General features: G+C 47.1%; 1 protein-coding gene across 4 annotated transcripts; it reads right to left on the bottom strand.

Annotated features, from left to right (window-relative positions):
• Nucleotides 1-211,337: 211,337 nt before the first annotated feature.
• CYTH1 (cytohesin 1) lies at nucleotides 211,338-1,126,196 on the bottom strand. Of its 4 annotated transcripts, none has more exons than XM_069655238.1 (13): nucleotides 1,126,073-1,126,196; nucleotides 737,485-737,567; nucleotides 734,498-734,562; nucleotides 681,036-681,102; nucleotides 671,170-671,288; nucleotides 620,431-620,511; nucleotides 601,977-602,089; nucleotides 560,360-560,508; nucleotides 475,139-475,251; nucleotides 308,427-308,505; nucleotides 246,277-246,348; nucleotides 237,079-237,233; nucleotides 211,338-214,360 (listed from the first exon to the last, which is right to left on the bottom strand). In XM_069655238.1, the coding sequence occupies exons 1-13, from the start codon at nucleotides 1,126,092-1,126,094 to the stop codon at nucleotides 214,282-214,284; spliced, it is 1,197 nt and encodes a 398-aa protein (XP_069511339.1). In that variant the 5' UTR covers nucleotides 1,126,095-1,126,196; the 3' UTR covers nucleotides 211,338-214,281. The 4 variants fall into 4 exon arrangements, with proteins under 4 accessions (XP_069511339.1, XP_069511336.1, XP_069511338.1 ...); XM_069655235.1 differs by lacking the exon at nucleotides 1,126,073-1,126,196 and adding an exon at nucleotides 1,009,660-1,010,181 and having other exon boundaries at nucleotides 308,427-308,503; nucleotides 475,140-475,251; XM_069655237.1 differs by lacking the exon at nucleotides 1,126,073-1,126,196 and adding an exon at nucleotides 868,998-869,629.
• Nucleotides 1,126,197-1,153,433: the final 27,237 nt, after the last annotated feature.

Genomic DNA, 1,153,433 nt, shown 5'->3' with positions numbered 1-1,153,433 from the left:
GCCAGTGAAGAGATTTCAGGGCTGGAGAGATACAATCCCTGGGCTTCAGGCCAAGGACAGGTCTTGCAGTCCTATTCTGGATAAGTTGTAAAGGTCGAAGACTAGAGGCAGGCAGATTTAGAAAGAGGCAGGCAGATTTAGAAAGAGGCTGTTGCAGTAGTCCAGCCTAGAGAGGAACACTGGAGACAGTGGGCCTCATTACAAGGTTGCCGGTCCGGAAACAACGGTACCAGTAAGCTTGCCGGTACCGTGTTTCCGGACCAGCAAACTACGAATTCTGCGAGCGGGTGCCTTGACCGCAGACCTTGATGGATGCACTGGCACTGTTGTGCACAGTGCCGGTGCATTCATCCTCCCCATTCCCATTGAGTCCAATGGGACTCAAATGGGAATGGGGATTTTCTTTTTCCGGCGCCCTGCTGGAGAAAAAATGACGTAAGACAGCCGTGCCATTTTTACTGGCACGGCTACCGCCGGACTCATAATGAGGCCCAGTGAACTTCTGGGGGAAAGTGAGAAAAGGAAGAATACCTCTGAGGAGGTGCTGCTGATAGTTTGACTTTTTAGAAACGTCAGAGATGCGAGGAGAGAAGAAGACGGTGGAGTCGAAGATGACCCCAAGGTTCTTAGCCTCACAGGAAGGAGCGGGAAGGGGAGATGCCATGGCTTCATTGGATGAGACATGGTTTCCCCTATTTGCCCATGAAGAAAATCCCTTAATACTCTAATGGCATATTGCCATTCATCTACACCCCCTGTGAAAACCCCAAAACTACCTTTTTCAGTTCTAGTTATCCATCATATAGAACTAGCTCATTCAGAACTGTTGAAAGTGATTTCCAAGTAACGTATATCAATCCGCATCAATGGACCCCTTTTCCCACAATCACCCAAGTACTGGGACATGGAAGAAGGAAAAAACAATGCAGAGCAGAGGAAGCCTCAAGCTGAATGAGCGTTCTAGTTGTTTTTCGAAATGCACCTGTGCGCAGGACATTTAAAGATCGAAAGCAAACTCAAGAGAGCTGCTGCTGTGTTGGAGAAGTCGCTGTACCTCTCTGTGAGGCTTGTGGTGCTTGGAAGCACGAACCAGTGTGTGGTGGAGCCAAGCGGATCGCCAGAGAGGAAGCAGAGGGACGCTGCATGGAAGGTACGCACCGCAGACACACCAGGAGCCAATGGAAGACTCCTTGGCATTCGGCAACGGACAAAGGCAGCGTTTCACCTACCAGGACCTGGTTGGAAGCAGTCGTGCAGAAGTGAAGCCAAGAGAGAGAGAGAGAGAGAGAGAGAGAGAGAGACCAGGATAATGCGAGAGCAGTCCTGAGTCAGAAGCTGACAGCAGACCTTTCCTGCGTAAGCACGAACGGGACCGAGAAGGGCAAGCAAAGCCAGTGAGTCAGCCCAGGCATAGTGGGGACCCTAGGGCATTGTGGCGACCGTGCCAACTACAAACCATAACCAGTAAAATCAGAGAAACAGAGACAATAAAGAAACAGATTTTTTATTTTAATTTTAATTAATAATACTTATAAAGTGCTACATTTATGTAGGCCTGTGATCGCTACAAAAAACAAAACTTACAAACATAACAAATAAAATAAATAAACAAGAAATACATAGGAAGAAAGCATCAAGTGGAGGGAACCGTATATAATCCCAAATGAAAATAAAAATCTTTCAGCAATGACAATTTAAATGTCAGACTACAAGTCTTAGAATCGAGGAACCCATGGGCAGGTATTTACACATATTTAGAAAACTGGGAAGGTTGCTGATTCCTCATCCCACCAGAATAAAATCCCTGCTCTTCAAGGAGCACCAATCATCAAGTTCTATCTGCGTTTGTATTTCAAATCAGAGCTTCTAACTACCCAAGGACCAGTTCTTGAGCAAAGCCATGCCAGTACTTTGTTTTGTAAAGCTTCTCTAGGTTCTCTGTCACACAGTTTTTCCACATTGGTAATTATAAAGTTCCTATGATCCTTAACGAGGTCTCTAATAGAGTCATCCTTAGGCATTGTCATGAGAGACATTCTTAATCGCAAACTCCGAAGATTAGCGGATTTCGGTCTGATATCCATAGATCCAGGAGTGCCATCTGGAAATGTCTCACCCTTGTCGGCAAAACCCTCACTTCTTATAATGCGGAATGAAGATGATCTTACTTTCAGTGGAGAGGTTGCTGCAAAATGTAAACAGGCTGACATATCAAATATGGTTGTTTGTGAATGATTATCCACTTTCCTGCGTGGAAGGTTTGTTTGACAATAACTATTTACTTAATCAGTAACCGGATATACCACTAATAATAGTTGGGGGTCTGTTTGACAGCATTTGTCTGTTTTGAACAAATGACATTTCTTAACCAAATTATCCATGGATTCCAACCACACGCCAAAATCAAAGAAACTGTCACATTTGTTTAATTAATGATATGATAGGTTATTTATAACGCGCTTAATACCCAGAGGTTTCTAAGCGCGGACCCGGGGATCGAACTTGTGTTGCTCCGTGTCGTCTTGCTTCCAAGGTGAGCATGTTGCCGCTGAGCTATCCTCTTGAGCGGATTTTGGCCTTGGAAATCCAACAATGACTGCAGTGTATGATCAAAGCTAACTTTAGGTCTCTGTTCACCTAAAGAATATGTTGTAATAGGAGTTATAGAGGACAATGTAGAACCACAAATACTTTGAGTGATTTTCAACACTGATAGCCCCAGAAAACAAGTCAGTGGCCCTGTCGGGGGTACCACTGGTGTTAGAGGGCATCTTAATTCTCTTAGCGCTGAGTCTTAGCCTCCTGCACGAGCTTAATGCCAAAACTTCAGACAGACGATCATTGTTGGAAATTGGGGACATAACCTCAGGATTGGGAGTGATGGTGTCATGCTCCAAGACAGTTGGAGCATGTATGGCCTTAAGTGGAGAGTTAAAAAGCGTATGAGAGGCGGGGTTAGTCGCTGCTGACCTTTTTATATGAAAAACACTGTCGCTTACAAGAGAGACAAATACCAGGATATAACACTCTGTTATACACGGTGGAGGTACCTGCAGGCCGGTTTCGTCAGACGTATGCCGCACAAGAGCGGGCCACGGTGGAAAGCCTCACCAGCTCAGTCCCAGAAATTAAGGAGCAGGCAGGTGCCTGGGCAGCCGCATACCCATCCGCACACCCATTCGGCAGCAACATGCTACGGCATCAGCCTTCAGAGCTAGTTTCGACGTTTGGACACAGCGGGTCAAAGCAGCATGGAACAGATTAGAGGAAGGTACCATCGAACAACCAGGACATGTCAAGCCGCACTGCAACTGAACGTTACATCTGCTTCCAACATTACGAGATTTGAAGCCAAGAAGGCATATTGGAAAATAAGGACCCCAATCATATATGAATGTATGGTAAGCAAATATGGGGTGAAACCCAAATCAAGTGATGGATCAAGGATATGTGAGATACGAAGAGGAGTATGTTTAACTGTTGAAGTAAGAGAGGAACCACATGTGAATATGAGAAGTCCTGGCAGGCGAGTAACCAGACAGCTACAAGTGTATAAATACTAGAAACCCTGGCAGGAGAGTGCACCAGGCAATCATAAGTATGAATACTAGAGGCTCTGGCAGAAGAATATACCAGGCAAGCAAGTGCATAGGAGGTTATGCTAGGGGAGTATATCATGCTATTGCAAATCTACAGAAGTACCAAGAAAGTGATAGAACTGTGTTTGCTAAACAAGAAGGAACTTTTGAAAGAAGTGGCAAACATAAGGCTAAGAAACTTTGTAAATAATAGTATTATTGTGGAACAAGAAAGACACAAATAACTGTTAGACCAAGAAACATTTGTATCAAGTAAGAATCCAGGCAAAGGAAATCACCCTTTGGAACCAAGGATCTTTTACCTTGTCGAACTTATTTTGGTTGGAGTTGTTTATTTTCCTTAGTGAATACTTTTGAAATCACCAAAGGTTAAAGGCATTCCCCTTTTCAGTTTATAGTTTGATTTTATAGTGTGAGGATCAGAATAGAACATTTGGATACAAGGTAAGTTTTAAATTTGACATCCTGACACAGGTAGATCCTTAGTTTTTGGTAGGGAAAATCCTCTTTGAGCAGGGTCAGAAAGGTCTTTTCTCAACCCTATTGTTTTAAATAAAAGTCTTCAACCAAAAACATGGCAAACTTGTGTCCGGCTTTCATTCCTGACTCCTCACAGTACACACCTTTTCCCATGATGTGGAGGAGAGAGATGAAATCCGATTTTAATAGTCATTGGATGGGAGCGGGGAGAAATCGCAATGGATGAGGGTGCGCTAAAACCAAGCAGTGTGTAAGAGGGAGTATGATGGTAACAGAGATTACAGGCTAGGACATAGAATATTTTGTGAAGTTTAAGAAACCTTTTTGAGTAAAGAAGGGGGACTTAGTGTATTTTAGTCCTAAGAGGGTGGTACATAGTGTGTCACACCTTGTGGCATTGGACAATGGCCGAAGGTGGAATAGAACAGAAAGTTATCAGGTGCAAAGCGGGTGCAGACATAGCTGGAAATGGAGGCGAGTCAAGAAGGAGGAGGCATGGATAGTCAGACAATAGGAGAAAGGAAAGCATGTTGAGGGAATGATGGAAGTAGTCGAGGTATGAGCGGCATTGGTGACGGTGTGAGCAATGATGGATGTAGTAGTGGTGGTGGAACGAGCATGAGCAGAAAACGACACATTGAAAGATTTATGAGTGTTCCCGCAAGATTGAGAGATTATATTGTGGATTAATAAAGCTGTAAGAAATGTAACTATATCTCAATTGAAATCCTTGCAGTTTGTAGATTGATACATGTAAATATCTTTTTCTTTTTTGTAATATTGTTCATAGTTGTAATTACAAATGACATTGATCATCAGTATCCAAAATGTTATCAAAATCAGCAAAGGTTTATTGTTTTAGAATGTATTGATGTGCTAGAAAGGGCATATGTAGTAACTTGGAACTTTGGCAAGCACCAAAGTTCCAGAACCTGGAGGGAGAAAAAACATTGAGAAATATGGAGACCAGCTGGTGCCTGGTTTTACAGAGCTTGTTACAAACAAACTAGTATCCTTACCGTGTCCTCCTCAGTATCTTTATGCACCTTTATCCAATGAAATGTTTTGCCCCTCCCACCAGGAGTTGTAATGCTCTCCAATCACCCTCAGTTACAATTTTCTGTCCCCCGGATAGGGACTGTATCCATGACTTTACATGGCACGGGTCCTGCATGAGAGCTTCAAGCTTTATAAACAAGCATTAGCAAAGTCAATAGTTTTCGCAGTCATAGTTTATTGCATTTTATATTTAGCAAGGAGGAGGAAGGGAGGGAATGACAGCAGAGAGAGGAAGAAATGACTGCATGGGAGGTGTGAGAATCCAAAAGGTGTCTCACCTACTAGTCCCCAGGGATTCCTCGCTCAGGTGGCCAGGGCACAGCCATCGCCTTTGGATCCGGACCCTGGGGGTGGACTAGTGCTTCAGGATCACCTGGGTCAGGGATCTTCGGGGAGTGGGGGCTTTCCCATACCAATGATCTCTCCTATTTCATTGAATTCTCTGATGTTCCAACTTCCCACCCCCTTTCCACACAAGCATTGGGCCGAGTAAGAGGGCGACTGAGGGTAACAAGGCTAACCATAACACATCCCATTGGACATGTCTCGCTAATCGGTTCAGGCAAAGTCCGGCACTTGACCTTAATCACATGCATCTGATACCCATTAGCTCGCCCCACACGGATAAAAGGCAGAACATAGAGACACACTCTGAGCAAGTTGGAACACAAGAAGCAGCAGAACCTCCGGGGTGAATGCAAACCTACTGGAGCAGAGCGACGGATTGAAGGACGAGAGCCAGGGGCGAAGGAACCCAGGAGTTCCCTGCAGGAAGTCCTTGCCTCCAAAGAATCGTAAGAGATATGTGGAGAACGCCAAATTCCAAGACAAGAATACTGCAATGTGTTTCATAGGCACCTGCAATGCTCTCGGGTGAACGACAGAGTTGGGGATGCGATACCAAGCCTGTGGTATTAACCTTGACACGTGAATTAAAAGGCAAAGACAAGAAATTAATGCACACAGCCGGTGAGTTGGCAAGCAACATGAATGACCGGTGTGTGTTAAGGGAAGATTTAAGTTGCAAAAGTATATCACACATGGAAGGATGCACCTGTGTGGATGAGACACAAAGAAAGGCAGACCTGTGGTGAACTTTAAATTACCGATAACTGAGAAGCCAGTAATACAGGGTAGCGGAGTGGGTCCGACAAAAGGAAGTAGCCCACTCAAAAGTCTCTGCGAAAGGTGAAATGTTTTATTAAAAAGCAACCAAGTGAATTAACATTTTTTTGTTTATTTTAAAACAATACATTCACTTAAAGTCTCCATTTAGTATGAGTTATTATACGAGTGTTACTCCCTTCCCCCCACCCTCCCTGTGTTCGCCCCGTATTCAAGTCCCCTCTCCTTGTTCCTGTTCCTGTGGGGCAGGCCCACTCTTTAGCACCCTCCTGGCCAGCTGGGGTTTGTATGTTAATGCTGGGAAGTCTCCATCGAACTCAAGGACCGGGTTATAAATGTTCTGGAAGCGGTGGAGGAGACCCGCTCTAGCCGCTGTCACCTTTTCTGCGATGAGTACATCCCATAGCTTCACCCACTAGAGGGGCAGGAGTGGGCCCTCCGCCGATTTCCATGTGCGGGCCACCACTATTCTACCCGCCAACAGGCATTGGGACAACAGTTTGGCTTTAGGGCCTGTACGTGGATAAATCCCGGGAACCGGGGCGCCCAGGAGTATAGGTTCTGGCTCTAGTGGGAGTTTAATGTGCGTGATTTCTGCAATGACTGCCAGGCATTCCCTCCAGAAACCTTGGGCTTTGGGATAAGTCCACCACATGTGGAAAAAGGATCCTAATTGGCCGCATCGTCTCCAGCAAGCTGGGTCCACAGTATGGTTCATGTAGTGCAGTCTTAGAGGGGGAATAGTACCAGCGCAGTAAGATTTTGTAAGCTCATTCTCTATTCGTGACACAGGGGGATGTCCATTGGGTGCGGGTCCAGATGACCACCCAGGATTGGTCCTCTATGGGGTGTCCCAGGTCTGCCTCCCATTGTACCATGGACTGAGATTTGGAGGTGAGAAAGTCTTTTTGGAGAAGCTTGTATAGTACAGAAATCTTACCTCGGACTGGTAGTTCCTTGAGCGCTAGTTCTATGGGGGTGGGAGGGCGGTGTTGCTGCTCGGTGTGTCTGTGGGTGGGTACAACAGTGGCGCAGTTGCAGGTATGTAAACCTGTCCTTTTCTTGAAGGCGGAAGGTTTCTTTACATCGTTCGTAAGAAAGTGGTTGTCCTCCTTCGAAGAGTTGCCCCACAGTCTCCAATCCTCCCGCAATCCAGCTTTTGAAATTTTGGGGAGCTGCTCCAGGTGAAAAGGCTGGGTTCAGAAAGACCGGGGATGAGGGGTTGAGTTCCCTTGGGATCTTCTTTTGCTTCAGCATTTTGTCTCATATGGCGACAGTATGCCTGGTGGCTAATAGTAGGTCCTGCCATTGCCGTCTTGTCGCTGGTGGGATGTGGGGGAGGAAGCGTAGGGGAAGAGCCAAGCATCCATCTGGGGCGATTAGTGATTATTTGCCATGCTTGGGTGCACGCTAGTTGGGCTGCTATCTGGTATTTCTGTAGGTCTGGTACCCCCAGGCCGCCAAGTTTTGCATTCCCCATCATCGTGTCTTTCGGGATTCTGGCTTTTTTCCCTCTCCAGATGAATTGCAGCAATTTCCTCTGTAGGTTCTGAAGTGCTGGGGTCGCGATCATCACCGGGAGGGCAGAGCATGTGTACAAGAATCTTGGAAGTAGGTTCATTTTACATGCTGTGATCCTGCCCATCAGGGAAATTTCATCGGACACCCAGCGTTTTAGGTCGGTTTCCAGTTCTTGGAAGAGCAGAGGGAAGTTCATGCGGTAGACGTCTGTTGGTTTGGCTGGGATCCGGACCACCAAGTAATTGATGGCCTTTTTTTTCCATTGGATCGGGCACATTAAGATCAGGTCTTCTCGCTCTCCTGATGAGATCCCTATTCCCAGCACTGCTGGGTTATCGAAGTTAATGGTGAATCCTGTGACCCTTCCATAGCTGTTTAGTTCTGCCAAGGCGTGTGGCAAGGAGCTGCGGGGGTCGGTGATGGTTAGGAGGACATTGTCCGCGTAGAGGGCCAGTTTATGTTGCGAGGGGCCTACTTGGAGACCCTTAATTAGATGATCATGGAGCCCTTCGCCTAATCCGTTGGGCGAAGGGCTCCATGATCAAGGCAAATAAGAGCAGGGACAGCGGGCATCCCTGTCTAGTTCCACAGGTCAGTGTAATGGGGGCTGAAAGATTGCCATTGATTCTGAGTAGGGTTTGGGCGCTTTGTAGTTGGCTAGGATCATAGTGCGGAATTCCGGCCCAAATCCAAATGTCTCCAGAGTAAGATTCATAAATGTCCAATTCACCTTGTCAAACGCCTTGGTTGCGTCCAGTGTCATGAGTATAATCCCTTGTGCGTCACGGGAAGCTAGGTCCACAAGGTTCAGGGCTCTGCAAATATTGTCAGCCGTAGATCGGTTCTTCAGAAAACCACTTTGATCAGTTTGGATTATGTCTGGGAGGATGTGAGCTAGGCGAGTTGTCAGAATCTTAGAGTAGATATTGGCGTCAATGTTGAGAAGAGCAATAGGTCTCCATGAGGCTGGACATCTCGGATCCCCCCCAGGTTTGGGGAGAAGGATAGTGATTGACTCTTGCATGGAGGGGGTTATAACACCGGTCTCTCTGAAGGAGTTAAACAGTTGTGCCAGTGGGGCGAGTAGCTGGTGCTTGAAAACCCTGTAGAACCTGGTTGTGCAGCCATCTAGGCCCGGCGCCTGGGATTTAAGCAATTTTATGGCTTCATCTACCTCCTCATTGGAGATTGGTGCGTCCAGGAGGTCTCGGGTGGAATCCGGGGGAGTGCTGCTTTGCGTAAGAATTCCCTTTGTTCGCTCACGTCCCGTGGCAGGGCGGTCATTACCTATTTCAGATGCTCCTCTGCCAGGCGTTGTTTGTCTTGCTCTGCGTGAGTCCAATGATCGTGTTGTTTCGTTTTGCTTTGGCCAGTTTGGCTACCAGTAATTTGTTTGCTTTATTATTTTTGGCGTAATAGAATTGCTTGGTCTTTGCCATTTGGTGTGCTGTGTGTGCGGCGTAGTGGGTCTCGATCTTTTTCTGTGCCGTGCGAATGGCTTGTTGGGTTCTCAGGGACCATCCTTTTTCTTTATGAGTTTGCTCTGCTTTCCGGAGGTTGTCTTTGAGGGCTAGACGGGTTTGACGTCTGGCTTTGTGGAAGGCTACTCCTTGTGCTATTAATTCCCCAAGTACGACCGCTTTCATGGCATCCCAGGTGTTGGCGGGCGAGTCCCTAAGCAGCATTTCGTTAAGGATTGGATCGTAGAGCGTCTATCTACGTGGGGCCGGGCAGGGGGGGGAGCTTCTGAATCCGGATTTCCATGGACACTGGGCCCCATGGTCTGACAGAATCTGTGGGCCTATGGTGACGTCATTGGTGAACGAGAGAATCTGGGGGGAGACCAGAAGGAGATCAATCCTAGAGAATGTTCTATGGACGTGGGAGTAGAATGAAAAATCTTTTTCCGAAGGGTGGAGAACCCTCCATGTGTCTACCACCTCCAGCGTTCTGAATAGCAGTAGGAGTGCTAAAGCTGAGGAGAAGTCTCCGGCTGATGGAGGATGGGATTTATCTTTTGTGGGGTCAGGAACTCCATTGAAGTCGCCACCAATGATAACTTGGCCCTCTAGGAAGGAGGGGAGGGTAGCACATAGGACATCGTAGAAGGCGGCTTGAGCAGAGTTAGGAGCATATATTGACACAATGGAGAATAGTTCCCCCGAGTAGCAGGCATTTCACAGCAACGAATCAGCCCTCTGGGCAGAGTTTCCTGTCCAGAATCTGGGGGTCCAACCCCTTCCTAAAGAGAATGGCAGTGCTCCCTTTCTTGGAGTTTCCAGATGCGCCGAATTGTTTCGGGAAGAGGCGGGAGCGTAAGCGCCTGAAATCAGCTGGCAATAAGTGTGTTTCCTGCAGCATGGCCACCGCAGCATTTTCGTCTTGGAGTTTTTGCAATATTGACATGCATTTGGCTGGGGAATTTAGTCCTCTAACATTCAGCAAGATGAATTTCAGGGTGGAGTGATCTGGGGTGAGAGACGAGGGTATCGTTGTGTCTGAGGGGGGAGTGGGAGACGAAGCTGTGTCAGCTGGCATCTCGTAGGTACTGTGGATGCAAACCTTCCTGCCATTGAAATGTTTGCTCCGGCCTCCAACAGGGTGGCAGAGATTTAACTGGAGGGGGGCAGGTTTGTTGGGCCAGCACCCCCCTTGGCCAACATGGCCAAGTAACTGTTCATAGCCAACATGGCTAAACCTATCGGTATCGCCTTACAAGGACTTAGATGGATTGTTCCTCTGAAGCGGGCATAGGCCGTGGGGTAGGGCCCGCCGCCCCGACCTTCGGGGCATTTTTGCTTCTCATGGATGATGGGGGTTCCCTCGGGTGAGGCTATTTCTTCCTTCTGAACCTCGGTACTCTGGACCAGGAGTTGGGCTTAGCGTTGGGCGACCATGAGAGGTCCGATTCGGTAGCCTTTTCAGGATTCATGGGTGACCGAGCTTCTGGGGGGGTCGAGTTCATGATCTTCTCGGCGTCTTCCAGATGGCTGATCCTTCTCTGGGTGCCTTCTTAGGAGAATTGTAGGGCCGTGGGGGAAGAGCCATCGATAGCGGATTTGTTGGTCTTGTAGAAAGAGAGCCAGGGGTCGGAGAGCCCGTCTTTTCTGGAGGGTGAGGATGGATAAGTCTTGGTAAATTTGGATGGGGGTGCTCTGAAAGGTTATTTCATCCCGGGAGCGTCTGATTGCAGAGATGGCGTCTTTTGTTGTGAAGAAATGTACTCTGGTGATGACGTCTGGTGGAGCGTCCCATTGCACTCCGTGTCGTGGGCGCATCTTGTGTGTGCGGTCCAGGAGGAGTTGTGACTTTTCTAGGTCCGGGAGAAGGGCTTGGAATAGGTCCCCCACATATTCTGCCAGGTTTTTATCTGGGACTGAGGTCGGGGCCCCTCGAATGCGTAAGTTGTTGCGTCTGGCCCTATTTTCCAAATCTTCTTGTTTAAACTCAAAAAATATTTCACATTTATCCTGGAGGAGTTTGATTGAGTGCTGGACCTCCACCAGGGTGGGCGCTTGGTCCTGGGTTCGGTCTTCAACTTCCCAAGTCTCTGTTCGGCGTCTGTTACCCTCTGGCCAGTGTTTTCCAATTTGGTGGATAGTTCCAGCATGCATGATCTGAATTCGTATTTAATGTCCGCCATGAAAGCCCTAAAGTCACTTTTCGTTGCGAGGGTACTCTTGTCTTCAGGGGCTTCCTGAGGGGTGGAACCAGGGAGTTCTTGTTTTTTAGATTTGTCCATTGACATCAGCATTGCTGCAATGTCTGCGTTCTTGCCGACTTTGGCTTGTTTAGTCATCTCGTTTCCCTGGTCGAATCAGGGATTCTGCGTTCCCTGGAGGTTGGAGGGGTGATTTCAGCGGTGTGGGGGGCAGAGGATCACAAAAGGTGGGTAAGGGGTCATAGAAGGTGGGCCGGGGTGCCCCATGAGGTCCGGAGAGCTTCTTGTGTGTCCGGTTGGTGGATAGTGGTTGGTATCTGGCTTCCCCTTCTTAGTTGCCGCTAGGGGTTCACCAGGCCTGCCCCTCTCCCACCGTTCTGCTTATAGGCTGCCCCCGGGACAGTGTGGCTTGTCTCCCCGGGAGCTTGGGTAGCTGATCGGAGCTGCGGTGGGGGGAGACGGATGTGCCTGTCTTCTGTTGAGTCTGGGTGTAGGGTGGGGGTCCCGGCGGTGAGGCATGGGGCCCCTCTGCTGCTGGCAGTCCCCTATGCCAGTGGGGGTTGCTATGGACCGCTGGGTGTGGCAGCCACTGCTGCCCGTGGCGATTTGTCATGGGGAAGGCTCTGTAGTGGCGTAGCGTGGCAGATGCCCCCACTCCCCGGCTCACCTCCTCTCCTGGATGGCGCTTCCTTAATCGGTGCAGGTGGGGCTGCCTGTGCCTGGGGCGGGAGTCTCTCATCTCTTCCCCGGCTGTCTGGAGTGCGGCTGGGGCTGCGGGCTGGGCCGCAGGGTCGTGTGGGGGAGGATCCCTCCCTCCGGCTGCTGGAGCACTGATGCCGATTCACCGCTGCTGGAGCCCGGGACCGGAGTGTGCAGGTAGGGCCACACAGGCCGAGCTAGGTGGTTGCCCAGTGGGCTCGCAGCTGCTTGCCGGGTCAGGGCGGGGGTGGAGGCCCCCGATGGAAGGTGTTGTGTGTGGGAATCGTAGTGGTGGGGGACCACAGCGATGACTTTTCAGGGGTGGGAGCCCCTCCCCCACTCATGTCGTCCCTCGGCCTACCCTGAATGCCCGTCCGCCATCTTGGCTTGAGATGTAGGCGGGGGATCAAAGCTCTGTATCTCCGCGGTTAGTCTCCGGCGAACTCCAGGAGTGTGGTCACCTCTGCCCCAAGGTCTCACAGAGCCTCGGCCATCTTCAGGTCCGTCACTCTAACGTTGTGTCAGCCCCAATTCATCGAGGCAGCGGGCATCCCACGGAGGCCATCAAAGGAGCGTTCGCATCGTCGGCGCTCCAGGCCACGCCCCCTCCAAGTGAATGAACTTTAAAGAGCGTAATGATCAAGCATATCTCCGGCAAAAGGGTATGTAAAGAGTGAATATTGAACTCTTGTGGTTATGAGATTGAACTCCATAGACCAACAAACACTGGGCCAAATACCACAAGAGTGCGAGTTGAAGGGCAACTCGAAGTGGTCCTGCGGAGGTCTATAGTAAAAGCCAAACACATTCGAAAGTCTTTAACATCAGGAAAAGGTCTGAGCCTGACTGAGGGAGACCGGAAGTGAAGTGTGATTTGTTGAGGGAAGGGAACCCCTAACGAAGTTGAATAAATCTTGCGGAAGGGAACCCCTGCAAGTTTTGGGAGTGGGAGGTCTGAGTCCGAGGGAGGAAAATGTAAACTTTTGGTTGAACTGTGAACCCTTTTGTTAATGCTGGAAAAGTGACTTTAACGTTGAAGGCCAGGTGAGCTTCGATCCACTTTTTGAACTGCTTTATTTTGAGAATCTGAGTCGAGTGTGTGCATCCTGTCTACGGGGGCCGCTTTACTCTGTGCTGTCTGGGGAGGAGAGCTGACTCAGCCACTTTGATTCTTTGTATTTTCCCACTGATTTTCTTTGCATACATATTTCCCTTTACACACTTTTTGTATAAGAGATAGGGCAGGCATTAGGTTTTGTAGTATAGGCCATTTTGATTTAACAGAATGATTAGGACTGTGTTTTCTTTATTATTTGATGGTAGAGACTACTCCCATCTTAGCTATAGGGCATAGTAAGAGTTTTCTCAACCCCTGAGAATTAAATAGAGGTACTGTTTGCGTGAGTGTCATACTTGTGATACCATGCCTCCCTTACATATGGTGTCAGCGGTGGGAGATGGCTCAATTGTAACAAATTGGGGGACCCTAAAATTGCAGAAACTTAGTCACAGAGCCTCAAACCCCTCTATCGCCACAAAAGAATCCATAGGCTTTGATATTTGTAGCAGCAGAGAAGCCACTATCCCTCCCGGTAAAAGAGGGATGAATCCCACGGACTAAATTGTAATACCTTTGTGGGTTGTTATATAAGATTGGGCCCAAAATCTGGCATAGCCTCGAAATTTGGTCCAGATCTTCTAGTAGGCTTTATAGACCCATACTTTTGGGGAGTCATAAAAGTTCTCTTGCAGAACCATAGTGAGATCCCGTTTGAAATAAGTCCTGGGGACAAGATTGCAAAGGGAATACTTGAGAAAGCTCTATTTCCCCCATTTTGAGGAAGAAATTGAATCAGAGGAAACTGAGCAAGGACACTTAGGCTTTGGAGAGGCCGATGAGATACGTACCATCGAGGATCAAAAGGAAGAGGAACCTACCATCCTTCCCGACCTACCCTTCGTCCAGCAAAATGATCCAGCACTAGCAGAGGCTTTCATACAAGTAATTCCTGAGAGAAAAGGACAAGAAAGGGGGAGCCCCTTTCTCTTCCCAAAACAAGGATTACTATATAGAAGGGAAACCTCTAGCAAAGGCCTAAGTAAGACTCAATTAGTAATACCCAAAACCCATTGTAAAATTTTGCTAGAGATTGCACACTCTAATGTGACAGGGGAACACCTAGCACAATCTAAAACCCAAGCTCACATCAGTGGAAAATTCTATTGCCCGGGTATCCATGCTGACATAAAAAGCTTCATTCAGACATGCAAGATATGCCAAAAAACCAGCTCACATATTCCCCTACCTGCCCATCTGAACCCATTACTGAGTCCCCTTCTCTAGAATCGGGATGGATATCATTGGACTGTTGGTAACTTCAAAACTGGGTAATAAATATGTTCTCGTAATTGTTGATTACGCTACCCGGTATCCAGAAGTCTGTCCCATGCGGAACAACACAACCCAGCAAATTTTAAAACACCTGTTGCCATTTTTCTGTAGGGTTGGTTCCCCTAAGGAAATTCTAACGAATGAAGGATCTAACTTCATGCATAAGCTTATGGGTGGAATTAAGGAATTAGTACACATTAACACCTTAAGAACCTCAGTTTACCATCCCCAAACGGGCGTATTGGTAGAGAGATTTAATAAGACCCTCAAGCTAGAGTTAGTAGATGAAGATGTGAAGGACTGGGAATGTATGATCCTGTGGGCCTTATTTGCAGTGAGAAAGACCCCTCAGGCATCCACCTGTTTTTCCCCTTTCGAGGTACTCAACGGCAGAGAGCCAGGATATGTCTTAGATATGCTCCGGGAGACCTGGGAAGAAAGAGAAGAGGCGCCAATCCGCCTCTCACAGACAGCTACCCGGTTACGAGAGCACATGAGACTGGTCCAGAGTCTAGTCCACACTCATATGGAGAAAGTTCAAGCCCAACAAAAATGTACCTATGACAAGAAGGTAAAATCTAAGATCATTTTCAGTAGGACAGAAAGTTTTAGTCCTCTTACCAATCTCTGAAAATAAACTTGTTTCAAAGTGGCAGGGGCCCTATGAAGTACTAAAGCAAACAGGAACCTGAACTTATAATATAGGCCAACCCGATAGAAGGCAAAAGACCCATCTCTACTACGTAAATCTCTGGAAAGAGTGGAAAGATATCCTTCCGCTACTACCTGTGCTATATTGTCTTGTTCGGTACCTGAGGAAAAAGACAACTCTGAGCTTATTCACCAGGAACTATCTGAACATAAGCAAGAGAATTTGAACGACTATTACGGCATTCCCCGGTGTATTCTGTGAAAAAACAGGGAGAGTACATGGTACATACCACTATATCAGAACCCCAAAAGGGAAAGTGGTCCATTTGAAGCCATACAGACTCCCAGAAGCAGGAAACTAGGTAGTGATTGATGATAGAAACATGTTAAAGGCAAACATCATCAAACCCTCTTCGAGTCCATGGTCCTCCCCTGTTGTGTTGGTGACAAAACCTGATCACTCTTGGAGGTTTTGCATAGCCTTTAGCTAGGTCAACGCCATCTCTACCTTCAATGTCTAGCCTATGCAACGTATTGATGATTTAATAGATAGACTTGGAAGATGCCACATTCTTGTCAACCCTAGATTTAACCAAGAGATATTGGCAGGTCCTAGTGCATGGACCTGATAAGGAAAAGACAGTTTTCTTGACCCCAATAGGACTATACCAATTCAAAGTCCTCCCTTTTGGATTGCATGGGGGCCCAGCAATTTTCCAACGACTCATGGACAGGATAATACAGCTTTATTTCGATTTCCTTGGGGCCTATATTGACGACATAGTCCTTTAAAGTAAGACCATCTTTTCCATCCATCCACTATTATGAGAACCCTCCGAGAGGCCGGCTTAACTGCCAATACATCAAAATGTAAGCTAGCTCAGTCAGCCTTGAAATATCTAGGCTTCTTTGTAGTGAAGGGCAGTGTCCAGCCCCAATATGAAAAAGTGAAAGCCATCCTAGATGCTCCCACACCCAAGACCAAGAAAGACCTTAGGGCATTCCTAGGACTGATCAGTATTATCATAGGTTTATCCCACATTTTACAGCTAGAACAGCAAGGCTGACGGACAAGCTAAGAAACGCGGAACCACCGAAAGTTGGACTGATGAGGACGATGCCCGTTACACTAACCTGAAACAAACCTTATGCCAAAATCCAATATTAAAAGTAGTACTTCTCGAACAAATTAGATTAGAACACTCCATTGTATTCACTAGTCTTAAACACTTTCCCCGTGAAAAGAACTACTCTGTGTTGGAATTGGAAGCCCTGCTGCCAAATGGGCAATTGTCCACCTTAGGTACTACCTTCTAGGGAGAAAATTCCCACTCATCACTGACCTTTGGTATGGATAAGTCACGAAAGGGCTCTAACCCTTGAGGCATGCAATGGTTCTTAGACCTGCAACCCTTACTATTTCATTGTGGAACACCGAAAAGGTAAGGAACAGGGGAAGGTCAATTTACTTTCCCGGTTTCCCTGTGAAACAGGTGCGGCTACATCGAATAGGGGAAGCGTATGAGAGAAACCAAAGGGTGTCTCATCTACTAGTCCACGGGGATCTCTCTCTTTCAGGTCACCAGACCATGGCCATCACCTTTGAATCCAGACCCTGGGGGTGGACCAGTGTGGGAAGATCACCTGGGCCAGGGGTCTTTAGGAAGTGGGGGTGAGGCGACCAGTGGTGAGATGCAGTATTCTTCCCTTCCCCGTACCCATGAGGGCAAGTAAAGAGTGAATATTGAACTCTTGTGCCTATGAGATTGTACTCCATAGACCAAGAAACACTGGGTCAAATAACACAAGAGTGTGAGTTGAAGGGAAAGTTGAAGTGGTCCTGCTAAGGGTCTATAATGAAAGCCTTGCACATTCAAAAGTCATTGACATCAGGGGAAGGTCTGAGCCCGACTAAGGGAGACTGGAAGTGAATTGTGATAAGTTAGGGGAAGGGAACCCCTAACAAAGGTGAATAAAGCTTGGGGAAGGGAACCCCCGCAAGTGTTGTGAGTGAGAGGTCTGAGCCAGACTGAGGGAGGCCTAAGTGAACTTTTGGTTGAACTGTGAACCCTTTTGTTGAACTGTGAAAGAAGCTTTGTTAACGCTGGAAAAGTGACTTTAACTTGGAAGGCTAGACGAGCCTCGATCCACGTTTTGAACTGATTTTTTTGAGAATATGAGCCAGAGTGTGTCATTCTGTCTACAGGGACAACCTTACTCTGTGCGGTCCAAAGTGGGCAGGAGAGCTGACCCAGCCACTTTGATTCTTTGTATTTTTCCACTGATTTTCTTTGCATACCTATTTCCCTTTACACACTTTTTGTATAAGAAATAGGGCAGGCATTAGGTTTTGTAGTATAGGCCATTTTTATTTGACAGACTGAATAGGACTGTGTTTTCTTTATTATTTTATGGTAGAGAATCCTCCCATGTTAGCTAGTAGGAGTTTCCCAAAACCTGAGAATTAAATAAAGGTTTTACAAATGGTACCTTTTAAATCAGTGTCATACTTGTGATTCCATACCTCCGTTACAGAGGAAAGGAAGAGCAGCTCTGGGGCGTGAGAGAACCACTGTGGGGGGAGGAATAAGAAATAAATGGCAATACGAGGAAGAATTCAAAAAAACAATAGATGAAAGAAAGGAAGGTAAGTAATAAAGTAATAGTACACAGTAGCTTTGTACAATATTTGGAAAAAAAGGAGTGACTGCTCACTAGAGGGGGAAGAAGCGACAACGCAAGACGGAGAAGCAACGCGCAAGGGGAGAGGCAAAACAGTTTAAGGGTGATGAGCGAGAGCCCCAGGGGGAAGGCGTGAAAGCTCGAGGGAGGAGGATCAACACAAGGTGGAGAGGAGGGTCAGCGCAAGGTGGAAAGGACCGACCGTGCACAGGGGACAGGAGGGACAGTGCAAGGGGAAAGGAGGGACAGTGCAAGGGGAAAAGAGGGACAGCAAAAGGGGGAAGGAGGGATCGCACAAGGGGGAAGGAGGGACCACACAAGGGGGAAGGAGGGACAGTGCAAGAGGGGAGGAAGGAAAACTTAAGAGGGGACGGATAGAACAACAAGGGGGGAGGGAAGTCCTAGTGGGGGCGAAAGCGCAAAGGAGAGGGAGAGACCTCGGGAACGAGGGAGGGAGGAGAGACATTGCAAGGGTGGAAGCTTTCTCCAGCGCCAGATAAAGTCTGCAAATATTCATGCGTGCGGACCTAAGTAGCCTGTTTGCAAGCACTTTTGTTTCGCTGTTGATTAGAGAGATCGGTCTATATGAGCCACATCGCTCCTGGGGTTTATCCGGATTTGGGATGACAATTATACTGGCCTGGCGGAGATCGGGGATAGGATCCCTTTCTCTTTATAGTGCAAAAACTTAAATAGGTGCAGGGCCATCTTATTCCCTCCCATTTTCTTCCATATGTCAATCGGGAACCCATTGGGTCCCGGTGTCTTCCCTGACTGCAGTTGTGATATGGCCGTCACAATTTCCTTCTCTGTAATATTGTTTTCCAGGAGTGTTCTTTGTGTTTGGTCTAGACAAGGGAGTGTGATATCATTGATTGCAGTAGTGCTGATAGGTTCACTTGGGGGGTTTGTATAGGTCAGCATAATAGTCCGCAAAACTCTCAGCAATATTGCAGTCACATTGTAATACACCAAACCCCAGCCAGGTCGCCCTGTTCGCGGGGGCAGAACCAGTATCACTATCTCACCCAATGGTCTACCAATTTTTCTCTAGGCCGTGTCTCTCTGTCAGAGTCTTAGTGTGCTCCGGTTGACACTGCGTTTTCCTTTCCAGAGGAAGCCGCTCCGCGACACTGCAACACGGCGTTATACCGTTATGCGGGTGTCATTCAATGCAGTTCTTGGATAGTGTGCTATATCCTCCTGCAGCGGGCAGCTCGCATCTTCGCTGCTTCGTTGCTTACCTACTTAGTTGTGGTTCAGTTGGATTGCGTATGTCGGCATCAGTTAGGCAGCTTTTCATCCGTAGCAAGCAGTAAACAATCGCCTAATCAGATTTCAAAACTGTGATATGCCCCCAGTCACTATGCCGCAGCGGCCTGCATGTATGCTGCGTTTGTAGTACGGCAACAGGCCGTTGTCGCAGGCCACACGTTGTCGCCGACTCACCAGGCACCTTCACCAGGGGATTGTATGCCGCCCTGTCAGTCCGGTCTCTGCCTGTGTTGCAGCTTAGAAGGTGAGGTCGGTATTCCGATGCAGCCGGAATTCTCTCTGTGCCGTCTGGCGTCTCAAAATTGCTTCATTGTGTCAGGAAGAGTGCCGGGGGACTCTATTAATATACGTGTTCCATGGTGTTGCCAGTGGGTTGCAGCCCAGTGATTGTACTGCTAGGGGTGTGCATTCTTTCGGTCTACCTGCTTCTGGGGTGAGCTCTAAGCATGGCCATGGTTTGTCTTCCGACAGTGTGAGGGCTGCATTGTCACTGGCTTCCGTACTGTGTATGGGTCTGTAGCAGCAGCGTTCCGCAGCGAGCCGCGGCTGTTCTGGTGGGCAGGGCATCCTTCCCCCACAGATCTGTATATGTCACCTGCAGGTTTTTTGCTCCAGTTTGTTTGTTATGCTACTCAGTCTGTTCACTGCTCCGATTTTCACTGCGGCACGTCTCCTGTCGCAGTCAGTATTTCTCTCCGGCGCGATGAAGTCCCGGTGGCCATTTTAGCTGCAGTTGTTCGTGCTCACAGTGCTCCTCATTCAGGCTCAGATATCTTCATCACGAAGCAGATTTCGCCACCCACAGTGGGTCCGATTGTTCCCCACACCATACCGGTCCGCTAGATGCCTTCTTTGCTTTTATTCTCCACATATGCAGGATTTGATTACAGGATGTTTCTGGCAGCCACAGGAGCTCCTAAGGACTCACGTCCTCATCACTCGCTGGCTAGCCACGCCCCCTTATGCGTATTTTCAAAGTCAACTATCTGGCTTTTGGAAAAACGTAGTTGCATATATTATTTCTCCCCCGACTACCGCTTTCTGAGCATCTCATATTATATCCCATTCCGTTTCCACCACCTTGTGTATCTCAAAGTATTGTTTGGTTGTGGATTGTTTGGTCTTTATGAATGAGGTAGTTTAGTTGCCAGGGCCTCTTTCTGGCTTCAAAGGGGTTGGTCTTGCCATCACAATCTTCACTGGGATGTGATCTGAGAGAAATCTCTGCCCTATCTCAACATTGTCTATCTTTGGTATGAGGCTCGAGGATCCAAGAAACACATCACAATCCTGGAGAAGGATCTATGTACATTAGAATAGAATGTATAGTCCTTTTCTTATTTGTGGATACATCTCCACAATTAAATTGCAGAGTTTTCCCCTTAGAGGTTTTGCTAATGTCATCACATTCTGTGTATCCAAATATGTGATATGGGTGGTCTTATACAGGGATGGATCTAATATAAAGTTAAAATCCCTCCCATTATTGTGTTACCTTCCATAAACTAAACTGGTTTCGAGGGAAAGGCTTGAAAGACTTTCTTCAAACTCATTGGGGCATCTATTGAAAAAAGTGTATAAAAGTAGCCCTGGTTTCGCCCCTTTCCCATAATATAATGATCCACTGGATCCCTTCTGATGTCCACCTTGATGAATTGTGCGCTCTTATTGAGCAGTGTCACGACCCCTCTTTCCTTCCCCCATAGGAAGCAAAGAACCCCAGGGTTTAGTGCCTGGGTGAGAATCTTCTAGTGTCCTTCTCAAGGGTATAGGAGGATTTTACCGAAAAGAAATGGTCGCAATGACCAAAAGTTCTAAAAATGCTACCACCAATGGTTCGAACACCAAAAGTTCGAACCTTTGGTGGTAGCATTGTAAAAAAAAAACAGGGGCTGCGGGGGTGTCCTCCACATCGTCCTGCTCACTATACTTCATGTTATAGTGAGCAGGGGTTGCGGGGGACACCCCCGCAGCCGCCGTTTTTTTTTTTTTTTTTAAATGGAAGGCTGCAGGGGTGTCCCCTGCATCGCCCGGCTCACTATACTTTATGTATAAAGTATATACATTATACATATTATACATTTATATATTATACGTTTAAAAAAAAAAGATAAAAAAAGAAATGGACCCTGTGCTGCCGGTTCACGATCACGGAAGTGAAAGGGAACTGGTGCTGCAGGAACCCAGCGTGAAGAACAAGGTAAGTGGGTTTTGTGTGTGAGTGTGGGTGTGCTGAGGGTGTGGGTGGGGGATGTTATGGGTGTGTTGTGTGTGTGGGTGTGAGTATGTATGTGTGTTCGCCTGAGAAATGTGTGAACCTTTGGTAGTTCGCACCTTTCTCATGTGAAAGTTTTGCCCGCGGTCGTTTCAGCCGCGGCCAAATCACTTAGATTCCTTCTCAAGCTAGTGAGTTTCCTTGGAGAAAAACACCCACTGCATTTTGTTCCTCCAACCTCCTCCCTATTGATCTTCTCTTTGTTGGCGAGTTCAATCCCTGAACATTCAGGGAAGTAAATGCTAGGCCATAAACCATACCCTTAATGTATAGTCTGCTCTGATCCTGCGCCCTTTATCATGTTGAGGTCCATTTTGTACCAGGAACCCCAAATGGCATAGGAATATTGAACAACCATTGAATCGCACATAACCTGTATAAGTAACAAACAAATATCTTGCCAGTCTGCGGGTGTAATTCTGGAGAATGGGATCTCCCTGCTCTCCTCCCACCCGTAGTAATGCCACATCTAGAAATCCTCCTCCTTCTTTACATATCTTTCTTTCCAGATTAACCCACAGACTCTCCCATTTACACTCTTCCTCCCCCTGCTCCACGTGAACGGCAGAGGCAGCACTCCTGTCGGCTTCCAGGTCAGCCCCTCTTTTCTGCCATTGGTTCCTCCCATGAAGATTGGCCAGAGGATCAGGAGGGGTCCTGGAGCATGCGTACTATTGGCCATGATCTCCTTGGTTAGTGTTCCTTTCTGGTGCTGCATTTCAGATTGGCTTGAGGCTGCCTAGCACCAACGGTACATTATTCCTTTACCTTGGAGCCACTCATTCACCTTATGAAAGCCTTTTCTCTTGCGCATGGTTAATGATGACAGGTCCTGGAACAAGCATATTTGTGCATCCCTGAAGTGAATACAGGGGTCTTTATTGCTATAGCCATCAATCTCTTTTTCGTTTGGAAGAATTGGAGTCTAGTCAAGACATCTGGAATTAGATTTTTGCTCTGCTGAAATGGGCTATATATTCTATGAGTTCGGTCCAGATGCCAGTTAAACTTTCTTGAATTGCATGCATTTCTCCAGGTCTCCATCCGCGATTGTCCAAAGAACTCCTCTCAGATAAACGTTGTGACCTATTTTCTGCATGTTCCTGCCTGTCAAGGATTTATTGCATTGTTGTTTCCAGCTCGAGACTTGTGTCTCCAGTATAGAGTGCTCGTGGGTTTGATCACATATCACATCCTCTAGCCCGTTATCTCTGTGTTCCACCTTTTGTATTTGATGTCTTCACTCAGTATGGAGAAGCTCCGGAACTCTTTGTGTTTTATTCCCGCTTTAGTTTTGAAAGAAGATTGTGTATTTCCTGTTTTGTCGCTGGCACATCCAGGATTTCCAATGTGGGGGGCGCTGTGTATAGACTTGCACAGTGATTTCACCCTTTGTGGCTGTTACCTGGATGAGTGTCTTAATGTTTGTCTTTTTATTGTATATGGTCTACAGTTTCTGTCTATCAGACATAAAAAAGAAACCTTTACAATCTTTTTAAAAAACATACTAAAAGAAACAGCCAGTGATAAAAAAAGAGAAGGGATATGAGTTCTTCTCTTGAGTCAATTGGTTCAAGTGAATTGCTTTCTAACCCCTCTAAGGGAGGGGAAACAGAGTAGCATTTGTTCCTCTAAAGAAGATGTAGAGATTGAAGAAAATTCACCACTGCCGCCGTTAGCTGGATCTTGTGGCCTGCGATTATTCTGTGCCATGTGTTTTCTGATGTTAACCATTCGGTTCTCTCTACAAATCTTCCTAATTTTTTCAAACGCAGATTCCACGTTCCCTTGCATTCGATAAGCAAGTGCTTTAAAGTTTGTTTTCCTGGAGTTGCACAGTCTTTACAGTAGATTACTGTCTTTTCTGATTGTTTCCAAATGTTCAAAATTTCCCCTGTTAGAAGAATATTCATTCTTGCTCTGAGGAAGTTGTTTCTAATTTTTTCATCCGGAAATATTTGTAGGTACTTTGGTAGTGAACCTATTTTTTTATCAACTGTGAGGAAGGTATTCCTTGATCTTGTGAATCTTGTTTCTTCTATTGTTTTTATCCAGTCCAGGTTTGCCAGCTCCTGCTTTATCTTCAATGGCTTTTCCATCAGAGTTTCCATGTTTGATTCTGTCTTTGATATTACCATTTTTAGTTTTTTATCCAAGGTCTGTAATATATCAGATCTTGAATTACTGTGGTGCTCTTTGATGTCTTCATATAGAGAGCCTTTTTTGGGGTTTATAATTTCTCTATAGAAGGATGTTAGTTTCCAGTCTGCCATACAATTCAATGATTTCAATCCTAATTGAAAACGTAATTGTCCCCCTGATGTACACCATGGCAGGTTTAGGGCTTTTTTCCAGATTCTTCCTTCAATTTTGTCCCAATTAAAGTTCCATAATTTTGGTTTGACTTCTAATCTGTATTGTAGGATTGGAACTATTTTGCTCAGGTAGTATTTTACCATTGGGACAATTGAGAACTTACAGAATCTGTTCCTGATTTTGATCAATTGGGGGATTAACGCTTGTGTTTTGGAGATAGTGTCTCTCTCCACTTTGTGGCTAGCTGGACTTGCATAGATCATATATCCCAGATATTTAAGGTTTTCTACTTGGGGAATTCTTTGCCCATCCAGGGACCAGTGCTTGTATGCTATCTTCTTCCTTGGGTGTTTGAATACTAGGATTTTCGATTTTTTAGGGTTTATTGTCAGCCCGTTCTCCATGGCATATTTCCCCAGACTATCTAGTAGTCTTTGCAGACCAATGGCTGTTCTGTCCAGCAGGATGATGTCGTCCGCATAGGCAATCCAGAATATTTTCCTGCCATTTATAATCGGACTTGCCAATGCGGAGATACTGAAATGCTCTCCTATGTCTGCTAAGAAAAGATTAAAGAAGATGGGTGCCCCCAAGCAACCCTGTCTTACCCCCCTTTCCACTGGCACTGCCTCGGAGAGATGACCGAAGTTATCTAGGCGGACTCTTACACATGTACCCCTATTTAGTTCCATTACCATTGATAGCAATGACTCGGGTATTCCCTTTTTCCTGAGCTTGTGCCATAGTCTCGATCTATCGATCTGATCGAAAGCCTTGGAGAGGTCAATCCAGGCTCCATATAGGGGTGTTGCTCCTCTGTCACTTGTTGTTTCACTTAGTATGTTTAATAAGGATCCATTCTGAGCCGTTGATAGTCCTTTTCTGAAGCCAGTTTGGCATCTGGATAGCACCCCCTCTTGTTCTGTCCAAGACAAAAGCTCATTCAGTAGCAGTCTCATAAATATTTTACTATCTATGTCAAGGAGGGCGCCTTGCTTCTGTATCTCCCTGAAGAGCCTTCTCCACTGCTTGGCCAATAATTTTGGGTTTTCCCTGAGTACCTGGTACGTGAGACCATTTGGCCCTGCTGCTCTTGATGATGAGGATTTAGATATGATTTCCTCAATATCCTCCTCCTCAATTCGCAGTTCCCAACCTTTGTCTAAGGGCGGACAATTTTGTTCTTTTAATGTGTTTCGAAAAATGTTTGTTAAATATTCCACCCAGATTCCCTCTGGGTCCAGGTTGCATAATGTACTGCTGGAGCTTGATTCTAGTTTTCGTATTAGTGACCAGAAACTTCTTGATGACGAAGATGAAACTCGTTTTAGCATCTCCTCTCCCTCGTTATGATGAAGCATGAATTTGTGATTCTTTATCCATGCTTTATAGTTACGTCTAAATTGTTTTCAGTTGCTGAGAGTATTCTTCACTGTTGAGCTTTTGACTTTTCAGGTCTCTCATGGTTTTTCTCAATAATCTTTTCCTTTCTCTTGTTTCTTCATCAAAGCTATGGAGGTGCATCTGTTTGCCATTGCTTGATGGCATATTAGGAGGAATGAGTGACCATAGAGTGGACACAAATTTCTCTGGGCTACCTATCTCTTGAGCCGTCTGATCCGACATATTTAGTAGTTTTTTATTGAGGAATCTCCCTCCTTGACCATACTTTCTTAGTCTTACTTTACTTTTCATTCCTATTATTTCTTGATTGTGAACTACGTTTGTAAAACCAGAATCATACTTGATTGATAGTTCCAGTCTTGGGTGGTCGCTTCCTCCTTCATTTTTTATTTTTAACTGTGACGTCCGGGTGAATAGATTTTCACTGACAAAAATGTAGTCCAACACAGAGGCTGATTTCCCTCTTTGCCATGTCATACAGGGCTCATCACATCCTTGAGTTGCATTATTCATCATTTTCAAGTCCCAAGCTTTGGTGAATTGTAGCCAGAATTTCCCTTTGTTTGATAGGGGTTGTTTGCTGTCCTCCCCCCTACTCTTTGTGCCCTTTATGCATTCTGCGTTAAAATCCCCTACTAGCAGAATCTCTGCGTCTTGCCACTTTGTCTTAATCGTTCCCCATATTTCTGCTAGCTTATCCTGCAAGAGTTGGATTTTGATGGATGCCGGGTTCCAGTACATATTGATCAATATCAGGGCAACTTCTTCTTGATTTTGCGGGGAGTGGACTTTGCAGGCCAGGATTCCACTTTCATCTTTCCATATCTGCGTGGTGTATTTGAAAGTGCTATTTTTAATAGCAGTAATTAGACCTCCCGCCGGCCTCCCTTTTGCTTTCTAGCTTGCCGGTAAGCAAAATGTTGTAAATCCCTCTATTTCTATTGGGTTTACTAGCCAAGTTTCCTGGAAAGCCAGTATGTCCATTTTCTCCAATAGATAGTTTTTCACTTCTTTTGCCCTGAACGTGCTGGAGCCTCTTGTGTTCCAACTCACCACATTCAGCTCTTTCTGCCTAAAGGTTTTGAATTCCTAACCCCATGCTTTTCAGTACTTGCGTGAGAATGTCGGGTAGGGCCGCTAATGTTTTTTCTTGAATTGATGCTTCCTTTTCAGAAGACTTTCTCCCTTTTCCAGTTGCATCCCTGGGGACCCTACTTTCCATTTGGGTCGATTCCTTTTGTTGATCTTGTTCACTCCTCTGTGGTTTGGTTTTTGTGGGATCAGACATGTAAATGGGTAGCCCTTCATGTTCTAATTCTTTACTTGCCTTTAAAATTGCTGCAAAGGGTTTTGTTGAGCTTAGTCCTATCTCTACTAGGAACGAATTTTCCCGGTCTGGAAATTTCACATACTCTAGATCTTCTGTAGAGAATAAGTAACGGTCTCTGTTTGTTTTGATTATGTATAGTATTGCCATGCTCATTTTGGCACCATCTTTAGCCATAATTTGGGGATTGTTCTCTGTCCTCCTCCACCCTTTGTTTTGTAGGATCATTGTCTTTCGTTCTTGTTTCTTTTATTTCCAGTTCTGAGATAGTTTGAAATTTTCCATGACCCAGATTCATAACCACTTCTGTGAAGGGCTCTTGTTCCTTCAACTTGGGCGGTTCCGGTGTGGTTATTTTCTTTTTTTCGAATATCGGGGCTATTCTTATTTTAGGTCCCCCTTCATCTGTTGGCTTTTTGAGTTGTTTAATGAAGATTGGAGCAAGTTTCAATTTCTTTTTGTTAGTCTGTATCATCTCTGCCTCAATATTCTCAAATTGACTCTCAGTTTGTGAACTTGTGTTTACGCCTGTTTTTTTTTATGCGTTCGAGGATTCCTGGCCTGTGTTTTTCTTTCCTTTTTGGCTATGTATTTGGCCTTCCGAAGTGCCTTTTGATGTTTCTTGGCCTTTCTTTGGGTCCTCTTCTAGAGCTTTTTTGTCTTTTCTCAGTGGTGTTGTTTCCTCAATTTCATGTGTGTTTTCCTTTTTCTCCCTTTCCCTTTTTTGGCTATTGTTGATCTGTTTCTTCTTTTCTTGTTTTTTAGTCAGATGGGGGGATTTTCCTGATTCCTATTCTTCTTTTTTTTTTCTTGCATTCCTTCTTCTCCTAGAGTTTAGATGTTTTGCCTCAGTCCAACTTATGATTGAGTCATCTTTAGAGTCCTCTTTGCCTTCATTTAGCTTAATTCCGGTGTCTTCACCCCCGTGATCTTGTTCTTCCATCAGTTGGGCTGTCTTTAAGAGTTCCTCTATTGTTGAATCAGATAAGGGGTATCTCCCTGATCCTCCAAATGTTGAATGTCAGTCTGACTTCCTATTTCTTTTTGCGCTGGTTTGTCATTCCATTTCCACAAAGCCTTCAACATCTGATCTCTTCCAGACTCTTCTGCTTTCCCAAGATCTTTCATGATGGTTCGGAGGAGAGCCGTTTCTTTTCTATGGGTTAAGGAGACTTATTTTTATCTCTTCTATTGATGCAATTATTACTGTATTTATCACATTACTGAGACCGACCGTTGATGTTTCACATCTTGCTACTTCATTGGTTAATTCCATGACAATTCCTGTTTGAGATTGAACCTCCCCTTTCAATAGTTCGAAGACTGACACCAGAGAATTTAAGACATAATTGAGTGCGCTCAAGGTTGCCCCACTTGTGGGTGGAGTTCAGCCTAGCTTTTGTTATCTTCCTTCTTCTGAGGAATCATTGTTTTGACTCTCCATTGAGAGACTTCCTCTACTTGTCTCTAGTATTTCTCTTTCTTCATCCTTCTCAGTTTCCATCTTGCTCTCTATGTTTTCCTGTGTTGTCTGTTGTTTCTCACTTGGGTTTATCTTCCTGTCATTTTCTTCTCTCTGGTGTGTGTCATTTTCTTCTCTCTGCCGTGTTAGTTCCTTCGTTGGATATTCCACCAATTCATCCAAACTTCTACTTCTCCTTTTCTCAAAGTAGTCCTTGATTTTTTTTTTATGTTTCTAGTAGTGACTGTATACTCCAGCCCTTTTTTCCAGTGATTCCTACATTCTGCTTGATTTCCGTTATCAGTTCTCCCTTCATCTGATCTTGAGTAGGGGGTATGAATTTGTGTCTCCACTGAATGTTGATTAGGCATTGTTGGTTCTTGCTCTCTCCTATCACAAGGTGACCCTACCATGGTGGCATGTGCCACTGGCTCCAGGTAGGAGCCATCCCCCTCTGGTACTTTTGTAGCATCTGAAAGCACTGTGCTCTTTAGTTTCATTTTAGGAGCTGGTGTTGCCGACGGATTTGTTTGTTTAAATGTCGGATTGTTGTTTTCCAGTTCTTTCTCTTTATTTTCTTTTTGTTTATCTTTTTGCTTTCTTCTGACAAATTTGGGTGGAATAGGGCTATTTACTTCCCAAGTTTCCTGATTGCCGTTCCTCCCCAAGGGATATGTTGTTTAAACTTTCCCAGTCTGATTTTGGGCTTGATTTCCCTTCCACTTTTTTTGCTGTATTTACTTCTCCCGAAATGCTTTGATTTCTAATGTTTGTTTTTGGAAATGGACAAAGAGGAGGGGTAAATGACGTAGGGATGCAGGGACCTCTGCATATAGGATTCAGTAGCACAGGGCTTACCGTGCAGTAGTGATGTCTTTCGGTGAATCCTGACTCTAGATGGTTTTTGATGGCGTTCTCCCTCTCTGCTGCCTCTCCCGACCGCCGATTACAGCTATGCAGGATAGACGTGTAGTTCCCTAAATTGGAGCCCCAGTCATAACAAAGGTGGCGCTCCCCGCGCCAAAGTCGCCAAACAGCAAAACAGCTTCACACCAGCCCTTCTCTGGGTGAGTGTCTTAATGTCCCCAGACAGGGATGTTTTCCCCTTGGAAGTTTGCTTACCAGTGCCGGTCGTTGGGTGCTGGGACAAATCCATTATGCTGTATTCATTAGTCTGTTTTACCCTGTGCAATGAGGGCACGTTCCAGACTTGTTTCCTTCTTTATGTACAATTGCACTCTGCAGGCGCTGCTCACTTGCTCTCCATTCTGTGGCCTCAGCCCCCAAGGTTTTTCACTCGCATGTTGGGCCCTCTGTCCCTTCCCCTGGTCCTCTCCACTTCTACTCCCAGGCACGGAGCAGAGACCGTCCCAGCCACTGTTTCCCATCCTCCATTCAATCTACACCGGGTAAGAGAGGCCCAGCTGCTCCCACTCCTCCAGTTCCCGTCTAGGCGTGGGCCTGGTGCTCCTCAGCCAGGGCAGAGTGGCATCACCCAGCCCACTACACCCCTCCAGCTCCAGGGTCGCCAACGCACAACCGCTCCACTGCATGGACCACAGCTGTCTAGGAGACGTCCACCTAAGCAGTCTGCTGTATCACCACGCACTCTACAGTCCTGTGCCATCAGCCCCATAGTCCACAGACGGCTCAACTTACACTTGGTGCACTAAGGTGGAAAGCGGACGCGTACTGTAGCAATCAGGCCTGATCTATGGGGCTCTGCAGGCCCCCTTCTTCCTCCATGAGATTTCCGAGATCTTCTGCTGCTTGTCATCCACCATCTTGTCCATAAGGCCCCACACACTTTTTCCAATTATTCATCGCGAAATGATGGCCCCAACCATTCCCCACTCTCTTAGGTTCTTATGCAGGAGATTCCCCCATTGTTAGCTCCCTGGACCCTTGTCTCTGCTTTCCTCACTCTGTACGTTCCCCTTGTAAAGCGCTGCATTGCTTCCTGAAGCTAGATCCGTGCTCAATAAATACACTAACAATAAATATTAAGGTAATGGGTTTTATACAGTGCCCAGTTGCTTTTTGCAAGGCCCCTTGGTGTTCTAGCAGATCTGAAAAATCTGTCCAAAAGGGAGCCTTCTTTGTCTGTGATTCTAATATGCATTGGCCAGGACTGTGATATGCAAGTAGGTTGCAGAGGTCAACTGGTAGCATTTTGATGTTTGGTGTCGGTAGGTAGAGGATTCAATTGCTGTGTGTGAGTCTCTTGGCTAAGTTGACATGCATAGAGTGAATGTAGATGTTTAGAATGTTTGCATGGGTAGACGTCCTATTTGGCAACTTGGAGCATCCATCCAGTGAGCAAGTGGTAGAGTGTCTGCTGGGTGCCTCTTTTGTGACCTCTTGGTGGCAGGGCCCTTCAGTTGAAGTAATTGTTGTGTCCTGGGGCACCCTAGAGAGGGCTGCTCTTTTTCCAGTGTACAGAATGCAGCGAATGGTCCTGAAAATGAGTTGCAAAATAGGGGAAGAGAGAAGACATAGCAGCAGGCTGACATGTGACTAGGTAAATAGTGGACAAACATGGTTCCGGGGGAGAGCTCATCATAGGGATGCCAGCGGCATGGCACTATGGGCTCAGCCTTGTTTGGGTCCCAACTAGAGGCTCAACATCGATGAGGTCAGGGTGCAATTTGTATGACTGAATTTCACAGATTACAGTGGAACATTTGGAAGCCAGCATGGCATGAATTTGATTGGGGCATCTAGGAGCACAGTGACTAATATTTGAACTGTGTGGTGCTGAGTTCTTGCACTGGTTCTGGTAGGGGATACCCAACTTCTTAAAAATAATTCCCATCAGAGATTGACTCGCTGTTTTCCTAGGTAAAGATAGAGGGTCTTGCCATGTTCTAGTTTACTTATTTTGTGTTTGGATACCTGTTACTTTCCTAAGCACAGGCCATGGGCCACAAGCCATCACGGTTAGGACTGGCACTCTTAAGATGGCAACTTTAGTTACTTTGTGCAATCAACAGGCCAACTTTCAGAATCGGTCACATGTATGTGATTAAAGATGCTGAGTGTTACATGAGGTGGCAGGATGTCAAAATGTGACATTTTACAGGTTGTGTTGCTATCCCAAATGCACCAAAAAGCTTTATTTTTAGAATATTTGAATGTACAATTTAATTTGTTTGGAAATTACAGTCCCTCCTGCTCCAACTCTGTCCTGTATATCTCTTCCAGGCTCTCAGTCGCAGTTTTTCTTTGCTTTATTCCAAATACATTGACTTATGTAAAATGTGCCATCAAAGTCTTTGTTTGTCGTCTAATGGCTTCATTCTTTAATCTGGACTAAGCTGTAACTTTGAATTGTTAAAATCACTTTTTACTATAATTAGATAGGATTGATTATTATATATATTTTAGTCATGTTGGGTCACTATATTTCTTTATGATTTTTCATTATATTGGTTTTGATATTTGAATGATTTTTTTGGTTGAGTAAATTGTTATACTGGTTATGGCATCTGTTATCACAAAAAGTTCTAAATAAAAATAATTGGAAAAATATTACTAATTTGTACAAAGGCCAACCAGCATGTTGTTGGTAGGTAGAAGTGGGGAGGATCTGGACAGGTTGTATAAAGTATCAGTAGCAAAGTTGCAGACTTTATCTAGAGGAAGGAGTAGAGAGGAAGGCCAGTGAACAGAGTTGAGAAGTAGTCTAGTTTGCTGACCATAAGAGTGGAGATTAGAGATTTTGTAGAGTGATTAGTAAGAAAAGGACACATTTTACTAATGTTGAAGAGGTTAATATGAGCTCTAGTGGTAGTTATGAATAGTTGCAGTCATAGGTCGCTATCAAAGAGGACCCAAAGATTGCACACCTTAGGTGAAGGAGCAAGCAAGTCAGGCAGGTAGGAGATGGGAGAGTAGCAATGGCATTAGAAGCTGGAAGAAAGATGACTTCAGGTTTTGAAGAGTTCACCATGAGGCAGCAGAGTCAGTGACGAATTGTAGTGGGACAGTTTGTAATCTGTTCCAAGACGGCTTTGATGAAGGAGAAACATATTTCAGTCATCAGCAAAAGGTGATAGTGAAAGCCAAAGGATGTGAGAAGACTTCCTAGGGCTGAGGTATAGAGTAGAGGTCCAAGGACTGATCCTTGGGGGAACAGCAACAGGGAGATGGTGAGGTCAGAATTTTGTGAATTCCATGAGATTTTAAAGGATCGACCTTCCAGGTAGAAGGCATTCCAGGCAAGATCAGATTTGCAAAACCCAAGGTCCTGGAGAGTGAGGAGGAGAGGGATGGCCGACAGTGTCAACAGTGCCAGAAAGGTAAAAAAGGATGCATATAAAAGAGTTTGGAGTGGGAGCCTTGGAGAGAAAGTTGAAGACATGCAGGGTGAGTCTTTACTATTGAAGCGGATATCTTAGGGCATTATCCTCAAGGTAGTTTGAGATCAGACCAAAGGCCACCCGCTGGGTGATAGCTTGCCGGGACGTTTGGGTCAGTAGAATGCTTTATCAATAGCAATATGACAGTTGCAAATCTGAAGGAGACAGTGAAGAGGGAGGGGCAAGGAAAGGGAAAGAGAGAGATTAAAGAGCTCAGTGAGATAAGGGCAAGTGATTCAGACTACATCTTTGACCATTGGCTAGCAAATGTTTTGATGGGAGCACAAGGTGGGTTGGCACTGTGAAGGATGGGTGCTAATTCAATAGGAGAGGTAGGGGGGAACTAGTTGAGCATGGAAGAGGTAGGGGAGAGGGTGGTGAACAGGAGGGTTGGGGAGGGAGAGTTGAGAGGGCTGTGAGTGCTTTGCACGGGTCATCTGTCTGCTTATCGGAAGCCCCTTTTCCAGCGCGAGCGACCAGTGTGCACCGTTGTGGTGAGGTATGCAGAGTCCAAATAGATGGGCACATGACAACCCTTTGATGCTCGAAATGCTTCTATGAGTGCTGTGAGCTCTGCTGCTTGTGCTGAGTTGTACATGGGGAGTCTTTTCATTACTAGTTTTTCATACTCCCCCCGTTTCTAAGCGCACTACTGCTGCAACAGTATGTTTATGTCCTGTGTCTTGGTCGATTGTGGCTGACCCCTCAACAAAGAGCACTTCACCCTCTCCTAGTGGACTACCCTTGGCTTTGGGGATGTCATCCTCCTCGCCCTGATTGATGGCGCAGTCGTGTTGTTGGAAATCTTCCCCTGTACGCTCACGCCAGAAGGAATACAAACCGCTAGGGAAAAAAGGCTAAGAGATTTCTTGCAAGGATAACAAGTTTTAATTGTACAAAAAGTAAAGGTGCAAGCAAAAGACTCTGCTGCTTGAGGACGTTCTGCCAGAGTCTGCATGAACAACATATTATAAGGGTACACAGCATCATCTGTGACATCATTGTATATGGTTGAAACTTGCACAGCTTGTTGGTGAGACCCTATGCATGAGCCTGCTCCATAGAGGATGCCAGGCTATGATTAGCTCCAGTCTCATCCGCTTGTCTCCACTCATGTGGGGTCAGCTGGGCTTGTCTCTCCAGGGACTGACGGTCAGGCTTTCCACATTTTGCTGCTTCAGATTTACTATTGTAACACTTTTACATCATTATGGCATGCACCGGGGAAACTTGGGGACCAGCACAGGGGGAGGAACACGGTCATGCTGACCCACACATTCTCTGCTTGGTTCATATCGCACTCTACACACCCAAGGCTTCGAACATCGTTTTGAGCTATGATTTATTCCTCCCTGTACCTCGTACTACAAAGGGTGTATTTGTGGGATAAGTTGAAATGGTTGTGTTTGTTTAGATCTTTTATGGCCATTGGTATTATTGTGTGTGGTCAGAGGTCGCCCACTATCGTGGAATGCAGGGGTGTTGGACTGGGTCAGTGGTGGGTGCCATTACTCCTGGTGGGCTGGGTGGGGGTTGGAGGTCTGCTGTTGGTCTGGCTGTGATGAACGTGTGCCTCGAGGCGCCTGGCGCTGTCTCATGGCCTTGCAGAGTGCATTCCTCTCTGGGATATTAAGTAATTGCAACCGTTAAGGAACAAAGGGAAGTTTCAATGAGAATTAGCAGTTCGGGTTCATCTGCCCTCAGCGTTTGGGCCTGTTCAGGTTTCTCCGCCAGGCCGATGTTTACTGCCCAGTCATGTAGGATTGAATGCGTCTACCATAACTATAAAATGGTGTTTCTTTATATGCGCGTACTAAGTCTATGCATCTATAATTCCTGCAATATTGTATACGTGCTGGATTCCTTAGCACGTCCCTCTCCCACTGGTACATCGCACGTCTATCTCACCTCACTCTTAAGGCTCATTTCCTTCCCAACAATACTACAGAGCTTGGCTGCAGGAGTGCGCCGGGCTTATTATTGTTGCCGGAGTTGAACGACTGAACTTTGTGCTGGCTTCTAGCACTGCTGCGATTCTTTGTATGTGCCTTGCTGAAGTGGTGAATTATTTCTGCATCCTGGACTTGTTTCTTTGTTACACCCGGCCCATACAAAAACTACAGGGTAGCGTGGAGTACTGCTGTTGATGCTGCGGCAGGCGTGCAACATCTCTTCTGTGGGGCAAGTGTTCCGTTCACTCATTTGTGGATGCCCATGTATGAATTGAGGCACCGTGCCAACCGTGCTAAATAATTTTTGGATGCCCAGGCGGCACTACAAATGGCAAATGAATTTCCCCATCCCACCTGTCCAAGGGAGTGTTGAGTCTGGAGGATACTTTGGGTAGGGAGGCTCCTCAAGCTTTAGCTAACAAAAATAAAACGGTGGTAAAGATTACCTCCCATTTTAATACCGTACAGAAAGATAATATGGCAACTGACTAGCTACATGTTGTCCCAAGTAGTTGTAATCTCGCCGTAATTTCATCCCTGCCGATATTAGTTGCAGAGGTGTATATTCCGGATTCCCCAATTGAAGCACAGGTGGAGCGGGATGACTTGGCACTCGGGAGGATAGGCTAGGGGCAACGCCCTCGCCTTGGAAGCAAGACGATGTGGAGCAACACAGGTTCGATACCCGAGTCCGCGCTAAGAAACCTCTGGATATTAAGCGCGTTATAAATAACCAATTAGAATTAGTCTGACTTTCTCTGAAGCCTCTACTCAAGATTTTGACACATCATACATAGCTACTCCAGGTCCTGTCCCTCCCAGGAGACTCTCTACTATGTTGAGACACTTAGACCACATGATTCCTGATGGACGGGACCCAGTGTTAAAGGAGATAAGCCAGATTTGATGTGCTTTGGTTTTTTAATAACAAAGTATTAAGACTGAAACTAAACTACACTTGACTCTCTTGGATTCCATATTATTTAAACTGGATAACTCAGAGGTGTACTCGAAACTGGAGTGTTTTATTCCAATCCCCTCAATCCTGTGATATGAAGAAGGTGCAGTTTAATACTGCTAAGGATTGTATAGATCAAGTCAGTAACAGGCCCTCCCATGCGGAGTGGGGTATGAATGGGATCTTGATTGGACAGTCTGCCATGGTTAATTTAGTGATACCTACGTTTGAAACTCCAGGATGTCTTGTTGCTAATGTGTTGCGGCAGGAGGGCTTGGATGGTACCCTGCCAATTGGGTTGTGGCGCCGATAGCAGTGGCTCCGGTTATACTGGAGAAGGCTTCTATCATGGGGATTGAGGAAAATGAGAGTTAAGTTGGTGAACAGGCGAAGTTTCACAAAGGGCCCACCCATGCAGGAAAGGAAATCCAAAAAGAAGAAAGCTACGAAGATCAAAAGGAACTCCTCAAGGAAGTTCCTTAGATCATTGAATACTTGTTACACCTTGGATTCCGACATATAGGAGGTGTCTGGCCCTAATGAATTGGGCCACAGTGAGGAGGCAGCTGCAGATGATGTGGCTCATTTCTATAATTAGGTGGTGCTAATTGCTTCCGAGTCCCGGTTTCTGAGGTGGCGTAAAGTCCTTGTTAACTCGTATATGCAAACAGACTGTGATTCTTCCTCGTTGGGCTCAAAACTCTTCAGCAAACAATAAGGTTTTGTCTAATGCTTGTACTGTGGGTCTAGTGGTTGCTCTGGTAAAGGCACTATGAATAAGGGCACTTGGCTGAATGGTTTAATCCCCACTCAATCGTTTGTTCCTATCCAGAGTTGATAAATTGTCTTGTGAATGAGAACAAGAAATGTGCCTTCAAAAGTAACTGACGTGTGTATATAGTGTATTGAAGGGAACAGACGGTTTGGGTATGCCACCACTGGAAAAGCAGGGAAGATTTCATAAAGGGCCCATGGGGGCTCAGGGAATAGGTAGTGGTGTAGGCTTCAAAGCCCCTCTCCATGGCAATTTAACAAACTAGTGGTGAAGAGTTTACTTCCTGAAAATAAATACATTGTGTTTCATAGGTCTACTATTTTGGCACTTATGGCTGAAGTACCCAATCTTTGAGCGATTTCCACCAAACATATTGATATGGTGGACTTTATTGATCCCTTTCAACCGGATTCTGCTGTCCTGGATATCGGCTCCAAGAATGTGTATGAGACCATTCTAAAGGAATCTCTACCTCTCAGGTAGTTGGGCTATGACATCTAACCTTATGTCCTATTGTCTAGCATATGAGGAACTTCCAATAATGGTCCCTTGGTTGTAAGTGAGTTAAAAAACATTGTTATATCCATAAAGAGTGGAGCCCTAGCATCAAGGGATGTGCATTTGTGGCATTGAAGGCCCTCTCACTGTGGAGATCATTTTGACTGGTCCTGGTTAGCAGGAGCCCTACAATGTAAGGAGAAGGTGATAACAGAGCCACCTCCTTTTCCCCTTGAGTTGTGAGGAAACTTTAAGCCTGGTATCCTGGAATTCCTGTGGGAACTCATCTTTTTAACAACCACACAGTTGGATCGGCTTTACTGACTGCCCTGTTCTTGACAGTTATTCCTCTGCCTTTCAGCCTGCTAATAAAGGCTCTTTGGGTCGGCCGGCGGGGAATCTTGTGATTTTTCTTAAATCTTGTTGTGGGATGGAGTCGTCAAGTGTTTAAATGTTTCTAGGGGGGCCTTGGCTGTTCAAGTTAACGTACAGACTTTGAGGGGGCCTAAGAGCTTATTGGTGGTTAATATATACAAGCATCCTAGCGTTTGCGACCTTGTCCAATGCTGTGAGGAGTCCGAAATGGAAGTCTAACACAAAGTTGCCATTCTTTTTGTTAAATACTTTTATTAACACAAGAAAGGTTGGGAAAATACCTCTCTGACCCTCATCTAAGAAGAATTTCCCTGCCTTAAACCAAAACTAAGGATCTGTCTGTGTCAGGATATCAAAATCAAAACTGTCCTTGTGTTCACACATTATATCCTAAAGGTAGGCCAATGGGCTTCTATCATGGATTGAGATTACCCTGTAGATCTATAGCTAGAACCACTTAGAGAAACAGAAGGCCTGTGGGAGGACCAAGATATGGCTTGGGACATACCCCACTTTGATGAACACCCGTCCCCATCCCCTCCAAAAAAGAGTGCACCAACTAGCAGTAGAGTCAGCCTGTTTATTACAGTTTAAACCTGAGGGCATGCAATGGATGATTACCCATAGACTGCCCTACAAATGTAACAATCAGTGGATGTAATGGGACCTCTCACATAGACTTTTGTTTTGGGCAATGACTGGGCAAAAGTTCATGATTTTGAGGTGTGTGAGAGACCAGAAAGTGACTACTACCCACTAATAATTGGTGTTTTAGGAAAAAGGCATCTATAGATAAAGCACTTGGCCCTAGTATGACCCAGCCGATTGATATAGCAGGCCATGCTCGTAAATCGGTCAAATGGGCAAATAGTATTGAACAGGAAACTAAACCAGCCATATACAACCCCATTCCTGACAACTTGGAAGTCATATGTGGAAATGGGTGAATGGAGTATAAAATGCGTGAATTTGGGAACAGTAATTCAAATCTGATCCCTCAAATCTCACTGTCCCCACCCCCCGCCAGAATAAAGAGCAAAGTACTTATCAAAACCAGCTGCAACAACCTCTAAATAGGTGCTAACCAAGCTATAATTAGTAAACTCCAAGTCATTCAAAACAATGCGCTACGAGTAGTACTAAACATTCCTAGGCGAGAGCATATCTCTGACACTAGAATCACATGCAAATGGCTTACCATCCAACAAAAAATGGAACTAAAAACTCTCAGCCTCACATACAAAGCCCTCAACCACTTAGATCCCCCCCACCTTACCAATAAATTCACCTGGAAGCAGTCCATCAGAACTACTAGATCCTCCAACACCCTATGTCTCATGGTGCCCAGATTTATCTCTAAAAGAGCCGGAGGCTCTAGCTTCACTGTCCTCACCTCCCAACGTTGGAACTCCTTGCCACTAAACATTGTCAGCCAATTCCTTCCAGTCCTTCAGGAAACTTGCCATTGGGTGGCTATTGGCACAAAGTCAATTAGTATGTTAGACACAGCTACTATCTGTATATACTGTACATGTATCATTTATGTCTTTAATGAATGTCTTCATTGCCACTGCCTGTACTCTGTATATAACCCTTGCTAAAAAGTATCACTGTTAATTACCATGTATTGTGCTTTGTAACCTGTACCAGCGCCCATTTACTCCCGGGTCCGGAGCGCTATATAAATAAAATAAACAAACAAACAAAGCTGGTATGAAGAAGCATGCACAATGGCTCAAAAGAAAATCATAATCTGTGCTAGATCAGAGCCACAGGTGGGCAAAGCTATGCTGCGCCACTTAACGATTAGAAGAACCTAACTGCATCGAAAAAAAAAGAGTGGAGTGCCATTCACAAAATACTAGAAGATGGGGGCAATATTTTGTTCTGATTGCTGACAGTGAGCTGAAGGGGGACCAGCCTTTGCAGTGCTGCATTACTCCTGACGTTTGGTGGTCCTACTTCTCCAGTTTGTATAGATGCTTGGACTTTGAAGCACCGTTGGTACATAATTGGGGGAAGGAAAGAGTAACCTGTATGACAGATCTAGCAAGCAGCTATACCAAATAAAGGTTGTGAAAAAGTCTGGAAAGTAGGCACACCCGGTGAAGTTAATTAACTGTTTGTATAATAAAACCCTGGACCAAGAGAATACCAGGTGAAGTTGAATGTCTGTCCTAGCAAGAGAGTAGGCCACATACAGTCAAGTATTTGTGCAACAAACTGTTTCTACAATAAAAGTCCTGGCAGGAGAGTATACCAGGTGAAGTTTAATGTTTAATTAATGAAGTCCTGAATCACGTGTATAACAGAACTTTGGCTGATAGAACAGTTGCACTACCACCTCTGCAAAATGAAGGGATTGAGGTTATAAAAGAAGCTAAGTCTTGTTTGAAGGTCATGCAAGAATGGCGCTGGCTTGCACTCTCCTTGCGGGAATCCATAGAACAACTAAAATCGGTACCACAACCCCTTTAGCATAAAGAACCATCTTCAACCTGTCTCATGGAACACAAGGGGTTATAAACATCTTTTGCTTGAGACAGAAGAATGTGCAAAACTCAGCAAATTCGATTTTGTGTTGCTACAAGAAACCTGGGTCACCTCTAGTTTATATATAGATGGTTTGAATACAATATGCCTACCCGCAAATAAAATGGTAGAGAGAGACCGAGTGGTGGCCTGGTGTTTGCATATAGAATCGATGAAAGTATCAACCTTGTAGACAGCGCCCTTGTGAGGGATTGTTCTATACAAGCTAGTTTTCAATTGTCAACCAATGTTGGAATTGCTCATATTCTGATGTTCAATGTGTATTGGAATACATGTGATGAGAATGTGTGTTCCTTACAGGAGTTCCTTTTGTGCCTAAATGAAGAGATTGGTAATTGGCTCGATATCCATCCACAAGGATTTATATTACTTGCGGGAGATCTGAATGCAGAATGTTCTCTTACAAAGGACGATCTGTATTTGGGGCGTGCTCTTCCACCTAGCATTCATAACAAAACATCCAGAGGTTGCCAATGGTTGGATTTTGGTAGGAGCTGGGGTTTGGAGCCGATTTACAACATGGCACCTACATGGGCTGCTCGTGGCTCATATTCTATAATAGACTACATATTTGCAAGTACTCATGACATTCTATTGAAAAAACCTCGAAGTCTTAAATGATAGCAATAGTGATCATGCAATGTTGAGTATAGAACTCCCATGGGGCATGGCCCGTAAGGAAAGTATGTCTTTTCCAATACAGATTGAGGCATACAATGGTGGGAAGCGAGTAAAATGGAATCGTGGTAAATTGGAACAAGCCAACTATATTGTAACAGGATTTTGTATACTCAAATTATGAGAAAAAGCTTGTTTGGTATTCTGTTGACGTATTTGGTGACTACATAAAAAATGTGTTAGATCGCAGTAAAGTACTTACAAGTGGTAGTATAGAAATAAATCATGTGCACACACATACGTATGCCCAGGTTATAAAAAATGCGAAAGTAAACCAAAGAAAGTTTATTCGCAGTATAAAGAAACTGGACATGGGGGACCTGGAGTGGAGTCTGAAAATTAAACAATTTAAACAAACCTATAAAAACTGGATTAAGAGCATCAGAGGAGTACTTGCTCAAAATGATGGGGAGGCACTGATTGAAGCTATGCGTGGGAATAACAATAGCTGTTTTTGGTCTCTAATAAATAAAGATCAGTGTCCACAACACCAACTCCAAATGAACCCTATTTTGACTCTGGGGTATGGTCCACATATTTTAGTTCCCTTTATAGTTACCCAGAAGTGCAATGGTCCCATGAAGAGTATACAGATGTTGTATGGTATTTGGATACATCTGTATTGAATATCAAAAGGTTAATAAACAAAATCTAAACCCATCTCCACACCAGGTCCCAATCATCTGTCATTTGCCAATTTAAAAAACAACATTGATTTGTGGTCTAAACTTCTGCATTTATTTTTTGTGGACATTTGCAAAAAAAAGATAATACCAAATTATTGGAAAATATCATATGTATTGTTCAAGAAGGGCAATCGCCTTTGTCCCATCATACTAATGTACATTGAATCGAACATTTTTGCGGCAATTGTACTTGAAAAACTCACCACATGGATGGATGACAACAGTGTATTAGATTACAGGCAGACAGATTTCTGTAAAGCTATCGGGACTGATGCTGTTGGCCTTTTGGTGGCACAATTAATGAGCGTAGTCAAACAAAAATCATTGAAAAATCTGTATATTGTATCCATTGATTTAACATCTGCATTTGATCTTGTAGATAGACCAACATTGTGGAAAACCTTGTCCTTTTTGGGCATTGATAGGGCTTTGCTTGATGTTATTATTCATCTGTATACAGAAACAGCAATTAGAGTGAGGCTTAACAATAAAGGTTTCTTGTCTAATATTATACCAACTGGCATTGGGCTCAAACAAGGGTGAAGACTGGCGGCTACACTCTTTAACCTTTATGTTTCGAACGCAGGCAAGGCACTAAATACAAGCGGTCTTATTGGACCAAAGATTGGAGGCATAACCATTAGATGGGTTGCCTATGTTGATGATTTTTTATTAATGGACTGCACAAAAATAGGCCTCCAAAGATTAGTCAATGACTTTGGTTCTTTCATAGAAGAGAGGAAACTGAAAATTAATCCAAGCAAAACTATAATCTTTCAAGCGGGTTGTAAAAGTCTTACTCCATCCTTTTCTTATTGGAGTTGTAGTGGTGTTAAAATCAAAAGTCAATCGGTTCTACGCTATTTGGGGTATGTTTTTGCTAGCAACTCCTGTGTGCTGTTAAGAAGCAATCTGATACAAAAAGCTAAGGAAATATGGAAAATTCACATTAGCACCATGCATTCTATTCTATAGGCTAAAGGGGTGATTCCAAGACTAGCATACGGGTACAAATTTTTCCCCGAAATCATATGGCATCTTTTACGCCAACTGGAGGCCATGATCTGGCGGAAAATATATTTTATCCCGAAATGTGTTCTATTTGAATTAATCAGATATGAACTTGCTCTACACTTACTTACCAGCATTATGCACAACAAAAACTGGCTCTTTTTTTGAGAAAATGTCTGGTTGCTGAAAGTAGTTCAATATACTTTTACATGAGTGATGCAACAAATGGTAACTTCATGCATAAATTGAAATCTGATTGTGAGAAAAAATTGCTCGACTTGGGATTGTCAATAAAGTCTCTACTCAGGAATCCAGTGAAGGTCAAGGAGATAGTTAATAATATGACTGTTTGGAAAATAATGTAGTCTTGTTAAACTCTAAGCTCTACTATGAAAGCGTTTCCTATTGGAAATTTCTCCCATATCCAGAAGAATATCTGAAGAAATATCCATCAAGAGAATTTAGAAACTCTTTTGTGCGTTTCAGATTCAATGTTTTGTATACGAAAGAGATATTGCTTATTCGTGGGTTGAGTATTGGAGGGAATAATGAATGTCGGTTCTGTAAACTAAATGGTCTTAGTGAATCTCTGAATCACCTAAAACTGGTATGTCCCATATTATTGGAGAAGAGATTAGAAAGTTTTTTAATGTTTGTAATGAATACAACTTGTGTTGATAGAGACAAACTTTGGTATGAAATGCTTCATGGCTCCTCTAATGTTTTGAAAATGAAAGTGAATGAGTTTCTGAAAAAATACTTGTTCTCCCGCATGAAAATGGTTGCATGGTGTTCTATGGTATATGCTTGGCAATGAATTTTCGCCTTATCATGTGTACCCTGGTTGGTGCCTATTTAACCACGTGGATCTGGACAAAGAGCAAGGTAATCAAATTAAATGGATACAGGCCTGTATGTTGCTAGCACAATGTGTTTTAAAATAGTAGCAAAAGATTGTATCATATGGAAGTGTTTTGTAAAGTGGACATTTTTCTCTTTTCTTTTTAAATGTAAATGAAATGTATTGTTGTATTAACGCTGCATTGTGATTTGTATGTGATCTGTTACTGAATACTTTTGTAAAGGTTTGAATAAACCAAAACAAATAACAATAAATAAAATGAAGTCCTGATAGGAAGGTACACCAGGTGAAGGTGAAACACATGTGCAATGTGACCTGGCAGAAGTATGCCCAGGTGGAAATTGTCATTGTAAAGACATTCAACGAAAGGTCCATGGTTCAATGAACTATTGAGAAACTATAAGAACAGGGAACTTCTTAGGAGAAGACATATCCTTAACCGAACTGTAAAGTATTAAAGGAAGAAAAAGCTTAGGGAAGGAAACCACTGAAAGTTAATTTAAGGAGCCTGTGGCAGAAGGCTAATCCGTGGGAAAGAGAGCATTGTCCATGAGAAAAGCGTTTGTTGAATTGGAACTTTTTTTAAATTAGTGCTTATGGTTATCCAACAAACCTTAGCACATTAGAAAACAGATGCAGATATATGATATGTAACGACAATCATAGTAAAAACACAATTAGTATTACAATGATACAACAATAATACATAAGCAGCAGATAACCAATACATACATAACAAATCATTTATCAGAATCTTCAATTACATAAAGAACACATTATATAGTTAAAACATTATGTATGATTTAATTGGATTAAAGGGTGGCAGTCCTCCAATTAATGATAAGAGTTTGTGAAAAATAGGACAAACTAATTAATACTAATGCATTAATACACTAAAAGACAATAAAGGAACCCCCCACAGCTAGCCCCCCAGGTCAATCAAACGAAGGACTTCTTTCCACACGTGGTAGGCAGCCACTGTAATTACAATTGATTCCGCCGCAAATATGTTACTCCAGAATTGATCAGTGCCTAGAGTATCATCATTTGTAATAAAACACACATAGCTCATCAAATATCATGGCCTCAAGTTAGGGCAGTGTGTCAAGGGGTGCCTAGCCGACTCCATTGTAGCATTACATACACAGCAAGATGCTCTTAGCGGGGCAGATTAGTCCAACGATCCGTATGTTCGAGCATGGGAAGTATAGTAAATCTTAGATAAAGAATCTACGTAATTAGCGTGAGCAAAGCTTAGATAGGTAGGAGCGGGCTGTGTTATAATAGAAACTCTGTGTGCTATCGTGTGCTATCTGTGGCATGCAGTTTCTTTTTTGCTAAACAATCAATATTAGCAATGATATCAAACTCTTTAGATTTTGTATTTTAAAATACTGACTGCATTAGGGGCATGTAGAAAATCCTCTAGAGCCATATCAATATGTGCCAAATGAGAAAATGCAGTAGCGCGTAGCTCTGCCAAAAAATATGCCACGTCCCTGTGTGAATACTTCTGCCAAATAAACTAAACAAAGTATTGGGAGACGACAAGGATAAGTAGATTGCAAGAAAAAGATTACAGCGTTGCACTGGCCAGAGATAACGAATAGAGGGACGAATAGAGGGGACGCCCAGTTCACAGCAAAGAGCCTCCACTGGAACAGAGCATAGAATGGCCACAATAGATCGCAAAAGTTTCCGCTCCAATTTTTCTACCCATCTTATCAAGGATTCAAGCAGTACAGCAAGCCATACAATATACATGGTATTATACTTTTGCGATATATAGATATAAGATCTTCAATATTATGGCCCCCTTTTTCACACACAAAGTGTTTAAGAATTGTCCACTTTCTGAGTATTTTAGAGTCAATAAAATGACCATCAAAGTGTAGTGTGGGAGAACTACATACAGGTATTCCCAAATATATGCATTTACTCACACCTCTAACTGGGTTTGATTAACTGACCAAACCGGGCCCAATTTCTTAAGTTTACTTGCAACAATCAATACTCTGGTTTTTATAGAGTGTTTATTTTGCAGAAAATGTTTTCCTGCATATTGAACCAAAGCATTGATTGCGCGCTGAAGGCCTATCAGGGTTTGGTCCAGGAAAATGGTATCAGCATAGTCAATCCAGGGTGCTGGTAACTTTCCAATACAGGGAGGGACATTTCAGGCAGACTCAATTGCTAGTCCCATGTCGCTAACATATAAATTGTGCAGAAAAGGGGCACAAACACAGCCCTGTTTTAATCGTAGATTAGTCAGTGTTTCACGTTTGATTTCACCGGTCTGATTTATCCAAACCACCACAGTGGTGTCAGTATACAACGAGATAAGGAAATGCAATAAAGAAGACTCAATGACCCAATTTTTTAATTTAGCCCAGAGCAAATGACGTGAGGCTGTGTCAAATGCCTTTGAAAAATCTATGAAACAAAGATAAAAGTTACCACCAGCTTTCCCCTTGCAGCACGAGATGATGGAATCGAGGGGGCTAATATTGTACAGGGTGCTTGCTGTGATCTTTATGAAGGCAAGTTTGAAAGGGCGATATCAGCCCTTTTGCCATGTGGAGAAGATTTGTTGGTTAATGTCAAGCATTGCCAGCAGTCTATAGTCCTGCGGGTTAGCACAATTATCCTTTTTAAACACAGGGATAAGTATTGATTTATGGCAACTATGTAAACATGTACAAAAAAGCTGTTCAAGTATGAAAGAACCTTTTCAAATTAACTTTTTAAAACATTGTTAGCCAATGAGTTGGTACTCAGAGCACAAGAGCATTTCAGACAATCGATAACCGTAACAATATCTTCTCTTCAAAGTCAGCTGAAAAGTGTGCCATCAGTGTGTATGAGAGCTTGTTTGCGCGGAGACCGGCAGGATCATGATAGAGATCCATGATAGCCAGACACCAGTCTGTTTCACAGATTGGATTGAGCTCAATCTTAGACTGCCCATTTACAACATTTCTGACCATGGCCCAGAACATTTTCTCATCATTATGTTAAAGACCAAAAATAAACTTCCAATCTGCACTTTTTGTTAATGCATGGCTTCTGATTCTGTTATTAAATCAAGGTGCAGCCAGCCCCAGAATATGTTTTTGGCAAGCCATTTATGATCAGGATAATTTTTAGTCCTCTAACAATTTTCCTGATGCTGCTTTTTTGTATGATGAATCACAACCTCAAATAGGTGGATATTATCTTTAGGGCCATTAAAGACCATATGATCTAATTTCAACATCTTTTCAAAAATACCATGATACTGGAGAGGTCCCATATGCTCCGCTCAAGCCACTTTAAAAGATAGATTTGGATTGTATTTATAGAATTACTCATACTGGAGACATTCTACCACTCCAAATGATCCGGTTGCCTAGTACATTAGTTACAACAGGGTTGCTTATATAACGGGTTTCACAGGAGGATAGGAGCTTACAGTTCCAAGATAATATAGCATGATCACTGAGCACAGTAAAAGTGGCCAGCAGACTCCCACAGCATTCCCAAGTATTTTCATCTACAAAAACATATTCGAGACGAGAGGAGCTCCTCCCGCCAGTCCAAGTATATAGTGCAGTTTCCTTGTAGTCATTTTTACATGCCAGATCATATATACATATAATACATTTGCCCATACCAATACACCCACCAAGGTATTTGCCTTTTTATCATGCCCTAGCGCTTGATTAAATACTTCAGGGCATGATGGAAGGGTCATCAACAATTGGGAGGCATTCAAGTCTCCAGCAATAATAATTTTCCCCCCTGGGCAGAACGCGATCTGGAGTGTATATCATCAATGGTATGAAGCATTTCTTTTACTAGTGAAGCAGTGCATTTGGTGTGTTGGAGGAGCTGCTCGTATTTCCCTGGAGGCAAAGACTGAGTCTTTTCACAGTTTCTACAGTTTCCATACTGCTGGAGGAGGGGACTAAAAAATCCTTGAAAATTCTTGATCAAAATCGGGTTGACTGCGGGCCGTTGGGCCTTTGAACCCCCTAATTAAAAGGCTGGTGCGGAAAGCAGCAGATGAGGTGACTTTTCCGTATAGTACTCCTCCATAAAAACCGTTCTGCATTGAAAATGAAAAGCAGATGCTCATCCACATAAACTTGCACAGAATGGTGGCACCCCTTAGAAGCACGGGGCTGATAGCAGAGCCATCAGAGTGGGGGGGAAATATTATCATGGTAATGCCCCAATGGGAGGGGGGTCAAGAAGGAATAGCACTGTCATGTTCAACCATGCTGTTCTTGGGCACTCGAGCTAAAGGGACTGAAGCTATAAGCAATAGCACTGGACTGGCAGTGGCTGGAGACGGTCAGCAGATTGGGGCTTAATTACTCAGGATAACTCCTTGAAGGTGGTAACAGGAAGTGTCGAAAGAGTACTAAAGAATTGAAGCAGATATAAACAATGTGGTGGAAGAGGCCTTTGGCTCAACAAAAGTTTTGGTGTGGGACGTGTCTATTTTGGCACCAGCAATTTCACACAAATTGGGTAAACGGGTAAGATTGTCCCTGGATTTTAAGACAAATCATTGCTTGATTCCGGAGTCGCCAGCAAGGCCACAGGGATTGACCGAAATCATGTTGTACCAGTCGGAAGAAGTAAACCCAGGTGGAGTGGATGCTTCTTCCTCACCCCTCCCGTCACATTGTACATGTGGGATACTGGGGTGCCCAGATGATAATCAGTGGGTGGGGGCCTCAGACACCATGGACAGAGCAGGGCTTGTAGCTGATAACCAGCCACCTCAAAGGGGAGTTCAAATTGGGGCAGGGGCGATTCATCTTGTGTGGTGGACGAACTGTCCGTCCCAATATCGTCATGAATTCTGAAATCTATGGATAGAGGGTATGATTAATTGAATTTCAAATTATGTGAGGTAACCGAGACCCTGAAGGAGTTTGCGGGTAAGGTCAACTTCCTAGAAGGGTTTATATTTGCCTCATCAAGGCTCTGCGGCCCTGACTTGGGGCCAAAGGGACAAGAGGAAGGGGTGGACCCAGCTCTGATGCCCACCGGTACTGGGAACATATTGGAAGCAATAACAGTGGAAACAGGTTTTAAAAAACAACCCCTGGGAAAAAGCCCCTCATATTCCAGTAGAAGAGATTTTTCTCCCAATATCAATTTTAGGGAATGGTCATGAGGAGGCAGATGCAATCCTATGCAGTAGCTTCAAGGAAGCTCTGCCGCCTGTAAAAGGGCCAAAAAGAAAAGACAAATGTGTGGCTGAAAAAAGAAAAAAGCTGTAAGCTACCTCCAAAGCAAAACAATAAAGGAACACGTACATTTATGGCAATGTTGAGGAGGAAGGTTGAGCAGGGTAGGGACTTGGAACGGAAGAGGAATCTCTTCAAAAGTAGGAAGCCTAAGGTAGACTGTTGGGCCTGTTCGTACTTCATTATAAGTCGCACGGTTGGGGGTTGGTCCGAATGTCCCTAAAAGTGCCAACCAAATTGCAGATAGTCCCTCTTTTGATTTAAGTAACATTTCAACCTATTCTGAGTAAAATACAGTGGACAGGGTGGAGATCCTAACGACTCAATCAAGGCTGAAGCGATTGTGGGTAGGGGAGTTGGTAAAGTCTGTGTCCTAAGGGATTGAATTTATAGACCTCTACTGTCTCCTAAGCTTTCTAAGCCAGTGGCACAGATCAAAAAGGTGGTTGAGGAATTGGCCCCAGGTAAGGAGCAGAAGCTATACTCTATTTTTGCTAGACCAATGAATAAACATACTGAATTATTAGATGAGTGCACACAAGGAAAAATGCTGGTGCCACAACCACAAAGGGTTGAATAAAGGGGGTCTGGTGCACCCAAGATCAAAAGTCTAGCAGTAGGGTTTGCTTCTGTTCCAAATGTGCAGGTGAAGGGTGGGCAAGTTAAAGGTGACAATCAAATGGCAAGGAGGAACAGTGCTAACAAGGGGAGAGCCCGAAACCGCAATGCAGGTCGATGTGAGTGAACCACTGTGGTGGCAGGTACATTTTCCACAAAACAAGGTTAAGCATGGGCAGTAAGTACTATGTGACTGCTGGCGATAATATCAGGCACCAGGAAACCTGAAATTTGAGGGTATCAGCAGTTTCTTGGAATTCCAGAGGCTTTGTAAACATTGTAAATCAACGTGCAGTCCATTAAAATGGCTGCCGCCGCTTTGTTGGCTGATGCTCCGATTGGTTGCAGTGTTATTTGTATTCCGTCCGGTACCACTGGAAAGCGCTAGCCGTCCCTTCTCCAGAAGGACTGCTACAAAAGGCCAGAGCCTGTCTGTGCCTCTCTACTTTGCGCTGAACTGCGACGCCGGGAGGCTTGGAGCCCATCCCTCACCCACTTCCGCCGGCTTCAGGAGAAGCGCGACCTCTCGCTACCACTGAATTACAGGGTAAGCATCTGATGACCCAGCGTGTGCTCTTGCACCAATATTCTGGCTATGTATCCTGGGTGAATACTTCCATTGCAACGACCGCAACAAACGCCAGCTTTCCCAATTTTGATGCCGCGTAATCACACGTGCAGTCCATTAAAATGGCTGCCGCCTCTTTGTTGACCCATTACTAAGCAACCTCATTAGCCGAGCGCTCTGATTGGTTCCAGTGTTATTTGTATTCCGTCTGGCAACACCGGAAGGCGCCGCTACAAAAGGTCAGAGCCTTTTGTGCCTGTCCAGGCCTTGACAGTGCCACAGGGTCTACCACAGGGTCTACCACACCACCCGCGCCACCTCCAGCCCAACGCCTGCTCAGACAATCCTCAGGGTAAGCACTCTCTGTCCACTCTATTACTTAATGCCTACGCCCTAAATCTCGGGGCCCACGGACAACTAAGTCAATAGCCCACTCTCCAGCGGCCCACCTGGCAGACTGCCTATCATTGTCACACGGCTCTAAGACACAAACAGCTCCACTACCACCGCACAAACTAAAGTTACGATGCTCACAAATCATTAAGCATCCGTTACCCGTTACCTTGGATCAGCAGTATCGAATGCAAACGTCTCAGTTACTGTCTGCTAGCACGTTTGCCACTAGCCAACCTTCCACTAACTGCCCTCTGCTTATTTCTGCTCCCTTGCCATCGCCGTAATTGTCTCGCTCTCACTATATTCTGCGCCCAAATATTTCCCTTTCACATGTATGCCTGCACACTGTATCTTTTACCTATTTATGTCTTGCAATGTCCTGCTGTCCTCTATTATTGACTATTCCATAACCTTTGCACTATTGCCCAACTTGCTTAGAGCCTTACACGTCTGACTAATATATTATCAAGGTTGCCTCCATGTATTGGAGCATTGTATATGTATGCTTCTCCAGCATGGGGTTTGGCATTGATTCAAATGCTCATGAATATTCCCTGTCGCCAGGCTGGGAATCCTCGGTAAAGAAAAAAATCAGTTTCAGTTTAGTTTTTGAACGGTCTTTCTCCTAATAACCAATCACTGAGCTCTCGGTCATACTGCCCTCAGCCAATGACTGCCCTCCACCTAAGCCCCTCCTCTGGCAGCCATTTTCAGATTTGTACCGCACGTTCAAGTGTTGGGAGTCCTTGTGCTTAGCTCTCAAGCTTTCACTGTGTGTTTCGCTTTTTGAAAGAGTTTGACTCTACTTTCCGGTCAATCGAGCACTTGTGCTTCATCAATCAACCTTCTGATTAACTGGGATCCGCTTTTCGGATTCTTCCGCACCCCTCAAGTGCGAATTTCGTCGAGTTTCTTCGTGGAGGCTACCAGAACATTCTTCAAGGCCTACACCATGTGGATCATGGCGGACAAGAGAGAGCATTCCCCCTCTCTTTTCAAGCTTTGTACCGACTGCGATCTGCGGAACGTTTTTATGGACGATAAACATTCCCTCTACTGCCTGTACCAGACGCACAAGGAGGAAGATTGTGCATTTTGCCATGAACTCTCGACACACACGTTGAAGGATCAGCGTAAGCTGCTGAATGAGTGGCTGCAGACCAAGGCCTCTGCATTGGGTGGGTCCCAGGAGCACGCCTCTCAGTCCTTTGAGGGCGCCACTGCTGCGGGGGCCCAACAAAAGGCCAAGCACCGCGAGATCACTTCCACCGGGAGTGCCGTTGCGGCAGGCTCCTCGGCGGTCATGGCGCGTACGACGTCTCCAGCTACTTGGGTCACCAGTCAACGTTCAGGATCTTCGTCCAAGAGGAAGTCAGACCATCCGGGCAAACTCAAAGTGACGCCGGAGACGGCCAAGGGGGACTGAGGCTCTGACCCGCCCCCTAAGGAGAAGGCCACACAGGACAAGGCATCCGGGACTAAGAAGGCCAAGCAGGACAAGGGACCGGTCCTGACCGTGAAGGCCCAGGTACACCCAACAAAGGCACTGCCTTCCATCAAGGTGGTGGTGGCTTCCCTTACAAAGGCCGCAGAGGCAGACCAGCAGGGTGCACTTCCGAAGGCGAGAGTGTCCCTCCCTGCCAGGAGGGAGTCTTCATTTCAGCCCATTGAGAAGACCCCGGAGAAGAAGATGCCGGTCATCTCTCTGAGACCGTCCCCTCTGAATGCGAAGAAGGGGGGGGTACGGAGGTCTTCCAGGGCACAGATATATCCTCAGAGGAGGAGCTTGTCTACCTTCAGACCATCCAGGAGGGCGATAGCAATGAGGAAAACGTTGGGGGTCACGCCCTACGACGAGGGCACAGACGAGGGCGATGATGAAGGTGACGACGAAGATACCGAGGAAGGCGACGAGAGCCTCAGGACGTGGGCCTTGGCTCTCTTCCTGCGCCCCAGCCGCCTATTTGTCCTCTCCCTCAGCTGCCCCCTAGAGACCTCTCAGTGGGCATGCTCTCTACTCTGCATACATTGGTATCCGAGATACAGACGAGGATGCCGGCTACGGCCGCGGCTCCCATTGACTTTTTGCCATCCTTCGTTGCCCTCACCTCCTCCGAGGGATGAGACGGATCTTGACACAGCAACGACGACGGGCACAGATGACGGTGGGATGGGGCAGCTCTCGTCACCTCGACCCAGATCCTCCCCACCGGACGAGATAGGCTTGTTCCATGCAATGATCTCTAGGGCTTCAGAGCTCTTCAGGTCGCGCCAGAGGAGAAGAAGAAAGAGGGTTTCTTATACCAGCGTCGCAAGGCAAAGAGAAACACCTTGTTTTCTGTCCCGCTCTTGGATGATATTTGGTACGAAGGCCTGTCGCTCATGAAGAACCCTTCTACAGCCCCAGCGAAGAGGGACCACCTAGAGAAGAAATACAGGGTGCTAGACTCTGCTCCCAAGTGTTTGCGGGCCCAACAGTCACCGGACTCGGTGGGCTCTGCAACAGCCAAGAAGTCATCATCAGGCGCTTCATCTTCGGCCGCATCCACCCCTCCTGACAACGAGAGGAAGAAGTTGGATGCTATGGGACGACGAGTTATCAAGGCCGCCAACGCCCTCGCTATTGTAGTGTGCTAAGACCGAAGGCTGTGGTTCAAGCTTGCGCCCATTCTGGACTTCCTCCCCGACGACAAGAGGTTGGAGGCATTGAGATTCTGCAAGAAGGTGAGTTGGCGTCGGACAACGCCATCACGGTGGCCACGGACATCGCTGACGTGGGGTTCCGCCAGATGGGCAACAGCATTTGCCTTTGTCGCCGTGGCTGGCTCAAGGCCACCAACTTACGACAGGAGGTACAGAGAAGGATTTTGGACATGCCCTTTGATGGAGACAATCTTTTCGGGAAGGCTGTAAATGAGTTTCTAGAGGCCATCAAGGCGGACACGGAGACGGCACATGCCCTGGACATGCTGCAGCAGCGACGGCCTTCCTTTTGGTCCTCTGGAGGAAAGTCACCCCGTTCTTCCAAGGGTTACGGTGTGGGCTCCTCTTCTTACCACCAACTCTCCCGCTCCTCAGACCAACAGTGGCCGCTCTAAGGCCTTTGGAGGAGGACGCCGCTATCGCCAAGGACCCCAAGGCGGCAAGTCGACATCCAAACAAGAATGTACCGGCCGTGACGTCGGGCCTCAAAATCGTGCACCCCGGAGGGAGGCCGGCTGGAGAACTTCGTCAGCATGTGGAAGACCATCACCACCGACCGTTGGGTGCTGGACGCTCTTGCCCATGGACACACTCTGGAGTTCCAACAGAAGTGTCCCCAGATACCACTGGTGGCCTGACAGGAAAACCACATCCCTCAGCTGCTGCTAGAGGTTCGGGCCATGCTAAAGAAAGGGGCGATAGAGCTTGTTCCAAAGCGACTCCGGAGCTCCGGAGTTTATTCAAGGTACTTCCTCATGAGAAAGAAGACCGGGAGCTAGTGGCCCATTCTCGACCTACGACGACTAAACAAATACATCAAGTGCCAGGTTTCTGTGCTTCGTCGTTCAGGGGAAGCATTACCAATTCAAGGCCCTTCCCTTCGGATTGAAGTCAGCGCCCAGAGTCTTCACCAAGTGCCTGGCGCTGGTGGCGGCCCATCTGCGACTGCAAGGGATCTACGTCTATCCTTACTTGGACGACTGGTTCATCCGAGCCAGCTCAAGGAGCATCGCCGTCGACCACACATCAAGGACCATCCGCCTACTGACGGATCTGGGGTTCTCTGTGAACTATGCAAAGTCCTGCTTGACTCCATCGCAGGATGCGCTACTCCTGTGATCCCGGATCAACACGGTGTCATGCCTGGCGTCACCGTCGGAGGAGAGAGTGGCAGCCATCCTGGCCAAGGTGTAACGGCTGTTCGCTTTGAAGATCGCCATGGTGAGGACCATCAAGTCTCTGCTCGGCATGCTGTCGTCATGCATTTATCTCATCCTACTCTGCAGGCTACGGATAAGGCCACTGCCGGAGTTCCTCAATGCCCGTTGGATTCAGATGTCCTGAAGCTCACAGGACAAGATCGCTCTTGACGAGGGGTTCCGTCTGGCAATAAGGTGGTAGGGCGTGCGCTCTCATCTGACCGGAGGCGTGGATTTCTAGGACCCACCACATCCGAAGACGGTAATGACGGATGCCTCCCTGGAAGGATGGGGAGCCCACACCGGAATTCTTCACGCCAGAGGTCCGTGGCTGCCGGAGTAAAAGACGTTGCACATCAACGTTCTAGAGCTACGAGCAGTGTTTTGGGCCCTCAAATCGTTCTTGCCGTCTCCCAAGGGCAAGGTGGTGCTGGTCTTCACAGACAATAGCACCACAATGTTTTACATCAGCAAGCAGGGTGGCACCAGGTCCCTAGCTCTCTCCAAAGTGGCACAGGACTTATGGCGTTGGGCTGTCGCTCAGGAGATGTTCCTTATCCTGTTTAATCTGGCAGGAACCAAGAACACGGTTGCCGACTCTCCGAGCAGGGTTGCTCGTGCCACGAGTGGGAGCTTCGGCAGGACCTAGTGGAGAACCGGTTCCGCAAATGGGGCAATCCCTGGATCGACTTGTTTGTGACGGCGACGAACACCAAGTGCCGGAGGTTTGCCAGCAGGTTTCCCCTGCAGGGGAGCATGGGGGACGCATTCTCATTCCCCTGGGAAGGCCTCTTTCTGTATGTGTTCCCTCCGTTGCTGTTGTTACTTCGAGTCATCTATCTACTCAAACAGTGTTGGTGCCGGATGATCTTCATTGCAGCGGCGTGGCCGAGGCAGATCTGGTAGCCGGACCTTCTCAGCATGTCAGCGGCACCGCCAGTCAAGCTGCCAGTGGTCGCAGATCTTCTCGCCAGGAAAGGAGGCATCATTCTTCACCACGATCCAGGGGTCTCTGAACCTGAAGGCCTGGCTCCTGCAGCGCTAGAATTTGGTGGCTATGATCTCCCAGCGGACTGCAAGGAAGTTCTCGCCAAGGCTAGAGCATTGTCTACTTTGAAATGCTACCAGCTCAAGTGGAAGAGATTTTCTATTTGGTGCTGTTCCCAGAAGATCGGCCCACTGAGGGTTAAGGCCCCTCAGGTGCTTCCATGTTTGCTGTTGTTGGCCAAATCGGGGCTGGCCTATGCCTCCATCAAGTTTCATCAGGCGGCTATCTCCCGCTTAACCAGATCCACAGGACGACCATCCTTGTGTTTGCACCGATTGGTCAAGGAATTCGTCAAGGGACTAGTTCACCCGGCCTGGGAGCTCAATGTGGTGCTTACTAGGCTCATGGGTCCTCCGTCCGAGCCTATGCATTCTGTACCTCTCATGTTTTTGTTGTGGAAAACAGCTTTTCTTGTGGCCATCAACTCTGAACGAGTGGGGGAGATCCAGGACCTCTCCTCTAAACCACCTTACTTGACTTTCCACGAGACAAGCGTGGTGCTGTGAACGCACCCCTCCTTCATGCCCAAGGTGCCGTCAGACTTTCATCTAAACGAGCCCTTGGTGTTGTCTGTGTTTTTTCCGAAAATGCTCTTCGTCGTGGGCTGGAAGGACTTTACACTTCCTGGATGTGGCTAGAGTGCTGAAGGTTTCTGTGGCCCACACAAGGAGTTTCCGGAAAACCTCTCTGCTCTTTGTGAACTTTGGTGCTGTGTTCCAGGTGGCTCTCCGGCTGTATCACCCACTGTCACTGGTTGGCAAACTGACCGCTGCTTAGCCGTCCGAGAGCCCATTCCACCAGGGCGATCCCTGCTACAATGGCGTTCCTGTCTGCTGTGCCCCTGCTGGACATCTGCAGGGCTGCTACTTGGTGGTCAACGCACAGCTTCACGAAATTCTACTGCGTCGACAGGGATTCCAGGGAGGAGTCCAGAGTCGGAAAGCAGTGCTGTGCAACATATTCGCTTGAAAGTGAGCCTGGTGAGGAGGTAAGAGATGCTTATGTTGAGCCTTGCCACCTCCCGTGGTTGTGTATGTGTGTACTGCTATGCATTCTTTATTAATGAGAATGTGAATCCATGCCAGACCCCATGCTGGAGAAGGAACAAGTTACTTACCTGTAACTGTTGTTCTCCAGCACGGGTCTGGCATGGATTTACATGCAAACCCTCTTGCCTACCCCTCTGCAGCTCTTCTCTTGGTCCTACTGCCACTTTACGTGCTACCAAATCTGAAGAAGGCTGCCAGAGGAGGGGCTTAGGTGGAGGGCATTGGCTGGGGCAGTATGACCCAGAGCTCAGTGATTGGTTATTAGGAGAAAGACAGTTCAGAAATGAAACTGAAACTGATTTTTTCTTTACCGACGATTCCCAGCCTGACGACGGGGAATATTCATGAGCATGTGAATCCATGCCAGACCCATGCTGGAGAACAACAGTTACAGGTAAGTAACTTGTTCCATAGCCTTATTGCATGCATAGCCTTACCGACATCCCGCTGATTGCAGTATTTCGTATATATATGCACAGCCTTACCGACGTCCTAACATGCCACATGGCAAAGTATCTCTACATTGCATGTATCCTTCGCGTCAGCCAAGCACACCAATCTGCAAGCAGTAACAACAGCCAAGTCACGCATCCGACCCTAGTGTAACTCTGAAGGCTCTAAATCATGTTCAGGCTCCTCATAAGTCTTTTGTATCTTCCATTCGTGCATAGAGCCATGCACCCGACTACCATGGCCTCTAACAAAGTTAGCAACTACCCTATACCCTATGAGCTGAACAGTACGCCCAGGTCTCCTAGAATCTCCATATCCATGTCACTGAGACTACCTGCATCTGCTAGCATACCACCCTCAGCATTCCTCCCATCCTGCCTCCAAGCAGCATCCACCTCCTTGCTCGCCACACCTTCTACATCAAACAATCCCAATCTCATCACACCAACCCAATGGATCAAACAATTTGCCACAAGACCCACACCAAACCAACCATGCTCAATGAAAATTAGGAACTCAAGACTAAGCTCCAGATTATCACCAGTTAATTCCTCCTCTAACTCCAAAAACACTACCAAAGCAGCTCTCACCGCAAAGAATCTAGTAAATAACGGTACCTCGCCCAGTGAAAACACTTCCAGCACAAAAAGCAACCCGATGATTAAAACTACCACCTTGATCAAGGGCGCACTCATTAATGCCAGATCCATGCTAGCCCATGCACTCGATATTGCTGACATCATAACATCTCTTGATCTTGACTTTGTAGCAATCAGAGACTTGGCTCCACTCTGCGGCAGGACCCTCACTCTCTCCATTCCAGATGAGTATTCCATTATTTGCCTTGACAGAGAATCCAATAAAGAAAAAGGCGCGAGTGTCGCCTTAATTGCTAAAATTACCCTAGGCCTCAGGCACATACCTAGTCAATCTATTCCATCAGCAGAACTACTGTCCATCAAGCTACCTATATCAGCTTCCCAAACAATCACTATCCACCTAAAACTCCAACTGGTTCAAAACAACGCCCTTAGGGCTGCCAAAGGGATTGCCAGGAAGGACCACATCTCCGAGGTGAGGAGGCAGGTTCATTGGCTTCCCGTTAAAGAGAGAATTGTCTTTAAAACCCTCTCCCTCACGCACAAATGCCTCCATGATCTTGCACCCCCATACCTGGTCCAAAGAATAGCTAAACCTACCTCCTCCAGGCCTAAGAGAAAGGCGTACACTAACATGATCGCCATGCCTAAGACCCGGAAAGTTCGTGCTGGCGGCACCAGCTTCCCCAACATGGCCGCTTCACACTGGAATGCTCTTGATTGAATCTCATTTAGCCATCCGCAAAGCTATTAAAACAAGGTTATTTGTCTGATTGTATGATTCTGTACCGGTTCTCACCCTCACATCTCGCCGTATTGTGGCCGGTTGCTACCACCAGGCAGGAAGGATCTCCCCCATTAATGTATCAGCTGCTAATAATGTAACCTGTTTTTTCACCTCTGTTTATGACCACTGTATCTGCAACCAAGAGACCTTACTGTGTTCCAATGTTACCCTTGAAACAAGCTTACGTACAACTTCCTGTAATAGCACCCCAATGCCTTTGGGCTGTAGTTCGTTCGCAAATACAAATAAATAAATATATATACAGACCTCCTGGCCCTCTATCCACCTTAGAAGAAGACGTTACTCTCCTCCTCACTGCCAACACTAAACCAGGATCTCAAATCATCCTAATGGGTGATCTGAACTTAGGCTTTCAAGATACTAAAGATCTCAAGACTCTAGCCCGTGCTAATACTATCTCAGAACTAGGCTTTACACATCGCATTAGGGAACCCACACATAACAAAAGAAGGACATTAGATTTGCTGGCCGACCTCAATTGCGACATAAATATCCTTGACAACACACCCTGTGTTTGGTCGGACCACCACCTTATCTCATTCACCATAAAGGAAGACGAGCAGCTTAACCACTAGAACCTCTTTCCACCCACACGCACGAGAAATAATCGCAACATAACAGTTGAGAAACTGTTACCCTGCTACAGCCAATCATCAACACCACCAATACACACATTGACCGCACGGTCTTAGTTGACCTTTACAACCACACCTTACTCACTGCCAGCAATACAATAACAACGTTAAAATGGCACAAAACCAAACCCTGCGCGCATCTAAATTCGTGGTTCACTCCACACCTCAGATTGCTACGCCAACTCAAAGGAAATGCAGAAGCTCTCTGGAAGAGTCTTCCGTCAGCCCTCAACAAAGATACATTCCTAATCGCATCCCTCAACTACAAAGAGGCTATTCTCCAGTCCAAAAAGAGACACCTACAACGACTGCATCACTCAAACCAAATCCAGTACCAAATAACTTTTCAGTATACTGAGAGAGGTGGAATACCCTGCCCCACCACCGTAAACCTGCACTAAAGACACCACATGGTGCACCAATATTCAGAAATCTTTACTGGATAAAATAACAATGCTACAAAATAAAATAGAAGCAAAAAATGTCAGTCTCTCCACCTTCACATCTCACCCGACCCCTCCAGTTCCACGGTTGAATACCCACAATCTATTTAACTTCTCTCCTCTCTCGATCAAAGAGGTCGAAAACATAATCACTAAACTCGTCTTCAAAATGCAGGGGAGACATCTGTCCCACTCCCATCATCAAAGAAGCAGCCAAGGAACTGGCCCCATTCATCACCTCACTAATCAATGCCTCATTTGAACCAAAGACAGTCCTTAACAACCTGAAAGATGCTTGGGTCCTTCCCCTACTAAAAAAAACAACTCTAGACCCAAACATCCTCAGCAATTATAGACCTATTATGACGGTGCCTTTTCTATTGAAAATACTGGACCGAGCAGCTTACCGGCAGATTCAACAACACCTGGAAACAAATAACCTTCTCGGTCTAAGACAATCAGGCTTCAGACCCAAACACGGGACAGAAACGGCTCCGACTGACCTCAAGAAACAAATCAAAGATCTAAAAGATAAAGGTAAGCATGCCCTTCTTCTTTTAGACTCGTCGGCTGAATTCGACTTAGTAAATCACAAACTCCTTTTCAATCGTCTAACCTCAGCAGCTCAATTCTCTGGATTCAGTCGTTCTTTGATAAGGTATTGTACGATTTTACCATATCTAAAAGTTTGAATGTACAAAAAGTCCTAAAAATATGGGTACCATAAGTTCTAATTACTAAATGTTCGACCTACCTGTGTTCTGCTTTCTTTATTTTTCACTTACCTTTTGTCTTTCTTTTTCTTTCTGCTTCTTAAATTTCTTTTCTTTTTCCATACCTTTTTTCATTTTTTAATCTATTATATATATAAGTAATATTTAGTAAGTAAACAATACATTGAATTGCTTTCACAGTTTTTTTTATTTAAATTGTAATATGCAGTTTTGTCAACAGAGTCATTCTTTTTAACTAATTTTTATAACTGCATAACTTTTTAAAACGAGTAATGTAATGTCTATTTTGGTCACTAGATGGCACCTGTGCCTTTTTGATTGTCCTTTTTATTTATTCCGAATATATTTGTTTTGATACTTTTGGCATTTCTGGGTGCCATTTTTTTTCACATTTCTGCATCGGTTTTCGTCTCGGGCGGAGCTCCCTCTCTCGCGTTCTTGGATTATTTGGCTATTTTTTTCCTTTTTTCATTTTTTATTCTTCTTTTTCCTTCGTTTTCTTTTTTTGGAATGTTTTTTTATTTGGATTTGTTTTTGGATGTTTTTTTTGGAATGGATGGTTTTCTAATTTGGATTGGAAATTCGGTTTTCGGGCAACTTTGGATTTAACATCAACTATCGCAAACATAGGTAACAGTTTTTATTACCTACTTAAAGGTTTTTTTAACACTTTTACAACAATTTTCCGCTAATATCCGTTTTGTTTGTGTACGTTTTTTGTGTGCTTTTCGATGAATTGTTTGTACATGTGTTTTCACTTGGAAAATGTTTAAAACACAATGAAGTTTCTATTAAACGCCAGGCGGTTCAGATAGTCCTTTAGCGTTAAGGTACTGTAATTTACTGCTCTTTCCCTTAGCCTTGCAATGTTTTGCATGCTTTTGTAAATTTTTTTGTGTTGTAATTTCCCACTGATGGTTTGATTTATAGCTGTTTCCTAAATGTTTTGCTAATTTCGTAAGGTGGTAATGAACTTCCAAATTGTGGGTTTGTTGTGCCCCACTACCACGTTTAGCGCATAATGCCATCCTTCTAATTTGTTACTTGTTTTTGGGCTACCGTTTAGTATTGATTCATAGCAATTCCAGTAGGAATTCTTATTTTCGGTTGCTTTCTCCCATACCTGGTTTGTCCTCCAACCCATGTCTCTTCTAAATAATTTAAAAATGTCTTTAATTCACCCTCATGGTTTTGGTAGTACTGTTCTTTTATCGTTTTTCAATATGCTGAGATTACATGATTGATCGGTACAAATGTCAATGCGCATAATTTTTTTTAATATAAAACTGAAATTCACGGTCATTAACATAATTGTTTTGTAGGCCATGTTTTTGCAAATTCCTCCATATTGCCTGATTGAAGTGGAAGTAGAACTCCTCAATTTCTGTCTTTGAAACTTAATTTAATTGCTTTCATTGCTGTTAACTCAAAATCCATAATACATTTCTGCAGGTATGATTCTGTGTTGCCCATTTTTTCTCTTATATAATCAAACACCTCTCTATATATTTTCATAAGTGTGTATATCAGTGGGAAATAATCATCACATATTTTGCCATGAATGCTGTACAGTTGTGAAAATGGTTTTGGACAGCACTTGGACGTGCCGTCCATTATCCATGTTTTGTTCAATTTTAGACGTTGCACATTGTCTTCAGTGGCAAATATGTGTTTTCCTGTATCATTGTCATTTTCATACAATAGGTATTATTGGCCTTCATGTGTTAGGTGTGTATTTTCCGGTATTTTCACATCTTTTATATGCTTGGGTAGCGGATGTTTATTTTTCTTCGGTGCCCGCTGATATATCACTTGTCTTTTTAATAGTTTTGCATTTGGCATCTCACTGCCCCAATGTTGCGGAACTTTGCTCAATACCTGCCTGACAATATCCCCACTGCTTCCTACGTCAGTGTTTGCCTTTCTTTTTAAATCTATTAGTCTTTGTTTCACTTCTATTTTTCTTGTGTTCAGAGCATGGTTATGTTCTCTCACGTACTCTTTTGTACACGCTCGTCCCCTACAATTATAATTTTTGTATTCCGTGCATTTCCACTATGTTTTCTCTCCTTTTTTCCTTTCAACAGAATATAAATATCCGGAATTGTGTGGTTGTTTATTCCCTTTAATCGGAATTAAATAAGTAGCCTTTTCCATTTCACACATATCCTACGGCATTGAAATAAACACTATTAGTTTTCTTTCTATTTGATAATGTACTGTAGCTTTAGAATTCGTCTTTTTTCTTTTATAAACTTTCATATTTGGAACTTACCATGAATAAAATCGTTTTCTTGATGTAACGTTCAGTCTGTCAAATACGTGATGCTCGTGTAACTCTGTCTTTTTTCTCACAGTAATCTCTAGTGACAGTTAAACCGTTGTAACCGCCCTGATTATATTTTCACTTCCTGGCTTACTTTTTTCGCGTTGTTTGCTACCCAATCATATAGCTACATTACTCCTTTCGTATGAGGAAGTATTTTTCTAAGCTGTAGTGTCCTTTTTTCAAGCATTTCTTTTATCTTTGTGATAACATACAAACCTTTCGGTATTGTATACCTTTTGTATGCAGTCATTTCAATCGCGGGAAAATTAGCAGCGGTCGGATCACGCAGATCCCTTTTGATAATAGATCCATGAGGGTATATGCACACTCGGCCTCTGCCGAACCAGCTCCAGTTAGCTGCCCCCATGGATCTTGCGTGTCTCCAACTCTATATAATGTGTTCATGAAACCCCTATTTGATGACCTTGACTATTTGGGTGTCACCTACACCAATTAAGCCGATGACACCCAAATACTCATCCCTATTACTGGAGACTATGCATCTGATACCAAAGCACTCAATGATATGTACCTCACCATACAAGCCTGGATGGCTAAGCATGGACTCTGTCTAAACGATAAGACAGAGCTTCTCCTCCTTGGCTCCCAAACTAAACTCAATAGACTAAATGGTCAATTTAACGCCTTCAACATCGACGGTAACACCATTAAGGTTTCGAAGGATGTGAAAACACTAGGCATCTATATTGATTCCGCATTAACACTAACAAGACAAATCAATGTGATAGCCTCCTCCACGGCTTACTCCTGCAAATTAATCACTGCTTGCAGACCACTACTAACCACTTCCAATTGCATATCCATAGCCAGAGCACACGTACTATCAAAACATGACTACTATAATGCGCTCTATCTGGGAACCAATCAAGGGAACATAAAAAAGATGCAAGTAATTCAGAACAATGCCACCAGATCAGTGCTGAACATCCCGAGATCCCAACACATCTCAGAATCTAAACGCAACCTGTACTGGCTATCTGTCAATCAAAGGATTGCATATAAAACCATGTCACTCAATCATAAATGCCTTGCGAATCTAGCACCGAGCTACTTGACCAACAATTTCATATGCAACATCTCAGCCTACCCCACCAGATCTGCAGAGGCTCACTGCCTCAAGATCCCCATGTTCAAACTACAGAAGGCAGGAGGAGGAAGCAGCTTCCCTGTACTAGCAGCCAAATTGTGGAAACTCTTCCCTTAACCCTAAGAACAGAACCCACCTACCATACATTCACCTACCATACATTCAGGAAAAATGCAGCGTGTTCCGGGATTTCTTCTCTGATCCCGGGGGACCAAAGATGGCTCAGTGGCGAGGGCCACGTGGTGACTCCTAACATCGCCTTTCCCTTCCTCCATATGTTCCAGAGTGTGCTCAGTAACGGGTGGGTGCGCAACTTCCTCGATAATTTGTTTCTGGGGACCCATAACCATTCTGCTAGCGTTACGTTGAAGAAAATGTTATTGTCCAGTTGGACACATTGGAGGTCTTTCCTGTCTCGCAGGTGCGGGATTAAAATTCTGAGCTGCGTGGCCTGATAGTAGCGTTCTATGTCCGGCAAGTCCACTCCTCCCAGGTCCTTTGGTAATATGAGAACCTCATAGGGGATCCTGGGTTTCTTTCCATTCCACAAAAATTCTAATATCGCCTTTTTGACTTGTCTGAAGAAATGCGCCGGAATCGTGATGGGCAGGACCTGAAAGGGGTACAGGAAGCGTGGGAGGGTAACCATTTTGATTGCGTTTAGGCGTCCCATCCAGGAGATTGTCAATGGTTTCCATTTTTTGAGATCGACCTTAAGGGCCTCAAGGAGCTGGGGGAAGTTAGCTTCGTAAAGGTGTCAAGATGTCGCGTCAAATATCTCAGAGTTGGGCCTCCAATGATCAGCCCAAGGTGTTCGAGGGCGATTTGGTGTTCCGGGGATGGTTCGTGGAGTGGGAATAGAATGGATTTAGATTTGTTGATCTTGAATCCCGAGAGCATGCCATAATCTTCTATCAGCTGGATCGCTCGTGGAATGGAAGACGTTGGATTTGAAATATGGAGCAGAATGTCATCCGCATACAAGGCTAATTTGTATTCTTTGGTGTTCACCGTAATCCCTTCCACTGCTGGATCTGCTCGGAGCATCACGGCAAGAGGTTCTAGGGACAGTGCAAACAGTATTGCCGAGAGGGGACCACCTTGTCTCGTACCCCTGCCGAGAGGGAACCAATGGGAGAACTGGGCGTTCACCGCAACCGATGCTCTCAGGGAAGTGTAGATTGCTTTAATCCCTCGACAGAGTGTGGGACCTAGGCCTATCTTCAGTAGCGTGTCCTCAAGGAAGTGCCATTCAACTCTGTCGAACGCCTTTTCGGCATCAATGGAGAGCAGTGCCGGTTTGCTCAATGAGGTTTGGGGTACATGGATCAGGTGCAGGGTTTTCCTGGTGGAGTCCGCTCCTTGTCTGCACAGGATGAAGCCCACTTAATCATTGTGAATTATTGCGGGCATATGTGACTCCAGCCTCGCAGTAAGGATTCTTGTGTAAATTTTGGCATCAATGTTTAAAAGGGATATTGGGCGGTAGGAGGCGCACAGCTTCGGGTCCTTACCCTCCTTGGGGATGACTGTTATCAGTGCTTCAGAAAATGACTCGGGTGCCACGCCGGATTGCAGGATATTGTTAAATAAGTCGACCATGAACGGGAGAAGGGAGTCTTTGAAGGTTTTATAGAACCCAGCCGTGTAGCCGTCGTTTCCGGGGGCCTTCCCCATTGGAAATCTTTTGATCGCTTCTGCAATTTCTTGTCCTGTGATGGGGCTTCCAAGGTAAGTGCTGTGTCAGACGGGATAGCGGGCAAGGGTATTCGATCCATGTATTCATTTATCGCTTCCGGATGCGATGTAGCACGTGACTTGTATAACTCCTCATAAAAGTCAGCAAAAGCCTCGGGGACACTGGGGGGAGGTGGTTCGTCTGAATCCCCTTCTGTTTGGATCGTGGGCACCCATCTCTCTTGGCGTTGGTCTCACAGTCTTGCGGCTAGTAAGGCGCCTGCTTTGTCCCCATCTTCATAGTGTTTCTGCTTAAGATATTGGAGCTTGCGTGCGACGCCATCCGTCTCCAGTTGTCGCAGTTCATTCCTCTTGTCGTTGGCCTCTTTGATCTTTTGCTGTCTATCTTGGTCAGCAGACTGTGCAGCAAGGTCTAATTGCGCAATTTCGTTCCGGAGCCTATTTTCTATCAATAATCTTTCTCTTTTTTTGGCTGCTCCCTCTCTAATTAGTAGTCCTCTCCAGGTCGCCTTGCCCGCTTCCCAAATTGTGTTCATGGAGGTTTCGCCCGTATTGTTGAATTCGAAGTATTGGGTAATGTCCTGCTCTAGTTGCGCCCGAAAGATTGGGTCCTTGAAAAGGGATTAGTTGCAGCGCCATTTAGAGCATCTTCGAGGAAGAGCCATTTGATCGAGGGTGACCGTGACCATGTCGTGGTCTGACTACGAGACAGGAGTTATACTGGCCTCAGTCATTGCCGTAATGAGGTCCGCGGTTAGGTATATATAGTCTATTCTGGAATAGGTTGCATGCGGGGCTGAGAAGAAGGTAAAGCCCGTCCGGGTGGGGTTGGCATGTCTCCACGCATCGGTAAGATTGTAGGCAGTCATCATGTCTGCGGTGGGAGGGCGTCTCACACCTGCGGAAGAGGTCGCAGAGATGCGACCCGATTGTCTATCTTGTTCTGGGTCCATCCATGTGTTCAGATCCCCTCCAAGTATTACATCTCCTTCTGCCTCGTTCATAACCTTTGGGATTATCTTCTGTAGGAATCTGTCTTGTCCTGTATTGGGGGTGTATATTGCCTCAAGGGTGACGACCCTGCCTTGTATTCTGCCCACAAGAACTAGCGCTCTGCCACTGACGTCCATCCATGACTTCAAGAGTTCAAATTGAATCGCCCTATTGATTAATATGCTGACTCCGGCCTTCTACAGCGGACCAGAACCCCAATAATCAGACCCTAGTTTGGTGTACCGAAGCTTCCTCTCTTTTCCCTTGCTATATCGTGTTTCCTGTAAAAAGAGAATGTCCAAGTTGGCCCTCTTGAACTCCCTTGTCACAAGCAATCTCTTGGTAGGGGAGTTGAGTCCCTTTACGTTCAGCGTGCCAATTTTCAGTCTACCCTGCCTGTCACTTGATTCATTATGTCTGTAGGACATCGATGTATTTGTGGGAATTATCCACTAAGTCACTCTGCCCAGTATTAGAGCTTGCCATGTCGGAAGTGTTGTTGCAGTTGCCTCTCCTTAACAGGGGCTGTTTCTGAGGGTGTGGCATTCCCATTGACCATCCCCCATCTGCCCCTGCCGGGTATTGAACATCATACCCTGTGTCCTCTTGTCCAATCGCATTGTTCTCTGATTTTTTGACTAGGATCTGTGGGTGTTTGTGATGGTGTCCGAGTCGGGCTGGATGCGAACAACCAGTCCACTGTCGGACCACCAGTGAGGGTCATAACCGCACGACCCCGTCGAATAATAACATCAAAATAACGTTTTTGAGCCCCCGCACCCCTTTTCATAAGATCATTTAACAAACGGTAGTATGTTAACATACAACAATCCTAACTATGAGATTATGATACATGCGTTGTCCGGAATCTTCATTCTACGGCAGATATCGTATTCTAATCAAGAAGCATAATACGCCAGGATGAAGAACGTCACTTATTGTTGTCTGGTGTGTCGTTGGGCCGCCTGTATTTCCTCGATCCCTTCACCCTTTTTCTTCTCGGGCCCTGAAGTTCCCAACGTGATCCATCCTGCGCAGGGGTGTTCTGAGTTCCCTCTCCCGAGGCTGTTCCGAGAAGGTCAGCATTGCAGTCACGGATTTCCTCTTCAGAGCGGAGTAGAAACTTCCTGCTCCCGTGTTCAAACAAAAGGGAGAAGGGGTATCCCCATCTATACCTCGTGCCTTGATCTTTTAGCCATCTCGTGAGAGGGCCGCACAGGCGGCGTAAGGCTAACGTTAGCGATGAGAGATCCTGAAAAATAGTAATCTGGGCTCCCCCAAGGGTAAGGGTACCCCCGGACCTGGCTTTAGCGAGTATCCTTGTTCTATCCTGATAGCTGTGGAATCTGGCAAGGACCGATCTCGGGCCACCTCGAGGTCCACCAGCTCTGTGAATTCTCTCAATCTTGAGCTCATCAATGTCCTCATCTGCGGTCAGGATTTTGACAATATCATGTATCGTCTGTTTAAGGTGTTCCTCCGTCTCCCCTTCTCTCTCCGGAATTCCAAAAAAGCGTAGGTTATTCCTCCTCTCCCTATTTTCCAAGTCATCAATCTTAAGGCGAATCCCATCCTCCTTCTTCTCCATGTTCCGTATTCTAAGCTCCATTTGGGCTTCCAAAGTATCGATCGAGGCCTGGTTGTTCTCGACTCCCTCTAGCCTCTCCTCAATGTTATCTACCCTCTGGGTCATCTTATCCGTTTTACCACCAAGGTTGGCACCCATATTTCGAATTTCACTAAGGAGGGCGGCAATGTCTCCCTTGGTGGCCGCTGCGCCCGTCTCAGAGGCTTCTATTGACATCGTAGGCCTGGAGTCAGGAGTCTGTGGCGGTGGAACGTAGGCGTACTTGGCGAGTTTACTTGGAACGTTCATGTAGCACCGGCCTGCGAGGAGGCACACGCCCCGGAATCGGGGGCCGTACCCTCGAGCCCGATGTGTTGAAAGGCATGTGGGGAGAGTTGGAGGTTCCCAGCATGTTGTTCCTTGTTGCGGAGCTCTTTTGAAGGGGGGAGTGGGAGGAGGCACACATCCTGTCACCAGGGGCTCTACCCTCCGCCTTGGTCCGTGTCTCCTGTGGGTCAGATGTCCAGGGGGGGTCGGAGTCCCGACACCAGCACGTAGTGGGAATCAGGAGAGAGTATGCAGGGTCCAGCCTCCGGGAGAGGGCCCCTGATGCAAATACGGCGGGGGGTAGGCACCCCTGAGTAATCTGCTGCTTTTCCGGATGCTGGGCTACTTGCCAGTGTTTCAATCAGGCTCTAGATGAGATCCTTGCCAGAGGAGGGCACACGCCTCATGAGTGAGGGCCGAACCCTCTGCTGTCCCCTTGTGTGTACTGTCATTCGTCGCTGTATGGGGAGAGGCCCCGGGCAGAGAAGTCCGCAGGAGGTACTTCGGCGGGTCTGGAGAAAGGCAGTGTAGGCCGGGGTGGGAGTGTTACTTCAGTGATTGAACAAGATCCCTGCAGTTTGTGGCCAGATTCGAATTCATTTGGTCCCTCAGCGTTAATGTGTAATGATGCGGGATACAACATAGCTGACGATACAGGAGTGCGTGAAGCATGCAACTCCGTTCCTGTGCCAGGGCCTCCTCAATTTGTGATTGGGTGCTCCACTCAAGGGGGCTCCCCGGGGGTGTCAAGAGGGGAGCGCCAGGGGAATTAGGCAGCCGATAGGCCCCCTCCGGAATTAAGCTTTGTTCAGTCCTCCAAGTGATGGCGAGGACTGGCTGCCTCGGCCGCCTCCGCTCGGCTGCCGAAGGCCGGAGGGCATGGGGGGAGAGAGAGGCAGGTCCCCGTCTCAACACAGCGATGCAGAGCACCGCGGGCGGGTACTCACCTTCGCGGGCCTATGCCGTGCGCCGCAGGGTCGGCGTTCCGTGACCTGAGCCCGGGAGGGAGGGGGGGGGGCCTCCGAAGTTTGCGGGGGCGGTGAAACATCCACGGCTTCTTCCAAAGTTCCCGCGCGGCTCAGGTCCTCTGCAGGGAGCGCGGCCTCCTCCCGAGCCGGCGTCCTCGATGAGCAAGGGGGAGGCAGATTCTCGCAGGCTTTTCTCCATCTCCGGAGGTCCGATTTCGATCAGGTTTTCGCTCGGGGGATGGGGGGCACTCCTCTCAGGTTAAACCACCGTTTTTGGGCACGGGGGGGGGCAAAAGTGGGGGCTCAAGGCACTTTTGGGGCCCGTGGGCTGGTAGCTCACACGGAGGGAGCTCCCCGGGTGGCCAGTATTTTGTACTGTATTAACCTTAATATCGCATCGATGCCTATTTCGCGGGGGAACATCAGGGCCTCCCACCCACTCCTCTGACTCCAGGGGACCCACAAGCGTTCCAATTTCTCTCGCAGGCGGGTTAGCTCCTGAGCCCCAAATGCAGTAATCACCTGGTATAGTGTCGAAGTGGGTTTTGCTAGGATCCTTGCGTGTAGTACATTGACCTCGAGGGGTGAGCTTGCAGGGATGTCTGAGAGGGTGGGGAATTGTACGCGTAGGGCGTGTCTGTATATGTCACTGGGTGGTAGATTGAACTCCTCGTTATGTTTTGAACGGTTTAAGGTGTCCGTCCTGTAGGACCTCCGTGAGGGTTCGTATGCCCCGGTGCTCCCAACCAGGAAATCGGCCCATAGTGACCACTTTTGGGATATACCCATTACCCCACATCGGTTGGCTCAGGGTGGGTCGTCCCTCCCACCCGATATGTTGGAGTGCTTCCCTCCACACCAGCCGTATCTGGCGTATCATACCTGGGAGGTTGGCCGTGGCAGGGTCCGTTCCGTATAGGACCCGGAGGGGCGTTCGTTCTCCCATGCACCTGGTCTCATTACCGACATGAGAGGGAGCAGGGTCCGCATGGAGCCATTCGTTCAGGATGCCTAATTGTGCCGCTCAGTAGTAGGCGCGAAGGTAGGGTATACCCACGCCACCCTCCCAGACGGATCGCTGCATCGTGGTCAAGGCGATGCAGGGTTGTTTCCCACCAGAAGAAGTTTCCGGAGAATGGAGTCAATATTAGAGAAGGTTGTGAATGGGAGCGTTCTGGAGGACGTAAAGGAACCTTGGGAGGGAAAGCATTTTAAACAGGGCGGCTCTCCCCAGCAAGCACAGGGGTAAAGATTGCCAGTGAGTGACGTCCGCTTCCAGCCTGCTCACCACGGGTTGGAGGTTAAGTCAGAGGAAGTCCTCGGGATTGGGGGTCACCTCGATACCTATGTAAACAAAACTCTGGATGGAGACTGAGTAGGGGCAGCGCGGAGGGATCGCACCCGCCCCGCCTTGGAGTGGAAAGAAGATAGTTTTCTGTCTGTTGACTTTAAGCAGAACTCTTTTAAGCAGAACGTTTGGTATTCTGTGAGGATTTTGGTAATCTCGGGGCCTGAGACCCTAGGACTGCTCATATAGATAAGCAGATTGTTGGCACAGAGGGAGACCCGGTCCTCGCCGCCCCAGGGCCACATGAACCCAGACCATGCGGGGGATGCCCCAAGTCGGATTGCAAGGGGCTCAATGGCTAATGCAGACCACGCCACAAAGTCGAAAGCTTTTTGCAAAAGACTCTTGATGGACACTCCGATTATCAAAGGGTTTGATGTTGTAGTTATTAAGGCATAACAAGGTCTAAAGGGCCGCCCTTTTGGTGGAATACTAACGACCATAAGGGGAAACCAGGGGTTCACAGTACACAAAATTGATCTGGAAAGATAAGACATGTTAGTGGTCCTGCTTGAATGGCCGGATCAAGGAGCAGGGGAGTTTAAGTGTTTCCTGGTGAATGTGTACCTGGGTTCAGATCCTACAAAGATGGAGGAATCTCTGAATAATGCCATCTTGTTTTACTGTTGGGGGAAACTTTAATGCAGAATGTCTGGATGATATCTGGTATCATTCCACAATCAGAAGGGAAAAAACATCAGGAGAAGCTCGTAGGACGGGACAAATGATGAGACAGGAGTTAGATGCATGGGGCCCGTGACCTTTAATGGAAATTCTTCAGGCGATGTCCCGCCAAGCTTCACTTGGCAGAATGGTCCGCAGAAGTCTACCCAAGACTATATTTTCATGTCTGCTCATCTGTCTCAGAAAGGGGGAACTCTGAGGATGAATCAAACAGACTTCAGCGATCATACTATGGTCAATTGTGAATTGATGATTTCCGGGGTGAAACATTGTGTGGCTAAACCACTGAATGTGGAGATTAACCCTAGAAACCACGCAGTTAAGTGGTCCCCGAAAATATTGGTGGTCTTTGATGGAAAGATCATGAATCTTTTCTGTTCAGGCGCAGAGATCCTGTACTCTCCAGATGGTTTCGCCCCCTGCATCTAGATGGTTTTGGGGAGCCTAGTGCCAGCAAGGCAAGTGATGTAGGAGGGTTGGGGTGACCCATGCTTTTGACACTTTGGTGAGAGCACGCAAAAAGCAGATGTGCCAAGAATTAAGGGAAGTGATGAGGAAGAGGCATCTAGGGATTACATCGAAGTCCGCACCATAAAACAAAAATATAAAAACTGGTTAAAGGGCCATAAAATCCTGATGGGGATCAATGACGCAGAGAAAATGTTTTTTTTAAATTACTTTGTATTAACATTTTCCATAACAATAACCACAACACCCAAAAATAACCCACCATCCCTGGCCTCCCCCCTCCCACACATCCCCGAATCTACCGGTTGGTCCATCAGGGCCCTCTCTTCCGTTCCATCGTTGGCTGTGGACGGCACCCCATATCCAACAATATCGCCAAGGTTGAGTCAGGACTGCAGCCTCTCCACTGGTGTCTACAATTCCCTCCCCTTCTTTTATTTCCATTTCCTCCTGCCAGCCAGTGCTCCTTCATGGTGGCCTTTGGTCGTTATCTTTCGACAGGTCGTTCAACAGTTGGGTCCAGTGAATTGTCACCCCCTCCCCTTCCATTCCGATTTCCATACCTTGCAGTAAAGCCAGTTCCGCCATCCCCCACCTACGGACATCAGCTCGCCACATTGCAATTGATGGGCCTTGTGGACGCTTCCAAGCTATAGCTATCCATCGTTTGTCCACAATGGACAGAAATCGAGCCATCCTATTTCTTATTTTATGTTTCTTCTCCCCTGGAAGAGTTACCCAAATGCATATACCCAGTCTCCATTCCAGCTTAGTCCCCAACAGTTCATTCATTCCCTTAACCACCTTCTCCCAATATTCTACCACCATCCCGCGTTCCTATAACATATGCCACAACCCAGCCAGGCCCCGCCCACACCTAGGGCATTCATCCGATATGTCTTTACTCATTGCCCGTAACCTAACCGGGGTCATATAGGTCATATGTATGATGTTAAATTGGACCAACTGAAACCGGGCATTACGCGAGACCTTCCGGACCATCTCCAATATCTGTGTCCATTCCCTCTCCGATATCTGGTACCCCAGATCCGCTTCCCATTTTACCTTCACCTTCAGTTCCCTCTCGGGTGTACCTCCCTGTAAGGCTTTATAAACCTGCGAGATACGAATCCTGCCCCCCCATTTGGTCTAGTAGTTCCTTCGGGATTCCTTCCCATATCTCTGCTAGCCTTTGGACCACCACCCCGTACACCAGAAACAGGCCCTGTGGGGGCCCGAACTGTATACACCATTCCCTGCAGGTAAGCAGTTTCCCTCCCTCAAATAGATCCCCTACCGTCTCACACCCTTTGTCCCGGAGTCTTTGTATTTCTGCCCTTCCGACCGCCTGGCGGAGCTTCTGATCCATGCCCCAAGGAATTTTGGCATCATATAGCCCCCCCCAAATCCTTTCATACCTACATACGTCTTCCAAGTCTCTCTCACTGCCTCAAACACCACAGATATCCCCTTATCCCCCACTAGATACCACAAAAGTTCCATGTGCGTCCAATTAGGTGGCAAGACACCCATTAGCCCTTTCAAAACCTCATTCCCTAGCTGATCCCATAGCAGCACTGATTGTAGTTACACTGCCACAAGATATTTTCCATAATCTGGTAACCCCAATCCGCCCTCCTCCCTGGACCTACGTAATGTTGCTAGGGATACCCTCCTCCTCCCCGTATTCCACAGTAGTTCCCCTATCATACTATCCAGCCTATTAAAGAAGACCCTTTTCGCCACATATGGTATGTTGGAGAAGAAGTAAAGCAATTGTGGGGGCATCAACATTTTACATAGTGTGACTCTGCCCATCAGGGAGAGAGGCAGGTTTTTCCAAAATTGAACCGAATCACGCACTTTCGACAGCACTCTCCCGGTGTTATGAACGAATGTGTCAGCCATGTCGTAGAATATGCGTATGCCCAGATAGTTAAATGATTCTCTCTCCCATTTTATCCCCACCTGTGGCAACTTATCCAGCTGAGTATCTCGCAGCTTCCCCAGCAGGAACATTACCAATTTGTCCGTATTAAAGCGGAAACCAGAAATAAATCAAAAATTCTTCAGTATCTCCAATAGTTCTGGAAGATATACCTCCGGGTTCGTTATATACAGCCTGAGATCATTCGCATATAACGAGACTATATGCCTCAGACCCACAGCTACTATCCCTGCCTCCCCCATTTCCTGACGGAGAAATGCTGCCAGCGGCTCCAGGGCCAGTGCGAACAGAATCGGGGAAGCTGCACAGCCCTGCCACGTCCCTCTGCCCAATTTCTAGGAGTCCAACACCCAGTTGTTGGTCCTTACCATTGCCATCATCTTGTTATACAGCAAGCCCAGCCATCTGCAAATATTTTCCCCAAACCCGAACTCTCTTAGCACCCGAAAGAGCCACTTCCATTCCAGGGAGTCGAACGCCTTCATAGCATCGAAGGAGGCTATTGCCATGTCCTGGTTTTGTGACTTAACTTGATCCATAACGTGGTGGAGATGAGCAATATTGCCTGAGATGTTCCTACCCCCCACAAACCCACATTGGTCTGGATGGATAAGCTGCGGAGCCACCCTTGCCAGCCTAGTAGCCAGGATTTTCCCCAAGATTCTCCCATCAACGTTCAACAGGGATATAGGTCTTACACATCCTCCTCGACATACCCATTTTCACTTGTGTATAACGTTCTATAAAACGTTACAAAGGTCTTCTCTTGTGAACACCCTACCTCCCCTGACCCGTACCCGATTTGGGTAATCACCCGATTCAGGTTTTCTTTACTGATCGCTTTGTCCCCCTCCCTGTGTAGTCGGGCATCCCGCTTACTGCTGTCAAAATGTGTCAAGGCCTCCAGGGTTTTCTGATGAAGCTCGAGCTTCTGCGCCAGGCTATCCCCCACCTGGGCCCAGATCTGCCACCTGACTTTCCCTTTGGCGCAGCGTATTTAATAAGCGATTTTGCATGCCCACCGCCATGAAGAGGCACAGCCCCCGCACTGTCACCTTGAAGGTCTCCCAGAGCGACTCCTTTGAGGATACTGAGCCCTCATTCAGATCAAAATAAGTTTTGATCCCGTACTCTAACACTTCCTTATGCATTCTCCACAGCCGCCGGGGAGACCCAACCCTAGTTCCGAATAGTTTAACCACTAAGGGAGAGTGGCCCAACAAGGTGTGTCCCAGATACTCTGGGTCCTCAAAAAATTGGTAATGTTCCCTCCCTGTCAGTAGATAGACCAGCCGAGAGTATGAACCGTGCACCCTTGAGTAATAAGAAAACCCCCTTTCCTCACCATGTCTCTCCCGCCATACCTCCACCAAAGCGAGTTCCTCCATCACCCTAAGGAGTGATTTTGTCATATGCTGTTTAGTAGGTCCCCTGCCCCCCGTGCCATCCAGGCGTTCATTCAAGTGACAATTGAAATCCCCTTCCCACACAAACACTTCTCCCCTATATGGCCCCACCAGGCGTATAACTGGTGGGAAATAATCCCTGTCATCAATATTCGGGGCATAGGAGTTGACCAAACAGATCGCACAGCCTTTCCACTTACCCACTATCGCTACCCTTCTTTCCATGTCATCTCTCAGCACTGTTTCTACTCTCAGTGGTATCCCACTTGCCACCCAGATAAGTACTCCCCTTGCTTGGGTTGAAAAGTCTGTGCCGAATATCTGCCCTCCCCATAAATTTCCCAACCTCACCAACCCTTCTCTACCCAAATGCGTCTTCTGTATCAAAGCGACTTGTATTCCATGTCGTTTCAATAAGTCCCCTACCCTCTGCCTCTTCTGGTTCATACGCAGTCCCCGGACATTCCATGTCCCGATTTTCAGGCCTCCCAGCCTGCCCACCAGCATTGTATAATCCTCATTCCCAGGATTATCTCCCTATTCTCCCCCAAGTCTCCTCCCTCATTCTGCCCCCTTCTCCATCATATTTTCTCCATCCCAACCTCAGTGCCACTATCGCGCCGTTCCTGATAGCTACCGTCACAAACCCTGTGGTACCTTCCCATCCTTTAGCCCTGTCCCACCTACTATCCATCCCCAGCAGAGAAAATGTTAAGTTGCATGCTTGGAAAAGAAACCGCAAGATTTTGGCAGCTAATAAAGCCTAGGGGAATGGACCAATATTTGCAAACACAAGCCAAATCAGAGTGGGAATGGATGAAGTATTTCACATAGGTGTATGTTGTCCCAGGCATATCGGAAGCAGCCGGTTTTTAGATTTTACCTGGCAAGTGGTTTTCGGTTGGGAGCTGGATGACCTCGCCCTGTTGATAAAATCAAGTAAAAAGTCAAATACCTGGGGCCTGATAGTCTGTCCTACTTGAACCTTAAATCGAATGTTCTACTATGGACTCAATTACTATCACTGTTATTTAAGAACATACTATTAACGAGAAGGCTTCCGGATTCATGGCATGGAGTGCAGCCTTGATAGTTTTAATATTTAAGGGAGGTGACCGTTTGTCTCCAACACAGTATAGGCCAATTTCTTTGTTGGAAGCATCCAATAAAATCTTTGCTAAAATAATCCTGAGGGAACTGCATTCATGGGCAGGAAGAGCAATTTATTTTGACTCATACCAGACGGCTATTAAGAAAGGAGTAGGGACAATTTTGAACAGTTTTGTTGTGGCAATATTGTCTGGTCAAGCTAAGGAACAGGGGAGATCAGTGTACCTGGCGTTCCTGGACATCAGAAAAGCTTTTGATCATGTAAACAGTGTAATTTTGTGGAAATGTATGTATGATAGCGGTTGCCCTTACTCATTAATTGTTATCCTGGAGGCTTTACACTCGGGCACAAAAATAAAAGTGAGATTGGACTAGCATGGCTCATATTCTAACTAGATAGAGACTCTTCGGGGACTACGGCAGGGGTGTGTTATTGGTCTGTTCCTTTTCTGTTTTTATATTAAAGAAATGTCCATTTGTTGGGATGCTATTAGGACAAACCCGCCCAAACTAGGAGATCAAAAGGTGCAACATTTGACATATGCTGACGACATTGTCATTTGGGACATGACCCCCATACGGCTGGAAAGAACACAGCAGGCAGTGGAAGAGTTCCTCAACCAGCGGGATCTCAGAATTAACAATACTAAATCAAAAATTATGGTCCTGAACAGGAGAAAGTGCAAGTGGAAATCATTTGGTTGGAACATCAAAGGGCAAGCGTTGGAGGTGGTTGACGAATTGAAATATCTGGAACTTTTGTTTATGATGGAACAAGTAGGAATGCGCCGGATGCTGATATAAGTTAAAGATTTTTGGCAGCAACTTCCCAGTTACCTCAATTTGATTTTAAATTTTGAATGCCGTTGATGAAATTATTGACAGCAGATTGCGCCGATGCTTTCCTTTGGGGCATAGACGAGGGAAGATTGTACACCCTGGTCTAAGCTGGAAGCTAAATTATGGCACAAAGTTTTGCAGCTTCCGACCTCTGTCCGTGACTGAATTGGGTCAGCTTCCAATTGAGACAGGAATTGACTGGGGAAAATGTCAAATATTTGCAAGGATCCTCCTGATGCCTCCTTTTTTACACATCTTAATGATATGTGGCTAAAGGGTAACTGGGTTTTTAGTCAAATGGGTGGAGTGGAGCACCGATATACTTTCAAAAATGGAATCCCCAACTAATGAACTTTCGCTGAATCCTAACAAGGTAAAACTGAAATTATTTAGACATGTTTGGATTCAGCTTAGGGCTCACTTAATGGAATATGAAACCTTTGATGATGATTTTTACTGGTCAATAAAAAACAACAACATTTTAGCCCCCTATCTAAGGAAACCTCCATCGAGAGATTTTAGGTTCAAAATGTTGAGAGTGAAGCTAAATCTTTGCCCAACTATGGAAGTGTTGGGGAGAAGGAGTAAGATTCCAAAAGGAAGACGGTTATGTTGTTATTGTGCACTTGAGAATGAGCCCCTAAAATACCTCTGTGTCTCATGCCCAGATTTACGCAAAGTGTGGGGGAAAAACAATTGAGCTTATCCCTAGTCTGACTGAAGAGAATATGTGGATTAGAGTCTTGAATACTAATGAGCTCTCACTGTCAATAAGGTTATTGGAGTTTCTGGAAGTTGTTCTTAAAGATTGTTAATAGGCAATGAACTAGGTTTTGTGATTTTAAAAATAATATGTGAAAGGGTTATAAGGAATTTTCTATTTGAATTTTGAGGAATTGTATTCTGAATGGTGTATGTTTCATGTATTTTACCCATAGTCTTTAAATATACACACATTTCTAATGTGAAACTTGTTTGTCAGTCTGAAAAGTTCAGTTTTGTTTTAAAAACACACACAAAAAAACATTTCTTTTACCAGAGCCCCCCAGGCAGGAATAAACATTTATAATCAAGATTTTAGTTAGGGCAGGTTGACCCTGAAGAATCAAGAGAGAAGTAGTGTCCTGGTTGGTGGACATTCCCGTCCCTTGTACACCATATATACTGAGATAAACTCAGTCTGTGCCAGAGTTTAATTAGCGCTATAGAGAAAAATTTGTGATCAATAAAATCAGTAGACAAATAGTGAGATCAATGCGTTTCGGGAGCTGAACATCTTAGGAAAGTAGCAAATGCTCTTCATACTTCAAATTATAGATTTATAAAAAAAAGTAAATCAACAGTGTGACTTTAATATACGGTTTTCAAATAACTATCAATGCTAGTAAAAGACATAGGGCCTCATTATAAGTTTGCCGGTCCGATAGTAACGGCGCTGATGAGCTACCGGCACCGTTACTACCGGACCAGCAAACGAGTTCTGCTCGCAGGTGCCATTTCGCCCGCCAGGTCTGATCTGGCAGGCGAACACCCACCCGCGAGCAGAGCATGTCGAATGCACCGGCACCATTCACGAATGATGCCGGTGCATCCGGCTTCCACATTCCCATTGAGCCCTACTGGGCTCAAATGGGAATGGGGAAGAATATTTTCCGGCTCCCGCAAATGGGCAATTACTGGGTCCGGCAAGGCTGTAATGACCCAGTAAATGCCCATGCGCGGGCGCCGGAAAAAAATTGATGGCGGCTACTGCCAGTATCATAATGAGGCCCATAGTGAAGATTGTAATTAGTGCAATAAAACATCACCTTGCTCAATCATTGGGCGTCCTGAGGGTGGTCTGTTCTTCCAATTGTAAGGACAGATTCCACGTTTCTTGGTTGGGCGAAGAGAATTGCTCTACCTAAAATCATATGTGCATGTAGAGGACAGAATATATATTCAGCATATTTCTGCTGGCCCACTTCTATTCATTGATTAGCAATAAAGGTGCCTGCTGTAAGGAAGGTATGAAATCAAACAGTATGACATACACAAGTGATCATAGTTCAATGGTGTTTATTGAACTTCAATTCGGTTTGAAAAACGTCCATCTAATACTAAATTTAAAGATGGGAGCAAGCTACGACCGTCAAATAATATTTCGCAGTCCTAGTTGAGTCTGTCAAAATAATAGGCCCTATACTAATAAACCTATTGCCAATCCTTACTTCTAAATACAAATAGTGTGGGAAACAATGTTATGCAACTGAAGTGTTCAAGAAATTATATGTCAGGATGTTTAAGCCGTTGACTTCCCATCCCCACGTTTTCAGCATGGGACAATGTGGCACACTCGAACTTAGCAGACTCTCTGATTTCTCTAGCACGAGGATGTCTCTTTGCCATTCAAATTCTTTTATTTCAGATGGCCCGATATAACACGACAAACATTAAGGTTCCTTTCTTCTTTTGATTTCACATATACAACTTATTGGGTGATTTACTGTTCACCCTGGGCCCCCCACCGCCGGGCTCAGACCCACTTTAACACAAAAACCTTCAATTGGTCTATCTCCGCCGGGCTCGGACCAAATTTATCTACTTTCCAAACTTTCTCTACTTAATAAAAATCGAAGACTTTCGACTGTGCGCAGGATTTTGCTCGACTCGTCGCAGGACCACTTCGATACAAAATTACTTGTTCTCTTCTTGATATAAACGTTTTCTCACTTTCACTTTTGCCACTTCTCAGCTGGATATATTCCTGAAACCTTAGATTGAACACCCACGCAGTGCCAGACCACTCTGTCATAGGTATTGTATCTTGCTTTTAAAGTTCAATCACTCATCAGCAGTTCAACTTCGGAGCAGGACATTTCGGCGCGGCCGGTTCGGCGCGGGCCGGTTCGGCGCGGGCCGATTTGCCGCAGCCAGTTCAGCACAGGAGCCGGTTAGGTGCGGCACCGCACGCCAAACTTGCTGCATCAAAATTAAACGATTCAAAGCTGGGTAATACTGCCCTTCCGCCCCTCTGCATGTCTTTACTTCCTTCTTGACTTGCAGTGTTGCTGTTTTGCCTACCCAGCATTCCTCCCTCTACCCTACTGTGCCTCCAAGGGCAAGCAAGTCCCTAAAGTGTGCCACTAATTACTAGAGAGGGGGAGCAACTTAACACGTGGTGGCGACAGATGGATGGCGTGACGTTACAGTGGCAGGCACTTTTATACACAGGCTTTTCCTCATCACTCAACTGTTTGCAAAGCCAAGTAATGTCAGTACATGCTGTAAAAGTGTACTCTTGGCACTGCAATGTTCAGAAATATATTCAACACCCAATGCATTTTCTTTCATTGTACCAGTCTGACAAAAGTATTTGTTGATGTGGTTTTAAATAGAGGAAGCGTGGCATGGCCAACAAAGCTATGACACCAAAGCAGCGGTCTTTGACAGAGAGGCACGACCGAGGCTGTGGAAGAGACTGTACTGTGAGCAAGTTCTCATGGGCAGGCATGTACTGCAGCGCCAAAACATCTGAGCGCCAAAACATCCCGTCGCCGAACTGGCCGCACCGAACTTGTCGCTGCAAATAGGCCTGCGACGAACCGGCAGCGCCGAAATGGGGTGTACCGGTTCAACTTTATTTGTGTCTCATATCACATGCGATTTAACAATGTTCGTCCCAGCACTCACTCACCATACAATGTTGCTGCTTGCAACCTTGGCTTCAACACAGACCGGTCTTGTATCGGTCTCCTCAACTCACGGGCTATGTTGATTTCACTGATGCTGCTTTGTTCTTCAAGCCAAGGACGGTACCACAGCGGCTGCTAATTCTCCCTGCCTTGATTATGGACACGGGAGGGCCCCGGGTATCTCCAACACAATGCAGGAATGTTCAGCCTTGTTTTCTGGTCTTAATCTTTCTATTCTCTAGGCTCCTGGAAAGTAAAAGTTCCTGGTCGAAAAGGAAAGGGGAACTTCCCTCCTTGCGATCTCCTTCTGTTCTGCCATCTTTCTTTTTATTTTCTTCCGTTCTGAGAACCTGCTTTCCTGTGACTTGACCTTGGACTGCCCATAGACTTCTTTGCTGTTCCCTTGTTTTCAGTCTGCCTCCAGTACTTCTGTGCTCGATCTGGAGTTATTCAGTGCCTCTTCTGGACGGTTCCTACCCTGACTACACCGGTTACCGACCACGGCACTCCCTCTGTATTCTTTTGGATCTGATATTGTACCTCACCACCCACAAGGTAAACGACCACGGTCTGAATATAGGATTACATGCGAACTTGCATTTACCACCGATATCTTCTTCGTTCGCTGTATTGTCAAGATTGTTTGTCAAAAGCATTAGATGCTTGTGAGAGGTAGTGCTTGCAAGAGTACTTACAGGATCTCTCTCTGCCTCATCAACTGTTGCTCAATACTTGGCATATGACTTTGGATGCTATGCTGCTTAAATACCAAGTGTTGTCATCCTACATTAGTGTGTCCTTGTTTCGTCGGGCTTAGTTCCCACTAACCACTTATTTAATTCCTGTTCCCTGGAATCCTCCTCTTGCCTAATCTTGCTTCTTCACTTCAAGTTCCATCTTCTGTCAAAACTGGTTAGTTATATTCAGGCTGCATTATGCTGTTGTGATTTCTTCTAATGACAATATTCTTATTAGTTGTATCTTTCTCCCAGCTGCTGTACTGGTAGTAAACTGCCATTTAATTTGAAACATGTGGTGCCCGTTTTTTTCTACAGGCAGCACAGTATCGCAAAGGGAAGGTCGCCCTCTTTGAGGAGAACCCTTTTCTTTGGGTTTACATCCTTTTGAGAAAGTGGCCAAGAAGACACCTGCTGGAAGTCACCAAGGCAGCCTGATTCCACTCACGTGAGTTTGTAACACCTGGCCACCGGGATGACAGATCCCCGGGGACTGGTGGCTGAGACACCTTCTGGTTTCTCACACTACTATGTAGGAGAAGATAATGAACTGGATTTCAGGCCCGAAGGGGCATCTGGGTTGTCTGTGGTGGAACCTACAGTGGAGCCTAATAAAGACCGTCTGTTATTAGGTAGGGGTTATGCCTCCATAATCATGATAGTCTTGGTTTATTTGAGAAAAGAGTATAGGTAGATACTGGTAGTTGTAATGCTTATGCACTAAAACAACATGGTGTGTGTCCATGGCCATTTTGGACACTCACTTTTCATCTGACTTATAATGCATAGGCCTTTGGCAGGCTTTGCAAGCTCAGCAGAACACGCGGACAACTTGGTAGCGCAGGCAGAGCAAGCTCACACAAATATTATTGTCGAAGAAACTCACTTGTTTGTCTTCCCCCCCACCCCCCCGAGCACTACATGGAATGTCGTCAGGCCTAGTACAATGGTTGCTTGTTTTGTTCCTCTCCCTCTTTACTCCCCCCCCCCCCACTCACCCTACCTCTTGTTAATCTCCGGCTCTACCAGAAATGTTGTCAGGTTACAGTAGTCGCCTGTCTGTTTCCCATTTCCTTCCTATCTGTGTTTTAGCTCTTGCACTATCTGAAATGTCGTCAGGCTGAGTATGATAGTTAATTTCACATTCTTGTTGTTTATGGCCTGTTAGAATGTCATTGTATTTTCCCTTGTTCCCACCCTTGCTGTGTAGCGCTTTGAAACACATTGTGTATAGGCACTATATAAATAAATTATCATATCACTGCAGGGAACAGTTATGGTATTGTCCACTGAAGGACGAACTGAAAAGGGAGTCTGAGCGCATTGCAGGTGCAGTGATAAGGAGTCCAGGGAATGAATGCGAGGAGAAGAGAGCTGGGTTTTTCCACTTCGGACAGTTTTTTTCCATTCTTTGCCACCTTCACTCATCGTCTGCTCTTCGATCAAGGGCAGCCACAACGGAGGGAGGAGGGGAAAAGCCCCCATAACAATAAAGAGGCGGTGTAGTAGTCTTACTGGAAGGGAGGATGCACCACTCCAGACCCAGTTATTGCGTGTGATCTCTTTGCTTACCTGCTATGCGACTAAGCAGTATTCTAGTGGCCAAGATGAAGGTGTCTTTAGTGACAGTGTCGACAGTGAAGTACATTCCTTTCTATGTTCCAATATAACTAACCACATGTTGGTTGGGTGTTTTATATTCAAATACATTCATTGTTTCATATATTTAAAAATGTTCTAAAAGACTATCTAGACAAGCTCGTTCCATTCACAATCTGTTTTCAAGTACATCAAACCTTTAAACATTAATCAATCAATAGCACCAGTTTTCACAAGGAATCTATTGTGAAACCGAGTCTACTTTGACGGAAGAGTACAATAGTCCTCATACCTTCTTATATTCCATACCACTGTCACTCATTCTTCCATTCAATACTCATAACACTCCCAACATGTTTCTTTCCTTGTTTCATTAAACAGTTGACTAGGAAATTCTTCAGGGGTACTTTGTACTTTAACAGTTTGCTAAGCATACGCCATGCTAGTCTTCTTCATTGTTAAGTGATCTTCTATTTCACTCCCTTCTATCGTTCATCTGGGCCAAACAACAGGTGGATGTCTTTCTAATCGTAGTTGTTCCTTTCTATCTTCAACAGTCTTCCTTTCCCCATATTTTAACTTCTGGGTTCAGGAGATTTTAGGTTTGATTGGTGAGATTCTCACACAACACCTTTGTGCCTAATTTCCGTCATATGTATTCCGATTTTCTATTACACTTGGACAGCTCGTTCCCATATCCAACTTTTGGGATTTTGTAATATTCAATTGTTAATAGGTACTAGGTCTTCCCTATTCAGTATTAGTGGTATTTGTAGGATGTGAAGAGTGTTCTTTTTTCGATTTTCAGTTATCTTCTTATTTCCTTCACAGCGTGAGCCTTTCATCTGTTGCTCCCCTCTTGACCAACCGACCCGTGACAGCTCCAGTATTAATCTCTGAACGCTGTCATGGGCCAGAAGTACACAAATCTGTTAAACTGGGCCCCCTGCACACCAGAAAACCAGTATGCTCCGATACACCACTTCTGCCACTTAGTAGCGCTTACTGCCTGCTTGTCGGCTACTACAGCCTGCCTATCACAGCTGCTCAGCACTTGCTCACACTTGGTTGCTCGATCGCCAGTTGCTGTGGCACACTGTCGCAGCCGCTGTTGCTGCCACCAATACTGTCCAACCTCTTGCAGGGGTTGCAAGGGTTGGGGTGGGGAGAGCTCATCAACAGACACTCCAATGTGCTGAGACGCTGAGCCGAGCGCTGGGCATCGAAGAACTAGAGGAAAGGGCTTAATAACGCTTGATACCTGTATCGTTACACGTGTCAAGCTGCACCAAAGCTACGCTGAGGCTGCCTGCAACACAATCCCGACACAATCAGGAATGCCTTACCTTAGGAACTTTTGTATTGAACATTTGATCACTTGGAAAAGTCAACAAACCATTGTTCATGAGATTAACCTTTTTGTTGGATTTGAACTCGTGTTGAACATTTCAACACGTTAAGTCAAGAAACAATCCCTTTACACCTTTAGATTTTATTTAGAGTGTGAGGGCCAGAATAGGATTAAGGACACATAAATGACCTTTTGTTTGGACATCTTGACATTGGACAGAGTCTGTAGTTTGGTTTGAGGTAGGGAAATTCCTCCTAAAATAGTAGAGTGAGGTATTTTCCAAACCCATTTATTTTAATAAAAGATAACAACCAAAAATATGTCTCCTCTGTGGCCGCGTCTCCTCACACAACCCACCAAACAATTGGATGCAATTTCCCAAAAAATCGTGGGTGGAACAGTGTTTCAATTGCTTGGCAATCCATGCTAAATTAATGTGATGTTTGGAAGTTGGTTTTTGATCAAGAATGTATATACGATATTATACCTGGGTCTAATAAGATCTCGAATGTTCTTTTTAAATGCAACTCTTTTGTGGTCTACAATTTTAGCGATTTTATTTAAACATGTGGATACATAAACCTTTCCTCTTTCATGGATGACTGCTTATATAGTTCCCATTTATAAGAAGGGGTTTAGGTGGGCATAGACTGAAGACGTGCCTGCTGTAGGCTCCGTCTTGCAGCACCAAGAGATCCCCTAATGCTGCCTATTACAGAATAATCTTTCACAGCCTACCCCTTCCAGACAGCATGATACTGGCTGAAGCCTACCCATCTCCTTTTCTAGATCCTGTGGACCCGAGGTGCACCAAGGCCTGTTTGCTCGGCGCAACTGCTGTCCTTCTACCAGATAAAATAGCGGTGTCCCCCTCCCAGGTAAACATTAGCAACTGGTGAAGAGCCCCACTGGGCTTGTAGTGGCCTGTGCTGCCTCCCCGGAAGAGGGAAGAGGCGGTTACCCGGGTACTGCACTAAGCTAGGGCCCCACCTCAAGAAGAGCCAGGTGACTCCCAGGGTCCCTATCCCGCCTGTTGGGGATTTTGCAGCGGACCAAATTGGGGGAGACCACGTGCCAGCATCATAAGAGGCTGTGCCGGGGAGCGCCTGAGGAGGCCTATTCATCCCCCGCTGTTTGCTTGCTGTCTGGCTTTGTGGGCTGCAGCATTTCCCGGCTGCAGGAGCCTGGGGATAGTGCTGCGCTCTCCTGCTCGAACACTGCAGGTCGGGCACCAGGATCAAAGGAGTGCGGATGGCAGGCTGGAGAGGTGGCCTACGATGGTGTTCACCGGTTAGGGAGCAGCAGCACAGTGTGCTGGGGATCCTGCGGGGGCTCATCTGGAGGGACCGAGCGGGGCCCTTGGCATGGATTGGATCTCCAGAGGGAGTTGTATGGAAAATATCTCTTGGTCCCTGCATTGAACTTGAATATATTGCATCAGTAGCACTCTCAGAGGTTTCCTATTAGCTAGTGTGGCTCTCCTCCTTGCATATTAAGGACCTGCGCCCTGTGTGCCATCTGATACTGGGTCTACTCAGCCTTTTGCCCTGGAGTATCCCTACCTACCTCACTGAGCATGTGGGGTGGTCTGTGGGCCCCCGCCATCTCTCTGAGCCTTGCCTGAAACCCCAGAACCACCACAGACCTCCTCAAAACACGGAACCAGCATGGTACCTCCTCCATCTCCCCTGTTCTTGCAGGACGGCTGGTGTGTAGGGAATGAAGGCTTGGGAACCTCTGATGCCGACGCTAAGCCGAAAGGTGGTGCCTTGCTTCGTGGGAGCTGGAGGGGATCCGTGCTGCAGGCGGGCTACCTTGACTATAGTGTTCTGGTTCTCCTTCCTCGGTGTACATTTTGCCGACAACACTGAGACTGCTGGAGCGCGGCCTTACCAGTCATGTCCAAAGCTGGGGTGAGGCCCAAGGCGGGGGACATTAAGACTCCCCGGACCATGCAGGAGGGCAAGGGGAAGCAGACGTAGATGGTCAAAGCGGAGGTTCACTCTCCTCTCCCCGTAGTGGCCCCCATGGAATCCTCTTTCACGAAGCAGGACCTAATGGAAATGTTCTCTACCTTGAGGCAAGATGTCATGACTGAAATCAAATCCAAAAGCAGTGACAAAATCGATAGCCAAGCTTAACTTCCACCTTTCTAGTCTGGATTCCAGGGTCAGGGATATGGAAGCTATGGTATATGACCAAGCCCAGGACCATGCTCAGCTGGTGAATATAGTGGTGGGAATAGAAGGGAAGTTGGAACTAATCTGAGCCAAACAAGAGGACCTAGAAAATGAATCACACAGGAACAATATTCGGTTCTGTGGAGTCCCGCGTCACATACCTGACCAGGAGTTGGCTGACTACATCCAGACTCTATTCCGTACCCTAATGGGCCTCCCGGAGACGGCGGATGTTACACTGGATAGAACACAGTGCCTTTTCCTCGGTCCAGCACCGTCGCAATCTGGTCCCGGAAGTCCTCTCGAGGGTGCATTATTTTCAGCAGAAGGAGGCTATCATGGCGGCGGCCTGAAAAAGAGCCAGTGGAATTCCAGGGGGCCTAAGCCCTTGTTGTTTCAAGATCTCTCTCTACGTACTATAGCCAACAGTAGGAAGCTGGTGGTGGTGTCATTGTGGTTGCAGTCATGGCAGAACCACAATAGACAGGGGTTCCCATCTAAGCTGTTATTCGAATACCAAAACTGGCACTATGCAATTGGCTCAGAAGAGGAGGTGTCGGACCTAATGCAAGTCCAGTCGAAGCCTCGAGATAAGGGCAGTAGTACTGAAGCGGCGGACGGGATGGGATCTGCGGTTTGGTATAAAAGCAGGAAGCCCAGGCAGAGACCCAATTTGTGTAAGAAGTTGTTGGGGGTTGGACATTGAGCCCCTGCCTGCTTACCTGGATTGAAATGTCTGAGCTGGCTATTAGATCAGCACTTTGTTATCTCCATAAGGAACAAGTTACTTACCTGTAACTGTTGTTCTCCAGCATGGGTCTGGCATGGATTCACATGCTCATGAATATTCCCCGTCGTCAGGCTGGGAATCCTCAGTAAAGAAAAATCAATATCAGTTTTGTTTCTGATCTGTCTTTCTTAGTAGTAACCAATCACTGATCTCTGGGTCATACTGCCCTCTCCCTAAGCCCCGCCTCTGGCAGCCATCCTCAGATTTGGTAGCACGCCAAGTGGCAGTATGACCAAGTGAAGAGCCGCAGAAGGGTAGGTGGGAGGGTTCGCATGTGAATCCATGCCAGACCCATGCTGGAGAACAACAGTTACAGGTAAGTAACTTGTTCCTTCTCCAGCATGGGGTCTGGCATGGATTCACATGCTCATGAATAAAGAATACATAGCAGTATACACATGCACAACCACGGGAGGTGGCAAAGGCTCAACATTAAGCATTACATCCAAAACTCAACATTAAGCAATTCTTACCTCCTCACCAGGCTCACCTTAGGCGAACAGGTTGCACAGCACTGCTTGGCTGACCCTGGACTCCTCCCTGGAGTCCCGATCGACGCAGTAGAATCTTGTGAAGGTGTGTGTCGGCCTCCATGTAGCAGCCCTGCAGATGTCCAGCAGGGGCACACCAGACAGGAACGCCATGGTAGCAGCGATCGCTCTGGTCGAATGGGCTCTCGGACGGCCGGGCAGCGGTCGGTTTGCCAGCCGGTGACAGTGCATGATGCAGCCGGAGAGCCATCTGGAAATGGAAGTCTTCGAGAGAGCCTTCCCTTGATTCACAGACCCAAAGTTCACAAACAGTTGTGACGTCTTCCGAAAAACTCTTTGTGCGGTCCACGTAGAACTTCAGCGCTCTAGCTACATCCAGCCAGTGCAAAGTCCTCTCGGCCGGTGTCGAAGGCGGCGGGAAGAAAACTGGTAACACCAAGGGCTCGTTGAGGTGGAAGTCTGACGGCACCTTGGGCATAAAGGAGGGGTGCGTCCTCAGCACCACCCTTGTGTCATGAAAAGTCAAGTATGGAGGCTTGCAAGATAGGGCCTGGATCTCTCCCACTCGTCGTACGGAGGTGATGGCCACGAGGAAAGCTGTCTTCCATGACAGGAACTTCAAAGGCGCCGAATGCATAGGCTCGAATGGGGCCCCCCATGAGCCTGGTCAGCACCACATTAAGCTCCCACGCCGGGGCAGGATCCTTCACTGGCGGGAATGATCAGAATAGTCCCTTCATGAATTCCTTCACCAGGCGGTGAGACCACAAGGACGCCCGTCCCGTAGTCCTGGTACATGGGGAGATGGCAGCCAGATGTATTTTGATGGAGGCGTGAGCCAGACCAGCTTTGGCCAGCGACAGTAGGTATGGCAGTACTTGAGGGGCCGTAATCCGCAGAGGGTTAATCTTCTGTGCACGGCACAAGACAGAGAGCCTCTTCCATTTATGACCGTAACACTTGAGAGTTGAGGACGCCCTGGCTTTTGCAAGAACCTCTCTGCAATCAGCCGGTATATCGTACTCTCCAAACTCTAGTGCCGCAGGAGCCAGGCCTGCAAGTTCAGCGACTGTGGGTCGTGATGGAGAATGGCGCCTCCTTCTCTGGAGAGAAGATCTGCGTCCGCCGGCAGCTTGACTGGTGGGGACGCTGACAAGTCCAGAAGGTCCGGGAACCAGATCTGCCTCGGCCACGCCGTTGCGACGAGGATCATCCTGCACCTGGACCTCTTGAGCTGGTTGATGAGGCGGAGCAGCAATGGCAACGGAGGGAACCCGTACAGAAACAGGCCGTCCCAGGGGAACGAGAAAGCATCGCCCATGCTCCTCGGGTGTGGGAACCTGCTGGCGAACCTCTAGCACTTGGAGTTCGTCGCCGTCGCGAACAGGTCGATGTGGGGTTTGCCCCATCGTTGGAAGAGCCGATCCACTTGATCCTGTTGCAGTTCCCACTCGTGGCACGAGCGCAGCTCCCTGCTGAGTGAGTCGGCGATGGTATTTTTTATTCCTGCCAAGTGGAAGGGAACCAGAAACATCCCCTGGCCGACGGCCCAGTGCCACAGATCCTGGGCCTCCTTGGATAGGGCTGGGGATCTGGTGCCCCCCTGCTTCCGTATGTAGAACATTGTGGTTGTGTTGTCGGTGAAGATCCTCACCACTTTGTCCTTGAGGGACGGAAGGAACGACTTGAGCACCCAGAACACTGCTCGGAGCTCCAGGATGTTGATGTGGAGAGACCTCTCCTCCGGGAGCCAAAGGCCTCTTGCGTGGAGATCTCCGGTGTGGGCCCCCCAACCCTCCAGAGAGGCGTCCGTCGTCACCGTCTCCTGAAATGCCAGGGTTTGAAAGTCCGTGCCTGTAGTGAGGTGAGCCCGGGCGCCCCACCATAGGATCGCCTGACGGAACTCCTCGTCGAGAGGGATCCTGTCCTCGAAGCAGCCCGTCGCCTGAAACCAGCGGGCGTTGAGGAACTCCTGTAGCGGACGCATCCGAAGTCTGCAAAGGGGTACAAAGTAGATGCATGAGGACATCATCCCGAGAAGGGACTTGATGGACCTCACCCTGGCCACGTCCGTGGCCAACAGGTGCTGCACCGTGCCCAGGATGGTCTTGGTCCTCTCCTCTGAAGGGGAGGCCAATTGCCCCACTGTATCGAGCTTCGCTCCCAGAAACAGTGCTACTTGCGATGGAACCAGGTGGGATTTGGGGTAGTTGATGGCGAACCCCAGCTCCGTGAGTAACCGGACGGTCCTCGCCGTATGTTCGACGGCGAATTCCCTTGTCCTTGCCCGGATTAGCCAGTCGTCCAGGTAGGGGTAGACGTGTATCCCCTGCAGGTGCAGCCGCACCGCCACTGGTGCCAGGCACTTGGTGAAAACCCTGGGTGCCGACTTTAACCCGAACGGTAGGGCTCCGAATTGGTAGTGGCGTCCCTGAACCACGAACCTGAGGAACTTCCTGTGCCTTTTTAGAATGGGGATGTGGAAGTAAGCATCCTCCAGGTCCAACGACGATAGGAAGTCGCCTTCCTCCAGCTGTCCCAGCGCGTGCTGGAGGGTGACCATCCTGAATTTCTGCGCCTTGATGTATTTGTTTAACCAACGCAGGTTCAGTATGGGGAGCCAACCGCCTGTCTTCTTTCTGACGAGGAAGTACCTTGAGTACACTCCGGAGCCCCGGAGCCTCCTGGGGACGAGCTCGATGGCACCTTTCTTGAGCATCGCCTTTACCTACAAAAGCAGTTGAGGGACGTGATTCTCCTTCCTGGCCACGGGAGGAATGCGAGGGCACTTCTTTTGGAATTCCAGCGAATGCCCGTTGGCCAGGGTGTCCAACACCCAACGATCGGTGGAGATGGACTCCCACACGCTGACGAACTTCGTCAGCCGGCCTCCCAGCAGGGTGCTTGGGTGGGGGCCTGACAACCCAGCCGGGTCAGTCTTGCTTGGAGGCGGCCATGCCGCCTTGGCAACGATGGCGGGATCCCTCTTGCTTGCCGCGACCTCTGTAGGCCTCCTGGGAAGAGGAGCGGGCCGCCTGGCGGTAAGTGGAGGAGCCACCGCTGGATCCTTTGGAGGCACCCTGTCTGCCTCTGGAGCTCCGAAAGGGCCGTCGCTGTTGAAGCACCCCTAGGGCCCGGGCCGTCTCCGAGTCGGTCTTGATGGCCTGTAGAGACTCGTCCACCGCCTTACCAAAAAGGTTGTTGCTGTTGTACGGCATATCCAACACTCTGGTCTGGACATCCTGGCGAAAATCTGTCGCCTTCAGCCATCCTTGTCGTCGGAGGCAAACTCTATCGCCCAGTTGGCGAAATCTGGTATCGGCAATGTCCGTTGCCACCGTTATGGCGTGATCCGACGCCACCTCGCCTTCCTGCAGAATTTCTAGGGCCTCCGCCCTTTTGTCATCAGGTAGGAAGCAGGGGAGCTATCTTGAACCAGAGCTCCCTGTCGTAGCGGGCCACGATCGCTAAGGCATTGGTCGCCTTAATCGTCGTTGCCGCAGGCACAGCCCCCGCACTGTCACCTTGAAGGTCTCCCAGAGCGACTCCTTTGAGGATACTGAGCCCTCATTCAGATCAAAATAAGTTTTGATCCCGTACTCTAACACTTCCTTATGCATTCTCCACAGCCGCCGGGGAGACCCAACCCTAGTTCCGAATAGTTTAACCACTAAGGGAGAGTGGCCCAACAAGGTGTGTCCCAGATACTCTGGGTCCTCAAAAAATTGGTAATGTTCCCTCCCTGTCAGTAGATAGACCAGCCGAGAGTATGAACCGTGCACCCTTGAGTAATAAGAAAACCCCCTTTCCTCACCATGTCTCTCCCGCCATACCTCCACCAAAGCGAGTTCCTCCATCACCCTAAGGAGTGATTTTGTCATATGCTGTTTAGTAGGTCCCCTGCCCCCCGTGCCATCCAGGCGTTCATTCAAGTGACAATTGAAATCCCCTTCCCACACAAACACTTCTCCCCTATATGGCCCCACCAGGCGTATAACTGGTGGGAAATAATCCCTGTCATCAATATTCGGGGCATAGGAGTTGACCAAACAGATCGCACAGCCTTTCCACTTACCCACTATCGCTACCCTTCTTTCCATGTCATCTCTCAGCACTGTTTCTACTCTCAGTGGTATCCCACTTGCCACCCAGATAAGTACTCCCCTTGCTTGGGTTGAAAAGTCTGTGCCGAATATCTGCCCTCCCCATAAATTTCCCAACCTCACCAACCCTTCTCTACCCAAATGCGTCTTCTGTATCAAAGCGACTTGTATTCCATGTCGTTTCAATAAGTCCCCTACCCTCTGCCTCTTCTGGTTCATACGCAGTCCCCGGACATTCCATGTCCCGATTTTCAGGCCTCCCAGCCTGCCCACCAGCATTGTATAATCCTCATTCCCAGGATTATCTCCCTATTCTCCCCCAAGTCTCCTCCCTCATTCTGCCCCCTTCTCCATCATATTTTCTCCATCCCAACCTCAGTGCCACTATCGCGCCGTTCCTGATAGCTACCGTCACAAACCCTGTGGTACCTTCCCATCCTTTAGCCCTGTCCCACCTACTATCCATCCCCAGCAGAGAAAATGTTAAGTTGCATGCTTGGAAAAGAAACCGCAAGATTTTGGCAGCTAATAAAGCCTAGGGGAATGGACCAATATTTGCAAACACAAGCCAAATCAGAGTGGGAATGGATGAAGTATTTCACATAGGTGTATGTTGTCCCAGGCATATCGGAAGCAGCCGGTTTTTAGATTTTACCTGGCAAGTGGTTTTCGGTTGGGAGCTGGATGACCTCGCCCTGTTGATAAAATCAAGTAAAAAGTCAAATACCTGGGGCCTGATAGTCTGTCCTACTTGAACCTTAAATCGAATGTTCTACTATGGACTCAATTACTATCACTGTTATTTAAGAACATACTATTAACGAGAAGGCTTCCGGATTCATGGCATGGAGTGCAGCCTTGATAGTTTTAATATTTAAGGGAGGTGACCGTTTGTCTCCAACACAGTATAGGCCAATTTCTTTGTTGGAAGCATCCAATAAAATCTTTGCTAAAATAATCCTGAGGGAACTGCATTCATGGGCAGGAAGAGCAATTTATTTTGACTCATACCAGACGGCTATTAAGAAAGGAGTAGGGACAATTTTGAACAGTTTTGTTGTGGCAATATTGTCTGGTCAAGCTAAGGAACAGGGGAGATCAGTGTACCTGGCGTTCCTGGACATCAGAAAAGCTTTTGATCATGTAAACAGTGTAATTTTGTGGAAATGTATGTATGATAGCGGTTGCCCTTACTCATTAATTGTTATCCTGGAGGCTTTACACTCGGGCACAAAAATAAAAGTGAGATTGGACTAGCATGGCTCATATTCTAACTAGATAGAGACTCTTCGGGGACTACGGCAGGGGTGTGTTATTGGTCTGTTCCTTTTCTGTTTTTATATTAAAGAAATGTCCATTTGTTGGGATGCTATTAGGACAAACCCGCCCAAACTAGGAGATCAAAAGGTGCAACATTTGACATATGCTGACGACATTGTCATTTGGGACATGACCCCCATACGGCTGGAAAGAACACAGCAGGCAGTGGAAGAGTTCCTCAACCAGCGGGATCTCAGAATTAACAATACTAAATCAAAAATTATGGTCCTGAACAGGAGAAAGTGCAAGTGGAAATCATTTGGTTGGAACATCAAAGGGCAAGCGTTGGAGGTGGTTGACGAATTGAAATATCTGGAACTTTTGTTTATGATGGAACAAGTAGGAATGCGCCGGATGCTGATATAAGTTAAAGATTTTTGGCAGCAACTTCCCAGTTACCTCAATTTGATTTTAAATTTTGAATGCCGTTGATGAAATTATTGACAGCAGATTGCGCCGATGCTTTCCTTTGGGGCATAGACGAGGGAAGATTGTACACCCTGGTCTAAGCTGGAAGCTAAATTATGGCACAAAGTTTTGCAGCTTCCGACCTCTGTCCGTGACTGAATTGGGTCAGCTTCCAATTGAGACAGGAATTGACTGGGGAAAATGTCAAATATTTGCAAGGATCCTCCTGATGCCTCCTTTTTTACACATCTTAATGATATGTGGCTAAAGGGTAACTGGGTTTTTAGTCAAATGGGTGGAGTGGAGCACCGATATACTTTCAAAAATGGAATCCCCAACTAATGAACTTTCGCTGAATCCTAACAAGGTAAAACTGAAATTATTTAGACATGTTTGGATTCAGCTTAGGGCTCACTTAATGGAATATGAAACCTTTGATGATGATTTTTACTGGTCAATAAAAAACAACAACATTTTAGCCCCCTATCTAAGGAAACCTCCATCGAGAGATTTTAGGTTCAAAATGTTGAGAGTGAAGCTAAATCTTTGCCCAACTATGGAAGTGTTGGGGAGAAGGAGTAAGATTCCAAAAGGAAGACGGTTATGTTGTTATTGTGCACTTGAGAATGAGCCCCTAAAATACCTCTGTGTCTCATGCCCAGATTTACGCAAAGTGTGGGGGAAAAACAATTGAGCTTATCCCTAGTCTGACTGAAGAGAATATGTGGATTAGAGTCTTGAATACTAATGAGCTCTCACTGTCAATAAGGTTATTGGAGTTTCTGGAAGTTGTTCTTAAAGATTGTTAATAGGCAATGAACTAGGTTTTGTGATTTTAAAAATAATATGTGAAAGGGTTATAAGGAATTTTCTATTTGAATTTTGAGGAATTGTATTCTGAATGGTGTATGTTTCATGTATTTTACCCATAGTCTTTAAATATACACACATTTCTAATGTGAAACTTGTTTGTCAGTCTGAAAAGTTCAGTTTTGTTTTAAAAACACACACAAAAAAACATTTCTTTTACCAGAGCCCCCCAGGCAGGAATAAACATTTATAATCAAGATTTTAGTTAGGGCAGGTTGACCCTGAAGAATCAAGAGAGAAGTAGTGTCCTGGTTGGTGGACATTCCCGTCCCTTGTACACCATATATACTGAGATAAACTCAGTCTGTGCCAGAGTTTAATTAGCGCTATAGAGAAAAATTTGTGATCAATAAAATCAGTAGACAAATAGTGAGATCAATGCGTTTCGGGAGCTGAACATCTTAGGAAAGTAGCAAATGCTCTTCATACTTCAAATTATAGATTTATAAAAAAAAGTAAATCAACAGTGTGACTTTAATATACGGTTTTCAAATAACTATCAATGCTAGTAAAAGACATAGGGCCTCATTATAAGTTTGCCGGTCCGATAGTAACGGCGCTGATGAGCTACCGGCACCGTTACTACCGGACCAGCAAACGAGTTCTGCTCGCAGGTGCCATTTCGCCCGCCAGGTCTGATCTGGCAGGCGAACACCCACCCGCGAGCAGAGCATGTCGAATGCACCGGCACCATTCACGAATGATGCCGGTGCATCCGGCTTCCACATTCCCATTGAGCCCTACTGGGCTCAAATGGGAATGGGGAAGAATATTTTCCGGCTCCCGCAAATGGGCAATTACTGGGTCCGGCAAGGCTGTAATGACCCAGTAAATGCCCATGCGCGGGCGCCGGAAAAAAATTGATGGCGGCTACTGCCAGTATCATAATGAGGCCCATAGTGAAGATTGTAATTAGTGCAATAAAACATCACCTTGCTCAATCATTGGGCGTCCTGAGGGTGGTCTGTTCTTCCAATTGTAAGGACAGATTCCACGTTTCTTGGTTGGGCGAAGAGAATTGCTCTACCTAAAATCATATGTGCATGTAGAGGACAGAATATATATTCAGCATATTTCTGCTGGCCCACTTCTATTCATTGATTAGCAATAAAGGTGCCTGCTGTAAGGAAGGTATGAAATCAAACAGTATGACATACACAAGTGATCATAGTTCAATGGTGTTTATTGAACTTCAATTCGGTTTGAAAAACGTCCATCTAATACTAAATTTAAAGATGGGAGCAAGCTACGACCGTCAAATAATATTTCGCAGTCCTAGTTGAGTCTGTCAAAATAATAGGCCCTATACTAATAAACCTATTGCCAATCCTTACTTCTAAATACAAATAGTGTGGGAAACAATGTTATGCAACTGAAGTGTTCAAGAAATTATATGTCAGGATGTTTAAGCCGTTGACTTCCCATCCCCACGTTTTCAGCATGGGACAATGTGGCACACTCGAACTTAGCAGACTCTCTGATTTCTCTAGCACGAGGATGTCTCTTTGCCATTCAAATTCTTTTATTTCAGATGGCCCGATATAACACGACAAACATTAAGGTTCCTTTCTTCTTTTGATTTCACATATACAACTTATTGGGTGATTTACTGTTCACCCTGGGCCCCCCACTGCCGGGCTCAGACCCACTTTAACACAAAAACCTTCAATTGGTCTATCTCCGCCGGGCTCGGACCAAATTTATCTACTTTCCAAACTTTCTCTACTTAATAAAAATCGAAGACTTTCGACTGTGCGCAGGATTTTGCTCGACTCGTCGCAGGACCACTTCGATACAAAATTACTTGTTCTCTTCTTGATATAAACGTTTTCTCACTTTCACTTTTGCCACTTCTCAGCTGGATATATTCCTGAAACCTTAGATTGAACACCCACGCAGTGCCAGACCACTCTGTCATAGGTATTCTATCTTGCTTTTAAAGTTCAATCACTCATCAGCAGTTCAACTTCGGAGCAGGACATTTCGGCGCGGCCGGTTCGGCGCGGGCCGGTTCGGCGCGGGCCGATTTGCCGCAGCCAGTTCAGCACAGGAGCCGGTTAGGTGCGGCACCGCACGCCAAACTTGCTGCATCAAAATTAAACGATTCAAAGCTGGGTAATACTGCCCTTCCGCCCCTCTGCATGTCTTTACTTCCTTCTTGACTTGCAGTGTTGCTGTTTTGCCTACCCAGCATTCCTCCCTCTACCCTACTGTGCCTCCAAGGGCAAGCAAGTCCCTAAAGTGTGCCACTAATTACTAGAGAGGGGGAGCAACTTAACACGTGGTGGCGACAGATGGATGGCGTGACGTTACAGTGGCAGGCACTTTTATACACAGGCTTTTCCTCATCACTCAACTGTTTGCAAAGCCAAGTAATGTCAGTACATGCTGTAAAAGTGTACTCTTGGCACTGCAATGTTCAGAAATATATTCAACACCCAATGCATTTTCTTTCATTGTACCAGTCTGACAAAAGTATTTGTTGATGTGGTTTTAAATAGAGGAAGCGTGGCATGGCCAACAAAGCTATGACACCAAAGCAGCGGTCTTTGACAGAGAGGCACGACCGAGGCTGTGGAAGAGACTGTACTGTGAGCAAGTTCTCATGGGCAGGCATGTACTGCAGCGCCAAAACATCTGAGCGCCAAAACATCCCGTCGCCGAACTGGCCGCACCGAACTTGTCGCTGCAAATAGGCCTGCGACGAACCGGCAGCGCCGAAATGGGGTGTACCGGTTCAACTTTATTTGTGTCTCATATCACATGCGATTTAACAATGTTCGTCCCAGCACTCACTCACCATACAATGTTGCTGCTTGCAACCTTGGCTTCAACACAGACCGGTCTTGTATCGGTCTCCTCAACTCACGGGCTATGTTGATTTCACTGATGCTGCTTTGTTCTTCAAGCCAAGGACGGTACCACAGCGGCTGCTAATTCTCCCTGCCTTGATTATGGACACGGGAGGGCCCCGGGTATCTCCAACACAATGCAGGAATGTTCAGCCTTGTTTTCTGGTCTTAATCTTTCTATTCTCTAGGCTCCTGGAAAGTAAAAGTTCCTGGTCGAAAAGGAAAGGGGAACTTCCCTCCTTGCGATCTCCTTCTGTTCTGCCATCTTTCTTTTTATTTTCTTCCGTTCTGAGAACCTGCTTTCCTGTGACTTGACCTTGGACTGCCCATAGACTTCTTTGCTGTTCCCTTGTTTTCAGTCTGCCTCCAGTACTTCTGTGCTCGATCTGGAGTTATTCAGTGCCTCTTCTGGACGGTTCCTACCCTGACTACACCGGTTACCGACCACGGCACTCCCTCTGTATTCTTTTGGATCTGATATTGTACCTCACCACCCACAAGGTAAACGACCACGGTCTGAATATAGGATTACATGCGAACTTGCATTTACCACCGATATCTTCTTCGTTCGCTGTATTGTCAAGATTGTTTGTCAAAAGCATTAGATGCTTGTGAGAGGTAGTGCTTGCAAGAGTACTTACAGGATCTCTCTCTGCCTCATCAACTGTTGCTCAATACTTGGCATATGACTTTGGATGCTATGCTGCTTAAATACCAAGTGTTGTCATCCTACATTAGTGTGTCCTTGTTTCGTCGGGCTTAGTTCCCACTAACCACTTATTTAATTCCTGTTCCCTGGAATCCTCCTCTTGCCTAATCTTGCTTCTTCACTTCAAGTTCCATCTTCTGTCAAAACTGGTTAGTTATATTCAGGCTGCATTATGCTGTTGTGATTTCTTCTAATGACAATATTCTTATTAGTTGTATCTTTCTCCCAGCTGCTGTACTGGTAGTAAACTGCCATTTAATTTGAAACATGTGGTGCCCGTTTTTTTCTACAGGCAGCACAGTATCGCAAAGGGAAGGTCGCCCTCTTTGAGGAGAACCCTTTTCTTTGGGTTTACATCCTTTTGAGAAAGTGGCCAAGAAGACACCTGCTGGAAGTCACCAAGGCAGCCTGATTCCACTCACGTGAGTTTGTAACACCTGGCCACCGGGATGACAGATCCCCGGGGACTGGTGGCTGAGACACCTTCTGGTTTCTCACACTACTATGTAGGAGAAGATAATGAACTGGATTTCAGGCCCGAAGGGGCATCTGGGTTGTCTGTGGTGGAACCTACAGTGGAGCCTAATAAAGACCGTCTGTTATTAGGTAGGGGTTATGCCTCCATAATCATGATAGTCTTGGTTTATTTGAGAAAAGAGTATAGGTAGATACTGGTAGTTGTAATGCTTATGCACTAAAACAACATGGTGTGTGTCCATGGCCATTTTGGACACTCACTTTTCATCTGACTTATAATGCATAGGCCTTTGGCAGGCTTTGCAAGCTCAGCAGAACACGCGGACAACTTGGTAGCGCAGGCAGAGCAAGCTCACACAAATATTATTGTCGAAGAAACTCACTTGTTTGTCTTCCCCCCCACCCCCCCCCGAGCACTACATGGAATGTCGTCAGGCCTAGTACAATGGTTGCTTGTTTTGTTCCTCTCCCTCTTTACTCCCCCCCCCCCCACTCACCCTACCTCTTGTTAATCTCCGGCTCTACCAGAAATGTTGTCAGGTTACAGTAGTCGCCTGTCTGTTTCCCATTTCCTTCCTATCTGTGTTTTAGCTCTTGCACTATCTGAAATGTCGTCAGGCTGAGTATGATAGTTAATTTCACATTCTTGTTGTTTATGGCCTGTTAGAATGTCATTGTATTTTCCCTTGTTCCCACCCTTGCTGTGTAGCGCTTTGAAACACATTGTGTATAGGCACTATATAAATAAATTATCATATCACTGCAGGGAACAGTTATGGTATTGTCCACTGAAGGACGAACTGAAAAGGGAGTCTGAGCGCATTGCAGGTGCAGTGATAAGGAGTCCAGGGAATGAATGCGAGGAGAAGAGAGCTGGGTTTTTCCACTTCGGACAGTTTTTTTCCATTCTTTGCCACCTTCACTCATCGTCTGCTCTTCGATCAAGGGCAGCCACAACGGAGGGAGGAGGGGAAAAGCCCCCATAACAATAAAGAGGCGGTGTAGTAGTCTTACTGGAAGGGAGGATGCACCACTCCAGACCCAGTTATTGCGTGTGATCTCTTTGCTTACCTGCTATGCGACTAAGCAGTATTCTAGTGGCCAAGATGAAGGTGTCTTTAGTGACAGTGTCGACAGTGAAGTACATTCCTTTCTATGTTCCAATATAACTAACCACATGTTGGTTGGGTGTTTTATATTCAAATACATTCATTGTTTCATATATTTAAAAATGTTCTAAAAGACTATCTAGACAAGCTCGTTCCATTCACAATCTGTTTTCAAGTACATCAAACCTTTAAACATTAATCAATCAATAGCACCAGTTTTCACTAGGAATCTATTGTGAAACCGAGTCTACTTTGACGGAAGAGTACAATAGTCCTCATACCTTCTTATATTCCATACCACTGTCACTCATTCTTCCATTCAATACTCATAACACTCCCAACATGTTTCTTTCCTTGTTTCATTAAACAGTTGACTAGGAAATTCTTCAGGGGTACTTTGTACTTTAACAGTTTGCTAAGCATACGCCATGCTAGTCTTCTTCATTGTTAAGTGATCTTCTATTTCACTCCCTTCTATCGTTCATCTGGGCCAAACAACAGGTGGATGTCTTTCTAATCGTAGTTGTTCCTTTCTATCTTCAACAGTCTTCCTTTCCCCATATTTTAACTTCTGGGTTCAGGAGATTTTAGGTTTGATTGGTGAGATTCTCACACAACACCTTTGTGCCTAATTTCCGTCATATGTATTCCGATTTTCTATTACACTTGGACAGCTCGTTCCCATATCCAACTTTTGGGATTTTGTAATATTCAATTGTTAATAGGTACTAGGTCTTCCCTATTCAGTATTAGTGGTATTTGTAGGATGTGAAGAGTGTTCTTTTTTCGATTTTCAGTTATCTTCTTATTTCCTTCACAGCGTGAGCCTTTCATCTGTTGCTCCCCTCTTGACCAACCGACCCGTGACAGCTCCAGTATTAATCTCTGAACGCTGTCATGGGCCAGAAGTACACAAATCTGTTAAACTGGGCCCCCTGCACACCAGAAAACCAGTATGCTCCGATACACCACTTCTGCCACTTAGTAGCGCTTACTGCCTGCTTGTCGGCTACTACAGCCTGCCTATCACAGCTGCTCAGCACTTGCTCACACTTGGTTGCTCGATCGCCAGTTGCTGTGGCACACTGTCGCAGCCGCTGTTGCTGCCACCAATACTGTCCAACCTCTTGCAGGGGTTGCAAGGGTTGGGGTGGGGAGAGCTCATCAACAGACACTCCAATGTGCTGAGACGCTGAGCCGAGCGCTGGGCATCGAAGAACTAGAGGAAAGGGCTTAATAACGCTTGATACCTGTATCGTTACACGTGTCAAGCTGCACCAAAGCTACGCTGAGGCTGCCTGCAACACAATCCCGACACAATCAGGAATGCCTTACCTTAGGAACTTTTGTATTGAACATTTGATCACTTGGAAAAGTCAACAAACCATTGTTCATGAGATTAACCTTTTTGTTGGATTTGAACTCGTGTTGAACATTTCAACACGTTAAGTCAAGAAACAATCCCTTTACACCTTTAGATTTTATTTAGAGTGTGAGGGCCAGAATAGGATTAAGGACACATAAATGACCTTTTGTTTGGACATCTTGACATTGGACAGAGTCTGTAGTTTGGTTTGAGGTAGGGAAATTCCTCCTAAAATAGTAGAGTGAGGTATTTTCCAAACCCATTTATTTTAATAAAAGATAACAACCAAAAATATGTCTCCTCTGTGGCCGCGTCTCCTCACACAACCCACCAAACAATTGGATGCAATTTCCCAAAAAATCGTGGGTGGAACAGTGTTTCAATTGCTTGGCAATCCATGCTAAATTAATGTGATGTTTGGAAGTTGGTTTTTGATCAAGAATGTATATACGATATTATACCTGGGTCTAATAAGATCTCGAATGTTCTTTTTAAATGCAACTCTTTTGTGGTCTACAATTTTAGCGATTTTATTTAAACATGTGGATACATAAACCTTTCCTCTTTCATGGATGACTGCTTATATAGTTCCCATTTATAAGAAGGGGTTTAGGTGGGCATAGACTGAAGACGTGCCTGCTGTAGGCTCCGTCTTGCAGCACCAAGAGATCCCCTAATGCTGCCTATTACAGAATAATCTTTCACAGCCTACCCCTTCCAGACAGCATGATACTGGCTGAAGCCTACCCATCTCCTTTTCTAGATCCTGTGGACCCGAGGTGCACCAAGGCCTGTTTGCTCGGCGCAACTGCTGTCCTTCTACCAGATAAAATAGCGGTGTCCCCCTCCCAGGTAAACATTAGCAACTGGTGAAGAGCCCCACTGGGCTTGTAGTGGCCTGTGCTGCCTCCCCGGAAGAGGGAAGAGGCGGTTACCCGGGTACTGCACTAAGCTAGGGCCCCACCTCAAGAAGAGCCAGGTGACTCCCAGGGTCCCTATCCCGCCTGTTGGGGATTTTGCAGCGGACCAAATTGGGGGAGACCACGTGCCAGCATCATAAGAGGCTGTGCCGGGGAGCGCCTGAGGAGGCCTATTCATCCCCCGCTGTTTGCTTGCTGTCTGGCTTTGTGGGCTGCAGCATTTCCCGGCTGCAGGAGCCTGGGGATAGTGCTGCGCTCTCCTGCTCGAACACTGCAGGTCGGGCACCAGGATCAAAGGAGTGCGGATGGCAGGCTGGAGAGGTGGCCTACGATGGTGTTCACCGGTTAGGGAGCAGCAGCACAGTGTGCTGGGGATCCTGCGGGGGCTCATCTGGAGGGACCGAGCGGGGCCCTTGGCATGGATTGGATCTCCAGAGGGAGTTGTATGGAAAATATCTCTTGGTCCCTGCATTGAACTTGAATATATTGCATCAGTAGCACTCTCAGAGGTTTCCTATTAGCTAGTGTGGCTCTCCTCCTTGCATATTAAGGACCTGCGCCCTGTGTGCCATCTGATACTGGGTCTACTCAGCCTTTTGCCCTGGAGTATCCCTACCTACCTCACTGAGCATGTGGGGTGGTCTGTGGGCCCCCGCCATCTCTCTGAGCCTTGCCTGAAACCCCAGAACCACCACAGACCTCCTCAAAACACGGAACCAGCATGGTACCTCCTCCATCTCCCCTGTTCTTGCAGGACGGCTGGTGTGTAGGGAATGAAGGCTTGGGAACCTCTGATGCCGACGCTAAGCCGAAAGGTGGTGCCTTGCTTCGTGGGAGCTGGAGGGGATCCGTGCTGCAGGCGGGCTACCTTGACTATAGTGTTCTGGTTCTCCTTCCTCGGTGTACATTTTGCCGACAACACTGAGACTGCCGGAGCGCGGCCTTACCAGTCATGTCCAAAGCTGGGGTGAGGCCCAAGGCGGGGGACATTAAGACTCCCCGGACCATGCAGGAGGGCAAGGGGAAGCAGACGTAGATGGTCAAAGCGGAGGTTCACTCTCCTCTCCCCGTAGTGGCCCCCATGGAATCCTCTTTCACGAAGCAGGACCTAATGGAAATGTTCTCTACCTTGAGGCAAGATGTCATGACTGAAATCAAATCCAAAAGCAGTGACAAAATCGATAGCCAAGCTTAACTTCCACCTTTCTAGTCTGGATTCCAGGGTCAGGGATATGGAAGCTATGGTATATGACCAAGCCCAGGACCATGCTCAGCTGGTGAATATAGTGGTGGGAATAGAAGGGAAGTTGGAACTAATCTGAGCCAAACAAGAGGACCTAGAAAATGAATCACACAGGAACAATATTCGGTTCTGTGGAGTCCCGCGTCACATACCTGACCAGGAGTTGGCTGACTACATCCAGACTCTATTCCGTACCCTAATGGGCCTCCCGGAGACGGCGGATGTTACACTGGATAGAACACAGTGCCTTTTCCTCGGTCCAGCACCGTCGCAATCTGGTCCCGGAAGTCCTCTCGAGGGTGCATTATTTTCAGCAGAAGGAGGCTATCATGGCGGCGGCCTGAAAAAGAGCCAGTGGAATTCCAGGGGGCCTAAGCCCTTGTTGTTTCAAGATCTCTCTCTACGTACTATAGCCAACAGTAGGAAGCTGGTGGTGGTGTCATTGTGGTTGCAGTCATGGCAGAACCACAATAGACAGGGGTTCCCATCTAAGCTGTTATTCGAATACCAAAACTGGCACTATGCAATTGGCTCAGAAGAGGAGGTGTCGGACCTAATGCAAGTCCAGTCGAAGCCTCGAGATAAGGGCAGTAGTACTGAAGCGGCGGACGGGATGGGATCTGCGGTTTGGTATAAAAGCAGGAAGCCCAGGCAGAGACCCAATTTGTGTAAGAAGTTGTTGGGGGTTGGACATTGAGCCCCTGCCTGCTTACCTGGATTGAAATGTCTGAGCTGGCTATTAGATCAGCACTTTGTTATCTCCATAAGGAACAAGTTACTTACCTGTAACTGTTGTTCTCCAGCATGGGTCTGGCATGGATTCACATGCTCATGAATATTCCCCGTCGTCAGGCTGGGAATCCTCAGTAAAGAAAAATCAATATCAGTTTTGTTTCTGATCTGTCTTTCTTAGTAGTAACCAATCACTGATCTCTGGGTCATACTGCCCTCTCCCTAAGCCCCGCCTCTGGCAGCCATCCTCAGATTTGGTAGCACGCCAAGTGGCAGTATGACCAAGTGAAGAGCCGCAGAAGGGTAGGTGGGAGGGTTCGCATGTGAATCCATGCCAGACCCATGCTGGAGAACAACAGTTACAGGTAAGTAACTTGTTCCTTCTCCAGCATGGGGTCTGGCATGGATTCACATGCTCATGAATAAAGAATACATAGCAGTATACACATGCACAACCACGGGAGGTGGCAAAGGCTCAACATTAAGCATTACATCCAAAACTCAACATTAAGCAATTCTTACCTCCTCACCAGGCTCACCTTAGGCGAACAGGTTGCACAGCACTGCTTGGCTGACCCTGGACTCCTCCCTGGAGTCCCGATCGACGCAGTAGAATCTTGTGAAGGTGTGTGTCAGCCTCCATGTAGCAGCCCTGCAGATGTCCAGCAGGGGCACACCAGACAGGAACGCCATGTTAGCAGCGATCGCTCTGGTCGAATGGGCTCTCGGACGGCCGGGCAGCGGTCGGTTTGCCAGCCGGTGACAGTGCATGATGCAGCCGGAGAGCCATCTGGAAATGGAAGTCTTCGAGAGAGCCTTCCCTTGATTCACAGACCCAAAGTTCACAAACAGTTGTGACGTCTTCCGAAAAACTCTTTGTGCGGTCCACGTAGAACTTCAGCGCTCTAGCTACATCCAGCCAGTGCAAAGTCCTCTCGGCCGGTGTCGAAGGCGGCGGGAAGAAAACTGGTAACACCAAGGGCTCGTTGAGGTGGAAGTCTGACGGCACCTTGGGCATAAAGGAGGGGTGCGTCCTCAGCACCACCCTTGTGTCATGAAAAGTCAAGTATGGAGGCTTGCAAGATAGGGCCTGGATCTCTCCCACTCGTCGTACGGAGGTGATGGCCACGAGGAAAGCTGTCTTCCATGACAGGAACTTCAAAGGCGCCGAATGCATAGGCTCGAATGGGGCCCCCCATGAGCCTGGTCAGCACCACATTAAGCTCCCACGCCGGGGCAGGATCCTTCACTGGCGGGAATGATCAGAATAGTCCCTTCATGAATTCCTTCACCAGGCGGTGAGACCACAAGGACGCCCGTCCCGTAGTCCTGGTACATGGGGAGATGGCAGCCAGATGTATTTTGATGGAGGCGTGAGCCAGACCAGCTTTGGCCAGCGACAGTAGGTATGGCAGTACTTGAGGGGCCGTAATCCGCAGAGGGTTAATCTTCTGTGCACGGCACAAGACAGAGAGCCTCTTCCATTTATGACCGTAACACTTGAGAGTTGAGGACGCCCTGGCTTTTGCAAGAACCTCTCTGCAATCAGCCGGTATATCGTACTCTCCAAACTCTAGTGCCGCAGGAGCCAGGCCTGCAAGTTCAGCGACTGTGGGTCGTGATGGAGAATGGCGCCTCCTTCTCTGGAGAGAAGATCTGCGTCCGCCGGCAGCTTGACTGGTGGGGACGCTGACAAGTCCAGAAGGTCCGGGAACCAGATCTGCCTCGGCCACGCCGTTGCGACGAGGATCATCCTGCACCTGGACCTCTTGAGCTGGTTGATGAGGCGGAGCAGCAATGGCAACGGAGGGAACCCGTACAGAAACAGGCCGTCCCAGGGGAACGAGAAAGCATCGCCCATGCTCCTCGGGTGTGGGAACCTGCTGGCGAACCTCTAGCACTTGGAGTTCGTCGCCGTCGCGAACAGGTCGATGTGGGGTTTGCCCCATCGTTGGAAGAGCCGATCCACTTGATCCTGTTGCAGTTCCCACTCGTGGCACGAGCGCAGCTCCCTGCTGAGTGAGTCGGCGATGGTATTTTTTATTCCTGCCAAGTGGAAGGGAACCAGAAACATCCCCTGGCCGACGGCCCAGTGCCACAGATCCTGGGCCTCCTTGGATAGGGCTGGGGATCTGGTGCCCCCCTGCTTCCGTATGTAGAACATTGTGGTTGTGTTGTCGGTGAAGATCCTCACCACTTTGTCCTTGAGGGACGGAAGGAACGACTTGAGCACCCAGAACACTGCTCGGAGCTCCAGGATGTTGATGTGGAGAGACCTCTCCTCCGGGAGCCAAAGGCCTCTTGCGTGGAGATCTCCGGTGTGGGCCCCCCAACCCTCCAGAGAGGCGTCCGTCGTCACCGTCTCCTGAAATGCCAGGGTTTGAAAGTCCGTGCCTGTAGTGAGGTGAGCCCGGGCGCCCCACCATAGGATCGCCTGACGGAACTCCTCGTCGAGAGGGATCCTGTCCTCGAAGCAGCCCGTCGCCTGAAACCAGCGGGCGTTGAGGAACTCCTGTAGCGGACGCATCCGAAGTCTGCAAAGGGGTACAAAGTAGATGCATGAGGACATCATCCCGAGAAGGGACTTGATGGACCTCACCCTGGCCACGTCCGTGGCCAACAGGTGCTGCACCGTGCCCAGGATGGTCTTGGTCCTCTCCTCTGAAGGGGAGGCCAATTGCCCCACTGTATCGAGCTTCGCTCCCAGAAACAGTGCTACTTGCGATGGAACCAGGTGGGATTTGGGGTAGTTGATGGCGAACCCCAGCTCCGTGAGTAACCGGACGGTCCTCGCCGTATGTTCGACGGCGAATTCCCTTGTCCTTGCCCGGATTAGCCAGTCGTCCAGGTAGGGGTAGACGTGTATCCCCTGCAGGTGCAGCCGCACCGCCACTGGTGCCAGGCACTTGGTGAAAACCCTGGGTGCCGACTTTAACCCGAACGGTAGGGCTCCGAATTGGTAGTGGCGTCCCTGAACCACGAACCTGAGGAACTTCCTGTGCCTTTTTAGAATGGGGATGTGGAAGTAAGCATCCTCCAGGTCCAACGACGATAGGAAGTCGCCTTCCTCCAGCTGTCCCAGCGCGTGCTGGAGGGTGACCATCCTGAATTTCTGCGCCTTGATGTATTTGTTTAACCAACGCAGGTTCAGTATGGGGAGCCAACCGCCTGTCTTCTTTCTGACGAGGAAGTACCTTGAGTACACTCCGGAGCCCCGGAGCCTCCTGGGGACGAGCTCGATGGCACCTTTCTTGAGCATCGCCTTTACCTACAAAAGCAGTTGAGGGACGTGATTCTCCTTCCTGGCCACGGGAGGAATGCGAGGGCACTTCTTTTGGAATTCCAGCGAATGCCCGTTGGCCAGGGTGTCCAACACCCAACGATCGGTGGAGATGGACTCCCACACGCTGACGAACTTCGTCAGCCGGCCTCCCAGCAGGGTGCTTGGGTGGGGGCCTGACAACCCAGCCGGGTCAGTCTTGCTTGGAGGCGGCCATGCCGCCTTGGCAACGATGGCGGGATCCCTCTTGCTTGCCGCGACCTCTGTAGGCCTCCTGGGAAGAGGAGCGGGCCGCCTGGCGGTAAGTGGAGGAGCCACCGCTGGATCCTTTGGAGGCACCCTGTCTGCCTCTGGAGCTCCGAAAGGGCCGTCGCTGTTGAAGCACCCCTAGGGCCCGGGCCGTCTCCGAGTCGGTCTTGATGGCCTGTAGAGACTCGTCCACCGCCTTACCAAAAAGGTTGTTGCTGTTGTACGGCATATCCAACACTCTGGTCTGGACATCCTGGCGAAAATCTGTCGCCTTCAGCCATCCTTGTCGTCGGAGGCAAACTCTATTGCCCAGTTGGCGAAATCTGGTATCGGCAATGTCCGTTGCCACCGTTATGGCGTGATCCGACGCCACCTCGCCTTCCTGCAGAATTTCTAGGGCCTCCGCCCTTTTGTCATCAGGTAGGAAGCAGGGGAGCTATCTTGAACCAGAGCTCCCTGTCGTAGCGGGCCACGATCGCTAAGGCATTGGTCGCCTTAATCGTCGTTGCCGCAGACGAGATGACTCGTCGTCCCATAGAGTTAGAGTCCAACTTCTTGCCCTCGCTGTCCGGTGGGGAAGTGGAAGTTGAAGCGGCCGCACCCGCTGCCTTCTTCTTAGCCGCTGCTGAGATGACAGTGTCCGGCGTGGGCTGGGCCCTGAGGGACAAGGGGGCGGCATCGGGGACTCGGTACTTCTTCTCGTACCTGTCCCTCTTGGCGGGTGTCGTGGAAGGGTTCTTGAGGACAGAAAGCCCCTCGTCCCAGATGTCGTCGAGTAAAGGCACCGCGAGGACCGTCTTCCTCTTGGCCTCTCGTCGTTGGTACAGAAACCCCTCCTTTTTCTGTTCTTCAGGGCAGAGCTGGAAGAGCTCGGATGCCCTGGTTATCATGGCGTGGAAAGAGCCAATTTCGGAGGATAGAGACGCCCGCGGGGGGGTGACGACGGGATGTCCGCTGTGTCATCGCCACTGTCATCCTCCGTCCCCGTTGCTGTATCGGTCGCCGTATCCTCTCTAGGGTCGGGCGAGGGGGATGAGGGGTCCACCGGTCTCGCAGGCACGAAGGGCAGAGATGGGTGGACTCTCCTCCGCTTGTTTGGAGGGCTTTCCGATGGGCCTGGTTCTGGATCCTCCGTCTGGGTCCATGGTAATCTCGTCCTTATCGCGGTACATAAGGATTGGATTGCCAACAAAATGGCCACCAAGCTATCCTGGGACTCGGGTATTGGCTGCGACGGACGGGATGGCCGCTCCACTGGGCCCTGTTCGTCGTCATCGTCGCTATCTTCGATCACGTCAGCAGGGACCGTCCCCTGGGATCAAACCTTCTCGAACCTCTCGTTGAGGCCTATGAACCTCTCGTTGAGGCCTATGTACCTTTCGTTGAGGCCCTTCTCGGTTTCCACCAGTTCCTCCTCAGAGGCTGATTCCGAGTCTGTAATGGCCACCGGCCCCCCTCCCCCACGCTTTTTCAGCCGGGGACTTCACAGGGGTCTTAATGATGGGTTGGAAAGAGGATTGCCTCCACGGTGGCAGGGATACTCTGGGCCCAGAGGGCATTTCCACAGGCGTAGTCTCAGCCGGCTTTGCCAGGGTCGCAGCGACCACTTCGGTAGAGGCCTTTGCCGGGTGGATCAAAGCCCTCACCAACTTAGGTGCGTCCTGGGCCTTCGCCTTGGCGGGAGGGTCAGCGCCTCGCTCCCCCTTCGAGATCGACCGGGTCCGCTCCAGCGGCTTACCCGGGTTCTCAGACTTCCTCTTCCCCGAACCAGAGCGCTGGCTTGTGGTTGAACGTGCCGGGGAAGTAGCATCCTGCTTGGCAGCCGAAGAGCCCGACTTTTCGGCGCTTCCGGTGCCCGTGGACTTGCATTGCTTGGCCTTCTGTTGGGCCCCCGTCGCCGGGGCGCCCTCACAGGACTTAGACGCCTGCTCAGACTTCTTCTTCGCCCTTCTCACCTGCTGTGCCCTTCTCCAGCCAGGCGGCGAGGTGGGAACGACGATCTTGTTTGGTCCGTTCCGAAAGGTTCTTGCAGAACGCAAAGTCTTTCTCCACGTGCGTCTTGTCCTCATGAAGGCAGTAGAGACATCGCGAATGCTCGTCCTCCTTGAAAACGTTCTGTAATCCGCATCCAGGGCAGCACCCGAACAGCTTGGATCCGGGCTTCGAGCTTCCCTTGTCCTGGGCCATGTCCGTTGAGGTAGGCCGCAGATCTTCCGGAATCCTCCAAGAAGTGTAAACTCGACGAAAACTTCACCCTTGAGGGGCGTAGAAGAATTCTGAAACGGGTCCCCGTTGTCGGAAGTACAAACGGTGGAGCTTGAGGCTCGATCAAACCGAAAAAATTAGAAAATCTCCTGATAAAGCGTGAAAACGCAGCAAAAAAACTCGAGAGCTAAACACGAGGACTCCCAACACTTGAGCGTGCAGTAAAAATCTGAGGATGGCTGCCAGAGGCGGGGCTTAGGGAGAGGGCAGTCATTGGCTGGGGGCAGTATGACCCAGAGATCAGTGATTGGTTACTACTAAGAAAGACAGATCAGAAACGAAACTGATGCTGATGCTGATTTTTTCTTTACCGAGGATTTCCAGTCTGACGACGGGGGATATTCATGTGAATCCATGCCAGAACCCATGCTGGAGAATTAGAAGAGTCCCAGTTGTCGGGGTCCGTAGGAGTAGGGTTTGCTTGTTAAAAGATGTTGTTATGCAAAGGTTTCTTCTGAACGCAGTTTGGAAGGGAAAGGGGGGTACTCGAATTTGGGAACCCAGGGGACTGGCGCCCATTTATTCCTTACTTGGGAGTTTCAAAATTATCTCGTCTTTTTATGATTTTACTTTTGTAGGACGGGGGGTTACGTTTTTTCCTTTAACCACACAGCAGAGTTCTCTTGCTCCCCTGGGGGGAGCCTGCCAATATCTTTCCAACAGGTGCCTTTAGTGGGTTTTGTTCACAGGTCATGCCCGAAGCAACACATGATAGCGATTAACGGCTTATCCTGTGTGAGCCTAAACGTGCAGGAAACATTCTCCAAACGCTGGGCCCTATTGCAGATTAGCTGCCCTTGACGCCAACCTGGTTTTTCTCAAGGAGACTCATCTTTTACCTGTAGATGTAGCCTCCCTCGCCAATAAGACATAACCCAGAGCATACTTTGCCTCTAGCGGCCTTAAAATATTTGGAGTCGCCATCATGGTTCGTAAGGGCACACCCCGGAAGGTGCGGAGAGTGTTGAGGGACAGGGATGGGATATGCCTATTTATCATGGCAGTGTTGTGGGGATGTAAAATTACATTAGCCTAGTGACAAACAGGAGCGGTTCATGGCATCGTTCTCAAAGGTACTTGCGAGTTTTATGGAGGGGGAACCGATCCTTGGAGGACACTTTAACTGTGTAGTAGATCCGACAATAGAATAAATTAACCCCCACTCCTAGTGATAAAAAGAACTTCTTAGCCATGACCACGCTCTGAAGAGAGCACTCACTAGCCTCCCGGATGAAAGGGAATACACCTTCTACTCAGCGATACACATAGGGTTCTCGAGGTTAGACATGTTCCACATCTCTAATGCACTCGTCCCTGCAATGGTTGGGATAGACATACACCCAAAGGCCCTCTCGGACCACATGCTGCTTATGCACACTCTTGACCTGGCCCCACCACCTCCTCAGAGCAAACCTCCCTGGAGGATCAATGACTTCCTTCTAAGGGATGTAGATGCGATAGCCCATATAGCAGAAGCAATCACCAACTATTTCAGAGAGAACGATACTGGCGTTCTCGATTTTAGAATGGTTTGGGACGTGGGAAAAGAAGTGATCCGAGGAGCTATAGTTATCAGTCGAAAGCTTGGAAGCGGACGAAGAAACTGATTCTTTTTTTTTATTTTATTTTTTATATAAAATGTTTGGTTTGATTTTACAAACTTTACATTAAGTTCTCTGTTACTTTCAATCCTGAGTAATTTCATATGCTATATGCATTCATACTCATTTTATAATCTCAGTCCAAAATTTGATTATTGTAATTATTAACCACTGATCATTTCCTCTTAGGAGATTTGCCCATCTTTCTTCTGTCATCATCACTTTGGTTGAGATTCTGAAGAAACATCTGCATAGTTCTCTTTTTTCTTTCAACATCGGACACACCGTAATTAGATGGAATAAGGTTTCGGGGTTTGTACTTCTTTACAAAATCTGCAATCCGCAGAGACAGTGCCAGTTTTGTCAAATGATGCTAAGTAGTCCCTAGTTGGTAGTATATTCAAGCGAAATCTTAAAAACAGATCACGCATCATTCTATCAGGAAATTGATTTAGATATCCCGGTAATACATTTAGGGCTCTTACTTCTGTGTCACATTTGAGAAAACGCTTGTAGGTTTTTTGTTTATCCACTGTTTCTATCCAATCATTAGTTTTTAGTTTTCTTTTTGCCTGTTGAGGTCTCTTAGTCAACATTTCTTCTGTGATATCTACTTGCAATTTTCTTTTTATTGTCCATTTCGAAAGAGCTGTCGTTTGAAATGCTTCTTCTTTCCTTTTTAATATTTCTAACGATGGAATTAGATCATCCGAAATTATTTTTCTGTAAAAGTCCATCTGTTTCCATGTGACTATCGATTCGATCGATTGTAGGCCCAATTCAAATCGGATTCTTGCAACAGGAAATGATTTAGGGAGAGCAAGCGTTTTCCGCCAGTATAGCCCTTCTAGAGCGGACCAGTTATTGACCGTCTCATTAATTAAAGATTCACTGGCATAAGTTATTAGAAACTGATTCAATCCCATCTAGAAGACAGGGCCCGTTGAAGAGAGTAGAAGCATGCTCAAAGGTTCTCTTGCTGTTCCCTTCGCAATCTCTGGGTGGCCAAGTAAGCCTTGGAATCTCATCTCATGGGGAAGGCGACTCACTCTATCCTGTTAACTAAGCAATACTATTATACTAAAAGGAAACATGGGCACCAAACTATTGGTCGCCAAACTAAGGTGGCCAAGCGTAATCATATTGAGGCCCTGAAAGACGGGTTTGGGAGGCGGGTGGTTACAGAGCCTGAGAAATTGGGCATAATGGAGGAGGTCTTCCCTTCAGTGTCAGCCGCGCACCATGGGAATCATGCCCTTGCACGTGACTTTATCGCCCGTTCTTTTTTGCCTCAAGTCCCATCAGGGTTGCAAGATCTCCTTGAGGCAGTCCTAGCGGCACAAGAAATAGCCCGGGCAACTAGGTCCCACACCTAACCAAGCTTTTCAATTTGTTTTTAATCTCAGGCAAAGTCACAGGCTCCATGGTGGAATCGGCCACCACCCTCATATTTAAGCCGGGGAAAGACCCTGAGATCTGCTCCTCCTTCCACCCTAAAGCGCTCCAAAACACTGACGACAGCTGTACAGTAAGATACTTGCTTCCTGCCTAAGTGAAGTTCTCCCAGACATAACTGAAACCGATCAGAACGGGTTTAAAACAGGGGAATCTATGATAACATTAGGAGGGTTGTGGACCTTATACCCTTGGCCCCTAACGCCACAAGGGGGCTGTCTGCTTTCTCTGGACGCACATTGTGCGTTCAACAGCATGCCCTGGGACTACTTAAAATTGTTGTTGCCTGCTTTCAGCTTTGGCTTCAAATGCTCCATGCTAGTCATCGTGAATTTTCAAGTCCCGACCATGCGTGTCAAGGTGAATGCCCAATGTTCCCCATTGCTTCCATTAGACAGGGCTGCCCCCTGGTGTTTGCGCTAGCGATGGAGCCACTAGCTCAGAGGATTCGCCTTCATCCGATATAGCAGGGATAACATGGAGGGTCTACTCATAAGGTGATACTGTACGTTGACGGCGTCTTGTGCTTCCTTGAAGACCCATCGACTTCCTTACCAGCACTGATAGAGCTATTGTGTCAATTCGCCTTGGTATCAGGGTTTACAATTGATCACAAGAAATCTTTAGGGCTTTCTATCCCAGAATATCCAGAGGTGGTGAACTCCCTGAGGGAATCCTTCCCTTTCCATTGGGCTGACAGGGAATTCACACACTTGGGTGTACACATCACGCTGCAATATTATTCCCTCTTAAAAACCAACATTCAAATATTGTGGAAGGAGGCCAAAGAGATGCTACAGAGGTAAGACATGCAGGAGATCTCATGGCTTGGTCGGGTAAATGCAGTTAAGATGTCCCTACTTCCGAAACTTGTTTGTTTTCCAGGCCCCCCGAATTTGTATCCCAGAGAGCAACCTACTCGATATGCAAAAAGCAGTGGGGCAATTTATTTGGCACTGCAAAACCCCTAGGATTTCCCATGGGTTTCTCACTCGGTCCAAGGGCATGGCCGGCTTGGGGGTCCCATCTGTCCGGAGGTATTTCTGGGTGGCCCAGATCTCCCCGATACTAGACTGGGCTCTAGAAGACAGGGTTCCGAAATGTAAAGTAATAGAGCAAACCTGTGCACCCTACCGATTAGCCCACCTCCCTTTTCTTCCTAAGGAAGTCAGATGCCAGCATCAAAAACCTCTCATATCTACTTGAATCATATTACAATACTCGAGTTCCACGTCCCACCACTCTCACGGAGTTCATAGCTCTGGTGATGCAAATCGACTACATGATGAAGGAAAGGATGGCTGAAAGAAGGAAGGGAAGGATCACAAGAACGTCCTTTGTTCCGTCAACCTCTAAACCTCCGCCAGCTGATGAACCTATGCAACTGGGGTCTACATCTCGAGGACCTTTGAGCCCCGAGGAAAGAAGTCGCAGACGAAGTCTGGGACTGTGCATGTATTGTGGCACCAATACCCACTCCGTCCAGGAATGCCCAATTGCTCCGGTTCGGCGGTCGGGAAACGCCAACGCCCGGTCGTAAGAGCAACCACGATCCGGGAACCGAAGTCTGAACGAGGTTCCTCACAAGCTTCATATTCTTCATATTGCACAAACCACTCAACCACCAGCATGATGGTATTAAAGGTATCCTTCACCATAGGAAACCTTATCTTACAAGATGTTCCAACTCTAATTGACTGTGGGGCAGCAGGAAATTTCGTGGACGATCACTGGGCCGCTTCGCAAAAGATTCCACGTTCCTTCAAAGAGGAACCTATTCCTGTTGAAAGCGTAGATGGTAGCCTTCTGATCTCGGGTCCCATCAAAGATCAGACCGAAGCAATCCTAATGTCCATTTCGACCCATCAGGAGATCCTGACCTTGGATATAATCCGAGCAGCTCACCATCCGGTAATCTTAGGGCTACCCTGGTTTAAGAAGCATAACCCGTTTATCAACTGGACTGCTGGGTCATTATTTCTTGGTTCAGAGTTTTGTTTGACACAATGCATAGGAAGCCACCAGAGGGTAGCCATAGAAGCTTCTTCGGCCTTAAATAATACTCAGGGGGTATATTCTCTCAATCAGATCGCAGGTCTTCCTGAAGTCTACGAGAAATTTCAGGACATATTCTCGACTTCTGAGTATAACCAGTTGCCTCCCCACAGGAGAGACGATTGTGCTACCGAACTGATACCTGATCAACCTCTGCCCTTTGGACGTATGTATATTCTGTCCAACAATGAAAAAGAGGTTTTGCGTGAATACCTTCGCTCCAATTTGATGAACGGCTTGATCACAGAATCTACATCCCCAGCAGCCGCTTCATTGTTCTTTGTAGCCAAGAAGAATTCTAAAGAACTACGTCCCTGTATCGACTTCCGTGGCTTGAACAAGATCACCGTTCCCGACAAGTACCCCATGCCGCTTATCCCTGACATTCTGGAGGCAGTAAAGGGGGCTACTATATACACCAAGTTGGACTTAAAGGGAGCCTACCACCTGATACGGATAAGGCCCGGCAATGAATGGAAGACAGCATTTAGAACACCTTTTGGGCATTATCAGTACAGGGTCATGCCATTTGGGCTATCTAACGCCACTGCGATTTTCCAACGCTTTATGGATCATCTTTTTTCCGACCTTCTCCTACACAGTATGGTGGTTTACTTAGACGACATTTTGGTATTTTCTTCCTCCATGCAAGAACATATTCAACATGTACAAGAGGTGCTTCTTCGCCTGCAACAAAATCATTTGTTCTGTAATCCCGGAAAGTGTACTTTTCATCAATCTAAAGTAACTTACTTGGGATACGTCCTTTCCGCTGAGGGGATAGCAATGGACCCGGAGAAGGTATCGGCTGTACGAGACTGGCCTACGCCTAGGAAAAGATATCCAACGCTTTATAGGGTTTGCAACCTTTTATAGGAGATTCATACCTGAATTCTCAAGACTTACGCAGCCACTTACCAATCTTCTAAAGAAAGGAGTCATGTTTGTTTGGTCATCGGTCACTGATCAAGCCTTTCGCAAGCTTAAAGAACTATTCACTTCAGCACCGATTCTCCTAACTCCAAACCAGAACCGAAGATTCATCGTGGAGACTGATGCCTCCCAACATGCCTTAGCCGCCGTCCTACTACAACCAGATGATTTAGATCAAGAGAGGCCAGTAGCATTCCTCTCCAAAACTCTCTTGCCCTCTGAGATCGACTACACGGTTTTGGAGAAGGAACTTCTCACAATTAAGCGTGCTTTTGAGGAATGGCGACACTTACTTTTAGGAGCTAAATTCCCGGTTGAAGTACGGACCGACCACCATAATCTTCGGATACTTCAATATACCCAGACCTGTAACAGCCGTCAAGCTAGATGGGCTCATTTTTTCTCTCCTTTCAAGATCACATTTTCATTTATTCCCGGAAGGGAGAATTTAAGAGCAGATGCTCTGTCTCGCAAGGACCACCCTGTTAACAATCCTTTCAGATCTGAACCTATATTTCCACTACTAACCATGGGACTGGTGTCAACCCCTGACTTTCTGTCTCGCCTTAAAGCTCACTCTAATTCCATGGCAAAGAGATCACTTTCTTTATCCATCCGTTCGGATCTGGTTAAAGAGGATGGATGTTATTTCATGGGACAAAAGGCTTACATCCCGACTCGTCCTCTTCAGAAGGAGGTTTTGGATATGTGCCACAAATCCAAGATAGCAGGTCATCGAGGCTTCACCTCCACGTTGGACCTAGTTTCACGTTTCTTTTGGTGGCCTGCTTTTCGAAGAGACACCAAGGAATATGCGACTTCTTGTCCCCCCTGCTTACAAAATAAGATACCTAGACAAGCACCATTGGGAGAACTAGTCAGAATGCCTTTACCATCTCGTCCATGGCAAATATCATCTACGGATTTCATTGTTGATCTTCCCCAATCTCAAGGCTATTCTACTATTATGGTTACAATTGACACATTGACAAAGCTGGCACATTTTGTTCCTTTGATTGGGATACCCTCTGCTTCTCAAATGGCACGTATTTTTGTCAAACATATCTTTTCCCTTCATGGATTACCTGAAACTATCATATCGGACAGAGGCCCACAGTACACTTCTCAATATTGGAAATTAGTTTGCCGATTTCTTGGGATATCCAGGGCTCTTAGTTCTGGATACCACCCCCAATCCAATGGGAAAACTGAAAGGCTAAATCAGACTTTAGAAGGATATCTCAGGAGTTACATCTCTGCTGCACAGGACGATTGGAAGGATCTCCTGCCACTGGCTGAGTTTGCTTATAATAACTCGTATCATTCGGTTATTCAAACATCCCCTTTTCAGTGCACCTTTGGGTTCAATCCTACTTCTTTTCCCACTTTGAAAAGATCTGACACTAAATTTCCAGACCTAAACCAACTGACGGAACAGATTCGTCAAGGACACCGCTCCGCGGTTATCACTCTACGTCATTCCCAGGACAGGAGAAAGCATTTCGCTGATCGTCATCGAACACCAGCTCCTATCATCAAACCCGGAGATTGGGTATGGCTTTCGTCAAGATTTCTATCTAGACATTTAGTTCCATCTAAACTCTCTCCTCGGTTCTTTGGTCCTTTCCGAGTTCTCGCTGCCATAGGTACTGCAGCTTTCAAACTTTGTTTACCTAGTTCCTGGACAAGAATACACACAATTTTTCATGTATCACAATTGAAGCCCGATAATCGGAGTACATTTCATCCAACAGTTTCTGATCGCCCTGCACCTATCAGTTCGGACTCTGGACCAGAATTTGAAGTCAAGGAAATGTGCGACTCCCGATATCATCGGGGTCGTCTTCAGTACTTAGTCGACTGGAAGGGGTATTCCCCTGCTGACCGTACCTGGGAACCAGTATCTGCTATCCATGCTCCTCGGTTGATTAAAAGATTTCATTTGAGACATCCAGGCAGACCGGGAGGTGCCGAACCTAAGGGGGGGGCATACTGTCACAACTATCAGCGTTAATCTTAACGCGATGCCTGACCCCAACATGGCGGCTCCTGCAGTCCACTGCAGTATGTGCAGCAGACTTGTCGCCTTGCAACGTTTCCAGGCCAACGCGCCGACAGCTTATCTGTCTGCTTCTCCCAGACAAGGACGCGTTGCTACTCTCCAAGGAGCTTGCGAACGCTACATGAGTCCGTGTCAGGGAATTCTGTTCCTCTTTCTACTCAGACTTACCTTTGGGGCATATATTCTTATTGCCACTTTTCTATTGAAACTAATTGATCTGTGTTTTTGTTTGTGTGTTTACTTTAGGACGCTTCGTTGCCATCACGTTCTGGGGTTCTTTTAGAGCCGCCCAAGCTACTCGCCTTGAGAGAATTTGTTTCCAACATCCGCCTTCGACCGGTGTGGGTTACTAGGGTTTCCTTTGGTAGGCACCCTTTTCTTGTGAAACATTTATAAGAATTTTTGGTTTCTTGTCCTGGTGACTTACAGTTTGTCTTCGTCTCCCAGACACAAAACCCTGTACTCTCGTCCCGTCTGAACCGCAGTCACTCATCAAGCTAGAAGGGGTCTCCGTTTATTCAGGGTAACTATTGTTCTCTTCTCCCCTCTTGGAGGTTAGGTTGTTTCCAATTACTCTTGAGTGTTTTGTTCATCATTTTCCCTTGTTCTACACCTTCCAATGTATCCAGTCTTTCAGATCATACCGGATGGTCGGTTACTCTCATTTCTCAGTCTTACTACAATCAGATCCCTTGGTAAGGGTTCAGTTTCTAGAAGTGTCTTTTCCAGTACTAGGCAGAATCATTTCTAATCACTTTGTTTCACTATTTCCCTTTAGCCAATCTGATTCCTCTGCCCTGGATCCTATCCTTTAAAGACAAGCCTATTCATCACCATACTCCCGGGATAGCGTAATCTACCTCCACAGGACGTTTCCAGGAGTCTATGCTCACTAGCAGCTCCACAGGGTTTTATTCCCCAGGAGGGTTTCCCTGGGAACCTCCCCTTGCCCTCGCCTTTGTGCCATGTCTTTGGGTGTTTCTCGGGGGGAATTCTAATTGTCATCTGAAGCTAGAAAATCTCCATCTGGGTACCTTTGTTTTCTACATCCGTAGCTGCTATTCTTCTCCAAATCCCCAGGTGAGAGAACTTTATTTCTATGTTTTCCTTACACGGGACACTTATGATTGTCAAACAGTAAAGTATTGTGTTCATTCAAAACAGCTTTCAGCTTTGGCTTCAAATGCTCCATGCTAGTCATCGTGAATTTTCAAGTCCCGGCCATGCGTGTCAAGGTGAATGCCCAATGTTCCCCATTGCTTCCATTACACAGGGCTGCCCCTTGGTGTTTGCGCTAGCGATGGAGCCACTAGCTCTGAGGATTCGCCTTCATCCGATATAGCGGGGATAACATGGAGGGTCTATTCATAAGGTGATACTGTACGTTGACGTCGTCTTGTGCTTCTTCGAAGACCCATCGACTTCCTTACCAGCACTGATAGAGCTACAGTGTCAATTCGCCTTGGTATCAGGGTTTACAATTGATCACAAGAAATCTATAGGGCTTTCTATCCCAGAATCTCCAGAGGTGGTGAACTCCCTGAGGCAATCCTTCCCTTTCCATTGGGCTGACAGGGAATTCACACACTTGGGTGTACACATCACGCTGCAATATTATTCCCTCTTAAAAACCAACATTCAAATATTGTGGAAAGAGGCCAACGAGATGCTACAGAGGTAAGACATGCAGGAGATCTCATGGCTTGGTCGTGTAAATGCAGTTAAGATGTCCCTACTTCCGAAACTCGTTTGTTTTCCAGGCCCCCCGAATTTGTATCCAAGAGAGCGACCTACTTGATATACAAAAAGCAGTGGGGCAATTTATTTGGCACTGCAAACCCCCTAGGATTTCCCATGGGTTTCTCACTCGGTCCAAGGGCATGGCCGGCTTGGGGGTCCCATCTATCCGGAGGTATTTCTGGGTGGCCCAGATCTCCCCGATACTAGACTGGGCTCTAGAAGACAGGGTTCCGAAATGTAAAGTAATAGAGCAAACCTGTGCACCCTACCGATTAGCCCACCTCCCTTTTCTTCCTAAGGAAGTCAGATGCCAGCATCAAAAACCTCTCATATCTACTTGAATCATATTACAATACTGGGATAAGGATTGCGCTTCGGGCGGGGCTGGCTCCGTTTTCCCCGGTGTTTGGTAATCCAGCATTCTCGTTGGGTATGGCTAACAGGGCATTCGCCCAATGGGAGTCATAGGACACTCTGAGACTAAGGGACTTATATAATGATAAAGCACTGCTCACATTTATGGAATGTAAAGAACAAGTTCAACTGGCTGAAGCCGAACGATTTTGCTAAGCCCAAGTACGGCACTGGGTCTCCCACAACACAGTTAAACAGGCGGGGTGTCGGCCCCCAATAGGGATCGAGCCAAAAGCTTTTGAGGGGCAAGAATCAGGCAAGATCTCCACCGGTTATCGTTTATTGGAGAACACCTCCCAAGGGGAAAGGCTCTCTTATATGATATGGTGGGAGAGGGAGTTTAACATGGATATCTAGAGGTTGAGGATTTGGGCTAAGGCTCAAAAAAGTTCCCATAGTACTGCTATTTATGAGGGTGCCCTTAAGATCTGCTTCAAGTGATACATAACTACTCAGATCGATGTTGGCATGTATGTGGGCAATTGGGGGATTAAGCACAATGTGGTGACACTGCTCGATTATGCAAACTTATTGGCAGGTGATATGCTCTAGAATCAAAGACATTACTGGCTGTTTGCTTCCCACGTGCCGTCTAGGACTGTAAGGCAATTCCCTGGAGGATGGCACTTTCCTGGTTTCAGACCCTAGGGCAGAGCTCATATCTCACCTACTGATGGGCGCAAACATAAAGAGGGGCTGATCATGGAAAACTCCAGAAGGCCCCTGCACCTCATACTGGTGGGTGAAGGTTTGGGAAATTCTAGCTATGGAGAAATTAACTGCACTCACTTTCGATCGGCTTCCCACATTTTCCAAGACCCGGGCCCCCCTTCTCGATTTTATCTGGGATTGAGAACACATGTTTTTCCAGCCACAATTTATGAAGCACCTCTCCCTGAACTGAGTTGTGGGATTTGTGATCGGCACTGGCTGGTCCTGCCACGCTCTAACCTTCTGTGCAGGATCTGGGTTGACACAGCTCCACTGATCGATAACCAAGGGCGCTTGTTTGCAAGAATACTGAACTTACCCTTTTTGTTTTCTTTTTTCTTATGTTTTGCGTTCCTGGACACTCTTGTGATACCCCATGGCACTGTTCCAGGAGGCATACGAAAACGGCTCCTGCAAATCTGCCTCCCACCTTTGTCTAATGTGTACAAGATTGTAATCGGGCTTTGACATCAATAGCTCATAAAAGCATGACGCTGCGTGTCTGCCTTCAGAAATATCAAAGAGTGTTTCTATTGTTGCATCTTCAGCTAATACTCTCTCTGATCCTGGCCACTTAGCTTTTACTCCGTGAAGAATCAAAGCATGAATCATATGTTGCCCTTCCTGTATTCCTAAGTCTGAAACAACCTCCCTGAAGGCCATTGGGCATCCCTCCTTTAATATGTCGCCCACTGTCGCCACCCAGTTGGGCTCCCAGTATTTTCTTACATTCAGCCTTAATTGCTCATCTTTACTTTCTATGGCTACCAGCGGGACCTGGGGGCAGTATGGCTTTTCCTTGCCAAGCAGGCGGCAGGCCCTTTGCCACATTGTCATGCCCAGTCTCATCAACAAACGATATTTGGGGTCTCATGACAGTGTGGTCCACACAAACTCTTCTTTTTAAAAAAACAGGGTGCATACCGGTTGCAGTAACACAGCCTCCTGTGTTTGTTCATCTGACAGCTAATATGTGGTGAACTTTAATTGGCTTGCTACAAAATATCTCTCAAAATCCGGCACCTTGAACTTTCTCTAACGACAGTCTACATCCCTTATTATGCCATAGGAAACTCCGACAAGTGGCGTTCAGAGTCTTAAAGAAGTTTCTAGGTATGTTATATGGGACGTTTGTGAAGTAATGCAACAGCCTTGGAAGCACCACTATTTTCAACAATTCGGCCCGCCCCTTAAGTGAAAGCGGTAACTTGCCCCAAAACTTCATGGAGTTCTCTATTTTATTTACCGCCTTCACCATGTTCTGTACATGTTCTGCTTTAGGGTCATGGAATATGTCTACCCCCAGATATCTAAACGTGTCCATTTCCCATTTGATCTGTAACACTGGCACGGCTCCCTGGGTCCTACTCCTATATCCTGCAAGGGGGAATAAACAAGACTTCTGTGCATTTATTGTGATCCCAGACAGGTCCGAATAGCGCTCAAACCCCTCTAATATGTATTTGAGGTAAGTCTCCAGTTGCTGTAGATAAAGAAGCATATCGTCCGCATATAGAGAGATCGGGTGTGTACTACCCCGTATGTTGAAGCCTGCCTCGTGGTATTCTTTATGTAAGTATACCGCCAGCGGCTCCAAGGCTAATATAAATAACACGGGGGACCAAGGACAACCCTCTCTCGTCCCTTTGCTTAATGTCCATTGGTCCAATATCGTAGCGCCGGTTTTGAATCTCGCTACTGGGTTACTGTACAGCAACTTAACCAATCTAATATACCTGAGGCCCATGCTGTACCCTCTCAACACATGGCCAGCTGACCGAGTCAAACACCTTGACCGCATCTAGCCCCCCCCCTTCATTCAAAGTTGGGTAAACAAAAAACAAAACACAAATTCATAGGCTGCTTTTTAGGGGGGGCTGAGGGCCACCCTAAATTGGCAGCGAATGATGTACCGCAAAGGGGGGTGGCCCTCAACCCCCCCCACCCCAAATGGAGGGCCCCACCTCATGCAACCCTCCCTGGGGGCAGATAGGGGGGCCCCACCTCATGCATCCCTCCCTGGGGTCAGATGCCCCTTCCTAGGAGCAGATATCTGCCCCCAGGGAGGGTTGCATGAGGTCGGGCCCTCCATTTGGGGTGGGGGGGTTGAGGGCCACCCCCGTTGCGGTACATCATTCGCTGCCAATTTAGGGTGGCCCTCAGCCCTCCCTAAAAAGCAGCCTGTGATTTAGTATAATTTTTTTTGATTACCCAACTTCGCTTGGTGCAGATGGCCACATTAGTGTGGCTATCTGCCCCCAGGGTGCCCAAACCCTACTGCCCCATCTATTGGGGGTCCTGCCCCACCTTTTGTGGTGGCCCTCCCCCCCCCAACCCCAATGGCTGGGGGACACACCTCATGCAGGCCTCCCTGGCCTCCTCCAAACGGCTGCGTGAGGTACACCCCACCTCCATTTGGGGTGAGGGGGGAGAGGGCCACCACAAAAGGTGGGGCAGGACCCCCAATAGATGGGGCAGTAGGGTTTGGGCACCCTGTGGGCAGATAGCCACACTAATGTGGCCATCTGCACCAAGCAAAGTTGGGTAAACAAAATACAAATTCATAGGCTGCTTTTTAGGGGGGGCTGAGGGCCACCCTAAATTGGCAGCGAATGATGTACCGCAACGGGGGGTGGCCCTCAACCCCCCCACCCCAAATGGAGGGCCCCACCTCATGCAACCCTCCCTGGGGGCAGATAGGTGGGCCCACCTCATGCATCCCTCCCTGGGGTCAGATGCCCCTTCCTAGGAGCAGATATCTGCCCCCAGGGAGGGTTACAAGGGGTGTCCCTTTCTACTTCGGTTTGGGGGGGCATCCCCCCCCTTTCATTCAATAAAAAATCCATGGTGGCTAGTGGTCCCCCACCCCCACCCCCTTTCCACATCATTTCCATTTTCTTTTTTTTCATTCCCCTGGGGCAGATGGTCAGCCATCTGCCCCAGGGTTCTCATGCATGTGCCCCCATGCTTTGGGGGCCAGGAGGGGGGAGAGGGCTGCTTACTTGAGGCAGCCCCCTTCCCCCCCTCACAAACGGATCCATGGTGGTCTAGTGGGTTGCTGGTCACGGATCGAGCGCTCTGCGCCGATCCGTGACCAGCAATGCCTCATATATGTGGTGTCCTTGGAAAGGGGGGAAACCCCCCTTTCCAAGGACACCATTTTTTTACAAAATCCCTGGTGGTCTAGTGGGCCCCAGGGCCCCAAGGCCCCTCCCACCTCCCCCTTCCCTCTGATTTTTTTTTTTCCTCCCCACCCGTATTCACCCCTGGGGGCAGTGATCATCTGCCCCCAGGGGTCTCTGCCGCTGTGGCCCCATGCCTTGGGGCCACGGGGGAGGGGGGCCGCTTACCTAGTAAGCAGCCCCCTCCTCCCCCTGCGTCACAAACGGATCTGTATTGATCCGGAGGCATTTCTGCCCGCGGATCGCGCGCCCTGCGCCCGATCCGAGGGCAGCAATGCCACACAATGGGTATCGTTGTAAAGAGGAGATTCTCCCCTTTACAACGATACCCGCCTCGATCTCCGGCTTGAAATACAGCCGGAGATCGAGGCGGACAAAGAAGGTCTCTTACCTTCTCTCTTCCCCGCAGCAGCTGAAAATGGCTGCTGCGGGGAATTTACTTTGTTTCACGCCGACTGTCATGATCTCTGCTTCCAAAAGGTCAGGGTTTTCCCAACTCCCTTGGAAGCAGATCCATAACCCAGGTTCCGAGTGCCAACCAGTCCCAATTGGGACCTTTTGGACCCAGTCCTGGCGCCAGTGGCACCAGGCTCATAAATATGCCCAGTCCCAGCGCTGGAAGCGCCGGGCTCATAATGCTTGGGTGGACTTACCTGCAGCAGACCATGCTGCTTACTTGCCTGCCAGTTGAGCCTCTGATCCTCTTCTGTTTGGAACTACTTTTCCTGTTGGGTGGGGCAGGAGCCACTCCCTAGATTCAGAACACTGGAACTCTTCTGGAAAGCAGGAACTCTTTTCTTACCTAGGCGTGGCTGTGGAAGGAGACACCTAAGCACTACAGGAGGCTATTTAAACCACACCCGATGGATGAATCTTGCTTTGCGTTATTCTGCATCCTCTGCAGCAGAACGCTCATCGTGTCTTCTGCATCTGATCCTGGGCCTAAGGAAAAAGGCTTACCATCCTGAATCCAGTCTTCAGCAACACCTATAAAGACAAGAAAGAACAGGTTAGCATTACGGTCTTCAGTGACAGCTCTTCACTTACCTGGTCCATCGGCTGTCACCAACGCCTCGCGCTGCATTCCGGCATCTGAACGACAAAGGCTTACCTACTCTTCGTGCGCTCCGGAGGTCTTCACACTGCATTCCGGCATCTGAAAGACAAAAGCTTACCAACTCTTCGCACGCTCCGGAGGCCTTCGGCGCTGCATCCCGCATCTGAAAGACAAAACAAGGTGCGTTTTAAAGACATTGGGGAACTTTAATACTCACGTGCCATTACTCCTTTCCACATCTAACCCAGTGGGTATTCCGGCACCCTGCAGCCGCTCCGAACTTGTACCTGCAAAATAAAAAGACAGTTAGAGCGCATCGTGAAGCAGGCAACAAACGCTTACTTACGTGCTTCCAGGCGCTTCTATTCATCACACGGGCTCCATCTTCAACTCACTTCAGCCCGTCATCCGCCATCGCCGGAACCCTGCAAAACAAGAAACATCATTACTAAAGACTTTAAAGACATTAGAATTACTCGAAACTTACCGTTCGTGCAGTAAACGACAGACAGCAGTCCTCTGAAGTCAAGAGGCCTGCTCCCCTTATCCAGTGAAGAAACTGGTTACAGCACCCTGCCCCGAGGCAGATGGAGAGCACGGCGTTCACTTACCTAAGGTGAGAGCGTTAACCTTTGGGGTCCTACAGGAGAAGAGAAAGGGAAGAAGAGAGAGACATTCAATAACCCAGTTCCTTAATCCCATATTTTATATCTGCAGACATCTTACCCTTCGAGCCAGACATACAGTGCACAGAGGTCCAGCCCAAAGAGCCAGCCGTGTGTTACACATCACCTTTGAAGATATGGTATACGCCCAGTCAAGACCGGCGCCTCTACGGGAATCAGGTGAGCGTTACACCGACGTGAAACTGAAGGTAATCCAGCCCCCTGGCAGTGAGGGGGGACCTCCCCCTCACATAGCCCGGGGGTTGGATTACAGTTTTGAGCGATCCCTGCTTTGCAGGGATCGCTCAAAACAAGGTGCCGAAAAGGACGAGCTATCTCGTCCTTGGCACTGCGTGTGCACTGTCAAGGACGAGATACCTCGCCCTTGGCACTTAAAGGCTTAAGCAAGGCAGAAGCAAAATTAGAAGCCATAAATGATCAGAGTGACCCACCTAGCGTAAGCGCCCAAGAGGCCATCGCCCTGCGGCATGAATGTTCAACACACTGGGATAGATTTGGTAAGTTGAGTTACAGGAAATACGTGGAACGGCAGCACGCTGAATGGGACAAACCAGGACGCTTGCTAGCTTGGTTATAGAAGAGCAAGGCTGAACGGAGCATAATCCGAGCAATCACAAGCAACCATGGGGAGATTTGTGAGTCACAACAGGATATAAATAAGTGTCTCTGTGACTTTTACAAAATATTGTACGAGGAGACATCAGATGTCCCAGAATCAGAGATAGAAGATGCTTTAGAGTTGATAGACCTTCCCAAACTAGATGCCGAGGCGGTCGACATGCTGGAAGCCCCCATAACTAAGGAGGAGTTGGAATGCACTATTAAAGGGTTCCCGCCAGGCAAAGCTCCAGGGGCGCACGGCCTACCAAGTGAGTTTTATAAGGAGTTTGTAGCAGAGATTGCTCCCCCATTGCTGGCTATGCTAAACGAATCTTTGGAAAAAGGCATTCTGCCACCGACATTGATAGAATCTATCATAGTCCCATTGCTTAAACATAACAAACCTGACACTAAGTGCAGCTCTTATAGGCCCCTCTTGCTACTCGATCAAGACGGGAAAAGACTTGCGGCACTGATGGCCAATAGGCTGAAACCTGTAATTCATAAATTGGTACAAGCAGGTTATGGGACAAGCAGGTTATGTCCCAACAGGAATATCACTTGTAATCTGAGATGCTTGCACCACATTATCGATCAGACCCGGGACAGCACCCAGTTTATGGCAATAGCCTCCTATCTGCCCCCAGGGAGGGTTGCATGAAGTGAGACCCTCCATTTGGAGTGGGGGGGGGGTTGAGGGCCACCCCCCGTTGCGGTACATCATTCGCTGCCAATTTATGGTGGCCCTCAGCCCCCCCTAAAAAGCAGCCTATGAATTTGTGTTTTGTTTTTTGTTTACCCAACTTTGCTTGGTGCAGAGGGCCACATTAGTGTGGCTATCTGCCCCCAGGGTGCCCAAACCCTACTGCCCCATCTATTGGGGGTCCTGCCCCACCTCATGCAACCCTCCCTTGGGGCAGATATCTGCTCCTAGGAAGGGGCATCTGACCCCAGGGAGGCCTGCATGAGGTGTGTCCCCCAGCCATTGGGGGTGGGGGGGGCCCCAAAAATGCTGGGACAGGACCCACAATAGATGGGGCAGTAAGGTTTGGGCACTCCGGCGCCAGATTGGCACACCAATGTGCCCCTGTGCACAAAGGGGAGTTGTGTTACCAAAGGAAACAAGTGAAAATGTTGGAACGCTTTTTAGGGGGGGCGGTGGGGCACCCCAAAGGGTCGGGAAAGTTTCTAATGGAATGGGGCGTTAACCCCCCCCCTGCCCACAATGGAGTGGGTGCCATGTCATGCAGCCCTCCCTGGGACCAGATATCTGCTCCTAGGAACGGACGCCTGAGCCCAGGGAGGAGTGCAGGACAGCCTCCCCCCTTATCTGCCCCTGGGGAGGGCTACATGAGATGGGCCGCCCCTCCAATTGGGGTGGTGGTGGAGAGGTGCACCCCCTTCACGTTAGAAAATTCCACAGCGGTGTAGGGGGCCCCTCCGCCCCCGCAAAAGGGCAGCCTGCCATTTTGAATTGTGTTCTTCGTTTACTATACCTGCCTTGGCGTAGAGGGGCACATTGGTGTGCCAGTCTGGCGCCGGGGTGCCCAAAACGTACTGGCCAATGCAACGGGGGGGGGCCAATATGGGTGGTCTGGTATTTGGGTGGGCTGACACAGATAATATATGTTTTGTTTTTCCCTTTACAGGTCTTGAGCATTTCAAGCTTCTCCCTTGTTATGTACGTATGAAATTTTGGTTATTCCAACATTTTATAGTGGGTGGAGGGCACATTGCTATTGGGATGGGGGTGAACAGGGCCTGTAGTGTTGGTGTTGTGAAGGAAGTGGGTGCTCTGGGGAGGTATTGAGGTGGCCAGGAACACACTTGCCGGTGTAGCGCACAAAACGCCCCCCAGTGCAGCTGAACAGTGCTGTTTCCCTGGGAGGGAAGTTTGCCACTTAGCCATCTGTGCAATGTTTTTTTTTGTGTGCTGGGGGTTGCCATACACCCATTGGTCTTATGCCAGTTTGCTATCACTGTGCAGTCCAGCCTTCTGTGGAGGCAGATGACTGAGACGTTTCATGTATGTGGTGGAAGGAGCTGAAAAATGTACAGATGTATGCCAGACAGTTTGGATGTGTTATTGGTAGGCAAAGCACTGAATGTAATTATTTTATGTTACCGTTGCAGTTGCGGCTACTGAAAAGCTTTTGCTGATTTATGTAAGTACCACATATATTAATTGGTAATGTGCGGGTGGATGGTTAGTGTGGTGGGAGAAACTGTGGCTGCAGTGTCAGTAGTATGGGTGAGAAAGGGTAGTGGGGCGGTTCGGGGGCCAGTGATGGGAGTGCCTTGCATTGAGGAAGGTGGCTGCTTTGCAGAAGGAAAAATTGGCCGACATAAGTAGCAGCTCCTTTTCAAAAATGTTGCCGGTAGTAATGCAGATGGTCATTTTGTTCTGAGCATGGTACGCACACTTGATACAGAGAACACTACTTTTACTGCAACGATCCCAATTTCTGTGGTCCTTTTCCAGCAGTCGTCTCAGTGAGCCCCGCCAGGGTCCCCATCCTTTTGCAGGGGGAAAAGCTGTAACGCAGGGTAGCTAGAGGGGCATGAGGGGTGGGGGGTGAAGTCATTGGCCTTGGGCGTCCATCTCTCAGATGGATATTTTGTCCCTCAAAAGCAGCAGTGGGTGCAGGGTGCCCCGGCATGGTCCCCATCCCGTCCTAGAGGGGAAAGCTGCAGTGCTGGCCAGGCAGAGATGTAGGGTGGTGGTGGTTGATGTGTGTGACCTTGGCTGCCTCTCTGTCTTGGTAGTCGAATGGCCCCAAGTTCACCAGTACTTCAGGAGCTGCGCCCCAATTTCTCACAATCAAAGTGTCCAAATTTGCATGCATGTGTGATGAATGGCGCACATTCTGTCAGAGTAACTATATTCGGAGAGGTTACAAAGCACCCTTGCTGCACAGATCATATCCTCTGTCAGACTAGTCACCCTGCCAAAGTGTAATGGTGTAGCATGTGCAAGTCACCTTACCACCGTGCAGTGCAGGCGGTGGACCACAGGAGCAGACAACCTTTACTGATTACAATTGCCCCAGCACAACTGTGTTATTGGCACAAGGTGACATACTGTCTTCTTCACCTCTTTTCCACCTCCTTCCCCTGAAACACAAGTGCCAATTACGTAATGACCTACTGTAACTTCGCATGAGAGGTGCATGTCCGAATGGGTGAAGTGTGTGTCTGGGATTGTTACAAGAGCCATGTGTTCACGCAATCATTCAGCTAGTTGGTAAACTGTATGTATAGCCATATTCATGGGGGTTTACTTGTTTCCATTTCATAGTGACGATGAGGGTTGTGTAGATAATTGGCTACTCTTTTACCCAAAGGGCTGCACGATTTTCCGAGGGCCAACCACATCTGGCTCTCAAAGGGATGCCCTCCTGGTGCATTGGTTTGGGGTTAGGGGGAAGCGCTTTCACCAGCTCAGAGGAGCCATCAGCGATGTCCATGCAAAAGGAGATGCAACCCCCCCACCTTACAGTGGTGCACCTGGGAGGAAATGATTTAGCGTCTGTGCGAGGGGAAGGGATACATGAGCTGCTAATGGAGGAACTGGAATGGATAGCATAGAGGTTTCCAAACAGTGATGGTTTGGTGCCAGATTTCCGGGATTTATTTAGTTTTATTTTTTTTCTGCAGGATGCCATATGCCCACTTGTCTTATTTTCATTTCCAATCCGTGTGCAGTCTAGCCTTCCGTAAGTGGTAGATGACTGAGAAGTGTCATGGAACTGGTGGAAGGAAGTGAAAAATGTACAGATAGTTGCCAGACAGTTTGGATGTGTTATTGGTAGGCAAAGCATTGAATGTAATTCTTTTATGTTTCCTTTGCAGTTGCGGCTACTGAAAAGCTATTGCTGACTTATGTAAGTACAACATTTATTACTTGGTAATGTGGGGGTGGAGGGTTACTGCGGTGGAAGGAATTGTGGCTGCATTGTCAGTGATAAGGGTGGGAAAGGGTAGTGGGGAGGGTCGGGGGCCAGTGATGGGTGTGCCTTGCATTGAGGAAGGCGGCTGCTTTGCAGAAGGAAAGGTTTGGCCGACATAAGTAGCAGCAAATTTTCAATTCTTTTTCCAGTAGTTATGTAGATGGTCATTTTTTCTGAGCATGCTATGCATACTTGTTACAGAGCTCCTTCCTTTCACTGCAAAGTTCACCATTTCTGTGGTCCAATTCCAGCAGTGGTCCCAGTGTGCACTGTCTGGGTCCCCATCGTTTTGCAGGGGGAAAAACTGTAACGCAGGGTAGCTAGAGAGGGGGGGTGTCATTGGCCTTGGGCGTCCGTCCCCCAGGTGGATATTTTGTCCTCCAAATTCAGCAGTGGGTGCAGGGTGCCCTGGCAGGGTCCAATCCCTTCCTGGAGAGGAAAGCTGTAGTGCTGACCAGGAAGCGATGTAGGGTGGTGGTGGGTGATGGGAGTGACCTTGGCCACCTCCCTTCCTTGGTAGTGAAGTGCCCCCAAGTTCACCAGTGGTCCTGGAGCTATGGCCGAAACACTCACATTGAAAGTGTCTGAAGGTGCACCCATTTGTGGTAAATGTGGCACATTCCGTCAGGGTACCTATATTCAGAGAGCGTACAAAGCACACTTCCTGTGGACTTCATATCCTCTGTGAGACTAGTCACCCTGCCAAATTGTAACGATGTAGCATGTGCAAGTCACCTTACCACCGTGCTGTGCAGGCTGTGGGCCACAGGAGCAGACAACTTTTACTGATTACAATTGCACCAGCACAACTGTGTTATTGGCACAAGGTGACATACTATCTTCTTCACCTCTTTCCCCTGAAAATAATGTGGCAATTATGTGTCGACCTACTGTTATCTCAAATGAGAGGTGGTTTCTGAATGGGTGAATTGTGTGTCTGGGATTGTTACAAGAGTCACGTATTGCCGCAATTGTTGTGTAATTTGGTAAAATGTATGTGTAGCCATAATCATGGGGGTTTTCCTGTTTCCATTTCCTAGTGAGGATGAGGGTTGTGTGGATTTACGGCCACTCTTATATCCAAAGGGCTGCACGACTTTTCCAAGGGCCACCTACATCTGGGTCTGGAAGGGAGGGCCTTGCAGTGCATTGGTTTGGGGTGGGGGGGATGCGCCTTCACCAGCTCTGAGAAGACATCATCGCTGCCCAAGCAGAAGGAGAGGCCCCCCGCCGACCTTATAGTGGTGCACCTGGGAGGAAATGATTTTGCGTCTGTGGGACGGAAGGGGGTACGGGAGCAGCTCATGGCAGACCTTGAATGGATTGCACAGAGGTTTCCAAACACTGTGGTGGCCTGGTACCAGATGATTCCCAGGATGGATTGGAGAACTCAAGGGAATAGAAGGGCCATCAACCGCTCGGTGTGGAAACTGAATGGCGAGTTCACTAGACTGACAGAGGGCAACACCAGAATACGGACCATTCACCATGGCAATATCAAAGGTGCTGTGATGTTTCACAGAGATGGGGTGCACCTTTCCAAAACAGGCATGGAGCTGTTCATTGGAAACATAATGGATTTTGCCCAGACGCTATTTTAGGGGGGGTTTGCCCAGTGATTGATGGACGCACTGGAAGATGTGAAAAGTAAATAAAAATGGTAGTAAGTATGTTGGCAGTGAGACTTCCACTTCCTAGCAATTGTTTGCATTCATGGCATGTCAAAGCATTCAGTATGTTTGTGCTGCTTATTTCTTAGCTACCCATCACCACTTGCTTCAGCCTACATCAATTTGCTTGGCCTTGCATTAATTTTGTCCTTGTGAGCTTTCCCCTTACAATAGACACCCCTATGTGAATGAGCAGGTGTTTTTGTCAAAAGTGTGCCAGCAGTTGGTCGGAAGGGCCAGCCGTGTACTTTATTTATCTTCCCTTTCTGCTTCTTCATTGCCTATGGCTTTTCAACTCACCCAATCACTAATACGTTGCATGGTTGCTTCTCACCTCGATTTCCCATCCACAAGCATCCCATTGAGGAGGGCATGGTGCAAAGCATGTTGGCTGTTTCTGAATAGGTAGTGTGGCTGAAATCCTCGTCCCCACGCTTGTATTTCTGTACAGTTTAGCGGAATAGTACATTGTCCATAGATTTTTTGTTCTCTTTCTTTTAGGTGCAGGTGTGTTGTAGCTGTCTACCCACTTGTAGGAAAGCAGTCAGCTGGTCCTTAGCATTTCACGTGAGTGTTTGCAAAGTACTACTCCATTTATTGTAGCGTGCAGGGAGTACGTCATATTGCAGAGTGCTGCTACAGTTTGTGAGCAAAGTCTGGACATTTTGGTGTACTTGTGTGGAGTAGGTTTGTGGCACTGAATACCACTTACTGTGCTACGTTCCATACTTTCAGAAGCACACATACGTATTGTTTCAGTCTTCATCTGGTCTTTGGGCAGTGAAGGGTTCCATAGGGAAGGTACTCATGGCTTCTCGGCGATCAATGTCTGGTGCGGAGGCATTAGCTGCAGTGATGGAGTCTGGCTCAGAGCAAGGCACAGATGTGTACATGCATTCTGAAACATAGTGCTTCTGAGGGGCAGGAGGGAAGTGATTGGGGAAGTGAGATGGCCATTGACGAAAGTCCCTCCTGCCACTCATCATCGTCATCATCATCTGATGACGAAGAGGAAGGAAGAGTGCGTCCACCTTTTTGCACACTTCCCACACACAGGGGACCTGTAAGGGGGAGGGGACGTGCAAGACGGCCACGCAATGTGGCAGTTCCTGACATGACTCAAGAGTCGCTCTGGGTGCCTCCAGCAATGGCTCAGCCTGTTGTGCCCCCTTTCACTGGTATATCAGGGTGCACAGTGAATACAGAAGGGTTTCAGCCTATTGATTTTTTCAACCTTTTTGTTGATGATGGGTTCATTGCAGATGTGGTTCAGCAAACCAATTTATACGCTGCACAGTTCATGAGGTCTAGGGGTCCCACTCTGAAACCCCACTCCAGAGCACAAGCATGGGTACCCACAAACGATGTTGAAATGAGACAGTTGTGGGGTCTCATTTTGCTCATGGGAATTGGACACAAGCCGTCTGTCGCAATATACTGGTCTACTGTAGCACCACTTTATTGCCCGTTTTTTTCAGCTACAATGAGCAGAAATCGCTTTTAAGCACTGCACCGTATGTTGCACTTCAATGACAACTCGGCAGCATTACCCAGAACGGACCCAAACTTTGATAGGCTGTTAAAACTGAAGCCATTTCTGGACCACTTCACTCACCGATTTGCAGAGGTGTATGTTCCTAGCCAGAACATATCCATTGATGAATCGTTGGTGTTGTTCAAAGGTCGCCTAGTATTCAGGCAATACATTCCTAGCAAGAGATCATGATATGGGATTAAAATGTACATGTGTGAGTACGACTGAGTATGTCAGCAGCATGAGAGTCTACACCGGTAAAGACTCTACCCTAAACCCTCCGGGCTGCCCAGCCCATTTAGGGACAAGTGAGAAGATTGTTTGGGATCTTCTCACACCATGGCTCCACAAGGGACATCATTTGTATGTAGACAATTTCTACACTGGAATTCCACTGTTCAAGGAATTGTTCAATGTGGGCACACTGGCATTCGGTACAATCCGCAGTAACCGCAAAGGCTTCCCCAGACAACTTGTGTGTAAGAAGTTGGCCAAGAGACAATGTATGGCATTGCGGCAGGATGAATTGTTAGCAGTGAAATTCTGCGACAAAAGGGATGTGTACATGCTAAGTACTATTCAGGATGAAAGTACTTCAGCTGTCCCTCTGCGCAGGCAGACTCGGCAAGTGTTGAAGCCCAATTGCATTCTGGATTACAACAAGTACATGGGTGGAGTAGACACAAATGACCAAGTGCTTGAGTCATACCACGCTGAACGCAAGTCGCGTTTCTGGTACAAAAAGTTAGCCACACACATTGTGCATATGGCAACGTACAATGCTTATGTGGTGTACCTTGCAGCTACTCCAGAAAACAAGCTCTCCTTTTTGGATTTTGAATTAGCAATTGTTCAATCTCTGGCTAATGTTCATGTGCAAATTCCCTCCTTTCCAGAGGTCGAAGATGTGGCCAGATTGCAAGAGCGACACTTTGGTGATTATGTTCCTCCCACTGCCACGAAGGCACAACCGTACCGAAAATGTAAGGTGTGTACAAAACAAGGAAAGAGGAAGGATACTCGGGTGTACTGTCCCCAATGCCCTTCCCAGCCTGCCCTCTGCTTTCAGCCTTGTTTCCTTTTGTATCATACAAAGGAAAATTATTGGGAGATCGACTGATTTCCGAAAATGCCCATCATTCCTTGAAAGGGACTGAAATCGTGCATGTCTTGTAAAGGAATGGCACTCTTGCACCCTACCCTGGAGGTGTACCTTCAATGAAAAAGCAACAGGATGTCAACTCACTTCACTTGATTTAGCGTGCATTCATGAGCATTGCTAGTCCTGCTTCCTCCACTTGAGGCCTGCCTTGGAAAGGCAACCACAGCCGTAGCTTTCCCTTGAGGCCTGCCAACAAAATGTACATCAGTCTAGATCCCTCAGCTCAAAGCGTGACTTGCAAAGGAACGCTAATCAGGCTCCTTCCATTGGAGACGTGCCTGCGAAATAGTAATCATTACAAGTCCCTGTACTTGAGTTGTGCCATGCGGGTCTTTCCCCTTTGGCGTGCTTTGGCAAGCAATGCTAGTCCTGCTCCCTCCACTTGAGGCCTGCCTGGGAAAGAGACATCACCCCCGGTACCTTTCACTTCAGGTCTGGCTCATAAGGAAAAGGCAGTCTAGCTCCCTCTGCGCGTGGTGTGCCTTGCAAAGTAACGCAATGCTTGTTTCTTCCAAAGCAGGCGCATCTTGGAAAGAAATGCCACTCTAGCTCCCTCCACTTGAGGTGTGCTTTGGAGTAGATGGGGACAGCACTCTGCTTTACTCCCCTTTGGCGTGCTTAGGCAAGCAATGCTAGTCCTACCCCCTCCACTTGAGGCCTGCCTGGGAAAGAGACATCACCCCCGGTACCTTTCACTTCAGGTCTGCCTCATAAGGAAAAGGCTGTCTAGCTCCCTAGCGCGTGGTGTGCCTTGCAAAGTAACGCAATGCTTGTTTCTTCCAAAGCAGGCGCATCTTGGAAAGAAATGCCACTCTAGCTCCCTCCACTTGAGGTGTGCCTTGGAGTAGGTGGGGACAGCACTCTGCTTTACTCCCCTTTGGCGTGCTTAGGCAAGCAATGCTAGTCCTGCCCCCTCCACTTGAGGCCTGCCTGGGATAGAGACATCACCCCCGGTACCTTTCACTTCAGGTCTGCCTCATAAGGAAAAGGCAGTCTAGCTCCCTCTGCGCGTGGTGTGCCTTACAAAGTAACACAATGCTTGTTTCTTCCAAAGCAGGCCCATCTTGGAAAGGAATGCCACTCCACTGCCTCTAGTTGAGGCGGGCCATGGAGAAGAAGGGTGGAGCACTCTGGGTCACTCCCCTTTGGGAGTGCAGCTTGCTCCTGTTCGGGATTGCCTTATAAAAAAAACGTCTGGAAAGCCCCATCTGCTTCCGGCGTACTTTGGACAGGAACCCGAATCTGGCTCCTTCCACCTAAGGTTTGGCAAGCAAAGAAAGGCCAGTCCCGCTCCCTCTACTCAAGCCGTGCGTTGTGGAAGACCAGAACACCATTCAGGTTCCCTCCACTCAAGGGGTGTCTTTTCAAAATAATACACGCCACTTTGGCTCCCTCCCTTGAGGTCTAAGTGTCATGAAAGTGGTACTTGTACACCAACTATATGGCAGCGGTGTCTTGCATACCTCGTAAGATCCTGCCTTGTTTATTATTTTACTGCAAGTAATGTTGTGTGTGGTGTAAGTGACACGTCTTCTGTAGGAATTAATTGGATATGATTGGTGTGTGAATTAGGTAAAGATGCAAAGAACATGCAGATGCAATTTCTGTGAATGGACTTTTCCAGCACTGCAGAAATGATTGTCATGTTGCAGGGTGTGGGTACGGTTGAACATAAGAATGTTTGCCCATAGTTGCTATGGGCATACTCAAAGCTGGTGTGGAAGATAGCGCCTGTTGGGCAGGGTAGCGAAGTGAGCCAGTATGCACTTGCTATCAGTGTCCACATGTGATTGCAGGCACATAAAGTGTGCATGCAGACACAGTTGCTATAAAATTGATGCCAAATGATAGTTAAGATATTGCTAGAGACACAGTTGCATTGTACACACATGTCCACGTGGTATAAGTGTGTAGATATGCTCATGTGTAGATACACTTGCTCTGGTGCGAGTGATTTGGTAGAAGTGCAACTGCTGAAATGGATGCCAACTGACTGCAGACACGAAAGGGATACGAATGACCAGTGATCCGGTGGGTGCCTTGTCGTGGCATCACTGCTCACAAGGACAAACCTTCTTGTGCTACACAAGGAGGTTTCTCCTTGTGCTAAATCCCACCTTGCGTGTCTAACTGCATTGTGTCTGGTATGTATGGGAAGTGTGAGGAAAGGTGCATGTGAAATGGCTTACTACCAGTACTTTACTGTTTCCTAAGCGCACTACAGAGACGTTACTATACAAAAGATGTACCCATTGTCACTCAGGTACCACACCTGCACACAAGAGGTCTGCCTCTCATTGGGACACGTGTGGCGATGCGGGAAGGTAGGCCACGTGTTGTTGGCGGTGTGTTTCGGTGAGTGGCCAGAGGGAAATATCTGAGAATTGTCTGCATTTCCAGCCAATTTCATATACATTTCCCTGTGTGCACTCACCGAAACACGTCGCCACCAACAGATGTCATACCTTCTCGCGTTCCCACAGGTGTCCCGACGAAAATGGTACCTCACATGTGTGGGTGCACCTACCGGGGGAGCAAAAGGAAAGGGGTAACCCGCTAGTAACCCCAAGCCTTTCGCCGCAGCACAATTTGTTCATGCGGGCAACCTACAGATTTGGCCCTAGGGTGTCGAAGCCAGCAAGGAAAACAGGGAACCCCATGCATTTCCCAAAAGAGGACACCTGTGGGAATGCGCAGAGGTCTGACTTGCGCGAAGCAGCCCAGAATTTATTACCCAGAACACCAGACAAAGTGAACATTGTGTTTTTTTTCCCCCCACCAAATATAACCCTTTGTCGGGGATTGTGGCTAATAAAAACTAGGGCAATTTGCGCAAGGCAGACCTATGTGGATTCCCAGGGGTGTCCTCTTTTGGAAAATGCATGGGGTTCCCTGTTTTCCTTGCTGGCTTCCACGCCCTAGCGCCAAATCTGTAGGTTGCCCACATGAACACAATGGGCAGTAGCGAAAGGCTTGGGATGACCAGTGGGTTAACCTTTTCCTTTTGCAGCCCCGGTAGGTGCACCCACACACGTGAGGTACCATTTTCATCGGGATACCTATGGGAACGTGTGACGGTAGGCCATGTGTTTTTGGGGGCGTGTTTCAATGGGTGCTTCGAGCAAAATGTGCGGAAAAAGTGTTTTTTTCCCGACATTTCGTATTTTGCGGGGCTGTCTGGGTAATATAATTTGGGGCGATGTGCGTAAATCATACCTCTGCGGATTCCCACGGGTGTCCTCTTTTCGGAAATGCATGGGGTTCCCTGTTTTCCTCGGTGGCTTGGACACCCGAGGGCCATATCTGTACGTTGTGCCGGTCGGCAGAATGTCTGAGATTTCGCTCTGAAAACAGACTTGGGGTTACTTGTGTTTTAGGCTTTCCTCTTGGCGGCCAGGTAGGTGCACCCACACATGTGAGGTACCGTTTTCATCAGGACACCAGTGGGAACGCGTGACGGTAGGCCATGTGTTGTTGGGGGCGTGTTTTGATGGGTACGTCGAGCGAAATGTGTGGTAAAAGTGTTTTTTCCCCGACATTTCGGACTTTGCAGGGCTGCCTGGGTAAAAGAATCTGGGGCGATGTGCGCAAATCATACCTCTGCGGATTCCCCCAGGGTGTCCTCTTTTCGGAAGTGCATGGGGTTCCCTGTTTTCCTCGGTGGCTTGGACACCCGAGGCCCATATCTGTACGTTGTGCCGGTCGGCAAAATGTCTGAGATTTCCCTCTGAAAACAGACTTGGGGTTACTTGTGTTTTAGGCTTTCCCCTTGGCGGCCAGGTAGGTGCACCCACACATGTGAGGTACCGTTTTCATCGGGACACCTGTGGGAACACGTGACGGTAGGCCATGTGTTGTTGGTGGCGTGTTTTGATGGGTGCGTCGAGCGAAATGTGCGGAAAAAGTGTTTTTTTCCCGACATTTCGGACTTTGCAGGGCTGTCTGGGTAATAAAATCTGGGGCGATGTGCGTAAATCATACCTCTGCGGATTCCCACGGGTGTCCTCTTTTCGGAAATGCATGGGGTTCCCTGTTTTCCTCGGTGGCTTGGACACCCGAGGCCCATATCTGTACGTTGTGCCGGTCGGCAGAATGTCTGAGATTTCGCTCTGAAAACAGACTTGGGGTTACTTGTGTTTTAGGCTTTCCCCTTGGCGGCCAGGTAGGTGCACCCACAAATGTGGGGTACCGTTTTCATTGGGACACCTGTGGGAACGCGGGACGGTAGGTTGTGTTTGTGTGGTTTTCTTAACGTTTTGACCCATTTGCTGGTGCCCTTTGTCTCACAACCCTTTCTTTTCCCAAATGTGACCTAAATTTAGTTGCTGCTTTAGCCCCATACACTTTTGCAACCTGCACAAGACACCTACCCTTGAAAAGGTCTGCCTGTGCTCTTTCAAAAAATGGATGCTTGCCGTTCCTCACCACATTGGTTTCCCCAATTTACACATGCTATGTGCGTCTGGTCAGGCCGTGAGCGTAAAACTCCTGTGTACCATGGCTCAGTGTTTGGCTTGTGGTATTGCTTGTTTTGTAAAAACACTACAAAAATTGTATGCTCTCCTAACTGCAAGAGTCGGGGGAATGTAGCGGAGCATTGCTTTTCTCAAAATTCATAGAAGCCATTGCCGTACCAAGCCAACCATGTCCAACACAAACCTTTTTTTTTTCAGTCATTTTCCTGCTTTTCCCCCATTCGATGGCAGTTTCCCCTACCTAGTTGTTGCCTGACCTACGCAAATCACCCCTTCCTAAACTTGGAATTTTGTCTACTTTTCAGAAATATATGCTTTTCTGTCCTCCAATTTGGCTTTCCTGCCCTTTTCTTCCATTCCGTCCATGCATGTCCAATTGGCAAAAATGGCAAAAATCGCCTATCTCTCACAAAACGGTTGATAACCACATCAAAATATTTTTTTTCCATTTCCACTCAACCTGTTCCTGAAAGCCAAGAAATTGGGGAACTCAGCACAGCAAACCATTTGTTCCTAGCTCTTACAAGGAAAAAAACACAGGCTTCTTTGTACATCATTTTATTGGCATTTTTTGAAAAAACCCAAAATGTTCGCACTTTTTCCTTATTTTCTCTCACCCCCCTACAGCAACCTGGGATTCCTGGGTAGCGTTACGACCGCCTACATGTAGGAAAAAAAGAAGACAAATTTGGCCGAGATATCTCATGTAACAAAAACGTTACAAGCCATTGAAAGGCCACATACCAAAATCACCAAAAAAGGCCCTGGCACTGGGGAGAAATACCCATGGCACTTAAAGGGTTAATTCAGTCATTATTGCGGCTTGAAACCCATTTGCTTTGGAGATTGCAGTCCCCATGATCACTGCTTTAAAGGCTTCCCATAGCGTATCGATCCGCTGACGCCATGCTGCCTGTATTAAACTTAAAATAATCCTGCACCCCTTCCCATAACTGTTCTCGAAACGCTTCATCCCGTAGAGACTCACTTCTAAGTCTCCATGTCGGGATTCATGCTCGCGGGTGGTGGCGAAACTCGCCATGTGATCACCAGCGGGGCATGATCTGACAATACTCGTGCCTTGTATTCTTCCCTGCCGAATTCAGCCAGAGCGTCCTCTGCAGTAAAAACATAATCTAATCTTGTGCGCAGGATTTGGACAGTGGTATAATGCGAGTATCTGCGGGTGTAGAGTCTGCCATATATCGGAGAGTTTAAATGCTTGTAGTAGTGTGCCCAGGGCTTTGGTGGAGGGGGCTTAGCGCATACATTTATCATCAGATCTATCTAGTGTAGGGTTCAGCGTACAATTAAAGTCCCCTCCCCATATAAACGTGCCATCTCTATATGGACTTATCGAGTAGAGCGTGCAGAAATAAGCTGTGGTATCTTGGTTCGGCATGTATGTGTTTACAGTGCAAAATTCTGTGTTCGACTCGACCCCTAAGTACAATAATTCTACCCTCTTTGTCCTGGAACGTGTCAAGCACTCTCAAAGGAACCGATGGTGCCACCCAAATCATCATGACCCTAGCATAAGCCGAATATGGTGAGCCCAGCACCGTACCCCTCCATTTCTGAGCGAGAGCGGTCTGTTTCTCCCTTGTGAGGTGCGTTTCCTGCAAGAGTGTGATTCAATTTTCTGACGCTTTAAGTATGTCATAATCCTGTTACGTTTAATGTAGCTATTGAGGCCCCTTACATTCCAGATTACTATGTTAAGTTACCCCATTGCATTGAGAGGTTTTGACATGCATTCACAGTCCTACTGTCAAAGTCAATACATTCCATGTGGTTCCATAGGCTAACTCTCCTTCAACCCCCTCTTTCGCCCCGCCCCCTCCCCCCCCCCCCAACAATAGCCCAGATCAGTTCCTTCTGCTCAGCCTCCTCAATTCTCGCCTCCGTCTCAGGATCCTGTCCTGGAGCATGAGGCGCGGTGGGCGGATACGCATCTGCTAGTATCTGTGCAAAACAATGCAATCTTGAGTGTAGGACGTTCCTGCGTGGTTTGATCGAAAGTAAGCACCACGTTCTTGGCTCTTGATTTTGACACCTTTCGTTTCCTGAGGCTTATGTTCCAGGTCCCTGCTGCCTGTAATTGTCCTGGTCTGCTGCATGTAATTATCCTTGACTACTTGGGTCGTATCCTTCCTCGGTTGGCAGGTTCTGCGCATCCATCCATGTATGTGTATCCTCAGGGCTGTCAAAGAAAACTTTGCGGCCTTTGTGGATCACTTTCAGCCTACCTGGATACAGCAGCATGTACTTTTGATTGTCTGCTCGCAGTCTCCTCTTGCGCGCTATGTAGCTCATGCGTTGCCTTTGGACCAGCAAAGTGTAGTCCGGATAGGCAGTTATTGTGGCTGATGCTCTTTGGATCGCCCCTCTTTTCCGAAAGCGCTCCAGGATCTTTTCCCTGTCACGATAGTTCACAATCCGAGCTATTATTAGCCTCGGTGGGGCTCCTGGCGGTGGCTCTCTCGTTAAAGACCTATGTGCCATTTCCACTGTGAAGCCTTGACTAAGAACACCTGGGCCAATTTCTTCTTGCAGCATCGACTCCACGTACTCCGTCGGGTTTGATCCTTCTTCCCCCTCCGGGAGCCCAATAATTCTTACATTATTGCGTCTGGCTCCGCCTTCCGCATACTTAGCTCTGTCCTCCAGATTACGCACTTGTTGTCGCAGAACCCTGACTTCTTCCGTGGTGTCCTTAAGGTCACTTGTATTAGCAGCTACTGACTTTAAGTGTTCCTGTACGTTCAGTGAGTGCCCTGCCATCTTGTCTGAGCACCTTTTAGCTCCACTTCAGTGTGTCCAGCAAATCTTGGCGTACCATGCTACGGCCCCCGCTACCAGAGTGCCACTGCTTGCTGACGACGTCACAGGCTCTTTGTAAGTCCACAGAGAACTGTTCCACAGTCACACTCCAGTCTTGGCTATTTAGTGTATGCCACACCTCTGTCCGTGTGTGTGGCCACTCTTGTGCAGCCACATTGTTGATATTAGCAAGAGCATTTAGCAGGGCTAAGTTCATCAGGCGATGTGTCTGCTACAAGGCTTTTGTTGTGGCCTTTGTCATTCTTCTTACCATGCAGCAGCTTCCATCCACTGGTTATGGTCCAGGCTTGCTATTCTCTACCGCTCTGGTACCGTCTCACTCACTACGAGGGCTCCGCTGGTGCTGCTGTGCATCGAGCTCTGCTGCACGGAGGGGTATAATATGTGCCGTAGTATCTGTCTTCCCCCCCCCCCCTACGCCGCCCTTCTGGCCTCTCTTCCTCATTATTTTGTAGCCTCCAAACTTTGTGGTGTCTGCAATGTGCTTGCTTGGGGGTTGCGCAAGGTAATCTGCTCTCTGTGCCTACGGCCCCTGGACATGTGGCTATTCAGCATTACGCACAGCATTCACCGGGCTTGGTAAACATGCAGTTTATGGCATGCCCAGAGCGGCCACTCCGCCCCTTCCCAGGGGGATTGTAGAAGGTCCTGCCGGGTTGCTTGGCCCCGCTCATGGGAGTCTGTCTCATCTCTGCTCGCTCGTCGCCCTCACATCAGCCCCCCCCCCATCCACAAGCGGTCGGGGTTCCGAGACCGTGTTCATAGATCCGCACATGCGTCAGAAGCGGCTCTGTCCCGGCTGACCTTCGTGATCATATGTGCGAACGGCTCACTCGTCGGGTTGGTCTTTCCTTGCCTGTGCTTCGTTGTTAGCTACGCATCGGTGACTCCTTCCACCATATTGTCTCAGCCCGAGCTGCTGCTTAATTGCAGTCATTACTAATGTCATTCGCAATACTCCGGCCGCATACTGCTGTCTCTCCAGCCCTCTGTTTGGACGTCTCAAGACCTCATGCACACATTGCTTAACATGCATCCAAATGCGTGTAGATACAAGTACAACAGCAGTAGCTTTCACTCTGCTGCCACTGATTTCAGCCAGATGGCAGTACTATATATTCTGTCTGCAAGAGTTCTGCCATCGACTAACATCTGCACTGCTATATATCGTCCTAAGCCTTCGTTGGTGGGATCTCTGCTCCGGCGTCCCGAGCCGTGCACTGGTCACCTGTATCCTCCTTTTGCTGTGACACCTCCTGCGTCCTAGCTTCAGTGAGTGTCCATGCCACCCACGTGGCGCTGTGCGGTCTGTTATGTCAGGCTCTTATATGACCATCCAAGCAGCTTTACTGCTCGTTTGGCCGGTCTTGCATTTTTTTCTACGGCAACCATCCTTGTCTCTTGCATACGTTGGGGAGTTGTCCTGCTTCTTACTATCAGCGCCCAGCGGTGTCCCCTTAAGCCACCATCTTGCATCCTTTGTTCCTGGGACGGGTCTCGGGCTTTTGAATAGTCTGCACTCCGTGAAGAGGGCACTCCTAGATCTACCAGAGTGTTGGGCTGCACACGCAGATTTTCCCTCTCATGTGCGGCATTCACGGACCTCCAGTCTTACTTAAACGCAGTCCTCAAGGTAAAATCATGTAAGGATCTCAGGAGCACTAAAGGAACACGTCCTACTGATGGCTGTGTAGTCACGCCCCCTCTCCAATATTCAAGTTAGGCTTGATTATGTGGTTCACTGTCCTGAAAATGTTTACTCACACAGGTGTTAGGCAGGGATGCATTCTAGCTCCCTGCCTTTTTAATATTTGGGTATTCCGATGTGGAGGAGTTTATTGGTCCTGCTGCCTTTGTGTCCCTGAAGTTAGATTCTCTTAAAGTAAGTTAGCTCATGCGGATAACTTTTTGTTGTTTGTATCCAGATCGGTTTACAGTGTCTCATTTGAATGCGTTTGCCAATTTCGCCAAGAATAACCTTTTGAGGTTTAGCTCTGGGAAAACAAAAATGATGCAGTGTACAATGAAGAGGATTAAGATAGATTTTCAATGGTGGAATGGTTCAGATAAATTGGAGAGGGTAGATACAATGATCTACCTCGGATACCCCATCGTTTGTACCACCACAAATCTCAGATTAAGGAGTGTTTGAGGTCCAAGATACTAGCCCTAACCAGCCAACTATGTAAAATTAACGCAAAGTATGGGACATTTTCAGTTATTCCACTTTTAAGGTTTTATGTGGGTCAAATTGTTCCTACGGTTTTATATGATTTTGATCTTTTACATTTTTGGATCAGTGACTTTCTAAGGCTAAATTCAGAATTGGTGGCTTGACACTTCGTGAAGCAATTGAGTCTTTCTGACAATATACCAAGTGAGGTGAGTCACTCTTCAGGTGAATATTGCCTGAACATATTTGGTACACCCTGGTACCCACACAGCTGGCTGCAAAAGAAAATAGCCAAGGATTAATATATAGCTCAAGACAATGAGATAACTAGGCAAGATTATTAGCTGTTACTCACAAGTAAGAATGATAGATTGGACTGAGAATTCCCAAACTAGAATGGTGAGTATCCTGGAACAAGAGAGGTAGCAATTACTGAGGGTAACAAGGTAGAGAAGAGTAAAGACTCAGAAAGTAGTTTGCTTACCAATAGAAGGGTGTTGAGTGTCTTGGAGTGTTTCTGAAGAAGGGATTGCTGCAATGGAGGTGTAATCCCGGGAACACAAAAGTCTTGTTGACTATTCCCGCCGGCACAAGGACGCCTAAACAAGGTCTTTGATCCTTGCGCCGTTGCGCTTATGTCCCCTGAGTTCTTATAGTCTTCAGATAGGAGAAGAACGGAAGACGTGACTAACAATTGAGGGTTTCCGGATTCGTGATGATCCAGCTAAGGTATGCAGTCTGACAAGTGTTCCGAGTTGGCAACAGAAAAACGAGGTGTAGCTGATTAAGGCGAGGGCAGTCCAGTAGACGTTCCGGTTTGGCAACAGGTAGGCAAGTTGTGAAGGACTTTAGCAGGTGCAGTACAGTAAGTGTTCCGAGTCGGCAATAGGAGGGCCAAGTGTAGAGGACTCAAGCGGGTTCAGTCCATTAAGCGTTCCGAGTCGGCAACAGGTGGGCCAAGTAGTGTAGGGGACTCAAGCGGGTGCAGTCCAGTAATCGTTCCAAGTCGGCAACAGGTAAACCAGTTAAGCAATATCAGGAGACGAGGCAAGGAAAATTGAAATACGGACCAGGTGATTGAAAACCAGGACAACAAGGTAACAAGAGATGATGCTTTGAGAATACAGATTCAGAAGCAGCGCCGTGCAGCCTGGGCGGGGTTTAAATTACGAATCAGCTGACTGTACGCACAACGTGCCGCCGTAAACTTGAATGAATATGTGTATGCAATGGGAGCCAGCGTTTCCAGGGCAACCCATAGCGTTCTCTGAAGGAACACATACTTCTGGACAAACAGGTGTTCTGAGGGCTTAGTTTGAGTCCCGAATTCATAGGAATACTGGCAAATCTGCTGGATGCGCGGGAATGTTTCCTCTTGTGTGTACCTGTTTGTTTGTTTGTTTATTTTATTTATATAGCGCACCAGACGAGGGAGTAAAAGGGCACTTACAGACAAGTTACAGAAGGCACAGTATATGTAGAATTTACAGTTATGCAATAAGTGGAGGTAATATACAATATATACAGTCAGTGTCATTAAGGTAAACAATTGAAGCAATCAAATAGTATGTACAGTATATACAGTATGCGTGGGCTTAGTTGGGTTGAGGATTAGATTATTGTTTGTCCAGTAGCCAACCAATGACTAGTTTCCTGAACATATGGAATGAGGGGGCAGACTTGATGTTCTGCGGTAGGGAGTTCCAAAGTTGAGGGGCGAGGACCGAGAAGCTTGAGCCACCAGCTCTTTTAGAGGAGAATCTAGGCACCATGAGACAGAAGGTGTTGGCGGATCTGGTGATTCTGGTGTTAGGTTTCAAGGAGAGTTTGTTGGTAAGATAACGGGGGGCAAGGTAGTTTAAGGCTTTGTAAGTGAGGCAAAGGGTTTTTAAGTCGATTTTTTGTTGAATGGAAAGCCATTTGCAGGCAATTCTGATGGGGGTGATGTGCTCTCTCCTTGGGATGTTTAATGCTGCACGCAGCGCGTTATTTTGGAGAACTTGGAGTTAATTAACTATGGCTTGGTTAGCCCCTATGTAAAGGCTGTTACAATAGTCAAGCTTAGATTGTACAAGCGCTCTCGCCAGTATGAGGCAACTATTCTTGGAAAGAAAAGGTCTGCAAGCTCTGATTAATTTCCCGGTGTAAGCGGTAGTAGAGGCAGTCACGTTGACTTGTTTTGACAGGTTGGTGTTGGCGTCAAGATAGAAGCCTAAGGTTCTGACGTGTTTGGCAACAGGGATGGTGTTGCCATCAATGGTTATGTTGGAATAAGCAGGGCTGAGTTTCTGTAGCTTATTGGCGAGAGCCGATCAGGAGAAGTTCCGTCTTCTCATCATTCAGGCAGAGGCTATGTGTGGCTATCCATGCCTGAACGATGGAGAGAATTTCGTTGATCCTGGTGACGTCAGCCAGGTAGTTGCCCGAGATAGTGAGGAGTATCTGGGTGTCATCTGCATGGTTAGTGTAGGTGACACCCAGATGGTCCAATTTGTCAAAGAGGGGTTTTGTAAAATATTGTAGAGGGTAGGGGAGACACAAGATCCTTGCGGGACGCCACAGGTGATGGGGATAGGATCTGCTGCAGCTGCCAGTGAGAAGACTCTCATAGTTCTATTGGCTAAGAAAGATTGTACCTGGTTTAAGACATGATAAAGAGGAACCAAACGGAACCCTGACACAGAGGGCTTTACAAATTCCAAACTTTGTTACTCTTGCCACATTATGAGCTAGGGCTTTTTTCTTATTTTATTATAAAACCAGTGTGAAAGCCTATTTACACAGGCAAAATTGCATGCAGAGAGACATTTACAAAGTGTTAATACGTTCTGTGGTATATTGTATAGCTGGCCAAATATTATTCCCGAGGCAACAACACCCTCTAGTGGTGACAACAGGCAAATTGGGTAGTCTTGACTGCATCGGACAAACATACATCAGGCCTTTTATTCTACTGTATGATTTTGTGCCCCATTAAAAAATGCGTATACGATGATTTGAATGGTATTTTTATACAACAGGGGGTCAAGAATATGAAAACGTTCTCATAGTACTTTGACAATAAACTGAGCCTTGTTTGTTCGATAAAGAATTACCTTATGGAATATCCATGTAAAGTAAAGACCAATGGGACTGGAATTTTACTCTCGAACTTCACAGCTATGTTTCTGTTGTGATGTGTCTTACAGAGGAAAATGGAATCTATATGGGAGAAGGAATGTTTACGGAAGGGTAGGCCTCAAAGAGGTGCTGTGTTCAGTTGGAGAGCTATGATGGTGAGAGAAGGCTGTGCTGAGGGTGTGTTATCAGAAGACTTAAATAAATCCTTTTATACAGCAGGTCATAAGCCTGGCTTGTGAGTCTGCAACCCAGCAGATCGTACCTTCTAACGGTGCCAGTGCCGCCTCCCGTCGCTGCCGTGTCAGTGAGACGGCCACCGCGCTGTCCCAGGCAGCATAAAGAGGAAGTGATAAGAGAAGAGGAGGACGACCAAGGAGGCGCCAGTCCGGAGTCGCTGGAGTGCCGTCCTGTCAACAAAAAAAGTTAGGAAGGGCGTTTGCCTGTAATTCCTTGCTATGCTACCCACAAGATTTGCATATGCTTTAAGGTCCAATAAATGTGTCCTTCCATTTATGAGAAGTAAATAAAGCAATTTGCGTGCTCCCACAATGATTACTGATTACAGCGCACTGGAAGAGCGTGACCGCTCATTGGTACAGAGTAAAGGACCCTGAGACACTGCACAGTGTGCTATGGACATAATGGTTGTCAACTGTTGTATCAAACTGTTGAACTGTAAAATCGAAGTGGCCCTGCAACGGGTCAAGCTAAACCCTGTGCACATTTGAAAGTCTTCGATAGCTAATACGAACTGCAATTGGTTCGAGACCGGCTCACGGAGACTTTGTGTAAAATGGATCTGAGCCAAGCTGAGGGGGATCCGGGGTGAACTGTGAGTCACCCGAGAGAAGATATTCTATAAGCATTGGAGAATATCGGGGCTCGGCTGAAGGGGATCCAGGGTGAAGAGTGACTCACCTCACTTGAGTATTTGGAAAGGAATGCTTTGTTTGTTTTAGTACATCAGACCTTCTCAATCAAGAGACTTTGATAACGTTAGAGACTTGGGCATAGAAGGCCCTGATGTTGGTAATGGAACTGTGTCCTCGTGCCGAAGAAGCCAGAGAGTGTGCTATGCTCGAGTGAACCGGCTTGTCCCGTGCTGAAAACTTGGCGATGGGAGGCCAACGGCCTAAACATCCTGACTTATAATTTTTTGAGCACTTCCTTCTTTTTTCATGAACATTATTCCACACTATTTGTAATTAGCAGGAAGGATTGGCAATAGTTTTCTTTTAGTATAGGCCCTTTTTATTTTTGACAAGACTCCACTAGGACTGCATTATTATTATTTGATGGTCGTAGCTTGCTCCCATCTGTAGTTTTTGGGTTGGATACGCGTTTATCACACCTTGTTCAAAGTTCGATAAACACCCTTGAACTGTGGTCAGTTGTGTCCGTTTTACCTTGATACCATGCCTTGCTTACAGACTGCAGGGCATTACTGAGTGCGTGGGAGGAGCACAATAGATTTCACTGCTTATGGTGGTGAAGAAGCCGACAGGGGAGTTTAGACTTTGGCCCTCATTACGACCCGGGCGGTAAGTGAATAACGATGCCGGTAAAGGATTACCGGCATCGCTTACCACTCCGCACGATTAGGACACACCAACCCGCTATTAGCAGCACCGTAATTAACGGTGCCGCTAATAGCGCCAGGAGCGCGGGCACGCGACCCTTCATGCCGCCAATACCGGCATGGCGCAAACAGGGGAACATCACAAGTCAGGCGGACATGCAAATAACGCCCTACTGAAGCCCGAAAAGTACCTTACCGGCATGGAGCAAATACCGGCATCGCGGACCACCCGTAAATGGCCATGTGCAGTGTTCCCAACTGCCCCAGGTGCACACAATCAGCACATGTGGAGGCAATACAGACTGGGCCAGCACAAAAGGAGCACACCCCACCCCTTCCCACACCCAGTCACACTCCAAAATGATTCCAATACTACTAGCAATGCTGGGGCTGGAGGACATGATTGCAGTGGAACTGCTGCAAAAACAACAACAGGCAGCATAAGGAGACGCAGGAGGAGAAGGAGGGCGAAGCAGGCCCAGCATGCCCCACCAGTGCAGCCAGTGGCACTACGCAGGCAGCCCCCAATCCCCCGCATCAGAGCCAGTCCATTCAACCTAACCCCTGAGCAGATCCATACCCTGTACCGTCTGGACCGGGTCACCATCACCAACATTGTGGACATGATACATGACGACATTGCCAGCCTGACTGAATCACGCAACACCATCCCACCCCTACTGAGGGTAGTGTGTGCTCCACTTCCTGGCCACAGGCACCTACTAGCACACAGTGGGGCACATGCATGGCATATCACAACCATTATTCTCACGTACGCTGAACCAAGTGCTTGATGCCCTCCTGAAGCACACCGGCAACCACATTTCCTGACCACGGTCTGCCCAGGAGATCTCAAACACCAAAGTTGGTTTCCATTCACTAGCCGGCATCCCTGGTTACATTGGCGCCATCGACTGCACCCATGTGGAATTGGTGGTCCCACATGCCATGGAGGGAGCGTACTGCAACCGTAAGCTATACCACTCAATTAATGTGCAAATGGTATGTGACTCAAACAAGATCATCACACATTGTTGTGCCCGATACCCCGGATCAACCCATGATTCAATGGTCCTGCGGAACTCCACGATACCACGCTACCTGGAGCGACATGCAGGGCAGAGATCCTAGCTTCTCAGTGAGTCGCATGTTAGGCTCATGGAAATGCGATGTGGGTAGGTGATTGGGGGAGAGATGCATACTTCACCTGGCTGAGATGGGGGGGGATGCATACTTCACCTGGCTGAGATGGGGGGGGAGATGCATACTTCACCTGGCTGAGATGGGGGGGGAGATGCATACTTCACCTGGCTGAGATGGGGGGAGAGATGCATACTTCACCTGGCTGAGATGGGGGGGAGATGCATACTTCACCTGGCTGAGATGGGGGAGGGGGAGATGCATACTTCACCTGGCTGAGATGGGGGGGGTGGAGAGATGCATACTTCACCTGGCTGAGATGGGAGAGGGGGCGATGCATACTTCACCTGGCTGAGATGGGGGGGATGCATATTTCACCTGGCTGCGAGTGCCTGAGAGAACGGACCATGCTCATACCCCAAAGCAGGCCAGACCGGACCTGACACCTGACCACATAATGCAAGATGAAAGCTGCCCTACCATGTAAATGATGCAGTGTCACAACCATTCCATAGCCATCTACATGTGCACTGTACTTAATCAGACCGTATTCCCCTCAACACAATGCAGCTACAAGCAATTACTATGGCCAATACACAGCACCAAATACCATCAACTGAAAGGACAGTCCCCCATTACTGCATACAAAGGAGTCACATGAGGGCCAAATACATTAATACACCACTACACTGACACAGAGGTCCAACAAAAGTGCATGTCACTATTTGTTGTGCATAGTGAGATCATCATGAGGCTGACATCAACGGTGCCAGGATGAAAGCATACAAATGACTGGACATCAGCCAGATCATGGAAACAACTGGCGTGGACTAACACAGTGCAGGAGCACTCACAAGGAACTGCACCCCCCTGCGCCCACTAGTTGATGGCACACATAGCAGTCACATCGTGTGTCTCCATTCATGCATGGGAATGTGGTTGCAATCAGGAAATCAATGCATGCTATGGTGTCATTGATACAGGTCCCATATGATGTGATGATTTACACATATACATTGTTGCCCACATGCAGGTGATGCAGGCTATCCATTGAAGAGGTGGCTCCTTACCCCAGTCCAGAACCCACAGAACAGGCACGAGGAGGACTACAATCGTGCACATACAGGTACCCGTGTGGTGATTGAGCAGACATTTGGCCTCTTGAAGGCACGGTTTTGCTGCCTCAGCAGGTCTGGTGGGGCACTCCTGTGCCGACATGAGAAGGTGGCCAAGATCGTCATGGCATGTGTCATGCTACACAATATGTGCATCAGACGGAATGTGCCCCTGCCCCCGACGCTGAACTGCAACCACCTGACTATGAGGAGGGTGGGGATGGGGCAGCACCTCAGGGAGGCAGCGATGCACAGGAGGGACGTGCCATGCGTCAGACTTTGATCAACCAATGTTTCTAGCACACATGGACGGGAGTGTGACATGGAGGTGGCACTCAGGGCACTGGGTGTGTCAGGGACATGGACACTGTAGACTGTTCACCAATAAGGCACACATACACAATAAGCAATGTCCACACATATGAATCATGAGTTACCAAAATGTGTATTAAAGAAATATAAGAAAGTCCTCCCCACTCAACTCGCCCACACACCCTCTCCCCCCTCAACTTCCCCACACCCTCTCCCCCTCCCCCCTCAACTTGGGTGCCGTGGTGCATATTGTTGCTGTGGCCTCTGGTTTTCTTGGCCTTCCACAGTGGTGCAGGTTGGCCTCTGCCCCTTGAGGTTGAGGGGCGGTTTTCTCCCTCCTCAGTCCTGGCCTTCTTCTGTGGTGTGGCATCTTTCTCCCTGGTGTCCTTGTCACCGCTGTCGGAATGTGTGCCTGTGGGGGGCTGTTAGGCAGAAACCTGTGCAGTTCCCTTAGGGACCACTGCAAAAGATTTAAGACTACAGGTGTTGGCAGTAAACCCACTTGGTAGCAGTCTGTACCACCCAGATTTACCTGGTAGCTGTGGCTGAGCAGTCAGACTTCCCTCAAGAAGAGTTAGGCAGTATGCAAAGTATACAAAATAGGCACTCAGATAAAACAATACAAGCAAACACTGACCAGAGCTTTGGTATCAAAGTATATAATTATTTATTTAAAACACACGTTTTGAAACACTCCAGCACTCTTGTTGTAAAATATTCTAAACACAGTTACTATTGTAATATGTCCACCCCCTTTTTCCTTATCAGATAAGTCACAGTAAAACACCACTTATTTTCATACAGAGGTGAGCACTTAACTAGATTGCACTCCAATAAGTTTGTGAGAAAGGGAGGGAAAAAGACAGAATATGGAAAGGTACACCACTCTAAGATTCAGGAACACTATTAGCAAGGTAGAAGAACAAAAGTCACTGGTGAGCCAAAGTGCAAAGGCTGGGCCCCCTCTTAGAGAGAGCAGAGCACAAATGTGCCCAAGATCACACAGTTACACTAGGCTTTGAAAGTCGTGCAGAGGGTTCAAAAAGAGTTTAGAGAGGCTTAGGAAAGTTTAGCCAGGGTGTCCCAGGCTAACCCAGGTTCGAAAGCCGGGGGCTAAATCTACCCCGTACAGTCGGTAGCAAGGGAAGCCAGGTGGGACACGGTACCTTAAGTGGGAAGGATCCTCCAGCGGTGGCAGTCGTTCCTGGTAGTGGGTGCAAGTTGCATCGTTGTCCAGGGGAAGAGAAGATCTCGACTTGGAGGAAAGATGAAGGTCGTTGCACTACTAGGGCAGAAACCAGCCGCAGAGTTTTCCGGTTAAAGGTGGTACCTTTGTTTCGTGGTCATGGTAAAACGTGGTATCCCGGTTGCCGGAGTGCTTGGCAAAGGCAAGGCGGCCACGAGGTACGCCGGGAAGGCAAAAAGACGGTGAAACTGGTTATCCCACCAGTCAAAGGAAGAAGACTCTCTGGCGGGAGATCTCCTCTGTCGTTGGGAAAAGTGGTGAGGCGGTCCAGCAGGGCTCCACCGGTGGTGGTGTCGTGGCAGGTCGGCTCAGCTTCTCCCTCATCGGATTCTTAGGTCCTGTGGCAACTTCTGAAGTTCCAGTCCCCAAAGCCCTGCTTTTATGCAGCAAACCCCCCATTCACTCAGCCTAGCTGTCACTCAAACATGCTAAGTGGTGAGCCGGCCGGCTCACCACTTGGGCCAATCAGGATGGAGTGCGACTTGAGTTGCCTAGGCAACTCAGTCCAGGGTGCCTAAATTTCCCTCCACCCCTCCTAAGTACCCCAGACAGAGTGGCACCACTTTGGAGGGCTTCTGTGGAGAGGCCCTCCAAAAAGTGGAACAAAGGGCTCGACTTGGGTTGGAGTCACAGAAGAGAACACAAACGCCATTTTAGAATCAAGTTTTGGCAAAAAATACCAACCGGTGAATTAATATTAATTATATAAACCGGCGGTATGTTCGAGGCTACCGTAAATAATTAAATAAAGATAGTAGCCTAAAACAATGGGAAATCCCATAGGAAAATATTTGCGGTTGAATATAAAAAGTAGTATCCACTGCCACCAGCCAAAACTCGATCAGGGGGGACGGAGACGTGCCCCCTTGACTAACAGAACCCGGGGCAATTGAATTGCCCCAGCCAGTATGTCCACAATATGATGGTTTGTACTGGTTCTGTTCAGAATTGAAGATTAGTAAAGTCAATGGTGACTTTACATGCCCTGGGAGACAGTAGTCAGTCCCAGGGTATGGAGTCTATACTGGGGGTCACTATGACCCCACTGTGTTACTGCACGGAGGGTGCTGTGTAACACACATCACAAAAACACATGAAGCCCTATGGAGTAAAAGACCCCATAGCCCATTAAACACATCTAGATTCAAAGAAACACACTCAAATCATGCCCAAGAGTGAGGGTAAAAGAGTCTCACTCTTGGCAGGAGAAAAAAATAAACCCCAAAAATCCAGCAAAGCTGCTGGGGGACTCACTAGGTTAGGAAATTCAGCCTAAACAGAGAATTCTTCCCAATAGGGACCAATAGAGGGAGAGGGTTAGTGATGGGTCTACAGGCATCGGGCATGCAGTGGGGTGGCTGCATTAATATGGAATGGTAGATGGTTAACATTGGGGGAGTGACATACGGGTTGCTTTACTTTTGGGTGGGTGATGCATGGTGGCACTGGGTTGGATCACATATGGGGTGCATTATGCATGTGGACAAGATGCTGCTGTGCACTGCCTGTTGGCAGTCTTGTATATATGTGTCTAGTGGACCCTCTACATTATTGCACTGCCATTTCAGGTGGACATCATCGTGGTGGTATTAGCATTGTTTCATTTGGGACACCTACCTGCATCGGCTGATGACGGGGCTCCTCACTCCATGTCCCCCACTCCCTCAATTGCCTCCGCCCCTATGGTGCTGGCTCATATCTCCTCCCATGGTTGCAACTTGATGGGGGAGTCCGCACCTCCGCCTGTCGCCATCCCCAGGTTGCGGTTGGCGGAGAGGATGCTCCGCATACGCAAACACAGATCGTCCCAGCGCTTACGGCAATCTTTGGGAGTGCGGGGTGTGGTGCCAACAGCACTTACTTTCTGGGCAACCTCTGCCCATATTTGTTTCTTGTGCTGCACTGCAGGGCGGGACATGTCGGTGGAGAACACGACATCAGCGTGTTCCTGCAGCGTCTCTGCCAGCATGGTCAATTCCTCTCAGGAAAAGCGCTCCTTGCGCAGGCGATCAGTGAATTTTTCAACAACTTTTGGCATGGTGAGATGCAGCAGGTGGTGTTGGAGGTGAGAAAGAGTTCTGGGGGTCAAATGGCTCCTGTTGTGGTGGATGGCAATGGATTGTGTTTTTAAAGATGGCCGCCGTGCTCTTTCCCGTTCCTGTGCGATGACGCTGCTACTTCCGGTTCCGCTTATTAGCGGTGACCGCTAATAGCAGTTACCGCTATTAGAGGTGACTGCTAATAGCGGTCACCGCTAATGCCGATGGCTTGGATGCCGGAGGAGCTATTTGCACTACGTACGGTGCCGGAAAGGGGGGTTTTCGCACTTTTGCGGCATGGCGGTGGGGTCATTACCGGCATGGTACAAAGCTCGTACCCGCGTTCTCGTAATAAGCCGCTTTTAGCGGTCGATTGCCAGCACGGACACGGTACTTGCGCCATGCCGGTAATGACCGGTACTTACCGCCCGGCTTGTAATGAGGCCCTTTGTGTCGACTTGCGTGAATTGAACAAGTGTGTTATTGTGGATAGACACCCGCTACCAAACATGAATGATATGTTAGCTTAGATTGGAAGGGGGAGCATGTTTTCAACGCTAGATATGGCTTGTACTTATCAAATTGAGCTGGAAGAATGAGAGAAGAAAACTAATTGCATTCATAACCCATGAAGGTGTCTTTCAGTTTAGGAGAATGCTGTTTGGTATGGTATCTGCAGTATCGGTTTTCGAAAAGTGATGGATCGATTGTTTAGGGGAACAAAGGGAGTGTTTTTTTTCAAGATGATGTCCTAGTGTGCAGTGAAAGTTAAAAGGAGCATGACATGTTTCTAGAACAAGTATTGACAATTCTTGAGAACAAAGGAGTGTCGCTGAGAGGAGAGAAGTGTGTGTTCAAAAAGGAAAAGGTTGATGACCTGGGTCATGAGATATAGAAGAACTCAGATCCTTTTTGGGAATGATTGAATTCTACCAAAAATGTGTTACAAATGTTGCTGATGAGGTGATGTAAATGAGGAAGCTCTGAAAGAAAAGAGAAGCGTTCATATGGAATAGTACATGTGAAAAAGAATTTAGTTGCATCAAGGAGGAAATTGATTCGGCAAATACATTGAATTGTTTTGACACAAGGAGGAAAAGTGCTGTCACAGTGGATGCCAGAGATAATGGTGTGGGAGCAGTTTTGTCTCAGATCAAAATGGAAAGGATGAGATAATTTCCCACGCCTCTCACATGTGAGAAGGGCCAGAAAAGAATGATTCAGTCCTTGAAAAGGAAGCATTGGCCTGCCATTGGGCGGTAGAGAAATTCTAACATTTCTTGTGGAGTATGGAGTTTGTAATTCGAACAGATCATAAGCCTCTGAAAAACATATGAGTCAAAACGTCTCAGTAAAGTATTGAGAAGAGTTGCAAGTTGGGAAACAAGATTACAGTGCCATAAGTTTGATATGGAAGTAATACCAGGGCGTGACAGCGTTCTGGCAGATCACTTGTCACATTTAGGAGGACAAGTGGAAGAGGAAGGCGAACGCAAGGATGTCTCAGAAATGATCTATGTGAGTTATAATGGTGTTGTATCTAGAGGGGAGTGGCTGGAAGTTATGGCCAGGGATGAAGCTGTGAAAAAGGTTAAGAATTATGTGGAGCTTGGATGGCCACCTAAGGGTTTTTTTTATACCAGAGAGATTGTTCTTTTTGGGAGGTATGCAATGAGTTGTCTGTTGTGGAGCGTCTACTGTATCGTTGGTGGTACCTATGGTTATTCGCGAAAGGGTCTTTGGTCTAGCGCACGAAGGACATCTGGGCATCACTCGTACGAAGGCCATATTGAGAGGAGAGTATTGGTGGCCAGGTTGTGACCGTTCGGTAGAGAGGAAATTGGGCGGTTGTCTTTAATGTAGAAAGCCAGGGAAGGGAGGAGTTGCAAGATCTCAACTATTGGTAGAAACTAGTGTACCGAGCAAGGTGTGGGACGACTTGGCCATGGACATAGTAGGACCTGTGGAGACAGGGAGTGTTCGCAGAAAACCCATTGTCGTCTTAATTGATTTGATGTTGAGATGGGTTGAATAAAAGATTGTGAGGGAGTCATCTGATGAGTATTGTTGAATTTGTGCAGGTTTTTGCGAGAGAAGTATTGCCTCGTAGTATTCTGACTGATAATGGTACACAGTTTGTTGGTGGTTACTTTCAGCAGTATGTGAGGAAAAGTGGAATAAAGCATAAAAGGTCGGTGTTATACCAGCCAGAAGGAAATGGGATGGTGGAGAGAACTAACAGATGTATAATGGAGCCCATTAGGATGGATGGTGCGTTTGGCAAAGATAGTAGAGTAGCGGTACAGGAGAGATTATATGCTTTGCGAATGTCTCTGCATGCTGAAACAGAGATGAGTGCTTTCGAGCTTAAGAGAGGTCGGATGGCTAACACAAATGTTGTACCACTGTGGCTGGGAAGAGCAAGACAGACAGACTGTGTGGTGGACGTTTTGAGAGAAAGGATTAAAGCAAAGGAAAGCAATGTGGGTAGTGAGAGAGAGAATGAGAAGAGTGGAAAGAAGTAATTGGATGTTAAGTGTGGAGATTGGGTGAAAGGGGTTGTGAAGATGGAAGGTGATCCCCTTTATTCTGAGCCAGTTCTGGTTGAAAGAGTGAGGAAGGGGGCTGTGAGTGGGAGGAGGGCAAGTTTGGAATAAGAATAGGATTGCGATAGTGAAGAAAACGAGTATTGATGGAAGGAGGAGAGGTATTGTGATGTGTTTTACAGAGTGAAATGGAATCTGGAATGGGAGAAGGAATGTTTACGGAGGTTTAGACCTCAAAGTTCTGCTGAGTTCAGTTGAAGAGCTATGATAGTGAGAGGAGGCTGTGCTGGGGGTTTGTTATCAGAAGACTTAAATAAATCCTTCATACGTCTGGCTCGTGCTTTATATCAGTTTAGTTGAACCATTGTATATTTGATCATAAAAAGCAGGGAGTGGTGGCCCCTTATGCAAACATTCATCCTAATAGATTTGCCTTTAATGTCTTCTTAAAATTCAGATGGAATTTGCATCCTACTAAGGAAATATTGGCAAGATGTAGTTTGATGACTGTTGACCAGGCAGCCTGTAGGTTTTGTAAGGAACCAAATCAGTCCACGAAGCATCTTTTAATATTCTGACCAGCACTGCAAATTAAATAAATTATTTATTTTAAAAGTATTGTTTATTCAATTAATTTTATTTATTGTAAATCTTTATGGTCTAATTGCTTTAGTGGGCGTACCACCTATTTCTTCTTGGAGGTGGGGGCTTTATTAGATCTTTGAACCTGGGTGATTGATAGACTTTTGTTTACATTAGTAGTTTATTCATTGAAACGTAGTTAAGATTACTGTTGGTTTTTGGATTTCATGCTCAGTTTTTCAAATTGTAATGCTTTGTTATATTTGTAAGATGACATATTGTGATGAAATTAAGAATTGTTATTCCTCTCATTTTCTTGCTTTTGTAATTTTGTTAAAGATTATGTTTTTGTAACCAATAAGAATAAAGGAAAACAAAAGTAGGAGGGAGGAGTTGAATAGTGGCATATTCAAAAGAGGAAGAGTTGATGTCAGAGTGGGGTAGAATGACAGTGTTGATGACCTTATTGATAAGGAAACCCACACTACCACCCTTCCAAACAGGTCTGGGACAGTGGGAGAAGATAGAAAAGTCAACGTGAGGAGCTGCTAGTGTAGAAGAGTCACAAGGGGAGATCTCGGATTCTGTGATGGCAAGAAGTGAAAGTTGAGGGTGATCAGAGTCTAAGAGATCAGTGATGAAGGAAGACTTGCTGCAGAGGGATTGTGCATTCCAGAGGTCAAGTGAAAGTAATAGGAGGGGGGGAGAGGAGCAGGTGTTTTGTGGTAGGCGAAGGAGATAGATGAGCTTGGAGACTCTGGGAGTACAGAAGCGTCTTATTTAATGGGTGAGGGCGGAGTGGGAAGGAGGAGAAAGATTGGAATGATGGAGAGATGTAGCGAGAAGGGAAGGAGAAGTACGAGTAGAAGGAGAAATGGACCAAACCAAGACACACGATGGAGGGTAGAGGAGATAGGCAAATGAAGAAAGTGTGCAGCCCAAGGGGGAAGAGGGTAGGTGGATCAGCAGAAAGGGAATGGTGGATGGCTGTCTGAGAAGAAGCAGGTGTAAGTTCTGAGTTGTGTTAGAATGGGGCTTAAGGTAACCAAATGACAGTTAACAGACCCAAAACAGCAATGTTCCTTGGTCCTGTGCGGTAACAAAAGCTCGGCAGTGAATGGAAAGTCAATGGGTGGACAACTCTCTCTGCGTGGAAGATGTCAGGAAAAGGGTGAGCTTGGTGAAGCCCTGGCTTGAGCAGGGGTTCCGGTCCGAGGCCCTTTGCGGCCCTCGGCTGCAGACTCGAAGGATGGACGCACAGGAGAGACTGAATAAGGGTGGTAGTGTGTCACATCTCCCGCTGAAAACCAGTCACAGATAACTTGTAGGCATAGCCATGGGTGTGGAAGGCCCAAGGAGCATCGTTTTGTAGGCAGGACCCTCAAATGGTGCACAGGATCCTCTGGCAAAGCAGGATGTGACCAAGGGAAAAATAAACCTTTTTGAAAAACCTCCAGTCACATGTCCCGCTTGAAGCCAATCACAATGTTCCAGGTGGCTCATTTGCAGGCAGAGCCCATGGAGAGAAAGAGATGGATTCACTATTTTTCACGAAATGTTGGCTAGCAACGTTTTTAATGAACCCCCAGAGAAAGGAGTGTTAGCAGTTGGGAGAAAGTTGACTGGAATGCTGGGACCATCAATAGTTTTTTTCCAGTAGAGATAGGTCCTCTTGATATTAGAGAAATTCACCCAAGGAAGAATTAACCAGCATTTTTAGGAGAGGACAGCAGGTATAGATATTTGTTTTAATTGTCTTGGCAGGGGAGGACCTGCTCTGAAGGGGCTGCCATTCTTTGGACAAAGCAGATGATAGCTGGAAGAATGGCTATCAGGACAGGAAGATCGTTGAGGAGAGATTGCATCAGAGCATGGATGGACCTTTGATCTAAGCAGGCCTGAGAGGATTTTGTTGGATATCCTATATCTTCCTAGAGAAAATGTGAGAGGATTTCAGCTTTGGACTTTGTGGCAGTGAGTCTATAGATTCTGACTAGTTTGGCAGTCCGGTTATTCTAATGGGCTATGCAGTCATGCAGTCATGCAAGGAAGCTTTATTTCTTCTGAAAATGGGGGCATAGTAATATTTCTGTTGTAGATTTTCTTTTGTTGTCAGGCTCTTGGACATAAGCCAACAACACTCAAGCACTTTTACTTTTTAGGAGAAGTAATTCAAAGAAGGTGTACCAGGTTATACCATCTTTGCTGATGCATCAACACTATGCCATGCCCACCCTATGTCATAAGTGCTACAGAACCTCAGGCACTTTGGTCCTTCAGGTGCCTTTGACTCCTTTCCTGTTTCTTTGTATTGGATATGTAAGCAGAGCGATTTTTCCATTGTACGTTGGGGCATTAGGCATGGCCTTTAACATTGTATGCTATTTTTTGTCTTCGCCTTAACAAAACCTTGGCCCCTCAATATCCCAGGCCAAAGCATGAATGATATTACATCCCGGTTATCACATTTACCAGATCTTACTCTCAAAATCTTTTCAAAAAGGGTAGCAGGCACCCCTTCACCCTCCCCTGAGTTTTCAGCATTAAAGGACAGTAACACGTGCCAGTGTTAGGTCTCCATTCCCTGCTCTACTGCTAGTACTGCTTGCCACACAACCCTCAATTGCCAGTGTTCTATCACAATGCCACACTGCAGGGTCAGTATGAGGTGAGGACCACAAGCAAGGGTGCTATGTTCATACCTCCTCTTTTATATCGTGGTCTGGGCCTTATGCCCTAAATTCTTGGCAGTTCATGCTGGATGAGACATCTATCCGTGGTGTCTTGGTTGATCAAGGGTCCATGAATATTTCAGTTTTGAGTTATCATCGTCTTGAGATATGTAATAATGAACAAACCTCTATGGGGACCTTACAAATTGGGACCATTTTCAAGATGAAATCCCACCACAGGACATTACAATCCCAACCAGCAGATTAATTTCTGAATATACACACAATTCAATGTTTATCAGTGGAGGAGATGCATACTCTGCCAGTGCTAACCACTGAAGTAATTTTTGGGTGTATATTTGTGTCCATTTCCAACTCGAATGGGAACTTTACATCGTTTATGCCGACCGTTTCACCCCATATCATGGCCCTTTCTGAACGCTTATTCTACTGTTTCTCAAAGTGCCTTCATATTACTTTTAGGTTTTCTTGAGCCATTTTGGAATTTTGTATCGCCACCTCCGATAATCGGCATTTTCATATGGCTTATTCAATCTGACTTATATACCGCTGGCAGTATTTCACCTGTCGGTCGTCTGGGTTCTTTGTCCTCCAATACTTTCTTACACTTTACTTTGCAAATTGCACCATTGCTTCTTGTAATCTTCTGGGTTTCCTTTTGGTGTTTTTCACAGCATTTCACCTGCTGAAAACGCTCTCAGATATGGTGGGATTCAATAGGTGAATGCACCAAAAAAGTTGCGGTTCTTTGAATCATACCATCAATGAGAGGATCCAGTTCTCAAGGGGGTTTAATTATTTTCCCAACAGTAAAAAAAGAACTTACAACAAAAGCATATGCAACCACGCTTCTCGTTTCAATGATACTACAGTCATAGTTCTAACCATAACTAGGCCAGCAGATAACACACATAATCTGAAACAAAATAAACCATCATACAGATTAAAAAAACAGGTATTTGACAACTCCCTCAGGGTCAGTCGCTTCTCCAAGCAACAAGTTGGTGGTAGATCTCTTTCTTTGGCTGGGGCCTCCCTCTGGAACAGCCTCCCTGCTTCTCTGAAACTTGAGAACCATCACTGGTTTCGGAAGCCCGTCAAGACCGTCCTCTTTGCTTCTGCTTTCTCTCCTCCTCTCCCCTGCTGAACTCCTGGCTTAAACTGAAATTGCACTGGTCATCTGGCTACCCTCTTTTCTCTGGCCCAGGTCCCCTCCCTGCCAGTTGCGCACCTGCACTGCCCCCTGGCCACCCCCTGCACTCAGGGGGCTGTTTCTGTATCCTTACCAGCACCTGACACCCGATGTCTGTACTTAGCCCTGCACTTGCCACCACTTGGCTGCACTTCTTATTTATTGTATTTATTGGCTTTCATTTATTTTAAAGTTATCCTATGTATTGCACTGCCCCCATCCCTTTCCCTCCTCCCCTGCACTTGCGCGATCTCAATGTCACCTGGCCTAGTAAGATCGTTGTCTCCGTCTTCCCTCTGTTCTCCCTCCCTTGCCTCGTCGCACCTTGAAACACTTGTGTATAGGCGCGTTATAAATGCCATGTCATATAACTCGCATGGGAGTCACATGATCAGATTGAAAGGGCTACTCGCCATCTGTTAAGGGCTCAGCATTAAGACTATTTTCTTGTAACCAATCACTGTATCTTAAGGTAGCCATGCGCAATGGTTGAGTGGAGATTGGTCCAGTGTGTCTCTGGGGCACGCAATACTGATTAAACCGATCCATATATGTGACCACAAAGCGGGCCCAAATCCTGTTGGATAAAGCACAAGACACAGGACTGATTCGACTAGTCTTTACCTGTACAGAAGCAAAGAACTTTAAGCGATATAAAGCATATAAATGCCTTCCTTGTAAGTGATAACTGTATTACCCTGGATCATGTTCACTTCATTCCCTTTCTGAGAGCTAGCCCTCTATTACCTGATCACAGTTGAACAAAAAGGGAAGTTAAGAAGCCCAGTACAGCCTATTTCAGAAACTTCTTGAGGGGTGCTGGGGATACTGTAGGTTTTCGCTTGTTGAGGTAAAGAAATCACATTAACTTGCTTTGTGACCTGGCTGAGCTGGTATACTTGCTATCAGTGTTGGTTTATTAGACTGACAGCCGTCTGCAGCAGTCTTAGCTGATTTGTACTGCGTTTCTCTAAAAATCTGCTTTCCCCCAATTAGGCCCTCATAAGCATCTCGAAAGAAAACCATTAGTGTAAGTATGCCAAAACATTGGATCGAAATCATAACTATGAAACCTTCCCCAGGCATGCATAAAGCCAGATCCCAGGGCTTAAGAAAGACTTACATCCACAAATACATTCAAGGCCAAAGTGGAAAAGGTAGCACAATGCTACTAATAGAAAAGCACTGTAAAACATAGAAGCCAGAGGACAGACGCCACACTCTTAACTACCCCTCCTCACCTTAATGGTTTTAAAGTTTTAAAGTATACAGAAAGAAATAGGCAGAGCATAGGCATTTGATCTTGGGTAAACAAAATTCTCTTGACAATCTGAGAAATCGGGGCAGAGGGGTACACATCATGTCATGTGCTGGCGGTGGGTAGTAGTTAGCAGGTAGAGTAAGCCAACTCTTGCGGTACAGGGATCCCAATTGTTGGGAACGAGAACTTCAGGACAATAGGGCATGTAATTTAGCCATACGGCTTTACTTACGAAGACTATGGTTCTCATTACAAGTTTGCTGGTAATCTTAAAAGTACTGGTAATTCTGGGATTTTTAACATTCAGGCGAATTAAAAATAGACGGGAAATTAAGAGTATGGATTTGCCGGTAATACCAACATCTCAGAGCAACCAATAAATGGACACAGGTGATGTAATAAAGGCCACAGGTGCATCCAATGCACACAGGAAGAGTACTAAAGGGCCACACCTTCCCCAAAAACACCAACGCAACCATGCTGCCACTCTTGCTGCTAACCCGGACCTGGAGGTGCTCCACAGCTGCTGGAGTGCCATCAGTGGCGACAGGAGGCCAGGGAGAGGAGGAGGCTGCAGATGGGGATTTAGGTGTAGGTGACAAGGAGGCGGTGGGCGATGAACCCTCATACAAGGGCCACACCATGGACCTTCACAGACACACACACATCCTCACCCTGTACTGCCCTAACAGCGAGACCATCTGAGAACTTCTCACCCACATCCAGGATGACATACGGAGCAGGATCGGCCTGAAGACAGCCATACCACAGCTGGTAAAGCTGGTGTCGGTCCTGCACGTCCTGAATTCTGACACGTTCCAGCACTCTGTGAGCCAGCTGCTAGGCCTATCACAGCCTGCATTCTCCGGAGTGCTGGTGCAGGAGGCTCTCCTGTGTCATGTGGGCCAACACATTGCCCTCCCCACCACCCTAGCATATCTCAACGCCACCAAGACCCAGTTCTATCCCACTGCAGCCATGCCCAATGTGGTGGCAGCACTGGTGTCATGACCCTTGCCCCTGGCCCACACTGGCAAGTCAGCATTCCAGTTAGGGCCAGGTCAAAGGCCTTAAAACCTCATCCAAGACTCTCTTGGAGTCAGTCCTGGCACCTTTGGCGCCAGGCTTATAACCATCATGAAGACCAACATTAGAATGGCACTATTGACTTGGGACTATTTAACTTGGGGGGGGGGGGGGGTTCAGCCAACATGGAGGCACACACATAGCTCAGTTACAAGGAACTGAGCTATGCGGTCTAGTCTTTTGGGTGTGGCAGGCTGGGACTATTTTACCTGGACTACTTTACCTGAGACTATTTAAACCACACCCAAACAGCAGAACATGCTTTGCGTTATTCTGCTGTGGGCAGCGTAACGCTCACTGTGTCCAGTTCTTTGATGCCAGCTTACCTGAAACCAAGGACCTGCAGAGAGAGAAAGAACACTACAAAACTTACCTGGAACAGTATCCTTTCTTCAATCCATCGCGGACTTCAGTTCCACTCACATGAAGGTACGAACTCCATCATCCGGCACCGCATGCATCCTGGAATACCATAACCTGGAAAGAGGAGAAAAAAAGACAGCATTAGTAAGCGTTTACTCACATTTCCTCCCGAATGAAGACAGCCACACAATTCTTACCTGGGTAGTCATCTCCTGGTGAGTATCATTGCTGGAACATTACGGCGCTCGACGAGGAACATCGCAACCTGCAAGGAGAGAAAAGACACAGCTTAGCAATATAAAAGGCAAAACAGCGCCGCGCATCGCGCATTACTCACCGGACAGCATTGCGCACACCGCGCTTTCGCCTACCGGCCCATGCTCATCTTCAAACTACATGACAACACCAAAATACCTTTCCATACCTAAAAGGAAAGAAGCAAGACATTATTATTCGAACTAAAAGGAACATAAGAACTGCATATAACTGCATATAAAGCAGCAAACCTACAGAGTCACAGCAGGCCTGGATTCCCACAGGGGGGCTTGCACCAGTGAAGTAACTTGGTCGCTGCTCGCCCCCCACATCTACGCACCACTGCCACGAGGAGCAGGACGGAGAATCCACCTCTTACAATATTAAGGTGAGGAGAAGGCCCAAGGGGGAGGAAGGAGTTGAGGCCAAGGGAGGTGGGAAACAAAGACAATCTGGTATTGAATCCAGCTCTCCTATATTGCAGACCCATCTTTAACCAGAGGCCTTACCAAGGGACCGGGAGAGGGTTCGAGAGTGCAAATCATCCAACCACGGCTGGGTGGCGTCTCCGTGGATACCAGGAGAGCGTAACAACTGGACTGCACGCCTGTGGAGCTGGTGCCATCCCACACCTCAAATGTCTGCAGCAACCAGAAGCAGTTCCATTCCCTCAATTTCCAGGTGACCTGTGACGCCGACCTGACCATCATGCACTGCTGTGCCCAATTCCCTGGATCAATCCACAATGCCATGATCCTGCGGAACAGCCCCAGGCATACATGGCACAGCACAAAGGGCCTGGATGTTGGGTGAGTACACATACAATCCTATCTACCTTACAGCTTGAGTGACTGGCAATTGGGAGGGGGGATGTAAAAATTAAACAAATGCATGTCCGGAATGCGCCCTGTATATGCAGGACCCACCAGCGCACCCCTAAGTTGACAGGCCACAACACCCAGGGGTAGCACATGACTTGAGATGTAGCAGTCACTGAGCAAGCCACTGCAACCCGAACAGGGCATCCGCACACAATGAACTACAAGTGCCAGGATGCAATACCCCCAAATCATCCAAATGCAATGGCATTGTATTATTAAACATGGCCATGAGGGCCACCAAATGTATATACTGGGGCAACCCCAGGAGTAGGCCTGAATATGACATGTGGCAACAACAAAGACCAAGGCAGAGGTACACACACAGGAAACAACACAGTCCAGTGATGCACAAGTAGCAGTGCCTATCCAATGACACGCACATAACCAGACAAAAGGGCAGCCCAGGCAAACACACTGGGTGCAAGCTATGGGCGCCAGGCTAAGACCACGTACAGGACGCACAAAGTACAATGCAGCACATGGCGTGGCCGAGAGATGAGGCACCCAATGACTACCCCATACACTGAATGCCAAACGGCCAACTACTGAGGGACGCCACCCTGTCACCAGACCCAGCATACACTGTACACAGGAAATGACACACATCATCATGACCAACTGATCACCTGCAATTGCAACCCAGACTCCCATCGGATACCATACATGGGAGCAATTCACATGCCAAGACAGCCCCCCCAGCATGCACAGTGAGCAGTGCAATACACATGCAGGGAATGGGCTGTGTAACATTTTAACACAATGTGAAATGGGACATGCATGCACAGACTGACCATTGCAATGCCACCATCACGGGCAATGCAGTTACCAATCTACAGCACTCACACATGTGTCTCTCCACCTTGAATGTGTCTCTGGCTACCCACTGCTTCCGTGGCTGATGTCCCCTCTGATGACTCTGCAGACGCTGCAGGAAGTGGCGTACAACTATACCCATGTGACAACCAGGGTGGTGATTGAATGACCTTTGACATCCTGAAGGCCCGATTCATGTGCATGCACATGTCTGGGGGTGCACTCATGTACAGGCCAGAGAAGGTGGGACAGATTGTGTTGGCCTGTGCAATGTTGCACAATATCTGCATCAGGCACAACATACCCCTGCCCCAGGAGATGCTGTGCCAGTTGGTCACATGCACCCACGCACTTAGCACATTGAGGCCAGGGATGGGCGCATGACCCGGCAAGAACTCTGTGACAACTTTTTCTGAGTTCCCTCTTGTGAGAAACTAGAAGGTGCCTCACCCACTAGTCCCCTGAGAACTGTCATCCAGGTGGCCAGGACACGGCCATCACTTTTGGATCCAGTTCCTGGGAGTGGACCAGTGTTGGAGAATCACTTGGGTGAGGGTTCTTCGGGGAGTGGGACACAGGATGGCGAGACATAGTATCCCTCCCCCTTTAACACCTTTATCCCATCCTAGGAACTTTAGCCCCGACCCCTTTCCCTTCACAAACACTCCCACACGGACAGCCCGCTCTGGGAGAAAACAGACTCACACCCGAGCAGTGTACCTTGCATGTCCCGCTACTATGGTCAGGCGAAGTCAGGCAATTACTGACAATCATTCGCACCTGACTTCCATTAAACTTCCCCACACGGATAAAAGACAGAGCACTAGAGCACATGCTGAGCGAGGCAAAGCACATGAAGGAACAGTACCTTTCCGACGGCAGCTGAACGAGGGAAGAAAGACGGCAAACCAAGAAGGATATGCAAGGAGGGAGATACCCTTGACCTTTCAGCGAGAAACCGTTACTACCCTGCAAATCAGAAAGCATAAGGCAAGGAAACCAAACTACAGAATCCTGTATTGTGTGTCAGAGATGCCCAGGGCACTCCTGCACAGCTGACCGAGTTGGGGAGGATCAGCAGCCGCTGTGGTACCGTCCTTGGCTCCAAGATTAAAGCAGCACCTGAGAGATCAACACAGCCGGTGAGTTGGGGAAACCAATACAAAACCAGTCTGTGTTAAAGTCAAGGTTGCAAGCAGCAACATTGTATAAAGAGCGCAAGAACAAAGAGTGAAACGCGTGTGAGGAAAGACACACTGAAAGCGTAATTGCCGATGGATGTTTGAACATTTAAAGAAGATATAAAACCAGTGAGAGGGTCGGGCGCCATGTGGGTGCCCAGTCGAAGGTCTCTGAAAAGGTATCCAGCCTAGAAGTGGTAGAAACGAAAATAACATTGTATGAGGTAAATCAAAGTGGCCCTGCGATGGTTTAAGCAAACCCCATTGCACATTCTAAAGTCTTCGATTTTGATGTCACGGGGGAAACATGGAAAGTGAGATTGCATGGTCCGAGCCCGAACCAAGTAGACCAAATGTGAATATTTTGCTGAAGAGATCCGAGCCTGAACGAGTCAGATCCATGGACCAAGCCCGAACGAGGGAGACCAGTTGTGAACATTGTGGTAAAAAGGGGTCCAAGCCTGAAGGAGGGAGACCCATGATTAATATTGGAAATAATAACTTGTACATGTGAAAAATCCTGATAAGAAAAGAACTGTGGTGCTCGTTTGTTACTACAGGACCGCTGCAATAAGATACTAATTGCAAAGGCGGCTTTGGCAAAAGGAACCGATATTTATGCTTTGAACTGTATCCTCATGGCAGAGAAGCCAGAATGTGTGCGAAACTCGAACGTGCCGCCTTGCCCCGTGCTGAAAACGTGGGGAAGGGAAGCTAATTGCTCAACTATCCTGACATATTACTTCTTGAACATTTTTCTTTTTGCATACATTATTGTACTACACCATTTTGAATTTAGAAGTAAGGATTGGCAATAGGTTTATTAGAATAGGCCCTTTTATTTTGACAGACTCGACTAGGACCGTGTTATTTTTTGATAGTCATAGCTTGCTCCCAACTTCAGATTTAGTTTCAGATAGGCGTTCAACCAACCCATTGAAGTTCAATGAACACCCTTGAACTGTGATCACTTGTGTCCGTCTTCACTGTTTGATAGCATGCCTTCCTTACACTCTCCACTCATCACTTCCCTTGTACCTTACTGTATAGTATGCACAATCACAGTAAACACTTGTTTGAAAAAAATTGAATGTCCTGCGATTGCTTTAAGTGAAAAGATAGAATTTTAGTGCATTTGAAAAAGGTGAATGCACCCACACCCTGTAACCACCGCCCCAAACAGGGGCTGCCGCTGCTCCACCCAAACACTCCCTCCTCCCCAAACATCCCCTCTCCCCATGCACCCCCTTCCCTCCCTGCCTAATCACTCACCCTTCTCCCCTCCCCAAATACTCCCCTACCCCCTTCCCTAAACACACCCAGTGGAGCACCCAGTCAGTGTAATTATCACTTGTCCTCAGTGGTGGTCATTGATGTGGGTGGGTCTGACCCCTTGACCTGCATGTTGTCCAGGGCAGAGTTGGACGCCATGTTTCATGACCACTACCACGGAATAGGTGATTGCATTCCCCTCCCTCACTCTTTGTGCAAGGGTGAGGAGCGCAGTGGTGGTAGGGCCTTGGTACTTGGCACTCCTGTGGCTAGAGGCCTGCATACATTCCCTAACAAGTCTCCTCTCCTGTAGCTGTTCATGTACTAATGCAGTGAGTTCTCCTTGCCGGACCTCTATTGCATGCAGGCGTGCATCTATGCTACGGAGGCTGGACAGTGGTAACGGTAGGGGCTATCGGGTGATGTGGGGCTGTATCAAGCTGAAGGGTATGTGGTGTTGACATCCTCGTCCTCATTGGCAACCCTGCCACAATGGGCTGGTGGCTGCTCTGCCTGTGGTGTTGTGGAGGGCACATGAGGGACAGTGGGGCCACTGACTACAGGTGTGGTGATTGCACCTGTGCCACATGCAGCGGTGAGTGACGATGGTGGCTGGAATTTGGCAGTTGCACTGCCCTGCTTGCCTTTGCTGGACTGCCTACTTCTGCTCGGCCTGATGACAGTCCTGGGGTGCCACTCTTGAAGGACTGTGTGCCTGTTGGGAAGAGATGAGCATGCTGTTAGCATTCTGGGTGTCATGACTGCGGGCTTCCATTACATTCATGTCACATTGTGTGTGTGTACTGCTCTGGTCATGTGGCTTCTCTGGTCTGTTGGCTCTGATGTGTGCATCTGCATGTGGGTGGTAGGGATGCACATTGCATGTTGGTCTGCCAAGGTGGCCTGATGTGTGTGCAGTGGGCCTACGATTCATGTCCTGTCCTCCCTTGGCACACATGTGGGAATGTAGATATTGGCAACAGTTCTTGTGCATGGCTTTTACCCACATCCCCTTGTATGTACCTTTGATCAGGCCATTTGCTGTGTCTGACATGTGTTGGATTCTTTGCATGGGGAGCATATGTTTGGATGCAGGAATGGGATTTACATTGTGGTTTTTGTCTTGGGTCCCGGCTCCTTACTCTGCCGTCCCAATACCCTGGATGCCCTCCAAGTGCAGGATGGAGCTGTAACTTTCCTCCCAGGGCATGCGGTTGAAGGATGCCACCGTCAATCCTCCTGTGGCTGAGGATTCCCTCCTGTGGATGGCGATGATTTTGCGCACACTCAGTCGCAGGTCGTCCCAGCTCTGGTGGCAATCCCTGGTTGTGCAGGGGACAGTCTCCACGGCTGTCACCCTGTCCACAACCTCCCGCCAGATGGCAGTCTTTCGCTTTTGACTGGTCTTGCGGTGTCCAGCCCCAAACAGCTCATTAGCGTGCTGGACAACTGTGTCCACCAATACGGTCAGTTCTGCCTGAGAGAACTTGCGTTTCCTGAAGCAGACGTCAGGGACACGTGCCTTCTTTGCCTTTTCAGTTCCTCTCACACTGGAGGGCAACAGGAAATGGGAGATTGAGAGTGGATTGCGTTTTTCAAGATGGCCACTGGCAAGCTTCCCATTACGTCGGTGATGCTATTTACATCCCCGGTAAATCCAGCACCAGTAACTCTGTTACCTGCACATATCTGCCGGTAATACTGTCAGATTGCTGTGGACACTGGAAATACCGTGATGCCGGTATCTCTGTTTCCGGAAGGGGTGTGTGCGCGTGCTAGTGGAATAGTAATGCACCACTATTTCCGGTGGTCGCCCTGCTGGAAACAAATACTAGCGCAATGATATTATCAGCCTTTTACCGGCAAACTAGTAATGAGGCCCTATGTGTTTTTGTATACGTTTGCCCTGTTCTTCGCAAAAGTTCAGGGCCTCGCGTGTATCTTTGGACAATGGGGCATGGACAATAAATCCTACAATTCTTTAATCATGTGCTCCAAAAAAATTAAATGAACAAAGAATCACAAAAGGTGGCAAATTAGTTTTCCTTTTCACCCATCTCTTCTACCAGCCCTTATCCCTGGTCTCCATACCACATCTGACTTCTATTCCACTGCCCCTTCTCTTTAAGGCTTCTCATCTCTGGCCACCAGTTTAATGCCACAACGCCTGGCTTTGCTCTAACCTCTGCCCCCCCTGGTTCCCCTCGCACCACGCACACAGTCTAGCCCTCTACTTCTCTGGTGGACACCTCAGCCCACTTCTGCACTGCCCATCCCTTCTAGCATCTCAACCCCCTCCGTACTTCTTCCAACTTTGTCCACTCATTGATGGATGCCATAGACTTCCAACTCTCAACCCCTCCCCACCTCCATCCATGCACCGTGTTGTAAAGATGAAAATCTTGGAGGCAGCAGGTAAGTTCATTTATTAAGCATCAAAGGTAATTAGGTGATGTCAGGGCCATCAGGTATACATCCATTAAGATTAGGAGCTAAGATAGGGAATTGAGCCCACTGGCTCCCACCACCCAGGCTACTTAGTTCTAACTGGCTTGGCGGAACATCAATTTGAACACGAACATTCCAAATACACTCCAAACATTCTACAATGACATCACACAGGCTCCAAGCAAAGTCACATGACTACAGCTCAAACAGGCGAACGGAAAATAAGATACAACACACCTGCTTTCCTTACATCTGCATACAGGACACACCAGCACACCCAAGCATTGATACAAACCTGAGGGAAAAGGCAACAGTGGAATAGGCACAATACGGCATAATACAACACACCTTCCTTACACTTCCCTACACTTGCAAACGAGACGCACACAACAAACACCACCAGCACCACACCCGGCAAAACAGGAACACCACACAAGAACTGAACACAACCTCACACCATGGCCTACCACCAACAATCTCACCCAAAGCAGTGGTTGAAACATCAAGGCGTAACTCACATCCCGCCAACAGACCGCAGCCCAAATCTACATCCCCAAACCATCATATCCTACGCATCACCTCCTACCCACTGCCGCCACCAACGGGTCTCAAGCCTGCCACACCTGAGCACATTCCAGCTCCACCTTGGGCAACAAAATACCTCCTTGAACCACCAGAAAAAAACACTTTCCACCTCCTGTTCTCCACTGGCAAACTTCCACCCTGCCACACCCGAGCACAAACCAAGCCGCTCCTTTGGCTGGCATGCAAACCTGTTAGCACACTTTTAGAATACCAACTAACATCCATCAACAACCGATCTCCATATAAACACAAGGGGAACCACTCTCTAAAACAGAGGCTAAGCTAACAGAGAACCACCACAAACACATACAATATTCTCATAATATACACACACAGAAACGCAACACTGTCACTTGCATCGAAACACTGACACAAAAGGTAACACAGCTAACAAGATTCCTTTTGAGAAAACTACCAACACATCCACCACTCAAAAAACTGGGCAGGAAATTTGAGAACCAACCAAACCATTGAAAATAGTTCCAGACGACTACGATGAAAAGTTGCCATTCTGACCAACCCAAGATGGACACTCCAAGTACCAAACTTAAAGACATGGTGGGAAGCAGAGAAGGTCATCAATCTCAATAAGGAAAACAACCCTACAGACAAGAATACAATAAGACTACAGATCATAGTCGACATGTGTCTGAGCTTCATCACACCAAGCCATTACCAGTAGCATGGTGCACACATCATGCCAAACACAGGCAAAAACCCTACCAGGCACAAGACACGCACCCATAGTGAATGACATGTGAACAACTCCGCAACTCAAATCAGATGAAAGCATGCGTCACCAACCAAACAGCAAACACACTCTACGCACTAAGCTTTAAACAGTAACTAAAATGTGATCACTTAAAATTCTACCGGTAGAGCATTCACCCCTTAACTAACAGAAGGAAACTTCATTCAACAGCGCCACTCCAAACACATAAGCAGTAAAATCAGATAAAAACTATATGCAACCAAAAAGGTTGAATTAGCATGTACAAAGTTAAAATCAGTCACTTGGCTAAAAGTCCATGTTGCTTGAACTCTCTGCAGCGTAAAGCTGAAATTCCTCAAGGGGTTAAACTAATTACACCTGTAACATTGCATATTAATATCATTTATCCAACCCACCAAACAACTGTCTCCCAAAAATAATATGTGAGAGACATGCTAAATTGATGATATCCTAAAATCCTTGCTGACTCCTTGCAGCTATGAGGCTGAAAATCCTACAAATTGTTTATAAAATAATCTGTCACTTCACCAATTTTAACCAGGCTCCACCCATCAACATCCAAGCATACACCAAAATATGTGGATTAACATTAATCCAAAATCTAACCAGGTCCCTTCTTTAACATGGAAGGCTGATACTGTTCGCGTCTGCATTCTTCCCTGTAATGAGAAAACACTTACACTGCTTTGGTTAACATCCTCTCTATTAGTAATCATACATACTTAACAGTAAAGATAGATACAGAGCTCTTAACAACGTACTCTCCCAGGCAGCAGTCTCTGTCTACAACTCACAAAAATCCCATTATTGTCCAACAACAGGAGCCTGCCACTCGACCAGGAACAGTTGCTGAGTCAGATGAAACGTTTGTGAAATGCCACAACAATTCCTGTTAAAGTGATGTTGTCACATTAGAGCCGGCGTTCCGCAACACAGCAATGATAATCACCGTTGTCCAACACTGCCTTCAAAATTCTTTCCCGCTAGACAGGAGGAGTGCTCTGCGTCCAATTAAACTCCCTGTTAGGCAGGATTATATACAGTACCCTTTGGGAACACTACACACAATTAAGACAAGGGGCAGCACAAATTCACCTTTGGTACACGCCTGTACTACACAGATAAAGTGGTAGCAGTGGCTGAGCACCAGACTCATCTCAAGAGTAAGTGAACAGTATCAAATAGTTACACAAAGGACAGCATGTACTATGATTCATGCAAACACTGACTCAAGGTTTCCAAGTAAAAGAATATATATTTATTTACTCATTAATTATATAACATTTCACTAAAGTAAAGCAGTCTAAAAATCACACACTTAATACACCACACCTTAATAAGTTCCAGACAAGTTAAGCTCCACAAAATAAGTGGGAGCAAAATGGCACTCCAACAATTTAAAAGGGAGGGAAAGACAAAGTTAGGTAGAAATTGAACCACACCAACAGGTAAGTTTTCTGGGCAATTGAGCAAGAGGAACTACAGTGATAGAATCATGTAGAAAAGGCTTAGGGCCAAAGTCAATGTGACAAAAGTCTTTTGCTCAAGATCACACAGTTCAGGGTAGGGTGCGGTAAAGTTTGTGCCACGAGTTCCGGACAAAGTTGGCCAGAAGAAAAGTTAGTGTTAAAAGAAGAGAAGGACAAGCCCTTCGATTGGCGAAAGATTTCACACACTTTCACCGCGGCTGAACGAAACGAACAACCGGATTTGCACAGTACCTTAAAACGGAGAGGGAGCTGTAGCTGAGGTGGACGTTCCTGGCGGTTCCTGCAGGCTCACTGTTCCTGGTTCGACTGTTGGACTGACACGAAGTAGGAAACTGGAGTGTCCTGCGCCACCCAGGGAAGAAACCAGCAGCAGAGCAAAACAAGGCATAAAAGGTGCGCTCCTTAAAACCCAAGCAGGGTCTGACCTTCTTGGCTATCTGGCCCACTGTAGCTCTGTAAAGTGAATTCGACCAAAGGAGGGGTACTGACTTGCAGTTTGGGCGAACTGTTTGGTCCCACCATCTCAAGCGAAGAAGATTCCTGGAGGATCTTCTCTTGTCGGAGTTGGAGATTCGGACCTGCTGCAGGGCTTCAACTGGCGGTTCAGTCATTGTAGGGGTCCTCTTTGTTAGGGAGAATTCTCTTACAAGGCTACCAGCTTTGCTGGATTTTTGGGGTTTGTTTTTTCTCCTGCTAAGAGTGAGACTCCCACTTTTAGGCATGATTTGAGGTATGTCTTTGACTTGTTATGTGCTTATGGGCTATGGGGTTTCTTTTTACTCCATAGGGTATCATCTGTTTTTCTGTATGTGTGGTACAAAGCACCCTCAGTGCAGTACCACAGGGGTGTCACAGTGACCCCAGTGGTTACCACGCGAAATATTCCACCGGAATATTCTCTATGGGATTTTCCCATTCATTTTAAACGCACCACTTTTTGGTGCAATGTTAAAGATACCACCGGTTTATTTATTTAATATTAAATCACCGGTTGGGTCTTTTTGCCAGCACTCGATTCTAAAATAGTGTTTGTGTCCGTCTCTAACTCTGACCAAGGTCGAGCCCTTTGTTCCATTATTTTGGCGGGCTTCTCCACAGACGCCCTCCAAGTGGTGCCACTCTGTCTGGGTTCCACAGGAAGGGTGGAGGGGGGAATTGGCACCCTGGACTGCGTTGCCTTAGCAACCCAAGTCACACTCTACTCTGATTGGCCCAGTGGTGAGCCGCCCGGCTCACCACTTAGCATGTGTGATTGACAGCTAGGCTGATGAATGGGGTTTTTCTGCATAAAAACAGGGCCTTTGGGACTGGAACTTCAGAAGTCGCCACAGGACCTAAGAATCCGAAGAGGGACGAAGCTGAGCCATCTGCAACGACGACACCACCGGTGAAGCCCTGCTGCAGCTACCTCATCACTTTCTCGACGACAAGAGAAGATCTTCTGCTGGACGAGTCTTCTTCCTCTGAACTGGTGGGACCAACCAGTTCACCCTTTTTCGCCTTCCAAAGACGGCCCTTGGTCGAATCTCCCGTGCCAATCACCCTGGCGGCCGGATAGCCAAGCTCACCACTTTTTGACTGCGAATAAAAGGACCGCACCTTTTAATCGGGAACTCCGCGGCTGGTTTCATCTCTGTGCAGTGCAACGACTCCAAGTTTCCTCTTCAACGAGATCCTCTCTTCCCCTGGTCGGAACAACAAACTGCAACCACTGCCAGGAACAACTTCCCCCGCTGGAGCTTCCCTTCTCTTTAAGGTACTGTGTCCTGCCTGGCCTCCCTTTCTACAGATTGCTAAAGGTGACCCTTAAATCCTTGGCTTCTATACTGGGTTGGCTCCAGACCTCTAACTATATCTTTTTATACACTCTGCAAAGACTTTCAGTGCACTTTAAACCATGTGATCCTGGGCACATTTCACTTTGCTCCATTTAAAGTGGGCCTGACCTATGAACATTGGCTCTACAGTATAACCTACCTTTCTCCCCTTGCTCTGAACTCTTAAAAGTGTTGGGAAATGTTTTATTGTATGCTCTGCCTTTTCTCTCCCTTTTTAACCTAAACTATTGGAGTGCCATCTAGGTTAAGCACTCACTTCTGTCTTAACAAATAGTTGTGCTTTAACCCTGACTTGTCTGATAGTTATCAAGGGAGGCGTGTATACTTACCTGACTGTGTTATGGATTACTTTTCATTTAGAGTGCTAGTGTATTACCTAAAGTGTATTTTAAATAAATAACTATATACTTTTATACAAAGCTCTGGTCAGTGTTTGTTTGCTCTACTGTGTTTTGGCCCCATTGTGTATACTCTGCATACTGCAATACTCTTCTTGAGAGAAGTCTGACTGCCCAGCCACAGCTACTTGGTAAATCTGGGTGGTGCAGACTGCTACCAATTGGGTTTACTGCTGCTCCTGTAGTCTTAATCTTTTTGCAGTGTTCCCCAAGGGAACTGCACAGGATTTTGCCTAACACTCTTCCATCAGCTCCTCGTCGGTTCTTTCGTTCCAGTGGCGACTCTGCCTTTCCAGTCCCAGAGACCTGCTTTTTATGCAGTTTTCCCCATTCACACAGTCTGGCTGTCAATCACACAGCAGGGTGGCTGTCCTGGCAAGGACAGTCACCCAGCCAATGAAACAAGAGTGCGACTTGGATTACCAAGGGAACCCATGGCAGGGGTCCTAAGACCCCTCCCTCACATCCTGCCTACCCAGACTTTCAGGCGCCTTAGGAGAGCTTCTGTGCAGAAGCCCGCGAGAAGGTAGCAAACAAAGGAACCAAACCTGGTTTGACGCGCAGAGAAAAACACCAGAAAGACATTTTCAACGAGAAATGGCGACTAAACCCAGCCGGAACAATATTAAAATCAATATGGTCAAGCGGGTTTAAGTTCGAGGCTACTAAGATAGCCTAAAACAATACCAGGGTTATTTACGATAACCACGGTAGAAACAATAGGGTAGTTACCACTGCCACCAGCCAAGTCTTGATGAAAAGGGAGTGAAACAGTGCTCCAAGAGAGACGGACAAAAAGGGATAATAATTAACCCTTTCCAGTACTCCATGTAAGATCGGGTGTACTGGGTCTGTGGTTTAAAGACACTATATAAAGTTAATGGCAACTTTACATATTTCTGGGAGACAGTAGTCAGTCCCAGAAACTGGAGTCAGGGGGAAGTCTGAAAGACAACCCTGTGTCACTGCACTGAGGGTGCTGTGTAACATACACAAGAAAGGGGTGTCTATGGAGTATGTGAGGCTCCATAGCCCAAGATCACACAAAAAGGTAAAAACACACACAGTAAAACACACGTAAGAGTGGGAAAAAAGGCTCACACTCTTACTAAGTGAAAAAATAAATCCTAGAAATCCAGAAAAGCTGCTTTGGGACTCTATAGGTAAGGGAAATTAGCCATTCCCCTTAGAGAATTCTCCCTAACACTCGCGCTACCACCCCCCCACCCCCCGACTAAGGGACAGGAGGATTTAATCCACTCCTGGATGAATCTCTACCTCTAGTCGGTTAAAAACATCCTAGAGAGACCATCAGCATTTTGGTGGTGACATTCTGCTCTGTGCTCAATGGTGAAATCAAACCCTTGCAGGCAGATTGACCATCTCAGCACATTTGGGTTCTCCCCTTTCATTTGCATTATCCATCTCAAGGGTTGGTGGTCAGTTTCAATCACAAAAGTAGATCCATACAATTATGGTCTAAACTTCTTCAAAGACCACACAATGGCAAAACATTCACGCTCTATGGTTGCCCACCTTGTTTCTGGTTACTTCAGTTTCCTACTGATGAAGCAAATGGGGTGCTCTCTACCTTTCTCATCCAGTTGACTAAGGACTGCACCTATACCTGTATTGGAGGCATCTGTCTGCACAATGAAGGGTTGGTGATAATCCAGAGCTATTAGGACTGGAGCTTGACAAAGGGCTTTCTTCAGGTTTTCAAAGGCTTGAGTGCACTCCTCACTCCATTTAACCTTTTTAGGGAATTTTGGAGAGGCGATCACATTCAAGGAAGAAGCTATGGTCGCATAGTTGTCTATGAAGTTCCTGTAGTACCCAGTGAGATCTAGGAAAGCTCTCACTTGGGTTTGAGTAGTAGGGGTGGCCCCGTTTTGCACAGCTTGTACTTTGCTGGGCAATGGCCTTATTTCACCTCCTCCTACCTCATGACCAAGGTAGACCACTTTGCTCTGACCAATTTGAAAAACCTGCAAAACATATCCTAAGTGATCAATGTGTTCTTTCCATGTAGGGCTGAACACTGCAATGTCATCCAAGTATGCCATGCAGACGTCCTCCATCCCATTCAGAACTTGATTGACCATCCTTTGGAATGTTGCAGGTGCATTCTGTAATCCAAAAGGCATAACCTTAAACTGGTAAAGGTCTGCTGGGGTGGAGAATGCAGTTTTCTCCTTGGCATGGTCTGTCAGGGCTATTTGCCAATAGCCTGAAGTGAGGCCAAATGTACCGAGGTACTTGGCTGAACCAAGTCTATCCACCAGCTCATCTGTCCTTGGCAAAGGATGGGCATCAGTCTTAGTGACTGCATTTAGAACTATATAGTCCACACAGAATCTCAACTCCTTGGATCCTGCCTTTGGTACTATTACAACTGGATTAGATCATGGACTGGTAGAGGGCTCTATAACCCTGAGATCAAGCATCTTGTTGACCTCTCCTTTGATGTGGGATCTCACATGTTCTGACATTCTGTACCGCCTGATTTTGACAGATAAACAATCACCAGTGAGGATATTATGCTGGCCCCAAGGGGTCAAGCCTGGTGAGAGTGAATACAGGGAGGCAAACTGATTCAACAGAACTTTGCACTCCTCCTGTTGTTCAGAAGTCAGTTGAGAAGAGAGATTAACTCCTATTTTCTCATACAAAGGTTGGCCTCTGAGGAGGCCAGGTAGAGGTTCACTCTCCTCGTCCTCTTGAGCTGAAGCTAGAAGCAAAGCTCCCACTTCTGGTCTCGAGACATATGCCTTTAAACGGTTGATGTGAAAGACTCTGGGAGCCTCCTTAGGTCTGCCTATGTCCACCAAATAGTATACCTCTCCAAGTTTGCCCACAACCTTGAAGGGTCCTATCCATTTGTCCTGCAAGGCCCTCTGCCTTGCTGGCACCATAACTAATACAAGCTGGTCTTGAGTGACTCAACCATGCTGGCCTTCTGGCCATGCCAATGTTTGACCAGAGTCTGACCTGCTTTTAAGTTATCACTAGCTTCTGCCATCATGTGTGACATTCTCCTCCGGAGACCTATCACATAGTCAGTCACTCTGACTGGCTTGGGGGAAGGAGCACTCTCCAACCCCTCCTTAATCAGGCCCAAAGGACCTCCGACTGGATGGCCCTAGAGAAGTTCAAAGGGTCTGTAACCTACTCCCTCCTGAGGGACTTCTCTATAAGCAAAGAGAAGGCATGGCATTAGAAGGTCCCACTTCTTTCTAAGGGGTTCTTCCAAAGCACCTATCATGCTCTTGTCTGTGGATGGTAGGCTGTAGAGAACTTTTAAGTGACACCACAGTTTTTCCACATGGCTTGCATGTAGTGGGACATAAAATTGGATACCCTGTCGGATATCACTTCCTTAGGAAACCCTACTCTGGTAAAAATACCAAGTAGAGCCTTAGCCACAGCCTGAGCCGTAACAGTTCTCATAGGTATGTCTTCTGGGTATCTTGTAGCATGGTCTACTACAACCAGGATAAACCTGTTCCCTGAAGATTTAGGAGGGTCAAGGGTTCCGACAATGTCAATGCCCACCCTCTCAAAAGGAACTCCCACCACAGGGAGAGGCACCAGGGGTGCCACATTCTTGGCTCCACTCTTGCCAGAGGTTTGGCAAGTGTGACAGCGCCTACAGAATTTGTCAACTTCTGAGCCCATTTTAGGCCAGTAGAAGTAGAGAGAGAGCCTTTCCTTGGTCTTCCTGGAGCTCGAGTGACCAGCCAAAGGTATCCCGTGAGCTAACTGTAGGAACTGGAGTCTATTGGCAAGGGGCGCTACAATTCTTTTGCAGTCCCCATGGATAGACTCAGTTGGTTCACTGTAGAAGAGGCCATCTTCCCAGATTAACCTGTGCTTCCCAACTTCTTGCCCATCAAGTTGGTTAGCAGCCTGTTGTTGAAGACCTTCAAGCGTAGGACACTCTCTCTGTCCTCTGCTGAAGTCTGCCCTGGTGGGTTCACCTTCTGCCAGTAAAGACTACAGCTCAGGATGGTCAACAGGGTCAAGATCCCCAACTAAGACAGTGTCTTCTTGCAGATCTGATTCTTCAGAAACTGGCTCAACCACACAAGGGTGCACCTCACACTCTGCCTCAGCAGGTGGGGGAAGTCACAGGTGGGACTTTGGACAATCTTGGGGATGTCCGTGTTGGTAGCACAGGGGTTCTGTCTGACTTTTTCCTGGAGGTCTTGGGATTCCGCTTTGCCTCTGTTTTCCTAGAAGAACAAGTTACTTTCTTACCTGGTAACGTTCTTTCGATGGGATGGTCCGACGACGTATTCCATATCTATGACATGTAATCACCACAGCTGTGCTGCTTCAGAAACTTTTTTCGGCATCTGCGTCCGACATCATCCGATGTGATAAGTAGGACGCACAACGCCCCTAGCCTCAGTTGTAGTTTTTTCCCCCAGAACGTGTGACCTTAGTCAACTGCCAGTCAGACACAAAGCCTTGCGGAACGTAAGCTGCAATCGCAAAAGAAATTCTGCAGCGGGGAAGGCAGGGAGGGAGCGACATGGAATACGTCGTCGGACCATCCCATCGAAAGAACGTTACCAGGTAAGAAAGTAACTTGTTCTTCGAGGGGATTGGGTCATCCGACGTATTCCTTATCTATGACAGACTCCCAAAGCAGTACCAGAGCAAGGAGGAGGGAAAGAATTTAGAATCAAAATTTAGAATTGCCAATCAAATAGCAGAGCAAAGGACCGCCTTGCCAAAGGCCAGATCCTGTCCCCGGATGGAATCGAGGGAATAGTGACGTACAAATGTATGTACTGAAGCCCAGGTGGCTGCATCACAGATGTTGCGAATAGGAACACCCCTCTGCAGGGCAGTAGATGCAGCCATACCCCTGGTAGAATGGGCCTGTAAGCCAGCCGGTGGGTCTATACCCGCCAAGCGGTAACACTCCGAGATGGCCAAAATAATCCAGCGAGACAAAGTCTGTTTCGTCACAGCCTGTCCCAGACGCTTTCCAGCGTAACCAATAAAGAGTTGATCGTCCACTCTGACCCGGGACATGCGTGAAACATAAAAGCTTAAAGCTCTCCTAGGATCAAGCCTATGGAGCCTCTCCTCTTCCTTACCAGGATGCAGAGGATAGAATGCTGGAAGAACAACCTTCTGGGACAAATGAATTTCCGAAACCACCTTCGGAAGAAAAGAAGGACGAACTCTAACGACAACCCTGTCCTTGTGAAATACAGTGAAGGGTGGCTTAACTGAAAGTGCCTGTAACTCACTCACTCTGCGAGCGGAAGTAACCGCAACTAAAAACATAGTTTTCAGAGTTAATAGCCTCAAAGGGCAAGAATGCAAAGGCTCAAACGGAGCACCCATAAGAAACTTAAGAACAAGGTTCAAATCCTACCCGGGCACTAGGAAAGGTGAAGGAGGGAACACATTAGTGAGCCCTTTCAGAAACTGTGAAATTATAGGGATTTTAAAGTAGGAACACTCTTCAGACGATCGCTTAAAGATGGACAGCGCCGCCAGGTAACCTTTAATGGTACCCACTTGCAAGCCCCTACCATGGGGATGTCACATGCAAAAGGATCCACATTCTGAACTCTGCACCAGTCGCAGAACCGCCAACGGCAACGGTACAGAGACTTTGTTGCTGGCCGTCGGGCCGAGAGCAACACCTCCATCACGTCTTCAGGGAGGTCCCAATCCTTATACCTCAACCTTTCAGAAGCCAAGCTTGAAGGTTGAGGGATCTGACCTCTGGATGGAGAACCTGACCCCCCTCCCGTGAGAGCAGACCGTCTCGGTAGGGAAGACGACGTGGAGGACAGATGGACAAGTCGAGAAGGTCCGGGTACCACGTCCTCCGAGCCCACGCCGGAGCAATGAGGATCATCCGGGAACCGAACATCCATAACCTCCGCAGCACTTGCAGGATGACGGGGACTGGAGGAAACGAGTACAGCAGTGGGAATGACCACTCCACCACAAACGCGTCTCCTAAGGCTCCTTTTGGAGGAAATTCCCACGATCAGAACCTCTCGCACTTCCGGTTGACACTGGAGGCGAAGAGATCCACTTGAGGGGTCCCCCAAAGGGCGAAGATCTCCAGGAGAATCTCCTGAGCCAACTCCCACTCGTGAGAGATCGTGCTCTGCCTGCTCAGAGCGTCCGCCGTCATGTTTTCGTCTCCGGCCAGATGAACTGCCGAGATTGAAACGTCCTGCTGGATGGCCCAGAACTCGGGCTGCATAGCCTCCCTGCACAGAGGAAGTGACCCTGCCCCCCCTTTTTGTTGAGGTAGTGCATGGCCACTGTGTTGTCCATCAAGATCAGGACATTCTTTCCTCGCACAGTCGGCAGAAAAGCCTTCAGGGCTAGCCTGACGGCCCTCAGCTCCAACAGATTGATATGGAGTCTGGACTCCGACGGAGACCAACGACCGCTGACTGTCAGCTCGTTGGCATGAGCTCCCCATCCCGTGAGGGATGCATCTGTCACGATCGTCACCTCCGGCCAGGGAAGCCAAAATGGAGCCCCCTTCATCAAGTTGCCTTCGACGGCCCACCACAGAATGTCCCGGACGACCGAGGGCGGCACCTGAACCGGGTCCGACATCCTGCCAGAGGACTGCGACCATTGCATCTTGAGTGCCCACTGCAAAGATCTCATCCGCAGGCGAGCCTCTGGCACCAGAAGAATGCAGGATGCCATGAGGCCGAGCAACCTCAAGAAGTCGAACGCTGGGAGCGTCTGGGCATGCTGAAACTTGTGCACCATCTGCTGAATGTGAAGAGCCCTCACCTTGGGAGGAAAACACTGCCCCAGGGAAGTGTCGAGCACTGCTCCGATGTACTGGAGCCGCTGTGTTGGCGTCAAATGGGACTTCTTTAAATTGAGGGAGAAGTCCAGCCTGTGAAGGGAGTGGCAGGTGACCGACAGATGATCCAGGACTTGCTCGGGAGAGCTCCCCCTGATCAACCAATCGGCCAGGTAGGGGTAGACGTGAATCCCCTTGCCTGAGATGCGCTGCCACCACCACCATGAGCTTGGTGAAAACCCTCGGGGCGGAGGTCAATCCGAACGGCAGGACCCGAAACTGAAAGTGTGAGTCGCCAACCGCGAACCTCAGGTACTTCTTGTGCTTGGGATGGATCGGTACATGGAAGTAAGCATCCTTGAGGTCGAGAGACACCAACCAGTCCTGAAGCTGAAGGGCCTGGAGGACTTGAGAGAGAGTAACCATCTTGAACTTGTCCTTCCTGAGGAGTTTGTTCAAACCGCGCAAGTCCATGATGGGTCTCAATCCCCCGTCTTTCTTTGAAATCAAAAAATAAGGGGAATACCATCCCTTGTTCCTCTCCGCTACAGGCACCAGTTCTATGGCGCCTTTCTCCAGCAGGGCTTGAATTTTTCCGGATCCGGACTCAGCAAAGAGAGGTTCCCCGGTGGATTGTTGTGAGGCCACTGCCGAAAGGGGAGACAGTAGCCGTGGGTTATGATCTCCAGAACCCACACATCTGAAGTAATGGCACGCCACTCTACAAAATGCTGCGCCAGCCTTCCCCCAACCGGCGAACCATGGGACATGGCCTCATGACTGAGTGGTAGCGGCTGCGGCGTTACCTGAGGGCAAAGAGGCAACTGCCCGAGCGGCCTTGGCACCACGGGTACCCTGTCGTCCACCTCTGGTACCCCTGCGTTGGCCTCTTTGACTGCCAGCTCCTCTCGCTTTACTGAAGGACGAGTAATAGCGAAAGGATCCACCCCTCCATTGCTGTCCCCTAGGACGAAAAGGCGGAGGTTGGCGAACTGCAGCGCCCAACGACTTTGCTGCAGCTTTGGAGGTCTGCAACCTCTCAAGGCCCTCGTCAGCCTTGCTGCCAAAAAGGTGTTCACCGTCAAAGGGCATGTTGAGGAGCCGGGACTGCACATCAGGAGCAAACCCCGACTTCCGCAACCACGCAAACCTGCGTATCACGGAGCTCGCCGCGATGGACCTGCTGACGCATTCAGCCATGTTGAAACCCGACTGAACGGACTCACACATGGCATCCTTACCATCCTGGACCATAGCAAGGAAACCATCCCGTTCGTCCCGTTCGGGAATATGTTCAGCCGCTAACGCAACACAGTTTCACAGAGTGTGTGTGAAACGAGACAAGGCACAAATGGAGTTGGCCGCCTGAAGCGCCATACCACCAGAAGAAAACACTTTCTTCACCCAGCCATCAAAACTTTTGTCGTCCCTATCAGGAGGGATGGTAGGGTACGACGCTTGCTTTGCCGGGGCCGTGGCCGCCTGCACCACCAAACTCTCCGGAGTGGGGTGCCTGGTCAAGTAGCAGGGGTCGCTACTGGCTGGACGGTATTTTCGCGACGAGGACCTGCCCACCGCCGGGAGACTCTCCGGAGCAGTCCAAGCCGCTGCCACCCTTCTCTGTAGAGCCATATGAAACGGCAGTACCGGGTCAGTTGGGGGACCAACAACAAGGATGTCCGTGAGATCATCCTGCACAAACTACCCTGGGGGAGCAGACCATCCCAAGTACTCGGAAACCCTAGCCATAAGGCACCGGTACGAGGAATCGGCATGAGAGCCAGGCTCAGGCCTACAAAACTCTACCTCCGGAGAGGTGTCCAGTCCACTGGCATCATGCAGTGACTGCCTCAAATCGTCAAACTGACTTTGGCCCGAGACCATTTCATCTGGAACCTGACTAGGAACCAGGCCATCAAAATCCTCATCCACCTCCGAAATATATTCCAGGTGGCGAAAAGAAGGCACCCGAGAGTGCTTGCTCTTAACCAGAGCCTTCCTAGGGGGTTCCCCCGTGCCACGGGGTACCTTCGACACCCCCGCCTCGAAAGGCGTCGAGTGAATCGGCATTTATGGCGTCGACACAGTCCTCAAAGCCTGAGCCTCGAGAAAGCCTGTCGACGCCCTCGACGCCTCAGGCGTTGATGTCTTCCTCAAAGACATCACAGGTGCACACAGTCTTGAACGCGTCGAGGACCGGGACCTGGAACGGGTACGTCGAGAACGAGTCCCCTTGTCCGAACGGGACCTCTCCCGTGACTCGTGCCGACCACTCTTGCGAGCTGTGTCTCTCGACCTCTCACGGCCGACCCCACTCGGGGGCACAGACGGCTTAGTACCCTGCGACTCAAGAATCGCCAGTATTTTCTTCCCGAAGGAAGCCCATTCCTCCGGCGTCGCACGGCTGGTGGGGTAAGCGACGTGCCAGGCAGAGTCCTCAGAAGAGGACCTGGAAGACGACCGCTGTCGGCGCTTCCGGCAATGCCTCGAAGAGGCGGAGGAGTGGCGAGACCGACTACTAGAAGGAGACCCACGAGACTTCTGACGATGACGCGGAGAGTCACCTCTCGAATCATCCGTCGAAAGCCCCGCAGACTTCGACTTCCGGGGCTTGGACACCCGACCTACCGACAACTTCTTCTTACGTTCACGTAAGGCTTTGGACGTGAGCGACTGGCAGTCGATAGTCATCCGTGTCGTGGGCCTCCCCGAGGCACAAGAGGCAGGCGTCGTGCGAGTCCGTCACCGACATCTTGGACCCACACTCCCCGCACTTCTTGAAGCCCGGACGCAGGGTCGAAGACGAAGTAGAAGACATCTTCACACGAAGGATTATCTCACAAAAACGAACAGGTTCGAAGAACCGAGAAGAACAGAACTCCAAACAGTCGAGGCGTAACCGAGATTCACGAAGCAACACGTTCGCGGAAAAAACGGAACTGAGACTACGGGCGTCGTGCGTCCTACTTATCACATCGGATGACGTCGGAGGAGGTCCTCGACGACGGCACATCAACGTCATCGACGCAGAAAAATGTTTCCGAAGCAGCACAGCTGTGGTGATTACGTGTCATAGATATGGAATACGTCGGAGGGCCCAATCCCCTCGAATTAAGCCTTCTGGCTCCCGCCACCCAGGCTACATAGTTCTACCTGGGTGGAACATCAATTTGAAAACTAACATTCGACATACACTCCAAACATTCTACAATGACATCACACAGACTCCAAGCAACCTCACAGGACTCCAGCTCACACAGGCAGAAGGAAAACAAGATACAACACACCCTCTCATTTTGCATCAATTTCTACCCCTCCTTGAGTAGTTGTAGGTCTCCCCCCCACCCCTCTCTCTCTGATTATTTTTGCTACCCAGGACATGATATCCCCGAATCCCCTGAGGCCTTTGCCTCTATTTAGTTTACTGTGGGCCGATCATTCAGCTCAATTCATTCCGAATATCGCTGCCTCTCTGACATGTTCACATCCTGGCACCAAACTGCAATACAGAAATCGGAAAACAGCTGGTTTCAATGAGGATCCGATCCCATCTCTCCTCGAGTCCAAAGTAAATTCATCAAACCGGTCTGATCCTCTCCCAAGATTTCTAAAGCATTCCGTTGCTTCCTAAATCTACGTCCATGCTCAATAAATATCCTCATGATAATAACAAAAGGCTTTGACAAACTGATCTGAGGGGCTATTAATTCAGTTGCCTCAAACCACTGCCAACCCAGAAATATGTTCACGAACAACTCTAGTTTTCTGAGAAATTAAAGATTCTCCCAAGCACTATTCACAAATGGAGACGCAATACCAATAAACATAATACATTAGCATTATGGACATGTTACATGCTTGAGGCACAGAAGATGCTATCACTCTAATGTCACCCAACCAAAATCATTTTTGGATCACATCGAATTGAAAAACCTATTTTCGATTATTGAGATTCACTGCAGATAATTCTCTCCTAGATCTGGCACAAGCAGGTTTCAGACCTGGTGACAACACTGCATTAGTGTAAACTTCAATATGTAATGCTTTCAAGACAACTGGGATCCAACAAAACACAGTGATACAGCTCTGATCCTCCTTGATGTTTTGGCTACTTTCGACTTAGTTGCTCATAACATTCTAAAATGCTGCTAATTCGAAGTAGACATTTAAGATCCGACACTGGACAGGATCATTTATTTTAGAAACAAACATGACCAGTGTGTTATGATTGAACAATTCTAATAGGACCATAAGAAATGTGGCATGCCCCAAGGCTCGTGTGTTTCTACTTTTGAACCTTTACCTCTCACCTCAGCTCATTCATATGATCACTACATTTCTCTAGCCATAACTCAGCTGATGACTCACACTCAGTAAACTGACCTTTAGATGGCATCAAATCAGTTGCTAATTAACCCCAGAAAAGATACAAAATTTAATCTCAGGTGAAATGGTCCTATAGTGTGATGAGTGGTGCAATTTAAACTCTTTTTCCCCCGCAAGCACACTCTCCTCACCTGAGCTGTCTGAGTTGTCGGTCTCTTGCAGACGTCGTCGTGCAAGGTAGTCTCTTCCCTTCTTATGATGAATGTGCTCGTCACGGAGGGAAGCCACAGTGACCCCTGGATAGACAGCTGTCCCGTGACTCCCTTTCCGGAACCAAGCCGGAAATCAGGGAAAAACCCAAAAGGGGAAAGACCCTGCAGAGCAGTGTAGACTCTTCTAATCCGGATGAGAGGATAGTCGCTGAATTGAGCAATGGAGCGAGGCGGATTGCAGAGTAGATGTCCAACAGTCTAAACCATGGAGTAGTAGAGTCAGGGAAGACGGAAGCTCCTAGTGGTAGTTAGAAAATATGGCACTGGTTCCAGGAAGAGGAGAATAGGTATGCAGCAAGCCCAGCTCAAAGGAGCCCAGCAGGAAGAGAGTACGGGAAGGATTCCCGAAATCAGGAGAGAGAAAATGGAAAAAGCACACCGGAGTACCGCCCGGAGCAGCCGAGGAAATAGAAGCGAGGAGTAGCGTTCCGAGGAAAGAAACAGGAACACAGGTGAACAGGAAAACCCTCTGGCAGATCTGAAAGTTGGACGGCAGAGGATCGGAGCGAGGAAACCCGGAAACAGGAAGTGTCCAAAGTGGGTTGCAACGCAGCGTCTACCAGGAGGCGAGGAGTTTCAATACTTCCAGCAGCGCTGCGTCACGTAACTGGGGCTGGTAGCAAGCACACAGAGAAAGGACTAAAACACCCTACCTCTGTGTCTCCAGCTCCAACACGGAAACAAATGCCAATTACGGCTATGGCTGTGACGGCGGATGACAGTATGCCCCTCCTTAGACCATAAACACCCCGGCTTCCCTGGGTGCAAGCGGTGGAATCTGGCAAGCAACCGGGGGGCATGTACCTGAGAAGCCGGTTCCCAGGAGTCCTCCGACTCCGGGTAACCCTTCCATGACAAGAGGTATTCCAACCTACCACGGTAAAACCTAGAATCTCTAACCGCAGAAACCTCATACTCATCCTGGGTGGATGTAGGCACAAGAATTTGCCGGGAGAGAGACCTGTGGTGAGGATCTGGATAGTAAGTCTTGAGGAGAGAGGAATGAAAAACAGGGTGAATGCGTTTAAGAGAAGGGTTGAGTTGAAGACGATAGGTCACAGGATTGGTCTTGGAGAGAATGGAAAAAGGCCCCAAGAAGCGTGGAGACAGTTTGGAAGGTCTTGTCCATCGGGGAAGATACTTTGTAGACAACCACACCTTGTCTCCTGGCTTCCATGAAGGGCATTCTCTACGGTGCTTGTCAGCTCCAACCTTATTCCTTCGTCTGCTTTCTTCCAATCCTTGCAATGCGCTGGTATGTGCCTCTTGGATATTTCTCAAAACCTCTTCAGCGGTTGGAAAATCGGGGTACCTCTGGTATTAGAAATCTTGGGTGGACTCCGTAAGTACAAAAAAACAGAGAAAGGCCTCTGGCAGAGTGTTTGGAATTATTGTAGGAGAACTCTGCCGTGGGAAGTAGAGAGACTCAATTGTCTTGATGTTGAGAAATGAAACATCTCAAATATTGTTCTAGAGTGGCGTTGAGACGCTCGGTTTGGCCATTTGATTGCAGATGGAAACCGGAAGAAAGGGCTCTTTCTACCCCCAATCGGTCACACAAGGCTGTCTAGAATTTTGAAATGTACTGACTTCTCCGATCAGAAATTATATTGTCAGGGAGACCATGTAATTTGAAAATGTCTCGGGCAAAGGTTTCCGCCATCTTGGTTGCGGTAGGTAATCTCGGAAGGGGCGAGAAATGTGCCAATTTGGAAAAAGCATCCACCATCACCATGATACAAGTACATGATTCGGACTCTGGAAGATCCACTATAAAGTCCGTGGAGATGAGTCCCCATGGGCGAGGCGGCTTCTCCACCTGAGTGAGGAGTCCCAGAGGTTTGCCTGAGGCATACTTGGCCTTGGTACAAATTGGACAAGATTTCACATATTCAAACACCTCCTTTCTTATGTTGGGCCAGAGAAACGACCTTGAGATGAGTTCTAAGGTGCCGTCTACACTTCTGTGTCCCACCATACGTGAGTCATGACGCCATCTCGGGATCTTCCTGCGTAGAGGTCCTTCTGGGATATACCACTTCTTCTTATAAAACACTGTCCATCCTTTACTTGAAAGGGGGAATCAGAAAAGAAGGAGATTTGAGGCAATTCTTGCGTGACAGCAGCCTTTACCTCTTGAAGAAAAGAACCCACCATTGCTAGGATCTGGTTTCGGTGGAACATGGGCTCGGTCTTGACAGACACTGTTTCAGTATGGGTGTCCTTGCGAGACAAAGTGTCAGCTAGTCGATTAAGCGACCCCGGAATGTATGTGATCTGGAAGTCGTACTGTGAAAACAGATAAGCCCATCTTGCCTGTCTGGAGTTTGAACATTCCATCTCTTGTAAGGCCTTCAGATTCTTGTGATCTGTGCGGATGAGTAACTGGTGGCGGGCACCCATGAGGAGGTGCCACCATTCTTTACAAGCCAATTTCATCGCCAGTAACTCCTTTTCAAGAACAGAATAATTGAGTTGGCTGGTAGAGAGTGTCTTAGATAGGTAGGCGACCGGGTGTTCTACATCCTGAAAGGTCTGAAGTAACACAGCCCCAACAGCAATGGCAGAAGCGTCCGTCTCAAGAATAAATGGTAGAGTTTGATCCGGATGTTGTAGAATTGGGGCTGAGCAGAAAAGGCTTTTCAGATGACAGAAGCTCTCCTCCGCCTCAGTGGACCAGGAAAACGGGTAGGCCTCCTTCTTGAGCAATCGGGTAATGGGATACACCACTTCTGAAAAATTCGGAATAAATCTCCTACAATAATTCGAGAGACCCAAGAACCGCTGCACCTCCCGAACAGAAGTAGGGGCTGACCAGTCGAGAATGGCGTGTACCTTGTCTGGGTCCATGGCGATCCCTTCCTCAGACAGTACATATCCCAAGTATTGCACCAAAGGTACAGCGAATTAGCATTTTTCTGCCTTGACCAGTAGAGTGCTCTTTTGCAGGCGATTCAGAACTTGCTTGACTTGTTCGATGTGGTCCTCCATGTTAGATGAAAAAATCAAGATATCATCCAGATAAATGATGACTGATATCGAAAGCATGTCGGAAAACATCCGGTCCATAAATCTCTGGAATACCGCTGGTGCATTCACCAATCCAAACGGCATTACCTTATATTCAAACAAGCCCAGAGGGGTACGGAATGCTGTCTTCCATTCGTCTCCTTGGGCAATCCGTAGCAGATGGTATGCGTTTCAAAGATCAAGCTTGGTAAATACTCTAGCCCCTTGTACAGTCTCAATTATGTCAGTGATAAGGGGCATCGGATACCTATCACGAATGGTAACCTTATTTAGACCCCGGTAGTCTAGACAGGGTCTAAGATCGGTGGAGTCTCTCTTCTTAATGAAAAATAAAGGGGCTCCTGCAGGGGATTTTGATGGTTGTATAAGGCCATTCTCCATATTGGTATCTAAGTATTTCCGAAGATCCTGTTTCTCCGTCTGCGTGAGAGAGAACATCCGACCAAACGGAACCAGGGCATTGGGTTCCAAGTCGATGGTACAGTCCTCTGGCCGATGAGGCGGCAATTTGGCATGAAGGCACTCTTGAAACACTTCAGAAAATCCTGAGCAATAACTGGGTAATGCATGGACTCCCACGTGATTGTTGGAAAAAATCTTGACCGGCTGTAGATCTCCCCTACACTCCAACTGAAAACAGTTGGTAGCGCAATACGGGGATTTGAAGCTTAGCTGATCTCAGACCAGTTTATCAATGGATTATGTCTACGGAGCCATGTCATGCCCAATATAATGGGAAAATAGGCGGCCCTGATGATGTCAAAACATAAGACTTCCTTGTGTTGGTCTATCGTCAAAGAAAGTTCTTCCGTGATATGGGTAATAGAACCAGAAGACAATGGTGTCCCATCCACTCCTTCAACCTTCTGACCTTCCTTCCGTGGTATCCGGCGGAGACCCACCTTGTCTGCCCACAGGGTGTCAGCAAAGTTACCCGCCGCTCCACAATCCAGTAGGGCTAGGGTCTTAACTTGTCTGTCCTCTAGGTCAAGATGTACAGGAATCACCATGAGTCTGGAGTCCTCTTTAGACTCGGGAGATGCAACTGAAAGAGAGACATAGGTACGCTGAGAAAGGTTGGGAGACCCCCGGTCGTTTGTCCCTACTGACGCCGAGGGTATTCGTTTCCCGATCTCTTGTTTGGTAATTCTGTGCAGTCTTTGAGAAGATGTTGGTCTGAACCACAGTAGGCACATAATCCTTTTTCTCTTCTGCAACGTCTTTCAGCAGCTGATAACGGTGCTCTGGTGGCGTCGATCTGCATTGGTTCTTCAGAAGAAGTAGCAGTAGAGCGCCCAGGGAGTGAGTGTGCAGAGGGTTCTGAAGGATAACCAGGGCTTCTTTGTTTGCGACGCTCCGCCCTTCTTTCCTGTAGATACTCTATGTGAAGAGCAGCTGCTAGCAGGTCTGAAAAAGTGGGTGAACGAGGAGACCTGGCCAGTTCATCTTTGATGTCTTCCTTCAATCCTCTCCTGAATATGGCATATTGTGCTGTCTCAGGCCACCCCGCTCCAGCTGCCAAGGTTTTGAAAGAGGTGATGTAAGACAATACATCTAGAGAACCTTGTTTGACATCCTGTAAATCTTCACAGGCGGTAAAGGACAACTCTGGTCGTTCAAAAGTCTGCTTTAGTAAAATCTGAAACTTTGGAAAATCCTGCAAAATGGCGTTTCCACTAGTCACCAATGGTGTAGCCCAGGACAGTGCGTTTCCTGTCATATTTGAAATTAGGAAACCCACCCGTGCTTGATCTGTAGCAAAGGTACGAGGCCTAAAGGTGAAATAAACCATGCATGCTTCCAGAAACTCCTTCACCTTTTTGGGAGATCCATTGAATTTCCCACAGGACAGCGCCATGGGTGGTAATTCCGGGGGGGCAGGTTCTCTAGCTGATACCATCTGTTTAAGCAGAGCATTCTCGGTCTTAGCTCCTGAGACATTTCTTGAAAAGCCTTCCACAGTTCTTGAACCTGATTCTCAGCAGACATCTTTGAAGCTTTTGGCGTTGCAATCTGTGATGAGTGGTGCAATTCAAACTCTTTCTCCCCCGCAAGCACACTCTCCTCACCTGAGCTGTCTGAGTTGTCGGTCTCTTGTAGACGTCGTCGTGCAAGGTAGTTGTGATGCTGGAAATGCATCAGAGGGACAGGGCCTCTGAATCCTTGTCCTTTTCTGCCTTTTATCGTGTGTTCTGTTATGTTTTCTGCCCAGGAGTCCATTTGGGACTCCTGGCAGTGCAGCTCTCTCTTTTGGTTTGATGAACAGACCCATGGGATACCCTTATGGCACCCATGGGTAGGGGTACAACCCTGTGCCCCTAGTGTATGTTTTTGGGCACCTGTGGGTGGCCCACAGAGCAGGGTATGGGCTGGTGGCAGCTCCATGCTGAATTAGACAGGTGCTCTGGGCGTCCTCCATTTTGGGATACCCAGGCCCTGCCATTGGGATCAGTTGATTCCTGATAGAAAACAAGATGGCCCCTGTGGCCTCTTGCTTTCTATTGCCTGTTGTCTTGTTTTTCCCAAAGTCCTGGGAAGCCCTGACTCTGTCCCTTCCCCCTGACTGGCTGTTGGGTGGAAGTTCCATATATGGTGTTGTTGTGAAGGCCCAGCTAGACTGACTGGAGCCTTCCCTTTGACTGTATGTTGTGGGTACCTCCTGTGGGTGGGACCTGGGTGAATGGAGTGTGTGACCAATATACACTTCTTGTTGTGGTTGTCTGGTTTCTGGCATGTGAGACAAAGACTGAGACAGCCCTGCCCGAAACTGGCCTGAATGCAGTGTGTAGTGTTGAATGGCTGGGTACTTGTCCCAATCCACATTCCTTGTTGTGAGTGTCTGAAAGGGAGGAGTGTGGCCTGAATGCACTGTGCGCCTGATTGGCTGACTGACTGCATGAATGCCCTTCTGTGTGATTGGCTGCTGTGTGTGTGCCAGCAGTGTGGATGAGAGACAGGATAGTATATCTGGGGACCTCTCACCACTGGAAATTGTTCAGAAGCATTCAGAAGCTGAGTCTCCACTCAAGAGTAACTGGATTTGCTGATCCTCGACGTCCAGCTGGAAGAAGAAGACTTGCTGTGGCATTTGCTTCGACGGAACTGAAGGTTGTCGAAATCGTCGAGGACTGACCCGAGAGAGGACCTGGCTAGGCGCCCTCTTCCCGTGCTCCGAGGGACCATCGAGCACCGCTGAATCTTCGCCGAAGCGCCCTGGAAGTCAGACCCTCGAAAGGCTGCCGACCCGAGACGGGACCGCCGAGGAGATCGAAGTGAAGCACCCGGACATCGACGCTGTCGAAGTCCATTGCCGTCGACCAGGGTTCGCAGGTCTGTGTAACCGCTGGAGGCCCGTCGAAGTTGTGTTGCCCCGCCGTGGGAACCACTTGACGCCGTGCCGCCGACGACCGGAGCCGTCCGCTCCTTGCCTAAGAACATTTGCCTTGAAGGACCCCCTCGTCCGCATCGTCGGCCGCTTTGTCCCGCCGGAGAAAGTCGAGGACGACCAACGCGCCGAGGAGAATCCACCGGTGGGTTTCCCGCCACCTCACGACCCCAAAGACTCGAGCGACTCGACGCCCTTGCTGGGCCACCGTCACCCACAATCTTTGCGGTCCAGAACTAGTGTCGCCGAGGTGCCCCGCACGCCTCTTCCTCGCAGGACGCCGACGTCTCGACGCCGACGAGCACCGCTCGGATCGAAGCCTGCCGCCTCATCGACGCCGTTCTACCTTGTTTGTTGTCGGACGTTCGACGCCCCGTGTCTCCCGCTTGAAAGGGAAGGCATTCAAGAAGGGCCGTCGATTCCCCGACACCGAACACCGAGTTCCTCGACGCTTCTCGACGATCCGTGACTCCTGCTTTAAAGGGGGTCATTCAAGAAGGATCTGTCGACGCCTCTTCGAAGAACTCGACTCCACCAGGTACATTGGGGGGGGTAAAAACATTATAGGAGAGAAATAGACTATTGAACAATATATGGACTGGGCTGGTGTTATATCTCTTTATTTTACCGGTTGCCCAGGTGGGGGGATCTCCACACAGAACTGTGTCCAGTGGTAGGGGCCAGTATTCTGCCTATTGTTTCAACCCTCTGTTATCTCTCCTCTCTCTATTGCTGGTTTCCTTCTTATTGGTCTGTGTGCCATTTTAACAGTATTGTGAATGCACTTTAATGAGGTCTAATATTAGTGGTACCACTTTAGAATTGTAGATATTTACCATTGCTGATTTTCCTGAGCACAAAGTGCGTTATTGTGATAAGTGTACATAACCCTTGAATATTAATTATATAAAGACTGTGTTTTCAGTAATACAGTGTGTGGACATTCCTTTGTGGGGGCTTGGGGATACACTGTACTTAAGAACCAGCCTGCATCACCTCCTGAGAAGCTAGGCCTTGATTGCTCGTCCATCGTTACCATATTAGAGAATCTTGGCTGGGGTCCTCTGTGCCTCCCCTCTACCATATAGAGAGCGGAAGTACAGACCCCCCTACCAGTCTTTACAGCTGGTGGCAGCGGTGGGATGCTTATGGTTTTAAGACTCAGTGTATAACCGTGCCACTTACAAAATATCCGCACTTTTGTTAGATTAAGGTTCGGGTGTGTTCCAAATAACTGCATTACAAGCAATGGAGTCCATTGCAAATGGTAAATTGACTCGGATGAGCTTAGAGGCTCTCCAGAGTGCTTGTGAAGCCAGGGAGTTAGACTTTGTGGATAAGTCTAGGGCTGAGCTGATAGCTGCCCTGGTGGATTACCAGACTGATGGTGAAACTCTTGAGGAAGGGGGGGATGCAACCAGTGAGGACTCTGCCCCTGGGGTTGTCGCTGAATCTGTTTCTGGGAATGCCACCATTCCTGCTGCCTCTGTTCCAAACCCCAGCAATTCCATGGAACTTGAGTTATTAAGGATGAAGTTAGCCTTTGAATATCGCAAGTTGGAAATAGAAGCTGAGCTTAAGAAAGAGGAGCTGGCACAGCAAGTGGAACTCAAGAATAGGGATCTTGCGCTCAAAGAAAAGGACACTGAATGTCAGAGAATCCAGTTAGAGAAAGCTCGAGTGGAGACTTCAGCTAGACCAATTGAGAGTGGCAGGTCCCCAGCCACCAAGTTTATGAAAGATTTGGTTGGTGTGTTTGTGGAGGGTTCAGATATCCTCCAATGGATTGAAGCGTTTGAAATGGCTTGTGCAATTCATGATGTAGATAAAAGAGATTGGGCTAAGTGTTTGTTAAGCAGAGTGCCTCAAACTGGATATGACTGTATTCTGAAGCTGAGTGTGGAAGAAAGGGGTCAGTATGAGTGTATGAAGTCTGCTTTGATTGCCAAGTTTGGCAAGACACCTGCCCAATACCTTAAAAGGTTCAGGGAATTTAAGAAAAGAGAGAATGTGTCTTGGGTTGACTGGGTGAGTACTGCGCACATGAACATGATGGGGTGGATTGATGGATACAAGGTGAAAACTTTTGTTGAGTTGTCCCACCTCTTGTTTTTTGAGCATTTTTCTGAAGCCTGTTCACCAGAGCTGCGTCAGTATGTGGCTGACCAGAACATTTTGGACCCCTTTAAGCTGGCTAGGTTGGCTGACAAGTGGGTCTCCCATCGGGTGTCCCCTAAGGACCCCAGTGGGAAGGACAAGGACAAAGAAAAGGGGGCCTCTCAGAAAGCTGAGGAGTCCCAAAAGCAGTCACAGTCGGGTAAACCAAAACCTTCCTCTCCTAAGACCCAAAAATCTAGTGGGGATAAGTCCTCTGTGGGTGGGAATAAGAGTAGTGGTCCACCTGCTGCAAAGCAGGTTCCCAGTGGTTCCAGTACCGTACCCCGCACTCCTGGCACTTGTTGGGATTGTGGGGCTCTGGATCACAAAAGGGGTGACCCCAAGTGTAAAGGTAAGGCACTTGGAGTACAGGCTGTCAGCCTGACCTACCCTTACCCCGTGTCTGAGGTGGAGGCCACTGTCCTCCCCTCCTCTACCGGAATCACCTTTGGTGCTCCGGTAGAGATTTCCTTAGTGTCCCTTGGGGCCTGGGACCAGTACGCAGAAGTACTGGCGACTATCCCACAGAACACCCGTAGGTTTTTGAGAAGTGTCCTCTTGAATGGCCAGCCTTCTACTGGTTTGAGAGACACTGGGGCAAGCATGACAGTGGTGGACAGGACCCTGCTCAAGCCAGAGGACTATGAAGGTGCTCCTCTGCAAACCACCAGATTAGCTGGTGGGCCTCCCAAATTATCACCTGTAGCCTTAGTCACACTCATGATTGGAGACAAGACAGCAAAGCTTCCTGTCCTGGTTCAGGACAATGTCCCTGCTAACATTCTGTTAGGTAATGATCTAGTGGAGTTGGGGTTGATCTCGGATGGTCTTCCCCTGACTGCTGCTGCGGTCACTAGGTCACAGGTGACACCGGGTCTGGCTGTGAGTCAGGTACCCGAGCCAAAGGCGAGGCCTAAGGCAAGAAGAAGGAAGACCAAGAAGGCCACCTCTGTGGAGGGAACACCTTCTCTTCCTGCTGTTCCGACAGCACCCATTGGGATCCATACTCCGGACGGGCTGGGTCCAGTGGAAAACCCAAACTCAACTCCTGTGGGAGAAGAGACAGAAGACTCTCCTGTGGGAGAGGTTCTCAACCCAGAGGAGCACCCCGACCTTCAATGCTTGTTAGCTGAAGGGGGACCCTCCCGGGCAGACTTCTGTAAAGGACAGAGAGAGTGCCACTCTCTCGAGGGTCTGAGGAAACAGGCCCTGTCCCAGGCACAAGGTGAAGTGCCTAGGACATTCAAGGTTTATTGGGAGGGTGAGCTCCTTGTTAGTGAGCCCACTAAGCCTGAACCTGGTGCCCGCAAGAGGTTGGTGGTACCCCAGGTTTACAGGCCCTTCCTACTGCAGTTGGCGCATGAGGTGCCCTTGGCTGGTCATCTTGGGACTAAGAAGACTAAGCAGAGGCTCTCTGCCCATTTCTACTGGCCAAGGATGGGGGTAGAAGTGGAGTCCCACTGCAGGACCTGCCCCACTTGTCAGTTGTCTGGCAAGACTGGAGGCAGGATCATTGCCCCACTGCAGCCATTACCAGTGGTTGGCACACCATTTGAGAGGGTGGGCATCGACATCGTCGGTCCCCTTGACCCTCCCACTTCAGGTGGACATCGGTTCATCCTGGTCTTGGTAGATCATGCCACCAGGTACCCTGAGGCAATACCCCTTCGGACTGTTACTGCCAAGGTGGTTGCCAGGGCTCTCCTGGGCATTTTCACCCGTGTTGGATTCCCCAAGGAGGTTGTCTCTGACAGAGGATCCAACTTCATGTCTAGTTACATGAAAACCATGTGGAAAGAGTGCGGGGTAACTTACAAGTTCTCCACCTCTTACCACCCCCAGACCAATGGTCTGGTTGAGAGATTTAACAAAACTCTCAAGGGCATGCTAGGTGCTTTGGAAGAGCCCCTAAGGAGGAAATGGGATCTCCTCCTGCCATGCCTGCTGTTTGCTTACAGGGAGGTACCTCAAGAGGGTGTTGGTTTCAGCCCCTTTGAGTTACTCTTTGGACATCCCGTGAGGGGGCCCCTCGCCTTGATCCGAGAAGGCTTGGAAGCCACCCCTCCAGGTCCCGCCAAGCAAGTGGGGGACTATGTGTTAGGCCTCAGGCGGAGGATGACACAAATGATGGGTCAGGCAACAGCAAATCTCAAGGCCAGCCAGGAATTGAACAAGTACTGGCATGACCTTAAAGCTTCGCAAGTGGATTGGACTCCGGGACAGGAAATCCTTGTGATGGAGCCTACCAAGCCTAGAGCTTTGGCAGACAAGTGGACTGGACCCTTCAGGATCATCTCCAAGATGGGCGAAGTCAATTATCTGGTTGACATGGGAGCCTCTGGGGTAGCCCCCCAGGTATTCCATGTCAACAGGCTCAAGCCTTTCCACAGACGAGCGGAGGTCTCATGTCTCTTGCTAGCTTCAGGGCAAGAAGAGGATGAGAGTGAGCCCCTTCCTGATTTGCTGCATAGCAACCCTCAGGATGGCTCAGTGGAGGGAGTACAACTCTCTCCCGATTTGACAACGGAGCAGCAGAGGGCCTGCAGGGCTTTGCTCCAGCAGTATGCCTCTCTGTTTTCACTGACACCGGGCCTTACACCGTGGTGTAAGCACGAAATTGACACTGGTGACAGCGTGCCTGTCAAGAGCAGGAGCTATCGTATGTCAGATACCGTCAAAAACCACATCCAGGCTGAGGTCGCCAAGATGTTGGATCTGGGTGTTATTGAACCCTCAACCAGTCCCTGGTCCAGTCCAGTGGTCCTTGTCCCCAAGGCAAGTTCCCAGGCGGGTACCAAGGATTGGAGGTTCTGTGTGGACTACCGAGGAGTCAATGCCGTCACCAAAACTGACGCGCACCCATTGCCCAGGGCTGATGAGCTCGTGGACACCATAGGTGCTGCCAAATTTGTGAGCACCTTTGACCTTACCTCAGGCTATTGGCAAATAGCTCTGACGGACCATGCCAAGGAAAAGACGGCCTTCTCAACACCTGAGGGACTCTACCAGTTTAGGGTCATGCCCTTTGGGTTGAAGAATGCCCCTGCCACCTTCCAGAGATTGGTCAACCATGCGCTCAGTGGGCTGGAAGCCTTTTGTGTGGCTTACTTAGACGACATTGCCGTCTACAGTTCCACCTGGGAAGAGCATTTGACACATCTGGATAAGGTGTTGCAGGCCTTGAAAAGGGCTAACCTCACTATCAAGGCCACCAAGTGCCAGATAGCTCAGGGGAAAGTTACCTATCTTGGTCATGAGGTAGGAGGGGGTCAAATCCAACCTCTCTCCAGTAAAGTACAGGACGTACAGAACTGGGAGACTCCCACTACTCAAACCCAGGTGAGAGCCTTTTTGGGCCTCACTGGGTACTATCGCAATTTCATGGCAGACTATGGAACCATAGCTGCACCCCTGACAGCTCTAACTTCGCCCAAACAACCTAGGAAGGTTAATTGGACTGAAGACTGTCAGAGGGCCTTTGATGGCTTGAAAGAAAGTCTGTGTAGGGCACCTGTGTTGTGTGCGCCTGACTACAGCCGACCCTTTATCGTCCAGACGGATGCCTGCGACACCGGAATTGGAGCTGTCTTGTCCCAGTTAGATGACAAAGGGAGAGAACACCCTATCATATTCATCAGTAGACAACTCAAGGGTAGAGAACTTAGGTGGGCTACTGTTGAAAAGGAGTGTTTTAGCATAGTTTGGAGCCTTAGGCGTTTTAGGCCCTACCTTACGGGGTCCAAACAGATCATAAGCCCCTGAAGTGGCTTATGCAGATGAAGGGTGAGAACCCGAAATTGCTCAGGTGGTCCATTAGCCTGCAAGGGCTAGACTTCACCATAGAGCACAGACCAGGGAAGAGTCACGATAATGCGGATGGCCTTTCCAGAAGGTATGTTGACCGTCTGGATGAGGGTGTCTATCCCGTGGGAGATTAGACACCCTCCACCTCAGTCTGGGGGGGGCGACTGTGATGCTGGAAATGCATCAGAGGGACAGGGCCTCTGAATCCTTGTCCTTTTCTGCCTTTTATCGTGTGTTCTGTTATGTTTTCTGCCCAGGAGTCCATTTGGGACTCCTGGCAGTGCAGCTCTCTCTTTTGGTTTGGTGAACAGACCCATGGGATACCCTTATGGCACCCATGGGTAGGGGTACAACCCTGTGCCCCTAGTGTATGTTTTTGGGCACCTGTGGGTGGCCCACAGAGCAGGGTATGGGCTGGTGGCAGCTCCATGCTGAATTAGACAGGTGCTCTGGGCGTCCTCCATTTTGGGATACCCAGGCCCTGCCATTGGGATCAGTTGATTCCTGATAGAAAACAAGATGGCCCCTGTGGCCTCTTGCTTTCTATTGCCTGTTGTCTTGTTTTTCCCAAAGTCCTGGGAAGCCCTGACTCTGTCCCTTCCCCCTGACTGGCTGTTGGGTGGAAGTTCCATATATGGTGTTGTTGTGAAGGCCCAGCTAGACTGACTGGAGCCTTCCCTTTGACTGTATGTTGTGGGTACCTCCTGTGGGTGGGACCTGGGTGAATGGAGTGTGTGACCAATATACACTTCTTGTTGTGGTTGTCTGGTTTCTGGCATGTGAGACAAAGACTGAGACAGCCCTGCCCGAAACTGGCCTGAATGCAGTGTGTAGTGTTGAATGGCTGGGTACTTGTCCCAATCCACATTCCTTGTTGTGAGTGTCTGAAAGGGAGGAGTGTGGCCTGAATGCACTGTGCGCCTGATTGGCTGACTGACTGCATGAATGCCCTTCTGTGTGATTGGCTGCTGTGTGTGTGCCAGCAGTGTGGATGAGAGACAGGATAGTATATCTGGGGACCTCTCACCACTGGAAATTGTTCAGAAGCATTCAGAAGCTGAGTCTCCACTCAAGAGTAACTGGATTTGCTGATCCTCGACGTCCAGCTGGAAGAAGAAGACTTGCTGTGGCATTTGCTTCGACGGAACTGAAGGTTGTCGAAATCGTCGAGGACTGACCCGAGAGAGGACCTGGCTAGGCGCCCTCTTCCCGTGCTCCGAGGGACCATCGAGCACCGCTGAATCTTCGCCGAAGCGCCCTGGAAGTCAGACCCTCGAAAGGCTGCCGACCCGAGACGGGACCGCCGAGGAGATCGAAGTGAAGCACCCGGACATCGACGCTGTCGAAGTCCATTGCCGTCGACCAGGGTTCGCAGGTCTGTGTAACCGCTGGAGGCCCGTCGAAGTTGTGTTGCCCCGCCGTGGGAACCACTTGACGCCGTGCCGCCGACGACCGGAGCCGTCCGCTCCTTGCCTAAGAACATTTGCCTTGAAGGACCCCCTCGTCCGCATCGTCGGCCGCTTTGTCCCGCCGGAGAAAGTCGAGGACGACCAACGCGCCGAGGAGAATCCACCGGTGGGTTTCCCGCCACCTCACGACCCCAAAGACTCGAGCGACTCGACGCCCTTGCTGGGCCACCGTCACCCACAATCTTTGCGGTCCAGAACTAGTGTCGCCGAGGTGCCCCGCACGCCTCTTCCTCGCAGGACGCCGACGTCTCGACGCCGACGAGCACCGCTCGGATCGAAGCCTGCCGCCTCATCGACGCCGTTCTACCTTGTTTGTTGTCGGACGTTCGACGCCCCGTGTCTCCCGCTTGAAAGGGAAGGCATTCAAGAAGGGCCGTCGATTCCCCGACACCGAACACCGAGTTCCTCGACGCTTCTCGACGATCCGTGACTCCTGCTTTAAAGGGGGTCATTCAAGAAGGATCTGTCGACGCCTCTTCGAAGAACTCGACTCCACCAGGTACATTGGGGGGGTAAAAACATTATAGGAGAGAAATAGACTATTGAACAATATATGGACTGGGCTGGTGTTATATCTCTTTATTTTACCGGTTGCCCAGGTGGGGGGATCTCCACACAGAACTGTGTCCAGTGGTAGGGGCCAGTATTCTGCCTATTGTTTCAACCCTCTGTTATCTCTCCTCTCTCTATTGCTGGTTTCCTTCTTATTGATCTGTGTGCCATTTTAACAGTATTGTGAATGCACTTTAATGAGGTCTAATATTAGTGGTACCACTTTAGAATTGTAGATATTTACCATTGCTGATTTTCCTGAGCACAAAGTGCGTTATTGTGATAAGTGTACATAACCCTTGAATATTAATTATATAAAGACTGTGTTTTCAGTAATACAGTGTGTGGACATTCCTTTGTGGGGGCTTGGGGATACACTGTACTTAAGAACCAGCCTGCATCACCTCCTGAGAAGCTAGGCCTTGATTGCTCGTCCATCGTTACCATATTAGAGAATCTTGGCTGGGGTCCTCTGTGCCTCCCCTCTACCATATAGAGAGCGGAAGTACAGACCCCCCTACCAGTCTTTACAGTAGTCTCTTCCCTTCTTATGATGAATGTGCTTGTCACGGAGGGAAGCCACAGTGACCGCTGGATAGACAGCTGTCCCGTGACTCCCTTTCCGGAAACAAGCCGGAAATCAGGGAAAAACCCAAAAGGGAAAAAACCCTGCGGAGCAGTGTAGACTCTTCTAATCTAGATGACAGGATAGTCGCTGATGAGGGCAATGGAGCCAGGCGGATTGCAGAGTAGAAGATGTCCAACTGTCTAAACCATGGAGTAGTAGAGTCAGGGAAGACGGAGGCTCCTAGTGGTAGTTAGAAAATATGGCACTGTTTCCAGGAAGAGGAGAATAGGTATGCAGCAAGCCCAGCTCAGAGGAGCCCAGCAGGAAGAGAGTACGGGAAGGATTCCCGAAATCAGAAGAGAGAGAGAGAAAATGGAAAAAGCTCACTGGAGTACTGCCCGGAGCAGCGGAGGAAATAGAAGCGAGGAGTAGCGTTCCGAGGAAAGAAATAGGAACACAGGTGAACAGGAGAACCCTCTGGCAGATCCGAAAGTTGGACGGCAGAGGATCGGAGCGAGGAAACACGGAAACAGGAAGTGTCCAAAGTGAGTTGCAACGCAGCGTCTACCAGGAGGCGGGGAGTTTAAATACTTCCAGCGGCGCTGCGTCACGTAACTGGGGCTGGTAGCAAGAACACAGAGAAAGGACTAAAACACCCTACCTCTGTCTCCAGCTCCAACGCGGATACAACCGCCAATTACGGCTATGGCCGTGACGGCGGATGACATATAGCCTTGCCCTGTAACAGGCACTTAATAACTGTTCTTAGTCTGAACTCATCCTCACAAGTAATACATCTGGCATTACTATGTAGGGGGTCCGTCGATGGCACCCAAATTACCTTTGTCCGGCACCTGAATCCCTCAGAACAATCCTTCCATTCCCAACATTCCCCCAGAAATACATTGCTATCATCACCATCAATCTATCTAGATTATATTATGCAAAAAATATGTACCTCAGCACCCCGCTGTGCTTAATTGCTATACCACATAATTCAAAATGTGGAGAAGCAGTCTACTACGACTTCGATAGGGGGAACACTTTTCGATGGTACTTTTATCACTACACTGTCTAGCAGTGAGTAGGAGAAGTGCATTTAAAATGTGCTGCATGATCTTCAAAGTGAAACATTGGACAGGCCCATAATTCTTGCAAATGAAACTCAAGAGACTTAGACCTACCCTAGATTTGAGCTCATCCTCCATCTTGACACAGGAGGCTTGCGGAGCCAAAAATAAAATTAAGTAGTTTTCCCTGCTGTTTAGCCCTACAACCTTGTAACACGCTCCTCAATGACAGGCGTTCTGGCTTACTCAGGTTTTAGAAAATCTCACCAAAATGGACTATTCCCTTAGTGATAGCCCCACACAGCTGCACACATATTCTCATAAATGAGCCCCTTCAGGATAGTGCTGTGATGAATTCTGTGTTGCTTTACCTGCTGGCAGAATCTGAGAATCTCTTATAGGTTAGGCACAGAATTTAAGTTTAGAGACCAAAATAGAATTATCTGAACAGACCCTGAGAGATCTGGCAGTAGACCGGATGGACTCTACATATTTATTCATAGGTTCTGCTCAAAAGTATACTTGAACTGTTCTCGCCATTGCTGTTTGCTAAGTCGACCTCTCTGCAGTTGAACATTTTGGAAATAGCTTTTTGCTGTTAAAATGTCTGGTAACAAATATTTTCATCACCTTATTTATTAATTTGGATTGTTATTAATACCACTATCTATTGCACTTGTACTGCATGTTATTTTTGAATCATGTATGTGCTCCCCTACTCATTACTATTTATTAATAAGGATTTCATACATTTAGAACACTCATGCACGAAACAATGTTGGAATTACCTAGCTTCTGACAGTATGTTTGAGAACATGTCCGTTTTCCTTTGCTCATTATTGTGTACTAGGTGCTGCATGGTACATTTCAATGATGTACTAAGAGTGTGCTTATCTGACCAAATTCTACATTGACTTAGTCTGGTCAAAAATGGTGCAGGGTAATGGGAGCTACAAAGAAGGCAGGCCAGAACCTTGGGCTTTACACCCTTACCTAGAACACTTCCCCCACTGGTGAGAGTAATTATGGAATCACTCCTGAAACTGCATTCCAAGGTCTACTAGATTCAAATCTTATACAGTAATGTTTTACTTGTAATTCTCTTCACCTTGCCCTTCAAATCACTCTAGTTTAGATGCTAGTGTTCTTTTAATAAACCTGTTTTAGACATATTTCTCCACCTCCCGGTATTCACTTATTTTGCAGAAATGTTGGACTCTGTCCAAACTGGAATTTACACTCAACCTCTGTGAATCATTTTGAAGCCTTATATTATTTTAACAGGGCCAAACAGTGGCTTGCATTCAGCTCCTTTAAGCTGGCCAAGCCGTAAATTGGAATACATGTTTCCAATGCCATTTGGGGCATAGGTGATCCACTCCAGGTATCTTATGCTTCCCCTATTTCCCAGAAACTATCTCTTCTGTGAGGTCAGCGTCTTTTCTCATATTACAGATGGGTACTTGCTAACAGGATAGATCGGCTACTCCCAACAAATCCAAAACAGACTTTCTACCTTATTTATCACATGGCCATTCAATATCCTCGCTCACCTAGTTATGATATGATATGGCATTTATAACGCGCCTATACACAAGTGTTTCAAGGTGCGACGAGGCAAGGGAGGGGGAACAGAGGGAAGACTCAACGATCCTACTACTAGGCCAGGTGACATTCAGATTGCGCAAGTGCATGGGAAGGGGGAAGGGAAAAGTGGAGAGTGCAGTACATGGGATAATAGAATAAATAACAATAGGTAAAAGTACGGCCAGCTGGTGGCAAGTGCAAGGGTAAGTGCAGAAATCAGATGTCAAGTGCTGGAAGTGGGACTGAAGGGATACAGAAGACAGTCCCCAAGTGCGAGGGTTGCCTGGAAGGCAGTGCAGGAGTGCTACTGGCAGGGCAGGGGAACTGGGCCCGAGATCAGAGGACGGCCAGGTAACCAGTGCAGTTTCAGTTTCAGCCAGTAATTCAGCAGGGGAGAGGAGGAGAAAAAGCAGAAGCAAAGAGAAAGGTTTTGAGGTGCATCCGGAACCGGAGATGATTCTCCTCAAGTTTCAGGGAGGCTGTTCCAGAGGGAGGCCACAGCCAAAGAAAGAGATTTACCACCAACTCGTTGCTTGGAGAAGCGACTGATCCTGAGGGAGTTGGAGTCAGTAAGCGAAGAGCTCGAGAAGGATGATAATTAGGAAAAGCGAGTTGAAGGTATGGAAGCCCCAGGCCCCAGAAGGCCTTGTGGACAATACAGAGGGTTTTGATCTTAATCCTCGCAGCCACTGGGAGCCAGGGTAGGGTAGAGATTTCAGTCCTGGAGAGATACGATCCCTGGGCTTGCGGCCAAGGCCAAGTCTTGTAGTCCTGTTCTGGATGAGTTGCAGAGGGCAGAGAGTAGAAGCAGGCAGATTTTGAAAGAGGCTGTTGCAATAGTCCAGTCTAGAGAGAACCAGAGCTCTGGAGACAGTGAGCTTCTGGGGGAAGGAGAGGAAAGGAACAATACCTCTGAGGAGGTGCAGATGGTAGTGTGACTTCTTAGAGAGAGTTGCCAAGCAAGTATGGCACTTGGGAGGATCCAGTTATTCCATGTTCCCCTTCCCTCTTCTTCCTTTGTGACTCCCCACATCCATTGGTTTTGGCACATCTGTCAGTTAGTGCTGAACTCCCAGCAGACCCTCTGGTTAATATAAGGGACGTTAACGTTATATGGCAATTAAGCCTTCACACTTCAAGCGTGTTAAGGAGAATTTCCTTAAGCCCCTGCGGTTAAGGTCCTCAGGTATTTCTTTCTGATTCAGGTACTACTAGTGATTCCCCTCAAGCTCAACAGGGTCTGCAAGTGGTAGTCATGGCAGAGCAGCCCGGGCCAAGCCTAAAGGATGTGGAGTGGGAGGAGTAGGGGGTTTAAAGGTACATCACACACTTTTCGTTAGATAACAAATAAGAACATTTCCACACACTCATTTTATACAAATAGTATACTTATATTGAAGAAAAGGCAAAGAGAAAAACAAAACTACACTCACAGGTAATTCGTTTTTAAAACAGAGATATCACTAAGTAGCAGGTAAGTATCACTTTTTAAATAAGATCCCTTTTCGACTCAAAGTCTTTCCTGAAAAGAGAACCACAGTTACATGCAGGTATAATGTGTTTCAGTTCAGGCAGGCAACTTTAAAAGAGAAAAGGACAGACCAGTAGTGCGAATAGGGGCATACTCTGATGGGAGCAAGTGACCTCAATGCCAATGTGTTCCCAAGGAGCAGCTGCTGGTGTTCCATTGCAAGGAGACTCAAGAGATCATTAAGATGAAGATGAGGCAAGGATGAAGAAAACAAAGAAAATGTCTGCAAGCAGTGCATAAGGGCTACGAGATCAATAACCCGAAACCTGGCAAGCAGTTCTGCAGGAGGTTGTAGGTGTTACGCTCACCTGGCTCCCACAGAGGCGTCGATCTGAACTGGACATCTGCGGTCTCCACCAATGTCACGCGTAGGGCCGAGATGACGGACTGGACTGGCCCACCTAGCTTCGTTTGCTTGGCCCTTAGGAATATTCTTCTGCAAATGGAGAAAGGGAATTAACCACCCGTGGAGTTGAGCGTAAATCCTCCCACCCCCGATGTTCTCCCCACAGATCACCTTTGATGTCTCCTCTTATAGTCTCACCTGATGGTTTGAAAAGATGAGCTCTCCATCCTGCATTGAGCGCAGGGGCGCGTTGATAACCAGTTGCTTCACTGGCTCGAAGGAATTGGTGAGTTCCAGAACAATATTGACTCCGAAAAGTATGTAGTTCGTAAGAGTTCACATGTCTGACTTTCACTCTTGTCCGATTCCTTGCAGTTTGCATCTTGACCCCAGCGAAGAGTTCCTCGTGGTAGCTGACGAAGTTCAGGTAAGGATTTGGCTTATCCTACGCAGTTCAATAAAATAAGGGCAGAATGTAACCTGTTGCTTGCTCCCTTATTCAGGTGCGGAGAGAAAATATGAAGTTCGGGGAATAATGCTTCTGGCGGTAAAATTAGGTAAGTCTATTGCAGTGAGAAGAGTTCCCCTTGTTTTTCCCTTTGTCTCACCTTGTTGTCCTTTTGTTCCCCTTAGGGGCCGGGGTACGGCGAGGATGCAATGGAGACTGCGCCGACCCGTGAAGAGGAATAGTACCCCCGGCGGTAATCAGGTAATTCTATGGGGGTAGTTACTATTGCCTCTGTTTATTCCCTTGGCTCACCTTTGCTGTTCTTGTGTTCCCCTTAGGTGCCAGAGTGCGTCGGGAACGTGCAGAAGGATGCGGTGGATCGTGAGGATGCTGCGAAGGCCGGTGAGTTCAGCGCGGCGCTGCAGCAGGCGAGGCAACGCGTGCAAAATGCTTCTTTCTTCCAGCTCGAAGGCGCGGTGGATCCGGAATTCAGGTAAGGATCGAAGGTTTTGCTTTTATTCTAACCTTTTCTCCTTCTGTTCCTTCCTTTTTCTAGGAGCTGCAGACTCGAGGCGGGCGTGGCAGAAGACTGGATGCAGGCCTGCAGACACGGTGAGCGTTACGCTGCTGGATGCAGAATAACACGAAGCGTGTGCTGCTCTTCGGGCGTGGTTTAAATAGCCTCCAAAGTAGTCCCAGGTAAGTATTCCTCCCCAGCCCCACCCGAGTAAAAGATAGTCCCTAGGGAAAATAGTCCCTTCCAAGCCTCATTTGGCTTGGAGCTCTGCAGCATGGTCTGCATCAGGTAAGCTTGCAGCATGGTCTGCATCAGGTAAGTTCCACTCTATGAGCAGGCGCCAGGACTGACTCTCCATATGAGCCTGGCACCATAGGCGCTAGGACCGCACCCAAACAGCCCCTAGCAGGGGTTTTTGGGCTTGCTCAAAATAATGTGATGTCTGCTTCCGGGGTTGCTGGACCTGGTCTGGTTCCCCGGGGGTAGGCATCATGACAGTAGTTTTTCAGAGGTGGTTGCTTCACAAGTTGTTCAGTGACCACCATAGACTCCAGTGACGGCACACTGATGCAGATTGGACCCCCAGGTCCCTAAGAAAGACGATTCATCAAGGTATGGTGAGTTCCAAGTCAGGGGTGAGAGCAGAAATGAGACTAAGTTGTGGTCTGTTGTTGGCAGGGATTTAGGATTTCCACATCTTCCTCAGACACAGGAACCGGCTTCTGCAGAAGGGGGTCAGCTTGGAGACCCCTAAAAAGAGCAGATAACGAACAGTTGAAGAAAGCACACCAGAGAAAAGTAAGCCATGGAAAATGGACCGAGAAAGCAAGTTTGGCAGTTTGGTCACAGGTTTGGCGGCAGCGCAGCATCTGGAGCAGCCCAGGTGACAGAATCAGAGCGCTGCCTAGGGACTTTGGAGAAGATTTCCACTATGACTCAGTCTTCTGGGCTCTCGGCAGTGAGAAGAATCCCACTTCTTGTTCTGGTGATGCAGGGAAACTAGGCCTTTGAGCAGGAGCTATGATCTAGTTGTCCCCACCGCATCAGGGAAAGGAGCTCTACAAAGGGTTCCTTCTGGTCTTCCCTGGAGAGGAAGAGCTTCCTGTGGGATTCTTCAGGATGTCAAAGGATGTTGGTGCAGAGCTTTGGTCCTTCCTCGAACAGCAGACCTTCCAGAATGCAGGTTCTAAGATCCAGCTGTAGACTAGGGCAGTGGAGAAGGGGTTAGCTTCTATCCCCCTCAGGAACCAGTGAGCAAACACTGCACTCAGTCGCAAATGGAGGCATGGTCAGCCAATGTACACAATCCTTCCAAGTACACCTAAGCATTCTACAACGGTCTCTCACAAAATAATTAATCTACAGTGCCCCAGACAGGCACATGCCAGTTAGCCCCTAGTCCTAGGATACAAACCCAGTGGCCAAAGATGGCCACCTCCACACACAGACCCACAGACAAGGGATGGTCATGTTACCCCTCCGGTCTTCAAGGCATAAAACATACAACCTTAATCTTGATGAATAGAGGAGGGGGTGTTAGGGAGAATTCTCTGTTTAGGCTGAATTTCCTTACCTAGTGAGTCCCCCAGCAGCTTTGCTGGATTTCTGGAGTTTGTTTTTTTCTCCGGCCAAGAGTGAGACTCTTTTCCTCACACTCTTGGACATGATTTGAGGGGTTCCTTTGACTGTTAATGTGTTTTATGGGCTATGGGGTCTTTTACTCCATAGGGTCTCATGTGTTTTTACTATGTGTGTTACACAGCACCCTCCGTGCAGTGACAAGGGGTGTCATAGTGACACCCCACCGTAGACTCCATACCCTGGGACTGACTACTGTCTCCCAGGGCATGTAAAGTCACCATTGGCTTTACTAGTCCCAAATTACGAATGGAAACCAGTACAAATCATCATATTGTGGACGTACTGGTCGGGGCAATTCGATTTCCCCAGGGTCTGTTCTTTGAGGGGGCACGTCTCCGTCCCCCCTGATCGCGTTTTGGCTGGTGGCAGTGGATACTATGTTTTATATTCGACCGCGAATATATCTCTATGGTATTTTCCAATTGTTCGAGGCTACCAACTTTAATTATTTAATTCCTATAGCCTCGAACATACCGCTGGGATCTTTATTTAATATTAATTCACTGGTTGGTATTTTTTGCCAGAACTCGATTCTAAAATGGCGTTTGTGATCTCTTCTGTGACTCCAACCCAAGTCGAGCCCTTTGTTCCACTTTTTGGCGGGCTTCTCCGCAGAAGCCCCCAAAAGGGGTGCCACTCTGTCTGGGTAGCACAGGGGGTGTGGGAGGGGGTTTAGGCACCCTGGACTGTGTTGCCTTGGCAACTCAAGTCGCACTCTTGCGTGATTGGCCCAAGTGGTGAGCCAGCCGGCTCACCACTTAGCATGTTTGATTGACAGCTAGGCTGAATGAATGGGGGTTTCTTGCATAAAAGCAGGGCTCTTGGGACTGGAACTTCAGAAGTCGCCACAGGACCTGAGAATCCGAAGAGGGAGAAGCTGAGCCGACCTGCAACGACGACACCACCGGTGGAGCCCTGCTGAACCGTCTCACCACTTCCCGACGACAGAGGAGATCTTCTTGCTGGAGAGTCTCTTCCCCTTGAGCTGGTGGGGACAACCAGTTCGCTTTCCTTTTCGCCTACCAGGACGTCTAGTGGCCAAATTGCCCGTGCCAAGCACCCCGGCAACCGGATAGCCACTTACCACTGAACCGCGAAAGAAAGGACTGCTCCTTTGAATCGAGAAACTCAGCGGCTGGTTTCTTCCCTGGCAGCACAACGACCTCCTGCTTTTCTCCCCGACGAGATCTTCTCTTCTGCCGCACGAAGCACCGACTCGCAACCGCTGCCAGGAACAACAGCCCCCGCTGGAGTGTTCTCACCATTTCAAGGTACTATGTCCGCCTGGCCTCCCTTTCTATAGATTTCTACAAGGTGACAGTAAATCCTTAACCTTCTCGACTGGGCTGGCCTCTTGACCATCTAACTGGTCCCTTTCTTTTGGTCCAACTTCTTTCTGAACCTTTTCGAGACTCTTGTGCACTTTTCAACCGTGTGACCTTGGACACATTTCGTTCTGATCCTCTTAAAGTGGATCCAGCTTTCTGAACTCTAACTTCACGGTTTGATTCTGCCTTCCTCTCTTTCTGTGTTCTTTTGAAAGTGTTGGGATCTGTTTCAATTTATGCTCTACCTTTCTCTCCCTTTTAAACCGAATCATTAGAGTTCCATCTGCGTTAAGCGCTCACTGCTGTCTGAAAATAAGTGGTGCTTTACTTAAGAGTTGTCTAATATTCTTTTAAGGGAGTGTATATACTTTAGTGACTGTGTTTTTGAACTTGCTTGATATTAGTGCCAGTATGTTTTCATAGATGTGTTTTTAAATAAATAACTATATATCTTTTACACCAAAGCTCTGGTCAGTGTTTGCTTTTTCTACTGTGTTTACCTGCCCTATCGTGTATGCTCTGTATACTGCCTAACTCTTCTTGAGAGAAGTCCGACTGCTCAGCCACAGCTACCAGGTAAATCTGGGTGGTGCAGACTGCTACCAATTGGGTTTACTGCTAACTCCTGTAGTCCTAAACATTTTGCAGTGGTCCCTAAGGGAACTGCACAGGCTTCTGCCTAACAGGGGGTCAACAAGGAATCAGCTAGATAAAAAAGGGTCCACCCAGTGGACCATTTAACACTGATGAAAAGCCAGCATCAGCCTAGCCACATGACTGAGAGGATACCCTCTCTGGGAGACTAAAGGGTACCTTTGGGGTAAGCACAAAAACATAGTACCACACTATCAGGCTTGGGAGTGTAAGTTGGATGTGTAAATAAAACAAAGTAAATACAGAAAAACCTGCAAAACATACCTGGAGCTACCATACGTGGTAACATGTTTGCATTTTGCCAAACAAATTACATTTTGAGCACATTTTGAGGCCATCACCCTTATGTGCTGACTAAAATCTACCACCACTCAAAATCCATGAAACAGCCTTCACTGAAAAGGGAAATAGGTGGGTTTCATTCTTTTTATTTTCTGATCATCATTATTGTTGATCCATTTCTAAAGATGAGACACCCCTACTACCAATGTCACACTTGTCCTCTCCTAACATGCCAAATGTTTGCCTTTGTTTCTGCTTCTGCTCTACTTAGCTTATCATATTTTCCATTCATTCTTGCTCAAACCATTGTGTAGTTATCCCCCAGCGGTAGCACAATACACAATTAAGCAGAAGAGCCAAAGCACTGTAAGACTACTATGGTGGTGACTGGAGCATCTCAAAAGCTTATTAACATAACAGGAGAGACTTGAAAAATTGGGAAATGTTTCCTTTTATTGGAGTTTTCAGTCAGCAATAGTTTACAATGTGGGGGAATTGTCCCCCAATAAAAAAAAAACCTGGAACACGCTTCCATCTGCAAATATCTGCACAGAAACAACTAATTTAAAAAAAAAAAACAATTGGAAAATCTAAAAGAAGAAAAACTATTCCAGAATAATTTACATCTCAGATAAATAACAGGTTAACACTGTCGGACTGCACTATCCTTGGACATTAGCGGGTTTATATATATTTAATTTATATATATATATATATTTATCAATTTTTTAGAACCAGTGCATTGAATGGCAGTGGGACAAACAACAATCCCTCCCCACCCTAAAAATACAACATACTTGTGCCCTAAAACAGGGTGCCTTTTTGGCATGGCTAGAAAGCAATACAGGCACAAATAATGCTTTGGAAAAAAAAGAGATGGGCTTCACTTATGTTCTGTGCACTAGCATGAATTCACGGCTTTATTTTTCAGCTTTCTTCCAAAGCTTGATAAAAGCCACCAAAAGCAGAGCCCGTTTTGAGATATTTTTCAAGAATACACAGAACGGTGCCCCATTTTCAGTATGGCCACATACTGAATTGCATTTTTCCAGAAGTCTAGGCAAGATGGAATTGCAGGCTTCGAGAGTCACTGCACCTACTTCTTTACCTGAATACAAAGTTAGGTGGGATATGACAGGGTGCCTCCTTTTCGACTTTCCTTTTTACCACAATGGCAAGCAAGCTGGAACTTCAATACTGCGACTTTCTCAACAAATTGTTATCCGCATTGCAGAGAATCCACATTGGCCTTCTAAATTGCCTCTTTCTTACAAGCCAAGCAAGCTTGGAAAATGTGTGGCAAAGTGACTGTGAAATGCTTTCCTTCCTGGACTGCTGAACAAGTTGGGTCACTGCAATTACTAAACTGCTTGTTTTGCATGCTGTGACATAGCAACGTCAGGGCAGCTCGTTACCAAAAATACTGAGTATGCACGTTATTCTTGCACCTTCTAAACTTGAATCAGCTCATCTGATTTTTAAGACTGCCAAACAAGGAATGCAGCAGGCAGACTGTCTGAACTGCTGTTTTACTGCAGTGGATAGAAAGATGGGGCATACCCTGCTAAACTAGTATCTGCATTGCCTTTCATGCTATAAAGACTGAAAGATCATTGTCAAAATACGGTGTAGCAAGCAGCTACTAAGAGTATCTCAAAAGATCAACACAACTGATATAGTCCAGCTTGTTCTGAATTCAAGGAAACCACTTTTACCATAGAGGGCATGTTGAACATTTGTGAGACGGAAATTTAAATTAATCATGTTTTCAAAATATCTGGGGCACTTAGAAGAGAAGGGACGCTTTACATGTGTGTGGCTTTCCTATGAAAGTCTGAAACCCTCCTCTATGATTTGCCATCCATGCCTTATATTTGTCACCAAAGCGCCTCTCCAGGATAATGACTCCCCTTCTATTCCCAAACTTTTCCTAGACCAGCAAGAAAGTGACGAGCAGAAAGCCTCAACAGTTGCTTTCCCCCCACATTCCCGACATTTCTTTCATTGTGAGTTTCCAGAGATGGGGCTGCCATAAAAGCCGACAAGTCTGAAGTCCCTGCAGTCTCATATTAGAATGAATGTTTAACAAGATTGATCCTCAAGAAAGGCTTAGGAATGTACACAGGACGACCCCACTTCTCAAGAGGAACACGTGGAGGTAGATAGGCCACCCCTGATTCTCCCAAGGGGCAATTCATTGCACACAAGATAGGGGCAAATTAATAAATATGCAATCCGCCTGCTTGGCAAACCAAAGTACCCATTGGAAACCCTGTACCCCTGAAGGGAAACACAAAGGAATGTAATGCTCCCTAACGCCACCTGAGGTGTTCTTGTTCCTCCCAGGAGGCACGCATATGTATTTAACACAACAATGCTTAAGAGAAGAGAGAGGTATGAATGCATGTAAGACAGCCCTGTTCCTCAAAAGTTGTAACACACCATTGCCACTCATAAGAAGCAAATGCATGTACAGAGGATAGCTCTAAGTGGTCAATACTCGGGTAGACTAGCCCCCTTAGGGATGAAAAGAAAACTTAACAAGCCATTTAAACAACAGCAGTTAAAAGGACAGGGCTGCTTGTCTGACAGTACTACCACCTTTCACAGCCCATTCTTGCACCAGGACGCATCAGTGTGCACTTATATATCGGAGCAGTGACCTTTCTTCCAGTTAGGGCCAGTGATGGAAAAAACTAAACGTAGGCGCTGTTTCTACCAAGTGACAAATACTTAAACATCCCTCAAACCAAAGACAATATGAAGAGTTATCAGCCTCCCCTCAGCAACCTCCTCCCACACACACCACAAAGATACTGAGACGGAATTAGTCTGTACCAGCCCTCTCAACGCAGTCACTTCCTCAGGAATAGTAGGGAGATGTCGGCCTTGAGAGTATATATATTCTTTGCTATTATTGGGCAGAACTAAATAGCCAGCGGAGAAAGACAGACAGCTTTGTAAATTTACATAAAAAACATTTCTTTCCATATGAACAACATGAGCATTATCTCATCTATGTCTCAGGTTGGGTTGCGTTCTGCAAGGATTCCCAACACCACACCCTGTAGGCACAGACGGCAGACAAGCCGGCAATCAGACCTGCTGAGTTGATAGGATGCCAGGGGTGGGATATGGACTTTTTGAATAAAGACCATCTACCAGTTCAAGCTGCACAGATCTCAGGAAGCTCCTGGGACCTCATAACATGAGCCCAACCCCTGCTCCCTGATATTCCCCATCGAAATAAAGATTGCAAAAAGCTGAAGCGAAGTCCTTGGGAATACCCATCGTCCATGGGAAGAGCTAGGTCCCTCTCCATGCGCTGACCTGGAGGGCACTACTCCAAGTTGGAGGATTGTCCTGCAGCTGTTGAGAGCTAATGGCGCTTCATTGAGGACACTTTCTTCTTCCGTGCAGCCAACATCTCATAGAAGGGATCCCGGCTGATTGCTGCCCTGCAAGGTGAAAGCAAAGAAAAGTATTTATGCCAAGGCAGGACAAAGATAAGATAAACAGAAGCAAACATAGGACTATAGAAAAAGACAAGAGAATACTAGAACAAACGAACTAGAGACAGAGGACTGTGGGTAAACCAGAGAGAAACAGAAATAATAGAGATGCAGACAGGTAGCAAAAAATGAGCAGAAAGAGAGGTTGACCTGGGCGTAGCAGAAAGCAACAACCTGGAAAGAAAGAAGAGAAGAAATAAGGGAAAGATCAGAAAGGCAGTGGTGTGATACATAGTTGGAGGATGCGGGAGACAACGGGAGGGCAGTGAAACGAAAGAACAGATGCAGAGAAAGAAGGAGCAGCAGCAGAAAATCACAGGAGTAACAAATAAAAGGACGCGATAACAAGAAGGTATGGGAGAATCACATGACCACCAAAGTGGAACAATACAGGCAGGGGTGGCCAAAGCAGCTGTACAAAAACCCCAAAGCAGATAAGATAAAGGAACAGCTTGAGGCTACGCATAGAGGTAGAAAGAGAGGAAAACAGAATTAAACAGCTACAGAGCACAGTTGCATGTAGGTAGAAGATGCGAGAAATGAAAGATGAATAGGGGAACGAGTGCGGAAGACAAATCCTGGAGCCAGACTCAAAATTAGAGGAAGAAAAGAAGGGGTGTCTGGTAGATCAAGGAAAATCAGGAAAGGAATGAAATCATTGAACAGATTAATGCAGTGCAGTGCTTCAATCAATTGCCTGATTGGACATAAGGTATCTGTTACAAAGTGATTATTACCAATCCCACCACACATTCTGGACGTCAAGGATTGTTGCAGTTTTTATTTACTGTTGAATGCCTAAAATTGGCTGGAGAGGGCTTGGCAGAGTCGCACTCAGTGACAGGTCATGGAAGAACACTCAAACCTCAAGGAAGAAGGGCATATTAATTTGAAACAGTTGGCCAGTCATTACAGTTTAGTATTTTCCAGAATGGGACAGATAAGGTTAGTATTTTAGAACTGTTAACTTGACATTTGTAGCCAATCTCAATAGATAACACTAGACCCTAGTAGTGATGACCATCTCAAAACCATTTGCCCATATAGTTTTGAATTGATGGCAGAAACTGGAAAAACAATGGTAATGCACTGAAATGGAAGAGGCACAAGTGCAGTCTCAGTTTTGGATCTGTCCTTTACATGCTGTTTCAGTGGTTCCATGAGGGACATGTATGTGCACAGGATGCATTAGAGGATCCATGACAGAACCACATACACAGATGTTCCAGAGGCTCCATGTTTCAGCCTCTGATAAAGAATGTTCTCTTCCTAAATAAAAGGTCAACCCTAATACACGTGATGTTCTAATGGCTCTATTTTACCATCATTAGATAAAAGGGTGTTCTCAAGACTCCAGATTTTGAAGTGGGAGGATTGTACTCTCCATGTTTTTATGTTGGCAGTAAAAAGACTTTAGAGAGTAAAAGACATTTCCATTCATATCAGGAGTGTTCTTCCTGCTCCCACCTGCGAGGCTAAAAACCTTGGGGTCATCTTTGACTCCACACTCTCCTTCTCTCCTCACATCTCTGGCGTCTCTAAGAAGTTACACTACCAGCTGCACTTCCTCAGTGGTATTCCTCCATTCCTCTCCTTCCCCCAGAAGCTCACTGTCTCCAGAGCTCTGGTTCTCTCTAGGCTGGACTATTGCAACAGCCTCTTTCTAAATATGCCTGCCTCTACTCTCCACCCTCTGCAACTCATCCAGAACAGGACTGCAAGACTTGTCCTTGGCCTGAAGCCCAGGGATCGTATCTCTCCAGGACTGACATTTCTGCACTGGCTCCCAGTGGCTGCGAGAATAAAGTTCAAAACCCTCTGTATTTTCCACAAGGCCTTCTGGGGCCTGGGGCCTCAATACCTTCAACTCTCTCTTCCTAAATATCTTCCTTCTTGAGCTCTTCGCTCATCCGCCTCCAACTCCCTCAGTGTCAGCCGCTTCTCCAAGCAACAAGTTGGTGGTAGATCTCTTCATTTGGCTGGTGCCTCCCTCTGGAACAGCCTCCCTGAAACTTGAGAACCATCTCCGGTTCCGGAAGCACCTCAAAACCTTTCTCTTTGCTTCAGCTTTTTCCCCTCCTCTCCCCTGCTGACCTCCTGACTGAAACTGCACCGGTTCCTGGTCACCCTCTGATCCCGGGGCCAGGTCCCTCCACAGCCAGTCTCACACACCTGCACTTCCCGCCTAGCAACCCCGTACTTGGGGACTGTTTCTGTATCCCTACAGTCCCACTACCAGCACTTGACACCTGCTTTCTGCACTTACCTTTGCACTTACCACCTGCTGGCCGTTACTTTTACTTATTGTTATTCTATTCCCATGTACTGCACTCCCCCTTCCCTCTACCCCCTGCACTTTCCCCTTCCCCCATCCCATGGACTTGCGCGATCTGAATGACACTTGGCCTAGCAGGATTGTTGTCTGTCCTCCCTACGTTCCCCCTCCCTTGCCTCGTCGCGCCTTGAAACACTTGTGTATAGGCACGTTATAAATGCCATAGCATATCAAGTAGTAAAAGATCTTTGCGTCTAGTAATTTATGCAAATTAAAAGATGTTTTATGTGACACTGCCTCTTCAGATCAAGCAGTAATAATAGAACACATTCCGGTGGAGCTGCCCTGCTGGTACTCTTTGGGCAAGGGGTGCTTGTTGAGCCACAATTTGAACCCAAGAATGATTATATCACCGTAGATGGGTTTTAAAGAGAAGGCTGGTGGCTGCTGTAATTTGGTTATTGCTTCGACCAGGGATAAAAGCTGATTTACTGCATTAACAGCCCAACATACCTTTTTGGTAGCCAATGAGGTTTCTTTAAGTCTTGCTCCTGGCATTTTGTTTCTTGGGCATTTCTTTGTTAGGGGAAACCACAAGGCATGCCTAAAATGCCAGTTCTGAACATTTGGGCTCACTTTATACCCGGGCCTGAACCCTCTTCAGTGATTTGGGATATTTTACACCAGTCTCTGGCCTCAGACATGACAATACACAAAGTGTCAGGGCTGTCCCGAATATTTCACGTTTTTTGGAGCCAACAAGTACTGTGCTTTGAACCTTTACCTGCCTTTTGGTGACATCTGGGTATGGTTTATGAAGTTCTGCTTTTATCCTTCTAGTCTTTCATTATTTAATGTATACGGTGTATTTGTATCACCCATGCTACTATGGGCTAGAGGGTTTAGGAATACTGAGATTGTTTGTGTGGCGTCTTGATAATGACAATGTGAATACAATGCTCTTCTGTGTTGATGCAATTTATGTAACCTCTACCTCAGAGCATCTTTTTCACCCCCACGGGAGTGCTCTAGACCCCTTAACCCCAGTAGAGGATGTGGTAGGAACAGAGGTAGAGAAAAGCATCAGTAAAGAGAGTAGGCAATCAACCCACTACAGTGGACGGCTACTCTCAGCTGTCAGCACAGGCGTGGATTGCTAATGTCACATATTTGAATTATGGTCCACTGCTCAAACCTTGCAGTAACCCTGTGTGTGTGGATTCTAGCCATGTACCATATAAAACATATGAATACACAGTACTTTCTAAGAGATGTGCCATACATTATGCTCATGTTCAAATGGTTAGGACAAGCTTCTCAGTAATGAACACTCAATGAATGCCCTTACACTCTTGTGTATAGTGTAAATCTTTTAATTATGAAAATAAGTAATAAAGAAACATTGCTACCACTATAGTTACTACACATAATAACTTAAGATACATTATTAATGAATATGCAGCTATGATTGTCTTTTGCCGCTATGTCTACTCCAGACCAAGCAATCATTTCAGAAGCATAACAGCCATTCCAATAGCAACTGTCTACATTATTAGATCTCTCTGGGAAATCTCATAGAATTACCTGCACCCTCAATACTTCACCTCTTTCCCAACATGATATTAATGATGGGTAAAACAGGTTTTCATACTCATTACTATCTTTAGACGCTAGGGTGATGAGAGATGGGTTTTGTACGATCGTACCAAAAAAAACGGTCCGACCGTACAAAACGACCGAAAAATGCTACCACCAAAGGTTCGAACACCAAAAGTTCAAGTTCGAACCTTTGGTGGTAGCATTGCAGGTAAGTTAAAAAAAAAACTGCGGGGGTGTCCCCTGCAACACCCCGCTCACTATACTGTGTGGCATAGTGAGCGGGGTGTTGCGGGGGGGGGGGGGGGGGAACGCTGCAGCACACCTGCAAAAAAAAAATGTGAAAAGAAAAAAATATGGGGGGCTGCAGGGGTGTCCCCCGCAACACCCCGCTCACTATACTTTGCAGTATAGTGAGCAGGGGTTGCGGGGGAAACCCCTGCAGCCCCCGTAGTATGTAAGTTTGTTTGCATGAGAAAGGTGCAAACTTTTGGAAGTTCTCACCTTTCAAATGCGAACATTACGGCCGCGGCTGATTTTGATCGAGAGGTGGAGGCGGCATGCCCGGTTTGCTGTGGTGTGCACTATCTCAAGAAAATCCCAAAAATATTGAATTCCAAAAACAACCTGTCAGAATTACCATAGACACCAGAAACCAATAGAGGTCTTGTCATGATCTCTGCTTCCAAAAGGTCAGGGTTTTCCCAACTCCCTTGGAAGCAGATCCATAACCCAGGTTCCGAGTGCCAACCAGTCCCAATTGGGACCTTTTGGACCCAGTCCTGGCGCCAGTGGCACCAGGCTCATAAATATGCCCAGTCCCAGCGCTGGAAGCGCCGGGCTCATAATGCTTGGGTGGACTTACCTGCAGCAGACCATGCTGCTTACTTGCCTGCCAGTTGAGCCTCTGATCCTCTTCTGTTTGGAACTACTTTTCCTGTTGGGTGGGGCAGGAGCCACTCCCTAGAATCAGAACACTGGAACTCTTCTGGAAAGCAGGAACTCTTTTCTTACCTAGGCGTGGCTGTGGAAGGAGACATCAAAACACTACAGGAGGCTATTTAAACCACACCCGATGGATGAATCTTGCTTTGCGTTATTCTGCATCCTCTGCAGCAGAACGCTCATCGTGTCTTCTGCATCTGATCCTGGGCCTAAGGAAAAAGGCTTACCATCCTGAATCCAGTCTTCAGCAACACCTCTAAAGACAAGAAAGAACAGGTTAGCATTACAGTCTTCAGTGACAGCTCTTCACTTACCAGGTCCATCGGCTGTCACCAACGCCTCGCGCTGCATTCCGGCATCTGAAAGACAAAAGCTTACCAACTCTTTGCACGCTCCGGAGGCCTTCGGCGCTGCATCCCGCATCTGAAAGACAAAACAAGGTGCGTTTAAAGACATTGGGGAACTTTAATACTCACGTGCCATTACTCCTTTCCACATCTAACCCAGTGGGTATTCCGGCACCCTGCAGCCGCTCCGAACTTGTACCTGCAAAATAAAAAGACAGTTAGAGCGCATCGTGAAGCAGGCAACAAGCGCTTACTTACGTGCTTCCCGGCGCTTCTATTCATCACACGGGCTCCATCTTCAACTCACTTCAGCCCGTCATCCGCCACCGCCGGAACCCTGCAAAACAAGAAACATCATTACTAAAGACTTTAAAGACATTAGAATTACTCGAAACTTACCGTTCGTGCAGTAAACGACGGACAGCAGTCCTCTGAAGTCAAGAGGCCTGCTCCCCTTATCCAGTGAAGAAACTGGTTACAGCACCCTGCCCCGAGGCAGATGGAGAGCACGGCGTTCACTTACCTAAGGTGAGAGCGTTAACCTTTGGGGTTCTACAGAAGAAGAGAAAGGGAAGAAGAGAGAGACATTCAATAACCCAGTTCCTTAATCCCATATTTTCTATCTGCAGACATCTTACCCTTCAAGTCAGACATACAGTGCACAGAGGTCCAGCCCAAAGAGCCAGCCGTGTGTTACACATCACCTTTGAAGATACGGTATACGCCCAGTCAAGACCGGCGCCTCTACGGGAATCAGGTGAGCGTTACAGGTGTCAGATTTAGAAATTGTGAATAGTAGTTAATCTTAAAAACGAAAAGCAAGAGTCTAAAAAAGCCAAAAATCCAATTTAGTGGCTTCAAAATCAGGCAAGAAAAAAGGAGTGGCTTTCTCCCCCTCGCCTCTCTAGAAAGAGTGTTTCCAGTGCCTCTCTATGGATGTTTCTCCAAGCCTGCGTCTGCCTCCCGTCACTTCCAGCCCTGTCAGAACAGCTCCCTAGCTCTCCCAGAACTCAGCATTTTTTATTATTGGCGTGTCCAGCCTCACTATCAGCAAGAGTAAGATGCTGCTTAGGTCTTACCTCACTATCAGCATTTAGCAGGAGCAAGTTGCTGATTAGGTCATGCCTCACTATCGGTGTTTAGCAAGAGCAAGTTGCAAGATTGACAGTATATTGCCTCAACCTTTCACTCAATTGCGAGTTGCTATCTTATCGCGCTATGGCCATTTCCCTCATATCCGGCTTCCCTGAAAACGTTGTAGTTCTTCATTGTAGTTCCGGACTTATTGTTAACAAGAACATTTAGTTTTGTTTACTATAGTAAACTGAGACAACTCAGTTCTGGAACACTTCCCAGACTGTTTTGAATGTATCCCAGAAATATTGTTTACACGATTTTGCATAACAAAGATGAGATTGGCGCACAGCCCAGACATCCAAACTAAATGTAATTCTCTATTCTTAATTGTAAATTCTAATTGTCTGAATATTTTAACTGTGATTGCATTATGTGTATGCCTGCCTGCCGAGCCCATGATTTGGAATACTGCACATGACTTGAGATACCGCTCAACCCCAGCATTCAGGCTAAATTACATGTCATTGTCTGGGCACCCTGGTCTTTCTCCCGCCGTAGACTGTATCTACAGTGCTGATCACAGGATAGGGGCGTCAACGTGTTAGCATAATGGGTGTATTGGGTCTTAATTGAACACTGCTGTTTTATATACATACACTTGTTCCATCTCTTGCTATGTGTACCAAAAGTACATACTTTGCTTGATAAAGTGCCAATGAGTGACTATCTTTTCAGTCTGTATGAGTGTGTTTCCCTTTAGTTAACTGTGTGAACTAATTGGCCTTTCTTACCAGCCATGCGCATTTAGTTGAGTTCAGCCTGATTGCTCGACCATTGCTACTACCTTTAGAGAGCTATGGGTCCCCTTTTGATTGGATTGTTGTTTCACCATTAGGTTTGACGGCTGCCATCACACACAAGATGGCTACGCAAATGTCTTTCTAACACGATATATACATTTTTACTCTCTACATGCAAGAAGGTTGGGTGTATCTGACTAAAACAGTTAAAAGTTCAAACCTGCTGTTACAGGCAAATATATCTTCCTTTGTATGCTTGCGAATCAGTTTTAGAGTAATATGCTTCATATTAGTGAGCTGTATTTCCTCATGGAAGTGTTTGAGCAACTGGGACAGTATTAAATACATTTCTAAGTACCATAAGCAGTGTGGCAACAAGGAAAAACAAGACTGACCCAGTGATGCCATGCTGACTGCTATAAACTTATTTGAACAGAATATAAACTCAACTATCCTTAATTCAAATGGGGTTTTCCTACATAAACTTAAGAAACTTGGGTACTTGTCAGGAAGCCTGTGAAAGTCCAAATCAAAAGACAACATCCCAGTCAAAAAGGCTCCAACACTATCCCTGTCACTACAACAAACAATATATAGTTCGGGTTCTGCTTGTAACCCAGGAGAATTACACCCTTCTCCTGGATGTAAAGTGTCCCAAAACGCCAAGGCTGTTCAATGTAAAAGTTCCATAAAGTTCTCGGCTTTGCGTAACTCAAAATCAAACAAAACAGTTATACATGATCCTTGTGGGGATAGGAGAACGACTCCCTTCTCCTCAATGTTTCCCCAATGTCTCTTATAGTTCAGTGTCTACAACAAAAAACTATGGAATCTCTTCCACGCCATCATCAGACTCGCCCTCACCTTCCCACAATTCAGAAAAGAACTCAAGACTCAACTCTTCAAGGAGTCTCTCCTCCTCAACACCTAGGGCATCATGTCGCCCCAGCCCCCACCACCTTGTACAGCTGTACACATCCTCTGTATCCTTTTACCCACACTATATCTGTTCTGTTACCACTGAAAATCACCCCGTTATGCATCTGTATTCTTGTATACCTCTCTACAGTGCTCTGTTGCTCCTCGAAGGCAGGTCTATGCTCAATAAATACCACAATAATAATAATGTTCAGTAATACTTGCAGTTCCTCTACAGAGGTTTTCACTGACTCATCTTACTTTATATTCTTTATCCTGCCCCCGCTGGGATAAGGAAGATGCTCCCAGAGTCCCTCTCGACTCTCCAGCACCACACTCTCGTGGAATTGTCAAGGGAATTGCGTTGCAAAGTGGTTCACTGCTCCATCTGCTTCTTTACAGTTTATAATCTTGCATCTTCCCCGCCCCCTCCCGATTTGTACCTGTTCCCATTACTTTCTTCCTGGGGAACTCTTCACCGGTTTCGCCAGGGGTCGCAGGTTCAGTCTCTCTACTTCAACTTCCATGCTGTTTCTGTGGCCTGCTTCTCTCCATGGCCAGTTGGTGCTGGCAGTCTCTGTGTAGTTGTCGGAACCCTCGGTCCACCCTCAACAGGTCACTCCATTACCACAGTTCTTGCACTCTCCACATATTTGCCTACACGGCTCGGCCGTAGGCTATGGAAGGCGGTCTTGGCACCGTTATCAGACACGAAAGTCTACCCACTTCAGGTCGTGCCACCACCTTTCCGTCTCTCCAGAGTCACTATGCCAATTCCCAACGACTCGCAAGACACTTCTCGGGCGACCCACCGCTTCCCTCTTCAGCTTTGAAGATGTGCCTTGCTGCAGTCTCCCGAAAGCCAAGTTCAACCTTACAGGGTTCGATGTGGCCCCCTCGGTCACCGGGTTCTCCTTCTAGACCAGCTCTCAGCATACCAGAACTGCACAAGCCACTGCTGGATGTGTCAGAAGATGACGAAGAACACAGTCTTCATTTGCTGTTCAGTTTAAATAGCAGGGCTGGCCCCAGCAAACCATCAGTCCAATTGACAGCAGCTGATCAAGACTTTGTCGCCCTCAATTGTAGCGTTTTCTAGCTCTTCTTCGTCCCTGTACCTATCACATCAGGGTGGTTTGATATTTTACAATAACACATAGTTTCGGACATGAGCGTATGTGTAGATTAGGGCATGAACATCAGTCTGCAGGGTTGAGGTTTACAGGGGCTATGTCTCCCAATTGCGTTCTTGTCCCCAGGATAGGAGTCCCTCTCCATGAGATCCTCCCGCATGTTACCGGCCCTTGGGGGACTATTGGTTAGCGGCCTCAACTCCCTAGCCTCATGGAAAGGGGCTCTCCCCTGGGGAGAAGTGACACTATATGAAGGGTCGTCACAGTAGGCATTGCTAATGAATACTAAAACGGAATACCAACTACTTAGATCACCTGGCTCTGCGCACAGAGCATTTCTTTGACATTATTCATCAGCTTTAGACTCGTTCATCTAAGTTTCAATTTTTTACAGTGGTAACATTTTATTGAGAGTTTTAAGGCTCTCAAGATATTAACCACTTCTGTTAAAAATACTTCATTACCTGAAATGAGTCTTTCCCAGAACATGCAGGATTCTAAAAAGCCGATATGATGTACAAATCTACTCAGTCTGTTAACTCTTAAAGCCCAAGTACCCGGGCAATCAATCAATACATGATGGATCGAGTGCTTGCCATTCAAATCACAACCCTGGCAGGTATCCATTGGATAAGATACCCTGTCCTTCACGTGCTGTATCTCCAGAGTTGGAAGAATATTCAGCCTAAGTCTGAGGAAATCCACCCCCCACTAGGATCTGGGGACCTCCTCATATAGGTAGGCAGAAATGATCTGGGTTTACCCAGCATCGACAGGGAAGAGGATAGCTTCAACTTCCTCATTCGGTCGATGGTTCTAATCCAGTCTCCTTTTTTCATGTTATCTTTAGATTTTAGCGGATTCTGCACTAGGGTGGATACATCTGTATCCATTTTAGTTACAATCTCAGTAGATTTTTCCTTTAACAAGTTTAAGAAATAGTTAGCTTTTTTTTGAGCTGGGCTGCCATGGCCTCATAGAGGGATAAAGGGGGAGGTGCAAGGATAACTCTGTAGGCGGAGACCCACCTCCACTCCATCCAAGCCAAAAGGGATGTCAGGCCCAACTCATAACGAATGGCCACCATGGGGACCGAGTTTGGCAAATGAAGCGCACTCTTCCACAGTTTGGATTCCAGTTTTTCCCATTCAATATCAAAACTCTGGGAATCGCATTCCAAACCGAGGGAACCTTTCCTACATAATATTTAATTAGGGGAGCGATGGAAAACCTGCAGAATGTATTATGTATTTTAATCATCTGCGCCCCCAAATTCAGAATCTTAATATCCAAATTATGTAAGAGGGCCCCTTTAGTTGGATATGCACTAATTCGAGTACCAAGATATGTAATCTCACTGGAGATTGGGACTACTTGGCTATCCAGTTGCCATCTGAAGGACTTTATCTTCTTCTCAGGTCTTTTAAGGATTACGATGTTAGATTTAAGGGAATTTATCATCAAGTGGTTAACTTTGGCATAATCAGCAAGAGTTTTTAAAAGGCACTGAACTTGAGCAGCCTCCTAAACATTTTGCTGGCCTTTTGTGTTGCAACATTACTTTTTTTTATCACAGGCTTCTACTAAAACCTCCCTGAAGACTTACATTTGTTATATTATGGATTGCCCTTAGTAGCCATAGGTTGGCCTGGGTGCTCCCATGGTACCCTATTTTATCCCTTGGCGAGGTTTCTCGCCCAGAACGTGTTGGGAGAAGACTGATGGCTAGGTGTTGTACTTTTGGCTACGCCACTCTGTAGCCTTTTAGAAGGAAATTGGTAGACTATTACTTCCAAAAAAGGAGCTCAATGACCACAAATTGATTTTATAAGTCTACAACCCGTCCATTTTCTTTGTGACGATCCTTCATGTAATTTACACATGAGGAATATGCATTTTGGCTGTTCTGCCTACATGATCGGTTTGAACAGCTCACAAAGACACCTCTGTATGAATGGAATCTGGTTAAGACTAGATCGGTTTGTCAACCCTTCCGCAGTCTCCACCTCACCTCTTCTCTCCCAGTCCCTATGCAATGCACGGGCCACACACTTCACTGCAAAAACTCAGGACATCCTGAGCACTGCCGCTTCCCTTTCCCCTCTCCCTTTACCCCACCCTCCTGCCACCTATTGCGCCCCATCCCCCCCTCTGCCTTTCCTCTTCCTCTCCAATCACATCTGATGAAGTCACTTGAGTTGTCTGCTCTATGATGGTCTCCTCCAAACAGGTCTCCCCCTGGTCTTCCAGAACTATTAAGGACGATATTGACTCTCTTGCCCCTGCACTTGCTGATTTCTGCAATCACTCTTTTGCCACTGGGTCTCTACTCTCTTCCCCCTTAAGCACTCTTGTGTGCCCCCTTCTAAAAAAAACTTCTGCACCCTGTCTTGTCCGGCTAACTATTGCCATATCTATATCACCCCATTCCTTGGGAAACTCTTGAGGAAGCTTGTTTTTCCCCAACTGACCCAGCATACTGAGCTTGTTGGTTGCCTACACACCATTCATCTGGATTCTGAGCATCCAGATGCACGGAAACTGCTCTTCTGAACACCTGTGAAGAACTGCTTGCATCGCTTGATTCCAACTCTCCTGCCGTTCTCATTCTAATTGATCACTCCTCTTCATTTGACACAGTCACCCACTCCATCCTCATAAAACGGCTCCACAATACCCTAGGTATCTCGGAGCGGGCACTGGACTGGCTGACCTTCCACAATGACTGACCCCTCCCAGGTTATCCTGGGCTATTTCTCCTCTCCCACCTCTATCTCCACCTGTGGCATCCCACAGGGCTCCAAACTCTCTCCCGGGTTCTTTAACCTTTATCTTGCTGCACTTGCATACCTCATTTCCACCTACTCCCCCCTTACTGCCAGTGTTATGCAGAAGACACCACCTTCAAACATCCCTCTGATCCTCTCTTTACTTCCTACATCATTCCTGACTGCTATCTGCCATTCAGTCCTGGTGTGCCTCCAATGATCTCTGCCTCAATGCCAATCCTTTACATTGGGACTCCTGCTCCCTCTTTCCTCCCTTCACTCTGGCCACCCTCTATGGGTTCGCCCCATTCTCCTTCATCTGAAGCCAAAAACCTTGGAGTCCTCTTCGACTCCTCTCTTTCCTTCCTCTCTCACATCCAGGACCTTTCCAGGAAGCCCCACTTTCAACTTCTCCTCCTCAAAGGAATCCTTCCTTTCCTCACTTTTCCCCAGAAGCTCAATGTCTCTAGAGCTCTGGTACTCTCTAGGCTTGATAACTGTAATAACCTCTTCCTTAATCTACCCTCTTCCGCTATATGTCCCCTCCAGCTAACCCATAATAGGGCTGCAAGACTTATCCTTTGCCTCAAGCCGAGGGTCCACATCTCTCCATCCCCAAAAACTCTCCACTGGCTCCCGGTTGATGCAAGGATCAAATTCAAATCCCCCTGCATCATCCTTAAGGCGGTCTACTACTGGCTCTCAAGGCTGTCTACAACTGGCTCTCACTCACTGGCACTGCTCTGGGCAACCTTCCACACCACTGTTTTTAGTCCATCTGCACCATTGCAAAAGGGTTACAGCCAGTGCAAATCAGTCAGGTGAGTGAATTGCATATTAACCACTTGTCCGAAAGTAAGAACAGGTTGGTATAACAATGTATGCTGGTGATCAATCAACTTGACTGGTTTCATTTTGAACCATAAAACAAGCTGCATCCATTTATTGAAATAGCAGTGCCTTCCTTCTGTTTTACATCCCTTGCCGATTTTGCTCATTCTTATGGGGAAACTGAGCCTCTAAGACTATCAGTACCCAGACACTACGTTTATCCTTGTGAATTATTGCACTGTTAAAATTGTACATATAACCTTACAGTGAAGTGTAGTTGGGATACTTTGTATCCCTACATGTTTTTATATAATGGCATTTTAGTTACTTTTACAATGGCTACTAAAAGTCGCTTGCACCCAGCGATGACCATGCCATAGGTTTTTCGCTTGTTCGTCGGTCATATTGTTCTTTGGCCTTCATCCTACCTTCGTAGGTCAGGAAATGCTGCATATGTAAATCCCTTTCCCCAGCTAAGGGGTGTGGAGGGAAAGTTGCAAAAATAAAAACCTTCCTAAACGTTAACATACCTGTATCTTTCTCCCCATGTTCTCCGTAGGGTTACATGGGTGACAAATCCTGTCCCATAACAACTCTTTACTGATTTCTTACGGTGGAAGCCTGGTCAAGGATCCCTCCCCTAGGCCGATCAGAGTTTCTGGGTGAGTTTACTTACCGAACTTTACTTACCTTTTAGAACCTTGTATCATAAGCACTGGCATCGTCCAATCTCTTAGTAAACCTACCAGAAAAGTATAACTTTGGAACTGATTACTTTAAGGCAAAAGGCTCCAAATCATCTTACTAAGTGTTAGGGAAACAGTTTTATTATTATTCTGACGCGTCTTTACTGAATTGTATGGTTCAAAGTGCCTACCTGTGTTGTACTGGTTATTGAATCATATGTTTTCTTTTCTCTCAGGGTGAATGTATTTATCAGTTTTACAGTAGTGTGGGACAATATTTGCCTAGAGATTTTACTTACTTAGTGTGAATTTCAAACATACATTTAGAGTAATATGGAAAAATAAAGCAGGTGAGTAAATTGTTATGCACTTGTCATATCCATACACACAGAGTGACTTCAGTCAGGCAAATAAAAGCATGTATTTAAACTGAATAACTGTGCCTTATTCAGTTATAAGTAAGTTAAAGAATTTAAAGAGCAACAACCAAAAGTAAGTAATACTGTAGCAACTCTTATAAGGTTTAGGCAGTCTTTTACCGAACAAGAAAGGAGTTCTTCGGTTCAGGTTTTGGAAGGAAACCAGCAATGCCAAAGTCAAAAGGAAAGCAACAGTTCTGATGGTAATCTTCTTAGCACAAGTATATAACAAGTTAGTTGGTCTTTGTAAAAGTTCAAGAGCTTAGGAGAAGCCTTCCTGTTGTGGCATCGGCTGTTAGGCCTGGGCGACTGGAAATGGGTGAACACCTAAATAGTAGAAACAATGCTCCAAAAGCAAAGGAGCGATACAAATGGCTTAAGGTAAGGTTATCAAGAGTCCCAAGGTACCTTGAGAGTGAAGATGATGATGCTGCTGGATGCCTTCTGGATGCACGGCTGAAAACACGGTCTCCTAGTCCTTGGACGTGGTGATGAAAGGGGGACCCTGGATGGGCTTCTGCACAGTAGTTGAGAGGGGGACTCGCCAGTAAAGAATTCTTCTTACTCCCACGTCAGTTTGTGGTTTTGGTGCCTTTTTCTCAGCACCAGGAGTGAACGATCACTGCTGGTTGGAATCATCTTCTTTCTTTAGTCATGTACTCTGGTGAAGGGACTCTGAGGAGAGGATTAGTGTTTCTTGAGATCCACACGGATGGCACCGACGTTCCAGCGAGATTCGTCCATAGCAAGGCAATGCCCTTCAAGGTGGTTGAGGAACCCCGGGTATTGGGATTCTGCAGCCCTGGAAGGTCGCAGGACATAAGGAGACAGCTCAAACTGAAGAGTGCAGTGAGGCTAGTTATACCCACCAGCCCAGTGGAGGAAGCCGTCCTTGGGGGAGTGTCCCTGTCGATTCATAAACAGGGTCAGACAGCAGCGCTACTTCAGCTGTGCTTCTGTGGTTACTGGCGTTGCTGCAGGCATCTGTGGTTGTCTTTTTTTCTTTGGAGCTTCAGTTCCAGTGGTCGACCTAGCCTTCTGTCCCAAACGCCTTGTCTTTTATGCAGAAGCCCATTCATTCAGTCATATGGACCTGCCAATCACCTGGGGTGGCTGTGCTTTCAGGACAGCCAGCCGCCCAGTGCAAACTGGTTGCAGCCAGGCATACCCTAATATAAAGGCCACAGAAGTCTCGGGCTCCTCCTTCACTTCCTGCCTCAGCAGACACACTGGAGCCTTGGCGGGGCTTCACAAAGGGATCCCGCCAAAGGCAAAACTCAAAGAGGGCCCACTCACACCTCGAATGGTAGAAGAAGGCCCCAGAAGGAACACACAAATGAAAAATGGCGATAAAAAGAAGACTGGAGCCATTTTGGGAAAATAGTCATTGGTGTTGTACCGCAGCTGTGAAAACAAATACTCACAGTCTAACACCAAAATGGTATAAACATGTATCCACTGCCACTTCGGTTTGTTACTGCAACTATAAAAGTTGCTGGAGCGATGGGAAAGGAGTTACAGTGTAGCCCCTCAACATTCCCCATAAGGTGGTGTGTGCTGATCCCACAAAAAGAAAGGTAAGATAAAAGCATCCTACTTTCCGGGAAAAGTAATAAATAAAAAGGGAAGCCCATGGGACTCCCCAGCAACACTGCACATAGGGTGCTGTGTGATGCAACGATCCATTACAGATGCCTGTAGTGAAATACATGGAGGAAAGCATAATTCCATTAAAAGTAAAACACATTACAGTAGCAGAAAAATAGGGTTCCCATTTAAGAGCAAAAAGAATGAGTTAGTGGTAAGAAGTCCCACTCACTCAGAAGAATAAATACAAAAATCCCAGCAGTCCAGAAAAAGTGCTGGGGGTCTCTCGTGTTAGGGGAATTGGCACAAGAAATTAAAATTCTCCCAAACACAAAAGAGCAAAGGTTTGATTGCATGTGATATTTCAAATCAAAGTAAGGAATAAAATGCTTGCAAAGTTAGTTATGTTTCCTTCATTTTATTCCATATAAAGCCATAAAGATAATAACAGTCCACACATGTTTCAGGCCCTACTAGCAGGTCATCAGGACACCAAAGGACATTTAAGGAGCTATTACTCCGAGCAAGATGACTTGTAAAGCTCAGGATCCAAATTGCTGCACTCTCCTATGTCAAGTGTTTTAGTATGACCTACCGTGCTAACTCACTACTACTCTCTCCTCGTAAACCTCACAAAGTGAATAGAATCTTACTTAACTTTACTTGTCTTTTTCACCGGTTGTAGGAGTGAGTTGGGTTTTGTTAGACCCTTTTACTATTTTTTTTTTATGTATACTGTGTATTTTTAAAGAACTAATTGAACTGTGGTTACTTAATGCAAGTTATATTAAAGACCACATAGATTGTCAGTATATATTGCCTGGGGTTGCTTGTGTTTCCGTGCCGGGTGGACCTGGCCTAGCAGTTCGGGTAGGGCTGCTCCCATTGGTGGCAGTTTCTGGCCGATTTGCATATGGCTGGACCCCTTTTGCAATGGCACAGACAGACTAATAAACGGTGGGGTGGAAGGATGCCCAGAGTAATGCCAGTGGTTCAGATTTATTCAAAACCTTCCACTCCTCACTTCTTATGGTTTTAGTATATATTGTCTTGTGCATGTTACATTGTGCTTTTGTGGGACTTAGTACCACAAAACTAGTTCTCACCTAAGACTAAAGTCAGAGCTCGCCGACTTGTGCAGACACTACAGGACTGGTCTTCTGAATCCCTCATCAGAGGGCTTCAGAAAAATCTCCCTAACAAGTGATAAAGAAACTACCAATGCGGTTTGTGGTCCTCCCTTTTTGGGGTCATTAGGAATTTACATTTTGCCTATAGAGGCTCTTTGCAGAACCCTTGTGTGCACTTCCAGAAATAAATTGATGCATTAAGTTGCATAGCCGGGATCTAACATTACTGTGAAGTATGATTGTTTGGCTTGATCAAGTTAAGGGCATACTTTAAACTTAAAAATCCACACTACTCATGCCCGTTTAAGGCTATCATTGCAGTCTTCTCCGTTTCATGAGTCGCTCCAGTATGACAATGCAATGTGGTTCTTCTATTCTTCTACACATACACACACTTGTCGGAGCACACAAAAATCTGTAGTTCAGTGCGGCCTTCAATCATTACTGCAAATCAGTTAGTCCAGTATCTTATGCCATATTGAATACACCCGCTCATCCTCACCCACTGCATTTCGTGCATATCTCGCTATGCGGTCGCCCTTTTTCAAACATCCTTAAGACAGCAATTGAAAAATGAGACTCTCCTTCCATGTCACAGTGAGGTTACATTTAGTCAGCACCAACCCTAGTGCAGTACATTTGCTATGCACATTTCGTTTTAGCTGGGAGCCACCCCAGTCAACATAAACGTAGGCTCCAGAGTCCAGCCTGGTGTTTAAACACTCTGCTGTAGCCATTGCAGAATTTGATGTTCACATATTCTTACTTAGCATTTATATAACTCCCTGTAAAATTCAAAGAAAACCCTTTCCGCTTTGATAACATCAAGTACCAAAACCCCTTGCAATTTATTTTAATCTTGTATATGTGTTTAGTGCTCTTTTTTCCTATTAGGAAACCTACGTTTGTCTCCAATCTCCTAGCAGAATACCCAGTGTGTCTCTAAATCTGTGATTCTGGACTCTACAGAATTCAATTATTGTACTATTCACCATTGTGCTACAGTAGAGGCTGGAATTATCCAAACCAATCAGACTGCTCGAGGGATTGTTTCCTAAGCTGTGATCTCCATTTTGAACAGCATCCGCACACAATCCATTCACTCAATACGTTTCAAGAGACAATGTTTGAAGCACTGAATTGTCAGATGGTGTTTGGTATTGCACTCTTTTGGCCCACCCACCTCTCAAAGCCTCAAATTCGAAACCCTGCTTGGCATAATTTGCTGTCGAGTCCCAAACCTTTCTGTCCAGAGAAAATCTGTTTAGGCGAGGGCTTCCTAAAGCTTCACAAAAAGCTTAGTTGCGGTGTGGTGGAAACAGTCTTTAGAGACCAATTGAATATCTACCAGACGAAATGTCTTATGGCACGTCTGAAAAAAACAAAATCGAGTATTCAGCACTTTAAGAAAAGATTAAATCTGCTCAAGAAGAAACCTTCCAGCACATTCTGATAACTGGTTAAAACAGAATTTTTATTTTTGGAGATTCAAGGGCCACTTTATAGGGTCCCTCACTTTTTTGCTTTTTTACCCTTTATTTTTTTTTATCACTGACGTTTTGTTTGCCAGAGGGACTTCTCCTGCAACCCTTACCTTACTCAAGGTATATGGTATTGGGTTACCCCCAGTGGCGGCTGGTTAATTTCTTTAATTTGTGGGTTGTACATATGTGCCATATATTTGCAGAGCATAGAGAGGGAGCCTGAACCAACCAGAGGGATCTGGTGGGGGTTTCTCCCCCTCTCCCTGAGAAAATGGTTTTGAGTAGCTTAAAATGGAGAATTATAGAGCAAACTTCCTGTGAAAAATTGGGTAAAAAGCAGACCATTTGCAATCTGTTTTGTGGGATATTTGCCTGTATAAAAGATCATTTTCATGCCGGTTGTGGCCATACATTTCCATGCTTGCTGCACCTATATATGCCAGTATTCCTGTACAAGAACATGCTCATGCACGCTTTGCGCCTAACGTCAGTAATGATACCCAAGAAAACACGTTTAAACTGGCTCTGGCAATATATGCCAGTATGCGCGCATAAAAACACCGTCGTCTTGGCTTTGCCATTAAAAAGACCTTGTCACAATAAGAAAACATGGTCAAACTCGCTGCTCCAATGCAGGCCAGTCCAGACTTCTGTTTGCTTCATCATAGATGCCCAGTAAAAAATGCCATGCAAAGTAAACTAGCATAGCTAGACTGGTTGCACAAAAGGCCACTCTAAGCGTGTACACATGCTTGCTTTATCATGCTTTTAAAGCAAGCATGATAAGTGTTATTATGTGGCTTGAATGCGTTTTCATGCAATACGTATAGCCATTTTCGGATTCAGGGTTGAAAGGCCGAGATCCAAATGGTCAAAGGAGAAAAGACTGAGGATTATTTTTCTGAAATAACCTTCAGTCTTTTCTCCCCTGAACATTTCAACTTGGCCCCTGCCCCCACCCACACCCCCTACTTACCATGAGACCGCTGACTTGCAGTGTCCGTGCAACGCCTGTTGCCTTTCACTTCCGTGATCAGGAACCAGCGCCGTAGGGTCCTTTTCTTTTTTCTTTTGGGATGGCTGCAGGGGAGACCCCTGCAACCCACGCTCACAATATAGTAAGCAAAGGTGTTCAGAATTTTCGAATGGTCTAAATTCGGCCAAATCACGCATTCGGTCATTTATAATCTTTTGGACGTTTCTGCCATTTTCTATGGTGGCATGACATTTTACTGGACATCTATGATACAGCATCATAGATGCCCTGTAAAATAATCTCTCAGACTCTCCCGTAAAATCAGCCTCCCAGGCCAGGCCAGATCAAGCCCCACACAATCACACCCTCATTTACTCACTCATTGAAACACACATTCACACAGCATTAATTTCAAACAGTATTCACTTGCTCATTCAAACACACATCCAAACAGCATTCCCACAACATTTTGCTTGCTCATTCATGATTCAAACACATATTCATACATTCAAACAGCATTTATGCAGCATTCTCATGCTCATTTAAACACATATCGATGCAGCATTAATTGGAACCAGCATTCAAAAGGCATTCACTCGCTCATTTAAACACATTCACGCAGCATCCACTCGCTCATTTCTTTCATCAACCTTCGGTTTATGAGAGAAAGAATAATGACTATGATGATAATTTTTTACTGGTGTTGTTGCGCGCCATCACCCCCAGCACAAACAGCCATACACTTTTGCACAGAGCATTCACTCACTCATTCACATGCGCATCCATATACATAACATTCATTCACTTACACATTGATGTTATAATACATGCAGAAGCCAAAGTGTTGATGACCCGCAGCCCTGATCATTTTTTTTGTGCGTCGAGGCGCAGAGTGCCACCATACACATCCAAACATGCAGTTCCCGGACACATAGGCTGGAGAACTGAACTGTAAAAGGGAAACTGCATTCCTTTGTGACAGTTCAGCCAGCCCTGGAGCACTCCTTCGGCTGCAACAAGCAGCCAAGGGAACACTACTGGGCTGGCGCGACTCCTCCATAAACGGCAAGGCTTCTGGTGGGTCGGCGTCCCCTCGCTCATTATGAACAATCCACCCCGGTCGCCCATATGACGCCTGGTCACAGGGTGCCTCTCAGGGAGATATTATGCTACATTGGTTTTAGGGAGTAGGCTGGTGGCAGCTTTACTTTAGTGTTGGTTTCAGCAGGGGTGCAATCCATTTTACTCCATTGGTAGCCCAATTTGCCTTTTTGGTAGGCAATGGGGCATACGTACATTTTTCAAAATCGTGCTTGCCGTCATTTTGTAGTTTATGGTTCCCTTTGTTAAGGGGTGGCTCTCTTGGTTCAAACGGGTTTAGGTCAGTGTAGGACCCTTAGCTCACTTCCTTTGCTGGTTGCATATTCTGTGTGGCAGCCCCGCTAGCCAACCCATATCTTTGGTCAACTAACACTTTGCCTTCATGCACCTCTAATGTTAGGTGGGCTGGCCTTTGACCAGAACCTTTTTGCAGTGGACCCAAGGCTCTGCTTAGTTCTGGTATCTCTCTGTTGCTGCTTTGTTCTGCTACATGGAAGAAACAGGTCTGCCCATCCAATGAAGGATTTTTTCCCGCCAATTAATCTCATTTTTAAAGCACTTACGTGGCCAGAATGGCTTGGGCACATCTATTTTTATGCCTGCACATCCTATTTTTGTGCCTGTGGAGGTCCAGTCCAGGCTGTTTGAAAACTCCTGCTGCTACCACAACAGCTGTTGTGCCCATCCTGGAATGGTTTTCTGCTGAGCTGCCTGCTTCATTTCTCTACCAGGCCGCTACTGGCCCTCTTCACAGGTTCCCGCACCTTCCCTGCATATTCCTTGCCAAAGTCTTCACTTCAGGCTTGAAGGGCAATGCCGTGGGAAGGTTCTTTTTTTCTTTTTCTGATTATCTGGGTCATCGCCGGATCAGGGTGCAAGTCCCTTGCCATTGTAAATCGCACCTGAAAAAGTAGTTCAGTTCTTACTGGATTGTTGCATAGTGCTAGAGCAGTTTTCTCTCTGAGACTTCCGACTTGAGTACCTACCTCTGGGCATGGGGGGAGACAATTACTTGTGATAGTCACCCTCAGGACCGGGGTCCATATTATTTGGAGGCGAGGCTCAACTACATTTCCGATAAGACTTCTATTGTGGGTCGCCTTCCACTGTTGCATCTTCCTCTAGGGCTCCAGGTTTGTCCTTTGACATCTTGTTCACTTCCTGGTGATCTTGGCAGTAGAACAGACTTACCTCCATTAAAGTGGATGGACCACTGATTTTCCTCCCATGGTTTCCTACAGAACTTTCAACCTGACCTGGATCTCTTAAGTGACTCTGGGGGTACTCACCTGCCCCTGGACACTTTTCCTGTACCAACAAGGGGTTCAGTGAACTCTAAACCAGTAACTAGGATTTTAGTACTTACCTCCGATTTTAAATGGCATGTTTAAAGTTATGCTCTGCATTTCTCTAATGGTGAATTGATAATAACAAGAACTAATTTTGGTGATTGAGAAAATAATTTCCCTGCAATGCACTGCTAAAGTAAATGTTACTAAAAATGTATTCTTCATCCTTGGAAGCCTTAGCCGTGGTTTTGAAATGTGTTCTACCCACTATAACTATGTTTGAGTGCCATGTGTGCATTTGTATTATTTGGAATAATTGGCCAAATTAATGCGTAGTGTTGGTGTAGGCCTTAGGGATATCTACACTATTTTTCCTGTTGGCTAAAATGCCTACTTCCCTTTCTCTCACATCCCCTACTTGTATAATTTAGTGTCTGACCACCATATCTAGGGTCTTCCACATATAACAGGGGTGTTATTTTTCTTTAGCACACTCTACTAGATTGGGCAGGCCCATAAGGCAATTTACCAGCTTTTTAGGTTGAGTTGTCCCCCTGCATTAGTAGGCAGTGTTATATAAAGGGTCCTTTAAGACTATTACTGTTTTTTTTTAGACGATAAGGCTTTCTTTTTAAAACTCTGTGTTAAACCTTAAGTATTTATTGACCTGATAGAACACTATGTGTGACTTAATAAAGTGTCAATTCTTTCAGTATATGAGTGCAGTGTATTTTCCAGAGAGGTGTGTATGAACTAAACATACCCTTGTGTGAACCTGCTATCCCCTACTTGAGATTTTCTTTTAAGAGACTTTCGGCTTCCCTTTCTTGTCAGGTTTGTTAGCCACCAATAAGGTTAGTAGTTATAGTTCAAATAGAGTTATATTAAAACGGACGTAAAATAACTGATGAAACTTTCAAGTGATGTAATGGAATGTCTTCCCCAAAAGCTTTGACCTCAATTTCTGAACCAAACACAATCACAGAAATATAAAACTCAAGATGGTATCACAGAGTGGCTAATTTCAGGTTTACAGTTTGTGTCATAAGAGAGCATCGTTACATAAACTCCCAAACATTGATTGACATTCTTTGTTTTTAAAAATCTGTGAAGCTGCTCTAGGTTTTACAACTATATGCGCAACTGGTCAAAGTGTCTATCTGCAACAGATATACACTGTAAAACAGTAATTTGCTTTGGCGCCAGGTTACTCACATCTAATGGTCCATTGGTTCCACTTCAGACTGTTACAGAGTGTAACGTGCAGTGCCTAACTGTGTGCTACCAAACAACGTCACTCACTTGATGCACTTTATCCACTCCTCTTTCTCCTCGATTGTTGGAGCAGAGATACGATACACAGTGTGATTCCCCTCTACCACTCTGCCATCTGCCTCAGTCTTGCAGGCTTTGATCACCTGGTCTTTGTTGTCAGGTATGTAGAGCTCGAAACAGTTCTGAGACAAGAAAAAGGTGCAGATTAACAGGAAGAAGTAATAAAAAAGGCAGATATTACAATTAAGTAGATCTGTTCAGTGTGGTTTTCTCCTCAGTCCGAGTCTCCAGCCCTATGACTTCACTTACCTAACAAATCTCCAGTTCTCCAGTCCTAGAGTAGCGATTGAGTAATTCTAAAACCTGTGGATTGCCAAAGGCTGTAACTAGTATGTACGAATCGACACTAAACAATATGGACTCTACTAACCTCAACAGTTTTTGTTAACTGGTGCTAACAAATATTTGTGCTTATGTGCTATGAACACTGTAGACAGAAGCAGTTGCTATGTGCCAATAAACAATATCTACATGTCCACACACACTGAGTATTATCTTTCAATAACCTAAAAACTCACCCATAACCTCACAAGCCTCTTGAAGCCTCTCCAACTAGCAAGACATTAACTGTACCATACTAGGCATTTACCCATTGCTGCACATTTACCTAACAAACATATTGCATTACATTCTCTGTAGCCTGCATCTGTGATATTAAATAAAAAGTTAAACTAGTTTGCGACTGAACACTAACCACCTTCAATGTCTTCCCTGGAAATCGGATTAGTCAATTAGAAGAACAAGTTACTTCTTAACTTGTAACGTTCTTTCGACGGGATGTTCCTCCGACTATTCCTCATTTTAGATATCTCCTTCCAGCTCTGCTGGCCTCGGAAAATCTTTTCTCTCTAGAGGGCGCTGCGCGTCCACGTCCTCCGAGTCGATGTCCCTCGACGTCATCCTGCCTATAAAGGCCGCGCGCAGCGTCCGTTGCTCAGTTCCGTTTTGTAGCCCACAATAATACTTTCTGGACTAAACTAATCACCCTGGAGGAGCGTAAGCTGCAACAACAAGGGAAGTAGAACTGCGGGGATGGATGGGAGGGTCGATGAGGAATACGTCGGAGGAACATCCCGTCGAAAGAACGTTACAAGGTAAGAAGTAACTTGTTCTTCGAAGGGATTGTGTCCTCCGACGTATTCCTCATCTTAGATAGGCTCCCATAGCAGTATTGTATTATTGGAGGAGGGAGTACTGACTTCACGCTGTCTTCTATTGATGAATAGAATGCAGTACAGCCCTTCCAAACCTAGTCTCTTGACTGGAGGAGGAATCCAAATTGTAAAAACGTGTAAAGGTATGGACAGACGACCAAGTAGCGGCCGCACAGATGTCTTTAACCGGCACGCCTCTTTTGAGGGCCGATGAAGCTGCAATACCTCTGGTCGAATGAGCCCTAAGGTTTTGAGGGGGCTCTTTCCCTGCCAGTTTATAACATTCCAGAATGGCTAGAATGATCCATCTGGAAATGGTCTGCTTAGTTATTGGTAACCCCAGCTTGTGACCTGCGTAACCTACAAACAGCTGGTCTGCCTGTCTTATCCTGGCTATTCTACTGATGTAAAAACTTAAAGCTCTTCTAGGGTCTAGCCTGTGTAACCTCTCTTCCTCTTTCCCTGGGTGAGGAGGAGGATAGAAAGATGGTAGGGTAATCATCTGAGTGATATGGAATTCAGAAACCACCTTTGGGAGGAAATTAGGCTTCACTTGCAGGACAACTTTGTCTTTGTGAAATATTGTGTGAGGGGGTTTACAAGAAAGAGCTCGTAGTTCGCTCACCCTTCTAGCAGATATAAGTGCTATTAATAAAACAGTTTTAAGGGTAAGGAATCTTAACGAACAAGAATGGAGCGGTTCGAAAGGTGTGCCCATCAGGAAAGTTAGTACTAAGTTTAAGTCCCATAGGGGAACTTGGAATGGTCTTGGGGGATACACATTGGTTAGCCCCTTTAGAAACTGTATTACCAAGGGTAATTTGAAATAGGATGGTTCTTCCGCAGTGCGCTTAAAGATGGATAGCGCTGTGAGATAGCCCTTAATGTTGCCAACTTGAAGGCCTGAATTTGCCAAATATAGTAGGAAGGACAAAACCATTTGTGTACCACATGAAAAAGGGTCAATATTCTGTTCTGTACACCAGCTGCAAAATCTGTTCCAACGGCAGCGGTATAAAGACTTTGTTGCTGGCCTCCTTGCCGAAAGCAACACCTCCATAACATCATCAGGAAGGTCCCAATCCTTGTACCTCAGCCTTTCAGAAGCCAAGCGTAAAGGTTGAGGGTTTTGATGTCTGGATGGAGAACCTGACCTCCCTTCTGTGAGAGTAGGTTCTCTCTGAGTGGAAGTCGAATTGGAGGGCAGATGGACAAGTCTAGAAGGTCCGGGTACCACGTTCTCCTGGCCCAATCCGGGGCAATTAGGATCATGGTTCTCCGGAATCTTCTCAACCTCCTGATCATTTGAGGAATGACAGGGACCGGTGGGAACGTGTACAGAAGCGGAAACTCCCAGTCCACTATGAACGCGTCTCCCAGAGCTCCTCTCGGGGGAAATTCCCTTGAGCAGAACTGGTCGCATTTCCTGTTTAGGCTGGTGGCGAACAGATCTACCTGAGGGGTTCCCCAAAGGGCGAAGATCTCTTGAAGGACTTCCTGAGCTAGCTCCCACTCGTGGGAGACTGTGTTCTGCCTGCTCAGAGCGTCCGCTGTCAAGTTCTTCTCTCCGGCTAGGTGAACTGCCGATAGAGAGATTCCTTCTTGGATTGCCCAAAACCAGAGCTGCATCGCCTCTCTGCACAGGGGTAGTGATCCTACGCCTCCTCTTTTGTTGAGGTAATGCATGGCCACCGTGTTGTCCGTCATTATCAGGACGTTCTTCCCTTGTACAGCTGGCAGGAACGCCTTCAGCGCAAGTCTGATGGCTCGCAGCTCTAACAGGTTGATGTGTAGTCTGGACTCCGATGGAGACCAACGACCGCTGATGGTCAAGTCGTTGGCGTGGGCTTCCCACCCCGTGAGTGAGGCATCCGTGACTACTGTTATCTCCGGCCAGGGTTGCCAAAACTGTTCTCCTTTCAGAATGTTCTCCTGACAGGCCCACCACTGAAGGTCTCAAGCTACTCTGTCGGGAACCTGAAGAAGATCTGTCATTCTCCCTGAGAATTGTGACCACTGAGTCCTCAGTGCCCACTGGAGGGATCTCATTCTCAGGCGAGCCTCTGGCACTAGGAAAATGCAGGATGCCATGAGGCCTAGCAACCTCAAAAAGTCGAAGGCTGGGAGACGTTAGGCATGTTGGAACTTGGTAACCATCTGTAGAATATCTTGAGCCCTCACCTTTGGTGGCGAGGCTTTTCCCAGGGAAGTGTCCAGGATCGCTCCTATGAACTGGAGTCACTGCGATGGTATCATTTGTGACTTCTTTAAATTGAGGGAGAAGCCCAGTCTGTGAAGGAAGTGGCACACGTGATTTAGCTGGATCTGAGCTTGTTCCAAAGAAACAGCCCTGATCAACCAATCGTCCAGGTAGGGGTAGACGTGAATCCCTTCCCTCCTTAGAGTTGCAGCCACTACCGACATTAACTTGGTGAAGACCCTTGGGGCGGAGGTCAGCCCAAATGGCAGCACTCGAAATTGATAGTGAGAGTTGCCAATTGCGAACCTCAGGTATTTCCTGTGTTTGAGATGGATAGGCACATGGAAATAAGCGTCCTGAAGGTCCAGAGATACCAACCAGTCCTGGAACTGAAGGGCCTGGAGGATCTGAGAAAGAGTGACCATCTTGAATTTGTCTTTTCTGAGGATTTTGTTCAATTCTCGCAAGTCCAAGATGGGTCTCAGTCCTCCGTCTTTCTTTGGAATGAGAAAGTAAGGGGAGTACCAGCCCTTGTTCCTCTCCGCTACAGGTACCGGTTCTATGGCACCTTTCTCTAGCAGGTCCAAAATTTCCTGCAAGAGGAGCGGATCTGGAGCTTTCTGAGAGCTGATCCCCGGTGGATGGCTCTGAGGTATACGTAGGAAAAGCAGGCAGTAACCTTGGGCAACTGTTTCCAATGCCCAAGCATCTGACGTGATAGCCTGCCATACCGCCAGATGTTGAGTCAACCTGCCTCCTACAGGTGTCCTGTGAGGGAAGCCCTCAGAGTGGTTTTGGGGCGGCTGATGCAGATGCCAATGGTAAAGAGGCACCTGCTGTTGCTGCGGCTTTTGAATATCTACCCCGTCCACCTTGGGTAGTTCTTCTTTGTCCCCTTTGAGCCGGTCGTCCTCTACCTCTTCCGAATGCGGAGTAGAAGCAAAAGGACTTGCCCCTCGCAGAGGTTCCTGTGGGACGAAAAGGAGTCTGACGGATTGCAGCTCCTAGGGATTTTGCTGCTGCTTTTGAAGTTTGCAGTTTCTCTAAACTGTCATCCGCCTTTTTCCCGAACAAAGAAGAGCCATCGAATGGCATGTTCAAGAGCCTGGCTTGCACATCTGGGGCAAAACCGGACTTTCTCAACCAAGCGAATCTCCTGGTTGATGTACTTGCCGCCATTGCTCTGCTGATACTGTCAGCCGAATCAATGCCCGTCTGGAGGGATTCGCACATAGCGCCTTTACCGTCCTGTATAATATTCAGGAACGCATCCCTTTCTTCTCCCTCCGGGATGCAGTCAGCCGCTGTAGAAGCACACTCCCAAAGTGTATGGCTGAACCTAGCAAGGGTGCAAGTAGCATTAACAGATTTTAACGCCATGCTACATGCTGAAAAGACTTTCTTTGCCATAGCATCATATTTTTTATCGTCCCTGTCCTGTGGGACGGTAGGATAAGCCGTCTTGACATCGGTAGAGAATGCTGCCTGTACCACCAGACTTTCTGGGGATGGGTGTTTAGACAAAAACTCCGGGTCTGTAGAAGATACCCTGTACTTTGTAGACAGTTTTTTATTTACTGCTGGTACGACATCTGGGGTTTCCCAGTTTGTCATGATCTTCCTCTGAAGAGCTTTATGAAAAGGCACCACAGGATCCTCCTGTGGGCCTTTGTCAAGAATATCCGTGAGGTCATCTTGTTGGAAATGATATGATATGATATGGTATTTGTAACGCGCCTATACACAGGTGTTTCAAGGCGCGACGAGGCAGGGAGGGGAGGAACAAGGGGAGACATAACAAACGATCCTACTAGGCCAGGTGTCATTCAGATCGCGCAAGTGCAGGGGTGGGGGAGGGGGAAAAAGTGCAAGGGGGAGGGGAGGGGGGGAAGTGCAGTAAGGTAAGTGGCGTAAAGTAATAAATAAAAAAGGGCCATCTGGTGGCAAGTGCAAGGTAAGTGCAGAACAAGTGCTGGGGAAGGGGGGGGGGGCTGTAGGGATACAGAGACAGTCCCGCAGTGCAGAGGGGTTCCAGGGGATCAGTGGCTGGGCACAGGACCGAAGGCCGTTTAGAGTGGTCCAGTTGCAGGATCAGTGCAGTTTAGTGAAGAATTAATTAGCTGTTCAGCAGGGGAGAGGGAGAGAGAAAGCAGAAGCAAAGAGGAAGGTTTTGAGGTGCTTCCGGAACCGGAGGTGGTTCTCCTCAAGTTTCAGGGAGGCAGGAAGGCTGTTCCAGAGGGAGGCTCCTGCCGCGGAGAGAGATCTACCCCCAGCTCGTTGCTTCGAGAAACGGCTGACCATGAGGGAGTTGGAGGCGGATGAGCGAAGGGCTCGGGGAGGAAGATATTTGGGAAGAGAGAGTTGAAGGTATTTAGGACCCAGGCCCCAGAAGGCCTTGTGGACAATGCAGAGGGTTTTGAACTTTATTCTCGCAGCCACTGGGAGCCAGTGTAGAGATTTCAGTCCTGGAGAGATACGGTCCCTGGGCTTGAGGCCAAGGACAAGTCTCGCAGTTCTGTTCTGGATGAGTTGCAGAGGGCGGAGAGTGGAGGCAGGCAGATTAAGATAGAGGCTGTTACAGTAATCCAGCTTCGAGAGAACCAGGGCTCGGGAGACAGTGAGCTTCTGGGGGAAGGAGAGGAAGGGAAGAATACCTCTGAGGAGGTGCAGTTGGTAGTGTGAAGGTGCAGACCACCCCATGAACTCTGTTTTCCTGGCCATTAAGGCTCTATAGGGGGTTTCAGCATGCTCCCCCGGGTCTGGCCTAGAAAACTCCACCTCAGGCGAAGTGTCTAACCCACTTGCCTCATGTAAGGAATCATGAAGATCCTTTAACCTGCGTTCTTCAGAGGAAAATTCCTCTCTAATTGGGGTTACAGGTCCCTGCAACTCAAATGTGTCTTCCTGTTCAGACAATTCACCCTCTTCCAAAATTGAGGACATAGTTCTCAATTGTTCTGAACTCATAAATGGAGTAAATCCCATATCCAAGGCAGAGGGTGCCGAACTTGTCATTATCGGCCTCGAAAACGTCGATGTCGTCGACGCCGAAGGCTTCGAGCGTGGCGTCGAAAACAAAGGCGGAGGCCTCGATGACCTCGACAGAATTGGGATTCTACTCGACAATCTCGAAGCCATCGCCATCGAGGACCTGGGGATAGTCGCTGGGTGTGTCGTGACCGTGACTTTTCTTGGCGTCGACGCCGGTGTCGAAGCTGGCGTCGAGTCGACAGACTCGTGTGTCAAAGGTCCCTTCGACAACGGCGTCGAAGACACCGACCTCGGCGTCGACGGAACCCTCGTCGACGGCGTCGACGGAACCTTCGAGGAAGGTTTGGAGGTCATAGTCCTACTCGAGGGTTCGAGACGCGCTCGAGAGGTTTCCTTCGCCGGGTACTGCGACTCGCGGCGTTTTTGACCTTCGGGTCTTTCGACCAGAGCATCGCTCTCGGCAGTCTTCGAGGGGGTCGAGGCCGCTTTCTCGAAGACGCTCATCATATTTTTGCGGAATTCCTCCCATTCAGCCCGGGAACTATGTTTCGTGGAGCAAGGGATTCTTTTTGGCGAAACAGAGGAAGAGGAAGACGGAGAAGGGGATCTTCGACGTCTCCTCTTCGAGTGCTTCGATCTCGAGGAGTGATGGGACCCACTCCGAGACCTGGAGCGTGAATGGTGACGAGGAGACGAATGTCTCGACTTCGTCGACGAAGAAGCTTTAAAAGTCTTACCTTTCTCCAGCTTCCCCCTACGCTCCTTCAAGGCCTTAGCTGTCATGGACATACAGTCCTCGCATTCCGAACAATGGTGTTCAGCTCCCAAACACCACAGACAAACTCTGTGAGGGTCAGTCAGCGACATCTTTTTCCGACAATCTCGGCATTTTTTGAAGCCGGATCGAGGAGTTGTCGGTTCCGACGAGGAAGCCATCGAGTATGGATCGAATAACTCGAGGTAAATAGGATTAATCTGACAAGAACTGAGCAACGGTATTCCGAGGCACTGAGTAAGCGCGGAAAAACGGAACTGAGCAACGGACGCTGCGCGCGGCCTTTATAGGCAGGATGACGTCGATACGGCGGCTGTCGACGGACATCGACTCGGAGGACGTCGACGCGCAGCGCCCGCTAGAGAGAAAAAAATTTCCGAGGCCAGCAGAGCTGTAAGGAGATATCTAAGATGAGGAATACGTCGGAGGACACAATCCCTTCGAATATTTGCATTCAAATACAGTTTCTGTGGGATAGGTAATGTGGGATGGCTGCCTGAAACCACCACGCTAAGAGTTTCAGACTTTGAACCTTTGTGTTATTCAAGTTCAAACAAGTGTAAAATGTGTGCATTGTGCGACAGAACTCCCCCAACCCCCTGCCCCCCACTCAAGGAGGGACAGCGTCCACTTCCCACCCACAAGGAGGCAGCCAGGAATATCATAGTTCAGTCAAACCACCATCCTCTAAAAAACGTTGCAGGATAGAGCTTTGATGTTCGGATGTTCAGCAACAGGTATCATTTTGACTCCCGATTGCTCTCTTGGGGAATATGGTGGGCAACTGTTGACACGAATAGTCTTACCTGAAAACATGTGGATGTGTAAGTGATGCAATCCCCTCAACAAACTTTCACAACTCTGCTCGTCACCCGTCAATTAAGAGAAGTATCATTAGTACCTGCTTAAACTATTTCAGGTATGGGACTAGTTGTGAAGGGAACCACCTCTCATACTCTCCTCACCTCCTACATTCCCCACCAGTTATGTGGGCTATAAAGCAAATATGAAAGCTTACAGCACATTATAAACCACACAAAATAAAAGTAAGCACTTATTCTCCAGCCTATTGTGACTAATCGATGGTATTTGTCCCCTCTCCCCAAGGGGAGCCATCCCCCTTTTGGACTAGGAAGGTGAGCCCGGTACACAAAACACTCCCTAGGGGACAGGGCAAGCAGGTTCTCACCGGTGGTGCTCCCCTCAGCCCCCCCCCCCAACTCTTAGGGGACAAGGTATCCCCAAGCAGAAATGCTTCCACACCTCCTTTGTATACTGACTCCCAAATGTTGGCAGGATATATGGCATCTGTACAGTGTCCTAATGAGCAGGGCCGCTATAAGGGGTTTGGCTGGTTCTATGTGAAAAGGTTGCCAGAAAAAGGTTGGCAATGAGGACTTTCTTTCCAGATCCCTAAAAAGCATTCCCTAACATCCTAGGACTGGTGTTATTTACTTTTTTAAACTCCAGTCCTAGAAAGGTCTTTAGCAATCACCATGCCTCCTGTCGGTCAGCCTCGTACCTCTGCACTCTTACAATACTTACTGTCTAACTTAAATTATTGGTATGCTCTGTATGGATACTTTGTCGCCCTAGACCACTCTCACGCTTTTCTTGACACAAAGTCTTGACTGCTCGAATACCTAACCTTGATTGGATTTTGACTAATCTCTCAAGGGTCTTCACTGTTTACCATAAATAGGGTGGCCACCCAAAATCCTCCCACCAGGACAGATTTTGCAAATCCATCTTAACATATGGTGAATGTATGTTTTCTTTTGTAGTGGTAGGTGCAGGAACTCAGGTTAGCATAGGTTTCTGGACAGATGATTTCTAAGATAACCTGACAATCACCCTATTATGTTATTCTTTATAGAGTAGGACAGAGGATCATAGACTCAGGGATAGCTTATTATAACCTTGTGTGTTAGAACAATAAGGAAACAGCCAAAATGCCACCCTGTCCGTCTAATGATTCTGCCATACCACACCACCTTCCAAGCATTACATTTAAGCCACCAAAAAGACAGAGTATTGGGACTTACTGGCTTTTTGGCATCTTCCACCTCCCGGATACTCAGGTTTTCCAAGGGGATAATCCCTCGAGGTTCCTTGTCCTTCATAGAAAAAAAGGAAATGTGAATATTTTAAACACAGGCATTTAGACATACAAAAACATGTATTATATCCACAGGTACTCAAAGACGTGTGTTCCTTAAATGCACGGACTTGCACACAAGCGTAGGCCTGGACTAAGAAGTCTAACATTGCACTTTGTGAACCACCTTTCCCGTTAAAATCTTATCTCACAGATGCATCAAATATCTTAAACCAAACCTCCTCATAGAACCGCTTTACAATAATCAGCAATACCTTTCCCATGTGGTTAATTAGAAAAAACAAAGTACATAACCTTAATCAAAAATCGTTTTGTAATACTTACAAGGTATGGAGCAATATAAATGTTGTCCACTCACAGAATAATAAAATCCTACTTCGCTTAATAGACTAAAATCATACACCCAAAAGGTTCTTACAGCAATAACACATGACCAATCGATATCCAAACTTTCCATAGCACAGGCTGGTTGTAGACATCTGAACCGGTCTGAAATAACTCAAATGTGTTTCTGCTGAGACTACTTAAGTCAGTTAACCCTACAATACAGGTAGGCAAAAACGACAGACTTGCCAACGTTTGTTGAAATAAATAGTCAATTTCCAATGTGGTTGATGTCATTGGATACAAGAGTGCCAAGGGAGATATTCATTCAAGCTGTGGGGACATGCGTTTGTATGGTACCAGATTCCAAAACCTTCACATAGTTCATATCTAGTCTATGCCCCCTGGTAATTTCTCATTGTTTTCTAATATTCTGAATTCTAGTTGTGCAATGTTGTGTTCAGTCCTATTAAAGTGTCTAGCAATTGGTTTGAATCACAGCTTTGTATTTTGCATTCTTTCCCTAAATATTCATCTGTTTCCACTACATAACACAAAGCACATTGGCACTAAAGTTAACAAACAAATGTTGTCCATCATGTTGTATAGTAATAGTTTGGTTTTCATGCACCTTGGATGTGTAAACTGTGCCTTCCATAATCTTCCATAATATTGTTGCAGTCCTTACAATTGAAGCGTGGGAATATTCCTGTTTTTCTTGCTGCAGCAGTATTTGAATATCAGAAGGTTGAACAATGTCAGAGTTCATTAAGTTCCCTCCCAAACTAAATATCCTCATATGTCGAAGTGTAGGATAAATAACTGGAAGAATCAATAGCGCCCTGCATCAATATTGTTAGGGAGATCTTTCCATACACCTTTGGTGAGGGGTGTTAAACAAGCTATTCTGAGGGTGCACAGAGGTTGAACTAAAAATATAGACAACATCTCTTTATGGGTAGTGTGACTTACTCATCCCTAGCCTCAAAGGGGGTGGCTCCCCCTTGAGGCGAAGGGAGGTGAGCCCACTCCATAGTGGTCTGGGCAAGTGAGACCTCAGTGGGAGTGACTCCCCCCTTAGTGGATAAGGACTCCCATTCCTGTGAGGAACTCACTGGATCAGCCACACGATCATCATGTATGGGACTGCCTACTGGGAAGAAGAATGCAAAATCCTTATATGTGGCTGTAGGCAATGCTGAAGCAAAACCATCAGAGAATGTAAAAGATATCCTTTTAAAGGTCTTGCGCTTAACGGAAAGGAGGAGAGAGTATTGGACGTAGAAGAAGCCCCCTGATGTGACTGCACCAAGAAGGGGCGGAGTCGAGACTAGCCGCAAAGCCTACGACTTTCAAACAGGCGAGAATCGGCAAAGGGAGACGCCGGGAGACCGGCGAGCATGACACTGGAGAAACCGCCGCCCGAGAGAGAAGGTGTCGATGACCTGGTGGCGGTATGACCAGGAGTGAAGAGTGGAGGGCAAAGCGCCTGCACAGATTGTTTTTTTACACCTAGATTACTGGTCGCCCTAATGCGGAGCTCTTACATAGAGGTAGCGTTATTGTCATTATCTACTTTGTCGTTATTCCCATGAAGTCACTTCGACTGTTGAGTCCTGTGAAACAACACCGAAGACTGCTGTGGACTTTCGACGCCTGATGATCACGCTGTCGCTGCCGTCCACGTGGCCTGACCTTCCGGCCGGCCTACACAGTAGGGAGAGTGGGGTCGGGTGGACATATCCTTTACAAGTATGCCTTTCCTCACACACCCCTTTCTGCTCCCTTGGTTTCGTCATCGCTCCAATTGTCTTTCACTAAGGAAAAGACGCCATTTAGGGTTTGTCCCTCATGCAGGGCCAAATATCTTTGGAAGGACGAGCACGATCAGTGCCACAATTGTCTGCCCCTCGACCACAAAGAAGCGAGTTGCGGGGCCTGTAGACTCCTGTGCCCTAAAACACTTAAGGAGCGCCGCTTAAAGCAGTGGGCGGCCTACGGCATGTCGCAGGCCGAAAGTTCTTCCCTCGCTGTTGCAACCGCCGAAAGTGATGGGGGAACTTGCGATGACCAGGCCTCCGTGTCGGCAAGCCATTCACCTAACTGCGGACCACTCTTGGACCCCGACCCCACCAGGCCGGACGCGAGTCACGCTACGGGGAAAACACCCTGCGACAGGGGCGCACACGATCATAACACCAAACACACAACCCAAGGTTCTGCTTCGGTGACTGTGTCGAAACGTACCAAAGCGCCAACCGAACAGTCGAAATCTTCGACGGGACCCTCTGTTCGGCAGCCTTCCCCGCAACCGCAGTCGTGGCCTGCGACTGGGCAATCCAAAGTTCAGGGTGCTAACACCAAAAGACAAGCGGACGTCGAAGCACTCCAGGAGGACGCGCAGACGCCCCTTAAGGGCCGGGTGGCAACGGAATCCACCGCTCAGCCCCCAGTTCACCCCCCGGTTCATCCAGTGGCTCGGCAAGCCTCCCCAGTGGACGATCCGATGGCGTTCAACGCCCTCTTCATGAAGGCGGCTGACCATATTCAGATCACCACTCAAGAGGCCTTACCAGATTCTTATTTCGTGGAGGATATACTCAAAGAAACACCTCCGGCCAGCCAGGTCATCCCCTTGTTCAGCTCAATCGAGAGGAGTTTGGCACCTTCTTTGTTGACACCGGCCCAGACAGGGCGGTAAACCCTAGAGTGGAGAAACAGTTTTGGCCTTTGTTAGGGAGAATTCTCCAGAATGGCTAATTTCCCTTACCTACTAAGTCCCTCAGCAGCTTTGTTGGATTTCTAGGATTTTCACCTGGTAAGAGTGTGAGCCTTTTTCCCACTCTTACCAGTGTTTTGCTGTGTGTGTTTTTACAATTTGTGTGATCTTGGGATATGGAGCTTCACCTTCTCCATGGACACCATTTTACTGTGTGTGTTACCCAGCACCTTGAGTGCTGGGTAACACACAGTACTGACTCGATTTTATCGGGCTGACTACTGTCCCCCAGAAAAGGTACATTTGCCATTAACTTTATTTAGTCTTTTTAACCACAGACCCAGTACACCCCATCTTACATGGAGTATTGGAAAGGGTTAATAATTATCCCATTTAGTCTGTCTCTCTTGGAGCACTGTTTTGCTCCCTTTTCATTAAGACTTGGCTGGTGGCAGTGGTAACTACCCTATTTTTTTCTACCTCATTTATCCCAGTCAAGTCAAACCGTTTCTAGGGGCTCTAATTCGGACGAAAGACGGTCTAGTCTTCCCCTCCAACGAGAGGGTTCAAAACATGCTGTTTCAGATCCCTCAGTATGTTGTCAGTCGGGAAGTGACGGTAAGCAAAGTTATGCGGCTGTTAGGGATGATGGCGTCCTGCATTTACTTAGTTCCTCAGGCGCATCTGCGCATGCGTCCCATGCAAGAGTGGCACAACAGCCAGTGGTGTCAGGATAGCGGACAATGGGAAGATCTGGTAGTGGTCTCGCCAGCCCTCGTTCTCTCTCTGCAGTGGTGGTCGAGGGAAAACCTTGTGAAGGGGAAGACCTTTACCACCCCTGCAGTAGAAGCCACTCTAACGACCGCATCACACACGGGGTGGGGAGCTCATCTGCTTCAGCAGACGGCGCACAGCGTGTGGTCGCCACAAGTAGCGTCCAACCACATAAATCTGTTAGAGCAATTAGAGGTATTCAAAAGCACTGAAAGCCTTTCAGACACAGTTATAGGGGGAAACAGTCCTGATCTTGACAGACTGCACCACAGCCATGTACTACCTGAACAAACAAGGGGGCACACACTCTCCAGGGCTATCCAAGCTGTCCCAAAACATTTGGATATGGGCTCTCAAACACAGGATGTTCCTGTTGTCCCAACATGTTCCAGGGGAACTCAATCGTCTGGCAGACGTGCTCAGCAGAGATTTCCCACTACCTGTAGAGTACGAATGGTGACTACACAAAGACATTGTCTCCAACGGAGTGGGATTTCCTAGAGATCGTTTTGTTCGCAACTCTGGAGAACGCTCAATGCCAAGATAACACCTCCAGGTACCCACAGAACCGCTCCAAGGGGAACAGGCTCTGGATAACATGGTCAGGGAAATGTGCTTACGCTCTGAGACCCCCTGCCCCCCCCGACTCCATTACTCAACGAGATTGTGCACAAGATGCACAAGCACCAGTGACCATGATATTGGTGGCCCCCATGTGGGCCCGCCAACCCTGTTTCTCTCATCTGATGGGGATAGAGTTCGGACACCTTCATCTCCCTCAAAGATGTATGGACCTACTCAGGGAAGCGAGAAAACCCAACACCCGATCCTGCTATTCCAGTAAATGGAAACGCTTTATTTGGTGTAATGCCAAGGGCGTCAATCCCACTGACTGCTCTCCTACTCACATTGAATTGTACCTGACCCACTTACTGGATTCAGGCCTGGTTTTTAATTCCCTAAAGGTTCACCTAGCTGCTCTCTCAGCCTACACTACGTCACAGCAAAAGGTGTTGTGGTGGAAAATACCAGTTATCAAGGCCTTCATGGAAGGGGTTTAAAGGATTCATCCCCCCATTTTAAATACCGGCTCCCGGATGGGACTTAAATGTGGTTCTGACTAGACTCATGGGGTCTCCCTTTGAGCCTATGCACAAGGCAAGTGTAAAATACCTTACCTATAAAACAGCCTTCCTAGTGGCTATCACTTCTATTAGAAGGATTGTGAACTACAGGCCCTTTCAGTACTTGACCCTTTCGTTACTGTTCACAGAGATAAGGTGGTTCTGCACACTCACCCTGGATTTGCGCCTAAATTTATTTCCAAGTTCCACGTGAAACAGTCAATAGAACTGCCCACTTTCTTCCAGAACCCCACTAACATGGCCGAAAGAAGCCTACACATTAAATGTGTGCAGGGCAGTCATGTTTTACCTGGAAAGAACAAAACCACTGAGGAAAACAAACCAATTTTTCGTTTGAGTGGCAGCTGGCAGAGAAGGTGATCCCGTCTCTAAGTCAGCTATCTCAAGGTGTATAGTCAAATGCATCACACTTTGTTAGACTCTTGCTAAGAGAGAACTGCCCTTCAAACCTAGAGCATATTCTACTCGAGCCACTGGGGTTTCCAGGGCATTCATTGCAAATGTTCCCATGGAGTCCATTTGCAAAGCGGCAACCTGGAGTTCTGTACACACCTTTACAAAACACTACTGCCTAAACACTCATTCTAGGTCTGATTCTCAGGTGGGACAAGCAGTACCAAGACATCTTTTCACTACTGTTCCTTCTCACAACCCACCACCAACCGCGGGTACTGCTCGCTAGTCTATGCATAGCATGTGATTGTAAGCAGATTAACAAGCATCAGAAGACATGATTTACTTACCGTAATAGCATTTCTGATGATTGTATCTGCTTAGATTCACATGCGCCCACCCTTCCTCCCCGCTCGGGCGGAAGGAACATAGACGTCTTACTACTTTCTCTCTTTATGTACTCACTCACGTTAGCCTTGGGCTCCCTCATGGCAGAAAAAATACGATCAGAGGGACCTCAGTGATTTTGGGTACACTACATGTCACGTTAGGGATAGTGTTACAGACACGCCTATGCCGACGTCCCCTTTCGATCATCGAAAGACAAGATGCAATACTCTGTGGTTACCACTGGATGTTGGACCATGTGCACAGCATGTGAATCTAAGCAGATACAACCATCATATATATATATATCATATATATATATATGTAACGCTATCCCTATAGTGACGTGCAGTGTACCCACAATCCCTCACGCGTCGAGTTCTCTGTATTTTTTCTGCCCTGAGGGAGCCTTCTAGACGTGAGTGAGTACAGAAAAGAGAGAGATATAAAAGGATGTCCATGTTCCTTCCATCCGAGCGGGGAGGAAGGGTGGGCACATGTGAATCTAAGCAGATACAACCATCAGAAATGCCTTTACGGTAAGTAATGCATTGTCTTCTGATGTTTGTTAATCTGCTTAGAATCACATGCTGTGCATAGACTAGCGAGCAGTACCCGGAGTTGGAGGTGGGTTGTGAGAAGGAACAGTAGAGAAAAGATGTCTTAATACTGCTTGTCCCACCTGGGAATCAGATCTAGAGTGGGCATCTAGACAGTAGTGTTTTGTAAAGGTGTGTACAGAACTCCAGGTTGCCGCTTTGCAGATGGACTCAAGGGGAACATTTGCAATGAATGCTATGGATGCCCCAGTGCCACGAGTAGAGTGTGCTCTTGGCTTGAAGGGTAGTTCTCTTAGCAAGAGTATAACAGAGAGTGATGCAATGAACAATCCATCTAGATATAGTGGACTTTGATTATGCATCTCCTTCTCTTCCTGCTGCCACCGAGACAAAGAACTGATTAGTCTTTCTCAGTGGTCTAGTTCTTTCCATATAAAACATGAGAGCTCTGCGCACATCAAGTGTATGCAGGCTCATTTCTCCTAGATTTGAAGGATTTTGAAAGAACGTTGGTAGTTCTATTGACTGGTTGACATTGAATTTCGAGATGAATTTTGGTGCAAACGTTGGGTGTGTGCGTAGAACCACCTTATCTCTGTGAACCGTTACAAAGGGGTCTAGAACAGAAAGAGCCTGTAGTTCACTTACTCTCCTAATGGAGGTGATAGCTATTAGAAAAGCAGTCTTAAGAGTGAGGTCTTTAAGAGTTGCCTTGTGCATGGGTTCAAAGGGTGAACCCATGAGCCTGGTGAGTACCACATTTAGGTCCCAGCCGGGAGCTGGGTTTGCTATTGGAGGGTGTATCCTTTTTACCCCTTCCATGAAGGCTTTGATAACTGGGACTTTCCACCATGACACTGAGTTGGGAAGTGGTGTATGCAGAAAGTGCCGCTAGGTGGACTTTAATAGAATTGAATCCTAGACCCGAGTCCAGCAAATGGGTCAGGTACAGGACAATTTGTGTGGGAGAGCAGTCAACGGGGTTGATGCTTCTTCCTCTACACCAGATGACAAATCTCTTCCATTTGCTAGAATAACAGTGACGAGTGTTAGGTTTTCTAGCTTCCCTGAGGATGTCCATGCACCTTTGTGGAAGTTGTAGATGTCCAAATTCTATGACCTCAGGAGCTAGGCTGCTAAGTTCAAGGTTTGAGGGCATGGATGCAGTGTCCTGTGACAGCATGTTGTACGGGCACGGCAGTTTCACTGGTGGAGACAGAGACATCTCCATCAGATGAGCGAACCATGGTTGCCGGGCCCACATAGGGGCCACCAGTATCATGGTGGCTTGTTCCCGGTGCATCTTGTGCACAATCTTGTTGAGAAGGGCGTCGGGGGGGAAAAGCGTAAACAAATTTCCCTGACCATGGAATCGATAGACCGTTCCCCTTGGACTGGTTCTGAGGGTATCTGGAGGCGTAATCTTGGCATTGTGAGTTCTCCAGAGTTGCGAACAGGTCTATTTCTGGGAAACCCCACTGTGTGAAGACGATGTCTTCGTGTAACCGCCATTCGTACTCTGTGGGCAGGGGGAAAACTCTACTAAGTTCGTCTGCTAGCAGATTGAGTTCCCCTGGTACATGTTGTGACAGTAGGAACATGTGTCTGAGAGCCCACTTCCAGATGTTCTGGGACAGCTTGGACAGTCCTGGAGAGTGGGTTCCCCCTTGCTTGTTCAGGTAGTACATGGTTGTGGTGCTGTCCGTGAGGACCATCACCGTCTTTCCTTGTAGGTCTTCCTGGAAGGCTTTCAGTGCCTTGAACACCGCCAGTAACTCCAGTAGATTTATGTGCTTGGATGCTACGCTCAGAGTCCACACTCCGTGAGCAGTCTGATGGGATAGGTGAGCCCCCCATCCTGTGAGGGATGCGTCTGTGGTTAGAGTGGCTTCCACTGCGGGTGTGGCAAAAGGTTTCCCTATTAGCAGGTTTTCCTTTGTCCACCACCGTAGCGCGAGAACCAAGGCCTGCGAGACCACCACTAGATCGTCCCATTGTCCGCTGGCCTGACGCCACTGGCTGTTGAGCCACTCTTGCATTGGGCGCATGCGCAGGCGCGCGTGAGGTACCAAATAAATACATGACGCCATCATTCCTAGCAAGCGCATTGCTTTGCGTACCGTGACCTCTCGACCTGCCACATATTGGGGGATCTGAAACAGCATGTTTTGGACCCTCTCGTTGGAGGGGAAGACGAGGCCGTCCTTTGTTCGAATTAGAGCCCCTAGGAATTGTTTGATCTGGCTGGGGTCTAAGCTGAACTTCTTCTCGTTGATGGAGAAGCCCAGTTGGAACAAAGGGTCTACAGTCTTTTGGGTATTGGAGAAGCATGTTTCGTAAGAATCCAGTTATGAGCCAATCGTCGAGGTAAGGGTATACTGGGATGGACAACCTGCGCATATGTGCTGCTGCCACTGCCAGTACTTTCGTGAATACCCTTGGTGCTGATGCTATCCCGAAGGGTAGCACTCTGAACTGGTAGTGTTTGTTCTCTATCATGAGCCTCAGGTATTTTCTGTGCGCTGGCAACATTAAAATATGAAAGTATGCATCTTTCATGTCCAGTGTTGTCATGTAATCCCCTTGTGATAGCAAAGGGATTACTTCCTGTAAGGTTACCATGCAAAACATTTGGGGTTTGACAAATTTGTTCGCTGGGCGCAGATCTAATACAGGGCGCATGGTTAGGTCCTTTTTGGGTACAAGGAAGTACACTGAATAAATACCTTCCGTTACCTGAGATAGAGGCACGACCCCTATAGCTCCTTTTTCCAGTAGCTGTTCAACTTCCTGTAGAAGGATGGCGAGGTGTTCTGGTGTCATGGGGGTGGGGGTTTGTATGTTGGGGAACTGTTGAATTCTATACAGTAGCCGCGGGCTATGGTTGATAGTACCCAACGGTCTGATGTTATTCCCTCCCATGCTGGAAGAAACTATGTTAACCGGCCCCCGACCGGCGATGCATGGGAGGGGACCCGAATCTTCGGGTCATTTGCTGTTATTGGCTTGGGAGCCTCTAGGGGTAGAGGCCCGACCTCTCCCCTTGCCACGGCGTTGGCCTCTCTGATTGCACTGGCCACTATTACCCTGGTTAGAGGACCAGTTGTTGGCAGAGTATTGTTGTTGTTGATTCTGCTGCTGGCGTTGGCCACGAAAAAAGTGCTTATTGCCATAGCCGCGTCTGTTAGGGGGCCTAGAAATCTGGTCAAGGGTCTTGATAGTGTCAAACTCCTTTTTAGCATTTTCTAGGGCCTCATCAACTGCCTTACCGAAGAGATAGGTATCAGGTTTGTTGATCAGGGAAGCCTGTGTTTCAGGTTTAAACCCCGAATTGCGCAGCCAGACATGGCGTTTGAGGAGTATCCCTTGGACTAGGGAACGCCCAGCAGTTTCTGCAGCATCTAAAGTGTTTTTAACGATGCTATGGTTCACTAGTGTCCCTTCTGTGATTGTGGCCAGAAGGCGTGTACGCAGGGGTTCTGGTGCCTCTTCAGCGTCGCTACGTAGCTTGCTCCACTGTGTGTCTGCGTAGCTTGCTAGTAAAGAGTTGTTATTAGCGATCCTTGCTAAGAAAGCGGCAGAAGCTGTGATTCTTTTCCCCAGGGCATACAGCTTTTCCCCCTCCTTGTCTGGAGGTGCCTTGCTGGTGGACAGTGGCACCCCTGCCCTCTTCCATGTATTAGTTACTACAAGGGAGTCTGGTACGGAGTGGCCCCTGACGTACAAAGGGTCAGAAGGAGATGGACTGAAGAGTTTTTCTATTCGAGGGTTGACCCCTCTGACCAACGCAGGAGTGGATAGAGAAGGGGTGATTCTTCTTTTTACTGAAGCAAGGAGTGGAATGGTTTGACTGACAGGGGGTTTCTCCTTAATTACTTTTTCCACAAAGTCAATGTCAGGAGAGGTCTCCCCTGTGTCTAATTCGAAATGCGCTGCTGCTTTGCGCAACAGTGCATTAAACATAGGTTGGTCATCTATATGAGATGTGTTCCTAATAGGCGAGTCTTTGAGAGGAGATAGGGTTATGGCATCAGGGTCAGAGTACGCTGATGGGGACTGCCAGGGGTGTGAGGTAACTACCTCTAGTTCTTCTCCGAAGCTCCCTGCACCTGTATCTGGATCTTCTTGAAAACCCTCCTCCTCTAGGTTTCGTTCTTCCTCTACACCCAAAAATTCATCCTCTTCCTGAAAATGTTGTTATACACATCTAATTCCTCATGTGAAGGATTAACCAGCCTAGGAAATTTAACCCTGGGGTCCTTCTCTTGGTCTTTTGGGTGTTGGTAGGTTTTGGTGTTCCATAAACCTTTCCATTTTCTCCATACAGAAATGTAGTCTCTCCAGAGTTTCATGGGGTACCCCTGAGTAGTCGGGTGGGGGGGGGGGGGGGGGATTTGTGTTTTCTGCCTGGAAACGCTTTGACCTCTCCCACAACGTCGAAGAAAGGCTTCCGTCGCCATCTGAAAAACCTTCCGGTAGGCCAGGAGTCCCTCTAGATGAAGGGGGCAGTTCCTAGCTCCCCTTCGGCTTTTTCGGCGTGTCTTTAACCCTTTGTGCGGTATTCGACGTGTCTTTCGTCGTCCGCTTATGGGTATCGGCGGAAACAATCCTCGCTAGGCTCTCAACAAGTAAATTGTCTGTGGAGGTTTCTGGTCTCGACGATACGGGCGTTGCGTGTTGTACTGCGACGGGCGCTCTTACATGGAGCGTTACGTCGGATGGTTTTGGGGTAGCGCCTTTATCTGCGGAAAGCCCAGTCGCTGCTCGCGGCTGCGTTTGCGAGTGGGGCTTTAGACTCTTATGGTCTGAGGTAGACGCCGGGGTGCCCTGGGAAGAGCCGTGGGTTGTGTGCTTATGGGAGTGAGTCTTTTGTGCGTCCTTGTCGCCGGGGTGTTCATCCCCATAAGCAGGGCGTGAGCCGAGCCCGTCGGGGCCGGGGACGGACGTCGAGGAGCATGAGCGCTCCCTCGAGAGGTTTAAGACTTCCGCAACGGAGGTCGTGTTATCACCTTCCTCGTCACTTTCCGCGATGGCGTCGGCGGGTGTGGAATCGGACTTCAACATGGCGTAGGCCGCCCACCTCTTGACTCTACGTTCTTTTAGAGTCTTGGGTTTTAAAAGTTGACAAGCCGCGCAGCCGTCTTCTTTATGATCGAGGGGCAAGCAACGATTACAGCATTTATGCTTGTCCTTCCAGGTGTACTTGCCCTTGCAGCGCGGGCAAAACCTAAAGGGTGTCCTCTCCATAGCATGAGGCAATAATTTGTGGTGATAACAACTCTGAGGGAAAGGGAAGGGAAAAGGAAAGGCATTCTCGAAGAGAAACAAGATAGTTCCACCCCCACTCTCCCTACTGTATGTTGGACGGCGAGGCCAGTCCACGTGTTCGGCAGCGCCGAAGGATCTCCTCCGTCTCGTCTCCTCCGTCGAAGATCTTGTTCGGCGGAGAAACAGCTTCGCAGCTACGTCGAGGGGAGGGATCTATGTGTTAATGTAATAAGTCAGGACCAAGGTCCAGGAAATATGTTTTGCAATGTCTCTCGAGGAGCTCCGCGTAAAGGCGACCAAAAGCTGGGCGGAAAAAAACAATCTGAGGGACCTCGATACGTGAGGGATTGTGGGTACACCGCACGTCACTATAGGGATAGTGTTACAGACACGCCTTGTCGACGTCCCCTTTTCGACTACGAAAAACAAAATGCAATACTCTGCAGTGACCACTGGATGTCGGACCTATGCACAGCATGTGATTCTAAGCAGATTAACAAACATCAGAAATATATATCTCTGTGAGAAACCTGAAGGTGTCTCCCTAGCTCGTCCCCAGGGATCTGCCATTGCTATTGGATCCAGTTCCTGGAGGTGGACCAGTGAGGGAGGATCACCTGGATGGGGGATCCTTGGGGAGTGGGACACTGATGGGTGAGACATGGTATCCCTCTTCTTTCAACACCTTTTCTCCATCCTACCACGTAGGATATTCCAAAACACTGCCCCCCCTCTTTTCCGGCAGACACTTTCGCACAACACGAAAACAATGGACTAACACCAGAGCCGTTTACCTGACATGTCCCAATACAAGACTCAGACAATTGACCAGAATCACTCACACCTGACGGCCCTTTCCCTTACCAAACGGGATTAAAGGTGGAGCAAGAGAGCACAGGATTTACAAGGCTGACCGCACGACGTACAAGCTAACTCAGAACAGCAGTTAAAGAGGAGGCAAAAGACGACAAATACCGAGAGGTTGAAAAGGAGAGAAGTGACCTTACCCTTTACTATCAAGGCCCGTGAAACCCCTGCAGACGGAAACATAAGACCGAGAAACAAAGGCCAACGTGTGTTGCAGAAGATGTCAATAGTACACAAGACCTTCCTCCGCTGATAGCCAAGCCGGGGGGAGACGCTTGTCTCAGTGGTACCAACTTTGACTCAAAGGAGAAGAAAACCAAGCGGTTTATCACAGCCGGTGAGTTGTGGGAATCTATAAGAAACTGGGTTCTGTTGAACGAAAAGTAGAAAACCGATAATTTGAACTTTGGAAAGTTTAAAGGAACTATTAAGAAAGTGGGGGGAAAAGCCTGCAACAGAGGTGTCCGGCACCATCCGAAGGTACAGACTACCATAACCAGAAGGCCTGGGAAGAGGCGAAGAGAGGTCAGAGTGGTCATACAGGGATCTTGTAAAATCCTCTGTACTGTCGAAAGTCTTTGACTGACAGATGATTGTGAAGAAGGGAAATTAATCCTGCATGGTGAAATCACGAATGGACTGTGTTTTGTAAAGTTGGCAAGAGTGAGCAGCTGAGAGATGCCAACAAGATGGGGTGAAGTCTTAAATCCCCTAGTGAACTGTTCAGTAAAATTTGGTGAGAGCGACCCCGGCAGAGGCAAGCCGACAACCAAGGGCAAAGCCTGATGAACTGTTTAATAAGACATTTAAGATTCGTGAAAGCAGTAATTATTGCACGAAAAGGGGAAGTGAAGTGTGCCCCTTGTCATTTGGGGTCCGAGCCCTGCAGAGGGAGATGCAGGGGTGAAAGCTCATCACATAAAATTAATTGAGGAAGGAACTGTTTAGTTGTTTTGTGGAATACGATTGGTGAGGGGTCTGCGCCCGGAAGAGTGGGACCCAGGGGTGAAACCATCACCCAAAATATATGTGGGACAGAACTTTTTATTTGTTTGTTGAATGCATCAGGCCTTCGAAGGCTAGAGACTTTAACTTCAAAGATCCTTAGCCATCGAAGAACCCGATAGCTGATACAGAACTGTTGGCCTGTGCTGAGAAGGCTCGAGTGTGTGCTGTGCTCCAAGGTCTCACCTTGTCCTGTGCTTAAAACATGGGGAAGGGAGAACCCTGGCAATCACATCCTGACTTATTATCTGAAAATCCTATCCCACTCTTTTTCTGTAATTAGTAGTAAGGAATTGGCAATCATTTTTTATTTTTAGTATAGGCCTTTTTATTTTGACACGACACCACAAGGACCGCCTTATTTTCATTTGATGGTCCACCCTTGCTACCATCTTAGATTTAGGTTAGGCGTTTTTTCCACCCTGCATTTACAGTTTAATTAAAACCCTTGAACTCTGATCTGTCTTTACTGTTTCCACAATGAGTTCCTTACAACATACACACACCATTGGGGGGTAGGGTGGTTATACTAATAGAACACCAACAGTTTACCTTAGAAAACAGTTATGCAATAGTTAGCATAGTTAGAAGCAACTCAATAACTGTGTGGTACAGCAAGTGAGAATCAGAAACACTGATTTAAAAACCAGTAAATACAGGTAGGTAAGAATGAGTAGACCATCTTACATATCAATCTAGGAAAAGGACACTATTAATTAATAAGTCCAGCCCTTATAATGAATAAGACCTAGTGCCCGAAATCACGAGTTCCACAATTCACACTGTTCATGTGGGTATACTATTAGATTGCGACAATAGTTACCCCATTTACCACAGGCTACAGAGGTCAGGGTTCCAAAGGTAAGTAACGTGCAGAAAAGTTTTCTTTCGAAGTAAGAATAAGTATGCTCACTTACACTCCCAACCCCTTTTTCCAGGGACCAGTTCAGGGGTTCTTGGATCTGCTGGGCCCCCATACTTCTGTGCTGTGTCTGGTCGAGGGAGATCGAGGGGCCATGGATGCAGAGGTAAATTCTGTGTCACAAGTAGGTTTGGTTAGTATGCGGTTCAGATTCCGTTGATCTGGTTCTGAAGACTGCACAGCTGCACACCCTTAGAATGATGGGATGCATACCTCCATGGAACAGGTGACCTCAGGACACTCCAGGACACACAAGAAGATAGGATTCTGTGGGAGTCACCATGGTCAGGTGGCGAAAGGTGATCTTTGTAAGGCAAACAAAGGAGGGGTCCCTGCACAGCTTCTTTTCAGTGTGGGAGGCTGAAACTGCAGGAGCAGGCATCTTGTTACACAATTTAAAGAACAACGAAGTTCCAACGATGTGTTTGGTATAGGAATGTTACAGTGAGGTGGCCCAGGAACACTTCTAAAGGTCCAGCAGGTACGGATCCTCGAGCTGGTGTTCAAGACATGTTGTTCCCACCAGTCCAAGGGTTGAAGCACTGATGACGACCTTCTTGAGATCAGTTTAGAAAAGCAGGGCTTCACCGGGACGCGGATATGGGCAATGCTGGTCAGCTGCAATGGTAATCCTTGTGTCTTCGTATGGGTCTTGGGTCCAATGATGATCTGAAGAATGGCTGCAGGAATCCTTCCTTTTATCCAGGATTTGGACTGGAGTTGCCACCAGGACCATCAATGGCAAGGGTTGCACCATTCAAAATGGCAGGGGCTGTCCAACCATGGACATCCACTGACCACATATTTTGCCCTGCAACAGAAACGCAGTGGTTTGTATGTGGATTGAGTCCAGACATACCCATCCCCACATCCTGCCACACAGAGACCACCAGTTTCCCTGGGAAAGCAGGAGCTGTGCGAGTGAAAGCTTTTCATATATGACAATTCCAGACCCCAGAGGACAGGAAAAGGCCAAAATACAAAATGGCCAACAGAAAGAACATTAACATGGTTAAGTACTTTGTTCCGTTAATGGATTGTGTCCTCCTGTGGATTCCTCATCTTAGATAGACTCCCAAAGCAGTTTTGTAAATGTAGGTGGGAGAAGTAGATTTTTGTATGATTTTTTGTTTCGGTTAGCACCTAATATTGTGCAGCACCGCTCTTCCAAATTGCGCGTCCTGAACAGACAGCAAGTCCAAGCAGTAATGCTTTGAGAAAGTGTGGAGGACCAAGTTGCGGCATTGCAAATGCCCTGCACTGGTACACTTCTTTGGAGAGCTAAAATGGTTGCTACTCCTCTGATGGAATGGGCTCTTAGGTTTTCAGGGACATCTTTGCCCGCAATGGAGTACCACTCCGAAATGCACAGGATGATCCAATGCGATAACGTTTGTTTGGTCATGGCTTGGCCTAACTTGTGGCTGGTTTAACCAATAAATAGTTGCACATCTTGTCTGACATTTGCCATTCAAGAGATGTAGAAATAAGAGACCTGTGGGAATGTACTGGCCAGTTCAGAATTGTATGACAATCAGCATCTTAAAGTAAGAACCTTGTTCTGGCGTGCATTTTAAAAAATAGAGAATGCCACCAAGTATTCCTTAACGGTTGTCACCTGCAGCCGTTGGTGGGCGAGGTGCATTAAAAAAGAAAGCACCGGAGGTGTGTTAAAGAATGTATATCTTTAGCTCTACAACAGCTGCGAAATGTGTTCTAACTGCAGCAGTAAAGTGCTTTTGTTGCTGGTCTTCTAGCCGAAAGCAACATAACATCTTCTGGGAGGTCCCAATCTTTATATCTTAACCTCCCAGAAACAAAGCGTGATGATTCAGTGTTCTAATTCATGGGTGAAGAAGACAGCCTCCCTCTAAGGAGAGTAGGTCCACTCTCTGGGGAAGACAGAATGGAGGGTAGATGGACATGTGTAGAAGATCCAGGTACCACGTCCTACTGGCCCAATCTGGAACAATAAGGATCATGGATTTCCCGAATGTCCTCAACCTCCAGATGACATGAGGAATGACTGGGACTAATGGCAACGCATGCAAGAATGGAAATTCCCAGTCCACTACAAATACGTCCCCCAGATTACCTGAGGGAATTAGCTGGGGCAGAACAGGTCACACTTCTGGTTGATACTGGACACAAACTGAGGGTGAGGATTTGTAGAAGGACTTTCCGATATTGATATTTTATTTCTATCGCGCTCAAGTGTTTCAAGTGTTACAAGTGTTTGATCCAACTCACACTCTGGGAGATCGTGCTCTGCCTGCTCAGAACATCTGCCATCGTATTCTCTTCTCCGGCTAGGTGAAAAGCTGACAGAAATATCCTGTTTTGTAGCACCCAAAACCAGAGCTGCATTGCCTGCCTGCACAGTGGCAGTGGCTCTACACTTCCTTTTTTTGTTGAGGTAATCCATCACCGTTGGGACGTTCTTCCTCTGTATGGATGGCAAGAAGGCCATCAGCGGCAATCTGATCACACTCAGCTCAAGTAGTCTTGATTTGATGGGGACCAAAGTCCGCTGATCATCAGATGTGAGCGCCCCATCCCGTAAGGTAAGTATCCGCGACTACAGTCACCTCCAGCCAGAGTTGCCAAAAGGGTTTCCGCATGATCACATTCTCCCTGCCGGCCCACCACCTGTGCAACCTTGCTCGGGACCTGCAGAAGGTCTGTCATCCTGCCTGAGAATTGTGACCATTTGGATCTGAGGGCCCACTGGAGGGACCTCATCCTTAGACGGCCTGCTGGCACCAAGAAAATGCAGGATGCCATGAGGCTCAGCAACCTTAGAAAATCGAATGCTGGTCGATATTGGGCGTTCTGAAATCTCGTTACATCTGCAAGATATGTTGATAACCCAAACTTGGGGGGCGAAGCCTTGCCCGAAAGAGTCCAGGGCGGCTGCAATGAATTGCAGCTTTTGAGTAGGTCCCCCCGAGACTGCTTCAAATTGAGGGAGAAGCCCAGCTTGTGGAGAAAGTGGCAGGTGCTGCTGAGATGTTCCAGAGCATGTTCTGGGGAACACGCGCTCATCAGTCAATCGTCTAGGTAGGGAAAGATGTGAATACCTCCCATCCTTAGATTCGCTGACACCATCTGTATCAACTTGGTGAAGACCCTCGCGGTGGAGGTGACCCCAAAAGGCTGAACTCTAAATTGATAATGAGATATGTCAATGGCGGACCTCAGGTACTTTATTTTTCATTTATAAAGCGCACTAAATACATGGGCATCCAGGCGCTATTACACAACATGTTAGACATAAGAGGAATCAAGTGGGAGCATTCACAGGGGGGAGGAGGGGCTTGGCCAGCCAACTTTAGACAAAGAGCCATGTTTTTAAGGCACTCCTGAAAGCCCAGTAAGATTGTTCAGCTTGCAGGGCTGGTGGCAGAGGGTTCAAGTGTTTTGCTGCAATCGGAGGGAAACTTGAACCTCTGGCCTTTGACCATTTGAATTTCGCTGGACGGGTCAGTGTGCGTAGGCCGATCTGGAGGATTGAACTTTCAGAATTTTCTCTGAAAGGTACATAACATTACTAAGGCATCTTTGAGGGTTTTGAACATGATCCGTTCCCGTATCGGGAGTCACTGAACGTTTCTTCTTGCGCAGGAGATATCTCCATTCTGGGTATATTGAGTGATGCTCATAGAGCTTTGTTTTCGATCACCTGCATCTTCTGGATGTTATGCGCTGAGGTGCCTGCAAAGAGTGTGTCACAGTAGTCCAACCTAGATCTGATGACTGCATGGGTAATAGTAAGGCAGCTATCGGGGGACAGGAACGTTCTGGACGCATTCATACATTTTGTGGTGTAGGCAGCAGAGGAGGCAATGGCGTTCAATTGCAGAGTGAGTGAGAGTAGCATCCAAGTAGACTCCCAAGGTCTCACTGAAGGGGAGACTCGAATCGTGTTGTCGTCGATATTAAATGAGGCATATTGTGGTTTGAGTTTCTTGATCACCGCCGGGGGGCATACAAGGAGGATCTTGGTCTTATTGTGATTCACGCAGAGACGGTGCATGGCCATCCACATCTGGATAGTCCTGTAAACAGAATTTAACGTGTTTGAGTCTTCATGGTAATTGCCAGAGATGGAAAGAAGGATTTGAGTGTCATCTGCGTAGCTGGTATAAGACACCGATGGAATCTAGTAGAACGAAGAGGGGTTTGGTGAAGATGTTATAGAGGGTGTGGGACACGCAAGACCCTTGAGGTATGCCACAGGAGATGGGAGACGGGGGAGCGAAAGTGTTCTCAGCGAACACTCCGACTATCCTTTTCTTTTAAAAGGAGGATATCCAAGTTGTGGCTTCTGGGAGGACGGGGGGGGGGGTGGTGACAAAGGATCTTGTGGTCAACCAGATCAAAGACTGCTGAGAGATCCAGGAGTAGAAGGAAGACTGGCTTCCCCTCGTCCCCAATCCCATCAAGCTGGTTTTTCAAGTCTAACAAGGCTGATTCAGTTACTTGGCCTGGGGGTGGAATCCAGACTGCTGCATTCCCAGGATGTGGTTAGTTTCCAGGAAGTGTTGTATATTAATGTAGGCGCTCTGTCCAGGATTTTCAATAGAAATGGGACAGTAGTGATAGGTTTGATTGTTTTTCGGTACATTAGGGTTTAATGAGGGGTTTCTGATAAGAGCGAGTACCCAAGCTTCATTAAGAGACAAGTGGGAACTAGTCCTGTGGCGAAGGAGGCATTAATGAATGTGGGGATGAAGGGGACCAGGTTCTCTGAACAGTCCTTAATGATAGAGTCAGGGCACATGTCACCCTTGCATTAATGGTCTTAATCCTTTCAAGATAGTTATAACGTATGCCTCAGTAACATTAGCAAAAAGATATGCGAGACGAACTTGGCGGGTGGCAGAGGAGGTATTTATTTATTTAATGTACTAACAGTCCCCGGCCACGCCTTGCTGTGGCTCAGTCTGGTTAAATGGAAAAGAAAGAAAAGAGAAAGCGCACGTTTCTAATATGTTTAATTTCACAATGCTTGTGGGTATACAATGTTTTGTTGTTCCATTGTCTGTGCAGATATAGATTGCCCGGTTTTCCGACTCTAGAACACGCAACATATAATTGTCCATGTGAGAAGCAATCCGTGTCTAGATCTAAACCGCACAATTCTAAAGATTGGCCTTGAGCTTTGTTGATGGTGATTGCAAACGCAAGTTGGCATGAATTGAGCTGTTATGGTTTCTGCGCCGAAAGACGTCATTTGGAAGCAAGAGTTGTATTTCCTGATGTTGATAGGAAATGCTTTGATTCGGCAGTGTAGCTGGCAAGCAGTGATTTTAATGGCTCTGGCGGTCCTCCAAGTTGAGACAGTTTAATTTTCCTGGCGGTCCAACACATGCCTTTCGTTTCTCCATTAAATTTCAGAGCCTTGCAATAAGGACACACTTCAGTCATAGTGCCGATGAGAACCTGTCGACTCAAACTATAATCATCAGCTGGGTTGTACCGGAATGCAAGGTGATTGTAATTGCGTGATTGCTGAGCGCGGAGTTGTGTTTGACGCTGATCTGCTGTTTTTCGTTGATGTCTTTCAGCCACTCTCAGCCTGTCACGTTCATTCTGTTGAGAACGAAGCAGATCTGAAGCTGCAGAACGTTATCGCTGTGCTCGCAACCGTGCATCCTGAAGTCTGGCTGCACGTCGCTCTGCTGCTTCCTCAGCACGTGTTTGAGCCATTCTAAATCGGAAACATTGAAATGGAATCGTAAAATATTTAGTATAGCGCGTGTTGCTTTTACGTCCAACAGATGTCGCTGTTTTTCAGAAAAAGCATTTTTTACCTGTAACCGGTGTGACATCCATGTATGATGGGTATATGAAAACACGTGCATATTCAAATGCAACGTTGTGTCAAAATTTCAAAGCAATAACTTTCGGAGATTTAAGATTTTGAACAAATGAACATTTATATTTTTATTTATATAGATAGATTTATAGTGCGCTTGGACAAGGCCCAGAGGCATGATGGCGCAGACAGACAGACGACACAAAACAGAAACAGGGGGGCAAAGGCACTTAAATGTCAGCCAGGGGTATCAGATAAAAAGAACTGTTTTGAGATTGCGCTTGAATGTCCCGAAACATGCGCATGCTCTTAGGTCAGGGGGGCGGAGGGCAATCATTCCATCGTCTGTGCACTGTGTGTGGGAAACATCTCTGGGCCACCTGAGAAAGTTTGGTTCTAGGAATAGACAGCAAGTGAGAGTTGTTCGAACTGAGAACTCTCCTTGCGGGGTAGCCATTCAATTCTATCAACCAAGTAACTTGGGCCTGTCCCATGGAGGCATTTGTGTGCAATGCAGAGGGTCTGATAGGTCACGCTCCTTTCCATGGGGAGCCGATGCAAAGCTCTTCTGGATTTCGTGATGTGGTGCGATCTTTTGAGACCTTCTACCACCCTCACTGCGTTGTTCTGGAAAACCTGTAGACGATCTAGCTCCCCCTTGCAAGTTCCTTGGAGGAGGCTAACACAATAGTCAATATGAAAGCCAACAATTACCCTGGCAATCATGGCACAATTAGTTTGATTCAAGAATGGTCTGATTTGTGCTAATAGTTTAAGATGGTAAGCCGAATTGGCGACAAGGCTAATGACATGTGCGGACATGGTTAATTCCTGGTCCAGGACTATGCCCAGGATTTTAACTTTAGGAAGGGTCACTGTGGTGTGGCCTGCAGTAGTGAATGACTCATAATCCTTCCAGTTTCCTTAACTGGGCTGCTGTGCCTGCACTCATAAGTACCATTTTACGCGTGTTATGGGCAAGGCCATTATCTACCATCCAATGTTCAATTTTGGCATAGATGTTTGATCATGAGTTTGTCTTTCGAGTGGTCACCAGAGAGGATGAGGAGACATTGGGTATCATCAGCATAGTTTGCTTATAACATACCTTCTTCTAACATTTCAAAAAGCGGGATAGTGTAAATGTCGAGGAGTGTGGGTGCTATGCATGCTCCTGTGGGACCCCGCATAGGACTGGGTAGTTATTGGCCATAGCATTGTTATGAAAAACCCTTGCAACTCTCCCTGATAGAAAGGAGTTAACCCAGGCTGCAGTTTCAGGGGAAAAGAAAGCTGAATCCCCTAGCCTCTGTACCAAGGTTTTGTGGTCTACTACATCAAAAGCTGATGACAGGTCAAGGAGCATCAATAGCACTGTGTCCATTTATCGAAGTGGTGTAGAATGTTGCACTTCAGGTCCAATAGGGTAGACTTGGTGCTGTGGGCCTTCTTGAAGTCAGATTGTTTGTGCCCCAAAAGTTTATGAAAATCCAAGAACTCTTGGTTCTGCAGATGTGCTGCCTTGTCCAAGATCTTCAACAGGAATGGGATGTTAGCGATGGCGTGATAATTCTCTGGCAGTGCTGGATCTAGGGATGGTTTCTTTAATAGTGGAGAAATCCAGGCATGCTTAATGAAGCTGGGGACGCTGGTTTCTTGGAAGGAGCAGTTAATGAACATAGTGATCAGGGGGATGAGATGTACCGCACAACCCTTAACTACCACTGCTGGAAAAATGTCCCCTTTACATGCAGTTGGTTTGAGGCATGACAGTACTTTTGATATCTCTAGTTCAGATACTTCGTGAAATGAGAAAGGTGGGAAGGTGGCTGGAGATAAATGTTTCCATCGTAACAAGGTGAAGTCTCTTAAGTATGAACTTCATAGAAAAGATAACCAAAAGATGTTATACCATCTCCTAACAAATGATACTAGTCAAGTGTGGTGAACGCTTAGAGAGATTACTGGAGTAGCTGCACCGCTTCAAGAAGTTGCTATATCTGATATATATATGGGATACATTACTCACCGTAATCGTATTTCTGATGCTTGTATCTGCTTAGATTCACATGCTGTGCATAGGCCGACATCTAGTGGAAGCTGCGGAGTATTACAGTTTGTTTTTCGAAAGTCGAAAATGGGCGTCGACACAGGCGTGCCAGTAATACTATCCCTAGTGTGACGTCCACTGTACCCAAGATCCTTCACGCGTGTAGGATCCTCAGATTGTATTTTTTCTGACATGAGGAAGCATGAGGAGTAGCGTGAGTACAGATAATCCAAGCAGATAGACAGAAAGGTAAGACTACAAGCAATCATGCGCCTTCTCTCGGAGGGGAGGAAGGGTGGGTCGCATGTGAATCTAAGCAGATACAAGCATCAGAAATACGATTACGGTGAGTAATGTATCCCTTCTGAGGCTTGTGGAATCTGCTTAGATCACATGCTGTGCATAGATTAGCGAGCAGTACCAGAAGAAGGAGGTGGGATGTGAGAAGGGTCATGAGCAAACAGGTGTCTTAGAACCGCTTGTCCCACTTGTGTATCTGTCTTGGAATGAGTGTCAATGCAGTAATGCTGAGTAAAAGTGTGAATAGAGCTCCAAGTAGCCGCTTTGCAAATGGTGTCGAGGGGAACATTTGCAATGAAAGCCAGAGTGGCACCAATGCCTCTAGTAGAGTGGGCCCTTGGCGTAAAAGGCAGAGTCTTTTCAGAAAGAGAGTAACACAGCTGTATACAGTTGATAATCCACTTCGAGATAGCGCCCTTAGAGACGCGATCCCCCTCTCTGCCTGTAGCTACGGAGACAAACAGTTGATCTGTTTTCCTTAGCGGTCTGGTCTTATTTACATAGTATAGGACCGCCCTACGCACATCTAGGGTGTGTAGTTTCACCTCAGCCGAGCTTTGCGGGTTTTGGAAGAAAGCCGGAAGCTCGATGGACTGGTTTACATGGAACTTGGATATGAATTTAGGTGAGAACCTAGGGTGTGTGCGTAAAACCAGTTTGTCCTTGTGGATAGTAAAGAAAGGATCCTGCACTGACAGAGCCTGAATTTCACTGACCCTTCTTATGGAGGTAATGGCTACTAAGAAGGCCGTTTTATAAGTCAGGTGTTTGAGACTACTTTTATGCATGGGTTCGAATGGGGGTCCCATGAGCTTAGCTAGCACCACGTTGAGGTCCCATCCTGGCGGTGGGTTCGAAATAGGAGGGTGAAGTCTCTTTACTCCTTCCATGAAGGCTTTAACCACTGGTACTTTCCACCACGAGACCTTGTTATGGGATGTGGTGTAAGCCGAGAGGGCTGCCAGGTGTACTTTCAGCGAGTTAAAAACCAACCCTGCATCCAGCAGGTGGAGCATGTATGTCACAACGTTGGAAGGAGTGCAATCAACCGGGTTGATTTGTTTATTCTGGCACCAGATAACGAATCTTTTCCACTTATCAAAGTAACAGTGCCTTGTATTTGGTTTCCTGGACTCCTTTAGAATGTCCATACACCTCTGTGGTAATTGGAGATGTCCAAACTCTATGACTTCAGGAGCCATGCTGCTAGGTTCATAGAGTTGGGTTCCTGATGCACTGTTTGACCCTGTTGCTGGGACAGTAGGTTGTACCAGGCTGGGAGTCTGATGGGCTCGCACACCGCCATCCTGCGTAGGTGTGGAAACCATGGTTGTCTCGCCCACATGGGAGCAACTCGGATGAGCGTCATCGATTCCTTGTTCATCTTGTACACCACCTTCCTGATGAGAGGAGTTGGTGGAAAAGCGTACGCAAACATCCCTGACCAGTTCATCCACAGGGCATTCCCTTGGGAGTCCGGCTGGGGGAACCTGGATGCAAATCCTGGGCATTGTTTGTTTTTGCTTGTGGCGAATAGGTCTATAGTGGGGAAACCCCACTGAGAGAAGAGATCTTCTACTACGTCTCTGTGAAGGACCCATTTGTGTTCTTCTGGGAGGGAGTCTCTGCTTAGAGCATCCGCTAGGGAATTGAGCTCCCCTGGAACATGTTGCGATGACAGGAAGATGTTCCGTCTGAGTGCCCATATCCATATTTTCTGGGCAAGCTTGGAAAGATTTGGCGAACGAGTTCCCCCTTGCTTGTTCAGATAGAACATGGCTGTCGTGCTGTCCGTCCTGATCTGCACCGACAAGTTCAGTAGATGGGGCTCGAACGCCTTTAGCGCTCGGAATACTGCCAGAAGCTCTAGCAGATTGATGTGGTTCTTGGCTACTGAGTGAGACCAGAGACCCTGAGCTGTGTGGTGGAGATGGTGAGCTCCCCACCCAGTCAGGCATGCATCTGTAGTCACCACGGCTTGTACTTCGGGATCGTAAAAGGGTTTCCCCTTTGCGAGATTCTCTCTTGTCCACCAGTGTAGGCTCTGTACGAGTGTTGGCGAAACGACCACTAGATCGTCCCAATGACCACTTGCCTGAGACCACTGTTTCGCCAACCATTCCTGCATGGGACGCATGCGCAGACGCGCGTGGGGGACCAGGTAAATGCATGACGCCATCATGCCCAGTAACCGCATAGCTTTGCGTACTGTTATCTGTTGACCTGACTGATAATGCGGAATTTGCAGAAGTATATTCCGAATTCTCTCTTCCGAAGGGAAGGTCAATCCTTTCTGAGTATCTAGGATAGCTCCTAGAAACTGTTTTGAGGTGCTTGGCACCAGACTTGACTTTTTCTCGTTGATAGAGAAGCCTAATTCGTGGAGGAGGTCGATAGTCCTCTGAATGTTTGACCTGCAAATTCCTGGGGTTTCCCCCGTTATGAGCCAGTCGTCCAGATAAGGGTACACCGGGATTGCCTCCCTGCGTAGGTGTGCAGCCGCCACCGCCAGTACCTTGGTGAATACCCTTGGTGCTGAAGCTATCCCGAAGGGCAGTACCTTGAATTGGTAGTGGCGACTGTCCACCTTGAAGCGCAAGTACTTTCTGTGCGCTGGGAGCATGGAAATATGAAAATAAGCATCTTTCATATCCAAGGTTGCCATGTAATCCCCCTTTTTTAGGAGGGGGATTACCTCTTGTAGCGTGGTCATACGGAATTTTTGGGGCTTGACATACTTGTTGGCAGGCCGTAAGTCCAATACTGGGCGCATAGTCAAATCTTTCTTTGGCACAAGGAAGTAAGTTGAATAGATACCCTTGTTTACCTGGTGTCCTGGGACGAGTTCTATCGCGTCCTTTTCTAGCAGAATGGCGATCTCCTCGAGAAGGATCCTTTGATGCTCTAGGGAGTGCACTCTTTGTCGTGGAGGATGGTTCCGGGGACGCTGCAGTAGTTCTATACAATATCCTGCGGATACTGTTGACAGCACCCATCTGTCTGAGGTGATCCCTTCCCAAGCCTGGGTGAAGGTGGAAATGCGTCCCCCTACTGGGGTTGCGTGACAAGGGACCCTGAACTGAGCGTCACTGTTTTGGTGGAGGCGTGCCACCTCCCTTGTTGGGGCTGCCTCTGCCTCTTCCACGACCTCTCTTGTTACCCCTGCCGTAACTCTGGGTAGACTGCTGGTTGTTATTCCACTGTGTACCCTGTCCCTGGGCATAGTTGCCTCTTTGTGAATTTTGGCCGCGTGGGCGACGAAAATTACTGTTCCCCCTCTGGTTAGGGGGTTTGTTGGTAAGCTGGCCAAGGGATTTGAGAGTCTCATATTCATCTTTGGCATTTTTAAGTGCGTCTTCGACCGCTTTCCCAAACAATAGGTCGGGTTCCATTGGCTTGTCTATTAAAGAAGCCTGGGTTTCTGTCTTGAATCCCGACTGCCGTAACCACGCATGTCTCTTGATAACAGTACCTTCTGCTATCAATCTCCCTGCGTTGTCAGCGGCGTCGAAAGTTGCTTTTAAAATGCAACCAGACACGGCTCTCCCCTCTGCCGAGATCCGAGCCAGCTGGCCCTTTAACGGTTCTGGAGCAGAGGCAATGAGCGCCGCGACTTCTTCCCATTGATGGCAATTGTAACTAGCCAACAGGGTGGTGGAATTCGCAATCCTTGCTTGGTAGGCGGACGTTGAGGCTACCTTCCTGCCAAACCCGTAAAGTTTTTTGCTCTCCTTGTCGGGAGGAGCTTCTGATGAAGATAAGGGCGTGCCAGCCCTTTTTCTAGTGTTGGTAACCACTAGGGAATCTGGTTTAAGATGTCCCCTTATATACAGAGGGTCAGACTGGGCTGCCCGGAAAATCTTTTCAATTCTGGGGTTGACAGCTCTGGTGAGGTTAGGGTTCACCAGGGAAGGATCTATTCTTCGTTGGATGGATTTGAGGATAGGGATGGTCTGAGCGACCGGTCTTCTCTCTCCTACAAACTCCTCCGCGAAGTCCCTTTCCTCCTGTACACCGTGGGTGTCGATGTGGAAATGTTCCGCTGCTCGAGCGAGAACCTCGTTAAGGAGGGGCTGGTTATCAACTGGAGAGTCGGTAACTGGGGCTTCGCTTTGTACTGGGGAATCTACTCTGTAAATTTCCTGCTCATCTTCTCCCTCCTCCAGGTCCTCATCCTCTGCATAGTAATCTGTCCCGGTTTGTTCTTCCATAATTTCAAACTCCTGGTCCTCTCCAGGGAAAACTTGTCCCTGGTAACTGGGGAGTGGAGTAGAATATGGAGTGGAGTAAGGCTGAACCTCGAAGGGTTCAGGTCTTTCGAACCGGGGCTTTTTACTTAGCGGGATAGGATCGGAGGAGCCTGAGGGTGTGGCCCCTTGAGGGTTATATGAAAGGAAGTGTTCTGGGTTCTTATCATAAAAATCAGCCAAGGAAGACATCCTAGACATAACCCTGTCTATGTCTTCACCGGACCATTCCCTGGAACAGGGTATTACTTTAGCAGGTGAAGATTTATGGGACTTTTCAAGGGTAGGCTTGTGTTTGCTTGTCTGCCTAGGGTGAGAGGATGGCTTTACAGGGGTGGAAGGCTGTGCTTTCCGCTGTTTCCCCCCCTCCCCGTGCGTGGAAAAATGTTTTCCCTGTCCCTTGGAGGCCCCAGAGACTTTCGACGCCTGGCGCCGAGGGTCTGGAGAGGTATCTGTGTGCTTCGGGCGTGGGGCCTCACTGGTGTTAACCGCGGTCTCGGTATCTTGGAGCGCGGCCTGTGGGTGGAAGTCGTCTTCGTCTCCCGACGATCGAACTTCCGTTAATGTGTGTAGCGAGGCACTCTTGGCAAGAGTGGATGATTGCCTTGCGTCGTGAGGTGATCTCGATCGAGAGCGCCCAGAGGACACCGAGTCGGACCGTTCTTTTTGTGCCTCTTTCCGGGAAGTCGACGTCGTCGAGGTCCGGTTGGTCTTAGTGTGTTTAGTGTGTGTTAGGTGTGTAGCGCTTGCGTCGCCGGGGGTCTTCCCCATAGCCGCCCTGCCGGACGACCTTCCGAGGTCGGGGACCTGCGCTCGCCGGCTGTCTTTCGACGCCATAATGCCCTCGCCGTCCGAAAGTACGGCGTCGCTGCCATCGCTGAAGGCGCCCTCCGCTGCCATGGCCTCCTGCCTGGCGTGGTGGGCCCAACGCTTTGTCGAACGGTCCTTAAGTGTCTTAGGTTTAAACCTACTACACGCTCTGCAGTTCGCTTCGGGGTGATCCCTCGGCAAGCAGAGATTGCACGTGGCGTGCCTGTCGACCCAAGGGTATTTGCGATTGCACTTGGGGCAGAATTGAAAAGGGGTACCCTCCATACGCACCTTAAGGCAGCGGGCTGCTAAGTGTAGGAATAAAATGTAACTATATATCAAGAGTGAAGAGTATGTACCACCCCCCACTCTCCCTACTTGTAAGGGCCGAGGCCAGCGGCCTACTAGGCCCGGGCCGAGGCCAGCGGCCTTCCGAGGCCCAGATCCGTCGTGCAGCAGTCGACGGTCGATGACTTCTCCAGCCGTCGTCGAGGTTGAGGGTCGACGTTGGGGTGGGGAAGGGAATGAATAAGAATTATAATTATAATAACAGCAAAAGTATGGCTAAGGCCAGGGAACTCCGCAAGATGCTTCCGACCAGTATGGCGGAAAAAAACAATCTGAGGATCCTACACGCGTGAGGGATCTTGGGTACAGTGGACGTCACACTAGGGATAGTATTACTGGCACGCCTGTGTCGACGCCCATTTTCGACTTTCGAAAAACAAACTGTAATACTCCGCAGCTTCCACTAGATGTCGGCCTATGCACAGCATGTGATCTAAGCAGATTCCACAAGCCTCAGAAATATATATATCATATATAAAAAATAAATGCGCCCTGCCCATCGGCTTTGAATCTTCCCAGTACAGAAAATTTGAATCCCTGATTTTGAAATGCTCTCTGTGGTCCCGTGAAGATATTGGCGGTGCAATTGCTAAGATTAAAGGGTCTAGGGCACCAGGGCTCGATGGTATTCCACAATTTTTTATTAAAGCAGATCCTGAGTTATGGGCCAGTATTTTAAAAATCAAATTTGACTCTATTCACTTCTTAAGAGAAATTCTGCCCTCTTAGTGTTAAGCGATCATTGTACCCATTTATAAGAAAGGAAGGGTTGATGATCCAAACAGTTTTAGGCCCATCGCTTTGATGGATGCTGCAGCTAAAATGTTTACTCTTTTGGTTTTAGAGTTAATTCAGTCATACATCTCCCATTTAAAGTTGTTGCCACGTTTTCAAGTAGGCTTTAGAAAACACATGGGCTGCCCCTTAAATGCATCTATTATGTATGGCCCATTTATATGAAGTAACTAAACATTCTAGAACGGGCCCTATCTATATGGCAGCCCTTGACCTCACGGCAGCCTTTGATACGGTGATCAGTATGTGTTGTGGGAGAAGATGATCTCCTTAGGTGTTCCCCTAGACTTGGTTGCTATTATTGCACTCCTACATCAAAATACTACCTATCAAATAAGGTTGTCTAAGGATGTAATGGATCCGATCGCCACTGAGATTGGGCTTAAAAAGGGCTGCAATCTAGCTGCAGTCCTGTTCAACCTCTATTTGGCAGACTTGGACGCCTGCTGGAGTGATACTGTTCTATTTCCTGTCAAATTGGGTCGGTTGGCGCCAAACTGGATTGGTTTTGCCCACAACTTGTTTTTGGACCGTACCCCATTTGGCCTCCAGACCAAATAAAATTTGTTCCTCAGTTTTGCTCTAAAACAATCTCCAAATCAATCCAATCAAATCCTTCATTATTTCATTTGCAGATGGCAAGAGGAAAATTGGCAGGTTTAACTGGTGTTTAAATGGAGTATGCATCCTTCAGATGCCATCGATTCGCTATTTGGGCTACGGACTTTCAAGTACCTACTCTGTATCTATGTGGAAGGATTTGCTCAATGACAAATTGAAGTTGCTCACTTCTCAGATGAAGATCATCTTTAATAAGTATTGTCAATTATCGGTCTATCCAATACTATCTTTTAAAAGCAGAATCTATAGTTCTTTATGCACTTGATATCTGCATCTTGGAGATGGAGGGATTCCCCGATATGATACAGGGTAGAATGTGGAAGCAGGTATTTGGTTTAACGCTTTTGATCCCGAACGTCCTCATTTGTCATGAACTTGGGCTATTACCCCTGTCAGTAAAATCGCGCTGGTGCATGCTTAACAACTATGCTAAAATGCTTGCTCCTCCTAAAAAATCCCTGTATGAAGATTTGGCACTCATGCCAACGAACGGGTGTGTGCCGTCGCTCGTGAAATTTAAAAATAAAATGGAAGCAATTTTAGAGGCGCCACTGATGGCCAAGGAATATCTTATTGCTGGGCTTCCTTCTTGCAAAAGAAAATTCCAGATGTATCATTGGTGTATGATATCAGACCAAATTGGCAAGAGTAAGGAATACTATGAATATGCTAAATTTTACAGAAAATGGGGTGAGATGGCTTGTTATCTGGAGATTTTTCCATGTAATCGGGCGAGAAAAATTTATATGCGTTATAACTTCAATCAATTGTTGACTAATGAAAGGATGCAATACTGGAGTCAGTGTGTGGGGAATATAACATCTGGAAGATGTCGTTTTTGTGTACAAACCACTGTACTTGTATCCCTAAAGCATCTGATAATATACTGTGAGTTTTTTTTATTGTGTACATCTAGGATTTTTGGATCTTACCTACCTCCGTCATCTTGTTTGAGTAGAGAAAGCCTATGGGAAAGTTGTATGTGGGGCAATAACCAAAGGTTAGTGCTCAGATTAATTAAATTACTACCTGTTATTGAAGAGAATTTGTCACAAAAGAAAATGACGCTAAGTGATGTGCCCTCATTATGCAAGGTGGAAAAAGATGGGGGACCAATCCATCTTTCATAAAAATGGTTACCTGTGTGAGATGACATTTTACAGGGAAATACGACTGAGAAAATCGTTCATTTTATGGAAGGATAAATTGTTCTATATATTGTTTATGTTTTATGTTAACATTTGATGAAAAAGTTCTTGGAAAATGATTCTGGGAATTTATTATTCGATGATAAAATGTTAAATTAATGATTTAGGCTTTACGATATTTGTTATTGTGTTAGGTAGGGAGTGTTGTATTTTTCTATGTGTTATATGGAAATATGAAAATATGTAATTGAATTTTTTTTTATGTTGCTAAAGATTCGTTTTTTGTAAAGATTTGTATAACCAAAAACAATAAAAAAAATGAACATTACCCACGTCATCTATTATGCACGCTATACTGTGCAAAGGCATATATTTCAAAGTATATGCAAACATCAGTTTACTTTTGAACTTTTGCACTGTCAAGAGTAATTGTGTGTTGAATGAAAGCTATGTTAGTGAAAAAGTGAAAAATAGACTTGCTATCTTGTTGCTGCGGTTATGGTGAAGGAACACCACAAAACTTAAGAGGCGTTAACCACAGTCACCATTGCTGATGCCAACCTAATTGGACTAAGTACTCTCCATGAAGTTAAGCTTTCTTTCAAATGCCAGCATATGTCAACCACCCAATGGGTAATCCAATATAAGACACAGAGGACCTCATTACGAGTTGCCCGGTAAAAGTGGGTTCATTACCGGCATGCCGGAATGAGCGGGTCCGTGCTCGTATAAACCCACTAACAGCGGGTGATTACACGTGCGCGAGCACGCGCGTTCCCCCATGCCGGTAGTGGCAATACCGCCATGCCGGTAAAGGGCCACCAACCCCCCTATACTGGCATTGCGAGGCCCGCCCATAGCGTTACCGCCTCATAACAACCCCTAAATACTGGCACGGTATTACCGTGTTCGCCAAAAACGGACCCGGAAATTACGTCATCGCGCAGGAACGGGAAATGGGCCGGCGGCCATCTTTAAAAACACAATCAATTGCCATCCTCCACAACCACCAGTTGTTTCGTGTTGTTCTGTGGCAGGATAGAAGCAGGATGTCCAAGGCTACCAAGAAGGCGACCCAAAGGAAGAGAAAACAGCGTTTTTCAGACGCTGAACTAAGCATGCTTGCTGACACCCTGGCCCAGCATGCGGACACGATCAGGAGCACTGACATGAAGCATGCAGCCCAAACAAAAAAAAAAAAAGACGTCTGGCAGGAGGTCACCCAGAGGGTGTCAGCAGTGGGAACCACCCCAAGGAGTGTGCGTGACTGTAGGAAGCGGTGGGATGACCTCCGCCTCAGGGTGAGGAAGATCCTGGCGGATAACAGGAGGGCCGCAATGGCGACAGGCTGGGGCCCACACCCCCCAGTGAAGTTGACGACATGGGAGGAGACCGCCAATACCTTCATTGACCCTGAATCCATCGAGGGATTTGGAGACCAGGAGGCGGGCGCCGCATCATCCACAGAAGAAGGTGAGTGACCCATCACATCCATGTAGGCTAAACCATGATGTGGCACAAGTGATGTGGAAGTGAGACTAGGCAAGGCAATGCATGTCCCAGGCCCACATCAACATATCCAATCAAGATGTGTGGCACACCCTGCAACACATGCATGCTGAGTGCCAATCCCAACGCCAACACAAGTGCAACATGACCCAAACGTGCCCATGGAACTCACCACACAGACACCATACCAATGCCATGCAACCAGCCATGCATTCATTGCCCACATGCCCCCTCAGAAAACCAAATGCCACACCGCAGAAATAATTTGATGCATGAATGTATGAACATATCACTGCGCAATACATCATAGCTGCCATGTGACACTGATGACCTGCATCTCTTCTACCCCCAGGCACCGATGAGGAAGATGGAATGCAGGACAGGGGTGCAAGTTCATCCACTGCACGGCAAGGGACCAGGGCCACCGCCACCCCAATAAACTGCCCAGAGCAACAGGCAGTGTGCCACACCGGGTAACCCTGCAGGAGACACCTGCAGCCACAGTACAGCAGCAGCCACCCACAACAGTGGGAGGCGTTTCCATTCCCGCTCCGCCAGCCACCGCGGATGTTGTGGATACAGAAGTGGAGAATGAGGGTGACATCATGTCCGGCACACCCACCCCAAGCCCCATTACCAGCCTACCCTACCCTACAGAGGCCGAGAGCATGGACGATCCCTGCCTCCACCACTCAGACCTTGGAGACTCAGACATGGCCCTTTTTGAGGAGGACTGTGCCCTGGACGTGGGCCCCGCGCAGGTGTCATCCTCCACCCTGCCTACCACCACCCTGCCTACCACCACCACGCCCACCAGTACTCCTGCAGCCAACGACTCCTTCGAGGCTCGCCTGTCAAGGGTTGCGGCCCGACAGGAGTCGATGCTCGAACTCATGCAGCAACAAATATCCAACGGGAATGACTCCATGAGGGCCACTGCCACAGCCATTGCTGCCACAGCCATTGCAGATACAAATAGGTGTGTGTCACTCTGAACTGCCACCTTCAGTTAGCACAGTCCTGGCAGCAGCTATTTGGTGTGGGCATGCACATGTCCCTGTATGTGTACAAAATAGTCACCTGGATGCAATGTATACTGTAATGAGGTGTGGTACACTGGATGGTGTTCAATATATGATGCAGGGTGTAATCATGCAAGCTCTGGCAGATGTGCTGTGGTAGTGCAAAAATGTTTGGCCTCCAAATCATGCTATATATTCTTTACTATGCATGGTCACACTAGCCGCATTGCCACTGTTGCCATCCTATTCAGTCATGCATTCATTGCCATCACCATGGTGCCCTGGTTGTGCTTCTTACTTGTTGTCATCCATATGCAATATTTGTGATATGTGGCCCAGTGATGTGTTATGCTCCGTTTGGCTGGTTCAGGTGAGGAGTGTTTAGCTGTGCATGCATTCTCCACTCACTTGCTAGTGCCACCCAGGTGCACTATTCCCCCCCCCCCTTTCCCACCCAGGTGCACTATTCCCCCCCCCCTTTCCCACCCGGGTGCAGTAGTCCCCCCACCTTCTGCATCCGCACACATCAGTACCCAACAGCATGGTCATGGCCCTGTTGTGCAACTCACCGAGCAGCCAGGCACGTGGTCCAGGCATGTCGCTCCATGTGACGGGGTAGCGTGGAGTTGCGCAGTACCATGGCATCATGTGTGGATCCAGGAAATCGGGCGCAGCAATGTGTGATGATTTTGCTGGAGTCACATACCATTTGCACATTGATGGAGTGGTATTGCTTGCGATTGCGATACACCGCCTCTATGGCATGGGGGACTACCAATTCCACATGGGTGCAGTCGATGGCACCAACACAATTGGGCATGCCTGCCAGTGCATGGAAGCCTACTTTGGTTTCGGCTATTTCCTGGGCAGTCCGTGGTAGGGATATATGGGTGCTTGTGTGCTTCAGGAGGGCATCCAGCACTTGGTTCAGCATGCGTGAGAATAGTGGTTGTGAAATGCCATGCAGCTCGCCCACTGTGTGTTGGGAGGTGCCTGTGGCCAGGAAGTGTAGCACACCACCTTTAGTAGTGGGGGGATGGCAGTGCGTATTTCTATGTGGCTGGCAATGTCGTTCTGTATCATGTCCACTATAGTGGTGATGGTGTCACGGTCCAACTGGTACAGGGTGTGGATCTGCTCAGGGGTTAGGTTGAATGGGCTGGGTCGAGGGATTGGTGGCTGCGCTGGTGGTAATTGCTGGGCCCGTCTCACCCTCCTTCTCCTCCTGCGTCTCCTCTGTGCTGCCTGTTCTTGATGCTGTAGTTGTAGTTGTTGCTGTAGTTGTAACAGTATAGGCATGTCCTCCAGCGCCATGCTTGCAACTGCTAGTGGTAGCATTTTGGTGTAGGAAGGGGTGTGGTGTGTAGGTGTGCTCCTTTTGTACTGGGCCACTCTACATTGCCTACACCTGTGGGGGGGGGGAGGAGTTGTGGTGTGTGGGTGTGCTCAGTTTATACTGGCACAGCCTCCATTGACTCCACCTGTGGGGATTGTGTGCACCTGTGGCAGCTGCCTTGTATCCTGCTTGCTGTTTGCGGGTGGTCCGCGATGCCTGTATGGCCGGCATCGTGCAGGCTGTGATTACCGGCTTCGCGATGCCGGTATTTGTATGTATGCGTGGGTTGGAATGACCCCCTATTACCGGCATGCCGGTATTTGCTCCCTGAAGGGGCGCGTGCACGCGCCTATGCCGCTATTTTTGTAATGAGGCCCAGAGTGTGTAAATGCAACCTTAGGCTATGCAGTTTCTGAAGTCACAAAGAAAGATTAATATTAACATAGTCATGCACCACTTGTAGCAAACACCTAGTACACACCACCGCCATGACTAGCTATTTACTATTACCAACCGTGGACCTCAAAAACATAGCCTGAGGTTTCAAGCTCTACGCCTGGAGTGAGCCTTTGCGCTTGCACAACTGTTCTCATTATAAACACATACTATTTTCCCATGACCATGATTAAAAGTCTTTGGCCCTGATTTGCAAAATGTTTTTGAATGGGATTTTGCTATTCAAAAACGCTTTTATAAACCAGGCAATTTGCCCTCAGACTTGTGGCCTGATTTATGAAATTTTTAGTGCAGTGCAAAGTGACTTTGTACTGGTGTTTGTTGGCAGTGCAAAGTAACTTTTTTCACCAGTACAAAGTTACTTTCCACTGCGTAAAAACATTCCATAAACCAGGCCCCTAGTGCCTGGATGCACCTCCGGTCTATTGCTACGTGGTCGAGCTGGTTAGCTGCCAGATTGCTATTTAGGGTAGCTTTGTCCATAACTTTGAAAACCTAACCATTACTTTGATTTCTGACGAACATTGGAGAGGTTTGTGAAGTGGGTAACAATGAGATGCACACATCAATTGTAGACAAAGAGTGCTTATAATACACACCAGAAGTACGCAAGAATGCATATGAACATGAAGCTCTGATTTTATGGTTGTGGGTCTAGGTCTTTCTAGCATCGGATGTGGAATCGGACTGTAGCTGCACACGCATCTGTTTTATACATCCTGGGAACTGTTGATTTACTAACACAGTCCTGGAAGAGAGCAGAGGCTTGTTGAAGTCTGACATCTGTTTGTTTTTGGAAAGAGAATAAAGCGGAGCTCTGCGATGAACAACAGCTCACAGGACTGCAGGCCTAGGATAGAGTGTTACTGTACTCCCCCACATGTTGTAGCTGCTTTGTGAATTTAACAGGGGAAGCGTTTGTCTGCCTCCATCCTACGGTGGATGGCTGTACAACATGCCATCCTGCCCTCACTAGATAATGGCCGACTAGTCCGGCCCGAAACCTCACCCAAAAGTTCCAACCTTGGCAAAAATAAAGGCACAACTCGGTGCTGCGATTTGTGGGTCACGATAATGTGTCATCAGGATACAATCCGTGCACAATGAAATGAAAGCCAGCAGGATGCTGGTCACTGCCACCACGCTGCCTAAACATGCAACTGGACGGTTTACACTGGCATTTCCAATTTTCAATCGGCTAACAAAAAAGCAACTGGCAGAGACACAGGGTCTTGGGTAAGGAGCTTGCATAGCAACAATACTCAAAAACGTGAAATGAGGGGAAAAAACACCTGCAGAGAGCAAGAGGGGCCCAGCAGTGTGGCTGTACTCTTCCATAAGCAGGCAGAGGTCCAGGCAAATCATCACCACTTTGGTGCTGCTGTTCCTTGCAGGATTGTTGTTCAGCACTGGATTGCCCCTATTCCTGCTCTCTGGGGTAATTGCTTTGTCTTATTTGTAGCGATGCATGTTCAGCTGAATTGCTGTGGTCGCTGCCCTGCCTTCACTGTATCCCTGATCAGAGCACACAGCGAACAGGGTCAGCAGACAGCGATGCTCGTTGCACTGCCGACCTTGGCCTCAGCTTGTTTAATTTATAAGTAACAAAAACACCGGGGAGGACCGAGGCACAAAGTTCCTGACCCTGGACGAGCTGCAGAAAAACAGACCGGTGGGTTCAGAAGATCCACCTTCGAAAAGTCTCAAACACTGGAAGATACAGACACACATGTTTCGGCAAGTGTGGAAGGGGGTATGTGCAAGGGGATTCCTGGACTGAACTGGTATGCAGCCCCCCCTTCCCAGGTGGTTGGTGGATGAATGGAGTGGGACAGGGGGTGGCAGACCTCTCCTCTCATGCACAAAGCCCTTATGCTCTCACTGATCAACAAGCCTCAGTGCGGGATGCTGCACATATATTTCACAAACTCTTTTCCACCCCCTTTTCTAATCCTTGCCTAAGCTCTGGTGGGATTTTGGCGGACAGCCCTATTCCTGGGGCTATATTTGCCCTCTGCCTGCATGCTGGAAAATACTCTGCTCTCCAGCAGCAATAAGCAAAAGCTACTAGTAGGGGGCGTATGCTTGACTGCTGCCGCGAGACCACAGCATTAACTTTCACACATGAAACTAATTCAGTTTACAAAATGGCTGCCCCCAAGTGCTTGAAAATCGAGGCTTTAAAGGACATTTAAAAAAGGTTTTTCCATAGGAACTTTTTTTTAAAACAATGCCAATACATCTTTTTTGTTACGCCCAACATTTTAAAAGCATACTATTTTTGAGTCAGCTAATAGAATAGAATTTAATAGAACCTGGAGGGCTAGGGTTTGATATTAGTGATTTTAGAGGTGTATTTTAAAATTGGTAAATTGATCTTATTGTCCAACATGCCTGTATAAGAGAAAATATTATGCTAGCTCAGTAATTTTAGAAAATAGAAAACAAAAAAAAGCAGTTGATCACAGTTTTCTATTATTCAAGAGGTTAAATGAACTATTATTTTTAAATGTTTTTAATGTTTTAGTCTATTGTCCAATCTGGTAGCAATGAGTAGAGGAATATGAACTGTTGAATTTTAATTTATCCTAAAAGAATGTATTCTACATTTTATTGTTTTTTCCTGATGACTTTATAGTTGAATAAAGGATTATTCATCACATCACTAAACACCAGCCTAAGATCTCCGATGTGGCCAGGGAAAGGCAGCCGCTTCCTGATCCTAACCCTTGCGGTGGCAACATGAGTGAGGATCACATGGGAGAAGATGGCTGTCACAGGGGGGGGGGGGAGTGGTGACTCCTTTGGGAGGGACGCAGTATTAATCTTCTTGTGAAGATGAGTGCTAAAATTCCCGAATATCTAATGGCATGCTGTCAATGCATAAGTCCCTCCCATGAAGCTCCCCAAAGGACAGCCTATGAAAATCATATGAGCAGAATAAGGTTGTTACCTTGGGAGTTCAGGAATTGACAGAGTACTTAATCCCCCTGTTAAATCACAAACCTTTTTCATAATGTGTCCTCCTAACTATGACAACTCCCAGTTCACGATGCAATTAAAACAAACTAAATGTCAAAGAACCAAAAACACTAGACTTCAGGATCCATAATGCCTGTGTTACTGGGACGAGGAAGAAGGACTCAGAGTTAGTAAAGATCAAAGGTGCTATTGACCAGAATGGGTGGTCTATTTGCTGCAGAGCAAGACACCTGAGCAGGACATTTGAAAAGTGGAATGTGTTGCAGCTGAAGGAGAGAGATGCAGGAGCAGTAGCAGAGGCAGTCCGGAGTGCTGTGATTGTCACAGAAGAAAGAACGTCAGCTAATACCGACCTGGAAAGGCATGCGACATTGCAGAGTGTGCAAGCAGGAAACAGCATCAGGAAAAGAACGCAGGCCGAGGAAAGACATGCTCCCAACCCAGCTTGTGGCGCATCGGTGTGCAAGAGGTCGCAGTGGATAAATGTAGCTGTCAGAGCTCCAGGGAAGAGTTCTGCAGTCCGCTGAAGGTACGCGGGAGCTGGCAGCAGAGCGGGAAGGACATGGGTGGTCTGTCGCAGCAACAACAGCCGAAGCGGGGACGCCAAAGAAGACCAATGAGTTGGCCTGAAGTGAAAAGTGACCCAGGGCGCTCCGAGCAGGACAGCTGAGAGCAAACAATTTTGCATACTGAACGTACAATAATTGTGAATACCATATAGAGTGCAGAGACTACAAGGGCACAATTCCCCTTTCACGAGACACCAATAGGGGGAAACGTGTAACTCGCATTACCAACAGCCAAAGGCGGCAAGGACGCAACTTCCCTTCTATGGGACACCAATTAAGGGAAAATTGTAACACGCATTGCCAACAGCCAAGAGACAACCTGGGCGCAATTCTCTTCTCTTGAATTTCTTGAAATTTCAATTTGAGGAAACCTGTAACCCACATTGCCAAAGTCATGAGATTATAAACGAGGTAGCCATTGTGTCCAGCCTTCCTCATGTGGCATACTGGTGTGGAGAATCTTGGATCATGGTAGTTAGCCCTGGTAGGCGAGTATAACAGTTAAAAGAATATTTGTAGAAGTGTGTTTGGGATAAAAAGGTGTGGTGGAAAGAACTTGTTAACTCTATTAACATTTGTACAAACTGTTGCATCGCTAAAGGTAGTTGCTATGCTATCCTGACAAACGTATTCCATTTGATGAATAAGTGTGATAAGCTAATAGTTGTTGTACATCTTAAGGAGAACAATTACCTTAGTTTATAAACTTGTGTTTTGAGGGAGAGACATTTGCCTTACCAAGAAGCACATTGTTGGAAACTAACACCAACTGCTTTGATTTATTTGTTTGTGAAAGAGACATTTCTTTTATCAAGGGGAAGGACGAAGTGGATGGAAAAGACCTTTTGTGTTACACTGAACAGAACTTTGTAGAATCAGAACTTTCTAAGGATATTCCTGAATTGATCCAGGGGAAGGGAGTATACATTTGAACTGTTCTATTGTTTTTTTGAATTGAAAACAACTAAATATTCCTTGTATATTTTTGTTGTTTGTATTAGTGTGAGAGTCAGAGACCTTTTAAACACTAGGTATTTTTTCTTTAGTTTTAGTTAGCTAGGTAGGGACATCCTTGTTAGGCTAGGGAAAGATAGGTGTTTATCTCACCCCTTTTCATTTAATAAATGGCAAACATTGAGAAAACTATACCTTTGTTTCCGTCTCGCATTTCTGACCCCTCACAGTACCCTCTGCTATAATTCTGCCTGCAATTTCAGTGGAATCTAGGTTGGTTTTAACGATGTTATGGGCCACCTGTTTCCCCCATTTAACCATATTTAGTGATTGTGACTTAATTGGTTCAGCGACTGAATCTAAATGATTTTGCACTAAGTCCCATTGTGCACTATTGTAACTGCCGAGCCATGTAGTATTGTTCGCTATGCAAGAACAGAAAGATGTAGATGTGGCTACTGAATCCAATGGAGTCCTCACTTTTTCCCTGGCGATAGCCTCCTCCCATGTGGCCACGGGAAGGCAACCGCTACTTGATCCAGACCCTTGTGTGCCTATATGCCGGAGGATAACATGGGAGGAGATAGTCACCAGGGAGATGTTGTGCCTAATTGGATAAGGCACAGTATCCCCCATTTTCCCATGAGGAAGACTCCCTTGTTACCCAATACCCTAATGGCCTATTGCCATGCATCTGTTCCCCACATAGGGAAAGTAAAGAAACCTTTTCCCAACACTCTCTAGGCCAAACTCCCACCCATAACCTGAAGAGTAAAAACTCTTCAAAAACCTGTTTCAGTTCTAGTTACGCTTCATGTAGAATGGATCTTCTGTGTGGAATCATTAAGAAAGACCTTCCAAGTACTATGAAACCACTCAAACTATCAATGGACATCAATTCCCACAACCACCTAAGTACTGAGACGAGGAGGATGAAGGAATTGATACAGAGCAGCGTAATGAGCGGGCTAGTTGTTGGAAGAAAACACCTGCATGCAGGACCTTTAAATACGGTAAACTATCAGAGAGCCCAGGAGAAGACGTGTCATCTCCATTGAAGGCGGACGGAGGCTAGTGACATGAGCCGATGCACAGAAGCTGGAGGCACGAGCCAGTGTGCGGAAGCTGGAGGCGTGACCCAGCGTGGCAGAGCGAAGGAGCTCGTCGGCAGAGAATGAAAGAAACGTGGCACGAGCAAGGCGTGCCGTTGAGACGCCAGGAACCACAAGAAGGTCCCTGGGTGTCCGACAGCCAGGAGAAGCACTGTTTGCCTTAACAGGAGCTGAAGAGAAGCCAACGTGCAGAAGCAGAACCATGGAAGCTGGAGAGACGTCAGAGCCACCCAGAGTGGGAAGCAAGCGACAAAGTTACACTGCGCAAGCGCAAGCAAGTCCGAAGACAATACACAGAGCTGGTGAGTATGCCAGAGTGGGGGCCCGGGACCTTTCAGTGACTGCACCAATGAGAACATTGTGAAGTTACAGAAAGTGAAATAACGGGAGCATTGTTTGTAAACCAAAAGGCCAGAAGAATTTGAACATCGTGAAATTACAGAAAGTAAAGTAATAAGAAGAATGCAGATGTGGGGAAAGCTTAAAAGAACAGTGAAACAAGTAGATATACCAAGCCACCAAGAAAGATGTATGCTACTTGAATCGAAAGAGGAACTATAAGATATGAAGACCTGGCAAGTATACACCAGGCAGTTGTGAATACAAGAGAAGTCCTGGCAGGGAAGTCCACCACAATAAGAAGTCCTGGCAAGAGAGTACACCAGGCAGTCGGAAGTGCATAAATAGTCCTGGCAGGGGAGTATATCAAGCAAATTGCAAACCTACAAGGAGTGTCAAGCAGAAACAGTGTTTGTTATAAAAGAAGGAACTTTTGTTGAAGAGGCCGAACAGTTTTTATCCAACGGGATTGTTGTGGACCAAAAACGACACAAGAAACTGTTAGACCCAGGGACATGTGTGATACCAGTAAAGAATCCAGGGAAGGGAATCACCCTCTAGAATTAAGGCCCTTTCCATTTTGGAGAACTTTTACATTGGAGCTATTCTAATTGCATTTAAGAACACTTTGTGCAAATATCAGTTTAAAGACATTTCCCTTTACACTTTATTATTTTGTTTCTAGTGTGAGTTGCCGGATAAAACATTTGGATACTAGGACTGACAAAGACAGATCCTTAGTTTATGGTTTTAGGTAGGGAATCTCCTCTTAGAGCAGGGTCAGACAGGCATTTTCCCAACCCGTTTAATTTAAAATGAAAGTCGTTAACCAAAAACATTACAACTTCATGTTTGACTTTCATATCTGACCTCTCACACTTCCCCAAGGGCGATAAGCCTTTTACACTCTTATCAGGTGGTGCTTCAGCATTAGACAACGGGACAACTTCCCGTTTTCTGGTAGTAGCAATGACAAGAGAATCTGTTTTGACATGGCTCCTAATATAAAGAGGGTCTGTTTGAGAGGGTTGAAAAACATTTTCTAACTCAGGGTTAACTGCACGTTTAAAGGATGGTGTAGTTGGTGACGTTTTAATTCTCTTCGTAATGGACTGAAGCAATGTTATAGATTGGCTGGCCGTGTTTTTTCTCGTTTAAAATATCATCCTGAAAGTCTGTGTCCTCAACAGACTCTTGGATTTGTATTTTAAAATTATTAGCTGCTTTCTTAAGCACACTTTGAATAAAAGTTGGTTGTCAATTGGAGATGTGGATCCCGGTTCAGCAGTGATTTCGGGAGACACTAAAAAAGAAATGTCTGGGTCATCCGGGTCATAGTAGGTAAGATCACTAGGATCATAATACCATGTCCCCTGGCCATAATCACCCTGTTCATGGTCATCCTGATGATCTTGGAATACATCATGCTATGGCTGCTGAGTTACACCAATCACGCTATGAGTGGGCGATGTGTGCAATGTGTGTAACCTAGGAGACTTTGCTGGTGGTGCTCCTTCTACTAAAAGACACTTCGGTCTTATAGGGTAGCGTTTCCTAAAGGTTACAAAGGAGGAAACCATGTCCATGGTCTCCTCAAAAAGCTACCAGGACCATGAACCTGTTCTGGGAGTTTCTGCAAGTGGCAAAATGATAGCTTATGGATCAACACTCTGTTTTTTCTTATGTAGAGACTGGGATAAAGGAGAGGTGGACCCAGTATACTCCGGGGTGTTTTACGTAGAGGGTGTTACTGGAGCACGTGTAACAGGTACATGAGTCTCTCTGGTTCCTGAGAAGTTCTGGGGTGTTTTCCTGTGTTAATATCAGGTTTTTGTGTTCTGTCCAAGGTCTTTACTGCCATATGCGGGACGCGAGAGCGGAAGTGCAGCAGGCTTAGGAGTCAGAAGGCCTCGAAGTGCCTTCAGCGACTGTGTGGCTTTTGTTTCAACAGATCTGCCGAGGAACGGGTAGGGCATGTGCGTTTACGCTGCTTGTGTCCCTCAAGAAGAGTGTGCTTATGTGTGTCTTTGTCGCTTGTTGTCCCCATAGCAGTGCGCTGGACCTGCCTACCGGGGCTGAGGACTGACACGTGGGAGTCTGTTGACTCCTCTTGAATGTCTTCAGCATCCAAAACGGATACATAGCTACTTTGGTCTTCCTCATCTGGATCAAAGGCGCCAGTGGGGGATCCGGACTCGGCCTGCATGGCATAGTCCGCCCACCGTTGAGTACGGCTTTGAGCGTCTTGGGCCGAAAGAGCTTACACAACACACGCCTCTCTGGATGGTCACAGGTAAGACATCAGTAACACTATTATGTGGGTCTGTCCATGGGAATTTCCTATTGCATGACAGACAGAAATTAAAAAGTGTTCTATCCATAATGACATGTAAACATAAAGGCAGCTAGAGGAATGTAGTAGAAAGAGAAAGTGAAAAAATGCATTCTGTAAGAGAAATTAATAATGTGCTGTCCCACAATCTGCTAGGTCGAAGCCTGGTGTAGGCCGAAACCATTCACCAAGATGTGGAAGAAATCCAAGTCTTCAGTCGATGGTACCAAATATCGCTTGCTGAAATATGCTCTGAGTGTGTGTCCGTCGAAAGACGCAAGAAATCTGGTTATTAACTTAATTAACAATATCAAAGTAGCAAAAGGGTTAGGTTACTGTCAGACTTCGGCTCCACCTCCCCCTTCTCCTCACCTGAATCTTCTGATATTGAGTCCTTTACCGTAGTCCGGATCCGGGGTCGTTCCTTCTTCTTGTTAGAGATAAGATCCTTAGGAGATCTAACCTTCTTATCGTGCAAGTAAGGTCTGGCCCCTCCGGAGGCCACCGTGGCAGAAGTGGATACCTGCCGTGGGGGGCTCCCAGTGGGCCAGCCTCGGTGCCCAAGGGAAAAAGCCGGAACGGCAGAAAAAACCCTTGAACGAAGATCTGCAGGTAAGGTGAGGAGTGGTTCCAGGCCAGGTATAGGGCAGGTTCTCCCAGGCGGAGATGAAGAAGGTTCAGTTATGATGGATAGAAAGATGAGAGCTTTCTTCAAAGTCAGGACACTTCAGAATGCCGGGAGTGTCAGATGCTTTGGACACCGAAGCAGATAGAGGCCGCAAGCAGTTTAACGTACCGGAAGGCAGAGCGAAGAGCTGAGTGCGAAGGGATTCGCAAGTGGAGAAATGTAAACAGAAGGTAAGCCAGAAGCGGAATGCGAAAGGGATCGCGAGCGGAGAAAAAGGATTCAGAAAGGCAGAGCGTGGAGCTGAGTGCGAAGGGATTCGCAAGTGGAGAAAAGTAAACAGAAGGTAAGCCAGAAGCGGAACGCGAAAGGGATCGCGAGCGGAGAAAAAGGATTCAGAAAGGCAGAGCGAGGAGCTGAGTGCGAAAGGATTCGCAAGTGGAGAAAAGTAAACAGAAGGTAAGCCAGAAGCGGAACGCGAAAGGGATCGCGAGCGGAGAAAAAGGATTCAGAAAGGCAGAGCGAGGAGCTGAGTGCGAAAGGATTCGCAAGTGGAGAAAAGTATACAGAAGGTAAGTCAGAAGGAACGCGAAAAGGATCGCAAGCGAGCAAGGCTGAACACAGTTAGTAGGATACGAGAAACTACATATAACTAGAACACAGAGCGGACAGAAAGGGTAGAGGGACACAGGAGAAAATAACAAGCTCAAGCCGAAAACGAGAGCTAGAAGGAATACTCGGAAAAAAAGTCACGAGCTACTCGGAGCGCTGGTAGAAGTGTAAGCAATACACAGATACAACGCGCCGAGCTGGAGGCGGGGCCTAAATTTATAGTGAAGGCAGCCATCTTGGGTAGCCATCTTGGGTGAGGACTAGAGCGTCCATCGATCCCACAGCTTCCACCCTCGATTCCTGACAGTTACTTACCTGTAACAGTTGTTCTCCAGCATGGATCTGGCATGGATTCACGTTCCCCGCTGCCAGACTGGGAATGCTTGTTAAAAGAAAAACATTTTCACTTTAGCTTTAAAACTGTATTTCTCCTCTAAACCAATACCCGTCCTCTGGTGCATACGGCCACCACCCAATGAAAGTCCTCTCCCTAAGCTCCACCCCTGGTGGCCATATTAAGATTTGGTAAGCATGTAAAGTAGCAGTATGAATCAAGAAGAGCCACTGAGGGGACGGATGGAGGGTTTGCATGTGAATCCATGCCAGACCCATGTTGCAAAGGCGGACGAGGTTGATGTAGGAGGACATCATGCCCAGAAACGACTAGATGGCTCGCACTGTAGCCAACCGTGCCGACAACAGGCACTGTACCTTCCCCAGAATGGCTACCACCCTCTCTTCCAAGGGTGGCGCCAGACATGTAACTGTGTTGAGTCGGGTGCCCAGAATTAGAGCGTTTTACGATGGCTCCAAGCCAGACTTTGGATAATTTATGGAAAATCACAGATCCGTCGGCAGACGGACGGTCCCTGTCCTGTGTTTGCACGCCAACGAGTGGGAGCGGTATCGGACGAGCCAACTGTCCAGCTAAGGGTAGACCTGGATACCCCTGAGACGAAGGTGTGCTGCCCCCTGAGCCAAGCATTTCATAAAGACCCTTGGGGCCGACTTTAGGATGAAGGGGAGCGCCTTGGACTGATAGTGTCGTCCATGTACCACGAACAGCAGGAATGTACGGACTTTGCGATGGATGGGGATGTGGAAGTAGGCGTCCTCCAGATTAAGAGACACCAGGAATTCGCCTTGTACCAGCTGGCCAAGCACATGCTGCAACGTGACCATCCTGAATTTCTGGAACTTTAAGTACTTGTTGGGGCGTCTCAGGTCTAAGATCGGCCTCCACCTGCCTGTCTTATTTCGGTTCAGAAAGTATCTGGAGTACATTCAAGTGCCATCCCCTCTGTATTTTTAACATGGTGCGGCCCTCTTGCAGCAGCTGAGCCACGTGCTGGTCTTATCGAGCCACCAGTGGAATACGAGGACACCGACATTGGAACTCCAAGGTGTCCCCCTCTCTGTGAGCGTCCAGCACCTATCTCTCGGTGAGGTTCTTCCACATGCTGATAAACCTCGCCAGTCGGCCTCCCACTGGGGTGCGCAAGTCGGGTCCGAGACCACAGCCAGTCCAGGCCTGTTTTGAGGTTGGGGCCCTGCCCTGTGGGCAGCGCCAATGCTATCCTCTGCTACCATATGCCTGTGAGCGACCTCTGTACGCCTCTTGCGTTGTGGAGCAAGAAGGTTGATGATAAGGGGCGTTATATCCCTTGGAGGACCTGCCGGACTTTCCTCTCGAAGAACAAAAGGACGATGACAGACGCCGCTGCTGGGTACCTAGGGAACGTGCCGTCTCTGTGTCTGTTTTGATCACGTGCAGAGACTCGACGGTTTTGCTAAACAGGTTCTCACCATCAAATGGCATAGCCAACACTTTGGACTGAACGTACGTACAGTCTGAAGTTGGTGGCTTCGAGCCATCCCTACTGCTGAAGGGACATTTCATTGTCCATCTGCCGGAAACCTGTTCTGCAATGTGCACTGCCAATGTAATGGCATGGTCCGAAGCCACTTCCCCTTCCTGGAACAGCGCCAGAGTTTCCACTTTCTTATCATCAGGTAAGAAGTCCAGAATAGGGCCGGGTCTATATCATAGCTCCCGGGCATAGCTGGACAAAACGGCCAGGGTGTTACCAGATTTAATGGTGGTGGCAGCAGTGAAGATATTTATTTCCCCAATCGCGCCCAGCTTCTTCCCCTCCTGATCAGGGGGGACCATGGACGAAGACGGATTCGCCAATCACTTCCTAGCTGAGGCTGAAGGCTGGAACCCCGTATTTCTTCTTGAGTCTATCCCGTTTGGACAGAGTGGTGCTCAGGGTCTTCATTAGGGCCAAGACTTCCTTCCAGATATCGTCTAGTAAGGGGACGAACATGATGGTCTTCTACCTGGACTCAGGTCTTTGGTAAAGGAATCCTTCCCTTTTAGTCTCTTGAGGACCAGTTGAAACCGCTCCGAGACCTTCGACATCATAGTGTGAAACCAGCCGACATCATCCGGTGAAGAGCCCCTGTGGGGTTCATCTGAGCCAAATGGCTCCGCATCTGCTGGCCAGAAGTCATCTTTGTCGGTGTCCTTGGCCGTAGCTGTATCTGTGTCTGTGTGCGTTGCCAGATCCCCAGTTGGAGTCAAATCATAAGGTGGAGGCAGTGGTGTCGGGTGACACCTTCGGCCTTGTAGGTCCTTTGCCTTGCGCTTGCACCGCGGTGGGCTCCTGGGCTGCGGTCTTGGAGGCCTCCTAGACCGTGCAGGATGCGGAGTGGGGGGCAGTCTCTGCTGGATTTCCGAGACCAGCGCGTGCAGCATTGTCAGTATGTCCAGTGTGAGAAGACTGAGGGTGTTCTCACTGGTAGACCCCAGGGAACCTTTGTTCATGTGGCCAGGGAAGGGCCATCACTCTTGGATCCCAACCCTGGGGGTGGACAAGCGAAGGAGGATCACCTGGGCAAGGGGCCCGTGGAGACCGCAAAAGGAATGCCCTCGGCCGAGACCCGGTATCCCCTTTCCTGCGATACACCCCTAACCGACAAACCCTCCGTGTTTAGGGGCTATTGCCCATCATACCGCAGTACTTCCCTTTAAAAAAAGGAAGGAGAAAACAAATTATCCACCACGACACGTCTGTCCCCCCACCTCCTTCTGACAATGACCTTCCCTCCTCTTCAGCGCAACACTACAAACCCCATAATCCCTGTTTTCTTGTTGACAAAGTTATTCAGCCAACGTTCTTCCAAAAACTGCAACTCATTGCATTTCCCAGAATCCCCTTATCCTCTTGATTCATCTTGTCTTTCAAATACTGTGAATAAAAGGAAGCAACAAGGAGGAATGAGGATTACCCATAGGAATCCCTGGACCATTGACTCCTATGTAGGACCACCATTGTGTCACTAACAAAGACAGGCAAAGTCAGGCATTCCCTTACAACCAGGCATACCTGAACTAAATCACCATTCCCAGGAAGAATAAAAGGCGGGGCAGGAAAGCACACTGAACGAGTAGATGATGCTGGAAGGTGCACAAAGCCAGAGGAAGACTGAAGAGCTGCAGAGACCTGGAGGAGGAGAAAACCACCCTGACACCGGCCCTGTGAGTCCAGGCGATACTGCACTGTGGAGAGGGAGCTGTACCTCCAGAAGGCAAGACCAGGGACAGCTGGGGTTGCTTAGCAGTACCAACGGTAAGACTCCTCCCCCTGGCCAGTCGGTCGAACCCAGGTCTCAGAGGGTCAGCAAAAGAGACCCTGACCCTAGCACAATATTCACTTTTAGCTCCTGCAGCTCCCAATGCCAAATGTCGTTGAATCACTTATTTTAACTCTCTTCTTCCTTGTAAATTAGTATGAAATGAGGATGTATGTACATTTGAGCGTATAGATAACCCCATTGTGTATTCCTTTTGTTTTTTATGTGTTTTTCATTATGTTATAGGAATTAATGGGTTTTAAACTTTTACTTGTATGATGTCTTTTTAGGTCTATGTATTGTAAGACTTCACGTTTGTAGGCATTGGTTGTAATGCCTTTTTTATTATATCTTCTTTGTAAAGTCTCTCTTACTTGTTAAGAGAGTCAAACACAAATAAAATTTTAAAAAAAAAATGTCGTTTTGGGGAGCTTAGAAGTGGGAGCAAAATCCTGACAGTGCATTCTGGGACTGGAAGTCCCAAAACCCTTTTTGAGAGGGGTCAGAGCCCAGTAGAAGGTGACCCTTAAGAACCTTGTGAGAGGCGTCCGGGCCCGCCAAAGAGAGACCCTGCGAACTTTGTGAGAGAAACTAGCACCAGAGATGGAGTGGTCCGGCGCCACGTGGGTGCTCATTCGAAGGTCTCTGGCTAGTGCCCCCTCTCCTGAACCAGGAGAAACAACGAGTGCCAAGAGGCCATAGGGAAGGCCGGCATGATGCGTCAAGTTGGTCAGACAAGGGTCACGTCAAACCCCGTGTACAGTCCTTGGCACATGGTAAAAGTTGTGACATGTTGTGGAAGCAGACGTGAACCTGACTGAGGGACTCCTGCGCATACATTGTTATGAATGAATTGTGCAAAGCCTTACTGGTGGCTTTAGAGAAAGCCTGACTGGGGGCTGAGATTCTGACTTAGATAAAAGGAAGAACCTTAAGGGGTCTAGAATGACTTTGTTGAAATGTGAACTGTGGCAAATGTGAAGCCGACGGGGGGATGCCAAGACAAAGCTAGGGGAAGGGAACCCTGTTTTCTGTCTGATGAGATTTAGGAATCGTGAACTGTGAAACAGGCGTTTGCGCCCGGCTGAGGGGAGCAGCATGTGAACTATGATTTTGTGAAGCTCGCACTTGCCATAGGCTAACAGAGTGACCGAGTGAGACGAGATCGCCGTTCAGAAGTCTCTGTTTAAATTGCCAAGTGCTTTGGGAGGATGACGCTGAAAGAAGGATCGGAGCCCGGCTGAGGGGGATCCTAGGGTGAAGAGTAATCGCCTCATGGGAAGATTTACTGAAGGAACTTTTGTTTTGTTGTTTTTTGGCTTATCAGGCCCTCCGAAGCAAGAAACTTTGTATGAGTAGAGACTTGGTCACAGAACTTGAAGCTCGTGCCGGAGAAGCCCAGGAGTGTGCTGTGCTTAAGAGTCCCGCCTTTTCCTCTGCTAAAAACATGGGAAAGGGAGACTGCGGCCATAACATCCTGACTTATCATTTTGTGAACACTTCTTTCTTTTCTTGTGAACATGATTCCACACTATTTTGTAGCATAGTGGTAAGGATTGGCAATACGTTTTTTAGTATAGGCCCTTTTTATATGACTAGACTCTACTTGAACGGTAATATTCTTATTTGATGGTCGTAGCTTGCTCCCACCTTAAATTTAGGTTTAGATAATGCGTTTATCTCACCCATTGTTACTGTTTAATAAACACCCTTGAACTGTGATCACTTGTGTCCGCCTTGCATTGATACCATGACTTCCTTTCATCCGGGACACGTCCTGGTTTGAAAGGAACAACTGGTGGTGGTCCAGGACTGATGCGCCTTCTTTGGTGAGGCAGTCCATTGAGCTCCCTCCGAGGAGACCCCCACCCCGACCGAGACGGATCCCTGATCCCCTCGTTGGACCGAATAATAATCTTCGGGCAGATCATCCTCGCCTTGGTATTAGCTGCTATAAATCTGCACTGTCTTCTCTGGGACAGCCCGCAGGCTTTTACCCTTCTTAGGATCGGCAGAAGCCTTACCCTTCCCCTCTCCGGAGACTTCTGTGGTGGATGCCCAGGGGTGCTGTCCCTTTTTCAGGGCCCTTCTTAGGCGCTGCCACGGCCACCTCATGCCTTGGTGGCAATGACACTCTAGAAGTAGCTGTCGGCCTGACCGTTGACACCACCTTCGTGTCCAGTCTCCCCTTCAACGAAGAAGTGATGGCCGTTGACGAGATCGTCGACAGGGCGGATGTAGCCTTCATTGATGTGGACGTGGGTGCCGATGACAAAGTCGTTCTGGCTGGCTGAACCGCTGATGATGGTGTCGCCGATGGAGGCAGTGAAGGGTCAACCTTTGATCTTTCCTTCGGTGCATTGTACGATGGTAAGCAGAGTTTAGATGGAGTCAAGGACTTTCTGTTAGAGGGAGCATCCCTCACCGGTTGTCTCGCTATAGAAGTAGCTGGTGACTGCAACCTCAACCTTCTCGCGCTGAGATCCGCAGATGCGGCAAACCCAGCGAGATCAACATCGTGTAGTCTGCCCTTCTTTTGCACACCCGGGACGGGAGCGGGGCATCCTCAAAGGACCTCAACCTCTTTTCGGAGTGAGTATCTTTCTAGCACCAGCCAATCTTGCGGAAGCATGACCATGCCCTGAAGCAGAGTCAGAGGCCTTACCCAATTTCAACCAGGCCGCCAGCCTGCTGTAGCAGTCTTTCTTTGTCTTTTTTAAAAACCCCTGGCAAACCTTGCATCCTTCCTCATCATGGTCCGGATGCAGGCAATACAGACATTTGTGGTGTCAATCTTGGACATACACATTCTTCAATCCACACTTCGCGCAGAGTTTGAAGAGACATCTCTTTTCTTCGGTCATGATGAAAAGGCACCAAGTAGGCCAAAAGCCCAGGCCTTCTCGAAACTTGCTGAAGATCCACAATGTAATATGATCTTTGCCATGCGGTCGAATGAGGACATAAAAATCGATCAAAATGTACTCAAAATGGAAAACACTTGAAATATGAAAAATAGCTCGGAGAGCAAAAAAGGGCTCCCAACACTGACTTGTGCAGTAAAAATCTGAAGATGGCCTCCAGGGTTGGAGTTTAGGGAGAGGACCGTCATTGGATGGGGGCAGTATGACCCAGAGGACAGTGATTGAGGAGAAATACAGTTTTAAAGTTAAAGTTTTAAAAGATAAAGTGAAACTTTTTCCTTTTACTGAGGATTTACAGCCTGATGACAGGGAATATTCATGAGCATGTAAATCCATCCCAGCCCCCATGCTGGAGAAGCTACGGGCTCCATGTAAGAGTGATTGACCACAACGGTGAAAAAAACAGTCTGAGGGACCTCGATGCCTGAAGGACCATGGGTACAGTACACATCACACTGGGGATAGTATTACAAACATGCCCAGTCGAGGTCCTTTTTTGAACTTCGGAAACAAGTCATGCAATTATTCTGCATCTACCACTAGACGTCAGCATATGCAAAGCATTCAAGTCTGCACAGACCCACAAGCCTCGAATATATATATATATATTATCTCCTTACTGTGGATTGCTGCAGCAGGGGTACTTTATATCCCTATTTTACATTTGTCTGGCAACATTCTTTATGCCTTTTTTCATGCGCTCGGACGGGCTGGTGGCAGTGAACAGTGTTCACCATCTTTTGTAGGTGCCCTCCTGTGCACCATCCTTTTTACTGTGAAATGCCATTTCGAACAGTATATACTCAAAATAGCCATTCCATGTGGTTTAAGTCTTGCCTTGGCATCTTGGTTTTTTGCCGTCTTCTTGCCCTCTAGAAACACCAAATAATGTTATGCGCTTTCACTAGTTCCTGCTTCGTTTCCTGGGCAAGTACTTTTTTGTGGATGAACCGTTCAGGACTGGGTTTGGGGCTATCAAGCCGCAATACACATTCATCCAAACCAAAGGAATTCACGTACACTAGAAGAAAATATGTCCAAAGTGCATTAGCCTACTGAGGAAGACCTGGAGGATTTCTTCTTAAGTTTACCAGTGTTGCCCAAGCCAATCACCTGGGCTTGCTGCTGCCTCCCCAATGACGAGGGAAGCCCCTTGATGCCTTCCTGCCCTGGACAGGCGGGAACAACATCAGTGGCTGCGTAGAACAGCAGTTTATTGAATGGTGCTCTCAACAGGACAAAAAACATAAAATAAGGAATAAGCATTTGGGTTCTAAAAGCCAATGAACCGCTTGGACAGTCCCCAAGGAAGTAAACCATAGTCCATTCCATTGTTGACTCTGCACAATGTAAAGTCTTTAAGGTCATAACCTGACCCATTGTAAGCTAACTGCCTGGTATTGTCTTTGGGAAGGTAACTTCTGAACCATTCCATTTAGACTTATCATCTATATGGTTTTGAGGAGGAACAGCTCAGAGGTATTCTTTCTTTTGTCTCTTTCCACAGGAGCTCACTTTCTCCAGAGCTCTGGTCCTCTCTAGGCTGGAATACTGCAACAGCCTCTTTCTATATCTGCCTGCCTCTACTCATCGACCTTTACAACTTATCCAGAACAGGATGTGAGACTTGTCCTCAAGCACAGGGATCGTATCTTTCCAGCTTTGAAATCTCTCCACTGGCTCCCTGTGGCTGCAAAGATCAAGTTCAATACCCTTTGCATCGTCCACAAGGCTTTCTGGGGCCTGGGATCGCGTTACCTCCAACTTTCTCTTACTGAAAATCTTCTTTCTAGAGCTCTCCGCTCATCCACCTCCAACTCTCTTGACGGTCAGACGTTTTGCCAAGCAGAGCATGGGGGGCAGATCTCTCTCCTCGGCTAGGCCTCCCTCTGGAACAGCCTCCCTGCCCCTTTCAAACTTGAGCAGAATCATCTACGGTTTCGGAAGCAACTCAATACCGTCCTTTTCGCTTCCGCTTTCTCTCTTCCTCTCCCCTGCTGATGTCCCTGATTGCTCCGTGTGCTGGTCACCTGGCTACCCTCTGAACTCCGACCAAGGCTCCTGCATGTACAGTTGCCCTTGCACTGTCTCCGGGCTCCCCCTTCACTTAAAGGTCTGTACCTGCAACCCTACAGTCCCTTCTCACTGCGCTTAAGAGCATCAGCCGGCTGCACTTATTGAGTTACCTGCACTTCTCCACTCCGACCCCACACCCCGGCACGTCTCCCATCCCTCTTCCCTGCACTTGCACGATCTGAATGACAGAAGGCTTAGTAAGATCGTTTTTGTCCTCCCTTGTTTCCCCTCCTTGTCTTGTCGCGCCTAAAAACACTTGTGAACAGGCGCATTATAAATGTCATATCATATCGTAACATGTATTGTGTATGGTCTCAAAGAAAAGAAATAAACTCTTCACTCATCCTTTTTTACACTAATCCCCCCCCATGTACCCTACTAGGGGAAGTGTCCATCCAATGTAAGTAAACGTGGGCATCACGTACTTTCTCCAACTAACCACTGACACATCCAATTTTACACTAAGCGCCATGTACTGTCGTCCAAGTAGCAACACTGTTACGTACCACTTAATCTTTAGAGATTCCGTCTGGAGGGCAATACTGGGCATTCTGGCGGATGAAAGGGTTGTTGGCCTATGCAGTGGGCTGCCCATCTGCTGATAAGGCATCACTGCTGCTACAGTTACCATCCTGAGCTGGAGCTTGGGTCTCTGCAGATCCCAGACTTGTGGCCCAGGAACATCACTATTGCTCTCAACTGTGAACAGGGCCCTTCCTGGAGCCTGTTTCTTGCACAGTATGAGTCAGGCCTGCTGACCCCTGAATGGGGTTTATTCGCAGCATTTCTATGCTTGCTGAGTCCAGGCGGTCCATGCTTGTAGAACAATTCAATGTGTCTGCTGTCCTAAGGAGTCTCGCTTGTCAAGCTGCAAGTCTGTCGATGATGTCCCAGGACCGTAATGGCTGCGTAGCCAGACCCAATCTGGACACCATCTCCAGCCACTGCACCTGCAACTCTGGGACTCCCACAACCCCTGGCAATTCTGGGTGCCCTTGGCCTGGTCATCTAAAAAATTGCAGTTAAGGTAGGTCAGCGTACCTGACTGTTTTGGAGCCTCCCATCCCTGTAGGTAGGGTTTGCAAAAGCACAAAGCAATACCTTTTCCTGGCTATGATCAGTGAAGGTCTTGGCAACAGCCCCCTCTTCCCCCATGGGTAACCCCTAGCATGGTGGGATAAAAAGTGTACCCCTAATTTCTGCTGCTTACTTGCTTTTTACAAGAGGTGTTTTTAATAGACATTTGAAACATCTGTTCACTTTGGAAACACTTGTGCAGGGAAACTTTAGACTTCCTAACCCTTAACCACACCGGCTCCCGAGACCCTAAACAGTTTACTTGCCAAGTTATAAGTTGCGTTGTGATATATTGTGTTCTCTTGCCACTTTGCTGTTATAGCTTGTGCACGGTTTTGTTGAATTGCTTTTAAATGTTCTAGAGGGTAAAGTGTGGTGTAGTTTCATCTTGGGATTGCTAACAGTGTATATACGTGTAGAGGAGTGTTGTTTTGAAGTGTGTAATATACTTAAGTTTCACCTGCATTTGTTTCAAGGTGTAATAGTATATTTGTATATTTATATATGCTTCATCATTACTTGGCCATCTCTGCAGTGTTATCTGTACTTACACACCAGCCCCATATCTCCTGAAGTCTGTCTTGCTGCTCTGCATACTTTACCTTGTGAGAATGTGGCTACACTAAGGGCCTCATCACGAGTTCGGCGGTTATGCTGCGGTTTTCCCGTCAAACATAAATAGCTTTAACGCCAAGCCCCCCCGGCGGATAATCCGTCAGATCACAAGTTTTTGTGAATGCGTACAGGGACATGGCGGTAGCGCAAATAGCGCACAACGGGTAGAACCCGTAAATCCGGCGCACCGTGCGCTACCACCATACTACGCTAATAGCACGCGTGGGAAACGCGTCACCGCCGGAACGGGAAACAAAGCGACGGCCATCTTGGAAATCACAATCCATCAGATATCACAGCTCCTGGAAGCCATCCACCCCGCTGAACACCAAATCACGTCACAGGAGCGCACCAGGGGCAAGTATGCCCTGGACAGGGTGAGAAAGCCCAAATTTAGCGACCAGGACCTGGCTGTACTGGTGGAGGAGGCCGAGATCCATCACGAAGAGCTGCAGCAGCGCAAAACCAGTGGCCAGTGCAGAGCACAGATTTGGCGCAACATCAGCCAAAGGGTCACTGCAGTGGGGCGCGTGCCCCAGGATGGGGAGGATTGCTGCAAGCGCCTCAACGATCTGCGTGTGAGAGTCCGCGGCATCCTCTCACAGCACAGGAGTGCAAAGCAGGGGCACTGGAGGAGGGCCACCACCACCCCCACCCGAACTCAAACCTTGGGAGGAGAAGATGAGTGCCCTGATTGACATCGGCACCATCGAGGGAATTGGTGGAGCAGAGGCAGGCACTGGCATTGATCCAACTGCAGGTGAGTCCCACCCCAAATGCATGCAACTGAAAAATGCATGCAACTGAAAGTACCACAAATGCAGACCCTGAGTGAATGAATGTGAAGAAATGTGTGTGAGGCACTGCAGACACCCATAAGTGACCCCTTGATCCATTGAACCGTAGTGCTGCCTAGACTACCATGCACGTGCAGTGCATCAATAGAAAGGGCAGGGGATAGACATCCATAGCCATGGGAGAGCTACGTAGAGTGTGAGTGTGCAAGAATACACCCCCAGGACCCTGAGCGCAGTGCACCCCAACCCTGCATGTAATCTTGTCACACAAACATTCCCATTCAGTGCACCTCCACACTCACACCAAGCACCACATGGCGACTGAACAAAATGCAAGTTGAATGCATAATTGATACTGTCTTCAATCCCACTTGATGGCATGAACTTCATGATACTAAAGTAGGTTGCCTTGTACTCAAACCACACCCTATGTACCCCACAGGCACACGGCAAACCCCATGGGATGAAGATGATGGGGAGGAGGCCACACCATAACGGCGCCCGAGGCAGCGAGCCTCCACCAGCACCACCACCTCACAAAGGGGCCGCACGGAAGGGAACCGACGCAGGCCACCTCCCACTTCACCACAACGCAGCCCTACCAGACCGCTGCAGCACCCACATGTCCGCAGGGAATCCACGGCCAGCTCGCCCCAAGCCACCAGGCATAGCTCCGATGCAGAGGGACTCACCTGTGGATCGGAGCCCGACGTGGGAGTGACACCTCCACGTGGGCATCAGGCAGGACGTCTGCATTCACCCGGAAGCAGTGACGCTAAAGGGATGGTCACACCACAGGAGACCCCAGGGCCAGGCACACAGCAAGCACAAACCCCACGTGTGCATGTGCATGGTGTCCGCACACCACAGCCAGACGAGGACACGCCACCAAATGCAGCCATGAAGACCGGCACTCAGAGCCCGGCAGCCCAATCCCAGCCGGCAACATGTCCCCATGCAGTCCCCCACCCCAACAGCGCACACGTGGCAGGCCGGCACCTGCCACACCAGGGGTACCCTTCATCACGGGGGCAGCAGTGATGGGCCGACTGGACGTGATTGAGGCCAAACAGGCCAAAGTTGAATCTATGGTCAAGGTGCACAGCCGGCACATCAAGGCTATGAGTGCATCCATACGCCATGGATGCAAGTAGATAGTGCGTGACAATGCGTGCACACGCAGAGTGGTAGAGCAATGCACCGCAGCCCTGACAGGGTTTGGACAAAGGGTGAGGCAGTTGTGCGAGCCAGTGTCAGCACTTGCTGAGCAGACAAGGGAGGGGAACAACCTTCTCCGACAGCACATGCAGGCAACCAGGTCAGTCCCTTCAACGTTCACCACACCCACGGAGGGTTCCCTTGAGCCGTCTCCTAGGCGCCGTTCAATGCGCCTGTCACGGCTCGCTCCCTTCGCTCCCGTTCCCGTCACTTTGGGGCATGTTTTGGAGTGTTTTCCCTACTGGACATTTCCTCCGAACCTTATGCTACAGTGCTGTGATGAATTGGGAGCGCTAAAACCTTATTTTCCAAGTTACTTCCCTTCTGGATCCATTCCAGGTTTTTGGCAGCCAGAATGCTACGTTAATCTAATGACTATGCTTCCCAGAATGCCTGGCTCACTGCCTCACCTCCTCCCTTGCAGGACAAGGTTGGGTGGAGGATAGGCAACACCTGTGGCTGCAGGTGCAGCAGGTGGCACACCTGAGGGGTGTGCTCGTTAAGGAGCTTTAAAAGCCTCAGTTTACTTCAGTCCAGCGCTGGTCATTGTTGCAGTGTTCCTGTTGTGACTGGTCCCTTGTTCTTGGTTCCTAGTTTTTGTGCCTGGTTCCTAGTTCCTGTTTCTTGTTCCTCTGCCCTGGATTTCGGATGTATGTGCTTAATTGATTTCTGCTTTCTGGATTTCCCTTTCTGTCTTTCTCTGTCTGCAGGCAGCCTTTCTCTGTGCTTTACCCTTTGATACTGCCCAATTTGCCTGTGTTCTCTGTTTCTTTGAAGCCGTCCTTTGCTACTGAAAAACTTGATGCATTAGTCTTTCCCTTTATAGATTTAGCTTCCTGCCTTTTCTCCTTGGATGGGTGGGAAAGGTTTCCTTTTGCGATATCATTTTCCCTGCTCCTGATCCTTACTTTCTATTGGGATCCATTCCATGTTTTCCATTGCACTTCTGCATCTAATTCACATTGATTATTAGGTGTTGGGTGCTGTTGTAATTAGTCCCAGTGTGAATGCCCTTTGTTTTCCTCACTATTCTATAATCACTATTCCTACTTGCCCCTTGACTAGGGTCTTATGTATTTAGTTTCCTCCACCTATTGCTGTTATAGCCTTCAGGGTCCCAGCTTGATCAACTGGGTTTGTGGGTTTACTGACATTCAAGTGGTCTTTCCGGTCCTCGTGAGTACTGTTTCTAAATTCCTTATTCAGTATCATCCAGAGTGTCAGCTCACAGATCCTGTCCTTGCTTGCCCTCTACGTGGGCTTAGCGCTGTCAGTATCTGTAATAGCATAGTGGGTAAGGAGTTTGCCGACTTTCCTTTCAGTCATAAGGAGGTACTAAGTGCTTACCCCACATCCCTTTTCATTCACACTATTTGCACTCCTGGGGTTTAGTATACACAAGTCTTGGGTATTGTATGCACGTTGTTAGATTCAAAGTTGTTCACTGTATGATTCTGTGCACATTTCCCTTGCCATATTCATTGCCTTCTTCCTTTCTTAACAGCGCCACCGGAGGTCACACACACCAGAGGGGCCTGGACAAGGAAAGCGCCCACAACCATCCTAGTCGGACATGGCATCGTTGTGGGTGCCCTGGTAACAAACATGCACCTACCTGCACTGTTGTGGGGAGTTCACTGGGGGGAGGGGGTTTGTGTGTGCTGGGTGTTCACTGGGGGAGAGGGATTGTGTGCTGGGTGTTCACTGGGCGGAGGGGGGATTGTGTGCTGGGTGTTCACTGGGGGGAGGGGGGATTGTGTGCTGGGTGTTCACTAGGGGGGAGGAGGGATTGTTACACTGAGAATAAATCATGTTTCAAAAATCACAAATCATGGACAGTAGTGATTGTGAAAAAGTGCTTTTTAATGTTGAAGTGACATTTGTTAAATGTAGCCGTCACCCGTTTAAAAGAAAACATCAATCAATCCGTGTCTGGGCAACCTCCCCTCCCTCAGCCCACGTGCAACACCTTCAGGCACGACATCACCTTCACTCCCATCCTCAGGTAGCTGCACATGAGCATCAGGGGGCAGTGGCACATTCCTGCGACAGCAGATGTTGTGCAGCATGACACATGTCAGTACAATGTTTCTAACTTTTTCTGGTGCATACATCAATGCCCCCCCCCCGTACAGTCTAGGCACCGGAAGCGTGCCTTCAGCAGTCCAAATGCCCTCTCCACGCAGATCCGTGTTCGAGCATGGGCAAGGTTGTATGCCCGTTACGCTGCAGTGTGTGGATGACGCACAGGGGTCATGAGCCATGTGTACTGGGGATATCCAGAATCATCTGCAGGGGAGAGAAAGTAGGTTTGGGGACAAGGTAAGTTCAGTGGGTGTACAGGGCTCAGTCATCAGTGTCATCTTGCCATACTTGTCATTTGGTCAATAACATTGTGGAGTGTGCTGTGCTACGAGCAGCATTGAATCAATGAGGTACTCACAACTTGGTACGCCTCTGTTTCAGTATGTAACAGTACTCATTCACTTGTCACTGGGTAAGGGGCCCTTCCATCTGCTTCTGCATGCGAGAAGTGGCTACCTCATGTGTCAATGCCATTCCCTTTGGCTGCAGTTGCATCTATTGGTTGTCACTATTCTGTACTGTTATCCATGCATTTCATTGGCCATTCAGGGGACAGGGTTTGTGGGATGTACATTGCCATTACTCAGACTACTTATGTGTGGTGCATTTGTGGATGGGGAGACTTTTGTGTTACATATGCATGACTGTCGGGTGGGCTGGGTGGGATGTCTGTACTGTGTCAGTGTTGGAAGCCATAGTGCTACTCACACAGGAGGCTTTGTGGTGGTAGGCCTTCCATATGTCACTGTGCTGCCACATGTCTTTTACATCCTGAATGGATGTCTCTGCTGTGTTGGACATGTCCAAGGTTTCACGTGCAAGGTGCTTGATTGGAAATGCTGCACTGATGGTGCTTCCTATTGACATTCAGGGATTTCATTGCGTGTGACCAGCCCCATCAGTTGTGGATTAACATGCATTATGGTATACATTTGTACTCACCCAGCAGCCATGCGTTTTGCCCTCGATGCCTTTCCATGTACGCTGGCAGGGTACTGTTGTGCAGGACCATGGAGTCGTGGGTGGATCCTGGGTAGCGGGCACAGCAGTGGCTGAAGGTGACGTCAGGGCCACATGTCATCTGCACATTCAGGGAATGGTACTGGTTCTGTAGGCTGCCTCATGTGCTTGGGGTGGTACGAGTGCTACATGTGTGCAGTCCAGGGCTGCTATTACATTCGGGACTTGGGCAATGGCATGGAATTGACCCTTCAGCTGGTTCACCTGTGCCTGTGTGGCTGGCAATGCGATGTGCTCATTCACATGGTTCAACAGTGTATCCAGCACCTGTCCCAGCAGGGCACTGAATGTGGACTGGGCCATGCCATGCATCATGGCAACGGTGGGTTGGTAGCTGCCAGTCCCGAGGAATTGTAGCACAGACACGAGCTTCCCTAGCAGAGGTACTGCTGTGCTGATGGCTCTGCGGCTGCCGATGTCAGCCTGGATTGTGTCCAGCAACTGGGTGATGGTTGCCCTGTCCAGCCGATATTCAGTCACCAACTGGCCATCAATCAGGGCCCAGGGTGTTGGCCTGACCCTGGGGATGGCTGGCCACCCTGCTGGTGCTGCTCTCCTCCTCCTTCTCCTCATCCCCACCACCCCCTGCACTCCCAGGGCCCTGGCCTGGTTGGCTGGCCTCTGTAGCTCCAGGCACAGCAAGTAGAAGTCCACATCAAGGGTCCCGGCTCCAAATGGTAGTATGGTGTTTGGAAGTGTGTGTTGTGCATGGGTGGGTCCTTTGTAGGCCTCTGATTTGCATTGGTTTCACCTGGGCCCTTATTGCTGTCTCCTCCCTGCTCCTACTGGTGGAATGGTGTTGGGGAGGGTGTGTTGTGCGTGGGTGAGTCTTTTGTAGGCCTCTGATTTGCATTGGTTTCACCTCGGCCCTTATTGCTGTGGCCTGTGTTCTTTTACCTCAAGCTTTTTGCTGGGGTTATTTTCGGCAGATTGTCCGCCGCTTTTCTGGCGCTAATTGCGCCTACGCCGGATTCGTGATTGCAATGTTTTAGCACGAATGGTTACTGGCACTTTTACAGCCGACGCTTGTACAGCCGGCTGTACTTGCGCCGGTTGTAATGGCGCCGGCGGTATTTGGATTTGTGATCCGATGGACCCTTAAAATTGGCGCTGATAGCGTTATCGCCGATTTTAAGGGTTACTGCCAAACACGTGATGAGGCCCTAAGTATCTATAATCGTGTTCACCGACTAGGTTGACTTCTTACAACCCTTCCAAAGAGCCATTTCTGAAAATCCCTTGAAATAACAATGCTTAACCTTAACCTCTAAACTGTTTTCTTGTGCCCACTGAAATCAGTGGTTAATCTAGCCAAAATGTTTTGTTTTATAGATATTAGGCCTTGAAAAAGGCCCAGTTAGGTATGAAACACATTTTGCCCATACTTCGAATCTAACACACGAGTTAAAAACAACAGTGCATATAAAGCTCTTCCATTTCCACCTGGACTCATTGTGCCTTAGGAGGCAACTAAACCAAAAGATATGGTGGGTGGCTCTCTGGGTATAGGCCCTCCTGATATTAGCTTTACGAGATTACTTCTTGCCACAGGATGGAGGTGTTTTTGAGTTCCATAAATCCAAATACCTTGTGTGTTGAGAGTGTGCAATTGCTCTTCCAACGTGCATATCTGACATTTAAGCTTTGGACATTATTGCAGAGGAAAGTCAACAAAACCCAATGCTCTGCACTAAACAATTTCACAAACAAAACTGGGGGTCCTTGAAGCAGTACAATCTGCACATAGAGACCATGAAAATGACAGTGGTGCACAGTACAAATCACAACATAGCATACAATGGTCAACAAAAGAAAGCACCAAAACAAAAGCCATTTGTAGAAAACTAAATAAAGCCTAAAAAATATTTTCATCTAGTGTATTTGAATTCCTTTTGTTTGGATGAATGTGAATTTGAATTAATCCATTGTCCTACGGCACACCGTGGGCTGCTTATTCCGCCTGACCCCCTCCTGTACTTCCGCCTCAGCATTTGTTCAACACTGTGCCAATATGTATCCAGAGTGCAATACTAGCAGTGCCTCGACCCCCAATGATACTAAAATTGTGTAGTTGAAATCCCAGTTCTTTCTCCACAGCTTTCTGTGAAATTAGTGAACAGTCAACGTTACGTGTACTAAATAAGAATTCCTTAATGCACACTGCAGATTCCAGCAATCCCAGTAGGTTCTACATTCCTGAACATGCCCCTTCAATGAGTAAGGTACAACTCCAACAGTGCCCACTCCCCACATTACAGTCAGAACGGACTCACCGTGGTGTACTCAAAGTAGTAAAGGCAGTTGTCGGTCAGAATAAACCAGCGTCTTTTCCAGGTCTTCACGCGCCCACCTGTGAAGTGAACAGACGGACGTTCGACAAGAAGGCCACAAAGCAAAGCACGAGGCACAAAGCAGGAAGGTTTAATTGTAGGAGGGAAGAGGCCACAAAGGCAAGAGGTGCAAGGGTTAGATGCAAGGGAAAATCCTAGAGGCTTACAAATGTTATAAATGTTACATAGTTCAAAGTGAAACGAAAAAACAAAAACATACAGAGCAAGAACTGAAGCATTTGCCCAATGCAAGAACCGTTGCAGCACAAGCGGGGCACATTTTTGAAAAGCCAGGCACACCCAAAAGCCAGATGGGAGAAGGAGCAGACACAAAAAGGAGGGATGAAAGTGAGCTGGGTGGAGGTAGGCAGCGTGGCATGGGATGGAATGAAGCAAAGTGTAAAGAACAGCAGCAACATATACAATCCTAGGGAAGAGTGCACCAAGTGATGTGACCACAGTGGTTCTCATGAACAGGCGGAAGCAATTTAATTTCTGGGATGAATCCCTGGCAAACGTGAAGTGCTTTTAATATAGACTTCGTGTTGAAGGATGAACGCAATATCTCTATGTGTAACCTCTGTGCCTACTGAGATCACAAAACAGTGTGCATGGATGTAGATCTGGCACATCATTCAATTATAGCATGAAAGACAACTCAAAGCATCCTACAGCAAAATAAGGTTAGTCTGGCACTGTCCCTCCATCTCTAGCAGCAACCATGTCCATCACTGGCAACAGGAAGTTCTTTAACTGGTCATCGCCCATATCTATGCTTGCATTAGTACTGAATCTGTCCGGCATAGAGCAGCGACATCAATCTGAAGCCTACTTAGTTATTAACCAGAGTTAAGTGGAGATGCCGCCAATGAACAGCCAATTTGAGGCGTACTAATTCAAAATTCCCTGATGCATACTGCAGATAATATGTTCCGCTCTCTCTCACACACACACACACATACATGCCACGGTAGAGAAGGCATCACACTCAGATGACAGCTACTGCGCTCAGGCAGTACCAATGAAAGTTTCCCTGGTGCACAGATCATGTATAGCACTTGCATATAAGCTTCACATAAGGGCAGAAAAGGGACATCACAGGCAATTGCAATGCAAACGTTCATCATTTTCAGGCCAAGTAAAACCAGTCAGCAGCACTATACGGTTCCCTCACACACATGGTATGTACAGCTGGTCAACAGCAGTGCAGTCTTTCCCACAACCACATGGCAGGAGAAGCCTGTCAGATGCATTGCAAGCTTCCATGAAGCACAGGACAAGTATAAGATGGGCAGAAGCAGAAGTACAAGCTGATGATGTAATTACAGAAGCATAGGTACATGCAAACGTGCATAGGAATATCGGTAATGGCAGTCATGAGCGTATCTGGGAGGTAGAAGGCTTGTGAAAGGGGAGGGGCCTACCCAGCACACCTGCCGGCTGGAACATCTTATTAATGCATAATGATGGCATAGCTGAAGTGACAGAGGAAATATCACAAGCAACTGCATTAAGCACAGGGACAAATGTGACTCGCAAGACAGAGACAGGGGGAGCAACGGTTTACTGAATGGTGTTCCCAACATGACGACAAACATAAATTAAGGAAGAAGCAAATGGGTTCTAAAAGCAAAGGAAGCGCATGAACAGTCCCCAAGGAAGCAAACCCTGGCCCAATCCATCTTAGACTCTGCACAATGTGAAGTCTTTAAGTGCTTAACCTGACCCATTCTAAGCTGACCGCCTCGTATTATGCTTGGGAAATTAACTTTTGACCCATCCCATTTATACCAGTCATTCATATGGTATTGAGGAACATCTCCCATTTGAGGACAAATCTTGTGTATGGTCCCAAAGAAAAGAAAGATCCCCTTCACTCAGCTTGTTTTTAATACTAATACCCATGTACCTTAGTAGGAGAAGTATTGATCCAATGCAAGTAAACCTGGTCATCACATACTTTCTCAAACCAACCACTGACACACCCAACTTCACACAAAGCGCTGTGTACTGTCGTCCAAGTAGTAACACTGCCACACACACCCTTAAGCTTTAGAGATTCGGCCATATTGGGAGTTATGGGTCCTGAAGAACGATTCAATGGCCTAGTTGCAGCAAGGGCATTTAACAAGCTTTACAGACCCGTATCACCTGTACAGGCATAGGGTGTGGGCTATAATGCCATTATAAACCCTATCGCTCTTGTATTTACTATATATTCACTGAGCAGCTTAACTCAACGTGTTTCCGTCGATGTCCCCCATATTATTATGCCCCTCATACTGCCATTTTGTATGTCATTGTGAATCCCTTCTCTTATAATATGTATGTGCTCATGGGCTTTGCAACGGGAACGGGGACTTCCCACATCCGCTGAATTTCAAGGATTTTGTTGCGTTAAAGCTGTGCAACTTAACTGCACCTTAACTTAGGTTTTTTCAGCGTAGTTCAAGGATTTTAGGGGCCACTAGCCATGCCCTTCAGCCATGGCCTGTGTATGTTTCTTTTGGATCCAGTAGGTGGCCGTTGGTCTACGCCCGAATCCGCTATACATGTCTTAAGGCCGCACTAGCTAGGGCAAGCACGGCCTTTGGCCGTGCCCACTGTATATTTTAAAACATTACCGAGCCACTAACCAATGCCTTCGGCCGTGTCCACTGCACATGTTCCACCAATATGTTTCTTTTGGACCCACTAGGGGCTAAGGCCTTAGGCCGTGACTGCAGTACATTTCTTTCGGGTCCTCTAGTGAACACGGCATTCGCATTGCACCCCTTGACATGTTGCCCCAATAGGTTACCCCACACCGCACTATAGCAGTAAAATTACACTTTTCTGTATTAGTCCCATTTTTTTAACTCTTATTTTAAAAACGTTTTACCTATAACTATGGTTATTTAGCAATGAACTACAAATAACCCAGAATATTCCCAAAATATTTGCATTTATTATACGTGCGATGCATTTATTTTATGCCTGGATTAGTTCACTGTCATAACCGCAAATATGCGAAAAATAACCCTGAATATGTAAAAATAACCCTGAATATGCAAAAATGATTGGGCTCTGAACTTGGTCCCCAAGCCCCTCAGCCCCCCAAAACATTTCCTTTTTGGGTAACCCCGAATATTCGCGAATATCTCTTGCATCGTACATAAAAAACAAAAATGACAGTTTTTTCATTTCTGAAAAGCCTCTCTGCTGCAAATCCTTATATTTGGAGAAGGGAGCACCCCTTCTCCGTCAAACATTTAAAAAACTACCGGATGCAATAAGCCCAGATGTGCCCCCCCCCTCACACAACCCCTGGAAATTGAGTGAACGATTCGTGCCCAAATTGTTTCATACCTAGTCCAATTCCGTCCAGTGGTTTGGCTTGTGCGCTTGAACAAAAATTTGACTTTTTCCTCAATTGGAAAATGAATGGGGACTAGGCTGAAAGTGCGTTTTTTGTTTTGTTAAGGACTTCTTTATTTTTTTGCCAGAGTTTGGCATGTAAGTACAATTTTGTTTGCAAGATTTCAGCCAAATCCGTTGTACGAGTCAAAAGTTATTAGCAATTCATTTTTTGGGTTTCCTATGGAACTTGACACTTAACTTAACTATAGTGCGGCAGCTGCTTGGGGTGTTTGGGTGGGATTCCCTATAGAACACCGACTGTGTAGACTTTGTACTAAACAGATAAAGACTTCGCAACATATCCTCATCCAAAGTGCTGCACTAGTATGGAGTACGATTTTTTGCGCAGTCATTGGTGACCGCCACTGCGGCCTACCACATATGGCAATTAGTGGGTAGTAAATGGTTACTCCAATTATAAGGATTTTAAAATTAGTATAATTTTAAGGTGTGTGATTAGTGTGGAAACGTTTTATTTTTGGGAATATGATGCAGTTTTAACAATAGGGAAAATGAAATGTATTTTTAATATTGTGGAATGAAATAGTGATATGTATTTATGGATCATAGGTTATGTATTTATGGATTATAAGTGTTTACCTAGTGTGAAAGGTTACTGATGTGTAACCAAATCTGCTTAATAAAAAAATATGTATATTGATGTTTGTACATAAATCTGCATGGCTAGTATCAGGGAGTTGGCTGCATGAACACTCTGCATTGCCAGTAGTCTTGGAGTGTAGCACTCTGATCAGTCTTTGAAATAATCTGCAGGCTATATCGGTTTATGTAGCCTGTTTGTGCACAGGTTCAAAGGTTAGGATACAGTAATAAAACATGATCAGGTGGTAGTGGCAGGGAGCCCAAAAGATAGATCACACTTAACTAACATCACTGCCTGTGCCCCCTTGGTCATTGATGTAAATAACGTTGTCACTGCCCCACCAAATACTGTTGCTAACATCACTGCCTGTGCCCCCTTGGTCATTGATGTAAATAACGTTGTCAGTGCCCCACCAAATACTGTTGCTAACATCACTGCCTGTGCCCCCTTGGTCATTGATGTAAATAACGTTGTCTGTGCCCCACCAAATACTGCTGCTAACATCACTGCCTGTGCCCCCTTGGTCATTGATGTAAATAACGTTGTCTGTGCCCCACCAAATACTGCTGCTAACATCACTGCCTGTGCCCCCTTGGTCATTGATGTAAATAACGTTGTCTGTGCCCCACCAAATACTGTTGCTAACATCACTGCCTGTGCCATCTTGGTTATTGATGTAGATAACATTACCTGTGCCCCACTGAATACTGCTGGTAATAGCAATGCCTGTTCCCCTGGTTACTAATGCAAATGACTGCGCCTATGGTCCCCCAAATAGGTCATGCACTCCCCTCATGTCACTAATGCGCAGTACGCAGGAAAATCCAGTCAAGCCCTCAGACCCCATTGATCACACCCTCCTACCAGCAAACACCACCCTGCGGAAAACATCAGACAATCACCTCGCCTCCACTAATCACAACCACCCCTACCCTACTGTCAGGAAAAGTGCCCTCACCTAACACTCTGCGGCCTCACAACCCTCACAACTACCACAATGCTAAAATCCTGTCACTGAACTGTGCACTGATCAACGCACGCCCCATGGCCGCCCATGCCCTAGACATCCACAACCTCCTGATGTCTCACAACCTAGACTCCCTTGCCATCATGGAAACATGGCTCCATGAAACCTCAGGCCCAGCATTACATCTAGCCATCCCCCAGGATACACAATGTATCTCAAGGACAGACCTAATGTCAGAGGAGGAGGAGGAGTAGCCCTACTAGCCAAAGACTTATTCTCCATAAGGCCCTTTCAACACCTTCTTAGAGAAAAATGGAGACATACGCCCACTCAAACACACCACCTCTCCCACCATCACCATGCATTTCATCTACCGCCCACCAGGTCCCACACGCCCCTTCAAAGAACACCTCCTGCATACCCTTCGTGACAATATCAAAGCCTCTTCTCAAATCATCGTCTTCACTGACCATAAGCTAGGCCTCAAGGACCCCTCCGACTTCCAGCCCACCTCCATATTCAGCTCCCTCAAAGTACTAAACTTCAGACAACTGATCAATGATCCCACCCACTCAAAGGGCTGCACCTTGGACTGGATTACAGCCCTCAACTGCCCAACCACCAATGAAACTAACTCCCCATGCCCCTGGACTGACCACCACATCCATACCTTCACCATCTCTCTCCTCAAAAAAAAAACAACACTATTCTCAGTCTACCCCTTCCGTAACCCAGAGCTCACGTAAGCTCACCAAACACCATCTCTTGACACTGCTACCTATACGCACACTAGAACCGACACACACAAAGGACTCAAACATCTCTGCAGAACCATATTGACATCAGCAGTAGACACTGTTACCCCCCCAACCCAATGCAAGGCCAAACATGTCAGACAGCTGAACTTATGGTACACCCCGGACCTACAAGATCTCCGAAACAAAAAGCAAACAGCAGAAATATGCTGTAGAAAAAAAACAGAGCTGCCACCAAACTAGAGTTCACCAAAGCCTCCAAAGCCTACAACCAAGCCATCATCTCTGCCAAATCCACCACTTTCAACTCCAGAATAGCCAATGCAGAACCTGGTGCCTAAATATCCAAAATGTAATGATCAATAAACTTCACCCTACCAATTGTATGTTGTGCATGTCTGCTGTATCATCTGCAAGTAACTGGTTCACTGTAACAGCGCCTCAATGCCTACGGGTTGCTGCAGGCTCTATAAATAAAATAAATAAACTATGGACCCCGGTGCAGGTACTATCCGAACATGCAACTTGATCAGGGTTTAAGGCCATTAGCACCCCACGTTTTTAATATGAAACCCGGGTTGCTGAAAGCAATCTATTTTGTTTGAATTAACTGGATGCGCTTGCAGCGTTCCATTCTTTTCAAACAAAATACTTAACTAAGATGGCTGCCGTGGAGATCGAAGGCGGGTGATCCATGGCAGCCCGGGATGCGGCTGTGGCACTGCTGCCAGAGGAATAAGGTCAGTGGGGTGTGGGGACAAGGAACAGAGACAGGAGGGAGGGAAAGAGCAGGAGGTGGGAGAAATTGGCGGGTCTGGTGCGAGAAGCCTCCAGGTTGCTCGTGACACGGGCATGGATCATGGGACTGAGCCCGAGCAATCCGAGCAACCTGATCAGCTGCGGTGCACACTCTGGGTGCTGATATATATTATAACTATTGGAATGTTAGTTTAGTGTTCTCATTGGACAATCTACGGGCTATAGGCTGCAGACTTTTCAAAACACTACATTCCAGGGGACTACGGCAGCGCAGGAGTTCCCACAGCCAATTCCCTGTGACTGCTCAGGTAGATTTATGTAATAACCAAACTCATAATTTATGTATACGTGACATTTTTAAGAGCAATAATGTTTATATAACAGCTTTATAGCCCATCCTACGCATTCTGGTCCTATAAACCTTGTTCAACGCAATCACTGCACTACAGCCTTTAAATCACTCTTCTGAGCTCATAATGCCCGGTACAGTCTTCTGGACAGGTCCATAAAGGTTAATTATAATCCTTGGAGGAAATGGCCCAAAGGTGTGAGGAACCTGAGGGTGTCCTCGTTTCTTTCCCCCCTGCTTCCTCCTCTCGGGTGGCCAGAAAGGCCATCGCGCTTGGATCCTGAACCTGGGGGTGGATATGCGAGGGAGGGTCACCTGGGCGGAGGAGATTTGGGATGTGGGGAGAGGACGTCCTTAGATGACACATGGTATCCCCCATTTCCTTTTCATTACAAACCCTCTATCCCTCAAGCCTTTGTAGGCTATTGCCACCCTTTCCCTGTTCTTCCCTTAAAGCATACCCCAAGAAGCACCTGTTGGACACTGGGATCGGAAGAGACCAAATTTTAGAGATACATCCTCATTTTTATTAATAAACACACATACCAGCCTCAGCTGTGTACTGAGATGAGGAGGAGGACAGCAAGAGGAAGGCAGGACTATCGTTTCAATATTGAGCAGTCCAGTCTTTTCTGGACTCCTTATGGCGGCGAGTCAGCTGTGGAAGCAGGGCGAGGATGCAGAGTTTATGCAGCAGGAAGCGAAGCTGCAGGAGGCTGGATGCCGTTGGCAGACTGTTAGGAAGAATTTTCATTTCAGTGCTAAATTCCTCCCACCTTAGAGACCTCCAGCTCTTTTGCTGGACTTAGGACTTTTTAATTTTAACCCCCGGAGTGAGTGAGACCTTTTTCTGACTATGTTTTTACCCGATTTGGGATTTTGTGTTTTCACAGTTTTTGGAGTCTGACAAACTTCATAGGGATCTGCTTTTTGTATGGTGACACACAGCACCTTCAGTGCAGTGTCACTGAGAAATCCATTAGATTTCTCATGAGGTTTAATTATCTTTTCATGTGTGAACTACAGTTCCCAAGAATAGTAAAGTGAAATTGACTTTACTTACCTTTTCTCTTTGTAGGTCCTGCACACACCATCTTATGTGGAGTGCTGGGGGGTTACTTAGTAGCCCCTTATCCTACTTTCTCATGTGACATTGTTATGTTGCCCTCACTACTTTAAATGGTTGGTGGCAGTGGTGTGATTGTTTCCTACCATTGTGCTTTTCTACCGCAGGCGGAACCCTCAACTGCAGTACAGCACACATGGGTGGCCATTTTTGTCAAAATGGCCCATCTTCTTTTTCGCCAAATTTCTTTTTGGGAGGTCTTTCTTGGGGGTTACTCTGTGCGTTGAGACAGATGTGAGCCCTTTGTTTGTCTTGCCTTTGGCGGGCTTCAACCCTGAAGCCCGTCCCGGTTCCAGTGTGTCTGGAAGGACAGGTTGTGAGGGAGGGTCCCGGAACTCCCCTGTCCTTTGTCTCTAGGAATGTCTGAATGCAACTAGTCCTGATTGACTGGTTAGCTATCCTTTCAGGAAAGCCACCCTGTTGTATGATTGATAGCCTGGGCTGTGCATGAATGGAAGAAACCTGCTTAAAAGCGATCATTTTGGGACTACAGGCAGAGTCGACCACTGGGAGAAACACCCGATGAAGAAACCATGTACGAGGCTTGCTGCAACCTTCTGGACCTTTAAATTGCCCGGTGAAGCCCTGCTGCTGTGCTGAAACTCTTTCTCCTCGACAGAGAAGATCCGGATGGAATGACTTTGCCCCTTGGGTTAGTGGGACCAATTAACCCTGAGACAAACTCCACTGGACCAGCATCCCTGACTTGCTGTGCCTCTCCCTTACTTTGGAAGCCCAATGCCAGGGGTTTGTATTTGTTTATTTATATCGCACACGGAACCCTTAGGTATTTGGGCGCATTTCTTGTGGTTACATAAGCTGCATATTTAGAAACAGTTGAAGCGAAGAAGAAATGCATAGGTTGCGCATTTACAAGCAGTAGGGCTACAATAGACATACATTAAAGTGCATCGCATGACAGTACAGAAGTGAACATGGCAGTAAGGTCTACAACGTCATTGTGTCTGATTCGTTAGGAGCCATATTTTAGCATTTTTCTTAAATTAAGTTCTTAAGGCTAAAGGCAGAGTATTCCATAATTTTGCTGCGAACACTGGGAAACTGCTGCTCCCTGCCCACTGGAGCTTAAACCTAGGGGTCTTGAGGCAGTGTAATTGTGAGGATCTTGTAGGTCTGTCAGAGGTTTTACGTGAGAATTTGTCACTCAAGTATTTGGGTGCAAGGTTAAAGAGACATTTGTAGGTAAGAGATAATGTTTTGAAAGCAATGCTCTGATTGATTGAGAGCCAGTGCACATTATGTCTCAATTCCGATGTATAGTGGGACCTCGGGATATTCAACGCTGACCTGAGCACATTGTTTTGGAGTATTTGTAGCTTTTTTAAGTTGCTCTAGTTAGTTCCTAAATATAGGACATTACAATAGTAAAGTTTGGACAAAACAAGTGCCCTAGCTATACTAATGAAATTGGATGTGTATACGAAAGGTCTGCAGGTGTAGGCTGTGGAGGAAGCTGTAGCATTGACCTGTCTTGTCAGAGTTGGTGAGCAGTCGAGATAGACGCCTAGCGTTTTTACTTGAGTGTTCGTAGTTGAGTGCAAAGTATTCTGCGGAACGAATCCGGCTAGAAGCCCCAGGAGACTCCCAAGAACCCTCCAGAAGCAGGACCTCCAGATCCAGAGTCCTCTCACCAGAGTGCAGGACTGAGGGAGCAATGAGTTCAAATGTTCTCCAAGATCCACAATAGTACTGTTTGCTAAGTGCTGAAACTGCGAGGTGCAGCTGAACTGAAAAGCGCCCGTATCTGTCGACAACCTCCCAAGTACCGCTGAGAGAGCCCTCCAGACGTCCTCCCCACGACTCAGGTTCAGGAACAAGGGTCTGCACCGCTGTAGCAAGACAGAATCCAGCTGGACCACTCGTCTTCAAACCTGAGGGACTGTTTAGGCTTGGGCTACTTACCTTATTGCCTTTTAGCCGCGCTCTTCCCAGTTGGGAATTGCATTGGCTTACCTTTTAGGAGCTGATTTCAACTCTCTTCTCACAGGCTTAACAGCTACTGACCCAACAAGTGATTTTTCCAAAGAGACTATGATCTAAGAAGTGCATCAGATCCATAGACTATGTTCCAAATGACTTTGGCTGTCCTGGCTTCTAGTCCATTGACCTTGAGACTGTTTGTCCCTCATAGGTGGTAGCTTGGTGTATACCGTTACTGCTGGGAAAGGCTTATCTAGATATCATTGGAAGATTTACTTGTCCTCACATGTACTGAGAAGCTGTCTAACCTTTTTCCTTCCCTAACCTTTCTTTTCTGCAACCTGGTTACTAGTCTTTGCATCAAATTCTTTGCATCGAGAATTAGATGCATTGAACCATTTCCATCTAAATTATTCATCGTATTCCCATACATAAACTGCAAAGTGTTATGCATCGAAACTCTTCCATCAAATAGGGTTCGTTATATAAACACTTTACATTTTTTGCATGGAAATTCGATGAAACATACCTATCGTTATAACGTTGGAGGGAGCTGTCCACTGCTGAAATCTTCAAAGTATTTTAGAACTGGCCAGCTTCCTCTAACTTTGAGGGGGTTCCCTCTTAACCCCCCAAAAGCATCCCCCAACCCTAACCCAACCCTAACACCAAAGCCAACCCTAATAATCCATTGAAATTAATTCAATGAATATGCTTTTCGAACGAAGAGCATTTCAATGAATACATTTCGATGGATGGTAATTCAATGCTAATTATTTTGATGCAAAGACTGGCTACCCTGCAACCTCAGAATCTGCTATATATAAATGTCATTACTGTCCTTGTGATTGAAGTCACTTCAGGGTGTAGGAATTATGTAAGAAGAATATCCAAAGATTATCCACTAACTTGTTTTGATTCTGGAAATTGCCTTTTCAAAGAACGCTTATTTACTTGGCTACTTGTATTTATGGATTTCATTTGTACAGCTCTACAGCTCACATTTACCCCTCTTGAGATGGGCCTGGCTGCTCATTCACACTACCAACTTGTGTAGTACAGACCTATGCCAAAAGGTGGGTTACCTAATACCATGCAGATAAGTGTGGTGTAGTCTCACACAGTGTAACTGCACCAATTCTTAACTAATACAGACTGCAAGAGGGAGACCGGCGTGACTGAGCGAAGCGGTCATAAGAATTCCGAGCTGCAGGCGGAGCATTGATGGGTGTGCAGAGCCACGGAGAGCTGCTGGGAGAAAGAGCGAGGTACCGCATGGGAAGGAGAGAACGTGTGGTAGCAGAGGAGCTCGCGGAAAACCCATAAACTCTGACCAGTGAGTGTACCAAGAAGGGGGAACACCAGGCTGGCAGGCGAATATGCAACTCGGACAATGAACATTCATTTGAATACCGAACAAAGTGAACGCAAACATAAGTACTTTTGAATATCGAACGGAATGAAAGCAAGTGTTGAGCACTCGTGAATATTGAGCAGAGTGAAAGAAGGTTTCCAAGTCTGTCTAGTACAAAGAACTGTATTATATGAGAAAACTAACATTGGCAACAGCGAAGAGGATTCAAGAAACTGTATCTCATGAGGAAACATGCTTTGGCAAGAGCCAGGAGAATGCAAGAAAGTGTAACAAATGCATGGCGGCCAAGCACGCCGCAGGACAGTGTCAAGAGAGTGTGACACAGGTGAATAAATAAAGCATCACTATCAAGTTAAAGCAGTGGCATAGTGTTGATGGATAGCATCCAAGAAGGGCTACTGGTTGCGTTACCTGTAATGGGTGGACCATGTGGTCCAACATCTGCGCCTAGACCAAGTGCACCCCTGTATGGAAAAGGCACTGAAAGCACCTATAAAGAAGCCTGTGTTTTACAACAACCTCTTATGTGTTTTTGAAGTAAAAAAACTGATCTGCCTATGTGAACTAGTGAAAAGTAACAATATCATGAGAGCTGGGAAGTGTCCCAAGGAATTGTGTTCTTTTCAAAAGCTGGAAGATTTGAACTCTTGGGGAAGGAACTCCTGTGCCTTTTGAACTTGGGTGAAGGGGAAGCTGATTAAAAGCCAAGAGCTGGAAGAATCTCTGAACTTTACTTTGAACTTTATTTGTTTTGGTGCTGACATCCCTACACATAGACGTGAGGGCAAGTATAGGTTTTGGACATAGACAGATATTTGCTTTGTACTTCCTGGTTCAGACTATCCTTTGTTTTCATAGGGCATGTTAGGCCTTACTCCATCCTACCTTTTGAGTTAATAAAACGTTGTGGACCAAAGTCGAACCGGTTGTCTGTGTCTGCTTCATGATAACTTCACAGAGGATAGCTCGTCTTGGAAGCAAGACCATGCAGAGCAGCACGTTTCAATCCCTTCCTGTGCTTAGAGACTGGTCTCCAGTATAATAAGGTTAAAAAAAAATGCACTTTAATTAATGATCAAAGAGCATTGTCATTGGACAATCTGCGGATAAACAAACCTGTATAGCCCAAAGATGGTTCAGAATGCTGGATTAAAATGTTACCGGAGGAGCAGAAGAACACATAATGCGAAACCATTCTATCCATATAGTATTAAGAGAATCACAGATTATAATAGCTTTATAGACTCTGTCTCTCGCCGCACTGGGAGTTACCGGTCGGCATGCCTCGTTCAATGCCCTTGCTGCACTCTGGCCTTAAACTCTGTCTTCAGTGGTAATAACTCCTGGTATGACCCAGTAAGGAAGGCATGGTATAAAACAGTGAAGACAGACACAAGTGATCACAGTTCAAGGGTGTTTATTGAACTTCGATTAGGTTTTGAAAAACACCCACCTAATCCTAAATCTAAAGATGGGAGCAAGCTACGACCATCAAATAATAAAGAAGGCAGTCCTAGTAAAGTCTGGTCAAAATAAAATGGTCTATACTAATACACCTATTGCCAATCCTTACTTCTAAATACAAATGGTTTGAGAAACAAAGCTATACAAAAGAAAAGTGTTCAAGAAATTATATGTCAGGATAGTTGAGCCGTTAGCTTCCCCCTTCCCTGCGTTTTCAGCACTGGAAAAGTCAGCCCACTCAAGCTTAGCACATACTCTGGCTTTTCTATCACAAGGATGCAGTTCAAATTCTCAGTATCAGGACCATCTGTGCCAAAGTCCCTTTGCCATTGAAAGTCTCTTTCTTTCAGAGGGCCTGATGCGACAAACAATCATTCAAAGTTCCTTCTCTTCAGAATTCCCCTATGCACAACTTCTCTGGTGATTCACTGTTCATCGTGGGCCCCCAGGACACCCGCACTGGGCCTATACCCACTTTAACACAAAACCTTCAATTGTTCTCCCTCTCCGGGGCTCAGACCAAATTGATCTAAGTTTCCTAACTTTCCTTACTATATCAAAATTGAAGACTTTCGACTGTGCGCAGGATTTTGCTTAACCCGTCGTTGGACCACTTCGATTCACAATTCTTTGTTCTCTTCTTAATATGCCCGTTTTAACTTTCACTTCAGCCACTTCTCTGCTGGACAACTTACAGAGACCTTAGATTGAGCACCCATGCGTTGCCGGACCACTCTGTCAAACATATTGTATCAAAGTCTGAAGTTCAAACACTCACCAGCAGATCAACTTTACTTGCATCTTTTATCACACGCATTGTAACAATGTTCATTCCAGCACGCGCCAAACAATGTTGCTGCTTGCAACCATGGCTTCACCACAGACCGGTCTTGTATCGGTCTCCCCAAATCACTGGCTGTGTTGATTTCACTGACACTGCTTTGTTCTTGGAGCCAAAGATGGTACCACTGTGGCTGCTGCTTCTCCCCGCCTTGATTAGTGATGCGGTAGGGCCCGGGTACCTCCGACACACAATACAGGATTCTTCAGCCTGGTTTCCTGGTCTTACACTTTCTAATATCGAGAGCTCTTGACAGTAACGGTTTCTTGTCGGAAAGGTCAAGGGAACTTCCCTCCCTGCAATCCCCTCCTGTTTATCCGTCTTTCTTCTCTCGTTCAGCTGCCGTCTCTGAACTGTTTCCTCGTGTGCTTTGCCTCACTCAGAGTGTGCTTTCAGGCTCCTTCTTTGATCCATGTGGGGCCTGCTTAACGGAAGTCAGATGTGAGTGATGGTCAGTAATTGCCTGACCTCGTCTGACCATTGATTGGGACACATCAGGTATCACAGCTGACTGTCCTCAGCCCCGATTGGCCATTGAGGCCATTTCAACAGCCTATCGCCAGCCGGCAGGCGAAGCCGGCCCACTCACGACAAGGCCCAGGATAACAAGGCTGACGCCTGTCTTCACCTGTCCTCAGCCTTCCTCGCCGCTCGCCCAGAACTCCTGCCCGATCTCCAACCCACTAAAACTGTGGCTTTCCGCCTGGCTCACGGAGCCAGTGCAAAAAGAAACTGCAAATACCTCACTGGCTCATGGTAGGACTAAGCAACCGTAAGTCTCCCATTGCCATTACCGTACAATTGCGTTTCACTGCACGCTGCATTACTGCGGCTTGATCTACCCCGCTGTACTCACACTGTACGCTCGTCTATGCTCTCAAATCTAGGTGCACTTGCACACAATTGCCCCGCACGTCTTCTAATAACTGCCGAAACAAATACCATGCATTTTGTCTAGTTACTGCATTATCTTGCCATTGTTGCCTATCTGCTTGCTGACTGCATACCTAGCCTCACGCACACGTTGCACTGCTCACTGTGTGCCTACAAGCGCCGAAACCATCATTCCACCTAGTATTACACCATCACAATACTGTATGCACGCCATCTGCACGCCTTGTAACCTGTGCTCAGCCCGTGCTCGCACCTGCCCTCTACTAACTAACCTAGCGCCTGTACTACCTTAAGCACTCCACAGCGCTACTGCCTTCGCCCACGATTGACCTTGCTTGCTATACGCCTCACTGTACCATCATGCACCCTATGCCTCATAGGTCTTGTACCATATAACTATAACTGAGACTGCTCGCCCGTACCTGTTACTAGCGTATCGGCATCTACACATGTGTACTGCCTAGATTTGTTAGGCCCTATCTGAATTAGAGACTGTTTGCCTACACCTTGTTGCATCTGCACTACCTAATCTCCCATTGCATTAATTGAATATTTGCCTTGCCATTTAAGTTTTGCATTCAACCCATATTTGCCTTGCCATTTAAGTTTTGCATTTAGCCCATATTTGCCTTGCCATTTAAGTTTTGCATTTAACCCATATTTGCCTTGCCATTTAAGTTTTGCATTTAGCCCATATTTGGCTTGCCATTTAAGTTTTGCATTTAGCCCACATTTGCCTGCATTAGCCAAATTAGTGACTACTTTAACTTGTCCTGCCTAGCTCATGATCATGAATAAAACACGCACCATAGTCAACATGGCTTCCGTCCACTCCAACAGGCCTCCACGTTCTGATTCCATCCCCCCTACTCCGTTCCTACCAGCCTTACTCACACACGAGCGCCAGAGCCACCAATCCCCTCCCACTAACACCATCCCCAACCCCAAATCCCCTGCCAGAGCCACACATCACACTGTACCAGTGCACATAAGAAACACTAGACTAGGAGCCCGCACCTACACAGCTCACACCAATACTCACAAACTCACACCACAGCCACTCCCCACACCCTCCACAATCACTCCCCCTCCCATACCTCAACACCCTTAAACCAAACTCCACACCAACACCACCAAACACCACACCAGCTCAGCTAAACCAAGAACAAATGAACCCTCCCAAATCCAACTTGCTCTCATTAACGCTAGATCTCTTCAAGCACACGCCACAGAAATACACAACCTAATCTCTGACCTCAAGCTAGACGCCCTAGCCATTACAGAAACCTGGCTGCATGAAGCTTCTGGACCAGCCATATGCCAGTCCCTCCCCCCTGGGTACATCATGCTCCGCCAAGACAGACCAACGCACAAAGGCGGAGGCGTGGCCCTAATAGTCAAAGAAACTCTGAAGGTTAGACAAATTAAACCCATCACAGCCGAGAACTTTGATGCCCTATCTCCCTCTCTCCCAACGACACCATGACAATGCACCTTATCTACCGACCGCCAGGCCCACTACTGAACTTCCAAGCCGACATCCTACACCTCCTAGGGAACAATCTCAAACCTAATACTAAAACCAAACTCCTAGGAGACATGAACCTCGGTTTCAATGACACAAAAGACAGAGTAAAACCTTTGCTAAAGCCCTTCTAGACCTACAATTCATTCAGAGAGTTGACTCTGCCACTCACACCATAGGCCGCATACTAGACTGGCTAGTCGACCACAACTGCAGAGTAGACATCAGCTCAAACACGCCACAACCATGGACCGACCACCACCTCATCCACTTCTACATCCCAACCAAAGCAGCCACTACTCAAAACCTTCCCATGCCAGCTGCCTTAGCCAGATCAAAAAAACTTCTCACTAAAGAGAGAATGTGTCCACTCCTAGAAATCTCAGCACTAGCATTACCCACCTCTAATAACCCCGAAGAACTAGTTGAACTTTACTACTCCACCATTAAAGAGACCATCGACGCAATTGCCCCGTTAGAAACAAAAAAAGAGAAAAAACTCTTCCACGCCAACTCATGGTTCAACCAAGACCTACGTGACCTAAAAACACTCAAAAGACAAGCACTCAAAAAATGGCAATCCAGCCCTTCCGCCCCACTACGCGACTCATACTTAGCTACCGTTAAACAGTACAAAAACGCCATAGCCAAAGCTAAAGCGGACACATACAACACTAGAATCGACAAGGCCCTATCACACTCAATAGAACTATTCGCTATCTTTAACGAACTAGTCATAACCCCCACATCCAATCATCAAACAGTCAAGGATGAGAAATGGTGTAATGACATCCAGAAAGCTATGCTTGACAAAATAGACCTACTCCAAAAGAAAATCAAAGCCAACCTAGGCAGTCTACCCAAGTCTCCTCTCAAAACACGGACTGCCCCCAACCCGATACACCCTACCGAACACAACAGCAATCCTCCACCACCATTTTCCTTTAGAAAGGTAACTGCTCCTGAGGTCCTACTCATTATGAAACAAATAAAACCATCACTTTGCATGGTGTACATCTGTCCAGCAAACATAATCAAAGACTGCGCTGAGCCCCTAGCACAGTTTATTGCAACCTTTATCAATGCCTCATTTGCCACTGGCTCAGTACCCTCCTCCCTCAAGGAAGCCTGGGTTCGCCCACTACTAAAAAAGCCCACTCTAGACCCAGACTCACCTAACAACTACAGACCCATTACAACAGTGCCATTCTTGCTGTAAATTTTGGATAAGGCTGCTTATCTACAGATACAAGCCTATCCTGAATCTCACAACATCCTAGGCAAGAGACAGTCCGGCTTTCGCCCACGCCACGGCACAGAGTCAGCACTACTCGACCTAAAGAACCAACTCCTAAAAAATATGGACAAAGGCAAATGTGCCATCCTGCTACTCCTTGACTTAAAACTGCGTTCGACCTAGTCGACCATAAAACCTTAAGGACTCATCTCACCAATACAGCTCACTTCTCGGATGAAGCCACAACATGGATCTCATCCTTCTTGGAGGGCAGAGCCATGAGGGTCTACTCAGACCAAGCGGCAGCCACTCCCTCCCCCATCAACTGTGGAGTACCTCAAGGATCATGCACCTCCCCCACACTATACAACCTATTCACACTCCCACTATTGAATGACCTAGAAGAATTCGGCATAACTTTCACCAATTATGCCGACGATATTCAAATCCTTCTCCCACTAACCGGCGACTACGAGCAAGACCTAATAACCCTTCAAAACACTTATGCCATCATCCAGGCTTGGATGGCAGCTAATGGCCTCTGTCTCAACGGAGACAAGACAGAGATCCTATTGGTGGGCCCCAAGGAGATCCTCAGCAAACTAGACAGCAAATACAGCACATTTTTAATTGAAAACTCAGTAATCTCCGTCTCCCCTGCGGTAAAAACTCTGGGAGTATACCTAGATTCTACCCTGTCCATGGACAGACATGTCAGTTACATCTCCTCCTCAGCAGCCCTAACAACCAAAATAATCAACAAAGTAAAACCTTACTTGTCCACCACTAACCGCCTCAACATCGCCAGGGCCACCATAGGCGCTAAACTGCAACGTCCTCCTACTAGGCACCTCAGCCAAAAACATTAATAGACTGCAAGTCGCACAGAACAATGCCCTGAGAGCAGCCCTCAATATTCCAAGAAGGGAACATATCTCCCTAGCAAGACAAAATGCCCACTGGCTCCCAGTCAAAGAGCGCATTCAGTTCAAGACCCTCACCATTACACACAGATGCATATCCCAATCTGCCCCTAGCTCCCTTACTGAATGGATACAACCAGTTCTGTCACTTAGACCCAAAAGGGACTTATACGCTAACCAACTCTCAATCCCCAACTTCACTAGAGCCAGAGCGGGCGGCTCGAGTTTTGAAGTCCTAGCGCCAAGAGCCTGGAACGCCCTACCGCCTAAACTAAGAGCGGAAACATCCCTCATAGCTTTTAGAAAAGCTCTGAAAACCACCCTCTTTAAGTGAACCCCACTTATAATACCACTGCATACATCAATGTCTGTAAATTACAACTGTACCACGCTCACTGTTCCCTTGTAACCTCGGAACTGTAGCCATGCCTGTAACCATTTCGCTCATCTGTGTTCACACAATATCTCCTCAGGCCAAGTAAACTTTCTTGTAACAGCGCCACGATGCCCGAGGGCAGCAAAAAAATAATGCTCGGGTGTTACTGTTTCCTCTCATAGCGGGCTGTCCGTGTGACCTTGTTTATGCAGGAAAATGGGGGTCGGGGTTAGAGTTCCTACGTATCCTAACTGATAATATGGGGTAAATGTGTTACAAGAAAGAGGGATACTGTGTCTCACCATCCGGCGTACCACTCCTCGAGGACCCCTCACTCAGGTGATCCTCCCGCACTGGTCCACCCCCAGGGTCTAGATCCAAAAGTGATGGCCATGCCCTGGCCACCTGAGAGAGAGAGAGAGACACCTTCTAGTTTCTCACAGACCCACTAACGGGTTCTATACAGCTTAATTATGCTCCATTTAATCTCCTCAAGGAGTTGACCCATTCTACGTTACACTAAACACCATGCACTGTCCTTCAGTAAGTGTGTCCTGACTCATTCCACTTTAACAAAGCAATGATCTACATTCAGAAGAACTATATCCTCTAAACCATGCCTCAAAGAGCCAAACATAACAGAAGGTGAAAAAAAAGTAAGGTAGGGAGTGGGTGGACTGGTATGGAAGGATAGAGAGCGAGTGAGGGAGAGTACAGCAGGGGCATAAACAGGAAAGGAGAAAACAAGGTTCTAAAATGGAAAGAAAAAAGCAGACAAAGGGAGGGAGGGAGAAATCAAGGGAGAAAGGGAGGGAGAGAGAAAAGGAGGAAGTGAAAAAGCGAGGGTGTGAAAGGAGAGAAGGACAGTAAGAAAAGAGGAAATAAATGATAGCAGGTAGAAGAAAGCAGGGGGGAGAAAGCAAAGGAGGTATTTGAGAAGCCAGGGATGTTGGGGGAAGCACAAAGGAGAAAGCAAGTGGGACAACATGAGGGTAAATGGAGGATAAAGAGGAAGACTGAAAAGTAGGGAGATGTGTATGACAGTCACAATACACAAGATGTTGCAAGCCTTTAGTCCCATGCATAATTCTATGACATGCCTGCTTTTTGTTTAGCCCTCACAGTGCTTCACCTTTGCTCCTCTACCATGTACTGTTGTATTAGGTTGCCACAGATGTACCCTAACAGCCCAAAAAGATATGCACATGTATTTGAGTCCCTTTCTGTCATATGCCTGGTCACATAACACTAAGATCATCCCACATGCCGAGTGGCCCGGTATTCGATTCCCTAGATGTTAGACATTTTCCTCTGTAGCCTACTCTGTCTTCTCAGGTCTCTCTCTCAGTCACATATCCTGGGGTAATAAATGACTTATTTCATGTTCAATACCTTGTCTATCATGCACAGATACCTCACCAATGCCCCCCCCCACCCGTACCGTGCACAGAAAATTGTTGAAGCACATTCCTCCAGGCCCAGCAGATCTGCCTACGCACACTGTCTCGTCCAGCCGAAATTTAAACTGACAACCTGGAGGCTCTAGCTTTCCCACTAATGCAGAAAAACAATGGCACTCCCTTCTGGAGAGCCCTGAAAACCTGGTTGTTTGCATGAACCTAAGCATCAAACCTCCAAGCGTACTGACTGTTTTACATTTGTTGTGAGTAACTAGTTGTAACAGTGCCACGATGCCCTTTGGATTTAGTGCTCTTTATAAATGAAAATATAAAACAATAAATACCTAATACTGTGATGATGGCAACAGGGCTATGGCGTGGAAAGACTAATCAGTCGACAGAAGATGGATCTCTCGATCCCAAAAGTAAAAAAATGCAATACTCAAGGGGCAGAAGGGACTTCCTTGATGTTCTACAATGTGTGCTGGAGTGGTAATCTAGCACACCTGTTTCACCCCCCGCACCCCCCACATCCACACCTGGCTCATCCTTACATACAAATGGAGTGGCTAAACCCATTCTCCATCCATGAAACAGCACATATAATAACAGAATGGTCCATTTCGGAGAAAGGTGGGAAGGAGTACAGCCTGCAGATGTGAAATGCTTTCACTGTCATATCTGCAAGGCAGCCTCTGGCCTTGCAGATTCGAACCAGCAAAGTTGTTAGCTGTGTACTTATCAGGAGGGTCTCATTAGCCAGCCTGGGCTGCCTGAGGCATCGCACATTCCACATCCCTGTGACCTCACTTGGCACAGGTGTTCAGCTGTAGGCCAGTCTCATCCTATCAGATGGGCCTCAGCAAAACCAAAATAAAATGCACCATCAGAGTTGGTAACAGCTCCCTAGGATGGGGAGGCGGGGGGAGGCAGAGGTCAGGCATACTTATATTCCTTTAAAGTTGCATTTCCAATATGTGATTTGGGGGATGGGAGGCAGTAGCTGGGGCTAAGAAGTTGTACTTCTGATCTTGGAGTCTGTTTTTCCAGAGACCACTGATGGTCCAGTCTTGTGTGGTATATGTTGGCCGCTCAGGCCTGTACGCCTGGGGGGAATGAGGGGAGGGATGAAGGGGGTGTTCAGAGAGTTTTTTGTTGAAAGGGAAGTTACCGTCCCAATGTCTCGACTGCTAAGCTTAGGCACGCTAGGGGAAGCATCCTTGCCACAGGAAGAGCCTTCTGGAAGTGGGGCACATGTATGATTCTTTGAGGATCCATGGGTACAAGTTTTGAAATAATGATAGGCTCTCTTAAAGCAAGGGAGACAACTCTCCGACAAAAAGATGCTGGTGCTCAGAGAATTTCAGAGAACGAAACTGGACATACTCCTGTTGCAGGAAACGCACTGGCAGGGAGGGAGGGAACCGAATTTAATGGCGAAAGCTGTGGGAGTTGTCTATGGCCTCGGCTCCTACCAAAACGAGGGGGGTAGTGATACTTCTTTCGAGTCAACTGGGACTGAAGGTGCTCAATGTGCTGACAGACCCAGAGGGTCGATTTGTGTTTGTAAAAGGGGAGATGAACGGCAGGCGGGTCACTGTTGGATCAGTCTATTGTCCTAACACGGGCCCAATTGTGTTAATTGAAGGATACCCAATAGCTTGGGGGGACTTCAATATGGTTCTGGACCCTCTCAGACACCGAAAAAGGTGGGGCGATGCACCAGCATCATTGCTGACAGATAGCGAGTCTAAGCAGTTTTGGAGGATCAAATCGAGAACTGGGCCTCAGAGACTCCCTTATTGACGCTGAGGAGGGAGACGGGCCATATTTTTTTTTCTCGTAAATACATCATTCCTTTTCAAGGATAGACTACATTCTCCAGCATGGGGTCTGGCATGGATTCACATGCTCATGAATATTCCCCGTCAGGCCAGGAATCCTCAGGAAAGAAAAAATCAGCATCAGTTTCGTTTCTGATCTGTCTTTCTCAGTAGTAACCAATCACTGGTCTCTGGGTCATACTGCCCCCAGCCAATGACTGCCCTCTCTCTAAGCCCCGCCTCTGGCAGCCATCCTCAGATTTTTACCGCACGCTCAAGTGTTGGGAGTCCTTGTGTTTAGCTCTCGAGCTTTTGCTGCGTTTTCGCGCTTTTTTTTCTGCGGCCTACCCGGACATGGCCGAGGAGAAAGGAAGCTCGACGCCCGGAAAGCTGTTCAGGGTTTGCCCTGGATGCCAGCTGCAGAATGTGTTCAAGGAGGACGAGCACTCGAAATGTCTCTACTGCCTTCATGAGGACAAAAAGTACGTGGAGAAGGACTCTGCGTTTTGCAGGAACATGTCGGAATGGACTATCAAGGAGCGACACCTTCGTCTCTCCAACTGGCTGGAAGGAAAGAGCCCGTCAGGTGAGACGAAGAAGAAGAAGTCTGATCGGTCTTCTAAGTCCTGTGAGGGCGCCCCGGCGACGGGGGCCCAACAGAAGGCAAAGCACTGTGAGTCCGCGGGCACCGGGATCGCCGACCGGTCGGCTCCTCGGCTGCCAGGCAGGGCACATCCTCTCCAGCGCCATCAACCACAAGCCAACGCTCTGGCTCAGGGAAGATGAAGGCCGAGAACCTGGCGAAGCTTCTGGAGAGGCCCCGGTCGAGCTCGAAGGATCAGGCCAAAGGGGAGCGAGGCGGTGACCCTCCCCCCAAGGCGAAGGCCACAGGCCCACATAAGGTGGTAAAGGCCTTGATTCACCCGGTCAAGGCCTCTATCGAGGAAGTCGCGGCGGCCCTGGCGCAGCCTGTGGAGGCTACACCAGTGGAGGCGACACCAGTGGAGGCGACCTCGGGGCACAGTCTCCCTGCTTCCGCGGAGGAAAGCCTCTTTCAGACCCATCGAAAAGACCCCCGTGCAGACCCCGGCGGAAAAAGAGGGTGGGGGCGGTGGCCATTGTGGACACGGACACAGGATCCGAGGAGGAGCTGGTAGAAGTCTTAGAGGGCCTCGACGAAGGTGACGACGAGAGCGACGGCGGCACCGGTGAGGGTCCTAGTCACCCGTCGCTTCTGGACAACTCGGCGGCCATTTTGTTGGCAATACAATCCTTGTGTTCGGAGAGAAGGACGAGATTGCCCTTACCACTCGATGGAGGAGCCAGAGCCAGAGCAGGCCCGGCGGGAAGCCCCCCAAACAAGAGAAGACAAATCCATCCAGCCCCGCCTTTTCAGCCCTCGCGGCCTACTCAACCTTTGCCCACGTCCCCCGTCCCTGGGGATGACACAGGAACGGACACGGCCACGACAGGTACCGACGACGACGGCGGTGATGACGGGACGGAGCTCCCATCGCCCCCAGCCCGTGCCTCCCCGCCCGACGAGATCGGATCTTTCCATGCAATGATCGCCAGGGCATCCAAGCTTTTTCAGCTCTGCCCCGAAGAGAAGTAGGAAGGTTTCCTTTACCAACGGCGCGGGGCCAAGAGGAAAACAGTCCTCGCCGTGCTTCTGCTGGATGACATCTGGGACGAGGGTCTCACCCTTCTCAGGAACCCATCTATGACGCCTGCCAAGAGGGATCGGTACAAGAAGAAGTACTGGGTCCCTGACGCGGCCCCTTTGTGCCTTAGGGCACTACAGACCCCTGACTCTGTCGTCTCAGCGGTGGACAAGAAGAAAGCGGGGGGGGGGGGTCGGCCTCAACGTCAACTTCCCCGCTGGACAGCAAGGAAAGAAGCTTGATGCAATGGGATGACGAGTTATCTCGTCGGCGGCAACAACGATTAAGGCGGCCAACGCCCTCGCCATCGTGGCCCGCTACGACAGGGAGTTATGGTACAAGATTGCCCCCCTGTTGGACTTCCTATCGGGCGGCAAGAGGGCCGAGGCCCTGAAGATCTTGCAAGAAGGCGAAGTGGCGTCGGACCACGCCATAACGGTGGCAACGGACATTGCCGACACCGGTTTCCGCCAGCTAGGCAACAGCGTTTGCCTTAGACGACGAGGGTGGCTCTAGGCGATGAATTTCCGCCAGGACGTACAAGCCAAGGTTTTGGACATGCCGTTCAACGGGAACAATCTGTTTGGGAAAACAGTGGATGAGTCCCTCCAAGCCATCAAGGCGGACACGGGGACAGCTAAGGCCTTAGGCGTTCTCCGGCAACGAAGGCCGTCCTTTCGGAGCACCGGAGGCAAGCAGGGTGCCTCCAAGGGATTCGGCGGTGGCTCCTCTAATTACCGCCAAGCGCCCGTTCCTTGTCGCAGGAAGCCTATAGAGGACGAGGCAAGTCGGGTGCACCCTGCCGTCATCGCCAGGGAGGCCAAGGCATCCTCCAAGCAAGATTGAACCGACCGTGGTGTCGGGCCCCCACCGAAGCACCCCGGTGGGAGGCCGGCTGGCGAAGTTCGTCAGCATGTGGGAGTCCATCTCCACCGACCGTTGGGTGCTGGACGCCCTGGCCCAGGGGCACGCCCTCAAATTTCTAAAAAAGAGCCCCAGCATTCCACCCGTGGTCAGAAAGGAAAATCACGTCCCTCAACTGCTATTGGAGGTAAGGGCGATGCTTAAAAAAGGTGCCATCGGGCTCGTCCCGAAGAGCCTCCGGGGCTCCGGAGTATACTCAAGGTACTTCCTTGTGAAAAAGAAGACAGGAGGATGGCAACCCATCCTGGACCTGCGACGACTGAACAAGTACATCAAGGCACAGAAGTTCCAGATGGTCACTCTCCAGCACGTGCTGGGACAGCTGGAGGAGGGCGATTTCCTGTCGTTGTTGGATTTGGAGGATGCATACTTTCACATCCCCATTTTAAAAGGACACCGAAACTTCCTCACGTTCGTGGTCCAAGGACGGCACTACAAGTTCAAGGCCCTCCCGTTCAGACTGAAATCGGCACCCAGGGTTCTCACCAAGTGCCGGCTCCAGTGGCGGCGCGGCTGCGCTACAGGGGATCCACGTCTACCCCTAAGTGGACGATTGGCTCATCCACACAAGGACAAGGGAGCTTGCCGATGAACACACAGCGAAGACCGTCCAGCTACTCACGGACCTGGGGTTCTCCATCAACTTCCCCAAGTCCCACCTGGTCCCCTCACAGGTCGCACTGTTTCTAGGAGCCAAGCTCGACACAGTGGCGAGTCTGGCCTCACCATTGGAGGAAAGCACAAAGGCCATCCTAGGCAAGGTGCAGCGTCTGCTGGCCATGGACGTGGCCAAGGTGAGGTCCATCAAGTCCCTCCTCGGGATGATGTCCTCTTGCATATATCTCGTGCACCTGTGCAGGCTTTGGATGCACCCTCTACAGGAGTTCGACGCCCGCTGGATACAAGCAACCGGCAGCTTCGAAGACAGGATCCCTCTCAACGACACCTTCCATCGAGCGATCTGGTGGTGGGACACCCGCGCTCATCTGGCGGCAGGAACAGATTTTCAGACCCCCGCCCACCAGGTGACGGTGACGACGGATGCCTCCCTGGAGGGGTGGGGAGCATACACTGGAGATCTTCACACAAGAGGCCTTTGGCTCCCGGAGGAGAAGCCGCTCCACATCAACATCCTAGAGCTCTGGGCAGTGTTCTGGGCCCTCAGGTCCTGTCTCCCATCAAAGTAGTGAGGATCTTCACCGACAACACCACCACGATGTTTTACATCCGGAAGCAGGGCGGAACCAGGTCCCCAGCCCTATCCAAGGAAGCCAAGGATCTGTGGCATTGGGCCGTTGCTCAAAGGATGTCTCTGGTGCCGTTTCATCTGGCAGGGATAAAAAATACCATTGCCGACTCAAATAGCAGAGAGCTGCGCTCGTGCCACGAGTGGGAACTGTGCCAGGACCAAGTGGACCGACTCTTTCAGCGATGGGGCAAACCCCAGATCGACCTGTTCGCGACGGTGACAAACTCCAAGTGCCAGAGGTTCGCCAGCAGGTTTCCCCAACCGAGGAGCATGGGCGATGCTTTCTCGTTCCCCTGGGACGGCCTGTTCCTATATGCATTCCCTCCGTTGCCGTTGCTGCTCCGACTCATCAACCAGCTCAAGAAGTCCCGGTGCAGAATGATCCTCGTTGCACCGGCGTGGCCGAGACAGATCTGGTTCCTGGACCCTCTGGACTTGTCAGTGTCCCCACCAGTCAAGCTGTCGACAGACGCAGATCTTCTCTCCAGAGAAGGAGGCGCCATTCTTCATCACGACCCAGAGTCCCTGAACTTGCAGGCCTGGCTCCTGCAGCACTAGAGTTTGGAGAGTACGATATCCCGGCCGACTGCAGAGAGGTTCTTCCTAAGGCCAGGGCGTCCTCAACTCTGAAGTGCTACGGACATAAGTGGAAGAGGTCCTCTATCTGGTGCCGGGCACAGAAGATTAACCCTCTGCGGATTACGGCCCCTCAAGTATTGCCGTACCTACCATCGCTAGCCAAAGCTGGACTATCTCACGCTTCAATCAAGATACACCTGGCAGAGATTTCCCGATACACCAGGACTACAGGGCGGTCATCCCTGTGGTCTCATCGCCTGGTTAAGGAATTTATGAAAGGACTGTTTCGATCATTCCCGCCGGTGAAGGCACCAGCCCCGGCGTGGGAGCTCAACGTGGTGCTGACCAGGCTCATGGGTCCGCCATTCGAGGCGTTGCATTCGGCCCCGTTGAAGTTTCTGTCATGGAAAACAGCGTTCTTGGTGGCCATCACCTCCGCACGACGCATGGGAGAGATCCAGGCGCTATCCTGCAAGCCTCCATACCTGACCTTTAACGATATGAGGGTAGTGCTGATGATGCACCCCTCCCTCATGCCCAAGGTGCCGTCGGACTTCCATCTCAACGAGCCCTTGGTGTTACCATTCTTCTTCGCCGGCCGAGAGGACTTTGCACTCGCTGGATGTAGCTAGAGCGCTGAAGTTCTACGTGGACCAAACAGATTTTTCAGAGGACATCACAGCTGTTTGTGAACTTTGGACCTGTGAACCAAGGGAAGGCTCTCTCGAAGGCTTCCATTTCCAGATGGCTCTCCGGCTGCATCATGCACTGTCATCGGTTGGCAAACCGACCGTTGCCTGGCCGTCCGAGAGCCCATTCGACCAGAGCTATCGCTGCTACCATGGCGTTATTGTCTGGTGTGCCCCTGCTGGACATCTGCAGCTGCTACGTGGAGGTCGACGCACACCTTCACGAGATTCTACTGCGTCGACCGGGATTCCAGGGAGGAGTCCAGGGTCGGCCAAGCAGCGCTGCGCAACCTGTTCGCCTAAGGTGAGCCAGGTGAGGAGGTAAGAAGAAGTTACTTTCTTACCTGGTAATGTTCTTTCGATGGGATGGTCCGACGACGTATTCCATATCTATGACATGTAATCACCACAGCTGTGCTGCTTCGGAAACTTTTTTCGGCGTCTGCGTCCTGCGTCAATGACGTCGATGCGCCGTCGTCGAGGACCTCGTCCGACGTCATCCAATGTGATAAGTAGGACGCACAACGCCCATAGCCTCAGTTGTAGTTTTTTCCCCCCAGAACGTGTGACATTAGTCAACTGCCAGTCAGACACAAAGCCTTGCGGAACGTAAGCTGCAATCGCAAAAGAAATTCTGCAGCGGGGAAGGCAGGGAGGGAGCGATATGGAATACGTCGTCAGACCATCCCATCGAAAGAACGTTACCAGGTAAGAAAGTAACTTGTTCTTCGAGGGGATTGGGTCCTCCGACGTATTACATATCTATGACAGACTCCCAAAGCAGTACCAGATCAAGGAGGAGGGAAAGAATTTAGAATCAAAATTTAGAATTGCCAATCAAATAGCAGACCAAAGGACCGCCTTGCCAAAGGCCAGATCCTGTCCTCGGATGGAATCGAGGGAATAGTGACGTACAAATGTATGTACTGAAGCCCAGGTGGCTGCATCACAGATGTTGCGAATAGGAACACCCCTCTGCAGGGCAGTAGATGCAGCCATACCCCTGGTAGAATGGGCCCGCAAGCCAGCCGGCGGGTCCTTACTCGCCAAGCGGTAACACTCCGAGATGGCCAAAATAATCCAGCGAGACAAAGAATGTTTCGTCACAGCCTGTCCCAAACGCTTTCCAGCATAACCAATAAAGATTTGATCGTCAACTCTGACCCGGGACATGCGTGAAACATAAAAGCTTAAAGCTCTCCTAGGATCAAGCCTATGGAGCCTCTCCTCTTCCTTACCAGGATGCGGAGGAGGATAGAATGCCGGAAGAACAACCTTCTGGGCCAAATGAATTTCCGAAACCACCTTCGGAAGAAAAGAAGGACAAACTCTAAGGACAACCCTGTCCTTGTGAAATACAGTGAAGGGTGGCTTAACTGAAAGTGCCTGTAACTCACTCACTCTGCGAGCGGAAGTAACCGCAACCAAAAACACAGTTTTCAGAGTTAACAGCCTCAAAGTGCAAGAGTGCAAAGGCTCAAACGGAGCACCCATAAGAAACTTAAGAACAAGGTTTAAATCCCAACCGGGCACCAGCAAAGGTGACGGAGGGAACACATTAGTGAGCCCTTTCAGAAACTGTTAAATCAAAGGGATTTTAAAGTAGGAACACTCTTCAGACGAGCGCTTAAAAATGGACAGCGCCGCCAGGTAACCTTTAATGGTACCCACTTGCAAGCCCCTGTGGGCCAAAGAAAGTAAAAAGGACAGAACCATGGGGATGTCACATGCAAAAGGATCCACATTCTGAACTCTGCACCAGTCGCAGAACTTACGCCAACGGCAACGGTACAGAGACTTTGTTGCTGGCCGTCGGGCCGAGAGCAACACCTCCATCACGTCTTCAGGGAGGTCCCAATCGTTATACCTCAACCTTTCAGAAGCCAAGCGTGAAGGTTGAGGGATCTGACCTCTGGATGGAGAACCTGACCCCCCTCCTGTGAGAGCAGATCGTCTTGGTAGGGAAGATGACGTGGAGGGCAGATGGACAAGTCGAGAAGGTCCGGGTACCACGTCCTCCGAGCCCACGCCGGAGCCATGAGGATCATCCGGGAACCGAACTTCCGTAACCTCCGCAGCACTTGCGGGATGACGGGGACTGGAGGAAACGCGTACAGCAGCAGGAACGACCACTCCACCACGAACGCGTCTCCTAAGGCTCCCTTTGGAGGAAATTCCCGCGAGCAGAACCTCTCGCACTTCCGGTTGACACTGGAGGCGAAGAGATCCACTTGAGGGGTCCCCCAAAGGGCGAAGATCTCCAGGAGAATCTCCTGAGCCAACTCCCACTCGTGAGAGATCGTGCTCTGCCTCCTCAGAGCGTCCGCCGTCACGTTTTCTTCTCCGGCCAGATGAACTGCCAAGATCGAAACTTCCTGCTGGATGGCCCAGAACTCGAGCTGCATCGCCTCCCTGCACAGAGGAAATGACCCTGCCCCCCCCCTTTTTGTTGAGGTAGTGCATGGCCACTGTGTTGTCCGTCAGGATCAGGACATTCTTTCCTCGCACAGTCGGCATAAAAGCCTTCAGGGCTAGCTTGACGGCCCTCAACTCCAACAGATTGATATGGAGTCTGGACTCCCGACGGAGACCAACGACCGCTGACTGTCAGCTCGTTGGCATGAGCGCCCCATCCAGTGAGGGATGCATCCGTCACGATCGTCACCTCCGGCCAGGGAAGCCAAAATGGAGCCCCCTTCATCAAGTTGCCTTCGACGGCCCACCACAGAAGGTCCTGGGCGACAGGGCGGCACCTGAACCGGGTCCGACATCCTGCCGGAGGCCTGAGACCATTGCATCTTGAGTGCTCACTGCAAAGATCTCATCCGCAGGCGAGCCTCTGGCACCAGAAGAATGCAGGATGCCATGAGGCCGAGCAACCTCAAGAACTCGAACGCTGGGAGCGTCTGGGCATGCTGAAACTTGTGCACCATCTGCTGAATGTGAAGAGCCCTCACCTGGGGAGGGAAACACTGCCCCAGGGAAGTGTCGAGCACTGCTCCGATGTACTGGAGCCACTGTGTTGGCGTCAAATGGGACTTCTTTAAATTGAGGGAGAAGCCCAGCCTGTGAAGGGAGTGGCAGGTGACGGACAGATGATCCAGGACTTGCTCGGGAGAGCTCCCCCTGATCAACCAATCGTCCAGGTAGGGGTAGACGTGAATCCCCCCTTGCCTGAGATGCGCTGCCACCACGACCATGAGCTTGGTGAAAACCCTCGGGGCGGAAGTCAATCCGAACGGCAGGACCCGAAACTGAAAGTGCGAGTCGCCAACCACGAACCTCAGGTACTTCTTGTGCTTGGGATGGATCGGCATATGGAAGTAAGCATCCTTGAGGTCGAGAGACACCAACCAGTCCTGAAGCTGAAGGGCCTGGAGGACTTGAGAGAGAGTAACCATCTTGAACTTGTCCTTCCTGAGGAGTTTGTTCAAACCGCGCAAGTCCGAGATGGGTCTCAATCCCCCGTCTTTCTTTGAAATCAAAAAATAAGGGGAATACCATCCCTTGTTCCTCTCCGCTACAGGCACCAGTTCTATGGCGCCTTTCTCCAGCAGGGCTTGAATTTCCTGCGCAAGAAGCGGATCCGGACTCTGCAAAGAGAGGTTCCCCGGTGGATTGTCGTGAGGCCTCTGCCGAAAGGGATGACAGTAGCCGTGGGTTATGATCTCCAGAACCCACACATCCGAAGTAATGGCACGCCACTCTACAAGATGCTGCGCCAGCCTTCCCCCAACCGGCGAACCATGGGACATGGCCTCATGACTGAGTGGTAGCGGCTGCAGCGTTACCTGAGGGCAAAGAGCCAACTGCCCGAGCGGCCTTGGCACCACGGGTACCCTGTCGTCCACCTCTGGTACCCCTGCGCTGGCCTCTTTGACTGCCAGCTCCTCTCGCTTTACTGAAGGATGAGTAATAGCGAAAGGAACCACCCCTCCATTGCTGTCCCCTAGGACGAAAAGGCGGAGGTTGGTGAACTGCAGCGCCCAACGACTTTGCTGCAGCTTTGGAGGTCTGCAACCTCTCAAGGCTCTCGTCAGCCTTGCTGCCAAAAAGGTGTTCACCGTCAAAGGGCATGTTGAGGAGCCGGGACTGCACATCAGGAGCAAACCCCGACTTCCGCAACCACGCAAACCTGCATATCACGGTGCTCGCCGCCATGGACCTACTGACGCATTCAGCCATGTCCAAACCCCACTGAACGGACTCGCACATGGCATCCTTACCATCCTGGACCATAGCAAGTAAACCATCCCGTTCGTCCCCTTCGGGAATATGTTCAGCCGCTAACGCAACACAGTTCCACAGAGTGTGTGTGAAACGAGACAATGCACAAATGGAGTTGGCCGCCTGAAGCGCCATACCACCAGAAGAAAACACTTTCTTCGCCCAGTCATCAAAACGTTTGTCGTCCCTATCAGGAGGGATGGTAGGGTACGACGCCTGCTTTGCCAGGGCCGTAGCCGCCTGCACCAGCAAACTCTCCGGAGTGGGGTGCCTGGTCAAGTAGCAGGGGTCGCTACTGGCTGGACGGTATTTTCGCGACAAGGACCTGCCCACCGTCGGGAGACTCTCCGGAGCAGTCCAAGCCGCTGCCACCCTTCTCTGTAGAGCCATATGAAACGGCAGTACCGGGTCAGTTGGGGGACCAACATCAAGGATGTCTGTGAGATCATCCTGCACAAACTCCCCTGGGGGAGCAGACCATCCCAAGTACTCGGAAACCCTAGCCATAAGGCGCTGGTACGAGGAATCGGCATGAGAGCCAGGCTCAGGCCTACAAAACTCTACCTCCGGAGAGGTGTCCAGTCCACTGGCATCATGCAGTGACTGCCTCAAATCGTCAAACTGACTATGGCCCGAGACCATTTCATCTGGAACCTGACTAGGAACCAGGCCATCAAAATCCTCATCCACCTCCGAAATATATTCCAGGTGGCGAAAAGAAGGCACCCGAGAGTGCTTGCTCTTAACCAGCGCCTTCCTAGGGGGTTCCCCCGTGCCACAGGGCACCTCCGACACCCCGGCCTCGAAAGGCGTCGAGGGCGTCGAGTGAATCGGCGCCGGCGTCGAGAGAACAGGCATCAGCGCCGAGAGGATCGGCGTCAACGTCGAGTAAATCGGCGTCCACGTCAGATGCAGCGCCGTCATCATCATCGATGGCGTCACAGTCCTCGAAGCCGGAGCTCCAAGCGTGTCCTTCGACGACCTGAGCGTTGACGGATTCGATGACTTCCTCGGAGCCGGAGCCTCGAGAAAGCCTGTCGACGCCCTCGACGCCTCAGCCGTCGATGTCTTCCTCGAAGACATCACAGGTGCACACGGTCTCGAACGCGTCGAGGACCGGGACCTGGAACGGGTACGTCGACAACGAGTCCCCTTGTCCGAACGGGACCTTTCCCGTGACTCGTGCCGACCACTCTTGCGAGTGGTGTCTATCGACCTCTCACGGCCGACCCCACTCGGGGGCGCGGACGGCTTAGTACCTTGCGACTCAAGAATCGCCAGCATTTTCTTCCCGAAGGAAGCCCATTCCTCTGGTGTCGCACGGCTGGTGGGGTAAGCGACGTGCCGGGCAGAGTCCTCAGAAGAGGACCTGGATGACGACCGCTGTCGGCGCTTCCGAGAATGCCTCGAAGAGGCCGAGGAGTGCGAGACCGACTCTTAGAAGGAGACCTACGAGACTTCTGACGCGGAGAGTCACCTCTCGAATCATCCGTCGAAAGCCCCGCAGACTTCGACTTTCGGGGCTTGGACACCCGACCTACCGACAACTTCTTCTTACGTTCACGTAAGGCCTTGGACGTGAGCGACTGGCAGTCGATACAGTCATCCGTGTCGTGGGCCTCCCCGAGGTACCAGAGGAAGGCATCGTGCGAGTCCGTCACCGACATCTTGGACCCACACTCCCCGCACTTCTTGAAGCCCGGACGCGGGGTCGAAGACGAAGTAGAAGACATCTTCACACGAAGTATTTTCTCACAAAAACGAACAAAAACGAACAGTTTGTTGGTCAACGAACGAAGAACCAAGAAGAACAGAACTCCAAAGAGTCGAGGCATAACCGAGATTCATGAAGCAACACGTTCGCGGAAAAAACAGAACTGAGGCTACGGGCGTCGTGCGTCCTACTTATCACATCGGATGACGTCGGAGGAGGTCCTCGACGATGGCGCATCGACGTCATCGACGCAGAAAAAAGTTTCCGAAGCAGCACAGCTGTGGTGATTACATGTCATAGATATGGAATACGTCGGAGGACCCAATCCCCTCGAAATGCTTAATGTTGAGTTGTGATTAATGCTTAATGTTGAGCCTTTGCCACCTTCCGTGGTTGTTCATGTGTGTACTGCTATGTATTCTTATATTCATGAGCATGTGAATCCATGCCAGACCCCATGCTGGAGAGGGAACAAGTTACTTACCTGTAACTGTTGTTCTCCAGCATGGGTCTGGCATGGATTCACATGCGAACCCTCCCTCCTACCCCTCTGCGGCTCTTCACTTGGTCATACTGCCACTTTACGTGCTACCAAATCTGAGGATGGCTGCCAGAGGCGGGGCTTAGGGAGAGGGCAGTCATTGGCTGGGGGCAGTATGACCCAGAGACCAGTGATTGGTTACTACTGAGAAAGACAGAGTATTCATGAGCATGCGAATCCATGCCAGACTTATGCTGGAGAACAACAGTTACAGGTAAGTAACTTGTTCCTTCTGGTCGATAGGGATGTTAAGGCATTGGTCTCAGAATCTCAGGTCCTCTGTGTCCCGTGGTCATACCATGATTTGGTCTGAACAATAGGGACTTGTTTTGGTCTAGGGGATAGGGGTGGATGGAGGTGCAATGATGGTCTTCTTAAGTATACAGAGTTCACCCAGGACCTCCTCACGGAAATCAAAGAAAACGTGCACAATGATAATGGAGAGATGGAGGAGCAGATCCTGTGGGAGGGCTTTAAGGCCACAATCAGGGGGGCTCTTATATGGAGGGGGTTCCAGAAAAAGAAGGAAAGGCTGCAACAGGAGAACCATAGCAGGAACAAGATAGCGCAAATAAAGCTGTGTGGGAGCCTGGGAAGCAGTCTATCCCCATCTAAAGCAAGAAAACTTACAGTACAAAGAGCAGCATGAGGCAGGATATGAAAAAAAAGAATGTACCTGAAGCAGAAATACCATTAAAAATGGCACAGGGCTGGTAAAATTCTAGCTTTGCGACTGAGGGAAGAGAGAAGGAAAAAAAAATATAGCCTCAATGAAGCCAATGGAGGGGCCCATCATGTATGACAAGTTCACGATAGGGAAGGAGTTTACCAAATATTATGAAGAGTTGTACTTGTCGGAGTACTTCGGCGGGATGGTTCCCACTGTGCCGAATTTCTCAATGATCTCCCCATTCCGGCTCTCTCTCGGGAATCTGCCTCCCAATTGAACACACCGATAGGCCAAGAAGAGGTGATACACACCATAAATCTGACTTAATGCCAGTAAGACAGATTCTCCTCATCATCACACTGCCTCCCTCCTTTCCTGTCGCTTTCTGGTCGGCCTCCCCAGGCCCTCTTCCTTCTCCCACCTGTGAGGCCAAAACCCTCAGGGTCATCTTCGACTCCACTCCCTCCTCTCCTCACATCTCTGGCGTCTCTAAGAAGTCACACTACCAACTGCACCCCTTTCCTTTCCTCTCATTCCCCCAGAAGTTCACTGTCTCCAGAGCTCCAGTTGTCTCTAGGCTGGACTACTGCAACAGCCTCTTTCTAAATCTGCCTGCTTCGACTCTCCACCCTTTGCAACTCATCCAGAACAGGACTGCGAGACTTGTCCTTGGCCTCAAGCCCAGGGCTAGTATCACTCCAGGACTGAAAATGCGAGGATTAAGTTCAAAACCCTTTGCATTGTCCACAAGGCCTTCTGGGCCCTGGGGCCTCAATACCTCCAACTCTCTCTTCCTAAATATTTTCCTGTCAGTCCAGAAAAACTAAGCACCCCTTGAGGGTCCGGAAATGAATGATAATTGGTTGGCCGAAGACCAACCGCCTCATTTACAGTGTAAGAATATATATTCATTAGTCATTAGTTATTCCGTAGCTATTAGTTTAACTAGAGTGAAGCCATTTTAAGATGACCAGAATCGCCATTTTGTTTTCTCTCTGCTCTCTGTAACGTTGCCACTTTGCCTCATGTAAAACTGCTTTGCTGTAGATATTATTTTGCTTCAATGGTCCAAGGCTACGAAAAAAACATGTTGAAACATCACGCTGGAGAGCCAGACAGAAATGCCCGATTCCCTCCCTCATATATCCTTGAGGACAGGGAGCGAGGTATTTAATCAGTTCATGAATGCCAGCGAGTCTCTTGAAAGAATAGCAATATACAAAACTAGCATTTAAAGAGATGAATTATGTTCTTCTTTACGGCCCCCCTTCCTGAGCCCAGTGAAGCCCCGGAGCGCGGGCTGACTTCTAGAGTGAGAATCGAAACTTAGAGATAGGGAGGCCTGGTATGTGCCAGTCTCCTACGCACAGCGTGCCTATACAAAACAGAAACGCTGTGTTCTCGCAAACAAAGAATGGTGTCTGTAAAAATGGAGATTGCAACCTGTTACTAAATATGGTGGTCTGAAGTGTCATATTTGTCATGATGGTCAATCATCGCCTCTAATTCAAAGGGAAATGAATTGGGGGCGGCATCAATTGTATCATTGCTGATTGTAAGGTGCTCCTTTTGTATATATGTAACTGATGTACAACTCTTTTGTGCTTGCGTCCCCCGAGGTCTGTTAGACACACTTCGCGGGGCGTGGGACCACTTGGCCAATTGGAACTATTTGTACTGCAATAAACCCTAGATTTTGGGAACAGAACCTCGTGTTTGGCGTATCTATTCGTGTGTGGTGACTGTGCCTTGTTTCCACATTCGAGGGTCCCTCAGGGGCCCCTTCATTCCTTCTCAAGCTCTTCGCTCATCTACCTCCAACTCCCTCAGGGTCAGCCGCTTAGCCAAGCATCAAGTTGGTGGTAGATCTCTCTTCGGCTGGGGCCTCCCTCTGGAACAGCCTCCCTGCCTTCCTGAAACTTGAGAACCATCCCGGTTCCGGAAGCACCTCAAGACCTTCCTCCTGCACTGGTCACCTGGCTACCCTCTGTTCTCATGCCCGGGCCCCTTCACTCGCCAGTTGTACCCCTGCACTGCCTCCCGGGCAAACCCTGCACTTAGGGGCTGTTTTCTGTATCCCTACAGTCCCCACCAGCTCTGTACACTTGATGTATGCACTTACCTCTGCACTTGCCAATAGCTGCCCGCACTTTCACCTACTGTTCTAGTAATTGTATTTATTTATTTTACTGTTGATCCTATGTATTGCACTGCCCCCTCCCCCACACTTTCCCCTTCTTCCCTCCCCTGCACGATCTCAATGTCACCTGGCCTAGTAAGATCATTGTCTCTGTCTTCCCTCTGTTGCCCCCTCCCTTGCCTCGTCACGCTTTGAAACACTTGTGTATAGGCGCGTTATAAATGCCATATCATAAAGCAGATGAAGTCAGGCACGGCTCTGGGTAGCAATGGTTTCTCAATTAAATGTTATAAACTCTATACAACAACACTTGCTCCCTATTTAGTCAGGGTCTTCAATGCTAACCCGCTGGGACTGGATCTGATTGACACTATGTCTTCAATGCTAACCCGCTGGGACTGGATCTGATTGACACTATGATAAAGGCCGGAAGGAAACATACAAATGTTCTAGGTCATATTTATTCAAAACGTTTTTTATTTCTTTTAGTTTTAGTTAATCATACACCCATATCAAAAGCAAAGTCAAAAAACTAAAATGAACTACTCACTATTGACATAAAATAAAAAGAATCATACATAAACCTAATATGTCAATTGTACTCAAGCATATCAGTCATACACATCAGCAAACATCCACAACTCATGAAACAATTTTGCAAAAAAACACATTTACAATCTAACACTTATTGGACCAATCTTATGTTCAAAAGCCCGGGTTCCCAGACAATTTCTAGGACTATGCAATCAACCAGGCCAAACCGGTTTTGACATAGAAGTATTGAAAAACGTCTTCATCAGGGGAAATCAAAACACTAAAAATGTGAAAATACTAAAAGAAGGCATTTTAAAGGGAAAATTACATTCTTTGTATTCATTACAAAAGACAATTTAAACCAAAGAATATACCCAAGGAATTACAGTATTCATTTTATAATAGGCCAGCAGGAAAACAGAAACCTTATTTTCCGCAGCCCACAGTGTACTGATGCAAACCAAGAGTGAGGGCACCACTATGTACACATCCAACCATTACATGCCTCAAAACCACCATCAGGGTGAAAACAATTAAAAAGTGACCAGCACCAGGGGCATCATAGTTGTCATTCACAGGGAAGGTAAAGACCCAATGCTCTGCTCGTCCCATCGATTGATACCTTTGCTGAATAATGACACCAAGATACTATTGAAACTGTTGGGAAATGGGCTAGAATCCCTACTTTCTTCTCTTGTCCACAGCAACCAGGTGCGTTTCATTAAGGGTAGGCAGGATCCGATCATATAAGGAAGACCATCAAGCTGATGCACTACACCAAAGTTGCTGATCTTGATGCCTATGGATCTCGGCGCTGTATAAAGCGCCTAGGGCGAGGGTGGAAGTAAATGGCTGATTGATGGAACTGTTTCGGCTGTTCTGGGGGACTAGGCAGGGCTGCCCCCTGTCGCCTTTGCTGTACGGGCTTACAATGGAGCTCCTAGCTTTATCCGTTGAGTTAAACCAGACTGTGACAGGTATTTAATGGGGAGAGGTTGCCTTCAAGGAAAGACAAATTCAGTAGTGTCGTCTATTTGTGAACTCTAGGTCTTACAAATGGCTACTAGCAGGTTCCACTACATGGACCACATAATGAAAAAATGACACTCTCATAGGGTTGTTCCATATTGAGGTTTTGCATTTCGGCTTGCTTGGTGCTCCTGGAACTTTCCAACGATTAATGGATCATATTTTGAGACTGTATCTGGAGTTTTGCAGAGCATACAGCGACGATATAATACAGAGCCAAACCTGGGAGGACCATCTATACAGGGACGTCATTTAGGGGTTGCAACTGCGACCCCTGAAGTCTCCCTTTCTAACCCAAAATTGATTTTTTTTATTGTTGCTCCTGGGCTGTGGTCTCCAGCATGTGGGTTGAGCGGTCATTGCTGCAATGTGTGTGTGACTGCAGGTTGCAGGTCCGACTCCCGGCGGGGTCAACTCAGCCTTTCATCCTGCTGAGGTTGATAAATGAGTACAAACACAGATTTGGTGATATTTTATATGTATATTTGTTCTATATGAAGCGCTTAAGCGCAAGTGCTATATACTAACACATCATTATCGTTTGGCCTTGGACGTCTTCTTGCATTCACAGTAATTTGGTATTTTGGGCCTATACGCACCGATATTAATGATACATATGGTGATCCATTCTTGTATGCAATGTATATCATGTTACAGTGATACCGTAACCATATATTTTGTAGTGTATTTAGAAACAATGCTATGTGATGCCACGTCCTGTTTTTTCAAGGGGTGGGTTTCATTGCTTCTCATGATGTCACTTTGGGGTGGGGTCAGATGACATCACTTCCTTTGATGTCAGAGGTCAAGGGATGTGTGATGTCACTTCCGCTACCCCTGGCATTTTGATGAATTGACGTCCCTGCATCTATACCCCTTATATACCATCACTGGAGTCTTACGCCAATCTGGACTCACAGCCAGGAATAAACTGGCCAACAGACTCTTCCTCCCCTCCCCAAACCCCAACATGTCGTCGACAAAATCTGTGTCTGGCAGGGATTCTTGAGTCTGGATTTTAAAATGATCCGCTGTTTTGATGAGCAGATCACTGTATTGAATTTGGTCATGTATTGGGGAATCTGCAATTGGTTGATCTTGATCTTCGGGCGATGGTAACATATACATGTCAGGATCATTATCGTCATCTTGATCCTGGGTATACTGATCAAAGTGACCCTGATCATCAGTGTAAACATCATCCCCTAAACCTTGTTCATTGTGGTGTTGGTCCTGTTCATCATCTGGTATAGAGATGAGTGTTGTGGGTTGGACAGAAGATTGCAACCTTTGAGATTTAGCAGGAGGTTCGTCCTCAACTAAATCAAAATATTTTAGTTTCAAAGCTTCTTTTCTAGAAAGGTTATCAAACATGAAATTGTAGCCATAGTCTTTTCGTACGTTTCTTTAGTCCAATAGCATGTACTAGGAGCATTTTGGAAGTTGAAAGCTATAGAAGTATCTACAGCTTGAAAGGTGTGATGTGAATGTAAAGCCTCCGAAAGAGGAGACAAAGCAGATGTATATATAGTGTGCGTTTCGATGTACCTTCGAAGAACATGGAAGCTTGCTTAGAAACTTGTTTGTGATGTGTGCTTTTGGACATACCCTCAGAGGGCATTGAAGTTTTATGTTCCGACGCTTGCCGTTTGGAACGCGAGTGAACTGAATCTTTATGCGCGGCAGTGGAAGTTGTTTCGCTCAAGGTCTGTCTAGGGTGTTTGTCCTGTGACGAATGTGAAGATGAGGGCCCAGAGGACAAAGACCCTTCAAGCCAGAATCGGCAGTGCTGCTTTTTTCCGATACCGGGTGGCCATGCTTTGACCTTTTAGTCGACCGATGGCTAGGGGTTGTGTTTTTAGTGGTGATCCCTCGGAAGACAGTGATTGCACACACAATGCATGTCCTCCATGGATACTTCCCATTACAGAACAGACAGAATTTAAAAGGAGAATTTTCCATAGTTTTCTCAAAAGGCAGCACGATATCGAACGTAAAGGGAGAAGATGAGAATAGACATTCTCCGAAATTATTTTAAGTGTGAGAATCCCCCCCACTCTCCCTACTGTAACAGGCCAGAGGCTGGTGTAGGCCAAAGTTTTGAGTTGAAGAGAACGGTTGCCGAAACAGCTTCAGAAGTTGGGGATGTTCTCCGAAAGCCACTAAAGAGTGGATCGTCGAGCGATGGTGAAGCAGCGGTAGCAAACAATTAACTCTAGATTAATACTTTAATAATGGCGTTAGCCACGAAACTCTGCCTTGAGCGACTGACCATGATGACGGAAAGAAACAATCTGAGAGACCTCGACGTGTGAGGGACCATGTATACAGTACATGTCATATTAGGGACAGAATTACAAACATGCCCATTCTACATCCCTTTTTGAACTTAGAAATACATAGTGAAATACTCTGCACCTACCACTAGATCTCAGTCTATGCAAAGCATGCAATTCTAAGCTGATCCACAAGCCACAGAAAAATATATATATCAAGAAAAAATGCTGCAGCAAGCGGCTCAAACACACTCCCGAGGTCGGAGTTGTGGAAAAAAAGTTCACACAATGCAGGGAATAGTTACTCAGATATTTTATTATTCATTGACAGGACATCACAGAAACAGGGTTAAACAGGTCTTAAAGTCCAACGTGACACTTTTCGCACTATGAAGTGCTGGATCATACTATATATATATATGTACACACACACACATATGTATATGGGATACTTTACTCACCGTAATCGTATTTCTGATGCTTGTATCTGCTTAGATTCACATGCTATGCATAGGGCGACATCTAGTGATAGCCGCAGAGTATTCCATGTTTTGTTTTCGAAACTCGAAAAAGGGATGTTGGCAGGGCGTGCCAGTAATACTATCCCAAGTGTGACGTCTACTGTGCCTATGGACCTTCACGCGTCGAGGTCCCTCAGACTGTTTTGTTTCTGACATGAGGGAGCATGTAATGTGAGTACAGGTGTAATAAAGCAGATCAGAGTAGATAAAGCCAGAACACATCCATGCACCTTCTACTCCACAGGGGAGGAAGGGTGGGTGCATGTGAATCTAAGCAGATACAAGCATCAAAAATACGATTACAGTGAGTAATGTGTCCCTTCCGAGGTTTGTCGAACTGTTTAGATCACATGCTATGCATAGATTAGCGAGCACTCTCTGGAGAAGGTGCTGGGTTGTGAGAAGGTACAACAGCAAATAGATGTTTTAGCACCACTTGTCCCACCTGTGCATCTGCTTTAGAATGTGTGTCAATGCAGTAATGCTGAATAAAAGTATGTATGGCACTCCATGTAGCTGCTTTGCAAATTGCGTCCAGCAGAACATTTGCATTAAAGGCAAAAGTAGCTCCTGTCCCCTGGTAGAGTGAGCTCTTGGTGTGAAGGGCAGAGTTTTGTTTGATAGGGAGTAGCAGAGCTGTATGCATTTCACTATCCATCTGGAGCTGGCGTTTTTTGAAACGAGACAAACAGTTGGTCTGTTTTTTCTTGTTTACATAGTAAAGAACCACCCTCCCTACATCTAGCGTATGGAGGTTTTTCTCAGCTGAGTTTGAAGGGTTTTGAAAGAAAGCGGGTAGTTCACTTGACTGGTTAAAATGGAACTTGGATATGAACTTAGGTGAAAACCTAAGGTTTGTTCTTAGTACCAACTTGGATAACAAAGAAAGGGTCTTGCACTGACAAAGCTTGTAGTTCACTGACTCTTCTTATGGAGGTGATGGCCACCAGAAAAGCTATTTTGTATGTTAGGTGTTTAAGGCTTGATTTGTGCATAGGCTCAAAGGGAGGACCCATGAGCTTTGCGAGTATCACATTGAGATCCCAACCTAGAGGCGGGCTTGAAATGGGGGGTAAAGCCTTTTTACTCCCTCCATGAACACCTTTCCACCAGGACACCTTGTTTTGAGAAGTGGTGTACACTAGGTGAACTTTGATGGAGTTTAATACTAGTCTAGAGTCTAGCAGGTTGAGCATGTAATTCAGAATGTGTGATGAGGTACATTCAATCGGGTTTACATCTTTTGACTGGCACCATATTACAAATCCTTTCCATTTGTTAAAGTAACTGTGTCTGGTGTTTGGTTTACGTGCGTCTGAGGATTTCCACACACCTTTGAGGTAGTTTTAAATAACCAAACTCTATGACTTCAGGAGCAAAACTGGTAAGTTCATAGATTGAGGATGTTGGTGTAACGTTGTCCCCCTGTGTTGAGTGAGCATGTTTAAGGGGCACGGGAGCTTGATTGGAGTGATTTAACAGGTGAAGTAGATAGTACACTATGTTAGAAGCTGAACAGCCAATGGGATTCACATTCAATTTCTACACCATATTACAAATTCCTTCCATTTGTTAAAGTAGCAGTGCCTAGTGTTTGGTTTACGTGCTTCTTAATATCTCCATGCACCTGGTAGGTAAATTCAGATGGCCGAACACTGACTTCTGGAGCCAAGTTGCTAAGTTGGTTGTCTAAGGATGTGGATGAATGGTTGACCCTTTGTTCTGAGACAACATGTTGGGTGGGCTGATTAGCTTCATTGGTGGGCACACAAACATCTTGAGCAGGTGGCAGTACCATGCCTGACATGCCCACATTGGAGCAACCAGGATCTTAGGGAAATGTTCCCGATGCATCTTCTTGTAGATTACTCTGTTCAAGAGTGGGGATGGAGGAAAAGCATATACAAATATCCCTGACCAACTGTTCCTCAGTGCGTTCCTCTTGGATTCTCTCTGGGTGAGCATTGAGGCGTAGATGTGGCATTTTGCATTTTCTCTTGTGGCAATCAGTTCTGTGTGGGGATGACCCCATTTTGTGAAAATGTCGTTCACAATGATGTAGCTCCCACTCATGTTCTGAGGGCAGGTCTGTATTTCTGCTTAGTATGTCTGCTAGGCAGTTGTGTCCCCCCTGGAATGTGTTGTGGCACGAGGAAAATGTTTCTCTGTAGGATCCATCTCCAGATCTTTTGTGCTAGTCTGGACAGATTTAGTGAATGTGTCCTGCCCTGCTTGTTAATATAAAACATGGCGGTCGTGCTGTCTTTGAGAATGATCACACTCTTCCCAGGTGATACTGGAAAGTTTGTAGTACTTTGTACACTGCTAATAACTGTAGGACATTGATATGCTTCGTTGTCTGTGTCCACGGGCCGTGTGCTGGAGGGAATGAGCTCCCCCAAACTGAGAGCGATGCGCCCGTTGTTATCGTGGCTTGTGTTGGCAAGGTGAAAAAAGGTTTTCCCTTCTCTAGGTTGCCTTTTGCCCACCACTGAAGTGCTGACACCACAAAGGCAAAAACCCCAGTATATCATCCCCCTCACCTTGTGCTAGAGACCAATGTTTTGCTATCCATTCTTGTATTGGACACCTAGGCAGCCTTGCATGTGGCACAATGAAGATGCAGGATGCCATCATCCCAGGAAGACGCATCAACTCCCTGACTGTTACTTGTCGACCGCCTGTAGGACAAGGGATCCTATGCAGTATCTTATGCAAGGGATTTTATGAGTCTTATGTATGAATTAGGAAATCCTTGACCTGGATGGGAACTAGGCTTGACTTACTCATTGACAGGAAATACTAGTTGAAACAGAAGATTTATCATTCCTCGTGTGTGATTGCTGACTTCTTTGGTGTGACTCCTGTTATGGGCCGGTCATCCAGATAAGGGTACACCGGGATTGTCTACGCAGGTGTGCAGGCACCACTGCTAGTACTTGTGTGAAAACCAGAGGGGTTGATGCAATCCAAAGGTACTTTCTGTGAGCTGTCAACATTCAAATATGAGTGTATGCATCTTTCATATCTAGCGTTACCATGTAGTCTCCCCTCTTTAGTACAGGAATGACCGCCTGTCATTCTGAACTTCTGAGGTTTGACCTACACATTTGTAGGTCTTAGATATAATACTGGACGTTTGGGTCTTGTCTTTCTTTGAAACAAGGAAGTACACAGAATAAATACCCTTGTTTACCTCTAACTGAGGGACACATTCTATGATTCCCTTTTTTAGCAGAGTTGCTACCTCTGCCTGGAGTATTTGTTGACGTTCTAGAGACATGTTCTTGCATCTTGGAGGATGATTGTGCAGTATCTTCTGAAACTCTATGCAATAATGTATGTTGTGATCCCCTGTGTGGGCAAAGTAAGAAATGCGACCCCCCTACTGGGGTGACATGGCAGGGGACTTGCAGCTCTTAGTCATAGCTGGGGGGGAAGGGGTATCCGAACCCCTAGCGGCTTGGTTCTACTCCTACTATGCCCTCACCTGAACTGCCTCTGGAAGGAAGATTGAGAGGTAGGCAGCTGTACTTGATTGGCATGACATAAACTGTTGCCCACTCCTAATGAATAACCAGACTGGGTTTATGTTCTCACATATCCTTGTGCACGAAAAGTGCATCTATTGCTATAAGGCCCCTTCTTTATGAAGGGCTTAATAGCGATCTGACCTCAAGTTTTTAGGGTTGCATGCTCTTTTTTTTCTTAGCTGTTTTTAAAGCATTGTCTACTGCTTTGCAAAACAGAACAATGTTTTCTATGGGCACGTTGATGAGCATGGCTTGTGTTTCAGGTTTGAACCCTGAGTTTCTAAGCCATGCATGGGGTTTGTTGAGGGTTCCCTCGGCCACCACTATTCCTGTTGTATCTGCAGTGTCAAGTGATTTCTTGATAATGTCATTAGCAGTCTGCGTGTCTTCTGCTGGATTCTTAAGGTTCTAAGAGTACAAGGGCTCTGGCACCTCACTAACCTGCTCCTCTTCCTGATCCCATTGGGCCCTACTGATGCTAGCCATAAGGGTAGTATTGTTGGAAAACCACATTTGGAAAGCCGCAGATGTTGTGACTTTCTTTCCAAGAGTGTATATGCTCTTGCTCTCTATCTGGCAGTGCTTTAAGTGGCTAGGGGAGTGCCAGCTCTTTTGCAGGCGGTAGTAACTACCAGGGAATCAGGTTTTAAGTTAACCTTAATGAAGAGAGGGTCTGTGGGTGCAGGTTTTAAATGTTTTTTCTATGCACGGTTTGACTGCTTTAGTTAGAGCAGGTAAGGAAAGTGAAGTTAGGAGACATCTCGTGGCAGACCGTAAGAAAGGGATTTATTGACCGATCTGCTTCTTGTTGGGGATGTTGCAAACATATTCAGTGTCTCCTCTGACTCCCTTCTGTGTATCTCAAAAAAATCTTCTGCTTTCTAAAGAAGATTGTTAAAGAGCAGCTGATCCTTAATAGGTGAAATTGACACAGGATCTTGTGTCACATCTGGGGATGCTATAGTACAATCATCTGGATCATCAAGGTCTGATCCAGAGTGATCATCATCCACATCTTTTTCAAATAGACTCCTCATAGGGGTGAGTCTATCGTAGCCTAGGGATTTTGGACTGAGGCTCCCCCTCTCCCTGAGAAATATGTTTATGTCCAACAGGGTGTTTCTTTAAAAAATGAACACAAGAAGCCATCTTTATCCATGGTACTTTCATATCCATCTTTAATCCAGAGACTACTAGAAGGGGGATCCTTGAAAGGAAAGACGGTTTCCTCCTGTTGTGTGTTTGACCTTCTCTGGAGTGCCTCCACCAATGAGGATGTGGCTCCTGTGTATCCTTGGGGTGTCAATATGCGTCGAAACAGACTGTTTCGGTGGCTGAGAGGGCTGGACAGATGTTTGTAAGGGAACCTTAGGAGCAGAACCACTCTCGGCATATGTTTGCGTTTGGAAACGTGCGCTGAAGGACGAGCACTGGGTGCAGAGGATTTCAGAGGCACTGTGCCGTCTGCTGAAGGTCTAGTTTACGCGACTGATTTGCCACCTTTCGACGAATGCACCGAAACGTGTGGCAAGGGTGCATGTTTATATTTGTGCTCATGTGTCAGTACCTTGTGCCCTGCTACCACCTCGGTGTTTAAAATATGTGCCCCTGTCACCAGAGCAACCCTTTATAAAGACTGGAGGGGGGTGTCTGTGGTACTACCCACTATATGGTTGGGGTAGAGGTACAGAGTCACCCAGCAAGGGCTCTCAAAAGGTAGCAATGGAAGAGCAACCAAGGCTGAGACTGATGGGGGCTGGTTCTTAGGTACAGTGAATAAAATGCAATTGTGTGTTGAGAACGCCCCCCACCCCACTCTCCAGCCTGAGCAACGTGAAATAAAAGGCAAGTTATACTTTTGCTTTTATAATAATGCCCAGTTCTTAAATGTTCAGTAATTGTCTGCTTTTCTCTTTACATGTCCCTCCCACCCTCAAAGTACCTGGGAAGCAACAAGGGAGCCGGGCCCAAGACTAATCTTAGACCCCTGTATGGACCCTGAGGGAGGAAGCCCCTCTCTTCCTCGCCACAGTGCTCGGGTGTCTTGGAAGGCAAAGTGCTGTAGTCTCTCAACTTTACTTGACGCGGATGGATCCCTTCTAGAAGAAGTTGTCACTGGGGCATTGCTGTCGAGCAGGAGAAGTGAACCAAGCAGTGTCGGAAAGGCAGCATTGAAGTTCTGTCACAGTGGTCTCTTTGGTCGGGTTGCTACACCGGCTGTGGAAGTCCCAGTAAGATGAAACTCAATGCAGACCTCAACATGCTTGGGAGGCGAGGATGAGTCCTTTGGTTTTTGATGACCTTTGGTGGCGACTGGTGTAGTGAAGTATGTGCCTGGTTTCGTCAGTTAGTAGTTTGCCGCCGGTTGATTCTTGCAGCACGGATTGCAGGATGGCTTTTGATGAGTTGGACCCAAGCACTAGACTGCCCTGCAGACCTCCATCAGGACTTGTTCTTCGATGCAGAGTGGACAGAAACCCACTGGCGGGCACTTCTCTGCAGGCAGCAAAACATGACTTCCTCAGCTGTGGAAAAGTGGCCAGATGTTGGGTCTGCAGTGCCACTTGAAGATTTCTTCAATTGGTTGGAACTTTGCAAGCACTGGGCATTGAGCAGCAATATGGCAGGTGTGACAAGGTGTGACAAATCTGAGTATGCCATCACTTCTCCCCTAGGGGGAGACCTTTCCCATGGGGCCATGACAGTGCATCCACAGAAAAATAGTCCCCCAACGGGTGGTGCACCAAGGGAGAATCACATGAGGATGGCCTTTGTCAGAACCCACTCTAGACAGTGCCAATGTTTTCTATTGTCAAGTCAATCTAATATACTTGACGGGGCTAAAAACACCAGAGAACAACAAGTAAGTAACATATGACTCTAATAGAAGTACTGTGAAGAAGATCACCGGTAGTCTGACGATCACTCTAGATAACCAGAGTGAGTGGTCTAGCCTATTACCGTATGCGATTGGCCAAAAGCAATACAACAAGCCAGCACAGGAGTTTAAAGTCAGCTCAGCTGAGAGAGAGCTGTCCTCCATAGAGGAACCGATGGAACTGTGCACCAGGCGAACAGACGAGAGCCAAAAGGGAAGCTGTGAACAGAGAAGAAGAACCCGACTATGGTCCAGGATGGAAGAACTACTCTGGCTGCTGCCGAGTCAAACCTATGGGCATTCCAAGCACTGGCAAAGTGCCTGAGAGAGAGAGAGGGCGCACAGTCTGGAAGCTGCTGCAGACCCCGCCAGCTGCCCGAACGCTACCAGACCCTCAAGAAGGGACGCAGCTGCTCGGGAAATGCCAGTACCTGGACGGGAGAGACAAACAGATACATCTGTTACCCAAGAGGTGAACGAGGTTTGGGGAAGCCAGGGGGGTGAAAACAGAAGCTGGAATGACTGGCCTGTTTTTCACCTTTCCACTTCAGAGGAGCACATGGGTCCTCATGGCTGCGATCTACTCTTCATGCATGCCTTGATTACTTCACAGAAGCTGATGCCCCAGGTAAGCCCAACTGGGCTTCATTGTTTTACCAGGCAGCCATGTGAGAAACTGGAGGGTGTTCTCACTGGTAGACCCCAGGGATCCTTTGTTCATGTGGCCAGGGGAGGGCCATCACGATTGGATCCCGACCCTGTGCAGACAAGTGAGGGAGGATCACCTGGGCAAGGGGCCCTTGAGGACTGTGGAAGAAATGCTGTTGGGCGAGACGCGGTATCGCTTTTTCTGCGATACACCACTACTCGACAACCCCTCCATCTTTATGGGATATTGCCACCATAGTCCCATCCTACTCCAGTACTTCCCTTTAAGAAAAGGCAGGAGAAAACATTTATCCACAATGACCCATCGGTTCTCCCCTGACAAACTTCCCTCCTCTTCAGTGGAACACTACAAACCCCATAATCCCTGTTTTCTGGTTGACAAACCTTTTAATAATTATTCAGCCAATTTTGTTCCACAATCTGCAACTCACTACATTTCCCAGAATCCCCTTAATTCACTCTGTCCATCAAATACTGCGAAGAAGAGGACGCAACAAGGATGAATAAGCATTACCCATAGGAATCCCTGGGCCATTAACTCCTACGGACGAGGGCATGCCTGTTGACCCGCTAACAAGGACATGCAGGGTCAGGCATTCCCTTCCAACCATGCACACCTGAACCAAATCACCAGTATAAAAGGCAGGGCAGGAAAGCACACTTTGAGGGAGTTGGAGATGCTGGAAGGTGCACGAAGCCAGAGAAAGACCAGAAGAGCTGCAGAGACCCTGTGAGACCTGGAGGAAGAGAAACCGCTCTGACACTGGCCCTGTGAGTACAGGAGAGACTGCACTGTGGAGAGGGGGCTGTACCTCCAGAAGGCAAGACCATGGGTAGATGGGGGTTGCCTGGCAGTACAGTACCCACAGCAAGACTCCTCCCCTGGGCCAGTCTGGCAAAACCAGGTCTCTGAGGGTCAGCAGAAGAGACCCTGACCTCATAACACGTTGGAGGAACATCCAGTCGAAAGAAGGTTACCAGTTGGTAAGTAACTAGTTCTTCGAATGGATTGTGTCCTCCAATGTATTCCACATCTTTGACAGACTCCAAAAGCAGTATCAGTGAATGGAGGAGGGAGAAGAATTTAGAATACCCAATCAGATGGCAGAATAAAGCACCACTTTTCCAAAGGCCATATCCTGACCATGGAGTGTATCCAGGGAGTAATGCTTGACAAAGGAATGGATGGAAGACCACGTCACTGCATCACAAATATTCCAAATAGGAACTCCCCGCTGCAGGGCTGTGGATGTAGCCATGCCCCTAGTATAGTGAGCTCACAACCCCTCAGGAGGGTCCTTGTCCGCCAATCTGTAACATTCAGTAATGGTGAGGATAATCCACCTGGACAAGGTCCGTTTGGTAACAGCCTGGCCCAATCGGTGTCCAGTGTACCCCACCAAAGGTTGGTCGTCCACTCTGACCCTGGACATCCTAGAAATATAAAAGCTCAAATCTCTCCTAGGGTCCAGCCTATGGAGTCGCTACTCTTCCTTTCCAGGATGAGGGGGGAGGATAGAAAGCAGGAAGAACCACCTTCTGACTCAGATGAAACTCAGACACTACCTTAGGTAGAAAGGATGGGCGTACCCTCAGTACAACCCTATCCTTGTGGAACACAGTAAAGGGTGGCTTAGATGAAAGTGCCTGCAAATCACTCACTCTGCGAGCAGATGTAACTGCAATCAAGAAAACCGTCTTAAAAGACAACAGTCTCAAGGGACAAGACTAAATTCAGATCCCAAACCGCCACCTGAAAGGGGGGCGGCGGGAACACATTTGTGAATCCTTTTAGAAATTGGGAAATCAAACGAATCTTAAAATAAGAACATTCCTCAGACGAGCGCTTGAACGCTTAATGGAACCCATGAAAACCCCCGTGGGCCAAAGAAAGCAAGAAAGAAAGAACCATCGGGATGGAACACTGAAAAGGATCAACATTGTATCCTCTGTGCAAATTTACGCCAACGGCAACAGTACAAGGATTTGGTCGCCAGCCGCCTAACCGAAAGAAACACCTCCAGCACGTCATCCGGGAGGTCCCAATCCTTAGATCTCAACTTTTCAGAAACCAAGCGTGAAGGTTGAGATGCCCGACCTCTGGATGGAGAACCCAACCCCTCTAGCGCAAGAGAAGTTTCTCTATGTGGGGAAAACGACATGGAAGACAGATGGACATTTCCCGAAGGTCCGGGTACCACGCTCTCCTGGCCCAATCCAGAGCAATTGGGATCATGTGGGACCTGAATCTCTCTGCAACCTCCATAGAACATGAGGAATAACAGGGATCGGAGGAAACGCCTATAGAAGTGGGAATGACCAATCCACGACAAACGCATCTCCTAAGCTTCCGATCAGAGGAAATTCCCTTGAGCAAAATCTCTCGCACTCCCAGTTGGCACTGGCTGTGAACAGATCCACTTGAGGGGTTCCTGAAAGGGCGAAGATCTCCTGAATGACTTCCTGAGCCAACTCCCACTCTGCCTGCTCAGAGCGTCCTCTCCGGTCAGATGAACTGCCGAGAGTGAGATTCCTTGCTGTGTTGCCCAGACCCTGAGCTGCATCGCCTTTCTGCACAGCGGGAGTGACCCTACCCCCCTTTCTGTTGAGGTAATACATGGCCACTGCTGTCCATCATGATCAGGACACTCTTCCCCCGCACAGACGGCAGAAACGCCTACAGGGCTAGCCTGATGGCCCGCAGCTCCAAAAGGCTTGTGTGGAGTTTGGACTCCGACAGGAGACCAACGACCGCTGGCTCTCAGCTCGTTGGCATGAGCTCCCCATCCTGTGAGGGAAGCGTTCGTCACCACCGTCACCTCCGGTTGCCAAAAACGCTCCCCCTTCATCAGATTTCCTTTGCAGGCCCACCAAAGATGATCCTGCGAGACCGAGAGTGAAAACTGAATGGGATCCAACATCTTGCCTGAGAATTGCGACCACTGCATCTTGAGAGCCCATTGAAGGGATCTCATTTTCAGTCTGGCCTCTGGCACTAGAAAAATGCAGGATGTCATGAGGCCGATCAACCTTAAGAATGCGAATGCCAGAAGACTCTGGGCATGTTGGAATTTGTTGACCATCTGTACAATGTGATGAGCCCTCACCTTGGGAGGCGAGCACTTCCTAGGACGTGTCCAACACAGCCCGATGTACTGGACCTGTTGGGAATGTGTCAAATGGGACTTCTTGAAATTGAGGTAGAAGCCCAGCTTGTGAAGGGAGCGGCAGGTTAGACTGAGATGATCCAAAGCTTGTTCGGGAGACCGCGCCCGGATCAGCCAGTCGTCCAGGTAGGGGTAGACATGAACTCTCCCCCTCCTGAGATTCGCTGCCACCACCACCATCATTAGCTTGGTGAAGACCCTCGGGCAGAGGTCAATCCGAATGGTTGGACCCGAAACTGAAAGTGTGATATGCCAGCCGCAAACCTCTGGTATTTTCTGTGCTTCCGTAGTATGGGCACATGAAAATAAGCATCCTGTAGGTCGAGAGACACCAAGCAATCCTGAAGTCGAAGGGCCTGAAGGACCTGAGAAAGAGTAACCATCTTGAACTTGTCCTCCCTGATGAACTTGTTCAAGCGACGCAAATCCAAGATGTGTCTCAGTCCTCCATCTTTCTTGGGAATCAAAAAATAGGGGGAATACTAGCCCTTGTTCCTCTCCACCACAGGCACTAGTTCTATAGCGCCTTTCTCCAGCAGGGTCAAGATTTCCTGCACAAGAAGGGGATCCGGAAACTTCAAAGAGACTCCCCGGTGAATTTTCGTGAGGCTGCTTTAGTAAAGGAATGCAGTAGCCGTGGGCTATTGTTTCCAGAACCCACGCATCTGAAGTAATGGCTTGCCATTCTTCTAGATGCTGAGACATCCTGCCCCCAACCGGCGAACAATGGGACCTGGCCTCATAGCTGTTTTGGAGCAGCTGCGGCAGTGCCTGAAGGCAAAGAGGCAGCTGCCTGAGCAGCTTTGGCACCTCTTCCCTGTCGACCACGGGTACTTTTACAGTTGCCCCTTTGATTAGTGGCTCCTTTCACTCTACCAAATGACGAGTAGCAACAAAAGGAAGCCCCCCCCCCATTGCTGTCCCCTAGGACGAAAAGGTGGAGGTTGACGCACAGCAGAGCCCAAAGATTTAGCAGCTGCTTTTGAAATCTGCAACCTCTCAAGGTTCTCGTCAGCCTTGCTGCCAAACAAATGCGAACCATCAAAGGGCATGTTGAGAAGACAGACTTGCCTATCTGGAGCAAATCCTGACTTCCGCAACCACACAAACCTGCGTATCACGGTGCTCGCAGCCATGGACCGGCTCACACTATCAGACGTGGCCAACCTGGACTGAAGGGATTCACACATAGCGTCCTTGCTAACTTGCACAAGAACAAGGAACCCATCCCTTTCTTACCCCTCGGGAATATTCTCAGTCACCAGAGACACAATTCCACAGAGTGTGTTAAAATCTTGCCAAGGCACAGGTGGAGTTGGCAGACTTCAGTGCCATACTCCCAGCTGAAAATACCTTGCGTGCCAAACTATCGAAGCGTTTGTTGTCCCTATTAGGAGGGATGGTAGGGTACGCCGTCTGCCTCGCGGTGGCCATGGCCGCCTGAACCACCAAACTCTCAGGAGTGGGGCGAGTGGAAAGGTAGGTGGGGTTGCTACTGGCTGGGCGGTATTTCTTAGTTAACAATGTTGACCGCCGAAGAGACTCTGAGGTCTGCCAAGTAGCCACCACCCTTTTCTGTAACGCCAAATGAAAAGGCAACACTGGGTCAGTGGACGGACCCTGATCTAAAATATCAGTTAAGTCATCTTGATCGAACTCAACCGGAGGGCCGGACCACCCGAGGTACTCCGTAACCCTCGACATCAACCTCCTATAAGAGGATTCAGCATGAGACCCAGGCTCTGGCCTACCAAACTCCTTCTCTGGATAAGTGTCAAGGCCACTGGCATCATGTAGAGATCGACGCAGATCTTCCAACTGACTGTCCTCAGAAAAGACCATGTCAGGAGCCCCAGGTGTTACATCTCCTCATCCTCATAAATGTCCTGCATAGAATGAAAGAACTCCCTCCTAGGGACAGGAGTGGTCTTGGAGCCAAGAACAAGCCTCACCGTCTTAGAGCCTTTCTCGGAGGGTCCACAGTCACAGGGACTTCCAATGGCAAATTCCGCCCATTCTGCCCTGATGGCGTCGATATTCTCGGAGTCGACGTCGACGAGGGCCGGCCCAAAGGCAAAGCCCTGACAGCCTCACTCGACGGACACAGCGCCGATGCCGACCTCCAGCCATTTCCAGACTTCTGTGGTTTCGACGGAGGCCTTCGAGGGACATCGACCCGACGCCATTGACGCAGGACGCCCCCTGCCGAACAATTTCCGAAGCAGCACAGCTGTGGACATTACATGTCAAAGATGTGGAATACGTTGGAGGACACAAATGATTTTGTTGAAATGTGAACCGTGGCAAATGTGAACCTGATGGGGGGGATGCCTAGAGAAAGTTAGGGGAAGGGAACCCCCGCTTTCTGATGAGATTTAGAAATTGTGAACTGTAGAAAGTGTGAATCTGACTGAGGGAATGCTGTGCGAACTGTGATATTGTGAAGCACACACTTGCCACAGAATAACAGAGTGACCCAGCGAGACATGATCACCCTTCGGAAGCCTCTGTTTAAATTGGCAAATGCTTTGAGAGGCTAACGCTGAAAGAAGTATTGGAGCCTGGCTAAGGGGGATCGTAGGGTGAAGTTTAATCACCCGACGTGAAGGTTATAGAAGGAACTGTTGGTTTTGGCATATCAGGCCCTCTGAAGCAAGAGACTTTGCATGAGACAAGACTTCCGCACACAAGGCCCTGGTATAGAGAAAAGGAACTGTAAGCTTGTGCCAGAGAAGCCCAGGAGTGTGCTGTGCTCAAGGGTCCTGCCTTGTCCTGTGCTAATAACGTGGGGAAAGGAGCCCCCGGCCATAACAACGTGACTTATCATTTTGTGACCACTTTCTTTTCTTGTGAACATTATCCCACACTATTTTGTAGCAAAGGGGTAAGGATTGGCAGTAGGTTTTTTAGTATAGGCCCTTTTTTATTTGACTAGACTCCACTTGGACGGTATTATTCTTATTTGATGGTCGTAGCTTGCTCCCATCTTAGAATTAGGTTTAGATTAGGCGTTTATCTCACCCTTTTTACCATTGAATAAACACCCTTGAACTGTGATCACTTGTGTCTGTTTTGCTTTGATACCATGCTTGCCTTACAGCCACTATCTGTAAATGGCTGCTACCCTTGCCTGCATTGCAGGCTTTGTGTTTCCACATGGAGCCCGCCCCGCTCTGTTGCCATTGGCTGCACCATCATCTAAATGGCAATCAGCCGAGACGGTAGGCGAAGCCAGCCTACAGTCTCAAGGCCCACTCTTATGGCCCTTTTCTATCCTGCACGGCCATTGCCGGTGTGCCGGTTGCCGCCTGGCCCCTTGCTGGACCAGTCCATTGTCACTCCCGAGAAGCATGAATCCAGCCTAAATACCTTGATACGGGTAAGATTTTGTGCCTCATCTTGGCCGTTTTCCCCTCGTGGCCCTGCGCACCTTTCATTGTCCCTTACTGTCTCCACCTGTCTTCACAACTGTTTTTTTCGTTGCATTCAAAGCCTCTGATGTTTCAATCAACAATATTTGTGCAATGGCCATCAGGTTCCTGCTGCCTTTGACTGTCACTCACCTGGTGGAGTTGTCCGACCCTCGAGTCACTGCTTTACATCCTTCATTTCAGCTTCTGGAGTCACAGCTTCTCCTTGTTATATGGACTGTGTTCTGAACATTATCTTCTTCCACTTCCTGACCGTTACTCTCAGCTCTGCATTTCTCTTATGTAACCTACCATTTTTCACCTGATGTCTACCTTGATATTACTTGCATTCCTCTTAGGTAACCTACATTTGTCATAATATGCTTCATGGCCTGACCTCAGTCACTCTTCCTGCTAAGTCTTCAGTTTGTCTGCTTGATTTTTTGCACCCCCCCCATGGTGCAAGGTTTTCCCTACTGCATTCACTCATTCTTGTCTTTCATCATTTCTTGTCTGGTCTTCCTTTAAATGCATTTTACCTACTTTCCTGCACCTCAACATTTTGCTTTCATCACCTATCTCCTTCTCGCCCACCCACCACCACTGCACTTTCTCTTTCTCCCCTTTTTTTCATGTTATGCACTTCAAGTTCCAAATAGTCTAACGACCTAGTCAGAGCGTTTTGTTCGTCTTTCTCCCTTCTACCCCCTTCCTGCAGTTCCCCGTTCCCCCTCTCCCCTGCTCACATTCTATTACACTATAGCACGCTCTGAATGTTTTAAGACCTTTTAAAAACGTTTTGTTTTTATATTTTACCTTCTTCCTCATCCCTTTCCCCACCCCCTTTGTCTTGATGTGTCTTGGAACACAATTGCTGTACAGTGCGTATTACAAATAACCAATAAATCAATCAATAAAATGAGAGGGGCTGGGACCTTGAGAACTGATTGAGAGTCTGGGAACCGCACCCATATGTAAATCAAAGTATAAGAGGAACTGGGACCCCGAAAATAACAAAGATAGAGAAAGAGGAATCATATGTTTGGCAGCAGAGTGAACCAAGCACTTACGGTAATGCATTTCGAGTATGGGACCCGGACCCATATGAGAATCGAACAACAAGAGGGTCTGGTACCCTAACTGTCCAAGAAATAAGCAAGGAAGAATGATATGCTTGGCAGGGGAGTAAACCAAGCTGGTACAACCCCAAATTGCGTGTCTGGAACTTGCACCCATATGAGAGACAAAAGCACAAAGAGGGTGTGGGACCCTGAGAGAAAGAGAGACCATCCATGAGAGGACAGTTGCTTGGCAGGAGAGTAAACTAAGCCATTCAGAATATTCCGAGTCTAGGACCCACACCCACAAGGACTAATTAATGCGAGTTTGAGAATAAGTGGGTCAAGAACTCGGGAAGTGAAAAAGCACTAATTAAAAGGAAACCTACACTTGGTAGGGAAGTGTGCCAAGTAGGTGGAACAATGAACTGTGCATCTGAGACATCATTCACATCCTTGTGAATTACTCAGTGACATTTACCAAAGATGATACAGGTGTGAAAAACCTGAAAGTGTCTCACCCTCTAGTCCCATAGGATCTGGTGGCCAGTTCACAGCCATCACTTTTGGATCCAGTTCCTGGGAGTGGACCAGTGCCGGAGAATCATCTGTGCGAGTGCTCTTCGGGGAGTGGGACACCGGATGTCGAGACAAGGTATCCCCTTCCCTGTAACACCTTTACCCCATCCTATCAGATAGGATAATTAGGAACAGCCCCCCCCCTTTCCCAACACAAACACTTTCCCACGGACAGCTCGCTATAAGAGAAAACGGACTAACACTCGAGCCATATACCTGACATGTCCTAATACAAGCGTCAGGCAGGGTCAGGCAATTACTGATCATTAGACACAACTGACTTCCATTACACTTCACCACATAGATAAAAGGCGGAGCATGAGAGCACACTTTGAGCGAGGCAAAGCACGAGGAAGCAGCAGTTCCAAAACAGCAGTTTAATACAAGGCGAAGGACGGTATAACAGAAGGGGATCACAAGGAGGGAAGTGCCCTTGACCTTTTCAACAAGGAACCATTACTTTCACGAGCCTTTGAGAATAGGAAACGTAAGACCAGGAAACGAGGCTGAAGAATCCTGCATTGTGTGTCGGAGGTACCAGTGCTCTCCTGCGTCGATAGTCAAGGCGGGGAGAATCGCTTGCCGCTGTGGTACTGCCCTTGGCTCCTACAACAAAGCAGCACCAGTGAAGTCAGCACAGCCGGTGAGTTGGGGAGAATGATACCAGACCGGTCTGTGTTGAAGCCAAGGTTGCAAGCAACAACATTGTACAGTGAACGCTGAAGAGAACAGTGTATGAAGGGTATGCGATAATCAACGCGAGTAAAATTGAATAACAGATGAGTGATTGAACTTTGTAGCAAAGATACGATAGCTTAGACAGGGTTGTCGGGCACTGTAGCCAAGATACAATACCTTAGACAGGGCCTCTGTTCGGGACCCGCGGCATCCGACTACAAGCTGACCATTTCGCGGGCATCCAGCGATAATTCCCTCACCTATGGCATCGCTGAAGGCTGAGGCACCCACAATGGTCTTGCGGGGCTCCTAATACCCCTGGCACCACCGAAACGGGCCGGGTTAGTGCTCTCCCCCCCCCCCCGACCCGAGGCGCCAATTCCAAGATGGCCACCGGGAGAGGCTATCCCCGTCCACAGCGAGAATGGCGACCGTGGCGCAGTCTAACAGAGAAATCAAAGCAGCGAATGCTGACTGAACAATCCCCGGTGACTTCGGAGAGAGCCGGCAGTCCGACAAACCAGTGCCCCCCCCCCCCATCTCCCTCTCCCGACACAAGTGAGAACAACGGGCCTCGACTTCCGCTGGACCTACCGCGGAAGGGAGTGAAGCTGCGAGTCCAAAGAAGACGGCGACCCCCGCGTTCCTCTGCGTGGGGCCTCCACAGCTCCGAACGGAACTGGCAAACGTTGCGCCGAGGTCCCGGCGGACTCCTCCATAGCGGAATGCAGCCCGCGCCTTGGGCGGATCTGGTAGAGCCCGTGAGCTCTCGGTGCAGGCTGGTTGGAGGCCTGGCCGTGATTGCCCCCACGCCCACATCCTGAGGGCCCGGTTCGGGCAGTGATTCCATCGTAGCGACGTGGACAACCGCAGAGTCGGTTTGTGGAGACCTGCCTCCCTCTCGCCTGACACCAGCGGGGCCGTGAGGCGCCATAGATCCGCACCGCCTGAGGAGCTCGGCTGAGGGGGAAGGTGAAGCTCGGGAGCCGGCGCCAGCGTGACGCTCAAGGGAAGATCCGTGCAATGCCTGGAGAGGAGGTCGCATGCTGTCCCTGGGTCCTGGTAGGCGTTGATGGAGCGAAACTGGGCTCGCATCTGCAGCTGAGCCGGTGGAGCCTGGGAGCTCCCGCTACATACGAGGTGAGAGCCCCAGATCCCAGAGAGGCCAGTGTTACGCTGTTCGCCCTGGGAGAGCCGTAGAGTCGAACAGTAATTCGCCTCTGGTGAGGCCCTGAACCTCCCCCTTTACCATCAGCTACGATTGCTTTGCCTGCGGTCAGCGGCCGCCTCGGGGGCCTCCACTCCAGCGGAACCTCCGGGTTGGGTGACTCCTGGGGCATGGAGCCATAACTCAATTGGCGGAACATAATTGTGGTGTGGAGGAGCCCGCGCAGGCCTTCCTGGCCCTGCTGCTCCAGCAACCCCATTGATAACAGCTGCCTGGACCCCCCCCCTCTCAGTGAGATCCCAGCGGATTAAGGTGACTGGGACAACCCGTCACCCATCTGGAAGCGTGCTCGAGGTATTCCAGCCCTTTGGCCTCCTGAACTCATTATTTGGTACTCGGATTCGGCCTCCCAGCCCAACAACTTCCTGGGGCGCCCCGGCACACTCTTCTCCCCTCCAGGCTGCCTGCGCGCAGAAGCTAAACCCCACCTATAGACACTGAGCTTTCCTTTTTCTGCCAAGGCCAGGCAAACATCACAGAAGATCCCGCCCGGAGAGGCATCCGCGGACGGACGTTGAGGCGCTTCTTACTACTAGTTACCAGACCCATAGCTGGTGGGGAGCTGACAGAATGGCCAGTTGAAGGCCCCTCTTCCTGACGCCCAAGATAAAACATTGAGGTAGCCACGATGACGAAGGCCGTTCAAGGGAACCAAGCACTCTGATATCTCCACTATGCTGTTAGCGGCAGACAAATCTAAGAAACCGGACCCTCCGAAACTCACCCCACAGAAGTCCCCAGAGGAACAAGGAAGGCTGGCAACGAAGGAGGATATACAGGCCTTTATGCTAGATATCAAAGAAGAATTTAGATCCTGCATGACTGAGCTCACCGCGTAATTAGATCAAACGGACCAGCGAGTCACAGAGGCAGAGCAGCGGCTGGGAGAGGTCGAGGACTTGACCCAGAGTCATGATGCTACCCTCAGAGATGCAACGAGCGATCCAGGCTCTCCAGAACAGGAGTGAAGTACTAGAATTTAAGCAGGAGGACCTGGAAAACAGGGCCCGGAGAAACAATCTTCGCATCTGAGGGGTACCCTCATCAGTACAAGATAAAGACCTCCCTGAATACATAGGAAACTTCTTTCAAGTCCTACTACCACAAATGGAACCAACCCAGCTGATCCTTGATCGCACCCATAGATAACGCCCGAGGCGAGGAGTGAATGCGGACACCCCGCCAGATGTGATAACTAGGGTCCATTTATACACTACTAAAGAAGCTATCGCAGCAATAAGCTGCACTAAAGACGAACTTTCCTTCCTGAGCACCCCACTCCAGATATACCAGGACCTCTCCCTGACGACTCTACAAAAGAGAAGAGCCCTCAAGCCCCTGGCCCTCTTCCTGCAGAGCCAGAATATTCGGTACCGATGGCTTTTACCCACTGCGCTCCAATTCACCTATCAAGGTACCCAGCGTTCGATAAGTCACCTGAAGCTATTCTCCACCCAGCCTTTCCGAGGACTTCACCTTCTCGCAGCTCAGCCTCCATGCCCAATGACCCAAATCAGCCTCCCCGGAAGCAGGCTCAACCGGCCTGGTCGAAGGCGCAGACACAACGGAAATAAGATAGATACATGAGGACCTTAGCTCAAAGATCACCCACCCGCTGAGTGAAGAAAGCTAAAAATGTTGCTGCGGGACCCGAATGGTCCATACCCCCGCTCCGAGGTGTATGCCATCATCCTACCCTTGGATACAGATTCAGTTATGTTTGATAGTCCCAGCCCGGTTGGCTGAGAGGACAAAGATGGCCCGGTTGGCCATGGGAATCGCTGAACAGGAAAAATCGGCCTCCCTCAAAAGGACAAATTTACCCTCCTGTTGGAGGGCCCATAAAACTCGACCACCGGAGAACTGCATAGTCATCAAGCCCATAAATGATGCCTGATACCCCGCCCCCTTAGATGTCGCCCCAGGAGCTGATGGAAGATCATGAGGCCTCACACCCGCACCGGAAAGTAAGGTTCCTGACGATCAACGTCAGAGGCTTAAACGCGCCACAGAAGAGGAAATCCATGCTACAGCGTTTGCAGTACGAAGAGGCCTCGGTAGTATTCCTTCAGGAATCCCACCTGATCCCAGCAGATTTCACTAGGCTCTGTGATAGACAATTCCCGTTGCAGTTTCTGGCATCGAATGGCACCAAGAAAGGTGGAACGGCGATACTCTTCGCCAGGGACATTAGGCCACAAATCCTAGACACCTTGTTCTGTCCGGAAGGCCGCTTCGTGGCGATCAAATGCCGGATCTTCGGCCAACTGTACTCACTTGTTTTGATCTACGCCCCGAACGAAAAACAGAAAGAGTTTTACTCAGCCCTAGAAGAAGCCTTGCCGCAATTTGTAGATGGCCAGACAATAATAGGAGGGGACTTCATTGGGGCACTGGACCCAATCAAAGATAAATCTAACCCCCGACTCGTAAAGACTATGGCATTGCTACGGCCCTCCTCAAATTATTCCGAACTTTGGATGTGGTGGACACTTGGAGAGTTCTACACCCAGAGGTCCACGACTATTCATTCTATTCCTATGTACACAGAACCTACTCCTGCATCGAGCTGCTGCTAGCAACCCCCCCCCCCCCCCCCCAAGCGTTGGCCTATACTGAAGATGTAACCATCGGCCCTAGAATCCTATCGGATCACGCCCCGATCATCCTGACGCTAAGAGCTCACGATCCTGACCCGCTCCCAAAGCGCAAGTGGTCGCTGTACGACCCGATCTTGGGAGACATGTCGCTGAGAGACGTGGTAGCGAAAGCCATCCAAGATTTCTTCAAGGAAAATAAAAATGAAGACACCTCTCCGGCCACCACATGGGACGCAATGAAAGCAGTCGTGAGAGGGGTCTTAATCTCGCAAGGTGCAGCTTATCATTAGAGGAAACGGCAAGTCTGCCAGGTCCTTCAAGAGGAAGTGGAGAAAGCGGAAGCAATATGTAAAGCGAAGAACTGGACGCCTAGAACCCACCGGACCCTGCAGATAGCCCAAAAGAAGCTGGAAGCACATTATGCGGAAGATACAGCCCAGATCCTAGTAAGGACTTAACAAAGCTATTATGCCAAGAGAAATAAGGCTAACAAATTCCTGGTAGAAAAGCTAGCGAAGGTCAGTAAGAGGAACAGTATTCTGGGCCTCCGTGATCCTCAAGGTAGAGTCCAATTTGCGGAGAAAGACAAACTGGATATTGCAGTAGCCCATCTCACAGACACAATGACAGCGTCCCCGAGATCCCCTGAAGACCAACAATCCTACCTTCGAGTCGCGGCCCTCCCTGAGGTCCCCCCGCGACCAGGGCCGAGCTAGAGACCCCGATCACAAATGAGGAGGTCGACAATGCCATCAAGAGTCTCAAACCAAGGGCCCCGGATGGATTCTCAACCCGCTTTTACACAATTTTCCAGCCCCAGCTGGTAGCCCCTCTGACCACGCTCTTTAACTGTTTTGCTGTCTCTGGGACAATCACTCCATCAATGCAAGAGTCGATTACTGTCCTCGCTTTGAAACCGGGAAAAGCCCCAAGGGACGTCACAGCGTATAGACAATCTCCCTACTAAACCTGGATGCTAAAATATATTCGAAGGTCCTGGCTAACTGATTAGCGAAGGTACTCCCAGACATTGACCCAGACCAGACGGGATTTATAATGAACAGATCTGCAGTAGATAACATACGCAGGGTCCTGAATTTTATTGAACTTTGGTTGAAATTAGACAGCGAGACTCACGAAAATTGGCAGCTCTGTCTCTGGATGCGGCCAAGGCCTTCGACAAAGTGGACTGGCCGTTTCTCCGGCTCACCCTGGAGTCCTTCCATTTTGGTCCCAGAATACATCCTCAGAAATACGTCCTAGCGAACTATCAATCTCCGAAAACCTTGCTGCAAGTCAATGGGCTCCTATCTAACCCGATCCCCCTATCATGGGGATCCAGGCAGGGATGCCACCTATCCCCCCTGCTTTTCGCTCTTATCATGGAACCCCTGGCCCAACAAATCCACCTTAACCCCAGAATCAAAGTCCCCGCAAGTAGGCCCTTCCCAAAATAAAATAGCGTTATACGCGGATGATGTGATGCTAACCATAACGGATACCGCCCAATCGTTGAGGTCCTGCAGGGCAGAAATTCATGCCGTCGGTAAGGCGTCGGGATTTGCTGTAAACCACACAAAGTCTTCAGCCCTAGGGGTGAGACTGGACCCGCAGGATAGAGTGTCCTTCAGAACCCTCTGCTCGATCCAGCTGACAGAAAAGGCGATACCCTACCTGGGAGTCCAGATTACAGCCCGCCAGAGGACACCTATCGGACAAACTTTCAGCGGTTATTCAAGACCCTGGAGGAAGACCTAGATCATTGGCTCCCACAAGAAATCTCGCTGTTGGGCCGCATAGTGGCGTGTAAAATGAACCTCCTCCCATGACTCCTTTATGCTTGCTCCGCCCTGCCGATTATAATCCCCCGGCCCCTGCTTCGGTGCCTCCAGAGGAAGCTACTGTGTTTTATCTGGGAGGGTAAAAAAAAAAAAAAAAAAGGAGGATCCCACTGAGAACGATGCTGAGCAGTCCAAAACTAGGAGGCCTAGGGGTCCCGGATCTCCAGAAATATCAGATAGCGGCACAACTAGCCCGCACTGAAGCTTGGACTATTAGCTTGAACCGACCACGATGGGCAGAGATTGAACAATCCCACTCACCCCTTCCTCTCAGTGTCCTCCTGCATCTTCTCCCCGCCTCACAGAGAACATGGCCAGCTATTCTATCCTCCACCAAACATACCCTGAAAGCATGGGAATGGACACGTAAGCATAGGGGTATCACGAGAGACCTAAGCCCTTCAGCCCCAGTATTTCATATCCTGGCGTTTTTACCAGGAGCCCACCCGGCGAACTTTAAAAACTGGATCGCTGGAGGCCTAAGCACACTAGGTCAACTCTTTGAGGGGGATCGACCACTCACCTTTGAACAATGCAAGAGCACCTTTAGCTTAATGGAAACGGATCTATTCTCGTATGCGCAATTACGCCATTGGTACTCCCATCCATCAACTCGCTCTGCAGCAACACAAGATCTGGACCCCACAAAACTGACAATTGCTGATCCCCCACACAGAGGTCGAATCTCAACGTTCTACAAGCTGTTGCAGACAAACACTCTCGTCACCAGAGCAACCTACATGGCCCAATGGGAAACAGACCTAGGACACTCAATAGAAGATCAGGCGTGAATAGACATTTGGTCTTGCACTCGATCTTCCTCCTATTACATCACTAATCGAGAGTGCGCTCATAAATTACTCTTAAAATGGTACTACCTGCCGCTCCGACTGCACTACATCAACCAATCTTTAGACCCCCGATGTTGGCGCCAATGTGGCCGCCCGGGGTCATTTATACATATGTGGTGGTCATGCCCAGTGGTCGCAAACGTCTGGACCCAATGCATCCTGGCCATTGGGGACATAACGAAGATAACATTACCCCTGGAACCACTAAACATTAGCCGCTAAAATCACAGTGGATCGAACTTGGAAATCTCCGGAAGGCCCCCTGACGATCCTGTGGTGGCTGAAACTATGGGACATTTTCATAGCGGAGAAAATTACAGCGGCAAGGAGAGGCCTCCTTCACCGCTTCACAAACATTTGCTCTCCGCTGATAGACTACGACCAGAGTTATCCGGCGCTAACATATAAGCCACACTTAGTGGCAAACGCTCTATTGGCTGAGAGCACAGACATGATGCGGCGAGCAGATGAGCGAGAGCTGGAGGTTGACTGAGGGTTAAGGGGAGGGGGGCTAGCTGAAAGAAAGGGGACTACTGGGCTTGATGAATGGCTAAGAGTTAATATGCTGTAATGTATAATTCTCCTGTGCGTCAAACAAAAAGAAACCTGTTTAAAAAAAGAAAGATTATTAGACAGAGATCAGGAAGCTCCTCAATATTGATTGAATAATAGAAATAAAAACAGCGAAACTGCGATAAAAACCTGGCTGCGGTCGCATAAAAACATCATGCTGCAGCGAGACGCAGAAAATATGCTGAGGATTAGGGCTCAGAAAAATCCAAGAGTGTTTTGGGCAATTATCAACAATGCAGGAACACCTCAGCAAGCAACCTTATCCAACATGGTTGCTCAGACCCAATGGATCGACCATTATCGGACGCTGTTCAACTACCAAGGCCAAACTAAAACTGATCATCATTCAGAAAACCATGAGTCCTGGAAACTTCACTTCACAAAAGAAGATATATTGGATAACATCAAAAAGTACATCAAGGGCCCCTGTTCCAGGTAGACATATCTAATATTAAAGCAACACCCAGAAGAGTGGTCTGAGTTTTGTGTTAATTTATTCAGAAACATCTTGAAAGAATGCAGACTGCCGACATCATGGAAGAACGCAATTATTGTGCCAATATTTAAAAAGGGATCAAGATCGGACCCAATACATTATAGGCCAATTGGGCTCTTGTATGTTGTGGGTAAGATTTTTGCAACACAACTATTAAACCATCTGACAAACTGGATCAAACAAACCGACATTCGTCAAACAGGCTTCGTAAAAGGTGTTGGATGTGAGCTTAACATCTTGCTGATAAACTTGTTAAAAATGGATGCCATAAAGAGAAGAACTAAAGTATATTTGGCCTTTGTCGATTTGGCCCACGCGTTCTAGAGCGTAGACCATTAACTACTGTGGACTAAGCTTGCGCTGCGGAATTGTCCAACAAGTCTACAGCGTGCAATTCAAGAGCTGTATTCTAACACAGAAATCAAAATTCGACTTGACCCAACAGGATCTCTATCAGCTGCAATAAGAACATGAAGAAGAGTCAAACAGGGCTGCCCATTGGGAGGAACTTTGTTTAATTTATTAATTGCAGACGTAGGAAGAGAACTAAATGAAGTAAGAGGGTTTGCACCGAAGGTCAACGGGAATAGTTTGAGCTATATGCTGTATGCCGACGATATTGTTCTACTAGATGTCACACTGATCCGCATGCAGCGCAAGTTTTCCGCCCTGAAACTATACACAGAAAGAAATGGTTTGGTGATAAACGCAGCCAAAACGGAAATATCAGTACTACAGAACCTAATAGGATCCAAAAGAAAAAACAGACATTTTTCTGGTCATTCGACCAGTATAGAGTAAAATGCACAAACCAGGTACAATATCTAGGTGTGACAATCAACTCACAGATAACTGATGAACCCATGGTGCAAAACATCAAAAGGAAGTTAAATTCCTGTCCGCACAAGGACTAAAATTACTAAAGAATTCAGAAAATTCACCTTGAAACCGACCATTGAATTCTATAAAGCCAAGGTGATACCCGCACTGATATTTGGTGGTGAATCGATGTTGGGGTGTCCACACTCAACTTGGTCCTGGTGTGAAAACACCTACTGGAGTATAATTCTACAATTGCCAAGGGGAACCGCAATTGCATGTGCCAAATACAAGTTAGGTTAGACCTCTATCAATGCAAGGGTCATGTGGAATATGCTGGCACTTTTTAGGAAAGTTATCGGTGCCGATGAACTTCCACAATTTAAGATCCTGAATAGTCCATCCTGTGAAACTGGGGTGTCCATCCTTAATAACTGGAAACAGGTTTGCGAAGTACTCCTTGAACAACTAAAAACGACCAAAGAGACCTTGATTAAGAATCCGAGTGCAGTGAAAAAAAAGCTGCGGGAACAAGATTGGTGCGAGACATCGGACCAGAGAAATCTGCATAGTTGCATGCATCAGGCTGCTCCTGAATCAAGAACTCTGAACACGTTGCCCAAGTACCTGGAAATATTTCCGTGCCCTGAAAAGAGGAAAACCTTCATGAAACTGCGACTAAACCTAATTAGAACAAAAGAGGTTTTAAATCAGAGAAGAAGAGGAGTTGATGCTGACATGCGGTGCAGATTTTGTGATGCCACTAATGAAACTTTGAAGCATCATGTTTTATATTGTGGCAGCCTAAGAGATCTCCGAATTGCTTATTTGGGTAGTGTGATTGCCAGATGAGTGGCGGAGTTTAATGGCTGATGGAAATTATAAAAAGCTAAGCTTTGCGTTAATATTTTATTTAGAACAATTAGAAAAACGTGCTCATGAAAATCAAGAAGAGCCAATTATCTAAGGGGGAAATCAAAGTTGGGCCCTGGTTCCTTCTTGTTTGTTCTTTTTTCATTTTTAATGTTAACTGAGGAATGAAATGAAAACAAATTTGAAGTATCGTTGATGTATTTTAAAAGTTTGTAATAAACTGTATAAAATAACATTAAAAAATACCATATCAAATCATGGGACATAGTTTCTGCTGGCAGGCCAACTTTTATTGGCATGGTGGAATAACCATCATAATGAAGATAACATGAAGATAAAACCCTTTCCACTAGCTATTACTGGATTCAGACAATTATTTAATTCCATCTCTGATCCGAATGGGAGTCAGAAATGAGAAAACCTTGGTAATGAAACTCATTAACCACCACAATTAAAGAGGGATTTTAAAAGAAAACTACAATTGTTATTGCTTTTTAGGTAAAGGTCATTACCTTAGTTTTACTACTATTGATCTTCTTATCATTAGCATTACTATAAAATGCCTGCAAGGCTCATTTTGTATGATCTACAATTGTAACATTGTAAGCAAATGATAACCATTTAATATGCCCAACTGCTTAATTTAGCCCACATCTTTGTTCTATTGACTGTATTGAATGCAGCATTAATAAAAATCAGCACGTCTTGACCTTTTTTGTTTTAATCAATAAGCTTTTTACAAAATGTACATAAAAGATGTTCAGGTTGTTATTTCAGGCGTACTTATTTGATAGAGATTGCCGCTAAGGAAGTTCTTGTTTTCTTACTCAAGTCTCTTGAAAAAAATGTACTCCGTTCTTCCTGATACTGTAGGGAACATATGTTTCTCAACATATTACAAAATATTTATTGCGTCTAGTAGCCACGAAGTTCTGTCACCACCCATCAGACTTTGCCAACATACCTCTTCATCCAAAAAGTTGTCTAAAGTATGGTGCAGGTACTAAAGCCGTATCAGCCGAGTCCCAGTTCATGAGAGAAGATGATGTAATGTTTCTTTTTCTGTAGTCGAAATCGCAGAATCGACAGATGTTTGACGTAGTGTAGCCTCTAATTGCTAGAATTTCATTTGTTTCTATCAAATGTAGTCGTACTCTCACAAGAAAATTGCGGGCCGCTCTACTAGGAAACAACTATGTAGGTTTGTAATTCCTCTAGTTTTTTGTATTGGGCGGCAAATGAGTCCTCATCCAGTCTAGTTCTCTGATCTTCTTTAGGACTTTTACTAGATTGTTTTGGAGATCTTCACTGCTCTCCACCGTATGTAAGAGGGTAACGTTATCTTTGCTCCATTTGGTTAACATTTTACAGGTGGCAGTTGATAGTTCTTGATTTATCAGATCGTAGATGTAGAGGTTATTAGACGTTCGACATTTCCTATATAACATCAGGGAGTTGCAGTTTACCGTGCCCTGTAGAGATAGAAGACTAAGTTCTCATCTGATAGACGCTACTGAGGTCGATTTTGGAAGGCCCAGTACTGATCTCCAAAACAAGGCTTCAAGTTTAGGCCATATAGCAGAGGGGAGATTGGGCATTGCATCGGCGCCGTATGTTAATGATGGTACCATGTTCTTTTTATAAAAGTCGCAGACCGGAATTGTTGAGAGAGGCCAAATTTGATGTCTATGGCTTTGCCCTGTGAGGCCAATTTTTTTTACTTTGTCGCAAAGGGCATTTTGCATTGCTTTTTCATTCTTAGAACTATCTAGCGTCACACCCAAGTACTTGAAGTCTCTTACCTTTTCTATTGAACAGGGGCCGAGGCAGAGCTGAATTTGTTCTTTCTTCAAGTTCGATGTTTCTAGGATCATTAAGTTGTTACTCGCAATAGAGTTTTGCAGGTTATTTATTTGTCGCTGCAGACCAATAGGAGTGTAGTCCATCAAAATTAAATAGCGTATTGCAGCCGACTGATTTTTGTTGTACCGATTTTTGGAGGAAATGAGTGGACTGCCACCTCTGTTTCCTGGAGGTCTCCTATATAAGCCCAGTAAAGTGCTGGAGCAAGAGGGCATCCTTGCTTTAATCCCCTCGCTGCTGCTATCTCCGATGAGTGTCCCTTGCTGATTTAATCAAACTTTCATGTATGTGTTGGTATATAAAGCGTTGATCGGCTCCAGTATTTCATTCGGGCAGTTCCATTTCGACCTATCAGCTCGATCGAATGCCTGGGCGAGGTCAACAAAGGCGACAAATAAGCATGGACCCCCCCCCCAGGACCTTACTTTTTAGTACACTAAGAGCCCTGATTGCAGCTGGTCATCGCAGGGTGAGTTTCGGGCCCATGTGGTGAAGTTCCTCAATAATAGGGAGCCAAAAACTTTGCCCATCAGGTCCAGCAAAGCAATTGGGCGGTAGTTCGCTGGGTTGTTCTTATTGCCCTTTTTAAATAGAAAAAAAAAAAAAAAAAAAATCGGACCCAGAATTGCCAAATTCCAAGAGGGTGGAATAGTCTTTGTTCTGCGCATCTACGAAATATCTTACTTATTAGTGCTGCCCAAGCATCTGGATGTTTCTTCAAGTCCAGGTTGGTAATGCTGTCAGGTCCCGAGGCTCTCGAGTTCTTAAAAAGGTCGACTATGTCATTTTGGTCATCAAGTCTAAGCCAGGTCGCGTTCAATCTTGGGGTTTCGCTCGTACTATTGGCAGGAAGCTGGAATAGCATTTCAAAGTATTTCACCCAAGTTGGTTCCTCTATTCCGTTTAATATTGTATCAGTCGTGGTGGAGGTTTGGATCTCAAAAGTGACCAAAATTCACTTGGGTTATTACCGCTAATTGCTCTTAGAGTAGTTTCTGCATCTTGTTGATACAGATTAGAATGATGACCTCGAATCCAAGATTTGTATGAATTGGTTGCTGTTGTTATTATGACTTTAGCCAATTGAGGAGCCAATCTAAGCGCTTTTCTCTTGATGTTTCGTAATTCACATCTTTTGGCCACCACCAGTTTGTCATAGACATGTTTCTTTTGAATAGGTGTATTGCTGTTCTTTCTAGGTACTTGTCTATATGATATGAGCAAAGGAAAATAATCGACCTGGTCTGCGTTGTCTCCATTAGGCAGAGCTTTGTACTTGGCAGTCAGGGCTCGTATTGAATCGTCAGTCAATGAATCCTTGACTGTAGACGTCAAGTTTGGTAGTCATCCTTTCATATGGACAAAAGGTTGCGATCGCTGGCGTTAGTCCTTATGATTTCAAAGGATATTATCTCTTGGAGAAACGATCTGGTGACAAATATGTGATTGATCGTAGCTCTCGAGTCGTCCCGTTTCCATGTCGGGACATGGTTAGTTGCTGGAAATATTGTATCTAAGTTGTACATGTCTCTTGATTTCAGGAGCTTCGACCACAAGAGTCCTCGCTGTTCAGAAGCCGTTATTTTAGTTTTCATTGTGTTCGACTTTCCCTCTATGTGGCAAGTAGCGTTAAGATTGCCACAAATTAGTAAGTGCGTGACCAAATGGGAAGCTTGTGCTTCGTCGATTGCATCCTCTATCATTTCTAGATATTGGACAGCATCGATAGATGTTCCAATAGGTGTTAACTATGATAATTGGTGTTGGACAGCATTTCTTTCCCCGGATTACCGTAGTAGACCAATTTACTCTCACAACCAGCAATGATGGATTAGATGTAAGCGTCTTTTCGAGAGTGATACCACTTCCGTTGCGGCATGTCGTCATCAAGGCCGAGCTCGGACGTCCAAAAAGGTCTTTTTTCGCATATGCCAAGGTGATTTCGTAGCCATCCAATGTTGGGCTTTGCATAAGCCAAGTCTCCTGGAGGGATACGATATCGTCGTCGTGTCCCCGGGGACCGTTAGCTAATGGAAACCTCGAGTATTCCAAGAGCAGAGCCTAATTTGTTTCCTTTGAACGTCAGTTTGAAGATCTTCTCGGTTGAGCTCTCGGATCGAGGATGGCTATTTTTTTTCAGTGAGAGGTTAAGGCTTTTGGTAGCCAGGACCACAAACCCTGGGACGTTGGAACTTTGTCCTGAATGGAGTTCGGGACTTGTTCGTCTCCTACTACTTGTTTGATGGTTATCATTGTAGCCCAACCAGCTACCGCCTGGTCTTTCCTGTTTATGTCAGCAGTGTCCTCCTCGACGGTTGGCAAGCAGTCTTTTGGTCTAAGTTTATCCGCTTCATTTAAAGATGCTGGGTATTTGCTGTCTGGCCCTTTTATCATCTGAACAATGGTTTTCTGATGTTCTTGGGATTTGTTTCTCAGTTCATGAGTCAGGGCGTGAAATTGTCTTGATGTTTCTCTCGAGTGTTTATTTAAAGATTGATGACTCTGCCTTTTCAGGTTTCGTGATATGTCGCTGTTGTATTATTCCCTGGGATTGGTCTTGTGAATTAAAGATTTTTGTTTAGTAGATTCTGTTAGATCATATCCCATTTTTAAAAGTTCATCTGTCGCGTCTCTTAGTAAGTTCTTCACCGATGACGACGATATGTAGAGGTGTGATGTGGCCATATGACAATGGCTTGGATCAACAATAATAAGGTTGTCAGATTTAATTGAGCGCAGTTTCAGGATATAATGGAATAGGGTTAGCACCGATCCTCTGTTTAATGTGACTTTGTCGTTGTAGCCTGGTATCTGTTCCAGTTTTAAAATCCATCTGGTGCTTTCCACTTTTTTTTACTTCTTGTGGTAGGGGTCAGTTCTTGATCTATAGTGAAGGCCTGATGTCACCTTGTCTCTCCCTCTGACTCGTTCTCGTTTGATGTACTCTGGAGAGCTTAGACTATGAACTCACGCCAGGGGTATCCTTTTTAAGGCTGAGTGATGTCGATGTATATTATGCGAGGAGTTTATACCATCTTCATTCTTTGTACTTGTTTCCGGTTCTTCTGGGCTATAGAAATGAGCTTTCGGTGTTGGATTCTTCAAACTACTTTTCTGAGCTATGTTTTTCCGTCTTTTTCTAGTGTGAGAAAGAGGGGATCCGTGTTGGTATCTTCGTCCCTTCGTCTGCAGTGGTTCCGGTGGCTTGGGTTTTCTTGACTCATTTCATCGCCTTTCAGATCCATTACTTGAAAGACTGCATTGTCGTTTACATGTTGAGTTATGTTCATCATCACTATATTTTCAAATAATTCATCTGTTGTTTTTGGTGATGACGACGTATCTCAGACTTGCGGTTTTTGTTGATGAGTGAGTTTGCTAATATTTTTGTTAGCAAGACCTTGTGTCTCAAACAATGAGGAGCGGCGTGGATTGTATCTGTTTTGGATTGGTCGAGCCACTTGGATGAAAGGCTGGTTCTAACATTTGTCTGAGTCGTTTGACCAAGGTTGTAGACTGGTTGTTCTTTGATTTGCAGTTCAGTGATAAATGTCATTCCGTTTCATAGACCGCTGGAGTTTCAGAAAAGCGTGCAGGTGTCTGTTTCTCCGACTCCGATACAAAGTTGTGGAGCTGGGTTATGCTCTCGCAATTTATGATTGTAGTACTTAAGGCTAAGTTCCCATCAAGATTTTTCGTTGTGTCTTTGATGGTCGAATTTGTTGCAGTCAAATCGATGAAAGCTGATGTTCGAGTTCCTTAAGTCTTCAACGTTGCAGATGTTTTTGGTATTTCCAAGGAACTAGCCGGTGCGGGTATGGATGACGCTAGGGATAGATGATCTAAAGTAGAGGGAATGTTTTTAGCTCTTGCCTCGAGTGCCATAATATATCCTTTGAGGCAAATTAGCTTACTATGGATCATGGCTTGAATGGACGTGTGGTCTCTTTGCGTGTCACTTACAGCTTCATATAGTTTTGAGAATGGGGCTAAGGCTATTGTTACAGCCGACATTATTGATAAAATATCTGTTTTTTTTGTTGGCGTATCTGATGGCGTGGATAAACGTTGGGTTGCAGGTCTTCTTTTGATTGGAGATGATTTTAAAGTGGCTGAAGGGATGCTACAGTGTTGAGGCCTTGTGCTGTAAGAATCTACTGAGCTTCTACGATTAAGGCTTGTGTTGAGGGGCCTACGAAGTAGTTCTCCAATTTGAATATCTTGCCTGGTTTCCAGTCTTGTTGCCGGGCTTTTGGTCAGAGATTGGCTTGGCTTAGTTTGCTTCGGGGGAGTTGTGGTTTCCGAGATTTTATTTTCTTCACCACACTCCCCTGTTGAGAGCTGGTATTTCTCAAAGTTCTATTGTACTATCATAGCTTTTATCCTTTAAGTCTATTGCACTGGAGGGCAACATTTCTCATAAGTGTGGTGGACTTTCTAGTATAGGAAGTGTCTGTAGCTCCGCCACGTTGTGGTACATTACAGCTATTGAGAATGGATCTAAGGAATTGCATTCCAAGCGTGAGGTTTCCTTTGTCTTGAGTTTCTTAGAAGATGCTAACAACTGTGGTGTTACCGAGTCCTTTCGAGAGGTTGGTTTAGCTGGTGTAGGAGGCCTCAAGGTGGAAGTGCCAATTAATTTTGTCCCTCCTCAAGTTCTCTCTGAATGTGTCTTGCGGGGCAGAGGGCTTTATGTTTACCAATGGGCAGTGTTTGATAGGAGGCATATTTTCTTTGACAGCCTCCAACATTTCTGCATCTGAGAGATCGTCCGTCCGCACCATGCGTGGCGTTCGGGTACTTATGGAAAAAGTCTGATAGAAGTTTAAGTGGCATCAGGGGAGTGTTACATTTTCTTCTTACTGATCCGTGCGCATCGACGACCTCTTTCTGATTTAGGTGGGTTTTTAAGTAGATCTCCCCTATATGGCATTTTCTTACTTATTCTCTTGGGCTTTGCTGTAGATTTTTTATCTCCAAGAGTTAAGTCTCTGTCATTTCTTTGCCATTTTTTAATATTATTGGCTTTACTTAATGTTTCCCCATTTATGTTGTCATCCAAGGTTGCTACAGTAGGGGAGTCCATTGGAGAGTGGTCCTGAGATACCTGCATTGACATAGGTTCTGTGTGGATCACTGCCCTGACTGCCAGGAAATGTCTTGTCGCCTCAATCGCCTCCGGGGGCTTCTGATGAATAGGTCGAGACAGGGGGACCCGGGGTCGGTGCGGAAGGTCTTAGCAGGTGAGCCACTTTTATTGCAGGTACCGTGCAGGCAGTGGCCGTGATTATTGATGTTTTAAACGCCTCTCTCATATTTTTCCCAGGCTGGTTTTTAAAGTACTTAAACTACTATGGAGTTTAGGTGGCGCCTTCGATGGTTCGAACGAGGACTCATTGAGGTTTATTGACAGGGACTTTGCGAACCGTTCTCCATGTATGAGTTTACCAATTGGAGTTTCAAGTACTTTCCGATTTTCTGGAGCCTGCAGACGCTCCGTGTCCATACGGAGTTGCAAACTCCTCAGTCAACGCCCTTCGTCCTCGTCTTGAGTGAGGCCGGGGATAGCGGCAGTCCTGGCAGCCTTACCAGCCATGACTGCCAGACTGCCACTCACCACCACTCCGCGGGTACTTGCTGTATATGTAGACACACCTCTTCAGATCAGGTGAATGGAAAGATAGGGAAGACAGACCTAGCAGTCAAACGGTTCTGCCAGACTGCCACTCCGTCTTGACCTTTCCTAAAGCCATATTGAATTTGTGATAGAATTTTATTTTTCTCTATCCAAGAGTGCAATGCTTTTAGTAAAACAGATGCAAAAATGTTTTTAGTAACATCCAGCAGAGCTATCACACAATAGTTGTACAGATTTCTATAGACCCTTTTTAAATATTGAAAATGGATAGACCTACTCCACACAATGGGCAGTTTTTGTGTGACCTGTATTGCCTCAAACTGACTACAATATATGATCCCATGCTAGTGATCTTATTTCAGGAACAATATTTGCTAACCCATCAGTACCAAATAGGCGAAAACCTGGTTGTGAACATCTCCAGTAAGAACTTGATGGGTGGACAATTGGATATGCTGAACCAAGGACTGTCGTTTTTTCCAACTAGCAATACCTCCTTGTTAGAAGAAAAGGTCCGTTTACACACACTACTTCGAAAACTACATTTGAAAATCTTCTTTGAAACAGAGTCCAATATGGAGGCTTCACGTCCAGTGGATGACAGGTAGGAACTTTGTCCTAAAAGTGACTTTGACCCACCCATACAGAACACGATCCTCAACATGTTCGAGAAAAATGTACTTTGCCTCTCAAGAGGCGTTGCAATGTAAACGCCATACTAAACATTATCAAATCCCCAACTGGCTCATACCGGATGCCTATCCATATCTCTTGATTTTACTTATGCTGTCTCTACAGTGAATTCTTTGGATGTAGTATCTGAAATGCATATTATTTGGCTACTTATGCTTTGCTCTATACTGTAACATATACTAAATTCATCTTCTGTTAGACTTAAACATACTTTGCAGCGGCAAATAAGCTTGTGGAATTATCCTTCGTGATGTTTATTTACAGTTCAATTAGGCTCAAGAAGAAGAGGAGAAAACCTCGAAAGTGCCAGCCAATCATATTGAACAACTGGATGCTATTCTTTGCTACTTGATATTTTTGTATTTGAAATGTTATTTCTGATTAAATATGACTAACTTTTAGAACCACAGTTTGTTGCAGATTGTATTGTTATTTAATGCAATTGAACATTTCTTCCTCTATGATATAAAATGAATCATTAACTGTTTATGGACAGTACATTATAGTGTGCAGGGGACGGGAGGGTCCCTAGTTTGGATCCTCTTTCCTCCTTTCCATCAGTGCCTGGTGCCTATGAATCACCTAATGTTTTAATTCTATTTAGAACCAATTCATAATCAAAGTGCCATTCCCAGGGGTCCAAATTCAGACTGTATGAGAAGGAGCTAGAAATATCAGGCATCAACTAGTAAACCGAAGCTACCCCTGGAGAACAAGGAGATAGTACATAGAGTAGCACAGATTTACATTTTTATAGAAGATGCAAACTGTAACTTTGTGTGCATTATATACAATTCATTATGCAGTAAATGTCTTTTAGATTTCTCTAATGGTTCCTTATATGCATTCCCAGATACAGAAAGTTAAAACCACGTAGGTATGTTTGTGTGGCTCTAATTTGCCTCAGGAGCCAGAACTAGCTCCTGGTAACTGTTAATGTCAAGCTAACCAGACTCTCCTTGGCTAGGGGCAGGAGCTAAATAGCTCACCAAAATTGTGAACCTTGCTTTGCCATATGTGAGATTTTCTTCTTTCCTACCTCAACTCTTCTTTATACAAATCAGAATAAATATGTTGAATTCAGATATTTTCCCATTAACATTCTTTTGTGCATATGCTTGATTAACCAAGGTTCTTGAGATTTTGTTTTTAAAGCAAATCCATCTTTTCTAATGAAATATTTGCTTAATATCTATATATCCAAATTGATAGGCTAGTGTTAGCTTTTTATTTAAAATATTTATTTGGATGTATCCATGTTAAATCAAGCCTTGGGTGTTTTTTTATGCTCTTTCCTTCTCAGTTCTAACCGGACCATGACAACTTGTTTGTCTTACCATCAATGCTTACCACCATTTATGATGGGTGGCAATAGCACAGTGTCAAGCCTTAACTGCTATGCCTGTTCAATCACCCATTCTGAAAACAATCTGATTTATTAGGCCAGTTTTTACATCATTTGATGGCCAGATAGTTATGATAACTTGATCCATTAGTCTGATGTTTTGCTGGACACTCTCCTCAATTCCCCTACCAATTGTCTAAATAAACACAGCATGCATTCAATGACCTTTTCATAACTCCAAGTGATATAATATTTTTTAAAGTATTTGCTGTGGTGACGATTTACTCTATCAAAGGTTATAAACCATTATGAATTCTAGTATAGTGAGCTGGTATGGCTCTCTCCACTCTGCCAATCAAAATAATGTTACCCCATTGTCAAGTGTTTCTGTCCAGAACTCTCCTTTATTGTGAGTCATATAGCCTTCTAATTTAGCAACTGTAATCTTGTTCTGTGCTACGTACTCTTCACAGTAACTACTGTTACATACATAAGGACAGTGCACGTTCAAATTCCCCACAACATTAATATAAAAATGTCCATGACATTAGAACAATTATTACTTGGGTTTCCTCATGGTAAGGTAGATTGTACAACTGTATAATCAGCCACTTCTCTGACTTTCAGCCCCCCAGTTCCCCAAGGCCCCCCCCATACCCCCTGGGCCACACACCAGTCACACTGTTGTTTCAGCTATGAAGGGTACACTGACGGTCTGTGGATGTAAATGCAGCTTCATCTCATCTGAGCTTGTGGACCTAAAGAGGCTGTCCCTGGCCCTTATAGAAGCACAGGGGAGGTCATAGAGGGGGCACCGTTGGGATCGATAGATGCCTCAGGGGTTAACCAACCATTTAGGGAGGCATCCTATAGTAATTCTGATGCCTTCACAAACTCAAACATAAAGAGCACTAGTATGATGGGGTTGGGGCTCATTTGCATACATGGAAAAATCACTGGTCCTAACAAGGCCTTGGCTAACAGGTACCCCAGATTTCTATTCATTCTGGTTGCCCTGTGTCAACCCCAAGACCATGGAACCAAGTTGCAGAATTGCTTAAGCAGCCTACACCCAGGAGAGTAGATCATGCATCTAGCGCTAACTCGAAGAATGACAAACCAGCTAGTAGACCATAAACTAAATGGGTAACACCGGGACTCACCTGTTTAGAATTTAAACGTGCGGTCCTTACCCCTTCAATGGTACAGGACAGTAATTTAGAACTATAGAACAGTGCCGTAAGGAGTTTGACAGCCTATACTGTGACGAGAACACCTTCCGCAAGGCCCGATTGTTCAAAACAAACCAAGATTGTTCTTAGATAATGAAAAGTTCAAAATACAATGGAGCTATATAGCTAATCACTGCGGTAGGGATTGGCTGATCCTCATCATCGACACAGTATAAAAATAGACTAAGAAAATAGAAGATCTCAAAAAACTTGCTTCTCTAGAGAACTTCAAGAAAAGAATCGATGAAATAGAAAAAGAAATAAGAGTTCAAACAAAACAACAGCCTATAACGGATCCAAAATTTAAAAAGGATTTGGCTAGATTTAGCCACGAAAAAGCTTTTCCCTATACTAAAAACGGATACAGTAATACAGCCCTCTATAAGAATAGCCCAAATAATAAAAACAGAATGGTACGATTTAGGTCTACATCATACAGTACAAGCAATGACAGCCGTCGAAACAGACAAGCCTGGGAATGGGACCACAGTTAGCAGGCCCAACAACAGAAGTAGAGGACAGTCCATTAGACGGCCTGGCAGGGGTGACAGACTATGATCACCAGGCCTTTTTTATACAAAGGCCCGAACAGGGGAAGTTGGGAGGACGACCGGAGACAAACTGAATTTGTCCAACTACATCCAGACTTCCCACCGGAAGAATGCATTCTTAATAAAGGTCTAGGGTTTGTGTTTACTAAAAAACATGACCCTTTTGAATTCATAGTGAATTATTTAAGTTCATGATGCAACATCAAATAATTATTCAAAAACAGCGAAATCCCTGCATCCACCAAAAGTACCAGTATACAAGAACCCTCCACCTTTTGCCCACCGATACACGCGCATTCGCCAGAATCACTTGTGCTTGAATACAAAGTGCTGGCAGGGGTAGAAAAACTTGAATTTACAGATACTATAGTGTTTCACAATCTTAGTAACAAAGAAAAGGTAGCGATTAAATCTCTGGCCACCAATAAGAACATACTCATCAAAAGAGCAGACAAGGGCAGAGGTACAGTTATCCTCAATAAAAATGACTACACAGACCAATGCCTATGCCAGCTGCAGAATACAGAGAGTTCCAAAATCTGCCCAGAAGATTAAACTAAGGACATATTGAAATAATAGACCTCAAAGTGACTAAAGTTGAACAAAAGGGATGGATAAGTAAACAAGAAGCAGAATTCCTGGCAAATGAAAAATACAATTTCCACATGTTATTGTCTCCCAAAAATACATAAAACCCCCCCATCAATCAATCCACCGGGACGACCAATAGTGGCAGGAATCAATTTGGTATTAGAACCACTGTCGAAGTTTGCAGGTCACTACCTCAAAGGGTTTGTAAGTAACAGGTTATCCTAACTCAAAGACATGACTGATGCCATAAGAAAGTTTGAAAATGTGGATTTTGACCCAGAACAATTTTTACTAATTGGACTTATAGTGTCAATCAACACTAATAGCCCACAACAAGCTACACTGGAGGCCATAAAAGAAATACTCCTGAATAGAACGAACAAAGATCCAGTTCCAAACTCATTTAAAATGTGTTGTGTGGAGATGGCCCTTACTAAAAACAAACTACTTTGAATTTTAAGGCTGCTTTTACCAACAAATTGAAGGCATAACTATGGGGGCAACTATTGCCTCAAGTCTGGCTAACCTAAATGTAGACATTTTCAAAAAGGGTATCATGTGCCCCAACTAACCCATTTGGACATCATATTAAACAACGGACTTGCTACATAAACGACATCTTGATCTGGGAAGGACGACCAGAGACAGCTGACTTTTTTTAATGGCTTAATACCCAGAACTGCCACCTCAAATTCACCAAAAATATGAGCAACCGTTCCTATAATTTTACATTACCATCTTCCATGAAAATGGTCAGCTGCTTGTCAAACCGTATCATAAAGCCACGGATCGTAAGTCACACCTGGATTACACCAGCCATCACATTAAAAACCTCAGGGACAATTTGCCATTCAGACAATTTCTTCATTTAAAAGGAAACAGCAGCCAAAAGGAGGCATCCGAAACACGAGGCCAATCTGCTCTCCAAAAAAATGCGAAAATGGAGCTATCCAAAGCAACTGGTGAAAAAAGCAGTAAAAAGAGTTTTCAATAACAACAGAAAAGCCCTACTAGAGGTTAGAACACCTAAAATCGTGGAGGATCGCTCAGTGTGTGTTTTGACATTCACTAATCACAGTTTCGCCATCAGAAACATCATCAATAAACATTGGAAAGTGTTTGCTTCATCATAACACCAACTGGACCAACCTATTTTGGCTTATAAAAAGAGTACCGCCATAGGAAACTGTCGGCAAAAGCAAACTACGAATGAAGAGTCCAATTATACAGAACAAAACCGCCACTTCGGGTTTCTACCCCATACTGGGACATCACCCATGTGGGGGGGGAGAGGGGTGTTATATGCAAGCTCACCAAAAGATCTAAAGAGGTAGAAATCGGACCGAGACACCTTGGGAACAGAAACATTTTCTCTAATTTTTAATCTAACATTTACTTAATTACATGTCCATGTGGCCTTAAGTACATCGGGAAAGCCAATAGGGAAATCAAAACCTGGATAATAGAATACAGGAGTTGTTTAAAAAAAAAAGATCGAACAAGCCCTGTTTACGGCTATCTATCACGGATGGGCAGACTTTGTGATTAAAAGCGACACCAGGGAACTCAACGAGACAGTGGAATGTCATGAAATCAGATGAATAGAGCTGCCCCACAAAGTCGCCCTCAAGTACGCTTGTAGCATTCCTGCCAAAATCGAGACATACACTTTCTCAAACCTCAGAATGGCATGAGCCACCGAAAACCACAGGATTTTGCTTACTGCTTTGAAGATTCATCTTAGCATTTACTACTGTACTACACTAGATTTGGGATTAGAGTCCCAGCTTGTTGCCTTGTTCTAGTTTTTATAGAGGCACAAACCCCTGACGCACATGGAGGCCCGCGATAAATTGTGCTACTCCACAATTGATATGAGGGATTATATTACTACTATCAGTTACTATATGTACACTGACTTTAACCTAAGCATAGTCATGAGTTGTATAGCATTTAAAAACATAGAGCCCGTAAGGCCTCCCTCAGTAAACAGGACCTTTTTTTACTCCACACTATTGTGACTGCTAGTGATGTACCCTCCACTATAATCTTCTAACTATTCTAGAATGGGACCATTAGACCTTCCTACATTATTGTACTGGTTACCTATACACCCACGTCTGGTGGTACACACTACGGGATTCTAATAATGAACCTGCTGGTAAAGCCCAGATATTGTTTCTAGTTAATACTAGTACGTGTCTCCTTTCCAATATGGCCGCCATCCTCTACACCACAGGATAGTCTGTTTATTGTCCTACGAGGTTCACCATGGTGATCCCCCTACACACACAGGAGACACAGCATTCCACGCCCTGAGCACCAACATTCGGGACAGAAGGTAAGCTGCCATGATAATTATGCATTTGTGCAAGGATCCATGACAGCAATACAGCGCTATTGGTAAATGTGCATACCCACAAGGAACTCAATATTTAAACATAGGCATTTTGGCAACTTAAAATGATATTGATCGCTCGCCATGCATTCCACTCTACTGCATATGGCTGGTTGTCGGGATATTCATACTAGCGCAGCCCCGAAGAAATGCAAATAAGTTTGCTTTACTAGCTTTTAATTCGTAATGCTAGACGGCCATTTATTTCCACTCCTATAGGGTAAATTCCCAAAAGACATCAGACAGATGGGGACCAAGTAATCAATACTTCTCAATCCTTGATTGTCGAGCTGACATGTGCTCCTGAATAGGGTGAGAATGTAATAGCTTTATAAGCATCTCTTCTGTGCTGGGTGAAAATACCAAGCACAGAAGAGATGCTTATAAAGTTATTACATAATTACTGTGAACGGTACAGGTTGCCAAGCTTCAGCATCCATTTAAGGACCCACAAGGAAATGGTCATATACCCCCTCTGGTGTAATCTACCGACTCAAATACGGTCACTATCCTACAAGGACAGATGCACTAATTTCCATTCTTTTCTATTTCTGAACTGAAAGGGGAAATGGGGGAGGACGTTTTTCAAGTAAGATTGTTAGTGCCTAAAAAACCTTTATGTGTTTTTCACATATTATTCATGGACTTTAAAAGGCAGTGACTTACCCTGTGATTTGGCGACTCCCACTAATCATCTGCAGTAATTATAGGGTTATCCACGCACCCTTAGATAGTAAAGAAGGATTTGTGCATGAATCCTTTACATTTAAAATAGCACTAATGGCTATTTTTGTTTTCTTTTGGCAGCCTATAAGGTGGAGGAAGTAAATGTGTCCATACAAAACACCTATATTTGAAATTGATTTGAAATTGACCTTAGGGGCTCTCACCCACAGAAGCCCCTGTAGTATAAGTGACACACTGCTCTTTATGAATGTTTGCCATAAAAAGGACATGAACAGAAACATGTTGAGTTAGCCGATGCTGAAATGCGATGGCATTTGGTGTATAAATATCTTATTACAGAGTTATTCGCAATCTCTTTGAGACTAATCAAGAGACTTCACTTTTTAATTTGATTGGCTCTATACTGCAGAGCCCTCTTCATTCAGCTAGATAACAAGTCACTAGGCCTCATTACGAGGTAGGTGGTAAGGGATTACCGGCACCCATAAGGACACCAGTGCCGGTAATCTCTTACCACCCTATTCCGAGGTCCCTTAGCGGGTCCCTTCCTTAACACCTGGTTTTACCAGGCATTATGGAAGGGACCTGTTAAGGGACTTCAGAGCTAATAACGGTACCACAAATTGCGGTACCGTTATTAGCTCCATCCCCATTCCCACTGAGCCCTATGGAGGCTCGAATGGGAATGGGGAATGGTTCCCGGAATGGGGACTTACCGGGTCCTCCAAGGTTGGAATGACCCGGTAAGTCCCTATTTCGGGGACCCGGACCCAGAATGTGGTCAGGGGGTACCCATGGTGCTACTAGCACCATTGCTACCTCCTATCTCGTAATGAGGCCCACTGTATTGCAAATAGAGACATTTTTGTTTGGCTTGTAAAGTGTTGTGTCCTGGTGTGTTTTTATATGTATGGTACATTGTTGTATTCTGATGCGATTTTTGAGAATTTGCACACATTTTAAAGAAATTATTTAATGTGCAAGTAATAAAGTTTCTTTTCATTATTGTTGTTTATTGATCCTCACTGTCACAGTATAAGCTGTCAAACTCCTTAGCACACTGTTCTATAGTTCTAAACCAGCTAGTAGGCCAGGTAAATGCGGTACAAAACTAGGTTTCTAACCATGCCTGTCCTAGGGTTTGCAGAATACAGCCCTGGGTGTTTATGATTAACAGCATGGGGAGGGAGGGGGGGCGAAGAGGGGCATAGTATATCTGCACAATGTCACCAAACTGGCTCAAACCAACTGGGATCCAGAGATGCGCTCACAAACAATTGTACACACTGGCTCTGCACTGTAAGTGTTTGTTCATTTGTAACCCGGGAGGCCATCCTAAATTGCATCAGACTGCACTTTCCGAGGTGGAAGGTTGCGACTTTCTCCAAATTGAATGTGGGATCAGCGAGTGGCCAATGGCACTCTCTGCATCAGCTGTCAAACCTCCAATAGTATGTTTGTAATTAGCCCCTACTCCCATTACAACACAACGTATTTCTTTGAAACTAGGCCCCATCATTTTGTGTGATCTATCCACCACTTGGGATAAGGACAGAGGGAAATTGTAATTGGCCAAGGGCACACAGAACCTAAACCGATCTTTAACTGAGCAATGGGCCGGAAGGCAAGCAGTGGGACACTGTGACTGATGCAAGCGCCATATTACATTATGGAAGGTAATTGATTATTGTAATTCCATTTTAGTTTGTGTGTGTTGGTATGTACTTTTATGGCCCTATGGCCGAATTAAACTTAATGACTGACTGCTCCTCTTTTACTAATCACAAATACTGCTGCCTGTAAATCAGAGCCATGATAATTTTTGTTTGTTGAAATATTTCGTCCATCTGAGACCTTAGTGGTACAGTGCCATACCACAAGTATAAAGATGCCTTTTCTGCTTCTGGTATTACATTTTCTATTTTTGATGTTTTCAGAATCAGTATTACACTATTCTGCTGGTTATCTCTAGTAAATTCCACTTGTGTTAAATCGTCCTTTATAAGAACCATAATGGCAGAGATCATAAAACATTTGTGAAATTCTGAGATCTATTCATAGGAACGTAGCTACCACCAAGGAACAAAATCATGAAAAAGCATTTGTCTGTAATTCAAACCGTGCAGGTGCAACATAAGTTTCTAATGGCATTACTATATTACTGCTTGTATTTAGTTTCTTCCTTTGAACATTTCTTAGAATTGTATTGACACATTTGAAAATCCTTTGATGTTTTATTTTGAAGATTTTGCATTACTCTACACTCATTGGAAGTATAGTTTTGAACTTCCTCCTTAGAATCAGAGGACCTATTCCATAATCATGTGCTTAACTCCTGTTGATTTCCTATTAAATGTTTCTTGTACTCGTCTTTTTTCCTTAATTTTCTGAGTGTCCTATGAAAGGGAGAAAGTAAATTCTTTTCACAATAATTTAACATTTAACATTGTTAGGGCGTTTTACTAAAGTCCACCTGTGGTAGGACTGTAGAAGACTAACTCTTAAGAGCACAGGGCTCCAATTCTTAGGTTTGGCCTGAACCACCTAAAAGGTTTAGTAGGCATGGTTGGGCAGCTAGGCTTAGTCTAGGAGGGAGAAGGCCTGTAGGTGAGTAAAAAGACCTTTCAGCACACATATTCAAGGAAAGACATACACACTGTAGTTATAAAAGATATGGTTATTTATTATATATACTAAAGCAATGTTAAAATCAATGCAGTTCAGGTAAGTAAAAATAGATCACACAGATAGATACAGTAGATATTTTCTGTTGCAATACTCACTTCAATAGTAGACCTTTAAATGAGAAATAGGTAAGAAGAGTAGCTTCGGATTAGCAAATCATTCACATTTACTTAAATAGTAATACTGGAAGGCTACTTTGTGTAGGCCTAAACTTTATTAGTCCTACCCTAACTGGGAAATGGTCATCTCAAAGGCCAGATGGGGACACTGGGGACCGGTGACTCTTGGGCAGCAGGAACAAGGAAAGGCAGATGCTGTCAAAGTTGTCAAATCTTCAGGAGATGCTTTTCGTAACAAGTAGGTCATGGAATTCGATTCAACGGGTTCAGGGGGGATAGGTAGGCAACCTGAAAGATTTCTGCCTCTAACGGTTGTCCTAAAGCACAGAAGAACCCCAACTTGACTCAAAAAGCTCAGAAGGTGAAAACACAGAAACTGCCTTGGTAAGTATCCAGTTTTGAGACAGCTAGAGCAGCGATGTCACTGGCGGGCCCCCAAGGTAAGAAGGGATTGAGTCTATGTAGGCTCAGACAAATGCCCACATGTTTGCAGCCGGAACTGCGTTTGATGAGACGATGCACCGCAGCAGTGCCAGAGGTCCCAGGGTATTCAGATATTGCAGGCCTGGAAGGTCGCATCACATTGTGGGATGGCTCAAACTGTAGCTGGTCTGAAGACTGGTTAGGCTTGCCAGTCCAAGAGAGGAAGGCATCCAGTCTGGATCTTCCCTTTCACACAGAAGGGCTAGATCTACAGCTGTCACTCAGTCGGCTTTGGCGGTCGCTGCATACGTCCTTCGTTCTTCTTCGGAATGGATCTTCACGTGGTCGACTCTGGCTTCTGCATCAAGAGCTTGCTTTATATACAGGAACCCACCTAATCAGCATACATGCTACATTCAAACTTCCAAAATGGACAGCCAGGCACCCAGTCAGAACTGGATCCAAGCAGACACAGTGGAGGACAAAGACCTGAGGAGTTTCGTTGTCCTCCCAGCTCTCTGTCCTCCCAGACACACTAGTGCCTTTGGGCAGGCTTCTCAATGAGAGCCCGCCAAAGACAAAAGAGTGAGCAGGTCATTCCCCACCCAGGTTGGCAGAAGAAGGGTCAAGAAAGGACAAGTCATTGTGAGTTGGCAGAAAAAAAAGACAGATACCATTTTGGGTCAGTGGTGCCCCATGGGTCCCTTACTGCAGCTATGAATACAGCCTGCGATATAGGTTTCACAAAATCGGTAGAAAATCATCAACTGCCACCAGCCACTCAGATAAACTTGTCACTGTAACTAGAAAGTTACAGGAGAAGTGATAAAAGGGATGCAATGTGTCCCCCTTCAGCACCCCACCCAAGGTAGGCTTACTGATCTCACAAAAGAAAAGCATAGGTGGGATAAAAGTATCCCCCTTTTCTGGTAGTAATAAGTTAGCACAGGAAAATAAAAGAAACCTAAAAAGGGAAGCTCAAGGATCTTCCAGCAACACTGCACAGTTGATAAGGTGTGCTGCAATAGTAAAATAGAGATGCCACAAAAGATGTAGGAAAACGGATTCCATGAAAGATAACCAAAAAGGGTTCTCAGAGTCACAGAAAATGAATGAGTGAGGAAAAAGGTTCCCACTCACTCAGGAGAGTCAGACAACAATCTAATAGACCAGCAAGTGCTGGGGGACCCACCAAGTGGGGATAATTATACACAAGATGAAAATTCTACCTAATAAACATCTCCACCACCACGTATAACCACCACTTTTCTCCCCTTACAACTTGTGGCAAGGGGTGGTCTTCCTTCTGAGCCCAATTACAACATAGTTATCAGGGATAACAGGCTGCAGTGGTCTGTGTGGCACCGGTGGAAGCGGATTGGTGCAGCATATTCCCCCAAGATGTCGGCTCTTAGTGGCTGCAGCGTTCCAGTTTCTGACAGCACACACAGTAGGCTGTCTCCGCCCCCTGAGGCTAACAAAGGATTTCAGGAAGCACGATCCAAGCCACTTCACGTTGCTACTCTTCTTGGCCAACGCTCTGTGAGTTTGCTTATAAGATTCTTTGAGGATTCCAGTGCTCTACGCTCAATCTCATCCTCCTTCCTGTTCTTTCATTTCTAGAACCCCACACTCCCAGCCTGTGTCACTCCCGCGTCCTGCCTCCTGTTCCAGGTGGTTAAGCCCACTTCGGTATGAATTCTACTCTACCTAAATCCGATCCCACCTTTTTCTTGCTTGCCCTATTTAACTCTGTTTCTCATTCTCGCAGCTTCCAAACCACCAGCAACAGCTCAGGTTTCATTACGGATCCTTCCGAAACAGCAGACCCTAACTGCACTTACAGAGCTTTGCGGGACCTTGCCGACAACGTACAAACCACGCCCCCAACCACTGCACATTCAGTGTTAGCAGTAGCAGACAGAACATTAGGTAGGTGTATTCCCGTGCCGCCTTACTTATTCTGCCATCTTCAGCTTGATCGGAGTGGCCAGCTTCTGATCCTCCTAGACTGTCTGCATCTTTTTCGTTGGGATACGATACAGCAGCCCAATAACCCGGGTGGAATACTAAAGGGTACAGGCACGCCCCCCTTATCTTAAGATCTTACCCTTGATGCGGAATACTCAGTAACTCTTGTCCTTTACATTCCAGCACAAATTGACTCTACTTCTGGGGCACGATCCAAATCCTGTTCATCTAGACACAGGGTTTTCTTCCCCAGAGGGTTTCCCTGGAAGCTCAATTCTCTACTGGCAAATTCACTAAGAGACTCAGTCTCTTCACGCTGCAGCATCGGATCAAGGTTAGTGAAACTTGGTGTACTTACCCTGGTATTTACCTGCTGAGCATCACAGTAGTCCCTTTTCCTACGTTTTCCCAGTCCGTTGATAATTTGCTGAATTCTTTCCTATCATTTGTTTCCTTTCCATGGTCTCTTCTTATGGGTGCCTCCTTCAGATTGAGATCAGTCTAGTACCATGTTATCACTGACTTTATCTTCCATTAAATGAAAAATGACAATTATATTGGGTTGTATTTAATTATTACCAGTTTTATTATAATCTAATGAGGTATGTAGTTCAGGGAACTTATTTCAAACTTCTTACTGCACCTCCTTAGAGGTACTCTGCTTTTCCTCTCCTTCCCTCAGAAGCTTACCATCTCCCAAGCTCTGGTTCTCTCAAGGTTGGACTACTGTCCTCTTATGCTGGAACCCAACCATCAGCAACCATTTGCCATTCAAACTCTGGGTGGTGGCTGTCCTTTCAGGACAGTCAGCCTCCCAACCGGAACTGGTTCCAGGCAGACAAAGCAGAAGACAAAGAACAGCAGAGTTTCGGAGTCCTCCCCCATTTCCTGTCCTCACAGACACACTGAAGCCTTGGTGGGCTTCACAAAGGGATGCGGCCGAAGACAAAAAAGTCAAACCAGGACCTCCACTACCCAGCACGGCAGAAAGACGAAGACGGGACAAGCAACCTTGAATTGGCAAAAAAAGAACAGTCACCATTTTGGGTCAATGGTGACCCTTCTGTGCATTACCGTGGCTTTGAGTACAGCCCGGGAGTAAAAATTGCACAAAAATAGGTAGGATAAAAACACTGCCACCAGCCATTCAGATTAGCTTGTCACTGTAACCAAAATGTTACTGGAGTAGTCAGAAAGGGGATACAATGTAACCCCTCACCACTCCACATAAGGTGGGGTGCGCTGATCTCACAATATAAGATAAAAATATCCTCCTATAACAGAAAATAAAAAGTTACGCCCAAAGGACTCCCAGCAACTCTGCACAGAAAGTGATGCGTGATGCAAAAGTCACAAGACATATGCCCTAAAACTTGGAGGAAAGTATAAATCCAAGAAACATGTATACAAAGAAATACAAAAGTATCCCAGAATGAGCAAGTGTGGAAAAAGGTTCCCACTCATTCGGGGAACAGACCAAAAATCCAGTATTCTAGCAAAAAGTGCTGAGGGACTCACATGCAGTCCCTTTTTTGGGGCTCTGAATCTTTTTGCTTTTCCCCTTTTTATGGTCTTTTTGGGGTTTCTAATTCATTTGGTGGTCAAAGGAACTCCTGATCAGATGCCCTGCCACTACATCTCTTTTTACCTTAACGTGCATGGCATTGAGTCACCCATAAGACACCATATCCCAGTGGTGCCTCTCAGGCACCCCATGTTTTCCCAAGGGTGACTAAATCACCCAACATTAGTTTATGGGGCTTTAAGCAGCTGGCGACAGTTCATTTTTCAGTTTTGGCTTCACAAGGGGTTTCACACCGATATACTAAATGAAGGGGTTCAAGACGATTTACCATATGAGTAGCCCAATGCACCTTTATGGTCGCCATTGGGGTACTGATCCAAGTCCTACTCTCTGCCTTTCTGTTTTTGGGTGCTTCTTTTGTTCAGGTAAACCATGAGGCAGGCTTAAAATGCCCGTTCTGCCCACTTGGGCTCTTTATGAGCCCAAGTGTTCAGCCTCCAGATTGGTTTGGACAGGTTTAGACCAATTTGTGGCCCTGGGCAGGCCACAACACTTCCTATGTGGGTGGGCCTGGCTATTTGGAAGTTCTTTGGGCCAATCTGAAAAGGACACATACGAGGAAACTTGTACCCCAGCTTTGCACTGCTGGATGTTTGGAAGGTGAGCAGGTCTGCTTACCTGCTCGAGGATTTCCTGCAGTTGTTGCTTTTTTGGCTCTATGCTAGTCTTACTGTGTGGATGCAGTGGTCAGGGCATATCTCCACTTTGGGTTTTAAGCTGCTGGTTGTCCGTGTTTCCCTGTTACTGGTCTTCCTCATCTGCTGGGACCAGGCCTTTCATCCTGGGATAATTTTCCGGCTGTTTTACTGTTTTTCACTAGTTTCCTGCCTGGATCTGCCGCCATCTGGAAAGGTGTTGCAACTCCAACGCTCCGCCAAATTTGCTGGTCTGGGCCTCCTCTGGTCGCCACCACCATTGTCCTGCCGCAGTGGGTGTTTTTGCGGTTGTATACTAATTGACCTTTTCACAATTGACCTCGGGAGAATTGACCTAATTTAGAAGGTCAACTAGGACATATGCGGGGGGAAACCCCCCGCAACCCACCCACCCAATCCAAACCCCCTGCAAACACTCACCCAATTTACTTATATTATTTATAATCCAAAACCAACCCAATACATATATATAATAACTAAAATAATATAAAGGTCAATTGTGCAGAAGGTCAATTAGGACCACTATAATTAGGTCAGTTGTGCAAAAGGTCAATTGTAAAAGGTCAATTTGGGTAATACTGTTTTTGCTGGTATGCTGTACATGTTAGTTAGCCGCTGAGCCGCCAGGTTCTGCAATGAGAAGGTTCCTACCTACTCCTGGAACCATCTACATTGTTGATTCCACCTATGTGAATATTTGTTTTCTTTTGAGCCATTGGGGACGTTGATGGTTTAGGGTGCAAGTTGCTTGGTTACCAGATCCTTAATTTTGCCCTTTAAAAATAAGCCTTTTCTTATTGAGCTGTTCGGCTTTCCTGGAACAGTGCTTTCAGGAATCAACACCAAGTACTCACCTCTAGGCCTGGCTTGATGGGTTATTCAATATACTCACATTCAAAGATCCCAGTGGTCTGCGGTTGTCGGGTTCTGCAGGTTCCCTTTTTTCTCGTTGCCCCATTGGTTAAAATTGGGGGTTGAAACAGGCTCGCTTTTCAGCTCTTGGGGTGCGAGTTCTTGAACCCTCCACTGGATGTTCTTCTGGTTATCTTCTGTGCCCCCCTGGCCTTTACCCCTGTTCTTCTGGGTGCCTGCCAGGAGGAAATGGGACTTACTTAGCTTTTCAGCATCCCCACAAGCCAACCTAAATCGTTTGTCTTGTTTTGCCTATGAGGCATTTTTGTATATTTGTTCAGTATACCAGTGTGGTGTATGTTTTTGTGGTGTCTGGTTGGATTAGTTGTACTACCCTGGCAACCTTCTTCCCTACTGATGTTAAGCCTGACCGCTTTGCTATGCCTACCATTGTAGAGTCTGGTCTTACCTTTTGGGTGGCATTTTTCTATCATTAGGTTAGATGATTACACAGCTCCCACTAGAAGGTTGTGCATATCCTCTAACAAAATGCAATAGAAGTCTCCTGAACGCATGCCGATGCCCATTTGGCAGAGGTATTGCAGTCTTTGAATACCATTTCTAAATGGAATAAGCAATCCAAAAAGCCATGGCTGGCTTATGCACATGCTTACCAGAACAATGAAAACCATACGTCACAAACAGCTTGCCTATTAACTGGACTGCCTTCCTTTGGTTATGTTAGGTAGAATTTCATTTTCGTGCAATATTCTCCCCACTTGTGAGTCCCCCAGCACTTTTTGCTGGACTCTTGGATTTTTTAGCAGTTCTCTTGAGTGAATGGGAACCTTTTTCCCCACTCGCTCGCTCGCTCACTCACTCGCTCACTCCCTCCCTCAGTCTTTTACCCTACCTCTGGGAACCCTTTTCCACCCTTCTGTTTGTAACACTTTGGAGTAATGCTTTCCTCCCAGACCAAAAAAATGTGTCTGTGGTTGCTTTTGGTATTCTTGTTCAGAGGAGAATTGCCTAGAATTCCGGTGCTGGACTGCCCCAGGGCAGGACAAAGACTGATATGTTTTGGATATTTCTCCTCTGTGAAAGATAGTGAGCTAAAGACTCAGGGTAAGGCTCTCGCAACCATAACTAATGTCTGGCAGAGACTCCCAGGACCCCCCTTGTTATTTGCATGGGTGTGTGTTTGGCCATAAAAATAAGAAGAAGGTTCACTTCTCCCAACAATAGGGACATGTATCTTGACAGTATGGCATGAAGGCCTGGTACATCAGAGGGTCTTCTCACGGAAAAGGGTCTTAGGTTAAGGTGGTCTTCCTCATGGGAAAGGGGGAGATACGTCTTTTGTCCAGTGAAGCCATGACATCTCCCCGGTAGCTGTCCCCCCCAACCTCATGTGATCCTCCCTCATGAAACCGGCCCCAGGATCAGGTAGTGGCTGCCTTCCCCTGGCCACATAGGAGGTCACTGCTGGGGAATCTGTGATGACTCTACTGGATTCATCACACTAAACTCAAAACCTAGGATGCGTCAGTGTCAGAATGTCCAAAACAAAACCGTTCTGTGTCCAAAGTACTATTCTGACCCTCACATTCTAAGGAAAGAGATCTTAAGGCGAAAAGGATAATGTCTTTGCTCTTCAGTGCTTCACAAATGTTCAAATGGGAATAGGAATAAATAATTCCAACAAAAAGTCTCTCATGGATATTGCTCCGTAATCCAGAGGGTGTCTCCCTTCCTCTGGATACTTCTTCACAGTTTCTTAAAAATAACAGCTCTCTGTGTTTTTCTTGATCAATACCAAAGTCATGAATAATTACTTTTGCCCTTTGGGTTGTCAGGATACCTGGCATACTCTCCTGCCAGGGTTTTTCAATTCCCCTATATTTACTTGTGATTGCCTAGTATGCTCTCCTGCCAGGGCTCCTGTCTCTCCAACTCCACTTTTGATAATTAAACACATTAGCCCGTTTGGCTAATTCTTTTTGTCCATAGTATCTTGCCTCGTTAGTGTTTTCCTCACACTTCCAATCTTGGTAATGCACCACCTTAGCGTTATTAACTAATTCACAGTGCCCGGTAAATACTAACTTGTTACTGTTTTTTATTCTATGTGCATAATGGCAAGCTTTAAAGATTCAGATTCCCTTCTGTGGTAAATGTACTTTTAATTTCTGGATTTCTGTGTTACCAAATGGCTTCCTTTCTTTATCCGTTTTGGGTTTTTCAACTTTTAACATGCAGAGTGCTTTCCAATACGCCCCAGTGCTCCCTTTGTCCCAGCATGGACTCACTTTATGCAGCGTTTCCCGGTCTGCTTGCAGCCTGCTGATGACAGCCACCCGATGCTCGCTTGCCTGCTTCCTGTGGTTCCAGCTGGGCTTCTCTTCTCTTTGCGGGTTTCTGGTAAATGTCTTGCTGCTTCTTTCCATCTGCAAAAGCCTAGGAGCCCTACAATTGCCCATCTTTGCACAGCCTTCCTCTGTTCAGTATCTGAGCTGGTTGGCTCCAACATCCTTCTTTTAGTTCCTCGGTAGCAGGAAGAGCAGCAGCCGTCTCCCACCAGCAGTCTGCCATTTCTTCTGGCGTTCCTGTTTTAAACGTCCTGGGCACAGGTGCACGCTCCGATCAACTAGAACCTAGAGCGTTGCCTATGATCGGGGCTTCTTCTCTGTATACCTCAATTTCTCTTCCTCATCACAGTGTTAAGGTGTTTTAACTTGCACGAAAACAACAGAGGAATGGTTTTCCCATGTTCTAAGGGAGATTCGGTGTTTGAAAATTGATCTGTAGATTGGATTGAGAGAAATTCAGCACTCTCCTTTGAGGGAGCAGGGAAAGAATCACAATAGGGAGATTCATCCTGTCAGGGAAAAGGGGGATATCATGTCTCATCCTCTGATACCACCACTCCCTGCCAGAGGTCGTCTCCCCCATATGATCCTCCATCATAAAGCTGTCCAAAAGGTCAGGATCAGGTAGTGGCTGTCCTCCCCTGGCCACATGGGGGCAGTCACAGCCAAAAAGGGAGTAATGATCTAATTGGATTCATTACAGGTGCCCATCTTCTATTTTCGCCAACTCTTAATGACATCCTTTCTGGGGGAGGTCCCATTCACTCTTTTGTCTTTGCCGGAGTCCCTTAGGGAATCCCGCCCAAGGCCACCACTATTTTCTGGGAGGACAGGAAGCTAGGAGTGCACTGAACCTCTGCAGGTCTTTGTCCAGCAGTAGGTCTTCTTGAATCCAGTTCTGACCTGGAGGCTGGCTGTCCTATTGGGACAGCCATCACACAAAATTTGAATGTGGAAGGACTGCTGTTTGGCTGGGTTCCTGCATAAAGGCGAGGGTCCTGGAGCAGGGGCGATTCGACCCATGGAACGAAGAATATGAGGAAGAAGGATGTCTACAGCTACCGCCAGCGACCACAAGTGACTGATGAGCGACAGCTGCTGCACCAACATCCTCTTCTGATCGACAGGAAAGATCCAGACCAGACAACTTCCTCCCCTGGACTGGTGGGTCTAACCAATCTCGAGACAACCTGCATTTTGAGCCCTCCCTCAAAAAGCTGTGACCGTCCTGAGCTGCAATTCCGCAATACCCTGGGACCTGGACCAATTTGCTGTGCATAGTCTCCTGAAACACGGTTTCAGCTGGAACTTCGTGGGCATCCTGCTGGACCCCAGTGACTCTTTCCCACTCTGAGACATCTCCCCTTCCAAGTTGCAGAGCAAGGAACAGAGAGGTATGCTGTGTGGCAACCGTTGCTGAACCGAGCCTGTGTCGAGTCCCAACAAGCCAGTATTTTGAAGATCATCAGACTGTCTGCTCCCGCCAAAGGTTCCTTCTTCAGCCTTCAGGCTAAGAATCTGAACAGAAGCTGCTGTCGCCTCACCTGGGGACCATCGGTGACGCTGTCTCCTAGGTACTCCCCTGGGTGCTTGCTGTGTTAAACCTGACTCTTTCTGAGATGCGTTGGGGTGGACAATCCTATTGTGTTCTTGCAGGCCTAAGGGCACTGGTTGTTTGGTCTACAATCCTCCAAGGGGTCTGCCTGACCTCCCTGAACCACATTTTACCTAACTGCAACCAGCTATTTTGACAACTTTGACAGAGCCTGCCTTTATTTGTTCTTCCACCCAAGGGCCCTCTTTAACCGCTGTCCCAACTGACTGAGACTCTCATACCCAGCTAGGACTGGCATTTCTAACGTATAGGTTGCCTAAAAGTATCTACTAGTATCTGTGTTGCTTACTTTAAATGTTGGTTATAAGAAATGATTTGCTAAACCTTAATGCTAATCTAATTACTTACCTGTATATCATCTAGGAATGTACTATTGAACTGAGTAATGCTGAACAAAGGTCTTACCGTATATTCTGTAATACTCCGCAGCTTCCACTAGATGTCGGCCTATGCACAGCATGTGATCTAAGCAGATTCCACAAGCCTCAGAAATATAATTATGAATAAGTTTACTTACCATTAATTCTAATACTGTGTTAGCTGCCTTAGTGTTTGTAAAAACAATATTTGTATAAAACTACTGTGTATAAGTGTACTCTTGACTATAGGCGTGCCCAGATGGCTTACTTAACCTACAGCCCTTCTCACTCCGAGACTAAGCCTGGCTGCTCATCCATTGCTACCAAACCTTTTGGATAGTTTAGGACAAACCTAAGAGTTGGAGCCCTGTACTCCTAAGAGTGATTCTTCTACAATCCTAACACAGGTGGACGTTAGTTAAACTGCCTAACAGGTAGTGAGAAAGGTTACCAAACCTGCATACATCTAGATTATGCAGCACATTTTCAAACTCCAAGTGGTGTTTCTAAAGGAAAGAAAACTATTCCCAGATGAAAACTTCAACTTAGCTTGGGTAACAAAATAAAAGATGAACCCCAAGTTGTACCTTTAACACTGGATAGGTGAAGAAAGAGCATGCAATGTATGGATTATTCTGGGCGGAGTCTCAGCGAATAAGAATATAGTTGCCCTTGACACAGGCTTGAGCCCCAAGGTTTTGACATGTTTGGAGGGATTATGCTTTTTTGGTAAATGGGGAAAGAGTTTAAAGAGCCCTTCAAAATGTCACCTATTACCAGCTTGTTCCGCAGGAGGATCACCTGGGAGGAGTAAAGGCTAAGGGAGGTGAGAGGAATCCATGGGATGAGACGCAGTATTTACCTTCTCTTGAAGGAGGCATTTTTCCACTTCCATAATATATAATGCCCTGTTGCCACAATAACTCATCTGTTTCACGGGTTAACCATCTTAATGTGGCGGGAATTAGTCCGAAATCCTGTAGGAATAAAGTAGATGGACATCTTTTTCAAACTCAGACAGTTAAAAATCCCCCCACCGAGCAAAAGGTGCAATGGAAGGAAGTTTATAAATGTTAATAGCATTCTATCTATAAACCTGTAACCCTCTTTTCCAAAAGGTCTAAAGATTAACCCCTGTGATATTCCTTTAGGAAAAGTTAGAAAAGAACTTTGTCGCTGGGGTCTTCAAGTCCCATGGTTCCCTCAGTGCTGAGACAAGGAAGAGATGTAGTGGGACAACTGTGGGAGTGGTCAGCTAAATAACATAGATGACCCAAATCCCGAGGGAGACTGAGAGGCTTAAATGGCCCCCTCGTGTGCAGGTCCTAGAGAAGAAGCAGAAGCGGCAGAAGCAGAATAAGAGGAAGCAGTGCAAACCGTACTTGCAGTTGGAGGCGGGACTGAAGGAGCGCGATGATGCCGAGACCACTGTGGGTCCTGAAAGGGTCTGTGCCTCTAATCATCCCCAGTGTAGAGGTCGCGCAGCAGGAAGCATAAAAAGGAAATGCTTACCCATTCCGAAAGCGTTGTTAAGAGATTTCGCAGTGGGAAGCTGACTAGGTGAAGGAATCCAGGAGTTATCTGGTGGCAGAGTTGCACCAGAGACTCTTAGGAGCGCCGAAGGATCTGACTCAATATGGCAGCAACAAAAGTGGACCAAGAGGGTTTGTTTGCAGTGTTGAGACACGCCACAGTTACTGAAGTCCTGCGAGCATCGAGCGGAACGGAGGATTGAGATTTACCCGGTGAGTCCACTGTCTGCGAGTGACCCCCGGAGTGTTCCACTGTGGTCCGTGTGTTCCCAGCCAGCAAGTACAATCAGGAATGAGCGAAAGAGGTATTGTTGACCACCAAACTATTCAAAAGCAACAAAAGGGGCATCTAAGGAAGCAAAGGAATTATAAAAACTGGTTTGTGAGTTTATGGGAAGCACAAGAACCCAGTGAGAGACTCCTGCTAAAAACAGAACTGTGCAACCAATACCCAAGCCAAGAGAGTGAACCCTGAGAAATACCAATCCAACAAGTATTGCCAAAAGCCAGAGGGGATTGGTAAAAAGCACACAGATTGCAAAATCAACTACTTATGCTTTGAGAATCATAGAACTTTGGTTGATCTAAACTCACAATACAAAAAACAAGGCAGAAGCAGAATAAGACTTTGTCCTCATCACTATTTGGCTGTCGTTACAAAGGGGGAAGAAAGGTGAAAAATAGGCTGCTCTTCTGGAGAGGATTATCCAGAGGGTGAGGAGCAGAATTGCACAGGAATCCTAAAGAGTACTACCGTGGTTCCTTGTTTTCCCATAACTTATCTAAAGTCTTAGGCTGGAGAAGACTAATGAAGTTGTTATTCTAAGTTGGAGTTACCATTAAAGTACTTTTATGTTCTTGTTGTTGAAGAAGTAGACGGGCAGGTGAGTATACTCACAAGGCAACAGGTTATTGTCCAGAAGAACCTTGTGACAGGAGAAGTTAGGTAGTAGAAGGTGCAAGTGCTGAACAGTGGTACTAACAGAAAACAACCTATGATGAGTTGTGACATTTGGAGAAGAATTATGAAAGCTGGTTGGTGAAAAGTCACAATTCCTTCTGAAGCTAACATTGCGGTAAACAATCCTGACCAAGATGTTCATTTGTACTACACATGTCAGAGAGTTCTTATTACAGGAGAAGTGAGAATTTATGACTTTCTTGAGAACCTTTATTGAAGCAACAGAACTCTGTGAATTTGAGTACAAGAACTTAAGAACTGTATTAGAACTTTGTGTTAAACTGGATTTCCTTTGAACTGTGGAGAAAACCTTTATTTGGATCTGGGGAAGGGAAGTTCACCTAGGTCATGACAAGAGACATTGATCAATTACAAATCAGGTCATATGTTATATATTGTTGTTGAATTTAATTGCCATATATTTTCTATTTGCTTTGCCTTTTGTAAAGTGTGAGGGTTACATATCCCTTTATTAGAGTGTTTCCTTTAGTTTATTTTAGGCAGGGAAATCCTCTTCAGGGTAGTGATAGTTAGGCGTTTATTCAACTTGTTATTTAATAAAATGGCTAAAGTTGAAAACTCTTCACAAAGTTGTCCGACTCACATTTCTGTCATGATCTCTGCTTCCAAAAGATCAGGACTTGCCCGACTCCCTTGGAAGCAGACCCATAACCCCGGTTCCGAGTGCCAGCCAGTCCTAATTGGGACCTTTTGGACCCTGTCCTGGCGCCAGTGGCACCAGGCTCATAAAGATGCCCAGTCCCAGCGCTGGAAGCGCCGTGCTCATAATGCTTGGGTGGACTTACCTGCAGCAGACCATGCTGCTTACTTACCTGCCAGTTGAACCCCTGATCCTCTTCTGTTTGGGACTACTTTTCCTGTTGGGGGGGCAGGAGCCACTCCCTAGGTTCAGAACAATGGAACTCTTCTGGAAAGCAGGAACTCTTTTCTTACCTAGGCGTGGCTGTGGAAGGAGACACCTATGCACTACAGGAGGCTATTTAAACCACACCCGATGGATGAATCTTGCTTTGCGTTATTCTGCATTCTCTGCAGCAGAACGCTCATCGTGTCTTCTGCTTCTGATCCTGGGCCTAAGGGAACAAAGGCTTACCATCCTGGAATCCAGTCTTCAGCAGCACCTGTAAAGACAAAGAAAGAACAGGTTAGCTCTACGGTCTTCAGTGGCAGCGCATCTCTTACCTGGTCCATCGACTGTCACCAACGCCTCGCGCTGCATTCCGGCATCTGAAAGACAAAGGCTTACCTACTCTTCGCAAGCTCCGGAGGTCTTCGCACTGCATTCCGGCATCTGAAAGACAAAAGCTTACCAGCTCTTCGCACGCTCCGGAGGCCTTTGGCGCTGCATCCCGCATCTGAAAGACAAAAGAAGGTGCGTTTAAAGACATTGGGCAACTTTATTACTCACGTGCCATTACTCCTTCCCACGCCGAATCCAGTGGGTATTCCAGCACCCTTCAGCTTCTCTAAAGCTCCGAACTTGTACCTGCAAGATAAAAGGGACAGTTAGTGCGCATCGTGAAGCAGGCTACAAGCGCTTACTTACGTGCTTCCATGCGCTTCTATTCCTCACGCGGGTTCGATCCTCAACTCTCATCAGCCCGCCATCGCCGGAACCCTGCAAAACAAGAGATATCATTACAAAAGACTTTTAAGACATCTGAAGTGCCCAGAACTTACCGTTCGTGCAGTTAACGACAGACAGCAGTCCTCTGAGGTCAAGAGGCCTGCACCCTTATCCAGTGAAGAAACTGGTTACGGCACCCTGCCCCGAGGCAGATGGAGAGCTCGGCGTTCACTTACCTAAGGTGAGGGCGTTAACCTTTGGGGTTCTACAGGAGAAGAGAAAGGGAAGAGGAGAGAGGCACCCAATAACCCCAGTTCATTAATCCCATATTTTCTATCTGCAGACATCTTACTCTTCGAGTCAGACATACAGTGCACAGAGAGGTCCAGCCCAAAGAGCCAACCGTGTGTTACACATCACCTTTGAAGATACGGCATTCACCCAGTCAAGACCGGCGCCTCTGCGGGAATCAGGTGAGCGTTACAATTTCTGACCCCGCACATCTATCTGGCATAGTTTTTATGCAATGTTTTACAAGCTGGTGATGGGTGGTATTTGGAATAGTTTTTGTATATATTTTACCTTAAATGTGGGTTTTATTAATGTTAGTGGAGAAATCTGAATGTAATAAATTATGATTATACTTGGTTCCACAGAAGAATGAAGAAAGGGGTTTGATGATCCTGTAGTGCCTGTGACTCTGACATCACAGACACAGCCAGGACTTAGGAGATGCCGGTCTTGTTTAATTTCTCTGCACTGAAAAATGTGTTAATGTTTGGCATAACAACCTCCACACAATCAATCCAGTGGTTAGACAGTGAGTACAGACTTCTGGTGGTATTTTGATTGAAATGTAGTTAAGTTCTCACCGGATTGAAGTCTGTGTAGGTGTGAGACAAACAAGACATTTTTAGGGTGTCTTAGGGGTCATCTGATGCTGAAAGTGCGCAGGCAAAAACGCATCCATTTGACAGACATGGGTGTTTACTGACTTTACTTTAATCAATTTATATCGCACAGCCGTGAACCCGAAGGCGTGAGGGTGCAGACAGAGACAAACACAAAGAACAAAAAAAAGGACAACGTCCCAGCAGGTTAAAGGAAGCCTTTGGTGAGTGTCAGGTCAGTGGTCAGTAGAAAAGCCAGGTCTTAAGGGATTCTTTGAAGACCGTGAGGAAGGCATGTTGTCTGAGGGACTGCGGTAAAGAGTTACAGAGTTTAGGTGCGGCAATGAAGAAGGCCCGTTCTCAACCTTCTTAAGTTTGCATCGCGGAAGTAACAACAGGCTCTGGTTGCATGATCTTATTGACCTGCTGCTAGCCTTCTCTAAGATATGGTCTTGCAGGTATGTGGGCATTATACCCAGTCAAGACAATCGTCAATAGGCAGAATTTGGATCGAGCCTTGACAGAGAGCCAGTGTAGGGCACGCCTAGCCTCAGAAACATGAACCCGTCTGGCTATGCCCACGATTACTCCAATGGCTCCATTCTGGACTATCTGGAGTCTGTTGGAATCAGCTTTGCAGAAAGCAACCAGGAGGCTACTGCAATAGTCAATCTTTGCCCCAACTATGGCTCTGGCAATAGATTCCACATTAGCTTGCGAGATGAAAGGACGCAGGTGAGCTAATAGTTTCACATAATGGACAGGTGCTGAGACGGTGTTACTCACATGGGCTCTCATGTTAAGCGACTGGTCTAATACCACACCCAATATTTTGATTGAGGAAAAATGTCGACTGATCCTAACCTGAATGATTTGTATGCAGTGTCCAGTTTGGCCAGATACTTTCAGTTTCCCACTATCATCAACTCTGTTTTGCTTTTGTTCAGAGCCAAATTATTGCACATCATCCAGTTTCAATTAATGTGAAGATTCTATTGAGCTCTTGTTCATTCTGATAGTGCACTCCAGAGAGTGGGAACAGACACGGTGTGTCGTCAGCATAATTCGAAAAGGTGATATCTTCCCACCTCATTGGTTTCTTGCCAGAAATATTATGAATACATTTTGAAGTGGCATACTGGAAAACAGAGGGCTGCACTAGGAGCCTGTTGTGCAACGGCCAAAAGGAAAGATAGTAGCAAAGAATTAACTCTGGTAACAGGGTACTCATGACCAAGGACCAATGTGCATTAGCTTTGAAAAAGATATTACTAAATGGGTCCATCTTGAGAGCCCACAAGCACCTCTAGAGTGAAAGATAGACCTAGTGTTCAGGTATATGGTGTACTGTATTGTGCAGTGATGCATTGTGGCCCTGTGTTTTTTCCATACTAGAGGTAGCTTCCCCTGAAGAATGGCAGGCTTGCAGTTATCAATCTAGTCTTGTTACTTTTCAACAATTGCCAAAGTTTAGCACAGATTAATTATAAATTGGCTTCCTACAGCTCACCACAAATTTCAGGGTTCATTTTGGGGGCTAATTTACATACACACTATTATTATCTAAGGTGTCACGGGTGATCACTTAAATGATTTCAAAAGGAAATGTGGTACAATACTCCAATGCCAAAAATAGCCTCCCTGATAAAGGGAAACCTGTGGAGTCCTGGATGCAAACAAAGGGTAGGTTGGGGGCAGGGGAAAACACTGTCTATGGTTGCCCGATTGTATAAAAGAAACAAGAAGCCAATTCAGTGCACTTCAATGAGGATTTTTTTGCTGCTCATGCTAGGCATACTGAAACGTCTCGGGTATTGTTTCATTACATTCTTATGAACAGGAAAATGTTAATGAGATAAACTTGGTGAACTGAACACATGCAATTAGAATGAGCCAAAGAGTATAAACGTTTATATACAAATCAAGTGCCAATCAACTATCACTTTACAAAACGCTATGGCATCTTAACTCGGTATGATATACTGCATATGTCCTATGTCATTATTTTGATTTTTGTAGGTCGCCTAACAAAAAAACGATTTCTTTTGCCCGATTTTAGGCGGCCTACAAAAATGGAAATAATGACATTTCCTCGCCCTCCACCCTCTCTTCCCAGTTTTACATTAAAAAAAAGGGGAGCTTCACCCCCGAAATGCAGGGGCTGACAGTTCGATTTGGAAAGACCGCTCTGTGCTGTCAGAGCGGTCTTTCTAAATTGTTTAATTGATTTTTTAAAAAAAGGTCTGTTGACCCAATACCACAAAGTCACCGATGGATTCCCAAAAAATCACCCGAACTGTGGCTCCCGAAATGTTACCTGTGAAAGGGGGGCATTGAGAGTGCTAAATTCCAAATCCTGTATTGAAGCAGTGCCTAAGCAGACTGGAAAACACAAACTGAGTTTTTATGGATTCAGAGGAGAACCTGAAAAACTCCGACTGGACACATTAGGCTTAGCTAGTTTAAAAACCACATAGTATTTCCCTCAGAAGTAAAATTCTTAGGACATGGGCTGGTATTAAGCTGCAAATATACCACAAGGTGTTTCCGAAATGGCGTACAGCTTATGTGAATCTGGTGTCAGTCCAGTTCTACTTCGGCTTGTGCAGCACCATAAGGAGAGGCACAAAAGGATTATGTCTTTGCAGCAGCTCACAAAAGACCTGGAATAGGACTAGAACAAACCACAGGGTTAACATCCATTAAGAAAAATTGCAGACCTTGCACCGACGACCAGAACCCACACTGATGACACATTTAATTATTAGGACACTGAGAAACCTAGGGGTATTCTCCCATGTGGACCCCCAGAATCCTCTATTCAGGTGGCCAGGGGAGGGCCATTGCGTTTGGATCCAACCCTGGGGCTTGGACAAGAGAGGGAGGATCACCTGGTTAGGGGAGAACGGGGTTGCACCCATGGGAATACCACAGGCGAGGCGCAGAATCCCAAGGAGATGGTAGGTGAATGAGAATAAGTCCCAGAAGACTTCATGGGATATGCAGGTCGCATTGTCCCTAACCCAAGAGAGAGGCAAACAAGTCACCCTGGAAACAAAACACATCAATGGGGAGGACAAGATAAGACAAAGACAACTCCAATCCCAACACTTCTTTGTCTTCCCGTAATTTAGATCGTAGGAACTACTATGAAGACCAGTACCCTCATGTCAGGGTGTTTGGAGTAGAGGGTAATCTGACACAAAGGGAATCACATTTATTATATAAATACAGGGCCAGGAGATTCCTCTCTCTTTTGCCAATCGCCTTATAATAATGGCATCTATAGACATATATCCCCATTGTGTCTTGTATTCCGGCCCCATTTCCAACATGTACTGGGACAAGGGGGAGGCGATCGAGAGCAATAAAGATGTTCCCCAAGGTTAACATAGGAAGGCAGGGAGAGGCCTACTACTATAGTCCACCAGTAGACTGTTCCACTGATAAGAGTCAGGCATGGTCATGAAAACAACCCAAACCATCAAATTGTGGCAGGCAAGTCTCAGATTTTCGCTACAGAGTGACCACGAATAACGAGACCATGCCGTCCACAGTGGACAAAGAAAAAGAACGCTGCAGCCAAACTACATCCAAGCATACAGCACTTAAAACTTACACCATGTCTGTGGACACAGGCCACTGGCACGGCTATCCATCCATGCACCATAGAATGCAGCTATGGCTATGCCATTCAAATCTAGCAGCGCACATAGCCGTCCACACTGAAACCCCTGACATGCCTCAACACCTCTGCCACTAGAATACAGCGACAACCAACGAAAATAAAATTCGGTATAGCTGGCCACACATTGAATCTTCAGCAATAGCACTCTATCCTAAACCACCAACAGCGCCCACCCATGTGCCCGGCCTCTGTGCTGCTTACTGGAGCCTAGCCAGCCACCCAAATCCTACTCTGGCGAAAATGCACACAAGCCTCTCTTAAATCTAAACTCTTAGAACCTACTACACATTGACTGTGGTCACCGAGGGCGTTACAACCACAAATCGCATTGATGCCATACAAATGGGGAAAGAGTGCTATATAAATAACGAATACAATACAATTTACACCGGACTACACTTGACAATTACTTCAGGTATAAAAGGTGTGATTTTGCCAAGAAGTAAGAGCGAACTGGGATTGCTGGTTGGAACATGAAGACAGCAACACGAGACACTTGGGAGGACCGGAGGAGAATGGGACACTGAGATGCTGGCCTGGTCGACAAGAGGGGTTGCAGCATGACTAAGAAGCTGTCTCTCTGAAGCCGGAAAAAGGCGAGGTGCTGCTTATGGGCCATGTCCAGGCCAGTGCTCTTTCCCCTGGGACATGTGTTGGTCCCAGGGATGTCCGAGGGGCAGGTGGTGAGACCCTGACCTTATGCCCTGTATTCCGGGGAGCCCATATCCAGCGCTGCACTGAGTGAGTCTTGCTAGGTGAATGAGAGGAACCCAGGCGTGCGAGGATGGCTGCAGTGGCGGCTTGAAAGCAGAAAGTAAAGTGTTAAGCGGAAAGGAAAAGAAAGCAAGGAAAAAGCAGAGTGCGCAAGGGGCGCAAAGCGAAAGACTGTAAAGTGGGGGTGCAAGCAACCCAAAGCTGGAAAGGGGGTGCGAGCGACCCGAAACACTGTAAATAAGTGAAAGATTGTAAACGAGTGAAAGAAAGCAAAGCGAGGGTGCGAGCGACCCGAAACAGGAAAGAAGGAGGTGAGCGACCTGACAGATTTAGAAAATAAAGAAAAGGATGCAAGCAACCCGAAATCAGGAAAAGAGGGTACGAAAGAACTGCAGGTTCAAAGGTTAAAGTGCAACGATACAAAGAAAGGAAGATGCAGGGGCCACGGGAATGTGCAAGAGGCACAGTAAAGAAGAGAGAAGGGTGCAGGTGTGAACCATAGAAGGAAAGAAAGGTGAAAGAAGGTGAAAGAGAAACAAAGCCAGAGTGGAAAAGAGCACAAGATGGAAAGGTGCCCAAAAGGAAGAAACAGAGTACAAAGAGAGGGGTCAGGAGTCAGAGGAGTCCTGCAGGGGAGGAGCCAAAGCTAGGCATTTTCGAAAGTCTCTGTCACTATCCCATGGAAAGAACTGTGTGTTAAAACAGTGCATCTTGACAAGGTGAACTTTTGCGTGAAACCTGAGAGGCCCACAAACGACATTGAGCCTCATTACAAGGCTGGCGGTAGCCGTGCCTGTACTACAGGCACAGCTGCCACCGGTATCAATTTTTTCCGGCACCCGCGAATGGGCAATTACTGAGTCATGCCGAGTATGGTGGACCCGGTAATTGCCCATTCGCGGTTGCCGGTAATGAGGGACTCCCCATCCCCATTCGGCCCCATAGGGCTGAATGGGAATGAGACGTTGGATGCACCAGCACCATTCAGAGTGGTGCCGGTGCATCCAACGTGCTGTGCTCACGGGAGCCGCTCTGCTAGCCAGGTCAGACCTGGCGGGCTGACAGGCGCCCGCGAGCACAGCTCGTAGTATGGCGATCCGGGTACTACGGTACCGGTATGATTACCGGTACCATAGTTCCTAGACCCCCATGCTTGTAATGAGGCCCATTGGGCCTCATTACGGGTCCGGCGGTAACCATACCAGTATTACCGGTGGGTTGCCGCCAGACCCGTAAATATTTACTGGCGCCTGACTTGCCAGTAACACCAGGGTATTACAACCCCGGCAGTTCAGAAAGTCAGGCACCAGCAAATAGTAATTCTCCATTCCCATAGAGTCCCACAGGACGTTATGGGAATGGGGAACACGGAAGAAGCGGCACCGTTAATAACGGTGCCGGTGCTTCTGTGACGGTCCGCCTACCGTGGCCGCTGTGTCCGGCAGGGCCAGACCTGCCAGGGTATGATGGCTCTGGGCAGGCAGGCCTGTAGTATGCCAGTCCAGCTTACCGGCACCATTGTTTCCGGACCGGCATGCTTGAAATTAGGCCCATTGTTGAGTTTGAAGAAGAGGGGCCTAGGCTTGGGGAAATGGAACCCAGAGACGCCTAACAGGAACTGTCTTTTTGTTCAGAACTGGAAGGATCGAAGCCTGGGGGAGGGAACCCCAAGAGACCCAGAGACATTGTGAACTCGATTGACTTACGGCAAGAGCCCCAAGTGGACGGTTACAATGGCAACCCCTTTGAGTTAAACTATTTTGAACTGGCAGAACTGCACCTATTGCTAAGACTACCTGAAACCAGCTGTGGTTTACATTTCCTTTTTAAACACCATTTGTTCTTTAAGATCATCCCTGAACACTTTGGCCATATTGTAGTTTGGCCTTCTTCTTGCCTCGATAGGTTCGGAAATCCCTTATAAGGTCATGCACTTTCCAGAGAAAGCTGCTGCTTTCACAGACTAGTGATGTCTTTGAGTGTGTATGTGTGTGTGTGGGCCAGGAGGTGGGAGGGACTATCTGGTCCCATAGCACATCTGTAGTGACAGTCTCTGGGTGTGAGGCATGAGTGAAACCGCTAGTTGTGCCTGATTGGACAACTACTGGCAGTTTGAATGGTGCAGATCCTTACCATTAGTGGGTTTGAACTTCCGTCCAGCATGGATTTTAGATAATAAGAGTACTTCTGCAGCCATTTCTTGAAATCAGCATTGGAGCCAAGAATCCTTCGTAGAAGAACAGCCGACTTAATATCCGAAGAAGAGCCCTGAAGAGACCTGGCATCCCTACCTGTGTCTGGCTGGACTACTTGATCTCTGAAGACCCTGAGCGGGGCTTCAGCCCTTGGACTGGTGGGACCAAATAGTCTCACCGCCTTCGAGGATCCAGCCATCCTGAGCCTTCGGAAGTGTCCCTGGGCCACCCCGGTGGACTGACCAGTTCTCTTATGGGCTACCTGCCAGAAGCATCACCATGCACCCAGAACTTTGGTAATCTCCATCTTGTGGCACACGCCACCTTCCCTCCCAATTTCAGCATCTCCACATCAAGGGATCATGTTCTAGAGAACATTCTATGACCACAACTTGAAGGACGCCTGTCGAAAGTCTGTGCGTGTAAACCGTCGCTGGAAATCGCCTTCCCCTGTCCTGAAGAGGTCTCCTTCTGTGTTTTCTGCATCTGTTCATCGCAAGCGGTTGCATTTTGAATACGGGCCTGACCCGAACAATCTTTGCACCCGCAACTCCTGGGCTCCTCTTACTGGAACCAACAGTGGGAAATCCAACCTCCAGCAGACCCATCAAGTCATCTGGTAAAATAAATCAGAGGCTGGGGGGTAAGTAAGCGCAGTGCATCTGTTGCCCCATGTCCTCCATAGGATAACATTGGGAACCTAGTCCCTTTGTCTCCTAAACTTCCATTTCACTGCTTTTTAGTCGTTGAACCGGGGTAGTAGCTACTGAAATACAAAAAATGATTTACTTACCTTAGTAAAATTGTTGAAGAGTCACCAACACAAGTAAACTATAAAAATGACCTACAAAGACACTTTCTGATGAGACGCATTGTGGCTCCTGTGACCTTTGGACACAAGGCCCCATTCTACTTAGGTTTGGGCTGCTTAAGATAGGGAATTTACTTGTGAACTGGTTCCATCACTTACTGCATTATTTTACTTACATATTGTGTTGAATACATCTTCCGAAAGCATTTATGATCCTATGGTTGATGTATATAAGTTTATTATTGAGTATTGTGCGATATCATCACCTGTTTGTTTAATTTTTCAGTGTGTGCAAAAGGCCTAGAATAGATAACTATATTTGTAGACATACCTTTCTGAATTGAATTACTGTGTATTATATTGTGTGGACTCATTGTGGGCCCCTGACCTCACCTCACATTCTCCCGAGAATAGCCTGGACTGCTCTCCATTCCTACCATGATTGGGTTTTGGCTAACCTCTCAGAGTTCCCTGTTCACTATAACTGGGGGTGGCCTCCTTATATCTGTCCACCAGGCCAGATTCTAGAAACCACCAGCCCTCAGTTAGCAATACATGCTAAGTGCAGTGCCCTGGCCTTATCCCAGTTTGGTTTTTGTGCCACCAGATGGCCAGTCCGAATTTCTTGGAGACTACAGGGGACTCCCCACATCTGCTGGGTCGAGCCCTCCACTTTGAGGGATGAGACGGTAACATGTCCCAGAAACAGTCCAGGTTTTCTGCCAAACAGCTTCTGCTTGGCCGAGGGTTGAAGCAGAAGCCCACAGAGGTGCTGTGAGTATATCACTGTGCTTTATCTTCAGTTTGGGACGTCGGTGGATGATCTCAGCCAATGTCTCAGTCCTGGGACCATTTGCTACTGTGCTGTTGCATGTTGTTCGACCTGCGTTGTTTGTTCAGGTTCCCACTTCTCCTTGGAGGCTACCTTGTCAGGTCCTTTACTCGTGGCTTGCAAGTTGAGATGCTAGGATGACCCTTTGATTCTTTCCTGGGTTGCTTGGCCCTTCAATGGCCCAGGGATCAAGCACTGGAGAAAATAATACTGCAAACTGACATTGTGGAAAAGAGCAGTCTATTTACCAGGTTGCATCGGTTCCCTGGAGCCATTTGCGCCCAGCATGTGTACCTACCGGGGGGCCCGCAGCCCCCCACCCCAAGCTTCCACCCTCCCAACCCTCAGCTGACCCATGGTCCATGGTAGTGATTCCTCTGAGACAAAACCTAATGTTGATTAACCACAGACTTGCATTGTGGGGATACTTCTGTGCTTCAACTTCTTCCAGGGTCCATCCTCCGACCACTGGAACTCTCCCTTCGGGCCAAAAATGGCCTTCCCTCAACTTGATCATTGCAGCCTCCACATCTGTGGGGTAGATCTGTACTTACCTCCTTCAGTGTGGATTGGCCTTTAACTTCCAGCGTTATGTTGCATTGAACTGTGAACGGTAATGGCCTCCTCTTGGACATTTGTACAGGATCCAATAGGCCTTCTGTGAGCCCGGGACTAAGATTCTCCATTTCTGTACTTACCTGTGATGTCCTATCCAGTTTTAAAAGTCATCCTTTTAATTTCTGCAATGGTAAAATGCAGTTAACTGCAACTGCAATTGGTAATAACCTGTAGGTAGGAACATAACTGCTGAAATGTTCAATGATTCTTAGAAGCTTTGGCTGAAGTTTACTGTAGTTCCATCTTCTCCGAGACCTTAATATATTGTTCTGGTCAACTGGGCATTGATACTAACATGAGTACACAAGAGGTCTAAATTAAGTTTAAGTTGTGTTTAGGGATTGTAAATCAATGTTTCCCTCAAGGACAAAATTGTGCTCCCTTTTAATCCCATACCCTACCATATGTGTTCGGCGGAGAGCACAGGAGAGTTGACTGGTTGGAGAACACTCTCTGCATTCTATTTGCTGCAGTGATTCTCAGCTTTAGAAACTAAGTCCTTCTCTATCTTCGTTGCATCTGGGAGGCACTGCATTATAAAACTTCCCTCGGTTACGGAGTGACATGGAGTGTGCATGAGTGTTTGCTGTCTTGCCTGGGTGGCCACGGAGACCCGGGTGATTAACGATACCTGGGCTTGGACATCATGCCTTCTGGTAGCCTGTCCCAGTCAGGCTCATATGGAAGCGTTGAGATTCTTTCCGATGCTGCGCACCAGATAACAGCTGAAATCTCAGGTGAGCGCTTCCCCCAAACCCTTCAGTACTGAAAACCAATCACTGCACACTTCCCTCCTTCCCACAAATCCTCACAAACAAGTCCCTATACCCCCTATCAAAGATGCAAAAACCTGGAAGAGAGGGGTAGAGTACCCGGGTCTCATGCATGTTTTTAAGGGGGAAAAAAATGCCAGGAGAAAATGCAAACTTGACAATTTCTTCATGGATTGCTGAACCTGAATGAGATATCACTGATAAGATCAGCTGACGTGTTGACTGATACTTTTCGGCAATCTGTTATTCCGACTAAGGTCCCTTTTGGCATCACTGACGCAGACATTTTGCAAAGTGAAAACACTGGAAGAACGAGCGCTACTTGATCAAGCAACTGATGAAGACTTGGAAAATGACGTCTCTGTTCCTTCTATTCCTGGGCCTGTTACTCAGGAGGTGGTTTCCCTTTTGCCACCTAACTTTCAAGTGGACAATCTTGGCTACCAAACCACCAGCCTCAGACAAATTTCCCCCCTTCTCCTCATTCCTCTGAAACACTGCTGGTAATTCCCCCCCCCCCCCCCACCGCCTCCTCTTTAACAGCAACCGGCCCCCCATACAATCTTGCGTTGAAAACTCTTACTTGTGCGGAGACAAGAATAGAGTACTCAGAAACAATGATCCATAAAGAGGAGGAACCAGTTACATCAAATGAAACCTCTGGGGAGGGTTTTGCGCTTCGGGATGAACAAAGGAGGTTGAAAAAAATTAACATGCTCGGAACGGAGCAATCATCCCGGCTTCTTTCTCCACTACAAAGTGTGAATAATGTATTGCCTAAAGTATCTCATGCACACCAACACATTGCGAAGAAGGCCTTACCTTCAAAGTACTCTCTGCCTTTAATGTCTTTTTCTACCAAGAGTCGTACGTTTCTTTCTTTTTCCTCAGCTCCCCCAACCCTCAGATGTTCAATCTTTGGGGGATTCAGCATTCTATCCCCAATACTCAAACAAAGTAAGACGCAGCTCCTTAACCTCGACATTCAAGACATAATGCAATATGATGGCAGCCCTTACTATGTCACGGGCCCCTTTTTTTGAAACTCTATGAGACAATGGAAGGAAATGCAAAAGATCAGGCTACCCTGCTCACTATGATTCATTCCAAAATCATATTTATCAAATCATTCGTTACGTCTCTGCAATCCAGAGTTGACCACGAGGCAGAATGTGCGAAAGTCATTCAGAAGAAGCTCCAAGATGCCTTAGACTTGGAGAGAGCCGACAACAAAATGTCTACTGAACTCTGTGCTGGAACTGCTTCAACTTAAATCCCTGGTCCACATAGTTCAACTTAAATAGGAACACATAGAACGGTTGATAACCCTCCTGTGGATGATGACTGTCTTGGTCTATGTAACCTATAAGTAACTTGTAAGCCTAAAGTATTCTTGCTCCCGCGCCCTGATACCTTCGGTTCTGGCACACGCTACTAATAAAATAAACAAACAAACAGACTGTATAGAAATGTCATCACCTCAGGCCAACGGAGGGTCACATGATAAACATGACACAGCCCTGAGTATTACAAATGCAATTCCAAGAGGACATCAGGTCCAGCGTTCTACTGTAGATATTAACAGAAGTGAAAAAGAGGCAGCATGTTCTTCTCCCAGCAACATCACGAACCAAGACATGCTATCTCAAGCCCAACATACTATTCTCTCTGTACTTCCCGAGTCCTCCACCATGGATACATGCTCATCAACAAAACCTTTTCTGATATTCCATAAAAGAGAAAAAAGGAAAAGCATCAGCTCTGCATCAAAAAATGCTCCAAGGACAAAAAAAAATCTAAAAACTTACCGATGCCCAACAATCGAAATGGATATAATGTCCGTGCATTTATAAGAAATATTCAGGTGCCTTGTGACCCCATTACCCAGACTGAGGTAAACATTATTTCCCAAAAGGGAGGCCCAGTAAAGAGTGCTTACGTTGACAAATTTGGAAATGCTCACACTGAGGGGCTGCTTAAACTTTTCCACCTATATGTTCGATGATGAAGAGATTAGTGCAGGATGGGCAATTACCACTCAGCCTCCGTGTCATGTGAACCTGGGGAAATCCCCGGTGAAGATTCTTCAATCAATGGCCAACTCCCATGCTTCTGATGTGGATCCCCGTGCTAACTTCATCCCTATTGACCAATTTTCGAGTCTGAAGACAAAAAAAATGCACAGCCCTTTTTTGACTGTCTATCAAAAGCGAGAAGCATTGATCGTTAAAAACAAAAACTTGACGAAGTAGGCTGGCCCAATTTTGGATCTAACCAAACCTCTTGGCCTCAAACAGGACGTTGAGGACTCACAATTGTCATTTGGAAAGTAATATAATAATACAACGCAGAGCAATATGACCTGCCATCAGGAACTGTTCATAAATAAAATCAGGATCTTCTAGGCTGCTACTGGACAGATTACTGTCAATGGATGATGGGCTTATGAACCGGGCGAATGTGATGCTGCTCTTACATCAAATTCCACACGCGTTTTCTGCAATCGGAGGACATCGGTATAGTGGAGTTGCCAAGAGACAGCTGCCATGCCAGGGTAATTCTCATTTTGGATGGAATGGTGTGAGAACATCCCTGTTAGAAGTGGCACATCTACTTCTGCCAATGGGATTCGATCTTACCGATATACCAAAGGGAGGCCCCTGTTCACACCCCAAGATCTCGAATCCTGGAACGCGCGTCAGAGTTATACGAACTCTGTGGTGAAGAGAGAGCATAAGTGTAGAATAAACACAGGAGTTCCCCTATCGAATCTGTCAACTATTCCTGCCACTTGTGATGAGGTCCAGAATGGCTACACTAGGCACCAAGTTTGAGAATTGACAAGCAGTGCTAACAGGAACGATCAGAATAAAAATATAACCTACTACCCAGCTAATCAACAACAAAGGAAAAGCAAAGTATTCAAGCCCTTGGGCCACCCTAAAACTCTTCATTTCATGGCATTTAACTTTTTGGAACACCAGGGGCACTTCACATCTGCGGACAGATGCAACGATTCTTTCGGGTCTGTTTGACATAATTTGCCTACAAGAAACCTGGCTAACTATGCCCCGACTCTTGACGGCTATACCTCTTCTCTCATCCCTGCCTATAAAGGCATGAGAGGAAGCCACTCGGCAGGCCTGCTCACCTTTGTGAAAACTGGAACAGGGATTCGAGTGGAAGATGCAGCCAGTCCTATCCTTTTTTTGCAGACTCTGGTAGTCACAATTGAGAAAGTTGAAGGAGGTGAGGTCCAATGGGGCCTGATTTTTAACGTCTATTGGAACCCAGTGATAACAACTGAGGACTTCACGAATACTGTGTCAGATGCAATTGACAATTTAACTCTGTATTACAACCCTCACTTCGTAATTGTAGGAGGGGACTGAAATTGTCCTTGCATAGAGACAAACAATTTACGATCCCCTCAGCTCAATCGAACATCTACTCGATATAGCAGAGCCGAGAAGTGGCTAGAGCTTATGAATGCCAAAGATTCTAATTTTATAAATGGACAGACCATGGGAGACATTCCAGCCAAGACAACCTGGTAGAATAACCTCACCTCAAGCAAATTGGACTACGTTTTTGTCTCTAGTTCGATCATTCCGGATGTCTCCGGGTTTAAAGTCTTGCTGCGGGACACTAGCCATCATGCGTTGCTGAAACTAACCTGGGACGGAAAACAACGGCTACAGCGTGACATGCTAGTTATGAACATTAAAACAACCCAGGGGGCTATTCGCTTAAGGCAGAGAAAGCAAGACATTTGTTCTATAGGTAAACAATATGCCTGTCAAGTACAACGAGAGGAAGATTTGAACAATGTGCTGCTTCTGTTGGAATGTATGACTATGTCTTTTTTTTAAAACTTTTATTTTTGTTGACAGAGGCAGATAGCATACACATACATTGGGACAATAAGAACAAATACGGTATACATATACATGGATACAAGGACTTATATGCAAAAGGTAGGCAGCGGAGGTCAATTAGCAACATATCATGAGTCACCAACATCTTAGACAGCAACTGGAGAGGACCGGGAAGACCCGTCCGTCAAGGAGGTGTCATTTAAACTATTCAGATAGCTATTGAAGGCAGACCAAATATTATGGGGACGGGAATGGGTCGGGAGCATGCCCAGGAATCCCTCCTCGCAGTTCCGAGACCACGTGAGCAGATTCAGCCATTTTTGATATGTAGGGGGGGTCGAGCTCTTCCAACCCTGCAAGACACATTCCTTGGCCACCACACAACTCACATTCAGGAACTTAACCACATCTCTAGGCTCCCCAGGGCCCCACACCCCAAACAGTGCCCCCAACGGGTCGAGGTCGACTACGGAGTCGATAATTGCAGACAATGTCTCTATGATCTTAGACCAGAATGTGGCCAGCTCCGGACAGGCCCAGAACATGTGTAGGTGGTCAGCACCCTCAGCACCGCAGCGAGGGCAGAGCCGCGGATCAGAGCGTGCAAATCTTGATATTCTACCCGGTGTATAATACAGCCTTTTGAGCAATTTATATTGTATGGTGCGGTAACGGAAGTTCAAGGACACCCCACTGGTATGAGAGCACATTTTTTCCCACAGTTGGTCAGTAAGTTCCGTCTCCAGCTCAGCGGCCCAATCCTCCCGTGCCCTGGATGGTCGGGGAGGGGCGGCAAACAGTAACACTTTATATAATGAGGAGACCACCCCACGGGCACCGCCCGAATTAGCAATATAGGCAACTCCAGGGGAGTCCCGGGGTTCAACAGGAAAGTCAGGCCACGCGCTGCGGAAGGCTGTGCTTAGCCTGTAGAACTGCAGCAGCTCCATAACTGAACCAGAATGCCCCGGCTTCCACGTCTGCAGTGTTATGAACTGCCCTTCTGGATGAAAATTAGTGAGGGCGCGGTATCCCAGCGCCTCCCAGTGCCGCGCCAATGCGATGTCGAGCGTGGGTTCCAGCCCGGGAACGTTCCAGGCGGGGAGCCACTTGTAATATGGGTGCTGTTCATCACAGGTTTCAAACAGCTGGCCCCAGGCTTGTATGGTGGTCCGGACCGGATCGATAGGCGAATCCGGTTCGTACTTCCTATTCAGAATCAGAGACATTACGTTACAGCCTGCCCCTGCCAGAACCTCCAACTTGATGTGAGGGCGGGGTGGGGGTCCAGGGTACCAATATGAAGCAAACTGTGCCTGGGCTGCCGTCCAGTATTTTAGCAGGTCCGGGGCTGTGAAGCCCCCTCTGTCATAGGGCAGACACATGTCCGACCACTTCTTACGCACCGCACCAGAATGCCAGAGGAATTGTGCAAGTGTTTTATGGAGGTTTGCAAAGTATCTCCTACCTGGCCAGATGGGGACATTACAGAAGATGTATAATAACTTAGGGAGCAGGATCATTTTCACCAGCGAGAGTCTACCGGCTAGTGACAGTGGAAGGACACGCCAGCGCACAATTTTGGCCTCAGCTTGCTCCGCCACCGCCCGGTAGTTGTCCGCTAACAGTGTATCCCTGGTCCGAGACACCTGGACCCCCAAATATCTAATCCCCAGCGGGGACCAACGTAACGGGTACTCAGTAACAGGTTGTGACGTGGAACTAGTAAGAGGGAAAATTTCAGATTTGGTGTAGTTTATAGTGAACCTGGAGTATGTGCCAATTCGGGTGATATCGCGTAAGATCGGGTCCAGGTGAACATCCGGGTCTCTCACGAAAATTAACACGTCGTCTGCATATAGCGAGACGATTTCAGGGGCGTCTTTTAACCTAATCCCTTGGTGTGCATGCCGCTCCCTAATATAGTCGGCCATTGGCTCTATTGCCAGGGCGAATAAGATCGGAGAGAACGGGCAGCCCTGACGGGTGCCCCTAGAAAGAGGGAACAGAGCGGACGTCTGGGAGTTAACCCGTACCCTAGCCACCGGGGAAGTGTATAGCAATTTAATGTATGCTATCATGTTTGGCCCTACACCCATAGTTTCCAGTACCAACCAGGTATATTTCCAAGACACCATGTCAAAAGCCTTCTGGGCATCCAGCGTGACCGCCACTGCACTAACACCCTGATCCATGCGGGCCATGACATTGAATAGCCTTCTAATATTGTGGGACGTCGACCTCCCGGGGACAAAACCTGATTGGTCATCATGCACCATATAAGACATGACCGGAAGAAAACGATTGGCAATCACTTTGGCAAATATTTTAGTGTCCAAATTCATTAATGAGAGGGGCCTGTAAGATCCGCACTCATCAGCAGGTTTTCCCGGTTTGAGGAGAACCGTAATGACGGCCTCCCGCAATGTCAGAGGAAGGGCGCCCAGTCGGAGCGATTCGTTCCAAACTTCCAGTAATTTGGGGGCCAGAATGGCCACATGCTCCCGATAAAATTCCACTGTCAGCCCGTCCGGACCAGGAGCTTTTCCCTTAGGGAAATTGGATATTGCCTCGACTATTTCGTCCAACAGAATGGGGGAGTCTAATTGGTCTTTAGTTGCAGGGGAGATGAATGTCGTGGGGATCTGCCTGAGGAGGTCGCACATTTGAGACTCGCTATGTTCAAGGGGCTGGGAGTATAGGTCAGTGTAGAAGTCTGCAAAAACTTCCAGGATCTGTTGATCAGTCAGTTGGTCCAATTCTGACCTGTCCTTAATGCTAGCAATCTGTGTTTGACCCCCCACTCGCCCCTGGCCACTGCAGCCAGTGTCCTACCAGGCCTGTCCCCTTCACCGTATTTGCGGGCCGCCTGTGGGCGACTGAAATATAGAACTTCCCTGATTGCCTGTTCATTAAAAACTTGGAGCTCCTCACTAATCCGAGAAAGGGTGGCTGGGTCAACGGAGGTAGGATGCGCGCTCTCTAGGTCACGTAGTTTGGTTTCAGAGCGGGTAAGAGCTGCTCGTATGGCTCTGAGTACTCCCGCCTCCCTCGATATGGACATTCCCCTGATGAAGACTTTGAAGGCCTCCCAACGGACCCCCAGGGAAGTGGACTGGGATAAATTAAACTCAAAGTAGGACTGTATGTCTGCAAGAATATCCGCCTTAAATAATATGTCCTGCAGGGCTGAAGACTTGAAACGCCATGTGTTAATTGTGGGAGCAGGAACTCCCAGGTCCACGGACAGGTGGATAGGAGAATGATCCGATAGGGTACGTGCCAAAATCCGAGTCTCAGCCACCCTTCCCAGGAGCATACTAGACAAAAAAAACATATCAATTCTCGAGGAGCTGTCGTGCACAGAGGAATAATGAGTATATTCACGCGTTAACGGATGCATTACCCGCCATGCATCTCGAATATCTAGCGTCGCACTATGCGCTAGGAGTCTATGCGCCGCACGAGAAAGCAATCTAGGGGCAGTGCCCGTTCTGTCCAGTGTGGTAGCCATTATGAAATTCATGTCCCCACCCCAGATGATCTGCACTCCCACATAGCCCAATAATATCGCTACTACCCGGTCGACAAATTCAGGAGAGTCCACATTAGGACCATATGTATTAACCAGCAAGTATTCCCTATTGGCCAATGAGCAATGTAGGATAACATATCTTCCTTTTGGATCTACATAGTTCTTGTGGAGTACAAACTTGAGTGACCTATGAACCATTGCCAGAACCCCCCTGCCCCGGGTCGAGTAGGAGGTGAAATATCTATTGGGGCCCCACGATGGAGCCATGCATCTAGCCAAGTGGCCCTCAGAGTGTATCTCCTGCAGGAGCAAAATTTTACAGCCATGCCTGTTGGTGTAGGCCATAATTTTACGGGCTTTGGTGTAGTTGCTAAGACCCCGAACATTCCAAGACATCACTACAGTCGCCATTACACGAAACTAGGGTACATCCCATACTCTTTGCCGGAGTCTAGCTAGTGATTTAATGGAGTCCCCACAAGGATGCCCCGATGTCGTGCTTTCTGCCATGCTACCCCCGTCATTTGTAATACAATCCCAGAAACTCCCAACATTACCACCCTCCACCCTCACTGCCCACCCGCAACTTGCAGTGGGAATTGCCACCCACCCAAAACCTGTGTCCCCAGCCAAACCAGCGCCGGGACCAGCAAACAGACCGGTGTTCCCCAACCAAGGGAAATCGGAGAGCACTACCCAACGGGGATATGCCCATATTTTGGCCCAACAGGGGCCACCCAGCCTTAATAGCAAACCAAACATGAACATTGCAAACGCAGTGGGGGCGCTGTAGCCGTGCGGATGGCTTCTTAAGCATCATATAGAACGGCATGTTCCGTCAAGTCAAGTTCTGCAGTAAAGGATCTAAGCTCAGGTCCCGGATTCCACAGCACACAGATGAGATCAGATAGCAGTGAAGGAACAGTAAATGAACTCAAGCATGTCCATGCACTGTACGAGGAGCAAGGAGTAATGTCCAAGGGACCAAGGTAATCCCCAGGCCGGATGGCCATAAACAGGGTTTAAGTTGCTAAGGTTGCAGTACAATATTGCCATTAACACATTCCAGATGAAAGGAGGTAAGTGATAAATAGAATAGGGCACTTCAGGGAGTGTTCACATGGCAGCCGCGGGATCGTTTCTTGGATTATGCAATGGTATTTCCGACTCAATGAACTTCACTGCCTCATTGGGGACCGTGAAGAAGTAGAGTTTTCCGTTGTGGGTCAACTTCGGTCGAGCCGGGAATAGGGAATATGGGACATTGCGTTCCCTGAGCAGCCTTTTAACGCCAAGAAATTGGGGCCTCTCCTGCTGAACCGCAACCGAAAAGTCGGGGAAAATCCTGACGGTATTAGCTTCCAGGCGCAGCTCTCCCTTCTCCCCTGCCAAGCGTAGGATAAGGTCCCTGTCCCGGTAGTTTAGGATCCTGGCGATGATGGGTCTCGGAATGTCACCCGGCTTGGGACGAGGGAATAATGCCCGATGTGCACGCTCGACTGTAAAATGCGGTGACAAAGCTGGATTGTCCAGCAGATCCTTGAGCAAGCTCTCGACAGCATCCTCCATGCGTCCTTTGAGTGCGTTCTCGGGAACACCAATAATGCGTAGATTATTTCTGCGGGAGCGGGATTCCAAGTCATCACACTTAGACTTAACCGCCTTCATGTCTCGTGACAGGGCCGCAACCGTGGACTGCAGTATGTGTATTTCATCCTCATTTGTAGAAATCCTACTTTCAGCCTCTGTTATTCGAGTCCCAGCTTGATCTACACGTGTCTTGAGCGAGGCAACATTGGCATTTATATCGTCCAATTTCTCGTGGAAAGAGGCAAAGTTTTTGGCCATCGACTCCATGATAACTGTGAGGTCAGGTCCCGATGTTCCGGCGTGTGCTTCCACCCCAGATTCTTCCGGCAAGGATGGCGATGAGCAAGCATCAGTCCTTGAAACCGCTCTTGCAAATTTATCCATGGATCCTCCCTTGGTGTTCCCCTTCAGTTTATTCGGCATGCTGGATGGTGGTAAAAGCCAATGTGATCAGTGAACGTCACCCGTGAGGAAACAAGAGACGTGGGGGACAGGGATCAAATCAGTCCACGGAATAAAGACGGCAAGCCTGTCAGGCCCCCGCTGATGTAGATGCAGATAACACTGATAGCGCTGAGCGAGGTGCACAGTAGTCCCAGACGCCGGCCAGCAGCAGTGACCCTCCCCCAGGGAGGCAGAGGCGCCCGCAGGGCAAGTCCGGTGGGAGCGGGCCGCAGGTGATGTCCAGGCGAGGCCAGAGAAGGGCGGGGGGGCGAGGGACCACACCCTCACCTGAGGAGAGACAGATAGTTATGCAGGATGGGCAGGATGAGGGAGCCCACATCCAGGCTATACAGTTTATCAGGCGGACTTCAAGGCTCACAGTAGCAGGGACCCAGTGCAGCCCGCAGGCTCCAGTCGCGGCAAAGGCAAGGTGGCTGCTGGCAGATCAAGAACCCGTGGCCGCTCCTGGGGACACAAGCTGGAGGGCGCCAACCCAGGGGAGGCAGCAGGCGTCAAGCAGATGCGGTATTAATAAAGTTGAGGGCGCTCTCCAACATGGATGAAGGGCGTGGGGACCGGGCTAGCAGGGCACCCACCGCTAGGGAGCCCGGCACCACAGAGCAAAGACCAATCGCCCAGAGCTCTCAGGGCCTCCAGGATGTAGGCGTTATGCCGCAGGAAGAGTTGTGGTCCAGTGTCAGAGGCAAGGCAGGCACAGCCAAAGGGGATCCCGCTCCCCAGACTGTGTGGACTGAGGAGAATGGAACGGCCCAGGCGTGCGGGGCCGCAAGCCGGGTAGAGGCCGGGGGCGCCGCACCCCCCTCAAAGTGCGTCCCCCCTCCACTCCTCACCTCGACAGCGCAGTCCCCCGCCTGCGCTCAGGCTCCTCAGTCCGTCCGCTCCGCCGGGCAGCACGCAGCACAGTGACGGAGGCTCCAGCCCCAGAGGCGCAGAAATGGGCCGGGGCGCGCTCCCGCGACGGCCCCGGCAGCCGAGTGTTGGTGTGGCGGCTTATCCCAGGAGGGGACCGCCGCAGCTGTTGGTTCAGTCCCAGCCTCCCAAACCAGGCAACGGACTACTCCGAGGGACCCCCTGGGGAGAGAAACAAAGCACACGGGCAGCTCTTCACGCAGCCCACGGCCTGCCGAGCGTGCAGGGAAGAAGAGGCGGGGCCCGGGTGAATGCCGCAGCCCCAGTCAGTCCGAGGCCTCAAACGAAACGGGCCGCAGACGGCCTCCCAATGTCCAAATCAGGCCATGATTTCACCAGGAACAGCCTAGTAAACAGGGGCAACTGCCCAGCCGCAACAGAAGTGTAAGAGGCAACGATACTCGCAGATGTAGGCAGATATAAGCCGGAGCCGCACGGAGCTCAAAAGCTAATCAGCCATCTTGGGCTGCTCCACAGCGCCACCCCCCCATGTATGACTATGTCTAACAAGAATTTGACAACTACTCGACCACACAAGCATAGCTTTAATGCAGCAGGTAAGCAACCGAAGAACCTTTTCAGCAAAGAATTAAAATTGATTAACCATCTGGATAATGATCAGTATGTTTGACTGGTCAGAAAAGGAAAACAAAAATATTAGAACTGGATGGCTCTTCACAAAGCTTTGCTTCTGCAAGCAGATGCTGAACATACGCTTGCATTTCTCGCCAAAAACGATGTAAGGACCGAGTGGCATGTGCTTAACGAGACAGGGATTCTGTGGACAGCTTCCCTGGCCAATGCGGTCTCTGAAGCAGCATGGATTGATTTTTACTTTACGGAAAATTATTTGAACTGGAGGAGGGGACGAGTGTATCGATGGATGGTAAAAGTAACATGGGTTGGCCATTTCAGCTTGACTACTTGGATGTGGAGTTGCTTATCAAAAAAGCCAATCATTCAGGGGCATGATGGAATTACGAACAACATGATTAAACAGACCCCAGAACTCTAGAATCCTTTTATTCTGGACCTTTTTCATCAGATAATGAGGAAAGGCGAGATCCCGGGATATTGGAGAAGGGTGATAGTTGTTCCAATCTACAAAAGGGGTAATAGATTGGATCCGTCCAATTATCGACCAATCGCCCTATTTGATGCATTGGGCAAGTTGTTCCCTGCCGTCCTTCTAAAACAATTTCAGACTCGGATCAAGACAACAAAGAGGACCCGAGACAAACTGGTTTTGGTATTGGAACTGACTTGAACCTCTTCTTCCTGAATATTTTGAAAGGGAAGGACTTTAATAGCAACACGAAGATCTACTTGGCCTTTGTCAATTTGAAAAAATCATTCAACAGCATCGACCACTACCAATTTAGGAATAAAATGGAAACTTGGAACTGCTGGCGCCTCTTTTGGCAGCCTTTAAATCTCTTTATGAATCCACTAGTATCCAAGTGCGATTGAACGCTGGGGGGCTTCTGACAACTATCTACACCTTTTGAGGACTGAAACAGGTGTGCCCCCTAACCCTGACTTTGTTCAATCTATTTTCTTTTTTTAAATGTATTTACTTGTTTTTAATCAAAATTAAAGATTTTTACAAGAGGAAACAATTTTTGTCTGATGCAGGCGAATCGCTAGACATGGTGAGAGGGTTCCTCCCCAAACATTGGAGACGCGAAACTGACAAGAATGCTCTATGCTGATGACCTTGCGTTAATCGATAGAACTCCTATAGGCATGCAGAGGACTTTATCTGCTCTTAATGAGTACCTGAAGAACAATGGCCTATCAATGAACTCTGCTAAGACAAGCATCATGATCGTGTGACCGCAAAGTAATAGATCAAAGCCTTCGTTTAATTGGTATGTTGATCATGAACGGCTGATAAAGACAGCCCATATTACTTACTTGGGGGCCCTCGGAAACAACAGCAGATTTGATCAACCCCGCCAGATGGCCTTGTAATCCAGGTTGAAAATACTGACTAGCCAATGCAGGATGATCCAAAAAAAGTATGGCAGGTTCTCCATCTTGCCTGTGCTGTCTTTCTACAACTTGAAAGTGGTCCCCTCTCTAATATACGGAACTGAAGGATTTTCTCTTACCCCTAGGAAAACTTGGCCCTCGCTAGAGGGTGCTTTTTTAGAGCAGAATCTTAAGGTTCCCAAACATGGTCTCGACTGCTTTGATTAGGTATGAACTGGGGCTCATTTCGCTACAAGCACGAGCAACGAGGAAGATGTTGGCCCTCTTTTGGAAGTGCATGCTCCCTTCATCAGCAATTCCGTAGCCAATTCTGAAGATCAAGCGGCACAGAGCCGATAACATCTTAATGGAGCAGTGGTCAAATGGACGTCGACTGATTTTAGAGCATCTGTAATCTGAACTTGAAGAACTAAGTGAATTCCCAGGGAAGGTGAAAATGAAGCTATGGCGGGACAATTGTATCAAAACCCAGCAGGATAGAAATTCACATTGTCTCAAAGCCCTCAAAAACGAGGCCAAGATCCGGGGTGAAGTACCGAAATATCTAACTAGCGTGGTTCAGAAATCAGTTTCTCACTTCAGATTTGATCTATTTCCTACGAACCAAGTACTGTAGATCTATGGAAAATCCACCACTGTGGGATGTAGATTCTGCTTGGCTACAGAGAGAATAGAGACACTAAAACATGTGACACTTGTCAAGGCTTGACGGACTTAAGAACCAGGCATATGATTAAATTAATTGAGGATCGTAAATTGATGGAGATGAATGACATTTTTACTTTTCTCCTGAAGGGAGATAACCTAATGGCTACAGTTTGACATTTTTAAAGGAGGTATTTGACCTAATTACCTAATCCATTCTTCGGGTTAGTATTGGACTTATTATTCATTTTTTTAAAATGGTCTTAGATGTAAAGAGTAGGAAAATGCATGATGTATGATAAAGGTTTCAAATAAACCATAAATCATTAAAAGAAATATGCGTTAACTGCTGGACACAAGGTTTAGGGCCTTTCATATCAACTAGGGTTAACATGTGTCTTTAGGACAATGCACTTAGTTGTGCAGGCTACTCGGTACTTGCCTACTTGCTGGGTTGTATAGTATCCTGGTTCTTCTCGCCCCCCTTCACACCTGTTACTTTATGTTGGGCGCTGGCTCTTGGAAAAGGACCCTGTATAGACAGTGGTGTTAGGAGAGTCCTTGTATAGTCATTACTGTTTTTATAAATATACTTGGCATTTGTTCAATATGTGTATTATCCCCTAACTTACTTACTCAGGCTGAGGTCTCGTCATGCCTTCATGACTGTTTGAGAGCCGTCGGTGACTGGATGGACCAGCACTGGCTCAAACTTAATGGCGATAAAACTGAGGTAATGGTGGTGGGTTGTCCTCAGGACTCCTCACAGTGGACCTCTGCTTTCTGGCCCACCTCTCTAGGTCTTCTTCCTAGTCCAGTTAGTAAAGTGAAAAACCTGGGTGTCATTCTCTCTGCCTCCCTCTCTATGTCCAACCAAGTGACTGCTGTGTGCCAAGCTGCCCACCATCAGATTAGGGACCTCAAGAGGGTTTTACCCATGATACCGCAAGCCATCCGCCCTCCCGTGGTGGCTGCGTTAGTCCTCTCGCGGTTGGACTACTGTAACTCTTTATATCTGTCGCAGCCGATCGGCCTAATACAGTGGTTTCAGCGCATGCAGAACCTGGCGGCCAGGCTAGCCACTGGCACTCCCTATGGAGCCCACATCTCTCCAGTGCTCCGCTGACTTCATTGGCTTCCAATGGGCCAGCGTGCCCATTTTAAGTCACTGTATTGTCCGCCGGGCGGTCCATGGCCAAGGAGCTGAGTTTCTGCAATCAAAATTCTCTCGTTATATCCCTGAACGTGACTTACGCTCCTCCACCACTAATCTCCTTGCTATTCCAAGGTTTAACCGTGAAAGGGTCGGCAGCAGGGCCTTCTCCATTACAGCTGCTAAACTCTGGGACAATCTTCCATTGCCACTAAGAAGTGCTTCCAACCACCTTGGTTTCAGAAGAGCCCTTAAGACCATTTTGTTCTAGCTCTCCATTCTCATGGGCCCTCCCTTCTGCGAGCAGCTCTCCTCTCTAGCGACATGATGCCCTTGGGCGACCTTGCGCTCTAGAAGTTTAGATAACATAACATAACTTATTTGACACAAGAGTGATGTGTATGACGTCATTAAAGTATGTATTTTTCAGTATATCAGTGTTGTGTATTTTCTAGATTTGTGTGTGTGGACTAATTGTCTATCGATCTACTACCCCTAACCGAGAGAAGCCTTCTCGCTCCAAGTACGCTACCCACATTTAAGAGAGGTTTGGATTCCCTTCTGTGTCAGGTGTTTCAGTCTTGCCCCTGGGTTAGTTGTCAAATCCTCAGAGGGTGGTACAGAGACTGCCTTAACAGGAGCCAAGAGTTCAGCCTTAAACTCATAGCATTCACAGGGAACTGTACTTTTGGAAAGGAATATTCAGCTCAGTCTGTGGAGATGAGAGAATTTGGGTGCAGGTAGCTAGCAGAATACATATAGCTATGGCTACGCAGGAGCTCAGATCATCCGTGTCACGTTAATCAAAGCATGTCCAGTTACAGGTACAGTACAAGGGTGTAAAACTGGCTACTATAAATGTTGCTGCTACAATGGTGCAGATGTTATAGCCAATTACCTGCAACCCCAAGTGTCTAGATTTAGGGATCATCATTTTGCAATGGGTAAAAAGATTCCGGTTTTGCATGATTTTTCAAAAATGTGTTATCGTGAGATATGGCCTATGCATTGATTGATCTTCTAGGGAATCCTGCTGCTAGGAGAATGTGATGGTGCTGAAAGAAATCGTGTGTCCCACACAACATGTTCAACAAACAATATAATACATTTGTTTGGCCTGGTGTAAAGTCTTCAATAGAAAATGTATCACTACTGTTAACTCTTCAATATATCTTGGAAAGGGGAAATGCACTGCCGTAACAGATTTTTCTTAGTTCCTATTTATTAGGACATGCTACATAAACCTACTTTACTTACATGGTGTTTCCCCAGTGTCGTTTTGATTTTCCAACTAGTAGCATAGCCGAGCAGTTAAGGCAAACACTTAAAAAGAATACAGGATGGCTAAAAGCAGGGGCGGCTTGTCCATAATGGGTGACCAGCACTGACCTGCCAGCCATTAAGGAAAAGCAAAGCTAACGCAGTAAAAACACAGACATCTTCAGCTGTAGCAAGTAGCTGCGGATGGGCTCCTAGGGTGGCTTTCAATTGTGCATGGAAATGTGGTTTTCCTTTCACAAGTACAGTACTCCTTTGTGCATACGAAGTGGGCAGGGAAGGCCAGGGTGTTTTGCTTTCCCATGCATGTATGTATGGTCTATCGGGGATGAAGGTTGGGGAAAACTGCACGGCCAAATGTGTGTAGGGGACACTCCTGAACCCCCCCCCATACCTTCACTGCGCCTGGGACAGCAAGATGATTTCACTCCGGCTCCACAGTGCATGAACAAACTAAGGAGCTCCCCTGCTTGGCTGGTATGTGGGAGCCTGAGGGCTATTGTGGTGGCATTCCGTTGAGGCATCGGCGGAGTCTGGGGGGGCTGTTAAAAAAAGAAATGTACGTGTGCATGCAAGGGTGGTCTGTTTGGGTGAATGAAATAGTATATTGTATGGTTGACTGCATTAATTAGTGCGCTGGGAGAGAGACTGGCAGGGGCCACATTGGTACAACGGCAGCTTACATGGATTTATTTTCTTAGAGGCAAATGTTTTGCTGTAATTATGGGCAAATCGAACGTGTTTTACTTTGGAATGGAGAGAGGACCGATTACAATGGCGCAAACAGCATTTTTAAAATTTTGTTTACTGTGGGCACAATGTTTTTACTGCCATTAATGATTATGGGCAAAGCCAGCATGACAATTGTTTTTATGTGGGCGACGGGAATCACTGGTGCAGGCAGCATGCAAGTTTCCTTACAGCAGGCTTTGCCTTTTTAATAGCACTATAGGCAAAGCCAGCATGAGTGGTCTTATGCGACCATACTGGCCTACACTACAGCAGCTAGTCTGGACATGTTTTCTTACAGTGAAATGAGATTTTTTTACTGCCATTATGGGCACAACCAAGATGCGTGTTAGGAGGGGAGACATTGGTGCTGGCAGCATGTATGAGCATAGCATTTTTACGGGTATTATGGGCCAACAGGATTAAGTTATATGGAGATATTTTCAAATATTAGCAGAGGCACTAGGGCCACGTTTCCTTATATTATCATTACTGCAATTCTGGACAAAACAAACAGGAGCTTGCTCTTATGCGGAAATACTGGCATAGATTAGTGCAGCCAGGTAAAGGTATAGCTAGCATGAAAATGTATTTTACACAGGCAGAATACTGGCATATATTTTGGTGTTTGAGATGAGATGGTAGAACCGATAATGTGTCTGTCTCTCTCCCTCTCCCCTGCTAACCTCTGTCTCTATTCCCTCCTCCTACTCTTCCCTAACTCAGTCTATTTTTTCTGACTGGTCGCCTGGGGCACCTACAGAGCCTCACAGGTCCCAGGATCCCCCACCGCCTTTGCACTTGCCACTGGGCCTCTGCACTCTGCTCACCACTACTGCACTTCTGGAACTCGTTCCATGAGAATGGTAACCTCTCTGCACTTAACCCAGGACGATACTCGACTGTGCACACTTGTTCCCCTCTCCATCCCTCTCACTTCCTGCCTGCACACTTACATTATCTAGAATGCACTAGGCCTATTTCACCTGGCCTATTGAGGCAGTTTTTGTTTCTCTATTTTCTTCTCCACCCTTCCCTATCACCTCACTCTTTGCACGTGCACTATGTGTAACATCACAGGCCTAGTATGGTAGTCTATGGATTGTATGTCTTCTCCCTCTCCTCCCCCTTTCATGCACTTCACTAGTAGTAATGCCGTCAGGCCAGTATGCTAGTCATTTTTTCTTAGATCATTCAGAAATTTCAAGGCCTAAGAATGACTCTGTATTCCCTTGTTACCTTCCCGCTTTGAATAACTTCACTTGTGTATAAACACTTTATAATTAAACAATCACTAAGGGATCATGAAAATGTGTTGGACAATGCATCGAAAAATGGTCCTTTTTACTGTTACTGACTTGGCACTAACGGCATCCCTTTCATATGGGATACATTACTCACCGTAATTGTATTTCTGATGCTTGTATCTGCTTAAACTCACATGCTGTGCATAGGCCGACATCTAGTGGAAGCTGCAGAGTATTACAGTTTGTTTTTTGAAACTCGAAAATTGGGCGTCGACACAGGGCTTGCCAGTAATACTATCCCTAGTGTGACGTCCACTGTACCCATGATCCCTCACGCGTCTAGGACCCTCAGATTGTATTTTTTCTGACATGAGGTAGCATGAGGAGTAGCGTGAGTACAGATGATCCAAGCAGATAGAAGATAGATAAGATAAGACTACAAGCATCCATGCGCCTTCTCTCAGAGGGGAGGAAGGGTGGGTCGCATGTGAATCTAAGCAGATACAAGCATCAGAAATACGATTACGGTGAGTAATGTATCCCTTCTGAGGCTTGTGGAATCTGCTTAGATCACATGCTGTGCATAGATTAGGGAGCAGTGTTAGAAGGAGGTGGGATTTGAGAAGAGGTCATGAGCAAATAAATATCTTAGAACCGCTTGCCCCACTTGAGTATCTGTCTTGGAATGGGTGTCAATGCAGTAGTGCTGAGTAAAAGTGAATAGAGCTCCAAGTAGCTGCTTTGCAAATGGTGTCAAGGGGAAAATTTGCAATGAAAGCCAGAGTGGCCCCAATGCCTCTTGTCGAGTGGGCTCTGGGCGTAAAAGGCAAAGTTTTGTCAGAAAGAGAGTAACACAACTGGATACAGTTGACAATCCACTTGGAGATGGCACCCTTAGAGACGCAATCTCCCTCTTTGCCTGTGGCTACAGAGACAAACAGTTGATCTGTTTTCCTAAGCGGTCTGATCTTGTTTACGTAGTAAAGGACCGCCCTACGCACATCTAGGTGTGTAGTTTAACCTCAGCCGGGCTTTGTGGGTTTTGGAAGAAAGCCGGAAGCTCGATGGACTGGTTTACATGGAATTTAGAAATAAACTTAGGTGAGAACCTAGGGTATGTCCGTAAAACCAGCTTATCCTTATGAATAGTAAAGAAAGGATCCTGCACTGATAGAGCCTGAATTTCACTGACCCTTCTTATGGATGTATTGGCTACTAAGAAGGCAGTCTTATAGGTCAGGTGTTTGAGACTTGTCTTATGCATGGGCTCGAAATGGGGGGCCCATGAGTTTAGATAGCACCACGTTCAGGTCCCATCCTGGTGGTGGGTTAGATATAGGAGGATGAAGTCTCTTTACTCCCTCCATGAAGGCTTCAACCACGGGTACCTTCCACCACGACACCTTGCTATGTGAGGTGGTGTACGCTGACAGTGCTGCCAGGTGTACCTTTAGTGAGTTGAAAACCAACCCTGCGTCCAGCAAGTGGAGCATGTATGTCACGAGTGTGGAAGGAGTGCAATCAACTGGGTTGATTTGTTTATACTGGCACCAGATAACAAATCTCTTCCATTTGTCGAAGTAGCAATGCCTTGTGTTTGGTTTCCTAGACTCTTTTAGGATGTCCATACACCTCTGTGGTAAATTGAGATGTCCAAACTCTATGACCTCAGGAGCCATGCTGCTAGGTCCATGGAGTTGGGTTGAGGATGCACCTTCTGACCTTGGTGCTGGGACAAAAGGTTGTACCAGCCCGGGAGTTTGATGGGATCGCACACCGAGAGTCTGCGTAGGTGTGGAAACCACGGTTGTCTCGCCCACATGGGAGCAACTAGGACGAGCGTCATCGACTCTGTTCATCTTGTTCACCACCTTCCTGATGAGAGGAGTTGGTGGAAAAGCGTACGCAAACATCCCTGACCAGTTCACCCACAGGGTGTTCCCCAGGGAGTCTGGTTGGGGAAACCTGGATGCGAATCCTGGGCACCGTCTGTTTTCGCTTGTGGCGAATAGGTCTATAGTTGGGAAACCCCACTGAGAGAACAGATCTTCTACGATATCATTGTGTAGACACCATTTGTGTTCCTCCGGAAGGGGATCTCTGCTCAAAGCGTCCGCTAGAGAATTGAGATCCCCTGGAACATGTTGAGATGACAGAAAGATGTTCCGTCTGAGTGCCCATATCCAAATTTTCTGGGCAAGTCTGGACAGATTTGGCAAACGAGTTCCTCCTTGCTTGTTCAGGTAGAACATGGCTGTCGTGCTGTCCGTCCGGCTCTGCACCGACAGGTTCAGTATGTGGGGCTCGAACGCTTGAAGTGCTCTGAAAACTGCCAGAAGCTCTAGCAGGTTGATGTGATTCTTGGCCAGTGTGTGAGACCAGAGACCCTGAGCTGTGTGGTGGAGATGGTGAGCTCCCCATCCTGTCAGGCATGCGTCCGTCGTGACTACCGCCTGTATCTCGGGATCGTAAAAGGGTTTCCCCTTGGATAGATTGTCTCTTGTCCACCAGTGGAGGCTTTGTACAAGTGTTGGCGAAATGACGACTAGATCGTCCCACTGACCACTTGCCTGAGACACAGTTTCGCCAACCATTCTTGCATGGGACGCATGCGCAGGCGCGCGTGGGGGACCAGGTAAATACATGACACCATCATGCAGAGCAAACGCATTGCTTTGCGTACTGTTATCTGGCGACTGGTTTGATATTGCGGAATTTGCAGTAGTATATTCCGAATTCTTTCCTCTGAAGGAAAAGCCAACCCCTCTTGAGTATTTAGAACAGCTCCTAGGAACTGCTTGGAGGTGCTGGGCACCAGACTTGATTTTTTCTCATTTATGAAGAAGCCCAATTCGAAGAGGTCGATAGATCTTTGAATGTTTGTCCTGCAAATTACTGGGGTCTCCCCCGTGATGAGCCAGTCGTCCAGATAAGGGTACACTGCGATTGCCTCCCTGCGTAGGTGTGCCGCCGCCACCGCCAGTACCTTGGTGAATACCCTTGGAGCCGAGGCTATCCCGAAGGGCAGTACCTTGAACTGGTAGTGCTGACTGTCCACCGTGAAGCGCAGATATTTTCTGTGCGCTGGGAACATGGAAATATGAAAATAGGCATCTTTCATATCCAATGTTGCCATGTAATCCCCCTTTTTTAGGAGGGGAATTACCTCTTGGAGAGTAGTCATGCGAAATTTTTGGGGCTTGACATATTTGTTTGCAGGCCGTAAGTCCAATACTGGGCGCATTGTCAAATCTTTTTTTGGCACAAGGAAGTAAGTTGAATAAATACCCTTGTTTACCTGGTGTCCCGGGACGAGTTCTATCGCGTCCTTTGCAAGAAGAATTTCGATCTCTTCGAGTAGGATCTTCTGGTGGTCTAAGGAGTGTATTCTTTGTCCTGGTGGGTGGTTTCAGGACGCTCTAGGAGTTCTATGCAGTATCCTGCGGACACTGTGGACAGCACCCATCTGTCTGATGTGATCCCTTCCCAAGCTTGGGTGAAGATGGAAATGCGTCCCCCTACTGGGGTTGCGTGAGAAGGGACCCTGAACGGAGCGTCACTGTTTTGGTTGAGGCGTGCACCCTCCTTTATTGGGACTGCCTCTACCTCTACCACGACCTCTTTTGTTACGCCTGCCATAAATCTGGGTAGACTGCTGGTTAGTGTTCCATATAGTACCCTGGCCTTGGGAATAGTTTGAGCCTCTTTGGGAGTTTTGTCCGCGAGGCCGATGAAAATCGCCATTCCCTCTCTGGGTAGGGGGTTTGTTGGTTAGTTGCCCTAGGGACTTGAGTGTCTCGTACTCGTCCTTGGCATTCTTTAGCGCATCCTCGACCGCCTTTCCAAACAATAGATCCGGCTCCACCGGCTTATCTATCAATGATGCTTGGGTCTCCGCCTTGAAACCAGACTGCCGTAGCCAAGCATGCCTCTTGATGACCAATTAATCTGCCAGCGTTATCCGTGGCATCAAAGGTTGATTTTAAAATGCAACCTGATACGGCTCTCCCCTCTGCCGAAACTCGTGCCAATTGGCTTTTTAAGCGTTCTGGGGCGAAGTCTATGAGAGCCGCGACTTCTTCCCACTGGTGGCAGTTGTAACTAGCCAGCAGGGTGGTGGAGTTGGCAATCCTTGCCTGGTAGGCGGAAGTGGAGGCTACCTTCCTGCCCAAGCCATAAATCTTCTTGCTCTCCTTGTCGGGGGGAGCTTCGGACGATGACAAGGGTGTCCCCGCCCTCTTACGGGTGTTTGTAACAACCAGGGAGTCCGGTTTGAGATGTCCCCTTATGTATAGTGGGTCAGATTGGGCTGCCCTGAAAAGCTTTTCAATTCTGGGGTTTACTGCCCTAGTGAGATTGGGGTTAACAAGGGAAGGGTCTATCCTCCTTTGTATTGACTTAAGGATAGGGATGGCCTGAGCAACAGGTCTCCTTTCTCCCACCATTTCCTCTGCAAAGTCCCTCTCTTCCTGATCACCTTGGGTGTCAATGTGGAAGTGCTGTGCCGCTCTGGACAGGACCTCATTCAGGAGAGGCTGGTTGTCGACAGGGGAGTCGGTAACCGCAGGCTCTTTCTCTACTGGGGAATCTACCCTGTATGTATCTGGGTCGTCGTCCTCCTCCTCCTCCTCCTCCTGTTCCTCCTCCCCCTCCTCTTCTTCCTCTTGGTCCTCATCATCCCCATAATAGCCTGTCCCAGTTTGTTCTTCGAACATGCCGACGTCTGGATCCTCAACAAAGGATGGATTTTCCTGATTTTGAGAATAGGGCTGTAAATAGAAGGGTTTTGAAGACTGAGTTGGTGCTTCACCCCGGGACTTCCTACTTGGGGGTATTGGATCCTTTGAGCCTGAGGGAGTTGACCCTTCTGGGGTCAAAGAGAGAAAGTGTTCCGGGTTCTTGGCGTAGAAATCTGCCAATGAGGACATCCTTGACATTACTCGGTCTATGTCATCACTGGACCATTCCCTTGAACTGGGAATAACTCTTTCCTGGAGTGCCTTCCCTGTTTTATCCTGACTAGACCTACTGGTTTGAACAGGGGCTTTAGGGACAGGAGACTGAGACTTGTCCATCTGTTTAGGTGGAGTAGAATGTAGTTTAGGAGTGAAAGTAGGCTGGGACTGCTTACTCCGTTGTTTTCCCCCCTCCCCGTGGGTGGAAGAGTGCTTCCCCGATTTTTGGGCCCTATCAGAGCTTTTCGATGCCTGGCGTCGAAATTCAGGGGTAGAGTCCCTGTCTCTGGAGAGTGTAAGGGATTCAGTAGCAGCCTTACCGCTGCCTGCGGACGCCGACTCCTGCGGCTTGGGGGTAGAGGGCGGCGTCGTCCTCCGACGACCGACCTCAGCCACTAAGGGGAGCGAGGCACTTTTAGCAACAGTGGAGGGTTGCTCGGTGTCATGAGGCGATCTCGAACGCGAACGCCCAGAGGACACTGACTCGGTAGACCGTTCTGTACGTGCCTCTTTCCGAGAACTCAACGTGCGCGTCGAGTCTCGGTTGGACCTTTGTTTGCTGGAAGTGGTGTGGGTAGCGCTCGTGTCGCCGTGGGTCTTCCCCATAGCTGCCCTGCCAGACAACCTTCCGAGGTCGGGGACTTGCGCTTGGCTGTCCATCGACGCCATATTGCCCTCGCCGTCCGAAAGAACGGCGTCGCTGCCATCGCTGAAGGCACCCGCCGCGGCCATGGCCTCCTGTCACCTGGCGTGGTGGGCCCAACACTTTGTTCAACGGTCCTTAAGGGTCTTCGGTTTAAACCGACTGCACGCTCTGCAATTCGCCTCGGGGTGGTCCCTCGGCAAGCAGAGGTTACACGTGGCATGTCTGTCAACCCAAGGTTACTTGCGGTTGCACTTGGGGCAAAATTGAAAGGGGGTACCCTCCATACGCACCCTGTGGCAGCGGTCTGGGAGTGTAGGAATATAAGTAATGTACCTATATTAATCAGATTGTAGGATATGTGCCACCCCCCACTCTCCCTCCCTACTTGCAGGGCCGAGTCCTGGGGACTTCCGAGGCCCGGGCCGAGGCCAGAGGCCTTCCGAGGCCCAAATCTGTCACTGTAGTCCGACGGTTGAATTTTCTCCGATCCAGCGTCGAGTTTCGATGATCGGAGACTCGACATATAGGTGGAATAAACGAGGAAATATATAACAATATTAGCAAAATCTGACTAAGTCAGGGAACTCAGCTCAGTGCTTCAGACCAGCATGGCGGAAAAAAACAATCTGAGGGTCCTAGACGCGTGAGAGATCATGGGTCAGTGGACGTCACACTAGGGATAGTATTACTGGCACGCCCTGTGTCGACGCCCAATTTTCGAGTTTCGAAAAACAAACTGTAATACTCCGCAGCTTCCACTAGATGTCGGCCTATGCACAGCATGTGATCTAAGCAGATTCCACAAGCCTCAGAAGTTATCATACAAAACTGATTGTAAACTGTGTGGCTTATTACTGACAGTAAGTGTGCTGTAAAATGCACCATTTTAACAGATCATTTATTCTCTCTGAGGTGTACCACCCACAACCTTCCTGATTTGGTATGTGCTTCCTAAATGCACTTTTTCACTTCCAGATACTCATTAGAAATGTTTATGCCACTAAGCAGTGATGATATCTTCAACAGAATGGTTAAATCAAAGGTGAACCAAGAGGAATACAAAGTGTTTGAAAAGTGTTGCAAAGTACTACAGGGAGACACATGCATCTCTCTTTGGGACCAAATCTCTCCTAGGCCACACTCTAACCTCAATACACAGTTCTTCCATTCAGAGGACGATTGACTGAATAGATTATAATGCTCTTCAAAGGCCTAACGTTAGACTGCGGGTGAGGATACAGGTACTGCAATTTGAGGCCCCCCACACACCTTGAGAGCTAAACGAATACCTAGAAGAGGATGAGGAGACCACAAAGACGAGTCCATCGACCCAAGACAAGTCCATCACAGCACCTACTTGGAGACTGCAGATCAGAGTTGACAACAGCAACTGGGGAAATTATGGTTCTAGGCCGCATGGGTTGGGATTTGGCATTCTGCCTCACCACCCACAATGGACCCAAGAACACAAAGGGCCTCATTACAAGTTTGGAGGTAGCCTGCCTGTAATACAGGCAGGCTACCTCCAAACTTGTGAAAAAAATCAGGCACCCATGAATGGGCTATTACCGGGGTATTACGGGCTGGCCGGACCAGGTAATTGCCCTTTCGCGAATGCCGGAATGGGGTGATCCCTTGGGGGCTCAATGGGAATGGGGATGCCTGTAGCACTGTCGCCAATAATTACGGTGCCTGTGCTAAAGGCATGCTGTGCTCGCGGGTGCCTTTCATTCCGCCAGGTGAGACCTGGCAGAATGAAAGGCATCCACGAGCACTACGGTACCGTCAAGCTTACCAGTACCGTTGTATCCGGACTGGCAGACTTGTAATGAGGCCTAAGGTGTGTAGTGCATCTCAATGACTAGATCCAGTTGCAGAGGAAGCGTGAAGTATGAAGTAAAACATAGTTAGAGGATGCAGAGAGGACATTCTCGGAACAGCAGCCAGTGGTGTAACAGTTCAAAGCGGACACCTCCTTTTGTAGGCAATTGTTTGAGCTTGCTGTAGGTCACCTGGCCTAAGCCCCGCCCACCTGGTACCTTCCTGCCTGCTGCTCTTTCACCACTTTGCAAGCCCCGCCCACTTGGTGCCTTCCTTCACCATCACTGTCTTGTGGCCAATGCTGGATTTGACTTTTATGGACTTCATTCATTCACGGTGCGTCACTCTTTCTCAACTCTCATGCTGGACTTCCTTTGCATCTTGTACTCATGGTGGCCCTGAATCATGCTGTTCCCATCTTCATCTTGTATCCTGGCTTGCAACATTATGTGTTACTACTTACTTCTGCAATTGTATTCGCTCTCCACTCTTGCTTCTCCACTCTTTTTGACTGCTTACTCTCTTTTCTCTCCTCCTTTCCCTTCTCCCTTTTCCTATCTCCTCCCCTTACTTTCTTCTATGCACTTACTCTATCAGAATTGTCCCTGGACCTAATATGATAGCAACCTCGTCTGTTTCCTCCACCCTCCCATTACTGTTTATTTGCTCCCCACCGCTCCTCCAGCGCTGTCTGAAATGTCGTCAGGCCTAGTATGATAGTCGCTTGTTTTGTTCCTCCCCTCCCTTTCTGCACCCCTCTCCCTCACCTTTTGCTTTTCTCCGGCTCTAGCAGAAATGTCATCAGGCCTAGTACGGTAGTCGCCTGTCTGTTTCCATTTCCTTCCCACTTTCCCCCTCCCTTCCTTATCTATGTCTTAGCTCTTGCACAATCTGAAATGTCGTCAGGCCGAGTACGATAGTTAATTTCATATCCTTACTGTTCATGGCCTGTAAGAATGTGGTTGTATTTTCCCTTGTTCCCTCCCTTTCCTTGAAGCGCTTTGAAACACATTGTGTATAGGCGCTATATAAATAAACAATCATATCATATCATATCTAGAACTGAAATTTCCCAAATTAATAATTGTGGGTGATTTCAACTTTAAATTTAACTGTCCAACTTCCCTTTCTGTGAAGCAATGCTTCGAATCAATGAGTGATTTGAGCCTGGAACAACTCTTTAATGACCCCACACATTCGCTTGGAAAAAAACTGGATCTGGTATTTGCAAACAACTCAGCGGTATCTACGCTCACACCGTTTTCCATTGTGTGGTCTGACCACATGGCTGCCCCTTTCTTTATTGCATGCTAGCACCTCCCATTTTAATCCTGATCTTAAATACCAGCTGCAACGCAGCTGGCACAAAACCTTGAATGCAGACATTGTCGCGAACATCCAGGTTCAGTGCCGTGCGTCTGATACTATGGACTTTTCCACCTTGACCCACGTCTTTAGTTCGGTAGCTGATCTGCTGGCCCTGCTTAAATTACTTCACTTTCAAGTGCTTTATTCGGATAGACCATCAACACGTAAATTAGGTAAAGTGGTAGGTCGTCCCTCCCAGCCCTGATTCACTGACAGGCTGAAAACATAACGACTTTTAAAACTTCAAGCCGGGCAGAAGTGGCGATGTTCATACTTCACCCATGATAAAGTTGTTTTTTTGGAAGTGTCAAAGTCCTACCATCTAGCTATTCACCTAGCTAAATGCGCCTTTTACACTAAAGAGTGGAAAAGGCCCTTAATCGCCCACAGAGCTATTCTCTCTGGCACAAACATTATCTTCTGGACCTGCCATAACGTCCAATGTGACTCATTCTCAGGCTCTCTGTGACGAGTTATCCACTTTCTTTACAATCAAAGTCAGGACCATATGTGACAAGATATGTTTGGCTGGCACCGGCACTGATACTTAGGGTGCCGTTACTTCTACCCCTTTGTCTGAACAAGGATGGTCCACTTTTCCTGTCTTCTCTACGAAGACGTTGACGCGGCCACCAGGCGTCTCAAATCTGCATCACCCTCTGATGCTATTCCCTTGAGAATCCTAAAGGAATTCTGGTTTGGATTACACAAGCAGCCAACAATTCCTGCTGTTCAGGCTCTATTCCCATTGAGCTCAAACAATCAGTTATCATTCCACTTCTGAAAAAACCCATCTCTTGACCCTTCGTTACCCGCCAATTTCTGTACCATTTCACTCCTTACGTTCTTCATGAAGCTGCTTGAATCTGGTTTCTCCTCGCCTCACCTCCTTTCTTGAACGCTCCCTTTTCCTTGATTATTTTCAAATCTGGCTTCCGCCTGGTCGGGGTACAGAGAGTGTGTTGGTCTCTGTCTTTGAAGGCCTGTCCCGGCTGGATGAGTGGGGGTGAACAGGTTCGGTGGGTGCCCGGATTCTGCTAAATCTTTCAGCGGCATTCAACACGGTAGACACATTTGTGCTGTTGGATCGCCTCGCCCTGGGTGGTCTCTCGGTTCTCGGTTCTCCTCTTTTCTGGCAGACCGAAGCCAGACACCTGCCCTACACTGGTGCTCGAGGTAAGGAATCTGGGATTCCAATTCTCTTCTGCTCTATCAACCTGCACCCAGGAAGGTGCTGTTTGTAAAGGCAGATTCTTTCAACCTTGAGTCCTGCGTTAGGTTTTACCATTCCTCCCGGCTCAATTTTGCCCTGTGGTTACAGCCTTCCTGGTCCTCAGCCAGCTAGCCTATTGTAATTCTCTATTTCTTGCTAAGCTTTTATTTATTCCACCGACTACAGCTACTTTAGAATCTTGCCACCCGGATCTGCACAGGCACTCGGTATGGCTCTCATATTTCACTGGTTCTCTGCTCAATTCATTCATTGGCTACCTTTAATGCAACGGGTACAGTTTAAGTTACTCTCCTTGGTCCTCTGAGCCTTCTACTGCCTAGGAGCAGAACACCTCCAGGAAGAATTACGCTCCTCGCAACCGTCCCTGGTGCTCAGGACAAGGATCCTTATCTCCTTCCGGTGCCCCTGCATCGCTTTAAGAGGGTTGGTGGCCGATCCTTTTCGGGGGCAGCAGCCAAGTTACGGAACTCCATCCCATTAAGTCTTCGTGTCACAAGCAATCATCTTGCCTTTCGGCACACCCCAAAAACCTATTTGCCCTAGATATCTCGATATTTGTCTCAAACAATTCCTGTTGTACTCCTAGCGCCAAGATGCTTGGGCATACGTGCGCTTTATAAATAAAGATAACAAAGCAGAATGGGCAGGGTCTGGATCTGAAGACCCCATGACCAGATGAACAGAACTGTTAAAAGGATCTTCCTAAAGTCCTCAGATGAGGGCTCAGGAAGATCAATCTGTCAGTGACAAGGAACAAGTTACTTACCTGTAACTGTTGTTCTCCAGCATGGGTCTGGCATGGATTCACATGCTCATGAATATTCCCCGTCGTCAGGCTGGGAATCCTCGGTATAGAAAAAAATCAGTATCAGTTTCGTTTCTGATCTGTCTTTCTTAGTAGTAACCAATCACTGGTCTCTGGGTCATACTGCCCCCAGCCAATGACTGCCTTCTCCCTAAGCCCCGCCTCCGGCAGCCATCCTCAGATTTGGTAGCACGTAAAGTGGCAGTATGACCAAGTGAAGAGCCGCAGAGGGGTAGACGGGAGGGTTTGCATGTGAATCCATGCCAGACCCATGCTGGAGAACAACAGTTACAGGTAAGTAACTTGTTCCTTCTCCAGCATGGGGTCTGGCATGGATTCACATGCTCATGAATAAGAGAATACATAGCAGTACACACATGCACAACCACGGGAGGTGGCAACAGGCTCAACATTAAGCAATACAGCAACTCAACATTAAGCAACTCTTACCTCCTCACCAGGCTCACCTTAGGCGAACAGGTTGCGCAGCACTGCTTGGCCGACCCTGGACTCCTCCCTGGAGTCCCGATCGACACATTAGAATCTTGTGAAGGTGTGCGTCGACCTCCACGTCGCAGCCCTGCAGATGTCCAGCAGGGGCACACCAGACAGGAACGCTGTGGTAGCAGCAATCGCTCTGGTCGAATGGGCTCTCGGACGGCCGGGCAGCAGTGACAGTGCATGATGCAGCCGGAGAGCCATGTGGAAATGGAAGTCATCGAGAGAGCCTTCCCTTGATTCACAGTCCCAAAGTTCACAAACAGTTGTGACGTCTTCCGAAAACTCTTTGTGCGGTCCACGTAGAACTTCAGCGCTCTAGCTACATCCAGCGAGTGCAAAGTCCTCTCGGCCGGCGAGGAAGGCAACGGGAAGAAAACTGGCAACACCAAGGGCTCGTTGAGGTGGAAGTCCAACGGCACCTTGGGCATAAAGGATGGGTGTGTCCTCAGCACCACCCTCGTGTCATGAAAAGTCAAGTATGGAGGCTTGCAAGATAGGGCCTGGATCTCTCCCACTCATCGTGCGGAGGTGATGGCCACGAGAAAAGCTGTCTTCCATGACAGGAACTTCAAAGGCGCCAAATGCATAGGCTCGAATGGGGCCCCCATGAGCCTGGTCAGTACCACATTAAGCTCCCACGGCGGGGCAGGAGCCTTCACTGGCGGGAATGATCGGAATAGTCCCTTCATGAATTCTTTCACCAGGTGATGAGACCACAAGGACGCCCTTCCCGTCGTCCTGGTATACCGGGAGATTGCAGCCAGATGTATTTTGATGGAGGCGTGAGCCAGTCCAGCTTTGGCCAGCGATAGTAGGTACGGAAGTACTTGAGGGGCCGTAATCCGCAGAGGGTTAATCTTCTGTGCACGGCACCAGACAGAGAACCTCTTCCATTTATGTCCGTAGCACTTGAGAGTTGAGGGCGCCCTGGCCTTTGCAAGAACCTCTCTGCAGTCGGCCGGGATGTTGTACCCTCCAAACTCTAGTGCTGCAGGAGCCAGGCCTGCAAGTTCAGCGACTCCAGGTTGTGGTGAAGAATGGCGCCTCCTCCTCTGGAGAGAAGGTCTGCGTCCGTCGGCAGTTTGACTAGTGGGGACGTTGACAAGTCCAGAAGGTCCGGGAACCAGATCTGTCTCGGCCACGCCGGTGCGACGAGGATCATCCTGCACCGGGACCTCTTGAGCTGGTTGATGAGCCAGAGCAGCAACGGCAGCAGAGGGAACGCATAAAGAAATAGGCCGTCCCAGGGGAACGAGAAAGCATCGCCCATGCTCCTCGGCTGGGGGAACCTGCTGGTGAACCTCCGGCACTTGGAATTCGTCGCCGTCACGAAGAGATCGATTTGGGGTTCGCCCCATCGTCGGAAGCGTCGATCCACTTGATCCTGGCGTAGTTCCCACTCGTGGCACGAGCGCAGCTCCCTGCTGAGTGAGTCGGCGATCGTGTTTTTTATTCCTGCCAGATGAAGAGGCACCAGAAACATCCCTTGGGCGACGGCCCAATGCCACAGATCCTGGGCTTCCTTGGATAGGGCCGGGGACCTGGTTCCGCCCTGCTTCCGGATGTAGAATATTGTGGTGGTGTTGTCGGTGAAGATCCTCACCACCTTGCCCTTGAAAGACGGAAGAAAAGACCTGAGGGCCCAGAACACCGCGCAGAGCTTCAAGATGTTTGAAGATCTCCGGAGTGCGCTCCCCAACCTTCCAGGGAGGCATCCGTCGTCACCGTCACCTGGTGAGCTGGGGTCTGAAAGTCCGTGCTCGCCAACAGATGGGAGCGGGTACCCCACCACCGGATCGCCTGACGGAACGTCTCGTTGAGAGGGATTCTGTCCTCGAAGCTGCCCGTCGACTGGATCCAGCGGGCGACAAACTCCTGTAAGGGTCGCATCTGAAGCCTGCAAAGGCGCACCAGATAAATGCAGGAGGCCATCATCCCGAGGAGGGATTTGATAGATCTTACCCTGGCCATGTCCGTGGTCAGCAGACGCTGCACCTTGCCCAGAATGGTCCTTGTCCTTTCCTCCGACGGCGAGGCCAGCCGCGCCACTGTGTCAAGCTTGGCTCCCAGAAACAGGGCAACTTGCGACGGAACCAGGTGGGATTTTGGAAAGTTGATGGAGAATCCCAGGTCCGTGAGCAGCTGGATGGTCTTCGCAGTGTGCTCCACGGCGAGCTCCCTTGTCCTTGCCCGGATGAGCCAGTCGTCCAGGTAGGGGTAGACGTGGATCCCCTGTAGGAGCAGCCACGCCGCCACCGGTGTGCGGTACGGCGAGGACCGTCTTCCTTTTAGCCTCGCGCCGTTGGTAAAGGAACCATTCTTCTTTTCTTGTGGGCAGAGCTGAAAAAGCTCGGATGCCCTGGAAATCATGGCATGAAAGGATCCAATCTCGTCGGGCGGGGACGCCCGAGCAGGGGGCGACGTCCCGTAGTCGCCTCCGTCGTCATCTGTAACTGTCGTAGCCGTGTCCGTGCCTGTATCATCCCCGTGGGTAGTAGACCGGGGGAAGGCAGAGCAGGCCGCAGAGGTGGGAGAGGTGGCGTAGGATGCGTCGTCCTCCTCTTATGCGGTGGACTCTCCGAAGGTCCTGGCTCCGGTTCCCCCGTCGGGTCTGGCTCAGGTACCTCCGTCGAGGGAAGGGGCAACCTTGTCCTTATCTCCGAGCATAAGGACTGAATCGCTGACAAAATGGCCGCCGAGGTGTCCTGCGGCGCCGGCAACGACGGGCGCGAGGGCTCTTGAGGAGCCTTGTCGGCGACACCGTCTCTCTCGTCGTCGCCCTCGTCGGGATCCCTCCCAATGGGCTGGGTCTCTTCCACGACTTCGATGAGCTCTTCTTCAGAGGTCGTGTCCGTATCCACGATGGCCACCAGCCCCTCCCCCACCTTTTCCAACGAGGACTTCGTGGGGGTCTTCTCAATGGGCCTGAAAGACGACTCCCTGCGCGGTGGCAGGGAGACTCTGGGTCCTGAGGGCGCCTCCACTGGTGTAGCATCCACAGGCTGAGCCAGGGCCGCGGCGACATCCTCAATCAAGGTCTTAGCAGGGTGAATTAAGGCCATCGCCACCTTCTGGACGCCTGGGGCCTTCACCTTGGGGGGAGGGTCCGAGCCTCGCTCCCCCTCTGCCGGAACCTTTGAGATCGACCGGGGCCTCTCCAGAAGCTTCGCTGGGTTCTCGGACTTCCTCTTACCCGAGCCAGAGCGTTGGCTTGTGGTTGATGGCACCGGGGCGGATGCGCCCTGCCTGGCAGCCAAGGAGCCCGACCGTTCGGCGCTCCCGGTGCCCGCGGACTTGCGGTGCTTAGCCTTTCGGTGGGCCCCCGTCGCCGGGGCGCCCTCACAGGACTTAGAAGACCGCTCAGACTTTTTTTTCTTCTTCTCGCCCTGACGGGCTCTTCCCTTCCAGCCAGTTGGTCCTCTCCGACATGTTCCCACAAAACGCACAGTCCTTCTCCGTGTGCGTCTTGTCCTCATGGAGACAGTAGAGGCATAACGAATGCTCGTCCTCCTTGAAAACATTCTGAAGCTGGCATCCAGGGCATGTCCTGAACAGCTTCCCGGCCGTCGAGCTTCCTTTCTCCTGGGCCATGTCCGGGGTAGGCCTCGGAACTTCTGGAATCCTCCAAAAGCGTAACTCGACAAAATCTTCACCCTGGAGGGGCGTAGAAAACTCCGAAACGGATCCCCGTTGATTGGATGTAGAAACAGTGGAGCTTGAGGCTCTATTTAACCGAAAAAAGAGAAAAATCTCCAGAAAAAGCGCGAAAACGCAGCAAAAGCTACAGCACGAGGACTCCCAACACTTGAACGTGCAGTAAAAATCTGAGGATGGCTGCCGGAGGCGGGGCTTAGGGAGAGGGCAGTCATTGGCTGGGGGCAGTATGACCCAGAGACCAGTGATTGGTTACTACTAAGAAAGACAGATCAGAAACGGCCTGACGACAGGGAATATTCATGAGCATGTGAATCCATGCCAGACACATGCTGGAGAAGCAGAGTTACCCTTAAATTATTCCGGACTCTTCCTTCAAGTGGTAGCTGATAGAGAGGTCCAGGCTTCTTTCTTAGGAGAGAGGAGTTGTAATAAGGTAGTGCTGACACACGCACACAGATCACACAAAAGAATGTCCATACAGTAAAAGCAGTGACGATGGCTCAAACGCAACATGCTCGCCTTCGGAACAGGACAATTCCATGCGTTCGATACATGGCTGAGATGAGTCAGCAATATACAAGCTCTCTTTTCCCATTCGTCAGGTCAATAAATTAAGTACCAGATTGGGAATTAATAGCGACAGGTAATTAAGCACTAAGAAAAGTGAACATCCAGCATGAACTGCTATATATACACCAAACAACACCCAATTATTATTAGACTACCGAATATATGCTCTATTGAAAGCTGTACATAAACAAATAGGCCTACTGTTATGAAGGTTTGTTCTCATTGCTACTTTCACAGTTTCATACTTTGAGACTCCAGCAGATTTGCCGACTGATTTGGTTCTTCTGACCCTTTTGGCATATCTCCCACCTATCACTGCCACTTTTCTTTAGGCAGCACTGACACTATGGCTGTCGGCACAGGGGGGCTCTGTCCCCCATTTCACCTTTTATGTGTAGCACTTCTGATCCTATGGTTTCTAGTGCATGGACACCCTGTACCCCCATTTCCTTTTACCCAAGGAGGAATTTCCAAGCAGGTAACATGTTCCTAACAGGCTATTTTCTTTTAATATTTAACTGGTGCACTAGTGTGGACCTAAGTGTTTTACCATATGGTTGCCTTTTTGATCAGTTGTGACAAACCTGAGAGTATTCTCACTCCTACTCCCCTTGGATCCTCTAAACATGTGACCAGAGAAAGGCCATTGCTTTTGGATCCTGGCCATGAGGGTCGGGAAGCAAGTGGGATCACCTGGGTGGAGGGTCCTTGAGGATTGGGAGTGGGATGACCTTGGGCAAGATATGGAAGAGACAACTAAAAGTGAGGAAGATTACCCCTCTTCACCACTTAGATACTGGGACGAGGAAGCTGCATCCCGAACACTGGAAATGTCAGACATGTCTGCCTAACTATGGTCAGGCAGATCCAATTGACCAGACACACCTGCAGCCTGTTAGGAGGCTGCAAGTACATACAATGAGAGGTGAGAGAAGAGAGAGAGATCCTACAAAAGAACAGCAGAGAGCTATGATATATGGTGCCTATACACAAGTGTTTCAAGGCACGACAAGACAAGAAAGGAGGAACAGAGGGAGGACAGAGACAATGATCTTAATAGAATAAGTGACATTGAGATTGCCCAAGTGCAGGGGTGGGGGCAGTGCTGTACATGGGATCAAAACAATAACAAGAAGTGCGGCAAGCAGGTGGCAGGTGCAAGGGTAAGTGCAGACAGCAGAAGTCCAAAAGTGCAGGTAGGGAGTCTGTAGGGTTACAGATACAGACCCAAGTGCAAGTCTTGCCAGGAGGCAGTGCAGGTGTGCAACTAGGCGGGTAGGGAGCTGGGCCCGAAATCAGAGGGTAGCCAGGCCAGGTGACCAGTGGTAATCAGCAGGGGAGAGGAAGAGAGAAGGCAGAAGCAAAGAGGAAGGTCTTGAGGTGCTTCCAGAACCGGAGATGGTTCTCCTCGAGTTTCAGAGAGGCAGGGAGGCTATTTCAGAGGGCGGCCCCAGCCGAAGAAAGATCTACCACCAACGTGTTGCTTGGAGAAGTGACTGACCCTGAGGGAGTTGGCGGGGGAGGAGCAAAGAGCTACGAAGAGAGAGTTGGAGGTATTGAGGACCCAGGCCCCAGGAGGCCGTGTGGACAACGCAGGGGGTCTTGAACTTAATCCTTTCAGCCACTGGGAGCCAATGCAGAGATTTCAGTGCTGGAGAGATATGATCCCTGGGCTTGAGGCCAAGGACAAGTCTTGCAGTCCTGTTCTGGATGAGTTCCAGAGGGCAGAGAGTAGCAGTAGGCAGATTTAGAAAGAGGCTGTAGCAGTAGTCCAGCCTAGAGAGAACCAGAGCTCTAGAGCAGTGAGATTCTGGGGGAAGGAGAGGAAAGGAAGAATACCTCTGAGGAGGTGCAGTTGGTAGTTTGACTTCTTAGAGATGTCAGAGATGTGAGGAGAAAAGGAGAGTGTGGAGTCGAAGATGACACCGAGGTTCTTAGCCTCACAGGTGGGAGCAGGAAGAGGGCCAAGGAAGGCCGGCCAGAGAGGGACAGGAAAGGAGGGTACAGGTCTGCCGATGAGGAGAATCTCCATCTTACTGGCATTAAGGCAGAGATAGTTGGCGGCACACCACTCCTGGATAGCAGACAGTCAGAGATGAGAGAAGGAGAAGAGGTGGCAGAGGGGAGCCTGAAAACAAGCTGAGTGTCATCTGCATAGCACTGAAAGTTGGAGCAGAGCGCGGCAGTGCAGTGGGCGAGAGTTGCCAGGTATTGGTTGAACATCCCGGGAGAGAAGTTAGACCCTTGGGGAACACCACAGGTAAAGATTGAGATAGAGGAAAGGAACAACCCAAGTTAGACCTGGCAGGGTCCATCAGAGACGAACGAGGTCAGCCAGGCCAGGGCCTGATCAGAGATACCCAGGTCATCATGGAGATGATTGAGCAGGATGGCATGGTTGACCGTGTCAAAGGCAGAAGAGATATCGAGTAAGATGAGGACAGAGGAGATATTAGAATCAAGGTTAGAGAACAGGTCTTCATGGATGTTCAGGAGAGCAGTTTCCGTGCTTCTGGCTGCTCTAGAGGCAGACTGATGGTCACGGAGACATCCAACAGATTCAGTGTGAAGGTTAAGCTGGGAGATGGCCAGCTTTTCCAGGAGTTTGCCCACGAAAGGAGTGATGGAGATAGGGCGATAGTTAGCCAGGCAGGAGGGGTCGGATGAGGGTTTCTTGTGAAGAGGGTGCCCAAGAGAGTGCTTCAGGGGGGGAAGGGAAAGCTCCAGTGGTGAAGGAGTGGTTGCAGAATTCAGCCAGGGCCGGAGCGAGTGTGAGATCCCGTTAAGGTACCCGCAAGAAGAACAGTGAAGAAGCAGGGAGACTGGCGTGGCAGAGGCTAGCAGGATACCCACTCTTCATGGGTGCAGCCATGGTAGGTCTGGACGCCAAACTGGGCAGCCAACACACCGGAACCACACAGGATGCCCGCCCGCGTCCGTGTGAATGCCTAAAAGTGAGAAGGGTGCACATTGGCAGTGTTCTCTGCCTCAGAAGTGGAGAGGAGATAGCAGCAGAAGCCACCTGGTGAAGGAGCAGACCGCTGGTGAGCACCAGAAGGACATGCGGACACCAGGGAGCTCCGAAACGAACCGCAGGCAAGAAGAGCAGATGACTGGTGAGGGCCAGAAGGACACGCAGACACCGGGGAGCTCCAAAACAGACTGCAGGCAAGTACCAGTCCATATACTGAATACCGAACTATATGAAAACTTTCAGTGTTCTTTTCTCTTAAATTGTGTAAAGATTTTATGTGCACAAACTGTCTGAAATATTTCCTTATTTATTTCTTCTTTTTTTTTGTAATGATTTAATTGAAGATGTTTTTTCTTTTTTAAAGTGTGTAAAGACTATAAATGTACAAATTGTTAGATATATTTTCTTATTCATGTGTTATTCTGTCATCATAATTCTTCACCATTGAATTTTTATTTTGTTTAAAAAAAAAGTTAACGTTGCAAGAAACCCAGGTGTACTCCATAACGACCTATACAAACTTTAACATTGCAAGAAACCCAGGAATACTGAATACCGAATTATATGAAACTTTTATAATAAAATAAAACCAAGGCCTATTCAACACTGCATTATAGGAAAACTTTCCATTGCAGTAACTGAGCACATTGAACAGTGAACCTCAAAGCGCTTTAACTTTGAGACAACACGAGAGTGCAGTAAAACGTGAATTCAATTAAGCAACATAGGGCCTCATTACAAGTGTGCAGGTCCGGTAACAACGGTGCCGGTAAGCCTACCGGCACCATTGTTACCAGACCGGCACACTACGAGTCTGCGGACGGGTGCCGTCCTGCCTACCATGGTCAAACCCGGCGGGCGGAACGGCACCCGCCCACAGATTTTCACGGAACTGCCAGCACCGTTATTAACGGTGCCAGTGCTTCAGTGCTCCCCATTCCCATTGAGTCCTATTGGACTCAATGGGAATGGGGAATTACAATATCCAAGCGCCTGACTTCACGGACCGCCGGGGCTGTAATGCCCCGGTGTTGCCGGCAAGTCAGGCGCCGGAAAAATGTGCAAATCCGGCGGCAACCATCCGGGTTTACCGGCGCGTTTACCACCGGACTTGTAATGAGACCCATAGGAACACTTTTGAACTCTGAACTGAAAACCAAATCATAGTAAACATATGTTGCACAACAAGTTACATCTAACCTTACAGTTGACTACATTAAAGGCTAAAGAAAACTTGAACAATGATGGGTGGGCCGTGTGGTCCGACAACTGCACCTACACTAGAGGACCCTGATTGGTGAAAACTAAGGACATCACAAAACAAGTTAAACAAAACCACAGCTACACCTTTAAAAAGACTAAAGCGAATGAAATCTTGGGAAAGAGAATCCCGAGACTTAAGGAACTATACTTGTTGTCTTGCGAAAAGAGGCCTGAGATCCTTTTTGCTTTGGATTGTTTAACCTAAAACTTGTAATAGGGCACTCTAAGGATTGCTTGTGACCTATACTGCCTTGATCTGGAGAAGGTAACCTTTGAGGCTTTTCTTTTATGGTAATTTATTATGCTTGGGGAAGGGGAGCTGAAAGAGAGCTGTGAGCTGGAAGAAGCTCTGAACTTTGAGTTGAACACTGTTGCTTTTGAGTTCGACGTCCCTACACATTGGTTTATTATAGTTGTAAAAGCAGGGATAGATTTTGGACACCGACAGACTTAAGTTGAACTCTTTGACACATACTTTCCATCATTTCGTTCAGGTAGGGAAAACTCACCTTAGCAAAGGGCAAATTACTCTTTCAACCATCCTGAATTTTCTGTTAAATAAATACCTTTTGTTTAAACTGTCTGTTGTCTGTGTCATACTTCAAAATGCCTTAACAAAGAGTAGCCAAAATGGCTACCTTGTTAAGCTTGGCCTTTGTGAACAACTGTCTTCGTTGGCAGTCTTCCATGTAGTAGTAAAAATGGCCAAATATGGTCATGCTCTTTTACTCTCAAGAGCCCAGGAAGAGTCGCCTTTGTGATAGATAGGGGGGTCCCAGGCACCCTAATCCCCATTGTGTGAGAGGTCATGGATGCCTCAAAGCCGGTTACTCAGGAGTGGATAACCTATAAGATTAAATGCTGCCTTTCTCCTGATAGGTGGGCTGCAGTAACCCTACCCCCACCCCTCGCCCCCCAGTACCCCCCTTCCCTCAGCACAGCATTCTGCAGCATTCTGTATATCTGGAGGGGTGCTCAGGCAATTTGAGAGGCAACAACTGCAGCCTGTTGGCTGCAGTTTGGCCAATAAAATACACCAAGCCAGCGTTGGAGTTTAAAGTCGGCTCAAATGAGATGCTGAGTGAGAGTCGTGCACCAGGCGAACAGACTAGCCAAAAGGGAAGCCGCGTGAATGGAGGAGAAGGGGAACCCAAACGTGGTCCAGGACCAAAGGACTACTCAGGCTGCTGCCGAGTCAAACCTCTGGGCATTCCAGGCTCCGGCGAAGCATCTTCGAGAGAGGACGCGCAGCCGGACAGAGTCAGATATCACTGGGGAGCCTGCTGCTTACCCAAATGGTACCAGAGCATCAAGGAGCACAGCTGCTCGGAAAAGGTTGGTACCTACAACAAAGAAGCAAACAGGTACTCAGGTTACCCGAGAGGCGTTGGAAGTCCAGTGAAGCAAGGGAGTGAATAAAGAAGTCAAAATAAGAGGTTCTGTGACCCTGAAGGGACAGTGCGAGTCTGGGACTTGCATCCATTTGAGAAGCCAAGAATAAGAGTCTCTGGGACCCTGAATGAAGAAGAAGCAAACAAAGGAAGCTTGTCTGCAGGGCAGGAGAGTAAACCAAGTAAAAACAATCCTATGTTGCGAGTCTGTGACCCGCACCCATGTGAAAGACCTGAAGTAACAGGGAACAAGAGGGGATGGGACCTTGTAAGAGAAAGAGAGAGAGTCTATGAGAGGACAGCGGCTTGGCATGAGAGTAAACAAAGCTGTTCAGATCCATGCAAGTCTGGGACCCGCACCCACATAGGATGTTGAGAAAAAGTGGGTCAAGGACCCTGAAAGCGAAAAGGACATAATCCTATTCTTGGTAGGGAAGTGTGCCAAATTGGTGAGATAAAAGAACTGTGAATCTGAGAAGAATAGCCTTGTGAATTACCTAGTGGCATTTACGTAAAAGGATAAGGGACTCAAAGGCCCAAAAGGAATGAAAGTCTATGGGAAAGGCGGACAAACGTAGCCTTGGAATCCTATACTTTACTTTGGGAAGAGATCATCCTTGCACAGTTGGTTTAAGTGGTTAGTGTTAGGGACAGAATAGGCTTTTGGAAACACAACAGTGACCGAGCATACCAAAGTGAATGTGTTTATAATAATTAATGTTTAAGTTTATTACTTAACTATGGTTCTACAATGCTCATAGTTTGAGAACTAGATTAATAGCAATTTTTATATATTGTGCAGGATTAGTATTATTAAGAGAGTTCTCTTTGTGTGCTTAACTGAACATTTCCCCACTTTCACTTCCTAAGTTTAATCCTTGCTGTTCACTCACACTACCCATATAGACTTTTGCAAGATATTGCTTCCCAGAACAGGCTGGCCTCACAGAATAGGTCGATAAGGCGCATTCTGAAAATCCATCTTAACAAGTGGTGTTTACTTTTTTCTGTCCGAAGAGCTTGTACTGAAATCCCCCTGCAGCAGCAACTCCTTTTTGATGTTCCGCCCTTAGTAGCCAATAGACTAGTAGAGCAAGGCATCTCCTTGAACACCCATTTTTGTCTTCGATTGAGTTCCCTCACACAGAAACGGTGTTCATTTTTTGGCTACACCATTCTTTTACCTGTTCTCAGGATTAGTAGCCAAATGCCCATATATGATGAATATTTGGTACTAACCCGTTAGAAATATTTTTCTTTTAATAAATCTACCCCTTACTTCCATTTAACCCCCACCACTACTGCTGGACTTTTCTGGATTTTTCATGCACCTTTGGGTATAGGTATGTTTTAACCTCACTCCCCTGCTGGATTGATTTTTGGGGTCACTGGTTCACCTTTTTGGTCTATCAATGTTGGGAGACCTCTCCCTTCGTTCCTGGTCATTGATTTTCTATGGCAGTACCCTCATCTTAAGGTAATCTCAGGACATCTTGCCCCATTATGTGAGGTGCAAAAGTTAGCCAACGTGCTTTACAGTGCAATTAATATTGCTTTTTAAGGCATATTGATGGTTATCTTTATCTGGTAGACAGGCCATTGTCCATGGAGTGCTGTGGGGACACTGTGTCCCATTTACTTGATCAGAGGTAACCTTTTGTTACCTTCCATGCACCTACGAGAAAGGCCGGTGGAAGAGGATACTTTTTTTTTCTTCTTTTTTTTTTTACCAATGCACAATTAAGTGTCATTTTCTTTACTTAGATAATGCATTTAGGTGTAGCATGTACCCCAAATGTCTACTCATGTGTTTTAAGTCCTGTTTAATCCCTGTTCTGGGTTGCATGTGCTTTGTTGGTAACCCCTCTGCCTTTTCAGGTGGGGAAGGGCCATCTCTATCCATGCATTTTCACTGCCTTCCCTCTGGAAACTGAAGAGACCAGTGTGTCAGCTGGCTGGAAATGGTCTACACCACCCAGAAGCAGCTTTGCTCAGCCACATCTAAATCCAATGCAAAATCTTCATGCTCTGTAGGTGCGCTTGAACCCAGCTGTCCTGACCATCACCAAAAGGCGAGCCTGCCAGTAGCCCAAAGTCCAACTGATGAGCTTCAGAGGGCCCACTGACCCTGTCCAGAGTCAATGTAAGAAGTGCATTTGTCCAGTTGTCCACGAGGGTCCCTGCTCCATCGGAACTAATTAAGATTGGTGCCACACCAGTCTCGGGTCTTCTGAGGAACCAGAAGACAACCATTGGTGGACACCCGATGACCAGCACAATGGTAGATGAAGTCTTCCCCAGCAATTCATGATCTACTGTGGGTTTTCCTATCCTTGTGGGGTCCTCGGGACAGAGATCATATATCTCTTGAACCACCACTAACTCCATTAGGTTTGCATTGGGTACAAAGCACTGCTTACCTTAGTATTACTCTGGATTGACACAGCTTGGTGGTCGGCTCCACGCTGTCACTGTCTGGCTCATTGTTATTCATGAAGCTGGATCACTAGCACAGCAACACTGTTGAGGCACACCACTGTTGCTGCTTATCATGTGACTAAGACTGAATGACATTTAAAACAATAACATTGCAAAAACCACACATTTGAACTGAGACAGAGCCAATATGTGCTGGCGCTCAGTAAGAAGTCCTGGGGCTCAGCCCTGACAAACAGTCTCTCAATTAAGTACTGGTACGAGGGCCATGCTTGAATGGCCAGGTGATGAAGTGTCCTGCAGTGACAAACGTCATGCAGGGCCTCTGGAGGAAACAATGCTCCTGCCCTGAGGCAAGCAGCATAGGAACACAAAATGCCCTGCAGAGGTAGGGACCAAACTGGTCTCGCTGGATCAAAATAAGGGAGTGCCACAGTCTGTTCTCTTTAGTCACAGGGGAGATAGAGCTTTGCTGCTCGTTTTTTCAAAAGATCTGGTGGATTCGCTGCTGCAAAGCTTCAGTCACTGTTCTCTGGCTAGTCTTCCTTACTGGCGCTTCATGATTGAATCCCAGCCACTTCATGATTGAATATTTTTGACAAATTAATTGTGCCGAACCTTGTCTTTTATCCCTAAACCAGAGGCTTTAGGGTGATCTCAAACTCCAATCAGACACACATGTACCAATCAAACAAGCAAACCAGTGATTTTCGGTGGGCATACGCATGGATGTCAATTATTGAGTACTTTAAGACATTCACTAAAAGTCCCTTTTAGACCCACTGAAAGTGGATCTCATGCCAACAACCACACACACACCAGGTGCCTAATGAAGTGGCCATTTTCAGGCTCTCATGCGGATCAAGAAAGGCTCCCTTTGCATCATATGCAGCAGTTTTTACTACAATCACAACATAAGTGCTCCCATGGAGGCACAAATGTTATAGAATTGCAAAAATGGGACTAAGGCACATTCATACATTTCTAGTAATATTAATAGTGGAAGGGATCAGAATTTCGGGCATGGTGTTGAGGAAAGCCTACCAATTAATGTTAACCTATACTTTGGGACAAGGCCACTCACTGTGCTTGAATAGAAGCAATGTTCTCCTGATTTCTATGAGATTCAGAACCTAAGGGCTTTGTCTAGGCTGGACTTAGACAGGGTTGAATTTCCAGATAAAGGGGACTCAAATTGCTGTATTAGACACTTAATTCAAATTGGTTTTTGAATGTGTTTTATCAAAGCATGAAGCGCTCAGTCGTATGGGTTTTCTTGTGGTGTCCATAAATGTTGCAGGGGTAATTGAGCAGCGGAAAAATTATACTGGGGGTGGTGATGGTAGTGGTAAGTGTGGTAACCCCCTCCCAAGACTTGGTACAAAAAAGGTTTTCCATTTTCAACCCTGTGGTGTTGGGGGGGCGGGAGGATCCAATTCCGATTACCTGATACAGAGTTGTTTTAAAGAAACTTTTATGAGAATTCGGTTTAATTTGATATTAACTGCTGAAATTGTATTTATCAGAGGCCAATGGGAAAGGGCAATGCGTCGCTCTGTGGAAATCCCTTTGAAACGTTAAAAACATCCGATGATTGCTTTTGAGCTGCAGGAAATAAGAGATGAATTTTTTAGTAAATGTGAAACCCTAAATAGTAAATATTTTTGGTAATATATGCTGAAGGGTAGTCCTAAAACTCTTTTAATCAGTGTGGTACAATTTTTTAAGAAAGCAAAGATTATTGAATAGATTTCTTTTAAGTTACAATTAAGGTTTCTAGAGGGAATAATGGTATTTTATGTGTTTTGATGATTTTCGTACTGCTTGCTAAGGATTTTGTATCGATTTTAAGAATCTATATGGTTTATAATAAACTATGTACAATAAAAACAAAAAAATTGAATTTCAACCCAACCTGGATGAAACTAGCCTAGGAAAAATGGTTGGGACATCGCACAAAAAAGCAGTAAGTTCAAGGAGGTCAACAAAGTGGTGAAAAGTGGAACTTAACATAAGTCCTTTATTAACCGTTGTAGGGAGCACTACTAATACAGAGAGAGTGGCAAAATAAACTTTAAGTTGAAAGATACGGAAAAGAACTCTCAAACACCAGCAGAAGGAAGTCATTCTCCTGGTGAAGAAAATGAATCTCTATGTGATATACTCAAGAGACGCCAGGAGAAGGGAGTCATTCCCCCTGGATTTGTTGTGAACTATATTGGAGCGTGCGGACCAATGCCGGGAGATGGGAGTCATTCTCCTGGTCCCGAAGGTAGAGTAGTATAAAGGCTTTATTGGAACATCAAACCATGCAATGGGAGTCATTACCCAAGGCATAATCTCTTTGTACAAGAGACATTTTGGGAACATCACCCGAACACCGGGAGAAGGGAGTCATTCTCTTGGAGATGGAACTTTGTTGGATTATTCTTTAGTATTAGCGTAAAGGATAGACGTAGGTTGTGACACAGGACTGTGGAGTTTGATTTTGACAGACATTCTGACAAAACCTTTAGTATTAGTTTGAGGCAGGGAAACCTATCTTGGAAGATGGGTCTCTTGAGGGTTTCTTTTTACTATACATAAAAGTTTATAGCAACCACCATGCCACCGTTAGGTCAGCTTCCTTCTTCGATACCCTTAAAGTACGTACAGAGCTAGATGTGCGATGACCAATGGGTTTGTTCTGGCTTTGAGAGTGAGCCTTTTCCTATTTTATTGTTGTAGTTCCTGTGGATGTCAATTTGAAGTGACTTGGTCAAGATGGATTAATCGTAGTGATCCGATACTTAGCACAGATGCTTGGCTTTATGAACCTTTCATGGCAGGTAATTCACTTGTGCCTGTATGTGGTTTAGTATTCATAAGGGGCCAACTGTAGTTTCTTTATGTATGGTGTAGTGGTTTAATTAAGCTCACATAGTTGGTGAAGGAATTATTTAACTTCTGTAGCTGCCTTTTGTATTTCAGAAATGTTGATTTGTAAATGAAAACAGTGCCTGATATTGCATAGGTATTTCCTTTATAGACTATGTAGTTCCTTACACAGCGTAATTGTCGTGTTTGTAATTGTTCTAGCTGTTGACCAAGGTCATGAGGAAGACAACTGCACTGTCTGTGTTCCTGAAAACTAATGTGCTTACCGCTAGAGCAGTGTTTTGATATTTGTTTACTGGTTAACGGCCATTTACAAGAACTGCTATAGCAACAGTAGAATGTTATTGTTGGACACTAGTTGGCCCATAGATAGGCTGTATTTGTGACTGGGTGGGTGTGTGTGTGCCATCAACCTGATTGCGTCCCCATTCCAGACACTTTCTGCATTAGCATATGCACTTTAGAGACTATGGGGATCATTACAAGGTTGGAGGTAGCCATGGCGCCATTAGCGCCATGGCTACCCACTTACCGCACATCGGGTCTGGGTTCCCTGAATGGGGAATTACCGGGCCATTCCAACCTTGGAGGACCCGGTATTTCCCCATTCAGGGAACCCATCCCCATTCCCATTCGAGCCTCCATAGGGCTCAATGGGAATGGGACCATGCTAACAACGGGCCCGTTAACAACGGGCCCGTTGTTAGCATGCTGGTCCTTTAGTGGCTCCCACTAAGGGCACCTGGTAAATACAGCTGCCCTTAGCGAGACCCGCTAAAGAATCTCGTAATGCGGCGGTAAGGGGTTGATGGCTCCGGCACACTTACCCGCACCGTTAACCCCTTACCGCCAACCTCGGAATGAGGCCCTATTACATTTTTGCACTTGCACTGGAGCTTTGTTTGCACTTACAGTGCATCCACACTTTAGTGAAAGAAAATCCTTTTTATATTTGAATCTATCATGCTTTTATTTACATTGCTATTGTGAATTGTGTGTATTAATAAACTGTCCTGTAATTGCGCTTATGCGTAAGAATATGTTGGATTTGTTCAGGGGAGATTTGTCCCCATAATACAATAATAATTTGATTTTTTTACAATACTGTAAAGAAACTTTCCTACTATGCATTACCTGAAATGTTGGATAATTTTGACTTTGAAGACATTGGGCCTCATTCCAAGTCCGGCGGTAACCGAGCCGGAAACACTGGCAGGTTGCTTCCGGACTTGGAATGAATTATGCCTCTGTGATTGCCGTAATCACTGGGGCATTACAACCCCGGTTACCAGGTAATTCCGGAGGCGGAATTCCGTAAATCCTCATGGAGTCCCAGCCGGTGTTTCCATTTCCGTCTACAGGCAGGTGGCGTGTGACCTGGTGGGAGTGACATCTCCCGCCTGCAGTACTCGTAATCTGCCGGTCCGGAAACAACGTTGGCGGTGGATTCACCGCCACTGTTTTTTCTGGACCGGCCGGGTCATAATGAGGCCCATTGTGTTGTTTACATATGGATTTAAGTAGACGTCACTGAAACTGCATCCTTGCTTTTCTACTCAGAAAATGCTAAAATCCTTCAATATCATGGGCCATTTTAGATCCTGAAGATGCCAAAGGCCTACCTTTTCAACCAACATGAGGTTATGCGTGTGTTTTGTGCCTAGAGTATCTAGACAACTTACCTTTGAAGGGCCATGTGTGGTGTGCAGCGACAGTTACAATATTGTTGACATTTGATGTTTCTATGGTTTGGTCTGCTGAGAATTCATACTCTAAATGATTCAAGTAGTTGATCCCCAACCAGATGCCACTTTGGAGGGTGCCCAACGTCTTTGGGCAAATTAAAGTGTTTTAGGCCATAATACTCCACAAGATGAAGGTATAATAATAACCCCAAACTCATGTTGGCTATAGGTCTGTCATTTCAGTCTAACACAGGATAGCATTTTTGGCAAAAGAAACAACCTTCTGCATTGTCTAATCCAGAAAAACAAACGCAAACATAATAGTCACTCATCCAAACCGCTTGTGGATTAATTCAAACCCTGATGACCGGACAACTATCCCATGGAAAAACACAAATGGAAGACTAACACTGGATATGGAGCACTGTGCAATTTCTGAACTGCCGTAGTATGTTTCACTTATAACACATCAATGTTTGACACCCACAGCTTTACAACATACAGAAACATAACTGGCAGTTTAGAACCTACATGCTACAAAAGTACTAATACAATTCCTTAAGATTTCCCTTCTAGCCTATATAGTCATATTCTGCATTATTATTCCAGTTGGTTTATGCTCCAAACCCTGTGCTTTGATACTATAGTACCTAAAAGGTTTCTTTTCCAAGTCCTTGCCAAGGAAGTGCAAACCTCACAGGTGATACAATTGTAGAATTGTCTATGAGAGATTGTTACTGTAACTAGGTTTACTTCCCTCAGTCACCATGCTATGACCTGAAATTACTTAACCCTATGTTTTCTCCTCTGTGTTCCAGTCTTTTGTGCCCTGTTCTGTGCATTATTAGACTCACAAGAGGTTTCCCTACTCTCTATCAATTGCACTTTGCTCACGTATTACTATTGCCATCAGTTGTGATGCCATACTGAAATAACCTCTACATCAAAACGTGTATGTGCATACCTTAAAAGGTAATTGTGACTGTGTAAGCTGTACACTTTTAAAGGTTTGGATGAAAGTGTGAGGGGGTGCGCGTTAATGTGGTGCGTACTGATCTGACACAGATCAATACCTCCATATCCCTCTTGTTTCATCACCAATTAGCACACTATAGAACCAGGCACTTGCTCCAGGAGCTCCTGACATAACCCAAGGTAATCTGGGAGGCTGCTGAAGAACATCTTGGAAGGTCAGCGGTCAATGTCCAGTGTTACTGGCAGGAGGTGCTACATACATACACATACAAGTGGACCACCCACCACACAAACCCAGCACTCCTAAGCACTCCCTTAAACCATGTCCCATTGGCTCCTACCTTTGACCCAGCTACACCTCCATGGGGACTGTGCATTGACTGAAGGAAGCACTGAAACCAGCAATATCAGAACAGAGAGGGAGACAAGGAAAGGGATTTAAAAGCGTCCCAAGGACAGAGCCAGGCAGCGAGGCACCAGAGCGTGGGGGCGGGGGGAAGCAGGGAGCAAAGGAAAGCAGGGTGTACGTACCTCCTGAGGTTTGGGGGGGAGGTAGGGAGGAGCCAAAATCATGGGAACATACAAACAAGGGAGAAAAGAAAATTAAAACAAAAGAATCAGGTAGAATCATTGGAATTCTATCAAAGCAACAGCACTGAACTGACTCCTGGCCTGGATAACAGAACTATCCTACAAGAGCATGATATGGCGCACAACTGACAGCCTAATATTTGGTATAACCTATGAAAGTAGTGTATGCAGCACAACTTGAGTTAAGTGGTGGAAATACTTGAACCGAGCAGAACAGAACAGGCAGCAAGCCTGAGCGTCACAGTGGGGACTTCCTAAAACAAGTAATGAAGCATGCATCAGGACATATAATTAGATTATCTTAACAGAGAAGAACATACATTATTTTATTTTTTTTATTTAAAAAAATCTTTAACAGCCCACTAGCTGTCTTTTTTCTTTATGCAGTTTTTTTTAATAACACCAAAGAAGGGAGGACCTCAGAATCACTGCTGCACACACATTTTGTTCAAAATATTCGAAGTGAAGGGGTAATGCAACACACCACATGGCTGGATAGTAGGAATATCGAGGCAAGTTTAAGGTATGCAACCCACATTATGGTACATAGTTGCAATATCTTGAGAGTGTGAGATATTTAATATCTAAATACATCAGCGAATAAGACCATTTATAGGCACGTGAAAAGGCCACTTACAATGGATGGACAAGTGAGCCTTTAGAAACAGGGTCTGAATAAAGGATTTCCTAATAAACTGGACATTCACCATTGGTTTCCTTGTCTGCAGGACCAGTGAAGGATATTTGGTTCACTTAACCTCTCAATCCATTATACGGGATACATTTCTCACCGTAATCGCATTTCTGATGCTTGTATCTGCTTAGATTCACATGCTATGCATAGGCCGACATCTAGTGGTAACCGCAGAGTATTACATTTTTTGTTTTCGAAACTCCAAAAGGTTATGTCAACAGGGCGTGCCAGTTATACTATCCCTAATGTGACGTCTCCTGTACCCATGGTCCTTTCTGACATGAGGCAGCATGAGGTGTGGCGTGAGTACAGATGTAATAAAGCAGATGAGAGTAGATGAAGCCAGAAAACATCTATAAACTTGCTACTCCACGGTGAATCTAAGCAGATAGAAGCATCAGAACTACGATTACGGTGAGTAATATATCCCTTCTGGGGCTTGTGGGTATGCTTAGATCACATGCTATGCATAGATTAGCGAGCATTGTCTGGAGAAGGTGGTGGGTTGTGAGAAGGTACAGCTACAAATAGATACTTTAGCAGTGCTTGTCCCACCTGTGAATCTGCTTTACAATGTGTGTCAATGCAGTAATGCTCAGTAAAAGTATGCATGGAACTCCAGGTAGCTGCTTTTCCAGTGGGACTTTTGCAATAAAGGCCAAAGTAGCTCCTGCACCCCTGGTAGAGTGAGCGCTTGGTGTGAAATAGAGTTGTGTTTGCTTGTGAGTAGCAGAGCTGTATGCATTTCACTATCCACCTGGAGATGCAGTTTTTTTTAAACGTGATAACCCTCGCTGCCAGGTGCTATGGAGACAAACAGTTGGTCTGTTTTTCTTAGCGGATTTGTCTGGTTTACATAGTAGAGAACCACCATCTTTACATGTAGTGTATTGAGGTTCTTCTCAGCTGAGTTTGAAGGATTTTGACAGAACGCTGGTAGTTCAATGGATTGGTTAACATGGAACTTGGATATGAAAACCTAGGGTGTGTTCTTCGTACCAATTTGTCTTTGTGGATAACAAAGAAAGGGTCTTGCAGTGACAAAGCTTGTAGCTCACCGACTCTTCTTATGTAGGTGATGGCCACCAGAAAAGCTGTTTTGTACGTTAGGTGTTTAAGGCTGTATTTGTGCATAGGCACAAAGGGAGGACCTATGAGCTTTGCTAGTGCCACATTGAGCTCCCACCGTGGAGGCGGATTGGAAAATTGGGGGTAAAGTCTCTTTACTCCCTCCATGAAAGCCTTAACAGAGACTTTCCATCAGCACTACTTGTTTTGTGAAGTGGTGTACACGGATAGAGCTGAATACTAGGCCAGAGTCTAGTAAGTGGAGAATGTAGTGAAGAATGCATTTATTTATTGTATTTATCGTTTGCTTGTTAGGCGTTTATACAATCAGAGATACTGTTTCAAAGCACCCATAGGGAAGGGAGGGAGCAAGGGTGGGAAATGCATTAAAACCGCAATATTTATGAGCAGTGGCGGGGGGGGGGAAAGGTAGAAGGGGCGAACCTACTATGCCTTGTGAGTATTCAGGACGTGCAAGTGCAGCAAAGAAGAGGGAGGAGGGGGTAAGTGATGGGGAGGTGTAAGTGCGAACCTCCAGTGCAGAGGATAGAAAGGAGCTGGGCAGAATTGGTGTGGGAGGTCAGGGCCCTGAGGATGCCTAGGGGCCCAGGACACCGTTCGCAGAGACTGCGGGATTAGCAGAGGAGAGAAGAAGGAAACGAGGAGGAAAAGAGGAGAGTCAAAGGAGCTTCTGAAATTTGAGAAGATCCTGCTCAAGGTGCAGAGGAAGGGGGAGGCTATTACGTAGGAGGGATCCCACTGAGGAAAGTGAACGGCCACCTGCCCTCTGTTTAGCAAACTGCTTTACACAGATTTGGTGCCAGAGGAGCGTAGTTGTCTAGAGGAAGAGTATTTAGTGAGATAAAGTTGAAGATAGTGTGGCCCCCGGGCCCAGACAGCTTTGTGGATGATGCATTGGGATTTTAATTTAATTTGTCCAGCAACCAGGAGCCAGTGAATACTTTTTATTGCAGTAGAGATGCGGTCCCTGGGCTTAAGGCCAAGGGTAAGTCTTTCTGCCATATTCTGGATTAGCTAGAGGGGTCGCAGAGTGGAAGATGGTAGATTCAGGAGGAGGCTATTCAGTAGTCAAGCCTAGAGAGAACCAGGGCTTGGGTCACATTGAGCTTTTAAGGAAAAGTGAGACAGGGTAAAATTCCTTTGGGAAGGAAGAGCTGAAAGTGGGACTTATTGGCAATGTCCTGAGCGTGAGGGAGGAAGGAGTGAGAGGAGTCGAAGATGACTCCAAGGATTCTGGCTTCAGTTGAAGGTGCAGGGGGAGAAACCAAGGAAGAAGGCTAGAGTGAGGGGAAAAAGGAGGGAGCAGGGGTTCCGATGGGAAGGATCTCAGTTTTACAGGCATTGAGGCAGAGATCGGTGGAGGCACTCCAGAACTGGATGGCAGATAGGCAGTCAGGGATGATGGAGGATGCAAGAGGGTCAGCAGGGAGTTTGAAAAAGAGCTGGGTGCTGTCTGCATTACACTGGAAATTGGAGGATAAAGAGGAGATGAGGAGTGTAAGGTAGATGTTAAAAAGCCAGGGGGAGAGTATAGAGCCCTGATGTACACCACAGGTGGAGAGGGAAGTAGGAGAGGAGAAGGTGCCCAGGATGACTTGGGAAGACCGGTTAGTGAGGAAAGCGGTCAGCCAGTCCATTGCCCGTTCCGAGATACCAAGGGTATAGTGGAGCCTATGTATGAGGATAGAATGGTTGACTGTGTCAAAGGAGAAGGACAGCTGGAGAGATGGAGTCCAGAGATGCAAGCAGTTCTTCACGAGTGTTCAGAAGAGCAGTTTCTGTGCCTCTGCATGCTCAGAATCCAGATTGATTGTCGTCGAGACCACCAACAAGTTCAGTGTGTGAGTTGAGTTGGGGCAAAGCCAGCTTCTCAAGCAGCTTCCCCTGGAAGGGGGTGAAGGAAATAGGGCAGTAGCTGGCAGGGCAAGTAGGATCTGAGGATGGTGTTTTCAGGAGTGGGCGCACAAGGGAGTGATCAAGTGGGGGAGGGGAAAGATCTGGTGACAAAAGAGCCATTGCAAAAATCAGCGAGAGCAGGGGAAGAGAGCCGATGTTATCCCCGATGGTCCTGGATGAGCAAGAGGAGACCTGCTTAGAAGAGACCTTCATGGAGCGGATAACTCTGGTAACTTCTTCTGGTGTGACAGGGGAGAAGGAGGAGGGAGGGGGGAATGGAGGTAATGGGTTGTGAGGGAGTGTAGAGAGGGTGGTCAAGATATCATGAGTTTTGGTGGTAAAGTTTGAGGCCAGTGCATTGCAGAGGGCCTGGGAAGGAGAAGGGGAAGAGGAGACTGCGGAAGGGCTGGCTAGTTCCCTGCAGATCTTGATATTTTCAGCAGTTTTATTTGATTCGTCGGTGACCCACGCCTGTATGTGGGCTCTTTTCTTTGCACGGATGGTAAGCCCGTATTGCCTTTGTAGCAGGCATAGGATGTCAAGAGGATGAGCCTGAGGTTAGCCACTTCCGTTCTGCAGTCATGAACGTTCGTTTCAGGGCTGCAAGTTCAGTTTCGTATCAGGTGTTTCGCTTATAGTCAGGTTTCAGACGGATCCTCATGACTGGGGCAAGAATGTTCACTTGCAAACCAGGCTTTCAAAGGCATTATAGGGCTGGGTAGGTAAGATGGAAGCAGGGTTGAGACTTGGAGATGATCCTGAAGCCGTCCGGGAGGAGGGAGTCAAAAGCAATAACTGAGATGGCACTGAACCCAGTCTCAGTAAGAGCGAGAATATCGAGCTCAATGTCTTCAAGAAGGAGACAGATGTCAGAGGAGTGTTTGTTGGCTGAGCGGGCGTTAAGAGTTGCCAGGTGGAGGAGGTCTGTGCCTTTGAAGGTTTTCTGAGGTGGAGTACAGGGGCGTGGCACCCTATTCAGAGGAGGAAGAGAGTAGAAGGAGAGATGCAGACGAAGGAAGGAAGTAATAAGAGAAGGCAGGATCTGGTCAAAGAGAAGGAGGTTGGGTTGTGGTCCCTCAACTAGGATGGTGCCTATGTGATAGAACTTAACGATGCAACGGGAGGATGAGAAACTGGCCAAGAGGACTTCAAATGTGTGATGGAGAACATTTGATAGGCTTTACATTTCACTGGAACCATATTACAAATCTTTTCCATTTGTTAAAGTAACAGTGTCTGGTGTTAGGTTTCCATACACCTTTGAGGTAGTTTTAAATTTGCATACTCTGACTTCAGGAGCCAAGCTGCCAAGTTCATAGATTGAGGATGTGGATGTAACGTTGTCCCCCCGTGTTGGGTGAGAATCTTCTATGGGCATGGATGCTTGACTGGGTTGCACATGGCCAATTTGAGCAGATGCGGAAACCAAGGTTGTCTCGAGTACATTGGAGCCACCAGGATTAAAGTTGCTTGTTCCTGGTACTTTTTGTGCACTATTCTGCTGAGGAGCGGTGTCGGTGGAAAAGCGTAGGCAAATTTCCCTGACCAGCTCATCCATAGGGCGTTCCTCTCGGATCTGAGTTGGGGAAACCTGGATGCAAAGTCTGGGCATTGGCAGTTTGGTTTGTGGCGAACAAGTCTAAAGGAGGATAGCCCCACAGGGAAAATATATGTTCTAAAATTCCTCTGCTGAGTTGCCACTCGTGGTCTTTGGGTAGGGGATCTCTGCTTAGAGAGTCTGCTAGAGAATTGAGTTCCCCTGAAACGTGTTGAGATACTAAGAACATGTTCCGCTTGAATGCTAACTTCCACATTTTTTGGCCTAGCCTGGACAAACTTGGAGTGTGTGCCGCCCTGCTTGTTAATGTAAAACATGGCAGTGGTGCTGTCTGTGAGGACTTGCACTGTTTGACCTGTTAGCTGCACCGGAAAGGCTTGTGGGGCCTTGAGCACTGCTAGCAGATCCAAAAGGGTGATGTGATTTTGGGCTGTGATCTGTGTACACAGGCCATGCACTGTGTGGTGAAGGTAATGGGCTCCCCATCCGGAGAGTGTGGCGTCTGTTGTAACTATCGTTTGCACTGGAGGATTGTGAAAGGGTTTTCCCTTAAACAGATTTTCCTTTGTCAACCAGCGCAATGCTTGAACTAGGGTTAGCAAAACAACCACCAGATCGTCCCACTGACCGCTTGCCTGAGAACACTGTTTCGCTAACCACTCTTAGGGCGCATGCGGAGCCGTGCGTGCTGGACCAGGTAAATGCATGAACCCATGATCCTGAGCAAGCCCATTTCTCTGCATACGGTTATTTGGCGACTTGCTAGATACTGGAGGTATTTGCAGCATTATGTTTTGTACTCTTTTGTTTGAGGGAAAGACTAGCCCCTCTCCCGTCTTTATGAACTATTTGGTTTTGCTTGAAACGAGACTTGATTTTCTCTTGTTGATTGAGAATCCCAATTGGAACAGACAACTGATTGTCCTTTGGGTATTTTGCTTGCAGATTTGTGGGGATTCCCGTTATCAGCCAGTCGTCCAGATAAGGGTACACTGGGATTGATTCTCTGCGTAAGTGCTGCACCCCTACCGCTAATACTTTGGTGAATAACCTTGGAGCGGATGCCGAAGGGTAGCACCTTGAACTGGTAGTGTTGATTTGCTATTTTGAAGCTCAGGAATTTTCGGTGCACTGGGAACATTGAAATATGAAAGAATGCATCTCATGTCCAAGGCTGCCATGTAGTTCCCTTGCTATAGCAGTGGGATTACTTCACGCAGCATAGTCATGTCCGATTTCTGAGGCTTGACATATGGGTTCGCTGGGCGCAGGTCTAGGACTGGGCGCATTGTAAGGTCCTTCTTTGGCAAAAGAAGTACATTGAATAGATCCTTGTTTACCTGGTTTGCCGGGACAATTTCTAGGGCATTCTTTAGTAGCTGTGCTTTGACCTCTTGCAGCAGAATGCGCTGTTACTCCTGCATCGTTTGCCTTTGTATTGCCGGGTGGTTGGACTGCGTCTGTATGAGTTTGATGCAATAACCTCCCGCCACAGTGGAAAGTAAACCCATGTGTGGTTAAGATGAGAACTACGACCTCCTACTTGAGAGGCATGGGAGGACCTGGAGCAGGTGGTCATTGCTTTGGTGGGGTGGCCCCTCTGGAGGAGGAGGATCTGCCTCGACTTCTTGACCTTCAGTGGCCCCTTTGAACATTTTGTTGGGAGGATTGGCCCTACGAGGACCCTTAAGATGAGGTCTGCCCGCCCTGGTTGTAATTGGAGGACCGCTGGGAGTTTTAACCTCTGAAATGGCGTGTATTAAAGGTGCCCCTCTGCACAAAATGTTTGTTTGTGAGCTGTCCCAGGGATTTGAAGGTGTCGTACTCCTCCTTAGCACTGTGAAGTGCACCCTCGACCGCTTTCCGGCATTAGGCTCAATAGGCATATTTGAAAGGGTGGCTTGGGTTTCCAGTTTGAAACCTGATTGACGTAGCCATGCATGGCTTTTCTGGAGGGTACCGCCAGCTACTATCCAGCCTGCATTATCTGCTGCGCCCAGATTATTTTTCAGGATGCATCTTGCCACCCGTTTACCTTCATCTACTGTTTTTAAAAGCTGTGTTTTTGAGGGCTCTGGGGCAGAGGCTATTTATTGTGAGATCTTGTCCCACTTGTGACATTATAACTCACCAGGAGCATAGTGTTGTTGGCTATCCTTAGTTGGTAAGCAGCCGAGGAAGCAACTTTTCTGCCCAGAGTGAATATCTTTTTGCTCTCCTTGTCAGGGGGTGCTTCGGCAGAGGCTAAAGGTGTGGCCACTCCTTTCCTTGTGATGGTGACCACTGGAGAATCAGGCTTTAGCTGGCCCTTGATGTATACAGGTTCTGACGGGGCCGGTCTAAACATCTTCTCAATGCGAGGATTGACTGCCCTTGTCCTCAGGATAGATTGGAGCAGTGGAATGAACTGTGCTGCAGATCTCTTATTCTTGAGAATGTCCTCTACAACGTCCTTGTCGACTTGTCATTTTTTAAGTGTTCTGTAGCTTTTAAAATAAGGTCATTATATTGCAGCTGGTTATCTACAGGACAATCAGCAACAGGTTAGTCAATATGGTCTGCAGATTGAATGATGTATACATCATCATCATAATAATATTGGTCTGTATGCTCTGTGTCCCCTTGGTCTGCTATTGAGCCAGGGTCTTGTGAACCTGTAGAATCAATATAGTACACTTCGTCAGACATGTTTAGATAGGCAGAGGTACTAGACTGTGTCACATCTAGGCAGGGTCTTTTGGCGTCTGGTTGCTTATAAGCTGCTTCGCCTTGAGGGGTCCCTTGGAGATTGGTTAAGTTGATCAGGGTGTTGATCAAAGAATTGACAAAGCTAGACATTCTCCTCATTACCCCATCAAATTGTTCTGGGGTCCATTGACTGGAGCTTGGTAAGACTGTGGGAGCAGGTGTAGGGAAAAGCTCTGGTGCAGGGGGCTGTTTGTGGGGCATTGCCCCCGAGTGGGTGTCACTAGGGGCAGAGTGTTCTTTATCCCTCATAACATTTTTCGGACCTTCCCTTCGACACTGTGTGGGGCTTATTGGTCGACGATGCAGTCGACTGTCGGCCATGGGGGATGTGTTTAGTGTGACGTGCAGTGTGAGTGCATGAGCATGGGTGTCGTCTCCGTAACAAAACTGCCAGCCTGTCTGTTGGAGTCAGGGGCTCACATACAGGAATCCGTCGGGTCCCGATGGCACTCTGCGTCACTTAGGATGCTGATGCTGCTATCGCTGGAGGCTCCTTCAACGTCCATGGCAGCCTCAGCCTGCATGGCATGTTGAGCCCAGCATTTAGCCTTCCTATGAAGGCAGAGATTACACACTCTCTGAATTCTTCCAGGGAAACTTCCTGTTACATGAAGTGCAACATTTAAATGGTGTCATTTCCGTAGTATGTAAAGATGACAGCTTGCCGATGTAAAAGGAAGAATAGGGAAATAGGCGTTTGCTAAATGATATGGATTATAACCTCCCCCCACTCGCCCTACTGTTCCGGGCCGAGGCCCGCTGGGGCCTAGGTCGGCCGCGAACAAAGTTCGTCGAGACAGGTGAGTCGTCGTTGTCGGCGAATCGTCTTGTCCTTGAAAGCAGTCGCCGGAGATCTTGCAGTGTACAACCGTTCAAAGGATAGGAAGAAAGTCTAAATTTAAACTTCGTATAAGCCAAAAGAAGGTACTCTGCAACTTGCGTCTGATGATGATGATGGCAGAAATAAACTATCTGAGGGACTGCGACGTGTGAAAGACCATTAGTACAGTAGATGCCACACTAGGGATAGTATTACTGGCATGCCCTGACGACATACATTTTTTTTTAAAAAAAACTCAAAAATGGAATTCTCTGCGTCTACCAATAGATGTCAGTCTATACATAGCATGGGATCTAAGTCAATCCACAAGCCTCAGAAATATATTATATATATATATATATATATATATATATATATGATGTTCTTACACACACAGATGATCTTTATGACTTGCATCAGCAATCTGGAAATGAGATCGTGACACACTTGATAGCTACTTAGCCTCAAATTGCCTTTCAAACAGTCCTGCTTAGATGACTGCTTAATTTCAATTTTGTAACCAAACAAACTGCTTTTGACTTAGAAGGGTGGGCAGGGCCAATAGGCTATCCCTAGTAAAGAATACAATATTTCTTATACAGATCTACTAAAGAGATTATATTGTGCTGAAAAACCTACAGACCAACCATCTTGCCGCAGACACTCTTAAGCCATGCCTCATACAGCATGCCAAGGAGAGTGGATATGGGCCACACTTGTCGAGCCCCCCCCCCCCAACAACAAAGAACAGAATATTTCCTAGTGCACAATGAAATCAGTACTTGTTTTAAAGAAAACATAACTGAGGGTAAAAAATAAAAGTAAAATCAACACATGTAAAATAGAAAGCTTCTGCACATGCCATGGCAGTCAATATGGGGCGCCACGGAGTGGAGTGGCTTTGTAAATGGAACCAACAGTGCAAATACCTGAAATATACCCTCTTCAAACCAAACAGAAAATGCAAAGAACGGGGGGAGGTGGAGGGAGGATAGGGCCAGGCAGTGCCAAGCACAGCATTAGAGTGGCGGTGCAGTTGCTGGGGGTGCATAGGCTAGAGGCCAAGGAGGTGGGGGAAAGGGTATAGAAAGATGTTCACCAAGTTGAGAGGGATAATAGAGTGTTTAAATGAGCATTTCATCTTCTCTCTGGCTCTCAAGAATCCCAAAGAATAAACTTGCAGACCAGAACCTTCACAGACTTAACACCAAATCACTTAAAAGACGACCAAACAATGCTTCACACGAGCCTTAAAAAGAGCTCGAAGGAAATCTGACAAAGCCTAATAGGTGGTGCCCTTGACACCAACTGGCTGTGGGAATACAACAATCATTGCCTCTGTGGGGTTTCTGAAATAACCATGAGAAAATCTGACAGACACACAGGAGGGCATTGCAACACCACTCATCTCTCATAATGGGAATATCTGTCCCCCGCATTGGCTAATGGGGGTCAGAACTGGGGCACTGTTAGCGCTGCATGGGGATTAGAGCATTTGTCAACTGGGGTTCTAAACCCTCTAATGGGAGAATGGACTTACTGATGCCATTTCAAAAGTAACTGACCGCCCCTCCCGCCGTTAGCACAGAGTAGGGATCATAACAACCTGACTACTACATAAAGAAACCAGACATACTGAAACTATCTCATGGGCAAAGGTACCATACTACACGATACTTGCTCATGAGAACTCAAAATCCAGCGACACCTCAAACAAAACCAGTATTCCTGAGATCCCAGAAAACAAGCTTTATCTGCAGGTAAATACAGTACAAAATAAGTCACATTATTAAATGCTATATACTCTGGTATAACATTAGACTAATAAAGTCTACTTAGTCACACTTATCTGCTAATTGCTACCTTACACATTAGTCTTCCAACATATAATACAGTGGGCTAACAACTAAAATGCACAGCAGTCTGCTCATTGATAAACAATCTTCTGCTCAGTGCGAAATATTGCTAAAACACAATACAGTCTGCTGACTGCTAAAAACGTCTGCTTATTGCTTTGATATATGTCCAAGCAGTTTGTTCGATATTCTTTATTCTTCTAGGGTTGTGGTCGGGGTGTAGCACAGTTGTCATTCTTTTAGCTGGAGCATTAATCTTGACCTCAGCATGACTTTGGAGATGCAGAACTGAGAATTGTAAATTGGCCATGAGTGCTTGTGCTTCAGGAAGGGCCAAACTCTGACGGAGAGGGTGCATGTGCTTGGTTTTTGTGAGGGTATTAAACGCTGACTTGTTGGTGCAGCAAAGACATCATTTGAAGGTTAAAGCATGTGGGGTTGGCAACTGAACTAAGTCATACACACCGTTAATATTCGTGCATACTAGATGTGTATCAGAGTAGATATGAGGGGGAAGTGACTGGAGATCTGCATGAACACTAATCCTGTCATAAGTATGATGGGTCAAGTTCAGTCAGCACTATCATGGGGTATGTAAGAATTATGTTGCAATGATGAAATACTTCAGTAGACATTTGTGGTGGTAAATGTTTTCCCCCCCCCTTTACAGTAAGCGGTGGTGCTACCAAATAAACCCTACACTCCCATGCCAGCTCTTGGCATGTTTGTCTTGCTTTTCTGTCTACATCAGACCCGCTACATATGTTCCAAAGCAACCCATGGACTGTATAATTGCACTCAAATAAATGGGCTCACTCACCAAGCTTCAATAACCAGCCCTCCCGGTCAGGATTGAAGAAGGTGTGGGTCAGGTCGTTGCCATCATCCTCTGGGATTTTGAAGGGCTCATTCTTGATGCTGTCATAGAGGTTCTGGAACAGAAATAATAGTTAGGCAAGGACAATTTTAATTGTTGGTCTATGGAATCACTGCTGCCACAGTGCACAATTTGTTGCCCTGCTCTTCACATTGCTTCCACAGACTCTCATTGACCTCACCACTGTCCTTTACTCTGCCAAATATTCCTACTACATTGATTTCCAATCCGATTGCCGCTTGCACCTTCTCAGCAGTCCATCACCCTCCAAGGCCATGCCTGCGCCCCTTAACTTCATCTCTAGATCACCCATGGTACAAACTTTTTTTGCAGCTTTCCGACCAACTTCAAAGAGGCAGATAGCAGATTTGCGTATAGATTTGGATTCTAATCTGATTTTAATGAGGGAGGTCTTTGTCACTTAACTCACCTCCTCAACTGATAGTTTTGGCATCACTGGTGAGTATATAAAGCTCCCAGTGCAAAGGATCCCTGTCATTAAAATAAACGTATGGCTATGTTAAGGATTTCAATCAGGCGACACAAACCTTGGCATCGGCCTAGTATGCAGTGCACGACTGAAATGCTCATCTCTTTTTATTATATAGATTCAATATTGAGATGTTACACCACTCATATCACATCCACTTTTCAAATAACCCGCGTCGCAATGGACCATGAACCAGGCTGGTTGGTAAAATACAATATTTATTTATTTTAAAATTCAAAAGAAATCATGCACTTTTTAAATATGGGGCAGCAATCACCAATGGGATGGAAATAACAATGGGAATGTGAACAATGCACTGGGTTTAATCTTTTAGAGGAACATGTACACAGCACAGCGGAATAGGGGAACTTTTTGATTTAGGAAAGGTAGCACCCAAGTTAGAATTTCCCCCTGCAATGTTCCCTCAACCCACAAATAATCAATTCTGAGTGGATAAACAGAAGCAGTAGGTAATCAGGAATAAGAATCAGGAAATGTAATCCAAATCTCACCTTCCCTCCCCAAATAAGAGAAAACGGATTTTAAACCCCTTGCAATGTTATGAAATGACCCTCGGAAATGGACAGATAAATAATGAATGTGTGTTAAAAACCTTGAAGCAAATATAATTCCTCACTAAAGCAACAATGCGAAGACACTAATAATGACAAAGAATGGATTACCAAGAGCATACAGTTCGAAAATGAGTGGAAGGTTTAAAACAGATTGCAACAAAATGACACGTTGGAAACTTTGCAATTTTTCAATTCCCACCTTAAATTACCCAAACGGTTTTTAATAAAAAAATAAAATAAAAACGGGTCAAATACACTGATTTGTAATGGTCTCTGGAAGCAAATGGAAATCCTTTGTCACTGGGCCATTTTTTTTCTCTCTTTAGTAGCCACCAACAGTCACTTGCTCCAGAGCAAGGTGGATGGTTACAGCTTGATTGACGGTTTATTGCCCCCTTCCACTCTTCACACTTCCTGGCTCTGGGAGTTCCATTGTCAGTGGGTTCAGCCCAGCCTAAATTCATTGCCACCCTGTAATTGTCCTGGGGGTGTAAGCATCTGCTGAAGTTTTTTATGATGGTTCCCTTTTCTTGGGGGAAGTTTCAGGGCTGCCAACTGGAATAACTTGTTTTTGGGAGCTTGCAACTCCAGCCCAGTTGGTTTAAAGCCTTTATTTCCTTATTCTGGGTCCTGATTCACAACAAACTTGTGGAATAAAATAGCTTGTGTGTATTATCACCAGCAACAAAACCCCTTCACATTGCTAGATAAGGCAGACTTTCATTCAACAGTTTACTTTTTAAAAGGTTTTTTTTCTCCTTTTGCTTAGCCCATTTTTTATACCTGGTGCACAGCTGGCATTTCCTTTTACAATCGTTTTTGCATCTCCATCAGATTCCCACTCTGTCCTACAGCCCTGGTTATTTTCCTGAGTGCAGGAGTTTGGTTTGAAGGACAGATGCATTGAAATGGACATGGCTCAGATAGCTGGAGTCTCTTTTGAACTACTGAGCTTTGATACATTTGTAAAGAAATAAATGTGTTTTCCCGTGAGGGAAAAGTGAAGCGCCTTGTTAATTTTTCTCAAAGTTGGTTTGACAGGGCCTGTCATTCAAAAATCATTCAGAAATCATGTCTGGTTTTGCTGAAGCACAATGAGATATCCTGGGCATGGCAGGGCCTTATTGATCACAGTGGTTTAAGAAATAACAGATGGAATTAGCGTCAAATCAGCATTTTTTTTTAAAGGTGAAAAGGTTTCTTTTTCAATGGGGATTTTGGGGTTTTCAGCAGTGCTGCCTTTTCACCTTCTTCCTTTTGTATATGTCAGAACACACTGGCACGCTCTTTCAGTGTGTCCATTTGTTTCATCCTGTCCAATGTATGCTTGGCATGAAGGTGCAGCCATATTTTTGTTGCTGCAAAACACAGTTTTGAGGCCATGGTTCTCACAGGAGCCAGCGCAGCCATCTTTTGCTGTTTCTGCGTAAATGCAGCTTTGTGATGTGGGGAAATACTGTTGAGTGGGTCAATATATCCCACATATCCCCCCGGCCCGACTTCTTCCCGATTCTCCCTCGACTTGGAATCGCAGGAGTGGGGTTCCTCAATGGGGCAAAGCAGGATCAGTCAGGTATGAGTCCTTCTTCCATCAGAGACTGGTGCGTCACGCTCCCCTCGCTGATTCTGGTTGGAATGTGGAACGACACCCCCAGCTTTCTCTTGGATCTTCCTTTATGGTTTTGAGCGACAACCCCAGATTTCCTTGGGTTTCTACTTTCCAGGTCCCTGAGGAGGTCCTCCTTGGTAGTGAAGGTGCAACCAGTAGAAATCTATGAAAGAGAACACAAACCGGTTACTACCATTTCCCACTAACTGCCCTTCAATCAGGTTGACAGCAGTGGGATACGCAAGCATTCAATGAGGACAATTGATAATGAAGAAAAATACTCTGTTACATAATTATATTGAAAACTCTATCTGTTCCCTTCTGGTTCTTCTTTTTCTTATTCTCATGTTTAAGATGTCTCCTCCATTTGATTCTCTCTGGGCACCTCCATTTGATGCAAAGTGGGCCTAGGGTGTGTGGGGATGGGGGTGCCGGGATTGCAGGCAGAGCCACTGCGGCAGAGCAGAACGGGCCCAAGGACGGACAGGGAGCGAGCCAGCACATTCCCCTCAGACGTTGGTCAGCGGCCGGCCTCGGAAACCCAAGCACCATGCACGGACCGGCCGTCCGGCATTGGAGGAGATATAGGTACTCCCCAACTCCAGAAGACACCGGCAACTCTCCCCCTTACCTGATACGCCAACGGGCCCCAGTCATCCCGCACGGTGAGTAGGGCGGAGAGAAAACAAGACACAATACACAGTGGGCGGAGTCTACAGGAGGCTCCCACGCCGGGGTGCCCATGGGTACAGCGGCAGCAACCAGAGGGCTGGGGGCTTGGTGGGAGGTCTTAGTCCGACCAACAGGGGAAAGGGAACAGGAAGGGGGAAGGCAGTTCTATTTCTAGAGGGAGGGCTCCCAGAGTCTCAACCAATCAGCGGGAGGGGCAAAGGTCTGATCCCTGATTGGCCCTCTTTCAAGCCTATGACTGGATATAAAGGGGACTGGCCTAATGACATGTCTGTTGCTCATTGCAGGGAGAAGGAGAGGTGTGTGGAAGCGACTGGAGGGCCTATCCGAGCGAGTAGCAGAAGCCTCACAAGGAGTATATACCCCAGACTTTGAACACACAGTGAAGTAGCTGTGCAGAAGCCGGGGTCCTTCCTTTATTATGTTTAGTTTCTGAACATTAACAGTACCTGAATAAAGTTCTCACTTGCATCAATACCGGCTCCTGTCCTGATTACCACAGGGTGACAACTCTTTAGCTGATTATTATGGACCCATTTTTCTTCTGTCAATTCGCCTTTGGGGATGCAGAATCTGTAGGTGACAGGTGAAATTATCTACAATTTCAAAAGGACTGCGCCAACTGGGCAAAAATGTGCGCTCTTTGGTCCTGTTCCTTTGGAAATTGTACAAGTAGGCCCGGTCTCCTACTTGGTATTCCTTTTTGGGTTGTTTTTAGATCATATTGAGTTTTCATCCCCTCTGCAGATCTTTCTAGATTCCGCTAAGCGTACGCAAAAGCATGCTGAAGATGTTTTCTTAGATTCTCAACATACTCATGAGTTGTGGAGGCGTTGATCAGTGTCTGCTCTTGTGTTCTATAGAGAAAATGCTGAGGTAGCACCATCCTTCGTCCAGTCATCAGCTCAAATGGAGACATCTTAGTTGCAGAAGAAGGTGTAGATCTGATGGCCATCAGGACAAGCGGTAATCGAATGTCCCAACTTGGCCCAGAGTCTGCCACAAACTTTTTTAGAATGCTCACAATGCTTTTATTGTACCTCTCAACCCTACCACTAGAGGATAGGCGGTATGCAATATGAAGTTTCCTTTTTACCCCAAGTATCTCCCACATCTTTGTCATCACTTTGCTGGTGAAATGACTACCCGGGTCTGACTCAATGCTTTGGGGTAGGCCAAAATGCGAGAAGATGTGGTTGATCTTCAGGGCAGCTGCTGTTTCTGCCTTGCAATTTGGGGCAGGGAGACATTCCACCCATTTGGTAAACAAGCATGTTACGGTTAACATGTACTTGTTCCCCCTGGAGGAGCGAATCACAGGCCCAATGAAATCGACTTGTAAATCTGACCAAGGCAGTGTCATCCCCATCTTCTGGAGGGGAGCACGGTGTGCGAGGGATGTTGGCTGAAATTGTGCACACACAAGACACCCCTTCAAGTATTGGTCGAGGTCCTGCCCCATGTGTGGCCAGTATGCAACCTCTCAGAAGATTTTTAAAAGTAGCATGAAAACCCTGATGGCCGGCTGTGGTAGCATCATGGGCGTGACTTAGCATCAGGCTTCGGAATGAGGTAGGGCCCACCCACTGGTCACAACCAGATACGGATCTCCTTACCAACAAACTATCTTGGATTCAGAACATTTTTCGGCATTTCATCAACACCCGGAGGTCCTCTTTCCCAATGTAATCAGTATCTGTCAGAGGAAAGTTCTCAGGGTCCTCAATGTGCTAATAAAATGTACCAATGATTGGATCCCCTTTTTGTGCCATGATTAAATCGGCATCTGGGGTCGACTTACTCCACTGGGCAGTTGAGAGTTCATTGTGAGCATTTGTCTGGGACTTAGTGATAGGAGTGACCTGGATTTCCCCCAACAGGGACTCGATCTCGAGGAGATCCCCTAGATTGCCCCGGTTTTGGCCAGCTGATCAGCTAGGTCGTTTCCAGTTTTGTCTGGCCCCTCTATTTTGGAATGACCCTTGATCTTCTTCCAATAGATGGTCATCCCACTAGAGGTGGCCAGATCATCAATATTTTGGATTAGCTTGTCATGTTTGAGCGGTTTGTTGTTAGCACATAGCATGCCTCTGGTTTTCCAATTTACCGGGTGCTCCACGAACCCGTTCCGGACATAATCTGAATCAGTGATTACGACCAGTTCGTGGAGTTGGTGTTGGACGGCATTGAGGATGGCTTGATGAACTGCCATCAACTCTGCCACCTGACTACTCATTGTTGTCAACATGGTAGGAGCACCCGTCCACAGAAACTGTGGACATTCTCTCGCACTTGTCTTCTTTATAGACTTTGTGTGGGGAATTCAGGTATGCCTCCATGTTGTCCTGGGTTTTAAGACTTTCGTCCTCGAGATAGTTTTCTCTGGTACACTCATGCAAGTCAGCCAGACCTTGCGCGAGGGCACTCTTCTTGTTTTGGCCATATCTGACCTCCGCAGGAAAGCCTTGCATTGACAGAATCCAGGAAGTAATTCTGGAATTACTCACATTTCCGGCCCGGATTCTGTCACTTTGGAGGTATTGCAAAAGGCTGGTGTGGAGTCTCCACTATGATGTGTTCCCCCTGGATGAACGGGCGGTAATTTTTCAATGCCCACACCGTTGCCAGGAGTGGCTTCTCACAATCGTTGAATTTTTCCTCCACAGAGGATAATGTGGGTCATTACGACCCGGGCGCTAAGTGGTTAACAGCGCCGTAAAAGGCTGCGCCGCCGTTAACCACTTAGCGCCTTACTACAAGGTCCCTTTGCAGGATCCGACCTAAACGGCTGGTCTGGACCAGCCCTTAAAGTAGCGACCTGCAAAGGGACCTCACAGGCAATTACGGTACCGCAAATTGCCGACTTCCCATTCCAATTGAGCCCTATGGGGCAAAAATGGGAATGGGGAAGTGCCATGGGGAAATGGGGAAATACCGCCCCACCAACCTTGGAATGGGGCGGTATTTCCCCTTTTCACTATGGCGGACTCGTTAACAACACCGGCACCAACCATGGTGCTAATAGCGCCATGTTTTAGCGCCGGTGTTGTGAAGAGGTCCAATGTCTTGCTTGCATAGGAGTTCACCTTATTGACCTGCTCATGCTTTTGATATAATAGTGCTGTCAAGCATGTATTCGAGAACCCTGTCTCCAAGAAGAACTCCTTGTTTCTGACAGGGTAAGCTAGACAAGGCGCTTGTGAGAGGCTTCTTTTGAGTTGCTTTACTGCCTCAGCTTGTACTGGACCCCACTCCCACTTGATCCTCCCTTCAACAGATGGATCAGAAGTCTTGTGATCTCTGCATAATCCTCAATTAACTTCCTACTGTAATTAGTCAGTCCAAGGAGGCTTCTTAGCTCACGCAGAGTTTTGTGGTCTTTAAGTTTTAGGAGTGCTTCCACTTTCTTCTCCTGGGGATAGAGACCCTCAGGATTTATTTCATGTCCCAGGAAGTTAACACGGGTTCTGCACCACTGCTCCTTTTGGAAGGTGAGTTTTTCTCCGGCAACCCTCAACTGTGTCAGAACATAATGGATTTCCGCTATGTGTTCCTCCACAGTTGAGGTTTTTATCAGAACAACATCCACATAGGCCAGGTTACCCCTTTCACCGAAGTCGGGCATGGCCTTATGTAGGAAGATGTTGAATTAGTTGCCAGAGTTGATGTATCCGAAGGAAGTCCGGGTCCACGTTTACTGCTGCCCCTGGAGGTAAAGGCCAGCTTGGATTGGTCCTCCCTACTGACAGGCATGGTCCAGTAACCATTGGTCAGGTCAACGGCAGTGTATACCTTTGACCTCTGGATCTGGGCCAGCCCCTGGTCAAAGTAAGGGAGAGGCCATCGGGACATGTGGACTCGTTTATTCAGCTCCCTCAGGTCAGCACAGAGTCTCCACTGGCCGTTCGGTTTTAAAATCCCCAGCACCGGATTATTAAAGGTGCTGTGTACTGGACAAATTATTCCACGGGACTCAACGATTTTGATTATTTCCACCAGGGACTCCATGGATGCGAGAGGCAAGCGATATTGCTTCACAAACACTGGAGTCATTCCAGGGTGCGTGGGAATTGTTGTGTGGATTTTGGTGCGACCACAGTCATACAAGTCCACCGCAAAGTGATCTTGAAAATCTAAGAACACCTATTTCAACTTTTGCTCCGGAGTCTCACAGGCATCAGCTAGGTTGACTCGCTCTTCAACCATATGCCTGAAGCCTGGAAAGACTTCCGGTTTTGCTATCTCAGCGGCCTCCTCCAGCTGGGTGGAGAGGTCCCTGGTTAGAGTATTGACCTAGACGGAGGGTTTCAGGTAGGGGAGGCTGTCATTGTGGACCTGGAAGATCACCTTATCCTGCCTGATGTCACAGGTCACCTCTTCCTCCCCGTAAGGGCAGGAAGAGTACACAGAGGAAATTCCCTCCTTGCCGGGTGAAGATCCTGTCTGGTGGTAAGTCATTTTCACTATCATTGTCAAAACAGTCATTGGGGATTGGCCCTATCAGATCCATGGAAAAATGTCGGTCATCAACCGCCATTCCAATAATGGTGCCTGCGCCCAGAGTGATACTCCTAAGGTCGCTGTTATCCATCAATATTGGAATGGCATTGTGTTCTACATTGACTAATGGTGTTGGATTTAACCCCAACCACCGGGTGTTGAAGAAGGGCATTGAGGTTTCTGTCCTCGTTTAGTTTTTAAATCAAGTGGGAATAGTCATGGCCGTCCTGGGATGGTGACCTACTCTCCAATTTGAACTTCAACTGCATACGGCAGCAATTGGGCTGACCAAAATGCTTTTTCTGAATCAAAGTCCATGGGATTACCCCCTAGTCTGGACCAGGCTTTGTAATTCATCAGATCCAAATGAATGGCAAAACGATTGAGAATGTCACTGCCTAAATAGAATGCAGCAGGGACATCTCACACGACCCAACAATTATGTACTATGCTTTTGTTTCCTATAGAGATTTTGAGCATACACCTGCTAGGCAGGAGATGTTTGGAATTGGGAGTTTCCAGGCCCATTTCCCACTTATCGATCAATTTAAATGTGGCAATTGCTGGATCTTTTGGGAGCTGCCTGAACATGGCTTCGCCGATGAAGCTCTTACCATTGTTCATGCACACTCGTGCGAGAACAGACTCCTTCCCCTCATTTAACTAAATAGGGAGGAACAACTGTTCTCTAATTTTCTGAATGTCAGCTAAACTTTGAGCTGGCTTCTCATCACTTTTGGCTATGGGATTGGGATTTTCAGATTTTGAATTGGTATAGAATGTCAAAGTATTTTCTTCCAGTGTGGAATGCCACTTAAGACTAGAAGGAAGGTTGAATTTCAGAAATGGAGAGGAGTTCCCATAACCAGTTTGTTGTCCTATAGCAATTACTGCCACGTCAGGTATTTGATTGTTCTGAAAATGAAACTCAATATGATCAGGTTTTTGTTCAACCATGTGGCATGTGCCATTTAAACTAACATGGTTGACACTATGTTTCAATGTTATTGCCTGTTAGTGTGAGTCCAGAGGGCATTGTTTACACAGTTCATTAGGGGGGACAACCTACGCAGGATGTCATTCCACAGTAGACAGGGAGTGCCTTCGGGAGTAACGACTAGGACAGGGTGTCACCTTGTGCCGCCCAATTTCTATTTCCAAATCCGCAGTCTCCTCCACAGGAATTTCATTCCCATCGAAGATCTGGAGTTGTCCAGGAAGGGGAGTGAGAGGGATCTGGTATCTCTCCCCCCTTCCTGAATTTAGCTACTCTAAGGCCCTTGGCGCTCCAGTTGGGACACTCGTTCCGGCTGGTACGGGGGTCTTTGGTCAACTCTAGGTGGATCACGGGAAGGGTAACTATCCCTTCTCCCGTAGTACCCTGGATATTGTGAATGTTGGTACCCCTCCACCCTTGGCCTCCCCTCTCCTGGATTGGCTTGCCTAGGCTCCTGAAAGCGAGGAATGAAAGATGGTTGTCCTGCAGGTTGGGGTTTTGTGAGTACTGGGGGAAGAAACTTAACCCAGCATTTGGGAGAAGTTAGGAGGCAAGTTTCCTGGGGCGGTACTTACCTGATTAGATCCCCCCACTTGGGCTGGGGGAGTCCAGACATACCCCAGGATTGGTCGGTTGCCCTTGTATCGGGGGCTGATATAATCAGGGGAGTTAGGGGTCCCATTAGTGGGATTACCTCCCTGACTGCCACCTGTTTGTGATCGGCCTGAGGCCTTCTAGGTCTCTGAATTTGCTGATTTTGTGTAGGTACATTTTTAGGCCCCCTCCTCTCTAGATCTAAAATGGGGGCAACCTACACCTCCACCACCTTAGCAGCAGCAGGGGTGTTGGCTGGTTTGGGGTTTTTGTTCAGATTTTTATTTTCTGCAGGTTTTTGGACCTCATAAATGCAGGTCGCCTGCTCAATGACCCAGTCCAGAGATCTTTTGTCATGGAAATCCCTCACCAGCGGAGTCATGATATACTTGGGGAGTGCATGAAAGAAGGTGGTTATGAACTCCCTGCTATCCGTGTTCACCCTCCTAGTGGTTTGTGCAAAGACGCGTTTCAGTTCCTGCACAAATTCTCATGGGGCCTGATCTTCCCCGCACTGCAGATTGTAGGCTGCTTTGCGAGCCTCTTGGGGGTTTCTGTGGACGGAAAAGTGTTTCAAGATGGCCGCCCTGTAGGTGGACTATCTTGAATGGTTCTGGTCCTCCAGTCCAGCAAAGAAGTTGGAGTACTCAGGGGAGAAGGTCAATTTTACATACTCTATGCAGTTCGGGTTGTCTTTCAGATTAAACGTGTCCATCATCTGCTCATAGAGTTCCAAGTGTTCCCAAACAGAATATTTTGCGCGTTTATGGTATGGTATTATGACACTTCTAATGGCCTTAATCTGCCTAATGGGTCTTTTGTCAAATCTCTTGAGTTTGTTTGCCTTCTTTGGATTATTCACCCGAGTCCACTCTCCCTCAGACTCAGAGGAGCTACTACTTGAGGTCCCCTCATGATCACCTAGGCACTCCCCTAATTCTGTGAGCTTGTGAGGGGCTCGCAGAATGGTGGGGCCTAGTTTCTCCACTCCTGTGTGGCACAGGAGAGTAGTCTTCTGACTCCTCCCTGTTCCCAGGGTTGGTAGGGTATTCCCCCCACTGCCCTAATTGGGTAGAGGTCTTCAGGATGCTTTTTTTGGGCCTCATTTCATTCGGTTTTTCATCAAATTGAACCAACTGGTCCCTTGGAAGGTAGTATTTCTGTGGATCTAATACCCTGAGTCTCCCTTCAAATGGGACTTCCTTGTCAGCGACAACAACCTTAATGTTTGGGTATCTATACAGGGACGCCCATCCATCAATTTCTGGGGGGCGCTGACCTGTCAGTTCCATCATGCTAAACCTATTGAATTCTGCCAGCCTCATGGTTTCTGGCTCATGTGAACCGGTAGACATGAAGTTGGCAGTGTTCACAGTATTAAATGGGTTTGAGTCCATTAGTACAGAGGTCGTTATACCATGATCAGGGATTACCCTCTGTCACGCTCAGCTGTCACGCTCACCTGTGTCTCTACAGGAGGGATGGATGAGCCTCCTTTGACCCAGAGTTCTCACTTCCCCTGTCTCACTCGGAGGGACACCTGTCAAATACAAGATGTATTCCCCTGGGCCCTTCCCTTCTCTTTACTGTGTGCTGTGATGTACCCTAAGGACTTAACTTGATTTCTAGTAGGGTGTGCACTCCATTCTGCATTTGTAGGGGCGTGATTCACTCATTGGGATGATGCCACTGTCTGCTGGCTGAGTTCAGATGCCACACGATGTTATATGCCTTCACAGCAAGGCAGAATGTTCAATGTGTCAGTTCCTTCACTGGCTAGAAAGTCCCTTCCACAAAGTGAACGTTGCGCAGAGGATGTTGAGTGTCTAGAATTGTCCGTATTGTCTTTATTTGCCAAGGTATTTTTGGGTGAGTAGCACTGAGTGTAGAAGTCAGCCGCTGGTAGGTATCCGCAGCGTCATAGATTTGAGCGCGCCTGGTAATGTCACTCCTTTCCTTTGCAGGAGTGGATTATGGAGTACTAGCGCCTCGATGTCTGCGTTCAGCACTCTTGGAGACTTGGTGGTCTGGTAAGTATGCTCATAGGCCTTGGCAAGTATGCACCACGTTATCAGAGAGAGCACAGTGAATAAAGTCTCCTCTTTCTTTTGCAGGATTTTGAGTGCTCGGACTACAGACCTGGATTCCAGCATAGCGAGAAGATTCGGTAAGTATGCGCAGCATTACTGAATTGCGCGCGCTAATGCAGTTCTTCTTTGTGCTTACAGGTGCCGGCGTAGAAGTCCCCTCTTGACCGGAGAAAGATGTGGCGTAGAGTAAGCATGAAAGTTCATCCAGAGCAGGTAAGCAGAAGTTGGATGATCCAGAGCAGGTAAACAGAAGCAGGTGGATCTGGAGCAGGTAAGCAGAAGTTGGATGATCCGGAGCAGGTAAGCAGAAGCAGGCTGATCTGAAGCACGGAGAGTGTGTTGCTGATGCAGCTCACAGTAAGCAACACGAAGCACTGGAAGAATCTTGGGTGTGGCTTATATAGCCAGCCACACCTGAACACTAGAGAGCTCATGAATTGACATGCACTTCCTGTTTGGCAACAGGAAGTGGTAACCAGGAAGTTACTACAAATACTAGAAAGGAATTAAAAGAAGGTATTTGCTATGGGTTTTCTGTGTGCCTATGCCAGGCCTGCCAAGCCTCCACCCATCTTGCCCCGACTACCTGCCTGGTACCCATGACACCCTCTCCCTCTCTACCTGTTTGGGGTCCCTCCAGTTAGGATTAAATCTAGCACCCTCTTTCTCTAACCTCGCTAGTTTCTCCTTCTCAGCCCCTGCCTCTAGATAATATGCAAATATCTGAGCCTTTGGTTCAGCTATCAAGGCTTTACAATCCTCTATGACCTGCTCTTGTGCTGCCACTTGTTTGTGCAGCCCATCATTCTTTTCACAGAGGGCCTCATTGTCTCTCTGTGCTTCCTGTATGGTTTGGGAATAATTAGACCCTTTCTGTTGCAGGAGACTCACCTCCTCAGTGTTTGCATCTTTGGTCTGGGTGTTCTTTTCCAGAGCACCTTCTACCCATCTGGCGTTCTCCAGTAGATTCCCATACTCTGTTTTGAGTTCATTGAGATTCTGAAGGGCTAACTCACTTCCTTCCCTGTAACTCTGTTTTTAATGTGCTTACTTCCTGGTATAGGGCGTCTTTTTCCCGATTTAGGGTGCCTCACTGTTCAGCCAGGTCATCCCTTTGTTGCTTGATGGTATTGAATTTCTGGCGCTCTTGATGGAATTCTGCTTGAGAGTGGAGGTCTCTCATAATTAATGTATTATTTTCCTCTTTCTACCTTTCGACCTGATCTTGCAACATGGTTATTTGTCCTGAGCAGACCCTGTTATAGGTTGATTGTTGAGTCAGCTTCTGTTGACTCTCTTCCAGGGTGTCGTTTTCCTGACACTCGAGACTTACTGCGTCTAATTGGCCTCTTGGTCTACATTATTCTGTTGTTGGAGGACCAAGTCCTCTTTATTTTTTTTATGTAATTTCCAGATTCTGTCTCCAACTCGTGGCTTTTTTGAAATTTTTGTTCTGCTAATTTTAGTTCAGCCTGGATTTGATTTAATAGTTCAGATTGATTCTGCGTTAGACTGTCACTTTCCTCATGCCTTTCCCGCATTACTCCTATGTGGCTATACATGTAGGCTGCGATTCTGGCAATTTTTATTTGCTCCTCTTTAATTTTTGGGGTCATATATAATTCACTCAAAGCTTGGTGTAATAGGCCACCGTCCTGCCATGTATCCAGGTTCATGGCAGTGACCTGTTGTGTTATTTCTTGCAGCCAGACTTTTTCAACCTTTTCTGGCCATTCACCTCTGACAAATAGCTTGTGCAGAAGGTGCTACCTAGCCATATTGATTTCTACTACAGTCATTTTGGACATGTTCTTTCTTTATTAATTTATTTATTTGTGTAAGGGTAACCTGTATTCAATTGCTTTCTGTCTATTTTGGGGTTGATTTAGCTTTAATTTTTCGACACAGGCCTGGTACTCAGAGTATTTGTTTTGGGGGGGCTTGTACAGTATAACCCAGTATTCCAACCACACAAAGTAGCACTACCTTGCAGGTTAGTCTGCTGTGTTAGACTGCACAGGTGGTAACCAAACTCAATCCCGGATTCGAGCCCCCAAATTTGTTATGGATTTCAATCAGGCGACAAACACCTTGGTCTAGGCCTAGTATGCAGCGCACAACTGAAATGCTCATCTCTTTATATTATATAGATTCAATATTGAGATGGCACACCACTCATATCACAGCCCCTTTTCAAATACCCCGGGTTGCAATGGACCATGAACCAGGCTGGTTGGTAAAATACAATATGTATTTATTTTAAAATTCAAAAGAAATCATACACTTTTTAATATGGGGCAGCAATCATTAATGGGGTGATAATTACAATGGAAATGTGAACAATTCACTGGCTTTAACCTTTTAGAGGAACATATTCCCGGCACAGCGGAATAGGAGCACTTTCTGATTTAGGAAAGATAGCACCCAAGTTAGAATTTCCCCCTGCAATGTTCCCTCAACCCACAAATAATCAATTCTGAGTGGATAAACAGAAGCAGCAGGCAGGTAATCAGGAATACGAAACAGTTAACAGAATCCAAATCTGACCTTCCCTCCCCAATTAAGAGAAAAACAGATTTTAAACCCCTTGCAATGTTATGAAATGACACTCGGAAATCGACAAATAAATAATGAATGTGTGTTAAAAACCTTGAAGCAAATATAATTCCTCACTAAAGCAACAATGCAAAAACACTAATAATGACTAAGAATGGATTACCAAGAGCATACAGTTCGAAAATAAGTGGAACGTTTAAAATAGATTGCAGCAAAATGACATGTTGGAAACTTTGCAATTTTTCAATTCCCACCTTAAATTACCCAAACGTTTTTAATAGAAACAGGTGAAATACACTGATTTGAGTATTCAGGCTAGCACACCAAAGAGCGACACAGTAAGATCCGGGATTGATTCGCGATTTCAACCCTGTCACCCAAGCGCCCAACCCCGGTGGAAACCGGTCCGATCACTCGAAATAGGACTAATGCTTTAGGATTACACAAGACAAAATTACTAAAGAGATGGCGCTAGCACTAGAAATCAAGGGCAGGGTTGCACAGATAATTCTGACAGTTTTACAAGTTACCAGGATGTTAGGGAGAATTCTCTTATAAGGCTAATTTCCCAAACCTAGTGAGTCCCCCCAGCAGCTTTGCTGGATTTTTGGGGTTTGTTTCTTTCTCCTGCTAAGAATGAGACTCTTTTTCTCCCACTCTTAGGCATGATTTGAGATATGTCTGACTTGGTATGGGTTTATGGGCTATGGGGTCTTTTACTCCATAGGGTATCATCTGTTTTTGTATATGTGTTACACAGCACCCTGAGTGCAGTAACACAGGGGTCTCATAGTGACCCCCAAACATAGACTCCATACCCTGGGACGGACTACTGTCTCCCAGGGCATGTAAAATCACCATTGGCTTTATTAGTCCAAAATTGTGAACAGAACCAGTACAAACCATCATATTGTGGAAGTACTGGAAAGGGTTAATTAGATTACCCCTGGGTCTGTTCCCATGGGGGCACTGTCCAGTCCCCCTTTGTCGAGTTTCTGGCTGATGGCAGTGGTTACCACGCGAAATATTCCACCGGAATATTTCCTATGGGATTTTCCCATACATTTTAAACCACCACTTTGTTGGTGCATTGTAAAGATACCGCCGGTCTATTAAATTAATATAAAATCGCCGGTTGTGTCTTTTTGCTAGAACTCTTTCGCAAAATGGCATACGTGTCCGTCTCTGTAACTCCAACCAAGGTCGGGCCCTTTGTTCCACTTTTTGGCGGGCTTCTCCACAGAAGCCCTCCAACTGGTGCCACTTTGTCTGTGATTCACAGGATGTGTCGGTGGGGGAATTGGCACCCTGGACTGCGTTGCCTTAGCAACCCAAGTCACACTCTGTCTTGATTGGCCCAGTGGTGAGCCGCCCGGCTCACCACTTAGCATGTATGAGTGACAGCTAGGCTGTTTGAATGGGGGTTTTTCTGCATAAAAGCAGGGCTTTTGGGACTGGAACTTAAGACGTCGCCACGGGACCTAAGAAATCCAAAGAGGGGAGAAGCTGAGCCTTCTGCAACGACGACACCACCGGTGGAGCCCTGCTGCAACGACCTCACCACTTCCCCGACGACAAGAGAAGATCTTCTGCTGCAAGAGTCGTCTCCCCCTGAGCTGGTGGGGACAACCAGTTCGACATTCGCCTTCCAGGACGCCCCTTGGTCGAATCGCCTCAGTCCACTGGGACCGCGAATAAAAGGAGCGCCCCTTTTAACCGAACAAACTCCGCGGCTGGTTTCATCCCTGGGCAGTGCAACGACTCCAAGTTTCCTTCTCGACGAGATTGTCTCTTCCCCTGGTCGTAACCACGAACTGCAACCGCTGCCAGGAACAACTACCACCGCTGGAGCTTCCTCACATTTAAAGGTTCTGTGTTCCGCCTGGCCTCGCTTTCTTCGAATCGCTAAAGGTGACCCTTAAATCCTTGGCTTTCCAACTGGGTTGGCCCCCAGACCTTCTAACTTTATCTTTCGCATTAAACCAACTTCTTTTGAACATTTAGCAAAGACTTGAGTGCATTATTAAACTGTGTAATCTTGGGCACATTTCGCCTTGCTCCATTTAAAGTGGCCCTGGCCTATGAACTTTGGCTCTACAGTAGACTCTGCCTTCACTAGCTTGCTCTGGTCTTAGCAAAGTGTTGGGAACTGTTTTATTTTCATGAGCTGTCTTTTTCTCTCCCTCTAACTTAATTATTGGAGTGCCATCTAAGTTAAGCGCTCACATCGGTTTTTACAAATAGTAGTGTTTTGACCTAGACTTGTCTAAATAATTGTTAAGGGAGGTGTGTATACTTGTTCTGATTGTGTTTGACCTTGCTTTGATCTATAGTGCTTAGTGTATTTCCTAAAGTGTGTTTTAAATACATAATTATATACTTTTGATACCAAGCTCTGGTCAGTGTCGTTTGCTCCACTGTGTTTTTGGCCCTATTGCGTATGCTCTGTATACTGCCCTACTCATCTTGAGAGAAGTCTGACTGCTCAGCCACAGCTACCAGGTAAATCTGGGTGGTGTGGACTGCTACCAATTGGGTTTACTGCTTACTCCTGTAGTCTTAATCTTTTTGCAGTGTTCCCCAAGGGAACTGCACAGGATTCTGCCTAACACAGGATAAGGATAGGATGGCTTAGAGAGTGTGATAAGGACAAATGCAAGACAAGATAGGCTGTGGGTTTCTATGGGGTGGCGATTATACTCAGTCCACTTTTTATTTTTGGGATGTTTGGACCGTTAATAGGTTCTGGTCACTACACGGCAGCGCGCCTGGCAAACTGCTGGGCAGTTCTGGTCACCGGAAGGCACTTCTGGACGGGCAATTCTGGTCACTAGATACGAAAGGTCAGCTGGATGGCAGGATTGCCGCAGGCATCCAGTGAGCAGCAAGCCAGGCTGGTTCAGGATGCAAAAGGTTCCACTGCTTTCCCCTTTTTAATGGGAGATTAGTGGGTTTTCAGAATTGAGGCCTTGCTGGGATAGGATCAGCACTGCTTGGGTTTTGCAGTGGGCCCTGGAGTAGGGTCAGCAATGCTTTGGCCTTGTAGTTGGAATCTGGATGGATGGAACAGGAACGTCAGGAAGAGTGTGTCTCTGTGTAGAGTCTTGTCAGGGACTCTTATTTATAATGCATAGTAACATCAAAGTATATGGCTGGGGCAGGCTTAACTAAACACGACTAACAACTGGATTGGACAAGGGTGATAGACTCTGCCTCGCTCTCAGCTGGTTGGATTTCCAGAAAATTATGTCAGATTTATGATGCGAATTTTACAATGTCCAAAACCTCCCACAATTACTTTACTTAAAATCCATGTTTGACCTAAATGGCACCTTCATACAGTGGAAACATCTAAACACTTACATAAGCAGGTTACATATTGTATGCAGCACAAAGCAGTCCAATCCTCCAGTTTGTGAGACCTTGTTTTGCCCTTCTACCAGTTTTTTGCACTTTTCAATGGGATTTATATTACTAAAAATTCTCAAACTTTATACATGGGTATGGATTATCATAAGGGATGTATGTACAAAAATGTGCATTTGCAACATGGATTCTTTTCTTGTAATCCAAAATGCTTTGCCATTTCTATTTCCAAGGTGTCAATGAATTCTACCATGTCTTCAATGAAAGCCCATTACATCATATTCAAACTATAAAATGTTCGCATTGTTACAAAGTCTTGCTGCAGAGATAAAAGTCTTCATGAAATGGTCTCCGGAAGCAAATGGCAATCCTTTGTCACTGTTGTTTTCTCTCTTCAGTAGCCACCAACTGTCACTTCCTCCAGAGCAAGTTAGGGGTTACATCTGGATTGACGGTTTATTGCCCCCTTTTCCTCTTCACACTTCCTGGCCCTGGGAGTTCCATTGTCAGTGGGTTCAGCCCAGCCTAAATTCTTTACCAACCTGTAATTATCCTGGGGGTGTTGGCATCTGCTGAGAGTTTTTATGGTGGTTCCCTTTCCTTGGGAGGGAAGTTTCAGGGCTGCCAACTGGAATAACTTGTTTTTGGGAGCTTACAACTACAGCACAGGTGGTTTAAAGCTGTTCTATCCTTATTTTGGGTCCAGAATTAAAACAAACCTGTGGAATAAAATAGCCCATGTGTGTATTATCACCAGCAACAAAACCCCTTTACATTGCTAGATAAGGCAGGCTTTCATTCAACAGTTTACTCTTTAAACACGCATTTTTCTCCTTTAGTTTTGCAAAGCCCATTTTTTACACATGGTGCACTAGTTTGGTGAGAACTGGGCTCACCGGTGATGGAGTGATTAATTTTTTCACAGATGTTAAAGTGCAATGTATTGAGCAATCAGCTTTTTTTGTGAAGGATATCTTCTATGAAATCTGTATCTTCTTAGGATTTCATAGTTTTGATGCCAAACATGTTAGCGTTCCATTTTAGCAAATAGGTATACAGGGAACAGTAGGTGAGGATGTTGTCAGGAAGGGGTCTACAATGTCAGCTAATGGCACAGGATAGTCCTCTGGTTCTAAGTCATCTAAATTCCGTAAATCACAATAAGTCACTTGTTCTTCCTATGTCTAGTTCTTTTCTTACTCATTGGTTTCTCCAATTTAATCTCCACTTTCTATATATAACTGAGACTTGGCTCTTATCTTTTAACTCCGCTATCCCTGCTTCGTAATACACTTCTGATACTGTGTTTACCCATACTCCTCATTCTCTGGGTCGTGGAGGGGGTACTGGGATTCTTTACCGGTCCTCCTCCACGATTCATCCTAATTCCCTCTGGTTACCTACCTTTCCTTCTTATGAATACTCTCTCTCTACTTTCTGTAAATCCTGTGCTGTGACTTTTCTTCTGATCTATCGCCCCCTGGCCCTCTTTTACCTTCTGTGACGACATTGATGCTCTACTTTGGGTTCTTCTGCCTTGTTCTAATCTCTTCTTGTTATTGGGTGGTTTAATCTGCATCTTTCTTCTAGTCCTGCCTCTTCTCCACTTTTGGCTATTATTGACACCTACTGACTCTCTCCTTTTCCTACTCCTCGTCACATCTCGGGATCCTTCTTGGATTTTATTTTTATCTCTTCAATGTCTACCTCGGAGTTCTTGATCAGCCCTACTTACTCCCCTGAACATCGTTTGCTCCTATTTTCTATTGATCTTCCTGTTTCTGACAATGTTTTAATCCCTGTGGTCTTACCCCTTCTTTTCTCTGTCGTGATCTTTGTACCTTCAATAACCCTCTCTTTGTATCCTCCTGTGTGTCTACTCTCCCGTCTTACTCTACGCTTGCAACAGTCTTGATGGATGATACAACTTCAGATTTCTCTGCTTCTCTTTCAACTTCTCTTGACACTCTCTATCCTCTTTCTAAATGTTCTCCTTCTCATAAACCCTTCCAGCCTTGGCTTACTCGATATCTTCAATCCATGCGTAGGGCTCTCCGTCGCCTGGAGCGTCGTTGGCATGGATCTCGATCTGTGTCTGACGGTGTGTCTTTTTTGCCTATCACACTCTATATGATGAGGCACTTCTTTCTTCTAAATGTCTTTATTATTCTATCTCTTACACTCTCAATCATCACAACCTTGCTGTCTCTTTCAATCCCTCTCTCGCCTACTGTCTCCCCCTTTGCCTGATTACTCCCTTCTCTCCACACTCACTGCATTTGACTGCCAATGTCTTCACTTCTAAAGTGAATTATCTCCGTTCTGCCATTCCCCTTGTTTCCCCACTTTGAACTTGTTCTGTCTTTCCCCCCTGTATTCCCCATGTTGTGCTCCTCTGTTTCATCCATCTCTAATTCTGAGACTTCTTTACTCATCTCTTGGGCCCATCCTACTGCTTCTCCTAAAGATCCTGCTCCATCTGCTCTTATTTCTAAAATCTATCCTTCTCTCAATTCTTACATTACCAGCCTTCTTAAAATCTCCCTTACCACTTCAATTTTTCCTCTTTTATCCAAACATGCTATTATTCTTCCTGTTCTGAAAAAACCTTCTTTGGATCCTGACATTCCTTCGAAATTTCTGTCCTATTTCTCTTCTTCCTTATCTTTCTAAATTACTGGAATGTCTCCTCTACTGTCAGGTTTCTTCACTTGTTAAGCTTAATTCTATTCTACCTCGCTTTCAATCTGGTTTTCGAACTATTCACTCTATGGAAACAGCTCTTATCGGTCTGTGACTCTCTCCTTTCTGCCCGCTATGTAAAACACTCTTCTATTCTTATACTCTTGGACTTAGCTGCTAATTTTGATACAGTGGATCAGACATGACCTCTCTCTCTCCTCTTTTGGATTTTCTGGTTCTGCAATCACATGGTTTCAATCCTATCCCTCTAATCGCACCTACTCAGTATCCTGGGCTGGTGTTAATTCTGTTCCTCTTCCTCTTCTACACAGTGTTCCACAAGGGTCTGTTCTTTGTCCATTTCTTGTCTCTCTTTAGCAAAGATTATCTTTTCTTTTGGGTTGTCTCATCACTTTTATGCCGATAACACCCAACTGTTCCTATCCTTCTCTTCTTTCACGCCCGATATACACTCAAACCTCGCTTCCTGTCTTTTCGCGATCAAAACTTGGATGTCGTACTATTTTCTTGTCCTTAATCCGTCTAAGACTGAAGTACTCTTTTTTTCCCCACCAATACTATCCCCCTCTTTCTGTCTCTCCTCTGTTCTCTTTTTCTCCTTCCTATCTGCCCTTTTCTCTGACTGCCCCCAACCTTGGTCTACATCTTGATACTAATCCTTCCTTTGATCATCCTATCTCGATCATATCCAATTCCTGTCGCTTTCATATTTTTAAAATCCGGAAAGTTAGACCCTTTCTTACCTTTAGTGCCACAAATCTTCCAATCTCTTCATTAATTTTCACTCGATTATTCTACTGTTCTGTTCTTCTCTTTGGTCTTCCTGTCTCCCGTCTAGCTCCTCTTCAATCCATTTTCAATTCCTCTGTCTTTCTTCTGTATTCCCTACCTATTTGTGACCCTTCCTTGGCTTCTCTTCGATGGCTACCTTTTCACTCTCAACTTAAATTCAATTTTCTCTGTGTAGTATTTAAATCTCTTTATGGACTTGCTCCCATTCATCTTGCTTCTCTTGTTCCCTTTTATGTCCCTTCTCGTACTCTTCGTTCCCAAACCCACTTTCTTTTAACTGTCCCTCATTCCTCATGTGCTTCCTCTCGCTTCTGTTCTTTTTCTATTCTGGCTCCTCTTCACTGGAATGCTCTCCCTCGTTCTCTGCAGTCTATTCATTCTTACTCTACCTTCCGGCTGCTCTGAAAATGTCCTTCCTTCAGCCTTAATTGTATTGAGTTCTATTGTAAGTTTATTATTTTATTGTATCCACTTGCTCATTTTATTGTACTGTAAATTGGATTTGTACAGCACCATGGCGTAAGGCGCTATATAAATAACAAATAAATAGAAAATAAATACAAACATAAGAGTAATCATCCATCTCAATAAAGTCCTATTTCACTGGAATAGATTGTACTCAACAATTCTTTGGGTGCACTCTCCTCACTGATTGTGTGTTTTCGTTTTAGGGGTTGTTTCTTAAGAAAAATCAATTAAAGAGGACATTTTGTCCATTTTGTTTATAAACCTCTTTAGTACATTTTTTTGAAGGTGTAGGTGGGATTTAGCCACCATCCTCTTCTGAATCTAAATCGTGAAGGAACCCTTTTAGCTTCATAGTATGCAGAAGTGTACCTTCCCTGGTATCCTCATGTAATGGAATGTACTTGAGACTTCTAGAGCGCATACTAAGGCCCAAAGGCATGTAGGCACAGAAACACAAACCGGGAAGGGCACTCTAGAGGTAGTTGGCCTATGACCCTGCAGAAGTTAAAATAAGTGAGATTTAAGAGCCTTACAAAAGCCCAGGAGAATCGTAATCTCACAAAGCTGAGGGGGAAGAGTTCCACAGAGAGGGGGCCAGGACAGAAAAAGAGCAGCCACTTGCCCGAGCCTTGCAGATTCTAGGGACCACCAGCAGATTAAGTGAAGCAGACCGCAACTGCCTGGCAGGAATATAGATGGTCAACTTTGATCGTAAATATTCTGCACCCGATTTATGAATTGCGCAATGCACAATACAAAGAACCTTGAATTTATTACAGCTCTTCAATGGGAGCCAGTGAAGCTGCCGTAAAACGAGCTGCAGCATTTTGCAGCAACTGCAAATGCTGAATCAGAAAATCTGGTTAGCCCAGATAGATTCCACTGCGGTTATCCAGGGGACCCATGATGGATGCGGTCACCACTTTAATCCGAAGTTCCAAAGAAAGAAAAGGCAACATTTTCTTCAGGATCTTTAGCTTAAGAAAGACAGAATTGCACACTGACGAGATGTGAGCTTCCCAGGATCCAGATGATGAAAGCTTAATGCCAAGACTCTTGACTGAACTACTAATTTTAGGACAGTGTCCCAAAGAGTCTGGCCAGAAATCAGTCGTCCAGAGTGTATTGTAGGATCAGAGCCAACCACCCAAATCTGTTTTTTTTGCCATTTAGCTTCAGCCAGTTCTTAGCCATCCAGTCTCCAATCGAAGATAGACAGTTTCGCAGTTTTAAACAGGGGGCTGAGGCTAAACCCAAATTGGAAAGAGCGTAAAAGATGATGGGATTCCAGAAAATGAAAAAGTTGTGGAGTAACTATTACTTCCATCAGTTTCCTATGAAACGGAAGATGAAAAATGGACAATAGCTAGCAGCAAGAGTTACATCTAGGTGGGGCTTCTTCAAAAGTGGGGTAACTAATGCATGTTTAAGGGATGCAGGAATTATACCCATATTGAAGGAGTAGTGAAGTGCTGCACTGAACAGAGGAATTGTAGTTCGTGGTAACGTCTGAAATACCAAAGAGCTATAGACTCCACATGAAAGGCTGATTTAATCTTTTTACAGTCAGCCAAAACTACCTCATCAATAATCTATGTAGAGAATAGACAGAACTTGTTAGAATTGACCCACAACAACTTTCCTAATTCTTATCAAGTCCAACCTTAAGATGGTTGTGGGCTTTGTGCCCAAACATCACCAGTTCCAAAGCATTTACTTCTTCAGGGAAGTTGTTAGAGGAATAGCAGTGCCAGTAGTTATAATTGATAGGAGGTCCAAAGTTAGATAAAGCTTCAAGTAAGGTTCTAGCAAGTACTCAATCCAATCTAACACACAAGAATAGGCCTAGGGAAGGTATCTTAACCCAGGTTGAAGAAATGTAGCCCCTATGAAGGACTGTGGGAGGGGATAGAAACAAGCATGATAACTTACCCCCCATTCTTCCAGAGACTAATGCAGGTATTCCGGAATCTGTTAAGGACAGAATCTTCTGCGCTTGGTCTGGTCGTGGAAGGCCCAGGGGTTGTGGTTCCAGAGGTCACTTTTGGCATCAGGATGAAGCTTTGGTCGCCACAGTGCACAGGAAACAGTTCCAGACAGCTTCCAGTAGAAGACCCAAACGAGGAAAGATGAAAACCTCTGTTGGGCAGACCACATCAGGGCACCTCACAGGATTGAAGGAGTGTTGCAATGGGGGTTACCACTGTCAGGTGGTGATACGAGATGTTCAGGCAGAGAACACAGGAGCAGACCCAGCACAGCTTTCCCTGGAGTGAGACGGTGGATAATGCAGGAGTAGGCGACTTTTGGCACAAGCAGAAGAACTGCAAAGTTCCAATGCTCTGCTCTGAACGGTAAAGGCTGCAGCGGGGTAACCCCAGAGAAAGCTGGTCAGTCCACTGGTGTGTCCAGGTACATTTCTGAAAGGCTCAACGGCAGAGATCCTTAAAGAAGGGGTCGGGACAGGTGGTTCCCACCAGTGCAGAAGTTGATGCACCAACGAAGGTCTTCTTGAGATCAAGACAAACAGTGCTTCACCAGGACAACACTGAAGTCGATGCTGGTCAGCTGCAGGGGTCTCCAGCAGGCTATTCTTTTTCTAGGTTCTACTAGGATCTCCCAAACAGTCATGGATAACCACTCGCCATCCCATATGCCCAGCAACAGCTTTTCAGACACCAAGGATGTGGATTGGGACTAGAGAGCTCCAGGATCGTTACATTGCAGGAAAAAATAGTGACACAGTAAACAAAGAGGTAAAAATAACAATAAAAAAATGATGAGGGTAAAAAACATTGCCAGGATGGAAAGATATTGAAATATTGCCTATAATATAGTATTGTAGGTTTGGGTTTCAGTGGTGGAAAAAACAAATAGACTTCAGTTAAAAAATATATACATCTAAATGCAGATAATATGGGCGATGTAACATGTATGCTGTTAATGTGTTTAAAAAATGTATTTTGATGTTTTGTCAGCAATAAACTCACATAACTACACACACACACACACACACCCGTTAGCCTGCAAAATCCACAGATATTCCTGGGAAAGGGATTTCCATAGGAGGCATTTTCTCATCTGAGAAGGCAGGAAGGTCAAATAACAATATGGCCAAAGAACAAACGAAAAAGTTTGTGGCACAGAAGCCCTCCAACTGGTGCCACTCTGTCTGGGTTCCATAGGATGTGTGGGTGGGGGAATTGGAACCTTGGACTGCGATGCCTTAGTAACCCAAGTCGCATTCTGTTCCGATTGGCCCAGTGGTGAGCCGCCTGCTTAGCATGTATGAGTGACAGCTAGGCTGTGTAATGGGGGTTTTCTGCATAAAAGCAGGGCTTTGGGGACTGGAACTTCAGAAGTCGCCCCAGGACCTAAGAAATCCAAAGAGGGGAGAAGCTGAACCATCTGCAACGACGACACCACTGGTTGAGCCCTGCTGCAACAACCTCACCACTTTCCTGACGATGAGAGAAGATCTTCTGCTGAAAGAGTCTTCTTCCTCTGAGCTGGTGGGATCAACCAGTTCGCCATTTCGCCTTCCAGGACGTCTCTTGGTTGAATCGCCCCTTGACAAGTACCCCGGCGGCCGGATAGCCAAGCTTCACCACTGTGACAGCGAATAACAGGAACACATTTTTTAACCGATGAACTCTGCGGCTGGTCTCTTCCCTGGGCAGTGCAACGACTCCAAGTTTCCTCCTCGACGAGATCTTCTCTTACCCTGGTGGAAACCACGAACTGCACTCGCTGCCAGGAACAACTGCCACCGCTGGAGCTTCCTCACTCTTTAAGGTACTGTGTTCCGCCTGGCTGCCCTTTCTGCGGATTGCTAAAGGTGACCCTTAAATCCTTTGCTTTCCAACTGGGTTGGTACAAGACCTTCTAACTTTACCTTTCACATCAAACCAACCTCCTTTGAACATTTCTACAAAGACTTGAGTGCTTTTTAAACTGTGTGCTCTTGGGAAAATTTCGCTTTGCTCCATTTAAAGTGGGCCTGGCATATGAACTTTGGCTCTACAGTAGACTCTGCCTTCACTAACTTGCTGTGGTCTTATAAAAGTGTTAGGAACTGTTTTATTTTTATGACTGGCCTTTTTCTCTCCCTTTAACTTAATTATTGGAGTGCCATCTAAGTTACGCGCTCACATCTGTTTTTACAAATAACCTAGACTTGTCTAATAATTATTAAGGGAGGTGTGTATACTTTATTTGACTGTTTGAACATGCTTTGATTTAGAGTGCTTAGTGTATTTCCTAAAGTGTGTTTTAAATAAATAATTATATAGGTTTTGATACCAAGCTCTGGTCAGTGTTTGCTTGCTCTACTGTGTTTTTAGCCCTATTGTGTATCCTCTGCATACTGCCTTACTCATCTTGAGAGAAGTCTGACTGCTCAGCCACAGCTACCAGGTAAATCTGGGTGGTGCAGACGGCTAGCAATTGGGTTTACTGCTTACTCCTGTAGTCTTAATCTTCTTGCAGTGTTCCCCAAGGGAACTGCACAGGATTCTGCCTAACAAAGCCAGTGAGTCATTGTTGTCACAAACAGTCTGCTGACGCCCAAATTGAGACGCCTGCAATGTCCTGTGGCTGTCTTCAGTCAAAGGAGTAGCAGTGGTCGTCAGCTAAGGTCATGTGTCCAATCAAGCGTAAGCTGTTCTGTAACCGCATCTTCATGGGAGATCAGAACCGCCACTCTGTCAGGCACTTGAACTACTGCACTTGCAACCCCAGGCCTCCTTGGACAGGATCAATGGAGTGGGTGAATAGCCCCAGAGATTCGGACTTACCTGTGGTGGATATTATAATAATCAAAGTATGTGACGAGTACACTTCCACTTATGGTGTCCCCTCACCTCACGGGAATTGCATTGGCCTAAAGTCCACTCCATAACACTAACCTCACCTCACAACGGCTGGTTGAGTTCTGGCAAGGATTCCTCCCTGGGGATCCTTCAGGGTGCAAGATTATGAGTGCATCCCCTTTCTGTTTCTATATGTATTTCACCCAAAGTGTGCTTTTACATTAAAACTATTTATCTGTTAGCTTTGTCCAAGTCTTGTACATTGGGATTATTTCGCTGATTTCGTAAATCATTTCCAAGGTACATATGTGTGGCCTGAACTCTTCTAACACCACTGGAATTAATGTACCTCATTAGGAAGAGATGCTTAAGTTACAGACAACTGTCATATTTATAAGGCAGGTTGTTTTTTACTGTTGAATCTTATTTCTTCCCACTTTACTTTGCAAATGTTTTACTATTTCTTTGCTTGTATTGCCTCCAACTGTACAGCAATGTAAAGTGCTATGAAGGCCCCCTTCGGGGCTACCTAATATGTAATAGTGCAACATACCTATATTGCTAACATTACTTACCCAGTAATTACCTTTCTGTCGCTTGTATCTGCTTAGAATCAAATGCTTTGAATAGGCCATCATCTAGTGGTTGGCTCGGAGTAATACATCTTCTATTTTGAATTATTAAAGGGGCGTTGAAATGGGTCTTACTGTTTCACCATAGCCCTATTCTATGTGCACAGGGTCCTGTCAAACAGGAGAAGAACAAGTTAATTATCAACTGGTAACGTTCTTTCGCCTGGATGTTCCTCCAACGTATTCCACATCTTTGACATGTAATGTCCACAGCTGTGCACTTCAGAAACTTTTTCGGCAGAGAGCGTCCTGCGTCGATGACTTTGGGTTGATGTCCCTCAAAGGTCTCCGTCGAGGGCGACGTCACAGGACGTTATAAATAGGACGCACGGCACCCGTAGCCTCAGTTTATGTTTTTTCCCCCAGAACGTGTGGCACCAATCCAATGCATGCTGGACTGCACATAGCCTTGCAGAAACGTAATCTGCAATCGCATAGGAAATTCTCCAGAGGTGCAGGTCGGGAGGGTGATGTGGAATACGTTGGAGGAACATCCAGTCTAAAGAACGTTACCAGTTGGTAAGTAACTTGTTCTCCGAATGGATTGTGTCATCCAACGTATTCCACATCTTTGACTGACTCCCAGAGCAGTACCAGAAGATGGAGGAGGGAAATGAATTTAGAGTACCCAATCAGATGGCGGAATAAAGAACCGCCTTACCAAAGGCCATATCCTGACTATGGATCGTATCCAGGCAGTAATGTTTAACAAAAGCGTGGATAGAAGCCCATGTGGCTGCTTCACAAATGTTCCTAATAGGAACTCCCCGTTGGAGGGCGATGGAAGTAGCCACGCCCCTAGTGGAATGAGCTTGCAACCCTTCAGGAGGGTCCTTACCTGCCAATCGGTAACACTGTAATTTTAAGGATAATCCACCTGGACAAGGTCTGTTTGGTAACAGCCTGGCCCAAACGGTGTCCAGCATATCCCACAGAGTTGATCGTACACTCTGACCCTGGACACCCTAGAAATATAAAAGCTCAGAGCTCTCCTAGGATCCAACCTATGTAGTCACTCCTCTTCCTTACCAGGATGAGGAGGAGGACAGAAAGAAGGAAGAACCATTTTCTGACTCAAATGAAATTCAGACAGTACCTTAGGTAGAAAGGAAGGACGTACCCATAGTATCACCCTGTCCTTGTGGAAAACAGTAAAGGGCGGCTTAGATGAAAGTGCCTGCAATTCACTTACTCTGCGAGCGGAAGTAACCGCAACGAAGAACACTGTCTTGTAGGACAACTCTCTCAAAGGACAAGAGTGCAAAGGTTCAAACGGAGCACCCATGAGAAATTTCAAAACCAAGTTCAAATCCCAAACCGGCTCCTGGAAAGGGGACGGTGGGAATACATTTGTCAGTCCTTTAAGAAATTGAGAAATCAAAGGGATTTTAAAGTAAGAGCATTCATCAGACGAGCGCTTAAATATAGACAGCGCCGCCAGGTAACCTTTAATGGTACCAACGCGAAGGCCCATGTGGGCCAAAGAAAGTAAGAAAGACAAAACCCTAGGAATGGAACACTGAAAAGGATCAACATGTTGTCCTCTGCACCAATCACAAAACTTGCGCCAACGGTACAGGGATTTTGCTGCTGGCCTCCTGGCGGAAAGCAACACCGCCATCACATCATCCGGGAGGTCCCAATCCTTATATCTCAACCTTTCAGATACCAACCGTGAAGGTTGAGTCCTGACCTCTGGCTGGAGAACCTGCCCTCCCCACCCCCCTCTCGCGAGAGCAGATCCGCTCGGTAGGGAAGACAGCGTGGAGGGCAGATGGACATTTCGAGAAGGTCCGGGTACCAGGCTCTCCTGGCCCAATCTGGAGCAATGAGGATCATGTAGCACCTTCGTAACCACTGTAACACTTGAGGAATGACGGGGACTGGAGGAAACGCGTACAGCAGTGGGAATGACCAATCCACCACGAAAACGTCTCCTAAGGCTCCTCTCGGAGGAAATTCCCTTGAGCAGAATATCTCGCACCGTGCCAACTCCCACTTGTGAGAGACCATGCTCTGCCTGCTCAGAGCGTCCTCCGCAGCATTTTCGTCTCTGGCCAGATGAACTGCCAAGATCGAAATTCCCTGCTGGATGGCCCAGAACCAGAGCTGCATTGCTTCTATGCACAAAGGGAGTGACCTTACCCCCTCCCTTTTTTGTTGAGGTAATACATGGCCACTGTGTTGTCCGTCATGATCGGGGACACTCTTTCCCCCCACAGACGGCAGAAAAGCCTTCAGGGCTAGCCTGACTGCCCTCAGCTCTAACAGGTGCATGTTGAATTTGGACTTCGACTGAGACCAACGACCGCTGCCGGTCAAGGCGTTGGTGTGAGTGCCCCATCCTGTGAGGGAAGCATCCGTCACTACAGTCACCTCCGGCCATGGTAGCCAAAACAGTTCCCCCTTCATCAGGTTCCCTTCGTTGGCCCACCACAAAAGATCCTGGGAGACCGACAGAGGAATCTGAATGGTATCCGATATCTTGCCTGAGAACTGCAACCACTGCATCTTGAGGACCCATTGCAGGGATCTCATCCTCAGTCTGGCCTCTGGCATCAGAAAAATGCAGGATGCCATGAGGCCGAGCAACCTTAAGAATTTGAAAGCTGGGAGACTCTGGGCACGTTGAAACTTGTCCACCATCTGCACAATGTGATGAGCCCTCACCTTGGGAGGCGAGCACTTCCCCCAAGGACGTGTCCAACACAGCCCCTATGTACTAGAGCTGTTGGGAAGGTGTCAGATGAGACTTCTTGAAATTGAGGGAGAAGCCCAGCCTGTGGAGGGATTGGCAGTTGAGACAGAGGTGAGCCAATGCTTGCTCTGGAGAGCATGCATGGATCAGCCAGTCATCCAGGTAGGGGTAGACGTGAATCCCCTCCTCGCCTGAGAAACGCTGCCACCACTACCATTAGCGTGGTGAAGACCCTCGAGCGGAGGTCAATCCAAATGGCAGGACCTGAAACTGAAAGTGCGATTCGCCAGCCGCAAACCTCAGGTACTTTCTGTGCTTGGGTTGAATCAGCACATGAAAGTAAGCATCCTGTAGGTCCAGGGACACCACCCAATCCTGAAGTTGAAGGGGCTGGAGGACTTAAGAGTAACCATCTTGAACTTGTCCTTCCTGAGAAGTTTGTTCAACCAACGCAAGTCCAGGATGGGTCCCAATCCCCGTCTTTCTTTGGGATCAAATAATAAGGGGAATACCAACCCTTGTTCCTCTCACCAGTTCTATAGCGCCTTTCTCCAGCAGGATCAATATTTCCTGCACAAGGAGCGGATCTGGAAGCTTCAAAGAGTTTTTCCCCGGTGGATTGTCGTGAGGCCGCTTTTGGAAGGGAAGGCAGTAGCCATGGGCTATTGTAACCAGAACCCACACATCCAAAGTAATGGCTTGCCGCTCTTCGAGATACTGAGACAGCCTGCCCCCAACCAGCGAACCATGGGACAGGGCCTCAACTGTTTTGGAGCGACTGCAGCAGTGCCTGAAGGCAAAGAGGCAGCTGCCTGAGTGGCTTTGGCACCTCTATTTCCCCAACCACCACAAGTACTTTTTCGCTGACCCCTTTGACTGGGAGCCCCTCTCGTTCTACCAAAGGAGGAGTAGTAATGAAAAGAACCTCCCCTTCACTGCTGTCCCTTAGGACCAAAAGGCGCTTAAAGATTTTGCTGCAGCTTTCGAGGTCTGCAACCTCTCAAGGCTCTCGTCAACCTTGTTGCCAAACAAATGTGCGCCATCAAAGGGCATGATCAAAAGACGGGCTTGCACATCCGAGACAAAACCAGACTCCTGCAACCACGTAAACCTGCGTATAACGCAATAATAAGTTAATAAGTCATCGTCAATGACTTATTAACAGCCGGAAGAGATTCCGGTGACTGCCAAGCAGCCGCCACCCTTTTCTTTAAAGTGAGATGAAAAGGTAACACCGGGTCAGAGGAGGGACCTTGGTCCAAGATGTCCGTAAGATCATCTTGTACAAAATCTCAAAAGAGGACTGCACTAGCCCAGATACACTGTGACCCTAGCCATGAGCCGCCTGTATGCAGCTCTGCCTGAGCCTCAGGCTCAGGCCTGCCAAATTCCACTTCTGGAGAAGTGTCCAAACCACTGACATCATGGAGGGTTTGCCTTAACTCCTACAAATGACTGTCTCCAGAAAAGACAGGAGCCACATCCTGCTCAACAGGGTCCTCAAAGTCAGACCTTTCTTCCTCCTCATATAGGTCATCCAAAGGGAGGTGAAAACCTGGCCTGAGGACAAAAGAAGGACTGGAGTCCACCACTGGCCTCACAGACTTAGCAGTAGCCTTCCTTGGAGGATCCACCAGACCAGGGAACTCCAACTGTACATTTCGGGCAAAAATTCCCGAAGGAGTAGAGGGCGCAAAGGCTTCAGCGTCGATGTAGACAACAGTGCCTATGGTTGATAAGAAGGTGAAGACTCGACGTCCGAGTCGGAAGGACGCGGTGCCGACCTAGTTGACGCAGGCTTCGAGCCCTTAGCAGGTTGCAGCGATCTCGCAGGGGATGAGGACCGAGACCCAGAAGCACGTCTCTTGCGACTATCCGAAACCTTGTCCGCACGGGACCTCTAAGGTTCCCGATGTGAGTCGCGTCGTGGACACGAGGCCGAAGGCGTGCGAGCCGTGGTACGAGACTGTTCCCTGCCGGCTTCATCAGAAGGCGTAAACGGAACCGTGCCTTGCGAATGAAAAATCGACAACATCTGCTCCTTAAAGGAAAAAACCCAACACAGACACCTTGCGTCCCCACCTTAAAAGCCCCTGCCTAGCACCATCTTTCTCTCAGGACCCAAATATATCATCAGCTATCTTCAATGATACTCTCACCAATGCCATAAACTCTAGAGCCCCACTTGAAAGCAAAAAGGAAAAAAAATCCTTTCACTGCAACTCTTGGTTCTCGGAAGAATTCCAAACCCTCCGAGCTCAAAAGCGCCAGTCGCTTAAAAACTGGCAAACGGATCCGAGTGACCTAAATAAGAGCCTCTACAAACAAATTTTAGCAGCAAAATCCAACTCCTTCAATGATAGTATCTCAAAGGCCAACTCCCAAGCTAAAGAACTATTCGCAATCTGTAATGAATTAGTCACTCCTCCGGTTACCGCTGACGAGCTAACTAAAGACAAAGCCTGGTGTCCCAGCATTCAGTCCGCCATGCTCAACAAAATAAAACTCCTCCAGCACAAAATCCAAAAACACTGCAAAGCCCTCCCAAACCAAAAAACCAACCACCCTACACAAGACAAGCATAGTAATCTCAATCACGCTCAATTCTCCTTCAGAAACGTCACTAAACCTGAGGTCCTTAATCTCATCAAAAACCTCAAACCATCCCTCTGCAAAGCAGACATTTGCCCTCCCAAAATCATCAAGGAATGCACCAATGACCTAGCACCCCTGATTACTGCCTTCATTAATGCATCTTTCCAAACAGGAACTGTCCCAAACAGTCTCAAGGAAGCCTGGGTGCGGCCACTTCTAAAAAAGGCCACACTTGACCCAGCGCAACCCAACAACTACAGACCGATAACGACAGTCCCGTTCCTCCTAAAAATCCTGGACAAAGCAGCTCATATCCAGATCCAATCATACATAGAAGCTAACTCCATACTAGGCAAAAGACCATCTGGCTTCCGTGTCGGGCATGGAACAGAATCTGCCTTATTAGACCTAGAAAATCAAATCTCACAGATCATGGACAAAGGCAAACCTGCCTTGCTACTCCTCCTCGATCTATCAGCTGCTTTTGACCTGGTATATTACCAAACACTTACCACCCACCTCACCCATGCAGCCCATTTCTCTAATCAAGCAGCATCCTGGATCACTTCCATCCTTGAAGGAAGAGCCATGAAGGTCTACTCCGACACAGCTAATGCAGATCCTACCACTATAAACTGCGGTGTCCCCCAAGGATCTTGTACAGCCCCCACCCTCTATAACCTCTTCACAAAACCTCCTCTTCGACCTACTTGACTCCATGGGTGTTGCATATACAAACTATGCAGATGACACTCGTACTTTTACCCCTATCTGGACTCTATCACCAAGACGCCATGGCCCTTCACAACATCTATGCCACTATCCAAGCTTGGATGGCAATCAATGGCCTCTGTCTTAACGGGGAGAAGACTGAAATTCTCATCCTGGGCCAGACAAAAACATTATCGAAACTAAGCCCCCAATACAACTTCTTTAACATAGACAACTCAACCATCTCCGTATCTTCTGTCAAGACTCTAGGTGTTCACATTGATGCAAATCTATCGATGAACAAACAAGTTAGCGCCATAGCCTCTGCATCAGCTTTCAGCACCAAACTCATCAATGCCATTTAATCCTACTTATCCACCCCCCACCGCTTGGCCATAGCTAGAGCAACTATAGGAGCCAAACTCGATTATTGCAACGCCCTTCTAGCTGGCACCACTGCCAAAAACATTCACAGACTGCAAACCACACAAAACAATGGCCTCAGAGCCGCCATGAGCATCCCTAGAAGAGACCATATATCCCACACCAGACGTGAAGCCTGGTGGCTCCAGGTCAAAGACTGTATTACTCTGAAAATCCTCACCATCATGCACAGGTGCATCAACAAAACCGCTCCAGCATACCTATCTGAAGCAATATCAAGGACCACATCCACTCGCCCCACCAGAGCTCAGTACACCAACCAGCTGCACATACCACGCATAAGGAGATCCACAGCGGGAGGTCTAGGCTTCTCCTATATTGCACCAAAACTCTGGAACTCACTCCCTGCCACGCTTAGAGCTGAAACTTCCATCTCGGTCTTCCGCACCAACCTCAAGGCCACTCTCCTCAACTAGTAAGTGGAGGACTGCCTCCTACACTTCTGCCATGTATATTGTAATATAACTATATTGCAACCTGTATATATATAGCTAATGACCATGTAACTAAGTAACTAAGCTTTGTACTGCAACAAGTGCCACAATGTCCTCGGACTGTGGTGCGCTATATAAATACGAATAAAACTAAACAAACAAACAAAAAGGCAGCCCATTCCTCTGGAGTCTAGGACTTTGTTGGGCATGCCACTTTCCTCGTGGCTCCATCCTCCGAGGAGGACGGGGAAGGCGACCCGTGGCGGGGCTTCCCAGAATGCCGCAACGAGGAAGAAGTATGGTGGGAACCACTCCTTACCGAGAACCCTGGGCCTCCTCTCGACGCAGAGAGTCACCCCTCGAGTCATCGGTGGACACCGCTTTGGATTTCTATTTCGATTTCTGGGACTTACTGGGCTTAGAACCCCTCCCTACCAGAAGCTTCCCCTTACGCTCCCGCTAGGCCTTGGCAGTCAGCAACTGGCCTTTTGAACAATTGTCGGAGTCATGACTCTCGCCCAAGCAACACAAACAAATGCGATGCTGGTCGGTGATCAACATTTTAGACTTGCAGTCCCAGCAGGTCTTGAAGCCAGACCGCAGAGTCAGAGGTGTCGAAGAAGAAGACATCACTATGAGGAAACACACAAGACGCGCCGAGTTCTCCAAGCAAACACGTTTGTGGAAAAAACAGAACTGAGGCTACGGGCACCGTGCGTCCTATTTAAAACATCCGGTGAGGTCGCCCTAAACGGAGACCTTCGAGGGACATCGACCCGACGTCATCGACGCAGGATGCCCTCTGCCGAAAAAGTTTCCAAAGTGCACAGCTGTGGACATTACATGTCAAATATGTGGAATACGTTGGAGGACACAATCCATTCAAAATATAAATGTGATTTGACTAGCTCTCAATCCAAGAGATGAGACTGTGCCTTGTACATTTCTAATGAATTTGACAGGAATGCGTATCAAATACATGCATTTACAACTATTGGCTCTGATAACTTCTATTTTCAAGCACACATGAATAATATAAAGAACATTATTTGATCTTTTCAGATTGCACAATAGGGTTACATTGTGTTCACTGCTGATAAAAAATGGGCACTTTCAAAATATATTTTTTTCTGTGTGTAATTCAGAGAGACAGAAATCACACAAAGGGTTAATTTCTAACTTGTAAATGTTTAAGAAATTATTTTGCTAAAGCAATGCTTTATTTTCTACCAAAATGAGCAATTTATCTGCTATACTCTTGCTTTATTATGAAAATACAGTAACAGGGAAAGCAACAATTCAAAATCAAAGTATGGCTATTTGTTATGCAGAAGTGGCTTCATACCCACAGTAAAAGGAACGCATTTACATTCTCACGCATAGCACAGCTTTGTAACATAGTCGGTGTTAAATGATACTTAGTTCAAAGTCAATCTAATTCAAATACTAGAAAATCTGCCATATTGCAATGTGACACAAAAAATGCTAACTCATACATGGTCAGTTGTAAGAAACAGATGCCGATAGGTTGGACTTACAATAAAGGGTTGTACATGTCCTAATCTTACCTTGCTTATGTAAAGAAAAGACGGACATCCATATTAATGTAGAATTAGAACTGGCATGAATGCTTTGAGATAAGCAAACATATGACAAACTCATGCATACCGACAATCAAGCCAACAGTGCAACATTGCCTTCATTTCAATGTAAATAAAGCCTGTCAGTGCAACTGATTACATGAAAGGGATGTATGTGTTAGTATTGGACTTGTTAATAGGGAAGTCGGTATGGAATAAATTAAGCTGAAGGGGAGGATCTTATTTAAAAACTTGGTATTTCAGAAGGTAATATCCACTTCTGTAAAGGAGCCATAGGCTACATCATTTTGAAAGAGCAAAGCCTGTAGGACAACAGCTGACCCCACAGGACTGCATGCCTGGTGTAAGATCAAGGAGAACATTTAATGTGACAGCCCAATACGAATTCTAGTCTGTGGGCCTCACAAATTGGAACTTAGCAACATTTTCCGAAATTCAGATTTGTAATGCCTGCTTCAATTATTTTAAAAGGCAATACTAAATTACGGAGCTGAACTGCCTCGGAAACAAGAAGGAAACAGCTTTCAGATGCCTTCATCCCGAGAAAGTCAACTGGTCATGTGCTTAACACTTTTTACATTTTTTTCAAATCCAATTTTTTGACTGTCAATATTTTAGCAGCCATTTCTACTCCTTTTTACAACATGCATTTTTTTCCCATGGTTACATCATCAAGAGACACCATGATGTATTTTTGTTAGGTAATCCTTTCAACTTTCCTTTTGCTGGTGAAACACTCAGTTTAGCGCTGCACTGCGGCACAGCATCCAAAGATAACCTGTGTCGCCCCTCGTACTACTTTGGTAAGGATGAGTCAATCCACCAAATCACAGAGGAATAATGCAGAGGAGGATTTAAAATGCATAACCTGTAATTTCTGATCCATGGCTGTAGGCTGCTTTTAGGGTGTACCAAGTTAACTGTACAAAGAAGCCATGGACTTTGATCATTTTTGTTTGAACCCTTTCCACCCAACTGGTTCTTCAGAGGTTGGTCTGTATAACTCATCGTGGATAGCCACTGGGCGCAACATCTGCCCAGCAACAGACATTCAGGCATCAGGATGTGTATTGGGACAAGACAGTCCCAGCCCCCACATCCAGGTGCGCGCGCACGCTGTTAGAGAGAATTCTCTTATAAGGCTAATTTCCCAAACCGAGTGAGTCCCCCAGCAGCTTTTCTGGATTTTTGTGGTTTGTTTTTTTCTCCTGCTCAGAGTGAGACTCTTTTTCTCCCAATCTTAGGCATGATTTGAGGTATGTCTTTGACTTTGTGTGTGCTTATGGGCTATGGGGTCTTTTACTCCATAGGGTATCATCTAGTGTGTGTGTTACACAGCACCCTCAGTGCAGTAACACAGGGGTGTCATAGTGACCCCCAAACATAGACTCCATACCCTGGGACTGACTACTGTCTCCCAGGGCATGTAAAGTCGCCACTGGCTTCACTAGTCCAAAATTGTGAACAGAAACAGTACAAACCATCATATTGTGGAAGTTCTGGAAGGGGTTAATTAGATTGCCCCTGGGTCTGTTTCCAAGGGGGCACGGTCCAGTCCCCCCCTTGTCGAGTTTCTGGCTGGTGGCAGTGGTTACCACGCAAAATATTCCCCCGGAATATTTCCTATGGGATTTTCCCATTCATTTTAAACGCACCACTTTTCGGTGCAATGTTAAAGATACCGGCGGTTTATTTATTTAATATAATATCACTGGTTGGGTCTTTTTGCCAGAACTCTTTTCTAAAATGGGGTTCGTGTTCGTCCCTGTAACTCCAACCAAGGTCGGGCCCTTTGTTCCACTTTTTGGCGGGCTTCTCCACAGAAGCCCTACAACTGGTGGCACTCTGTCTGGGTTCCACAGAATGCGAAGGTGGGGGAATTGGCACCCTGGACTGCGTTGCCTTAGCAACTCAAGTCGCACTCTGTTCTGATTGGCCCAGTGGTGAGCCGCCCGGCTCACCACTTAGCATGTATGAGTGACAGCTAGGCTGTTGAATTGGGGTTTTCTGCATAAAAGCAGGGCTTTTGGGACTGGAACTTCAGAAGTCGCCACAGGACCTAAGAAATTCGAAGAGGGGAGAAGCTGAGCCATCTGCAACGATGACACCACCGGTGGAGCCCTGCTGCAACAACCTCGCCACTTTCCCGACGACAAGAGAAGATCTTCTGCTGAAAGAGTCTTCTTCCTCTGAGCTGGTGGGATCAACCAGTTCGCCATTTCGCCTTCCAGGACGTCTCTTGGTCGAGTCGCCCCTTGTCAAGCACCCCGGCGGCCGGATAGCCAAGCTTCACCACTGTGACCGCGAATAACAGGAACGCATTTTTTAACCGATGAACTCCGCGGCTGGTCTCTTCCCTGGGCAGTGCCACGACTCCAAGTTTCCTCCTCGACGAGATCTTCTCTTCCCCTGGTCGAAACCACGAACTGCACCCGCTGCCAGGAACTTTAAAGGTACTGTGTTCCACCTGGCCTCCCTTTCTACGGATTGCTAAAGGTGACCCTTAAATCCTTGGCTTTCCAACTGGGTTGGCCCCCAGACCTTCTAACCTTACCTTCTGAATTAACCCCATCTCTTTTGAACATTCTTACAAAGACTTGAGTGCATTTCTAAACTGTGTGATCACTGGCACATTTCGCCTTGCTCCATTTAAAGTGGGCCTGGCCTATGAATTGTTTTGGTCTTATAAAAGTGTTGGGAACTGTTTTGTTTTTATGACCTGCCTTTTTCTCTCCCTTTAACTGAATTATTGGCGTGCCATCTAAGTTACGTGCTCGCATCTGTTTTTACAAATAGTGGTGTTTTGACTTAGACTTGTCTAATAATTCTTAAGAGAGGTGTGTATACTTTTTTGATTGCGTTTGAACTTGCTTTGATTAATAGTGCCAGTGTATTTCCTTAATTGTGTCTTAAATAAATAATCATATACTTTTGATACACACCCCACCCCCCCAGACCAGAGATGGCAGGAAGGGGGCCAAAGAACAATATGGCTAAAGGACAGGCAAACACCTGAGGGCGACAGCCAACTTTAGTAGACATTTTCAGTAAATGCATAAGTGCACAAGTAAAAAGTTTAAAGCACAGTACAATAATATTCACTGCCATCAGCTCATCTGAGGCACATTAGAAATGTAACCAAAAAGCCACTACAGAATAAAAGTTATATGGGTACAATGTATCCTACCCTTAATTTGAATGGATTGTGTCCTCCCACCTATTAGTCATTTTATGATTTCTCCATACCCAGCTTTAGCTAATCGGATACATTTTTCCAGCAGGGGGCGCTGCGCAGCAATGCCCGTCGACTCGATGTCCCTCCAGGGCCCCCATCTCAGTGTTGATGTAATTGATGGTACACAGCGCGAGCAGCGACTGTTGACTTCAGTTCAGTTTTTCTGCGAGAGAGATCGCTTCGGAATATAAGCGCAATTCAGTTCCTTGTCAAGGACCCCTTTGTATTTAGGGAAAAAGATGACATTGTCAACTCTGAGATCAGGGTTGCAAAAATGTCAAGAATATGGGGCAAAAATTTCCCTTATGGCCCCCATTGGGTGAGTCTGTGGTGCTTAGGATCCACTCATTTAACATCAGAGTGTGGGTTCTGCTTATAGATGACAGCGAAAGCCCTGAAAGAGCGCAGAGGGATGTTACAGGTAGGTCTCATAAATCCCCTTCGACAACCCTGTCGAAAAAGCGATCCTTCGATTCGAAAGACGGGTCTCCTCATCGGAAGAAAGCTAGACGGTCCTAATCATGCAGTGGCTCACACCACTCATCATCCTCACGACAGTCGGAGAAAAGGCGCCACAGATTGCCTTCGAGTTCAGGCCCGAGTGTCCAGAGAAACAACTCCTTTGAAGCCAAAATCATTGATGCCATCGGCGCCAAAAAAACTCCAAGCCAATGCCTAAAACAGTCTCAATGTCACAGCCGTCAAAAACTTTGATGCCATTGTCAATTCAATTAACTAAACCCTCGAAGGATGTTGAGAAAACTTTCACCCCAATGCCTAAGAAATACTTTAAGTCTCTTTCCTCAATTTATGAGGATGATGAGCCATCTTCGGATGAATCACGTCCCTTTGGGTTACAGTATGGGACAGAAAATGTTCCAGAGGCCTTAATCTCAGAGGAATGAAGAATTAAAGACCTTCATGAAACTGCAATTTGCAAGTGGATTGGTCACTTCCCCAGAGATGGGGTTTGGCAGACCAGATCAGTCAGACTATGCCGATGGATCCTACAGACGGCTGATCTCTGGGAAGGATGAGGCCTGCACCACTTTTTGAGCAGACTACCTCACTGATATTTTATATAAGGGACCCCCAGGACCTATTCTTCCTTTCCATGTGGCTTTACAAAGGAGAGTTGATGCCAATTGGGAGACGCCAGAATTAATTCCGGCAGTGAACAAAAATATGACAAACAAGTACAGATCGTCAAGCAGTGACCCTTACTATCTAACAAAGCATCCAACTCCCGAAGGTTTGGTAGTACAGGCAGCCACTTCTAGATCCAAACAAAATGCATACCCAACTACCCCCCTGGACAGAGAAGGCAAGGGATATGACACTTTGGCTAGAAAGGTTTTCTCTGCAGAAATTATGGCAGTTAAATCAGCAAATGCCATGTGTACACTGGCCAAGTTCACTTTCGCCTTATGGGATTGCCCAACAATGGCAGCTGAACATATTTCCGAAGGGGAAGAATGAGACGGCTTTTTAAACATTGTCAAGGATGGGAAAGATGCGATGTGCGAATCTTTCCAGACTGGTCTCGACTCGCTGTGGTGGCTAGCACTGTATTGCGCAGATTTGCCTGGTTGGGAGTCTGGTTTTGATCCAGATGTGCAGTCTAGACTTCTTAACATGCCCTTTAACAGCACACATGTATTTGGCAGCAAGGCTGATGAGAGCCTGGAGAAGCTGCAGATCATCCAAAGCAGCAGCCAAATCTCTTACAAATGCAATGCAAAAGGTGCACAGTTCTAAAAATGCATACAGCAAAATTTGATTGTAAGAAGGAGCCACAAATGCAAAGCAAGTGGTGCGCAGATCTAAAAATTCACAGCCAAATTTGATTTTAAAATGGAGCCATTAAAGCAGAGAGAGGATGTAGGTTAGTTGAGGCAAGGAGGCAGAGTACATAGTCGCAGTGAATGGGCCAGAGAAATGAGTGGACAATGGAATGGAAGAGTTCAGTCATCACTCACTTTGAAAACATGGGGTTACAGAAATAGTCTGGAGGCCGAGACATCGTTTTTTGGGGGGTGGGTTGAAGGCCCTCTTCTGCCCGGACAGGGGCCTGGAGTGGGTCTTTGGAAGGGGCCGGCGACCCTGACTGGCTCAGATGTATTGGCCTTGGCCTACCACAGACCCTGGGGGAAGGCAGCCAGGCAGAGCACTCCGGTGCTTAAAAACATGCAGCCATCTTTGGACTGATGTCGTGGATGATCCGAATAGGCAGATACTAGGACACAGTATGCGATAACCCCAAGATTAAATCGATACTGCAAAACAGACATTTTTTTTTGCTGTTTCTTCTTTGCTATATTTATAGTGTAAAATTCTGCGGAGTGCAACAAATACAGAAAGATTAGCCCAAGTGGGCTTACCTGCAAATGACCGTGATGCAATTACAGACTGAGGATGTCTCGAGGTCGGGGGGAGGCTTAAGAGTGAGCCGCTTCCCCTGATGCAGCTCCGGGTACCTTCACGTTGTAGAACCGGTATCTGTACCGGTTCTACAGTAGTATACCAGTAGCAGAGAGGAACAAGGGTTGGTACACCCCTTACTTTCTAATCCTCAAGAAAGAAAGGATTGAGACCCATCTTGGACTTTAGATACTTGCACAAGTTCCTCAAGAAGGCCAAGTTCAAGATGGTTACCCATGCTCAGATACTACAAGCCCTCCAGCTTCAGGATTGGATGGTATTATTGGAACTTTAGGATGCTTACTTTCATGTGCCAATCCATCAAAGGCACAGAAGTACCTAAGGTTCGCTGTTGGTGGTTCTCATTATCAGTTTAGAGTTACGCCATTTGGGCTGAACCTGCGCCCGTAGGGTTTTCACCAAGTTGATGGCGGCAGCAAGTCTCAAGAGAGGGGAGATTCACATCTACCCCTACCTGGACGATTGGCTGATCAGGGAATGTTCTCCCAAACAGGCCCTGGAACTCACCTCCATCTGTCATTCCCTTCACAAACTGGGCTTCTCTCGCAACTTCAAGCAGTCCCACATGATAACATCCCAAAGGCTCCAATTCCTCACAGCTGTCCTAGACGCTTCCGTGAGAAAAGCCTCACAGCTGAGGTGAGGACTCAAGACATTCTGCAGATGGTCACCAAGTGCCCAGCATCTTCCGGCCTTTGATTTTTTTGAGGTTGCTCTGCCTCATTGCATCCTGCATTTTACTGGTGCCAGAGGGTTGTCTGAGAATGAGATCCCTTCAATTGGCCCTCAGGATTCAATGGTCCCAATTCTCACTTGTTCTTTAGGGTGATGTGTGCAATTGTAACAATAAAAGAAATTCATTAAAAGAGATACAGTTGGGGGGCGTGGCTAGGAACGCCACCGAGAAGATGGCTGCCTGAGTGCCTCGGTGTTGAGGGCAGAGAAGGCAGAAAACCATCCACTCCTGGTATCCAGACTAACTTGGACCTCATCCAGCGCTGGCCTCAGACCCTGCTGAAGTCTGCGGCTCTGGGGCTGCCGGCATTCATTGATACGAGCCAGCTCGTCAGAACCGCGATGCAGACTGAAAGATGGCTGCCCTGTGCTGTCTGGACCCTGAGGCCCGCCATGCGACTCCGACTGCTGATCGCTGTCGGAGTCACTTTTGGCATAATCCATGTGTCGTGGTGGGCTGCTGGAGCATCTCACCATCGGCACTCCGGCCACATGGAGCTGGTTTCTCGCGGATAATGCGAGTTTAATATGGTGAACGCTGCCGTGTGGGTGATGTGGGCGGCCCGTGTGGGAGGGCTCCTGAAGGAGCATGGGGCCCCCCCACACCATGGAGACGCACCTACAGCCCGCGGGCTCCCCAGCACAGTCGCACCTGGGCGCTGGCCTGACCTGTGTATTAATAAAACAGTCTATTGGTGGAATGAAGCACACACGGCCCTACAGCTCCCCCAGCATCACACCGTTTATGGCACCGCATTGAATCGCTCTGTAGGGGCCACAGTAGAGGGGATAGGGAGCCAACTCGGAAGCAAGGATACAGCATCATATCCTCATTGCACCTGAACCTATCCTTGGGGGCTGGTTATCCTTACTGGCTGAAGTGTTTCTTGTAACTCAACTGCAATCACCCCTGCAGCCCTGCGCCTGCTTACTGCGGGTGCTCCTGGATCGGCACCTCCTCACTGACAGCCCACGTTTCCCCTGGGAGTGGAGAGCAGAGTAAATCAGTTGATCTTAGCTACCCAAAGCCCTGTTATGGCTTATGTCCCGAAAACCGGCAAACAGAGGGATATCTCCACAAGTGTACAGAGGCGGTAATAGCCCAGGTACACAGCACCGATCCTCATCCGGCCATGTTTATGCAGATGTCCACGAAATCTGACCTGCAGGATCTGCTGGCTGAAATCCGCAAGGAGATTCAAAAAAGTACAGAGGAACTTTGCCATAAAATCCTGGCAATGGATACAGGAGTAACTGAGGCAGAACACAGGGTGTCAGAGGTGGAGGACACTCCGTGAGCAATCCTACGTGGTGGGGGAATGTTCCAACCGACTGGAGACCCTAGAGGCGCAATGCACGGACTTGGAGGACAAGCAGGAGGATGGGGAGAATCGCTCCCGCAGGAATAACATCCGCATTTGGGGCATCTCTGCAGCAGTGAGGGATGAGGAATTAACGACCTTCGTGGCTGACCTTTTTTGCTCCATCCTCGAACTGCCTGCGGAACAGGACAGCGAACTCGACACAACACACCGCACCAGAATCCACAATATCTCGAACCAGGACAAGCCCGCAGATGTTCTGTCCCGGGTTCATTTCTTCCAAATGAAGGAGCGCATAATGGCAGCAGCCAGACCCATGTCCACTATCACCTTCCGCAATATGTCTCTGTCCCTGTACCAGGACCTAGCAGCAACGATCCTAGTGAAACGTAAAGCGATGCACCCATCGTCTGAGTGGCTGCGCACAAAGGAAATACCATATCGGTGGGGCTTTCCCACTGCCCTCCATTTTACCCACCAGGGGAGACGTTAGGTGTTGCGTTCCCTATCAGCGGCTGAGGGTTTGTTGGATCCGGAGTGGCCTGAAGGGGTGGGGGGCACAAAAGGTGGGGGGGAGCCTGAGGGGGATATGGAGCCAACATCCTCACAAAAATGGTGCAAGGTGGGTAGAGTGAGGCATTTGAAGGGTCCGGTCAGAAAGACCTGAAGGTGGAGGTGGCCCGTTGGGCTTTGGTCATGTTACCCTATGGAATCCCTGGGCACTGGGGTTGCTGGGTTGCCTGTAGGACGCAAACTGTTTTACAACAGAAACAAATGTGAGAGCTGGGGTATAGGGGCAGAAGAGGCTTGGGGCGATTCCTGGTAAGTGAGGGTTCATCTCCACCCTCCAAGTCAAGCCCTTGATGAATTTCTCAAATGTTCAGAAGATGCTCATGTTTAGGGGAGTGGGGGTGAGGGTGTTGTGGGGTGTTGTGTTTCAAAATGTTTGTGAGTCAGACATTCACACTGGGGCATATTGCTGTGGTTACAGTTCATGAGTCGGGAAGTCGGTAGTGCCATGTGGGCCGAGGTAGCGAATGCTGCTGGGGGGCAGTGGGAAGACACTATGAAGTTGGGCACATAGAATGTTCAGGGCCTGAATTCCCCAGTCAAAACAGTCCGTTCTGGGAAAGCTGAGGGACCTGTCCCTTTTTATCGTGTTCCTGCAGGAGACTCACCTGCCTGCTCAAGACGAAAGGTCCATGAAAAACAGGGAGTTCCCACACCAGTATTTTGCCTCAGGAGGAGAGAAAAAACAGAGGTGGCGATTCTGGTGGGTGGGCAAATCCTGATCGCAGAGTCAAGGTCCTTCGAGACCCACAGGGGCGATATCTACGTGTTAAGGGTCTGCTCTTCAACCGCATGTTCACCTTGGTGTCCTTTTACGAACGTTGGTCAAGATAGATTTTTGGAAAGCTTCCTACTCAAAATATTGCCATTCGCTGAGGGACAGATCCTCCTGGGCGGGGATTTCAATTGGTTCCCAATCCCATGGTAGATAAATCACCCACTAGGCTAGACCTCAAACCACAGCATTTTGCCTTTTTCTCCGGGAATTGGATTTAGTGGATACATGAAGGCTGGCTCACGGGGATGATAGGGACTTCTCCTTTTACTCAAATGTTGACGGGGGCTTCTCAAGGGTGGACCTTGCACTGATTTCCAGTGCGCTATACCCATGTGTCTGGGACGCGGAAATAGGCATACGCTCGTTATCGGACTATGCCCCCACACTGGTGACCCTAACAATATTGGATAGACACGAGAGGCACAGCCGCTCCGGGAAACTGTACGATCCGAGACTCGGGGACCCGATCGTGGCCAGGGAGATCGGGGAAGTAATCTCCAATTACTTTAAGGAAAGCGAGAACTCTGGCCCTTCACAAGATATGGTGTGCGATGCGATGAAAGTGGTGGCAAGGGGCGAACACAGCAGCATACACCAGAGCAAGGAAGTTAATCCACGAGGGGCTAGGAAAGGATGGTGCCCAAGCTGAGCAGGAACACAAGAAATCGGGGTCCTGCAGAGCAATGTGTGCTCTGAGAGTGGCGCAGAAGCAAGCACATTCGGCAGACAGAACAGCTCAGGCAATACTGAAAACTAGGCAGTTTCACTACGCCAAGGGGAATTGGGCCAACCGTCTGCTGGTAGCCAAGCTGCGCACAGTCCAGATTCAGAACTCTGTCCAGGACTTGCACAATAAACAAGGGGTGTTACAGCGGAACAAGCCTGGCAAAATTGTTATCTTTGAGATGCACTTTTCTGCAGTATTTAAGGAGAAGCTGCCGCTGGAGGAGGACCAAGCCCACTACTTGAGGGATGCTCACTTACCTTGCCTCTCTCTAGAAGATCGGGAGGCCCTTGAGACGCCTATTTAATGGGGGAGGTAGAATGGGCTATAAAATCGTTGAAAAATAAAGTCCCGGGTCCTGATGGCTCTACAGACCCTTTTTTATAAGAAGTTTTGTAATATTCTGGTCTCCCAGCTGGTGAGGTTGTTTTTTTTTTAAATTTTTTTTATTTTATTCAAACCAAACAACAATACAACACAACATAATTAAACACATTTAACATTGTAAACACTGCACTCCCCCCCCCCCCCCTTATGAGCCTGTTTGTTCTTCACATTCAGTATCTGTTCCGTGTGTCAGGGCGTCGCTGCCCTCAGATTCGGCAGGTGCCGATACCGTTCCAAACATTTCAGCTATCAACAGTTTCCATGCCAGGAGGGAGCCCATTTCTTCATCCCCCCCGTGTTACTAGCCTCTTGCCACACCGCTGTTTCAGCCTCTGCCCATTTTTGTAAGTCCCTCCACCAGACCTCCACTCGTGGCTTGTGACACTCCTTCCATCCCATGGCAATCCTTCGTTTCGCTAGCACATATGCCCAATCTTTCAATTTCCCAACATGTTTGAGTTTCCGCGCCCTGGGATACCCTCCCAGCAAGCAGGCCCAGGCCGAGTCTATTATGAGCGTGACCCCCTTCCCCGCTAGTTTCCGTGCCACTTCACCCCAGTAACATTCTATTACCGGGCACGCCCAGAACATGTGTATCATGTCTACATTCTCCTTGTTACACTTAGGGCACGCCTGGCGCCCAACATTCCTGAACTTAGATATTCTCCGAGGGGTCATGTATGCCCTGTGAGTTATGTATAGCTGTAGTTGTTTGAGCCTGGCATTTCTCGACACCTTCTTATGATATCCCAAAGCCCGTTCCCACATCCCATCTTCCATCGGGGTTCCCATCTCTGTTTCCCATTCTAATCTCAAATGCACCAGGTCCTTCCCAATCTTAGTCATCAACATCTCGTACAATCTAGAAACCTCATGCCCACCCTCCGATATATCATATATCCCCTCAACAGTAGCATCCGGCTCCTCTGCCAAACTAGTTTCGGGCCACCTACTCCGAATCTCCTGTACTACCCTATGATAAGTGACATATTGGCCTACGTGCAATCCCGACGCTTCCCTAAGTTCCCCCAACTCCATAATAGCCCCGTCTTGCCAAATGTCTCCCAGAATGACTAGTCCCACTGATTCCCAATATGTCCTAATGATCACCCTCAGTTGCCTGTCCCCCTTTGCCAGTGCGACCAACGGTACCTGCGGAACACACGGGAAGGGGTCCCCCATCATCCGGCAGGCTCGGCGCCACATGTTCCTACCCAACAACAGCATTCTAGGGCGCTCCCTCATATCCGAGCTAGCCAGCCAGATCATTTCCCGCAAGTAAAAAGGAGAACAGTTCCTCCCGAACAACCTGTGTTCAGGGGTCTCCTCATCAGAGAGCCACTTAGCCACATATTGCAGTTGCGCCGCTACATAGTAAGCCTCAAAATTAAGCAGTTTAATACATCCTTTCTCATGGAATTTCTGCAGCTTCCATAATGCAACTCTGTTCCGGGTGCCATGCCACAAAAATTCCCTGCACATACTGTGCAGCTTAACAAAAAACTTCTTGGGTATCATGTAAGGGATATTGTTGAAATAATGTAAAAGCCTAGGTAAGACCACCATTTTAAGCATAGCACTTCGGCCCATCATCGCTAAGGGCAACCTCTCCCAAAATCTCATGCATTTCTCGATTTTTCCAATGGTTATTTCGGTATTGCGCCTATGTTCTTCCTCAGTCGCATGATACACATCTATTCCCAGGTAGCGGAAGGAACTCGCTGCCCACGGAATCTGCAACACCGGCAACCTCTCTACAGGCATTCCCACATAGCTACCCAGCGGGAATAGGCAAGATTTCTGGGGGTTCACCGCTATACCGGACAGCCTGGCATACCTCCCCATCACCTCCAAAACATACCGAAGGTTCTCCTTCAGGTATTTTAGATATAATAACAAGTCATCTGCATACAAGGATATGAGATGACTCTCCCCTCCCACCTCAATACCGATCGGGTCATATTGTTGCCTAAGGTATAATGCTAAGGGCTCCAGGGCCAAAATGTACAGCATCGGGGACCAGGGGCACCCCTGCCGAGTGCCTCTGCCCAGCTGCCATCTTTCCGACACCACTGCACCCGTACGAACCCTGGCCAGCGGTTCGCTATATAGCATCTCGGCCCATTTAATATAACCTGGCCCCACCCCATACCCTCCCAGGGCTGCCAGCAACCACGGCCACTTAACAGAATCCAACGCTTTAACTGCGTCCAATGCCACAATCGCCATTTTGCCGTCATTACTGCACCCCCATTCAACCACTCGGTGGAGTCGTCTATGATTGTGAGTGATGTTCCTACTCGGGACATAGCCCGTTTGGTCTGGGTGAATTAACTTGCCGATCACTCTACGCATTCTGTTAGGCAGGACAGCTGTCAGGATCTTACTGTCCAGATTCAGCATCGACAGGGGCCTGTAGGAGCCACAACTGTGTCCTGGTTTATTGGGCTTGGGGAGCGGTATTATGATCGCCTCCCTGAGTGACTCCGGCAACCGTCCCACCTCAAACGCCTCGTTGAGCATTTCTAGCATGGGTGGGAGCACCTCCTCCTCATACGCTTTATAAAATTCACTAGGGAATCCATCTGCACCTGGGGCCTTGCTGGTGGGTAACTGCCTCACAATCTCTTTCAGTTCCTCCAGAGTGATCGGTGCATCCAGCTCCTCCCTCTCCTCGTCACTAACCTTGGGCAGGCCTATATCCTCCAGTACCTCATCTATCTTCTCCTGGCTGCTCCCCCCCTCATCCCCATATAATGCCTTATAGTATTCCGCAAATGCCCTATTTACTCCTTCTTGTGTGTCCACCGTCTCACCCTCTTCACTGGTTACAGTTCGAATCGGGGATCTAAGGGTTTCGCTCTTATACAACCATGCTAGAAGTCGGCCCGTTTTATCTCCTCCCACATGTTGCCTCTCTATATATTTTTTGTAATTCAAGTTACAGAGCCTGTCCCAGTATTCCGCGCACTTCTGATGTAATTTGAATACCACCTCCGTGTCTGCCCCACCCCCTTCCAGCTCTCTTTCCAGTTCGATCTCAGCCTTTTGTAGATCAGCCAGAACTCCCCCCAGCAACCCCTTGGACTTTGCAATGGCGATCCCCTGCATCACAACCTTAAAGGCCTCCCATAAAGTACCCGCAGACTGCACACTGCCAGTATTCACCTCGAAGTAAGCAATAATCTCGTCCTCTCTGAAAACTGGATCTTTGAGCGCCTCTGCCCGGAGGCGCCACGTCGGTATTCGCGCTCTTGGGGGGCAATACTGCTACCCGAGGACCAGGGGCGAGTTATCCGAGAGAACCCTTGCTTTGTAATCTATATGAATACTCTCAGCAACCACGTCCGGAGTGGCAAAAATATAATCAAGCCTCGTGTGTAGTTGATGTGGGGCCGAATAGTGCGAGTACTGCCTCCCATCAGGGTGTTTAGCTCTCCATACATCTACCAAGCCAAAGTCCGCCAGCAGCATCTGCAACACTTTGGCCGCTGGGTTGGGCCTGGCCGTCTTCATCTGACCTGTCTACTCTTGGATTCAAGACACAATTAAAATCCCCTCCCCAGATCATCGCAGCCCCCACACACGCACCCAACTTGGTACACAGCGTCCTAAAGTATGCCGCCGTGTTTTGGTTAGGGGCGTACGTGTTCACTATGCATACTTCTTTGTTCTCTATCAGCCCCCTAACTAGAACCAACCTCCCATCCGCTTCCACAACTTCTTCAGTCAACTTAAATGGGACATGTGGCGCCACCCATACAAGCACTCCCCTTACATAGGCAGAGTACGATGAACACACCGCTATCCCTTTCCATTTCCTCCCCACCAACTCCATTTTCTCACGCATCAGATGCGTCTCCTGCAGCAAGAGCAAGGCGACGTCTATCTTCTGTCGCTTCAAATGCAGCATAACCTCATTCCGCTTCAAGTAACTGTTGAGCCCTCTAACATTCCACGTTAATATCTTAAGGTCCCACATGGTTCATTGATGGTCCCCCCCTCTTCCACACGGCCCTCCCCCCCACACCAAACAGATTCCTGATGCTAGTTCTTCCACAATGGCTCATATTTAAACTTAAGGTGAGGTTGTTTCATGACCTCCAAAAGGGTTACCCCATCTATGGGAGCCTCGACGACCATCTTGCTCCCAAAACTGGGTAAGGACCCGTCCCTTTGCGATTCATATCGCCTTATTGCACTCACTAATGTGGACTTGAAGCTTTTCTCAAAAATACTGGCCCATCGAATGATAGGGGTTGTGCCCGGGAACATAGATGGCAATAAGATGAGGTCCATTACAGGACGGCGGGCACAGGACAAAGTGAGACGTGCATTGGGTTTACCAGAGGTGGGGAAGCGGTTGGGCCTAGACCTGGGGATTATCCCACTGGACACCCATAAAGCCTTTGATAGGGTGGACTGGGGTTACTTGAGGAGGGTTCTGGAAAGTTTCGGGTTTGGGCCTGGGATCATTTGCTGGGTCATGGCGATCTATCAACATCAATACACAAACCTCTGAGTTAATAGGGCATTGTAGACTAGTCTGGCCATCACCAGAGGCCCAAGGCAGGGCTGCCAGCTATCCTCGGTAATCTTCTTTTGCATAGAACCATTTGCCAACCACATTATAAATAACAAAGCAATCGAGGCAGTGAGGGTAGGTGCTACAGATTATAAGGTGTCCCTTTATGAGGAAAATGTCCTGCTTACTTTGAGCCACTCTGCCTCCTCCCTGGAGGTGGTATTATAAGTGCTGGACGGGTTTTGGCCGGGCCTCAGGCTTTCAGGTGAATTATAACAAATCACATGGACTGGAAGTGTCCCTCAGGCCCCAGAAGAAAGAGGCTACAGGAGTTCTTGCCCCAATACAGTGGACTCAGGACTCTATCCCAGATCTGGGGGTTTGCATCCCGAGCAAGCCCTCAGAGGTCTATCAAACTAACTTTCCCCTTCTGTATTCGGAACTGATCAGGGATTTGGGCAGGTGGGGGCACCAGGAGATTTCATGGGAGCCGCATCGCAGCATTCAAAATGAATCTGATCCCACATTTGCTTTACTTGAGTTCAGCACTGGCAGCAAGAGTTCCGGACTCAAACCTTTGAACACTTCAGGGGAAAATGTTCGGATTCATTTGGGGGAACAAACGTGCTAGAATATCCAGAAGGGTCTTGCTAAAGCCAGCACGAGGAGGAGGCTTGGGAGTCCTGGATATGTTCGCAGTGCAGCTCTCGCACTCTTTGACCTTTTTCACCTGGGGTGGGTCCACCTTGCTGCCAAAGTAGAAATTCATCAAACAGGCCCAGTCGGCAGTCGAACTATATTGGTTGACTTTGATATTTCTGTCCCTCAGAGGTGGTAACTTGTTTTAGACTGTTATTGCTCAGAAAGGCTTGCCTAGATTTCATAGGAAGATTTAAGTATACTGACATGCCCTGAGAACCTGTTTTAACCTTTTTACTTCCTTTAATTTACCTTTCTGCAACCTCAGAATCTGCACAGTATAACTAGTGATATATAAATGCCATCACTGTGCTTGCCATTGAAGTCACCTCTTGGTTTAGGAAGTGTGTAAAAAGCATATCCAAAGAGAATCTACTAACTTGTGCTGATTCTGGAAAAGTATTTTAAAGTCAATGGACTAGAAGAGTTGCCGGGAGCCAGGATGGCCAAAGTCAATTGGAGCACAGTCTATGGAGGTGAGGCACGTCTTCGATAGTAAGAGTCTTGCACCAAGTTACAGAGTTTTGTAAAGAAAATCGCTTGTAGGGTCACAAGCTTATACACTTGTGAGAAGCAGAGTTGGAATCAACACCAACGAAAGTAACCAATGCAAGTCTCAAATGAGAAGAGCACAGCTAAAGACACTGAGGTAAGAACCCACGTCAAACAATACCTCTGGTTTGAAGAAGATTGGTCAAGCTGGATTCTGTCCCGTTGCAGCGATGCAGGTCCTGGGTGCCTGTTAGGCAAAGTTTGTATGCAAAACCCTCTGGGAACACTACAAACAACTCTGACTACAGGTATAGGAAACCCAACCTTTGGTATAAGCTTGTACTACACAGTTTTAGTAACGTGTTGAGCAGCCAGGCTTATCTCAAGAGGCGTCAATGGAGCTGTAGTGGAGTTACACAGAGATGTACAGTTACAAGTTTTCAAATAAACTCTTACACTCAAGGTTTCTTGAATAAACAATTATTAATTCATCAGTCAGTTAAAATTAGCCTTCTTCAGAAGGGAGCAATATAACAGTGACACTCAATTACACTTCATGAAATACACACTCTTAATATCTCTAAATCAGTCGATACCCTTTGGGAAAGGCCCACAGACACTACCTATACCATACCCTCAGGTGACTTAAATTGCTAGGGTGCTGGGGACATTAATATATCACTGTTGCATTTAGAATCATATAGTAATAAGTCAAAGGAAAAGATTATTTAGAACAAACAAGAGACCACAAATATTCTTAAACCGGCAAATACTTTCAGATCCCCCAATAAGAGTGATTCAGTAGAAGAGGCTAAGCCAAAGTCAATAGGCAAAAGTCTATGTGAGCTGAAGCACTTCTTTGTAGGTAAGCAGAAAGTCTTTGCACAATGTTTTAGAAACCTTTGAAGAAAAGAAGAATCAAATAAAGGGCCACAAGCTGATTAGACTTGTGAGCAGTAGAAGATGCAAGCAACTCTACAGTAAGAGGTAAATTCTCTCAGACTTTGTACAGTACCTTTCAAATGAAGAAAGGATGCAGCAGATGACTCTTGTTCCTGTGCAGCTCTGCGGATCTCACTGTTCCTGGGCCTCAGTCGTGGGGACAAGAGGGAGGGCGCTGAGGGGACTCCTGCACTGCACTGGGACGGTCAAAACTTGCAACCGGCAAACTTCACTTTCAGTGGCTGTTCAGTGTTTCAGCTCCTCGCACCTACCACAAATAGCAACACTGCGGTTCCTGGCTGTTGAGATGGACTTTCCTTGCTTCTGGGGTCCCGCACTCTGTTGAGGGGGCTCAGGCTCGGTCAGTCCTGCTTCCTGGGAGTCCGGAGGATCTTCCTGGAGCTCTAGGCCAACTTAAAAACAAAACACACACAATCTGGCGTTCCTCTCCCTGGCTATACGGTTTCCAGCAGCAACTCTGAGATGGATGTCCAGGTGGCTTACTTTGGAGTTGATTGGTCCCACCAACTCAAAGGGAGAAGTCGTCATTGCAGGGGCATCTCTGTTGATGCAAATGTGGAGTTTCAGCACAGCACCAGGGCTTCACCGGGCAAACCAACGGTCCAGGAGTTGCAGCAGGCATCTTCTTCAAGTTCTTCTTTGGTTCCTTCATCCAGTGTCGACTCTGCATTCCAAGCCAAAAGCCTCGCCTTTTATTCAGTTCTCTCCCATTCATTCCAGCCTAGCTGTCAATCACCCAGCAGGGTGGCTGTCCTTGCCGGACAGTCAGCCGGCCAATCATCACAGAGAGTATTTGGGTCTCCTAGGAGACTAAGCACAGGGACTTTCGGGCACCTCCCTCACTTCCTGCCTACCCCAGACACCATGGAACCAGAGGAGGGCTTCATTTGTGAATCCTGCCAAAGGCAAAGCAATCAATGGGACTAAACCTGGTTTGGCGCGCAGAGTAAATCTCAAGAAGGACCTTTCCACAAAGAAATAGCGAAAAAAGAAGACTGGGCCAATTTGACAAAAATTGCACCCTTGGGTGCTTTACTGCAGCCCTCAGTAATTGCACACCATGGTAGTTAAAACGAAACCACTACCAGCAGCCATTCATTGAGAAAAGGGTAACATAAAAAATGTTACATGAGAAGCTAGACAAAGGGGATACTGGGTAACCCCTCCAGCACCCTATTGTAAGAAAGATAATGTGTGCTGGGTCTAGAAAGTTACAAATGTAAGTAAAGTCAATTTCACTTTACTGCTCTGGGAAACTGTTGTTTATCCCAGAGAAGGTATTTAAACCTTTGGGAAATCTGAAAGACTTCCCTGTGCCACTGCACTGAATGTGCTGTGTGACACAATGTAAAAGTTGATGCCTATGGAGTTTGTCAGACTCCACAACCAAAAGAAACACAGTGTACAAAATCACATTAAAATACATGAGAGAGTGGGAAAAAAAGTCTCACTCTCACCAGGTAAAAAAAACAAGAAAAGTCCTCAAAATCCAGCAAAGTTGCTGGGGGTCTCAAAGGTGGATGGAATTATCACATTTCTGAGAATTCTCCCTAATAGTTCCTGAACCTCAGTCAAGGGGACAGGAGGGAGGCCGTCTGGAGGAGTCCTGCGGTAGGAATTTGGAGGTCGCTGGCAGCTACGGGCTCTTTTCAGATCAGCCTCACTTTGCGGTTTCAGCATGTGGTAAAAAGCATCACCAATTGGGCTTGCTTCACTCCTTAAGTCCTGCACTCAGGTGAGGGGACTAGAGCTCTGGTCGTCCTACTTCTGGAGGGTCCTTACGAACCTCCTGGAGCTTCTGGCCGGATTGCAGATGTTTCACTCGATTACGGATTTCTCGACCCCTGGTATTCGGTTCTTGCAGCAGCAAAGAAGTACAGCCAATCAGGTTAGATGGTCCAGTGGAGCTCGTCTCGGGGTTAGTTGGTCCCACTAACCCAAGGGAAGAAGTTGTCCCACCGGGCGCTTCTCTTGTCGATAAGAAAAAGGAGTTTTAGCACAGCAGCAGGGCTTCAATGGGCAATTCAAAGGTCCAGGAGGATGCAGCAAGCTTTGCTCACGGTTTGTCGGGTGTTTCTCCCAGTGATCGACTCTGACTCTAGTCCAAAAACCCTCGTCTTTTAAGCAGGTTTCTCCCATTCATGTACAGCCTAGGCTGTCACTCAACAGCAGGGTGCCAATCAGAAACGGTTGCATTCATGCACTCCCAGAGACAAGGGCCAGGGGAGCTTCGACACCCTCCCTCACATCCTGCCTTTCCAGACACACTGAAGAGGTGGGTTTCAGGACTGAATCCCGTTAAAAGGAAAAACCAAAGGGCACAAACCTGGCTTGGCGCACAGAGAAAAACCCAAGAAATACCTCACAAACAGAAAATGGTGAAAAAAGGAGACTGGGGCCATTCTGACCAAATGGTCACCCATGGGTGCTATACTGAGGCGGAGGATTCAGCCTGCAGTAGAAACACACAATGGTAGGAAAATAAAACCACTACCATCAGCCATTTAAAGTATTGGGGGTAACATACATTTTTTTACATGAGAATGTGGGATAAGGGGCTACTAGGTATCCCCCCAGCACTCTGCATAAGATGGTGTGTGCTGGACCCAGAAAGAGAACAGGTAAGTAAAGTCAATTTCACTTTACTATTCTTGGGAACAGTAGTTCACACAAGAAAAGGTATTTAAACCTTATGAGAAATCTAAAGGATTTCTCTGTGACACTGCACTGAAGGTGCAGTGTGTCACCATACAAAAAGTAGATGCCTATGTTGTTTGTCAGACTCCAAAAACAAAGAAACTAAAATCCAAATCTGGTGAAAACACATCAGAGAGTGAGAAAAAGGCCTCACTCCAGGCTTAAAATTAAAAAGTCTGAAAGTCCAGCAAAAGAGCTGGGGTTCTCCAAGGTTGAAAGAAATTAGTACAGACATGAGAATTCTCCCTAAAACCCTGGTACATGTTGGCAGAGCTGCGAAACCGTGGGCTCCCTCTTTCACATGGTGTTGTCATGTCTCAAGGTGGGCCTTTACTGGAAGGCGGTGTTGGCTAGAATAAAAGATGACGTGGATGACCCTCCCCATGAACCCACGTGTGGTGATACTGGGGATACAGGTGGTGAGTGTTTCCCCTTACTGGTCCAATGGCCACTCTAATTGGACACTGACTACTTGCAGCGAAGCTGGTTGTCGCCTGTACCTGGAAGGCGACTGAGGCCTCAGTGGTTCAAATGTGGTGGGTTAGGGTGTGGGCCATTCTGGTGGCGGACAACATCACGGCACTGTGTGAAGGGTGATACCCCAAGTTTATGTCTGTGTGGTCTCCATTCATAGACTTTGCTGAGAGTTACCCTGCAATGGCCGCTAGGCCCCAATGTTGTTTCCTCTCTGTGATCCCACCTTGCCCCTGGAAGAAAGGAGGGTGTGGCTGGAACCAGGGGGCAGGGAGGCGGGGAGGGTGTTGGGCAACCGGACTTGAGTGTATTCAACCCCTGTCCGTACTGCATTGATCTCCAGGAAAACATGTGGATCCAAGAATCCCGAAATTGGTCACATTGTATTGTACCAGTTGATATGCTTGTTTCTGTACACACGACATGTTAATTTAAATCAAAGTATTTTTTAAAGAAATACAGTCTCAGTGCTGATAGTACTATGGACTGATAATTTCCCTCATAAGAATACACAAAATAACAAGAGAAGTAAAGCAGAAGGCTACACCTACCTCCAAAGAATCAGACAGGAGACAAAACAAATAAAAAAGAAAGGGTGTCAGAGGAAAGCAGCAAAAAGAAAATCTTTCCGTACATATGCACTCCATAAATGCCTTGACTACAGCCACGATCCACCCTCACATTGTGTTGCAGGTGGTGTACGCTGCTAGTGCTGCTAAGTGTATGTAAACTATCCGTGAGTCAAGGAGAAACAGCAAATCATTAACTAGTTCTGCAGGTACGCAGCCAATTCGGTTAATAATTTTCTTAGAGCACCAAATGACAAACCACTTCCAGTTGTTAAAGTAGCAGTGTCCAGTGTTAGGTATGCTTGCTTCATGCAAGAGTGCATGCATGGTGGTGGCAAGTTTAAAGGCCCAAACTTCCTGACCTCAGTAGCCAAGTTGCCAAGTTTGTTGTGTGAGTACTTGGATGCATTATCTTCTGTTGTTGATCTGTCAGTAGGTCCCATACTGGTTGCACTGGCATGCATAGGAGATAAGGTTATGTCTGCATTGCCCACATGGTGTAATGAGCATTAGGGTCAAGTGTTCCTGCAGTAGCTTGTGTACCAATTAGCAAAGTAATTTGATTAGGGGAAAAGAATATGCAAATATCACAGCCCAGTTAATCCATAGTGTGGTGCCCAGTGAACACCTGTTGTGGGAACTTGGATGGGAAGGCATGGCATTTTGTGTTCTAGGCCGTCATAAAAGCTCTATTGTGGGATGGCCCCAGGTTGCAAAAATCAGGTTTGAGTATGCATGTGCAGTGTACCCATTTGTTCTCTTGCACCAGGAAATTGTGCATTCCTGGCACATGTTGCGCCTGGATGGATTATAGTTTACTGACGCACCAACGCAAAATGTGCTGTGAGAGGAGTCAGTGCTTTTGAATGTGTACCACCCTGCTTATTCAAGTTGAATGTTGTGTAATATTTTCTCTGTTGATATGCACTTTTGCGCCCTGAAGGAGTGCTTGGAAAGAGCACAGGGTTATCTTGATTGTGTTAGACAGAAACCTGTGCAGTTCCCTCTGGGACCACTGCAAAAGATTTAAGACTACAGGTGTTTGGCAGTAAACCCACTTGGTAGCAGTCTGTACCACCCAGATTTACCTGGTAGCTGTGGCTGAGCAGTCAGACTTCCCTCAAGAAGAGTTAGTATACAGAGCATACATAATAGGTACAGAGGCACAGTAGTACAAGCAAACACTGACCAGATCTAGGTGTAAAAGTATATAATTATTTATTTAAAAGACACACTCATAAATTACACTAGCACAGAAAAGGTAAGTAAGTCAAAACACAGTCACTATTACTTTTATGTACATCCCTAGTTATTTGTGGACAAGTCTAAGTTAACACCACTTATTTCCAAACAGAGGTGAGCGCTTAACGTTAGATGGCACTCCAACAAGTTAGTTAAAAAGGGAGGGAAAAGGCAAAAGAAGTGAAAACAGCAAGGCAAAACACTTTTCAGAGATTCACAGTGAGTGTAGAAAGGCAGTCTATTGAGGAGCAAGGAAGTTCGGTTGCCAGGCCCACTCTAGGGAAAGCCAGGCAAAAAGATGCCCAAGATCACACAATGTCACAAGTCTTTACAGTTGAGTAGAAAAGGTTTTACCAAGTTTAGAAAAGTTTAGTTAGGGTGTCCCAGGCTTACCCAGGGTCGAGAGCCGAGGGCTAAATCTACCCCATACAATCGGTGGCAAGGGAAGCCGGGCGGAACACGGTACCTTTAAAATGGAAAGGATCCTCCAGCGGGGGCAGTTGGTCCTGGTAGTGGGTGCAAGTCGCGACGTCGTCCAGAGGAGGAGAAGATATCGTCGTGGAGGAAAGCTGAAGGTCGTAGCACTACCAGGGAAGAAACCAGCCGTGGAGTTTTTCCAGTTAAAAGGATGTTATCCCTCTTTCGCGGTGAGGTAAAAAGTGGTATCCCGGTTGCCGGGGTGCTTGGCACAGGCAAGGCGGCCACAAGAGGCTTCAGAGCGGCGAAAAGAAGGCAGAAACTGGTTGTCCCCTCCAGTCAAGGGAAGAAGACTCTCCAGGCGGGAGATCTCCTCTGTCGTTGGGAAAAGTGGTGCGACGGTTCCGCAGGGCTCCACCGGTGGTGTCGTCTTGGCAGGTCGGCTCGGCTTCTCCCTCTTCGGCTTCTTAGGTTCTGTGGCGACTTCTGAAAAACCAGTCCCAAAAACCCTGCTTTTATGCAGCAAACCCCCATTCATACAGCCTAGCTGTCACTCAAACATGTGGCTCACCACTTGGGCCAATCACACCAGAGTGCGACATGAGTTGGCAAGGCAACTCAGTCCAGGGTGCCTAAACCCCCGCCCACACCCCCTGTGGTACCCAGACAGAATGGCACCACTTTGGAGGGCTTCTGTGCAGAAGCCCGCCAAAAGTGGAACAAAGGCTCGGGTTCAGGGTTATTGAAGTGAACCTAGACGCCATTTTCCGTGGTATCCACTGCCACCAGCCAGAAACTCGGCGAGGGAGGATGGGACAGTCCCCCCTCGACAACAGACCCAGGGGCAATCTAATTGCCCTTACCAGTACTTCCACAGTATGATGGTTTGTACTGGTTAAGTTCCTAAGTTAAGACTAGTAAAGTCAATGGTGACTTTACAGACCCAGGGAGACAGTAGTCAGTCCCAGGGTGTGAAGTTTATGTTTGGGGGTCTCTATGACACCCCTGTGTTACTGCACTGAGGGTGCTGTGTAACACACATTTAAAAACCAATGATAGCCTATGGGGAAAAAATACCCCATAGCCCATAAGCACATAGCAAGTCACAGAAACACTCTCAAGTCATGCCCAAGAGTGAGGGTAAGAGTCTCACTCTTGGCAGGAGAAAAAAAATAAACCCCAAAAATCCAGCAAAGCTGCTGGGGGACTCACTAGGTTAGGAAATTCAGCCTAAACAGAGAATTCTCCCTAACAGATTGCTAAACGTTTTAGCATGTTTATGTGTTGATCTGTCTGTTTGGATTCCGTACCCAGTGCTGTGTGCTCGACAGTACATTCCCCAGCCGGTCTGGGAGGAGTCTATGGTGATGGTAATTTCTACTGGCTGTGACTAATCGGGAGTATTCATCCCTTCTCACCAAGGGGGAGCCACCCCCTTTGAAGCTCCGCTAGACCCTCCCTAGGCGTTAGGGAAAGCGGAACCTCCCTAGGAGTGACTCCCCCTTAGGGGACAAGGACTCCCATTCCCAAAAGGGAACCCTCAATGCAGGACACTATCTGCAGACAAAGGACTGCCTTGCATCAAAAACACTGTATTCTCCTGTTCGGCTATAGGTAATGTGGAAACAAATACGTTATCTGAAAAAGAAATGGCTATGAAAACAGGACCCAGAGGCCAAAACGGAGGAGAGAGAGAGAGAGAGCAGTACGTAGGGGAAGCCCCATGATGTCAGAATGCCATGGAGAGACAGAGCTGAGTGCAGCCATGGAGCAAGAGGTACTACGAGAAGCAGGGAAGGTTATTCTAAGATGTTGGAGGACCAGCAAAGCTGACAGCGGGAGAATCGGTGTCAGGATGGAATCAGAGGAACCGTCCTAAGAGGTGGCATGACCACAGAGGTGCTGTTGTGGGCCTTGAGAGAAACTTGAAGGTGTCTCACCCGCTAGTCCCCAGGGATCTGTCATTCAAGTGGCCAGGACACAGCCATCATTTTTGGATCTAGTTCCTGGGGGTGGATCAGTACGGGAGGATCACCTGGGTGAGAGGTCTTTGGGGAGTGGGACAACAGATGGCGAGACACAGTATCCCCTTCCCTGTAACACCTTTACCCCCATCCTATCAGAAAGGATACTTTGGAACTCAACGCACCCCTTTCCCAACACAAACACTTTCCGATGGACAGCTCTTTAAGAGAAAACAGACCAACATTGGAGCCGTATACCCAACATGTCCCAATACAATGGTCAGGCAAGGTCAGGCAATTACTGAACATTACACACACCTAACGCTGTTTTGTTTCAGCTACTCACGACGACTGGGCTAACCTCCTGCCACTAGCAGAGTTTGCATGTAACACAGAACATTCATCAATTGGTACTAGCCCCTTTTTCTGTTATTATGGCTATCATGCTGTTTCCCTTCCCACTCTCGTTCCACAGCCAATTTCCCTGATGTGGCTGCTCTCCTATCAGATGTTCAACGGGGTCACAAACTGGCATTCCCTTCAAGCTGCCCAGAACCGCTGTAAACATGCGGCTGACAAACACAGAACTTCAGCCCCTACTATGAGACCAGGTGACAAAGTGTGGTTATCCTCATGGTTCCTCCCAAAACATCTGGTTCCTTCCAATCTGTCTCCTAAATTCTTCGGATTATTTGAGTTCCATTGCATCCTGTCCTTCATATTTCCCAGATGAAGCCTGATGTTCCTGATCGTTTCTACTAGGACACTCTTGCTCGTCCTCCTCCGGTTGTCACCTCCACCGGATTGGAATGACAATGCATTACTTACCGTAAAAGCATTTCTGATGGTTGCATCTGCTTAGATTCACATGCTGTATATAGGTCCGACATCCAGTGGTCACTTCAGAGTATTGCATTTTGTTTTTCGTAGTCGAAAAAAGGGACGTCGACAAGGCGTGTCTGTAACACTATCCCGATAGTGACGTGCGTTGTACCCATAATCCCTCACGCGTCGAGGTCCCTGTTTGTATTTTTCTGCCCTGAGGGAGCCTTCTATACGTGAGTGAGTACAGAAAAGAGAGAGATATAGAAAAGGATGTCTATGTTCCTTCCATCCGAGCGGGGAGGAAGGGTGGGCGCATGTGAATCTAAGCAGATACAACCATCAGAAATGCTTTTACGGTAAGTAATGCATTGTCTTCTGATGTTTGTTAATCTGCTTAGAATCACATGCTGTGCATAGACTAGCGAGCAGTACCCGGAGTTGGAGGTGGGTTGTGAGAAGGAACAGTAGAGAAAAGATGTCTTAATACTGCTTGTCCCACCTGGGAATCAGATCTAGACAGTAGTGTTTTGTAAAGGTGTGTACAGAACTCCAGGTTGCCGCTTTGCAGATGGACTCAAGGGGAACATTTGCAATGAATGCTATGGATGCCCCAGTGCCTCGAGTAGAGTGTGCTCTTGGCTTGAAGGGCAGTTCTCTCTTAGCAAGAGTGTAACAGAGAGTGATGCATTGTACAATCCATCTAGATATAGTGGATTTTGAAACTGCATCTCCTGCTCTTCCTGCTGCCACCGAGACAAAGAACTGATTAGTCTTTCTCAGTGGACTAGTTCTTTCCATGTAAAACATGACAGCTGTGCGCACATCAAGTGTATGCAAGCTTTTTTCTCCTAGATTTGAAGGATTTTGAAAGAACGTTGGTAGTTCTATAGACTGGTTGACATGGAATTTGGAGATGGATTTCGGTGCGAACCTTGGGTGTGTGCGTAGAACCACTTTATCCTTGTGAACTGTTACAAAGGGGTCTAAAACCGAAAGGGCCTGTAGTTCACTTACTCTCCTAATGGAGGTAATAGCTATTAGGAAAGCAGTCTTAAGAGTGAGATCTTTAAGAGTTGCCTTGTGCATGGGTTCAAAGGGTGACCCCATGAGCCTGGTGAGTACTACATTTAGATCCCAGCCGGGAGCTGGGTTTGCTATTGGAGGGTGTATTCTCTTTACCCCTTCCATGAAGGCTTTGATTACTGGGATCTTCCACCACGATACTTTGAGTTGTGAAGTGGTGTAAGCAAAAAGCGCTGCCAGGTGTACTTTAATAGAATTGAATACTAGACCCGAGTCCAGTAAATGGGTCAGGCACAGAATAATTTGTGTGGGAGAGCAGTCAACGGGGTTGATACTTTTCCCTCTACACCAGATGACAAATCTTTTCCATTTGCTAGAATAGCAGTGACGAGTGTTAGGCTTTCTGGCCTCTCTGAGGATGTCCATGCAACTCTGTGGAAGTTGTAAATGTCCAAATTCTATGACCTCAGGAGCCAGGCTGCTAAGACCTCAGGAGCCAGGCTGCTAAGTTCATGGTCTGAGGGCATGGGTGCAGTGTCCTGGCCCTGTCTTGTGACAGCATGTTGTACGGGCAGGGCAGTTTCACTGGAGGAGATAGAGACATCTTCAACAAGTGAGCGAACCATGGCTGTCGGGCCCACATAGGGGCCACCAGTATCATGGTAACTTGTTCCTGGTGTATCTTGTGCACTATCTTGTTGAGAAGGGGAGTTGGGGGGGAAAAGCGTAAACAAATTTCCCTGACCATGGAATCGATAGACCGTTCCCCTTGGACAGGTTCTGGGGGTACTTGGAGGCGTAATCTTGGCATTGAGAGTTGTCCAGAGTTGCGAACAGGTCTATTTCTGGGAAACCCCACTGTGTGAAGACGTCGAAGACGATGTCTTCTTGTAACCGCCATTCGTACTCTTCGGGCAGGGGGAAGTCTCTGCTGAGTTTGTCTGCTAGCAGATTGAGTTCCCCTGGTACATGTTGTGATAGTAGGAACATGTTGTGTTTGAGAGCCCACTTCCAGATGTTCTGGGACAGCTTGGACAGTCCTGGAGAGTGAGTGCCCCCTTGCTTGTTGAGGTAGTACATGGCTGTGGTGCTGTCTGTGAGGACCATCACTGTCTTTCCTTGTAGGTGTTCCTGAAAGGCTTTCAGTGCTTTGAACACCGCTAGTAGTTCCAGCAGGTTTATATGCTTGGATGCTAAGCTCGGAGTCCACGCTCCGTGAGCAGTCTGATGGGATAGGTGCGCCCCCATCCTGTAAGGGATGCGTCTGTGGTTAGAGTGGCTTCCACTGCGGGTGTGGCAAATGTTTTCCCTAATAACAGGTTTTCTTTTGTCCACCACCGTAGCGAGAGAACCAAGGCCTGCGAGACCACCACTAGATCGTCCCATTGTCCGCTGGCCTGACACCACTGGCTGTTGAGCCACTCTTGCATTGGGCGCATGCGCAGGCGCGCGTGAGATACCAAATAAATACATGACGCCATCATTCCTAGCAAGCGCATTGCTTTGCGTACCGTCACCTCTCTACCTGCTACATAATAGGGTATCTGAAACAGCATGTTTTGGACCCTCTCGTTGGAGGGGAAGACGAGGCTGTCCTTTGTTCGAATCAGAGCCCCTAGGAATTGTTTGATTTGGCTGGGGTCTAAGCTGGACTTCTTTTCGTTGATGGAGAAGCCCAGTTGGAACAAAAGGTCTACAGTCTTTTGGGTATTGGAGAAGCACGTTTCGTAAGAATCCCCTGTTATGAGCCAGTCGTCGAGGTAAGGGTATACCGGGATGGATAACCTGCGCAGGTGGGCCACTGCAACTGCCAGTACTTTCGTGAATACCCTTGGTGCAGATGCTATCCCGAAGGGTAGTACTCTGAACTGGTAGTGTTTGTTCTCTATCTTGAACCGGAGGTATTTTCTGTGCGCTGGCAACATTAAAATATGAAAGTATGCATCTTTCATGTCCAGTGTTGTCATGTAATCCCCCTGTGATAACAGTGGGATTACTTCCTGCAAGGTCACCATACAAAACTTTTGTGGTTTGACAAACTTGTTTGCTGGGCGCAGATCTAATACAGGGCGCATGGTTAAGTCCTTTTTGGGTACAAGGAAGTACACTGAATAAATACCTTCTGTTACCTGAGATAGGGGGACAGCCTCTATAGCTTCTTTTTTCAGTAGCTCTTCTACTTCTTGTAGAAGAATGGTGAGGTGTTCCGGTGTCATGCGTCGGTTCCGGGGGGTCTGTACTTCGGGGAACCGTTGAATTCGATGCAGTATCCGTGGGCTATGGTGGATAATACCCAGCGGTCTGACAATATTCCCTCCCATGCTGAAAGGAACAATGTTAGCCGGCCCCCGACCGGTGATGCATGGGAGGGGACCCGAATCTTCGGGTTATTTGTTGGTATTGGGCGTGAAACCTTTGGGGCTGGAGCCGCGACCTATTCCCCTGCCACGGCGTTGGCCTCTTTGACTGAACTGGGTGTTGTTACCCTGGTTAGAGGGCCAGTTGGTAGCAGAGTAAAATTGCTGTTGGTTTTGCTGCTGGCGTTGGCCACGAAAGGAGCGTCTATTGCCATAGCCGCGTCTGTTAGGGGGCCTAGAAATTTGGTCAAGAATTTTGATGGTATCAAACTCTTCTTCGCATGTTCTAGGGCCTCATCAACTGCTTTCCCAAACAGATGTGTTTCTTCTATGGGCTTATTTTATCAGGGAAGCCTGTGTTTCCGGCTTAAATCCCGAATTGGGCAGCCAGACATGGCGTTTGATAAGTATTCCCTGAACCAGGGAACGGTCAGCCGTCTCTGCAGCATCTAAGGAGTTCTTTACGATGCTCTGGTTTACAAGAGTTCCCTCTGAGATTGTAGCTAACAGGCGTGAACGCAGGGGTTCTGGTGCGTCCTCTGCTTCGCTGCGCAGCTTGCTCCACTGTGCATCTGCGTAGCTAGCTAGTAGGGAATTGTTATTTGCAATCCTAGTTGAAAAGGCGGCGGACGTCGTGATTCTCTTCCCAAGTGCGTAGAGCTTTTTGCCCTCTTTGTCAGGTGGTGCCTCACTAGTGGATAGTGGAACCCCTGCTCTTTTCCTAGTATTAGTAACTACGAGGGAGTCTGGAATAGAATGGCCTCTGATGTACAATGGGTCAGAGGGCGAATGGCTGAAGAGCTTTTCTATCCGAGGGTTGACCCCTCTGACTAAGGCAGGATTGGAAAGGGAAGGAGTATTCTTCTCTTTATAGAAGCCAGGAGCGGAATAGACTGGCTAACAGGGGCTTTTTCTTTAATAACTTTCTCCACAAAGTCTATGTCAGGAAGAGTCTCCCCTGTGTCTATTTCAAAATGCGCTGCTGCCTTGCGCAATAGTGCATTAAGTGAAGATTGGTCATCTATGGGAGAGGTGTTTCCAATAGGTGAATCCTTGGGAGGAGAAGGGTGAAAGACATCAGGGTCTGAGTGCACTGATGGGGATTGCCAAGGCTGCACTGATGGGGATTGCCAGGGCTGCGAGGTAGCTGTATCTTCTTCGAAAGCTCCTGCACTTGTGTAAGGATCTTCTTCAAACCCCTCTTCCTCATGTTCTTCTTCTCCACCCAAACACTCATAATCTTCCTGGAGGTATTGCTCCTCTTCAGTGAGGTCATATACGTCTGTAGAAGGGGGAAACAGCCTAGGAATTTTGACCCTAGGGTCATCCTGGGGCCCTTCTCTTAGTCTTTTGGGTGTGGGTGGGTTTTGGTTTCCCAAAAACCTTTCCATTTTCTCCATACAAGAATGGAGTCTTTCAAGGGTCTCATGGGGGACCCCTGAATAGTCTAGAGGGGCGAAATCAGTGTTTTCACCTTCAAAACGCTTAGAACGCTCCCACAACGTCGAAGAAAGGTTTCTGTCGCCCTGTGAAAAGCCCTCCGGTAGTTCTGAAGTGCCCTTAGATGAAGGGGCAGTTCCTGGCTACTCTTGTGCTTTTTCGGCATTTCCATAGCTTTTTGTGCAGTATTCGACGTTTGTTTCGTTGTCCGCTTACGTTTGTCTTCGGAAACAATTCTCGCCAGGCTCTCGACAACAAGGTTGTCAGTAGAGGACACTGGTGTCGACGTTGCCTGCGTTACGCGTTGTTCCTCGACGGCCGCTCTATGGAGCGTTACGTCAGATGATTTTGGGGTAGCGCCCGTGTTTGATGAAAGCCCAATCGCTGGTCGCGACTGCGTTTGCGGGTGGGACTTGAGACCCTTACGGTCTGAGATCGACGCCGGAGAGCCCTGCGTCCCCTTCGCCGCTGAGGGATCCTTCGTCTTCGACGAAGAAGAGCCGTGGGTTGTATGCTTAGGCCTATGGGGTCTGTGTGCGTCCTTGTCGCCGGGGTGTTCATCCCCATGAGCAGGGCGTGAGCCGAGCCCGTCGGGACCGGGGACGGACGTCGAGGAGCGCGAGCGCTCCTTCTGGGGGTTAATGACTTCCGTAACGGACGTCGAGTTATCACCCTCCTTGTCACTTTCTGTAACAGCGGCGGCGGGTGAGGAAACTGACTTCGACATAGCGTAGTCGGCCCACCTCTTAACTTTGCGTTCTTTAAGAGTTCTTGGTTTCAAGAGCTTACAGGCCGCGCAGCCGTCCTCCTTATGATCGAGGGGCAAGCAACGATTACAGAGCTTGTGTTTGTCCTTCCAAGTGTATTTGCCCCTACAGCGTGGGCAAAACTTAAAAGGTGTCCTCTCCATAGCTTAGGCAATAATAACTGGTGATAACAACCCCAAGGGAAAGATAGGCGAGAAAGAAAGACATTCTCAAAGAGAAGATAAAGTTCGAACCCCCACTCTCCCTACTGTATGTTGGCCGGCGAGGCCAGGCCACGTGTTCGGCAGCGCCGAAGGATCTCCTCCGTCTCTTCCCCTCCGTCGAAAACTTGCTCGGCGGAGAAACCGCTTCACAGCTAACGTCGAGGGGAGGGATCTTTAACAATATAATAAGTATAATTAAGGACCGAGGTCCGATAGTAAGTTTTGCAATGTCTCTCTAGGAGCTCCGCGTAAGGCGACCAGAAGCTGGGCGGAAAAAAACAATCTGAGGGACCTCGACGTGTGAGGGATTATGGGTACAACGCACGTCACTATAGGGATAGTGTTACAGACACGCCTTGTCGACGTCCCCTTTTCGACTACGAAAAACAAAATGCAATACTCCGCAGTGACCACTGGATGTCGGACCTATGCACAGCATGTGATTCTAAGCAGATTAACAAACATCAGAAATGAGGTTTCAGGTATTTGTGATTCACAGTACTTTCGTGGCCACTTGCAGTACTTGATAGACTGGAAGGGGTATTCTCCAGCTGATCGCACTTGGGAACTTGCTTCTACAGTGCATGCCCTGCCATTGATCAGACGCTTCCATCGTCTTCATCCCAGAAAGCCAGGCTTTATTTCCCTTGGGAGGGGGCATAAAGTTCTATCCAGATTTCATCGATATTCTTTTCTGCACCGATGGAGGCAGAATTGTTTATTTGTTTCATGTCCTTTCAACATGGCGTCCGATAGTCAGTATAACAGTCTAGTCCCGGAAAGAGAGGAGGAGCGACACATGATCACGGTAGCTCTAGCGTCAGACTCAAGGAAACACAGTGTTTATTGACTGAGGAGACGGCGCGTTGCTACTGTACTTTCAACGCTCGTAAGTTTGAAAACGCTTACTGTCCTTTTACTCGACTTACCTTACTTTCTTTTCTGACCCTCTCTTATTCTGCTATTTCATTCTGTGTTTAAAATACCTCTGCCTTCACTCGCATGCAGAACGTACTCTCCCTCAGTCCTTGAGCCCTTGCCTTCCAGCATACATGTAGCCTAATCTGACTTGAACAAGCTCAATCCAGTTTACAGATTTTGGAGCCTCACCACACTCTCTCTACAGCTGCCACTGCACTTCCCGGATAACATCCTTTCATCCAGACAGTACCGGTTTTCCCCCCCGAGAATCCAACATCGCGGAATGGAAGGCCAGGGTTTTCTTCCCCCAGAGGGTTGCTCTGCGGTTTCTTTTCTTGATCTCCTTGATTAGAGATTAGCAGAGACTCCAGAGAGATTCTTATTATCATCATTGAATTGCTGTATTCAAACAAGGTTAGCCCATTGTGCATGTTCTTGTTGTCTATCGTTAAACATTTGACACTAACAGTGTGTGGACATTCCTTTGTGGGGGCCTGGGGATTTGCTGTACTTAAGAACCAACCTGCATCACCTCCTACGAGCTTAAGCCTTGGTTGCTCGTCCACTGCTACCATAAAGAGAACCTTAGCTGGGGTGCTCTGTGGTCTACCCCAACCATATAAGGGCAGAAGTACAGATACCCCCTCCAGTCTTAACAGAGGTATTTACTATTATTTAAAATAAAACACTTAAAAAGGTCCGTTATGTACGACTGCCTTCCGATCCGCCACATGATGAATTGACAAAAAGGTCTGCTCTTCAATATTCTCCTCATCCCACTTCTGTAGCACATGTTCCACCTTTTGCGACAGCACCAATAGATTGTCCCACCTGCCAGATGTTTGTGTACATTGGCTTGTGAGCCATTTATATTTTGAGGGCATGTTGGAGGCATAAATCAGTTATAGCTAAAATGCATGATGCTATCATCCCCAACAGTTTCATAACCTTTCTGAACATTATTGGGTGACTGACCTTGTAATAAGGGAGCTGAGCTAATAAAGCTTGCCTTCTTTCTTGATAGGGATGAGCCAACACCTTGTTTGCCTTTAAATTTAAAATGGCTCACGGGAATGGTTTACTTTGACTTAATACAAGGATTAATTTCGGTATGCTGATTAGAAAATGGAGCAGATCAACTCCCAAGTATTTTTTTGCAGATTTCTATACACTCCCCTGCTACTATGGTTGTCTAGCTAAAAGTATACCGGAATGTTTTGGCGGCAGAGATGTGCAGCCACCATCGCAAGCACCTTTGTGAACGCCAGTGATGCAATTGCAAAAGGAAGCACTTTCAATTGAAAATGTCAATTGTCTACCTTAAATTGCAGAAACTTGCTTTGCCCTGGGAACATTGAAATATGAAAGTATGCATCTGTCAAATCCAAAATGTACCAGGTAATCTCATTTCTTTGGAAGTGTGGTACCTGTTGAAGAGTTATACTGAACATTTGGGGCTGCACATATGTTTGCTGGCCGTAGGTCTAGTATGTGCCTTTATTTTCTCTTTTTTGGGGGATTGGAACATACAGTGAGTACATTCCTCTATTTACCTGGCTTGTAGGTAGAGGGCCTATTGCACCCTCTAAAGCAGTGCCATGACTTCCATCTGAAGCGGTGCCAGGTGTTCCAGTGGTATTGTTCTTGCTGTTGCTGGAAGATTGCAAGGTCTTTACAGCACTGCCACACAGTAGCTTTGTTACTTAAAACCCACATATCCGATGTGATCCCCTCCCGTGCGTGGGCGAATAATGTTAATCTATCCCCTACTGGGGTGTTAAGTAAATGTGAATAATCTTCCTGACCTTTGACACCCCCAGAACTTTATGCTTGGACTTGGTAATTATTCGCACCTAGGTGAAGGGGAATCTTTGTTCCACTCTCACCTAGTCTTTTACTCTTTTTATATGTGACCTTTTTATATCTCTCCATGTGTGTGATTGGAGTCATAGGGCCTCATTCCGAGGTTGGCGGTAAGGGGTTAACGGTACCGGTAAGGGTGCCGTTAACGCCTTACCGCCGCATTACGAAGTCCTTTAGCGGGTTCCGCTAAGGGCGGCTGGTTTTACCAGGCGCCCTTAGTGGGAGCCGCTAAAGGACCAGGGAGCTAACAACGGGCCCGTTATTGACGGGCCCATTGTTAGCTCCCTCCCCATTCCCATTGAGCCCTATGGGAATAGGGATGGGTTTTTTGAATGAGGAATTACCGGGTCCTCCAAGGTTGGAATGGCCCGGTAATTCCTCATTCAATGAACCCGGACCCGGTATGCAGTATGGGGGTAGCCCTGGCGCTAATAGCACCATGGCTACCTCCATACTCGTAATGACCCACATAGTGTCCTATAACTTTGGATGGTCTGTAAAGTACTATGGCACATTACTCACCGTAATCGTATTTCTGATGATTGTATCTGCTTAGATTCACATGCTATGCATAGGCCGACATATACTGGAAGCTGCATAGTATTATAGTTGTTGTTTTCAAAATTCAAAAAGGGACGTCGACAGGGTGTGCCAATAATACTATCCCTAGTGTGATGTCCACTGTACCCATGATCCCTCACGCATTGAGGTCCTTCAGATTGTTTTGTTCTGACATGAGGTTGCATGAAGTTTCATGTGAGTACAGTTGTATCACAGCAGATATATACAGAAAGCTCGTCTAAATTCAATGAAACTTCTCTCAGGGGAGGAAGGGTGGGCGCATGTGAATTTAAGAGGATGCAAGCATCAGAAATACGATTGCGGTGAGTAATGTATCCCTTCTGAGGCTTGTGGAATCTGCTCAGATCACATGCTATGCATAGATTAGCGAGCAAAGAGATGTCTTAAAACCGCTTGTCCCACCTGTGTATCTGTCTTGGAATGTGTGTGAATGCAGTAGTGCTGAGCTCCAAGTAGCCACCTTGCAAATGCGGTCTAGGGGGACATTCGCAATAAAGGCTAAAGTAGCCCAAGTGCTCCGTGTGGAATGTGCTCTGGGTGTAAAAGGCACTGTCTTGTCTGATAATAAATATCATAATTGTATACATTTGACTATCCATCTGGAGATTGCGTTCTTTGAAATGCATTCTCCTTCTCTGCCTGTAGCTATGGAGACAAACAGTTGATCTTCCTAAGCGGTTTGTTTTTATCTACGTAGTATAGAACCGCCCTCCTCACATCTAGTGTGTGGAGTTTAACCTCAGCTGAGCTAGTTGGCTTCTGGAAGAAGGCTGGAAGCTCAATGGATTGGTTTATATGGAATTTGGATATGAATTTAGGTGGAAACCTAGGTTGAGTTTGCAAAACCAATGTGTCTTTATGGATAATAAAGAAGGGGTCCTGAACTGACAATGCTTGGAGTTCGCTGACTCTTCTTATGGAAGTAATAGCCACTAAGAAGGCAGTTTTGTAGGTAATGTGATTAAGACTAGCTTGGTGGAGAGGCTCAAAGGGGGGTCCCATGAGCTTCGCTAGTACTACATTGAGATCCCAGCCAGGCGGGGGATTCGAAATTGGAGGGTGGAATCTCTTTACTCCCTCCATAAATGCTTTAATGACTGGCACTTTCCACCACAAGACTTTACTTTGAGATGTGGTGTAAGCTGATAAAGCTGCTAGGTGGACCTTTATAGAGTTATAGACTAACCCCGAATCCACCAAGTGGAGCATATAATTTAGAATGTGTGATGGGGTACATTCTATGGGGTTTACTTGTTATGACTGACACCAAATGACAAGTCTTCGCCACTTGTCGAAATAGCAGTGTCTAGTGTTTGGTTTCCGTGCCTCCTTGAGGACATCCATACACCGCTGTGGAAGATTAAGGTGCCCGAACTCTATGACCTCAGGAGCCATGCTGCCAAGTTCCTGGAGTGTGGGTGTACCGTTGTCCCCCCGTGTTGGGTTAACAGGTTGACCTGGTACGTGAGCGTGATGGAATCTCTCATCACCAGTTTGCGCAGATGTAGGTACCACGGTTGTCTTGCCCACATAGAAGCAACTAGGATGAGCATCATCCGTTCTCTGTGTATTTTGTTCACTATCCTGCCCATCAATGGTGTCGGGGGGGGAAAAGCGTAAGCAAATTTCCCCGATCAGCTCATCCATAGGGCATTCCCTTTGGAGTCTGGTTGGGAGAACATGGGCGCGAATTCTGGGCATTGCTCGTTTTCTTTTGTAGCGAACAGAGTAGGGTAACCCCATTGAGAGAGGATGTGATCTACAACGTGTGGGAGTAGTTGCCACTCGTGTTCTTCTGGCAGTGGATCTCTGCTGAGAGAGTCTGCTAGAGTGTTCAGTACCCCTGGAACATGCTGGGAGGACAAGGACATCCCTCATCCGAGTGCCTACTTCCATATTTTCTGAGCTAACCTTGACAGATTAGGAGAGTGTGTGCCTCCATAAAACATGGCACTGGTGCTATTAGGACTTGGACAGACTGGTTTGTCAGATGTTCATTCGAAAGCTTGTAGAGCCTTGGAGACTGCTAATAGTTCCAGTAGGTTGATATGGTTCTGTGCAGTGACTTGTGTCCACAGACCGTGTGCTGAAGGTAATGGGCCCCCCCATCCGGAAAGTCTAGCATCTGTTGTGACAATCGCTAGTTTTTCCGGTCCGTGGAAGGGTTTCCCCCTTCATTAAATTTTCTCTTGATCACCAGCGTAGGTTTTGGATTAGAGTAGGCGAAACGACCACTAGATCGTCCCACAGACCACTTGCCTGAGACCACTGTTTCGCCAACCACGCCTGCATTGGTCGCATGCGCAGATGTGCGTGTGGGATCAGGTAAATGCACGATGCCATCATGCCTACTAAGCACATCACTTTCCGTACGCTTATCTGGAGACCGGCTTGATATTGGGATATTTGCCAAAGCATGTTTTGTACCCTCTCCGTGGATGAGAAGGCTAAGCCTGTCCTTGTATCTAGAACAGCTCCTAGGAACTGTTTTGATGTGTCTGGTACTAGACTTGACTTTTTCTTGTTTATCGAGAAGCCCAATTGGAAAAGAAGGTTTATGGTTTTTTGTGCGTTTATTTTGCAAAGCTGGTAAGTTTCTCCCGTGATCAGCCAGTCGTCCAGGTAGGAGTACACGCTCCCTGCGTAGGTGCGCTGCCACCACCGCCAGTACATTGGTGAATACCCTTGGAGCTGAGGCTATTCCAAAGGGTAGCACCTTGAATGGGTAGTGCTGGTCTGCTACTTTGAAACGCAAGAAACATCTGTGCGCTGGGAACATTGAAATATAAAAATAAGCATCTTTCATGTCCATTGTTGCCATGTAATCCCCCTGTTTTGACTGTCATAAGGAATTTTTGTGGCTTGATATATTTGTTTGCAGGGTGCAAGTCTAATACTGGGCACATGGTAAGATTTTTTTGGGAACAAGGAAAGTACGTTGAATGGATACCCTTGTTTACCTCGTAGATTGGCACAACCTCGATGGCGTCTTTGAGGAGTTGTGCTGCGATTACTTTGGTGAAGATGAGCTGTTCTTCTCTTGAAGACCTTTTTTGCTGCAGAGGAAGATTTGATGGAATCCCCAGGAGTTTGATGCAATAACCTCCCGCTACCGTAGATAACACCCACTTGTCCATGGTTATTCCCTCCCATGCGTGGGTGAAGTTTGCAATTCGTCCTCCGACTGGGGAGTCATGAGGGGGGGACTTGTAGCAGGGCGTCATTGTTTGAAGGGGGTTCCCCAACCCCTGGAGCGGGGGCTTCTGCCCCTACCGCAGCCTCTGCGTTGGCCTCTAGGATATCCTTGGGACGCTTGTTGGTTGTTATTCCACGCAGCGCTCTGGTTCTGACTATACCCGGAGCCTCTTAGAGAATGTTGGCCTCGAAAATGGCGAAAATTGGTACCCCATCTTTGTCCCGTCTACTTATCAGTAAGCTGGCGAAGGGGTGTAAGCGTCGGGTAGTCTTCCTTGGCTGACTTCAGCGCATCTTCTACTGCTTTGCCAAATAAAACATTGGTTTCTATAGGCATATTGAGCAGTGTAGCCTGTGTTTGTAACTTAAAACCAGACTGATGAAGCCAGGTATGGCGCTTTAGGATGGTGCTCTCAGCAATAATGCATCCGGCGTTATCTGCAGCGTCAAAATTGTTTTAAAGTAGATTGCTGGCAGTAGCTCTGCCTTCAGCCGCTACAAGGGCGAGTCTTGATTTAAGGGGTTCTGGAGCTTAATCCAACAGGGCTGTAACCTCGCCCCATTTTGTGCAATCGTAACTTGCCAACAGAGTAGAATTGTTAGCGATTCTGGCTTGAAAAGCTGCAGAAGAAGCCATCTTCCTCCCCATTGTGTAGAGCTTTTTGCTCTCTTTGTCTGGGGGGAGTTTCGGAAGAGGCTAATGGAGTGCCAGCTCTCTTTCGGGTGGTAGTGACTACCAGGGGTTCCGGTTTGAGCTGCCCCCTTATGTATAAGGGGTCAGAGGGTGCCAGCCGGAATAGCTTTTCTATTCTCGGATTTACTGCCCTAGTTTGGTTGGGCAACTCTAGGGAAGGTTGAATCCTTCTTTGCACAGATTTTAGCATGGGTATAAACTGTGCGGCCGCCTTTTTATCCCCCAGGATGTTCTCTACAAAATCCTTATCCTGTTGGGTTTCTTGAGATTCAATGCCAAAATGTTCAGCAGCCTTGAGTAGGATATTGTTAAACAAAGGCTGGTTTTCCATTGGAGAATCTAGTAAGGGTGGGTGTTGTATGAATCCTGGTTTAGAAACTCTTCCTCCTCTGCGTTTAGGTCATAAATACCAGTGGAGATACGTGTCCTTTTAGTGGACGGTGCATCATAAATCTCGGAAGTGGGGGAGAGATCTTTTCCCTGACGGTTGATCCAAAAGATCCGTCAAGTCATCCTGAACAAAAGCTTCAGGAGGAGTGGACCAACCAAGATATTCCGTGACCCTAGCAATCAGTCTCCTGTAGGACAACTCAGCATGAGCCCCAGGCTCAGGCCTGCAAACTCTACCTCAGGAGAAGTGTCTAAGCCACTGGCATCATGAAGTGATTGCCTTAACTCTTCCAATTGGCTATCCCCAGAAAAGACATGAGCCACATCAGGCTCAAAATCTAAATCTGACCTCTCCTCCTCCTTGTAGATGTCATCCAGAGGGAGGTAAAAGTCCTGTCTCCAGCCGAGTGTCTGGAGTCCTTAACAGGCCATACAAACTTGGAAGTAGTTTTCCTTGGAGGATCCACAGTACCAGGGATCTCTTACGACAGATCCCGGCCAAAAGGTCCTGAAGGCGTCGAGGGCGCTGATGGCTTTGACATCAAGAGCGCCGACTGCTTTGGCGTCAACAACAGCGCTGAGGGCTGCTACGAAGGCAAAGCTTTGACGTCCGTATCCGACAGACATGGCGCTGACCTCGAGCCCTTAGCAGGTTTCTGCAGTCTCGCTGGGGACGAGTACGGAGACCTGGAAGCACGTCTCTTGCGACCATCCGGAGCCTTGTCCAAACGGGACCTCGAAGGTTCATGATGAGGATCGTGCCGAGGACCCGAGCCCGAAGGCGCACGAGCCACGGATCAAGACTGTTCGTTGCCGGCGTCATCAGAAGGCAGGAACGGAACTGTGCCCTGGGATTGGAAAATTGTCAGCATCTGCTCCCTGAAGGCAGCCCATTCCTCCGGAGTCGAGGACTTTGTTGGACAAGCCACATTCCTTGCAGCTCCATCCTTCGAGGATAACAGGGAAGGTGACCGGTGACAGCGCTTCCTAGAATGCCGAGACGAGGACGACGAATGGCGGGAACCACTCTGGGACCGAGACTCCAGGGACTCCTTCCGACGCAGAGAGTCGCCCCTCGAATCGTCGATGGACATCCCCTTAGACTTAGATTTATGGGACTTACTGGGTTTAGAACCCCTAACTACCTGAAGCTTCCCCTTACGCTCCCGCAAGGCCTTAGCAGTCCGCGACTGGCATTTGGAACAGTCGTCAGTGTCGTGACTCTTGCCCAAGCACCACAAACAAATGCGATGCAGGTCGGTAATCGGCATTTTAGACTTGCAGTCCCGGCGGGGTCGAAGAAGAGGACATTCACCAGGAATACCCGAGGCGCGCCGAGACTCTGAAGCAAACACATTTGCGGAAAAACGTAACTGAGGCTACGGGCGCCGTGCGTCCTATTTATAACATCCCGTGACCTTGCCCTCGACGGAGGCCTTCGAGGGACATCGACCCAACGCCATCGACGCAGGACGCCCTTTGCCAAAAAAGTTTCCGAAGTACACAGCTGTGGACATTACATGTCAAATATGTGGAATACGTTGGAGGACACAATCCATTTGAATATAGAGTTTTGGGAGGGACTCTATCCTTATGAACAGTAGTTAACTTAAGGCTATAGAACAAAGAATCTTAAAGGAGGACCCTAAGGGGCCTCAGCAACACTGACCACAAGGGCTGTGTGCTGCAGTAGTAAAACTTTAGGAGCTATGGAGCAGACAGACTCCATAGTACAGGTAGAATACAAAGAATAGAGTTCCAAAAGGCAGAGCCAATTAGAATGAATGTGTGGGAAAAGGCTCCATTCATTCAGGATTAAAAGAAAAAGGTCCAGAGGTCCAGCAAAAAGTGCTGGGGGTCTCACTGGGAGAGGGGATGAAGCACAATGATAAATCTCCCTAATAAAAACAATTCAATAAGGCATGTAAGTATAAAGCCTGGCATTAGAAGAGAAAAAGAAAGGGGTAAACCAGTGGAAAAGCCCCAGGAGTGGTGAAGCCACTATAGTGAAAAGGATGAGCAAGAGAAACCAAGTTCTAAGAGAGGCAGACCTCAGTACAATGACAGCATAGAACTGAAAACAAGAGGAAGAATCATAAAAAACTATATTGAGAAGGAAAATAAGATGGACAGTAAGGCCCTTAGGAAGTCTGGTAAATACCAGGAAATATTAACAGGAAATGTGTACTACGAGCTACAGGAGCTCATGAGAAGCCATGTGAAAGTTCAGACTAGTATTACTTTTTTTTTTGGAATATTTTTATTTTATTTTGAAATCAAACAAACACACTACAACTGTTTCAAAACATAGAAAGCATCATAGTCCAGTACATTTTCATTAGAACTCCCCAACTACCCCCCCCCCACACCCTTAAACTAGAGCCGGTTCTCACATGTCATTTACGGGAGCATCATTGGGTAGCACAGTACTTAGGCAGTCATCATCCGGGTCCTCTGTTCCGTTGTTACCCTGGTGAGGGTTTGCCATAGAGGCCACCAATTGCCGCCAGGCCAGCAAGGGCCCTACTTCCTCCTCGCCCCCCCTGGTGACCGCTTCAAACCAGACTACAGATTCAGCTTCCGCCCACCTCAAGAGGGCCGTCCACCAAAGCTCCACCCTAGGTCTGTGGGCCACCTTCCAGCCCATGGCAATCCTACGCTTGGCCAAAACACAAGCCAGGTCCTTCATCCTGCTTATGTGTTTTGAATGCCGGGGTCTAGGGAAAAGCCCAAGCATGCATGACCAAGCCGATTCCACATCCAGCACCAGCCAGTTTCGTCTTGACCTCGTCCCAAAATCTGTGCACTTCCGGGAAAGCCCAAAACATGTGTAGCAGTCCCGCATTCACCTTCCCACACCTGGGGCATTGCTGCGTAGCTCGTCCCCCAAACTTTGCGATCTTCCCGGGGTTAACTAAGCCCTGTGGGTAACGTACAATTGAACCTGTTGGAATCGGGACACCTTTCTGTGGTACCTCTGGGCCCGTTCCCATTGCCCGTCCGTCATGGGTCCTCCCACCTCCTCCTCCCAAGCTTGTCTCAATTGAAGCAACTCTTTCCCTGCCCTTACTCGCAGGAGCTCGTATATCCTCGATATTTCGTGCCCGCCCTCCAATACATCATACATGGTTTCCAGGGAGGCGTCAGGGTCTTCCGCTAGCACTGTCTCAGGCCATCTTTCTCTAGTCTTTTTCACAAGCCTAGTGTAGGTTATATATTGGCCACCATGTACCCCCTTCTCTTCCTGCAACCTCTGAAAGTCCACTGCCTCCCCTTCCTGCCATATGTCCCCGAGGGTGGCCAGGCCTACCTGTTCCCAGTATCTACGGACCGATTCAAGTAGTTGGGAGTCGCTCCCGCACAGCCCCGCCAACAGGGCCTGCTGAGAGTACGGCTCCGAGTACCCCCCAATCTTCCATGTCCTGTGCAGATCTCCTAGCCCAGCCTCAGTAACCGCCGCTTGCCCACCAGTTTGTCTCTGCACAACCACACCACTTCCATCAGAAAGTATGGGGCTGTATCTCCACGCAGAAGCCTAGCTTCCGCCGAGTCTTCAGCTGAAAGCCACCTGGCCACGTACCGCAGCTGCCCCGCCAGGTAATAGAGTTCAAAATTAGGTAGGCCTATCCCCCCCCTGTCACATGGGTTCTGGAGCTTCCACAGAGCAACCCTATTCCTAGAGCTGCCCCACACGAAACCCCTACACACGCTATGAAGTTTCGCGAATATGCTCCTAGGTATCAAAAACGGGACGTTTACAAAAAAGTGCAAGAGTCCAGGCAGGACCACCATCTTGAGCAGGGCCGCCCTCCCCATCATGGTCAGGGGCAATCAAGACCAGAATACCATGCTTGATCCCCTCTATCGCCTTTTCCGTGTTATGCTTGTGTTCTGCCTCGACCTTGTGGTAAATATTTATTCCCAAATACCTAAATGTCACGGGCTGACATGGTATTGGCAGGACCGGCAGCCTCTGTACCGGGACATTCCTATATCTGCCCAAAGGGAACAGACTAGACTTTCCAGGGTTCACCGATATGCCCGAGAGGATGGCATACCGTTCTATTACCTCCAGCACGTACTGCAGGTTTTCTTCTGGATAATGCAAATAAAGGAGCATATCATCCGCATATAATGATATCAGGTGCTCTCCACTGACAATGTTTATGCCCACCTCCCCATATTGTTGTCGCAGGCATATTGCCAGCGGCTCTAATGCCAGTATATATAGCATGATTTACCAGGGGCATCCCTGTCTGGTCCCCCCGCAAAGCTGCCAAGAATCTGAGACTGTAGACCCTGTTTTGACTCTCGCCATCGGGGTGCTATTAAAGAACTGGACCCATCTGAGGTATCCAGGTCCCATTCCGTACCCCTTCAGGACCGCTTTCAGCCAGGGCCATCATACCGAGTTGAAGGCCTTGACCACGTCTAACGACATTATAGCCAACTCGCCCGTGTCTTCCTCAGTTTGGTCTATGACATGGTGTAGCCTCCTGTGGTTATCGGTGATGTTCCTGCCTGGAACATATCCCGTCCGATCTGGGTGTATCAGTTTCTTAATCACCTTCTTCAGTCTATTAGCCAGCACAGCCGTGAGTATTTTGCTGTCCTGGTTAAGCATGGACAACGGTCTGTAAGACCCGCACTCCACGGCCGGCTTGCCTGGTTTCAAGAGTGGGATGATTACAGCCTCGCGGAGGGACAATGGGAGTTCCCCCTGCTCATAGGCCTCGTTGAAAGTGGCAAGCAGTGGCTGAAGCAACTCTTGCTTGTATGTTTTGTAGAACTCGCTGGGCAGCCCATCCGAACCAGGCGCCTTGCAAGTGGGCAAGTTCTGAATCACTACCTCCAGCTCATCCGAGGTGACGGGTGCATCTAACTCGGTGCGTTCTAGATTATCCAAGGTGGGCAGCTCTATGTCCTCCAATGTGTCCAGTATGTCTTGACACATTTCCTCCCCCGTGTCCTCATACAAGTGTCTGTAAAACTTAAGGAATTCCTCATTTACCTCTTTCTGGGTGTTGCATATGCAACCTCTCTCATCCTTAATCTCACTAATCACCGAGCGGGGGGTCTCACTCTTATACAGCCAAGCCAGCAGTCTGCCCGGCTTGTCGCCCCCTGCGTGCATCCTCTCTGTATATTTCCTGTAATTGAGTCTGCATAGTCTATCCCAGAGTGCGCTGTAGGACAACTGTAGCTCCTTTACTTTGGTTCTGTTATCATGAGCGGTGCTCTCGCAACGCGCGAGATCCTCTAGCTCCCTTTCCACCTCCTGGAGTTCCCTTTCAACACCCCCCTGTAGCCCCTTAGCTTGGGAAATGGCTACCCCGCGCACCACCACCTTAAACGCTTCCCACAGTGTGCCCACAGAGCTTACGCCTCCCGTATTTATATCAAAGTATTCTTCGATGGCATCCCTCAGGCCCTCCCGAAACCCCTCGTCCTGCAGAGCCTCGGTCGAGTCTCCATGTAGGGATCCATGGTCTTGGGGGCTGGTGTCTCCAGTCTACCACCAAGGGCGAGTGGTCAGATAGTACTCGGGCCTTGTATTCCGCTCCTATGTCTCTCACTATCTCGGCTGTTACAAACATGTAATCTAACCTTGTGTGCAAATCATGTGGCGCTGCGTAGTGTGAATACTGCCTATCCGTGGGATGCAGCCTTCTCCACGCATCCTCTAGGCCTAGGTCTTTCAGTAAGGTACCCAGCGCTTTAGCCGCCGGTGCCGTTTTTCCTGCCCTGTCCTTGGACCTGTCCATTCTGGGATCCACGGTACAGTTAAAGTCCCCCCCCCCCACACTACCATACCCCCTGCCAGGGGGCCAAGTTTACCATAGAGGGTCCTAAAGTAAGCCGCTGTGTCGTTATTGGGGGCATACAAATTTATGATGTGCACCTCTGTTTTCCAGGAGACCCGTTACCACCACCATTCTACCCTCCGGGTCCACCGTAGAATCAAGCATCCGAAACGGCACATGAGGCGCCACCCAAGTAATGACCGCTCTAGCATACGCCGAGTACGCCGCCCCCACAACATTGCCCTTCCATTTCCTCCTGACCACCTCCAGCCTTTCCCTAGTGAGGTGGATCTCTTGCAGCAGGGCTATGTCTACGCGCATCCTCTTTAAGTACAACATCACTTTGTTACGTTTCAGGTAGCTGTTAAGGCCCCGTACATTCCAGGTCACAATTCTGAGATTACCTGATGCCATCCGGTCGGACTATCTCCATCCCATCCCTTCCCTTAATGCTCCCCATGTTAGGTCGTTCCCTGGCTCTCTCCCTTCTATTCACAAACAATACCCTCCTCCCACCTTCCCCAACTTCACACCACTGCACACAACTCCCCCCCTCCCTCCTCCCCGCCAACCCCCAACAATAGCCCAGCTCCATCCCTGGATCTCAGGCCTACCCACGTCTGGACCCGTCTCGTGTTCGAGGACGAGGACCCCGCGGGGTGTCACCAGTCTAACAGTGACCTAACTAAGTGTACTACTATTGGGTGCAGAGGGTGCTCCCCAGGAGCTCCCAGTCGTCTATTTAGTAGAAGTGCATTCAACGGGACCCGCTGGCAGATACCTCCTCCCCACAAGCACAATATCGTACTATATTCCAGTCCCAATGTCATAACTATGGCCTCACGGGTGCCTTTGCAACGTGCTACTTATCTCCAGCTGCTTCTGCCTGGGCATCCGATTCCTGAGGTCGACCTTGCATATCCAACCACTCCATCGCTTCGGTCGGCGTCTCAAAGAAGAGGGATCTGTTCTTATAAAACACCTTTAACCTGGCAGGGTAGAGCAACATGTAGCGGTGGCCTGCTTCTCTAAGCCTCCTTTTCATCGTTCCAAAGTTCATTCGGCTCCGCTGTACGAGCAGCGTATAATCCAGGTACGCCGTTATTTTCGCTGACCACCTTTCTATCGTACCTCCTTTCCGGAAAAATTTGAGAATCTTTTCGCGGTCACGATAGTTCAAGATCTTCGCGATCAACAGCCGTGGGGGGGCTCTTAGGGCCGGTTTCCTGGTCAGGGCCCTATGTGCCCTTTCGACCGCGAACCCCTGGGTCAGCTCCCCGCCTGTAATCTCCTGCAAGAGCATGGTTTCAACGTAATCCGTGGGGTTCGATCCTTCCATTCCCTCCGGAACACCCACTATGCGAATGTTGTTGCGCCTGGCGTGCCCCTCTGCCTGCTCTGCTCTGTCCTCCAAATTGCCCACTCGTTGCACGAGGGCATGAAGCTCCTTAGCGTGTGCATTGCACGCCTCTGTGATCGGGGCCAACTACTTCTCCAGTTCCCCAGTGCGCTCCGCGATCGTTCGCACGTCCTGGCGCAACAGGTTCACCTCTTCTCAGACCGCTCCGATCTTAAGGTCTAGGCCCTACTGCAGCTCTTTCATGGCCAGGCCCAACTTCGTCTCCCAAGCCACCTTTAAGTCAGCAATTGCTGCCAGCACCTCCTGGATAGTACCCGGTGAGTCCGTCGCCGCCGCGGGGGCTTCTTTGCTCTTGCCCCCTTCCTCGCCCGAGGGCGACCTAGCGTAGGCCTCCATCGTGGGCTGTTTGATCCGGGGTCGGACCACCTTGGAGGACATCCTGCTGCGTCGGTTGGGCTCACGCGCCCAGCTCTATCTTCGGCGCTGCGGAGCGCCTTGCGGGGTTCGCTCGCCGGCCCCTTCACAGCAAGGTTCCGCCGAACTCGGGTTCACTCTGCTGGCCCGCCACGATCCAGGGCCTCCTCAGTGGGGGCTCGCACTTATGTTATTGCCTCCAGCCAGAGGCGCATGCAACGCGTCTATCTGGTTGGGCTCGCCCACGCTCCGGCCAGCTTTGTCTTCCTCAGCTACACAGACCATTTATGGCCCTTTGTCCACAGGCGGCCATCTTGGGTGCTGCCCTTCCACTGCGCGACCGCCACCTTCTTCGAAGTCTAGTTGTGTGGATATGCAGTCTCGCTGGTGGGGAGGGGACTCACCATGTGCCCCCCACTTTCATGCACCCTTGGATGCAGCGTGGGCTCGAAGGTCCGCCGAAAACCTTCACTTCTTCCCAGGATCAAGATCGGATCATCGGCGACTAGTATTACTTATTGACGGATTTTGAAAATACGAAGACAGCAGCTTTTCTTGTGAAGAAAACCCTAGAGGAAAGACCTTAAGCCCAGCAGGCCAAAAGGGAACGTGCTAAAGAGAGTGCAAACTGGAAATGTTTAGTTATTAATTGTAGTGATAGGGCGTACAGTTTTGGACTCTTACTGACAGACAAGCACCCTTCTTTAGTTCTGCTATGCAGGGACTATTCCCAATAGCAGTAAGGCAAGAGAGGCATTTTCTCATATCATTTAAATAAAAAGCTTCATCATGCCTGCCATGTGTTAGGGAGAATTATCTGTTAAGGCTAATTTCCCAAACCTAGTGAGTCCCCCAGCAGCTTTGCTGGATTTTTGGGGTTTATTTTTTTCTCTTGCTAAGAGTGAGACTCTTTCTCCCACTCTTGACTGTGAATGTGTTTTATGGGCTTTGGGGTCTTTTACTCCATAGGGCTTCATGTGTTTTGGTATGTGTGTTACACAGCACCCTCAGTGCAGTAATAGTCATAGTGACCACCAAACAGACTCCATACCCTGGGACTGACTACTGTCTCCCAGGGCATGTAAAGTCACCACTGGCTTTACTAGTCTTAAATTGTGAACCGAACCAGTACAAACCATCATATTGTGGAAGTTCTGGTAGGGGTAATTCGATTGCCCCTGGGTCTGTTTTCCAAAGGGGCACTGTCTAGTCCCCCCCTTGTTGAGTGTCTGGCTGGTGGCAGTGGATACCACGCGAAATATTCCACCGGAATATTTCTTATGGGATTTTCCCATTGATTTTAAACGCACCACTTTTTGGTGCAATGTTAAAGATACCGCCGGGTTATTTATTTAATATTTATTCCCCGGTTGGGTCTTTTTGCCAGGACTTGGTTTTAAAATGGCGTTTGTGTTCGCCTCTGGAACTCTAACCCAAGTCGAGCCCTTTGTTCCACTTTTTGGCGGGCTTCTGCACAGAAGCCCTCCAAATGGTGCCACTCTGTCTGGTGTCTACAGGATGTGTGGGAGGGGGTTTAGGCACCCTGGACTGAGTTGCCTTGGCAACTCAAATCGCACTCTTGTGTGATTGGCCCAGTGATGAGCCGCCCGGCCACCACTTAGCATGTTTGAGTGACAGCTAGGCTGTTGAATGGGGGGTTTTCTGCATAAAAGCTGGGCTTTGGGGACTGGAACTTCAGAAGTCGCCACAGGACCTAAAGAATCCAAAGAGGGGAGAAGCTTGAGCCATCTACAACGGTGACACCACCGGTGGAGCCCTGCTGTACGAACTCACCACTTCCCCGACGACAGAGGAGATGATCTTCCAGGAGAGTCTTCTTCCCTTTGAGCTGGTGGGACCAACCAGTTCACCTTCCTGGACGTCTCGTGATCGAATCGCCCGTGCCACGCACCCCGGCGGCCGGATAGCCACGCTTCACCACTAACCGCAAATAAAAGGGTCGTACCTTTTAATCGGAACTCCGCGGCTGGTTTCTTCCCTGGCAGTGCAACGACCTCCAGCTTTCTTCCTCGTCGAGTTCATTTCTTCCTCTGGTCGAAGCCACGACTTGCACCCGCTTCCAGGAACAACTGCCACCGCTGGAGCTTTCTCACCATTACAGGTACTGGTGTCCCGCCTGGTCTCCCTTGCAACAGATTGTCCAAGGTGTCCCGTAAATCCTTGACTTTCTAACTGGGTTGACCTCAGACCTGCTAACTTTGCCTTTCTGAACTGCCCAACCTCTTTTTGACCTTTTCTGCAAAGACTTTGAGTGCATTTCCACTGTGTGATCTTGGGCACATTCCGCCTTGCTCTCTCCAAGAGTGGGCCTGGCCTATGAACTTTTGGCCCTATAGTAGACCCTGCCTTTCTTGACTTGCTGTGGTTTCTTAAAAGTGTTGGTTCTGAGTTATTTTCATACTCTGCCTTTCCTCTCCCTTTTTAAACGAATTATTGGAGTACCATCTAAGGTTACGCGCTCACCTCTGTTTTGCTAATACGTGGTGTCTTAACCTAGACTTGTCGAATAATTAACTAGGGAGGTGTATATAGTTATAGTGACTGTGTTTGAACTTGCTTGATATATTAGTGCCAGTGTATTTTCATAAGTGTGTTTTTAAATAAATAATTATATACTTTTATACCAAAGCTCTGGTCAGTGTTTGCTTGTTCTAGTGTATTTCTAGCCCTATTTTGTATACTCTATATACTGCCTATCTCTTCTTGAGAGACATCTGACTGCTGAGCCATAGCTACCAGGTAAATCTGGGTGGTGCAGACTGCTACCAATTGGGTTTACTGCTTACACCTGTGGTCTTAAACTTTTTGCAGTGGTCCCTAAGGGAACTGCACAGGTTTCTACCGAACACCATGTGTTCAAATCCTCCTTCTGGTTCGCCACAATACACAACATTCTTTCTTTAGGGCAATGAGTATTGTTGATATAGCCCCTGCCACTTTTTGATAAAAATCAGACAGATCTATACTGGAAGTGAATTTTAACTTGAGATCAATTGTTATATTTACTTCTTTAAGCACTTTTATGGAAATTGTATTTCCAGATAGAGATTTAAATGAAATAATGTGCAATACTCACCTATATGTGAGACTAGGTATGCAAAGCATATGAATCTAAAAGATTCACAAACCCTAAAAACATTCAATCTGCAAAATCTGTTTTGTATCTAGTACCATTTTGTACTTGCATGTGTCTCCTTGTTCTCATTTGTTTCTCAGTATAAAGGCTTACTTCCTACCACCTAGATTCCTACTCTAGTGGCATTCTAGTCCACCTTATTATGTACTCTTTTTGCATATATGGTAAGTTGTTACTCAGTATCACTTCTACATCCAGGTCTGCCCATTTGACACTACAGAGAATTCACTTGTTCATGGCCAGATTTTCCCACAGTTCCAAAAATGCTGTTAAGAAGTAGACTTTCTCATCAGCCCATGCAATAAAAACTGCCATAGGTAAAAAAAAACTGGGGAAACTGCAGCATCCGGGTTAGTGGCAGGACTTGCCAAGACATGCCAAGGAGGTCTGAAACTGGACGCTGAGTTCTACGGCATTCACCATATAAACCCCATATGTTAGACTTGGGGAGAAAGGAGAAAATAGCTGGAGTGAATAGCCAGTCTCCTTTCAAATTGACAAATTGCACTGCACCAGTCCTTCCTGCTGTATTAACCCATCAATGAAGGACCATCACCACTTGCCCAATCACACTGACCCGCAGAAGCTCCTCAGGCAGATCTCCTCCATCGTTGATCCCTCTGTTCATGGCGATGAACCGCTCCACACCTGGCTTGTCCTTTACGTTGGGGTTGTGAAGACTGGTGTTGAGCATAATGATGGCAAACGATAATACGTAGCATGTATCTGCAAAGACAAGAGGAGAGCATGATCCACAGGTGAAAATAATTCTGCCTCCCCAACAGATGCTATAATGAAATCACAGTAGCGTGTGCTACCTATTCTTCACAGGTTGTAGTCAATTTGAGAGAGAAGACATCTTTACAGTGTGGTTGCAAACATGGACAGCACTGGAAGGAAGAGATGTCGCTGCTAAACTCCTGTTTGCAAGGACATGTCTGGTGTATTGGGCCTAGTTCTGGAATATAATTCTGGAATCTATTACTGAAACACTGTGCCCAGTTCTTTAGACCTATCTCACTAGGTGTAAAAAGGAGCATTGCCCTGGATGTTATCTGTGAAAGGATCAGGCAAAGAGGTTGCTAACCCAAGCTCTGCCTTTCGTACCATTGCTGTTGTTCTTGTGAATCTTGGACAGAAAGTCAGTGTTATCACAGAGCTGGAGAAAGAAAAGACCAGCATGAAGCCAAAGTGGGACTCCCCCGTCAGCCCCTCCAACCAGAGTCATCAGCATAATCGGACCATGTGGTGGGACAGGCTTTCACTAGTACCGCATTCACCTATTGTCCCTCTTAGTCGTTGCAGATTAGTCCCAAGGATCTAGCCCCTCCCCACTCCACTAATCCAATTAAAGAGCTTATCCCCAATAATCAGAACCCTTGAAATAACCTGTAAGGGATCAAGAGTAAGACTCGGACACAGTAGCATGTTTAGTGTTGATTATACACTTTTATTTGTTACAAAATAATAAGGGGTTTGGAGCAATCCTACCTATCACTACGTCTATGAGGGGTTTCTTTGCCTTAACAAAACAAATGAATGCCTGTGTCATGATATTAAACCAAAGAGCGTCCTCTGTCCTGTGCCCAAAAACCCTAAACTGACTCTTACATGCTAAACTCAAAATAATCTGCGCAATGGGATTTTTGTAAGCTATGCACTTGTAGCTTTCTTTCAGATTTCAAAGCAAAGTTCTAATATGTCGAAAACAAAGGACTTAAAGTTCCACAAGAGGTCCCTTTCTTTATATAATATTTCACTTCACATTTTTAAAGGGGACGACTTCCCTCTTTAGTTTCTCCACTTGTGTTTCCACAGTTTTAAGGAAAATAACGCTTTCCCTTGGTTCCTTCTTGTTTTTCACCATTCAATATATCAACACACTACATGGTTATTACAGGGGGGTTAGCTTTCCCTTCAGCCTCTTTTAAACACCCATTTCTCTTGATTCTTCAATTTATCTCAGTCTGTATCTCAACTAACCTTAAAGGGATATGGTTCTTAGATTTCCCTTTGACTGTTCCTGTTTTTACCCCTGGTGTACTCTCCTGCCAGGGTATTGCATCTTTATTACTGATCCTTAAAAGAGGTGTGGGTCTTTCCTTTTGTAGTCGTTATCACTGTTCATCGGCTTTAGGTTTACTTCTCTTCTTACTGTTGGTTTACTCTCCTGCCAGGGTATCACAATTCTGTTCCTTGGGTGCAGGTTCGAGATTTGCACAGTGCGTGGGTTACTCTCCTGCCAGGGCTTTATATCCTTTCATGGGTGCGAGTCCCAGATGCACTGTTTGCTTGGTTCACTATCTTGCTAGGGCTTTTCCGTTCTCCAATCACCCTTTCTTTCATTCACAAAATAATGCTTTGCATCGATCCTTTCTCGGCAAAGCTCTTTCTGGTAGCAACTCCTTTTTCCAAATATTGGGTTACCAACCCTTTCTTCACACTGGTTGTATTTGTATCAATATCTCTTTCCAAATATTGGGTCACAGACTTATTCTTAACACAGTTCGTATTTGTATCAGTTTCTCCAATTACTTACATTGGGCTTTTTCGTGCTGTTAATGGTATGCAACACTTACTCTCAAGCGCTCTCAAGCGCTCCAGTAACCTGCTTGCGCTCTCAGGGATTACAGGGCAGCTCTGCCGTTCCTTGCATCCTTCCGTCTTCTTCCCCTTGAATTTGATTACCTGACTGGGGGTGCGTCCCATTAGCTGTTTGGTTCCTGCTTTATCTTCCTTTGCTTCTTGTGGCTCCAGCTGCCTAACGCAATAAAGCAGTGAGCTTCTCGTGACCGGTCTCTCTGCACGTTGTTTTCACCAGCCTCCATGCTGCCTTCCAAAGTGTGCTCATCTCCTTCCCTCCAACCAGCGTCAGCACACGCTCTGTACCATTGCAGTCTCTGCCTCTCACTAGTATTCTGTTCAGCTTTGTGTGCTCTGAACTTCCTGCATTAACACTTTCCAAACCGCAACCCGGAACAGCCTGCAGACATCGCATACCGAAGACGTGTCCCGGGAGCTGCCTTGCATCAAAGGAAAGTCTCATCTGGGTAGACGCTCCTTGCCTTCTGTTTCTTCTTGTCCAGCTGGCCTTCTCCCAGTTTGCTCCCGTGGCACTTTCTGCTCCTACTATTTTGTTCATGATTCGTCCTTCTCCTGTCTCTGGTTTGCTTCACCTGGGCTCTGGCCAGACCTTCAGTCCTGTTCTGCTGCATTCCTGGTCTTGCAACCCCTGCTCTTCTTGCTGAATTTCTTCCCACAGATCCAATGCGGTTCTACTTGTCTGCTGCACTGCCCATTGAAGGGTTTTCTGTCCCAGAAGGCTTCCCCTTGGTGGTAACTCCTGTGGCTTCTTTGTCCTCACTCCACAGCTGGCCAGTATTCCTAGAGAGGCTTTGCTTGCCCAATCTGGCATCAATGACACAAGGTATGTGACAGCTGGAGATGTGGCAGAAGAATAGAGGAGGCAACAACATCTACAGATGAGATCAGAAGGGAAAGCAGTGGTGAGAGCAGTAAGGAAAAAAGTGTAATTAACAGGAATGGATAATGTGTTAGCAGACAAGGCACTGGTAGTTAAGGACCTGGTAGAAATAAAGCACAAGAAAGTGGTGAGATTAGAAGGAAAGGGAACAGTGGTAGTGACAGACATGCCGAAAGGGGTAACAGCTAAGGCAAACATCGGATAAGGAGGTACTAGTATAGAAGTTGACAAAGATGTAGAATAGAACAGTCACAGTGGTGGAGAGTAAGCGGTAACAACAGAGGCTGAGACTTGGAAGGAGGAGGTGGCAGGAAGTAAGAAACCGAAGGAGGAGGCTTGCAACAGCAATGAATGAGACTGGACTGCAAGAGGTGGTGAAAGTTAAGGGTGTGACGGAGGTGGTGACATCAGGAGCAGTCAGTGAACAAAAGGAGGTGGTCAAGAATTAACTGAAGGAGGTGGTGCTATGAAAGGATGTCGTAAAATCAGGAGAAAATAGTAAACATAAGTAAGTGGTGGTAGTGAAGAAGGTAGAACATCTGAAGTCAAGAGTTGCCAGGAGAAGGAGGTAAAACCTGAGGGTGAGCAAGAGGTTTGGATATCGGGGCCAAAGAGTGTCACAGAAGCAATCACACCAAAGGAAGAGAGTGGTACAGAGGAGCTTGGTATAAAGTAGAGACGATTATGGAGTGAAAGAGTAGGAATGTCTATGGCCCGTTAAGGCAAAATGGTTTACGTTACTTACCTGTAACTATTGTTCACCGGCATGAATTTACATGCTCATGAATATTTCCCGTTGTCAGGCTGGGAATCCTCGGTAAAAGAAAAAACGGTTTCACTTTCACTTTGAAACTGTATTTCTCCTCTAAACCAATCACTGTCCTCTGAGTCCTACTGCCCCCATCCATTGACAGTCCTCTCCCTAAGACCTGCCTCTGGCAGCCATCTTCAGATTTGGTAAACACGTAAACTGGCAGTATGACCAAGAAGAGCCACAGAGGGGTCGGAGGGAGGGTTCACATATGAATCCATGCCAGCCCTATGCTGAACAACAATAGTTACAGATAAGTAACTTAAATCTTCTCCATGATGGGGTCTTGCATGGATTCACATGTTCATGAATAACGAATACACAGCAGTACCACATTACACAACCACGGGAGGTGGCCAGGATCAACAGAAGCAATTAACACTTACCCCTGGAACAGACTCTCCTCAAGCGAACAGGTTGCGTAGCACTGCCTGGCCGGTTCTGGACTCCACCCTGGAATCCCTGTTGATGCAGTATAACTTCGTGAAGGTATGTGTGGACCGCCACGTTACAGCCCTGCATATGTCAACCAGTGGCACACCAGAAAGAACCGCTGTCAGTGCAGTGATCGCTCTGGTGGAATGGGGTCTCAGAAGGCCCGTCAGAGGCCAGTTCGCCAGCCGATGACGGTGCACGGTGCAGCCGGAGAGCAACCTTGAAAAGGAAGCCTTGGATAAGGCCTTTCCATGGTTCACAGGACCAAAGTTCACAAACAACTGAGAAGTCTTCCGAAAGCTCCTTGTGCGTGTTACCTAGAACTTCAAGGCAGGAGCAACATCCAGGGAATACAAGGCCCTCTCCGCTGGCGACAAAGGTTTCGGGAAGAAAACAGGCAACACCAAGAGCTCATTGAGGTGGAATTCCGGCATAACCTTCGGCATGAAAGAGGGGTGTGTACGCAGTACCACCCTCGACTTGTTGCTTGCAGGACAGGGCCAGATTCTCAACCACACGTCTGGCAGAGGTGATGGCCACAAGGAAAGCTGTCTTCCAGGAGAGAAACTTCAATGGGGCTTAATGTAGAGATTCGAAAAGTGCCCCCATGAGCCTTGTCAGGATCGCGTGGAGTTCCCATGCCGGGCAGGAGCCTTCAACAGCGGGAAAGCCCCTTGAGAAATTCCTTAACGAGTCTGTGGGACCACATCGCAGATCTACCTGGGGATCTGGTGTAGTGTGAGATTGCCGCCCGGTGTACCTTGATGGATGCTTAAGTCAGTCCAGCTTTTGCCAAGGACAGCAAGTATGGAAGAATCTGAGGAGCCGTGACCCTTAGAGAGGTAATCTTCTGCGATCGGCAACACGTCACAAAATGTTTCCATTTGTGGCCGTAGCACTTTAGAGTCAACAACGCCCTGGCTTTGACAAGGACTTCCCTGCAATCTGCTGGAAACTCATAACCAGCAAACTCTAAGGCTGCAGGAGCCATGCCTTCAGGCTCAGCAATCCTGGATCATGATATAGGATTGCGCCTCCCTCTCTGGTGAGTAGATCCGGCAGTGCCAGCAACTTGACTGGAGGTGACGCCGAAAAGCTCATAAGGTCTGTATACAAATCTGCCTCGGCCACGCCGTGGTGATGAGTATCATCTTGCATCGACACTGTCTTGAGTGTGTTGAGGACACAAAGCAGGAGAGGAAACGGGGGGTGGAGGGAAAGCGTACAGAAACAGACCTTCCCACAGGAAGGAGAACGCATCCCCCCAAGTTAGTGGAATCTGCTGGCAAACTTCAGGCACTTGGAGTTTGCCGCTGTGGCAAAAAGATTGATTGGGGGTTTGCCCCATTTGACGATCAGGAGGTCCACTTGATCCTGACAAAGTTCCCACTTGTGGCAGGAGTGCAGTTCCCTGCTGAGGAAGTCTACGATGATGTTCTTGATGCCTGCCAGGTGGAGAGGGACGAGGAACATCCCCTGTCCGATGGCGCAGTGCCACAAGTCCTGAGCTTCCTTGGAGTGCGCTGGGGATTAAGTGATCCCTTGCTTCTTGATGTAGGACTTGGTGGTGGTGTTGTCCGTGAAGATTCTCACCACCTTGCCCTTCAGGGACGGTAGGAAAGATTTGAGCACCCATAACACTGCCCGTAGCTCCAGTATGCAGATGTGCAGATCCTTCTCCTCTGGAAGCTACAGACCTCTGGCGTGTAGTCGTCCATTGTGAGCCCCCACCCCTCCAGCGAGGCGTCGGTGGTGACAGTCTCCTGGTAAGGCGGGGTTTGAAGTCCCGTCCACTAAGTGATGTGGGAGGGCACCCCCCACCACCCTATGGCCTGGCGGAACTCCTTGCTGAGAGGGACCCTGTCCGCAAAACTCCCAGATGAGGTAGATGCCGGATGACATCATGCCAAGCAACGACTTGATGGCCTGCACCGTGGCCATCTTCGCCAACGACAGTCGCTGCACCTTCCCTTGAAGTGCTGCTAGCCTCTCCTCCAAGGGTGAAGCCTGGCACGCCACTGTGTCGAGTCCGACACAGAGGAACAGTGCGTTCTGCGATGGCGTTAAGCAGGACTTTGGATACTTTAAGGAGAATCCCAGCCAGATCCTGAGAGCCGGTGCATATCAGGTAATCGTCCAGGTATGGGTATACGCGTATGCCCAGCAGACACAGATGGACCGCCACCGGGGCCAGGCATTTTGGAAACACCCTTGGGTCCAATTTCAAGCCGAATGGTAGGGCCTTGAACTGGTAATGTTGGCCGTGATGGGAACATGGAAGTACATGTCCTCTATGTCCAACAACGTCACATCAAGAAATTCCCTTCCTCCAGTTGGCCGAGCATGTGCTGCAACGTGACCATCCTGAATTTTTGAGACTTCAGGCACTTGTTCAACAGCGCATGTCCAGGAGGCGTCTCCACCCAATGTCTTCATTCTTACCAGAAAGTATCTGGAATAGACTTCAGAGCACCAGAGCCGTCGGGGAACAAACTCGATCGCCCCGTTCCGTAACATGGCTAGCACTTCATCCATGAGCTGAGAGATGTGAAGCTACTGACGGGGAACCGGTGGAATAAGTGGGCAGCTGCATTGGACCACCAAGGTGTTTCCCTGTGCGAGAGCGTCCAGCACCCATCTGCCGGTGGTGATCTAACACTCGCTGACAAACCTAGTCAGCCAGCCTCCCACCAGGGTGCACGACTGGGGGCCTGACGGCCTGGTCAGTACAGGCTTGCTTGGGCGCTAGCGTCCTGCCCTGCGGGCGGCGGTGCTGACCTCCGCTATTGTGGGCCTGCGAGCGACCACTGTAGGCTTCCTGCGTGGAGGATTATATGATGTGGAGAATCCCTTGGATGATCCTTTAGACTTTCCCCTGGAGGAGCGAAAAGACGAACGATGCTGCTGAAGAGTGCTAAGGGAACGTGCCGTCTCCGTCTTTATGGATTGAAGGTATTCGTCAACCGCCTTCCCAAACAGATTTTCTCAGTTGAAGGGCATGTCCAGCACCTTCGCATGAACGTCCTGACAAACGTTTTTGGCCTTCAACCATCCGTGCCGAATAAGGCAGACTGTTTCCCATCTGCGGAAACCCGTGTCGGTGATGTCCACTACCACTGTAATGGCATGTTCTGATGTTACCTCCCCTTCCTGAAAAAGGGCGAGAGCTTACATTTTCTTGTCGTTGGGGAGGAATTCCAGGATCAGGCCCAGCTTGTACCAAAACTCCCGGTTGTATCGGGCCAAGATAGCCAGAGCATTAGCCGCCTTGATCGTGGATGCCACTGTCTAAATGACTCTCTTCCCCATGGCATCCATCTTCTTCCAAGTCCAGTGACAGTTGTGACCACAAGCACTTGAGCGCGGAGTCCGGCACCCTATATTTCTTCTCCAACCGGTCTGGTTTGGTTGGAGCCGTGCATGGGTTCTTCATGAGCACTAGGCCTTCCTCCCAAATGTCATCCAGAAAGGGCACCGCCATGATAGTCTTCCTCTTAGATGCTCGTTGCTGATACAAGAACCCTCTTTCTTGGTTTCCTCAGACACCAGCTGGAACAGCTCGGAGGTCCTGAAGATAGAGTGGAATGATCCTACCTTGTCTGGTGGAGAGACTATGAGGGGCATCCAGGTGCAGTGATTCATTGTCTGCCAGGACGAAGTCCTCATCTTCGTCAGTTTCCGTGGCCGTCATGGCCGTGTCTGTTTCTGCTGGTGGAGTCTGGGCCCGATGTGGTGTAAAAGGCTGATGTGGAGGCGTTGGTGACGCTTTCTCTTCTTACACAGAGGCTGATCAGGGGCCTGCGGAATCACAGGTTTCAGTGCTGAGGGCAACCGCTGCTGGATATCTGTCACCAGGGTGTGGAGAGTCGACAGGCTGCGGAGGGAACAATGGAACACTAGGCCCTTCACCGCCGTTGTCCCCGTAGACTGTATGGACGGACTCTTGGTCGTCATCGTTCGTGGATGAGATGTTCATCGGTTGAACGCAAACCTTGGAAGCCCCCCCCCCTTTTACTCCCTGAGGGTTTTGAACCTGGGATATGGACCGGTGGACCGGTGTCTTTCCCCCTCCCCGCCACAGGGGTGCTTGAAGCCTTGGCTGCTGCCTTAGAGGCAGGAATTTCATTTGCCCTGCAGGAGTGAACCTCGTGGGATTGGCCCCCTACCACTGCTGTGGTTGTCAGAGCAGGTGCCAACGAAGTGGTCGACGAGGACCTTTGCTCTGCCGGTGGAGCCTGGTTGGGCTGTGCGGTCTTCTCTTCCTCCGGCCTAGGTTTTTCTGCTTTCTCCCCTAACTTGGCCAGGGTGGACGACTTCCTCTTTGAGGAGGAGCTTGATGGCAGGCTGGCTATGTAGATGGATGGCGAAAGTAATCGTGGCCTATCCAACCTGGCACCCGCATCAGCGGCAAACCCAGTGGAATCGGACTTGCACTTCTTGGCCTTCTCTTTGAACCCCATGGATGGGGTGACCTCAAAAGACTTCTTCCCAGAGGGAGGCCGTTCTTCGCACCGGCCGGTCCGGGTAAAGGCATGACCCTGCTCAGAGCACAAGCCTTGTTCGAATTGAGCCATGCCTCCAGCCTGCTATGTCCGTCTTTCTTTGTCTTCTTCGAGAAGCACAGGCATATCTCGCACCCATCCTCGTTGTGGTCCGGGTGCAGGCAGTAAAGACATTGTAGATGCTTCCTCCACAAAGACATTCCGTAGCTTGCATTTGGTGCAGGGCCTGAAGAGGTTTCTTCCCTCCTTTTTCTCCTCTCTCATGGTCGGAGGGTGCAAATTAGGCCCAAGATAGCCTTCCAGAAACTTTGACGAATCATCGCCCCAGAGGGGTTCAAAACGTCACCAACAACAGGTCCCCCGTTGCTGGCTCATGAGGAAAGAGCACATGCGCTAGGGTGCAAACAAATATCGAACTTTTCCAATAAAAAAACGTTGAAAAAATGTACCAATGGTCCAGAGAGCAACTCGAGGACTCCTGACACTGAAGCGTGCATTAACAATCGGAATATGGCTGCCAGATGCGGGGCTTAGTGAGAGGACTGTCATTGGATGGGGGCAGTATGACCCAGAGGACAGCGATTCGTTTAGAGGAGAAATACAGTTTTAAAGTGAAAGTGAAACTGTTTTTTCCTTTTATCGAGGATTCCCAGCCCGACGACAGGGAATATTCATGAGCTTGTGAATCCATGCAGACCCCATGCTGGAGAACAGAGGATTTCTTGCAATCTCTAATGTTATAGAAGCAGCAAGTTGACAACTAACAAGGGAGCCCTGTAAAAGGACTCGAAGGAACACAAGCAATGGCTTGAGTGGGGGTAACCCTGGACAACTCTAGGTGCACTCCAATGCTCTGGAGCGACTTCTTGGAATCAGGTAAGCAAGACCTTTTGTCCCCACAGTACCTTAGGTAAAAAGAAAATGTTTGTGCTGGATGCTCTGCGATGGTGCAGCTCTGGACCCGACGTCCGGATTCCTTGGTCTGATGACTGAAGGCAGGACAATGGACGGGATCTCTCAGCAGCAGTCTCGAGGGAGGACCAGTGGTATGGCGTTCAGAAACTTCTTGGTTCAGTCTACGGTTTTGGCGCCTTTTCTGCAGCACCAACAAAGGACACGGCTCATTCAGATTATCTTCTTAGCTTTCTGCAGTCCTGTACTTTTGTGAGGGGGTCTGAGGGAGTCGGATCAGATCTCTCAACGGTTCCTTATGGGTTCAGCAAAATTTGGACGGATTCAGCCTTTCCACAATGATGCACTCGAAATGGGCAGCACGTCTCCTGGTATTGGGGTTCCGCAGCTCTGGAAACTCATAGGACCTCAGGAGATTATTTATTTATTAACAAATATAAAGCGCACAACAGACCGAAGGCATCATGGCGCTGTTACAAGAAGGGAAACTTAAATACACAAGAAGACAAAAGGCAAAGGACAAGAAAGGGTGAGGACAAAAGTGCAGCCTGATCGTGTTCTGTGGTCATCGTGAATCAAATGACAGTAGTGTAGCCAGTGTTCAGGCAGTGTACACTATGAGCCACTTTTACATGGAGGCGAGAGGGTGCGTCTGTAGGGTGAGGAGGTAGGCATAGCATAAAAGTGGAGGGGGGTGAATAGCACGGTTTTTAACATTTTCCAAAAAGCGAAGTGAGAGGGCTCGGCCCTGAGTGAGTTAAGCAGGGTATTCTAGAGTTTGGGAGCTATGTGAGGGAAGCCGATGCCACCCTCTTTGGCCCTCTTAATAGAGTGGATGAGGAATCGGTTGGCGTGACAAGCTCTCTTAGGGCACGAGGAAGGGGCTCTGACACTTTCCTCTGATAAGGAGATGGCTCAATTCAGAGTTTGTGTTGGGACTGGTTGTTCCCACCAGCCAAAGGATGGAGCTCCTCTGTTGCACAGAAAACGGGGTCAGGACAGCAGTGGTCGCTTCACGGTGTTCCAAAGGGTCTGCAGGTATCTCTGGTCATCTTCTTCAGTTACTTCAGCTTCCAGTGGTCAACTTGCTGTTCACCTCAGAAGCAGTTGCAGCAGCATGGGCATTTCATACTTTGTTTTCTTTCCATCACAGAAGCACATCAATTGTATTTAATGGCTTGGGGTTCTTAATGTCTCAAGGTTTTAGGAGAGCCTCCCAGCAAACAGTTGTTTGGCATTTGTGAGAAACAAAAGTTTTTGGTGTTCTACATGAAGATGTGTTTTTTAGTGTTTTAAGATTGCATGTGTTTGCAAGTGCAGTGTACAGTTTGCTGCCGAGAAGGCAAAGAATAGCTGTTCATGTGGTCTGAACTTTACTTTAACTCCCTTTCTAACCACCCACCCACTGCAAGCAGTTGGAGTGGATGCAGGACTGCTATAAATTAGCCTAATTGATCAGCAGAGCTGCTATATGCATGTCATGGCACAATGCCAATTATTCAAAGCAGGGCTGAATGCATCATGCCCAGATTTCTTCGCAGGACACTGCTATGTTTTGGGACAGTACCTGATTTTCTTAACAGAACTGCTATAATGAGAAAGCAAAACACATGTTGGCATTTTCTGCAGCAAGCTAAAGTACTGAGCAACAACAGTGTCTGAGCTCTTACTACCGGTATCACTACAAAATACTGATTCCGATTTCTGAGAGGGAGAACACTTTACATGGAAAACAACAAATTGCCCCAGAAAAATAAATGGGGGGGGGGTTGACTAGGGGTATTTAATAAAGTGGGGGATCTGAGGAAGGGCTGCGGGGGTCTCATCTGCATTAAAAATACAGAAAATGCATTTTACAATGCATTTACCTCACAGTAAAAAAGGTGCCATTTTCATAGATCCTTTCACCATCCTCCTGAGCTGGTGTGATGTACACTGGCGGACAGGGTGAGAAGATGACACTGCTATTATATACTTCAATCCCTCCTAATCGGTCTTGCGCTTTTCAAAACATCTGCTTCTCCCATGTCCAATTACTGAGTGCCACTGCCAAACATCTAGCACATTTCAAATTCTCATTATGAATATCCTGACTCATATAGGATAGTCCAAACAGGCTGAGAGCTTTTAACAAGGCAGTTATGTCAGGCAAGCCTCACATGGGACTGCCAGTGCCCTAACACTATGTGCCTTTCCGAGTCAACAGCCAGTTGGGAAAGGTAGCTCAGTGAGTCAATAAGCCTGTTGCAGAGATAATTGTGTAACCTCGTCAAATCCTGTTGATAGGCAAGTTAATGCGTCTGCATCAGAGGTATGTGTTTAGGATGCTGGTAACATTCAATTGTTACAAAGCTGAACTAAATGTTCAGTGAGTCAGAACACACACATTTCATCAAAGCTGCTGTACCTGTAACGGCTCAGAAAAAACCTCTCATCATGGCTGCTATACATGTAATGGCTCCGAAAAAGCACAGCCCATTTGGGATGCTAAACCTGTAATGGCTCAGACCATACATCTCATCTGGGTTCATACTTGTAAAGGTATATAGTGCTGGTAAATCATCTTCATTCAAGCAAGTGCTGCATCTGGTGAGACACACCTCTAACTATAATTCCCAGTCTAATGGACAAAGGTTTTGCACACATCTAAAAAGGGGCACCCAATGGTGAATCTACACTAGATTTGTAAATGGAAAAGGCATTTTAAGCTTTTTTAATATTTATTGGTGCCATGTTAAAAGACAAAAAGGAGAGGAAGAGCAACTCTGAACCTAAGCAATACAGGAGAGCAAAGTGGGTTTGGGGCCCAGAGGCCGAGAGAACAGAGAACGTATTAGACAATCCAAAACAGGAATTCGAGCAAACAGGAAGAGGCAAAAGAAAGTGAGAAGGGAAACAGGGATATATAGGACACACACACCCACAATAGGAGTGAGAGATAGGAGCAGAGCAAAAGAGACATATATAAACAGTAAAATAAGAAAACACAGATCAACAGCAGACGGGAGAGCTGAAAATCGAAAATCCAACCAGAGAAAGGCAAGCCAATAACATAATTGTAATAGTTTATTTGTAAAGAGCTTATACACAAGTGAAGTGCTTCAAAGTGCTTCAAGTCGGGAAGGGAACAAGGGAATACATTTGTCATTCTTCGGCTTTAAGATTCCGTAAGATCTTACAACAATAACTAGAATACTAGACTAGAGGCATATCTACTAGTGAAGTGCATGACAAAGGGTTAGGGGAGACAAAGGAGGGAGGGGGAAGGGAACATACAGATCAATAAACTACAGTACTGGTCTGGTGAACAAATAGATTGCTAGGTGGTTGGTAATCCAATGTGCCAATGCATGAGTATTTCAGGCACGACAAAGCTGGGAGGGTGGGGTCAGAGGGAGGACTGGACAGAATGACTTTCTGGGCCTAGAACATGCAAGGTTGAGTACGTGCTCAGAACAGAAAGTGCGAGGGAGAGGGACAAGTGCGCCCAGTTCAGCAGAGGCCAGGGTTAAGTCCAGAGTGGTTGCCCCTATCATGGAGCATATTGCAGCAGTGCACAGTTCAGAGGCCCAGAGGCAAATGCAGGACTGGCGGGGGAGCCTGGGACCTGCGAGGTTCTGGAGGTGCATCAGGCGACCAGTCAGCTAATTGAGCAGGTGGGAAGAGTGGGGGTGGGCGGGAACAAGTGAAAAGAAGGAGGTTAACAGGGGAGAGGGAGAGAGTAAGAGGAAGAGAAGAGGAATGTTCTGAGGAGTTTCCAGAACTTGAGGAGGTCCGGCTCAAGCCAAAGAGAGGTAGGAAGGCTGTTCCAGAGGGAGGCAACTGCAGAGGATAGTGATCTACCCCCAAATCTCTGTTTGGAGAAACAGCTCAGCCGCAGAGAGTTGGAGGAGCCGAGCGAAAACCTCTAGAAGGAGAGTATTTGGCAAAAGAGCAAATAAGAGGCAGTGCAAGAAAGATAATGAAAAGGAATAGCAACCACAACAAAGAAAATTAAAACAGATCTAGCCAGATTAAATACATGATCGAGGAAGAGGAGTTATATGAACGGATAATACAGCACAATGTAGGAGGGAAATAGCAATAGAATGCAGAGATGGGAGAGGCAGAACAACAGAGCAACAGACCTCAAAAGGTGGCATAGCAACACATAAGGTGAAAGGCAGAACATCAGAAAGTGAGAGACAGGGGAAACATAGTAGCAAAGAGAAGGAGAGATGGAGGAAAACGATGAAGTGGTTTTTAAACAGGTAGTTCCAGGCAGCAACAATAGGCACGAGAGGCAGAGAAGTGATGCTGGTAGAGAGAGGGACTTGATTTATGATGCAACTAGCTGGCATCTGTAGTAATTCTTAAGAGTGTTAGTGTCCAATTATAATGTAAATGAAACTGGGTAGTACGCATCTACAAGTTCTTTGCCACTAATGTTTTCAAACTCAGTTTGAATTTTATGCACAAATTGGATAGTTGTCAGACCCTTTTTTACTCTCTTGCGAGGAGGAAGAACACGTTACTCTCTTACCTGGTAACGTTTTTTCGATGGGATGGTCCGACGACGTATTCCATATCTATGACAGGTAATGTCCACAGCTATGCTGCTCTGGAAAATTTTCGGCGTCTGCGTCCTGCGTCGATGACGTCGATGCGCCGTCCCCGAGGACCTCCTCCGACGGCCGACGTCACCCGATGTGATAAGTAGGATGTACGACGCCCGTAGCCTTAGTTGTAGTTTTTTCCCCAGAACGTGTGACACCAGTTTTCTGCCAGTCGGACACACAAGGCCTTGCGGAACGCAAGCTGCAATCGCAGAAGAAATTCTGCGGCGGAGAAGGTAGGGAGGGAGCGATATGGAATACGTCGTCGGACCATCCCATCGAAAGAACGTTACCAAGTCACAGAGTAACTTGTTCTTCGAGGGGATTGGGTCCTTCGACGTATTCCATATCTATGACAGACTCCCAAAGCAGTACCAAGCAAGGAGGTGGGAAAAGAATTTAGAACACAAATTTAGCATGCCCAATCAAATTGCGGAATAAAGGATTGAATTGCCAAAGGCCAGATCCTGCCCTCGGATGGAATCGAGGGAGTAGTGACGTACAAAAGTATGTACCGAAGCCCAGGTGGCTGCATCACAGATGTGACGAATACGAACACCCCTCTGCAGGGCAGTAGATGCAGCCACTCCCCTGGTAGAATGGGCCCGCAAGCCAGCCGGAGGGTCCTTAACCGCCAAGCGGCAACACTCGGAGATAGCTAAAATAATCCGAGACAAAGTCTGTTTTGTCACAGCTTGTCCCAAACGCTTTCCAGCGTAACCAATGAAAAGTTGATCGTCCACTCTGACCCGCGACATGCGCGAAATATAAAAGCTCAACGCTCTCCTAGGATCAAGCCTATGGAGCCTCTCCTCTTCCTTACCAGGATGTGGAGGAGGATAGAACGCCGTAAGAACCACCTTCTGGCTCAAATGAAATTCCGAAACCACCTTCAGAAGAAAGGAAGGACGAACTCGAAGGATAACCCTGTCCTTATGAAACAGTGAAGGGTGGCTTAACTGAAAGTGCCTGTAACTCACTCACTCTGCGAGCGGAAGTAACCGCAACCAAAAACACAGTTTTAAGAGTTAACAGTCTCAAAGGGCAAGAATGCAAAGGCTGAAACGGAGCACCCATAAGAAATTTAAGAACACGGTTCAAATCCCAACCGGCACCAGAAAAGGTGACGGAGGGAACGCATTAGTGAGCCCTTTCAAAAACTGAGAAATTAAACGAATCTTAAAATAGGACCATTCTTCAGGAGCGCTTAAATATGGACAGCGCCGCCAGGTAACCTTTAATGGTACCCGCTTGCAAGCCCCTGTGGGCCAAGGAAAGCAAAAAAGACAGAACCATGGGAATGTCACACTCAAAAGGATCCACATTCTTAACTCTGCACCAGTCGCAGAATTTACGCCAACGGCAATGGTATAGAGACTTTGTAGCCGGCCGCCTGGCCGAGAGCAACACCTCCAACACGTCTTCAGGGAGGTCCCAATCCTTAAACCTCAACCTTTCAGAAGCCAAGCGTGAAGGTTGAGGGATCTGACCTCTGGATGCAGAACCTGACCCCCTTCCCGTGAGAGCAGATCGTCTCGGTAGGGAAGACGACGCTGAGGGCAGATGGACAAGTCGAGAAGGTCCGGGTACCACGTCCTCCGAGCCCACGCCGGAGCAATGAGGATCATGCAGTACTTGCGGGATGACGGGGACTGGAGGAAACGGGTACAGCAGTGGGAACGACCACTCCACCACGAACGCGTCTCCTAAGGCTCCTTTTGGAGGAAATTCCCGCGAGCAAAACCTATTGCACTTCCGGTTGACACTGGAGGCGAAGAGATCCACTTGAGGGATCCCCCAAAGGGCGAAGATCTCCAGGAGAATCTCCTGAGCCAACTCCCACTCGTGAGAGATCGTGCTCTGCCTGCTCAGAGCGTCCGCAGTCTCGTTGTCGTCCCCGGCCAGATGAACAGCCGAGACCGTAACTTCCTGCTGGATGGCCCAGAAGTCGAGCTGCATCGCCTCCCTGCACAGAGGAAGTGACCCTGCCTCCCCCTTTTAGTTGAGGTAGTACATGGCCACCTTGTTGTCCGTTAGGATCAGGACACTCTTTCCTCGCACAGTCGACAGAAAAGCCTTCAGGGCTAGCCTGACGGCCCTCAGCTCCAACAGATTGATATGGAGTCTGGACTCCGACGGAGACCAACGACCACTGACTGTCAACTCGTTGGCATGAGCTCCCCATCCCGTGAGGGATGCGTCCGTCACGATCGTCACCTCTGGCCAGGGAAGCCAAAACGGGGCCCCCTTCATCAGATTGCCTTCGACGGCCCACCACAGAAGGTCCTAGGCGACCGAGGCGGCACCTGAACAGGGTCCGACATCCTGCCGGAAGATTGCGACCACTGCATCTTGAGTGCCCACTGCAAAGATCTCATCCGCAGACGAGCCTCTGGCACCAGAAGAATGCAGGATGCCATGAGGCCGAGCAACCTCAAGTACTCGAACGCCGGGAGCGTGTGGGCAAGTTGAAACTTGTGCACCATCTGCTGAATGTGAAGAGCCCTCACCTGGAGAGGAAAAAACAGCCCCAGGGATGTGTCAAGCACTGCTCCAATGTACTGGAGCCGCGGTGTTGGCGTCAAATGGGACTTTAAATTGAGGGAGAAGCCCAGCCTGTGAAGGGAGTGGCAGCTGACGGACAGATGATCCAGGACTTGCTCGGGAGAGCTCCCCCTGATCAACCAATCATCCAGGTAGGGGTAGACGTGAATCCCCCCCTTTCCTGAGATGCGCTGCCACCACCACCATGAGCTTGGTGAAAACCCTCGGTGTGGAGGTTAATCCGAACGGCAGGACCCGAAACTGAAAGTGCGAGTCGCCAACCATGAACCCAAGGTACTTCTTGTGCTTGGGATGGATCGGCACATGGAAGTAAGCGTCCTTGAGGTCGAGAGACACCAACCAGTCCTGAAGTTGAAGGGCCTGGAGGACTTGAGAGAGAGAGTAACCATATTGAACTTGTCCTTCCTGAGGAGTTTGTTCAAACCGCGCAAGTCCATGATCGGTCTCAATCCCCAGTCTTTCTTGGAAATCAAAAAATAAGGGGAATACCATCCCTTGTTCCTCTCTGCTACAGGCACCAGTTCTATGGCGCCTTTCTCCAGCAGGGATTGAATTTCCTGCGCAAGGAGCGGATCCGGACTCTTCAAACAGAGGTTCCCAGGTGGATTGTCACGAGGCCTCTGCCGAAAGGGAAGACAGTAGCTGTGGGTTATGATCTCCAGAACCCACACATCTGAAGTAATGGCTCGCCACTCTACAAGATGCTGCGCCAGCCTTCCCCCAACCGGCGAACCATGGGACCTGGCCTCATGACTGAGTGGTAGCGGCTGCGGCGTTGCCTGAGGGCAAAGAGGCAACTCTCTGAGTGGCCTTGGCACCTCGAGTACCCCGTTTTCCACCTCTGGCACTCTTACGGTGGCCTCTTTGACTGACAGCTCCTCTCGCTTTACTGAAGGACGAGTAATACTGAAAGGAACCACCCCTCCATTGTTGTCCCCTAGGACGAAAAGGCAGAGGTTGTCTAACTGCAGCGCCCAACGACTTCGCTGCAGCTTTGGAGGTCTGCAACCTCTCAAGGTTCTCGTCAGCCGTGCTGTGAAAAAGTTGTTCAACGTTAAAGGGCATGTTGAGGAGCCGGGACTGCATATCAGGAGCGAACCCCGACTTCCGCAACCACGCAAACCTGCGTATTACGGTGCTCGCCGCCATAGACCGGCTGACACAATCTGCCATGTCCAAACCCGACTGAACGGCCTCGCACATGGCATCCTTGCCATCCTGAACCATAGCAAGCAAACCATCCTGTTCGTCCCCTTCGGGACTATGTTCAGCCGCTAATGCAACACAGTTCCACAGAGTGTGTGTGAAACGAGACAAGGCACATACGGAGTTGGCAGCCTGAAGGGCCATACCCCCTGAAGAAAACACTTTCTTCGCCCAGCCATCAAAACGTTTGTCGTCCCGATCCGGAGGGATGGTAGGATACGACGCCTGCTTTGCCGGGGCCGTAGCCGCCTGCACCACCAAACTCTCCGGAGTGGGGTGCCTGGACAAGTAGCAGGGGTCGCTACTGGCTGGACGGTATTTTCGCGATAAAGACTTGCCCACTGTCGGGAGACTCTCCGGAGCAGTCCAAGCCGCCGCCACCCTTCTCTGCAGAGCCATATGAAACGGCAATACCGGGTCAGTGGGGGGACCAAGATCAAGGATGTCCGTGAGATCATCCTGAACAAACTCCCCTGGGGAGCCGACCATCCCAAGTACTCGGTGACCCGAGACATAAGGCGCAGGTACGAGGAATCGGCATGAGTGCCAGGCTCTGTCCTACAAAACTCCACCTCCGGAGAGGTGTCCAGTCCATTGGCATCATGCAGTGACTGCCTCAGGTCATCAAATTGGCTATGGCCTGAGAGAAGCTCATCAGGCACTGTAACCGGAACCAAGCCCTCATCACCCTCTGAAATGTACTTCAGGCGGTGAGAGGAAGACACCTGGGGACCAAAGCTAAGCCTGACCTTAGCCAGAGCCTTTCTAGGGGCTACCCCGTGCCACAGGGTCCCTCCGATACCACTGCCTCGAAAGGCGTTGAGAGCGCCGAACGAGTCGGCGCCGGCGTCGAGAGAATCAGCGTCGAGCGATCGGCGTCTACGTCAGCCGCAGCGCCGCCAGCACCGGCGGCGTCGACACAGGCCTTGAAGCCAGGGCTCCGACAGCGTCGACGACCCCCTCGAAAGCGGAGCCTCGAGAGAGGTTGTTGACGACCTCGGCGCCACAGGCGTCAATGTCTTCCTCGAAGACGGCACAGGATCACGTGGTCTCGAGCGCGTCGAGGACCAGGACCTGAACGGGCATGGCGAGAACGGTTATCCTTGTCCGAGCGGGACCTCTCCCGCGAACCGTGCCAACCACCCGAGCCCGAAGGCATGCGAGCGGAATCTCTCGACCGATCACGACCGACCCCACTCGGAGGCGCGGATGGACCGGTGCCCTGCGATTCAAGAATCGCCAACATCTTCTTCCCGAAGGAAGCCCATTCCTCCGGTGTCGCTTGCATGGTGGGATAAGCGACCTGCCGACGGGCACAGTCCTCGGAAGAGGATGGGGAAGGTGACCGATGCCGGCGCTTCCGGGAATGCCTCGAAGAGGAAGAGGAGTGGCGAGACCGACTCCTGGAAGGAGACCCACTGGACCTCTGACGCGGAGAGCCGCCCCTCGAATCATCCGTCGAAAGCCCCGCCCACCTCGACTTCCTGGGCTTAGACACCCTACCTACTGACAACTTCTTCTTGCGCTCCTGCAAGGCCTTGGCCGTGAGCGACTAGCAGTCGACACAGTCGTCCGTGTTGTGGATCTCCCCGAGGCACCAGAGGCAGGTGTCGTGCGAGTCCGTTATCGACATCTTGGACCCACAGTCCCCGCATTTCTTGAAGCCCGGACGCGGGGTTGAAGACGAGGTAGACATCGCCACAAACAGGTTTTCACAAAAACCGAACAGGTTCAAATAACCGAGAAGAATAAAACAAACTCCAAAGAGTCGAGGCGTACCGAGATTCACGAAGCGAACACGTTTGCGGAAAAAACGGAACTGAGGCTACGGGCGTCATGCATCCTACTTATCACATCGGGTGACGTCGGCCGTCGGAGGAGGTCCTCGGGGACGGCGCATCGACGTCATCGATGCAGGACGCAGATGCCGAAAATTTTCCGAAGCAGCACAGCTGTGGACATTACCTGTCATAGATATGGAATACGTCGGAAGACCCAATCCCCTCGAAACACATTTTTACTCTCTTGAAATTGGATTTACTCTCTAATTAAAAGAATTGGGAGTAAAATACTCATGCGCCAAAAGCCTATCTGGAGCACTGGTGAGAGTACCGCATCTTTCAAATCTGCGTATATCAAACCACTCCTCAAGGATACTACGGGCGATGTGGAAGAACTCTCCAATTACTGACCAATATCAAATATTCCCTATCCGGCAAAAGTGCTAGGCACCCAGGTCTACAAAAAAATAAAACACAGCAACACGTACAAATACAGCAACTATTGGACCATGCACAAGCCGGCTTCAGACCTATGAGAGGGACGGAGATGGCACTTCTCTCTGAGATGACCTAAAGACCAACGCAGACTAACACAAACTCTGCACTGATACTACTTTACCTCTCTGCAGCGTTCGACACAGTCAACCACAACATCCTGACCAGGAGACTGGAATAAATAGGAATTACTGATAGTGCGCTTCTCTGGATTAAATTGTCCTTATCTGAAAGAACAGAAGCAGAATGGATGAAACTATTCAAATCAGCGCTGTGGAGTATTGCACGGATCTTCCCTATCCCCACTCCTCTTCAACATCTACCGGACCCCCCTAATAAACCTCATCAAAAGGAATGGCCTCACCTGCTACAACTATGCAGACGACACCCAAATCATTTACAAAATTGAAGATGTACAAGAGGAGAACACAAAGCTAGTAGACGGTCTGAAAAATCTCTACAAATGGATGAACACAAACACCCTCAGCCTCAACCCTGGCAAGGCTGAAATCATGAAAATATTTTAAAAAAACAGGAAAGCAACCAATACATCTCATGGCCAACAGAATTAGGAACAGCGCACATGCCATCAAAAATAGTGAATAACCTTGGAATTCTGTACAATGAGCTAACACTAGACCCACATGTAAACGCAATAATCAAAAAATGCTCCTTCCACCTACACACAATCAAAAAGATTCTACCATTCATCTCCTTTACGCACAGACACTATCCATCAATTCTCTCATGTCCGGGATACGGCAACAGCCTATACCTCGGAATGCTGGATTATGTACTGAAGAAACTGCAACTTACACAGAACACAGCGGCCAGACTCCTCCTCAAACGCTCATGAAGAGACCACATTACTCCTGTGCTAAAGATGCTACACTGGCTGCCAGTCAACAAAGTAATCCCATTCAAAACTAAGGGCATAACGCACAGAGCAATCCACAGCCAAGGAGCAGATTTCCTACAAGAAAATCGCCATTTACCACCCGACCAGAACACTCCGATCCAGCAACGACATCCGCCTGGAACCTAAACCATACATAAGGGAAATGCTTGGTGGATCAAATTTGTTTTGCCTAGCTGCAAAAATGTGGAACTTCCTCTCGAGCAAAATACGAAACATGAAGGACCATCTTAAATTCAGAAAACTCCTAAAAACCTGTGCAGCACCAGTGAAGTCAGCACAGCCAGTGATTTTGGGAGACTGATACCAGACCTGTCTGTGTAGAAACCAAAGCTGCAACACTGTATGAAGAAGATTATTAAAAAAGCAGATGAGCATGAACTTTGTAGCTAAAATACAATACCTTAGACAGAGTGGTCCAGCATCACGTGGGTGCTCATTTGAAAGTCTGTGTTAGATATCCAACTGAAAGGGTGTGAACCAAAAAGAAAGAATTGTGAAATCAAAGTGGTCCTGTAACGGGTCAAGCCAAACCTTGGGCACTTTCGAAAGTCTTCGATACTTGATGTAAAATTGACATTGAATAGCGTCTTCACCACCTCTTGGATGGTTCTCAGCAGATCATCCTTTGTTTCTTCATCCTTCTCAGGGATGCCAAAGAATCACCCATTGTTTCTCCTCTCCCGGTTTTCGAAGTCATCAATTTTTAGGGCTACCTTGCCTTCCCTTCTTTCCAACTCTGCAAACCTCATGTCCATCTGCATTTCCAACATTTCCAGGGAGGTCTAGTTATGTTCCACCACCTGTATTCTCTCGTCCATGCTGTCAATTTGAACGTTGATTCTGTCCACTTTGCCGCCAATGTCCACCCTCATTCCTCTAATCTCCTCAAGAAGGGAGGCGATATCTCTGTTGGCAGACATGGCATCACTTCCCGCCTCCGACGTAATGGTATCTGATATTTCACTGGCCAATTCTGGTTTCTGGTATGCAAAGTGTCCCAGCGTTGCCCTTCAGTCCGTAGGCGTGGAGGGGCACTGTTCTGTGTGGTGGGTCATGTTGCAGCCCCAGTAGTTCACCCAGTTTCTCTCGTTCATTGGTGAGGTCCTGTTCACCTACTTCCGGGCGGCCACACTATGTTGCCGACTTTCGCCGATGTCTCTGCCCCCACAGTCCGGGTAGCTTAGATGCTTATGATACAGTGAGAGTTGGGCGACGGGACCCCCCTCCCTTCTTCCCCTCTTTTTTGGACATAGAGGTTCTTGTCTGCATCTCACTCTCCTCCTGGGCACCAGGTTTCTGGACGTCTCACTTAGACGGGCACACGCCTCAGGTGGAATCCTTGGGGGCCCCCACCTTACCAGAACCACTTGATGGCATTGTGGTCCCCCTTCGTGGCATCCTTGCTTTTCTTCTGCACCATATGCGTGGCGCCCCCTCTTGATAAGGGTTGTGTGGTGGGGTCCACTATGAGGCGGGCACACGCCCCACTGATGGACCTGGGGGCCCATACTTTCACAGGGTCTCCCTCAATGCTATAGAGTTCTCAAGCACACACCACCCCTTGTCTTGGCTCACCTTGCGTTTGCTTCTTCATCTGTGCGCCTGCTTCGGGTCTCCCCCCTCTCCAAACAAAACCTCCTCAGTTCTCCCCCCTGCACGGGGTGCTGCTAGCCCACATCCCAATTCCACTGTGCTCTGGAGGGTGGTTGCTGTGGGTAACCCTCTTGGGTCGCTTCCTGTTGCGGAGCGGTGGGGCCCTCTCCTATGGTCAGCTAGTAGGGCTCTTCCCCGAAGTGGGGGGCAACTTCGTTGTCTTAGGCAGAGGTGCAGCACCAGGCACTGATGTTCTCTATGGGAAGGGGGGGGTCTGCTCCTCCCCGCGTGCCCTTAGGCCTTTTTCACGTTCCTTTTTCTTTTTTCGGGTGATTCCCAGCACCACAGGATGGACCCCTTCTCCACTATGGCACTTCCCCACCATTTAACCATTGTTAAAACATAATAAAACTGTTCATATATTATAAAATGATTGTAAAAACATAACTATTCATATATGCTAAGAAAAGACTCATGAAGAGAGCCCTACTTGCAGCCTCGATAAACAACAACAATTTCACTTGCCTTCAATGCGAGGGACTGTTATCACCTCATGCATTCGTAGACCGTTCTGGCCCTCAATTACCATGCACTATGACTATAACGAGCTATGGCAAATATAATACAGAAACTTTGGAGGCTACTTAGCTGTAACAACACCTCTCTTGTATTATGAATCCCAACAAGTTAAGATTGGTCTCAAATATTTGCATCTCAACATCAAAGTGTTTTGGCAGAGCAGCATAAAATGTATTACATCTTCTATGGTGATCTTACACAATGGACACAGACTCCTGAGGTCTACATCTGTTTGTTACGCTTGCAATCGCAAGCGTCCCCGATTTAAAGTGAAAATATAGGGATTATTCATAGACCGGGAAAATCAGATCAATATATACTATACCAGCTTTTGACAGTCTGCTACTAATGTAATCTGGTCCAACAGTCAATTTCAAGGCATCACAAATAGAATTGTTTCTTAACTAGCTGTTAATGGCCAGATTTACAATCTTTATTCCTACTGTCAGACAGGAAGTTGGTTAATTCCAGAAATTACTCAAGTTATAAATAAGACACTTTGTTTACATGGATAGGACATTTTGAACTCCTACCTCCCTCCAGGCTTAAGAAATTTATCAACGCCTCACAATAAGGCCTTCCTGGCTCCACAATCTTATACAGTATCTAGATGGATCAAACGTCTCCTTGATCGCCACAGGTAAAATATCTAACATCACAGTATATTAAGGGGGACGGGGTAATTGGAGGTAACAGTAACAGCTTTTTAAAGAATTTTCCCACACGACCGTAAACTGTTAAGAGCCGTAAAAATCCATACCTCTGTGCCATAGAGATGATGATTTCTTAAATAAATGAAGAGCTGGAGAAACTGATCCACTATCATGGGCACAAAGAAAGAATGAATAGCACTATGTTTGTCCATGCTAGTGCTAGATTTTACTATTTGAGGCGTCCAATTCCCAGGTAATCAAAATGATTTACCCGTTCAAGCGGGGCAATATCATTACTAAAAGAAGCTGACCCACAATTGGACGAATGAGGCCGAAAGACCACGATCTTAGATTTCTCAACATTTAGCTCCAGTTTTGGATCTCTACATTTGCGCTCAAATGTTGAGGGACCTTGTTTAGACCTTGATAAAATTGCAGCGTCGTCGGAATAGAAACGAGCTAGGTATTTCACTAGTCCCATATTCGGGCAAATCTGGCACACCTTCAGCAAGACGCCAATAATTTCTTGGATGTATATATTAAAAAGCAGGAGTGCCAGGACACAACCCTACCTCACTCTCCTATTTACGTTAAATGTTTTTGTATGCTTCCCCCGCAGACCAAATCGAACTTTAGCCTGGTTTAGAGAATACAATGAGGATATAATAGTGATTAGCTTTGAGGGAGCTTTGCGAGCTTCAAGTATCCGACAAAGTATGACCCTCGACACTTGAGTAAAATGCGGTCTTGAGATCTAAAAAGGCAACATGACAATGCATTACTTACGTAAAAGCATTTCTGATGGTTGTATCTGCTTAGATTCACATGTTGTGCATAGTCCGACATCCAGTGGTCACTGTGGAGTATTGCATTTTGTTTTTCGTAGTTCAAAAGGGGACGTCGACAAGGCACGTCTGAAACACTATCCCTATAGTGACGTGCAGTGTACCCACAATCCCTCACGAGTCGAGGTCCCTTTGTTTGTATTTTTTCTGCCCTGAGGGAGCCTAACAGACGTGAGTGTGTACAGAAAAGAGAGAAAGGTAAGGATGTCTATGTTCCTTCCATCCGAGCGGGGAGGAAGGGTGGGTGCATGTGAATCTAAGCAGATACAACCATCAGAAATGCTTTTACGGTAAGTAATGCATTGTCTTCTGATGTTTGTTAATCTGCTTAGAATCACATGCTGTGCATAGACTAGCGAGCAGTACCTTGAGTTGGGGGTGGGTTGTGAGAAGGAGCAGTAGAAAAAAGATGTCTTAACACTGCTTGCCCCACCTGGGAATCAGATCTAGAGTGGGCATCTAGACAGTAGTGTTTTGTAAAGGTGTGTACAGAACTCCAGGTTGCCGCTTTGCAAATGGACTCCAGAGGGACATTTGCAATGAATGCTATGGAAGCCCCAGTGCCTCGAGTAGAGTGTGCTCTTGGCTTGAAGGGTAGTTCTCTCTTAGCAAGAGTGTAACAGAGAGTGATGTATTGTACAATCCATCTAGATATAGTGGATTTTGAAGCTGCATCTTCTTCTCTTCCTGCTGCCACCGAGACAAAGAACTGGATTAGTCTTTCTCAGAGGTCTAGTTCTTTCCATGTAAAACATGACAGCCCTGCGTACATCTAGTGTATGTAGGCTCTTTTCTCCCAAACTTGAAGGGTTCTGAAAGAACGTAGGTAGTTCTATTGATTGGTTGACATGGAATTTAGAAATGAATTTTGGTGCAAACCTAGGATGTGGGCGTAGAACCACCTTATCTTTGTGAACTGTTACAAAGGGGTCTAGTATATAGAGCGCCTGTAGTTCACCCACTCTCCTAATGGAGGTGATAGCTATTAAGAAAGCAGTTTTAAGAGTGAGGTTCTTAAGGGATGCTTTGTGCATGGGTTCAAAGGGCGAGCCCAAAAGCCTGGTAAATACCACATTTAGGCCCCATCCGGGAGCTGGGTTAGCTATAGGAGGGTGTATCCTCTTTACTCCCTCCATGAAGGCCTTAATAACTGGGACTTTCCACCATGACACTTTGTGTTGAGAAGTGGTGTATGCGGAAAGTGCAGCTAGATGAACTTTAATGGAATTAAAGACCAGACCTGAGTCTAATAAGTGAGTCAGGTAAAGAACAATCTGTGTGGGAGAGCAGTCAACTGGGTTGATGTCCTTATCTCTAAACCAGATGACAAATCTTTTCCATTTGCTGGAATAGCAGTAACGTGTGTTAGGTTTTCTAGCCTCCTTAAGGATGTCCATGCATCTTTGAGGGAATTGTAAATGTCCAAATTCTATGACCTCAGGAGCCAGGCTGCTAAGTTCAGGGTCTGTGGCCATGGGTGTAGTGTTCTGCCCTTGTCCTGTGACAGCATGTTGTACGGGCAGGGAAGTTTCACTGGAGGAGATAGAGACATTTCCATCAAGTGAGCGAACCATGGCTGCCGGGCCCACATAGGGGCCACTAATATCATGGTAACTGGTTCCTGGTGCATCTTGTGCACTATTTTGTTGAGAAGGGAAGTCGGGGGGAAAAGCGTAAACAAATTTCCCTGACCATGGTATCGATAGACCGTTCCCCATGGATTGGTTCTGGGGGTACCTGGAGGCGTAATCTTAGCACTGGGAGTTCTCCAGAGTTGCGAACAGATCTATTTCTGGGAATCCCCATTGTGTGAAGACGTCGAAGACGATGTCTTCTTGTAACCGCCATTCATACTCTGCGGGCAGAGGGAAGTCTCTGCTGAGTTTGTCTGCTAGCAGATTCAGTTCCCCTGGTACATGATGTGACAATAGGAACATGTGTTTGAGAGCCCACTTCCAGATGTTCTGGGACAGCTTGGACAGTCCTGGAGAGTGAGTACCCCCTTGCTTGTTCAGATAGTACATGGCTGTGGTGCTGTCTGTGAGGACCATCACTGTCTTCCCTTGCAGGTGTGCCTGAAAAGCCTTCAGTGCTTTGAAGACCGCTAACAGTTCCAGCAAGTTTATGTGTTTGGACGCTACACTCGGAGTCCAAACTCTGTGTGCAGTCTGATGGGATAGGTGAGCCCCCATCCTGTGAGGGATTCGTCTGTGGTTAGAGTGGTCTCCACTGCGGGGGTAGCAAATGGTTTCCCTATTACAAGGTTTTCCTTCGACCACCACCGTAGCGAGAGAACCAAGGCCTGCGAGACCACCACTAGATCGTCCCATTGTCCGCTGGCCTGACACCACTGGCTGTTGAGCCACTCTTGCATTGGGCGCATGCGCAGTCGCGCGTGCGGTACCAAATATATACAAGACGCCATCATTCCTAGCAAACGCATTGCTTTGCGCACCGTCACCTTTCGACCGGCCACATATTGAGGGATCTGAAACAGCATATTTTGGACCCCCTCGTTGGAGGGGAAGACGAGGCCGTCCTTTGCTCGAATTAGAGCCCCTAGGAATTGTTTGATCTGGCTGGGCTCTAGGCTGGACTTCTCGTTGATGGAGAAGACCAGTTGGAACAAAAGGCCTATAGTCTTTTGGGTATTTGAGAAGCATGTTTAATAAGAATCCCGTTATGAGCCAATCGTCGAGGTAAGGGTATAGTGGGATGGACAACCTGCGCAGATGGGCCGCTGCCACTGCCAGTACTTTCGTGAATACCATCGGCGCTGACGCTATGCCGAAGGGTAGCACTCTGAACTGGTAGTGTTTGCCCTCTATCATGAACCTGAGGTATTTTCTGTGCGCTGGCAACATTAAAATATGAAAGTATGCATCTTTCATGTCCAGTGTTGTCATGTAATCTCCCTGCGAAAGTAGGGGGATTACTTCCTGTAGGGTCGCCATATGAAATTTTTGAGGTTTGACAAATTTGTTCGCTGGGCGCAGATCTATTACAGAGCGCATTGTTAAGTCCTTTTTGGGTACAAGGAAGTACACTGAATAAATACCTTCCGTTACCTGTGATAGAGGCACAACCTTTATTGCTCCTTTTGGTAGCAGTAGTTCCACTTCTTGAAGAATGGCGAGGTGTTCCGATGACAGGCGTCGTCCCCTTGGGGGTCTGTACTTGGGGGACAGACTGAATTCTATACAGTACCAGGGCTGTAGTTCATAATACCCATCGGTCTGATGATATTCCCTCCCATGCTGGTAGGAAAGATGTTAGCCGGCCCTCGACCGGTGATGAATGTGAGGGGACCCGGATCTTCGGGTCATTTGGTGTTGGTAGCCGAGGAGCCTCTGGGAGTGGGGCCCCGACCTCTGCCCTTGCCACGGCGCTGTCCTCTTTGCATGTACTGGCCACTGGTTCCCTGAGTAGAGGACCAGTTGCCTGAAGTGTATTGTTGTAGCTGCTGTTGTTGTTGGCGTTGCCCTCGAAGAAAGCGTCTGTTGCCAAATCCTCGCTTATTGGGAGGCCTTGAGATTTGGTCTAAGGTCTTGAGAGTGTCTAATTCTTTCTTTGCAGTCTCCAGTGCGTCGTCCACTGCCTTCCCAAAGAGGTTAGACTCCTCTATTGGTTTGTTAATGAGCGACGTCTGTGTTTCTGGCTTAAAACCGGAATTGCGGAGCCAGACATGACGCTTCAGAAGAATTCCCTGTACTAAGGAAGTTTCCGCAGCATCAAGAGTATTTTTAATGATGCTCTGATTAACCAGAGTTCCTTCTGTTACTGTGGCCAATAAGCGAGTTCTTAAGGGCTCGGGAACTTCCTCAAGGTCTTGCCGTAATTTTCCCCATTGGGCATCAGCATAACTTGCCAGTAGTGTATTATTATTGGCAATCCTGGTTGAAAAAGCTGCCGAGGTTGTAATTCTCTTACCCAGGGCATACAGTTTTTTTCCTTCCTTGTCTGGGGGTGCTTCGCTGGTTGACGGCGGAACCCCCGCTCTTTTCCTTGTGGTAGTAACCACCAAGGAGTCCGGAATTGAGTGACCCTGATGTATAATGGGTCTGACAGAGGGAGTAATCCGTCTCTTAACTGAGGCGAGGAGGGGAATGGTTTGGCTAGTGGGAGGTTTTTCTTTAATGATCTTTTCCACAAAATCAGTATCAGGGGTAACTTCGCCAGTCTCAATCTCGAAATGCGCCGCAGCCTTTCGAAGTAGCGCATTGAAGGTGGGTTGATCATCTATTGGAGATGGATTCCTGACCGGCGTGGACTCAGGAGAGGGAAGGTTTAAGATGTCAGGGTCTATAGACTCTGTTGGTGGCTGCCAGGGCTGTGAGCCACCTTCATCTGGGTCTTCCTCAAAGCCCCCCGCCCCCACCCATGGCAGTGTTTTCCTCAAAACCTTCTTCTGTTGCTGGGTCTTGTTGGTCTTCGCTATTTAAGAACTCATCTTCCTGGAAGTGAGGGTCTTCTGCAGTGATGTCATAAGTATTCATGTCCTCTTGGAGGGGGTTAAATAATCTGGGATATTTAGCCCTAGGGTCCTCCTGAAGCGCCTCCCTTGGTCTCTTAGGTATCCTATTTTCAGGAGTGGACATAAATCTGTCCAGCTTGTCCATGCATGACTGGAATCTGTCAACAGTCCAGTATGGTAAACCAGAATGGTCTGGAGGCAAAAAAAGAGGTCCCTCTGTCTCTATCCATCTAGGTCTGTCCCATAACGTCGAGGATAAGGTCCCTTCGCCTTCTGAGAAACCTTCTCGCAGGGTAGGATCTTCTTTCAAAGGCGGGAGCGATCCCTGTCTTTCTTCCGGCATCCTTGGCGCTTCCCTGGCCTTGTGAGCGGTTTTCGGCATGTCACTCGCCGTCCGTTTCTGGCTGTCTTTGGAAACTATATGCGCCAAGCTTTCGACGATTAGTTTCTCCGTCAAGGATTTGTCTGGCGTCGTACTGGGCGGTGCCGAGTCTTTTTCAGCGACGATAGCGCTCTTGCGAGGTGCGTCGCCTGATGTTTTGGTGGTAGCGCCCTTGGCTGTAGGTAGCCCCGTCGCTAGTCGCGGCTGCAGTGGTGGCGAGGGCTTGCAACCCTTACGGTCGGCTGAAGTCACCGGTAGGCCCGGCGTCTCCGTTGGCACTGGGGCGGTCTTCGTCTTTGACGAAGACGTGCCGTGGGTTGTGTGCTTGTGTTTGTGTCCTCTGTGTTCGTCCGTGTTGCCGGTGTGTTCATCCCCATAAGCAGGGCATGAGCCGAGCTTGTCGAGGCCGGGGACAGGAGCGGGAACGCACTCTAGAGGGGTGTACGACCTCCGACGCGGAGATCGTGTTGTCACTATCCTCGTCACACTCTGCAACGGCGGGTGAGGAATCAGACCTAGACATAGCGTAGGCTGCCCACCTTTTCACCCTGCGGTCCTTTAAAGTCTTAAGCTTAAGAAGCTTACAGGCCGCACAGCCGTCCTGCTTGTGGTCAAGGGGCAAGCAACGGTTACACCATTTGTACTTGTCTTTCCAAGTGAATTTGCCCTTGAAGCACAGGCACAATCTAAAGGGAGTCCTCTCCATAGCTGAGGATACAGTTAGACGTGACAACGACCCCGAAGGAAAGGGAGGGTAAAGAGAAAGGCATTCTCAGAAAGAACAATAAATGTCCCACGACCCCACTCTCCCTACTGTCTTAGGCCGGCGAGGCCAGGCCACATGTTTGGCAGCGCCAAAGGACCTCCTCCGTCAAAGTCACCGCCGTCGAGTTCTTATTCGGCGGTGAAGGAACAAGTTACTTACCTGTAACTGTTGTTCTCCAGCATGGGTCTGGCATGGATTCACATGCTCATGAATATTCCCCGTCGTCAGGCTGGGAATCCTCGGTAAAGAAAAATCAGTATCAGTTTTGTTTCTGATCTGTCTTTCGTAGTAGTAACCAATCACTGATCTCTGCGTCATACTGACCACAGCCAATGACTGCCATCTCCCTAAGCCCCGCCTCTGGCAGCCATCTTCAGATTTGGTAGCAAGTGAAGTGGCAGTATGACCAAGTGAAGAGCCGCAGAGGGGAAGGCGGGAGGGTTCGCATGTGAATCCATGCCAGACCCATGCTGGAGAACAACAGTTACAGGTAAGTAACTTGTTCCTTCTCCAGCATGGGGTCTGGCATGGATTCACATGCTCATGAATAACAGAATACATAGCAGTACACACATGCACAACCACGGGAGGTGGCAACAGGCTCAACATTAAGCAATACAACACCTCAACATTAAGCATCTCTTACCTTCTCACCAGGCTCACCTTAGGCGAACAGGTTGCGCAGCACTGCTTGGACTCCTCCCTGGAATCCCGGTCGACGCAGTAGAATTTCGTGAAGGTGTGCGTCGACCTCCAAGTAGCAGCCCTGCAGATGTCTAGCAGGGGCACACCAGATAGGAACGCCGTGGTAGCTGCGATCGCTCTGGTGGAATGGGCTCTCGGACGGCCGGGCAGCGGTCGGTTTGCCAACCGATGACAGTACATGATACAGCCGGAGAGCCATCTGGAAATGGAAGCCTTTGAGAGAGCCTTCCCCTGATTGACAGGTCCAAAGTTCACAAAAAGTTGTGACGTTATCCGAAAACTCTTTGTGCGGTCCACGTAGAACTTCAGCGCTCTAGCCACATCCAGTGAGTGCAAAGTCCTTTCAGCCGGCGACGAAGGCGACGGGAAGAAAACAGGCAACACCAAGGGTTTGTTGAGGTGGAAGTCCGACGGCACCTTGGGCATGAAGGAGGGGTGCGTCCTGAGCACTATCCTCGTGTCGTGAAAAGTCAAGTACGGGGGCTTGCAGGAAAGGGCCTGGATCTCTCCCACTCGTCGTGCGGAGGTGATGGCCACAAGAAACGCTGTTTTCCACGACAAGAACTTCAACGGAGCTGAGTGCAGAGGCTCGAACGGAGGTCCCATGAGCTTGGTCAGCACCACGTTGAGCTCCCACGCCGGGGCCGGAGCCTTTACCGGCGGGAACGATCTGAACAGTCCCTTCATGAATTCTTTCACCAGACGATGAGACCACAAAGACGTCCGTCCCGTGGTTCTGGTGTATCGGGAGATCGCGGCAAGATGAATCTTGATGGAAGCATGCGCCAGTCCAGCCTTGGCCAGCGTCAGTAAGTACGGCAGTACTTGAGGAGCCGTAATCCGTAGAGGGTTAATCTTCTGTGCATGGCACCAGACAGAGAACCTCTTCCATTTGTGTCCGTAGCATTTAAGAGTTGAGGACGCCCTGGCCTTTGCAAGAACCTCTCTGCAGTCGGCCGGTATGTCGTAGCCTCCAAACTCTAACGCTGCAGGAGCCAGGTCTGCAGGTTCAGCGACTTCGGGTTGTGATGGAGGATGGCGCCTCCTTCCCTGGAGAGAAGATCCGTGTCCATTGGCAGCTTGATTGACGGGGACGCTGACAAGTCCAGAACCATATCTGCCTCGGCTACACAGGTGCGACGAGGATCATCCTGCACCGTGACCTCTTGAGCTGGTTGATGAGTCGGATCAGCAACGGCAATGGAGGGAACGCGTATAGAAACAGGCCCTCCCAGCGGAACGAGAAAGCATCGCCCATGCTCCTCGGCTGGGGAAACCTGCTGGCGAACCTCCGGCACTTGGAGTTCGTCGCCGTTGCGAACAGACCGATCTGGGGAGTGCCCCACTGTCGGAAGAGGCGGTCCACTAGATCCTGTCATAGTTCCCACTCGTGGCACGAGCGCAGCTCTCTGCTGAGCGAGTCGGAGATGCTGTTTTTTATTCCTGCTCAGATGAAACCAGAAACATCCCATGGGCGACGGCTCAATGCCACAGATCCTGCGCCTCCTTGGACAGGGCTGGGGATCTGGTACCGCCCTGCTTCCTGATGTAGAACATGGTGGTGGTGTTGTCGGTGAAAATCCTCACCACCTTGCCCTTGAGGGATGGAAGAAAGGACCTGAGGGCCCAAAACACTGCCCGGAGCTCCAGGACGTTGATATGGAGGGACTTCTCCGTCGGAAGCCAAAGGCCTCTCGCGTGCAGATTTTCGGTGTGCGCTCCCCACCTTTCCAGGGAGGCATCCGTGGTCACTGTCTTCTGGTGGCCCGGGGTCTGGAAGTCCATGCCCGCCGTCAGATGCGCACGGGTGCCCCACCAACGGATCGCTCGTCGGAAGCTCTCGTCGGGTGTGATCCTGTCCTCGAAGCTGCCCGCCGTCTGAATCCAGCGAGCTTCCAGGAACTCCTGTAACGGGCGCATCCGAAGCCTGCACAGGCGGATGAGATAAATGCAAGAAGACATCATTCCGAGGAGGGATTTGATGGACCTCACCCTGGCCGCGTCCGCAACCAGCATCCGCTGCACCTTGCCCAAGATGGCCCTCGTCCTTTCCTCCGACGGAGAGGCCAGAAGCGCCACTGTGTCGAGTTTCGCTTCCAGAAACAGCGCGTCTTGCGCGGGCACCAGGTGGGACTTGGCGTAGTTTATGGAGAATCCCAGTTCGGTGAGTAGTTGGACGGTCCTCGCCTTGTGCTCCGCGGCGAGTTCCCTTGTCTTTGCTCGGATGTGCCAGTCGTCCAGGTAGGGGTAGACGGAGAAACTTTCGGTGTCCCTTTAGGATGGGGATATGGAAGTAAGCATCCTCCAAATCCAACGATGACAGGAAATCGCCCTCCTCCAGCTGACCCAGGACGTGCTGGAAGGTGACCATCCGGAACTTCTATGCCTTGATGAATTTGTTCAGTCGTCGTAGGTCCAGGATGGGACGCCATCCTCCTGTCTTATTCTTCATGAGGAAGTATCTTGAGTAAACTCCGGAGCCCCGAAGCCTCTTTGTGACAAGCTTGATGGCGCCTTTCTTGAGCATCGCCTTTACTTCCAAGAGAAGTTGAGGGACGTGATGTTCCTTCCTGACCACGGGGGGACGCGCGGGCACTTCTTTAGAAACTCGAGCGCGTGACCCTGGGCCAGGGCGTCCAGCACCCAACGGTCGGTGGAGATGGACTTCCACACGCTGACGAAGTTCGCCAGCCGGCCTCCCACCGGGGTGCTTCGGTGGGGGCCCGACCCCACGGCCGGTTCAGTCGTGCTTCGACGAGGCTTTGCCGCCTTGTCCTCCCTGGCGACGGCGGGGTCCGCCCGACTTGCCTCGTCCCATGTAGGCTTCGTGTGACGACAAACGGGCCACTTGACGATAGGTGGAGAATCCGCCGCCGGAACCTTTGGAGGCACCCTGCTTGCCTCCACTGCTCCGAAAGGGCGGCCGTCGTTGCTGGAGAACACCAAGAGCCCGGGCCGTCTCCGTGTCTGTCTTGATGGCTTGTAGGGAATCCTCCACTGTTTTCCCAAACAGGTTGCTCCCGTCGAACGGCATGTCCAAGACTCTGGTCTGCACGTCCTGCCGGAAGTCCATTGCCTTGAGCCATCCACGCCGTCTAAGGCACACGCCGTTGCCCAACTGGCAAAATCCAGTGTCAGCGATGTCCGTCGCTATCGTAATGGCGTGGTCCGAAGCCACTTCTCCTTCCTGCAAGATCTCTAGGGCCTCCGCCCTCTTGTCGTCTGGTAGGAAGTCCAGCAGGGGGGCGATTTTGTACCACAACTCCCTGTCGCAGCGGGCTACGATAGCCAAGGCGTTGGCAGCCTTAATCGTCGTTGCTGCCGATGAGATGACTCTGCGTCCCATTGTGTCCAATTTCTTTCCCTCGCCGTCCGGCGGGGATGTTGACGTAGAGGCCGAGGCCCCCCCCCCGCTTTCTTCCTGGCCGCTGCAGAGACAACCCGGTACTTCTTCTCGTACCGATCCCTTCTCGCAGGCGTTGTGGATGGGTTCTTGAGGAGGGCGAGACCCTCATCCTAGATATCATCCAGTAGAGGCACAGCGAGGACCGTCTTCCTCTTGGTCTCGTGCCGTTGATAAAGGAAACCTTCCTTCTTCTCTTCCGGGCAGAGCTGGAAAAGCTTGGATGCCCTGGCGATCATGGCATGAAACAATCCAATCTCGTCGGACGGGGAAGCCCGGGGAGGAGTTGACGACGGGAGATCCTCGTCGTAAACCTCGTCGTCTGTACCCGTCGCGGCCGTGTCCGTATCATCCCCACGGGTCGTGGACGGGGAGGAGGGCTGAGCAGGGTGCGATGGTTGAAAAGGAGGTGGAGGATGAATCCTTCTTCTCTTAGGAGGAGGGCTCCCAGAAGGGCCTGGCTCCGGGTCCCCCGTTGGGAGCGGTTCCTCCGTTGGTGTTAACGGCAATCTCGTTCTTATCTCCGAGCATAAGGACTGCATAGCCAACAAAATGGCCGCCGAGTTATCTTGCGGCACTGGTTGAGGGGATTCCGACGGGCGGTCAGGAGCCTCGTCGGCACCCTCAACGTTATCGTCGTCTCCGACGTCGGGGTCCCTGCCGACGGGCTGGTCTTCTTCCACGCCAACGCCGTGGCTTAAGACTTCGATCAGCTCCTCTTCAGAGGTTGAGGCCGAATCCACGACGACCTCCTGCCCCCCCTTTTTCTTCTTCGTCGGAGGTTTCACGGGGGTCCTGTCGAAGGGCATGAAAGAGGACTCCCTCCACGGTGGCAGGGAGACTCTGGGCCCCGAGGTCGCCACCACTGGTGTAGCCTCCACAGGCTGAGCCAGGGCCGCAGCGACTGTCTCGATAGAGGCCTTGGCAGGGTGGATCAAGGCTTTCACCACCCTAGGTGCGCTCACCGCCTTCTCCTTGGGGGGGGGGAGGGTCACCGCTTTGCTCCCCCTCCGATGGGGCCTTCGAGCTCGACCGGGGTCCCTCCAGGAGCTTCACCGGGTGCTCGGCCTTCCTCTTACCCGAGCCAGAGCTTTGGCACGTGGTTGATGGCGCCGGGGAGGATGCGCCCTGCCTGGCACCCATAGAGCCCGACCGTTCGTCGCTCCCGGTGCCAGCGGACTCGCAGTGCTTGGCCTTCTGTTGGGCCCCCGTCGCCGGGGCACCCTCAAAGGTCTTAGAAGACCGCTCGGACTTCTTCTTTTTCTCGCCTGACGGGCTCTTCCCTTCCAGCCAGTTGGCGAGATGCAGATGGCGGTCCTTCATGGTCCACTCCGACATATTGCCGCAAAACGCACAGTCCTTCTCCACGTGCGTCTTGTCCTCAAGCAGGCAGTAGAGGCAAAGGGAGTGTTCGTCCTCCTTAAAGACATTCTGAAGCTGGCATCCAGGGCAGACCCTGAACAGCTTTCCGGGCGTCAAGCTTCCCTTCTCCTGGGCCATGTCCGAGATGGCCCGAGAAACTTCTGGAGTCCTCCAAAAGCGTGGCTCGACAAAATCTTCACACCTTGAGGGGCGTAGAAGAATCCGACACGGATCCCCGTTGATCGGATAAAGAAACGGTGGAGCTTTAGACTCTTTTGACCGAAAAAGAGAAAATGTTCCTATGAAAAAAACGCGAAAAAAGCACTAAGGCTCGAGAGCAATAGCACGAGGATCCCAACACTTGAGCGTGCAGTAAAAATCTGAAGATGGCTGCCAGAGGCGGGGCTTAGGGAGATGGCAGTCATTGGCTGTGGCCAGTATGACGCAGAGATCAGTGATTGGTTACTACTACGAAAGACAGATCAGAAACAAAACTGATACTGATTTTTCTTTACCGAGGATTCCCAGCCTGACGACAGGGAATATTTATGAGCATGTGAATCCATGCCAGACCCCATGCTGGAGAAATAGCTTCTCCGCTATGACGTCGAAGGAGGGTTCTAATGTATAATGTTAAATAATGACCAAAGGGTTGAGTAAATGTTCTTGCAATTTCTCTCGAGGAGCTCCGCGTAAAGGCGACCAATAACTGGGCGGAAAAAAACAATGAGGGACCTCGACTGCACGTCACTATAGGGATAGTGTTTCAGACACGCCTTGTCGATGTCCCCTTTTCGACTACGAAAAACAAAATGCAATACTCCGCAGTGACCAATGGATGTCGGACTATGCACAGCATGTGATTCTAAGCAGATTAACAAACATCAGAAATAGTTTTATCTTAAATAGAGTAACATATTTTTGAAGAGGAATAGAAGAAAACCTTGGTCAATAGTGCCTCTGTTTTGCCTGAAGCCTGCCTGATGAGTGGTTACTACATGATTAGAATCAGACCAAGGCTGTACATGGCTACAAATAGTCTTGGCAACATTTTTCGCAGCCCCATCTAATAATGAAATCGGACGATAATTCAAGGGTAGATCTCTACAACGCTTTTTGTATAGCGGGATCATTTCTGCCTGTCACCACGTGAAGGGAATTAGACCAGTTAAAAGAATAGCGCATAAAAGACCTATTATTGCACCTGCCTGTTCAACTAGGAGAAACAGCAACATCACAGTGGAAGCCTTAATACCCTTGGTGATCCCTACTCTGAACGCATTACCAGCCACAACTGACTCGAACCAATTGGTCAACGTCTACAACGATTCCATGGCCAAAGCCATCGACATCATTGCCCCACTGAAATTGCGCAAAGGGAAACCTAAAGCGCACCTGAATACATGGTACACCCCGGAGCTTAAAACTCTCTGTTAACAAAAAAGTAAACTCGAAGCACTATGGAAATCAGTGCCGTCAGTAAATAACAGAACTAATCTCACCAATATCTCCACTCTCTACAAAAATGAGATCACACGCGCTAAGAATGAATCTCTCAACTCCAGGATTTCCCAGGCAAGCTCCAGCACAGAGGAGCTCTTTAACATACTAAAGGAATTAGAAAACCCCACTCCTCCCACTGACTTTTGCACTAAGGATAAACCTTGGTGCACAGGGATCCAGAATGCCCTTGCTAACAAAATTTCAGGGCTCCAAACTAAAATTGACAACAAACGACAACAACTCACTCCTGGTCCTACTTCCAGTCCCACCACTCTTCCACCTACCGCCACTAGCTCAGGCTTTACCTTCAAAAAGGTATCCATACCAGAGGTACAGAAAATTATAGCATCCTTGAAACCCTCGAACTGCAAGGGGGATAGTTGCCCCGCACAGATCATAAAAGATGCAGCTAGGGATCTCTCCCCCTTCATTACTAAATTAATAAACCTGTCTTTCTCCAATAACTTGGTCCCCAGTAATCTGAAACAATCCTGGGTCCTACCACTACTAAAAAAAAAAAAAAAAACACTCTCGACCCTGACATACCCACGAATTATAGACCCATTACCACCGTCCCATTCTTACTAAAAATGCTTGATAGAGTGGCCTATTTACAAATCCAGGATTACCTCGAGACAAATAATTTACTAGGAACTCGCCAATCTGGCTTTCGACCACAACACGGGACAGAAACGGCCCTTGTTGATCTCAAATGCCAGATAGACGAACTCAAAGATAAAGGTAAGGCTGCCATCCTTCTTCTCCTCGACCTCTCCGCTGCCTTTGACCTGGTCGACCACAAAATCCTGTGCAACCATTTGTCATCGGCAGCAAACTTCTCCCACTCTGCGGTCACATAGATCCAATCCTTCCTGGACAATAGGACCATGCGGGTCTTCTCACCCCTAGCAGCGGCTGACCCTATCCCCATTGCCTGCGGTGTCCCACAAGGATCCTGTGTCTCACCTACTTTGTACAATATATTTACAAAGCCCCTATTTGACAAGGTGGACAATCTGGGTGTCACCTACACGAACTACGCAGATGACACCCAGATACTCCTCACCCTATCCGGTAATTACAACGTGGACGCCAAATGGATCAATGAAGTCTTCTCCATCATTCAGACATGGATGGCCACACATGGCCTCTGCCTGAATGATAAGACCGAACTGCTTCTTGTCGGCTCACCCAATACATCCGTAAACTCTGTCCCGGTTACACCAGCTTTACCATTGACGGTAACACCATACCCATCGCCAAAAGTGTAAAAACCCTCGGTTTCTATTTAGACACGAATACCAACTTAGCCAAACAAATCAATATGACTGCCTCAGCCACTGCCTACACTGGTAAATTAATTAGGGCCTGCAGACCATTGATCTCCCCCAACAACTGCCTCACTTTAGCCAGAGCACTCATTCAATCCAAACTGGACTACTGTAATAGCCTCTATGTAGGTGCCAGTAAAACAGTAATCAATAAATTGCAAGTCTTACAAAATAACGCACTCCGTGCAGCCCTAAATCTTCCCAGAAGAGAACATATCTCCGCTACAAGAATTGCATGCAAATGGCTCTCCATCCAACAAAAAATAGACTTAAAAACCATATGCCTTACATACAAAGCTCTTAACCACCTAGCCCCGCCCTATCTCACTAACAAATTTACATTAAGACAGAACACTAGAACCACTAGATCGTCTAACACACTACAACTGACGGTGCCCAAATACTCCCTCAAAAGAGCTGGTGGATCCAGCTTCCCAGCTCTGGCCTCACAACTTTGGAACACCATTCCACTGGATATCAAATCCACACCTACCTTCCAACCCTTCAGAACTAAGGTCATCACCTGGTTACTCAACAAATAACCAACCATGTATGTACGCATACCCAATGTTCAAATGCTTCTTATTGTGTTTGCCTATTATTATCTATGCACTAACTGCCTTCTTGTCAACCTTTATATGCCACATTACTGTTGTACTATTGTTCCCTACTGTTGCCTGTAACCAGATGCTCAATGCGCACATATACCCCTGGGTCAAGAGCGCTATACAAATAAATAAACAAACAAACAGTATTCAAATCTCTACATAGAACCGGAACTCACAGTTTCCTCTTCTCTGTAGAGATCAACGGGGATCAAATTGGGGCCTGCAGCCTTGCCATTCTTCATGGATCTCAGTGCTGCACTAACTTCAGTCATGCTCTACCTTAAATGAGGTTCATCCGCGTCCTCTATTAGTACAACATTAGTCCTGTTCAATTCATCACCTGGATGGGACTTGTACAAATTATAGAAATGAGATACAACAATGCAATGCCTGGTCCCCATTCATCTCCTTACCAGCCACCATCCTCCAGAAAAGGGTATTATATCCTGTTCTAGCGCATTATAACATGGCAGACCATTTTTCGCAGAGAAACTCTTTTTTAAAATGCAATTAATTTTGTGTAGCCTGCTCTCAGAGCACACAGTTCATCTTTAACAGCGCCTACAAGTTATCATTTTTTTCTTTCGCTACATAACCATCTCTAGCATACCAATTTGAATTTGCAGAAGACTTTGTTCTGATTCCAGCCGAGGATGCAGTGACAAATGGGACAAGGATGGACTTAATTTTCCTTAAATCGGACAACACAGATGGAGATAAGCTCTCCACTCCACAAATTGATATAAAAACGCGCAAGATCGATTGATATATTACAATTTTTAGCGCTCATTCAATTACCCTTACCCATTTTACTTGTTTCCATGCATGATAAGATCTCATAATATGCTGAGATGTTAACATTGCACAGACCGGATCCTTGATCTATTGCTATTTGTAAAGTCAACAACGATATCCCATTGGTCACCAAAAACAATAATATAACCTATCAGTGAAGAACCAGTTGGGCCTGCAAACAATTTCCTGGCCGGCGGATCTTTGGGGAATGGACCGTTGCAAAGCGTTCTTGCCACTTCGATGGCCATGGGGTGTATTTTCTTCGGAGCACCACAGGAATTCCCCATGTCATATCCTGATCCTCCTAGAGATCCGCAAGATCTTTAAATGGTTCCACTTGCATGTTTAGGCCACCTGATACTATGACAAGGCTTTTACCCTTTCCCAGTTGTGTACTGGCTAAGTCATGTAGCATATTGACCGTTGACATGCTCGGCGGGCCCGATGGTCTGTTGTATAGGTTAAATAACATCAATTGCTCACCACCTTTCATCAGGATTATCAGGAGCTGTAAATATGCAGATATACAGAGATGCCCTACCATTTTCCCTCCTAGGGTGGGATCCAGACATATCGTCAACGCATCTGTAGGCCTTCATTTTGGCCCCTTCGTAGCTTGCACAGAAAAAGACCTATAGCCCTTGAACAGGACAGGACTCACAGTCCAGGTTTCCTGGAAGATAACTATTTGGTACCTTCTTATAAATGTGCTCCAACAATCTACACAGGCCTGCAATACTCCATGATAACAGATTATGGGCCGTACCACCATGCTCTCAGTGGCATTCCCGGCAAAGTCAATTGACTTCATCAAGATTCTGTGCTTCCTGCTATGTGCCCAAAAGCCTAGTTTGACCATAACTTGTACCCTGCCCTTTTGCTACAGAGGTTTGATGCGTAGGGTTATAACTAACAACAGTGCAATCTATAGCATACCCAAAGGGTAAGTTTTGAAAGCAGAGGTTACAAGCATGGATCAAAACACAACTCATAAATGTGTGCAATTTTAACAATACATTCACTAAAACAGATAGTTTCGCAGTACTGATAGTTGTAAGGTCTGATCAGTCTCCCCACAAAACAAGCAAGGGAAGTAAAGCAGAAGGTTTTACATATGTCCAAAATGTTAGGAGAGGATTGAAACGAAAGGATATCCCATGGAGGTCTATAGGAGAGAAGCAGCAAAAAGAAAACTCTTTCTAATGCTCAGAAGCACCCTGCAATAGCCTCTCTCACATTAGGGAAAGTAAGGTCTGGAAGTGGGAAGCTCATTAACATTCTGAGCAACTGTGAACCCCCCAAAGGAACAAAAAGCACCAGCAGCCCCAGCATACACACCTGCAGTATTGGGTACTAATGGACCTTTATGACATGCAGCCGTTTTCAGAAGCATACCAGATCAAACTTCAGACCTATGCCAAAACAGTTGTAATGTCAGACAGCACATTTAAAACTTCCTACACCAACAAGTAAAGTCATAGAGCATGTACCTGTGGACTGGAACACACCAGGGTTACACTGACAGTATCGTTGTGCAAATGCTTCCATCATACGATCTATCTTCTGAGCTTCTCCAGGCAGCCGAAAGCTCCAGAGGAACTGCCTGTGGGATCAAAAACAAGCTCAGAACCAAAGTAGATATCTACATCCATTTCTATGCTGCGTTTCTGAACTTCATGATGACTCGTCTGCCTAACACAACCAGCTGTTGTCTCCTCAGCTGTCAACCCGCACCTCCCAAGTTCTCCTCTTGATATCTTGTCCGTAAAACGTAATCATAAGCTTGCGGCTTGATATTCCCAGTCTACCGCAGACTTCACACATGCCTCTCAGTCCACCAGGTCTCATGAGTTCCATCTGCCCTTTCTCTTACATTTTTCCCAAAATGTTTCTTCCCAATGATGCTTCCCACGGGACCTTTGGGCAGAGTTACCTATTTTGCATCTTGCTATTGAGAGCCCGACCAAAATACATACTGCAACCCCTAAATCTGGCTTGTCACACAACACTCTATTTCCAATAGTGAGCCATAGACCCAACTGTCCCGCTGCCATGCTGACACTGGATGGATTACTTTTCCCCCGCAGACTGAATCCAAGGTCCTGGAGATAGCAATACATTATGTGTACTGTTAAAATGAACATCCTGATGTGATTCACAGTAAATCCCTTGACATTTCTCCTTTCCCTACAGGCCCAACCACTTTTTTTCCTCCCCAGCGAAGCCTCATTTAGGACCTCATTCATGATGTAACCGTGTATTGTTTCCCCGAGAGACTCCAATACTAAAACATGTAGTCTTTTTCCTGGAGTAACTCACTGGATGTGGGCAGCTTTGTGGGTTGTTTCAGAAAGGTGCACACTGATGCAGACGTTTCGTGTTCAGAAAACAAAGACTTGGCCCTTGCCTGTCCCCATTAAAATGGTAACCTGCATTTAGAAGACCGTTGAGACTTTACGACAAGGTGGAAATGTGTGCCACATATTGTCATGTCCTTCCTGTGACTCCAGATTGGGATCTCAGGGCAGCCATGACTGGATACGGACAGATGTTTGAATGGGTGTCTAAAATTCCCAGGTAAAATAAGTGCTTGCACTGGAAGTATCCCACGAAGGTTAGGATGTGGTGATCATTTCTAATGTAGTGGCTGCAAAATGCTTCAATGGTGCAAATAACCTGACAGGAAAATTGATGTGCAGGCAGCTATCGGGAACTGTATACTAATCAGGGTTTCTGCACCATATATGTGTCATTTACTAGGACTACTCCCTAAGCAGCTAGTAGAGACACTTGACCAATGAAGACCAAGGATATGTGCTCGGATCGTCTTGGAATCTACAAATCAGTTGGCAAATTACTGGTGGGCTGTTCATGTTCCAGACCTTGCTGCATGACTGGAGGAAATCACATTGGCACTCCTTCCTTTAACCCAGAGGCCCAACACACCTTTAAGACTTCTGGTTATGTTTACTAGTACTTTGCTGTCCCTCTATGGTCCACACTGTTAGTAATCCCTGACTCCCAGCCACGGCCTGCACCACTTTGGCAAATGAGACTGTAAGCCCAGCTACCTAATTAGATGCAGAATTGGCTTCGTTTTCTTCAATCCAGCAACTTTGTCCATGGTCCTTGAGGCGTCACCATTAGCAAGAAATGGCTAACTGCGTTCCATACTCCTTGACAACTAATTTTCCCTCTAAACTGAGGCTTTTCTTTTCCTCTTGTCCTTGGTGAATTCAATAACATTAGCACATTGGGCACCAGCGGAGGACAACCTGACTTGTGAGGATTACGCCTACACCTTCACAGCTCCTTTCACCAAAACTGCAGGATTTCTTTTTGTATTCCTGCCATTGTATAACATTTGCCCGAGTTCTAAAAACAGATTAAAAGATAATTAATATTGACCTCCATTTCCGCAACATTTAGTTTCCTCTGCATACATCAGTACCCTAAACATGACATACTAAAAAGTAACCTACCTCTAAAAACTGTGTTTTTCACTAATCTATAAAAACAAAAAAATGTTTGTACAAAAATATCGTCTGGACAATCTCTTACTGCATGTTGTTGTATGTTGCCCTTGTCAACATATATATAGCCTTGACTGCTCTCCTACATCTAAACCTGGAAGAGTTAGGCATAAACCTAGAAGTGCAATAATCTAGGTGTGGAAAGAGGCATAAACCTAGTAGTGCAATAATATAGGTGTGGAGAGATCTTCCTAAACCCTAAACTTGGGACTAAGAAAATACTTTGAACATGACCAAGGGACACAGTCTCACCAGGTCACGGTATACCATGTATTTGCTTGCTCCCCATTTGAAGATTCTCACATAGCTGCCTGGCGGGGAATACACTGGTTGGTGCAAATATTTACCCAGTGTTAAAGGGTAAAGTACACCCGTGTGGCAACCCCAATGTATAACCCAGTGTCCTGCAGCATTGATCCCATCGAAGAGTGCCAGGATACGCATATCACCACATATGGCCATCACTCTGTGGCCTGAAAATTCCAGGGCAGCAGCAGTAGCCATACCCAGATTATATCTGTTTTTAAATGTGCCTGAACTGAATCAATGCCCAGGAAAAATCCTGCATGTTTTAATGTGGCAGGCCCCACTGATTGGGTGGCAGCCAATTTAATTCAGCTCTGTGATTGGGGCCTGGGAGAAACGCGGTGCAGATAACATTTGACTAAGGCAGAACAGCCTTGTCAAAGCCTGGAGCTTGCTCCTTTGAAAAAAAGGCCTTGCTTTCCTGCTCCATGTGCGTCTCAGGGCAACAAAGAGGAGAGAGCACCAGAACCAAGATGTACACATCTGAGACCTGCAGGTGCTAAAGAAACAAGAAAACAAACCAACCTCCATATCAGAATATTGTCACTGGATCCTTCAGCAACTTTGCACTACCACTAAAACAGACCGGTCAGTAATTTATCCTAGATTCAGTGCTCTTTTTTGAGCGGCTTCCAACAGCATTGACTGCTACAAAAAACATCTGTAGTTGTCCCTATATGCCCATGAGCATTCAGGGCAACTGGAAGCATGCTCTTTCAAACTCTGGAGCCGAGCATCTTACTGCTTTGGTTAGAAACATTCGCAAGATCAAAGATGAGCAATGAGCAATGGCACCGAATACATGTCACTGCTTCCAGATATTCCAAATTAAATTCCTACGCAACCCATTCTAAATCGGAATATTAACACTCAACAGCCTCTTCTGAGTAATTTTAAGGGAAGCCTGTACACAGGTTATACAAGGACTAGTCCAGTAGTATCCACTGACACCCATAAAGAATAGTGACTGTATAATGCCCCAGTAAACATACCGATGGGACGGTGTTGACATTTTTTTACCAGAATCTTTGGAAAGATTTTTGCATCCAGATTTAGAAGGGAAATTGGCCTTTTTCCTGGGATCTTTCCCTGCTTTTGGGATTAATATGATATGGGCCTCTCAATGATTGGAGATGCCCAACCCCTTTCATCCGCCAAAGGCACCCATAAATCTACAGATAGGACACATTTGGTTTATTTTTTTTAAGTTTTTGCTCTGATTGCACTGAAAAGCCTTGAGTGGGGCTTCTAGTATCTGTTTAAATAAAGTGTGCCGGACCGACATATGGGCCCAGACACTTGTGAAGTTTTAGTGACTTTATGGCTGCAATCACTTCCTGAGGGTCAATTGGTACATTTAGTATCCCCTCAAAGTAGGCTTGCTGTTTTTTTTAATAAGCTTTATTTAATTTTGCTGTCACAGTACAACATGTAATAATTCAACAAAATAGCAACTATAATAGATCACAGGACACATTTCTACCGTCCTACCCTCCTCCCCCAAGTACCAAACAAACAGCATGTAAGAAAAATGAAAAATGGGAAATCAAATTGACACATAGAACAAGAACACTCCAGTATCCATTGACACCCATAAAGAATAGTGACAGTATAAAGCCGCAGTAAATATGCAGACGGGACGGCTGTGATGCTGGAAATGCATCAGAGGGACAGGACCTCTGAATCCTTGTCCTTTATTGCTTTATCATGTATGTTCTGACTTGTTTTCTGCGCAGGATTTTATGTGGGACTCCTGGCGGTGCAGCTCTTCCTGTATATGGGTTGGTGAACAGACCCTTGGGATACCCTTATGGCACCCACGGGTGGGAGTACGACCCTGTACTCCTAGTGTATGTTTTTGGGCACCTGTGTGTGGCCCGCAGAGCAGGGTACGGGCTGATGGTAGCTCCGTACTGAATTGACAGGTGCCGTGAGCGTCCTCCATTTTGGGATGCCCAGACCGTGTCATGGAATCAGTGGATTCCTGATGGAGACAAGATGGCCCCCCGTTGCCTCTTGCCTTCCTTCGGCTGTTACCTTGGTTTTCCCAAAGTCCCGGGAAGCCCCGACTCTGTACCTTCCCCCCTGACTGGCTGTTGGGTGGAAGTTCCATATATGGTAGTGTGGGGAAGTGCCGACCAGACTGGCTGGAGCCTTCCCAACAACCGTATGTTGAGGGTACAACCGTGGGGTGGGACCTGGGGGAATGGAGTGTGTGACGACTACGCATTCTGTGTTATGGGTGTCTGACACAATCTGGTGTTTGACAAAATGACTGAGCCAGCCCTGCCCAAAACTGGTATGAATGCAGTCTTTAGTGCTGAATGGCAAAGTACTTGTCCGAATCCACATTCTGTGTTGTGAGTGTCTGGATGGAGAAGAATGGCCTGAATGCACTGTGCGCCTGATTGGCTGACTGCCTGAATGCCCTTCTGAGTGATTGGTTTCCCGAGTGTGATCCAGCAGCGTGAATGGGAGATGAACAGTATATCGGGGGGCCTCCCACTGCTAGAAATTGTTCAGAAGCTGAAGTTGATACTTGATGCTTACTCTCGAAGCCGAGCCGGAAGAAGAAAGTGAACCGCTGGTCCTTTCCGTGTAATCTGAAAGCTGCTGTGTCTTTAAGAACTGATCCAAGAGAAGACCTGGTAAGGACACCTCTCCCCGAGCTACGAGGGACCATCGTGCACCAGCTGATCTTTGCCAATGCTCCCTGGTAGACAGACCTACGAAAGGCTGCCGAGCAGAGAAGCAGACCGCCGAGGAGAACAAAGAAAAGCACCGGACAGCCGTCCACCGTCGACGACTGCCGTCGTCGACCTGAGCCGCTGTGCTCCTGTTTGCCTAAGAACATTTGATCGAAGGACTCCCTTGTTCATCATCATCGACCGCTTTCGCCCTGCCAGAGAAAGTCAAGACTGCCGACGACCGAGAAGAATCCACCGGTGGGTTTCCTGCCACCCGAAGACTTCAGGTGGTGCCGACGAAGCTACTGAAGCAAGCTGTGGTCAAGTCCCGCTCGTCGACGCCAGACGCTGATGACCCGACGCCCTTGATGGGCCAAAGTTCTTCACTAACTCTTTGCGGCAACGAACCATCGTCGTTGAGGTGCACCGCACGCCATCCCCTGTTGCAGGATGTTTTCGATCACTCGTCTACGAGCACCGCAAGGACCGAAGCTGCTGCCTCAATGACAATGTTCACCTTTTCTTCATCTTGGAAGTTCGACGATCCGTGGCTCCCGTTTGAAAGGGAGTGCACTCAAGAAGGGCCTGTCGATTCCCTGACAAAGAACTCTACAACACAAGGTACATTTGGGTTGCAAAACTATAGAAGAAATAATACTCAAGTAGACAATATATGGACTGGGCTTGTAGTGTATCTTCATTTACAGGTTGCCCAGGTGGGGGGATCCTCACATGGAACTGTGCCTAGGTAAAGGGGCCAGTAATCTGCCAATTGTTTAACCAACTTGTCTTCCTCCTAAATCTATGGTTGATATTGTTTGGCTGTGTTGATTCGTATGCTATTTGAACTGAGTACAGTTGATGCATTTTAATGGAATCAGAGTAATCGTTGTACCACCTAGAACTGTATATATTTACCATTTCAGAATTGTCAGAGCACAAAGTCCATTAGCGTGATAGTGTATATAATATTGAACCTTATTTATATAAAGACTGTGTTTTAACTAATACAGTGTGTGGACATTCCTTTGTGGGTGCTTGTGGACTACACTGTACATAAGAACCAGCCCGCATCACCACCTGAGAAGCTAGGCCTTGATTGCTCGTCCATTTGCTACCATAATAGAGAATCTTGGCTGGGGTCCTCTGTGCCTCTCCTCTACCATATAGCGAGCAGGAGTACAGACAACCCCCTCCAGTGCGTTCCTTTACAACGGTGTTGAAAGATTTAGGGATAAGATGCTCCAGCCTTTTGACCAGAATCTTTGTAAAGATTTCTGCGTCCAGATTTAGAAGGGAAATTGGCCTTTTTCTGGGATCTTTCCCTGCTTTTCGGATTAATATGATATGGGCCTCTCAATGATTGAGTTCCCCCACCCCTTCTCTGATTGCACTGAAAAGCCTTGAGAGTGGGGCTGTTAGTGTCTGACTTGCGGTTTTAAAAAAGCGTGCCGGACCGACATATGGGCTCAGAGACTTGTGAAGTTTTATTGATTTTATGGCTGCAATCACTTCCTGAGGGTCAATTGGTACATTTAGTACTTCTTTCTCGTCTTTTACAGGGTAGGGTGGATTATCCCGTCAAAGTAGGCTTCCTGTTTTTCTTTTTTTTAATAAGCTCTATTTAATTTTGCTGTCACAGTACAACATGAATTAACCCAACAAAATAGCAACTATAATAGATCACGTGACACATTTCTACCCTCCCACCCTCCTCCCCAAGTACCAAACAAACAGCATGCACGAAAAATTAAAAGAAAAGGGAAATCAAAGTGACACATAGAACAAGAACACTCCCTCCCATTTGCATTTCAGTCTTGTCTTGCTGACTGAGAGTGAACAGGCCCATGTCCTTATGGCCTATCATTGCGTGGCCAAGCGCCACAAAACTGTCCATCCCCTCGCAGAGCCAACTCCCCTGATGTACGGACCCCTCCGCCTCCACAGTTGTATCATGCAAGGATCAAGTGCTGCATGAGCCAAGGCCGAAACACAGCGGCCTTCCTGTCCTTAACATGTTCGATAAACAGGGACCAGGTCTGTGTGTTACTTGGGAATCAAGTTGGACATAAGCGCTGTGATTTTTTCCATGGCCAGAAATTCCCAAATCTTGGTTCACCAATTAGCAACGGGGGGTGCGGGGGGCTCCTGGGACTTCCAGAAGTGGGCTGTAGTTTTGGTCGCATGTAGCAGTTGAGTGATCAAGGTAGCTCATGGGCCCCGATAACGGGAAGGATCCATCTTCCAGAATGTCCCCCAACAAAGCCACTAGAGGATCCAGAGGAAGCCGAGTGCTGGTTATGTCTTTGATCTGCGCTAAGACCTCTTTCCAATATATATGTAATATAGGGCAGGACCACCACATGTGTATCATGTTTCCATCTTCCCCACACCCATGCCAACACTGGTCAGGAACATTTGGTGAGATTTGATGGAGCCTCGCTGGTGTGAGGTGTAGCAAAGTTTGATGGCCCACTCCTTTATTTCATCTTGAGATTTTATGTGTTCCCTGCCAGATCCTATACCAGGATTCCTCAGAAATGTCTTGGCCAGTGTCCCGCTCCCATTCGATCATGTAAGTGTGTTTCACCTCAGAGGTTTCCAAGAGTCTATACAAGAGGGGGATCCTTCCAGACCTCCTTCCCTCCAGTGCCTTAAGTTAATTCCTTCTAGGGGGACAAACGGCTGCTCTTTTAATGGCTGCGTTGGCTATCTAGTGTCAGAGATGTGCCTTGCAAAATCACTCTGCTTCGCCCAGGCACAATTTGGCCTTATAATCGAAGGAGAGGGGCTCCCCCTCTTCAAAAAGATTGGAGTCTCAGCGGTGCGTCCCTTCACCACATTAGGAACGGCCCCCTGTCCATGCCCAGGGAAAGGTCTGGGTTGTTTAGAATTGGTGTGAGCAGACCAGAGTCCGCCGGGATCCCCAAAAGGCAACCCGCCCTGTCCCAGTGCAACATAGTGACAGCCGTTGTTGGTAGGATATTCCATATCTGCCTTCTAGCTCCTTTTGAGAGTAATGGAAGATAGTGTAGCAGGGATGTCAGTCCCACTGTCTCAATGTTCTTCCACTCTCACATCTTGCAGCCAGACAAGTATTGTGGCTATTTGCAATGCCAGAAAGTAATTCTGCACCGACGGGACAACTATCCCACCCATTTTCGTGGATTTCAGCATAAGCTTCCTCTGGATTCTAGGACATCTAACCGCCCAAATAAACCTTAAAGAGCCTCGGGCGCAGGGTCATTTTTATCGTGTGGATTCTGCCAGCCACGAAATTTCCTGCTGATCCCACAGCAACAGTTCTTTCGAATCCCTCATCAGCCCCGGGACATTGGCACCCACCAGTGAGCCATAGGAGGCCATGATCATGACTCCCAGATATGACCGTTTATCCTACCCATTGGTATCCAGAACGCTTCTAGAGAGTATGCAGGGTTGTGTGCGTCTCTGACATTCAGACCCAGTTATTTCTTCTTGTTAACTCAGAACCCGGATACCTCCCCAAATTCATCTACACCAGTGAGCCAGGCTAGGGACCCGTGGGGATGCACATATAGTGCCATCTTATGAATGGTTCCCCACAAGGTCACCCCAGAGATCAGTGAGTAACTCCAGACGTGTTGAGCCAGAGGCTCCATTACTAGGGTGAATATCAGGCACGAAAGCGGACAGCCTTTCTTTCTATCTGAATTGGCTGCGACAGCTGGTCATTGCCGTTTATCCTAGTCTTTGAGCATTTATAGTTGGCCATAATGAGCTGCCTGAATTTCGGCCCAAAATTGTAGTTTTGCAGAACCTCCTCCAAATAGCTCCAGTCCATGCATTCAAATGTTTTATAGACGTCTAAAGACAGAATCACAAAGTGCTCTGGGATTTCTGTCTCAGCAGCAATGAAAATGATGACTTTCTGAATACTGTCATGTGGACCGCGCTCAATTATAAAACCCTTCTGATATTGGTAAATTGATTTGAAGAGGCTATCGGTAAGCCTACTGACCAGGATCTTCCCATTCATTTTTCCATCTGCATTAAGTAATGCTATTGGCCTGTACGCTGAGTGATCAGCTCCATCATTGCCAGGCTACAAGATGAGCATTGTGACAGACTCAGCCATGGTGTCAGAGACTGAACCCTTCGCCAGGAAGCTGTTGAATCCCTTTGCTAACTGAGGAGCCACTACTGATGCAAACATCTTGTAAAACTCAGCAGAAAAGCCATTGGTAGCCTGAGTTTTCCCTGATGAGAGGGTACAACGTTATTACATTGGCAGGTAATTTTTCGCTGAGTTTTTTGCCAAATATTTTAGGCCCAAATAAAATCATCGAAAAATATGGCAGTGGGGGTAAGGGGATATAAGGGTTAGGGAGGTCTGGGGAATAGGAACTAAATAACTGCGAAGGAGTTGAGGGGTTGTTGGGAAACCTCCAAGTCCTACAAAAAAAAGATTTGAAGAGTTTTTTTTCGGTCAAAAACATGTGATTCTAAGCAGATGAACAAACATCAGAAACCTGGTTATGTAAGAACATAGAACCGATGAGAGGCCCTGGATGACTCCCAAGACGACCTGGTCAGATATCTTCATTTCATGCGCGTCCCTACACTCAGCAGACAGCTTCAGGAGCCCGTTAAGTGTATGAATTGCACTTTCCCACCCTTTTCCCTTGTGACGCTTGCACCTCTCTCTCTTAAATAATCTTCCATTAGTGATAGTTTGGCCACTTCCTGGGTGACCCGGTCTCCTCAACCATCTCTCAAAACTGGAATATAATTACTCTGAGCCCGCTTACGGAGCTTCACGGCTAGTAGCTTATTGGCTTGGTTACCTTTTGCATAATAATACTGCTTAGCAGTAAGTAAAGCCTGAGCTGTATTCTCCGTGTGATGGGATTCTAAAACTTTCTGCGCTGCACGCAGCTCTTTCAGGTACATGTATTTACCTTTTTGTGGATTGCCTCTTATCGACTAATCTTCACTTGCTCCATCCTCCTGGCTTTCCAGGCTCTCATGTGTGCCTTAGAGTGGCTAATGATGGTGCCTCAAAGGACTGCCCTTGGCTGCATCCCACAGTATCCGAGGGTTCGTCCCTACTGTGTTGTTCTCTGCAAAGTAATTAGTGAGGGTGTCTGAAATGTGCGCTTTCATGGCTATGTCTTTTAGGAAAAAATCTTTCATAAGCCATAGCTTCCGCTGCCGGCATGCATGATCTGGTCAGACTCTCGGGAGAATCTCACATTGTGTGACCGTCGGAATAAGGGACCTTGAGACCAATATCATGTCAAGTCTTGAAAACCCCAGGTGTACTGGAGAATAGAAAGTGTAATCTCTTTCCTCGGGTGAAAGAATCTCCAGGTCTCTATGACTGAGAGGTCGCTCAGCAATTTTGTCATGACCACAAAGTTGCGCTTATCTGCACTTGTAGGGGGGAGCATTGTGTCCTTCGTAGGATCTACTATGCAATTAATCATCATAATCGGCTAGCAATAATTAACTCTCAGAAAATCCGATTAGAGAGGTAGTCAGTGTGTGAAGGATGGATTCCTGGCCTGTGTTCGGAGCATAAAGTGTGAAACCATGGATACCCTGCGGTCACCCAATTTAGTGTTCAGAGCCAAATATCTCCCTCCATACTCTCGGGATCTTCAGTGGGAGCCCCTTTTTTTATTAAAATGGTCACCCCCTTAGTCTGTGTGCCACTCGCAGTGAAATAGATCTTGGGGAAAAACTTGTGGGCCAGGCGTGGCTCAGCCTCTAGAACTAGGTGGGTTTTCTGGAGAAAGGGATATCAGCCTCTGGAGGATGGCCTTAAACTTGATTGGGGAGCTGAGCTCTTGCACATTTAGGTTTAGACAGGAGATTTCGGGGAATTCCCCAGTTGTATCACTGCTTTGCGTAGTTACCATGTGAAGGTGAGATAGGGCCTGGGGATACACAGCCACTATGGTACCCAAGGCGCGCTGGCCCCACTTCTGTTTAGCATTACTGCAGCTGGGAAAGTATAGCCTGTTTAGGTGCCACGAGTGACTTCTGTGAGAAATTTGAGGGCGTCCTCACTTCTTTCCCCAATATATCCTCCTCCCAGGTGGCCAGGGAAGGGCTGTCACTTTCGGATCCTGTCCCTGGGGGTGAACATGCGAGGGAGGAGACTTGGGGAGTGGGGATGAGGCACTCTTGGGTGAGACGCGTTATCCCCCCATTTCCTTTATGTAAGTTGTCAAATGTCAGCCAGGCCTTTATAGGGTATTACCAATATCTTCCCTATTTTGCTAGGAATAATGCACGCCACTGTGGTACTGAGATGAGGAAGAGACAACCCAGAGTCAGACATCCTCTCTTTATTAACACAGACATACACAGACACCACTCTGGTACTGGGAGAGGAAGGGGGATGCAGAGGACCAAGACCGTTATGCAGTACAGGAACATTGCCTGCATCTGGGGCCCAGGAGGCGGTATATATGGCCCGTTAAGGTGAGGCTGATGAGATTGCCTGGTAGTTCACCAGATTGCCTGTGGAATGCTTGCAGGAGAAGCTGGAGGTGAGACCAGGAAATCACATGCCGAAGCGCCCAGGAGATGGAGTCGTTGCAGCGGAAGCGGATTGTGGCAGAGCTTTCGGGTGGTCTCAGAGAGCAGAGCTGGTCTGCAGTCTTACTGGAGTCAGAGGGACTCCTTCTCTGTACAATCGAAGCAGCAGAGACCCTGGAACAGAGGCGAGATGAGCCAGGAGCAGCGACAGCCACAGACTGCTGATGCAGAGTGCAGCACCCGGAGACCGCATACCCAGTGAGTCAAAGTAGCTTGAATGACTCCGGGACGCTGTGCGGTGAACCTCGTGGTTTTAGCAGGTTGGACCACTCGCGAGTGAGCGAAGTACCGGGTAGTTAGTGTGAATGCCGGTCCAGTGTTGAATTAAAGACTTCTGACAGTACAATAAGCTAAGGGCTTAGAAAACTGAATGAAAGGGTTTTCTTGTGAATACTAAATTGTGAATACAACAAAATTGTAAACGCCAAGAGAGGGCCAGGGAAAACACAAATTTGAACTTGGTGAAAACGCCTGTGAGCAGGGTGCAAATTTCCAGCAGGAGAGTGAATTGAGAATTTCATGATAATGGATTTTACGTGACTGAACTGAACAAAATGAAACCTTGTATTTTGAAATACCGACCTGAAAGAGAGCAAGTGTGTTTGAAAACCAATTGGATTAAAAGCAGTTTGTGATATTCCCTCATGCAAAGGAACTGTGAATTGTGTAAACTGAAGAAAACGAGCATTGGCAAGTGCCATATGGATATAAAAAAACTGTGTACGGAAAGAATAAGAAGTGGCAAAAGCTTTGAGAACATTTGAAACTATAAGTGAATGGTGACAAACCAAGTATTGAGAAAGCTCCAAGAAGATAAATCCAATACCACTGTGAAGCTGTACACAGTACCTCGTCGCAGTATATGCACAATACAGTGACCTTTGAAAGGTACAGGTCTGTTGCAGTGCGTATGTCCTCCAAGGCTTCTTGCGGGATGCGGTGGCCCACTAGAGTGTCCCTAGTGGTTGCAGGAGCAGATGAGGAGGATGCTGTAGAGGAAAATAACCTACTGCCTGCTTGGAAGGGGACAACCCTCAGAACAGCTGCCGTATGGTTTGTTTTCAGGTGCCGCCGGCATGGATGTGGTGGCGTAGCTGTACAAGCCAGGTTTTCCATGATTGAGTACTATGTTGCACTCATGCATTGTACCTGGTCTGCACGTGATTTTGGCACATCTCCAACGGTCCTAAATAGTTTCCACACCCACGACTCACTCTGGCTGAACGCAATGGGGATTCCTTTTACTTTCTCGTTTCCTTTTCAATGGCCGTCCACATTATGACGCCTGTTCCCTTGCTCAGGACCTTCAGAAGGAGGTGTTGGTGGTGAGGGTGTGGGTGTTCCCGAGTCAGAAGTAGTAGCAGAAGCTCTGGTGGCCATTACTTGGAGAGGTATTTTACAGGAACACACTTGATGAGAAAGCAATTTCTGCACTAACCAATGTGCACCGCTGCTTTTCTCTGGAAAGCCAAACAGGGATTGCAGCGCACTTGTGGGGTGTGCCTTTTTATAGGAGTGTTGTGGAGCATGTGCCACCACAAAGTAGGCCTAAGTGTTTCACTACAATACCTACATGCAGAAGGAAGAGTGTAGGATCTCTAAGGGTGCACTCTCACTGTAGCAATCCATACATTGCAGAAAATTGTCCTCTTTAGATGTGCACGGATCTGGCTCGTGTCCACAAAATAAGGGACCACGTGCAGCGTTGTTCCATTACCACGGTGACATCGCCATTGTTCTCTATTTGGACGCCTGTCTGTGGGATGTATATTTGCCGTCATATTTTGTGGCCACGTGCATAGCTCTCCTACGTATACTCTTGCCATCCCCAGACTACTTAAATGTACGACACACGTGCATTGAACATTTCTACATAAGCTTGGTGTGAGCACGATACAGTAGGTGGAATGTTTACGTGCAAAGGTACTCCCAGGACATGGGTGCACGCTTCCACCTACTACAACTACATCACACGTTTCTTCATATATCATGACCACAAACAGTACCAGGCATCACAGGACGAGATACGTATGTGCGCCGTTGTGCGACCGAGAAACGTACGGTCCTGCAAATATTTACAGGCGGTTATGTGCATGAAAAAAACGTGGCCCGTCCTGGCGTCCTACGGATGCTTTCATTGTGATTGGGAAAAGTACAGCCAGGTGCGGCAGTCATACAACTCCTCCATTTTCCTCACTTGCAATCATCCCCACTAGTGCTGTGCCCTTCACACTTACAATGGCCTTCTTAAAACAAAGGAAAAGGCACATATACAATCAGTACACATTACCATATCAATGTTTATTAGCAGACATTCATAGCCACTATTTGGAAAGGGAAGGGGGACGAGAAACAGATACATATACTGGGGATTTTGCCATTTCAACAAGCTGCTGGTGAGGGGAAGATGGGATTGAGGTCTCATTGAAGCGTCTCTCATGACACGCAATTGGCGGGGATCGGGGGCTGGGAAATGGGGATGGTGTGCATGTGCAAGTCGGGCAGCGATATCTTATTTTCCCCATAATATGTTCATCTACAAAAAATTTCAAGGCGCCAAATTGGAGGAGCAACTCATCCATTTTGGCATCCAGGCAATGTACTTTTATATGTCCAGTGTTTACTTCAGTTTTAGTGGCCGTATGTTGCTGTGCAAAAAGTGCCGCTTTTGGTGTACTTTGTATTCCTGTATGTTCTGTCAAAGGACAAGAAATGTGGTTAATTTACATGAAGCACTACATTGTAATGGTTTTACGCTTGCCACTGCGTCCCCTACCTATGGGGTTACTATGCTCACTCATTTTGTCATGCAGGAAATTCTCCTCCAGCCATTCTAGGGTGCTTGCCCTTGCAGTAACTCTTTCCCTTTTCACAGCGCGGCGGGTAGCAATGGGGCTATCGTCCTCACTCATTTCTTCATGCATAAAATTCTGCTCCAGCCATTCTAGTGTGGTAGCCATTGCTGCGCACAAACAGAAAACATCATGCTTTCCTACTATTGTACACGCCCAGGCCTGTGCACTTACGACATCAACTTTCGTGGACTCACTGCGTTTTAGTGACGTTCTGCTCTCGGTAGTGGACACCTCAATCTCTGCCTCTTCGTCCTTTGTTCGATTGTGATTCAAGTGTGCGGTAACACTGATGAAGGGAAACGTCACTTCTGTTGTTGGTGCTTTCCATTATGCTACATACCCTATGCATTTGCGCTTGTTGTTGCGAAAGTACAGACTTTGTACAGTTACTGTATTTTCCCATCCCATTTATGCACTTGCTGCTGTTTCAAATTTTTTTTTGTATTTGCTGCATGTTACCACTTTTTAGGACCACCCCTCCCTTTCTCAGCAAGTTGGACTCCACCCAAAGTCCGCAAACAGGCGCAGTGTTCCCAACTACTGTGGCTATTAGTACAGAGCCACCAGCTTCAGTATGCTGTACAGTACAACCATACAAACTAGGCATATCTTGTTAAAAAGTAATGGAATTTAGTGAAAGAAACATTATTAAAGGGACGCTATGGTTCAGTTGCGCCACTAAAACCCTATCACCTTTCCTGCAAAAACTATGATAAAACAACATTATGGTTACAGCGCCCTACTAAAAACCTATGAAATTCATTAACAAAAAACCTTGTTAAAGGGAAGTTATGGATAAGTTGCACTACTAAAAAACCTATGAAATTCGCCAGTTATGGTAAGGTACGCAACCATAACTTGCGCTTCCACTTTGCACTGCACGGACTAACTGAGCTCAAAGATGACATCACGAATGTCATTGATGACATCACTGGTGCCATCACATGTGCCTTTAGTTTTCATAACAAGCCTCCACAAGGGATTGTCAATATAATGTTGCCACAAAACTATCAGAGGTCATTGGGAAAACTATCATGAGATATATAATTCATTACACAATCCATTGCTATAAACACCATTGCACTACAGACTTCTTTCCAGTATAGCAATCAACTCATGCAGAAATTTAGGCATGTCTGCAGCATGCATCATAGAGGTCCGATATTCAAATGTTTGCCATGTTAGATAGTATAATGATGAATGCTTTATTTTGAGAGTTTCGCGTAATGTGAAACATGTAATAAGTAGCTAATACCCCCTCACTTACTACATATGTGTACTACTACACGGAAAACAAAGAGAGCACAACGCACACATATATGCCCATATACCGGGAAAGTACAGTAAGCAAAAAAGCAGCAGTATTACCAGAACAGAAAGTGTTCATAACCTAGCTGATTATCTTCATGCACAGAAATGATTGCTATGTTTCAGGCCTGCGTCTTCCCCTATGTATATGTATCATATGATATGACTGAACCCTTAAGAAAGGAGTGTAAGGATATATGAGAAAGGTAAGGTCTACAAATATAGTACCTTTTGAATGTTTACTTCCTGACTTTCAGTGAAGAAAACCACCTGCACTACATATGTCAGTGAACAAAAAAAAGATGGAGGCAGATATGTGAAGGCACCAGTGATGTCATCCATGACATTTGTGATGTCATCTTTGAGGTCATGGATGGGGGGCGCAGTGGTTCCTCTGCTTCTCTTCTGCTCCCCCCTCAGCAGACTGTTATCTTCCTTTTGCACGTAGGTTCTTTTCCTTTACTTGAGGCTCGTAGCCAGTGTAGAAAATCTGTTTCCTGGACACACTGATAAGGTTTTTCAGGTAAGCTTTATTGTAGTTAAATTTTCAAGATGTTACAGTTACAGCGAATCACTGGGTCCCATCACCCAGGCTTAGCTTCTCCCAACTACTCAATTCTAGAACCTTCACACAGCATTCACATCCAAGCTGTTCATAGGCCCACATCTAGTGGAAGCTGCTGAGTATTAGTTTTATTTTCGAAACTCAAAAATGGGCGTCGACACAGGGCGTGCCAGTAATACTATCCCAAGTTTGACGTCCACTGTACCCATGATCCCTCACGCATCTAGGACCCTCAGATTGTATTTTCTCTGACATGAGGTAGCCTGAGGAGTAGCATGAGTACAGATTATCAAAGCAGATAGATAGAAAGAGAAGACTACAAGCATCTATGCGCCTTCTCTCAGAGGGGAGGAAGGGTGGGTCGCATGTGAATCTAAGCAGATACAAGCATCAGAAATACGATTACGGTGAGTAATGTATCCCTTCTGAGGCTTGTGGAATCTGCTTAGATCACATGCTGTGCATAGATTAGCGAGCAGTGTTAGAAGAAGGAGGTGTGATGTGAGAAGGGTCATGAGTAAATAAATGTCTTAGAACCGCTTGTCCCACTTGAGTATCGGTCTTGGAATGAGTGTCAATGCAGTAGTGCTGAGTAAAAGTGTGAATTTTTGAATGTTTACTTCCTGACTTTCAGTGAAGAAAACCACCTGCACTACATATGTCAGTGAACAAATAAAAGAGGGAGGCAGATATGTGAAGGCACCAGTGATGTCATCCATGACATTTGTGATATCATCTTTGAGGTCATGGGTGGGGGGGCGCAGTGGTTCCTCTGCTTCTCTTCTGCTCCCCCCTCAGCAGACTGGTTATCTTCTTCTCTTTTGCACGTAGGTTCTTTTCCTTTACTTGAGGCTCGTCGCCAGTGTAGAAAAGCTGTTTCCTGGACACACTGATAAGGTTTTTCAGGTAAGCTTTATTGTAGTTAAATTTTCAAGATGTTACAGTTACAGCGAATCACTGGGTCCCATCACCCAGGCTTAGCTTCTCCCAACTACTCAATTCTAGAACCTTCACAAAGCATTCACACCCAAACATTCTGTCACAGCACACCAACTTTCTCACAGCATCATCATTCACCTGCATTCACTCCAAGCACATCACAACACAAACTGTTCTGTGTTTATTCTTAAGTGTCTTTATTGTATTGTATGCATCAGAATACTTGCATGTGTTTCATGTGTTACTGAATTGTATGCCTTCTTTCATCTCCTAAGGGTGAATGTATAGTAAGTGTGTGGCAATATTTGACTGGAGGTTTTACTTTCTTAGTGTGTATTTTAAAGGCCCAATAAACCATTGTATATCTTTTTTACGTACATGTCTTACTGGAATTATCATTTGTGCGCTGTGTGGACTCATTGTTGCCTTACACCACCCACATAGCCCTCCTGAGTCTACGTCTTGCCATATGCCACCATATCTTGATTGGCTCTGGATAAAATCTCAGTGTCTCCCTGTTCACCATAGCGGGTGGCCTCCCAAGATCCAGCCCCAGGGTTGATTTTGAAAATCCATCAGATAGCGGTACTCTTGCCACCCACATAGACACAGTGCGAAGTGATAGGGCCTGGGGCTCTCCCGACTTCTACCCAGGCAGAGGAAGGCACCTGCCGCTCTAGGACCAGGGCAAGTTACTGGCCATGCCACACGGGTCACTCCAAATACTGTGCATGCTCAGGTGCAGCATTTAAGTGTATATGTCCCTTCCTGAAAAGTTGCTTACAGAGACAAGAATCTCTGAATAGCCAGACCCAGCTGCCAAATCGGCCATCTGAAGAATTCTGCACCCATAATAGTGCGAGTAGTTGGCCCCTAAGTGCCCTGACTCACCTAGGGTTGTTCATTTTCTGTATCGGAGTTGACATGCGTGGGTGCATACCCGGTTTTGACTGGTGTGGACCTTCTAGTGCCTGTAAGATCTTGTGTTTGTTAATTGCATTTTACAACATTAAAACCCAGCTATCTAAAGTCTCAGCCGAACTGCTGGCACTCTTAGCAAGATAGAGTTATCTTCAGACTTGTGTGAAACCTTTTCTGGTACACAAATGTTGACTTCCCAGAACCCTGCAACAGTAATGGTTACGAAAAGTGAAAACACTTACCGTAAAGCCTGTACCAAGTTGAGATCCATGAACTCATGAAGTTCAACAAACGCATGTAGAACTTGTATATTAAAGTCATCTCTACAAAATAAAGAAAGCAAATGGTTCAGGTGCATAGTGAAAACATTCCACAATAGGACCACAGTTAATCTCATCACAATGAGCATTAGCAATAAACCATGGAGGTCCATGGATATTCATAATATTTCTGATGCTTGTTTCCGTCTTAGATTCACATGCTGTGCATAGGCCAAAATCTAGTAAAAGCTGCGGAGTATTACAGTTTGTTTTTCGAAACTCGAAAATGGGCGTCGACACAGGGCGTGCCAGTAATACTATCCCTAGTGTGACGTCCACTGTACCAATGATCCCTCACGCGTCTAGGTCCCTCAGATTGTATTTTCTCTGACATGAGGTAGCATGAGGAGTAGCGCGAGTACAGATTATCCAAGCAGATAGATAGAAAGATAAGACTAGAAGCATCCATGCGCCTTCTCTCAGAGGAGAGGAAGGGTGGGTTGCATGTGAATCTAAGCCGATACAAGCATCAGAAATACGATTACGGTGAGTAATGTATCCTTGCTGAGGCTGGTGGAATCTGCTTAGATCACATGCTGTGCATAGATTAGCGAGCAGTGTAAGAAGAAGGAGGAGGTGGGATGTGAGAAGGGTCATGAGCAAATAAATGTCTTAGAACCGCTTGTTCCACTTGAGTATCTGTCTTGGAATGAGTGTCAATGCAGTACTGCTGAGTAAAAGTGTGAATAGAGCTCCAAGTAGCTGCTTTGCAAATGGTATCAAGAGGTACATTTGCAATGAAAGCTAGCGTGGCCCCAATGCCTCTTGTAGAGTGGGCTCTTGGCGTGAAAGGCAGAGTTTTTTCAGAAAGGGAGTAACACAGCTGTATACAATTTATAATCCACTTAGAGATGGCGCCTTTAGAGACGCGATCTCCCTCTCTGCCTGTAGCTACGGAGACAAACAGTTGGTCTGTTTTCCTTAGCAGCCTGGTCTTGTCTACATAGTATAGGACCGCCCAAAGCACATCTAGGGTGTGTAGTTTCACATCAGCAGAGCTTTGGAGTTCTTGGAAGAAAGCCGGAAGCTCAATGGACTGGTTAACGTGGAATTTAGAAATAAACTTAGGTGAAAACCTAGGGTGTGTTCATAAAACCAGTTTATCTTTATGAACAGTAAAGAAAGGATCCTGCACGGACAGAGCCGGAATTTCACTGACCCTTCTTATGGATGAAATGGCTACTAAGAAGGCAGTGTTATATGTCAGGTGTTTGAGACTGCTTTTATGCATGGGCTCGAATGGGGGGCCCATGAGTTTAGCCAGCACCACATCAAGGTCACAACCCTGTCGTGGGTTAGAAATTGGAGGGTGGAGTCTCTTTACCCCTTCCATGAAGGCTTTAAGCACTGGTACTTTCCACCACGATACCTTGTTATGGGAGGTGGTGTATGCTGACAATGATGCCAGGTGTACCTTTAGTGAATTAAATGCCAACCCTGCGTCCAGCAGGTGGAGCATGTAGGTGACAATAGTGGAAGGAGTGCAATCCACTGGGTTGATTTGCTTATTCTGGCACCAGATAACAAATCTTTTCCATTTGTCAAAATAACAGTGCCTAGTGTTGGGCTTCCTAGATTCCTTTAGGATGTCCATGCACCCCTGTGGTAAGTTGAGGTGTCCAAACCCTACGACTTCAGGAGCCATGCTGCCAAGTTCATTGAGCTGGGTTGAGGATGCACTGTTTGACCTTGGTGCTGGGATAGTAGGTTGTACCAGCACGGGAGTCTGATGGGTTTGCACGCTGCTAGCCTGCGCAGGTGTGGGAAACACGGCTGTCTCGCCCACATGGGAGAAACTAGGATGAGCGTCATAGATTCCCTGTGCATCTTGTTGACCACCTTCCTCATTAGAGGAGTTGGTGGAAAAGCGTAAGCAAACATCCCTGACCAGATTGTCCACAGGGCGTTCCCCTTGGAGCCTGGTTGGGGAAACCTGGATGCAAAGTCTGGGCATTGTCTGTTTTCGCTTGTGGTGAATATGTCTATAGTGTGGAAACCCCACTGTGAGAAGATGTCTTCTACGACTTCTCTGCGTAGAGACCAATCGTGTTTTCTTGGGAGAGGATCTCTGCTCAAGGCGTCTGCTAGTGAATTGAGATCCCCTGGAACATGTTGAGATGACAGGTAAATGTTCCGCCTGAGTGCCCATATCCATATTTTCTGGGCAAGCTTGGACAGATTTGGCGAAAAAGTCCCTCCCTGCTTGTTTTGGTAGAACATCGCTGTCGTGCTGTCTGTTAAGATCTGCATTGACAGGTTCAACAGGTGGGGCTCGAACGCTCGAAATACTGCCAGAAGCTCTAGCAGATTGATATGATTCTTGGCCACTGTGAGAGACCAGAGACCCTGAGCTGTGTGGTGAAGGAGGTGTGCTCCTCATCCTGACAGGGATGCATCTGTAGTGACTACAACCTGTACTTCTGGATCGTAAAAGGGTTTCCTTTTGTCCATCAGTGAAGACTTTGTACCAGTGTTGGCGAAACGACCACTAGATCGTCCCACTGACCACTTGCCTGAGACCACTGTTTCACCAACCATTCTTGCATGGGACGCATGCGCAGGCGTGCATGGGGGACCAGGTAAATACATGACGCCATCATGCCTAGCAAATGCCTCGCTTTGCGCACCGTTATCTGGCGACCGGGTAGATATAGAGGAATTTGCAGTAGTAGATTCCGAATTCTTTCCTCCGATGGAAAGGCCAACCCCTCTTGAGTGTTTAGTACAGCTCCTAGGAACTGTTTGGAGGTGCTTGGCACCAGGCTTGATTTCTTCTCGTTTGTGGAGAAACCCAAATCGAGGTTGTCGATCGTTCTCTGAATGTTTGAACTGCAAATTACTGGCGTCTCCCCCGTGATGAGCTAGTCGTCCAGGTAAGGGTACACTGGGATTGCCTCCCTGCGTAGATGTGCCGCCACCACCGCCAGAACCTTGTGAATACCCTTGGAGCCGAGGCTAAATCGAAGGGCATCACCTTGAACTGGTAGTGCAGACCGTCCACCTTGAAGCGCAAGAATCTTCTGTGCGCTGGGAACATGGAAATATGAAAATAGGCATCTTTCATGTCCAATGTTGCCATGTAATTTTTGGGAGGGGGATTACCTCTTGGAGAGTAGTCATGCAAAACTTTTGGGGCTTGACATACTTGTTTGCAGGGCGTAAGTCTAAAACTGGGCGCATTGTCAGATCTTTTTTTGGCACAAGGAAGTAAGTTGAATAAATACCCTTGTTTACCTGTTTGCCCAGGGTGAGGTCAATCGCGTCCTTTTCTAGAAGATTGACGATCTCCTCGAGGAGTATCTTCTGGTGGTCCAAGGAATGTACTTTTTGTCGTGGGTGGTGGTTGCGGGGACGCTCGAGCAGTTCTATGCAGTATCCAGCGGACACTGTGGACAGCACCCATCTGTATGATGTGATACCTTCCCGGGCTTGGGTGAAGTTGGTAATGCGTCCCCCTACTGGAGATGCGTGGGAAGGGACCCTGATCTCGGCGTCACTGTTTTGCGGAAGGCGTGCCGCCTCTACTGGGGCTGCCTCTTCCCTTACCACGGCCCCTCTTGTTTGCCCTCTTGTAACTTTGAGTAGACTGCTGGTTGTCACCCCATGATGTACCCTGCCCCTGAGAATAGTTAGAGCCTCTTAGTGAATTTTGGCCGCGTGGCTGACTAAAATTGCCATTCCGTCTTAGGGGATTAGGGGGTTTGTTGGTCAACTGTCCCAGGGATTTCAGAGTCGCATACTCATCTTTGGCATTTTCTAATGCGTCCTCTACCGCCTTGCCAAACAGTAGATTAGGCTCCACCAGCATGTCGATTAAGGATGCTTGTGTCTCGGGTTTAAACCCTGACTTTCTTAACCAAGCATGCCTCTTAATGACAGTACTCTATGCTATTAGCCTGCCTGCGTTATCCGCAGCATCAAAGGTTGCCTTAAGGATGCAACTGGACACGGCTCTCCCCTCTGACGCAACCTGTGCCAACTGGCCCTTTAAAGGTTCCGGTGCGGAGTCGATAAGTGCAGCAACTTGCTCCCACTGGTGGCAGTTGTAACTAGCCAACATGGTGGTGGAGTTTGCAATACTTGCCTTGTAGGCGGAAGTGGAGGCTACCTTCCTTCCCAACCCGTTGATCTTTTTGCTCTCCTTGTCGGGGGGAGCCTCAGACGAAGATAGGGGCGTTCCCGCCCTCTTCCGGGTATTATTCACTACCAGGGAGTCAGGTTTCAGTTGCCCCTTTATGTAAAGCGGGTCTGATTGGGCTGCCCTGAACAATTTTTCGATTCTGGGGTTTACCGCCCTGGTAAGGTTAGGATTGAGAAGGGAAGGATCAATTCTCCTTTGTATAGACTTGAGAATAGGGATGGCCTGGGCAATGGGTTTCTTTTCTTCTTCTAGTTCCTCGGCAAAGTCCCTCTCCTCCTGTGCTTCCTGAGTGTCTATGCGGAAGTGTTCTGCCGCTCTAGACAAAACCTCATTTAGGAGAGGTTTGTTGTCGACTGAAGAGTTGGTAACCTGAGGTTCTTTTCCTACCGGGGAGTCTATTCTGTAGACTTCTGGGTCATCTTCCTCCTCCTCCACCTCTTGGTCCTCGTCATCCCCATAGTAGTCCACCCCAGTTTGGTTGTTCAACATTACTAATTCTGGATCCTCATATTGTAGTGGATCCTCACTATACGGAGTGTATGGCTGTTAGTAGAAAGGGTCTGAAGACTGACTTACCGATGGTGCCTGAACTCGAGGTTCCTTACCAGGTGGTTGCGGGTCCCTAGACCCTGAGGGAGTAGCCCCGTCAGGGGTATAGGAGAGGAAGTGATCTGGGTTCTTGGCATAGAAGTCTGCTAGGGATGACATTCTAGACATAACTGTCTATATCCTCACTGGACCATTCTTTGGAGCTGGGGATTACCCTTTCCTGGGAGGGTTTCCCTGCTTTGACCTGACTGGACCTATGGGCTTGTGCAGGGGTCCTGGCAAGCTGTTTATCAGAAGACTTAGCACTGTCTTTATGTAGCAGAGGTGTAGAAGAAGGCTGAGATGTTTTCTTCTGTTGTCCCACCTACCCATGAGTGGAAGAGAGCTTCTCTGGCGTTTTCACCTTCTCAGAGCTTTTCGACGTCTGGCGCCGAGATTCGACGGTAGAGTCTCTTTCCTTAGAGTGAGGACGTCGGGATACGGAAGCAGCCGTCGAGCGGTCTGCTGACGCCGATTCTTGGAGTGCGGCCTGGGGATGGAGGTCGGCTTCATCTTCCAACCATCGTACCTCCATAACTTTGGTGAGTGAGGCACTCTTGGCAACAGTGGATGGTTGCCTGGTGTCATGCTGCGATCTTGACCGAGAACGCCCAGAGGACACCGATTCGGTGGACTGTACTTTGTGTGCCTCTTTCCGAGAACTGGACATGTGCGTCGAGTCTCGGTTGGACTACGAGTGGTTAGTGGAAGTGATGTGGGTAGCGCTCGTGTCGCCAGGTGTGCTCCCCATAGCTGCCCTGCAAGACAACCTTCTGAGGTCGGGGACTTGCACTTGGCTGTCTTTCGACGCCACGTTGCCCTTGCCGTCCGATAGCACCGCGTCGCTCCCATCACCGAAGGTGCCCTCCACTTCCATGGCCTCTCGTTGCCTGGCGTGGTGGGCCCAATGTTTGGTCGAACGGTCCTTTAGAGTCTTAGCCTTGAACCGGCTACACGCTCTGCAGTTCGCCTCGGGGTGGTCCCTCGGCAAGCAGAGGTTACAGGTGGCGTGTCTGTCAACCCAAGGGTACTTGCGGTTGCACTTGGGGAAAAATTAGAAAGGGGTAATCTCCATACGCACCCTGTGCAAGCGGGCTAGTGTGTGTAGGAAAATAAATATATATATATATATATATATATATATATATGACAATGCATTACTTACTGTAAAAGCATTTCTGATGGTTGTATCTGCTTAGATTCACATGCTGTGCATAGGTCCGACATCCAGTGGTCACTGCGGAGTATTGCATTTTGTTTTTCGTAGTCGAAAAGGGACGTCGACAATGCGTGTCTGAAATACTATCCCTATAGTGACGTGCGTTGTACCCACAATCCCTCACGCGTCGAGGTCCCTCTGTTTGTATTTTTCTGCCCTGAGGGAGCCTTCTAGACGTGAGTGAGTACAGAAAAGAGAGATATAAAAGGAAGTCTATGTTCCTTCCATCCGAGCGGGGAGGAAGGGTGGGCGCATGTGAATCTAAGCAGATACAACCATCAGAAATGCTTTTACGGTAAGTAATGCATTGTCTTCTGATGTTTGTTAATCTGCTTAGAATCACATGCTGTGCATAGACTAGCGAGCAGTACCTGGAGTTGGCGGTGGGTTATGAGAAGGAACAGTAGAGAAAAGATGTCTTAATACTGCCTGTCCCACCTGGGAGTCAGATCTCGAGTGTGCATCTAGACAGTAGTGTTTTGTAAAGGTGTGCACAGAACTCCAGGTAGCCGCTTTGCTGATGGACTCCAGGGGAACATTTGCAATGAATGCTATGGACGCCCCCGTGCCTCGAGTAGAGTGTGCTCTTGGCTTAAAGGGCAGTTCTCTCTTAGCAAGAGTATAGCAGAGAGTGATGCATTGAACAATCCATTTAGAAATAGTGGACTTTGAAACTGCATCCCCTTCTCTTCCTGCTGCCACCGAGACGAAGAACTGATTAGTTTTCCTCAGTGGTCTGGTTCTTTCCATGTAGAACATGACTGCTCTGCGCCCATCTAGTGTGTGCAGAGTTTTTTCTCCCAAGTTGGAAGGATTTTGAAAGAACGTTGGCAGTTCTATAGACTGGTTTACGTGGAATTTCGAGATTAATTTCGGAGCAAACCTTGGGTGCGTGCGTAGAACCACCTTATCTCTGTGAACTGTAACGAAGGGGTCTAGAACAGAAAGAGCCTGTAGTTCACTTACTCTCCTGATGAAGGTGATAGCTATTAAAAAAGCAGTCTTAAGAGTGAGGTCTTTAAGAGATGCTTTGTGCATGGGTTTGAATGGTGAGCCCATGAGTCTGTTAAGTACCACGTTAAGGTCCCATCCGGGCGCTGGGTCAGCTATTGGGGGGTGTATTCTCTTTACTCCCTCCATGAAGGCCTTTATAACAGGGATCTTCCACCACGACACCTTGAGTTGGGAAGTGATGTATGCAGAAAGTGCCGCTAGGTGGACTTTAATGGAATTGAACACTAGACCTGAATCCAATAAGTGGGTCAGGTATAGAACAATATGTGTGGGAGAGCAGTCAATCGGGTTGATGCTTTTTCCTCTGCAACAGATGACAAATCTCTTCCACTTGCTAGAATAGCAGTGGCGAGTGTTAGGTTTTCTGGCTTCCCTGAGGATGTCCATGCATCTCTGCGGGAGCTGTAGATGTCCGAATTCTATGATCTCAGGAGCCAAGCTGCTAAGTTCATGTTCTGGGGGCATGGATGCAGAGTCCTGCCCTTGTCTTGTGACAGCATGTTGTACGGGCAGGGGAGTTTCACTGGGGGAGATAGAGACATCTCCATCAAGTGAGCGAACCATGGCTGTCGGGCCCACATTGGGGCCACCAGTATCATGGTCACTTGTTACTAGTGCATCTTGTGCACCACCTTGTTGAGCAGGGGAGTCGGGGGAAAAGCGTAAACAAATTTTCCTGACCATTGCATTGACAGACCGTTCCCCTTGGATTGGTTCTGGGGGTACCTGGAGGCGTAACTTAGGCATTGTGAGTTCTCCAGGGTTGCGAATAGGTCTATTTCTGGGAATCCCCATTGTGTGAAGACGTCGAAGACGATGTCTTCGTGCAGTCGCCATTCGTACTCTTCGGGCAGGGGGAAATCTCTGCTGAGTTTGTCTGCCAGCAGATTGAGTTCCCCTGGTACATGTTGTGGCCAGTTTGGACAGTCCTGGAGAGTGGGTGCCCCCCTGCTTGTTGATGTAGTACATGGCTGTGGTGCTGTCTGTAAGGACCAACACAGTCTTGCCTTGTAGGTGTTCCTGGAAGGCTTTTAGCGCCTTGAACACAGCTAGTAGCTCCAGTAGATTTATGTGTTTGGATGCTACGTTCGGAGTCCACACTCCGTGAGCAGTCTGATGGGATAGGTGAGCCCCCCATCCTGTGAGGGATGCGTCTGTGGTTAGAGTGGCTTCCGCCTCGGGTGTGGCAAAGGGTTTCCCTCTTTCCAGGTTTTCCTTTGTCCACCACCGTAGCGAGAGAACCAAGGCCTGCGAGACCACCACTAGATCGTCCCATATTCCGTTGCCCTGACACCACTGGCTGTTGAGCCACTCTTGCATAGGGCGCATGCGCAGGCGCGCGTGAGGTACCAAATCAATACACAACGCCATCATGCCTAGCAAGCGCATTGCTTTGCGTACCGTCACCTCTCGCCCGGTCACATATTGAGGGATCTGAAACAGCATGTTTTGGACCCTCTCATTGGAGGGGAAGACGAGGCCGTCCTTTGTTTGAATTAGAGCCCCTAGGAATTGTTTGATTTGGCTGGGGTCTAGGCTGGACTTCTTTTCGTTGATGGAGAAGCCCAACTGGAACAAAAGGTCTACAGTCTTTTGGGTATTGGAGAAGCATGTTTCGTAAGAATCCCCTGTTATGAGCCAGTCGTCGAGGTAAGGGTAAACTGGGATGGACAACCTGCGCAGGTGGGCCGCTGCCACTGCCAGTACCTTTGTGAATACCCTTGGTGCTGATGCTATGCCGAAGGGTAGCACTCTGAACTGGTAGTGTTTGCCCTCTATCATGAACCTGAGGTATCTTCTGTGCGCTGGCAACATTAAAATATGAAAGTATGCATCTTTCATGTCCAATGTTGTCATGTAATCTCCCTGTGATAGCAGTGGGATCACTTCCTGTAAGGTCACCATACGAAACTTCTGGGGTTTGATAAACTTGTTTGCTGGGCGCAGATCTAATACAGGGTGCATGGTTAGATCCTTTTTGGGTACAAGGAATTACACTGAATAAATAACTTCTGTTACCTGAGATAGAGGCACAACCTCTATGGCTCCTTTTTCCAGCAGTTGTTGTACTTCGAGAAGGATGGCAAGGTGTTTAGGTGTCATGCGTCGTCCCTTCGGGGGTCTGTATGTTGGGGAACTGTTGAATTCGATGCCGTATCCGTGGGCTACGGTGGAAAGTTCCCAGCTTTTATTCCCTCCCATGCTGGAAGAAAGGATGTTATCCGGCCCCCGACCGGTGTTGCATGGGAGGGGACGCGAATCTTCGCGTCACTTGGTGTTGTTGGGGGCTTAGGAGCCTCTGAGGGTGGACCCCCTACCTCTCCCTTTGCCCCGGCGCTGGCCTCTTTGGCTGTACTGCCCACTATTGGTCTGGTAATTGGTGGCAGGGCACTGTTGCTGCTGATTCTGCTGTTGGCGTTGGCCACGAAAAAAGCGTTTGTTGCCATAGCCGCGTCTGGTAGTGGGCTTAGAGATCTGGTCAAGAGTTTTGATAGTATCGAACTCTTTTTTAGCCATCTCCAGAGCCTCATCCACCGCTTTACCGAAGAGGTTTGAGTCTTCAACAGGTTTATTTATTAAAGACGCCTGTGTCTCCGGTTTGAACCCTGAGTTGCGCAGCCACACATGGCGTTTTAGGAGTATTCCCTGAACCAGGGAACGTCCCGCTGTCTCTGCAGCATCCAGAGAGTTCTTTACAATACTCTGGTTGACCTGGGTTCCTTCACCAATAGTTGATAGCAGGCGTGTACGTAGTGGTTCCAGCGCTTCTTCGGCGTCTTTGCGCAGTTTGGCCCACTGCGCGTTCGCGTAGCTAGCTAGCAAAGAATTGTTGTTCGCAATTCTTGCCGAAAAGGCAGCCGAGGATGTGACTCTCTTTGCAAGGGCATATAACCTCTTGCCCTCCTTGTCAGGTGGTGCCTCGCTGGTGGACAGCGGCACCCCTGCCCTCTTCCTTGTATTAGTTACTACAAGGGAATCCGGAATGGAATGTCCCCTGATGTACAGCGGGTCTGAGGGTGAAGGAGTGAAAAGTTTTTCAATTCTTGGATTAACTCCTCTGATTAGTGCGGGTGTGGATAGCGAAGGGATGATTCTTCTCTTCCCTGAAGCGAGGAGGGGAATGGTCTGGCTGACTGGGGGTTTCTCCTTAATTACTCTTTCCACAAAGTCTATTTCAGGAGAGATCTCCCCAGTGTCCAGTTCGAAATGTGCTGCTGCTCTGCGCAACAGGGCATTGAATGTGGGCTGATCGTCAATGGGAGACATGTTTCTAACAGGTGAATTGTCAGGAGGATTTAGGGTCAGGACATCAGTGTCCGAATATACTGATGGGGATTGCCAGGGATGGGAAGGTCCTTCTTCTGGATTTCCTCTGAAGCCTTCTCCTACCATGTCAGGGCTGTCTTCCAGACCTTCCTCCTGGTTCTGTCCCTCTTCATCGTCCACAAATTCATCCTCCTCCTCCAAGTATTGTTCCTCACCAGTGAGGTCATACACATTATGGAAGTCTGAGGCTGTGTCCTGCTGGGGTTTGACTAGTCTCGGATATTTGGCCCGGGGGTCCTCCTGAGGCCCTTCTCTTGTTCTCTTGGGAGTGGGAGGGTTCTGGGTCTTCATAAACCTCTCCATTCTCTCCATGCAGAGATGGAGCCTTTCCATGGTTTCATGGGGTACCCCTGAGCGGTCTAGCGGGGGAAAATTAGTGTCATCTAGCTGAAAACGGCTCGACCTCTCCCATAACGTCGAGGAAAGTGTCCCGTCGCCTTCCGAAAAGCCTTCCGGTGTGCTGGGGGTCCCCCCGACTGAAGGGGGTAGTCCCTGTCTTTCTTCGGGCTTTTTCGGCTTGTCTTTCGACCTCTGCGTAGCACTCGACGTGTCTTTCGGCGTGCGCTTCTGGGCGTCGGCTACAAGATCCTCGCCAAGCTCTCTGCGACTCGTTTGTCAGCAGAGGGCTGTGGTTTCGACGTTACGGGTGTCGATCGTTCTACGGCTGCGTGCGCTCTCTGCTGGTGCGCGCCGGCCGATGGTTTGGGGGCGGCGCCCTTATTTGCCGAAAGCCCAGTTGCTGGTCGCGGCTGAGAGAGGGGCTTCGAACCTGAACCGTCCGAGGAGGCCGCCGGTGGAACCTGCGTCTCCTTGGGCGCTGATGCTTTCTTCGTCTTTGACGAAGAAGAGCTATGGGTTGTGTGCTTATGTGTGGTATCGTGTGCGTCAGTGTCGCCGGGGTGTTCATCCCTATGAGCAGGGCGTGAGCCGAGCCCGTAGGGGCCGGGGACAGACGACGAAGAGCGCGAGCGCTCTTTAGAGGGGTGTACGACTTCCGTAGCGGAGGTCGTGTTATCACGTTCCTCGTCACTGTCGGTGGTAGCAGCGGCGGGTGAAGAATCGGCCTTCGACATAGCGTAGGCCGCCCACCTCTTGACCCTACGGTCTTTTAGAGTCTTTGGTTTCAGAAGCCGACAAGCCGTGCAACCCTCCTCTTTGTGATCGAGGGGCAAGCAGCGGTTACACCGTGAATGCTTGTCCTTCCAAGTAAACTTGCCCTTGCAAAGTGGGCAAAACCTAAAGGGTGTCCTCTCCATAGCCGAGGCAATAAATCGTGATAACGACCCCAAGGGAAAGGAAGGGGAAAAGGAAAGGCATTCTCAGAAAAGAACCAGAGATGTCCCACGACCCCACTCTCCCTACTGTATTTGGCCTGCGAGGCCAGGCCACGTGTTCGGCAACGCCGAAGGATCTCCTCCGCTCGTCCCCTCGTCGAAGATCTTGCTCGGCGGAGGCAGCTTCACAACTGCGTCGAGGGAGGGATCGATATGTTATATATTAAATAGGAAAACGACCAAGGTCGAGGAGATGGAATCTGCAATGTCTCTCGAGGAGCTCCGCGTAAAGGCGACCAGTAGCTGGGCGGAAAAAAACAATCTGAGGGACCTCGACGCGTGAGGGATTGTGGGTACAACGCACGTCACTATAGGGATAGTATTTCAGACACGCCTTGTCGACGTCCCTTTTCGACTACGAAAAACAAAATGCAATACTCCGGTGACCACTGGATGTCGGACCTATGCACAGCATGTGATTCTAAGCAGATTAACAAACATCAGAAATATATATATGTGAGTGTAGAGTACGTACCACCCCCCACTCTCCCTACTTGAAGGGCCGAGGCCAGAGGCCTTCCAAGCCCCGGGCCGAGCCAGAGGCCTTCCGAGGCCCAAAGTCCGTCGTGCAGCTCTCGACGGTTGTTTTCTTCTCCGGGCCAGCGTCGAGCTTCGAACTTCGGTGACTCGACGTGGGAATGGAAGAAACGGGGAAATATTATACTATTTGCAAAATTATGGCTAAAAGCCAGGGAACTGCGCAGAATGCTTCCGACAAGTATGGCGGAAAAAAACTATCTGAGGGTCCTAGACGCGTGAGGGATCATGGCTACAGTGGATGTCACACTAGGGGATAGTATTACTGGCACTCCCTGCGTCGACGCCCATTTTCGAGTTTCGAAAAACAAACTGTAATACTCCGCAGCTTCCACTAGATGTCGGCCTATGCACAGCATGTGATCTAAGCAGATGCCACACGCCTCAGAAATATATATATATAAACAAACAGGGGTCAGACTTTTGGGCTTCTGACTTTTTGCCCTCAGTCATTTTGTCCTTTCCTTAAAAACAAGGTTATTTCAGTCTTCATGTTACAGGAAAGTAGGTGAACAAGTTTCAGACAAAATGTAAAGGATGCACTCAAACACCAGCTACCAAACAGCATCAGGGTCTTACAACTATTGAGACACCCTAAATTCCATAGGAGTCTTAGACACACACAGCGACCTCATCCGGCAAGCACATACCTAAAGTAGAACATAACCGGTCTGCCCTTTACACTCTTGTTAGAGAGATTTCTTTTACAAAAATGTACACGCTGTACGAAGCATCCCCACACTACTGATTTATTTCATTAACTCTGAAAGGGAGTAAGACTTGTTTTTATCTCTCTAACTTTCTGCATTCACTTTTATTTTGAGGACACTTGGCCTTCTTTTTAAGGTTCCAGTGAGAGGAGACCTCTCCCATTTGTTTTTGGCATCCATGATTTTCCTATTGCAGCACCCACCACCCTTTGTGGTGTGCTATCAGGGGCCCATAGAGCCCCTTTTGCAATGCTGTATTTGGTGCATTGGGTAGCCCCTAGGTCTACTAGTGCTAGAGGAGATATCTCCTTTTGACATTCATTTTTACCTTTACAGCGCAAGCTGTCTTACATATTGTGTTTGGGGACACTTTGTACCCCCTTTTCAGGTGTGAGGAGAGCTAATTGGTATCAGATGTATGCACTTAAGAGTCAAGGGCCTGACTTTGCCTGACCCAATTAGCGTGACATGTCCAATGGGATGTGTAAGAGTTAGCATTATTACCCTCAGTCACTCTCTTCCTCGGCCCAGTGTTTGTGTGGAAAGGGTGGCAGGGAGTTGGGACATCCTAGGAAATAAAAGGGATCATGGACTGCGGGAAAGGAAGGAATACCACGTCTCACCATCGGCTGCCTCACCCCCATTCCCAGAAGACCCCTTACCCAGGTGATCATTCCCGCACCAGTCCACCCCCAGGGTCTGGATCCAAAGGTGATGGCCATGCCCTGGACTCCTGAGAGAGAGATCCCTGCGGACTGGCAGGTGAGACACTGTTTGGTTTCTCACACTATGTAACGTGCTTGTCAGTCATTCATTACTGTCCAAAGGAATAAGTACTATGATGAATCCGATGGTGTCATCACTTCTTTCCCAGCTGTGACCTCTCCCCATGTGGCCAGGGTACGGCAACCTCTACCTAATCCTGATCCTAGGGGCAGCTACATGAGGGGAGGCAAATCCCAAGGAAGTGATATGGCATCATCGGACGAGACATGGTATCCCACCCCATTTCTTTTGGGGATATAATGGTATATGGTCATACCTCCCATCAACCGCCCTAAGAATGTTACTGAAAACACCTGCCCATACTCAGTACACTAGTTGTCAAAACCCGACATATATTTCATTTATAAAGCACCCAGCAACCCGTGGGAACCAAGGTGCTGTTGCAGTGATCCAGTTACATATACAGGAGATCAAGAAACAAACAGGTAATGAGATGAGGCAATACAATTATACAAGAGACTGGTTAATACCATTAACAGTGGTGTCTGGGTTAGGTACCAACCAGGTTTTGAGGGATCTCCGGAATAATCAATAATAGGGTTCTGCTCTCAGGGTGGGAGGAAGAGAGTTCCATTGTTTGGCTGCAATGGATGGGAAACTAGAGCCTCCTGCTTTAGTACGTCTGATTTTTGGCTGGTGGTAGCGATGTGCATAAGGGGTTCTCGTTGGCTTTGAGGACTGAACTTTTTAGATTTTCTGAGAGAGGTAGTGGGGCACAGTGTTGGACAGGCATCTGTGAGTAATGGACATGGTCTTAAAAATGAAAAGTTTGCAGATTCGTAGCCAGTGAGCTGCTTTCCTGGCAGCAGAGATGTGTTCCCGTTTGGGAATGTTGAGAGCTTTGGTATGTTTTGGGGCGAATGGGACATTGCATTAATTAAGCCAGGCACCAACGACTACCTGTGCTATTTTAAGGCATCTGTCAGGAGATAGGAAGGGCCTGGAAGCATTTATCAATTTAGACGTGTAGGCATCAGATGAAGCGATGGCGTTCTCTTGGCGGGTCATTGAGGGGGTGGCATCTAGATGGACACCTAGTGTCTTCACTGATGTTGCGATAGGGATCATGAGGCTGTCAATATTGAAGGCTGTGTATTAGGATTGAACTTGTTAAGCACCATGGGGGATCCAATGGACAAGATCTGTGTCTTATCCCCGTCAAGGCAGAGGTGGTTGGCTGCCATCCAGGCCTGGTTGGTTGTTTAGGCAGAATCAAGGGTATTCAAGTCGTCTGTGTAGTTGCCTTAGAGGGGTAGGAGAATTACTATGTCGTTGGCATAGTTAGTGTATGCTATGCCGAGGGAGTCAAGAATGTCAAAGAGGGGTTGGGTGAAGATGTTGTAGAGTGTGGGGAAAATGCAAGAGCCTTGTGGTGCCCCGCAGGGGATAGGTGCTGGTGGTGAGCTAGCATTGTTGGCAAAGACTCACACGTCTCTCCTCTAGAAAGAAGGTAACCCCCGCTGTGGCTTCAGTGGAGAAGTTGTCTGCGGTGGTAAGGTGGTGGCAGAGGATTTTATGATCTACCAAGTCAAACGCTGCTGACAAATCATGGAGCAGGAGAAGGGCTTGCTTACCCTGGTCTCTAAACATGCCTTTCAGAAATACTTTTCTAGACTTTCCATATAAATCCTCCAGAACTGACTCGCCTTTCAAAATGACTGAGAATACTTTTTTCGACTTTCCACATAATCATGTCATCAATAACAGACTTCATTTTTACTAAATGCGAAAGTACTGGAAGGAGGGAGAGGTGCAGAGTAACGAAGATCATTGGAGGCCAAGAGCACAAGCTGCGCTCTAGTTGTTGCAGGAAAAAGCAAGTTATCAGAAGATTTAAACCGGCAGACGAGTTAACAGAGATGCTGGCTGGAGAGTACTGGTCCTCTTGGTGTCACCCAAGGGACTGCAGAGCCGGTGCGAGGTCTGTGGAGCCAACCGGCTCATCAGGGGAATCGAGAGGAGTGGACTGCGAGGAACAGCACGCTGTGATAGAAGTGTACCAAACAAGTAGTGGAACTCTGACTCCGGTGGGGGATAGAGTAGGAAGGAAAGGAGCAACGTGCTACACATTTTTCAAGGATTGCAGTCATGCTGGCAGACAGCCAAATGAGTTAAAATATATTTCAGTTCAGCTGTAATTGAGATATGCTGGTAAAGTGGAGAAGTGTGCTTTAACTTCATAAAGAACAGTTCCGGAATGGTGAAAACGGTTGCTGAAAATAATGGAGCTATTAACTACTTTATTGTTTTTAAACTACTGACGGCAAGCTGCGAGGATGCCAGAAGCAGACTAGCACCTTCTAAGTGTTTACAGGTGTCAAAATGCAGCCTCCTCACCGCCAGAGCCCAGAGAGACACCGAATGTAACAGCGGAAGCCACAAGAGGCACAGAAGCTGCAAGGAAGAGGCAGCAAGAAGGAATGGAACGTCGAAGAGCTACAGGCCTGTCGCGGGAGAGCATATACACACCGCCAAGAGCCGGTGAGCCCACCAAAGGGAAGCAGGTACACTGGTGCGTATTGGCAATCCTCCCGAAAGCAAATAACATTAAACAAAGTTAATAAGAAAGAATGAGCAACCGAAAATTACTTCAAAGGACAGAACAAAGGAACTTTAAGAGACTATCAGGTTTGTGAGTGTATGCTCCACACATGAAGAAAGCCCTGGCAGGATAGTAGATCAGGCAGAGCCAAGACAAAACAAAACACACACAGAAACTATCAAGTTTGTAAGTGCGCACAGTGCATATATGCAAAAAGCTCTGGCAGAAGAATATGCAGGATTAGGACATAAGATGAAAGCCCTGGCAAGAGAATATATTAGGCAGATTCCAGTTACAAGAGAAAGGCCCTAGCAGGGGATTATACCAGGCAAATGCCAGTCACAAGAGAAACACCCTGGAAGAAGAATATACCAAGCAGATCCAAGTCACAATAACCTATATATGAGGAAATTCAAGTTGCAAGGGTTTTCATGGAAGAAAGCATTCGCAGGGGAGTATACCAGGCATACGCAAGTTGCACAAGAGTTCACAAAAGGAAGTCCAGGTAATGAAGCAGACTAGGCAAGGTCAAGTTCAACAGTGTGGAAAATACAATCAATAAAGACCAACAAAAGACAGAATTGAAATACACCTAAGAGGACAGGAAACCTGGCAGAAGAGTACACCAGGTATCCTACAAAGATACAGATTAACAGCTAACTTGTTTTGTATACAGATTATATTATTGATCCAAAGAAACCTAAGGAACTGATATTCTTGAAAGTAGAAAACAGAGTGAAGAGAAATCGAGTGGAAGGGCACCACCCTCTGGAACAAAGAACTCTATTCTTCTGGAACTCTTTGTGTTGGAGTTACGCATACGCTTCTTTTGAACATTTCTACACTACTTTTCGCCTTAGAGTTAATTTTGTTCAAATATGGGGGCCAGAATAGTACTTTGGACACAGGACGGTTTTCTTTGGAGATCTTGACATCGGACAGGTCCTTAGTTGTATGTTATGTAGAGAAATACATCTTATAGTAAGGACAGAGATGCATTCTACAACCCCCTTTTCATTTGCAATAAACGATTATGGACAAATCCATAAGTCCTTGTGTCTATGTCTAATTCCTGGTTCTTCACAGTCTACTGTCCAAACCTAACCTAATTGACCCTAACACTATGAAAACTACTTCGGCCAGGAGAATGTCCATCTTCTCCTTAAGATACTTCTAGTACCAGTCTGTAGGATTCTTTATTAATACATAATCCTCAAATAGCCTTTCCTGATTTCTTGGATCAGCCTCTGTTAACTCTTCAAATGGACTATTGACATTTCCCTCCTTCTTGGGGATCCCTTTTCGGGGATCTTTAATCAGATATATATTGCTGGTTTCATCGTATCCTTGTAAAATACTATTTCTCTGGTAGGCTTGTTTTGGCCTCCTTGATTGTATATATGGTTCAATTGAATAGTTCCTCTGAACTATTCTGGCTCAATGTTCTCTCTATTTTTTGTTATGCTCTTCTTCCACAGAATATTGAGTTGCTTTCCCCTTTTACCAGGGTATTGTTACCCACTGTTCCTTTCTCCCTGGATTCAGACTTTCAGCAATTCTTTCTCTTGGATCACACAATTTTAAGTTCATTAGTTTCAGGTTTAACTTTTCCTCATGACTTCTACTGGGACGAGTTGCCAGCATGGTATAAGGAGTCCCTCAGGGCCTGCCGTTATTCCTGTTCTCTGCGTTAACTTCAACTGTGAAAAAGGAGAACGACTTTGGAAGTCTTGTTCCTCTGCGACCTTCGCTCTTGTCCCGGACAGCCATCGGTTTATCTTCGTCTGCATTTTCTTCCTCTGGTTTTCTTTTCTTCCCTCGGTGTCTTGGTGTTCCGATGAGTGACCAAACACCCTGCTGCTGTATACTTGCGGTGGTATCAGCGATGGCTTGTGGATGGGTGACGAAGAAGAAGATGAGAAGCCATATGCAAGGCCAGTCAAGTACTGCAATGGTGGGTATCACTACATATTATCCCCACCAAAAATGTTGCCGTATATATGGTTGTCTGGAACGGCCATAGGCGATATTTTGGGAGGAGGGGGCATTTTTGGGGTTTTTGGGAGTGGGGGTTGCAGGGGTGTCCCCTGAAGGTTCCATGCCTCAATAGTGCTGCAAAAATATGGCGATATTTTTGTTTGCCGCGATTTTTGCGGGGATATTAACACATGGAACCCAACGGTGTAGCTCACTGGAGGCATGAAGAGTGCCAAAGAAACTTTCCAAGACGGTGTTGACATTACGCGAGGGCGGAATCAACAATATAAATTAGAAAGCAAGAATGAGACATCATCGCAGAGGCAAGCAGCACGCAAGTCCTTCCCGGGAGATTCAAACCAAGAGGACCAGAGATGCAGAAAAGCTGTTTCTCCAGGCAGAGGCCGCAAAGAATAGGACGCCACTACAACAATCCAGGAGCCAGCTTACTCGCCAGAAGGAAGAAGCTATCAAGGTGGTGGTGCGAGGACTAGCAACAGTGCCGAGACCAGCAGCTGGAGCCTGCTGCGCAGCCTTGCAGGTGTCCTAAATCGCAGAGCAAGGAGCCTGCGACCCCAGGAAGAACACGAGCCATGACCCAACAGAGAACAAGGTAATGGGAATGACGGGACGACCAGGAGGGATCCGGGCAACCAAACCAAGAAGCCAGAGTGCATCAGGAGTTATCTCCCTCGTCGGAGTGGTCAGCCAAACACCACTGGCCAAGCAGAGTGTACCAGGGGTCATCTCCCTCATCGAAGTGACAAAGCCCTTACCAGTATTTACCACTGCCCAAGCAGAGTCTATCGGGAATCCTCTCCCTCGTCGCAGTGGTCAGCCAAACACCACTGCCTAATCAGAGTGTATTGGGAGTCATCCCCCTCATTGCAGTGGTCTACCCAATATTGGTGCCCAAGTAGAGTGGAACAGGGAGCTATCTCCATCATTAGAATCGTAAATAGAATCCAAATAAGGCTTTACGTTTTTATACTTCCTAGCTAAAGAGACTAATCCAAGTTTTCTGCAAGAGTGCTTAAAGACCACTGTCAAAAACTTTTATAGAAGGACAAGTAGAAAGAAGTAATTACACTGTTCCTCTGTGATGGAACACTGAAGGAGTTACTTCTACTATAAGACGGAAGCAAGAAATCAGGAGAAGTCATTCTCCCAGTGAAGGAAACACAAACTTTGCTTTAGTTAAAAGACGTATGGTTCTAGTATTAGGGTTAAATTAGATTGCTTCTGACAGAGAATATTTAATTTTGATGGACATTCTGACAACTCACTAAAGTTTTCCTAGGTTGAGAAAGGGCAAGCCCATTAGAAGTAAGGAGAAATAGGTTTCTTTATTGATTGAATAAATGTTTGTAGCCCACAAGACAAACCCCTCCTTGGCAGTCTCCTCCTTCTACATTCTCACTATATGTGATCACAAACTGAAATTGAAATATATGCAGTGATATAATGCTTTTCAGTTGTAATTTGCAATGGCAAAAATGTATAAAGTTTAAATAAGGTTTAAGTTACTTACCTGTACCGATTGTTCTCCAGCATGGATCTGACATGGATGCACATGCTCATGAATATTCCCTGTTGTCAGGCTGGGTATCTTTGGTAAAGGAAAAAAATGTTTCACTTTCACTTAAACTGTATTTCTCTAAACCCATCGCTGTCTACTGGGTCATAATTCCCCATCCAATGACAGTCCTCTCCCTAAGACCGTCCTCTGGCAGCCATCTACAGATTTGGTAAACAAGTAAAGTGGCAGTATGACCAAGAAGAGCTGCAGAGGGTCCAGAGGGAGGGATCGCATGTGAACCCATGCCAGACCCATGCTGGAGAACAATAGTTACAGGTAAGTAACTTACACCTTCTCCAGCAAGGGGTGTGGCATGGATTCACAAGCTCATGAATAACGAATACATAGCAGTACAACATTACACAACCACAGAAGGTGGCAAGGCTCAACAGAAGCAAATAATTCTTACCTCTGGAACAAAGTCACCTTAAACAAACAAGTTGCATAGCACCAACTCTGGACTCCTCCCTGAAATCCCTGTTGATGCAGTAGAACTTAGTGAAGATATGTGTGGACCTCCACGTTGCAGCTCTTCAGATGTCCAGCAGGGGCACCCTAGACAGGAACACTGTCATAGCGGTGATCACTCTGGTGGAGTAGGCTCTCAGACAGCCGGTGTGAGAATCCTGAAGGTGTCTACCTGACTAGTCCCTTGGGATCTGTCATCCAGGTGGCCAGGACACGGCCATCGCTATGAGATCCAATTCCTGGGGGTGAACCAGTGCGGGAGGATCACCTGGCTGGATGAGGGGTCCTCGAGTGGAAGTGGGACGGGCGAGAAGCGATACCTCCTACCCTACAACAGCTTTTTTCTCCGTCCTATCCCGTAGGATATGGAGAGGTTCTAACCCCGCCCCCCTTTTCCAACACAAACACTTTCCTACATTGTGACAGAAAATGGACGGACATCCGAGCCGTTTACCTGACATGTCCCAACACAAGAGTGAGGCAATTGACAATAATTACGCACACCTGGCGGCCCTTTCCTGTCCCCACAAGGATAAAGGGCAGAGCATGAAAGCACACTTCAAGCAAGGCAGACCGTACTACGAGGCAACTGTTCCAGCACGACAATTCAAGAGGAGGAGAAAGGCGTCAAGAACCGAAAGGACATGCAGGAGGGAAGTGCCCTTGTCCTTATTGACCCAGACCAGTGAAGCTTCTGATACAAGAATTACAAGGCCGGGAACAGCAAGCGTGTTTCGTACCAGATGTCAACAGTGCATGGAACCCTCCTACACTGATAACCAAGCCAGGGTGGAACACTTGCTACTGTGGTACCACCCTTGACTCCAGAGACAAGAAAAAAAAAAGCTGTTCATCAAAGTGGGTGAGTCGTGGGGGAGAATCGATTGTAAAAGAACAAGTTACTTACCCAGGTAACGTTGTTTCAACTGAATGTTCCTACCACGTATTCCTCATCTTTGATATGCGTATCTCTCCAGCTTTGCTGCTTCGGAAAACAAAATTATCGGCAGAGGGCGCTGTGCACGATGTCATGGCAGCGATGTCCCTCAAGGGCTGCCGTCGGGTGTCGATGTCACCAGCAGTATAAATAGCTTGTGCTGCGCCCATTGGTTTCAGTTCTGTTTTTTCGTTCCCATCAATCAAGGAACTAACCAGCCGTGCCCCAGACCTCAAGCTCTCAGGAAACCCAGAGTGTAATTTGCGTAAATTGAACGGTGGGGTTGGCTGGGTGGGGCGATGAGGAATACGTGGGAGGGAACATCCAGTCGAAAGAACCTTACCAGGGGTATGTAACTTGTTCTTCGAATGGATTGCGTCCTCCCAAGTATTACTCATCTTTGATAGTCTCCCAAAACAGTATCAATTTGGAGGCAGGAGTATCGATCAAATCATTATTCATGAACAGAATGGAGGACTGGCTTAGCAAAAAGTCCCTCGAGAGGAAGAAGCGTCTAAGCAGTAATGCTTAACAAATGTATGAATGGACAACCAAGTGGCCGCAGAACAGATGTCAATGATTGGGACACCCCTTTGAAGAGCCACGGAAGTTGCCATACCCCTCGTGGAATGAGCTCAAAGCCCTTCCGGCAGATCTTTTCCTGCAATTCTATAGCATTCCCCAATAGGCAGTGTGACCCACCGGGATATGATTTGTTTAGTTACCGCCAAGCAAAATTTGGGGCCGGTATATCCTATGAAAAGTTGATCATCATGGAGAAATTTCACCATTCTTGCAATGTAAAAGCTTAGAGCCGTTTTTAGGTCCAGCCTATGAAGCCTCTCTTCCTCTTTGCCCAAATGAGGAGGAAGGTAGAAAGTTGGTAGCGTTATCCTCTGCGACAAATGGAAGTCTGAGACTACTTTCGGCAGGAATGATGGTTTTACTCCAAGGACATCTTATAAAATGTAGTATGAGGAGGCTTGCATGAAAGAGCCTGCAGCTCACATACCCTGCGATTTGATGTTAATGCCACAAGTAGTGCAGTTTTCAGAATTAAGAGCCTTAACGGCAGGAATGTAACGGCTAAAAAGGGATACAAGTTAGAAACTTTAACACAAGGTTTAAATCCCAAGCAGGGACATTAAATGGGACTAGAGGATACACATTAGTGAGTCCCTTCAGAAATGGAACAATTAAAGGTATCTTGAAATAGGAGACCTCTTCAGAGGAGCACTTAAAAATGGAAAGCGCCGCCAGATATCTTTTTATGGTTCCAATCTGGAGCCCCAGATTAGCCAGGTGCAACAGGAAAGAAAGCACCAGAGGAGTACCACATTGAAAAGGATCCACATTCTTGTCCTTGCAACAGTTACTGAACTTATTCCAACGACACCAGTACAAGGATTTGGTTGCTTGCCTTCCCTGTATCCCAGCCTCTCAGAAACCATGTGTGAAGGCTGAGTGTCTTGACCTCCGGGTGGAGAACCCGACCTCCCTCTTGCGAGAGAAGATCCTCTCTTTGTGGAAGACATATTGGACAGGAGATGGAGATGTCCAGAAGGTCCGGGTACCACATCCTCCTGGCCCAATCCGGGGCAATTAGAATCATGGATTTCCCAAACTTTCTCAACCTCCTGATCACATGAGGAATGACAGTAACTGGAGGAAACTCATACAGGAGTGGAAACTCCCAGTGGTATCTGGTCTTTGCATCGAATGGCTTTTCATCGAATGCATTTGCATCAACAAAAAATGCATTTGAGTGGTAAAGGTTTCATTTGTATTGTGGTGGGTTTTTAAAGTTAAAAAGTAGGGGTTTAGGGGGGGGGACACCCCAACAAAAAAAAGAAAAAAAATTAAATGCATTTGATGCTACTTTTTTGATGCAAATGCTTTAGATGGAAAGAATTAGATGCAATGTTATGTTACTTTGCATTTATATAGCGCCTTATGTATCATTGGTATGATCTCAAAGCGCTGGTAGGTTGAACGCCCTCGGGAACCGTAGTTCAAGTCAGGAGAGGGAGAGAAAGGGAAAGAGAAAGAGAAAGAGAGAGAGACTTGCATGATAGCTGCTTCTTAGCCGTAGATGTGGTGGTTGGGAGGTCAGGAATATGTGTTCATTCTGGAGGATTGACACCCAGACTGATTTCTAACTGCGCTAAGCCTGAGGAGACACTTAGGCTAGCGGTGTGCGCTCAGCTAGCTGTGTTTAATTAGGATGATGAGGAGTATGTGGCGGGTGTTAGTATGAGAACAGCTATACCGAATGTGTCATAGTATCGCTGTGTTCTAGTTGAGTGGTGGTGTATAGGAGAGAGTAAGCGTGGTAGTGTGATATGGTGGTTTTCCGTAAGGCGCTTGAGATCGAGCGCTCATTTGTACCATTATTCACTCTGTCTTTTCATTCCACTTCATCTGGTTCATCATTTAATTTACTAGTCTTTCCATCCATTCTATCATTCAATCTTTCATCCACATAATCTACTCCATCCAATCCGTTGATCCATTTCATCGTTCCCATCTGTTTAGTGTGTTCCATCTGTTCCATCCTTCCTATTCATTCGATCCGCGTGTTCTATTCACTTCATCTGTTCCATCTGTTCCATCTGTTCCATCTGTTCCATCCACTCCAATCCGCTCTATTTGTTCCATCTGGTCTATCCGTTCTATCCATTCTAACTTTTCGTTCAACTCCTTCAGTTCCATCCACTCCTTCAGTTCCATCCACTCCTTCAGTTCCATCCACTCGTGGGATACTGTGCTCTGCTTGCTCAGAGCGTCGCCGCTGTGTTCTGCTCTCTGGCTAGGTCAACTGCAGACAGAGATTCCTTCTTGTATTGCCCAGAACCAAAGCTGCATTGCCTCTCTGCACAGTGGTAGTGACCCTACACCACCTCTCTTGTTGAGGTAGTACATGGCCACTGTGTTGTCGTCATTATCAGGACATTCTTTCCACGTACCGAGGGCAGAAAGGCCTTCAGCGCTAGTCTGATTTCTCCCACCAAAAGGCTGATATGTAGTTTGGACTCCGATGGACACCAACGACCGCTGATAGTCCATTGGTGTGGGCTCCCCACCTTGTGAGGCCATGGTTGCTAAAAAGATTCTCCCTTGAGAATGTGGTCTTTGCAGGCCCACCATAGAAGATCCTGAGCAACTCTGCTCAGAACTTGCAATTCATCTGACATATTCCCCGAGAATTGGGACCACTGAGTCTGGAGGGCCCATTGAAGGGATCTCCTTCTCAACCTGTCCTATGGCACCAGAAAAATGCAGGATGCCATGAGGCCGAGCAACCTCAGAAAAACAAAAGCCGGCAGATGCTGGGCATTCTGGAATTGTGTTACCATCTGATGAATGTGTTGAGCTCTAACCTCGGGAGGCGATGATTTTCCCGAGGAAGTATCCAAGACCACTCCAATGAATTGGAGTCTTTGGAATGGTATCATATGGGACTTCTTGAAATTGAGGGAGAAGCCCAGTCTGTGGAGAGAATGGCAAGTTACGCTAAGATGTTCCCAGGCTTGTTCGGGTGAACGAGCCCTGATCAGCCAATCGTCCAGGTAGGGGTAGACGTGAATCCCCCCTCTTCTGAGACTCGCTGCCACTACCGCCATCAGCTTCGTGAAAAGCCTTGGGGGAAGAGGTCAGCTGAATGGCAGAACCCGAAACTGATAATGAGAACCACCAACCGCAAACCTCTGGTACTCTCTGTGCTTGAGGTGGATTGGCACATGAAAGTAAGCATCCTGAAGGTCCAATGATACCAACCAGTGTTGGACTTGGAGAGCCTTAAGGATCTGAGAAAGGGTAACCATCTTGAACTTGTCCTTCCTGAAGAACTTTGTCAAGTTTAAGTCCAAGATGGGTCTCAATCCTCCGTCCTTCTTGGAAATGTGATAGTATGGGGAATACCAACCCTTGTTCCGCTCCACTAAAGGTACATGTTCTATTGCGCCTTTCTCCAGCAGGGTTAATATTTCCTGCAGAAGGAGCGGATCTGGAATTTTCACAGAGCTGTATCCTGGTGGATGATCTTGAGGCCTTTTTTGAAAAGGAAGGCAGTAACCATGGGCTACCGTTTCCAGTGCCCAAGCATCTGAAGTAATGCCATTCTTTCAGATGCTGAGAGATTCTGCCTTCCACCCGTGGATCAAGCCTCAGAGTGGCTTAGAGGCGGCTGCAGCAGTGGATGAGGGTACAGATGCTGCTGCTGAGGCTGATTTAGCACCCCTTCCTCGTCCACCACGAGGCAAACTTCTTTACCCCCTTTGTCCGGCCTGTCTTCTTCCTCTATCAACTGAGGAATAGAAACGAAAAGAACGACCCTTCCTGGAAGATGAGCCTGAATAGGGTTGCTGAGGTTGTCGAATGAAGGCGCTAAGGGACTTAGCCGCAGCCTTGGAGGTCTGCAGCTTCTCCAGACTCATCTGCCTTGCTGCCGAACACCTCGAGCCGTCGAAGGGCATGTTGAACAGTCTGAGCAGGTTGAGAAGGAGATCCCTTCAATGGGCCCTCCGGACTCAGTGGTCCCAATTCTCGGGGAATATGTCAGATGAATTGCAAGTTCTGAGCAGAGTTGCTCAGGATCTTCTATGGTGGGCCTGCAAAGACCACATTCTCAAGGGAGAATCTTTTTGGCAACCATGGCCTGAGCATTCTGGCCTGCACGTCAGGTGCAAACCCCGATTTTCTGAACCGCACAAACCTGCGCAGTACAGTTCTTGCAGCCATGGATCTGCTGATGCTGTCAGCAGTATCCAATCCTGACTGGAGACATTCTCCCATTGCCTCCTTTCCATCCTTTACTATAGCCAGGAACCCGTTCCTTTCTTTGCCTTCCGGGATGTGATCAGCCGGCATGGCAACACAGTCCAACAGGGTATAAGAAAATCTAGACAAAGTACAGGTGACATTAGTAGACTTCAAGGCCATGCTGCCTGAAGTAAAAACCTTGCAAGCCCAGGCATCAACCTTATTGTTGTCTCTATCCGGGGGATACAGGGGTAGGCAGATTGTTTGGTTGAGGTAGCAGCCTGAACTACTAAACTCTCAGACGTAGAGTGTTTGGAGAGGTCATCTCGATTGCCGCCAGAAGGTCTATACTTCCTAGAGAAGCTTCTGTTCACAGCAGGTCCAGACTTCGGAGCTTCCCAATTGGCCACCACCTTCCTCTGGAGGGTATTATGGAAGGGCAAGATTGGGTCATCCTGAGGTCCTTCATCTAGGATGTCAGTCATGTCATCCTGCTCATATGTTGTGGAAGCCCTACTCCAACCCATGTATTCAGTGACCCTGTTCATAAGATTTCTGTAACTAGAATCAGCGTGTTCTGAGGGGTGAGGCCTACCAAACTCCAGCTCTGGTGAAGTGTCAAGTCCACTAGCAGACTGGAGGGAATCATGAAGGTCTTTCATCCTTGACTCTGGGTCAATGAGCTCCTCAGGTAAATTTTGAGTGCCAAACTGCACTCCAAATGAAGACGTTTCCTCATCAGAAGCACTTTCTTCTTCATAAATTGAGGACATGGACCTAAAAAAAGTCCTTTTTTGGCATAGGTCTATACGTTTTTTCCTGGATCGGTGTAGGCTTCAATGAGATCGAAGATTCCGTCAACGGTATTGACAACGGGTTGGAAGAGTTGGTCGACTTACCAGGAATCGGCCTCGATTACGGCACCAATGGTGTTGACAAATTTGTCGAAGTCCTTACCGATTTGTGGTTTTTTGACGGTATCTAAGAAGGACTCGATACCTTCGACGCCTTCTGATCGGGTCAAGTATCTCGACGTTCAGCCAGCTTACTGCTCGGCCTTGATGACATAGTCTTAGACTGGGGGATGGAGATACACAGGAATACACAGTCGTTACACAGTGCAGAGGTAAGTAAATTGTCAGGTTGGCATAGCATGAATGTCTGGTCTAGGGAGGCATGGTATTTTAGAATTGATTAAATAACCAGGTTTTTAGGGATTTTTTAAAACGCTGGAAGGATTCTTCAGTCTTAATGTTTATCGGGAGAGCGTTCCAGTGTTTAGGTGCTAGGACTTTAAAGCTGCTGCCTCCAGCTCTCGTGCTTTTGTACCGTGGGATTTCCAGAAGTGAGTCTTTACTAGATCAGAGGGTTCTAGTAGAGGATTCTTTCATGACTGTGTTATTGATGTATTTTGGGGCTTTATTGGCAATGCATATATGAGTGATACATAAATAATTCTCGCCTTGATAGTTAACCAGTGAGATTCTCTCCTAATGTGTGAGATATGGTCAGTCTTTTTTATGCCCAACGCTGCACGTAATGCTTTGTTCTGCACAAGTTGTAATTTAGCAAGGTTGGAGTTGGACGTGCCTAGAAGGAGCATGTTGCAGTAATCCAACTTGGAGAGTATTAGGGCTCTTACTAGAGTGACACAGTTCATGGGCGTGAGGAATTGGCGGCTTAGGGCGATACGTTTAGCAGTGTAGGAGGTAGCTGAGGAGAGGGCATGGACTTGTTTTGTCATTGTAAGATTCGCGTCTAGGTAGACACTGAGGGTTTTCGCTTGTTTGAGAATGGGTATTGTGGTGCCGTCAATATTGAATGATGCATAGTCTGGTTGTAGTGCGTTGATTTATGTTGTGGACCCTACTATAAGCAGCTCAGTTTTTTCATCATTAAGACAGAGACTATTGTGAGCCATCCAGTTTTGAATTAGTGCATAGATTTGGTTGATGAGCAGAATATCCTGCTCATAGTTACCTGATACGGGAATGAGGATTTGGGTGTCAACTGCAAAGTTAGTGTAGATGACACCCATGGCATCCAATGCTGCAAATAGAAGTTTAGTAGAGGCATTATAGATGGTGGGCTATTGGCAAGATCCTTGGGGCACACCTATGGGTACTGGTATAAGGTCGGCCGACTCTTTACCGATGGATACTCGAGATGTCCTCTCTGGAAGGATTTTACCCATTGGGTTGCTTCCAGTGAGAATCTAAAGTCATTGGTTAGTGTGGCACAGAGTTTGTCATGGTCTACTAAATCGAACGCAGCAGGAAGATCTAAAAGTATTAGTAGACAACGTTTGCCTGCCTCCCTTGTGGAATACATTTGGATTTTTAAATCAAGGAGTGCAGTTTCTGTGCTATGGTTAGTGTCAGGACCCAAGAATGGAAACATTGGTATCGCTGGCGGTTCCGCCAGTGATCGGTCTAGTCCTCACCCAACATGGCACCCATCATGACGCTGAGCTTATATAATCCGGCTCCGCCCACTTTTCGGCACGTTGTATCTGTTATTTCACTCTCTCTCTCAACGCTCCGACTTTGGATTATCGCCTTCCTGTGTATACCTCCTAGTCCTCATTTCCCCTGGTTCCTTCCCTTTATCCCTATTCCTTACCTTTCTATTATCTCCATATTCGCTACAGTTTTTCTCTGCGCCCACGAGTGCAGCTGTTACATCTGTTGCGGTACCCTTCCGCTTCGCTATTTCTTTCTTTGCTCTAAACTTCCACTTACCTTACTTCAACCTGGAACTCCGGCCGCGAGGGTGCTTCTCGCACTGTGTTTCCGTGTCCGGAAACAGGAGCTTTCTTACTGGACTTGCTGTTCCTTCAACCCTTCTGACTGGTATTTCTTTCTTTTACAAACACGGAAGCGCTGTGCTGGTCGCCGCGGCGTTTCTCAAGCCTTTGTTACTTTTCTACCTTTGTCTACCTTCTCGGCGTAATACCTTCTGGCGAGTTGTTCCTTTCCGTTTCGCCGCAGGGGGTTAGCGCTGCTTCAGACTACTTGAGACTTTGGTACAGTAGCCCTTTCTAATTACTGTTTCCCTTTTCCCTTTTCGATACTTTCCTTTTCTATCCTCATCTCAGGGTCAGCTACCCCTTTACTCCGTACCTTGCTTTGTTGCTTCTTTGATTCCTGCCTTCAAACACACTATCTACATCATCACCCCTGACATCTTGGAACTGCAAATTATAGTTCTGAACCATCTAAAGGACCTACCTTCCGAACCCATCTATGGACTAGGGTTTTTTCCGCCTTCGGGCTTTTTCCCTAGAACTGAGGCTGGCCCCCTGGGGTTCCCCGGTGATAGGTCCACTCTTCTGTCACGGTGGCCTCCGGAGGGGCCAGACCTTATCTTCACGAAAAGAAGGCCAGAACACAGAAAAGCAGGGTTCCAAGGACTAAGGAGAAGCCAGGCAAGTTTGAGACCAATCCTTGTGTATGTACATTGGAGGAGTCAGGTGAGGAGAAAGGGGAGGTGGACTCGGAACAGGACAGTTAGGGCGAAATCCCGATTGTCTGGCACCCGGAGTTGGTGTTGCTAGCTTCTGCCATCATGTGCGACATTCTCCTCCGGAGACCAATCACATAGTCAGTCACTCTGCCTGGCTTGGGGGAAGGAGCACTCTCCAAACCTCTGACTGGATGGCCATAAAGAAGTTCAAAGGGAGAATAACCTACTCCCTCCTGGGGGACTTTTCTATAAGCAAAGAGAAGGCATGGCAGTAAAAGGTCCCATTTTCTTTTAAGGGGATCTTCCAAAGCACTTATGTTCTTCATGGTTCTGTTGAACCTTTCTACCAACCCGTTAGTCTGAGGGTGGTAGGTGGTAGAGAACTTTTAAGTAAATCCACAGGTTTTCCACATGGCTTTCATGTAGTGGGACATAGAATTTGACCCCCTGTCAGAGATTACTTCCTTAGGAAACCCAACCCTGGTAAAAATACCAAGGAGGACCTTAGCCACAGCCTGAGCTGTAACAGTCCTCACAGGAATTGCCTCACGGTATCTAGTAGCATGGTCTACTACAACAAGGATAAACCTGTTGCCTGAGGAGGTTGGAGGATCAAGGGGACCAACAATGTCAATCCCTACACTCTCAAATGGGACTCCCACAACTGGGAGAGGCACTAAAGGTGCCGCATTCTTGGAACCAACCTTAGCAGAAGTTTGGCAGGTGTGGCAGCTCTTGCAAAACTTATCTACCTCAGCTCCCATCTTTGGCCAATAAAAGTAGAGTGAGAGCCTTTCCTTGGTCTTCTTGAAACTCAAGTGACCAGCCAAAGGAATCTCATGGGCCAGTTGCAAGAACTGTTGTCTGTTTTCTTGAGGTACTACAAGCCGCTTGTAGTCTCCAGGTGCAGACTCAGTTGGTTCACTGTAGAAGAGGCCATCTTCCCAGTGCAACCTATACTTCCCAGGCTCTTGCCCATCAGCCTGAGAAGCTGCCTGTTGGCGAAGACCTTCCAGAGTTGGACATCCTCTCTGTCCCTTACTGAAGTCTGCCCTGTTGGGTCCACCTTCTGCCAGTAAAGACTGCAGCTCAGGATGCTCAACAGGATCCAGATCTCCAATGAGTTCTTGGCCTTCCACTACCTCCTCTTCAGAGTCTAGTTCAACCACACAGGGTTGTACCTCCCTCTCAGCCTCAGCTGGAGGTGGAGTTACAGCTGTACTTTTGGACAACCTAGGGGAAGTCCTTGTTGGAAGCACTGGAGTGCTTGCTGCTGGCTGTTTCCTAGAAGTCTTGGGTTCCCCCTTTGCTTCTTCTTGTTCAGAGATAGCAAGTTGTAACTCCAGTGGAGTAGGAGTGATATCCGTCTTCCATCTTAGAAACCAAGCTATGTGGATGCCTCCATGTTGGCTGACAATACAATAAAGTAGTTCCCAAGCACATTGTTTTTCATGGTGTATGAGCCTGGCCCCATGAGGGTTTTTGAAGAGGATGCCAGGCTCTAGAGGCACGAGTCCTGACTCCACCTGGCCAATGGGTTTGCCAGCGGGGTTTTTGGGCAAGGGTCGTGAAAATTAAACATCTCGAAAATATACCTTTTAATCCGGAACATGAGATAGTGATAACATTGGATGTAGAGTCATTGTACTCGAACATACCCCAATCTGAGTCTCTACACATAATTAAGAACTTTCTAGATAGCCGACCAGATATCCAACATATTTCGAGTGAATTCTTGATTCAACTGTTGGAGATAGCCCTTACTAAGAACTATTTTCGATTCAAGAATACATACTATTTACAGGTTAAGGGCACGGCGATGGGGGCGGCCTTCACCCCCAACTACGCGATCCTTTACATGTGGCAGTTTGAGAAGTCCCTCATTTTACATGATTCCAACCCTTTCTCTTCAGCCATACGCCTCTATAAGAGGTAAATAGACGACATAATCATCTGGGATACAACAAAGAGGGACCATACTGCTTTTCTCCCATGGATTAACACCTTAAATCCACACTTGAAGTTGACCATGTTGACTAGCAATATCTCGCTTCCATTTTTTGATCTGTCTATTAAGATTGACACAGATCTCATTTCATAGACTTATTTTGTCAAGAAACAGACCACAATACCATTTTACGATTTGACAGCTTTCATCCTCAGGCCCTTCGGGAGAGTATCCCTTATGGGCAGTTTCTGAGAGCCAGGCGAAACTGCACTAGAACCAGTGACTACTCCACACAGGCCGGAATCATTTCCAACAGACCGGCGGCCAGAGGTTACCCTCCACACCTATTGAAACAGGCTTGTAAAAGAGCCAGATACCAACATCGCGATACACTTCTTACCAGGCAGAGTAGGCCAGATATCACCCACCAACGCATTGTATGCGTTACCACTTTTAACTCTCATCACAAAGAGTTTAAAAAAATGGTCAACAAACACTGGCATCTTCTCCAACTTAACAATCCCTATCTAGAGCGTCCACGGTTTGCCTTCAAAAAGGGCAGAAAGCTTAAGGACTGGCTCTCACAAGCAGATCGAGCTAAATCTGCCCTCCAGCAATCGACCATTCATTCGCAATGGGGTTTTCAACCGATATTGGGACACTTCCCATGCGGGTTCTGCAACGCCTGCAAATCTACTTTGGCCTGTTCCACTGTTACCATCAACGAGAGATCATGGTCTCTCAAGCAACACACTACGTGCAATTCAACTAATGTGATCTATGTCATTATATGTCAGTGTAAGAAATCATATATAGGAAAAATAGCAAGACCTATTAAAACTAGGATTTCAGAACACAAGTCGAGAATTCGCCTTAATACTAGCAATGGCCCGCTAGTGTCCCACTTTTTGGAATTTGGTCACAATTGTGATGATTTCAAGTGGTGGGCGCTAGAACGTGTTGTAAGGACAGATAGACTTAATACCGCATCACGATTCCTAACGAGAACAGTGGTGGATGTATCAGACTGATAGTTACCACAATGGTTTGACCATGAAGAAGAGTGGCTCCACTGCATTACCTGAGGGCCGACCGATGCCCCTCCGCCCTACACAGGCGTGGGCTTACGCTTGCTGAATGGTTAGCGGCCCGATTTGAACAGTGGAGCTGTTTTGGGGAAGGGACGCCGCATAGTTTAGCATGCATTGTGCTCTGGTGACCACATCCTGGCTGGTATTGAATCCCCAGTACCCTCACCCAGGTTGACACTCATTGTGGATTGTGGCATGCCTCCTTTCCTTTCATGTGGGCTACACGTGGTGCATGTTTGACTCTTGCCACGGATTTGTGTGTTATAGCTTAGTTGCAGTGACTGCATATCCGTGTATATATGGACTTTTGCATTGGAGTCCATTCGAGTTTTCCAGTGAGCTTTGGAGGAGGGGTCTCTCTCTTTCCTGCCATTCAATCCTGGGTTTTACTGCAGTATACCTATGGATTGACATACAAAGGCTATTGTTTCTTTAAGAGCTACTCCTCGGACTCGTGACTAAAGTGTCCTGCTATTTCAGGAAGTGGATGTAGATGGGAGTTCGTTTTCCGAACATCCCGGATGTACGCGAGGGTTGCCCGAGACGCCAGCACGCCGACCTGACTATGGTCTTGGATCCTGGCGAACATGAACGAGCGACTGAATGCCCCGTGGTGTACATGCTCTTCTCCTCTTCCAACCAGGTATGGATACGGCCGCTTTTTTTGCTTTTTCCCTCTCCCTCCGTTTGTGGCCACTGTTTCGCCAAGGGGTCCAGGAGGGGGGTGCTATGCCCTATTCCTATATTTACACGCCACTGCCAGAAATTGCATTGACTGTCGTGGCTACATAGTGACACGCATTGACGACAGCATGCAATTGAAAACGTTGGACATGCATTTCAACAATTGTCGGCCTTTAACATTTGGTCGGATTATGTCTGTGGAGTTAGCTTACTGCTTTATTTAGCATCCAGTACACCTCCAGACAGGGTATATTGAATTGATATAGCTCTTCCCGCTCTTACAGCTAGCTTGCTAAATGTGAATTACACCCACCCTGGTGAGGCTTTAGTTTATTTATTTTTATTAGAGGATTGCCCTGACACATTACGGCACGACACAGACAAATCCTGTCCTTCTTTCAAGTGTTTGAAGCCGTGCACAATGGCCCCTCACCACTGTTATTTACTGATTCTAGCACATCAGTATTTGGCATAACAGCGGACGGGACATATGTGCACATACATCAAGTTGGCCTCAATATAGATCTACGATCCATTGATGTCACACTCATTTTCACATTACATCCCTGCTGGTTATACTCCCACTTTTTTCCTTTCTCTTTTTCTTTTCAACAGCAGAAATCTAGCTGGTGGAATTAATACCGAGTTCCTCTACAAATGAAGTGAACCTCACACTATCAATCTACTATAGCCCCAGAACCGAGGGGTCTTCTCTTTCCTGTGGCCTCACCCAGGAGGAGCAGGCATTTTCCAATTCTGAAGGTTTGGACTTTCTTGTTGTATGTTTGACTGATTAGGGGTGCTGTCTTAGCTTTACATGGGATTGCAGCGAGTTTCCTTATTAAATTCAGGCTCTCCTCTCCCGGCTACCTGGCTGGTTGGATTTATCTAACTGAAGATCTGCGCTGGGTCGATTGGGGTAGAATGTATTTCTACATACCTTACCCTATTACAGGTCCTGCACTATGACTTTAAATTGAGCTATTATTGTACTCTTTGGATTCTTGATGAGAACCATATTGTAACAGTTTATGTTGAGCGACTGTGGGGTTGCTAGGCTAGGTCAAGGATTTTTTTAATATGCGCTTTTTAATTTGTCACATGTTTGTTTTTTTTTCCTTTCTTTGTTCTTTTCTTTCAACTTTCTGATGCACTTTAGTGATGAACTGGATAAAGAAGGAACACAATGATTATATATACATACAGAAGAAGAACCAGGCCATGGAAGGACACAGGGAATAACATCAAGATGTCCATCCATTGACCATATAAATCCATTGCTGTTCCCATATTTTATAACCATTTCTGTCCTGTCCCGAGGAAGACAACTGTCAAGCCATCTCTCCTTTTCCAAGGAGACAGATGTCAGACACTTTTTGAGGTCGTCAAAACTACCTACTTTGTGATACCAGTGTGGCACATGCGAAAGGTGCAAGCCACACTAGGTACCGGTGGTTGACTGTTTAGGTCGAAATGGTGACAAGTGCTGTAGGTTGCACCCTTTATTAATTCTGCACTGCAAGACTGTCTGACAATTTGTACATTTTATGCCACTCCAGAATATGAGGCTGGAGAGGTGGTGTAATTTTGCATTTTTTGCACTTTTTTACCTTTTATTCTCAATTGATGGAATAGTTTCAGCCAGACTTAGAATTGACCTTTGGACTGTGCATGTAGTTTGAGACTGGGGTCAGCATCAGGACCATAATAAGGTATCCTTTTCTTCATTTCTATGCCCCCTATTGCCCTGTCTCTCTCTCTTTTCAATTTGCTCTAACCCCCCCGTAAAATTGCTTTTTTCCTTTTTTGGGGGCGTCTACACTTTGTGTTTACCCCGTACCACAGGGTGTTCATTTGGTTGTCATGCACTTTACCTGTATATATTCTATATTTATGGTCTGTTTTTATGCTCTTTTATTATGGATTCAGCACTATGTGTTAAGTGATTTAATATGTGAACAATAAAGATTATGTGATTTTATACTATCCTTGACCTGGCCTATCCCCTCATTGGGCTCTCATATTAGATTCACATAGATTTCTCTAGCGATTTGCCCCGCGTGACCCCCTCTCTCTTGTTTATTTGTTGTGGGTAGGGGCATTGACTAGTTGTAGGAAGTTCATGTCTTTCATGGCCGCATTAAATATGATCCTGGGGGTCATTGTAGCCTAAATGTATGTCTCCGAGTATGATACATTTGGTGTTTGGCTTGATGTAGGGGGTAAGTAGGAGTGGGATATCTAGATCAGGGTGTGTATTTGTGTTAGGTGATCTATATACTACTAGGAGATTAGTAGTGGTTTTGGGATAAGAGGTGAGTTTAGCTAGTTGGAGTTCTTACCCCTGTATTTCTTCCAGGGGGCAGGCCCTGATTAGTAGGGTGGATTTGGCAATTATGGCAACTCCGCCTCCTTGAGTGCTGGATCTGTCAGTCCTAATGATATTAAATCCAGGAGGAATGGCAAGGGCTAGCAGTAGACCTGAGGCTGGGTGTAACCATGTTTCAGTTACAACTAAAATGTCTGGTAGGTTGAGTTGGTGCTTTGAGTGGCGAGTTGAGTTGGTAGGTCGTAAATATGGCGCAAGTTTTAGTTTTGGGGAGTTTGGCGATGGATGGTGTTGGTTTGATGTAGAAGCTTAGTTTGTGATCTGAGTCTAGTGCGTATGGCATTACCTTGGACGGGGTTCTATTATTGGTCATTAGTTCAGTTGGAGTATGCTTTATGGGTATTAGGAGGCTAGTGGAAGTTGGCTCTAGGTTGGTGGTGACTTTGTATAGGCTATAGGAGTCCTGTTCGTGAAGGTGAGGAAACAATGAGGTGGTTGGTAGGAGAGGAGTGGGGCAGGGCATAGGGTGGTGACGCTGGCAGCCAATTCTGGATAAGCCTTTGTCATGCGCTATGAATGCACCACCTGTGCAGAGTACTGCATTATGTATTACACAGAATGGGAACATAATGGTTGATAAGAGGCCTAACATACTTTGCTATTGAAGCGTGGTGTGGATGGTACGGTCTAAGTGTGCAGTGCTCATACATAGGTACATTGGACTAGTTCGACTGGAGGTATGCTCTAGAATATGTACATGGTATACAGTAGTGATGGAAATATGCTAGAGATTAACATTTGGTATGTCCACAGTGGGACGCCTAGGAGTGTACCGGGAGACAATATTAACGGTATCAGCTTGTGTTAAACAAGGCAGTAGTATATGTACATAAAATCAGGTAGGCTCAAAGCAGTTCAGGTAAAGGAACAGTGGGGCACCTAGGAGTGTACTGGGATACAGTGTCAACAATATTAGCTCATGTTAAACAAGGCAATTGTATAGGTACATAAAATAAGGTAGGCTCAACATGATTCAGACAATCTGCAGGATAGTGGGACTGGGCCGAGATTAATATTTGAAGAGAGCATCCGTTAGGATAGACATTTACAACGTCTGAAGTTCTGGTGTTTTCCGCAGTATTACTAATTGAAATATATATATAGATGGGTGGAGGCCTCATCTGAAGCAATGTTTGCTTACACGGTTATATGTAACGGCAGTAGATCAATACTACATGCACAGCGATCTGATCCGGAGGGTGAAAGTCACAGTGCTAGATATGCGGGTTCGCACTGACCTGCTCCGCGTGTGGGGTGGCTCGAGCGTGTAGCTCTTAGTTAGTGTCTCAAAGACTATTGCGGGTTGTAGGTGGGATTAGCAACCTACCACTGGGTATAGGTGACAGATGGTATTTGTTACCTGAAAGATATCAGATTGGCAGCTCCTAGCGTCCTGCCGCAGACAGACACAGACAGGCCCTTTGGAGCGTTGCCCTTAGAGGATGCGGCCGGCTTCTGTTAGGGAGAATTCTCTTATAAGGCTAATTCCCCAAACCTAGTGAGTCCCCCAGCAGCTTTGCTGGATTTTTGGGGTTTGTTTTTTTCTCCTGCTAAGAGTGAGACTCTTTCCTTCCCACTCTTAGGCATGATTTGAGGTATGTCTGACTTGGCATGTGCTTATGGGCTATGGGGTCTTTTACTCCATAGGGTATCATCTGTTTTGGTATATGTGTCACACAGCACCCTCAGTGCAGTAACACAGGGGTGTCATAGTGACCCTCAAACATAGCCTCATTGCCCTGGGACTGACTACTATCTCACAGGGCATGTAAAGTCACCATTGGCTTTATTAGTCCAAAATTGTAAACATAACCAGTACAAAGCATCATATTGTGGAAGTACTGGAAGGGGTTAATTAGATTACCCCTGTGTCTGTTTCCAAGGGGGCACTGTCCAGTCCCCCCCTTGTCGAGTTTCTGGCTGGTGGCAGTGGTTACCACGCAAAATATTCCACCGGAATACTTCCTATGGGATTTTCCCATTTCTTTTAAACGCACCACTTTTTTTGGTGCATTGTAAAGATACCGCCGGTTTATTTAATTAATATAAAATCACCAGTTGGGTCTTTTTGCCAGAACTCCTTCGCAAAATGGCGTACGTGTCCGTCTCTGTAACTCCAAACACGGTCGGGCCCTTTGTTCCACTTTTTGCCGGGCTTCTCCACAGAAGCCCTCCAACTGGTGCCACTCTGTCTGGGATTCACAGGATGTGTGGGTGGGGGAATTGGCACCCTGGACTGTGTTGCCTTAGCAACTCAAGTCGCACTCTGTCTTGATTGGCCCAGTGGTGAGACGCCCGGCTCACCACTTAGCATGTATGAGTGACAGCGAGGCTGTTTGAATGGGGGTTTTTCTGCATAAAAGCAGGGCTTTTGGGACTGGAACTTCAGACGTCGCCACGGGACCTAAGAAATCCGAAGAGGGGAGAAGCTGAGCCAGCTGCAACGATGACACCACCGGTGGAGCCCTGCTGCAACGACCTCACCACTTTCCCGACGACAAGAGAAGATCCTCAGCTGCAAGAGTCTTCTCCCTCTGAGCTGGTGGGGACAACCAGTTCAACATTCGCCTTCCAGGATGCCCCTTGGTCGAATCGCCAGTGCCAAGCACCCCGGCAGCCGCATAGCCAAGCTTCAGTCCACTGGGACCGCGAATAAAAGGAGCACACCTTTTAACCGAACGAACTCCGCGGCTGGTTTCATCCCTGGGCAGTGCAACAACTCCAAGTTTCCTCCTCGACGAGATCTTCTCTTCCCCTGGTCAAAACCACAAACTGCACCCGCTGCCAGGAACAACTGCCACCGCTGGAGCTTCCTCACTTTTAAAGGTAATGTGTTCTGCCTGGCCTCCCTTTCTTCAGATCGCTAAAGGTGACCCTTAAATCCTTGGCTTTCCAACTGGGTTGGCCCCCAGACCTTCTAACTTTATCTTTCACGTCAAATCGACCTCTTTTTGAACATTTTTGCAAAGACTTGAGTGCATTTTTAAACTGTGATCTTGGGCACATTTCGCCTTGCTCCATTTAAAGTGGCCCTGGCCTATGAACTTTGGCTCTAAAGTAGACTCTGCCTTCACTAACTTGCTGTGGTCTTAGAAAAGTGTTGGAACTGTTTATTTTCATGACCTGTCTTTTTGTCTCCCTCTAACTTAATTATTGGAGTGCCATCTGAGTTAAGCGCTCACATCTGTTTTTACAAATAGTGGTGTTCTAACCTAGACTTGTCTAATAATTAAGGGAGGTGTGTATACTTTATCTGACTGTGTTTGAACTTGCTTTGATTTAGAGTGCTTGGTGTATTTCCTAAAGCGTGTTTTAAATAAATAATTATATACTTTTGATACCAAGCTCTAGTCAGTGTTTGTTTGCTTCACTGTGTTTTTGGCCCTATTGTGTATGCTCTGTATACTGCCCTACTCATCTTGAGAGATGTCTGACTGCTCAGCCACAGCTACCAGGTAAATCTAGGTGGTGCAGGCTGCCACAAATTGGGTTTACTGCTTACTCCTGTAGTCTTAATCTTTTTGCAGAGTTCCCCAAGGGAACTGTACAGGATTCTGCTTGACAGCTTCCGCCACCGGTTCGGGGCTCAGAAGTAAATAGTGCAATTAGCCCATCAGAGGCTTGCAGGTGCGAAATCCTCCATCAGATGCAGATATTTTGAACTGTGTTTAAACATGCGTCAGGTCGTCGGAGATAGAACAAAGAGAGATAATCTCAAGGCACACATAGTGCCAGCTACGGCTGATACACAGTGCTTACTTGTATCTTGCAGACTGTAGGCATTTGTCCACTGGGGTTGGCAGGTGGGACCACAGCGGGATGGGGGTCTGGGAGAGGAGAGGTCTCCTGCCCTTCGTCGATCAGCTGGGGAAGTGTTATGAAGGACGCAGACAGGCCTTTTGGAGTGCGGCCCTTAGGGGATGCTTCCGGCTTACGCCTCTGGTTCAGGGCTCAGAAGTAAATAGTGCAATTATCTTATCACTTTACACCTGGCAGACCTGCTGTGCACACAATTCCTCTGGTGAGTCTCTCTTGGGGCCTGTGTAACGTTTTGACTGTTTTGTGTGCCCCCTCGGCCTGTGTGTTACCTATTCCTCCTTGTTTCCGTTCCCCTTGGTTCCCCTCCTTTCCTCGCGCCTCCTAACCTGCACACCCCCCTGGCTCCGCCGATTGGCTACTGTTGATTTCCTGGGCTCCAGAGGCCCACCGCACACGGCGCTCGCCACTTTCCACCTGGCAGAGCTGCTGCGCACACGATTCCTCCGGTGGGTCTCTCTTGGGGCCTGTGTAACTGACTGTTTTTTGTGCTCCCTCGGACCGTGTGTTACCTCTTTGTCCTTGTTACCGTTCCCCTCCCTTCCTCCAACCTAACAACCCATCCACCGCCCCCCCCCACCCGATTGGCTACTGTTGATTTCCTGGGCTCCAGGGGCCCGCCGCACAGCGCATGCCACTTTACACCTGGCAGAGCTGCTGCGCACATGATTCCTCCGGCGAGTCTCTATTGGGGCCTGTGTAACTGACTGTTTTTTGTGCTCCCTCGGACCGTGTGTTACCTCTTTGTCCTTGTTACCGTTCCCCTCCCTTCCTCCAACCTAACAACCCATCCACCGCCCCCCCCACCCGATTGGCTACTGTTGATTTCCTGGGCTCCAGGGGCCCGCCGCACAGCGCATGCCACTTTACACCTGGCAGAGCTGCTGCGCACATGATTCCTCCGGCGAGTCTCTATTGGGGCCTGTGTAACTTTGACTGTTTTCTGTGCCCACTCGGCCCGTGTATTACCTCTTCCTCCTTGTTTCAGTTCGCCTTGGTTCCCCTCCCGCCCACCTCCCCTCCTGATTGGCATTTCCATTGATCTTAATGACCTTCCCAGGGCAGCCCCCATGGATAAGGCCCCTAGGCAAAGGGCAGCTCCAATATAGGCGCATCCCGGTTGTGTCTGCAGGTGTCTGCAGAGGACGCCAGTCATCAAACAGGTTAGTCCCGCTGGCTTCCCTGCTTACCCCTGTCCAGCCAGCAGACTCTCCAACATGTTTTTCTCCAGTTTTAAAATTTGCATTGCATCAGTATTTAAAATTGCATTGTGAAACCTAGGCCTTTCTCCCTCTATTCCGGACTCTCAAACCTAGGTGTGTTTCGTATCCTGTTTTCAAAACTTTGCATTGTGATAGTCCTTTAATTCAGAGTGTCGTCGTCTTGTCCGATCGCTCAACCGTTTGGCTTCTTTCTATCTTGTCTCATTTGCTTGCACCCTGCCCTGTGTCTCTCCCTAATGTTCTCCCCTTCCCTTTCCCTTCCCCCTCTCCCATTCTACTCTATGGTGCTCTCGTCTCTCCTATTTTTTCCAACTGCTTTTCTATCGACTATACTGCCCTCCTCACTAAAACTGGTAGGAAGAAGTTTAAAAAGGACATCCTGGTCTCCCACCTAGGCCTCCCTATCGCTGACACCTATACCAGTGCCTCCTCCAGGCAAACTTGCACGGACATCCTCTTTGTCGTTCCCTCAACAGAGCTATGGACCCTACATATGGTCTCTGTGCTCTCTCCTTTCTCATCTTCTCCCATTAATGGTGGCACTCTGTGGGATGCCCTCCTGGCCTCTTTCCACTCCTCTAAGGTCATCATTAATGTTTATGTGAATGGCTCCATCCTGGTCCAAGGCCCTCAGGCCAACCTTCTCCTCTTCGATAGACGTTTCACGCGCCTCATCAATTTCCTTTCTTCTCCTGCTGTCCTCCACCCCCCCAAACCCTCACGGCTTCTTCGCCTCCCCCTGCTTCCTCCTCCTTGGCTACCTTGCCCTCTCCTTCCCTTTCTGTCCCCTCTCGGGCTTCTTCTACACCTCTGCAGGGCGTACCTCTGATTTGTACCCCTCCCGGAAGTCCTACAAGGACGACAACCTTCTCCATATTGCCACTCCAAACTCTCGCTCAGCTGTCAAACACTCCTCCGACATCGGCCGGCTTCTGCAGGAACTTGACCTCGAAGTCCTCGGTCTCACCGAGACATGGTTCACGGCCAGCTCTGTCACAAGCTTTGACACGCTCCTCCCTGACGGCTACAAGATCCTCTCCGCGCCTAGGTCCAACCGCTCCGGAGGGGGTGTAGCCCTGATCTACCTCAAGTGGATTCCTGCCTCTCATTCCTACGCAGGCCTACTCCTCTTTTGAATGCCTCGACTGCAGGCTCTCTCTCTCCCCTTGCCACTCCCTTACTGTGGCTACTATCTATCGGCCACCTAGTCAGATCTCCTCCTTTCTCTGATTGGGCCGACCTCTCCACCTCCCTCCTAGTCTCGACCACTCAACACCTCCTCCTTGGAGACTTCAACATCCACCTGGATGCTTCCTGTACCTCCTCTGTACTCTTTCACGACCTAGGCGACTCTCTCACTCTCTATTCTCCCCTCAGGCCCGACTCACTCTGCAGGGCACACGCTGGATGTTCTGATCTCCTCAGACCTTCCCATTTCCATCGCTCTTACCACTCCCCACTCCTGGAGTGATGGCTTTCTCCTTTCCTCCCAGCTCACCCGCTCTACCCCTCTAGCCAAGTCCAGTCCAGCACTGCCACCAACCTTCTCGCCAACCCATGAAGCGCATGTCAGTTGAGGCTTTCGCTGCCTCTTCCCCCCCCCACCCCTTCGACTGACTCACACCCTGACACAGCCCTTTCCATGCTCCACTCTGAAATATCTAATACTCTCGATGCTCTGGGCCCTGCCATGAGGATCCGCCTAAAGCCCAAAGCTAAATGTAACTCCTGGTACGACTCTGACCTCGTCACCCTCAAACGCAAGTGCAGGGTGGCTGAGAGGAAATGGCGCACTTCATGCACATCCTCTGATAAACTGGCCTGCCGCCTGCTCCAAAGGCAATACCGGCTCGCAGTCCTCACCAAGAAGAGAGCTCACATCCAAGCCTGCATCTCTGCGACATCTAACAACTCGGCTCAACTCTTTAAAATCTGCAAGGAACTGGCCAATCCTGTCGCAGTCTCTACCTCTCCTTTCCCTTCCCAGACCCTCTGCACGGCACTGGCTTCTCATTTCATCTCTAAAACTCAGGAAATCCTGTCCTCTCTATCCTCCTCTCCCCTTCCTCCCTCTACTCCCTGCTCTTCGTCTGGCCCCTCTTCAGCCTCCTCTCCTCCTTTCTGCCTTTCCTCTTTTCTCCACAGACGGGTTTCTAGGCAAGTCCGATCTATGAAAGTCTTGTCAAAACAGGTTCACCCCTGTTCCTCCAAAACCATTAAGGACCACATTGACTCTCTGGCTCCTGCCCTGGTCTACTTCTGCAACCACTCCTTTGCCACTGGAGTATTCCCTTCCCCCTGAAGCACACTCTTGTGCACCCTAGTCTTAAGAAACCCTCTGCTGACCCGTCCTGCCCGGCTAACTATTGCCCAATCTCCCTCACACCTTTTTTTGGGGCAAACTCTTGGAAAAGTTGGCCATTTCCCAGCTCAAACTCCACACTGAATCTGTTGGTTGTCTCCATGATCACCAGTCTGGCTTCAGAGCTGCCTGAAGCATGAAAACTGCTCTCCTGAACATCCGTGAAGACCTGCTCTCCAACCTTGATTCCAATACCCCCAGTGTCGTCATCTTACTTGATCCATCTTCTGTCTTTGACACGGTTAACCATACCATCCCGCTCAACCGTCTCTGCAAAAACCTGGGGGATCACTGGTCAGGCCCTGGTGTGTCTGACTTCTTTCCTCTCTGATCGACCCTCCCAGGTTCAACTTGGGTCCTTCCTCTCCTCCATCTCTACCTGTGGTGTTCCCCAGGGGTCTAACCTCTCTCCCTACCTGTTCAACCTATACCTGGCACTTCTTGCCCACCGCATTGCAGCGCTCTGCCCCAACTTCCAGTGCTATGCGGATGACACTTGGCTCATTTTCAGGCTGCCCTCGGCCAACTCTTCTCCCTCCCTCATCTTTGTCTGTCGGCCATCCAGGAGTGGTGTGCTGCCAATGATCTCTGCCTTAATGCCAGTAAGACCGAAATCCTCCTCATCGGCACACCTGCACCCTCCTTTCCTGTCACTCTCTGGCTGGCCTCTCTTGGCTCTCCTCCTGCTCCCACCTGTGAGGCAAAAAACCTTGGGGTCATCTTCAACTCCACACTCTCCTCACATCTCTCACGTCTCTAAGAAGTCACACTACCAGCGCCAGGGATCGTATCTTTCCATCACTGAAATCTCTGCACTGGCTCCCAGTGGTTGCGAGGATTACATTCAAAACCCTCTGGATTTTCCATAAGGCCCTCTGGGGCCTCTATACCTTCACCTCTCTCTTCATAAAATATCTTCCTTCTCAAGCTCTTTGCTCAACCGCCTCCAACTCCCTCAATGTCAGTCACTTCTCCAAGCAACGAGTTGGTGGTAGATCTCTTTCTTTGGCTGGGGCCTCCCTCTGGAACAGCCTCCCTGCCTCCCTGAAACTTGAGGAGAACCTTCTCCGGTTGCGAAAGCACCTCAAAACCTTTCTCTTTGCTTCTGCTTTCTCTCCTCCTCTCCCATGCTGACTTCCTAGCTTATACCAAAACTGCACTGGTTGCCTGGCCACCCTCTGATCTCGGGCGCAGGTCCCCCGCCCCCGCCAGTTGCTAACCTGCACTGCCTTCCTGGCAACCCTTGCACTTAGGGACTGTTTCTGTAACCTTACAGTCCCCCTACCAGCACTTGACATCCAATGTCTGCACTATTAACCTTGCACTTGCCACCTGTTGGCCATACTTTACCTACTGTTATTTATTCTATTATCTCATTGTGACAAGGCGGTGGAAAAGAAGGAAGATCAGAGTCAGAGCCAGGACAAGACCTCTAGCAAGAAGCCAATCAGACCTTGGGGGATGAGGTTATAATGGAGGGAGGCTACAACCTGGAAGACCTTGGGGGATGAGGTCATAATGGAGGGAGGCTACCACCTGGAAGAGGCAGACAATTGGACCAATGGTAATGCTCTAGAACAAGAAATATTCCAAGGATGTCATACTGATACAAGTCTCTGGTGTTTGTCTTTTGAATTAGAGAGAAGAGTTGGAGGAGGGCCCGGGTGCTGAGGAGGGCCCGGGGCCTGAGGAGGAGGTGGCCTATGAGTGTGCCTATTGACGTCCGACCCTAAGGAAACAGTAGTCTAAGTTGCACCCGTTGTGCCCTATCCTGTTATAACCCGTTTATAGAGACTTACTAAGACATTTATCCCCAAAGAAGAAGTTAGCCGTGAGAGAGTTGCTGCTGACGGCCCTAACGGCACTTGAGACCCAGCTGGAGGCCTCTGTCATCCGGAAACAAAGGTGAGCGTCGAGTGAATGAGAGGAAGACTGAATGAACAGAGAGGCAGAGGACCGTGCTAACAGTTGTCCAGGAAGCCTTCCCAACAAGGGGAGGGGCTGGGCCAAGGAGGCTGGATTACAACCAACACCAGTGAGGGTGTGAGCTAGAGACCTCCTCTCTGCAGAACTATAGAGAAATGAATAGAGAGGCTTAAGAGACAATACGAGACTTTAAGGAATTGATGATGAATGATCCCTAGGAAAACAGTTTCCAGAGAATAAAAGGCAATAGAGTCTCATCTCCTGGAGAAGACTCCCGAACACTGTTAGCCTCAACAGAATGATTCGTGAACAGTATCTTCACCTTTTGAGAAAAGCAAACGGCATGTTGTCCACCATTTTCCCCAGGATTAAAGAAGCTTGTTGTTTCTGCAAATAAAATTCAGTAGATCTAAAGTGTTGAAGGCTGGTCTTCTCATTTCCAAATACCTACAATCATGTACCGCACTATACCCCCCCCCGCTGCACTCCCCCACCCTCTCCCTTCCCATGCACTTGCGCGATATGAATTACACCTGGCCTAGTAGGATCATGGTCTGTTTTCCCTCTGTTCCCCCTCCCTTGACTCGTCGCGCTTGAAACACTTGTGTATAGGCGCGTTACAAATGCCATATCATATCAGAGGCTTGCAGGTGCGAAATCCTCCATCCGATGCAGTCGAATTACGTCGGCCATTTTTATGTGTGTTTACACATGCGTCGGGTCATCAGAGATAGAACAAAGAGATAATCTCAAGGCACACGTAGTGCCGGCTACAGCTGATACACAGCGCTTACTTGTAGCTTGCAGACTGTGGCCATTCGTCCGCTGGGGTTGGCAGGTGGGACCACGGCGGGATAGGGGTCCGGGAGAGGAGAGGCCTCCTGCCCTTCCTTGGTCAGCTGTGGAAGTGTTAGAAGGACGCAGACAGGCCCTTTGGAGCGTGGCCCTTAGAGGATGCGGCCGGCTTCCGCCTTCGGTTCGGGGCTCAGAAGTAAATAGTGCAATGAGCCTTTCAGAGGCTTGCAGGTGCGAAATCCTCCATCCGATGCAGCTGAATTACGTTAGCCATTTTTAAGTGTGTTTACACACGCGTCGGGTCGTCGGAGATAGAACGAAGAGATAATCTCAAGGCACACGTAGTACTGGCTACAACTGATACACAGCGCTTACTTGTAGCTTGCAGACTGTGGGCCTTCGTCCGCTGGGGTTGGCAGGTGGGACCACGGCGGGATGGGGATCTGGGAGAGGAGAGGGCTCCTGCCCTTCCTCGGTCAGCTGGGGAAGTGTTGACTCCCAACTCTAACCATTCTACTCACTCACTACTCAAAAAAACACACACACACACACACACTCTGTAATACCACTTCTACTCTTAAGCCAATACCTCACCTGCACCATGAATCTCCTCCACAAGTTGCTGATCCCTCCTTCATTCCGCTGGTCTCTTCTACCTCAGACCTCATACGTAAACCCCAGACTTTCTGCTTACAGTCCCCTGCTTAGATCCCCCTCCCCCAGTCAGGATTGGTCACCCCTCCCCTGACCAATCTGGCCCTGTCTCACCCACCTGAGGAACGCATGTGCAAGTGGAAATCTTGAAAAGGTGTTAAGCCGCATCCTCTTTCCTACGTGCTGGCTCATCGCATCACAGATGGTGGCAAAGGATGGCCAGTGTCCATGTTCCGTCTTCCGGGACCCTGGCTCATTTGATCTCCTGGTAAATCTCTTAAGAAATAAGGGGTCTTCTTTCTTGTTCTTTCTCCGGTGGTCTAGTGGGTTGCCTCGATGTTTGGTAGGATTGCCAGATCTTCCTAGTGGCTCTGCAAGGTCCTCTGTATGACCACATAGGTCCATGGCTTATCTGCCTTCTGTTCTTTGAGAAATGGAATCTCTGCTGTATGCTGGCTGCAGCGCTTCCATTCCTTTTATCAGCGGCATCTCTCCCTTTCTCTCGCTCCTCAGTGGTCAGGCGACAGTAGCTCGTTCTGCTTGGTTACTGCTGCTGGAGAAGTTCTGTAACTGACAGAAAAGGGCTGGCAAGTAGATGTCTTTTGAAATAAGGTAGGCGAGAAGGGTCTGAAAACAAACGTGCTGGCAACCAGGGGAACAAACAGGAATTGGTGCCCTTGTGGATGAACCGGCCCCCAGGACTAGTGTCCTTCCCGAACCTCCTTCAAAAAAAAAAAAAAAGTCCCTCTGCCTTTGAAAAGACCAAGTTACAGACTTTGTCATAAAGGGGCCTATGGTACAAGTCACTCCAACAAAAAAATAAATGAAGACTAAAAACCAAGAAGGCAAGAGAATTCTAGCTGAAATGAACCTGAGAGGATCCAGGCACAGGGGGCATTTGGGAAACAATGACCATGACAGATATTCAGTTCCCACACGACACTCTCCCCAACTCCTCCTCAGTTCGAAAGCTCTGCGTTATCTATGACCCTTCTCACACCTCCAGCAAAACAAAAGAGGCGATGGCTGGAAAGTTTAGAATTGATCTTAACCTCTGGCATTGCTCTGGACAACCCGTTCTTCACCTGCCAAGCCATTACAAAAGGGGAAAAAACCATATGCAAATCAGCCTTGGTCCCACCCCAAAAAGGGACAGTCCAGCCCAAACTGCTTGGTCACATCCCTTCTGCACAAGACCACAAGCATCACCAAACATGTTTCGGCCTTGTGGAAGAACGATGGTCTGGTGGGTTGCGCAGAGCAATGCCAGAGGTTAAGATTCTTTTTATACCTTCCAGCCCTCAACTCTTTTTTTTCTGTTGCAAAGTACACTACCTGACTAATTTGTATATGGCTGGACCCCTTTTGCAATGGCTCAGATGGGCTAAAAAAACAGTGCTGTGGAAGGTTGCCCAAAGCCATGTCAGTGGTTCAGATTTATTCAAAATCTTCCACCCATCACTTTTTTGGTTGTACCTTCTCACACTTTCTCCTATTTCATCTCAAATGTTAACCTCCAATCAGGCACCACCTTCCTTTCAACACTGTAAAGCATCTCTTAAACACTCTGGTCTTCTCTAAACTGGAGTACTGTGCCAGCGTCCTCATTGGTCTCCCAATTTTCTGTCCTCTCGATAAAATCATTAACTTCACTACCAGGACTCTCTTTAAACTCCTTCACTTCACAGATACATACTTTCCTTGTACCGTCGCCAGGCTGGATGGCTGTCGATGCAAAGGGGGCCAGATTTAAATGTCTTCTCCTGGTTCAAAAATCTATCAATGGCAAGGCGCTACCATATCTATCCTCTCCATTTAACTCTACAAGCCTTCTCAGAATATCCGCTCTGCCACCTAGACTAGCCTTGTGGCACCTTGCGTTCCCTGTGCTTCCGCTCTCTCTCTCTTCTTGTGCCACTTACAGGGAATTCTCTTCCCCCGGACAGCCAAGCAACAGTCCACACTGATTTGTTCTAAACCAAACTAAAAGCCTACCTCCTTGTCTCCAAGTTACCCTCTTAAACTACCTCTCATGTGCTTCTACCTAACATGTTTCACTTGCCTCTAAACTGCCTCCGTCGCCTCTCTGCCTACACTCTAGTACTTCATCCATCGTGGCCACATCCCTAATACACAGCTGGCCGTACCGTACCACCTAGCTGCGCTTAATAATGTCAAATGTGGATTGTTCTTAATCTATGCAAGTCCACCCATGTATTGTCCCTAGTGATTGTTCAATTTACTCCCCCGACACAACCTGGTCAGAATGTCACTCAAACTCACACCATTGTAAGAAGCTCACTGCTTCCAGTCAAATCTGATTTGTCCACTGTTCTTTTGGGATCAAAAGAGCTGTAAGGGTGTCCCTAATTACGCTCAAACTAGAATGAATACACCCCTCTAGGGAAATAAGGCAAAAAGGCGATCTTGTAAGGATAACAAGTTTAATCTTACAAAATGAGGATGGTAGCAAAGGACTCTGCTGCCTGAACGGTCTTCTCCTGTCCCTCTCCCTGTTCCTTCCTGCCAAAGTGGTTTCAGGCAGGGGTTTATGCAGGCCTGGCTTGCCCTGGTGGTGTCACTGGATTTGGATCATGGCTTCATCCCAATCTGTCCTTTTTCCATAATAGAGGCTCCAAAGCCTTCTTTCTTCGTTGTCAGTGGTTTTGCCAGGGTACATTGTTCTACATTTTGCCAGCTATGCAATAACACACTGTAGCGCATGCTTTCCTCCATTTTGCAGCTCTGCAGACTTTGACAAACCTTGAGGCCTAGCCCAAGGAAAAACTAAACATTTTTCTGTACAAACCATTTTCATTAATTATATCAATATTTCACTCCTCTTGCTAATGTTATCTGGGTCCTGTACTTTCTTCCACACTTAATAATTATAATTTTTTATCTGTAAATGCACTATGCTGTACAAAACATGTCAGTCCTATTTTTAACGCGCACGGACCCTTGGACAGTGGACACCTGGTGAGTCAGTTCGTGCTAGCCATGGTGACGAACACTGCACACTTGAGCGCCTGTGGTCAATTTTAGATCCAAAAGGCTGCATTCCTTCTGGGAATGAGGGGGAGTTTGACTCATATACAGCACTAAGATTTTACAATGCCTAGGATCTGACATTACAAATCTATCCAGCTAATAGTTAATTGAGCCTTATATTTAGAAAATAAGCAGCTTCTTCAGTGCTTGCTTATGTCTGTATATGTGATTATGTTTGCATGAGAGAGCCTTCCCAGTGCCCCTCCTCCCCCCTAGTCCATTATTGTGCCTTAAAGGGGTGTTGCTTTACTCTAAAGCGCTTTGGGAGTTTGAGTGGACCCTGGTTCCTTCCCAACATTCCCCCCTTTCGTTACTTCTACATTAACTAAATCATCCCCACCTGACATATCTACAACCCCAAAAGTATCAGTTTGAGTTTCGCTGTTTATTGTATGGAAAGGTGCATTAGAACCCCCAACTGATACCATCATCTTTGCACTACTAGGTACTACATTGACAGAAAATCGGAGATCCACTGGCACGTGCAGAAGAGGTCCAAGAAGAATATGATAACAGGCAATAAGGAAATAAGGATCGCTGTAGAGCAGAAATTGTGGAGGAAATGAAATAAGGAAGAGATGTGCGATGATGACAAAGCTGTTAAATGGAGTATGGAGGAATGGTCAACGGGAGCAAGGCAGGAAACGTGGAAGGACAGAAAGTACGAGAAAGTATAAGGAGAAAGTGAGAGCACGGTTGGAAAATAGTGAGAGAAAGCAGGATAGACTAGAGCAGGTGAATATACGAACGCAAGGATTGACTGAGGAGGAAAGAGGGAGTGGGACTTGGATATAACAAAAATAAAAGCAAAGTTATGCAGAGTATAAATCAGAAAGATGGAAGAATTGAGAGGCAAGAAGTGTTATCAGAAGAAATGTAAATGGCCTACGGGACAGTGGCAAATGTATGTGGCCCCACCATGCTCTGCTTTGGGTTTATAGGAAAGTGACATATGTCAGTTACCCCATACAATGGGTCCCATTACAAGTTTGGCGGTAGCCTTGCCGGTAAAACCGGCAGGCTGCCACTGAACGTGCACATTTTTCCGGCACCCGGGAACAGGGAGGCCGGATGCACCCGCACCATTCAGAATGGTGCCGGTGCATCCGACATGCGCTGCTCGCAGGTGCCGGGCCCCCGGCAGGTCAGACCTGGTAGGCGAAAAGGCACCCGCGAGCAGAACTCGTAGTTTGGCGGTACAGTAACAACGGTACCGGCAAGCTTACCGTTACTGTACCAGCAAACTTGTAATGAGGTCAAATCTCTTATTAACGGTCTATGTTCAGCCCTCCCTATCAGTCAACTGGACTACTCTCAAGAATGCCCTATGCTTGTACCTCTCTCCAAGGTAATCGCCAATGGCCGTCTTGTTCAGACCCTCTCCTTTGTACAGGAACTGTGCAATATCTTCACAGGTCTTCTTCAGAAGGTCATTCTCAATCAGGAACTGGATACCCTGTGCGGGACAAACCAAGCATGAGTGATCTTGTGCTTTTTTTGCATTGCTGGAGAAACATTGAGTGCAGAGTGGCAGGGCACTTGGTGAAATTCCTGACACATTTCTTCTGAGAATAACAAACACTACGAGACAGGACATGCATGAAGGGCAAACTGGTTTAGGATCAGCACCCTTACTTTGCATCTGTGCTTACTGTATTTACTGGCTGGGTGAGTCATGTAAGCAGAGTTGCAGGACAGAGGGTAGACTCTTGTAACTATGTATGAGTGAGTGACTTTATTAATATGCAAATAGACTGGAGCAAAGAAAGTTGTGACTAGCCAAGTAAGTACACCCTAACCGAAGATTGTCCATAAATGTCATTGTGGTATGAGCGTCTACAGCATTTATTGCACATGTGCCTCTCTGTGGAGTGTTCTTATGTGTAGATCGCCTCTATCGAATTACTTAAGGAAGTACCTTTTAGCATCATCTAAAACAGGTAGAAGCTTCCGTACATGAGAGCAAGCATCTGATGTGATGCAAGTGGTGGCCTCTAAGATGTGTGGCTTTGCAGAATGATGGGATGTATGCCTACCAGCCAGTCAAACAGCTTGTCAATGCCCCCTACTGCCATTATGTTGGTTTAATAACAGCAACACAAATCATTCTAAATATATGATAAGCAGGTAAATGAACACTTCTCAAATTGTATCTTACTTTGAACGTCATTTCAAAAGTACAGTTTCATAAAAAGTATAAACAATACAAATAAACATAGAATACAAAAACACACACTAAGATACAACATTAAAAACCTGTGCTTTCTAAGGGATAGAGAATAATCAATAAATCCATAAATGGAAGGAGCCACATTCTTACAAGGAAGAGAAAGCAAAAGCTTATTGGCCTCCTTTAATGTAGTAACACTGTATAACCTAAAAATAGGAAGGAGATTACTTTATTCTTAAATAATTAAAAACGGGTCAAAATAATTAAAAAGGGTTAAAACTTTCACTGTACTCCCATCACAATAACAAAATGGAGTAGAAGCCTGCGTCTTGCTACAGTTCCATCTAGCCACTAAAGCGACTAGTGGTAAACTATTTAAATGAAATAAAATGCCCCTCTTGTGTGCGTTTGGAAACCAGTCAGTTTATATAGTTGTCCAAACAGAATTGGGGACAGTGCTCGAAAATAGGTTGAATCGTGGCCTTTACTAGCTCAGCGCTTCAGCGAAACAGCTCTTTTCCTTGCATTTCAGCTGCCTCTACCTCACAAGATTTGATGAATGGTTTACTTAGTCCCAGTGAAATCATGGCCTGTTTTATTGATTGCAGCCAAGGACTGTGCCCACCTATGTCTGATGCCAGCAGGTCCTTGAAAAGCCAATGCATTAGGTAGTAAGCACACAGCTCCCCACATAGCCCCAGCCAGCTTCCAAATGCAGCAGGTAAGTGGGGGCACCACCCAACACTCAAAGTAAACAGTGCATGACATTCTCTTTCCGTTGGATCACTGCTACAGAAGAATAGCCCTTGTGCAAAATATGTGGCAGAGTTATATACCCGAGAACATCAGTCCATGTTGTTCTTAAATATTCTCTCACCGATGCGAGTCTTATTTGCTGCAAGAATTGTTGGCAATTTACCCCTGTGATAACCCACACACATCACCTTCAAATCGGTAGAATTCAGATAAAGGATGCCATAACATCTACAAAGCCAGAGACCAGACTGTTTAGCCATACTACCTTTTCAGAAAGTCAGGCTAACTAAGATGAGCCACCCTGTAAGCTAGGATCGGTTAATATACTTTAAGGGTGCAAAAGAAAGACTGACACAAAAGGTGGCATATTGGGGTTATTGGCTTTTATTAGTAAAAGTAAAGCAAGAGAAAATGTCCTTGCCTCAACTAAAGATCTAAGGGGACTGTCAGGATGTCTGTTAAAGTTAAGTGTCCACCGTCCTGTGTCAAGAAAACCCTACTTCTGGCCCTTACACTATAGACTAATTAGTAACAAAGCAGTGTGCCGATCCCCGGAGTATGCCTCCATTCCCCTGGAATATTGTGCAAGTTCCACACAATGTCTCTTTGGTGGGCCAGGAGAATGCCTCCCTTTTCCCAGTGCTTGGTCTCAGCCTCAAGTTAGCCCGGAGGAATGACTTCATTTCCCAGGCTTGTTGGACCATGGTCCCGGTCCACGTTACCAGGATAAAGACTCCCTTCTCCTGGTAGTTATGACACAGTCTCCTACAACCAGGGTCAATGACTCGCTTCCCCTGCTCTTCTCATTAGGTTTCACGGTCCCCAACCCTAGTTTCTCTCTTCTTCTTTGGTTTGGTCCACTTCCCAGCCAAGTACTGCCACGAGCAAGATAACTCGTATTGTGGGCCTGGTTTGGGTCCTCAACCCTAGTTTCCTTTGGCTTGACCCACTCGGTTCACTTCTCTGCCAAGTACTACCTGGAGGAAGATGACTCATCATTGTAATGGGTTGGGTTATCAACACTGGTCCCCACTCCCTCTTTCTCTCTCTTTTTATGTCCCCTTGGCTGCCTCGCTGGCCAAGTACTGACACGATGAAGATAGTCCTGCTCGCAATCTCGCTACAGGGTTTGTGCCGATCAGTCCTCACGCCTCTCTCGTTAGCCTGACTGCACCTGGGATGCGTGATCAGTTCTTCTCCTGCTGTGAGGTTTATGCAGGCTTCTTCGCATCTCGGGTCCTTTACCTTGTGGAACACTTGTGGAGTGATGGTATGTACGCTGCTTCCTGTGTTCGCATCACTCTCTGCCAGTCTCCCGAAACCGTCTGGATGCCGTCGGGTGAAGTAGTCCCGTTGTCCTCTTGACTCCAGGAGCAAACTGCTCTTGGCTCTTTCCTGGCCTTCTCTGCGCCTCCTTAGTGCTTCCCGGGCTTAAAGGCCTCTCGTTCTGGTTGACTGCATCTCCTCGACAGACTCCTCCGTTGGTCTTTATCGCGTAAGTAGGACCAAGCCTCTGCGAAGTCTATACTGCTGCAGTTACTTCTTGGCATGGTTCTTCATTGCTCCTGTGTCCCATCATGTCCCAGCACTTGAGGTAGTCAGGTTCTTCATGTTCTGCTTCCTCTCAGTACTTTCTAGGACCTTGAGGTAGTTTACCCAACAACAACATATAGACTTACAGGCCGATTCATGGAATTAATGTGCGCCGAAAAAAACGGTGCACGCGTGCGAAAATGTGCGATTCGCAGTGAAATAGCGAAAATCGCAGTGCAAGTGCGATTATCGCACAGAAAACATCGCACATCAATTCATGGAAGTCCGTGCACGTGCAAAATGTGGGATGTGCGCTGAAAAAAAGTGCATGGCGCATGCTGGCGCACAGGTCATCGAACGCCGTGCGATAAGGCCACAGCGAATTCGCACATAGCGCGGCGCACATAACAAAAGTAGGCGTAACACGGGGCGTCACACGCAGAATGGGGAACAACTCGTGAAAATGTGGGCGTCACGGGGGAAGTACAGGAGGCAAGTGCACAGAACGCCCACACGCTCGCCTACAACACATATTCATGGAATCGAATAGGGAAAAACAGCGCACGGCCAAAGATGCGCACAGGCCCATACATGTCCGCCACACGAAAGCAGGCGGTAGCGTCCCTGCGCAGGAAAAAAATGTGCACCAAAGATCTACACGCGCGAGAAGGCCCACACGCGATCTGGCCTGGGGGAGCGTGTGCGTGTATCTCAGAGGTGCGCGAGAAGTTTCACACGCGATCGGGCCTGGGGTAGCGTGTACTCCAGAGGTGCGCGAGAAGTTTCACACGCGATCGGGTCTGGGGGAGCGTGTGCGTGTATTTCAGAGGTGCGTGAGAAGTTTCACACGCGATCGGGACTGGGGGAGCGTGTGCGTGTATTCCAGAGGTGCGCGAGAAGTTTCTCACACGCGATTGTCCTGGGCGCGTGTATTTCAGGGGTGTACGAGAAGTTCCACATGCGATTGGCCTGGGCGCGTGTATTTCAGTGGTGCGCGAGAAGTTTCACACGCGATTGGCCAGGGCGCGTGTATTTCATAGGTGCGCGAGATGTTGCTCATGCGATTGGCCTGGGCGTGTGTATTTCAGAGGTGCGCGAGAAGTTTCACACGCGATTGGCCTGGACGCGTGTATTTCAGGGGCTCGCGGGTGTTTGCACACGCGATCGGGCCTGGGGGAGCAGGGTACGTGTATTTCAGGGGCTCGCGGGTGGTTTTACACGCGATCGGGCCTGGGTAGCAGGGTACCACTCACCGTCTGCCTTGCGTGTAGAAGAACGCGTAGCCAACACCCACCCGCTGTGAAAATCTAGCATGTGAACCCCAACGCCTGCAAAACACACGCACCGCACCCCACGAAAAGCAACGCCCGTGCGCGATACGTCACAGACACGCATATGCGCTAAGGGCCTTTGGTCCAATGGAATCGCGTATGCGTGCTGACGCGCTTACGCGCTAAGGCCCTTTCCTCGATTCACACGCTGACGTGCAGAATCTTCACGTGCCAAATCACTCTGTATCAAGCTGGCCACGCGTAAGCATACGTAAGACCACGCTCCTGCCCAAAAGGCCGAATTACTGCCCCCCAGAGCCCCGAGCAGCCTCCCACGAGCCATCTGCTGCTGCCTGCTGCCACCGTGCCCTGCCATTTGGTGCCTGCACATCAGCCATCTGCAGGGGTCCAGTTGCTGTGTCCACCCCTGCTGGAACAGAACACTCCCGACTGGGATACCAACGCTCTACAGCCCAGCCCCAGGACCCAGTTGCCCACCCACGCCTGCCTCGGGGGTCGCCATGTCGGGGCAAACACCATCCGAGACCACTGGCGACCCCCAGCCAGAGGGGCAGAGGGCCACCAGCTTCAGTCAGAAGGAAGTTGGTGTCCTGGTGGAGCTTGTCCTGGGGCATTATGGTGCCCTCTTCGGATCACCACCCGCCTACAAGGAAGGACGGGACAGGATCTGGGACGACTTTGTGGTTGCCATCAACGCGGAGGGTGTGGCAACCCGCAACATCAAGCAAGTAAAGAAGCGCTGGGAGGACTTCAGGTCCAGGACCCTCATAAAGGCCCGGCGCCTCGTGGAGGGGGGCCGGGGCAGCATGAGTACCATCCAGCTGAGGGTCCTGGAACGCGTACGCCCAGCGCTCCATGCCCAGATCCTTGAGAGGCAGACCCGTCTGGAGTCGAGCGGTAAGTGGTCAAGCATTGCTGTGTGAGACAGGGCACGTTGCAGCGTGCTGGTTGTCTGATACTTGCCTGTATGTGTGACATAGGCCATGTACGCGTGTGTGTGTGCAGGGACATCATGGTCATACATGTGAGACCAGTAATGTGTGAAGCACACGGTTGGTGTATGTGTTTAAATGTAACATGGGGAGCCCTATGCGGAATGGACACATGAGAGCATGCCAGTCTCTGTTCCTGGACATGGGTGTGGATGAGGGATGCATGCTGATGCCATGTACATGTATGGTGTCCATGTCTGTGTTTCTGACCTGCGTGTCTGTGACTTGTGGATGCCATGGATGCATGACACGTGTCTGTGACAATGTTCAGATTCACTGATGCAGCCTAGTTATCCTTGCATCCACTGTGTCTGGGGTGTACGAGTCCAGATGGATGAAAGTATGTTGAAGTGTGTGCATGTGATAGGCATGACCCATGATGCATGCGAGTCCAAAAACAACATTGTATGCTTCAAGAGTCCCTTGGACATGTTTGCTTATGTCCATAGCATGCGCCATGCCTGTTACTGCATGTGTTTTGCCTGCACTGACCCATGTGTTGTGGAGGGACATGATGGAAGTGATCTTTGACAGTGCCACTCATCTGCTATTGCTTCCTGTCTAGGGGACCATTGTACAGTACCCTGATGCTTGTGTTGTATGTCTCCCTCTACACAGCGCAAAGTGAAGAAGAGGGCGGAGACGGCGCTGTGGAGCTAAGCGGCGGGGATGCCCCCACGGCGGCAGCGGAAGGGGTGGGTGAGCCCCCACAGGGGCTTGCAACGGCGGAAGACGGTGTGGAGCCATCCAGGTTGGTGGTTTCCACAGAGGAGGCTGCTACTGAGCCGCACATGGGGCCTGGTGGGGGCATCCCTGCTGGTGCAAGTGGTGCAGTCCAGGGGCAGGAGGCAGCACAGGTCGACGTGGAGGTGCCTGTGCATGTCACTGTCCCTGACACTGTGACTGCACCACCATGCACCAGCAGGGATGCCCCATCCCAGGCCCGTCCGCAGGTAGGGGGGATGTCCATGTCATCTGACTCCCCTCCACCTGCGGACGAGGGGACCCCTGGCCGTATGGAGAAGGTCCTGATTGGTGTTGCGTTGCGCACGGCTGTCATTCGTGATGAGGTGTGTACTTCCCGGGGGGAGCACGCACGTCATCACGAAGAGCACCGTGCCAACGTGGCCCAGTTGGGAGCGGTCATGGTCGGGGGTCTCGTACATGTGTTGGGCACTCTGGCGACCCTCTCCTCCTCTGTGGAGGCTATGCGCCAGTCGTACTCCATGCCGTCTTCCGGCCCAGATGCCACCAGGGCCCCCTGTGGACCTGCCCCGACCAATGCAGGCACCTCGGTGGGGATCCCATCCCTGCCACAGTCGGGAGTCGGAGGTCCAGCAGGGGTGGACACACCAGCAACTGGACCCCAGCAGATGGAGGATGTGACGGCATCATCGGGCAGGGCACGTGCACAACGGCGTCGGTGGTTTCCATCAGCCTGGATGCCGTCGTGCTGGCACAGGCAGTTGCGTCGGAGGCAGCGGCAGGCTCGACGTGGGAGGCATCATGGCTCGGGGCCATCAACATCAGGGGTGCAGGCATCGGCCGGAGGGCAGGAGAACCCTGGAATGGGAGTGGCTTCCGTGTGGGAGCGGTTGGGCCAGCAGATAGGGGCGAAGCGGCAGCGGGCAGAGGAGGAACGGCTCACAATGGTCAGGGCGGAGAACTCCATGAGGAGGGCGCTGAGGCGGGCCGAGTGCCTCAAGGGTCTTCGCAGGGAGTTGGAGCTGGACACTGCATTATCCCTGCGGGACCTCGGGGCCAGGGAACATGCCCGCCTCCAAGCCATTGAACAGGAGTTCGATGATGCCCTGGCCCATGACAACAACCAGTGAGCCGTCGGACTAGCCCGCTGCCCTTGTAAATAGTTAGTGTTAGGTTTCCTTTGCTTTTTTATTTATTTTGGACCTTTTGGACAATGGGCCACATTTTTGTATACAGTTTTATTTTATTAGGTAGTATTTTTATGTAGGTTTAATTTCTTCAGTTGGGATCATGGGCCTTGGTTTATTTATCTGAATATAGTTGACTGTTGGATTTTTTTAATTTTATTTTGGATTAACCCATGGAGCAATGGTTTTCGGTTTTGTTTTTACCTTGGATTTACTTTCTTGAACTGTGACTTTGGACACCTTTCCTTTGGATTATGATTTGTCGTTTTTCATTATTTTACGGACATGCTGCTTTTGGTTTTTGATTTCCATTGTCATTTGTTTATTTTTAATTCCATTTATGCTGTTGTTAATACATTGTTTTCATCAAACTTCAATGTGTAGTATCATCTCATTGGTATCATGCATATCATGATATGGGTTTTGAGATTCACTGACACCCATTGGGTGTATGTGAGGGCCATGTGTTCATTTTCAAACATGCTATTGGGGTTCTATCATGTCATTGCCATTTCTAAGTGGGTGGATGCAATACTCGAGTGGGTGCTTTGCATTTGGAGGCTGACCATAAGGGCCAGGGATCTAGATTGTGATTACATGTTGGCTGGAGGACATGTGTGGGGGCCTGCTGGCAGGTGCCCTGCAATGCTGGGGGGTGCGGGTCCAGGGGGACATGAGTGGGGGCCTGCTGGCAGGTGCCCCGCAATGCTGGGGGGTGGGGGTTCAGGGGGACATGAGTGGGACATGAGTGGGGGCCTGCTGGCAGGTGCCCCGCAATGCTGGGGGGTGGGGGTGCAGGGGGACATGAGTGGGACATGAGTGGGGGCCTGCTGGCAGGTGTCCCGCAATGCTGGGGGGTGGGGGTGCAAGGGGACATGAGTTGCTGATCAGTAGTGCAAGGAGACATGTGCCTTTGCTGGGGGGCATGCCCATGTTGGGTGGGCTGCCTGCGGGACATGACCAGGGATGCAGGGTAGACCCCTGTGGTGTGGGCTGCCTGCAGGGGCCGTGGAGGGTGTACAGGGGACACCTGGGAGGACCCACACTGCCAAATCACATGTAGGACTCCCCGGCACCCCTGAAATACATGTACCCTGCTGAAATTGCGTGTGAAAATTCTCGCGCACCCCTGAAATACACGTACCCTGCTGAAATCGCGTGTGAAAATTCTCGCGCACCCGAAATACACGTACCCTGCTGAAATTGTGTGTGAAAATTCTCGCGCACCCCTGAAATACACTTACCCTGCTGAAATCGCGTGTGAAAATTCTCGCGCACCCCTGAAATACACGTACCCTGCTGAAATCGCGTGTGAAAATTCTCGCGCACCCCTGAAATACACGTACCCTGCTGAAATCGCGTGTGGAACTTCTCGCGCACCCCTGAAATACACGCGCCCAGGCCAATCGCGTGTGGAACTTCTTGCGCACCTCTGAAATACACGCGCCCAGGCCAATCGCATGTGGAACTTCTCGCGCACCCCTGAAATACACGCGCCCAGGCCAATCGCGTGTGGAACTTCTCGCGCAGCCCTGAAATACACGCACACGCTCCCCCGGGCCCGATCGCGTGTGGAACTTCCCGCGCACCTCTGAAATACATGCACACGCTCCCCCAGGCCAGTTCGCGTGTGAGACTTCTCGCGCACGCGTGTTCCCGAAACCCGTAATACACGTTCCCCGCTTTGCGTTTGCTGTTCGCCAGTCCGGTAAACTGGTACAGGGTTGGCGCAGCCCTTTGCGATGGTTTTGAGATCGTGATGGCTTTTCCTTGCGCGAGGGCGTTCTTGGGGGCGTAACTGGCGCTGCTGCAGGGTCGCTGCGCCACTCTGCGCCACGTCTGCTTTTGGAGGCGAGAATCCATGAATACGCTGTGCACGGAAATTGATTTTATCGCACGCGGCTGGCGCAGACATTCGCATATGCACGCTGTGCGCCAGCCGCGTGCGACACTTTTGTGAGGAATTCCATGAATCGGCCTGTTGGTCTCTACAAAGAGATTAACAGTGGAAGAAGAGGCTAGAGTGTGCGTGGGTGAGATGTCCATATAAGGGCTATACATTGGATGGTTGTCGTCCTCCCTAGGCAGGAAGAGGGGGCCTCACCTCCCTGGCCTCATGGGAAAGACCTCCCTGGCCTCATGTGAAAGGTTTCCCCCTGGGAAGAAGCGATGACATCTAATGATTCATCAGATAACGCCTAAAGAAATCTCCTTAACATCATCTTTGTAGTCTTTAAGGCTGCCAAAACAGGGAGGGAGATGGGATGGGGAGGTCCAGAAGTGTCCTTGAGTTATCTCACATACAGACATGCAGATGTCCTTGTTAAGGCTCCTCACCTTATTAAAAGCAGTGCAGCAGTTTTCCGAATTTACCAGAGTGGTAGAAATTTGCTCCTCATCGGGAGTAAAATGGCTGGCGAATATTTTATTACACCCCTTTAAACTTGGCAACTGGCTTTGCTGCCATTTTGTATGCTTTTCCAAGGCAGGAATAACAGGTTTGCCTTTCAGGGAGCCCCAAATGGGTTCTTGTTAGAACATGCAGTCTCCTGTATCTCTTTCTCTTACCTTTTTAGGGTCCATATTAAACTTTTTCCTTCCCATGGCCACCTGTTTGTTCCTCTGCATATTTTTCCTGTAATAAAAGAAATGGATTTACTAAACTTCAAACTCAAACTTCTTGCTATGAAATTATGCTAATGGGGCAATTTGTGGATTACTTTTAAGGTAGGTTTCAGATGTACACAGCAAAAAGCATTGATACTATTGCACTTTAGATTGGTTAAATAGCATGTTGTCACTTTGGAATCATTTAGTTATATTTTCAAGATCTACGTCAGGACTTGGTACTTTCTGTACCTCATATTGTGAAAGATAAACAAGCTGCAGAGAAAAAGTAAAAAAAGAAGGCTTTTAATAAAAAAAATGTTAACATTGGAATCGGGTGTATTGTCTGTTTTCAGTGTTTTACAATACAAAGATGATATTCATGTATCTTCTAGTTCTGCCACCGCCTTTCTCTGCAAGAACAAACCTGGTGTCTCACTATCCTGCCACGTCCAAACCATCCCACCGGGGAAATAACAGTGTTAAGTTTGCAAAAGTCCAAAATCCAAAAGCAGCGCAAAATCAAATTTGGCCCATATGCTGCTTCTATAGTAAGGAATGTTTTTCTATTTTATTGACATTCATATAGCACTTTCATTAAAGCGCTGCTCAGTGAAGTTATAACAAGCGCACACATAACGTATAAGGAAATTGAAGAGAGCTGGAGAGAGCAGAAGATTGACACACTGAGGAGACTGGAGAGGTGGAGGTTAGAGTCAAGTGTTTGAAGGAGGAGAAGGCAAAACAAGAAGGTGATAATGATAATCAGTGGGGGGGGTAGTAGTGTCAAATGGAGAGAATGGGGATACAGAAAACGAGAAAGTTTTAACAGTGATAAAAGAGGAAAAAGTAATAACATAAAATGGCGCTGGTGGGGCAAAGAAGGTGGAGATGGGCACATCAAGTGGAAAAGGCAGTACAGTAGGAGAATGTGACAATGCAAAGGGGGTACTATAAGGAGGAGATGTGGTGGTTTGCAGGTAACAATATCAGAAAGTGAGAGTGGTGCACAAGTGGAGGCAAGGTCAATAGAGGAGACAGTAGCAATAGCTTTAGGAGCCGGGGAGGGCAGAGAAGGCGGGAGGAACATCAGGAGGGGGCGTCCAGACAGAGGAAGGAGAAGAGCTGTCACATAGCTGGGAGAAGGGGGTATCAGCAGGCCAGGTCAGCAATATGAAGGATCAGAAAGTGGGGGAAGGAATGAGTTTTGGCCAAGGAGACCTCAATGAACTCAGAGGGGGGAGGGAAGAAGCAAAAGGGACTCCAGTTGAGGCAGACCCCAATAGACCCCTCCCTGCCAACTCCCACCCATAGACTCATCTGCTGACAAGAATAAAGGACAAATTAGTCTTGAGTTGCGATACCATGAAAGCCCACCTAAAGAAGAGTTTAGAACAAGGCATTGCCCAGGAACTTATAGGGATGCCAGAAAGCCTTTAGAATTTAGGACATTTGCAGGATACGGCGGAGTCAAGGACGGTCTTTGAGGAACCTTCTCTGGGATGGAAAGGCTCATTCACACCAAGGAAAAGCTATCTGGTTCCAATTTTGGGTTTGGGAACATTCCGTTTATATTTAAATTGGCCCCTTGTTGTAACCAATTGTCAAAGAAAGGTGTTGAACTCCATATATGAGCGTAACTCTTGCTCAATCCCAGCCACTATATCACAGGCCCTAGAATGCAAAATTAAACAGGTTACATACATGTAACACATTCTCAGTTTGCTATAGGATACAGATGCGTACACCATATTATTCAGCCACTTGTTGGTTAGATATGGATTTTTATGTAGCTCATTTGTGTGAAAATATAATTGGATCATTACATGACACAACTGTGAAGTGCCAAGGCAGGGAGCATTTTCAGCTTGCCATCTTTAGCTTTTTTTGTTGCGTTTACTTGAGCAGTTCAGGGATCCCTTTAATCTCTTGAAGGGGTGGCATTGGCTGCATGTTACAGTTACAACAAATGGCTCCGAACCCATCGTCACTGGAAACAGTGTCAACGATGTAAAGATTTGGTTCTAACTTCACAATCTAACGATTCGCGCAAATTTGGGCATATTATTAACAGCAACAACGCAACCTGTTCTGATATTAAAGGAGTCCCCTAATGTGAATGGTTAATACACATCACTGACACTTTAGGTGGCCTCCAGTTGGAACAAACATGCATTGCAAACCTGCCTGGGGTATGGGAGTTCAAAATGAATAGGGAAGAAATCGCCAGATTAAACAATACTAGCAAGTCATCCCACGCACCAGGCCTAGACGGCTTGTGCAATTTGCTGATAAAGGAAGATTCACCTTTGTGGGTTGATGTTTTGCATCACCTTTTCTCTTTTATTGCTACCACTCAAACTCTTCCTAAATCATGGCAAAACAGCATCCTAGTCCCAGTGCTCAAGAAAGGATCCCATGCTGACCCACGCAATTATCGCCTCTTGGCCATGCTGGATGTTCCAGCAAATGTGTTTGCAAGGGTCCTTCATGAGGAGCTGACTTGCTGGGCTGAGGACGCAAACATTCCCTGGAACCAAACTGGGTACATAAAAGGATGTAGTACCACCATTAATGCACTAGCATGGACTACGATCATTCAGCAATCGTGGTAGACAGGTAAAACTCTGGTTTATGTAGCTTTCATAGACTATAGTGCTGCCTTTGATACAGTATACCATGCACGGCTGTGGTGGAAATGGATTAGTTGGGGGAACCGAGCAGGACTACTTACCGTGATTATGATCCTGCATGATGAGACCAAGGTCAAAGTTTGGTTAGAGGGAAACGGGGGAATCTCGGGTTGGAACACCACATGTATAGGGCACAATCAACGGTGTATACTGGCCCCATGTTATTTAATCATATCTCACGGACAAGTGGACGGCCTTGGCTGCTCCGACATGTACACCCCCCCCAAACCTGGATTTGAAGCATTGCAATGGATTTGCTATGCTGACGACATTGCACTCCTTGATCTTAACCCTGGAGGACTCCAAATGGATAATCTCTACACCTATTCACTTAAGGTGAATACAGCCAACACAAAGATCATGGTGTTCGAATACCAACGTAGCCGCACAGCTCACATTGGCTGGAATATGTCTGTAGTTCCCATTGAGGTAGTCAACGAATATAGATATCTCAGAATTATCTTCAACTCCCAGCTTACTAGTGTTAATCACCTGAACAACCTCAAACTCTGTGTTGCACATCACGCTAGGGGAAATTTCAACTCTTGCTTGCAAGTGAAGTGGTTACTCAGTAGGTATCTTGGTTAAATTGTATGCAGCAGAGGCATGGGCATTAGATTCATTGGAGACTAGCTCCAAACTTGAAGTCACAATTTTAAAAAAGATTTTAAGGTTACCTTTGCTTCAGGAGAAATGCTCCTTCTGGAACTTGACATTTTCCCCATCATAGAACGCATTATGTTAAAATGTTCAATGCTAGACTGGAAACTGTTACGTGCTCAGAGAAACACTCTTATGGGGTTGTAATCAGAAGTGTTCACTACCAAAATTGCTTTCATGAAGACATGTATCCTAGGTGTTATCAGGGGAATTACTGACACGTGGTCAAAAGATCTGAAGGTGACCCTCTAGAAATGAAATTGAATCTCTACAAAAGAAAGTTGAGGATGACACTACAGGCCGACATACACGATCAGCTTATAGTTAACATGGCCACTAGATCTTCTGCAGAATGGTTTATTCCATACATATCTGACAGATTGGTTACCACCCCTTACATTCAAAGTTTTATTGGCACCCATCTGGTATGGGATTACATGTGTTTAAAATTCAACGCAGCCAAAACTTTTGAGACCCCCGGGGAATGGCTCAAGATTCCTAGAAGTAGTAGATTCCGTCGTCTGTGGCGAGTTCGAATTAGAATCTATTTGGCATCTACTTTTTCCATGCAATGCAACCGCTGATTTACGAGCTAAGAGGATAAGAGCGGTGGGTTATGACACATTGTCCTCAAAAGATTCTCTTTAGGAAAATATCATGTCTTGAATAAGCGAGGCGTTTATTACTTATTTCACTCAGTTGTGGAAAAAGATCCTTGAGATTATGTTGATTTTAGCTGTAGAACACTGTGCAGAGGTTATGTTAGCTGATTTTAAACCACATGTGGAAAGACATTTTAGATGGTGTTGATTTTAGAGGTGTAATGTGGATTTTGCTATCGAATGATCAATTAAGACGAATGAAGTAAAACTTATTCAAAGTTATTAATTTAGCTGCATAATACTGAAATAAATAAATTAGATTCCTCACTGCAAAACTATTGTTAAAAACAAATATCTTATGTTTTTTCATCGTACACATGCCTGCCTATTCAAAGATTGTGCAAGGAGGATCCCACTTAAAGGGGAAGTGAGCTTGATGCAGTCTCAAATTCGTCAGCACCACTTGACCCTACCTGTGCATGGTTAGGACAGGTTCCACCCAGAATGGTGGGAGCAAGAGAAACAAACCCACTGCCAGGCATCAGAGATTGCCTGAAGCCTTCCCTGACTCACCTTGTTTCATCAACGGCTGAGCAATAAAAGGCAATTTAAGGGGTGGTAAGAGGGTGGTTTCAGATACAGAAGAGGATTTCTAGAATATGGCTTGGATGACATAATTTAGGAGGCCAACATAGTTATGATGAACCAGGAGTTCTGAGCGGTTAGCCAAAATCCAATTAAGGTAGGTGGATGAGCAGTCAAGGCTTAGTCTCAGGAGAATGTGAATCGGGTCAGGGGCCCTCCAAGAGTCCACACAGTATGGCAGACAATTCAATTTAGACGGCCAGTTATAAAAATACAGTTATTTATTTTAGGCCTCAGGAACACACTAGAACATTAATCAAATAGGTAGTATTAAACAACACTCTACAATACAAATATGTACAATCACCAGTAGGTTCACTTAAGAAACATCAGATAACTTAATCAAGCAAAGCAGGCAAGTAACTTAGATGTAGTAAATGATGCGAACCAAATCGAGCAATATGCTAACTTGAGAAGTACAAACCCTAGGATAAATTGTGCCTTGGGCCCAAGGGCCATAGGGTTCACTACAGTGTTTCCCTTCAGAAATGATGCAATAGGCTTTTGGTGGTGATAGTTTCAAACTATTTCAAAGTGATTTAATAATTTACCAAAGGAAATATAAGTGTTCTCCTTTCTTCCAGCGTGAGTAACCCGAGGGCTTCCTCACTTCTCCTCCCCCTGGATCCTCCTCACAAGTGGCCAGGGAAAGGCCATCACTCTTGGATCCAGACCCTGGGGGTCGATATGTGAGGGAGGATCACCTGGTGGAGGAACCTTGGGAAGTGGGGAGAGGATGTCTTTGGGTGAGACTTGGTATCCCCCTTTCCCTTGTCAGAATGAACCCTACCCTTCCCCTGCCTTCATAGGTTATCGTCAGTCTTTAACTCTTTTTTACTCACAAAATGTCCCTCAGCCATATACCTTTAAGACCGTGACAAGGAGGAAGCAACTGGGAGTTTTGAATACTTCCATTCATTCACACCACTTTGGTGCTGAGACGAGAAAGAGTACTGTGGAGAAGTACCATTGCAATAGCCAAACATGTCCAGCTAATAGGGTTAGCTTTGGTCAGGCAACTGAAGTAAAGGACTTGCACCTGCAAAAATTTAACAGGCCCTAGGTGCATAAAATGAATGACTGCCGGGGAAACAAGGAGAGCAACCCACCTGGAGAGAAGGATGTAGAGCAGGCTGCAGAGGGAAAGACGCTGTGTGCAGTAGAAGGGTGAGAAACGCCGGGTCCCGAACAGGCTGTGAGAGAGTCGGGACACCTGCAGTTCTCCTTGCTGTGTGTCCACATCCAGAGTTGTGGGACACAGATCTCCAGATCGTCGCAGGCCGCTGCAGAACAGTGCTGTTTGCTAGGGCTCCCGAGAAGCACAAGCGGAGCAAAGGGAAGCCGGAAAGTAGAAACCAGACACCCGGAGGAGTGGCTGCATAACGGTGAATGTCAGGAAGGTAACACTCATACCGGGGGTCTCCAGGTGCTGGAAGCCGGCCCATGTAAATGCCCAACTAGCTGCAAACGATGACAGTTGACTCTGGAGACCAAATTGAGGGGTTTTGAATGCTGAACAAACTGCAAAGTGTTATCAGTATTTTTAAGAGTGCAACAAGTATTATTCAATACCAAACTAAAGGAAAGATATGATGAGCATATCATATGAAAATACAGCCAAGTGAAAAGCAAGTGATGAGTACTTATTAAGAATGTGAAAACAAGGTGGTAAAAAAGGATGAACACCACGGAATGAGTTGTGTGAAATATACGTGGCAAAATCAAGAGACTGCCAAGGAGAATCATAATTGAGAGTTGACCAATAACAGGCTCAGAATGAGAAAACCTGGGTTGTCAAGAAAGCCTGAAGGATACAAAAGTATAATAAAGTGCCAGGGTTATTAGTTGCATGACCTGTAATGGGTGGACCATGTGGCCGACAACTGCGCCTAGACCGAGTGAACCCTGCTTGGAAAGAGCCAAGAAAAGCATAGATAAAGAAGCCATATTGTATAATAAGTTGTTAAATTGATTGAGCAAGAGAGCAAGCAATCTATGAGAACTATTGAAAAGCTTGGATGATTACGAACTTGAACTGGGACCATTTTTGAAATCCAAGAGATTTGAACTAATTGTGGTATTGAAGTTGGAAGAGCTGACTTCTTGGGAAAGGGAACCCTGAGGCCTTTTGGAACTAATTTGAACTTGGGGAACGGGAAGCTGGAAAGTAGGCCGGGAGCTGGAAGAAGCTTGGAACTTTATTTGGAACTCTGTTTCTTTGTTGCTGACATGCCTACACATTGTAGATCGTTAGTTGTGAGTGGAAGTATAGGTATTGGAACAGTCAGACTTTTGAGTTGAACTTACTGACACAGACTATCCTTAGCTTCTTTAGGTAGGGAAAACCCACCTTAGCATAGGGCAAGTTAGGTCTTAGTCCATCCTGACATTTAAAATAAACAATTTTATTTAGTGCATGACCTTGTAAAGACTTTCCTGATCCAAGAGGACAAGAAGACCAAACTACAATATGGGCAAAGAACAAGCAAAATTCTCATGGTATGGCCATTTTAGGGCTCTAGCCACGTTTAGCAGTCATACGCGGTACCAGCGAAGGTGCACACCATAAATAAAGCAAAAACTGTAGAAATGTAACTGCTGCCATCAGCAGGTCTTTAGGCACATATGAAAGTAAACACAAATCATCTGTGTAAAAGGCTAGGGTGATACAAAAGTATCCCCTTTGTACTGCGTTCTAAGATGCTGTGTGCAATTTTAAAAATGCAAGAATTCAAAAGGGTAACCATATTTCCCAGTACTGGTAGTCTGAAGGACTGATCAGTTTCCCCGTAACATGAGCAAAAGTTAAGGCAAGTGAAGCTGAAAGCTTACTCCCCATCAGAAAGTCAGGAGAGAACAAAAAACAGAGCAAAAAGAATGGGGTTTTATAGGAAACGATTGAGGGAAAGTTGCAAAAAGAAAATCCGTCCTAACAAAGAGTACTCAATATTTAAAAATGGAAAGTCCACACTAGGATGTTAAGAGCATAAGTACCCCCAAGCACATCTCACGACATGTCGGCACCAGATTTTATTTAGAAATGTTTTCCCCAGTTTTAAGCTAATCAGTTGCTTCTGGCAGTACACTATTATACAAACCACTGGCAAAATGTTCTTTCCAATTTATTAAAACTAAAACTGCACACACACAAACTGCTGGGTCTTTATTGAATTGAGGTATTTTACGCAACCCCTTAGAAAAAAGCGTTATTCACAACCTAAGTATTTGAAAGCAATCCATTTCTGAATGGAATTTCAAATAATACAAAGTAGATTTCGAATTCCAGACTCTACACAAATCCAGATATGCAGTGGGACTTTATTTCCTGAAGTCACAAGGGGGGGCCCCGATTATATTTATGATGGACTGCATAGACACTTTAGAAGGATGTGGGCGATCAGCTACCAAACAATGCAGCTCTAACTTTACCGAAGAAAATGAAAACATCCCAGTTTAACAGTAACTGTACAGCTTCAGTTAATGTGTATCTACAGTACCACAACACCAAATTCAAAACTGCTGTGGTGCTTACTATGAAATGGATAATCTGTTTTCATCATTTCAATTGCATTTTATTTGGCAGGTTTACTTGATAAAAAGCATCACAGCTTTTTATCAATTCTCAGCCAGAAGAAGTTATGGACTTGGAGACAAAAGCGATCTCCTAACTTTATTGATCTTCCTTCAGGGTCCCGAGACAAGTCTTCCACTCAGCTTCACGCCATTAGACTGGAAAAGAAAACTGTGTGTGGATGGGATTGAATGCGTTTAATAACCTAAATGGGCAGGACCTGTACATGTATTAAAATCGTATGTGTGCAATTACAAGATTTCAACATTGCATGCCAGCCTGTGAGAAAGCGTGACTGTCTTCGTGCAGATCCTCAAATGTGAGCTACAGCAAGGCCCCGGAGCTGTGAGTTTAGCTTAATCCTCACTGGTGGCTTTAAAGGCTCTGCACAGAGATCAAGACAAAGGGTCAGACATTAAAAAATATCACAGAAATATCACAGCACCACTGAGGCCTAAAATGATCACAGCACCAAAGAATCTGACATCAAAGAAATAACACTGAGTCACCAATCTCACAGTCCTACCATGGCAGCTTGCACTCACATTTTCTATGCTGAGAGATTACAGCTCCTTATGAACCCAAGGTAGGGAGAACACAGGAACCAAGACTAGGAGATCAATTTCAGAGCCAACACAGAGATTAGAGTCCAATATGCTGCAAGAAGACAGCACAGAACACTGAAACAGTAATTCCTCTCAGAGCCAGCACTCTGTTGAGATCCCAGTCCTACACGGCATAACACTGGGAAACCAGCGTCTCACAGGGCTCTAAACTGGAAGGCCACAGACCCATGGGCAAATCCGACCTCTAAGCAAGGCACCAGATAATATTTACGTCACATTTTGAGAAGTTGGCAGTGAAAGGATTTTAAAGGAGTATAAAAGTATCTCAATTAGTCAAGTTAACTATACGTATTTGTGGGGAAAAGGCATTTTTAATTGGAATACAAATATTCTTGGTACTAAGCACTTCACAAAAACGAAGTTTCATTTTTATCACATGGAGCATTTTCCCATTGTTCAGCACTATAGGATATGTCAAGCTGCTTATGCCAGTGGTCTGGACACACAACTCGAGCAATGGTGGTGGCAGAAAGAGTCAGATGGATGCATTACTGAGTACTCCCCCAAATTGGATTTGGAGTACCGACTGGATTATAGCAAGTACGTGGGCTATCTAGAGCCCTAGTCCTATGGGACCCTCAGTGAGAGCTAACAGCACACAAAGATTGGAAGCCACAGACACACTCGGACACACTCATCTCCATCAGGAAATTACAGTCTCACTGCAGCCTAAAGCAGTAGCCCTCGATTGGTAGAATTTAGAGATGCTGGATACCGTTTACAATTTTAATGCAGAGCAGGGTGGGGAGTTGCAGTTCCTGCATGTGTGAATTTAGTACCAATTTATTTTTGCCCCATGCCGGTACTACACAATACTAGCCGGTTTATTTCTTGTCCCCCGAGACTTTTGGATCCAGCATGCACAGCAGTGAGGGAAAGAGCCAGAAGACTTCTTAAGAGTGTGAAAGAGAGCGGGGAACGCTGCAGGCCCTTGGAGCAGTCCACAACTCAGTCATTAGAAACTGTACGTATGGGACTGTGCGAGGGAGATGGCAACAGCCAGGATGCAAACCGCTCACCTCACAATAACAGCAATCACAGCACGCACTACCCAACCCACAAGGACAATTTTCACACCTGTAAAGGAGCTGCAGAGCAGCCCCCCACCATCCCTGAACCAGCATCTCACATCTGCTGGGAAAACACAAACACACGAACTGGGACACTGAACTAATGCTGGGGGAGAACACTTTTGTGATATTTCTCAACTGCAACACCTCCCCTGAGGAAGGAAAGCCTAGGCTGACTAGGGTAACCAAATAAGTGGGATGAAGGAAGATAAAAGGATGGACAGGAAACAGAAAGGGGTATGTTATTTAGGAGCGGTCAGGGGAGTAGGAAAACCAACATACGAGGTGGATAAAGGACAGTGTGGAACAAAGTTGAGAGGCTTATTGAGTGTGGAAGGTGAGCCATTGGTTGGTGAGAGAAAGTGGCACTTTGGTTTGAGTGTGCATGCAATGTGTACGAGTGAAATTATTAAGGGGCAGAGTAGAGATTGAATGAGAAGGTGACTGCAAAAGTGACAGAAAGGTGACTGTGGGAGAAGGTGTGGGTAGAGAGTTGTAGGAACATGGACAAGGGAGAGTAGTGGTGTGGAGAAGGGAGAGTAATAGTGTTGGTGTGGAGGGGGAGAACAGTAGTGGTGGCCGAATAATAGTGGTGTAGAGAGGGAAGAGTAGTAGTAGAGTGGAGAGTAGTAGTGGTGTTGTAGTGTTGCGAGAGGTTTTGGTGTGAGAGAGCACTTAAAATGGTAAGATTAGAGGGTGAAGGTAGGTAGCAGAGAGAAAGAGAGGGAAAGAGAAACATCAGGGGGAGGGAATAGGGAGTGTGAAACACAGAGAGGCGAGAAGTTTGGTGGAGTGATAAGGACAAGTGTAGGAGGAAAGGGAGAGAGACTGTCCTAGTGAGAGGAATACCAGGGTATGGATTAAAAGGGTGAAGTGGGGCCCAAGTATCTGAAAGGCACCAAAATGCACACTACACTAGGGATCTTCGATGAGTGACTGCCTAGATTATTCCCAGTGAGAATTAAAGTGTTTGGTCATCATTCCAAGTCAGTTAGATTCTTAGATAATAGGAGTTAGAAATCTCTAGATTCAAGCCTGGAGTTGAGAGAACAGACACATTAGACAAGAGAGGTATGCCCCTTAGCAGCCTCTTTACCATCCTTAAATTAAGAACACCTTCATCTGTCTTCGAGAGATGCTGTGTTCTTGAGGCCATCTGTGACAGAACACAATTAAGTCTGCATAGCCAGTGATGTATGGACTCCATACGCTATGGGGTGTCTTCATGTTTTATGCTTTATTTAGCTATTAATTTACTGGCATTTTCTATCGCAAATATTGGCCCATACCTTTAAAGTAACATCTCTTTAAACAGAACCTTTTATTTGCATGCAGCAAAACATCTATCAACTCTTATAAATTAAAGACACATTACAACAAATCAATACAAAGTACATACAATATATACAATCAGTATGATATGATATGGCACAGCATTTATAACACGTCTATACACAAGTGTTTCAAGGTGCGACGAGGCAGGAGGGCGGGGGGGGTGGGCAGAGGGAAGACCGAGACAACGATTTTACTAGCCCAGCTGATATTGAGATCGTGCAAGTGCAGAGGGGCGGGGGAAAGGGCAGGGGGCGAAGAGGTAGGGGGAAGTACAGTACATGGGATCGAAAGTAAAACATAAATAGAATAAATAAAAGCAATTAGTAAGAGTGCGGTCAGCTGGTGGCAAATGCAAGTGTAAGTGCAGACATCAGGTGTCAAGTGCTGGTAGGGGACTGTATGGGATATAGAAAACAGTCCCCAAGAGCAGGGGTTGCCAGGGAGGCAGTGCAGGTGTGCAGCTGGCGGGGAGGAGACCTGGGCCCGAGATCAGAGGGTTGGCCAGGTGACCAGAGCAGGTTCAGCCAGGAGTTCAGCAGGGCAGAGGAGGAGAGAAAGCAGAAGCAAAGAGGAAGGTTTTGAGGTGCTTCCCAAACCGGAGATGGTTCTCCTCAAGTTTCAGGGAGGCTGTTCCTGAGGGTGGCTCCAGCCGAAGACAGATCTACCACCAACTCGTTGCTTGGAGAAGTGACTGACCCTGAGGGAGATGGAGGCGGATGAGCAAAGAGTTCGAGAAGGAAGATATTTAGGAAAAGAGAGTTGAAGGTATTGAGGCCCCAGGGACCAGAAGGCCTTGTGGACAATGCAGAGGGTTTTGAACTTAATCCCTGCAGCCACTGGGAACCAGTGCAGAGATTTCAGTCCTGGAGAGATACAATGCCTGGGCTTGAGGCCAAGGACAAGTCTCGCAGTCCTTTTCTGGATGAGTTGCAGAGGGCAGAGCGTAGAAGCAGGCAGATTTAGAAAGGCTGTTGTAGTAGTCCAGCCTAGGAGAACCAGAGCTCTAGAGACAGTGAGCTTCTGGGGAAAGGAGAGAAAAGGAAGAATACCTCTGAGGAGGTGCAGCTGGTAGTGCGACTTCTTAGAGACATCAGAGATGTAATGACAGTGTGGAATCTCACAGGTGGGAGCAGGAAGAGGGCCAAGAGAGGCCGGCCAGAGAGTGACAGGAATGGAGGGAGCAGGTGTGCCAAGGAGGAGAATCCCAGTCTTACTGGCATTAAGGCAGAGATAATTGGCGGCACACCACTCATGGATAGCAGACAGTCAGATGAAAGAAGGAGAAGAAGTGGCAGAAGGGAGCCTGAAAATGAGTTGAGTGTCATCCGCATAGCACTGAAAGTTGGGCCAGAGAGCAGCAATGCGGTGGGCCAGAAGTGGCAGGTATTGGTTTAACAGCCAGGGAGAGAGGTTAGGCCCCTGGGGAACACCACAGGCAGAGATGAAGATAGAGGAGAGGAAGGATCCAAGTTGGACCTGAGTGGGACGATCGGAGAGGAAAGAGGTCAGCCAAGTCAGGGCCTGATCGGTGATACCCAGGTTATCAAGGAGACGGTTGAGCAGGATTGCATGGTTGAGCGTGTCAAAGGCAGAAGAGGGATCAAGTAAGATGAGGATACAGGGGGTGTTGGAATCGAGGTTCCACCAAGGAAGTGCCCAGAAGTGCCTGTTAGCCTGGAGGGAACGCTGCCATGCTCTAAACAGGAAGGCTGGACTGATTTCAATCTGTATCAAGGATAAGGCCGCCCCCAGCTCCCAGAATCCTCAAAGAAGGCTGGGCCATGCGCACCTGTGCACGCACTCCAAGGAAGTGCCCAGAAGTGCCTGTTAGCCTGGAGGGAACGCTGCTGTGCTCTAAACAAGAAGGCTGGACTGATTTCAATCTGTATCAAGGGTGAGCTCTCTACAGCTCAGACAAGGACAAACTGAACTTAAAGTACTCCTATATAGCTTAGAAGCTAATATCATAAGCTAAAAATCTCTATTATTAAAATATTCTCTCTTTTAGATAAGCCCCGACCCCAGCTCCCAGAATCCTAGAAGAAGGCCGGCCATGCGGACCTGTGCACGCACACCAAGGAAGTGCCCAGAAGTGCCTGTTAGCGGGAGCCGGGGGCTGGAGGCAGCGAGCATAAAGTCATTGCTTGCTCGATTATGGAATTAAAAGGTGGTGAGGTTCCATCTTGCAATCAGTTTCCTTTGTAACAACGCTCTGCTGATTACAAGCGCCGCCCAAAATCAAATCGAGTGAAATGCACCTGCGAGGTAGGCGTTAAAATTAAACACTGTTTTCCCATTTAATGATCGATTAAGCCTTTCAAAATAGAAGCGTCTGAAGCTTTAGAAGTATACTTCAGCCGGCTGGGAATGCAACCGGCTAGCTGCTGTGAAAATACAACACGTGCAATAAAAAATGGTGTTGCTTAATGTCCAATGTACTTAACTGCTTAGATGGAAGATTGGGATTTATATGCACTTTTGAATGAATGAACACTTGTAAAATTACAATGCTGCTTCAGGATATACATCTAGATAACGCTAAGCAAGAGCTAACCTTTTTTTAAGCACACAAATAATTTGCAAACTAAAAGCGTTAGCAGATACAGAAGCACATTATAACCGGGTGGGAACGCTTCCCGCGAGCTGCCGTTATGAAAACATAAGATGTGCGAGGAAAAATTGGGATGTCTATATGAGCAATGCATACAAATGCTTAGATTGATCATTAAGATGTACATCCTCCGAGCATATAACGTACCTGTAAACTGTAGCGTTGCAAGCTTTAGAATTACAAGGCAGCCGGGTGGAAATGCAAACAGCAAGCCGCTGCTAGTAAAACTACAACACGTGTGTGATGAAATGGTGGCAGGTAACGGGCATTGCATATAACTGATTAGATGGAAGTTTGTTTGATTTACATGCCTTCTCAAACGAACGCTTGTAAAACAACATTGCGGCTCCCTGCCATACTCATAGAAAACGTGAAGTAAGTGCTGTAAATACCTTAATGCATACAAAGGCTCTTCAAACTGAGGCCTCAGAAATCTAAGACATACATCACAGCCGGGTGGGAATGCACCAGGCAACCTGCTGATCGGAAAAAGCAATATATGTGAAATAAAATGGGGATGTGTAATGAGCAATGCATATAACTGCTTAGGCTGTTGACTATGACTTATACGCACTTTGTCTTTTACTCTTCTCCTGTAATACGCAAGAAGGTGCAAACTGTGGCTTTTTAGGAGAAAAAAAAACATAGTAGTTCGTTCAAGAAACAAAGTAGGTATGAAGAAAACGATGATCTGTTCAAGAAAGGATACACTGCTAGGCCCCATAGTTTTCAACACCAGGAGAAGACCAATGTTAAAGGCTCTGGCTATGCCCTTACCACCTTCCCCATGCCAAAGAACAAACACTCAAGAAGAAGATTGTGTAGAGAGCGCACCCCCACAAAGTATACATGTAGAGTTGGTAAAAATGGCAGAAGAAATGGAGGGAGGGAAAGGCTAATGGGGGGAAGTGGAACCGGCTCAATCGCAGCTCCTTTTTGAGGATGAAGGGGAGGGGAAGGGGAACAGATTAAGGAATGCATTGATGAGCGTGGAGCTAGCACACTGAACATAGATTTACAAACTAGTCCGATGGCAGACACCCCATTAATATTCACAAAGGGAAGAATAACACAGCTGGCAATGATGGGGGAAGAAATAGATGGCTCACAAGGTGATCGAGTGGGGAGTGAATGGCTTAAAAACGTAAACTTAAATAGTGCAAGTAGGGAAAGGACTTTCATCATAGTGACACTATGAATTAAAAGAATGGCTCCATAAAGAAATTACCAAACAGTATGTCTGGGGCAAATGTCGGACAATAAAGTTGATGGAAATTCGAGGTGAGAACGTGGGGAAAGTGTCACTGGAGAAAAATACAGGAGTATCTGGAGGAGAAGTTAACAGTGAAAAAGGATTAGAAAATAGTAAGGAAGCCGGTAAAGAAGACAAACCGATCGACAACGACAATAAAGATACAGTGGAAATAACACACCCAATTCAAGAATTGGTCGAAAAAAACAGGAACAAGGATGCAGAGGTGGGAGAGCTAAAGGTAGTAATATCAAAAAATGAAAAAAAACGGGAGAAAAAAACAGGGTGCTAAAAACGGCAGCATTAAAAACTGGAAAGGCATCGTCACTAAAATTCTTGCGCAATATAGGAAAGGGACTAACTGGAGAAGAAGTCATTAGAGAAAATGACGAGGAGGGTGGCAAAGTGGGATCCGAGGAAAGAGACTCCATTGAAAACGGACCTCACTATGAAAATTCAGACATAAGATTGAAGGACGCACTTAAGAGGAAAAAGCCAGACAAAATAACAATGCAAATGAAGGAAGACTCATGTCTAAAAACCCAGACATAACATCGAAGGATGCAAGTAAGGGGAAAAAGTCAGATAAAATAATCAACAAGGTCAATGAAGGAAGACCCATGATTGACATATCCAAATCCCTAATACGGGTCAAGGAAGGAAGACCCGTGTATGATATATTTAAACCCCCAATACCTGCGCTCCCGAAACAACAGCATATGACACCTAATAGTGACGGGAGGGAGAGTATTTGGAAAATAAGTGGGGAATCAACAAAAAAGTGGAATACAGATATCCTAAAGGCAGAGAAAGACAAATGGATGAAAGTAGTAATAAAAAAACAAAGTATAAAAGAAGTGGGAAAAATGACAGCGGAAGAAAATGTCAGGAACATAGTTAGGGAGATATTGAAGGAAAAGAACTGGCGTGAACCAGAATCCACAGGAGGAAGAGTGAGTGATGAACAAATGAAGAAGAGAGTAGAGGTGGGAAGAGAGTACAAAGGAGGAGGTGGAAGGGTATAAGACAGGGAAGAATACTTGAAGAATGGGAACCAACAGAATTACCATGAATTAATGAATGGGGGTGGAGAAGGAAAGCATGGTTTGGGAGTCTGGAAGCTTCGTAAACCCAAATATCCGGACGCACCAGGGTTGATATTACAATATTTGTTTGAGGATGGAGGTCGGGTCTCTCTAAACAGGAGGAAAATACTGGAGTTATTTGAAGAAATCCCTGAATTACGACTAATAACATCTGAGGACATAAGACTTGTAGATATCATTCATGGGTGGCGGTTTGACTACGTCAGACTGGTGATATACTCTCCACTGGTTAGAAACATTATAATGAAGGAGGCGTAGAGCCTTCACAAATATGGTTATGATCTAGGCCCCTGGGAAAAAGAAAAAAAGTGATGGAAGAGAAAAAGGAAACATGGTGGAATTGTGAAAAATCTGTAAAACAGTAGGGAAATCAAACAGACAAAAATGAGAATTTGAAACTGAGGTGAGTAGCAGAGGTCCTAGAAGAATCAATCGTGCAACTTAAAAGTCTTAAGCCAACCACTTTAGACCTGAACGGACACTAAAAATCTTAAATAGGAATTCTAGGGGAAATAAACATTTAACAGGCAATAGCGAGATCTGTGCTGTACTCAAACTGTCAGATGTTCTGTTTATACAGGAAACATAGCTAACAGAAAAGCTCATATGGGATGGGTTTCATACAGCATCCATCTTTGCTAAGAAAGGAATGATGGGCAGACCCAAGGGAGGTTTAACTACTCTTGTTAAAAACGAAAAGGGAATGCTGAAACATGAAGAGTGGGATATAGATGGGGAAAATACTTGGAACAGTATGGACGAGAATAGTGGGCTATAAGAAAGAGACTATATTTCTGTTAAATGTTTATAGAACAATGGATTCCAATCTTAATAGAATACTGGCTAAACTAGACCTAAACCTACATGAATGGTTTAGTAAATATGGAGATGCCAGCATAATACTTGCTGGGGATTTAAATGCAAGCTGTAACTTGGAGGAAGTGGAATTATTGGACTGTTTTTTGACCGATTACCATAATGTGGAAAAGGGGAAAAGAAAGAAAGTTGAAGGTGGAATGTGGATGAGTTGGGCTACAGGTTGGGGGTCACAAGGGTTGGAAAATGAGAAAGCAACCTGGGCTGCAAGGGGTGCAAGCTCCGAAATTGACTTTATTTTCTTATCTGCTAACATTATTGGAAAAGTAAAAAACTTTCAAGTGAAAGAAACAAGTACGAGTGACCATTCAATGTTATTGTTGGAATTAAATTGGCAATTCAATAATCTCAATAGGAGTGACAAAAATCTAAGGAACCTAAGTGTGAATATTAGAGGTAACCATGTGCGATGGTCTGAAAAAAAGTGAATAACTTTAATGTGTGTATGCTAACTGAATTTAATACCTGTAAGTTAGAAGCTAAGATGGTAAGATATTCTGTAAAGGGTTTTCCGGAATACCTCCAAACAGTAGTAGAGGCAAATCGTACACCTCAGACTAACCAAAATAAAAAACACAAGCATGAATACTCTATAGAAATTAGAATGAAAAAAAATTAATTAAGAAGGGAGATAAGGAAAATTGCTAAGAGTTCTGACATAGGAATGAATAGAGTAGAAATGATTAGGAAGTTAAAGCAGAAGTACACAAACTGGTTAAAACTGGAACGCATCCGAATAACCCAGGTAGATGGGGAAAAGATGTTAGAAAGTTTGCAGGGGAAAAATACTAGGGCCTTTTGGGACCTCATAAATAAAAAGGAGGAACATAACTGGAGAAAAATGTCAAACCCTATATCTGAAGATGGTTGGATAAAATATATTAAGCAAATGTTCACACTTGAAAATGCTGTAGTATACATGCAGAAAATAGACAAATGGAATTTAGATATAATAACTGAAATAATTGAGGCAAAGATAAAGAAATCCAATCCCTCCAGAGCCCCGGGACCTAATAAACTAACAATGTTTTGAAGCATGCTTCTCATTTATGGGCCAAGATCTTATACATCCAATTTCAAGACATAATAGAGTCACAAATTATTCCAGACTTATGGAAATTAGTACCTATCTTTAAAAGGGGCTCAAGAGTAGAACCAGAAAATTATAGAACCCTAAGTATAATGGATGCAGATTCAAAAATAGTTGCTGCCATTATACTGGAAAGAATTAATGACTGGATGGAAGAAAAGAACATCTTAGATCCCAGAATAATAGGATTCTGTAAAATATGGGGACTGACTGTGGGGGGTCTTTTAATAAAGTGCCTACAGACCTCAGCCTGGAAATCCACGGATGCACCAATTTATGTAGCATCCATGGATCCAAGTAAAACATTTGACTGTGTAAATAGAAACTTACTGTGGCAGAGGCTGGATAGTTATGGAATACCCAAGGGTCTGTTGAGCATGATAATATTCTTGCATAACGAATCCAGAATACAAATAAGATTAATAAGATTAGACTCAGAAGGACTCCTTTCTAGAGAGTGTATCATTTAGAATGACATAAGGCAAGGATGCATTCTGGGACCTACTTTGTACAGTCTTTACGTTGCATGAGTAGGAAAAGCACTGGAAGCATCAGCACTAGTTTCTCCTAAAATTGGTAATCTGAAAATGAGTTGGGTAAGTTACGCTGATGACTTTCTTCTTATGGACACAACGCCTGTGGCCCTACAAAGACTCATAACAATTTTTGGCAAATACATGTTGGGAATTGAATTAAAGATTAATTCAGGCAAATCAGTGGTAACTAAACTAACAAAAGGGGGGGAAAGAGTGGAAAGATGAAGTTTGTGTGGAACTGGGATAATAAATTGATATTCAAAGAAAACTTCCAATTTCTGGGGTACTCTGTAGTAGCGAAGCACAGTAACACCTTTTTGGTAGACTACGTCGACTCAAAAGTAAACTGCATGCTAAACCAAATTAAGAGAGTTGATAACAAGTATGGCAAATTCTCCATTGAACCATGCAAATAATTTTATAAAAGTAAGGTACTGTCAAAAATTATGTATGGAACTGAATTTTGGCCAAAAACAATGGAGACAGAATATAGAGTGGCTGAAAGCAGAATTTGGAGATCGATACTGTATTTTCTGCCTAAATGCATTCCAATTGAGGTAATAAGGTACAAGCTGGGCATACAATCATGTGTGAGTTTGATTCAGTGGAAGAAATTATGCCTCATGAGTAAATGTGAATTTTCCAAAGAGAGAACATTATACTTTCAGCTTAGAGTGAATGACACAGATGGATATATAACAAATCTAAGGTTGGAATGTGAACTTTTACTTCAAGAAATAGGCATGACAATGGACTTAATGGGGAAAAACCCAAATATGTTAAAGGAAAGACTCAAGGTGAATGACTGGGAAAAAACTCGATTGATAATTTGTGACAGTGGGAAAAGGAGATACAGAATTGGAACATTACTTCAAGAAATTCCAGCAAAAAAATGAAAATCGGTTTTATGAGATTTTGAATGAATGGCCTGTCGACTAATCAAATAAAAAGTATAAGGGCAAGACAAGTTGGGAGTGACGGGTCTTGCAGATTTTGTAAAGATAAGGAAGAGTTGGAAACCCTATGCCATTTAATGTCGGAATGCCCAGAGCTACTAACTAAAAGAGAAATGCATTTTAAAGAATTTGTTTACAATGTATGGTTACTGAGAGATCTTTTATGGACAAAAATGTTACACGGAGAATCAATGTCCATGAGACTAAGAGTTTTAGCATTTATAGAACAGGTGTGTGAAATAGAGTAAAATATGTCTGAATAGCATTAAGTTATAAGGGAACTTCCATGAATTGATGTTGTAAACTTATTATGTATTGCATAAACAAGATTTGCAAATTGTAAATTATGAAATTGCAAGTTTTTAACTATATATTTTAAATTTTGTAAAAGTTTGTAAAAACTAAAACAAAAAAAAAAATAAAAAAAAAATTAAAAAAAAAAAATCGAGGTTTGAGAGCAGGTCTTCACAGATGTTCAGGAGAGCAGTTTCCATGCTTCTGGCAGCTCTGAAGTCAGACTGATGGTCATGGCTAAAACCAACAGATTTAGTGTGGCGATTAGTACAATAGATTTGTAAATTAAACAATGAAAGCATTATAACACACAATTTAAGTGTGGATTATTACATAAATATCAAATATAAAAAGTGTAATTCATCACACAATCCAAAGTAATCAATGTCTCATTATTTCGAACTATAGTGCATCATGCTCACCTCAATTATTGAAAAATATCAAATGCTACTCAAGTGTGAACAAATAACTAAATACCTAATTTATTTAAGGTCTATCATATGTCAGAATGCATAGTGCTGACCTGGTATGTTTGCTAAGCAGAATGCTTAATGCCTGCCGAATGCCTACCAGTAAAGTGACATATGTGATGAATCCTGTGGAGTCATCACTGATTCCCCAGCAAAGATCTCCTCCTTCCATATGGCCAGGGGACCGCAGCCGCTACTTGATCCTGAGACTGGGGGTGGTATTAAGAGAGAGGTTCATGTGGGAGGCTTTCGGGAAAAGGTAGTAACCTCATCAGCAGTGACCATGTTCTTTCGTTCCCAGAGAAGAAGACCTCATAATACTGAAATTCTTGATGGCGTGTTGTCATTATATAAATCCCTCCTGTTATAAAAACCTCAAACCCCTTCCTGAAGAACACGCTAGGTAGAATATCATTCATACCTCATATACACATAACACACACCCAACATCTCCTGTCTCTGTAAAAAATCTGAAACAATATTACTTTAGAAGTCCCTGAAATCCAATGGAATCCCAACTCCCATAAAGCCTCATGTACTGAGAAGAGGAAGTCGAAGGAGTTAATGTGGATTGAAGGAAACACCAAGCTAAACATGCAGACCAGTTGTAATGAAGTCCAAGTGTGCATGACATTAAAAAATGGGGTCCCCATTCAGAAAACGGGAGAAGGAAGCAGAACCGAGGGTGAAGGCAGCAGCAGCACCGGAGTGTTAGCGGTGCTGGAGAAGGCAGGCATTTTCATACTGCCGCTCGCAAGCATTAACTACCGGCATGGCGCCAGGCCACAAGAGACACAGCAGGCAGCAGGCACAGTGGGAGAACAGTCGAGGAGTCAGTGGCAGCAGCAGAGCTACATGGGATGCAGTTATTCCGAGAAGCAGCAGTCTTACCAGCGGTTCTGCAGTGTGAGAAATGCCATCCCCGAGAGGAAGCTTCCCCGCAGCAACGTGCCGCGGGTCGGGAACGCTGTCAGACACTGGTGAGTCTGCACAGAGGTATTGGAGACCCCGGGGCGTACCGACAGGCATACAAGCAATTAAGAAAACTGTTTTGAATACCGGCCAAGTAAAATACGACCACAGAACTTGCACAAATCATTGTTTATGAGAGGTCAATATAGGGAAATTTGGGGCAAGTGTTAGCACAAGCAAATTGATACTAATGAAGGAGTTAGAAGACAACACTTGAACAAGTCTCCATACATGAGATACCAACTGGGGGAAAGTTGGAACAAGCAGTACCTCAAGCCAATGAAGTATAGAAGCAGTCAAGTAATACAACTGTGCATACTAAAAACAGTGAACTCAAAGAATAAGTAATGGTGAAAGAAGCCAATCAGGCAGTGAGCATTTGGGGAGTGGGGGGAGATATCTGGCAGAAAAGCATACAGGATCTGCAAAACCTCAAAAGGGGATTCCTGGTAGGTGAGTGCTCCAGGTAATCCATTTGAAATATACGGAATACTAAGACATTGTGGGAAGATACCTGGCAGGAGAGTAAACCAGGGGATCTGATTAACTTACCCGGGGGTTCCTGGCAGGGGAATAAACCAGCAAGACCACTAAAGACATAGAAAGAAACTTATTTACTTTTGCAAAGGAAAACGAGTATACTAGAGACTCTAAGAAAACAGGCAAGTGGAAGTTCTGAAACTGAACAAAGACTGTTTCCTGCTGAAATCAAAATATCTAGAAGGGTATTAGCAGAGACTTAAAGCGCTCAAAGAGGTTGCAGATACCCCATGTGTAACACTGTTAGAATGGATTTCTAAACTCTGCTCTGGTGAACAGATGTTTAGGAGGCCTTGTTAGTGAAAAGGGAGTTTTTTTGAGAAGTTAGCCGTGAAAATTCAAGGTAGCTTAGACAGCAGCAAAGAAGAAGTCTCCGGGGTAGAGGGGATGATCAGAGGTCTTGGATGAGCACACACAGTAGGACAACTAGAATTACCCTTAGACAGTAGTATATCAAAGATAAACAATTTATTAGGCCCAGAAAAAACAAGTGAATAATGGCAAACAGTAATATCACTACTTAAGCACACACTATGTAAAACATATGTACAATCACTTTTCGGTCAATGCGGTCAAGTGCGGTTACCTACCAAAACCTGTTGGGAGGGAGGTAGACCAACTTAAATACATTGGCCAACTGCTGGGATGAATATACCTAACTTAAGTCCAGGCTATGAAAATTGGAGTCTAGTGGCCAGTGTCAAGTTTGTGCGTAAAAGTGCTCAGTGATGCGTAAAGCTTACAGAAGGACAATATTCAATGGGAAGGAAAAGTTATCAAGAGATTGTGGAGTGTGGAAATTCAGTTGAGAGTCAGAGGAGGATCTGCTGCGGAGAACAAAGCTGTCCCCAACTTTCAGACAGCTTTCAGGAAGCAAGAACCACTGCCCTTAGCTCACTCGTGGTCCAAACTTGGCAGGCTTGGAGATGTTTGCCTGGAGTAGAAAATCTCCTTGGTTAAGCTTCAAAGCGCACAGGCACTGTGGGTGCGGGTTCGGTTTACAACTGGAGCTGGACGCTCCCACAAATGCAGGACAATGAAAGCACTGATTCAGCTGGTCTCAGGACAATGAGGCAGGCAGGACAAGAAAGGTGGCAAATACGCCAGCAGCGACCACCAGTGATGCAGGTGCACCCAAGCCTTGCGGTCTGACCCATGCTCCTCTCTGGCAGTTCAAAGCAGCTGTGTGAACGAAATATGGCAAGGAGATGCTTCATAGAGCGAACTAGGATTTCCCCAAAGCTTGATGTTGCAACACTCCAACACAGGTGCCAAGGTACAAGCTGGTCAGTCCACTGGAGGGCCCAGGGTCATTTCCAAGAAGGCTTGTTTGAAGGGCAACAAGGAGGCGTTTAGAGAGATTGGCTCCACCACTCCAACGGTTTAAAGCACCTTTACAGGTCTTCGAAGATCGAGCGCATATCAGGGCGCTACCAGGACAACAACGGGCTCAGGGGGGCAAACCTTCTCTACGCGGTTCCGGACAGTCCTGGGATCAGCTTTACTTCCGTTTATAGGTCGATTCGGACTTAAGGGTGATCTGCCGGTATGCACTCAGGACCCCCTTCCTCATATCCCAAAGTCCAGTTTGTGCTCGCACCCAGCAGACAAATGAGGAGATCTGCCTCACTCATGCACGCCAGAAATGGTCCAATCAGTGACCACTGCGTCTCTCATGCCCTTGTGCACACCAGATATTCTAGCACTGGTAGTGTGGATTGGGACCAGACAGTCCCAGCCCACTGCCTACACACGACATGCAGCAGCTCGCGAAAAGCACCAGGTTTCCCATTCAGTCTTCCAACGCCTGCTACGGATTGGCCATTTTACTAAATTAGTGTTGTCCTAAACTCCATCTGGTGGGTGCTGCGACTGTTTTTTTGTCACCAGCAACCATTGTGTCTCATTGATTTCAAGGCCCTTCCAAGATGGCCTTACTCTGCTTTGTGTTCCTGATGTGGCTCTGCTTCGCCTGACTCCTACCCCGCCATTGGTTGTCTGGGCCTTCATTACCCAATCGGAACAGCCGGGAGACGGGAGCCAGCCCTTGTCCTGCCAGCTTCCCGGTCTTTTTTTATTTTTTATTTTTAATTACATTTATAAAGCGCTCACACAGCCCGCAGGCATCGAGGCGCTGTTACAGGAATAGTTTTTTTGTCTTAGTTACGTATTTATAATGCGCTTAAACACCCAGAGGTTTCCAAGCGCGGACCCGGGGATCGAACCTGTGTTGCTTCATGTCGTCTTGCTTCCAAGACGCGCACGCTGCCGCTGAGCTATCCTCCCGGGTCTCTGCTTTACAGGCCGCTAGATGAGTCTTCTGCCACAGCCCAAGCCTCCCTGAGGCGGCTACCCCTGGACTATTGGACTACCATGACTCTCTTACAATATCCTGTATGGGTTAGCTCCCTCCTTCAGTTCCCTGTACTCCCTTTCTCAGTGGGTACTCTCAGCTCTCCCCGTTATGTACTCATTTGAAGCAGTTTCTGTACTCACCTTTACATCTTACTCCCACCTTACATTCCTCAACTACTTGGGCCCTCATTTAACTTGAAAGTCAAACTTGGATGCATTTTGCATTTAACTTTTGCCATCCATTGTAACCTGCTAGCCCAGTGACTGTTCTATACTTCTGTACTTGCTTACCCCTCCCTCTGCCTCCTCTTTTCCCACTCATGGCGCTCTCAGTTTCTCCCATCTATTCCAACTGCTTCTCTATCAAGTATCCTTCCCTTCCCACTAAGTCTGGTAAGAAAAAGTTTTAAAAGGATATCTTGGCCTCCAACCCTGGTCTCCCTATCGCTGATACCTACAGCACCTCTTCCAGACAGACCCTATGCGACATCCTCTTTGTTGTTCCGTCGCCGGATATATGGACCCCCCATATGATCTCTGTGTTCTGCCCTGTCTCCTCTCCCATTAATGGTGGCACTGGCTGGGAAGTCCTCATGGCTTCTTTCGACTCCTCCAGAGCCATCCTTAATGTCTACCTAAATGGCACTGTCATGGTCCAAGGTCCTCAGGCCAATCTCCTCCTCTTTGATAGGTTGTTCCTTCGCCTCATCAACTTCCTTTCATCTCTGGCTGTCCCCTCCTCTAATTCCTTGCCCACTCTTCCCTCCTCTTCGGACCTTCAGGCTACCTCCACAACTCAGCAGGGCGTACCTCTGATTTGTACCCCTGCCCGGAAGGTCTTTGCCGGCAACTTTCTTCATCTTGCCACTCTAAACTCTCGCTCTGCTGTCAAACACTCCTCTGACATCTGCCACCTCCTTGAAGAACTGGACCTTGATGTCCTTGGTCTTACGGAGACATGGTTCACGGTCAACTCTGTCACGAGCTTTGACACTCTCCTTCCTGATGGCTACAAGATCCTCTCCACGTCCAGATCCCCTCAGCCTAGAGGGGGCGCAGCCCTGATCTTTCCGGAGTGGATTCCTGCCACCATCATTCCCACTCACATTTACTTTCAAATGCCTTGTCTGCAGGCTCTCAGTCTCTCCTAGCCACTCCCTTACTGTTTCTACTCTCTACCGGCCCCCTGGGCAAATCACCTGTTTTTCTCTCTGAGTGGGCTGACCTCTCCTTCTCCCTCTTGGCCTCAACCACTCAACTCCTCCTCCTTGGTGACCTCAACATCCACCTCGATTCTCCCTGTCCCTCATCTCTGCTCTTTCGCGACCTCTGCGATTCCCTCTCCCTCTCTTATCCTCCCCTCTGACCAAATGCACTCTGTAGGACACACACTTGATCTCTTGATCTCCTCTGGCCTCCCCCTTTATATCCCTCTGACCACTCCTCTCTCCTGGAGTGATCACTGCCTTCTCTCCTCTCATCTCATCTCTCACTCTCTTCCCCCAACACTGCCACCTACCTTCTTGGACATCCGACCTATGAAGCAGGTGTCAGTTGAGGCTTTCGCTGCCACCTTCTCCCCCCCCCCCTCCTCTGCTGGCTGACAAACACCCAGACACAACCCGGTCCCTTCTCAACTCTTCTATCTCTGATACTCTTGATGCTCTTGCCCCTGTCATGAGGATCCACATGAAGTCCAAAGCCAAGTGCAATTCCTGGTATGACTCCGACCTAGCTACACTTAAACTTAAGTGTAGGGCGGCTGAGAGGAAATGGAGGGCTTCTTGTTCATCCTCTGACAAATTGGCCTGTCGCCTGCTCCAAAGGCAATACCGACTCTCTGTCTGCACCAAGAAGAGAGTCCAAATTGAAGCCTGTGTATCTGCAACATCTAACAACTCGGCCAAACTCTTTAAAATCTGCAAGGAGCTTGCCAACCCTGCTGCAGTCGCTACCTCTCCTCTTGCCTCACAGGCTCTCTGCAATGCCCTTGCCTCTCACTTCATCTCAAAAACACAGGACATCCCGTCTACCCTCTCGTCCCCTACCCTCTCGTATTCCCTCAGTCTGTGCCTGCTCACCCCCACTTTAACCACCTCCCCAGCCTCCTTCTCTTTCTTTCCTTTTTTCTCCCCTGATGAGGTAGCTAGACATGTCTGATCTATGAAAGCCTCGTCAAAACAGGTTCATCCCTGTTTCTCTAAAACCATCAAGGACCACATCAACACCCTTGCTCCAGCCCTTGCCGATGTTTGCAACCACTCCTTTTCCTCAGGATCCTTCCCCTCCCCTCTGAAGCACTCCCTTGTGCATCCTCTTCTCAAGAAACCCACAGCTGATCCTTCATGTCCGGCTACCTATCACCCAATTGCCATTACTCCCTTTCTAGGCAAACTCCTGGAAAAGCTGGCCATCTCTCAGCTTAACCTTCATTCTGATTCTGTTGGCTGGCTCCATCACCACCAGTCTGGCTTTAGAGTGGCCAGAAGCATAGAAACTGCTCTCCTGAATATCCGTGAAGATCTGCTCTCCAACCTTGACTCTAACATTCCCTCTGTCCTCATCCTACTTGATCTCTCTCTTCTGCCTTCGACACGGTCAACCATACCATCCTGCTCAACAGTCTCCGTGATAACCTGGGTATCACTGATCAGGCTCTGGCCTGGCTGACCTCTTTCCTCTCTGATCGACCCTCCCAGGTCCAACTTGGGTACTTCCTATCATCTATCTTCCTCTCTACCTGTGGTGTTCCCCAGGGGTCTAACCTCTCGCCCTGGCTTTTCAACCAGTACCTGGCAACTCTCGCCCACTGCATTGCCATGTTCTGCTCAAATTTCCAGTGCTAATCTGACAACACAACTAATTTTCAGGCTGCCCTCTGCCATCTCCTCTTCCTCTCTCAACTCCGATTGCCTAACTGCCATTCAAGATTGGTGTGCCGCCGATGATCTTTGTCTGAATGCCAGCAAGACGGAGATCCTCCTCATCGGTACACCTTCACCATCCTTTTCCCCTCACTCTCTGGACGGCCTCCCTAGGCCCTCCTCCTACCCCCACCTGTGAGGCTAAGAACCTTGGGGTCATCTATGACTCCACACTTTCCTTCTCCGCCCACATTTGAGGTCTCTAAAAATTCAAACTTCCTACTGCACCACCTCAGAGGTACTCTGCCTTTCCTCTCCTTCCCCCAGAAGCTCTGTCTCCCAAGCTCTGGTTCTCTCTAGGTTGGACTATTTTAACAGCCTCTTTCTAAATCTGCCTGCCTCTACTCTCCGCCCTCTGCAACTAATTCAGAACAGGGCTGCAAGACTTGTCCTTGGGCTCAAGCCCTGGGATGGTATCTCTCCAGCTCTGTAATCTATCCATTGGCTCCCTGTGGATGCAAGGATTCAATTCAAAACCCTCTGCATTGTCCACAAGGCTATCTGGGGCCTGGGTCCAAAATACCTTCAGCTATGCCTCCGCAAATACCTCCCCTCTCGAGCGCTTCGCTCCTCTACCTCTAACTCCCTCAGGGTCAGTCATTTTTCAAAGAAACGATCTGGGGGTAGATCTCTGCCTTCGGCTGGGGCCACCCTCTAGAACAGCCTCCCTGCCACTCTAAAACTTGAGGAGAACCATCTCTGGTTCTGGAAGCACCTCAAGACCTTCCTCTTTGCTTCTGCCTTCGCTCCCCCTCTCCCTTGCTGATCTGCCCTTTCTTGGCACTGTGCACCTGGCCATCCTCAGTCCCCTGAGCCCAGGTACCTGCTAACCCTGCCACACTCCAACACTGCCTCCTGGCCACCCCTTGCATTGGGGACTGTATCTGTACCCACTCAGTCCCCCATACCACCCCCATTTTCTTATTTTTTCTGCACTTATCAGGCTTAACCAGGCTGCTGCCATGAACACAGCGCTTGCCACCTGCTGGCTACACTACTTCTGTTTATTGCCTCTATTATCTATTTATTTTATTTATTATTATTTATCTGTTCTCCTCTGCTCTGCACTTTCTAATCTCCCCCTTTCACGCACTTTTCCCCTCTCCCTTTCCCATGCACTTGCGCGTTCCCAATATCACTGGGCCTAGTAAGATTGTTGTTGTTGTTCCCCATGTTTCCCCTCCCTTGCCTTGTCGCGCTCTGAACTACTTGTGTATGAGCGCGATTCAAATAAAATATCATATCATATCATATATCATAATGCATGCTTAAATAAGGACTCTTTGGGTCACAAAGACTAGGAGAAAGGCCAACTGACAAAATGGCCAAAGTAGAAGACAAAAGACCTAGTATAACAGCCATGATAGACACTAGCTAAGAAATTTAAAAACACATGAAAAAGCTTCTGATGTCACCAGTTTACACCTAGGCACATTGTCCAGTTACCAGAAAATCCCTAAGGGATGTCTAAAGCCCCATAACGCAAGGCCCCCAGTTCACGGTACAGTAATGTACTTTGAACACTGTAATACAGTGGCCAAAAGTGGCAACAAAGTCATAAGACTAAGAGAAACAATGTTTCTCAGTACTGACTGACGGACAAGTCAGTTTCCCCATAATGATGAGCGGAAGCCCAGTGGAGTGCAGCAGAAGGCTGTGCTTCACTGGTAGGAAGTCAGGACAGGAGGCTAAAATAAAAGAAAAATGCTGGGGCGTGGGGGGGGGGGGGGGTCTACAATTGAGGTAAAATAGCAGTATGTGAAATTTTACCTAACAAACATCTAATTTTGAATAAGAACCCTTTGGTTTGTGCAGGACATATTGTTTGCACAGAAACTCCCTGAACCAGGTATAAGGAACCAAATAACCTATGTCTTGAAAAAGACACTTTTGCCATCATACCTAAATAATCCAGGGTAAGGGGACCACCCTCTGGATCAAAGTATTTCTCCTTGGAAAAATACGATTTTTGTTGGATTTATCTGCTTGCTTTTTAATTGAGAACATTTTTTGCCAAACCTAAGTCAGAGGCATTTCCTTGCACTCTTAGTTGTTCATTTCTAGTGTGAGGGTCAGATTAGTATGTTCTGGGCACAAGGACAGTTTATATAATTTTGACAACGAGATACAGACTGATCTTTAGTTTTAGTTTCTTAGGTAGGGGAAACTCTCCTTAGGATAGGGACAGAGGCCTTTATCCAACCTTTTTATTTTAATAAAGATGTCTGACAGTGAAATCAATACAGCTTTTTATCAGCTTCTCATTTCTGACCACTCACACAAACCTATCCCAATATCCAATCTTCATTCCTATTGGATATAGTGTCAATAGCCCTCAACACGGAACATGATGTCACATTACGGTTCCGATGACCAACTGGTGTGACAAATCCCAGGTTGTCGTCACTGCTTCCGAAGGGGGAGCCCCGTCCCACAAGGCCAGGGTGGTGAGGCTGCTACCCAGTAGTCCCTTGGGGCTGGTACTCAGTGGGTGGATCTCATGGGAACGGAAACCCCCTGTGGGACCAGTGATGGCCATATCGGGAGAACGCAGTATCGCTATAATAGCCCCATCTGTCCTTCAACTTTCCCCTTCTCTACCCCTACCGTACTATCCCATGTATTTCTCTAGTAAACCAAAGTACTGGGTTGAGGAAGATCTCTAGTGTGTAGCAAAAGCCATAGCTATAAGTACTGGGAAGAGGAGCGACGCAGAGTAGTACAGAGTGCCTGCCTGAAAAGCTTCGCCCATTCTAGTGGTTCTCGACAGCCGAATGGAAGAAATTGAGTTAAAAGCAAAAGAAGAAATTGACACGGCGTCAAGCCTGCTTGGGAGGAGCCGCGAGACGGAGTATGCACAGGGAAGGAAGGCAAACCAGGGATCCAAACAAGGAGGTCGCTGTATAGCTGGTCTGGAGTCCAGGGACAGAGCAAGGAGGAGGCTCCTGAAATAAGCAGGGGAAGCACCACCACTGACAACAGTTGCATGGGACTTCCTGAGAACATCACAGATCACAAAACTAGGTACTCTGATGATTGGGGAGGCGCTGTGGGCCCTGTAAAGTGGCAGAAACAATCTGAAGGGGCAAGTAAACCCATGGAGCCACATGAATGGTCTGGGACCCCATCAAAAGACAATTGGAAAGCCTAATCAAGTGAATACTACTTGGTGGAACAATGAATCATGTTTAGCAGAGTACTGGTGAAAACACAACGAGAAGTACATTTGAGAATTTCAGAACAGCGTTTGAGAATCAGGAATTGCATTGCCACCGCACCAATAGGGTCACATTTCTTGGAACAAGGACATAACCAGGATGAAATTAAATGGTGGATAACAGAAAAGGTGCCATCAGATCCACGAGGAGGATCATTAAATGACAAACTTGCCAAAAGAGAACCGTTTTTAATTTACAATTGGAACACATATACTGAGGGTTTTATTGATGAACTTGAGTGGAAAGTCCTACTATAATACTCTAGAAGACAAATGATTTTTGGTTTACAATTGGCACTATTATGGGCTTGGGTACCCATTACATAGGATCTAACCATTTGACATTTGCACCAAAATTGTACAAATCCTTTTTTAAAAATATTTTTACAGTTATTTCGACTATTTAGGTCCTTGCACTTTTAGAAATGAAAATAGTTTGTCCTGTGCTCGAGTTTACACTCATGACACTTATGCCAGGGTTATTTGAGCTGGTGCCGCATTTTAGATGACACATGTTTAACGATTTGTATTTGTAGTCATTGTCCTGGAATCACCTGCATAAATAGTTTAGTCTTTTTAACTTTCATTTACATTGTATGTTTTTCCAAGTGAACTATGCTTTTAGCAAGTTCCTAGGTCCATCGGAATAAATATTCACACGTCAGAGTAGTATTGGTCTTTTGGCGTTCCGAATAAGGTTACGTAGATTTCAACGCATATACTCTGTGCTGAATTAACATTCATGTACATGAGCAGTCTAACCTTTTTGACGCTCTGAGTTAAATCACGTGACTCTAAATTTGCTCACATGTATTGGTTTTAAATACGCTTCCCCCTATGTCTTCGGTAACGTGAGATTGTGAAGGAAAAGTAGGAGAAGAAAGATGGCAATGAAGAAGGTGCAATGGTAAATGGGAAGAGATAGACAATTTGCCCTGCAGAGGTGTACGAGGCAGGGTTGCCTCCGGTCTCCTCTCCACCATTAAGGATGGTGATTAAGAATACGGCTGAAGTTAACAGAATCAAAGTGGGAGAAGTGGAATATAAAGCTGGTATGTACGCCGAGGATATTTAGTTGCAAGTCCTCAAAACATTGACTTAGATACCTGTGGCTCAATTGTTAATCCAGGAATATACATTGTCCATAAATATTGTTGTCTATGTACAGAAATCAATGCTTCTCCAGTTTGACAGAGCATTGGCAGATGTAGTGGATATGGCTCCACTTTCAATGGAAAGTAGAGGGGAAGGCTTAAAATATTTAGTGGTAATATTGACCTGCTCTCTGGCAGACTTATATGAGGCTAATTACCCCCCCATTGATTCCTCAATTGTTTGGGTAGGTTGAATTAATCAAAGACGACACCCCTGCCTAAAATCCTATGTGTGTTTCAGATGCTACCTATAAGGGTCCAGGATTTGTTGTTCAAAGTGGCCAGTGACAAACAGGGAATAGTTGTGGGTCCTGAGAGGGAGGGTTAAATGGAGAGTCCAGCAGCATGAGGTTCTGGGTTTGTATAGGGATATTTGGAAGGGCTGAAGAAACATGAAGGGTATCACTAGGTGGCCGTCTCATGCGTTCTTTGCTCAATACGACTTTCGCATCACCTACTGTCCAGCTAGTTTGATTGCCAAAGCCGATGCTTTATCCCGGCTTGATACCTGCATAACTCCCGTGCACTCTGATCAACAGACGCTTCTTTCTTATCACGTGGTCTGTAGTTCTGCGCAACCAATGCTTTGGACCATACTACAACACTGGGTGTCCAGTGGCCCGGCGGAGATCCAGGACCTACACTTGGATATTAATAACGGCCTGCCCCATCTACAGGGTAAATTGTACCTGCCAACGGAAGAAGCTAGTCTCAAAGTCCTTACGTGGGCCATGACTCTCTGATTGCTGCCCATCCCGGTGGGGCCAAAACCAAGGAATTACTCTACAGATAGTGCTGGTGGCCTTCCATGAACCGGGACGTGGTTGACTACGTCGCTGCTTGCCCTATATGTGCTCAATCTAAGACCCCTTCTAGAAAACCTGTGGGCCTCATGCGACCGTTACAAATACCCCATGAGCCATGGCACATGGTATCCATGGATTGTAGAGTTGAACTTCCACAAATCCAAGGATACAACACTATATGGGTTGTCTAGATTATTGTACTAAAATGGCCTTGTTTGTTCCTTCTTATGGCCTATCGTCTGCTCCGGTCCTGGCGGACCTGTTTATGCACCAGGTGTTTTGTTTTTTTGGATTACCCTCTGTTCTTGTGACGGACAGGGACTCACAGTTTACATCTCACGTCTGGTGGGCGCTCAGTTCGGCATTTCATATCGAGGACCGGTTCTTAAATTCAAATCATCCACAAACAGACGGCCAAACAGAACGGACCAATTACACCCTGGAACAATCCTTCAGATGTTTATGTTTACAATACCAGAACTCATGGTTGTCTGTTTTGCATTCAGCCTAATTTGCCTACAAACACAGCACACAGCCACAGGCACCCTTTTTTGCCTTATATAGACAACATCCAAGGTCACTGCCTCTGGACCCAATGGTCCCCTTGGATAACCCTGCTGCACTAGCATGTACACGTGACTTAGTAGGGGTACACAAGGAGATCCAATCCCATTTGGTGCAAGCTCAGGAATGGACCAACCGTGTATGCTTGTCCTTAAGATACCTGGCAAAAGATCACTTCTCCCATGTTGCATCGACCCTTATCGAGTTACTGCTGTGATTAACCCGGTGGTGCTGCGTGTGGCACTGCCGGCCCGTTGGCGGGTTCATCCAGTCTTTCATATCTCCCTGGTCAAACCTTGCCTGCCAGCCTCCTGGGTTACCTGTTCGGCCAGTTTCTGTTCATGTACAGGGCTCAGAGGAGTTCGAGGTGGCCCCCATCCTGGACGTCCGTGTTCGCGTGGGTATAACCCAATACTTGATCGTTTGGAAAGGGTACGGTCCTGAGGATAAGACCTGTGAACCCCTGGAAAACATCCACGCTCCGTTGCTACTTTGGCGCTTCCACGCCTTTGGGGGATGGTACGGTCGTGCCTCCCGTTCTGCCTTCCCACGTTGGACCCCACAGCTTATTCCCATCACAGCGTTTTTGCTGTTTATTAAAGCATCAGGCCATTGGTAGCCCAGTATATGCGCGTTGGAAGCTGTATGGCACATTGCCATGGCAACGTGGTGCCTCGGCTAGGCACATTCTGACAACGCTGTGTGCCGGAGCCCCTCCCGGTCACCTGACATGGAACGTGGCATCGCCTGGGAACGCTGTATCAAGCACCCATAAAGCATCGCTCGTTTCACGGTCGGGTGCTTCTAATCAAAGTTGCTGGCATTCCTGGTTTACTGTTCCTTGCGCCTCGCTTTCTTGATACTGTTACTGAACCCGCCTGCCTACCGGACTGCTCTCGTCTCCGCCCTTGGTCCGTGATGCCATCAGCTTCTTTGATCTCAGCCTGTCCCGGATTCCTCCTTCTTACGTTTGTACTTTCTTGACTGTACGGATTCCAACCTCAGCAATCCCAGACTTCGCTTCGGCATCCTCCTGCTGAAGATTCTATGCACTGATCCAACAGTAAGTGGCATTCCGCTCTCCCCTCGCTCCAGGGGAGATCCTTACCATTTTCCACGGTGCTGTTGCTGCGCCTTCTGGACTGTTTCCATTGCCATGCTCTTGTTTCATTGAACTCTGTCTACACTGCTTCTGCCTCATTCTACCTTCCTTCTGCTTCCTCATTGTGTAATAGTGTACTGCACATTGAGCTCTGCTGCCTTCTACTGTGTATACCAACCCGACACTAGAGTGGCCCTCGTTCCGTACGGGTATACCCCCTAACTAACCTTCCTTCCTCGTTTCCTCCTTCTCCTTTCATTCTGGAACTTAAGTCAGACAGCTAGGAGTGTTAGATAACATAACCATCCAACTCGGGGTATTACCATTAGTGGAGGGGTGGGGTAGGAGAAGGCAGGGGTAAGTCTCCTTCTGGCAATCCACCCAACTCTGACCTTGTCTCCTCAGTGTACATTCCAAGCACATTCCGGAAGAGGTACTGTCGAGCCTCACCCGATAGACCCAGTGACATCTGCAGTAGGCCTGGCGTTCCTGTGGTCTTATGACCACGCCCTTTCAGGTGATTTGCTCCACCGGCTCCTTCATATTATTAGGCCAGTGAGGTGTATAATAGGGACTCGTCTCACTCAGCACAAGCGTTATACCGAATTGAGTGCCGGTTCACCCTACAGACTCTTGGTGAGTATCTGATCATCCTTTCCTCTGGATGGCAGCTGCCTTCCTTGGTAAGTAATCTGTGTAATCAATCACTGCATTACGACACTGGGATGGATTAGGGACTTGGTTAATTAGTTAAGAGGAGGAAGGACGATGGATAGGCCTCCCACAACATGACCCACTTTTTATTGGTGTCTGCCAGAGGCTGCATAACTATCTATTGGAAAAGGAATCGGTTGCCAACAGGAAGCAGGTGGGCCAACAAGGCGGGGGACATTTTTGATTTGGAAAATATGACGGGGATGTTTCAGAAATTCTACAGCCGTGCAATGGTTCCCTTTCATGAATAAGTATGGGGCAGGATTGTGGTAGTCTGTAGTGTTGAGCCTTGGTCTCCTCCGCAGATCTGGCGACTGCACACGCTTGAAGGACAGGGTAACATTATTGGTACCTAGGAGGTAGTGGGAGGTGATGATGGCTGATGGGAAGGCCAGGAAGTAAGAACGTAGTAAAGATGGAGAACAGTATTGATGCACCAGGATTGGAAAGGGGGTGACAGGGTACGAGGGGAGAAATATTCAGGCATTGGCACTTATTGGAGTATTGTTTATATTCAATTGGAAATGCTAATAAAGAAATATTCTTTTTTTAAAAAAAAAAAACGTATGGGCTAATATTTGCAATAGAAGATGCCAGAAAAAGAATAGCTAAATAAATCATTATGCATAAATAAACCCCAAGTGTGTACATGCATTTGCCCTACTTTTCGTGAGTTGGTTTGAGATCTGTGGTGTAATTCTTAAATAATTCAATACAAGAGCACATAAACTGGGTTGAATATATGATGTTCTTATATATACCCATGTCCAGGGTTACGTCACTTTCAGGGATGGATAGGATGCAATGGGTATAGTTTCCAGTGACAGATATAAACAACATGTAACAAAGGGTGAATGGAATACACAAACAGAGTGAACCAATGGTAATTCCCAGCAAAAAGAGGGTATATTTTCACAACAATAACCAACAGGATAGAAAAATGGTCTTTAGCCACAAAGAAAGTCTATTACAACAGTGCAGTCGAGAAGATGTCTGTCCACCCCTTGCTTCAATGTCCAATCAAGAACCCTGACTTTAGAGTACAATGTCAGGCCTTCAGTGTCCAGTCTTGGATCAGTCTTCAAGTCTCTTGCGGAAGCAGAGGCATTGGCTGAGCTCCCCGAGCACTGATTCATTCTCCAAACGTCTTGGGGCAGGCCTTACGTGCTTTCTGTTGGCTGTCCACCTCCCTGCTCGAATGTTAAGGTTAGGGTTCTGAGACGTCACCTTGTGGACAACCTTTATTGTAAGTTTCCTGAATGACCTAGCATCCAACCTCTCTAGTTTCTGCCCTGGACCACCCTGCTACACTCATCCTCTGAGCAGGAATCTGTTCTTCTCCCACAACATTTTGTTGACGTATGGCATCTTCCCCTGACGTTACTCTTCCTCTGCTACTGATGTCAGTGCCTTCCACCTCCTGGTCTCTTGATCTTTAGGTGGTTCCTCTCCTCAGACTAGCCTACACTCGGTCTCTAGATGGTACTCCGGGACCTTTATCCTCCTTACAACTCCTCTTCTTTCTGTGATGTTTGCCCCTTCCACTGCCCAACAACTCTCTCCAACCTCCAACCTCTCCTCAGTACTTTTCTTGATATTCTACACCAAACACATTCCTCCTACTCCTAACGTCCTACGCTGCCAGACTAAACTGGCAGCTTTTTATAGTAAACTTCGTCCACCCCTGGATGGTGCATGAGGACGTTGAGGATACCTGTGTGGCTATAGTTGTGCCATCTTGTGATTGGACAATGTGGTGGTGGTGGTGTGGAAGGGGGCTGGCCTGAGATTACATAAGACCCTGCCCCCATCTCTCCACCTCAACACCTAGGTCATCACATCGCCCCCCACACCCTCGGACTCGCTAGACGCCACTCGCTCCTCTCCTCTCCTCCTATCCATCCGGTACACCTGTATCCCTCCTTCATGACCCTCTGTATCCCCCCCATTGTACCTCTGTTCTGCTAACTCTGAAAAGCGCTCTGTTACTTATCTGTATTGTCGTATACTGTGAGGAATCTGAGGGCATCCTCACTTCTTTCCCCAAGATATCCTCCCCCAGGTGTCCAGGGAAAGGCCGTCGCGATCGGACCCTGGCCCTGGGGGTGGATATGCGAGGAAGGATCATCTGGGTGGAGGAGACTTGGAGAGAGGAGAGGACCACCCATGAGACATGGCGTCCCGCTTTATTCTTAAAATATCCCTTCAATGCCCTAGACCTTTGTGGATTACTGTAGGTCAGATCACTATTTTCCCATTGACATTTTTTTTGACGAGGAAGTAGCAACAAGAGACAAAAGACTCTAGAACCAACACTGTGCTGTCTAGTAGTCAGAGAACCTATGATCTTGGCAGAGATTTCAATACCCGCAATTCAGGAAGAGAAAGGAAGGTGTCGGCTATGGCTGTGGACGCAAACAGACCAAACCTCCCTGGGAAGCTGTGCAGAGGGAAGAGCGAGTGCCGGTATGGAGGAGCAAAGAGGCTCACTGACCAGAGGCGCGGCAAGAAAGCAGCAGGCTGTGGGGATGCCGAGAGCAAAGGAGAAGCTCTAGGGCGTTTGCAGGTGCGGGCAAGCCGGATGATGCCTACCGGAGCTCTTACCCGAGACGCTGGGAGAAGTGGTGAACGCAGAAGCCAGGGGGAGCTGAAGGAAGAGAAAGCGAAGCAGACTTCACTGTAGCCAGTGCTACAGTTCACCACAAGCGAAACCAAAGGCGCCAGAAGAGACCAGTGAAACCTGTGAGATGGGAAAGGGACACCAGGGCCTATTGGAGACGGCCTGTGTAAAGAAATAGAATAAAGTGGAAAGATGAAGCAAAGTAAAGATGAAAATTACATTTCACATAGAAACAAGCACTTTTTGAATACAGATACGAGTGAAAGTAAACAGTCTGAATATTGATCTGAATGAAAGTTTTGTGTGGAAACTTATGAATATTCAGGAACTGTGAACTTCGAGAGAACAAACATTGGCCAGAACCATATGAACTATATCACAGAATTGTGTGCTTTTTCGTGAGAAGCCAGTATGGCAAGAGCCACAGTAATATGAGAAAATGCACCATTTGCATAGTAGCCAACAAGTAAAGGTAAAGCATCAACAAGATGTGAAATGAGCCTGAATGAAATCCGACTGTGAAGCTGAACCAGTGGCAAGGTGCAGGTGAAGGAAAGACCAGTAATGTGTATCGGTTGTGTGACCTGTAATGGGTGGACCATGTGGTCCAACAACTGCGCTTAGACCGAGGACATCCATCAATGGAAAGTCAATTTAAATACCCGCAACAGAACTTGTGGGTGAATCTGAAGGAAACTCGGTGTGAACTGGACCTGAGGATTTGAACTTTGTGAACCTGTTGATAAACTTGAAGCCTTGGTGAAGGGAACCCCTTTGGTGCTTTGCGATCCATCTTGAAGCCTTGGGGAAGGGAAACCCCCTGGGACTTTGTGAACTATCTTGAATTATGGGGAAGTGAGATGCTTTTCAACCCAGAGCTGGAAGAAGCTTGGAACTGTTATTTGAGCACTTATAATTTTAAAGCCGACATCCCTACACAATGTATACAAATAGATGTGAGGGCAAGTATAGGTTTTGACACAGACAGACATTTACTGTGGACATCCCCCGACATAGACTAACCTTGGTTTTGTTGAGGTAGGGAAATCCCACTTTAGTAATGGGTAAGTTAGGCCTTTTTCCAACTCTCTCTTTGATTTAATAAAAGTACAAAGAGAAAACGTGAATTCCCCATTTCTGTATCTACTTCATGATGCAGACACAATACCTCTGTAAAGCGCTCTGTTGCTTCTCGAAGCGAGGTCCCTGCTCAATAAATACTATAAGGAACAAGTTACTTACCTGTAACTGTTGTTCTCCAGCATGGGTCTGGCAAGGATTCACATGCTCATGAATATTCCCCGTCGTCTGGTTGGGAATCATCAGGAAAGAAAGCCATCTTCAGATTTGGTAGCACATAAAGTGGCAGTAGGACCCAGAGAAGAGCCGCAGAGGGGTAGGCGGGTGGGTTCGCATGTGAATCCATGTCAGACCCATGCTGGAGAACAACAGTTACAGGTAAGTAGCTTGTTCCTTCTCCAGCATGGGGTCTGGCATGGATTCACATGCTCTTGAATACAAGAATACATAGCAGTACACACATGCACAACCACAGGAGGTGGCAAGGCTCAACATTAAGCATTACAACAACTCAACATTTAGCATCTCTTACCTCCTCACCAGGCTCACCTTCAAACTAACAGGTTGCGCAGCACTGCCTGGCCGACTCTGGACTCCTCTTTGGAATCCCAATCGACGCAGTAGAATCTCGTGAAGGTGTGCGTCGACCTCCAAGTAGCAGCCATGCAGATGTCCAGCAGGGAAACCCAGGCAGGAACGCCGTAGTAGCAGCGATTGCTCTGGTCGAATGGGCACTCGGACGGCCGGGCAACGGTTGGTTTTCCAACCAGTGACAGTGCATGATACAGCTGGAGAGCCATCTGGAAATGGAAGCCTTTGAGAGGGCCTTCCCTTGGTTCACAGAGCAAGTTCACAAACGGCTGTGATGTCTTACAAAAACTCTTTGTGCGGTCCATGTTGAACATCAGCACTCTAGCCACATCCAGCGAGTGCAAAGTCCTCTCAACCGGTGAAGAAGGTGACGGGAAGAAAACAGGTAACACCAAGGGCTCGTTGAGATGGAAGTCCGACGGCACCTTGGGCATGAAGGAGGGGTGCGTCCTCAACACTACCCTCGTCTCGTGGAATGTCAGATATGGAGGCTTACAGGAGAGGGCCTGGATCTCTCCCACTCGTCGTGCAGAGGTGATGGCCACAAGAAATGCAGTCTTCCACGATAGGAACTTCAGCAGTGCCGAATGCAAGGGCTCGAATGGCGGACCCATGAGCCTGGTCAGAACTAGATTGAGCTCCCAGGCCGGGGCCGGAGCCTTCACCGGCGGGAACGAGCGGAACAGTCCTTTCATGAACTCCTTCACCAGGCGATGAGACACAGCGATGACCGCCCCAGAATTGTGGTGTAGCGGGAGAAAGCCGCCAGATGGATTTTGATGGAGGCATGTGCCAGCCCCGCCATGGCCAGCGACAGCAAGTACGGCAGCACTTGAGGGGCCGTGATCCGTAGAGGGTTGATCTTCTGTGCACGGCACCAGACAGAGAACCTCTTCCACTTATGTCTATAGCACTTATGAGTCGAGGATGCCCTGCCCTTTTCAAGAACTTCCTTGCAGTCCACTGGGATATTGTAGCCTCCAAACTCTAGTGCTGCAGGAGCCAGGCCTGTAGGTTCAGCGATCCAGGGTCGTGATGTAGGATGGCGCCTCCTTCCCTGGCGAGAAGATCCGCGTCAGTCGGCAGTTTGACGGGGGGGGGGGCGCTGACATGTCCAGAAGGTCTGGGAACCATATCTGTCTCGGCCACGCCGGTGCGACAAGGATCATCCTGCACCGGGACCGTCTGAGTTGACTGAGGAGTCGCAGAAGCAACGGCAACTGTGGGAACGCATACAGGAACAGGCTGTTCCAGGGGAAGGAAAATGCATCGCTCATGCTCCCTGGCTGGGGAAACCTGCTGGCGAACCTCTGGCACTTGGTGTTCGTCGCCGTTGCGAATAGATCGATCTGGGGCTTGCCCCACTGTCAGAATAGGAGATCCACTTGATCCTGCCGAAGTTCCCACTCGTGCCAAGAGTGCAACTCCCTGCTGAGTGAGTCGGTGACAGTGTTTTTCACTCCTGCCAGATGAAAAGGTACCAGGAACATCCCTTGGGCGACGGCCTAGTGCTACAGATCCTGCGCTTCCTTGGATAAAGCTAGGGATCTGGTGCCTCCCTGTTTCCGGATGTAGAACATTGTGGTGGTGTTGTCGGTGAAGACCCATACCACTTTGCCCTTGAGGGACGGAAGGAAGGACCCGAGGGCCCAGAATACGGCCCGGAGCTCCAGGACGTTGATGTGCAGGGACCTCTGCTCTGGAAGCCAAAGGCCTCTTGCGCGGACATCTCTGGTGTGCGCTCCCCATCCCTGCAGGGGGGGCGTCCATCGTCACCGTTTCCTGGTGCGCTGGGGTCTAGCAGTCAATGCCTGCTGCGAGATGCGCGCGGGTGCCCCACCACCGGATCGCTTGACGGAATGTCTTGTTGAGGGGGATCTTGTCTTCAAAGCTTCCTGCCACTTGCATCCAACAGGTGTCAAGGAACTCCTACAGTGGCCGTATTCGCAACCTGCACAGACGAACGAGGTAGATGCACGATGACATCATGCCTAGCAGGGACTTGATGGACCTCACCCTGGCCACTTCCATGGTCAATAGCTGTCGTACCTTGCCCATGATGGCCTTTGTCCTTTCCTCCGACGGTGATCCCAACCGCGCCACTGTGTCGAGTCCGGCTCCCAGGAACAGGGCGTCCTTCGACGGTACCAGGTGGGACTTTGGAAAGTTGATTGAGAATCCCAGTTCTGCGAGCAGGCGGACGATCTTTGCTGTGTGGTCGACGGCAAGTTATCTTGACTTTGCTCAGATGAGCCAATCGTCCAGGTAGGGGTATACGTGGATCCCCTCCAGGCGCAGCAGCGCCGCCACCGGTGCCAGGCACTTGGTAAAGACCCTTGGAGCCGACTTCAACCCGAAAGGCAGCGCCTTGAACTGGTATTGCCGCCCTTGGATCACGAAACGTAGAAACCTTTGATGTCCTTTGTGTATGGGAATGTGAAAGTAAGCATCCTCCAAGTCCAGTGACGATAGGAAGTCGCCTTCCTCCAGCTGTCACAGCACGTGCTGCAGGGTAACCATTCGGAACTTCTGGGCTTTGATGTATTTGTTCAGGCGTCGAAGGTCCAGGATGGGCCGCCAGCCGCCGGTCTTCCTTCGGATGAGAAAGTACCGCGTGTATACTCGGGAGCCCTCGGAGCCTTTTTGGGACGAGTCCCATCGCGCCCTTTCTCAGCATGGCTCGTACCTCCAGAAGCAGCTGTGGAACATGGTTTTCTTTCCTGCCCACGGGTGGGGAACAGGGGCACTTCCTTTGGAACTCCAGAGTGTGCCCGTGGGCCAGGGCATCCAGCACCCAACGGTCAGTGGAGATGGACTCCCACACGCCAAAGAAGTTCGCCAGCCGGCCTTCCACCGGGGTGCTCAGGTGGGGGCCGGACGTCATGGCCAGTTCATGCCTGTTTTGCCAAGGCCTTGCCACCCTGGGCTCCTTGGCGACAACGGTATCCACCGGCTTTGCTGCAGCCTCTGTAAACTTCCTGCAACGAGGAACGTGCAGCTTGGCGGTACGACGAACTGCAGCCAAATCCTTTGGAGGCACCTTGAGATTTGCCTCCACAGGTCCAAAAGGACGGCCGTCGCTGATGGAGAGTGCCCAAGGCCTGGGCCGTCTCGGTGTCCGCCTTGATGGCCTGCAGCGACTCGTCCACCGCTTTGCCGAACAGGTTGTTTCCGTCTAAGGGCATGTCCAGTACCATGGTCTGCACGTCCGGACGGAAGTCGGTGGCCCTGAGCCAACCGCGCCGGCGCAGGCAAACGCTGTTGCCCATCTGGCGAAATCCGGTACCGGCGATATCCGTAGCCACCGTGATGGTGTGATCCGGAGCTACCTTGCCCTCTTGCAGGATTTCTAGGGCTTCCGCCCTTTTGTCGTCCGGGAGGAAGTCCAGGATAGGGGCGATTTTCAACCACAGCTCCCTATCATAGCGATCGCAAGGGCGTTGGCCGCCTTGATGGTTGTCACTGCTGACGAGATGACCCGAGGTCCATGGCATGTAGCTTCTTGCCCTCGCCGTCCGGCGGGGAAGTGGAAGATGACATTGCTGCCCCTGCCGCTTTCTTCTTGGCTGCTGTGCAGACCACTGAGTCCGGGGTCGGCTGAGCCCTGAGGCACATAGGAGTGGGGTCCGGAACCCGGTACTTCTTCTCGTACCGGTCTCTCTTCGCAGGGGCCGTGGTCGGGTTCTTCAACAAGGACAGCCCCTCGTCCCATATGTCGTCCAACAGCGGGACTGAGAGTACGGTCTTCCTCTTGGCTTCCCGCCGTTGGTAAAGAAATCCCTCTTTCTTCTGCTCCTTGGGGCACAGCTGGAAGAGCTCTGAGGCCCTGGCGATCATGGTGTAAAAGGAGCTAATTTCGTCGGGAGGGGACGCCCGGACCGGAGGTGAAGGGAGATCCATTCCGTCGTCGCCACCGTGGTCAGTCCCCGTCGTCGCCATCTCCGTCCCAGTCTTGTCCCTCGGCAGAGGGGATGGAGGTGAAGGATGGAAGGGAGGGGGAGGATGGACTCGCCTTCGCTTGCTCAGAGGGCTCCCCGACGGTCCAGGCGCCGCTGGATCGTCCGCTGGAGGTAAGGGTAACTTCATCCTTATCTCTGTGCACAGGGTCTGCAAAGCCATCAAGATTGCTCCCGAATTGTCTTGCGGCGGAGGCATCAGGAGTGTTGGCTGGGGTGTGGTGTCCTCCATTTCCTCCACGGCCGGCCGCTCATCGGCTCCGCCGTCGCTCTCTATGTCCGCCTCATCGGGATCCTTCCCGTAGGTCCCGACTTCCTCGAACTTCTTGTTGAGGATAGCTTTGACGCCAGACAGCTCATCCTCAGAGGTATCGGAGTCCGTTAGGGCTACCGTGCCCCCCTGTCTTTCTCCTCCCAGAGTTTCACGGGGGGTCTTCTCGATAGGTTGGAAAGATGATTCCCTCCGGGGTGGCAGGAAAACTCTAGGCCTGGAAGTCGTCTCCAATGGGGTCACCCCCGTAGGCTTCACCAGGGAGCCGCCACGACTCCCTCAATCAAGGCCTTAGCCGGGTGAATCAGGGCCTTCACAACCTTGGTCGCGTCTGAGGCCTTCACCGTGGGGGGAGGTTCACCGCCTCACCTACTCTTGGCTTTCTCCGTCAGGATCGACCAGGGCTTCTCCCGAAGCTTACCCAGGTTCTCCGACTTCCGCTTCACCGAGCCGGAGCATTGGCGCGTGGTTGACGGCGTCGGTGACATTGCGCCCTGCCTGGCAGCCGAGGAGCCTGAACCAATGGCGCTCCCGGTGCCCGCTGACTCACGGTGCTTTGCCTTTTGTTGGGCCCCTGTCACCAGAACGCCCTCAAAGGTCTTAGAAGACCGCTTGGACTTCTTCTCACCTGCTGCTGGGCTCTCCGCCTCCAGCCAGTCAGCGAGTCGTTTACGACGGTCCTTCATGGTCCGGACGGACATGTTCTTGCAGAACGCACGGTCCTCCTCCACGTGCGACTTGTCGGCGTGCAGGCAGCAGAGGCACCGGGAGTGTTCGTCCTCCTTAAAGACGTTCAGCAGTCCACATCCTGGGCAGTTCCTAAACAGCTTGGATCCAGTGGGCGTTGAATCTCCATTGTCCTGGGCCATTTCCAACGCAAGGTAGGCCTCAAAGATGTTCCGGAATCCTCCAAGAAGTGTAATTCAATGAAAAATCACCCTGGAAGGGCGTACACATTTCTGAAACGGGTCCCCGTTAATCGGAAGAAGAATCGGTGGAGCTTGAGGCACAAATTGACCGGAAAAATAAGTACATTTTTTGAAAAAACGCAATACGCAGTAAAAGCTCGAGAGCTAAGCATGAGGACTCCCAACACATGAACGTGCAGTAAAAATCTGAAGATGGCTGCCAGAGGAGGGGCTTAGGTAGAGGGCAGTCAGTGGCTGGGGGCAGTATGACCCAGAGATCAGTGATTGGTTGATAGTAGAAAGACAGTTCAGAAACGAAACTGAAACTGATTTTTTCTTTACCGAGGATTCCCAGCCTGACGACGCAAAATATTCATGAGCATGTGAATCCATGCCAGACCTCATGCTGGAGAATAATATTGATGGCATGGACATGTGTGGAGTCTGCTTCCCTTTCCCTTGGATCCTTTCTGCCTTGCCTCTGTTAATCAGAGTTTTGCAGTCCTGTCAGCATGCGTGAGAGTCATGAAGTCCTCTTGTAAGTCAGAAAAAGCCGCCTATTGCAACATTTAAGGTGTATGGATTTGCAGTTTTGTGATCCCTGTGATTCTAGTGAAGTCCAGGGAATGGGGTAAGTCTACTTTATTATTCAGCGATATTGCAAATTACTTCCTTGTTCAGGCTACCCTCTGTGCCAGTTAGACTTACATGGACCATGCAGAGTGCATGTTCTAGTATGGAATTCATGTTGATTGACCAACACCCTGCTTATGCTTCCTAGAAGACATATGTGTACTCCCAGCACATGCTGTGCCTGAATGGAAATATGTTTGCTTATGCACAAATGCAAAGTTGTTGTGCGAGAAGGGAGATACGCTTGGAATGTCAAAAAGGCCATTTTGATTGCCAGCAGCTACAATACGTTTCTGTGCTGTGGCGGGTGCTGTACTGTCCACTTGCCCTGTTCCTCGATTGCTTGGCAATATGCCCCTCAACATGAGGGGCATTTGTAGTAATGGTGATAGAACTGGCAGGCTGACAAATGGTTTCCCTTTTAGAATGTTGGTTCTGGCCGCCACCACAGTTCGTTTGCTGCATTTGCTGCATTTTGCGCCATGACCACTAGATCATCCCATTCGCCTGATGCCGGTGTCCAATGGCTCACAAGCCCCTGTTGTATTGGACGAATGTTGAGGAGAGAAGGAGATGAAGATATATTGCACAATAATTCCTAAAAAAGTGTCATGATTCTTTGCACTGTAATTGAGTGACCGTCTTCATAACATGCAAGTTGCACTAGCAGTGTGTGTACCTATTCTTGAGCTGGATGAAAAAACGACTTCTCCCTTGTAATGTTCTTTCTAGTGGATGTCCCTCCCACATATTCCTAATCTTAGATATATTGATATCCTGCTTTGCAGTCTTGGAAATTCTTACGACAGAAGAGGGTGTGGTGCTGCATCGAGTCAATGTCGCTCAACAGTTAACATTCCTGTGTCCGGACAGGACGTCAATGACCATATAAACAGCACACACTGCGCCCATTGCCTCAGTTCCTAATTTTTCCCTCTTTAAGCTCAGTCATCCTGAGGATAGATAACCTGCACGGGTGTTAAGAGAAGCATATTAAAAAAATAACCCACAGTGAGAGGAGAAAGCTGGGAAGGCGATTAAGAATCCACTGGAACATCCAGTAGAAAGAACACAGGGGTAAGCAATTTGTTCTTCTAATGGATTGTGTCATCCCACAGATTCCTCATCTTACATAGACTCCAATAGCAGTTTTGTAGTTGGAGGTGGGAGAATAATTTTCGTACAATTTTCTGATTGATTAATATTGTGCAGAACTGCTCTTCCAAATCGAGTGACCTGGCCCAACAGTGTCCAAGCAATAATTCTTCCAGAAAGTGTGGAATGAGGACCAAGTTGCAGTATTGCAAATGTCCTGCACTGTATCACCTCTTCGTAGAGCCGAAGTGGTTGCCACTCCTCTGGTGGAATGGGCCCTCAGTTCCTCAGGGACATTTTTTCCTGCAATGGATTAACACGCCAAAATGCACAGGATGATCCAACGCGATAAAGTTTGTTTGGTCGTGGCTTGGCCTCATCTGTGGCTGGTGTAACCAATAAATAGTAGATGTTACCTGACATTTGCCACCCTATAAATGTAGAAACTAAGAGTGCTTTTCAGGTTAAGCCTGTGTAACCTTTTCATCCTTATAAGGGTGAGCAGGTGGATAAAAAGCTGGTCAAATTATTTTCTGTGTTAGACGGAATTCAGAAACTACCTAAGGAAGGAAGGAGAGATGAACCCTCAAAGCTACCTTCTCCTTGGAGAATATAGTAAACGGCTGTTTAAATGACAAAGCTTGTAGCAATGACTACATAAAAGATAGTTTGCAAGGTTAATAACCGGAGCGGACAAGAATGGAGAGGGTCAAACGGAGCTTCCATTCACAAAGTTAGTGCCTGGTTCAAATCCCAGGATGGACCAGTGGGAAAGCATTTGTCAGGCCTTTCAACAATTGTATGACAATCGGCATCTTGAAGTAAGAACCTGTTCTGGCATGTGTTTAAAAATGGATAGCGCTGCCAACGGTAGCCACCTGCAGCCCCAGATGGGTTAGGTGCAGTAAAAAAGAAAGCACTGCAGTTGTATTGCAAGTGAAAGGGTCAAGATCTTTAGCCCTACAACAGCTGCAAATCTTGTTCCAATGGCAGAAATATAGTGCTTTTCTTGCTGGTTTTCTAGCAGAAAGCAACACCACCAAGTCTTCCGGGAGGTCATAATCTTTAGAACTTAACCTCTCAGGAACCAGGCGTGAAGGTGCAGAGTTCCGATTCCTTGGTGAGGAAGACGGCCTCCCACTTGTGAGAGTTGGTCCACTCTCTGGGAAAGACAGAATGGAGGGCAGATGGACATGCCTTTAAGGTCAGGGTACCACCCCTTCCTGGCCCATTCTGGAGCAATCAGGATCATGGATTTTCCAAACTTCTTAAACCACCTGATGATTTGGGCAATGACAAGGACTGATGTGAACACATACAGGAGTTGACATTCCCAATCCACTACGAATGTGGAAATTCCCTGGAGCAGAACGGGTTGCATTTCCTGTTGATACTGGATGCAAACAGATCTACTTGAGGGATTCCCCAAAGGACGAATAACCCTAGAAGGTCTTCCTGAGCCAACTCCCACTCATGGGATATCGTGTTCTGCCTAACTCAGAGCATCCGCCTTTGTTTTCTCTTCTCGGGCTAGGTGAAGAGCGGACAAAGGTCACATTTTGTAGCACTCAAAACCAGAGCTTCATTGCCTCCCTGCACAGTGGTAGTGACCCTGCACCTCCTCTTTTGTTGAGGTAATGCATGGCCATTGTGTTGTCCATCATCATCAGGAAGTTCTTCAACTGTAGATGGCAAAAAGGCCATCATTGCTAGTCTCATTGCCCTTAGCTCTAACAGGTTTGTGTGTACTGCCATTAACTTGGTGAAGACCATCTGGGGCGGAGGTAAGCCCGAAAGGCAGTCCCTGAAATTGATAGCAAGGATTGCCAATGGCAAACGTCAGGTAGTTTCTTTGCTTAGGATGTATAGGCACATAAAAGTAAGCATCCGGAAGATTGAGTGACACCATCCAATCCTGGAGCTGAAGGATCTGCGAAAGAATTAACGTCTTGAAGCGTCTCAGCTCCAAGATGGGTCGCAGTTCTCAGTCTTATTTAGGGAACCAGAAAAATAGGTAGAGTACCAAGCCTCATTCCGCTACAGGTACCCTTTCCACAGCACCTTTCTCCAACAGGGAATTAATCCCCTGTAGAAGGAGCGGTTCTGGTTCCCGAAGAGATTGTTCACTCGGGGGACAATCTGGGGTGCTTTGCAGAAATGGGATATAGTACCCTTGGGCCACTGTCTGTAGTGCCCATGCATGCCATTTGGACAGATGGCGGGTCAACCTGCCTCCCAGAAGGGTCCTGTGAGCAAAGTGAGGAGGTGGCTGCCTGGGCAGTTTTTCCATCCACGGCCTCTGGGGGCACGCAACACCGTCCTTGGTCTTTTCTGGGTAGCCTTACCTATTCCCCTTTGGCCAAATGAAGTGAAAGGAACGCCCTCTCCAAGCCTGCGTAGACAGCTGTTGCGGCTGACGAATGGCTTCCCCCCTAAAGATTTTTGGGCACTTTGGGCTGAGGACTGGTCGAACACTGAAATGGAAAGAGCTCGGTCAAAAACCCACACACTCCTGAAATCCAACTGTGGAGTGATGACCATCATACCAGACTATCTGAGAAAGTTTCCGAATCCCAAACAAAGAGATCTGTTATTAAGCTTCAGATTAAATACTTTGCAAAACAAAACAACAAAGGCAAGATACACTAAAGAAAAAATATGCACAAAGTGCAGATTGTGCAAAAGAAGTGAAGAATCATTAAACCACTTAGTGTTATTTTGCACAGAACTGAGAGATCTGCGAAATTTGTACTCAACTAGTAATATCACTGACTTATGTGGCCTAGATGCAGAGAAATGGTGGAGTAAAATCTACGCCTGCCAATCTCCAAAAATAAATTTTGCAACGGTCAAATTTCTAGAAAACACCCTGAAAAGGCTAGACCATATCGATGAAGGATATGCATCGTAAATCGTGAACTGAATGGTTAAAAGGACGCACCGTGCAGTGTTGTACATTTTATTGAACATTTTATTGTGAATTAATAATTCAATTTTATTCTTATGATTTTTCTGAGAGACAAAACTTATTTTAAGTAACAACCTGAAAGTGAATGGCCTCTTAGATTTAGTTTAGCCTATCCTAGACTTTCTAGTTTTTCGTAAGTTGACCGTGGCCCTATATTTGCTCGATGTTGACTCGTTGTGACAAATCTCTTTGTAAAATGAAATGTTTTACTGATTGTGAAAGGTTTGTAATAAACCAAATAAACTTAATAAAAAAAAAAAAAAAAAGATTTTGCAGCGGTCTTTGAAGCCTCTAATCTTTCTAGGCCGTCATCCGCCTTTGGCCCATAAAGGGTTGGACCCATCGAGGGACATGTCTAGAAGCCTTGACTGGATGTCGGGCGTACCCAAACTTGCATAACCATGCAAATATCCTGATCAGGGCACTCGAGCTAATAAACCGGCCGACAGACTGATGCATCAAGGCCCAATGGAAGAGACTAGCAGGAAGTCTCCTCACCATCATTGATGAGATTGTAAAAGCCATTTCTCATATGCCCTTTGGGAACGTTGTCTGCCACCTGGGAAATGACATTCCATAATGTGTACGTGTATTTAGCAGAGCACAAGAAGCATTGATGGCTTTCAGTGCCATGCTTCCAGCAGACAATATCCTCTTTGCCAGTGCATCATATTTCTTATCGTCTCTATCCAGGGGGGTGGCTGGATAAGCTGGAGCTGGAAGTAGCCGCCTGCACCACCAAACTCTGTGGTGAAGGGTGCCTGGAAAGGAATTCCGGGTCAACCGAAGACTCTCTGTACTTTTTTGCCAACTCCTTGCTCCCAGCAGGTGTGGTGTCAGGTTTTTGCAGTTTTCTAGACTAGGATTCCTTAGTGCTGCATGGAAAAGTAGCACAGGTTATTTAGGAGAGCTGGATGTTCGGAAGGCCAACCTGAGTAATGAAATTAGCAAGACCCCCCCACACCCAACCCTAATACTCAATCACCTTATGATTGACCGTTCTATAGGCCGCATTGGGGTGAGAGTGTATGTCTGGTGTGTCAAATTCAGGGGCGATATGCAGACCACTGGCTTCTTTTAGACAAGTGGCTAAGTCTTCAAACCTAGATTGGTCCAAGACCAACTCTTATGAAACATTAGGAGTTCCAAAAAAGTTCATACTTGAAGGGTACAATGTCATCTTCCTCAAAGATGGACCAAAGGATCTGAAGACATCCGTCTGCGATTTAATGTTTAAAATGAAGTTGTTTCCTAGGTCGATGTGCCCTTCGACTTCGACTCCTTCGAGGAGCAAGTCACAGAAGCTTTTTGCTTTGGTGAAGTTTCTGTGGTCGACGCTGTTGATGCTACATGAGACGGCATCCCAGAGATCTTCAGACTCAAGCTTTTGGGCGCACGGATCCAAGTCTTGCTGGATTCCCTGTCGGTTTTAGAAGACGCAGTGGTTTCAACAGCCTTTTTTGGAGGGACTAGTGGGTGCCTTCGAAAATACCTCCATTATCTTTCCTCTGAACTTTTCCCATTCAGCAGAAGTGGTTTATCAGGAAAATGTACCGGACGCTTGCCGGGAGAGGAGTCGGAGTGTGAGGGGCAATGGCGTAGTATCTGTGTCTTCATCCATGAGGACGAAGAGGAAGAATGACTGTAATTGCTCCTGGTTCTTGACCGTATTGAATGTGGAGACCGTTTATTGGGCCTTTCTGGAGATTTGTATCCAGTGGAACTTCTACGGAGCCTTGGAAGCCAGCCGATATAGTGTGAGCTTTAATCTTCTCTCCTTTTCTGGTCATCGATTGGCAGGAGCCACACTCAAGGACTTAATATTCTTCGCCGAGGCACCAGAGAGAAATCCTGTATGGATCAGTGATCGAATCACAGTGCGCACATCTCTTGAAGCCTGTTTTCGGCATAGACATTGTAAAGAATTTACTCAAAAAGGATAAAGACATAGTGGAGAGATTTGCTGATGCGAGTTGAATCGTTCTGAGAGCGTGCTGTGCATGTGGAAAAACGGAACGGAGGCAAAGGGCACAGTGCATGCTATGAATACGGTAATTGACGCCATATAATCCATATAAGCCAAATTCTTAAAAGTGGTAGCTAAGGTAGAACTTACCTAAATGGTGGAGGTGGGCGGGCAGTGAGGTACACTTAGTCCCAATAGTTGCACTGCACCAACCCACTGACACATGCACTGTAGTATAGGTTCACACATAACTGCTTTGGGTTACACAGAATATAGAGCAAAATGATGTATGTATAAAAAGAACCTATTCACTCCTAATCTAAATGTATGTCCACTACCTGGTGGTAGACACAATACATAAAAGGCTAAGGGAAGGGAGAAAATGGCTAGACAACATTGAAACATTTAAAAAGTAATGATATGGCACACAAAATGCTAACATGTATAGTCAGCGGAATAACCTACATTCCTAGTACAAAACCAAACTATGCAAATGTGCAACATATAATACATACTGTAGTAGAGGGAGAGAGGATACAATCAGGTCTATAATAGGAGCCTTATGATCCCATTAAAATCCAAAAGTAATCCGCAGGTACACAAAGTAATAAAGTACATTTCAGTAGGCAGCAGTGTAATATATGGATTTAAAGCTCAGTGGTTCAAGCTAGAATTCCAATCTCTTGGTATAAAATACTAGGGACCCAAGTGGGATGAAGGAAAAATGGCAAAGTTCAGACAAGCTGGAGATTTCCAAGGTGGTACAAGTGCCCATAGGAAATAATGGGGCACATTCAATAGTAACAGCTGTGGTTATGGAGAAAAGGCAGGAATGTCTCTGTTCTACCTCACAGGTGCATATAAGGCAGCAAGAAATCAGACAGAATGCTAGAGGAGCCCCTCACAAATAGTGTTGCAATTATAGATTTGAGACCCCCAAAGCCCCAGGGCGGATAAAGCGAATCAGGATTCAGGGAAATTATTGTCAATGACAAACCAAGGTAGAGGGAGACCTGCAAACACCACATCTCCACAAGACCCAGTGACCCCTGATGAGAAATCTGACCTATGCCCCACAAGCACAGGATCCAAGGGTAAGCACGCATGCCAGTTTTGAAGATTTTGGCTGAGGAGCAGCTAAACAACTCAGTAAGCAAAGCTCTTTCCACAGATTGAGTTACAGGAACGTGTACCCAGGGACTGTCACACCAAGCCAACAATGCCCCAGACAAACCAAAGGGAACCAGCCTTCTCAGGAGGGTGGCCTGCTAGACAGAAGTGGAGGAAGGCATACAAACCTGTACAAGCAGACCCAGAGGACTTGTAAAATGAAGCAGTCGGCTAGCATTAAATCAGTCCCACAACAGGGGCAACAATGTAAGGCAAACTCCGGGAACTGCCCAGATGAAGAGTAGAGGAGGGCTGGTAGTGTCCCACTACCCTTCTGGATGACAGAGGCGTACTACTTTGAGGAGCTAGGGACAGGTGGATAAAACAGGAGGACATCAGGAAAATATACCTGAAAGCCTCCATGCAGGGGTCATCTAGCCCATCCAGTGAGGACAACCATGGGGATGACGAGACACAGTCGAGGAAGGATGCCCATCAAACAAACTGTGAAACTGCAGCAAAAGACAAAGGACCCAGGGGCCAGCCAGTACTGCCAAACCTGCTCCTACAACGCAGCAGACCAGCATAGTGGCAAATCCTCCAGCAAACTGGAAGAATGCCATGGGTCTCTACCACATCTCCACATTCACTCATGGGCTGGTCTACGTCAGCTCCTCCAATCCCACAAAAGACACACACACATGAATGGTTTGGTGGTCAGCCAATCAGATTGGTCCTAAAAAAATCAGCACTCCGGTCCACCCACACAGTTAGGCCGTCTAGAACTTGTCAAATCCAGTTCAAACCACTACAGAGGGTTGCGGGCACCTGCCATTTAGGGCCTGCCTCAGTTCTCTGAAACATGGGATGGCCAAAACAAAACAACCGAGAGCAGGGCTTAAAAAAAGATAGGAAAAAAATGTATTAGTACCCCTATGGGTACAATAAATGTACATTTGCATACTGATGTGGTAAAGTCAGCTTCACCTCTGGTGAAGTCACTGTACATCGCAGTCGCACCCAAAAGTCCCTTCCTACACTGGGTGAAGACTGTGAACCCTCAGAGGGACGGAAGGCGGAAAATGTTCCTCCATAGGGACTACAATGGAATACCTTAGCCCCAACAGTTTATACAAGTTTAGATAACAGTGCCCGACCATAGGCACTACTGGGTGATGCCAACCAGACAGGTCCTGGGGCCTATAACGACAGATTACAGTCCCACTCTACTCGACAATGGGAAAGTGCAGCTTCACATATTCCTGCAGTGGAAGATCAAAGATATGCATGTTAATACAAACCCCAAATGTCCCCACACTGGAAGATCAGATCCTCTGAAAGTGCTACACTGGGCAAGAGGAACAGAGTTTAGAGCGAATGCAAGATAACAGTTCTACGCACTGCCAATACACGCATCCCCAGACCATACCAACAAAGTGCAGAGTCACCATTGTTGAAGCATCACAGACAGGTCTATTGCTCACCTTTCCTCCGTCGAACCCAGATTTTCAATCTCACTTGTAACTTCTGCTATCTCATCCTTAAGCCGCTGCAGAGAGAGGGGAGAAAAGAGATTACCATCAACTACCGGCAGCGCATAGTTGATAGGGTCAGTTAATTCAAGGTGAAGGGTAGGGCGAAGCAGCCATCACAAAAGAGGGCAAGTGGGAACAGAAAGGCAGGAATGTATATAGGACAGGCAAAACAGCGAACAGTGGGATGAAGGTTAAACATATTGGTCAGGGAGATTGTATAATTGTGCTCTCAGAGGGCTTAGAAAAATCCACCAGTACTGATAGGCAAAGCTTTCCACAATGTTCATCATGACACTTGTAATGGTAGTGTGGCTTCACGATTAGGAGTGTTAGTAATAAGGTACAGCTAGTTACCACCCTTGCACCTCTTCCTCATAGCAGGGGACACTCACCTTGCTAACAGGATTTCGTTGACTTGGAGAAGTTGCTATCCAATTAGCCAAGTTAGTATGGAAATGGGGTGGCAACAATACAACTACCATAATTCTCCATTAGGTCAACATCAAAGGATGGAACTAATCCAGAAAGAACAGCCATGTCCCAGATGGTTGATAAAATACCAGGGAATACTTCCAAATCCCATGTCACCAAACATTATCTTAACAAGGGTTGTGGGGACTGCATCACAATTAATCCATCAGGCCAACAAAAGAAAACCAGGCCCGTACTAAAAAAACAAAATCCTAGTCACAGGGACAGAAACTGGGATGGAGAGGGAGCCCGCCAACGAAGGTGCTGTTCATCGGTTAGAAAGGATGGCACAAGGGAACCTACAGCCCTACCAATGAGGGGGGTTGAACAGCCCCTTACTGGGCTGGCCCACCAATAAGGAGAACAGCATAGGGGCACCCATAACCCTAGCTCTTAAGAAGCGAGAAAGAATACCCAAGCCATTTCTTAAAAACCAAGAAGAAAAAACGATGCTAGAGCCTTGCTCTCTTTCCAAAGGAATAATAGTCCAACAACTTAGGGGCGTATTAGAGGCAGAGTGACACACCAGAAGTGTAAATAGCACAAACCGGGTAGGCTCACAGAGACTGCTTTATTAGATATGTCCCCAGAAGCGTCACCTGAGAGCCAACCCAACCAATGAAGGTCTAGACCTTCCAACAGGAGCCAATCACCAACATGTAAGCGAGCTTAGGGAAGACGCCATGATAGGACATAAATAAACTACACAGCTCAGTTTGTGGGCTGTTCAAGAGATGGAATTTGGAGCTTAACGAGCAGGAGCAAAGAGGTGACTGGAGGGTGGAGCAGAGGCAATGAATAAGTGGAGTTGAACAGAGAAAACTAGGAGGGGAAGAGAGGTGGCTGTAAAATGGCAGGAGATATGTGGAGTGAGTGTTCCAGACTTCGCAATAAAAGAGGATTCTAGAGCAGGAGGAGGAAGTAGTGATGTCAGAGGAGGATGACACAGAGGAAACAACTGATGAAGGGGAGCTTTATTATCACAAGGTATGGATTGTACAGAGCTTGAGGAAGATGGTGTGATGGGGAGGGGACGTGTTGGGACCATGGAAATTGATACAGGGAAAACTGACCTGGGTGGTTTGGGCACAAAAGCCTTATAAGTGAGCAGGGCACCATGTCCCTGGGTAAAATTGGAGTTGGCAGTTGAAGGTGTTAAGCTACGGAGGTGGCTGCTCAACAGGAGGAGTCGGTCAGGAGGAGAATTGACCAGAGCGGGGAGGCAGGGCCCAAAGGAGAGAAGGAAGGGGTGGGACTAGAGGGACAAAAAGAAAGAGGTAAGAAGTTGGGTGGAAGGGGCCCAAAAGGATGAAGAACTGTTACATCGGTTAGATTTCTCCTCTGTACTCTACCTGGTCTACTACTCCCCTCACCCCGTCGTGGCCCACCCAACTGAAGACAGACTGCAGAATAGGGCTGCATGTCACGTAAGCCTGGGCTCTTTTGTTGTGCCAGGGAAACCTGGTGAGAACCAGAGCCCTTTTGTCGTGCCGGCAGATACTAGAGAGAATTTAGGTGTGAGCACCCCAAAACAACCCATGGGAGAACCCCGAGTCAACAGTGGACATTTGGACCATGAGAAATCCAAGACGAATTCACATTTTATTTTTCCTCCCCTAAATTACTTTGGCCACACTTCACTTCCCCTTGTAAAACTAAAGTTATATTTAGGTGATGTGTGTTTCTGGTCATTGAGCAATCATTGACCATCCTGTCACCACCCTTAAATAGTTTGGAAAACAATATTGTGGATCATACAGTCAGCTGAAAGGTTCCCTCACATTCAAAATCCCCAGAGGAACTTTTCTTTTTTAAGGGTTTCATCGGGGCAGGGGGGTGGGTAATTTTTGCCTCTAAAAATCACTATATATTTATATATATATATACACACATATATATATATATATATATATATATATATATATACACACATATACTGCTAAAGTTGGAAGTCGTCGAACTTCATAGCTCTGATCAGCCAGAGAAGACCATGTTTTTGTTTTTGTTCATAAAGCACACACACTGCCCTGGCTACTTCAGATCAAGGAAGTGGACCTCATGAGGTGGTCGTGCATCAATGGTGCAATTAAGTAAAGTTCAGATCAAGCCTTAAACAAGAAATTAAAGACATGTTTTCGAGGAGAAGGGATACATTATTCCATAGAAATAAACCTTCCACATTAATCATTCAATTTTGCAAAAACAGCTGTTTTAACACGTTCTCGAGGAGTCAAATATTTTGAAAGGATGAAAGGGGTCTGGTGGGCTAATATGGTACCATCTGATTCTGCAGGGGTGGGGGTGCTCAAGCCCACTAATGCTTTTAAGGCCGAGTAAAAAAAGAAGGAAGCCTTCACTTCACAGCCTAGGTCTGTGTACATTCAGAGTCTTGCCTAGCGCTTCCTTGCATGTCCTCCCATGCAGACCTCCTCTGTCTCGTCTCCCCTAGCTTCTCGCACTCTCACCTGTATGTCAGCCAGCAGTTCCTGCTTCCGGCGACGGATGTTTTCCAGCTCCTGCTGCTCTTCGGGGGTCAGGTCACTGGGGACTACAGGAATAGCAAACATGGGAGTTACGGCCTTGTGTCAAACATTACGTTTCTCGTCGCAGTACAAGGCAAGGAGTAACATGTGTTTCATACGCCAGAGCTAAAAGGGTGAAAGCAGTATCAAAGGCAGTGTATGAGGCACAGCACCACATGGTTGTGCAATGAGATGCATGTGGAAGATGGAATGCTCAACAATTTCAGCATTAAACATCCAGTCTTTGACACACCATTTAATATCAATTGTCCAATAGTAGCATCCCCAACCACAACCAAGAGCAGTTGTGTACAATCGGCCGCGGAGTAAGTAACATTATAAATCTGGGTCTCATGTACAATGTGTCTACTCGCCTAAACAAAGCGCATTGCCTTACACTAAAAGAACATAGTGTGTAGCTCTGTCTGTTTCTCAGGAAAGCGTCTTCCTGTTGTGTGGCATACATGTGTGGCATACACTGCACTGACTCATGATAGAAGAGAGATCAGAAAGACTTAAAATCTCTTATTCCGATTTCCAGATGTCAGACCAGCCAAGATCCCAGTTCTATTGCTAGCCTTCAGTGTGATGCATTCTATCAGTCTTCTGTGCACCACACTCTCGGGCCCTCCGAGTACCCTGTAGCACCCAACAGCTCTCTAGCCTTGAATTCACCCGCGCCACTGGCTATCCAGCCCCCTCCCCCCCCTTTTGCACAATACGAACTAACAGCCTGTGGTGGCAAAGGTGCAGAGAGAGTTGGACACATCTTGATGGGTGTCAAAATCTGCGTCCACCTTCCCCTCCTCACCATTCAGTTCTGAGTATGTGTTCTGAGGTAGCAGCAGGGAGAGATGGACAACCAAGTGGCATTTTTGTTGCTACAGACTTATTTAAATGAAAGTAGGGTTGGGGGGAAAGCCTCACTAGCCCTAATGCCAAGAGTTTTCCCTACCTCAACACAAAACTCAAATGGGTCTGTCAGGATGTCAAATAAAAATAAGTCCACTGTCATGTTAAAAACCCCAACTCTAGTCCTCACACTAACAACTCAAGTGTAAAGGGGTTGTCTTCTCAGCAGGTCATTAATAGTTCTTTTCCAAGTTCATAACACAAAGTTCCAAATGGTGCAAAAACAAAAAAAGTTTCACAAGGAGCAAGAGAATACCTCTCTTCTCTTAGATTCTCACAACGCTCCATAGTCCCAGAGGAAATGGGTTCCATGTGATAATGTCCCTGCAACAATGTAACATGCAGGGGACACCGCCACAACTCCTGCTCCCCTTGACCCCATATATATGGTAACCATATATAAAGTCGCTGCAGCCTTTTCCCAGTGATCATATGTGACGATATGTAATATTACCAGATACCGGGAAATGACTCCCTTGCCAAGGTTTCTTTTTCACTTCCTTGAGGAGCCAAGAGAATGTCTCCCTTCTCTTAGCTGTGACAGAATGTTCACAAATCCCAGGGGCTGTCTTCCTTCTCCAGGTTGGTTTCTCTTCCTTTGCACAGTCAACCAGGTTCACTCTTCTGCCCGGTACTGTGACTATGAAGAGAAGTAAGTATTGTCTTTCTTATACGGGTGCGAGTCCAGGCTCACCTGGTTTCGACAGTTCTCTTTCTAGGTAGAATTGGTGTACTCTCCTGCCAAGTATTACCTATTGAACTGCTGACCTGATTCACCTTTCTCCCAGTTACTGTGACTATGAGGATGAGCAACTGATGTATTTCTTTCTGTTATGGGTGCGAGTGACTTCGGAACTTCTTCTTGGTAGGCTTGGTTTACTCGCCTGCTAAGCACTACCATACATAATAATAGGTGTGAAAGTTTCTTCAATATTACTTTCAGGGTCCCAGACCCTAGGTTTGGGGTATTTCTCCCTCTTCGCCGCTTGCCACCCCCTTCTCTGGTGCCCAGCATCTTTCTGCCCTGCTGTGCACCAGTTTGATGGTTCGCATGGGTGTCTGCCTTCTTCAAGCTTCCTCTGTCAACCGCAGTGCTTGGGGAGGCATGGTTTGGTCTGTGGCGGCTCCGCAGCACAAACCGTCCTTCTGGAAGTCGTTGCACTTCCCAAGCTACATGACCGTCGCCTGCGTCCACCAGCCTGCCGTCCCTTCCTCTGTGTCAGGACCGGCTCCAGAGCCCTTGGGTTATTGCTGGGCAACCCAGCTTTCTCCCAGTCACTGGCAGACACAGTGCCTACCCTTGATGTTCCTCCAGGATGGACTGCCCCTTCGTAGGAAGCCTCCCTTTCCTTTTTATTTCATAGCCAGGTTTGGCTGAATAGGCTGGTCTGCTCTTCTGCACTCCATGCAACTTCCTTGTCTCAATACATTTCGCTATGGTGTTATAACTCTTCTTTTTTTGTCTCAGTACTATTTAGGGGAGAACAAAGTTCTACTTTGCTCACATACATAAGTATGAGAGATTCCAGAATACTGGTGAGGGAGCTGGGACAGGGGTAAAAAACAGTCTCTCTCCTTGGGTATCATACCTCATCCCATGAAGGTTTTCCCTTCCCCATGAGACCCTCCTGCGGAGCACCACCGCCAGGGGGATAAATGGACTGTGGCTTCACCGCCCTGCAGTTCGAAATCAAAGGATTTTTCACACACTGCATCAAGTACCACTTCAAATTAGGGCATCAGCCCAGTACCACTGGCTGTCCAGCTGTCAATACACTATACAACAGCACAGTATAAACCAAAATGGTGACATTTATTTAGGACGATCACCTGATGTGAAGATCTCCAATGTGTGCCAGTTCTAGAAAGTGTATATAAATGAATGTAATCAATACACATTTACCCCGGATGCCTTGGGAAAGGAGTGGGCCAGCTGTGAAACACATGTTGGCTGACTGGATTGAAGTTTGGAAAATCTTTGAAGATATGCTGTGAAATTGGGCAATACATCAGGTGATTTGCAAACATCAGGCTATGCAGTTAGTCTTTTGGCTCTGTGTAATTGAAATGTGAATATTTATGTTGGTGTCTATCGGTCACAGTCAGTCGCGTCCCCACAGTGCCTTTGCTACAGTGTTTGGGTTCTATTTTCTGACTTATTGGAGTTGACATTACACATCTGTGAGGGTGGGAGGAGTTATTTACTACTATCATTAAACCATACTCTCCTTAACACCTATGTCCGTCCACACACCATCCAATCCCCACACTTCCTGAGTCTGGGTGATCTGCTCTCTGTTTCCCCGCCGGGATGCTTGTAGAGGCCCCCCCCCCACCCACTGCCAAACTACCCATTGCCCCCCTCCTCTGTTAGCTCCCTGCTCCCTTGTTTCGCTATATCCCTCACCAGGTTTTTCCCGCTATGACTGTAAAGCGGTCCGTTGCTTCCGGAAGCTAGGACCACATTTAATAAATACCCTAATGATAATATCAGATGTGTTGCAGGTATTTTTCAGGCCTCACTTAGGGGCTGGGGTGTCCCCATAATGTCTTCTCACAGCCTTGTACTGATGAGGACAGATTGTGTTATGCTGCAAAGCAGTCAGAGCGGACTCTCGTGGTTGGTAGCAAGCAATCCAGTGCTGAACTGACAGGTGCATCTTAACCTGAATCGATTCCCACCACGTTCTGTGGTAATAGCGGCTACTCATCTAGTGATCCCCAGTGGCTCTGCAATTAAGTCGGTGTCACTGCATACTTTATCCCCGAATCGACCTAACCGAAGTTGAGACTTTTCAGACATACAACAATTTTGGAATAACGTATTAGCTCCATATTGTACTAATTGTAGCCAATAGGACAGACTCTGTGTTACGAAAAGCTTCATAGATCCAATAACATTTCTTACGTTGTTATAGACAGGGTTATGGTCAAAATGTTCTGCTAAATTCGATGTAAAGACTGTTTTATAAACTGTTTGAAATTCTAGTTCATACTTTCTAGAATTTACATCTCTGCTTTTCTAACTTCCTGACTCTTGATTCAGATTTTGTTTGAAAAATGCTTTAATCTTTTTGTACATATTTTGTTGATATTTTACTGCAAATAATAAATGTGAAACATACACAAGTGCTAGGATTCAGCATAGTATGTTTTAGCCCTACCTAATAAATGAGGACTCTACATTAGATGTAAATAATAAACACAATGTATGTAGTCCTTTTGAGACAGTTACAGTGGCTCAATCCACTGTTAAACTGTATATTTTTTCCTGCCGGGACACACCCAACTTTACTTCTAGTACTACATACTTCATCTTCAGTCCACGAGTGGGGTCTCCCAAAGTCTCTCAGCAAGTACAGAGCCTCTCTGTTGATCCCGGACATTGCTCATGCACATCTGCACGGGGCACTGGCGGTCTGCAGACACCGCCTCAGCCTTCCTCTATGAACCCCGAGTGGCAACGTGTTTGGTAACCTCAGCATGTAATTCACCTCCCTCTTTCACCTTCTGTGGCATGAGGTTTCTGCTTCCTTCGTGAAAAACAGGTATGGTGCCATTTGCCTCTGCTGAACTTGATCAACTGAGGCAATTTAGATGCTGCTTTCAACAGAAGCCGTTTGCTCAATTCTAGATTCTGGATTAAACCGTACTGAAAAAGATTCTGTAATGCATGCATGCCCCATTTCATTCCGGGTCTACTTTTTCACTCCTGGTTTTGGTCTTCTGGGATAGACTGCACAGAGGATTCAAAGGTGAAAAGGTAACATTTTTCCTGATTAAATGATCTACGAATTCATTTTGCTTGAATGCATGCCATTTATTGTTGAATTTTCATTCGTTTTTAAAACGTGGCTCCTAAAATATTTGCATTTGGAGCCAATGGCTTTTATGATGAAATGCTGGCCTGGAGCCCTACTCTTACCTTCTGTACTTACTGGATTCTGGTTTAGTTTACAATTCAAAAGTAAATCTTGCCACCTTTGCAGGATATACTTACTACACCTCCACAAAAGGTTTAATTTGAAAAGCACCAGTCGTTACCAGTGCCAACCTGGAATTTACACAGTCTTGTACAGACTGATGCTTCTTCCATTTTAGCATATCCATAAGAGTTCCCCAAAACATCTTTGTTGCTATTTATTTTATTTGTATTTATTGTGCATTTGTAAGATGCTCATACATAAAGAAGAAAAAGTTACTTACCAACTGGTAACGTTCTTTTGACTGGATGTTCATCCAACGTATTCCACATATTTGACATGTAATGTCAACAGCTGTGTTATTTTGGACATTTTTCAGCAGAGGGCGTCAGGCATCACTGGCGTCGGGTCGATGGCCTCCATCGAGGGCGACATCACCGGATGTTATAAATAGGACGCACGGCGCCCATAGCCTCAGTTTATGTTTTTTCCTCCATAACGTGTGACATATTCGTACACAATGCCTGCTTGACTGCACATAGCCTTGAAGGAACGTAAGCTGCAATAGCATAGGAAATTCTCTAGAGGGGCAGGCTGGGAGGGCGATGTGGAATACGTTGGAGGAACATCCAGTCGAAAGAACGTTATCAGTTGGTAAGTAACTTGTTCTTCGAATGGATTGTGTCCTGCAACGTATTCCACATCTTTGACGGACTCCCAAAGCAGTACCAGAAAATGGAGGAGGGAAAAAATGTATAATACCCAATCAGATGGCCGAATAAAGAACCGCTTTACCAAAGGCCATATCTTGACCATCGAGCGTATCCAGGGAGTAATTTTTGACAAAGGTATGGATAGAAGCTCATGTTGCTGCGTCACAAAAATTCATAATAGGAACTCCCCGCTGCAGGGCTGTGGAAGTAGCCACGCCCCTAGTGGAATGAGCTCGCAACCCTTCCAAAGGTTCTTTGCCCGCCTATCTTTAACATTCAGTAATGATGAGGATAATACACCTGGACAAGGTCTGTTTGGTAACAGCCTGGCCCAGTCTGTGTCCAGCATACCCGAAAAAGAGTTAATCGTCCACTCTGACCCTGGACATCCTAGAAATATAAAAGCTCAGAGCTCTCCTAAGGTCCAACCTATGTAGGCGCTCCTCTTCCTTACCAGAATTAGGAGGAGGATAGAAAGCAGGAAGTACCACTTTCTGGCTCGGATGAAACTCAGACAACACCTAGAAAGGATAGACGTACCGTCAGTACAACCTATCCTTGTGGAACAGAGTAAAGGGTGGCTTAGATGAAAGTGCCTGCAATTCACTCACTCTGCAAGCGGATGTAACCGCAACCAAGTAAACTGTCTTGAAAGACAACAGTCTCAAAGGACAAGAGTGCAAAGGCTCAAAGGCTCAAAGACCAAAGACCAGAATTCAAGACCAAATTCAGATCCCATACCGGCACCTGAAACGGGGACGGCAGGAACACATTAGTCGTCTCTATCAGAAGGGATGGTAGGGTACGCCGCCTGCCTCCAGGTGACTGTAGCCGCCTCGACCACCAAATTCACAGGAGTGGGGTGAGATGAAAGGTAGCTGGGGTCGCTACTGGAAGGGCAGTATTATTTAGTTAACGATTTGTTAACCACCAGAAGCGATTCCGGTGACTGCCATCCAGCCGCCACCCTTTTCTGCGAAGTCAAATGGAAAGGTAACACTGGGTTAGAGGAGGGACCTTGATCCAAAATATCAGTTAAATCATCCAGAACAAAAGCTTCCAGAGGACTACACCAACTAAGTTACTCAGTGACCCTAGCCATCAGTCTCCTATAGGATGACTCAGCATGAGCCCCAGGCTCAGGTCTGCCAAACTCCACTTCCGGAGAAGTGTCCAAGCCACTGGCATCATGAAGAGATTGGCGTAACTCTTCCAACTGACTGTCCCCGGACCAGACAGGAGCCACATCAGGCACAACAAGGTCAAATTCCAAATCTGACCTCTCCTCATCCTCATAGATATCATCCAGAGAGAAAAAGTTCCTGCCTTGGGACAGATGAGGGTCTGGAATCCTTAACAGGCCTCACAGACTTGGAAGTAGCCTTCCTTGGAGGATCTACAGTACCAGGGACCTCCATCGGCAAATTCCGGCCAAAAGGCCCGAAGGAGTCGACAGCGCCGACCGCTTCCACAAAGGCGGCGAGGGCTGGTGCGAAGGCAAAGCTTTGACATCCGTATCCGACGGAGTCGACGCCAACCTCAAGTTCTTGCCAGATTTCTGCGGTTTCGCGGGGACCGAAGCCGGAGATCTGGAAACGGCACATCTCTGGCGATTCACCTGAACCTTGTCTGAACAGGACCTCGAAGGTTCCCGATGAGAATGGCACAGAGGACCTGAGCACGAAGGCGTACGAGCCACGGACCGAGACCATTCCCGGCCGGCTTCTCCCAAAGGCACGGAGGAAACTGTGCCCTGGGATTGGAAAATCGCCAGCATCTGCTCCCTGAAGGCTGCCCACTCCTCCGGAGTCGAAGACTTAGTGGGACAAGCCACTTTGCTCGCTGCACCATCCTCCGAGGAGGAGGACGGGGAAGCCGACCGCTAACGGCGCTTCCGAGAATGCCGAGACGAGGAGGACGAACCACTCCGGGACCGAGATCCCCCGGACTCCTTCCGACGAGGAGAATCGCCCCTCGAATCGTCGGTGGACATCCCCTTAGCAGCTTTACGGGACGTACTAGGTTTAGAAACCCTACCTACCTGAAGCGTCCCCGCAAGGCCTTAGCAGTCAACAACTGGCATTTGGAACAGTCATTGGTGTCATGACTCTCACCAAAACACCACAAACAAATGCGATGCAGGTCCGTAATCGTCATCTTAGACTTGCAGTCCCGTCAAGTCTTAAAGCCAAACCGCGGAGTCGGAGGGGTCGAAGAAGACATTCACGAGGAATACACGAGGCGTGCCGAGTCTCCGAAGCAAACAGGTTTGCAGGAAAAATACGGAACTGAGGCTATGGGCGCCATGCGTCCTATTTATAACATCCGGTGACGTTGCCCTCGATGAAGGCCTTCGAGGGACATCGACCCAACACCATTGACACAGGACGCCCTCTGCCGAAAAATGTCCAACGTAACACAGCTGTGGACATTACATGTCAAAGATGTGGAATACGTTGGAGGACACAATACATTTGAAATTGTGTTTCAGAGCGCCCCCAGTACAAGGGGCGTGTTACACAGGGCACATGGAATACAACCAAATACAAAAATATGAAATAGGCTTACCGGGACTGCAAGTTTGTATTAGTTGGGATTACTGTGCCCTGGTGCGAAGGGAGATCTTTCTATGTATGAAGAACTTCCCAATGATCAACCCCACTAGCTGAGAGGAACCTAAAGCTAGTACAGTGGATCACCTGAAAGGGCGCAACTTTCCCTATTATGGAGAGAGCCAGAGTTGTAGTGCTGCAGATTCTACTGGACTGTGTCTTCTACTAGAAGAGGAGTGGACTTAATAAAGGAACTTTGATTTAACCCAACTCTTCCTGTGAACCACCAATCATAGAAATCCCCTACCTTAGTATGGAAGGAATTGATCCTCCATGAACGGATGAAATCCAGGGAAACGAAACAGGAAGAGAGGTTAGTTAGGAACTAGAACCCGGGCGGCATGAGGGACGTACTAGTGTCGGGATGGTGCACTAAATCCTCTGCAAAGCGTCCATGAGTCCAGTGCACAAATGTAGTACAATAAACAGGCACCAAGTTCCAAATAATAGCAACAAACAACAAGTCTTGTGATGTTAGATGAGTGAAGACAAGGATTGAAAGCAGCAAGTGGTATGGAATAACAAGGAACTGAAACTATGTGCTTTATCCCAACACAGAGACATACATATAAACAGGAAAATACTTGCAGAAAGCAGTAACCGCAGTTTGTGAAGAACAGTATAGCTTGGCTGTAATGAGGATTCATAGCATTCATGGAGGTACGTGGCTGTGAATGCCTTGAAGTCCTTTGTTGCCGCTGTTGAAACTGTGCGGCTTGGAGTCTTTGAAGTCCGGCGTAGAAGCCGCGGAAACAGTGCTGCTTGATGTGCATTTGAAGTATGACATATAGCCGCGGAAACGTGCGGCTCGAATTGCCCTTTGGTTCGTGTATTGCAACCGAAGCCGGGCGGCTGAATGCAGAATGCTGTACCGCTGCTACCTAAGCAGCGAGTGCGGCTCAGACTAGGATCTGAGCAAAAATACCGAATTGACCGCAGACGCTTTCCTCGAAGAAAGGGAAAGCAATTGGAACAAGGAAACATCTGGAACAGTGTGACCGTAGCTTCATGGAACAGAACACTAATTAGAAGCACCGGGCTCCCGCCTTCGTTGTGCTTATGTAATGAACACACACGCCCCCAGACACGTGTTCAGCCTTACGTAACGTGTGTCCTGGGAAAACTAATGAGAGCTGCGTCCCAGTCTCCATGGGAACCTCCCATAGAACCTGTAACGGGAATAGAACGGTCTGGCTGCCGTTCTCTGTGCAAATTGCTGCTTTAATAGAAGTGCTTTATTTCTCCTGAAGGGAGACCTTGAGGAAGCAGCTGGAGCACCTTTAGCAGGCATCATGACAGGGAGGGAACAGGGTGAAAAAGGAAAATACACTAACATTGATGAGCAAGACAGAGGCAGTCCCCTATTAGGCCTTGTGAGCATTCGGATCGTGCAAGTGCAGAGAGAGAACGGACAGGGACGTGAGTGAGTGCTGCAGGTTCCACAGAGGGGAAGTGCCAGAGTCAGTTGCAAGCAACAAGTAAGCGCCTTAACAAAGATTACTGGTGAGTGGTCACCGGTCAATAGGTAAGTGCAAGCCTGTGGGAAACACATGCCAGTGCCAGCCACAATGCTCAGACGGCTGCGCAAATTGCAACAAGACGCAATGGAAGCGGAAGTGATAGAAGTGGAACGCATCCTCAAACAAGGCCAGAATAGGAAAGCGAGCCGCATGCTCCAAAAAGCAAAGCGATGACTAGAAATGCATCTAGCAGACAAGGCGGCCAGGGCACTAACATATACCAAGCAGTTCTATTATGTGCACAGCAACAAAGCAAATCGGCTCCTGGTCCACAAGCTGAAAAAGCTGCAATCGAGAAACACTATCCAATGCCTCCAGGACGCACAAGGGACTCCTCGTTACGCCAACACGGAGAAAATGGAAATCATGACGTCACACCACAAGGGAATCATGTCAGGTTCTCCCACGGCCGCAGCCGCACAAGCTAAATACTTAGCAGGAGCACACCCTGATGTCCCACACCCATAACTCAAGGCGCTAGAAGCCCCTATCTCGGCAGAAGAAGTGAGCGAGGTCATAGCAGGTCTGAAGAACTCAACCCCAGGTCCGGATGGGCTTACGGCGCAATTCTACAAGAAATGTTCATACATACTCGCTCCCCAGCTGGCGGCCCTCTTCCATTCGTTCCTATCATCGGGAACCACCACCCCCTCAATGGAAGAGTCATTAACCATGCTGCTACTGAAACCTGGAAGGGACCGGAGTCACTGTGCCTCTTACAGACCCATTACCCTCTTGAACTATGACGCAAACATTTTCACCAAAACCCTTGCGACCAGGCTGGCTCCCTTGCTTCCAGCCATTATCCACCCAGACCAGACCGGATTCATTCCCGGCCGTAGCACCCATGATAATATAAGGAGAACCATAAACATCATCGAATCAGCTAACAGAAAAGGGCTGGAACTGATGGTACTATCCCTCGATGCTCAAAGAGTTCGACATGCTCGACTGAGGTTACATCCAAAAAAACATTACTTCATTTCGGCATTGGTCCAAATTTCATGGACTCTAGCGAACTATCAGCATCCCTCCACCAGACTGAGAATCAATGGGACCAGGTCCGACAGAATCAACATCTCAAGAGGCACGAGGCAAGGATGTCCCCTATCCCTCCTAGTCTTCGCTCTCTCCATGGAGCCTTTCGCGAACAGGATACGACAAAACTCAGGAGTCCAAGGCCTGACAATCAAGGCCCAAATATATAAAGGCGCCCTATACGCCGACGATGTCCTCCTCACACTAACAAAACCAAAGGAATCCATGAAGGCCCTATGGGGGGAACGGAGGGAATTTGGGGAGGCATCGGGATTCAAGGTCAATCTGTCCAAGTCGACAGCACTGAGCATTAATCTGCCACGAGCTCTAAATACAGATGTGGAAAAAGAATATCTTATACCCTGGGCGAAAAAGCAACTACCATACTTAGGGGTCCAGCTGCCATGTGCACCCTGCAGATTATACAAAGCCAACTTCCCAGCGCCTCTCAAAGAATTCAAGAGCGACCTGACACGCTGGCAGAAACAAGAGATCTCCTGGTTCGGGAGAATCACGGCCCTGAAAATGAACCTTATTCCTAGACTACATTTGTTAAACTATTTGTTAAGGAACCTGGGATTGGTAACCCTAGGTCTCCTGGGGGCAACCAGACGTGGTCTCCCTCTCACTGTGCTTAGAGAGGCATCAGCTTCACCTCACTGATGATCCCCAACAAGGGTGAAACACGGGTATGGGGTTGCTGGTGGTACTCTCGTTCAGATTGGAATTGCCATTGTATTTCGGTGCTGGACTGCCCCTGGGCAGGACAAAGACTGATATGCAAATGGATATTTCCCATCTGTGAAAGGCACAGTGAGTAAAAGCAGTGGCTGCGAACTCTCAAGTGGTTAATAACCACCGAACAGGTTATCATGTCTGTTCTTGCGAGAGAGGGGCGCCCGCTACCTTTGTTAAACTATTTGTTAAGGAACCTGGGATTGGTAACCCTAGGTCTCCTGGGGGCAACCAGACGTGGTCTCCCTCTCACTGTGCTTAGAGAGGCATCAGCTTCACCTCACTGATGATCCCCAACAAGGGTGAAACACGTGTATGGGGTTGCTGGTGGTACTCTCGTTCAGATTGGAATTGCCATTGTATTTCGGTGCTGGACTGCCCCTGGGCAGGACAAAGACTGATATGCAAATGGATATTTCCCATCTGTGAAAGGCACAGTGAGTAAAAGCAGTGGCTGCGAACTCTCAAGTGGTTAATAACCACCGAACAGGTTATCATGTCTGTTCTTGCGAGAGAGGGGCGCCCGCTACCTTTGTTAAATTATTCCTAGACTACTCTATCAGTGCTCAGCCTTACCCACCACCATCCCGAAGCAGGCGGTCCAAAACTTGCAAAAAAGCATTATGAGATATATCTGGGAAGCAAAACAGCCACGAATCCCAAGGAAACTCATGCTCTCGGGTCGGGCGATGGGAGGTCTGGGAGCGCCCGATGTTGCCAGATATATCCTCTCTACCGCATATGAAACGCCCCAGCGAAGGCGAGAGCAGGGGGCCTCTGACGGCGACCGAAAACACGGTGGCGAGCTGGAGGAAGGCGGCGCGGCTCTGGAAAGTCTGCAGCACAACAGACCCACTCACCCCGGTCTGGAGGAACCCGGAATTTACACCGGGCTACAACCCCAAGAACTTCTTCAGGTGGAAAAAAGGAGGACTGGAGAGGGTGCAAGACTTTTATGAGGAGGGAAACCCCCTGGATTTCGAGGCCTGCAAGAGGAAATTCAAAGTGCCGGAAAGCGAGAGATTCAGATACTCTCAGCTTCGTCACTGGTTCTCGAACAGGGATATGAAGCACCTCGGAAGCAGAGACCTCACAGCCCTGGAACACACCCTCACAGCATCCCCCCCGAAGGGCAAAATATCAACCCTCTACAAGATCCTCGACAGAACGGACCCGACCCGGAAGGAACCGTACATGCTCAAATGGGAGAAAGACATCGGGAGGAACCGGAGGAGTGGGACCACATCTGGACTAGAGCACATAGAAGCTCAAAATGTGTATCCAACATGGAGGGGGCATTCAAGGTATGTTACAGGTGGTACCGGACCCCAGAAACGCTCCATAAATGCAACCCGTCAATCCCATCGACGTGCTGGAGAGGATGCGCAGACAAAGGCACACGATACCATCTATTCTGGACATGCCCCAAAGCCGCCCAATTTTGGAAAACCGTGTTAGATCAAATCAACAAGATCACAGGCCTAGCAATCCCATGGGAACCGGGTATTGTCCTACTAGGATCAAGCGGTGAGGGCCAACTCCCGCTATCAGGGCACAGAGCTGAACTATGCGCCCACCTGCTGACGGCTGCAAAGATCTCTGTGGCCAGGCTCTGGAAGAATCCGGAGGGCCCGGCAGTACAAATGTGGTGGACAAAATGCTGGGACATAATCGCAGCGGAAAAAATAACCGCCCTCCGGTTCGGGAATAGAGACAAATTCCTCCAGACGTGGGCCCCTTTTCTTGACTACACTCAAAAATACCCAGGACTGGTCCGGCAACCACCCTCTCTACGATGGATGGATAAATTTGACTGAAAAACAAGGGCGGAAGGGCACAACAGAGGAATTGACCGGAGGAGCCCCTCCCCTGCTCGTCAGTCCAGGGATCAAACATTGAAAGCCCAGACCTCTGTGGAACCCCTCTTCCGCCCCCCCAACAGGTTCCTGAAGCATGAACTATGCCCTTGATCACCCTCATCCAACTCGGATCTTCTATCCTTGGATTCCCCCCCTCCCTCCTGACAGTCCCCATGAACATCTCTCTGACCTGTTGTTGTTGTTTATGTTCTTGTTGTCTATTACAAGTACTTACAAGCACTGTAGCGCTGCGTGCAGCGGTCGCAAGTCATATGCCACAAGTTATATGATGTTTGTATAAAATCAATAAAAATATATTTTAAAAAAAGGTATTTTCCAACATTCTATTGTAATACATCACATACAGGGATCGGCACTTTTTGGCGTGACGCGTGTGGATTGTACTCCGCAGATCCCCAGTCAGACGGTATGTTTTGGCGCACCACTTTATGAACTGGCTTGTGCCAGAAGAGATCATTAGTTTATGTATATAATATGTGTAATCGGTCAAGGAGACTCCCTGGAGTTGGGCAAGTCGACTCTGCTCTCTGTATTTGTTCTGGGGAAAGCTAGGCTCCCGTGGAGATGCTTTTAGAATCTTTCAATAGGCAGATATTCTGATAGTTCTATGCAATGCTTGTGCTTTAGCCAATAACACTATTTTTAACAACACAAAAAGAAACGTGCCAACCGTCACGGTCTGCCAAACCTAAACCTGCAAGCCACCAACAAAACTATCAAGCGAGGTAGTTTTAGGGGGTTTCGGGCCTGATCCTCAAATCTCTGGCAACTGCTCCCCTTGAGATTACTGTGTATTTTCATTATGTAGTTTAATATGCAGAATAATAGAGGCAGTGATCACCGAATAGTCCATATGCCAGCCTGTCGTACAACCCGTGTGTCCCTCAAAACCTGTAAATATCTTTCTCATATACCTAGATCATCAGGGCACATTTTGTTGACCTCAAAAGATGAAAGGCTCAGGCGGCCTTATTGGGACTTTAATTTGCAAATTGAAAGTGGCACGCAAACTATCTGCGTCAGGTATTCAACCCGCTGAACTACTTGCCCATTTCGCTAGGAAGAAGTCTATTGTGGCACAGACCCTAACCTATGCCCCACGATCCCTGCCCACCAAGACAACATTTACACATGTTATCCTCTTTTCTAACAAAAACATGTTCAAATGAGGGAATAGTTTCTCTTGTGCTTTAAGAAGAAACCGTGCTTTTGATCAGTCTGAAATGTTAAGCGGATATACCATGCGCTTCGAACGAGTGTCTTTCAGAGGGACTATACCTTTAGGAGCCCCACAAGAGGGTGTGGAGGTTACGGCGTCATCAATATGCTTGGCAGATGCACGTTCTGTGTCATGTTCACCGACCTATCTGTATTACTAGGAAAGTCATATGACTCGATAGAGTCCGTGAATCAGGAATGTAGGCCCCATTTTTAAATGTCTTCACCGAGAAGCGCAGGGTCGTGACAAGAGTCGGGCCTTCTCTAAGGCAATGCCCCTAGAAACAAATAATTTTGTGTATAAAAACACCTTCCACAGATATGCAACAAGTGTTGGTCCCTTACAGATTCATTTAAAACAAGCTAATTACTCCCTTTTTTGGACTAAATTATTTTATAATTAGTTTGACGTTTCCGCTAGACACGAGGATGTGTTGCAATTGATAATGCTGAAACAGCTAACAGGTGTAGAGCTGTATGTGGCGATTTCTTCTGCGTGCGGCACTGTACAAGACATGAAATACGAATCCAATGCTCTCTACCGAAATCTCTGAAGAGCGCAAAAACAATCTTTTCTGCAGGTAAGGGGTTTCAAACTGCTATACGTCACATGATCAGAAGAGGGCAATAGCACGCCGAGAACCATATATAAGACACGCTATGTTCGCCATCGCTCAACGGGTGCGACGGATATCTTTGTAGCTGCGGCCAAAACGCCCTCAGGACAAATGTGCGGGTTTCATGCCACTGCAGCTGTGCCAAAAGCGGTCTGCAGCCAAATGTCCCGCGCCGAAAAAGGGCGCACCGTCACATTCAAGCCGCTAATCTAACCAATAAAGCAGGAGCTCCCTCTTCAGTCAGTCAAAATAATTATTATATAACATAATGGATTTACCAGTTAAACACCCGGCTTTTAGTAAAGCTATGGGCAGCAGAGGGCGAAATTGGCTACCAAACTGAAAAATGCAGTCGCTGGACATAAAAATTCAGGTCACATTGCACTGGCGACTATTTTAGGTTAGGTCTGAAGGCCTGACAACAATATCTTTAGGTATGCAATCTATAGGATTAATTTGGCCTTCCACATCAAATACCTTTTCCACTTACTAAAGGAACAACTGGACGTGATTGGTTGCATGTTTCCCAGAGGATGTCCATGAACATTGGTGGGATCTCTGATCTCAGATGCCATGCTAGATGTTTATTTTGTGAGGATTCAGATGTGTTAACTGTTGTTACTGGTTTGTTAACAAGGCACGCATTGGGGTTGCCCGACTTGCAATTAGCTGTATGCAGTAGCTGGGGATATCATGTTAATGTTAAAGGTATTTGGTCCCCAGGTGCTCTGGCGGATATGAAAAGAAGGGGTGGGGGTGTAGTGGGTATAGGATGGCGAGAGCTGTGATGTCCCGTTTGCAGCTTCAGTTCGGTTTCATCATCCGCTGAGCTTTAGTGCGGTTATCGGCTTGATGCGAGTTCCCATGTGCTGTTGATACGGGTTATGCGTTGTCAGTTTTTGCAGTGTGGTGGATTGCTGTGCGGAGAAGTGGTTGTGTGGGTTTCTGTATGTGAAAAGTTGAGGATGTCTAGTTGGGTTAGTGGTTTTTTTTTCCCTTAATCTCTTCGTCTTTGCATTTCTTTGCTCCACATTTGTGGCTATACGGTTTGTTTGGTATTGTAATTTGTCCAGTGTGGGTGGTCCTTACCTACCTAGGTTTCCTTCGTTTTTGAAGTGGTCTGCTAGGTCGTTGCATAGTTTCAGCAATGGTATCAATGTGTTGTTGCAGCCAGGGGGGTTTCTGATTTCGTTTATGATTTTTAAACAGTTCTTTTTGGGTGTTGGGAGCTTTGGTGATTCTGTTGTCGAAGTATTTCTTTTTGCCTTTTGGATTTCATTTTTGTAGTGGATTTGTTGTTGGAATAGAAATTTCTTGGCCCGGTTGCTTTTATTCCTCCATTCTAGTTCAAGCTTCCTGTTTTTTTCTTTTCATGGCGCTGAGTAGGGGGGTAAACCATTTTGCTGTTGCTCTTTTGCATGATGGGGTAAAAGGTTTTCCCTTGGAGATCTCGTCTATTGTTCTGGTGATCCATTGTGAAGTATTTGTTTTTCTGTCAAGGTCTGCTTCGTCCATTGTTGCCTGTGGTTTGTTGATTTCCAGTCGTTCAATTAGGTGGCTATTTTTGATGGTTCTCCAGTTTCTTTTCAGGATAGTTGGCATCTTGTTGGGTTATTTGGTTCTTGGTGTAGCTAGCGTTATCACAAAGGGGATGATGAGGTGGTTGCTCTAGAGGATCTGTATTGGTGGTGCTGTGGTAATTAGGTTTTTGTTGGCGAAAATTGCGTCTAGTGTGTCTACACGAGCTGCTTCTTTGACTAGTTGATGTAGTTTCATTGTCTTCAGTTGTTTGGCTAGTGATTTGTGTGTGCTTGTAGTTTCTTCGTCATACACCAGATGTTGAAGACACCAAGAATTATCAGATGATCCTGTTTGATGGCTAAGTTGGTGATTGCTTCTGTGAAGGTGTCCACAAAGGTTGCAACATATGTTGGTGGTCTGTATACCAGAATTAATTTGAGGTTTGTTTTGGGGTCTGTTGATAGGCGAAGGATTAAGGATTCCCAGTTTGATGTTTAGTGGGTCTTCCATTGAAATTTGTTTAGGTTCTCCTTGTATGGTATTGCCAGTCCTCCTCCTCTTATGTTTTTCCTGTTTACTTGTGCGCACTTGAAGTTGCTAAAGGTCTATCCGAATAAAGCTTGCAAAATGAATGAATGAAGTTGTCAGGGAGTCAGTTATGGAGTGCGATTTTGTAATTGTCATGTAGCCATGTTTCGGTTACGAATAAGATGTCGATACCTCCGTCACATAGGAGGTTGTGGATCTCGGTGGCATGTTTGAACATGGACCTGGCGTTGATTAGAGTGCAGTGGATCTTTTTGATGTGATCAGATTGTTTTCTGATCCTTGTTTTGTCTTGCGGATGTTCAGTTGAGGTGCTTCTCTGTTGTCGCAGATTGGTTGGGGTTCCGTGGAGGCTGCTTCATCATTTAGTCCATAAATTAGATTGATAGTTGGGTTGATGAATTCCACAGCTTCATCATCTTTTCTGTTTAGATGTAGTTGGAGCAAGGGCATTGGTATCGTATCTTTCTCTTCTTGGGTCCCGTCTTCTTTTTTTGCAGGGTTCCATTAGGTTCTCAGCGTGTCCTGACATGTTGATGGTGTTGAAGTGTCGGGATTGTGTGGTTGTCACGAGGTACGATGTAAGGTATAGGGATTCTGCTCTTTCGATGTTTGTTCTGTTGGTTGTATTGTTTGTTGGGGTACGTTCTGTATTCGTGAGGGCTTCTACTGGAGGAGGGCGAGGGTGTGGATCCATTCAGATTGATCCTTGTTCAGATTCTCTATGGCAGTGTCCAGTTCTGTGTCGGGGCATTTTGTAGTCCTTGGTAGTCGGATGGTTTGGGTGTTGAGGTTACAGGGGCAGTAGCCCAGCTGTAGAGTCTTGCGTTTGGATAGTATTGAGGATTGTCCTCTTGTGTTGCGATAGCTGGATGCCCTCTAAGGGTGGCTGTCTACTAAGTGGGTTAGGGTCAGGTGTTCCTCTATCTATGGGTGGACTGTTTAGGTGGTGTCCTACGCGTTAGAAGGGCTAGCTTAGTTGAGTATGGTGGTCGACTATGGGTTCCTGGTTACTTGGGCAATGATCTGGCTATAGTTACTAGCTTTCAGTAATTGCTGGGTGTTCCTGGATAAAGGGAGGGCCTAGGATTCAGCGATGTCAGGCAGCGATAGGACACCCCCTGACTTGAGACAAATACAAAATGGTAGACCACGATAAACACACCTAGATTTTAGATGCCCAGCTGATTTGTGAAAATTCCTAAGTTTTACCGGCTGGTCCACAATGACACGTAGATTTTGAAATCCTAGACAACAGGCAAAGGCCCACGATTCACACAGTCGCAGGCAGTGATCAAATTACACCTAGATTTGAGACTCGTAGATAGTGGGAGATAGGCCTAGGTTCCGCAAAAAGGCATGCAGTGATAAAAATTAGACCTAGATTTGAGTTTCCTGGATAGTGGAAGAAAGACCTAGGTTTCACAAAATGGCAGGCAGTAGAAGACACAAACAACACGCGCACCTTAACTCGTGGTTCACACCGCAGCTTAGAGTGCTACGCAAAGAGAAACGCAGTGCAGAGGCACGCTGGAAAAGTCATCCTTCTGACACTCACAAGGACAGCCTCCTTTTAGCCACCCTTAACTATATAGAAGCTTTACTCCAGGCCAAAAAAGATTCATACAACAACCGCATCGCGTCAGCACAATCTAATACTAAGGAATTATTCAAAATTCTCAAGGAACTCGAGACACCTGCAGCCCCTCCGGACTCCTGTCCCAAAGATAGTAACTGGTGTACGAATATTCAGACAGCACTCCTGGGTAAAATTGCCACCCTCCAAACTAAAATCAGAGATAAACAAAAGTCCTTACAGTCGGACCGACTACTGCTCACATCCACACCTAGCACCCACCAAGCCAACTCGTCCGTTAAACCATTCGCCTTTCTCCCCTCTTACCATCCTTGAAGTAGAAGGAATCATAAAGAACCTCAAACCGTCCAACTGCCAAGGTGAGCCTTGCCCGGCTCCTATCATCAAGGAAGCCTCGCACCACCATGCCCCTTTCATCACATCCTTCATAAATGCCTCCTTCAAAACAGGTATAGTCCCTGACAACCTCAAGGATGCGTGGGTAATCCCGCTACTCAAAAAACCATCCCTTGACCCAAACATCCCGACCAACTTCAGACCAATTACTACGGTCCTGTTCCTGCTTAAGATTCTTGATCATGCAGCTTACCTGCAGATCCAAGACTACCTTGAGTCTAACAAACTCCTGGGGCTAAGACAATCAGGCTTCCGCCCCAAACACGGCACCGAATCAGCCCTGATTGGTCTGAAAACTCAGATGGGGACACTAAAGGACAACGGGAAGTTAGCGCTCCTCCTTCTCCTCGACCTTTCTGCGGCTTTCGATTTGGTCAACCACCAAAAACTTTGCCAACATCTCAAATCTGCGGCCTACTTCTCCGAGTCTGCTAATGCCTGGATCCACTCGTTCCTCAGCAACAGATCTATGCGGGTCTTCTCACCCTCAGCATCGGCAGACCCCTTCAGCATCGGCAGACCCCTCTCCCATTCTTTGCGGCGTCCCTCAAGGCTCTTGTGTATCGCCTACAATGTAGTCACCAAGCCCCTTTTCGATGTGCTCGACTATCTGGGTGTATCCTACACCAACTACGCGGATGACACCCAGATACTCATTCCCATTACTGGTGACTACACAGCCGATACCAAATCCTTAAATGATGTCTACCTGGTCATCCAGGCCTGGATGGCGCAACATGAACTCTGCCTCAACGACGATAAAACGGAGCTCTTACTACTAGGATCCACCTATCGTCTTAACAAACTTGACCAAGTCTATAAGTCCTTCACCACTGATGGTAACGTCAAGGTCTCCAAAGACACCAAAACTTTAGGCATTTATCTGGACTCTACCCTTTCCCTGAACAGACAAACAAATGCAGTTAGGTCGGCTTCAGCCTATACATACAAACTCCTGCAGACGATTTCTGAACCTTCACAACTGCACTACTTTGGCTAGAACACTCATCATGTCCAAAATCGATTACTGTAGCACCCTCTACCTAGGGACTAGTTAGTCTAACCTCAATAAACTTCAAACTATTCAAAATAATGCCATAAGGGCAGCTCTCAATATCCCTAGACGGTCCCATATCTCCATCATTAGATCTGACTTAACTGGCTCCCGGTAAAACAAAGAATTGCCCTGAAAACGCTACCCTTGACTCAAATGCCTGAACAACAATGCCCCACCTTACCTCTCCTCGCGTCTTACACTTCACTCCTCTTCCCGTCCCACCAGATCAGCCCAAATTCACAGCCTAACCCTGCCCAGATTTAAACTCCAAAAAGCGGGTGGTGTGAGCTTCCCCGTCCTAGCTTACAAACTGTGGAACACTCTGCCAACCCACATAAGAATTGAACCTTCGTTCCTAACGTTCAAGAACAACGCCAAAGCTTGGCTGGTCACCCAGAAATCATGAGGTTCCTCACATCAGCTCGGTTCTCTATCTGTAATTTATCTTATTTGTGTACATATGCCAAACTGTATCGATCATAACCTGTACATTTGTATTTGTGTATAAATTGTAAATTTCGTACTCTGTGTAAACTTTTGTTGTAACCTGTATCTAAGATTATGCGCCTGGTTGCCCATGGGCCTGGTGCGCTTTACAAATAAACTAAACTAAAATTATGGCCGATTACCATCGCAGCGCTTTTATGATCCGATGGGTTACGAGGACTACATCTTCCTAGTCTCTGGGTGCTTGTAACCATTGCAAACTAAATGAAATATGGTGTACTGCATGTACTGATATTGGTGTAAACACTTCAGGAACTTCAGCTAGAAGTCCTACATAAAACTATTAAATGGTCCTACATTGACATATGTAGAAACAATATTGCGCTATACTAGGGGAAACTTACATTTTTTTTGGATCAGTTAAGCTAGTCATTACAAAATCCTTTAAGAAGTTTATTCAATATAGAACATATTTATTCTTTTATTCAATAAGTAACAAAATTGCCTACAATCACTTAACTCATCAGTTAAAAAAAATAATAATAATGTATGGAATTGTCAAATCAGAATCAAAACTACACACACATATTTTACAAACTGGCTTAATAAACTTAAATCAGGAAAATGTTTTGACAAGGGTCATTTTCATTAAGTCTTTTAATACATCATTACCTAGAAAATGTAATATCACTTGTCCGCATAATCACGGATCATCAATGTTAGGGGATAAGGACTCCCGCTCCTGCGAGGAACTCCCTAGACCATCCACCATTGTAGCATATATGGGACTATAAAATGTGAAGACCATTGTAAGATCCAGAGATGTGGCTGAAGACAAAACAAACACCTCATTATGTACAAGGACACAGATCTGTCTCTTTAAGGAGGGATGTACGTAGAACTGAGATGAGTAGAGTGAAGAGGAATAGCATGCAGAAGAGAATCAAAGCAGAGAGAGCGTAAGTGTAAGCCCCCCCAACAACGTGACGCCTGGTAGCGGTGGAGCCGAAGAGAACTGCAAAGCCCACGACTTTCAGAGAAGTCCTGAATGCCAGAGGGAAACGCTGGAGGCCCAGACTTTATGAGCAGAGAGAAGCTGAGGAGAAGGGAATCCTATTCCCAGTGGTGGCGTGACCACGACTTCGTGGTGGGCTGTGCGCCCATCGAGCAGCACAGAAACCACCCTGCCAGGGAGTCAACGAGATGCCCTGCTACCTGCACGATAATCAGTCACAACGAGACAGAGGACAGAGGACGGGACACCAACAACATTGAGAAACACGAACTCCAGAATGGGGGAGAACCCGAGAGAGCGACACATTCCCCTGCAGATACAGAGATAGCAGGGAGAGTGGGAGAACCGGGAGGCTGCTATCCCAGTGAAATTGACGAGATACTGAATAGAAAGCCATTTAAGTGGAACTGCGTTAATGTGATAAAGAGAATATTGAATAAGCCAGAAAGAAGACATTGAGAACTGGGCACACATACACTGTTAAGAGGGGAAAGTACCCCATGGTTTGAGAAGAGTGGAGCAAACGAGAGAGTTCTATAAAAATGAATATGAAGTGAAATCAAGAGAACCAAATAAGAGGGGAGGTAATCTAACTGAGCAAGCCCAGGAGAGGGAGAAAGTCATGTCACAATCAAGTATACCCAACCTAAGAAGGCCCGGTATACAAGAGTCAAAAAGGCATATAAGCCTAGATCAAAGCATAAGAAAGAGTTCTAAAAAGGAGTGTCGAAGAACTGTCCCTAAAGAGGGGAAAAAAGCCAAGTGCATTGCGAAAGAAAGAAATGAACTTATACAAAAGGTGGCAAGAGACTATTTAAAGATATAATACTAATGAGAACTAGAGTAAAGACGACATACTGCCATAAGAGACAACTAGGAGAGGGGAGATATTCTCCTGATCCAAGTTAGTTCAGATAGTGGAAGGGTCAGTTAGAATTAATTCTGGACCGTGGACATATTCCTTTGGGACTTCCCAACGACTGACTAGTACCTTTAGTTATTTACATAGGCACGGATAACCCTCTAGCAATAGGGAAAGATCGGCCTAATCATAAGGAATACCAGTAAAAGGACCCATCAAATGTCTGCCTCCTTCCAACCCGCCACAGTACACTTTGGAACACAAGCCACAATAATGTTCATAAGATTCAAATATGCGGTCAGTTCCGCATCCTCCAGACTGAAGGACTTTTATAATTGTGTGAATGAAGTGGTTGACAGTTAACTACTTGTCGTAAATTTGAGATACCATTACTTAGCCAAGAATTCCAACACAGAGACCCATTAGAGATTTTGTTTGTTAAACCAGAGAAACCTTTAGCAAGGACATCACCCACCACTAATTAGGTCCAGTAAGGGATTCCAAGCTCGTTGTACACATGCCAGTATAGAATATTTTGTAATAATGTTATTTTTGTAGTTTTGCAATTGAAGACTTGGGGGCTGATTCACAGAATGGTTTTCATAATTAGTTTAATTTATTTATTTGTAAAGCACTTCCAGCCCTGAGGCATCTGGGCGCTTGGCTACAGGGTACAAAGTTACATCATACAGTTTTCAAGTTACATAGTTACATTATACCATTTACAAGTTACATAGTTACATTATACACGTTGAGAGCGGTTACAAAGTATATTTACAATTAAATACAGTCAGGATGCGTAAATAGAGGTATAGTTATGTAGGTCGATGCAGAACTACCGAGTATTCAGTAGAAAGATGATCAGTCGTATATATACACACAGGTAAGAATCATACATAGCGAAAAGATGAGGTGTTAATCTATGGTGCAGGTGGTGGATAAGTCATGTGAGCAGATAGTAGTACCAAAGGGGAATGTTAGTAAGCAGAGCACCATTCTTGATCAGATAACCAAAGCTTGCTGTTTTTTCTGAACAAGTGGAATGAAGGTTTTGCTATTAGCTTGAGGGGGAGTGCATTCCAACCTTTGATAGCAAGGATAGGAAAACGATTCACTCCAACTCTTTGTAGATTATATCTAGGTATTTTAATGCAGTTAGTCTCAGCAGTTCTGGTTGGGCGGGTAGGAATGCCAAGGTTTAAACTGTTTGATAGGTATAGGGGGGCACTGTTGGTGAGACACTTGTGTGTAAGAGACAAGGGGCCTCATTACGAGTCCGGCGGTAACCGAGGCGGTAAAACCGCCTGGTTACTGCCGGACTCTTACCATTCCACCTCCGTGATTCCCGGAATTACCGGGGCATTACAACCCCGGTTTTACGGGAATCACGGAGGCGGAATGGTGTTAATCCCCATTCCCATTGAGTCCTATGGGACTCCTATGGGACTCATTGGGAATGGGGATCATGGAAACACTGGCAGCATCTCGTAATGCTGCCGGTGTTTCCTCGTCCGCCTGCAGGCAGGCGTTATTAAACCCGCCAGGTAAACCTGGCTGGAACATCACCTCCCGCCTGCAGGAGTCGGGATCAGGCGGTCCGGAAACAACGGTGACGGCGGGTTTACCGCCACCGTTATTTCTGGACCGCCTGATTTGTAATGAGGCCCAAGGTTTTGTAAGTGACTCTGTTTAACAGAGAGCCAGTCTAACTTACGCCTGGTCTCTGAGATATGTTGTGTTCTTGGGATATTCAACCCTGATCTGATGGCGTTGTTTTGGATCACTTGCATTTTGTTTAAGTCCTGGTGTGAGGTACCTAAGTAAAGGGCATTATAGTAGTCCAGTTTCGATAGAACTAAGGCTCTAGCTAATCTAATGCAATTAGCTGGTGTTAAGAACTGTCTGAAGGCAGTGATGAGTTTGCAAGTGTAGGCGGTTGAGGATGCAATGGCATTAGTCTGTCTTGTTAAAGTGAGGTCCGAATCAAGATAAATACCTAATGTTTTTACGTCTTTGGAGATTTTGATGATGTTGCCATCAATGTTAAAAGCTGCAAATTGAGCATCTAGTTTGTTTAGATTAGCCGGTGAGCAAAGGAGCAGCAACTCTGTCTTATCGTTGTTAAGACAGAGGCCGTGCTTGGCCATCCAGGCTTTTATGATGAGATAAATGTTGTTGAGGGTTTGACTATCAGTGGTTCGTCACCTGTGATGGGGACGAGTATCTGGGTGTCATCAGCGTAGTTCGTGTTTGTGACACCCAGATAGTCAAGGTCATCGAACAATGGTTTGGTAAACACATAATAAAGTGTTGGTGACACACAGGAGCCTTGTGGAACACCACATGTTACTGGTGTTTGTTTATCAGAGACAGATGGCGCAAAGACCCTCATGGATCTGTTGTTGAGGAAGGACGTAATCCAATGGAGCAATCGCATTGAAAAAAGGCTCTGTAAATCAGGCCCTAAGGATTTGAGAACTATGAAGGAATATCCCCCGCATAAGCAGGTAATTTAGCTTCAATTTTTTGATATTTTAATACTTGAATTTCCAAGTCAATACGTATATTTTTGAGGAGAGGTTCTAAGGTTAGTGTTTTCACCGAGCGAGGTGTGTAGCCCCATTGCCACTTTAGTGTTCCTGGTGCAAGTAGTCTCTGAGGCCCAGAAGCCTGCATCTTTGTAAAGCTGTACATTTGTATATTTTTGCACATTAACACACCAAAAGCATCCACCCCGCCCAGACACGTCCCCACTTCCTGCTTCGTTCATTTCCCATGCTCCCTTCCCACCTACCGCCCATCCATTGACCAGAAGGGCCTACTTAAAAAAACTCACCCTTCTGCTTACATCTCTCATACTCTGAATTTAACACCACCACCACCACTAAAACAACACCACCACAAACCACACATAGTCTCGCCCAACAGCACATGGTGGCTACCAACCGAAAAAGTTGTCGGTAGCCGTCAATGGAACTTTTCTTCCCCCATCTGATGAAGAGGTCGGCATCAGTATCTTCGGCATTCCTTCTTTGCAAAGGGTTGCACTCTACACCTGGAATGAACAGGAAGAATCCTTCCACCTGCAGCTCCTGGGCATCTTCTACTGGATCCAACGACGGGAAAAACCTACCTCGTGACCCCCATTGGACTTGCCTAGTCACTTGGAGTTAGGGGGCAAGTAATTGTAACATTCACCCCCCCCCCCCCCTATTTTCCTTATGGTTATTCCATGCCATCACTTTCTGATTGCTGGATCTAAAAGCTGGTAGCTGAAATAACACTCTACATACCTATAACCTGTTCAATATCTTGTGGAACATTTTCACCACAAGAACATTTCCTTCATCCGGCCCAGACATTATAGGGATTGGACCTATAAGGTTAGGGCATAACTCTTCTGAATTGGTTTTATTCAACTGTATCACTACTTACCTTCTTTTAGTTGTCCAGGTTATTGTATACATTCCTAAAAACTTTAAAAATGTGACTTTATATATGTTTATAATTGAGTATTGTATGATAGTACTACCTACTTGATACATGTTCATAGTGTGTCTATGTTTAGGTCCTATAATACATAACCACCTGCCTAAATTGAATTATTGTGTGCTTCACTGTGTGAACTGCTTGTGGACCCCTGACCCCCACTCACTTTCTCCTGAGACTAAGCCAGGAACACTCTCCATGCTTACCTTGATTGGGTTTGGATATCCTCTCAGAGTCACTAGAACTCGGGTGGCCATCTAAAATCTGTCAACCAGACCAGAGTCTAGAAAACCGTCTAAGCATACAGTAAGGGTAAGTAGCCCTAGCAGAGGCATAGCCAGGATTGTCCAACAAGTGGGGCCTGAAGCTAATGTAGCTGGGCCTTCCATGGTGACATTAACATCTGTAATTGCCCACATGGTACTACTGAGTGGGCATTTACAGATGTTGGGTCTGCCTCACCTGCTCAGGCCCTACCCTGTTTACGCCTCTGAGCCCTAGGAAGGAAAACATACCTGGATGGGGGTCAGAAACCAGCCACCATTCACAAACCAGGGTCAAGGACCTAAGTGCATTTTTGTTTGCTTTATATGTTTTGTTATAAGTGGTAAGGACAGAATCTAGGTTAACTTAGGCTTTCTGACATAGGACTTTTTATTCTTAACGACCGTCCTAACTAGCACCCATTGTCTGTTTTTTATAGAATGGTGCAAAGATCTAAGAACAAGCAACAGTGTAGGTTATGCAATTGATAATAAAGTAAAGTTAGTCGCCATGCCACAGTGTCCATCTCCTGATTCTGAACTACCACAGCCTGCATGCAAGAGGTTTCCCTAAGTGGCTCATGAATTGACAGGTAAATGATGGGAGTATGTTGTGTGAATCCGAGCATGTGCCTGCTGTAGGAGTGTGTGAAAGGATAATCTGGAAGGGGCCTCTCATTTTAAGCATGATGGCTACTTGCTGTCTGCGACCAATCAGGTAGAGGGTCAGGGGGCAGCACTTATGGCAACCCACTAAATTGACCCCCCCACCCCTTCATCCTATGTCGTTTAGCACACCACCCAGTCATGTCAGTAAATTGTATGGTTTAGCCTCTCCTCTCATCTCTCAAGGTAAGACACATTCTTGTGCATTGCTGCTGTGTTTAAAAAACGTGGCCTTTGTGCTCTAGCACCTTGAAGCATCTTCTGTGTGCTCGATGGAATTACCAATAATTATCACAGACCGAATAATAGGACAGACCAAAGGAAGATGGTAAAATACTGCTTTAATCTCGGTACTACTCCCCATTCCGCCTGCACCACTGCAATGCCGACATTGACCCGAGTTGCTGGAGACGCTGCGGCGAGCGGGGGTCCTTTTTCCACATGTGGTGGGGATGCTCGACAGTACAGACCTTCTGGAGGGAGGTCCTGCAGATCGTGGAAGACATCACCCAATGTAAACTCCCGATGGACCCGGAGTTAGTCCTTCTCGGGGTGGCGAGCCCCGACTGCCATCCTAAAACGGGCCGATCCGCCAAACTGTTGACACACTTACTGTTAGCAGCTAAGATTACAGTGGCGCGGAGGTGGAAGACTCAGGAAGGTCCGCTTCTAGCCCTCTGGTGGATAAAAGTCTGGGAGATTTTGGTGGCGGAGAAAGTCACAGCGGCGAAGGAGGGGGCTCTCCCATCGCTTCACTGACTGCTGGGCCCCGGTATTGGACTATCACTCCCGATTCCCGCCGTTAACATTTCAATCCCGCTTGATATCGAACTTTCTGGGCCCCTAAAGCACGGACGGGTCACCAACCCACCAGAGCATCATAGACTAAAGGGGCGCCAGAAGAGGGACCATGGGAGGTGGAATGGGCCTACTACATGCATATTAGCTGCTAAGGTATTAGCTGCTAAGGGAATCACAATAACTCATGTAATGCTAAGTTAAAGCTGTAACCGTAATAAATAAAGTTGTAAAAAAAAAAATACTGCTTTAATCTCAATGAAAGAAAGCAGCGAGAAATACAGCTATTATGTAGATGCTCTATATTCACAACTAGGTTTGCTTGCGCATAATTGATATACTTTTACATACGCCATTCATGACGTCATCCTACGTGGCATTTCACAAAAACCTAATGCCAGGAGGGATTGGATTAGGGGAACATATCTACTTAGAAAATAATATAAGTGTTAATATCTCATTGGCTGCCCTTTGTAGGACACGCCCTGGACTATTTTTACATACGTCACATACCGATTATAGCAGACTATATGGCAGCGGGCTAATAACTGTAACATTGTATTTGAAAGTGCGTGGCAGGTCTTGTGATTGCTTGGCAACCCTATCCAACATTGGACTTTCAGCTCGTCTAGCAGCACGTGGACAGAATGAAACGTAGGTATTCAAGCTGCGTCAACTTGTTCTCGATTTTCCCAATTAGTCCATCGTATGTCATCGACCTGATCCTTAGCCAAGGGCTATGATTTGTAGTTGCCCTTGTAGTCTGCTCACTATTCTGGGATATTCGAGGGAGTGGGAGCACACCGCTATCTTAACTCAAAGCTTTAATGAATAGACTTTGTTTTGAGATCTTCATCACATGTTAGGAGACCATGATTTTGTCCATTTGAGCCTCTCAATTACTGCTATTTGTTTTAATTAAACAGGGTGCCATTACCTCTGTCCTTTAGAGACCTGCTCACTCCACCTCACATAGGCTTTTGCCTTCGTGATTGTCCAATACTTGGCATCCTCAAATGTCCTCGTCTTCCTAATCTCAGCTGAAATATGTCTCATGCTCGTGATCTATTTGTTCGCTCATCTCTCGAAATAGCCTCCTTGACTTCAGGTCAACGTACTCCCTTATTCTGCACATGAAAACAGCTTCTTCATCAATTCTTCAATTTCTGATCCTAGGCTCGTTCTTGAGGTAGCTGGGTTTATTCTTTAACACGGGCCGTCGTCCATTTTCTTCCAATGGTCGGCCTAAACGTTATATGTACACCTTGCGTTACAGCATATTTACAGCTATTGTTCGATAAGTTACTTCATCTTCTCATTTTCACGCTAACATCATCTTTTGGTACATGTTTCTCTTAGTACTTATGTTACACCGTCAATCTTAAGTATGTTCGCATCGTTTCAGTTTAGGCTTATCCATCTTCTTTATGACATCATATTGCTGTCGTCAAACTTTTGTTGAGCGTTTACAATGTCTGGAAGGAAGAAGTTCAAGAGGGCCATTCTGGTCTCCAACCCAGGCCGCTGTGTCGCTGATACCTACAACAGTGCTTCCTCCAGACAGACTCTGATTAACATCCTCTGTCGTTACCACCCCATCCCCCCACCCGACCTATGGACCCCTCATATAGTCTCTGTTCTCTCTCTTTTGTCCTCCTCTCCCATTACTAATGGCACCGGTGGGAGGTCCTCCTGGCCTCCTTCCCCTCCTCCAAGACCAACATTAATGTCTATCTGAATAGCACTGTCTTGGTCCATGGTCCTCAACCCAATCTCCTCCTTTTCGATAGGCATCTTCTGCGACTTGTCAACTTCCTTCTTCCACTACTCTTACTAGCACCTCTTTGGCTCCTCTGACCACCCCCTCGTCTGCCACCTCTCTGGCACCCTCCTCTTCCTCTCAGGCTACTATGCCACCTCCTCCTACCACCTCTGCCCACCCTCTAGCCCCTATAGAACTTCTGCAGGCCGTACCTCAAGCCTGTACCTCACCACAGAAGTCTTTCAAATGTGGCAACCTGTTCTACGTCGCTACTCTCGCTCTGCTGTCAAACTCTCCTCTGTCATCTGCCACCTCCTCGAAGAACTTGACCGGGATATCCTCGCTCCCACCGAGACATGGTTCACGGCCAACTGTCACAAGTTTTGACACTCTCCTGCCTGATAGCTACAAGAGCCTCTCTGAACCCAGAACCAACCGTCCCAGAAGTATCTCTGATCTTTCCTGAGTGGGTCCCTGCGTCTGTCATTCCTACACAGGCCAGGTCGCTCTCTTCTCTCTCTTCTTTCCTTGCCTCTACCTCCTCCTTGGAGGCCTCAACATCCAACTGGATGATTCTAAACCCCTCCTCTGCAATTACAATCTCTCTCCTTCTCTCCCTCTCTCCAAGGCAATACAGACGCTGTCCTGTCCAAGAAGAGAGTCCACATCCAAGACCACGTCTCTGCGGGCTCTAACAACACGGCTGACCTCTTTAAAATCTGCAGAAGTAGGCCAATCCTTCTGCAGTCTCCACCTCTTCTGTTCCCGCCCAGTCCCTCTGTATGGCTCTGGCCATTCACTACACCACTAAAACTCTGGACATCCCCGTCTTCGCTCCCCTTTTCCTCTCCCTCTCTCGGCCCCTCCTCTGGACGCCTCTCCCTCTCCTCCTCCTTGCTCCTCTTTCTCACCATCAACACCTGACAATGTTTCTAGACAAGTCTGATCGAAAAGTGTCATCCAAACAGGTACTCCCCTGCTCCTCCAGAACCATCAAGGACCACATCGACACCCTCGCTCCAGCCTTGGCCGATTTCTGCACTCACTCTTTTGCCACTGGATCTTTCCCCTCTCTCCTCAAGCACTTCCTTGTGTACCCCCCTCCTCAAAAAACCTTCTGCCAATCCTACCTGCCCGGCAAACTATCGCCTGATCTCTGTACCTCCTTTCCTGGGCAAACTCCATGAGAATCTGGCCATTTCCCAGCTTACACTCCACACTGAATATGTTGGTTGTCTCCATGACCATCAGTCTGGCTTCAGAGCAGCCAGAGGTACACCAGATGGTGAGACCCGGTATCCCCCTTCCATGTAACACCTTTACCCCATCCTACCAGGTAGGATGTTTAAGAACTCTACCCTGCCCCCAGCCCCCATTTACAACACAAACACTTTCTCAAGGAGAGCCCGGAATGAGAGAAAACAGACTAACACCTGAGCAGTATACTGGACATTTCCCAATACAATGGTCAGGCGAGGTAAGTCAATTACGGACCATCACACACACCCGACTTCCATTACACTTCCCACACAGATAAAGGTGGAGCACAAGAGCACACTCTAATCGAGGCAAAGCACACAAGGAAACAGCCATTTCGAGATGGCAGCTGAGCAAGCGAGGAAAGAGGCAAACCGAAAGGGGAATGCAAGGAGGGAAATTCCCTTGACCTTTTTGACAAGGAACCGTTACTTTCCGAGAAGTGACAAAAGTAGATACATTTGGTTCAGGCCCGGCGGAGGGAGACCAATTGAAAAATAACAAATAAATGTGAATCGAAGTGGTCCTGCGACGGGTCAGACAAAATCCTGCGCACAATTGAAAATCGTTGATTTTGATGAAGAAGAGAAAGTTTGGAAAAGTACATGAATTTGGTCGGAGCCCGGCAGAGGGAGACCAATTGAAGGTTTTGTGCTATAAGTGGGTCTGAGCCCAGGGGAGGGGGACCCGGGGTGAACAGTAAATCACCCGAAAAGTGGTAGAAGTGAAAAGCCTGAGAAGAAAGGAACTTTAATGTTTTGTTGTGTTGCAGGAGGCCCTCTGAAATAAGAGACTTTGAATGGCAAAGAGACTTTGAATGGCAAAGAGACTTTGGCACAGAAGGCCCTGATGTTGAAGTCTTAAACTGCATCCTCATGCTAGAGAAGTTAGAGAGTGTGCTAAGCTTGAGGGTGCTGCCTTGACCCTTGAGTTGTTGACCACCTTACGCCGGGATCGACCCTCGCAGGCCCAACTTGGGCCCTTTTCTTCACCAACTCTCTCTCCACATGTGGCATTCCGCAGGGCTCAACCCTCTCACCCTGGGTCTTCAAGGTCTACTTTATTTATTGTGTATTTGTAAGGCGCTTATACATAGAGTAAATTGGGCTTCAAAGCGCTCACAGGGCAACAGGGAGCGGACATGGGAATGAAGAGCAAAGATAACAATGAAAGATAGAGGTGACCCTACTAGGCCTTGTGAGTATTCAGAAAGTGAAAGTGCAACCAATTTACTTGTTATTCCGGATAAAAAATAAATTATTCCAAATCTGAATTATTCCCTATCACACCCAGCACCACACACCCAATCAGCATCGGTGGGTGTAAACAGGCACCCACTTGTTTCCGTTATCTGGGTATTATGGCGTCGAGAGAATGATAAACATTGTATACGGATAATTATGAAGCCTAATTGCAACTATTATTTACAAAGCTAGGGTTGTAGGCAAACCTCCCTCTATGGGCAGGTTGCGATTTTGAAAATGGTGGTCCTCCCAAAACTGTTATTTTTTTGCAATATCCATTTGTGGCCAGGAATGGCCTTCTTCAACAAGCTCAAGTCACTACTTTTGTCTGGGGTCCCGGGGTGGCAAGGATAAACTGTCATAAACTATCAGAACCATACACAAGTGGCGGCCTAGCAGCACCCGACTTTGAGCTTTACTACTTAGCATTACAAGCCCAAATTGCAAGATATTGGTGTAACCCTGAGAATACGGCCACACATGTACCGTTAGAGAGGTATGCTGCGTCCCACACTGACCTAAGTTCAGTTAGATTTAGTACACGACAACGGGACTAGTGTATTTGACCCAGATACTACTACTGTTAGTGTATGGTCGAAAAATGTTCGTGAAAATCAACGTAGATACGCCCTATGACAGAGTCGCCCCATTATGGTGCTTTCCCGGAATCTCCCCCACCTTTGATGAGGCTCTACAGAAAACCTGGGATCCTACTAAGCAATTGAAAATGGCCGAAATGTACCCTGAGGGAAGAGCAGGATACTCAGAGATTTTGTAAACACCATTCGGGGTGGACAGTTGAAACTATTGCAATACCATTGAATGAGGATTGCATTTAGTAAGAGACGGCCAGCATTCCCGAAGGAACCAGACACACATGAATGCATATGAGCCATCATGTCCTATGATCGTACGAAAAAGGGAGTTAATAAACTTTATGGGTTAATACAATCACACATTCCTTCTCAAAACTCTATTAAATCAACCTGGGAGACGAGTGTGTGAACCACGATAGGGGATGATAAATGGCAATGGGTTGCGGCTGATTCAGTTCAAGTTCCTGGACCAATTACACTACACCCATGCCAGAATGGCTAAATTAATGACAGACTGTACTAGTGCATATTTAAAATGTGGTAGTCCACAGGATGATGCTTTCTACATGTACTGGGCATGCCCCTTGACTGTGTCTTTCTGGGGTAGTGTGGCTTGGGCCATAGAAGATATAGTTCATATTCCATCCTCTCTCGCTCCTCTTAAGTACCTATTTGGCAATATTGGTAAATCCTCTGAGACCAAGAGAAGATTATTTAATGTTGCTTGTGCTGTGGCTAAGAAATGCATATTAAAGTGTTGGAAGTCTAAACATGCACCCAAACTAAACGATTGGCTTTGCAAGATAACATACGTAAATGAGTGTGAAGAACAATTTGTCCTATCTGTACCCACGGCTTGTCGTCCAAAGGACATCTGTGCCCCATTCAGAGGTTTATTATGCGAAATGGAAACTGAGAATGAAAGCCCTTGAACCCTACATGCTATATTATTGGAAATCTTTCAGTTGTTAAATCGACCAAACTGTTGCATATTGTATGCATACAATGCTGTACTATGTACCTGATAACATAACCATTCAATAAAAGTTTAAACAAAAAAAAAAAATGTGCAAGTGCAGTGAGAGAGACTGGATGAGGGAGTGGGATGATAAGTGCTAGGTGTATCAAGAGGGGAGTGCTAGGGAGTGATCAGCTGTAAGTGCCTAGGTGGAGTGGTCAGCCGTCAATAAATAACTGCAGGCCTGTGGTGAAATAGGCCAGTGGGTGCCAAGGCAAAGTGCTGGGAGGGGTGGAGGCTGTAGGCGATTGGGTGTGGTAGGTCAAGACCCAGGAGGACACATAAGGGCCCTGGTCACCAATCTCAGCAACTGAAGTCTTTAGTGAAGTCGTTATCTGCTTCCTCAACTTTCCTTTTCTTCTGATCACTGCTGCAATCCTCATGTTTCCATGTATTGCCCGTGTTAGGCAAAGTTTGTATGCAGTACCCTTTTGGACCACTACACACAAGTAGGACTAGAGGTGTAAGCAAAACCAACCTTTTGTATAAGTCTGTAATACACAGTTTTGGTATCGTTGCTGAGCAGCCAGGCTTATCTCAAAAGGGGAATGTGAGCTGTAAGGATGTTACACAGAGGTCTACAATCACAAGTATTCAAATAGACTTATACTCAAGGTTTCTTGATAAAAACACATTAATTTATTTCACAGTCAGCTAGAAAACATTCACTAAAAGGAGGCAATCTATATCACACAACAATATACTTCAGTACTTAACACTATTAGTTTCTAAGACATTTACACTACTTTGAAGGAAGAGCAAAATGGCATTCAGAGTGTTTGAAGTAGGAGCAAAAAGGCGAATAAAAAAAACCTTACAATTATTCTTAGACAGTGCAAATAGTTTGAGTTCACCAGAGGAGTCAATTCAATGCAATATGTTACGCCAAAGTCAATGGGCTAATGTCTTGTATAGGATAGGCAGTTCTGGTAGTTAAACAGAACAGAAAAGTCTTTGCCTAGTTCGTAAAAGAAAGATTCATATGTTGGGTCACAAGCTGACTAGGCCTGCAAGTTGCCAAAGTTTCAAACACTTTCGCAATGAGAGGTAAGTTCTCTTGGTCGGGTTTTCACAGTACCTTACAATGAAGAAAAAGATGCAGCTGAAAACGTCTGTTCCTGGCAGTTCCTGCAGATAGCGCTGTTCCTGAGCCTCAGTCGTGGGGACAAGAGGGACGACGTTGGGGGGGCTCCTGCACTGCACTGCACTGGGACTGGTTAATAAGCTGGCAAATACAAATCTTCAATTCCGGTAGCTATAGACAAGCACACAAACTGTTGTCCCTCTGCCTGGTTATCGAGTTTCCTGTAGCACTCTGATGAAAATATAACCAGCTCCGAGAATGGTATCCAGGTGGATTAAAGTTTGAGTTGATTGGTCCCACCGACTCAAAGGGAGAAGTCGTCCTTGAAGGGCTTCTCTGTCGAGATGAACTTGGCAATTCGGACCTGCAGCAGGGCTTCACCGGGCAAACCAACGGTCCAGGAGTTGCAGCAGCCATCCTCTTCCAGCTTGTCTTCGGTTCTTTCGTTCCAGTGGTGGACTCTGCCTTCCAAGCCAAGAGACTCGCCTTCTATCCAGTTTCCTCCCATTCATTCCAGCCTAGCTGCCACTCACCCATTTGGGTGGCGGTCGTTGCCGAACTGTCAGCTAGCCAATCACGCCAGAGTGGATTTGGGTCTCCTAGGAGACTAATCACAGGGAGTTCGGGCACCTCCCTCACTTCCTGCCCACCCCAGACACTCAGGGCCCCAGAAGCGGTCATCAGTCCTGAAGCCCGCCAAAGGCATAGGAACAAAGGGACCAAGCCTGGTTTGGGGCGCAGAGACAAACTCTAGAAGGTCCTTTCCAAAAAGAAATGGCAAAAAAGAAGACCAGGACCTGTTTAAACAAGGGGGCTCAAACGCCATCTTGAAAAACATGACTCCCGTGATTTAACGCTATCGGTGTTCGCGGTCAGGAAAACTCATGGTAGTTTGTTGTAAAACCACTGCCACCAGCCATTTCGAGAGGAAAGGGTAGCATTTCACTGCTACATGAGTTTCTAGACCTCGGGGATACTAAGTAACCCCTCCAGCACTCTATTGTAAGATAGGGTGTGCTGGGTCTAGGAATTTGAAAAGACTAGTAAAGTCAACTTCAATTTACGTTCTCTGGGAAACAGTACTTTATCCCAGAGAAGTTATTTAAACCTTGGGACAGCCTGAAAGGCATCGCTGTGCCACTGCACGGAGGGTGCTGTGTGAGACAAATGAAAAGATGATGCCTATGGAGTTATTTAGACTCCATAGATCAAAAAGAAACAAACACAGAAAACACATTGAATTGAAAAGTTCCAAGTCCCAAAGTTTAGCAAAAGAGCTGGAGAGCTTTAAGGTGGGAGGAATTGGCACATTTTGAGAATTCTCCATAACAGCCCCTGGTGCCGTTCCCCTCTGGCTGGTCTGAAAAGTCATTGGTTTTCACCGCTGTGTTGTTCACATCTTCAGCTTTAACTTCCTTGGCTTGCAGCAGATAAGACTTATCAACTCATTCATGTTGCTGATGATTCAGTCCAACGTAGTGCACATAGAACTCTTCCACATTCGCCTTTGTCTTGCGGGTCTTCGCAATATCGGCAACATGCAGGGTGTAGTTATTCCTGCAGCACTTGTAAGTGCTTCCAACCGTCATAGTATCAACAGGCTCCATGTCCTCCTCCTCTTCTTCCTCATCACCATCCTCCTCATCACCATCCACATTCTCTTCTTCTCCGCCCGGCACCATCTTCTCTGGCTCTGAGGTGGTGGAGTTGGCCACAGTACCGCTCTGGAACAACAAAAGCAGCCACAGAGAGTCACAGATGTTACTCGCTTGTTGCTGCAGGAGTTATGCGGATGACACTCAACTCTCTTTCAGGCTCACCTCAGCCACCTCAATTCTGGCTCATTCCTGACTGTCTCTGCGATTCAGGATTAGTGCACTTTCAAGGATCTCTGCCTTAATGCCAGTAAGAAGGAGATCCTTCTCATTGGGACCCCTGCTCCTGCTTTCCCTCTCTCACTCTGGCCACCCTCCTTGGGCCCACTTCCCACACCTTCTTGTGAGGCAGAAGACCTTGGTGTCATCTTCGACTCCACTCGCTCCTTTTCTCCTCACACCATGGACCTTGCCAGGAAGTCCCACTTCCAGCTGCACATCCTCATAGGTATTCTTCCTTTTCTCTCTTCCCCCAAAAGTTCTCTGTCTCCAGAGCACTGGTTGTCTTTAGGGTGGACTATTGCAACCGCCTCTTTCTCAATCTGCCTTCCTCTACACTCCGCAAGTAATCCAGATCAGGACTGCGAGACTTCTCCTTGGCCTCAAGCCCAGGAAGCGCATCTCTCCAGCCCTGAAATCTCTACACTGGCTCCCGGTGGTTGCAAAGATCAAGTTCAAGAACTTCTGCTTCATCCACAAGGTTTTCTGAGGCCAGGGCCCGCACTACATCCAACTCTCTCTTCCAAAATACCTTCCTTCTCGATCCCTTCGCTTAGCTACCTCCAACGCTCTGAGGGTGAGACGCTACACCAGGCAGAGAGTGGCAGTGGGTAGATCTCTCTCTGCTGCAGATGCCTCCTGCTGGTATGGCCTCCATGCCCCTCTCAAACTTGAGCCGAACCACCTGAAGTTCCGGAAGCAGCTCAAGACCTTACTTTACTCCTCTGCTTTCGGTCTCTCCCTCCCATGCGGACCTACCTGTAAGCTGCACCCACTAGTTGCTTGGCTAGTCTCACTGGTTACCTGGCTCCTCCATGACCAAGCTGCACTGCACTGTCTCTGGGCCTACCGCGCATAAGTCCCCTACTTCTTTGCACTTACCCAGAGCCGTGCTGCCCTGGCTGCACTGACTCAGCGCTATGCCGCCATGATTGCACTTCAATTTCAACACATTTAAAAAAAGAAAAAAAGATTTAAAAAAAAAAATTCAAGGATAGAACCTCACGCCCTAAAAATCTCTGATTAATTCAGGTGCTCTTGCTATGCTGCGGCAAATTCGAAGAAAACATGTATGCCCCTCCAATTAAAAAAATATTTGCCAGCTTTCACAGTTCCCATCCATGCTGATACAATAAAATACAAGGTACGTTTTTGGCATGACAAATATTGGCAAAGAAAATACATGAAATGTTGGACCCCGTAATGCTTGCGCTGATAAATAAGGAAGGTTAGGTTTATCTAGTTTTTCATATACAGGATTTAATTAGTGGTTTACGTAGGTCAGCCGACACGTGTTTTGACTCATCAGGATCTTTCTCCAGGCTAAATTGATTCTTGGCTGCCCATGGTTGATGGGCGACTGGCTAGCTGGTTGCACACTCGTGTTGGCAAAGTTGAGCCGGTTCCTTGGCTCAGTTGAGTGTTTTGCTGCGAGCTTGGAGAGCCTATAATTTGCCGGGCTGCTGTGCCTTTCGGCTGCTGTTCTCCTCGGCTGGTCTCTGGATAGTGACTATCCTGTATATGAAAAACTAGAAAAATTTGATCTTCCTCATTATCAGCGCAAGCATTATGGGGGCCAGCCCTTTAATGCAAAAGGTGTGGGCAACACCTCTCCCTCCTGTGAACTTGCTGCTAATCCAACTTGCTGCTTATGTTGATTCAGCCTCTAGTGCCCACTTCGTCTAGTCAAGAAAATACATTGCATACATAATGTTACATTCTCTGCACTAGTGAGCATTTGGTTTTCAGCCTTTTTTTCCTAAACTTCCATATAGCCTTATGTACTTTGTAGTCCCTGCAAGCATGCATAAACATATATTACTGTTCTCTCTGCTAATACTGGCTCTTGACCAATGAGGTATTTTGGACAGATTTACATGCTAAAACGTCCTTATTCTCACAAATTGTCGGGAAATTATTGCCCCAAATGTCTTTGTATTCAGGACAGTTCAAGAGGAAGAGTCTTATGTTCTACTTCTACCAAGTCACATTGTTGACAAATTCTGTCCTCCCTAAGTGTTTTTTGTTTGGGCTATGTCCAACAGCCTATTTCCTGCGTATCGTCATTGACTTTGTATTTGGTTTACCGAATTTTTGTAAAAATAACTAAAGCCCAGGCAATTGAAGTTTAAAGTTTTGGCGCAATGACCTATAGCATTCTAGCTTCTTGTGATGTCCTAACACTCTCCAGTGCAGTGTTCTTTGATTCTTTAGGGCTCCTCAAAAACCCCTAGTCAATTTCCCCTCTAGTCTTTCGTTTACTATGCTTTCAAACTTTGTGGCTATGTTGCCGAATGGGCAGAGTTCTAGAATATATTGTTCAAGATTTTATTTAGAGGGTTTTACAGCTTGGTCTTGCAGTGCCTGGTAGTGAGGTGAGCTTGGGTTACTACTCTCGATATGGCATCCGTATTTAAAAACGTGCTTTTGGATGTTGGATCTCCATAATGCTGTTCTGCACCCATGGTGTGGGCAGTTTCACAGTTGCAGGGCTAGAGGTGCAGATTTCTGCGTGGGATTGGACCCCATTCTGCGTGCCCTTTATTTTTTTATATAGCGTGTGGCCACAAACTTCACTCCCATAAAGTAGTATAGGAGTGATGGTGCTGTCAAAAAGCTACAGCATTCGTTTTTCTGGTAGATTGAAGTATATTTGCTTCTTGATGGCATAAAATGTGCAGAATGTTTTTCCTTGCTGTGTTTTTATTGCCAGTTTAACACTTTGAGAGGCCCTTATTCTGAGACCTATGTGCGTGTAGCTTGTAACATTCTCAATTTCTGTGCCATCAATAGTTTGAATGTGTTGCTGTTGTTCTTCGTGTTATTTGGGGATATAATTTTTTTAGGTTCACCTTGAAGGCCCATGTCTCGCAGCATAAGGAGGTTAAGATTTTATTGAACTCCTTCCTTGGTGGGTAGCAGTATGACCAGGTCTTCTTCATATAGCAGACTTTCGTTTCTGAGACCTTGGGGCTCATTCTGAGCCTGCTGGTCCGGAAACAGTGGTGCCAGTAAGCTTACCGGCACCGTTGTTTCCGGACTGGCATACTACAATGCAGCGGGTGGGTGCCGTCCCACCCGCAGAGTTTCGACGGAAGCACCAGCACAGTTATTAACGGTACTTCTGTGGTCCCCACTTACATAGAGTGGGGATGGGGACTTGCAATTTATCTGCGCCTGACTTTCCGGTCCACCGGGGGATAAGTCAGGCACTGGTAAATCATTACGGGTCTGGCGGCAACCCGCCGGTATCCCGGGCCAGTTATTAGGCCAATTGAGTCTTGGGGCGGAGATTTCTCTAGTAATGTAGGGAGGTCATCGATATAGAGATTGAACAGGTTTGGGCTGGGGTTGCACCCTTTTTTTAAATCGTTTGCAAGTCCCTCCTCCCCCTGTATTTTTTTTATTGTTTGTGGTTAAAATATACCTTTAAAATTTACAGTTTTAAAAAATGTTTCATTTTTCATATAAAAACAACATTTTGCAAGAATTACATACAAAAGTTGTTTGAGTTCAGTGAGTGAGCATGAATACATTTTCTATCTGTTCACATAAATGACAGTTCATATACATGTTGCACCAAAATCATAAATCACTCATATTATAGGATAAAACACACATAATTTCTAACATGCTTAAGATTTTACCCCATCGGGTAGTTCTTGTTTGAAATTCTGTAACCACAGATAGCTAGGTAGAGTCTTAAATGTCCCTCTATAGTAATGGGACAGTTCAGTTCATCTCATCATAGTACATTAATTTGCATATCGTATTTACAGGGACTTGTACTCCATTCATTCTTTTTCTATAATTTTTAAAAACTGGACTAAAGCAAAGACAAGAGGTTTGTGTGCTCCCTTCATCATTCTTATCCACAAAGTCTCCACGGAATCCTCGTGATGGATTACAGCAAATTTCATTAAGGCATGTTCTCATGACAATGAAATGTGGACATTCCAATATTAAATGCTTGAAGGTATCCAAAGTACAATCACAGTTCCGAAAACGACAGAAACCAATCGGTTCACTAGAGGCATGTTTTCCCCAATGCATACACCACTCACGGGTGTAGGTTACAGTAATTTAAGGTTGTATGCTATGCGTCAGATCAAAAATCTAATGTTTTGGGGAAATCTATAAAGCAGGCAAATATTTTCCAGTTTGTGTTCTCTATATGAATATGTGCTTCCGTGCTTCTGTTGATTAGGGAGTACTGAGTATTTTTTGTTTGTGAGGCTACAAAATACGCTTACGGTTTACACAGATCCCCCTGCAGATGTTGAAGTCCATGGTGTAACCACCTTTAAAGATAGGAGCGATTAGCCCTTCAGACCAAGGGTCTGGGAAGTGCCCAGATTGTAGAATAATGTTGAAAAGTTACACTAGTGCGTTTGGATATTGGTATGCTTGTGCATCCGATTTAGTATTTTATCTGGCGGCAGGATTTCTTTGCTCTTAGTTTTAATTCCTTGATTGTTAGAGTTTTCTTTAAGGGATTTTGCTTATCTGCCCTCCAGGAGATATCTTTTTCGGGACATTTGTTGACCCGGTGTAATGATTTTATAGACGTTTCTAAAGTAATCTGTCCATATTTGACCATGTTCGCCAGATTGTGCTGTCCACTGTCGCTTCTTCACGGCTGTGTCCCTGAAGTGCTGGTTAAAAGCTACTATTATCGGTCACTTGTTCTGCTCAATGTGGAAATAGCAGCTTTCCGTTTATATCACAACAGGAAGGAAGCTCCCCTCGCAACTCATCTATCACAGCATGCAGGAAAGGAGCTTTCCTCACACCAGACGTTAGTCTCCCCCCATGACACAGGAGCCGGCATCCGCATACAAACAGGAGCCACCTCGCACGCACCAGCATGAAGAAATCAACCTGCCACCCCCACCATGCACGCACGCGCGCGAAAAGTATCGCCCTCTCAGACACGGGAGACCTTTCTTCACACTAACAGGAAGCTCCCCTCACACTGAGTGGACACATGTGACGAATTCGCGCTGCAAACTCGAATTTTGTATATCGGACTCAACAATGCAAGACTTACAAAACAGGGGTTAGGGTGATGTTACTACTACAGCATTCTTTTTGGGGCTCCCCGTCGCTGCACTGCCGCTTTTTGGAGAAGCGATCAAGGAACAGAGGAGACATGGTTTTATTACACTGTGGGAGAGAACAGCAAGAATAGCTTTTCGGTAAGGTGACCAAGTAACACAAGTTATCTTTCGGCTACTCGGTGGACAAAACAATTGCCACTGCAGGACTCTAGGCTACTCGAGGCTGTAGAGGAAGAGCATTATTAAGTGTTATATATGACACTGTTGGATCCTTTTGATTGCTAAATAGGTTTGTGGGGGGGGAAATCAGGTGCAGCAGATGTCATTGATGCGGCCTATGCGCATAAAGACTTTGGCACTCAACCCCCCCCTCTCAGCACTTCCTTCCTGAATACTGTCCATTTGTCAGAAACTGGGTCGCCACACCAGCCCTATAAATGTAGCACTGCATTCCTTTATAATTGTACCGACATTTACGCACAGTAGAAAACTCGACATCTCTAGGGGTTGAGCACCTTGCAACTGCAAGCTACATTCTTGTTGCGTTCAGTTTCTGCTTTCTATGATAGGCTGGGAAAGCCCTGGGTTTCTAGTTCGATCTTTGCCAGACAGGCTCCAGTCTTTCGGTCTATTCGTGAGAGTTTTACTGACGCCTTCCAAATAACACTGACCAATTACCACAGATGGGTAGAATCATTTACACATTAATCTTTCGCAGTGCAAACGATTGCATAAACGTTGTGCAAGCTGCACCTTCATTGAGTTTATTTTCGTATATAACAACTGTATAGGCATCCAAGAGAAAGACCATCATATGTTTAATTTACAAATGCCTCAGATTTCCACAAACTCGAGTCGCACGCATAGCACTGCTGGTTTGCACATGTGTCTGTCGCCTGCAAACCTGCATATGTCTGCACACTATGCGCTTACTGCGCCTGTACCAATTTAGTGATATAGTTTCTGACTTTCAAAAAAGTGACTCTCTCACGATGGGTTGGGCTGATTTTCAAACTTTTTGCACCATGCACGAGGGGTGTGCCACAAATATTTTAAAGTCAAAGTGCACAATTTTGAGATATTAATCCCGAGAGTGTTTTTTGGGGCTGTATGGAAAAAAGTTATTACACTCTCCCCACCCCCACGTGCAATCATCCATGAAATATAATTACATTTGGCAGGAGGTTTAGGCTGTGTACAGCTGGTTGCCCAATTTGACAAACTTTAATGGACCAGGTCAAACGCTAGGAGAAAACGATGTCTACTTTTCTTATGCAAAGGGTCATGTAACCCCAACTATAATACCACTATTGCTACATTAGAAAATATATATAAAATGGTGTGATGGTGCAGTGGCAACATCACAGTTAAATTATTAGGGTTACACAATAATTTACATTAGAAAATTCAAATAAATTTACTCCAACTTTTGACGTACATACATCTTCAAACTTGACCAACCTTAATGCATGGCATATTAGTTTGGACATGCCAAACATGGGGGAAGTCTGTTTCCTGTAATGGGCACAGAGCATACAGGTCCGCCAGGTGTCAACCCTGCCAGCTGAAAGGTTATCATGAGGTCAACGTGCAGTGACTAAGAGAGGCGCCAGGAGTCCAAACAGAAAAGTCTGTATAGACCAGTACAGTCACCAATTTGAAACCGTCACTTAAACCTTTACAACACTGCACTCCCAGATCATTTGACTAAGTAAGTTTAGGGGGACGCCTGTACTAAAAGTCCATAACCCAAAAAGGGCCCGGAGAACTAAGGGGAGCTCCCCTATTAAACACCAAAAAGGAAGGATATTCAAAAGAGCAAGTTGGTGGAAAGTAGGGATTTACTATAGACTTGAAGGAGAAAGGATCAGAGTCGCCGAAGCAGCAGACCACTAGGTGCCCAGAAGAGAGACCCAACCTCCACTGAATTAGAGTCGAAACCAGTACCTAGTCTGCATTGAGTACAGAAGGGGAAAATGTGGCGGAATCCTGCCTCCATTGAATCTTGAGGGCAAGACGGAAATCTGGAAAACTGGGAATCCCAACAAGAGGTTAAAAGTCAAGCCTCTGAAGGAATGGGGGGGGGGTGTAAATCCTGAAAGGCTGAGAATCCTGGCAAGAATACAGAGCTTAAAAGCAAAATCCCCAGTGACAACTAAGCATTGATGTTTTTATCAATAAGGAAAGTCTTTTCAATGTTCCTGTCCCATGCGTGGGATCGATGTGTTACTACATAGATGCCAACACCACCCTGCCCCCCTCCGGTACCCCACTCCCCACCCGAGGTACTACACACTCGGGAGACCAGGTAGAACCACAAATTGACACATTGGTAGTTTCAACACCGGGGGGGGGGGAGATGGGGTAAGATCAAATAGTTATGAAGTCTGGACTCCCCTTGTACTTTTTTCTAGAGTTTGATGAAGTGAAATCATAATAGTGCAGTGCCTTCAGAAAGAGCGGTGCAAGTATACAATCACATTACATATGTTAAGTTATGGACATTATATCATTTTGAAGTAATGGAGAATCTCAGAGATAGATCGGCATAGGGAAGAGAGCCTGAACACAGAGAAAGATGGGGACAGATTGTGAAATCAAAAGGATAGAACAGGCAGCACACACAAATAGGTCTAACAGAATAAGGATAGCTCCAAGGAGTACATCTATTATGCTGAATGTGATGGAAACATAAGTACATGAAAAGAAATGAGATAAGAACAAAGAAAGTAAGGTATTAGAGAGAAATAGTAACAAAGGAACAAATGATAGAATAAGGAAGGATCGCTCAGGGGCAACTCGTTTGTCTTGGAAGCAAGAAAATGCAGCGCAAAACAGGTTTGAATCCCGCTCCCGCGCTTAGAAACCACTTGTTGGTATTAAGCGGGTTATTAAAGAACTATAATTTATTTATTATAATTATAATGATCTGATGTCATAATTGGTTGACAATTATTGTACTGAATTTGACAGAAACTACTTTTATGACCGAAGGCGATTCAGGCCCACCTGGAATGACAGGAGTTTTTCTGTACATTTAAAATCACTGTCTGAGAAGCTTATGCCAACAAAAGGTCAAGGAGCATGGTGTCCGATTAGCAGCAAAAACGCCCAGTCATGCAATTCAAGCACCAATAGTCCCATCTGGTTTGAGTCTGGTCAAAGCTGCCCAATATCTTCAGACTAGGAAGGAGAAACGTTTTTGCATTTAAAAAGCATATGCATCAGATTCCATCTTCAGAATGGCGACCCGGGCATACACCTGAGTGAAGTAGACCGTTTTGTACATCTTGTGTGGATTCTTAGCTGGTCAGTGGGGTAAGGGGAATCTCTATTGGGGATTAACAGAGCTAGAGAGATTTTACTTTTCCATTGGTGCAATCATATAGGTCTTTAACCAGTGAAATAGATGTGGAGTGGCTTTTGCATTCTTTTTGTATTTCTGCACAGCACATCTTGATGGCAGTCTTGATTTAAGTTCTTTTGGAACGACCACTTCATACAAAGCACTTCCAAATAAATAAGCGAAGATCTACGCACTCTAACTTTGTGGGTGCTTCTCCCAATTAATATCTCAGGTGTGGATTCAACCTTAAATCATACATTTACCTTAGTCTCATCTTGTACCGATCTGAGTAGCCCCAGTTGTGGCCTGTCTTTACTGCGTTGCAAGTGCAACATGCGTCTCTATCACATCACATTTGCAGTGTTGCAAATACCTCCTTGGCCAGGTGAGGTGCGCAGAGAGTGGGCACAGGAGGGGTACATGTAGGGGGCGGTGCGAGCCGAGCGTGAAGTAGATGAAGAAACGGAGAGACGCAGACGATCACGGTAAGTGTTGGTTGTGCGGGAGTGAAGGGGACTGAAGGGGGTTCAAAATTACCCCGTTCAAGGGAGCTTGTGTCAGTGGAATGAAAGAAATGCGGGTCTTCCATTCGAAGCAGTGGCCCCCCGTGGACCAGGGGGCGAGAGGGAGGGGCACCCAGTATTTTGACTCCACGGTAAAGACCCAGAACCATCCCTGGGAACTCCAGGCAGACTGAGACATGACAATCGAGAATAATCCTATCGCACCCATTCTTCGACAGCAACAGGGCCTGGTTGCTAGGCCTCACACTGGATTGTAAACATGTATACAAGTTAGCCTCACCTCCAGAGTATAGACATGCTGTACATTCCCTATGAAATAGATCAAAGGGAGGCAATGAACTAGTGAAACCCTCAAAGCTATCTTGCAAGAGTACTTGAACAGGAAAATTAAGGTACTTGGTGTACCAGGATGGTATGGGTTTTGGCTCCTCGGCAGAATGGGAACGGTTTTTCTTTTTGCATGGTACAGGGATGAATATCGGTTTCTAAACCATCAATCAAACCCATACCTCTAGTACACCAGAAGGGATCCAAACAGATTGGAATACAAGTGAATTATATGACTTTGGCCAATTTTGGCAACGTGGAGGGAAAGGCAAGCTTATCTCCGCAAGGTCGTGGATCGTTAGTTGCAACACAGCGAAAATACAATTACCCAATGATAAAAAGGGACTATCCAGTCAAGGTTGCATACAAATATCTACTTTATTACCCCAACAGACAGTTCTAGCACACTACAAGTACAACCCACACTGTAAAGGAACACAACTGACAGTTTCACAAAGTAAAGGGATGCACTCCGGATACTGAAAGGAAGGTAGTTGGTAAACCAAATCAGTCTTAATGTTGAAGGTTATTTGGTGTAAACACCACCAAAGCGGCAAAGGGTCGTAACTGTCTCTAGGGGCCTTCAGAGAAGGACTATGGGGGCAGTACCACAATGTACCTGGTGCTGAAGATGTTCTTGTTGCTCGACAATGTTGAGGTGGTTCCAGGGCGCTTCACAGCCCGTGAGACAGAGTTAGTGGTGGGAGACAGCTGCGGGTACCAGGCAGCAGGCAGTTCGGCAAGCGAGGCTGGATGGGCGTCTGCAGGCTTTCTAGCGCGGCGGCATAGGGCCAAGAATCGTTGTCTCTGTGCTGTTTGGCTATTTGGAATGCTGGTCGAGGCGTCTCAGATGGCTCTGGTCACTGCGGCGTGATGACAGTCAGCGGTACAGCTGGATGCGGTTCGAGGACTCGACTGTCTCAAAATAGTCCTTACAAAGATGGACACTGGATGATGCTCATGTGGTACTCCTCCTAGCTTCTTCGCAGGGCTCATGTCCTTTCAAGGCGTCCCACCCCAAGCTCAGGAGGGTGTTAGCAGGCGACGGCCTAGTCCTTTGTCCAGAGACTCTCTGGTACTTCCCACCAAGGAAGCTTGCTGTGAGAACCTAGCAGGGCACGCTGTGTGCTGGCTGGGTACTGGTTCTGGAGTTGATAGACGGGTCCTCTGAGTCCGGTATGTCCCTGTTCCCCGGGAGATGTTTAGGGGAGGGATCTTGCTTCCCTCTTGAAACTCCTGGCCTTCCTTCACTGGTGGATGATATAAGGTAGACTGCACTTTCAGCTCGGGTACAAATGTGTCCTTTTTCTTACTCCTTGCAAAGTCTTCAAATGATCTGCTAAGTGAGGGGGTTCAGCCTCCTTTTAAAGCCAAATGGGCCCCAGCGGTTGGTGTAGGCTAAGCCCACCTTAATTAACCAATCCTGGGTCCCCACAAACAATCTTCTACTATGCATGAGGTCAGGACCAGAGTACTCTGCAACAGGACAGACAAGGGGGTGACAATATATACCCAAGTCCCACCCAACTTCCTGTCTGTTGTAGATCAAAGTGTCTCTCTGGAGCCGGCTGCAAGTCTTGATTAAAGCACAGGTTCTCCCTTGAAGTATGTGCTGGAAGCAGACTTCGTGTCTCCCCCAAACCACATACTTTTGCCCTCTGAAAGGGGGTTAGCTCTGCAGGGGTTTGCCTACAGTAAATAGTGGGCCCAGACATGCATTCACTGCCTTTCATACAGAGGAGTGGGAACTAGTTTCAAGTTGACACATTGCACACCAAATGGGGGTTAGTCGCACCTTTCTGTTGTCTCTCCAGCCACGCCCACTTGGCAAGCTTGCCTCAATTATCTCATTATTATGCACTGCCACCAGCCGGAGTACAAAGGAATGCAGATCCATGGAGCCTTTGATATTTTAATTAGGCTGCTCATGGATGGAGGAAGGTGTGCCTTCCCCCTTCTTGGAATGCTTTGATGTACCCAGGGCTGTCACATTCCATGTGAATATGACAGGGGAAGACGGCGCCTGTAGGCTGTCTCTTCCCATAGTACAGGTGACTATATGTTTGGTGCAGGAAGCAGATGAAATGGGTAAGGAATGGCCGCACTCATTTCTCGGAGGTTGGTCTCCCATCTTTCATTTTCATATATCAAAAAAATCAAAAACTCCCAGGCGAGCGCACTCTCCCTGTGTGGATGGTCGAATTCATCACAATGCTAAAATTCCCTTTTACTCCCAACTTTTCAAAAGGTATTAATATTCTGAGACATTTTACATATCCAGAGTACTGCCTTGTAAGAAGTCAGGTGTTGGGTCTATTGATGGGGTGGAGGTGGGTTTTGAGTGCTGAGCAAAAAGTGATGTGGCATTGCATGGAGAGAGGAGTGTGGTGTGCCGTAATGGGCAAGATGTTAGTGGCATGAGGGGATTGGTGGTGTATGACACAGTGGGTCAGAGCATGGTGTTGCAGGGTGTGACAGATCAGGCAAGGAAAGACGTGTTGCAGGACTTGAGTCGAGCGTAGAATCACGTCATGGGGTGTGGTGGTAAGCGATGGGGCAAGAGGTGACTAGGGCGGAGCGCAAGGTTAGCGTTGTGAGCTTGTCTGACCCATCCCATAGAGATATAATGTAGCCATGTAATTTTGGACAGCCCCTCAGACTTAGAGTCTCAATAGTAACCATCCTAAATGGCCTTTGAGGATAAAGACTCGCATGACAGATCTACACTTTAATGTGGTCTTACCCAGGAAAAGAAGGGTGGAGAGGGCAGCACAGACTTAGCCAGAGCTCTTGAAGGGTGCACTTCCTCTCAATTCCCTCCAAGAACTCACTTTTGATCTGTGGGAATAATCCACCTACATCCAGACTGTGAGAAATGAAGTCATAAATTGCAGCTCAAAGGCAACGTACTATGTTTTTCACAAACTGCCACAACCACGATTTCCAGATGGCCCACGTCCCTAGAGCTTATCAGGAATGAGAATACAAAAATACATTTAAGAGGCAATCCATACTTTTTAAATGGAATAATTCAGTATATAGAGAGGCACTCAACCTCAGAAAATATATTGACAGAACTCTTTGTGGAATGTTAGATTTTTTTTCAAAATTTGAAGAGCGATAGCTGCAAGGTTTTGAACGCCAGGCCTCGAGGGCAGGAGATGTCTAATGTTCAGGATACCCTCATTCAAATTCAGGAGATAAATTTGCATACAATGATTCTAAATGTATGCACATTTTATCTCATGAATATTATTTCGGGATATCTTGAAAACCCATTAGGATTCCAGCACCTGGGCCTGGAGCTGGACCACCCTGCTATAGACCATCGTTTTTCAGCTTACAACACCTTTACAAATAAGTTAAGAACATATTTAAATCTGGCTCCGTCCCACTCCATAAAAGGTACAGCCCAACACAAACTGCTAGGTCACATCCCTTCTGTACGAGACCACAAGTATATGGCTTGTGGTCTCCTGCAGAAGGGATAGGAACCTAGCTGTTATGGTTTAGAAATGGTTTTCCCTGGCCTGCCATGCATGGAAGATTTAAAAAATATGGTCTGGTGGACTGCACTGAGCAATGCAAGTGGTTATATTTCATACAAACCCTCCAGTCATCACACTTCAGTTTTGAAAACGTTTTAACAATGCCACAGGTCTGTCCAATGGAGACATTCGGGTGGCATCAAGTGCAGACCCCTGCAATCCGTTACTCCACATTTCTGTTCTGTTACTCCATATTTCATTTTCTTGGAAGCATTAGTTTGACGTTACAGAGTACAATTGATACATATCCTGCTATTCTGCAGCCCTCGTGAGACACTAGCGTGCAGGCTGCAACACGGTAATTCCCATCTGCTGAACCCCCCTTTATCTTGCAGTGACTTCCACAACTTGCGGAAGATTCTCTGCCACCTATATGGTGTGGGAATATCACTGACATAACCCCTCAAGAGGATAACTTGCAAATGCCAGTGATAGCCAGCAGCTGCAAAAGGCAATATATATGGAAAATGGTATTCTTCATCAACATCACATATCATGGAAACATCCCTGTAGATAACTGGTGTACCTTTAATCTCCTAACATTAGGCATATTCGCACAACAAACAAGGGAACGCCAGATAATGAACACCAAAGAATTAACACCTGAACTACTATGCTGATGTATTCAGACTAGAGATGGTCGGAGCACATGTCACACAGAGGAGCTCTATTATATCTAACCTGAAGAGGGCCAGACATTAAAACACATTTTTTCCCCTTAGGGTAATTACTGGGCACAAAAAACGAGTTACAGCAAAATTCTGTTCACTGCCAACTTCCAAAATTAGGAAGTGAAGTGCTCCCATGTTAAAAAGAGTATATGGAGGCCTGCGTGGAACAAATATTCAATACAGCATTATTTGTTGCCAAATCCTATTAATTGAAAACACTTCTACAAGGACTAACTGATTACTTGGTTTAACAATGTCCGTGCTCTCATCTGCGGCCTCCTACTTTATAGGAGCTAGCAATTGAACAATACCACACATAGAAACCAGTCACATATGGTTCAGCTGAAGGTTACTCTGGTAAGACTTCAAGTGACGATTTCCACATTAATTGTGTAAAAAAAAAGAAAAGTCGAGAGATTACAGGGGATCCCATTCCTCTCTTGATTATAATCATAGGATTCCCTTGCTGCAGTCGTCATGCTCCTAGCATCCATAGCGGTATTCACTAGGCTGCAGATGGTAGATCTTTGCATGGATTGGTCCTGGACAGCAGAGAAATCGAAACACAAACGCTTTATCCTTGATCACCAAGTCTGACGTTTATTTGAGAAGTCAGGTCTGTGTCGTATGTACTCCTATTTACTTAACCCCTGAAGGGTGACGCTGTTGTAGGACCATTTTCAATGCAGACTTGTTAGACTTGCAATTACCAGCCATCTTTTTCATCTAAGTACAATTAAAATAATAAAGGGAAATAGCTAATCGATCATTCATATCGACAGCTACGGGAGATCTGTGAAGTAACAAAACACAGAAAACCCTGCAAGACCTAAGGCAGCAGACTCTAAACTATCCTTTCCCTTGCTATGTATCCTTTGTACTTGCTATAGCTCGATAACTATTGCATTTGTCAAAATGTGGCAGAAGAGTGTGTGGAGGACGAGCCCATGGGCTTCACTGAATACTTCTCTTCTATTCCTACTATCAATCAAATTATTGTTCTCACTTTTGGTTTGCGTTCCCTAAGAGGGGACCATGAAAGTAATCTTCCCCTCCTTTCCACATTCAATCAAGGCAATAAAGCATTGATTCTGTGTTTTGAACAGCAGCACAAATATTAATAAATCATGAGAGCATTGTGGTAGCTTGAACAGAGCTTTATTGCAGTTAAGTATATCCAGCCGAGCAGAGGGGTGACCACACAAATGCTTCTCACCCAAGTGATCTGCGCTTTACTCTCTTCCTGCTTCGCCTCTGTGATGCCATAATGCGTGTTGCAAGGAGCTGCGTGGAGCGATAGAAGACCGATTACCACCATACATCTCCCTTCCCAATGATAAAAGTGGTCCAAAACATACACACAAAGAGAAACACAGCTCGCAGCATTTGGATGTACTAGGCATTCTTTCTTGCTCTTCAGTCTGGGTGCTCTGCTTGGTCGTCTCTCGCAGGTTCTTCACCTTGGAATAAAGGGAATTCATGACAGACGAATCTGGGAAGTTTTCATCAGCATTTTAAGGTACCAATTCTTGCATAAGATTTCTCTTATCCGTTGTCTGTCTTCATCTCTGTATGGATGTCCGGTGGCATTTTTATGGGTTCTGGCGAGTTGTCAGGTTTGGTTCCTTTGCGCATCTAAAAAGTGCTACCCTCTCGTGTTCCATCGTCGGAGGACTTCAAGAAAATAAAAACAGTTCCTTCTTGTATTGGTGGCAGCTTGTGGCCAACTATCTGGATAGGGTACTTTTGTCCTTTTTAGACAATGTTATTTTCAGTGTGCCCTGAATTTATGCGCTTGGCTGCATGCTTGTGGGCATTTCTTTTTTTCAGGACAGTTGTTCTTAACTTATTAATCTATTTTCCATACAGCAATATCGGCATGGGGGTATTATTGAGGGTATCCAGGGAGTTACCGGTTCAGATCTCTATCTTCTCCCTCATTAATTCAAATGGGTTATGGGATGCAATGGCTTGCAATGCTGCTATTTTCCACCTTCAAATCCTGATGCTTGGACTCCCCTGGATGAATCTACTTGGATACTCAACTTGCCATTGGCCTAGGGGTAAAAGCGCAGTGCAGCTAGGTTTTTCTTTTTCTTTGACCTACTTTGTCATATCTTGTGAGGTTAGCTGGACTCTTACCTGTCAACAAATAGTTATAATGGTTCCAAAATGCAACCAAATCCATTTTATAAGATAGTAGACTAGAGCAATGCCGCATGTGTCGGAGTCTGGTAGTTTATCTAAGGTGCAATGAAGGCCAACCAAGGGTTTTTTCCAATAGCTGGGCAGGGATTTCTGAAGTTCCATTGAGGCTTCTCTGATGTGCAGTCTTATTGCTTTGTATAAAGGCCGTGCAACCATCAACATTCACTTTAACTTCACAGTCCATGATAGGCCTGCAGTAAGTATTGCAGAATCTTCTTTTAGCTAGGATGGTTCCCAAGTGGCATTGATGTGCTCTTCCTATAAAATAATTTCTGAGACTGATAAGTGGAATAAATCATTGACTTCTCAGGTTCAAGTATCATCCAACGTCAAGACATCTGCCACTTTCCGGTATGGCTGTATATGTAAAAAAAAAAATCCTCTTGGAAGGCTGTCCTCCTATTATCAGTGTTCACAATTTTGTCTCCTCTTGATTAGTGGGTTTTAGCCACTCGTCGTTGCCAATAGCTCCTTCGGTTCACCTTTACCATCATCGATATGGCCACAATGCATTTATCATTTTTGAAATCTTCTTTGTTGCATAAGGGGAGACTTGACAGACAATTTGCTTCCATTCTGGCAAATATTCAAATTGAAATGTATTCCTGCTAGCTAGCTAGCCAGCTAGTCGGGTGTTGCAATATTCATTTCCCCTGGACATTGGATATTTATCAAAGGTTTATGGTCACTGAGGAGCTTAAAGCTTTTGGCCAATACGTAGGACCTTAAGTGTGTTGTGGCCAATGCGCATACCAGAATTTTGTTCACTGTAACTTAACAGTGCATTTCATACTGCTGTGTTTTTAAGCAGAGACTACTACTTTTTCTTCTGCTAGACTAGTTTGAATTAAGGTTAGCCATATTAGATATGCACTGACATTCACAGTGATGCATATGGACATATCTGTTAAATGATTTGAGACATGGTGCCTGTGTTATGGAAAGTATGATATCATTGAATGGGCTCTGCATCATCCATTTAAACTCTTGCCTTATTCATCAGTCATCTCAGAGGTCTAGTCTTCGAGGAACAGTTAATGATGAATTTTGCAGAATACTCTGTTAAACCTAAAAAGGATCTCTGTTGATCTTTGTTCGGTGTAGGTGTTTAATTGATAGCCAATACAAAGTCCTGTCTTTAAAGAACAAGTTTAGTTTGCACAATATTACCACCAAAAGGAGCTGAACTCTAATGATGAGTTTCTCTTTGCATAATTTTAGGCCAGTAGCGCTCATACAATACTTCATCCAGTATTTGGTCACATTATTGTGATGTCTCTCCAAGGATCAAGGCATCATTCGAGAAATATTTCACATTAAACGGTGCGTCATCCACTGGAACACGGGCGCAGTGGCTGAAAGTCTAAAAGGGATTCTAAAAATGTGAGATACCCCCACAGCGTTATGAAGGCAGTAAGGGGTTTCGACACGTCAACGTTGTGAAATGGTTTTCTTTTCCTATCATTACTGAAAATTCTGGAATTGTAGGTAATGAGTACATGGCTGATTATTTCTTTGGCGAGTGCATAATCGGGTCTTGGGTTGCCGTTTTTATCTTTTTTTTTATAAGCACCACTGGGCTAAACCCCTCACTAGCCTCTATGGGTTCAACTGTCATTTTTTATTACCATCCACCTAATTGTTAGGGGAGTTTTCCCAAAGTCCTCTGGAAGGTAGGACTTCACAAAACTATCCCAATGGTTTGTAAATCCCCACTCTTAGTATCAGTCTGTACTACTCATGGAACCTTGGTAGAGTGGCAGTGCAGTCAGGCTTATCATAGGAGGAAGATGTGAGCTGTAGGTAAGTGCACTGAACATAGTTAGTAATGCACATTAAAGAAACACTCAATACATGTATATTAAAATATGGATTATATTTACACAAGTATCACTCACTTTTAAATACTTAGCGCAATAAACCAAAACACACAAGATTACTTTAGAATACTTTTCAAAGGCCACTGCTTAGTTTGTAGTTGCTTGCGGTTACAAAGTAATTGTCGTATTCTTGGTAATAACGCGCACTCGCAAAACTTAGAAGAAATATGGTAAGTACATTTACTCTGCAAACCCACATAAGAATGTGACTTTTAGGAAGGAAAGTAGTTGGTTAGTGTATAGTTGGTTAGTGTAACATTAGCAAGGCTTAAGGTTCTAGAGGCAGTTTCTTGGCACAGCAAGTCTTTTAAGGTCCAAAACGTAACCCTAGCTAGTATCGATAAGCAGCGGAACAACACAACTCATGTGGATAGTTTCTAGTCTCTAAGATGCAAGAGGATACAACCAATGTTGGAGACCCTGTTAAAGGACTCATTAAAAAGGCACACAAGCAGCAGCTTGGGTCTGAGATAAGAGGGGGATGCCCTGGACACCTCTACGTGCACTCTAGCGCTCTGCAGTGACTTTTCAAATGAAGGTAAGCAATACTTTTTTCGGTGTGGCAGCACTGGACCCAACCTCTGGATTCCTTGGTCCGATGACGAAAGGCAGCACAATGAACGGGATCTCTCAGCAGCAGTCTTGCGAGAGGCCCTCTGGCACGGATTTCAGCAACTTCTCTTGTCACAGTTTTAACGCCTTTTCTGCAGCACCAACAAATGATGCAATTCGCCCAGACAATATTCTTCGATTTCTGAAGTCCTGCACTCTATTTAGGGGACTTAGACGGGTGGGATTGGGTCTCTGGAGGTTCAGCTGGAGCTCAGCAAAGACTTGGATGGATTCGGCCTTTCCACGACGATGCACTTCCAACTGGGTCATAGGTCTCCTGGTATGGTATGGGGATTCTGCAGCTCTGGAGAGGCACAAGTCCTTGGGAGATGGCTCAGATTAAAATTTGTCTTGTGACTGGTTGCTCCCACCAGTCAAGGGAAAGAGTCGTCCTCTTCAGAATTTCTCAATTACACAGAACACTGGGTCAGGAAAGCAGTGGTCGCTTCACAGTGCTGCAATGGGTCTGCAGGCATCTCTGGTCATCGTCTTCTTCTGTTACTTCAGTTTCCGGTGGTCGACTTGCCTTTCACCTCAGGAACCTCACCTTTTATACAGATTCAGCACACTCTACTCTGCAATCTCTCCAAGTAATTTACAGAAAAGGGTGGGTGGCTGCCCAATCAGGGCAGCCAAACCCCCAGTGTGAGCTGGTTCCATTTAGGCACTCATGCAGACAAAGGGCGGGGTTTGAACTCCTCAACCACTTCCTGCCTGGCCAGACACACTGGAGCCTAGGCGGGGACACCAAGTGTTCCTGCCAAAGGCAAAACACTCACACAGGTCTCCCCCTCCCAGGACGGTAGAAGGGCTGACAAATAACAGCCAGGCTAGTAATGGCGAAAAAAGAAAGGAGCCACCAAGTTAGTACTTGGATGACTCTTGTGTTTAACCAGGGCTATGAATATAGCCTGCGGTAGAACATCACACAATAGTTGGTAGAACACGTCCACTGCTACCAGCCATAACTAGGAGATTGTCTATGACGTAAAAGTCACTGGAGCAAAGACATGAGGATACTAGATAGCCCCTTGGCACTCCACATAAGGTGGTGTGTGCCAATCTCTCTGAATATAAAGTTTTAGGAGAGATACCAAGTATCTCTCAGTCATTAAGAACTGTAGCTACTCTAGGATATAGAAAGGAATCTCAAAGGAGAGCCCAAAGGGTCCCCAGCAACACTGTCCATAAGGAGCGGTGTACGGTAACAGTAAAATACAGATGCCTTTAAAAAGATATGGAAGAAAGTAGACTACATAGGACAGTAAAACACAAGGAACAGAGTTCCAAAAGACAGAGCCCTTAAGAATGAATTAGTGGAAAAAGGCTCCACTCATTCAGGATTAAGGATAAAGGTCCAGCGAGAACTTGCTGGGGTATCACTAGGAGAGGGGATGAAGCATAAAATAGATAAATCTCCCCAACACTAGTGTAACCCAGTAATTGCATCTACATGCCTCCATATACTCCAGGGCTTAAACTCAAGCTTTGCAGATCAAATGCATCGGTTTTCAGACACTGATTGTTGGCAGACATTATGGTAGATTGGAGGCTGAATCCGCTAAGGTTTCACTTTTTGGTCATTAACTTATTTCACAAAATGGTTTGGACACTTTTGTGCCTTTTGGCGGGTGAATATATCACTACATGTTCATTGTTTTTTCCAGAGTCATCACTTCCTGTGCATAGTTCGATTGTTCTTATTGTCTTATACTGTTGTGTCCTGCACAATGTGGTGCAATGGCACTTCCCATTGCATTGGGAACATGTGCTCTCTTTGGCAAATTTTCATTGGCAAGATGAAACTGATCTCCGCATCAGAAGCATTTAGATGTGTACTTGAGGAACATGCCTTGTTCTTGATTCAGTTATGCATCCAATCTGTTTTTCAAGGTATTGGTGTGTACCTCAACCGTTAGATTTTCTTTCACAAACGTTTTGCCTGACACATGCTTCTTATATATTGGAAATGGTCAAAGCTTCACCCATTGTTTTTTGTGTGCATATAGTATATGTTTCTTGTATTGTTTTTCCCCAACACTTTATTGATTAATTATACAAAATAACCAACAAAGTAACTAATACAAGCATTCATGTAATATCAGAGTTACAATTCCTTTCTGAACAACAATGAATACACCAACACAGCTGAAGAATCCCATGATACGGGCTTGTACTATAATAACTGTTAGGAACAAGTTACTTACCTGTAACTGTTGTTCTCCAGCATGGGTCTGGCATGGATTCACATGCTCATGAATATTCCCCGTCGTCAGGCTGGGAATCCTCGGTAAAGAAAAAATCAGTATCAGTTTCGTTTCTGATCGGTCTTTCGTAGTAGCAACCAATCACTGATCTCTGCGTCATACTGACCACAGCCAATGACTGCTCTCTACCTAAGCCCCGCCTCTGGCAGCCATCTTCAGATTTGGTAGCACGTGAAGTGGCAGTATGACCAAGTGAAGAGCCGCAGAGGGGTAGGCGGGAGGGTTCGCATGTGAATCCATGCCAGACCCATGCTGGAGAACAACAGTTACAGGTAAGTAACTTGTTCCTTCTCCAGCATGGGGTCTGGCATGGATTCACATGCTCATGAATAAAGAATACATAGCAGTACACACATGTACAAGCACGGGAGGTGGCAAAGGCTCAACATTAAGCATTACATCTAACTCCACATTAAGCAATTCTTACCTCCTCACCAGGCTCACCTTAGGCGAACAGATTGCGCAGCACTGCTTGGCCGACCCTGGACTCCTCCCTGGAATCCCGGTCGACGCAGTAGAATTTTGTGAAGGTGTGCGTCGACCTCCACGTAGCAGCCCTGCAGGTGTCCAGCAAGGGCACACCAGATAGGAACGCCGTGGTAGCTGCGATCGCTCTGGTGGAATGGGCTCTCGGACGGCCAGGCAGCGGTCGGTTTGCCAACCGATGACAGTACATGATACAGCCGGAGAGCCATCTGGAAATGGAAGCCTTTGAGAGAGCCTTCCCCTGATTGACAGGTCCAAAGTTCACAAAAAGTTGTGACGTCTTCCGAAAACACTTCGTGCGGGCCACGTAAAACTTGAGCGCTCTAGCCACATCCAGCGAGTGCAAAGTCCTTTCGGACGGCGACGAAGGCGACGGGAAGAAAACAGGCAACACCAAGGGTTCGTTGAGGTGGAATTCTGACGGCACCTTGGGCATGACGGAGGGGTGTGTCCTGAGCACTACCCTCGTGTCGTGAAAAGTCAAGTACGGGGGCTTGCAGGAAAGGGCCTGGATCTCTCCCACTCTTCGTGCGGAGGTGATGGCCACAAGAAAGCTGTTTTCCACGACAAGAAATTCAACGGAGCCGAGTGCAGAGGCTCGAACGGAGGTCGCATGAGCTTGGTCAGCACCACGTTGAGCTCCCACGCCGGGGCCGGAACCTTCACTGGCGGGAACAATCTGAACAGTCCCTTCATGAATTCTTTCACCAGACGATGAGACCACAAAGACGTCTGCCCAGTGGTTCTGGTGTATCGGGAGATCGCAGCAAGATGAATCTTGATGGACACGTGCGCCAGTCCAGCCTTGGCCAGCGCCAGAAGGTACGGCAGTACCTGGGGAGCCGTAATCCGTAGAGGGTTAATCTTCTGTGCGTGGCACCAGACAGAGAACCTCTTCCATTTGTGTCCATTGCATTTAAGAGTTGAGGACGCCCTGGCCTTTGCAAGAACCTCTCTGCAGTTGGCCGGTATGTCGTATCGTCCAAACTCTAACGCTGCAGGAGCCAGGCCTGCAAGTTCAGCGACTTCGGGTCGTGATGGAGGATGGCGCCTCCTTCTCTGGAGAGAAGATCCGCGTCCACTGGCAGCTTGATTGACGGGGACGCTGACAAGTCCAGAAGGTCCGGGAACCATATCTGCCTCGGCCACGCAGGTGCGACGAGGATCATCCTGCACCGTGACCTCTTGAGCTGGTTGATGAGCCGGATCAGCAATGGCAATGGAGGGAACGCGTATAGAAACAGGCCCTCCCAGGGGAACGAGAAAGCATCGCCCATGCTCCTCGGCTGGGGAAACCTGCTGGCGAACCTCCGGCACTTGGAGTTCGTCGCCGTCGCGAACAGATCGATCTGGGGTGTGCCCCACCGTCGGAAGAGGCGGTCCACTAGATCCTGTCGTAGATCCCACTCGTGGCACGAGCGCAGCTCTCTGCTGAGCGAGTCGGCGATGGTGTTTTTTATCCCTGCCAGATGAAACGGCACCAGAAACATCCCTTGGGCGCCTGCCCAATGCCACAGATCTTGCTCCTCCTTGGACAGGGCTGGGGACCTGGTTCCGCCCTGCTTCCTGATGTAGAACATGGTGGTGGTGTTGTCGGTGAAGATCCTCACCACCTTGCCCTTGAGGGACGGAAGAAAGGACCTGAGGGCCCAAAACACTGCACGGAGCTCCAGGACGTTGATATGGAGGGACTTCTCCGTCGGAAGCCAAAGGCCTCTCGCGTGCAGATTTTCGGTGTGCGCTCCCCACCCTTCCAGGGAGGCATCCGTGGTCACTGTCTCCTGGTGGCCGGGGGTCTGGAAGTCCATGCCCGCCGTCAGAGGCGTGCGGGTGCCCCACCACCGGATCGCTCGTCGGAAACTCTCGTCGAGTGTGATCCTCTCCTCGAAGCTGCCCGTCGTCTGGATCCAGCGCGCGTCCAGGAACTCCTGCAACAGGCGCATCCAGAGCCTGCACAGGCGGATGAGGTAAATGCAAGAAGACATCATTCCGAGGAGGGACTTGATGGACGTCACCCTGGCCGCGTCCGCGACCAGAATCCGCTGCACCTTGCCCAAGATGGCCCTCGTCCTTTCCTCCGACGGAGAGGCCAGAAGCGACACTGTGTCGAGCTTCGCTCCCAGAAACAGTGCGTCTTGCGCGGGCACCAGGTGGGACTTGGCGTAGTTTATGGAGAATCCCAGGTCTGTGAGTAGTTGGACGGGCCTTGCCGTGTGCTCCACGGCGAGCTCCTTCGTCTTCGCTCGGATGAGCCAGTCGTCCAGGTAGGGGTAGACGTGGATCCCCTCTCGGCGCAGCTGCGCCGCCACCGGTGCGAGGCACTTGGTGAACACCCTGGGTGCCGATCTCAATCCGAAGGGAAGGGCTCTGAACTGGTAGTGACGCCCTTGGACCACGAACCTGAGAAACTTTCGGTGTCCCTTTAGGATGGGAATATGGAAGTACGCATCCTCCAAATCCAACGACGATAGGAAATCGCCCTCCTCCAGCTGACCCAGGACGTGTTGGAGGGTGACCATCCGGAACTTCTGTGCCTTGATGAATTTGTTCAGTCGTCATAGGTCTAGGATTGGACGCCATCCTCCCGTCTTCTTCTTCACGAGGAAGTATCTTGAGTAAAATCCGGAGCCCCGAAGCCTCTTTGGGACAAGCTCGATGGCGCCCTTCTTGAGCATCGCCTTTACCTCCAAGAGAAGTTGAGGGACGTGATGTTCTTTCCTGGCCACAGGGGGGACGCGCGGGCACCTCTTTAGAAACTCGAGCGCGTGACCCTGAGCTACGGCGTCCAGCACCCAACGGTCGGTGGAGATGGACTCCCACACGCTGACAAAGCTCGCCAGCCGGCCTCCCACCGGGGTGCTTCGGTGGGGGCCCGACCCCACGGCCGGTTCAGTCCTGCTTCGATGAGGCTTTGCCACCTTGTCCGCCTTGGCGACGACGGCGGGGTCCGCCTGACTTGCCTAGTCCCCTGTATGTTTCCTGTGACGACGAACGGGCTGCTTGACGGTAGGTGGAAAATCCGCAGCTGGAACCTTTGGAGGGACCCCGTTTGCCTCCGCCGCTCCGAAAGGGCGGCTGTCGTTGCCGGAGAACACCAAGAGCACGGGCCGTCTCCGTGTCCGTCTTGATGGCTTGTAGAGAATCGTCCACTGTTTTCCCAAACAGGTTGTTTCCGTCGAACGGCATGTCCAAGACTCTGGTCTGCACGTCCTGACAGAAGTCAGTAGCCTTGAGCCATCCACGCCACCTAAGGCACACGCCGTTGCCCAACTGGCGAAATCCAGTGTCGGCGATGTCCGTCCCAATCGTAATGGCGTGGTCCGACGCCACCTCTCCTTCCTGCAAAATCTCTAGGGCTTCCGCCCTCTTGTCGTCTGGTAGGAAGTCCAGCAGGGGGGCCAGTTTGTACCACAACTCCCTGTCGTAGCGGGCTACGATAGCCAAGGCGTTGGCCACCTTAATCGTCGTCGCTGCAGACGAGATGACTCTGCGTCCCATCGTGTCTAATTTCTTTCCCTCGCCGTCTGGCGGGGAGGTCGACGTAGAGGCCGCGCCCCCCCCCGCTTTCTTCCTGGCCGCCCCAGAGACGACCGAGTCCCGGTACTTCTTCTCGTACCGATCCCTTCTAGCCGGCGTCGTGGATGGGTTCTTGAGGAGGGCGAGGCCCTCGTCCCAAATATTGTCCAGTAGAGGTACAGAGAGGACCGTCTTCCTCTTGGCCTCGCGCCGTTGATAAAGGAAACCTTCCTTCTTCTCTTCCGGGCAGAGCTGGAAAAGCTCGGATGCCCTGGCGATCATGGAGTGAAACAATCCAATCTCGTCGGGCGGGGAAGGTGGGAGGTGACGACGGGAGATCCTCGTTGTAAACCTTGTCGTCTGTACCCGTAGCGGCCGTGTCAGTCCCCGTATCATCCCCACGTGTCGTGGACGGGGAGGAGGGCTGAACAGGGCGCGATGGCTGAAAAGGAGGAGGAGGATGAATCTTCTTCTCTTAGGGGGAGGGCTCCCAGAAGGGCCTGGCTCCGGGTCCCCCGTCGGGAGCGGTTCCTCCGCTGGTGGTAACGGCAGTCTCGTCCTTATCTCCGAGCATAAGGACTGTATAGCCAACAAAATGGCCGCCGAGTTGTCTTGCGGCACTGGTTGAGGGGAGTCCGACGGGCGGTCAGGAGCCCCGTCGGCACCCTCGACGTTCTCGTCGTCTCCTACGTCGGGATCCCTCCCGACAGGCTGGTCTTCTTCCACGCCTACGCCGTGGCTTAAGACTTCGATCAGCTCCTCCTCAGAGGTTGAGGCCGAATCCACAACGACCGCAGGCAGGGAGACTCTGAGCCCCGAGGTCGCCACCACTGGTGTAGCCTCCACAGGCTGAGCCAGGGCAGCCGCGACTGTCTCGATAGAGGCCTTGGCAGGGTGGATTAAGGCTTTCACCACCTTAGGTGCGCTCACCGCCTTCTCCTTGGGGGGAGGGTCACCGCCTCGCTCCCCCTCCGATGGGGCCTTCGAGCTCGACCGGGGTCTCTCCACGAGCTTCGCCGGGTGCTCGGCCTTCCTCTTACCCGAGCCAGAGCGTTGTCTCGTGGTTGATGGCGCCGGGGAGGATGCGCCCTGCCTGGCGCCCGTAGAGCCCGACCGTTCGGCGCTCCCGGTGCCAGCGGACTCGCAGTGCTTGGCCTTCTGTTGGACCCCCGTCGCCGGGGCGTCCTCAAAGGTCTTAGAAGACCGCTCGGACTTCTTCTTCTTCTCGCCTGACGGGCTCTTCCCTTCCAGCCAGTTGGCGAGACGTTGATGGCGGTCCTTCATGGTCCGCTCCGACATATTGCCGCAAAACGCACAGTCCTTCTCCACGTGCGTCTTGTCCTCATGTAGGCAGTAAAGACAAAGGGAGAGTTCGTCCTCCTTAAAGACATTCTGAAGCTGGCATCCAGGGCAGACCCTGAACAGCTTTCCAGGCGTCTAGCTTCCCTTCTCCTGGGCCATGTCCGAGATGGGCCTGAGAAACTTCTGGAGTCCTCCAAAAGCGTGGCTCGACGAACTCTTCACCCTTGAGGGGCGTAGACGAATCCGACACGGGTCCCCGTTGATCGGATGAAGAAACAGTGGCGCTTGAGGCTCTTTTGACCGAAAAAAGAGAAATTTTTTGAGAAAAAACGTGATAAATAGCACTAACGCTCGAGAGCAATAGCACGAGGATCCCAACACTTGAACGTGCGGTAAAAATCTGAACATGGCTGCCAGAGGCGGGGCTTAGGTAAAGGGCAGTCATTGGCTGTGGTCAGTATGACGCAGAGATCAGTGATTGGTTGCTACTACGAAAGACAGATCAGAAACGAAACTGATACTGATTTTTTCTTTACCGAGGATTCCCAGCCTGACGACGGGGAATATTCATGAGCATGTGAATCCATGCCAGACCCCATGCTGGAGAATATGTATTTTTAAGTCTGTGGAATGCGTGACTAGCATGTCTTTCACTAACATACCAGTATTTGCACAAAAACCACAGTGAACTAAGATGTCGCTCAAGCCTGTTACAAGTCGTTCATGGTTTCATTTTCTGCATGCAAATGGCTGGAAAATTTGATTCTGCAGTTCATTACATTTTCTGTGCTTGCAAAACACTAACTGGTTGATGGCTTCTGCATAGTAATCCTAGTCATTGCAGGTTTAAATTCTGCCCCAACTAATGCTTCGACTTAATGCTGGAACAGCTTGGCCCGTTGTCACTCGGAGTTGCCTGTCTGCATGGCAATGGAGCCATTCTCTCTTCTTGGTGTTGTGTAATGGGATATTTCGTTCATTCCGACTTGTTGCCGGTGTTGCACTAGAGCGTGAAGTAATAATGAGAATATTGTGGTACTTTGAATGGAAGCAAGTATACCGCAGGTGTGTATATCTAGAGAGGATAGCTCAGGGGCAGCACACTCACTTTGGAAAGGCGACGTGGAGCAACACAGGTTCGCGCCCCGGGTCCGGGCTTAGAAACCACTGAAGCACGTTATAAATAACCAATTATAGTTATCGCAGCAAGGAGGACTGTGACTGCACCCATCGCTTCCCACTCAAGTGGCCTTTACACTTTCCTCTCTCTCTTCTTGGCTCGCCCTCCACGACGCGATAATGTGCATCGCACGGAGATTCAAGGAGAGAGAAACACTGAGCACCACACTATGGCTACTGATGTGGAATGAATCGCAGTTCAGGTAGAGTGTGGGGAAAGAGTGACTCCTACGCAACCCCCATTCCAACCCTCCGTGAAATGAAAACGATCTTCGGTGACGTCTAAGATACCGTCAAAAAGTGGGCACAGATACTGCATCAGCTGTCCTCACTAAAATGCTTAAACTGTGCAACCGCTAGCCTTGGGTAACCTGGACCTCATACATTATCTATAATAAACAATATGCGGACTCTTGTTTGTGTTGGCAATAAAAAGGCTGTGGCTTTTTATTAAAACGCAATACTACTAAAACATAACATGAGTATTGTGTTTATTTTCCACCAAACAGCGTGCAGTGTTATCAAAGTTCTGTATTTTTGGGCACTTGTGCCGGGAAATGGGAAACTTTGTCACCAGGTGCCCCCCATTGTGGGCTCACAGGTCTGTGCGTTTGGGACCTATACATTGAGCCTTATCACGACTTGGGCGGTAACGGTAACGCTATTAGCGTGGGCGGTACTAGCCCTACCGCCGAACTCCCCAGCGCTAATAGCGCCGGATCACGAGTTCGGCGGTAATGTAAGTCCCCATTCCCCACTGAGCCCATTCGGGAATGCCCCATTCCTCATTGGGCTCAATGGGGAATCTTTGCGCTAATACCGCCGGCGGGAAATCAGCTCAGAGCTGGGGCGAAATCCGCCGAAGCCCTGATTCGGCGGACCCTTAAATCCGGCGGTAATAGCGCTACCGCCGGATTTAAGGGTTACCGCCGAAGTCGTGATGAGGCCCATTGTCTGGTGAGCAATCTTGTGCCTGCTGGCAGTTTTCTTCTAGTCCCATACTGCCTTCCTGTTCCTCTGTTCCAAGACTTCCTGACAACAACCGTTGTCTTTTCGCTTGCCCAAATGTACCTTCTTCCGGGAAGGGTGGGATCCGGGAAAACTAGAAGCTGGGTCTGCGCAAGCAGAGTCCAGTACACTCAGGGCAGAGTGTTTCTTCTGTGGGTCTGCTTCAGCAGGCCAGTCTTTATAGGGCATACATGCCCTTGGGTCTTCACATGCCCTTGGCTCCTGGGCACCAGGCAGGTCATATGCCGATGGCCACTTAGTGCCTATGTGCGGTGTCCTCCTCTTCAAAGGGGGAGAGAACACTTACTGCCAGGGTGGCGGCACCTGTGTACATGTACCTGACTCTGTGGGAAGGGGGCTGGGTTGACACAGGAGGGGTCCACGCCTTCTGGCTGCCTTTCTTTACCTCTAGTCTCCCCTGCCCCACTCCTTGTTCCCGGTGGCCGCTCCCAAGCTTAAGGGCTTGTTCCCTTTAGCTACATGGGGGTTGCCCCCCTCATTCCGTGGCACCAGACATTAGACCAATTCAGTGTTATGTGTACACTAAGATCAAGCTCCTTACACAAAAACGTTCCAGTAGGTGGAGTAAAACAGTCCAGCGCACTTGACTTGCAGTGTTGTACACTATCTCCTCAGAGTGTGAAGCACGAGATCCTTTTGGTGAAACACACGTTACAATCAGCGAAACCCACAAGCTTCCCTTAGTGAGATCAGACTTCCCCTTAGATTGAGACACCCTCTGCTTTAGGGCTCGACAACGTTCCCTGCGTTATGTTGAGACCGTCTGCGAGGCCTGAACATCGGTCTTTTCTTTCTCTCGTCACACCAAGCTATTTCACCAGCTACCAGCTACTACCACCTGCAAGCTAAAAAGGAATAAAATTGCCACTGCAGATAATTTTCTACACGTCAGATATTGCATGTCAAGTGACCCACTTGAAGCCCTGGCCCAATCATCTGTGTTGTTCAAAACCTCATAGAAGTAGACGAAAAAGCAGAAAGCTGGACCTTAACTTCTGCGCTTGTCAAGAAGCACACTATGCAGGAGAAGCAAAAAGAGAACTTTAGTGAGAGGGCGCACTAATAGAACACCCATTGAGGCATTCATGCTATTGTAACATACCCGTGAGACAGCACTGCCTGAACAATACATCAATTGGACAACACTACTACACAGCATAATATAAACTCTACAAACATTTAATCAGGTTTTTAGGAAATGTTCATACATTTATTGTCTTTGAATTCAAGAACTTGTACATCTGCTTTTCTGGTTATAAATTACATGTCCCTGCATGCAAATGAAAATACAGGAGTACACGAGCATCCATTGAGTGAAATGAAGCATGTTGGCATGCATGAAAAGCGTTCGGAATATGCCTTGCTAGTACAATGAACGGTTGCTCTACTCCCTCTAGATTGACAAAGGTCCCTCTCTACCATCTCTTGCAGGTCCCGAAGCACCTCAAGGTCATGAAACTGACATACAAGATTGTGACAGAACTCCTTCTGGTGAGGGCTAGGAAAGCCACACCTTTTTTTATTCTTAAATATAAAATGCTGCTGATAACTGGGTTTCTGAAAGTGGGCTATATCAACCAGACCCCACTTTCCTACCACTCCATACCAAAAAGCATAGTGCCCACACCTACCTTGCTGGAACGGTCCATCAACCCCCATCTATTTTTTGCATTTATTTCAGTGCACAAAACCCTGAGGTATCTAGGCGCTCGTTACATCAAGTGCATGGTACATTGGTCAAGTGCAAGAAGTCACGTATGGTTACAGTTGTAAATTGGTGTGTACACACAGCCTGGCAAAGCCACACCTCATAGTACGGGGCACGGGGATACATCAGGCAGCATAGGAGTCAAATAGGTATGATTACACAGACCAGCAAAGCTGCACCTCGTGGTGTGGGGAGCTACATCCGGCAGCATAAGAGTCAAATTGGTACGATTGCACAAACAGGCAGATCGAAAAGTCAAAGGTTTGCGCACCTGTAGCAGGCCCTGTGCAGCAGTGAGGATAGTAATGGACACGCTGAACACTAAAAGAGATAGTGGGACAGCGCATAGATACGATATAGGCGCTGGCAGCGAGGTACGATTGGAGGAACATATGTGGAAGCGTGGCCGACTGTCACAGAGCTCGGTCCGAGTCCTGGTGTCTGCGGTAGTGCTATAGAACGGTAGATACCAGCAACTGGTGGGTGTCGTGCAAAGGGGGACAGGAAGTGGCGCGGGAGAGGCAACAAAAGGTATAGGGTAGCAGAATCAAGTCCAATGAGCTGATTACCTTGTGCCTCCGTGTCAGAGCAGGGAGAGGTTGTATCTCAGAGCAAGGCTTCATATAGTGTGAGTTAACGCCAGACACAGGAGGGCAGAACAGGGCATAGCTCTGTGGCGCTGTTCAGGCCCAGAACGGGTTTAAGATGAAACCCTTACTGGGGGACCATTGGAGGCGACCGGCGTCGCCTGACGGTTCCCAGTGCAGCCAACAGAAATCCGATGCCCCAACCAATCCGCTGTGTGCGGAGGCAGGCAAAAATTGCTGACGAGGTTGCAGTAGAACTGTGGCTGCAGCACCGGCAATGCTGAAATTACATGAAGGCGCAATGAAAGCATGTAAGGCCCAGCAAGGGCTTACCTTGGGAAGGCATTCTGAAGCGACAAGGTTTTGGTACGCAGGGCTAGAGGTGTACAGGCAAACAGGCCCAGGCAGAGTTTAAGATAAGACCCTCAAAGGGGACCGCTGTTGCCTGGTGGTTCCCAGTGCAGCCAACAGAAATCCGATGCCCTAGCCAATCTGCTGTCTTTCTGTGACAAACGTACAGGTTCAAATGGTTGAATGTGCATTAATGAAAGTAGCTGCTGAACCCCAAAGTTCCAACAGACATGAGTGACATTTTAACAGTTAGCAGCCCAAATTCAAAATATCATAATTGTGTGACCAAGAAGCATGGTGGCAGTTGGTAAAAATTAAACATAAGCGATAGCTGCTTGTTGACATGGTGGCTACTAGGATTACACAACTATACATCCACAAGCAGCCGATATCATTTTATCAGCTTGGTGGACAGAGACTCTTGTGACAGTGCCAGTGTGCATTACGTTTTCTGGGCTGGCTGAATGCCAAAGAATGCATGTGCGTCTCACCCAGGAAGCACTCGTTCATCCCCTGAGAAAGCGGGTTGCATCCTACAGGGAACAGAAAAATACCTGGGGGTTATCCGCTGGAAACCAATACCCCAAAGGGCAGTCCTAGCAGTACAATGGCCACCTCTTACCAGGGTGCTGATTATTGGAGTGCTTTCGAAGTAGGCAGATAGAGGAAGGGGCAGAGTTAAGCGTAGCCAACGCGAGAGGTTCAGTCCAGAGGGTTCACACCACCTTGGATTTTGCTAGAGTTCAAACTTCTTGCCCAGTTCCCCAATTCCTGTAGACAAAGCACTCTGAGTATGGCATCAGAAGGCAAAGGAAACTTGTTACAGAAGCTTTAATGTCAGGCTTGGTATGGACCAATTCTCAGTGGCATGGTGCCTTAGGGGGATGAAGGGGACCCTCCTCTCCTTAGTGTATTAACTTCTAGACAGTTCTCAAAGGATTTACCTTGAACGCTGCTTTGGGTACACTCTGCTCCAGTGTCCTCTGAGATTCCCTCTAGGTTCTCTTCTCACCTGTCTGTCGGAATTGGTGAGCTCTCCGTCCTACTCTCTGGGCAGGGGAGTGTGGTCTTTTGTGGGTGCGGGCTGTCCAGTTACTTCACTGGCCCTTGTAGTGTCTTTCAGGTAGGTCTTATTGCGATTGATGGTGTTGTTATTCTTGCATGCCTTTTCTCTGTTCTAAAACAGACAGAGGTGAAGCGAGATCTTCAAGAAATAGGCAAGCTCTTCCCCCAACCATTCAAAGGGACTATGGTTGGACAAGGCCAAGTGTTCTAGTGTAGCAGAAGCCACTGGTACCGAAGGCATGCTCCCTGGCGGTGACAGAACGAGGACGCCACCCAGCCAGTTGGTGCCCTTCTCTATGACTCCCTGGTGTGGTTCTCGGATGTCGATGGGATTCCGCCTGGAAATGAAGACTATATTAGGACTGGACAACCAAGGTAAGTTTTCCCCCACCTCCCTTGTGTTTTCAGCCCCTCCGGGTTCTCTTCTCACCTGTCTGTCGGAATTGGTGTGCTCTCCGTCCTACTCTCTGGGCAGGGGAGTGTGGTCTTTTGTGGGTGCGGGCTGTCCAGTTACTTCACTGACTGCGGCCCTTGTAGTGTCTTTCAGGTAGGTCTTATTGCGATTGATGGCGTTGTTATTCTTGCATGCCTTTTCTCTGTTCTAAAATGTCTATCTCCCTTAGGTGCATGGAGTATCCGCTTGGAGAACTGGGTAGTCTGGTTCTCACTGGTAGATGATGGCGCACAATAGCGCTATGATGCGGTAAGGAGGCGCTTTGCGCAGCGCAGCAATGTCTTGTCCTCACTGACCTGTGCTTTTCTCTTTTTCGTAGGTCGCGGTGTGCTATGCAGAGCTATGCCGGTCGAAAATCAGCCAGCCAGGTAAGTCTCTAAGCGCTTCGTGGTTGTAATGTCTCTTTTACCTCCTTTAATAATGTCTTTCTCCCTTTTTTCGGTCCTTCGATCCGGGCAGCAAACTCTTCAAACAGAGCTGCCCAGGAGCTGCGAGCAGTGAAGGATGGAGATTACAGGTAAGATTCTGCTGCCAATGATGTTCTTTGTTTTCTGCAGGTCCGGAATTCGTCAGGCTCGTGAGAAAGCTGGACACGGTGCGTGTCACGTTGCTAGTAGCAAAGTAACGCAAAGCGTGTGGTCTTGTTCGGGTGTGGTTTACATGACCTACGGGGATGCCTTTGGCACTCTAAGGGATACAAATTGCTTACCTTTTAACTGTAACGCCACTCGACATATTGAAGTGAATCAACTTGCCTCGACTGGCAGCTTGACTCAGTGAAATCAACCGACTCACTGTGTCTAGGCCACTGGCTCGATTCAATGGAAGCATAGTCGAGGTCAGCCTTGAATGTTGACTCAAGATAATAGAAGCTTTGTCCTGATGCAATTTGATCCGGTCTAAAAACCCTTCATTCTAAAGTCATCCTTCTCTGCGTTTGTCCTTGTTGTTTGGTTTGCTTCTATACCAGATCACACCCCTCCTGAAAAGTATAGCCTGCCCGTGCCAGCATTACACTAAGTGGCTAAGGCGGTATACCTGTCGGGCGGTGTCAGTTGAACCTTTATGATTGGAATCACTACTGGTTCAGCAATATTGTGGGCCCAAGTATACTTCACTGCTCATCCCTTTACTCCTGCAGAGCAGTAGTCATTGTGTCACAAAAAGTCAATAGCATAACATAACAGACAGGGCTATGTGATGAATCCTGCGAAATCCTTACAAAAACACAGACTAAAGCCTCCTCTCAGGTCGCCAGGGAAAGGCAGCCGCTACCTAATCCTAACCCCGGGGGTGGTATTAGCCGGGTGGATCACCTGGGAGGAGAAGGCTTGTTGACAAAGGAAGATCTTTAGTCCCAAAACTATGCACCTTGTCAATAATAAAAACCATGAAGATCAACATGGGAATAACATACATAGGAATTCCAGCAGTAACTCTTTAGTGTCGGATACTTATATTTCTCGCTTAGGTTTGGGTTATTAAGATCAGAAAAAAACCTTACCTCCTTTAAAAATCTTCCCTACAATTGTACTCAGTAAATAGACTAAATCACATACAGTAGAAATTGAGGCTTTTAATAAAGAAAAGAGTTATCAGAACATTGGGGAATTAGAGTCGGACATTGGCTGAAGTACTGGGACGAGGAAGAGGGACTCAGACGTCCAGAACTGCAGAGTCTAGTGGTCCTAATGACCCACACCTGAGCTGGACGTTTGGATATACAATGTCTCCCCAGGTGAAAACCATTAGAACAAGAAGGTGGAGAGGCAGGAGACGCTGCAGGCAGCAGTTACAGCAGGAGGGTGACTGTATTGAAGAATCCGGAGCCGATGTTGTCTCCAAAAGCGGGTGTCGGTCCTGTTTTCGCACTTAAAAATCACCATTGTAGAGGTCACGGTGTTAATGAAGGCTTTCTCCGTGGAGGGACTCTCCTCTGTGCGAGTCTTGCTCCGGTGGCCAGTGAGCACCAGAGCATGTAAGGAGCAAGAAGAGCTCCTTTGCCGGGCTCTGTGACCCGCCGCAAGCCGACCAAAGCAGTCAGCCACACCAACAGCAACAGAAGAAGCAGAGTTGGATGCATCAGGTGATCAAGCGGACACGTAGAAGGAATCCGGTGAGTTTACCGTTGCTAGGTGACCCCAGAATGCTCCATAGTCAACCACTTGCTGTTTTCCCTCATTTTGAATACTGAATTAAAGAGAATCATGAGTGTGTTATAAAAACGTTGACAAACATCAAGAAATGAAAGGTTACAATTACTATTATCCAAGCACAGAATACTGCCACAACATAAGAAGAGGAATATTGAACAAATATAGACATACACACATTGCCAAAGCCAAAGGGCATTATTGAAACAAGCTAATCAGAACCTCCACTGTCAAAGCCACGAGAGGGCAATACTCAAGTCAGCTATTTATAACCATTAACTCAAGAGTAAAGAATAGGGAATGGTTGAGGAAGATTCCAACAAACATTGCCCAAGCCAAGAAGGGACCAGTGTAACGCAGAAACATTATCAACAGTTTTTTGATGTAGTGAATCCCTCCTGATAGACATTGTCAAGGAGAGGAGGAGAATAGCCAGCATTGCCTGTTGTAAATACAACAGTGGAACAGACAGCACTAATGTGTCTCATGTTTTCACAGAAGAAGCTGTGAATTTTGATGTTGATTAAAGTCGAAGACTTGCTAAAAGATTTTGAAGTAAACCACAGAGTACTTGTAGTAGAGTTAGGAGCTTTTTCTCCTAGCAGGAGAGTATACCAGGATAGGGATCTTTTACTGGTAGTCCTTGCAGTTTAGTGGACCAGGAAGCAATCAATGAAGTACATTGTGGTTGAAGATTGTGTGAAGAAGAATAAGTGTCAAAACCACCATAGTGTTTTGTGAATTGTTGTGGAATCATCCTGACAAACCTTTATTTGTTGATACAGAAATATTGTGAAAGAGAATTGTTTTCTTAAAAAAGAAGAAACCATATTGATTCTGGGGTTGATATTTGCAGAGATAAATCTTCCATATTGAACTGGTGTTTATACGAAGAGATCAAGTCCTTTTCATCTGATTGAACTTTTGTTGAACGTCCATGTGAAAGGACTTTGAAAGAAAGACAAACTTTATACTTAAAACTTGGTTACAAGAAGGAACTTCAATATTTGAACTTTTAATTGAAACTCCTGTTTTGAATCTGGGGAGGGGGAACCAACCAAGGTTACACAGTTAATAGGTTCAAGTTGAATATAACTGTTATTTCTGTTACATTTGAAATTGCCATTAATTACCTTCATAAGTTTGATGTATGTATTAGTGTGAGGGACAGATTCCTTTTTATAGTGTTTCCGTTAGTTATTGTAATATGCAGGGAGATCCTCTTTAGGTTAGGGACAGTGTGGCGCGTATCAAACCCTTTGGAGTTAATAAAATGGCATCTTGTGAAAAACCTTTACCAGGTTGTCCACCACACATTTCTAACTCCTCACAGCTACCAGCACAATATAACCTTGGTGCATCACTGCCAGCACAATACGCCCGCCATTCATCACGACTGCCACAACACGAGAGTGACAGAAATGCCAGCAAAATAGGCACGTGCAGCCGCACAACACAAGGAGTTAAGGGTGGGTGCAGAATTACAAGTATAACAGTGCAAAAGTACAGTAAGTGCCAGAAATATCTTGTAACATATCTATTTGCGCAATAAAGAGGCCGCCAAAAAGGCAGAATTTGCCTTCTAGAAGGCCAGTTTACATAACCTTTGGATCAACGCTTCGCGACAGCAGGTCAATAAAAAAAAGCAACCTCATCTTGAAGGTGTTAAAACAGGTCTCCCACGATTCGGTGATCTCTGCAACTATGGTACATTGACTTCCGTCAGGAGCTAGCCAGAACCCCAAGGGGACTTTTGAACAATGTATAAATATGATAGCTTCCATTAGAGGACCTAGCTCATTAGGTCATGTTACCAATGAAGGGATGGCCGGCCTGTAAAGTAATTATGCCCTGTCAAAGCAAACATGCGTGCTTCTCCCTCACTTGCTGATTGTGATTAAGCAACGTCAGAGCAAAACAATCTGGGAGCAAGTCTGAAGAGTGGCAGTGTAAAGGACAGTAGATCGATCAGTGGGTTGGGCACTGGCATATCTAATTGTATGGCCAGCAGGTCATGGGGATGAAAATCAGAAAAGGTGCAGCACTTGAACCCTCTTAAGGTCAACAAGACAAGTGCTGTAGAATAGAATGAAAAGAGTTTGTCATTAAAACTTCCAGTCAGTATTGTATTTGGTGTGGTCTATACAACGGTTCAATGTGGCTGAAAAGGTATGACACTGTTCCACTGACTGCAAAATACAGCCTGCTAACACCTCATATTGAAAGGTGGTTCAGCAGTGAAGGCTTGGCTAACTATTTGGGTTGAGGGCCCCTAGATAAACAACTTAGTCGGAGACATCAGTACACAAAAGTGACCATATGAGTGGAGAAAAGAGTGGGCCAGTGATCCGAGGAGGAATTGGCATACTCCCAAAAAGATGTCATGTCCCCCTTTACAGGCCTGGTGCCCCCTGAAAGCCCTCTTCTGCAGCGGTGATGCTCTCATTGCTTTGTCAGATGCTGGATCCCATTATGCAGGCCTCTTTTTTTACGCCTCATGTGAACAACTTCTGCTTCCTCCTGCCAGCGCTCCATACAGGGAGCCAAAGCATACTGAGCAACCACACTAGCACCCATGAACCTGAATCCTAAGTGTAGGCAAAGTCTCCCACCAACAATTGCACCTCCTTAAGCATAGTCACTCTACTGAGTCCCTCAGACAGTTCCGAACCTAACACCCAAACTCCAACCTGCCAGAGCCACAGCCACACACCCCAAAGTACCCTGCACACCCTGCCTTAGACCACCTGCCATAGCATCATCCAATCACCCCTGCTGGGATCCTCGTGCAAAACCAATTCGCCATGGCATACGTACAGCCTGGCATCCAGTGCATTAAGATGAAAAAATATTTATGTTATCTAAAGGGTCATGAACGATTTGTTTTCATGTGCTTGAGAAGAGCATTTTACAACCATTACTAAGAGGTGTGAGCCAATGTGGACTATAATCCATTGTCTACATTCCAAAACTGAACATCATTTTACAAAGAGTAAAATAAAACTGCAAAGTACAGATATATGTACTAGAATATATAGCATTCATATCATTGGACATGTAGGTGCAGAACTGTAGCACAATTTCCCACCTTGGAACACAATGGCTCAAAATGTAGGATTTTCACATGATCACACAACTGCAGTATAATGAAACCGAATGGCAGGGCTCGTTGCATTGCTCCACATGCAACACAAGAGGTTGCCACCTACGGGTAGACCAAGAGTGCATGGATTCACTGCATTAAAAATGAAAGCACGAAGAGATGCAAAGAGGAGTGTATGAATATTGTAATCGGACACAAAACGTGTAAGCTGGTGTGACGTTTTGAGCCTGGATGTTTCCTGTTTATTAGAGTGTAAAAAGGTGGCAAGCACAGTGATATGGTATGGCATTCATAACGCGCCTAACGACGATGCAAAGGAGGGGAACAGAGGGAAGACGGACAACGATCTTACTAGGCCAGGTGACATTGAGATCACGCAAGTGCAGGGGAGGGGAGGGGGGGAAGGTGCGGGGGGCAAGAGCAGTACATAGGAACAACAGTCATAAATAAATAGAACAAAGAAAATCAATAGGTTAAAAAAGTGTGGCCAGCTTTTGGCACGTGCAAGAGTAAGTGCAGACATCAAGTGTCAAGAGCTGGTTGGGGCTGTAGGGATACAGAAACAGCCCCCAAGTGCAAGGGTTGCCCGGGAGGCAGTGCAGGTGTGCAGCTGGCGGGGGAGGTGAACGGGGCCCGAGATCAGAGGGTAACCAGGTGACCAGTGCAGTTTCAGTAAGGGGTTAAGCAGGGGAGAGGAGGAGTGAAAGCAGAAGCAGAGAGGAAGGTCTTGAGGTTCTTCCGGAACCTGAGATGGTTCTCCTCGAGTTTCAGGGAGGCAGGGAGGCTGTTCCAGAGGGAGGCACTGGCAGAAGGAAAAGATCTACCACCATCTCGACAATTCAGAGGGTTTTGAACTTAATCCTCACAGCCACTGGGAGCCAGTGCAGAGATTTCACTCCTGGAGAGATACGATACCTGGGCTTGAGGCCAAGGACCAGTTTCGCAGTCCTGTTCTGGATGAGTTGCAGAGGGCGGGTTTAGAAAGAGGCTATTGCAGTAGTCCAGTCTAGAGAGAACCAAAGGTCTGGATACAGCGAGCTTCTGGGGGAAGGAGAGGAAAGGAATAATACCTCTGAGGAGGCGCAGCTGGTAGTGTGACTTCTTAGAGACGTCAGAGATGTGAGGAGAGAAGGAGAGTGTGGAGTTGAAGATGACCCTGAGGTTTTTAGCCTCACAGGTGGGAGATGGAAGAGGGCCAAGGGCGGCCGGCCAGAGAGCGATAGGAAAGGAGGGAGCAGGTGTGCCAATGAGGAGAATCTCAGTTTTACTGGCATTAAGGCAGAGATAATTGGCGGTGCACCACTCCTGGATAGCAAACAGTCAGAGATGAGAGAAGGAGAAGAGGTAGAGGAAGGGAGTCTGAAAATGAGATGAGCGTCATCCACATAGCACTGAAAGTTGGGGCAGAGAGCGGCAATGCGGTGGGCCAGAAGTGGCAGGTATTGGTTGAACAGCCAGGGAGAGAGGTTAGACCCCTGGGGAACACCACAGGTAGAGATAGAGATAGAGGAGAGGAAGGACCCAAGTTGGACCTGGCAGGGTCGATCAGAGAGGAAAGAGGTCAGCCAGGCCAGGGCCTGATCGGTGATACCCAGGTTATCACAGACGGTTCAGCAGGATGGGCTGGTGGACCATGTCAAAGGTAGAAGCGAGGTCAAGTAAGATGAAGACACATGGATATTGGAGTCAAGGTTCAAAAGCAGGTCTTCACGGATGTTCAGGAGAGCAGTTTCCGTGCTTCTGGTAGCTCTGAAGCCAGGCTGATGGTCATGGAGACAACCAACCAATTCAGTGTGAAGATTAAGCTAGGAGATGGCCAGCCTTTCCAGGAGTTTGGCCAGGAAAGGAGTGATGGAGATTGGGAGGTAGTTAGCAGGGCAGGAGGGGTCGGCAGAGGGTTTCTTAAGAAGAGGGTGCACACGGGAGTGCTTCGGGGGGGGGGGGGAGGACGCCAGTGGCGAAGGAGTGGTTCAAAAGTCAGCCAAAGTAGGAGCCAGGGTGTCATTGTGATCCTTGAGGGTTTTAGAGTAACGGGGGAGAACCTGTTTTGATGAGACTTTCATAGATCAGACTTGTCTAGAAACCTCATCTTGGGAGAACAGGGGAAAGTCAGAGAAAGAGAGAGGAGGGGTGGCCACAGAAGGGCCAGAGGAAGAGCGGAGAGTAGAGGGGGGTGTCCTGCATTTTAAAGGTGAAATGAGAAGCCAGGGCCATGCAGAGGGCCTGGGAGGGGACAGGAGAGGTAGACACTGACGCAGGATTGGCCAGCTCCTTGAAGATTTTAAAGACTTCAGCCGAGTTGTTGGATGCCTCAAAGACGCAGGCTTGGATGAGGGCTCTCTTCTTGGTGCAGACAGAGAGCCGGTATTGCCTTTGGAGCAGGCGGCAGGCCAGTTTGTCAGAGGATGTACAGGAAGCACACCATTTCCTCTCAGCCACCCTGCACTTGCATTTAAGCCTGACAAGGTCTGAGTCGTACTAGGAGTTGCACTTGGCTTTGGGCTTCAGGCGGATTGATCCTCATGACTTGGGCAAGAACATCAAGAGTATCAGATATAGCAGAGTGGAGCATAGAAAGGGCTGTGTCAGGGTGAGAGTCAGCCTAAGGGGGAAAAGGGAGGGTTAGAAAGTGGTGCCGAAAGCCTCAACTGACACGTGCTTCATGTGTCAGATAACCGAGAAGGTAGGTGGCAGGCTGGAGTTGGCTTGGCCTGAGGGGTGGAGAGGGTGAGCTGGGAGGAAAGGAGAAGGTGATCACTCCAGGAGAGAGGAGTGTTGAGAAAGGGGAAGGTCTTTAGAGCTCAGAACATCCAGAGTGTGCCTTGCAGGTTGAGTCGGGACAGAGGGGAGGACATAGAGTGACAGACTTGCAGAGGTTGTGAAAGAGTCCAGAGGAAGGGCTGGAAGCATCCAGGTTGATGTTAAAAAGTCTTCAAGGAGGAGTTGAGTGGTCGAGACCAGGAGGGAAGAGGGGAGGTCCGCCCTCTCAGAGAGGAAGGAGGTTATTTGACCAGGTGGCCGATAGATAGTAGCCACTGTAAGGGAATGGCTAGCAGAGGGAGAGAGCCTGCAGACGAGGCATTCGAAAGAGGACTAGGCCTCCGTAGGAATGACAGAAGCCTGCACACTCAGACGAGACAAGGCAAGGCAAGGCAAGGGACAATGGTGGACAATTGAAGAAAACAACACAAAGCTCAGACAATAGTAGAGTTGTAGAACAGTTTGCTAGAAGAATGCTTTGCTAAGAAGACAAGACCAAAGACGGCACTACTTTCACAATGTAGTTTAACACCAGGGACAACAAACCTAGGTCTGCGAGTTCTGTATAGTGGGAGAAAGGCCTAGGTTTCACAATGCAAAAACACACCCGAGAGTCCTGTATAGTGGGAGAAAGGCCTAGGTTTCACCATGCAATTTAAATACTTTTTGAAGCACCTCCAAAGCAAAGGGAAGTGGGAAGGCTGATCATTCATTGGCTTCAGAGACGGTCGGGTCAGTTTAGGACAAGGGACAAAGCAGATGAAAATAGAAACTAATGATTAGTGCTAAGATGAGGTTAGATTGTAAGCAGAACACCAAAACCAAAAGAAGGACCTAGAAGTGCAACGCCTGAACAGGCTTATGCAACAACTCAGGAGCAGCGAAATAAGGGCACATGGTCAGTCACAAGAGTTCAGCTGATTGCCAGTCACATAATAGAAAGATCACTAAGTTCAGAGCAAGTCCTTGCAAGGTGAGCTTTCCTGAAGAGCGCTGGAGTGTTTCTCCAAAACTGAAAGTGGTTCTACAAAGATCTGATACTGGTTGGGAGACTGTTCCAGGGGAAAGGAGGAACCCGCTGCATCTGTCATTAAGAAGCGTGACGATCTGAAGGGCAAAAGTTGTAGGCATGTCAACCTCACGTCTAAAAGAAAGCTGGAAACTGATTCATCCCTGTAGTTCCATGCATGAGACAGACCCTCACAGCTGTTGCATGCTCTAAATGAGCAGAGACAAGGGATGGGGTGTTGTGATCAACAGGTTTATGGCCAGTCCAGCTGTCCCATTATGGATGATTTGCAGCTGTTAGGTACGTTTTTTGGGGGGAGAAACAGCAGAAGGTGGTCTGTCTTCCTGGCATTAAGGCAGCACCAATTATCCAACATCCCCTCTTGGATATGGAGCAGACTTTCTGAGATCTGTTGAAGATCAGAAGGCTCACAGAGCAGGAGACAATCAGACTATCATCCGAATACCTCTGAAAGGCGGCAAGGTATTGTGGGATGATATTGGCAAGAGCTTAAGGTAGACATTTAACAGCCAAAGGAAACATATAGAGAACGGTGGATCTCGGCATAGCAGCGGCATCAGAGGGAAAAGGATCAGATCATATCTGAATTTCTCCATTGAAAAGCAAAGATTAACTACAATGAAGGGCAACACCAGATATTCCAAGGGAGGTCTCAAGGTGGCTGTGGTGGTTAGTGTGACTGCCAGTATCAAACGATGCCTAGAGGTCCAGGAGGGTGACAATTGGTTGAGTATGGACATTCAGACAGGGAGCAAATTTTGCACTCACCACTAGCCACTCGTTAGAGATAATTCACTCTTGGCAAGTAAGACATGGTGTGCTGTGTGCATGTGCAGAAGAAGAAGTGGCAAGTGACTTTATAGCTGGCTAGTAGCTTTAACATTTTACGCCTGATCCAGTGTCCACAAAATTTCAGCTTGGATGCATCTTCCCACCTAGCTTAATTTTAGCTTGGGTGATAGTAATGCAGAAAGAGGGTTATCTGTATCAACGTACTCCAAAAGTTGCCACATAGTCACCTTTTGAATGATCTTTCCTACGAAAAGGAGTGATCGCAATGATCTTTTGCCAGGAAGTTGTGATCATCATTCACTGTCTTGAGTACAAGAGAGGAGAGTCTTCGTAAGGGAAGGCGCGAGAACATCACTTTCAAGGAAATTCACGACCCAGGCGCAAGTTGGGGGTGCAATGGTCTCACAGGCTTTAATGCTTTTGGCAGGACGGGGGTCAAACTCTTCCAAGAATGCGCTCATGTTTTTAGAAAGCGACGCCAGGTATGGAGAGTCCACTTATTCGCAGTTGATTCAGCTAAACTCCGAAGATGTACAGCACCAATTAAGGAACACGAAGTGCCCACAAGCATTTGTGCTCCGATTGACTGAAAATGTGATTAGGGTCACAGTCCGTAGAGGCTGTTGTATGTATATTTCCACTGAACAAGTTCCTAATAGTGAATTGCAAACGTATAAGGAACGAAAGATGTTGGGTATAGATATAGGCACCCACATTGATGTAGTTGTGAAATAACAAATCCGTGTAAAGTAGTTAGGCAGAATAGAACACTGCTCCTGCATACAATCGAGATCAGTACTTCTATTAGAAACTGTGCAATAACTACTGCGTAACCGTGGACTTTTTATATATATGTTTTTACAATAAGGAATTCATTGTGAAATCCCAATTTTTGACTATTTGTGTGTGATATTCATTACTGATTGCTGTATTTTGCACAAGCGCAAGTCACTTATGTGGTGGGATGCGCATGTCACTTTTTGAAGCAGAGTTCACTTTCTCATGCTTTTATTATGCGTTTAATAAATAGAATTATTGAATTAGTTATGGCGTGTTTCAATGTGAAGGTTGAATACTCCTTTACAAATAGGTACCCCATTTGTGCTGTTGCTCTGACGAGATCGAATTCTTCATAGGAACAATGGCCTATCTAATAGTTTGCATAGAGAGACAGAGGTTGAGGGCTTCAGATGTGTGTGCATGGGGAGAAGACAGCCTTGAAAGCAGAGGAGAACACTGTCTGATCTAATCAGACAAGGACTCTTGATTGATGGCTTCCATCTTCTCAACAGATAAGGAGAATAAAAAGTATGCAAGCGTCTGAGAAGTTGTTGGGGAGGACGAGCATTCGACATTAGATCCGAATTCCTTACAAGTTCTATAAACTATATCAGAAGGGTTGGAAGCAGAGCAATGCCACCATGGTGCAGGATGACTGCAGGAAATCCCTTTTTGAATTGTATTCAGGCTTTCAGGCTTTCCTTGGTCTTTCACCATCCCTGTTCGGGAGAGAATTTACCTTTTATGGATTGGCAAATCAGAGTCAAACCACAGGTCAGATTTAGAGGGAGGCTTTTTTCCCCCCCAATAACCGGAGCAACAGAATGCAATATCTGAACGAGTTCCAGTCACACGTGAGCAAGGATGGATTCAGCAGCACCATTAAAAATCATTCAGCTGTCCAAAGGCTTCTGGCAACAAGGCAGGAGTCATATAGCTAATAGGTCTGACAAAGATCCCAAATCCAAATGAGGGGCAGAACTTGTTGCAGTGCATCTGACAAGCCGCGACGGAAGGCGGTATTGGTCACACCAAGGAAGGAGAACAATACAATTGGTGAGGCACAGGTGGCGACGATAATATGGCGTCTAGAGTGCAATTTCCCCCAACCCTATATTATGGGTGAAAATCAAAGGGCCAGATCTCCATAGTCAAGGAGTCACACAGGTTGAAAAAAAGGTAAGACTGGTCAATCAAACTCAGTTAATGGCCTTTCAATGTCCCGCTGTTTAGAATGGTCGGGCAGCACTATTCTTAATTATACAACTTGTGTCTGTAAATCAATCATGTTAAGCAAGAAAAACATTTGGTCTAGCGTTTCCAATCTTCTTTGCCTCAACACATACCTGCAATAAAAGCAAATTAATATTTTCAATGTGAGACAACGTATGGATGCATTAGCGTGACCAGAGGTTTTCAGACAATGCCAACTTAAAACTGCTTGCACCTGTACTATTCAGACAAAAGAGGATAAGTTTGCAAAAGACTGTGGTTATGCAGGTGTCTGAGCGAGATATCTTCTTAACCATGACACTTTGCAAAGTCACCCTTACATTCAGTGCTCCAGATAAGATTTTGACGTGGGAGTATTTTACGCATTATTTTTCAAATTAGAGAGTAAATGCAATTTCAAGAGAGTAAAAATGAGTTTTCTCCCCTGCAAGAGAGTACAACTTATCTAACACATAAACCCAATGAATATGTAAAATCAGACCCGTAGATCAAGTGTTGCAGATCAAAGTTGTCTGGCTTGTGCCAAGCCCTTCACTCCAAATGAAAACAGCACATCCCGTCTGAGCACATAGTAACAGCACATCACTTCACTTGATAATGGCATATATCCTCCCTGAACATGCTAGCTATGCATCGCCTCTTGACACATACTAACGAGTACGACACATGTCGTACTCTGTGCACATGGTAAAGGCACATCTCCGTTCAGCATTTACAGAGATGTGCTGTTAGCATTTGAAGAACAAATTTGTGTAATTTGCACCTTTACACCGTGCGCATGCTAACAGCACATCTCTATGCATATGCTAATGGCAGACATTGTTTTCACGTATTGAAAGAACACGTTCGGTTTAGCAAGCCTGATATTTGCACACGTTGACAGGACATATCTTTACCCATAGTGACCTAAAATCTCTTCTCTGTGCATGCTATTGGCACATCTCTTCTCGTCTGTATTGTATTTATTGTGTTTATATAGCGCTTTAATCCAAAAAGCTTAACATTTTAACAACAGAATACATATAACATAATAACAGTACAAGCAATTTACAATTATGAATCGAACCAACAAAACAGTAAGTAGAGCAATTAAACTGTGAGGGAAGAGGGAAGGGTGAGGATGGGGCGGAGGAGGGAAACAGAAGGGGTATAAGGGCAAGAGTGAGGGAGGGTAGGGAAAGGTAGAGGAATATAGGGAAGATTCGAGGGAAGGAGAAGGAATGAGAGGAGGGGAGGGTTTTAGGGCAGGGAATGGAGAAGGAGAGATTTCAGGGAAGTTCGGAAGGAGGAGAAGGTAGGTATAGAGCGGAGAGAGGTAAGGAGTTCCAGTGCAGGGGGGCTAAGAGCTGAAAGGAGCAGAAACGGGAGGAGGCACACAGGGAAGAAGGAAAAGTGAGAAGGAGGTGGTCAGCTGAGCGAAGGGAGTGGGAAGGAGTGTAGAAAGAGAGGAGAGATAAGGGGGAGCAAGATCATGGAGAGATTTAAAGACTAGGCAGAGGAAATTAAATTTAAGTTGGGAGTGAAAGGGAAGCCAGCCAAAAGAGGAAAGCGAAGTAGAAATGGAGTCATGGGAGGCAAGGAGACAGAAGGTACAGGTCTGCTAATGGTGCATCTTCTCTGCGTACATACTAGTTTGACAGCTCTCTGTACATGCGTGCTAAATGTGCGCATGTGCACGGAGATGTGCATACTAACGACACGCCTTCTCTACGCACATGCTAATGAGACATAACCTCTCTGCACATGCTAACTTCACATCCCATCCCTGCACATAGTAACTGCACATCCTGTGCAGAGACAGGATGTGCAGTTAGCATGTGAAAACTCTGCATCTTGTCTCTGCACATGCTAACGGCACATCTCTGCTCTGCATGCTAATTGCACTTCTGTTCCATGGCATGTGCAAATGACACATGTTTACTAAGTACGTACTATGGGGACATTTCTTCTCTGCGAGTGCTAGTGTAGCATCTCCTCTGCCCATGCTATAACGGTACATCTCCTCTCTGCCAGTCTTAAAGCCAGGGCTCCCTTCTGCACAGGGCAATGTTGGCAAAGCACATGCTAACGTTGCATCCAAAGAAAGGGTGGAAAACTACCGGGCAGGAGGGCGGCCTGCACTTCCAAGTTCCAATTACGTGACGCCGCCTTGGTGGGTGTGGCACAGAGGGAAGACCGCAGAGGAGTCGCTTCTTTCTTACAAGAAATGCAAGAATGAAGAATGACCATTCACACAAGTTACTATCAGTGCTGGAAATGGCCTAAATGTGCTGGGGCCAAATGTACCCGATTTTTCCCCTCCCCTTTCCTTATTCAGCTTGACTCGAACATGTGCTCACCAGCCCCCACCACAATGTCCAACAGTGCTCCCCTGGCATTTGGCTCGGTTTTGCTGTAATAAATCAAGTACCATTCGAAATGGGATAATAACCGTTAGCACAGCGCTTAAAAGCTGAAGGAATTTGCCTAAAAGCGCTATGTAAGAACACATACTCGCTTTCCACATGTTATTGGCATAGCCTCCGTACACATGCAGCAACACATCTCCTCTCTGCACATGCTAACTGAGCATCTCTTTTCTGCATGCACCCGTGACACATGGCCTGCCTGCATGTGCTAGTGGCAAATATATTCAGTGTATAGGGTAATGGCCCATCCCTCGTGGTATAGCCCAACAGCAAGAGCATGTCTTACTACAGCCAGCATAACTTTATAAATTCTACATTACAGAGCAGATTTGCAGTGCCATGGTGCAGCATATACTGGAATAATTGCAGACGTTTTAGCTCCTGCTCCTTCATTTCAGCACTTTGAGGGGAGGTGGGGGTGGCTGGTGGCTTGTGAGAGTAAGCTGACCTACCTGACCTCCCTCCCATGCAAGGGCACTACAAAACCTACATTTCGGGGGGCAAGAATTAAGTCGTGATGGAAGGGGCCACTTCAGAAAATAGGCAGGGCAAACTTGGAGGCTCTGCCCCCACTGTTCTAACCACCTCCACCCATGGTCTGGTGTGGTGCCTAACTATTGAATAGTATATTTTAAAGTGCAATATACAGAGAGGTGATGGAAGACTTTCTTGAAAGTAACAGCATTTAAGATTTACTGCGTTTGTTTAAATACATTTTTCTGAACAAACACAGTAAAACTTTTAACACCGCCAGTTTCGGGGAACGGCTTGCCTCACCTCTCTGCCTATGAAAATGCAAGTGCGCACATCAAGAGGTGCACCTAGGCTAAAATTTAGGCAGGGGGCTAACCCTTCAAATGTTGGGAGGGGCACTAACTTCAGAGACTATGGAGGAATGGCAAACTTACTTGACTAGGGGCATCTAACTTCATTACTCATTGTAATAAGACTATTCTAGTGCAGCTTCAATGTTACAATCAGTTAACTGCTCTCTCCTTTGAGTCTCAAACACCCACTTCTTGCAGAACTTGAAGGTCCTAGAAAGTGTGAAAATGGCAGATGGTGTGCAATGAAAGACTCAATATCACAGTATAACAGGACATTGCTGAGTGTGGGGCAGTACTCTGGACGGCTCAAGCGCCTTCAGTGGCTGGGAGCAACAGGGGAGAAAATGTAATGTTGATTCTACCACAGTATGCTATACTCGAATCTCTGGTGCACTGACTGGCTGATGAGACCATTCCTGCCTGTCAAACCCAGTGTTACAAGAATGGGGGAGGGCCAGTGCAGCAATAATGCAATTCTATGCAGAAGTATTGGTGCCACTAGCAGAGGAGCACCAGGATACACCAATGTGTCCCTACACTTATTAAAACTGTCCTATTTAAGGGTGTAAACTTAATCATAAGTACTCCAATTTTTGCAATTAAAGTCAGGGTAAGATTACATTATTTGCCCAGCATCAAACACTTACAGCAATGCTGGGATTTTAACCTGCACTTTCAATTTGGGCACAGCCACCTTCTTCCACATTTTATTTGGAACAAAAATGTACGTTTTGGGTGTCAAGACCTACAATAATACTGTCCTATAGAGTTTACTTCCAAAATAAACAAATTGCATAGTAACGCATCATGACAACATGTAAATACTTATAGCAGGATTTTGTGCCAAAATAATATCACTGTACCTTTATTTTCCACATCCTGAATGGAAAACTAAGATGCAAAAGGCAAAACATCCCGATTTACCCACTTTATTTTCAGCGCTTTAAAAAACACACAAAAAAACAAGTTGTGCCATAAACTCACTTAGGTTTGGAGATTCGTCACAAACCTCCAGCGTGTTATGTATGGTTAAAGAACATTCAACTTAGGACATCAAAGCAAACATTACTTTTTAGCATATTAAGCTATTAGACGTTACGGGTATGAACACATTTTAAAAGGGTGTATGCTTTATTGTGTTGCTCGCTTGCTATGCTGCTGATGACAACCAAAAGAAACACTACAGTGCCATCTAGTGGTGGAAAGTTTTTTTTATGAATAAATAAAGCGTACACAGTAGAAAATGAAATCATCTGTATTGGCCATAATTACATGCATAAAAAAGGCACAATATGCATGTTATCTGGAGGGCTGCTTACATTACCCTCTCTTCTCCATCACAAACAATTCCAGGTATGTTCATATTTCTATATATAAGAGCAAAGCTGCTTTCTCTATACTTCACATACAGATTCCACTGCGAGAGAAGGGACGGCCTAATTTTAGCGGCAGAGACTCAGACTGATCCTTCACCTATTAGGACAAAACCCACTTCTAGCTCTGCCAGTAAGACATCCCGGTACTCATCACCCCTGTTCTTACCCCCCCAGCCCCATTAATCTTGGGAGGATAGCTCAGGAGCTGTGCATTCGCCTTGGAAGCCAGAAAACGCAGAGCAACAAAGCTTCCATCTACTGGGCCATACTTAGAAACCTCTGAATATTAAACACGTTATAAATAACCAATTATAATTACACAGTCTGCCTTGAATCGAATAGCAGATTTGCAAAATCGCCAAAGTTTCCATATCTCTAGAGACACCACCCAACCCCTTATAATGGATATCCCACTGGAGTTCGACTGGCAATGTAGGCATCCTGCCATCTACTCCCTCCTTCCCCTCCCCAGGAGTATGTACAGTGGGGCATTGCTCGCCAATTGGATTTCACAAGCCCTTCAGCAGGTGGAAAGGAAGAACGGTATGCGCCCTACAAGAAATTAGCAACACCTTAACAAATTTGCGACTAGGCGTGATTTTGACAGGTAGGTATAGTCAAAAGCCATGTCGTGGATAGTCCATTGAAGCTCTCAAAAGAAATCAACTGGTGGACAGTGTGACTTAGCAGAGGACATCATTTGTCTCTGCATCAGCAAATCCCCCAACAAGCATGGCAGGTGTTCATTTAAAGAGTGGATGTAGAACTGTGTTCCCTACTTACTCTGAAACACGGCTTAACATTACCTGAAAGGTAGCTTGTGTACCCAGCTTTTTATACATTCACAGAGGGTATGCAAGATCAAGTTGGATATCTCACGAATGCTATCAGCAAATCTGGTAATACAGAGATAGAAATGCTGGTTGTTGCTACATCATCCTCGACATATCCGCTACCTTTGACAGCGTTGACCACTCAATACTCAGACTCTTCGCTCTAGGCATCAGAGACTCTGCCCTAAAATTGATCTGTTCGTTAATTTCTATAATCTAGCACAAATCATGCTACTTCCACCTTTTGCCTCTGCCATGTCCCGATAGGGGTCCCACAGGGAGTCTCCTTGTCACCACTCCTCTTCAACCTCTACCTTAGACCTCTGCCGGCACTCATCCGCTCCGACAACCTTACCTGCTGTAACTATGCGGATGAGACTATATCTTCAAATTCCCCACAAAACAAGCCTCCACACGACCAGATCTCTCCTCCCGTCTCTGATATTGACCTGTGGATGACAGCCACCCACCTTCTCCTCAACCCCTGCAAAATGGACATCCTAATATGCAGCAAAACTGCCCTCATTCCCCAACCGATACCCTGACCACACTGCCTAGGACCCCCACCTGCAGCTTCCACATCAGTAAACAAATATTGGATGCACACTAGACTCAGACCGATCACTCTCCCAATACAAACTACGTGTCCAGAACATGCCACTTCCACAACATCCTAAGAAATCTTTCCCTATCTCGCCTACCCACACAATGTTTCTGCCATTCTTGCCATCATTATCTCCTGCCTAGACTATGCCAACTCCCTCATCTGGGCGTCCCAGAACATCAGGTCAGGAAACTCCAACAAATCAGGAATTCTGCGGCCAGACTCCTCCTCGCCCTCTCACCCAGAGATCACATCTTCCCCAGCCTTGGAGCACTACACTGGCCTCCTATTAGCCGTCGGGTGACTTGTAATGCTGTGTGAATCACTCGCTGAGCACTCCAGAACACTGGACCAGAGTTCCTGCAAGAAATTATCACCCACTACCAACCCACCAGAAACATCCGATCCAGCGCTCCTTCTTGCAATTCCCACTCACAACTCCACCAGCATCTCAGATTCGGCTGTCTCTATCCAAACACCCTGTATTTGGAACACCCTTCCTCTTCACATCCGCCACATTGAGGACCATCTCGACTCAAAGCCTGGTCAATTCCTTCGGCAACATGAAAACATCGGCCATGCCCTCCAGCCCTCAACCCAGTTCCTAGGCACTTGATCAGACACCACCAGGCAGAGCCGGCTGTCTCGGCGGCAGCCGGCCCTCACACTCTTGACATGCGCTGATTAGGAACACGAACCACCCTCCTAAGCAGACGCCGGCCGTTATCGCGGCAGCCATGCCTAGAGTCACTCACACCCTCTGAATATACAATTCACAACAGCTATCTACAGTCTATAAACGACTGATATGCCGAGTACAAAGATGTATCAATGACCCTCCTGCCACTGCACACTCATTCCTGCTCACCTTAGCACCTTCCCCAACATGTTGTTCAACTAGGGGCTTATTGGAGATAAGCCAGCCCATCAACTTTCCAAGCCTATGCTCACATCTGTTTCTCAAGACATCCTTCGTTACCTCATCCCCAGCTTTTAAGATGACCTGTACCCACTTCATGGATCAGCCCTGGGCAGTCATGCCCAGGCACCCGGTGAATGGCAATTAGCAGCTCCCTTCTGGACAGCTCACTCCCTGTTCACCCAGGTACGACAGATACAGCTACAACTAAGGCAAGGTGGCACTGCGGTGAACACAGTCATTACTGTGCTCAATAAAACCCTGTCACTTCTACATTACCATCAGACTAGAACACAGTGTAGAGTACCGGCTTCATCCCCTAGGTAGCCCAATAGATGTATTGGGTGTTATCTGTGTGTTGCACTTAGCTGTATTCTGGGGTATGAAATGTATTACGCTTAGATGGAATGATGGAGGTATGAAATGTGCGACCCTAGCTGTATTTGGGTGAGGAAAGGTATTGCACTTAGATGGATGGTGAAGTTGGATGGTTGGGGGTGGGAAATGCAGGACTCTAGCTGTATTTTGGGGGTAGGAAGGTATTGAACTTAGATGAATTGTTGGGGGTAGGAAATGTGTGCCCCGCTGTATTTTGGGGATAGAAAAGATAGACTATAAAAGATGTACTGGGCCAGTCAGTCTATTGCACTTAGTAGACTTGCGGGTAGCCTCTCCATAGTGCCTAGAAGAGTCTACAAGGGTAGCTGTTTTTTCCCCACAGTCCGCCTGATGACACACATCAAAGATAAAGCTCCATCTGAGCTCTAGGGATGTAAAAACACACTACTTCACTAGACACCAGCCACAGGCACGGCTATCTATCCACACACATTAGAATGCAGCTATGACCTATAACAAAATTCGGTCTAGCTGGACACTTAACTTGTTATGCCTTCTTACACCAGATTTGCCTCAGCACATCTGCCATTAGGCTACAGCAGAAAACTTTGGTCTAGCTGGACATACGAGTTACTTACATTTGCACACACTTGTGCCGCCCCCCCTCAGCATCCACCCACATGCCTGACTGCTTGCTTACTACAGCCTAGCCAGCCCATCTAATCCCTAATATAGGCCAAATGCACACGCATTCTAAGCCTTTTGAGAATGTTCTCATACCTGGACTGCGGTCTCCAAGAGTGTTCCCACCACAAGCACGTTGAGACTATCTTTCTCAACAGACATTGTCTGTCTCATGGGGGAGGGACCACCTCCGACTCCTTTTCTCTTGCCCGTGGTGTCCCGCAAAGGATCATTTCTTGGCCGCTTCCTCTTCCATATTTACGTCCCCCCTTACCTAAAGTTATTTCGTTCTATGGTCTATCACATGATTTCTTCGCTGACGATACTCAGCTTTTTCTGTCCTTTTCTTCTTTCTCAGCTAATATACACAATCAACTCTTGCTTACTGGCTATTAAATCCTAGATATCCTTCCATTATCTCACACTCAATACTGCTAAAACTGAAGTACTCTTCTCCCCTTCTAGCACCATCCCCCCACCTCTACCTCCTTCTTCTATCTCATTCTCCCCCCCCACCAGCTTCCTCTCTCATATACTACCCGTAATCTGGGACTTTACTTTGATTCTGTTCTATCCTTTAAATATCATATCTCGGTCTCTTCACTTGCCTTTCGCTTTAACATTCGAAAAGTTATCTCTTTCTTGACTTTCGATGCAACTAAAGTTCAGATATCGTCTTTAATTTTTTCCTGCTTACTGTACTGATTTACTACGCTTTTGGGTCTTCCACTTTCTCGACTTGCCCCTTTAAATTCGGTTTACAACGCTTCTATTCGTGTCTGACCCCACGCGATTCTCGCTCTTCTGCTCTTCTTACTCTTGGCTAGCTTTCCTTTCAAGCGCAATTCATATTTAACTTATGTCTGATCTTTAAACCACTCTATGGCTTTGCTACAGACTATCTCTCCTTGCTGGTCTCCTTCCCATTCTCTTCATTCTAGTTCTCAATTTCATCTTGCAGTATCACCTCCTCCCTGTGCACAGTCACGTTTTCGTATGTTCTCTCATTTTGCTCCTCTACAATGGAACGTTCTCCCCCTTTCACTTCACTCTATTTTTGTTTACTCTAGGTTTCGTAAGTGGCTGAAACCTCATCTACTCCAGTGAGGTTGATCACAGGCAAATTTTGTTAAAACTTCAGATCATTGTACTGTTTTATTATGCTGCTCTATGTACATCGCTTTGGATTAAGGCGCTATATAAATCCCAAATAAATACAAATATAACAATGGGAAAAAGCGCTGTATAAATGACGACTGCAAATACTACATGAAAGGCGTCTTTAAAACGCCACTACAATGCTGTTTGACAGCACTACCCCTGGGAGTGTATTCCCTCAAGGCCAATAATTGACACTGCCCCATGGCAGATAGCATAGTAGCTTTCATTGAGTAACATAGTGGCTGTGCGGGAGACAACTGGGTACTTTCACCCACAAAGGGGTCACCTGGAAGGCGGCTAGTGGTAAGGTGTCGTACCCTCTACCGAAACCCCTAAACTAACATACAGTTTTAATAAGTGTGTGTTCAACTGTACAAACGTGGGCACTTGTCCAAAAATAGTAAGTTGAAACCCTCACACCGTCCGTAAAAAAAATTAAAATTAAAACATTTTTTTAAAAAAACACACCAACACCACCGAGCCACTGTCCTCAATAACTGACACAGTATTGCCATCACTGGAACAGTGTCACCTTGTCCTCTACAAATACACGGCACATGACTGCTGTCACCGTAATCACGCCGACTTGTAGATGAACCATCACGACTACGTGAAATCAAGATCGGTGACTCAAACAGCAGGAAGGTGGCTGGTCCATCGAGGTACTCGGCGTGCGATGTGGGCTGCTAGACGCCTCCACGTGAATGGAGGCGTGTCAACACCACAGCCAGAGGATCATATTGCGAGACTGCGTGAACTGAGATTGGGGCAAGACTGGAGCATCTTCCATCGGCGTACAACATGACTACATCCAACCTGGCTCCCATCCACATGCTTACCAGAGACTTGCGCCCTCTTCGCTTCATCCACCGTCCCTGGAACCCCCGCTGCGGTCGCCGGGCCCTACACATCAGCTGCTGCTGGCAGAGCAGTCGCACAGCCCAGAGCCCATGAAGGGCGAAGATGGAGAATGCATCGGCTCCAGAGCAGGCGGCGGGCAGGGTAAAGGCTCCCGTGATGGACGCAGCGTGGACCAGCGATGTCCGAATGCTGGAAGAGCCGATATGTAAACACCAAATGGAAGGTCCAGCCCGTCTCAGGCCTTGGGGGCGATCCGTGTAGTGGCCGTGCCTGGCATCTGGCGGTGGGTTTTCACGCTATACCCACGCAGTCCTTGAGAGCCTTTCCCCGATCTAGGCGACGGTAAATGCGGCAGGTTTTACTGCTCCCGCCTCGAGCTTTTGCTGTATCCTACACCCAGGCTCCGCTCTGGTGCGTGCAGCGGGCTCCCATACACATCTGTCCCCCAGCGCGCTATTAGCTTTAGTCGGTACTTTGGTCCTGGTCGAGTGTTCCCTCTCTCCAGGGATGGTCCTCCCTGGCGGCGAGGAGGAGTTCAGGAAGTGCTTTTTTCGGGCCTGGTCCTCACTGGCGGCGAAGAGGAGCAAGATGAAGGCAGCTTACAGTAAGTAGGATGCTGTAGGGCTCAGGGCCCTCTTCTCCGGAGCAGCAACGCCAAAGCTCCTCCTCTGCCTTTTCCCAGAGGACAGGGGGATGGAGCGGGCTGGAGAGAGCTGCATCAGCTTTCGCTTTTCCTCTCGCACGCCTCCGGCAGCCCCACCACGGACGCCAGGCAAGCCTAGTAGCAGCTGCTCCCGGCACATTAACCCTTCGTGTGCCGGGGCAGCGACACTACCCTCCGTGCTCCTGCACAGAGCCAGCTCGCCGGCAGGCAGCTTAGTGGGTTCATGCACCACCTACTCGGGAATTCTGCATGGAACCATAGATCACATGTTTCAAACCTAGTGGGAGCTCATTGGGCTAGAATTGCCGGGAGTCGACTCGGCATTTGATCGGGACTAACAGTATCAGGGGTTATACATCAAAACGCTTTCTGTCTCAGGGGCTAACACGGGTTGTTGTACGCTCACGACTAACGGTTACAAAACCAGCACACATTAGCCCAATTGCGTGTTAGACTTAGCTCTCGTAAACATAAATGCAAATACCCGATTTACACCTCTGCCATTGGCAAGTACGCCATCTAAACGCGTGACTTTGGCTGGAATAAAGTTCTCCAATCAGCAAATGCCCTTCAACCCTTGCAATTAAAATGCGCTTCCCCTTCCACACCTTGGATCGTATCTCTCGAGCCCAGAAATCTCTCCACTAGCTTCCGGTGGCTGCAAGGATCGAGTTCAAGACCCTCTGCATCGTCCACAAGGCCTTATGGGGACGGTCGTACTACATTCAGCACTCTCTTCCCAAATACCTTTCTCCTCGAGCCCTTCACTCTGCTGCCTCCAACTCTCTGATGGTCAGACGCTTCTCCAGGCCGAGTAGGGGGCAGAACACTTTTCTCTGCAGGTACCTTCCTCTGGAACGCCCTCCATGCCCCTCTCAAACTTGAGCTGGACATCCGGAAGTTCCGGAAGCAGCACAAAACCTTCCTTTTCTCCTCTGCGTTCTCTCTCTCTCTCTCTCCCCTGCTGACCTACCGGTCTGCTGCGCTGAATGGTTGCTTGGTTACCCTCAGAGTCTCAATGGGTACCTGGCTCCTCTTGACCTCTCCCTGCACTGCCTCTGGGCCTGTCGGGCACTAGGGTCTATAACTGTAACCTCTACTGTCCCCTGCCTTCTTGCACTTACCCAGAGCCGTGCTGTCCTGGCAGCACTTACTCAGAACAATGCTGCCCTGATTGCACTTTCCCATCCCCTCTTGCACTTCTCCCGTCCCCTTCCCCTACACTTTGCATTACCGTACTTGCACAATCTGAATGACGCAAGGCCTAGTAAGATTGTCTTGTCCACCCTCCGTACCCTCCCTGGTCTTGTCGCGCCTAGAAATACATGTACAGGCGCGTTATCAATGACTTATATCATATCACCTTGGGAGATAGGGCGGCGGGCAAGGGGACGGAACCTTGAAACAATAACAGCTTCATGGCTTTCCTAAATTGTTCTTTTAGGTGTTTCAGCTTCTTCATACCACCATCCCCTCCTGCCTTTCTTTGTTCTGCTCCACAGAGGCCAACACGCCCATCCCGTGATAATATGCAGACACTTATCCCCCTGCCCTCCATTGCTTTATCTAGGATTTTGCCACAGAATGAAACCCTAAATTGTGGCTGACGGTATGCCCTTATTCCCTAAAGAGGGTTCAGTGTTAAGAAACTAACAGCTACAATACTTTAAATATGCATTTGGTGGCGAAAGTCAGACCTCTTCAAAAGGCGTTCTCAGACCGCTTCAAAAGACGTTCAATAACCTTATACATGTTTAACCCTGCTTTCAGATCGCTGGTTTAAGACAGCGAATATGGTTGAAGATTAACGAAGTTCAAGGTGGAGTCATGCTATGCAACTTTAATGATAAAGCCAGGGAAATCACCCAGACAGACGATAACTAGATTTGGCAAACTCTCAGACAGAAATTGTAATGAGCTCATGGAATACCATGGGCTTTTCACATTTGCTTAGTCCAAACTGTAATATTTTTTCAACATCTGACTTAGTATTTTTGCAGGAAACCTGGCTACCCGAATTCCCTATAATAGATGGTTTCACGTGTCTCCTCACTCCTGCATTGAAAGGAGCTAAAGTGCGGCCAACGCCAGGCCTAAAGATGGCTGCAAGGGACAACAAGGAGATTTTTAGCAAAGATTGTAAATCACCAAACATTTTGTTCAGGCTGCTAAATTAGCCTGGAATAAGTCAGAATTCCCAGACTTTAGAACGTTTGCTCTACTTCTGCTCTGCTAGCTGACTGGTTTCCTGGATCACCTCAGAACCTTACAAGTCCCAGGCACCCACACCAGTCCCTGCACTTGCCTCTGGGCCGCTGCACTACAAGCTGCATTATGCACTTCCCAAAAGAGATAACCCTCTGAACCAACTCGGCCCTCCTGGACTAGGTGCACTTATCCCATCCCCCATCCCTCGCACTTCCCGTCTGTACACTTACACAAACTGAATGCACCCAACCCAGTACGTTTGTTGTTTGTCTGCCTCTGTCTCCCCCTAGCATTGTGCACCTGAAACACTCGTGTTAGTGGCATTTTATAAAATGTCCAACCTACCTAACCATTCTTCTTCCCCTCCCCTGATTCACTCCCCTTAAGTCAATGTCTACTGTGTTCATTCTAGCAAGAAATGTTCTCTAGTATGGCTGTTGAGTGGTTACGTGCCTTCACCTCTACACCTTCCCTCCTACCCTCACTGCTTGTCACGCACTTGCATATTGTCAGTTGTTTTGGATGTACCACCCTCTGCTCCCCCCTCCCCGATTTTCCCCACTATATGTTAACACACTTGAATTAGCAGAAATGCCACCAGGCCTAGTATGCTTATTATTATTGTACATCATTCGGAATTTTCTTAGGCCTTATTAATGATAGTATCCCATGTCCCCTCCCCCCCCCGCCTTGGAGCTTTTTGAAGCACTCGCTTTGTGTCTAAGCACATTATAAATAAACAATCCAATACTAATTGCCTATTGGAACCCTGCTGCAATTTCTAACTCTGAATTTCTGACTTTGTGGTTGGTATAGTGGATTAATGTCTGATTGATAGCAATACATCTATGCAGTGATTTGAATATCACATGTCCCAAATTAGAGATCCGCCTGCCGGCAAAGACTATTGGGCGTTCGGCTGCAAGAAGCCAAGGAAAGATATGGGCGGCTTTAATGGAATCGAGAGGATTAGCTATACTTAATGGTTGTATCATGGCGGATAGCCTGGCTACTCAGACAAGGGGAAGGGGTACACAAGAGGTTATCCATGACTAGGTCTATGTTGCGGGTAACATCTTCCCCTGTATATCAAAGAAGGCAATGGTCTACTCACCTTTTAGCAAGCATAAGCTTATAAAAGTTACTTGGCTATTCTCTATGGCCCATAAGGCCAAGAACAAATATACTGCCCAGCTTCCACTTTCGCTTGAATCGCCTAAGGTCTAACGTGATTAATTTAAACAAGTGTTTGATCGAGTTATTTGATAGAGGTAGGCCAAGACATGAAGTTGAACCAAAGTCCTATGTGACTGTGAAGAATCAATATGTCTGTAAGAAACAAGTTGGATTCCAGCCGATCTATATGGACATACATGTTTTTGATTTAGAAGTCCAGGGAAAGAAAAGATAAGTGGGCAGTAATTAAGTGCCTTGGGTAATATGAAAAAAGGAGGAGCGGTACCACGAGGTAAAGAGGGTAAAGTTAAAAAGAATTGGCTCCGGGGATATGTAGCCAAGATGGTACAACAGGACGCAGAAGCCATTCTACTAAGAACTAAGCGAATACTAGCCTCATGGAGAGAAGCTATAATTAGCTTTAAAAAAAGGTGATTGAGCATGTCCTAGAAACTACAGGCTGATTGCCAGATTAGATGTACTGGGGAAAATGTTTGCACCGCTTGGGTTGGGAAAATTGAAATAGTGGGTTAAGGAAAGCAAATGATTTGATCCTCACCAATCGGAGTTTATACAGAGGCTAGGTACTGCCCTGAATGGGCCGATTGTAAACTTGCTTAAAGAGAATGGCATTAACAGAGAGGAAAGTAACCTACTTGGCTTTCATAGATTTTGAAATAGCCTTTTATAGCGTAGAGAGTCTGTGGAAGAAGCTTAGAAACTGGAAATACCCTGAATATTTGATATACATTTTGGCTCATCTCTATAGTGGAACTTCATTAAAAGTGAAGTTAAAACCGCAGGTGGACTTATCAAGGAGGATACCAACACACAGGGGATTAAAGCATGGGTGCATTTTGGCCATGCTTTGTTGAACCTGTAAATATCAGATTTAAGTAAAACTGGATCCTGTACAATGTTTTCTACTTCGATTCAATGGTAACCCAGTGCACAGAACGATTTGGTCTTGTTAGATCAACCACCAATAGGGCCCCAAAGACAATTAGACACATTACAGTCTTATTCTAACTTGAATACATTGAAGATCAATGTCCTCAAGTCTAATATTTTAACCTTTTACCAATCACTACAAATAAGGAGTGTATCAGACACTTTTACTCCCTATAAATAGGCAAATACTGCCAAAAAATAAAAGTAGGGCGTAAAAATACTCACCAAAACAAATGGGGAAACAGACACATATCACTTGTGCTCCATGAATATGTTTGGACCAGCAGTGCAACGTAGTACCACAGGAAGAAAGTGCTATTATTACTGCCTGATCTGAAGACGTAAACCTGTGTTAATGTGTATGAATAACTAGGTGCAATGACATATTTATTACACAAACATTTCCGTTTCCCAGTTAAAAATATTTTACTCGCTTATAAAATACCCCCTTTGGAATTTGGACTTACATTTTTACTTCCTAAAAAATCATTTTACTCCCAACTTAATAATCATGTCTGGAGCACTGCTTTTACCTCAGGAAAGCAAAGAAAAGTCATTTTTTTAATATGGCGAACATCTGATTCTTGGGTCATCAGTGTGTATATGAATTGCTATCTGGGTTTTAATTTGAATAATAATGCAAAATATTGCTTTAATGTGGTTGCCCAGATATCAAGACTCAATTAATTAGCTGCACAAGGATTGGCTATCCATAGGAGATTCTGAAGATGTTCATTGTTACTCATTTTGCAATTTTATAAATTCAAGGTGGTCCCGACCTTAATTTATGGTGCAGAAATCACCCTGACTATCCCAAAATCAGTATGGAACCCAATAGAGGGCTTGTTTTGGAAGAGAGTCCTAAGGCTACTGCGATCTATACCAATCCAAATCATCCACTGGGAACTTGGTTTGCTATCCCTGCATGCAATTATTGGCTGGAATACGCTATTGTTATATATGACTTGTGTAATGGCAGAGAATAATTATGTATTCTTTGTATTAAAAGATACTTTGATGGCAAGCTCTGATAAATCATTTACTACACTTGAAAGAGATTGCAAAAGGATGTGTGCCAATGTGGAATTAGAGATTGAGCTTTTACTGCAAAACCCTGGGAAGGCTAAAAATAAAATCTGGACTGTGGACTGGATAAGCACTCAAGATGAATGCGCGGGGAATACATCATTTGGCAATATTAAGGGGGAAATGTAAAGCCCTCAATAAGAAGTTCACGAATGCCGTGTACAGATATATTTTTAAAAATGAGGGTGAAGGTACTCTCCACAATGAAGATATTGAGCAGAAGAGCGAAGCTCAATAAGGATCTGTGTGGCTGTAGATATTGTGGCTCAACCAGGCAGTTAGAAACTTCGCAACACTTGGTGATGGGATTGCCCATGGTTGACAAAAGTAAGATGACATTTATTGGGGGCGTTTTAAAGTTACTCCAAAATTAGATCCAACGAAGAATGGTAGACGGCGCTTTGCAGTGGGCATGTAACAAGCCTAACACTTGCTGTCGTAAAATAGTTGCTCTTTTGAGGTTAAAAAAATTGTATTAGGATTACGGTATATTCGGGTTATGAAGGGTTTTTAGAGTGTTGCAAAGCAAGGATGCTATAGGTGACTATCTTCTCTGGATTCCTGAAGGAAGAAAAAAGAATAATAATAATTTAGAACATCAAGGTATGTCACTTTTAGAATTGATAATTTAGATGATTAGGCAGCTAAGCAGATGTTTTTGTAAATTCTATATTTATTAAGGATAAAAGGTGCACTCTAGGATGGGAGACTGGGGTACACCAGATATACAGCCTCATCACGAGTTTGGCGGTAACCCTTAAATGCAGCAGTAACGCTATTACGGCCGCATTTAAGGGTCCGACAAATCACAGGTTTGGCTGCATTTACCCCCAGCTCTGAGATGGGGGTAAATGCGTCAGGAATTTGCCGATTTTCGGGTTGGTGAGCAGATCCAACGTGCAGTGCGGTTGAATAGGGAGCAACAGCACATGGCATCAAGAAGCTTAGGAGAGGCATGCAATGTCAGTGTCGGCATAGCTCACAAGTGGTTTGAGTTGTGAACCAGAGGCACAGCTGTTCGTCTATCCCCGGGTTGCTGGCAGACCCAGTACAGGGTCTCACAAGAACAAGAAGAGTGCTTCTTCTCCCTTTGCCAGACATGAAGGTCTCCAGAGGGCACTTTCAGGGCAGCCCCTCCCAGTGTGTGTAGTCCTGGTTACCAATGGTTCCAGCAGCAGGCAGGCCTAGTTCAAAAGCAGGTCCTTGGTGTGCTCTGAAGCACTGTCCAGTGTTTTAGAGGATAAGAAGAATCCTTATGCCCTTCCAGCCAGGAAGGATGTCGGAGAACACCTGCAGGCCTGCCACTTCCAGTAGGGAGATTCCTGGTTACCAGTATCTCAGCAGGCAGGCTTTCCAAACAGTGGACTACCCACCAAGTGTCCACCTGGAGTGACTGGGAAACAGTCCTGCTCCTTTCATGGAAAGATTTATCTTCACATCAATGGCTGAGGATTTTGGGCAGACTATACACCAATAACATCCAGCAAAATCCTTCTGAAGTCCAAAGATGATTCAACTAAGGGGTGGGCTCTGTCCCTTGACCAGGCAATCTGCCACAGTTCATTTGAGTCCTTCTAGCCTTCCTTAAGGTCCCAGATCATGGCCTTTGTGTTCAGTCTTCTGCCTCCTGATATCATACCCAGTGTGCCTTGTCTGCAGGAAGCGGAGTGATTATAGGAAATGTGGAAGTCTGAGAAATACCAAGAATGTGGAACCCTTCTCTTGCTGATGTGATGAATCCAGGGTTTTCGTCCCTTCTCCCCTAGGAGGAGCCACCCTCTTTGAGGCTAGGGGTGTAAGCCTATTAGGCAAAAACATCCCTAGGGGTTTGGGAAAGAGGGACCTCACTGGGAGTGACTCCCATTCCAATGTGGAACTCCCTACAGAAATGATATCAGCTTACATCGGAGTAGCTGGGTTACATGCAATTATATGAAACAACTGATGAAAAAAATAATTAATACAAAATACCTAATTCCAAAATATTTTTTTTTTTAATTAAGCATTTAGTGTAAATAAATACAAACTTTTGCTTTTAAACTTAAAAATGTCCCATCCTGGTTACTTTTCAGTATTTCAGTTCATGGTCTCATCACATTTGGGGGTCCATAGGCTTTTTACGTCTATTTTATCCCATTTTGCTATGGATTTGGCCATGGCTATGGATTTGTCTATGTAAAAGTTGCCAGAGATAATCTCACACTTGGTTTATTGGTATTCATGATTCATTTCCATTTCAAAGCCTTTTTATCATCATTTCCAAGAATATGCCCAGGACTTTTGCTTTTGTCGTCTTCTGATTTGGATCGTCGTAGACAGCTGTCCACCATCAGTCACAAGTTGGCGTTAGCACCATATGGAAGATCTTCATTCTTTCCAATTTTAGTTCTTTACAAAACATAATTAGGTGCTGTAGCAATTCTTTTTCTTGGTTACACAATCATTGTTTGTTAGTCCATATTTCATTAGGTTTGTTTTTGTTCTTATGATGTTGATTTTATTTATTTATTGTTTTAGTTGTAATAAGCTGTAATAACTGTAAAAAGACTATCAATTTGATTTATCATTTCAACCAATATGATGCTAGTCTGGTGGTCAGTCAAAATCTCGAAAAACAAATCTCGACTAACAATACGGTTGAAAAAAAAGACCGAAAAAAAATTTCTCTTTTTTAATTATATATTTATTTTGGGGTCCGGGATTAAAAAGAAAATGGTAAAAAAAAATGAATTAGAAAAAGGGGGGGTTGGGGGGGAACCCCCCCATTTCGAATAAAAAAAACGTCAAAAAAAATGCGACTTTTTTTTTTTCGGCCCTTTTTTTTGCAAGATTTTTTTTTCTAGATTTCTTTTTCGGTTTTATGACCATAAACCTGCTAGTCTATCATCATTTTTCTTAAAAGCGCAGGGATACAGTTGTCGTATCATTTTTCTACACAGGTTTGTTTCTTTATCTGAAGGTACATGTAGATCTAATTGTTTTAAGAACCTTATTGTTGCTAAGTTTAGCGATACCTTCTGCGCATTAAAAATGATTTCCCACATATCTTGCTGCGATAAGTCCGGAAATCACAAAGGCATTTATAAAAATATTCATATCTCAGGACTTTCAGACTGTCACATTAAACCAATAGATGTTTCAGTGTTTCTCTGTAATCTGGCTTGTTACAAAAATGGCAAGTGGGGTCTATAGTTGTTTTCGATCTTGAGGCCGGCAATGACTTAGTAGGCCACAGATTAAACCTAAGTCTCATGATATCCGCTTTAAAATGTCTGATCAGGAAATTTCGTTGAATATGAAGGGATTGTGTTTAGTTTTTTGGCACAGAAGCCTCCAGCAGTGAATACCTTTTACTTATAACACTTGTTCCAGGTGTTGTTCCAGTCATTATACCAAAATTTCTATTTTGCTTTTACTGGATTGGATACTAGTAAGTCTAAGTCTATGTCAGCATTGCTCATTGTCTCACAGCATGCATTATTTCAAGCATCAATGGTTTCTTGGGATACAACCCAGATTCAATGGCAGACAGTAATGATGCCGGATAACGATCTTTAGATTTACGTTTAGCATATAGCATCAAAGCATTCCAGGTGACTATTGCCTTTAGTGAGATCAATCCTAAATCGTGCCGGACAATTTGAATCGGGAAAGATCTCGGAATCAGCAATAGGACTTTCCAAAAGTAGCCCTCACATAGATTCCAGCCGGGCTGGCTCTCAGGTAGTTTAGTATGGGCTCCATATGTGACCACCGGTACTACTATGCCTTTATATAATGTTAATACAGGGAATAAGAACATTTCCCATATTTTGATTGAAGCATTTTCGCTTGTGATACCAAATCTTGAATTTTATACGATAAATCGTTAATATAAAGAGCTTCAGTTTTAGTGTTGCTTACCATTTGGCCTAAATACTTATACTTGTGTATCATCTCCACTATCGTACCGCCAGCTGTCCACTTAAATGCTTGTCTCAATTTTTTTTGAGTGCATTGCCATTTCATACTATTAGACTTGCTTACATTTATTGCAAGCATATTTTCTTTGGCGTACTTGGTTAAACTTTACAACTGCCTTTAAAGGCCAATCGGAGTCCGATTTATAATGACAAGATCATCTGCATAAAATAAGTGTGCGATCGGGTGTGTTCCTAATTTGGGGGGGAAAAGTGCTAGGGTTATAAAACAAAGGATTCATATCTTCGATATAAAAATTTAATAAAGTCGCTGCCAATATGCAGCCTTGCTTCAAGCCTCGATTGGTAGGAATTGGCTGCGACAGAAGCCCATGTTGGGTCAGTTTAATTTGGATTGAAGTGTCTGGGTAAAACTGTTGGGAGTCTATGTAAGATGTAATCAGGGCATCCTGCTTCCGATAGCTTTTCCCATAATATTTTTCGGGATATGGAGTCAAAAGTGACTCTAAAGTCAATAAACGCTAGATAGATGGGATAATTATGGGTTTGCGCTTCTTTTTTTTTAGAGCAGTCAAAATCATGAGGTTTATTGCAGTGCCTAGACCAGGAACAAACCCGGATTGATGTGGATCTATCAGATTTACCGTTACAAGCTACTTGTTTAGATCTCTTAGGATTAGTCCCGCGTAAAGTTTTCCCGGGATATCAAGGAGGGCCAGAGGCCGGTAATTCGACAGGAGGCTCCTGTCACCTTTTTTAAATATAGGTACTAGAATTGATTTTTTTCCAGGTATCTGGAATCCACCCTGTTTTTCTAATTCTAGTGAACACTATATATAAAATGTTGGTCCATTCCTCTGGATTGGCATTTAATGCTGCATTTGACAACCTGTCGGTCCCAGGGGCTCTCGACGTACTTTTTAATGAGCAATTTTTTATCTAAAATGATCAAACTTTAAGGAACCCTAGTCAGCTAGCAGGGAAATAAAGCTGGGTGTATGACCAGGATAAGCATAGATGTCCGTGTAGTACGACACCCAAGCAGCTTCAGATATTGAGTTTAGCATCAGGGGCGCATTGCTCTTATTAGGGTCATCATTCAACAGTTTCCATATTAGCTTGCTAGATTTAGTCGTTAGGGCAGTCATCATGCGTTCATTATCATCCTGTTTTTTCTGTGCCTTTTACTGAGCAACAAAGTTCCTATGTTTTGTGTGCGTATTCTTGGCTATACTCTTATGTTCATTAATTGATCCTGCTTTTAGTTGTCTTAGATCTCTTTTTTACTTTTTTTTGCTTTATGTATGGTTGATCAAACGTACGTTTGTGTTTATAGTAAATACGCATGCCTTTTTCGTTGTTTTCGGGAGGACCACTAAAAGCCCCTCCACTTTTTTATTTTAAATAATAGTTTCCCCCCACTGACAAAACCACTATTCCCTCTCACAACCCCATTTTTAGTTTTTTTTATTAGTGATTTCAGTAATAGTTGTTTTTTCATTCATTATTTTCATTCATTTTTTGTATCCGATATAAATCACTGCATACCGAGTAGCTGATGTGGATGAAACCACTACATCTTTTAATTCAAGGAATGTGGAACTTTCTATACGTTTGTGACAAAGGATCCGCCCCCTATGGTTCCAGCAACGAGAATAAAGAGCCTGTGATATTTGAGTAGAGGAGGAGAGAACGCACGCAGTGGCAATGTTCTGACGTAGAGACGCCACAGAGGGGTGGAGTTGCGCTTAACCGCAGAGCTAGCGGTGGTGCAGAAGGAAGCTAGTATCGGGTGGAGACGCTGCCGTGCCGACCCAGAGTCAGATCAGAAAAAGGAACGGCAAAGCACGCTGGCACGTACCTGTATGCACAACCACAGCACAAATGTGGTGGGCCAGAAGCCCGCAAAAGGCAGCCCAGACCAGGGGAAAAGAGCAGAGCAATTCCTTCAATTACGGAGCAGATACGAATACTGCACTGAGCTACGGGAACCGAACGAAGTGACTTCTTTGTTCCCAGCGAGAAAGCGTAGGCGAGTGAGAACGTCCAGACAAGCAGAAAGGAACAGCCGCTTGTATGGGAAGAGGAGCGAAAAGCTGAGGGTACCCTCTTTTAATAGTCCAACGTTACCTGGGCAGTCCCTTCAAGATAAAAAGGTAAGTGGGTTCGCCAGGCCGTAGAGACTTGGAAAGTAGAGAGCAAGTGGGAAGAAAAGGAAGCATATTCAAACCACAAAGCCAAGCAAACTAATATATCCTCAGAAAGGATACGGGAAGCAGTTAAATGGGAAGCATAAAGGCACCCAGTTTCTAAATGAGATGAAAAATCCCAGATACATGAAGACGAGGGATCAGGGAAATATCCTTCCACCTAAAAATTCAGACATTTTGTTTTCTCAGGAACATAAGACATTTTGTGTTGTCTGCAGTTGTGGCGAATTGTGGGAACCATGGAGTGATTGACAAGAACTGCATATTAATGAATAATTGTTAAACAATAGGAAAACTGAAACTTGATCCAGGGAAAGGTCCCAGGAATACCTGGAGAGACTTTTTCAAGAAGCCCAAGATTACAGTGTACTCCAACTATTTTAGTTACATTTTGATAAGTGAAAAGTGGTAGGGCCATTCACTGGATAGGTTTGGACAGAGGATTATTTTCATTTGGTCTAATGACAAGCACCTTAATTTAGTTTGTTAGGCAGGAAATCTCCCCCTAGCTATAGAGTTAGGGAGACATTCTCTTTAAGTTAAATTAAAAAGACTTTCGACCTATGTCCTCTGGTCCGAGTTCTTCTGGCTTACCGCACTAATCATTCCCGTCCTGAGCCACTAATACCAGCATCTCCTTGTCTGCGCTGCTTCAAAGGCACTCCAAAAAAAACAGACCTTGATGTGAGCCATCCATATTACTGCTAGGGCTCAACTTTAAAGCACTGGTACCCAGTCAGCCCATGGGAAGACTGTCGGTCTTCTAGAGAAGTGTAAAGCTTTCTCAGAGATCAAAAAAGGGAGTATCATGGGCCAATGGTTTGTTTTTTGAGGCGCCGCACCCAAGACAGGCAAATACACTAAATTGGACATTTGAATGATTCCAGCAACCAGGCTGCCAATAAAGTGACATCAAATGGTTTGAGCCAGCATAATTGTAGATTTCCGTAGGCCATCATATCTAAAATCAGATATGGTTTTATATTTATTCTTATAGCAAATAAAACTGACATCATGCTGACGAGAGTCGTGACATTTTAAAACTGCTTGTTTATTTTCAAAGCCCCCCCCACGTTTGTATTGCAAAAAAAGGAAATGCAAACATTTAGAATAACTTTGGTTCAATACAGGTAATCTACAAAACTCGAAGAGCACCTGCCTGAAGTGTCCTTAAATGGTCCCTCCAAATTGTAGGCTTCAACCACTTTTATAATAGATTTGGCAAGCAAAAAACGCCCGCTAACCTTTTAATGAACAAATCTGCTGTGGCAGTTTCTAAAAGTGAAGCCCCATTGCTGCTGTCAGGACAACTACTGATGCCAAGCAGCAAGTATACAGGGGGTGTACCATATATGACTAGTTAAATTCTACTCCCAGGCGGGCCCAATTGGGTACAAACCCATCAACACCAGTTTATAAAACAGAGCTTGGTCTGAAAGCTAGACAATTTAGCAGATCTGTCAGATTCATGAAAGTGATTTACAGTGCCAAATGCTGGAAGACACTGTGGCTGCTGCTTCACAAAAAATATTTATTGTCCTGACCATACGGACATACGTGTGGCCACAGCTTCATAAAAAGTGATCTATAGTGGCAATACTGACTTCGATGGTCCCTGCAGCTTCATGAAAGTAACTTGCAATGGTAATACCGGTGTATGTTGTGGACATCATGAAAATGTTGTAAAATAGTCATGTACTCTTGGTGCAATGACATCTTCTGGATTTTCATTCATTACCCACCAGAACCAATTGTAAATTGTATGGCTTTGTACCCAATTTATTATTATTTGCACCTTAAAATGCTCAATGTCAACACATTTTTTTTTAAAAATTCTTTGTGGAGAATATTACCCAACCCGAAGTACAATGCCTTGGGTTCTTGATAAGATCTGCTCTGGGACAGATGAGGCAGGAGGCACTCTGCAGGCAAGACCTTTACTTAAGTTCAAAGTGCATAAGGAACAAGTTGCTTACCTGTAACTGTTGTTCTCCAGCATGGGTCTGGCATGGAGTCACATGCTCATGAATATTCCCTGTCGTCAGGCTGGGAATCCTCGGTAAAGAAAAAATCAGTATCTGTTTAGTTTCTGATCTGTCTTTCTTAGTAGTAACCAATCACTGATCTCTGGGTCATATTGCCCCCAGCCAATGACTGCCCTCTCCCTAAGCCCCGCCTCCGGCAGCCATCTTCAGATTTGGTAGCACGCCAATTGGCAGTATGACCAAGTGAAGAGCCGCAGAGGGGTAGGTGGGAGGGTTCGCATGTGAATCCATGCCAGACCCATGCTGGAGAACAACAGTTACAGGTAAGTAACTTGTTCCTTCTCCAGCATGGGGTCTGGCATGGATTCGCATGCTCATGATTAAAAGAATACATAGCAGTATACACATGCACAACCACGGGAGGTGGCAACAGGCTCAACATTAAGCAATACAGCAACTCAACATTAAGCAACTCTTACCTCATCACCAGGCTCACCTTAAGCGAACAGGTTGCGCAGCACTGCTTGGCTGACCCTGGACTCCTCCCTGGAGTCCCGATCGACGCAGTAGAATCTTGTGAAGGTGTGCGTCGACCTCCACGTAGCAGCCCTGCAGATGTCCAGCAGGGGCACACCAGACAGGAACGCCGTGGTAGCAGCGATCGCTCTGGTCGAATGGGCTCTTGGACGGCCGGGCAGCGGTCGGTTTGCCAACCTGTGACAATGCATGATGCAGCCGGAGAGCCATCTGGAAATGGAAGTCTTCGAGAGAGCCTTCCCTTGATTCACAGATCCAAAGTTCACAAACAGTTGTGACGTCTTCCGAAAACTCTTTGTGCGGTCCAAGTAGAACTTCAGCGCTCTAGCTACATCCAGCGAGTGCAAAGTCCTCTCAGCCGGCGTCGAAGGCGACGGGAAGAAAACTGGTAACACCAAGGGCTCGTTGAGGTGGAAGTCCGACGGCACCTTGGGCATGAAGGAGGGGTGCGTCCTCAGCACCACCCTCGTGTCATGAAAAGTCAAGTATGGAGGCTTGCAACATAGGGCCTGAATCTCTCCCACTCGTCGTGCAGAGGTGATGGCCACGAGGAACGCTGTCTTCCATGACAGGAACTTCAAAGGCGCTGAATGCATAGGCTCGAATGGGGCTCCCATGAGCCTGGTCTGCACCACATTAAGCTCCCATGCCGGGACAGGGGCCTTCACCGGCGGGCATGATCGGAATAGTCCCTTCATAAATTCCTTTACCAGGCGATGAGACCACAAGGACGCCCGTCCCGTAGTCCTGGTATATCGGGAGATGGCAGCCAGATGTATGTTTATGGAGGCGTGAGCCAGTCTAGCTTTGGCCAGCGACAGTATGTACGGCAGCACTTGAGGGGCCGTAATCCGCACAGGGTTAATCTTCTGTGCACAGCACCAGACAGAGAACCTCTTCCACTTATGACCGTAACACTTGAGAGTCGAGGACGCCCTGGCCTTTGCAAGAACCTCTCTGCAATCAGCCGGGATATCGTACCCTCCAAACTCTAATGCTGCAGGAGCCAGGCCTGCAAGTTCAGCGACTGTGGGTCGTGATGGAGAATGGCGCCTCCTTCTCTGGAGAGAAGATCCGCGTCCGCCGGCAGCTTGACTGGTGGGGACGATGACAAGTCCTGAAGGTCCGGGAACCAGATCTGCCTCGGCCACACCGGTGCGACAAGGATCACCCTGCACCTGGACTTCTTGAGCTGGTTGATGAGGCGGAGCAGCAACGGCAACGGAGGGAATGCGTATAGAAACAGGCCGTCCCAAGGGAACGAGAAAGCATCGCCCATGCTCCTCGGCTGTGGGAACCTGCTGGCGAACCTCTGGCACTTGGAGTTCGTCGCCGTCGCGAACAGGTCGATCTGGGGTTTGACCCATCATTGGAAGAGTCGATCCACTTGGTCCTGGCGCAGTTCCCACTCGTGGCACGAGCGCAGCTCCCTGCTGAGTGAGTCCGCGATGGTGTTCTTTATTCCTGCCAGGTGGAAGGGAACCAGAAACATCCCCTGGGCGACGGATGCCACAGCTCCTGGGCCTCCTTGGATAGGGCTGGGGATCTGGTGCCTCCTTGCTTCCGTATATAGAACATTGTGGTGGTGTTGTCGGTGAAGATCCTCACCACTTTGCCCTTGAGGGACGGAAGGAACGACTTGAGAGCCCAGAACACTGCTTGGAGCTCCAGAATGTTGATGTGGAGAGACGTCTCCTCCGGGAGCCAAAGGCCTCTTGCGTGGAGGTCTCTGGTGTGGGCCCCCCAACCCTGCAGAGAGGCGTCCGTAGTCACCGTCTCCTGAAACACTGGGGTTTGAAAGCCCGTGCCTGTCGTGAGGTGAGCCCGGGTGCCCCACCATAGGATCGCCCGACGGAACTCCTCATCGAGAGGGATCCTGTCCTCGAAGCAGCCCCTCGCCTGAAACCAGCGGGCGTCGCGGAACTCCTGTTGCAGACGCATCCGAATTCTGCAAAGGGGCACAAGGTAGATGCATGAGGACATCATCCCGAGAAGGGACTTGATGGACCTCACCCTGGCCACGTCCGTGGCTAACAGGCGCCGCACCTTGCCCAGGATGGCCTTGGTCCTCTCCTCTGAAGGGAAGGCCAATTGCTCCACTGTATCGAGCTCGCCCCCAAAAACAGTGCTACTTGCGATGGAACCAGGTGGGATTTGGGGTAGTTGATGGCGAACCCCAGCTCCGTGAGCAACCGGATGGTCCTCGCCGTATGATCGATGGCGAGTTCCCTTGACCTTGCCCGGATTAGCCAGTCGTCCAGGTAGGGGTAGACGTGGATCCCCTGCAGGTGCAGCCGCGCCGCCACTGGTTCCAGGCACTTGGTGAAAACACTGGGTGCCGACTTTAATCCGAACGGTAGGGCTCTGAATTGGTAGTGGTGACCCTGAACCACGAACCTGAGGAACTTCCTGTGCCTTTTTAGAATGGGGACCAGAGCTCCCTGTCGTAACGGGCCACGATCGCTAAGGGATTGGCCGCCTTAATCATCGTCGCCACCGACGAGATGACTCGTTGTCCCATAGAGTCCAACTTCTTGCCCTCGCTGTCCGGCGGGGCAGTGGAAGATGAAGCCGCCGCACCCGCTGCCTTCTTCTTAGCCGCTGCTGAGACGACAGAGTCCGGCGTGGGCTGGGCCCTGAGGCACAAGGGGGCGGCATCGGGGACTCGGTACTTCTTCTCATACCTATCCCTCTTGGCGGGTGTCGTGGCAGGGTTCTTGAGGACAGCAAGCCCCTCGTCCCAGATGTCGTCGAGTAAAGGCACCGTGAGGACGGTCTTCCTCTTAGCCTCTCGTCGTTGGTACAGAAACCCCTCCTTTTTCTGTTCTTCAGGGCAGAGCTGGAAGAGCTCGGATGCTCTGGTTATCATGGTGTGGAAAGAGCCAATCTCGTCGGCTGGGAATATTCATGAGCATGTGAATCCATTCCAGACCCCATGCTGGAGAAATAGGATAACAGGGACAAGTAAGTTACATAGAGGGAAAATATCCACCAGCCACCTTACTTTGGGCCAGGCTCCCTTTAACTGACATACACAGAATCTCCAGGGGCATTCATACCACAACATTCCACAGGCATTCATTCCACCAGGCATTCTATCAAGCAAGCATTCATGCAGGACCAAGTCAGGGAAACATACGACATAAAAGTTCTCTCGCTATGCTGTGGCTTACACTATTCAAGGAAGCACTAAAAATACTCTCCTACCCCTTCTGACCTTGTACAGTTTACATCAGTGCCCACTTAAGAGCCACCCGCCCTAGTCTCCACCACTGGCATGCACATAATATTACAGAAAAGGCACCGAGGTGACTGGTCCATTTGGGTGCCAAGCACTGCCCCCTTGTTTCAAAGCCAAGTTAAAAAGAGACCCGGTTCGATTAAAAAACATGCATCTTTCATCTGGGGACTCGCACATTTTGTGGTACACTACTGCCCCAAACATTTTGAAATGTACCCTACATAAATACTGCCGGTCCAGTCCATCGGAGCACGTGCTTTGGCTGTAGACTAGGCCCCTCCCTCGTGGCCCAGATTTTTGCTGGTGATAAGGCCGAACCCCAGGGCTAGAGAGGTGACTAACTTTGTACGAGAGGGCAAGAAGGAAGTGAAGAAAAAAAAAGGCTGCCGGTCATCGATTAATGCGGCTCTTGTAGAAACAGTGTTCCCTGTGAAGGGACGATTAGTTTCAGTAGCAGCTGCTCCCACAAGACACATGGTGGCATTTTATGGGTCCAGTTGCTTACAAAGCAATAAAGATGTGCCGAGAAAATATTTCGAGCGCTTCTGAAGCCCTTGCACTATAACCATGTCACCACACCCATTCACTGCCCACGCACAGTACCGCCCATGCATTCTTGCAGGGGCAGTAATGGGCAAGGGCTGGTGCAGATCAAGGGGCTTGTCTGATAACAGATCCTTTCCTAGACCCATCACACTGTCAGAGGGATCAGAAAATAGTCGATTTGTCCTCGTGCTGAGGTTCGGCAATCGATTTGTCCTCATTGTTCACCCTTGCATGGAGGGACAGAAATCTGGAGGTCAAGTGCTGGGAGGGAGGTTTCAAAGGTCAATGAAACAGGGCAGCGGAGGCTTTGGGGGGGGGCGAGGGAGTCATTGTATCAGTTTGATACACCCCGTTTTGTCGCGGCCATTTCAGGGCCGGCCGTTTTGTCGCAGCACTTGGCTGCAGATCGCCTTTTTATTGTATTGTATTGTATTTATTAATTTATGTAGCGCTTTACGCCAAAGCCTGGCACGCCCAAAGGGGCGAGAAGGCCAATTCGGCGCGAACCTTTTGGTGCGAGGGTCGTTTGGACGCAGATGACAAAGCAGCCTATATGTAAACGGCCCTTGTGCCAAATGTACCTCTTGCTGTATTGTATGTATTATTAGTGTTATTCTCGTTGGTAGCAAGAGCAATCAATATAACCTTATATGTGTATTATTTACTAGTAGTAATATGCATAATTATATATGCTATGGAGAGTCAGAAATAGTCAGTACTCCTAACCCTTGTAATAAAACAAGTTACTAGGACACCGTTCTCCAGGAGAACATCTCCTGGAGTGACAAACGGTGCATTTAAATAGCGTTTTCCTCACAGGGGCAATAGGGGCTCCCGCCCTATCTTCATGCGTGGTGGGTACCCACATGAAAGATAATCCGGACCCCCAATACCTGAAAGGAATATGTTTGTGTGAGAGAAGGGGGCGAGGGCGCATGAACTCCGATTTGAAAATGCTTTCTTAAGAAGGCTGGAAGTGTGTTAGAACATCGGTATTGCTAGTGCACCGCCATGCACGATATTTGCATCACCAAAGCACCATTTATGACCCAGCACGAACCATATTTGCAGAAATCCGATATGCACGGGGGCCGTCCATTATGCATGCATGCCCCCACTATCCATGTGTCATACACAGACCCATACACGATCCGCGCAGCTTGTATGCACTATTACTCAATCGCCAAATATGCACCATCTGCGGAGCATACATGCATCTACCTACCATCCGGGCAGCATTCAAGCACTCACCACCAATCCCTCCTCTGTGCACTATCCATTCACCCACCACGGGCGTGCTTATCCGTGACTGTCACCACAGGTCGTGTAAACCCTCCTGATTTTCAGGGAGTGACATGACAAGTGAGGACAGGCTCGAGAAAAAAAAACATTCAGTGCATCTGGCGAACACCTGGTAGCCACCCTAAAGCGCCTGGAAGAAGCTGTTCTCTGTGTGAAGCACTATACAGAAGCAATTTGAAACGAAATCCTTCGTACCAGTGCAAGCGAGTCATCCTTCCACACGTGATGTTTGATTGGTGATGAAATAGGAGTATTACAAATGTGAGTTGTACACACTCCTGAACCTCGATTCCAACACTCCCTGTGTTCTCATTCTGCTCGATCTCTCCTCTGCCTTTGACACTGTCAACCATGCCATCCTGCTCAACCGTCTCCGTGATAACCTGGGTATCACTGGTCAGGCTCTGGCATGGCTGACCTCTTTCCTTTCCGGTCGACCCTCACAGGTCCAAATGGGCTCCTTCCTCTCCGACATCTTTTTCTCCACCTGTGGTGTCCCCCAGGGATCCAACCTCTCTCCCTGGCTTTTCAACCAGTATCTGGCACTCCCTGCCCACCGCATCGCCGCTCTCTGCCCCCACTTCCAGTGCTATGCGGACGATACCCAGCTCATTTTCAGGCTACCCTCGGCCTCCTCCTCTTCTTCCCTCATCTCCGACTGTCTGTCTGCTATCCAGGAATGGTGTGCCGCCAATGACCTCTGCCTTAACGCCAGTAAGACTGAGATTGTACTCATCGGCACACCCACTCCCTCCTTCCCTGCAGCTCTCTGGCCGGCCTCCCTTGGCCCCCTTCCTGCCCCTACCTGCAAGGCTAAAAACCTCGGGGTCATCTTCGACTCCACACTCTCCTTCTCTCCTCATATATCTGACGTCTCTAAGAAGTCACACTACCAGCTGCACCTCCTCAGAGGTATTCTTCCCTTCCTCTCCTTCCCCCAGAAGCTCACTGTCTCCCGAGCCCTGGTTCTCTCAAGGCTGGACTACTGTAACAGCCTCTATCTTAATCTGCCTGCCTCCACTCTCCGCCCTCTGCAACTTATCCAGAACAGAACTGCGAGACTTGTCCTTTGGCCTCAAGCCCAGGGACCGTATCTCTCCAGGACTGAAATCTCTTCACTGGCTCCCAGTGGCTGTGAGGATTAAGTTCAAAACCCTCTGCATTGTCCACAAGGCCTTCTGGGGCCTGGGGCCTAAATACCTTCAACTCTCTCTTCCTAAATATCTTCCTTCACGAGCCCTTCGCTCATCCGTCTCCAACTCCCTCATGGTCAGCCGCTTCTCGAAGCAACGAGCTGGGGGTAGATCTCTCTCCGCAGCAGGGGCCTCCCTCTGGAACAGCCTTCCTGCCTCCCTGAAACTTGAGGAGAACCATCTCCGGTTCCGGAAGCACCTCAAAACCTTCCTCTTCGCTTCTGCCTTCTCTCTCCCTCTCCCCTGCTAAACCTGCTTAACTCCCCACTGAAATTCTGCACTAAACCTGCATCTTGGCCACTCTCAGCGACCTCGGTCCAGGGCCCAGCCACTCTCCACTTGCACTGCCTCCCTGGCTCCCCCTGCACTGTGGGACTGTCACTGTATCCCTACAGCCCCCTTCCTAGCACTTGCTCTGCACTTACCTCGCACTTGCCACCAGCTGGCCCTTTTATTTATTATTTATTATTTATTATTTTATTACGCTACTTACCATGTACTGCACTTTCCCCCCCACCTCCTCCCCCTGCACTTTCTCCTTTTCCCCCTACCTCTGCACTTGCGCGATCTGAATGACACCTGGCCTAGTAGGATCGTTTGTCTGTCTTCCCCTTGTTTCCCTCCCTCCCTGCCTCGTCGCGCCTTGAAACACTTGTGTATAGGCGCGTTACAAATACCATATCATATCATATATCATATCTTCCCAAATTTGTCACAACCACATAAGGCAGTACAACCCTTTGTGGACAGCCCTTTCAGCGCCGAAACATCCTCGCGCCTAAAGGTTCCTGCGCAGTGGCGTCGCTAATGGGGAGGATACAGGGGGGGCGGCCCCTTTGAAAACCTGGCCCCCCTTCCACCTCAGCTGGGCTACTTTCTCTTCACTGTTTGCAGTGCTGTGTCCGCCTGCACAGCACACAGGGCCGCAATCAATGCCACCGCACAACAATGAAGAGCTGTTGAGTTCCCCCTGCAGCCAAGAGCATCCCCTTCAATCAGAATGTAGCACAAAACCGCTAATGATGGGTGACTTAATGGTTTTGTGATTACAATATGATAGGAGGGGAGGTGCAGCGGGATGTGGTAGTTGGTGTGCACAAATGATTCTCTGCAGGAGTTCTTTGGACGTCACACATTGCCCTTTTATAGGCTCCCCCCCCCCCGTGCCCCTCATAAATTTGATTCCTGTCGATGCCACTGTCCCTGCGCCCTGTTGGCGCGCTGAAACAGGACCTGCGCAAAATAGCCGCGCCAAAACGTCAGGCGACGAAACGGTAGCGCCTAAACGTCCTGCTCTTTATCAGTTGACTGACAGGTGGGTAAAGGAGCCAATATGACAAGACAGTCATTAAACTGAAACCTATGCATTCGGGGATGTACATCAAACAAGGAGGAGAAAAACAGGGCATTCGCTTTGTGTAACCTGTACCACCAACTGCTATTCCAACATGGTGATCCACTGCTCTGGCAAAGCGTTTTAATCTTTCCGTGCACAATACGTTTCTATTCAAGTACTGCCCACGCACAGCTCAAGCAATAACCTCAATCCTGCTGTCCCGTAGCTCCAATCCCATTCTAGTACTTACGCCCACACACAACTGTCAAGCCATCTCAATCCTGATCGACGGCGCCCGCCCCCTCCCCGGCCATGCCGATACACCACCACTGACCCGCGAAAGCCCTGCTATTCCTGACTCTGCTTAATGCAGAGCTCCGTAAATATCGCTCAATCATGCTATACAGTACCGTAATATTGGAATTGACATGGAGCTCTGCCAGTGCACCTCAAGTCTCACCTGAAACACTCCCTCCTATTGCAATACAGCACAGGCATGCACCCATCTCAACAGATCCGCCTCCATTCTAACTAGCAGCAACTCTTGTGAGAAATGCCATCGCGGCACCCCCTTTAGGCCAGGAGATGATGCACCACGTTTCATAGGGTACGTTAACATTTTTCTGCACACCAGCTCATAAAACTCCCATTCAAGAACCAAATACAGGCAGTCAGCAGCTTCCCCAAACTGAATGTATGGTGCTGCCGCAACATCAGGTGAGGGCGAGGTCTTTTTTAGCTTGCAGTTGTGTGTGCTGGGAGAGGAGTTTGATGCCAGTCGGAGACAATGGGGTATACTTATTAGATAAACCACAAGGGATTCTGGACCCTGCCAAGATCACCTAACCAACAGTGGCAGAACCGCATGTTGGTGCTTGGTGGGGAAGGGGGAGGGGGAGCACAGTGAGCTCCCGAAGGGGGACCAGGATTCTAAATGATTCATGGGCGAGTCCTCAAGGGTAATGGATGTTCTCAGTAGAGAGGTCTAAAAATTTCCTCAAATTAGGGAGCCCAAAATTATTAAGGCACATCAGGGGCGGTTCTTCCCATGAGAAAATAAAGTGTTGAAATGGTGAATTTTACAGCACAATTTTTGAGAAAAAGGAGTTAAAAACCGTTCAACTTGCAGTTGGTTCTTTAGGGTAAAATGGAAAATAAATCCAGCAAATTTCATTATTCTAAGACAGTCCTTTCTGGTGAATTATTACAGTGGATCGGCCTAAAAAATTCCCACAATTAGCACGAGTAACCAAGCTTAGTGAGGGATCTCCCAAAAATCTAACACCCTACACTCGAGCAACATAGTTTGTTAAGCAACTTGGGAGAAGTATTTGAGAGTGTGGATTTTTTTTTTTTTAAGTTTGAAAAATCAGGGCTGGCAAGCAAAGTGGGTGCACCGGGAACAATGGGAGGATGAGTCTAGGGGGTGCGATAGACTTCCCCGCCATTGACTAACATCTAACTAATCCCATAGTTTGCCCGGCGTGCTTTGCCCCTAAAAAGGCACGTTTCGGTGGAACCCTTCTGGACACAGCATTTGAGCAGGTTAGAGTGAGGTTTAGAACATTTACCAACTGCAAGACTCCAAACAAGCAGCCCAACAAACGAGAGGATTGAAGAATTGGAGAGCAATGCTCGCCATGCGAAGTAGAAGAGAACTAGGGCTATGTAGGCACTAGTGAGCAATCCAGAACAAATATTATTGCTGGTCTCGGAGAAGGAATGACGCTATAATCCGCACCATATATAGACAGACCAGCAAATATAGGTTAACAGACCTAAAGGGAGAGAACCCAAATTGCACAGTGCATCAAGAAGACCAGAACCCACGCATAGCTAGATTAGCACCAACCCAAACGGACATTCCACCAGAGGCTACGAAGAAAGCTGTGGACAAAGATCCATAAACTTGCAAAGTGCTCATTTTACATAAGGAAAACAGCCAAAGAGGAAAGATCAGCAACAATCCGCTTCTAAAATTAGTAACAATATGAGATATTTACAACAATTATAAAAACATTAAAGAGAGCAACTACAGGGTCGACAAAACACTGTAGCTGATCCCGCCACAGTACTCGAATCAAATAAGTGCATGAATGCATCAGAGTACCAGTAACCATGCTTGCAGTAAAATGATCGTGAGAGAGGAAGAACCAGGGAGGAGCCCACGGTCGTATCCAAGACAACCACCAGGCGCTTCCAAAGTCTGAAAGACACCAACGTGGTTACCATAACAACGGTATGCGGCGCAGAGCACTTTAGACGTGCAAGGAAACGTCAGGTTGCCCTGAGCAACGAATAGCTAGCCACAGCGCGGTTTCAGTCCTACAAGACGAACAGCGCAAGTGTGTTCTTTACAAGCCAAAACTCAGCGATTAGGCAAAAATGCTTGCAATAATGGAGCAGCATTAGTAGCCACAGTCTTAATCGCAGAAAATACGAGCAAGAATGACTGGGCTACTCTTCTCACTCCCCCAGGTGCCTCCCGAGCTAGAAGACTGCAAAGCCAGCAACCGGATCGCGAGAGAAGACAGCGAGCAGGCTTAAAATAATAGACGGCGACTAGGTAAGAAATCGCTAGGGAAAGGGGGCCACAATACAAGCATAATAATAATAATAATAACAATGACTAACAATTAGTGGACGACGCCTAGGCAAGACACAGCGAGGGAAGGGGGCTAAGATACAAACATAACCACAACAGTCCTCTACAACACGCACATTGCACACAGAAATTGAACATACTAGGAAGACTGGATTGGCTTCAACATAGCCTAGACAGTAACACAAACATGGAAAATGAGAGACATAGTAAATCTATGTCAAATACAGGGGTGCTGGATCGTCCCAGCAAGGGGACTGCAAGTACCAAGCCAAGCAAAACAAAACACTGCTTACACCCGATGGATACATGGCAAACAGAGCACCTTCATGCAGCTCCCGACTTTCACCAGAACACTTTTGGAGAACAGAATCCAGTGCAGACAAGGACCACCACACTAACATACCTTATAGGTCTTACCTTATAGGTCTTACAGGCTGCCGGGATAGCACAAAGAAACACACAGCCCCACCTGAGCAGCAACATAATACGTTACATGGGCGGACCAAGCTCTCAACTCCAAAATAGATACGGCAATTTCAGAATTGAGCTTGAATCCGCACTATATATGATTGACAGAACAAGCCAGGTAAAGGTTAAAAGCCTGCCGTGGATTTGTAATTAGAACTCTGTCTTATACACACATTCTCTCACCATACTTTTCCTGCAGTACTCCACAGTGGTACGGACATTGAACAACAAAGGAAAGGAGAAGTATCAGAGGAGCAAGAGAAACAGGGAGCCGCCCCACAGGCCGTGAGGCAAGTGCTGTGCACACTTATACTTGGATGGAAATCAAGTAAACAATACACAAGGAGTTTTTGAATCAATAGAAGATTATCTTATATAGTTTTTATGTTACTATTTTTCAGGGTTTAGCAATAAAGAGAGGTCCTGAAGAAGGTGGTCCAATCATCACTCTGCCGAAACGTCAATCTAAAAGAAAGGGTCAATTTGATCCCCCAGTTAGTCCTCCAAGATGAAACAAGATACATTTCACTACCTTATTCTCTGTGATGTAGACCCAATCATAGAAAAACGCTATGTAGCAACATTTAGACATTCAGAGATATTTGTTGTGCAAAAAAACTTTGTATAAATTGTCACTGAGGTGTTTAGAGGAATCACAATATAAAGTGAGAACTAGGAATGTTTTCTATATTGTGCTTAGACTGTTGAGTTTACAATGTTTTATGTTGAAAAAATGTTTGTTTGTTCGTAAAATCTGCTTGCAATCGAATCATGCATATCTGCTTGCAATATAGAGAATGGTTGAAAAGAAATAAACTACAACCCAAAGGAATGACAGATGAACACAGAAGAAGAAAAAACACACACCAATAAATAATATATTTGGTTTTGATATCGAACTCTAAGAACTATTATTCATTTATTGCAATATTATACACAGAATAACTGCAAGTAAACGAAATGGAAGTTTGTTGGGCATACCAGTAAACGAGTGAGGTTTAAGTCACTTCTCAGCCTGCCAACCAAAGGAATGTGAAATGTGCACCTGTGGCTTTCATAACTCAGGCAGCTCTTTCTCGAAACCACAAAGTTCATTCCCGCTCCAAATCCATGCCACTTCACTTAGGACAATTGATGTAGTCCAGTCGGCCTCCTCACCCTCATTGGCCATTTCCTGATGCATACAGTCAGAGTTTGACATCACAACATGACAAATTGACGACGGGCATATATGCAGAGGTCAATGGCAGGAGAGAGGAGAAAGCAATATGCCTTGCTCAGCCTTTTGATGCACTTTTGTGCATGGTATGCACGTTATCCCCGGCCATCCCACGTCAGGCCTTGCTATATGTGGCTTCATATTTGTGTCCATCACTAACCTGCTCCCCACTCTATTTTCCTATTTTTTTAATTGTATTTTTTTTATGCAGACTAGCCACTCACATACTGGAGCTAAGCCCCTCAGCGCACGCCAACAATATCCAAACTCTTCACCCCTGCCACCAGTTTGTGACATACAGTCCATCAGCAGCCCTCGACCCACCCTTACTCTCGAGGCAGACACAGTTAGTAGCAAACTAATCAAGATGCCTACACCTTGGGCTCCAAGCAAAGACACAGAGCCCCCACACAATCAAACTCAGACATACTATCAAAGGCATTGACAAGATACAAAACGCATCTTGCAGTACATCCAGGCCATGATCCGACAGACTACGAAACCTAGAAGCTTATCCCACACATCGAGCCCACGTTACTTCTAATCTGCATGCACACAAAACGCAAGGCAATCTTTCACAGCCCCTTCTGCTCCTACTCGCCACAACCTACACATTTTCCTGCAGGTCCTACACTGCAAAAAGATCATGGAAATGGCAGCGATGTGCTCTTAAAAAACTCAATAACATTATTACAATCAACAGAAAACACTCCCAAGGTATCAGAGTCCTGGAGCAGTTCCTGCTATTGTGGTCCGAGAACAAAAATAGCTTTTAATGAAAGTCTCCCGATCAGTGCAACACACCCCTGCTATTGCAGTACTAAAGACTGGTGTGTACAGACAATAAAGAGGCTGCCATTTCTGTGCTTGGTCTGGATAATCACTGGTCGTTGCTAAAGCAGGGCTAGAGCATTTAATGGATGAAATGGAACCTAGGCACCACTTCCCAGCCATCCACTAAAAAAGGGTATTTGAGAATTGTTTACATTTATTTTAATTGTATTTATTTATTTGTTTACAGCCTGCCGGTGCCCCCAACCATCAGGGCACGAACACAAAGACAATAGGCAAACATATAGGACGGGACTGATAAGAGGGCAATAGCTTCCTGGTTGGGCAGTCTGGATTTATATCTGAATAGCAGTGTTTTCAGATATGCAGTGTTAGCAGGACATTGAAACGGTTTATTTGTTGCATTGTGCCCAGTCCTGGGGGACGCAACCAGAAAAGTCCAGTCTGCTTTTACAGACGTCACACATCTGGCATATTGCGCCCACCTGAAGAGGTCTTATCTTCAGTACTGTATCCAACTCTGGATGCCTCATCTGGAGTATTGTGCCAATTTGAGGACTTCACATTTACAAGATGATAAAGATTAGTGTGAGATTGTTGAAATACGCTGACCAAAATTAAACAGCATGTCATACTGAAGCCGTGTGGAGAGGCACTGCAACCAAATCTTTTGTATATTGAAAGAAATTGGGGATGATAACAACGAACTGATGGGAACTAAACAGTACGAGAGGCAACACAAGGCTGGATCATGGACGCTCAGGAGTGCCAATATGTAGGATTTTACAGAAAGGGCTGCTCATATTTAGACTCGCCTTCAAAACAACAATAGAGGAAAGAAAGTGAATCCATTCACCGGCGCAGGACTTGGAACAACAGTAAAGACAAAGGCCAACTAGCGCCTATACATCAAGGGCAGACAGGGAACGGGCAGATCGGACAGGGAACGGGCAGATCGCATGGGCTTCCCTCTGCCATTAATTTTGACGTTTTAAGAACAGCTATAAGCATCACCCACAGAACCAACCTAAGAGCACTGCGTCTTCTGCATCCCCCTCCTGCACTCCACGTAATGCTCTCCCTTGTGAACCACCACTGAACCCCATTTGAAACATGCCTGCCGCATTCTCTTTACAGCCCTCCTCCACGGATCACTCCTCACCTGGCACAAGTGAGCACTCTGAGTTCTTAAGCTGGAGAAATCTGGAACTGAAAGTGTGTACTACACCAGGAAATTGGCATAAACTTTGGTTAGGATTAGGGAGGCCATTGGACAGGCTTTGGGAAGGAAAAGCTTGGCTGTGGAATAGGTGTGTCAAGGATAAATAGTAGAGATGACAAGAAATATGTTAACTGCATTAAGGGCATAGTTCTTAGTAGGACTGGCGCAAGCCCAGCCTACTGCCCTAAGCCCATGTAGATCTTTGCAGCAGTAGGTTGGAAGAATGTCAGACAGAGGGCAGATGGGGATAAGCAGGCATAAGGCAAGAGTAGAACCCCCACTAGGAAGGAGGAGCAGGGTAGGTATGCAAGTGGGCATGTATTCTGCCTAGGACAGACATATGGCAGTCACTCACAGAGTGCTCTTCCACTGAATGGTTCTCAAAACCTTTCATCGGTTTCCAGATGGGCCAGATGTCTGTTCTCATTCTAAGTTTAATATATATATATATTTTAACTTCCACTGATACATCATCATGTCTGTTGCTTTACATTGTACATATTATTGTTCACCATCACATTTTTGGGTACACTTTATACACAACTCCAGTGTTTCTGAATTCGCCTCTTCTGTGCTTTTATCAGTGAGATATTGCCTGTATCTGCCCCATATATCTCTGGGGCGACTGAGTGGTTAATAGCTCAGCATACACCTCTTCACAATCATTTGCCCATGTCATTTCTCTCTCCCAGTCATTCTTAGTAGGTGGTTCTTTGCATTTCCACTGCATCAAGATCACTTGTTTCTCCAGTAGTAGACTAAGGTTAAGCAGTTTCCGACATCTGGGATTCATTTTATTCACTGTCCCTAGCAAGAATATAGTTGGGTTCCATTCAATGGGTTGGTCTGCCATGCCAGCTATTGTATTACACACGTCGGCCCAGTATGCGGTTAGATGAGTGCATGCCCACAACATGTGGAATGTGTGCTTCCTCATTGCCACATCTGGGGAATTTACCGTCAGTCGTGGGATATATGCTCTTAAGCCTAGCAGGGATATAATGCGTCCTATGTATTATCTTATAGTGTATCAGCCGGTATCATGAATTACATGAGATGTTCTTAGTCAGTCCACACAACTGCGACCATTGCTCGTCCGTGATGGTATGACTTAAGTCCTGCTCCACCTCCCTCTGGCTTCCTGGGTTGGTGGTTCTCGATATAATTTTGTATAGTGTGGAGGCAGACGTTTTGGTCACCCCTGAAGTGAATATGTATCCTAAGCCCAAATGTGCTGTTGGTTCAGTCGGAAAGGTCTCCCATACATTTGCCATGGCTGATCGTATACGCAAATCGTATAATTTCTGCAGTAGATTTTCCCCCACTATCAATTTGACTTCTTCCCAGCTGAAAAATTGCTTATCCGGGAAGAGGTCCCCTAATCGGTTGATACCTTTGCTCCCCCAGTGTGCAGCTAGTTTTGTCTTGCGTAGGGCGGATATAAGGAGCTTCCCACAGTGGCATGTTCGGATTATATAAAACCTCATGTCCAGGTCTCCCTGCTATCCTGGTACAAAAAGTACATGTTACCTGGATCAGTGGTATCATCATGTCTGGAGTTTGCTTCTGCCGCTTTGTGTAGGAGGTTCATTGGGATCTGTGTATGTGTATTGGTCGTTGTGCGAGTTGCCCGCGGGCTGGCTCCCACCCAATGTGTTGCAGTGTGCCTGTGCTGCCAGGTAATATAATTCGAAATCAGGGCGGCTAGCCCCCCTTGTGGGTAAGGTTTATTAAGTTTCTGCCAGCTCACCCTGGGTTGGCTGTTCCACACAAATGTCGTGCATGCTCCTTGAATTTTAGAGAAGAATGATCTACCCGGCCATACAGGAACAATACAAAATAAGAAATAATTTAGGCAAGATTATCATTTTAACCAGCGCTAGTCTACCCATGAGGGAGATCTGTAGGGACCGCCAGCGCTCGAGTTTGGTACAGAGCGTTTCCGTTAGTATCTCTTTGTTTGTAAATTATCCAATGGATGTGTGTTGCCCACCTTAACTTCCCTAATTCGTCCTCAAATTGAATCTACTGTTCATGGAGAAATTCCTACTGGTGATGATGTCCATTCCATTAATTAATCTTGATGAGTCGAGTTCGACTAGCGCTCCAGAAAAAGCCACTAGCCTTGTTAAACCATCGACTGAAATGTTTCAACCAAAAAATAAACCAGGTTGTCCTTTAACACAGTGCAACGAGAAAAAGACAAATCTAAAGAATTTGCCTGCTTGTAAAAAAGCAGGGGTAAAACAGTTTGTTAAACAATTACATCTTAATAGCATGTCCTCAACACGAAGGAGTAATTCTGTAGTGACCAAATATAAGCAGCTTGCACTAAAGAGACGAAAGCTGATGTCCATAGATGTGCCTCCTCCTTCAAATTATTCACTGTTAAATTATTTGATTTCTGCTTTAGCCAAAAGGTGACCCTGAGAAATCGAAACTCTGAAAGTTAGTGCACCTCTCGCTTCGAAATCTTCAGATGTGAGTGTCCCAGTAAGCAAATCTAATGAACAAGTTATGACTAATTATTTCTTGCCGCAAATTTGAGCAGAAATACAAAAATCTATGAATGAATTTCTTAATAAAAACAATTGAATGTTCAATTTTCTGGTTCACCGTCCACCATTGTTAATAAAAACACTGATGAAATAATACAGTGGTTACTAATTTGAATCCGACTAGATCAAATGATCATTCTGATCTTCCTAGGGCTACTAACGACCAGAATTTAAATATGAAAACAATGGCTTTGCGCGAGTGTGACTCCTTGTTACCACGCAGCAATATGCAAAGTGGAAATCAGAAATGACACCGCTTTATTCTGAAATGTCGCCTCCATCGCCATATCTTTCTTTTAATTTGAGTCGAGCCAGTGTGTTGGCAATTTTTGAGGATGTTGATAGTTGGCAGGATGTAACATCAACGGACATCAGCCTGGTAGTTTCTTAATGACCACAAACTGTCTATAGTAAGATTATGGGTGTCATCCAATGTTGTTAGAAACGTGATATGGCAAGCGAGGATGGACTTGTTCTCTTTGGGTTTTGTACTCACCTTAGATCCCTAACAAAAACTAATGGAGGACTGCCAACAGTCTCACTTCACAAATTCGACCAGATCAGTAAAACGCCCGAAAATCTATTGCAATATAGAAGAGGTCAACAATAATCAATCAATGCACAGGACACATACATTTCCAAAATGGCAGAACTCAAAACCTCCAACTAAAAGAGTCTTCGGTTTCAAAAATAGCATCCCTTACAAGTTGGAACATTTGTGGTTCCACACATTTATTTGTGCAGAGTCTCAAGGTAATATCACCTTATGATATTATCGCATTGCAAGAGACTTGGTTGACTGCCAAGCTGATCTGGAACAGTCATACCATTGCTCTTTTACCAGCCAAGAGAACCTCCAAAGGTCGTCCCTCATCAGGGCTCATGGTGGTGGTTGATAATAGTAAATGATATGAATTACAATCATTAGTGCTTGCTCCTAATTTATATACACAGATGGTTAGAATTTCTTACCATGGTGGAATGATTGTGTTCATTAATATCTATCGAAACCCTGTAGCCCTAACAGAGAAGACATTTTTCTGTGACTTAGAAGATCTGCTCAATATATCGTCGCAAAGCCCTGAAATAAGTTTCATCATCTTAGTGGGTAATTTAAATATGCAATGCTTGTACCCGAACCGACCTAAAAGAAACTCAAATTGTATAAGTTGGCTATCCTTGATGAACGATTAGTCATGGTGAATGGCGCATTCGCTGGTGATATTCCAGCAAAAAGCACTTGGCGTAGAGGTAAAAGCCAATCAACAATTGATTTTATATGTTTGTTGCTAGAAATACCTTTCACTATGCTCTAAGATTTGAAGTAAAAAAATCAGTGACCATGAATTTATATCATTGCAATGGTCGAATGATAATGTCATCGATAGACCTGCATATGGCTCATTTCAACCTGTCCGAACAGTTAATTCCAAATCACGTTTTTGTTGGAATGACCATTCACTTCTTAGCCTGAATAATGACAAGAGAACTCGAGTCATGTGGCCAGGAGAACCATATACCTCTATTCTCCAAATGTATAAAATTGATGCGCCTTCAGCTTAAAGCCCACAAGTTCAACTAAAACATGCTTTTGATCCGTACGTGCAAGAAATGAGAACCATTATGCGACAACGCAAAGAATTGGCTCTGAAACTTCCTCCTGCAGAGAGAGCGACCTTACTTCGCTCTCTTAAATGCAAATATCGTAACTGGCATTGTACGCATAAAGCCCAGTTGTGTCAACGGCATGGTGAAACAATGTTAGCAGCCATTTCTTCTAAGAACACAGCACAAATATGGTCCATGCTTAACATAGCAACACACTCCAAACAACTGTCCTCTCAAATTAATGGTGTGTCAGAGTCTGCATGGATTTCCCACTATTCTGAAATGTATCAACTTCCTGGGTCTCCAAAAACCAGTTATGCTGATGATCAGGTCTCCTATACACCGTTACAAATTATTGAGGAAGACGTACAATGGTTTATCAATAAATCAAGTAGCTCAAGGGCCCCGGGCCCGGATGGGCTAAGTAACTGGATGTTTAAGCAACAGCCAGAACTTTTGACTAGAATCCTATATAACATCTTTCAAGGCATATTGATATCAAATAAGATTCCAACTTCCTGGAACTGCTCTGTGATAGTGCCCATCTTCAAGAGGGGCGATCGGTCCAGTCCTTCGAATTACAGGCCAATTGCCCTCCTCGATGCCCCGCGGAAACTATTTGCGCAATTTTACGCGACTTTAACATCTCGGCAATTCAGAACTCGAAGCGGGACCCTTATCAAACGAGGTTCATTCAAGGGCTAGGTACTTCGATAAACCTCATGACTATATCATCTATCATCATTCATTATGAGTCTTTGAAGCAAAACGTATATTTAGTTTTTGTCGATTTAAAAGCTGCATTCGACTCAGTGCCAAGAGAGCTTTTGCTAGACAAACTGCTACAGAGTGGGTGCCCCAAATATATTATAGCATTAATATTTAATTCTAATACTAAAATTCAAGTAAGATTGGATCTACAAGGCTATTTGTCACCATACATCATTACGAGTCGAGGACTCCGCCAAGGTTGCATCCTCGCATTTGCCCTTTTTAATTTTGTTATATCGGATATCCAAAAGGTTTTGGGAGAGGTGATCTCTGATGCACCTAAACTGGGTGGTCTGCCTATTCCTGCACTACTATACGCAGATGATTTGATTCTTCTGTCGAAAACTCCTCAGGGGCTGCAACGGCTACTTGATGCCCTAGCAATCTATGTTCAAAGTAATTATCTTTCAATCATCCTAGACAAGACAAAGGTAATGATACTAAAAGGTTCAAAGAAATGCAAATATACTTGGAAGATTCATGACAAAGGGCTTGAATGTGTGAACCATTATATATATTTTGGGGTCCCTGTTGCCGACTCTTTACATTGCATAGGGCATTTTTTGACTTTAAACACAAAAATGAGCACGTTTATTTCACAAGCAAGAATTATCCAGCAACTGTTAGGAAATGTTCATTATCGCCAATCTTAGCCTTTTGTCTCCAGAAAACAACACCCATCAGGAATCCTGGCTAAACACATTTTCGCATCTTCGGATGCTTTTATTAGTAAGTGAAGAAGATTGGCGATTAATGCATTGGCATGTGCTGACGTCTCGCTGACAGTTCTACTGCAGAACCCGGTCAGAGAGAAGACAACTTTTTCAATGGGACTGGGCTAAAGCCAGAGAGAAATGCCTCAACCATCGAGATTTTAGAGAAAATCCATTTCTGCATTAAATAATTTAGCGTGCTTGAACCATATTTAACGAAATCACCCTCACAATATCATAGGGTGGCCTTTATGCAATTAAGATTTAATCTCTGGAATACCAATGATGTCCAAGCAAAAAGAAAAAATATTCCATCAAGTGACAATTACTGTCGATTTTGCTAAATGTATCAACAACCTTAAACTTTGAGACATGTTCTAACTGAGTGTGTAGCCCTGAAGTCGTTGCGAATAGAAACTGTCAAGAGAATCCTGATTCAGCATACAGAGATGACAAGTGAACTACTTTGGCACCTGATTTTTTGTGGTAATATAGCCTTGTTGAGATTTGGGGCATGGGGCAATTTCCTTTCTTCAGGCTGTGGATCTTCAATAGCAATTCATCCGATCACTTGTAGATGCAAAGGAAAGTGAATGTAAAAGAAGACCTCCTTAAACGGTAAAAACGTCCACCGGAGAAAATCTAATATATAAATGTACTAAATGCAAAGCATGCAAGCATGCCCTTAATAGAACTAATTACACACATCCTGTCACAGGACAATTGGTTGAACAGCCGAGTCACATTACGTGCAACACAGATTTTGTGGTCTATGAACTTTTATGTCCCTGCAAGCTTTGGTACATCGGAAGTACCATTGGGAAATTAAAACTGAGAATTTTACAGCACATGCGAGCCATAAAAAACTCTGATCCGTCCTACCCAATGGCAGTTCACTTCAAGGATGTACATCATGGCACCTTGGACTGTTTGAGATTTCTAGGCTTACACCATATCACAGATAACCCAAGGGGGGGCAACAGAGTATTAGATCTGCGCCAAAAAGAGACAAAATACATTTTGGATTTTGAATCTAAAAAACCTAAAGGACACAACCTTGATGAGGAGATGTACATGTATCTTTGAACTTAAGCAATGGGATTAATGATTTATTGTTCTCCTCTGATCTCTGGTCAACTGCTATTTTTGAACATCGTTCTTTATATATATTTTTTACCAATTGGTAGAAATCCCATTATTTAGATGTTTATACAGACAAGGTTCTGCATAGCTAGCTGAACAGTCATATACTTTCTGTACGAGGACGTGCAATGTTATCTCATGAAGTCTCTTCTTTTAATATTGGAACTTATTTGTGCTTGTATAATTGTTATATTTTAATTCACTCGGGTGATGATCTACTGGCCAGTCTCAGATTCATGGTTGTCCGTAACAAATGCACGGCTTTGGAGTTGCTTTTATGCTATAGTTGGTTCCTTTCCTTCTTTCTTTTAGCTTAGAGTGATATTGGTAGTCAATACATGTGAAAGATTTTAGTCCCATTTTATAAGGAGGATGTGCAAATACAATGTTGTATTTTATAACAAGAAGTAAGATTCTAGAATTATGCGTATTTAGATTTGACAATGTAAAATGCATTTTAAAAGAACAATGCACTTTAAAGCACTATGCACTTTAACCATTCCGCCTATATGGCGTACAATATAAATATGCATTCTAGAACATAGCTGAATTGTGAACTTTCTAGGAAAGAGCCGTGTGTCATTGAGGTCCGCTTTTTACCTATTGGTACAAAATACCTAACGGCATTGTTACCCAGGCTGATTCAGTTTTCACATTGGTAATTCACAGCAATTCCTTTGCAATTTGCATTTAAGTATGGATTAATACAGATTTTATTGTGCAATCCTCGTTCTTAATAAGTCATTGGGCCTCATTACATGGATGGCGGTGGACCAAGGTGCTATAACATACCGGCACCGCCTTGGTGGAAAGGGGAATTGCCGCCCTATTCCAAGGTTGGTGGGGCGGTAATTCCCCCTTCCCCCATTGCCCTTCCCCATTCCCATTTTTGCCCCATAGGGCATAATGGGAATGGGGAAGGTGCTAATTAAGGCACCGCAAATTGCGGTACCATAATTAGCTCCCTGGTCCCTTTGCGGGTTGTTTTTTAACGCCTGCAAAAAGCAGGCGTTAAATTCCCCAACCTGCAGAGGGACCTCGTAGTAAGGCGGTAAGGTTTTACCATTACCGGTAAAATACCGGTACCGGTAAACCCTTACCGCCGTCCGTGTAATGAGGCCCATTGTATTTTACAATTGATAATTAACTATTATATAATTGGGGACTAGCAGTATACTAAGAATCACAATTACCTGCCAATCACTGTAAGCGGCATGAATTCGACAGTGTTAAGGTTAATACAAACATTGAAATAATGGAACCAAGAACATCTCCAAAATGGCCACCGTGTTATACCTTATACTTACCAATGTATTTTACATAGGAACACGAGAAAGTGAAAAAGGACAACCTGTATCACGAACCATAGAGACTGGTCGAATGTTTGTATATATACACAAATCTTTAAGCATTCATTTGTACGTGAACAAGCTGCGAGTTAGCAGTGAAACGCGTTGTACCGAGCTTTTTTAATTGTCGGCTGATGCCTAATAAAACTGGAAATAATATGGACTCGATGCTGCACTAATCTTGGGTTTTTCATCGATGGGAAGTGTTTGCAACCAGCGTTCTCTACACCACTTTGAGTGCTATCCCTCTTGGGAGAAATGGAACCATTTTCTCCTTTTTCAAATATATATATATATTGATGAGGACGGTGGGCTGACTGACAGTCCAAAAATAGCAGCAGCACTCGGGCAATGACAGATGGCACCAAGGCAAATCCCAGATGGGAAAATCCGCTGCAAAACAGTCCTTTATTTTTCATATATCCATGGACAGGAGGGCAGCAGAAAATGCAAAGCAAATGACAACGCGTTTCACCCTTGCAGGCTTCGTCGGGTCTAACATAATAAAGAGAGGACTTGAGTATTTATGTGGTGAAAAGGTATGTAGTCCTGCTTTTATGTTGTGTTGGAGAAAGCTACTGCCTTTTCATACCACATAATCGCCATCTTGGAACATAGTGCAAAAAGACATCAATGTATTTGACAAACATGCATTTCATGATTGCTAAAAAGCACATTAGAATATAATACATAGAAATACTAGATTTGTTCTAATGAGCATTTGTTAATTTAAAAGAAAGGCATATTGTAACGTGGCATAATATTTTTTAAAGTGACATCATATTTTATTTTATTTTAAATGGGGAACAGTGGTCCATTCCGATTTAAATAGTAAGGAACATATAAGAATCATTGATAAATGCCTCTTGGTAAAAGCAAAAGGCTATCCAATATGAAACCCTACGAATATTTGCCGCAATTCTTTCAACACTATAATACGTTTGTATACTACCACTATGTATTCCCAAATGTGCGTATTTGTATCATAGCAACTAAGAAGGGAGAAAATAGAAAAACGTTCACCCAAGTGGGTTAAGGGAGCAATTTATTAATACATTCATAATTGTATACACAATTCCAGTTGGATTAAAAAAAAAAATACTACCCTAATGGGGTGCAGGGCCTAGTCAATAAATTATATATAAAAAGTGACTAGTGCATGGTGCTTCTGAGCTGTCTTACTGCACTACTTGATCTCTTGGAACATTTAGTTGCATTGATGTTATACATGATGTGATGCTTTGATCTCCTTAGTGCCAATGTTCCAGATGGTATGACTCGGCGGTTTATGTGGGCATACGATAGAATCTATCAATGGGCGTCAGGGCAAACTAAGGAATAATGTCATATATTGAATCTAACCCACTCAACTTGACTGGAAAAAGTGCGATGCATAAAGTGCATAATTAGTATATAAAGTGCAAAGTGCTGGTATTCGGAAACTAGTATAGTACGTGGCATTTCTGTAAACGCTCATTTTAAAATCCATTTGCGATTTTCGCTTGATCAATAAGTTTGTCAAATAATCTACCAAGATGCTTAATGGTATTATTCTGAATATGCACAAAGTGTGCCAAATAAAGTGCAAAGTGCTAATCTTTTATTCAACAACAATTCAAATACTAGATAGTAAATGGAGGATTTCAAGCAGGAAATGACACTTGATAACTTGTCATAACGATTAATACTACTATCAGTTATCTGTAAAATACTAAAAGTGCTGTATTACAATCTGCTGAAGTGCCTACAAATATAAACCTGCTCGTCATCCCCATCATTAATTTAATTATGATGTTAAAACCCCGAGTTCATGCCTCACTAAAACCAGTGAACTCATCTACTCTCTAAAAGTTACATGTTAAAATGCTATTCATGTAATAATGAAATAAACAATTGTATAAAGTGCAATGTGAGAAAAAGCTAATCAGTGAAATTACAAAAAATACAGACACACGGATAATACTAATATTAAAAAGTGCAAGACAATCCTACAAAACTATATGAATGTCACAGTTATAAAATAGATGTATGTACACATACAGGATAGCAGTTGGATGTCAGGCTTTTGTAGACTTTTAGAAAAATGGGGGAAGAGAATCCTCATTTGAAGATAGTAAGAGAGAGTGACTTCGATTCAGTACATCAGAACAACAGAACAGAAAAGCTCCTAAAGCAAAAGATAATAATAAGCTTTAGAATAATTCCACTCAAAATAAGCCAAAAATAAGGCAAAAGACGCTCATCGAGCAGCAGATGAATACTGGTTGGTTTCCAGTTAGTCTCCTATGAATACATACAGTTCTTCATCTCAATTGTGACCCATCTGGGTTTTTGTATTATAATCCACAATATAGCGTGATTCTAATTGTCTTAATCTTCTAAGTCTGTCACCTCCTCTTGGGTGTTGGTCAACTGTATTGATTACAAAATACCTGAAAGAAGGGGCATTTCCATGGTGTTTATCCTCAAAGTGTTTTGCTAATGGGTAATTCATGCCCTTATTTTTGATTGCCCGTAAATGCTGTAGGACACGCAATCTTACTTTCAGTTTTGTACTTCCAATGTACCATAAGTTGCACTGGCAAGTGATCATATATATGATTTCCACGTCTTGTAATTAACCGTAATGTGTGCCAAGTAATTTATCTATCGTGAAAGGGGATTTGAAATTGGTATCTATATACACACTCAGGGGATCATTGTATTAATATACGTGAAAGCAACAAAAAGTGTGGACATCCATCTAGTCAGCCATTCTATCCCTAAAAATCTTTTTATCATGTGATGTGTACATTTTAATGTTTTCTAATACCTTTTAATGTTGTTGCATATTTTTAATGGTTGGTGGTCATATGAGTATAGTTTATGGTATTTTTAAGATGTTCTTTCGAACTTTTCTCATTTGCTTAGAAATTGTGATTATGTATCATTAAGAAATAAATTATCAATCATTGTAAAGTTGATGTAATTCAGCTATACCAATAAAAAATAAAAAATACCTAGAAGGGAAATTAATTTGCAGGTTACCATCAATCGCATTTTGGTACTTGGCCTCTGTCTGGTTACAGTGTGTGAACAACACTAAATACTGCACAAAATTACATAATGTAATCCAAAAATCCATGACTTGAAAAACATCTCAATCCTCACCCAAGAAAGCTTGAGGGCATTCTTTCTGCATAGGTTTGATCAAATTAGCGCCAATATGGCCATTCTGGTGGGTTAGTCCTTCTTTTAGACTACTGGGATATTATTGACTGACCAAAGAGTATTTTTATGTGCAGTCTAAAAGGGGTTGACTTTTGGCCCATATGTAAATTAATCTTTGTCTTGCCACGAGAATGAGCAGTCTGGTCGTAACTGCTACAGCATGTCCCTTCTGCACAGGAACATAAGCAACAGCACCCATATATCAACCTAGTTGTATAGGAGTTTGGACCAGACTGCTCATACTGTTGTTAGGACACGAGTCATTTGCAAACAAAAACAGGCTGCTCAGAGCAATGCCAGTGGTCATGAGCGAGTCAACGTTTTATATCCATCCAGATAAGGTTTTAGATTGTCTTCCATAGTGAGAGTGCTATGGTGGGGGTCCCTTGCTTCTGGCCATCCATAACTGGACCATCAAATCTTCCATTTGGCTTTACTAAAGGGCTCAGGCGAAAATTGACATTTGGAAGAAAGGTGGCAGAGATCGATAAGTCTTTCTCTTCCCTTTCTTCGACTCGTCCCAGAGACTTTCACAACTGCCACCTAAGAAACAAGCTGCACCTAGTGGATGAGGTTTCCAAACTGGAGCAGCATGCAGACCTGCAAACTCAGCGTTAGGAATTCAGTGAAGAAAGTGACGTACGGGGACTGCTGGAAACGTAATATGTTCCCCGAGTCCCCCCCCACCCCCCATCATATCACCTATGCCACATCATCACCTAACCGAGGTCCCCCAACACATAGGCACACTCACTGTCCCACTGACAGTAACGCCCGCTGGCGTTTCGAGCCCTACTCACCGTTCCCCTCTTCACTCCTAAGCACCATCGTGTGTCCTGGATCCGTGACACTCCGAACAGCAGAGGGTTCGCGAGGTGCAGTTCAGTGCTGGAATTAGTCTCGATGGAAGATCTTCGCTTAATCCAGCGTGAGAAGAGGGAGCAGTAGCAGCCTCCTTATGCGGGAGAGGGGAAGGGGCGACGAAGAGGGTCGCAGTTTGGAAATTTGAGAAGGGGAGGTGGCAGCCTGAGGGGAGAGTTGGATGGAGCGCAGTCTCATCAAGAGGAGGAATTATCTGGGCAGGAGAGCGTGTAGTTGAAAGGGGGGGGTCCCAGGGGAGTAGTGTGGGCGGCGACTCGCCCTTATCAGGCGAACAGTGCAGGTGAGCTCGCTGCCTCTAGGGGGGACGGGGGGCTGACGTCCCCTTCACCACAGGTGAGACTGTGGAGATGTTTGTGTTGGGGAGCAGTGGAGAGAGAGAGGGGTTAGGTACAGCCTGTGGGCGCTGATAAGTAGTAAGGCTTCTGCTTGCACGAGTTGAGGAGGTGAGGAGGGGACGAGATCCGGGCTGCAGTGGAGTGCCTCTCGGTATCCTTTCCAGGTAGGCAGCGGGGAGTCCAAGGGGTAAGAAGCGGCAGTCTGACCGTCGCACCTCCTTCCGTCAGCGCCAACAACAAACCCCAGTGCTTCCGCGGTGCACCAATGGCAGCCACGCCTGCGAAGCCGTCACGCCGGCCGGGGGACACCACACCCTTTCCTGTCCCGCTGGCGAGGCTCCGGTTACTGTACTGCACAGGGCGCATAACCCCTTCTGAGCCGTGCCATGCCCCGCCCCGCCAAGCCTGGAGAGTGGCACAACATCCACAACCAGTGGCATAGTGTCATAAGGCGCTCCTACAATGAATTCGGGTTATTTAGCCACACCAATGCGCCTGCTAGGAGGACTCGCGGGTCTACATTTATAATGGAAATGCGAAACTACAAGCCCAGGCACGGGCTAAAGCAGTCTCCCAATGGCGCGGGAACACTTGCCAACTGACACTCGAGACCTCAGCCTGTCCAACGTCAGCTCTGGGTAATTCCCTCCGGCATGTTTAGCAGTTACATTCTGCTTTTTTGTAGTTTCTGAGACAACCCATAAATGAATTTAGGAACCTTCGCCGGCTGGTCAGATTAAGACTCCATGCATATTCAAACATTGTCATTTTTGCCGCAGTAGCCAGAAAAAAATGATACAACTTTGAAAATTGCGTTGAGGTTCTTGTCACCAGCAGCAGAGAAGGGATTTGGAACCAGTTACAGCCAGGGTATATGCAATTACGTCTTCAGTTTCGGGGGTTGTCCGAGAGCTGCTGTCCCCGCGTAAACATTTTGGACGATCACAAAGGCAAAGCGTGAAGGGGTAGCCAAATGCGAGGATGCTTGCCCTGCTTTTCTCCTCTTCTCCTGCGATGTTCCACCAACTACCCACCAGCCCATTGCGAGGCCCTCGAACTACAGTTAAACTCAAACTTAAAACAAACTCACATAACAAGCGAGGGCCTTACACGTGTCGATGTGCTGCCCAGGTAAGTGTGATAAGCATTTCCATGTGAAAACCCCCACAAAGCTTTAGTAAGATACTCAAATTTGCGCCATTTCCACAGACAGTGCGATACAATAATCACAAAATATACTTCGTTTTTACACCACATACTGTATTTCAATGGTGTCGTTTTGTGGGGCAATGCTATCATCACGTTGCTTATTTGGGAGGCGTCAAAGCCTTAGAAGCTAATCTGTAAAACTCGGGATATTTATAAAGGCTCACTTTTTCCCCATAAAACAATTGCTTCCTTCTAAAATGATATATGTTAATCTCGTTCGTTCAGTATTTGCTGTGTGTACTTTTGAAATCAATTCTATAAAACAAAAATAATGCATGTGGGTTGGAACCAGAGTTGATAAGACATGTGGATAAAGTACGAAAATGGCATACAAAATGTCAATTTTCAAATCCTGGCTTCGCTTTATAACTAAAATGGCTGATCCTGGCCAACTTGTTCTATCCCCCTAAAAAGTTAGTCATTTTTATAATGAACGATAATAAAAAAAAATAACGATCACGGTTATCACTAGTGTGGCTCCATATATAAAATCACAGTCTATTCATGTTTTTTACAGCGCTAGTTTTGAATCCCTTTGCGTACTTCTGGAAATAAGTTCCCAGAATGGTCGCTAATTTGAAAGATTGAAATCCGTCCCTGAAGGGTTCGAAATTGCTGGAAACTTTTCAGATCCTGCCTCTACCCTCGGAGAGACTGGTAAGCTTTAAAGCAACAGATGCCAGGTGCAACTTTTGTCTCCCAGGCAAACTGGTGCTTTACAGTCATGCATAGGACATTAACCTTGGGTGTTTTAGAAAATAAATAAAGAAGAAGGACACATTTAAATATAGTGGATCATAGATAATGGGAAAACAGGTAAAGTGTGGATCTCTTTTGGAAGTTAAGTTTGCAGTGCGGTGCCTGGTCGCTCCTGGTTCCCCAGTGGTGGCACCTGCCTACTGGGCGATGCCCAAGACCCAGTAGCTGGTTTAGCTCCTGCTCATCGAATCTTAATTTCAAACCCTGTTCTTGTGATGCCAATACATATGCAAATTATGGAGTACTGCATGTCTTTCTCTGAACAGGACCTGTTCACTACTATTACAGGCCCTCTGTGGAGTGGTCTGTAGAGAAAGGCTCAACTTTTGGTTGAACTGGACGATGCATCTGAAAGGTGGACATAGGTGGTGGCCGAGTCAATCACAGCTCAGTCTTAATTCGAAAAAGGTGAGGTAGCTGTGGTCACGGCTTTAAGTGGGGGGACTCATTTGGGGGCGTGGCTTGCAGGCTGGGAGTGGCCTGAAAAGTACCCAAACCACAGTAAGGTGCGCACATATATAAATGTATGTAAGCATTGATATATCTGTATGTGTACCTTACTATGGATTGAGTACGTTGCAAACCATCTTTTATAAAGTACACAACCCATAGTAAAGCACGCAAATAAATATATAAATGCTTACATTTATATATTTGTTTACGTGCCTTACTATGGTTTGTGTACTTCAAGATGGCTTGAAAAGTACACAAACCATAGTAAGGTATTCACACAAATATTTCTGTGCGTACCTTATCATGGTTTGCGTACTTTTCAAGCCATCTTTTTTTAAACACAGAAATATGTAACATATTTCTATGTTTATTTCTATGTTTATAAAAGATGGCTTGAAAAGTACATAATTCAATCCAACTTTTATAAAGCTTTGACGATGGACAAAGTCTGTGGCGTGTTAGTCCGTTGGCAAAGCTTTATAAAAGATGGTTGGAATTGTGTTCTTTTCAAGCCATCATTTATAAACATAGAAATATGGCAGAGTCCCCAGGTCTGCCGAGGGTCAAAGACGCCTCGGTGACCTGTGGAGGGGGTGGGGAAACAAAAGGGCAGTAACTTCCTCTTGTGACTCCTCGCGGGAGGAGATCAACAAGGGAGAGATCTCGAAGCTGCACATGATTCAGAATAAGTCACTTTGCTTACTGTTGAGGGAATACAATGAAATCAGCATGAATACCTGTCCAAACAAAAGTCCCCTTAACTCCTATGTATCTGCTTGCCAGATCATATTTGCTTTCCCAAATAATATTTGGATTCCCTTCACAATTAGTATAGCGGACCCACCTTTCCTAGACCCACCTTAAGTCACAAATTGCAAAGGAAATTACCTACAGCGCAGTCTAGGTACATTGATCTAAGCCAAGTAGGTTTCCTGGGAGAAAATGATTGCGCAATTGGACCCTGCAAGCTGACAAATTATCGGCTTGTGCTTAGATGGGGAGTTAAGGGCTTGCACATTTATTGTCTGAATCCTCACTTCTGTAAGGGGGGGACTGGGGAGGGGCGGGTCAGTCCCTGCATGAGGGTTGCATCAGGCGGATTATGGGATGTCATCGGCATCACCACTAGAACGCTGCCATATCGTAATGAAACTAATATTAACATAACTGTAATTATAAACAAGTAATAAAAACATTTAAAAAAAATATCTAAATTGAGGTGTGACCAGTGATGCCTGTCCCCCCTTCGTTTTGGTTTATTCCGGCCATATGGCTTTCCGGCCTTGGCCCATGGAGTATTTTTGCGTACACGGCTGAGGAGTGTCTCAGGCTGAGGTCGCAGCAGGAGAGATCAGCTGGCTGGCCACCTTCGTTCCATTTTCAGAACCTCTTCTGCTTGAACAGGGTTACCAATAGCCCAATTCTTGACCAACTGTGTGAAGTTGAGCGTTGTTGGGAACATCCAGTGGTACATGATCTTTTGTTCCTGCAGGTACAGGAGCAGACTTTGTTTTTGTATAGTTGTACTGGAAATTCCTCACCTCCTTTAGCGACCACCACGCCCCTCCATCTTGTTGCCAGGGTCCTGACGAGTCTCAGCAGCCCAGGATGTCTGACTCTGCTTCTGCAACTCCTTTGTGGTGCTGCTTGCCGACTCGGGTTGCTGAGCGGCCTTCTGGCGCTGGGGCTGGGCGTTTCCTCACCATCCACCCCACCCCTGCACTTCACGCCAATCTTCCTTCCCTGTGCCACAGAGCGAGTGCAGGAGCCATCTTTATTCTCTTCGCTCTCCCCTCTGAGGTAGAAATACTGCTTCACCTCTGGTGCGGCCATTGTCTAACGGGTTCAAACAGATTCTCCTGCATTTGGTTCGGGGAGGGGTGTTCTGGACCAGGTAAATTACATGGTGAGTTAGGCTTCTCATGGAGGATATCCAGGAAAAGTCCTCATCCACAGTGCTCCAAACTACGCCCCTTCCCCGTTAGTTTAAAACATGTTTTCACCAAGTTTTTTCTTACAGCAGTGGCCCAGTAATAGTTGAATAAAATGTTCTATTTTATAGAACATTTAGTGGGTATTCCTTTATATCAGTACCCCCCTACTATTGTTTGTGTTGCTTATGTACCAGTTCACACCCCTCCTGAAGAGTATAGTCTGCCCTTGGCCTACTGGACTCTAAATGGTGAAAGAGATATCCAGTCAGGCAGTGCCTGTTTCACTTTTATTATTGGGAACATTGCTGGTTTAGCAGTAGTGTTGGACTGAGTGGGCACTTTAACCACTACTCCTCCCTATAATCCTGCATAGAATTAGTCCTGGTCACGCCCAGTCATCTTCAACCTCTCCCGTATGCCTTTTGAAATAAAAAACGAAGAGCAAGGCTCTCATCTATTTACTAGTGGTCGTTTCTTTGGAAATATTTTGCACCTCCCCGAAAGCACTTATTATATGTATTGAGTTTCGAATGTTGGATGTTTAATTACATTGATTGCACTTAGCGTTTAGTTTCTATAACAATATCGCATGCACACATTTTCAACAATTCAGAATTAGTAAAAGAAATGTCATTGCCAACTTATGTACTATTCTTAAACTTCTTGGTGGATAATGTTACTATTGAGCCATTAGCTACTTTTGTACAGATCGTGATATTGAGCCGACGCATGTTTAGAGCGATTACTCTTCATCAGTGCTCTTGCTGGTTACATAAACAAAATGTATCATTGACCTTATGTTGCCTATACATAGATGAAAAAGAATTAATCATGACGAAATCATAGGGAAAAAACATAAAACACCATACAAATGTTACGTCACCACATTGAAACACATAAATGTCCATGCATAACTATGAATATATAACTAGGCAACATCAGAAATTGTCAAAATGAAAAGCAAAAATCACGATTGGACAATACAAAATCATAAGCACCACAAATACATAACCAAGAAATTGAGAAATTAAAAAAAGATATTGAAAACATAATAAAAAGGTGAAAAGAGAAAATCTGTTAGCTCTATAAATTTTTGATTATCGAATTTGAAAACCCCTTTGTCAATCACGTGAACCGTTTCACTGATTTATGGGTTAGTCTAGATGTCGCGTTAGTGGTTATTAAAATGGTTGTCTAGGGGCATGGGACAAGTGCTACGTACGGTAAAGGGTGGCAGCATCTATCCATGCAGCAACCAAACCTTGCTCTAAGAACCCATACTATGGTGAGGATTAATCATTTAATGGATGCAGTCAAAGCTGGTTTTCTACTGAATTGGCAATCGGTGTGCGTTAAGAGAATTCACAAAGTGTTTTTTTAGCTTTGAACATTCTTGTAAGATGTGAATAATATTTGCCATATGTACCTTTTAATGATAACGTGAATGAAACTTGTGTATCTTCTTCATTTATGATCATATAAAAACAAAGTAAATTGTGAAAAGTTAATTATTATAACAATGTTATGGTGGGTCGCTGTGAATATAATTAATTCAGCATTCTCCATGCCAGTTTTCCTCTGCGTTGTTAAGAGAGTGTCCTTGTTTAGGTTAAGGAACTCCAAAGGAGTACTCCAAAAGTCTTTCCTAGTCACTGCTGCTACGGAAGTCATGTTGGAGCTCTTAATTACCAAAGTTGCCCCTGGCAGGCTAGGGAACAAAAACAGAATGTGTGGGGGGTGGGGGGGGTGTGCAGGGGGGCGAGTATTGTTCTAGTCATTAATGTAAAATGTTTGAATTTATATGATATTTTCATTTATATCGCGCCTGTACACAAGTGTTTCAGAGCGCGACCAGGCAAAGGGAGGGGAACAAGGGAGAACAAAAAACAACCATCTTATTAGGCCCAGTGACCTTTAAGAACGCGCAAGTGCATGGAAGAGGGGAAAAGGGGGGGGAAGTGCATGGAAGGTGGAATAAACTGGAAAATGCAGAACAGAGGAGATACAAGAATAAATAATAAGTAAAATAAACCTAAAAATTGCACATAAAAATAATGTTCCACGTAGTAAGGGAAATAAGACCCAATCTGTTACAAATGGCTTCTATGGGCACCGACTGAGTCAAACCTAGCGACATCCTCCACAATTTACCTTCCAACCGCTTTGACAATACGGTTTCCTTTGTAGTATACATTTCTAGTCCATAGATAACACACAGACCAATACATGCTATGTACAAATATGTGAATCCCTCAATAGATTGTCCACCAGTTCTTTGGATAAGAGTTCCGATATCCTTGAACTTCACAGAAATTTTATTAATTATAGTATTTTCCATGATATACTTATCCATATTATTAGTGATAAACATGCCTAGGTAGAGGTAACTGGACACCTCTTCCACTGGAGCTTTCTGAATAGTCCAATTACATTTTTTTAAATTGCTTACATTTGTTGTACTAAATTAAGATTTAAACCATGATTAACGGAAAATTGTTCCAATGGCGTAAGGCTGTGCGGAAGGCCTATCGCAGTCTGATCTAAGATCACAATATCATCTGCATAAGATAGCCGTGTGATCGGATATTGTAAGACATGTGGATGATACTGGAGCCAAAATACAGCATTGCTTTAGGCCATAATTTACATGGATCTGTTCACTTAACAATCCTTCCTGATTTAGTCTAATCTGGACTCTATTGCTCCTATAAAAAGCCTTCACAAAATATAAAACTTGTGAATTTAAATTTCCTTCCTCCATCTTCTTACAAAAAATCTGACGGTCCACCAAATCAAAGGCTTTCATAAAATCAATAAAACAAATATATAGTTCCTCAGTCTTAAGTGCTACGAATAAAATACATCAGAGTCCAGAGATTTATTAGGGTACTAAACACTTTTCGGAAACCAGATTGTTTGGCGCTCAAAATCATCTTTTCCTCCATCCATTCATTCATGTAACCTAAAAGCATTTTACAAAAAATGTTGGCATTTGAACCAATCATGTCCAAAATTCGATAATTGGCAGGAGATTCTCTTGAGCCTTTTTTGTAAATCGGGTTCAGCTGAGACTTTTCTCAGCTGACATAACTTTCTTACTTTACTCCCAAATGGAGCTCCACTGACTCACAAGGGTAACAGATTTGATACTTCTAATTTGATCTTTTTTTATTCCTTTCTATTTAGTATACTTTACTTCGGCTTGTTAATTAAACGTATTTTGCAGTGTTAAAACATTGTTGCACACAACCAGATTAACAAAATATTCCACTTGCGTCTAAAATTCATCTATCCCATTATTTAGAACATTAACTAATATGTTAACAATAAATAACATTATAATAATGTATCATAATTTACTCTAGCAAAATATAAATTTTATAACAATAAACAATTAAAGATTAACTAATTGCGAAAAAATATTGAAAATGTTGTAATTATTATTATGTGCATATGTTTGTGTTTTAAGTTTATATATACAAAGCCTGTGTGGCTGATGGTATATTAAATAAAATAAAAAAATTAAAGATTATACATAGAATTATGGTCCCAACCTACTTCTGGTTAAAGCCCTCGGTGGGACTAGAGTCCCAAAATATGGGAGGTGCCATTATGCATGTGTGCTTTTCAGTCATTAAATATATGTGAGGGTGACCAAGGCCCTGCTAGTCTCTCAAAAAGATGAAGCAAATCAAGTGAGTAGTGACTGATCCAGAGCATGAAAAGATGGGATTAAGCCTACAAATGTGAAAGTAAGTAGATATGACAGACATATGAAATATAGGTCTGATCTCTGTTACCGAACTTAATGTAAATTTACTGTTTTAATGCCTTATATGCAATGTCTTATACTGAATATACTGTGAACGTTTGTAACACTATGACCACTAAGAATCTAAACCTGTAACTATATCCTTAAGTAGCAATCAGCGCCTAGTTGCCTTTGGGCTATGCGTGCTTTACAAATGAATAAATAAATAAATGGTGTTAAATATTATGATTGACTCATTGTTTCAAATGTTAGATGAATATATTTTTGATACATTGGGAGGTGACGAGTATGGCGTTTGACCGAGTGAAAAAAGTACAACAGATGTAGACCAGAAGCCTCATTCATGAAATAATTGCAAGAAAAAGATATTAGAGGGATTGCACTACATGTTGGGATAAAGTTATAATAAGCAAATTATGGATTTAATTGGATGAAGCTACAAGCAGGTCTATTTATGTTGGATATGAATCCATATTGAATCGTGGTCGCGGTATGGTTAATTGGTTAGAAAATATGACTGGGAACTTTGATATTTTTATACTACAGGTCTGAGACAGTGCAGATTGAATACATTCTCTAGAGTGTTATTTATAGGGAATGAAATTGATACAATAATATATAGGTAACTGCCTAAACGGATCGGTCGTTCTGAAGGCAGAAGATTCCATATTGCCGAAAAACAATTGTGTATATGTATCAGCGTTTATGGTTCTGTAGAGGGATGTGTCAAGGGCACTATGACCTCTTGTTATGGTTTTCCCAGAATTAGATAACACCAGACATTTACAGACAGAGATTTGCAGACCAAATTGAATGATATGGAGTCCTTGTATTGTTTTGACCTTCACTGTACATATGATTGATGTTGGCATGTAAAAAGAGGTTTATATATCTCTTTTGTATGAATAAACAATATCATTCACTGCTTGCTTTGTTTGGATATTAATCTCTTTGTTGAGATTAATCTCAGCCTGCGTTCCACGGAACCCGCTGACTGCCTCCCCTGCTGAGGGCTGCCATGTTCCCTCTCACACCCCCCGCCCTCCCTCCTGTAACAATTTTCTTTAAAAAATCACAACCCCCTCCCCACTTAACTGACTGTTGCGGTGGCGCTGCCCACTGCCGCCACAGCAGCAGCTTCCCTTTTCCGGCCACCATGGTCATAGAAGAGGGGCTCCGTATGGAGCCCTGCCTCTATGACCATGGCGGCCATCTTGGTAAAGTATTTTCCTTCATTCAACGGGATGTGCGCTGCATCCTGTTGAATGAAGGCAAATACTTGTTTTTTTAGCAACCCGCGTTACCGCTTTGGTAACCCGGGGTGCTAATGGAGTTAATCTCCTATTCCAAGGGCTCGAGCAAGGGGTAACAGCCCAGTGCCCTCGCTATAGGCCCTCACTTCGCTCGGGTCGATAACTTGGGCTGCTGGGCCGTTACTCCCCAGTTCTAGCCCTTGGAACGGGGGATCAACGCCGTATTATCAGTAAATGTATTTTAATCGTTATGAACCAGAAGTGTACAGACATACCCTAAATGGTATACATTTTGGGGTGGTATCCACTTATCGGGCCAAGTGTGGAGAGTCAGAGGAAGAGCAGGGACAGCAAAGACGACCAGTATAATGCGAACAGGGTCCTGTTGGCAGACTACTGGCCGAGCGGAAGGGGAAGCGTAGCTGGAAAAGAAGATGGCCTCTTGTCCTGAATAGAAGAGTATGGAAAACCGGCACACACTTCTGGTCTTTGCTGCATTCTCTGCATCCTGACTAGACTAGCTGGGTGATGATTATTCAACAGTCTTTTCTTTTATACATTAACCTTAAATGGGAAGGATACAACATGTTTCTGTATCCTTCTGTAGCATTTCTCATCAGTGCTCCCTCTTTACACCAAAAAAAAAAGCATATGCCATAGAAAATCATTATTGCGATTACTGTTTTCAACCTTTCCTTCTCATATCCAGGAATACACAGATACTTGCAGCTTTTAGCAGTAAAGAACAAGTCTCCTCCCTTCCGATTTTATACGTCTGCAACCATTTAGCAAGTTAGCACAGCCTCTCACCTCTTAAAGACAATAGATACAAGCCACAGTTTCTACAGCACAAACGATTGGGCATCGCCACTCACCACCATGCAACAACCACTTTGGCCATTGGGCGCAAATGGACTCTAAAAAGCACAAAGAATCTTCTTGCCTCCCAGTTTAGAATACTCTAGCGAGCGCACAAAAAGCACTATGTCCCAGTTTTTGTTTTCTTTAATAAATTGAGAGGCTAAAAAAAAAAAAAATCTTGGTATCTGGTCCTTCCACCTTTCCATCGAAAATTATTCATTGAATTGCCTTTCCATCGAAAAGCATATCCGTTGAATAATTTTCGATGGATAATTAGGGTTAGGGGTAGGGTAAGATTGGGGACAAGCGTTAGATTAGGGTTAGGTTTAGGGTTGGAGTTAGTTTAGGGTTAGGGGTGTGTGCGTGGAGGTTTAAATAAACTTTAAAAGGAGCTGGCCTGCTTCGAAATTTCAGCACTGGACACCTCCATGTAACGTTTTAACGTTACAAAAAAATACATCGAAATGCTATTTTTTTACATTTTAAAGTGCATTTCCATCTAAACTTGTCCATTTATATATTCGATGGACTGGTTCAGATGGAAATGCACTTTTACATGTAAAAGATAGCCTTTCGATGCAATACCATTCGATGGATTCCCATCGATGGAAAGACTATAAATCTTCACTTCATCCACATTCAAACATTCTTTCATTATCTTTTAAACTTAAGAGACCTCTTACCCCTTATTGAACACCTGGCTCACAGGGCCCTCTCATGTTGGGGTTATTCATTACAATGTAACATATCATGTTCGGACCTCCTTTGAAGGTAGGGGACTACGGGGGAGCCGAAAGTGAGGTGCTACTATCCTATTGCACTGCCTAGTTAATCAGTAGATGGGGGTAACTGGCTAGAACAAGTACGTTTGTTATGTTTACGGAATAGAAGATGGGTTTCTATATTCGGTAGATCCGGAGGAAGTTTGTTCCATAGTTTGTCAGCGAGAATGGTTTCCGATCTTCCCTAGATTCTGGATTGTTGGTAGCAGTCAATGATCATAGTATATTTATATGCTGCTCTCTCTGCGAGATACCATTGTAGGTGCCTCTTGAGAAACAATGTAACAGGGATTGCTAAGCAGAGAACTGAGTTGTATCCCACTCAGGGATTGCTAAGCAGAGAACTGAGTTGTATCCCACTCCTGCAAGCATTAATGTATCACAGGTTGCACTACAAGATGTGTAGCCCCTCACCCCAGACACGTAGTAGGGAGAGGCACTGCACCTGCCAAATAAAAATGTCTGCTCACAAGGAGATGGGCTACACCCTGAGTTCTTAGATTACCAATTGACAGACACCAGAGAGAATTTTCCAGGGATACAACAGGGACCCCTCTTTATTAATAAAAAAAAAAAACACATACCTTTCTATTTTTTTCTTTCCTAGGACTCCCCTGGCGTGAGCAACAACTAAATGGGGACCTGCTACGTCAGCTCACCCTTCTTTGGAGGGTCAGAGGGGCCCTTGAGCTGAATCTAATGCAACCAACCCTTACCTAAACTCGGATACCACCCACATGGAGTGTGAGGCCAGAGGATGGCCTGTGGCTGTGTTCCCATCTCACTAAGTAGCCTCAGACAGGCCGCCACATCCTCACGCCAGGGTACTCCCCCTCTTACTCGTTTTCCTATAATAACAAAACAGTGTACACATACGTACCACCCATCATAACATTGCCATTAAAACACCCTATTCCCTACATAACATCCACCTTAACATTAGGGGTGTACAGAAATTTGGATTAAACAAGTATTCAGCCAAATTCTGGATGAAAATGAGATATTCGAATGAGAATCTGAATAGTTTCCCCACACACAATACATTAAGTACTGTTTTGACTGTGTGCCTAGAATCATTCATCCATGTCATGTTTATCCTTTAAAAGGACCATTAAACAAATGCTGTCACTGCTAGCCCAACCTAAATGCCACTTAAATAGGCTCCAAATTATTCAAAAAGCAGAGGCTCAGTTGGTGGCTGACTTACCATGTACAGGTTTCCCCATTCTACATCAACTCCATTGGCTCATGGTCGAAAAGAGGATTAAGTTCAACGCTCTTTGCTTAACACACAGAGCCCTTCATGGGCAAGGTGCTGTATACCTTCAGGAAAAGATTATTCCTCATAAGCCAGCCAGAGTTCTTCGATCAGCCAACCTTTGTTTTCTTGTAGTTCCCTTCATCAAGAAAGGTTTTGGTAGATGGTAGAGCCTTCTCAGTGGCGGCTCCCTCCAGAACACACTCCCACCAGCTTTGCGGCTCACGGAAGATTACAGTGAATTCTGAAAAGCTTTGAAGACATTTCTTGACCCCACCACTGCACATCGAATGAATCTAGCTTGTGTACAGCCTGTTTCTTTGAAGGTCCCTTCCATTATGTTTTAGTGCTAAGATACCCTAAGATGATAGTCTGCTTTACAAGAAACCAATAACACAACATAACAAGACAAATTGTCTTTGCTGAGACGAACACAAAATGGTTTGTTTTGGGCAAATATTAGTCCCAGATAGCTAAATTACAGGAGGACCTAACCAGGCGTGTCACTAGAAACCAAGCTGATAAAGCAACAGCAATCGGTTTTGCCCCACAGGATTGTGGAGTCCCAGTCAAGGCTTACATTTGGATTTGCCATCTGCCACTAATATCCTAGGGCCCACAATTATATAATTTAGTCAGGATTGCTCTCAGTTAAAGGCAGATTCAGAAAAGCTGGACATTTGGTTCCAAACGTTTCTAAAAGGCCATGCTGCCAAACCACAAGGCAGCTGCTGAGAGTAGACCATAGACAAGCTCAGCAAAGTGATCTGTGTGCACTATTCTTTTCTAACATGGCACATTATGTAAGTGGGTCTGATTAGCAGATCTCACGTTTAGATACAGAGCTACCAGCATCATTTAAATATAAGCTCATCCCATTACTCCATTGCAGATGGCATTCCATCACAATTAAATAAAACTTTATGTTGAAATTCTAATGTCCAAATTCCCTAATACTTTGTTCCTATAACTCCAATAAAACCTACAATTCAGTCTTTGTGTTTGAATTAATCAAAATTCCCCAAATAAAATGTTAATAAATTGTTGCCCCATTTAACATTTTATACCAATATTCATTATTTTTCAGAAATACTATTTGCATTGTAAAACTACATACCTTTTCAACACTTTATCTATAAACTTCAAAGTATTTCATTAGGTGTTTCAAAGTCTAAGCCTCTTCTAGTCTTACACAATATACATAAACAACCTTCAACCGGAACCAAATTTCTGCTACACAGGACTTCCATAATGTTCAATCTATTAAATATCAACAGCATGAATAATCTTCTTAAATGCCCTAGTGTATCATTTCTGAACTTGGTGAAAGACCGGATAACTCTTTACATACTCATTTGATAGTTTGTCGCCCTCTAAAAATATTACGTTTTGAGACCAATCAAATACAGCTTTTGTGTCCAGTCAATTTTATCATCTGTTGCCCCCATATATATCGTAAAGGGTCAGGAATGAAACTCGGACACAAGTGATTTTATGATTTGGCCATACACTTTTACTAAACGAAAATGGTTTAGGAAAATGCCACTATGTCCCTGCTCTAGAGGTATTTTCCCTCCTACCTAAAACAAAACCAATAGGTCCGTCCTTTGGACACCTGACAGTTTACTTTGGACATCTTGACAACATACTATTCTGACTCTCATCTTCTCAAAATCAACTAGAATGTGAAAAGGGAACTGTCTTTGGCCTTGGAAGGTGTACAAATGTTCAAAAAGGAAAATGCTCAACTCCAATTCAAAGGTTCCAGGAAGATAAAGTTCACAATACCAGTGGGTGGTCCCCACCCCCTGTATTTCTCTTCACTCTGCTTTATATTGTTTACTTCAAGTTCCTTTAAATCAAACATACAAAACAGCTTGTCTGATTCTTAATGGACTACCTGGTGTGATCTCCTGACAGGTTTCTTCTTCTCCTTAATATCTCTCAATCAAACTCTTTAGTCTCTTCCTTATTTATCCTTCTCAGGACTCTATAATGCAGTGTGTTTAATAAATTGTTCAATTTGGTTTTACCCAGTATACTCTCCTGCCAGGTTTCTTTTATATGCAAACTCTTATGGCTTGCAATGTCTGGTATACTCTCATGCCAGGGCTTATCTTGAATACATTTGTTCTCTTGTACAAAACACTTATAACTTGAAATGACTGGTGTACTCTTCTGGCAGGGCTTTCCTTATAAGCAGAACACTTCGGCTCATACACAAAACACTTGTGACTTTAAATGCCTTGTATACTCTTCTGCCAAGCATTTCTCATATGCGTATTGCGCACACTTGCAAACGTGACAAGTCCTTACCTTTATTCTACTCTGTTTGTTTAAGTAATATGGCACTTTTCACTTTCTTTCTCATTCGCTTCATTTACTTCCGTTTGCTTTCTGTCTTGTGGCCAAAATGCCCCAGTGTCCCCTCTTCCCACAGTGAACCCGCTCCAGCTCATTGGCGCACCACTTCCTTCTTTCAGGCTCACCGCCTCTGCTTCAGGGTTCCCGTCCTTCCCACAGCTCTTGTTTGCAGATTCCGGGCTCACCCGGGCTCCAACAACACAGAGGCTACTCTTCGGTACAGCTGCATGCCATGAGCCCGTCCTCCCTCCTTTGGCAATCCTGCAGCGTACCATTCTCTGCAGTCTACCTCCTGTTTCTCTTGTGAGCCGGTTGGCTCCGCAGACCTTGCACCACTCCAGCCAGCTCCTTCCTGTCAGCTGGCTTTGCTGTTTAAAATGTCCCACCGGTGAGTAGGCGCTCACAACAATAAGAGCGCCGCTTACGCTCTGGGCTTTCACCGATATTCACAACTCGGCTCAGCTTCCTCGTGGCAGTACTTCTATCCTTAGAACAAGGGAATTCAGTTTGTGTTAACGTAGAAGTAGAGTTTGGGAAGGTGTTCTCAGCATGTTTAAACATCTTACCTACTCTAGCCAGGACAAAGTTAGTGTTAAGGGTTCATAGGAATATGCCTTGCCAGGACAAGTAATCGATCAGCTCGATAAGAGACTTCAAAACATTAGAAGAAAGAAGTAGGGCCGTAAATGGGCAGGCCAGTTGGTCTGATAAACAACATGAACCATTGGCTAATAGACATAATAAACCAAACGACTTGAGAGTATTTTAAGAAAAACGAAAGGGATGTTATCTATATGCAATTCGAGAGATCTTTGCACATCCAAGACAACCTTATCCTTAACAGGGCGAACATTCAAATGTTATTTCACAGTATTAGCTCACTCTCTAATATTCATTCCAAGGATTTGCTCTTGGTTGACTTTCCAGAGGAAATACGAAAAGATATGGTGGTACTCCACCTTGCCTCAATCAAAATCAGGCAATTGTTGGAGCAGGAAACTCGTCAGTTGAGAACAATGGGGTTCTCATTAAAAGTATTAGCAAACTATAATTCTGGAAGCAATCACGAGGACAACAATCCTGTACATACTCCAGCAGAAATCCGTAAATATACCGACAGCAAATCCAACACGTCAGGATTGAGACTTATGCAGCGTACCCAAACTACAAGTGACCGATGGGGTGAAGATGGTCGGCTGCAAACCACCAAATTCAAAGTCGTGATGGATAATTCAAATGTGTTGAGAGAAAAACATTGCCCTAAAAATTGGAAATGTGTGAAGAAGGATGATGAAAATTGTGATTGGTTGGCGGAGGCCTTGTCCTCAAAGTCATAGTGCCAAAAACTGGGTAGGGAGACCTCGAAGCCCTATATCACACTGGGCTGTTGGATAAGGTTTCAAGCATTTGTTAGGGGAGGGGAGTTTGCAATTTAAAGATTTCAATGTATTTTGCCTGCAGGAGACGTGGCTGCGTGACCAACCACACCTTGAGGGGTTTGCAGCTTTCTTAAAACAGGCAACAAAAGGAGCGATGGGTAGACCCATGGCTGGCCTCCTAACTCTTATAAAACATAGTATGGGACTTAGATATGGGTAAGGAACATCTCTCCCCTAATTAAAGTTGTTCTATTGGAAACTGGAAATTCTAAGGCTTCCACTGCAGAATCAATCCTACTCTGTAACCTGTATTGGAACATCAGGGCAACAACAGCAAAGCTTTTTGTTGAACAGGTAATGGAAGAGATTGACAACACACGAATTTCTAAGCCAAACGTGAACATTATACTATGCAGTGATCTAAACATTCACTGCTTTAGCAATACTTAGGTCCTTATGGATCGTTCGACTACTAGTTTAAAAGAGGTAGAATTGAGAGGCCTCCTGTGGAGAAGGGAACTGCTGTCAAGAAACATCTTAATAGTAAATGGAGCGGTCATGGGCGATAACCCACCCAACCCCACGTGGAATAGAGCGGGGCGGGGGGACCCGAATATTGGATTATTTCTTCCTTTCAGACAATTTGCATGTGAACATCAAAGACATGAAGGTTATTGTAAACGAGCAGATTGATCACAATATCTTAAAGCTGCACATCACACTTGAGGCTAGAAAGGACCAAGAGACGTAAATAATAGAGAGCCTAGAACTTCAACCTGGGAGAAATAGGTTGAGGCTGTCACGAGACAACGTTAGCGCTCTAACTAAAATCTTGAGCGACTAGGGGAACTAGCAGACTTAAATTATACAAATGACTTGTCAGTGTATACAGAGAAGACAGTTCTGGGCAAGAAAAAAAATGTATGCCTTACCCACATATTTGATCCAGCAATGAGTTAAAGAAAAAGGAATTAAATCGTCTAATCGGAACGCACAAAAAATATACCTCACAGAAATCTGCTGAGATAATTAAAAAAAACTTAAGTCAGCCTATCACAACTGGTTGAAAGATTACAGATCTACTCTAAACCAACATGATGATGAGTATATGTTGAAGCTCATTGTGACTAAAATCTCCAGCGAGATGTGGAAAATCTTCAATTCACTGAATGCACCTCAGCAGAGTACTCTAACCAACTCAATCACAGAGGGAGACTGGACAGAACACATTACAACTCTTTTCTCTAATATGACAGAGCACCAAGAAATAACATCAGAGACAAGTTTACACTGTTGGCAATTCAGAACAGAACGAGATGACCTCTTGGCACCAATTAAAAACTCCAGCAATTCTAGAGCGGCGGGCCCAGATGGCCTAACCAATTTGACCCTCAAGCAGAATCCGGAGTAATGGACATCTTTCATATACGATTTGCTAACAATAGTCAAATTAAGGAGAACATTACTGCATTCTTGGACTATGTCGATTGTGGTTCCAATCTTCAAGAAGGGCGCTAGGTCTCTTCCAACAAAATATAGACCTTTCTCCCTTCTGGATTTTATTGGTAAACTCCTTGCAGCATTGATATGAGAACATCTAAATTACTGGAGCAGGGAGACCGCTGGCAAGCAGGATTTGAGAAGGGCATTGGCACAGCCTTGAACTTATTCTTAAATAATTATATGAAACAGAGCTACACAAAAAAATAACAAAATAAGGTATATTTGGCCTCAGTGGATTTGTCCCAAGCCTTTGACTCAGTAAATAGGCAGATCCTATGGCTTAAATTAAAAGCATGGGGCTGCCTGCCCGATTTGCAGGAAGCTATTGAAGCGCTACACAGTGACACAGCAATATAAATAAAGCTAAACAAATTGGGAGATCTGACAAATCCTGTTAAGACCACAGTGGGCCTTAAACAAGGCTGTCGCCTTGCTCCTGCTATTTTTAACCTTTACAGCTCAGATATGGAAGAGTCATAAAAAGAGATCAGATGCTTTCCGCCTATCATTTGTGGTACACCAATAAACAGATTATTGTATGCTGATGTCATACTACTTGATGAAACACCAACAGGCCTTCAGCGCCAACTAGACACTTTGGCCTCTTACCTAGCTGTAAATGACCTGCGCATAAATACATCCAAATCTGCTGTGCTGGTCTTGGGTAGGCTAACCAGGAAGGCCACTAAATTCAAGGGATGGCAAATAAGTGGAGAGAGAATCGAAGAAACCAACGAAATGACATATTTAGGGTCATCCATAAATGCAAGCAGCAACGATGCCCTGAGAGAAGCTGCATTAAAGGAATAGTGCACTCAAAAATATTATTGTTCCGGCCGTTTGGGCATGTGGTTTTAAGTAAACTGTGATTGATCGTAAAAACATTTCCTATGCATCGTACCTTAGTTTTCCTCACTTTTACACATGCGAAATCAGGCACGCGTGGCGCAGCCATCTTGTGCTAATCTTATCCGTTGCCGCATCGTCCTAAATTGAACTGCACTCAAGGCACTAAATCATATCCCCAGCCCCTGAAGCTGACATCAATAGACGCGTACGGCCCATTTCAAAATGCAATTGCACGTCTCGTGTCAACGTTCTGTGTGCGCCAGCTAATAACATGTCTCCATGGAAATGGTAGGACGCCTCTTTCCTCAATAGTATAAACAGACCGATTCTCATCAGACAACATCAGAGTTGCTTTTTCAATAGTTTCACTGGGCCTCATTACGAGGTAGCCATGGTGCTATTAGCACTGTGGCTACCCCCTTACCGCATTCCGAGTCCGGGTTCTCGAAATAGGGACTTACCGGGTCATTCCAACCTTGGAGGACCCTGTAAGTCCCCATTCAGAGAACCATTCCACATTCGAGCCCCCATAGGGCTCAATGGGCATGGGGATGGAGCTAATAACGGGCCCGCTAATAGCAGGCCCGTTATTAGCTCCCTGGTCCCTTAGCAGCTCCCACTAAGGGACCTCGGAATAGGGCGGTAAGGGTTTACCAGCACCAGTCTCCTTACCGGTGCCCGTGAACCCTTACCGCCCACCTCGTAATGAGGCCCACTGTCTTTTTTTGTATATCCTGGGACTCGTTTCTGCTCTGTTCAGCTATCTTTGTTGCTTGTAGCCTGTGTGAACAGATACTAGTACTAGCATTACTATCGATTTTCATTTTGTCGTAAACCGGAAACAATACAGCCCTACCAGTACGAGCCAGAGTATTCCGAGGCGGAATTAGTTGAAAGAGAAAGATGCATAAACGATGGGGCATCGGACGACAGTTGGGAGGACGAATCACTGCATCCTGAGCCAGTGCCTAGTCGCATGGAAGACTTCTCCACCTGGTGTACCTGCAATCAGTGCAAGGTCATGCCAACCGAGGAGAACTGCTGCTGCAAAGAAAACTCTGGATGCTTGGCATACATATCGGAAGACAAGACACGGCCGCTATGTGTTACCGAGCTGCATGACTTCAGGGCAGCCTGCCTCAAAAGGTCTGTGTTGAGGATTATGATGGTGCTTATGCACAAACTTCGCGCAACAGTTCATCCTCGCAATCCAAGTAACGAGTAAGTGTCCTCTAGATGTGAAGTCACTTAGGCCACAAACATATCATGTTCGTCTCCTATGTTGTCGTAATGTTGATCTATAACTGCCAAATTAATGTAGTCTGGCAATTCCATACATCTCTCGCGATTTGAGGAAATCATAGTGGTCATTTTATGTGTCTTTCATGTACAACCAAGAAACAATATTTCTCTGTCCCCCAAACGTTATGGATTGCATGGGTGTTCACTTTTGTAATGTGTCTACACTTTAAAGCCCAAGTTGATTGATCCATGAAGTAACATTTGTACTGGCAACTATGCCATAGGATCCAAGATTGCATTTTCAACTAAGGTTTGTACACTTATCATGTTCATTTAAATACAGTTTTTATGTTTCTCTTCCACAGGTGGTACAGACCAGTGACCTATCGTTCGTTCATGGGAGGTTTGGATACTGCGTTTAACGAGTAACACCCGCCTGTGTCGTTGGTGCCATTCGAGCCAAATTCTCCAGTCACAGCGGTCAGTACAGGGGATTTTCCCACACTGCGCTGCAACCCGATGTATACAATCTGTAGTACATTTGTGCCATCAACATCAGCAACAAAAGGAAATAAAAATCATCTTTTATGAACAGTTGTTTCAATTTTTCAGTGAATCAAGGACACGCTCACTTGTCCTGGCAGGGTGGGAACACCCAAGGTGTCAAACACCATGTACACTTCAAAGGTATCTTCCGCAGGGGCCATTGCCAGACCCAGTGTCTCCAGACAGGCTCCCCTGAAGCAGACCGCGCCCCTGCAATCCACATAAGTGTGTCTCCCTTCAGCAGTGTTCTGGCCCTTTTGTGCACGCCTCATGCCCCTCCACCCCCCTCCATATCAATGGCAGTTCGCACCTGTGGCCGTGCCCTCCCAAGGGGGCTGGCAGGGTGGGAACGGCCAATGTGCCAAACACTACCTGCATCAGATACACACCCACTTTTCTAATTCTTTATAAACCCATTGATAGCTATCCTGAGAACATCTGTGAACACTGGAAGTCAACTTGTGATTGTGCTACCTGTGAACATCTTTGAGCACTGGAAGTCAACTCTTGATCGTGCTACCTGTTCTCCAGCTACTACCCTGCTTGCTGAATCCAATTGTTAGTCAAGGAAAAGGCAGGTCCCCTAATCATCTCTTTCTGATCTCAAAATTTCTATCTATTTCGAATGAATGTACCCAGTAGTGTAATGTTCATTCATCTCAATGACTTTAGCATTGTCTACTGTTTAAAGTGTTCTGATCTCGATATATAGCAAATTTTATCAGTGTCAATTGTGATAGAATTGCATCTTTCTCGAACCTTGTCTATAAGCATGTTTCCTTTTGATGCGTGAAAGTACATTCAACGGACGAGTAACAAGTTACGATTTACTTCGCATCAATCAATTCTGTATGAAAGTTATCCCGGTGTATATTCGACTACGCTACATAGGTTTTGCTTCTTCGACCAAAAACGAACATTGCATAGAGAACTTTGATATAATTCCATTAATCTCATGCATTCTGTAGATTTTCTTTGTAATTATGTGTACTTTTTTTATATACAGATTTTTCAAGAATGCCTGCTTGTATGGTTTTTGGTTGCCGTTCTAGGAGCCATGTCAAAAGTAAGGGCACTATCATTCATAAATTCCCGAAGAATATTGATTTAATAAGAGAATGGGTTTGACATTGTGGATTTTGGGTGGACGAGCGTGAAAGTAGAGTCCAGTATGTCTATGGAGACTCGAGGGTCAATCCATTCCGTATCTGCAGCCTGCACTTTACCCCGGATATGTACAACCAATCGCAGGACACAAAAAATCATCAACTGAGAACGTCTCGTAAATTGCTTCCAAATGCAATTCCAACTCTATTCATGCACAGGCTGCCTCAGGTTAATCCCGGATGATGACTTGCATATTTACCAGATTGTATTACTTTCTTAACTATACCACAATTTGCTACACATCTGTCCCTGGTTTATGGAGCATCATAGAAAGGAATTATGACCAATGAAAACAATGCCATAGTGCCCTTCAAAAGAAGCATAATCTTTTCGTAATTGGTTGCTTGATATGTCAATTTTTTTTAGGAGAGCATACTGACATGAGCACAGACCCTCGCAAGTGACAACACCACCGACCCGTCCAGTATACCAATGGTGAGCCCTACAGACTTGCAGAAGTTCATGTTATTGACAGTTGGATCTTCCCACATATCTAATGTAAATCTAATTTTCTCTTTTACAACTTCTTGACAATGCACTGAAAATGAAGGAGCAAGATTCTGCATCCATTTCTTTTCCGGAGTCAACAACAACTTTGAGCGCCTATCAGGTAATTTTATTTCACTTTTCAATTACGAGAATGTATTATGCTTGTAATTTCAAATAATATGAAATAGTTTATGTATCCTGTCGGTTTACAATGTGTCATTTAAGGGTTTCTCTATATATGTACCATTGTCTGCATCCCATTGTCTCTGTTCCATTTCGCTGTTTTCATCCATACTAAAACAAGTACTGTGTTACAAGGGGATGCTGGTACTTCGACTACAATTACATCGTCCTTTGGAGCTGGCCCAAATTTTGAGGTATGCTTACTGACAGTTCCCTTGAATGAAAGAAAGTAAATCCTACATAGGATACTATTAGACAGTGACATTCTTATAAACGTGCAGTGTTGCAAACTTTTATCATTTCAGTTCTAACGTTACAATTTCTCCCTAATGCAGAATACATTGCAAAATGTTTGAGGGCAACATTACAGTCAGTATTTTTTATTTATTTATTTATATTTATATAGCGCGCAAGCAGCCCAGGGGCATTGAGGCGCTGTTACTTGCAATAACTTAGTTACATGGTACATATGATAGCGATTGTTCACACATTATGAATAGTACAAGAAATCATACTGTTGTTACAAATATTGCATTTGGTCGTATATTACAAACATATATGATAAGTATTCGTGCTGATGTGTCGGTCCTTATGTGAAGAGGGTAGTTTTCAGTGTTTTGCGGAAGGTGGTGAGGGAGCCCTCGCCACGGATAGTGGGATGTAGGGCATTCCAGTGGGTGGGCGCGAGATAGGGGAAGCTGGATCCACCCGCTTTTACTCTTTTTACTAGTGGCACAGAGAGCATGTTGGTGTACGGGGATCTGGTTGGCCTGGTAGTGGAGACAGGGTGGATCCTTTGAGAAAGGTATGCAGGAGCAGTGAAGTGAATGCACTTGTGGGTCAGTGTCAGGGCTTTGAATACGATACTTTCCTTTATTGGGAGCCAGTGGGCTAGTTTTCTGGCTTCAGAGATGTGTTCTCTTTTAGCAATGCCTTGGGCTGCCCGGAGAGCATTGTTCTGTATTACTTGTAGTCTCTCTAAGTTTTTGTTGGAGGTTCCTAGAAAGAGTACATTGCAGTAGTCTAGCCTGGAGCCGGTGATGGCTCTGGCTATGTTGGTGCAGTTCTCTTTGGATAGAAAGGGCCCGATTGCGTTGATAAGTTTAGCATGATATGCAGCTGCGGATGCTATTGCGTTGACTTGTCTATCCATGGATAGGCTGGAGTCCAGGTAGACTCCCAGAGTTTTGACAGAATCGGAGACCGGGATTTTAATGGAGTCAATGGTGAAGTGGCTGAATTGGGCATCTAGGTTATTTAGCGTGTCGGGGGAACCTACCAGGAGGAGTTCCGTCTTGTCAGAGTTGAGGCATAGTCCGTTGTCAGCCATCCAGGCTTGGATGGTGTTGTAGAGGTTGTTGAGGGTCAGGGAGTCGGTGTCATAGTTACCTGTGAGAGTGAGGAGGATCTGGGTGTCGTCGGCGTAGTTGGTGTATGAGATGCCCATAGCGTCGAGGATGAGGAAGAGGGGTCGTGTGAAGATGTTGTACAGGGTGGGGGAGAGACAGGAGCCTTGGGGTACACCACAAAGTATAACAGTTGGTGATGCGGCGGCTAGGTCAGAGAATACTTGCATGGTTCTGTCTTGTAAGAAGGAGGTGACCCAAGCTGTGGCCTCTGGGGAGAATTTGGCGGTGGAGGAAAGGTGGTGGCATAGGACGTCATGATCCACGAGGTCGAATGCCGCGGATAGGTCAAGGAGTAGGAGAAGTGTTGGTTTACCCATGTCTCTAGCATCGTCCATTTGGTTTTTCAAGTCAAGTAGGGCGGTTTCGGTCCCGTGTCTGGGGCGGAAGCCAGATTGGCGGAGTCCAAGGAGTTTGTTCTCTTCAATGAAGTGCTGACCTGCAAGTAGGCTGCTTTGTCCAATATTTTGAGGAGGAATGGGACAGTGGTGATAGGTCTGTAGTTGTTGGGGGAGGTGGGATCGAGAGTTGGTTTTTTCAAAAGAGGGCGGACCCAAGCTTCCTTGAGGGAGGCGGGGACTTTCCCTGTGGTAAAGGAGGCATTCACAAAGGCTGTTAGGAAGGGCGCTAGCGCTTCCGTGCAGTCTTTGATAATGGAGGCTGGGCATGCATCACCTTTGCAGTTAGAGGGCTTGATGTTCCTCATAATGTTGATGATGTCTTTTTCTTGGATGGGTTTGAAGGAGAAGGGTAGGGGGGGATCCGGGGCGGGTGATGGGCTAGGGATATGCCTACTGGGTAGAGCTTGTTTAGTGGCTAGTATTTTGCTTTTGAGGAGGCTTAATTTGCTTTGCATGGCCGTTTGTATTTTGTCACACCAGTCTTTGTCTTGTATGTTTTGCACAGTGATATATCAGAGTACACTTGCCATCAATCAGGTGAAATTCGAAATTTATATTTTGACTAAATGAGGTACACTGTTTACGAGGGTATGTATGTAAGCAATGTGTGCGATGAAAGATTTTAATTTCAAAAACGTTTCACTTTTGTTTTTTTTAATGAATATTCTATTCAAGGAATGGATACAAGGTCGGGAATTAGAAGAGGAGGTACATGGATCAGAGGTGGTGGACCAGCTTGCTGGTGCGGTCATTACAAAGAAGACCACGATTTCATAGAAAAATCAAGAAAACAGGGATAAATAAAAATAATTATTTTCGTTTTCTGAAAATGTTTGGGCTGGTGTTTTCTAAATAACATGCTTTTTTATTTAAAGTGCTATCTACTGTATGTTTGATTTACATTGACATGTTTTTACAACCCATCTCCTAAGACCCAAAAGGCAAAGAAGTATAAAAACACAGACAACATATGAAACCAAAGATGCTGCTTGCCAACAGATTTCACCATGGATCAACTACTATTTGAATTGAGTGTGACCGTCAAAGTCAGCAAAGTGTTGTTGAACCATTGCTACAATGTGAGAACTCGACAAGATGAAGATGAAACTGAATTTAATGAAGATGCTTTTGAATTCCTCGCTGACCACTTGACACAATCTACACCCGCAAAAAAAAGGTCCACCCAAAAAACAATCAACATTGATGGTTTCTCTAATCCATGTGCAAATAACACAAGCTGAACAGAGACTGAAGCTTCAACGCAATTGACCGAGGAACTTGCCAAAGATCTCGACTACAGTTTGTCTAGTTTGGCCGATTTGTCCACCACAGTTGAGTCACAAACCACAATCATGCAGGACGATTGGCTAATAAAGGAGCAGAAATACATTGTATTCAACAGTTTGCCTGGTAGAGATTATACAGATGCTGAAATGCTGAAATGTGTCCATCCAGCGAGGGGGGGAAAATATGCGGGGAGCCATGGTCCGCTCAATCGATGCTGGGCACAGTGCCAGCTAGAAATCTACTGTGTTCAGCAGCTTTACTTTTCAGTGGGTCTACTTTTAGTAAGTTGTGCAGTTTCTGTCAATTTGTGGGACTTCAGTTCCTTGCTAAAATGAAGTACTACAAATATCAAAGAGAATATTTATTTGCCGCTATTAGTCAAGCCTGGAAAATTGAACAAATGTCAATTGAAAGAACATTCTCTGGCAAATGGTTCAGGCTAGCTGGCGACGGACAGTGTGACAGCCCCGGATTTTCAGCAAAGTACTGCACATACCACTTTCAGGACATGGAAACATTGTGAGTTTGGAGGTCGTGCAGCTGTCTGAATGTAAATCCTCAGTGGGCATGGAGAAACATGGTTTCATAAAATCCCTCGAACATCTTCAATCGAGGGGAATGCAAACAGACCTCATAGCCACTGACAGACATGTTTTAATAGCCATGGCCATGCAAGAGCAGTTTCCAAACATTTGCCAGCAATTTGATGTATGCACGTTGCCAAATCAATCAATAAAAAACAATTCACAGCTGCAGGTAAAAAAAAAGGGTTCTGAAAATATTTTACAGTGGTCCCAGTCTTTCAGCAACTGTCTTTGGTGGAGCTCCAAAACGTGTGAAGAGTCTGTGGAAGTTCTACTTGAAAGATGGTGCTCATTGATGCACCACTGTTCCAATGTTCACTCGTGACAAGAAAGCCAACATTTTCACCAATGTGCACATGGACCTTTATCAGAGGAACAGGAAAGCAAGAAGTAGTGGTTGGTTCCATCTTCACTGCCAGACAAAGCTCTTGAGAAGATCATGTTTGATAAAACTCTTTCAGGAGACCTGAAGGGATTCAAAGAATTCCATCACACCTGAGATTTGGAAGTGTTCACAATATGTGCCTAAAGTACAGGCCCAAGAAGTTGCATTTCGGCATAGACGGTATGCAATATCGAACATTACTAGCGGTATTAGCGCATAACGAGAACATAGGGAGAGAACAATTGAGAACTGCAGGAAACTTTGAGATGATTCGTTACACAATGATCTTCGCAAAAAGAAGCAACAATTGGGTGGTCAAGCCAATATACCAAGAAATGGAATTCGATTTTGTGAAAGATCTCACTTTAACTGTGTTGGACATGCATACTCATGGAATCGATCATGATTTTGTTCCTAGGCCACATACATTGCCACAAAACATTGCAAACGTGCCCTGTCCACCAAAAGCAGACCTCGTTGAACAGTTGACCTCCCGGAATAAATGATTAGCAGCGGTGTGTATGTTCCACAATGTTTGTACATTGTACATGACCAATGGAAATCTATATAACTTGAATTTCAAAGCTATTAAAAATATTAAGAAGTATTAAGCACCCAAATTGTCTTTTTCAAATGTAACCTCTTTGTCAATTTCTTTTGCAAGAAGTGCCTGTTGGAGGATGCCATACAGTGTAACTCTGTGTTTTCTCCCTTCTTGCTTTACGCCAGCTCTTGTGGGTCCTTCACTGATCAGGGCACAGGAGTGTCGGATGGATATCAGCATGAAAGCAACTGCAGGGTCTGTAGTTGCCTTAGCATGCACGCGTCCAAATAGAAAGAATAAAATACGCGTCCCACTAAGGAATGAGACCTAAGATAAACAACAAACTTGGCATGCAAGAACTAATGACTGTAAGCAAAACACTGCATGAAAGGGGGCTGTTGGTGTGAAATAGGTGCATTCTGACCTATATTTTTATGGGGGCATGCGTTAGGGGTTGTTGCTTTCGGGTGCCTCAGCAGAAGGGCTGATCTTTGATTTGCGGCCTTTGGAGTCTTGCGATTTCAAACACAGTGGGGATAGGTGTTAGTGTTACCAAAATATATGACCACTCTAGATTAGGTATATCGTAGGTGAATCGGAGGTGGTGCGGGGGTAGGGCCTGGTGACCAGATGCGTTCAAAGGGAATAGGGTCATGGGTTCAGGGGACCGCGGCCTGGCATGGAGGGGTTGGAGATGACATAAGTCAGTCAGCAGAGATGGATGGGGCACAAAGGTTGGAGCAGGTCTTGGTCTCACATTCGCAGATTAGCACATTTTGTCAGGGCCCGATACTTGCTACTTGCAAAAATAAATAGCTGCATTTCCGTGAGAACAGGAGACGCGCTGAGCTGACAGAGGACAGAGGCGGTGGGGGCTGGCTGTGCGCGGCGCTGGGAGAGTGAACATTTCGCCAGAAGGGCAGAGTGCCCTGAAGAAGATGACGTTTGCAAGGACACAAATTGGAGTTCAAAGTATACACATTAGCACAGCATTAATACACTTATATGAACCATGGGTGATGCAAATAGGTGCAGGCGAGGTGGAGATGTCTCCCACCTTAGCTTATACGTCATTTGCCCGGTACGAGAATGGTGCAGGAGCGGGATATACCGCCTCTCCTCCAACATTTGTTAGTGCACGGGAAGTTCAGTGGCGATAGAAGGGCACTTGGATTTATAACTTGCGTTATCCGCAGAGCACATTCCTCCATGAAAACAGGGTGCACGCAGATGAGACAATGGGAGGACACTAACTGGAACGGTTGTCATAAAATTACTAAATCACCATCAATATAGAAGAGTAAAAAAGTATTGACGATAGCATGGCATTGGTGAACAATTAGTTTGTTTTTCGAACATATTTCAAAACCACGTCAGTCGGCCAGGCTAATCGCTCCCATGGGAGTGAATGTCACTGCGTTTGATGTGGCTTGTGGGCTGTCCACACCGAAGCATCCTGTACAGTATGTTTTTGATTTGTGGCTTTCCTTCACCAAAAGGAAACTCCTAAGAAGGTTCAATTGTTGTTCGTCAGTGGAAGAAAGGGTGGATTGAATGACGGGTGAGTGCAATGCCTGCAAAAATGATAAGGTTCACCATTTCAAAACTGGACATAAGAACATGTAATTTCATTTTATGTAAACTGTTGATCTGAGTGTACACTTTGCGTTACGCCAAGAGAATGGAAATACCAAATATAAGTTTTACTGTAGACGAGTTTATAGACTAACGAGTCAAGGTTTAATTTTCTGACCGGTATTGCTGGTTCACCTTGTAATGGGTTGTTGGTTGGGGCATATTGTGACGACGCACAAACACAACCTGTACGTATTTGTCTTTGTCCCAGGCACACAGGTAGTCCAGCACCGAAATGCATGGAGTCCATGTCTGGGTTCCCCCAAGTTCCACCAACGCCAAGTTTGTTGCTAATATTCCGCTATAATGCCTTCTATGTGTTGTTTGTATACTTCCGCCAGCTTCCACATCCCATTGCGAGCTAAACCTACTCCACAGCACTAACCTCTCAAGCACATCGTAGACTCCAACTTGCCACAATGGTTTCTCTGTGTTTCCATTGTTTCTGGTTTGTGTTTATTATTAGGTTTCACCCAGTGTTGAATTAAAGGGTAAATGGATAAATCAGAATAAAGAACAGCTACGGAGATATATTTCTGCTATGTTTTCTAAACATCTACATCCTTCCTTTCTGTGAATGTCATGGTTTCCACATACCCAGTGACGGGTTCTTCAGCAGGCAGTGGCAGATACACCTAAATGGCTGGCTTACAATTACGCTGATGTGGGACGATCACCCCGGACCGATATGCTCTTTCACGGTACCTGCAACAAGGAGCAACCTGACATCGTTTACAGTGGTCTAGCAAGACGCTGATGCCAAAGCCATGCGATTCAAGGTGCGTCCAATGCGCTTCTTCTACCGAAAGGAACACAGTGTGCCTCATGATAAAGATCTGATGTTTGAAAAACTAAAACAACTAAATTTAAAATTTGAATATGGATATTGGCGGATGTTCTCGGAGCGCTTGTGAAATAAAAGCACATTATACATTGCAGAGTATTGGTGTTTTCTTTACAAAATAGTGTTTTCTATTCTGATTTGGGACGCGCTGTGCTGAGAGGATATGTGTGTTGATATTCCGGGTTCTGCGTCAACTAACGTTAAGACATAGGTGATGACTGGGCGCATTTGGCTACGCTGCACACTAACGTCATGAAAATAGGTGGAGAAAATCGCTAGGAATAGTGATGTCAGCTTCAGGAGTGGGGGATATGATTTAGTGCCGCGAGGGCAGTTCAATTTAGTGCGATGCAGCAATGGATAAGATTAGCACAAGATGGCTGCACCCGCTGCCTGATTTCGCATGTGTAAAAGTGAGGAAAACTAAGGTACGGTGCATAGGAAGAACAAGTTACTTTCTTACCTGGTAACGTTCTTTCGATGGGATGGTCCGACGACGTATTCCATATCTATGACAGGTAATGTCCACAGCTGTGCTGCTTCGGAAAATCTTTGGCGTCTGCGTCCTGCGTCGATGAGCCGTCCCCGAGGACCTCCTCAGACGGCCGACGTCACCCGATGTGATAAGTAGGACGCACAACGCCGATAGCCTCAGTTATAGCTTTTTCCCAGAATGTGTGCCACCAGTTTTCTGTCAGTCAGACACACAAGGCCTTGTGGAACGCAAGCTGCAATCGCAAAAGAAATTCTGCAGCGGGGAAGGCAGGGAGGGAGCGATATGGAATACGTCGTCGGACCATCCCATCGAAAGAACATTACCAGGTAAGAAAGTAACTTGTTCTTCGAGGGGATTGGGTCCTCCGACGTATTCCATATCTATGACAGACTCCCAAAGCAGTACCAAGCAAGGAGGTGGGAAAGAATTTAGAATACAAATTTAGCATGCCCAATCAAATTGCGGAATAGAAAACTGCCTTGCCAAAGGCCAGATCTGGCCCCCTGATGGAATCGAGGGAATAGTGGCGTACAAAAGTATGTACTGAAGCCCAGGTGGCTGCATCACAGATGTGACGAATAGGAACACCCCTCTGCAGGGCAGTAGACGCAGCCACTCCTCTGGTAGAATGGGCCTGCAAGCCAGCCGGAGGGTCCTTACCCGCCAAGCGGTAACACTCGGAGATAGCTAAAATAATCCAACGAGACAAAGTCTGTTTCGTCACAGCTTGTCCCAAACGCTTTCCAGCGTAACCAATGAAAAGTTGATCGTCCACTCTGACCCGGGACATGCGCGAGATATAAAAGCTCAACGCTCTCCTAGGATCAAGCCTATGGAGCCTCTCCTCTTCCTTACCAGGATGTGGAGGAGGATAGAACGCCGGAAGAACAACCTTCTGGCTCAAATGAAATTCCGAAACCACCTTCGGAAGAAAAGAAGGACAAACTCTAAGGACAACCCTATCCTTGTGAAATACAGTGAAGGGTGGCTTAACTGAAAGTGCCTGTAACTCACTCACTCTGCGAGCGGAAGTAATTTTCAGAGTTAACAGCCTCAAACCGGCAAGAATGTAAAGGCTCAAACGGAGCACCCATAAGAAACTTAAGAACAAGGTTCAAATCCCAACCTGGCACCAAAAAAGGTGACGGAGGGAACACATTAGGGAGCCCTTTCAAAAACTGCGAAATTAAAGGAATCTTAAAATAGGAACACTCTTCAGACGAGCGCTTAAATATGGACAGCGCCTCCAGGTAACCTTTAATGGTCCCCACTTGGAAGCCCCTGTGGGCCAAAGAAAGCAGAAAAAGACAAAACCATGGGAACGTCGCAATCAAACGGATCCATATTCTGAACTCTGCACCAGTCGCAGAACTTTCGCCAATGGCAACGGTACAGAGACTTAGTTGCCGGCCGCCTGGCCGAGAGCAACACCTCCATCACGTCTTCAGGGAGGTCCCAATCCTTATACCTCAAACTTTCAGAAGCCAAGCGTGAAGATTGAGGGATCTGACCTCTGGATGGAGAACCTGACCCCCCTCCCGTGAGAGCAGATCGTCTCGGTAGGGAAGACGACGTGGAGGGCAGATGGACAAGTCTAGAAGGTCCGGGTACCACGTCTTCCGGGCCCACGCCGGAGCAATGAGGATCATCCGGGAACCGAACCTCCGTAACCTTCGCAACACTTGCGGGATAACGGGGACTGGAGGAAACGCGTACAGCAGTGGGAATGACCACTCCACCACGAACGCGTCTCCTAAGGCTCCTTTTGGAGGAAATTCCCGCGAGCAAAACAGTTTGCACTTCGGGTTGACACTGGAGGCGAAGAGATCCACTTGAGGGGTCCCCCAAAGGGCGAAGATCTCCAGGAGAATCTCCTGAGCCAGCTCCCACTCGTGAGAGATCGTGCTCTGCCTGCTCAGAGCGTCCGCCGTCTCGTTGTCGTCTCCGGCCAGATGAACTGCCGAGATCGAAACTTCCTGCTGGATGGCCCAGAACTCGAGCTGCATCGCCTCCCTGCACAGCGGAAGTGACCCTGTCCCCTCCTTTTTGTTGAGGTAGTGCATGGCCGCCGTGTTGTCCGTCAGAATCAGGACACTCTTCCCGCGCACAGTCGGCAGAAAAGCCTTCAGGGCTAGCCTGACGGCCCTCAGCTCCAACAAATTGATATGGAGTCTGGACTCCGACGGAGACCAACGACCGCTGACTGTCAGCTCGTTGGCATGAGCTCCCCATCCCGTGAGGGATGCGTCCGTCACGATCATCACCTCCGGCCAGGGCAGCCAAAATGGGGCACCCATCATCAGATTGCCCTCGACGGCCCACCACAGAAGGTCCCGGGCTACCGAGGGCGGCACCTGACCAGGGTCTGACGGCCTGCCGGAGGACTGAGACCACTGGAGCTTGAGAGCCCACTGCAAAGATCTCATCCGCAGACGAGCCTCTGGCACCAGAAGAATGCAGGATGCCATGAGGCCGAGTAGTCTCAAGAACTCAGACGCTGGGAGAGTCTGGGCAAACTGAAACTTGTGCACCATCTGCTGAATGTGAAGAGCCCTCACCTGAGGAGGAAAACACTGCCCCAGGGACGTGTCAAGCACTGCTCCGATGTACTGGAGCCGCTGCGTTGGTGTCAAATGGGACTTCTTTAAATTGAGGGAGAAGCCCAGCCTGTGAAGGGAGTGGCAGGTTACAGACAGATGATCCAGGACTTGCTCGGGAGAGCTCCCCCCTGATCAACCAATCGTCCAGGTAGGGGTAGACGTGAATCCCTCTTTCCTGAGATGCGCTGCCACCACCACCATGAGCTTGGTGAAAACCCTCGGGCGGAGGTCAATCCGAACGGCAGGACCCGAAACTGAAAGTGCGAGTCGCCAACCGCGAACCTCAGGTGGTACTTGTGCTTGGGATGGATCGGCACATGGAAGTAAGCATCCTTGAGGTCGAGAGACACCAACCAGTCCTGAAGTTGAAGGGCCTGGAGGACTTGAGAAAGAGTCACCATCTTGAACTTGTCCTTCCTGAGGAGTTTGTTCAAACCGCGCAAGTCCATGATGGGTCTCAATCCCCCGTCTTTCTTTGAAATCAAAAAATAAGGGGAATACCATCCCTTGTTCCTCTCCGCTACAGGCACCAGTTCTATGGTGCCTTTCTCCAGCAGGGCGTGAATTTCCTGCGCAAGGAGCGGATCCCGATTCTTCAAAGAGAGGTTCCCTGGTGGATTGTCGTGAGGCCTCTGCCGAAAAGGAAGACAGTAGCCGTGGGTTATGATCTCCAGAACCCACACATCCAAAGTAATGGCTTGCCACTCTACAAGATGCTGCGCCAGCCTTCCCCCAACCGGCGAACCATGGGACCTGGCCTCATGACTGAGGGGTAGCGGCTGCGGCGTTGCCTGAGGGCAAAGAGGCAACTGCCCGAGCGGCCTTGGCACCTCGAGTACCTTTGTTTCCACCCCTGGCACTCTTCCGATGGCCTCTTTGACTGCTAGCTCCTCTCGCTTTACTGAAGGACGAGTAATAGCGAAAGGAACCTCCCCTCCATTGCTGTCCCCTAGGACGAAAAGGCGGAGGCTGGCGAACTGCAGCGCCCAACGACTTTGCTGCAGCTTTGGAGGTCTGCAACCTCTCAAGGCTCTCGTCAGCCTTGCTGCCAAAAAGGTGTTCACCGTCAAAGGGCATGTTGAGGAGCCGGGACTGCACATCAGGAGCGAACCCAGACTTCCTCAACCACGCAAACCTGTGCATTACGGTGCTCGCCGCCATGGAACGGCTGACACAATCCGCCAAGTCCAAACCCGACTGAACGGCCTCACACATGGCATCCTTGCCATCCTGAACCATAGCAAGGAAACTATCCCGTTCGTCCCTTTAGGGAATATGATCAGCCGCTAATGCAACACAGTTCCACAGAGTGTGCATGAAACGAGACAAGGCACATATGGAGTTGGCCGCCTGAAGCGCCATCCCCCAGAAGAAAACACTTTCTTCGCCCAACCGTCAAAACGTTTGTCGTCCCTATCCGGAGGTATGGTAGGATACAACGCCTGCTTTGCCGGGGCCGTAGCCGCCTGCACCACCAAACTCTCCGGGGTGGGGTGCTTAGGCAAGTAGCAGGGGTCGTTACTGGCTGGACGGTATTTTCGCGACAAAGACTTGCCCACTGCCGGGAGACTCTCCGGAGCAGTCCAAGCCGTCGCCACCCTTCTCTGCAAAGCCATATGAAAAGGCAAAACCGGGTCAGTGGGTGGACCGAGATCAAGGATGTCCGTGAGATCATCCTGAACGAACTCCCCTGGGGGAGCCGACCAACCCAAGTACTCGGTAACCCGAGACATAAGGCGCCGATATGACGAATCTGCATGAATGCCAGGCTCCGGCCGACAAAACTCCACCTCCGGAGAGGTGTCCAATCCACTGGCATCATGCACTGACTGCCTCAGGTCATCAAACTGACTATGGCCCGAGATAAGTTCATCCGGAACCGTAACCGGAACTAGACCGCCATCAGAGCCTTCATCACCCTCTGAAATGTACTCCAGGCGGGGAGAGGAAGACCTGTGCGGACCAAAGCAGTGCCGGACCTTAGCCATAGCCTTTTTAGGGGCAAACCCCGTGCCATGGGGCCCCTCCGACACCACCTCCCCGAAAGGCGTCGAGGGCGCCGAGCGAGTCGGCGTCGACAGAAAAGGCGTCGAGGGCGCCGAGCAAGTCGGCGCCGGCGTCGACAGAAAAGGCGTCGACGTCGAGCTGCAACGCCTCCAGCATCGGCGGCGTCGACACAGTCCTCGAAGCCAGAGCTCCGAGCGTGTCTCTCGACAGCCTGGGCGCCGACGGCATCGACGACCCCCTCGAAGACGGAACGCGTCGAGGACCGGGACCTGGAACGGGCATGGCAAGAACGGCTACCCTTGTCCGAGCGGGACCTCTCCCGCGAGCCGTGCTGACCACCCGAGCCCGAAGGCGTACGGGTGGTGTCTCTCGACCGGTGCCGACCGACCCCACTCGGAGGCGCAGACGGACCAGTGCCCTGCGATGCCAGAATCGCTAGCATCTGCTTCCCGAAGGAAGCCCATTCCTCCGGTGTCGCCTGCATGGAGGGATAAGCGACCCGCCGACGGGCGGAGTCCTCGGAAGAGGACTGGGAAGGCGACCTATGCCGGCGCTTCCTGGAATGCCTAGAAGAGGCGGAGGAGTGGCAAGACCGACTCCTGGAAGGAGACCCACCGGACTTCCGACGAAGAGGCGGAGAGTCACCCCTCAAGTCATCGGTCGAAAGCCCCGTAGACCTCGACTTCCGGGGCTTAGACACCCGACCTACGACAGTTTCTTCTTGCGTTCTTGCAAGGCCTTCGCAGTGAGCGACTGGCAGTCGACACAGTCGTCCGTATCGTGAGCCTCCCCGAGGCACCAAAGGCAGGCGTCGTGCGAGTCCGTGACCGACATCTTGGGCCCACAGTCCCCGCAGTTCTTGAAGCCCGGACGCGGGGTCGAAGATGAAAAAGACATCGCCACAAATAAACCGAACAGGTTCAACGGACAGAGAAAGAAAACAGCAACTCCAACGAGTCGAGGCGTACCGAGATTCACGAAGCAAACACGTGCGCGGAAAAAACAGAACTGAGGCTATGGGCGTCGTGCGTCCTACTTATCACATTGGGTGACGTCGGCCGTCGGAGGAGGTCCTCGGGGACGGCGCATCGACGTCATTGACGCAGGACGCAGACGCCAAAGATTTTCCGAAGCAGCACAGCTGTGGACATAACCTGTCATAGATATGGAATATGTCGGAGGACCCAATTCCCTCGAAATATTTTTACGATCAACCACAGTTTGCTTAAAACCATATGCCCGAACGCTTGGGACAATAATATTTTTGAGCACACTATTCCTTTAAGACAAAAGTGAAGATGCGATTGCCACAGGCGAAACTTATCAATGTCAAATATTGCACGTTTTCCTTTGCCCCACCTGCAACATTTTACCGTTTGCCAAGTTCTAGAAGGTCTAGTCTATTCTGGAGAAACGTACTCCTGCTACCGATCTGCAGGCCAGTGGCAGTGATCTGAAAGGAACTAGATCTTACCTCACTGCTCGCAGTTACGACCTGGAAGACGTTTTCCTTCTATCGAAAGTGCTTGTTGCCTCCATCTGAAGGCTTTACTTTACTTGGTCAAGCAATCAAGACGAAAAGGGAGTGGATATGATTGGAATAGGGTGAGAAATGTAGGGATTGTTAACGACAATTAATGCTATGGACAAATCTCTGATGGAAAATACAGATCATGTAAAACTGCGATTGTTTGATAAGGATTGGATTGCATCTGGTATCGACTTTCAAACTTTATGGCAAATATTGTGTAGCACCAATCAAACGAGGAATTATTCCATTATACTTGAAGTTCCCTTCTCCAATCTTGCAACAACAATTTTTAAGACTATGTTTCAATTTGTATCCCAAAAGGGAGATTTTGGAAGCAAGGAAAACAAAAGAACTTGGAGACTATGGATGCAGACTGTGCGGCTACAAACTAGAATCATTGTACCATCTGATCATGAACTGTTCAGCAGTGGCCCATATCGGATCTAATTTGCTGCAAAAATTCTTTGTCGTAAATCGAATGCTAACCAAAAGGGATATTTGGTTATTTCTGCTGCAAGGAACAAGGCTATCACTAACGTTTGCTACGTTGCAACGGGTCTCTGTAATACTTGGGATGTTGGAGGAAGAAAAGAAGGATTGATGGTGTTATTTGAATTGAATTAAGCATTGTCGGAAATGTTAAACCATTCTTATTCGACTGTTTTATGCCCAATTTGTTGTTCTATTTCTTTTCTCTTTCCTTATCTCTATCTCTATATCTTGGCTTTTTCTCGTTTTTTCCCTTATTTTTTATCCCTTCTTTTTTTCCTTCTTCCTGTTTTCCTTGCTTATGATTCATTTTCTCTTCTATTGGTATTGCTTTGTTTCTCTTTTTTCCTCAATTGCTATATTATTTTTTTCTTTTCTAAATTATGTATCACATGTAATAGCAAAAAAGTTTCAATTGAAACTAAAATGCTTAATAAAAAAATAAAATTAAAAATAATGTAGTTTGAAGACTTGCATGCAGAATTTAATGAGGTATTTTCAGAAGTTGATGATGTCATGGCACTCCCCTGTGGGTTACCTCCCCCCATGTGGTACTCCCTCATATAGCCGCCCCCAGGTTCACGATCAATTAGAGGCTGCCGACCCTGGCCACATGGTGGGGGGTAGGGGGGATGCCACTGGGAAAGGAGTGATGACACCATCAGATTCATCACATATCTTATTCAATCAAAAGTTTCATCAGTTCTTTTTTATAATGTTTTAAAATGTTCTCTCTAATAAGCCTTAGACCGATTTCATAATTTATATACAGTCCTGTACCAAATAATTCATATTTGGACTACCAAACATCACATTTCTCAGCACCATGTGAATCATACCAGCCGTTGTTTTAATACGATTGGGTGGCCCTAATGAACAATTACTCCATTCCCTGTCCTGTCCATTAACTTCCTTGACTACCATGCGCTTTGCCAAAAACAGCTTCTGCCCCAATCAGAGGGGTGGGTGTGCATGCATGATCATGTGGTTCACTGGGAGTGAACCAGAGAAGCTTGTGAAGGTCCAATCCTAGCTGGAGTTAGAAGAAGCTCTGACATGGTTGTGCTGTGCTGAGACCAGACACAAGCTGCTCGGAAGGTGCAGCTATACTGAGAAAGACACTGCAAGCCCCAAACCAATGGAAATGTGATAAGACCGTGTGAGAGACAATGTGAGCCCCAAGCCACTGGAAGAGTGATTAACCACTGCAAGGACCAAAAGAAAGACCCCTCCACTGGGGGTGCAAAAAGGAGGGAAGAAGTACACTCAGGAAAATAGTCCTCTCAAATAAAGTAAACTAAAAAGTAAATTTGGAGTGAAATCTCCATGACGAGAAAGAAAATGGGGATGGGGCCAGAGGGGAGGAGCTTTGGAATGGGTGGAAAATGTGCCCATGGTAGAGATCAGGGCAAAGTCTTAGTATGGGAAATGGAGAAAACAGGAAAGATCTTGGCAACAAGCAGCCCTACTGATAAACAGCGTACAAGCAACTTTTACTCCCTTAAAAAAAGGCAAATACTCCCATTAAACAAAAGGAGTACACATATTCCCAACAACAAATAGGATACATCTGACACATAGGAGCCTGCCTCCTGCTCCCACTCACATAAACCCATGGACATGCTTGAATCACTCGACCAGCGCAGCAGTACACCGGAAGGCAGCTCTAATATTAGGATTGCTTGATTGGTTTCAGTTGGGTAATATTGTATGTAGGTATGTGCTCTGTAAAACGCTTTGGATAAAGGCGCTATATAAATATCATTATCATCTGAAGAGGTACTGTGAGGAATCAGGAATGAAAGCTGGACACAAAGTTGTTATGTTTTGGTTATAAACTTTTATTCAACTTAAATGGGTTGGGAAAAGTCCTCTATGACCCTATTGTAAAGAGGAGTTTCTCTAGCTAAAAATCAAAACTAAGGATCTGTCTTTGTCAGGATGTTGTAAATCTAAAGCCGTCCTTGTGTCCAAACTATCTATTCTGACCCTCACACTTAAACAAAATAATAAAGTGATAAGAGAAATGCTTATAACCTGGTATCTGCAAAAAGTGTTATTAAAGAAAAGTAGAATACTCCCACATAAATGTTCTCCAGAAATGGGAAAGATCTTAACTCCAGAGGGGGATACCCGTCCCCTGGATTGTTTTCTTATTTTTATTTCATTTCAGTATTTAGAGTTAAATTAATTTAAAAAAAACTTTTATACATTACTAGTAAAAAAAAGAAACAAAGACATCTTTCTATCAGGCACAGAGAAAACGGACAGCTGGAATAATGCACTGAGTGGCCAGTGCCCCATGATGGATAAGAAAGTGCACATTCACTCAGTTAAAATCTCAATCTTTCTCCACAAGAGGGTTAAGTAAATTACACAGCCGTGGCTGCAACCATTCATAAAGGTATCCCAAAGGAGTTCTACCGAGATGGAGGAATCAAGGCCAATGGCTCTTATGGATAATGCGTGCAAATCAGCAGTTGCAGAGCACCCATAGAGCAGATGTCGAGCCGTTTCATGTGTCAACTCCCCACAGAGACGACAAAAAACAGAGATTCCTGGCATTTAGGGGTCGCCAGAGGTCGCAACTGCTACCTCTGAGGTCTCCCTTGCGACCTCTGTGGTCTCCCTTGTGACCTCTAAAAAAAAAACTAAAAATGTTTTTTTTTTTAAGGGTGCAATGAGGCAACATAGATTTTTTACTGGCTTTACACTTTACACAGAAAAAATACAGCTTTTCATCCATTATGGTAATCGAGATTTGACACACAGTTCACTAAGTTCAACAAAAAGATATACGTATTTCAAGCTCATTAACATTTTTGCTATACAACACCCAAATATATCGCTCATGTGCACTGACTCTTAAAATATCTGTCTAGGAGTAGATATACAGATTCCGTTTGGTAGAGATGACATCGAGACGATCATTGTGGCGAGAGCTAGAGACATTACATACTTGTCCCACACAGTCTGGTTTTCCTCCCTCTGTGGTTATTTCACGTACACATCTCTTCAGAAGCAAACACCGTCAAGAAACGTTGATTTAAAAGTCATATGACACAATCTCACCGACACAGGTAAGTGCAATTACGTTTCTTTATTGGCGAGACCCCGCAGCCTCTAGCTACGGCTCCCCTCGCTCAACGGCCACTGTGGAATGTTGATTACTGAACGTGCATCAACATTCCACCAGTGTGCCTATGCACGAGCCCGTGCATATTACAACATATCCTCTTCCCTTGGATAAAAATGTTGACACCAATTTTGAACAATGGAAAACTAAACAAACATCACATGACATGTCATAAATACAACTTACTTATCCATTCCAGTAGCATGGGAATATTAAATGTACTTCTACTCTTCACAAACATAATCCCTAAATCTTATGGGAGGTCCACTGGTTAGTGCCTGTTTCCGAATAGTCCATGAAGTGCTTGGTGACACATTTTTCACTGTATGTATGTTTGCTCTTGTAGGACTTGCATATTTAGGCAATTATATAGTCTATATACATTTAATCTAATTACTATTACGTCTCAATCTCTTATTACATGTTTAGCTTTTGCATGCTGAAGTATACTATGTTTTCTAACTAGGCGGTTTGTTTAAGAATACCATATGGGAAATCAGTGTGTTCAATTGGACATTCTGTGGTTTCCCAATCATTCCATTTTGCACAAATAATGCGTGGAAGCACACCATTATTCCAAGTGACTTCCCTACTCAAGGGACCTACTCCGTTTCACACAATGGGCCTCATTACGATTTTGGCTGCTGCCAAAATCGGGTCCTGGTTCCCAGAATGGGGAATTACCGGGCTATTCCGAGTTCGGCGGGCCCGGTAATTCCTCCCTCCAGGAATCCGGTCCCGGACCTTCCCCATTCCCTTTCAGCCGCCATAGGGCTGCATGGGAATGGGGGAGGGAGCAAACAACGGAGCGATTACGAGCGGCCCGTTGTTTGCTCCCTCTTCCCCTCGTGGGTCCCGGTAAGCACGCCTGGTTTGACCAGGCGTTACTTACCGGGTCCCGCGAGGGGTGCTTGTAAAGAGGCGGAACAGGTTTAACGGGTCCGCCTCCTTTAGCGGGTCCCGTTAACCCGTTCTGCCTCACTTGTAATGAGGCCCAAAGTGTGCCACCTGTTCCTCCTATACCGCCAGCTTACTCTGCCTAGCGAGACTAAAAGGGAAAAAAGGATGCATTTGTGCTTTAATTGGGATCAGAGTTTAATAAAAGGACAACAAATCAATTGTTTAAACTCAAACTAGTATTTTGCTTTTTTTCCCTTCTACACTGAAGCAGAATAACTAAAAAGACATGCAGTGGTTACTAAAATTTGCTTTTTTCCTGAAACACACCCAAAGACCAAATCGTTCACTAGAAAACCCTTTCTGATTGTATGTTGTTCTGGGGAAAAGGAGGCAATGGGTAAGCGACACTAGACCAGTTTCCACGCCTTCCATCTAGTCTCTCTAACCATATGGGGCTCATCTTCCGTTCTCATGAGACATTCTAAATTCCAGGTTCATTTTCAGGGTCCTGTTCATATTTTATACAGTACGTACATTATTAATCATTGATCCTCCCTCAACCCTTACTTGAATCAACCAGATACATTGAAGTAATACATGTGAAACGATAAGTATGGTAAAGCCTGTAGTGCTTTGTTGCTATCATGCACTTGTATATTCATTAACACTCTTTGTAATGCAAGCTTCTGGGCTGTGGCCAGCGCCATGTGGCTCTTTACTTCTGGAGTGTCTAGCTTTCTTGTTCAGACCTCTTAAAAAAAAAAGAAGAAAATTAAGAACAGGAGTGCCACAAGTCTAACACTTTCAGCACTGACCCTAAATAAGAAAGAATAGGAATACCAAATAATGTGTCTTTCTGGAATTCTATGCAATAATTGCTAGACTCATTAAAGGTTTATTTCCGGCACACTGTACGGGGCGAGTCACTGATTTAGACTTTTCTTAAACGCCTCAACTCAGCCTTTCATCCTTCTGAGGTCGATAAATGAGTATCAACACAGGTTGGGTGATATTGGGTGTATATTTTTTCTATATAAAGCGCTTAAGCGTAAGTGCTACATAATAACACATCATTATCATTTGCTAATGGACGTCTGCTTGCATTCACAGTAATTTGGTAATATGGCCCTATACACACTGATCTTAACGATACATATGGCGATCCATTCTTGTATGAAATGTACATCACATTATAGTGATATCATAACCATATTTTTCGCAGTGTACAATGCTATGTGATGCCACGTCCTATTTTGTCAACGGGTGAAAGGTCGTGTTCCATCGCTTCCCGCGATATCACTTCAGGGGTGGGGTCAAAGGACATCACTTCCTATGATGTCATCAGGGGTCAAGGGTCGCTCGCTACCCCTGGAATTTTGGTGAAATTACGTCCCTGATGCCTGGGGATCTTGGCCCATCTTCCAGTCACCTCAAGGGTTTTGATTGCATTGAATTTCAGGCACATATAATCCCACACAAGGTGATTACCCATGAAACTTCGAAGGTCGGAAGGAATAAGTGGTCTGTAGATGACACGGAAGAAAAATTCTTCAGTATTGGATTCGTCAGCAAGATTGACAATTCGTTTCTCCCGAACAACAGACTGCAGTGTTGCCTTCAACTTGTTTTTATAAATTAAGAGAGTTCTTGTGAACGCGTCACTCTGGGATCTCCCCGACTAAATTTCAGCAGTTCTTTTGATTACTCCAAGGGTGCTCGATTGCATGTGTTCAATCTTGGTGTTGTAAACTTCAAACAAAGCATTATGCGCTCTCTAATTGGAGAGATGTCAAGCTCCAAATAGTGTTTCTAGTGAGGCATAGCGAGGAAATCTGAATAATCTTTTCAAAATAGATGTTTTGACTCTGCGGATTATATCCAAGGAGCCTGTGGCCCAAGTTTCTGACGCATACGTCAGCATTGGAAGAATTTTGGCAGTGTATAATTTGACCAATGATCCCACCGAGAACTCTCCACCCTTTTGGGCAAAGACAAAATAGAGCCCATTGTTTGAGCCGTACGCAACTCAAGGCTGTGCAAATGAGGGATGCTTGTAAGCTTTGAGTCTAGCGTGATGCCAAGATTTTATACTCCGTGACCACTTCTATGGGTGCTCCAAGCAGATTCCAGCTGAAAAGCACCACTCCATTTTGCGTGAATGGTTGAAAACCATAATCTTGGTTTTGGAAATGTTCACCTTTAGTGAATTGGCCGACGAAATTGTCAAGAGTGGCTGGAAGACCTCCCGGAGTGAGGTCAAGCAAGACAATGTCATCAGCATAACCCATCCATGGCAGCATGACAGACCCCTATTTAGGTGGAATACATTTGGGGGCAGCCAGTACCTCCCCCATATCAGCAGGGTATAGATTGTAAAGTGTTAGAGCTAGGATTCAGCCCTGCTTGAGCCCAAGATGTGAATTGATCCAGCTCGAGGTACTCCCATTGTTTTCTAATCAAAATGTAACCCTTGTTTTGTCGTGGAGCATAATTACCATTCTTAGTAGCCCTGATGGAATCCCCCAGCTGGACCGACTTTGCCACAGCCTAGCACGGTCCGCTGTGTCAAAGGCTGCGCTATAGTGTACAAAGGCAATATAGAGAGGTCTCCTGTGAATTAGCCAAGACTGTTAGATGGTAGTGGTAAGTGCATGGACATTTTGTGGTGGTACTACAGGCTTTTCTGAAGCCAGTTTGATTCCAAGGAATAATATGTGTAGCGCCAGCCCAGTTGGTCAGGGTGTCTAAAAGAACACGGGGAAAAAACCTTGGCAGGAACATCCAGCATAGCTAAGATGCAGTAATTACGAGGGTCTGTCCTTTTTTGTGAAAGGGTATTAAAATGCTGTCGTGCCAGGATCAGTGTTTGTGTGACTGCTATGAATGTAAACAAGTGGTGGAGAATCTCAGTCCACAAAGGGACGTTCTCATTTAGTAAAATTCTGCACAATCCATCATGACCAAGAGCACGTGATGATTTGCTGGAGCTGATCAGTTTGCCAACTTCCTCTTTGGTCTTCATAAATTCCCATTGGTCAAATTGGGGAAACAGAGGTTCCCAGCTTGTGCCTCCCAGAGTTTGTGATATGTGGTCAACCCATACGCTCTCTGAAACACCATTAATGTCTGAACACAAAGTCATTTCCATCAATTATTGACCAAAAGGAGTGCGTGTCATGCGATTGTAAAGCGAGAACCAAATTCTTCCACCGTACACACTTGATGCATGCAAAGCCACTTGGTATACTAAGCCTTCACCAATTGCGACCCATTGCAAATTTCACTGGATCAGGGACAGTTAGAGCAAGTATACACAGTTCTTGTTTGTCCCTGATGGTTTTGTCAAAGGCGTTTTTATGGACGGTGAGAGGGCGGCTCGCTTTACGGTTTTTTCCAATCTTAACAGAAGATGCTCTCGTTCATGATGCTACACATCCTTCATATTTTTCAATTTCTTCTGATCCTTGTTGCAAATCAGGGGTGGCCCTGGGAGAAGAAGCATGAGGAATAAAGTCTCCAAGTACCCTTGTTGTAATGGTGGTTGCAGCTTCTATTTTAGTCTAGGTCCACGACACACTTAAGTGTTTTATTCACTCTTATCGTTCCTGTGGCATTCTCGGCTGATGCTCCTTCTGTAATCATGAGGGTTGCAACAATTGGCAGATGATCCCGTTGGCCTACGCAAAGATCTGTTATTAGCGAAGGCATGTTAGCTTCAAAAACAATCAATTATGCTGGAGCTTTTTTGTGAGGCGCGAGTAAATTGGGAGAGCAGACTGACAGGCGGGCTCTGTTGACCATAACAAAGCCCCTTGAGTAGAGCAATGTTGCCCAGTTCATTCCTCTGAGGCATGAGCAGTCTAACCGAAACTCGGGAACTGAGCCCATGGTGGAAGTACTAGCCAGAGTGACGGTGCTACAATTCTGTGGGATTCAGGCGTTCAGGTCTCCGCACAGCATTATGGATGATGACAGATCAGTGAGATTCTGCCAACTCTCCAATTTCTGAAGAATGGCCCTGCGTTGTACAGTGTAAGGTGGGTCACAGACATTTATCTACGTCAAATTGTGAGGGCCAGTTCCATCATAATATGTTATCTTGCCCACCAAGATATTAGGGGTATCATTTTGGATTTGTATAAGGGAGAATGTTTTTTTTTGCTCCCATGTGCAGGCCAGCCTCCAGTCTGCCCTTCGTGCCTTTGACCGCCATGGTCTGAATAATGGTCCACCCATGCAGCACCAAAGGCTAGACAAGCCATGTTTCTTGTTGTGCAAATAAACAAAAAACAGTCGATGTAATCGAAGAGACCATCCTGGGTATACCGAATTTTGTGCCCCCTAGTGTTCCAATTGAGAAATAAGAGGCCCATGCTAGGAACTCTGTTGGTTCCTCTGCTTAATTAGCCCAGCCAGCCATTCCCAATGTACTTCCTCATCTGCCGCCGGGGCCCCCCTCCGCTCCCACCACTCTGAGCGGGGGTAGGCACAACAACTATGGCCTATGGTGCAGAGAAAGGTGTGGGGAGCTCTCTGTCCCCTTCAAAGGATACTTTAGATTATTTATTTATTTAAATGCTGCTCATGTTAAGAAGGCAGGGGAGTCTTCCGCGAGATACCACACTGCAGTGGTATCCTATTTTGAAGAAGAACTCTGACTAAGTAGCAGCATACTCTGTCAACTCTTCAGTGGAGAAATAGACCAAAGAAGTAGCATATTTTTCCTCTTCGCAGTGCAAGACTGCACTTATATCGTTGCTGATGATAGCGCGAAGTTCTAAGATAGAATGGAACAAATTCCAGGACGTGTGAAATAATCATTGAATATTGAGACATGGTTGACTGAAATGCATGATTTGGCATTGATGGAGCGGGTGCTTTACAGGAGAGATGGGAAATTGAGTTTGTTTGAGAAAATCAGGGGTAGATTTCTTAAGTTGTATTAGACTTGGTGTTGTATATGTGTAATTGATGGGTTTGGTGATTGGGTGAAGTAATTGATTTGGTTGAGGGTTTTGGGGTAACTTATAACTCGTACTGTACATAGTTATGTGTTAAAATATAGTGATTTGTCTAGTTTTTGATTAATTTGTGTTGGTTATTGTATTGTTCATAACTTGTTAATTTGTAAATAAAAGTTTCAAAAAGAAATAATCATTGCGGCCTTTGCGGAATAGACTTGTAGCACCCTTTCAGTGTTTGGAGATATGGTGACTTTCTCTCTAGTGCCTACTTGATCGCCCAACCCTTACTGGGCGGGAAGGATGGAAGGGGGCAGGGCATGGGATGAGGCCATTTCTTTGTCACTTACTATGGTCTCCAGAGAAGGCTCCGTGGTGACAGACGGAAGATGAAACAGCTGGCTCAGATTGTAAACGGGGATTAATTCCCGCTGTCTTGTGTGCTCAGGCGATGCGTTCTTCCGTTTGTTTAAAAGAGAACCGTCACCCAGCGCAGCCCCAGAGTGCGATGTTTGTTATGAGGCAGAGTACTGGAGGACGGTTTCGAGGAGAAATTCATGCTGGCCATGGCCGGACCAGGGTCTGTCTCAGTTTCAATAAGCAGCGATGTTCTACACAACGCAGTTGTTCGTGGTTTTTGCAAATTGTTGCTGGCAAACCTGTTTTCCCATGGCTTTTTGCTTTCCAACCAAGATGACAAGACCTTTTAAGTTGGAACAAAGGATTGCATTTCTCTTATCCACTTACGTCCTAGTTTATTGCGTTTCAGTCGTGTGCTCGAATGCAGCCGGGGGCTGAGATCCCCAATTTTTTTTTAATGTTAGTCCCTTTGCATAGATCTGCTGCCTTGGTAAGGACAAAAGAATCTAAAGTGTTTACACTCTTGTGCGGATTGGTCATGGTTGCAGGTTTCTTGATGGGGCAGACCTTCTCTGAGTATTTCCTAGCTTGATACATTTTTCGCTTCTTCTGCTGTGGCCGTACCATTTTCTCTATGTTATTGTAGACGTAGAAATAGCAGGTTTCTCAACAGAGGCTCCTGAGTGGATAGAAAAATCCATTATGTTGAGTAAGGTGGCTGGGTGCGCCTCAGCAGTAACAGCCACAGTGTGTGGGTGTTGCACATCAGTGCAGTCGGTAGCTGACAAGGGAAAGGCCAATCCTGAATTACCGACCCCAGTGTGCGCTTGGTCAGGCACCCTAATGTCTGTGGAGGGAAGTCCTGCAACCATGCTCCCTGCCAGCTCCAAAGTGTTCGGGGTGATAACAGCAGGAAGGGGTTTACCCTCCTGCTCAGGACCCAAGCCGGAGCATAGTGAGGAATACAAGTCTCAAGTAGTTTTGAGCCAATGCAGTAGGATAGAGACCAATAATTCAGCTATTAATTGGCTATTTTGGCTATTGAAGCCCAACTCAATTAGGACCTTTTCCATGGCAGTGTTGGAAGGAGTGTTTCCTTTACCAGATAGATTGAAGTACGCGATTTTAGTTTGTGATTTTTAATGCAAAACCCCTTTCTTCTTACCTAATGGCACTGATTTCCGAGGGCAAGATTTTGGAGCACCGTCGAGGGTGGCGTTAGACGTTTTGACCCACACGGATTTCGAAACGGCATGGGCCGCCAAATTGTTGGTCTTGCAGTCGCCGTTTGCTGAACGAATCAGAAAGTTTGGCTTCTTATCCTTATCACTTTGCGTGAGAACGTTGATGGCGGTTTCAGATTTGACTGCTTTGCTCGTCGGAGGAGTAGAGGAGCTATGTTCTGATTGCTCCACAAGAGTGGCATCATAAATAAAGTTGGAAAGAGCTACGGTATTACTTCTAGTCCCCATATGTTTTGTAGGTTGGTCTCGGGAAGATAGCTCAGGGGCAACGTGCTCGCCTTGGAAGCAAGACGACACGGAGCAACACAGGTTCGATCCCAAGGTCCGCGCTTAGAAACCTCTGGGCATTAAGTATGTTATAAATAACCTATCATATCATATCATATAGTCATGCAATCCTTTGTTTTAGTGTGGTGACTTAAATTTTGCAGTAACACAATTCGTCAAATTCTGGTGAAGGGGGGATGTCCTTACCGCAAATTGGTGGCTCAGTGCGGTTGGTGTGATCCAGACAATGACCCGGCTGGCCGCGATCCCCGAACGCCAAACACTAAACAGTCTGCTCACTCTGTGTGCTCTTTGTGGAGCGATTCTTAAGAGTGGTGGGCTGGGCTGGCTGGTGGCCACTCCTCCAAAACACAAACAATGTGGAAAGACTCCAAGTAGTGGCAGCAACAAGGAAAGACTCTCCTGCAGTGAAAGTTTGCTGCTGCAAAAGTAATCGAGAATCCTCAGTTTGCGAAGCCGCTGATACAATGAAGGAGCATTGCATAGTTGCAGAGTTTCAAACACACCAAACACTCTGCTCAAACCCCTGAATTTTTCACTGGTATCACAAAATGTCTCTGGGTCTAACAGTTCCTTTGTGTCTTTCTTGGCCCACAACAATCCCTGTTAGACATACCCTGTTTAATTGTATAAGTTCCTCTTTAAAAAAATGTTCCCGCTTGTAACACAAGTTCCTTCCTTGTTTAACAAACACTGTCTTTCCTGGTGTACTCCCCAGCCAAGATTCTTGATGTACTCCTGGTGTACTCCCCAGCCAAGATTCTTGATGTACTGTCAGTTGCCAGGACTTCTCTTTCTCATTCACCATTGCATGCTATACTCCCCTGCCAGGACCTCTCTTGTATTTCACACCAGCCTGGTATACTTCCTTGCCAGGACTTTTCTTGAATTTCACAAGTGACCGGTATATGCTGGCCAGGACTTCTCTGGTCTAATGGTTCTTTTTTTTAATCCTCAAGTAGCATATACATTTCCGATTGACTTGGTGTATCTACTGGACAAACACTAGTTTAACAATGTTCAGAATCTATTGCCTTCTTGATTCAAAAACAATCATCTTTTAATTCACTTTTTTTAACTTTACAATGTTCTATTCCTCTTTGGCACGGCTGCCGTGATGCCCCGGGGTCCCCACCCTGCTTTGGCAGACTCACCGGTTTCCTGTAACACTTTCGAACTTGCTTGCGCTTTATTGGGGTGCATTGACCGCCTGCTTCCCACTCCAGGCGGCTCTGACATGTCTCCAGTCTTCGTCGCGACTCGAATCCTGCAGTAAGGACAACACAGCTTCTCTTGGCTGCCGGACGCCCTGCGACCCTCTTGCGGTTCCTGGCGTCTCCATTGCCCACCTCGGTCGCACCACGTTGCTGATTAGCTCTTTCACTCTGCCACACCAGCATCTGCTTGCAGCCTCTGCACACCGAGTCGGGATTCTCAATCCTGCACGCCAGCTTGCGTCTCCAGCCTCTGTCTGCCTTCACTGAAGCAGTGACGTCTTCTCCTGAGCTGCCTCTTACTCTGCGGTTCACATTTTTAAAGGTCCCGCACACAGGTATTTTTCTCCAACAACTAGCATGCTCTTGCACTTGCAGCTCTGTGTCAATTCCTTCATCCTCCTTGTCTCATTACTTAGAGGATTATGGGATTTGAAGTTCTTTAATGGTTTTTGTTGCAAAATGTTTGGAGGGTCTTTTCCAAGGGTTTTATATGGAAATTCAGTTCTACCTGCAGAAACATTAACATAGCAATAGGCCGCCAGGGTATGGGGCAAGAGGGGGTTTTCCTCATTGGAAAGTGGGGGATACCGCGCCTCATCCAATGAAGCCATGTCATCTCCCCGATGGCTATCTCCTCCCATGTGATCCTCCCTCATATAGCCAACCCCACGGTCAGGATCAAGTACCGACTGCCGTCCCATGGCCATATGGGAGAAGGCTATCACCAGGGAATCCGTGATGACTCCATCGGTTTCATCACAGAACTTTAAGTAAAAATTCATTTTTTGATTTGAATGAATTACAAGGTGAGAAGAAGCATTGAATGTAAAAAAAAAATGTTTTAAAGATGAAAAATATATTTTTTACTCTTCTAAAAAAAATACCCACTTTGGGAATGGGAATTCATTACTCCTTAAAAAGTCATTTTACTCGCAACTTAAAAAAACACTTAGTAAAATACTCCCATGTTCACGACCACTGAAGAAGCACATATACTAGTTTCTTACTATGGTTTCTAGAGTTCGAAACACGTGTTATGATATGTTATTTATAACGTGCTTAATACCCAGAGGTTTCTGAGCACGGACCCAGGGATCGAACTCGTGTTTCTCTGTGTCGTCCTGCTTCCAAGGTGAGCACGTTGCCCCTGAGCTATCCTCCCGAGAGGTCGGTCGGGCAATTGCATAAGGTTGTTTTAGGTGGGAACCTGACTAGAGTTGTAACCTAGAAAATGATTGGCTCCTGTGTGAGGATATATACATAACTTTATGTTCACTGGAGAATTAGTTCTCTGCCAGTAATGGAACAGAACTGTGACTTACAAATATAAAAGTCCTTATGGGAAGGTCTCCTGTCCATATGAAAAATAATTATATTTTGTTGAAAATTAGCCTAAGAAAGAATAATATGCACCTAGTATGTCACTTAAATTAATTATAAGAGATACAGGATATAGGGGATCATTACACGTTTGCTGGTTAAACGGCGTAAATACTAGCATGCCAGTGTTACTGTTGCCTGCGGGGCAACCAGCAGAATTTTGACGTATTATGAGTCCTCAGGCACATGCACCCCTCTCACCCGCCAGAAGTCTTAGTTACTTACCTGTAACTGTATTTCTCCAGCATTGGTATCTTTCATAGATTCACATGCTTGAATATTCCCCGTCGTTAGACTGGGAATCCTCGGTGATAAATTAAATAATAATAATATATATTTTTTTTTAATATATATATATATATATATATATATATATATATATATATATATATATATATATATATATATACACACTGCCACCTAGCAGTGCATGTACATAGCCCATTATAACCTATGAGCCACTTCATTGTGTAGCCCCTCCACCTCACTTTGGTCCTTTATGGCCCCAGCCAATGAGGTGGCAGGGCTTAAGCTCCGCCCCCGGCAGCCATCTTCAGATTTTGAACCGTAGAGATTACAGTATGATGGATGCCGAGCATAGGAGCAGCCTCTCAGGGGAGGCGGGCGGGCGCATGTGAAGCTATGAAAGATACCAATGCTGGAGAAATACAGTTACAGGTAAGTAACTAAGACTTCTCCAGCATTGGATCTTTCATAGATTCAGATGCTTGAATAGAATACCAAGCAGTTAAAACATGCCACCAGAATAAACAGATATGCATAATTACAGAAAAACATATTTCTGATCAAACCTTTACCATGCAGCAACACAACGGTTACATACTTCGGGAAAGGTGGGAAAGGAGGCTGGTCCTACCTTACACAAAGAGATGGCGGAGCACTGCCTGTCCAACTGCAGTTTCTTTGTTGGTATCTTCAGTCAGGCAGTAGTGTTTCGCGAAAGTATGTAGAGTGCTCCACGTGGCAGCTCTGCATATGTCTTTCAAGGCCACCCCTGCGTGGAATGCTGTCGACGCCGCCCTTCCTCTGATGGAGTGAGCAGACGGCGGTCTAGTTAAAGGGTCGCCTTTCAACTGATGGCAGTGGGTGATGCAGGACGATACCCAGCGTGCCAGACTTTGTTTGGATATATGTTGGCCCTTGGTACGGCCAGAGAAGGAAATGAATAGCCGGTTTGAGGAGCGGAACTCCTTGGTTCTTTGCAAGTAAAACTTCAACACCCTAGAAACGTCTAGAGTGTGTAATGTCCTTTCCGCTTCCGAAGCGTGATTCTGGAAGAAGGCTGGTAACACAATGCGCTCAGTGAAGGACATCTCCGAAAGTACCTTGGGGAGGAACTTCGGGTGAGGCCTTAAGATGACGCGGTCCTTCTGGAACAAGGTAAATGGAGGTTCCGAAGACAAAGCTTGCAACTCACTGATCCTTCTGGCCGATGTGATGGCTACCAGGAAGGATGTCTTCCAGGACAAGAATTTCATATCGCATCTATGTATGGGCTCGAAGGGAGGTTGCATGAGGGCCGTTAAGACGGTGTTGAGGCTCCAGTCCGGAACTGGTGTAGGCGGATAAGTACGCATCAGTCCTTTCAGGAAGATCTTGATCGCTGGTAAGGAGAGTAAGGCTTGCGTCTCCGCGGTTACTGTGTAGGCCGCTATGGCTGACAGATGGACCTTGATAGAGGACAGTGAGAGCCCTGATTTAGCCAGGTGCAACAACTAAGGCAGAATTTGATCAACCGAGGCCGTGAGGGGATCGATCGCAGAGGTCTCGCACCATTTGGAAAACCTGGTCCATTTTCTGGTGTAGGTGAGTTGCGTGGACGGGGCTCTAGCGGCCCTGATGATATCCCAGCATTCTGATGGTAACTTTAGGTGCATTAGTTTACGCTGCTCAGGAACCATGCCTTGAGGGACAGGCTCCTCGGGTCGTGGTCGAGGACCTTGCGGTTCTGTTGTGTCAGTAGATATTGATGTGATCTGAGACGAATCGGGGTTTTGCAGGATAGATGTCTCAGCGTCGGGTACCAGACTTGCCGTGCCCAATCGGGTGCAATAAGAATCAAGGAACAATCCTGTTCTTTCACCCTGCGAAGTACCCTCGACATGAGGGGAATGGGTGGGAAGGCGTAGAGGAGCTTCCCCGACCAATCCACTGAGAACGCGTCTCCCAGCGATTGGTGCTCGGGGTATCTTGACGCAAATCTCTTGCATTTTTTGTTGTTCCTGGTGGCGAAAAGGTCGATCTGCGGATGGCCCCATAAGGCAAAGATCCGTTGGGTTTCTTTTTCGTCCAGCTCCCACTCGTGTGACGCTGTGTATTCTCTGCTTAATCTGTCCGCTAGGACATTGTCCACTCCTGGAAGGTGCTCTGCCCTGATCTGTATCCCGTAGCGCAAGGCCCATGCCCATAGCTGTTGGGCTTCTTGCGACAGAATCTGAGACCTCGTGCCTCCCTGCTTGTTTGTATAGTGCATGGAGGTCGTGTTGTCTGTCTGGACTGTAAGAACTTGACCAGCTATAACCGGTAGGAAGGCTTTCAGCGCCAACCTTACGGCCCTGAGCTCCAAAACGTTGATGTGGAGTTGGGACTCTTGTGCCGACCAAGATCCCTTGGTTTGGAGGTCCGCAAGATGAGCGCTCCAGCCTGATAAGGAAGCGTCCGTCCGCAGCAGGAGGGTCGATGTCGGTGCTTGAAACGGCATTCCCTGTAGAAGATTCCTCGGAGCGTTCCACCATCGAAGAGCCTTGTGCAACGTCGATGGAATCTGGACAATGTCTTCCCAGCATCCGAAAGCTTGTTTCCATTGGTGGTCCAGAGCTTCCTGAACCGGCCTCATGCGAAGCCTGCAGTTCGGTATGAGGAATATGCATGATGACATCATGCCCAATGGGGATTTGTAAGAGCGCACAGATGTTGTCTCTTTCTGTAGGAAGTTCGAAGTTAAGCGTAGAATCGCTGCTATTCTCTCTGTGGATGGTCTCACTCTGGGAATGCTGGAGTCTAGCTCGGCTCCCAGGAAGAGAGCTACCTTGCTGGGGACGAGGCAGGACTTCGTCTGGTTGATGGAGAAACCTAACTCTTTTAGGAGGTTGACCGTCCTTGACACTGCCGAACGAGCCTTTGCAGCTGAACTTGCCTTTATCAGCCAATCGTCCAGGTATGGAAAAACGTCCGTTCCTGCTCTCCTGAGACTTGCCGCTACCGGTGCCAGGCATTTCGTGAAAACTCTTGGCGCCGATTTTAGGCCGAACGGAAGCACTTGAAACTGAAAGTGGAGCCCTCCCACTGTGAACCTGAGGAACTGCCTGTGTGCTGGATGGATCGGGATGTGGAAATAAGCATACTCCAAGTCTAAAGTGGCCAAGAAGTCGTGCTTGTTTAACCAAGGTAGCACCCCTTGTAGAGCCACCATCTTGAAAGTTATGCGCTTGATGAACTTGTTGAGCGCCCTCAGGTCCAAGATGGGTCTCCATTGACCGTTTTTCTTTCTGACGAGGAAGAATCGGGAGTAAAAACCTTTTCCCCTCTGAAAATAAGGAACTGGTTCTACTGCTGCCTTCTGGAGCAGTTTTTTCACTTCGGACATGACCTGTTTTAGCATATGCACTCTGCGAGATGTTGGAGGCAGGGAAGGAGGTTGGTCCAGAAATTCTAAGGTGTGACCTTCTCGGATCACCTGTAACACCCATTTGTCCGATGTAATTGACCGCCAGCGCTGAAAAAACTGGCTCACCCTTCCCCCCACCGGGGCGTGGTGAAGGGGGGGGGGAGATTGGTCGTCAGTTCTGCTTGCCTTGCGACTTCCCTTGGGCGGAGCCACGTCTGCCTCTATGGGCGTATCTGTTGGATGACTGATATTTATTGCCTTGGTACGTGCCGCCTTGTGCTTTCTGACCATAGGAGGAGGAACGACTGCATCCCCTGAATTTGGAAGATGAACCTCTAAAGGGACGAAAAGACCGATGGTCCTTACTTTTGTCCTTTAAAGAACTGATGGCTCTGGCTGTGTCAGTGTCTGTCTTGATTGCTTTCAAATGGTCGTCTATCTTTTTCCCAAAAAGATCTTGACCGTCAAATGGCATGTCCAGAATCTGCGCCTGAACTTCAGGTCTAAAGTTAGTAGCCTTCATCCAGGCCTGCCTTCTGAGCACTGTACCGTGCGCCATCTGCCTGAAGCCTGATTCGGCCACATCAACTGCCGCGTCGATCATGTGATCCGATGTTGCTTCACCATCCGCGATAATGGATTTTGCCTCCTCCTGGAGCTCCGGTGGTAATTGTTTCGCCAAGTTAGACATGCGGAGCCAAAGCTCGCGATCGAATCGTGCGGTCATGGCCAGTGCATTACCCGCTCTGATTGTAAGGGATGCAGAAGATGAAACTTTCCTGCCCATGGCTTCCAATTTGCGTCCGTCCTTATCCGGTGGTGCCGACAAAGGTGAGGAGGGGTTGGCGAGTTTCTTTCTGGCCGCCACTGTAATAACTGAGTCCGGTTTCGTATGACCCCTTAAACAAAGCGGTGCCGAATCCGGAGCTTTATATTTCTTTTCTGGCCTGGACACCAACACCGGAGTCGATAAGGGCGTAGATAGGATCTTGGATCCGGAATCCCAGATGGTATCGAGGAGGGGAATTGTGGACACTGTCCTCCTTCGTTTGTCCCTGTGCTCATAGAGCACTGATTGCCTTTCCTCCGAAGAAACCTGAATTTTAAACAGTTCTGCGGCTTTACCTATTATGGTGTGGAAAGAAACGAGATCATCCGGTGGTGAGGCCTTGCCCGGCGAGTCTCTCCTCCTGGGCTTCTCGACGACGTAGTCATCCCAATCACTGTGTGCGTCTGGCTCCTGAGTTATTTCTCCTTCTTCTGGTTCCGAAAATTCACCAAAAGGATCCTCCTGCCAGTCTGATACCGAGATGGTGGACGGTACCATGGTGGGATCTACGTCCGGAGATCACGGTCTGTGCGATGACTGTGGTGACGGGACTCTTGTAGGTGAAGCACTGTGTGTGCTGCTCCTCGGTCTTCGAGCAGGGGATCTCATCCGTTTTTGCGGTCTACTCCTGTAAGGAGAGCAACCCGATGTGCCTGGAATCGGGGATGACTCTCTAGGAATGGGATTAATCGGAATTCGCTTCTCCCTTTGCCGTTTGTAAAATTCTTCTACAATCCTCTGCACGGATAACATGAGCACCGGGTCATGAGGATATTCGGATTCTCCCGTGGACGGGTGCCAAGGAGGGCTGTATTGTTTCGGTAAGGGACCGATGGACTCTTCCAGCACTTCTGCATCAGAGAATTCTTCCTGAAGAATTATATCCGGAAGTTCTGCCATGTGCCCCAAAGGTGAAAATTGCTGCACCAGAGGTTCAGTTACAGTATTCTTCTCAATGATATTGCTTGTAATGACAGGAGCTTCAAGAGTAAGAGGCAGTAATTCCTCTGTAACTGCCGAAATTTGCGGTGCCTCTGAAGGCGTTATGGATGGTGTTATTCTCGTCGACGACTGAGATTTTCCCGTCGACGAGGGCTTCGCCGACGACTGAGATTTTCCCGTCGACGACTGAGATTTTCCCGTCGACGAGGGCTTCGCTGTCGACTGAGATTTTCCCGTCGACGACTGAGATTTTCCAATCGACGAGGGATTCGTCGTCGTCGACTGACATTTTCCCGTTGACGAGGGCTTCGTTGACGAATGTGGAGTGTGCTCCGTGGACGACTGCGTCATGGATGAATGCTTCGTGGACGAGTGGTGTTTCTTGCTCGTCGACGATTGCTTCATGGTCGACATGTCCGATGACGATGATCTAACTGTCGACGATGTCTTAAGCGTCGTCGATGCTGGTTTCGTCGACGGTATGGCCGATGACGGGCCTTTACCTTTCCCTTCATTCGTGGGAGGTTTATCCGCCGACGACTGCCCCCCCCCTGTTTTTTGCAAACTCCTCCTTACCTCTGGAGGCAGATTTTGCTGACTTTTTCTGGCTTGAAAGGTCAACTGGAGGCAGAAAGGGTATCAATTCCAGCTTCCTCTTTTTGGATTTGGGAGAGGAACTCCTTTCCACTGAAGAGGCCCTTCTCTTTGAAGTTTGCCTCTCAGATGGAGTGCTGGATTGGACAGGAGCTGTTCTGACAGACTCTTCGTCCGAAGATTGATCCCTGGATTCCAGGCATGAAAGGAGTCTTCTATGCCTGTCATGAAGGGTCTTGGTGGAAAAAGTTTTACAAATCTCGCATTTTTTAATGTCATGTGGGTACAGACAATAAATGCAATGCTCGTGGGGGTCCTTGTAGTAAACCAATTTCTTCTTGCACCTCGTGCAGTCCCTGAACAGGGAAGGCTTCCTGACAGCCTGAGGTGCCTCCATTTCTGAAGAGAAGTTCAGTCGACGATTTTGAGAGGAAAACAACAAGTTTTGCCACCAAGGTTAATTGGAAAGAAAGCCCCTAGGAAGGGGAACAAGATGGAATATATTTTACAAATATATTCCACACAAAAATAGAAAGAATTTGGAAAAGCTCAGAGAGCTTGAGGATTCCCTGTGTCTGATAGACTGCGGTGAAAAATCTGAAGATGGCTGCCGGGGGCGGAGCTTAAGCCCTGCCACCTCATTGGCTGGGGCCATAAAGGACCAAAGTGAGGTGGAGGGGCTACACAATGAAGTGGCTCATAGGTTATAATGGGCTATGTACATGCACTGCTAGGTGGCAGTGTGTATATATATAAAAAAAATTATTATTATTATTATTTAATTTATCACCGAGGATTCCCATTCTGACGACGGGGAATATTCAAGCATCTGAATCTATGAAAGATCCAATGCTGGAGAAACAGTAACACCAGCACACCAGCATCACCAGCGTCAAAAGCTATCGGCTGGTATTACTGCCCGAGTAATGCCGGCAATACCAATAACTTCACCAAAACTGCCGAAAGTGTTGCCAACGTCATGTCCCAGACAATAAAGTCCTGTATACCAGATCTCCAGCTCTGCAAGTAGAAATCTACTGAGGCAGAGCTCCCTGCATTGGCTGATGCAGTGGTAGAGCATGCAGATGCTTTTTTTTGAAGTAGGCACAGGAAACCAAGTGTGCAGAGGAAGTCTGCCATCTGGGCAGACGTTATGGTAAGGGTGACGGCTGAGAGAACTGTTCCGTGCAGTGCCAGGGATTGCTGCAAGCGCTGGGGGACCGGAAGGCAAGGATCTGCAGCCTCATTGCAAACCACAGGAGGGAGAGCACCTGTGCAGGAGACAGCACAGTGGAACCCCTCCGCATCATGCCTTGGGAGGAGACGGCCAGCTCCATTCTCCAAATGGAGGGCATCGACAGGATAGGGAGCACGGAAGCTGGATCAGGGACCCAAGGCGATGTCGTTAACTACAACAGACACCTTGCACAAGCAAATGTTGTGTCCAAATGCATTTGTCGCCTGGCAGAGAAGCATTAAATGGGCACAGAATTGGCCCAAGACCTGTCAGTCACAGCAAATGACCAGTGAACACAACTGTGCCAAGGGATGCGGACAGGTGTAGCCATGCACATGCACCGCAGCCGAAAAGTGCATCCCAACACATGGACACATGAGAAGCACCTGTGTGGCAAGATAGTACATGTCATGAATTGATGCCCCACCAAGCCCACAACAACGAGCCACCTTGGCAGGCCAACATGCAATGTGCACTACCACCACTTACATGTAGGAGCGCACATTGGATTCAAAACACCCAGGTAATCCTCATGAAACGTGAAGCTCCAGGAAACACACAATGTCGCATGAGTGTAATGCAAGCCTGCAGACATGACTGCTAGATAACTAACAGCATGCCATTCTTTTCCCTACAGATACAGTCCACGGACAGTGATGGGGCTAGACCCTCAACATCTGGCACACCAGCTGAACTCATCCTTGCACAGGCCAGACCCCTTGCCAGCAGGGGCAAAAAGGGCAGGGCTACCGGGCCACCTCTGCCACCATCACCTCCACCTTCACCTACCACTGCCAGATAAACACTGGGCAGTCCACTGGGCATCGCTATTCCCATGGCAGCTCTCAGTAGCCCCTTCACCGGCTAGCCAAGTGACACAGCAGTTGCCAAAGCCACCACTGCCAGGCCATATCCAGCCCCTGTCATGGGACACAGTGCTGACGTCCCTCCTGGGTCCTGTAGTCGCCAGGGTTCCAGCACCCCCGCCTCACCACAACGGGCAGGGCAGCCACCAGCCCATTGTGGCAGGGCCCATGTGCTCACAACTGAAGAGGCAGAGGATGACCTATATCTATCACCATTCTACAGCCCTGGGTCCATACACAGTCCACCACCTCTGCCAGTGCCTAATGTGTCAGCATGAATGCACGACTGCATGCCACTGAGGAGCGGCAGGCTTACATGGCAGATCTTGCAAGCCAGCAGCTGCAGGAGATGTGCAAGTGCGTGCAGGGATGCAGACGTAGGATGGCCCGGTCACTTGGGCATACCGCCATAGTCCCACTGGCACAGACAGTGCAGAAACATACAGCATCTTCCAAGGCAATCAGCCAGGCCATCCAGCTGACCCTGCAGTAGATCTGGACCCTGCGTTCAGAGCCCTCTACCTCTGTGACCCTGAGAAAGGGCTCCCTACCTGGAACCAAAAGGCGTTGCACACAGGCCCCTCACTGGCAAGGAAACGGTGAAGAGCCCCATGCCCAAGAGGCCCCAGAAGTAACAGTTGCAAAATGCCAGGGTGTTTTCACCCTGTGTGTTTGGGGAAGGTGTATGGAGGGTGGGTGTTTGGAAGCTGTTTCGGTGTAGGTCATTTAACGATGCACTTTGACACAAGGTTGGTATAGGTGAACCCACACCTCTGGGAAGGTATAGGTAAACAGATCTGGCTACCTCGCAGTTTCTAGATTTTGAGACTCCGGAGTATAAATTGATTCCCATGCTAATTGAAGTGATTCAGGTAATGTGTTTATTACAGTGTAGGCACATAGTTTTGTGGTGGTCAGCCAACACGTGTTTCTACTCTGGGGTCTTTAACAAGGCAGAGTAAAGGTTGCCAGAGGGTGGGGCTGTTGCCCCTGGTCGATCCCCGTGGGGGTAGAAAGTATTCTTGTTCTTGTTGTATCCCAGGATTGGGTCTTTGCTTTCCTAGGCTGTTGATACAGTCCTGGCCGGAGCTGTTCTGATGGAGATATGCCTTGATAAAGACCCCACAGGGTCCAAAAACGTGTCGGCTGACCACCACAAAACTATGTGTACACTGTAATAAAAACATTACCTGAATCACTGCAATTAGCGTGGGAATCAATTTATACTCTGGATTCTCAAAATCTAGAAACTGCGAGGTAGCCAGGTCTGTCTACCAGAATATATACATGGGTGCAAGGGGAGTGCAACGTGGATGTGGAAATCCAAACAAATTCTCAAGCTGTTCCTGCTGGGCCATACGCCCATACCGGACCTCCATACGCTCAGTGCACACATGCATAGGACCTGCAGGCACTACAGCATCATCCTCAGGGGGAGGCATGTCCAGATCTGGGGGCAGGGGAATGTTGCGAGATGTTATGCAACATTGCACAGACCAAGAGAATTTGTCCCACCTAGTCGGGCCTGTACATTAGCGTACATGGCGCCTACAAACACTTGTTTACAGGCGCGTTATAAATGGCATATCATGCCCCCCAGAACGGTGTAGACATCTGAATCGGGCCTTCCACAGGCTGAAGGTGTGCTCAACGGTCACCCTAGTCCTGACATGGGCCCTGTTGTATGCCACTTCCTGTGGCATCTGGGGATTCCTCAGAGGGGTCATCAGCCACGGAACCTGCAAGTATTCAGAGTCACCTACAAGGGGAAAAGACACGTGTGACTCATGATGGTCTGCGGATGCGTTTCCTGCTACAGCAGCTTCTCAATACACAGTCTGTGCATGCATGTCCCATGTGTAATTGCACTACACTGTTTCACCCAGTCTTTGCATGTGGATTGCAGTGCTCAGGTGGGTTGGGTGGTCCAGTCTGACATGGTAATACTTGCATAGCTGACAGCCAACACTCATTGCTTTCAGGGTCTTTGACTGACAGGGCAGTATGTCATGGTGGGTGGTTTGGGCCTGTGCATTGCTCCCATGCATATTCCCGGATGGGGTAGATAGTACGGGGAACGAAGTGCCTCAGTTTCAGTTTGGCAGTATGTCATCCCATGTATGGGGGTGTTATTGAGAGCTTCATCTTACACGCACTCCATGTGCTCTATTGGTGTTTGTGGGCCCTGCACCTAGTCGTTCCCCACCACCCTCAGCTCACACCATGGGTGGCTGGGCCTGGGCAGGCTATTCAGGTCAACTGAGATGTTTTTGTAGCATTATACTATCTGGAATTCCTGTGAATGGATGTCAACCTTGGTCATTGTTCTTGTTGTCCAATGTCATCTTCCCCCTTATCCCCTGGCACTTGAGGTTGCCCTTAGACATATTGTGGACACCCTAGTTGGCCGGGCTCACCACTTCGCCGCCCATGCATGTTGTGGGATGTGTGGTGTTGCATTCTGGTACCTGTCGTGCATTGTGTGTCGTTGGCCTGTTTGGGTTGCATAGCCTGGCCAGTGACTGCTGCATCTCCAGTCATGTTCTCCTTCTGTAGGCTCCAGCCGTCACTTTTGTGGTGCGCAGGTGGGTCCTGCATGTACATGGCCTTGTCAGGACATGCAATCACAACATCCCCCCAGCCCCCACCTTTTACATGTCACTCATACAGCAAGGTAAGTGAGACTGGACATGTACTTAACATCCAGGTCCATTGCCCTCTGTGCCCCATCATGTATGCCGGCAGCATGCTGTTTCACAGGATCATTGCGTCATGGGTTGATCCTGGGAACCAGGCGCAGCAGTGGTAGATGGGGAGGTCGGCATCACAGGTGACCTGGACATTAAGTGAATGGAATTGCTTCCAGTTCCTGAAGACCTCATCTAAAGCCTTGGGGGCAACCAACTCCACATGTGTGTAATCCAGAGCTGCCACCACATTGGGCATGCCTGCGATCCCGTAGAACTGTGCCTTGGTGGCTTCCACCTGTCCTTGGGTGGTGGGGAAGGCAATGTGCTGGTCCACATGGCGCAGGAGTGCCCCAGCACTCTGGAGCTGGCAGGCTGCTAAATGCCATGCAGATGGCTCTCTGAGTGCTGGAATGTGCCCGTGGCAAAGAAGGGCAGGACTGATACCAGCTTGACCAGCGGTGGTATGGCTGTTCCGATGTCGATCCTGCTCCCTATGTCCTACTGGATGTGGGCGAGTTCTGTAATTGTCTTCCTGTTGAGGCGGTACAGGGTGAGGATTTGTGAGGATCCATGGTGTGGCACTTTCATGGGGTATGGCTGCACGCCTTGCGTGGCTTCCCCGATCACCAGCATCCTCCTCCTCCTCCTCCTCCTCCTCAATGCCTCCGGTTGCCTCTGGTGGTCCTTCAGCCCCTGCAGCTTGAGGTTAACATGGAGCAGCTCCATGTCTCTGTTCACTGTGAGGAGTGTCAGCGCGGTTGTTTAGTGAGGTGTTTTTGGGAAAAGTGTGGCCCGTCTGTACTCTTCCTGTGCGAATTGGGTGCACCTGGGTAGATTTGGTGCACCTGTGGTCTCATTTCCATCACCTATGTGTATTTACCGCCTGCTATGAGGTGTAGGTATCTCTGCCTTGGATTTGTCAGTATTACCGGTTACAAATGCCTGCATTGTTGCCATTTCCCAATTCTTAACCGGCTGGTTATACCGTTGTGTCGGTAATACTGGCGCTGATGCCTGCGCCATCAGAAATTCCGTTGCCGGTATTTCCGGAGGTTGTTGTACCAGCGCTGGTAATACCGGCAACAGTGTTACAGCCAACTCGTAATTGGCTGGCCAGGAGCTATCACTGCTCCCTCTTTGCTACATTTTTATATATGAAGCTCACTTTGGCGGTCTCTCTCTTTGAGATTGCACTCTTCTGGTCTGTTCTGGTAATGTGTATCTGGAATACTTCAGGGGCCAAATGGTCCCTTCTCCCCCTGGCCTGCATTGTCAGAGCTTTTAAAATGACAGGTGGCCATTTTTAATTCGGAGGCAAGTCCCGCCTTCCACTGATCTCGGCACTGGCCTCCCTCAAGCTATGCTCCAGTTTTTTTGACAAATGCTTCACGCAAAGCTCTCCTGCTCCATTTTAAGGTTACGGGAATGGGGCCTAAGTTGAAATGCTTTCTTGGATCGGCACCCTCACTTTCAGTTTTCCAGATGTGTTTGTCCGGTAAACATGGTTTTCGCAGAACATTAGTAGATCGTCCCCCATTCTTGTCCCTCTCTCTCTGGTGCATCCTGCCCCAACACAGTGGAATTTTGTAGGGCGACTGACAAGGTCTCGAAAACCCTCCTTGCTCCATAGATACCTGACCAATGTAAAGGGGCCATCTCTTGGCCCAGGATCCTTAAATTCCAGAGTAGCATTAATGAAACATCCAGCTATTAAAGAGATGATTGGATCTTCCACGATCAGCATGACATCACTTAAGCTGGAACACAAGCCCTTTAAAAGTTATGATAATCTGCATGCATACTTCTTGTTGACACTTCAAACACATCACAATGTAATGCTGAAATAGTTACGTAGAGCCTATACCCAACAGCACCATCACTCTTTGTTACAAAACATTCCACCTGGATACCTCCACCACACTCTTCCCTTTGCGAACCCCTGCCCTCCTTCTCCCTCTAAATCTCCTCTGTCTTTCACAGATTGGACCTGCAAATCCAGGACTGGGACACAATATGCCAACCTTAGGAGAAGCCTTGGTGCTCGGAGACCACATTGGTAGGGGGTTGGCGAGATATAATGGCTCTATGATAAAACATAAAAAAGAAAGAGTCGCCACAGCTTCTCCCATATACCGCCTACACTGGAGCTTGCAGCTCTGAAGCCTGGTAAGCCAACCATCTTGGGCTGCAAAGGCCAGTCTGATGTTCTTATTAGTGTGACCAATTCGGAACATCATCGTTGTCCCTTGAACGAATTTTGTTCCTCCTCGGCCATCTGAGTAGTCGCTGGTAATTAACGGTACGGAGTTTTCATACTCTGGAATACCAGTACCGCCCTTCTCCAGCAAGGGAGGTGCCAGCCATCTGCTAGGGAGGGCTGTGGCCCATGCAAAGTGTTGATAATAACAGGGGGCTGTTGCAGCAGACACTTCAATCAGTGATGAAGTGTGGGAGTGACCCTATTCCCTGACCAAATGACTTCTATTAAAGGTTATCTGCACTGCCATCAAGACATATGCATTTCACAACAAAAGATGGGGGTTGAATATGCTACCTGCAAAGCAAATAGTGTCTTAAAGTAAACCCATTTTCTTGAAACATTGGAATGCCGATTAGACACTAAATGCAAAAAAGTAAAATTGTGTGTGTCTTTCACATTATTAAGTTAACAGCAACAATTGCAAGTTAGGGTAAAGCATGTCTTCATCACACAGGCTCTTCTGGGCAGGGTCTCTAAATCTTAAAAGTAGAATAACACACAAGGCAGTTTACATCAATCTCAATTTGTTGCACATCAAGTGTGAAAGAATCTGCCGGTCATCGAGGTTAGGCTCTCTTCATATTGTATAATGCTGCTTGTAGTCCAGCATTTGTAATGTGAACAAACGTCCGAGTACCGTACACACATTCTAAATGAAAGAAGCTAGGGCCGCGTTTCATCACAGCTGGTTCAACGCTTCAACCCCGGTGATGCACAATATTTGTGCTCAAGAGAACACATACAGAGAAGTATCTGTCCCTGCAAGGCCCCAGCCCGGGGGAAGTGACGAGGTAACAAGGAAAGAAGTGTTTCCGGGATAATGCTGCATCAGCACATGCAACAGACTGTGGGTTTCCTTCAAAGAATCTCTGACTAAGCACTTTTCATAAATATTCAAAAAACATGTTTATTATTAACTCACCGCCTGCACAATATCACGTTCAGAAGCACAGACTGCACACAGGACTCTTCTAAAATCCCCACGTGCCCTAGGTCCCATGACTTAATGGCCCATTAATCCGAGGCCAGGCAAAACTGTGTCCCAGGCTCTTTCTGCCCGCCTCTGTCCGAAGTTATGGCCTCCACCGGCCACAGGCCCTTATTGTGGGCCTCTCCTAGTTCCCTATAGTCGAGTACCACAGCTACCAGTACCCCCATGCACTCTCTGTTCCCTTAAGTTCCCATGGTCTCCTGCTCCCACACACTCCCAGCTGTAGCTCTGTGACCCATGGCTCTCTACGGTTCACTTCGTAATTGGTTCCTAAATCCCCCTGTTTCTTTGTCCCCACAGTCAGAAGTGGTATGTCCCCTAGGGACAGGTGGTACTGAGGCGCAGGGCCTGCAAATGAGGAGATGGAAGCTGGGTTGTTCGCCTCACGGTCCCCGCTCGTGCACTGCCTTTGTGCCGATGCGGGTCGTCTTTATTCTCTCTACGCGCGATGATGGCGCGCGTTATCACGCCTTAAAGGACCACCACACTACACTCCTCCTTTTTCATAATTGAACAACACATGCCTTTTTTTGGATGCATAACAAACTGCACAATAACGTTCCTCATTTGTTACATAGTCTTTCAGGTACGCCGGCTGGCACCTGGACTCGCAAGTCGGATATCTCCTCTCCTCTGGCATTTCTGGGGGTGCGCCTGCCAGATTCTCATGTTCACCGTCCTCTCATTGTATCATTCTGCGTCAGCCACCGTTGGTCATCGGGCCCACTGTCATGCAGGTCCATCTAGCCCACTGTCGTGCAGGTCTCTTCTCATATCCTGCTCAGCACGTCTTGTGCTTCTGGTCCTTCTTTGGGGCTGGGAGAGTCTGATATTTTTTGAAAGCTAGAATTTCGGGTGACTGTTCCAACACCATCTGAGGCTGTCACCATGGACCCATTGACATCAACAAGTTGGAGCGGGCATGGCTCATAGGTGAGGGACAGCTTTCCCATCGGATATCGTGACCGTACCAGCACTCTGTCTCCTAGTACTATTGGGTAGTCGTGAAGGGGTCTTCTCCGGGTCGCTTGATCAATGATTCTTTCTCTATCCTCTCGCACGTCGTTATTGTCGATTGTCCCAGGCGTTCTCCGCCCATTGTCCGGAAGGAGACATCGAGAGCATTTTTGAAAAAGGGCCTCAGCTGGTGCCACCCCAGTGGAGAAATGGGGTTTTGTGTGGTATTCCAGTAGGAACTGGAACAAAGCTCTTTTTTCTCACGTGCACCGTCCATGTGTAATGCAAAGAACGTTAATTTAGCGTATGCATGAAATGTTCTGCCTCCCGTTGCCGCGAGGCCACACCGGCGAAATCCTCCTATGACGCACTGCTCTCTCTTCCAGGAAGAGTTGGAACCCACTGCTGTGAAACTGGAGCCCATTGAACTCATGGATTCCTCAGCGTACTGTGCTCTGACAAACACATTTTCCAGCGTGGGTATCACGTCCTGGAGGGCCGTCAACGGCACAAATTCTACCACCGGGTAGCAAGACCATTGGTCCACCACAACCAAGAAGCGAGAGTCTCTGCGTGTGGAGCCAAAATCCACATGTATTGTCTCCCATGCTGCCTCACTAGATGCACTCGATACAGGGTGTGTTTGGGGCAGCCGCCTGGCACCTTACACATGCCCTCACAAACCCCTTGACTTTATCTTCCAGGGCCGAGAACCACACCTTTGGCAATGGCGGGCCTTAGTTTTTGCACTTCCTTGGTGAGCGAACTGTATAGCACTCTGCACCAGCGATGTTGGCACCACCATTCGGTAACCTCGTAGTAGGAGGCCGTCATATGTAAACATTAGATGTCTCACGAGCCACAGCTGTGTCAGGGTGGTTTTAGCCTCCTGTGTAAGTCTATTGAGGCTGTCTAGGTTGCGTGTCCACCCTCCTTGTGTCATGGCATCCCACAGTAGGTTGAAATACTCATCCTGCTCCGCCATGCTCCTCAGCTCCTCCACCTCCATCGTGTTTGGGATAGCCCCGGCAGTCACTAGCCGTACTAAGTCTTCTGTCCCCGGAGCATCCCCCTACTGGACAGTTGAATTTCCAGCAGGGTGCCAGGAAAGGTAGTCGGCAGCATTTCCTGTGCCTGGTCGGTACACAAGGGCCACACTATACTACTGCAACGCAAGAAGCCATTTTTCGATCCTGGCTGGGGGTTTTGCCGATGCTCCGGACATGATGGGAAGAAGCGGCTTGTGATCCATTACTACTCGCACTGACTTGCGAAAAATGTAATAATGTTAGTGACAACAACCCCACAATACCACCAATGCCTCCCTCTCAATTTGGGAGTAGCGTTGTTCCGTGGCGCTTAGGGACCTGCTTGCAAATGGGTAAGCTGTGTAAGAACTGCCCCCAAGTCAAAACGGCTGGCGCCCACTACCAATTCGTTCTCAAGACAGTGGTCAAAGAAAGCCAGCGTGTATTCCTCAGACATAGCTTCCTTAATGTCGTCAAACGCTCTCTGTTCGAATGCTATCCATTGCCATGCCAATTCCTTCCTTGGGAAAAACAAAGTTGCTTTCTGCTTGCACTTTGGGTGATGCCTTTCACCCCTCGATCCCCCTCTTCCGGGCTCAGATCAACAAAAAGTTCTTAGCAATATCAGGCCATTCGGTAGTTAGGTTCCTTACTTCCGAGGGTCTGACAGGTTCAAATTAACAAACAAAAGGTAAACACAAAGTTCCAAAGTTCCTCTGATGTACTTGGGTGATAGCTCTTCACCCCTGGGTCCCCCTCTCCAGGGCTCAGACCCCTCTCGAATATCAGCCTCCCTCCATCTGGTTCACTCTGGCATGTATTCCAAAGACTTTCTGTGTTGCATGAGTTGGTGGGGGATGGCTTTTCACCCTTGGATCCCCCTCTTATGTGCTCAGACCCTGCTCGACTGTTAGCCACCCTCTGTCAGGTTCACTACGGCTTCAACACAATCTCATCTGTGACATTCACAAATGTTAATGTCTTTTTAGACAGTTCACTGTGGACATCCCTCTGCCGGGTTCACTCTTGTCAACACATTATTCTTTGGAACTTCTGGCTTTGCCCCCTTTTAATCGACATCCCTCCGTCGGGTTCACTCTTGCCAAATTTTAATGTGTGTCACACAGTTTCTTGAACCGTTCTTATTATGAGGGGTTCAATTCCCTTAGCTTCACAATCATTTGTCGGTCAAAGACTTAAGACTGTACGGAGGATTTTACAAGACCCCTGTATGACCACTTTGACCTCTTTCTCGCCTTTCCAAAGGCCTTCTGGTAACTGTAGTTTCAACCGCAGGGTTATCGCCCAGCGTGTCCCGAGTGAACACACACGTGGTGTCTGACTCCCCTTTAGCTGGTTTTCCCCTCTCGTATAAACAGTTTTGTACTTTCTTCAATTAGCTTTGTGCTACTTTTGTTCAACAAAGTTCGGTTTCCTATCGGCTCTCCACTCAATTCACCGGCTATGATGAACCGCTTGGATCTGCTTGTCTCTGGAGTCAAGGTCAGTACCACGGTGGCAAGCGTCTCTCCCCGGCTTGGCCTATCAGCAGAGGAGGGCCCTGTGTACCATTGACATCTGCTGCAACACACACTGTTTGCGGTCTTACGATGCCTTCTGCAGAGGTTTCATGGGCCTTGGTCGGAAAGGGCAAGGTCGCTTCTCTCCTCGTCACCCTCTCGATTAGCGCCGTCTTTCTCGTCCGCTTGAACTGCCGTGCTGAATTAGCTCTTTCGTCGTGCGGTCTGTCTTGCTCGTATTGTGCTCTCGTGCTCCACCTTTTATCCCTGTGGGGATGGGAAAGGGCTGTCGGGTGTGTCCGATTACGGTCATTTGCCTGCCCCTTGTGGTGGGACATGTCAGGTAAATGGCTCTGGTGTTTGTCCGTCGCCTTTTGTGGTGCGCAAACGTGTTCACGTCGGAAAGGGGGGCAGGGGGTAGAGTGTTTGAGTATCCTACGGGGTAGGATAGGGAAACAGTGTTATAAGAACGGGAAATGATATTCTTCATCTGAGCAGATTGGGAGTGTGGGAAATAATAATTGGAGGGATGGGAAGGAGAATGACTGGGAGTATTCACGGAGGACACTGGAAAACAGGGATTCTGGGAGAGATAGTTTCTAGGTGTAATGGGATCCTAGGGGGCTCGTTATTTACAGAGGGGTCGTTTGATCTGGGCCCGAGAGAGTCAATGGAACTAAGTGAGGTACATGTAGTACAGCCTACAAAGAGGGGCGTGGCTACGGAGGCCATGTAGGACGACGCATCTCAGAGGTGCTCCTGTGATCCTTCCATGATCCCTACTGCAAGTGCTGTCACAGACGCCTGCAATTGCTGAAAACCAACATGCCTGCCTATGAATATGACAAGAGTGTCCGCTGAATATGTCAAGCCCATGCGAGGCACCGACACAGAGTTCTGCGAGAAGAACTTGGCTGTGAGTGCTGAAGAAGGAGCCGGATACAAAATGGCCAGCGGGGAGTAAGAACAAAGGAAGCAGTCGGCTTCCTGAAGGCGCTGCTACAGTAGCCTTGCGCTGGCAACATTGCGGAGCGTGATGGATTACGAGCAACAATAAAGTACAGCCTACAACGGCCTTGGGGATCTCGTCTTCTTCTCCCTCTTCCCTGGTACCATACAGCGTCTCACCTGGGGTATTTCCCCCCAAGCACCACTCCAGGTTCACTTACCCACATGACCCTACCCCGCCCGTGCACCCTTAGGGTCTGGATAAGAGTGGGTCAGTGCTTCTCTGATCGCCTGCATAAGGGACTACCAGGATTTACGCAGGAGAACACCCTCAGGTTTCTTACAGCGCGACAAGACAAGGAAGGACAAGACAAACGATCCTACCAGGCCTTGTGTCATTCAGATCGTACAAGTGAGAGAACGAGAAGTGCAAGGGGAAAGGGAGGGGGAGAAATGCAAGGGAGAGGGGAGGGGAAAACAGGGCGGCAATGCTCCGAGTATGTGCAGCCAGGGCAGCGCGGCTCGGTTAGTGCAAGGAGAACAAGGGACTGTTGGGTTACAGTTACAGACCCTAAGTGCGTGGTACGCCCCAAGGCAATGCAAGGGTGACTGATCAAGAAAGAGCTTGGTACCCAGTGAGGCTCTGAGGGTAGCCAAGCAACCAGTCGGTACAGAAGACAGGTAGGTAGGCCAGCAGGGGAGGGAGTGAGAGAAATCAGAGGAGAAGAGGAAAGTTTTGAGCTGCTTCCAGAACTTCAGATGGCCCAGCTCAAGTTTGAGAGGGGCAGGGAGGCCATTCCAGAGGGAGGCACCTGCAGAGGAGAGAGATTTACCTCCCACGCTCTGCCTGGAGAAGCATCTAACCCTTAGACAGTTGGAGGTAGCTGAGCAAAGGGCTCGAGAAGGAAGGTATTTTGGAAGAGAGCTTTGGATATAGTGCGGCCCCTGCGCCCAGAAAACATTGTGGACTATGCAAAGGTACTGAACTGGATCCTTGCAGCCACCGGGAGCCAGTGGAGAGATTCCAGGGCTGGAGAGATATGGTCCCTGGGCTTGAGGCCAAGGATACGTCTTGCAGTCCTGTTCTGGATTAGTTGCAGAGGGCGGAGAGTAGAGGAAGGCAGATTGAGAAAGAGGCTGTTGCAGTAGTCCAGCCTAGAGAGAACCAGGGCTCTGAAGACAGTGAGCTTCTGGGGGAAAGTGAGAAAGGGAAGAGTCCCTTTGAGGAGGTGTAGCTGGTAGTGGGACTTCTTGGCGATGCCTCAGATGCGAGGAGAGAAAGAGAGAGTGGAGTCGAAGATGATAACAAGGTTTTTTGCTTCGCAGGAAGGCGGTGGAAGAGGGCCCAAGGTGGGCGGCCAGAGTGAGAGAGGGAAAGCAGGGGCAGGGGTTCCAATGAGAAGGATCTCTGGCTTACTGGCATTAAGGCAGAGATCGTTGGAGGCACACCTGAATCGCGGATAGACCGTCAGGAATAAGGGTAACGGGAAAGTTCCAGTGGTGAAAGATTGATTACAGAAATTGGCCAAGGTTAGAGCGAGGGTGTCAATTTAGTCCTTGGTGGTCTGGAGGAGCAGGGGACCGCCTGTTTGGACGACACTTTCTTAGATCAGACTTGTCTAGAAACCTTGTCAGGTGTTGTCAGAGAGAAAGAGGAGAAAGGAGGAGGAGAGGGAGTGGTGACCAAAGGGAGGCCAAGAGAGGAAGAGGGAGAGGAAGAGGAGATAGAGGACAGAATGTCCTGAGTTTTAGCAGAGAAGTGAGAGGACAGAGCCGTAGATAGGGCCTGGGAGGGAACAGGAGAGGTTGAGACTGCAACAGGATTGGCCAGATCCTTGCAGAATTTAAAGAGTTTGGCTGTGTTGTTACAGGCCGCAGAGGCGTGGGCTTGAATGCGTGCTCTCTTCTTAGACAGGACAGATAATCTGTGTTGCCTTTGGATCAGGCGGCAAGTCAGTTCGTCAGAGGATGCGCCAGAAGCCCTCCACTTCCTCTCCGCCACCATGCACTTGCGTTTCAGGATGAAAACTTGAAATCATACCAAGAGTTGCACTTGGATTTAGGCTTCAGCCGGATTCTCATGACAGGGGCAAGGATGTGCAGGGTGTTGGAAATAGAAAGATGCAGATTAGAGAGGGCTGTAACAGGGTGTGAGTCAGCCGCAGGAGTAGGAGGAGCAGAGAAAGTACAGGCAAAGGCATCCACTGACCCGCTTCAAGGGGCGAATGACAGAAAAGGTAGGCGGCAGTGCAGCAGGGTTTGGGGGGGTGGGACGGGTTTGCCTGAGGGATCAGTTTCAGATGAGAAGAGAGTAGAACGTGGTCTGTCCAAGAGAGGAGTGGTGAGAGGGTTGGAGAGGGGGATGTCTGAGTTGATGAGAACATCCAAAGTATGTCCAGCAAAGTGTGTCGGGCCAGAGGGCAGAATGGAAAGAGAGTGTGTCGCAGAGGTTGAAGAAAAGCCCAGAGGAGGGATTGGAAGCATCCAGGTGGATGTTCAGATCTCCGAGGAGGAGAAGTAGAGGCAAGGAGAGAAGAGGGGAGGATGGCCCATTCAGAGAGTAAGAGGGCGACCTGGCCAAGTGGCCTGTAGAGAGAGGCCAGGGGAGATAGAGAGCCTGCAGACCAGCCATTCAAAGGAGGAATAGGCCTGCCTAAGGATGACAGAGGCCAGGACCCACTCCGGAAAGATCATGGCTACTCCACCTCCAGGATGATTGGTTCTGTGTTTGGAGAGGGTCTTATAGTCCACAGGGAGTAGTGTGTCAAACTTGTGACAGAACTGGCCGTAAACCATATCTCAGTGAGAGCAAGGAGGAGTTCTTTGAGGAGGTGACAGATGTCGGAGGAGTGTGACAGTATAACTAGAGTTGAGAGTAGTGATGTGGAGCAGGTTGCCACGTTTGAAAGACTTCCATGGAGGAGTATGGGCTTGAGGTACACCCTGCGGAGGTGGAAAAGGGGCCATAGGAGGAAGATGAGGGTGCCATAGAGGTGGCAGAAGGAGAAGGGAGGAAGTTGATAAGACGCGGGAAACGCCCACAAAAAGAAGAAGATTGGGCTGAGGGCCCTGAACCAAGACAGTGCCGTTCAGATAGACATTAATGATGGTCTAGGAGGAGTGGAAACCTAGTGCCACCGTTAATGGGAGAGGAGGAGAAAGGAGAGAAAACAGATACCATATGAAGGGTCCATAGGTCTGGAGAGGGGACGACAAAGAGGATGTCAGTGAGAGCCTGCCTGCAGGAAGCACTGGTGTAAGTATCAGCAATAAGGAGGCCTGGGTTGGAGACCAGGATGTCCCTCTTGTACTTCTTCCTTCCAGACTTAGTGAGAGGGATAGGTTAAGAGATAGATTAGCAGTTAGAGAAGATGGGAGGGACAGAGAGCACCATAGCGGGTGTGGAGAAGAAGTGGGTGAGAGAAGAGAGAGACGCACAGCCCTGTGGCACACAACTCAGAATGCACAGAGGGAGGTGGAGGAGGAGGGCCAGGGTCACAACGAAGAAGGCACAGGAGGGGAACAAGTAATTCACAACAATGAACGGCACACCTCTCGACTGATGGTAGCCAGCTCGAAGGTCTAACTTGGAGAAGAACATGGCTCCTTGCAAGTCGGTGATGATGTCATCAATCATGGGCGTAATTCGACGCTCCCTTTTTATAGCCTTATTAGGAAGGCGCATGCCTACGCAAATTCGAACGGAGTCTGGCTGCTTGGGCTTTCGGGCCATAACGATGGGGGAGACCCATTGGGTGGGGCCCTCCACCGCTCAATAATGTCTAAATTCACAAGCTTCGGTAGTTCCTGTTCCACTTGCTCCCGCAGGTGAAAAGGCACCCTCTGGTGCTTCAATGCCACTGGCTGACCCATTTTGGCGATGTGCAGTGGCACAAGGTCCCTTGACATTTGTCCAATCCCTGTGAAGACGTCTTTGAATTGCCCCACCAGCGTCTGCAAGTCTTCTACAAAAACTCTGTATGCAAAGTGCACCAGTTTGAGTGATTCAGCAGCAGCACATCCGAGCAGGGTCTGGTTGCTTACTGGGGATACGAGAAATCATGCATTAATGGATGCATTTTCATATCGGATGGGAGCCACGAAGACACCCTCCAGTGGCAGCAGGGACTTGCCCCTGAATGTGAATATACACACTCTAGTCTCCTTCAGTGGTGGGGGAGGATGTAGCATTTGCTAATGGGCCTCAGCCATGGTATTAACAGATGTGCCAGTATAAATTAGTACAGGAATATCCATATCCAATACTTTCACTACACATTTGAGCTGGCGCTTCCCTTTACCACGGACTGTCAATACTGAAAACGTCCTCTTCATCTTCCTGAAATGAGTTTGTATTGTGTGGGGCCACTTCCACTGCTCCGACCTGTGAGGCTCTATGTTGAAACGGGACATCGGGCGTTCTCTCCCCCTCAAATGGGGTGCAGGTGCTTGTGCCCTGCACACATGAGCAAAATGGTTCGGGATACCACATCTACCGTAGGTGTGGCCTTTGGCTGGGGAGTCATTTTGATGGGGTAGGTCTTAACCACAATGGGTGCATGCTGCGTTCATGAGAGGTCGATGTTGATCCTACTTCTGCCAAGTGGTCCTCCTTCCCCCTCTGCCAGTCGGCTGTCTGCCCACACGTCCTTCAACTTTACTGATTTGAGGGCCGACTCCATTCGAGATGCCCCAGCGTCCTCTAGTTTGTGTGAGCATCCCAGTTCCAAAATACGAGGCAGGGTGATGCCCGGTTCATAGAGGATTTGCCTCTGCAACTCTGTCGACAGACTTAGTGAGAGGGATAGGGTAAGAGATAGATTAGCAACTTTACTGATAAGATAAGCTTGGGGACAAGGACTCCTGTTCCTATGAGGAACATAAGGCAACTACCATAGTCACATATATGGGACTGTCTTCTATGAAGAATGCTATGACTACATCATGTTTGGATGAAGGCAATGTAACAAGAAATCCATGTGGAGAACATAAGGAAAATGTCTCTTTAAACAGACGTGTATTTAACTGTGACAAGTCAGAGCAGATGGAGAGAAGGAGAGCGCCTTGCGCAGGGGAAGCGCCCTAACCTCATCATGCCTTGTGGAGGTGGACCACAGTAGATCACGGAGCCCGTGAGTTTCGAAGAACCAGAAACTCTGGAGCCCCAGTGTGAAGGAATGCAAACGAAGCAGTATGAACAGGAGACGGAAGAGGTACCTGGTAGTGGCGTGACCACGCATGCAGAGTGGTGGGCTTGACACTTGAAGAATAGCGCAGAGACTACTGCGACGGAAGTTTGAACGCCTTCCAATCACCACTGTCTGCAGAAGGCAGATGTCCGACAAGTAACCCGGAATAGGAAAGGGAAGAGAGCGATAAGCAGTACCAGAGCAAGAGACGAACTCTGCAACCGTTCCGTGTGTAACGGGAGGTACTGTGGAATCATTATCTACATGAAGAAACTAGTGCCAGCCCTAAGGACGAAAGAATAACCAGAAAGTTGAATGATTGGAACTGTAGAAATCGAAGAGAACGAAGAACAAATAACTTGGTAGGGAAAGACCGGGGGTATGTGAAGAGAGGAACTCGTCCCAGTCCTGGAATGAAGTATTATTGAAGACAAAGCATAATTGATTAACAAAGGAAGTGAACAAGATATAAGAGGGAAATTTAAACAAGCCATGTGGGGAGCAATCAGAGACTGGAAAGAGAACCCCTTGGAGGAAGGGCAGGAACCCTATAGATGAAGCCTCGATAAAGTGTACACATGAAACATAACGAGAAAGAAGAGATCAGGCTTGCAATTGAAAAGGATAAAAGAACAGTGAGCATCAGAGAGAGTATCATAGGCAAAGAAAGCCTGAGAGGAAATACAAGTAAATATAATTTGGAAAAGGCTTAGCAAACAGACTGAAGAGCATATATGTGGTGACAGGAGTTTGAAGAACTATTGTAAGGAGAAGTACTACAAAGGTATCTTGAGAAACTACAGGAGTTGATAAGAAAGACTATCAAAGGAGATTGCACTAAGAAGTATATAATCCAAAAGGAAACCGGTATATGAAAGGACTATCCAGAACAAAGACAAGACCAAGAAAAGCAGAGACATTCTCTTGGCCTATTTACTTTAGTTGTATATAGTGGCAGGGTCAGTTAGGGCTAGTGTGGACTGAGGACATATTTACTTGGGACTTACTGACACCTGAGGAGCACCATTAGTTTCTTTAATATAGGCAGGGTATTCCATTTAGATATAGGCAGACAGAGGCCTTATTCCTTAATTTTAATAATGCGAATACAGTCCTCAAAGTGCCTAATGCCTTCTTCCCACCTACCACAACACACACTTAAAAAAAAAAAATGAAACAAGAAGGTGATACTAATGCACAATACTCAATAATAAACAATATATTCACCATAGGTTCTACATCAGTAAAAGATGTAAAGTGATGCAGTAAAGATGGAACCAAGCCACAATTGATATTCTCCAACTTCAGCAGTCCAATCCCTAAGAAGCATGGGGCCTTGTGCCCAAAATTCATAGGAGCCAAAATGCTTCTCCCCAGAATGCATCTGTAGCAGATAAGTTACTTGCATTGGTTATGGTTCAAAAGAAGATATGGGTAAATAAAATATATATTCTTATCCTTCAGATGGTACTACCCATGTTTGACGACCAAAAGGCAGTGGAATGGAACAGCAGGATTCAAAGAGACTTGTTCTCAATGATATTTTATGGAGGACAGGGAGGCGACAAATGCTTTGCATTTTCTTGCCCCCCCCCCCCGACTCTGATTTTCCAAGATGACTTAATGGGTCGACTGGGGCGTGGGGAGGCGGTCATTCGCTGGAGGTTGAATTTCCTGCCGCTGGTTCCAGTGAGAGGTGCCCAGGAGCTGTGGGTGCCAGGATTCATCCAGTCGGGTCCAGGAGCAGAGTGCAACCCTTGACTATGGAGAAATGGAAGACTGATCGATGCAACCCTCTTCAGGACATTTCACAACAGGGCGGGGGAAGGCGAGTTCCAGCAAAGGTCAGGGCACACAGACGATGGCAGACACTCTTCCAGTCATGGTTGTTGAAGTCCATGACAGGATCCTTTAAGGCTGGGATGCTGAAATTCGTCAGGAAGGGGACTTGAACCACAAGCCAGCAACCACCAAAGTTCTTGTTGAAAACTCGGAACGACAACGGTTCTAGCATACTGGAAAGCTGATCAGTCTACTGGGCAGTCCAGGGACAGTTTTTAAGGCTATGAACGGCTGGACCCTAAAGAATACATCGAGACTGGTTGTTCCCACCAGTGCAGGGAGGGAAGCAACGCACAGGGCCTTCGCAGACCACGTAGTCCAATAGGGCTTCACAGGGCCAGATGCAGGAAAGATACTAGGCTTCTTCAGGAGTGTGCTTCAGATCTTCAGCCAGATGTTCATATCGAGGGATTCTTGGCTCCAACGCTGATCTGAAGAAATTGCCTCTTCTTATCCAAAGTCCAGCCTAGAAGCAAGTCCAGCCCCCAAATGCCAGAATCTGCACCATTCAAACAGCCAGCAGTTGCCCAATCAAGGACAACTATTGGTTTCACTCCTGCCCCACAAATATGGAGTGGGACCAGACAGTCAGACACACACACACACACAGACACACACACACACACACACACACACACACACACACACAGACACACAGACACCCCCCAACCCCCAAAAGAACAAGCAAAAACCTTCTGACGTGGCCATTTTTGTGCACTAGCCACATTTAGTAGTCATACGCGGTAAACACGAATGTGCACAATAGAAATAACACAAAAATGGTAAAAATGTAAATGCTGCCACAAGCGGCTCTTTAGGCACATAAAAAAGTAATCAGAGGTCCCCAGTGTAAAAGGCTAGGGTTATACAAAAGCATTGCCACTGCGCTGCATTGTTAGATGTTGTTTGCAATGTTAAAGTTACAAAAATATAAACGATGAAAAGGGAAAATGTTTTGCAGTATTGATAGTCTGAAGGGTTGATCACTTTCCCAATAAGACATTAGCAAAAAGGCAGGGGAAGAAAAGCTCTACTTTCCCTCAAAAGATCAGAACAGTATAAAAAAAAAGTTTGGGGGTCCATAGAAACTATGGAGAGAAAGTTGCCAAGAGAAATCTTTTTAACACCTACCTTTGCCCCATCATTCTCTTTTTAAAACCCCAACCCTTCTCACAGCATCCCCCCATGTGCCCCTTTACCCCTAACCAATGCACAAGCTCTGACTTATTACCCCCCTGCTCAGGGCATGTATTTGGTGCATCCAGCCAGCCTAGTGCACAACCCAAGCCCCGTTTAGTGCGGCCCCCACAAATCATTGTCCTCCATTGTGCACCCCCACCTCAATGGGCACTGCTGTGCGCTCCTCAGACCCTGTATTGCAGCCCCCAACCACTAGGCCTAGACCTGCAGCCCTACCACTCTTCCAGGCTCTGGTATTGTGGCCCCACCCTCCCTTGCCTGGCTTTATGCAACACCTCAGGTCCTGTTTTGTATCCACCAGCCCCTCATTCCATGTATTTTTTTCCCAAGCCCTGTAATGTGGCCCCACCCCCTGAATTGGGGCCCATAGCCATGATGTATTGCTCCTCCCTGGTCTTGTATTGTATTGTGGCCTCATACCCTTTTGGAATTGAGACCCACACCAACCACCCCAGGTCATGCATTGTTGCCGCCCAGACATTGTATTGCGGCACCCACCGATCCAGGTTCTGTATCGTGTACCACCACAACTCCTGGCCCTGCATGGCACCCCTCCACCCACCTCCTTCACAGGGTCGATATTGACAGGGTAATTCATAGAATTTCGCACAAAAGTGGCGCACGCGGCTGGCGCACAGTGTCCCCGTGCGATACACTGCGCCAGCCGCGTGCGATAAAATCCTTTTCATCGCACAGCGTATTCATGGATTTGAGCCTCCAAAACCAGCCGTGGCGCAGCGACCCTGCAGCAGCGCCAGTTACGCCCCCAAGAAAGCCCTCGCGCAAGGAAAAGCCATCAAAATCCCCAATTCATCGCAAATGTCTGCGCTAACCCTGGACCAGTTCACAGGGCTGCCAAACAGCAAACGCCAAGCGGGGAACGTGTATTTCAGGGGTTTGCGGGAAGTTTCACACGCGATTGTCCTGGGTACGTGTATTTCAGGGGTGCGCGTGAAGTTTCACACGCGATCCCATCAGGGCACGTGTATTTCAGGGGTGCGCGGGAAGTTTCACATGCAAATTCAGCAGGGTACGTGTATTTCAGGGGTGCGCGGGAAGTTCCACACGCGATTGTCCTGGGTACCTGTATTCCAGGGGTGCGCTGGAAGTATCACACGCAAATTCAGCAGGGTACGTGTATTTCAGGGGTGCGCGGGAAGTTTCACACGCGATTCCATCAGGGCACGTGTATTTCAGGGGTGCGCGTGAAGTTTCACACGCAAATTCAGCAGGGTACGTGTCTTTCAGGGGTGCACGTGAAGTTTCACACGCGATTCCATCAGGGCATGTGTATTTCAGGGGTGCGCGTGAAGTTTCACACGCGAATTCAGCAGGGTACGTGTCTTTCAGGGGTGCGCGGGAAGTTCCACACGCGATTGTCCTGGGTACGTGTGTTCCAGGGGTGCGCGGGAAGTCTCACACGCGAATTCAGCAGGGTACGTGTATTTCAGGGGTGCACGTGAAGTTTCACACGCAAATTCAGCAGGGTACGTGTCTTTCAGGGGTGCGCGGGAAGTTCCACACGCGATTGTCCTGGGTACGTGTGTTCCAGGGGTGCGCGGGAAGTCTCACACGCGAATTCAGCAGGGTACGTGTATTTCAGGGGTGCGCGGGGAGTACTACACGTGATTTGGCCCTGTGGGTCCTCCCAGGTGTTCCCTCTACACCCTCCACGGCCCCTGCAGGCAGCCCACACCACAGGGGACTACCCTGCGCACCTGCTCATGTCCCGCAGGCAGCCCATCCACCATGGGCATGCCCCCCAGAAAAGCCACATGTCACCTTGCACTACTGATCAACAACGCATGTCTCCCAGCACCCCCACCCCCTAGCACTGTGGGGCACCTGCCAGCAGGCCCCCACTCATGTCCAACTCATGTCCCCCTGCACCCCCGCCCCCCAGCATTCAGGGGCACCCTCAACCAGGCCCCCACACATGTCTCCCTGCACCCCCACCCCCCAGCATCCAGGGGCCCCTCCACCAGGCCCCCACTCATGTCCAACTCATGTCCCCCTGCACCCCCACCCCCCAGCAGTCAGGGGCACCCTCCACCAGGCCCCCACTCATGTCCAACTCATGTCCAACTCATGTCCCCCTGCACCACCACCCCCCAGCATCCAGGGGCACCCTCCACCAGGCCCCGACTCATGTCCTCCAGCCAACACGTCATCACAATCTAGATCCCTGGCCCTTATGGGCTGCCTCCACATGCCAAACACCCACCCAAGTATTGCATCCACCCACTTAGAAATGGCAATTACATGATACAACCCCAATGGCAAGTATGTAAATGAACACATGTCCCTCACATACACACAAAAGGTGTCAGTGAATGTCAAAACCCATATCATGATATGCATGAAATCAATGAGATGATACTACACATTGAAGTTTGATGAAGAAAATGTATTAAAAGCAACATAAATGGAATCAAAAATAAACAAACGACAATGGGAATTAAAAACTAAAAGCAGCATGTTGTAAAATAATGTAAAACCACAAATCATAATCCAAAGGAAAGGTGTCCAAAGTCACAGTTAAAAAAAGTAAATCCAATGGAAAATCCAAACCGAAAACCTCTGCTCCATGGGTAAATTCCAAATAAAAAAATACTCAACTATATACTGATAAACAATCCAGGGTCCATGATCCCAACAGAAGAAATGAAACCTATCTAATAATACTACCTAATAAAAAAACTATATACAAAAATGTGGTCCATTGTCCAAAAGGTCCAAAAAAATTAAAAAGCAAAGGAAACCTAACACTAACTACATAACTATTTACAAGGGCAGCGGGCTAGTCAGACGGCTCACTGGTTGTTGTCATGGGCCAGGGCATCATCGAACTCCTGTTCAATGGCTTGGAGGCGGGCATGTTCCCTGGCTCCGAGGTCTCGCAGGGATAATGTAGTGTCCATCTCCAACACCCTGCGAATACCCTCAAGGCACTCAGCCCGCCTCAGCGCCCTCTGCATGGACTTCTCTGCCCTGACCATTGTGAGCCGTTCCTCCTCTGCCCGCCTCCGCTCCGCACCTATCTGCTGGCCCAACCGCTCCCACACGGAAGAAACTCCCATTCCAGGGTTCTCCTGCCCTCCGGCCGATGCCTGCACCCCTGATGTTGATGGCCCAGAGCCATGATGCCTCCCACGTCGAGCCTGCCGCTGCCTCCGACGCAACTGCCTGTGCCAGCACGACGGCATCCAGGCTGATGGAATCCACTGACGGCGTTGTGCACGTGCCCTGCCCGATGATGCCGTCACATCCTCCATCTGCTGGGGTCCAGTTGCTGGTGTGTCCACCCCTGCTGGACTTCCGACTCCCGACTGTGGCAGGGATGGGATCCCCACCGAGTTGGCTGCGTTGGTCGGGGCAGGTCCACAGGGGGCCCTGGTGGCATCTGGGGCGGAAGACGGCATGGAGAACGACTGGCGCATAGCCTCCACAGAGGAGGAGAGGGTCGCCAGAGTGCCCGACACATGTACGAAACCCCCGACCATGGCCGCTCCCAACTGGGCCATGTTGGCACGGTGCTCTTCGTGATGACGTGCGTGCTCCCCCGGGAAGCACGCACCTCATCACGAATGACACCCGTGCGCAACGCGACACCAATCAGGACCTTCTCCATACGGCCAGGGGTCCCCTCGTCCGCAGGTGGAGGGGAGTCAGATGACATGGACATCCCCCCTACCTGCAGACGGGCCTGGGATGGGGCATCCCTGCTGGTGCATGGTGGTGCAGTCAGTGTCAGGGACAGTGACATGCACAGGCACCTCCACGGCGACCTGTGCTGCCTCCTGCTCCTGCCCCTGGACTGCACCACTTGCACCAGCAGGGATGCCCCCACCAGGCCCCATGTGCGGCTCAGTAGCGGCCTCCTCCTCCTCTGTGGAAACCACCAACCTGGATGGCTCCACCTCGTTTTCCGCCGTTGCAAGCCCCTGTGGGGGCTCACCCACCCCTTCCGCTGCAGCCATGGGGGCATCCCCGCTGCTTTGCTCCACAGCGCCGTCTCCGCCCTCTTCTTCACTTTGCGCTGTGTAGAGGGAGACATAGAACACAAGCATCAGGGTACTGAACAATGGTCCCCTAGACAGGAAGCAATAGCAGATGAGTGGCACTGTCAAAGATCCCTTCCATCATGTCCCTCCACAACACATGGGTCAGTGCAGGCAAAACACATGCAGTAACAGGCATGGCACATGCTATGGACATTAGCAAACATGTCCAAGGGACTCTTGAAACATACAATGTTGTTTTTGAACTCACATGCATCATGGGTCATGCCTATCACATGCACACACTTCACCGTACTTTCATCCATCTGGACTCGTACACCCCAGACACAGTGGATGTAAGGATAACTAGGCTGCATCAGTAATTCTGAACATTGTCATAGACATGTGTCATGCATCCATGGCATTCACAAGTCACAGACACGCAGGTCAGACACACAGACATGGACACCATACATGCACATGGCATCAGCACCCATCCCTCACCCCCACCCATGTCCAGGAACAAAGGCTGGCATGCTCTCATGTGTCCATTCCGCATAGGGCTCCCCATGTTGCATTTAAACACATACACCAACCGTGTACTTCACACATTACTGTTCTCACATGCATGACCATGATGTCCCTGCACACACACGCGTACATGGCCTATGTCACACCTATAGGCAAGTATCAGACAACCAGCACACTGCAACATGCCCTGTCTCACACAGCAATGCTTGGCCACTTACCGCTCGACTCCAGACGGGTCTGCCTCTCAAGGACCTGGACGTGGAGCGCTGGGGATATGCGTTCCAGGACCCTCATCTGATCTTCTGACAAGTGGCCCTGGCGCCCCTTAGCATCCGCTGCCTTCAAGGAGAGCCAGGCCTTGTTGAGGGTCCTGGACCTGAAGTCCTCCCAGCGCTTCTTGACATGATGGAATAGTCGGACTGCCACCCCCTCCGCATTGATGGCAGTCACGATGTCCGTCCAGATCCGAGTCCGTCCTTCCTTGTCGGCGCGTGATGATCCGAAGAGGGCATCATAATGCCCCAGGACAAGCTCCACAGGACACCAACTTCCTTCTGACTGAAGCTGGTGGCCCTCTGCCCCTCTGGCTCGGGGTCGCCAGTGGTCTCGGATGGCGTTTGCCCCAACATGGCGACCCCCGAGGCAGGTGTGGGTGGGCAACGGGGTCCTGTGGCTGGGCTGTGGAGCGATGGTATCCCAGTCGGGAGTCTTCTGTTCCAGCAGGTGTGGACACAGCAACTGGACCCCTGCAGATGGCTGATGTGCAGGCACCAAATGGCAGGGCACGGTGGCAGCAGGCAGGCAGCAGCAGATGGCTCATGGGAGGCTGCTCGGGGCTCTGGGGGGCAGTAATTCGGCCTTTTGGGCAGGAGCGTGGTCTTCTGTGTGCTTACGCGTGGCCAGCTTGATACGGAGTGATTTGGCACGTGAAAATTCTGCACGTCAGCGTGTAATTCGAGGAAAGGCCCTTAGCGCGTAAGCGCGTCTGTGACGTATCGCGCACGGGCGTTGCCCTGGCAGGGCTTGAAGATCCCACATGGATTTCCATTGCTCAGTACGTGCTTTTCGTGGGGTGCGGTGCGTGTGTTCTGCAGGCGTTGGGGTTCATACGCTATTACTTCACAGCGGGTGGGTGTTGGCTACGCGTTCTTCTACACGCAAGGCAGACAATGAGTGGTACCCTGGTCCCCCAGGCCCGATCGCGTGTTAAACAACCCGCGAGCCCCTGAAATACACGTACCACGCTCCCCCATGCCCGATCGCGTGTTAAACGTCCCGCGCACCCACGAAATACACGCACACGCTATTATTCACACAGCGGGTGTCCGTGTTTGTCGCATACCCCTTTGCACGTCATTTAGGGGTGCGTGGGAAGTTTCACACGCGAATTCAGCAGGGTACGTGTATTTCAGGGGTTCCGGGGAGTACTACACGTGAATTGGCCGTGTGGGTCCTCCCAGGTGTTCCCTCTACACCCTCCACGGCCCCTGCAGGCAGCCCACACCACAGGGGACTACCCTGCACCCCTGCTCATGTCCCGCAGGCAGACCATCCACCATGGGCATGCCCCCCAGCCAAGCCACATGTCACCCTGCACTACTGATCAACAACACATGTCTCCCAGCACCCCCACACTCCAGCACTGTGGGACACCTGCCAGCAGGCCCCCACTCATGTCCCCCTGCACCACCATCCCCCAGCATCCAGGGGCACCCTCCACCAGGCACCCACTCGTGTCTCCCTGCACACCCACCCCCCAGCATCCAGGGGCACCCTCCACCAGTCCCCCACTCATGTCTCACTGCACACCCACCCCCCAGCATCCAGGGGCACCCTCCACCAGGCCCCCACTCATGTCTCCCTGCACCCCCACCCCCCAGCACTGTCGGACACCTGCCAGCAGGCCCACACCCATGTCCCCCTGTACCACCACCCCCCAGCACTGTGGGGCACCCTCCACCAGGCCCCCACTCATGTCTCCCAGCACCCCCACCCCAGCACTGTGGGGCACCCTCCACCGGGCCCCCACTCATGTCTCCCAGCACCCCCACACCCAAGCAGTGCAGGGCACCTGCCAGCAGGCCCCCACTCATGCCCCCCTGCACCACCACCTCCCAGCACTGTGGGACACCGGCCAGCAGGCCCCCACTCATGTCCCCCTGCACCCCCGGCCCCCAGCACTGTGGGGCACCCTCCACCAGGCCCCCACTCATGTCTCCCAGCACCCTCACCCCCCAGCACTGTGGGACACCTACCAGCAGGCCCCCACTCATGTCCCCCTGCACCACCACCCCCAGCACTGTGGGACACCTGCCAGCAGGCCCCCATACATGTCCCCCCAACACCTCATGACGATCCATAATCATGGCCCCCATGCCCACTCAATACACTGCCTACGCCACCCCAGTCCGAACACACCACCAGGTATGACATCCACCCGACAAAGAAACCACCAGCACATGATGCATCCCAAATGGCTAGTCTGCACATCAACACATATCCGTCAAACCCACACAATGACAGCATGTGAATGATAGAACACACATTGTGACATGCATGAAACCAAAGAGAGAATACCACACATTGAAGTACCAAATTATAATGTATTAAACAGAAAAGCAAGACAATGAAATGGAACAGAAGAAAATGGAAATAATAAATGAAATCCAGCATGTCCAATAAATGAAAAAGATGCATGAAATCCAAATGAAAGGCAATCCAAAAGCAAGTCTCCAAAGTGTCAGTCTGAGAAAACAAATCCAAGGTTCCAAAATAAGAAAAAAACATTGATCCATGTGAAAAAAAAAATATCAAAAATCCAAATCCATTGTCAAGCTATGTACAAGGTGAACATCCAGGGTCCATGTGCCCAATCCTTCAAATGAAACCTACAAAATAAAATACTACCTAATGAAGAACTATATACAAGAAGTTGGGGCATTGTCCAAGCGCCCCAAAACAAAACAAAACCGAAAGGAAACTTAACACTGAAGAACTATTTACAAGGGCAGCAGGCTAGTCCGACGGCTCACTTCTGGATGTTCTGGGCCAGGGCATCATCGAACTCCTGCTCAATGTCCCAGAGGCGGTCCTCCTCCATGGCCCCGAGGGTCCACAGGGAAGACGACATGTTCTCCTCCAACTCCCTGCGGATTGCATCGAGGCACTCGGCCCGCCTCAGGGCCCTCCGCATGGAGTTCTCTGCCCTGACCATCGTGAGCCGTGCCTCTTCCGCCCGCTGCCGCACCGCATCTATGACGTGGCCCAACCGCTGCCACATGGAAGACACTTCCCGTCCTGGGTCCTCCTGCCCTCCGGCCGATGCCTGCCCCTCCGATGTCGAAGGCCCCGAGCCATCATGGCTCCCACCTCGTTGCTGCTGCTGCTGTGCCTGTGCACGTGCCCTGGCTCCTGCTGCCTGCACATCCTCCACCGGCCGGGGTGCAGTCGTTGATGTGGCCACCCCTGCTGGACGTCCGACTCCCGACTGTGGCAGGGATGTGTCCTCCACCAGCCTGGCCGCACCGTCAGAGGCAGCTCCACAGGGCACCCAGGTGACAAATGGGTGGAAAGATGGCACGGAGGACGACTGGCGCATAGGGTGTTCAGTTGAGGAGGGGTTCGTGAAAAAGCTCCAGCAAACGGAGGAATCCATCCTGGGTGACCTGTCCCAGTAGGCCGACGCAGTCAACGAGCCATTCGAGATCACGTGCAGTCTCCTCATGAAAAGACTGCAGGTCACCTCGCATGGCCCGTTGACGCAACACTACACCAGTCAGGACAGGCTCAACCCCTACCTGGATAGCCACGTCCGCAGGCAGAGGAAGGCCAGTTGTTGTAAGCTCATCCCCTGCCTGAAAACAAGTCTTGACGTAGGCATCCCTGCTGGTGCAAGATGATGCAGTGACAGGATCAGGGACAGGATTGCACACAGGCACCTCCGCGGCGGCCTGTGCTGCCTCCTGTCCCTGGTCCTGCACTGCACCACTAGCACCAGTGGAATCCCCACCTCCAGACCCCGTCTCTGTCGCTTGCACGGCCTCCTCCTCCACCAAACCCCCCACCAACCTGGATGACTCCATGCCATCTTCCCCCGTTGGGCCCTGTGGGGTCCCAGCTGCCCCTTCTGCTGCTGAGGAGTCCAACTCCGACCTCCGCCTCTTGGACCTCCCCCCGGCAGCTGCGGCCTGGGACGCGGCACCGGACTCCTGACTCCCCGATGAGATGACAACCTGTGAGGGGAGCCGGGCCTTGCGTCTCTGGCTGGCGGTGCAATCCCTGCCGCTGTGCTCCACAGCACCTTCTCCGCCCTCTTCATCAGTTGACACTGCAGACACGGAGAAATAAAACACAGGCATCAGGGCACTGTACAATGGACACATACACACATGACAGTTGTACATGAGTGGCATTTGGAAACCTCAGACATGGCATCACAATCGCCAACACACATGTCATTTCAACTCGCACACATGAGCCATACACAGCCATATTGCAACAGCCAGCACCATCCATACACATACAACAGCATGAGCAGGCAAAGGTGAGCCAGACATCGCATGCAACACAGGGAGTGCACTACACATGCACACACACCACCACACTTGCATGCATGTGTACACCTCTGCCAACTGTCGCACTGTTCAGATTGGCATCCATGTCACATCTGCCAATCAGGCTTCCACATCCCGCTGTCATATGCATCTATGTTGCATCACTGTTGCACCCTTGTCAAATACACACACATGTACACAGTGCAGATACATGCAGCTGAAACCAACATACATGTGTGACATCACGAACATGCCTACTTACATAGACATTCATCCAAACATGTGTGCCCACACATCTGCATTTAGCATGCAAGCCTACACACAAGCACCATCCATGTCTCACACATGAAAGCCCTCGCATGTGTTAGCCTCACGGCCCTGTACACCCCCCCATACTTGGCCCCATAAAAACACATGTGCAACCTGCACACTACTGGCACACTACCACACGCACAGCTTACAATCATGATGCATGTACACTTACCGCTCGACTCCAGACGGGTCTGCCTCTCAAGGACCTAGACGTGGAGCGCTGGGGATATGCGTTCCAGGACCCTCATCTGATCGTCCGACAAGTGGCCCCGGCGCCCCTTAGCATCCGCTGCCTTCAAGAGGCGCCGGGCCTTGTTGTGGGTCCTGGACCTGAAGTCCTCCCAGCGCTTCTTGACATGATGGAATAGTCGGACTGCCACCCCATCCGCGTTGATGGCAGTCACAATGTCCGTCCAGATCCGAGTCCGTCCTTCCTTGCTGGCGCGCAAACTTCCGAAGAGGGCATCATACTGCCCCAGGACTTGCTCCACCAGGACACCAACTTCGGTGGCAGTGAAGCTGGTGCCCCTCTGCCTCTCTGGCCGGGGGTTGCCAGTGGTGCCAGATGTTGCAGTGCCCGACATGACAACCCCAGAGGCAGGAGTGGGTGGGCAACTGGGTCCTGGGGCTGGTCTGTGGAGTGATGGAATCCCAGTCGGGAGTCTTCGGTTCCAGCAGGGGTGGTCACAGCAACAGCACCCCTGGCTGATGTGCAGGCAGCAAATGGCAGGGCACGTGGGCAGTAGGCAATCAGGCAGCGGCAGGTGGGAGCGTGCTCGGGGCTCTGGGGGGCAGAAATTCGGCCTTCTGGGCAGGAGCGTGGTCTTCCGTGTGCTTACGCGTGGCCAGCTTGATACGGAGTGATTTGGCACGTGAAAATCCAGCACGTCTGCGTGTAATTCGAGGAAAGGGCCTTAGCGCGTAAGCGCGTCAGCACACGTACACGAATTCATTGGCCCAAAGGCCCCTAGCGTGTAGGCGCGTCTATGACGTTACGCGCACGTGCGTTTTCCATGGCGCGTAGAAAAAATAAGAACGTCAGAGTGTCATAGCGTGCAATTGGTGGAAAGGGCCTCAGCGCGTATGCGCATCTGTGACGTGCGTGCGCGGGCGTTTCCCTGTACACGGGTGCATGTTACACGTCCAATGACTGCACGTCAGAGTGTCCGCTCATGTAATTGGAGGATAGGGGCTTAGCGCGTACACGCGGAAGTGATGCTGGACGTGTGGGCATGTTTAAAAGGTACGTGTAGAACGCCATTTCCTTGTACGTGCTTTTCGTGGAGAGCGAGTGGGTGAAATCTGTACTTCTTGTCGGTTCACACGCGATTTACTTCACGGCGTTCCAAGTTCGTACTCCCTGTTACCACTGACAGCTTTTTCTCTTTTTGTCTTTTTCCTGGGCCTGTTTCCTCAAACAACGTTCACTTCTTCTGTTGTCCTGTCTCCTCAGACAGCGTACAATTCTTCTTTTGGCGGGGGTGTTGCCTGGCAGACGGTGAGTCGCACACGTATTTAACATATGTGCTTGCCCCGTGTGTTGCGTACCCCTTCAGAGGTCAGTCTAGGCTGCGTGTGACACGCATACGTTCATTTTTGTGTTTCTGGGTGCCACAGCGTAGTGCAGGTTTATTTTTCCATGCACGTGGTCTAGGAGGGGTTGCGTGCACATTATCTTCCTTTTTTGGGGTGCCTGTGCATTGCGTGACCCGTCATCTTCCCCCAGGGGTCACATACAGCCTTGCTAGAGCACTAGGGTACGAATTCCATCTAGTACGCTACCCCTTTGACCCCCAATTGCCCAGGACAATAGTTTACTGCAACTCCCATACGCACAAAAACATCAGTGCCATGGTTGGGAGGCAAGCACGCGGTAAGGGTGGCAAAGGTGGCCGAGCCTCAAGAGGTGGCTGTGGTGGATACGGTAGGGGACGTGGCCGGGACTTGCAGGGTGCCCCTAACCCCCCCATTTGTGGGTGACCAGTCATGGACACCCATGCCCCCCACCCCTGGGTGAGGGTAACGTGGCTGACAACATCCCTACTCAGCCCTTGTTGGACCAGCCCATTGTGGCACCAGACCTGGCACAGGGTGACTCCATGGCTGACTTCCAGGTCAGCAGGTCTAGGCCACGTGTGGCGGTGCACGTTGGTGTCACCAGGCCACGTGGATCAGGGGCAGCTATGTCATCTGCTGCCCCGAGTAGGCAGGGTGGGGAGGCTGCAGGGGCAGCTGCGGCTCCATCCACCCCAGCTCTGAGTCTCCCAGCCAGGACAGTGTCGGTCCCAGTCCATCCTGCTGACGTTCCCCCCGACTACATCACACTTCAGCTAATGCCTGCACCAAGTCCCATGGTGAGTGTTCATTCCCACACTCCTAGTCCACAGTCCACCGGGGCTCCTGCCCCTAGTGTCCAGAGCGGCGTAGGACACTCAGGATCCCCACCACCTTCCAAGTGGAAGAGTGCTCGTCCAGTACAGGCTGATGCCCCAGACACGGCTACTCAGTCCGGCCCACCAAGGAAGCCCAGCTTCAATCAGGCCCAACTTGATGCACTTGTGGAGTATGTGTCCACACATGACAGCGAAATGGCGATTACTGCAGGATGCAAGACCACACCTGCACAACGTCTGGCACACTGGCAGACCATTGCGGACATCATAAGTGCCCTTCGATTCGTGAGGCGCACAGCTAATGATTGCTACAAGCGCTGGAATGACCTGAAGCGCAGGGCAAAGAAAAAGCTGGCCTCAAGTCATGCCGCAACTCTAGTGACTGGAGGTGGGTCTCCAGCAGAGGACATTGAACTCATTCCACATGAGTATGTTGCTGGGACCTACGTCACGGAGGAACAGATCCAAGGCGTGGGAGACCTGCCAGATTACGAGGCATTGTCCGGTGAGTGTACATGCATGTGTGTGTGATCCATGTGCATGGTGTGTGTGTGAGGGCTTCTGATTGAGTGCCAGGTGAGGGTGTGTGTGCCTGAGTGGTTTGGGTCACCCATGTGCTTCATCCAATACATTCTGCACACCAGGATTTAGGTATTGCAGTATCCCTTCTGGCAACAGTAGACATTCAGCCCAACCTCACGCCAGTTGCCCTTGAAGTGGCATCTTGCCACAACATAGTTGCGTATTATTCTGTGTTCATTCAGGCTGATTGTTTGCATTCCACCACTTTCACTAGGCATTTCTCAGTCCTATTGTCACATGTGTGACATGGCTATGGTACATGCCATCTGTGTGATGGCATGTGTCATGTATGTGTATTGGACATGCCAATCACAGGCCAATGTGTGATGGCACTGCTAGCCAGCATGCAGCAAATGTGTTGGTCTTCCATCTTGGTGTCATCAATGTGTGCCATTTGCCTCCCCTTCATACGCAGTGACGGTGCATGCATGGGAGGGTTATAATCATGTGGGACATGTGTCAATGAATTACTGTTTCTGTTGCTTCTCAGCCCTAATTGTGTGCCATGGTGCTAATGCCTGTTCCCATTTCTTTTCTTTCATGTCTTTGCAGGGGATGACGCACTTGATACTGCTGGGGTTTTGGAGATGGTGCAGACCCAGGAGGGGTCTCAGGCCCGACCGGGCACCAGTGAGGGACGTGGTGTGGTGGTGGGTGAGAACCCACACTTGCTGCAGACCATTATCTCAAGGGGTGTCTCTGGGTGCACCTCCCCCGAGCTCTATTCAGGTGTCGATTTGGATGATGAAACCTATGTGCGGTCGCAGGTAAGTGTTTCTGGGAGGGATTCTGTACTGTCCAACACACCTGCACCAGGGGTAGAACCCTCAATGGGGATTTCAGTGTTGGTAGGTCTGCTTTTGGTGGTTACGGATGCAGGGTCACACTCCGCAACATCTGATCCTGCTCCTGGGCCAGCAGATCAGAGGGGGAATGCAGTCCTGCCGACTCAGGCAGTGCCACAGACAGGTGTGGTGCTCGCCGACGCGGTGGCCGTACACCAACTGGCAATACCGCATGGGAGCAATCCATATACGGTATGGCAAACCAACAGGCAGCATCATCTGAGATGATGGCTCAGGCCATGGATAGGGTGGCCACTTCCATTGTCCCCCAAGAAAGGCTGATGGAACAACTACAGCAGGCAACAGACTCCATTTGCCAGTCACACAGGGAGGACATGTTGGCGTCCAACAGGGACAGACGGGCGGCACTGGAGACTCTGCGGGAAGCCATTTCTATTGAGTCCCAGGGCCACAGGGAAGCCCTGAGGGTGGAACTCCGTCAGCTCAGGGTGACTCTTGTTTAGCTTGAGGCTTCAACTGACACGAGGACAGAACAGCAGCTGGAGCGGCTCACACGTACGCTCTCAGCTGAGATGCAGGCAACTAGGGAGGAGGTCCGGGCATCCCGTGAGTTGTTGCATGGGGACCTCCGCACGATTATCCTCCAGAACCAGACCTTCCACACCCGCATGCTTGCTGCCATGGAGGACCAGACTAGGGCTTTGCGTGGGCTGCCTCCCGTAGTGCCATCACCTCCTGATGCAGCGGCAGAGGGTGAGGAGAGCCCCAGCAGCGAATCTCTCACAATAGGGTAGCCGTGCAGGCCATGAGCCCATGGAGGTGTTTTTTTTCTCGCAAGATCCACACAGGTGGGTTTTGGTGTGCACCCTGTCCTCGGACCTCCTGGGTGGCCACCGCCACCCCCTCTGGCCCATTCATGGCCATTTATGATTTTTGATTTTTTTGACAGTGTGTTGCCTTGTGTGGCTCCCGTGGACATACACTGTATTGTGGCTGGGCACATGCAGGCTTGTCCTGAAGTTGGGTTAGATGCTTGGGTTTGTGTGACACACACCCCTCCTGCTTCCCGTTTCCATGGGCTTGCAAAGGGTGTGTCAATACTGTGTATACATTCCTAGTGCATATTGTTGTTGTATAGTACACTGCATGGTGTATTGATATGTGCCTCTGCATCCATCTCATCCTCCTAATTTGCAGGTCCATTTCACATGTCTTCACAAGGCAGTCTACTTTGGAAATGGAGTCCATGTTGTAAGCAGTGCACCTACACATTTGCGTGGCGCTAACACTGTACAGTTGGAAGTGTTCGAAGTGCTGGCATTATCAGGTAGTGAGACTACCAATTTTTTAAATCTGTACTGTCATGTTTATGGTAGGTTGGAGGTTGTGTAGGTGATTAGTATTATTGGTAAATATTTGGTAATGTGTGTTGTTGGTCCTGCATTACTGTGAGCATTTCATGTGTGGCCAGTTTCCATTATGGACACTGTAGTTTGTGACACCTGTGTCATGTTGTGGGGATTCATTTGTTTGCTCCCACATAGCATGACATGCCATGGTGTGTTGTGTGGCTGTGCCGGGGAGGGGTTGGGTGACATGGCACTGTTCTCATGTTGTATTTTGCAAGTGGGTATTCATTTTTGCTGCATAGAAGTGTGTCTTTTGATGACACTGCATTGGTGGTGTTTGTGTAGGTAAGGATGCACACATTGTGACACTTCCAGGTGAACAATCTCAGGCTGCTATGGTTCTGACAGTTGACTGTCCCTTAATTCATCAGAATTGTCAGATTGAGTCATCATTGATTGTCAGATGGTATGTGCCAGGGCTGTGTGCACTCCACAGGGGTGTGATTTCTATGTGACGTAATTAGCCACCAGCTGCGTACGGGCTGCCTCACCCCGTGCCCTTTTCCCTCCCATGCGCGGCGGGCGTGCATTTGGTTGGGGATGTGTGTGCACCACCATGTCCACAGCCAGGCCCCGGCGTGTTGCAACATTGTGCAGGACACATGCTGCCACTATGATCCTGCACACTACTGGGGGAGCGTATAACAGCTGCCCGCCAGAACGGTCAAGGGAGCGAAAGCGTGACTTGAGCACTCCGAATGTGCGCTCCACTATGCCCGGGTTGCAATATGGGCTGTGTTGTATCTTACCTCGGGAGGCGTGATGGGGTTCCGAATTGGCGTCATCATGTGGGTGCTCAGAGGGTAGGCACTGTCCCCTGGGGAGGTGGTGATGGGGATCATTAGTGGGGTAGTGACATTACTCTGTATCTGTCATGCATGCGTGTGCTGTGGCATTTATACTCACCAAGCAGCCATGCATCGCCATGCCGCCCAGCTTCCATGTCCCAGTTTAGGGTTGACATCCTGTAAATGAAGCTGTCGTGGGTGGACCCTGGATAGTTGGCATATACTGATTCCCTTGGCATCACATACTACCTGGACGTTGATGGAATGCCAGTGCTTGCGGTTTCTATAGATGTGCTCAGATGCCCTGGGGGGACGTAGAGCCACATGGGTGCAATCAATGGCACCTAGCACTTTGGGGAATTGTGCCACCCTGTAGAAATCCTGGCTGACAGCCTGCCTTTCTGCAGGTGTTCTGGGCAGGTATATGTGCCTGCGGACTGATGGGCGTGCAGTGATGATGGCCAACACCTGGTGTAGGCACCGTGACTGCGTGGCCCGTGACACCCCTCCTACTATGGCACTTGTCCGCTGAAATGATCCGGTAGCCAAGAAGTGCAGTACATTGAGGACCTTCTCCAGGGGGCTCAGTGCTCGGGAGCACAGGGTGGGTGATGTGAGGTCATCCTCCCACTCACTGACCAGGTCGAGTATTATGTGAGGTGGAAACCTGTACCTCCCATACACCTGGTCATCAGGCATACCAAAAAGGCTTGTTCTGGGTGTGAAGATTCTGGCCCTGACTATCCTTCTCCTCCTGCGGTATCCCATGGCCACTGCTGCTAGGAACGGTATATTCATCCTGGCGTCTGAGCTTGTTTGTTGTTTGCGCACACTTATATGCTGCGCGGGACGTGCGCCTGCTTCATGATGGCGTACGTGTTTCCGGATTTGACCTTTTTTTGGTGCGTTTTAGGCGACCGTGTAAATCTTCCCGCCCACCCCAGGAATACACGTAACCCGCTCTCCCAGGCCCAGTCGCGAGTGAATATTCCCGCCCACCCCAGGAATACACTTAACACGCTCTCCCCGGCCCAGTCGCGTGTGGAAGTTCACGCGAACCCGTAATACACGTACCCTGCTGATATCGCATGTGGAAGTTCACACGGACCCATAATACACGTACCCTGATGAAATCGCGTGTAAGACTACCCGCGCACCCCTGAAATACACGTACCCAGGCAAATCGCACTGCTGGGGGGTGGGGAGGCAGGGAGACGGGAGACATGAGTGGGGGCCTGGTGGAGGGTGCCCCTGACTGCTGGGGGGGTGGGGGTGCAGGGGGACATGAGTTGGACATGAGTGTGGCCTGGTGGAGGGTGCCCCTGGATGCTGGGGGGTAGGGGCCTGGTGGAGGGTGCCCCTGACTGCTGGAGGGTGGGGGTGCAGGGGGACATGAGTTGGACATGAGTGGGGCCTGGTAGAGGGTGCCCCTGGATGCTGGGGGTGCAGGGAGACATGAGTGGGGGCCTGGTGGAGGGTGCCCCTGGATGCTGGGGGGTGGGGGTGCAGGGGGACATGGGTTGGACATGAGTGGGGCCTGGTGGAGGGTGCCCCTGGATGCTGGGGGGTGGGGGGGTGGGAGACATGAGTGGGGGCCTGGTGGAGGGTGCCCCTGGATGCTGGGGGGTGGTGGTGCAGGGGGACATGAAGTGGGGGCCTGGTGGAGGGTGCCCCTGGATGCTGGGGGGTGGTGGTGCAGGGGAACATGAGGTGGGGTCCTGGTGGAGGGTGCCCCTGACTGCTGGGGGGTGGGGGTGCAGGGGGACATGAGTTGGACATGAGTGTGGCCTGGTGGAGGGTGCCCCTGGATGCTGGGGGGTGGGGGTGCAGGGGGACATGAGTTGGACATGAGTGTGGCCTGGTGGAGGGTGCCCCTGGATGCTGGGGGGGTGGGGGTGCTGGGAGACATGAGTGGGGGCCTGGTGGAGGGTGCCCCTGGATGCTGGGGGGTGGGGGTGCTGGGAGACATGAGTCGGGGCCTGGTGGAGGGTGCCCCTGGATGCTGGGGGGTGGTGGTGCAGTGGGACATGAAGTGGGGGCCTGGTGGAGGGTGCCCCTGACTGCTTGGGAGTGAGGGGGGTGGGAGACATGAGTGGGGGCCTGGTGGAGGGTGCCCCTGACGGCTGGGGGGTTGGGGGGGAGGCATGAGTGGGGGCCTGGTTGAGGGTGCCCCTGACTGCTGAGGGGTGGGGGTGCAGGGGTACATGATTTGGACATGAGTGGGGCCTGGTGGAGGGTGCCCCTGACTGCTGGGGGGTCGGGGGGAGACATGAATGGGGGCCTGGTGGAAGGTGACCCTGGATACTGGGGGTGCAGGGAGACATGAGTGGGGGCCTGGTGGAGGGTGCCCCTGGATGCTGGGGGGTGGGGGTGCAGGGGGACATGAGTTGGACATGAGTGGGGCCTGGTGGAGGGTGCCCCTGGATGCTGGGGGTGCTGGGAGACATGTGTGGGGGCCTGGTGGAGGGTGCCCCTGGATGCTGGGGGGTGGTGGTGCATGGGGACATGAAGTCGGGGTCTGGTGAAGGGTGCCCCTGACTGCTGGGGGGTGGGAGAAATGAGTGGGGGCCTGGTGGAGGGTGCCCCTGACTGCTGGGGGGTGGGGGGGAGACATGAGTGGGGGCCTGGTGGAGGGTGCCCCTGACTGCTGGGGGGTGGGGGGAGGGTGGGAGACATGAGTGAGGGCCTGGTGGAGGGTGCCCCTGACTGCAGGGGGGTGGGAGACATGAGTGTGGGCCTGGTGGAGGGTGCCCCTGACTGCTGGGGGGTGGGGGGGGAGAGACATGAGTGGGGGCCTGGTGGAGGGTGCCCCTGACTGCTGGGGGGTGGGGGGGATGGGAGACATGAGTGGGGGCCTGGTGGAGGGTGCCCCTGACTGCTGGGGGGTGGGGGGAGAGACATGAGTGGGGGCCTGGTGGAGGGTGCCCCTGGATGCTGAGGGGTGGGGGTGCAGGGAGAAATGAGTGGGGGCCTGGTGGAGGGTGCCCCTGGATGCTGGGGGTGGGAGACATGAGTGGGGGCCTGGTGGAGGGTGCCCCTGACTGCTGGGGGGTAGGGGGGATGGGAGACATGAGTGGGGGCCTGGTGGAGGGTGCCCCTGGATGCTGGGGGGTGGGGGTGCTGGGAGACATGCGTTGGTGGGCAGTAGTGCAAGGTGACATGTGGGTTGGCTGGGGGGCATGGCCATGGTGGATGGGCTGCCTGCGGGACATGTGCAGGGGTGCAGGGTAGTCCCCTGTGGTGTGGGCCGCCTGCAGGGGCCGTGGAGGGTGTAGAGGGAACAGCTGGGAGGACCCACACAGCCAATTCACGTGTAGGACTCCCCGGCACCCCCGAAATACACGTAGGCTGCTGGATTCGCATGTGGAATTTCCCGCGCACCCGGAGTAGACGTACCCTGCTGAAATCGCGTGTGGAACTTCACGCACACACCGAAATACACGTACCCTGCAAATTCGCGTGTGAAACTTCCCGCGCACCTTGGAATACATGTACCCTGCTGAAATCGCGTGTGAAACTTCCCGCGCACCCCGAAATACACGCACACGCTATTTTTCACACAGCGGGTGTCCGTGTTTGTCGGTACCCCTTTGCACCTCATCTGTCCTAGAGGGCCACAGTATGGATCATTCATCATAGCTGTATATAGGTGCTTTTTGTAAGCGCACATTTTGGCGCACATTTATTTCAGGCGCAGGGACGCTACCGCCTGCTTTCTTGTGGCGGACTTGTTTGGCCCTGTGCGCGTCTTTGACCGTGCGCTGGTTTGCCCTATTCGATTCCATGAATCCGAGTTGTAGGCGAGCGTGTGGGCGTTCTGCGCACTTGCCTCCTGTACTTCCACCGTGACGCCCATATTTTCACGCGTTGTTCCCCATTCCGAGTGTTACGCCCCATGTTCCGCCTACTTTTGTTATGTGCGCCGCGCTATGTGCGATTTCGCTGTGGCCGTGGCGCACGCCGTTGGATGACCTGTGCGCCGGCGTGCACCGCGCACTTTTTCAGCACACATCCAATATTTTTCTCGCGCACGGACTTCCATGAATCGATGTGCGCTGGTCTGGTTTCCCTGCGATTTTCGCACTTGCACTGCAATTCGCACGTTTTGGCACCTCTGCGCCGGAATTTTCGGCGCACATTAATTCCATGAATCGGCTTGTGAGTGTTTGCCACACCCCAGGACCTGTATTGTCGATTCCTCCATATTCAAAGCACTGCAACTGTGTAATTGACATAGCGCTACATAATGGATTCTTTCAGCTTCTAAAAACACCAATTGTTTTTGATAATTTTGTGATTTTTGCAATGCTTCATTCTGAGTTCCTCCATTTTCAAAGCGCTGTTATGTCACAATTGGGCTTTTCTAATAGTACCTTCTAATAGTACCTCATGCTGGATCCCTCCAGCTTCCAAGCACAACAATTGATCTAATAATGTTGTGATTTATATAGGGCATCATGAAGGATTCTTCCAGCTTCTAGGTGCTGTAATTAGTTTCCCATTTGGTAGTTGCTTTATGCGTTTTACAAATGTTGAAATAAGTATATATTTAATTTCAAACTTATTTGTTTCAATTTACAGTCTTCTACACTGCAAAAGTTCTGAATGTGTTATCCTGGAAACGATGTAAAACGATCACAATCGTGAAACGTTATCCTGCAGAGCTTGTTTTTGATTGGGAACACTACTTGTTTAGTAGTAGTGTGCGGCTGAATAGACAGTTTAGTCACTACTCATTCCTGTACTCTTGCAGAGCAGTAATCATTTTGTCACAAGAAGGGCTCACTCTGAAGGTGTGGTCCAAACGGGCAAAATACTGACCGTGAGCCACTGCTTGGGTCATAGCAGGGAGAGGGGGTGGAGGGAGGCCCCTGCATCATAGCTTGCAAGCATGGCAACCTGGGTCTGGACGGAGTGCTTTGAAGGGAGAAAATGCAAGCGTGTTTGTTTCTGTGTAAGGGTTGAAGTGGTGTGTTGATGTGAGATGCGAGCGGGTGTGGATTTGCAATCATAAGCGTGCTCGTTTATGAATGCATTTGAGTGAGATTGAGTCTGAACAAGGTGAGAATTCTGCATCAACAAAGGGAGGGAGCAGGATACAACTTTGGGATAAAGGAGCTGGGGCATGGCTGCTGTGAGAAAGGACACCCACCAGCATCAACAAGTTTTCTTAATGTGGCATGGCAATATTACTGCCATTACGGTCCTAATCTAATTAGGTATAAATAAAAACTGAAATCAAAATTTCTCGCTAAAGGCGTGTTTTTGATGCAGGCAAAAAAAAGGGAATTTATATGAAAAAATTCAAGCAATCATGAACGTGCCTACCTACCACATTGAGGAATCAGTGCCAGAGAAGTCATAAAAGTATAAAAATTGGTTGCGGGCACATAAAAAAAACAATTGATACAAAAGGGACTCTGAGCAAATGTTATATACTATTTAACAACTAATCTAACTGAAAACCATTTAAACCCCATAAGTAAGAAAGCGGATATTCAGGCATACCAACAAATAAATCCAATTGCAGAAACAATGTGGATTGAATACATCTGGAATTTACATTCACCTTTACCTGTTGAACCATTTCCTGTAGTTGAACAGGTACCTACATTTTGGCACCTAGACTGCTTCTGTGAGGAGGTATTTGATTTGATAAAGAAAGCAAAATCCTATCAATCCCCATGCCCAGATGATCATTCCAAACTTACTCTTCAGGGTGATTCACGGCAATGGCTAATATCCTCGTAAAATGGTTTGATCAAGTATTAACGAGGCAAACTAATCCGCTTTGATGAATCGCAAGATTCTGTTACTTCTCCTCAAGGGAAGGCCTTTCCTTGTGAGGCTAGGGAGGTGATCCCGCTATGCAACACCCTCCCTAGGGCTAGAGGCAAGCGGCACCTCACTGAGAGAGACTCCCCGTTTGGGGACAAGGACCCTCGTTCCAGTGAGGAAGTACCTAAACCCAAGATAATCATACCCTATTTTTCAAAATCTGGTGATGGAAGACATGAAGAACAAGGCCAAGGTTGTTATTGTCAACCAAGTACTGCTTTAAGATATGTAAGAGAAACTGGGTTGAAGAAAATCATTAGAGCCATAATGAATGAACAAGTGAAAGAGAAGAGGAACTTGTGCAAATGCTCGGGGGAGCCCGAGCAGGACGTCATAAAACTGAGAGGCAGGGTCCCGTCAGTGAGAGAGGAGGACTGTGAAGTTCAAATCGGCTGGTGCTTCCCAACTGATGAGGTCCTGGATGTGCAGCGTTCGTCATGGTGACAAGAATCCGGAGAGAAGCCCAAGCACTGCTTTGGGGGAAGAAGTCACGCTGGAGAAGGAAATGGGAACCAAGCTTTTAGAGAAACCAAGAGAACTGTAGCAGGTTACAAACATTCTGCGTTGAAAATGAAGAGAGAACGTTAAAGAAGTGCGTAACGAGAGACGTCCTGGTCACAAGAGAGAGGCTAATGGCATGACCGCAGGAGAGACGCAATGGACCCTTTGGTCCTTGAACTGCACTGAGACCACAGAAGCAAAGCAGACCAAGAACGAAGCAAAGAAGGGTGCAGCCAAGCTGCGAGCTAGCTGGGTACCGGCAAGAGAGGCCATCCCGACACCCGAAAAAAGAATCCTCAGTCCTCGCAGTACCCCAGTGACGTTACCCCGACAAACCAGAGGTGAGGGGGGAGAACGAAGAAGAATAATAAGCATTACTAAGACACGTATACACGTCTCAGTGCACAAGAAGCTTTAAAGATACCGCGAGAGAATGATGAGCATTGCTGGACACGCATACTCATCTCAGTACGCCAGAAACTTTAAAGATACTGAGAGAGAATAATAAGCATTACTGGTACACGCATACCTTGTCCTAATACACAAGAAGATACAAAGATACAAAGTGAAAATAATAAAGGTTACTGGAACACGTCTACTCTGCCCAGTCAACTACAAGTTGTAAAGATACCAGGAAGAAGAGACAATCATTGTTGGAACCTTCCTACTCGTCACAGTCAAGACAAAATAGAGGAAATAGAGGAAGTAGCTAGGAAAAGTGAGGAATGCTACTGGAAAGTTCCTACTTGTCCCAGTTTGTAAAATTGTAAAATTGGAATTTTACAGTTTGTATTGAACAAGAGGAAAGAGAATAGATGAAAGACAGGAAAGACTGTTGTGAGAGTAAAAAGAGACATATTGAAAGATCCTATGAGAGGAAAAGGATCATTGAGATTACAGAAGAACAAGCAAGAAAGAAGAGAAACTAAGTGAGAACCATCCTGAAAACTGGGAGCGTCCAGGAGATAAACTGTATAGATTAATGAGTGCAGTGGTTAACGAATCCGAGGAAGTCAACCCTTCTCCCCTAAGGGGCGACCTTTCCCATGGGGTCAGGGCAGTGCATCCACAGTACAAAACGTCCCCCTGGGGGTGGTGCATCAGGGGAGGAACACATGGGGGGAGGAAGCCCCTAATGGGATTATGGACGAACATTCCCAGTGAGTGCTGTATCCCACCGTCTCAGTAGACCCTCCCTCCTTCCCCAAATCAGGTTCTCCCTCACTTTCTCCAAGCAGTGCCATATCTGGTATTGTAAGGCTAAACCACTTAATATGATAGAGCTGACTAATAACCCTGGAAAGACCAAATGCTTCCCATGTAGTTCTACCATGACTACTGTGATGAAAAAGAGGATCAGGAGTATGATGATTACTCCAAAGAACTGGAATGAACAGTCTAGTCTTTCACCATATTTGATTGGCTCAAAGAAATACAAAAAGGTGGACGGAAAGCAAGATGGAGACAGCAGTCCTTGAGCGAGGAAGCTGGGCAGACGCAGAATACTAGGAACTGAAGCAGGATATGCTGTGCACAGAGCTGAGTGGGAAAGCAGGGAAAGGAGGAATCGCTCCTTCGTGCACTGCCCAAACGAACCTCCGGGCGTCCGAAAGCTTGGGAAGCTGACACAAAGCCCGGTCTCGCAACAGTAGAAGGGACTGGCGGAGTGGCCACCTATGAGAAACCGAAGAGAAACTGATCAGTGGGAATGACACTGACCAAAGCAAGCTACCAAACGCTGCCAGAACCCCAGACGACCCGCACCAGACACAGATACGCGGGCATAGCGGAAGGTGCTGACGGTCCGGGCGGTGTTGGGGAACAACAAGAACAAAAGACGGTCTGTGACCCCGGGAGAAGCCAAGAGAGTACAGAAGGGGGCCTATGCTTGGCAGGGGAATAAACCAAGTAATTGCAACAGAACATTGCGAGTCTGGGACCCGCAACCATATGAAAGTCAAAGATTAAAAGGGTCTGGGACCCTGAGATATACAGTCCATGAGAGAACAAAAGCTTGGCAGCTAAGCTAGACATATAATTGGCAGGAGAGTGAACCAAGCTATTATGTTCATCCATCTCAAGTCTGCGACTCACACTCAAAAGAGAGTTTGAGAATAAGAGTGTCGAGGACCCTGAAGACAAGAGAGACTGTTTTGATGAAAAACCCATGCTTGGCAGGGAAATACACAAAGCTGGTATTACAAAGATTTAAGAGTCAGGGACTCGCACCTTTATGAAGATATAAAATACAGTAACATTTACTTAAGATACAGGGTCTCTAGGACCCAAAGAAAAGGAAAGTAGAACCAGAAAGATTCCAGGGGAAAGGAGCAAACCCCCTAAATAGCTGGGACCTTTTACATGGTAGAACATTTCTTTTGGACACCCCAAGACATCGGGAACTCATGAACACTTTACTTTCGAAGAAATCAACCCTACACAGTTGATTTCGGTTATTAGTGTTAGGGACATAAGAAGGGTTTTGGGACACGACGATAACAGACATTTTGTTTTGACATCCTGACGTATTCCTTAGTTTCTTTTGAGGCAGGGAAACCCCTAACAGTATTTAGGGATATCAAGGCACTTTTCCAACCCTTTCACTGGTTAATAAAGGTTTAAAGCCATAAATATGCCACGTTTGTGTTCGAGCCTGCCTTCTGCACCCTTACAGGTGTCAAAGAGATCTACATGGGCCGCATTGAATTGAACTTGGAGGAATACCCAGACAACAGGAGAAGGGAGTCATTCTCCTGTCGTTTAGTTATTATAGTGTAGTTTTGGACAGCGGACCAATTCTGATTTGGGGCTTGCACCGATATTGACAAGCACCTTAATTCGTTTTGTTAGGCAGGGAACATCCATAGTTTATGGAAAGATAGGAGTGTGAATATTTTTTGGGATACAAATCTCTTAAAATTAAAAGTCAGAGTCTGTGTCCTCTTTATGAGCCGCCACACCCCCTTCTTCGAAGTTGTCCTACCTGGTACCATTCTATAAAAAGGACAACCCCAGAACTATCACCCTATTCAATGTTGCCAGTACATTCTTTTCCGAAATTACCCTGAAACAACTGGAAATATGGATGCTGGAAAGTGGAAGAATAGATAGCCACCAAATCGAAATTTAGGAAAGGGCTGGGTACATCTTTAAATGTTCTTATGCTAGCTATGCCTCAAAAGAAAACGGTCCTAAAAAAAAAAAAAAAAGAATATTTTTTAGCTTTCATTGATTCAAACTGTCGCATTTGATTTTGTGATTCAAAATCTTTTATGTGACAAGCTTCTGAGATGATGTTGACCCCATACATTGTTTAACCTTTTGAGATACCTGCACTCTGCCACTTCAATACAAGTCGGACTGACTGCAGAAGGGCAAACGTCTGCAAGGATTGGGCCTTTTCAGCGGGCTGTGGGATGGCTGTGTCTTGGCTCCAACCCTCTTCATTCATTTTATCTCATATATTGAGGGTGCTTTTATGGCGGTTAAGTTGAGTGGTTGTTTCTTGGGTACCATTCCTGTGCATTGGCTAGCCTACGCTGACAATTTGGTTCTATTCGATCAGGCTCAATCAGCCTACGCTACAGGCTTTTGAAATTTACATACGTAATAATGATCTAAAAATGAACCCCTCAAAAATAAATGATTGACACTACATTAAAAAAAAGTTAACGTTTCTTTGAGACTTAATAAGGGAAACCTAGAAGTGGCTGATCAGCTCACTTATCTGGGATTCCCAATCAATGTGACAGCATCATGCAAAAGAATATATGACAAGGCCCCTGGAGGATAGCAGAGGGGCAACGCGCTGGTCTTGGAAGCAAGATCACGCAGATCAATAAAGTTTCGAATCCCGGATCTGTGCTTAGAAACCGAATTCAGGTATGGCATTATGCGAGTTATAAAAAAAACGATTAAATAAAGAAATAAAGAACTTTAGCCTTAGCGACCTAACCAAGAAAAATGTATACAAAGTTTTTCTATTCTGTCTTTAATAAGATATTATACATCGTAAGTTGTTCCTTGTTTAACATACAGGACTTAGGTTCTAGGTCCTCCTAATGAAAACGATATGGTCTAGATTAGAAGTGTTTTTAAAGGAATGCTTTAAATCTTCAAAAGGGGGTTCCGGTTTCTGTTATTCGCTATGACTTCGCTTTATTATCTTTGCAGGCGACTGTCAGTTGGAAAATGTTATCTCTTTACACAAAAATGCCAACTTCTCAAAAGTCATTGTTTCACAATCTTACCCCATTACTGGAAGATAATCTCTTTAAAGAGATAGTATGTGTGAAATAATTCTGTGGATTTATCAGTTTGACAACATTTTACAGTTGATGATCTTCAACTTAATCCCATTGACATCAAAACGAAGTTGTGGCAAGTGGACTGTTGTACACTGAAAGACAATTTTATGCAATATAACCATCTAATCTAACAATATACTAAAAGGCCAAATGTAGATTTGTCCTATATGTTTGTCCAATGCAGTAGCTTTGCCTGTTGAACTGCTAGAGGGAGCTGTTTCTTTGTTATATATAGTGGTTGTACTTTGTTAATTAAAACCTGCCGTTTGGCCCGTGTACACAGACACTTACACTAGTTTTAAATATGTGTATTCATCAGAAAGACCACTACATATTTTGCCCAAATATCTTGTGAATTTTGCAGTCACACTTGCCGTAATTAGTTTTTAAGGCTACGTTTATTTTGTTTCCCAATCACTAAATCATTGGGCCCAGACTACAAATTCTGAGAGATGCTCGGTTTTGTAGAATCTGTAAAGATAAAACAAAAATGTAAACGCTGGAGCACCTTTTTGTTGAAAGCTGGAATTTACAAATCAATGAGAGTACATCATTTTGCTTGTTTTATGCATTCTGTAAGTAATCTGGTGGATCAGTAGGAGGACGAGGAAACTTTGCTGACTTGAGCCACGAGTTTTGTTAAAATAAAAGATAAGGCCCAACTTTCCCTATGGGCCCTGCTTATATTTCTACGGTGCTTGTCTGTCAGTTGTGAATTTTCAAAAGAAATGGTCCACTGTCCCGAAACGACCCTACCACTATGTTAATGTTAAAGGATATTTGTGCTGTGCACTATCACCTCCGGAGTGGTCTTCTGGCGCTCTGGCAGATCGGAAAATTAAAGGGGGGGTGAAGTTAGTGGGAACGAGCGGGATAGGTGCAAGAGAGCAGTGATGTGCTGTTGGCAGCTTCAGTTCGGTTAACACCGTTCGCTGAGCTTAGGGGTGCTTTCAGGTCGGTAGCCGTTGTGTGCTGTTGTGCGAAGCCATGAGAAATAACCTGTACTCAGGGAATGACCCTTCTCCTTGAGGGTACTCTAGTTCAGTCTGAATATTTCAAACTAGTAAATAAGCTTACAAAGAGTCTATTGTGATTACTTGGATCAGTCTCTGTAACTCTTAATTTTTCCCTTATCCTTGAGATCCCTTTTTGGGAGTCTTTTACAAGTTATAAGTTCCTGTCATTTCCAACATATCCTGGGAAGATACTATTCAGATAGTCTTTCATTCCGGGTAAAGTATAGCTCGGATTCCTTTGTTCTACTTGATTCTTTATTTGTTTCAATTGTCTAATTCCTCTTAAGTCTGGTTCAGAATGTTCAGGCCTTTTGATATTCTCTTCCTCTTGTGCAAAATATCTAAGGACACTCCCCTTCACCCAGGGTTATTGTTATCTCCAGTTCGGTTCTCTTAATGTTATTTCTTTTCCTATTATCCCAATCATTTTCATCTGCTTAAAGGATATATTACTTCTACTGAGACAAGTTGTTCGAGCCATGCAAGGATTCCTGTCTGGTCTCCAGTGATCGCCGTTCTCCCCAGTAGCCTCTATAATGAGAGGAGCTGGGGGACGTCCTCGGGAGCCTTGTCCTTCCACGACCTTCTCTCGGGCATCGGAGAATAGCTGCCTTGCTTTTTCGTCTGTGTATTTCTCTTCTGGTATCTTTTCCCTTTACGGTGTCCTGGTTTTCCGATGGGGGGCGCAACACCCTGCGGTTCTCTGTGCAGAATGGTATCGTCGCTCGTTTTTGAACCAACGGTCCACCACGGACCTTACGTGGTCTTGCCACCACCTTGGTTAGGACTCCTGCACTGTTGATCTCTCATGCTGGGGTTGCACCGTGACTCTGGCGTTCCAGCTTCCCCCTCCACCAGGTGTTACCCAGCACAGGGCCAACTCTAGCCCATGTAGGCGTTCTTTCTCTCCCCTCTCTGTCCAGAATATGTTATTGTACGTACTTGTCTCAGTGAATGGAATATTCTGAGTTAAAGGGACATGTTCTTTTCCTGTAAGATACTGGCACTAAGGAGTTTCTTCATCTCAGTCTTGAATTTTAGAAACTTCAGATATTGGAGAGGCTGCCATATAGGCCATAGGGTGTATGGTTCTAGAGAGTTCCTCATGGAAACCGGACTCTTTGTCCCCCAAGGGTGAGTCTCTCCCGTTGAGGTCCCACTTGCCTCGACCCCACTGCAACCAACAAAGACACTGAATCAAACCTGATGGAAGCCTTACTGCGCTGCTCTGCATGCCAAAAGCCTAAAATGGATGTCCAAAGCCAGCTACAGGCAATCTTAACAGAGATGAGATTAATAGGCCACAGGACACAGGAGACAGGAGACAAACAACACGGTCCAAGAAATCAGGAGGGATCTACAAGACATTCAGACTTCCTTAAACGCTCAAGCGGACCGCATCACGGACCATGAACAGTGCATTAGTGCACTTGCGGAAAACACTGAAACAACCATGACAGAAATAGACAGACTAATCAGAGAAATACAGCGCCTAAGCGCCAATGTCGAATATCAAGAAAATCGCTCCCGCAGCAACAATCTACGCATTGTCGGCCTACCGGAACAGGTAGAGGGACCAGATCTGGAGGCCTACACATGCCACTTTCTCAAGAAGAAATTTCTCATCAAAGACCCGAGAATGTATGTGATTGAGAGGGTGGTCCACAGAGCCCCTAACCCCAAACCAGTGGCGGGGGACACCCGTGCACCCATTACAATGCGCCTTCTCAACTTCCAGCATAAAATGGCCATTCTACGGGCTTACTGTGCAGTTGGCTCAATCCAAGCAGAAGGGGCCAACATTTGCATCTTTAACGACTACTCAGTAGAGGTCTCCAGAAGGAGAAGAAGATTTAACCCCCTCTTTGAAGCACTTAAATCATTAAACTATAAATCCTAACTAAAATTCCCGACCACGTGGTGCCTCCAACGTGTACAGGAGTGGAAATTCCCAGTCCACCACGAACGCGTCTCCTAGAGCTCCTCTCTGGGGAAATTCCCTTGAGCAGTACAGTTCGCACTTCTGGTTGGCACCGGTCGCGAACATATCCACTTGCGGGGTTCCCCAAAGGGCAAAGATCTGAGCTAGTTCCCATACGTGGGATACTGTGCTCTGCCTGCTCAGAGCATCTGCCGTGTTCTGCTCTCCAGCTAGGTGAATTGCTGTTAGAGAGATTGCTTCTTGAATTGCCAGAACCAGAGCTGCATTGCCTCTCTGCACAGTGATAGTGACCCTACTCCTCCTCTCGTTGAGATAGTATATGGCCACTGTGTTGTCTGTCATTATCAGGACTTTGTTTCCCCACACAGATGGCAGAAAGGCCTTCAGCGCTAGTCTGATTGCCCTCCGCTCCAATAGGTTGATGTGTAGTTTGGTCTCCGATGGAGACCAACGACCGCTGATTGTCAGTTCGTTGATGTGGGCTCCCAACCCCGTGAGTGAGACGTCCGTCACTACCGTTATCATGGTTGCCAAAAAGATTCTCCCTTGAGGATATGTTCATTGCAAGCCCACCATCACAGATCTTGTGCCACTCAGGTCGGGACCTGCAAAAGATCTGACATCTCCCCTGAAAACTGGGACCATTGAGTCGTGAGGGCCCACTGTGGGGATCTCATCCTCAATCTGGCCTCTGGCACCAGAAAAATGCAGGATGTCATAAGACCGAGCAACCTTAGAAAATCGAAGGCTGGTAGATGCTGGGCATTCTGGAACTTTGTTACCATCTCCAGAATGTAGTGAGCTCTCTCTTCGGGAGGCAAGGCTTTGCCCGAGAAAGTATCCAGAACTGCTCTGATAAATTGGAGTTTTTGTGATGGTATCGTATTTGACTTCTTGAAATTCAGAGAGAAGCCCAGTCTGCGTAGGAAGTGGCAAATTTTGCTTAGATGTTCCTGGGCTTGTTCTGGGGAACATGCCCTGATTAACCAATCACCCAGGTAGGGATAAACGTGAATTCCCCTCTCCTGAGACTTGCTGCCACTACCGCCATCAGCTTGGTGAAAACTCTCGGGCAGAGGTCAACCCGAATGCAGAACTTGAAACGGATAGTGAGAGTTGCCAATCGCGAACCTTAAGTACTTTCTGTGCTTCAGATGGATTGCCACATGAAAGTAAGCATCCTGAAGGTCCAATGATACCAACCAGTCCTGGAGTTGCAGAGCCTGAAGGATCTGAGAAAGGGTAGCCATCTTGAACTTGTCTTTCCTGAGGAACTTGTTCAAGTTTCTTAAGTCCAAGATGGGTCTCAATCCTCTGCCCATCTTTGGGATTACAAAGTAGGGGTGTACCAACCCTTGTTCCTCTCCGCTACAGGTACATGTTCTATTGCACCTTTCTCTAGCAGGGTTAAAATTTCCTGCACAAGGAGCGGGTCTGGAATTTTTGTAGAGTTGTATCCTGGAGGGTGATTCTGAGGTTTCTTTTGAAAAGGAAGGCAGTAACCTTGGGATATTGTTTCCAGTGCCCAAGCATCTGAAGTAATGCCCCTGCCATTCTTCCAGATGCTGAGAGATTCTGCCTCCTACCAGGGTCTTGTGGGTCAAAACCTCAGAGTGGCTTTGCGGCAGCTGCAGTAGCAGCTGATGGGACAGTTGCCGCTGCTGGGGCAGTTCTAACACCTTTTCCTCACCCCCGAGGAAATTTCCTTTGTCCTCTTTGACTGGCCTATCCCCTTCCCTTTCCAAATGAGGAATAAAATCGAAAGGGACGACCCCTCCAGGAAGATGAGCCTGTGTAGGGGTGTTGTTGAGGTGGTCGTATTGCGGCACTAAGTGACTTTGCTGCTGCTTTTGAGGTCTGCAGCTTCTCCAAACTTTCATCCGCCTTGCTGCCGAACAACCTCAACCCTTCAAATGGCATATTGAGAAGTCTGGCCTGCACATCCAGTGCAAAACCTGACTTTCTCAGCCACGCCAATCTGCGTAGCACTGTACTAGATGCCATAGACCTACTGATGCTGTCAGCAGTGTCCAAACCTGATTGGAGGCATTCTGTTCCTCACGATCAGCGATATGTTCAGCTGCCGCTGTCATACAGCTCCATAGGGTGTATGTAAATCTTGAAAGGGTGCAAGTTACATTTGTAGATTTCAATGCCATGTTACCTGAAGAAAAAATCTTACAGGACCATGCGTCAATTTTTTTTATCATCCCTGTCCGGGGGAATAGTAGGGTATGCTGCATTTCTAGTAGACGTAGCCACCTAAACCACTAGACTTTCAGGCGATTGATGTTTTCTTAAATATTCACTGCAGGAGCTAACTTAGGGTTTTCCCATGTAGCATTCACCTTCCTTTGCAAAGCTATGTGAAAAGGAAGTACTGGGTCTTGTTGCGGTCCCCCCCGAAAGGATGTCTGTCATATCATCCTCTTGGTAAGTAGTGGAATTTCTGTTCATTCCCATAAATTCTGTTACTCTATTCATTAATCTACTGCATCTGCATGATCAGCAGGGTCAGGTTTTTCAAACTCATATTCTGGAGATGTGTCCAACCCACTTGCTGTCTGTAGGCACTCATATAGGTCTGCCATTTTTGAATGAGGGTCAGTTAACTCCTCAGGGACTTCCCTTGTCCCAAACTTTACACCAGCCGGTGTAACATCCTCCTCCTCTGAGGATTTCTCCTCATAAATGGAAGACTATTTTCCGGATGACCGGGAGGAACGAGAAAGCACACCTGATTGAGAGCCGAGCCACATCCCCGGCATAGAGAGGTACCGCAGGAACCGGGAGGATGGCGGCCATTGTTAGGAATCAGAAGAAACTTGTCCCAGTCTTCAGAACGAGAAAATAAAACTAAGACTGTATAATTGGAGTTGTAAAGAATTAACAAATAACCCAGTCAGGGAAGAGCGTTATTATACAAGGAGAGAAACACGTCCCAGTCCGAAGGATGAGAAACTAATGCTAAAACTTTGTGATTGGAATTGTAAGACAGCAACAAATAGCCCGAAGAGGGTTATTATATGAGGAGAGAAACTCGTCCGAGTCCTAGGGATGAGATACCAAGAGAAAAACCAGTTAAGAAGAGAAGTGAAAAGCCTGTAATAGAGGAGTTTAAGCACCGCAGGAAGGGAACAAGCAGAGACTGAAAAGTTCCATGGGAGGAAGTGAAGTAATCCTATGACCTCAGAATAGAAGACTAGAGCAAGTCTAACATAATAATATGTAATGAGAAACAAGATATAACCATTGTGAATGAACAAGATAAAGGAAGAGACATTGTAAGACTGAGAAGTTATGATGAAGGAAGCCTAAACGGGGTCCAGATAAACCCACCTCAGGAAAGCCTGAATGTAAAGAGATCGCAAGAGTGCGAGAAAGTACCTGAAGAGAAGTGATTGTAAATTTAGAACCACAGAAAATACGAAACCCAAGACTATCTTGAACTACAAGAATTGATCTCAAAGACTATCAAAGGAGATTATGTCGATAAATATCTGTAACACAGAGACTGTAAATAAAACGTGAATTGAAAGCTAAAGAAAAGACCGGGCGGAGAGAAGACATTTCCCTAGTCTTAGGGTCAGATAGAGTTAGTTTGGATGGAGGACATTTTTACTTTGGGCTTCCTGACAACTGACAAGCACCTTTAGTTTCCTTAGATAGGTAGGGCATTTCCTTTATTGATAGGGACAGTTAGGCTGTTTACAAGTTTAATAAAGGTATTGAATCATGTGCTGTGAGGTATCAGAAAGGAGACGCGGACACAGGAGACTCTGAATTCTAACCACAAACCTTCATTAAATACAAAAGGGTTGGTAAATGTCTCTCTGTCCCTGCTTTAAGAGTCATTTCCCTACCCAAATAAAAACAACTGGGTCTGTTCTTTGTCAAGATGTCCAAAGCAAAATGTTCGTGGTCCAAAGTACTATTCTGAACCTCATATTCTAAAACTTAACTCTAATGTGAAAAGGGATGTCTTTGACATTGAAAAGGGTTCAAATGTTCAAAATGCAAAATATGTAATTTCACCATAAAAGTACCAAAAGTTCATAATTTCAAGGGGGTGTGAGGGGTTCCTTCCCCTGGAATTCTCTTCACGCTGCTTGAGATCAGTTATTTGAGTCTTTCTTAAATCAAACACAACTGGTATACACAAAATGTTTGCTGGTATTCTGAACCTTGATACCTGGCGCACTCTTCTGCCAGGTTCCTTTCCCTCCTTGACATATTTCCACACAATCAATGATGCAAAATAACTTCCACACAGTTTAGGATTACTTCCTGATATATCCTGATCAGGGATCTCTCATGTAATGTACTTTGTATGCTCTCAGACTTGACATTGCCTGGTATACCCTCCTGCGTGGACTTTCTTTCAGATCACTCAAATCTGCCTAGGCTTTTCTTATATACTTATAGCTTGGGTCTGCCTGGTATACTCTCCTGCCAGGACTTCTCATATGCGTACTGTGCACACTTGCACATTTGACAGTCTATTACATTTCTTCTTGTCTGTTCCTTTAAGGAAAATTGTATATTTCGTTCCTTCTCACTGACTTAGTTTACTTGTTTGGCTCTGGTACCATTGTCGAAATGACCCGGCATCTCCGCTGCACTTAGGTGAACTCACTGGTTCTCTGTGGTGGGGATTGCTTCTCCCGCAGTAGACTTGCAGTCCTGCTTCTTTTCTCTGGGTTCTCAGTTTCCACCTTGTAGGCTTCTGGGCTTCCCACAGATCTCGCTCGCTCTGCGTTCCTCTGGGGTTAAGTGGCACAAAAGCTGCTTTCCGGTGGAACCGAATGCCTCTGTCAGCGGGCTCTGCAGTTTCAATGTCCCACCGCCCGCCATATGCTTACAACAACTAGAGCGCGTTTTGCATTCCTGGTCTTCATTGATCCTCATTACTCAGCTCGGCTTCCTTGCTGCAGCATCTTGATTGTTACGAATAAAGAAGTCAGTTCATGATAATCTGTAGGTAGAGTTAGATAAAGATTTGAATGGTAAATTGTGTCTTGAGGCCTTATACACAGAGTTTGGAAAAGTATTCTTAATAGGCTTGGAATGCAAGTTAGCTTTTGACTTATATGCAGAGTTTGAAAATGTATTCTGAATAATCTTGGAATGCTAGCTTTTAAATAACTTGGAGAAAGGGATACTGAGTTCTCTGGAAGCGATTTTTACTACTCCCTGCCTCTTCCTCAACTCAGTTGCTAGTACATTCTCCCTAATGGGAGTCTGTAAATTGGACACACCAACTTTACACATAAATGAGGAATGGGAGCAACAATATGCCATTAAGACATGGAAAATGGAAGAGGTATCCTCAATAAGAAAAGGGAATACCATGGCTCGTCCGATGAGATAAAGACACTCCCTTGTGGGTTTCCATCCCGCATGTGGTACTACCTCATATAGCTGTCCCCAGGGTTAGGATCAAGAAGTGACAGCCATCCCCGGACCACATGGGGAGCAGCCACCAGCGGGAAAAGAGTGATGACACCATCAGATTCATCACAGTCCTTGGCGTGTCCGACTTCTCCTTCCGACCTGCCACAATACCCAGAAGGACAATACCTTGATTACAGTGGTGCAGTCAGCCAGGAAAATAAAAGATGGAACGATACAAAAAGTACAAATGAAATTATAGCATATCATATAGGCCTGATAGAGAGGTCTAAGAAACAGCTCCTTCTGAAGCTAAGAGGATGGCAAGTAATTTGTTATTGGGTATTTATAATGCGTCTGTATAACAAATGGTGTTTCAAGGAATAAGAGGAAGAACAACTAGCAGGAAGGAAACAGAAGTAAGGACATTGGGCCTCTGCTACTGTCTGTATCCTCAAAGGAGAGCAGTAGTGAAGAGGAGGGCCAGGACAAGAATAGGTGGTAGTGAAGTAGAAGGAAATCATACTTACAAAGAAACTAGAATGTTTGTTTGTTACATTGACTGAGGTGGCACGGGAAGTGCCTATATGCCTCCAGGGCTGAGAGCTTGGGAACAGAAGTAATATTGGATTTTGCAAATCTTCATACTTTAAGATGGCCTCCATTATTGGCACCACTGAAGTCTCATCATCTGAAGTCTGGGCACCAGAGCAGCATATCCCTGCAAATGAGGGGACCTCCCATGCAGTGCCATAGTTGAGATCCTCTTCCTAGGAATCAGTGTTAGCCATCACCGGCCTCATGAATACCCGGTCAGCCAAACTAGGGGTCGGGGGAAGGGGTAAAAGTAAGAATCCACACTTTGTCCAGTAATTTGTACATTTGATCCAGGAGGGTTAGATGTCATGTGACATGGGAGGATGCCTTTGGGAATCCCAACTTAGAATGGGGTTAGTACACTACCTGTGTGCTCTCGTATGTGATGAAGTCAACGTTATGCCAGTTGTAATCTCTTATTGGGCAGATCAACTTTAACATCTGAGTGATACCGCTAGACAGGACACTTGAGAAGAGTAGCAAGGGCCCCAGTGGGGCTAAAGCATAGCCATCACTTTAAAAGATTGAATAAAAGGGCTAAAGGATGACCTAAATGATGACCCGATTGTCTGAAACACATTCTTGGTCAACTTGAATGCGTTATAATGGTGGAGTGTCACAACAATGAACAGTGTGCAGAGGATGGTGCGAACAGATGCATCAGGCAGTATTGGCCTTCACTACAATCGTAGAAATTGGAGTGCAATCGAATGGCTAGAGGCAAAGCAAGTTGCCTACCAACATTAATTTCCTGCAGCGGTTTCCCATCTGGATAGCCATTACCATTTGCGGGAAACAAGTAGCCGACAAAGCATTGTGGTCTAACAGCTGGTTTATTGTACAAGTTCTTAAATAACAGTGTGCACTTTGCTCACATATTCTGTGTTCGTAAAGAGCATTGGTTTTACTTGGTCTAAAAAAATTACTTTTCAGCGAGATTTGTGAAGAGTGCAAGAATGATACTGCTTATGCTTTGTCTCGTATAGAGACAAATGTAGTTGGCTTAAGAGAAGAGTTTGCATACGTTCTTTTAAATTCTTGGCTCTTAATCAGAATGTCTAAGCAGTGAAAACAGTCTAACCACTAAAGCTATATACATGGTTGATATAGTTCAGGCAATGATGTGTTTTGAAGTACCTAGGAGCATTGCATTTGTTGGAAGAGGGCTTAGTGTTATAGGCATGGGAGAATCATAGATTAGTTCCAGGGTAGCAAGAACAGCGGCAGTAGGTACATTCATAGAAACTGCATGGGAAAGGGAGAGATTTTTCAATGGTTTCCTGGTGATAAAACGATGGCAAGAAGGGCCAAGGTTTGGGAGAGAAAAAAAAGAAGAAAAGAAAAAGAAAAGAGTGTAAAACGGTAGGGTATCTGGCATGGGATGTTCGCTTCAGTGAGGGCTTCACCCTACTAATTTGATGGTCTAACCTTAAATGGCAGGTTGCAGCGTATCTTAAACCCATGGAGGGGGAGTGGGCGAAGGAGAGACAGGGGTCTGGCACAGAAGATGAAGGCACAGCCTGCACATAGGGCTGCCTTGACGCCCTTGCTAAATAAGCATTTTGTTGATTCTGAAGGAGACAGTGTAAAAGGTGGCATGTGGCCTTGCTCTGCAAAACAGAAGGTTACAGAACCGTTGTGGAGAAGTAACATCTCTGGTTTTTAGCAGAAGAGCCGAATTCAGGGGGGCATTAAGCTGGCTGAGTGGACTCCCTCTTTGGCAAGGTGAAGGCTTGGGTAGCAATAGTGACGGTCTGTAAGGAAAAACAATAACGGATATAAATATGCCAAGTGATGGGGCTTGGAGCTATAAACGACAATTCCCAGGAGATCCTCAGGCGCACCTTTCTTTAGGTTGGTTTAATGGCAAAGTGGAGCTGGATCTCCTAGAATACTCCTAATGCCCTACACCGCCATTTGTTGGTAATAAAAGAAAAAAAGAAAAAAAAGAAATTGCTAGTAGCTGTTCAACTATTGGAAACCTTGAGGTGAAATTCTGAAATGGGCACCGTCAGAACAGTGAGGGAAGGGGAACTAGTCTGGGCAATCTCTGGGAATTTTAGTTCCTGTCTAGCTGAAAACAAAAAAAAGAGGAAGGATCCTGGTCAGTGAAGTGGACCGGGGACCTAGTGGGAGACTGTACTTGAGAACCTTCATGAAAACAGAGCGCGAGTACAAAGAAAGTACCAGTTACCCTTCTAAGGCAAGAAAAAAGAGGCAAAAACTATAAAGTCATAGTTTCCAGAGCTCAGGTACTACAACACAATCCCAAGTGAGCATGTTACTAAACAAGGTGAAAAGGACTAAATATCTAGAAAGTTGCATAAAAACGTACATGTAAAAATGTGGTTAGGCCTTTCGAAATAAAACCAGAATATAAAAACATGGCCCCGATTAAAGTTTTGCTGAAGTCACCATGGGTTTAACAGAGCTCAAGGAGAAAGTGGGAGATAAATCAAACAACAAATGGCGACATGGTGAAGAAGCAGTCTGCTTTTCGTAAACACATGCAAGACAAGTCAGTAGTACAACTTGGATTAAATGAAGGACCTTAAAATAGGTAATGATGGGAATGGCATCAATGTTATGGCATGCAGGAAACAGCAGATGGAAATCAGACCCAGTAAGTCTTTTCAAAGAGCCTTCTCAGCCTGATCAGACTGCAACGGCCAAAGTCTGTCGATAACAAGAGACCAATAAATATTATCCATCAGACTTCAGAAAGGCAAAGTGAGATGCGGCACAGAAGCTTACTAAAGGGTACATCCTTAAAAAAGAGGATACATTCCCTTTGGCATGTTCTTCAAATAATTTTCCCCAAAAAATATTCTATTGCTTTTGAGCAACATTGGAGCTAACGAAACAGAGTTAGGAGGGATTTTTAAAGTAACTACTTGTGGCAAGACTCAGAAATGCCAACCTAGGGTTAGTAATGTTATTCACACACCCAGTTGAGCAAATTCATTCCCTTAAGAAGTGTTGACCAAGCAGCAAGGCTGAACGAAGGATGAAGGGAGCACTACCTTGTAGTACAGTTAACAGTAGGCAGAACGGATAAGGAAATGACCCACACAGGTAATTTATACAAATATATCATTATTATTATGGTATTTATTGTGCGCAGACCTAGCTTCGAGAAGCAACAGAGCGCTTTACAGATGTATATAACAGTACAGATGCATAATGGAGCGGTTTTCAGAGGTAACAGACCAGATATACAGCAGTAGGTAGGCTACAGAGGGGCACAGAGGAGGGATACAGCAGAACTGGGTGGCGGTGAGGACAGGAGCAAGGGTCTAGCTAGTCAGGTGGCACCAGGGGCGACATGGTGGCCTAGGTGTTGAGGAGGGGAAACTCCTTTAAGAGGTGGTTTTTGGGTTATTTTCTGAATTGTAGGAGCGCAGGGGTGAATCTGATGCCGACAGGGAGGAGGTTCCATATTCTTGGAGCACAGGCAGAGAAAACTGGTCCTTTCCTTTTTGCAGCGGCAGATTTCAAGTCTGCAAGTATCCTGGCTTCTGGTGATGCATTGTCCGCCGGAGATAGGTTTCTCTGCGAGGCACCTGGGTGAATTGAGGGTGACTGCCTTATAGATGATACAGCAACACTTGAAAGTGATTTGTGCATGCAATGGGAGCCAGTCAAGGTCGATGAGGGCCAGGGTGAAGTGATTGTATCTGCGTAGACCCATCATGATGCATGCGTCCGAGTGTAGGCAACTACTCATGGGCATAAGCAAGGACGACGGAAGGCCTTCGAGGAGTGCATTGCCCTCATCCAGGTGGGATAGGACCAGTGCTTGAACGGTGGATCTAAAACGGTCTGGAGGGAGGAAGGACTTCACATTCCGCAAGAGGCAGAGCCGATACCAGACTGTCTGAGTTGTCTTAGCTATGTGTGTCTTGAAGGAGATGTGTTTGCCCATGTAGAACCCGAGGGACGTGGCGCCGGTGGGGATCCCGGCTGTGAAGCCCTCAGAGTTCTCATGGTTGATAGCCAGGTCTGTATGTCTGGGTGTTCGGTGTTGTTGGTGAGTAGGGATTCTGTCTTGGGGGGGGGGGGAGTTAAGCTTAAAGTATGCACTGGACATCCATGACTGGATCAGCGAGAGGCAGGTTTTGAGCCTATGGCTGCGTTTCATGATGGAGTCGATTTTGAGGTTTAGCTACGTGTCTTCGGCGTATTGGTGGATGTGGATATTGTGTGTGGCCAGGAGGGCTCCCAGCGGCTCCATGTATACAGTGAAGATAACTAGGGAGAGGATTGAACCCTGTAGGACTCCACATGCGACGGGTAGCATTGGCGATCTAGACGAGTCCATCTGAACAAACTGCTGGCGGTTGGCAAGGTAGGACTTGAACCAGCATTGGACAAGATTGTTGATCCCCATGCGCCGATGTAGGGTATCCGTAAGCGCTTGGTGGTCTAATGTGTTGAAAGTGGGCGAGAGGTCGAGTAGAACCAGGAGGCATGGGTGGCAGTCGTCAAGGATGTTGAGGGAGTCCTCGACCACTTGTATGGTTGATGTCGCAGCGCTTTATCCGGGTTTGGAGGAGATTGTTGGTGTTGATGTGTTGCTGCAGTTGTGCCGCTGCCGCTTTCTCAGTCTTACCTAGGAAGGGAAGATGGTGATGGGGCGATAGTTACCTAAGTTGTCGGGATCCAGAGTGGGTTTCTTAAGTAGAGGGAGGATTTTTCCTGTTTTTAGGGTTGATGGGAAGCTGCCTTGAGTTAGGGAGCTGTTGATGATATCCAGGTAGAGCAGGAGAGCTTCTGCGGGGAGGGTCTGTAGCATGGATGCTGGGAGAATGTCGACGGCATACTATGTGGCTTTGATGGCGGCTAGTGTTTCTACCAGGTACTCTGTAAAGAGGGTCTTGAATGTTGTCTGGGGTGTACAGATTTTGCGAAGGGGGACGTGAGGTGGGTCTGTGGATGCAGAGCTGGCATTTATAAGCTGGCAAATCTTGCCGATTTTGTCGATGAAGAAGGTGCTGATGGTGGTGGATTTTTTCGATGGAGTGTGGTATGGCAAGGGCAGGTAGCGAGTTGACAGTGCTTGACCACTTTGAAGAGGGCTCTGCTTTTGTTGTCGGCTTCTGCTATGGTTTTCTGATAGGAGGCCTTGGCTGTGTTGATTAGTTGTTGGAGGGTTGCTTGGCGTTCCTTGAGGAGCGCCAGATCGGATGCGCTCCTGGAGCGGCACCAGGTTTTCTCTTGTTTCCTGATGACTCTTTTGCTGCGGTTGAATTCTTGCGTGTACCAGTGTGCTGACGGTTTCAGTTTGCAGGTGTGTTGTTTCAGAGGCGCATGTCTCCATGCCTATGGGTTGTATGCGCGCTATACAAATGAAATAAATAAATGTCGGTCGATGGAGCCTGAGAGGGTGGCGTTGAGTGCTTCCAGTAAAGAGTCACAGTTCAGTTGGGGTGTTCGGTCCATGTAAGGTGGAGGTTGGCAAGGTCTCGTTCGTTAAGGACCTGAAAGGTTTTCTGATGGGTTTACGCTTGGAGTGATTGACAGGGGTGGTGTGCAGGAAGTTGAGCAACAGCTAGGTGGTCAGACCAGTCAAGCGGGAGACGAGAGCTGTTGTGGAGGGAAGACAATGGGGTGATGATTAGGTAGAGGATGTTACCTTTCTCATGTGTTGCGTCTTTTGTGTGCGGTGTCAGACCGAGGGTGTCAAGAAGGCAGAGGAGGGCTCCTTCATCAGTTTGGTGGCCTTGTTGCCTGGGAGGTGTAAGTCGCCCAGGAAGATGTTGGCATGCGTGTGGAACATGGTGGTGACCAGGTCGGTGAAGTCTCTGATGAAGGCGGTGTTGGGTTTGGGTGGTCTGTAGATGATATGATATATGGCATTTATAATGCGCCTATACACAATTGTTTCTAGCCGCAATGAGATGGAAGGTGACTGTGTCCATTGGGGAGAGCAGAAATTGGCAGGAGAGGACTTCAAAGGAGCCAATGTTGTCGACGTCAAGTCTGGTGCACGGCCAAGAGGTCTTGTGGAAGACTGCCAGGCCTCCACTTGTCTTGTTAGGCTGGTCCCTGTGTTGGATGCTGTAGCTGTTGAGGACAAGGACGTCTAGGATGTGGGTGGAGGTGGTTGTCGATGGAGTCAAGGTCTTGTGTAGTGATGAGGTTGGTGATGTCTGCTGCATGGGTGATAGCTGAGCGGATGTTGGTGAGCATCAACTTCCGTGTTGTGAACGGTGAGGGGGTGGCTGATGGGCTTGAGGCTGATGTGGGTGAGGTTGGCGCATTGCGGAATCCACGCATCAAAGGAGGGGCGATGGCGTTGCCTCGTGATGGTGGGGATGGCCTCTGGGGATAGAGGGAGAAAACGCATGTCAGCGCTTGCTTATCTGTCTGAGTAGGCGCTTGGCCCTGGGTGCTCCCTGTCAGAACAGTTCGAAACAAGAATTGCCCTTTTCTTCATCCGCTCTTTTCTATGATGCATGGTAGAGAGAAGCCCCTGATCGAAGAGTTAAAAGCAGAAAGTAAGTAAGAAGGTGGGATTTTTTTTTGTTTGATTCACTTGCACCTGTTCACCAACTGTCACCAAATAACACTATTTATTAGAATACTACACTAAGGCACACTTTAAAATATACTAAGGTAAGTACAGATTTGGGGGCGATCACTGATGGGCATCTCTATGTTCCTGTGGAGACCTCACACTGCAGGCGGGACACCCAGATTCAGTCCTGTGATGAGGGGGAGACCATCACGGAGATCTTTATGGATGCATGTCTTGCATTGACCCCAGTGTCAGGTGGCAAATGGAAACTCGGCGGCAGGATTTCAATCTTCCAGAAGGCCCTTCTCCTGGTCAAGGGCAGCACAGTGGTTTTTTCAAAACACCCAGAAGAGACTTGCGGATGACCACAAGGAGTTCCAAACGTCTGAACAGCTGGAAGTCCTTTTGATGATTAACAGCTAGATCCAGGCATTGCAGAGGAAATGCAAAGATTTATGTTCAGACAACCGAAAACAAGCAATGTACCTTGATCAGGAAAGGTGACTGGTTGGTTCCACCAGTCAGACGGAGGAAGGCGCTTTGCAGAGAGTTTCACTGTTGATTAGAATGTAGACATTTGTGATGAGGTGGTATTGGCTGTGCCAATGCTGGTTTCTGCAGTCATGTGGCGTCCCTAAGTCTTTTTTTTTACAGATTTACTGCTCTAGAAGACAAATTAGTTCATGCTTGTTTAAAGGCCACTGAAGATGTGTAGCGATCAAGGTACCACGCTCAGTATGAACAGCTCAAGGTGAGCCCAAACTGGAGGAATTCAGTATCAAGTGAATTTGGTTTATCTCATTGTCCTAGAAGGTAAGGAGTTTGTCAGAATACCAAAAACATATGGTAAATTCTTTTTTACAGTTCCAGCATGTATGATCTGCATAAGGTTTACCCTGCTTCCTCTTTATCGTTGTCCACTAAAGGTTGAAGATGAAACACTTGTGTATATCATAGCTCTAACTCTAATTTGTCTCTGATCCAAGTTACACATATTTTCTACCACTGGTTATATGAGAGGTGTGGCTACAAGAGCATCCCATATGATCTTGCAGTTAAACATCACTATACTGTCACTTGCCAGAGTCAATTTATAAATGGTGGCTGCAGAGAGTGGATATACCTGGGGGAGGAGTACAACCACGTATAAATTGTACATACATCCAACGGTTGGCCAGGTTCCCATACAAATGATGTTTGTGATTTATTTTAAGGTACTCAAATATGCAACCAAAAGTCATCATGTCAACATCCCAGTGTAAGCCAAAATCTTGGGTATATCACTCCTAGAAGAAACTTGCTGGGGGCCTGCAAGCACATCTGATCGGACAGCAGTCAAGCACAGAAAATAGCTGTCTCTTAATGAGAAGGCAATACGATTCAGAAGAACACTTTCATCTTGAAAAATCGAGTGTGTTGCTTTGGTCTAGTTAGAGGTAAATGGATTTGCAATGAAAACAATAAATTTGCGCTCTACAGATTACAGAACACCAATTTATTTTTGTCCAACCGGTATTTATGATTTTCATCACAGTATTGCATGTACACCTAATATTGATAAAAATTCATAAGAACCTCTACTTAATCCCAGTGGTCCGAGCTTGTGATATCCTTACAGAGTTATTACCCTATAATATGCAATGACAAACACTTGTATAGACAATAATACAATATTATGGCGCTGCAGTGCATTCTGTAAATTAATATTAGAAAGGTAGAATGATTACCACTTCCCGACAAGCACCCGCATCAAAGAGGGTACAGATCTGCCGTGGCAGAGCAGGTCCCAAATTAAATACAGTGTATCATCATTCCTTTAGTCACCTTTACTTATCCTAAGTAAATCACACCATCAATCTCCCATCTTGGTTGGGGCAGCATACTTCCAACCTTTAGCCAGTACCAGACCTAAAGGTCTTCCTGGGCAAACTCTTGGAGAAGTTGGTAATCTCCCAATTCATCCACCACACTGAGTCTGTTGGCTGCCTCCACGACCAACAGTCTGGCTTCATAGCAGCTAGAGGCACGGAAACTGCTCTCCTGAACATCCGTGATGACTTGCTCTCAAACCTTGACTAACTCTCCTTCCGTTCTCATCCTCCTCGATCTGTCCTCTGCCTTTGACACTGTCAACCATTCCATCCTTATAAATCGGCTACGTAATACCCAGGGAATCACGGTCCCGGCACTGGATTGGTTGACCTCTTTCCTTTCGAATCGCCCCTCCGAAGTGCAACTGGACTTGTTTCTCCCCTCTATCTCACCCTCTACTTGCGGCGTCCTTCCCTGACTATCCAACTAAACCTGGTTCACCCCCCTCCTTTGCACTAGCTCACCCCCGTTGTTCCCCAAGCACCCCTCTGGACCTCCCTTAACAATTGCCCCACCCCGGGGCCACCTCCCCCTGCACTTTCCCCTCCCCCTGCACATCCTGTTACTGCACTTGCACAATCCAAATGTCACAAGGAATAGCAGGACTGTTACTGTATTATTTTCTCCCATGTCCCCCCTCCCATGTCTTGTGGTGCCTGGAAACAATTTATGACGTATAGGCACCATACAAATGATCAATAAATAAATAAGACCTAACATTATAATCTTAGTCACTAACGTATTCATTTTCCTCAAAGGGACCAGGCCAAGTAAACAATTCTAGGGACACTTTCAGCTCTATTTTGCATATTCTGACGAGCTCTCGTAAAACCCTCTTTCCAAACATTTGCCAACAGACCGTTATACCTCGTGTAGGAATTCCTCTTCCTGGGATTTACAGCGTGGATATTCCCCAGTCTTGTCTACCTGAAAGTGTTTAACCTTACAGGGTTGGGGGTATGGATAGCACCTCTATAAGCATTTATATTTTTGAAGATTGATTATGGAATCCTGACAGACTGCCTTAGTATTTTTAAAGCTCTGTTTCACTCAGTCTAGTAATTCTCATCCTATAGCCTGCTACTATTCCACTGGGATTGAAGCCTCCCTATCAAGCATCCACGTAGCACATACCTTTGCTTAGTTGCTATTCTCCTTAGCCAATTACCTAATTCTACAAGTTTCAGGTTTACCACATTGGGTTTGTATCCAAAGTATGGTTTCCTAATCTGTGCTGCATAGCCGGCATAAGTCAGAAAGTGACCAATTCCCATTTGCCGCCTCACAGGACCTACCAAATCCCTTGAGATGTCCATCTTCATACAACTGCCCAATGTTATCAGGTGTCAAATTCACCATGGATGCACCCTTCAGGAAAGGAAGGTTCTGTTTTTTATAAGTCTGCTGCCCCATACGGCCAATTACGTCCTTTACATGACTAGGTGGTTTGCGCCACACAGTGTGCATCCAGACCTGCAGGTTTGTACTAATTAAGGCAATCCATCTGATCTCTAGTCTACATTGGGATATTCCTCAAGTGAACAAGTGAACAGGAGCAATCATTACCCTTACCAGCTCAGTGATCTGATCCTGTGCAACCTCTACAAACCAGGGAATCACTTGTTGCAGCTGTACGCCTCTGAAATATAGCATAAAGTCCTGGAGCTTGTATCCACCCTGGCCACAAGGGCGTTGCAAAGTTTCAATCAGAATTGTCCTGCTCCTCCACCCCAGTGTAAACAAAACAGCAGGGAACAAAGATCTGGATATCTTCAAAGTCATAAAGAAATACAATGCTCTGTGGAGTGATATTTTAGAGAGTGCCAAACTAACTAAAATGATTTTGTTTTTTCAAACCATTACAATAAACGTAACATTTCCTCATTTGCTTGGACCGCTTGGTGACTTAAAAAAATATCCAGATATCGGAGAGGTACTGCAATTGGCAACAGATGCCATCCAGAATTCCACATCCGATCCCAGACAACAGGTACATGATAGATTTTGACAAATTCATCTGAAGTTCCGAAATCAATTCAAACTCCTCTAGCATCTCTTTGAATCGCTTACCAAGATCATGGACATATAAAAAGGTGTACATGGCTGTTATCTGCCACTCTGAACGCATTCCCCCTGCAAACCTGGATCTAAATAAGCATGCCAACAGCTACTCGACCGATGAAAGTTTCAGATGTGACCAAGATAATGTTCTATTGGTGCCGATTCTAATTACAGGAGACTGGTATAGCAACATTAACCATCTGATGAATGTTATTCCCAGCCCAAACCCTTCAGAACCACCATGTAATACATATCCAAACCGTCTAATGATGGTCCTCTGACATGAAATGGTCTATTGGCAAAAATAAGCTGCAGATATATACTGCATGGTGTTTCTATCAGACCAGTCTAGGCATGAAGACTGCTAGTATCTTACTGAGTATCTTATTGTCTATGTGGAGCAAGGACAGGGGTTGGTAATGGAATGAGCTATGATCCAATCTTTATCAGACATAGGGAGTAGCATAAAAGTCACCTCCTTATAAATAGCCAATAATCTGGAAACAGTGCTTCCTATGTTTTGTACATTTCTGCCTGGAGGTCATCTTAGCATATTCCAGGCACACACCTTTTTGATAGCCTGTTTGACTTCTTCTACAGGTAGTGGGGGGTGCCCAACGCTTCTCTGGTCCTTCTGCGTCAATTATTTTAGAATGCAAGCTTTGTCCAACATATCCTGAGCCATTGTGGATTGAGTCTAGGCTGTTGTGTATATGGAGCTCTCCAAACACCTCAAAAGATCTGTTTATTTCCACTTACCCATACACCAACTCCCCTACTATGTTTGCATCACCAGGATTGACCCTCCATCCATATCTCTATTCAAAAAACTAAAAAGCTCCCCACTTTTTCATTCTCATTGTGCTGCCAGGAGCGGCATGCTTTAAATCGTATATCCCCAACCTATCATTAGCCTCTAGACGATCCTTCCTTCAAACCAATGAAATCCCCCCTGTCTCCTTTACCATTTCAGCTAGCAATTGTCTATGCACCCCATAGCGAAACAGACACGCATTGAGCCCCAATGGTCACTTTAAATGCTTCCTGTAGCATTGCTTACCGATCCACAAACCACCTTCAATATTATAACCTCTCTTGAGAGAGCCCGCTGCCAAGATGGTGTTGTTGCTGTGAGCTCCGGGCTGGATCCACGAGAGGGGAGGCTGATCCTCAACCTACCAGGCCCCAACTGAGCACAGAAGCGGGTGAGAGTTCACTCGTCGGCCCAAAAGGCGTTTGCCCGAATTTTAAGACAAATGCAGCTGTAGAAGTGCCGAAAACCAAGAGGAGCTGACACTGCGTGAGGAGCCGACACTGCGTGAGGAGGCCTTGGTGCGCGGCTCTCTGTTGGAAACCCGCAAGTGCCTGTGCGCATCCCAGGGTGCGAATGTTGGCTGGCAAAGACAATCTGCAAATTATTGTGGAGGAGGGACCACACCGAGGGACGAAGTGCTGCCCTCGTGGATCCTGAGGCCACCCCCTCCCCACCAACTGCGGCGCAATGCGGCGGCTCAATGCAGGAAGCAGACCGGGCCGTAACATTGGGGGAGGAGAGAAGAGTGCCGCCTGCGACCCGTCGGGAGCCCAGGTAAGGCGGGCTGGTGCCCTCGGTGGGAGATGCGTGAGCCGGAGGCAGAATAAGTGTGGTCCGGGTCCGGGAGATAGCCAAGACTGTCCCTGCAGCGGGGAGGACAGAGGAGCTGAAGGGTGCCTATGTGCAACCACAGGCGGGTGGAGGCATTGCGGCCCTCCCTGGTCAGCCCCTCCCCACCTGAAACACTGCCAGCCCCCACCCCGAGGGAGACTTGAATCAGTACAGCGCGTAGCCAGCGCAACCACGCTATCCTCTGCAAGACCGCCAGCAGCTAAATACCGTTCCCCAAACCGGTGCCTCAGTAACTATCAAGAGTGTGGGGGCCAGCCTCAGGACCTGCAGCCCGGAGGCCTGCTGCGCACAGTAGAAGACCTACATTTGGGGCCACGCTACCGAGGCTGTGGCATTTCACCAGTCCCATGCGCTACCCCAGCCACATTGATTGGGGTCTAAGGAGTCCTTAAGAGTCACCAAACAGCGCAATCAGTACAGGAAGGCTGCTGATCCTCTAAACTTCCCCGACCTCCTAGATAAATCCCTACAAGTTACAGAGTTCCTGATAACACCAAGAGGGGGAGATACCACTGACACAAAGGGGTGCCTAGTGGGGGAACACAACAAACCAGGGCACTAACTGTGGGATTGCGAACCTGAAGCGTTCCATTACCAACAGGAACCAGGGTATTCCATGATCAGCAAGAACTGGCGAACAGAACGGGAGCCTTTAATAAGGCATCGTGACAACAGTAAGCTACGGCTTCAGGGGGTGCTTGGTTGCTCCTGACTGCCACCACATCAGGAACGGGGTGCACAAACCCATAACAGGGCTGACAATCCATAAGTAACCAGTAATACACCTGTGAGGGAGCCGGGAACAACACAGGATCTACTGACTGCAATCCCACCCAAGCCCTGCAACTGCCCATGGTAGGCCCCAGGGCAGCACAGTAATTGGGCCAGAGGTCAATTAAAGAACAGTCTCAGTTTAAAGCTATATGGCGAAAGGAAACAAGCAGCAGTCCCACTTACCATTTACCCAAAAGGAGGGGCTAAATAAAAGAAGTGATAAATTGACAGCGCCCCAGGTAACCCCCCACAATGTCGTCCACAGCACCTCAAAAGGCAGAGACTGCCGGCACGAGTGCGAGCAACTCACCATCGGAATTGAGCCTGGTGCTAGCGGAAAAGAGGTCTGGCTTTGCCGCCATCAACACAAAACTGGATGGTTGATACCCGGATTAGTGCGCTCGAGGACACCAGCAATGCAAGAAAATAGGAAATTGAGGCGAGAGGTCAAATCCATAAGGGACAATAACAAAGACTTGGAGGCAAGGTCAAGAAGAAATATCAGAGTGGTAGGGGTCCCGGAATCCATAACGCAAAAAAACAGAGAAACTCATCACAGCAGTGCTGCAGGGCCCTCCCTTCTCCTCCCAGTTTCAGGTGGAGAGGGCCCATCGGGTGTCGCAGGTCATTCGAAGACCAGGTCAGAACCCTCGCCCGATGATTGCGCGTATCCTGAATTACCAGGACAGAGACACCATACTGCGTAGAGCAAGGGAACTCGGAGACCTCACCTATGAGAACGCTAGAATATCTTTCTTTCTGGACTTCACCCCAGCGGTACAAAAGGCCGGCCTGTCCTTCCTTGCAGCGAAAAGAACGCTTCGAGATCGAGAGATAACATATTCGATGTAATAACCCTCCAGATTAAGGATCCAACATAATGGCCAGACACACTTCTTTAGCGACCCCGGAGCAGTACATGGCTTCCTGGAATCTCTACCAAAGTGATTGGCTAGAATCTCAACATATACCCTTCGAATGGACTGTCAAAGCGGCCCCAGTCTTTTGGGCTCCTGATTCTATGCTGTTTAACATGCAAGGGCCGAAGAACTGTTGACAATGGGCCACCCCCCAGTGGGTCTTGATAACTCTTTGCATACTATGTAATGAATAAGTCCGGCTGAACCTATACGAATGGTTGATTATGTCAGGTCCTCCCCTCTAGGTCCAAACGGTAAAGTCACTTGGGTAGTGGTGTCCAGTGCCCCAGAGCCATTGCTCATTGTTATGTGGTTGTTTGGGGATTCTGGGAGGGTGGTTTCAGTCACTGCATGTTGTGGGTGGGCAGTGTGGGTTGGGGGGTGGATAAAGGACTGTTCAGGGTTGAAGACTGGGGAGGATGAGCAGTACATGGAGTTTTTGGTTTTGTTGACTCATAATAGTTGTACCTCGTGGAAGTGGCCAAGAGTCAGATCTCTAGCAGGGTGGAGGGGCGAGGGAGAGTCGCCCAGTCTAATGCCCTCACCCCAGCCACGGCACAAAGTCATTAGCTGGAACGTGCAAGGGCTCAACAACCCACGCAAAGCATTGCAATACTGCAAGCGGCATAGGGCAAAAATCGTCATGCTGCAAGAAACCCACCTTAAGGGAGGGGGGAACGCAAGCTGGGGAAACTGCAAATGCTAAACACATCATTTTCTACCTACTCACCAGGTGTAATGACTCTAGTGCACAAGTCACTGGGGTTCCGCACTAGTGACACAATCATTGACCCACAAGGGAGGTATGTTATTGTTTCTGGATGCTGGGGCACCACTATGATCACACTTGTCAACATTTACGGGCCCAACGTTGACTGCCCAGAGTTCTTTCAAACGCTGGTGAGGCTAGAACCCTCTGACCACGCCCCGGTGCTGTGGTCACTGCGTGTGGACTTGGCACCGCCTCACCCCCACTGGAGGTTCAAACTTGCGTCTTTGGGGGACTTGGTATTTAGAAGTGAAATTCACGGTCTGATTAAGAACTACTTTAGGGAGAACGTGGGCACTGTTACTGGGAAGGGCACTTTGTGGGAGGCGTTCAAGGTGGTCCTTCGCGGCAGGTGCCTGTCCCTAGAACTTGGGGTGTTAAAACAAATAAGGAGGCAGTTAAACGAAACCATACTCCTAATTAAAAAGGTGTGAAAGAGATGTGGACAAGGGAGATACACCGTGCTCCCTAGCCAAACTAAGGGAGGAACTGGACCGCTTTGGCACCCTAGCAGAGAAGGAGGTCAAATACCTAGCCCAACCAGAGTAATGGCCCGTAGATACGATGAGGAGGGCAGACCGGGCAGACTCCTAGCTGCAATGGTGAGTTATGAGAGAGGTCACAGGGAAATAACAGTGATTAGGGGGGGGGGGGGTTATTAGTGGTGAACCCAAGTTAGATAGCAGATGCTTTTCGACAATTCTATGAGTCTTTGTACACCTCACGAGGAACGCTGCCGAAAGCAGTCCTAGGAGGACTACATCAGAGAGGCTGCCCTCACAAAAATCAGCGGCGAGGCGGCAGACATCCTGGCAACACCAGTCACAGTTGACGAAATCCTGAGGGCGATACGGTCCCTACCCTCCTCTAAGGCCCCGGGCACAGATGGGATGACCGCAGAATTTTACAAAGAGTGGGGCCCTGAAATAGCCAAGCACATGTTTGCTGTCTGGGAAATGGAGCTTATGGTAAGGCACCCCCCCTCCACGATGTGCGAGGCAGTGATTACACTGATCCTCAAGCTGGGCAAGGATACCCTTGAATGTTCATCATACCACCCCATATGTTTACTGAACCTTGACATGAAAATTTGCCAAGGTGCTAGCTGACAGACTGCTGCCTCATGTCCCCCATATTATCCATATGGATCAACCAGGGATTATCCCTGGGAGGTTGACATCCCTAAACCTCGGAAGACTGTTTGCCATACTAGCCCAGATAGACCGCGATATATAAGCAGCAGCAGTACTGTTGGAATAGCATGGGCATAGGGGCCTGGCGATGGGGGAGGGGCTCAAGGGAACGGTTATCCTTGTATGCTGATGATGCGATTATGTATTTCAAAGATCTTGCAGTTAACCTAGCTCTGCTAACTGAAGAAGTTGAAAAGTTTGGGGAGGTTTTGGGTCTCCGAATCAGTAAGACTAAATCCTCCCTGTTTCCCCTTAATGAGAACACAGTCAGACCTCCACACACCCAAGGGTACGGCTGGTAACTGCGAGTGGTTACATACCTGCAGGTAAAAGTGAGCAGGGATGCTAGAACGCTAGTAGAGAACAATCACAATAAATACCTACAAGTATTAAAGTCCAGTGTTGAAAGACCAGTGGGTTGTCCCTCTCCCTCATGGGTAGAATAGCAATTGCCAAAATGTTAGTAGTGCCTAAAATTCTTTACTTATTTCAGAATGTCCCGGTCTGGCCGGGGGGGGGCTTCTTCTGGGAGGTGTGCTCCCTGCTGATCAAGCTCGCCTGGCATCCTAAGAGCCCATGCATAAGTTGAGAGACAAACTCAGCCATGGAAGGGTGGGAGAATTGGGGCAGCAGATGTTGAGCTTAGCGGCACAACTGTACTTCACAAAATTCGTGATGCGGGGAGCCCAGGTGACTCCTCATGTACGCATCGAGCGTGGCTTGATGCACCCATACTGCCTACAAGGACTGATGATATATGGCACTCCATGGGACAGGTGTAGATTTGACCTGGTTGCATGCACTCTGCACGCCTAGAAGAGAGCCCTTAAAAGGCTCAGAGTTGGCCGCCCGTTTGATCCGGGCATCTCCCCATGCGATATAGAAATCCTGGCTCCAACCTGCGATAAGGCCATTATTCATGACTGGGGGGCGAGGGGGGAATCAATCGTTTAGAAGATATGTACCCTGAGGGGATGTTCATCTCACAGGAATTGTTTTTGGAAAAGATGGGAAGAGGCTTCCAAAGCACACTGCAATACTTTAGAATGAAAGAGGTGTTTAGAGAATGGTCCCTGATGTTCCCCGAAATACCACGTACCACACTGTTGCTCCGATATATTAGGAACTCTCACGGGTGTAGAGAGCAGGTATCGACACTATATAAGCTGCTCCAGGCTGATGCACCACTGAAGTGTAAGAGGAAATGGGAGGAGGACTCAGGGGTGGACTTCACAGACAAGCAATGGGCGACGATATGCGGCACGACACACAAGGGTGCCTTTAACTCTCGGCTGCAGCAGATACAAATCAAGACACTGCATAGAGCATATAGCTCCCAGGCACGCACAAGATCGGCCAATTGCCCAAGATGTAATGTGAGTCGGGCCGACCTGGTACACATGCTTTGGGCCTCTGTTAAGATACGCCCCTTATGGGAGGGAGTGGCTGAAATCTTGCCCGAGATGATAAGGCAAAAGGTACCGAGCGATCTGTTATGCTGCATGTTTGGGGGGCTCCCCGGGCTAGCTAAACAATACCGCAAGCTACTCTCCACCAGCATGATAGTAGCAAGATGGTGTGTTTTGATTAAATGGACAAGCGCACACCACCCTGGGGTGAACACGTGGATGAAAGACAACTTGGTTGAGTGACATGGACATAGAATATGCGAACCTGTGCGGGATGCAAAACAGGCCCAATAACATCTGGTACCCTCTCACCGCATACCTATTAACCAGGGAAGAAACCCCAGACTGACCCCAACGGCAGGTCTGGGTATGCCTTACCCTACGCCGGTTGCCTCCCCTCAGGTAGGAGAGGCGGTAACCTCTGAGACTGTCAAGCTCATCTGTTTGTACCGCTATTCCTCAATTATATGCAGTATGTACATGTCTCCTAAGGGAATGACTGTTGAACCCATTGCTGGATTTGTAAATGCTGAAACACTACTTACTTGGAATCAAATGTACTTTATATTGAACATGCTTGGTCACTGTAAATGAGATGCAAACCACTCAAAGAAATACAAAAAATAAAAAAACCTCTTGTTGACATTGAAAAGGACTAGCAGAAGAGTTGCCCATTTCACTTGCAAAACCACTTTTATGCTCAGACTCAATGAAGTAAGTTCCCTGTACCAAGAACACTTGCTAGTCTTCAGCTGCGCTATGACCATATTCAATGACGCTTAACGACACCAACATTCCACAACTACAGTAATGCATCATCCACTATCCCCCCTGACCGGAAAACAATTCTCTTGCCACAATGTGATAGAAGCTCAGTCTTTATTCTGCAAGTCCTGTAGTTCCAACAAATAACATTAACTCCACCCATGCAGCACCAACATCCCCAACCACTGTTGCATCACTGTGAGGAAGATCTCCACTACAGTGAATTTGACTTCAAACCTTCAGATTAGACAAGAGAAACTAGAAAAGCCCCTCTTCGCCCACTCTAGGTAGGACATCTGTGCAGGAAAACTCAGTAAGAGACTGTGTGTGGGTAGGCAGAAATAAACAGGGAGCACCGAAGTGTATGTGTATGTGGGCTGTAGATGGCGCAAGGTGCCCGCTTTAGAAGGTGCTTGTGGTTGCAGAACAACCAGCACTCTCAAGCTCACCATGCCACAGCACTCGTATGTCCTCAGCAGTGGCCTGGGCCTGCCGCTCTCTGCTCCGTAGCTCTAGATACTCATCTTTTGCCACTCCGGGTGCCCACACTGTTCAGATGATGGAACTAACAGTCAACAGCCCTTCATTCTGTGGTGGCGTGGTGGAACCTAGTGATGGTCCCTCATACTGGTTCTTTCCAAAATTGATTTATTAGATAAGGTTCTACAAAATGTAGACAAATGGATGTAAACGGGCTAAAAGAAGGGAACCAATGGCCTCCCACCTAGATCTGCAGTATCTGGTCTTCGCTGTTTAGTGACGGATAGTTGCTCCTATGTCAGAATGATAGTTGCCTTTTCTAACAAAATGGATACAAAATGGTCAATTGTGTTGTTTTTTTTTACTAATCACCCACCCCCATCTGTCACCTGCTTTACTGTCCCATATTTGATTTTCCACTCATTCCTTTTTTCAATGTTCTTTCCTCTTCTCCAGTGTCCTTTCTCTCACCCCACTTACAATAGGTGTATCTGCAGTTCGTCAAGAAATTGTTCATCAGTGTCAGCCTGGCAATATGGGCCATCTGGCTCTGCGAGAAGGTCATTCAGGTTTACACTGTTTTCAGAGTCGCTGGGCCCCAAGAGAATAACTGCTGGTCAGACTTCACCACAAAGTCCATATTTAAGGTTGCATTTATTACTCAAGGAAATTGGGAGATGGAGGAAAGAGTTAAAAAGGCGGATAACAAGAAAGTATTTATGTGGACATTGATAATCCCTCAGATTCAATGTTGGTTTACATTTACTTATTCTTTTTTTCCTATACATGGCAATGCATTCAAATAAAAAAGTGTGAAACCATGAATAGAGTTCAAAAGCTTTATTATTTTTTATTTTATTTTTATTTTGTGTTAATTGACCTAGGAACTCCGACTTGTTCCAGCATGCACCATCTATTTACTTTCCCAATCGTCTTGGTCGTGTTTTGCCTTTTGCAGTCACTCCTGGTCACTTGGCCTACTCCTCAGTGCTCCCTCTCTACAGTGGTGAGTGTATGTGAACCTCCCTGAGTTCCTACTGCTTCTGTCTCCTGGTCAATTTACTCGTCATGATCTCCTTAGCAGAACATTCTGCAGCTTCTTCCCGTGGTCACAGATAGCATTCAACCTTCACTTCTAGCTCCTTGCTCTTACCCCCCAATGCCATCCCTCCTGCAGTTCTGGTGCAATGCTCATTGTGTCCTTGCTGCTTTACTGGCTCATTATCAAACCTCTGCCGATGCTCCACTGCTTGGTTTGCCTTCCCAGACATTTGCGATGCCCCTTGCCTCTCCTGCACTGCAGCTCCGCCAGGACTTCCTCTTTGATGGCCATCCTCTCACTGGTTTCTTACACCTTATCCAGTGCTTGAGGCCGCAACAGAGGACTATAGGTAGTGACGCAAGAATTGCTATTGTGTGTTGATCAACATATTCCAGAGAGCACTTCACCACAAAGTTGTTGGAGCACTTTTCCATCAGTACTTTTTCATGGTAGAAAGATGGAACGGCTGCATTTGTTCACTCTTTCAGGCCACCAAAAAACTGACAGATGGCACAGTTATGTTTTATTTAATGTAATAGACTAAAAACATAACACAAATGCCAAATTGTCTCAAGGAGATGCAATCCGATGTATGCCTTTTTCTTAAGAGGCACTTCTATAGTTGAACACAAAATGCTAGGTTGAAGCAATAACAAGGTCAATTTCAGTCTTTGGATGATGCCAACAGAAATGCAGTGGCAGGTTATTGAGCACAAACCTCCTGTTCAAACTTGATAGTAAGCAAGACAGACTCAAAAGGTAATTAATACTCTGGTCAAGGTGTGGGATAAGGGTCCCAGTTCACAGTGGGCTTAGCATAAACCCGTACAATTAATTAAGATGTTTTTTTTTAAACCTACCCTACCTCTTCAAGCAGAGTATTCTGAAAGGGGTTTTCTTGGGTGGAGATATCAGTTTAAGTATTGACTCTGGGGAGGACAGATTCTGTGACAAGGTCGGGTCAACTGAAATAGCCTGTATAGCATGATAAAAATACTGGAAAAGTTCAATCTAAACAAGATCTGCTAAGCAAACCATGCCTGAAAGTATTGCCCGTTTTCTCACCCGGCCCTAGCTTACTTAAACAGATTATTGGCTCATGTGCACAATGTAGCGTTGAACAAGACCCAGTAATAGCATGGTAATCTCTTATTCTCCAACTAGGCATGAGGTAGAGCAATCCCAAAAAGAAGCATAATTCCTAACTTTTAAGTTGAAAACAAGATCATGGAATAGCCAAGAGCCGAAAATAATAGAATATTTTGTCTGCCAGTTATGATGTTGTTTTCAGAGAATAGTAACAGTAACACCTTTAAATCTGTAAGAAAGGAGAAGTTGTAACCTAAGTGGAAAAATGCCAAATATTTTAATATAATCTGGCATGTTTTACTGGTTCCATTATTTCTAAACATTCCCGTGTTTGGCAAATTAGGGAATTGAATCATGCGTGGGGAAATTATTTTCCGAGCATAACACTGCTGTCTACAGGTGGAGGAGCAGCGGTTAGTCATTGGCGTTAATTCACCAAAATCAAAGCAGTAGCAGACATTTTATTACACAATCCTTGCCCACTGAACGATCTTCTAGGAAATCGCATTTCATGATTTTTGACACCGATAATAGCACAGAATAATATGCTAGTAAAAGAACAAGTTACTTATCAACTGGTAACGTTCTTTTGACTGGATGTTCCTCCAACGTATTCAACATCTTTGACATGTGATGTCCACAGCTGTGCTGCTTTAGAAATTTTTTCGGCAGAGGGTGTCCTGCGTCGGGTTGATGTCCCTCAAAGGCCTCAGTCGAGGGTGACGTCACAGATGTTATAAATAGGACGCACGGCGCACTTAGCCACAGTTTATGTTTTTTCCTCCATAACGTGTAACATGCTCGTACACAACGACTGCTTGACTGCACCTAGCCTTGCGGGAACGCAAGCTGCAATATCATAGGAAATTCTTCAGAGGGGCATGCTGGGAGGGCGATGTGGAATATGTTGGAGGAACATCCAGTCGAAAGAATATTACCAGTTGGTAAGTAACTTGTTCTTCGAATGGATTGCGTCTTCCAACATATTCCACATCTTTGACAAACTCCCAAAGCAGTATCCGTGAATGGAGGAGGCAGAAGAATTTAGAATACCCAATCAGATGGCAGAATAAAGCACCGTTTTACCAAAGGCCATATCGTGACCATGAAGCGTATCCAGAGAGGAATTCTTGACAAAGATGTGGATGGAAGACCACATTGCTGCATCACAAACATTCCTAATAGATATAGCCACACCCCTAGTGGAGTGAGCTCTCAATCCCTCCGGAGGGTCCTTGCCCACCAATCTCTAACATTCAGTAATGGTGAGGATAATCCACCTGGACAAGGTCTGTTTAGTAACAGCCTGACCCAATCGGTGTCCAGTGTATCCCACAAAAAGCTGGTTGTCCACTCTGACCCTGGATATCCTAGACATATAAAAGCTCAACGCTCTCCTAGGGTCCAACCTATGAAGCCTCTCCTCTTCCTTACCAGGATGAAGGGGAGGATAGAAAGCAGAAAGTAGCACTTTCTTGCTCAGATGAAACTCAGACACTACCTTAGGTAGGAAAGACTGACGTACCCAGAGTACAACCCTATCCTTGTGGAACACAGTAAAGGGTGGCTTAGTTGAAAGTGCCTGCAATTCACTCACTCTGCGAGCAGATGTAACTGCAACCAAGAAAACCGTCTCAAAGGACAAGAGTGCAGTGGTTCAAAAGGAGCACCCATGAGGAATTTCAAGACCAAATTCAGATCCCAAATCGGCACCTGAAACGGGGACGGCGGAAATACATTTGTGAGCCCTATTAGAAATTGTGAAATCAAAGGAATCTTAAAATAAGAACATTCTTCAGACGAGCACTTGAAAATAGACAGCGCCACCAGCTAACCCTTAATGGTACCCCCTATGGGCCAAAGAAGGCAAGAAAGAAAGAACCACAGGAATGGAACACTGAAAAGGATAGACATCGTTTCCTCTGCACGAGTCGCAAAACCTACGCCAACAGCAACGGTAAAGGGATATGGTTGCCGGCTGCCTAGCCGAAAGCAACACCTCATCAGATCATCTGGGAGGTCCCAATCCTTATATCTCAACCTTTCAGAAACCAAGTGTGAAGGTTGAGAGTATTGACCTCTGGATGGAGAACCCGACACACCCCTCCCCACCCCCCTAAGCAAGAGAACATCCTCTGTGGGGAAGACGGCGTGGAATGACGGGGACCGGAGGAAACGCCTACAGAAGTGGGAATGACCAATCCACAACAAATGCGTCTCCTAAGGCTCCTCTCGGAGGAAATTCCCTTGAGCAAAATCTCTCGCACTTCCAGTTGTGACTTCTTGAAATTTATGGAGAAGCCCAGCCTGTGAAGGGAGCGTCAGGTGAGGCTGAGATGATCCATGGCTTGTTCGGGAGAATGCGCTCGGATCAGCCAGTCCTCCAGGTAGGGGTATACATGAACCCCCCCCTCTCCTGAGATACGCTGCCACCACCACCACCATTAGCTTGGTGAAGACCCTCGGGCGGAGGTCAATCCGAATGGCAGGACATGAAACAAAGTGTGAGTTGACAGCCACAAACCTCAGGTATTTTCTGTGCTTTGGCAGTATCGGCACATGAAAATAAGCATCCTGTAGGTCCAGAGACACCAACCAATCCTCAAGTCGAATGGCCTGAATTGACCTGAGAAAGTGACCATCTTGAACTTATCCTTCCTGAGGAACTTGTTCAACCAACGCAAGTCCAAGATGGGTCTCAGTCCCCCGTCTTTCTTTGGAATAAAAAAATATGGGGAATACCATCCCTTGTTCCTCTCCGCCACAGGCACTAGTTCTATAGCGCTTTCTCCAGCAGGGTCAAGATTTCCTGCACAAGGAGCGGATCTGGAAGCTTCAAAGAGATTCCCCGGTGGATTGTTGTCAGGCTGCTTTAGGAAGGGGAGGCAGTAGCCGTGGGCTATTGTATCCAGAACCCACGCATCCAAAGTAATCATTCGCCATTCTTCGAGATGCTGAGACAGTTTGCTCCATATCGGCGCAAAATGGAACATGTCCTCATAGCTGTTTCGGAGCGGCCGTGGCAGCGCCTGAAGGCAAAGAGGCAGTTGCCTGAGCAGCTTTGGCCCCTCTGTTTCCCCGTTCACCATGGGTACATTTTTTGGTGGCCCCTTTGATTAGTGTCTCCTCTCGTTCTACCAAAAGAGGAGTAGTAACAAAAAGGACCCCCCCTCCAATGTTGTCCCCTAGGACGAAAAATTGGAGGTTGATGCACAGCTGCACCCAAAGATTTAACAGCAGCTTTGGAGGTCTGCAACCTCTCAAGGTTCTCGACAGCCTCGCTGCCAAACAAATGAGAGCCATCAAAGGACATGTTCAGAAGACAGGCTTGCACATCCGGAGCAAACCCTTACTTCCGCAATCCACGCAAAACTGCGTATCACGGTGCTCGCATCCATGACCGGCTAACACTATCAGCTGTGTCCAACCCAGACTGAAGGGAGTCACACATGGCATCCTTGCCATCCTGCACAAGAGCAAGGAAATCATCGCTTTCTTCCCCCTCTGGAATATGCTCAGCCGCTAGGGAGACTCAATTTCACAGAGTGTGTGAAAACCTTGCCAAGGCACAAGTGGAGTTGGCCGACTTGGTGTCCGGTCGAAGGTACGACTGCAAAGGGTCGAATGACCTTTTGATCGAAAGTAAAAGGATGGAAAAAAAGAAGATCGATTATTTTTTTATTTATTTATATATTTGTTCCGTTTAGCATGTAAAAAAAGTTTTATAAAAAGAAAACAGGGGCTTAGTGGGGAACCCCCCCATAAAAAAGTGGTCCTTTTACTGTAAAAAAAAAAAGCATTCAAGCCTTTTGTTTTCGAAACTTTGACCTAGAACCGGCCGACTTCAGTGCCATACTCCCGCAGAAAATACCTTACGTGCCCAACCATCAAAATGCTTGTCGTCCCTATCAGGAGGATGGTAGGGTACGCTGCCTGCCTTGAGGTGGCCGTAGTCGCCTGAACCACCAAACTCTCGGGAGTGGGGTGAGTGGATAGGTTGCTGGGGTCGCTACTCGATGGGCGGTACTTCTTAGTTAATGACTTGTTGACCGCCGGAAGAGCCTCCGGGGTCTGCCAAGTAGCCGCTGCCACCCTTTTTTTGCAATGCCGAATGAAAAGGCAACACTGGGTCAGTAGACGGACCCTGATACAAAATATCACTCAGGTCATCCTGATCAAATGCAACCGGAGGACCAGACCACTCGAGTACCAAGGGCCTCCACCGGCAAATTCTGGCCAAACTTCCCCTAAGGCGTTGAGGGCGCAGAGGGCTTTGGCATCAACACCGGCGCCGAATGCTGGATCGAAGGCAAAGCTCTGACTGCCGCACTCGACAGACACTGCGCCAACGCCGACCTCGAGCCCTTTCCAGATTTGTGCGGTTTCGCTGGGGATGAAGACCGAGACCTGAATCTGGCACATCTCTGGCGATCCACCGGAGCCTTGTCCGAACGGGACCTCGACAGTTCCCGATGTTTATCGCGCCGAGTGCCCAGGCCCGAAGGCGCACGAGCATCGTACCAAGACCGTTCCCTGCCGGCTTCTTCCGAAGGCGCGGACGGAACTGTGCCCTGTGATTGAAAAATCGCCAGCATTTGCTCCCTGAATGCCTCCCATTCCTCAGGAGTCGAGGATTTAGTGGGACAAGCCACGTTCCTCGCAGAGCCATCATCCGACGAGGACGGGAAGGCGACCGGTGATGCCGCTTCTGGGAGTGCCGAGACGAAGATGAGGAGTCGCAGGACACACTCCGCGATCGAGATCCCCGGGACTCCTTCCGACAAGGAGAGTCACCCCTCGAATTGGCGGTGGAAAGACCCATAGCTTTCCGGGATTTACGAGGTTTAGAAAACCGACCTCCCTGTAGCTTCCCCTTACGCTCCCGCAAGGCCTTGGCAGTCAATGACTGGCACTTCGAGTAGTCATCGGTATTGTGACTTTCGTCCAGTCACCACAAGCAAATGCGGTGCGTGTCCATAATTGACATTTTGGACTTACAGTCTCGGCATGTCTTAAACCCAGACTGCAGAATCGGTGGGGTAGAAGATGAGGACATTTTCTTAGAATAAGATCACACGAGGCGCGCCGAGTTCTCGAAGCAAACACGTTTGCAGAAAAAATTGAACAGAACCTATGGGCGCCGTCCGTCTCATTTATAACATCCAGTGACGTTAACCTCGACGGAGGCCTTCGAGGGACATCGACCCGACTCCACCGACGCAGGACGCCCTCTGCTGGAAAAATGCCTGAAGCAGCACAGCTGTGGACATCACATGTCAAAGATGTGGAATACATTGGAGCACACAATCCATTCGAACAATATTTATTGAAAAGGGGTGTGCAACTGGATGACAAATATTGTTCAAGTGAGCCAGCAACTCGAGCTAAATCCAGCGCATACTTTAAATGATCAGTAGTAAGTCATCAAATCACTGTGGTTGCAAATAAATCTATAGTGATAAGCAGCAAGATCAGAGCAGCAAATTAAATTCCAAAGTTTTGATCCAGACTGAAATCTCAATCTTCTGTTTTCACACTTTACAGTATTTAGTCAGCTCTCCTTGGAAATCGTTTTGGTCCAATATTGCATTTGTTTGCAGAATGTTTCGCCATATCTGACAAATAAACAAACAATTGGGATATCAACTCATTTGGCCAAGATCAATGAGTTTTAGTAAAATGACCTCTGATTCCAAAGCCATGGTCCAAAGCCACTCTGTCCCTGACCCTCCCCAAAATGCAAATCCATCTTATCAAACGTATCCAAAACAAGGTTAGTAGCATAATTGTGTATCTAAAAACTGGAGATAATTTTACTGTTGCCCCTCCAACACCACTTGCTTCCCCTCAAACAACAAATCGCCTTCAGAATCCTATGGATCATACATCAAACCTTCTGGAAGAAGGGTCTCTCAGACCTTCAACAACAAATTAGGCACTACAACCCTGCCAGGCAACCAAGATATAATGACTCTGAAACTTACACCCAGGACCTTTGGGAAGTAAATGACAAGGAGCAGAGCAGAATCCTTGAACATGCTGGAGCTATGTTGTGGGAACACCTCCCCTTGGGCTCAGAGGATTCCTGAAGACCTGGCTCTTCAAATAACATTTCACCACCCACGATGAAAGCAGGCACACCCAGATCTCTACTCTCCCTTGTGAGGCTGCAATGTACCCACTCCCCGGTTCTATGCCCATGGTCTCTCTCAATATTCAAAACGTTGCTGTTCTGCATGAGCCGTGTGTGGTGGGACATATGGCTTTCAGGCAGCTTTCTATCCCCATTTTCCACACTGGCTGCTGGCCAGTTAGTTGCTATACTTCCACATCCACTTGCTCTTGTGTGGAGAGCTCTATCTGTTATGGCTGGTCCAGGTACCATCTACAATGACAACTACCTTCACAGCCCTTAGACAGACAGGTTGGTCTCTGCCTTCTGATGACCACTCAGCCTCTCATAACCAGCATGTGCAGCCCCCATGATGTTCAGCATGACCGGATGATGAGAACTCCCCTGCATTTTCTGGAGACTTGGAAAACTTGCAAATGTTCCCAAAACACCTCTTCTGGTCTCCTTCGTTGCACATTGTCTCTTCCCTTTACATCCCCATGCTCCTTCCCTTCTGTTATGTGGGCAGTGGGGCTGTGGTGGGAAGGTGGAGATTGATCTATGGACTGGGGATGGGGGCAGACGGGTGGGAGGGAATAGTGTGCCCTGTGAGGATTAAATGGGTTATGCTTGGTTAGGGGGTGGGGGATGCTATGCCTGTATGCAGATTGGCAAGGAAGGAGGGATATGCACAAGGTTTGGGTAGAGTAACTGTTGTGAAAAATGTCTGTGGTTGGATAAACACTGAGAATATGCCTGCAGAATGATTGGACTGTAGAGATGTGAATGTGGGGAGTTTGATGGAAGATGAGGCAGATGTGGCCAGGGGTAAAGGTTTTAAATCGCAAGCTACTAGACATGAAGAGTGACTTTCCACCCCAGTTCAACATGCACGCAGCACGTCATTTCTTAGTCACCAAGACTCACGAATGGCGAGAGCCGAGTGTAAATGCAGAGGACTGTTTTGGCAACTAGAAAATCATGGATAAGGCTATTTCCTTGGGGCGGGGGGGGGCAAGGGAGGAGTTGGATAGCTGAGCCATGCACTGTCCATACATTTATGTTTGTAAATGACCACCCAGACGGATTAGCAATATTTCTAAGTCTGTCTGAGATCACAATGGCTAGTCATGTCTGATAGTCTCCAACTGGCATTATACAGGTCACAAAGTTTGACACCGACCACTTGACATTGGCCGGTGATAGGAGTGATAATTTACTCTTGGCAAGTAAGAAATTATGTGCTGTGTGCAAGTAGAGAACTAGTAATCATGCCAGGGAGAGAGTCACCATGTCTTGCAACTTGAACATTGTCCCCCTAGGACTAATTCCCTGTCTTAATAATTGACAGCTTTCCACTCCATGAGACTTTGCATGTTCTCCCCCTTATGTATGTTGCCACAGGTGGGGGAGACTCTGTGGGTGAAGTTCAGGAGGTGCTGTACAATGTCCGACACAGACCACCCAAGTCATGCAGGGACACTGTGATACAAGTCATGTCCAGTGGCAGTTTGTACAGAGTGCTCTTCATTCATTACTCATTCCTCCACATTTCTAAATTGTCACATGCTGTTCTACTATTTAGGTTCAATGTTCTGCTGCGTGCGTTTGTCACCTTTCTTTCTACTGTAGGGTGAAGTCTGCTCCCCACGTATGCTCCTGGACAGCCATTTCTCTCTACAGTTGACTTGCACTGCCAGGTATACTTAAATCGGTCTTATACGATACCTGCTGCCCAGTATGTTGCTATCGAATTCCTGTGTACATGCAGAGTCTAAGCTGTGCCTGATAGTTAACTCTGACGTTTGCAGAAGTGAGCCCAGCCCTGCTACTTCAATACAGCTACAGCGTAGCTGTGCCATCAATATACTTTTGGAAGGGATTGACTGGAGTCTAGAGATGTGCTTGTGCAGATTCTGTTATTCTAGCCCAGCAGTAGAATTGCTTGTCATTCAGTCGGGGTAGAAAGGCAGTTGCAGGGGTAGGGAAAACTCGTGTGTAGGAGATTATGTCTGGGTGGGGTGCCAGGGAGAATATATGGGAAGGTTCTGTGGGAGTGGACGATGTAGGGGAAAAATAGGTGAGTTGGTTGGAGCAGATGGTGTATAAGATATAAGAGATGGGGTATTGGAAGGAAGCAGGGGTGCACTGTAAAGCAGAAGGGCTGGGGAAAAGAAAACCACTTACCTGCTTTTGCACGGAGTGAGGCTAAAAGAAAGGCTTGAAAGCTGGAAGCACACAACTCACTCACTGTTCCCATCGTGGGTCCGACCGATCACTTTGTACTAATCAAAAGAACAGCAACTTCCAAATAGAGATGCCTCGGACCGTGGTATCCAAGTCTAGAGGTGAACTCCTCCCGCAACTTCCAAATAGAGATGACTCAGACCGTGGTATCAAGTCTAGAGGTGAGCTCCTCCCGCAACTTCCAAATAGAGATGCCTCCGACCGTGGTATTCAAGTCTAGAGGTGAACTCCCACAAAGTGCGTCAGACAAGATGCTGGGATTCCAGTCTAGAGATATACACCCCCTGCTGAGGGCCCTTTCTTAAAAGAGTTATATGCCTCCCAAGTCCCTTCGTAGGCCTGAGTGGCAGAATCACTAAAGGAACCTTTTCAACAACCCCTCGGGTATGGCCCTCCCTCACTAAAACGCAACTGTGATGAGGATAACCATGCCCTTTCTGGTATTCTCAATTTATCAAATACCTCTGGGGTCTCCAATGCTGCCCAGCTGGTTCTTGGTAGTTGCAAGCCAACCGTGGAGGTCTCCAGGAATGTCCCAGGCCCACCACTAGTACTGCCAAGCCCACCTTTAGGATTGCCAGGTTTCCTGGCCAGGCTGTGTCATTGTCCCAAGTCTGCCTCTGGTATCGCAGGGTGTGCTGGGCCGGTCTCTGGAAACTTTAGTGTGGGTTAACAACTGGGGTCTGCCAGGATGCCAGAATCTCTTTCTGGGGTATTCATAGAGCCTAGGTCTGCCATCAGGGATCTCCGCTCCAACCAAAGCCACGGATTCAAGCATAGACTGATGCAGAATTGCCAATTCGCTCTTGCAGATGGACTGGGGCTACTGCCAGAGTCTGGCACAGACCGACTCCCAGACACGGAAACCCACGCATCACGGCCAGCCAATCCTCTCTCACTGCTGCAAAACACCAAGCCCGTTGTATGCCAGCTGTGAAGGCAGGCCCCTCTCCACAGCAGGGGCAATGACATCTGCAGGTCCTGTCTCTACAAAGTCATTCACCGGAACCAACTTGGCACATAAATTTACTTGCAGAAAATCCTAATGTTATCGCCTATAGTTCACTCTACAATTAACAGAGATATGAACGGCTCTTAAATAACAGTGCTCTGTTGCATAGCAACGAAGAGTGAGGACGAGACGTTATATGAAAATACAGGGACAGAGATAGATGGGGGAGGGTGGTCGAGCAAATTCAATCACCTAAAAGGCTAAAACAACCAAATGTTCTACAACGTGAGTGCGAGCTGGGGTGGGGGTAGGAAAGGCTGCATCACTAAGTGCAAGAAGAAAAGGTAAAATAAGGAGTGTAAATGGCCCACTAGGGAGCACAACTGAAAAACCAACAAACTCGGAGGCTCAGAGGGTGGGAGGTGCTGATCTATGTGGTGTGCATTGGGTGTAGTAGAGAAGCAATCACCTGAAAAATTGACTACAACTAAAAGCATGCAGGAAATCCTGTACAATGGAATGTGGGAGAGAAAAAGACATATCCTGGGAAGGGTGCACACTGACACCTGGCGTATGGGAGAATGCACCATGTGGGTTGGAGGGTCAGGAGTAGCAACAGCAATGAATCACCTGGAGAGTCATTGTTAACGCTCACATGATGGCATACTGCTCACTCATGGACTGTGAGGGAAGGTTACCTTCTGGAGTAAGTCTGTGTTTTAGAGAGTTACAGGTGCATGTTCCCGTAATGTTAAGGGTGTTACCATGCACTCTGCAGACTCTGGCACAAAGGGAAGGACAAACAGTCTATGGCCACACTCATCTTTCAAATTAAGAAATTGAAAGAGCATTATGTGGGGTACTCTGGTCAAGCTACAGGATTGAGCCAATCTTTGTTATTCCCGTTTTCTTACCTTGCTCTCAGTGCATACAACCCTGACCAACCGCGGTCAGTAACACTTTTCATTCCACCTTGGATTTTTGTTACTAGTGCAGAATTGCTCTCCCTACCATCCAATTCCATTTTCGTCTCTGTTGAGATGTGGCAGTGCCACATATGAAGAAGGGAGGGGCAGCTTTACATAGATCAGATATGATGGGGACATGCAGAGAGCACCTTCATCCTGGGTCTACCCTTTGTTCTATAGTGCCACGTCAGTAAAGGTGTTTAGAATGGGGCATACCTAGAAGCGGGACAACGAAATGGAGGAGCCTACTTGTCAGTTCTTGGGTAAAAGGGCTGACTTACAGAATGCACATATTGGCTACTACAATGAGATAGTTCAGATGTTGGAATCTTCAGTGCTAGGCTGTGCAAAGTGCTTTATGCAACTGACAACCACATTAAAAAAGAGCAGGCCGTGCGTTGCTTTTTTTGGATGGTCCGTCCAATTGTCTAGTCACATTTCTCCTCAGAAATGATCCGAAATGAGGTAAGTCAGCATTCACCCATGTGCCTGTGTACACTTGGCTGGACTAGATTTTCCTGCCTCCCCCTTCCGACTAGTCCCTTTACCACACCCCTGAATACTAAGGACAAATTGCCAACTTTGGAACCAAAGTATTTCTAAGCATGGCATACCAAGTTAGATCCATGTTATACTTTTGTTCTGCCAAATGTTTAGAAACAAACAGTGGACAATTATATTGTGCTGTATAAAAGCAAAAGTAGAGAGAAATGGGGGATAGATATAGCCTAGGGACAAGCTGGCCTAAGCAGAGCAAGCTTCGCTCACATAGAGGCTGTGTATTGTTCAGTCAGGGTTAATGGAACATTGTGATGCTTCCCTACATAGGCAGGCGCACTGCAAGCTTCCTTCACACGCATAAAACATACCGCACAGTCCGTGACTTCTTTACTTGAGACCATGTTAGTGCCAGTGTAAAGAAAAGGCAGGAAATATGCAGACTGAGTGGGCCAGTAATAAGTGAGCAAGGGCAAAGCTTGAGACTATGAAGAACACTCCTCTCACACACAGGCAATCAAAAGGACCGATCACTGCCATCTCTTGCATTATTTTGTGGCTTTTGGAAACTAGCTCAAACTATGCAAGCTAGTGTGATGCTCATTCTAGAAATCTGATCAAATTGTCTAAACTTGCCGATTTATTGATGGACGCGGCAGCTCGTATCCGGCTCCAAACACCCAATCCCCTCTCCCCCGCCCAGGAACAATTCACACTTTATGGCCTGACAGAATCTGCCCATCTCTGGAAGGACAAGCCCCTTAAATCCGATAAACACTGCAGACCGGCTTTCGGACGTGGTCCATTCTTCGATTGCGTTTCCCGGGGCACTCCGTTTTAGCTCTGCTACTTCTCATTTCATCGACATCCCTTTGAAAAAACCATGTAGGGCCCCAGTCATCTTTGGAAACTGAAGTTACAGAACTGCTTCAACAAGCGATGAAAGGTAGCCGGGGAAGGGTTCGTTTATGGCCGGTGGCTTTGTGCACGTGTGACAGATATGCGGCGTGTGGGAGAGACTTGGATAGATTTCTGCCATTCGATGCCCTGATGGACAAAAGTACCAGCAGGCCACTGACCAGAGCATCTGTCCAAGTTAAAGTGCAGTTTGATACGGCCCCTCAATCTACCAACCAACATGCTGAGGAAAGGGAAATGAGGGCCTGGGTTTTTTCTAATCTCAGACATGTTCTTTTTCTGAACCAAAATGCATGCCTCCCATAATCCTTAGCACTCCCTTCATGGCAATGAGTGGAGTCCCCAGACGGAGCCTCTTCACAAATCTGCCAATGACCATAAACGTGTTGCACATGCGGAGGCCAGTGGTAGAAGCACAGTGAGGAGGTCAGCTGTTTTGCCAGATTACAAGTTTGTTATGCCCTATGATGGGATCGTGCATAGCCAGATCGGGGGCGCCTTGGCAGTGCTGCGTATGTGTCGGAGTTTTGGAATACTAGGAGATGTTCTGACTGGGGTACTTTGGTATAGCTGCGTGTGGGTCCCACCGTTGGACTGCTAGGAATGATGGTTATTTACTCCGACCCGGGATGGCATCCTAAAATTCCCTACCCTTTTCTCCATTACTAATCCACTCCTCCGACCTGACACTACAACCAAAAAATTTCTCCAGGGCAACACCTCGGGTCTTTCAGTTTGCCCATCAACATTAATTGATAAAGCGCATCTCTTTACTACTAAAACAGCCCCCAACAGTGATGAACGCAGATCGAGAGCGCTGTAGTATATTGGACCTTGGGAAGCTTTTTATCGGATTGGGGGGGGGTGTGTGCCACAAATGCAGGGCTGCAGATGGTCTCGGCCATATGCAGTAGCTTTTAATCCTGAAGTGCGTTTATTGTACCACACTCAGGCACTCTTTCCTTTAGCTCTTAAGAATTATACAACGTGCTGACTGTCCCCTTGCAGGAGGCGCAGGCAGGGTAGGGCCTGAGCGGCACCTGAGAGTACAATATAAGCATCATGTGGAGCTGGCACCAACATAAAAGCAGGGGAAGACTGGAGGGGCAGTGAGGGCGAGTCGGCAAGGAAGGGCAGGGCAGGCAGTATAAAGAAGTACAAGCAGGGCAGAACGCGGAGGGTAATGCGATGGAGGATATGATATGATATGGTATTTGTAACGCGCCTATACACAGGTGTTTCAAGGCGCGACGAGGCAGGGAGGGGAGGAACAAGGGGAGACAAAAACAAACGATCCTACTAGGCCAGGTGTCATTCAGATCGCGCAAGTGCAGGGGTGGGGGAGGGGGGAAAAGTGCAAGGGGAAGGGGAGGGGGGGGAAGTGCAGTAAAGGTAAGTGGCGTAAGTAATAAATAAAAAGGGCCAGCTAGTGGCAAGTGCAAGGTAAGTGCAGAGCAAGTGCTGGGGAAGGGGGGGGGGGCTGTAGGGATACAGAGACAGTCCCGTAGTGCAGAGGGGTTCCAGGGGATCAGTGACTGGGACAAGGACCGAAGGCAGTTTAGAGTGGTCAAGTTGCAGGATCAGTGCAGAATTTAATTAGCTGTTCAGCAGGGGAGAGGGAGAGAGAAAGCAGAAGCAAAGAGGAAGGTTTTGAGGTGCTTCCGGAACCGGAGGTGGTTCTCCTCAAGTTTCAGGGAGGCAGGAAGGCTGTTCCAGAGGGAGGCCCCTGCCGCGGAGAGAGATCTACCCCCAGCTCGTTGCTTCGAGAAGCGGCTGACCATGAGGGAGTTGGAGGCGGATGAGCGAAGGGCTCGGGGAGGAAGATATTTGGGAAGAGAGAGTTGAAGGTATTTAGGACCCAGGCCCCAGAAGGCCTTGTGGACAATGCAGAGGGTTTTGAACTTTATTCTCGCAGCCACTGGGAGCCAGTGTAGAGATTTCAGTCCTGGAGAGATACGGTCCCTGGGCTTGAGGCCAAGGACAAGTCTCGCAGTTCTGTTCTGGATGAGCTGCAGAGGGCGGAGAGTGGAGGCAGGCAGATTAAGATAGAGGCTGTTACAGTAATCCAGCTTCGAGAGAACCAGGGCTCGGGAGACAGTGAGCTTCTGGGGGAAGGAGAGGAAGGGAAGAATACCTCTGAGGAGGTGCAGCTGGTAGTGTGACCTCTTGGCGACGTCAGAAATATGAGGAGAGAAGGAGAGTGTGGAGTCGAAGATGACCCCAAGGTTTTTTGCCTTGCAGGTAGGAGCAGGGAGGGGGCCAAGGGAGGCAGGCCAGAGAGCTGCAGGGAAGGAGGGAGTGGGAGTACCGATGAGTAGAATCTCAGTCTTACTGGCATTAAGGCAGAGGTCATTGGCGGCACACCATTCTTGGATAGCAGACAGACAGTCAGAGATGAGGAAAGGAGAGGGGGAGGCTGAGGGTAGCCTGAAAATGAGCTGGGTATCGTCCGCATAGCACTGGAAATTAGGGCAGAGAGCGGCGATGCGGTGGGCAAGGAGAGCCAGATACTGGTTGAACAGCCCGGGAGAGAGATTAGATCCCTGGGGGACACCACAGGTGGAGAAAAAGATGTCGGAGAGGAAGGACCCCAGTTGGACCTGGGAGGGTCGATTTGAAAGGAAAGAGGTCAGCCACGCCAGAGCCTGACCAGTGATACCCAGGTTTTCCCAGAGACGGTTGAGCAGGATGGCATGGTTGACAGTGTCAAAGGCAGAGGAGAGATCGAGCAGAATGAGAACACACGGAGTGTTGGAATCGAGGTTCAGGAGCAGGAGAGGCAGTGAGATAGTACAAAAGGTTGGATGCAGCGTATGTGGATGGAGGGTTGCCTGCAGTTCTTGGGATCAGGGATAGATTGGTTTCTCTCATTCTAGTGCGTCTGGTGAGGTCAGGGATGGTGGTCTTTAGAGAATTAAAGGTTTCTTTTTTTTTTTACTGTGCATTTGGTTGTAAGATAAACCTTAAGCACATGTTTTAATAATACAATCAAACATGGCAGCATTGACAATAGCATGAGACACAAAATCACAAAATCTCAGAAAATCCATTAATAAAATACCCATATAATTTCAAAGACATAGCAACATAGCCAAAAAATACACCCATCAAATACAATCTAAAATAATCCATAACCTGTCAGTTAAGATCGAACAGCAGCAGAGATTACAAGGTGTCATGTGCATAATGTCAAGTCCACTAAATACAGACTAAAATGATCCATGGCCATCGATTAAATACAAATAGCAGCAAAAGATTCCAAAGTGTCATGTGCATAATATTAGATCAATCATAAATAACAGTTGCTAGCAGGCTAATTGTTTGTTTGTTTGTTCGTTTATTGATTTTGTATGCCGCGCCAAACCCAAAGGTAACAGGGCGTTACAGAGAACAGGAAAACAAGATTACTTAAAAGCTTAGTTACAGGCACAATATAGGAAAACACATGACATCAAGATAAATCAGTTAACTAATATACAATGTACAGTCTGGTTAATTGGTATGGAATTATACATAGTTAATCTTGGGGGTCATTGGAATGTAGCCATGCAAGAATATTCTGTCTAAAGCTGTAGTAGGACTGATCTGTTCTAATGTCAAGTGGGAGAGCATTCCAGTATTGGGCTGCCTTAACTGGGAAGCTGCTGCCACCTGTTTTTATTAGTCTAAATTTGGGTATCTCAAGGCAGTAGGAATTGGCAGTTCTGGTGGGGCGGGTAGATGTTTTTTTCACAATTCTTGCTGCCAGGCAGAGTGGGGCTGCATTGTTGAGGCATTTAAAGGTGAGTGATGCTGTCTTAAGTGAGATTCTGTCGCAGATTTTGAGACATTTGTGTTTTCTTCTAGTGTTAGAGATGTGTTCTTTAGAAGGTAGATTGAGGTCAGTTCTAAGGGTTTTATTTTGCAATTTTTGGAGTTTGTCAATGATGTATTTGTTGGCTCCCAGATACAGAGCATTGCAATAGTCAAGTTTGGAGAGTATTAGGGCATTGTCAATGATGATACAGCTGGCTTGGGTGAGGAAAGCTCTACTTGCCCTAATAAGCTTGCACGTGTAGGCTGTAGAGGACTCAATGGAGTTAACTTGTTTTTTTAGTGTTAGGGCTGAGTCTATGTGGAAGCCTAATGTTTTTACTGTTTTGGAGATTGTGATTATATTGCCATCAATGTTGAATGCTGAATAGTTGGGGCTAATTTTTTTTAAGTTGGCCGTGGAGCCAAGGAGTAAGATTTCAGTTTTGTCCTCATTCAGGCATAGTCAATGTGTGGCCATCCATGCCTGAATGAGGAAATATATTTTGTTTACCAAGGCCGTGTCGAAATGGGAATGAGGATCTGGGTGTCATCTGTGTAGTTCGTGTAGGTGACACCCAGTCTGTCCAATTTGTCAAATAGGGGCTTGGTAAAGATATTGTACAGAGTTGGGGATACGCACGAGCCTTGGGGTACGCCGCAAGTTATTTTGATGGGGTCTGCTGATGCCAATGTGGAGAAGACTCATTGTACGGTTGTCCAAAAATGATTGGATCCAGGCTATGGCCTCATTTGAGAAGTGGGCAGCGATACCAGGTGTTTGCACAGGACTACGTGATCCACAAGTCAAAGGCTGCCGACAGATCAAGGAGGAGTAGCATGGCAGTGTTTCCCTTGTCATTGAGTTCGTCAATCTGTACTTTAAGATAAATTAAGGCTGTTTCAGTGCCGTGCTGTGCTGTGGTCTGAATCCTGATTGGCAGGTACCTAGGAGTTGGTTAGTTTCAAGATAGTGCTGGATTTGTAGGTATGCTACTCTGTATATTATCTTGAGGAGAAATGGCACCGTAGTGATCGGTCTATAGTTGGTGGGAATGGCAGGGTATAGGGTTTGCTTCTTGAGAAGGGGTAGGACCCAGGACTCTTTTAGGATACTTGGGATGGTGTTGGAAGCGAAAGAGGCGTTGATCAGTTTGATTATGAAGGGGGCTAAGTCTCTTGCAGCGTCCTTAATTAACTGGGCTGGGCAGCTATCACCCCTGCAGTTGGACGGTTTGAGGGATGCGATGATCTTTTTAGTTTCCGGGATGGTTATTTTTTTTATTTTGAAAGGGTCGGGGCCAGGTGAGTTGTTAGTCGTGGGGATGGTGACAAGTGATGTTTCATTGGGAGTCAAGGAGTCTTTTTTTAAGGCGATTTTAGTTTGGAGTGTTTTGATTTTGTTTACTAGGGCATTTTGGATCCTGGTGCACCATTGTTTGTCTTTGGTAATGTTGTCGGGTTGAGGTACGGGGGATTCCAGCTCCCTTAGGATGGTAAATAGTTCTCTGGTGTTGGAACTTGCGTTACAGATTCTTTAATTAAATGAGGACATTGGATAAAAGGGAAATTAGAAGGGTTAGTATACGCACTCTTGTGAAAGCGCCATTGTTTAAGGGCTGTCTGTGGCTGGAGACGCTGCTCTTCCTGTCCCTTTCATCTACTGATTTTATGGACATCCATGCAATCAACCGGAGAACATTTGAGTCTTTTGCCTGAAATTTTTTCGGAGTGTTGGTGCCCCCGCCCATATTCCCCAGAATCCATTTATACAGAAAAACTTGCGCTTCATGCGCGCGCTTCTTGTGAAAGCGCTGTTGTTTAAGGGCTGTCTGTGGCTGAAGACACTGTTCTTCCTGTCCCTTTCATCTACTGATTCTACGGACATCCATGCAATCAACCGGAGAAGATTTGGTACGGCCTGAACACATTCCAACACACGCTGCAGTGGCAGTAAAACTTGACTCTTGGCTAAATGCAATTTTCTGTTAATCTACAGGGTCTTTTGCCTGAAATGTTTTCAAAGTGTTGGTGCCCCCGCCCATATTCCCCAGAATCCACTTATACAGAAAAACTTGCGCTTCATACGCTTCTTGTGAAAGCGCTGTTGTTTAAGGGCTGTCTGTGGCTGTCTTGGGCAGCTCGAGGGCCGAGGGGGCTTTGATCCTTAAACTCACTAACAGAGAAGGGTTACACATGCCCAACACAAAGAAATTAATAGCCAAGTGTGCAATTTAATAATTAACATGAGCTTTGGGACTCACTGCATATCGATTCAACCGAGTGGCTGTTAAGGGCTGTTGCATGCTGAGAGGGTGCGTGGCGGGGGAGTCGAGTTCGCTGAGCTGTTTCTTCAGCATTTTCAGAATGGCTTCCAGTGCTATTATGGTCGAGGATTTCAACGGCGAGCAACCCCATGTAAGAGAGCAACACGGGAAGGGATTGTGTGCCTTAACCTTATATTGCCATTCTGGGTTTTGAACGGTAGTTTTCACCACTCAATTTAGCATTTAAAAAGGAAGGCTAGCATTCTTATATGCATAAATCCTGCCGCCTTAGTTTGCAGGTTATATTAGTGCAAATTGAAGTATACCCTTCGGTGTTGATTATAAGAGAGGGGGTGAAGAGGCGCGGCTTTGTTGCAGTGTGCACTTCATGCCGGCAACTTTTACCAGCAGATATTGATTGTGGCATAGCCAGACCTGTTTAGTGAGGACCTGTGTGAGCTATTGTATTATCATAATTCAAGAGTGTATGGTTTTTGACCCTTTCAAAGCTGATTTCCTTGTTTTACATCAGAAGTTATCACATTAGGTGACGGTTTTGAATTAAAATTTAGGAGCGGTCATGTCACAACGCCAGAATAGCATTGAATATGTGTATTCGAGGGCCAATGCCGCAGGCCTAGCCACAAGGAGCTCCACAGTCCAGGGCATGAGACTATATGATGACATATTGTCAGCCCCTTTGGTTTTTACACTGGTAAAAAACACTCTTAGGATGGCTATGAACATGCCCTTGCCCCCCCTCTCTGCCTGAGCCTAGCGATTCCCTTTTATTGGACGCTGAAACAATGGCCCATCCTCCTTGCTATCACTGGGTGGGAATCTGCTGGTTTTACAGGAAGAACCCTTGAGTCCCACTAAGTTTAGACCCGTATCCAAGAAGGCCATTTCAGCTGTATCAGAGATGTCCTTCTTGGATACCCCACCAGACTTCTTCACGGCAGATGCGGATCTGCAGGATCTGTCACAACATCTCCAGGATAAACCGGGCTTCCCCTCCTTCAAGCAAACAGGACAGTCTTCAGAAATTGGGGGGCTTCTTTCCTAACTTAGAATACTTATGGAGAGACAGATTGCACTGGCCAAAACCAATATAGAAGTAATTGATCTCCTGCCTACAAAAATAATGACCAGAATGCTGTCTCTGGGAATACCAATCTCTAAGGATTTGATTGAAAAACCAGGTCCGGAAGTACACCTTTCTAATCCTCTGATTATTCCCACAGTAAACTTTAGTGTCTGCGAATTAGTGGCTATAAATAAAAAACAGCTAGCCAAAAAGGGGGAGATGGATCAAAAAAATACAAATAACCGAAAAAATAGGAAAAATAAGAAAGGGGGCACTTTAGCATTGATCAAACAAAGGAATAAACTTCCCAAACACACCTGGAGAAATTTTATTAGAGAGGAAAAGGCTTCACTTTCTGATGTAGAGGTTGAAATAATTGAGCCAGTTACTGTGACTTCTAATTTTGAGGGAGGCGCATATAGCCTCCCTTCAAATACTTTATCGGAAGAAATGACTCACAAAATAACTTCATGCACAATGAATACGGCTGGTAAAGAAAATCAACCAGAAAGGAACAAATCTGCCCCGAGTGGGGAACTCAGAGAAAGCTTTGGCCTGTTCTTGAAGTCTACCGTCCCTAATCCTGGTAAAGTGACCAGTGCACGGTGTACATCAGTAAGTGTGCCCCAGGTAAAAGTTATACCTCCGGCGTCCGCCAAGCCACCATTTAGTCAACTACTGGCTGGTGGTACGTTAGAGACATCTAATTTACCAGAGGAGATAGCAATTGTGAGTGAACCATCGACTGGGATCATATTGAACAACAAAGATGTGGCTCATGTGATCCACAAAGCAGTCGAAGAGGCCCTAAAGGGTAGACTTCCCTTGGAGGAGAAAAGTTTAAGTCTGGCCCCCAAAGATACTGCTCCTGCAATATCGAAAGAATTACAGTAGAGGGTGGGTATAAAAGCTGATCTTAGTATTAGGAATTATATTCCTCCGTCCACCTTGGAAGTAATGGATAAAACCCTCCCTGTGAATATGTCTTTACCCGTTAAGTCTATTCTGGAAGTTACAGATAAAAACAGTTCAGTTAATATTCATTCTTCTGAAAAATCCTCTTTGATTATCCCTGTTTTGGAAGTAATAGATACTCTGCCAGATAACATGCATTCTGCGGATAACCCGCCATTGCTTCCTTCGACTGCATTTGTGGGTGGGTCCGAAAAAAGGTTTCCCAAAAACTATTTGGACACGAAATTCAAACATATTCCATGGAGGAAACTGTGCCTTTTAGTTTTCCCTAGCATTTTATTGTTTCCCCTATTTGATTGCGGTATACAACCAGCACTTAACAGGCATAGGGCGTTACAACTCTTCAACGATATTCCCCCTTTGGAAAACCTGACTTCAGCTGACATTAAAAGGGTGGACTTCATCCACCCACAGTGTTTTGATCACGTAAGAATTGCTTTTCACTCAAAACTGGTATTTCAGAACGTTTTAGCAGAGTTAGATCAATTCAACAAGAGGGGTTTTTGATATACTTATTTTTGGTGATGGGTTGCAACAGCAAGAGGGATATACTTGTCATGAATTGAGGGGGATCAGGACTCACGGGAGGACAGAATAAAAAAAAAGAAGCAGAGAGTCTCAAGGAACAGGATCCAAGCTGGAGATGGCTTGCTGGCTTGCCCTGAGCCTTCGAGGCTTTCTCCCAGCTAAAAAATCTCACACAACAAATATAGGCTCGGATAACATTTTCTATACTGTCCTGGAATTCACGAGGGAATCGTCACCTGTTCTCTTCCTTAGAGTTATGCGCCTTATTGCGTACCAAGAATATCTTATGCATTCAGGAAACATGGATGATATCCCAGGAGCAGTTTGATGAATTTGAGTGTCACCACATTTTGGCCACCAAGGGTCGGCTAGGCCGGCCAAGGGGTGGTTTACTCTTAGCAGTCAAGCTTGATATGGATATGCATCTGTTGGAAATCTTTACAATCCCCCCACCCCCATGTTTTGGGGGCTTTGATAAAGGTGGACAGTATTTCATGTATACTAATATGGAATATCTATTGGTGACCCGGCTCCAAACTATACGAGGTGACCAAAAAGATAGAAGAGATCATGGAGCAGTGTTTATTTAAATATGTTGGGCTGCAAATTCTGTTGATGGGGGATTTAAACACTAATATGAACTGTGGCATGGATAGTGAAGGGAGCATGTATGTTTCCCCAATGAATGTCATGGGTGAACACTCTGAGTATCCAGACCAACGATCCCTGAGCACGACGTATTAAAAATGTGAGCGAATGGGTTGGAATATATTGATTAAAACCTGGGGCCTAAAATCAGGTCATCAAATAATGAAATCAGAGGAACCATATATAACCTGGTCACTTGGAGGCAGGACTTCAGCAATAGATTATATTTTCATTTCAGAGCATATTTTCGATTTGGTAGAGACTTTCACAGTTCAATCCACACAGTTGAGTGATCATGGGATGCTTGAGCTGAACTTGCTTATTCCTAGATCCAAGGAGGTATCGGAGCAGATGCCCAGTGATTTGGTTTTGAATATGGGCAGCAATAGGTTTACTTGGCATCCTGGTAATGTACAATTGTGCAACAATAACTTATTTTGTAAAAATCATGAGGATTCTACCTTTGAAGAAAAGAAAATTAGGTTTTCTCATGAATAATTTGGCCTTTATGTCAAAACCTTAATTAAAAGATCAGTAAACACCATTGGAAAAAAACAGGCTAATAACAAGCATCGTCATAAATATGATTCTATCGTGCGAGCCAGTAAGGCTCTTTTTCGTAGATCATTAAGACAACTCAAAGTATTGAAAATATCTGAAACTTCGCAGATTGAAGGGGCAAAACATCTGAAATTAATTTATAAAAACTGGCTTAAAGGCTATAAACACAAGTTGTTCCAAGCAGATAATGAGGAAATGCTAGCCTTGCCGAAAGTGAACTCCGTGAGACAATTTTGGCAAATAATAAATAGTACCTCCAAACCCAAAGTAGAACAGAATCTTAATCCTATTGGGGAACATACATGGGCGGGACATTACAAACATGTGTATGGGAGTAGTGAGAGGCTCGAGCAAGCTTTTGACGTGAGCATAGTTCCGCAGTGGAAGTATAATTTTTCGATTGAAATGATCAGAGGGAGAATTGGTAAGGCTAGTTCCTCTAGAGCGGCGGGTCCGAATGGGCTTTCTAACACCCTTTTTAAGGGCAATCCTGATAAGTTGGCAAAGGCCTCATTTCTTCTCTTCCAGGACATAAACAACACTAAGGGTATTCCCAGCTCATGGAACATGAGTTATATAATTCCTATCTACAAGAAGGGGGATAGATCCTTCCAGCCGTCAAATTATCATCCAATTGCCCTTTTGGATTCTGACTCCAAAATATACGCAAGTCTTATTTTATACCAAATTGAACAATGGGCAGTCAGAAACCAGATTTTATCATCTTCACAATTTGGCTTTAGGAAAGGCATTGGAACCATGGCATGGAGATTGTTGATCTCCCTATTACAAGAACTGGGATGGAAAAAAGTGGTAAACCCGGTTTATTTGGCCAATATGGATCTCTCCCTTGCGTTTGATCTTGTGAATCGCTCTATACTCTGGAAGAAATTGTATGCATTGGGCCTACCACAGGATCTTCTGGATATCTTGATTCATCTACATGAAGGCTCAATGATACAAATTAGATTAAATAACGAAGGCCTCTTATCCATCCCAATCAAGACATCTAACGGCCTTAGACAAGGTTGCATTTTTGCTCCAACTTTGTATAACTTGTACACATCTGACATTGGACCATCATTATTGAAGGCCTCATTCATTCAACCTAAGTTAGAAGGAGAATGAATGTGTTGGTGCTCCTATGCCGATAATTTTTTATTGTTTGACATGATGCCAGTTGGGCTCCAGCACTTGTTAACTGCATTTGGAATTTATATGTCAAATAAGGGTTTAGTAGTAAATCCTCAAAAATTGCACATTTTGTGCTTTAGCAGAAAGAGAAAAGTCCCTCTAAATAGCTTGTTTTTGAATAAGATCAAATTAGGAGTCAAAAACTCAATGATATATTTAGGTTTTCTTGTGAGTGCTAAACTAAATATTGCTCAAGTGCAAAATTATGTTTTGTCAAAAGTTAAAACTTGTATTACACAAATGCGTATAGTGGACCACAAATTTGGTGGATTTTCTTATAGTCCATATATAAGATTTTATAAACAAAAAAACTATTCCCAAAATCTTATGGTAGTGAAATTCCATTACGGGTAAGCTGGACGTTGATAAACTAGAGGCGAAAATCTTTAGAGACATGATTTTCTGCCTTCCGAAATGTGTCCCGATAGCTGCTATACGCTATGAATTTGGTTTACAATCACTAATGAGCATAGTAGAGTGGAAATGCTTGCTACTATTTCATAATTCGATTTCTCAAACTGAAAATAACCTGTATAATGAATTGGCGGATTTTCTGAAACAAGGCACACCTAAAAAGTCATTGCTGAGGAAATTAATGGAAATTTGTAAGACTTTGATGAGTTCTGTCGGAGTATCTCTGAACACACTTATTTTCAATGTTAAAAAAGTGGAAAAGTTATTGCAAAATAATGATTGGCTCAATACAACTCAGCAAATGTCTGAATACAGAATGTATTCTCACATGGTGTCCTACTATAAATATATGGGATCCATGGAACCGTATTTACATATATTTCCTAATAAAGGGTGGAGACATTTATTTATGAGATTCAGATTCAATGTTCTGCTTACTGGAGAAATATTGTCTGTAAGAGCAAAATCGCCCGCCTCTATAATATTGTGTAGATTCTGCAAGGATCTGGATGCAAAAGAAACATTGAGACATTTGCTGTTAGATCGTCCGATTCGGAGTACGAAGAGAATCCACTATTTTTCTCGCTTTGTCTTTGATGTTTCAAAAGTGGACTTGAATCAGGTGTGGAAATACATGTTATTTGATAAAAATATTCCACTTCAACTAGCGGTCATAAGATTCCTTAAAACAGAGTGTGGCCTTTTTTAGATTTCTCTTTTGGTCTGTTATTAAAAAGGAAATCGGTATAAATAGGTTGATGCACTGGATTATGAATTTGAGTATTAAGCTGACAATTATTGAATAATGTATATTTGCCCATTTTTACCCTGTTTTTAGAAGTAAAAATTCTTACTGAAACTCTAGTGAATTTTAGATGAAGTTTTAGATGAAATTCTGTATTAATATTTTCTGTTTTAGCTTTTGGGTCTTGTATGTATTAACTTATATAATTGTCTTTTTAATCTTTTTAATATTGTACAATTTTGTAAAGGTTTTTTTAAAACCATATACAAATAAACAATGTCACGACCCACATCCAGAAGACCCCCTGGCAAGCCCATGGGCCAGGAAGGGTCTTTACTCGGGTCTCCACTAAACCCAGGCATCCTTGGCCTAGGCCTTCTTGGGGGCAGTCCTGGCGCCTTTGGCGCCAGGCTCATACTTGATAAAGGACTTGTGTTGGGAACTACTTTATTTCAGTGCCAGTCAACATGGAGGCATCCACATAGCTTGGCTCCTTGGAACCAAGCTATGCGGTATAGTATTTTTGGGTGTGGAACCATAGGAACTATTTAACCGGGACTACTTTCTTGAAACTATTTAAACCACACCAAACTGGGATAACACGCTTCGCGTTACTTTGCACCATGTTCAACTGCACTCGCGAACCTCGGAAGAACAGCATCTGTTAAGAAGGAAAAGGACATAGTTAGCAGCAGCAGCTTACCTGTAATTTCATCGTTAGCTGTCTACAGCTCTTGCGATGAGCATCCCGGAACCAGCGCTCCTCCCGGACCGTCGGATCTGCAAAAGGGGAAGAAACAAGGCATTAGACATTTTACAATTTAACGAACGATGCCGAAAAGCTTACCTCACAAGCCGCTCCTCGACCAGCATCGCCTCAGGAATTCCATGCACCGGGTGAGCACCGCGACCTGTGGGGAAGAAAAGACAACAGGTTAGCAAAAGGCAAGGCATCATAGCGCTGCGCAAAGCGCCAACTCACCGCATCAAGGCGCTCTAAATACGCCATTACTTACCGACGAGACCCAATTCAGTCTATGCCACATATTGGAGTTCCGCGCACCTAAGGAAGAGAAAAAGACATTAGTTAGACCAAAAAGGCATGCAAGGACAACAATATACCACAGCAATAACACCTACCTGAAAGACTCAAAGCGGGCCGGGATCAGTGAAGTAACTTGATCGCAATCGCCCACCAAGCACAACTCGACAAGAAGGCAGGACGGAGACCACACCTGCATTAAAAACAAAGGTGAGGAGAGGTCCAGAGAGGCCGCGGGTATACAGGGTGGTGGGGGGCTGTTTACCCCAGTTGCCCAGTCTTGAACCTTGCCCACCTGTATTCCAGGCAGAACCCTCCCGCTGGTCAACCTGGGAACCGCAGAGAAGGATACCCGAGTCCCAACTGCTGGGTGGCGTCCCCGTGGAACCAAGTGAGCGTAACACATACTAATAATAGACGCACTTAATCTTATTTAGAAGGGTTTGATGCTAAAAGAAAAGAAGTCAAAGGGCCTCATTACACAGTAGGCGGTAAGGGTTTACCGGTACCAGTATTTTACCGGTACCGGTAAATCCTTACCACCTTACTACGAGGTCCCTTTGCGGGTTGGGGAATTTAACGCCTGATTTTTGCAGGCATTAAAAACCAGCCCGCAAAGGGACCAATGGAGCTAATTACGGTACCGCAATTTGCGGTACCGTAATTAGCGCCTTCCCCATTCCCATTATGCCCTATGGGGCAAAAATGGGAATGGGGAAGGGCAATGGTGGAAGGGGGAATTACCGCCCCGCCAACCTTGGAATAGGGCGGTAATTCCCCTTTCCACCAAGGCGGTGCCGGTATTTTACCGGCATGAACCATGGCGTGTAATGAGGCCCAAAGCCTCCTTCCAAACATGAAATGCAGCAGCTGTGACCACAAGAGACTCAGCACTATAAATGCTACTCCACGTTAGTTGTAAAATGTAAATAACTTTTTAAATACTGCATTCTCAATTTAGGGCATGCAGTTAGAATAGGTCGAGCAGTTTCTACAGTCAATTTACAGAGTCGACATAGTCTATCTTTATGGAGCAAACCAGTCCATCTACCCGTTTGTTCTAAAGTAGGTCGAATATTAAATCGCAGGTAGATGATTAATCTTTGAACTTGTAGCAAACCTAATTTTGTAAGATAAGGGCACATGGTCTTCACACAAAAACTCTGGGTACAATATAGCTGATATATCTTTTTCATAGCGTGTTTAGCTATGTTATAGACAATGTCCATGTCCCTTTTTTTTTTTTTTTTAAATATCAATGCGTATTTGGAGTATCAGTCCACTGCGCCAACAGGGTTTCTATCTGCGTAAAATGGTGTGGTGCGTACTTCACTTAGAAAAGGGTTCAAACTTGATTGTTCGTATTGGCTAGCTAAAAGAACCATAAGAGTTTTAGGTGTAACCAGAGTGACAGGTTAAGATGGAGCTTACAGTGCTGCACTAACCTGGAGGAGCGTAACGAGGAAAGACCAAGTTTGCACCTTAAAGTCTCAACTGGAACAGAACAAGGGGTACCTAATATGGCACGCAAGAGCTATAAATAACCAAATACATTACAACTTTCCCTTCAATCTTTCCAGCCAGGTGACTTTAGACTCAGGAAGTACTGCCAAACCACAGAAGATTCCCAGAACTATGCTAGTACAATAAATCGTTACTAAGACCTCAATATTCTGGCCACCTTTTTTCCTAATGTATCTTTTTAATACCAAACACTAAAGTATTTTATGATATGATATGGCATTTGTAACGCGCCTATGCACAAGTGTTTCAAGGCACGACGAGGCAGGGAGGGGGGAACAAGGGGAAGACAGACAACGATCCTACTAGGCCAGGTGTCATTCAGATCGCGCAAGTGCAGGGGTAGGGGGAAGGGAAAAAGTGCAAGGGGAAGGGGAGGAGGGGGAAGTGCAGTACAAAGTAAGTAGAATAAAAATAAATAAATAGGGCCAGCTGGTGGCAAGTGCAATGTAAGTGCAGACAAGTGCTGGGAAGGGGGGGCTGTAGGGATACAGAGCCAGTCCCGCAGTGCAGGGGTTGCCAGGGAGGCAGTGCAAGTGGAGAGTGGCTGGGCCCAGGACCGAGGTCGGTGAGAGTGGCCCAGTTGCAGATTCAGTGCAGTTTCAGTGAAGAATTTAGCAGGGGAGAGGGAGAGAGAAAGCAGAAGCAAAGAGGAAGGTTTTGAGGTGCATCCGGAACCGGAGATGGTTCTCCTCGAGTTTCAGGGAGGCAGGAAGGCTGTTCCAGAGGGAGGACCCTGCCGCAGAGAGAGATCTACCCCCAGCTCGTTGCTTCGAGAAGCAGCTAACCCTGAGGGAGTTGGAGACGGATGAGCGAAGGGCTCGGGAAGGAAGATATTTAGGAAGAGAGAGTTGAAGGTATTTAGGCCCCAGGTCCCAGATGGCCTTGTGGACAATGCAGGGGTTTTGAACTTAATCCTCGCAGCCACTGGGAGCCAGTGTAGAGATTTCAGTCCTGGAGAGATACGGTCCCTGAACTTGAGGCCAAGGGCAAGTCTCGCAGTTCTGTTCTGGGAATAATAAAATCCCCATTAACATTTCCGTCAGGACAATTTGTGATCGGGACACACCTAAGTAAGTGTACCCATCTACATTTTCTAAAGGTCGAGAGTTAATTCTCCAATGATAAGAAGTTTTCTTATTTCTACCAACAATGATGAGGATTTTTGTTTTAGCTGTATTCATTTTGAGCTGATTTTTTTTGGCATTGTAAAAAAGTGTGTTAATAGAATGCTGCAGACCAATAGGGTTAAAATCCAGCATACCAGGGTCAACTGCGTAGCCTATCCAAGCAATTGGAGTGCTGCCAATAGTAGGAGGAAAGTTATGAGCAGAGTTAACCTCATGACCCATATCAGCAACATATAGATTATACAACAGGGGTGCCAAACGTATCCTCGTTTAAGGCCACGGTTAGTAGCGATATGTTCGGTAATGACCTCTGCCTGACTTATGCATCCTGAACCCGAAGTATTGATGTGCAAAGCTAGTATAACAGAAAGGGATCAATACTCCATTTACTTAACTTACTCCATAATAATGGCCATACTAGGGTGTCAAAGGCCTTAGAGTCAACAAAACAAAGGTAAAGCTGCTTACCTCCTCCAGCCTACTTCTGCAGGAGTCTGTCCTGATAAATTCTGGTCTCAACATCACCGTCTTGTGGCCAATGCTGGATTCAACTTTTATGGACTTCATTCATTCACGGTGCGTCACCCTTTCTCAACTCTCACGCTGGACTTTCTTTGCATCTTGTACTCACGCTGGCCCTGAATCATGCTGTTCCCATCTTCATCTTGTATCCTGCTTTGCAAGATTATGTGTTACTACTGACTTCTGAAATTGTATTCGCTCTCCACTCTTGCTTCTCCACTCTTTTTGACTGCTTACTCTCTGTTCACTTCTCCTTTCCCTTCTCCCTTTTCCTATCTCCTCCCCTTACTTTCTTCTATGCACTTACACTATCAGAATCGTCCCTGGACCTAATATAATAGCAACCTCGTCTGTTTCCTCCACCCTCCCATTACTGTTTTTTTCCTCCCCACCATCCCTTCAGCACTATCTGAAATGTCCTCAGGCCTAGTATGATAGTCGCTTGTTTTGTTCCTCGCCTCCCTTTCTGCACCCCTCTCCCTCACCTTTTGTTTTCTCCGGCTCTACCAGAAATGTCGTCAGGCCTAGTACGGCAGTCGCCTGTCTGTTTCCATTTCCTTCCCACTCTCCCCCCTCCGTTCCTTATCTACGACATAGCTCTTGCACTATCTGAAATGTCGTCAGGCCGAGTATGATAGTTAATTTAACATCCTTACTGTTCATGGCCTGTAAGAATGTCATTGTATTTTCCCTTGTTCCCTCCCTTGCCTTGAAGCGCTTTGAAACTCATTTTGTAAAGGCGCTATATAAATAAACTATCATATCATACCGGTGCTGTCATTCTGCCCAGCTATGACATAGTGGAGCATGCTAAGATTATGCTGTGCTCTTTACGAAATCCAGTTTGGAGCATTTGAATTAACCGTTTTTCATTGACTCACCTAGTCAGTTTCTTTAAAATAATAATAGCAAACATTTTCGGACCAGTATTCAGCATAGCCAACAGTCTGTAGTCAGTAGGATCAAGGCAGCCTCCTTTTTTGTACACTGGGACCAAAATAGACTCTCTCCAGCTTGCCGGAATGTTCACACTCGACAGAATTTTATGGAAAAGGTAGGCCAAAATAGATGCTCAAAGAGCAAGGTTAGCTTTTAACACCATATTGACCAGGGAGTCCGTCCCGGCGCACAAGAGCTTTTTAATGATTTTATTGTTTCAAATGTATCACTGCTCTGAAAGCCCAAAAACGGGCTATCTGGAGGAAGATAGGTCAACCCTCCAGTCTGCAGTTCAGCATCAAAATATGACTTGGTAATTGTTTTTATCCAATTAGATTCACTTATCAGATTAAGGACACTATCACAAGTCCGCCGGTATCCCGGTGAAACTACCACAAGCGCAAATTCCATTACTGTAACTCGGTCTGGCGCTATTAGCGCCGGATCCCAAGATGTGGTTGGGGGGGTGGTAAATCTCAAGGGGACATTCTGGGCGCTATTACCGCAGCGCAATTTGTGCCACGGTAATAGCGCAGCAAATGGGTGGAAAGTGGAGTAAACCTCACACTTTCTGCCCAAACTCGGAATTAGGCAGAGCCATAATGTGACGGTCATAGCGTTACCAGCGCATTTTTACATCTCTGCCCAACTCCTGATGACCCTCCAAGTTCTTGTACAGTTTGCCCAGAGCTAAAATTCTATTCTTTACAGAACACCAAGATCTCTTGTTATCATTACTTTTAAGCAATCCAAACAGAAATTTCCAATTGGCATTAGAAATATCAGATTTGTATGCTCAATGCCAGTTCTTGTAGCAAGTAGAGTTATCTACAAGCTATTTATTTCTCTCACTCACCGATAGAGAAATTATTTTTAATGGCAATCCTAGCTTTACGGTACGCCGGTTTCTCTTGATGAATCCTTATGTCAAATAAACCCCTATCCAGATAAGAGTCAGCAGATACCTCAGTATTATGCTGGAGAGATTTCCCCAGTATTTGCATTATACTACGGAGTTGCTGCAGAGTTCTGCAGCCATTGCAGTGAGTTGGAAGCTGGCTCTGTGGACGTGAGTCTCTCTACCAGCTTTATTCCTGTGGGTGGATACCTTTAAAAATCCAACGAGGCCGCGTAGCGGCCGTATAGTTGCTGCAGAGTTCTGCAGTCATTGCAGTGAGTTGGAAGCTGACTCTGTGGATGTGAGTCTCTCTACCAGCTTTGTTCCTGTGGGCAGATACCTTTAAAAACCCAACCAGGCCGCGAAGTTGCTGCAGAGTTCTGCAGTCATTGCAGTCTCTGCGTCGATGACTGCGTTGGTGGGCCCAGTCGCGGAGCTATTGCAGGAGGAAGAGACTCTGAGCCGACAGCGTAGCTGACGGCTGATGAAAGATCAACGGCCCCCATGTACAAGTTGGAGCTGGATCAAGAACGATCAGAAAGTGCACCGCCACTTACTGCTCAACGCGTTGAGTGCTGACCATCTGCGAACACAAGCAGCGAATTCCAAGGTACGCAACCTTCTCATCTACACAGAAACTTTGACATTTCACTGCCCGCAGCCATTCAGCGAGCAAAGACGGGGTCAGAACCCGCCTCAGCCCCTCCCATCTTGGGATCATTAGTGGGAACCCTACCAGACCCTGTAGTAGACCTAACAACCCCCCCTAAACTGCTCCTCGGCAACCTGACAGATGTGGAGAGGGGCGGCAGGGAGCATAAGATGCATCCGAGCTCCAGAAATGGAGACAGGGCGGCCCATACACCGGCTAGTAGGGCCGCACTGGCCTCTCCACACAGCCTTACCCAAACTGAAACTTCCACCTTCCCTGAGGCATCGCCGCAAATGCCACCACAGCTCGGGTTAACTCCAACTATCAGCACCAGCGTGGGAAATCTAACACCGCTTATAACGGCCTGGGGACCTGACCCCCAACCCCCATTACATTAGCTCGACAAAGAACTTAACCAAACAGAAGCCCAGGAATCTCTTTCTGCACTAGAGCCTGGGGGGCCTAAAAACCTAACCAACTTAACTACTATGCCAACACAAATTTCGAATAAAACTCATCCAGTTCTAGCCATGGCAGACTTGGACATTCCTCTCCAGCAACTCAGCAACTCGGATGCATCGACAGGGTTAACGAACACCTCATATTCCACGGAAGATGAAATCGACACCCCTATAAGCCGAAACACCCAACAAGAGGAATCTCAGGTGCCCGCAGGGAATCTCCACCTCCCCATTGACATTAGCCAAAACAATTTAGATCCGCCGAAAAAGAAACAGAGGCTTAAAGACGAGGAGAGCCATTTAAAGGAAAAGAAGAACAAACTCCTTGGCTCCCAAAACCATGTGTCAGCTAACGAAACTGAGCAAGGCCACAGAAGTTGCTGGGCCTAATCTTGAAACTGCCCAGTGACAGGCTATTCTTGCGAACGGACATAAACGGATAGACCATCTAGAAGAATACTTGGGCCCTTATACAATTTCGTCCAAAAACATACGAAACAGATTTTTAGCATCTCCACACGAGACGAGCTATCTGATGCGGAAATCCTGGAAGGAGTGTTGGTTTCCCCAATTAAACCATCCGCCTGTCATAAACAAGGGGTGGGGTTCAGCCAGAAAAAAAAAGACCAACATAACAAAACAGAACGATCAAATACATCGACCCCAGTCAGATGTCACTTCGGGAAACCCCAGGAGTGGGGCAACACTCCCAAGAATGATCTGGTGGGGAAATACACAAATACCTAACTCTGGGCCCCAGCCCAGAGATTAAGGGGGTCACAGCAATTCACCAAGCCAAATAAATCTGGGTGAACCGAGGAAAACGCATGGAAACCTGACCAAGGCAACTCAAAACAACCTATTCCCTGACCAGATTCAGGAGTTGGACCCACCAAAACTAAACACGAACAAACCAATAGAAGATTCACCCATCAAACAGAGATATTGGTACTGACAATCCATCATTGCACGAAACTACCTCGCCAGAATCCCAGGTATGGCATGACGGAAGGAGAAAGCAGACCATCATGCCAGCACCTGTCAATTACGCCACTCCACCCAAAACTAAAAGACTCAGTGAAATTCAGCAACCAGTACCTAAAGAGTCTCCAAACAAAAAGCCAGATCTGCTGGCGGTAATGTCCACGGTGACCTTAGCCCTGGCACCCTTCAGCAAACTATGTGAATCGATCAATGACACGCTAAAGGACCACTCAACAATGGTTGCCTTTATGCAAACAAAACTAACATACTTGGAAGGCTGCTTAATGTCACTTGAGGCTTACAAACAAAACACAAGAGACTGTGGGACTCAAACAAACAAGGAAAATAGCAAGACGGTCCTGACGGTGGCCTCGCAAACTGACCCTTCTTCGAACAATAACGTTATACAACTGGAGGAAGAAACAGTAAGATCAGCCAGTAACCTCCCATATGTAGACCTTACCCAAGAAAATAGAACCGGAATGAAAGGTCAAAGGATAGTGGGAAAACCTCAGAAAGCGATACAGCTAACAAATATCAAGTCGACTAAAACAGTGCCGGCCCTGTATAGCGGGATTTCCGACACAGGCCTTAATAAAGGCAACACATCGAAGGATGTGCAAAAGGACTCAGAGGTTAGACTTACTCACCCTCCGAACCTAAAACCGGTTTTATAACTGGCCAAAGACTCCATCCATAACAGGGAAAATGATGGTCATAAGGTTCAATCAACGGTTAAACAACAAACAATTCAATGGACAAAAAACCACCAGCAATGAAGGAGATTACCAACCGCACTCACAAAGGGAAAAAAGATCTTTCCAAAAATCTAGTTTCAGAATCGGGGAACTAGAAGGTAGCGTCAAAACGTACTAGACACCTGGTGAAAGCGAGAAACCTCCAAATGACAACAAAGGGTCGATAACCCTTTCTATAGAAATCTCTGAAAGCGAATTTTATGAGACCAAGGAGGAAAAGAAAAAGATAAACCCAACAACACAGAACTCACCGAGGACTGCATGGGAAGCAACACCAAAAATCTGGAAATCTAAATCAGCAAATTTCCTAACCCTTTAGGATGAATGCAAGAGAGTTGAGCACAAGAAAACGGAGGAATATGGCGTAAATAGTCACCAAGAGAAGAACACAGGGCAAACAGGACGAATGGAAGAAACAAAATAAAGTTCAATCTGGAAAAAAAAGGTGACGGTAAGCCAACGTGGTTCACAAGCTTTGAATAATACAAAATATTCAACAAGACAAACCACCCCGGAAAAACAAAATAATTTCAACCTCAACACAGAGGTACCCAAATAAAGACTGCAGTGGGCCAACGTCCAACAAAAACAGAGATTAAAAGAGCTCAAATGAGGACAATAAATACTCGATCTTTCAAACTAGAAAAACTTCTAAAAGAAGGGGACAACATCATACTAAACAGAAAAACAACAATGAAGCTCTTAACCCATATTCAAAACTTGAAATCTCTCAAGTCGGACGACCTCGGCATTATCGAATTTGCAGATAATAACCACATGGACCGCGTTTACCATCATATCTCCTCATTGCGAGTGAGACAAATGCTGCTAGCTGCAACAGACAAACTGAGATTGTTGGGCTACGATCTGAGGCCAATTTCTAAACCAGAACGGAATTTGGAAACTTCAACAGAAATAAAGAGCCAGGGAAGATCCAAACGACACGAATCTCAAAGTGGAAGAGAGCGGCCTGTTATCAACCGCGAAAGGGCTCGTTCGCACACTAGTGATAATGCAGATTGTTCAAAATGTAGATACCCAGCTCTTGCTGGGAATCATAATCAAGACAAGGTTGCTATGTCGCGCTCTGAGAATCGGAACGACAGACGGTATGAACCCAGCAACAGAAGACCTCTAAAGGAAAGCCCTCCATCCAGAAGAAAGGAGTACAAGTCAAAATATTCTTCAAGAACGGAACTCCAACGTCAGCAACGGCCACACAAGAAAAACAGCAAAATACATAACCAGTACACCGACATGGATGAAGATCGGCTTCCTCTGGGACCTTTCCCTAACTGGAATATCACCATCGCCCAGGACCAACAGAATCTAAGAACCGATGAAACAAGCCGAAACAAGCCAAAACAACACGACAAGCTCAAAAGACACAGAGCTCAAAAGATGGGCATGGGTACCGGAAGTACTATCCAACTCTGCGAGATTCTAGCCACGAAAAAGAAAGCTAGGGAACAGTCAAAAACGAACCAAGGAGCTGCCCAAATTCATTAAGATCACACACAGTGAACCTGGGATCCTGGAACACTCGAGGCTTTTCTCACCTCATACAACCAGGAGATGTAAATTTAGGAGCTTTCGATCTGCTAGGTCTTCAAGAGATCTGGTTATTAGATCACCAACCCTAGATGGCTTTGAGCTTATTACCTCACCAGCTACAAAAGGTCTTAAGGGTAGACCGGCTGCAGGGTTACTGACAGCTATACGCTCAGGCTGTGGCTTTCAACTGGATACCATCCTGAGGACCGACACCTTCATTTTAGCCATGACAATTTCGGGAAACCAGACAGTAACAGCAGGGGGAAGAAAGGGCGAGGCCCTTTTACTGTTAATCATCACCTACTGGAACCCTAAAGCGCAGACTAATACGACCTTCCTGAATGAGATTGAACAAACCATTGACGAAGCTACTGCTCAGTATGACATTATTCAAACCCGGATATGTGGTGACCTAAACGCTGTCTGCACAAGCCTGGGAAGAGGAACTGGAAAGGACGCTCACAGTAGCGCCGTAAGTGAGAAGTATAGCGACAAAAAGACCTCTACAATGGGTCGAAGAGGTAGCCAGTGGGATCAACTCATGACCTCCTGAGACCTCCATAACCTACGTAACATAAGGTCAAAAGACAACTTACACATCCCAACATGGGAACAGGAAGGCATGAAATCCAACATTGACCATGTGTCTAGGAATCTACTTGCAGTGACCACCAATCTCGAGGTCAGGCGAACAGCCAACATTTTAACCGTACTTTGGGTGGTACCAACAAAAACTACTAATCAATATATGGAACATCAGACTGAACTAGCGACCCAAGGCATGAGATTAAAGTTAACTAACACTGCAATAAAGAACATCACAGCACAATATCACAGAGCTAAATGTGATACAACAAAAAATAAACTAGACCTAGCAAAAATGGACTACTGCCCGCTGCTACAACCACACCAACAAACCCGACAGAAGAAAAATGACAAAACTAACCCGCACTTACATAACAGGAACCAGCTACTGGTGGAAAAAAAAAGAACCATGAGGCAAAAAATAAGAATTGCAAAAACTTGGCCTGAAAAGAACAAATCAAATGCAAAACAGGCGATCAAGTCCTATAAATCCTGGACGAAACACAATAGACTGACTCTATACCCAGAAGATTCGGAGGCCATGTTAAGACGCCTATGTGGAAAAAGAACAAAAGACTTTTGGTCCCTAATCGACTCAGCAAGTAATGCCACTCAAGAAGCACTCTTAAACAATGTTGGAGAGCATAAATGGTTAGCTCATTTTTCTGAGCTTTTTAAGAAACCAGTAAATGATAAGACACAAAGTTTCTTAGTCGTCCACAAAATGGATCATTGATCACGACACAGCAACAATTGAAGATAAAATTAAGAAGTTAAAATCGTCTCGGGCGCCGGGACCATACTGGATGACTAATCAAAACTTAAAAAATAACCCAGAATGATGGGCCCCTCTAATATCCAACATTTACGATACCTATGTCAGGACTTAGTCTATACCGATCTCTTGGAAATCTGCAAACGTGGTGCCTATCTATAAGAAGAATGAAAAAGGGAACCCAGAGAACTACCGCCCTATAGCACTGCTGGACGTGCTAGGCAAATTATCTGGATCATTACTTTTGGTAAGATTCCAATCATGGGTGAAATCATCAGGGGGCTTTGATCCATATCAGTCGGGGGTTAAATATCCTGATGTTGAGCATTTTGAAGGCAAAGATCTTAGAGGGTGGCCCTAGAATATTCCTGGCATTCGTGGATTTAAGCCAAGCTTTTGATCAAGTGAACAGGGAAAAGCTATGGGATAAGCTAACAACGTGGAGATGTCCTGACTCAATTTTAGAGCCAATTAAATGTCACTATTCTGACACCTTAATGCGAGTTAGCCTTAGCAGCGCGAGTCAACTGTCAAAAGAAATTAAGACCTCGCGAGGCGTTAAACAGGGCTGTCCGTTAGCGCCAGCCTTATACAACGCCTACACAGGAGACATTGGGGACCACGAAAACAACTTAAGAGCATTCCCTCCTAAGCTAGGTAACGACAAAATAGTTGTCTACCTTATGCAGACGACATCATTCTGCTTGACCAGCCATTGGCCTCCAACGCAGACTTAACGCCCTACAAGAATACACAAGAGAAAATGATCTTGAAATTAATACCAACAAAACAAAAATCATAATCATGGAGAAAACTCATGGGGCGTGGCCTGAATGCGCGATGTGAGGACGTGCCGAGACTGTGCTCCCGTCCTGATCCTCCATAGATCCTTGGTAGCTGCGGTGTACTTACACCATAAAGAAAGTGAAGAAACTTTCCTGTGGGGGACCCAAACTAGCACATCCGCTGTCAAGAACGGATGAAATCGCTGCCCCCAATTACCCCTAAGGAGCTCCAGAAGTTACGCCCCTCAGCCATCCAAAATGGCGGACGGCACCGAGGTTTACAATTTCCATTGAGGCGCGGCCCTCGCATATCAACTGGAAGCGGGGCGGAGCAGCGGAGACACCCACCACCACAACGGAGCTGCGATTGAGCCGCGATCGAGGGATAATCCACACTGCCGAAGGCGTGCTGCAACCTCAAGGACCGAGATAGACGGAGAGGGACCAGGGGAGCCACGAGAAAGCAGCGGAGAAGGCATTCGGCTGAACCCAGCAGCCACGCCTCCACAAAGCCAACCAGCAGCAGCCGCGCGGGTAGTGTCTGGAGAACGCACAGACTGAAGAGCAGACTGCGTGGTGACTGGGAACGAGCCATACGCCCAGGGGCGAGCAGCTGCCAAAGCAAGGTGAGCCGGGGAAGAGGAGGGCAGGCCTTGGGAACACGTCCGTGCATGGCTCCCTGCTAATGAGCTGAAGCTCGCCAAGAATAGGTGGAGAGCGAACAAGCAAACCCCGGGCCTCACCCCCCGCTCTCCCTACCAGCACAACACATAGCGAGGGGGAAGCGCGTAACGAAGCAAAAAGCAGCAGGAGCGATCCCCACAGGGAACACGATACTCCCAAACGGACCCCGTGGCACAATAAACAGAAAGCAGCAAATAGCAATCACAAAAATCAGCGACCCTGGGCGCAATCCCCACTATGCAACGAGGGAACCAAACTGCATAACGCGGTAACCTTGGAACTGGGGGATCCGGCAACCAATAGGCTCTGAATTCGGAGAAACTAGCACTAAATGACCTGAGTCACGCCTGCGCTACCCACTCCCAGTGCAGCACGAACTATATCAGTGACAGTGGATCACACAGTCCTCACCAACTACAAGCAAATGCTTGGCAAACCCACTAAAGTTAACTACGACAGGGGCTAAAAGACCCTCTGAGGGTCACCAATACACATTTGCATATCCCCATGAATAGCACAGACCACTGACCACCAGAACAAAAACTGGCCAGTGCCCCACGCAAATTACCTCCTGGAAGACACTGCCTACCCAAATACCCTGCTGCAATTCAGGAAAGCAAGAAAGACCCAAAACAGACGCGCTCTGAGCTACAATCATAGAAGCACACATACACGCAGACCTGAACCGCAGGTGTACTGGTTCAGACTGGTGATCCTTTGCAAACCCGGTGCGCAGGACAAGCTATGCCCCCCCCCCAAAGGAAAGGGCAAAACTAACATCATGGAATCCTTCGCAGCTGCCCGCCCAAAGGAACAGAGACAAGACGTCAAGTTATCTGAACCAGCCCACGACACCTCGGGTGGACATACCAAAGAAGAGCAAATATTGGACGCCATATCAGGACTCTGCACATTCATTGACACCAAGATAGAGGAGGTGAAGACAGACGTACAACTAATGCGTCAAGACATGCGCAACCCTGCAGAACAGGTGACAACCACAGAATCGGAACAGCAGGAGATGTCTGCAGTGCTAAAGGTGGTCTGCACTAAAGTAGAAGAGCTCGAAAAACATAAAAGAATACTTGAAGAAAGAGCTGAGGATGCCGAGGGAAGATCCAGGCGCAATAATGTTTGCTTACTTGGTGTTCCGTAGGAATTGGAGGGACGCAACCCTACTAACTTCGTGCAGACTTATTGCAACAGGAAGTGGGCGTTGCCAGACTCTCCCAAGGGTTCGCTGTTGAAAGGGCACAGAGAGCACTCCAGAAAAAGCAGCCACCCAGCTCATATCCTCACCCAGTTATAGCCCAATTATAGCTAGGATCCTGAATTTCCAGGATAGGGAGATTATATTACGGCACTCACATGAGAAGGGTCCAATAACCAGGGGCAACGCAAAAATAATCCCAATATATCCAGACTACACCCCGACTGTTAGATTGGGACCGCTAGACCTGAAATATATGCTACTCTACCCCTCTAGGCTCAAGGTCATATATAAAGGGTGAGCTATTTTTCTGGAGACCCCTGCAGCGGCAAACATGTGGCTCGAGCACAACAACTTGGCTGATGATGAGGATCCGACAGTAAGATCACAACTCTGACACTAAATAACCCCACAGAGATGTCATACCTATTATCAGCAATCACCTCTACTGAAACTTAAGACATTAAAGACAGGGGCACACCACGCTGCCTGACCCGTGCAGAATGACACAACCCCATGAAAAGACAGATGCAGGCTTGTTGCCACCGCATCACAACCCGCCAAGGATGGCTTGGAATAGCAAAGAGAAGGCGGGGGCACCCGAGCGCTGCCTGCGAGGCGCGACTGCTGGGCCCAATTTGTTGAGTTCAACAAGTTATCGTTTACAAAGTTTTTTAGTCTTTGCCACGACACACATACGGGAACAACGGACGACCGGGGAGCTGGTCAAGAGAGCGCAACACGACGATGGAGGCTAATATAAGGGTGATGACAAGGAATGTCAGAGGGATGGGCTCCTACATGAGACGGAACCGGATCAAATCATATCTGCCCAGAAAACACGTCTCCATAGCCCTGTTGCAAGAAAAGCATCTAACAGCTGAAGGAATTGCCAAATTGACAGACTGGTGGGGAGGACAAGGATTTGGGGCTCCATACTCCAAGTATGCACATGGAGTCTACACCTGGATCAATAGCACAGTACCCTTCAAACTGCAATTGAAAGAAGTGGACAAAAAAGGTAGGTATCTGATACTAAGAGGCAGCATTGAACAGCAAGAAATATGCATCATCAACACCTACCTCCCCAACAACGGCATCCCAGCATACCTATCCAAGATAAGTGCCAAATTGATTCATTATTGCGAGCGCCTCTTCATATGGGGGGAGGGGCGATTTTAATTGCACACGTGATCACACATTAGATAGATCCAACCCCCAGCACTCCCACCTGCTCCTGCCCAGTCCCCATTGAATAAAGTACTTGAAAACCTGGACTTAGCTGAGGTGTGGAGAGAGCGTCATCTGAATGACAGGGCATACTCATATTTCTCATCTCCCCACATGCTCTACACTAGGATTGATTATTTGCTCGTAGACAGACAACACCTACCACAAATGGAATCAATATCATACCTAGGAAGATCCATATCAGATCACTCCCCGCTCCTTATGGAATGGAAGACATAAGGACCCAGGCCACCAATACCAACGTTGCGCATGCCGACAGAAGCCCTTACAGACAGAGCCTTCAAGGAAGACCTCCTAGAGAAATTGTAGGAATACCTAGAAAACAATATAGGCTCAGTCAAGGGATGGGATACTATATGGGGAAGCACTAAAAGTAGTTACCAGGGGAGAGGTCATCGCCAGCGCAGGGGGAATAAGGAAAACACTGCAGAAGGACCTAGAAGTCTGGGAAGAGAGAATCATCCAACTTGAAACTGCTGAGCCAAAAACGAGAGCAGCAGAAGACGAACTGGCCACAGTCAAGAATGACTGTCAGGAAGCATGGGCAAGGTTAGCCAAGTTTGATTACATAACCAGAACCACTAGAGCACACGCAGAAGGCAACACACCAGGCAAACTTATCGTGGCTATGCAAAAAAGAACACCCGAAACACCCGATTACCGAAATAAAAACCCACACGGGCGAGATTTGTGAAACACAGTCACAAATTAATGAGGCATTCAGTATATTTTACTCCCAGCTATACAGCCACACATTAATGGTACCACAAGGGGAAATCCTAGACACTCTGGAGGAAATAGGCCTCCCAACACTAGATGAAGCACAAAAAGCCATCCTAAATGAGGACTTGTCTATAGAAGACATAACGGAGACAATGAAATCACTTTCAGCGGGTAAGACCCCGGGTACTGATGGTTAGTCCCCCGAGTTTTATAAAGCATATGACACGACACTGGCCGTTGTTCTCCTGGAAGTCTTTAGAGAATACTACGAAAAGGGGACGCTGCCCAAAAGCATGAGGGAGACGTTAATGGTGCCCATTCCCAAACCAAGGAAACCAAGAGAAGAATGCGGGTCGTACAGACCACTGGCTATGATCAACTGTGACATAAAAATACTAACCACTATCCTAGCCCAAAGACTCTCAAAGGTGATCGGCAGATTAATACATGAAGACCAAAATGGGTTCAAACCAGGCCGGAACACGGCAGTGAACCTACGATGCCTACAACACATAGTAGCACAAACTAAAGACCTAAGTGGACCATATGCAGTGGTCTCTCTGGATGCTACTAAAGCTTTCGATTCCATATATTGGGAGTGGTTGCTGGAGGTCCTGAAACAATTTGGGTTGGGATCATCATCAGATGGGTTAACATTTTATATCAAGCACCAGTATCTAGAGTCAAGACTGGAAGAATGGTGTCGGAACTGTGGGACATCCATGGTGGCTGGGCTGCCCACTGTCACCCCTGTTGTATATCCTCGGACTGGAACCGCTAGCCATATTCATGAGAAAGCAGTTCTTCGATGCTGACATCAGTATAGGGGGCGAATACCACATCATCTCCTTGTACGCAGATGACGTTCTGCTATACCTAAGAGATACCCATCTTAACCTTCCAACAATCCTAGAGGTTCTAAAAAAATGTGCCCGGGTGTCCGGGATCTCCTTCAACAGGGAAAAGTCCAGCATATTCCCTTTAGCAGGACTAGCCACACGAACCAAAACAGATCTCCCAACAGTGGGAATTCAATGGCAACTCCACACCTTTAGGTATTTGGGAATCAATACATGGCACACGCCTGAACAAACACATGGGGGTAACACCCAGGTTGTGATACACAGGCTCAGAAAATCAATTAAATTGTGGTCAAAACTACCGCTATCACTGATGAGCAGGGCAGCAATAGCCAAAATGATAGTCCTTCCAAGAATCTTATATTTCTTCCACAACATACACTATCTCATCCCAGTCTCTTTTTTCCGAATATTAGAAAAACTACTAAGGGAACTACTGTGGAATAACACCAGACACAAAATATCTCTAGACACATTGACATTACCATACACAGCAGGGGGAATCCAACTCCCAGACTTAAGCAAATTCTGCTTGGCAGCACAACTAAGCCAGGTGGCCAAGTGGTTGGCCGACGAATGCACCTCGGAAACCAGGCTGCTCAAGCAACATGTAACCCCACCAAACTTGAAAGAAATATTATGGGTCCCAATGCAGTGGCTGGGAGAAACTGATGCTAGTGGAGCTGGGCAAGAAGGTTTGGTGCAGAGCTCAGAAATACACAAATGAGACATGTCCATATTCCCCAGACATACCAATCGCAGAAGGAGTTTGCAAGGAAAAGGCAGACATAACCCGATCGAGGCAATGGGAGAGGTCCGGCATCTATACCTGGGGGGACACATACGCAGAGGGAACTTTCAGAGACTTTGAGAAAATGATGGCCAATGAAGGACTACCCAGCGGACAATTTCTGTGGTACAGGAGAGTCAGAGAGGGGGCCAAGGCACAATGGAAAGAGTGGCCGGGTGAGCCAGAACCGGACCCAGTGGTCACCCTACTATACAACCTGGGGACGGTTGGAAACCAACGTCCAGGCTCTACGCCTGCCTAGCAGACAGACCCAACCCTAAAAGTGCAATCTTGAAATCGAGATGGGAGGTGGACCTGGGAGAAGAGATTACTGAAAAAGAATGGGAACGATTCCTAGAGCACCCTGGAGAAGTGTCGAGAAACGCCCGGTTCAGGCTGATCCAACTACAGGTCCTATACAGCACCTACATAATGCCAGGAAGGATAGCCAAGATCAGTAAAACCAATACCCCGCTATGCCCCCGATGCAACTCAGAGGAGGCAGGAATGATGCACATGTTTTGGGGATGCCCAAAAATTCATAACTTTTGGTCCAGAATAGCGCAAGCCTGCAGAAGAGCTGAAACAACAAGATACACATGGTCTCCGAAAGAATGCCTACTCGGCGCATACACAAGGATAAGCAAACTACGCCATGTAGTGAAATTTATGGACATGGTATGTGTGCTGGCCAAAAGAGCCATTGCAATGACATGGAAATCTCCCAACGGCCCACACTTTGAGAAATGGAGTAGAGACCTGGAACACTGGTCAAGGGCCGAAACAAAAGTATGGGGGGGAGGGAATAGACAAAGCAGGTGGAGAGGCAAGACCAACATATGGAGACTCGAAAGCACTAATACAATACATGTTTCATCCGTCAGACGACAAACCCCCCTGAACCACCCTCTGATTTACGAGAAATTATTGAATTGAATTTACAGCCAAACACCCAACAATGATACCTACTGAACTGTTAGATTTGGTACTCCTCCATCGGCCCGTCGCCTAGAAATGTCTACTTTTACGGCAAGAAGACTAGTTGTTGATTTAGTTTGTTTATTGTTCAAATTTGTTTTCCCCCTCCCCCTTTTTTCCCTTACTGAAACAGAGTATGCTAATTGATTACTGCACAAATGTAAATAAAGTAAATGCCAATAAAATACTTTAAAAATAAATGGAGAAAACTCATAAACACAAAGAGACTGGACGGTGGTTTATAGAAGGGAAAAAAGTGGAAAAGGTCAAATCATTTACATATTTGGGAGTAACTGTCAATTGTAATCCGCAAGAAACAGCTATGCAAGAATCCCTTTGGGCTAAAACAAAATGTTTAACATTGCAAACAAAGAAAATGGACAGAAAATATGGCTGATTTTCTTTGCAGCCTGCCATTAACTTCTACAAAGCAAAAGCCATTCTGGCCATCACCTATGGCACAGAAGCGATGCCTGCCATTACAGACAGTATATAGTTACGATTTGAAGGGTTTCACTGGAAAAAAATCCTGAACTTACCATCATCAACGCCGATGGCTTCAGTGAGGAGAGAACTAAGCCTGGTATCTTTAAAAGCAACTGTGCTCTTAAACGGGTTGATGCTTCTCCACAAAACCCAAAACTCCAAACTCAAATTGTTTGAGATAATTCGAGAAGAAGCCAAAAAAGAATCAAACAAGATGTTGACAGGGTGGATGCAGAAAAAATGCGATTTGCTCCAGGAAATTGGTAGCTCAGAGATGGAGTTAGAGGAAAATCCCAATTAAGTAAAAACCAGACTAAAAGACTGAGATTGGATTCAAGAAAGGAGGCGGCAAAAAACAAACGTACCCAGCACATGCCAGCTAACTTACAAAAGGTCAATGCTACGGTAAAATACCTGTAAAAGTTCCCTAACAAGGGCTTCAGATCAACATTGTTAAGAGCCTGATTAAACCTGCTAAAAACAAATAAGATCCTAGCGACAAGAGGGAACTCCAGAACCAACTCATGTTGTTTCTGCAAGAGAGAAGACACTTTGTAAACAGTAAGGCATTTACTCCTGTCGTGTAAAGGCACAACCACTAACAGACAAATCCACAAGGGCCACCTTTTCAAATATTCTTATATCCTTGATGAAACATACTGGTGGAACCATTTGATGAGTGGTAAAACAACAAAATCGTTGTTCGCCGTTGTAAGTTATTTCCAAAGCCTGGGCTTGGACAGTGTGGTTAATGGCTCTTCAGGAAAAGGACTAAGAACATAGTCTTCGCAGTGACATCACAACATCACTAGTAAACAAGCTTTTTATTCAACAACTAGACAATGCACTCATAAATCTTGCAAACATTGTATTACAGTTAAGACAAGAATAATAAAAATCATACTAGAGTCCAGTCATAGATTTCAAGCAATTTCTCAAGTGTCGATGAATTACAGCATATATAATCAATAGGCGTCATGACATTCTTATTACTCGAAGTAATAAGATTCCCTTACACATTCACACCAATATTGGGATGAATATAATTCATCCTTCTTGCATTATCCACTCTATGCGTCCAAGACAATAACGCATGATCACTTATCCCAGTTTGCAATATTGAAACAGGACTACAGCACTCCCAAAAATCCATCTGCACCGACACGTAATCTAAACAGGAAGAATCTCTGCCATTGGTCCAAGTAGTATGGAGCTCCTTAATTATGTAATTCTTATTATTCAGACAAAATAGATCAAATGTATGTGCAATTCCACAGAGCAGGTGCACAGTAGCTCACCACCACCACATCAATTCTATTAGTACCAAATTAGTTGGATTGTCTACTTTGGGCAATTCCACATGTAGCATATCTTCATATCTAATGGAGAACAGGCACAGTATGAACTGCCAAAGGGCAAAAAGGATGGCTCTATTTACAAAAGGGCTCTCCGCTTTAGGATTAATTTCTTCCAATATAGCTCATTTCCCTAGTGGCAGTGTATCACCTGATGCTTCGTCATAATTCAGAGGTCAGTGGGGGGGGGGCAGTGCTGTTGCGCAGTAGACCAAGAGGGGCGCTGCCTAAGCTCCGGCTACAGCGGCCATAAAATTTGCTTAAAATCCTGTCTTCCCCGTCTCAACTCCCTCAACAACATCGGGAAGAGTCAGCTAAGTACTCCAGTGGTCCAAGCGATACGGTCTGGGTCAGTTTGCTACCCCCGGTGTGCTCTATTAAATAAGCGGGCAAAACTGCTGGGCCAGAGTGCGGTGTGTGGGGGAGGTGCGGATGGCCCCAAAGCAGAGGAGACGCAGAGGATGCGCCGGAGGATCGTGGCGCCTGCCTTCCCTGCTGGAGCGGGGAACCGCTGGAGGTCCATGAACATAGACAACATGGAAACATTTATGGAGAAACTCCTCGTTGACATACTAGATACTTGACATACTAGATAACCCCCCCACTTTCCAAAATGTATATGGTGGAGCGAGCTCACCGCTCATTGGCGGCGAGTCCACCCCCGGGATCCTCAGAGCGCCCCATAATTGCCAGAATCTTCTGTTACCGGGACAGAGAAGCTATATTACGTGCTGCACGGGAGAAGAAAGAGTTCACATGGGGGAGCTCCACTATACGACTTTACCCGCATTTTACCGCTGCAGTTCAAGATCAGAGGAAAACTTTTCAAGCTGCAAAGGATATTCTTTGGAAAAAAGGGGTGGCATATGCAATGATGTACCCAGCCAAATTGTGTGTACAACACAAGGGGTCAACAGTATTCTTCACTGCGCCGGAGGCAGCGACACAATTTGCTAGGGATTTACCAGACCCAGGAGGTTCGACCCCGAGCATTGACCCTGAGCTGTAAATGCTATCCTCTGAGTGGAGTACCTTGAACAGGGAGAACTAGGGCCTGGATTTTAGCCGTGGAAACTGCAGCACTGATTGGTTAAAGTTAAGGGTATGGGAGGGATGCTGGTAGGTTAAAGTTTCTGGCGTTGGTGGGGGATTTGTGGGCTGCAGTGGGGATGGGCCGAGTTCTGTGGGTTGTTATACTTTGGATTGTAGTGTTATGGCTTGTCTGCAGCAGGCTCTCTACGTTAGCTCTCCCCGCACTAGATATACGACATTGGAGCATGCCTTGGGACACAGATCTTCGTTACTCAGCATTTATAGGGTAATATGGCTGCATTAAGCTCTCGAGATGTGGGGACAAGATCACTGGTAGTAATGACATGGAATATTAGGGGATTCACTAATCAAAAAAGGATGCGTACAATAGCAAATTTTAGTAAAACTCAAAAGGTTAATGTACTATGTTTGCAGGAAACACATCTGGCTCGTGATGCTCCTCTCCCTGAACTCCCCAGATGGAGGGGGGTGCACAGATATCGCTCGTCATATTCCACACATTCTAGAGGGGTTGCCACGTATATCCATAGTTCACTCCAGTTTAGACTACACAACCAAACTAGAGATGCGGAAGGGCGATTTTGATCTTAGCGGGGGGAGATATACAACACTAAAATACTGCTTATAAATATTTACGCACCCAACACAGATTCTCCTGACTTTTTCCATCAATGTGCGGGGCATATTCATAAATTCCCGTCCTATGAGATTGTCTGGGTGGGAGATTTTAACCTTGCTCTTACCCTAGAGATCGACAGATCGGCCATGGCACAGCGGACACTCCCTCAGGCTGCAAAGGCATGGGCTGGCATATCCGCTTATCATAATTTGTATGATGTCTGGCGAGGTGAACACCCTGGGACTAGGGAATCTACTTTTTACTCAGGGGTCCATCACAGTTCATTGAGGATTGACTATAATGGCGACCTGCTCCATGGCAAGTATGGTCCCGGCAGCCATTATACTCCCTCGTACCCTCTCGGACCACTCGCCGGTACTGGCCTGCTTCTCAGGTCTTACGCAGGCACTCAGGCAGCGCCGTTGGCAGTTTAGGGCCTCAGCATTAGATGACGGAGCGTTCAGGGAAGGGATAATGCAAGATATACATATTTTTTTCTAAACCAATATTGGTTCGGTCCCTGACCAAAATACAATCTGGGAGGCCTTCAAGGCATATATAAGAGGGTGCTGAAAGCGATTCGAGGATCCATGAATAGGCTGGAGAGAAGGATTCGAGAACTGGAGAACGAGCAGGGAAGAGGCGATACCCCTGAGCTCCAACAGGGACTGTAGGGTGGAATTTAAGCAGCTGGCTGATAGCCAGGAGAAATATCTGGGCGACCCTGTGGCCGCAGCAAGATACGGTGAGGGAGATAGGCCAAGCAGGACCCTGGCCTGGGCCATAAAACAGGAGCATCACAACACTCCCATCATGGACATTGAAGGGCGGGATGGTAGTACTGTTAGAGATCTACAGGGGATAAACAGGGAATTCTGGGGTTACTATAAGGAGTTATACAAGTCCCACCACATAAGGGGACATGATGTCTTGACACAATATCTCGGTGAGGTGGCGCTGGGATGGTTGGAGAGGGATCAGGGAGAGGCGTTAAATGTCCCGATCACTGAAGAGCAAGTGCATAAAGCTATCAGGGCTCTTCCCAACGGTAAGGCTCTTGGTATGGATGGGATAACAATTGAATTTTTTTTTTTAAACGTATTTTTATTTGGTTTCTCAGACAACAGACAAACAATACAGTAAAAAAAATAAATAAAACAGAGCATCCCTCTCTCCCCCCCCGAGCGTGCATAACTCAGCCCATATACATCTTCTCTGGGAAGTTCTTTTCCTCTTTCATGTGAATAAGTCCAGAAGTCTTATATTATGTGGGCACCATTGTTCTTTATAGTCCTTTTGAAGAAATTCCAGTACCCCATCCCAGTAATTTCTGAATCTCCCATGAACCCCTTGAATGTTATAAGTTATCAGTTCCAGTGCCAGGTGCGACCATACCCTCCGGGTCCAATCTACAACCAGTGGTGGGGATTTGAGTTTCCAATTGCTAGCAATTTCCAACCACGCTCCTATTAGGAGGCCCATAAACTGTCTTTTCTGTGGAGTAGTTAGCGTTTTGTCCTTTGGGTCCCAAAAGCCCCCAACCATATTTCCTCTCCCAGGTGTTCTGTCCCCGGGAACATTCCAAGCATTTGGTTTTTGATCTCTCCCCAGTATGGGCTTATCTTCGGGCAATCCCACCATATATGTCTCCAGTCTCCTTTCCCACCACAATCTCTCCAACAGGTTTTCGGGGAGTTTGCAAACATCGAGTGCAGTCTCTCCGGGGTATAGTGCCATTGCACCATTATCTTCACCCACATTTCCCTCGTTTGGACGGCTCGTGTCAGTTTTGGCATTAGACCCCATATGTATTCCCACCTTTCTTTAGAAAGTACAGAGCCCAGTGTTTTCCCCCATTTCCTCATATTGCCATGCAGTAGGTTCCTTTAGTGCATTTATAAATGTGTAAGTGGTGGAGACAAACCTGCGGGAGCCAGTGTATATAATTCTCAAAAGGGGTCAATTCCCTAGTCAATGCTTCCTTTATCTATCTTTTATTGTTAAGTTCAGAAGTGCTTTGCAATTCTCGAAGGACCTGATCTGTTGGTCATGTTGCATATCTCCCACCATCTTGCACCCCCCTTCTTCCCACTTGCGATAGGATCCCTTTTCCATACGAGGGGGGAAATCAGGATTTCCAAACATTGGCATGAATGGGGCGGGATCTTTGGTCAGGGTTTCATTTTTCGTGGCGGCGTCCCAAACCCCCATTGCGTCTTCATTATCTCGCTAATGTTGGTGTTCGATTTCGGAATCTTTTATTGATCCATAGCAGATGCTTGGTGGATGTTGTTGCCACCGCCCTATCCTGCATCTCCCAGATTTTCTCCCCCTGTTCCGAGATCCATTCCCTTAAGATCCAAAGCTGGGCCGCTTCATAGTATTTCTTGAAGTGTGGCATTGAACATCCCCCCTCCCTTCTGTGTGCTGTCAATACTGCATTTGAAATTCTAGGGGTTTTGTTCTGCCAGACATATTTGGAGACCACCTTCCGGACTGCTTTGAAAAAGGCCTGGGGGTGTTTTATCGGGAGCGCCTGAAACAAATACATTAGCTTGGGGAGAATTGTCATTTTCACTGCCGTGATTCTCCCCCACCAGGAAATTGTTAACGGGTTCCATTTTAGCAGGTCATTTTTGACTTTTTCAAGGATTTGTGGGTAGTTATGGGCGTCCAATTTGTCTATGTGCTCTGTGAGAGTGATTCCTAGATATCTGATGCCCCTGTTGGCTAATGTCAGTTGGCATTCTGTGACGGCTTTACAGATTACTTCTCTATTCCCGGCCAGAATCAACATCTCCGATTTCTGCCTATTTATTTTCAGCCCGGATATCTCTCCAAATCTTTCTATGATTCCCATTAGCTGTGGGAGGGACGTCTCTGGGTCCCCTAGGGCCACCAGCATATCATCTGCGTAGGCCACCGCTTTATGAGCCTGCCCCGCCATCTCAATACCCTTCACCTCCGGTAGATCCCTTATTCTTGCCAAAAGGGGTTCCAAGTAAATGGCATATAGAAGGGGGGAAAGCGGGCACCCTTGCTTCGTCCCTCTTTCTCTCTCTTTCACCGCTGTCCTTATGGACGGAGAGTTGTAGTTGGCCCTAATCATGTCTATAAAGCCTTTGCCCATTCCCATTTTCTGAAGGACCCGAAAAAGGTAGGACCATTCTACTCGGTGGAACGCTTTCTCAGCGTGTAGGGCTATCAGTGCTGCTGGGGTTTGTTTAATGCCTGTCTTTTCGATCAGGTGAAGGACCCTTCTAATGTTATCGTGAGTCTGGCGATTTGGAACAAATCCTGACTGGTCCTGGTGGATTAACCTTTGGAGGATTGGTCCCAGCCTTGTCGCTAGAATCTTAGTGTACAATTTAGCATCCAGATTAATTAAGGCTATCGGGCGGTAAGCGGTGGGGAGTTGTTCCTCTTTCCCCTTTTTATGAAAGACCAGCACTTTTGCTTCATTCATCGTTTGTGTCACATCTCCCTTCTCCCCAAATGTGTTATACAGGGATGTCAGTATCGGGACGAGGATATCCTTATATGTCTTATAGTATATGGCGGTGTACCCATCCGGGCCCGGGGCTTTGCTATTCGGGAGGGACTGTATTGCTGCATAAACTTCTTCTATGGTGATGTCCCTGTCTAAGGCCTGTTTATCTTCTTCTGTCAGCCCGGGAAGGTGGACCCCAGCCAGGAAGGCTTCTTGCAGCTCCTCTTTCGGGTGGTCAGTGGAGTACATTTTTTGATAGAATCTACCTAGTATCCTTCCTATCTCTACAGTCTGTGTTTTAAGTTGGCCTGACTCATCTTCTAGAGCTCGTATTGTCTGGGCCTGCTGTTTTCCTCTCAGCTGTCTTGCTAGCAGTTTGTCAGCTTTGTTTGCCTTCACATAATACCAATGTTTCGTGTATAGTAGTGGCCTTTCTGCTTTTTTAGTTCCGAGTGTTTCCAACTGCCCCTGAACAGGTCTCATCGTGTGCATATGTTTCCTAGTGGGCGTCTGAATCAGTTCTGCTTGTATTGCCGCTATTTTCCCTTCTAATTCTTTCTCCCATTGACGATGCGCTTTCTCTTTCTGTGCTTTAAGCGCTATAAGATGTCCCCTCATGACCGCCTTATGGGCATCCCACAGTGTTCCTTTGTTTGTTCCGGGGAGGTCATTGTTGGCCAAGTATTCTAGGATGTGTTCTCTTATCGTCTGGCTCATCACCGGATCCCTAATTATATCCTCTGGAAGGCGCCAGTTCCATAACCGGTGATGGTTTTTTGACCAATTAATATCTGCCCACAGTGGGCCCATGGTCTGAGAGTGTAATGGGTTCAATCTCTATCTGTTTTATCCTATCGAGAAGCCCCACTGAAACCCATAGATAGTCTATTCTCGAAGCAGTGTTATGTACGTGTGAATAATAAGAGAAGGCTTTCTGTGTGGGGTTGCCGTTCCGCCATGCATCTGCCAGCCCTAGGTGCGTGAACTTCTGTTTTAAGTTTTTGGACGGGGTGCCCTGATCTCGAAGTCTGGGTCCTGATCTATCTAGGGTTGGGTCCCATGCCAAGTTGAGGTCCCCTCCCAATATAATGTCCCCTGTGGCCTGCTGTTCAATTTTATTCAGGATATCTCTTAAGAAGCCCTCCTGACCTGTGTTTGGGGCGTATACTGTGGCCAGTGTGAGGGGCGTACCTTCGATTATCAGAGTTACTATCAGGCATCTTCCCGGTTTGTCTCTCCATACGGTCTTTACCTGAGCGTGTAATGAGTCTTTGAGCGCAATTAGAACTCCTGCTTTTTTATTCTGTGCGTTTGCCTGGAGTATTTGCTTGAATCCCTTGAGACGCACTTTCTGCTTGTCCTGGTCTCTAATATGTGTCTCCTGAAGCATTACTATGTCATATGCGCCCTGCTTGATGGAATGTTCAACTTTTTTACGTTTGACGGGGTGGTTGAGGCCTCTGACGTTGCGCGTCAGGATCTTCATCTCTATTGGTCTTTGCGGACTATTAGGCCTGTCTCATATTTGCTTCTCCCATTCTCTGCTTTTGAGTTATGGTCGGTCTTCCCCGGTCCCCAACTCCCTCCCCCCCCAAAGAATTGCGCAAACCCCAACTGGCGCGTATCCCTCCTCCCTCCCCCAACTGCCCCGAGGATGGCATGATTCTCTATTGTCGCTCAGGCATGTCGCTGTGTGCTTCATGCCCTCCAACACTCTCAGGGATAACCTTGAAGGGATTCCTAAACCCTTCCACATGACTTCAGTGACCCCCGGGTCCTCGCTCCCTCCCTCCCGGCACCTGTTACATTGGACTCTCGATTTCTGCTGTCATTTTTGAGTCTCCTTGTGCTCCGCTAAATCTTACTTCTGCTCCACGATTCGATGCCCTCTGCTGGTCTTTATTTACTTTTGCTAGGGCGCCTCATCCTTCTGTTTATCGTTTTCCATTCCCCCTGCTCTTCCTCGCAGAGGGGACCGTGCCACTTGCTTGTGGGGAGTCGTCGTACTGATCTTGTAGATTTAATATCGTCTGACCTTCCTCTCTAGTGGTTATTCGTTTTTGCACTCCATCCCATGTAAATATTAGACCAAATGGGAATGTCCACTTGTATTTAATTTGGCGCAAGGCGAGTTCCTTTGTTATTGGGGCCATGTCTCTTTTCTGGAGAGTTGACAAAGCAATATCCTGATAGAATTGTACCTCCTCTCCATTCATTCGGATATGGTCCATTGCCCTGGTCTTCTTTAGGATCTGCTCCTTTTGTGCATATCTCGTGAGAGGCACCAGCATGTCCCTCGGGCGGTAACAATTGAATTTTACAAAAAGTATGCATAGATCCTAGTCCCCAATTACTGCAGATGTACGAAGAGGCTAGAGCTAGGGGTGTACTTCCAGAGACTACCAGATCAGCGTTGGTGACGGTGCTCCCCAAGTCAGGTAAAGAACCACGACAACTGGCGTCCTATAGACCATTATCTTTAATCAACACGGATAATAAAATCTTAGCAAAAATCCTGTCCGACCGGTTGTTGCCACATATGCCTGCTTTGATATTGCCAGACCAGGCTGGCTTCATTCCAGGTCGATCAACACAAAACAATTTGAGGCGTCTGTTCCACCTAATGCATAATGTAAACCTCGAAGTTCCAATAGCAGTAGCAGCCCTCGACGCAGAAAAGGCCTTTGATTCGGTGGAATGGCCCTTCCTGTTTGAGGTGCTCTGCCGATCTGGCTTAGGTCTTACATATATCAAAGGGATAAAATTGCTGTATACAACTCCCAGGGCTATGGTATACACAAACGGGGTGGTTTCAGATGCTATTTATCCCACACGGGGCACTCGCCAGGGATGTCCCTTCTCCCCCATCCTATTTGCCCTGGCCACGGAGCTACTGGCATGTCACATCTGGGAAAAGCACATTCAGAAAGGCATTTGGGTGAATAATTTGCACACTATTATTTCATTATATGCTCATGATATTCTGTTATATGTTAAACATCCCAACAGGAATTTAGGCCCACTGACACAAGAGGTGGTACGATTCAGGGAATTATCCGGACTCAGAATCAGTTGGAACAAATCGGAGATACTTCCTCTGACTCCGGGGGTACAGCGAGAGGAGGTTGAAGGAGATATCCGATGGTGTCCACAAGGCCTTCGGTACCTGGGTATTAGGGTGTCCACTCAGGTGGAGACACTGTACCAAGAAAACTACATTAGGACCCTAGAGGCCATGGAGCAGAAGGTGGAATCATGGATCCGCCTACCGATTTCCCAGGCAGCCTGGGTGGCCTTAGCCAAGATGGTCATTCTGTCTAAAATGCTGTATGCGTTTAACAATGTGACGCTATGGCCCCCAGGTAGTTTCTGGTCCCGTGTCAAGAAAATGATGGTTAGGTTGGTATGGGCGGGTGGACAGCCTCGTATCTCCTATGAAATTATGACAGTGGCATATGAATACGGTGGCCTGGAATATCCGGAGTTGCAACTATATTACTTGGAGGCTCAGTTGCAATACGTGGCAGGCTGGGGCGATCCACAATCTCATGTACCTCATGTACCACATGTAAAGGCAGCTGCTGCAGTGCCTTTTCTGGGTATGGGCATGCTGTGGGGGAATAGAGGCCAAACTCCAAGAGGTGAGGTCCACCCAGTCTTGGGTACGCCTTGCACAATTGCTTAAGGCCTCTCCGGATTATCACCCCAACCTTCCAATATATGATGTTATTGGTATTCCGCTCACATTTGAGAAGTGATTCAAGGACCACTTTCAGAAGTTTGGGGTATGGAAACTGGAAGATTTGGTGGTTGATGGGCATTTTAATCTATGGGATGAATTGCAGGCTCAAGGGGAGCATAATGCAGTGACTCTGCTTCAGTACTATAGGGTGAGAGGGTTGATGAAGACGAAATGGCCAGACTTTCCGAGGGCTCCTATCCCACACGTAGTGCAACATCATGTTACCAACCCCTGATAGACAGGAAGTTTGTTGCTACCACATACAAGTTGATCAGGAGCGACAATGGTTTAAGACGTCCTGGGAGTCCTCATTGGGAATGGAGCGGAGTGAGAAACAATGGAGGCTGGTGTGTAGGCAGACTACAACAATTTTGCTAAATGCTAGGCATAGGTTGGTTCATTATAAATTCTTGCACCAGGCCTACTATACCCCACAGAAACTTAGCAGATTTTACCCTGAGGGGGTCATAGCATGCAAGAGATGTGGAGAAGTGGCAGCAGATTTCTATCATATGGCATGGGCATGCCCTAGCATACGATCCTACTGGGCCGAGATCGAAAAGACTGTGAAAGAATGCTATCTGTGGAACAGAACTATTGACCGGTGCTATGGCTTCTGGCATTAATTAAAAGGGAGTCACAAGCTGATAAGAGACTGTTGGGCATGGCAGTTGGGGTGGCTCGGTATGTTGTGGCCAGGACCAGGGTAAGGAACACTCCTCCAAATTTTTCAGCCTGGCTTCAGAACATGAGAATGTGTGAATTTAAGGAAACCAGATATGCTTCAACGCTACCTCCTACTAGTCGACCATTGGACTATTGGGGACCTTTCAGACAATACATGGCAAACGAGGCGCGATCGGAGCAACTCTCAGGGACGAGTGACTAAATGGCATGATGGAGGGTTGTTGGGTGGGAGCCCTTACTGTTGGGACCGCAATGGGACAGTGGGGAATGCAAAACTCTATGTCTGAAGATGCTATTTCTTAGACGAGATGAGATATGGACTAACGTAGAGGAGGTGGAGGAGTCGGGTAGAGGGCAGGGGGTTGGAGGATGGGGGAGAGAGGTGGGGTGGGGGTGGGAGTGGTTCTTATTTGGGGTTCATGAAGTTCATGACTGTTTTATGTTAAAATCAATAAAGAAAGTTTTTAAAAAATGATTCAGGTCAGTGGCCAATTATGGGGATTGGGCAGTATCGGCAGATGGGGGCATGAGGTGTTGTAATCTGACCAACATTATGTATAAAAGTGTTACTAGGTGCTTGCATATCCACTAAGCCATCATTAAATGTTTCCAATTCACTAGGGACCGCTGAGATGGATTGTGAGGCAAATATAGCAGGCTGGGTGTGTGCCCTCGTTTGACTTGTCGTACCCCCTACCACAACTTCACAAGGAATGTCAGTTTGAGTACAAAAAAGTCACAGTATGTAATGATGGCACAAATATTAGCCTGAAGCCATTTATCCAGGGGACTCTGCGTTCTCCGCTAGCGGTGGTCTAATTGTGTTGTGCAGCAGTGTTTGCCGAGGGGAGCCGTTTGCAATGAACAGTGCTAAAAGGCTATCCAGATGAGCGTCGTCAAGACATGCTGATGGAGTTGCACCAGTGCACTCTGGAGGGTCCCCCTGCATGTTATCAGAGTCTGAATAGCAGCCAAGTATGATGCCAATTACCCTGGCAAGTAGACTTTTGGTGTCACTATGTTCCTTAGCCATATTCTTAGCTTTTTCTACCGCCGCTAGCCCTGGGGGAAACATCTGATGCTGCCTTTCCTGCATGAGGCACAGGCAGCAGAGCCGACATCAGCCAGCAAGGTAAGCCCTGCCTCGCATTGCGACTGAATGCATCTGATATTGCAGGAGTGGCGATCGAGCACTCTCTGCTACTCTGGGCAAGATCAAGTTTTTATGTGTTTGAGGCACGTTGCCCGAGGTGCTTTGTCCGCATAGCACATGTCTTTCACGCAGAGCTGAGGCATACGCCTACGGGCTGTGCTTGGACCTTCCAACATGGCCACAGCCAATTCCTGGCACCGGAGTGCCTGCCTTTCCACACCATCCTTGCAGTGTTTGGGCCACTGGTCCATTTTTTTCCACCAATCACAGGAGCCGGCAGGCAAACACCGGCCTCCACTCCTAAGGCCCCCCATTAAGGCTGTGTCTGTTCCCTGTCCGTTGCCTGGCTGGGTCCATGAGCACATGGAGCCTGAGGAGAACTTGCACACCTCCCAAGCCCACTGAAAATGTCAGGACATTTACCACTTCCCTGAAGGTTAGTCACCTTAACTAAAACTCTCATCCTCTACCTCCACACCTTTGACTGTCCCACCCCTCACCTCGTCTCACCTAAACTCCCATTATCAATACCTCCTTAAAAAAATAACAATTTAAAAAAAAAAAAAGAAAATATCATCGAACTTGGCTGTGCCCAGTGACTGCATTGTGTTCTCATTCTGTTTCTGCTAAAACTGAACTTAGCAGTGTGCACTACCCTCTGTGCCCCCCCTTCATCCTCCTTGTGCTTCAGTACTTCAGACTGGTAAGTGTCCTACCCACCACTGCGGCTAGCTATGTTGCTATCTCTCCTATTTTCTCTAACTGCTTCTCTATCTCCTATCCTTCTCCTATCACTAAATCTGTCCGGAAGAAACTTAAGGACACACTGGGCTCAAACTCAAGCCTTCCTATTGCAGACACTTATGTCATGGCTTCCACCAGAGAGAGACTCACAGACATCCTCTTTTTCATTAACGCACCTGACCTATGGACTCGCTACATGGTCGGCTTTCTCTCTTCTATCGCCCCTTCTCCCATTAATAGTGGCACTCGCTGGGAGGTGCTCCTTGACCGTTTCGCCATTTCCACAGTCATCATTAATGTCTATCTCAATGGAACAATCATGGTTCAGGGTCCTCAACCCAACCTTCTTATACTGATATGATATTTTATTTATATCGTGCCCAGACACAAGTGTTTCAGGGTGCGACGAGGCAAAGGGGTTACAAGGGTGGAAAAAAAGAACGATCTTACTAGGCCCAGTGACAATGAAGGCGTGCAAGTGCAGGGGAGAGGGAGGAGGGAAAGTGCAAGGGGCATGGGAGGAGTGGAAAGTGCTGAACATGTAATCAAACAACAACAGATAGTGCGGCCAGAAAGGGGACTGTAGGGTTGCAGATACAGACCCAAGTGCAAGTGTTTCCAGGAGGCAGTGCGGGTACGTGGCTGGGTGGGCAGGGATCTGGGCCCAAAATCAGAGGGCCGCCAGGTGCCCAGGGCCGAAACAGACAGAGATCAACAGGGGAGAGGAAGAGCGAAAGGCAGAAGCAAAAGAGGAAGGTCTTGGGTCGCTTCCGGAACCGAAGATGTTTCTCCTCAAGTTTCAGAGAAACAGGGAGGCTGTTCCAGAGGAAGGGAGGCCCCAGCCAAAGAAAGAACTACTGCCAACTCGTTGCTTGGTGAAGCGACTGACCCTGAGGGAGTTGGAGGAGCGAAGAGCCCGAGTAGGAAGGTATTTCCGAAGGGAGAGTTGAAGGTATTGTGGGCCCTAGCCCCAGAAGGCCTTGTGGACAATGCAAAGGGTCTTGAACTTAATCCTTGCAGCCACTGGGAGCAAATGCTGAGATTTCATGGCTGGAGAGATACGATCCATGGGCTTGAGGCCAAGGACAAGTCTTGCAGTCCTGTTCTGGAGGAGTTGCAGAGGGCGGAGAGTAGTAGAAGGCAGATTTAGAAAGAGGCTGTTGCTGTAGTCCAGCCTAGAGAGAACCAGAGCTCTAGAGACAGTGAGTTTCTGGGGGAAGGAGAGGAAAGGAAGAATACCTCTGAGGAGGTGCAGTTGGTAGTTTGACTTCTTAGAGACATCAGAGATGGGTGGAGAAAAGGAAAGCTTGGAGTCGAAGATGACCCCAAGGTTCTTAGCCTCACATGTGGGAGCAGGGATAGGGCCAACGCAGGCCGGCCAGAGAATGACAGGAAAGGAAGGTGCAGAAGTGCTGATGAGGAGGATCTGTGTCTTATTGGCATTAAGGCCAGTACTTCATTTTGACAGGCTCCTCCCTCGATTCTCTACCTTACCTCTCCCTCAGGCCAAGCTCCCTTGCCTTTTGTGCCCATTTCCTCCTCTGCACAGGCTGCCTTGCCCACTGTGCCTTCCTCCGGCTCCGCCCAGGCTCCCCTGCCTACTGTGCCTTCCTCCTCTGCACAGGCTCCCCTGCCTACTGTGCCTTCCTCCTCCTCTGCACAGGCTCCCTTGCCCACTGTGCCTTTCTCCTCCTCTGCACAGGCTCCCTTGCCCACTGTGCCTTTCTCCTCTTCTGCACAGGCTCCCTTGCCCACTGTGCCTTCCACCTCCTCTGAACAGGCGCTCTGGCCTTCCCGCACTGTCCCAGGCTCCCTTGGTGGCCTTGGCTCCTCCGCCATCCACCACTATCCCTCTGGCACCTTTGCCACCCTTGGGGAGAGGGGAACCACCGTCCCCTGCGCCCCCAGCAGAAGACCTCAAAGATGGCAAGCTGCTCCACATTGACAGCTGAGCAAGAGTTGAGCGTGGCAAACACTTGTCTGACATCTGCAACCTCCTCAAACTCATGGATCTTGATGTGCTCACCATCACGGAGACATGGTTCAAGGATAGTTCTATCACAAGCTTTGACACACTCCTCCATGAACGCTACAAGATCCTCTCTGCGCCCAGGCCAAAGAAGACAGGTGGGGGAGTGGCGTTGATCTTCCGAGAACGGATACCTGTGTCCATCATCCCCATTCAGACCTACTCCTCCCTAGATTGCCTAGTCTGCAGGCTATTACTCTCTCCTAAATCTTCCCTCCTTCTGCCCGCCTTTTATTGGCCACCAGGACAGTTCAGTCTCTTCCTCTCAGAATGGGCTGACCTGGCTGTCTCTATACTTTCCACCTCCGTGCAACTGCTCCTAATTGGTGAGCTCAACATCCATCTGGACTCTCCAAACTCATCACGACCTTTCTGCAAACCATGCAACTCTTTCTCCCTCTCTATCCTAACCTCTGGCTCCACGCAGACTGCGTGCCACACTTTGGATGCTCTCATCTCTACAGAATTCCCTCTCTCCATCCCTCTCACTACCTCTCTCTCTCTTGGACTGGCCACTCTCTTCAAAGTCACCAGACCCATGAAAACAGTGACAGCAGCTGTCTTTGCCTCCACCTATGCTCCTCAACCTATTCCTGCGGCTGACTCCCACACTGACACAGCATTCGCTAACTTCAATCTCTATCTCCAACACTTTTGATACTCTTGCCCCTATCATGAGGGTGTGACTGAAGCCTTCCAAAATGTGCAACTCTTGGTACGACTCCGATCTGGCTGCTCTTAAATGCAAGTGTAGGGCAGCTGAGCGGAAATCGAATTCGTCGGGCGGGCCCTCTGACAAACTGACCTGCTGCCTCCTTCAAAGGCAATATAGACTCTGCATCCACTCCAAGAAAAGAGTCTTTATCCAAGCCTGCATCTCATCTGCATCAAGCAACACAGCCAAACTTTTCAAAGCCTGCAAGGAACTGCACAATCTTGCAGCAGCCTCTTCTGTCACACCTACCCAGGACCTTTGCTCGGCCCTGGCTGCACACTTCATCACTAGAACTCAAGGCATCCTTTCCTCCCTCTCTTCCACACCACAGCATACACCAACACCAGCGCCTCCCTTAACCCCTTCTCCACTTACCTCTCTTCTCTCTCACCCGTCACACCTGACGAGGTCGCCAGACAAGTCCAGTCTATGAAGGCTTCATCCAAACAGGTGGACCCCAGCCCCTCAAGACCATGAAGGACAAAATGGACTCCCTCGCTCCAGACTTGGCTGATCTCTGCAACCTCTCTTTTGCCACTGGAGTTTTCCTAACTGCTCTTAAGCACTCCCTTGTGCACCCTATACTCAAGAAACCCTCTGTTGACCCCTCCATTCCAGCAAACTACCACCCTATCTCGATCACTCCTTTACTGGGAAAACTCCTGGAGAAGTTGGCTCTCAACTGACCCTCCACACTGAATCTATTGGTTGCTTCCACGACCATCAGTCTGGCTTTAGAGCATCCAGAGGCACGGAAACTGCTCTTCTGGACACCCGTGAAGACCTGCTATCAAATCTTGACACGAACACTCCCTCTATCCTCGTTCTTCTTTACCTCTCCTCTGCCTTTGACATGGTTAACCACAACATCCTGATTGCACGTCTGTGACACCCTGGGAATCACAGGTCAGGCTCTGGCGTGGTTAACCTCCTTTCTTTCCGACAGCCCATCCCAGTTGGAATTCTGAGCTTTTCTCTGTACTATCATTCTTTCTACCTGCGTTGTTCCCCAGAGATCTAACCCATCCCTCTGGTTCTTCAACGTCTATATAGCTGCCCTGGCACGTGTGATTGGCACTTTCACCTCTAACTTCCAGTGTTATGTGGATGACACGCAACTATCTTTCAGGCTACCCTGAGCCGCCTCCTCTTCCTCACTCATATCTGACTGTCTGTCCGCTATTCAGTCTTGGACTGCTGAAAACGACCTCTGCATCAACGCCAGTAAGACTGAGATCGTTTGCATTGGGACGCCTGCTCCCGCTTTCCCACTTTCACTCTGAACGGCCCCACTTGGCCCTGCACCCGCACCCACCAGCGGGGCTAAAAACCTTGAGGTCATCTTCGACTCCACTCTGCCCTTCTCCTCTCACATTTCAGACATCTCTAAAAAGTCTAATTATCAGCTACACCTCCTCAGAGGTACCCTTTCTCACTTTCCCCCAGCTGCTCACTGTCTCCAGAGCCCTGGTTCTCTCAAGGCTGGACTACTGCAACAGCCTCTTTCTCAACCTCCCTGCTTCTGCTCTACGCTCTCTGCAACTCATCCAGAACAGAACCGCAGGACTTATCATTGACCTCAAGTCAAGGGACCACATCTCTCCGGCACTGAAATCCCTACACTGGCTCCGCGTGGCTGCAAGGATCAAGTTCAAGACCCTCTGCATTGTACACAAGGCTTTCTGGGACCTACCTATCTGCAACAATGCCTACCTAAATACTGTCCCTCCCGAGCCCTCTGCTCATCTACCTCCAACCTTCTGCAAGTAAGCCGGTTCTCCAAGCAGAGATTTGGAGGGAGATCTTTATCCTCAGCAGGGGCCTCCCTCTGGAATAGCCTCCCTGCCGCCCTTAGTCTTGAGCCTGATCTCCTTAAGTTCCGGAAACTCCTCAAGATGTTCCTCTTCTCCTCTTCCTTCTCTCTCCCTCTCCCCTATTAACCTATCTCTCTGCTCTTTCCCTCCCTTCCTCCTTTTCCGTACTACTTGCTGACTGGCCGCCTAGTGTACCTCAGAGTCTCACAGGTCCCTGGCAACCCCGCCTGTCCCCTCGCACTCGCCTCTGGGCCCTGCACTCACCTCATCATCACTGCACTTGATCAATGACCCAAGAGAGTGACATCTCCCTGCACTTACCCCAGCCTCTTGTCCCCCCCTCCCTAATCCTCCCTCTCCCCTGTAAACGTCTGTGCACTTGCACGATCCGAAGGCACCATGTCTGAAGATCATCTGTCTGTTTCCCCAGTCTTCACTCCCCGCATGGTGAAGAATTCACTTGGAATTCACTCTGCCTGGTAGTCTATTATCGTTTCAGAATTTGAAGGGCTTTGAACGACTGTTGCTCCCTCCCTCCTCGAGTGCTTTGAAACACCTTCCTTGTGTATAGGCGCTTTACAAATAAACATTACCATACCATACCATACCATACCATGTTAGTGCATAATACAGAGCGTCCAGCGTAGAAGCAACTGCGTTTAATGTTGGTGAGGCAAGGATTTCGACCAGAGTTAAAGAATTATTTGACCTAGTCATATCACCACCCTCACTCTCGGTCTCACTCTCAGAGGATTCGGAAGTAGAGACCAATTTTTCTAGGTTAGAGGTATCAGATAAGTCAGTGCTAATAATACTGCCATAACAGATCGATTAATTCATCTGTGCGCCAGCACCCCTATCAAGTTTCTCTGAAAATCCAAACAAAGATTGAGCAATGAATGATTAATATCTATGGTGAGTGATCTCGAGACCTTATTTTCTGAAACAGTTCCTGGACAAACTTGACATATTTGCGGGTTGTTCACATGGTCACCAACTGGATGTTCGGCAGCAATTGCCTTGTAAAAGCCTGTAATCTGCGGCTGAATTTCTACTATCGAATCAGGTTTGTGCTTTTTGGAACAGGGAGCATCATTTACCCCTACATTAGGGCTCATCGGGCTACCAATCCGTTTACCCCGCGTGCGGCACACCACTACGTAAGCTGGGCCTGCGCTGTTTAGATGTCTTTATAGATTGTGCTGTCTACTCTCATAAAAATAACACTATCACTCACTGTCTTAGTCGAAAGACGGTAGACTACTCTCTCTCACCGGGTCAGTGGGCAGGCAAGGACCATGTACTGGTGGGTCCTCAAAAGCTAAATCCGCCATCAGACCGGAGCCTTCTCCCACCAAGACACCGGAATACCAGAACACCAGAGCACTTCAACCCTTCTACCAGGTCTGCTCCGGGAGCGAGAGCCGAGCAGCTCAGCAACCTATTACCCAAGGCCTCAGTCCCAGCCTAGCACTCTGTGAATTGCAGACTAACACTCCCACAGTCAGTTGGCACTACAGCCAACACCCTCGCCGTACGATGCTAATGCAGAGCAGATCGGGGCAAACCCAGGAACGGCAAGGGAAAAGGAACAAGCTAACTGAGCGGAAACACTGCTGCTGTTTCACACCTCCTAGGAAGCCCTGTCCCTGTTCTGAATTCTACGCTCCACTGAGGCAAATCCTTGTTCAGGACCGGCTTGCAGTATCCACCACGTGCTCCACTGAGCCACCGTGCTACACTGCACAGCGGCTTCCGCAATCGGCACCACTCCTCTCACCTTCAGTTCTTCAGTTCTCAACTGGGCACAAAGTGGCACACCGCTTCCTCTGCTCAGCTCAGCTCTCCACACATACTGAAAAACGTGGAAAGGACCTCTGCACGCGTCACGTGTACAGCCGCACCTCAACGATTCAGCGATACAGGAGATGCTGCACCCGACACAGTGATCACAAGTGTGAATATGGCAATAGAACCATATCACAGCTGCCTCCATCCAACATCATCAGCAGCATCAACCAATTCAAGTTTTCAGAGATCAGACAATGTGGGGACTGAAGGAATCAGAGGTGTCGGAAATCCCATCAGATACTTTAGTGAAGTGCTATGCTGAAATCTGGGTTCGACATGCAGGTCTCAGATATGAATCCTGGCAGTCCTGACGACTAAGACGTTCATTATTCTGAGGCTAAGATGGAGCACCAATACATTCGGTAATGGTGTCACCGTCATATTTAAAAAAAGTCTATTCATGGTCACACAATGTAAAGACTGAGATGCAAATCCATCATCTGGTTGAGATAAACTGAGCACAAATCCTTAGTTCGAAAAACAACAAGTGTAACATGCAGACAGTATATTTTAATGTCAAAATTTGGGTAAAAAGTTCAAATTTTAAGCTTTTAGCCAGGCATAATGGCATTTGCTCTCCTAGTTCTCTGCATCCACACAGCACAGCATTTCTTCCCACAAGTCAATTAGCAATCGCCAGTGGCAAGCGACAAGTGCACATTTTGAGGCCTGAAAAAAAACGAATTCTATTAAAAAAACTTTTTTATTTTAAAAACACACAAATAACATTGTTTCTATCCCCATGCCTAGTACTCAACTTCACCTCTTCCTAATCCAGCTTCTCGATCACCTCCGGCTCTCCACCCTTCCATTAATTTATCTAAACCTTTAGCTCTTCTCCTCTCAATACCCCTACCACCTCACCTTGACTTTTAGCTCATTTCTTTTTAATGTTCCATTTTGGTAAATGAACATTCAAAATTAGAAACAGTCGCTAAATATGGCACAATTGATTGTTGTTGCAAAATAATACAGCTCCATAATTTTTCCAAATTAAAGAGAAAAATCTATGTATGCATTCAAAATGTAGTTTTTAATAGAAAAATAGCAAACATTTTTAAATAGCAGGCGTTCTTTCTGATTCTTGCCTCACTGGGCCAAGGAGAAGCAGGGAGTGGCAAGGGAGTGGCAAGGTGCTGGATACAGAGTTGCATTAGGGTTGAAGGCGGTGGCCTGCAGACAATTTGCCAACCTCACAAAATGATCAAGACCTATGTGTCGACCATGTACAAATCTATAAGAAATGCACACATTGTTGAATAGGTGCAGGTATCGAGGAGAATTCTTATTTGCCCCTTTCTTCCCCCGAGTTAGATGGGGTGTTTTGCTTCAATTGATTAATGTATGTTGAACTAATGTATATGTTTGTATAAAGTTTGTTTTGTTTTTTCCTGTGTCTTCAGTATTTTCTGATTAGGTCTTTATGTTTTTGACGTAATTATCAGAATATGTTGTTACTGTGTTTGAAAGAAGGAATAGGTGTCAATGTGTATTATTTTTGTAACATCTATTCATCCTAAAAAGTATACGTTGTCTGTTGTTTATTTGAATTTGTGTAAATTGGGTGAATAATATGCAAATTACGAGTTTGTGTGTTTTTAATGTACAAAATAGTCTTTTTTGAGTAATCTGGCTATGTAGCGTGCACGGCCTGACCTGTCTGACACATAGGTCTTGATCATTTTGTGAGGTTGGTAGATTTGTTAGCATGGAGATCAAGGCCTTACCTGGCACCCTTTTGTTTTCGACACTCCATGCAATTTGAGCATGGAGGATAAAGGTGATGAGGAACATGCCTATGGAGTGGCTGAAGAAAAAGAGTTGTACTGGGGTGGCATAAACTGGGCCTTTTTCTGTTTTCACTTAATTTTCTTTTTTTTCCAGTGGTGTTTTCAGTGCCGGTACTCTATTTATAGGCCCCTTTATTTTAGAACTATTGATTTTCGTTCTAAGCTGGTTTGCATTGTGGTAAAACTAAAACATTTTCCCAAATAAAGATTCTCAACTTAGTTGAAATACAGTTTACATACTGTACTTCAACCAAAAGTAATCCATCTCTGAAGGCGTTATAGGAACACAGTCAGGCAATGTCAATTATGGTGGCATGGTCAGAGACTGGGGGCTAAAGATTGTAGTGGCATGTTTAGAAAGGACCGTGGGAATTAAAGAAACTGAAGTCAGACGTCACGGCCAATGGGCATTGCACGAGCATTGGCAGATACTGCCAAGACCGAGTAAATTAGGGGAAAACGGTCAGACAAAGATTTGTTCCAATTATGGGAGCATGGTCAGACTATGAGGACTGGATATTATAGAGGCAATGTCCAAAGGGGAGGAAAGTGAGAATCATAGAACCTGGCAATGCACACCAGGGCTTTGGAATTTACGGGAGCCTGGTCAGACATGGAGGACTGTGGGATAAAAGGTGCCTGGTCAAAGATTAGAAAGACCCTGGGCATTAGATCAGACACTGCAGAAAGGTTTGGAGGCTATGTCATAAACTAAAAACTGTGATCAAGCATTATGGAAGTTTGACGAGACTTCAGGAGCATTGTATATTGCCGCTCCAGGATGAGTCCACCTCCACCTTGAATGAAGTGTGTTAACCTGCTGCCACCGTCCTACTCCTATACTTGCCTCTGGACCTTAGCGTGGCTTGCGCTCTGGTTTGGCAACATGGATCCAGTGATAAGACCTCAGCCCCCACCTCAGAGGGGGCAGGGCTTCCAGGCCCAGTAAACCTGGTGAAGGATGCATGGGCTAGGTTAAACATCTTAGTCTGATTGCCAGACTCGCACTCCTCGCCCAGACCCCTGACAAGAAGCAACCTTTCCACCCCTTTCCACAGGTGATTCAACGTTGCGTTGCTATTAGTTGCAGTTATCTCACCCCAAGATTTACAATCCCCTCTGCCTTGCTGCAAAGCTACCCATGTTACTTTTTGTGATGCTCTGGGGTCCTCTTCCCAGTGATGCAGGTTGAGGCAGTTGTGTGTCCTCAGCTGCTGGATGGTAGTAGACGTCCATGGTTGTGGCATGGGCAGAGTGAGGGAAGGTGCAAGCAGGATAAAGGTGTGTAAAAGAAGATATGGGTACCAAATTGCAATCCAACAATAGTTACCAGGAGGTGGAGAGAGAACTTGAATGGGAGTCTTGACTTGGTTTAGCTAGACACTAGTTTGAATTTGTTTCAGGAGGTGCAGGTAGGAGGGAAATGGTTGGTGGGACAGAGATAGTGGAATGTAAAAGAGGGTGGTTATGTGTCCAAAAATGGGTAGACATTAGCTAGGAGTATAGGTGGGCTGACAGAATTCATGAGCAGGGCTGAACCGCTGCCATGCCAGGTGGTCTGGCTTGGCACTGAATGCCAAACACTAGCTGAGCCAGCAAATGACCCATACAAGGCGTCCCGCCTTTCCAAGCCTGCACAACAACAAACCAATATCAGGAGTTGCGCCTCCCCACAAAACAAGAAACATCACTGGTATGCTAATTTTTGGCAGATACAGGTGAATAAGTAAACAGTATTTGACCATGACACAGACTATAGTGAAGTGGTGAAGTATGACTTTCAGCAAACTGTGCACTTCAGACACATGCTCTATAGTTTTGGTGGGTTCTGCCCTTAGCCTAGGTTGGCAAGTTCTATTTTTTAACAAATTTTGGTGGGCTCTGCCCTTAGCCTAGGTTACCAATTTTGCTGTCTGTTTTTTCAACTAACTTTGTTTAAAAGAAGTGATTTTCTTGTATTTTGGCATCGTCATTAGACTCGTTTAGATGAGCCATAGATCTTCTGTGTTGGGTTTATTTGCATCCAGAAGAAGGATCATCTAGAACCGAAACACAATAGATAATTCCTGTCTTTCTCTACTTCCAAGACACAGACACTGATATAGTAAAGATTGTGTCTATTATCCTATTTTGCAATTTTGTGCCAAGGTAAACATTTCATCTTAAACTAATGTAGTGCTTGTCACTAGTTAGGCGCACCTAGGACTGAAGAGGTCTCTCCTTATTCCTACCATAGTTCTGAACAGTTGCAGTGTGCAACTATGGTCACTTTTTTATGCACCAAATATTAGCCCTGAACTATTAGTGCAGTACTCCATAACTATCACACCTAGTGGTGCCCAACCATGGTTTTAATTTGGGATACTTGTGTTCAAGTTTCCCCTTTAAAGATTAAAATTATACTGTTTCATATAGATGACCTGAAATGTAAAAAAACAACAAATCAACCTGACAAATACCTCCATCCATAAAGAAACATGTTAAGCAAAAGTAACACTGTAACTTTGTGGCACAATCGGCGGTATGTGGTAAAATAAACGATAAGCATCATTGTACCGGATGACAATTTCATATTTTCTCCCAAAAAAAACTATGATTACAATGATTGGTGCATTTTGGAAAGGCGCTTATGCTGCAGTTCTCCATACAGGCATAATATAAAGTCATTTTAAAAAACATTATTGAAAAGCTTGTTGGTCTCGCCACAATGTTCTTTATTCACTAAATGTGAAGGTAAATATCAAATTTGCAGGAAAACAACAAAAATGGTGCAGATATGTTTGGTTGGTTGGTCGGTAAATAAGTACACATTCAAATGGCAACCACACAAAGCAAATGAACATAGACAGATATCCTTGTCGACACCATAACTGCGATGAAACAAAGACATCCCTAAGTGGCTCGATGCTTCGGGCACATTAGGTGATGCAAAGCCTATTTTTAAACCGTCATCAGGATCAGGCCCATTATTTTACCTCATTCTTAATCCTTAGATAACTACAGGTACCAGAATGTAAATTATTGTCAGCCTTATCTCTTGGATGTATAACTCCACTGCCAAGATCAGAGTGAGAGTGAGACATGGCTTAGTAGAGGCAAAGTGAGAAATTGAAGATGTCTGCAGAGTGGAAAGCATGCTGTTTTGACTTGGTATGCCTTTCCTTGCCTTGTTTTCCTATGCCTTTTATCCTATGTCATCCCTTGCTAAATGTGGTCCCTTGATCGATTGCAGCCCCGCCACTCTGCTCGTCTACTTCATACCGTTCTTACCCGACTGATTTTGCTCCAATGTGTTCCACTGCTGTTCTGATTTTAGGTGTTCAATTAAAATTCTGCCTGCTAGAATTTGCTCCTATTTCCCACCCTGCAATTCTGCACCTAGGTGTCCCTAGAGAGATTTTTTACTTCAAGCCATTTCACTGCCTTGTTGATTTGGTACCCAATATCGCCTTCTTTCATATGTCTTCCCTCCTCCTTCTCCAAAGCGATTCAGGACGAGGCAGTGCACACGGTGTGCTGCTAGTAATATCAGCCCATTCCTGGTTGCCTCATGATGTCACACAATTAGCCTACCTGAGATTCATCAATGCCAGGATGCTCAAAAGACCCATCTAGGTCTCCACTGACTGCCCACCACACTCATATTCTATGTTCCAACAGAAAATGTGCACAACAGCTAAGCCAACCACACATGGCAACTGAACACCCTTCACAACACAAATACCACTTCAACCAACTTCTATACCAGAGTACTGACAAACACATCCTCTCACTATGGGAGCAGGTGGTTTAACGCTGGACAGATACAAGTGCTCTTGACCCAAACCTTCCAGAAACAGATACGCACAGTGTGCGGTTAAGTCCAAATGCACGCATTAACACAACAGCAAAGCTATTTTGCGTTTTCCCTCTTTTCCCCACTAACCAAAGACAGTCCCCCTATTTCAGATTCTCCAGGCCACAAAAAGACCATAAAAGTGGCAGAACGCAGTATAAAAACAAATAATGTAGGCAACAACAACAAAAAACCAAAACTGTGTCAAAAGACCACCTTCTTGTAACCACTACTGTCCACTCCCTCCATAAGCACATCCCCACTCTAGCCACCATACTTCGAGACCTTCTGCCTCCTTCCTCAAAAGCAAAACATCAGCAGCTTCAACCGCCCCCCCCCCCCCCCCCCCACCCCCAATGTCACCCGAGCCCTGAGATGGCATTATTGAACCAGAATATACTAGTTACCCATTATGTATTTTTTACATTACACGTTAACAAATCTGTAGGTTGTACATTCACCGACATCCTCACTTCAGAAGAATGATCTGTAAATAAGCAGCATAAGGTGATATTTTACGCCACTAATTATTGTACTGTTGACTTTGAATGTTTTAAATTTTCAAACTGTCACACAAAACAGAACGCCCACCATCCGAGGGTGCATGTGCCTACACACACACTTCACCCACACCACGGTCAGGATACAAAGGAAAACAATATGCAGACACATGACGATTGGAATATGAAATAGCATATCCAAATGAAGTATTTCCCCAATACAAAGAATAGCTATTATATTGACCGTATTTATTGCTTATAAAGTGCAATACACCCATCGGCCTCAGTGTGCAACATAAACATTTACAGCCACTAAAGTAACAATAAGTATAAACAAACCATAAAGCAGAAAAATCAAACAAAAAAGAAGAGAGAAAATTAAGTCCCAGGCAGAGGTTAACAATTGCCACAAGTGCACCAAATGCCTCAGTTTAAGATAATTCTAAGATTAGTGTGAGATGACATATTGCACAGATTCTTACATAAACTCAGGAAAAGTGTTAGATTACTTTGAACACCCCCTGTAACGATACAGTATGTATTGCTCTTAGTGCACCAGTTGTCAATTTGCACCCACAGAGAAGCCTCAGGTCCTGTGTTCTAATACAGCTTTGACCCACTCTTCGATGTTGCCATGTCAAGACTTTGTTCGTAAGCACCGCTCTTGGCTCAGGTCACCTCGGCTTCTCCACATTGTTGATTATGATATTTCGCAAGTCCATAGAAATCCCTCCTTACGTTCATATAAGTAACCTTTGGCATTAGGGATTTTCTAATGCGAATATCTTTTATGGGCGGATTACCCGATATAGAATTTAAAATAACCACAGATCCAACAGGCTCCGAGAAAGATGGAGATGGAATAACACCATGGGAAAGTTCTACCACTGGACTGCAGAATGATATTCAGGTTTCTATAGTTTCCTTATTCAAAGTTCAAGAAGAAAGTATTTAATTTACATTTGTCTGAAAATATTGATTAACCCTGTCATAACAGCCCTCTGCCAAAGTACTTAACTACAAACTGCATGGTTACTGAGTCAGGGACGCACCATAGTTGGACCCCCTTGCAGTCTTCTAAAGATATACCCTGGACTGTTTCCTTGAGTTTGTGGAATTATTCAAGCCACCCTTAACGGAGTGCCTTACAAGTCCAGCTTGACTGCTTAACCGGAGTGTGTAATCTTGTGCAGATAATTAGATCTCACTGTAGCTATTTCTGCCCTTATCCTGCAGAAGGTAGTTCACTCCTGCACAAAGTGTTCTGATGAAGGCTCTGCTCTCCCTCTGCACAACAGACCTCGCTGTTCACATCAGGCCACACTATTGTGACAGGGTCAGCGTTGTGGCCCCGTCAATGGGGCAAGGGGAGAGCCCACTCCAGCCCAATATGGGTGCCTGAGTGCAGGCCCCCTCCACAGCCCTCCTTACCTGCTAAGAGGGCGGCCTCCAGGCCGTGACTAGAGAGGGGCAACTGCCCCAGGAAGAAGAGGACGCCTGCAGCGGGGCCAGGGAGAGCCCTGCCGCATCCGGAGAGAAGCTGGAGACTGCTGCGCCATCGCTGTCACAGGTTGCTGTGAAAACACCACAACACCGGCCGCAGGACGTGGCCAGGATAGACGCGGCACCAAGTGGTGCTGCGTCCCTCACAACACCGGAAGGGTCAAGCAGACGGTCTGCTGGAGCCTGCAGTCACAAGGAGCCACCAATAGCCCACCAGAGATTTTCTATTAAAAATAAGACAAGCCTCCCTCACTTCTCCACAGCAGCAGTGAAACAGACTTTACCCTAGCATATTGTCACCCCCTGTTGCGACTGGAAGTGTATAGCTGCCTCTTTTAACGGTAGACACTGCAGCATCACACCTGATGCTGCAATGACTAAAGGAGCTGGAAGGAAGCAGAGCTCTATTAATATGTTCACCAAAGCTGCGCCAAAGGTGGTGTCCACCACTGTAGACAAGATCCCACAGCGTGCTACTCCAGATCCATCTGAACTGTCTGAGTTACAATGCATCATGGCCTGTGTGCAGGAGGGCTTTTCTGCTGTCCACAGCAAGCTTGATGACATCACGGGCATGATTGGATTCATCAAGGTGAGGCTAGAAAAAGCTGACATGAGGCTCACAGAGGCAGAGAACAGATTGGGGCAGGTGGAAGACGATGTCAGTCAGATGAGGTCTGAAGTAGCCGCTCTCACGGCAAAGGTTGACACTGTTACCAGGAAAAACGATGAGCTACAATCCAGGTCCAAACGGAATAATATCAGGATTATAGGGATCCCGGAGAACACAATCCAAAGCACTATGGAAGATTTTGTGGAGCACACGCTTTACCACTCCTGGACAACCCTAAACAATCACTGCTATTTTCAAATCGAGCGCGCCCATCGATCACCGGTGCCTAGACCTAAACCTGGTGTTCCGACTACCGAGACAGAGATGCTATCCTTCGAGCCACGCGGGAGAAGGGGGGGGGGGGTTTATGTTGGGCTCCTTCAGGGTACACATCTATCCAGACTTCTATGTGGCTATCCAGCAGGAAAGGAAGCCTTTTCTGGCTGTGAAGAAGAGACTCTGAGACCTTAATATGAACTATGCCATGCTACATCCTGCTAAGCTCTGCATTGAATGTGGCGGCAAAACATACTTCTTTACAATCCCGGATGAGGCCATGAAGTTCCTGGATGAGCGCTCGCCTGCAAAATGAAACTGACCATTCGGACGATTCTACAGTTTGTCTTGTTGTACCCTCCCCAGACTACCAACTCTAGGTTACTGTGCTTCTGGTCCTCTTCGGTCTCAATGGTGCCTATTTGACATAGTTCTGGGGGTACAATTCAGCTGGGTGCTGCTACACTCTGTTCATGTCTTATTTTCGGCAATTACTGGAGTGGTATCCTTGTACAATATCAGGATTTTCATAGCTGTTGCACGCTCCGTGTCACTGACTGTGTGCCCACACCCCTAAACAAAGTTGCAAAGTTTGGTTGGATAAATGTTCCCGATTGGGGGGTGGATGAGAGTGGGGGCGGGGTCGGGGGAGTTTTATTGGGGTTACAAAAAACACTTGTTGACGGAGCTATTTCATTGCATCATGGGCGCTGCAGGGCGGGCAACATATGTTCTGTCCTATTGAGAGCGATCCATGGTTTGCTTGTCATATGTCCTTTGGTGACAGGAGATGGGTGAGCTCACGTGTATGAGTTGGAATGTAAGGGGCTTGGGGACACAATGAAGCGGCGAAAGATGCAGCTTTCTGTGGAGCGTGGTCATGTTAAGTTATTTTTACAGGAAACTATGCATTGGCTGCAGGCTGTGAAGGGTTCGCCAAACGATGAGGCAAAAAAAGATTTTACAGTGTGTATTCTTCACAGTCCAGGGGGCCTAGCGACACTGAGGAATATTGGGTCAATCTGCAACCTGGGATTAATCGACCTAAAGACAGATGGTCACTCTTAAAGGCCTACATAGCACGCAATGAGGTGGACCTACAACTAGACTGAATACGTCCTTTTAATGTTCTGTATCATGTTAACTGAAACTGTTGTGCCAGCTCCACCTTGACTCATGTAAGCGGATGATCTAATCGCTTGAGGATGTTGTCTCGAGAATAGTGCCTGTGTACTGCTGTGGATGCTTTCTATTGACATATATTGTCATTCTTTTTGTGTTTTCTTTAATAATGCATGTTGTAATGCTCTGAACCAAGTGCTGAAATAAAGAAAGTCATTAAAAAAAAAAAAAAAGCTCCATGAAAGCGTTGAACCATTATGCCACCAGGGATTGGTTTTTGTCCTTGAATAAAGTCCCCTCAAGGAGTCCATGTTGGAAAGGGATAGGGTTTACCAGCCCTTTTAAGATCTCCAATGGCCTTCCCCCGTCACACCACATGGAGCCGGGTAAGCTATTTGTTAAAGTAAGTGGCCAGCCCCGGGAGGGTTGGGGCATTTAGGTAAACCTGTGGTGTGGGTTAGTTGGGTGAGGTCAGGAGATGGCGGAGAACATCCGAGAGACAAGAGCAGGCGAGTGTGATTGGAGGGTGGAGGCTATTGTTAAGGAGCGGGTATGTGGAGTGTTTGTGTTGGACAGCGGAGAGTGTGAGTAGTAAAGGTGAAGTCAGAGTAGCGAAGTAGAGTAGAAGTGGTGGAGTTAGTAGTAGTAGTTGTTGGGAATAAAGATAGTTGGCAGTGGGAGTAATGATTGAAGGCAATAAGTAGTAGAAAGCTAGTAGAGGGGTAAGCAGGGCACCATATCCCCGAGTGTCTTGGAGAAGTAAAGGTAGAAAAGGGGTAGTTTTAGTAGCGGATTAGAAACAGTAGTAGAGAAAGAGTGGGAAGTGTGACAGTGAGTGGGAGAGTAGGAGTAGCTATTGGGATAGAGTGCAACAGAAACTATAACCAGAGGAATAGTAAGAACTGGAGTAGGAAAAGAAGTCAGATCAAAGGGTGGAGATGGAAAGGTGGAGTTAGAAATTGGAGGGACAGTAATGTGGTGGGAGGAGAACAGCTTAAGAGACCAGCATAGTGAAGGGTCAGGTACGAGAGGGTATGAAAGGAGTGACCGTGACCCTGGGCGAAATAAGACATCATGCATTACTCCCAGAGACTACTAAGCGGGGATAGGAGAGGGAAAGTTCTAAGGTCCCTAGGGAGTCACATAACTAACGACTGGAGAACACATAGAACCCAGGAAGTGAAAGATGGCTAGGGGTTACTGATCCTAGTGCTACTAACATCCCCGATAGGCCGGGGTAGACCAGAGAGAGAGAGCCAGCCCAAGCGCCAAATATCCTAAGCCCCGGTAGGCCTAGATACCTTTGCCACAAGAGTAACGGCGTTCCCATATGTAAAGACTTTTAATAAACACCCTTGGACTTGCTATCAGAGTCAGGGTGGTTCTTTGTGGTGGACCACCATGTGGCACTATGCACACCAAACACCTGTGCACACCAGCATTCCTGTACACGCAAGGATCCCCACCCCCCCCCCAACACTTTTCTTGCCAAATCTTGTCTGCTTGTGTGCACATTTCATCTGCTTGGTGGGGATGTAGTCCACAGGTAAGGGGTAGGGACACAGTGCATTTTTATCTCTATAACATACACCTGTTTTTGACGTGATGCATACTATTCTGTCCATACCCGATTCCCTCCTCCTAAAACCAGTGTTTTAGTCTCTCACATCACAGCATACAAACGGCAAGGTGAGATGAAGCATTCCTGGATTGTAGCTGAATCTTTTTTTGTTTTGGGACAAATGCAATTGGTGGGAGGGATGGCATTGGACAGTAGGGTTGCAATGCAGCTCTACAACATAGTCCTGTGTATTTGATGTGATGTTAACTATTGTTGGATTGTAGTTGTATTATTTTTGTTCTGAGGGGAATCGCAGTGGCTGGGAGGTTTACAATGCATTTTTTTCTTCACAATAGCACATACTATTTCATTAGAATGGAAGGACTGACTCACTGGTTGGAAGAGAAAAACGGTACTAGAAGGGCAGGGACTGGGAAAAGAACGCAGAGCTCAAGGACTGCATCCGGCCTCTGCAAGGAGACTAGACTAAAGCTGCATGCAGTTTCGGCAAACCTAAAATACGTACATACCATTCTGAAATATTGCATTACTCTTTCTTTAGCCCATATTTGCATTTTTAAGAAGAAGAAAAAAAAACATCAAGCTGCAGCATGCAAAGTGTACAGCCGCTATGAGTGTTTGAGAAATGCATACAGGACATTAGTTATTTTTCCTGCTCTTTGGTCATATACGAGAGCCCAGACACAACTACACTGATGCAGCTGTATGTCGTGCGTTAATTCTGTCGGACACTGAACAAGAAAGTTTCAACCTTTCTGGAACTGGTCAACTTGGAAGGTGAAACAGCAGACACCAGTGTCGACATACATCTACAGTTTCTTGGAAATAAAAGAGTTCATTAAGCGCCTTGCGATTTGTACTAATGGTTGGCGTGTCACAGTCAGGAAACACGATTCACTGTATACAAGGCTCAGCCAACAAAATTAGCACCTCATCCTCAAAAAGTATTATGTCATTCCATTCAGCAAGTAAAGCAGGTGAAACGTTACCATGCAACTTGGAGTTTCTTGTGGGTAGCAACTTCATCTTTCTCACACAGTGCACACAGACTAAAGGAATTTAGTGAATATCTACCCCCCTCATTAACAACGGGAAAGACGCTTTGAAGCTCACACTGTGTGGCACATGCTGGGTTTCTATCTGACTGCTGTGTGCGTTCTCCAAAGCGGTGTTCTACACTCAAACTCCTTCTCCATTTGAGCAAGGGCAAAGTACGAGTCCTTTCATGCACACATTCTACAGGAGTTTGTATGCTTAAACTCTTCCAACTGGAGTGTGGGAACACATTAAAAATGTTGGACTGCCTGCAATACTTCTTGGGTCCAATCGTTGCAAGTATCATTGTCCCTAAATGTAGCCCTCCATTTGATGTAGGCACATTGTTGATTTAGGAAACAATAGTAATTACCTGCTGACACTTGTAATTGCATTTGGGATGCTGTTAACATGGCACTGACAGAAAGTACTATTAAAAGGAGCAGAAGAGTTGTAAAGGAAAAATCATAGCTTTTCTTTTTGAGGCTGCCAAACAGATGGAGCAAAGACTCCCCAAAAATATGACTTTAAGTCAATGGCAGCGTTTTCAACATCTGTAATGCAGCCACAAGCAAAACACCCCCACCCCCTCCGATATATCCTTGCTGAATTTGTTCAAAGTTATGTGGGGTTGCTGAACAACCAGTATCAAGCTTTTTCCAGGACACGAAAACGAAAGAAGGCAGACAGGTAACCAAGTTCTGAGTGGACATTTTCAAATTCACAGAAGGCAGTGAAGAGCAGTGCTTCAGGGAACTGGCCTAGTCATCAAGAAGCGAACTGTTCTCACATATGAGCATTATGAAATCAGAAACCCGTAATCGAATCAGGCACAAAACATTGGGCGGCATTCTGACACCTTTGTGTTAAGACCACCAGAAATTGCTGCTTTGAACCAAGCACAGAAATGGCGAAATGATTTAATCAGCATACCTCACCGCTGCAGAGGAGACAAAAGAGGAAGAGGAACCAGATGATGGTTTGTTTCACTTCCCCTGAACCAGTAACTGGATGGGTGATGGACCAGAGGAGCATCTCATCAGGAAGTCAGGGGCCACAGGGCCAATGGCCAGGTGGAAATATGGACCGGACGGAGGAGAAACACAAAAGAGGCGAGGCTTACCAGGGAGCCACAGACCAGAGGAGCGATGCACCAACACCGTGGAGTGATGCACACGAGATGGATGAGCAAAAGAAGAAACTGCACAAGGAGTGGCAGATCACAAGTACTAAACAGAAGCGTTATTAACTGCCATAAAACAACTGCAATTCTAATAAAAGCTTTTTGCTCCAACTTACTTGGTGTATGCCCTCTACGGGCATGTTTGAGATTTAGCTGCACTGTTTTAAGGGTACACCTGTTTTGTCAGCATATTTGCATGCGAGGCAGCTTATTTTAAAGGGACATTCAGCTTTTTTTCCCTTCTGACTTGAAAACAGCGATTGTGCCCCCCTGGTCAAAATGAATTAGCGAATTGGCAGATAAGTGAGGCGGGTAGTCCAGAGACTCTACTCATAACCAAACTATGTGCTTAAGGTACTGGGACCGGGAAGCAAGAAAGCTTGGCTCAGAGAAAGGGCTGCTTGAGACGGGAGGCACACAGGCACCCATTCACTGTCCCTAGTATGTTCATAAGCAGGCTGAGCGGCCTCGAAATCCCTTCCAACTTGCGCAGGTGCTTTGCTCAGTGATCGGTTGTGACTTTCACTAGTCACAGAAACGCCTGTCGGAACAGCACATGGTGTTTAATCGTGGCAGGGCCAGAAACCCTGCATTTATCCCAGAGGTCTACCGCAGTGCCTTCTAAGAGCCCTAAGCTCCTCACACGCAGTACACACAGACACAGACACACATTTAGATTCTCTCTGCCCACATCAGAACCACTCCCTTGATGTTAAAGCATCTCCATAACTTTGGTTTCAGAATGATGCTGAAAGTTTGCAGAAGGTACTTTTAATGAGAAGCAGTGAAAATAAAAGGAAAAGTGAGGACTCCTCCAATGCCCAACAAAGTTGGGTGTAGTTCCTTTGCCTAAAAGGTTTCATGTGGCTACAGGAAGGTGAAGAGAAGCATGTGGACATTGAAAGAAATTAACACAGCAGTCTCAAATACACAGTATTTATAGCCGTGTATTAGGTACCGATCATTGCCTTGCTTTTACAAGAACAAAGGCAGATTTGCAGCATTTCCTTTTTCAGGGGCTGCCCTTCCAGAGATCGGGAGGGGCTGTCGGGGATTAACTTATGCACCAGGTGTGAACTGCCCCCACATGGGGTCTCCAGGAGCTAGAAAGGACCTCTCCCTTTAACAGTTATTTGCACTACAAAATGGGGAAGGGGGTGCTGGCTGATTTGTACCCCAATATCTCCACTTGTACACCATTTGGTATGATTTCTGGGATGAGTTGTGTCAAAGATTGTGTTGCAAAGTTCCGAAGCTAGTTCCAGAAGGTGGAATATATAACATGACCTCTACGTTCCTTTTTTAATGCAAAGGCCAGAATGCCCCACGCTGTGGCGATTCCACTTAATGACTAGTCTGAAGTGCACGGACTAACTGTGGAGAGCAAGGCATCTCTATGCTTCCGGAAAGTGATGTGGACCTAGAGGTAGCCATTGTGAGAGGGAATTCAGTTTCCATGCCCAACGTGAAGAGTTCTGTGTGGCCGCAATCTTGGTGTGGGGGCTGGTTTGGCCATTTGTGCTTGGAAAACAAGCAATGACATTTTTGTCCAAATGATGCGTTTGCTTTCCCATGGAGAGGGCTTGCAGGCTGTAGACCAATCAAATGACAGCACCGTTTCGATGTCACACCCCTTGTTACAACATCGGTCTTTTGGGCAGCTGAAGCCCCCAATATACCAAGTAGCACTGAATGGAGAGTCAGGGTGTGCTAGTTCAGAGTTAACTCTCCGTACATCAGTGAGCGTGTCATGCCTCAAGGCGGCCTCTACTGGACTCTCTGAGAGAACTGCAGCTCTAGTACTATGGCACCCTGCTACAGTCGGTAGCAGGATTGTAGACCCAGGTTGAGGCCGGTTTCTCTTAGATGTGTTCTGTAGGCAAGGTAGGTGATATGACAGAGCCCCGACAGAGTGGTGTGACTTGTTGAGAGAATTAACTCCAGGGACAGACGAAGACAGAAGTGCTGTGGTTGCTGCCTCCAATGGCTTTCAGGGGGGTCAGGTAAGGAGTTATTTATTCTGCACCAAAACTACAGGTTCCCCCACTGAGAGCCTTCCTTTATCCCATAGCAGGGGAGGGCGCACCACACAATAGAGGACATGACTCCCTTGACCAAGTGTAAGTCACTCCAAAGAGTGAATGTTTTTTTTTTCCAGTAGGGCTCTGAGATCTTCTGGTAAGATCTGGGCTATACAGGTTAAAAAGGGAGCTGAGAAGGACTGAGACCGGTAAAAATGTTTAGTGCTGACGACCCCAGACAATTCTGTTCATAAAATAAATTGGCGGTCCCTGTAACCCAGGTGCTGCTGCACAGAATCATGACTCCCCCCAAAATGTGGGTGACCATCACTCTCCCCTTTGCTGTCCGTGGCGAGGACGTGCCACACTGCACTTTGCAGCAATGCCGTCTTGTCACTTCCGCAGTAGACCCAGAGAAGTTATCTCCTGGTAGCAGGTTGGTTTCCATCAAAGTACTGGCTCTACTGCTCAGGACTCTATCCATACCTATCTTTTCACCTCCAGAAAGCTCTCACTACGTAGTCAGGTCAACGGATCTCAATCATACATTGGTTTAAAAAAAACAATGCCACTTGACTATTGACTTGGGCTTTTGGAACGCTAGCTCTCTATGCAATAAATCCACTGCGGTCCTGGACATATTTCTAAGACTGAAATTTAATTTTCTATGTATCATGGAAACTTGGATTTTGTCTCACAACACAACTGTCGCTGCTTCTCTGACTACATCTTTGACTTCCTTTGACCATGTCCCCCGCGCCACTAGCCGTGGCGGGGTTACTGGTACACTATCATTTTTGCTTCTCTTCTATTCCTCCCCCTGGAACTACCCTGCCCTCCTCCTCTTTTGAATACATCTATAAAATCTTGGCCAAGCCTCTCTGTTTCATTCATTATTGTTTATCGTCCCCCTGGTCCAGTTGGCTCTTTCTGTGAAGATATTTACCATTTTCTGTCTCACATTCTTGCCGAGTCCCACTCCTGTCGTACTAATAGGTGACTTTAATCTTCATCTATCTTCTACTCATGCTACTATTCCTTTCCTCTCTGTTCTTGACTTTTCCTTTCTTTCCCCTCTTGAGACTCCTCCCTCACATTAATCTGGCTTCTCTATTGATTGAAGTTTTCTCTCAACTTTCACTGCCTCCACAGTACTAGCTTTAACTAGCTACCTTTTGGATCACTATCTACTCTAAGTGTCACTACTTTCTTCAACCTCTCAGAACTCTCTGGTTTCTTCTACCCAACAATATTCTTTCTGCGCTATTTACGATTTTTTAATCCCACACTTTAATACTACCTGTATTTCTGCTCTCACTTCCTCTCCATTCTTTTCTGCCCTTAATGATGATGAGCCTACATCTGTCATCTCCTCTGTCATCTCGTCGTCTTTCTCTGTCCGCTTTCCACCCTATCCGGAAACCATCTCAACCTTGGCTATCCCCTCACCTCCGCTCTATGTGGCGCTTACAACGCTGACTTGAAAAGCGTTGGCTTAAATCTAAAACAACACCTGATCACTTCTCCTATTTCTCCTATCATGCACTTTACGACAAATGTCTACTCTCTGCCAAGCGCGCCTATTTCTCTGATCTTCTTCACACTCAATCTACCCACCTTAGGCGTCTTTTCCAAACCCTGGCACTACTTCTCTCTCCTCCCACTGTTTACCATTCTCTTAACTCCACTCTGTCTGCTTCTGACTTTGCTCACTTCTTCTCTTCTAAAGTTCTCTACCTCCATCAGGATAGCAAAGCTTCTCTTCCAACAGACACACCATCTCCTCCTACATCTACTCCTCTTGCATTCATTTCTCACTACGCTCCAGTCTCCAACGCCGATCTCCTTCTTCTACTAGCCAAAGCTCACCTAACTGCCTCTCCTACTGACCCAATTCCCTCTGCACTTATTCCTAAGGTCTAGCCTCTTTTTGCACCTTATCTTGTCTCTTTCTTTAACACTGGTCTTTCCACGTCCACTTTTCCTGCATCTTTTAAATATGCATCCATTATTCCTATCCTAAAGAAACCTACAGCCAATCCTTTGATTGTCACCAATTTCTGTTCTCTCTTCGATCATATCTTTCGAAACTCCTAGAAAGTCTGGTTTATTCCCAGATCTCCTCATTCGTCTCCGACTCCTCTCTTCCTCCTCGATTTCAATCTGGTTTTTGTCCTCTTCAATCTACAGAAACTGCCTTGATTTCTGTGCTAAATTCTGTTCCTTCAGCCCGCTATTCTAAACTCTTCTTTTCTTATTCTTCTTAATGTAGCTGCTGCTTTCGACACTGGATCACCCCTTACTCCTAGCGTCACTTTCTTCATTTGGCCTCGAAGGTCCTGCCTGTTCTGTCTGTCTGTAGAACTCTTATCTGACTAACCGTGCTTTCTCTGTTTCTTGGGCAGACACGACTTCTACGTCCTTCTCGCTCGATCACGGGGTACCTCAAGGGTCACTTCTTGGCCCCTTTCTCTTTTCTTTATACACATCGTATCTTGCTGCTATTTTCTCTTCTTTTGGCTTATCACATAATTTCTATGCAGATGACACTCAACTATTCTTGTTTTCCCCCCCAAGATATTCACAACACTCTTACATCCTGTCTCATTGCTATCAACTCTTGGATCTACTCCCCTTTTCTCAATCTTAATGCAGGGAAGACCTACGTACTGTTCTGTCCTGCAAAACGCTCCTCATCTTCCACCTCCTTTCATATATTTCCCACCTTCATCTTCTAAGCTCCCCTTTTCAACCACAGCTTGTAATCTTGGTCTCCACTTTGACTCAAATCTTTCCTTTTCTCATCATCTCTCTTCTCATTCCTGTCGCTTTTGTCTGTACAACATTCGCAAAGCTTGTCCGTTTCTCACCTTTCAAGCATCAAAACTCTTAATTTCTGCACTGATCTTTTCTATAGTTCTACTTTGTTTGGTCTTCCTAGAACTCGCCTTGCTCCTTTAAAATCTGTCTTTTAACTCTTCTGTAGACTGTGCTTTCTTCCCCATCAGCACTCAATTTCCTCTTCTCTTGCCACACTTGGTTGGCTGTCCTTCTAGTCTCAACTTTCTTGGTCTTGTCTTCGAATCTCTTTATGGTCTCCTAACTATCTTACTACACTCATATCATTCTATAATCCTTCTTGCTCTCTCCGGTCTTCCTCCCACTTTAGACTCTTGATTGCCCGCTCCCTTTGTGCTCAGTCTCGTTTTCGATCATGTGAACTTCTTGCTCCTCTCTACTGGAATTCTCTCCCTCTTCTCTTCGTTCTTCACTGTCTATTCTCTTTTCCGTGGCTCTTTAAAATCATACCTGCTTCACCAACCCAAATGATTGTTTTCTGGACATAACTGCCTACTCAATTTTATTGTACAGTGTTCAGTTTTAATGTACAACGCTTTGGCTTTAAGCACCCTATAAAAACACAAACACAAATACAAATGCAAGGGAATTGTGAGCTTCTAAAAGCGGTGCCAACTGTGTTTGCTTACTGAGGGAACTTGTTCTATTAATTAAAATCGTCCATAAAGATGATAGAATTAGTGAACAGTGTGGCATTATCCTTTCTGTGACGCTTCCTCGGGGGCATATGAGCCGATTCCTGAGCAAACATTGCCAGACTGTTCCCTGCCCTACATGTGAGGTGGTAGAAAACATATTAAAATAATAAACTAAGAAAAAAAAAAAAATTAAAATACATAAAGTCTAAAATAACAGAGTGCAAAATGTGCACTCCACACTAGCCATTGACTAGTCATATTTGACTTTTGGCGAGTAAAAAATAGTGTGCTGTGTATGTGTAGAATTGAGGTTGCTGGCTAGTAACTGCAATTTAACTGGTTTCTCCCTTCTACAGCACTCGCTCTATGGGATCCGTGTAGTGCTTTCGGACTGCATTTATTTTTAAGTTAGGTTGGACTGGTGCCAACATGTATTCCAATGTGACATTAAATGGATGTATCGTTCCACTTCAGACGAACCAAGTGCAAGCAATGTGCATTATTTATTCAATATACAAAAATTGGACTGAGCCGAGGAGCGACATTGGGAAAAGCAAAAGATTGCCACCTTGCAATATGCATTATCCTACTGTTCCTTTTGTTTGTTCCACCCATATGTAAGGCCAAATATAAAGAAACACATTTTAAAAATGGGCTGCACCAACAGGTTCACTCAGAGAGGAAGGGCTCGATTTCTCTAAGCACCAATTTACATGGATTTGGTTTGATGAAGTCTCTTTATTGTGATAGTACTATCAATGGAGCTAAAAACTATTGGTAAATCCAGCATTACGAATGCACAGATAACATTGCTTGCATACAAATCCTGAGCTAGTGAAGGGTAGGTGCATACAGAGATTAGATTGTGTGTGTTGCAGTGACATTTTTAAAACGTATTGGTTACAGTTCACTTTTGTATGGAAGTTTAGAGTAAGGGGTGAATTGTGCAATTTAGCTAGGAAACCAGGCGCTTCTTATGGGCCAGTATATGATCAACAAATGGCCAGTATATGATCAACAAATGGTACCCAGCATTTACTTTCTGCAATGCTAAGGAGGATCTACGTTGACAAAGCTTTATGTAAATGCGTAGTCTGAGCCTATGGGAGGAGGGGAGATTTAAGTAGTTCTAGCTTTTGCTGCAACAAGAAGCAGGCTTATTTCTGAGATTAAATTGAATGGAGTTTCATATGCTGAATCATTACCATGCCCTTGCGACAGTAGAATGTCTCTGGTTGTAGTTCCCGGATTTGGATCAAAACGTTTAACAGTTCTTTCTGGGGACCAATAGGATTCAGAATCCTATCAACCAGCATTACAGACTTTTCATTTATACAAATCTGCATCCAATATAGTTTGCACTGCTGGATAAACTTTGGTTTGCTGCTGCTGCTGAAATGTTTCTCGATTTCCATTGTAAGCATCTTACTGCTGAAATTGAAAGGACCACTTTGGACTGTTTCACCTCGACAAGAGAAGAATTACTTTGGATCAGATCCTCTTAAAGGTCTTTGTTACGTTCCAGGTGAAATTATATTTTTATAACGATCTTTTCACCCCAAAAAAAAATAATCTATTTAGAAAGACAGCTCCGTGACCACACATAGCGGCCTTTCTAAATCGAACTGTCACTCCCCTGTGATGCACACTGTTTATAGTCATAAATTCGAAAGTAAAAAAAAATAACATTTTTTTTAAAAAAAACATCGAAAAAAGAATGTTGATTTTTTTCTCGAATTTTTTGATTCGCAATGTGGGGGTTCTCCCCCAAACCCCCCTTAATTCATTTATTTTTACCTTTTTTTTACATGCAGAACCCCAAGAAAATATATAAATAAAAAAAGAAAGAATTCGATTTTTTTTTTCGTCATTAAGTTTTCGAATTTATTGTAATTCGAAATTTTTTGCGAGTGCACGCAAGAGCTGACAGGCCCTAAAAGACCCGGAAGCGGCTGCGACAGTGAACGGGTGTGTGTGTGTGGTGTGTGTTGCGTTTGCTTAATTAGTGTGGGGTGATGAGGGAGGGGATTTCGGGGGTGTAACCGCCCCGATCTTTTGTTGGACGACCTACAAAAAGCGAAATTATCACATAGAACCTTTTGTTCAGGTTTATTGGATAGGTTTGAAGCATCAGTGGCCCCAATTGTTGTTTTACCAGTTATAGGCTCTGTTGAAGAGTGTTCCATGTTAGGGATATTTAAAGGGGTAGTGGTTTTGTAACTCACAATGATTGCGCCAACCTATCAAGGAATGGGACGGTGCATAAGGTCAAATATAGTAGTGAACAAAGAATTGGTTCAGTGTGTGAATTTGGATATGCACAAGACTTCAACGAGTTTCCTGTTATTTAAGGATTGAAGGTTAGTAATCAAACGTAACTGAGCGTGGGATGATTAGCTAGCTCTACTCATATACTGAAATCATTCACAATTATCCGGGGGCTGACAATAGATAGAAAATGAAACAAAAAAAAAGTGTCTAAATCTAAAGACACTCCCGTCCCCTGCACACCATAAAGCTGATACAAAATCAGTCAAGTGTATTACTTAAAAGAAATAAATAGGTATTTGACAAAGCAAACAGATTTGGCAATATGGTGACCAGAACACTTCTGGTTAGCATTAGAATATGCAAACATCCGAACACTTAAATAAGGCCAACGTGAGAAAGAGTCATCTTAGAAAAAACAAATGAAATGCTTTTTAGAATAAAGAAAAAAAAATGCAGACAATATTCTTGCGAGGTACTGAAGGGCTGTACACGTTTCAGGGAACACCCCCTTCTTCAGGAGCAAAATGATCTGGAATTATATACATTATAAGAAACCATCAGTATGAGAAACTCAATGTCATATGGTGTGCAGGGGACGGGAGTGTCTTTAGATTTAGACACTTTATTTTGGTTTCATGTTTGTCACAAGCCCCGTGTCAGGGCCTGTATTCCTCCCCAGCACCCGGAATACTTAAGTCTTTGGTTTATTAATTAACATTGGTTCTTTAATTTGGAGTGCACCTATTGACCTCTCTATTTCAATAGATAGAAAATGTCTCTAAATGCAGTGCATGAGCTTTGGTTGACCTACAGATAAGAAGCAAGCATCTTGCACAAGAGTCAAATTGGAGAAGGCTACTGAAGTGTGGGTTTGAAGACCGAGTTGGGCACATAGGGAGAGGGCAGAGCGGAAAAGTGGCCTTGAGCTGCCATTTTAACAGCCGGAAAACTTAGAGGGGGTGTACAGCCCTGTGTAGGCAGCCTAAGTGCCAACAGCTGGGACAGAAACCATGGGGAGGTTCTCTCAACAGAACCAACCGGAAAAAGATGGAGCTTGCAGAATCTTATGCTCACTGAGAAGCTGGTGATCGTGCTGCAGAGAGCACAGCATACGGAAGATGTGTGATGGCAAGGTCACCAAGCGCCTCACAACTGTTTTGTGGCAAAGATGGCACCAGCAGGAGGAAAACACATTGTGACAAGGACAGTACCCTAGTCTAGGGAAGAGGAGAGGGGATGGGAACCCCTCTCGGGCAGGGTTGGGTGGTATACCAGGGAAAAGCCCAGAGCAAGTCCTTCCCCCGGAGGTAGACGGTAGCAGCCGATAGGGCCCGAATAGGTTTCTAAGCAGTACACTTTTGCACATACCATACCTTCTCGACGAGATGCTTGCCAGGGTTTGTGGTTTTCCTAGTGACCAACCATTAGAGAAAGAAAGCAGCAAGAAACAGAGTGAGAGATGTTGTCCAGTGCGGCACGTCAGCTGCAGCAAGACTAAGACCCAACGACCAGCTGGCAACCCCCAGTGCTCAGCTATCCATTGCAGGCAGTAAAAAAAAAAACAGTGGGGCGAGAGGCGAGCAGCAACCCGATCTACACGCAGCAGACGGAGAGGCCGCACAACGGAGTAATAGCAGTGAGCCTGCAAAGCCACCACCAGGTACCCTAGACCACTAGAAACTTAATCGAGGGACCACCACCCTCTCCACCCTGAGACTTACCCAGAACAAAGCCCCCGAGCATGAACGAGGACATTCAACTTCCCGGGCCAACATTACTATTCCTCCCTGGATGAAAAAAGTGGGTGGGGCTTAGCCCACTACTTGTAACCTTTGTTTCTTCCAGCGCAGGCCATATTGGCCAGGGGGCGGGAACCCCTCCAGAGAGGGAGAGGAGGAGGGGGATACAAGGAGGTCACAGGAAGCAGGAAGGGTGGGTTACTCTGGTGGGGTCAAGGAAGCAGAAGGTAGAAGACCAAGAGATCAGCAATGGGGAGGAAGGAGCAGCGCAGCTTGGGGCAATTTCTGGAGGAGGTGGGCTTTTGGCTAGTGCATGAAAGTGGTTGAGTGTGAACGCGTGGCAAGTGTGGTTAGGAGAAAGAGTAGGGATGAATGTGAAGTGAGTGCGTGAGTGAAAGAGGGGGAGTCGGAGTTAGAGGTGGGTGGAGTTGAAGTGAGGAAGGACGAATAGTAGTGTAGGAGGAGGGAGTTGTAGGGTGGATGAGGGAATTGCAGTAGAGGAGGGAGTAGTAGCAAAGAGGATAGAGTAGTAGTGTAGGGTGGGGCTAGTAGTGGGGAGACAGGTGTAATAGTGTGGAGGAGGGAGTAAAAGTAAGGAGTAGGAAGGAGTAAGATCAAAAAGGATGGTGGTAAGGGTTAGAACATGCGAGATACACTGGCAGGACAGAGGAGTTATAACTATAATTGGGTGGACTGGGAGAAAGTGTAGAAGAGAACCGAGGAGAAAGTTAGAATGAGAAAAAGAGTGAATCAAACAGGATGTCTACAAGGCACAATCCAATTTCCCCTTATAACACTAACCACTCAGTAGAGTGGATCAAGTTAGAAAGTCCATGTAGGAGTTTAGTGAGATATGGCCACATACCTTTAGTTTGTGCTTGCAGCTCATTTACACAATTAGTGCACTGAGCGTGAAACAGGCTCCATCTACTAACCGGGGGCTAAGGATGCCTGGATTAGGGAGGAGGTGCTTTCAAGAGAAAGCTAGAGAGATAAATAAAGAGACGGTCATAAACCCCTTGAACCGTCCTTGCGATTTGGAATGTTTCTTGAGCCACCTGTGACACGATACTGACACCACAGGTGAACAGGAATTTTGCCAAAGAGATCCAAAAGCTTGTGGTAGACTAACTGGATGTGGGGTGAATGATACAGCTGCAATCTCAGACACTGTTAGCAAGAATCCCTGATGAAATAACAGATCCCAGCATGCCGAGAGGTGACAGCCTAAAACACTTTTAGTAAGCAATGAATTTTATTGCAAAGATAATGCACAAGCAGCGCTGTAGTCCGATTGCAATTAGCTCTTGCTGATGAAATTGCAGGCAATAAAGGAGTCACTCAGAAGAATGTCAAGCCAACCCAAATGATGAAGCAGATACCCACAGCTTTTGATAGAATCTCCCTTCATATTGATGGCAGTAGTGAGGATGATTCATTGGATGTCTATTATAATATGAAGGAGGGTCAACAAGGAAAATCTGTGCCAGCAAACAACATAGCTCCTAGGACATCAGTGGAAGAGGGGCTGCAAAAATACTACTGTACCCCGCTAGCTAAATTTTCATCCAACAGAGGAACTGCCATTGTGGTGCAGGTGGTCTGCGTCTACACAGTTTGTTGTTTGTGGACCAGGATGACATGATCTAGGAAGAAAACTGCCTTTTTTTTAAATTGAGCTCTTCTCGATTTCTCAGAACAAGAACAAAACCAAGGCATTCAGAAACATTTCAACCACAAAAAGAGAAAAGAACTATCCAGAACATAAATATCGAATACACTCTTCAAGCCAAATAGAAGAAAACTTTCTTTCCTATGTGGTTCTTGTCAAGCTAATGAATCTCAACTCTTATGAAAACAGGACTCTAAAATCGGCCTAAAATGTCACTTATGATATTAATACATCCCTTTGTTAGACGGGAAATCATATTGTACCTCCTTCTGATATATATTGGCCTAAGCCCAGTCACTCTGCGAAGAAAACCGTGTTGCAAAGTTCCGATTTTAGATTGACTTCGCCGCCATTTTAGGATCATCCGCCATTTTGGTTCCTGTCCGTATGTGATTCTCTGTTCTAAAATGGTGGACTGTGTTTCCAACTTGTAACCGAGCCTTCCCGACCTTTGAATCTTGCTAATGGTTAGACTGTCCGAGGGCCAAATGTTTAGAGTAGGTATTGAGACCTTACCCCAAGCATGACTTGTGGTCTAAGGATTGTCTGCACTAACAAGCCTCATCCACAAATACACATCGAGGACAATGTAATGCAAATGTCGAGCGTGGGCACTGGCAGAACTACATTGTGAAGGGATATGTGCTAAGGCTTACTGCTAAATCCAGGAATACACTTTGCCATTGTAACTTGTTGGAAACGCAAACTTATGTAATCCATGTGCATATTATTGTATGAGCTATAAGTGAACTCGGCACAAACTCTAGACCACAGATTATTAACCTGTAGAGGGGCCGGACACTATTATTGAAATGTATAAAAAGCCGAATGTCTAGATATCCAGCACTCTCTCGCCTCACTCCGACGGGCTGGTACTCATTGTGATGTATTGAGAGCCAGATAGCTATCTGTATTTCTGTTTCTTTGTGACTGTACAGTAGATTAAAAAATCTGTGAATCTTTATAGCCCGTGTTTGGTGTATTTCCTTTTGTGGTACTCAGCCTCGGCATTTCCTTGCTTTTACACCTGTTAACCAACCATGTTTCCCATCCCACCCCCTGACCCCCCCCCCCCAACACCCTGCTCTCTCCCTCTGACATGCTCGTATATGAGGAATCATTTATTAGAGGACTGAAGCCTGCAACGCAATACCCTCCTTAGGGGTAGAGGCAAGTGGGACCTGGCCAGGAGAGACTCCCCCTTTGGGGACAAGGACTCTCGTTATTATGGGGAACACCTTAAACACACCATCAATAAACTTCCAAAAACGCTTTGTGAGGAAAAGCCTGATAAGCATACAAAAATATGTTATTGTCATCAGGAAGTCTTGATAAACACTTTGAGAGACAAATTGCCTTATACCGAGACAAAGAAAAACAATTATGGAAGAATACAGAGTGTCCAGCAAACTGGGAGGAAAGACTGAACCCAATACAGGAACATCCCACAGCTATGTCATAAAGACAAAAGGCGATTATCATAGAGAGCGAGACAGAGACAAAGAGAGAGAGAGACAGAACAGACTCACAGCATCAGGGAGCCAAGTGGAGAGAGAGAACCTGAGGAATACAAATCCGTGCACAGGTGAACAGGGTTAAGAAACAAGACATGCAGCGTCCTACAACCAAGGCAAAGCTAAGCAAAGCTGCACACGTGTGGCACCAAGGGGAAGCGTACAGAGAAAGTGAACTGTACATAAGAGACCATTACTGCAGAGAAGAAATAAGTGGTGGCGTGACCATTTGCAAAGCCATGTTGGACAAGTGGGTCCGTTAACAACACTGGCACCACCCCAGTGGAATGCAAGTCAGCATACGAGATACCGGATGAAACGTGTCTGAAAACACGGGAAAGAAGAATATTGGATATACTCCACAAAGCTGACCTGACAAAGCACAGAGTGAGTCCTATCCCATCAAGAAACCCGGTGACGCTGTCCGTGATCAGAGCAGGTAACAGGGAAAGCGGGAGACCCAGTAGGGAGATTGAAGGACATTTCTGGAAAGCTCATACTCATCCCAGTCTGAATAAACTATTCAAAGTGAATGAAAAGAAAGAATCATTACTGGAGAACTCATACTCGTCCCAATACAGATAAAATGTTGAAAGTGAGTGAAGAAGAGGAAATTCATTATTGGAATACTCATACTAATCCCAGTACAAATAAAGTACTAATCCAAGATAACCCGGGTTGTGGGAAATCTTGCTTACAAGGAAGAGAACATTTTTTAGATATTAAAAATACAGTACCTGGGTGAACAGGGAAACCCTAAAGCCTGGATTGAACTAGGAAAGAAAGACAGACACCAAAGTAAAACCCGAAACTGTGATAAAAATATTAAGAAATCAGAAAGACAAGAAGAAAGTCCACCCTATCAGAAAGAAATCAAAGCCGAGAGCCTGAAGAACCCAGTGTCAGAATTGTTGGACTTAATAAAATAACTATTTAAGAATCGCCCACTGAACTGCATTTGGTGAACAACTAACCTACAGGAGAAGGGTGCCATTCTCCTTGATTTATGTTGTTATAATAGTGGCACCGCCAGAATGGGATAGTTGGGACAGTGGACGGTTTATAATTTGGACTCTCACTGACAACTGCTGAGCACCTTAGTTTTGTTAGGTAGGGAACTCCCTTAGTATAGGGAAAACTAGGTGTTCAACCCTACTGTTCAATAAAATAAGCAGTTAAATGACCAGTCATGCTCCATGACCTTCTTCTGACCCTCCACACTTATCTATCTGACTGATGCATCAAATGGCTTACAAAATGCCATTTATACCGACCCAAATGTTGAAGTTTCTTGCTTGGAAATTAACTGGAGTAAATCAATGCTATTCCCTCTTGGCAGCCATGAGGTTGTGAACCCCCTTCAGGCTGAAGTACCCTGGCCCGAGACAATATGAAATATTTAGGAATCTAAGTATATGTGTCTGAACAAGAGAACGTCAGAAATAACAGAAGTACAAAGCAAAATTGATGAGTGGGTAATGCTGCAGATCTCCAGGTGTCAGGATTAGTCAGGTGAGTACAAAGGCAGCGAATATGGCAAGGGAAATGTGCACTAAAGCACACAGTGAATAGCTTCGAATTAAACTACGTGCACACAGGAACAACGACTCATGTATGCTAGAACCCAGGAGTGCAAATAGAGTGTGACAACAAAACCAATATATGAAAAGGGATGTGGGGTAAGCACCTGACCGCGAGGAAAGTCGGCAAGCGCCTTACCCCCAATTGCTGTTACAGGTACTGACAGCGCTAAACCCACGTGGAGGGCAAGCAATGACAGGATCTTTGAACTAACACTCTTGATGGTATTAAATAAGGGAACTAAAGAACTGTACTCACGAGGACAAGATAAACCTCTTGAATGTCAGCTAGCCCACGAATCCTGTTGATGAAACTGGGACCCCGAAAGGCTAGAACAGCAATGGGAGGAAAACTAAATACCTAAGTTGGAATAGTATTACAAATTAGTGAGGAAAACATAAGCATTCACATAGGAGCTAGCTACAACCGCACACCACACCTAATAATCAAATGGGAAATAAATGCAGAAGTGCAATGGAAAACATGGAATGGATCCCAATAGAAAGTAAGGATCAGGAGCAGGGAAAAACGAAATAACCAATGCAAACTTCTCCCTACCCCTCCAAGGAAAAGACAGGAAGCTAATCTAAGAGGAAGGCTAAGGCATACGGGTTTACAGCAGCAAAGGACAGAGTCAAAGAAATATAGAACACAGACAAACTGGGCTGCATCTAAAAGGGGAAAGCACTGAGAAATGCTGCCTGCAAACAGAGGAAGACAAAAAGGGAATCAAGGGAGCAGAAATCAATTAGCGCATGAATCCGAGATTCAGGGCGGAGGAACAAGAAAACAGGAACTAGGAACTAGGTACAAAGGCAAGGAACAAGGAACTAGTCACAACAGGAACACTGCAAACGATGACCAGCGCTGGACTGAAGTAAGACTGAGGCTTTTAAAGCTGCTTAACGAGCACACGCCTCAGGTGTGCTGATTGCTGCACCTGCAGCCACAGCTGTTACCTATCCTCCACCCAACCTTGTCCTGCAAGGGTGGAGGTGGAGCAGTGGGCCAGGCATTCTGGGAAGCATAGTCATTTGGTTAAAGAAGCATGCTGGCTGCCAAAAACCTGGAATGGATCTGGAAGGGAAGTAGCTTGGAAAATAGGGATTTAGCGCTCCCAATTCATCACAGCACTGTAGCATAAGGTTCGGAGGAAAGGTCCAGTAGGGAATAAACCCCAAATCATGCCCCCAAGTGGTGGGAACGGGAGCGAAGGGAGCGAGTCGTGACACCAGGTCTAGTAGAACTGCCTCATCAAAAACGATTATATTGCCTAAAATGGTCTAAGTGTTAGCGCACACACACAATGGATACTATCTATTAACATTTCAAATAACTTTAGATCGATCGATACTTCATAAACTGGTTAAGATGAGTAAGCAACCTCTGTTAGAATATAATAATGTGTGCATTTGCTCAGCCCTAAGCTAATACATTTTTGCGATCGAAACCCCCTTTTCTTGCAATGTTAAAAGAAATGGTTGCATTTGTCAATTTCAGACAAACATATCAAAATAGAAATGTATTCATGGCCTTTTTCTTTAGTCATTACAAAAACATGTTATTGTGGGAAAAACTGGACTTTTGCAGAGGATACGTTTTAGTTTCTTGGCCTTCGCTGAGACAGCTTAGGTTATAAAAAATCAAAAGCAGGTCCTCCCATTTAGGAGAGGAGGAAAACCTGTTTCAATATAGCTTCATTCTGTTGGTTAATACTGTGTAAAGGCTGACAGCACTGAGCAAACGTTAATTACACATTGACTTGCAGTGCTGAGCCTTTTCGTTCTCATCAGCCCATAAAGGGTCTCTTTGAAAGCTTGCTTGAATAGGATCACCATTGTTGGAACGACAGGCAGACGGGGTTATGTTTAATGATATCAAACACAAGTCACTGACCATGAACTGGTGGACAAAGTATACAATTGAGCCATAAGCAAAGACTCTTAAAATAGCAAGAGCATCTGCCGAATACACAGTTTGTTCTAGCCACTTGAGATTAGACAAGGATTGATTGAATTATTGTTTATGTAGTTTAAACATATTTTCGTTATTATCTTTTGCAAATGAATAACAAATGACCTATGCTGATGCAGGCTCAGTTTTTGTATAAAAAGGTGACACCATGAACCATTCAGGTACTTCACTTCTCCACTCTCCACGAAATACTGGTCGTGGTTGAACCTGAAGTCTGCTCAAGTGTATTGTATGTGTATATTAAGATTCACAACTTCGGTCTTTATTAATAACCAAAATAGCCTTTTCTCCTAGGTTACAGAGACTACAATAGGTATCTACAGCTGGATGTAAATATGTGATCTCCTCATTATATCAATAAATAATAGAAGAAAGAGAAAAAACACCTTTAAGAGTCAAAAGAGCATAAGGAGTCGAGCTGGGGTGCCAGATTACAGAGGCAGCCTTGACCAAAGCATATGGACAGATGCAATAGATTTCACTAAAGGAACGTTTTCGTCTAATTCACTACAAAATTCTTGCGAAATGTTATAGAACACACATTTTGGCACACAGACTGTTTCTGAAGGTCATTGGCAACTGCTAAGTGTGGTGACAACCAAGTACGGTACTGCATATGTTGTGGTGTTCCCCAGTAATCCAACTCTATTGGAATAAGGGGATGGCAGTGATAACGTCAATTACAGCAAGACGTGTACTCAGTGAACCATTGCACCTCTACTACGAACCTGGTTAGGCTTGGCCTTCCATTCAGAATAGCCGAGATGCGGTGCTCTCGATAGGCTACATAGTGGCTAAAACAACCTGCATTAGGCAATTATTTGTGTGATCAACTTATTTTATGTGAGCTCTAATACGCATATATATGTATGCATAGGTTTCGGGGGTCAGAGGGGATATCGGCAGTTCCCCAACAACAGAAAAAGGGGGGTTGTTTGACCAAAGCCAATCAAAAGGAGTCAACCAAATGTACAATGTCCTAATGGTCATTTAAAAGAGAGATTCTATTGCTAGTAATGCGCAGGATAGTTGTGTTGGATGTGTACTGCAATGAGACAGAAAAAACACATAGATCAATGGCTCACCCTAAATGCTGTCCAAAAGACAACTGATAAAATGTCAGATTGCCCATGATAAGCCACACAGACTGAAACTGACTGGTCTAAGGACCAAGTTAATGGAACACAGCAAGGATTAGGGCGTAGCATCTATGAAAGCACGCCAGTTAAAGTTCAGCATATACTTAAACTCAGACGTTTTCATATCTTTTTTTAAGTCACCAATTGCTTACTCGTGGGAAGCTAGAACAGGTCGACTGCAGAATACATAGCTGTGCAAAATTATTAGACACTATAGTAATGTAGGCTTCGGCCTGCTCAATTTGAACTGTGTATTATCATGTTTGGCATTGGCTTTGGCATGGAGTACACTTCCTTCATCTCACTTCCAGCTACATTTAGAGAGAAGAATTACTAATACATTATGAATGCATTTAATCTGTTACTGTCATTTACTGAAAATGGTGAAGTTTCCTAAATAATTTACTCCTGTCCAAGTACTGTAGATTTCTTAGTATTTGATGGTGTTCAGATGACAGACAAATGTTCATGAATATCCAACGTGTATTCAGGGCTTGCAAAATCTACTAGCCCACTAGCATTGGTGAGTAGTTTTTATGAAGGGTGAGTACCATTTGCACGATATTCGACCTTGCTGGCGAGTGTGGGTATGTTAGAAACTTATTTTTCATTTACTGCAAACACACTTAGTTTGCAGTAAATGGCAAATACAAGTTTCACTGTGTATGCTTGAAATCATTGCACCAGATAGGTAGAGTACTTATGGCGACATGCACCATTTAAAAAAATCTGTGGTAAATATATTGTCCCCAGTCACCCTGGGGCAAGTGCATTTCTCTTAGGTCGAGTATGTAAACTAAGGAACTCGCCCTGCAGGTCTAGTGGGATTATTAAGAATTTGCAAGGCCTGCTGAATTGGATTATTGGAATCTGTGTATGGATTAAGATTTGGTTGCTGTTAAAAGAATACTGGTTTCAAAGGCTTTTAGGTTTTACCAAAAGGGTTCCTACTGTATGGTTACAGTAACGCCCTCATAGAAGATAGGCTGCACATGATTTAGATAAAGGAGGGACAGAAAAGGTACACGCAAAGGATGGAGGCAGAGAATGGATGTCGAAAACTAGAAGAGTATTAAAAAGGGAACTTTGGGAAGCAGGATGGATATGGACTAGGATGGATGAGGGAAGTATTTGAGTGCGATGGAAAATAGGAGAAGGAAAGATTAGTAGGATGGCGAAGAGTAGTATTCTATGTTTAATGGAGAAGTTGGCCAGATAAGGGTGGCTCAAGAAGAGATAGGGATCTATCCATCTATATATTTTTTGTATAGCGCCACTAACCCGGAGGCCTAAGAGTGCTCATATGACAGACAAAGCACATAAAACAAATACAGATAATGCTATCAAGTATGCAGGTCCTTTAGATGTTATCTTTATCGTAGCGGAATGTCTTTAGAGCATTTCTAAAGAGAGACGGCGAAGGTTTAATCCTTAGCAGAATAGGCAGCGCATTCCACATTGCCGGGGCCCAGACATCGAAACTGCAGCCTCTACATTTTCTGAAGTGTAAGCGTGGACAGATCAGAAGTGCATCTTTATTAGACTGCAACGTTCGTCATATGGGTGTCTTTTGTATGCGTGAGCAAAGGTACAGGGTGGCATCCCCCGACAGACATTTGTAGACAAGTGAGTTTGCCTTGTGTTGCACTCTATGCTCCACCGGTAGCTACTGTAGGTTTCAACGAGCCTCGGACACATACACACGCATCCCGAGCCCACATACTGCACGAACTGCCCTTCTGTATTGTTTGTAGTTTTTGGATGATAGCCTGTGATGTGACGACCAGTATGCTGTTACAGTAGTTGAGTTTTGCGTTGACAGTGACAGAGGCCACCATTGCCCTGTTCTGTTCAGACGGATAGGGTCTTATTTGCTACAGCAGTTTATTCATGTACGAGCAAGATGATCTCAGGTGTGCCACATGCTTGTTGGACGATAGTTGAGAGTCTAGGTAGACTCCCAGCGTTTTAATGTGCTGGGCAACAGGGATAGTGTTGCCAGCAATTAAGAATTACCAGTATTGTGGCTCCAATGTTTTAGCCTACCACCAGTAGCAATGATCAGCAGTTCACCCTTCTCATTATTAAGAGCTAGGGAGTTTCGTGCCATCCACGACAGGATAAGTCGACCCTTTCAGCATCTCGGAGGCACACCCCAGAGAGTTCAAGGAGGATCTAGGTGTCATCAGCATTGTTGGCGAACTAAGCACCCAGACTGTCCAACAGTTCACATAAAGACTTGATGTAAATATTAAACAGGGGAAAGAGACAGGATCCTTGTGCTACGCCGCAGGTCAGAAGCAGAAGAGAGGGTTAGTTGTTATTTGTAATTACTCTTGCTTGCATGTGTTCAAGAAAGGATCTGAACCAATTAGCGGCAGTGTCTGTGCATTTCCATATTGTAATTAGTCGGTCGATCAGTAGCTCAGGATCAACCAAGTCGAAGGTGCCCGATAGATCAAGCAGCAAGAGCACTACCACTTAGTATCTTATGTTGCTCAGTAAATTCATAGTATTTTCGATAAGTAATTTTGTCGCGGATTTTCAGCACGAACGGTACATTGGTTATGGGGTGAAAATTGGTGGCAATGGCTGGATCCAGATTATCCTTTTTTATGAGAGGAGAGATCCAAGCTTCCAGCAGACAGTTTGGAACTTGCACTTCGATGAAGGACATATTAATCAGTGTTGTTACCCACGGTAGCAATGGGAACAGACAGTCTTTAAACACATGGCAGGCCAGGTGTCACTTTTGCATTAGACCGATTTTACTCTCATGCAAGATGGAGTGGAAGGAATAATCGAGGAGAATAAAAAAAAGGCAGAGAGCAGGTGGGGGAACACAGCAGTAGGAGGGTGGAAAATACGGAGAGATGGGTGGAATGAGAGAGCTATTTTGGACAAGAAAGTTATATTGGGAAGGAAAGTGAAGAGGGGGGAGCTGGGGTGGGCAAGGGAGGTTACCGGTAAAAGGTAGATGTACGGGGGGAGCAGTAGGGCGCTAGGGGTTGAGGCAGAGAGAAAATCGCAACACTGGCAACCAAGATAAAAGGCATTTTTCAACTGCAAACCCACCATATCAAACATTCGGGTCAGGCAACATTCAAGATCCCTATATCGTTCTAATTCGATACGTTTGTAGCCCCTAGACTGTGTGTCCTGTTTAATTCATTCTTGGAGGGTGAGCAATTGTGTCAATCCATGTCCGAAGCCATGATTTCTGTGATTCCTAAAGATGGTAGAGATACTAAAAAGTGTAAGAATTATAGACCTATCTCTTTGTTGAATGTAGATATTAAATTATTTACGAAAATATTAGCTAATAGACCGAGTGGTTGTTTTGGGACAATTATCCATGAATCCCAAGTAGGATTTATGAGAGGTAGGTCAGGTTATGATAACATCAGGATGTTGATTGATATAATAAGCCTTCATGGTAATGGAAGGGTTTACACTGCCTTAGTCTTTATGGATGCGGAAAAAGCATTTGATAGAGTGAACTGGGATTTTCTGGAATTCGCTATGGAAAGAATGGGTTTTGGGATTCGGTTCAGGGGAATAGTTCGGAATCTTCATGCTTCTGCTAAAGCACGTGTTTGGGTCAATAGGGAAATGTCACATATATTCACTCTCGGTAGAGGTACACGGCAGGGATGTCCTTTATCGCCTTTTTTTTTATTTAATATTGCTCTAGAACCTTTGTTGGCGTTAATACGTAATGATCAGAGAATTTGTGGTCTGCAGTTTGGAACGAAAGAAATTAAAACTCTTTCTTATGCAGATGATATGGTGATGATACTTTTTGATTCTGACAAGGGGAGTATGGTTCTTAAGGAAATCCTTGAGAAAGTTGGTATGTTTTCTGGATATAAAATTATTTGGGACAAAACGGAAGTCTTTCCGCTCTCAACCGCAGTCAGAAGGGAAGATTTTGTGGGTTGGAATTGTAGATGGTCTGAGAATTTTCCTGATTAAGGATGTGCGTAAATTGGTTCAGTTTAATGTTACTAAATTATTGGATGCACTTAGGAGAGATACTAGGAAATGGTCTAGGTTAGACTTAGGGATCTGGGCAAAGATTAATACTATTAAAATGTCTCTTTTGCCTAAGATTTTGTATATCATACAGTGAATCCCTTTGTTTTTTTCGAAGAAATTGCTTAAAGATATTGATCGAGTGTTCAAGGATTTTCTTTGGGGTGAGAAGAAGGCTGCTAGAATTCCAAAATATATTTTACAGAGAGATACTAAGGATGGAGGTTTTGGATATCCTGATTTGGACAAATATTATAAAGGGTTTGTTTTGAAGAAGGCTGCCCAGTATGCAATGATGGAGACTATGCAGGAACCGCTTTGGTTGACTATTGAAAGACATGCCTTAAAGCCTTTGAAGTTGGAAAGTATTTTCTCAATGAAAATGCTGCCTCGGAGTTCTGCTAAGATTCCGACCATTAAAGTATCTAAGGACTTGATGTCGTGGTGGGTGGTTAACTTTGAGGATAATATATTATTATATCATACTTCTTTGATTTGGCATAATTCAACGATAGATAAATAATAAACCTTTGTATTGGAGGAGTTGGATCTCAAAAGGAGTGTTGACATTGGGAGATTTATTGCGAGATGGGGTCTTAAAATCCTTTGAGGAACTTCAAGGTGAATTTCATTTAAGTGGTCGGGAAGTGGAACGATATAGGGATCTTGAATGTTGCCTGACCCGAATGTTTGATATGATGAGTTTGCAGTTGAAAAAAGAACCGGTGGGTTGGACTATTTTCCACCCGTTACCGCATAATGTCTCCACGTATCTAAAACTCATGCGTATAGATGATTCAGTATTACGGTCCTGGGACACATTGAAGCAGAAATGGGAAATGGATTTGGGTTTCACAATCAATGATGGTGTTTGGAAATATATATGGCAGATTGGTCATAGTAGTAAGATGGATCTCAAATTGCGTCTTGTGCGTCAGAAAGTTTTGGGGAGGTTATATTGGATTCCAGTGCGAATGTTTAGTTTGGGATTAAGTGCAGAGGATGTTTGCTGGGGGTGTGGCTGTGAAAAGGGGACACTGATTCACATGTTATGGAATTGCTCGAGTGTGTCTACTTTTTGGTCGGAGGTACTGGATAGATTAAACGTTACTTTGTCGATATCCTTTCCGAGAGGGCCCTTTCAGGTTTTATTGTTGGCAAAGAGAGGTTGTTGTTTGACAAGCCGTTTATATGGGTGTTGGATAGATAAGGTGTTAGTAGTTGCAGTGAAACAAATCATGAAAGTATGGAAGTCTAGAAAAAAGCCAAATATAGAGGACTGGATTAATGATCTGATTTTATTGTCCAAATAGGAATTGATTCTATCCAAGAAGCAGGGTAAAGAAAAAGAATATTGTTTTTTGTGAAAACCTTTTACTGATTTGTATGGTGATATAACACAAGATGATGGAAGTGAGGTATGAGTGTATTTGATTGATGGTTTGTTTGTTTGGTGTGGATTGTTTGTTGTTTGTTATCTTTATTTTGTTTTCTTTTTGTTTGGTTGTCTATTAGTTTGTTTTATCTGTGGTTGTTTTATGGATTTTTGGTCATTTTACTATGCGAGTATCTTTGTTTAATGATTATTTCTTATTGATTTGTTTACTCTGTCATTGTATTTCTTATTTGATGCTCATTTTTAATTAATTATTTTGGAAAATACTTCATGTGATCATCTTTATAATGCTTTTATCCTTTCTTGTTGTATTTGTTTGAAAATTGTAAATAAAGATGTAAAAAAAAAAAAAGATAAAAGGCAGGGCGAGTGGAAAGGGTAGAGGTCGAAGAGAGCACAGAGGAGTCAGTCAGGTGCAAAAGACGAGACTGCAAGTGATGTGCAAAGAGACAGAGCGCAGGCAAACAGATGAATAATCCTATTGTACTGCTAATAAATGTACTTAGTCTGGTGGTTGCAGTCTGACTCGCCGACAAGAAAAATATATTATTAGCTAGAACTGTGGTGAGGTAAAAGGAAAAAGGACGAGATGCGTAGAGGAGGGTGAGGAGGGTGGAGGGGAGATAACGAGGCAGGAAACAAAAGTGACGAACTGCAACCAAACACCATGTGCTCTCCGGAACCCAAAAGGATATTCTTTAAGCATGCTTGTTCGAGTTCTAAGACATGCAGAAGTAGGAAGCAAGTCAAAAACACAGATACGAGCGCTCAGCCACTTTTACTCCACAAGAAAAGGTGAATAACCCCAAAAATAAAACTACTACTAACAAAAATACAAGAAGGAACAGACAGAGGAAGAGAGGTAGGTCTGCTGCTTCTACCCACAAAGCTCCACAAATAGGTTTGAATCAGTGTTACCAAAAGGCCAGGGCCATCATGCTTGACCTGAAGAGGAACATTCATGCAAATATATGCCTTTTTATCTGAATTACTGTGTACAGAGAAATATGGATTACAGCAGGTACACGTTGTACAGTTAAAATGTGTCATATGCATGTCAACATGTGTCATATGCATGGAATCTGGGAGTCTGAAGAAACAGTTGGCCTCATTACGAGGCTGGCGGCCACGGAATAAAAGGTGCCGGTAAGGGACCGACACAGTTCATTCCGGGCCACCATATTACAAGTTTGCTCGCGGGTGGTGGTATGCACGTCTGGGCCAGTCCAGACGTGCATACCGCCACCCGCCACCTGCGAGCAGACCAGGATGCTAACAACGGACCCGTCATTAATGGGTCCGTTGTTAGCATCCTCCCCATTCCCATTGAGCCCTATGGGGGCTCAATGGGAATGGGGATGTACCGTGTCCGGGTTCCGAGAAAAGGGAATTACCGGGCACGCAATAGTCGGAATGGCCCGGTAATTCCCTTTTTTCGGGACCCGGACACGAGTTTGGAGGCAGCCATGCCACTAAGAACGGCATGGCTACCTCCAAACTCGTGATGAGGCGTGTCTTAGGCCTGAAAATGCACTGGCCTAGGAGGCCATACAGAAATTCGAGGAACTCAACAGAACAATGGCCCTCATTATAACCCAGGCGTTAAGGGGTTAACGGCGCCGTAAAAGGTGGCGGCGCCGTTAAACCCTTAACGCCCGATTACGAGGTCCCTTTGCGGGTGGCACTTTAACGCCTGCTTTTAGCAGGCGTTAAAAAACCAACCCGCAAAGGGACCTTGCTGCTAAGTACGGTGCCGCAATTTGCGCCACCGTGCTTAGCGCCTTCCCCATTCCCATTGAGCCCTATGGGGCAAAAATCGGAATGGGAATTACCGCCCCATTCTGAGGTTGGCGGGGCGGTAATTCCCCATTCCGCCATGGCGGAGTCGGCAAATTACCGGCATGGACCATGGTGCCCATGGTGCTATTAGCACCATGGTCCAACTCCTGGGTCGTAATGAGAGCCAATGTGTTTTAGTCACTGTGTGAACTAAGATGATTCTACTTATGTGCAATACGCTGGAGGCATCACTGTGAGCAGTGTGGTGAGTTAATGTATACTGTTCTGGAGTGCCAATATTAAGAGGGAAGACACTGTTGTACGCACTGGAGTCACTGCATGCTGTGGAATGACGCTGATGCACGATGGCCTGAAGTCACTGACCAGATGGAATGGATGATTACTCTTCAGGGGCAAAGGATGGCTCTGTATGCAGAGAATGTCACAGATGGACAAAGAGTCGGCATCACTGTAAGCAAGAAATGTCCCTTGATGTACAATGCTGTAGATGGTACACAAATCAGTATCGGGTTGTCAAAGTGCTAGCCTATGAGGTAATATCAACAGCAATTGTACAGTGTGCTACTATACGCTAGTGACATTAAAGTTGCTGGAGACATTATATATAGTTGCTGGTGATGATCATTGCGCTTGAGTCATTATTGTTATGTTATGTTACTTGGCATTTATATAGCGCTCTATATATCATTGCTATGATCTCAAAGCGCTGGCAGGTTGAACGCCCTTGGGGAACCACAGTTCAGGTCAGTAGAGAGAGTTGGTGTCTTAGAGTGCATGGGTGCAGCTGATGTAATAGCTGTATGGTAGCTGCATCCTAGTGTTAGGTGTGGTGCTGGGGATATTATTTGGAATGTGTGCAATCTGGTGGGTGGACATCCGGGCTGGGATTGGCTGTGTTAGGCCTGAAGGATGCTTATGTGAGCAACTGGGCCGGAATGTCATTGGATAGCTGTGTTTTATTAGGGTGTTGAGGTGTTCATGGGGTAGTGTTCGTATGTGAACAGCTAGGCCGAATATGTCAGGGTTATAGCTGTGTTCTAGGTGAGTGATGGTGTACAGTAGAGAGTAGGCGTAATGATGTGATATGATGGTTCGTCTTATGGATACACACACACACAGTGACAGTGGGCTGGGTTTACGGTGACAGGAGGGGGCATACGGATATATAGTAAGACCATGGGGATAAGAAAGCATACGGATATATAGTAAGAGCATGGGGATAAGAAAGCAGAGTGCACAGTGATACACGGGCACACAGGATGACGAGAGGGTTGGGTAATACATTGGGATACAAAGTGACATTGCGGGAATAGGATGGCAGGGACCTCTGCGACACACAGACACACAGTGACAACGGGAGGGCTTATAGTGATAGGGGGAATATGTAAATAAGATAACCGCATGGGGAGCAAGTGGGGTACAGAGAGACATGTGTACGATGGGCACACACGCAAACTAGAGGGTAGGGTAATTCCATTCCGTCTATTCATCTAATCTATGACTCCATCCATTTCATCCATTCTATCCATTCTATTCCATTCCATGCCATCCATTCCAACCATCCTATCCATTGCGTCCATTCCATTTCACCCATTCAATCCATTTCATGTATTCCCTCGATGCCGTCCATTTCATTCCGTCCAGTGCTAGATGAAAAGTGAGATTAGGAATCCACTGACATCCAGTGACTGTGTATAAGAGATGCTACAAATACTTGTGAAGAGAGCCTCTCACCTGGTACCAAAGGAGGGACTCTGGAAGTCCTGGTTAACCCCGAGGGTGTGCGGCCTTGAAGGAATAAACACAGGGAAATGTACTTTTTGTGATATATAAGCTAAAAGTGGAAAGGTTCTGAAGACAGTTAAAACAGATAATTCTCATGGTCAAGTTAAATCAATATTCAGAGTAAAAGTTTTCTTCATAATGAAACTTCGAAAGCAGATAACGTCACAAGAAAGATATTTCAAATTGCTGGAGCACTTATGATCCCCCTGGAGTGCATTCTGCTCTCTTATCTCTCAGGAGCACTGTATAGCTTTGAATGACGATTTCATCTCCAAAATGTCAGACATTCACTCTAGCATCACAATACAAAACGTTGCTATTAGCAAATATGGGGAACTATTATCGGTTTCTCTAGAGTCAGCTAAAAGGGCTACCTGCATGGAGTCCAACTTCCATTTTGTGCCGCTGATAAGATCCCAGGTTTTAATCAAAGATCTTCATTTTACAGCCCATGAAGAAGATGTTCTTACAACACTTTTAGCAAATAACTTTGCAAACCTTATAGTTGATTTTATCACTATATTGGTAAATATTTTCTTGACGGAAGGTTCAGTGCCAACTAAATTAAAACCGGCTACCATTTCCCTACTGCTAAATATTTTTTTTTTTAAACCAACACATTGGATACAACAGTTTTAAACAATTATTGCCTGGTAGATGGCCTTCCACGGATTTCTAAAATCCTGTAACAGGCTTACTGCACACTTACAAAAAAAAGTATAGAATTGAACTCCATTTTAGAGATGTTTCGAATCAGGCATTCGACCCAAACATGGTAGTGAAAGTGAAGTGCTCTTATCAGTATGGGATGAAGTATTAAGAGGCTTTGGCAACAGAGATGTGACTCTCCTGGTGATGTTGGATTTGTCAGCAGACTTCAATCCCGTCAATCATGATCGTCTGGTCTTACGCCTGAAAGACTTTGCATAAAAAATTAAACGAATCATATGCTTTGAACTTGTTCCACTCTTTTTTAGAGGACAGGGTATAGCAAGTTAGATTGGGCTCATTTCAGTCTCCCCACAAAAATGTAATGTACAGTCCACCAAGGCCCCCCACCCACTTACTTCACTCCAACATTATTTTATATTTTTCTTATGTTTTCAATTGCGATAGCATTCATAAGCGCAGATACACAGGTTTTTAATCAGAATTGGCAACATGACAAATCTAGCCGATGGTGTGGCAGGTCAGACTGAGGAGTCGGACGCATTAAGGACATTATGAATTCTTATTTAATAAAATATGAAAAGGCCTAACTTTCCCCATTGCTAAAGGCATTACCCTGCCTATCTAAATAAACTAAGGTTGCTAGTCTGTCGTCAGGATGTCCGAAAGTAAAAATGTCCTCGGTCCAAACCCAACTCTACTTGACCCGGCAACTAGTTTAACCAACTTAAACTCAGCCAACAAAAGGTCTTTCTTCTCCTGGGCTTCTCGTAGTTTCTTAAAGTATCTGTATGCAAATGTCTCTCTCTCTCGACTTGAGTTTCTTTATGCAACCTTCTTTGTTTTGCTCGGGGTATCTCCTCCATGACCTCTTGTAAAACACTTTTGGGCTTGGTGCTCTCTTTAAGGTTGTGCTGTTTACAGCTTGTTTTGAGATAATCTCTCACACTCTTATCTTCACTTATGACCCTTTTCACAGTCTCTCAATTAATCCTTGGCTACTTTGTATAGGACATGATCCCCCTTTTAGATTCTCCCACTCCTGGGTTCTCTCTTTGATGCTTTTTCTTCTATTACCTGGTTCTCTTGATAGTCTTTTATCATATTCCTCAGAAACCATGCCTGGGCTTTGCTGTATCCACTCTTTGCTCACAAGACCTTGTCCCTTCTTCCCAGGGTAATGGTCTCTCTTTATTCCTTGCACATGGTTATGGTCATTTGTTACTTGCTTTATGGGCCCTTCACATTAGCAATGAAACAACTGTATTCCTTGTATCTCATCTTTATGACTGGGATGAGTTGCACTTTTCATGTGCTCTTGCCCCAGCAACCCTACGCTTGTCCTGTTCTTCTCTGTACCTTCATCTATGTAGGAGAACATTGCAGGCCTTCGGCACGCGCTTGGGAATTTTTTATCAGTTGTCATTTTTCCCGTTCTGACTTTTTGGCTGCGACTCATACTAGGCTTCTAGGGACACAGATGACAGGGAGGTTCTGGCAATCACAGCAGTGATGGGACAAATACCATTGATTTGTTCAAATTGATTAAGGGAATTTGATTGTTGGATGCTAAATAATTCTCTACAACTTCTCCTCAGTAAAACAGAAGCTATTCTCTTTGGTCCTAAAAGTAAAATAAAATCTAGAATTATAGTTGCAGAATGTTTTTACTAGCTCAGCCAAAGCATTCATCTTTTCTAAGTGTCATTTTTCGTGCAACGTTTGCTTAAAGGAATTAATTCTTATATCGAGGGTCATTATTACCCATGGATATCGTAGCCCTCATTCATTCTGAATGGAAATATTATAATTCGCTGTATCTGGCCATTCCTGATAATACGCCCAACTACAAAACCTTCAGAATATGGCCATTCGGTTCATTTTTAGTCTTCACAAGAAGGATTCAGACTCTCCTTGGAGGCAATTATTGCATTGGCTTCTGCTAAAAACAAGATCCAACATGCTCTGGTCTAAAACAGGGGTGCATAGTTGCCTCGACACGGTTTAACCTATACCTGGCTGACTTGGGAGATGTTATCGTGAACGCCATTTCAATTCCGCCCAAGTTGGGTAGGATGGGTATACAGTGGCTTGCCTTTGCCAACAATCTGGCACTGCTGGACTTAACACCTAGGGGATGGCAGTCTTTGTTGGATCACTCACACTAATATGCGGTGATCAATTCCCTAAAGATCAACATTAGTAAAACGAAAATAATGGTGTTTAGCCCAATAAACTACTCTGTCAAAGGGTGCAAGATGTGGAATTGGTCATTAAATGGAGACCCAATTGGGATGGTTAGCTCCTAAAAATATATGGGAGTGATTGTTTACCCAAGACTGGACAGAAAACTACATTTAGAACATGTGCAGCTCAGAACTGCACAGAGTGCAGGGACAATTAGGTAGCTGACTCACAAAACAGGCGGGTACACTGTTGGAACTGTTATCAAGCTGTACCTTGCTAAGGTCCCACCAATCATACTTCATGGGATTGAACTCTGGGGCCTAAAGATGACCGCCAAACTGGCATTGTTGGAGAGATGCATTCTGTAGAGACTCCTGCGCCCAAGTAAGAACACCCCAGCAGAATTGTTCCTGTTGGAATACAACATTATGTGCATTACTGCTAAAATTGACCTTTGTAGGTTACGTATGTACTGGAAACGAAAAAATGTGACATCTGGCACACTGCAATGGTCTCTTTGAGATGTGCTCATGAACAAGGGAAACTATATGAAAACCAGTAACATACTTTGGCTCGCTGACCATGCAAGGTTGCGGCTCACTAGGACATCCAGTGACACTTTGACTCTATGACATGTAGGGTTCAAGGACAGCATGCAAGTGTTTATACACAAATGTAGTAGAGAACAAAACTTGGTCGATCTCGCAAGTAAATCAACTGCTGAATCATACATAATACATTTTCTTGGCGTGATGGTGTGCCACTGTATGCAAAACACCCTTTGGCGAACCATCTCATTTGGACGTCCATAAGAGTTGCATTTAATGTTGTACAGACCTATGACATACTAGGGACACGTTCTGGGATCCTGAGGGGGGCACAACTATGTCGACTATGTGCAGATAACTTCATAGAGACTGCCAAACATCTAAAGAACAGTTGCACGGCTTTAAAAGCAATTAGGACATTCAGGACATGTAGGAGGGTATATATGCTGGCTTGGGGCAAATGGGATCAAAAGAACAGTAATGAGACATTGGAAAATCTACAAGTCTGGAAATGATGATGCATGTATATTTTACCTGATAAGTTATGGAAATCAATAGAAACCATATTAAGGATTATTCATTTTTTAAATGTCATTGTAAAGGATAAGATGCTTTGTTTTTAAATGTGATGGAGAATAGTATTTAAAATCTAAGTTTGATTAAACAATAAAAAAAAATGTGATGGAGAATAGTATTCAAAGTTGCCTACATGTTAAGCTGCATAATACTAATAAAAAAATCATTAAAAAAAACAAGATTCAATGGCATAAAGCATCCTGACATTTATGACCATCTGATCAGCTTTGATGTCTATTCTTAGACCCAATTTAAATCTACAGGTTAAGCCCTCAAGACGTGGCTCTTATCTTAATGTTTTCATTCCCTGACGGACCTGTGCAAACAACAGCTGCAGACCAAGTTTGGTTTGTATATGGCGCCTAATAAATTCCTTAAAATCAAAATCAAGCAGATTTTCTTTGCTGCATTTCAGGTAGCACGTATGAGATATTAGGCCCCTTAAGGGTGGACATAGTACCTAACACTGAAGAAAGTATGACCGCTTCCTTCTGGTCTGTGGCCAGAACCACACACCACAATGAGCAAGGTTTCCTAGACTGTGCTGTAATTACCGTTTATGTAACAATGGCAGGTTACTGTATGGTCCATTTTCTATTTCCTTAAGATGTAATTATTTCTTAATCTATGTTTAGATTTGGTTATTAAGTTGCAGGGCCTAGAAGCCTCTGATCATAATGTGCTCAGGTACTAACACCATTTGGCAGCTGTTGTCAACTTGTGGCCAGGTATTACAATTATTGCAGTGCGTGGAAAATGCTGATCCCATGCATACATGAAAGCCAAAATCTGTTGGCTTTGCAATGCTTGTTTGCAGTTCTCTACCAGATTAAGGGAAGTGCACGCAACATTGTAGGCGACCCGGGTTATGGATTATAACTATTTTTAGTATACAGCATCATGACCTTAAAACATCCCACTAACAAAGTAAAATATTACAAATATCTGCAAGCACCTTTACTCACACCGCTGAAGAGAAGTCCTTTTGAGAGAATGGTGGTCCCCCCATCACCACAGCTGGCAAGAGATACAGAGAACGGCTGAAAACAAAGACAAAGTAGCAGAGAATGACTTCCCGACTGGCTGTCTCCCTGTGGTGTGCGCCGAACCGGCTGCGCCGAAATGTCCTTTTCCGGCCACCATACACCGACTCATTCCCTGAATAGCAAATAGAAAGCCCTAAACTACAGGAGCTCTATGTTACACCCTAACGGTTATGTGGAAGGGCTCCTCATCCCCCTTGTGTCAATTCTTTCTCTGGGGGGGCTGCGGTGGGGCTCCCCCCGCATTGAAAAAAGCAAGTAAAGAAAAAATAGAAAAAGTAACAAGCAGACTTCGTTTTTCGGTGAAATGGATTCGGTGAAATCACATACATCCAGTTAATAAACATCATATGATCATGTGAAGGCATGCACAGGCTGAGGACTGTCAAGTCTGTTTTTACCAAAGTGATGTGCTGAATTTCCCGATGTGCTTTCAGCAAAAACACATGCTGTAACAACTTGCGAGGAGTGGTTGGTGTGCCCTGCACCTACAGTGCTGGAAAGGGTAAAACATAGACTGGGGGCACTCCAAACCCCACCTCCCTTCGTGCGAGTTGGGAGGGCACGGATTGCCAGAGTGGTGTAGGCGGGATTGAGGGGCAGGGCTAAGTGGCATATAATATGGGTGTCCTGAATGTCGAATGCTGACTGCTTTGCATACGCATACAAAGTGCATGTTGGCAACATAAGTATGACAGCCATTTATCAAACGTGTCTGTGATAGTAATTCAAGCATACAGTCCAACGGAGCATGCAATACAAACTGGATATGGTGCTCATTTTATCAGAAAACGCACCATAACAGTAAAATCTGTGCAAAGTACTAGACATATATACAGATTTTGGGCTTGGGCCACCCAGGTGAGCAAAGGATGGCTGACAGATACAGGCTCTAAATCAGTTGCTTATTGCCGAATGCCTCGAGATTTCATTCAGCAGACGGGATATTCAAGGGCAGAGAGTTTCCTCAACTTGGGGGCGGCTGGGGGAAAGGAGTTTTGGTCCTCGAGTCTCCACGGAACGGCGCTCCAGCAAGACAATTCTTGCCGGAGCACAGCTCTGTCTTATTCCGGCCCAATACCTTCCCTGCACACCTACGGATTTCCCAGTAGTGGGCCCCACAGAACCAGTTCACGTGGCACCAGTGAATTAGGCTTCACAAAGCCCATCACCAAGAGAGCAACCATGTTCATCATTCCTTAACTAGTTGAGGCGGCTAGTAAACTCTACCCCCACACACACTAAGAGGATTTAGCAGGTCATCAGCATTAGACAAGACATCGGACCTCTAAAGGGTGCTCATGCGCCCCAATACATATGACGGAAAATATGTTTGGTGGAACAGTGTGGAATTGTATGAGGAACAATCTGCACAATGCAAAGTTACCTGTTAGGACCCTCCGAATGTCACTGACTACATTACATGTGGACACCCCACCCCGTTGCCCGGATTTCAGCCCCTGCACACATGAGACGGTTGCCTGGAAGCGACAAAACACCTAGGTGGTGTTGTAGAAGGACCGTACAGAGCACATTTAAAATGTCTGGAAGAAAGGGACAGAAGTTCCTTGAAAACCACGTTCCCTAGGGCTCACCGTTTGAGTAATTTGCACCGCAACATGCAAAACAATTGTGGTCATAGAAGGATCAGAAAAAGCTAATTTCAACTGTCTCGACTCCAGGAACAAAACTTGAAAGAAAAACTACGTTTAAAAGGACCCAAGATGCACTGTTTTCAGAGATATCCACACTGCAACATACTGCACTGCATCAGGGTGAGGCAACAGGTGGGGAAAGCACATAGTAGGTCTCATTAGGCTACAGCATGCCAATTGTGGCCTCCTACCCATGTCTGCTCCGTGATTGTCAACAATTGATGAGTGTTATCATGTCTGTCTACACTACCAATGCTAAGTAAGGGAGCTTTTTGCTAATATAGTTCAGTTCACTTGTACTGTGAAAGCCAAGGGTAGAATAGAATGGTGCCTTCCAGCCAAGATTGAAGATGGACCGGCCGGTCTAAAAGGCTGAAAAATAACTTTATCGTCTTGAGATAAAAGAACAACACTGCCAAGAAATCTACCCTGTTGTGCACAAAATGTAGGGCAGTCCATAAAGCATTCAAGACTATGCATCACACAGATGGCTCTTATAAAGGACCCAAAAAGGCAATGGGCGCATTTTGTGGCCAGTTAAGTCATTGCAGACTGACTACCAGCGTTCTATTCTTGGGGATGCTAAGCAGTCTGCACTAAAGTCGCTCGATCCGTTCCACACCTGAGACAATCTGCATGAACGCTACCACTTAGAAGACACATTTTGAGAGAAACGGACATCTGTCGCCAACACATCTTATAACTGGGACACTATCAAACTGGCACCAGAGAGAGCGTCTTGCATGAATAAAATCCTGAAGTCAATCAAAACTGAAGGTGTGAGTGTTGTGACGAAATCAAAGACCAGGCTATATTGACGAATACCGTAGATACAGCCTGACACATGCGATTCCTCCAGAGGGTCAGCATCACAAGTGTGCCAATGCCCAGCCAAAGAACTAACCTCTGGTAGTTCCTGTCAGTTATTTCACTATACAAGAGTGAACAGATTTCAGGCACGCACTCCTTCAAACCCAAGGTTACAAAGGTCGAAGTACAGCCATATTACATTGCAAGCGAAGCATAAGGTGAAGAAGGGAAGGGCTTCTTCATCTGTGCGGTTATGGGAGCAGGGAGAAGTGGCATCAGCCCAAGTGCATGGTCAATGTCATGTGACTGAATACTCCAGTACTAACAGATACTGGGGCGTTCATTGAGATGATGGTGCACTCATTTCAAAGCATACGTACCATCATGAGGTCACTGACAAAAGAGCCTTTTTCATAATTGCAGGTCCGAAACCTATACCACTCCAAGCGTTTCTTACAATGAATATTGTCATGGCAAAAGACCTGTCAGCGCTCGGTTCTATGTAACCCGAATCAGCAAAGTCACCTTAATGGGATGAGGCACAGCAGAAGCACCAGAGGTTCAACTTCTCCTACAGTGTCTACCTAGAAGATGTGGCCAGACTATTTGATACAAAAAGGAGTTTTCAAGGGATGGGATGTTTAAAGGCAATGTTTTAAACAATTCAATCAAAGAGCTCTGTACCACCTTCAACAAATAGTACACCATGAATTGGACAATTTGAGGAAAGTAAACATTATTGAAAAGGGGTCGGGATCCACGTTGTGGGTATCCCCGATAGTCGTTGCAACTAAATGAAGACAACCCGGCTGTGTGGTTTTTGTTTTGCGTGGAGATACACTAAAACAAGAGTGTGCAATCTAACTGCCCCACTAAAGAGGACTGCGTCTGATCTGAAAGGAACCGTGCTCTTCTCCAAACTGTACCTAAATGCGAGGTACCACCAGATACTGCCTCACCCAACGCCCAATTATGTTACCATTTTCTACACGTGTCATGGTCTATACAGTACAAGCAATTCAGTTTTGGGTTATCCTCTGCAGTTGGGGTATTTCATCACACAATTAGGAGTGTGGTGGCTGGTTTACCTAGCGTGCTTAACATCAGTGATGACATTCACATCTATCCACAAAGTGAAGCAGATCACTTGGAACGGCTGATAAATGTGTGGGCTGGATTACAAGAACAGAGTTTGACGAGTTTTTTGTGCTGCCACATAGATTTCATCTGCTATGTTTTTGAAGCAGCAGGGTGATTAGCTCACCAAACCAAGCTGAGGGATGTTCATGCAGCAGCAGTACCTGCAAATGTCTTCTTGGGAAATGATTGTGGTTGCTTTGTCAAGAATCTGGCCATGCTGTCGAAACCACTATGCAGGCACAGCTAGTCAGACATCACTGGAGGAAAAGGCATTTCATAAAAAGAAAGGTTTTCACAGAGAAAGCTGCCAGGGTTTACTCCGATCCTATTCGCCCATCTGAAATCATGCATTTGTCGGCCATTTTGGGTTAGGTGCAGTCCTATCACAAAGCAAAAAGTCTTGTGCGACCCCACCAGATGCCTTCACAGAGACAGAGCAGTGGTACATCTAGACAGAGCAAGAAGTTACGAGCACTGACCTACGTATGAGTATGGCCAGTGTGACAGGGCCAGCGTTGTGGCCCACCCCAGCCCCGGAATCATGGTATGCGAATTACAGCGGAGTGCATCATGGTGCAGGGTGCAGAGAACAGCACAACACCGGTCACCCAACGGCAGAGGACATGTCAACGGAATGCGCGGCAACAAGGGGTGCCATGTCATCCACAACACTGGCCAGCAAAGGAACACGGCACCAGCATTCATTGTCAGCTGGAGCCTGCGCGCGGCAAGCCTCCACTAGCCCACCAGGGTTTTTTAAAATAAACTAAAGGCCTCTGAAGGCCTTATTCCACTAGTCAGCCCGGGATATAATTATTATATCAAAATGCCAATGGAGGCCTTCCATCCAACGTCCCTAGACCCCATCAGGAGCCATGTTGGAAATGGGCCATATGCTTAAAAACGCTCTTAAATGCTCCCATGGCTTTCCCTGTCACCCTCCCCCCAGCCAGGTAGCTAATTGGATAAGGTAAGTGGCCATTCCTCTGAGAGGGTTGGGTATATAAAGAGGTGTGTGTGGGGGTTGAGGGGGTTAGTAGGGTGAGGACAGGATGTGGTGAAGGAGGCATCTGAGGAATCAGAGGTGGCGATCGAGATTGGAGTGCAGAGCTATTGTTAAGCAGGGCTCTGCAGAGTGTTTGAGGGTGGGAGTCGAAAGTGTGAGGAGTAGAAGAGTGTTAGTGATAGTATTGGCAGAGGTAGCAGTAGTGGGAGTAGTGGAATAGCAAGAGGGGGAGAGGAAGTAAGTAGTAGTAGTGGTGATAAATGAAAATATTGGTAGTGGACTAGGTAGTAACAGGCACTATTAAGTAGAAGAAGCCATAGTAGAGGGCAATAGTGAGGGTCAACAACAGAGTAGTAACAGCAGAATAGTAAGAGTGACCAGTGCTTGAACTGTGAATCTAAAGCTGTACGGAGGGAGGAAGGGCTTGACTTTCTGCAGTAGGGAGAGCTGATACCAAGCTGTCTGAGTTTTCTTAGCTATGTGTGTCTTGAAGGAGAGGTGTTTGTCCATGTGAACCAGAGAGACTTGGTGCAGGAGGTGAGCTCAAGGTTCATGGTTGATAGCCAGGTCTGTATGTCTGGGTGTTCGATGTTGTTGGTGAGGAGTAGAAATTTGGTTTTGGAGTGGTTGAGTATGCACTTGACATCAAAGACTGAATCAGTGAGAGGCAGGTTTTGAGCACCTGTCGATGTCTTTGGTGGAGTCGATCTTTGAGGTATAGCTGTGTGTCGTCGATGTATTGGTGGATATTGTGTGTGGCTAGGAGGGCTCCCAGCTATATTTAAAACAGTTGATATTGATAATAGGCAAGGACTATCTTGTCTGAGTTGACAATTACCCTGCCTGCTGCAACACCATACTAAGTACTTAGTCTCCAGCTATTACTTTCCTATAACATTGTGAACTTTTTGATTCATGAAACTTCTGAACTTCTCCTTACACCGCTCAGGGTGGGGCAATACGATATATGGGACACGGCTGTGTACAAAACTGACTGCAGCCAGCTGTACATAGCCTTGCATCGAAAACTGTTTTCAGAGGCTTTTTATCATATCAATGTATTTATGGGTGTTCTTTCATGCAGCTAACCTTTACATTTTAAAGACGTTCATTTCACTAATTTACAACTTCAGATGTGCACAAAAGTACTGTTGTACTGTTGCTCAATTGATGCCATGGTTGCAAAAAAACCTTCTAGTGACATTAAAAATATTGGTAACGCTCTAAGCCCAAGTCTAACCTTTCTGGGGTCGGAGTGGCCCTGATCTTCCCTGAATGGGTCCCTGCTACTCTCATACCCACTCAATCCTACTCTTCCTTCGAATACCTCGTCTGCAGACTTGGTGTCTCACCAATCCGCTCACCGACTCTTGCCACCATTTACAGGACCCCTGGTCCCGTCTCCCTCTTTCTTTTGGAATGGTCTGACCCCACGTCTTGTCTCCTGGCCCTCACCTTCAAGCTTCTCTTCCCCAGAGACTTCAATATCCACCTTGACTCCCCTGATGCGGACTCTGGACTTTTCTGCAGCCTTTGTGACTCTCTTTCCCAAACCATTCTTACACCGGTCCTGACACACGTTGGATGCTCTCATCTGAGCGGACATCCCCATTTCCAACCCTCTCACTATACCCCTCTCCTGGTCTGATCATGTTCTCCTGTTCGCTCATCTTGATCTTATGGGTCCCCAGGCAGAGCCCCCACCCGCACTGTCAGTCTCCCTCTCCATCATCCGATGAAGCGATGGTCAGTTGCTGCTTTTGCCGCCGCTTTAATTCCCACTCCAGCCACTGACTCTCACACTGACACAGCCCTTGCTAACCTTCACCTCTCCATCTCCAACACTCTGGACATATTTGCCCCGGTCATGAGGATCTGTATGAACCCTGCCTCCAAGCGCAACACCTGGTATGATTCCAGCCTAACCTTTCTGAAACACAAGTGCAGAGCTGCTGTGGCAGTCTTCGGGGACCATCCCAGGTTCAACTGGGCCCCTTTCTCTCCTCCATCATACTTTCCACCTGCGGCATCCCTCAGGGCTCCATCCTCTCACTGTGGCTCTTCAGCATCTACCTTGCCACTCTAGCCCATTTGAACTCTGCCTTCTCCCCTCACTACCCTCACTTCCGTGGTTATGCGGACGACACGCAGCTCTCCTTCAAGATTCCCTCCACTGCCTCCTCTTCCTCTCTCATTCCCGACTGTTTGACTGCTATTCAGGCATGGTGTTCTGCTAACGATCCCTGCCTTAATGCCAGTAAGACCGAGATCCTTCTCAACCCCAGCTCCCTCCTACACTCTGGCCGCCCCTCATGGGCCCCCTCCCCTCACCCTCCTGTGAGGCAAGAAACCTTGGTGTCATATTTGACTCCCATCTCTCCTTCTCTCCTCACATCACAGACCTTGCTGAGAAGGCCCACTTCTGGCTTCACCTCCTCAGAGGCATTCTCCCTTTGCCCAGAAACACAAGGTCTCCAGAGCTTGGGTCCTCTCTAGGCTGGACTACTGCAACAGCTTCTTCCTCAATCTGCCTAAATCCTCCCTCCGCCCCTTCAATTAATCCAGAATAGGACTGCAAGACTTATCCTTGGCCTCAAGCCCAGGGACCGCATCTCTCCAGCTCTAAAATCTCTCCACTGGTTGCTGCGAGGATCAAGTTCATCCACAAGGCTTTCTGGGGTCTGGGACCCTGCTACATCCAACTCTCTCTCCCTATATACCTCCCACACTCTGCAGATCAGACACTTCTCTATGCAGAGAGTGGGGGTAGATCTCTCCCTCTTCCGCAGGTGCCTCCCTCTGGAATGGCCTCCCTGCCCCTCTCAGACTTGAGCCGGGTCTCGTTAAGTTCCGGAAGCTTCTTAAAACCCTCCTTTTCTCTTCCTCCTTCCCTCTCTCTCTCCCCTGCTAATGCTCACCTCGGCCTCATTTTGATGGTTCCTTCCGATTCATACAGGGCACAGGACCTCCTCGACCAGTCTACCCCAGCACTTGGTCTCCCCTGACCCCACTGCCTACCTGCACTTGCCCTAACGGGCCCACCCCGCAATGCACTAGCCTGGCTGGGCCTGCACCCCTATTGAGCCCATCCAGCCTGTCCTCACACTTAGCACATGGACGTTCGCTCCGTTGCACTGTCTGCATTCCCCTGGCACTTGTCCACCTGGCCTCCCCTAACCCAGCGCCACTGTCCCCCCCCACCCCCTTCGGCCAGCAAGTGGGTGCTCGCCACTCTGACCTAAATTCCTTTCCCTCCTTAGCATTAGCGCATTCTGCTAAGAGCGGCACTTCCCCCCTCCTCCCTACTCCCCTGCACATCGTGTTACTGCACTTGCACGATCCGAATGATACAAGGCCTAGTAGGACCCTTTTTTTGTTATTTTCCTCTTCCCTGCCCCCCACCCTTGTCCTGTTGTGCCTTGAAACACCTTTGCTGTATAGGCACATAATAAACACGCAATAAATAAATAATGTATTTTATTACTGCAAAATGGTATAACCACAACCCTTACACATAAACAAGAAGAGATGCCAAAAAGAAAATAACGAATAAGACAAGATAGCAATGTATAATTTCAATACATTTCCAACCAATTACAAATTTCATTACCATTAGTTGTACTGAGATTCCCTTTAGGAATGAATTAATACAAAATTGCCAATCAAACAAGCTTGTTTGCTAATCAAGAACATTTTAATTAGCAAACTCCGCTAATCCATTTTTGGAAAATAGTGTATGCATAAAAATATGAGAATACCAACTATACCTTGACACAGGAAAATGTAGGCCACAGTGAAGTGAAAACGTAGAATATTTTTATTTAAAAATGATAGGGTACAGAAATATAAAACAGTAAAGCTTCGCTTGTGCTCTTTCTCTCCCCTGCTGATGCACCCGACTGCTCCGCGCACTGGTCACCCTCTGAACTCGGGCCCAGGCTCCTGCATGTCCAGTTGCCCTCGCACTGCCTCTGGGCTCCCAGGCACTTAAGGGTCTGTATCTGCAACCCTACAGCCCCTTCTCTCTGCACTTATGAGCCACCCGCTGGCTGCACTTGTGAGTTAACTGCACTTCCCCCTTTCACTTCCCCCTGCCACTTCTCCCCTTCCTTCTTCCCTGCACTTGCGTGATCTGAATGATACATGGCCTAGTAAGATCGTTATTTTTTCCTCCCTTTGTTTCCACCTCCTTGTCTTGTCGCACCTAGAAACACTTGTGTACAGAAGCGTTTTAAATGCCACATCATGTGATATCATGAAGGAGTAGCTCTGTGTCTGGGGTATCCAGTCTGCCTCCCACCAGGTGTACCTTTTCGAATATAGCACACTAAAGAATGTCAAAAAAACACGTGAAAGAAGAAAGGTTATTGGCAGGCGGGATGGAAATGTCACACTGCAGCTCACATTAGCAGCAATGTGCAGATATTTCATATGACCAGAGTGTACAAGATAGGCTCATGACCCTATATACAGGATGAAGATTACATTTTGGGCGGTCATGGCACGATCTTTGCGAGATTTTCTGTGTGTGCCATATGCAGATTTCCCCTACCAGTCTTTTTTGGCGATTAGTGCAATGAGTTAGCCAGCAAGATTTTAGCTTAGCGCAGCTGCATCCTGAGGGCCTTGTCAACATATCTATGCCCTGAATCTCTGATGGGTCACCACTCACATTTATCAACAAGAAAGGACTACTACTACAACAGAGGGGAATCCTCAAATATCTCACGAGCACAAGAGAGTAGGCCTGCCCTCAATACCTCAACAAGAAAGGCACACTTCAGGTCGTTATACTCACATACGCACCATGCTTGATTCCATGGGCACTTCTAAAATGCATAATATTTAATAATTTGTATTATTATGCAATGGGTTTCAGAAAGTCTATTAACACATCATCATATAATCAACATGTTTTATTTTGAATACCAAATCGCAGCATAGTATATAAAATGCAATAGAAATATATTCAACAACAGTACAGAGATAATGTTCTCTTAGTGCAACAAATTCAATAGCATAAAGTGCAATAAACGAGTACATCAGTATTTTTTTTATTTTGCATTTGGTTTAATCAAACCTTTACAAAACGTTCAGCATAAAAAACAAAAGTAAAAAATACTTTCCAAAGTATATACATAATATGACATATGATTAGACAAAAAGTGTTCATATCAGATTCAAGTGTCAACAAATATATAAAGGATAACATAAAAAAGAAGGGACATGTGTCAGAAAACCAAGTACAAATGTACGGGTATTACAAGCAAAAGATCATGTGAATTCCTATGTAACTCTTAAATAAAATATAGCTCAATGTAAGGGTATGTACATATAATAACCTTAGCACAAAGCTTAATTTGAAATAAAAAAAGGAAACACAGACAGAAACCCATAGTTGCAGCAAAGCATTATAATCATAGAAACAGGGGGAAAAAAAGTCAAAATAGGAGGCTTCCATCACGGATCATACCCCCTTAGATTATCAAAGGCCATCCAACTTAAGGCCCTTAAGAAACCCGGCTAAGGCCAAACCTTCTCGCGTGTTTTGCACCTTTAAACAGCGATTCCGGACCAGATAAGTGTAATAACTGGAATATGAATTTTTCAGGGAGCCCAATAAAGAGTTCCTCAGGTCACTTAGTTGTACACAATTCAAGATAAGGTGTTTGGCTGTTTCATGTTCTAAGTTGCAGAATCTGCATAGTCTTTCCTCTATGTTTATTAGATTTCTTCTAAGTAGAATGTCCTTGGTAGGGAGGATATTCCATCATAGCCTCAGCAGCAGGCCACGATAATATCGGTTTGGGAACAGAGTTAGAATTTTGGAGAGGGATCCTCTTTTCTTATGGTCCTGGTATAGTTCACTCATTGATTTATAGGAGTGGAAGGTTTCTATCGTAGTGATCCAATCGTAATCTTGCAACTTTGTTTTGGTTAACATTGGATTGCTATTTAAGGTTGCCAAATTTGAATCAATGGTCTGTAGAATCTTCTCACAGCTGTTGCCGAATTTTAGTAGAAATGCAGAGGCCGTTATGTTATTTCCTACCAACTCATATAGAGTTCTTGCAGTAGGGAAACTTAATTTTGGCATAGAGCGTGAGCATCCTCCACTGGTTGCGGGCCCATAGTGAGATATACCCCAGCTCGTACTGGATGGCAGTTATGGGTACGGCATTGGGGATGCCAAGGATTCGTCTCCAGATTCCACCCTCTATTTGCTTCAACTTGCGCATTGTTACATCAGAACACAATTCCAACCCATAAACCAGTTTAGGGACTATCTTCCCTTCAAAAAACATAAGTGCAGGTTTTATAGAGAATCTCCCATACTTACGGTTGATTTTCAATAGCTGGTTTCCCAGTAGTTTCACTTTGTGAGTGATAAATTCCAACTGACCCCTGATCCCCTTATATGCACCAACATGATAGCCCAGATAGGTCACATACTAGGGGAGATAACCATCCTACACCCCTCCAGGCTCCAGGTAGGATGCGAGATCTTACGTTCTCTCTTCACAAATGCGAGGAGTTTAGTCTTTCTCGGGTTGACGACAAGGCCATTATCTTTGGCGTATTTTGCAAATGTGGTGAGAAAACGTTGCAGGCCCACTCTGGTTGAATCGAACAACAAGAAGGCATCCAAACGACCTTACTTCGGCCCTCTCTTGGGGCTACCAACCCCTCTTTAGTCACGCACTCTGCCACATCGGACAGGTACTGGGTAAAGATCCAGGGTGCCAGTACGCAGCCCTGTCTCACCCCACAGTACGTTTGTAATCTAGCTGACATATCACCCTTCTGATTAAGCCTAACCTGTATGCCTGCATTCTTGTAGTCCCCTTCAACAAGGGTTAGAAAACCCCTTGGTAAGCTCCAGAGGGCTCATTTATGCCACAATGTGTTGCGGTCAACGCAGTCAAAGGCTGCAGATAGGTCAACCGACACCATAAAAGTATTGCCATTCTCCCTCCTCCATGCCTCATCCTGGGTGCATTTTACTACAATACCATTGATGTTTGTAGAGTGGCCCTTATGAAAGCCTGTTTGAAACATGCTTAACGGATGGAATCACTTTTCCCAATCTTCAAGATGTGATAGTAATAGTGCAGAAAAGATGTTGCAGTCTGAATCAATCAAGGATATGGGCCGATAGTTCTTTGGATCAGAACAGCTACCACACTTGAAGCTTGGGATAACATGGGCAGTAAACCAAGATGGGGGGCAATTCCTGGTCATTAAAATGTCCTTGAATTCATAAAAGAGGAGGCTAGCCCATAGGTTAGGGTCTGACTTGAATGTATTATTGATAAGGCCGTTGTTGCCGAGGCATGCAACATTTTACAATTTGAGATTAGATCCATAAAACTGTCAAACTCAAAGGTAAGCTCCCATTTATCACTAGTACCATTGCCAGAGCATTCCTCTGCCCCCACCCCTTAAGGTGTCAGCTTTGGCCCAAATCTATTACCATAGAATTCGAGCCATTTTTGTTCGGAAATTAGGTTTAATTGTGAAATGGCATGAGTTGTATCTTGGCCATTCACCTTAATTAATATCTCCAACATGTCGAAATGTTATACTTTTACAAAGGTTTTTATATTTTTGCTTGATCAATCTAATACTGTTGATCTGTAAGGCCTCACAAATTTTTAAGATCTTAAATCTCTGAATGTCCTTTCTCATATGGGTTTTAGCCAAGGCCAATTCCTGATTGTAGCAGTGGGTATGCTGGGGGTTAGGTATTGTTCTATTTGGTCGTTGACCTGTGTCCCTAATTGCGTCATCTATAAGGGACATAATCGCAGGAGCGTTAAAGGTCTTCAACTTCCATTCCAGGGTAGATTTGTTAAACTCGGCCCTCAGATTATGGTGTAATGCCTCAATATTTCTGGGTGTCCATCTAACCGCATTTCCAGACATATTAGCTGTGACCTGTAGATGTGGGATATATATCCTTTTGGTGACAATCAGGTTAAAATGTGCTGTTAAGATGGCATGATCACCACAATCATTAGTAGTGACCTTAAAGGAGGTACATCTGTTCCTTAGGAAAGGGAGATATAGTCCAGCATGGAGGAGCTCTCTCCAAGCCGCCAGGTATGCCAGGCAGTCTCCAGGTTGTTCTTTATCGGTGCGCACCAAAGGAAGTAGGCCCACGTTTCCAAGCCCCACATACCAAGAAGTACCCCGTTGGGTTTTTTCAGGAAATACCCCTTACTGCTGGATCCATTTTGCAGATTTCCCATGGAGCGTATTCAAACTTACAAATCAGCATCCAGGTCTCTGACTATCAAGATTCTACCATTCTCATTTTCAAGGGCCCATTCAGTTATTTACATGACACACAGTTGTTACAAACACTTCCACCGATGACATTCCACTATGCCAGTAAATGTTTATAATTAATAGCCTCAGAGCACCATCACCAGATATAAGGTCTACCCCCAGTGCCCCAAAAGGGAGGCCCGGCAGGACAGATCCAGTAAAACCCAGACAGTTACCCATGGCCGTCAGGAGAACCCCTGCTGGCCTGCCCCCCATACTCCGACTGGCTACCTGATCATATATTCGATAGCCATCTAAGGTGGGGTAGAGGTCATCCAAGTCTCCTGAAGGTATGCAATATTAACTGTTGCAAATCCAAGAGGCAATCAGGGTTACCATTAAATGTTGGTTTCCTCTAGTGCTCCAGGAATAGAGGCATAGCTCTATATTTCTAGAGTCTGGCGGTTGAATGGCCTGCCTATGGGACAAGTTTCTGCCACAGGGTCCAGATGATTGCGGCCCAAACAATATCTATGGCCTGTTTCTTTTCTAGTTTGGCTAGTTCTACCAGCCTATCCTGACTCTGCAAAAGAGCATGGAGGGATATTTTCCTTCAGTAGGTTGCCTTGAGTCTCTAAATTCATTGACTCCATAGATGTTCTAGATTCAACTTCAAAGCCCAGATTCCTCAAGGGCCCACTCTGGGTAAGAATACGTTCCTTAACAAAGGGGGAATCAATGAATATGAGACTTACGTCTCGGTGCTCCCTGTCCGGAAAGGCAACCCTGGAAATATCCCTGGAGGTAATCAAGGCAAGAGCTGGAATCTCTACAGAAATTGTCAGGATATTCGACATGTTTAAGCAGATTGGATCCGCCAATTCCAACAGGCTCTTTATTCTAATTAGGGTCAGTGGTTTACTTGGGATGGTTGACTGCCGCAAGCCACACTGGTGGGACTCTCAAATGAGTTTTATCCAGAGCTCCTTGTCCCCCATGTTGTACACTGTTCATGCCTTTATGAGTGTTCATGTTGGAGGGTTTAATGGAGCCGCTATACCAGGTCTCTTATTCCTGTGGACAGGGTGGGATAGAAAATTGCAGGAGGGATATCCTCTTCCCGAAATTTGCCCCACCCGACTCCACTTTCAATAGGGGAGTTCGCCACTTCAGGCAGTAAAGGCTTGATAGCAGAGGATGAACTTCCCTGGACAGGTCCCCAAATTGAGGGAGGCATTAGCATACCGCAATTCTCCTTATATGCTGCCTGTTGGTCATTTCTAGACCCCAACAGACCCATAACCGAAGGTGGATGCATTTCTGTTTCTCGTTCCAGAGTCATAACCTTTTTGGTTTCCCTGGGCCACATCCCCATACAGCTCTCAAGTGCTAGGTTGGTGCAGGGCCAGTGGGTTGCTGGATGACATGAGGCTTAATGTAAGGGTCCTTGCATGTCCCCAAATCACACACACTTCCCTGCACCCGCGGGTCTTTTACATCCAAGGTGTTATTTATACGCATCCTATCAGTTTGGGCAGTTGAGTCAACCAGCTTAATTTTCATGGAGGTCTCAGGAATGATTGGTACAATTTCAGGGATTGGCACTAAATTAGGTCTAAACAAGGTCTTATGCGATGGCTTAGTGCATATACCACCTGATCGTTTCATTACGGGTTTCCGCTTGATCAATCTCATTTTACGTTGTGGAAGTTCCCTTTGGGATAAGAGTTCCAATGACTTTTACCATTTTCCTCAATCGGGCCACCCTCAGACAAGGCATTATCGGATTCAACATTAACCTGGGGAGTATTCAGAGCCCTATTATTGGGTTTTGAAGAGAGAGTAACATTACTAATAAAATTCCCATCACATGCCTCACCCTCCCCAATGTGCTGAGAAGCCGTATTACATCTGCAGAAAATTCAAATGACACTGCACTGTCCAAGATTTCAATTAGCTCTGCTGGTATATCAGACACTGGGGGATTTATGGTGGTTATTTGCCCCCTGGGGTGCCCTAATGTTGTTCCCAGTAGTATAGGTCTGAGGCTGAGTTCTGATCCAATGCAGTCAAATTTACTGTTCATCTCAACCAGTAGTTCAGTACCAATACAGTCAATTTTTCTATTGACCTCCGCTATAAGTCTCTGTGAGTTCTTCAGTTGAGCCCATATATTGTCATATAATTCCACAAATGAGCTTAGGACAACATTCAGGGCTGAAACTGTTGGGTGGGTTAGTCTGATTCTTTCATCAAGGTCCTTAAGGGTATGATGCAAGTACATCAGTATTTAAATAACTGTTAGAGGGAGTAGTATATCCTTGTCTCTTTTTTATATATGCCATTCCATAAAACAATTCATGTACATTTCCATCACACTTGTTTAAAAAAACGAGGGTGTCTGTATCATTCATGGTAGAGCACAAAATACCGCTCTAGAGGTATGGCGTTCCTTCCAGGATACATGACGCAATTTTCTTAATGCCAGAAAAAAAGAGACAAGGATGTACACTCCCTTTAACAGTTATGTGAATACTGATGTACTCGTTTTTTGCATCATACACTTTATGGTATTACATTTCTTGCACTGAGAGAACATTATCTCTGTACTGTTGTTGAATATATTTTTATTGCATTGTATAGACTATGCTGCGATTTGCTATTCGAAATAAAACAGGTTGATTACATGACGATGTGTTTTTACATGATGTGTTAAGAGACTTTGTGAAACCCGTGCATAATAATACAAATTATTAAATATTATGCAATTTAGAAGTGCCCATAGAATCAAGCATGGTGTGTATGTGAGTATACTGACCCGGGGTGGGCATTTCTTGCTGAGGTATTGATAACAGGGCTGCTCTCTTGTGTTTGTGAAACATATCTATGCCCTCTGCACATCAAACGGAAGGGAGTTGTTTACCATCTCCTTGTGGAAGTGCCTGTTAGCACAGTGCAAAAAATAGCAAGGGAAGGCTTCACCAGAAGTTTTGCCCCCGGCCTCACCAAACCCTGCGACAGACCTGCCTGCCACTTGCCACTGGTTTCAGGTGGGATAACACCATGAGCATCTCGTCACTGTATGCGCACACTGCAGTGGTTTCGGAAAACTGCACTCCGTTAGCACCTTTCACTGGTGGAACACACCACATTGGTTTCCGGAGACGTCGCTGCGTCGGCACCACAGCACTGGCTGCGTGCAATGTATTGTTTTCGGAGGATGTCTCGCTACCAGAACCCGGACTGCGCTAGATGCATACACTGCAGTGGTGTCTGGGGAGGGCACACTTGCAGACACTGTCATGGTGTCTGGTGTTACTTTATCAGCTCCCCGGCTGTAGCTGGGAGTCCACATTATGCTTCAAGCCTCGAGGAGTAAGTTGTATTCAATAAATAAATAAAAAGCACAAAGGCTGTCGTTAAGTGGATACAAACTTAACACGTCCATTCCCAACACGTTATGGTATGGCCAACAGTTGCTCTACCCTCTTAGGAAAGTATGCCTGAATATAAGTCACTTTGGTCTGGATGCTGGATGTCTAGCACTCCACTAACAGGCAAGCCCTCGCACCTTGTATTCACATAGGATCCGAATCCAGGACCAAATACCCTCCGCACGTCTTAACCGCTGTCCACTCCTGAGCAATATTCCATGCCCACTCGTTAAGTGCAGCGCTATGCCCACTGCACGATGCCTCTTCAGCGTTATCAGCAGCCACTCCCTGCTCAGAGTGTCAACTGCAGCCCTGGCTGGATGGCCTCATGCACGAGGGTCTCCCTGTGCTTCTCGCCGCGTGGTAACAGCTAGCGACGTGTCTCCGTGCTCTGCGCCCCACCCTCACACTGCACGGCGCTTATCATTCATGTCCCCAAACTCTCAAAACATGCACTGCCACCTTCACTGCATGCCTACTACACATGTGGCAGCATTGCGACAGCATACCATGAGGAAGAGGGGTTAACTACACATGTGGCAGCATTGCGACAGCATACCATGAGGAAGAGGGGTTAACTGTTGCGGCAATGAAACATAAGCGAATTAAATGATTGGCCAATGGCTTGCACAGTAGAGATCGATATCTTAAGGACTGACAATTGCAACACAATATACCAATTTCCAGGTTGAAAAATACGGAAGGGCCCTTCTTGACAAGAAGTGCTCGCCCCTATGTGCTTGTACTACTCTGAGTAGACTCACCCGGCCCCCCGTCGGCTTCCATCTTCCTCTACCGGTGACAGCCGCTACCGCTGCCAGGAGTCTCCTTGCGAGCCACTGCCTGTCACGCCCAAAATGACACATTCACAATTAACCCCACCCAGGGCACACTAGGACACGCCCCTTAAACTCTAAACTACTTGCAATGACCGCCCAGCATGCTAAGACCGCCCTCTACATTGCGTTCGCCAACAAGACGTCACTGCGTATTGTCTCCACCTCCTCGTCCTGTCAAGCACTCCAATACCGCCTCCAAACGCGTCACTCGGGGTTAATGCCACCCTCCAGCCCAGCTGTGCTTTTTGCCGGAAATATCTGTATAGGAAAAGCACAATAACATTAGTCCAGAGGGGGGCGTATTGTGCGCGATTACGTCACACGCAGCACGCGCGGCAAAATGTTTAAACTAGAGTTTTGCCGATCATGACAGTGTTTGTATCCATTTTTTGCTGGTGGTCTCCAACCCCCCCCTTGACATTCGATGACAACGGAATCAGAGATTTGCCTACTCAACCGGCCATGGGTGCTCGTATACAGAATTCCATAAGGGGGGGTTCAGGGAGAAAACTAAATTCGAATTCTTAGTTGCCAGCAGGTCGAGAAAGGTTTACTGTCAAAGATGTAATAGTCGCTCAAATCCAAGTCGTATAAGATTTCACCCACATTTAGGAAGCAGTGGGAAGTAGATTTAAAACTGTCACTAGAGGATACTGACTGGGATACCCAAGGGCATCTTATGGAATTTTGGCGGGCATGGACTGGTGCCCCCCCATGACCGAAGAAATTGCAGGATCCAGATTTTCTAGAGTTTTGGCGTTGACTGCTGTTATTTGCATTTTACATTTTGGAGGCAATATGGTGCAAAGTTTCAAAGGAGGATGCGTTAAGGGGTGCAGGTGTGCAATAGAGTGAGAAGTGTGTTGTGTCCCCTTTTCCATTTCTTATCACTGTTAATTGGGAACTAAGTCCCATTTCTGTTGTTGTTTATTTTGGAGTGGGTTGCGCCCCACGTAGAAGGGAAAAGGCAGGGTTACCACCTCAGGTGCCAGTTTCGTGCTGATCATTAAAGAAGCTAGAAGCCACAGACACGCTCCCGCGTATCATTGTCTCGTCTCATTTGCCTTGCGTTATTATTGTGATTGATGCACCCGACTCCAGTCGGAATATAACAATGGCGACGAGGATCTTCTGACTGGGTCGTCGCGCCCAGCTTAACCCACCCGACCGTGCTACAGTGAGGTGCGAGGGCCGCACCCGCTGTTTCTCAACGTTATTGCTGCTTCAATGAACAGTGATCGTTTGCGCCCAGGCAGCAGCGGTGACACAGAACACAACGCCTCGTCCACACGCCTGCGCGCATATTATACAGTGGATTTACAAATGTTCACTGCCACGGAGGAAAGTGCAGCCCAAGACATGAACGCCGGAAACAAAACCACGTGGGCCCTACAACGCTCCAACCTCCTATTGAGAGCACGCTGTGCTGAACTGCAGGGAAAGGCCTGCCCAAGAGTGCGCTGAAGTACAGTGAATCACGTGCCTGCAACCATGTCGGAAGATAACTCTGATAGCGGCCTCCAAAGCACGCAGACCAGCTCCACCCCCAGACCTGCCAGCAACAGGAGGAAGGCAACTCAGAGTCACTACAACTACAAGCAGTGCCACATTTTGACAAGTCAGACATGAATAGTCTGGCGCCCAGGTGGGCCAGATAGTTAAAAGAACTTCATATCTACATTGACGCCTCCGGAGCGAGAGAGGAACGCAGTTTGAGAGGAATCCTGCTACACTCACCGGGTCCCACGGTACGTGACATCGTTTTTGAAATGCCTGATTCCAGCACTGACTCATTCCAAGGTATAATTGATTCATTGAACACATATTTCACATCCTTAAGGAACGTCGATTATGAGAGAAATGTTTTTCACACAACTACACAGGACAAAAATGAAAGCATGGACAATTTTGTTATGAGACTAAGAAAAAGAGCCAAATATTGTTATTTTGACAAGTATTCCACTGACGAGGCCTTAAATCACAAGCCATTGCAGGGTGTGGATCCCCTGAGTTTCGCAAAAAAACTGCTGCAGAAAAGCAGGATGCTAGAAGAAATACTTCAGGTAGCAAGGGCCGACGCAGCATTAACACTACAAACTGAGTCACTTGGAAACATCACCATTACGCAGACTGCCAATGCAGCAACAGTTTGTCCACAAAATGTTACAGATGCGGTTTCCGATTTCCCTACGTAGGACCGTGTCCTGCAATAGGGCACCACTGCAACAAATGCGGGAGGGAGAACCACTTCCAGTCCGTTTGCAAAAACATAAAGTTCTTCCAAAGCACTGAGGCCAACAGAGAAGCCTGGAAACAAGATGGCCGAAACTCAAGGTCGGAAAGCCCACGCAAATACACAAACCAATCCACCGCACCCAGCAGGCGGCGCTCACCCAGCTTGTCAAGGGAGCACACTCCATCCACCCGGTTGCGGGAAGAAAGGAGAGACATCCCCAGTCATCGCAAAAGCAGACATCACACTCCACACCGAAAACCGAGACAAAGGATCAGGTCCGCTTACGAATCACCACAAGAAAGAAGAACCGCCAGATCATCATCATCCAGCGAGAAAACAAGCATACGTACATGCCATTGGCAACGACACAGCAGCCGAATACAGCCCAACATTGTTGCTTCAATTAAATGGACAAAATTTGGAATTTCTAATTGATACAGGAGCCACTGTCAATGTTATAAGTGACATACTATATAAAGCCCTCGAAGTGAAGAAATAATTACGGAAAGCTGACACATTAATATATCCATACGGTTCCAACAAACCGCTGGACTGAAATGGCATGTTGACTTTAAAATGCCAGTACAAAGAGCAAAGTCAAAAGGTACAAATATATGTAATCAAAGGAGAAGTTCCCGGGGGAAGCATATTAAGCTTCCGAACAGCCATACAAATGGGACTAATCAGCATTATGTACCAAATCATGTCCGCCTACACCTACAGCGCAAAGGACTTGATTAAAAAGATGTTCCCATCTCTTTTCAAAGGCCTAGGCCGTTTAAAGGACAGGCAAATCAAGCTATACATCAACCCGCACACACCACCGATAGCCCAACATTATCGAGGCATTCCGCTCAATATACAGAGACAGGTTGAGGATGAAATACAGTCGCTGCTACAACAGGACATTATTGAGCCAGCGTCCAGCCCAACACCCTGGGTCTCACCAATAGTACCGGTACCCAAGAAAGATAGCACATCAAGCATACGCATCTGTGTCGACATGCGCGCCCCAAATGTAGCCATTGAAAGAGAACGGCATTTAGCCCCACGCATGACAGATATGATGCACCTATTACACGGGGCCACCATATTCTCAAAGCTTGACCTGAATAAAGGCTACCATCAGCTTGAACTTCATCCCTCATCAAGATACATCACCACATTTTCAACGCATTTAGGACTGTTCAGATATAAGAGATTAAGCTCTGGAGTATCGTCTGCTGCAGACATTTTTCAGAACGAAATCCATCAAATCATTAAACACATCCCTCACTGCCTAAATTATAGCGACATTCTCATTTTCGGCATCTCACAAGAAAGTCATGACACCCTAAGGAGAGTCTGCATGGCGCTAGAAAACGCCCATCTCACCTTAAATCCCGAAAAGTGCGAGATCAGTAAAACCACGCTAAAATTCTTTGGACACATATTTTCTAATAAAGGCATGCACCCAGACCCTGAGAAGGTGCAAGCACTGGTGGGTGCTCCCACCCCCACCTCTCCATCAGCCATACGTTCATTCCTAGGGATGGCTAGTTATTGCACCAGATACATCCATGATTTCGCATCAGTGAGCACACCATTAAGACTCCTCACAGGGAAAGACCGAGATTACCATTGGACGGCAGAGTGTGAGGAAGCATTTCAAGAGATCAAACGTCGCATCGCATCAGCCTCATGCATGGCCTACTATGATCCCACATATGACTCAGAACTTACCGTGGACGCCAGCCCAGTCGGTCTTGGAGCCCTTTTAGCTCTATCCAGACCAGGAGCATCACCAGATTCACCCAAGCGCATAGTGGCTTACGCCAGTTGAAGTTTGTCACCCGCAGAGTGCGCCTACTCCCAACCTGAAAAGGAAAGCCTCGCAGTTGTGTGGGCGTGCGAGCATTACCACCTTTTTCTGTACAGTCGCCCGTTCACCAGACCACCAGGCTCTTACTACAATCTATGGAAAACCCACTGCCAAAATGCCACCCTGCATTGCTCGATGGGGCTTGCAGTTACAAGAATACTCATTTAACATCATCCATCGTCCAGGAAAAGACAGCAACCCAGCAGATTTCCTATCGAGATATCCTTTGCCAGGACAAGAGGAACGTCAGTCTGCAAAAGCAAACCAATACGTCAACTACCTGGTCAAGAACGCACTCCCAAAACACATTTCCACAGCGCAACTGGTGGAAGCCACGGGCAAAGACAAACTGTTACAAATCATACAGGATGCATACAATCGGGCCGGTGGCACGTGAAGGATCACAACAAATCGACCTTATCTGCCCAGGAGGAAGCACAACTACGCACATTCAAACTAGTGCAACACACATTGTCCATGGCCCCGGAGGGACTGCTCCTCAAGGAAAACAGGATTGTGATTCCTTCCAGCTTGCAAAAACAAGTACTGGACATAGCTCATGCAGGGCATCACGGAGTAGTAGCCACAAAAAGACAGCTCAGGACAAAAGTCTGGTTTCCGAAAATGGAAGAGAGGGTAGAAAGTCTCCTGAGCAAATGCATCACATGTCAAGCGGTAGCCCCAAGAACATTCCCAGCACCACTAAGACCATCTGAAATGCCCCTGCAAGTTTGGGACGAGTTGGCAGTTGACATGTTTGGACCTTTAGCAAACAGAAAGTATGCCCTAGTAATTCTGGCTGAAATGTCACGCTTCCCGGAAGTGCACCTCATACACTCAACCAGTGCACAGGCCGTAATACCCGCCCTGGATAAGACATTTGCCGATTACGGACTTGCCTCAACAGTAAAGTCAGACAACGGACCGCCTTTTAGTGGTCATGACTTTGCAATGTTCACAGAAAATTTGGGATTCCAACACAGAACAATAACACCACTGTGGCCTCAAGCCAATGGGATGGCTGAAAAATTTATGAGCAGTCTCAAAAGAACACTGCAAGTCTGTTCCATCACCAATGGGTCATTTATGCAAGCCATCTGCACGCTACTGAGAGAATATCGCAACACTCCCCACAGCACCACAGGTGAATGTCCCTCCACTTTAATGTTTGGTCGAATCATACAGACAAGACTTCCTCATAACCCCCGTGTCCGTCCACCCGCGACCATCATCGAAGACGCACAAGCAAATGACAAGGCGAACAAGGAAAAAATGAAACCGTATTCCAATCAAAGGAGACACGCTAAACCATGTCAAATTCAAGTGGGTGACGTAGTGTTGGTACGACAGGACCAAAACACCAAGGACACTCCTGCATTCAGACCCAAACCCATGACAGTGACTCATACCAACGGGTCCATGATAAAAGCGGCTAGTCCGCGCGGAACCATCACAAGAAACTCGTCATTCTTCAAAACCTTTTAAGGCAATTCAGAACCTGATGGAGCCACCGCCACAGCCACATACGAATCGTCAGACATACATTCTGAATACAGAGGAGAAGAGCCGGATGCTGACGACAGTGACAGCGATACCTCAGCAAACAGGACAGTAACCCCAAGACGAAGCCCGTCGAGACGGACCATACGCAGACCCACCAGATGGATAGAAGAAATGAACTGAAGTCCACTTCTTCTTTAAGTCGCGAGGAGATGTTGTGTCCCCTTTTCCATTTCTTATCACTGTTAATTGGGAACTAAGTCCCATTTCTGTTGTTGTTTATTTTGGAGTGGGCTGCGCCCCACGTAGAAGGGAAGAGGTGGGGTTACCGCCTCAGGCGCCAGTTTCGCACTGATCATTAAAGAATCTAGAAGCCACAGACACGGCTCCCGAGTATCATTGTCTCGTCTCATTTGCCTTGCATTATCATTGTGATTGATGCACCCGACTCCAGTCAGAATATAACAAAGGGGAACAGAGGAAAGGAGGAGGAGGAGGAGACCATTGATAGAGAGGTGTAATTGATGAACAAGAGGAAACATGAGCAAGAAAGGGTGAGAAATAAAGCAAGAGTGAGAGGAAAAATGAGAGGGTATAGGGTAGGTGAATTGAGGAGAGATAGGGTGGACAGATTTTTTTTTTTAAAAAACCCGGACGGGCCATTGAAATAGAAGTAGGACTAAAGTAAATGCACATATAACTTTAGTCCTACTTCTATGTCGCTGGCCGGTTGCTTGAGGTGGGGAAAGGGTGTGCTAACCTGTACACTCCTCTCATTGGAGGAGAGTGCAGGGCAGGGGAGGGGGAGGAAATAGGGGCATGAAAATCATTTCACGCCCCCATTCGCACAGGAAGAGGTGCGCCGGGACCCAATTTCGGGATTCTGAAATCGGGTCCCGGCAAAAAAAAGGCACCATGACCAAAACCCCGGACGGAGTTTATAAAATTAAAAAAAACTCGGGACCCCGGGACGTCCGGTGATTTCCACGGACTGTCCAGGAAAAAACCCGGACATTTGGTCACCCTAAGGAGAGAGAGGGGGTGGGGTAGAGAGTGGAAGAGGGTGGGTGGGGGTAGAGAGAGTGGAGGGTGGGTGCGGTACAGGTTGGTGAGATAGTAGATGGGTTGGTGGGGGCAGAGAGACTGGAGGGGGTGGGTAGGGGTAGAGAGTGGGTGGGGGCAGAGAGTAGAGGGGGTTGGTGGGGGTAGAGAAGGTGGCTGTGGGTAGAGAGAGTGGGGTTAGGGAGTGCGGTGGAGGGTGATTACGATATGGAATTTATAATGTGCCTATACACAAATGTTTCAAGGCACGACGCGGCAAGGCAGGGGGAAACAGAGGGAAGACAGAAACGAGCCTACTAGGCCAGGGGTCATTCAGATCGCGCAAGTGCAGGGGAAGGGTGAAGAGGAAAAGTGCGGAGTTCAAGGGGGTGGGGACAGTGCAGTACATGGGGTAAAAGAATAATAAAACAATGACAGAAGTAGGGCCAGCTGGTGGCAAGTGCAAGGGTAAGTGCAGACATCAGGTGTCAAGTGCTGGTGGGGGACTGTAGGGATGCAGAGAACAGTCCCCAAGTGTAGGGTTGCCAGGGAGGCAGTGCGGGTGTGTAACTGTCGGGGAACCTAGGCCAGAGATCGAGGGTAACCATTACAGTTTCAGCCAGGAGTTCAGCAGGGGAGAGGAGGAGAGAAAGCAGAAGAAAAAAGGTAGGTTTTGAGGTGCTTCCCGAACCAGAGATGTTTCTCCTCAAGTTTCAGAGAGGCAGGGAGGCTGTTCCAGAGGGAGGCCCCAGCCGAAGAAAGAGATCTACCACCACCTCATTGCTTGGAGAAGCGACTGACCCTGAGGGAGTTGGAGGCGGATGAGCGAAGAGCTCGAGAAGGAAGATATTTAGGAAAAGAGAGTTGCAGGTATTGAGGCCCCAGAAGGCCTTGTGAACAATGCAGAGGGTTTTGAACTTAATCCGTGCAGCCACTGGGAGCCAGTGCAAAGATTTCAGTCCTGGAGAGATACAATCCCTGGCCTTGAGGCCAAGGAAAAGTCTCGCAGTCCTGTTCTAGATGAGTTGCAGAGGGCGGAGAGTAGAGGCAGGCAGATTTAGAAAAAGGCTGTTTCAATAGTCCAGGCTAGAGAGAACCAGAGCTCTGGAGACAGTGAGCTTCTGGCGGAAGGAGAGGAAAGGACGAATACCTCTGAGGAAGTGCAGCTGGTAGTGTTACTTCTTAGAGATGTCAGAGATGTGAGGAGAGAAGGAGAGTGTGGAGTCGAAGCTGACCCCAAGGTTTTTAGCGTAGCCTTGCAGGTGGGAGCAGGAAGAGGGCCAAGAGAGGCCGGCCAGAAAGTGACAGGAAAGGAGGGAGCGGGTGTGCCGATGAGGAGAATCTCAGTCTTACGGGCAGTAAGGCAGAGATCAATGGCGGCACACCACTCCTGGATAGCAGACAGACAGTCAGTGATGAGAGACGGAGCAGAAGCGGCCAAAGGTAGCCTGAAAATAAGCTGAGGGTCATCCGTATAGCACTGAAAGTTTGGGCAGAGAGCAGCAATGCAGTGGGCACGAAGTACCAGGTATTGGTTAAACAGCCAGGGGGAGAGGCTAGACCCCTGGGAGACACCACAGGTAGAGATAGAGGAGAGGAAGGACCCAAGGTGGACCTGATAGGGTCGATCAGAGAGGGAAGAAGCCAGCCAAGCCAGGTCCTGACCAGTGATACCCAGGTTATCACAGAGACGATTGAGCAGGATGGCACGGTTGACTGTGTCAAAGGCAGAAGATATATCAAGTAAGATGAGGACACAGGGGGTGTTGGAATCAAGGTTGGAGAGCAGGTCTTCACGGATGTTCAGGAGAGCAGAGGAGAGAGTAGGAGTAGAGAGAATGAGTTGGGGCAGAGGGATTGGAGAGGGTAGGTGGGGATAGAGAGGGTGGGTGGGGTAGCGAGTGAGGGTGGGGTTAGTGGGATAGGGGTAGGGAGAGTGGAGGGGGCAGTGAGAGTAGAAAGGGTTGGAGGGGGTGGGTGGTAGTGTACAGAGAGTGGAGAGGGTGGGTGGGGGTGTAGAGAGAGTGGAATGGGTTGGCTGGGAGGGGGTAGAGAAAGTGAAGGGGACTGGGAGGAGGTAGACAGAGGGGGTAGGGGTAGAGAGAATGGAGGCGGTGGGTGGCAGGGGTAGAGAGAATTAGAAGAAAGTGTTTAGGACTAATAAGCATTTGCCTACAGAACAGATGCACCTAACATTAGTGGTAAAGTGTAAACAGAGCATTCTGGAGTCATGTTTTTATAGGTGGGTTTGTAAAAAGTAAAGATTAGTCACTTCTGGACAGCCCAGCAACATGAAATTCTCACCTTTTTATAACGAGCGCTTTGGTAAAAAATAATCCTTCTGTGAAATATGCAAATGTCATTAAATGTATCCTTCTCCAATAAAGAAACTGTGCAAGGCTAATTGTTTGCCAACAGAACAGATATTCCTGTATCATTATTGGGTAAATATAAAAAGGTGCACAAAGGCAGAGTGTTGGCTGAGTGTTGGCCAGCATACCTGTGATTCCCGTGATCCTGTTATACTGCGATATTGTTGCTGCTTCTACTGCTGGAAGCGAAATGCAGGTGATGACGGAAAAGCAAAGAAATGGAGGAGGCACCCCGATAACTTGTGCAGGGTCCTCCTCCTCCCTCTCCCCTGGGTAAGGGGGAGGGTGCCAGCCGAAGCACGGCAAAACAGGCAAAAGCCAGCGAAGGGCTAACAAAGGAAAGGGGCAGGGGATGCCCCTTTATAACGGGCGGGCGTCCTGCTGCAGAAAACATCCAGCCCCTGTAGAAGGACGCCTGCCAGAAGACGGAAAAAGGATTTCGTTTTGAGGAAGGATTTTGTTTTGGACTTTGTCACAGAGTGTTGCTGGACGGTGAGAAGACCTAGACTACCCCACCTGTCTTGCACTCGCCGGCAGTATTTCACAGTACAAATTGACAGATCAACTTGTTTGATCTGTACATTAATAGGAGAGCACCAAAATAGCATTTGTGAATATAACAATTTTATTGTTAACATATCATAAAAAGCCTCTTTAGGCCATCATACATGTGTTGCCATGTTTAGCCCCATGTGTTATGGGTACACATTTTTATCATATTACACATTCATATAATAATAATTTGTAATTGAGTTTGTTTGCACAGTAAAAATGAATACAGTTAGCGACTAAGAATGTGGTTCTTATAACCAAAACATCTATCTAGTCGACACTTGTGGTGTTTCTGGCAAGAACTGGTGGAGTGGGTGTACCTATGCTGTCTTCAGGACTGCGAAGTGGACTGGAAGGTGTCACTTGTAATATCCTGTGCATGGTGAATCTAAAAACGGGATAGTAGAGATAAAATCAATGAGGTTGGTGTCTCTATATAGGTTGTGTATTGCCTATGTGATGTACTGGAAAATATCATACCTGAGCCCATAATTATAGTGCCACAGGTTCTGAGAAGAGAGGCAGTATTCTTCTCACACAATGCCTTCTGTGTGCCAAAGAAAACCAAAAAGACCAGATCAAACTGAACTATGGCATCTCCCACCGGTAGTGGGACACAACAGATGCGGAAAATGTTCAGTGTGCCATCTGACACAAGACCAGAAAGAAGTCTCGCTTAATGGCACGATTTGGAAATACAAAACATTCTCCAAATGTATAACCAAATGGAGTATGTACATGATCAAATGCCCATGCAACCTATCATACATAGGGAAAAGCAAGCAAGAAATTAGACAAAGAATCTACGAACACAGATCGTGCCTTAAGAACTCTGTTGAAGATAAACCAATGGTGGCACATTTTGTCAAAGAAAAACATAAGCACACTGAACTATGCTGGTGTATCATCCAAACCATCAACGCAAAAGCCAGAGGAGGAGACAGAGACCTAGAACTAAGAAAACTGGAACAAAAATGGATACACCGTCTGGACACGATAAAGAATGGTTTAAATGTCTCCATAGAATGGAGCCTGTTCTTCTAACACCAAGGGTTAGGCACCAGAAAAATAACACCAGCTAAAAAGAAAAAGAAAAATAGTTCTGCAACATCTGTTTATGGGGACAGTATACAGCAGGCCCACTATGAAACCATCTCTATGGCCTCTCCTAAATTTCACACAGAACGAAGATCTGCACTTTGAGACATTAGTGACATTTGTTTTTCTTATCAGAGTATGTCATTATAACAATCTATGAGTTTTCCCTGGTATATGCAAAATAAAAGAAAAAAAGCATGTTTTTCAAAATGTAAACAATGTTTGGAAAATGAGGGTGTCAATACTAACTAACCGATCCTCAAATTTGACATTACTGAAATGATCTATATGGTGTCACGGAGGAAACCCTTAACACACACCTACCAGATGTGTCATATACCTCTTTGAAAATCACAGACTGTGAACCCAGAGGATGCTTGGGGGCAGAAAAAATGTACGTTGGTTTAAAATATGCAGACATTTCTTGTTCAGAATTTGTGACTACTAATACAAAAGGTCAGACCCGACCTAGCTTATTAGTGACATACTATGCACATACAGCTGGCATAGAATGCACTCCATGATGATGCCATCTCATCATCATTGCATACATTGACCAGACACCCCATCACCAGAGAGATACTTTAATATGTAAGGTATATATCACGCCATGCGATCCTGCAGTTGTATGAGCCACACTGCAGTACTCCCTTTGATCCTCCGTATACGCTGACTACGTGACAGCATACATACCAGGATCTCTCCTCCACGCACGCGCTGTAGCGCGAGTGCCAGGGCGCTTAGCAACCAGCGTCAGACAAATCACTATAGAAAAGCGCATGCACGCAAGTAGGAACACATCCACAGATACAGCTCAGACACCCGCAGAGGCTGTTCCAGGTAAGACCTCCACAATATCTATGGCAGTTTCACTCATAGGAAAGACTAGATTCACTTTTAGTCACTACCCGCTCACACGGGGTTTGATTATAGGCACAATCCTACTACTAGGATCTTAATACGTGACAATCAGATCAAGTACCGGCATAGCTCCTTTTGGGCTTGCCAGTATTGGTAACCATAAAGCTCAGCGAGCTTTCAGGCCGCCTTTCTGTTATACTTTTGCAACATTTGGTTAATATACCAGCCTGCTAGTGGACACTTCATGGATATCTTGATCCTGGTTTCCACTACTACAGGAAACATTTTCAACAGAGACTCACGCCTGACAATCTGATCACGGACTGGAACAGTCCCATATGGACTTACCAGCTGTACTAACTACGCAGTGCAGCGAGCAAATTCGGCCGCATAGTCGCTAAATATAGTCGCACTGTCAGCATTTTTGCACACCCGTGGGTACCACAAGGATACTAGAATCCCTGTTTTCAATTCTTTCAGCTGCACAAGCTAGAAATACAAGAATAGCACCTAGAAGAACAGGAGTAAGAAATCAACGGTGCACAGAAGGCACTGTGTGAGAAGAATACTGCATCTCTTCTCAGAACCTGTGGCACTATAATTATGGGTTCAGGTAGGATATTTTCCAGTACATCACATAGGCAATACACAACCTATATAGAGACACCAACCTCATTGATTTTATCTCTATCACGTTTTTAGATTCACAATCCACGGGATATTACAAGTGACACCTTCCAGTCCACTTCACAGTCCAGAAGACGGCATAAGAACTCCCACTCCACCAGTTCTTGCCAGAAACACCACAAGTGACGACTAGATAGATGTTTTGGTTATAAGAACCACATTCTCAGTCACTAACTGTATTAATTTTAACTGTGCAAACAAACTCAATTACAAATTATATAATTATATGAATGTGTAATATGATAAAAATGTGTACACATTCCACATGGCGTTAAACATGGCAACACATGTATGATGGCCTAAAGAGGCTTTTTATGATATGTTAGACAATAAAATTGTTATATTCACAAATGCTGTTTTGGTGATCTCCTATTAATTGATTGGTCAATTTGTACTGTGAAATACTGCCGGCGAGTGCCAGACAGTTGGGGTAGTCTATGGCCTCTTGTTATATACACTGTATCTTACCCTCATGACATAGACCCCCCAGATTAAAAAAAGAGGGCCGCATACACCCCCCACATAGACGGTGAGAAGACCTTCCAAGACCTTCGAGACCTTCCAAGGAGTTGCAGCCATCATCACAGCGAAAAGGCGGGATGAGGAAGCAGCTGCGAAGCTGCTGTCCTGGTGCCTAGGGCCGACGGGCAGGAGCAGAGACAACAGTCAAGGATCAGCCGAGAAGTGGAGGACCGCCACATAGCAGTCGTCACTGCCGGGAGCCGGAAGACGGGGGAGCCGGGAGCAAACCAAGAGTAACCCTCGGGAGAGCAGAGAGTCGCAGTGCCGGGGAGAGTCTTCGCAGGACCGGAAGCGGAGCCCGAAGAAGCAGAGCAGCGCCAGGGAGCAGGCAGCGCGGCAAGGAGCACGAATCGGCTGAGAGAAGGCGCGATCTTCAGGTAAGGCAACTGCGCATTGAGAACGGTAGACGTGGTGCTTGCCTGACCCAGGAGCCGGGCCGCCAAGGGGTGAAATACTGGGTACCGGGCTCGCCTGGGTGAAACTTTTGTGGAGGAGCAGCCTCGCCTGGCTTGTAGGGGCAAGCGTTGTGTAGAAGTGCTTGAACCGGAAGTAATTCGGGGGGGTTTGTGCTTGCCTGGGTGAAACAAAAGTGATTTTAACAGCAGGCGGCGAGCTTGGCAGCGAAGTGCAAGAGGGAAGCAGTTTTTTGTAATTGTGAAACTGCCCATTACGTACCAAGCCGCCTGGCGAAAATAAGGGCACACAATTAACTCTTTTGACTGCACCTGCCTGGAAACATTTGGGCTCATTCACAAAGCACGTTCAAAGCGCTGCAAGCTGGTGCCACAGAGGCCTGTGATTAACTTTAAAGAAACTAAACCTGCAAGAGAATGGATCTAGAAGCATTTGTGGGCATGGCTAGATTGGCAGCAGCAAAGCATGGGCCTAATTGGATGGAGGCAATGGTCCCTCACTTGGGGGAGGAACCGGCAGGTCCAAGCCAGAGGGCGGATTCCCCTCTAATGTTTCCAAACAGCGACAGTGAGGAGGCCTTGAGAGAGATACAAGGGCTGGAAGAAGGAGAAGAGGAGGTCGAGGACCACAGCGAGGAGGAAGAGGAGCCAGCAGCAAAAAGAAAGAGAACCATGACGGAGAGGGCTAAAGCAAGCAATCAACAAGCCAGGACCAGAAAAAAGCACAGATCAACCAGGGCAAGAGGAAAAGGAAGGGCGCAGGAGGTTGTAGCCTTAACGGTGTCTGCACCTGCTGAGGCTCCAGGGAACTGTGGTTCACCCAGTGCTCCTGTAACCAGAGCGGTGGTAGTTGCTGAGGAGGGACCCATATCCTTGGAGGCGGTCAAAGGTATGGTCATGCAATGTATGCAAGCATGGGGAAGTGGGGGAAATTTCCAAGTTTTAAGTGGAAATGTTAATGCTTTTAATCATTTGGCAAGTAATGCAGAAGTGGTACAACAGCAACGGGTGAATCAGGTGCCAGCGGGTCTAGGGCCAAGGGGGTATCATGCTGTGGCTTTACCCAGCGCAGGCCCATCAGGAGGGGTTAGCCAGTTGCCTCAGGTGGGGACAACTCCAGCAGGGGTTTATCATGCTATGGCCTTAGCCAACTCAAGCTCTATAGGGGTGGTTAACCTGTTGCCTCAGGTAGCGACAGCACCAGCAGGTAAACAACAAGGGCCGACCTGGTGGGGACAAGGGTTGCCGGGGCCCGGGATCGCCACCGTTAGTGGGTAGAACTAAGGGGCACAGACAGCGGCAACAGCAACATTCAACCACGTGCAAGGGGGAGTGTGGGGCAATGTCACCCAGTATAGGAGACCGATGCCAAGCTTCGCTCCTGTTCGGGTGTCAGTGAGTTCTCTGGTGTGGCACATCCCATGGGCCACTAAGGAAAAACTGTGGAGAAAAGAATTTTCTGAAATCTTAGACTTGGTGGGAATGGAGCCCTCAGGGGAGGGTTTGAGGGATTTGTCAGAGAAAGAGAAGGAAAAGAGGGAAAGGGAAAGACCCAAGGTGGAGCCAACCAACCACACCTGGCTGAAAGCAATTAGGATGTATATGTCAATTATGCTAGAAAAATACCCACAGGATGCATTGTCAATGATTGCATATGAGCAATATGTCCACAGCCTGTACCTGAAACATGGTGGGGAGGGATGGTTGGAGTACGACCGGGGTTTTCGGCTGAAAAGGCAAGTCTGGCCCGCCATGTCCTGGGATGAGATGGACATCGGGGGGTTCATACATAAGATGGTGCCTGCAAGAGAAGCAGGGGTCAAGCCCCAAGGGGAAAAAGCTCAAGTCTGGAGAGGCAGATGGGGTTACTCTCAATGGGGGAGGGCGTCCTTTTGCGGGCAATCCTCCTGGAACAGCCGTGCCAGCTACCAGGGGGAGCAAGCAGATTGCTGGAGGTTTGCTGCTGATGGGAATGCCCCTATGGCAAAGCATGTCGGTTCAAGCATGCTCGGTGCAGGGGCAAAGGGGACTGCAGCTCCTCTTCTGGTGAAGGGAAACAGAGGAGTAGCACCAAACTGAAAGAGAAAGGAAAACGGGAGTAAAAACAATCTGCTCATGTCAGGGTGTACCTACCCAAAGGTAATTCAGAATGTAATTAAAACTTGTTTACCCACACCAGTTAACCTCCACGCATTGATTCCCTTTTAAATACGTACCACAACAGTGCAGATGCAAAACTGCTATGGGAAGGTTTCAGGTGGGGTTTCAAAATCCCCTGCTCAGGGATTAAGGTGGGTAGGGAGGCACTCAATTTACGGTCAGCATTGGGGATGCCGGAGGTGGTGTCACAAAAAGTGGAAAAATAAATCAATCTGGGTAGAGTTGCTGGGCCTTTCTCCTGCCCACCTATGGAGAATTTTGTGGTGTCACCATTGGGGTTGGTCCCCAAGAAGGAGGAGGGGCAGTATTGCTTGATCCACCACCTCTCCTTCCCAGAAGAGGATTCTGTGAATGATGGCATAGCTGAAGAGCTGTGCCGGGTACATTATTCCTCTTTTGATGATGCGGTGGAGATGGTAAGAGCAGCTGGGAGGGGTGCCCTAATGGGGAAGGCCGACATTCTGCATTTCAGTTATTACCTATTCACAAGGAGAGTCATCATTTGCTGGGTTTCAAGGTACAATACCGGTATTTCTATGATACATGTTTGCCAATGGGCTGTGCTATTTCATGTGCATATTCTGAGACTTTCAGCACCTTCTTGGAGTTTGCGTTGAAGCAAAAGTTGCATAAGGGAGGGGTCTTGTATTACCTCGACGATTTCTTGTTCATCGGCAAAGAGAGGACTGGGGAGTGCAGGGCACTCATGGCCGCATTCCAGGGATTAATGAAGGTTATGGGGGTCCCGCTAGCAGAGGGGAAGACAGTGGGTCCGGTCACGTGCTTGGCATTCCTAGGGATAGAAATTGACTCAGTCGGGGGAGAGTGCAGGCTGCCCCAGGACAAAGTGAAGAGATTGAAAGAGACAAGCAAGGTTTTGAGGGGGAGGAACAAGGCAACTCTGAAAGAGCTCCAGTCACTGGCAGGTAACCTCAATTCCGCAGGAAAAGTCATCACAGCAGGTAAAGTGTTTGCAAGAAGTATCAAGCTCAAAACAGTGGGGTTGCAACATGCCTCCAAACATGTCAGGCTGGGATCCGAAGTAAGGGAGGACCTTGGGATGTGGGAAAAGATTTTGGATGACTTCAATGGGGTATTGCTGTGGCGGGAAGAGTGGGCCAGCAGCAAAAGGCTCAAACTATTTATGTATTCTTCAGGTTCCCTGGGTTTTGGGGCAATTTTGGACAACAATTGGTGTGGCAAGGCTTGGCCAACTGAGTAGCATCAAAAAGGGATCACTAGGGACATCACGTTGTTGGAGCTGTTCCCGATTGTAGTAGCCTTTAAAAAGTGGGGTGAACAGGTAAAGGACAGAAAGGTGTTGCTCTGGTCAGACAATCTGGCATTCGTCCAGATCATCAATCAAGGGTCGTCTAGCAATTCAAGGGTATTAAAACTGCTTAGAGAACTCACCCAGAGTTTGCTTGCATTAATCATCGAGGTCAGAGCACAACATTTTCCTGGGGTCAGAAACTTAGCCACTGACTCTCTCTCTTGTTTACAGTGGGAGAAGTTCCGGGGGAACTATCCAGAAGCAAGCAAGGTGATGACCCCATTCAAGGCTCAGTGGTGGGGCATGATTGGGCGATTTGAGTTCTCTGATACGCATGGCTCTAGCACGGCAAGAAGATACAAGGCATGCTGGGAACGGCTCTTGGCCTTCTAAGACGTAGTTTTGTCGGATGGGCAGAGGGATCTGCCAGTAAGGGCCTTTATGGGTTGGTGCGCGCGGTTGTGGAAGAACAGAGCGTGGATGGTTTACCACGTGGCAGCAATATCCCATTATTTTAAGTTAGGTGGTAAATGTGACCCCACAAAGGAACATTACATTGTAATGGCCATGAGAGGTTAGCCAAAGCAAGTGGTGAAGAAGCCCGATGAAAGACAGCCCATCGACATTGTAAAACTGCACAGCTTGGTGAAATGCCTGGGGGGGGGGTTGCCATGACGATTATGAGAGGGTTTTGTTCAATGCAGCCTTCACACTTACTTTCTTTGGGGCATTCAGAGTGAGCAAGCTGGTCCCAGAGAATAGGGGTGGCAAGTGAACCGAGTTTCTACAATTGGGAGATGTTCACATGACAGAGGGCCGGATAAACATTTTACTAAAAAGGTCTAAAACCGACCAGAAGGGGAAAAGGTGTACAGTGTCGCTCCGGGCCATCCAAGGGAGTATAGTATGCCCAGTCAGGGCGCTGACAACCTATCTCCAACATAGGCTGCCTACAGGGGAGGGGCTTTCCCTTCTCATTCACAGGGATGGGTCCACATTGAGCCGCTTCCAGTTTAGAAGGGTCAAGGACATGGCACTGGGAAAAATATGAGTGACAGAGGGGGTGTTCGGGACGCATTCCTTTAGGATAGGGGCGGCCACTTTGACAGCAGCTATGGGCTTGGGATCGGAGGAAATCAAACAAATAGGGAGGTGGAAGTCGGGGTGTTTAAAAAGATATGTCAGACCTGAGAAACTGTAGAGTTAACATGCTGCCTTCTCGTCTCCTTCCACTAGCAGCGGCACAGACGAGGAGGCCCATCTGGGTAATATGGCATTCCTTTGTGTCAAGGGCCGGGGCGAGCTGGACGGTGGAACAGGAAGAGTTGACGGCTGGTGAATTCCGGATATGGTGGCACAGGGTGCCCGGGATGAGATGGGCCCAGTTGCAGGGGCACATTCCCAAATTGCTGGGTAAGCAGCAAAAACCAGACATCTAGGGGGTAATGATTTGACGAGCCTGGGGAGGGGGGCTTTGATGAGGGAGATGATGTTCTCGTTACAGGAGCTGACGGCACAACTGGGGGAGACTGAAATCATCTGGTCAGAAATAATTCCAAGACAGGAGTGGAGGGGCGCGGAGAGCCACTCAGCGGTGGAAAAATCAAGGAGAAAATTGAATTGTGCAATATCAAAATTCTGCAGGGGCAGAGGTTTTCCACAGATCAGATATGACTTGATTAATTTGTAATCCCCAGAATATTATCTAAAGGATGGCGTACATTTGTCTGCAATGGGGATGGATCTCTTTCATTGGAATATCTGCACAAAACTCCTGGAAATGTAAAATGAGGAAAGGGGGAGCCACGTTGGAGGGTAACCCACCTGTAGCGTGGCAGTGTTTGGGCAACCAAGCACAAGAGACAGACTACGAATGAGCCAGGAGAAAGCCGGAAGGGGCTTCTCTCTACTCGGACCAGTGCCTCTTGGGAGCCTAAGCGGCAGGGCCTCTCGGCTTCCCCCAAAGAAACGGCGCTCTCCACGCCCAGGAACACCTGCAAGGGCAGACGAGGCACAGACATGAAGGGTTGGGCGAGTTGCGCCTACGGTGGACTTTGTGGAAAGAAAGGGGGAAGCAGGTTGTTGGACATGAAGCAGTCACCGCATCTTCAGAACTATTTTCACTAATGTGTGCAGTGTGTTTTTACGATGTTGTGAAAATAAATCTGCAGTCTTTTTATGCCAAAAAACGAAGACAAGGCTCATTCTGCACATTACTGGGGGAACGAAGGAATGAGCATGTACAATGTTATTGGTACACAATGGACAAATGCACGAGTTATGGCCCAGTCTGCCTTCTATGTTGAGCTACTCAAGGCAGAGCTCTTGGAAAGACACAACAGCCACCCGTACGCGGAGCATAGCGGAGTATTGGCTGAGTGTTGGCCAGCATACCTGTTATTTCCGTGATCCTGCTATACTGTGATATCGCTGCTGCTGCTGGAAGCAAAATTGCCCTGTCTGCCGTCTATGTCCAGCTACTGAAGGCGGAGCTCTTGGAAACAGACAAAACAGCCACCCGTACGCGTTGCGTAGCGGAGTGTTGGATCAATGTTAGCTGAGTAGTAGCTCAGATGAGCAGACCCGATGGATCCTCATCCCGACTCCGGTCGCTTGCAGCAGACTCGTCTGCACGCCCAACTACAAAATGCTAAACAGCCAGATGCAACAAACGTCTTCACTACCAGGGAGTCAGAGGAAGAGGAGCTCTCAAACTGCCAAGGTAATTCACAGCCTCTGGAGACAGTCAATCAGTGGTCCGTTAAAGCGACGAACACGGTGAGCGAGTGCCTGTTGAGGGTCGGTCAGCACCCCCATGCGTGCCCGGGAGCCCCCCAACCCACAGACTTCACTCGGCACACGTCTGTGCAGTTCGGGCTCCCCGGTCGCTCTGCGGCGGCCGGGAATGCCCCGTTTATTTAAGCCGCACGCGGCGACGTGCAACGTCACGCCGCCGCATGCGCAGGCCCTCACGGGGCAACGCCACACTCCTCCTTTTTCGGGAGGAACAACAATAACACACACTTCTAAATATTGCACTGCACACAAAACAACAACTGACAACTCAGAGCCCATGCCCCTTTAATAGCAGCCACCCGGGTCCCCTCACTCCGGAATGCACACAATCGGTCCTAGCACATAGTCCCCGAGGTAGGCAGGTTTCCCTCGCCCAGCCCTCTGGGGGTACCTCCTGCCTACCTCCGCCGCAGGGCTTCCCATCGTTCCAGTCCCTCGATCGGGCGACACCGGGGTTACACCCCGGGGTGTACCTTCATCCGGGAGGTCCACCTCATCCGGGTCCGGCGGGAGCTCAGCTCGAGAGTCACCCAGCTTCTTAAAGAAACTCACATTCCGAGTGACGGCCGATTTCCCATCCGAGGCCGTCACCATAGACCCTTTTACGGCTACCACGTCCAGTGGCTCCGGTTCATACGGGAGCGAGAGCTTGCCGTGAGGATGTCGATTCCGGATCAGTACCTCGTCACCCGGCTCTAGCCGCTGCGGGCGGAGACCCCGCCGCAGATTCTCCTGATTTGTCCGTGTCTGTCGCTCGGCCTCCACCCGTTGATCATCTATCACGCCTGGCTCCTTTTCTTGTACCTCCGACAGGAGGCCTCGGGGGCATCGTCGGAATATGACTTCAGCTGGGGCAACCCCAGTCGAGGCGTGTGGGGTGGTGCGGTATACCCTCAGGAATTGATATAGTGCCCGCTGGAGGGGCTGGCCCTGCCCTTGGGCTATCCGGAATGTTTTATTCAGTGTCCTCATCAGCCGTTCCGCGTCCCCGTTCGCACGGGGCCACAGCGGGGAGACCTTCCTGTGTATCACTCCACAGCTCTCCAGGAACTCCGAGAACTGTGCACTCTGGAAGGGGGACCCATTGTCCGAGCATAGAGTCACTGGAAAACCATGGGTGGCAAAGATCTTCTCCACTGCTCCCACCACGTGCTCAAATGCCACTGACTCAACGAACTCTACTTCGGGGTACCGGGAGTACTCGTCCACTATGGCCTGGAAGTGGGTGCCCACTGCTGTGGATCCAAAATCCGCATGTACGATCTCCCACGGCCGGGTCCCTCGTGGCATCACCTCGATCTCGCTGCACCGGGGAGGCCGCCTGGCACCACACGCAGGCCGCCACGAAGTCGTCCACCTTCCGCTCTAACTCGGGGAACCACACCTTCAGCCTCAGCCTCGCCTTCGTCTTGGCGGCTCCTTGGTGTCCCTGGTGTGCCAGACTGATTACTTCATTGACTTTGGAACCCAGCACCACCAGGCGATCGCCCCGCAGCAGAAGGCCTGACTCCGAGAAGGACAGCTCGTCCTTCACTTTCCAGAGTTGCTCTAGGGTCACTTTGGCCTCTTGAGTGCGCCCCGCCAGCAACTCCAGCACGGACTTCCAGGATCCCGACCGCATCGAGCTCCTCAATATTCGGAAGCACTCGTCGCCGGCCGCAGCCGCCTTCAGTTCTGGCAGCGGCATCGCGTTGGGCGTGGCACCCTCTACCACCATCCTGATGTGGTCATCGGCTTCTTCGGCGCAGGTGTCTTGCAATGGATCTCCACTCCCTCCCGGGTGTCGGGACAGGTAGTCAGCCGCGTTGTTGGCACCCGGCCGGTATATCAGGGTGACGCTATATTCCAAAAGGGCAAGCATCCACCTCTCGATTCTGGCCGGCGGCTTCGATGATGATCCAGCCATGATCGGGAGCAGCGGCTTATGGTCAGTCACCACCGTTACAGGTCTTCCCAGCACGTACAGACGAAAATGCCTACAGCCCCAGAGGACAGCCAGGGCTTCGCGTTCTATCTGGGAATACCTCTGTTCTGTTTCGGAGAGGGCTTTGCTGGCGTAGGCCACTGGTCTGATCCTTCCATCTCGGCCCACCTGATTGAGCACAGCTCCCAGACCGAATGGGCTTGCGTCCACAACAATTTACTGACTCAAGACCCGGGTTGAAGAAAGCCATGGTGTCCTCTGCCGTCAGGGCACCCTTAATCTCCTCAAATGTCGACTGCTCCAACGGACCCCACTGCCAAGCTGTTTCCTTCTTTGTCAGGGCCCTGAGTGGCTCCGACCTCGACGCCAGGTTATGGATGAAGCGCCCGCAGTATGTCACCATACCCAGGAAGCTTCGCACGTCCGATGCCGATTCAGGCGGTTGTGCCGTCTTGATGTCACAGACTTTCCTCGGGTCCGGTGACACACCGCCCTCCTTGAACACGAACCCAAAAAACTCAATGGTCGGGCGCAGGAACTCGCATTTGTCCTTGTGGAGGGTGAGTCCCAGCGACTGTAGCCTCTCGAGGGTCTTGGCAAGGCGTTTTAGATGTTCCAGCTCAGTCTTAGCGAAGACCAGGATATCGTCACTAATATTGAGGACACCTTCCAGATCTGCGAGGGCGCCTCGAATTATGTTCTGAAACACTTCGGCTGCTGATGATACTCCGAAGCTCAGCCGCTTGTACCGATAGAGTCCCCGGTGAGTGGTGAAGGTCGTGATATAGCGGGACTCCGGGTGGAGGACAACTTGATGGTATCCTGCTCGTAGGTCCAATTTGGAGAAGAACCTTGCCCCCTGAACTTCTGCAATTATGTCATCGATGGTCGGGGTCAGGTGCCGTTCCCTCCTTATGGCCTTGTTGGGCAGCCTCATGTCCACACAGATCCGGACAGAATCTGGCTGTTTCGGTTTCCTCGCAACCACGATGGGGGACACCCAGGGTGTTGGGCCCTCCACCTTCTCGATTATGTCCAGGTTCACCAGGTTGTCTAATTCCCTGTCAACCTAGTCCCTCAGGTGGAAAGGGATCCTCCTGTGCTTCAGAGCCACCGGCTGCACCGACTCATCAATATGGAACCTCACCGGGTAGCCATTCATCCTTCCAATGCCCTTAAAGATGGAAGCATACTTGTCCAAGAGGTCGTTTATGTCTTCTAAGTAAACTGAGTATGCGAAACTCACGATGCCAAGAGCCTCCGCCGCCGCACAACTCAACAGGGTGTTGCTGCTCACTGGAGTCACGTAGAAACGGGCCTTGATCATGGACCCGTCATGCTCTACCTTTGCAACGAATGCACCGTCCAGCGGTAAGGGCTCCCGCCCACCAAATGCAAAGATGCGGGCCCTCGGCGTCGCCAGACTCGGTGGTGGTTTCAGCGCGGCATAGTGTCCTCTCGCCATTACGTTGACTGATGCCCCAGTGTCGACCAGCACCGGGACAGGCGAGCAGTTCACTTCCACGACACATCTCGGTTGTCTCCTGCTCTTCCCTTTTAGGACTTCCATGCTGGAGACGAAGAAGATGTTTTCCTCGTCCTCCTCCCCAGCGTCCTCCGCCGGAGCATCCTCTTCCGCTTGCTCCACTTGAGCCACATTGGGCGGCCGATTCTGGCGAGGAGTCCAAGGCCGGGGTTGTCCTCTCGGAGTCAGTACCGGTCGGGCCGCCCGACATACCCTCGAGAAATGGTCGGGTAACCCACAGCGGCCACAGATCTTCCCCATTGCCATGCATTCAGATGAGTGGGGGAGGTCATAGCCGCACTTTTGGCATGACTCCACGGGTCTTCCCGCTCTGTCTCTGGCTGTTCCACCGGGCCTTCGCACCCCTCTACCGCCCCGCCAGACGGCGCACACCTCTTCAGGCCGCGCGTCGCGGGATCCGGCTTCCATTTTGTTGGCTCGGGTCTCGGCTACCTCATGACACCGCCCCAGCTCAAGAATGCGGGGTAGAGTGAGTCCGGGCTCTCTCAGGACCTGTCGCCTCAACTTGCCAGATGAGCAAGCCTGGATTAGCATGGTCCGCATCATGTCCTCAGCATCCCCCCACGCACACCCTTGGGAGAGGCGGCGCAGGCGACCATAAAAGGTGTCCAGAGTTTCATCATCCTTTTGCCTGGCCGACAGCATGACGAATCTCTCATAGTCCACGTTGGCAAGTGGAAGGAAGTGTGCGAGGAGAGCGGCTTTGGCTTGGTCGTAGGAGTTGTCCACCGGAGTCAACGATTCAAATATCTCCTGGACAGAGGCTCCCGCTGAGTATAACATAGTGGCTGTCATACTGTCATTGTCCGTCACTTGGGCGGCCCTGAAATACATGTCCAGGCGTCCGATCCATCTTCTCCACCGGGGGCCCAGGCTGGACGGGGGACCCGTGGTGTCAAATTCTGGAATGGGCTGCAGGGCTGCCTGCGCCCTGGCTTGGGCCATGGCCAGAGGAGTTGGTTGAGCGCCCTGCAAAGCCCCAGGTCCTGGCTGATTCGGGGGAGCGGTGGCACCTACCGCGGGTCTCGGCAGTCCAGATGTCGCAGGTGGTGGTGGCTGCTGGGGATTCTGCCGAAATAGATCCGCCAAGCCTTCGTCCTGTGAATCCTCTGAGGTCGTGGCCGACGCACACTCCAGGGCGCCGATGTCACTCATAGGACCGAGCGCACAGGCACCCTCCTTCCAGTTCTGAGGGCCGCAACTCAGTCCCCTCCCCACATTAAGAAAAGTCAGCAGACCGTGCCACGTGGACCCACCATATCCTTTACTGCCACCACCCTCGTGATGATGAAGGGGTTGAAGAAAAATGCGACAGACAAGAACCACCGCCGACCTCCTTGATCAGGATGTTCCAAAAATTAAGCTCGAAAAGTTGGAGTGGGCTGAGAAGGCCCAGCCACCTCAGCCCTTCTCCCAGCTATCACACGACGTCAGAGATCCACAACTGGTCAAAACGTCAAAACCCAGGCATGGGCCTGCAGCTTAAGCTGCCCGCAGTCAGCATGTCCAAAAATTGGGCTCGGATCACCTTCCGACTTCAAACCAGAGCTCTTGGAAGTTCCGCAACCCGGTGTGCAAAATGGCCGCCAGCCGCGTGTATGGTCCGCGGCCACGGCGTGAGACGAAACATCCGCGGATGTTCCGATTTATGAAGAAAAATTCCGGGATGGCTCTCACCGCCGGGCCCGGGCTTCCAGTACCACTCGTCGCCACTGTTGAGGGTCGGTCAGCACCCCCATGCGTTCCCGGGAGCCCCCCAACCCACAGACTTCACTCGGCACACGTCTGTGCAGTTCGGGCTCCCCGGTCGCTCTGCGGCGGCCGGGAACGCCCCGTTTATTTAAGCCGCACGCGGCGACGTGCAACGTCACGCCACCGCGTGCGCAGGCCCTCACGGGGCAACGCTACAGTGCCCAGCTCATTATCAAACCACTTTAAATGACTTACATTTTCCTGCAGCTCCCACATCGCTTATGAACCATCTGGGAGGGGCACGGGAGGAGCAAGGGGGTGAGTCTTTGAAGACCAGCTGGAGTTGGCTGCCGTGGCTGAGGTTTCTCCTTCTCCCGGATGTTAATTAAGAAGCCTGTGAAAAAGCGTATTCAGACTCTCGCAGCCCTGGCTCGCACAAGTAATTCTAATGGAACTAGGCATATTTATGTCTTGAAAAAAAGATCCAAATCCCTAGCGGATATGGGAACCTTGAAATGGCACTTCAGGCAGCAGAGGGGATCATTGTTTCAACACCAAACCTCTCCCATGAAAATGCTGAGTCGAATGGCTCCACCGCACCGCCACATGAATGGGGGATATAACAGATGAAGATCTGCTCTACACGGTGGAAAGCCGACCCCTACAAGCTGTGGGTCCTCCCTCGATCGCAATGCTGGGTATGCGGAGCGCAGGTGTCTCAACTCCCATGAGAGGCGGGACAGTGGAACTGGTTAGTACGGAACCTACGAAATAACCTAAATCAGACCAGGAGCAGGGTGCTCAGGCACCCGTGGTGGAAATAATTAAGGATTCTGCAAAAGGTCCAGATTGTGAAAGCAGTTCAGGCACAGCACACACCTCCGCTACGGCGACAAAAGCTTGTTTAACACCAGAAACAAACCCTATGTTAGCCGCTAGGTTAAACAAAGACACAGCAAGCCTGGCTCTTCGGCTAGTGTCTGACAGGCATAGGTGCTTGGGGAGACTTGCACGGTGGGACCCGAAAAGAGACAGCTATATAGATCCGAAGGTTCCAGCCAAACGGAGGAAAAGTGCTACAAATACAGAAGAATCTGTATCACCTTTGCTACAATCCTATGACACACAGGCTACCCTGGCCACTTCAAAAGGAAGTCCTCGACAAGACGAGGTTAAAGGGGGCAGTTGTCTTGAAGGAAATACTGCCTTGAGTAGGAGTGTAGAATCCAGTGACGAAGTGTCAAGGGTTCCAGAAAGCAGGGCTCCGTCCTTACAAAAACTACAGAAATAGGACAACAGGAAAAAGATACAGTAAAATCTTTTCAATCCCAGAGGGAACTGTTAGGCAAAGTTTGAACGCAGTACCCTCTGGGAACACTACAAGCAACTATGACTACAGGTATAGGCAACCCAACCTTTGGTATACGCTTGTACTACACAGTTCTGGTAGCGTGTTGAGCAGCCAGGCTTATCTCAAGAGGGGAAATGTGAGCAGTAGCAGAGTTACACAAATATTCACAGTTACAGGTATTCAAATAAACTTTTACACTCAAGGTTTCTTGCATAAACAATTAATAATGTATTTATCAGTTAGTTATAAAGCCTTCTTCAGAAGGGAGCAATAGAATAGTAACACACAAATATACTTCAATACTGTACACTCTGAGTTTCTGAATCCGCCAATACCCTTTTGGGATGGCCCACAGACACAACCTACACCCACAGGTGACCTCAGTTACAAGGGTGCTGGGGACATTAATATCTTACTGTTGGCATTCAGAACACTCTTAAAAAGTTTGTTAAAGGCAAAGGTTATTAGAACACAAGAAATTACAAATATTCATAAGCAGGGCAAATACGTTAAGATAGCACTTAGAGGAGTCCTTCAATTCAAACAGGCTAAGCCAAAGTCAATGGGCAAAAGTCTTTGTATAGGATTCAGCACTTCAGGTAAGCAAATGGAAAAGTGTTTGCACAAGTTCTTAGGAGCCTTTGATAAAAAGAAGAATCAAAAGTAGGGCCACAAGCTGATTGGACTTGTGAGTTGTAGAAGTTACAAGCACTTCCACAGTAAGAGGTAGGTTCTCTTAGACCTGTTTTACAGTACCTTGGTAAAGTAGAAAAGATGCAGCTGAAGACTTCTGTTCCTGGGCATCTCTGCAGGTCCCACTGTTCCTCGGCCTCAGTCGTGGGGACAAGAGGGAGGGTGTCGGGGGACTCCTGCACTACACCAGTACTGTTAAAACTGGCAACCGGCAAACTTTACTTTCAGTGGCTATTTTGCGTTTCAGCACCTTGCGGTTCAGCAAATAGCAATAAACGTGGTTCCTGGCTGTCAAGGTGGACGTTCCTCACATCTGAGGTCCTGCACTCGACTGAGGGGGGGTCAGGCTTGGTCATTCCTGCTTCGTGGGAGTCCGGAGGATCTTCCAAAAGCTTTAGGCCAGCTTACAAGCAACGCATACAATCCGGTGTCCCTCTCCCTGGCTCTACAGTTTCTTGCAGCAACTCTGAGGAAATTCAACCATTTCCAAGATGGGTGTCCAGGTGTCTTACTTGGGAGTTGATTAGTCCCACCAACTCAACGGGAGAAGTCGTCCTTACAGGGCTTCTCTGTCGATGCGAACTTGTCAAGTAGTCACTGCAGCAGGGTTTCACCGGGCAAACCAACGGTCCAGGAGTTGCAGCAGGTGTCCTCTTCAAGCTCCTCTTCAATTCCTTCATCTAGTGGTCGACTCTGCCTTCCAAGCCC

This window comes from Ambystoma mexicanum, chromosome 3q, assembly GCF_040938575.1.
Source record: "Ambystoma mexicanum isolate Mex_15411 chromosome 3q, UKY_AmexF1_1, whole genome shotgun sequence".
NCBI lineage: Eukaryota > Metazoa > Chordata > Amphibia > Caudata > Ambystomatidae > Ambystoma > Ambystoma mexicanum.
The sequence above is the reverse complement of the archived record's forward strand: the minus strand, read 5'-3'. Positions and strand labels throughout refer to the sequence as shown.

Bases quoted from the DNA above. Each gene is read 5' to 3' on its own strand.
- CYTH1 (XM_069655235.1), bottom strand. From the start codon at position 1,009,732: ATGGGAACAGTGAGTGAGTTGTGTGCTTCCAGCTTTCAAGCCTTTCTT. The intron at 734,563-737,484 runs GTGAGAGTGCGA...CTCTCTCTGCAG, and splicing joins AACTGCTGGCTGACATACAG to CGGCTTAAGGATGAGATAGC. The intron at 681,103-734,497 runs GTGAGCAATAGA...CTTTTATTACAG, and splicing joins CTGGGTTCGACGGAGGAAAG to GAAAAATATGCAGAGGAACA.